The sequence below is a fragment of the Pleurodeles waltl genome, chromosome 10, assembly GCF_031143425.1.
Source record: "Pleurodeles waltl isolate 20211129_DDA chromosome 10, aPleWal1.hap1.20221129, whole genome shotgun sequence".
NCBI classification, from domain to species: domain Eukaryota; kingdom Metazoa; phylum Chordata; class Amphibia; order Caudata; family Salamandridae; genus Pleurodeles; species Pleurodeles waltl.
Genome location: NC_090449.1, coordinates 502,200,383 through 503,353,815, shown reverse-complemented (window position 1 = coordinate 503,353,815; position 1,153,433 = coordinate 502,200,383). Strand labels below are relative to the sequence as shown.

Here is a 1,153,433-nt window from a genome sequence, read left to right as displayed (position 1 = left end):
ATATTTGAGTAATGAGACTGAGAGCGACTAGTGATAAAAGTAAATGTACTTTATTGGCAATATTAGGTGCTCTCACCCCAAGTTACAGTCAAATATTGCATTGGAGTACAAGTAAATGTTTTGCCATGTGGGTTGCTGGTTTATATCCCCCTTTGGGAAAAACAAGAGTGATTACACAATGTAATCCAAAAGAAATTCCAACAGCTTGTGTATATTTGTAAATTGTTGCATAGTATTGAGTTGTGTGTGTAATAAATGTACTTTTACTTTATCAAAAGTAAAGCACAGACTGGACAATTATTTATTGAGTGTTATTCTTGTATGCTTGTGAATGGTGTTTACTAGCCCCCACCACCTCCCTTGAGTAAGCCTTTGGCTGCTCTGCAACGCTACCCTTTGAGAGTCATGCGCTACAATGGGGTATTTGGTTGCCAGTGGTGTTCGGGTGCGGACCCATTACTTGTGCAGGCCACACAACTAATGACCCACCCTCCAATAATCTCTGACTGCAAAGTGAGAGGATTTATTTGACAATCTCGCTGAGTACTGGGGGGGTGAAAGGAAAAGGCTGCAGGATATTATTTTTTCTAACACACAACAAAATTTAAATGCCAGTAAATTAACTGTACAAATATTTCAGAATATTTCAAAATTAGGAAAGTACAAATTAAGCACATTTTTTCTAATTCTGAAGAGTGGTGGAACAATGTTTTAATGCAATCAAACAAATCAATACATTGGGTGGTGCCAATTTCAACACACTCTACTTTGTTCACTGCATAGTGATATCAGCAAAAATGTGCGTTGTGTGTCTGTGCAAATGTAATCGTAATTTCAAGTGAAAATGTGTTGTCTGTAATGGCAGTGAGCTACCACACCATTCATACTCTGCTCTATGCCTCTCGACTCCATGCCACTCAACTCTACAACACTCTGCTCCACTCTTTGCCACTGTCGCGTAGGCTCTCATTATTCTAATGAGACTCCTGGATTTTGAGGGGCAGAATCACCTGCGGTGTGGTCTGACCCACTACAGGTGACACCTGTCGCCCTAATCTGGGTTTTGCTCCGGCTCACTAGCAGTGCCTCATCTCTACCCAAAGGCAAGGATGATTGGGCAACCGAGCGCATGACATAATTAATTTCTCAGGGAAACCGTGGTCACTCATGTCTCATCTGTTTCTCTCAGTTACATTAGTCTCTGTCAGACTTTTCATCCTTGGCGTGGTCTTCCTTAACTTTTTGCCTTTGTTTCCCAGGTTGTTGATGTGTGCTGATCTCTGATTTTGCTGTTTTTGTTACCCTGGGCACTTTACCACTGCTAACCAGTGGTAAAGTGCAAGTGCTCCTTTACAAAATGTGTATGTAATTGGCTTATCCATGATTGGCATATCTGATTTATTAGTAAGTCCCTAGTACAGTGCACTAGAGGTGCCCAGGGCCTGTAAATCAAATGCTACTAGTGGGCCTGCAGCACTTGTTGTGCCACCCATATAAGTAGCTCTGTAATCATGTCTCAGACCTGCCACTGCAGTGTCTGTGTGTGCAGTTTTACCTGTAAATTCGACTTGGCAAGTGTACCTACTTACCAGGCCTAAACCTTCCCTTTTCTTACATGTAAGGCACCCCTAAGGTAGGTCCTAGGTAGCCCCAAGGGCAGGGTGCAGTGTATGGTTAAGGTGGAACATATAATAATGTGTTTTATATGTCCTAACAATGAAATAATACTAAATTCGTTTTTCACTGTTGCACGGCCTGTCCCTCTCATAGGTTAACAGGGGGGCTACCTTTAAATCTGATTAAAGTGTAGATCCCGTTTGGGAGCGGATGGACATGTGGAGTTTGGTTTCTCTGAGCTCACAATTTAAAAATACATCTTTTAGTGAAGTTGATTTTAAGATTGTGTGTTTGAAAATGCCACTTTTAGAAAGTGAGCATTTTCTTGCTTATACCATTTCTGTGACTCTGCCTGGTTGTGGATTACCTGTCTGGGTCAGTTTGACAGTTGGGCTGGTTGCACCTCACACTAGACAGTGACGCAAAGGGAGCTGGGGTGTAGTCTGCATTTCCTGATGAGCCATCTGTGCTAAGAGGGAGGGGAGGAGTAGTCACTCATACCTGAAAGGGATGTGCCTGTCCTCACACAATTCAGTCTCCACCCCCCTGGTGAATGTCTGGGGCCTGGCCAGGGCAAGGCAGGATTTCACAATCAAGAGACACTTTGCTTTGAAGTAGGCCTACTTCAAAGGAGAAAATGGGTATAAGAAGGGCACCCAAAACCACAGACTTCAGAACACTTCTGGAAACCAAGAGGAACCTCTGCCTGGAGAAGAGCTGAAGAGCTGAGGAAGAAGAGCTGCCCTGTCTGTGACTGTGCTTTGTGGAGCTATCCTGCGTTTGCTGCGTCTGCCAGAGTAAGAGGGCAAAGACTGGACTTTGTGTGCCTTCCATCTTTTGAAGATCTCCTAGGGCTTGATTTAGACCTTGCCTCCTGTTGTTTGAAGTCTCAGGGACAGCAAAGACTTCTCTCTGCCAGCACCTGGAGTCTCTGGAGAGACTCCTATTCTGCCCTGTGGTGCCCATCCAGTTCCTGGGACCCTGAAAGGAGAATCTGGCAGCCTAAGAGGAAGAAATCCACGCACAAACAGCCGTGCGGGGAAAAGATCAACGCAACTCCGATCTGCGGCTGAAGAAACGACGCGCAGCCGGCTTCGCATCTGAAAATCGACGCTCGTCTGCAACGTGACCGAAGAAGCGATGCACGGAGCTGTAGAAACGATATGCAGCATCGCTGACGGAGGCTGGGAGATCGCAACCCGCGCTGCGTGGTTTTCGGATCATCGTGCAGCTGGATTTCCGACGCAAGTACCGCTGGCCGTGTAAAAACAACGCAAGGCCTGCCCGGACCCGAGAGTGCTGACCGGATCGACGCATCGCTCTCCTGCGGAGAGAAGAAACGACGCGCCTGACCTGACAAAAGGAGAAACGACACAAGGTCTTTCTCGTGAGTGAAATCGACACATCGCAAACCCTTTTTGGCACACACTCGCCTGTCCGGGGTTATTTTTGACGCACCCAAGGTACATTTTCACGCTAACAGTGTTAGTGTGTGTTTAAAACTACACGAAGACTCTTTTGCTGTTTGATTGATAACTTGACTTGTGTATTGTGGATTTTTGCCGTTTTGGTCTTGTTTTGTTTAGATAAATATTTCCTATTTTTCTAAACCTGTGTTGTGTCATTTTGTAGTGTTTTCATTATGTTACTGTGTGTGTTGGTACAAATACTTTACACCTAGCACTCTGAAGTTAAGCCTACTGCTCGTGCCAAGGGGATAATCAGGGGTTAGCTGACAGTGTTTCTCTTTTACCCTGACTAGAGCGAGGGTCCTTGCTTGGACAGGGGGCAACCTGACTGCCAAGGAAAGACCTCATTTCTAACATTGGTGATCAGCGGTTGGGATTTGGACTTGTATTTGTACTTGACATACCGTAATTAAGTGTACACTACTGTTTTGAGTGCAGACCACTACATTACCACATACTACTTGTTTGGTGATCTTTGATTTTTCTCTTTTGCTTGGATTTACATCCATTTTTGTGGTAATCTTTGATTGACTTTTGAACTTCATTTGGGAACTTGTATTCTGCTTTCTGGAACTTTGCACTTTTGTTGACTTTTCATCATGTCCCAATTTGGAGATCCATCAGTTGTAGGTGCTTTTGACCCAGAGAAATTGGATAGCTATACCAAGGCTCAGTTAAAGGAGTTCTGTAAAAGCTTTGACTGTCCCATTAAGAGCTCATCCAAGAAGGAGGGGCTGCAAAAGGTGCTGAGGGCCTGGGTGACAGCCAAGAACACTGGAGGGCACACAGAGGATGAGGAAGATGAGGAGGAGGAGGAAGGGCAAGTCCATACACAATAGTATTGTGGGTGGGCCTGTTATATCCAGGGAGAGGGTCTCCAGGGCAGGTAGCAGTGTCTCATCTAAGGGTCTGACCCCTGAAGAATTGCAGGACAGACAGGCAGAAAGGGAGCACCAGAGGGAGTTGGAGAAAATTAGGATGGCCTTTGAAGGGAAAAAGTTGTTGTTGTCTCATGAGCTCATCTTGAGGGAGCTGGATTAGAGGAGCCAGTCTAGTATGGATGGTGGCAGCCACATCACAGTGCAGCCTGAAAGGAGGGTGCACATTCCCAAAGATCTTGTGAAGGATTATAAAAGGGAGGATGATATATACTTGTGGTTTAAGGGGTTTGAGTCCGCACTCCATATGATTCTGGTCCCTAAAGCTCATTGGGGGTGGGTCTGTGGAAGCACTTTGAGGTAGAGCGGAGGGATACACTGATAGCCTTAGGGGATGCTCAGAATCTCACCTACTGCAACATGAAGGATGCCTTGCTCACAAGTTATGGTCTCACCCCTGAGCAGCATAAGGATAAGTTTAGGTCCTACAAGAATAAGGAATCCCAAACATGGTTGGAATGTGTTGATTCTTATTGCAGGTCACTGGATGGTTGGGTGAAGGGCAGTAAGGTAACTACGTATGAGGGGCTTCACAATCTGATTGCTTGGGAGCACTTGTACAGTTTATGTTTTCCAGAGCTACGCCAGCACCTGATTGACAGCAAGCTGATTGACCCCAGGAAGCTTGCGCAGGAAGCGGACCGCTGGGAGAGCACCAGGGACCAGAAGAGGTATGGGGAGACCACGCCAAGGGTGGGCAGGGTCCCTCTCAGAAGAAAGGGGGGTAAGGGTAAACAGGGGGAGTTCTCTAAAGGGCCCCAAACTGATTCCCAAGGTATGGATTCCCAACCCCCCAGTGAGAAGAAGCCATGGTTCTCCAAAGGCAAGCCAGTGGCAGGTGGTCCCCCACGTAAGTGCTATGCATGTGACCAGGTGGGTCATGTGAGGGGGGACCCCAAATGCCCCAAAAGTACACCGGCACCCACTGGTGCGCCGTCCCAGGGTGTCACGGTGCCCTTTCCTCGGGATCTGAACATTTCCGAACAAAAAGGCCCACCTCCCGGTATCACCAACTCAGAGAGCTATTATAGCAGAGTTATGATGAAGCCAGGCGGGGGAAAGGGAATTAGGGTAGGGAACTGCAGGGAGAGAGATCTGAAAGGAAAAGGTTAGAACAAATATGCACATACTCATTCATAACAATGTAACTCGCCATTAGATTCTTGAATAAAGGCGTCTCCGTAATATCAGATTGAGACCCTTTATGAATTGGGCATCTCCCCTTCTTTGAATCCTGAAACAAGAAATGAGCTGAGACCTCTGAACCTTGAGAAGGCAAGAGCCTTGGACTATGGGCATACTCTGAATATCAATCATGCAACTACTATCCATTCATAAACATAAAGGGGGTTATTCCAACTTTGGAGGAAGTGGTAATCCGTCCCAAAAGTGACGGTAAAGTGACGGATATACCACCAGCCATATTACGAGTCCATTATATCCTATGGAACTCGTAATACGGCTGGTGGTAAATCCGTCACATTTGGGACGGATTACCACCTCCTCCAAAGTTGGAATCACCCCCAAAGTGTTTGATCTCAATCTAGAAATTTGCAAAAACTTAAATATATATATCTCACATATCATCAAAGGCTTAAATATGTATCTCACATATTATGCTTCCAAAAACAATGAAACTGTGATTTGCTTATCTTTCAAACCTTTTCACAATTGCCATCTAGGCCTCAGAGTTTTACTCATGAAAACTGAAGTGCTTTGATTATTTATCCAAGGGCGCTTTACTCATGTGAACTGAAGCACTTTGATTCCTGTGCCAAGGGCGCTTTACTTTCTGCGAACTAAAGCGCTTTAAATGCTGTGACGAGGGCGCTTTAACCATGTGAACTGAAGCGCTTTGCTTTCCGTGCCTAGGGTGCTTTACTTCCTCTGAACTGAAGCGATTTGAATACGGAGGCAAGTGCGCTTTACTCCTATGAACTGAAGCGCTTCGAATATCGAGGCAAGTGCGCTTTACTCCTGTGAACTGAAGTGCTTTGAATATCGAGGCAAATGCGCTTTACTCCTGTGAACTGAAGCGCTTTGAATATCGAGGCAAGAGCGCTTTACTCCTGTGAACTGAAGCTCTTTGAATATTGAGCCAAGACCGCTTTACCCCTGTGAACCGAAGCGCTTTGAATATCGTGCCCGGGGCGCTTTACCAATGTGGCCTGAAACGCTTTGCTCGTTATGCTAAGGGGGCACCTTACCTTTGGAAGTAATAACTCCCTTCTAGATTGGGCTCATCAAGACCTTAAAGCTATGAGTACGACCTACTCGTATCTGAATTCACCATGGAAACAGGATACTCTGAGTTACTGCCAATCTGCTCTGCAGTAATTCTGCTCTTCTTCAGAGGAAACCCCCACGAGGTCTGACTGCATCGAAGTCTTCAAAATAGTGAGCAACGTGCTTGGGTGTGGCTGGGCTTTATAGGCCTGCCACTCCCCAAGATGGCTGCTGCCTCTAAAAACATGGGAATTGTAGTCCCTTTATAGGATAGCACTGATAAGTGCATCTTGTCCACCAATGTCCTGAACCTGCCGCTACATGAGCTTTACCACAGGGTAGGCGATGCTGATGGCCACTTTTGGAACAAGGATGGATGACAAATGGTGCACATAAAGCGCCGCAAATCTGCGCAGCGGAGTTTCGGGTGGGACCTGGACGGCGCACAGCCTTATTCCTGACACAGGGTTTGGCCAGTGTAGCGCTTGGGGAGGAGTTGGTTCCAGGTGGGTGGGAGCCAGCTGAGATGACCCTTGTCTCACTAGGGGACATTGAGATGGTCCAGAGAACCCTCGTGCCTGAGAACACTAAGAAGTACAGGCAGTGGGTGACCATTAATGGACAGAGGGTGGAGGCTCTAAGAGACACAGGAGCCAGTGTGACTACAGTGAGGAGTCACCTGGTGTCTGAGGAACAGATTGATCCCTGGGTACTTCACGAAGTAGTTGCAGTGGACAACTCAGAGCACCTGTGCAGAGTGGCGCAGGTTCCCTTTGAATGGAGGGGTCTCAGGTTCCTTGAAGGTAGCTGTGAGTCCAACCATGCCTGGTGAATTTTTGCTAGGCAATGACCTGGAGGATTCCCCTTGGAAGGAGGTGGAACACAGGTCTCACTTGGAGATGTTGGGTCTGCCTGGGTGGGCATGCGTATCCAACCAGTCTGTGGCAGCCCATCAGGGTAGTCAAGAGCCCCTGGAGTCTGAAACAGTGGCACAGGGGCCTGCCAAGAAGAGGAAGGACAGGGTTCACGGGAAACCGGCCCCAGGAGTTCCCACGGTCGGGGAGGAGGCAGAGCCTGAGGGTGACGCCCCGGAGCCTACAGGGGAAAAGGTGGCTGAACTGGGTGAGATCCTTGAGCTGTCGCAGTGGCAGCAGGAAGGGGGGCCCACCAGGGAAGTTTTCTGTGCAACAAAGAAGACATGCCCTACTCTGGAGGGTTTGCTGCAGCAGTTTTAGACAAAGCGGCTGGCAAGGAGCCAGGATCACACCTTATTTATTGGGAGAATGACCTCCTGTATAGTGAGCCCAAGGTTCCTGAGCCTGGGTCAGCCCGTGTGCTGGTGGTACCCAGTGCTTCAGGGCCTTCCTACTGGGGTTGGTTCATGATGTGCCTTCCGCTGGACATTTGGGGCAGCGCAAGACCTTTGAAAGGCTTGTCACCCACTTTTACTGGCCCCTAATGTGCAGGCACTCAGATGCACATTGCAGGTCTTTCCAGACTTGTCAGGAAAGTGGCAGGAGTGGGGGGAAATGTAAGGCTCCCCTCCAACCCTTACCTGTGGTTAGTCCTCCCTTTGAGAGGGTAGGTATTGACATTGAGGGGCCTCTGGACCCCAAGACAGCCTTAGGCAACAGGTTCATTCTGGTCTTGGTGGACCATGCCTCCCGGTACCCAAAAGCCATTCCTCTGAGGTCAGTCACTTCCCCTGTGGTGGGTCGTGCACTGATGGGGGTTTTTACCCGCATGGGGTTCCCCAAGGAAGTGGTATCTGATGGGGTACCAACTTCATATCCACGTATATGAAGTCTCTGTGGAAAGTGTGTGGGTAACCTACAAGTTCACCACACCTTACCACCCCCAAAGTAAGTGTCTGGTTGAGAGGTTCAACCACACCTTGAAAGGCATGCGTCTGGGCCTGTCAGAGCCCTTGAGACGGAAGTGGGATGTCCTCTTGCCATGCCTTCTATTCGCTTACAAGGAGGTGCCTCAAAAGGGACTTGGGTTTAGTCCCTTTGCAGCACAGAAGACATGCCCTACTCTGGAGGATTTGCTGCAGCAGCTTTAGCCAAAGCTGCTGGCAAGGAGCCAGGATCACACCTGATTTATTGGGAGAATGACCTCCTGTATAGTGAGCCTAAGGTTCCTGAGCTTGGGTCAGCCCGTGTGCTGGTGGTACCCCAGTGCTTCAGGGCCTTCCTACTGGGGTTGGCTTATTATGTGCATTTAGCTGGACATTTGGGGCAGGACAAGACCTTTGAAAGGCTTGTCACCCACTTTTACTGGCCCCTAATCTGCAGGCACTCAGATGCACATTGCAGGTCTTTCCAGACTTGTCAGGCAAGTGGCAAGAGTGGGGGGAAATGTAAGGCTCCCCTCCAACCTTTACCTGTGGTTAGTACCCCCTTTGGGAGGGTAGGTATTGACATTGAGGGGCCTCTGGACCCCAAGACAGCCTTAGGCAACAGGTTCATCCTGGTCTTGGTGGACCATGCCACCCGGTACCCAGAAGCCATTTCTGAGGTCAGTCACTTCCCCTGTGGTGGGTTGTGCACTGATGTTTTTTTTACCTGCATAGGGTTCCCCAAGGAAGTGGTATCTGATGGGGTACCAACTTCATATCCACGTATATGAAGTCTCTCTGGAAAGTATGTGGGGTAACCTACAAGTTCACCACACCTTACCACCCCCAAAGTAATGGTCTGGTTGAGAGGTTCAACCGCACCTTGAAAGGCATGAGTTAGGGCCCGTCGGAGCCCTTAAGGCAGAAGTGGGACGTCCTCTTGCCATGTCTTCTGTTCGCTTACAGGGAGGTGCCTCAAAAGGGACTTGGATTTAGTCCCTTTGAGCTCATCTATGGCCACCCTGTGAGGGGACCTTTGAGTCTGGTGAAGGAAGCTTTGGAGAAAGTTCATAGTAAACCCCCCCAAGATGTATTTAGCTACATGCTGGCTTTGAGAAACCAGACTGCCCGCTTCAGGAGTCTCGCTCAGGAGAACCTGGAAGAAAGCCAGGAGGATATGAAACGGTGGTATGACCGGAATGCCCCTCTGGTCGAGTTTGAAACTGGTCAGAAAGTGTGGGTGATGGTGCCAGTGGAGCCTAGGGTGCTCCAGGATAAGTGGACTGTGCCATTTGAGGTGGTGGAGCGCAAGAGTGAAGTCACGTACCTGGTGGACTTGCGGTCTCCAAGTATTCCTTTAAGGGTCCTGCATGTCAACCGCCTCAAACCTCACTTTGAGCGGACTGAACTGTCCATGCTCCTTGCGACAGATGATGGGGTAGAGGAGGAGAGCGAGCCTCTTCCTGACCTCCTGTTTGCAGGAGAAAAAGATGGGTAAGTGAAGGGAGTGATCCTCTCCCCCTCCCTGACTGAGGAGCAGCAGGGTGACTGTTGCCACGTGTTGGGAAAGTTTGCCTCACTGTTTTCCCTGCTCCCAGGAGTCACACACTTGTGCACACATGATGTGGACACGGAGGGCAGCACACCTATTAAACAAAAAAGTTTACAGGGTGACTGACAGGGTCAGGGCATGCATTAAGGATGAAGTGTCCAAAATGCTTACCCTAGGGGTTATTGAGCACTCCAGCAGTCCTTGGCCAGCTCAGTGGTATTGGTCCCAAAGGCTGCTGCACCTGGTGCCACTCCAGAACTCAGATTCTGTGTGGACTACCGCGACTCAATGCGGTCAGCAAGACTGACGCACACCCCATCCCCGAGCTGATGAGCTCCTTAACCGGTTAGGAGCTGCCTGGTACCTCAGTATGTTTGATTTAACATCTGGATACTGGCAGATTGCCTTAACTGATGGGGCCAAGGAGAGGTCAGCATTTTCTACCCCAGATGGGCACTTTCAGTTTAACGTGATGCCAATTAGGCTGAAGAATGTGGTTGCCACCTTTCAGAGGTTGGTCAACCAGGTGTTGGCTGGATGAGTTCAGTGCCGCCTACCAGGATGACATTGCTGTATTTAGTTCCACATGGGAGGAACACCTGCAACACCTCTGAAGAGTGTTAGAGGCCCTGCAGAAGGCAGGCCTCACTATTAAAGTGAGCAAGTGCCAAATAGGGCAGAGTTCTGTGGTGTACTTGGGACACCAGATGGGGAGTGGCCAGGTGGCACCCCTACAGCCTAAGATTGACAAAATTCTGGCTTGGGAGCCTCCCAAGACCCAGACCGAAGTGAGAGCCTTCTTAGGTCACTGGATACTACAGGAGGTTTGTTAAGGGATATGGTACCATTGTTACCCCCGTAACTGAGTTGACTTCGAAGAAGCAACACAGGAAAGTGATCTGGGCAGAGGCTTGCCAGAACGCTTTGAATGCCCTGAAGGCTGCCATGTGCACAGCACCTGTGCTGAAGGCACCTGACTACTCCAAGGAGTTTGTTGTGCAAATAGATGCCTCAGAGCATGGCATTGAAGCAGTACTCTCACATCTTAATGAAGAGGGCCTAGATGAACCCGTAGCCTTCATTAGCAGGAGGTTAATACCCAGGGAACGTAGGTGGAGTGCCATAGAACGTGAAGCGTTTGCTGTGGTCTGGGCACTGGACCCTACTTGTTTGGGACTCACTTCCGAGTTCAGACCGACCACAGGCCCCTCAGATGGTTAATGCAGATGAGGGTTGAGAAACCAAAACTGTTGAGGTGGTCCATTTCCCTACAGGGGATGGACTTTACAGTGGAACACCGTCCTGGTACAGAACACACCAATGCTGATGGTCAGTCCAGGTTCTTCCACCTTAGTGATGAGAATTCCCATGAGGTTGGTTAGTTGCTCCCCACTTTCAGCTGGGGGGACACGTGTTAGACTTTTCATCCTTGGTGTGGTCTCCCTTAACATTTTGCCTCTGTTTCCCAGGTTGTTGATGTGTGCTGGACTCTGATTTTCCTGTTTTTTTTTTACTCTGGGCACTTTAGCACTGCTAACCAGTGCTAAAGTGCAAGTGCTCCTTTACAAAATGTGTATGTAATTGGCTTATCCTTGATTGGCATATTTGATTTATTAGTAAGTCCCTAGTACAGTGCACTAGAGGTGCCCAGGGCTTGTAAATCAAATGCTACTAGTGGGCCTGCAGCACTGGTTGTGCCACCCACATAAGTAGCTCTGTAATCATGTCTCAGACCTGCCACTTCAGTGTCTGTATGTGCAGTTTTACCTGTAAACTCATCTTGGCAAGTGTACCCACTTGCCAGGCCTAAACCTTCCCTTTTCTTACATGTAAGGCACCCCTAAGGTAGGCCCTATGTAGCCCCAAGGGCAGGGTGCAGTGTATGGTTAAGGTAAGACATAGAGCGGATGGACATGTGGAGTTTGGGGTCTCTGAGCTCACAATTTAAAAATACTTCTTTTAGTAAAGTTGATTTTAAGATTGTGTGTTTGAAAATGCCACTTTTAGAAAGTGAGCATTTTCTTGCTTATATCATTTCTGTGACTCTGCCTGGTTGTGGATTCTCTGTCTGGGTCAGTTTGACAGTTGGGCTGGTTGCACCTCACACTAGACAGTGACACAAAGGGAGCTGGTGTGTAGTCTGCATTTCCTGATGAGCCACCTGTGCTAGGAGGGAGGGGAGTAATGGTCACTCACACCTGAAAGGGCTGTGCCTGTCCTCACACAATGCAGTCTCCAACCCCCTGGTGAGTGTCTGGGGCCTGGCCTGGGCAAGGCAGGATTTCACAATCAAGAAAGACTTTGCTTTGAAGTAGGTCTACTTCAAAGGAGAAAATGGGTATAAGAAGGGTACCCAAAACCAGACTTTGGAACACTTCTGGAAACCAAGAGGAACCTCTGCCTGGAGTAAAAGAGCAAAGACTTGACTTTGTGTGCCTTCCATCTTGTGAAGATATCCAAGGGCTTGATTTAGAGCTTGCCTCCTGTTGTTTGAAGTCTCAGGGACAGCAAAGACTTCTCTCTGCCAGCACCTGAAGTCTCTGGAGAGACTCCTACTCTGCCCTGTGGTGCCCATCCAGTTCCTGGGACCCTGAAAGCCCTGAGGCTGGCAGCCTAAGAGGAAGAAATTCACGCACAGAATGACGTGCGGGGAAAAGATTGATGCAACTCTGATCTGTGGCTGAAAATCAACGCTCGCCTGCAATGCGACCGAAGAATCAACGCACATAGCTGGAGAAACGACGCACAGCATCACCGACGGAGGCTGGGAGATCGCAACCCGCGCTGCGTGGTTTTTGGATCATCGTGCGGCTGGATTTCCGACACAAGTACCGCTGGCCATGTAAAAACAACGCAAGGCCTGCCCGGACCAGAGAGTGCTGACCGGATTGACGCATCGCTCTCCTGCGGAGAGAAGAAACGACGCGCCCCAACCCGATGAAAGGAGAAACGGCGCAAGGTCTCGTGAGTGAGTGAAATCGACGCATCGCAAGCCCTTTTTGATGCACACTCGCACGTGCGGGGTTATTTTTGACGCACCCAAGGTACATTTTTACACTAACAGTGTTAGTGTGTGTTTAAAACTACATGAAGACTCTTTTTGCTTTTTCATTGATAACTTGACTTGTGTATTGTGGATTTTTGTCATTTTGGTCTTGTTTTGTTTAGATAAATATTTCCTATTTTTCTAAACCTGTGTTGTGTCATTTTGTAGTGTTTTCATTAAGTTACTGTCTGTGTTGGTGCAAATACTTTACACCTAAAACTCTGAAGTTAAGCCTACTGCTTGTGCCAAGATACCAAGGGGGTAAGCAGGGCTTAGCTGAGGGTGATTTTCTTTTACCCTGACTAGGGTGAGGGTCCTTGCTTGGACAGAGGGTAACCTGACTGCCAACCAAAAGCTCAATTTCTAACAGTCTCACATATACACAATGACAAACAGAGGCAGTATATGTTTCAATAAGATTTTAATGAAGCAACTGCATCTTAGATAGCAAAGCATGAGCTGCAATAACCAGGATGATACAGCATGACAAGATTAAAATTGTGACAAGGAGAGTAAAGCATAGAAATAAAGCTACCATATTGTCTCTAGATTCAATAGACTAATTCCTACCTAGGCTGTAATAGAGCACATCATGTTAAGCTCTAATTCTGCCCTTCAGGTTCCCCTGGGAAGCTATCATCCCCCCATACCTGAGCAAAAGCCTGAAGTCTGCATAAGCAACTGTAGCGAAGCGTTCAGCAATCAGCATACAGTCGTGGTTCTCTGGCTGAAATCCCCCTCTAACGCGTAAGGGACAGGGAAGTGTTTTTATAATAAAACAGCTGATGTTCTGAGAAAATGTCCCTACGTAAGGATGTGTGTTTTCTATGAATGTCAGGGATGTAACTTGTACCACGGCAACCTATCTAACTGCAACCTTGAAAGCACAGAGTGAGCAAGAATGTCTTGTTTGAGAAGGTAGTGCTGTCCTAGGCAAAAACAGCTAGATAGAGAGCAATAAAACAAGACCGCAAAAGTGGCTATTGTAAGAATAATAAAACAAAGCTGAATAAAATATATCTAGGTTCAAGTGCACAGCGGCAGGCCCGGCATGCTTAAATAACATGAATGGAGCTATAACTAAAATAGCTACACAACACTACTCTATGCCCCTCCACTGTACAACACATTACTCCACTCTATGTCACTCCACTCTACTCTATGACACTCAAAGCTACTTAACTCTATGCCACTCCACTCTATACTCTCACTCCATGCCACTCCACTACACTCCAGTCCATTCCACTGTACAGCACTATACTCCACTGTATACCACACCACTCTAGTCCACTCAATGGCACTCTGCTCTATGCTACTCTATTCTGTGATATCTCACTCTATCACACTGTACACCACTCTGCTGTACAACAAACTACTCCACCTTTCTCCACTCCACAACACTCCACTCTATGACACTCCATTCTGAGCCACTCTGTGACACTTCACTCTATAACATTTCATTCACAGCACTCTACTACATTCTACAGTACTTCACTCTACAAAGCTCTACTCCACTCTGCACCATTCCACTCTATGCTAGTACTCCATTCTGTGCCACTCCACTCAATGTCATTCTATTCCACTCAGGTTTCAAGCTTATTTTAGCATGCATAATTAATTAAAATCTTTGCATAGAAAATCTGCTGTTCCTGCAATATTAAACAGTTAGACATAAATATAATACAAGATAATAAAAGGTGCTGTTTTCAGTGCATTATAAAATGGATCATTTAGCAAGGTACGTTTCTGAGTCCTTGAGTCTTTGGTCCACTTTTGTTAAAAATTTAGTAAAACGGCAATTTGAATGTGCCAATGGAGTTTAATTAAGCAATAATAAACATACACATGCAAATGGCCCTATTTCTAAAGGGCTCTCTTTAAAAGGCTCTCCTGTCCGTTAAACTCTTTGGGCAAATACACAGTAGATGGACCAAGTCATGCACACCAGCCACTCTATTCCACTCTACTGCACATTACTCCACTCTATGACACTCTACACCACTCTATGCCACTCTACTCCCCTCCATCCTACAGCACTTTACTCCACTCAATGCCACTCCACTCCACTCTATGCCACTCCACCATATGCCACACTACTCTACAACACTCTATGCCACTCCACTTTACTCCACTCTGGCACTCCACTCTACAACACTCCAATCTACGACACTCCATGCCACTTTACTCCACTCTATGCCACATTCACTCTATACAGCTCCACTCTATGACACTCCACTCTCCAACACTTTACTCCACTCTCACACCACTACAATCCACCACCTCCTCCACTCTAAGCCATTCTACGACACTCCACTGTATGCCACTCCACTCTACTTTCTCCCCTCTATGCCATTCTATACCATTCCGCTTCATGCCACTCCACTCTACCTCCGCCACTCTATGCCATTCTATGCCACTCCACTCTATGGCACTAAATGCCACTGCACTCGACAAAACACCCCACATCACTCCACTTCTCCCAACTCCACTCTATCAATCAATTAATACTTGTAAAGCGCGGCTAATCACCCATTAGGGTCTCAAGGCGCTGGTGGGGGGAGCGGTAGGTGAAGGACAGAGGAGATCCTGTGAAGAGCCAAGTTTTGAGGTCCTTTCTGAATTGGGAAAGCGTGGTGTCAGAAGATTATCCATTAAATCAAACTTCCACAGGAGCAGATGCCTTTTACCCTACTCCCTCCAACAGAAGCATGCTCTGACTTTAACTGATTATCTGAACCCTGCATCTGCTAGGGGGAAAGGGGAACGGGAATAGAAAAAGAGAGACCACCTCTAGATCCAGTTCCAGCCTGTGTTTCCCACGTGAAGATAGGATATTCAGTGTGTGTCTCTGAAAACCTGCACCTTTCTTCTTATTGAGATTTCTTTAAAGGAAAGACCTGCAGTCAGGTGATAAGAGCATAGATAAGTACATTCCTACTGCGCATTCAAATGTTCAGCCATTCATATTCATCCAATTCTATCTTTCTCCTAACCTGGATCGTTTGAGAGGCAAGCCTCTCTCTAAGAGAACAATGTTAACTTAATATCTTCTCATCTCCAGGAGTCAGAGGTTTCAAAGGTTATCTGGAGAACAGTTTAAAGGTTCACAAAAAATACAAACTACTAATGTATTTTACAGGAAACGAAAACTCCTTCTCAAGGTTCAATTTTCTCAGTAACAGTCTCTAGGAATTAGTTTGAGCACTGAGGTTTGTCTCTAAGACTGACAAGTCTGCAAAGCAAAGAGTTCTTGAATATATATGTACATATATATATTGCAAGTCTGTAAATCATAAAAAGGATTCCTTACTGCTGTTTCTTGAAGTTCTGTTAAGCCAAAACAAATTCTCCTCAGAAAGCCGATAGCCAGTTTTTGGAAGAAGGTAAAAATTCAGCTTCTTCAAAAGGGAAAAAGTAGCTGGTGTGCACACTGTAACAAGAAAAAGAATGAATTACTCAAAACTGGAAGAATTCTCTATGAAACGAAGCACCTCAGGAACACTGCTCATTCTCCTCAGTGCAGGGCTCCCAGAGAGAAAAAGCTGGAGGGAAGCTTCAGCACAAGACTAAGGTAGAAACACTAGAGCGCTGACCTCACAAGGGTTTGCGGCCACCATCCTGAGTGGCAGTTAAACCTAAAGAAGCTAGTTCTAAGAGCAGCCTCCGCAAGAGCCACCGGGAGTGAGGATGCCGCTGAAACCAACATGGTTACAAGGAAAAGGGGAATTGTTTTTGCTGATGGAAGAACTTAACAACGCTGGCAATCGTTTTCCTGACATGTGGGAGATCTTCTGAGGTGGATCGGGAGGGAGTTACAGGTCTTGGTGGCAAGGTGGGAGAATGACCTTCCTCCTGCTGTGGCCTTCCGGATGCATGGGACAGTGGCGAGTGCGAGGTCAGTGGAGCGGAGGTGCCTGGTCGGCGTGCAGAAGTGGAGTCTTTGGTTGAGGTATTCTGGTCTGGCGTTGTAGAGGGCTTTGTATGTGTGTGTGAGAAGTTTGAAAGTAATTCTCTTTGGGAGCCAGTGCAGGTCTCTCAGTAGGGCAGAGGTGTGGCTATGACTATGACACTCCATTCTACAACACTCCACTTTACACCACATTTATTCTACACCACTTCACTCTATGGCACTCCATTGTATGCCACTCCACTCTACAACACTTTACTCCACTCTACCCCCCACTCTGTCACTCTATGCCACTCCACCATACATAACTCTATTCCACACAACTACACTTTATGACACTCCATGTCACTACCCCACTGCATTCTACAATACTGTACTCTACCCTATTCCACTTTACTTTACTCCAGCTACGACACGCTCTGAACTCTATGCCACTCCACGTCACTTTGCTCTACTCTATGGCACTCCACTCTATGTCACTCCACTCTGTGCCACTCCACATAACTCTACTGCATGACATTCTATTCCACTCTGTGCCACTTCACTCCATGATGCTCCAATCCACACCACTCTCTTCTACTCCACTAACGTTTAGAACTACTGAATAGCAGGTACATTGGTGTACAACATAGCTAAACACATTGGCAAAGCCATAGCTCTCGCATAGGTGAAACCTTTTGGCTTTGCCAATGCTTGTTTTTTTTTTTTAACTCTGACGACAAGTAATCCTAGTTTTATAATGGGGGAAAGAAAACTGCCAGAATGAAGTCCACTCCACTCTATGGAAATTCACACCACTCCACTCTACGATACTTCACTCCATTCTCACACACGCCAATCCATTCTGTGACAATCCATGCCTCTCACCCTACAAGCGACTCCACTCTGTGACATGCCACTACACCTCTAACACACACCACTCCACTCTATTACATGCCACTTCACTGTATGCCACTGTGCTCTAAAACATGCCAGTTCACTGTACGCCCCTCCACATTAAGACACTGTACCAGATGCAACTTTATGACTTGCCACTCCACTCTATGCCACTACACTCTAGGCCACTTCACTCTACCCCACTCCACTCTACGCCACTCCCCTCTATGCCACTCCAAGCATCTGCACTCTATGCTATTCCACTCTATGCTACTCCAGCCTATGCCACTCCACTCTATACTATTTCACTCTATGCCACTTCACTCTGTGCCACGCCATTCTATGCCACTTCACTCTATGCTATTTCACTCTATATCACTCAACTCCTCACTACTCCACTGTATGTCACTCTACTCTATGCCACTTCAATGTACACCACTCCAGTCTACACTATTCTACTCTACGTCACTCCACTCTATGCCACTCTACTGTAAGCCACTTATTTCTTTGCCACTCCACTCAATGCCACTCCACTTTGCGCCCCTCCATTCTATGCCGCTCCTCTCTTTGCTATTCTACTCTATGCTATTTCGCTCTATGCCACTCCACTCTATGACACTCCACTTTATGCCACTGCACTCTGCAAAATTCCACTCTACAGCACCCCACTCAACGCCTCTCCAATCTTTGCTATTGCACTCCATGCCACTCCCCTCTATGCCACACCATTCTACGCCACTTCATTCTATTCTATACCACTCTACGCCACTTCACTGTACACCACTGCACTCTACGCTATTTTACTTTACTCCACTCTCCACCACTCCACTCTATGCTATTCGACTCTACGCAACTCCACTCTATGCCACTCTACTGTAACCCACTTCACTCTATGCCACTCCACTCTACACCACTCCACTCCATGCCACTCCACTTTTTGCCACTCCACTGTACCCCATTCCACTCTATGTTGCTACACTCTACGGTATTCCACTCTATGCCACGCCACTTTATGTCAATCTTCTCTATGCCTCTCCACTCTGTTCTATTCTGCTCGTGGCTACTTCACTTTAAACCACTCCACTCTATGCCGCTACAGTCCACGCTGCTCCACTCTACACTATTTCATTCTATGCCACTAGACACTATGCCATGCCATCCTACGCATGTCACTCTATGCTATTCTACTCTATGCCACTCCACTCAACTCTACTCCACTGTATGCCTCTCGACTCTATGTCACTCCACTGTACACCACTGCACTCTATGCCACTCCACTCTTCCCATTACCACCCTACAGCACACCACTCTATGCCAATCGACTCTACGCTATTCCTCTCTACGCCACTCCATTTTACACCACTCTACTATAGGCCACTCCACTGTATGCCACATTGCACCACTACACTTTACGCTATTCCACTTCACTCCACATCACTCTACTCTATGCCATTTCACTCAACACCACTCCACTCTACACCATTTCACTCTACGCCACTCAACTGTATGCCACTGCACTCTACCCTATTCCACTCTATGTAACTCAATTGTATGCCACTTACTCTAACCACTCCACTCTAGGCCACTCCAATTTACCCTACTCCACTATATGACACTCCACTCTGTGCTATTCAACTCTGACACTCCACTTCACGCCACTCTGTTGTACACCACTTCACTATATTCCATTCTTCTCCACTCCACTGCACCCCACTTAACTCTATGCCACTATATGACACTTCACCCTATGACACTGCACTCTAGGTTTTTTCACTCTATGCCACTCCACTCTACCCTTTACCACCCTACCCTCTATGCCACACCAATCTATGCTATTCCTCTCTACGCCACTCCATATTACACCACTCTACTGTAGGCCACTCCACTGTATGCAACTCCAACAAAGTTTTTCCGCTCTACGCCACTTGACTCTACGCCACATTGCACCACTAAACTGTACACTATTCCATGTACATCACTTCACTCTACAACACTCCACTCTATGCTATTTCACTCTACACCACTCCACTCTACATCATTCCACTCTAAGCCACTCAACTGTGTGCCACTCCACTGTACGCTATTGCACTTATGTGACTCCATTCTATGCCACTTCACTCTATGCGACTCCAATCTACGCTACTTCACTGTACGACACTCCACTCTTGTCAGGGCTACATTTCCAAAGGGTCTGTATGAAGCTCAACAGGAACTACCTCCAGATACCTCCAAATCTGAATGCTCTTATAGCGCAGATTTTTGGAGTGATCTGATGAGGGGAAGGTTGTGGGATGGGATCAGCAGGGAAGGAGATCTGAGGAAACAAAAAGGTCACAGGAAAACAATACAAATAACATTAACAATTCTGCACAGACTTGAACTGCAGTCTGGCGTAAGGGTTTCAGATTACTTTGAATTTTGAGTTACAGTATGAAAAGATGATTGCTGAAAGTCCTGGTGCCTATTCATTTTCTCAGTGGGTTTTGTCTAGCATTTGCCTAATAAACATGCAATTGGTTGTCTAATGATACCTTCTTCAATGTAATATATATATATGCTACAACATTCACCCACTTGCCTATGCTTGAATCATGAAGATCGTAAGTCAGCAATAAAACTCTTCAACTTGTAATCCTATTTATCATGGTTATAAAACTCTTGACTTCAGAGTTAGTTGTAGGCTAAACAATATTTTCAAAATAATTCAGTGCACTTTTAATTGTATGAAAAAAGTCTGCCTGGAAGATGCTGAACTCAGAGTGACCCTGTAATAAATCAACACAGACTTCATGACACAAAACTCAAATAACTGGAAAGCTACTTTGAACCCAGATGCACTTTCTTAGAAAGAATAATCTTACCTTCAGAGCAGGGCCTGCTCTGGAAATACACTCTGCTAGAGGCTCACACGAAGATTAATTGGCAAGATGACTGCAGCTGATAACAGGCAAGACTCCACAGGAAGCTGGGATGACAGCTGCCTGACTGGATTGAGGAAAATACCCTTAGGAATGTCTTCAAATGAGAGCACACTGGACTGCCACCAGGGAGCCCCAGAGTAATAGTGAGCATTGTTTGCTGGGCGGGGCTAGTTTTATACTGGGTGCCACGCCCAAGATGGTGGCTGTGCAGCCTGCTGGGAATTGCAGTCTCTTTCACACTACTACAATGAAGCAGCACAACGCTAGAAACATTTGTTTAACATTCAAGACATGCCATATAATACCATAAAATATCTCATGGGGTAATAGCACAGTTTAATAAGAAAATGAACAACAAGACCACCAGTAAGCTTTACAGACGGCCTCGTGAGTTTTCCCATAAGATGGTTTGGCACACAATGGTAACAATGAGCGCACAGGTAACTTAGCTGGGGCGGGCCCAAATCGCGCACCAGCCGTGTTCTGACAACTCTATGCTATTTGCCTCTGACACTCCACTCTACGCCACTCTGTTGTATGCCACTCCACTCTACGCCACTCCACTCTCCTGCACTGCACTCTTCTGTACTCTACTCTACGCTATTCCACTCTCAGCAACTACACAATACACATCCCCACTCTACGGCTTTCCACTGTAACACACTGTACAAAATAGTATGCCACTCCATTCTACTGTACAATGCACCACTCCACTTTATGACATGCCATTCCACTCTTCGCCACTTCACTCTACGCCACTCTACTGTATGTAATCCCATTCTCTGACACAGCACTGTACAGCAGTCCACTCTATGCTGTTTCACTCTGTCCCACTTAACTATACGCCTCTCTACCCGACACCACCCCACAGCACTCCACTTTAAGCCACTCCATTCTATGCCACTCCACTCTACCCCACTCTACGCCACTCCATACTAAGCCATTCTACTCTATGCCATTCCATTTTATGCTATTCCACTCTACTCCACTCCACTCTACCCCACTCCACTCAGCCCCACACCACTCTAGACCACTTCACTCTATCATATTCCTCTCTACCCCACTCCACTTTGTGCCCTTCCATTCTATGCCACTCTATGTCATTGCACTCTGTAGTCCATTCAATGCCACTCCACTCTAGACCACTCCACTCTATGCTACTCCACTGTACGTCACTTCACTCTATGATATTCCATTCTACACCACTCCACCCTATGCCACTCCACTCTACACTATTACACACTACAGCACTCGACTCTACACCATTCTATGCCACTCCACTCTGTGCCATTCCATTCTGTGCCACTCTACTCTATGCTATTCCACTCTACACACCTCCACTTTACTCTGTTTCACTCTACACCCCTCGATTCTGTGCTATTCCATTCTATACCACCTGACTCAATACCACTCTACTCTATGCCATTCCACTTTACACCACTCCCCTATATGCTACTCCACTCTACGCTGTTCCATTCTACACCACTCCACTCTACACTACTCCACTCTATGCTACTCCACTCTATGCTATTCCACATTATGCCACTCCACCCCACTCCACTCTACGCCATTCCACTCTATGCGGGAAACACCCTGAAGGCCGACTCCGGAACAACTAAGTTGTGGGCAACGAAAGCGGAACTACGCTTTCCTTAACCACAACTTTGTTGTTTTTGTGCCTTAACCACGCATCTGCTGAACAATGCACATGCATGGTTAAGGCGCAAACAAGGAAGTCGGCTGAGGAGGACGACGCGACGAGTCAGGTAAGTGGGTGGGGGTTGGGGTTTTAGTTTTAGGGGCGGTGGTGGGGGGTCTGGGTATTTTTAGTTTTAGGGGTGGGGGTAGGGGTTTTAGTTTTAGGGGCGGGTGGGGGGTCGGGGTATTTTTTGTTTTAGGGGCAGGGGTGGGGGGTTGGGGTTTTAGTTTTAGGGGCGGAGGTGGGGGGTTGGGGTTTTACTTTTAGGGGCAGAGGTGAGGGTCGTTTTTTTAGTTTTAGGTGCGGGGTGGGGGTTAGGGTTTTAGTTTTAGGGGCGGGGATGGGGATTTAGTTTTAGGGGCAGGGGTGGGGGGTCGGGTCAGGTAAAAGGGGCGAGGGGGGGTCGGGGTATTTTTTGTTTTAGGGGTGGGGGTCTTAGTTTTAGGGGTGGGGGTCAGGGTATTTTTAGTTTTAGTGGCTGGGGCGGGGTGGGGGGTTGGGGTTTTAGTTTTAGGGGCAGGGTGGGGGGTCGGGGTATTTTTAGTTTTAGGGGCGGGGCGGGGGTGGGAGGTTGGGGTTTTAGTTTTAGTTTTAGTGGTGGGTGGGGTTTGGGGTATTTTTAGTTTTAGGGGCAGGGGTGGGGGGGTTGGGGGTTTTAGTTTTAGGGGCACAGGTGGGGGTTTAGGGTATTTTCAGTTTTAGGGGCTGGTGGTTTTAGGGGTGGGGGTTGGGGTAGTTTAGGTTTTAGGGATGGAGTGGGGGTTGGGGTTGTTTAAGGGGTGGGGGTTGGGGTGGTTTTAGGGGTGGGGGTTGGGGTAGTTTAGGTTTTAGAGATGGGGTGGGGGTTGGGGTTGTTTAAGGGGTGGGGGTTGGGGTGGTTTTAGGGGTGGGGGTTGGGGTAGTTTAGGTTTTAGGGATAGGGTGGGGGTTGGGGTTGTTTTAGGGGTGGGTTGGGGGTCGGGTAATTTTAGGGGCGGGGTGGGGGGGTTTAGGTTTAGGGGCAGGGTGGGGGGCTCGGAGTAGTTTTAGGGGTGGGGATCGGGGTACTTTAGGTTTCAGGGATGGGGTGGGGGTTGGGGTTGTTTTAGGTTTTGGGGGTAGGGTGGGGGTTGCGGTAATTTTAGGGAGGCAGTGGGGGTTGGGGTAGTTTTAGGGGCAAGGGTGGGGAGTTCGTGTGGTTTTAGGGGGGTCACTGTAATTTTTAGGGTGGGGGCCAGGGGGGTCGCATTCTGGAATAATGCATGCCTATCACTAATGCCTTTACCAGGAATGCCTTTACAACAAAAAATCGTCATTAGTGGTAACAACGAGGTCGTTGTTTCGACCTTGTTGTTCAGGCATGTGTTGTTCCGGCAGGCGTGGTTCTGACATACATTCACTCTATGCCACTGCACTCCATGCCACTCTACTCCATGCTGCTTTACACAACTCCACTCTACGCCACTCCACTCTACATCACTCTGCTTTAAGCCTCTCTACTCTGTCACTCCATTCTACCTCACGCCAGTCTACACCACTACACTGCAACACACTGTACCGCACAGCACTCTGTGACATGACACTCCACTCTCCTGTACGACACTCCACACTAAGCCACTCCACTCTACACCATTTTAATCAACACAACTCCATTCTGCGCTTTTCCACTCTACTCCACCTACTTTACACCCCTCCATGCTAGGCCACTTCACTGTATGACATTTCACTCTATGTCACTCCACTGTGTATTTCCACTCTACGTCACTCCAATCTACGATATTCCAGTCTACACCACTCCACTCTACGCCACTCCGCTCTAGGTCATCCCAGTCTATACCACTCCACTCTACACCACTGCACTCTATAATATTCCACTCTAGGCCACTCCATTCCATGATACTACACTCTACACAACTTTAGTCTGTGCCCTTCCACTCTGTGCCACTCCACTTTATGGTGTTCCACTCTATAGTATTCCGCTGTACTGCACTGTTCTCTATTCTACTCCACTGTATGCTATTCCACTCTCAGCCACTACACAATACACCACCCCACTCTATGGCTCTCTACTGTAACACACTGTACGAAATAGTGCAAAACTCCACTCTATTGTATAACGCACCACTCCACTCCACCTTATAACATGTCATTCAACTCTTCGCCACTTCACTCTATGTCACTTTATTGTACACCACTCCATTCTGTTATGTGGCACTCTATGCCACTCCACTCTATGCCACTCCACTCTATAATATTCCACTGTACGCCTCTCCACTCTAGGCCACTCCATTCCATGATATTCCACTCTTCGCAACTCTAGTCTGTGCCCTTCCACTCTGTGCCACTCCACTCTACAGCATTCTACTCTATGGCACTCCACTCTACACGACTTCACTCTATGTCACTTCACTCACTTTGTTTTTTCCACTCTATACCACTCAACTCTACGCCATTCCACTCTATGCTATTCCACTCTTCACCACTCCACACTACACTATTCCACTCTATGCCACTCTGCTCCACGCTATTCCACTTTACGCCACTCCACTCCATTAAACACCCCTCCAAATTATTCCACTTTACACCACTCCACTGTACAACACACTGCTCCACCTTATGCCACTCCACATTGTGACACTCTAGGACAATATATGACACTCCACCCTATGCCACACCACTCTACTGTACTCCAATCTACACCACTCATCTCTGTGACACTCTACTCCATTCCAGTTTATGGCATTCCACTCTATGCCACTATATGACACTCTACTCCACTGTATACCATCCTATTCTATCACACTCTACTCCACACCACTGCACTCTACACCACTCCACTCTATGCCACTCTATGCCTCTCGGATCCATGCTGTTTCACTCTACGTCACTCCACTCTACAACACTCCACTCAAAGCTATTCCACTCGAAGACCCTCCACTCGATGCTATTCCACTCTACGCCACGACTCTCTATGCTGACCCACTCCTCGCCACTCCAGTCTATCATATTCCACTCTATACACTCCAATCTGCGACACTCTATTCATCCACCACTCAACTCCATGGGACTCCAGTCTCGGCCACTCCACCGTAACACACTGTACGACACGTCATTCCACTCTCCTGTACGAAACTCCACCCTGTGCCACTCCACTCTGCCCCACTCTACGCCACTCTACTCTACACTACTCGCTTTTCCTGCTACACTACTCCACTTTATGCCACTCCATTCTAGGCCACTCCGATCTATGCTTTTCGACTGTAAGCCGCTCCACTCTATGCTACTCTACTGTACTCCACTCTTTGCCACTCCAATCTACGCTATTCCACTCTACTTTATGCCAATCCACTGTACATCGTTCCACTCTTCAGTATTCTATTGTACTGCACTCAACTCTATGCCACTCCACTCTACACTATTCTATTCTATGGTACTCCACTCTACACACTCTACTGTATGCCATTCCACTCTACACAACTCCACTCTATGCTGTTCCACTCTAGACCACTACACTTTATGCCACCCCACTCTACAGCTCTCCACTGTAACTCACTGTACGAATCCGGGCTCTATGACACGACAATCCACTGTACTGTAAAATGCACCACTCCACTCTAGGCCACTCCATGCTACCCTACACACCACTCCACTCTTCATCACTTCACTGTTTGCCACTCCCCTCTACGGTATTCCACTCTACACCACTCCACCCTACATCACTGTACTGTACACCAATCCACCATACACACCTGCAGTCTACGCCAGTCCACTCTCAGCTATTGCACTTTATGCAACTTGAGTCAATGCCACACCACTCCACTCTACGCCACTCCATTCTATGCTATTTCTCTCTATGCCAGTCTACTCTACGCCTGTCCACTCTACACCACTCCACTCTACACCAATTGACTCTGTGCTGTTCAACTTTATGCCACTCTACTCTATGGTATTCCACACTACACTACTCCACTCTACAATGTTCCACTCTACACCACTCCACTCTATGCAGTGCTACTATATGCTGATCCACTTTATGCCACTCCACTCTACGCCACTCCACTCTACTTCACTGTACACTATTCCACTCTACGCCACTCTACTCTATGGCACACCAGTCTACGCCACTCCACTGTAACACACTGTATGACACTACACTCCATGATATGCCACTCCACTCTCCTGTAAGATACTCCACTCTACTCTACTCCACTCTATCGGACTCTATGCCACACCACTCTATGCCACTCTACTCTATACCACTCCATTTTATGCTCTTCTACTCTACGCCACTCCACTCTATGCTACTCCACTCTATGTCACTCCACTCTTTGCCACTGTAAGCCACTACACTCTATGCTATTCCACTCTATGCAACTCCACTCTACGCTATTCCAATCTAAGACACCCACTCCACGCCACTTCTCTCATTGCCACTCCAATCTACACCACTCCACACTATGCTATTCCACTCTATGCCCTTCCACAGTCCGTTATTCTACCTGACCCCACACCACTCTCCGCCATTCCACTCTATGTCATTCCATTCTACATTATTTCACTCTATGACACTCTACTCTACGACACTGTTCTCTTCTCCATTCAATTTGCGCTATTCTATTCTGTGCTACTACGCTCTAGGCTACTCCACTCTATGTTGTTCTAGTCTATGGGACTCAACTCTATGCCACTCTACTGTACTCATTCCACTCTACACCACTCGGCTCTATGCTGTTCCACTCTATGACAAGACAATTCACTGTACTGTACAATTTGCCACTCAACTCTAGGCTGCTCTTCTCTTCTCTACTATACACCACTCCTTTCTTCACCACTTCACCATTAGCCACTCCATTCTGCGTTATTCCACTCTACGCCAACCTACACCACTCTACTTTAGGCCAATCCACTCTATGCCACTGCACTCTATGACAGTCCACTCAAAGCTATTCCACTTTATGCCACTTGACTCTATGCCACTCCACTCTATGCCACTCCTTTCCATGCTATTCCACTCTATGCCAATCTACCATGTGCTCCTTCACTCTGTGCCACTCCAATCTACACCACTCCATTCTATACTATTCCAATCTACACCAGTTCACTCTACACTGTTCTACTCCATGCCTCTCCACTCTGCGCCACTACACTCTATCGCACTCTACACCATACCACTCCACGACACTCTACTCTATGCCACTTCATTCTATGCTATTCCCCTTTATGCGACTCCACGCTATGCTACTACCCTTTTTGCGACTCTACACCACTCCACTCCACTTTACACCATTCCACCCTAGCCAACTCCACTCTACACCAGTCCACTCAATGTTATTCCACTCTACTCTGCATGACTCCACTCTACGCTATTCCAACCTGCACCACTCCACTCTGTGCAACTCCACTCTACACTATTCCACTCTACGGTATTTCACTCTATGCCACCCCACTCTATGCCACTCCACTCTATGACACTCCACTCTACACCATTGCCCTCTATGCTATTCAACTCTATGCCATGCCACTTTATGCTATTCCATTTTACACCACTCCATTCTCCACCTCTCCACTCTGTGCCACTCCATTCTTCCTTATTCCACTCTACACCACTCTACTCTACAACACTCTTCTTTATGCCACTGCATTGTACTCTGTTCTATTCTATGCCACTACGCTCAATGCCACTTCACTTGACACCACTCCACACTATTCCTCTTTATACCACTCTACTCTATGCCACTTCACTGTACACCAATCCAGGCAATTCTAATTTACACCCCTCCACTCTACCCCACTCTATGCCACTCCACTCTTTGCCACTCCTCTCTACACCCTCCTCTGTCCACCACTCCATTCTATGCCCCTACACTCTGTGCCACTCCACTCTGCTCCACTTAATGCCACTCCACTCTGCGCCACTTTACTGTACACGTCACTCTACTCTATGCTATCTCACTCTATGCCACTCTACGCCACTCTAGATTATTCCACTCCACTCTGTGCCACTCTACGCCATTCCAAGCAACTGTATAAAAAGAAAAACCATGATGGATTTACTTTATAATATTACAATTTAAAAAAAAATATAAAACACATATAAATTCAATGGAAAAAACAAAGGTTAAAGTTTAGTTATGGTTATTCTTTCTATATAAGCCCAACAAAAAATACACAAACATAAAAAATTCTAAAGTTATAACTTGAATTTATAATTTATCCAGTATATACAAACCCCACTAAAACTACACTGACATTAGAAATTCTAAAGTTATAGTTATAGTTAACATTTTAATTTATAATTTACACACCACTTTGATCTTACAATAACTTCCGCACCTCTGTACAAAGTGTTATCAACTCACTAGCCACACTAAATTAAGTATAAAGCATGCCTTTACAATGCACTAAACATACCCTTTCACATAATATCACTTATACCATGTGAAATCAAAACATTCATAACAACACTTATGAGATTGCCAATGACATCATTTTTAGAACACTGCATGGTAGAGTGGCGTGGAGTGTCGTAGAGTGGAGTGTGGTGTCATACAGGAGGGTGGCATGCAATAGAGTAGAATGGCATGTTGTGGAGTGCTGTGTCATAGAGTGTCATAAAATAGAGTAAAGCAGTGTAGAGCAGAGGGGCATAGAGTGGAGTACATTGTTGTAAAGTGGAGTGGCATAGAGTGGAGGGGTATGTCATTGAGTGTATTAGAGTGGAGTTTGTAGTGTGGAGAGTCATAGAGTGGAGAGTTGTAGAGTAGAGTGTGGTAGAGTATAGTGGCATAGAGTGTTGTAGAATGGAGTACAGTGTCTTAGAGTGTAGTAGAGTGGAGTGGCACAGAGGGTCATGAACTTGAGTGGCATAGAGTGGAGTAGTGTGTCATAGAGTAGAGTGGAGTAAAGTGGGGAGGAATGGTGTAGAGGGAGTAGCAGAGTGTGTTGTAGAGTGGAGTGGAGTGTCGTAGAGTGGCATAGAGTTGAGCAGAGTGTCGTAGAGTGGCATAGAGTGTTGTATAGTGTTGTAGAGTAGAATAGAGTTCGGTAGAGTGAAGGGGCCTAGAGTGAAGTAGAGTGTCATAGTGCAGAGTGAAGTGGCATAGAGTGGGGTATCATACAGTGTTGTGTCGAGAGTGTGGTGGCATAGAGCGTCTTGCCTTAGAGTTGAGTTGTGTAGACTGGAAATTTATAGAGTGGCAAAGAATGGCTTGGAGCGAAATCGCGTAGAGTGGAGTGACTTGTCATTCAGTATATAAAATGTTTTAAATAAATACTTGTATGTTGTCCAAAGTTACAGGAGCTACACTGGAAGAAGTATATGCAAAGTTCATGTGTGGCATGCAATGTACGTGTAGGCCCCAGAATGGTTTAAATTTCAATATTGTGTAACATTATGACACCAACAGTACAATACACACATATGTCTCACCCATACTGACACACATATACATAGGGATTAAGCCACATTGACATATGTAAGCAAGTGATAATTCACCTATTACGTGGTGTAAATTGCCCAAATGGAAAGCATATCAATCCAGCAATGTAAAACTCACAAAATTTAACACAATGCTGTCAAGCATGTCATACATCAGTCATGAACATAGATTAAAATGCAGCTTGTAAGAGGCATCACAGTGTAATCAGGATAGCAATGCCAACAATTAGTGGTCACAGCAATGATAGTTAAGGCATAGAATCAGATATTCCCCTACAGGTTAGAGTCATACACATACATGTTACAAGCCAAAGTATTGTGTCTAGGTTTGTAGCTACCTGTAACAACCTCAGTGTGTCCCACATAAAGATGGCCCAGATTGCAAGACATGTGCCTATCAAAGTGCCCCATGAAAATTTCATTGTCACAAATAATAGCTGAAGGCTGACAATAAATTGTATAACAATCCTTGTTACATGTTTGAACCGCACCACATGTATGCACCAAAAACCATATTTTAAAGTAAGTGAACTACTAAACGGCTGTGTCAATGTCATGGAGGCCACCAATAAAATCAGTGATTTACATTAACATATGTATGCGTGAGTATAAAACATGTTGGCAATGTCACTACCTACCTAGGGAGGACCAACAGGCCAATAATCGGATCAATTATCTGTCACTTTTCACATGTAATGACTGCACATAAAATAGAGTGATCAAGAACATCTCTAAATACCCATCCCAATAAGCCACTGGATAAACATGAAAGTCAGTATATAGAAGTATACAAAGTATCAGGGCATCCTCATTATTTGCTATTACACAGAGAACTGGAAGAGACATGTGTAAACCTATAGCCAACTGTATATCTAACACATATTGTGAAATACTGTAAGAAATGTGTATGAGTAATTCAGTACACATAATACACATTGACAGGAATGTCTCTGTAACAAAGAGCAAAAATTATTGACAGCTGTAATTTCTTTTTAACTTTCAATTGGCCAAGTATATGGTCTCCAGCCATGGCTCATAACCCCAATGGCACATCCCCAGACTGAGCCTGAATGACAGTACAATCAGGCACCTGCAATATCATGGAGCTAACCTTTGGTGTGCTGAACCTTCCGGTTCAGATGCCTGAACATTTCAGGGGGCAGGTTGCTATACTCACCCCATGTGGTCTGTAAGATGATCCTAGCATGTGCCATCTTCCACAATATCTGTGTATGGACAAATGTCCCATGGAACGTGGACCCTGATAAGTAGGACCCAATTGAGGATGAGGAGGATGATGGAGGAGAGATTTAACACACAGTGGCAGGTAGTCGGCAACACACTCACATAGTGCAAAACTTTTTTCATAAAATATTTGAACTCTGATGGACAAAATATCTGAAAATAATATAAATGTTAAACATGAAAATAAATGTTTGAGTCTAATATTTGTGCTGACTTTTATGCCACAGTCACAGTAAACATCAAGTCACCCAGATCTCGTCAACTAGAAGTAGGCCTCAACATGTCACAATCATGTTATCAGATCCATTGACCAGCATGGGGCCATGCCTCTCATTAATCAATTCAATCCAAACAGAAATGTAATGTGATGCACTGTAGTGCATTAAAAGGACAGGCCAGGCATGCCACATTTTCAATTCCAAATTGATCATTACTTTCCTCACACACTTGAGCAGTGCACAGCTGGCAGTCCTGTTGTGGTCTGCAGCAGCAAAGTGTGTTTCAGATGGCACTAAGTGAAGTTTGGAACATAAACCAACAAGTACCATACTTGAGACGAACCTCACATTGTAGTGTGTATCACCAATGCTGTAGATTGCAGCATTTTGCAGGAACTGATGTTGTTACAGATGCCTACAGAGATAATGAATGACAGCTGTCCTGGAAAAAGGCCTAGTGTCACATTAACATAAAAAAGCTGTCACTAGAAACGAACACATAGATGCATGTGTGGCTTTCCTCAAAACACAGCATATGCGACCCAATTCCTGGCTACATTGTCACAAGTACCACATCATGCTACAGTAGGAAAGTGACACATTTGCCATGCACTGCACAGCAATGCAATGAAGAACTAAGGCTTGTAAAAAATATGAGTAGATGGCATTGTACAGTGAGTACATTTCCAGAGCATTATGACATATAAGATGTTTTATGCTAACATCTGAACTGAAGAATACTGAGATTTCAAGAGTGTGATTTCACTATGTCAAACAACAGGAAAAACTGTATGTGCATACACACTAACTCATTGCACTTGGTCAGTTGGAGGGACTTGGATGTGAACTCACCTTTGCATGGTAAGAGCTGTTTACCTCTGACCTGAGTGTACACATGCATAGCTGGGGGGGATCAAAAATCTTGTATCATCCCAAACGGAAATGTAAGTGGAGTGTGTGCCATTATATATGCCTGTGTCAGGGAATGCGGTATCTTTGGACCAGGAGGCACACACAAAGGCCTGCTTTCAGAGTAGGAGGCACACACAAAGGCCTGCTTTCAGAGTAGATATACTGCTACTAACGTTCACAAGAGTAAGGCAGTGATCATGTTTGTGTTAATTGCAAATCACTAGTTAAATTGACTACATGACCAACTTTCACTGCAGTGATGCCTAATGGATCACTCACCTATTCCAAAGGTCTGTTGCTATGTGACACACTCATCCCTGACCAACATCATGTTTTCTGACATATGTGTGCATGATAACACCATGTGCAGAATACATTTGCCTGTGCAAGACATACACAACAGAAAGGTTGCAGTGTGGAACAGTGTGCACATGCTGAGAGTGTGTTTGCTGTTAGAGTGCGTTCACCTTCAGACCCTCTAGCGCAGTCCAAATGGAGAGTAGTTCCAAACAGTGTGCGATGACTGAATGTTTGTGCTGCAGGTCATGATGTTTGCTTCTTCTTACATATGTGGATCACAGTATAGTTTCCATAATGTCCTGTGACAGTAAACAGAGGGGCATAAAATGGGCATGCCCACACAGTGCAGCACAGATAGTCTCCCTACACCACAGCTATGTTTGAAGCAAATTGCAAGAAATGTACTGTATAACAATTTTTTAAAAAATCTTGCCTTTTCCCCTGTGCCAGTGCTGTATTGGCTGCCTAGGTCCAACACAGGCACACTTGCACCATGGGGCAAGGATGCAACTATTACATGCAAGAAGGTATTTGAGCATGAAGGTGCTTCTTACTGCTAACCAATATATATATATATATATAGATAGATAGATAGATAGATAGATAGATAGATAGATAGATAGATAGATAGATAGATAGATAGATAGATCTATATATATATATATATACGTTCACCCAAGCATACTACATGTGCACTGGCACCATCAGCAGACTTTTAATATCTTGTGGACCACTGTATAGATGAAGCACAGATGGGCTGATGTCATTGCACAGGTCATCGATCTCCTTGGACTTGAGATTGGTGAACCCATAAGTATGTGTGTATGTTCTTTAGAATTTTGTGATGTATCTTTATCAGTAATACCTAACATAAACATGGACTGTACATCATTTGTGTATTTTTTCTACATTGCAACTTGTAAGATGTACATTGGGCTAAATTAATCTAAGGAGATAATGTAAAGTAAAAAAAACTTTGTGAGCCCCAGAGTGCCTACGTTATTCAAAAGTAAAGCACGCACAAGCTAAATTGCATAATTCTCTTACCCTGCATGGGCTATTCAGTGGTTAGTGGATTGCACTTATAGCTTAAAATACCAAGATTTATGGGCATTTCCTTAGGTAATGTACAGAAATGTCCTAGGGATGCTTACAAATTCCGAGAACATCCACTGTTGAAGGCTGGGCTGGAGATCTACTTCCCTAAAGCTTTTATGTGTAATCCTCAAGGTGTGGTGCATTGTGCTGATCATGCGTCATCAATCAATCAATCAATCAGGGTTCTTATAGAGTGCAACTAATCACCTGTTCGGGTCTCAAGGCACTGGGGGTGGGGGGGGACTCTGCAGCTCAGACGAGGCACAGAATGGCTGGTTCAGTTGAAGAGTCAGGTCTTGATGTCCTTCCAGAATTGAGGCAGAGAGGAAGATTGACGGAGATGAAGAGGCAGAGAGTTCCAGGTCTCAGCGGTGAGGTAAGAGAAGGAACTTCCTCCGGCTGTGGTCTTGCAGATCCGTAGGATGGTGGCCAGGGCCAGGTGAATATCTGCATGTGCAGAACTGTGAGTTTTTCGGAGCACACAAACCACATTAAGCATGCCGACAAGGAATGCAGCCTTACACAAAACTGTAAGGTTGAACAACGTAGTACTAGTCAGCAGTGCCAGTACACCTTATAAGTCTTATATGATGTTACATATGGTCTATGCCTAACGTTTTCTATCATAACAACACTTAGTTACTCCTAGGATCAATCATGTCACCCATGTGGTATGATACACTGGAATCTGACATGATGCTGTCCAGCATTACTAAATACATCACAAACTTGAGGCATGCTCAGGCATGTCATAATGGGTATATCTGAACTTCAGCATCCAGCCAGCTCAGGCCTGCAAGCAGACTAGCTGTGTGCAATAAGCTGGTCATATTAACATATGTGTGTTTAAGCTGTTGTGTAAATCTGAAATACTAGAATAGCATAGTTTGTAAGATAAAAAGGTGAACATTTGTGAAAGCAATATTTACAATTCAATTTCCTCATTCATGTCTCTCCTTGGTGGACATCTACCATTTACGTGGGAAGAGGTAGACTCCTACTAGGACCCCAATGCAACCAGTAAGCGTTATAAGTACATGTATTTACCATTTCAATGTCTGTGTGTGAACTATGTGAAATGTTACATTGTGATGTGTGGCAGGAGGTAACACTCAGCTACCATTAATTAGCTGGGAGTGTGTGAATCTGAACAGAACCTGCCCACAGATTCTTTAAGAATGATCAAGGAGTTAAATGATTGAGAATGTAAGGTGTATGGAAGCAGGCCCAGAGGAACTAAACAATGTTAAAAAAATTTAATACTGGCACATCTATAGTCTTGTTACTTTGGGCATAGTGACCATAATCTGGCACAGACTTTGCATGTGTTTGACACAAACACATTGGCCCTCATTATGACATTGGCGGTAAGCGCCGCTTACCGCCATGCTGACTGCCACCAACATACCGTGACCGCAGCGGTATACCACTACGCGTATTATGACCCACACATAGAAATCCGCTATTATACAGACACACACATAAGTCCGCCAGCCATTAGGGCAGTGATAAACTGGCGGTACCAAAACCCACACTGTTACGCCAACAGAAATACACCCACAGCATTATGACCCACGAATCACTGCGGCAGACATTCAACCGTGGTAAACCATTGGCGGTACATACCTCCGTGCTCAAAATACACACACACACATACAAAACACCACCACATTGGACAACTCAAACTACACACACCTGACACCCATACACACACCACACCCACACCACTATAAAACACACACACATTACCCACAACCCTTTATGACTACAAGCAATTGCCAACAGAGAGAGAGACACACCAAGAGCACACACAGAATCAGACCCACAGAACACCATCAGCCATACACCATCCACGCACCTCACAGCACACACCCCAACATATCACCCCACACACCCTCACACACACCACTCACAATACACCCATGGCACCAAAAAGACACCCAGGTTGTCAGAGGAGGAGCTAAGGGTCATGGTGGAGGAAATAATCCAGGTAGAGCCACAGCTATTCGGATCACAGGTGCAGCAGACGTCCATTGCTAGGAAGATAGAGCTATGGCGGAGAGTCGTGGACAGGGTCAACGCCGTGGGACAGCACCCCAGATCAAGGTATGACATCAGGAAGAGGTGGAACGACCTACGGGGGAAGGTATGTTCCGTGGTAGCAAGACACCAGATAGCTGTACAGAGGGCTGGCGGTGGACCCCCACCTCCTCCCCCACAACTAACAACATGGGAGGAGCAAGTTTTGGCGATCATGCATCCTGAGGGTCTGGCCGGAGTAGCAGGAGGACTGGACTCTGGTATGTCAACTCTTTACTACTTTCACCACCCCCTACCTGCATGCCATCACAAACTCCCATCCCTACCCTCACCCCCATCACTCCACCACCTCACATATACCCCACCATCACAACCCACCCATCCCAATACCAAGCCCTGCATGCAACACCAATGCATGGACACCACTCACAGACCTGCATGGACCCCCATCACCACATCATGCACACTAGTGACAAACACTTAGCCAACCAAATCACAACTCACACAAGCCAAAGCTGCCTTGGTAATAACAACCATAGAGGGGAACATACCCATGCACAAGATGTCACATGCAGTAACAATAACACTGCATTTACATCCCCACAGGACCCCCACACAACGTCACCGGAGAGGAGGTGTCAGCCACATCCAGTCCCCCCTGAAGAGGCCCACAGTGATGACAGCAGCGCTGCACGCCTGGATCAGGATGACCAACCTAGCCCATCAGGGACCTCTGGACAGTCAGTGACCCAGGCACAGTCCCATACCACCACAGAGCCTCCCTCCTCAGTAAACACCACCACAGCACCCACCCAGCGGGCCCATCCCTCTGTCCCCAGGACACGTCAATCAGCAGTGTGTCCACCACTACAGGGTCCTGAGGCAACCCCACAAACACAGGACGATCAGAGACCTGGGGTCAGTGGCAGTGGGTACACGGTTCAGGGGACAGAGGCACAGGACAACAAGGAAGCTGGGAGGGCTGCTGTGCGACAGGGGGAGGACAGGCCCAGGGAACTGACTCTCCACGAGGCTCTCACCAACATCCTGGGAGCATACCACCATTCCCAGGAGACCATGGGCCAGATACTGGCCAAGTTACAAGAGACCCAGCAGCTGCAGGAGGGACAGTACCTGGGGATCAGGGAGGACCTGAGGGACATCCACACCACCCTGGTCACCATTGCAGGGGTGCTGACAGACATGGCCAACACCATGAGGGAGGCAGTGGCACACCAACGGGCCCCTGACACTAGACACGCTGATGAACAGCCCTCCACCTCCGCTGACGATAGTGGACAGTAGGCCCTGCCACAGGAACAACAGGCCACCAGCACCCCTCCCCCTGCAGATGGAGAACCACCACGCAAAAGGTCTCTGCGATCCAGGCAGAAGCCAGAGAACATTGCCAAAACCCCGCCAGGAAATAAGACTCCTCTGAATATCACCCTTGTGTACCACTCTGTCACCCTGTCCACCTGAACCGCCATTGCCCCACTCCCTATGCCCCCTTGGACAAGGCACCTGTGATACCAATAGACTGGACTCTATCCTGGAAATTCCTCCATCATCAACCCAGCCCATTGCAATACCCCCTACACGTATTCTCACCTAAATAAACACCCTTGGAACTAATACAAGTATGGAGTCTGTCAATTGATTGAAATATGTATTAGTTTAACAAGCTGTAAACATTGCAATTCAAATGTACAGTTATATATACATAGGTATGACCTGTAGTGGGCAGCAGTAAACACAACAGGAGCCAGAGTGGGGCACAGATATCTGAAAATAGAGATGCCAAAGGGTACAGTAAGTGGCCATAGAAATTGGAAAATCAGGCTGCCATGTACAATGTCTAACACAAAACTGCAATGGAAGGTGAAGTTACAGTGTCTTACCTGTGAGTCACTGGAAGTACTGTTGTATTATAGTTGTTCTGTTGTCCATATCCTCTTCCTCTGCCTCCTCTTCATCACTGTCCACAGGCTCCACTACTGCCACACAACCGTCTCCAGCCTCATCCTCCTGCAGAAAAGGCACCTGGCGTCTCAAGGCCAGGTTGTGCAACATGCAACAGTGATTTGACATACTTTCTTGGGTGAGTAGCACAGGGATCCACCAGTCAGATGGAGGCACCGGAATGTGGCCTTCAGGAGGCAAAAGGTGCGCTCAATGATCCTCTTTGTTCGCCCATGTGCCTCATTGTAACGGTCCTCTGCCCTTGTCCTGGCATTCCGCACCGGGGTCAATAGTCATGAGAGGTTAGAGTAACCAGAGTCACCTGTAAATATCGAGGGATACCTGTTAGCCAGACACTCACCCTTAGGGCCAAACCCACACCCATATACCAACAGACACTGGGTGGGGACCATGGGCTCACCTATTAGCCACACCCTGTGCCTCTGGAGTTGAGGCATCACATATGGAATGCTGCTATTCCTCAAAATAAAGGCATCATGCACAGACCCAGGATACTTTGCATTGACATGGGAGATGTACTGGTCCACCAGGCACGATTTCTGAACACCTGTTCCTTTCTCCGGGGTGGGGGGGCAAAGGCAATATGTGTACCATCAATAGCACCAATGATGTTAGGGATATGTCCCATTGCATAGAAGTCAGCCTTCACTGTGGCCAAATCCTCCATCTGGGGGAATACAATGTAGCTGCACATGTTTTTCATCAGGGCAGACAACACTCTGGTCAGCATGTTTGAGAACATTGGCTGTGACATCCCTGCTGCCAGGGCCACTGTCGCTTGGAAGTACCCACTTGCCAAGAAGTGGAGCACTGACAGGACCTGCACAAGAGGGGGGATACCAGTGGGGTGGCGGATCGCTGAGATCAGGTCTGGCTCCAGTTGGGCACACAGCTCATGGATTGTGGCCCTATCAAGTCTGTAGCTTAGGATAATGTGCCTGTCCTCCATTGTCGTCAGGTCCACCAGGGGTCTGTACACAGGGGTATGTCTCCATCTCCTATTCATCCTCACCGGTTGAACTCTAGGGTGAAAAACGGTGAGCAGATGGTCCAATTCAAACATATCCTCAGATTAATATGCCTTCCATTTTGTTACAGAAACAGTATGTGAACGCGTAGGTCCGTTGATGTGCCTATGTCTGCTGTGACGCAGTTAGGTGCCATGGCCTGTTCCCCCATGAAATGGCTGCCACCTGACTTTTGGGGAGGGACAAGTGGAAATTAGGTAATTCCGCTGACGTTGTGCAACACATCAGTGGTTATCATTGGGCCCTAAGGGTTCCAAGAGCCAATGGTGATATACGCCGGTGGTGACGGTACTCACCGCCGTGGACGTGACTGCCATTTTCTATCTGTTCACTCACTTGCTACCTGACCTTCAACAGGAGAGGACCTACACTGCAAGTGCTGCTGTGACCTGTGTCTGAAAGCGACCATGGTTCGAGTGTCTAGGGAAAGGGCCCCTGCCTTCACTTCCGAGGAGTTGGAGAGACTAGTGGATGGGGTCCTACCCCAGTACCCTTTACTTTATGGTCCTCCAGACAAACATGTGAGTACACTGTGAGCACGATGCGTGGGGCATGAATGTATGGAGTGCTGTGTGTGTAAGCCTCGTGTGGAGGGGTGCTGAGGGGTCCTGGGCAGAGTGCTGCATTTTTAGTGGGCAATGTCTGTGCATAAGGGGATGAGAGGGATATGGTGGGCCATGAGTGTAACAGTCCAGACGGTATGACTAATAGCTTTTCATATGTATTTTTTTCTGCAGGTCAGCGCCCATCAGAAAAAGGGTATTTGGCGTGCCATTTCCAAGGCGGTGTGGACCCTGGGGGTATTTGACAGGTGGAGCACCCACTGTCGCAAACGATGGGAAGACCTGCGCCACTGGGAAAGGAAGACAGCGAAGGTCCAGCTGGGGCTGGCCTCCCAACGAGGAAGGGGTGCCCGTCGTACTCCGACTCCCCTGATGTTCCGCATCCTGGCGGTGGTCTATCCGGAGTTGGATGGGCGCTTGAAGGCATCACAGCAGCCACAAGGGGGTGAGTACAGATTCAGAACCATGAAGTTGCGCATGTTGAGGTGTTACCTGGGTGGGGGATGTGGGCCTGTGGGTGCCTCTAGGCCAGGACGAACATGGCAGGGTAGGTTCCATGATGAGCAGGCTCAGATGCACTCCAACCCCAATAATGCTATTGGGCATCTACTACTGGGCAGGGTCCTGTGGGTTTCAGGTGTGCAGCTAATGGCATTAGGCATTGTACCCCATGGCCTGGTGACTAGCATTGTAACTGGTATTGCATGGCCTAGTGCATAGGGCTGTTCCCTGTGAGTTGTGTACGCCAACAGTAATGTTGTTTCTGGCATTGACCAAGTGTATCCTCTGTGTCTTCCCCACTCTTTATGTTTTGTCACCCTGTCCTTGTGTGCATTAGCATAATCTGGCAGAGGAGCAGAGGCACCGGCGATGGAGGGAACTGCATCCCACATGGGCCTGAAGGCCGAATCCACTGACGGTGAGGGCACCAGTGGGACGGAGGGCAAGGGGAGCCCCACGATGGAGACAAGAGGGGACAGTTCTGACAGCGACACCTCCTCCGATGGAAGCTCCCTGACGGTGACGGACACCTCTGTGGCCACCACAACTACAGGTACAGCCGCCACCCCGTACCAGCACTGCCCTCCCAGCAGGCCCTCAGCGAGTTTCCCGTGCTCGCTCACCCATGAGGGTGGGCATCTCCTTTGTCCCAGGCACCTCAGGCCCTGCCCCAGTCAGTCCTGCTGCCCTCAGTGAGGAGTCTATTGACCTCCTGAAATCCCTCTCTGTTGGGCAGTCAACCATACTGAATGCCATCCAGGGTGTAGCAGGGCATTTGCAACAACAAATGCATTCCTGGAGGGAATTCACTCTGGTGTGGCGGCCCACCAGAGATCATTCCAGGCTCTTGCTGAGTCACTGATGGCAGCCATTGTCCCTGTCTCTAGCCTTCCCCCTCCAACTCCCTCTACCCAGTCCCATTCCCCTCAACCCCAGCCTATCTCAAGCATACCTTCAGACCTGCATGCACCCAAATCAACACACAGAAGTGGCTCAGACAAACACAAGCACCACACTTCATCCCACAGGCACTCACACAAGAACCATCCAGATGCAGACACACCAACATCTACTGCCTCCACTGTGTCCCCCTCCTCCTCCTCGTCCACCTCCCTCCCAGTAGCGTCTCCACTCGCACCTGCATGCACAACATCCTCATCCACTACCTCCATAACCATCACGCCTATCACTACACGCCCCTCATTTGCAGTCACCACCCCCACATCCATGCGCATGTCCCTGTGTCCTCTCCCACTGTGTCTGTGCCCCCTCCTCCCAAGGTTCACAAACGCAAGCACTCAGACACCCAACAGCCATCCACCTCACAACAGCATCCAGCCCATGTACCTGCACCCAAACACAGCAGACAGACACCTCCTACAACCACTCCCTCTTCCTCCAATCCCAAACCTTCACCCTCTTCCAACCCCAGTGTCCCTAAAAGGCTTTTCCTCTCCACCTTTGACCTATTCCCTGCCCCTCCCCACGTCCTTCACTTCGGGCCAGGGTGGGCAGAACCCAGGCCAGCACCTCAGCCATCCAGTCCACGGCCACTGTAGTTTCTGCAGCTACTGCATGTGTGAGAGGCTCCAAGGAGGCACCCGAAGGCACTGCCAGTATACCTGCACCACCTGCCAAGGGCAAGAAGGGTCCGCAAGTTAGCAAGGGCAGGAAGGGAACACCAGCCAGCAAGGGGAAGGAGGCACCACCAGCCAGCAAGGGCAAGGAGGCACCACCAGCCAGCAAGGGCAAGGAGGAACCACCAGCCAGAAAGGGCAAGGAGGCACCACCAGCTGCCATCAGCAAGGAGACACCACCAGCTAACAAGAGCAGGAAGGGAACACCAGCCAGCAATGGGAAGGAGGCACCACCAGCCAGCAAGGGCAAAGAGGTACCACCAGCTGCCAAGGCCAATGTAAAAGGAACAGACGCTGCAGGCAGGATGGATCTGGTGCCTGAGGCTGGAGTAGCATCTGGGCAAACAACACCAGCCATGGCACTTCAGCCGTCCGAGGCTGCAGGGGAAGGGCTGGAGCCTCCCCCCACCACTGACAGCACCGCTACCTGCACTGCCGACAGCACAGGCACCTGCACCGCCCCCTGCACCACTGCCAGCAGCAGCAGCCCCAGTGGGCAGCCGTCCGAGGCTGCAGGGGAAGGGCTGGTGCCTCCCCCACCACTGACAGCACTGCCATCTGCACCGCCGCCAGCACTGCACTGCCACCTGCACCACTGCCAGCAGCAGGAGCCCCAGTGGGCAGTCGACAGAGGCTGCAGGGGAAGGGCTGGAGCCTCCCCCCACCACTGACAGCACCGCTACCTGCACCGCCGCCAGCACAGGCACCTGCACTGCACCACTGCCAGCAGCACCACTGCCAGTAGCAGCAGCCCCAGTGGGCAGCCGTCCGAGGCTGCAGGGGAAGGGCTGGTGCCTCTCCCCACCACTGACAGCACTGCCATCTGCACCGCCGCCAGCTCTGCACTGCCACCTGCACCACTGCCAGCAGCAGCAGCCCCAGTGGGCAGCCGTCCGAGGCTGCAGGGGAAGGGCTGAAGCCTCCCCCCACCACTGACAGCGCCGGCACCAGCCCCGCAACTGCCATCCACTGAGCAGCCGGCAAGCAATGTGTAGTCGTGACAACATGGGCTGTAGTAAGTCCTGGTCCCTGCAACAACTGTAGGTGTGACACCCAGGTGAGAGACTGTGACTTGCACCCTCCAGGATCTGCATCACAGGGCACAAGGCCCCCTCCAGAACCAGTGGAAGAAGGCATCCACTCACCCCCTCCTTGCCAGGATGAAGCACACTGGGCACAAGGCCCCCTCCAGAACCAGTGGAAGAAGGCATCCACTCACCCCCTCCTTGCCAGGATGAAGCACACTGGGCACAAGGCTCCCTCCAGAACCAGTGGAAGAAGGCATCCAGTTGAGAGAATGTGGCTTTGCACTCCCCAGGACCAATCAGTGGACAAACCACCCACTTGAGAGACTGTGGCCTTGCACTCCCCAGGACCAAGCAGTGGGCAAACCACCCACTTGAGAGACTGTGGCTTTGCACTCCCCAGGACCAAGCAGTCGGCAAACCACCCACTTGAGAGACTGTGGCTTTGCACTCCCCAGGACCAAACAGTGGGCAAACCACCCACTTGAGAGACTTTGACTTTGCACTCCCCAGGACTCTGCAGAGGGCATGTAGCCCCCTCCAGGAGCAGTGGCATTGTACCATCTTCCGGGTGAGGTGCCCCCCGTTACCCCTCCCCCTGAGGTGCCTGTGTATCTTCGACCTGATGCCCCAGCAGTGTTCTCTCTGTATTGAGGCAGGAGTCAAGTGTGGCCTTAGCCTATGTGTTATGGTCCTGTGGGCCACGGACATTTTGGTGTGGGCATTGTCCCTCCATTTGTTTATATTGTACATACTGTTTTGTGCATTAAGGACATATTTATCTAAATTTGTAATATTACACTCACTTTAGTCAATTCCTTTTGTCCTTGCGTTATTCCTGAGGGTTACGGGGTGGATATGTCATGTTGTTACATCTGTTTGTGTGTATGGTGTTGGGGGTGGGTTTGTTGCGTGTGTGTGTCACTCTCTTTTTCCTCCCCCCTCCCTTGTGTGCCAGGTGCGGTACTCACCGTGGTCGTCTTCACCGCTGTTCGTGTTCCTGGTGTAGGAGGAGGTAGACCAGCATTAGAAATATGTGCAACACGGACTCCATGGCGTCGTGGTTCTTCCTTGAGTGTCGAGAGGTGAGTCGTTTGCCTTCTGTGTACTGTTTCTGCCGTGCTTTTGATGGCGTTGGTACCACCCCGGAAAAGGTGGCCTCTCATAATACAGTGGGCGGTACATTGTCTTCTGCCTGGCTGTTGGCGGTTACCGCCACGGTGCTTGTTGCTACCGCCGTGGCGGTCGGAGTGTTAAAGTGGCTGTCTGTGTTGGCGGTTTCCGCTGTGGTAATAATTCCATTTTTCTTTCCGCCGGTTGTAATGAGGGCCATTATCTCATACAACAAATGTCGCAAACCAAAAAACTCGAAATTCAGCATATGTCAAAGCACAGTGAATTGTGTGTTGATAAGCATGCCTGGGCAAGGATCAGTTGTACATGTCCAAAATTGTGCATGACGCAGGTGCAGATGATGTGCAATATTTATACACAGGCACTGTTACCAAGTATGGACAGGATAGGGATCATGGAATCAGATTCACACAGTGTGTGATTATGTAGCATATGTTCTATCAACATGCAGAATAATGGGTTCAGACATTCTGCATACTTTTGCGCTCTCCAGACATGACAATTCAGATCGACTGACATAAGGTTGAGCAAACATACCTGCTGTGTTACACATAATATGTAGAAAATATAACTGTCCCTGTAGCAGTATGACAAAACTAAAGCAAAAATATGAAAACATGTATGAAAGTGTCATCAGGGTTGCCATCACAATCCAACACATTTTTAATATGGTATCCAACATACGTTTTTGTGATGGACCTAAATCTTCATAAATAATGTATTTTGCCCATGACAGACAACAAATTGCATGGCTACATGTGTGTCTGTTCAGGTGTTTGTTCATTATTCTATAGACATATAGATCTTCGTTGTCTTAGCCTACCACGAGGTATGTCTGTTGTAATCCAGCCTAAGTGGTACTTGAGCCTCCATCAGAGTCATGGTGCAAGGATCCATGCATCATATCCAACAATGTTTTCAGTCACATGAGCAGTCCGGCAAGCATACACACACTACTGAGATGCTATATACAATTTATAATGTGTGCATCCTAATACAGCCTTGGGGTGCTGTGGTGAACATAAGCTTGTTTAAGTATGACTCACCATTATTTTCCCTACAAGTTTGAAACAGAAGATAAATGTTACTTTTCTGTAGAGTTGCCTGAGGGTAAATGTTAGTAATGTTCCCCAGTCATGGTCTACAGGCGATACATGACGCCGCCGTATCCACTTATTAACTATCTCACACAAAGGCAAATTAAGCCAGCAATGTGTGTGTAGTCTTAATATACTCCAGATGGGAAATCTTAGCATATGTTGAAAGGTCCAAAACTCCCTTCCCTAGTAATGCCAAAATACTGTAGAATATAGTGGGAACTCAAAGTTAAGGGGTATGGACCAAATAACCCCCTGGTGAGTAAATCCAAAATCTAAATAAGGATGAGAACCCACATTACAAGTTTTGGTATAGCCGGAAAATCTTTATTTGGAATTTCACAGATCCATATCAAAGTGCGGTGAGTGAAAATCGAACAATCATTAATACATGGATAGATCCAAACTTGAACTGAGTTTACGTCAATTATCCAGCCAGATGAATAGAATGTGGTTGTGATAGCCGAATAGGATGAAGTTGTGATAGCCAACACGTGTTTCGCTCCCTATGGTAATATTCACCTGGGGCTTTGTCAAGGCTACAAAATAATGAAGAATAAACAGATTAAGGTGACTGAGAGACCTCATAAAGTATTTAGTGAGCAGTGAAATCGGAGCATGCAATTTAACATGCACAGCTAGTGACCTTCCCATTTATATCATCAGGAAGTTGGGTATATTGAAAGATTCAGTATGAGAAAGGCGTCATCAAGAAAAAAGGAAAATCGTAAGAGAAACAATGTTGTAATTTCATTCCAAGAATTCGTGAAGGCGTGGTATTAGTCCAAGAAAAAGCTATTTTAAACTATTCAAGCTATTATTAAGAAAAAAGAAAGCAAACTTGTCAAAGTTCTTCCATTAGGGAAAGTTTATCTTTATTGTGTTAATAGCATGCTTCATAGTGCGTAAACTTTATAATTAAAAAAAGCATTGTGTGATTGCCAAAGAAAAGAGTTTATAATATTAATCTGTGAATTTATGTTGATCCTTAGTAAACAGTTTATCAAGGGTGAATGAAAACCAAAAGAAAATCATACCGGTATAGTGTTCAGTTTTGTAACATCGTTTCAAATACTGGTCTGTATTGTCAAAAAGATTAAAAATAAGAACAATGTAAACCTCTAGATAATTAGATAGTAACATAGGGGGTCATTACGACAATGTAACGTCCGTACAGCCAACAGGCTGGCGTTACGGAGGCCCTTATTACGACTGCGGCGGTAGCGCCACGGTCGCACCGCCGGGGCCGGCGGTTTCCCGCCGTTTTAGCCCCGGCGGTGATAATCCGCCAGGGCAGCAATGCAAGCAGCGCTGCCCTGGGGATTATGACACCCCTACCGCCAGCCTGTTTCTGGTGGTTTGCACCGCCAGGAAGAGGCTGGCGGTAAGGGGTGTCCTGGGGCCCCTGGGGGCCCCTGCACTGCCCATGCCACTGGCATGGGCAGTGCAGGGGCCCCTAACAGGGCCCCGGCCAGCTTTTCACTGTCTGCATAGCAGACAGTGAAAAGCGCGACGGGTGCAACTAAACCCGTCGCACGGCCTCAACACCGCCGGCTCCATTAGGAGCCGGCTCCTATGTTGCGGCCTCATCCCCGCCGGCCCAGCGGGAATGTCGTAATGGGGGCCGCGGGAGTGCGGCCGCATTGGTGGGCGCACTGCGGTTACCGATTGGCGGGCGGCAGTAGCCGCCCGCCAACGTCGTAATGACCCCCATAATCTTGTTATAATTATTGTATGTACATAATTCTGGGAAGGAAACATAAAATGGGGTGCACATTTACGAAATTCATGAGTATTGTGTTGCCGTGTACCACTACGTGTACTACATACATCTAATCTATTAGGAAAGGTGGGTTTCTCCTTATATTAATATAAAATTTCAGTAACTAAAATTTGGAGTCTCAGAATCAGAGTATTGACATCAGTGATTACAAACGCACTTACCCGAATACCATAAACAATGTCTCTTCCGAGTACACCGGCAGCGTATTGCCGAGTGCGCGTCTCACTCTGACGCCATCTTGGAAAAGTACCTTCCGCGTGAGCCCGTATAAAAGGGGACTGACCCGTGTATTGATTTAGTCCTTTTTTGCTGTTCCAAGGTGAAAGTTCCTTTGCAATAAACAGCGCCATATTTAAACATTTCCTGAAACCTGAATTAGCGATTAAAGGTGCTCAAAAATCAGCCATTACTTTACTGCTAGAATATTCAAAATGATTGCTTGATAAATATTTGCACCATTTAAATATCACTAAGAGCTAAGCCCAAAGTGCTATACTAAATTTCAAAGAATAGTGAACACAATTGTTTCTAACAGAACTTAGACCTTGCTGTAATGAAATAAAAATACATTGACCAAGATGCAGTGTCACCTTGTTATGCAAGTAAATAAGTAAGAGAATAAAAGAAAGAAAATACCAGAGAAGAGGGAGAAAAATAGTAAAAGAATATATAAAATGTTGTTGACATTTCTCAATGGAAAAAATGTTGAGGTAATATCATTTGTAATCAGAAACTAATTCACAATGAGATTATCAGTAAAGTAAAAAAGAACATAAAAAGTGCATTAAATTGGTAATCTAATTTAAATAAGAGCATGAGTTCAAAGGATGAATTATTTCAAAAGGCGATTTTGTTGCTGACCAACATTATATATCACTAAATATTATCAAAAAATATGAATAAAGAGAAAGATAGTCACTGTAGCCATTAGTGCCATTCCGGGTCTTTGTTCAATCCTTTCCGAACAGTGTCATATAGGATTATAAAACGGTTTTCATTCTGTCGTAGTTGTAATTCCAAATTGCTGCCTCTATGGTGGAATTTTAACTGTTTAAGTCCACAGAAAGAGAAAGTCCGATCATCTGGGTGATGTTCCAGAAAATGTTCTACCAGAGGATATTTCGTCTCATTTTATTGAATATTGCGAAAATGTTCTTGTATTCGCATCTTCAAGGCCCTTATCGTACTACCAATGTATGCTTTTTGGCAGGGGCAGATGATAGTATAAATAGTATTTGTGCTCTCACAGTTAATGAAATCTTTGATCATAAAGACCTTATCATTGATCTCGATGGTTTTAGATTTTGAAAGCCCTAATCTGCATACAGAGCATTTGGTACAGCAATAAAAGCCTGTAGGTCTTGGTAACGTGTCCTGCCTCAAAGGCTGATCTATAAAGAATGAGGAACAAATCTTGTCCTTTAGGTTTGAGGCTCTTCTGAAACCTACTTGAGGGTAAGATAAAAGAGATTTGTTAATGAATGGATTGCCTTGTAGTAGATACCAATGTTTGCGTAGAGTTTTTCGAATTAGTCGGTGACCATTATGATAATTGGTAATGAAACGTATCACATTGTTTTTGTCTTCTATTTTGAGCTTATAAAGCATCTTGTTGCGGTCCAATTTAGCCTAATGTTCCTTAGTTTTATAAAGAGTGCGGGTGTCATATCCCCTTGCCGAAAGACGTTGTAAAATTTCTTTAGAGGCCTCCTCATAATCTGATAAATCACTACAATTCATTCTCGCTCTCCTAAATTCACCTGAAGGAATGTTCCATATGATACTTGAGGGATGACAGCTGGATGCATGTAGAATTGAATTTGCTGTGGTCTTTTTTCTGCGGAGGCGAGAATGTAGTTGATTATTCCTTACATATAAGGTTAAATCTAAGAATTCTATTGTACTGCTGGAAAGTTGATACGTTATGTCAATGTTCAAATTTCTCGTTCCAAAGCCAATATCTCTCGACGGCTCCCATGAAAATACAGATGGAGCAAATTTAGCTCCCATCGCTGTCACTTGAAGTTGTAGATAGTATTGGCCGTCAAAAAGAAAATAGTTATTCTGAAGACAGAAAGAAAGAAGGTTGATTACTTTTTTCTTTTTGAACCCTTTTCCCAACATATAGGGAGTCATTTTGACCTCGCCGGTCTTTTTTAAAGACCGCCGAGGGACTGCCGTGTGGAAGACCGCCAGTGGTGGCAGTTTGCCGCTCGGCCTATTATGACCGTTGGCAGCTCTCCGTCCTTTTACGGACGAAGAGCCGCCAACAGCCATACTGGTGGGAGGCGGGGAAGTGGAGGTTGCTCCACCTCCACCGCCACGTCAACAGAACACCGCCCAGCGAATCACGTCCTGTGATTCGCCGTGGCGGTGTTCTGTTGGCGGTGTGGTGTCGGCGGAGCTGCCCCCATGGCTCCCGTCCCCTCCCGGAGGATCGTCGGACCAGGTAAGTTGATCGTCCGAGAGGGGAGGGGGGTGGGGGAGGGTGTTGTGTGTTGTGTGGGTGCATGGGGGTGGGCGTGTGTGTATGTAGAGGGGGTGTGTGAGTGCATGTATGCCTGTGGGTATGTCTGTATGGATGTGTGCATGTATGTTTGAATGTGGGTGTGCGTGTATGACTGTGTGTGTGGATGTAGGCATGTATGTCGGCGTGTGTGCGTGTAAGTATGTAGGTGATGCCTGCGTGCGTGTTGTGTGTGTATGGGTGAAGTGATGTTGGGGGTTGGGATGGGGAGGGGGGCCCTGCCACCTTTGGGGAGTGGCAGGGGTGGTGGGGGGTAGGGGAGGGAGTCGGGGTGGGGGTGGGGGTTGGGGGAGACCCCTATCAGTGCCAGGGAAGGAATTCCCTGGCACTGATAGTGCTTACCGCAATGGATTTCATGGCGGTTCAAACTACTGGAAATCCACGGCGGTAAGCCGGGTCCAAATACCGCCGGCGGTATAGTGACGGCCGCCGGGCTGGAGTCCCAGGTCTCCAGCCCGGCGGTCGCCTCCGCCCTGGCGGGCAGAACGGAGAACCGGCGGATGACCATGACAGTAACCGCATAGTCATAATTCCACAAAGTAAGACTACCGCCGGTTCTCCGCCTTCCGCCAGGGTCATAATGACCCCCATAATCTTTTGGGGTCGATATATAGATGATATCCTGTTAATCTGGCAAGGACAGGAATCTGTACTCCAGCGTTTTTTTAAATCAATGACACTTAACCAATGGACCATTGACGTAACGCATCAACTTTCCAGCAGTACAATAGAATTATTAGATTTAACCTTATATGTAAGGAATAATCAATTACATTCTCGCCTTCACAGAAAAAAGACCGCAGCAAATTCAATTCTACATGCATCCAGTTGTCATCCGTCAAGTATCATACGGAACATTCCTTCAGATGAATTTAGGAGAGCAAGAATGAATTGTAGTGATTTATCAGATTATGAGGAGGCCTCTAAAGAAATTTTACAATGTCTTTCGGCAAGGGGATATGACACCCGCACTCTTTATAAAACTAAGGAACATTATGATAAATTGGACCGCAACAAGATGCTTTATAAGCTCAAAATAGAAGACAAAAACAATGTGATACGTTTCATTACCAATTATCATAATGGTCACCGACTAATTCAAAAACTCTACGCAAACATTGGTATCTACTACAAGGCAATCCATTCATTAACAAATCTCTTTTATCTTACCCTTAAGTAGGTTTCAGAAGAGCCTCAAACCTAAAGGACAAGATTTGTTCCTCATTCTTTATAGATCAGCCTTTCAGGCAGGATACGTTACCAAGACCTACAGGCTTTTATTGCTGTACCAAATGTTCTGTATGCAGATTAGGGCTTTCAAAATCTAAAACCATCGAGATCAATGATAAGGTTTTTAGGATCAAAGATTTCATTAACTGTGAGAGCACAAATACTATTTACACCATTATCTGCCCCTGCAAAAAAGCATACATTGGTAGTACGATAAGGGCCTTGAAGACGCGAATACAAGAACACTTTCGCAATATTCAGAAAAATGAGACGAAATATCCTCTGGTAGAACATTTTCTGGAACATCACCCAGATGATCGTACTTTCTCTTTCTGTGGACTTACACAGTTAAAATTCCACCGTAGAGGCGGCACTTTGGAATTACAACTACAACAGAATGAAAGCCGTCTTATAATCCTATACGACATTGTTCGGAAAGGATTGAACAAAGACCCGGAATGGCACTAATGGCTACAGTGACTATCTTTCTCTTTATTCATATTTTTTGATAATATTTAGTGATATATAATGTTGGTCAGCAAAAAAATCGCTTTTTGAAATAATTCATCCTTTGAACTCATGCTCTTATTTAAATTAGATTACCAATTTATGCATTATTTATGTTCATTTTTTCCTTTACTGATAATCTCATTGTGAATTAGGTTCTGATTGCAAATTATATTACCTCAACATTTTTTCCATTGAGAAATGTCAACATAATTTTATATATTCTTTTACTATTTTTCTCCCTCTTCTCTGGTATTTTCTTTCTTTTATTCTCTTACTTATTTACTTGCATAACAAGGTGACACTGCATCTTGGTCAATGTATTTTTATTTCATTACAGCAAGGTCTAAATTCTGTTAGAAACAATTGTGTTCACTATTCTTTGAAATGTAGTATAGCACTTTGGGCTTAGCTCTTAGTGATATTTAAATGGTGCAAATATTTATCAAGCAATAATTTTGAATATTCTAGCAGTAAAGTAATGGCCGATTTTTTAGCACCTTTAATCGCTAATTCAGGTTTCAGGAAATGTTTAAATATGGCGCTGTTTATTGCAAAGGAACTTTCACCTTGGAACAGCAAAAAAGGACTAAATCAATACACGGGTCAGTCCCCTTTTATACGGGTTCACGTGAAAGTAACTTTTCCAAGATGGCGTCAGAGTGAGATGCGCACTCGGCCATACGCTGCCGGTGTACTCGGAAGAGACATTGTTTATGGTATTCGGGTAAGAGCGTTTGTAATCACTGATGTCAATACTCTGATTCTGAGACGCCAAATTTTAGTTACTGAAATTTTATATTAATATAAGGAGAAACGCACCTTTCCTAAAAGATTAGATGTATATAGTACACGTAGTGGTACACGACAACACAAGACTCATGAATTTCGTAAATGTGCACCCCATTTTATGTTTTCTTACCAGAATTATGTACATACAATAATTATAACAACATTATGTTACTATCTAATTATCTAGAGGTTTACATTGTTCTTATTTTTAATCTTTTTGACAATACAGACCAGTATTTGAAACGATGTTACAAAACTGAACACTATACCGGTATGATTTTCTTTTGGTTTTCATTCACCCTTGATAAACTGTTTACTAAGGATCAACATAAATTCACAGATTAATATTATAAACTCTTTTCTTTGGCAATCACACAATGCTTTTTTTAATGATAAAGTTTACACACTATGAAGCATGGTATTAACACCATAAAGATAAACTTTCCCTAATTGAAGAACTGTGACAAGTTTGCTTTCTTTTTTCTTAATAATAGCTTGAATAGTTCAAAATAGCTTTTTCTTGGACTAATACCACACCTTCACGATTTCTTAGAATGAAATTACAACACTTTTTCTCTTCTGATTTTCCTTTTTTCTTGATGACGCCTTTCTCATACTGAATCTTTCAATATACCCAACTTCTTGATGATATAAATGGGAAGGTCACTAGATGTGCATGTTAAATTGCATGCTCTGATTTCACTGCTCACTAAATACTTTATGAGGTCTCTCAGTGACCTTAATCTGTTTATTCTTCATTATTTTGTAGCCTTGACAAATCCCCAGGTGAATATTACCATAGGGGGTGAAACACGTGTTGGCTATCACAACTGCATCCTATTCGGCTATCACAACCACATTCTATTCATCTGGCTGGATAATTGACGTATACTCAGTTCAAGTTTGGATCTATCCATGTATTATTGATTGTTCAATTTTCACTCACCGCACTTTGATATGGATCTGTGAAATTCCAAATAAAGATTTTCCAGCCAAACAGAAACTTGTAATGTGGGTTCTCATCCTTATATAGATTTTGGATATACTCCAGATGGGGTTTGCAACGCATAGCCACACTGCCTGAATGGTATCACCTTATCCACTTACACTTATGTTACTGAGCAATGATCAGCACATTTGCATGATGCAACTCAAAATCCCAATTTAGGTAAAACAGGATCATGTGTCTAATTTCAAATATGAACATCATCATGAGTGTGAATTTTTGTCCTGTATGATATGGTAACTACCTCATTGTGACTACTGTTACATTCTGTTCACCTACACAGATGGCACATGGTTCACTTTTCCTGGCTCAAGTAGGGAATGCCTATGTAGAGACATTATATTGTCCATTTATCCATCTGTATTGCTAGTGTTGGTCTGGTCAGGCACATATGATTGTGTTACAATGTCAGCCTATTTCTCACACACATCATGTAGTGCATGTTAGCAGTTTTTTCTACCATCACCCCAGGTAACATGAGAGCTGAAGAAACAAGGATCTTTGAAATGCGCAGTGGAAGATATGGACACATAAAGAATGTCTCAAAGGCTTACCGAACGATGAACAAGCTGTACGAGCATGCCAAGGCAGTGGGGTCCTTGAACGTCCCTCGACCCACAACCCCTTCAATGGAAACATCTGACAAAAGCCAGAACACAGCGGGACCAAGCCAGTGATAGGCCTCCCAAACCCCAATACCACCGCCTAACCAGGCAACCACACAGCCAAGAACTACATGGGCCAAGAGGCTCAAAAGAAGAAGGGATTCCATCTTCGAATACACAATTATCCAAGAACTGAGAAAGGTGAACAAAAACGTGATGACATTAAGAGTGAGCAGGCGAGCTTACGGCAGAGAATAGTGAACATGTAGAAAGCCATGGAGCAGCTCTCCCAACTTTTATAGACATTTTAATGAACAATGTTTTCTAATTTAATTTTAGCAAGTATTGTAATTGAGTGATAGTGATAGGATAGGTTTAGTTTAGTTAGGTTTTAGATTTTGATGGTGTTTTACAGGTACATGTTTGTATATCTTTTTCTATATTTATAAGGTTTTAGTGGGTGGGGGGGTTGACGTTTAGGCTTTGTTACAAAAATATAAATACCAAAAAATATATATTTGTTTAGCTTTACATGTGTAGTTAGTTTATGTATATGTGTAGTTGATCAAAAAACGAATGTCAAGGCACTCATGAATCGCAAACTCAGTGGTCCTTGTGTCCTTGTTTTGTTCACAATCATTAAGCATAAGTCCTACCAGGATAATATGAAAAATAATTGTCAATTTATTCTTGAAATGCAGTGTCCATTACAGCAACAGCCAACAGCCAACACGTGCTTCGTCCTGTGAGAGGATTTACTGTCAGAGACTTAATCAGGGCTTACACAAAATAATCAAGGAGAACGGATTATATCCGCGTTTTAGTCCTTCTCCCGAGCGTCCAAACAAAATTTCAATCACGGATATGTAGTCCGAGTTAGCCCCTATCGGTGTATGAACACAAATATCTTCGTGCACGATAGCAGAGAGGACAGAGAAGTCCTTCTATCTCATGGCGTTATTATAATGTGTGTATCTAAAACCTGTTTTTTGCTAAATTGTTTCTTCTCAGAAACCTAGGAGGTACAGGGGGATCCTCCTGTCAGGAGCACTGTGTGTGTATATTTATGTATCGCACTACCTTATGGTGATTGACTGTGAGCGCTGATTCCTATAACTATCCTCCTTTATGTGTAGTTGATGTTTGTATTGTGTCACTCTATGTGTGTTAAGTGTGGTGGGGGCTTGATGTTTAACATGTTATTTGTGCTTAGTATTTAAGTAACGGTAGGATGTTAGGTTAGTCTTAGGTAGTGTTACGGTTGGTTAGTTTAGGATAGGTAGATGTGGGTATTTTAGAATAAGTTTAGATACTCTAAGGTAGTGTTTAGGTTAGGGGGTATAGGTTAGATAGTTTTAGTTTTCTTACATAGATATTTAATTAGTAAAACATTTTATACTTTCACAACCTCATAATTATTGCACCATTGTGAGTTTCTAACACTGAGTATGTTGAGTCAAGTACATGATGTAGCTATTGCCTTGCAGTCTTTAAAGGTGTATGCTATTTTGTGAGTGTATTTCACATATGAGTCACTTAAGGACTATTTGACAATCTTAATGCATTGTAAATGGTCGTCTTAGTGTGATTTGACACACAGCCCAATACAGATATGCACCCACTGTAGCACTGTGTGTGAAAGTGATACAAAATGTACAATTTAGATGATTTTGTGACAACATATTTTCAGAATCCGGTCTTTGCTGGCACAAACCCTGATGCCTGCCACTAACACACATCCTTGTACCATTCTGCACTAGGCACCATTTGTTAGCTGGTAACAAATCATGAATGTGGCCCCCACACACCTGGAGAACCTCAATAATCCTTGGCACTTGCTAAGTGAGGCACTACATGCATGTAACTTTGTGCAAGTACTTGCAATGTTTTGATAACATAAGTCTATCATTTCTTCTTAGACTGGGAAGGTGTTGTTTGGTTCCAGGTTTCATGATCTGGCTCCAAATCAGTAATATGTGTGTAAATTGTACAATTGATGCAATGTGTGGTTACAGTCACACTCAATACATTTGAAGTGTCTCAGAGACAGAGGAACACATTTGTCCTACATACCCCAGTGAACCTTTCAACACCATTTACTCAGCAGCCAAACTAAATGCCCCAAATCACCATCCTGACCCAACCCAATGGAGCAGGAGAGATATCCAGAGGGACTGAGCAATACCTCTAAGCTTCTTTTGGGTCTACTTGGACAAAAGTCTCACACAGCCCCAGAAGGCTGCTTCAGCGTGTACTCAAAAACAGGCAATCGCCGCTCTTCAGAGGGGATCACCAGACTTCACTAGGACCATCATCCAGCTAAACTCAGGCCTTCCTGCAAACAAGATTCCTCAGCAACAGGGAGCTCCTTCCACCAGTCCTCCCCATGCAGATGGGCGTACCTCACTTATTGTGACCACTAACCGTACAAGTAAAACACGCACAGTCAGGGTGGCACAGGATTTGGTCCTCACAAGAGTCATCAACTCTGAGCCTTAGGTCTCCAGCAGCCATTCACGACCAGCCTCTCTGACTCAAGTACCCACCCGCCTTCATCAACCTGTTATTGACAACATGAAGCCCCAGGCCCCAGCAACCCCTTCACCACAACCATCAGCACCTTCTGATAGTTACGCCAGCACCAGGACAATTCTAATGCATCCCAAATACTATGCAAGGGAAACATTTGACCTGCTTAACCAGGGCAACATTCTTAGTTTGTTGAGCCAAATACCTAGCACTGCAAACTTAACCACTGCTGACATGGTTTTGGTAGAAATTTTACCATCCTGCTGAACTCGAAGAAACAAAACCACCAAGGTGACTTGGACTTCTAGCATAGTCACCAACCTAGTTTTGGGTGCAGTAGGCTTTTTTGGAACTGGGGCATTCATTCACCCCTGCCACTGAACCAGCATACCCACTTTTTTTACTCTCAAGAACAGGTAACTGGGGTTCAATGCCCCCAAATAAAGTACCTGGAGCAATCTTAAGGAGCGCATGAAGCGAATCGCCATCACCCCCCACTCCACAAGGCTGTTTACTATCGCCGCAACTCTTCAAAGACTCCACTCATTGCTATGACTGGAGCGGGCTCCCAGGCACCATGAACCCAAAAGAAAAGGCAATTATGAATGAGCAGATTGACTCCAGGACCCTTAGAGTCAAAAGGAGAACTCTGCATATGTTCCTGGAACATAACGGTCTACTTGACAAACTAGGCAATAAAGAGACATTTAACTACTTATCCTTTTTCCAAATAATCATGCTGCAAGAGACTTGGGCTGAAAACACCCCTCGGATTCCAGGACATGTCATCTACCACATGCTAGTCACAAAAAGTGCCCGCTATGGTCACCCAAGTGGAGTTTTAGCCATTTACATCCACTTTACCATACAAGGGTGTCACCACATGCATCTGGCTAATTGCAACAGTCTACAAATTGTTCTACTCTTTCTGAACCAAGGTTTCCAAAACCTCAACCTAGCTCTTACGAATATCTACCCTTCTGAAAAAGGATCACAAACAAATCAATGTTATCAAAACATTGCACGCATCAATGGTACTTGGGTGAAAGCAAAATAGATGTGCTGCAGGAATACAAATACTTGGGAATTCTCCTAGATAACATCAGGTCTTTCAAGCCTCACATGGAATTACTAAGGTGGAAATTTCTTTCCTTTACGTCTGAATTCATGGTGCGCCTTGAGTTTGGCTTGGTGAGAGTCATTAGCGAGGAATGGAGCATACATTAAGCTGTCCCATAAACTTAAGACAGCAAGTCCTGGCACACTTAGCTCCCTCCTTTGGGCAGAAATCAATGGGCAGTCCAACTCTTTAGCCAGGCTTTACCTTGACACCTCTTTGGAATCACTAGGTCTAACAGACCAATGGGAACTCTTCAGTTCTTATCACCAAACCAAGCTGCTAATCAACAAAAGCGTAAAAGTTCACTCATTATTAGCAGATAAAGAGACATTTGCTAAGAGACAGCATGCTTGGCTTGCTCTGTCGTCGTACACCAAACTAGCACCCCAGCCATACCTGGGAACAACTATCAAACCTTAAGTCAAATCAGCCTTCATGAAAATCCGAATGGGATGCTTGCCAGCATACATGCATTTCCCTCCATGGAAACAAAGAAACATGACAGCGCTATGTCCGCTTTGTGGACTAGCTCCAGAGACGCTGGTTCACCAGATGTGCATTTCCAAGGGATGTATGGACAATCGGAGAGCAATCGTTAGGCCAGTTTGGGTTCAGAGAGGACTGTGCAGATGCCTTTTTTAATGGGGAAGACACTCAACTCAGCTCCAGGCTGGTGATTGTGTGGTCCTTTCTTTTGGTTCACCGAACCTAGTGAATAGAATTATCCATGACTTAGGAGCCAGACAAGTTACCCTACAAGGAATCTCACTACTACCCCTAGGCTATTTCTATCAAAGACCAGCAGGGAATAACTCCATCCACCCACAGCGAACTGTAGCACCCTCATCTAGCCCAGACCTATCTATAACATGCAACAGATTTTTCCCCCTCTCAACGCTGGAAAACATAGATTGACTGGATACGAAACAGCCAGCTCTCACTGAAAGAGTAGTTAGTACAATTCACATACCAGGGAAGGACTTGCATAAGGAAGTCACATCACACACTATGGTTCCTGTAAGAAACGTGAGTCTACCTTATCTAAGCCAGGGCGATGATCCCAGACGTATATTAAACTTAACTAACAGCAATATCCCCTCTCCCTCCCCAAAGGAACAGCACTGCAACTTTAAGCAGTACCTTTATCAGAAACCGGAAATAGTCTTACTATTCTGGAATATTGCAGGCTTAGCCAATAAGCTAGACAATGAGATCTGGGCCAATTTTATAGTAGACTATTCATGTGTTTGCCTACAAGAGACATGGCTTTTAACTCCGGTCCATCTAAATGGCTATAAAACATTTCATACTCCTGCCGAACAGTCAAGGTATGGTAGACCCAAAGGGGGACTGTGCACATATATTTCCAACAAATTACCCTTACAGAACTTAGAGATGAAATTTACGAGTCCAGATTACCAATTGATAGAGAGTAACCTGGATCACAAGACCCACTTAGTCATTATTAATTTCTATAATAATGCTGCTCCAGGAGAATTCTCCAATATCTTAGTGGGAATGGAAAATGATTTAAAAAAAATATTCTGTAAAAATAATCGAGAGATTCTATTGATATGGGGGGGTGATTTTAACATCCATCCGTGTGAAGAAAATTCAGATAAGATATGTGGTTGGGACTCGGAAGGTATAGGTGCAAGCCTCCACTTCTCTCATAACACTCAAGGAGAGGAAATGAATTTACTGACTCAAACCTACAACCTATCCTTAGTAAATGAATTAGTTTTGGCCGATCCACAGTTCAAACCAACGTATAACGGAAGGGGCGCAAATACAGTGATCGATTATGTCCTAATGTCCACTCACTCCACCCACTATCTTACAAACTATACCTTGCACGACATCGCAATTAGTGATCACTACCCCCAGAGCATGAATCTCCTACTATCTCCCCTTTCAGTAGCTAGGGAAGATAGTATTATACTGGTAGATGATATTGAACTGGCCCGCGCAATGGATACACTATGAAGTGGGCCCAGACAGACCCCAACTCTTTATTGAAACAGGTAATACGCCAATGTAAACATGCTTTTGCAGACTGTCTAAGAGAGAACCCACATCCAGGGCAATGTCTAAGTGCGTTCACAACGATTACACAAACTATAAAAGAAGCCCTCACTATTAAAAGCAGTAAGGTAGAGAATAAAAAGACACGCGGATGGTTTGACCATAACTGCACCCAAGCACATAAGAGGCTGAAAAAGGCTCTAAATGCCCCAAAAAGGTCCTCGAGTGACATACGCAAATGCAGACAGGAATAAAAGACAGCAATAAAGGAAAGGAAATTGACTATAAAAACAAACTTGTGGGAAACACTCCATATAGCAAGTCGTAAGAAAGATAATATACTCTTCTGGCAGACAATAAACTCCCCCATGCTAGGGGACAGTGACATTCCTAGGATGGAACTTGCTATCTCCGAAGAAGACTGGGTAGCACACTTCTCTAATATATATTCACTGATGAGTAATACATTAGACCATACACATGACCATGACGCACAGGAAGGTCCGCGCCCAGTCATTACCCCCCAATTTAGTCTTCAGGAGGTAGAGGAAGCTATAATAGAAAGCAAATCAGGGAAAGCGCCAGGCCCTGATGGTGTTCCGATCGATATATTCAAGGCCAATTTTGAGTTGTTGGGGCCTGTTCTGACGCAGACATTGAGGGCTATCTGCACATGCGGACCCCTACCATCTTGGAGAGATTCTAACATAATCCCAATATATAAAAAGGGTGACCGCCTTAATCCAGCCTGTTACAGGCCAATCTCCCTGCTGGACACAACAGCTAAACTAGCAGGGAGAATAATTCTGAATAGGCTGCAAACATGGGCAGAGGAAAAGAACGTTTTATCCCCGGTCCAGTATGGATTCCGGAAAGGAATCGGAACAGTGGAACAAAGTCTAAATTTAAGTCTCATTATTGCAAAGTATACCAAGATCAGATCAGGCAACCTGTACCTGGCCTTTATTGACTTATCATCAGCGTTCGACTGTGTAATTCATGATAAACTATGGGATATTTTAAACAGCATGGGGGTGGAACCGGCCTTAATTCAATTTATTCGCGAAATGTACTCAGGGAGCAGAGCAAGAGTGAGGTACGGCCTAAAAGGGGAATGTACTCGCCCCTTTGGTCTACATAGAGGAGTGCGCCAAGGCTGCGTTCTTGCTCCGTTCCTGTTTTCTATGTATATAAACAATTTAGACAATGAATTGGCCTCTAGGTGTAACGATCTACCCCAAATAGATAAACGACCTGTTCCGGCATTACTTTATGCAGATGATGCAGTACTAATGGCCAGGACCCCAATAGCTCTCCAGAAACTCCTAACAACCTGCATTACATACATGACACAGCTGGGACTCACTGTTAACCGCTCCAAAACTTTTATCATGAACTGTGGGGGGAAGCGCGGCAAGTTTTACAACATCACTATTGCAGATAGCAAGGTCGAAATCGCGCAAACCTTTTCATACTTTGCATAACACTTGATAAGCTGGGTTCTTGGGCCAACTGCAGGAAGACGAAGAGAGTGCACCTGATCAAAACAACGATGGCACTACGACTCTTCTCCAAAAGGCTTGGGGGGATCACACCACCTAATATGGTAAAGATCTATAAAGCCAAGTGTATTCCAGCTGTTACGTATGGGGCAGGAATTTGGGGCCATACAAACTGTGATCTAGTCCAGACTGTGGAAAATGATTTCCTACGACACTTGTTGAGGGTACCAAAAGGCACTTCATCGTACGTCACACACTCGGAACTTGGGGTTCCCTATATTGCAGACTTGATAAAGATTCAGCCATTGTTATTATGGCATAAAGTCTGGACCTCGGAACACACTAGTTTTAATAAGGCCATCCTGTCCGACTGTACGAAGTCATTATACTCATCAAGGGTACCATGGCTAAAATACATCATGACCTTTTTTGGAAAATTGGGCAATAAAGACTATTATACAAACCCTGTCTCGTTGCAGAAGATATCTAGGAAGGACCTGAGTAAACTGGCATTAAAACATCTAGAAGACATACGTTGGGGTGTGGAATCCAAAAAAACCTCAGTCATTCACAACCAAATAATTTTGACGGCTGAGGGCATGCAGCCTTACTTGACAAATATGGTACTCCCTCGCCACCGTTATGTTCTTACTAGACTTAGACTAGATACGTTTCACCTCCTAGTTTCATTCCCAACTATGAACGATTGGTCCACCTTGTTAAAACCATGCCCTTGTGATGCAAAAACACCGCAATCCACAATCCATGTGGTTTTATTTTGTGATTTCTATGCCTACCAGAGGAAGCGCCTAGTTGTTCCACTTTTAAGGAAAATCAATCTCCCCCAATGTCGCACAGCCTACGCCTGTCTCCAGTTACTATCTTCTTTAGAGACATGTGGGATCTTAGCTAATTTTTTATGTTCTGTATTAAAGATAAGGAAAACCATGGGGGACGCAACCGAAATATAATCTACTGTGATAGATCTCTTTTATTTCTGTGTGTTTTTATCACATTTTTATTTGTTTTTACCTACTTGACTTTTTATTGTATATTGAAATGTATGTACCATAACTGGAGATCTTTTTATGATTGTTATGTCTTTTATGACTTGGTGAAAGTCGAATAAAGATTTTGTACTACTACTACTACTATCTCCAGGTTGGTGAAATACTCAGACATGCTGGAACGTAAGCTCCTAAATCTTTAAGGTACAACTAGCTTCCAAGTACGAACCTGCCACTGGAAACAGTGCTATCTTAAGAACTGCTCCCACAAAACTCAATCAAGAATTTTTCCACTGCAGCTCTGTAAACTTCATTTGAAGAATTGACCCTCCCTTTCCTATCCTTTCTTCACTTTGAACTGCACCTTACGGTATCTAATTAAGCGCTTGATTATATATACACAAGATTAAATTTGCATAACATGTTTTTATATTTTAATATAGTTCTTTTATATTTACAAGTGCAACTGTTTTAAAGAACCATGCATATTGGAAATAAATAAATAAACACCATTTATCATTAGTAAAGTAGCCTCTAATAATATGAAGGTGCATTTCATGCATGCTGACAACCTAGGTGTTGGACTGGCGTTGTACATCCTTGTGCAGCATAAGAATGATTCAGAAGGAGTCTGGCCATTAGTACCTGCCTATTATCAGTGCAAGCATATTTTAAGATCTTTAGGGTCTCTTCAGCAAAAGCATTGAGGCTATCTTATGTGCTTGTTTACATTGTAATGTTCACTGAGCTAGAAATATGTGGATGAATGAAAACATGTTTTGAGAATGAAGGCATTTGTGTGTTTAGTCAGGCCTTTTCACTGTGTGTCAGTTCAGTAACTAGAGCTTATTGCCATGCCATGACTTTTAATTGGTTGACAAGACATTCCACATAATGTAATGGCAGTGGATGCACATAATGTTTGGGCATATACAAAAGAGCAGGTGATAGTGACTATAGCCCAATCTCCTTGAGATGCTAAAAAGTTGGCTCGGAATGTACACATAAACCATGGTATGAAAAGTTATTTCTGGAACAGACATCCAACACTCAGGTTTATAGGAGTGAATTTACTTACATGTGTGGGGTGGTCACCATGAGCAATTTTACTTTGTTTGAGGCAACAACACAAAAATTGATAGTCAGCAAAGAATGTCCAGACAGATTCCATTTCGGAGACAAGTCATGCAACCTGTAAAGGTGTTGAGGATTTCAGTGATGAGATACAATTTGCCATTAGGGAAGGTAGGCCACTTCACAAGACCACAAGTGGATAAGATTAACAGATGCACAAACAAAAAGTGACAGTTCTGGGTAACAAAAGAGGTAGCATGGTGATAAACACAGGACTACCTGGGAACTGTTCGGGGGGCACAGATAAATGTTATGTGGCAGTTTTCTGGCAGAAATTGGAGATCTCTACATCCTCATTCTCTGATGGGTGTTGTGCCTTACCTGCAGTTGGTGGTGTTCATGTGAGAGGCATCCGAGGCACACACACATCAGAGGCAGAATATGTAGCTCCCGAGTCCCCACCACCATTTGTCTGTGCCACTAAGGTACCCAGCAAATCCCTGACAAGGGACTGGTGGCTTGACAACAAAGCAAAAATGTTGTGATTGAGGTCACCTATTGTATAGGTAGGAGTCCAATTCACACTCCATGGATTTCATGATGTTAGGAATGGCCCCCAGCTGTGCGGCTACTTCACTGGTGTCAGAAGTAGATGGATGATGTTGTGCCCCCTGTATCTTGACATCAGCAATGTCAGCTAGGGACTCCTCAGTCAAATGGAGCCAAATGTAGGTGTCCGTAATAGCCTTAACCATACCCTTATTAGGGCTCAGACACCACAGACTCCTTCTAGGTTGCCCACTTTGGTCTCCATCCCCACATGCACCTCATCAACCATCCGCTGCTGGACTCCTACCACTAACCGCTGGAAGACAACTTAGGGGTCCTCACAGTTCACAGCTGGGATTTGAATGGCAGATGAAGCATTTTCGGTGGGTGATGGTTCAATCATCTGGAGACCCTACAATGCTGCCATCCTTTGCCAGGTCCAAAGAAAGAGATTCTATGAAATCCAGGAGTTGATGAAAGGTGTCATCATCCATGGGGGGGGGGGGGGGGGGGGGGGGGGCAGGAGCTCATCACCAACAGGTGGGTTATCCAGGACAGTTCACTATACAGGAGGTGTTGATTGTCCATCTGCAATGAACAATATTTATTTTTATAATGGTCTATAATAGATGTTGCCAATAGTATTTTAGATGACAAACAGACTTAAACATTCACTTTGTTACACGTAGATGTGTTGAAACTTTGTTACTAAGAGTGAATAAAGCAAAGTTTCAACATTTTAACTTTCCAAATGGATATATCCATTTGGAAAGCTAAAATATACACTGTTAACACACTCACTGTAAGACAGGGGGGTCATTTATGTGTCATTGCATACATTTCAAGGCAGTTACACAGCATGCTGGCCTGTTTTGGCTTAAAAGGTGAGTGCAAGTAATGATGCCATTTAGCATGCTGCTGGACTTTATACATGCCACCGCTATATTGATGTAAGGTTCACTTACTGACACTACTACTGAGAACATTGCACCCTGTCAACAGGGTGCCTGCATTCCCTGTAGCCATTACTTAACCCACAGCTACTGACAACATGATGTTAGTTTTCTCAACTATGAATTTTCATCAGTCACTCTACCTATCGCACCATACAGCACACCAATCTGCCTCGCAGTGATGTATTGCATGCAATTTGTGCATTCATGTGGCCAAGGCCTCATACTTGACACACATCCACACAACCCTACACAGCAAACAGCCTTGCAACACTGCAGGAATGGGTAAGGGCATTTAAGTACCATGGTTTACGTTCTGGCATGTCCTGTGATTTCCTAGCACACACAGTCATCTCCAGAGTCCAGACCAATAGGCACTGTGAACTATCTCTGAAGGAGCTATACACCATCACACTTGTAGAAATACAAACATTTAGGTTCTCCACATTTTGTAACTACCTAAGCTGGCCCTCTGCAGAGTATCACAGATCAGTTCACTCGGCCCTGATTACCTGTATATGGACATGACTCCTCAGCCACACTTCATTTGAACCCAGGACTTACTCTCAGACACTGATGACACTCAAATCATACATTGACTCTCTGTAGAAACCAACACAACCAACATTAGTAACAATATGCAATTGCCCAACTTGCCTACCTGTATGTCAGAACTATGGCTCACCTGGTTACCAACAAAACTAGGCCCAGACACCTTACCCTCCAACCAACCCCAAACCCTGCCCATCATCCTGGCCAACTGACTCATCCTGTTACTTCACAATTTCCTGTTTAACATCCTCCTGTTTAACATATGCAGTATAGTCTGACTTTTGTGGTTACGGCTCCCTTCTGACACCTGCGACACCTTCTGCCAGGCCCACATCACATGTCAAGTGTAGTGCACTAACGGGCTCTTCTACACCATCCCTTCACAGCTGCTACACAAGTGTGACACTGTTAAAAGAAGCACTACATGACTGTCACTCAGGCTACCTTGCAGAACATACATCACCCCCCATTCCGACCCACTGCCAGTTCAGTGTGCTCAGCCACACCTACATGTCACTACACTACCAGGGTCACACCTGCTCTCTCACCATCTATGCTTCTGACATGCATTCATCCCACCCACAATATTCATTTGTACAAAGCATTGTTGTCTCTAACATGGCAGACAACAACTGTGAGACCTGATCCAGCACATCAGGACAGCTGTATGTATTGTGGCTTAATGGTAGTCACTGTACACAGCTTTTCACCTGACCATACTTGGACACACTCAACATACTGAACCCTTGGATACTCTCTCAGGTGGACAGTTGATCCTCTGGCAACCCTATTCCTTTACATTTGTTCACACTACAGTTTTGGCTGCATAGAACCAAAACAAACACATCTGCCTCATGATGCAAGGAGACTGGTATTGTGACAGTCAGGTTGGTCAGATTTGTAAGGTCCATGCATGATGTGCTGCTCCATTCCAGGTTCTTTGCTTTATATTGGGGTACTTGTAGTCCTGGTCACTCGTGTTAAACATAAGCCCACATGTTGCTGTATTCAAAGGATGACCTAGACTGTGGCAGTACATCATGCATGAACATTGGAAACCTAGCTGAACTGGACTGTAAAAACTGGCACTTGGTAAAATGACTGACATGTCTGTGATATATGGGTTGACATGTTAGAGATTCTTGCCCTTTCCCTTGCACACAGCACAGTGCAGCACAGCAAAGTGTGTTACTGCACTGCACCGCATAACATGTTTAACATGTTTAACCGTATCCTCCAGTCTGCATAGCTCCCCTTAGTTCCCTTGCAATTATTTCCTTGGTCCTGCGCTTATAATCATGCCACCTTTTTTTTAGCTTAGGCACTGTCTTTTTAGCTTGGTAAACACTGTTGATCTTATCCACTTTGGCCTGACAAATGTCTTCCTTCTTCCCAATGACAATTTGGAGGTGACAAAGAGAAGGTGTTTATGTTTTGTCACCCCAAATATTAATATTTGGTTCTCTTCGTCGCTGAAATTCCTCTACCTCCTCCCCTGGCCTACTGACTGGTGAACGTGGTTAGGTGTTGGGGTTGTTGTCTTCCTGACTTATGGATGCTGTTGCCTCCATTTTCTTCAGTTGTTGTGGGTTGCAGCTCAGATTATTTAAATGTGTCTTTTTTTAACGCATCCCATGATGCAGAGTACTACTACGTGTCCCAATGCTGATTTGCAGCACTTCCAAGTTTTTAACGACACAAATCAGCTTTGCGTCATGTAAGGACCAGTTGCCTTACACCACTCTGCATCATTTTTGTTATGTATCAGAATTTTAGGCGCAGCTTAGAGCCTTACATTATGGTGCGTTGTTCCATAGACATGGAGCAGCACTATCACATGGAAATGGAGCACCAAAGCACAAGTATTTTTGACACACGCTGCTGCAACGCAGAGTTCCATCATTCTCATAATTCTGCCCCTCAAATGTGACTTAGAGTCTGAGTTTTTGAAGTTATATGTTGGGGGTATGCTTCTTTTGAATTGCTCACTTCTCTCTTTCTCTTCCTCTTGAAAAGCAGTCATCACAGCAGTAGCAACTCCAAGGTTGAAAGTCCCACAACACAGGCCATGGGAGTGACTAGTGTTCTTTCCTGAACGTCAGCCTCAGTTACATGTGCATCAAAAGGTTAGCCCTACTCTTTATCATTCTCCTATCAGTCCGATCTCCACCTTGAAATGTGCCCAGGCTCCTTCCTTGCAACCTGTCACCAACTCAAAGAGCACCCTTTGAAGTGTACAGGGGAGGCCTGGCACTCCTCTCCGCAGTGTGCGTCCCACCTAGCTTACAGGAGTGCGGCATGACACAAAAGACAAAACTGCCTTGGGAAGAAGGGGGGTTCTCTACCTCCTCTCATATTTCACCATACAGACCTAGGTCTCCCATAATAGAACCCAGGGCCCTCCGTGTGCTGTACCATCCACAGGCACTCATATACCCAGTGCATGAATACAACCTACACACTCTGCACGGCACATAATATTTTATGTATGGTACCATTCAGAAGCACACATGCATTTAACATGCGCACACTGCACAGCATTGTACCCCGCATGTATTGTACTACTCATAGGCACACACTGCACAGCACTACATTATCCATATATTTTACCCTTCCCAAGCACACATACAGCCTGCGTAGATTCACCACGCTTGTGCTACACAGCACTTCACAACAAACTTATGTTGGTCAAGGGTGAGTTAAGCACACAGCAGTGGAGTTTTAAAAATGAGTGAGCCTGTAGGCCTCACACCAGTGGCACAGGTGAAAAAGGACCTGTTAACTCCTACTAATCAGTACACAGTATGCTGCCACAACTGCCCTCATGCTGCTTAACACCTGGTGAAGGCAGCAGGATTTCACCACTATGCTGTAGTGCTGTGAGGGCCCGCCTAGTCCAGCAAGACCACAACCCATGAGATCAGCCTACAACATGGCTCACAAACATGATCCGTGTTTGCCTATGACAACAAACATCAGCATTAGGGATCCAGACATCAGTACAGTTGGGCACTGCATTAAACCCACCCCCCCACCCCTGCACCCCTTGGTGCAAGCACATCATCACAAGTTTCTTCTGTATTCTTGTATTTTATCTTCTTTATATTTAACTGTATTTATTTATTTATTTATTTATTTATGTAACGTTTTTATACAGTGTGGCATGTTACCAAGGTGGCTACAGGGTTCTTTTGAGAAGAGACAAAGGTAAGAGGGAAGATAGTAGACTCTGGTAAGAACCTACATATAGAGTTTGTTAGCTGGCAGATGATTAGTTGATAAAGTATGCTTTTTTTGGAAGGTTGCTCCAGAGGTAGGAGCACGTGACAATGAGAAGGACAAACTTGGATGCTGCTACTTCCATGTAATGTTAAGAATTAATTTTTGCATTACACAGAGGCCCACATTTAGGGTATTGCCAAGCTGGAACCCCAGAGCAAACCAGTCAAGGTCCTGCAATACCAAAGCAATGATCCCCCCCTCCTTATTTAGAAGAGAGGGAACTACTCAGTTTTTTCCAACAGAGGAGCTTCGGCTGTCTCCCCTGTCATAAAGCCCCGACCCAGTATCCTGTCCATAAGTGGGCTGCTTCAACACTGTGGTGAAAGTCCAGCTTTCTTTAGACCAGGGCATCCGCCACTGATATTTCTTTCCCAGGTCTTCCATGTAATACTTCAAAGCCATGTCAGAAAAGGGAAAATCAATGCAGTGTGGCAAGCAACACCGGGGCAGATCACAAGTCATTCAGCTTGCTGAAAGTGCATCCACCACAAAGGTGGATGAATGTTCAGCAAAGAGATCCCCACCAGATATGCAGAGATCTCTAAATGTGGCAAGTGGTCTTTCACCAGTGGGCGGTGGTGAAGGCACCCTCCAACTTCCAAATGGGACCCAGAGAGTGTTTAATCAATACTTTTTCCTGATTAAAGAACAGATCAAAAGCTAGGTGAATTGCTATTTTACCAAGACTATTCAAGAACCGTGCGATCAATATGACTCTCTCCGCCCAGCAGTTCTTGGATGCTAGAGTCAGGAAGGGCAGGGCAGAGGTGGTTGGGGCTACTGCAGAAATCCTGACCCAGCATAATTTTACATAGGTTTCCGGTAGAGGTCAAAAGGGCAGTTGACAATGAAGAGCTTGAGTAACGCAATAAGTGCCAAGAAAATTGAATGATAGGAAGCAACGAAGTTTGGTAGCAGGTAGGTGGTGAAAAAGGAAACATAAAACCGCAATAAGGCAATATCATTTATACCAGCGATTTTGAGTGGCTTCTCTAGAACGAACTGTTTCAAACCTGTTGCTAAATCCAACAGTCGGGGGGTGACTCCGTAGAACTATGTCTTTACTTTGCCTATCAGCACTTCACAGTATTTCCCACCAGTGGCGTAACAAAACCTGAGAGGGGGGCCCCTTCTAACTAAATGGAGGGCCCCCGGACCCAGGCAGGAGCTCTCAGGCCAGGGGCCCATCTCCTTTGCACACTGTACTGTACTGAGGGGGCAGCAGGGGCTAATGTTACGCCACTGCTTCCCAATCATTAAATTCATTCAAACAATTTTCTCCTCAGGATGTTTTTAAGTCCTTGTACCTTACCAAAGTTTGGATAGGCCAAAAGATCACAAGGAGAAATGTGTGGCAGGCTATAGTAACATGCATGCAAACAAACCCGATTCCAGGGAGAGACTCCTGATTTTTTAAAGTAAAAAATTGCTTGCTTTTAGCTGTCTTCCGTCTAAAATTCCTTTTGCTTCAATATATGTCAACGGGGAAAATACATTCTCCTGATATTTTTTTCAAAATCTCTCACTTTCCAAATTTAAAATGTTGGCATGTATGCATTAAGATGGTTGCTTTCTGGCCTGCATTGTCTGAGCGGTCCTTAACTCACGCTGCCCCCAGGGTGTAGTGCACAGTTTTATTAAAGGCACATATGATAGCAATAATGTTCTTGGGTTCTGTGACAGGCCCTGAATAATTGGAATATTTCAGGAGTTTATCTTCAGAACAGCATTTAAACCTAATAATTTTTAGCTTGTTTGATTTCAAAATTGTGCTGTACACTGAACTATATGACTCCTATATTTTAAAGAAAAGAACTTCAGGGGAGGACCCCCGTTTTTAAAACTCTCTGAATTGGGTTGGGCTCAATTTTTTGCACTCTCTCGTGGCACAATGTGAGAGTGATATTAAATGATTTTTCAGGGCTATTACTACCAATGACTTCAGCTCTAACTTTGTCAGGCGAGCACTCCATTGCTGGCTTCATATAATCCAATTAGTTTTTAATTTTAAAGTGTCATATTGTTCCCAATGTCCAAACAATTCAACAGGGATTAATCTTCACTCCATTTATTCTTTATTTTATTGCCATTTTTAGCAGTGAATGCTACCCTCGGCAAAACACCCAACCCGTCACATTTTAAAACATCGTCATCTTTAGTAATTGTCTTTTCCAATTCAAACCCAAATATATTTACTAATCTTAATCTACTCCGCACATCATCATGAGTTTTGTTGTAATCCTGGTGGGGGATGGTAACAGAATCACAGGCCCCAATGGGATTACAAGATCAGTAGTATTTCTGTGGTTCAAAAGCCTTCATGCGGGACCTCACCTGCAGAAAATAAGCAAACTCTGGGACCTCGCCTGCAGAAAATAAGCAAACTCCATGGATAAAAAAAGTGAAAAGAAGGAATTACAGCATGAAATTGGGTGCAGAATTACAGATTCTCCCAGTAATTTCTCATTCTGAGGCTACCCTCATAGGTACCCACTTCTCAAGTCCCTGGTATTACCCCTTAGATTTACCTATATTCCTGGTATTGTTAGCGCGTCTGTCCTTATTTTGTCTTTTATTGTTAATTTATAAAGGGGACGCGTTAGAGGTTCGATAGATCTTTTGACTACGCTTAGAGTGATTCTACCATAAGTATCAAATTCAATGCAAATACATCAACATAATCAACAAACAACATCATATATTCTTTGGAGTCAGTAATCTTGACACACCGTGACCCACTTGGCCACGAATAACCACACCTTTATGTAAAAGTTAGAACGTTTATTTCCCTATATTAACAATGCTAATATTATGTAAATTAATCTAAAAAACAACTGATAAAAATACAAGAACAACACTAGTTAACCAAATCTTCTAAAGAATCTCAATTTAGCTAGTGCATTGATTACTAGGCATTTGAGAGTCACAGTACAAATTAAAAGCAAGAACAATTGCGTAACAGAAATAGCATACATCTAGATTCAGCAAATTAACAGCTTCATCTCTTTTAGTAATACTTTGTTAACATTTCTGGGTCTCCCTAACTAGCCTTCAGATTGGAATAGCATGCTTGGACTTCATGCAAAACAATTTAGGCAATGTTAATTTGGAAAAACATCTAACTATGGCTATATCAAAATAGCGGTTGGTACCTACAAACAAAGAACAAACTTACAAGTACAATAGTATTTGTTATACCTCTCCTCAAATGGATCAGCAAGCTACGATTATCTTCATCAGTTGGACATCTGTTCGGTCAGCTCCTGCAATGGACAGTGAAAGGGAATGGTTCAGAGTCTGGGCTCTAACCTATTTGAACCATTAAAGGCAATGTCTAAGGGATCAGCATTCAGTATCAGGAATTTAAGCAATAAAGTAAAGTTAGAAAATAAAGTAATCAGGAACTGTTCAGCTCCCCAAACAAAATAAAATGAGCCTCTCTCCTCAGCGCAGTCGGGCTAAGTTAAAATCATCTAAAGAAACTTCCCACTTTGCCATTGGTCAGAAAATCGTATGTTTACAATTAGTCCAATAAGGATTAAACCCCAAATCTAAGCTATCGCTAAACTGTCTTTCACATGTCGATGATTGGATCCTCTTCTCCTGTTCCCATCGTCCGACTCGTCAGGTATTCTTTTTGTACCCATCCCTACTCCAGTCAGTACACCCATTGTTAGCTCCTGGGAATATCGCTGTCTCATGCATGAAACTATACAAAATAACATTTTCTACTACAAGACACTCTAGCAGGCAGTTCTCATGAGAAAGTTAAAGAATTGTGCTAACGTTTGGTCAACACAGTGTGAACAATGCATGAATTGATTTCTCTAGACATACATTCCCACTATTCTTTTATTAAACAGTGCAGCTTAATATGCGGCTGTGCAGACTAGGCCTAAATCTTGCTAATTTAAGGTCTATAATTAGTAAAGCTAAAATACATAGTGTAAAATCACTAATATGACATACTATTATAATTTCTAAATGCAGGCACTTCAATTTATGGTATTATTCATTTAATAAAGACACTTCATATTTAATGACAGCCACTCAAGTGGGCACATTTTCCAAGTAGCACATTATTTTCTATATTAGTAGAATTTTATGCAAATTCTTTAATCCAAAATACATGAAAATCATTAGTAATCTTTTCAGCTTTCACAATCCCTCCTCTGATGACTAAATAAGTCATCACACTTCACATCATTCCATACAAATGTTTTTTCACCTAAAATTTGTTTTCCCTGTAACTTATTTCTTCTTTACCATAATCTTTCCTTTTTAATTTCTTCCCTCCTCTGATCGTTTTTCAATTTTCTCATTTTAATCACATGATACAATTTATAAATTCCCCATGTTCCAATTATAAAAATCACAATAATCGTTATCATCTGTATTATTTTCAATGTTATCCCTTTCCCTAGGTTGCAAAGCCAATTCCCCACAGAGGCAAAATATTTGCCAACATTTTCCCAAACTGGTTCCTTCTGCTCTTTCAAATCAGTGCTTTCATTAGTCAGATTGTTAATAAGGCCTCTAATTTCTTTACTATTGTTAGGTATATATGACCAACAATGTTGTGAGTTCGGCATTTTACAAACTCCGCCCTCCTTTGCTAAAAGGACATCTAACACAAGGCGATTCTGAAGAGTTATAGATCTTACCACAGCCATTTCTGTATCAATTAGGATCATAGACCCTGAAAAATTTGTCAGCATGTTGTCCACAATAGTAGATCATTTTCGACTTTTCAAGGAATTCAAAATAACTCCCACTGAAGGAATTATTGTTCCAAATGTGTCTCTAACTATGCCAGAACATGATTCATGCTTTTGTCTATCATGATGTAATTCAGTCATCTTACGTATTTTATTCAGGCTCTTAAGTTGATAACTCTTTGGGGAAACTATCCCCCAGTAACATGTGCCATACCATCGTCTTGGAAGACGGTAGTACGCATTTGGTCTACAGATGTAATGAACTCCTGGAATCCTGGGTCTTGTCCATTCAACATGTACGTCCTTTTACTCTGAAACAAAAACACATGTCTACATTCACTCGTTCCCACAAACAACGTATTAGTTCTAGATATAGGCCTATATACACAAAGCTTTCCTCCATTTTGTGCATCTAAAGCTAAATTCCCTTGTGTCTTTATGTCACTGAAAGCATAATCATTCTTAAATGTCCTTTTCTCTAAGCCCTTTTCTAATTACTTCTTTAATGCCTTTCTCATGTTATCTGTCTAATCTAGGAAACTCTTTTCTACAGGTGTACGCAAGCATGTGAGATTGTTCCTTTGCGCGTAAGCCCTGCCAAGTGTCAATGTAGGTTCAAGGAATCCTCTCACTAATTCTATGGTGTTTTCCTTAGCTATTCAACTCAGGTCCTTAACTATAGGGACAAACGAAAATACTACATCATGATTTGAGTAGAAGTACTGAATGTACTCCTGGTTATAAAATATTGTTAGTAAAAGACTACAACTTATTCCATAGGTAAGAGGCAAACTATGGTAAGTAACTCCTTCCTCCATTGATGAAGGAATCTGTGTACAAACATAACAATCTCTTACCTCCATGTCTCAACATACTCACACAATAAGTAAAAGAAAGCATTAGAAGAAAGTTCCCTATGGGTACTATCTATGTGCAAATATTACTCATCTATCCTAAACCTATCTACTTCTGTGAGTGTAGTGGTTGTCTATAAAGCAGAGGTATGGTTGGCCACAATCTTGTCATGTAGAGTAATACTCACAATCAACACCAGACACAATATCATACATACAATTGCCAAACCAATACCTATGTACTTACAGCATCTATTCTTCCTAACCTATTGGGTTTGGTTACTCCTGATCTGTAAAGAATCAGAAAGTAGAAGAGAAAAATTATAATTATGCAGCAAACCAAAGAAAAATCTTCAATCTCCTTTTAGCAGTTATCTACAGCTTTTGTCTTTCTTCCAGAACCCATTTGTAAAAAAAAATAGGTAGCTTGTCAAAATCAGTTTAGCAGCATGTCAATTCAGGTTATTTAAAGTCTCTTCTGGTTACTCTCAAAAGTCTCTTTTGTACTTTTCTCACATACACAATTTTCACAAAGTTCAGCTCATTTATCTTCTTCACGTGCCAAAATATTGACCTGGAATTTCTCGATCAAAACAAAAAGACAAAACTTCACTCTGCCATTCACTTGTCGTTGCACACACCCATTCAGGACCTGCGTATCTTCGATTTGCAATTCTCTTTCTTTTCAATCTCCATTTAATTCTCCATCATTCAAATCTTCTCTTCTTGTTGTGTCAACTTCTTCTTTAATTGTTGTCACTGTAATTCCTATTTTCCTGTGATTTCGGCCAATTTTCTCTTTTCAATGGACCTTTCATCAATGCTATTTTCAGTGCTGAACTTCTCTTTGTTCTGCAGGATTTTCTCTTGACAGACTTGCAACCGGTTCAGGAGGAGTCAGATTGTTTTGTCAGCCTCAACTCCCTCCCCTCAGGGTCTCTCGTTCGCTCTCTTTGTCTTTCAAGACCATCTGCTCCTGGGAGAAACCTCCTCTCACAAGACTATCCTGCTACCTCAGTTGAGGTTGGTTCACTGTCACTCTCCGGTAGGTCTTCCACTTCGTCTCTCATAGGAGGGTTCGCACTATTTTCAGTCTGCTCAGATTCAGCCTCTGATTCTCCTGTTTCCTTCTCTGAGCCTGGGTTTTGTCTGGAAGTTGTTGGTATTCTCAACAACTCTTCTTCATTGTCCAACGGACAGTATGGCTGGTATGAATCCAGTTCGAAACTCCAACGCACTTCACAGCTGTAGTAGTAATCAGTATTACTTGGTAAGGGCCTTTCCACCGAGGCTCCAAATAAGTCTCCCTCAAGTGTTTTCTGATCACAACCCAATCTCCCGCTCTCAGGGTGTGGCTTTGATCTTGAGGCGGCTGCAGTGTGGTGGCCTCCACCTGATGAGAGAAAGAGTGAACCACATCAGCCAGACTTTTGCAGTAATCCAACATCATATCATCTGTCATCTTGACAAGAGCATTGGCAGGAAACTGCAGGCAACCTCATTGCTCTGCCCATGAGGATTTCATGCGGCAACAGTCCAGTTTTCCTGGCGGATGTGTTTCTCATAGTCATCAAAACAAATGGCAGTGCATTTGGCCATTTCCGGTTCGTGGACGCACACATCTTTGCAAGTCTTGACTTCAAGGTACCATTCATCTGCTCAACAAGTCCTGAGGCTTCAGGGTGGTAGCTACAATGCAACTTCTGCTCAATGTTCAAAGCTGAACACAGTAATTCAATTAATTCATTGTTGAAGTGACTCCCTCTATCTGATTCTAATGAGACCGGAACACCAAAACGAGGTATCAGTTCCCTAAGGAATAACTTAGCTACTGTAAGGCTGTCATTTTCTTGTGGGTGGTAACCTTCAATACAATGACTAAAGATACAAACAGTCAACAACACGTATCTCAATCTCCTGCACACAGGCATCTTGATAAAATCCATCTGAATTCTGCTAAATGGACCTCCCGCTCTTCCAATGTGGCTCATGTTGACCACAGTCCCTTTACACACGTTCAACTGCTGACAAATGATGCAGCGACGGCAAATTGCTTCAGCAACCTGTCTAAATTTTGGATTGAACCAGGAGTGCTTGAAATTACGAACCATGGCACCCCTTCCAACATGTGCTTGACCATGATAATATCTAGCCATTTTGGTCAACAAACTGTCAAGCAAAACCACTTGTCCCTCCCCAGATACCCATATGTCATCCTCTATGTCATCCTCAGGTTGAACACATTTTAACTATAGCCATTTTCTTTTTTCATCTCTGTCAACATTATCCGGAAGTGCTTTCAATTCTTCCCAAGTATCTATTACATGTAGTGTATAATTTGGGCACATTTCCTCTTCTTCAGGTAACAATTCCCATTTATCTTTGAACGATTCACAGTTCAACGCTCAAAACCTTGTAACTTGATCCGCATATCCATTTCCCATTGAGACAAAATCTTGTGATTTCAGGTGTGCACTGCATTTTATCACCACAATCTATTCAGGGATTTGAATATTTTGTAACAAGTCATGAATTCTTTCACCATTTCTAACTGGTGAACCCAAAGAGGTCAGGAAACCGATCTCTGTGGCCACAGCTGGTCAAAGTCCTGGGCTATTCTAAATCCATACTGACTGTCTGTATAGATAGTAACTTTAAGCTGTGCAGAGGCATGGCATGCTCTAGTAACGACTACCAACTTCGCCACTTGTGCAGAATACACTCCTTGGAGCCAGGACGCTTTGAGTGTACCAGAAATTGTGCACACAGCATATCCCGCTCACAATGTTCCCATGTTATCTCTTAAACAGGAACCTTCAACAAAAATAATTGGATCATTTCCCTCCAATCAGGTATCTCGGATATCAGGTCAGTTTTGTGCACAAATCAGTAACCTCCAGACAGTCATGTTCAACCTCTTTCAATTTATCAACCTCAATGTTTTCCTTTGGAAGTAAAGTTGCTGGATTAAGCAAAGTACACCTTTTCAAGGATACATTAGGCGACCCTAGGATGACAGTCTCATACCACTTCAACCTAGCATTTGACAAGTGTTTGGTCTTAGTTCTGGTGAGTGAAACTTCAATGGAGTGAGGGACCATAACAGTTAAAGGATGTCCCATCACAATGCTCTCACTCTGAGTGAGGCTCAGTCCAACCGCTGCAACTGTACGTAAACAGACTGATAAAGCTGTTGCAACTGGGTCCAATGTAGCTGAAAAATATGCTACTAGGTGGTTTACAGCACCATGAACTTGTGTCAACACAGACAAAGAACATGCATTACGCTCATGACAAAACAACTTGAAGGGTTTTGTGTAGCCAGGCATACCTAAAGCCGGGGCTTTGCACAGACTTTCTCTCAACTCAGTAAAGGCTTTCATACAAACTTGGTCTAACACTAAGGGATCAGTAACTTCTTTGTGCATCAGCTTCTGCAATGGCTTTGAAATGACTAAAAAGTTGGGAATCCACTGCCGACAATACCTCACCATTCCCAGAAACATTCTGACATCTCTCGGTGTCGCTGGGGGATTCTTCTGCAATATGGCTATGTCCCTTTCTCTGGAGATTTTCCTAGTTCCCTTTTCAATTAGGTGTCCCAAATATTTCACTTCGTTCTGATAGTATTATAATTTCGCTGGCAACACTTTATGCCCATTCTTCACTAAGTGATTCAGTAAGGCAATAGTATCATACTTGCATGCTTCTCTTGTCTTTGAAGCAATTAACAAATCATCAATGTACCGGACTAACGTCGATTGGAAAGGCATTTCCAGTGACTCCAGGTTCTTTTTCAGGATCTGGTTGAAAATGGACGGGGACTCTGAAAACCCTTGAGGAATTCTGCACCAGCAGTAGACTCGGTCCAAAAATTTAAAACAGAAAAGAAACTGACTATCCTCATGGAGAGGTACCGAAAAGAACGCTTGTGACAGGTCCACTACAGTGAACCATTCAGCATCACGTGGGATTTGAAGCAATATCACTCCTGGATTTGGCACCACAGGACAACATTTAATCACAATATCATTCACTTTTTACAAATCCTGAACAATCAGAAATTTCCCACATGGCTTTCACAATCCCATTATCGGTGAATTACATGGGCTGCTCAGCACTCAAAACACCTTGGCTTATAAACTCTGCAATTATGGGTGCAATCCTTCCAATCATATCTTGTGTCATGTGGTATTGAGGAATGTGGGGGAAAATCGCATTTGGCTTGACTGACACCTTAACTGATTCAACTCCTTTTATAAGACCAATGTCTTTTCCTGTAAAATACCACACTTTTATTTTAATCAGTTCCCTGTAAGTCAGAAGAAAGATTTTGTGTTGTGAAAACTGGAAAGAAATGGATCAAGGGGCACTCCTCATTCATTGTGACACAATCTGTTTCAGCAGGCAAGTCATCTTCATCATCACTGTTTGTCTGAATGGCAATTGCATCATTTGAGCAAGTAATTGAACATCTCATTTTACACAACAAATCCCTTCCTAGTACGGATACCGAACTCGAATCACAGACTATGAATTTGTGTAATCCTTTAAAATTGCCAATTTTAACTTGAACTGGTTCTGTAATTGGGCTTGTGAAATATTGGTTTGCAACTCCTACAGTCTGCACTGTTTTCCCTCAAAAGGGCAGGTTTGGAACTTCTCCAGTTCTCACTGCAGAGCATGTAGCTCCTGTGTCAACTAAAATGAGACTTTGTGACCCATTACTTTTTCCTTCACATATGGATCTTTCTGATTTACTTCTAATGAAGCTGCTAACATGCATTCTTCTTCATCCGAACTCTCGCACACCCAGTCATCATTCGCTTCATTCTCACCGTGTAATGGGAACTGGTGTACTGTATTATTACTCTGATTAAACCTTTTACCTGCTGAGGAAGCATCACTTGCTGCTGCTCCAATGGGGCTTGAGGTATTTGAATTTGCTGCCTTGTACCATTTGAATCTGAGGTTGCATTTGCTGCAACTGGGGCATCTCCAAACGTGCCATCCGTATCTGTTGCATGGGCTGAAAACCTTGTACAACAAATCTGAACACAAAATGAATTATGTCTTTCAGCTCAATTGTTTCTGTGCCACTGTAATGTTTGAATGCCTGTAACAATCTCTCATAGTAGGCATGTACTGACTCCTTTGCTTCCTGAGCTGTCCTGTCTATTCGCTGCCAGTTAATGTTCTTGGGCGAAATTCTTGTTTTCAAGTATTCGATCACCCTCATAGTAATATTTCATGACATCTGGAGACGGTGCACCTGTTGCTGGATCTCCCTGAGGTTCTCTTGTTGGCCAATCTACACTTCTCTTGCACTCAACCCATAAGTCTGCTGGAACCACTAATTCCAACAGGGTGTTCGAATCCTCCCATAAGCATTTTGCGAGTTTCACAAACCTATCTGTTTGCTGGTACCACTCTACTGGTTTCTCTCTCAATCTGGGTTAATAATTTGTAAAAGACAAAATGTCACTTCTGCTTCAAGGGACAGGGACAAAATTTCCTCCAGGAATCTCTCTCATTGGTAGGATTTTCACTGGATCCTCAACCTGCTGCCCATTCGCAGTAAGAATCACAGAATCCCTTTTCTTCTTGTCTCTTTTCTTCACCCATCAGCCTTCCCATTTATTTAATGCTCCCCATGTTTGAATGCCCTAACATGAATTTTCATTCCGAGGACTCTTATGTTTTCAAAATCCTTCGAGTCAAAATCTAACCTGTAACTCCTCTTAAAGTGCTTTGTTTTCTCAATTTCTACATCATATTTCTCTGCTAGGTCTGCCAATTTCTGATGTACTATTCCTGCTTTGTTAGTAATCAGCTTGCACAAAAAATGTAATTCGTCTTCTTGGGAAGAGTCAATTCTGTCCAACCCCATCATTCCCTCAGTTAGGTCTTCTGCCTCCAATCTAAGCCTGGTCAAATTCAGTGCACTTCCTCCGCTGGAATCACCTTGGGTGCTACTCAACTTCTCTAACCATTCAGTCAACTGCTGAGCTGTCAAACCTTGTAATGTAATATTGTTATTGCTCACACCTGGCACTTGCTGTAACGTTAGGCTCGGGGTCTCTGGTGTCACCATGCTTGGATCGGAACCTATTTCAAATCTTCCCTGATTATTTGGAGGTATTCTAAAAGAACCCAAATCGATTAATGGACTTGTTTAATCAAATGTCGGTCTCATGGGGATCATCATTCTTGCACTTTCTTCTAATCGTTCCCTCGATATACTTGGGTTCAGGATTTTCTGCTCACTGCTCTTATTGTTTCCCTGGGCAAACAACAGTATGACTGGACCTCTGGTAACTGGTACTGACACTGCATCTGGACTTGATTGGGCACTTGGGTCTCTTGGGTGCATCGCTCCTGTATTCTGACCTATCAATATAGACATTCCTGTTTGTGATCCTGTTATGGGGGTGTATCTCGAGATTGTCTGTGTCTATATCGGGGACATCAAATTCGGGGTAGACTCTATCAGGACCAATATCGGCTTCGGATAAGTCTGTCCTGTCGGCACTACTATGTTTGTTGCAGTATCTATAATAGGTACATCTGGATCAATTCTGGGAATATCCATCTGCAGCATAGGCCTTTGAATCGCTGAAGTAGCTGGAATATTATGACTAACCTGAATCTGGCTCTGTGTAGAGTCAATTGGTATCGGAGCTGTAGGGTCTACATTGGTACTTGAAACTTTCTCATGTGCTGCATATGGTGGGGGATGATTTCTCAATAACTGCAAAATAAACTCATCATCATCTGACTCTTCATCATGTGTTAAAGACTTTCTAGACTCTGTGGATTTCTGCTCTCTGTCATCTGCAGGGTAAGAATCCCTCCTTAGTGCTCTTTTTAGCCTCATTCCCGTTCTCTTGTGTGATTGCAGGAAACAGCTTAATTTCCTGTAAAGTCTCAGTTCTCCAGAATTTTTGCTCACTATCCCATCTAGTCTCAGCTAGAGTCTTCTAAGCTTTCCTTGTTCTCTCAAATTTCAGTTGCTGTTTCTGTCTATCTACTAGTTCTCAAATCTCTAATGCCTCAAATTGTGCAGGTCTCGGAGGAGGTTTCAAATCATACAATACTCTCCTCAAATTTTCTGAGATCCTCAAATACATTGTTCCATGGGCAGGGAATGCTAAGCCCCCATCTCTCTTTGTCTCTGAACATTTGTTTCAACCAAAGACATGGCGCTGCATCTTGTTCTTCGAATACAATATAGGCAGGTGTAGCTTCTGGCGGTGTAATTTCTCCTACTCTAGTTGTACTAAACGTATCTCCCCTTAGGGCACTCTTTAAAGGTTTAAACATTTCATTTCTGTAATTTACACTACTTTCAATCAAATCAGGAAGTGACTTTCAATCCCAAAGTCCTTTTTGCTGACCTTCTCAACCAATTACGCTTCACGGTTGTCCACAAATCCGTTTGCCACTCTTCTCACTAACCAACCTATCCCAGCGTGGCTCTAATGACTTCACTCACATGTACTGCAGCTGACCAAGTCTTTCGGCTTGCCCTCCTCAACTCAAATTCACACAAAACTAAATGCAAATATTGTGAGCACTAAACAAAATCCAAATCCAATTTGTCCGTTTACCACAGGTAGGGTAACTCAATTGCTTCCGAAACCTTACTGATTTTTCGCTGGTGCATTTCGCGGTAACAGATACTTCTTCTATTTCAGTTTCCCTGACTCGCAAGGAAAATTCGACCAGCAAAGTTCACTCTCAACTGATCACCGGGTCTACCCTGGTGCAGATAGGACTCGCCAAATCTCAGTCAAAAACTATCACTCACTTTAACACACACTTTTGAGTTTGTCAACCACGCCCAATTGACCTATTAAACAGACAAATTACAACATAAACCAAGTGCCTCACACACTTTTCAATATTCCGGAGTCCGTATACCAGAAACCACATGGACAATTTTTTAGCACAAAGCGCCACACACATGTGAAGTTCGACGACTTCCCTACTCTCACACTTAGGAGTACGCAAACTCCCTAAACAACTTAATCTGGAGTACACAAACTCCTTAAGCACTCTCAACCATCACAATGCGCTTGCGATTTGCTTAAGCTGTGCAAGCACAAAACCTATTTCATTCACACTTTCACAAGAATACTGAGAACATCCTCAAACAAGCACTGGCAAGCTCCAAGGTTTTGGGAAAGCCATAGTAAGTTCTTAGGGAGACATAGGCCCTCATTATAACATTGGCAGTAGATACCGCCTACCACCGCCTACCACCGTGGTGATGGCTGCCAACATACCGCCACAGCGGCTTCCATCCGTCCGCCATATTATGAGCACTGCCTGACTCCCACCACAATAAGGGCGGAAATCTGGCAGTGTTCATAGTGGCGGAAGGTTGTAACCTGGCACTGCTAACAACAACACCGCCCTATCAGTAGAACGCCTCCAGCTGTATTATGACCAGAAATACAGCCTGGCGGTGCGCTGTTGGCGGTAGCAGCTCCCCTTCCTGTTCCCAGACGGACAACCTCCTCGTCAGACAAGGGAAGTTGGGCGTCCGACTGGGGAGGGGGATGGGAGAGTGGAGGGTATTGTGTGTGTGTGTCTGAGTGTGTGCATGAATGTGTGAGTATGTGTGTGAATGCGTCTGTGAGTGTTGTGGTGTATGAATGATTGTATGCGTGTAAGTGAATGCATGTAAGAAAGGTGAAGTGAGTGCGTGTCTGCATGTCAATGGGATTGTGTGTAAGAATGTGTGTGAGTATGTCTGGAAGTATGCGTGTATGAATGCGTGTATGCCGGTGTATGTACGAATACATGTATGCCAGTGTAAGTGAATGGGTGTATGTGTGCTGCATGTGGGTGTCTGTGTGCGTGTATGCGGGGAGGGGGTGTGGGGTGAAGGGTGTTGTGACTGTAGTGGGGGTAGGGTCAGTTGTATGGTGTGTGCATGTCTGCGGGTGTATGCGTGTATGGGGGTGGGGGTGAGTGAGTGGATCGGAGGGTTGTTGGGAGTTTGTGTATCGGGGTGGGTGGGGGGTGAGTTTGGATGGAGGGGGGTGGAGGGCATCAGGTGAGTGTTCGAGGGTGGGGAAGCTGCCTACCGGTGACAGGGAAGGAATTCTCTGTCACCGGTAGGGCCTACCGTCATGTTTTTTTTTTGGCGTTGCTAACGCCACAAAAACCATGGTGGTAGTCCGGCTCATAATGCCATGGGCGATACTATGTCGGCCGCCGGGCTGGAAATAGACATCTCCGGCCCAGTGGCTCATACCGCCATGGCGGCATCAGTTATTTTTTTTTATTTTTTTTTACAGATGGAGAGCGACCCCTTAGGCAAGGGTCACTCCCCTGGGGGACAATTATATTTTAGGCCATTTCTGCCCACCTTGGGGGCAGATTGGCCTATTTGTCTTAGGCCAATCTGCCTCCAAGGAGGGCAGAAACCACTAGACACCAGGGATTTGCTTTGCGCCAATTTCACACAAGGGGAGTGACCCCTTAGGCAAGGGCCGCTCCTCTTGGGGGCAAATTGTTTTAGGCAATTTTTCAGCCTATTTTAACTCGGCCGATCTGCCCTCAAGGGAGGCAGAAACCACTAGGCACCAGCTGTGTTTTTTTATTATTATTTTTTACAGATGGGGAGTGACCCATTAGGCAAGGGTTGCTTTTTCCGGGGGGGGGGTGGGTAGAACCCACTTAGGCACCAGTGATTGGTGTGTGTTTTGTTTGGGGGGCAGCCACTTGGGCAAGGGTGCTCCCCATGAGGGCACATCACTGTTGGGCATTTCAGCCCCCCTGCAGATCGGCCTATTTTTATACGGCCCATCTGCCCGCAAGGGGAGCAGAAAGCCCACCAGACACCAGCCAAGAATTTCTTTCAAAAAAGAAGGTGGGGGTGTGGCCAGACCCCCACCCCAAATAAATAGGGACAAAGTTGTTCTGCCCACCGGTGGGCAGATGGGGCAATTACCCCCAATCCACTCCCCGGGCTGGCAGAAAGCCTACTAGATGCCATGGAATTAGAAAAATATATATATGGTGGGGTGGTGGCTACCAACCAGTATTGGGCCATGAGAGCTTGTCTAACTGTCAAAATCATCCAACCTGGAATGGTGAGGGCTGCACTTTTTCGATTTGGACACACTGCCATGTAGAAAAATCGACGAGACCTAGACACATCTGAAAATTAAACATCTGGGTGAGTCCAGGGTGGTGTGCTTCACATGCACACGCACCATTTTCTTACCCACAATTCACTGCACACTTCCTACTTCGTTTGAAATCACACATTTTCCCCACATTTTTGTGATGGAACCTTCCGAAATCTACAGTAATCTACAGTAATCCACAAAATTCCTACCACTCAGCATTGTCACATCCATACCGATAAAAATTCTGTCCGACTTGTCAGCCTAAAAACGTTTATTTCTAAACTGCCCTTTTGGACCCGCTTTGGTTCCCCCTCAATTTCGACATGTTTTTGGCTCTTCCCTTTCGCAGGCACTTGGCCCACCTACATAAGTGAGGTATCATTTTTATCGGGATGCTGAGGGGAAAGTTGGGTGGTAGGAAATTTATGCCAGTGCGGTGTTCCCACACAGAAATGTGGGGAAAATGTGATTCGTTTTAGCTAAATTTGAGGTTTGCTGAGGATTCTGGGTAAAAAAACACTGGGGGACCCACAGCCTCCCTGGCCTCCCTGGCCTCCCTCAGGTGTCTAGTTTTAAAAAATGCCTGGGTTTGTTTTGGTAGGTTTCTCTAGATGGCTGCTGAGCCCAGGACCAAAAACGCAGGTGCCCCCCCAACAAAAACAGTTAGTTTTGTCTTTGATAATTTTGATGTGTCCACATAGTGTTTTGGGGCATTTCCTGTTGCAGGCACTAGGCCTATCCACACATATGAGGTACCATTTTTTGTGGGAGACATGAGGAAATGCTGGGTAGAATAAAGTTTGTGGCTTCCCTCAGATTCCAGAACTTTGCAGCACCGAAAAGTGTTTTTTTTGCCAACGTTTGAGGTTTGCTAAGCATTCTGGGTAACAGAACCTGGTGAAAGCACCACAAGTTGCCCTTTCCTGGGTTCCACTAGGTGTCTAGTTTTCAGAAATTTCAAGGTTTTCCTAGGTGCCGGATGAGCTAGAGGCCAAAATCCACAGCTAGGCACTTTGCAAAAAACAGGTCAGTTTTCTTTGGGAAAATTGATGTGTCCATGTTGTGTTTTGGGGCATTTCTTGCCGCGGGCACTAAGCCTACCCACACATGTGAGGTACCATTTGTATTTGGAGACATGGGGGAATGCTGGGTGGAACAAAATTTGTGGCTTCTCTCAGATTCCAGAACTTTCTATCACCAAAATGTGAGGAAAATATTTTTTTTGTTGCCAAATTTTGAGGTTTGCAAAGGATTCTGGGTAACGGAACCTGGTGATAGCCCCAGAAGTCACCCCATCCTTGATTTTCAAGTCACCCTATTCTGAATTCCCCTAGGTGTCTAGTTTTAAAAAATGTGTAGGTTTGCTAGGTTTCACTAGTTGCCGCTGAGCTAGACGCCAAAATCCACAGCTAGGCACTTTGCAAAAAACAGGTCAGTTTTCATTGGGAAAATGTGATGTGTCCATGTTGTGTTTTGGGTCATTTACTGTCACGGGCACTAGTCCTACCCACACAAGTGTGGTACCACTTTTATCGGAAGGCTTTGGGGAATGCTGGGTGGAAGGACATTTGTGGCTCCTCTCAGATTCCAGAACTTTCTATCACCGAAATTTGAGGAAAATGAGATTTTTTTGCTAAATTTTGAGGTTTACAAAGGATTCTGGGAAACAGAACCTGGTGATAGCCCCACAAGTCACCCCATCCTTGATTTTCCTAGGTGTCTAGTTTTCAAAAATGTATAGGTGTGCTAGGTTTCACTAGGTGCCGGCTGAGCTAGAGGCCAAAATCCACAGCTAGGCACTTTGCAAAAAACAGGTCAGTTTTCATTGGGAAAATGTGATGTGTCCATGTTGTGTTTTCGGGCATTTACTGTCACCGGCACTAGGCCTACCCACACAAGTGAAGTACCACTTTTATCAGAAGACTTTGGGAAATGCTGGGTGGAAGGACATTTGTGGCTCCTCTCTTATTCCAGAACTTTCTACCACCAAAATGTGAGGAAAAAGTGTTTTTTTTGGCCAAATTTCGGCGGCATTTCCAGCAACCCCAGATATTTTTGTTGTTCTTTGGTCTCTACTGATGAAGGGCACTAACCCAGAAACACGTGTCTAGAGATGAACAGTATTGTCTGCACTAACTTTAGTGAAATACTACAGATTTTTTCAAGGAAGCGTTAATTGTTCAAACTGCATGTACCAGGATGCAAGGGGTGAACTCGACTGGAATGTTAGGCAGTGTGCTCCCAATCGGACTTCATGTTTAAAAGGCTCCCTCGAGCCATTGAGCTGACAAGCTCTGGAGACGCACCTGTGAGCCGGGGAGTGGTACTAAACCTGAGACGATATCGGCGGCATTTCCAGCAACCCCAGATATTTTTGTTGTTCTTTGGTCTCTACTGATGAAGGGCACTAACCCAGAAACACGTGTCTAGAGATGAACAGTATTGTCTGCACTAACTTTAGTGAAATACTACAGATTTTTTCAAGGAAGCGTTAATTGTTCAAACTGCATGTACCAGGATGCAAGGGGTGAACTCGACTGGAATGTTAGGCAGTGTGCTCCCAATCGGACTTCATGTTTAAAAGGCTCCCTCGAGCCATTGAGCTGACGAGCTCTGGAGAAGCACCTGTGAGCTGGGGAGTGGTACTAAACCTGAGACGATATCGGCGGCATTTCCAGCAACCCCAGATATTTTTGTTGTTCTTTGGTCTCTACTGATGAAGGGCACTAACCCAGAAACACGTGTCTAGAGATGAACAGTATTGTCTGCACTAACTTTAGTGAAATACTACAGATTTTTTCAAGGAAGCGTTAATTGTTCAAACTGCATGTACCAGGATGCAAGGGGTGAACTCGACTGGAATGTTAGGCAGTGTGCTCCCAATCGGACTTCATCCTCATTTGACCATTGTCCATTATGACTACATTGTGTTTTACTTTTGCAATGCGCATAGGGTCGTAAAATTTGGAGACATCGTCACTTCTTTTTAATCATTTCATAACGTAGACCAAGTCTCCTATTTCCCATTTTTGCTGTTTTGTTCCATGCGTGAGGTCATAATATTCTTTATATTTGTTCTGGTGTCGAATGATTTTGCCCTTCATTCCTTCTACGTTGTACACCACCTCAATTCCCCCTCCTAACCAACCAGGAAAAAAATTAGTACAAGGTTTCCTTCCTTTGAGCGCTGCGAAAGGGGAGATCCCTGTAATTTGGTTAGGGGTGGTGTGATATGCCCAGAGCATGTCTTGAATTGCTTTCTCCACTTGAATATGATTTGCGCAAGCTAATTTAATACATTCTTTTATCATCCTATTAACTTTCAACCATACCATTGGCTCTGGGGCAGTATAATGCTGTCCTGAAATGTCTGATTCCTAGCTGTGTTAAGAATTCTGTCATTGCAAGAGAAGTTAATTGTACCCCATTGTCCATGATAATAGTCAAAGGTACCCCTTCCATTGTAAAACGATCCTTTAAAAATGGTATGAGAGAGTCTGTGGTAATCTGATTTATCATCCTTGCAAATACCCAATGGGATTGGTAATCGACCAATACGAATGCAAATCTTTTTGCTAGAACTTTACGGTTTATTGGGCCAATTATGTCAAGAGCTAGCTTCTCCCAAGGTTTGTCCGGAACAGACACCGGAGATATAGGAGTTTTACAAATCGTTTTGGATTTATCACTGTTGGCACAAATAGTACAGTTCTTTACTTTAGACTCAATGGCGGAGTCCATACCAGGAAATCAGTAATGCTCCCTTAGTCTGTCCTTTGTGAGGCTTCTGCCAAAATTACCTTCATGTACAAGATCTATAACTTTTTCTTTCAATGCATCTGGGGGGATTTCTCATTATCAAGTTGTTATTCATGCTGAGTTGCTGACGTACATCCCAATATTGTCTGAAAGCCTCCTGTAACTTCTTGTTATTTTTAGGCCACCCTTGCAAAATGTCGTTTTTCAGGCGTTGTAACACCTCATCCCCAGCAGTGCAATCTTCCCGTTCTTTGTTAGTGATGGCTGATGAATGAATTTCTAAAATGGGATATTCAAAGGTTTCATATTCTTCTTCTTTGTTCAATGGAACTTTTGACAGGAAGTCTACAGCCGTTTTGAGATTCTCTGGGACATATTCTATCTTGCAGCAAAAGCCCTCCAATCCTAACACCCATCTGGCTATGCGTGGAGTACTGATGGCAGATCCTTTGTTTGTAAACATATACGTCAGGGGTTTGTGATCAGTACGGACTTTGAATTGCAACCCCCACAAAAAGAATTTGAAGTGTTCGACCCCCCCCAGAAAGATGCCAAGGCTTCCTTTTCCACTTCGGAGTAGTTCATTTCAGATTTGTTGAGGGATCGTGAGGTGAATGCAATGATCCTTTCCTTGCCATTAATAATTTGGGATAGGGTAGCCCCCAGACCTTTGTTACTGTCATCTGTAGTTAGTATAGTTTTTCTGTTGGGATCAAAGGTGCACAGTTACGGAGCTGTAAGAATAGCATCCATCAACTTTATAAAGGATTCCTGATGCTCACCCAGCCATCTGTATTGAGTGTGGGTCTTTAATAATTCTCTTAAATTGGCTGTTATGCAAGCAAAATTCTTAACATACTTCGCCATATATTCTGCCAAGCCTAAGAACGATTTGAGTTCCTCTTTAGTTTCTGGGGCACAGGCTTCCTTTATAGCTTCTAGTAAGCATATTTTAGGTTTAAAGCCCTTCTTGGATATGGTATGGCCCAAATAATCCACCGCACTGACTCTGATTCTGCATTTGTCTTTCCGTAAAGTGAGCCCCGCTCTTTTGAGCTAGATGAGGACATTGCATAGTACTTTATTGTGTTCTTCCACTGTGGAGCTGTAAGTAAGTACATCATCCTGGAAACACATGGTTTTGGGTATCCCTTCTAGAATTTGCTGCATTATTTTTTGGAATACTGCAACCACAGATGCCAGACCAAATGCCATTCTGCTGAACGTGAAAGTACCCATGGATGTGGTGAAAGCAGTTAAACTCCTAGACTCCGGGTGTAATTCTACTTGGAGATTTGCCTTTGATAAGTCAAGTACAGAAAAACATGTGGCTTCTCCCATAGTGCTTAGCATCTCATGAATGCGGGGTAGCGGATGTCTTTCAATGCAAATATTGTCAATCAGGTCACGTAGATCAACACATAATCTGATGTCGTCACCATTAGCTTCTCTGGCTAATACAATCGGGGATACCCATTCTGAGCAGTCTGCGGATTGTATGATCCCTAAGTCTCTGATAGTTCCTACTGCCATGGTTTTTGTGGAAGCCATGAAAACCTTGGCAGTAGGTGGGTCATAATCCCACGGATGGGACAGTGATGGCCGCCTGGCTGGAGACTGAAGTCTCCAGCCCAGCGGCTGTTACCGCCCTGGCGGACAGAGTGGTACATAGGCGGTTTGGCTTGAGCAAAACCGCCAATGTCATATTTAGGGGAAAGGTACCGCCAGCCTATTGACAGTACCTTTCTCTAAAAGACCGATGTCCGCCAGGGTTGTAATGAGGGCCTCAGTCTTACGCTGCACTAAATAATTTTTTTGACGATGTTCCCTACTTGAATCATTTTTTAGTTGAATCTTACATATATTGCTTTCAAGAACCTCTCCTGATATTTTGGAAATCTGTTCACTCGCTGCAGTTACTTTCATTTCTTTCAAACATATTGCTGTGTGTTCTATAGATTTAGCAATATCCACAGCCTCCTGTAAGTGTGGTTGTTTTTACAGTAACTTCTCTTGGATTTTCACGTTCTTTGTACATCTAACTAATTGGTCCCTTATTAATAAATCGGTGAGATTTCCGAAATCACAGAACTTGCTTAAGCCTCGGAGTGCTGCAACATAACTTGTTATGTTTTCTTGCGTACCTTTCACACGGCTGAAGAATTTTTGACGTTCCAAGACAATGTTGATTTTGTCTTCATATTGATTTTGAAGTTTTAATAATGTAATTTTGTATTCATCTACGTCATTGTCCATTATTTCTGGTCTGGAATGAAAGTGCTTCACGAAACGGGCACGCCTCAAGGGACGGGTTATAGGCAAAACCCTTCAGTGTCCAGGAATATGAAGACTTCGCTACAAGCCCGCATGGTTCCGAGAATAGGAGCCTCATTATGCACCCCCTGGTGGAGTAAACTTGGACAGGGCATTAATAAATGCTGCCACAGCACCTTGTTGCGTCGGAGGAAAGCACAGTGAGTTATACTCCCTCAGTGAAGATTACGAGGGACATGTGCACAATCCTACGGTTGGAAGCAGAGGCACAAAGAAGGGGAGAAGATCACGGGGCCCTTTTTTGATCACTTCAGTTTCTTGGTTTTCACGCAGGTGTCATGACGTTCACTATACGCATTGTCCTGAAGGAAATGGCTTTTTAAGTTTCAATTTTGTATTATACATTTATTAAGTTCTTATATAGGTGGCTTCATGCCTGGTGGTTTTTCACATGTTGTTTCATTTACAAACGTAGGCGGCTTTTAATTGCCGTTTTTTCACAAAGTCACATGGGAACTGCTGCTGGATCTTCAATGATGATGTGCTATTCAGTTGTATATATTTCCTAATATGTTACACAGAGTGTTTTGTGTAATTCCGGTCATAATTGTATCTCTTACAGCCCTGAGGAAGTCATTGAGATTATTTTCTCTCAAGACGAAACACGTGTTGGCTGTTACTTGCTTTACCAGTGTATGAATATGACGTCTCAAGAATAAATTGGATCCATGCTAACCTTCCACGGTCTACTCTGTACCTGTATGTTTTGAAGAGGACATTACAGCACACGCACATGGACTACTGATCCTTTACTTAATTCACGAGTGCCTTGACATCTGTTGAAGATCACGCTGCCCCCTTGCGCAGACATCTCGTCGCCAAATAATGTTGCAAGAAGTACCAGGGAAAGATGAGGTGCATACAGTATGTTTTATTTGGTCTCCATCAGCCGCTTCATCCATTCACGCTTTCTTGTCAGCAGTCGCCTCCAACAATATTCTAAAGCAGACTCCCACTTAATTTCAGGGCTATTCCATTTCATCATGTAAGAGGAGGTAGGCAGGGCTGTACCATTATTGTACTTCTAATTACTCAAACAAAAGGTTTAACAGAAAATGAATCTAAATAATAATACTAATTATAACACATGTTAAGCTCTATTGTGATCAATAGATAGGTATGTATATCTGCAAGGCAATAAATACTACACCCAATGATCCATATTTATAAAGTGTGGTAAATACTAACCCATTTACTCAATACTCAAAATAAACACTTTAGAGTAGTGATCTACCAAGACAATAAAAAACTGTGGGCACCTTATAACTCCTCCAAGCTTCCTCACAACATCTGAGGCCAGTCTCTGCTAAGGCAAAGTTGCTGGTGTTCACAGACCATTGAAAATGTTGTGCTATGGCTGGCCTGGGCTCGCTGCAGCTGGTGCACAGCTTGACACAAGGGCAGTACAGCGCCCACACAAGGGTTCACTGGTCGGGATTAGCCATGAGCTGTAAATGCCCCTTTTATTCATATCATTGGCCATGCCCGGTTTCTGCGTTCATGCCATGTGTTTAATGTCACGGTGCAAGTGCTAGGTGGCACTCTCCATCACTGCCAACTTGGACTATGACTGGACCCAATGGGGTCAACCACGTTCAACATGAAATGTATGATCAGTTATTAACATGTTTCTTATAGCTGTTGGTGCTATCCAGGTGTTCCTGCACCTTCCAAATGAGACCACCAACAATTAGCTCTGAGCCAGGCTTTAATCCTGGTCGCCCAGGATGACTCTGATGGGCCAGATTCAAGATAATTTTTCCAACTACCTTCAGAAGAATCAATTATTCACCTCTCACCAAAAAGTCCTCCTTAAAATGTAACTCATGTTCAATATTTCTTAGTTAAAATGCTTCAGCTATTATGGCATTTGGTGTATCATTAAAAGTAAATATAAGCATACACTGCAGACATTTGCCATTGCCATTTTTATAGCAGATTGCTGTCCTGAATTTTCACCTCACACATATATATGTATATATATACATGGTATTGCATAGCATCAACCTAGCCGACACGCAGCATAGCACAGTACAGGGTCCATGGCTGGGATGCAACTAGAAAGGCAATCTTGATGGGAGAGCCTGGTTTCTGAGACAGGAGCGGAACTATGTATTGTATCACAATGTACTGTTCTTTAAACGTGTGTCTTAAGCTCTTTCATAAATTGAAAGAAGTTGCTATCAGTCCTAATGGATACCAGAAGAGTGTTCCATATCCTCGGTGTGTAAATGGAAAAGATTGGTTGCCTGACTGTACACCCGCATGCATGTATAGATAAGAAGGGTGTTGATCACAAACATCCAAAGCGAAAGGTGAATGAATAATTACTGTAGAGGTGCTCTATTCATGTTGCTATGGCCTATCACTGATGCAGCATTTGAAGGAAATAATGGTGAGCTGCTCCCAGACATGGATCTAAGGACAGAGGTAGGACGAGCAGGGTAGAGGTGCAAGCACATCTGTGCAGTAGTGCACAAGCAGAGCTATACAAATGTGAGCACCAGAACTGTGCTCTAATCATGGTTCAGCAAATGCAACTAATAGAAGCAAAGTGCTGTGATCTTAGACGTCCACAGGTATAGTAATTCAGGGTTTCTGTTTCACCTGTCAGCTAAGGCAACTGGGAACAGCCTGGTCTTGTGTTTTTTGGAAACCCACATGTTCATATATATTTCTGATATGGACTGTAAGTATGTTCCACAGGTTTGGTGTTTGCAGTGACAAAGAAAGTCACCTCCCCATTCTTGTTGGATCTGCAGAATTTCAGGATTTCTATGCAGTGAACAGCCTTTTATCGGTTGTTTTGTCTGGTCCAAGAGGTCAGTGTTTTCCTTTAAAATAAAGAAGTTTCCACTCCATGTAATGCCTGATGGACGATGGACTTAACCACCCCTTCCTATTTGCGAGTCGCATTCCCATTTTGCGAGTCGGTACTGACTCGCAAAATGGGACTGTGCATCGCGATGCACGTTTTGCATGGCGCACACTGCGAATTTTGCAGTTTGCCCCATGCAAAACGCTTTCTACATCTGGCCCTTAGAGAATACCGTTTTTGTGGATTGTGTTCTTTCCATGGTTATTGTTTCTTAAAGACAGGTTCAGCTCTCTTCTGGTTTAGTTTGTCTATGTATTACTGAGCCAGAGACAGCCACTCTGTAGCTATGGTTGAGAAGCTTAGTCCATATGAAAAGTGCGTTTTTAATCTCTTATGGCCTTAGCTAAGTTTGAAGAAGATATACATCCACATACTTTTGAATTTAGAGTGTTTTGAGTAGATTAGTAGTCTCAGAGAAAGTTATAGTGGAGGTGAAGAAGGGGGGCGGGGGGCGTGGCCAGCCACTGTAAGATGGCAGTTGGGTTCTAGGACAGTTACAGTGCGAGACTCACGATCCTGCCATATATGCTGCTCTGCCATTTCTGTCTGCAGCCCCAAGCCCATAAACAACTGCAGAATACCTGTAAAAAGACTGGGCCATCAGACGCCCGTCCCTGCCGCCGAAAGCACTTGGAGTCTCTGAGGCCTGTGCCACGGTGGAGCGAGGACACATGGCTCCCAGTCGGGGGCCGAGCTGTGCCTGACTGCAGAGACTGCTGCCATTTCCTTGTGATGTATGAAGAATAGTGTGACGGGTTCTTTATCCCGGGTTGAAGAGATATTGGAAGAAGGCGACAGACGCGTACTCAAGGGGTTAACTAATTTATTTCTGTTCGTTTTTAAGATGAAGTTATCATCTTCTCACAATGTCAGTGATGGTTTGGTCCCTCAACGAAAATAATAAAATCCCTTTTCTCTTTCTTTCAGGGTTCGGGTAAGGTTCCTGGTGTGGTCTGGTCCAACTTTGAGAAGGTTCTGGTCTTCCCATATGTCAGCGGCCCAGGTTCCCCAGAATAAAGAAGAAAAAAAAAACAGGTAGGTGGGGACCAAGTAATTATCTATAGTTATTTAGGTTTAGTAGGGTGGTGGGGAATAGGTAGGAGTGCAGGTAGGTGAGGGATTACTTTTGTCTGGTGTTTCTCCCCCTGTGCGTTCGTCTAAATCCCCCTTTCTTTGGCAGCAGTTATTTTTTTTAGGGTTGGGTTTCCGTGAGGTTAGAGGGTTTTAATGGTTCCCTTTATACCGTCTCCCCTTCCTTATAGGACCTCAATTCTTTCCCCTTAGTCCCCCTTAATCCCAGTAACCACCCCGAGCCCCACTCCCAGTTGCGGTACGATCGTACCTGTGGTGGCCACGCCCCTCCAGGGACGCGGCCGGCTTTCTGGCGATCTCCCGACTTCACTGGGGCAGGGGCGGGAGGTTCCCTGAGTATCTCTCCTCCTCGGAGTCGCTCCTCTTCTGCTATGGGACCCTCGTTGTCGGTGCGCGCGTTTTGCCGTTCGTCTTCTCCTCTTCGTGCTCCCCGAGCGTTTCTCTCCCTCTCCGTCCCTCTCCGTCTCCTTGTCCTCGGCGCCGTTTTTGTTTTCAATTTTTCTCTTGACGTACATGGCGTCCGACGTCATGACGTCAAGAGCTTCTCGGGTGCCCCCGGGGTATTCCTCCGCAGTTGCCGCATCTTCCTGTAAACCGGCGTCGGGAGGCGTCCGGTTACAAATAGGAACACATCATATACATCACATACATACAAACATAAGTTCCCAAACCCCAAAACAAGCATTCTAGGCTAGAGATAGCTGTAAACCAATGTAAGTAGTGAAAGGCTTTAACATGACATGTTAAAATGACAGACTGTGGTTCATATTTAGGGCAAACAAACGCTTATTACTTAGGAAACTTATACACATGCTGCATTGTTAAGTTAGCTGTGCTGAAACACATAAGAGGCCCAAGCCACAGTAGAATGAGAGTTTTTCTTTGGAGGTGCTCCAACTGTCGCTTTCAAAATCTTCACTTAGCACGAACAAAAGGGTGTATCCTGCCTTAGCGCAAGGGTCCTAAAAACCATGAGTCAATCATATCTTGGTGAGGGGAACTGTGTAAGGGTCAGATAAGCATTTGTACAAGGCAGGGCTACCGTGAGTATCATGTAACATATAATCACTTGCTGTGCAGAAAGATAGAGATGTTGAATGACGTCAATGTTACTTACCCACCCATGAGGCGACAAATAATCTTGCATGTGCTCTTTTCAAGAGGTACCTCTCCCGTATTATCTTATCTGTACTGCTTGTTCTTGCTTACATCAATGATGAACTTGTGACCGGACTTTTTTGTGGTTTTTACAGTATAAACATAGCTGCTTGTGAACTAGAACTTTGAACTTCAGTCATGGCCTCCATGTTGAGACTGCCTGTCATTCCCAGCTGAAAATCGATGAAATCTACATTACTTTGTCAAATTGATCAGTCTTATTTTATTAACAGATTTTCTTCTAACACTTGGAGCGGCATGACAGCTCCGGAGGAGAGCAGAATGTGAGTGGATGGGTCTTCGACTTGTGGTGCTCGTGTGGGACTCCCGGCCTCCTGCTCCACAGTAGGTCGGTTTATAAGTGCTGCTATGGACCGGGCCCTACAGGGAGCGCCAGCAGCCAGGGCCCCTTGGACTATTGATGCTGCAACCTGGCCAGCATGGTAAGTGTTGCTGGGTCACACACGCAAATCAAATTGGCTCGCAAAGACCCTTCTGGAAATGGAGGAGCTCCTGAACGGGCCAAAGTAGATGCTGCAGAACAGGGGTAGAAACCTGTATTATAATTGAAGGCCCAGAACGCACCTACAATACCACTAATTGTCTTAGTCATTGGCTTGTGGGGGACCAGAGAAGGCATACACATAATAACACATAAAGAGCATTTCAGTAATTAGTGCACTGAAATCACTGGCCTCAGTCTTTGTATGAAATGGTCACAGTGGGCCCGTAAAACTATGATACACTTGAACACCTTCTTTGATGCACTACAGGGCTGCCCATGCCCCCCAGGCAAAGGTGCTCCCTTGTGACCCTGGGGGGAGGCAGGTTCAGTAGAGAGGCTCACTAACAGCATTGAGGAGAAATGGCTAGAAAGCTGTTAGGAACTCCCCCTTGCCCTCCATACTCCATGATAGATTACAACTCCTCATTCTGTGTGAATTTTCCTTTTACACAGACGCTCTATGTGAACTGCTCATGCTGCCCAAACACAACCGCTGGAAGAAGTGTGTCAGGGGCCAGGCGGGTCTGTAGCATCCCGAAGGCATGTTGTTCAAGACCCTTGGCAAATAGAAAGATTGGAGTAAATTATCTGAATGCTTTACTGTTGGTAATTGACTGTGGGTCGTAAAGGTGGAGTAAGACCTCAGCCGCAAGGATTTTCATGTGTAGTCACAATGGCCCATACCGAACAAGAGACATCAGCGGACACAGGAGCCCTAACACCTACTGATAATAAGTTGGATAAAATCCTAGAGGCAATAATGGACACACGACAAGATGTACACGCCAGAGTAGATGCTGTGGCAGTTGAATGAAGCCGCTACGGGATGATCAACGTAAACTCACGGATCGTGTCGCACAAGAGGAAAACATGATCAAGGAGCTGTAGCTATTGGTAACAGACTTGGCGAGTCAAGTTTTCTCACTCACCACTAAAGTCCAGGAGCTGGAAGCTAGGGCAGAAGACTCTGAAGGGCAGTCTCACCATAATAACCTGAGCATAGTAGGCTTTCCAGAGGGAAATGAAGGAGCTGACCCTGTCAGGTCCTTCGAAGATTGGCTAGCACAGGTGGTCGCCCCAGATAAATTATCCACTGACTTCCTGGTGGAATGTTCTCACCGTATCCTGGCATGGCGGCTGCCAACAGGAGCGCCCCCGAGACCTGTGGTGGTGGGCATCATGAACTATAGAGATAAAGAGGTCCTGTTGCAGACGTCACACACAGGAACCCCACTCCACTATGAGTGCGCTCACATCTTTATTTTCCCAGATTATACTGTGTCCGTACAGTGCCGCAGAGCCTCCTTCCTGGGAATGAAGTGCCAATTGCGACAGGCTGGGCTGATCTACTCACTACTTTTCCCAGCCAAGCTTAAGGTAATGGCAGGTGGCGGAAGTTATTTTTTTACAGAACCAGCTGATGCCTGGGACTGGATGGAGCAACACCGTTATGAATCCTCAGGTCCCTCATCACCGATGCAGCAATCACGCCCGAAACAGCGCAAGTGTCCCCCCAGGCAAGCAGTCAGACACATCCACAGCACCCTGACCCAGGGAGCTCCAACCCCAAAGCAGACATGGGAAGAGCAGACGCAGGCTCTGTCCACTGCAACTGCGCTGTAGGCGAAATGGAGGTCACTGCCACCCCAGGAGACAGAGGCCAGGGCCTCGAACACCGAGTCCCATCACTCCACAAACAGCAAGTCATCAACGATACTCCCCAACGTAACACCACAGACAGCAAACAGTTGGTTGTGAAAGGCCAGCAGAGTTCAGTAATAATCACTCAATTTATTTGCAAATGTAGATTGCAGAATGAGACTGCAGAGCAGGAACATTCATTTTGAACCTCTTACTACTGTGCTGCTGAACAACACTGGAAAAGACAAGAGTATCCCACACAGGTGCACTGTTACCGTGCCATGTTACCAGCCAAGGAATGATGAAGGCATCAACGAGGATGCCCCCCCCCCCCACTCTTGGGTGCTTTTCGTGGGTATTGCCGCAATTTTGGGAGCACTCATGCATGATATAGTCTGGTCATTGTTTGGGAACCCTCACGTTCTGAGGCTGTCCCGGGAAGGGAGTTGGGGGTTCTGATTTACAAGTTCATAAAGTCATGTGATGAATGCTGTTTTTCTTTTGCTGCAAAAGGCTCCATGAAGGGTCTGACATGTGGAAATGGTTATGTACCCTACTGCTGCTGTGCCCCCCTCCGAGCCAGTCCCAGAATAATTGCAAGAATTAGTGTACTGACTTGGAATGTCCGTGGCATGGGCACGGCACGCAAACAACATGCAGTGCTTCAATACATCAAACATATCGAAGGTGGGGAGAACACTAGCCTACAGAACCATTGGTGAGGACAATGTTACTGCACTACTTACTCTGGCTTCGCCAGGGGAGTTCTCATATGGGTCAGGCCAGGAATTCCCTTCCAATGTGTGTCAACGGAGATAGACCCTGAGGGTCCTTATGCATTAGTCAAAAGGCAGTTAGATGTCAGATCTATCCTCTTGGGGACTATATATGTACCCAACACAGCGCAACCAGCAATTTTGTCTCGCCTATCGGGTTTCTCACATAGTGAGCACACATACAGTGGATGATTAGGGGAGGCTTCAACTGCGTTTTGGACACTCACTTAGACCACTCACCCCCCCTGCCGACTTACCCCTCAGTGACCACCACAGCACATTTGTCCCAGTGGGTAGCAGACTGGTCTTTAATTGACTGCTGGCAATAACTCCACCCAACCGCTCGTGAATATTCTTATTGTCCTCACTTGACCCTAGGGACCAAGAGGAACTTAATGCATCCATTGAACTTCAGGAGCAGCGGGTAGCGATCCAAAGCACTGGCACACAAAAGACCCAGGGTTTAGATGGATTCCGCATCGAATTTTACATGATCTATGAGCCTCTACTGGCCCCTAAGCTATTGGAACTGTACCAGACTGCTCGGCCACCTTCCACCTTCACTGAGAGAATCCCTGCTTGTGTACTTCCCCAAACTGGGTAGGTACCCTCTGGAGTTATCTTCGCATCACCCATTGTCAGAATACAACATTTTAAGCAAAGTCATAGCAGGCCATTCATACGAACATATGCCACAGTTATTTCACACCTACCAAAATGGTTTCATACCTGGGTGAACCACCATGCTTAACATTTGTTGCTTACACGGGGTGATGGAGCTTGCTCCAGTCCAGTAGCCATACGCGGAATGCATGGTACTGGATTTGGAGAAAGCTTTTGACACTCTCGACTGGAGTTATTTGTTCTTGGTATTGACCATGTTCGCTATTACAGGTCAACTACATAGATTTATCCTTTTACTGTACTCTGAGCCCACAGCCAGATTAAAGTCTGGCCAGTGCATATCTCAATCAGTCCCTGTGACGTGAGGCATACAGCAGGGCTGTCTGTTGTTCCCACTCCTTTTCACTCTGACGATGGAGCCCCTTGCACAGTGGCTTCGATAAAGCAGTCAAATCAGGGGAATTCCGCTGAACGGAGAGATACATGCTGCTTTGTTATATGCAGATGATGTCTTGATCTATATCCGCGATATCCACAAGGGTATTGATGAGGTCAAGGAAATCTAACAGGACTTCAGAGCGGCCTCAGGCTTACAAGGAAATTGGGTGAAAACCTGCTTGTACCCCCTTTATCCAGAATGCCCTCCACAGCAGTTTATGGTAGATCAACTGCCTTAACACTGGGAGCCCCATGCATTTAATTACTTAACATACGTATCACAAGACTCAGAATTTAATAGATTACAATTTTACCAAAGCTCTTGCATCACTGCATCCCCAGATGGAATTCTGGAGCACGTTACCTCTCATGGTTCAAGGTAGAGTGCTCCTTTCGAAAATAGTAATTCTCTCTTGTCTTCTATACTACTTTCATAATCTTCCAGTTCACATCCCTAGATCCACATTTCACATCCTACATTCCTCACTGGGCAGTTTATATAAAAAAGGGATATGATGGGTGGCGCTCTGCAAACTGCAGCTACCTGTACCTGTCTCTATCTTTCTGCACAGCAAGTGATTATATGTTACATGATGCTCACGGTAGCCCTGCCTTGTACAAATGCTTATCTGACCCTTACACAGTTCCCCTCACCAAGATATGATTGACTCATGGTTTTTAGGACCCTTGCGCTAAGGCAGGATACACCCTTTTGTTCCACCCTGTTCGTGCTAAGTGAAGATTTTGAAAGCGACAGTTGGAGCACTTGGGAGCCCCAAATTTCTAACACTATTATCTGGCGGCACAACTGTAGTGGCCTGCAGGATGCCTCCCGTGACGTCTTCCTGAGGAACTGTGATGACCCACACTTACGCAGACACTGAGTGTAGTTCGTAAGTCCTTTCTTCCACATGCACGATCCCTATGAGAGTCCAATAGACTAATGAAAGTAGCTCATGATAGCTTCTACCACGGCATCAGACTAATGCCACAAATTTTTCCATGCGCCCCTGAAATACCCATAAGCTTCATTACGCCATTTATTGACATGATAGGGAGAAAAGGTATGGCGGCATGGGTTGATGCGGGGTAGATACCTTGGGGCCACTATTTCAGGAAGCAATGCTCATACCTTGCTATAGACTACAGAGTGAGAATGGGCTAATGGCTGGTCATTTTCTGGCTTATGGCCGATTACGTGCTGAACTATCCAGGTGGCACATCACAGACTCAGAACCCAATAGCACCCACTTATACAAGCCCTGCATATTATGGACGGGGTCGGGCTTATTATGTGGTTTGTTTGGGCCCTGGCATATACTATAAGAGACCCATTAGTCACCATCAGAGAGAGCTCACACAAAAAGAATGGGACAGAGCACTGGGAAACTGTCAAGAAATGCTAACTTCCAATACATACAACACAACATTTTGCACAGAGCATACCACCTCACACCCAAAGCACTTCACCACATGTTCGGCTCCCCCACTGAAGGTCCGCGCTGCCACCAGGCCGAAGCAGATATGGTGCACATGTTTTGTCGCTGCCCCGTTGCCTAGTGAATGTTTCATGGAGCCCCTCTGTGTTGTGGGGCGCAGTTTCTGAAGTGCTGACCGAGATGACTGGAAGCACAGACTTCTGCACACTGGAGGGTTCGCTATTAGGCCTATATAAGCAGTTGCCAACTGCAACAGCTGTCAACCGTTTTATTGACTTAGCACTACAAATGGGCCCAGGCTCAGGTATTGGCGGATATTAAACATTGGTGTGCAGCTACAATTAAGAGGTGCAGAGTGGAAACAGTAGCCTTATGGCGCAAAGACATACGTGGCTTGTGCCGAACCCCCATAGTTGGAGACTGGGAAATGCTACTGCAGAGACTACAGTCATACCAGGCAGGGCTCACTAATTGAAAGAGGTTATTGGAAAATACCTAACTTAGACTTCTGAGAGCTCGGGATTGAACTCAGTACTTCGCTTCCCCACTCGCAAAACATACAAGGCTCCCGTCAAATACATGGGCACCGTTGTTTCCCAAGATATATTGTTTCCTACATAATGATTTATCCCCAGCTGATGTGTAACTGTATTATACATTCAGGAGGGAGGTTTAAGACCACTTGAATACACAATCTGCGTTGGAGCAATTTAGTTCATATCCTTTAATGTTGCTATCACTACATGACCGGTTACTATATGGTTTCTCCATGTTATGCTGTAAAATGTGAACCAAGACACTCCTGTTGACACCACGATTCTGTAATGCAAATAAGACAACTTACGCATTTATGCTCCTTATATGTATGTTGTAATAATGCTGTCATGATTGCTGTATACTTGATATGATGAAAACACTTAATAAAATTGGTTAAAAAAAATAGTAGCGGTGAAGAAGAGATCCCTAAACTTGTACTTCCCAATCACTCCCATCGGAAACATTTTGCCAAAGATAGCCCAAAAACAAACACTAAGGGGCATATTTAAAATAAAGTGGTGCAGCACTGTGCCAAGATTTGCAGTGCCACACCATGTCACTCTGGAAATGCAGGGGTGCACTGTATTAACAAGAATACAGAGCACTCCTGTGTTTCCCTCTCGGTTGGTGGGAAATTTGCTGCCAAGCGCCAACAAAGCCACCCTTGCACCATGGTTCAAGGATGGCTTAGTTGCGGGAGAAATAGTTTTTGTGCAGGAAGGGATACATTCCTGCACAAAAACAATCTTCAGTGGTGATTTGCTCTGTGAATGCGTGCTGCAGAATGCAGCACGCATAGAAAGAGCAAAAATATTAGGAGAGATGAAAGTAGTTTTCCTTGTTGCGCCATGCTATCGCCACCCCTGGGGTGGCATTAGATTTTGGTGCTGCCTCAGATATACAAAATCTCCATTGTATGCCCCTTCCACGCAAAGTGCTGCATGTGAAGGGGTCGTAATTACAAGGCGTCGTTAAGCCACTTTTTGTGAATATGGCGGAGTGCACAGCGCCACTGGAGCATCACGAAAAGTGACCCTCCGGTGGTGCAAGGGGCTTGTAAATATGCCCCTAAACCTCTCATGAGGACATACGTCAATGAACAGTTCACACTTTTTGATTTGGTGTAAGTATGTCACATAGTTTACAAAGAACCCTAAAACGAATTGGTAGGATTACAAAAAATATAGGAATTTATCGGTAATTGGACTCATGCTGCGAGGAAGCTCAAAATTTTAATTTGAACTGACCACTGAACTCGTGTCAAGTAGACATGTTTGTTCCCTTCAAAGGGTAAATTTTTCCTTTAAAACACCTGCTGTATCAGTCATTGATTTGGGACTTGCTCTGTCCCGAGGCGAGAGGCCATTATTTAACAACTAGGCATTGAAAGAGCAAGTAATAAGCAAAACAGTGTTAACGGCAATTGTCTTAGGAAGTAATAAAGAAAGGTGCAGCAAAAAATAAATATAGAATGAAGAGAAACGCTTAACTTGGAGTAAATAAACAGACAGCATCTAACTTCCACTGTGCATGACAAATAAAAAGAGTGCATGCAGCAGCTCACAGTACAGCAGAAAACACATAAACAATGTCGATAGCAGCCAGCACTGAAAGAGAAAGTAGTACGGAGTGCAGACGTCGTTTTTGAGAGATAAAGTAATAACAAGCATTTGCAATGCAACGGGTCTCGCATTTGCTCGAGTTAGAGCTATTAGCGTTGTAAACTCCTAACCGAACTTTACTTGCCACATAAATTTAAAGAAAAAAAAGAGTGCGATCACGCTATGTAAAACCCAGCACAATCATGCTGAAATTGAAAACCAAAAAGCCGAGCTCAATCATGCTATGTAAAACCCAGCGTGATCACGCTGCATGGAAAATAAAAAGATAAAGTAGTGCAGAAACCATGCTGAAAACATGGAGCCTTGTATGTTTTCATTAGTTGGCCAGTGCGCTTGAGGAGGGCTAAACATCGGAAAAGGTATGACGTATGCATGCCTTCCACTAATGAAATCAAGAGGATTTTAAAAGGCAAGTCTACAAACCAATAAAATATGACAGGCGTGACATGGGCGTGGTTAAAAGCCCAAAGAGAGATTACAACAGGGATGGAGCGCTTATGCACTCGCCCCTAAAAAGAGCTGACCACTAGACTTTCAACAACAAAGAATACAAAATCCTACAGACAACAGCGGTGAGCAGCTTTTATTTGTGGGGATGAGGCACGGTGGTGGTAATGGGTCGTTTTTGCATCTAATTCCGAGTTCTGAACCTGGTAATGAGGAATAGCACAGCGCAAAAAAACAGTCTTTGTGGTCAGTTTGGCTGCACACTCTTCTCCTTACTGTACTGTTTTTTTTTTTAAAGTGACCATCCACAATTTTAGTGGAACCCATGGTTTAAAATTTAATGTGGGAGCTCATAACAATTCCCTTAGTATCTAGCTCTGTTTTACACTAAAATGCAGTGTCTGACTATGAAATCTCAGTATTAAAATTAAAAAATTGTCTTGGCCCAGCTATTACGGAAACATATACTCTTATTTTTTTTAATGAAAATATGATAATTTCTTTGCCATGTGAACAGTGTGCTGTCACTTCTTGTGTTGTCACTTAAGTAAAGACTGGCATGGCATATTTCATTTGATCTAATTAGAGATGCTTATTTGTTCTCACTCCTAAGAATTTGCAAAACGTAGTTATAGTATGCAGATTGCTCTGCTTTGGCTCATGAGGGTACTAGAGAGAGACCAGCAAATAACCAACTACAACTCATTACTGTAAAGACTATGGACTCTATCTTCCTCTTTTCTTCATACCACCACACCCTCAAATGCAGTGATCTAAGAAAAGGCAAAAGCACCACGCTGGTCCCTCACCCATGACACCAAATGCTTCCCACAACGATCACACTGCAATTCATCACCCTTGCATCCAGACAATTCTCAAGTTACAGAGCGCTGCCCATAAGCTATTGCACTTCATTGTCTTTTCAGAGGTATGAAATGTTTTTCAAATGCAACTGCAACACAGTAAAATACAATACAATACCTTCTAGTACCATTCCAATGACGTTCCCATGCCAACACTCTTCTGACAATACTGCAAACAACTGAAGGGAAGATGGAGAATGACGCACAAAGAAACAGACAATGACACCTTCAAAGCAGCACAGAGGCACTACCACCAGCAAATCAGAGAAAATAAAAAGGCCCTAACCAAGTGCATAGATAACAGTTCCAATTGCTGCAAGGAGATCTTTGCGATCATCAAAGACTTCACCGCACCAGTTTCCACCACAAACAACATCACACCCTCGCAAGACCTATGCAACAACCTATCAAAATTGTTCAGCAGCAAAATCAAAACCATATATAACAACTTTGACCCTCATCCAAACCCCAGCTGCCTTGCCTCTGGCCCACCCACAAAAAAACTCAGAAATACCCAGACTACATGGAAATAAATCTCCACTTTGGGGCCCCAAGGGGCACCTGCCCCCATCCACATCTACAACAAGGGCACCTCCCTGATAAACAAAATACTCACTTGCCTCCTGAACACATCCGTCACCACTGCAAAGTTCTCAGGGGCATGGAAACACCCAGAGGTCAATGCACTTTTAAAGAAACCATAAGCAAGACCCCAGCCTGCTAGCAAACTACCACCACGATCTCCCTAATACCCTTCCCAGCCACGGTCATTGAGAATGCCATGAACAAACAACTTGCCCACTGCCTTGACATACACCAATTCATGCACACTACCCATCAGGCTTCAGACCCAATCACAGCACTGAGATTGCCCTCATTGAAGCAGCTGACAACAACAGGATGATTGTCGACAGAGAAGAAACAGTGGCCCTCATCTTGCTTGATCTCCGAGCGGCCTTGGACACAGTCTCCAACTCCACCCTGATCAGAAACCTACACGAAAAAGGCATCCAATGACCTGCCTTCAACTGAATCTGCTCCTTCCTCACAGGAAGAACATAAGAAATCAGCATGCCACCATACTTGTCAGAAGCGAATAGCCTCATCTGTGGAGTCCCCCAACGATCATCTCTCAGCCAGATCCTATTAAACATCTGCATGACCCCTCTGGCTAACCTTGTTAGATTACACAGCATCAATATTCTTTCATTTGTAGACAACACCCAACTGATACTCTCCTTGACAAGCAAGACTCTTGTAACAAACACCAGGCCCCGATTACCAGCAGATTTGATTACGGCAATACACTCTACTCAGGATTCACCAAACCGCTCACAAACCATCCAAAATGCTGCACCCGGGCTCGTTCACAACCTACCTCATCACACCTATATCACTCCACACCTCAGAGAACTCCACTGGCTCCCCATACACAAACCACTACACAACATAGGCCCATCTATCTCAACAACCGCATACACTTCCACCAACTTCCCAGACATCTCCGCTCAGCCAGACTAGCACATCGACCCCACATACCAAAAAACACAGCTGGAGGTTATGTCTTCTTGTACATCTCTCCCAAAGCATAGAACCACCTCAAAGCATCCTCATCACTTCTTAACCTCAGCAAGAAGCTGAAGGCCTGGCTTTGCCAATATCTCCCTTGGGAAACCAACACCTACCCACCTGCGAAGTGTCTGGATACACTCATGGGAGAATACCATGCTATACAAATAGGAATAACATAATATAACTTCCTTGTTTCTTTAATATAGTCTTAACAGGAACCAAATGTATGTTCCCCTTTGTGTAGTAACCCAAGTTTGAGATGTTTCTGGTATTAAAATATAGTATGTAAATCACAGGTCAGGGCTACATCAAAAACCTAACATAAAAGAAATACATGAAAATGAAAAATGAAAGATGCCTTCTGTGTTCTGCAAACTGTTCTTTGAATATAACCACATTAGATAATCACAATTTCATCCAAACAGAAGCTTTCACCCTTAAAACAATAACGTATACCTTCAAGCATTGTCTAGTGGCTACATTGAAGACCTGGGAACCCTAACTTCGACACCTGACCAAATATGATTTTGGGAAAATCCTGTGACTCAAATTATAAATATGTATAATTGTGTTATAATACACAGGATTCTGTAATCCCTGTACAAATAAATGCCAGTCTCTAATTTCTTTAAATTCAGCAACTTGTGATGCAGCCAGTCGCCATTTATAAAGAAAAGGCATCAGAACTGGACTATTATAATTGATTACAGTAATGCTCTGGTGTAGGAGGCTGGCCTGGCTTATAGTGGGTACCTTGTGGTAGTTAAACCCTGTGCCAGGTCCAGTTATCCCTTATTAGTAGAATAGAGATGTTTCTAGCAGCTTAGGCTGATAGAAGGTAGCTATGGCAAAGCAGCTTAGGCTGAACTAGGAGACATGCAAAGCTCCTACTATACCACTTATATCATATAGCACAATGTCATAAGAAAACACAATACTCAGAGTTACTAAAAATAAAGGTACTTTATTTTTCTGACAATATGCCAAAAGTATCTCAGTGAGTACCCTCAGTTAGAAGGTAAGTAATATACACAAGTTATATGTACACAAGCCCAAAACAGGTAAGTAACAGTAGGAAAAGTAGTGCAAACAATGTAGAATCACAATAGGATGCAATAGGTGAACATAGGTCTAGGGGCAACACAAACCATATACTCCAAAAGTGGAATGCGAATCACAAATGTACCCCAGACCTATGGGAGCTTGTAGAGGGTCGCTGGGACTGTAAGAAAACAGTCAGGGTGTCCAAGATACCCCACCCCAAGACCCTGAAAAGTAGGAGTAAAGTTACCCTACTACCCCAGAAAGACACAATAGTCGTGATAGGGGGATTCTGCAAGAACCACAAGCACCAGCAAAACACTGAAGACGGATTCCTGGACATGAGGACCTTCAAGGCAAGGGGACCAAGTCCAAGAGTCGCGATAGTGTCCAGGGGGAGCCCAGGAAACCCTGGATGAAGGTGCAAAGGGGCTGCCTCCTGGTGGAAGAAGCCGAAGATTCTGAAACAACGAAAAGGGCTAGGAACTTCTTCTTTGGATGGAAGGTGTCCCATGGTGTGCTGGATGTTGCAGAAGTGTTTCCACGCAGAAATACTCCAAACAAGCCTTGCTAGCTGCAAGGGTCACGGTAGAGGTTTTTGGGTGCTGGTGGGGACCAGGAAGGACCAGGATGTCGCCCCTTGGAGGAGAAGACAGAGGGCACGCTCAGCAACTCAGAGAGCCCCCGCAGAAGCAGGCAGCACCCACAGAAGTACCGGAGCAGGCACTTAGAAGATTGGTGTAACCGGAGTCACAAAAGGAGGGCCCCACGATGTTGGAGTCCAACTCAGAGGGTTGAGCACTACAGGACGGAGTGCTGGGGACCCAGGCTACGCTGTGCGCAAAGGAATCCTTGGATAAGTGCACAGAAGCCGGAGCAGCTGCAAATCATGCAGTACACAGGTTTGCAGTCTAGTGTGGGGAGGCAAGGACTTACCTCCACCAAACTTGGACTGAAGGATCACTGGACTGTGGGGGTCACTTGACTCTAGCTCCTGTGTTCCAGGGACCATGCTCGTCAGGATGAGAGGCAGCCCAGAGGACCGGTGATGAGGTCTTTTGGTGCCTGCGTTAGCAGGGGGAAGATTCCGTCGACCCACAGGAGATTTCTTCTTGGCTTCCAGTGCTGGGTGAAGGCAGACAGCCCCCAGAGCATGCAGCACCAGGAAACAGTTGAGAAAGCCGGCAGGATAAGGCCCTACAATGTTGCTGGTAGTCATCTTTCTACTTTATTGCGGTTTTGCAGGTGTCCTGGAGCAGTCAGCGGTCGATCCTTGGCAGAAGTCGAAGAGGAAAGTGCAGAGGAACTCTGGTGAGCTCTTGCATTCGTTATCTGAAGAATACCCCAGAGGAGAGACCCTAAATAGCAAGAAAAGGAGGTTTGGCTACCAAGAAAGGAGGTTTGGCTACCAAGAGAGGTAAGAGCCTATCAGAGGGGGTCTCTGACATCACCTGCTGGCACTGGCCACTCAGAGCAGTCCAGTGTGCCCCCAACGCCTCTGAATCGAAGATGGCAGAGGTCTGGGACACACTGGAGGAGCTCTGGGCACCTCCCCTGGGAGGTACTGGTCACCGGAGTGGTCACTCCCCTTTCCTTTGTCCAGTTTCACGCCAGAGCAGGGCTGGGGGATCCCTGAACCGGTGTAGACTGGCTTATGCAGAGATGGGCACCATCTGTGCCCATCCAAGCATTTCCAGAGGCTGGGGGGCTACTCCTCCCCAGCCCTTCACACCTATTTCCAAAGGGAGAGGGTGCAACACCCTCTCTCAGAGGAAATCCTTTGTTCTGCCTTCCTGGGCCGGGGCTGCCCAGACCCCAGGAGGGCAGAATCCTGTCTGAGGGGTTGGCCACAGCAGCAGCTGCAGTGGAAACCCCGGAAAGGCAGTTTGGCAGTACCCGGCTTCTGTGCTAGAGACCCGGGGGGGGTCATGGAATTGTACCCCCAACACCAGAATGGTATTGGGGTGACAATTCCATGATCTTAGACATGTTACATGGCCATGTACGGAGTTACCATGGTGACGCTACACATATGTAGTGACCTGTGTGCAGTCTAACAGGTTTTTGATGTGTTTCAATTTGCACTAGAGGTTTTTTTTGTATTCTTCATGTTTGCAAAGGTGCTCACTCGTTGATATCAAAGAGCTATGCAACAAGTTTTTAAGCGTTTTGTGGTTGGCTTTCCTTGTTTTATGGCCAGAGCTGCCAGCCCTGGAAGAGGGACACAGGTTCGAGTCTCTGCGCCCAGCGTTTCTAGGCAAATCACCTAATTTTTCTGTGCCTAAAAAAGAATGTGACCTTGTTTAATCTGATGCTCATGAAAAGCGCCCCAGTCCTCCAGGGTCGAACACTCACAATATATAACTGCAAAAATAAATAAACTGACCTCTCACAGTCATACTGTTCTTTGTAAAGGGCATAATGCCTAACATGTTTGAGAGGGGCCTTTTAAAATTAGAAAATGGACGTGGTAAAACGCTACTCCTTCGACGTTCACATTCAATCATACACCTAAAAAAAGAAGAATGAAGGAAAATATAGTTGCTTACACATAATTTGTTGTTATAATTGAGCGTGCCGCATTCCACAGTTTTTTAACTGGTCAACACTGCCCTCTTGTGGTCAGCATAGTATTCAAGTTAGCTTTGTAACGTATTTGATGTTGATGTGTCATGCCTGTTAAATATGAGGAGCGAGTTCCTATAGTTTCATTACAATCCTTCAATTTTACGAACAATGTGGACTTTGGGGGAAATGTCAGCATATATAAATAAAATTTAAAGGAGCCTATTCTTTTTTTTCTTCACATCCCTTGTCCAACATCCGCAAATCAAAGCCACCAAATTAGGTCGTACTTCAGAATCGTTCAGGTTGGACTAATTTAGTACACCTATTTTATCTATTTGTGTATCCACACGGCAATGCGTCGTTTCATTATGAATTCAGAAACAATTTCACACATGTAAATTGGTAATGTTTTTATTAATAAAAATAAAATTTTGTTAAAACTAAAACAAGGTTGGTATAATAGGATGTAATAAATATTTTTTATATATATATATATATATATATATATATATATATATATATATATATACACTTTCACAGCTTCGTCTGTGCTTTTTCCAGCTCTTAAAAGACAAGCGTATTTTCCTAAGGACAAGGGCAGTAGTGCATTTTTTATGTTTGTAACAAAAAACAATAGTAACTGTTAGAACCAAACATTTTTCTAAAGAGCTGAATAATGTGGTTGTCAAATACCAAAGCTGCCTAATTTTGATTCCATCCCACACCTCTTTCTTCCCCTCCCTACACTCCTTGATTCTTCATTTCACGCTCGCTGGGTGTTTTTTATTGCCTCTCTTTGTTACTCTTTCCTTATCTTTCTTTAGCTCATTCTTTCCTTCTGTTCATTCTTCTGCATTATCTCTTTTGCTCCATGTAAAAAGTCTGTCTGATGAAGAAAATTAAACTATGGTCCCAAAAAATGCGTGCTGATGCCCATCACCAGCATAAAATAAGCACAGGGAGTTCATAATGGACTGCTGTTGGCACAACAACATGATGTGCGTGTGGGCTCCTGCAACTCTCATTTCAGAAACTAGGCTGTGATGGTGACTTGAAGGGGGCCTGAAGCATGTGTTCGGAGAAGGATACTGCACAGTTGACTTTTACATTACCTATGTTTGAAATATGAGGCGAGATAAAACCAGAATCACACCTTTCTGTAATCAAACTGAGATTGAACCAGACGTCATCATGTTAGCCCCAGGGCAGCTTTATTCCCATTTGGGTACTCATTTAGAGTACGGTGGGAACATCAGGCAATAAATAAACCTCACTCACTGACGCAAATTATATTTGTGCCACTGTCCTGTGACTTTTAGTTTCAAGTACAAAGTTTAAGGACCCATTTTAAGTACATTACTTGGACATCTGGAGTTCTCTGACCTTATAAAGAAATCCCTCCTTAAGCCTTCTTCCTCGATATGGTCACTGACCTCCTCGATGACTTGGAATATCCTTATAATGCATGGCTGGGGATACTTTTAGGGCACATTTACTTACTTGTATATTCACCTTCAGAAAATTGTAGGTCTGTTTACACCTTGTCCACAATATTCTGAAACAGAACCCTCCACTTTACTCATGAGATTCTTATATTCTTCATTTCTCCCTTTGTCAGTAATTTTCTGTCTTTCTCTGCCTCCTTGTTTTTCCCTTTTCTACCTTTGCCTCTCTTGCTCCAGGTTATAGTCTGAATGATGAAAACTAGGTCTTTGTCTTCAGGTCCAAGTACCCACCACCTACAACCACCGAAACAAATTAAGCATTGATCAACCTTCTGAGACACCTCACAAGCTAGGGCAGAGGTCTTCAAACTGGGGGGCGGGCCCCCCTAGGGGGTCCTCAAGTGATTCCCCAGGAGGGGGGAGGCAGGGGGGGGGCAGGTTCCAGCCAAAAGAAACATTACACAGATAACAGTGGGTTTTTTAAAAAGCAGAATCATGTTATTGTCTTTTAAAAAGGTAACAGTGCTTAACTGCAATGTTTAAATACATTTGGACATATTTAAACATTGCTATCTTTATAAAATAATTGTGAAAAATTATGAGGTGTGGCCCAATGATTTTTATTTTTCCGCTGGGGGGGCGCGGCAATATAAAGTTTGGAGACCAATGAGCTAGGGCCTTAGTATGGTGATCACAGAGCAGGGGTTTACCAGGAGTGGTTCTCTTTTTTTATATCTTCATACCAGAAATTTGCTGTTTGCTAGTGCCTAAACTTGGCAACTTTTGACATCTAGCGACAAAATGAAGTACTGCAACTTGTGCTCGTAATGTCTAAAGAGCAGTCGCAATGGAAATTTACACAGAGAATTAAACAAGGGGTGGTTATTGAAGCTCTGCTGTTTAATTTGTATGATGCAGACCCTGAAGTGACCCTGTGAAAGAGGCACTTGTTTCCTCCAAACGTTGATGGTTTCCCTATTACCATATTACCCAGTGGTGTTTATAGCCTCTTCCCCACCCCTGGAGTATACAGATAGATTACACCACACACAGGAGCTGCGGTTGAACCTGGCTTTATTCTCCAACGTCCATACACACATATCCCATTATGTCATACTTCCAAGAACCACACCATGATACCTCCCTTCATATCACATGGTTCCTGTTTAGAGTCCGCCCTAAACCACAAGGGGCCCAGAGTGCTTTGCATTGATACACTATATTCCCCTCTGTTAAATAAAAAGGTGGTAGGCATCATTAGAAATTACATTTCCTCAATCAGTCGGCTAGGAGCTCGCATTGGTCAGCTGGCTTGGATGATCTGAGGTGATCACGGTCAACCCGTCTCCGGCAAAGGTGGTTCAGGCTCAGGAGCCGGACCTGGTGAGTGTCAAGGTAGTTGTTTAAAGTGTGATGTGTCCCAGGTGATGGACTTTCGAGGACGATGTCCTGTCACCATGTTTCCTTTGCACACCTCCACGTGTAAAGGGTGAGTAGCAAAGAGAGTGTCCGATTTTCACTTCTGTCTCTGCTTTACCAGTACCCAGTCTCCTTTATCAAATACTGTTTCCTGGGGTCGTAGTCGCTGATCAGCATATACTATCATTGTATTCTTATGAGAAGCATTTGTAGCACAAAGTTAGTCAGCGTTCACTGATTGATCAGATGTCTAATGAGGTAGTTAGGCTCTCCCAAACAGCAAGATAGCTGGGCTCTCACCTGTTGTGGAGTGAGGAGTTGATGGATAGGCCCGGAGGGCATGACATATAGCTTGGCTCAGATTGATTTCTTCCATGGATGCTGGTTGAAATTACCTTCTTGAGGGTGCCCATAAATCTTTCCACTACACTGGCTTGGGGCCAGTGGGGTGAACTCTTTTGGTGTTTGACGTTGAGCTGTACAAGAATATCTTTGAACTCTTTGCTGTTGAAGGTTGGACCACTGTCAGATTTGAGGACCTCGGGGATACCCCAAGTTGCAAAAATGTCAAGTCTTTCTATGACTTTATCATGAGTTGTCAAGGACAGTGTTTCCACCAATGGAAAACAGGAACATTGATCTATGATTACTATGAAATGCTGTTCATTTCCTAATGGTCTGAAAAAGTCAATGCAACTCTCTACCAGGCATGGGCTGGAAGGTAAGACATAGTCACTGGGTGCTGCATCACTTTGGGGGACAGGCAAGTACAGATGTGGCATGCTTTCAATTCCCTGTAACCTTGCTCATCTAATGGAGGGAACCACACTGTCTAAATGTCCTTTTCGTGGCTACAATGCAGCGATATCCTTCATGGGCCAACTCAATGACGTGTTGCCGTAGGTTCTTAGGCATGACAATTCTAAAACCTCTCAGTATGATGCCTTCTGGTGTGACTGCTAACTCATCCTATACATTTTTGAACTTTTGAAATTCTGTATCATCAGCCAAAGTCCGGGCATTTCATCTCCGTGATTGTGCCACAATGAGTTCTTTGACCATATCGCAATCAGTGTTGGTGGCAGCAATGATTTGATCAACAGACGGAGCTGCTGGTGTGCTGGACTTTACAATAAAATTTAGATATTCTACTGCGATCCTGGAAGTCGAACTGAGATGATGTAGCGGCACTGATGAAACGTAATCTGCTGGGTTCTGATCCTTCCCTAGTTTGAGTACAATCTCATAGTCATATTCTTGCAGTCTCAACCCCCACCTTTTGATGTGAGAAGGCATATCAGCCTCCAGATTTCCAAAAATAGTGATCAACACCTGGTGGTCGGTGATGATAATAAATCATTTCCAATAGAGTAATACCTGAAAATGTGTGCAAGCCCACACCACAGCCAGACTCTCCTTCTCCAGCTTAGAATAGGCACATTCTGTTTCAGAGAGGCTTTCACTGGCATAGGCCATAATGTGTCTTTGAGCATTCGGATGGCCATTGTGTTGAGCAAGGATTGCCAACCACCCTACCGGGTTCGCATCTACCAGGACCTCGGTATGCAGTTTGGGGTCAAAGTAGGTTATTTCAGTTGCATTCTTAATTGCATGTTTTATTACTTTGAAACTCTGATCACATTCAGGAAAACACTGAAAAGGATCGTTCAGCTTCATCAGGTCTCTCAAAGGGGCGTTCACTGTGGCATAATTGGGAATTTATCTTTAGCTGTAACTAGCCCTGCCAGGAAAGGAACGCAGCATGCTAACATTGGGAGGGTGGGGGGAGTGGATGACAGTGCTTGCACCTTCTAGGGTAATTCCCCTATCAGAGAATATGTGAGCAAAAAATATTAAGTTTGGTTTTGTGAAAGTCACATTTTGCTGCGTTCAAAGTGAGACCCACATTAGCAAGTAACTTGCACACTTGCATGAGGGCTTTATTGTGTTCTTTCTGGTTCTCTTAAAGACCAGTATGTCGTCACTGTAAATAAAAGCTTGTGTAACAGACTGGATTACTCTGCAGATAAAATCCTGGAATATCTCAGCAGCCACAGATATTCCAAAACTCAGGGGCATATTTATAAGCCCCAAGCGCCCATACATAATTTTTTTTAATGCAAATGTGGCTTTAAGGTGGCATTTCCCATTGCGCCACTTTTGTAAACCCTTGCGCCACACTATGCCTGCACCAGGTATAATGTATGCAAGGGGAGCGTTCCCCCATTAGGGTGGCTAAAAAAATGGTGCAAAGAAATCTAAGAGATTTTCTTGTGTCATTTTTTTCAGCACTTTTAACGCATGCTCAGCGTAGGTGTTAAAAGGGGGCATACCATTATTTATAATGGGTCCCTATGTACTCTGCAGGAGTAGCACCAACATTTCGGCACAACTCCTGCAGAGTACACCGTTAGCATCACATAAAATTATGCTATTGTCCCCTACCCTGCGCCATGGTGCGCCGCATTTTAAATACAGTGCACACATTGTGGCAGTAGGGGGCGCCAAAGGGGCGCAAGGAAAGTGCGCTGCACTGGGTGCACTGCCACTTTTCCTAAATCTGCCCCTTGGTCTCTTGTATCTGAACAAACCAACATGAGTGGAAAACGTGATAATATATCTGCAGTTCGCTTCTAACTCAAGTTGGTAGTATCCTTTGTTTAGGTCAAGACAAGAAAAGACTTCAGCTCTGTTCAATTGCATGATCATGTCCGCTATTTGGGGGCCAGGGTGTCTCTTCCTCTCAATGGCTCTGTTTGACTGGGGCATAGCAATACAGATGCGCACTGCTCCACTGCTGTCTTTTTTGGCACATCTACTATGGATTAAACCCATGATGTGGGGCCTGTGGAATGTTCAATGTTGTCATGTTTCAAAAGTGTTGCCAACTCTTTCTCTATAGCTTCTTGCAGATGAAAAGCAACTCTATGGTGCCTTTGGGCGAACGGACAAACGTTTTCATTGATTTGAAGTTGTACTTTCATTTTCTTGAGTTTTCCCAAAACATGAAACAACAACAGGAATTGGTTGATAATCTCAGGATGATCATGGAAGTTGTAGTTGAGAGATATTAACCCCATATCAGCCGCTGTGGCAAAACTGAGCAAGCATGCACCAGACGAGTTTCCTTGTAGGACATGAATCGTGGCTCGTATTGAGGTTGTTTTGTGTTGCATTACTGCTGTAAATAACCCTTTGCTGTTTAGAGGTTTAGAAGTTGCCCAGGTGTACACCGTCATGTCTGAAGGAGTTAGGCATGGCACAGGTGGGAGATCATTGAATCTTTCCACTGGCATATTAATTGATGCCCCACTGTTGATGATGAAGGATATGGGCCGTCCATTTGCCATCAATGTAATCTTGGGACAGTGTCTGAAAGAAGTTTGGTGCTTTGTCTGGTTATTTGTTTTTGAACTTTGGTCTTCTTCACAGGCAGCTAGCCCTATGTGTGCACCCTTTCTTTTGGTGGACATCATCACCATGCACCCATCAACTTCCCTGGTACCTGATAAAGACATTGACGAACTGTGGTACGACAAACTTGACAACAATTGATTTTGATTATTCTTCACTTATTGTAACTGATGTTGCTTTTTGGTTTTGTGGGCATGGTGAGAGTACTTCTGGTATATTCTCGCATCCATTTTCTCTTTCTGTTGTGATGCACTTGATTTTGCTTTAGGTCAACACACTGTTATGAAGTGGTTCTCTTTCCCGCAATCCTTGCAGATTTGTTCTGGGGCTGGACATTTGTCTTAACGGGGAAACAACAATCCACAGTGGAAGCATAATTTTGTCTGCTTTGAGGGCTTCGGCTTGGCTTACGTATATCTGTTTGGTGCTTATGCTTGCTTTTCATTGTCAGCTCTGACTCACTGTGCGCTATCCCGGCTTCCATGTAAGCAGCGTGTTGTCCTGGTCACTCCTCTGAAATGATTACTTCCAAGTGACGAATTTAGGTTCTAACTGATGTGATATTAATTTACATATTTTTCCCTATAATATGCCATTTCTTATGAAGTGTGGTTTATAGCCCAGCCTTAGTGGTGTTACAAGGGCTTTCCCTGGTATGGTGAGGTGGTCCGTGCTCCAGAGCAAGCATCGGAAGTGACATTTCGGCTGGACTAGCCAATTACAGATGCTGCAAAGCAGAGTGATGCTGAAGCACACAAATAGTAAGCAACGGGAGGGGTTCAAGTCATTTTTGTAAACATTAGTGTCTCACAAGTGAGACGCATGGCTAGCGCATGCATTCTCAGTCCGGAGCCTAAAAAGGCATGTTTCTTTAATGCTCAGAAGTGTTTCGCCTAAAAAGGCATGGTTCTTTAATGCACAGATGCGTTTTGACTTAGTACGTGGGATTGTACCAATGCATTGAGATGTATTTGGTATAAATGAGAGTTTTTAAACATTGCTGCCCCTGCCTTCACTAAAATGGTATTAGTGAATCAAGAGCTGGACCACTGGAATTACTTGGCAAGAAAGGAAAAAAGTAGGTGGCAGGGTTCACTAACTTATTCAGCAAGAAAAGGCAAATCATGTGGCACAATGCAGCATATTTTGTGATATTATGACCTCATCATTTTGTCACTCAACTAAATACAGCAATGAGCAACAGAAAGATAAACAGTTAACCTTTGTGAAGGGCTTTCCACTGTGCAGCAGCAAATGCCACAAATCCATAATTATGCAGAAAATGCAGTGACTACAAGATCAAATAATTCCAGTGGCCCTGACTAAGAGGCTTATCAGGGTATGCCTTTATAAGGGCTACATTCTTATTAAACATGCAGCAAACATACAGTTTATTACATCAAACTCAGGATGTGTTGTGCAGCACACACCATGACTGCACATATTTGAATGTGCTCTGATGTGTAATAATGAACAAAATAGAGGTTGGTGAAATAAAGCATTTGCCTAGGACCACACAATTCGTTAAAGCAGAGAAGTCGGACTTGAGCCTTGATTTTCCAGTTTCTCACTGTGCAATTTGGCAACTACATTGGTATCTCTTTATGGCATTGAAGATCAACACTTCATCTTTAATTCTTGGAGGATGAGACTAGAGTCTGGGTGACAGGCATGGTCCACATTGTATTTTTGGCAGTTTTGCATGGCACGAACGTTGGCCATCAACATAAGAGTGCTTTGCAACGGACACAGTCTACAGTCATTTTTTCCAGCAGAGTTGCCTTGATCCACAGGATGCTGAGCTGAGGCCGAAATTGAAGCCTGTTTCCCCTCGATGCATGTTGGGTAGCTGTAGCCATGAGGCCGCCCTGCCTCCTTTGAAAGCTCAGCTCATTTTGGGTTTGAGGTCGCAAGAGGATCCTGAGCTGAGCAGAGCCAGGCCTGTGGTGCAAGTTTCCAGTGGCTTGTCCACCTATAATAGCATTTCAAAAGTAAGTATTGTTAGACGGGGCTCAATCCATCAAAAATTTAAAATATGTTCTGAGAGTGCAAGTCTAAAATGGGTGAGATGGATGTAAAGAATGAGAACAGCTGAAATAAGATAGGCTAGGATGAGAAAAGTGGGGGAACATGTGCTGTGATTAATAGCCTCCCAGCACCCAACAAATGTCTTGTAATATCTCTGTGCGTGTCAAGTGTCCTTGAAAGTGATAGGAGACAGTAGTCTACCCTGCAAGACTTAAGAGCTGCAAGGCCCAAGAAAGGGGCAAGATTCAGGTAGGAAAGGCAGAGAATCCACAGTTGACTACGTGCCTATGGCTGGGTCACTTGGGGAGATGATTTTTTTATCACTGTAGATAAATTGGTGAGATTATATTTTTATCACTGTAGATAAATTGAGCTCCTTGCTTGGGCTGGCTTGGCCGCTGGTGTCCAACCCTAAAGGAAGCTATAGCCTTAGGGTTGGTGCGCAGAGATTCAGTCTGATTGTGCTCACATATCAAGACTGCTCATTATCACTTGCAGAATGACATTGGGCAGGTCTGGGCAAGCACGGTAGGATTTGTGCCTCCTCCCACAACAATTAACAATCCCAGACCTCGGGAAGTGACAGAGAGGCCTGGGGAAAGGCTGCTTTTCAGAAGCACAGTTAGAATTAGCATCCCGTGGAGTGGTGCGGATAAGAAGAGGATGCAGTGTACAAGAGATGGGGGTCGTGGGTTGGAGGCAGCTGAGAAATGAGGGGGCATTCCAGAGAGTACATCAATGCACATGGAGTAACCAGCAAAACACTGAGCATATGCGAGGTAGCCAGTAGGTTCATAGAGGCAGAGCTGGCATTTGAGGTTTGCAAACCAAAGGTATTTGGTTAGGTATCTGGGGAGTGACTTGTGGCTGATGGAAATCATCTTGGAAGGGTCTTACATTCAATAATCTCTTTAACCAAGATCCTATGGATTTACCTGACGGCAGGCACAATTTTGTTATTTCTTCTTAAGCTAAATATGAGTTGAGTCCTTTGCAATTTGGCAAGTGGTCTTCACAGATATTGAGGACATATGACAATTGTTTTTAAACGGCAAGTCTCTGATATTACTTTACTGTTATTTTGCAAGTCAAGCCCCAGCTTCCCCAAACTACCTATTCATGGCTACATTTCCTTTCCGTACAACTGTAAGGTGCACAGATTCTATTATAGTAAGCCATTTTTCCTTATTTGCTTTAATGCATCTCTTTAGTGACTGGCTCCAAGTTTAGCTTTGGAAGTCTTTTTTTCCCTGGCCGCAAACTGTTTTCCCCTCTTAGCCATCTCTCCTGTATATCTTTGTTTGTTCATATCTTTGCATCTCTTAAAAATGGAGTTTGAGACTAAGTTTAGGTGTTCTTTATGCACATGTGGGATAGCCTTTGGTTCTTCTATCTGCCAAAATATTAGTTACCCCACCAGTCCTGGACAATTGTCCTGTCTCCACTTCTTATTGCTTGGTATCTGTGCTTTCTGTTTTACTGCAGCTTTTGCAGGTCACTTGCTCGATCTAGCATATGTTAATCCCCCATGCCTGCTGAAAACCAAATGCCTTATCTTGAACTTCACTAGCATAAAGGGGGGCTGGAGAGTCACTTGAAGCCCCGAAGTATAGTTCAGGGACAATCTATCTTGGAATTGTAATCATGTCCTAATCTGGAAACAGTCAGCCAACATTGTAGCAATTAAATCATTTTTGGAGAGACCTAGGTTCGCTTTATCAGCCAGTTTAATTAATGTAATATATTTCCACATAAAAGAGCTTTAAAATACATATATTTATTTTATTAGTATTATTATGTTTTTTTTAACCATTTTAGTGAAATCCACACCAGGTAGGTAGTTTCTTGCAAAGCTGCTTCAACAATTCCAGAACATTAATGTTCAATTGATGTCCCTTCCTGCGATGTCACTTCCTGTGATGTAACATCTTAGAGGAGCCTTGCATGTTATATATATATATATATATATATATATATATATATATATATACCATGTTATATATATATATATATATATATATATATATATATATATATATATATATATATATATAATAGCAATGTAATGCCGGCATTTCTCAGCTCCATCTACACTAGCAGGGTCGGTGCGATAAGCGGTAGCCGGCCACCGCTTTGTAAATAAGAAAAAGGAAATCTGGCACCTCCGTCCCGGTACCAGATAAGAAACGCTCTCCACAGGCTTGTGATCAGTGATAAGAAAAGTGTTTAATGGCAACGCGTTTCGATCTACTCGAGATCTTCCTCACAGCCAAGATTTCCTTTTCTAATAATATATATATATATATATATATATATATATATATATATATATATATATATATATATATATATATATATATATTGTTAGAAATGGGGTCTCTAGTTGGCAGTCTCTTTGCATCCTGTCCAAGTATGGATTCCCACTCTAGTCAGGATAAGGGAGATACCCGCTCAGATAACCCCTCCTCACCCCCTTGGAAGCTTGGCACGAGCAGTCAGGCTTATCTCAGAAGCAATGTGTAAAGTATCTGCCCATAACACAAAGTAATATGTGAAAACACTACAAAAGGACACCACACCAGTTTTAGAAAAATAGCCAATATTTATCTGTGTAAAACAAGACCAAAACGATAAAAATCGAACATACAGTGATAGATATATGAATTCTCCAAGGTTTACTGAAAAATACAGTTCCTTGAAATCGATAGCTCCACCTGGGGCTATCACTGCGTCATGATCAACAAAACCAACAGTTCAGGCCAGCTGAGGCATCGCGGTCAAGCTACGGTGTCGGGAAGACCTGCAAACAGTACCTTGGATTTGCAGGGCGTCATGATCCTTGCAGTGAGCTCCGGAGAGCGGTGTCGCTGATGTCGCAGTGTCGGTTCCAGAGTCGGTGCAGGAGTCATCTGTCCCTTGAAGTCACATGCCTTGTGGCTCAAACTCTGGGCTGATGAAGTCAGGTGTGCCGGCGTTGATGGTGTCGGGCTGTGCTGCGAAGCGGGATGATGTGACGTGCAGTGCCTACAGGTCACGGTGCAGGCAGCGGCTCGGTGACGGCATCCAGCGGTGTTGGTGAGACCAGGGTTTCGGTGTGAAGTGGGGTGGTGCAACGGGCGGTGTCCACAGGTCACAGTGCAGGCAGCGGCATCGACGTTGCGGAAGCGCTGTCGTCGGTAGGCACCAAGCCAGCAGCGCGGGAGGGTGCTTCGTGACCCTCATGAGCAGTGTTCACAGCCCACGGTGCAGGCAGGGATGCCTGGTGACGACACTGGAGTCGATGGTGCTGGTGTCAGTGGACTGGGACTGCGATTCGGGACGGGACGGTGCTTCTTGCTCCTCACAAGTGGTGTCCACAGGCCACCGTGCAGGCAGCGGCTCCGGTTTCAGCAGGAGCGGCGTCGTTGGACAGGCCCAGGCTGCAGTGTGAGCAGGTAATGCTGGAGTGCAGGGCCCACAGGTCGCGGTGCGAGCAGAGGCTTGGTGAAGTCGTCTGATGGCGGCGTCAGTGAGACCAGGGTTGCGGTATAAGCGAGGCAATGCAACTCTGTGCGGCGTGTTGGCAGGTCACGGTGCAGGCCAGCGGCATCATTGGCAGCGTCACAGTGGTATCTCCTCTTGAACAGCACAAAACACACAGTTCCTAATGCTGAAGATCGGGGAAACTGAAGTCTTTGGTGTCCCTGAGACTTCCAACAGGAGGCAAGCTCTACTCCAAGTCCTTGGAGAACTTTCTCAAGCAGAACACACAGCAAAGTTCACCCTTTGCACTCTTTTCAGGCAGAAGCAGCAACTGCAGGACAGTCCAGCAAAGCAGCACAGCAAAGGGAGAGTACTCCTCCTCCAGCTCTTCAGCTCTTCTCCTTGGCAGAGGTTCCTCTTGATTCCAGAAAGATTCTAAAGTCTGGGGTTTTGGGTCTTCTTCTTATACCCTGTTCTGCCTTTGAAGTTGGCCAACTTCAAAGCAAAGTCTCAAGATCCTTCCTTGTCTAGGCCAGGTCCCAGACGCACACCAGGGGGTCGGAGACTGCATTGAGTGAGGGCAGGCACGTCCTCTCAGGTGTTAACAACCACTCCTCCCTCCCCTCTAGCGCAGATGGCTCATCAGGATATGCAGGCTATACCCCACCCCCTTTTGTGTCACTGTCTAGATAGGTGTGAAACAGCCCAACTGTCAAACTGACCCAGAAAGACAATCCACAAACAGGCAGAGTCACAGAATGGTTTAAGCAAGAAAATGCCTACTTTCTAAAAGTGGCATTTTCAAACAGACAATTTAAAAACCAACTTCACCAAAAGATGTATTTTTAAATTGTGAGTTCAGAGACCCTAAACTCCACATTTTTATTTGCTCTCAAAGGGAATCTGCGCTTTAAGGATATTTAAAGGCAGCCTATGAACGGCCTGTCTCTCTCATGTTAAACTATGAGAGAGACAGGCCTTGCAAGTGAAAACCGAATTTGGCAGTATTTCACTGTTAGGACATATAAAACACACTAGTATATGTCCTACCTTAAACATACACTGCACCCTGCCCCTGGGGCTACCTAGGGCCTACCTTAGGGGTGGCTGACATGTAGTAAAAGAGAAGTTTTAGGCCTGGCAAGTGGGTACCACTGCGAAGTTGAATTGGCAGTTTAAAACTGCGCACACAGACACTGCAGTGGAAGGTCTGAGCCATTTATGCAGGGCTACTAATGTGGGTGGCACAACCAGTGCTGCAGGCCCACTAGCAGCATTTGATTTACAGGCCCCGGGCATCTCCAGTGCACTTTACTAGGGACTTACCAGTAAATCAAATATGGCAATCATGGATAAACTAATTAACAGTGCAATTTACCTAGGGAGCACTGATTAGCAGTGGTAAAGTGTGCAGAGACAATAAACCAGCAAAAACAGAGTCTAAAACCAGGAGGTCAGAAGGCAAAAAGACAGGGGAAACACGCTATATATATATATATATATATATATATATATATATATATATGTGTGTGTGTGTGTGTGAACTAGTTTTCAGAGAAAAAGCATTTTTTGTTTTGGCTATTTCTTTGTCGCCATTCAACTAAACTTCACAACATTTTCCAAAAAAAGCGTCAAGTGGGTCTTGTTGTGCATGGACAGTTTCAGGGTGATCTGTCAAGCAGGTACAGAGAAATGGGGGAGGAGGGTCAAAAAAGTGTGTTTTCCATGTTAATTCCCATAAACTCTTTAGACACGCCTGCAGCTCAAACCGCTGGGCGGAGTTACACCAAATTTGGCAGAAAGCTAGCTTTTGGTTCGTATATCATGCTTTTAGTTATTTGGTGTAAACCTGTTCAGTAGCTTCCGAGATATTAAAGGAAATCCAAATTTGTTTATCTAGAAGATCAAATACTTCGCAAATAGTCACGATCTTATGCTGAGATTTGATGGCTGTCAACACTTCAGCCAGGAAGTGTCGGCAGCCATTTTGGGACTCAGTTTCAGCCGAGTCCCCAAAAAGAAAAGGGGGAAGGCTATGATTATCCTAACCCCCTAGCCTTGGTCCAAGGGACCCTGCCAGAGCAAAAAAGCATTTTTTATTTATTCACCGCGGAATTTATGAATATTCGAAATTTGCCCATGAACTAAAAAAAGCAAGTGCGGTATCCCGTGCTTGCTTTTAATATTGTCCCTCGGTGGGCCAGGTCCCGGGGGCATAGTTATTTTATATAATAAAGGAGGGGCACACAGGTCCCTACTCCTAGGTCTGTTAAAAGCCCCAGGGACCACCACCTCTCCGGGCCCAAAGAAATATTAAGGAGTGGGGCCACACGGCCCCCCTGCTGGAGCCATACATGGCCCTGGAGACCGCACCCTCCCACGGCCAGCTCCTGCCACCTCCCAAGGTGCCCACCCTTGGGAGGTAACTGTTTGATTTTGTTAGCTCCTACCAAGCAAAAGCAAACATAACTCAGCTCCCAACAAGAGGGAGCGTTAAAAATGAGTTTTCAGCTCTTTCCTTTCCCGCTGTCATGCGGGCAGGTAAAGAGATTAAATGTTTGCTCCTGCATGCAGGGAGCTGCATTTTTAGTATCTTCATATGTACAAATGTAATGCCGTCTGGGACCGCAGGGGCCTTAAGGTTCCTCCGCGGTCCCCCAATCATCTTCCCTTTGTGAGCATGGTCAAGGCAAAGCAAATGTGTTTGCATTCTTGCTTTTTTGGACGCAATATCTCATATAGTGTATGTGAAGTGTGGGTTCTTTCTTGTCATCTGCTGCTGAGACCAGAGATTATGTTCTAAACTTTTAAGAACTACAAGCATGTAAATTTGCATAGAAGCTTCAACTGGTTGGCCACGCTTCAGATCATCATAACTTTATGAATATGGCACAGCAAGTGTGTTTTCTCTGCATTTCCACGCTAAAGAGTTACCTATAATCCTTGATGGAGATCTTTGTATCCTTCCTTTTTTCTAGCACAATATCTCATGCAGTGTCTGTGACGAGCGAGTTTTTTCTTGTCATCTGCTGCTGAGACCAGACATCGTGTTCTAAACTTTTACAAACTATTAATATGTAAACTTGCCTAGAACACCCACTCGTTGGGCCCCACTTAATAGACATTAGTGATATTGAATGTCTTCCCCCCCATTATCCCTGGAACATGTAGCACTTACTAAAAAGACCCCTCAAGTGTGTTTCCTGCCGATTTTGGAGAAGCGTTTTAGATGCATAAGAATATGATCAAATCTCTACCAAACAAAGAAGCACTTCATGAGTGCTGTGGGGTAGGCCACAGGCCCACAGCTGAAGGCTGTGCGTGTGCGGCGTTGGGTGTTTATAGGGGGTTGGCCTCAGGGCAGCCAAACCCCTGCCAAAGGCTGTTTGTGGCACAGGGTTTCAGTGATTATAGGGTGTTGGCTGCAGGCCCTGCAGCCAACCACGCTGCGCCTGGCCGAAGGCTGTGAGCAGAGATGGTTGGATTAACATGCCTTTGGGCAGAGTTATAGTTACTTGAGATAACTCTAACTGTAACAGGTGAATTTGTATGATTTTGTCTGTTTAAAATGTGAGCCTAACTATAACGTCCCTGTAACATTTGTTTTTTTAAGTGAATTTCAGTTTTTTAAAATTCTATTTCCTAACTATAATGTCCCAGTTTTTGGGGGGGTGAATTTCTATTTAAACTGTATTACTTTATGTTAATGACAGCTCTCACTTGCTGGAACTGAAGTGTCTGCTCTCATTTGTGAAAACAGTAAAATCTCCCTCCAAGTCACAGCAAATAGCTATGTCTCAGGGGTGGGCACCCTGGGACATAGCAGGAGCTGGCCCTTGGCAGTCCCGAGGGCCATCTATGGCTCCTCAAGGGTGTTAGGCGGCCCCCCTCCAACTTAAACAACCCCAGGGATGTGGTGGTCTCCAGGACCGGGGTTCCAAAATGGACCACCTATCTTATTTAAATATAGCTCCTAGGGCTGGTGGTCCCGGGGGCTGCGGGGGGCTCGCCCCCGCATTTAATTCAACAATCTGCCCTGGGGAGGTGGTGGTCCCCGGGGCTGTAGGGGGGCAGATGCCCCCTCATTTCATTGGACAATCTGACCCAGGGAGGTGGCGGTCCCCAGGGCTGCAAGGGGGCAAGATGCCCGCCACATTTAATTAAACATTCTGTCCTGTGGAGTTGGTGGTCCACAGGGCTGCGGGTGTCCAGGTGCCCCTTTCCGCATTTCATAAAACATGAGCTGTGGGGAGGGGCCAGCCCTGGGGTTGCGGGGTGGACAGGCAGCACCCCTACATTCAAAATATCAATACCCCAGGGATCTGGCCCACCCGGGGGCTGCATTTAAACAAGCGCTGGAGCCTGCACTTGGTTTTTTAGGGAATGTTTTGCGGATCCATGGACTGGCTGCATCACCTGACACCCCCCCATCCAAACGTCCTTCCTTCTGATCCTCTCACCCCCTAAACACGCACACACCCACAGTCACGCACCATGCACACACCCTCTCACTCACACTGGAATACACACATTCATACATGCATACATCCAGTCATGCTCGCACACATTCGTACATACATTCACACACATGCATACACCCACACAAACAACACTGCACACACAGACGCATTCATGCACACACTCACACATTCATGCACACAACCACACACACACACACAATACCCACCTGCCCCGTCCGAAGCCCAACTTACCTTCTTCAAGGTGGTCTTCCGGCAGGGAACGGGAAGGGGTGCTGCTACCGCAAGCAGCACCCGCTAGCAGAACACCACCAGGCCATATCACAGGTCATGATACAGCTGGCTGCGTTCTCCTGGTGTGGCAGTGCTGGTGGTAGCAGGACCAGCTTACCACTATCCACCAGTATGATCACTGCTGGATTTCCGCCGTTCTTGTGGCGGAAGTCTGGCAGTGATCATAGTATGGCAGACGGATGGTAGCCCCGGTGATGGTTTTTTGGTGGCCGTCACTGCGGCGGTAGTTGTTTTTTTACCGCCAATGACATAATGACATAATAAGGGCCTAAGTATTAACTATAACTACCTACTGACAACTGCCAGTAGGACATAAGTATATATATATAATATCAGAGACGGCTGACATCTAAGGAGATTGATGGGGCGGGCATATGTGTGGTGGGTAGTGGCATGCACTATTGTGCTGCCTGCAAAAGCAATATAATTAAAATACACTTACCTTACATGCACCAGAGGTGCAAAGAAACTTGAGGGCCCCCTCTGCACAGTAGTTGGAGGTACCCCCCTCCGGACTCATGCAAGAGCTCTCAGGCCAGAGTGCGGTGCTGAGGGCCCACCACGGGGTCTGCGGTGGCCTTCGTTACACTACTGACACACACAATATGTCCTTCTCCTTGCTACACGTCCTCCTCCTCTCCAGTCCGGTGTTGAGTATGGGCCCCAGCCAACCCACTTAATCAATCCTGACGCTGCTGTCATGCTGTAAACCAGCATGACATAAGCACCAGGATTGGAGGGAGGAGCCTCTCTTGGCGCTCCCGAGGGCACTGGAGGCTTGTGCCTAAGACAGCTGAGTTAGAGAGGCTTCAAAGTGCGCATGTCTGGCTGGCCCTCGCAAAATGGCTGGCCAAAGGGACCGGCTGGCCAAAGGGCACTCTGACATGAAGTGCCCCGGCAGCCCAACCTCTTCCCTTATGCTGCCACACAGCAGGCCCCACCCTGACCTGACACTTGGCGGGGTGATGCTTCTCCGCTCTAATGGAGGAGCCATGCCTATAGAAATATATATATATATATATATACACAAACAGTACTTTCTCAATTTCCTGCAGATGCTTAATCACCAGTGGTGCTCGGAAAAAGGCATGAGCCCCCAGCAACACTGACAAACACCAACAACTTCTCCACTCATTTCAAAGGAGACACTGGCACTCCAGGAATTGTGCTTTTTCAAACTTTTATTGGAGCCTCAGTGCAAAGAAACAACATGTTTCAGCTGAGACCAGCGGTTTTCACACTTCAATATGCCATATTTGCTTGTGTATTTACAAACAGGTTCTGTGAATGACCACACAACATAAAAGAGAGACTTCCCATTTTGAATCTTCATAAAAAAGAGATGTTCAATGCATTAATCCCACAAGGTTCCAACTCAATTAATAACGGTATAAATGTGGACCACCTCAATGCCAATCATCAATTAATTATGGACTCAGCCAATGATGATTGGTATTGAGATGGTCTACATATGTATTGTTACTATATATAAAATGTTATTGGTTGCCGTGCAACGGACTCACAGGGTGTTTTGTTGGATTTTTTACAAATTGACTTTTTCATAAATGTACCCATACAGGCAATATGCTTAGAGTTTAACACTTTATAGAGAATCATGAAACATAATTATTGTAGTAAATGGTTACACATTAAATTTTGTTTATTCGTACTTTTAATCATCTTGTGATTGTCAATAGAATAAATTAATTGAGTGTGAGCCTTGCAGGATTAATGCCTTGAATGTCTCTTTTTCATGAAGTTTCAAAGTGGGTAAGTTGTTTCTTATGTAGCAGGCCGCTTAACAAAACAGCTGGGCAACGAAGTACACAGCCACAGTCTGAGTGTCCTCGCCACTCCCTGGAAGGCAAAGCTGCCCTCACTCCCAAAATTGATGCCTGATGGCCACATTCTTGGCAAAATTTGTATGGGATGGGATTTAAAAAAAGGGGATAGATGATTCCTGGTGCTCATGCCAGGATATGTTACTGGACATAGTAGGACCCCTATTCAAGATCCTGGACATGGCTGAAGATGCCAAGGCATCCAGCTCCCTCATCTCCCCAAAGGTAATGTCGGGATGGGCTCAACAAGCCATAATTTTCCTAGGAAATGCTAACTGTCCCATTTCCACTGAAAGGCACAGATCCCTTTCATTAGAAATTGATCCTAAATTGGGTGAATTAGCAACATCCAAAACAGGTTTAATCGCACAAGGGGGTCTCTTGGGAGATCTCTTTATCCAAGAATTGGGAAAATTTGTGAATATATTCGATTCCCTAGATAAGGCTCAAATCTCTATTAAGAGAATATTTACTCCATGTGTTTTTCCCAGAGCTGGTCATGGAAGGGGGTGCTCAAGCAGCCGAAATCTCCTTCAAGTCTCTTCCAAAGGTTCTGGGATACAAAGGGGTCAGGGGCAAGACTCATCCTGATTTGGAAACATCTATCCCACGAGACACAACCCCACCAGTGAGGTTGCAGAAGAAAATCCCAGAGGCAACGGCTCCTACAACACCGCTCAAGTTAAGTGTGCAATCTCCATTAGGGTTCAGATTTGGGGACCGGCTATAAGAGATTTTTCACAACTGGGAGGTTCTCACATCAGGCACATAGGTTATTCAAGCAGTAAGGGGCTTCCAAGTAGAATTCGATGGTTCCCCATTCCAACCACAAAGACCAAAACCCCTATCCTTCTCTCCAGTGCAACCGCTCTTGTGGGTTCAAAGATTGTACAACTCTAGGAGGAAGGAAGGATGGTTCCAACTCAATTACACCCCTATGGTATTTTCAGCAACCTCTTCCTGGTGGAGAAGAGGGATGGTGGCCAACGTCCTGTTATAAATCTCAACAAGTGGCTGGTCTTCCTCCATGTGAAGATGGAGGGTATCCATCTCCTCAGAGATTAGCTGCAAGTGCACAAATGTATGGTGCGATTGGACTTGAAGGACACCTATCTCACAATTCCCATCTTCCCTCCTCACCGGTACTTCCTACAATTTCACTGGTGGACTCAGATCTTCAAATTTACCACCCAACCTTTTGGTCTATCGTCCGCTCCATGGTGCTTAACCAAGGTCTTGGAACCTGTGGTGGAACTCCTGAGAGGCAGAGGTATCAGACTCATAATTTACCTGGACCACATCCTCGTTATGGATCAATGTCCAAGAAGATTGTCAGATCATCTGCAAATGGCCATCAACCTTTTGGAGTCACTCGGCTTTGTCATCAACAAAAAGAAGTCTTTCTTTACTCCATCCCAAACCTTACAATTCCTGGGTTTTGAAGTGGATTCCGTCAGGGCCGCGCCCAGTCTCCCTACCTTTAGGAGATATGAGGCGGAGCGATTTCGGAATGTTACTAAATGCTACTAAAGCATTGTATTGTTGAGTATTGCCATTTAGACAGCACATTTTCCATTGAAATGGCCACTGAATTTGTACAGACAGTTGTTCTGATAAAATTATATAGCACACAAATGATAATGTGTGGAAATCGGGTTTCACCGAGCAAGAGTCTCGATTTGTTACAATCCTATTAAAATCTCTGTTTCCAGGAATCTTCAAAATTACAAAAAAAAGTATTTAACTTTTGGTTTCCCAACTGCTGGATGCATACAGTTCATTTACACATATTTACATTTTGTATTGTATTTAAAAAAAAAACATCCTACATTGTCACATAATTCACTTAAAAAAATTCTCACTTTGTGGTCAGAGAAATAAAACATAAACACCAATCCAATCCCCATGTTGAAAGAACAGAGCAGCCTGACATTTGACCCCTGTCTTTTGAACCACAGAATTTAAAGGCATCTTTATTATTTGCTCAGACTTTCATGACATACCAAAAATCAGCTTGTGACTCACCAGTGAGTGGCCACCTACAGTTTGGGAAACACTGTCAGAGGAAATAATGGGATTTATATTTCGGTAGAGAGGATACCCACCACCCTTGTGATGGAGTAACCCATCTGCCAAAATGTAAATCAGGTCGTTACTCACTTCTCAAGAAATGGAGTACAAAAAATATAACAAACTCTGTTTTTCCTGGATGGGTGAGAGGTAGGGAGGGGTGTCATGCGCCACAAAATTACCCTTGAAAAGAGAACCTTGCCAGAAAACGATCCAACCTGCCTGAAAAACAAGAAGTTCTGGCATGTGATTCAATTTCTGTATCTCTGGATTGCAACAGTGATGAAATACCATCCCCACCTCATTTACATATCACGGTCTTCCTTAGACGCAGAGTCATCCGGTGTATTTATAAAGGCTCTAGAGGACTGTGGGGTCACAAGTAACCTAACTGACACTTTGTTTGTGTACTAGCACAATATCACTACCCAAACTAAAACATTACCTGAATTCAACCAATCAATTGATGGCACTACCTTAATGTCTGGGATCATGGTTCACAAGACCGAAGAACCGCACCATCATAAGGAACCAACTACAAAAAGGAATGAAAATCATCTGACTTTATAGATGTACTCAGCTCTAACTGATATTAGGAGTGTCCTGGTTGGGTAAACTATCAGGATCCTGCAAAAGACATGAGTACCAATGCGTACTGTCACCTGCACAATGCACTATACCAAGGCACTTCGCGTTGACCCGGCATGAATCAGCATCTAAAGGCGATGTCAAAGTTTAAATAAGGCGCATAAACGACCATTATAAAAAAATTCAATCTGATATTGCCCTCCTTCTAAAATACTATTTGTAGTGAAGTCGGTATTACCAACACAAGATAGCAGCAGTTCTGAAGGCACCTAACGTTTAGTGTGGAAGGCATCCTTCTGTTGAGATCCTGACACCGATTCCAATGTACGTATCGCCAAATTGTACTAAGATCAAATGATGAAGCAGAACAACTCGAAGGACTCTCTTAACTGCTCCCTCACTCTACATTTGACACAATGGCAATGCCGTGCCATGCTTGTGCCCACTCACCAGCACATGCCAGAGCATGCGCCAAACACCGGACACCAGCCTGCGGATCGAAGTCAGTGCCAGCAGAATCGCCAAAATTTACTTCCAAGCCTCATACTCAGTAGAGCAGCTTCGTTTTGCGGCAGTAGCTTGCTGGAGACATTATTGGGGTTCCCTGCTGCAATAACCAAAAACATTGGTTTGACAATGAAATGACGTGGATACCACTTGGTCTTGTAGTGGTCTGAGAACTTCTAATATACTTATAAAGTGGTGGTAAATTCCATGTTAAGTGATCTGAAATATGTTTAAAAAAAACAACAAAAGTGATTTTGAGGTCCTTACGTGGAAGCGGCAGACCAACAAGGGAGGAGGTAAGTGGAGTTTCCTTTTATACACTTTTAATTTACTTTTTATGGCAACTGTGCATAAGTAGAAATACCAAGCTTCAAGGTTAAACCCTGTGAACCATATAGGGTCCCTAGAATTAAGTCACCCAAATTCAGGAAAATAAATAACAATCTAAAAGATCTACAAACAGATATTCCTAGTTGTTTTATTCTAGGCTATTAATAATTTAAAATGTCATAAAAGCATCGAAGGACATGGACTTACAATGTGTAGTTGAAACATTTTTCATCAAATACCAACAAGGCAAAGAGATGCCCATTAAAAAAGAAAGGACTGGGAGGGGTCAAGGAGCTTCTGGAAAAGAAAACACATGAGACAAGAGGAATGCATTAAAAGTTATTAACACAAATGATAAAGTTGATAATGACATGCAGAGGGCTCCTTTCATCCCTAATTCACCTTCAAATGACCATGATCCATCTCTCTCCCGTAGCTCTTCTAGAAGCATCAATAAGAGACTTCATAGGGAAACACTGAACAAAAACAAAATGCATGCAAAACCTTCATCGTACCTTGGACTGCAAGTGCGTGACAATTCATTACATCAATCAACACAATTGTTTAATGGAGAAGGAGAAGGAAATCTATCACCTGCATTAGCTTCTAAACATCCTAAACACCACATTTTCTCCTCACCTTGTCTGTTACAGACGTCCCACCTTAGTATTCATTCTTGCAGGGAGGTGAGGCAACACCAACACCAGATAAAGAAACAATCAAGCAAACTAGGTGATCTCTTCTCAGCTGATCTTCATCAGGGGAAGGCCTAAAGGCTTTTGATCAAGAATGCCCTCAAGTTCCATTTAATTTGGAGTCTTCCTCAGCAGTATCATCCCCTATATAAGATGTCATCTTGTTAATACAAGAAACTTTACATTATATTTTTGAAGCTGAGGTTTTAAATAATGATAATATGACATGTCAAACTGGTCTGCTTAAAGGAATAGCCCAGAAACTGAAACAAATTAACTCATGCCTGCCCTACCCATGTAAACCAGTATCAGACCACAAAACTGATGAGAAAGAGACAGGGCATAAAAGTGAGGGAAAGAGATGATGAGAGCACTTTATAGGCCCTCGCCAGTAGGTAGTTATAGTTAGTACCTAGTTTCTGTAGAAAACATGTTTTTTGACTTGGCTATTCCTTTGGTGTTGACGAATCATCATGACATTTTCCCCAAAAAGGTGTCAAGTTTGGTCTTGTTGTGCATGGAAAGTTTGCGGTGACCCTTCAAGCGGGGGCAAAGGAAAGGGGGAGAGAGGGGTGGTGGGGCGGCCAAAAAAAGTGTGTTTCCCAGGTTAATTCACATAGAGATTTTAGACACAACTGCAGCCTGAACTAAATTAGATAGAAAGGTGGCTCTTGGTCCAGAAAGCAGGCTTTTTGTTATTTGTTGTAAATCTGTTCAGTAATTGTAGAGAAATTAAAGGAAATCCAAATTTGAAAATCTAGGGTTGCGACGACTTCAAGAATACTTACTGCCAATCTCGTGCAGAGATCTGATTGGCAGCCATTTTGGGACTCGGCTACAGCCAAGTCCCCCAATAAAAAGTGGCAAAAAAGAAAGGGGGGCAGGTAACAAATACCCTAAACCCCTAGCTTTGGAGCAAGGGGGCCACTTAGTACCCTGCCAGGGAAAAAAGCATTATTTTTTAATTCACATTGGAAAACGTTACTATTCACGAATTTCACTGTGAATAAAAAAATAAAAAAACAAGCACAGTCTCCCTCCCGCCCTTGCGTTTAATTTTGCCCCTAGGTAGGCCAGGTCCCGGGGGCATAGGCACCATAATAAGAAGGGGGAGCATGGGGCCCCCTCCTACGGCTTTCAAAAGGCCCTGGGACCACCACCTCCCTGGGGCTACATTGAATAAAAATACTGGGTGGGGGGGGTGCGTGGACCCACCCAGTACCCCGGGGACCACCACCTACCAAGGTCTACATAAATAGAATTATTAGGGGGGCCTCATGGATCCCCCCCAGCCCCAGGGACCGCCACCTCCCTGGGGCTACATTTAATAAAAATACAGGATGCCACACAGACCTCCAGGTTCCAGGGACCACCATCTCCCTGGGGCTACATAAATAAAATTGGGAGGGGGTGCACGGACCCCCCCAGGGACTGCCACTTCCCTGGGTGGCCTGTGCAGACCCCCAAGCCCCGGGGACCACCAGCTCCTTGGGGCCAATCACATTTTTTTAAATTGTGGATTGGGCTGCACAGCCCATCTCCCAGGCCATACATGACCCCAGAACCTACCACCTTCCAAGGGCCAGCCTGTGCAGATCAAAGGAGGAAGGGCACAACTCTCCCCCTCCAGAGTCATATATGGCCCTGGGGACCGCTGCCACCCAGGGCCGGCTCCTGCTACCTCTCAAGATGCCCACTCTCAGAAGATCGGTGTTAGCTTTTGCTTGGTGGGAGCTGTGACAGCAATTGCCAAGCAAAAGCAAACACTCCACTTTCTGCAAGCAGAAGCTGTCAAAATGTGCCTGCATGCTGCAAATGGAGTTTTCATCTCTTTCCCTGCTAGCAGACATTCGGACAGGGAAAAAGATGACCATATTGCTCCCACATGCAGGGAGCTGCTTTTCCTGCAACTCCCTGCATGTGGGAGCAATGTGGGCTCCTGCAGGATGCAGGAATCCAACTGGGACTGCGGGGCCTTGATGCTCCCCCTGCAGTCCCCAACAAGAAGAGAAAAAAAAACTTTTCAAGGTGCAACTGCAGAGAACACATACTTCAGTGTTTTCTCTGCAGTAGCACCTTGAAAAATTATCTGAGGAAAACGCTTGAGGAACACTCACATTTGCAAAGTTACAGACACACAAGGTCACTGGCAACATTTCCAAGGTGTCCTTTAGCAGCCGTAGTGTCAGAGATGCAGCATACATTTTCCCAACAAGGTAGCACTTACTAATTAGCCAATAAAAAGTACTCCAGTTGGGTAAATATGCAGGGCAGGATTAATTCTGGCATGCTGCTTATTTTCACAGAAATCAAACCTCAACTGTAAGCACTTACACATATAAACAATGCTGGTGCCCAAGTTGAAGTTCCACTCCTGTAAGGTACTAATCATCCTAATCTCTTGTGCATGGTCAAGGCATGTTTTTTCCCTGCAGTTCCATTTTGACAAATTATCTGTAAACCTTGATGGTGGTGTTTGCATCCTTGCTTTTTTGGAGCACAACATCTCATGTAGTGACTGTGATGATTGGGTTCTTTCTTGTCATCTGCTGCTGAGACCAGACATCGTATTTTCCCTTTTAAAAATGACAAGTATGAAGAAGCCCTACCCTTTTGGCCCCACCCCATATCCACTAGTGGTATGCAACATCTTCCCATCATTTTCCCAGGATGATGGACAGCTTACTAAAAGGACCCAGCCAGCACAATTTCGCCAATTTTGAAGACGCGTTCTTGATGCATAGGAATACGATCTCATCTTCACCAAACAAAGAAGCACTTCATAAGTGGTCTGGGGTTGAGTGGCTATAGGGGGTAGACAGCAGGGCCTGGCCATAGGCCATGCCCTGTAGTCAACTGACGCTGCCACAGCCAAAGGTTGTGCAAGGCAAGGGGTTCGTTGGTTATTGGGGGTAGGCCATAGGGCCTAGCCACAGGCCATGCCCTGCGGACAATCCCAGCTGCACAAGGCCAAAGGCCGAGAGTGGCACCGAGTTGGGTGGTCATGCCAAGTGCTGTGGCGAACCATCCGGCAGTGCTTGGATTAGCGTAAAATAATTAAAACTACTTTACGTTAAAAAAAGAACTAGAAATTCACTGAAAAAACAAAGGTTTCAGGTATTTTATAGTTAGGAAATAGAATTGAAAAAAACATAGTTCAATTAAAAAAACAAGGGTTACAGGGACGTTATAGTTAGGATCTGAATTTACTTGCACATAACCATAGAAATTCAGCAGTTATAGTTACGGTTAGCTCAAGTAACTATAACTTGTGCACTAAGGTAACTATACCTCGCGACCTCACCACGCACTTCTCTATTAAATCTGAAAACTCTTGTGGAGGTAAATGCATAGCTGATCTATTGGAGCGCAATTTGTATGTGCCTGTGATGAGTGGGTTCTTTCTTGTCTTCTAGTGGTGAGAGCAGAGTCCATGGCTTTCTCTTTAAATTGCTAGGAGTAGGCAAATGTGCAAATCACCTGGGAGCTGTGTCCGCTTGGCCCAGTACCATCCACCTTTGTAGTATGCAAAGTTCTTCCTGCTTTTTACCATGATGATGGACAGCTTACCATAGGGTACCCCAGTACATTTGCCGCCAATTTGGGAGGCGCGTTCTTGATGCCAAGATATGTGAGGACATCACAAAACAAAGAAGCACTGACATCATTTAGCTAAGAGGAAGGACCCTGGTTTTGTGGAGACTTACATCTTTGTAGTCTAATTGGCCTCTCTATAGGAGGATTCATGTTATCACCGAATTATAGAGAAAGGCTCACAAGGAACAATCATGTTGCCAAAATGCATACAACGTCACTGGTGACGTTTTTGTGCAATGCTGTGGACTCTTATTGGATAAAAGGGTAGGTGAGGTTCCTTTGCGGCTGAGTCACTCACACAGCTAGTGACACACCTACACAGACACTCACACACCCACTCACAGATGCACTCACTCATGCACCCACTCAGAGTCTCACTCAGAGAATCATGTGCTGACTCATAGACCCACTCAGACACTCATGTACCTACCCTAAGACCCACTCAGACCCTCATACACCCATTCACAGACCCACTCAGACACTCATGAGCAAACAGACCCACTCAGACACTCATGTGCACAATCGCAGACACACTCAATCACATACCTAATTAAAGAGCCACTCAGACAGTCATGCATCCACACACAGAGCTACTCAAAGAGTCATGCATCCACTTACAAATCCACTTAGAGACTCATGCACCCACTCACAGGCCCACTCAGAGACCCATGCACCTTCTGACAAACTAACTGAGGTACTCATGCACACACTCACAGACCCAATCAGAGACTTATTTACATGGGGTTGGGTGGTTATAGGGGTTAGTTGCAGGGACTGACCGCAGGCCAGGACCTGGGGCCAACCCTGGCTGTGTATGGTCAAAAGCAGTTTGTGGCGCAGGTTGGGTGGTTATAGGGGGTTTGCCACAAGGCAGCCCTGTGGCCAACCCCGCCGCCCACGTCCAAAGGCAATGCGCTGCGGTGGTTGGCTTAACGTATTCTAATTAAAATTACTTTACAGTAAAAAAAACATAGATATTCACTGAAAAAATCAAAGGTTACAGGGACGTTATAGTTAGGAACTATAATTGAAACAAACATAGAAATTCACTTTACAAAAATCAAAGGTTACAGGGACATTAAAGTTAGGATCTGAACTTAATCACACAAAACCATAGAAATTCAGCAGTTATAGTTATGGTTAGCTCAAGTAACTATAACTCATGCCCCAAGGCAACTATAACTCGCGCCCTCGCTATGAACTGCTAATTACCCCACATATTACATCACTCAAGACATATTTGATAACCTCATTGATAATATCAATGTAACATGTGCAGTAAAATTATTGAGAAGAAAACTGTGCAAGGCGGGGTGCGAGTTATAGTTACCTTAGGGCAAAAGTTATAGTTACTTGAGCTAACCATAACTATAACTGCTGAGTGTATCTGGTTTTGTGTGAGTAAATTCAAATCCTAACTATGACGTTCCTATAATGTTTGATTTTTTAAGTATATATACAAAGAGAAGAAATTACCCCATCCTCATGTTTTCTAGGAGACAAATATTCCACCCTTAAGAGGTGCCTGCAACACACCAAAAGATAAATGGCTACTATGAAATATTAGAAAGAATATTAGAAAGGGGGGGGTCAAAGGAAAAGCAGAATTGCATAAATTAAGAAGTTTAATAAATGGGAAGAGTGTGATTAAAAAGACTTCCCCAAATAATGGTAAGGAAGGACACTCTGCTCAGCTAAATAATGATGAAGATGAAAGAAAGCAGATAAAAATAAAATAAAAGACAAGGCCCCAAGAGTATAGAAAATAGCCCACACTGCCAGGGATTACACTGGGGACACCCAAAAAACGGCCTATCGAAGAGGAAACTAATTTCATGCTAGGAATAGACTCACCGAACAAAAGGCTTCCCTTAAAAGAGAGAGGATAAAAATGTAAGACATAGGCTAGAGAATAGTAACCTTGTTCTACATTTTGATATCTTAAAAGAAGGGAAAACAAAATTAAAAATAGAACCCCTTAAATAAATCCTACCTTTTACTAGCATTCCATAACCGCCCATCCCTACGAGCAATTTCCTCTATAGATTTGTGTTATATTTTCATCTGGTAAAAAAATCTAATACAGTCTACAGAAAAAGGGCTGGATTACCAAGGTATTAAGATAGTTCAGCTAGAGGAAATCGAGTGAGATTAAGCAAAGGCATCTTTGTTGCAAACCCTTTTATTAGGTTTTTAACAAAGCAGTATAACTTGGCTTATAGACATTAAGCTGTGGAATGTGCAAGGGCCACAGTGATAGGCCCACGGGGGCGATGTTATTCCATGTTGGTTGCAAACACTTCCAGAAAGTATAAGGTGGAAGACCTGAGTAAAGCAATTGCATTTTTAAATAATCATGCAGGTTTGAGTGGGAAATCAATAATTCATACCCTGGCAGTTGATACATGGGAGGTGTAAAATAGATCAATGGGATTCAAAAGTTGTAACTTAAAAAAATCCCCTTCCTCCAGAATAGTCATGTAGACAAAATTAGATTTATATGTCAACAATCAATATGCCTGTTTAAGCCCTTAACAAAAATACTGTCAAACATAAGCGATATAGACTAGGTAAAGTGTTCACCAGTTAACCTTGAAATCTGTTCCTGAATTGTGCATGGACTAACAAGGCAGCTAAATATTTTACATGTAAATAAAGTGTAAGATGAAAATGTGATAATATTTTTCTAGGAGACTTGGCTATCTGGTGATAACCTAGATTTGCTGGTTTACCCCTTTTTTAAAGGATGCAAAGACATCAGGCTTAGGGTGACCCTTTAGTGGTTTACTAATGTTATTTTCAACTAAGGCTGTCATAGGAATAACACAAATAAAAACTGAATGTGAATGGGTTCTGGCAAGGTTGTAAACTAGTACAAAATTTCAGTATCAAATAAATAATGAATTGTAATAAATGTGTATGTTACACTGTGTGATAACCATTTAAATCTGAAGCAAATCCATCTATTTAAATTCTATACATATGTAAATCGTGTGCATTATATAAAATCACTCTGGTTTTAATAATGTGTGATTTTAATTTGTGCTTGTTTGCCTCTCAAAAGGGTAAAGCTCAGGCTGATATTTTTGAAGCATATAATATACCATTGACGTATATCTCAGCGGCACAGACATTTATACATGGGAAATCATCTTGAATTGTTGACACAGCTTCAATGATCTCATCCTTTGGATGCAAGTGATACTGAAGATGGGGATCAGTTACACTGGTATTCCCACATGATTTAGGAAGTTGTGAGTTATTTGGTAGTCACTCTCAACAAACATCCCACGAAAGGTATGTCCAAGATCTACTAAAACAGCAGTGTGGTATGATTCTAATGTTGTGATCTAAAAAAGAAATTAAAGAAATTAAGGCAACAAACTAAATTATGGATGCTGTAAAAATATTAGAGCTGAGCATTCTGCTTTAATCAAGAAAAACAAGGTGTACTACTATTAAACAAACTGGGATGAAATTACAAGTGTTATATCCTCAAAGGATAGGAAACAAATATGGTAGCTCTTCCAGAAAGGGACTAACACCAGCAATAGTACCCAGGGCTGCATGACCCAAGAAGAAGACTGGGTCAATTATTTAAGAAAGATCAATGGAAATTATTTAGTCCCAGTGAGTGGCATATGTCACAGGATAATTTGCTGTCATGTTTTCAGAAAATGCTTGAAAAAAGATAATGACTACTCTGAATTTGTCAAGGGCAGAAGGATCAAATAACCTCACAGCAGTAATCATAAAAACAAATTTAAACTGGTGGTCTAGGGTTTTCTCAGTAGTGTTTCAATCACTAAAGCAGGCCACCACTCAGAAAGCTGGAAAGACACAATAATCAAACCACTTCTTAAGAACAATTATCCTTCCAATCCTAGAAAATTGCTGTTTAGTCAGTTTGATTGATGTTGGAGCAACATTCTATGCAAAAACTATTATACAATGTATGAAGGATTGGATAGGAAGCAAAGAATTAGCCATGATTAAGCAAGCAAATTTAAAGTTGGGCATTCTGCAAGCAGCCATTGTTTTAGCCTTTGGGATGTAGAGCACAATAGAAACAACAGGTAATGTATCCTGTGTTTTGTCGATTTACAGTAATCTTTCAGTCTAGTAAACCGAGCGACCTTATGGGATAAACTAAAGGGCATGAACATACCAAGCAGTTTACTGGTGGTGCAGAGAGAACTAGGCCAAGGTGGAATTAGATATGAATGTTTCTTTATCTCATAAAATCTCCTTAGGGAAAGGTCTCCTACAAGGATGTATGTAAGCTCCCACTTTGATCACATTATATCTTGCTGATCTTCCTGGAACGTTACAGGATATACATGCTTTCTCCTCAAGAATGGAAGGGAGACATGTTCCGTGCTTATTATATTTGGGTGACTTAGCTATTTTGGATGTGGTGCAAGTGGGGCTTCAAAGAAAAAACAGGCTTTTAATAAACACGGTGAGGGCAATTCATTGATTATGAATATGGAGAAAACAAACATTTTGTTGTTTGGGAAAAAGTGTAAGCCCTTCATGTTGTCAACTGGGGAGATTAAAGTGGAAGAAACCTTCTCATATAAGTATTTAGGTATGATTTTGAAGAGAAAAGTAAACTGGAACATGCATCTTGATGCCCTAAGAATATGGACACTGTCTACAGTAGTAGGCGTAAAGAAATTCAAAAGGGATTTTGATAGACCATCCCTAGACCCAGGGTGCACAGCTTATACAGAATTGGTCCCCTCAAAAATGATATATGATGCAAAAATTCTATGCCTGGGCTCAACATTTGATTGCAAGAAAATAGAAGGAAAATGCCTTAAAAGTTATTTAGTCTCCTCATATGTGCACTTGCTCAGGCTTTAGAATTAAAACCAACATGAAATCTTGGAACCTAATAGCAATGAAGCTTAGCAAACAGTTGTCTGCTCCCAAGTTGAAATGTGCAACTTTTTGAACCAAGGAAATATGTCAGAGTGATTTAAGGTGAGCATAAACGTAGGGGAAACTTTCCATTGTATTGCAAAGTTGATTAAAATAAATGATTTTAAGATTGATGACCCCACCTGCCTTCCTATAAAGGAAAGAACTAAGTGAAATGTGCTCTGTGGAATCCAGGCAAAGTGATTTTAGTTACTTAGCCACAAAGAGCTCTACCTTTTATTAGCATGAATACCTGCAAGATAATAAGGTGTACCTATACTTCTCAGAGTTAACTAATCCCAAAATGCAAATGGCATCAATAAATTCTGAATAGGTCTAAACCTGGACTATGCTCGCCATGGTGTAATAATTGATTTCCTAGATGATGACGGGAAGTGTGGATATATGTTATGGGTATGCAGTTCTAATTCACATGTATTGATTGATTGTTTATATTTTATTACAGAGAAGCATCACATTTAAAACCTGTACTTCTTAAATATGGAATAAAGGCAAGTAGTGAGGCAATATGGTTCCTTCATAATGCACATTTTTACCAGAAGGATGCATTTCATGAAACATCTAAATAAAGACAAGAAGGACTACTTGTCCCAGGAGACTTTCCATTGGTGACGACCTTCTTAAAGCACAGATATAGGTTCCTGGTGGTTTATAACATCCTTGCTAGGAAATTGTGATACACAGTTGCTGTGGCTGAGACTTTTTGAAATCCAGTTATCTGTTCTTCTTTTTGACTGTAGTAACTTTACACTTGTACATTTCATCTGGTGGAGACTTGTTAGTCTACACTTTGAGTAACTTTACACTTATAAATAGTGAATGGCCCAAAGTTACCTAAAAGTGTAAGAGTAAACTTACATGTGTAGAGTTACTCAGTAAAAGTTCTAGCTCCATCCAAATGATATGTGTTAATTTGAGGCTAACAGACATACTATTTCAGAACCACTGTCAGAAAATTCAATATTGTTTTTGTCTCTTTGAAAGTTCTGACCACACAGTAAAAAAGGCTTTATAGTGAGAATGTTTACATTTACTTATACATTTCAAAACCACTTTCTGCCTGCTTGAACTTATTAGTTCTCAATTATGAAGAAGCTTTATCACAAAAAATAGTAGTACTTTGAGGTCATGGCTAAATATATTAATAAAAATAAGAAGTTTTCATGATGATTTTCAGCATTCTTATAACGATAAAAGATTGCATGTAAACTGAAGATTTGTAAAAAGTGGAGTAATGCAATTTTATTTAAAAGATAACACTTACCCATAACTTGAAAAGGTTCTATGAAGTTTAAACTTAGACAGCTTTTAATAGATGATAATTGCTGGATTAAAGCTAATGGGATCCATAATCACCCAATTTATCAATTTTGAAGCAGAGATACATAAATCACAAACAATGTACTGTTCTTATATCTTGAACAATTGAAACTATTAGGGAAAATTATTAGGCATATTTTTAAAACATCCAATAAAAACTTATGATTAAGCTTTAGATCTATAGCTAAATCCACCTACTGAGAATATTTGTAACTGGCTGTCTAAATTTTGTAGCTCCTTTCTTAAATTGCAATAATATTGTTGTATAATTACAAGCAAGTCACAATTTTATTCAATCTAAGTTTGTATTTTTAGCATACCAATTGTTTCTGTGGAAACAATACTGAAAATCATAACTAAATAAATAAATACCATTGGTCTCCATGAAACTGCATGACTCTGCACACAGGTTGGAGGAGGATGAGGGAGCCACTGTAAGTTTTCTCGCCTAAGTCAAACTTAATTTCAAAGCCTTGATGGGCTACCCAAAGATCCACAGCTATGATCATATTGAAGTGGCTCCACAACCCCCTTAGAGCTATGGCTGGGTGGACCAATGGGACCCTGCTCAGTAACTCCAAAAGAGAGTAGTCATTTAGTCATGTTGGGACATCACCAGAAGTCTGCAACTTGAATGACAATTGAGAGTCTGTCTAAGCAACTAGAAGTCTGCTTGCCCGCTCAGAGAGTGCAAACGAATACCTGGCCCTTCAAGAGGAGAGATAGTCCAGAAGCATAAGCCCAGCGTGTGGCTGACTGCCAAGAGGCAAAGAAGCTGGCCCAGACTTGAAATCTGCAGGGTCCCCCAGTCCACATTTGCAGGTTTCACCTTGAGTTGCCTAAAGAAGTATTCACCAAGTTCTCAACCTATCCTGGTATTCTCCTCATTAACAGAGAAGGCATAGTGCTACTGCTGCTATTTGAGGTGCCCACCAAAGAGGTGCTTCTGCCTTGAATTCTAGAGCCACAACTGCCAAAGCCAAGTGTCTGTTTGCCACAACTGTTAAAAATGAAAGTCCACCTGCACCAGTCCTAAGGGATGTAACTGCTGAAGATAAATGATCTGCCTTTTTCAGCAAGAGGGGCATGACTGCCAACAGGCCTGCGCACATTGCTCAGTGCCTGTGATCCTGAAAGGGGCTGGACCCCGTCCCTGCTCTCTGCCTCCTCACTGAAGGTTAGGAATGTAAAGACGCTGATCGCACCAGCCCTCACTTGGGACTCATCAGAGTCAATAAGGAAGTAATGTGGTATTGTGTCTGAACAAAATTAGAGACCATGCCTGAATGCTAGCGGAAGGAAACGGTTGTTGTTAACGCTAATGTTTACTAGCACAGATTTGCTGGACAAAAAACAACTGAATTGATGTAAAGGACAATCTTTGGGGTAATCGCTAGTAGTCTGCACTTGTGGCTACCCTATACATGTATCCATATCTTTGCCTGAGTCACACAAGAGAGAAAAGGGGGAGGAAACAGACTCCATGAGGATAGAGCCCCTGTCTGCCCTGGGGTCCCGAACAGGGTCTGACAAGGGTATTAGTGAGTAAATGGACAGGCTAAACCCCAGGAGTAGGGGGCTAAAGCAAATGCCACCAGACACCAAAGAACGATTGCTAGATCAACGTGTGATTGAAATTTTACACCTTATGCATTTCACGAGGAAAGACTACACATTCTTTTCCTATATATAGCACAGTAATTCATGCATGGATATTATGTTCTTTTCAAGGGACCTAGCGAATTAAGGGTCAGATGTATCATGCATTTTTTTGGTTGCAAGCGGCCCAAACGGACCGTTTGCGACCACAGAAATGCATATTGATACCCCATTCCCTTTGTGAATTCATGAGAAAACATTTTTTAAGAGTAGGCGGTGGCTCCACGGACCACTGCCCACTCTTAAAAAAATTAATAGAATGTTGTTGTTTTTTTTTTTTTCAATTTGCGTTTTCCTTTCAGGAAAGGGGTCTGCATTAAAAAGAAAAATTGCTTTATTTAAAAGCAATCACAGACATGGTGGTCTGCTGAGCCCAGCAGACCACCATTGCTGTGATTTTAGAGTTTCTCAATGGGTCATAAATTGCGATCTGCCTCTTGAATATTAATGAGGTAGGTCGGTTTGGGAGCCATTGGGAATCATTAAATGAAACTCCTGGGGCCAGATGCATCAAAGTATTGTTTTGCATTTCTTAAATAACAAATTTTAAGAAATCGCTATTTAAGAAATACAAAATTCTATGTAAGAAAATAGCGATTCCGTAATAGCGATTCCCACAGAGTCGAAATCGATATTAGGTAATCGCTATTAAGAAATGCAAGACCAGGCCCATAGGTACAAATGATTTTGCATTTCCTAATTTCCCGTATTAGGGAATCGCAAATTAGGAAATGCAAAACCAACGGTGCCGAGAGCCTAAGGCCCACTTTAAGGCACCCCAAAATGTAATTGTACACATGTAATGTGCATGCATGCCCTAGGGGCATGTGTGTGCTTCGTGGCACTTTTAAAAACGCTTTTTTAATGCTGGAAATGCATTAAAGAGAACCGAGATGGCTTCAGGATTAGGCTACTTTAGTATTCCGTGTTCGCGCGTTTAATTGCAGCAGCCGCATGTTTAAGATGAGGGCTTTGGGCACTGGTATGTTTTTATTTACCAATTAAGCACTGTCTCAAAGGAATAAACGCAGTACCTAGAGTTGTGTCTAGGGAGGTGCTTACTAAAGGGTAAGCTACATAGAAATAGTCGACACTATACAGGACTACTTAAAGCACAATACTACACCTGATATCACTCTAAAGGCACAGTCTGTGCTGCTGAAAGGGACATTCAGGAGGATGATAATAGCCCAATACTACACATGAAAATAGGTGACACAGGTACAGATCATTGGCGGTAGACTGGTACAGATACCTATTTATTACAATGCAGATCAGTACATAAGTTAAGTAGTCATCTGTGCCCACAATTGTGATGTTATCAGCTCAGTCCGAGGGTAGCTTCTTCTGGTTCCTAGTAATACACAGAATCTTGGGAAAGCACGACATTACACATTACAAGGCATGACATCAGGGCTAGGAAGGGGCCAAGAGAATGACGAAAGCTGTAACAGGAGAGGCGGAACTTTGAAAGGCAGAAGAACATCAGAAAAATATGGATCCAGATGAGACCTGATAAGAGTGAAAGCTAGAAGAGGGAAATAAAACATGTTGATGAATAGATCCCAAAGAGTTACTTTGGTGCGCAAATACAAAACATATGAGATGGGTAATAAGACCCTCTCACTCCTGGCGAGCGCACTGAAGGCGAAGAGGACTACAGACAGAATACACAGCATCCTCCAGGGAGATGGACCGGTCACGTTTGCAAGAGGGCTCACTTTAAGGGCTTTTATGTCAACTTACCCTACAGGGGGGCACGGGGGAGTGGTAAAGAGCAAAATGAATTCACAGAAGGACTGTACTTTCTGAAACTAACAGCTGTGCAATGGGAAGGTCCTGATGACTCGTTTAGAAGTGATATCCAAGAGCAAAGAACCCAGTGAACCATTACCGAAGATTTGGGATGGAAAGAATAGAAAGAGTCACCTCCTTTTATAGGTCAGGAAATAGAAAACCGTGCCATCGTCATGTTGACATTCATTAATTTGCAGAGCGATCGTCATCTTTGGTTGGGACTGATATAACCTTCTCTCACGACCTCTCCAAGGAACCCTGTGATAGAAAAGGCCAGCTGCATGACATACACAGACTTTCGACAACATCAGAAGGATTGCTCGCCTTATAGAAAAATGCAACGAAACAAGGATACCTGCGGCTCTGGATGCCAAGAAATCTTTTGACAGGGTTGATCACTCATTAGGAAATCAATTAAAATATTATGCAGAGAAGCTCTAAATAGTTATGAAAGTCCTGGGCCAGGAGTTTGCTTAACAGTGTGTTCTTATACAGCTTTAGGATGCACAAATGTAGAAGATAGGTTTCCCAGATGTCTCCTTTGCTTTTGTGCCCATGACCAAACCCCTGGCAATGTCTGCAAGATGGGTTTTGAAGGTATCATAAACTCTCTCTTTTTGTTAACAATGTACTGATATTCATGACAAACCTGCTTGGGTCAATCCCGCACTTTCTATCAGTGCTGGAGACACTTAGGGGGTTATTACAACTTTGGAGGAGGTGTTAATCCGTCCCAAAAGTGACGGTAAAGTGACGGATATACCACCAGCCGTATTAAGAGTTCCATAGGATATAATGGACTCGTAATACGGCTGGTGGTATATCCGTCACTTTACCGTCACTTTTTGGGACGGATTAACACCTCCTCCAAAGTTGTAATAACCCCCTTAGGGCCTAAATTAGATGTTGCTGGGTGGCCCTTTTCTCTATCAAGGAGACGAGTAAATTACTCTGTCACCCTGACGGTGGTGCCGCCTGCCAAACTGAGAAATACCTGCCAAGCAGGCGGTAATTTCTTAAAGCACTGGCAGGAACCACTGTCAGTTTGGTGCCAGCTCTGTCCACAATACAAATCCTTGTGCCAAACTGGTTTCTTGGATATTTTCAAAAAGAAAATCGTGAAGCAGAATTTTCTTTTTGAATGTAAAAAAGAAAATACTCCCTTCGTCATCGGAGTCCTCTCCCACTGCGAGGGGAACATTTAGTAGTGTTCACTGCCCCTTTTTGCCAGGGTTTTCCTGGCAGTGAAAGCCAACTTCTACTTCCTCCCATCTCAAACAGGGGGGTGGAATAAGAAGTCTGCCCTTTTTCTGCAGTTGTCGGAGGGGTTTAAGCACAGCGAAGAAGGAGACGTCACTGCTATGATTAAACCTGTGGTCCACCCACATCTAAATCATCTTGGCGGCCCTTAGTCATGTATCTGGTAACAAATTTGATACCAGCTAACCTGTGCTGTTTTTTAGGGCTAGATCAAAGAGTCAGGGACTCACTATGAATGCAGCTGCTCTGCAAAATGATTGGATCATCTCTGCCATACCTGAGAATTCACATTACATCTCGGTTGTCAACACTTCATGCACCACTGATAGAAGACATTAAAAAAGACCTCAAGAGATGGAGTATGGATATCTCTTAGCTGGGAAGAATTACTGCCAAAATTGTCAGTAGTACCTATGCTCCTGCACAGTTTCCAGGCCTTCCCAATCAAGAAAGAATGTTTAATGTTTCATGTCATGGTAAATGCTGCCAACATGTTGTGTTGCTGTACCCTCTGTTGGATGGTGAACATTTCAGCCTAGCACTGCCCTTTAGTTGTGCCTGTACAGCCTGCTTGGGAGGACTGGATACCTCAACGGGGGAGGGCGGGGGGATTTGCAAGACTGGCCTGCTGCGGACTGGTAAAGGTGCACTGGAGATCGTGGAAGCCTGGTGAGATTGCTGACACTGAGGACGAGATGGCCGCTGGCTGCCACTGTTGCTGGGCTTACCTTAGGCGAGCTGTGTGGCTGACACTTTTTCCATAAGAACTGGTATGCTTTCCCATCAGCCGCCCTGGAACATCATCAGTGCTGCCTCAGGCAGGATCCTGCGCACCCGGCATCGCCCTCCCAACTGTTGGTACTTCCCTGTGAGCCACTCTGGGCTCTGTGGTACCCCTCATTTATACCTTCACTACGGGAACTGTCTGACTGTTGTGGTGAGATTCAGGGGCTCCTTGGCACGCAGTGGCCAGGGCGCTGTCAGGGAACAGTGCAGCATGTTCCCCTGGGACTCTGGCCCTGCTGTGGGGCCTTCAATGTACATTGATGGCCTGACCATAAAAGAGGGATGGTTGCTTTCCAACCCACTACGTCACCTCACTCCAACTGCTATATCTGGACTACATAAACATCCCTACTTTGCCCACCACCATAACTGCCCAGGAGAGAAACACGGGACTGGGTGTGTGGCCAAGGAGTGGGGTTCTCGGTGGCTAGAGGTCGGAGTTAATGATTCTTGCTTGCCCTACCGGACTGGCGAGGTTCTCTGCCAGGACCTCATTAGCCCTGTGCTCCCATGCGCTAGCAGCTAAGCTACTGCTGGCACCTTTTACTTTGTCGTAGTCGTCTACACCATAGGACTAAGAAAAGGTGTTCTGTGGTGGAGTATGGGCGATCCCTGTTGGCTTTTGCTGGACATTAACCCTGCCCTTGGAGCTCACCGCGTCCTGAAGGAAGATAGCCCCCTGAATGGTGCCAGGTGCAGCCTACACAGAGGACTACCTGCCAGTGTCTACAGTGATCATCCTGACAGCACATTCCACTACCACACTGAAAGACTGAGCCACCCATCAGCCTTGAGGAATGAACGCTGCACATCTGCTCCTTCACCTGTGAGATGAAATTCAACTGGGAGCTATGCTCAGCAATAAAGGCTTACTATCACCTAAGCTCAGACGACACTGTTTTTCAAAATAACAAACTGTTTGTGCTGTAGTGGAAATTACTACCTCCCTAGGGTGCCCACTGATCCCTGTAAATGGGCCTGTGTCTCTGAAAACTTTGCAGGCACCTCTATTGCTTTCACAGACACTTGCCTTCTCCCCTTCACATCACTCTCCGAATGGGTGAGTCCCACTAGACTACAGCTATTCGGCTGTCTACAGTCTCAAGTCACCCTTCCAGATTAGCAACTACCATGGCTCTCAGTGCTAACTTTCCTCAATGGAGTATCTGATAAACTGAACTCCATTTTAGCAACCACTGAAATCACCTGCTCCTCTCTTGAGAACAAATTTGATGCAGTGGCCAAAGATGTTAATCTTCAACTTAACCAACAAAGGATGCCGTCTGACTGTGTGTCTTGCAGCAAGCGTGCCCTCCAAGATCTGCAACTGCAAACATCTGCAGCACAAAAAACATCTATAAACATATCAGACAGAGGGAGTTTTTTTGAAGGCAGGGCCAAGAATGCTGAGAGATTTGCTCAAAGAAACAATATAAGAATAAGTACATTTGGTGGAGGCCCAAGTCAAAAAGGAAGATCATCCTGAAGTATGTGTATAGAGCAAGTATTTAAATGAGATGACTCTAGAGTCATTCTAGAAACTACTCCAGGATTGCTTCCTGATTACTTCAGTGGAAAACATGTGATGATCTTTTACTGCTACAGGATGATCCCATGATGATTTCAGGATTAGGCTGGATTACTCAGGATTTGTTCCTGATTACTTTACTGGAAAACATGTGATGATAATTTACAACTGTGAAATGATCCCAGGATGATTTCAGGATTAAGTTGTATTATGTGAGGATGATCCTATGAGTATTTTATGATTGGTCTGTATTATTACAGAATGATCTTGTGATGACTTCAGAATGTGGCTGTATTACTCAAGTATCATACCCAAAATATCTTCAGAACGGGGCTGTACTAGTGGATGTTGACTTCATGATGGGGATGTTTTGGATGGCTTCTAGCTGTATAACTGCAGGGAAATTTCAATATGCAGATGATCTTGAGCAGTAATGGAAGGAGTAAGGAAGTCAAGAAATTCACACTTTTATTAGTTTGTTGGCAGAGCAGTTTACTTCAACAGCAACAAAAAATAATTGTTTCAGGGGTGGTCTACCAAAAGAGTACTCCTTGTTTGACAACAAGAAAACATCTCACTATGTTACGTGTGCACAGAAAAAGAAGAGGGAACCGGAAAAGGAATACCTGTCTTGGAATTTACTTCAGCTTGCCACTGAAAATGTACACAGCCCTACCTGTAAGGGCTTCAGACATGTTCATCTTAATCCAAGATAACTCCACTATTACTTCTATACAGGTTTTCTACAATTGTCACTTACTACTGCAACCTAATAATACTTGTGTGTTAAACTACAGCAGTAAGCAGGGAGGTGCTAATCATACTATTGCTGTTCTTTTAATTGTGCCTCACCCTTACTCTTTCATATTGATGATTGTTGTTACAACCAAGTAATTTTGTTGACAGCAGATGTAAAACAATGACTGTACATATAGAGGTTAGTATAATCAGTGCAGGACTGGTCTTGAGTGAGTCATTGTGCATGTATGAGACTGCTCAAGAACTACGTAGGTATGCTGGAGTTCAGTGCTGATGTGAATGAGGGTGCTATTACAGATTGTGGTGATGGCAGTGGTGGGTGGTGACTGGTCTTGTAGTTGTGAGCTGTTTATTTAGCTGATGGAGTGTGGTTTGATCAAATGAAGCGAGTGCCCATGAATCTTATGAGTGAAGAAATAAGTGTTCTGTGTGGCTCAGAGGAATTGTGAGTGGCTTTAGTTAGTATGTAGTGTCAGGGACATCTAATACATGAAAATGTGCTGAATGTATGTGAATGATAGCTTGGGCTCATTCGACTAGGAATGTTTATATAATAAAAGTGGGTTAAGGCAAGCATTTTTGGTGATCCCTGATATTCTGACTGAGTGCCGTGAGTGACTAGTGCAACTTGACTGTATTAGGAATGTGGATGTTGTCAGTGTGGGTGCAGTGAATGAATGCAAGAGTATTGCAAGGACTATTGCAAATATCTCTGAAGTATATTGCTAATGGGGGTGTGAGTGGATATGGGGCGGGCCAATGTTGCCGAATGATTGTGGGTTAGTGCAAGCAAATTTCCGAGGATGAGTTATGAGTCATGTTGAGACGTACTTTAGTAAGTAATGAGTGGTATGGACTGTAAATGATGTGAAGTAGTGAATGAATGTGACTTTTGAGTGATAAAATGTTTAGATCTGAGATGTAAAAGAAAAGTTTTAGCAGCTGGGTCACACTGTGAGGCAGAATAGGGTTACACATCTGTGAGTAAGACATGACTGATTGCATGGATAAGTGATGTTTAAAACAGCTGAGATAAGTGAATGGTGTGAGTAAGCTGGACAGTGAGTGCCTGCAGCTTATTGCTGGTGTGAGTAAAAGGATGTGATTGTGCCTATGGTTGCTGGTAAGCAGTACGAATGACTGGTAATGCAAATAGTGGAGAATGAATGATGCATGTAGCTGAAGAAGAGTGGTTATATTAAAAGGAGTTATACGTTTAGAGGTAGTAAGCAAGTGATGAGAGTTCTTGAGAGGAGTGTTGTGATTACTTAGTAGTAAGGCAGCAGAGGTGAACGGCTGCTGAACATGCATGGAGTGAAAGTGGTTTTATGAATGGTCAAGGGGTACACATGCCAAAGTAAGGTAGTGAGTGGTAAAGTCAGACGTTGAGGTGACAGGTAGTTGTGTGGACAAGTTATTGTGTAGTATTGTGAGTGGTTGGTGCTGAAAGTAAGAACTGTTGCAACTGCCTGCATGCTAGAGAGTGGAGTGGGTGACTCATGCAGTAGATGGTGCTGTGAGTGTGTGCCATGGTGGTGTTCTGAAGGGATGACCGGCATTGCATGCAGCTGAATGCGTGTTGTGAGGTGTCAGTGAATGAATGATGGAGGCCATGGATATTGCATCTCATGTGTTTAGTGCCTCAACAGGTATCATGAGATGATGGGAGTCAATGGTGTAAATAATAAGTTCTGTGAGTGAGTTATCAGTTTTTGCTGATGCTGCTGTGTAATAAAGTGAGTGGTTGAATGGTGCTGTTTTAGGGCCCCATTAGGAGCCTGGTGGACTGGTTAATCCATCAGAAACAGGAAGTTTTCCTGTCCATCTTATTTCAAGCAGCATAGGATTAAACACACTTGTAAAAACACAGACTGGAAATCCGTCATGTTTGTGATTGAGTACTGCTTATGCCAAACTCTTAATCACACCCCTAGTAACTAATCAAAGGATAAATTAGCCTGTTTAGCCAGGGCACATTTGGCATCCATCACCGCCTTCTCCTAAGCCCTGTGACCAGGTAAGGCAGCCAGACCATCTGGCAAAAACAATCAGATCCATGTTTTGCAGTAGCACAAACCAGCGACCTCATTTCTGTAATCTATACTCAATCAATCCCGCTACCTAGCATCCTGGTCAATGGACAGCACCTCCTTCAGCAATAAAACGTCCTCCATAAAAATTCTCCGTAGAGCTACCTAGGCGCTATTCATATGCCCTAAAACTATAAGAAGGGACGTATAAGGTCACCAAAATCAAGGTGTGATTTGCAAAACCTTAGCTGCTATCCTTTCAGTGCTAGTTTAGAATCAAAGAGCCCCTCAGATTTATTGTGTGAGTCACAATAAGTGACAGCCACACAAGCACTGGAACAACAACCCAAGGATCTTTAAGCAGGGCGACTGAAATTGCGTTATACTGAGGCAGCTGCATTTTCTGTGTAGTCATGAATTTGCCTCTTAATCTATCATCTGCTGCGCAATCTGCTGAGTTGAACAAAAAAAAATTCTTGCTCAAACAAATCAAACTCTACAAAAAACATTGCAAAATGTGTTCTTGTGCAGTGGAAAGCTTTTGGCAAAGGTTGAATGGCCATCTTTCTGTTGCTTATTGCTTTATTTGATATTTAACTGGTACTAAAGAGGTGAAATATTTGCAGAGTCAGTATTAGCATTTGTAAAAACATAAAATAATGAAGTAATACTATCAAAAAATGTCCATCATTCTGCTGCATAATGAGAATTGTGTAGCATAATGCAGCTCGTTTTTCGTAGTATTACTTCTTTTTATTGACATTTGTACACGCTAACACTGCCCATGCAAATGTTTTGCCTCGTTACTTTAAGATTAACACCCAAATACAGCAGTAAGCAGTGTAAAAGTGACCAGTCAGTATGTGTGATGGGCTTTCCACTGTGCAGCAGTACGTGTTACACCCTTTCTAGTAACTGTTGATTTGCTTGAGTTAGAATCAACATTTTCTTTGTTAAAATATACAGCTTATGCAGCATATGATAGATTATGTCTAAAACGCAGCTATAGAATCTCATAATTAAAGAGGCTCTGTGTAATTATATACAGGATCAGCCATCAGTGCCTAGACAATATGCTGTTTGAAGATAGAGCTTTATAAGTGTGCCAACGCTTATGTTAGAAGCGCCTGCACCATGTTGTAAGTATACCATCGCTGCCTCATGATTTGATTTCTACCCTCCATGGTGGTCTTGACGACCTGCAGGGCCAGTGCCATTAGGGGATAGGGGAGAAGTAAATTATGCAACAGGGTTGACTAAATTATGCAGCAAGAAAAAGTAAATTTTGTGGCCACATAATTTACTCACACCTGCTGCATAATGTAAACCGTTCCTGCCACGTTATTCCAGTGGATCTGCTTGTTTATCATAAGCCACAGGAGCACTGGGCATGGTGGGGGCGGTTTTAAAGTAGGTACAGGAGACGAGAAATGCAACCAAATAAAAGATACAGGCTAACAGTAAAGAGAACAAAATTTGGAGCTTATCCAGTTTCTTGATAGGATTAAGCTTATAAACGTGACACAGACATGGAGCTTTTCCCCTGCGCAGTGGCAAGATTAGAAGAGAAAGTGTGGGCACTGCTTAAGCAAGAAGCTGTGAAGCGAAGGGAGGTGGAGGGGATATTTGAATAAGGAAAAGGCGAGTGTAGGGAGGGTACTGGGAAAGGAGACCTCGTATGAGGCAAAAATGTGGACACTGCGAACTTTCAGACACCAAGGCCCTAAAACGTTTAGCACTGGCTAGCTCCATTTTTCAACGCCACACGGGTGTCATATTTATACTATGACGCTGGGTGCCACTAAAAATAGGTTAGAGTAATTTTTCCAGACGCTATCCATTGTGCCTTGTCATAAGGCAAAAAGGTGTTACTGGAGGAAAAATAACTCTAATCAGTACTACTTGGTAAGGGCATTTCCACCGAGACTCCAAGCACGTCTTCCTCATGTGTTTTCTGATCACAACCCAATCTCCCGCTCTCAGGTTGTGGCTTTGATCTTGAGATGGTTGCAGTGTGATGGCTCCCATCTGATGAGAGAAAGAGCGAACCACATCAGCCAGTCCTCTGCAGTAGTCCAACAACATATCATCTGTTATGTTTACAAGAGCATTTGCAGGAATCACTGGCAATCTCATTGCTCTGCCGATGAGGATTTAAGTGGCGACAGTCCAGTTTCTCTGCCGGATGTGTTTCTCATACTCATCAGAACTAACAGCAGTGCGTCTGGCCATTTCAGATTCATGGACACACACACTCTTGAATTCAAGGTACCATTCATCTGCTCAACAAGTCCTGAGGCTTCAGGGCAATAACTACAATGTGACTTCTGCTCAATGCTTAATGCTGAACATAGCAATTTTTTTACTTCATTGTTGAAGTGACTTTCCCTGTCTGATTCTAAAGAGACAGGAAAACCAAAATGAGGTATCAGTTCCTTTAGCAATAACTTTGCTACTGTGAGACTGTCATTTCTTCGGGTAGGGTAAACTTCAAGCCAGTGACGAAAGATGCAAACAATCACCAGCACATATCTCAATCCTCCACACACAGGCATCTAAAAAAAGTCCATCTGCATTCTGATAAATGGACCTCCCACTCTTAAGATGCGGCTCATATTGACCACGGTCCCTTTACCCGCACTCATCTGCTGACAAATGACGCAACAATGGCAAATTGCCTTGGCAACCTGTCTAAATTTCAGATTAAACCAGTACTGTTTAAACGTATGAATCCTGGCATCCTTTCCAACATGTGCTTGACCATGATAACATCTAGCCATTTGAGTCAACAAACTGTTAAGGGGAACCACTTTTCCCTCTCCTGATACCCACATTTCATCTTCATGTTGAACACATTTTAACTTAATCCAATTTTTCCTTTCTTCCAAGTCAACATTATCCTGAAGTGCCTTTAGTTCTTCCAAGGTGTCAATCACATGTAAGGCATAACTGGTACAATTCTCCTCCTCAGGTAACAATTCCCATTTGACCTTAAACAATATATACTTCAATGCGCAAAACCTTGCAACTTGATCTGCATGTCCATTTCCTATTGACACAAAATCTTAATTTTCAGGGGTGCACTGCATTTCACCACAACAATCTTTTCAGGCACTTGTAACAAATCATTAATTCCTTCACCATTTCTGATTGGTGAACCAGAAGAGGTCAGTGACCATAGCTGGTCAAATTCATGGACTATTCCCTAACCATATTGGCAAACAGTATAAATGGTAACTTTAAGTTGTGCAGAGACATGGCATTCTCTTGTGAGAGCCACTAATTCAGCCACTTGTGCAGAATACACTCCTCGAAGCCAGGACGCTTTGAGTATTCTAGAAATTGTGCACACAGCATATCCTGCTCTCACTGTTCCCATGTTATCTCTTAAACAGGAACCATCAATGAAAACGATTTGGGAATTTTCTCCAAATCGGGTATCTCAAATGTCAGGTCTCAGTTTTGTGCACAAATCAGTAACCTCTTGACAGTCATGTTCAACTTCTCTCAATTTATAAACTTCAATATTTTCTTTTGGAAGTAAAGTTGCTGTACACCTTTTCAACGTCTCATTAGGGGAACCCAGGATGACAGTTTCATAACTCGTCAATCTGGCATTCGTCAGGTACTGAGTCTTAGATCGGGTAAGCAAAACTTCTATGGAGTGAGGGACCCTAACAGTTAAAGTATGTTCCATCACAATGCTCTCACTCTGAGTGAGGCTCAATCCAACCGCTGCAACTGTGCACAGACAGCCTGGTAAAGCTGTTGCAACTGGGTCCAAAGTAGCTGAAAAATACGCTATTGGGTGGATTACACCACCATAGACTTGAGTTAGAATGGACAAAGAACATACCTCACACTCATGACAAAACAACATGAAGTGTTTTGTGTAGTCATGCATTCCCAAAGCCGGGGCTTTGCACAAACTCTCTCAATTCAGTAAAGGCTTTCATACAGACTTGATCTAACACTAAGGGATCAGTAACTTCTTTGTGTGTCAGTTTCTGCAGTTGCGTTGAGATGATCAAAAAGTTGGGAATTCATTGACAACACTAGCTCACCATTCCCAAAAACATTCTGACATCTCTCTGTGTAGCTGGGGAATTAATTTGTAATATGGCTGTAACCCTCTCTCTGGAAATCCTTCTAGTTCCTTTCTTAATTTGGTGTCCCAAGTATTTCACTTCTTTCTGACAGTACTTTAATTTAGCTGGGGACAATTTGGGGCTCATTTTGACCCTGGTGGTAAAAACCGGCTACCGCCTCGGCGACGGCCACCAAAAGACCGTCGCTGTGGCTACCAGCTGTCTGCCGGATTATGACCACAGCCGGATTTCCGCCAGAAGGATAGCGGAAATCCGGCTATGGCCATGCCGGCAGATGGCGGTAAGGTGGAACTGCTGCCAGCAGCAGCGCCATGCCAGTAGACTGCCGCAGACCATATCATGACGCATGATACGGCCTGGCAGTGTTCTTCTGGCGGTCGCTGCTGCTTGCAGCAGCGCACCGTCCCTTCTCCTGCCAGAGGACCCCCTGACAACATGTAAGTAGGGTGCTCCGACAGGGGTGGGGGTGTGGGGTGTTGTGTGTGTGGGGGTGTATGTCTGTGCGTGTGTGTATGCGGGTGTGTGTTACGTGTTGTATGTGTGTGCATGTATGGATGTGTGAGTGTGTGTATGTTGTGTTGTGTGAATGCGTGTGTGTTTGTATGTATCTGTGTGCAGATGTGTGTGTGAATGGATGCATGCATGCATGGATGAATGTGGGAATGAGTGTGTGTATTCGTGTGTGAATGAAGGTGCGTGTATGAAGGTGGTCTGGAGAGGTAGGGAAACCTGGGGAGGGGGCAGGGAAGACCCCTATCAGTGACAGAGAAGGGATTCCCTGTCACTGATAGTGCCGACCGCCATGGTTTTCATGGCGGTAAGGTTGCCACGAAAACCATGGTGGTAGGTGGGGTCATAATCCAACAGGCGGGCAAATGATGGCCGCCGGGCTGGAAAGTGAAGTCTCCAGCCCGTGTGGTACATTGGTGGTTTGGCTTTAGCCAAACTGCCAATGTCTTAATATGGAGAAAAGTACGACAGCCTGTTGGCAGTACTTTCCTCCAAATTAACGCCGTCCCTTTATGTTGATTCTTCCCCAAGTGATTCAGTAAGGCAATAGTATCATGCTTGCATGCCATCTGTGTCTTGGATGCAACCGACAGATCATCAATGTACTGGACTAACATCGATCGGAAAGGCATTTCCAATGACTCCAGGTTCTTTTTCAGGATCTTGTTGAAAATGGACGGTGACTCTGAAAATCCTTGAGGAATTCTGCACCAACAGTAGATTCGAACCCAAAATTTAAAACAGAAAAGAAAATGGCTATCCTCATGAAGGGGTACAGAAAATAATGCCTATGACAGGTCCACTACGGTGGACCATTCAGCATCACACGGGATCTTACACAATATCACTGCTGGATTTGGCACTTCTGGACAACATTTAATCACAATATCCTTTACTTTCCTCAAATCCTGAACAATTGGAAACTTCTCACATGGCTTTCGCAATCCCATTATTGGTGAGTAACATGGGCTGCTCAGCACTTCTTTTAAAACACCTGGGTTTACGAATTCTGCAATTATGGGAGCGATCCCCTCAATTGTGTCCTGTGTCATGTGATATTGAGGTATCTGAGGAAAAATCACATTTGGCTGGACTGGAACTTTCAATGGCTGAACACCTTTGTTTAGGCCAATGTCTTTTCCTGTAAAATCCCACACTTTAATTTTAACTGTTCCTTGTAAATCAGAAGGAAGATCTCTCACTGTGAAAACTGGAAAGAAACTGATCAAAGGGTATGCGTCTGTGATCGGGCAGCCACGATCACGGCGCACGAAGAAACAACCTACGACGTGTCGGGGAACCCCGACACATCAGATCCGCGTTTAGCCGTTCCCTTAGGAACGGCCGCGGCGTCCTGAGGGCGTTTCCCTGTTGCTGGGGAAATGCACAACGCCTTCCGGGCCGTCGAGGGTGAAAAGGAGGACATGACCATTGAGCGAGACGAGCGGGAAGGAAAAAAGACGGAGACGAGTGGAAGCAGAGAGGAAGAGATCGCGACGAGACCAAGGACCGGTTACCCCGACGACGGAGTGGAGAAGGAGAGTATCTCTCACGCGGCGCCGGAGACGGGGAGCCCCAGAGCCAGCCACGACCCCGGAGGGTCGTGGCTTACAAAGGTACGATTCCTATTTGGTAGAACCGACGGGAAAAGGGAAACCACACAGGGGAAGGGAGCTGGGAGGAGCGAGAGGGAGGAGGAGGGAGGAGGAAAGAAGGGAAGGCTCCGTACCTAACGAAAGAGCCTGACTATCCCCTCAAGCCTGGGAGCACAGTGTGTTTAAACCCTAGGCACATCACCACGGTTGTTTTCATAGTGCACGGGTGTCTCTGCACTCCTTCTCTATACCCCACTTGCCTTCCCTTCTTCCTACTTGAAAGATAAACCCCAGGAAATAACCAATTACTTACCGTGGGTTTTTCCATGTGTTTTTTTTGCCGGTCTTCTCCCGGGAGCCACTCGCCTTTCCAGAGGACAGTAACCTGAAGAAAGAAAGGAAGAAAACGACAAGACTAAGGAAGAGAAGCACTAAATAATAGACTATACCAATACTTAGAAAGGAAATAAGAGATAAGAAAAGACACTAATACAATAAAATTCTATTTACTCACCTCCTTACGCCGTTTCCAGTCTGGTTTATACCGCATAGCCTGTCACAGTGGTGTCTGAAGTGGGATTTTATTCCCCTAAAAAACAGGCTAAGAAACGGTATAGACGATGAGTGAAGCTCCTACTTTAGAGGACATGATCAAACAACTGGCCGAAGGCCAACGCCATTTACAGTTGGTGTGGGAAGCGCACCAACGTGAAGCCAAAGAGGATAGGGAAGCCCTGCAGTCTGCCTTGAAAAGTCAAGCCACAATCCTGGCGAACAATCAACTTGTACATGAAACCGCGATGAAAAAGTTAACAGAGACAATAGCCTCTAGTAAAGTACACCCGAATGTCCCCAGTTCGGTCCTACAAAAATATCAGGAGGGGGAAGACCCGGACTCATTCTTCACTAATTTTGAACGGGTAGCATCCTCTGCTCAGTGGCCGGAAGAAAGATGGGGACAATATATTGCTCCTCTACTCACGGGATTTATGCAAACGGCTTACCAGGCGGCCAATCCCGGTGGTACCACCTCCTACCATGACATCAAAAGGAGCATTTTGGAACGGGTGGGCCACGATACAGAGTACTACAGAGTAAAATTCCAGAAAGTAAAATGGGGACACAATGAGGACCCCCGCACCTTCTACTTCAGGGTCCAGGATTTGGCACTGAAGTGGCTGGGGCCGATAGGAACTAGTAGAGAAGATATAATAAAAACGATCATCCTCGAACAATACTTGGAGTCCCTCCCTTCCAGTACTAAAAACTGGATAAGGCAGCATCCTAAGGTAGATACTGACCTAGCCATAGACTTGGCGTGTGCCTATCACAGGTCCACCGATGTGAGAGCACTACCATCACGACCCAACGTAAAGACACTCCCTACTCCATCAAAACCCATTCCACGATTTCCTTTAGAGGAGTCCTTCCAACGTAGACATGGGGAAGTCCCTCCCATTCAAGGACCTCAATGTTTTAACTGTGGGGAGTGGGGTCATATAGCCCGGGCCTGCCCCAGGAAAACCGAGGGAGTTGAGCCTATGGAGATAGGGGTAACCCGACGGCGAGTCTTGTGTACAGGAGGGGGAGATACCAAATTTAAGCAGATCGTAAATATCAATGGCCGCCCTCTCTCTGCCCTTATAGATTCAGGCTGTAGTCAATCAGTCACACGACAAGATCTGGTAGAGCCGGTTGACAAGAATGCCAACAGATGGGTAACTATCTGCTGTATACACGGCGACAAGGAACACTACCCTCTTAGCACTGTAGAGATAGGATGGGATAAGCACCGAGACTTGCTTCCCATGGGTATCATGGACCAACTGATCGAAGATTGTATTATAGGTACTGACTACATACATTTTCAACAACTCTTAAATGAGGTCCAGACCCAGAGGGAAAAACATCAGTGGTTGAACGAGGCTCCCTTCTGTGATAGTATCATTGAGTGTCCCCCATACCGCAGGAAACTTTCTCGACGAGAAAAAAGAGACAAGAGATTTAAGTTTAGGTCCGGTAAAGACAATAATCTACCCATGAGAGTTATAGCAGAAACTTGTAGCGCTCCTATCAGTTTCCGTCAACATCAGAGAGAAGACCCTACTCTCACTCATGCCTGGAGAGATGCAAAAACTGAGGAAACCGATGAGGTGGGTCCCTATTTTCTGGTACAAAGAAACCTTCTTTATAGAATAAGCACTACACAGGCAGGAGAACGCAAGCGCCAACTAGTAGTCCCAGAATCCTATAGAGACCAAGTACTCTTCCTAGCACATAATCAGCCAGGTGGGGGTCATTTCGGCAGAGAAAAACCTGAGGAATATCTCCTCAGGAAATTCTACTGGCCCGGTGTTTTTGCCCACATTAGAAAATATTGCTTGCAATGTCCCCGATGTCAACTCACCGACCCAAATCGACCCCGGAAAGCACCTCTCCTACCCCTGCCCATCATTGATATTCCGTTTAGCAGGGTGGGGATGGATTTGATCGGGCCCCTACTTCCCTCCTATATCTTGGTTATCGTAGACTATGCTACCCGTTACCCCGAGGCCCTTCCTTTGTCAAGCATAACCACTAAAACAGTAGCACAGGCCATGATAACGGTATTCACTCGGACCGGGTTTCCCCGTGAGATACTTACTGACCAGGGTACGCCATTCATGTCCAACCTCATGAAACAAATATGTAAGGTATTAGGAATTGTACAAATCAAGACTGCAGTTTATTGTCCACAGACAGACGGACTAGTAGAGCGCTATAACAGAACCATTAAATCACTGTTAAAAAAAATTGTAGACGAAACAGGGAGGGACTGGGACCTGAAATTGCCCTTAGCCCTTTATGCCATTAGAACCCACGAACAGGCTTCAACGGGCCACAGTCCATTCGAACTGGTGTTTGGCAGACAACCCCGTTCTCTGTTGGATATGGCCGTTGAGACCTGGGAAGAAGATGAGGAAGAAGAGGGACGACCACTGTTAGAATATGTCCAAAAACTGAAAGCACATTTACAGGATCTGTGGGAAGATGTACGACAACATCTTGAAAAGGCACAAGAGACTCAAAAGCATTATTATGATAAAGGAAGTAAGTTGCGTACATTCCTCCCGAACGATCAAGTCCTGATCATGCGGCCCACGTCTGAACAAAAATTATTGGCTAGATGGCAAGGGCCATATAAAGTGATTAGAGCCGTCTCCCCTGTCAGTTATCTCATAGAACCCAGTGTCAACCCGAGGAAGACCCAAATCTATCACGTAAATCTCCTAAAAAAATGGGAACCCGTAGATGAGGGTCCAGACCCCGTTGAGATGGGTCGTTTTGTATCCCCCTACAAAGAATTAGACATCGAATTATTTCCCGTTGAAACACCACAACAAGAGACAAGACCCTGTATCAACGCTTCCCTAACAGCGTCAGAGAAGCAGCAATTGTATGCCCTGTTACGCCAATATCCACAGGTCTTCTCCGACATACCGGGAAGAACATCCTTGATTTATCACCAAATAAGAACGCTTCCAGGACAAACTGTCCGACTACGACCTTATCGTGTCCCTGAGGCACGAAAACACCTCATAGAGGAGGAAATAAGCAAAATGTTAAACTTAGTGGTAATTGAACCCTCCGTTAGTCCCTGGTGTTCTCCCGTGGTCCTGGTTCCAAAACCCGACGGATCAGTCCGGTTTTGTATAGACTTCCGAAAACTCAACTCGATATCCTTGTTGACACTTACCCTATTCCCCGGGTGGATGATGTCCTGGAGAAGATAGGTAAAGCTAACTATATGTCTACACTGGACCTCACAAAAGGGTATTGGCAGATTCCCCTCCTCCCCGAAGACAAAGAGAAAACAGCCTTTTCTACTCAATCTGGCCTTTATCAATTCACGGTGCTACCCTTTGGGCTCCACGGAGCCCCGGCCACATTTCAGAGATTAATGGATCGACTATTGAAACCCTTCCATACCTTCTCCGCTGCTTATCTAGACGATGTCGTTATTTTTAGCGACACCTGGGTAGAGCATCTAGACCACCTACGTCAAATCTTGGCCACTCTGGCAGAGGCAAGATTGACCACTAATCCAAAGAAGTGTATATTAGGAAAAACTGACATATCATACTTAGGCTATACAATAGGCAACGGCAGGCTACAACCCCAAATTACAAAGGTCGAAGCCATTAGTAATGCCCCCACCCCAAAAACAAAAAAAAGATCTACGTTCCTTCCTGGGTTTAGTGGGCTACTACCGTAGATTCATACCTGCCTACTCCACTATCGCAGCCCCTCTTACAGATCTGTTAGCTAAGCGTCATCCTAACAAGTTGGCACCTTTTACCGGGGTTCAGAGGGCTAGTTTTGACCATCTGCGATCCATTCTTACAACGGAACCTGTTTTACAATGCCCTGATTTCTCTAAGCCCTTCCATCTGTATACTGATGCTTCCAATGTGGGCCTGGGGGGAGTACTTGCCCAACCTGATTTGGAGGGTAGGGATCACCCGATTGTTTTTATTAGTAGGAAACTGCTTCCCCGGGAGTGTCATTACCCCATCATCGAAAAAGAGTGTTTGGCCATTAAATGGGCGATTGAAAATCTGCAGTATTACCTTTTAGGCAGACCTTTCGTTCTATATACAGATCACGCTCCTCTTACTTGGCTAGCCTCTCACAAGGACTCCAATTCTAGGATCTTACGCTGGTTCCTTGAACTACAGCCTTTTTCCTTCCAGGTCCGCCACATTCCAGGGTCTTGCCAAGGCCCTGCGGATTACTTATCGCGCTTTCCCACCTCGTCCTCAATCCTCGAGCAGGATCGCTCTTGGGATGGGGTGTGTGATCGGGCAGCCACGATCACGGCGCACGAAGAAACAACCTACGACGTGTCGGGGAACCCCGACACATCAGATCCGCGTTTAGCCGTTCCCACAGGAACGGCCGCGGCGTCCTGGGGGCGTTTCCCTGTTGCTGGGGAAACGCACAACGCCTTCCGGGCCGTCGAGGGTGAAAAGGAGGACATGACCATTGAGCGAGACGAGCGGGAAGGAAAAAAGACGGAGACGAGTGGAAGCAGAGAGGAAGAGATCGCGACGAGACCAAGGACCGGTTACCCCGACGACGGAGTGGAGAAGGAGAGTATCTCTCACGCGGCGCCGGAGACGGGGAGCCCCAGAGCCAGCCACGACCCCGGAGGGTCGTGGCTTACAAAGGTACGATTCCTATTTGGTAGAACCGACGGGAAAGGGGAAACCACACAGGGGAAGGGAGCTGGGAGGAGCGAGAGGGAGGAGGAGGGAGGAGGAAAGAAGGGAAGGCTCCGTACCTAACGAAAGAGCCTGACTATCCCCTCAAGCCTGGGAGCACAGTGTGTTTAAACCCTAGACACATCACCACGGTTGTTTTCATAGTGCACAGGTGTCTCTGCACTCCTTCTCTATACCCCACTTGCCCTCCCTTCTTCCTACTTGAAAGATAAACCCCAGGAAATAACCAATTACTTACTGTGGGTTTTTCCATGTGTTTTTTTTTGCCGGTCTTCTCCCGAGAGCCGCTCGCCTTTCCATAGGACAGTAACCTGAAGAAAGAAAGGAAGAAAACGACAAGACTAAGGAAGAGAAGCACTAAATAATAGACTATACCAATACTTACCAAGTGGGAATTTAAATAGAAAGGAAATAAGAGATAAGAAAAGACACTAATTCAATAAAATTCTATTTACTCACCTCCTTACGCCGTTTCCAGTCTGGTTTATACCGCATAGCCTGTCACAGCGTCACAATCTGTTTCTACAGGCAAGTCATCTTCATCATCACCATTTGTCTGGATGGCAATTCCACCGTTCGAGCAAGTAATCAAACATCTCGACTTGTATAGCAAGTCTCTCCCTAGTAAGGATACTGGACTTGAATCACAAACTACAAATTTGTGTAAGCCTTTAAAATTTCCGATTTTAACCTGGACTGGTTCTTTAATTAGATTGGTTAAATTCTAATTCGATTGGTCAAATACTGATTGGCAACTCCTACAATCTGTACAGTTTTTCCAGAAAGTGGCAAGTTTGAAACTTCTTCCTTTTCCACTGTTGAGCTAATAATAAGACTTTGTGACCCATCACCTTTCCCTTCACAAATGGACCTTTCTGATCTACTTCTAATAAAGCTGCTAACACGCATTCCTCCTCATCTGAACTCTCACTCACCCAATCATCATTCGCTTCATCCTCAATGTGGTGTGGGAATTGGTGTACTGTGTTATTACTCTGGTTAAACCTTTGACTTGTGACCTGCTGAGGAAGCATCACCTGCTGCTGCTCCATTGGGGTTTGAGGTATTTGAATTTGTTTCGTAGGTTCCATTTGCACTAGAGGTTGCATTTGCTGTGACTGGGGCATCTGCAAACGTGGCATTTCCACTTGTTGCACGGGCTGGAAACTCTGCATTGGATTCACATTATTTTGAAAGTTTGGATTTTGATCTCTCGTTCCTGGTACTCTCATGTTTGGGAAAGAATTGATTTCATTTGTTTGCTGAACAACACCTTCCTGACCTAACATCGGACACTCCTGTTTCCAATGTCCAAGGCCTCCGCAAGCATGACACAGCAACATCCTTTTCATTGCCTGCACATCCTTCAGAACAACCACGGTATTCAAATCAGGACTACAATTCACATTTCCCATTCCACTACAACCTCTACCTTTCGCCTGGATCTTCAACCACACATTTCCCTGCTGCTGCTGCAGAAAAGTTCCTTGCATTCCCGATTGTGCCGCTTTAATCTGTGTCACCATTGTCTTCTCTTTCAACTTTCTCTGCTTCAACTCAATCTCATCGCTACAGTACTTTGCATACTGCAATACTTCATCAATCTGCTTTGCTTGCTAACAAATCAAATGACTCTTAATCATCTGGCTAATTTAAAGTCTTAATTCTTCAACAAATCTGAACACAAAATAAATCATGTCTTTCGGCTCAATTGTTTCTGTCGCACTGTAATGTTTGAACGCCTGCAACAGTCTCTCATAGTATGCATGTATGGACTCCTAGCCTTCCTGAGCTGTCCTGTGTATTCTCTGCCAATCAATATTCTTGGGTGAAATTCTTGTTTTAAAAAATGCAGTCACCTTATAGTAATATTTCATTACATCGAAAGATGGTGCACTTGAGACTGGGTCTCTTTGAGGTTCTCTTGTCAACCAATCTACACTCCTCTTGCACTCGACCTATAAGTCTGCTGGAATTACTATTTCTAATAGGGTATTCATATCTTACCACAGGCACTTCACGGGTTTCACAAACCTATCTGTCTGCTGGTACCACTTCACTGGCTTCTTTCTCAACCTGGGGTAATCATTTGTGAATGACAGAATGTCACTTCTGCTCCACAGGACATGGAGGAAATTTCCTCTCAGAATATCTCTCATAGGCAATATTTTCACAGGGTCCTCAGCTTGCTGAAAACTTACAGTAAGATTCCCAGAATCCCTTTTCCTCCTCTCTCTCTTCTTCACCCATCTGCTTTCCCACTTATCTAATGCTCCCCATATTTCAATAATCTGAACCAGTTCTCTAATGTGAATTTTCATTCCCGGTACCCTCATGTTCTCAAAGTCCTTTGAGTCAAACTCTAACCTGTAACTCCTTTGTAAGTGTTTTGTTTTCTCAATTTCTAGGTAATATTTTCCTACCAAGTCTTCTAATTTCTGATGTACTATTCCTGCTTTGTTGGTAATCAGTTTGCATAAGTAACGTAGCTCATCCTCTCTGTATGAGTCAATTCTGTCTAGCCCCATCGTCCCTTCAATCAAATCTTCTGCTTCTAATCTAAGCCTGGTCAAATTCAGGGCACTTCCTCTGCTGGAATCACCTTGGGTGCTCGTCAGTTTCTCCAACCACTCAGTTAACTGTTGAGCTGTGTAACCTTGTAATGAAGTGTGATTATTACTTGCACCGGGCACTTGCTGTAACGTTAGGCTCGGGGTTTCTGGTGTCACCATGCTTGGATTAGAACATATCTTAAATCTCCCCTGATTTTCTGGAAGAGTTCTAAAAGAACTTAAATCAATTAATGGACCTGTTCCATCAAATGTCAATCTCATGGGAATCATCATTCTTGAATTTTCATTGAATCTCTCCCTTTCTATGCTCAGATTCAGGGTTTCCTGCTCTCTGTTTCTGTTATTTCCCTGGGCGAACAATGGTATGACTGGACCTATCGTCACTGGTCAATACTGCATCAAGACTGGATCTGACACTTGGATCTCTGGGGTACATTACTCCTGCATTCGGATTCATCAATGCAGACATATCTGCCTGTGACCCTGTTATGGAGGTGTATCTCAGGACTGTCTGTGCTTGCATTGGGGGCATCAAATTTGGTGTGGACGGTATCTGGATCAAAGTCGGCTTCTGGTAAACTTGTCCTTTCAGAACCACTAAGTTCTTTGCAGTCTCTACAATAGGCACATCTGGGTAAATTCTCGGTATGTTAATCAGCGGCATAGGCCTCTGAATTGGAGAAGTATTCAGAACACTATGGCTAACCTATATGTGCCTCTGTGTGAATTCAGTCGGTATCAGAGCTGTGGAGTCCACACTGGTATTTTAACCTTTCTCATGTGCTGTATATGTTGGCAGACGATTTCTAATAACTGTAAAATTAACTCATCATCGTTTGAGTCTTCCTCGCAGGTCAAAGATTTTCTAGACTCTGTCGATCTCTGCTGTTTGCCATCAGAACGATAGGAATCCCTCTTTCTAAAGCTCTTTCTAGCCTCATTCCCTCTCTCTTGGGTAATTGCAGGAAACAACTTAATTCCCTGTAAAGTCTCAGTTCTCCAAAATTTTTGCTCACTATCCCATTGAGCCTCAGCTAAAGTCTTCTCAGCTTTCCTCATTCTCCTTGCAAACTTCAGTTGCTGTTGCTGTCTGGCTAATAATTCCCAAACAGCTAATGCTTCGAACTGTGCTGATTTCGGAGGAGGTTTCAAATCATACAATACTCTTCTCAAATTCTCTAAATTCCTCAAGTTAAATGTTCCATGGGCAGGGAATGCTAAACTCCAGTCTCTCTCACTGTCTCTTTGCACCATTGTTTCAGCCAAAGACATCGCGCTGCACCTTGTTCTTTGAATACAATATAGGCGGGTAATTTCTGGCAGTGTAATTTCTCCTATTCTCGTTGGAATAAACATATCTCCTCTTAAGGCACTCTTTAAAGCTTTGAAAAATCTAATGTTCGGTAGTTTACACTACTATCAATCAAATCAGGAAGTGACTTTCAATCCCAAAATCCTTTTGCTTACCTTCTCAACCAATGATGCTTCACAGTTGTCCACCAATCCGTTCGCGACCCTTCTCACTAACCCACCTATCACAGCGCGGCTCCAATGATGTCACACTCCAACGTATAGTGGCTGACAAAGCCCTTCAGCTTGCCCTCCTAAACTCAGGTTCAAGCAAAACTAATGCAAATATTGCGAGCACTAAGTAAAACCAATACACAAACTTATCTGTTTACTACAGGTGGGTAACACAATCGCTTCAGAAACCTTACTGATTTTTCTCTGTGGCCTTTCGCTCCTGACAGATACTCCTTCTTTCTCAGTTTCTCTGACTCACAAGCAAAATTCGACCAGCCAATTTCACTCTCAACTGATCATTAAGTCTATCTTGGTGCATATAGGACTCACCAAATCTCAGTTGAAAACCTATCGCTCACTTTAACACGCACTTTTGAGTTTGTCAACCACGCCCGATTGACCTATTAAACAGACATATTACAACATAAACCAAGTGTCTCATACACTTTTCAATACTCCAGAGTCTTAGACCACGCAGGCTCCGTATACCAACAACCACATGGGCATTTTTTTTTTTTTTAGCACAAAGCACCACACACGTGAAGTTTAACGACTTCTCTACTCACACACCGGAGTACGCAAACTCCTTAAACAACTTAATTTTCAGTACACAAACTCCTTAAGCACTCACAAGCATCACAAATCACCTGTGATCTGCTTAAGCTGTGCAAGCACAACACTTATTTCATCCACACTGTCACTAGAACGCAGAGAGCGTCTTCAAAGAAGCATGGGCAAACTCCAATGTTTTGGGAAAGTCATGGTAGGTTCTTAGGGAGATATTTTCTTTCCACTTTGTATCATCAAATCTGAAAATCTTAACCTTTACCAGCTTCTTTACCAATTCTGCGAATTATATTGATCTCTTAAGGAGACTACCCATCCAACTCTTTTACCACTTCTAGGGAGAAAAAGGACCTTATGCTGGCCTCTTAGGAAGACAAACACCCTACTCTTTAACCAGTTCCAAAGGGGAAAAATGACCTTATGATGGCCTCTTAAGAAGACTAAACATCCTCTGCTACCATTTCTGTTAGCACATCAGTCCTTATATTGGGCCAGATGTATGAAAGCTTTTTGCATTCGCAAATGGTGCGAATGCCCGTTTGCGAATGCAAAAAGCCATTTCAGAGTGTATGAAAGGCATTCTGAACGCAATTTTAAGGAATCGCTAAAATAGCGATTCCCTAAAATTGCAACCCTGTTTAGAGAGTCGCAAATTGCGACTCTAAATAAGAAATCGCAAATAAGGAATCCTTATTTGCGATTTCTAAGCACATGTAAGAAGCAATTCCTAAATGCGATTTGGGCATTTAGGAATCGCTATTTACCACCAAGTTGAACTTGGTGGTAACCATGTGCAAATTTTAAAAATGCATTTAAAATGCATTTTTAAAGTTTACATGTAAAGCAGACATGCCCTTTTGGCATGTGTGCACCTTACATGTTGCAAAAACGTATTTTGGGGTGCAGCAGAGGGGGCCTTAGGCCCCCAGCCCCCTGGGGTTTTGCATTTCCAATATTGCGATTTCTGGTTAAGAAATTGCAATTTTGGAAATGCAAAAAATTCGCAGATATGGTGGGGCCGGTATTGCAATTTGCGATTCGGTAATAGCATTTGTGATTTTTAAGAAATCGCTATTACCGATTCGCAAATGTGATACATTGCATTTTGCGAATCAGAAATAGCGATTTCTTAAAAATCGCTATTTCCGACTCGCAAAAGGTCTCCTTGATACATCTGGCCCTTGGTCTTTTATACTTAATTTATAAGGGGACGTGTTATTAGGTCAATGAACCTTTTGACTGCGCTTAGAGTGTAACCACCACAAGTCCTTAGTTCAATGCAAATACAACATCACAATAAATAAACATAAGCCAATTATATCTCAGGACTCAATAATCTTCATGCACCATGACCCATTTGGTAACGAATAACCACACCTTTAGTAAAAGTGAAAATGTTTTTTTCCCTAGATAAACAATGCTAATATCACATAAATTAGTCTCAACACCATGTAACATACATACCCAAACAACACTGGTTCACCAAATGTTCTAAAGAATCTCAATTTAGCTAGAGCATTGGCTATCAAACATTCTAAAATCACGGTACAATCAAGAGCAAGAATAGCTGCACATTAAAAATGACATACATCTACATTCAGCACATTAACAATATCAACTCTCTGTTAATAGCCGTTTGTCAACATTTCCAGTGTCTCCCTACCTAACCTTCAGATTAGAATAGCTCGTTTGGGCTTCATGCAAAACAATTTAGTCAAAGTTAATTTAAAATACATCTAACTATAGCTCTATCAAAATAGCGGTTGGTACTTAGAAACAAAGAGCAGACTTACAACAAGAACAATAGTATTATGTTTCCTCAAAATGGATCGGCAAGCACAGATTCTCTTTGTCAGTTGGGCATCCTTCTGGTCTTCTTCAGTGAAAGGGCAATGAAAGGGAATGGTTCAGACACGGGGACTCTAAGAAAATCTGAACCATATGAGAAACAGCGTCTAAGGATCAGCATCAATCATTTAGCAAATAAGCTTTAAAATTAAAGTAAGAAAATAAAGTTATCAGGAAAAGATTAGCTCCCAAATAGAACCTTTATGGGGAAAATCGAAGTAGGAAAAGCCTTGCTTCTTCTCAGTACAGTCGGGCTAAGTTAGAATTACCTAAAGAACTCCCTGCATTCCAATTGGTCAGAAAATTGTACGTTTACCATCGATCCAATAAGAATAGAGGGCCAGATGTATGAAGAAATGGCCTTGCGAATCGCAAATAGCGATTTTTAAGAAATCGCTATGTCCGAGTCGCAATTGGCCATGTATCATAATTGCGATTCGGAACTAGCTATTTCTTAAAAATCGCTATTTGTGGTTTGCGAGGCACAATTACCGAATCGCAATTAGCATTTTCGCAAATTGCGATTCGGTAATTGATAATCGCAAATTGCGAGAAATTGCGAGAAAGCACACCTGGAGGAGCCCAATGACATCACAAGCAGGAAGTGAGTCATCCCAGGCAGTTTCAGGTGCCACACCCAAACCAGCACTCAGAGAGAGCCAGTCCAGCCACAGCTGAACAACCATGGACACCTCTGCCCAGGGAAAGGAGAAGGGAGAAAGAAAGCGTAAGCTGAAATTTAGCGAGCAAGAGCTGGAGGTGCTAACAGAGGAGGTAGTCCGGAGCCATGATCGGTTTTTTGGAAAAAGCTCACTCCAGGTGCCTGAGAGTGAGAAAAGGAGACTCTGGGCAGAAATACAGACAAAGATCTGCGCTGTTGGAGTGGCACAGCACTCGGTAGAAGAAATAAAGAAGAGGTGGTACGACCTGCGGTCCTGTGCCAAGGAGAGGGTGGCAAGACGACTGCAGGAGGCCAGGAGCACAGGAGGCGGACCACACACAGAGACACCCTCCACCCCGATAGAGGACCTAGTGGACTCCACACTCCTCCCGGAAGCAGTCAGTGGGGTCACTGAGATTGACACCTCCGGCACACAAAGTACCAGCAATGGTAAGTGCAATATTGAAATGTAACCCCATATGTGTATGCACAAAAGCCCCTTAGGAATTAGCAAGTAATGTAAAACAGTGTGATAAGTAGTCCATTCCACATCTTAGAAGCAGCACAACAATACCTTATGGGAGTCGTAGTCCACAACCCAGAGCTGAAAGTAGCACATACAATGTAATTAAGCAGAGCGACACCCAGAAGAACACAACACCGACAACACAGTGAAGAGAGAAGTACCTGTAGCTTTATTGCCACTGTGTGACCTTAATTGTAACAAACATAACTGACATGCTGCATATTGTCGTTGCAGGTGGGCCAGGCCCAGCAGCCACAGCATGTGCCAGTTTAGGGGAGGCTGACACCCATCCTGCTTCAGACTCCAATACGAGTGGGTCTCAGAACATTGCAAAACTCCGACTCAGGCCTAGGGTGCTGCCAGAACTGAGTCAGGACTCTGATGAGCAGCAGGAAGGCCCACAAACACCATCCCCAACTGGCAGATGCACCCAGATGCAGGAGCCCCATTCGCAGCAGACCACAGCACCCCACAGGATGCCAACATATGCAGGTGCACAGGCGTATAAGGCAGGTGAGGGAACCTCCTTCTTTGGTGGCCTGGAGTCGGCTATGTTGCAGCAGCAGCGCCTGCAGAATAAAAAGATCACTGCATTACATAGGCAGATGCAGCAACATAATGCCAAATGGGGGCCTGCATCGCCAGCTGGAGTGTCTGAATTCCAACATTGAAAATCTGCATGAGGGACAGGTCCAGGCATCACAGGACACAAGGGAGCTCACTTCTGCTGTGTGGGAACTATGTCAGGACCTGCGCCATGACAGGGTGAGCCACCGCAGGCAGGAGCAACGCTTCATGAGTATGTTTGGGGGATTTTGTCACTCTGTGAATACGCTGGCTAATTCCACCTCCCTAATTTCACGTTGTGCAGTGGCTGCACAGGTTGAGGCAGCACACAGAAGCAGGGATGTTGCTCAAGGACTAGTCCAAATCACCAATGTGATTGACAATATCATGGGAAACAGGTCAGCCACACCTTGCGAGCTTGGACTGGGGGACACGAAAGCCTCAGCAGCCTAGCTGTGCCCGCAATGGACACCAGACGGCGCAGTGCCAGGCACAGCACTGCCACGGAGGCAGACAATTGAGACGCCAATGAGGCAACTGGGCACTCGAGTGGCATGCGTGGCCGCAAGAAGTGACTGTAGTGGCCAGAGGGGTAATGAGTACACTTTGAAGGAATAGTGCTTTACAGTGAACTGCAATTGATTTTTTTAAAATCACTTTTGTTGGTATTCATTGGACAAACATTACCTGACATTAAGGTAATAAATTTACTCACTACAGGTACATTTGTCAGTGGATTTGTGTTTACATACTTACATCTGAAATGGTTGTGTGTGATGTCAGCACGCCTTTGCCTTCCCTCTGCTGCACTGGTTCTGTCTGCTGACTGTAGGGGTGGTATTGGATCATCATCCTCATCTGAGTCTGTCTCCGATATTTCCACAGGTATGCCCCTGGTGGTAGCTACATTGTGCAAGATTGCACAAGTAGCCACTATTCTACATGTTGTCTCTGGGCTGTACTGTAGTGCCCCTCCACTTTTGTGGAGGCACTGGAAGCGACTCTTCAGCAGGCCAAAGGTGCGCTCCACCACGGTGCAGGTTGCCCTGTGTGCTGCATTGTATCTCCGTTCTGCTGGTGTTGCAGGATTTAGGTAGGGCGTCATCATGTAGGTGCGCACTGCGTAGGCACTGTTTCCTGGATGGGACAGAGAGTATATTGAGTAACTGAGTCATCTGACATTAGCACGCCATCAATGCGCCAGTGTACGGAGTGTCAATACCTAGTAGATATCCTTCTCCAAACTCCCCAGCTAGCAGTCTTGTGTGAATGCTGCTATGGTGAAATATGTATGAATCATGTGTGCTCCCTGGGTACCTGGTCACAAGATCAGTTATGATATAAGATACATTGCATATCACCTGTCTATTCATTGAATGTTGGTATTTACGGTTGCGGTACACATACTCTGTGGCTGATGGTGGACAGATTGCAACGTGTGTCCCATCTATGGCACCTAGGACATGGGGGAACTGTGCTATCTGGTAAAAATCAATTTTTGTCTGCTGTATTTCCTGTGGGGTGTGGGGGAATCTGATGTGCTGGTGTATCCTGCTCAGCATGGCGTTAATAAATGCATTAAAAAATATAGAGAGGGTACTCTGTGAGACCCCTCCAGCTGCTGCTATGACCCCTTGATAGCTCCCTGAGGCAAGTAGGTGGAGGGAGCATAATACCTGCACATGGGTGGGGATGCTATGAGTCCTATGTGTTCTGAGCTGCAGTATGGGTTGTAGCTCAGCTATCAGATCAAGTATCATGGCTGAGTTCAATCTATACCTCTCAAATATTTCCTCCTTTGTCTGGTCAAAAAGTGTAATGCGCACTCTGAAAATGCGCTACTGTCTCCTCCTCCCTCTCCTCAAACCTGCCAAGATCCTCATCCTCCTCGCCATGATGTAGAGTACTGCCATTGTGGAAAAGAGTCTGGGGCATTCTGGGCCTCTTTATATAGGTTGCACCTGGTTACCACCTGGTTTCATTCAGTGGTATTTTGCATGTGCAAAATGCCATTCTGCGAAAAATCGCAATTTGCAATTTTTTGATGCATCGAATTGCGACTTGGATTTTGCGAATCGTATTTTGCACCTCGCAATTTCCTACTGGAAATACCGAATTGCAAAATGCGACTCGCAAAAACAAGTTGCAATGCAAAAAATCAAACTTTTTGCGATTTCTTATTTTTGGTCTGCAAATGCCTTTCATGCATCGCAGACCACGTTTTTGCATTCGCAAACGGACGAATTTTGCTATTCGCACCGTTTGCGAATGCAAAAAAGTTTCATACATCTGGCCCTAAATCCCAAGTCCAATATATAACTAAACTGTCTTTCACATGTCGATGATTGGCTCCTCTTCTCTTGCTCCCATCGTCCGGCTTGTCAGGTAACTTTCCTATATCCATTTGTACTCCAGTCAGTGAATCCATTGTTAGTTCCTGGGAACATCGCTGTCTCATGCATCAAGTTAACATTGTAACAAATACTAGTACAGAACAATCTAGCAAGCAGTTCTCATGAGAAAGTTAAATAAATCTGTTCAACATTTGGTCAACACAGTGTGAACAATAAATGAGTTAAATCTTTCTGGACATACATTCCCCCGATTTTCTTCAGACATTGCAGTTTAACATGAGGCTGTGCACACTAAGCCCAAGCCTCGCTAATTTAAGGCCTCTAATTAATAAGCAAATAAACAACACAAAATCATTAATATAACATTTTACTATAATTTCTCCACACATACACTTTGAATAACAATTAATATGCGTTCTCTAAAAGCATCGCATATTTTATGATGGCCACTAAAGTGGGCAAATTTTACAAGTTGCTCATTATTTCCTCTATTAGGCTAGGTTTTATGCAAATTCTTAACTCAGAACATGTAAAGGTATTAGTAATAAATTCAGCAGATTTGCTGCTAGATCGTCCAGTTTCCCCATTATGTCTGCGCTAGAAATCTACAAAAGCCAACCTAGAGGGGGGGGGGTTCTGTATGGTGCTGAGCTATGGGGCCATGGCAAACTGCATGAAATAGAAAGAGTAGTGAAATCATTCCTAAAGGCCCTACTAAAGATTCCCTGGAGCTCACCTATGCTGCCTATTCAAATGGACCTGAATCTGCATTCTGTTGCAGACATAGCTGCCTTGAGGCCGCTGCAGTATTGGATCCGGATCTGGTCCATAGATACCTTAGATCCCTATAGGATATGGCTAAGAGCGCTTCTGGGTGCCCTTCAAGTCGAAAAAATTGCATGGTGTAGCTACGTAAAAAGCAGCTTTTTTAAACTTGGGCTGGGCTCCTATTGACTAGATCTCTTGCACCTCCCAAAGAATACCCCACAGAGTCTGAAGGATGCATATTGGGCGAGTGTGCAAATGGCAGAGTTAGCATCAGCTCCATCTGGCAGCATGACGGACAACTTTTAATCAGTCAAGTGTTACTATGAATTTGAGCATTACTTAGACATGATCTTACATCCTTTAGCACGTGCACTTTATATTAGATTTAGAATTGGATCCTTACCACTATGTGATCTTACCTCTAAATGGAAGCAAAATGTCAGCCCAAGAGACTCTTGCCCGATGGGATGTAAGACCAAAGAAAACATCTGTCACGTCCTTTTCCACTGTCCTGCGTACAAGAAGCAGAGGGCCCGCTGGATAAGACCACTCTGCAACTCCTTGGGCATCAGGGATCATCACTTGACCCTTAGGATCTACAGAGCAAGAATCCACAGGCCCATGGTGTGTACTGTGGCAAAGGTTTTAGCAGCGATTTGGCACACTAGAACAAGATCCTTAAGTACTAATGTACATTCTTTTATTAAATTATCTAAATTGTGTTTCTTGATTAACATTTAGTATTGTTTATTTCAACCACTTCTGTATATATTCACATTTTAAGCGTTACATCTCTACATAGAGCAGGAGAATGAAATCTCTTTACTGATACCACAACTTATCTGGTAATGTTCTTGCTGCTCTCTTTTAGAACTGTATCTGGCACAATTTTCAAATAAACCACTTGGTTGCATAAATTCAAAAATGTTTAATTAACATTTTAGATATAAGTATATGGTGATCTTGTAGTCTGTGTGCAAACCTCATGTCTTGGGACCTGCTCATGGTGGTATTTATTATTGTAAGGTTTTTACTATAGTTTTTTATCTGTCTTACAATGAATTATTGGGTTTTTTATTGTGTGTATATGCTATGCTTTTATGGCACCTGTTGCTGAAATAAAGTTTATATTTGGAAAACAAAAAAAATTCAGTGTTCACGATTCCATGGTAAAGGTCCTTTTCATTGTGTTTTCACTCACGAACGACTCAAGCGCTGCACTGGCACCATTGTTACAATACACTAGCAGCCTTGCACTAACACCTCGTGCGGGCTGGCACCTTCCCTGGGCCTTGTACATTTTCAACGGCGGGAGAGGTTTGATCTCCTGTGTCACCTTCAATCACAGAGCAGACTTTACCTTGCCTGATTTCTTGGCTTCTCTCACATTAGCCTCAGTGACCCAGAGAGCGTGCATAATAAAGTCAGGATAGCAGTAAATTTCGCCAATAATACCCTAATGTATGGATTTTGGCTCCGATGTATAATTGCCCACTCTCCATCTCACTGTAGCGCAGTGATGTCGAATGAGAATCAGACTCGTACATCACCTTTTTTGGGGCGAGCGTGCGAGCTCTCTGGCCCCTGTTGCAATCTCTCTGTGGGCTTTTAGCCACACCCATGTCACGCCCATCACATTCGTTGGTTCGTGGCCTTGCCTTTTAAAATTCGCTTGATTTCATTAGTGAAAGGCATGCATATGTCATGCCTTTTCCTGTGTTTATCCTTCATCAAGAGCACCGTCCAACTACTGAAAACAGAGTCTCCATGTCTTCAGTATGGTTTCTGGGCTACTTTTATTTTTTATTTCATAGGCAGCATGATCTTGCTGGGCAGTAATCAAGCACTTTTCATGACTACTGGTTTAATTATATTGTTTATCCTAGCGCTCCTTTGCGAATTCAAGGTTTTACCCAGAGTGATCACACTCGTTTTTTAAAATTATTTATTTGTAAATTTTTTTGTACTTTTTCCTAGACTAGAGCAGACCACAGTCCCTGAGCAATGTTCAGTGTGCTTGCCATGGGACTGCATACACCAAGTCTGCAGTCTGGTTTTAAGGCCCCATTGAGCATGAAACATTATTTTGCTGGAATCATAATTTATGCAGCAGTTGGTGGATGATGCGGCTAGGCATTTTCTGCTTGAACTAGTCCACAGCAGGTGAAAATAACTTAAAAATGTAATAAAAATAAACATTTCAAGAAATGTGCATACCTCAAAAGTCAAGATTTACTAACTTTTATCACTGTTAAATCCGCCGCACTTGCACAATTTATTTTTTGCCCCAGTGTAATTAAATGTAATAAAAACAGTAAAATTATTACCCTGCAAATTACCTTAGACACATTTTTCTGAAGAACATTGTTTGCTTATTTGTATGTTACCGGCAGCTCATATAGTAGCTAAATAGTTTTCACTGTTCACTACTCAGCCAAAAGGCTCAGCATTCCTGATGAAAATGCAACCAAAATAGCAGACAGACACAATTTCATCTTGTTAATGCCCCTGAAGTAATCAGATAGTCATTTTGAATTCATTCTCAAATCATCAGCAACAAACTCAGTTTAAGAAGTAATCCTAAACTAATTTTCAAGTCATCCTCAGTCATCAGGCTCAAGTGCCTAAACTTTGCTGATGACTTTAAGAGTTTGATGATGTCTGATGATGTGAAAATGACTTCTGCAGTAGTGAGATGATCATCCAAGGATTCTTGGATGGCTTCTAAATTACTCCTGTTTGACCAGGGGTCTGTGGAGTAATCTACCTCGAATCGTGGATCAAGAGCTTGCATCGTGGATCAAGAATGCATACGTTTGGGAGGTAGGTTCTGGAAGTCCAAGATGCTGTATGTGAGGCTTTGAAGCTCTGAGCCACATCCTGCTCATAATCCGAAACCCGGTGGCAAACAATGACAAATCCACCTCTTCCCTATCATGGATCTTTCCACGACTGCTTGTGATCAGGTCAGCCCAGGAAAGAACCCTAGAGAAACTGCACAGACCCCAGGACTCAGACCAATCCTGATGCTGCTTTCATGCTAGCTTTAGCTTGAAAGCAGTGCCAGGATTGCTGGGGAGCCTGTGCTGGTGTCCCAGTGAATGCTGGGACACCAGAAGAAGAGGAGCAACAAGTAAGGTGGCAGGAGTCCATTGTTGTCTCTGTTCCTGTCCTCCTCCTGCCACCCCCCACCCTTGACATTTGCGGCTTCTGCCACTTCATGACTGGCCCCAGACAGTGGCAGTACCAATTTGTGAGACTGTGAAGCGAGGCATGAGGCAAGCAGAGGCCCACTTCTGGACGCTGGCTGACCGCCCAGTCTGGCATAGGACTGACACACCGAGTGAGGACACCGGAGGGAGATGAAACATAAGGCCGGCACACCAGATTAACACACTGGAGTGCAGCGGCCAGTGAATCAGAACACCATCAAGGGGTCTTTTTTCTATTCCCCCCTCATGTGAAGCACCATCCTGGTGGCGCTGGGACGACGTAGTGGTACAGTGGATTAGGGGGTCTTCCCTTTTCCTCTCCGCATGCTGGGAAGACTGTTGTGAGGAATGGAGTCGGGCGTGGTGACCGCCAGGTGGGAGCGGAGACACGCAAGGACTTTGGTAGCTCTCCGGTTGTATGCTGCACCTCACCACCCTGGACTTAGGAAGGTGTGCTGACAATCTGTTCCCCTAGCTCACCAGAAGTGGCTGGATGACCTGGTACTCTAACTTCGATCTGCCCTCACCCCCTGGAGCCACGGAGGGTGGCACCTGCAGCGGCGAGAGAAGCTCCCCGGCTGGGGACTCAGAGATCAGTCCCATATGAACTACTTGGCTGAAATCCTGACTCCCTGACAGGGTGTTGTCCCACTGCTTCATACTACAGAGAGCCATTTGCTCTTTGATGCCCTATACCCCTCCATGAGTACCCTCACATCCAGTCTTCATGAGGATCCTCAGTTATGCTGACAAGAGATGCCATCCCCCAAGCCACTCGGCAACAGAAATGCCTGGTCTGTGACATCACTAAGGTACTCTTGTTCCCAGATTATACAATCAAAGTTTATCAGGAGTGTAAATTCTACATAGAGGCTAAGCAGAAAATAAAGGCCATGCACATTTCTTAAATGCTGCTTTTCCTGGCCAAATTCAAGGATATGATTGGAGAGAAATCAGTCTGCTTTGACAAACCAGAAGCAGTTTGGGAGTAGGTGGAGGAGCAGAGATCTCTTCATGGGCAGTCTGACTTCCAAACTGATCGGCATGTGGGCGGGGGTCAGAGGGAACATGCTGAACATGCTGGTCTGAGCCCAAGGAGGGGAAGATGCTGGGACCAGAGATAAAGGTGGCAGCTGTCCGGTGCAAGAGTGGAGGCCTCATCAGAGGCAAGTGATGGAACTGACCCGGTCACAAAGACAAACTGAAGGAGCTCCAAAGGATACTAGCTATCGTTGGTACCATGTGAGGAATCCTTGGTCAGCCACCCCTCATCCATTTTCAGAAGTTGAGATGGGGGTGCACGTATCTATTGGTCTCTGTTACACAACCGCTGGTCGTTCCTACACAGTTCTGAACACATTAGGCACAACGCTGTGGGCTTTGCCAACACTTATCCTCAGTTAATTTACTTACTGTTTGTTGAATAGGTGACAGATGCTTCTGTTTTATAAGGGTGGGGTTTGGGTGTGGTTGGAGGTGTCTGGGGGGGTTTGTCTGAATGTTGAAATGCAACTTGACAAGTTAGACATGAAGAAGTCCCTCACTGTTCTTGTTGTCTCTAAAGACAGATGGTGAGGGAGATAAATCAGACCCGGAATAAGGTGGTCTCCTGGAATGTTAATGGGTTGAGTAATAAAATCAAGAGAAGGGCAATACGTTTACGGGTCAAGAAGTGGGCACCAGCAGTACTCCTCTAGCAGGAGACTCACCTCCCTGGAACGAATTGTAAATTCTTGGTTCGACCCAGCTAATCAAGTGTCTTTCATTTCGCTATACCAGGGACTCCAGGGGGGTGGCGATCCTACTACACTGCATCTTCCAATTTAAGGTGGCAGGGGTTGGACATATGATCCACTGGGCTGCTGGATAATCAATACTGGCAAGTTGAAGGACAAGGCCTGGTCTATCGCCAGAGTATGCCTCCCTTTCGCACTAATTGAAAGTACACTTCAGGACCTGGCAGCACTCCTGCACAAATTCCAGGTAGGCACACTACTATTAGGGAGGGATCTTAACTCCAAAGTATACAGCGAACAGGAAACCAATACACCGACAAGAAATGCCAGGAATACCCCTTACAACATGAATGCAACTGGTCGGTCTCTGCAACGCTTGGTGGCTCATGCACCCACATGCAGTTCAGAACACTTAGGGGGTCATTCTGACCTTGGCGGTAATTACCGCCATGGCGGAGGTCGGCGGTAGCACCGCCAACAGGCTGGCGGTGCACCGCTGGGCATTCTGACCGCGGCGGTTCAGCCGCGGGCAGAAACGGAAAGTCGGCGGTGTCCCGCCGACTTTCCGCTGCCCTTGAGAATCCTCCATGGCGGCGGAGCGCGCTCCGCCGCCATGGGGATTCTGACACCCCCTACCGCCATCCAGTTCCTGGCGGTTCTCCCGCCGGGAACAGGATGGGGGTAGGTGGTGCCGCGGGGCCCCTCGGGGCCCCTGCAGTGCCCATGCCAATAAGAGGGCCCCAAAAAGAATTTCAGTGTCTGCCTAGCAGACACTGAAATCCGCGACGGGTGCAACTGCACCCGTCGCACCTTCCCACACCGCCGGCTCAATTCTGAGCCGGCGTCCTCGTGGGAAGGGTGTTTCCCGCTGGGCTGGCGGGCAGACTTTCGGCGGTCGCCCGCCAGCCCAGTGGGAAAGCCAGAATGACCGCCGCGGTCTTTTGACCGCGGAGCGGTTTTTCGGCGGGAACCGCGTGGCGGGCGGCGACCGCCGTCCGCCGCGGTCAGAATCACCCCCTTAGTTCTCTATAGATAACATACTCAATCAAGACTAGATTGCATTCTAGCTGTGGCAGGATTGCCCCTGGTGGTCATTAACTCTATTATCCTCACAAGGTTTCTATCAGATCACTCTCCAGTTGAGCTGACAATTGGACTCAGCTGGCGGGTGATGGGGGAACTGGCACTTGCCTACTTGGCTTCTATTGGAGCCTGACTTGCCGGAGGTGACTAGGAGCCCATCAAATGATTCCTAGACTTCTCCAATGTCACCCTATGGTATACTGTTAGACCTGACAGCCTTAGGTTGGTCACACTGTTTTTTCTGGTTTTAGGAGTCTGCGCACGTAACCACTGCTAACCAGTGCTAAGATGCATATCCTCTCTCCCTTAAACATGGTAACATTGGTTCATACCCAATTGGCATATATAATTTACTTGTAAGTCCCTAGTAAAGTGCACTACAGGTACCCAGGGCATGTAAATTTAATGCTACTAGTGGGCCTGCAGCACTGATTGTGCCACCCGCATAAGTAGCCCGTTAACCATGTCTCAGGCCTGCCATTGCAAGGCATGTATCTGCGGGTCATTGCCACTTCGACTTGGCATTTAAAAGTACTTGCCAAGCCTTAAACTCCCCTTTTTCTACATATACGTCACCCCTAAGGTAGGCCCTAGGTAACCCATAGTGCAGGTGCTATGTAGGAAAAGGCAGGACATGTACATATGTGTTTTATATGTCCTGGTAGTGAAAAATCCCTAAGTTCGTTTTCCACTACTGTGAGGTCTACTCCTTTTATAGACTAGCATTGGGACTGCCCGTATATACTTGTGCGTAGTAGATTCTGATCAGAAAGGCATAACCAGGTCATATTTAGTATGGCCAGAACGGCAATAGAAAATCCTGCTTATTGGTGAGGTTGGATTTTACAGTACTATTTCAGAAATGCCACTTTTAGGAAGTGAGCATTTCTCTGCTTTTAAAAAGCATCTATGCCTTACAGACTATCTCTAATCAACATCTGGGCTGGGCTGGTTGACATCTTCTTTGTGCATTTCACCCAGACAACCACAAACACAGGACACTCAGTCACACCTGCACTCATCTGCACACTGAATGGGTCTTCCCGGGCTGGAAGGGTGGAGGGCCGGAAGGGTGTAGGGCCGGAAGGCTAGTGGCCTGCCCTCACATAATGGACTGTCAAACCCCCTACTGGGACACTGGCAGACAGGCCTGTACTGAAAGGGGAACTTGTGCACTTCAAAACCATTCTTTGAAGTCTCCCCCACTTGAAAGGCATTTTTGGATGTATATGTACACTGGGTCTCTGACCCCACTACATCAGACACTTCTGGACCTGAAACTGCAACCTGTCAAGAGGAACTGCCTGGCTGCCTAAAGGACTCATCTGGACTGCTTTGCGGAGAAGAACTGCTGCCCTGCAGATCTCTGACTTTGCTGAGAAGTGCTCTCCGAGGGCTTGGATTGAGCTTGCCTCCTGTTTTCTGAAGTCTCAGGGCCAAAAAGACTTCATCTCTTCAGGAAACGCCTTGTGGGCCAAAAAAGTGACGCACAGCCTGCCAAAAACAACCCACAACCTGCTTTGCGACCAAGAAATCACTACACAACTGAACCGGAACGACGCAGCCTGACTTCCCGAGTGGAAATTCGACACAGTGCCTGCCTTGTGACAGAAAATTGGATGCATAGCCCTATCGGATCAATGTTCAGCTGAACCGGAACGACGCAGCCAGAGTGGAAAATCAACACAGCGCCTTATGTGCGACAGAAAATTAGAAGCATCGCCCTACCGGATTGACGCAATGCCTGTGACTTCTTCCAGATTGCGCAGGATTTCTCCACATCATCCCTGTGCGCCAAAAAGATCCCTGCATCGGAGTGAGGATCAAAGACTGCACGCTGAAAAATGACGCAAGCCCCTTGCAGCATATAAAGAAACAACGCATCGCCTGTGCCGTGTCGGAAAATCCGATGCACACCATATTTTTCCACGCATCTCCTCGTCTGCGGTCTCCGTGTGTGTTCATTTTGATGCAAATTAAGTACTTTATGTAATCAAGAGACAACTGTTGATTTCTAAGATTTAAGACTCTTTTTAATCTTGCAAAAGTGATATTTCAACTTGTGCATATTGAATCTTTATCGTTTTGACCTTATTTTAACCAGATAAATATTATCTATTTATCTTTTTGTGGTGTTTTCACTGTGTTACTGCATGATTTATTGCACAAATACTTTACACATTGCCTTCTGAGTTAAGCCTGACTTGCTCAGTGCCAAGCTACCAGAGGGTGGCATAGGATAATTTGGATTGTGTGTGACTTACCCCGACTAGCATTGTGGTCCCTACTTGGACAAGGGTGTATACCTTTGCCAACTAGAAATCCAATTTCTAACAGGTACCCTAAAAGCAATTATGAGAGAAGACATCATCTCCTATGCCACACAAGGTAAGCAGACATAAACACGGAAATCACTGTGCTAGCATGGACAATTGAATAATTGGAGAATGAGGCACATCGAATTTCAGATCACCTGGTTCTCCGTAAACCAGACACTGCTGGGGAGGCACTGAAAACTAAAGTATAGAAGCAGGTCAAAACCGCAAAATACAATAGCAATGAGACTGGGGACAAACCTGGTAAACTGTTATATTGGCTCGCCAACAGGGAAGCAGAAGTAAAATCTGTCCTGGACAATCAAGGGAGGGTAGCAGACACAATCACCTATACTTAGGGAGTGGGCTTTGCAAGTTACTATAGAGCTTATACACTTGGTGAAAGGGGTTACCCCAGGCAACACACAAGCCCATCATTAAAGACCAACCCCTCCACAGACTCACGCGAGGACAGAGAGGATATGGACCAAATTAAAAGGTACAGTTAACAAAGTGTCAAACCAACTATTACATTGCATGACCAGGTAAACCATGTAAAGTGCAAAACATTTTAACAAAAATATAATTTAAAATTTAGTATAACCTTGGAACTATTGGGCAAAAGGTTAATCTATCAATTAAAACATTAGATAATTTATTCTGGTAAATGCACATTTGAGGAAGGAACATATACTTGCACAGTTAGAAGGGGAATCATGCGATTGCAGATACACTAGGGCTATTCTTGAGGATCTGAGCCCTTTGTTTCTCAAAATTAAAATTAAGAACATCTTAGTAAGGTAATTATAAAACTTACAGAAGAGAACAAAATGCAACAAACTTTGCGGTGAAGACTCATCACAGGTGCATATCAGGACTTTGGAGGAGTCAAATGGGCCAAGAGGAAAACCAAGGTGCCACCTTTCAAAGCCTAACCTGAAAATGTTAAGTAATAACCTGTCCCAGGAGCCAACCATTCACTTTAGATATGGTTCCAAAGATGGAGAAGTTTGAATCTCCACAAACTTTTTGTTGGACCTTTTTGTATGTCTATATCCTCTCTAAGAAATGTCAACCTTTCCTTAAATGCACATTGTACCCAATGTATATCCACTTTGCAAATTGACAAAGGTTTGGTAAAAAAGTGTTGGCCTACCTAACTTTGTGAATTTAGTATCGATGTAATCAAGCCAAGGAATGTTCATGCTTCACACACACTTGGGGCAATCAATAATAATCTCTCTTATTTAGCGAGGCAGGAGGGTTCGCCCAGATGGAGCACCACAAAGTCAAGGGGGCAAGTTTAATAATATTTTCTGTGAAATCCATCCATAGCTTTGTTCCACCTGAAGTGAGCTGTTGTTGAAAAAGTCGCAAATTCCTGCACCATAAGTAAGAGCCAGGGAACACTTCCTCTTATAAATTTCCAGAAGGGGAGTGTGATCAGAAAGCCGCAAACAAGGAGGACGACGCAGGAGCCGCAGATGAGGACAGGCCACTTCAACGGTTCTCCAGGGGTACCGCAAAGAGTGCACCATCCAGAAGTCTCTACGACTTATGGGTTAAGAGCCATGAAGGAGACCACGCTGTGAGACGTGAGGAGGAAGAGGCTCGAAGGACGAGCAGCACGAAAGAAGGAGCGAGGGAGAAAAACCACAGAGAAGAGCCAGGAATCGAGGGGAAGAGCAACATGCAAGAAGTGTCCAGCATCATGATGAATGCTTGCACCAAAATTAACATGTCCACCACAAATGTCCAACACTAATGAATGCACCATATAAATATGTCCAAAAATAAAACCTGTGTTTGTTGCTGTTAGAAACTAAAATACGTTAATATTATACATGTGCATTAAGAACATTCTTATCATTCAGTTACTAATAAATTAAAATTAACGTCAGGACAAACTCAGTGAAAATAAATTACATTTTATTCAATGAATGAGGTACATTTCTCTTTATAAAATTAAAAAATAATATCAATAATTTTCCACAGATTCCTGGATGGACAATGTGGCCTTCGGGCCCAGAACTTGCCTCCTAAGTACACTGCCAAGTACAACCTCCTCAGTAAGGGGCATCTAGTGGGCAGAGCAGGCACCTCAATGATGTTTTTTGGGAATAGTGGGCTTGGATTTCTTTGGGTGTGAGGGCCAGTAATCGGTAAAGGTGGGTGGAGGAGGAGGGTTAGAATGGGTGGGAGATGATGGGCTTTGGGAGGTAGAGGGAGCTGGATTGGGTGTTGAGTGTGTGTCTATCTGTTGTGCAGGTGCATGTGAGTCTGATGTATGTGGTGCATATTTGGGGGGGTCTTGAACGCTGTGTGGTGTTGGTGTGTGTGTGCTTTTCTGTGAGTGTGTATGTTTGGATCTGTGTGGTTCTGTAGGAGTAGTGTATTCAGGTGATTGTGAGTGTGTGTGTCTGGTGAGTGTTGTTTCTCATGTAGGTGTGTGCGTGTGTGCGTTTGTGTGTGTGTGGGATTATGTGTGTTTGGATGAGTGTGATGTAGAGGTGGACGTTGTTGTAGTGCTTGTGGGTATGCTGATGGCTATGGGTGTAGTGGTGGCTGGGGTTGTGGTGGTGGTGGGGATGCATGTGTCTGTGGTGGTGGGTGATGTGGTTGTTGGGATGTTGGTTGTGTCTTTGGTGGTGGGTGTGGTGGTTGTGTCTGTGGTGGTGGGTGTTGTGGTTGAGGGTGTGGTGGTTGTGTCTGTGGTGGTGGTGTTGTGGTTGTGGGTATGGTGGTGGGTATTGTGGTGCCTGTGGATTGAGTGTCAGTGGTGTGTGTCTGTTAGATGGGTATATGCTAGTGTTTCTAGGTGTGTTTGTATTTATGTGTGGGTGGGCTGCTTTTGTCTGTTGGACTAGGTGTGTGCAAGAAAGTGAGTGTGCTTGGGATTGGGGTGGGAGGTGGGATTTAGGATGAAGAAGGGACAGGAGTAGGGGCACAAGGTGGTGCCAGTTGGGGGGCTGCAGTCAGTGCAGGGGCTATCTTTGCAAGCAATCTCTCCATGCCAGACACTGAACTATGAATGGCATCCAGGAATGCAACCATCTGTTGCATTTGGGAACTAAGCTCCTGGATGCCATTCACAATCGCTGTCTGGCTTACAGAGATGCTATGCAAGAGGTCAGTAGCCTCTTCACTGAGCGCAGCTGGGGGACAGGTTCAGGGTGCCTGTGGCAAAAGAGACCGCAAACCTTTTAGGGGGCAGGGTTGGCCAACTGGAGAGGGGTATGAACGCTGAATTTTTCCTAATAATTATTCATGTATTCTGAATGTTGAATCTGCATAGAAAATGAATTAATATGGAAAATAACGCACAGCTTTGAAAATGTGCCTACTTGAGTGGCTGACAGTAATAAGGAAGTGTCCTTATTAATTGCTTATTAATATGAAAAGATGTGCTCATGTTTAGATTAATGTAGTAATATGTTATAATAATGATTACTTATTATGTATGTGGTTTAATAATTGTAGGCTTTAAGTTAGCGAGGTCTTGGGCCTAGTTGCACAGCCTCATGTTAAGTTGCATACTTGTTTTGTTTCACTGCATTGACCAAAAGCTAGTAGATGGTTTATTTTCCCATAAGAACTGCTTGCTAGAATATGCTGTATTAGCTATTGTTACAATGTAGAATTTAGTGTGTGTGAAAGCGGTGTTCCCAGGAGCTAACAATGGATGCACTGACTGAAGAACAGAGCGATACAAAATTGTTACCTGACGAGTTTGACGATGGGAACAGGAGAAGAGGAGCCAATAATCGACATGTGAAAGACAGTTTAGATATATCTTAGTTTTGAAGTTCTACTTTCATCGGACTAAATGTAAACGTACGATTCTTTGACCAATGGCAATGTGGGAAGAGTTTTAGATGATTTTAACTTAGCCCGACTGCACAGAGAGAAGAGAGCTCATTTTTCTTAATCCTTTGCTGAGATACCATTTTATTCATTCTCACTTCCGTGCTCATTCCTATTTGATTTTTTTACTTAGAGAATTCTATCTTTAACTTTAGTGCTTAGGCTTTTGATGCTGAATGCTGATCCTTAGACTATGCTTTGCAAATAGTTTGGATAGTTAGAGTCCCCTGTTCTGAACCATCCCCCGTTCATGGTCCGATGCTGATGCTGACTGTACAGATGTCCACTTGACGAAGACAGTCACAGCTTGCTGATCTATACTGAGGAGAGGTATTAATCAAATTATATTGTTTGATGTACTTTGTCTTTTGTTTCTAGGTACCAACCGCTAATTTTGATAGAGCCTTAGCTAGAAGTTTTCCAAATGTGTGTTGACTAAATTGTTTTGCATGAAGCCCAAACATGCTATTCTAATCAGAAAGTTAGCTAGAAAACCCACAGAAAATGTTTGCTAATTATTAACAACAGTTGATGTTGTTTCTTTGCTGAATCTAAATGTATGCTATTTCTATTGTGCAGTTATTCTTGTTAGCGATTTGTACTGTAATCCTAGAATGTGTAACAATACACGCTTTAGTTAAATTGAAATTCTTTGAAGATTTGGTCAACCAGTGTTGTTTCTGTATGCATATCATTAGATTTTGATATTAAGTTACGCTATATTGTTAATATAAGGAAATAAACATTCTATCTTTTACATAAAGGTGTGGTTATTCATGGCCAAAGGGGTCATGGTGTGTGAGGTTACTGCCTCTAATAAATATTGATACTATTGATTGCTATTGGTATTGATTGGTGCTAGAATTGAGTCTTATGGTGGGATTTACTCTAAGCGCAGTCAAAAGGTCCATCGAACCTCTAACGCATCCCCTTATAAATTAAAGATAAGAACCCAAATAAGGTCAGATACGCTCACAGAGAGGGGAGCAAGAGGGACGGTGTAGATGGGAAACTAGGTGGCAGACAAGGATGCAGATGGGACAGGTCCTATTGGTCCACCACCACTAGGGACTAGTCTTCTGTGGAAGCCTCAGAAGAAGATGTAGAACTGGTGGCCTCCGTGTCAGTGCCCTCACCCTCATCCCACTGTGTCCATTCCATACGGGTCTGATGTTTCTACACCTGACACACAGTGTCCACCTGCTTCCTTGCCTTCATTGCCAATGTCTCTCTCGCCTGCTGCAGCAGATGCTGAAAAGACACATTACACATTTTTAGCACATCTGTGCAAATCAAAATGGTCACAAGGTCATCTAACAATACATTTCCTAATTTCAATATTTCACATGCTTAAAGTCTAGAAATCTTAGGTATAACTTACCATTACCCCATGCATATAGGGAACATAGTATGGACCCATTTGCACACAGCTTAGGAAATTACCATCATTAGCCCCATTTAATTTTAGATCATCTCGCGTAAACACTCCTAATTCCTCGGAACGCTACTGATCTGCAAAAGTCCCTTTCTAAAACTCCTGTCCTCCAACATTGATACATCATCTTGAACTAACAAAGGACATAAAAATGTTGTTTGGGCTATGCGTGACTCTGTCACCACTATGCACACATTCCTGTCTGTTTCAAATAATGAAGTGTGACTAATAAAGTCATGTTTTTTTAAACCGACTGGCTTACATGTACATTTGTAAAGGAGTAAGGCTTCATGCCAATCAGCTGCTGTCAACATGAACTGACTTGAATCTTGCTATGAAAACCTATTTATCAAATGTTTTTGGTAAGAACTGTTGCCATTGCGGTCATGTACCTAGTCATTTTGGACCAGATGTTCAATATTGTTTGGTCATTATGCCAACTCACTTATGAAGTCAGAAACATCCACTGTATCATAAGTGCATTGCATGCCATGTCACCTGTGAAAGGGTTAACACTATCTTATCACATTTTGATGGAGTATCACACCTGATCAAATCCTCAATTTGGGCCTGTTTGGTACAAGTGTCCCTCATAACATAGACAAAATCCACGGAGCTCTAATTTTCTTATGCAGGCGTGTGTCTGCTCAAGACAGTCCTTGGGTCGTAATAAGTAATCTAGTGGCAAACTTTAACACAAATCAATATATAAAACACATCATCACACGCCTTGTGCAAAACTTACATCTTCCAGAAATCATCTTGTGCATTGGATGTGTGTCAACCTTAATGTTGATGCCATAAATCATTTCTGTAACAAAAAATTGTTAACTAACAATAAGAACTCAAAAAACAACTTACCTCCTTGATGCTGCTGTTGGGCTCCCAACAGCCCATCAAGTTCTGGATAGGCCACAGCAAGTATGCAGGCTTTTAGGGGGGTAAGGGTGTTGCGCATACGCTTCCCATATTGGGAGAACAGGCCTAGCTGGACTTCTGACAATTAACGCTGCACTGTTTACACACCCCCAGAGTCCGCAACTTCTTGGTGATGGCCTTCCATATTGCCTTTTTTGATGACCGCTGACCTATATGGATAAGAAAAAAAGAAAGCGCAAAGTAGAAGCGCCTGGGCAGTGCGTGGCGTGGAGGGTCGGAATTAAATGAAAGTAAAAATATTGAAATATTTTTTTAAACACTTACCTTACCGCTGCGCGCCCCTCCGCTCCTCCATCTCCTCGTTGCAGGCAGGCACAGACTCCCAGCCTGCCCTGCGCCAATCCTGATGCTGCTAAGAGCAGCATTACGATTGGCTGGGAGCACCCAACCAGGTCGCTCCCAGGCAGACTGAGAGCCTGTGCAGGTTCTCTCCACTCCAGCAACTGTGTTGCTGAGCTGGAGAGAGCCATGTGCGCATGTGTGTTTGGCCGGCCCGAGACGGTCGACCAAACACACATGTGCTGAGGGGATGTGCTGTGCACTCTCTCTCATTGATCGTCACCACCGTAGCCCTGCCCCTTTTCCCAAAAAACGATAATAAACACAGTTTATTATGATTTTTTGGGAAAAGGTCGGCAGCTGCTGCTGCTGGCAGGGGGGCAATGTTCCTCCGCCCTCATGGAGGAACCGCCACAGGCAGAGAGGGCCCTATATGTCAGAAAAACAGTAGCAATCTTCCCCAAAGTCCCCCTCATGCCCTTACCTGAATAGAAGAACCCTTCATGAGTGTAGGTATGGACATTATAGGGCCCCTTCTTCCCTCGTGTAGTGGCTGCCATTATGTCCTGGTTCTCTTGGGCTAAGCCACATGATTCCCAGAGGCAGTAGCACTAAACCAACCCAATACTACAAATATAGCCAAAGCTACAATTAACATATTTTCGAGGGTAGGATTCCTGAAGGAGATTCTAACAGACCAGGGAATTCCTTTTGTATCTAAGCTCATGCAACAGGTATGCCATCAGTTGGTTAATTAAAAACTCTGTACTGCAGTGTATCACCCCAAACGGACAGAGTTGGCGAGAGATATAAAGCCACACTAAAAAGTACATTAAGAAAACTGTTAGTCCTTAAAACAAAGAAGTGGGAAGACATGTTGCCCCTTGTCTTGTTTGCTATCAGATGTAGTGTACACAAAACCACAGGGTGTTCTCCATTCGAGGTTCTTTATGGCTGTCAACCCTGCTCACTTGTGGATATGGCCAAGGAAGGGTGGGAGCAAGAAAATGATGGAGTAAACCCCTACTTGAGTACACAACTAATATCAAAACTTATTTGGGTCAGATCAGGACCTTAGGTAAACTTTGGAGCAGGCACAAAACTCACAAAAAAACAACTATGACAGGGAAACAAAGGAAATGTCCTTTAACTTAGGGGACTCAATGCTATGAATGATGGCCTCGTCCGACCACAAACTATTGGGTCAATGGCAGGGCCCCTATGTGATTATAGAAAAAGTAACACTAGTTACTTACCATATTGAGATAGGTGAAAACAAACATACATCACAAATCTACCACATCAATCTTCTAAAGAAATTGGTATGCCCTGTACCGGTCCTGATTGGGACCTCTAAAGAGGAAATCCCTTTGTTTACACAGAACATAGATCCTGATCTTACACCAAAATTGAAGCAGGAATTAACCCATTGACTCCACACCTGTCAGGGGGTGTTCTCTCTTCTGCCAGGTAAAACCGACCTGTTAGAACATCCCATTAATACAATCTCTTGGAAGAAGGTTCAGTTACTAGCCTTCCGAATACCAGAGGCCAGGAGAGATATTATAGAGAAAGAAGTGGGGCAGATGCTGCAGATGCAAGTCATCGAACTCTCCATTAGTGAATGAAACTCCCCAGTCATTTTGGCACTGAAGCCTGGTGGGTCAGTCCAATTTCGTATTCTTTGGGGAAGTAAATCAAATTTCACAACTTGACCCTTATCCACTCCCTAGAGTGGATGAAATAATCAAAAGATTGGGAGAAGCCAAATACATCAGCACCTTGGATCTTTGTAAGGGGTATTGGCAAGTACCCCTGAGGAAGTAGAGCAAAGAAAAGGACTGCCTTTTCTTCCCCAGGGTGTTTATACCAATTTACGGTGTTGCCCTTTGGGCTTCACAGAGCCCCTGTGACTTTCCAACACATGATGAATAACATACTCAAACCCCAGGAATGATATTCTGCTGCATACATAGACTATATTATCATATATAGTTTCTCATGGGAGCAAAATTTGCAGACCGTCATACAAGTGACTAGAAGTGACATAGAAGTGGACTAAAGATCAACCTTGCAAAAAGCCACTTAGCAGCGAGAAAAGTAAAATACCTAGGGTTTCTCTGGGGGGAAGACCTTTTCCAAACCCAAGCTGAAAAAATAGCTGCCTTTGCGGAGGTTCTCCTACCCCACACCAAAAGAGACTTACAGTCTTTTTTAGGCCCCCCTCAGTTACTACATATGCTTCATTCCTGGTTTCTCCCATATAGCAAGCCCCCTAACAGATCTGTTGAAAAAAATACCAAAACCGAGATAGAGCTAAAACAGCCCTCCCCTGAAGTATTGAAGTCCTTCCATACACTTAAACAAACCCTTATCTCTAAACCTGTTCTAATCTTTCCAGATTATACGAAACCCTTGTTTTTACAAACAGATGCATCAGACGTGGGTCCGGGGGGCATATTGTAACAGGTAGATGAGAGGGGGGAGGAACGGCTGATCTTGTGCAATTGTAGAAAACTGTTCCCCAGAGAGAGAAACTATGAAGAGGTAGAAAAAGAAGCCTCAACCATCAAATGGGCTATAGACACCCTGTGCTGCTACCTAGAAGGACAAGAGATTACTCTATTTATAGATCATGCCCCTCTTGAGTGTATGGCCCACAACAAAGGCAACAATGAATACATACTTAGATGGTTTTTATCCTTACTGCCCTTCCGATTCCAAACCTTACATCAGAAAGGAACAGAACAGACCAATGCGGATTTCTTATCAAGATATCCCCTGGAGATATTTCTTACTACTAAGAAAGTAAGGGAAGAGGGATGTGAGGAATCCGACCATAGGCCCTCTTCTTACATCCCGAACATTTCAGCAACTACCGCACCAACCACCATCACCCCCGGAATACCTGAGAAAACAGAGAAGGAAGGATTAAAGCAGGAGGGTTTCCCCGATCACCAAGCCTAAAAAATGGGCTTCTGTATTTAGAAACAGGGAGGTGTAACCACATGAGGAGAGAGACAATTGAAGAAACCTAGAGGAGAAGAAAAGGACACTGTCATCAGACTAACAGGAGAGGAAGGAAAGACCAAGGGTCTGAAAGGAGCAGGAAGCTGCCGTACTGAGGGAAAACCTTCAGACACAGACGACATCATTGAAGACTCCATGGACATGGAAGGAGTCTCCAAGATTTGGATTGAGGAGTGGTGGACGCCCCCGGAAGGCGCTGAATAGTCAACTCAGGGGAGCTGTGGCATAGTGGGTGAGTGCTGGGAGAGGGAGAGGGGGGGAGGTTGTATAGGGAAGGGAACAGCATATGTGATGGTGTCTTTATTTGGATACTAAGCTTGGGCATGACGATGAAACCGCATGGGACCATCTTGACAACATCGCATATTGGGCATATCATTATTGTTTGTTTCGCATGCGCTTGTAGTGCTGAAACCACCCCATATGTCGAGCATTTTTTTTCTTCAATGTTAAAGCCGGTGATGCTAGCCAGAGGTTTCATGTTAATCAAAACCGACCCAGGTGAAGTTTAACGTGGCCGGTAACCCCTGCATGAAACAGAGTAATAACCACCCGAAACAACCACTATTGAACCTTGAGGAGTATACAAAAGAAGGGCGAAGTCCCAGGATAGTTCGGGCAGGGGCGGCTCCTACATGAGAGCGGAGGAGCATTGTCCCCCCGCCAGCAGCAAATCCTTTACAAGGAAACAATAACAAACAGTGTAACGGAGGTAACGCATGTGAGGGGGAATGCTCAGTACTCGCCCTCAGAGCGCATGTGTGTTTGGCCAGATGCTCGTGCCAGCCAAACACACAGGCGCACAGGGCTCTCTCCAGCTCAGCAACTCTGTTGCTGGGCTGGAAAGAGCATGCACCGGCTCCCAGTCTGCTTGGGAGTGCTCCCAGCCAATCCTGATGTTGCTTTGAGCAGTGTCAGGATTGGCTGGAGAGCAGGCTGGGAGCCTGTGCTGCAGGCAGCAGAGGAGTGTGAGCGGTGCGACAGTGTGTACAGGTAAGGTTTTTTTTTTCTTTAAATGTTATTAATATTTTCTCCCCCCCCGCTAGTCCCCCTGTGCGTGCACCACCCCGACCCGCCCCCTTTAACACCCGCGAGCTGCGACTGAGTTTGGGTGCATGTTTCCCTCACTATAGAAAAAGTATTCTGGCACAAAAAAAAGAGCACACCTGGAGATGGTACTGGGATACCATACTTATCTATTTCAGTATACTTCCTGCTATTTTTTCTTCTGAGACTCAGGGTCGGCATAATCCCAGAGAAGATCTGGAGAAGGGAGACAGAAGAAATCTTCATCATCAGGCATTACCTATATCATGTGGTGCCAGACTTTGGATCTACATTCACATCATCTTCTGTAAATACAAGGTAAATCAACATTGAGAAGAAAATGCAGCCTCCTCGTCCATATATCTGTCCGTCCCTCTACAAATAGGCAAACTATTCTGGATTTACGTCAACAGATGGAGCCAGATCTTCTGCCTCACAATAGGAATCTCACAGAAATAACACCAATAGTAAAAGTCATAGAAGTACTCCATTTTGTGGCCACAGCAGCCTTCCAATCCGCTGTGGCAGCATCTAGAGGCATTTCACAATCAACTTTCAGTGGTGTGCTACAAGATGTCCTTTCTTCAATGATGAGCCACATCAACAGTTTCATCCAGTTTCCATGACATGAGGATTTTAAAAATGTGAAGGGAAATCTTTATGCTTTGTGTGGTACACCACATGTGGTTGGAGCAACTGATGGCACACATATTGCCTTGGTGCCACCACATGCCAGGGAACAGGTCTACTGCAATTGGAAGAACTCACATTTAATCAGTTAGCAAGTTGTCTTCTTTCCAGATTTGTACATCTTAAGGATGTGTGCCTATTTCCCAAAGTCAACACATATTTACTTTGTACTACGGAACAGCAGCCTCCCCTGCAATTGTCACTACTTGGACCTGAGATGGCCTGCCTTGTTGGTAAGTACAATATGACAATTAGGCAATTTGCTTTATTTATAGATTAGGAATGTAGAATGGGATGAGATATTATTGCTCAATGTATTTTATACTTTCATATACGAGACTCAGCTTATCCTAACTGGCCAAGGTTGTTAGCACCGCTGAGGAATCCAACAACGTCAGGGGAAGTCTGCTTCAATGAGGCCCAGGGAAGAACAATGGGGCCAATGGAGTGGGTTTTTGGGATCCTGAAGGCCAGATTTTGCTGTCTAGATAAGACTGGTGGAGCTCTCCTCTACTCACCAGATAAGGTGTGCCAAATCCCTGTGGCCTGCTTCATATTGCTAACATAGCCCTGCGACAGAACAGCCGATACATCGCAGAGGATGGAGACCATGAAGAGCCACTGGGTGAGGATGTTGAAATGCAAAATGAAGATGATAGTGGTGAAGAGGAAGGAGTTGACATATGGCAAGATGTTATTGACAACTTCTTCACATGAGTGTAAGTTTACCTTTACATATTGCTGAATCAAATGTCCAAACAACCTGTGACATAAAGAGCATATCAGTCTGTGCCGGAGAATTATTTTAGGAATGGTTAGTTCAGGAAATTCCAGGCCAAAGATGTTTGTTGTTAAATTGTTTGACACATTGACTACTGTGTGTTTTGACATAGAACATTCAGAGATAATCAAAGTGAACTTGTCCTTATAACTTATCATTTGAGTCTATTTTATCTTGTAAAATAAATATGCTCTTTTTGTTTTTCTTTTTTAGGAGCCTTCATCATGTCATATTCATTTGGACATTTCAAAGTTGTGACATTTGCAGATATATGCTGATATTGCAAGATACGAGGGAACATGGGTTGATCCCAAGGTAGACACACACTTTGGATGTACGTATCTTGTACAAAGACAACTTGCACAGAGATTGACTTCATGTGCTCGAGATTGCATTAAGACTGTTTTCGGTTGAATGTTGACACCAAGGCAATATGTGCTGCATACCGTGCTCTAACCACGTTAATCGACCAAAGGATACTAGTCTCCATTCACATTGACAAAATCCTCATGCTGGTGAGTCTCATTATAGTATAAAGAACTTTCTGTAGCACACCACTTAAAGCTGGTTGTGACATTCCACCAGATACTGCCCAATGTATTGGAATGATCCTGTGTTCACAAAATTGTGTACTGCCTTTATTTTGACTACTGATGTTATTGATGTGGGATCCCTACTGTGAGGCAGGTCTGGCTCCAGGTGGTGATGACATGAATCAATAATAGTTTGCTTATTCAATCTGTTTTATGTGTTTATATCTCATTCCATGGTGTCAGGGTTTGGGACAGTACAAACACAACTGACACTGATGTTTTGGGTTATACATTGGTATTGAATGTTTTCTGATTTTATTTCAAACAATTATTTCTTACAGATGTATGTAATCAATACATTGAGATTTGTGTTTGGTACTTTTGAACTTTTGTGGAAATGGGATACACATTGGATTATTGTAACACTTTTTAAAAAATTATTTTTATTTATGTTTAGCTTTCTTTTACATAATGATGGGAGAAAGAACTAAAGAAAGGAAATACCACAAGAAGTACGCCAGGCTTTGACTTTGTGTTTTTTTATTTTATTATTCAAACAGAAATAAACTCAAACATGTTGAAAACCAAAAGAAAAATGAAAAACCCAAACAAAGCAGTCAATCATAGTGGATGAAACTATTTTTGTAGAGGCGAATGTACAAAATACAACTGTCCTCAAATAACGTAAATGTGTCCATAAAATAGTCCGCATAGTGAATGGTAGTCACACACTGGAGGAAATTAGGTTCTGCGTCTCTTCCTGGTGGAGGCCTTCCCATCCTCTCCTGGTGGGCCAGATGAACATTCCCTCTAGGGTGGGGGGATCCACAGTTAGAGAGACTTGGGTGAATGGAGTTGTTTCCTGTTGTGGCAGAGCCTCCCTGTCTGTGGTTGAGATTGACAGACAGGGGAAGATGGTACAGGAAAAGCCCTACACATGTGGTGATTCATGTCAAACATCATCTCAGTCAGGGAGCTCAAATTAGTGTTTAGGTTCTGTATCTCTACATTGAGCTCCCTCTGCATTTGCTTAATGTCCCAGAGCTTTGTTAGGACCTGGCCCATCATGTCTTAGGACTGATTTGAGGCTTCCAAGACTTGGTCAATGATGTTCTGGGTGACAGTGTGCCCAGTGGCCTCACTTTGCTGGCCCACAATATCCTCCCACGATCCCTACCCCCGCTACACTGTGCCCTTGAAGCAGTGTGCCCCATTCCACTGGGTCCAGGTTGAACTGGAGGTGGTGGTGGTGTTTGCTCAATAGCAGCCAGGACTGGGGGGGGGCACAAAATGGGTGTTATATTTTGTTTTTACACGGGAAGTGGATGTAGTCTGAGGTGTTGTCGTGTCACTGCACTGTCACTCTACTCCACTCTGCGCCACTTTACTCTGTGCAACTCTACTCTGCGCCACTCCACTATGCGTCCCGTCACTCTGCACCACTCCACTCTGTGCCACTCTACTATGCACTACTCCAATCTACGAGACTGCATTCTACGATGCTGCATTGTACCCAGCTGAATTTGACGCCACTGCACTCTAAACCACTATAGTCTGCAACACTACACTCTGCAGCACACTGTGCCAATGCACTCTACACCAGTCCACTCTACTCGAAGCACTCCAGTGTATGTCACTCTACGTGACTCCACACGATGCCACTACTATGCACAACTCTCTCTGCCACTCCACTCTACAACACACTACTCCACTCTTTGCCATTCCACTCTATGACACTCCTCTCCACTTTCCTTTATACCACTAACTTTTAGCCATTTTGAACTGCAGTCATGCTGGCGTACAACATGGCTAAAACACACTGGCAAGTCAACAGCACTTGCATGAGTAAGACCTATTGGCTCTGCCTATGCATGTTTCTTATTATGTTCTATTTCCCTACTTTTTCTTAGGTGTTCAACTTGTTGCATATGTCGGAGTTGTAATGCCCTAGAGGCACTGTTGCCCTGAAGTATCCGCTAGCTGTCTGTATGCCTCTCGTCTCATGACCGACTACCTAACCACACCCTTAAAGTCACCTCGGCCTTTAGGTTACATGCTGGATTTTTATTTATTTCCTTCAGGTGTCTTCTGACAAAAACAGCATATCCATATGGGTTCACATCAGCATATGCTTGATAACTCAGCAAGTTACTATGATTTTAATGCAACTATCATTGACAGAGTCTCTTTACAGATGTTCAAATAAAACAGTACTTTACTATACAGAAAGGTCCTTCGCCCTGTAAAATACTTCTGTACACTCTGCAAGAATAGCCTAATTGAACAATTTTGGAACTGTTACGTTTAGTAATTCTAAATGTACGTACAGCTGGTAGTATCTGCTATTGTTTGACCTGTCTGATACCTGAAAGGGTATGGCACAATGAAAATGTAAATCAGCGGTCTCCAGCCTTTTCTGTAGTGAGAGCTACTTCTAATCAGTGAAAATCATAGTGAGCTACAGAAGGCTAAACAACTTATGCATTGATACCAGACACCCCAAGGGCCAGCTTCATCGACTTTAAGCCTAATGGCCATAGAACCATAATACTATGGTTTTGAACAAAATACTTTGAATAGGGGCACTTTGAGAGGGCTACCATTTGTGACAATGAGAGCATGGTCTTTGGGGAATGTATGAACATGTGTGTGTATTGATGAGATATAGGTGCATGGGTGACTGAGAGCCTGTGTTGTATGTACTTGTGGCACAGAACATACCTTTCAGCATATGTTGCCCTGTTACATGTATAACACAAACCTACAACCATTTTTAAATGGGAGAAATTATAGAAATTTAAAGTGGTGAAAAATGTTCATTTTTCACCACTTTAAATTTCTCCCTGGCCACTGGCGGAAGAGGTCTGCTGATTGTAAATGTGACACTTTGAATTGGCAGAAAATTAAAATGAAGTGTTAACTTAATCATTAAGGTGACTTTTCATTTAAATTTTCTCTCATTTAACAGCATTAAGAAACACCTTTTTGTTCTCACGCTCCAATACTGAGTTGACAAGGACTTTTACTTAAGAGTTAAATGCCTCCGTTTTTCACCTCTGTGCCCCAGCTGCCGCCTAGGTCATAACTTTGGCAATTGCTCATTATCAGGCCCTGCTGTCTGCAACCTTTTGATACTAATGTAAAATAAACACAGCCTTCCTTTAACTTTAAAAGGAAAATCGGACCCTTGCCTATTTAAAAATAAACTCAGAGCCACGATCTACTCTGTTGGTGTCTGGGAGCTACTGCTAGCTCGAGATCCAGTGGTTGGAGACACCTAATGTAATGTAACAATGTAATCAAAAGATATTTAAAAAAATAACAAACTTGGTTACGCGTGACCAAATGGGATTCAATGCCCAGAAAAAAACATACCTCTTGATCCAGAGGACACGTAGTGACAAGATGCAAAGTCAAATAATAAATCATTTCTACAAAGAGAAGCAGTCCTCAGAATCATGAAGGTCTAGTACCTGATCCTGAAAAGATTGCACCCAATATACCTGAGATGCTCTGGCAGATGCTGGAGGGTTAACAGAGGGCTGGGAGACCTCGTATACAATCAGTGGACTTGTCTAAAAATTATCACTTTAATGGAATTAAGTGTTTGCAGAAATCAAGTACGTAGCGGGCATTCTGATTCCAAGGTACCAAGAAATAATGATTCTAGGATTGAGGCAAGATAATTGGGAATCTCTCAGCTGCTAAAGGGTAAAAGAATGGTACTAGCTAGACATTAGAAGCACATCCTACCAACCATTTAAGTGGTAAACTATGCTGTGGGCAACAATGATGACATAAAGACTCACAAATCACCTGGTTAAAACAATTTCTTGATGATATGACAGCTGGTTATATAATGCACATGGGGAGGGTATGCCAAGAGGTTACATGTCTTCTGAGACTGTGAATGTTGCAAGTGTCCTTTTAATGAGATTAAGGAATTGGTGAAGCTAGTAGATAGGGGAGGACCATGAAGGTCACAAGGTCCTGGTCCACAGAATACCTTCACTGCTTAATTTCAATACTATGATCTGAGCAACCATCACTCTGAGGAGTGTGAGTAGGGAGGGAAAGAGTTATTTTTGAAGTCCTTTCATTCACGTTTACTTGTTTAACTACTAACCTGACTGGAGTTTAAGAATGGTCAGTTCAACCCCATTGCGAACGTTTCTGAAAAGTGAAAAGTAAAATTTGTGAAGTTCAGTGGCAGAGTCACCTTACTGTTCAGAGTGTAGCAAGTCAATATTTTTCTGCAAAACAAACAGCTAAACATTTGGTGACACATCATTTTGGTTGCACCATCATGTGTTAAAGGAGTTACATAATAATGTAATCAATAAAACACACATTGTGTGCTTTACATTGATAATATCAAGTGAAGCATCCAAATTGCATTACTGAGGGTGCATTCACAGTAGAAGACTAAAAGGTCATATGTATGTGTGTTCTAATGTTTGATTTCGATAGGGTGAATTGTAGTACTCATGAACATTAATATTCATGTATTCTGATTATGGTACTGTGGTGTAACTTGCATATATTCACATTTCATTTATTAATCATGTATTCATTTATAATTGCAAGATGCACTTACAATCATGTATTTCGAATCTGCACTGAATTTCTTATTAAGTTAGCATAACCAAAGGCCTGAAACATTTGGTTTCTTTTGTTGAACCTTCAATGTGGAATTGTGTTTGCTTTGTATTAATCTTTCTTTGAAGCTGTGTTCATGTGAGTCTACAGTTAATGAAAGGCATATTGCATGTTGAAGATAGTGGGGTACGGAAGGATACTTTGGCAAGGACAAGGAGCACTAACAAACTGAGAAGAAAAGACTCCTGTTTGTGTACCAGACACTGACAAACATCCAAGGTTCCCCTAATGTCCAATAGGTGAGATGAGAAACCTGAGGGGAGTTGTCAATTTCAACTGCGCAAGGAATGTGCAAAACTATTGGCTGGGATGACATGGATTTCTTGAAGGTTCTGTAGGTTTAGTTTGTACACTATTCACCTAGTTAGACAAGGGCAGACTCCCTTGAGGCTTGGAGAGGTACAAACCACTCTACCCATTATTCCTTAATGTGGCTTTATGCTATACAACACCGCTCTATCAGAACTTTTACTGAGGTTTCTATTATGCTGACACTTTCCTATATTTCCTGAGACTTAAATATGATTTTATGTCAAGACCCGAGGCTCCTCTTATGCATTCTTTTCTTACTTTATTTACAACAGCAGCAGTCAAGAACTACAGCTCCCAAAAGGCTTAGCAACAGGCTAGCCAATAGGAGCGAAAAAGTAGTCATGTATTAGACCAATAGGGATCCACCACAGGCCATAGAGTACACCCTTGACTGCAAGCAGCCCTCTTTTCTTGCTGCTTGCAGTCAAGATAAGTACTCCCATTATCTCTCTTCATTACTGTGTTATTGTAATATTGTTTAATGTTAGATATTTTTCTTAATATGTGACTTTTGGTGTTTTTTCCTGAACGTGTTTCACTCCAGATGCCGTTTCCCGTTTCCTCTCCCCCCCTTTCAGGCGTCCCGCTCGCGCACACCTCACCAGCTCCGCTTTCAACTGCTGCGTGTTCTATTGCATCCTTCTTCGCGCCCATTGCTTCCTTCGGAGCGCGTTCTTTTGTATTGCCTTTTTTGACCGCGTCACTCCTCTGCAGTCGTTCCACCTTCATTCGGGCGCGCAGTCTCTTGTCTCTTCCGTGTTTCCTTTTCCTCGGTTTGTGGTGCTGGTAGCCCCACCCCTCAGGGGAGTGTTTTCTCCTGCCAAGGAGTCTCTCCTCTTTAACCCTATACTAGCCAAGCGTTTTTCCTTCAGTTTTTCACAGCTTTTTTACACTTTGACACAAGGACTCTTCCCTAATAATATCACAGAAAATATTATTTTCCCTTTTTTTTGTTTTGCTATATGGATTCAGACAGTTCTCCTGTCATGCCTGAATTAAACGAGGATGAAGAGGTTTTTAAGCAAGATTTGAATATTTTTATTCAGTCATCGGTGAAACATGCTTTACAAGCTTCCATGGAGAAAATGTAACAAAATATTGAAAATACTGTTAAATCCATGGTGTCCAATTCTCTGGCCCATTCTGCGGGGGAAAGCAGAAAACGTAAGCAGTCTATAAATAGACCTTCTAAATGCGCTGAAATGAACAGTGAGGTTGCCTCACAACAGATTGAGGACTTGGTTCCTCCCAGGCTCCGGTTAAGGAGGGGAATACATAAAAAAATCTTAACTCCTCTTCTACCCTTCATTCCAAATGTAAATTCAAATCAAAATATTCTGATGATGCACTGAAAAAGATAATTATTTCTCATATTTTGGACACAAATGATGATGACATGGATGATTTATATCATTCTGACATTCCTGATGATAATTTTTCAACCTCCTCTCCTCCATCTAAACGTCTCAAACTTTGTCTCACTGATGCTTCATCCACTATTGTGGATTCCGATGACGTTCCAATGTTTGACCCCACCCTGATCTATCACCCCAATTCCAACGAGTGGCTTCCTTCTGCTCATGTGGGAGAATATATTTCATCCCGTCTTCGCCTCCCTTTGGACAAGCAAACTTGTGCAAAACTCAAATCGGAGTGTCCAAGGCCTTCACTAGCTTCCAATATTACCGCCAACCCCTCTATAGATCAATCCCTGATAACTGTGTTTACCAAATTCAGTAAGGATCCCCATAAAGGGGTTGACAAGGCCTGGAAGACTTGCCAGGACAAGCTTCTGGACGTGGTGGATACTCTTGTCTGTTTTTTCGATCTGGCGGAATCAGCCAGACTGGATGATTCGTCTATCAATCCTTCAGACCTTTCCCTCTGGATCCAAAGCCCTTTCTGTCTCCTAGGAAATGCCAACTTGGAGATCATTCACAAGAGAAGAAAAGGTATATTACTAAAGTTGGACCTTAAACTGGCTAATCTAGCTTCCCTGGATCCTGACATTCAGGCCGAGGGAAAGCTTTTTGGTGATTCTTTCATCAAAGACCTCAGTCGTTATGTTTCTACTTTCTCCTCGCTTGACAAAGCACAACAATCCTTGAAAAAGGTATTCAATCAACGTGTTTTTGCACAGGCTGGTAGAGGCAGGAGCCGCTTTACCGGCCGCACTTACCGAAACCAAGGTACAAGAGGCTCCTTCAACTCTAACAACCAGGAGTACAAACCACAATTCTACCCTCAAAGGACCAGAGGCTTACGATATTGTGGATAACGTTATTCCAGATCCAATAATTCACAAAGTATTCTTCTGGCCTTCCCGTGGGATGGCGTTTACAATAGTTCCTCCCAAAATGGCGGTTAATATCCTCAGACCCTTGGATTCTAGATACGGTTCAGGGTTATCCCATCAAACTATATCCCCCTCCTATTCAGTCTTTTCGTTCTCCTCCTCCAAAATTCTCTCTTCTGATGTCCTCTCTCATTACTTCAGAGGTTCAGTCGCTTTTAGATAAAAACGCTATCCAACCCTCCCTTCCCGATCCATCGGGATTCACCAGTTCCCTCTTTCTGATTCAAACAAAGAACAAGAAACTAAGGCCAGTAATCAATCTCAGATCATTCAACCAATTTGTGGTATATTGCCATTTCAAAATGGAAACTATACTCCACCTCAGGGACATATTACTTCAAAACGATTGGCTAGTCAGACTAGACCTTCAGGATGCTTATTTGACTATTCCTATTCATACTCACAGGACATTCTTACAATTTCAATGGCTCTCAAAAACTTATCAGTTTTCCTCCCTCCCCTTAGGCCTTTCATCTGCTCCCTGGTGTTTCAGAAAACTGTTGAAACCGGTAGTGGCTCATCTCAGATCTCTAGGTATCAGACTTATAATTTACCTCGCCGACATTCTCATCATGCATCAGAATGTGTCTTCTCTCCTTTCACACCTTCATACCACAAGTTCACTCTTCATGGACCTCAGTTTTCTCATAAACCAAGACAAATCCATAGTGGTCCCTTCTCAACAAATAGAGATTTTAGGATTTCAAATTGATTCCATTTCAGCCACCCTCCATCTTCCTCCCTCAAAGGTTTCTTCGATCAAAAAAGAGCTTTCTCTTACGCTCCAAAAAGAACTGAATTCACTCAGATCCCTTGCAAGAGTGGTAGGTCTTCTTTCTTCCTCAATTCAGGCCATTTTTCCAGGCCCTCTTCACTACAGTGCTCTTCAATGCCTAAAAATCCTTCACCTTCGCAAAGGTCTCGCCTTTTATGACCTCATATCTCTGGACTCAGAATCCCGGATGGAAATTCAATGGTGGATATCCCATTTAGATTATCTTGCCCTCTGTGCCCGATCTTATATTAGAATCAGATGCAAGTCTCATGGGCTGGGGCGCCCGTTGTGGTCCAATATCGACTGGCGGTATATGGTCCACAGAGGAGTCCAGATTGCACATAAATTGTTTAGAGCTTCTTGCAGGCTCCTTTGCGATCCAAAGCGTTACAAAAAACAAGGCTCAGTGTTCTATTCTTCTTCGCATAGACAACATATCCGCAGTCTGTTACATAAACCATCTTGGAGGCACCAGAACCAGACCTTTGGCTCTTCTAGCCAAGAGCCTTTGGGAGTTCTGTCTATCCCACAAATTTTCCCTTCTAGCAGAATATATTCCAGGCTCCCAGAATTCTATAGCGGATTGGCACTCCCGTCATCTCAAGGATACCAGCGATTGGAAACTGCATCCGTCAGTCTTTCAAAAACATCTAAACAAATGGGGTCCCTTTCACATAGACCTCTGTGCGTCTCGACTCAATTCCCAGCTTCTGCTCTTTTTCAGTTGGCATGCCGATCCACTAGCTATGTCAACAGACGCTTTTCTTCAAGACTGGTCCAAATCGTTCAACTATGCCTTTCCTCCTTTCATTTTAATCAACAGAGTTCTAGCCCATGTCAGACGTCAAAAAGCTTCTCTGGTCATCGTGGTTCCCTTCTGGCAGTCCCAAGTTTGGTTCCCTCCTCTTTTTGAATTATAGATAGATTTTCCTCTACTTCTCCCAGTTTTCCCGTCTCTGCTACTAGATCCAACCGGATCTCCCCACAATCTAATTCTCAACAATTTGTTAACCCTTTCAGCTTGGAGAGTCTCGGGATTGCCCAACAGACCTTTCCTATTTTGGTGGAAGTTTCAGAACTCATTAGTAACATCTGGGATCCTTGCACAAAGAAGGCCTACAGATCAGCCTGGTCTCTTTGGTCAGGCTGGTGTGTGGGAAAATGTGCCAATCCCTTTTCAACAGATCTAAACTTAATCATTAACTTTTTAGCAGCCCATGCAAGTTCAGGTAAGCCTTATAGAACTATAAATCTCTATAGATCAGCTATTTACATGCATCATTGTTACATTAATGGCAAACCAATCAGAGAACATCCTTTATTCTGTTGCCTTTTGAAGGGAGTAAAATTGTCGAAACCTCTGGCTTCCAAATACTCTTATATTTGGGATGTATCCCTCGTATTGAATATGTCCCTTGCTTGGCCGGATAATTCGGGCCTTTTGTTGTGTTGGCTCACGAGTCGGGTGAAATGTAGAGGGCTCGCGGGTCGGGTGGAATGTAGAGGGCTGGATGGTGGCTCGAGGGCTGTGATGCGGGAGGTGCGGTGAGGAGAAGGAAGGCGGTTGGAGTGGTGCCGGGGACGAATACTGGAGGTGGTTCCTGTGACTTTGGAAATAAACGTGGAAAACACACCCACCTGTTTGACCTCATTTATGTCGGATACAACATAATTTTGGCGACGAGGATTTTGTGGAACCATCTCCGAATCTACGCTCAGTTCATATTTTCAAAGACGGACGCTGCACTGCCAACGGATCTCCGGGGTGAGTGAGATCTTTGTCTTCGCTGGAAAGAGTCAGGAAGAGTTTCTGGTGCTCTAAAGTTGAAATAAACGCGCAATAAGTCGCGTGTATGACATTAAAGATTGGTTTAAATTTGGTCCCCGGCCACAAGCGCATTCTTACTTCGCTTGTTTACACGCGCTCTCTGACAACGCGTATTTGAGTAACAGAGCACTCCAGGACGTTTCATTTACAGGATGCTTTGGTAGTTTTATATAAAAAAAAAAAAAGGGAATATAAGGCGAACTTGCTTTAGAAAACGGACCGTTTGTTTGTACATTGCCAAAGAGGAGGTTGTTTATTTGTTTTTGTCAGAACCACAGCATAAGTACACTCTTCAGAGTTACATCAGATGTTTCTGTGTATGTGGTTTACATTAATATTTCATTTCTACCACCAGATTGTCTAATTATACGCTGTAATTATGCAATCTGTCTCGGCTCCTCCTCCTTTTCTTGAAACACCTGGGGAACCACCAGTGGCCTGGTCTCAATGGTTTGATGCTTTTGAGACTTATTTGGGAGCCATTGGGGCATCACGATATAGACCAGAAAGGAAAAAGTTTTTGTTGTTACATTCACTGGGATTTGAAGGCCGTGAGACGTTGAAACATCTTCCTGAAATTGAAATGACTGATAATGAAGAGTTGGATGAATATCAGGAAACAGTGAAGAAGCTGATTGTGAGATTTGATAAACAACCCAGTCTTGTTGTTTTGCGCCACAAATTTTTCAAGAGGATCCAGCTACAAAATGAATCGGTAGACGATTTTGTTAGTGCACTTCGTAAATTGTGCGCACAGTGCCAATTTGGTGCTTTTCGTGACCAATTAGTTAGGGATCAACTCATTGGAAATTGCTATGATAGACATATTCAACAAAGACTACTTACGATGGGTGATCCTTCACTTGAGGAGGTTATCAAGCAAGCTAAAAGCATTGAACTTGCTCAAATTTCTCTTAAAGAACTGTCGTATCAACGCAAGGAAGATGAGAAAGTTTGTGTCAGTGTTGTCTCTTCACGGAAAGAATTCAAGACGAACAATAATCAGTTTTTCAAACGCACTAATATTTGTTTTAGATGTGGGAATGTTCCACATTTGAAAGACTCGAAAGGGTGTCCTGCGAAGAATGTAATTTGTCACAAGTGTGGCCGTACGGGCCACTTTGCTAGAGTGTGTCAGAGTGTCAAGAGTGACAAGAATGTTAATATCAGCAGTGTGTCTGATATCTGTGAAGGGTCCAATCAATGTTTGGAAAGTGAATTCCGTGACATGATTGTGGTTGTCACAGATGAGCAACTGCCAGTGAATGAATTTGAGAAGTGTGTCGACCCGTATGTAGATATTTGTGTGGGGAGTAAAACACTTCATTTACTTGTAGATTCTGGGGCACGCATTACGATGATAACTTTAGACTTGTTCAAGAGTACGTGGGGTCATAGAAAATTGTTTCCACCTGATAGAGCTCCTGTTTCCTATGAAGGAAGGAGGATTGAATTGGAGGGTTTCATTGAGGATGTGTTGGAATTCAAGGGGCGCAAGATCCGTGGTAAGGTGTATGTAGCTGTCAAAGGTCTTAATATTTTAGGCTGGTTCCACCAAGGTCTATTTGGGATGGTATTGAGACCAGGTACCACTGAACAGGTAATGGTGGTTAGAGACTGTGATGACATGAACTTTTCTACTCTTCATTCAATGTTCCCTAGGGTTTTTGGGAAAAATTTAGGATGTATCAAAGGTTTTAGGCATTGTATCAAAGTTAAAGATAATGCTATCCCGATAAAACACAAGTTAAGAGCAATTCCATTTAGTTTGAGGGAAGACCTTAAATCAGAATTGGAGAAGTTGCAATCTTCAGGGGTGATTGAACCAGTTGAATCTAGTTTATGGTTGTCTCCCATTGTGGTTGCTCGCAAACGCAATGGTGAGATCCGTTTATGTATTGACTTAAGAAGTCTCAATAAAGAGATTTGGGTAGATTCTTTTCCTTTACCCAGAATTTGTGATCTACTTGAAAAACTTAGTGGCGCAGTCTGGTTTTCAAAAATTGACTTAGCTTCAGCTTATCACCAGGTTGTTCTTGACGAAAACTCTAGGCATTTAACAGCGTTTAACACCCCGTTTGGTACTTTTCAGTTTCGTAGAATGCCTTTCGGCCTTGCTTCAGCTGCTTCAGTCTTCCAACGCATCATGTCATTTCTGTTGAAAGATGTCGTAGGGGTAGTGGTCTTTCAGGATGATGTGTTGATTTTTGCCAAACAGTTAATGGCTCACAATACAGTGCTCAAGATGGTATTACAGATTTTTGAAGATTGTGGGGTTGTGGTTAAGGAGGAGAAATGTGAATTTTGGAGGAAAGAGATTGAATTTTTGGGACATGTTGTTTCGTCGGAGGGTGTTAAACCGAGACCAGGGTTAGTGGATGCTGTTCGTCGATGTCTTCCCCCTAAGAACAAAGATGAATTACGATCATTTGTAGGTTTATGTGAATTTTATGCTAGGTTTATTCCGAACTATGCCTCCAAGATGAAGTGTTTGTCAAATATGTTGAAAAAAAGTGTTGAATTTAAGTGGGACAAGGATTGTCAGGATACATTTGAGTTGGTAAAAGCTGAAATGACTGATGCTAAAGCTTTACACTCATATGATCCTGCGTTAACGTGTAAAATTATGGTTGATGCCAGCAAATGTGGTTTAGGGGCAGTTCTGGTCCAGGACACGGAACATGGTGAAGTCACCATCAGCTATGCGTCTAGAGTGTTGAGGGAGGCTGAAGTAAATTATTCAGTAATAGAAAAAGAATTGTTGGCTTGTGTCTGGGCAAGTGAGAAGTTTAGGAGCTACATTTGGGGCAGGAGGTTTGTTATAGTGACAGATCATAAACCTTTATTATACATTCTCGGTGGGGAAAAAACCAATTACACTACCCCACGCATTGCACGCCTTACCACTAAGTTGTTGCAGTACAATATGGAGGTAAAATTTTTACCGGGGAAGCTCAATGTAAGAGCAGATTTTCTTTCTAGGTTACCTGTGGGAGAAGTGGAGAGTGTTGATGCTGAGGACGATAGAGAGGATTGTTTTATTGCTTCTGTGGATCTACCGATGTCCAGAGCCTATACTAAACATGATTGGGAGGTGGCTTTTGCAAAGGATCCTATTTTAAACCAAGTCCAAGAGTTTGTAGTCAATGGGTGGCCAAGTGAAAAGAATGTTTCTTTACCGGTACAACCATTTTGTAAAGTTGCAAATGAGATCTCTATAGAAGATCATATATTGTTGAGGGGCGAAAGGTGCATTCCCCCACACGATTTACGTTCAGGTTTGATTAGTATAGCGCATGAAGGACATTTTGGAGTGACTATGACTAAAAGGAGGTTAAGGGAGAATTATTGGTGGCCATCTATGGACAAAGAGGTCGTTTTGCTTGTCAAGGGGTGTCTTGTTTGCAATTCGGCTGAAAAGGGGTTAAAAGTATCTACTCCGCCGTTACATCCTATTGAAATTCCTCAAAGACCATGGTCTAAGCTGGGGATTGACATGATTGGCCCATTTAATTTTCTTCCTCACAACTTACGATATGCGTTTGTTCTTATGGATTATCATAGTAGATGGCCTGAGGTTCGTTTTTATCCAGTTCCTTCAGCGTTTAATGCTGTGAATTTTCTAAAGGAAGTCTTTTTGCGAGAAGGTTTTCCGGAAATCATTATTTCTGACAATGGTGTGCAATTTGTTAATGCGGAAATGGAGAAGTTTTTAAAGCAGTCTGGTATTAAGCACTTGAAGAGTTCATTATTTCACCCACAGACAAATGGTTTAGTTGAAAGGATGAATCGGGTGGTTGGTGACTGTATAAAGTGGGCTAGACACAATAATTACGACGTCTTTGAAGCGGTAAGCACCATGTTGTGGGTTTATCGTTCCACACCTCATTCATTAACTAACGTGTCACCTTTTGAAGCCTTAAAAGGGCGTAAACCAACCACCGTTCTCTTTCCCTCTTGGTTGAAGAGTTCGTTGAAGACCAGGGGATTGTGTGATAGTAAAAAGGGGTTGGAATGGGAAAAGGTGAAGTCTGGTCAAGAACGTATGAAGAGGAGATATGATTTGATCAAAGCCACTAAGTTGTGCAAGGTATTCCCTGGAGATGTGGTACGTATAAAAAAATGTGTGTCTGTAAGAAAGGGTGATGATTGTTTTGGGAAGCCTGACAGGGTAAAGAAAGTTTGTGGAAGTGCAATTATGGTTGAAGATGGTCGTTGGTGGAATCTTTCCAGAGTGGTGAAGTCACCTGATGAGCCTGTCTTGAATCCTTGTAATGACATTGACAGGTGTGCAAATAGGAGTTCTTCCTTACAAGTTCAAAACTTACGTAATGTGAATACTCAGAAGTCAGCTTTACAGCATGAGGATAATTTTCCACGCAGATCTTCCCGTCAAAAGTTTGTGCCATGGAAATTAAGAGCTGATCTATAGTATATATATATATATATATTTTTTTTTTTTATCTTCATCCTCTATTGTTATTATTAGATTTGTGTTTGTTATTTACTAGTTTTACTCGTTTTTGATAGTTATAGTTTGATTTTGTTTAAAAAAAAAAAAAAAAAAGGAAAAAAAAGAGATGGTATGTTGTGTTGGCTCACGAGTCGGGTGAAATGTAGAGGGCTCGCGGGTCGGGTGGAATGTAGAGGGCTGGATGGGGGCTCGAGGGCTGTGATGCGGGAGGTGCGGTGAGGAGAAGGAAGGCGGTTGGAGTGGTGCCGGGGACGAATACTGGAGGTGGTTCCTGTGACTTTGGAAATAAACGTGGAAAACACACCCACCTGTTTGACCTCATTTATGTCGGATACAACACCTTTCCTTGAAAATGCTTTCTGCAAAACTAACAATGTTGTTGTTTTTAATTTCTATTAAACGTGTCTCTGATGTTTAATCTTTGGACGTTTCTTCCCGACAATTCATGCCTACAGGTCTTTTATTTCATATTTCAAAACGCACCAAAACCAATCTTCATTCTGTCTTCTACCCCTTTTTTCCTGAAAAACCAAAACTCTGTGTGGGTCTCTGTTTAAAGGAATATGAGAAAAGAACTCTTAACCTAAGAATGTCCTCTTCCCACCAACTTCTAATTTCCTTTCGTAAGCCCCATAAACCAGTTTCTTCAGCCACATTAGCCTGTTGGGTCAAATGGGTTATGTCCTTAGTGGGTATAGATATTTCCACCTTTGGTGCCCATTCTTCCAGGGGAGCCATGGCTTCTAAAGCTTTTTCTTTGGGTTCCAGTCTAGAGGACAGTCTCAGGTCGGCCGATTGGTCTAATGATAATGTTTTTAAAATGTTTTACTGTAAACCAGTTAAAACTGCAACTTCTTTGGTAATTGACAAGATTTAAACTTGCATAATAAGAGCCTCCGATCTTGACATAAAATGTAGATTTTCCTAGTAAGTTATGACTGAAAGTCCTAATTTTATTAAAGACACAGAGGCGAGTATTATCCCGTCTCTATATTTACTAATATGTATTTTTTCTTTCTCTCCCAGTGACTCCAGCATTACCTCCTTCATCAGGATGATTCCAGTCTGTCTACAGCCGCTTCTTCCGACATTGGACATCAATATTCTCGATTCCTGCTTCCTCAAGACCTTTGCTCTCCTCCAAGTTTTGCCTGGCTTATTTCCTGTGTTCAAGAGTTACTCTCCTTCACTCTCGCTTTGTCAAATATAGGACTGATCTTTCCTTTGTTTCATGACCCTGTTGGATCTGCTCACCCAATAAAAGAGGGCTGCTTACAGTCAAGGGTGTACTCTATGGCCTGTGGTGGCTCCCTATTGGTCCAATACATGGCTACGTTTTCGCTCCCATTGGCTAGCCAGTTGGTAAGCCTTTTGGGAGCTGTAGTTCTTGAATGCTGCTGTTCTAAATAAAGTAAGAAAAGAATGCATAATACTCACCTCCGTGTCTTTAATAAAATTAAGATTTTCCGTCATAACTTGCTAGGAAAATCTACATTTCCCTTCAGTTACGTTTAGGGCACTTAGGCTTACTTAGACTCTCTGATGATTAGTCAAGAGGACCCCAACTTATCTACAGATCATCAGATTCTGTTTCTCATCTTTCGTATGGCTGCAACTGAAATTCTCGCAAGTCTTATGCTTATATGATTTAATCTTATTCCTCGCTTTACCATGCCTTTGGTTATTTTGTACTTATACAGCATGTTTTTGAGATTCATTCACATCAGTTTGTCCCTTAATTTGTTAGAAACTTTCAAACTTTATTCCCCGTCTCCTGGATTTAATATGTGAACAAGTAGGTTACACTGTTAATTGATTTGAAAGGTTGATTGTAACTCCTCTTTACAAGTTCCATCGGAAGAAGAGAAGTAAGAATATGGGCCTAGAGCATCACCAGATTCCTACCTTTCTCTGCTTCAGGACTCTCATACATTTTTGGCCATTCGTCACTCTTTTAATATGTTTTACATGAGATGTATTTAATCCTAACTACCTGCATCCCTTCTTCTTAAAAAAGATGCAGGTTTCTTTTTGTGCATATGCACACTCACTTTGAGTATCTTTTGACATTGGTGCCTAGCATCTTGGGCTTCTTGTAAGTTTTATAAAATAGAATAGGCCTCAAAACATTGCCACACTTGCCTTCAAAACTCTGAGGTTTCCCAGGTCTTTTTAGGAGTAGTCCAACAGTACAGGATTTTAATTTGTATTCTGGAACTTTTAGCTTTGATTTTTAATGGGATGAACGGCACTACATGCCTAGAACACACAGAAAACAACTGTGGCAAAAAGCCAATCGATCTGGCCTTATTAGCAATGGATAACAGATTTTTATATATTTTTCCAAGCATATGCAATAGAAATTTAGGGCCTGATTACGAGTGGGTCTATCAAGAAAGTGCTATTTATCACACCACATAAAAAATTATACCTAAGGGTATGTTATTTATTGGGTGCAAAGAATAGTACATATTTCAAGTTTTGGGGGAATAACGTGGGTTTTGGTGTTTAAAGCACCAAAATCCATATGATACAGTAAATACTGTATGCTTTTCCTCTGTTAAATTTTGGCAGGTTTGACCCGCTGAAATTTAGCCAAAGTAGGTTGTTGGAAATGGCCCTTTTTGCAGGGTTTCCCCTGTCTTTTTGCTTTTGACCTCCTGCTTTTGATCCGGTGCTGAATTTCATTTTTGCTGGCAATATGACTCTAGACACTTTACCACTGCTGAACGATGCTAAAGTGCAAGTGCCCTCTGTCTAAATGGCATTGGTGATTGGTGGTTTACCCATGATTGGCATATTTGATTTACTAGTAAGTCCCTAGTTAAGTGCACTAGGTGTGCCCAGGGCCTATAAATCAAATGCTACTAGTGGTCCTAAGGCACTGATTGTGGCATCCATATGAGTAGCTCTGTAAACATGTCTCAAACCTGTCACCTCAGTGTCTTTGTGTGCGGTTTTAAACTGTCATTTCAACCTGCCATATACACCCACTTGTCAGTCACAAACCTTCCCTTTTACTACATGTAAATCACCCCTAAGGTAGGCCCAATGCAGCCCCATGGGCAGGGGGCACTGTATTTGAAAGGTAGGAGTGTACTGGTATGTTTTACATGCCCTGATAGTGAAATACTACTAAATTTGGTTTTTACTATTGCAAGGCATATCTCTCCCACAGGGGACCACAGGAATTCCCTTGAAATATCTTTTAAGTGTAATTTCCCATTGGGAGCAGATAGAGATTTTAAATTTGGGGTCTCTGAACTCACAATTTAAAAATACACATTTTGGTGAAGTTTGTTTTTAAATTGTATGTTTGAAAATGCCACTTTTAGAAAGGGGGCATTTTCTTGCGTAACCATTCTCTGCAGACTCTGCCTGTCTGTGGAATACACGTCTGGGTTAGGATGACAGTTGGGCTGTTTGTGAAATCACTGTAGACAGTCACACAAGGGTCATCCTGAGCTCAAGTGGTGGGAGGAGCTGACACTTGCACCTGAATAAGGGTGTGCCTGTCCTTACACAAAGCAGTCTCCATCCCCCTGGAGTGTATATCAGGCCAGGGCAGGAAAGGCAGGGTCTTGTGCACTACAAAGCATTTCCTTTGAACTTTGCCTTCTTCAAAGGCAGACATAAGTATAAGTGCTGGACCTCAGAGACCACAACTTTAGAATCCTACTGGACTGAGTACATTCTGGAAGGAAGAAGAGCTGGATGCTGTGGAATGGGACTGCCACTCTGCCTGTTGCTTTGCTCTGCTGACCCGCTGCTTGCTGTTTCTATCCTGGAAGTGAAACACTGGACTTTGCTTTCTATATCCTGCTTCCAAGGGTTTTCCAAGGGATTGGACTGAGCTTTCCTTCTGTTAAAAAGTCTCAGGGACATCAGAGACTTCATCTGCTAGCATCTGGGCTCTCTTGCTGAGAGTCCTGACTTGCCAAGTGGTGCCAAGTCCAATCCCAGGGGCTTTTGGAGTGAGTTCTGGTGCAACCAAGAAGAAACCAAACACATCGACTCAAGAGCGAGTTCGGAACTGGCGCCACTGCCCTACTCTGCACCGCTGCACGCACCGGAGCCATGGTCCTGCTGAGTGCAGTGACTGACACTGCAGGCCCGACACTGCCGCAGTGCCTCTGAAATCCTGCCACACCGTGAGTCCTAAGTGCTGTGTCACCAACATCCGTGACACCCGACTTTGCTGCTGCACCTGTGCCCCATGGTGTTATCACGACACAGCAAAGTCGACGTCTTGCACCCTGACCGGCTGTATTCATTGACCCCCGCCTTGATGTAAGGAACCGATGCCTCGCCATGGACACTGCATCACCTCCTCTGCAACCGTAAGGAACCGACACCTCCCCAGCCTAGCAGTAAGGAACCAACACCTCACCTACCAGTAGCAGTAAGGAACTGATGCTGTACCGGTTCCACTGAGGCCTCCGCTCCTCAACTCCTTGCAACGTCTTTGATTCCTTGTTGTTCTCAAAGGTATTCTCCCTGGGGTCTGTGTGACTCCGTGACTGGCCCGCACTCCCTCTTGAGTGGCGTTGGACTGCTTACTCCGTCAAGACGCTGTGATAGCCGCAGTTGGAACCTTTGTGTTTCTAGGCGCTATACTACGATTTAATCTTTGAAAAGATGTATCTTTAATTTTGTATGTTAGATTTTTGACCTTTTGGTGTTGATTTTCTCAGACAAACATTGGCTATTTTTCTAAACTGGCGTGGAATACTTTTGAGGTGATTTCACTGTGTTACCGTGTGTGTACATATACTTTACACATTGTCCCTGAGATAAGCCTGACTGCTCGTGCCAAGCTACCAAGGGGGTGAGAAGGTTTATCTCAGCTGTGTGGCTTCCTTCCCCTGACTATCGTGAAGATCCCTACTTGGACTGGGTGCTTAAAGTATCTGATAATTATTGGATTTGTTAAATACAACCAAACTGTAATTCCAACCCCTGGGCACACAGGGATTTGCGCAGGTGTTGGAATACAATGCTCCCTTATATTGAGGTTTTCCAAGATAAAACAATATATAGTGGAAAATAGTGAATAAAAAAAGGCTTGAAAGGAGGGATTGGTCAACCATCCTTGGGCCTGAAGGGTACTACTTTTTATTTGGAAGTTTACAGGTGATCAGGCAAAATGCAGTCACTCACAGTACAAGTGCAAGAAGATCATTGGCTGACGTAAGCTGCCCCACAGTCCCATGCTAGATGCAGTGGCGGATGGATTCAAATTGTGGCTTACAAGTTAACAGACCAATGGATGAAAAGTGCCATACAATGTATGCATATTTGTATGTATTTTTGTTTGTTTTAAGCTCCTATATACCGCAACAGACAACATCCGCTCCCTGCTGGACAAGGGAGAGACGACGGCACTCATCCTGCTAGACCTCTCGGCAGCCTTCAACACAGTCTCCCATCACACCCTGATACGAAAACTCTACGAAGCCAGCATCAGAAACAGGGCCCTTGACTGGGTCCAACCCTTCCTCTCTGGCAGAACTCAACACACACCACCTGCAGATTCCCCTAGGATCCTACCTCAGCCCCACCCTGTTTAACGTTTACATAGCCCCGCTAGCCACCATCATCAGAAGCTAAGTAATCAACATCCTCTCCTATGCCGACGACACCCAACTCATCCTTTCCAACGAGCCCAACAAAGCCAGACACAACTTCCACAAAGGCATGGAAGCAGTCGCCAACTGGATGAGAAACAGCTGCCTTCAACTCAACACAAACAAAACAGAAGTACTCATCGTGGGCCCTCAACCCAACGCGTGGAACGACTCCTGGTGGCCACCCACCCTCTGAAAACCGCCCACCTTCACCAGCCAAGCCCGCAACCTTGGGATTATCCTGGACTCCAATCTCAACATGAACCATCAAATCAACTCAGTCACCTCCACCTGCTTCCACACCCTCTGCCTCCTACGCAAGACCTTCAAATGTATCCCCCTTGAACACAGAAAGACTGTCACACATGCCCTCATCACAAGCAGACTGGACTATGACAACGCACTCTACGCAAGAATCAACAAGAAACTCATCCGCAAACTACAAAACATCCAGAACGCTGCCGCCAGACTGGTCCTCGACCTACCTCGACACTGCCACATCTTGCAACACCTTCATACACTGCACTGGCTTCCAAAAGAGAAAAGAATAATTTTCAAGATTCTCACCCACGCACATAAAGCCCTACACAACACCGGACCAGCCTACCTGAACCAGCGACTCAACCTCCACGTACCCCACAGGACCCTACGCTCAGCCCAGTTCTCTCTCGCAGAAGTACGCCGCATCAGGAAAACCAGAACAGGAGGAAGCTCCTTTTCCTACCTCCCAGCCACTGCCTGGAACGCCCTTCCTCTCTACATCAGACAAACCACCTCCCTCCTCAGCTTCACGAAGGAACTGAAGACATGGCTTTTTTAAGAACCACTGGGGAACGATACACTTCCCTCCCCCAGAACCTTGAGACCCTAACGGGTGAGTACTTGCGCTTTACAAGCATTGATTGATTGATATAAGTATATTATCCCTGCCATTAATTAAAATCCTAAAACTTCATAAAATGGCTGATATTACTCTCTGGGAAAGGTGGTAACCTTAACTACAACTGTGGGAGGGGTGGTTTCATATGGCAAGGCCCAGAGAATGTCCTCCCTGAAAAATGCCACTGTGATGGGAGTCCAATGTGCAGTGTTTATCACTAGCATATTTTACTTAATTGGTAATGCCAGGACATGATGTGAAATTCCAAAGTCCTATCTCTAAAATGTACACTTTGGGCCGCATCTGGTGATCATGAGACACTCTCTGCTTCTCCCCCCCCCCCCCCCAATTGAATTGCCAACCTTGATTTAAAGGAGGGTATTATGGAATAAAATTCCAAAAAAGGTACTAAGCAACTCTTACACGCCCACACACCTAAATGCCTTCTGAAAGCTTGCTGAAAAATATCCTGTGAAGTGACACTAGAACATTTTTATTGTGGCCATTTTTTTCTTTGTTTAATAACGCAAACCTGGCCTAAGGCCATGATAGCGCTCTACAACAGAATCTGAATAAATTACACATTTTATTTTTAGGCACAGGAAGATTAAATAATTTTTGCCCAGGATCAAGGGATGTTGAGACGAGACCAGGATATGAACCTTCTTCCCCGTGCAGTGTAAACTTAATGATTGTGGGGGCCTTTGGCAAGAATTGTTTTTGGGCTCCTTCTCTGAACTTTTAATTTTATTACCTGTTTCTGCTAATTTAAGTCCCGTAATAACAATAATTTATTGAATTATTTGTTATGGGCTGAGCCAGATAAATCAAAGTTAAACAGAGAGAAAGTTCACTCTCCCAGGAGTCCATTTGAAGGTGGACTCTCGGCAACTGTCCATTTTGCCTATGCCTTAAAATGTCCCTGTCCCCGTGGTCTAATATCAGCTGCTCTAGTTATTAGGACATCCTGCAGGGTACAAGTCCTAAAATAGAAATAGGAGGGAGGGTGAATCAAGTTAGGCAGTATACAAGTGACATCATGGAGCATGACATTACGGCGCAACAGTACACGTGATGGTACATGAAGTGGTATCACTACCTATGACCTCACAGGAAATTACATCACAAGAAGTGACATCTGATGTTAACACCTCAGATATATGTTTAGTAGTTTTCTCATAAGTACATTGGAGAGCATTCTGAGATTTAACAAGTGAGATTTTGCGTTAACGGTTGTGCCAAAAAAGTGACGCAACCCCTACACAAATTCTGGGTCACAACTTATATATATATTTTTTTTAAACTCTGTCACAAAGACATTAGCAGCAAGGTTGCAAAGTCTGCATTTAAAATTATTTTATAATGTTAAGGCACCTGCTGCAGAGATCTTTGTGTAAGTAAGTCTTAGTCAGTAATAATAACAGTAATATAACTCTGGAGGTTAAGGCATTGCTGGAGACATCTGTGTTTTGTCTAGACCCAGTTTTGGGTTAAACCTGCCCTAGACAGGCTACCTGTTCCTACTGGGCCTTTGATCGCCCTCCCCTCCCCTCGCCCGTCCTTCTTTCATTGAGAGTCAGAGACCATGGGTGGAGGTAAAACTTGCAGTTTGTTAACATTGTCATAAAATACAAGATGGTAATAAATCATCATGACAGTAATCGATCATTGATATACACTGTATATCCATCAAGAATATCATAAATCAATCATGCATTCCTAAATAATTGATCCTCAGCATTAAGCCAGCCAGTTTGTCACCACCATAAATCATCTTTGACAGCACCATTCGACACAGGTTCCTGTCCATGCACTAGATGGGAAGGCCCCTCGGGTTGCGCACAGCAGCTTCTAGGCTTCCCTTCCTACTGATGTGTAACATCCAAGGCCATTTCTGACTGTGCCTGGGCTACAAGTGCCGTGTCTGCTTTGCAACAATCTCCTCAGGCTATCTCCATTGCCCTCCAGTGTCGCAGTGATCTGGCATCCCAAGGACCACTTTATGGCAACTTTCCGGTGGCCTACTGTAAGAGGCTGGACTGGCTTGTAGTGAGTACCAAGGGGTACTTGCACCTTGCACCAGGCCCAGTTATCCCTTATTAGTGTATAGGGTGTCTAGCAGCTTAGGCTGATAGATAATGGTAGCTTAGCAGAGCAGCTTAGGCTGAACTAGGAGACGTGTGAAGCTACTACAGTACCACTTAGTGTCATATGCACAATATCATAAGAAAACACAATACACAGTTATACTAAAAATAAAGGTACTTTATTTTTATGACAATATGCCAAAGTATCTTAGAGTGTACCCTCAGTGAGAGGATAGGAAATATACACAAGATATATATACACAATAGCAAAAATATGCAGTATAGTCTTAGAAAACAGTGCAAACAATGTATAGTTACAATAGGATGCAATGGGGAAACATAGGGATAGGGGCAACACAAACCATATACTCCAAAAGTGGAATGCGAACCACGAATGGACCCCAAACCTATGTGACCTTGTAGAGGGTCGCTGGGACTATTAGAAAATAGTGAGAGTTAGAAAAATAACCCTCCCCAAGACCCTGAAAAGTGAGTGCAAAGTGCACTAAAGTTCCCCTAAGGACAAAATAGTCGTGTTAGAGGAATAATGCAGGAAAGACACAAACCAGCAATGCAACAACTGTGGATTTCCAATCTAGGGTACCTGTGGAACAAGGGGACCAAGTCCAAAAGTCACAAGCAAGTCGGAGATGGGCAGATGCCCAGGAAATGCCAGCTGCGGGTGCAAAGAAGCTTCGACTGGACAGAAGAAGCTGAGGTTTCTGCAGGAACGAAAAGGGCTAGAGACTTCCCCTTTGGTGGACGGATCCCTGTTGCCGTGGAGAGTCGTGCAGAAGTGTTTTCCTGCCGAAAAGACGCCAACAAGCCTTGCTAGACGCAAATCATGCGTTTGGCGTTTTTGGACGCTGCTGGGGCCCAGGAGGGACCAGGAGGTCGCAAATTGGACCTGAAGAGAGAGGGGACGTCGAGCAAGACAAAGAGCCCTCACTGAAGCAGGTAGCACCCGGAGAAGTGCCAGAAACAGGCACTACGAGGATGCGTGAAACGGTGCTTGCCGAAGTTGCACAAAGGAGTCCCACGTCGCCGGAGACCAACTTAGAAAGTCGTGCAATGCAGGTTAGAGTGCCGTGGACCCAGGCTTGGCTGTGCACAAAGGATTTCCGCCGGAAGTGCACAGGGACCGGAGTAGCTGCAAAGTCGCGGTTCCCAGCAATGCAGCCCAGCGAGGTGAGGCAAGGACTTACCTCCACCAAACTTGGACTGAAGAGTCACTGGACTGTGGGGGTCACTTGGACAGAGTCGCTGGATTCGAGGGACCTCGCTCGTCGTGCTGAGAGGAGACCCAAGGGACCGGTAATGCAGCTTTTTGGTGCCTGCGGTTGCAGGGGGAAGATTCCGTCGACCCACGGGAGATTTCTTCGGAGCTTCTGGTGCAGAGAGGAGGCAGGCTACCCCCACAGCATGCACAAGCAGGAAAACAGTCGAGAAGGCGGCAGGATCAGCGTTACAGAGTTGCAGTAGTCGTCTTTGCTACTATGTTGCAGGTTTGCAGGCTTCCAGCGCGGTCAGCGGTCGATTCCTTATCAGAAGGTGAAGAGAGAGATGCAGAGGAACTCGGCTGAGCTCATGCATTCGTTATCTAAAGTTTCCCCAGAGACAGAGACCCTAAATAGCCAGAAAAGAGGGTTTGGCTACCTAGGAGAGAGGATAGGCTACTAACACCAAAAGGAGCCTATCAGCAGGAGTCTCTGATGTCACTTGGTGGCACTGGCCACTCAGAGCAGTCCAGTGTGCCAGCAGCACCTCTGTTTCCAAGATGGCAGAGGTCTGGAGCACACTGGAGGAGCTCTGGACACCTCCCAGGGGAGGTGCAGGTCAGGGGAGTGGTCACTCCCCTTTCCTTTGTCCAGTTTCGCGCCAGAGCAGGGGCTAAGGGGTCCCTGAACCGGTGTAGACTGGCTTATGCAGAATTGGGCACCTCTGTACCCAACAAAGCATTTCCAGAGGCTGGGGGAGGCTACTCCTCCCCTGCCTTCACACCATTTTCCAAAGGGAGAGGGTGTCACACCCTCTCTCAGAGGAAGTTCTTTGTTCTGCCATCCTGGGCCAGGCCTGGCTGGACCCCAGGAGGGCAGCTGCCTGTCTGAGGGGTTGGCAGCAGCAGCAGCTGCAGTGAAACCCCAGGAAGGGCAGTTTGGCAGTACCAGGGTTTGTGCTACAGACCACTGGGATCATGGGATTGTGCCAACTATGCCAGGATGGTATAGAGGGGGCAATTCCATGATCATAGACATGTTACATGGCCATATTCGGAGTTACCATGGTGAAGCTACATATAGGTAGTGACCTATATGTAGTGCACGCGTGTAATGGTGTCCCCGCACTCACAAAGTTCAGGGAATTGGCTCTGAACAATGTGGGGGCACCTTGGCTAGTGCCAGGGTGCCCTCACACTAAGTAACTTTGCACCTAACCTTTACCAGGTAAAGGTTAGACATATAGGTGACTTATAAGTTACTTAAGTGCAGTGTAAAATGGCTGTGAAATAACGTGGACGTTATTTCACTCAGGCTGCAGTGGCAGGCCTGTGTAAGAATTGTCAGAGCTCCCTATGGGTAGCAAAAGAAATGCTGCAGCCCATAGGGATCTCCTGGAACCCCAATACCCTGGGTACCTCAGTACCATATACTAGGGAATTATAAGGGTGTTCCAGTAAGCCAATGTAAATTGGTAAAAGTGGTCACTAGCCTGTTAGTGACAATTTGGAAAGAAATGAGAGAGCATAACCACTGAGGTTCTGATTAGCAGAGCCTCAGTGAGACAGTTAGTCACTACACAGGTAACACATTCAGGCACACTTATGAGCACTGGGGCCCTGGGTTACCAGGGTCCCAGTGACACATACAACTAAAACAACATATATACAGTGAAAAATGGGGGTAACATGCCAGGCAAGATGGTACTTTCCTACACAACCCCCCCCCCCAAACGAAGGACAATAAGACTAGCCATGACCTGATGAGTCTTCATTGTCTAAGTGGAAATATCTGGAGAGTCCATCTGCATTGGAGTGGCTACTCCCAGGTCTATGTTCCACTGTATAGTCCATTCCCTGTAGGGATATGGACCACCTCAACAATTTAGGATTTTCACCTTTCATTTGTTTTAGCCAAAGTAGAGGTTTGTGGTCTGTCTGAACAATGAAGTGAGTGCCAAACAGGTATGGCCTCAACTTCTTCAGAGCCCAGACCACAGCAAAGGCCTCCCTCTCAATGGCAGACCAACGCTTTTCTCTAGGGGTCAACCTTCTACTAATAAAAGCAACAGGTTGATCCTGGCCCTCAGAATTAAGTTGTGATAGGACTGCCCCTACTCCTAATTCAGATGCATCAGTTTGGACATAGAATTTTTTAGAGTAACAAGGGCTTTTCAGGACAGGTGCAGAGCACATGGCCTGCTTCAGCTCCTCAAAAGCTTTCTGACAGTTTGCTGTCCATAATACCTTTTTAGGCATTTTCTTGGATGTGAGGTCATTAAGAGGGGCTGCAATGGAGCCATAGTTCTTAATGAACCTCCTGTAATACCCAGTGAGTCCTAGGAAGGCTCTCACCTGAGTCTGAGTGGTAGGGGGAACCCAATCAATAATAGTTTGGATTTTCCCCTGAAGTGGTGCAATCTGTTCCCCACCAACAAGGTGTCCCAGATAAACCACCTTACCCTGCCCTATCTGGCACTTTGAAGCCTTGATAGTGAGGCCTGCCTTTTGCAGAGCCTCCAAAACTTTCCATAGGTGGACCAGGTGATCATCCCAGCTGGAGCTAAAGACAGCTATATCGTCCAAATATGCTGCACTGAAAGCTTCCAGCCCTTGCAGGACTGTGTTCACCAACCTCTGAAAAGTGGCAGGTGCATTTTTCAAACCAAAAGGCATTACAGTAAACTGGTAATGTCCTCCAATGGTAGAAAATGCAGTCTTAGGTTTAGCATCTTCTGACAATTTGATCTGCCAATACCCTGCAGTCAAATCAAAAGTGCTTAGATACTTGGCAGATGCCAATGTATCTATAAGCTCATCTGCCCTGGGTATAGGGTGAGCATCAGTTTTGGTTACCAAGTTGAGACCTCTATAGTCTACACAAAACCTCATTTCCTTCTTTCCATCTTTAGAATTGGGTTTTGGTACCAGTACCACAGGAGAAGCCCATGGACTGTCAGAGTGCTCAACCACTCCTAGTTCCAACATTTTCTGAACTTCTTGCTTTATGCAGTCCCTGACATGGTCAGGCTGCCTATAGATCTTACTTTTGACAGGTAAACTGTCTCCAGTATCTATAGTGTGCTCACACCAAGAAGTGGTGCCTGGCACAGTAGAAAAGAGTTCTGAAAATTGTCCTAGGAGATTTATGCAATTATCTTTCTGCTCAGCAGTAAGACAATCTGCCAAAACTACACCTTCCACAAGAGCATCTTGTTCTGTGGAAGAGAAGAGATCAGGTAGAGGATCACTGTCTTCTTCCTGTCCCTCATCAGTTGCCATGAGCAGGGTGAGATCAGCCCTGTCATAGTAGGGTTTCAGGCGGTTGACATGGAGCACCCTAAGGGGACTCCTGGCAGTGCCTAAGTCAACTAAATAGGTGACTTCTCCCTTCTTTTCAACAATTGTGTGGGGACCACTCCATTTATCTTGGAGTGCTCTTGGGGCCACAGGCTCCAAGACCCACACTTTCTGCCCTGGTTGGTACTGAACCAAAACAGCCTTCTGATCATGCCATTGCTTCTGGAGCTCTTGGCTGGCCTGAAGGTTTTTACTGGCCTTTTTCATGTACTCAGCCATCCTTGATCTGAGGCCAAGTACATAATCCACAATATCCTGCTTAGGAGCTTTTAAAGGTTGTTCCCAACCCTCCTTTACAAGTGTGAGTGGACCCCTAACAGGGTGTCCAAAAAGAAGTTCAAAGGGGCTGAAGCCCACTCCTTTCTGGGGTACCTCCCTGTAGGCAAAAAGGAGGCATGGTAGAAGGATATCCCATCTCCTGCGGAGTTTTTCAGGGAGTCCCATAACCATGCCTTTGAGAGTTTTATTAAATCTCTCCACCAGTCCATTTGTTTGTGGATGATAGGGTGTTGTGAACTTGTACGTTACACCACACTCCTTCCACATGGCCTTTAAGTATGCAGACATGAAATTGCTTCCTCTGTCTGATACTACTTCCTTTGGGAAGCCCACCCTGGAAAATATTCCCAGGAGGGCCTTTGCCACTGCAGGAGCTGTAGTGGTCCTTAAAGGAATTGCTTCAGGGTATCTTGTGGCATGGTCCACTACCACCAAGATAAACCTATTGCCTGAAGCAGTAGGAGGGTCAAGGGGGCCAACTATGTCAACCCCTACCCTTTCAAAGGGAACCCCAACCACAGGCAGTGGGATAAGGGGTGCCTTTGCGGTGCCACCTGTCTTGCCACTGGCTTGACAGGTTTCACAGGACTTACAAAATTCCTTTGTGTCCTCAGACATCCTAGGCCAATGAAACAGGGGAACAAGCCTGTCCCAAGTTTTCTTTTGTCCTAGGTGCCCAGCTAAGGGAATGTCATGTGCCAGTGTTAGGAGGAACTTTCTGTACTCCTGAGGAATCACTAATCTCCTGGCAGCTCCAGGTTTAGGATCCCTATGCTCAGTGTACAAGAGGTTGTCCTCCCAGTAAACTCTGTGAGAGTCACTGACATCCCCATTAGCCTGTTTGACAGCTTGCTGTCTGAGACCCTCTAATGTGGGACAGGTTTGCTGTGCCACACTCAGCTCCTCTCTGGCAGGCCCCCCTTCACCCAAAAGCTCAGCAGTGTCTGCTTCCAGCTCCTCTGGTGTAGGTTCTGCACAGGGAGGGAATTCTTCTTCCTCAGAAGTTGAATCCACTGTAGAGGGAGGGATAGTAGGGAGTGGTTTGCTTCTACTAGCCCTAGCTTTAGGGAGCACTTGGTCCATTGTTCCAGGATCCAAGCTTCCCTGTCCTTTTTGCTTTTTGGCCTGAGCCCTTGTCAAAGCAAAAATATGCCCTGGGATGCCCAGCATTGCTGCATGGGCCTCCAACTCCACATCTGACCAAGCTGATGTCTCCAAATCATTCCCTAATAGACAGTCTACAGGTAAATCTGAAGCTACCACAACTTTCTTTGGACCAGTTACCCCCCCCCCAGTTGAGATTTACAACAGCCATGGGGTGGCTTTGTGTTATGTTGTGAGCATCGGTTACTTGGTACTGGTGTCCAAGTATGTGTTGTTCAGGGTGCACCAGTTTCTCAATCACCATTGTGACACTGGCACCTGTGTCCCTGTAGGCCTGGACCTCAACACCATTTATTAGGGTTAGTTGCTTGTACTTCTCCAAGTTATGGGGGCAAGCAACCAAAGTGGCTAAATCAATAGCCCCTTCAGAGACTAAAGTAGCCTCTGTGGTCTCCCTAATTAGACCAACCCCAACTAAATTACCAAAAGTGAGCCCAGCTACTCCCTTGGATTGGCTATTAGTAGGTTTGCTCCCACCACCACTGCTATTAGTAGGGACACTAGGTGTAGCAGTAGGGGTTGTAGTGGTAGGAGCTGTGGTGCCTTTCTTTGGACAACTGGGATCTGTTGTCCAATGGCCTTTTATTTTACATAAATAGCACCATGGTTTCTTTTCCTTGTTCTGATTAAAGGAGGATTTGGACCCACCACCCCCACCAGAGTGTTTTTGTGGGCCTGATGAAGACTCATTTTTAGATTTGTCCCCACCCTTGTCAGAAGACTTACCATCCTTCTTTTTGTTGCCATCTTTGTCACCCCCTGTATGAACTTTTCTGTTCACTCTTGTTCTGACCCATTTGTCTGCCTTCTTTCTCAATTCTTGGGGAGAGGTCAGATCAGAGTCCACCAAGTACTGGTGCAACAAATCAGACACACAATTATTAAGAATATTCTCTCTCAGGATTAAGTTATACAGGCTGTCATAATCAGTAACTTTACTGCCATGTAACCACCCCTCCAAGGCCTTCACTGAATGGTCAATGAAATCAACCCAGTCTTGTGAAGACTCCTTTTTGTTCTCTCTGAACTTTATCCTGTACTGTTCAGTGGTTAAGCCATAACCATCCAGGAGTGCATTCTTAAGAACTTGGAAATTATTAGCATCATTTTCTTTCACAGTAAGGAGCCTATCCCTACCTTTTCCACTAAATGATAGCCATAGGATAGCAGCCCACTGCCTTTGAGGGACATCCTGTACAACACAGGCCCTCTCAAGTGCAGCAAACCACTTGTTAATGTCATCCCCCTCCTTATAAGGGGGAACTATCTTGTGCAGATTCCTGGAATCATGCTCTTTTGCAGGATGACTATGGGGAATACTGCTGCTGCCACCATGGGTATCTAAACCCAACTCCTGTCTTTCCTTCTCTAATTCAAAAGACTGTCTATCCAAATCCAGCTGTTGCTTTTTAAGCTTCAGTCTGGTTTGTTCCACCCTCAACTTATTGAGTTCCCTCTCTAACATTCTGTCATCAGGGTTGGTGGGAGGGACATTTCTAGAAACAGAGCTATGATGGGAATGAACAGAAGGAGACCTGTCCCTTACAGAAGCCAACTTAACAGCTTGGTTTACAGAAACATTACTACCAGTATGGTGAGAATAAATGCTTTTGCTATGATGTGAGACAACACTATTTATTTGGTGTGGCTCATCATCATTACCATCTATGCTAGATTGTCTAGTAATGGGCAGGCTAGGAAGTTTCTTTCCTGAATCTTTTCCTGGGGGAGTCCCTGAATCAGATTGGGAACTATTAGGTACTTTTTCAACAGATGGGGCACCTATGGCCTTATCTTGTTCTCTAAGCATGTTAAGTAACAGTTCCAAGGAAGGATTCTTCCCTACACTCAAACCTCTCTCTATACAGAGACTCCTTGCTCTTTTCCAGCTAAGGTTGTCATATGCAAGTTTGGACAGATCAACACTTTGGCCTGTGCCAGACATTTTTAGAGAGAGTTAAAGTGATAGAAAAAGAGAAAAAAGTTTTCAGAACTTTTTGGAAAGACAGAAAAAAACTTTTTAAACTTTTAAGAACTTTTTGAAAGTTTAGGAGTACTTTTCAGCACTTAGAAAAGAGTGAAAAGAGGAAATGCTAAACTTTTTCGCTATGTGTATATACACTGACCTTGTTTTGTATATTTTTCTCTTATGAAAAGTACAATGACAAGAGTGGTAAGTAGTCTCAAGCACTTATCCCACCACTGCACAACCAATGTAAGAGGCTGGACTGGCTTGTAGTGAGTACCAAGGGGTACTTGCACCTTGCACCAGGCCCAGTTATCCCTTATTAGTGTATAGGGTGTCTAGCAGCTTAGGCTGATAGATAATGGTAGCTTAGCAGAGCAGCTTAGGCTGAACTAGGAGACGTGTGAAGCTACTACAGTACCACTTAGTGTCATATGCACAATATCATAAGAAAACACAATACACAGTTATACTAAAAATAAAGGTACTTTATTTTTATGACAATATGCCAAAGTATCTTAGAGTGTACCCTCAGTGAGAGGATAGGAAATATACACAAGATATATATACACAATAGCAAAAATATGCAGTATAGTCTTAGAAAACAGTGCAAACAATGTATAGTTACAATAGGATGCAATGGGGAAACATAGGGATAGGGGCAACACAAACCATATACTCCAAAAGTGGAATGCGAACCACGAATGGACCCCAAACCTATGTGACCTTGTAGAGGGTCGCTGGGACTATTAGAAAATAGTGAGAGTTAGAAAAATAACCCTCCCCAAGACCCTGAAAAGTGAGTGCAAAGTGCACTAAAGTTCCCCTAAGGACAAAATAGTCGTGTTAGAGGAATAATGCAGGAAAGACACAAACCAGCAATGCAACAACTGTGGATTTCCAATCTAGGGTACCTGTGGAACAAGGGGACCAAGTCCAAAAGTCACAAGCAAGTCGGAGATGGGCAGATGCCCAGGAAATGCCAGCTGCGGGTGCAAAGAAGCTTCGACTGGACAGAAGAAGCTGAGGTTTCTGCAGGGACGAAAAAGGCTAGAGACTTCCCCTTTGGTGGACGGATCCCTCTTGCCGTGGAAAGTCGTGCAGAAGTGTTTTCCCGCCGAAAGGACGCCAACAAGCCTTGCTAGACGCAAATCATGCGTTTGGCGTTTTTGGACGCTGCTGGGGCCCAGGAGGGACCAGGAGGTCGCAAATTGGACCTGAAGAGAGAGGGGACGTCGAGCAAGACAAAGAGCCCTCACTGAAGCAGGTAGCACCCGGAGAAGTGCCAGAAACAGACACTACAAGGATGCGTGAAACGGTGCTCGCCGAAGTTGCACAAAGGAGTCCCACGTCGCCGGAGACCAACTTAGAAAGTCGTGCAATGCAGGTTAGAGTGCCGTGGACCCAGGCTTGGCTGTGCACAAAGGATTTCTGCCGGAAGTGTACAGGGGCCGGAGTAGCTGCAAAGTCGCGGTTCCCAGCAATGCAGCCCAGCGAGGTGAGGCAAGGACTTACCTCCACCAAACTTGGACTGAAGAGTCACTGGACTGTGGGGGTCACTTGGACAGAGTCGCTGGATTCGAGGGACCTCGCTCGTCGTGCTGAGAGGAGACCCAAGGGACCGGTAATGCAGCTTTTTGGTGCCTGCGGTTGCAGGGGGAAGATTCCGTCGACCCACGGGAGATTTCTTCGGAGCTTCTGGTGCAGAGAGGAGGCAGGCTACCCCCACAGCATGCACAAGCAGGAAAACAGTCGAGAAGGCGGCAGGATCAGCGTTACAGAGTTGCAGTAGTCGTCTTTGCTACTATGTTGCAGGTTTGCAGGCTTCCAGCGCGGTCAGCGGTCGATTCCTTATCAGAAGGTGAAGAGAGAGATGCAGAGGAACTCGGCTGAGCTCATGCATTCGTTATCTAAAGTTTCCCCAGAGACAGAGACCCTAAATAGCCAGAAAAGAGGGTTTGGCTACCTAGGAGAGAGGATAGGCTACTAACACCCACCTGAAGGAGCCTATCAGCAGGAGTCTCTGACGTCACTTGGTGGCACTGGCCACTCAGAGCAGTCCAGTGTGCCAGCAGCACCTCTGTTTCCAAGATGGCAGAGGTCTGGAGCACACTGGAGGAGCTCTGGACACCTCCCAGGGGAGGTGCAGGTCAGGGGAGTGGTCACTCCCCTTTCCTTTGTCCAGTTTCACGCCAGAGCAGGGGCTAAGGGGTCCCTGAACCGGTGTAGACTGGCTTATGCAGAATTGGGCACCTCTGTGCCCAACAAAGCATTTCCAGAGGCTGGGGGAGGCTACTCCTCCCCTGCCTTCACACCATTTTCCAAAGGGAGAGGGTGTCACACCCTCTCTCAGAGGAAGTTCTTTGTTCTGCCATCCTGGGCCAGGCCTGGCTGGACCCCAGGAGGGCAGCTGCCTGTCTGAGGGGTTGGCAGCAGCAGCAGCTGCAGTGAAACCCCAGGAAGGGCAGTTTGGCAGTACCAGGGTCTGTGCTACAGACCACTGGGATCATGGGATTGTGCCAACTATGCCAGGATGGTATAGAGGGGGCAATTCCATGATCATAGACATGTTACATGGCCATATTCGGAGTTACCATGGTGAAGCTACATATAGGTAGTGACCTATATGTAGTGCACGCGTGTAATGGTGTCCCCGCACTCACAAAGTTCAGGGAATTGGCTCTGAACAATGTGGGGGCACCTTGGCTAGTGCCAGGGTGCCCTCACACTAAGTAACTTTGCACCTAACCTTTACCAGGTAAAGGTTAGACATATAGGTGACTTATAAGTTACTTAAGTGCAGTGTAAAATGGCTGTGAAATAACGTGGACGTTATTTCACTCAGGCTGCAGTGGCAGGCCTGTGTAAGAATTGTCAGAGCTCCCTATGGGTGGCAAAAGAAATGCTGCAGCCCATAGGGATCTCCTGGAACCCCAATACCCTGGGTACCTCAGTACCATATACTAGGGAATTATAAGGGTGTTCCAGTAAGCTAATGTAAATTGGTAAAAGTGGTCACTAGCCTGTTAGTGACAATTTGGAAAGAAATGAGAGAGCATAACCACTGAGGTTCTGATTAGCAGAGCCTCAGTGAGACAGTTAGTCACTACACAGGTAACACATTCAGGCACACTTATGAGCACTGGGGCCCTGGGTTACCAGGGTCCCAGTGACACATACAACTAAAACAACATATATACAGTGAAAAATGGGGGTAACATGCCAGGCAAGATGGTACTTTCCTACACCTACTAGTCACTCTTATGTGTTATTGATGCAACTTAACTGGCTGTCTCCACCCCCAGTATCCCAGTCATCAAGCCTCCCGAGGACCACTGTTATGGCAACTCTCAGTTTTCCAGCATACCGACACCCCTATCCATTACCGACACAGTTTCTTCATGCTAGTCATTGGAGATCCCTTCCCCCCGTTGCGAGCAGCTGCTGGAATGCCCTCTGTCCTGGTAAGTGTGGGTGGGTGGGACAACATTTGCAATCAACAACTTACTCTGACCCCAGAATTAGCCTTTAGGCTTTGTGAGGGGGTCAGACTGGTATTGGTATTGGCTCCTTTAAAGAACCCTGGCCAATCTTGAGTGCATGTTTTCCCACGCCTGAGGAAGCTAAAGGGGAAGGGGTGAATGTGTATGCTCTCTGCCACCCACACCTCACATTACCCTTACCCCTCATCCCAAGTGCGCGTACATCCTAGAACCCTCTGGCATGTTAGCCGTGGTCCCCTCATCATCTGGCTTCGCTTTCATGTGCATAGCTGCCAAGTTTCCCAGGTCCATGTGTGATGTGCTACTCCATGTCAGGGTTTTTCTTTGAATTATGGGACCTGTAATCCTGTTTTACAATGGAATAAACACGAATACATGTCCCAAAATTCAAGGAAAAATCCTGGACTGGAGCAGCAAATCACACATGGACCTGGGAAACATGGTAGGGTTGCATGTGTGTCCTGCAAAGCACATCGTGTAACATGGAGATGACAGGCTTTTAGTTTATATTTCTAGCTAAGTGGGTTAACAAAGACCTTTTTTGTTACTTGTAGTTCATAAATTGTAATCCTTCTAACATAGCACAGTGACCCATGAAGGGTATGTGATTCCTACACCTCGTTACCCTCACTGTCTTACCTAACACTTCCTGTAAACTGATTTACACACATATGATTTATTGCCAATGTGTAATGTTTAAGTATTATGTAAAGCGCTCTGTAACCTGTGTTGGATTGAGAAGCACTAGAGAATAAAACAAAATAGTGGTATTTAAATTTTTAGTTGCGTACATATTGGAATAGACCAAAAGATTTGACATTCTTACAGTGCATCCATATCTCTTATATACAGGGACTGAACAAAGTCAAAAGCAGGGCCGGCTTTAGGGCGGTAAGACAGGTGCAACAGCTCCAAGCACTGACCTTGGGGAAACCGATTTTTCAAATATATTATGATTTAAAAGCACCTGTTGCTGAGTTCCTTGCCATCAGCAATCTCCAGGCTACAATAGAACTGTCAAGATAACTCTGGTGATCAATGGACCAATGGAGTTTTATCTATGGAAGTTTTGACTCATCATGGAGTATTGTTGCAAAGATTGTGTAAAAAGTGCATATAATGTAAACAGTTCAGTGGGTTACGAATTTTGTCTGAGAGGTGCTTTTGTTACTTGCAGTTTAAAAGTTACAATCCTAAGATAGTAGAGTGAGCTATTAACTGTCATCAACGAGCTGCATAAAAACTGCAAGGTATAGGTTAGAGTGCTATGATTTGTACTCCAGTCATTATCCTAATGCTACTAAAAAGGGTTAATTTGGGTAGAAATGATTTATTAGTAAAGTCAGCCCAACCACAGTAGTACATTTTAAATACTTAGGCTGTGCTGCTCCAGACCAAGCACTCTTAAACTATATACTGCCTACCAGTATGGATGACATCCTGTAGTCCTCTTTGTCTTCTCTAACATTTACTACGCACTGATTTACACATCCATCATCTCTGTATAATGTGTGTGTGATGTAACAGGCTCTGAAACGCTACACTAGTATGAGTAGTGCTATAAAACAAAAGAAAAGCTGTGAGAGAGAGGTTATGGAGAGATGAGGTGCACTGTTGGAGGGTGGTAGTGTGAAAGCTGAATTAATTACTAATAAATTTGCATTGATTAATGGCTAAGGATTTACATAAATTAGGCTAACATAGAACATACGGCCAGATGTAGCAAACTTCCAAATTGCGACTTGCAATTTGCGAGTCCCAGCGACTCGCAAATTGCAACTCGCAATTTGGAATGCAGTACGGTGTCTCAGACACCGACTGCGACTCGCTATGGGGTCGCAATGACCCACCTCATGAATATTCATGAGGTGGGTCGCAAATTGCGGCCCCATAGCGAGTATAGGAACTCGCAAACATGGAGGCCTGCTGTCGTCAGCAGACCTCCATGTTCGTGACTGCTTTCAATAAAGCAGTTTTGTTTTTTTTAAGTGTAGCCCGCTTTCCTTAAAGGAAAACGAGCTGCACTTGAAAAAAAAAAAAAAACCTTTAGTTTCGGTATTTTTTCAGGGCAGGGAGTGGTCCCTTGGACCACTCCCTGCCCTGGAAAAATATTTTTGGGTCCATTCACAAAGTGGAAGGGGTCCCATGTGGACCCCTTCCAATTTGCGAGTGGGTTACTATCCACTTGAAGTGGATGGTAACTGCGACTCCATTTGCGACCGCGTACGCGGTCGCAAATGGAATTGCATCCCACTGCGAGTCGCAAATAGGAAGGGAACACCCCTTCCTATTTGCGAGTCGGAAATGCATTTTGCGAGTCGTTTCCGACTCGCAAAATGCATTTCTGCCTGGGAAACTACGTTTTGCGACTCGCAAACGGCAAATTTTGCCGTTTGCGACTCGCAAACAGTTTCCTACATCTGGCCCATAGTGTGTCTTGGAGAATGTGCCCACTTGAATGGCCATCATAACGGGTACAAAAATTAATAAAGAATTTGCACTTATAGTTTAAATAATGTGCACATGTAGAATGAAATGTAGTAGTGAATCATATTAATGAGTTGATGTTATGTATTTGCATTAATAATATTAGGCATTGATTAATTTCGAGGTTTAGGCCTAGTTGACAGAGCCTCATGTTAATTTTCATGTAATAAATAATGTTCGTAAATGTTTTGTGAAAGCAGAGAAATAATATTGTCCATTGTTCTCACGGAGCTGACCAAGCGATTTATTAAAGTCTTAAGCTTTTCTCGTGAGAACTATTTGTTGAAATGTTCTGCACTAGAAGTTGATACTTTGTAGATTTGGTGCGTGAGAAGAAGATGTTCCCAGGAGCCAACAGTGGCCGCACTGACTACAGCTAGGATTGCAACTAAAAAGCTACCTGACAAAGCAGACAATGGGAACGGGAGAAGAGGAGCCAATCATCTTCATGTGAAAGACTGTCCAGTTATATTTCAGATTTAGAATTTAGAGACTATTGGTCCTACTGTGGACGTATGATTTTCTGACCAATGACGGCATAAGAAAATGCTCTATGGATTTTAGTATATCCAGACTACACTTTGCAGAAGTGACACAGTTGCTTTTTCATTCTAATCCTGTTCTAGCCCATTCTCTGTCTTTTGTCAGTCACTTTGGTTGTTCTGTCCCATTCTCTACCCCATAATAGTCCTGTTTGCGGAGCACCGCAGTTCCAGATGTTCTTTTTTCTTATAGTTTTACCCTCATAGAGTAATTGTACTGATGCAGTTTTCTTAGTTAAATTTTTTCTAAGTTGGTTCAGTTAACTTAGAGCCCAACCGTGGCTTAGCCATTCCCTTCTACTGTCCTGTTGCTGAGGCTGACCAGACGAATTTCCAACTGATGAAGAAATCGCAGCTTGCCGATCCATTGAGGAGAGGTATAATGAAATGCTATTGTTTCAATTGTAGATTTTTGTTCTTTTCTTTTAGGTACCAACCGCTATTTTGATAGATCCCTCGTTAGATGTTTTCCAAATTAACTTTTGACTAAATTTGCTTTTGCATGAAGTCCAAACATGCTATTCAGATTTGAGGGTTAGTTAGTATGCCCAGCGCCAATAAATGCTATTAACAAAGGATAGATTTTGCTCACCTATTGAATCTAGATGTGTGCCATCTCTGTTGTTCAGTTATTGATGCAATTAATTTGTACTGTAACTCTTGAATGCCTAATAATTAATGCATAAGTTAAATTGAGATTATTTCGACGCTTTGGTCACCCTTTGTTGTTTGTATATGTTTATCATTTGGTTTTGAGACTAAACTACGTGATATTAGCATTATTAATATAAGGAAATAAACTTTCGAATTTTACTAAAAGGCATAGTTATTCATGACCACATGGGTCATGGTACATAAAGATTGCTGACTCAAAGTTTCCAATAATTGAGATCTTGAACATTTTATGTTGTTGCTAGTCACTTTAGGAGTAACAGATTGTGTATGGTGGAATCACTCTAAGCGTAGTCAAAAGGTCCATCAAACCTCTAACGCGCCCCCTTATTAATTAACTACCATAGACCAAATAAGGCCAGACGCGCTCACAGATCTTGGTAGCAAAGAATGGTTAGTCTCCTTAAGAGGCTACCATATTTTCCAGTTATTGATAGAAAAAAAGGATGGTTACTTCTCCTCAAGAAGCCACTACAAGTTTCTTTTTTCAGGTCTTGGTAGCAATAACCGGGTGTTGCATCTCCTTAAGAGATGCCCCAGTCGCACCAAATGCAACCACAAGTCCAAATGGTAACTAGGCAATAAATTCAGATACCTCAAGCACCAATGGAACAGCAGCAGATGATGCTTCCTCAGCAGGGCACTGGTCAAAGGTTTACCACGAGTAATAACACAATACACCAATACCCATTATACAGTGAAGATTAATCAAATGATGACTGGGTGAGTGAGAGTTCAGATGAAGATAACTGTGGGTTAACAGCTTCATTAGAAGTAGACCAGAAGGGTCCATATGTGAAGGGAAAAGTGATGGGCCACAAAAATCTCATTTTTAGTTGACACAGGAGCTACATGCTCTACAGTGAGAAGTGCAGAAGTCCCAAATTTGCCCTTTCGGGGAAAAAAGTGCAGATTGTAGGAGTTGCAAACCAGTATTTGTCTAACCCAATTACAGAACCAGTTCCAATTAAAATTGGAAACTTCAAAGGCTTACACAAATTTGTAGTTTGTGGCTCAAGTCCGGTTTCTTTACTCGTAAGAGATTTGCTGTTCAAAACTAGATGTTTAATTACCTGTTCAAATGATGGAATTGCCATCCAGACAAACAGTGATGATGAAGATGACTAGCCTGAAGAAACAGAATGTGACTTAGTGAATGAAGAGTACTCCCTGATCAGTTTCTTTCCTGTTTTTACGATACAAGATCTTCCTTCTGACTTACAGGGAACAGTTAAGATGAAAGTATGGGAATTTTTAGGGAAAGGCATTGGTCTAGTCAGAGGAGTTGAGCCAGTTAAAGTCCCACTCAAGCCAAATGCAAATATCCCCCAGATTGCCCAGTACCACATGACACTGGATACTATTGAAGGGATTGTACCTGTAATTGCGGAATTTGGAAGGCAAGGCGTTTTAAAAGAAGTATTGAGAAGCCCATGTAACTCACCTATCATGGGTTTACGAAAACCCTGTGGGAAATTTCAAATTGTTCAGGATTTGAGGAAAATCAATGATATTGTGATTAAATGTTGTCCAGTGGTGCCAAATCCAGCAGTGATATTATTTCAGATTCCATGTGATGCTGAATGGTTCACCGTGGTGGACCCATCACAAGCATTCTTTTCTGTACCTCTTCATGAGCATATCCAGTTTATTTTCTGTTTTAAATTCCTGGATCGAGTATATTGTTGGTGTAGAATTCCTCAAGGATTTTCAGAATCACCGTCCATTTTCAATCAGATACTGAAAAAGAATTTGGAGTGATTGGAAATGCCTTTCCAATCGACATTGGTTCAGTACATTGATGATTTGCTAGTCTCTGCAAAGACAACAGAAGCATGCAGGCATGATACTATTGCCTTGTTAAATCATTTGGGAAAGAACAGACATGAAGTGTCCCCAGCAAAATTACAGTATTGTCAGAGAGAAGTGAAATATTTGGGACACAAAATTGAAAAGGGAGCTAGAAAGATTTCCAGAGAGAGAGAGTCACAGCTATATTGCAGATGAATCCCCCCATTACGCAGAGAGATGTCAGAATGTTTCTGGGAATGGTGGGTTATTGTCACCAGTGGATTCCCAATTTTTCAATCATTTCAAAGCCATTGCAGAGGCTGACTCACAAAGAGGTTACTGTTCCTCTAGAGTTAAACCAACCTTGCATGAAAGCCTTTACTGAGTTGAGAGAAAGTCTGTGCAAAGCTCCACTTTGGGAATGCCTGACTACACATTCATTCAATCATTCATTCATGTTGTTTTGCCATGAGCATGAGGCATGTTCTTTGTCTCTCCTAACCCAGGTTCATGGTGGTGTTAACCACCCATTAGCATATTTTTCAGCTACTTTGGATCAAGTTGCAGCAGTGTTACCTGGCTGTATGCAAACTGTAGCAGCGGTTGGATTGACCCTCACTCAGAGTGAGAGCATTGTGATGGGACATACTTTAACTGTTTTGGTCACTCACTCCATTGACATTGAAATTTTGCATACCTGAACAAAAACCCAACACCTTATCAATGCGAGTTTGACCCGATATGAATCTATAATTTGGGGCTCACCAAATGTTACTCTGAAAAGGCATACAGCGTCTAACCCAGCAACCTTGCATCCAAAAGAAAATGTTGAAATTGATAAATTGAAAGATGTTTAACATGACTGTCTGGAAATAACTGATTTGTGCACCAAACCTAGACCTGATATTAGAGATACCTGATTGGAAGAAAATAACCAAATTATTTTTGTTGATGGTTCCTGTTTAAGAGATAACATGAGAACATTAAAAGAAGTCTGTGCTGTGTGCACAATTTCTGGTATACTCAAAGGTTACTGAATTCGGCGAGTGTATTCCGCACAAGTAGCTGAATTAGTGGCTCTTACTAGAGCATGCCATGTTTTTGCACAGCTTAAAGTTACCATTTATACAGACAGCCAGAACGGATTTGGAATAGTCCACGATTTCGGTCAGCTATGGTCACAGAGAGATTTCCTGACCTATGCTGGTTTGCCAGTTAGAAATGGTGAAAGAATCCATGATTTGTTACAAGCTTTACAAATGCCTGAAAAGATTGCTGTGGTGAAATGCAGTGCACACCAGAGAGCCCTAGATTTTGGAACAATGGGAAATTGGTATGCGGATCAAGTCGCAAGGTTTTGCGCATTAAATTGTATATCTTTCAAAGACAAATGGGAACTGTTACCTGAAGAAGAGACTTGTACGAATTATGCTTTAACTGTGATTGACACTTGGGAAGAACTGAAAGCTCTCCAAGAAAATTTCGACAAAGATAAAAAGAAAATGTGGGTTAAAATGAAATGTGTGCAAAGGAAGGATGACTTTTGTGTATCAGTGGAAGGCCAAATAGTCCTGCCAAATAACCTATTGACTCAAATGGCTAGATATTATCATGGTCAAGCCCATGTTGGGAGGGATGCTGTGATTCGCACCTTTAAGCAGTTCTGGTTCAATCCAAAGTTTAGACAGGTTGGCAAAGCAGTTTGCCACCGTTGCATCATTCGTCAACAAATGAACATGGGTAAAAGGACTGTGGTTAATATGAGCCGCACTGAAAGAGCAGGAGGTCCATTTAGCAGAATGCAGATGGATTTTATTGAGATGCCTGTGTGTGGAGGACTGAGATATGTGCTAGTGACTGTTTACATTTATAATCACTGGTTTGAAGCCTACTCCACATGAAGAAATGACAGCCTTACTGTAGCAAAATTATTGCTTAGGGAACTGATACCTTGTTTTCGTTTTCCGGTCTCTTTTGAATCAGAAGGAGGAAGTCACTTCAATAATGAAGTAGTTAAATTACTATGTTCAGCCTTAAAGATTGAGCAGAAGTTGCATTGTAGTTACCACCCTGAAGCATCAGGACTTGTAGAGCAAATAAATGGTACCTTGAAGTCCAGACTTGCAAAGATGTTTGCATCCACAAATCTGAAATGTCCAGATGCACTACCTTCAGTTCTGATGAGTATGAGAAACACACCCGACAGAAAGACTGGACTGTCGCCACATTAAATCCTTATGGGCCAAGCAATGAGGTTGCCAGCGGTTCCTGACAACGCTCTTGTGAACATAACAGATGACATGGTGTTGGACTACTGCAAGGGTGTGGCTGATGTGGTTCGCTCTTTCTCTCATCAGGTGGGGCCACCACTGTGCAGCCATCCCAAGATCAAAGCCACAATCTGAGAGCTGGAGACTGGGTTGTGATCAGAAAACACATGAGGAAGACTTGTTCGGAGCCTCAGTGGAAGGATCCTCACCAAGTAGTACTGGCTATTACTACTGCTGTGAAGTGTGCAGGATCCATGCCAGCCATACTCGGAAAGTGCCATTTCCTTTAGACAATGAAGAAGAGTTGTTGAGAATACCAACAAAATATGGACAAACTCCAGAATCGGAGAAAGAAGCTGGAGAATCAGAGACAGACTCTGAGCAGATCGATAACAACCCAGACTCTCCTGTGAGAGATGAAACGGAGGACATACAGGAGAGTGACAGGGAACCAATCTCAACTGAGCAGCAGGAGAGCCTAGTCAGAGGAGGGCTCTCACAGAAGCAGACAATCTTGACAAACAAACAAAGCAACCTACAGACCCGAAGGAGGGAGTTGAGTTGGGTCAAAGTCAAATCGATCTGACTCCTCTGAAAGAAACCGCAGATACACCAAGACAAAATCCTGCAGACCCTGAAGAAGCTGAAAGTCCAACATTGAAAAGAGCCTTAACCAAGGGTCCATTGAAATGAGATAAGTGGCTGAAATCACAAGCTAAGAGAAAATAATTGATTACAGTGTCAACAATTGCAGAAGAAGTAGACATCACAAGAAAAGATTTGAGTGATGGAGAGTTAAATGGAGATTGAAGACTGAAAAGAAAACAAATTGCAAATCAAAGACATGCAGGCCCTGAACGGGCATATGAAACCACTAGTGATTGGCAAAGTGAATTTCTGTCATTGTGTTTTGATTGTGAAATTCCAGGTCATTATTTTGGCATGTGAAGTTGGTAAGTGAACTGAACTTTGAGAATTCTGTGCAACTGAAAGAGAGAAAAGAGACATTGAAAGTAATCTGAAAATACTTTTGAAATAAACTGATTTGACAAGCTGCTAAACTGATTTTGACAATTTAACTATTTTTTACAAAAGTCCTGGAAAAGAGACTGAAAGCTGTAAATATCTGGAAAGAAGATTTTTGTTTTGCTGCATAGTTATGTATTTTTTTTCTTTTTACTTTCTGATTCTTTATGGCTCGAGTAACCCCAACAAGCAGGTTAAAAAGAATAGGTATTGTAAATATATAGGTATTGACTTAGCAATTGTGTGTAAGATGGTATGTTTGTTATTGATTGTGAATATGGGCTTTTTTAACAAAGCTGCAGCTAATCATACCGCTGCTTTAGAAACTACTACTACATTTACAGAGTTAGATAAGTTTAAAAGGGATGAGAAATATTTACACATAGGTAATTCACAAGGAGATCTTTCTTCTAATGTTTTCTATTGCTTATTGCATGAGTTTGTTGAGACAATGAATGTGGGAGAATGTTATGTTTGCACGCAAATTCCTTCTTCAATACCTGAGTAGAGTGGCTAAGGAAAATAATATTGAATTATTGAGAGGTTTAACAATTTAACATGCTTGCTTATACCAGTAGAAAAGAGCTTCTTAGATCAAACTGATGACAGGAGAAAGGCATTAAAGGAGAAATTAGATAAGGGCTTAGTGAAAAGGACATTTAGAAATGACTATGCATTTAGTTAAATCAAAACACAAGGGAAGTTAGCTTTAGATATATATATATATATATATATATAGGCCAAAATCTAGAACTGATACATTATTTGTGGGAAAGAGTGAATGAAGACATGTTTCTTTTCTAGACTTTTATGTTAAATGGACAAGACCCAGCAGTACCAGGGGTTTATTACATATGTGGACCAAATGCTTATTACTGTCTTCTGAGAGGATGGTATGGCACATGTTACTTGGGAATAGTTTTCCCAAAGATTTATCAACTTGAGAACCTGAATGAGACACCTAAACTGAACAAATTACATCTCGCTAGACCAAAGAGAGAATCTTACTCTGGCATATTTGGAGATATATTTGGAGAAATGATTCCCTCAGTGGGACTTATTCTAAACTCCATGAAAATTCGAATGTTTTCTACTATTATGGCTAACATGCTTACTAGTTTCTCGGGTGCCATGATCCTAATGGACACTGAAATGGCTGCAGTAAGATTCATGACTCTTCAAAACCACCTTGCGTTAGACATCCTTTTAGGGAAGGAGGGCGGAGTTTGTAAAATGCTGACATCACAACATTGTTGCACATTTATGCCTGACAATTGTAGAGGAATTAGAAGCTTTATTAACAATCTAACAAATATTAGGTCTGATTTAAAAGTTCTAAAAGAACCTGGGGTTTGGGAAAAGGTTTGCAAAGGTTTTGCTTCTGTGGGAAATTGGCTGGGCAACAAAGGAAAAGGTGGAATTGTGAAACCAATACAGATAATAATGATTATTGTGATTTGTATAATTGAAATATGGGAGATTTATAAAGTGTATACTGTGATTAAAATGCAGAAGTTGAAAAATTATCAGAGGAGGAAAGAAATTAAATTTGAAAGGTGCTTTAGAGGACATTGGTAAAAGAAATGTAAAAGGTTATAATGAGACAAAATATTAGGTTAACAAAAATTATGTTAAGTGATGTAAAGTGTGATGACACATTTAGTCATCAGGGGAGGGATTGTAAAAGGCTGAATTAATTACTAATAAATTTGCATTGATGAATGGCTAAGGATTTACATGAATTAAGCTAACATAGAAAATTGTTAGCCTTGGAGAATGTGCCCACTTAAGTGGCCTCCATTGCGCATATGACATTAACAAAGAATTTGCAGTTATAGTTTAAATAATGTGCACATGTAGAATAAAATGTATTAGTGGATCATATTAATGAGTTGATGTAATGTATTTGCTTTAATAATATTAAGCATTGATTAATTATGAAGCTTGGGCCTATTCGACAGAGCCTCATGTTATGTTTCATGGCATAAATAATTTTTGTAAATGTTTTGTGAAAGCAGAGAATTAATATTGTCCATTGTTCACACTGAACTGACGCGATTTATAAATGTCTTAAACTTTCTCATAAGAACTGCTTGTTGAAATGTCCTGCACTAGAAGTTGATACTTTGTAGATTTGATGTGTGAGAAGATGTTCCCAGGAGCCAACAATGGTCGCACTGACTACAGCTAGGATTGCAACTAAAAAGTTACCTGACGAAGCAGACGATGGGAACGGGAGAAAGGGAGACAATCATCAACGTGTGAAAGACTGTTTAGTTATATTTTAGATTTTGAATTTAGAGACTATTGGTCCTACTGTGGACGTACGATTTTCTGACCAATGACAGAGTGAGAAAATACTTAATGGATTTTAGTATATCCAGACTACACTTTGGAGAAGTGACACAGTTGCTTTTTCACTCTAGTCCTGTTCTAGCCCATTTCCTGTCTTTTGTCAGTCAGTTTGGTTGTTCTGTCCCATTCTTTACCCCTTAATAGTCCTGTTTGCGGAGCACCGCAGTTCCAGGTGTTCTTTTTCCTTATAGCTTTATCCTCATAGAGTAACTGTGTTGATACGGTTTTCTTAGGTCAATGTTTTCTAAGTTGGTTCAGTTAACTTAGAGCCTAACCGTGGCTGAGCCATTACCTTTTACTGTCATATTGCTGAAGCTGACCATACGAATGTCCAACTGATGAAGAAATCGCAGCTTGCTGATCGATTGAGGAGAGGTATAATGAAACGCTATTGTTTCCATTGTAGATTTATGTTCTTTTCTTTTAGGTACCAACTGCTATTTTGATAGATTCCTAGTTAGATGTTTTCCAAATTAACTTTTGACTAAATTTGCTTTTGCATAAAGTCCAAACATGCTATTTGGATTTGAAGGTTAGTTAGTATGGCCCGCGCCACTAAATGTTATTTACAAAGGATTGATTTTGCTCACTTGTTGAATCTAGATGTATGCTATCTCTGTTGTTCAGTTATTGATGCTATTAATTTGTACCGTAACTATTGAATGCCTAATAATTAACGCATTAGTTAAATTGAGATTCTTTCGATGCTTTGTTCAGCCTGTGTTGTTTGTATATGCTTATCATTTGTTTTTTTTAGACTAATTTATGTGATATTAGCATCGTTAATATAGAGAAATAAACTTTCTAATTTTACTAAAAGACGTGGTTATTCATGGCCTCATGGGTCAGGGTGCGTAAAGATTACTAACTCAAAGTTTCTAATAATTGAGATGTTGAACATGTTATGTTGTTGCTAGTCAGATTAGGAGTAACATATTGTGTATGGTGGAATCACTCTAAGTGTAGTCAAAAGGTCCATTGAACCTCTAACGCGTCCCCTTATAAATAAATTGCCTAAGACCAAATAAGATCAGACGCGCTCACAGTAGTGAGGGAATCTGTGGAAAAGGTGCTCAATGGGGACACAAACAAATATTCTTGCACAGGGCGCCACCAGGGTTAAAGCTGGCCCTGATCAAAAACATAGCTGCCAAGTTTAGAGATTGCTTATGTGTGACATTTCCACGGTTTCGAGGTGTTTATGAGTAACTTTTACTGCCCAATGTGTGACACTTTAAGTACCACTTTGTCATGTGTACGAAGGCTAGAAAGTCACAATCATACTGGTAAAGCATAATGTGACAGCACCCTGTTAGTTACAGACAGCACATTTTCAATTGTAATGGCCACTACATTTGCACAAAACAGTTTTACTGATAAACCTAGATGTGTTGAAATCGGGTTTCACCGGATATTTCATTTGTGCTTCAAAAAGTTTATTGATTTTTCTTTTGATCCTATTAAAATGTTTGTTTCCATCACTCTTCAGAATTACAAAAAAACTGTTGTTCTAATTGCTGATATAGTTTGAAAAAAATGTACAGTTCATTTACATGTATATAAATATTGTGTGTTAGGGAAACAGCATAATAAAGCCTTTCCCACTCACTGTACCCAGCACGATGATTGTATACTTCAATTTAGAAAATCCTCTAACTTTAATATTTCAGAAAAAAAAGTCAACTCCAAACTCTCTTTAAAGAGAATAAGCAGGAATAGAACATTTTCTAGCGTATGCAAAACGAACTTTAGATTCCATTAAGGAAAGAGAGGCAAGGATTATGCTTTCTCTATCTTTACTACTCCACTTAGCAGCCACACAAAAATCATTAAATACCACAACAAACCACATTTCCCATGAGGCTTTGAACCACACACCCACATTCTTCTACCAACATAAACGAGGCATATACCTCTAAAATGTGTTAGTTTAACCCCAGATCCGTGTTACTTCGCAGGGCTGTCAAAAACATTCCTCCCTTAAGTACCTGTAAAGGGATAAGCTGTGTCCCTTTGTTTCCCCTCCTTTGCATTTATACTCTAGATAGCTCCTGAGAGAGCATAGCTTATATAATCTATACTAACATGAAATGTTTATGAATTAATGTGTGATAATGCCGCATAGAAAATGTAATAGTAACTTTGCTTAAAACGTGCACCTGAAATGTGACCACGGGGAGTGGCCGCCAATGTATATGTGAACTAATAATGATGACTAACATGTTTATGTATTATTATATTGAATAAGTTTATACTAATTATTAATTGTGTTATTAAATTTATACTGAAATCCTTATAGGCCTTAAGTTAGCATGAGTCAAAGCTTAGCTGTTTGGCTCTCATATTAAATGTATTTTTCCTATCTTGCAGTGTGCTGACTCACAAAAGGACACAACCTTTTATTTTTCTTCAAACTAGAAGACGAATGTAACCATGCTAGATCCGTTCCCATGAATTTTTCATTGCTTGTAGGGTGATGTTAAAACAAAATGAAACAGTATAGATTAATGTAATGTACAAGGTAATTCAAACCGGTGAAGACAATGGAGCTACTGACCAAAAGATGTGCAAAGAATTACAGAAAGATGAAATCATACCGGACGTGCCACCTCTGAAGATATCGAACAGGAAAACCAATCAGAGACTTGTAAAACAATATGGGGTGAAAGTTAGGTGACATAATGTGTTTTCTGATAGGTTAAAGATAGTGGGGTCTAACAAATGTCCAATAGAATTTTGGGGGAATGTACAACGAAAAAGGGATAAAAACCCATGACACGGGGAGCCATTTAGGTGGGTTAGGGAATGCTATTGATTTTATCCTGAAAATTTGTCACTCTGTTTGGTGATTTGTTGGTTCGCTTAGAACCATCCTCATCCTTAAATTTCCCCATTTTACACTTTGTCTCCTTATGAGGGAAGTGCCCCATTTTGCCACAGAGCTGAGTTCTGACCGATGGCGATTTGACTGATGTCCTGAAGACGAAGACTTAACCTGTGCGCTGACCTAAACTTTGGAGGGTAATTATGACAATGCACTTGTGATTTGTTTGTTTGCTTTTCCTTTCTAGTTACCAACTGCTTATTTTTTACAGGGACCATAGTTAGATGCTTTCCAAATTGGTGTTCTAAATTGTTTTGCATGAAGCACAACATACCAATGCTAATCAGTGGTTAGGACAGGGGTTCACTAACTGACGCAAATAGACAAACAACTGAATCTATGCTTTGTTGAACTGACGCGTTATTGACACTCTGCTAAACTGATCTATGTTTACGTTGTGTTATGTTCTGATATTTGTGATTCTCGCCTTAATGAAATCTTACCAAAGTTGCCATATCGTGACTATGCTATTATGTTTCTTGGTTTTGAGATTAACGCATCTGCTCTTAGATTTGTAATCAATAGGGAATAAAACGTATAAAATTCTACTAAACCGGTGTGGTTATTCATGGCTGCAATGTCATGGTGGAGTTTTGAATTAGTTAATGACTTTGAAATGTATTGTTTTGATAAATATTGATGACATTATTGACGTATTGATTGACATATTGATTAGTTATCTCGTCCTAAGGTGTCTCTCCACTGGGTCAAAAGATTCATTGGCCTAAAACGAGTCCTGATGTGTGATAAATTATCATAAAGGGACGCGTTAACAGTTCTGGTAGCAGAGGGACGGTTTGGCCCTTGGGGGCTCTAGGACGGAGAATTATTGTTTAGACTGTTTTTCTGAGATAATGCAAATTGGAGATATGATGCGTTTCTAAATTCACCATGACTTTCCTGGGATCTTGGAGCCTGCCTAAGTGAGTTGGGAATGTTCTTGGCGTCATAGCATGTGTGGTGTAGGATTTGCGCTTGCTCAGCTTATGCATTTTGCAGGTGATTTGTGAAGTTTGTGTGCATTTAGGTCAGGTAAATGTTGTTTCAGTAGGAGTGGGCGTACTCCGCAGTATGAGAGTAGGGAAGTCGGCATACTTCATATGAGTGTGGCGCTTTGTGCTCAAAATTATCCACGTGGTTGGTTGTTCATGTACGGACCTGTTGTGGTCTAAGACTCCGGAGTATATTGACAAGTGTAGGAGACACTTGGGTTTATGTTGTAATTTGTGCGGTTTAACTAGATCAATCGGGCATGGTTGACAAGTCGAGTTTGAGTCAAATTGTATGTGTGAAACCTTCGATGGAGATTTGGCAAGCTCTAAAGTGCACTAGAACGAACCATTGACAAGTCGAGAGTAGGATTTGCAGATCGAATTCTGCTTGCGGATGCAGGAACTGAGAAGGAGAGAGTAGCGGCCGAGGCTTCAAGTGAAATCTCTGTAAAGTTCTGAAGAGAATGTGTACCCTTCCTGTAGTAAACCGGCAAATTTGTGTTGTTGTTGTTGTTAAGGTGCCTGCAGTAAATTTTTTGCATTAGTTTGGTGTGAATCCAGTGAGGGGCGGTCGAGCCGCAAGACCTTGTCAGCTGCAGTGTGTGAGTGTGACATCAGTGGTGCCGCGCTGAGATAGGTCAGTTGTCGAGAGGTGTCGCGCACGGATTGGCTGCCGTCCATGAGAGGAAATAGGTTGAGAAAGGTGGGTGAAGAGTGTCCTGGGAATCAAAGTCACTTCTTGATTAAATACAAACAAAAAGAAAAGACGCAAAGATGAATTTTATCAAAGCTTTTAAGAGCGCTCTGAAAGAAGACGCATACATAATGGCGAGTGAAGGGGAGCCTACACCACCTGAGGGTACTCCAGCTTATATAGTCATGGAGGAAAAGGGTGTTGCACCTTGTTTATGGATGAAACCGTGGCACAAATTGACAGAAAAGATGGATGTTTGGCATTCCGGAACACGGAACGTTCAATACGAGAGTTCTAGAGAATTTAAGGTGGATGTTAAGCGTACAGAAGCCACCCCCGAGGCCAGCTCAGTATGAGGCTTTAGCTATTTGGGATTTAATGGCTATTAAACAAAGACAAGAAAAATTCCAGAGAAGAATAAAGAGGGCAGAAAAGACTTTGGCGGAAGCTAGATGGGATATTGAGAGCAAAATTTGGAGATGGGGAATAGTTGGCGGACTCAAATTGTTCCCAGCAATAACATAGGGAGATGAGACGCAGGGGAAGAAAGCCACATGTAAAACAGACAAAGACTCTAGTAAGCCTAAAGAGACTAAGAGATCTTGGATAAAAGAAGACGATTCAGACGATGAAGAATTCCTATATCAGATATTAGATGATCGCCCGCCACCTTATGCGGTAAGCGACAATGTCCCGAGCACTAGTGCGGTTCCTGGGAACCAGACGCAGGAGAAGGGAGTTTCTGATACAGTACAGACTAGTGATACGGGTCTGATACAGAATGTTGTCAGTGTACCCACTGCGCCAGACATGCAGACACAGTTGCAACCTCCACCACAGATACAGAGAATCTATCCAGACGTCCCAGTACTAGAGACTACTACAAATCTGATAGTGCCACCAGACTCGATATATACAAAATCGAGGTTAGTGCAGATTGAGCCAACTCCACAATTGCTGCCCCAGCCGCAGCCACAACTATTACCAGGGTATAATCCAGCAGCAGGACCTCCATTAATACCTGCCCCAGCTTCAGAGAATCAGACCTTTGAAGTTGCTGCTCCACAGAGTTTTGGACCAGGTCAGACACCTGCGGCCATATCAATGCCAATTACTGTTGGTCCACCGGTGCCATTGTATGCACAAGGTAAGCCTGGCATGTGTAATCAGGGGTTAATGACACAAGATGTAATAAGAGGAGGGTCCATAGGAACTCCCCAGTTGATGGCCCCGGGAGAGCAAGCAGTTGAAACACCGAGGTCTTTGCTACACCTTAACCCAGCTGAAGCACCGTTGGAGGCAATGAGACAGGCAGGGCTAGGTGTGCTAACCCCACACACAATAAGTACGAGTGCTTCACAGTCGCAAATGATGCATGCAGGGAATATTTCACTGCAAGGTTTTACGGTACAACCGTTAAATGAGTGGTTAGAGAAAACCTATGCTTCACAAAAGACTACAGTAACTGAATTTTGTGAGACTGGGCGTGGAAGCTGCTGAACAAGTGGAAGGAACAATGGGGGTGAACAGATTAGAGTCATACACAGAAGCAGAATTGAGGTATCTGTGCCCTAAAATCACTAAAGAAGTAGGTAAGGTGCATCAGAAGTTGGCGAACCTGGCAGACAAATACCATATCGATATTGAGAATACTAAACATTTGAAAAGAAGTTACAGATTAGACTTTGACTCAAAGGACTTCAAGCATATGAGGTCTGCCGGGGTGAAAGCACATCTAAAAGAAATACTGCAAAGTGCTCAGATGTAGGGAGCCTTAGAAAAGTGGGAAGGCAGATGGGCAAAGAAAAGAGATAAGGAGAAAAGTGACAGTCCGGGATCAAGTCAGGCTTGATAGGTTTGTGAAGCTTGCGAAGTGTCTCTGGGAAGACTTGAATACCTTGTTTGAGATCATTGTTCCACCTGACTTATGGCTTGGGTGCAAGAGAGGTGTAGACTAGCCGACACAGGAGCCAGCAAGGGATAAGGCGACCGGAGCACCCTCTGATGAGGTGATGAAGTATTATCACAAAGTGATTGAGTTTTTGAAGCAGAAAGTGTCGCCGAAAATTACTGATTGGCAGAAAATCGATCGGACCTCACAGGAGGTTAAATAATCGATACATGCTTACTATGAGAGGTTGTTGAAGGCATTCAAACATTACAGTGGTACTGAAACTATTGAGCTGAAAGACATGAACCATCTCGTGTTCAGATTTGTTGAAGGGCTGAGACCAGAGGTTAGCCAGATGATTAAGAATCATTTGATCTGTTGGCAAGCGAAGCCGATTGATGAGTTGTTGCAATATGCGAACTACTGTAGTGACGAGATTGAGCTAAAGCAGAGAAAACTAAAGGAGAAAGTGATGGTGATGCAGATAAGGGCAGCACAGGCAGGTATGCAGGGAAATGGAATCCAGCAGATGATACAACAGCAACAGCAAGGGAATGGTGTGTTTCAGGCACAACCGAGAGGTCGAGGTTTTGTGAATCGCGGTCCAGATTTGAATACTGTTGTGGTTCAAAATGACGTACAAAGGATGAAAAAGATGTCACCATGTCACGCGTGCGGGGGCGTGGGGCATTGGAAGTGGGAATGCCCAAATGTGGTGCAGGATGGTGTCGTTCAACAAAGCATTAATGTCGGTACATTACAAAATGTGAGAGGTCCAAAATTGAGAATCAAAATCCGAACTTCCAAAATAACATGGTTCAGATGCAAGGGCTACAGCCCATGCAGCAAATGCAAAATGCCGCGTGTTCAACCAGCACAAATGCAGCAAGTACAACAGCAGGTTCCCACGGTACCTAGACAGCAAATGCAACTACCATTAGCTCCAATGGGACAGCAACAGGTGAGGCTTCCTCAGCAGTTCACAGGTCAAGTGATGAGCCAAAATAATACAGTACAACAATTCCCATTGCGTGGTGAAGATGGAATGAATGAGGAATGGTTGGATGACAGTTCAGACAGTGAAGAGTGCAGGCTTGCAGCGTCCCTAGTAGTAGATCAGAGGGGACCCTATGTAGAGGGGAAGGTAATGGGTCACAAGGTTTCATTCTTGGTTGATACCGGAGCTACACGCTCTACAGTCAGAAGTGCAGAGGTTCCAAAATTACCACTTTCAGGGCGTACCATAAGAGTGGTAGGGGTAGCAAACCAGTACTTGACAAACCCGATCACAGATCTGGTGCAAGTTGAGATTGGCAACTTCCAGGGACTGCATAAGTTTGTAGTCTGCGATTCAAGTCCTGTGTCTCTACTGGGAAGAGACTTACTGTGCAAAACGAAATGCTCGATTACCTGTTCCAGTTATGGAATTGAGGTGCAGACAAACAGTGATGATGAAGGGGATGATAGTCACTTCTCAGAGTTAGAGACAGAAACTGCGAATGAAGATTACCCTTTGATAACATTATTCCTGATGCTTACAGTGACTGACTTACCAGCCGAGTTACAGGGAACAGTGATGGAGAAGGTGTGGGATTTGACAGGAAAGGAAGTGGGACTGATAAAAGGAGTGGAACCAGTTAAAGTTCAAGGAAGCCAAACGTGGTGTTTCCCCAGGTGGCGCAATACCACATGGCACAAGATGTCCTTATCCAAAGAAGCTGCAGTACTGTCAGAAAGAGGTGAAGTACTTAGGACACTTGATTGAGAGAGGATCCAGGAGAATATCAAAGGAAAGGGTGACAGCTATTTTTCAGATGAACCCCCCGACAACAAAGAGAGATGTCAGGATGTTTTTGGGAATGGTGGGCTACTGTCGCCAGTGGATACCCAACTTCTCAATTATCTTAAAACCATTGATAAAACTGACAGGCATAGAAACTAAGGATGACCCATACACCATAACTCTGCCCAAAGAAGAGCTTGAGTCATTCATGGAATTGAGAGAGTTCATGTACAGGGCACCAGCTTTGGGTATGCCTGATTACACAAAACCTTTTCTACAGTTTTTTCATGAACGTGATGCTTGTTCTTTGTCTGTCTTGACACAGGTCCATGGAGGTGCAAACCGCCCTGAAGCATATTTTTCAGCTACCTTGGACCCCGTCGCAGCAGCCTTACTGGGTTGTTTGTGTGCAGTTGCAGCAGTTGGTCAAAGCCTCACGCAGTGTGAAGGCATAGTGATGGGACATCCCTTGACAGTAATGGTTCCACATTCAGTTGAAATTCTGTTGACTCGAACCAAAACCCAGCACATGACAAATGCCCGACTCACACGATATGACACAATTATTTTGGAGTCGCCTAATGTCTCACTAAAGCGATGTACTGTATTAAACCCGGCAAATCTACATCCTGTTGAAAGTACTGAGATTAATAATGAAGAGGAAGTGGAGCATGATTGTCTTGAGGTAACAGAACTATGTACCAAGCCCCGACCTGATATTAAAGATACGCAGTTAAAGGAAAATGACTGCATTATGTTTGTTGATGGATCCTGTTTGAGAGACTCAGTCGGAATGCTGAGAGCTGGTTATGCTGTGTGTACCATAGCTGGTATTATTGAAGCTTCCTGGCTCGAGAGAGTGTATCCCGCACTAGTGGCAGAATTAATTGCCCTTGGTAAGGCATGCCAGCAGCTGAAAAACTGAGAGTCACTATCTATACCGACAGCAGATACGGATTTGGAATTGTACATGACTTTGGCCAATTGTGGTCACAGAGAGGTTTCATGACCTCTTCTGGTTCTCCAGTGAAAAATGGTGAACAGATTAAGGATTTGTTACATGCGCTTCAGTTACCTCTTGCAATTGCCGTGGTGAAATGCAATGCTTATGTTAAGTCACAAGACTTTGGGGGTCATTCTGACCTCGGCAGTAAAAGGCGCTTACCGCCGGTCAGAAGCCCGCCATAACACCGCCGCGGCCGCGGTAAACCACCACGGTCATTCTGACCCGCAACTGCCAAACCGCCGAAAACCCGACATCCACAAAAGTCCGCCATACCAAATGTCGGCGAAAAAATGGCGATGACCAAACCTCCACCGTCACGCCAACAGAAATACGCCCACACTATCACGACACACGAATCCACGCGGCGGTCTTTCAAACGCGGTATTCCATTGGCGGTACACACCGCCGCGGTCAAAATACACACACACATAGAAAACTCAGCTACATTGGTCATTTTGAAACACACACACCTGATACACATACTAACACCACTCCCACACACCCAATACAATATAAAACACACATCCACATCACCCACAAACCCCGACGACCCGAAATTAATGACGAAGGCTAGAGAGAGAGCACAGAATAGACAATCACACAACACAGAGGCACACAACACAATCACCCACACAACATCCACGCACCAAACACCACACACCACCACACGCACCACACTCATCACCACAAACGCCACCCCACATCTCATCCACACCACCCCATGGCACCCCAAAGACATCCCAGGTTCAGTGACGCAGAACTCAGGGTCATGGTGGAGGAAATAGTCCGTGTAGAGCCCCAGCTCTTCGGGGCACAGGTCCAGCATACCACAATTGCCAGGAAGATGGAGCTATGGCAAAGGATAGTGGACAGGGTCAACGCGGTGGGACAGCATCCACGCAATCGGGATGACATTAGGAAGCGCTGGAACGACCTACGGGGGAAGGTGCGTTCCATGGTATCAAGGCACAACATCGCGGTGCAGAAGACTGGCGGCGGACCCCCACCTACTCCCCCAGAATTCACAGCATGGGAGGAGGAAGTCTTGCACATCCTGCATCCTGAGGGCCTCGCAGGAGTACGCGGAGGAATGGACTCTGGTAAGTCAAATCTTCACTACTTCTTCCCACCCCCACCCCACCTGCATGCCAAATCATACCCCCACCCTCACCCCCACCCCCACCCCCATCACACCAACTCCTTGCAAATGGCTCACCATCACAACCCACCCATCCCGAAACCTAGCCCTGCATGCGTCCCCAAAGCATGGACACCCATCACCAAAGCATGCCCACGCACACACACATCACCCCCACAACCCACCCTCACAAAAGCCCCCACAAGGGAATGCCTGCACTTGGGTACACGGACACCCACCCATCACACGAAATGCCACACACAGAAGCAATAACCATACCTTCATACCCCTGCAGGACCCGAACGCCACCACACCGCCACGGAGGGTACAGAGATGTCCATCCCACCCCCAGAAGAGGCCCCCAGCGATGACAGCAGCTCTGTCTCCCTGGACCCAGATGACCATCCCGGCCCATCGGGGACCTCGGGACAGTCGGTTCCCCACAGACAGACAGAGGCTACACCAGACCCAACCCCCTCTGGGAACACCAGCATAGCTCCCACCCAGCGGGCCCATGCCTCTGTCTCCAGGACACGTCAATCAGCGGTGTGTCTGCCACTACAGGGCACCCAGGTTGACCCACCACCCCAACAACAACAGGGACCTGGGGGCAGTGGTAGTGGGCACACCGTCCAGGGGACAGAGGCCCAGGAACACAGGGGAACTGGGAGGGCTGCTGTGCGACAGGGGGGGGACAGGCCCAGGGAACCCACTCTCCAAGAGGCCCTCTCCTCCATTATGGGAGCTTACCACCACTCCCAGGAGACGATGGCGACGGTACTGGCCAGGTTCCAGGAGATCCAGGCACAGCAGGAGGAACGGTACATGGGGTTCAGAGAGGAACTGAGGAACATCGGTTCCGCAATGGGGACCATCGTCCTGGCCCTTAACCAGATAGTCACCACATTGAGGGACCATGTGGCACCACAAAGGGCCCCTGTCACTAGCCCAGGCCAGGAACAGCCTACCACCTCCACCGGCGCTAGTGGACAGGAGGCCCCCACACAAAAACAGGCCACCAGAACCCCACCTCCTGCTGAAGAAGAACCACCCCGCAAGCGGAACCTGAGATCTCACAAGAAGACAGAGTAGGATGCCAAGACCCCCGCCAGCATAAGATACCCCCTGATGTCATCCCACTGTCCCACATTGTCACCCTGTCCAACCTTTAACTGCCCCTGCTCCATCCTTCCACAGGCATATGGACAATGCACCTGTGCGACTGAGAACAGGACTCTGCCATGGACATTACTCCACCCCCACCCATCACCGTTTGACAATCATGTACCAATATGTAGCACTTCAAATAAATCACTTATTGCACTTAAAATAACAGGAGTCTGCTTGTATTCTCAACAAATGTATTACACATAACGGTGCAATAATGTCCAGTAACTTTGTGACGACAACATACCAGTTTCGATAAGCTTTAGTCCATGGGCAAACAAAGCAGAAGTCACGCAGTGGGTCATACAGCTCCGAAAAGGGAAGGGAAAGTCACAAATCAGTTCACGGGAACTGGGGGGAAACACAGACAGTACAGACGCATGAGGCCTTAAGTAAATGTAATATGGCGTGGGTGAATCTTACCTGTGTGCTACTGAAAATATTGTTGTATGACTGTATCCCTGTTGTGCGTGTCGTCCCCGTCGTCTTCCTCCTCTTCACTCTCCACAGGCTCCACAGCTGCTACAACACCACCATCTGGACCATCCTCCTGTACGAAAGGCACCTGGCGTCGCAAAGCAAGATTGTGCAGCATACAGCAGGCCACGATGATATGGCACACCTTCTTTGGTGAGTACATAAGGGATCCCCCTGTCATATGCAGGCACCTAAACCTGGCCTTCAGGAGGCCGAAGGTCCTTTCTATTATCCTCCAAGTTCGCCCATGGGCCTCATTGTACCGTTCCTCTGCCCTGGTCCGGGGATTCCTCACTGGGGTCAGTAGCCACGACAGGTTGGGGTAACCAGAGTCACCTATTAGCCACACACGGTGTCTCTATAGCTGTTCCATCACATACGGGATGCTGCTATTTCGCATGACATACGCGTCATGCACTGACCCAGGGAACTTAGCATTTACATGGGAGATGTACTGGTCAGCCAAACAGACCACCTGGACATTCATCGAATGATAACTTTTTCTGTTCCTGTACACCTGCTCACTTTCACTGGGGGGAACCAAAGCCACATGGGTCCCATCAATGGCACCAATGATGTTGGGGATATGTCCAAGGGCATAGAAATCACCCTTCACTGTAGCCAATTCGCCCACCTCAGGGAAAATAATGTAGCTCCGCATGTATTTCATCAGGGCAGACAACACTCTGGACAAAACCTTGGAAAACATAGGCTGAGACATCCCTGATGATATGGCCACTGTTGTCTGAAAAGACCCACTTGCCAAAAAATGAAGTACTGACAGAACCTGCACCAGAGGGGGAATCCCTGTGGGTTGGCGGATGGGGGACATCAGGTCTGGCTCCAGCTGGGCACATAGTTCATGTATAGTTGCTCTGTCAAGCCGGTATGTAAGTATGATATGTCGTTCTTCCATTATCGACAGGTCCACCAGCGGTCGGTACACGGGAGGATTCCTCCTTCTCCTCGCAAGTCCCAGCGGACGGTGCCTAGGAAGGACAACATGGAGCACACAGTCAAGCAACCCACAGGTTCGTTCACACAGCTTGCACAGTACACGATTCGCTATGCATTGAAAGGCTTGTATGAGTGGCAATGCAAGGCCTAGGCCTGTGTGACGCAGTAGAAATCAAGCCATGTGGGCCCTTGAAATGGCGGCTGCCTGACCTGTGAAGTGTGACAGTGGGATGTGAGGTCAATGCGCTGGCGTGGCACACCGTGGCGGTAGGCGGTCGAAGACCGCGGGGTTAAGCCGCATTGGTTAACATTGAACCCTATGGGTTTCAGTAGCCAATGACGATGTGCGCCGCCGGTCGCGGTACGCACCGCCGCGGGCGTGACCGCCATTTTCTATCTGATTAATCACTCGAGACCTGATCATCCACAGGAGAGGACCTATACTGCAAGTGCTGCTGTGACCTCGGTCTGGGAGATACAATGGCTGCTGCGACTGGGGAAAGGGCCCCTGCCTTCACTTCTGAGGAATTGGAGAAACTTGTTGATGGGGTCCTCCCCCAGTATGCGCTACTCTACGGTCCTCCAGACCAACAGGTTAGTACACAGGGTGCACGTTGAATGGGCTATGCCTGTGTTGAGTGGGGTGGATGTAAGATGGTGGGGATGGGAGCGAATGAGGAGTGCAACGCACGAAAGATGAGAGCATGTGCCACATGGCAAGGTTGGGGAGGGGGGGGCACTCACATTGACCAGGCAGAAAAGTGATGATATTTATGTTTCAACCCTGTACATGTCACATAGGTCAGCACCCATCAGAAGATCGACATTTGGCGTGCCATCGCCAAGGATGTCCGGGCCCTGGGGGTCCACAACAGACGGGGCACCCACTGCCGAAAGAGGTGGGAGGACATCCGCCGCGGGACCAGAAAGACCGCCGAGTCTCTGCTGGGGATGGCCTCCCAACGTAGGAGGGGTGCCAGCCGCCAATTGACCCCCCTGATGTTCCGGATCCTGGCGGTGGCCTACCCCGATTTGGATGGGCACGTGAGGACATCACAGCAGACACAAGGGGGTGAGTATCAGCACAATCTGCTATCTTTGCACGCAGTGAAGGTGTCTGGGTGGGGGAGGAGGGCTGGGGCTATCTCTAGGCCAGGGCGCATTCTGTAGGCTAGGCCCCTCCGTTAGGCATGGCCCTGTGCCCCCGCCCCCCACCTCTGTAGGGTGCCAAGTACAGCTATCCATGGTCCGGCCTCATCCATGTGTGCATTTGTCGTCCATTGACCTGTAGGCCTAGTCATAATAACTGAGTAGTGTACCCAGATTGCGCGGCCTAGTGCAGGGGGCTTCTGTGTCTGTCCTCTCCGCCAACGGTGTTGCCAATGCATGCACTCAACCTGTCTTCATTTCTCACCCCCCCATTTTCTTTGTCTTCCTGTTCATGTGTGCATTAGCATCATCAGGCGGAGGAGAAGTGGCATCGGCGCACGAGGGAGCTGCATCTCACATGGCCCCGGAGGGCCATGCAACAGAATCCGAGTACACCAGTGAGACGGAGGGCGAAGGGAGCTCCACAACGGGGACCCGTGGCGACGTCAGCGACACCGACACGTCCTCGGAAGGGAGCTCCCTTGTGGTGGCGGCAACATCCGTGCCCACCGCAACAACAGGTACAGCCGCCACCCAGCACACCAGCCCCGCCCTCCCAGCAGCCCCTCAGCGTTCGCCCCGTGCCCGCTCGGCCAGGAAGCCGGCCATCTCCTTCGCCCCAGGCACCTCAGGCCCTGCCCCAGTTACCCCTGCTGCCCTCAGTAAGGAGGTCATTGACCTCCTCAGGACGCTCATTGTTGGGCAGTCTACCCTTTTGAATGCCATCCAGGGTGTAGAAAGGGAGGTGCATCGGAGCAATGCATACCTGGAGGGCATTCATTCGAGTCAGGCTGCCCATCAGCGATCGTTCAACGCTCTGGCCTCAGCACTGACGGCAGCCATTGTCCCTGTCTCCAGCCTCCCTCTTCTGACTCCCTCCACCCAGTCCCAGTCTCCTGTTCCTCTGCCTGTCCCATCCACACCATCAGACCAGCCTGCACACACCTCAACACCCAAGGGCAGCTCATCCAGACATAAGCACCACAGATCCCACAAGCATTCACCCAAGCAACATCCAGATGCAGACATGCCAACAGTCACTACCACCTCTGTGTCCCCCACCTCCTCATCTCCCTCCTCCCTCCCTGTGACGTCTCCACTCACACCTGCATGCACACCACCATCATCCAGTACTTTCATCACCAGCACACCCTCCATTACAGTCCGCACACGTGCAGTCACCACCCCCACTGCCATTTACACGTCCTCTGTGTCCTCTCCCAGTGTGTCTGTCACCCCCTCTTCCAAAACACACAAACGCAGGCAGCCACCCACCCAACAGCCATCCACCTCACGACAGCCTCCGTTACAAGCACCTGCACCCAAAGACAGCACACTTGACTCTCCTACAACCACATCCTCTTCCTCCACTCCCATACCCACTGCACCTACCCTTCCCATGGCTCCTAAAAAACTTTTCCTCTCCAAAATTGACCTCTTTGCCTCACCTGACCCACCCCCTCCACCTGGTAAGAGTCCAAACAGCACCTCAGCCACCACCAGCCCTGCATCTACTGTGACCATAGTGCAGGGCTATTGGAGTCCACCAGCTCCTAGGGCAGGAACATCGCCCAGCAGCAAGGGGACAGCCAGCCCACCCCCTGGGAAGAGGACAAAAAAGAATAAGGGCCGGCGCGACAAGCCTGAGACGGCTGCCACCAAGGACAGTAGCCATGCCCCGTCACCTGCCACATCATCAAAGGGAGGCAAGGGCCACAGAGCTTCAGCGAAGGAGGTCAAGGGCAGCAGGGCAGAGAAGTCAGGCAGCAGCCGAGCTGCCCAGGAGGGCCCCACCAGCCCCATTCCGGGTGTGACGGACGACACCCACGGGCCCAGGACTCCATCACAGGAGGGCCCCGCGACCGCACCGTCGGATGCCGAGTGAGCGGGGAGTCTTGGCCAGGTCTGGCTCCCTAGAAACACAGGACAAGCACCGCTGAACAGGGGCCTGCCGTGAGGAGAACCGCTGAACAGGGGCCCGCCGTGAGAAGCACCGCTGAACAGGGGCCCGCCGTGAGAAGCACCGCTGAACAGGGGCCCGCCGTGAGAAGCACCGCTGAACAGGGGCCCACCGTGAGGAGAACCGCTGAACAGGGGCCCGCCGTAAGGAGAACCGCTGAACAGGGGCCCGCCGTGAGAAGCACCGCTGAACAGGTGCCCGCCGTGAAAAGCACCGCTGAACAGGGGCCCGCCGTGAGAAGCACCGCTGAACAGGGGCCCGCCGTGAGAAGCACCGCTGAACAGGGGCCCGCCGTGAGAAGCACCGCTCCGCTGGGCCCTTCCTGTCAAGCACCGCTCCGCTGGGCCCTTCCTGTCAAGTACCGCTCCGCTGGGCCCTTCATCTCAAGCACCGCTCCGCTGGCCACCGCCGTCTCAAGCACCGCTCCGCTGGGCCCTTCATCTCAAGCACCGCTCCGCTGGCCACCGCCGTCTCAAGCACTGCTCCGCTGGGCCCTTCATCTCAAGCACCACTCCGCTGGGCCCTTCATCTCAAGCACCGCTCCGCTGGGCCCTTCCTGTCAAGCACCGCTCCGCTGGGCCCTTCATCTCAAGCACCGCTCCGCTGGGCCCTTCATCTCAAGCACCGCTCCGCTGGCCACCGCCGTCTCAAGCACCGCTCCGCTGGGCCCTTCATCTCAAGCACCGCTCCGCTGGGCCCTTCATCTCAAGCACCGCTCCGCTGGGCCCTTCATCTCAAGCACCGCTCCGCTGGCCCCCACCGTCTCAAGCACCGCTCCGCTGGGCCCTTCATCTCAAGCACCGCTCCGCTTGGCCCTTCATCTCAAGCACCGCTCTGCTGGGCCCTTCATCTCAAGCACCGCTCCGCTGGGCCCTTCATCTCAAGCACCGCTCCGCTGGGCCCTTCATCTCAAGCACCGCTCCGCTGGGCCCTTCATCTCAAGCACCGCTCCGCTGGCCACCGCCGTCTCAAGCACCGCTCCGCTGGGCCCTTCATCTCAAGCACCGCTCCGCTGGCCACCGCCGTCTCAGGCACCGCTCCGCTGGGCAACGCCGTCTCAAGCACCGCTGGCCCATTGACAGTGCCGGGTCTGTGTCGAGCAGGGCTTCACGTAGCACTCTGGGCACCGTGCCTCCTCCATTGACAGTGGAGTCAATAATCCATCTGATGGCCTGTGGCTTTGCACTCCCCAGGATGGCGCAGTGGGCAATCCACCCACTGTAGAGACTTGTGAGACTGTGGCTTTGCACTCCCCAGGATGGCGCAGTGGGCAATCCACCCACTGTAGAGACTTGTGAGACTGTGGCTTTGCACTCCCCAGGATGGCGCAGTGGGCAATCCACCCACTGTAAAGACTTGTGAGACTGTGGCTTTGCACTCCCCAGGATGGCGCAGTGGGCAATCCACCCACTGTAGAGACTTGTGAGACTGTGGCTTTGCACTCCCCAGGATGGTGCAGTGGGCATGGAGGCCCCTCGTGGATCTGGCGTCATGGACTCATGTGGCTGAGGTGCCCCCCCTTCTCTTCCCCCTGAGGTGCCTGTAGTTTTGTCATCTGATGCCCCAGCAGTGTTCTCTCCAATGGATTCGGGTCTCCTGTGTGGGCTTTGCCCCTGTGTTTGTGCACATTGGCCCACGGACTATGGAACTTTGACAGAATGGGCAGGACTTATTGCATATGTATATATTTTTTACTATGTTCATTCCTTATTTTGTATCTTTCATATTTCATATTTCACATTACTTAATTTGTGCTATTATATACTTCAATTTCAATGTTCATTTTATTTTGTCTTTGCATTATTCCGTGGGGTTTGGGGGGTGTGACTCTGACTTGTTGCTCGGCAATGGTGTGTAGGTATTTGGAGGGGGGGTGGGGTGGTGGGTGTATCGCGTATGTGTGTGCCCGTAACCCTTCCTCCTCCCCCCTCCCCTGTGTCGTAGGTGCAGTACTCACCGTTGTCGTCTGCGCCGGCGTTCGTACTCGTGGTAGATAAGCAGGTAGACAATGGCTGGTAGGATGTTTAATTCGGGTTCCATGATGTCCTCCTTCCTCGTGGAGTGTGTATAGGTGAGCGTTTTCCCGTTCGTAGTCTGTTTCCGCCGTGTTTTTATCGGCGGGGCTCCCGCCCCGGAAAAGGTGGCGGATTGGTGAGTTGTGATAGGGTGGGCGGTACATTGTCTGCCGCCTGCCTGTTGGCGGTGACCGCCGCGCTGTTTGTTTGTCCCGCCGTGGCGGTCGGAGTGTTAAAGTGGCGGGCTGTGTTGGCGGTTCCCGCCAGGGTCAAAATTCCATTTTTTTGACCGCCTGCCTGTTGGCGGGTTGGCCGCCGCTTCATCACCGACCGCCAGGGTTGGAATGACCCCCTTTGTGTCCATGGGAAATGGCTATGCAGATCAAGTCACGAGATTTTGCGCATTGAACTGTATATCGTTCAAGGATCAGTGGGAATAGTTACCTCAAACTGAAAATGAAACATGCTTGAACTTTGCATTAAGGGTGGTTGATACACTAGATGAGCTAAAAACATTACAAGGTCATGCTAGCAGAGAGGAGAAACGTTCCTGGCAGAGAATGCAATGTGTACAAAGAGATGATGACTTATGGGTCTCAGAGGAGGGGAAACTGGTTTTGCCAAATAGTCTTCTGTCACAATTTGCAAGGCTTTATCATGGACAGGCACATCTTGGGAGGGATGCAATGATCAGGTCATTCAAGATTGACTAGTTTAAACCAAAATTCAGACAAGCCGCAGAGGTTACTTGTCACAGGTGCATCATCTGTCAACAGATGAATGCAGGAAAGGGGACTGTGGTAACTTTGAGCCACATAGGGAGAGCTGGCGGTCCACTTAGCAGGATGCAAATGGATTTCATTGAGATGCCTGTTTGTGGAGGATTGAAGTAAGTGTTGATGATTGTGTGTGTTTTCAGCCACTGGATTGAAGCTTACCCCACACGTAGAAATGACAGTCTCACAGTTACAAAGCTACTGCTTAGAGAACTAATACCGAGGTTCGGGTTTCCGGTCTCTTTAGAATCAGATAGGGGCAGACACTTCGACAATGAGGTGATTAAGCTCTTGTGTGCTGCGTTAGACATCGAACAGAAACTGCATAGTAGCTACCGCCCTGAAGCATCAGGACTAGTAGAACAAATGAATGGTACCTTGAAGTCGAGAATGGCAAAGATGTGCACGGCTACCAATATGAAATGGCCAGATGCATTGCCCTTAGTGCTGATGTCGATGAGGAACACCCCTGATACGAAGACAGGACTATCACCCCATGAGATCCTTATTGGCAGAGCTATGAGGCTGGTCGCAGAATCCTGCAAATGCTTTTGTGAATATCACAGATGATATGGTGTTGGACTACTGCAAAGGTTTGGCTGATGTGGTTCGCTCTTTTTCTCACCAGGTGGAAGCCAACACATTGCCATCGATCAGTGATCCAGGTCACACCCTGCAAACCGGTGACTGGGTGGTTGTTAAGAAGCACGTGAGAAAGACGTGGAAGGGGCCATATCAAGTAATACTGACAACAACCACTGCTGTGAAATGTGCAGGCGTTCCATGCCAGTCACACAAAGAAGGTAACGTGTCCGACTGATGAGGAACTTGAAGCCTCCGACTCAGCAAGTCCAGAGAAAGAAGTCTCAGGGTCAGACAATAGCCAAGGAGGAACTGAGACTGTAGGAGAGCCCACTGAGAACAGCCTAGTCCCTCAAACAGTAAACGAGTTCGAGAGAGGTGACAGTGTGCCTATCTCAGTAGAGGCAGCAGGAGAACTAAATCAAGGAGAGGTTCTCCCAGAAGTAGACGGATACGGGTTAGAGCTTGAACCTGTTACAGATCCAGAAGAAGAAGAAGGGGAGATAGTAGAGAGAGATCAAAGCACACCGGCATCCCCTGAGCCAGTTGCAGGTCCATCAAGAGAAAACACAATAGCACAAGAGGAGGGTACTGTTCAGCGTCCTGAAAGGACAAGCAGGAAAAAGACGCATAAGGGAGATAACTGGCCAGAGAAGCAGGCTGCGAAAGAAAAGGTTGTACCAGATGAAACAATAATAGAAGAAACCGATACCACAAGAACAGAAGATCTGAGTGAATGAGAATTACAAAGTGAACGCAAGTTGAAAAGAAAGAGAACAGCAAATAGAAGGTACGCAGGTCCTGAATGGGCGTATGTAACAACATCTGAATGGCAACAAGAATTCTTAGCATTCTGTTTTGATCGAGAAGTACCAGTCCAATACTATGGTACCTGAAATCAAAGAAAGAGACTGTGTTAAAACTGAAATTGAAAATTTTAATTGAAAGCTGAAAAGCTGAGAAAGAGACTTATAAATTACCGGATGTGACACTGATAACCTGAATTGACTTTGAAACCCGATTATGACAAGCTGCTAACCTGATTGACAAAAGGATCCTGGAGTGAGTGAAGTGGTGTAAATACACGCAGAGAGAAAGAGACTTTGCATCAAGAAAAAAAAAAAGAGCTTTTGATTGTTTGTTTGGCTTTGTTCTGCTATCTGATTCTTTACAGACCATAGCTTATAATAGAGGTAGTAACAAAAAGAGCAAAGTGTGTGGGTGGTTAGGATTTATATTAGGTATTATGTGTGCAATAATAATTGTAGGTGTGATTGTGCGAATGCCGTGGTTGGATAAGAAAGCAACTAACAATGCTTCAAAACCTGAAACTACAACACTAACACCGTGGGAAAGGTTTGAGCAAAATACAAAACTCTTGCATGAGGGGACTAATTTAAAGGGGGAACTTTCCACTAATGTCTTCTATCGCTTGCTGAATGAGTATGTTGAAACTATGGATGCGAGAAATTGTTATGTGTGCACAAAGATTCCTTCATCAGTGCAAGAAGGGGACACCTACCATAGCTTGCCACTAACTTACGGGATAAGCTGTAGCTTGCTACTAGCAAGATTCTATGACCAGGAGCATGTGCAATACTTTTATTCAAATTTGGATGTGGTGTTTTCCTTTGGGCCTGTGATTGAGTTTCTGAACAAGTTAGCTAAGGAGCATAGTATAAAATTAGTTAGAGGTTTCTTTGAACCAACACTTACATCTGGGACAGCTTATGCACACCGCAATAATCTGACTTGCTTATTGATACCTGTAGAGAAAAGCTTTTTAGATCGCACTGATGATAGACACAAAGCATTGAAGGAAAGATTAGAAAAGGGGTTAGAAAAACGCACATATGCAAATGATTATGCTTACACTGCAATAAAGACGCAAGGCAAACTAGCTATAGATGCATTACATGTAGGAAGGCTTTGTATATATAGGCCGAAATCTGAACATGACACTTTATTTGTGGGTACGAGTGAATGCAGGCATGTGTTTTTGTTTCAGAGTAAACGGACATTCATGTTAAATGGACAGGACCCAGATATCCCTGGGATCTATTATATCTGTGGACTTAATGCTTATTACCGTCTCCCTAAGGGATGGTATGGGACATGTTATTTGGGAATAGTTTTCCCAAAGATTTACCAGATTGATGACTTAAAGCAAATACCTAAAATGTCTGAATTACAACATGCTAGACAAAAACGAGAGACAGTGGCTGCTGTCGTTGGTGACATATTTGGAGCCATAATTCCTTCAGTAGGGGTTATCTTAAACTCCATAAAAATTCGAAAGTTGTCTACTATTGTGGATAAAATGTTGACAAATTTTACAGGGGCTATACTCCTGATGGATACTGAACTTGCTGCGGAAAGAGCTATGACTCTTCAAAATCGGCTTGCTTTAGACATTCTTTTAGCAAAGAGCGGCGGAGTCTGCAAGATGCTCAACGAGCGTCATTATTGCTCATATATACCTGATAACAGTAAAAAAGTTAGAGGTATGCTTACTAACCTAACTAAAGATAGTGCAGATTTGAAGGATTTGAAGGAACCTGGAGTGTGGGAGAAAGTGGGAAATGGAATTGCCAGAGTAGGGAGCTGGTTTAGCAACATTTGGAATGGGTTTCTTGCAAAAATACTAGGGGGTCTATTAATTGTTCTGGCCTGTTTATTAGGTTTATGGGGAGCATGCAAAATGAATGATAAAATTAAAAGAAATTGGACAAAGAGGAATAAGAAGAATGAAGAAAGTGAAAGGGAGAAAATGTTTAATGAAATTTGGGAAAGTTCACACAAGGGACAAGATGTTGAAATGCGCATTATGCGCAAAGTGAAAAATTAAGTGAAGTTGCAGGGAAAGATTTGTGTGATGACGAACGTCATCAGAGGAGGGACTGAGAGAGCATAGCTTATATAATCTATACTAACATGAAATGTTTATGAATTAATGTGTGATAATGCCGCATAGAAAATGTAATAGTAATTTTGCTTAAAACGTGCACCTGAAATGTGACCACGGGGAGTGGCCGCCAATGTATACGTGAACTAATAATGATGACTAAAATGTTTATGTATTATTATATTGAATAAGTTTATACTAATTATTAATTGTGTTATTGAATTTATGCTGAAATCCTTATAGGCCTTAAGTTAGCATGAGCCGAAGCTTAGCTGTTTGGCTCTCATATTAAATGTATTTTTCCTATCTTGCAGTGTGCTGACTCACAAAAAGACACGACCTTTTGTTTTTCTTCAAACTAGAAGACGAATGTAACCATGCTAGATCCGTTCCCATTAATTTTTCATTGCTTGTAGGGTGATGTTAAAACAAAATGAAACAGTGTAGATTAATGTAATGTACAAAGTCATTCAAACCGGTGAAGACAATGGAGCTACTGACCAAAAGATGTGCAAAGAATTACAGAAAGAGGAAATCATACCGGATTGACACCTCTGAAGATAGCGAACAGGAAAACCAATCAGAGACTTGTAAAACAATATGGGGTGAAAGTTAGGTGACATAATGTGTTTTCTGATAGGTTAAAGATAGTGGGGTCTAACAAATGTCCAATAGAATTTTGGGGGAAAGTACAACGAAAAAGGGATAAAAACCCATGACACGGGGAGCCATTTAGGTGGGTTAGGGAATGCTATTGATTTTATCCTGAAAATTTGTCACTCTGTTTGGTGATTTGTTGGTTCGCTTAGAACCATCCTCATCCTTAAATTTCCCCATTTTACACTTTGCCTCCTTATGAGGGAAGTGCCCCATTTTGTCCCGGAGCTGAGTTCTGACCAATGGCGATTTGACTGATGTCCTGAAGACAAAGACTGAACCTGTGCGCTGACCTAAACTTTGGAGGGTAATTATGACAATGCACTTGTGATTTGTCTGTTTGCTTTTCCTTTCTAGGTACCAGCTGCTTATTTTTGACAGGGACCATAGTTGGATGCTTTCCAAATTGGTGTTCTAAATTGTTTTGCATGAAGCCCAACATGCCAATGCTAATCAGTGGTTAGGAAAGGGGTTCACTAACTGACGCAAATAGACAAACGACTGAATCTATGCTTTGTTGAACTGATGCGTTATTGACACTCTGCTAAACTGATCTATGTTTACGTCGTGTTATGTTCTGATGTCTGTGATTCTCGCCTTAATGAAATCTTACCAAAGTTGCCATATGGTGACTGTGCTATTATGTTTCTTGGTTTTGAGATTAACGCATCTGCTCTTAGATTTGTAATCAATAGGGAATAAAACTTATAAAATTCTACTAAACCGGTGTGGTTATTCATGGCTGCAATGTCATGGTGGAGTTTTGAATTAGTTAATAACTTTGAAATGTATTGTTTTGATAAATATTGATGACATTATTGACGTATTGATTGACATATTGATTAGCTATCTCTTCCTAAGGTGTCTCTCCACTGGGTCAAAAGATTAATTGGCCTAAAACGAGTCCTGATGTGTAATAAATTATCATAAAGGGACACGTTAACACTCCCATCTAGGTTACTCGAACAAAAGGAGACCTGGTGGCCCCTTAACTTCGGGGTTTGCATAGAATAGCAGGAATTAAAAAAAATATAAAGACCCCTTCTTCAACTGCAACTTGCTGCTTCGAACGAAAGAAGACAACGAGCAGGCGCTGTTGCAACTGTCCGGTGTCTAAAACCTATGAGAGAGCGTAGTTTAAATGTTATATATTATAGACGTGAAATGCTTACATTTGACAATGAAATATTAATAAGTAATAACTGAAATGTATTAATAAACGTGGAGATTTACTGGTTTGTGAACACTAATGTTGAATTAATATAATCTTCCAAATATATGTATTATTGCGATCAAAACTGTATTCATTAGAACTTGTATGTCTTAAGTTAGCATAAGTCGCGAATTAGCTGTATAACTCTCATTTAAAGGTGTATTTTTCTGCTTCTCCAGTATGCGGTCTTGCAAGCAACCATAACCCAGCTATTGTTCTTTTCTGTACTTGTTAGCAACATAGTGGAATGTTCCCATTCGTATGCTAGTAGCTTCTAGCTCAAAATTATGCGATTTGAAACAAACATGGACACTTCCAAGGACAATGAGACGAGGGGAAGAGAACTTTTAACCTGAGACGTGTGCCAAGATGGTGAAGTAACCCCGGACATGCCACCTACGAAAATGTCGATTATGAAGACCAATTAGAAAACAAGTTAATATCAAGAAATGACAAATGCATTACTTAATGTATAATTTGATTGGTTACCAATAATGGGGTGTAGTTATTAACCAATAGAATTTTGGGGGAATGTATTACGAAAAGGGGATAAAAACTCATGACACGAGAGACGAGACACATTAGGTAGGGAATGATATCGATTGCATCCAGAAACTCTGTCACTTTATTTGGTGATTTGAGACTTAGACAAAACCATCCTAGCCCATAGACTGCCCCATTACACCTTCCTCCTTATGAGGAGAGTGTCCCTTGCCTCTAATTTAGATAGATTGACGGTGAACTAACTGATGTCCTGAGGACGAAGACTGATCCTGCATGCTGACCTATCTCGAGGAGGGTAATTATAATGCTAACAGAATCTATTTGCCTTTTCTTTCTAGGTACCAACTGCTGTATGTCTAATTAGGTATCTTAGTTAGATGTTTCCAAATTGATGTTCTAAATTGTTTTGCATGAAGCCCCAACATGCTAATGCTAATTTGAGGTCAGAGGAAGAGCTCATTTGACTGACGGAACTGACGTGACTGACATGTAGCTATGCTGAACTGATATTCTATGGATTATTATGCACTGTGTTCTATTCACTTCGACAAATCTATCTTATGTTTCTGTTCATCGCATTATTGAAAGCTTACCATAGTTGCCACCTCGTGATTATGTTCTTATGCTTCTTGGTTTTGAGACTAATACGTTTATTATTAGATTGTAAACAATAGGGAATAAAATCACAAAAATCCTTCTTCAAGGTGTGGTCATTTGAGTTTGAGAATTAATGAATGCGCCGAAGGTTCATTAATGGTTATTGTGAATTATATTTGTATGCTAACTTTTAATAATGCTATTGATTCGATAATTGATAATCTCGTCTTACGGAGACTCACCACTGGGCCCAAAGATCATCGACCTAAAACGAGTCCCGATGTGTATAAATTGACATAGACGGACGCGTTAACAGTTCTGGTAGCAGAGCGACGGTTTGGCCCTTGGGGGCCTTAGGACGGAGTTTTTATTGTTAATTTTATTTTCTGTGATAATGAAATTTGGCAAAACAATGAGTGGCTAGGTTCACCATGGGCTTTCCCGGGATCTCGGAGCCTGTCTAGATGAGTTGGGAATGTTTTCAGCGCTATAGTATGTGTGGTTAGGGTCTTTGCGCTTGCTCAAAGCTTATGCATCTTGCAGGAGATTGTGAAGATTTGTGTGTATTTAGGCCAAATTAAGTGTTGTTTAGCAGGAGTGGGCGTACTCCACAGTATGAGAGTAGGGAAGTCGGCGTACTTCATGTGAATGCAGCGCTTATTTGTTCAAAATTATCCACGTGGTTGGTTAATGTATACGGACTTGTTGAGGTCTAAGACTCCGGAGTAGGATGAGAATTATGGTTCATGTTGTAATCTGTGCGGTTTAATAGGTCAATCGGGCGTGATTGACAAGTCAGGTTTTGAGTCATAACGTATGTATGAAACCTTCGATGGAGATTTGACGAGCTCTAAAGTGCACTAGAGGGAGTCATTGACAAGTCGAGAGTAGGATTTGCGGGTCGAATTCTGCTTGCGCATGTGGGAACTGAGAAGGAAAGAGTAGCGGCCGAGGCTTCAAGTGAAATCTCCGTAAAGTTCTGAAGCAAATGTGTTACCCTTCCTGTAGTAAACCAACAGATTTGTATTGTCATTCTAAAGTGTCTGCAATAAATCGTATTAGTTTGTATGGATTATATGAGTTAGTGAGGTGTAGACAAGCCGCAAGACTTTGTCAGCTGCAGAGTATGTGAGTGTGACGTCAGTGGTGCCGCGCTGAGATAGGTCAGATGTTAAGAAGGGTCACGCACGGATTGGCTGCCGTCCGTGAGAGGCAACAGGTTGAGAAAAGGGTAGGTGAAGAGTGTCCTGGGAATTAAGCCATTTTCTGATTAAAACGAATTAAAAGAATTGCAAAAATGAATTTTGTTAAGGCATTCAAAAGCGCCTTGAGGGGAGATGTGTACATTGTCGCAACCGATGGGGAACCTACACCACCCGAGGGTACTCCAGCTTATACAGTTATGGAGGAAAAGGGTGTTGCACCTTGTTTATGGATAAAACAATGGCGCAAACTGACGGAAAAAGAAGGGTGCCTAGCGTTTCCAGAACATGGGACATTCAATCCAAAGGTATTAGAAAATTTGAGGTGGATGTTAAGCACGCAGAAACCACCTCCAAGACCGGCACAATATGAGGCTCTAGCGATCTGGGATCTGATGGCTCTTAAACATAGGCAGGAAAGGTTTCACAGGAGGTTGACAAGGGCAGAAAAATCCTATGCAGAAGCAAGATGGGACAACGAGAATAAGATGTGGAGACGGGGAATAGTAGATGGGTTAAAGTTGTTTCCAGCGATAACACAGGGAGAAGAGACACAGGGAAAGAAAGATTCTTGCAAAACTAACAAAGAATTAGGCAAAGTTAAAGAACAAAAAAGGTCCTGGGAAGAAGACGATGACTCAGAGGATGAGGAGTTTATGGATAGATTACTGCATGATCGACCACCACCTTATGCGGTGAGCGACGATGGTCCGAGTACTAGCTTGGATCCTGGGAACCAGACGCAGGAGAAAGGAGTTACAGATACGGTACAAACTAGCAATACAGCCTTGATACAGAATGGTGACAGTGTACCTACAGCACCAGACGTGCCGATACAGTTACAACCTCCACCACAGATAAAAAGAATTTATCCCGATGTTCCAGTGCTTGAGACTACTACGAACTTAGTGGTGCCGCCAGACCCGATATATACAAAACCAAGATTGATTCAGATCGAGTCAACTCCAAAGCTAGTGTCTCAACCGCCACAGCTGATACCAGGATATAACCCTGTAGCAGGACCCCCGTTAGTACCTGTACCAGGTACCTTAGAACAGACCTATGGTGTTGCAGCTCCTAGAAGCCTGGGTGCAGGTCAGACACCTGCCGCTATATCACTACCTATCACTGTCGGTCCTCCAGTACCGTTATATGCCCAAGAGAGAACAAGGACATGTGAACAGGGAGTCATGACTCATGAAACGATAAGAGGAGGGTCTATTAGAACTCCACAAATAATGGCCCAGGAAGAACAGGTATGTGAGCAACAGAGACCCTTAATGGACCTTAGTCCAATAGGGGCACCTCTTGAAGCAATGCGACAAGCAGGGTTGGGAGTTTTGACTCCCCAAACTATGAGTACGAATGCCTCACATACACCAATGATACATGCAGGAAACATCTCACTGCAAGGTTTTACAGTACAGCAATTAAACGAATGGTTGGAAAAAACTTCTACTTCTCGAAAAACTACAGTAACCGAAGCCAATCCTGAAAGGGGAAAAAAAGATGAATATCTGAATATTGTAAGGCTAGGAGCAGAAGCTGCTGAATTAGTAGAAGGAACAATGGGAGTGAACAGGTTGGAATCCTACACTGAGGCATAACTGAGATACTTATGCCCTAAGATTACCAAAGAGGTAGGGAAAATACACCAGAGACTAGCAAAATTGGCAGACAAATACAATATTGATATTGGTAACACAAAGCATTTGAAAAGGAGCTACAGATTAGACTTTGACACTAAAGATTTTAATCACATGAGATCTGCAGGTATGAAGACACACCTGAAAGAATTGCTGCAAAGTGCGCAAATCTGGGGAGCATTCGAAAAATGGGAAAACCGATGGGCAAAGAAAAGAGACAAAGGGAAGAGGGATAGCCCAGGGTCTATTGAAACAGCGACCACACCCAATGTAGATTCAGTAAAAATCCTGCCCATGAGAGAAACAGCTGGTGGTGTTTTAGTCCATGTGCCTTGGTCCAGGGGAGATATCTTGTCCTTTACGAATGACTACCCAAGGTTGAGAGAAAAACCGATCGAGTGGTATCAACAGACAGATAGATTTGTGAAGCTCGCAAAATGTATTTGGGAGGACTTAAATACCTTGTTTGAGATTATTGTTCCACCGGATTTTTGGCTCGAGTGCAAAAGAGGGGTAGATTGGCCCACAAAGGAACCGGCAAGGGATAAGCTGACTGGAGCACTTTCTGAAGAGGTGATGAAATATTATCATAAAGTCATTGAATTTTTTAAACAAAAAGTGTCACCGAAGGTGACCGATTGGCAGAAAATCGACCGGACTTCGCAAGAGGTTAAGGAATCAATACATGCCTATTATGAGAGATTGTTAAAAGCATTTAAACATTACAGTGGTACTGAGACGATCGAGCCGAAAGACATGAATCATCTTGTGTTCAGATTTGTTGAAGGGCTGAGACCAGAGGTTGGTCAGATGATTAAGAACCATTTGATTTGTTGGCAAGCTAAACCGATTGATGAGGTGTTGCAGTATGCAAAATACTGTAGTGATGAAATTGAGTTGAAGCAGAAAAAGCTGAAGGAGAAAGTGATGGTGATGCAGATAAGAGCTGCACAAGCTGGAATTCAGGGAAATGGTGTTCAGCAAATGATGCACCAGCAACCGCAAATGAACGGTGGGTTTCAGGCACAGCCGAGAGGTAGAGGTCGAGGTTTTGTGAATCGTAGTTTGGACATGAATAATGTCGTCGCTCAAAATGACGGGCAGGTAGTGAAAAGGATTTCACCATGCCATGCATGCGGGGGCGTGGGACATTGGAAGCGGGATTGTCCAAATATGGTGCATGATGGTACAGTTCAGCAGAGCATAAATGTCGGTGCACAGCAGAATCCGCGAGGTCCAAGAATGAGACAACAGAACCCGAACTTACAGAATAATTTGATGCAAATGCCAGGGGTACAACCTATGCAACAAATGTTACTGCCGCGTTTTCAAAACGTGCCCATACAATCAATGCAACAGCAGATTCCTATGGTGCCTAGACAGCAAATGCAGTTACCCCTAGCTCCGATGGGTCAGCAACAGGTGGCGCTTCCTCAGCAGGTCACAGGTCAGGTGACAAGTCAAAACAACACTGTAAAACAATTCCCATTACGAGGTGAAAATGAAATGAATGAGGAATGGTCAGATGACAGTTCAGACAGTGAGGAGTGCAGACTTGCAGCCTCATTAGAAGTAGATCAGAGGGGCCCATATGTAGAGGGAAAGGTAATGGGCTATAAAGTTTCATTTTTGGTTGACACTGGAGCTTCACGCTCTACAGTCCGCAGTGTAGAAGTACCGAGACTACCCTTATCGGGACGAACTATACGAGTGGTTGGTGTGGCTAACCAGTATTTGACAAATCCAATTACTGACCCAGTACAGGTTGAAATTGGAAATTTCCAAGGCCTGCACAGGTTTGTCGTATGTGACTCAAGTCCAGTATCCCTACTGGGAAGGGATTTACTATGTAAGACTAAATGTTCAATTACCTGTTCCAACGATGGAATAGAAGTTCAGACAAACAGTGATGACGAAGGAGATGAGGGCCAGTTCATAGAAGGAGGGGAGACGAGTGAAGATTACCCTTTAATTACTCTGTTCCCAGTGTTCACTCTAATCGACTTACCTGCTGACCTACAAGGGTCCGAAACAGAGAGAGTGTGGGATTTGACAGGAAAAGAGGTTGGATTAATTAAAGGAGTTAAACCAGTCAAGGTGCAGATAAGACCAAATGCAGTATTCCCACAAGTACCACAATATCACATGACTCAAGACGTACTCATTGAAGTGACACAGATAATTGCAGATTTTCTCAGGCAAGGAGTTTTGAAAGAAGTTTTGAGCAGTCCGTGTAACTCACCTACTATGGGTTTGAAAAAGCCCTGTGGGAAGGTTCGAATTGTTCAGGATTTGAGAAAAATAAATGAAATCGTGATAAAATGTTGCCCTGTGGTACCTAACCCAGCGGTAATAATGTTCCAAGTTCCTTGTGATGCTGAATGGTTTACTGTAGTAGACCTATCACAAGCATTTTTCTCAATACCGCTACATGAGGATAGCCAATTTTTGTTCAGTTTCAAATTCCTGGATAAGGTGTACAGTTGGTGCAGAATCCCTCAAGGGTTTTCTGAGTCACCATCCATCTTTAATCAGATATTAAAGAAGGATCTGGAACCTCTTGTGCTGCCTTTTAATTCAACTCTTGTGCAGTACATTGATGACTTGTTGATTGCATCCAAAACCAGAGACAGTTGTAAATATGATACTATTGCATTGTTGAACCATTTGGGAATGAACGGGCATAAGGTGTCACCTAAGAAACTGCAATACTGTCAGAAAGAAGTAAAATATTTGGGGCATCTAATTGAGAAAGGATCCCGAAGGATATCAAAGGAGAGAATAACAGCTGTCATACAGATGAATCCCCCAACAACAAAAAGAGATGTCAGGATGTTTTTGGGAATGGTGGGTTATTGCCGCCAATGGATACCCAACTTCTCAATCATCGCAAAGCCCCTAGTAAAGTTGACAGGGAAAGATGTCAAAGATGAACCATACACAATCACTTTGACAAAAGAAGAGCTTGAGTCATTCTTAGAGCTGAAGGAATGCATGTGCAGGGCACCAGCATTAGGAATGCCCGATTATGAGAAACCTTTTCTGTTGTTTTGTCATGAACGTGATGCTTGTTCTTTGTCTGTTTTAACACAGGTCCACGGAGATGCAAATCGCCCTGTAGCATATTTTTCAGCTACTTTGGACCCTGTCGCAGCAGCCTTACCGGGTTGTTTGCGAGCAGTTGCAGCAGTTGGTCAAAGCCTTTCCCAATGTGAAGGCATAGTCACGGGATACCCTTTGACAGTATTAGTCCCACATTCTGTTGAAATCTTGTTGACAAGAACGAAAACACAACACATGACAAATGCACGACTTACCAAATATGAGACGATTATTTTGGGATCACCAAATGTTACACTGAAAAGATGCACAGTACTGAACCCGGCAACTCTACTTCCCAATGAGAATACAGAAATCAAAGAAGGGGAAGAATTTGAGCATGATTGTCTTGAGGTGACTGACCTCTGTACCAAACCTCGCCCAGACATACAGGACACCCAGTTAAAAGAAAACGACTGCATTATGTTCGTGGATGGGTCCTGTTTAAGAGATTCAACAGGGACATTGAGAGCCGGCTATGCAGTATGTACAATATCTGGCATAGTTGAGGCCTCTTGGCTTGAAAAGGTATTCTCTGCACAAGAGGCAGAATTAATAGCTCTTACAAAGGCCTGCCATGCTGCTGTGAATTTGAAAGTTACAATCTATACTGACAGCAGGTACGGATTTGGAATTGTACATGATTTTGGTCAGATCTGGTCACAAAGGGGTTTTATGACTTCCTCCGGATCACCAGTGAAAAATTTAGAACAAATAAGAGATTTGTTACATGCAATTCAGTTACCTCTTGAAATTGCCGTGGTAAAGTGCAGTGTTCACACCAGATCACAAGATTTTGTGTCAATGGGGAATGATTATGCAGATCAGGTTGCAAGATTTTGTGCATTGAATTGTATATCATTCAAAGAGCAGTGGGAATTGCTACCTCAGCCTGAAAGTGACACAACTTTGAGTCTAGCATTACAAGTGGTTGATACTTTAGATGAATTAAAGACACTACAAAACCGTGCTAGCAAAGAAGAAAAACGTTCCTGGCAGAAAATGCAATGTGTACAAAGGGCAGATGATATATGGGTCTCAGATAATGGAAAGTTGGTCTTACCCAATAGTCTTCTGTCACAATTTGCCCGATTATATCATGGGCAAGCACATTTAGGAAGAGATGCCATGATCAGATCTTTTAAAGTTGATTGGTTTAATCCAAAATTCAGACATGCCGCAGAAATTACCTGTCATAGGTGCATCATCTGTCAACAGATGAATGCTGGAAAAGGAACAGTGGTAAATTTGAGCCACATTGGAAGAGCTGGAGGTCCATTTAATAGAATACAAATGGATTTCATTGAAATGCCTGTTTGTGGAGGATTGAAGTACGTGTTGGTAATTGTATGTGTTTTCAGTCATTGGATTGAGGCATACCCTACACGTAGAAATGACAGTCTCACAGTTGCAAAACTATTACTCAGGGAGTTAATACCACGATTCGGGTTTCCGGTTTCTATAGAATCAGATAGGGGAAGACACTTCGACAATGAGGTGATCAAGCTTCTGTGCGCAGCACTTAACATCGAGCAGAAGTTACACTGTAGCTATCGCCCTGAAGCATCAGGACTAGTTGAACAGATGAATGGTACCTTAAAATCAAGAATAGCGAAAATGTGTGCAGCAACAAACATGAAGTGGCCAGATGCATTACCGCTGGTACTGATGTCCATGAGAAACACACCAGATAAGAAAACGGGACTGTCCCCCCATGAAATCCTCATGGGTAGAGCAATGAGGTTACCAGCGGTACCTGCAAATGCCCTAGTGAATATTACAGATGATATGGTGTTGGATTACTGCAAACATTTGGCTGACGTGATTCGCTCTTTCTCTCACCAGGTGGAAGCTAACACATTGCCACCAATCGGTGAACCAGGACATTCTTTGCAAGCTGGCGACTGGGTGGTTGTCAAGAAGCACATGAGGAAATCGTGTCTTGAACCATGCTGGAAGGGGCCATATCAAGTAATACTGATTACCACTACAGTCATACAAAGAAAGTAACGTGCCCTGTTGAAGAGGAAGCTGAAGAATCTGGTACAAAAACTTCAGGTGGAGAGGCCACAGAAACAGAGATCAACCAAGAAAGATCTGTGACTACAGATGAGCCCACTGAGGACAGCCTTGTCACTCAAGCTGAAAGTGAGATCGTGAGAAGTGACAAAGTGCCTATCTCAGTTGAGGCAACAGGAGAACTAAGACAAGGAGAGGTTCTCCCAGAAGCAGACGAATATAATTCTGAGCCTGAATACAGCATAGAACCAGAAGACGACAGGGAAGGAGAAATAATAGATTCGAATCAAAACGGATCAGAGTCTTCTGAATTGATTGCAGGTTCGTCAAGAAAAAATAACATATCACAAGAGGAGGGTGCTGTCCAGCGTCCTGAAGGAAAACACCGAAACAAGACACATAGAGGTGATAAATGGCCAGAAAAGTCACCTTTTAGAATAAGAGAATTAACAAACAAGACAATAATAGAAGAAAGCGATGCCTCACAGGCAGATGATCTGAGTGAAGGGGAACAGCAAGGTAAACGAAGATTAAAAAGAAAGAGAATAGCAAACCAAAAGTACACAGGTCCTGAATGGGCATATGCTACAACTTCTGAATGGCAACAAGAATTCTTAGCATTTTGTTTTGATCGAGAAGTGCCAGGCCAATACTACGGTACCTGAAGGGAAACTATAAAAGAAAACCTTGATAAAATTAAAGAAAGAGACTTTATAAATTACCGGAAAGAGACAATTAAACTTGGATTTGACATCAAGAAACCGAATTACGACAAGCTGGTAACCTGAACTGACGAAAAAGGGTCCTGGAGTGAGAGAAGACGCTGTAAATACGCAGGGAGAGTTGTCATCTTGAGTTGATTGTCGATCTACTATTCTGATTCTATACAGACATGGCTTATAGTAACAAAGGAAGTAAGGTGTGTGGTTGGTTAGGATTTATGGTAGGTGTTGCATGTGCAATAATGATTGTAGGAGTGATTGTAGGAATGCCGTGGAGAGAGAAAGAAACTATTAACGCAACTTCAAAACCAGAGACTACTACTATTACTAATAAATTATCACCGTGGGAGAAATTTGAACAAGATGTTAGACATCTGCATGAGGGAACAAATACAAAAGGGGAACTTTCTACTAATGTCTTCTATCGCTTATTAAATGAGTATGTGGAAACCATGGATACGAAAGATTGTTATGTGTGCACTAAAATTCCTTCATCTGTGCAGGAGGGAGTTACTTATCATAGCCTCCCTCTTACTTATGGGATTAGCTGTAGTTTGCTACTAACAAGATTCTATAATCAAGAGCATGTACAATACTTTTATTCAAATCTGGATGTTGTGTTTTCTTTTGTGCCTGTAATTGAATTTTTGAATAAGCTAGCTAAAGAACATGATATTAAACTAGTTAGAGGATTTTTTGAGCCGACACTTACATTTGGAACTGCTTACGCACATCGCAATAATCTGACTTGCTTATTGTCTTCAGTAGAGAAAAGCTTTTTAGACCACACAGATGATAGACGCAAAGCATTAAAGGAGAAGTTAGAGAAAGGCTTAGAAAAACGTACTTATGCAAATGATTATGCTTACACAGCAATTAAAACCCAAGGCAAATTAGCTATAGATGCATTACACGTAGGTAGGCTATGTATATACAGACCAAAATCCGATCAAGACAATTTGTTTGTGGGTACGAGTGAATGTAGACATGTGTTTTTGTTTCAGAGTAAATGGACCTTCATGTTAAATGGACAAGACCCAGCGATTCCTGGAATCTATTACATCTGTGGGTTAAATGCATATTACCGTCTCCCAAAGGGATGGTATGGGACATGTTATTTGGGAATAGTTTTTCCAAAGATATACCAGATTGATGACTTAAAACAAATACCTAAATCTTCTGAAATACAACATTCTAGACAGAAACGAGAATCAGTGGCTGCTGTCATTGGTGACATATTTGGAGCAATAATCCCATCAGTTGGGGTTATCTTAAATTCTATGAAAATTCAAAAGTTGTCTACTATTGTGGATAACATGCTGACAAATTTCACAGGAGCAATACTATTGATGGATACTGAACTTGCTGCAGAAAGAGCCATGACTCTTCAAAATCGGCTTGCTTTAGACATTCTTTTAGCAAAGAATGGACGTGTGTGCAAAATGCTTAATGAACGTCACTGCTGTTCATTTATACCTGATAATAGTAAGAAAATTAGAAGTATGCTTACTAACCTTACTAGAGGTAGTACAGATATGAAGGATTTAAGAGAACCTGGAGTCTGGGAAAAATTTGGAAAAGGAATTGCCCGGGTAGGGAGCAGGTTTACCAACATTTGGAATGGAGTTCTTGCAAAAATTATGTTAGGTCTATTAATTATTTTGTTTTGTCTATTAGGATTATGGGGAGCATGCAAAATTAATGACAAAATTAAGAGAAACCTGTCAAAAAGAGCCAGACTGAATGAAGAAAGTGAAAGAGAGAAAATGTTCAATGAAATATGGGAAAGTTCACATAAAGGACAAGATGTTGAAATGCGTATAATGCGCAAGGTGAAAAATTGAAGATTAAGAATTGTGTGATGACGAGCGTCATCAGAGGAGGGACTGAGAGAGCGTAGTTTAAATGTTATATATTATAGACGTGAAATGCTTACATTTGACAATGAAATATTAATAAGTAATAACTGAAATGTATTAATAAACGTGGAGATTTACTGGTTTGTGAACACTAATGTTGAATTAATATAATCTTTCAAATATATGTATTATTGCGATCAAAACTGTATTCATTAGAACTTGTATGTCTTAAGTTAGCATAAGTTGCGAATTAGCTGTATAACTCTCATTTAAAGGCGTATTTTTCTGCTTCTCCAGTATGTGGTCTTGCAAGCAACCATAACCCAGCTATTGTTCTTTTCTGTACTTGTTAGCAACATAGTGGAATGTTCCCATTCGTATGCTAGTAGCTTCTAGCTCAAAATTATGTGATTTGAAACAAACATGGACACTTCCAAGGACAATGAGATGAGGGGAAGAGAACTTTTAACCTGAGACGTGTGCCAAGATGGTAAAGTAACCCCGGACATGCCACCTACGAAAATGTCGATTATGAAGACCAATTAGACAAACGAGTTAATATCAAGAAATGACAAATGCATTACTTAATGTATAATTTGATTGGTTACCAATAATGGGGTGTAGTTGTTAACCAATAGAATTTTGGGGGAATGTATTACGAAAAGGGGATAAAAACTCATGACACGAGAGACGAGACACATTAGGTAGGGAATGATATCGATTGCATCCAGAAACTCTGTCACTTTATTTGGTGATTTGAGACTTAGACAAAACCATCCTAGCCCATAGACTGCCCCATTACACCTTCCTCCTTATGAGGAGAGTGTCCCTTGCCTCTAATTTAGATAGATTGACGGTGAACTAACTGATGTCCTGAGAACGAAGACAATCCTGCATGCTGACCTATCTCGAGGAGGGTAATTATAATGCTAACGGAATCTATTTGCCATTTCTTTCTAGGTACCAACTGCTGTACATCTAATTAGGTATCTTAGTTAGATGTTTCCAAATTGATGTTCTAAATTATTTTGCATGAAGCCCCAACATGCTAATGCTAATTTGAGGTCAGAGGAAGAGCTCATTTGACTGACGGAACTGACGTGACTGACATGTAGCTATGCTGAACTGATATTCTATGGATTATTATGCACTGTGTTCTATTCACTTCGACGAATCTATCTTATGTTTCTGTTCATCGCATTATTGAAATCTTACCATAGTTGCCACCTCGTGATTATGTTCTTATGCTTCTTGGTTTTGAGACTAATACGTTTATTATTAGATTGTAAACAATAGGGAATAAAATCACAAAAATCCTTCTTCAAGGTGTGGTCATTTGAGTTTGAGAATTAATTAATGCGCCGAAGGTTCATTAATGGTTATTGTGAATTATATTTGTATGCTAACTTTTAATAATGCTATTGATTCGATAATTGATAATCTCGTTTTACGGAGACTCACCACTGGGCCCAAAGATCATCGACCTAAAACGAGTCCTGATGTGTATAAATTGACATAGAGGGACGCGTTAACACCTACAAGGGAAAAAATTCAGCGTATTTTAGAGGGACCCAACTTCTTGGTAGGATAGAGAGCGTCCACCCTATGAAAACAATGGGTGGACGCCACCTACCCCATGCATCCTCGACTTGTAGTCTGAAAACCCGCTATGCTAAAATACTGTTTCATAAACTATAAGTCCCAGCACGCCGTGCAGACATGTATGGAGTGTGCGTCACTTAGTAGTTCCACCTTGTCTAGCATGAACTACAAGTCCCGCACTTTATACAAAGACCGGCATGTGACAACGTCACGTGATTTCTAAAGACATTTTCCTGTTCTACCAACGCGACAAACCGCTGTCTGGCATTGGTTGTTTTTCAGGATTGGACTGGGTGCGGTACCGAGGCACACGCACTTATTCTGAAATTTGGGGCTCCGAGGGGGTGAAAATGCAGTGCTAGAGGCGCTGACGTCGGGTAAATAGTCGTGCTTCCGGGTCAGAAGGGGCTCGGCTTGTGAGGTGCTCGTGACTTTGACGTCAGTAGTTGGTTATCCTTTCAGGTTCGGGAGAGCTTGACTGCCTGGCCCAGGCAGGTCCTCTAGTTGTGCCGGTGACGTCAGCCCCCGGTTGTGCTTCCGGGTAAGGAGGCGCTGGCCCGGTGTAGCTGGTGGTGGTCCCGCTAAGAGAATGGAGGCTGTGCCACGCATGCCCATGATATGGTTGGACCTAAAGGAGGCCGGCGAGTTCAGCTTCAACAGCGCTGTCAAGCAGGTAAGTGGAGGGCAAGAGCTGTCAGGGCGGAGGCAACAGTGGTTCAGGGTCTGTAAGTTGTAGAGGGGAGTGACTGGTTGGGGTAGTGTTTAGGGTGCTCCTAGGTTGAAGAGCTGCTTTGGCAGGGTCGGTAGATATTAGGAAGCGGAGATCGTGTGAGAGTGAGAAGAATAGGGTGTTTGACAACGGAAAGCCCTAGGATCAGCAAAAGTGACTCTTAATTTTTAAAGGAACAATTCTTACTTAGAAGGAGTAGTGTGTGTCAGGAAGACGGTTTTAGGAGAGTCAATGAAAGGTTGTCTTAGAAGTTATGCCATTTTTGTCGTGAGTTTACACGTACGTTTTACGTGTATGGGAAGAGACAATATGTGGGAGACGGATTGAAATGAGTCTTGGAGGAAAACTGTATGAAGAGTCTAGACAAAGTTTTATATAAAGTTCGGCAAGATAAATTGTTTGAACTTTTAGCTTAAAACATTTTAAGTTAAATAGATTAACTTTACACAGGATTGAAATTCGAGCTTTGACTATTATCACTACGGACATTACTACGGTATGGCTGCAATGCACAGATTGGGTAGGTATAGACTAATAAATCTGCTCGGCTGAAGTATTTAGAAGACCAGGAAATGAGTAAATCCTGGCTTTGCTGACTTTAGGAAAATGTATTTGTTTACATTAAATGCCTTTTATACTGTTGTCTCTAATGGCTTTGCCTCACTTTGCCCTTGATTTGTTGCGTCACTTATATGTGGCATGAAGGTCCACATGCACACCATCCTCCGCGGTTGTAGAAAAGCCAGCAGTGTTGTTGTACTAGTCACAGTTTGTTCTCCTGCGACTCACTCCTTTGTCATTGACACAGTCATCTCTTTTAGTTTAAAAAAAAAAAGTCTATGCGTCCTCAAAAATCATTATCAAACTCTATAGATCAGCCAACGTTTTCGCTAAACATTAAAATCGAAATAATGTCTTTCTCCATGCTCCCTGCTGCTCTTTCCAACTGCCTTTTACTTCACCCAGTGCACCCCAAATACTGATCTTCCTTCTTATAGCTCCTTTGTTTTCAAGTACACATGCTCGAATTCTTCAAGAGGCCCATAACTCTCTACTTTTGTCCCACTTAACCAACTTTACTTAGCTGATCACCCAAGCCATCTCCCCACTCTCTCGTCAATCTGACTTGTCAATTCATTTCATATCTGTCTCGATGCTTCCCCACGTTGTTAATCATCATCAAAATCAAGGAGCCCTCTGCAGAATCCTTCACCTTTCCCAAGTACTACCCACTGTTTTCTACTTTTTTTCCATAAAACATTGTAAAAAATGGACTAACAAATTCTAAAACACGTCCCTCTAGCTTCTGGAAAATACTCCCACGTCCTTACAAAACCATTTCAACCACATTTGATGCTTCTTCACTTTTGTTTCTCAGTAGCATATTTGTGCCACCTTCTGTACCTTGAGCACGGTACCATTTTCAATACAGTTATCGTAGTATTCATATGCACAATGTCTCCCAATATCTTGAGGCAACCCTTCAATCTGGGTATTCCTCCTACTTTACCAACAGATACTACTGTTTCTCTGGTACTTGGCAAACCCACCACATACATCTGCTACCAAAGAGAATGAAGCCTGCTTTCATTCTCGGTGCTCTTTTGCTCCCTCTCACTACATTATTACTGCTTTAGTTAAGTCATCCCCTGATTCAGTTCTCCCACTTCTAATTTACGAATGACACCCAAACCTTTATTTTATTCTGCATCTGCACTAGTTCTCTATAAACATGTATACCAAACTGTCTTTTATCCAGGCTATTCTATAGGGCCACTGTGATGTCCTGACACTGAAGCTCAGTAGAATGTAGATCACATATTTCCCGTTCATTGATTGTACCAAGCAAATTACCCCTCTCAACTTCTACATCCTACTAACTCCATTCTCCTTGGTGTCAGCTTCATGGTGCAATTTACTTCTGCACTTTTATCACCTCTATTGAAACTTCTGCCAGGTGCCGCTGGCTTGCCTGCTACATCCCTTTGAACTGTGTGAATTTTTCACACAGTCCTGTCAGTCCTAAGCGCTCTTATCTTTAAACAACATATATTGCTGCAGCAGCCTTCTCTGTCCTGTTACCTTGCTACTTTTTTCTGCTCGTTTTCTGAGTTCTCCTCTTTGCTGCCGATATCATAGTCAGTCTCCCATGGTCCATCCCCACTACTCCAGTCAAATCTAATCAGTCTAGTTATTAGCTTACCCCAGATTTATTTAAACACTTGGGTGGACATCAGCCAATGGCTGAAAGGGTGCTGTGCTTAAACAATTTAATAGACAGTCAAACATTGATAAATACATTTTAAAAATGAAAATACAATTTGAGTAAGTGTTAAAGAAATTAGAGCAATTCCTGGAAAATTTGGAAACAAAAAGGCCATTTTAGAAAAGAATTTAGAAAGCCAGAAGGACCAGGCAAGTGTGAATATCTACTAGAAGATGATTCCAGAGATGTTGAAAAGCTGTAGGGAGTAGCCACTTGAAGACAGCAGAAATACAGGAGTAATACGATCAAGTATGCTGGAGCTAGAAGTCATATCCACAGAAGTGTGCAAAATAGATGTTAAGGGGGAAAGATGAAAAGCACCTAATCCAATCAAAATGTCATATCTGCCATCCATGTGTCAAAGAGGACAGTAATTCTGAAATATATTACCTGGTGTCGGTCACCATTAGGTAGTAATAATTAGGACTTAGTTTCTTTATGAAAAGCTGTTTTTACTTGCCTATATATTTGGGCCGAGATAAAGGGGAGGGAGGTTAAAAAAGGAGTGTTTCCAATGTTAATTCCCATAGGAAATTTTGAACAGTGATAGCCTTTGCACCATCAGACGGAGCTACATCAAATTTGGCAGAAAGGTAGGTCTTGGACCAGAAAGAGCCCTTTTTAGGTCGAGCTTAAAGCATTCGCCTTGTGTATAATTTTAGTATACTTCTTATGGCTTAAAGCGATTTCATTTGTTGGTTGTAGTGTCCTTTTACCTTTTTTTGCTCGCTAGTTGTCAGTTCTGCCTTTTTCTGACTCCTTTTTCTGTTTCAAGCAGTGACCAACTACTGTATTATTCCACTTTGGTTTCTTTATCTGTTGCTGTGGTGGACTGTTTTTTTGTTATTTCTTTGGTGCTCGCCTTTCCCTGTGGGTGTTTTAGGCTGATAGCTGCCTGAGTTTTATTGCAGCATTCAGTTCCTCTCATGTCGCTGACATTTGTTTTGGCTTTATCCCAGTGCTGTCATCGTTTACCTTTGGCTCATAAAATAAGCTTATTTTACGAAAGAATCACCTGGTTGTTTAGCTCACTGCTCCCAAAGGCCATAATATGCCCTTTCTGGCAGAATGTAGCTAAACCTGCAAGCAGTGATGTGAAACCTGCTTAGCATCGCATCTGGAGCCTCTCTCTCTCCAGGGTCCCTCCCTGCAAGCACTCAGGACATCGCACCCAGGGCATTGTTTTATCTTCTTTGTTGGGCCAATAAATCTTCTCAGACTACTCTGCTGGTTGAAATGCAGACAAGAATGCTTGCAAGACTTTTCATTCTGTTAAAATAAAAAGAAAATACGTTTCCAGTAGTGCATTCATCTTGTCTCTCCTCAAGGGCTTGTGATTTCTGATGTCAGTAGCTGCCAGTGACCACCAAAACATGGTAGGAAAAGATGAAATTATGAGACAGGGTTGACCAATTTATGTGACATGAAAAGTCCATTTCTGAATTTACAATGCCAATAGCTCTAACTCAAGGAAATGTGAGACCTATTGCATTGTAAAGGCTTGTTGTTTGGTGTAAATTCCTTCAGTAGTTTTTGAGAAATTAAAAGAAATCCAAATTTGTATATATAGGGACGGGGAGGATTTGAGGCCTCTACATCCCTCACCCCCCCAACATGAATCCTCGCGCCACAGGGAATACTGTGATTGGTTGGCTGCAAACTGTTCAGAAAGTTGCAGCAGCCATTTTATGAATCTGGGCACAGTCCCAGGGGATGGAAATAAAAGCTGAGAATAATAGAATGGGTCAGAGTAGAGGTATTCTTACCCAGTGGGTCTATTAAAGGGTATGTGAGGCACAGTTGTTAGGTTTGAAAAGATTAAAACAGTTTTTTTTATCACAATGTCGCAACTTTGTTGCTGCCTTCAGTGCAATCTCATGTGTAAAGCCGCGACCCCGTCCGAGAAGGGGGGGGGGGGGTGGGGGGAATACATTTACACACACTCCATCTCACCCTAATTCACACTACTGACAGACATATTGAGACTGTGACTTACTTTCTCACAGATCTATAAGTACACTCACACAGACACTGAGACATCCACTCACTTACCCACGCACTCACAGACCCACACAGGCACCCATGCACCCACTCATAGACCTACTTAGACACTAACACAGCCATTCACAGACCCACTCAGGCACTGAGAGAGCCACTTACAGGCCCACTGAGACACTTACTCACTCACAGACCCTCTCAACGACTGTTACCCTCTCATAGGCCCATTTAAACACTCACGCATCCACTCAGACTTGTGGACTCACTGTCCGATTCACTCAGAGACTCACGCACCCACTCACAGACCCACTCAGAGACTCGGTCATCCACTCATAGACCCATTTAAACAGTCACACATCCATGCAAAGATCCACTCAGAGAGACACACACACACACACAGTCACTGACCCACTCAAACTCTTGCCTGCCTACTCAGTGCCACACAGACCAACTCAGACCCACTCATGCACCCTCTCATAGTCCCAGTTAGACACTCACAGACCCACTCATACTCACTCACTCAGACTCGCACACCTACTCAGACACTCATGAACCCACTCACGCACCCCTTCACAGACCCACTTAGGCACCCATTCACCCACTTAGACACTGACACAGCCACTCACAGACCCACTCACACTCATAGACCTACTCACCAAAGGTTACAGGGACATTATAGTTAGGCTCACATTTTAAATGTACCAAACCATAGAAATTCACCAGTTATAGTTAGTTATAACAAATAGCTATAACTTGTGCCCTAAGGATTGCTATAACTTACGCCCTTGCAATGCACTGCTAATTCCTGCAAAAATGATAGCACTCATGACATATTTGATTACATCATTGATAATGTCACGGTATCATCTGCAGCAAAATTATTGATTAGATAACTATGCAGGGCGGGGCGTGAGTTATAGTTACCTTAGGGCACGAGTTACAGTTACTCTGACAATAACTGGTGAATTTCTATGGTTTGGTATGTTTAAAATGTGCGCCTAACTATAACGTCCAGTAACCTTCTATATATTTTTTTTTTTATTTATTTTTTTAAGTGTGTGTGTGTGTGTGTGTGTGTGTAAGTATATGTGTGTGTGTACATGCATCAATTGGACACAGAAGAGCATAACTGGGGCCAAAATGAAAGGTACTTAGGGAGCAGGAAGGTTTACAATTGCTGGAAAACTACTTCCAGCTTGTGTTCATTGCCCAACATATTCAGTTGAACCTTGCATGGAAAATGTGCTGATGTTGAGGTTTCCTCATATTCTCAACAAAAAGGAGACCTAAAATTTGTATCATTACTTAGCTTTAACCTTGATTTGTTATTACACCTTAATGTGTCCAGATTACCTCGCATAGACTACTGAATAGGCAAATAGGTAAGTCATTGAAAAGAAAGAACACAACGAAAAGATAAAACAAAAGTTCTTTACAAGCCCTGGTAACACAGGCTGTTAACGCTCCTGGACAGAGGGTGAAACCCGTACCCACACTGGTACTTTTGCATGGTGCTTGCATGCATCTGTCTAGTCGGAGCCTGTCTCTTTTTCATGTTCCTTTTGGAAAAAATTAACTAATGGCAGCCTGCTACTGAATTCTGTTGCGTCCTTTGATATTGTCCACCAACCCAATCTGCTCCAGAGATTCAAATCCCTAGGGCTGCAAGACACTGTCCTTCTCTGGAATACTTCTTTCCTAGATAGTAGAACCTTAATTCTATAAGTACCAAATTCTTGTCTGATGCTTGCCCGTGGACTGCAGGAGTCCTTAATAATACAGTATTGCCCTGTCTTTTTAACAAATACGCCAGTCCACTACTCTAGTGTTTGCCATCATCCATAGCTGCTATGGCTGCATTGACAGCACACAAATTCGACTAAAACTTAAATGCCCAGCTGAATTAGATCAGTGTACCATTGGTCAGTGCCTCCTAGTGGTAGATCATTGGATGAGATCAAATTGGCTCTAACTAAACCCATTCAAACTAGATAGACCTAGTAATCTGAGACAAATGGACCATCTACCACTATCTTGCTAAAAGAGCCTGGGCTGACTCCTAGCGCATCAAATGAAGTAAGTGATCCAGATGTGATCTTGGATATGACCATGTTCCTTGTCCCACAAGTGAATCAGTTACGAAGTGGTCCTTTTACACGATGAAATGCATTATCAAATTTTATAATGCATTTCATCGTGTAAAAGGACCATATCAAAGGACGCAACAGAATTCAGTAGCAGGGTGCCATTAGTTCATTTTTTCCAAAAGGAACATGAAAAAGAGACAGGCTCCGACTTGCATGGTGCTTGCATGCATCTGTCTAAAGTACCAGTGTGGGTACGGTTTTCACCCTCTGTCCAGGAGCGTTAACAAACAGGCTGTGTTACCAGGGCTTGTAAAGAACTTTTGTTTTATCTTTTCGTTGTGTTCCTTGTTTTCTTTCTTTTCAATGACTTACATATTTGCCTATTCAGTAGTCTATGCGAGGTAATCTGGACACATTAAGGTGTAATAACAAACCAAGGATAAAGCTAAGTAATGATACAAATTTTAGGTCTCCTTTTTGTTGAGAATATGAGGAAACCTCAACATCAGAAGTAAAGCACATTCTTTTTTACAATGTTTTTTTTCCTATACTTTTAAAGTGAAGCCATCACGACATTTTATTAAAAAGGTAGGTCCATTCCAAAGTCAGTTGTCATAAAAAGAAAATAAGCTAGTAGAAACAATCACAAAATGTTACTCAGTCTCATATGCTCCCCTTCACCTTCAACACACCCACCATCACCAGACCCAAATTCCAGCTATCACATAGGAACTGGACAAGAATAACAGACGATCAGCTCACCGCTGCCCTCGCCGCCCCCATAATCTCGCACGGCGACCCAAACACCGCAGTACGCACCCTCCACAAATGGATCACCGACTGCGCCAACACCATAGCCCTCCCTCAAAAATAACACCCATGCAAAGAGAGCCAGCTGGTTCACCCCCGAACTCCAAGAATTGAGACAATCTGGAGAAACACCAAATCCCCGGAAACCCACAGCAACTTCAGAACCGCCATCACCACACACCCCCAACTCATCAGAAACACCAGAAAGAAGGCTATACAAGACAGAATCTCCTCACAAGCACACAACAGCAAGGAACTCTTCAACAGCATCAAGTAGTTCACCTAGGAGTGAAACAAAGGACATCTCACCCTCACAGGACCTCTGTGACACTCAACACCTACTTCCACCACAAAATCAAGAGCATCTACAACAGTTTCAGCAAGGACAACCCACGGGCAGAACCACCGCCTCCAAACCCCAACACCAACAATCTCCACCTGGACACCCCTCACCACCAAAGACACACTGAAAACAATGAAGTCCACACACTCCAGGGCCCACACGGACTCATGCCCCCATCACATTTTCAACAGAGCTGCAGGCACCATCGCCCCCCCAAGCTCTGCCTCACCATTAACCGCGAACTTACTTCTGCCACCTTCCCCGACAACTGGAAACATGCCGAGATCAACCACCTCCTCAAGAAACCCTCGGCAAACCCCACCGACCTCAAAAACTTCAGACCCATCTACCTACATTCATTTCCTGTGAAAGTCATTGAAAAAGCAGTCAGCAACCAACTAACTACGTTTTTATAGAAGACCACAACATCCTCAACATCTCCCAATCTGGATTCAGGTCAAACCACAGCACCGAAACAGTACTCCTGGACACAACAGACGACATCAGCTCCACAATGGACAAGGGAGCAATGGCAGCACTCATCCTACTAGACCTCTCGGCGGCTTTCGACACAGTTTCCCATTACACCCTGATAAGAAGACTCCATGAAGCCAGTATCCGAGATAAGGCCCTCGACTGGAACCAGTCCTTTCTCTCCGGCAGAACGCAATGAATGAGACTCGCACCTTCCTCGCAGATCCCACACCCACCACCTGCAGAGTGCCCAGGGATCCTCCCTTAGCCCCATGCTGTTCAACGTCTACATGGCCCTGCTAGCCATCTTCGTCAGAAGCTACGGAATAAACTTCATCTCCTACGCCGATGACACCCAACTCATCCTCTCCCTCTCCAACGAACCCAACAAGGCCAGACACAACTTCAACAGAGGCATGGAAGCAGTCGCCAACTGGATGAGAAACAGCTCCCTTAAACTCAACACAAACAGTACAGAAGTACTCATCATGGGCCCTCAACCCAACACATGGAGCGACTCCTGATGGCCACCCACCCTCGGAAACCCGTCAGCCAAGCCCGCAACCTCGGAATCATCCTGGACCCCAACCTCAGCATGAACCATCAAATCCACTCAGTCACCTCCACCTGCTTCTGCACCCTCTGGCTCCTATGCAAGACCTTCAAATGGATTTCCCTCGAACATAGAAAGACCGTCACACATGCCCTCATCACCAGCAGATTGGACTATGACAAATCAACAAAAAACTCACCCGCAAATTGCAAAACATGCACAACGCCACTGCCAGACTGATCCTCGACCTACCCCGACACTGCCACATCTTGCAACACCTATGTTCACTGCACTGGCTCCCTGTAGAAAAAAGAATGACTTTCAAGATCCTCACCCACGCACACAAAGCCCTCCACAGCACCGGACCAACCTACCTGAACCAGCGACCTAACTTCCACGTACCCCACAGGGCCCTACGATCAGCCAAGCTCTCCCTCACAGAAGTACCCTGCATCAGGAAGACCAGAGCAGGAGGACACTCCTTCTCCTACCTCGCAGCCACGGCCTGGAACACCCTACCTATCCACATCAGACAAACCACTTCCCTCCTCAGCTCCACAAAGGAACTGAAGACATGGCTTTTCTAAACCACCTCACTGGTATACGCTGCATTTCTCCCCCACCGCCAGCGCCTTGAGACCCTAGCAGGTGAGTAGCTGCGTTTTAGCACTGATTGATTGACCCTAAATTCACAATTGTCACTCTCACTTAGATGGTATCAAAAGGCAGCTGAAAGAGGACACAGTAGATGAGGGCAGAAATGGTATTTGGACTAAGGCCCATACATATTTAGTACTATTTTACAAAAGATTTAAACGCATCCTTAAGCATTTAAAGGCATCCCCTTCCGACTCTCTTGTACCATTAGACTGGGTTGTTGTGACAAAAATCTTTTGCATAACTTGGTAAATCTGTGCCATTCCGTCCACATTGTCTTTCAAAATTAAATATGGTTTTGCTCCACTGAGCTTTATAATGATGCAAGATCACTTGACGTGCTCATGTTTTTACTTTTCTCAGCTGTGCTTTGATATTAGGGAGACAGACAAAAGGTTACCTTTTTTATGTATGTGTGTCTTCTGAACCCAAGTTATGCAGTGATTGGCAGGGTGTTGTGTGATTATAGTTCAGAGGTACACTCCTTTTTATATGTACCCCTGTGCGTGGGACTTCTTCAGTAAACGGTCCATCTAGATATCACTATGTCATTTCCTTAATCACGTCTGGGATGTCTGAATGGATCTTGTGTGTTCTGCAAAAGATGGTGGTATCATTTGGATAAGCTGGGTATTTCCATCTTTGTCTTATTACTTACCAACTTGCACCCCCCCCCCCCCCCCCCAACAGAAACATGTACCTTGTGGGTGGAGGGAAAGTGGCGAGCCTACTTATTTTATTCCAGGTAGGTTCCTCTGCCTAGGTAAGACTCGACCATCCTGTTACTTTTGTTGTGGCGATCTCGTATGGCAACGAGAGCAGATGCAAACATAGAACACATTGCACCCAGGATCAGTCAAACTGATGTGAGTGGGAACTCTGGATGCGGGTGTCCACAAGATCTGGCCACCAATGAATATAAAGCTCCTCTGGGTTTGGAGGTGTCTATAAACACTTTAAATGTTGTTGACTTGCTAGGTGAAATTGGCATTTGCCTTGGCTACCCGGCCAGCATACACTGGGTTACGCTTTGTTAGATGCACACTGACGTTCAAGGCACTAATGTAGGAACAGAAGCCACTGGACCAGAAGTGGAACCTCACAGTTGTTACCAGACCTATAGAATGCCCTACTGATAAATGCACAACCAGGGGTGTGGAATTTAATAAAATATATATGTGTACATGGAACAGGTCGCTTCATAAATCTGCTTGCCCTGTTAAAAAACAAAACAAAAAAAAAACAAAAAAAACATTGTAATAAATAATCCACTTATCCCTTTGGTGCCATGTAGTGCTGTGACAAATTATGGCACTATGCTGTTCACAAATATTTTCCAGGAGTACGATTTCCTGGCCTACTTCTGTAAATTATTGTGAATTCATGAAAGGCGGAAATCTGCCCTAGTGCAAAGAAATATACAATTGGCGTACTTTTCTTTCTTTAAGAATTCGGCCCCTCTTTGGGTCTGCCATTAACCAAGTCTATCTCTTTTACTTATCTGTGAGCGACAAATGCAAAAACAGCAAGGTGATGGATGGAATGCCTGAATTAATCTCAGCTGCTGGAAGTTGCTCTGGCCGCATCTCAATTCATCATTTTGCACACCATGTCACCTCAGTTTGGATCCAGCTATATGCAAATCAGTCTTGACCCTGGTCTGCTTATGGTGTAAATCATTTATTAAAGACAATAAGCTTTTAAGATTGCTTTGATATTTTACTGTGATAAAGCCTGTAGGCAGGTATTTTCTATGTGGAAATTCCTATAATGCCATAGTAGAAAAGGGTTTGGTGTTAGTGATCCTACTAGGCTCCGTGGGGATGGAAGATATGCACTACAATAATTCTTGTTAGGCCCTCCTCAGAGAGTTATTATTTTGCTTTGCCAACTGTAATTTTATTAACATTTGTATTTGTGTACATTTGAACTTTTATGACTGTATGCCTGATGGCTACCTTGCTCATTACAACACTCTTGAGTTGGTTATCCTGATAAGCCAGTGACAAAGGCTATTGGCCTGATTATTTATTATGAAATGTTATGATACAGGCAGTAGGCCTTAAATGTTAAATACTGAAGAAGACCGGTTACCTGCTTGGGTGAGAGACTTGGAAATACTAGGAGAAATATTAGCAATCCTTAGAGACTCGATAGGATCAGTTGAGCTAGACGTCAATTACAACTTGAAGGTTTGTTCTTAAAAACAAAAAAAGGTAAAGAAATCCCATTTGAAATGACTTCCGCCTGGGATGTGTACTGGCCCAAACTCCTTTTTTTCCCCTCATTCTTATGGACATACCTTTTTGTATTGTTGAGTACCCATGCATTTTCACCTAAAATGGGAAGAAAACGTGTCCTGTCTTTTTATAAGCAGGAAATGTTGTAATCAAATCCGTGATGATAATAAAGTAACAAAGAAAACGTGACTTTTTAAAAAATATTGTGAGATAAAAAAACAATAATTAGTAATATGAAAAAGATCAAAACTATGCATTTTGGTCATAAAACTCAAAAGCACCAATAGGTCTTTGCCAAAATAAGGGTTGGGGAAGTGTCTTCCTAAAGGTACCCGGAATGCTCTTTACATCCGATCTTGATTGGAAATTGCATTTAGATGTTGTAAAACCACAGGCATTACTAATCATAGCAGGATTATGGATGTTTAGCAGGAATAGGGAGGAGTAACTTTGGTACCAGTTTTTGATGCATTCAGTGCAGTTCTTCAAACATCACTGGAGTAAACTAGAAGGCCAGGACCTAAAAGCTCTTTTGAAGCTCCCCAAATCATTTATGATACAAGCATTAAGAGCGCAAACAACATTGGTTCCATGGTACTTAATGTAAGTGAAGCCATTGCTGAAATTCTGGAACAGATTATTAGCTTCAGTAGAAGATAAAATTGCAGTCTGTTGAAATAATGGACTTTTGTATAGTGAACTGACATGGGCTGCAAGTCTAAGGGGACAGTGGGAACCAGTAGTCAATTTGCATATTGGAGCTTCTGTTTCAGTTTCCTTATTTGTACCTAAATACAGCTCTAGAAATGTTATCTCTGGATCAAGATTTACAGTATATACATACAAACAAAATTCAGTTTTTAATTTGGTCAAATCTACGCCGGAATAAAAAAAATAACTTTTTCACATATATTCACATTACCAGATTAAGCTATGAGATGTCGAATTTTAAAATTCAGCGTTGGGTTGAACACTGTATTTTTCTTTTCTGTGGTATCAGACTCAATACATGAAGCAGGGGGTCATTGTATATACAATCTGAATGTGAAATGCACAAGTGAACTTTTTATTGGAATGTCAATTTTATAAAGTAGGAGGGTGTTTAATTTTAAAACCGATCTTGATTCAATATCTAAATTTGCGGGGCAAAACCTGCAACATGGCTGGCTACGATGTTCTCTTTGAGCTCCATCACATAGTCAATATCCTGCTGAAATCCTGCCCAGCACAAACCCAGTAATAGCTGCAAACTGCCAAGCAGAGACCAGCAGTGACAGAGGCCCCGTTGACAGCCTTACGACTGATTGAAACCATTTTTGGAACCAACCATGGGGATGACAGTGAGCTTGCAGCCAGACTTCCCCATTACAGCAGGGCCTGGACCAAACAACAAGACAAGCCTCCTACAGGCAGCAGACTAGAGGGGAAAAAGCACCAGCCCAAGACCTAGACAGGGTTGAATGTGCTTTCCCTGCACTGAGGCATTGGGGGCTGAGGTTCCCACTGGGATACACTTGGGGGCATGTGGGTTCCTCGCAGACGAGAGTGTGGGCCTTAAGCAGCCTGCACCAAGAAGCTGAAGCAGAACAAAGGGGTGAGACCCCTGCTGTGATACTCCTCTCTGCCCGTGTGGAGTACATTGTCCTGTGAAGCAATCCAGCCTCAAAGACTGCATGCTTGGACGCAGGGCCCCTGGAAAGGAAATGGTACACCTTGGTGGGGGAGAAGCAGCGTGCTGCTCGCTCTCACTTTGGGGGCCTGGTGGTAACCAGGGCTGCCTGATTCTGCAGTGGGGCGCTGGAGTCTTTGCTTCTCCTGGGGACATATACAGAGAAACAGGGCTGCCGACAGCTGCATGCTCCTTGGTGGTGTAGGGGGATAGACGACTGGCCCCCTGGAAAGCATGATGGACAGCAGAGCGAAACTGCCTGAATCAGCGAGAGGGGTCTCAACATTCCCTCCTTCTCCCCCCTTCGATCCCGGACCTAGGCTCGGGAGGTGACTAGATCGGTGAAGATGGCGCATAGTAGCCTGGGGAATGGTTGAACAGGCACAGTGGAACTGTGTAAAAGCCAAACTGGGCCATTTGTGCGAATACGCAGCTGGAGTGCCCATAACCTTAACGAGGAGCTGCAATGGATAAAGACCGCACTGCCAAACTCTCACTGTCCAACACAATAGCCACAATATATATATTTTACTGCAAATATTACCTTGACATTATCAATTATGTTATCAAAGATGTCATGAGTGCGGTAATTTGTGTGGTCATCAGAAGTGCAGGTGAGGGTACGATCTATAGTTACCTTAGCGCATGAGTTACAATTACTTGAGGTAACTCTAACTATAACTGGTGTATTTCTATGGTTTCGTGTGTTCAGAATGTGAGTCTATCTATAACGTCCTTGTAATTTTTTTTTTTTTTGATTTTTTTTTTTAGTGAATGTCTATTGTTTATTGAATGTATAGTAATTTTTATTAGTATATGTAAATCCAACCACCGTCGGCCGTGTGCGGCGGCTGAGGGCCCTGAGGCCAACCCCCTATAGGTACCCAACCTTGCACCATCCACGACCTTCGCCTTTGCGCAAGGTGGTTGTCTGCAAGACCTGGCCTGCAGCCAGACCCTGTGGCGATTTCTCCCCTTCCCCCACCCCCCCCAACCACCCAACCCCATGCTGTACACACCCCTACAGCTCTGCCCGCAGGAAGTTGGCCCCGGCCCTCTGGGTGTCAGAATAGCTGAGAGGGTGTATCTGGTTGGCCCCGGTCTCTCTGGGTGGCAGAATAGCTATGAGGGGGTGTATCTGGGGATGAGAGTGGCTGTGAGAGTGTATATCTGGGTGTGAGAATGCGTACATCAGTGTTTTAGTGGTAAGTCAGTGTGTGGGCGGGTCTGTGAGTAGGTGCATGAGGCTGTCAGTGGGTCTGTGAGTGGGTGTGTGAGTTTGACTGGGTCTGTGAGTGGGTGCGTAACTGTCTGAGTGGGTCTTTGAGTGGGTGCGTTAGGGTCTGACTGGTTCTGTGAGTGGGTGCACGAGGCTCTAAGTGGGTCTTTGAGTGGGTGCATAAGTATCTGAGTGGGTTTGTGAGTGTGAGAGAGAGAGATTGAGAGAGAAAGTGAGAGAGCAAGTTTTTTTTAGGCTTAGATGTATGATATATCTGCACCATTTGAAAAGTAAAATTTATTTGTTATTTAAAAAAAAAAAAGTAAGATCACCTTTCAGTTTGATCCTTAAACAGTTTCACGTAAAAAATAAATACAAAGGGAAACAAGTCTGTCTGGACTAGAACCCTGAATGCGACCTTCACACTGAGCTGTTGAATTTCTTGTTCTTATGAATTTCTTGTCCTTCAAAGGCTCCCCGCTTTATCTACATTTTAAATTTAAGTTCATAAGAAGCCCTTTACAGGCTATCTGAGACCGTGGGGGAAGCCTCAAGGCCTCCCCCGTGGTCCCTGGACATTTAAAAAAAAAAATAATAATTAAAAATATTTTGCCTATCCGGGATTGCGGGGGGAATCTTGAGGCTCCCCTTGCAGTCACTGGGCTTTTTTTTTTTAAAAATTTTTTTTTTTTTATAATTCACCCTTATGGGCTATTGGGGCCCCCAGGCGGAAGCCTCCAGGCCTCCTGCAGTCCCATTGCTCCAGCAGGGCGGAAGCAGTTTTTAACAGCAGCTGCCTGCTTGTTGGATCAAACCACACCCAATTTGTCAAATGTCCTGGGGTGTGGTGGTCCCTGGAGATAAGGGGGAGGGCTGAGCAACACCCCCTTCCCCCCCACCGTACCCAGTATCACAAATGCCCCAAGGGGGTGGTGGTTCCCAGGGGGGAGGGGGCGCACGAACCCCGGTCATATTTTACAGTGTTCCCCGGGGAGATGGTGGTCCCCGGGTCAGCGGGAGGGGGACAGGATGCTTCCCCCCCCCCCTCCCCCCGCATTTTTAAGCAGGTGCTCCCAGGATTAGGCCCACCTGGGGGCTTTATAATAACAAAGCAGGGAGGCAGCACTCCATTTTAATAAAATAAAAAAACAAAAACTTTTTTATGTTTTATTTTACCGCAGATCCACTGTGACTCCGGCCATGAAATAAAAATAAAAAAAATGCTTTTTAGCTCTGAAGGGTAACTATAACGACTGACACAGGGTAATATGTGTATGACCTACATTCACACCAGAGAGCATAGAGCTTTCTTTTTACTATGCATTCTTAGGATATTATTAGTGCTGTTGGGAAATATTTACAGATGATACAAGTGAAAAATACCCCTTTTAACTAGATTTTATCACAATTTTAGAAACCATATTGATTGAATCTGTCGATTTATATAGTTATAGAGTTTTCAATTTTTGTGTCATATCTATTGTTGAACTATTATGAATGTGATGATTACTCAACATTTTAGCTCATCACAGGCATTTTTTTCTTCTTCCAATACTTTAATCAACTATGGACCCAATAAACTGAATTTGTGACTGACAATAGGACTCGCATATTGAGTTGAAAAAACATATTTTAAAGTTAATAGGCATTTAAGGCTAGATTGTCATTACTCTGAAGTAAAGTCTGCAGATAGTTTTTGTTGCTACATTGAACATCAAAGATTACTGTAGTAAGCAAGGGTTTTGGTGGTGTTTACATCCTCTAACAAATCCTTGGGTATAGAAGATATGTACTGTGAGAATCTTTATGTCCTGCTTGTTATGTCGTGATAGGAGAGAATAGTATTTTGCTTTGTCAACTGTATTTTCATATTTGCAATTTTGTGACAGTCTGCCTGATAATTACCTTGTTGGAAAGTTTATGCTCAGTATGGTATGCTGTAGTCGGTTAGGGTGACAAGCCAATGCTAACAGCTGTAGGCGTGGTTGATGTGCAGGGAAATGTTGCCAAATGCTATAGGTCTGGTCTGTTTATTATGAAAAATTATTACATAGTGGCCTGCTGTATTTATTGTAAACCGCATATGACAAAGCCAGTTAGCTTTAACAGTGGATTGTTATCAGATTACACATTTTAGGAAGGTATTTTGTTACTTGTAATCTCATAGATTATTGTAGTAGATACGGGGTTTGGAGTAAGTCACCCATTTTAACAGACCCTGGGAATAGAATTTCACTCATGATTCTTGTTAGGCCCTGTTGAGAGGAGTTGTATATTGTTTTGCCTACTGCTATTTTATACATATTTGTATTAATGTGTGTCTGATGGTTGAGAGTTAATGTGCACTTCAGTAGGGCTATATTGTTCATAATGTCAAGCAGTTGGTAAATGCTAGAAGCCTTATCGGTTCACTGGGAAAAATTAGATCAGATTCCATAGCTGTGATCTGTTTATAACTGTAAGTTATGACGAAGCAAGTAGCTTTACGTAATGCGAAAAACGCATTTAAAGGTAATAGTCTTAAGTGTGAATTGTTATTGCACTGTGGTAAAGCCTGAAGACAGGTATTTTGTTACTTGGAATCTTGCAGATTACATAGATGGCAAGGGTTTTAGTGTTGGTGACCCACCTGAATAAACCACAGAGGTAGATGATTGGCCCTATGTTAATCCTTATTAGATACGATTATTGGGGATTTTATATTGTTTTGGCACCTGTATTTTGTACATATTTGGGGTTTTATTACAGCATATCTGATGGTTGCCTTATGGTAAGACATATGACCAACATGTAGGCCTTAGTTGATGATGGTGACAAGCCAATGGTAAATGTTATAGGCCCAATTGTTTATAATGAACCGTTACAGTAAAGGCAGTAGGCCTGATCTATTGACTGTGAAAAACATATGTTAAAGCCAGTAGGTATTTAAGGGTAGACTGCTAACACTCTGTTTTAAAGCTTACAGATGGGTATTTTGTTAGAAGAATTCTCACAGGTCACTGCAGTAGGTAAGAGTTTTGATGTTGATAATCCACCGCGCACACGCGCACACACTTACTCACACGCACACACTTACTCACACGCACACACTTACTCACACGCACACACTTACTCACACGCACACACTTACAAACTGTAACTATGAAAGATATGACTGTTAGAATACCTGTTAGTCCTTCTTAGGAGCTATAGTATTTTGATATTTCTAACTGTAATGTTGTATGCTATGTAATGCTATGACTGTATGCCTGATGATTTCCTTTAAGGAAAGCCTAAACTCAGTACAGGAGTCCTCAGTTGCTTATGGTGACAAGCTAATAATAACAGCTAGAGGCCTGATTGGTTTGTTAGGAAAAATATTCCTGGTGCCTTAGCTGTGATCTCTTCATTATGAAAAGTTATAATAAACTCAGAAGGCCTGACTTACAGGCTTTTAAGGATTTATTGAGATTTCTTTCTATTTAAGCCTACAGATAAGTATTTTGTTACATGAAATGTCACATACAACATTGATAGGGAAGGATGTTGATGTTGGTTACCACCTCTGACAAACCCTAGGGGTAGAAGATTTGCACAGTAATACTTTTTGCTGCAATTGTTTCCTAGCAGTATACCAGGATCATGACATTATTATTATTATTATTATTATAATATATATATATATATATACACCTCCTTTGTTGTATACGTTTTGGAATGCCAATGTGGTTTGAAATATGTGGGCAGTACCATATGCCCCTTAAAAAAGCGCATTCTAGAACATTTAAGGGCAGTACAAAATGAGGATGCCGCATATGCTATAACAAAACACTTGAAAATTCACTCAGATCTAAATTGGATGTCCATGAAATATTATGGTATTGCAACAAAACAAAAAAGTGAACGAGGGGGTGATAGGGTTCAGAAACTGAGACGTTTAGAATCCAAATTTATTATCAAATTAAAAACAAAGATGCCATATGGGATTAATTAAGATTAGGAGCTGTATTGTCATTTATGATTTGTGATTGTATAATAGAATAAGAAGATATTACTGTCTATTAACCTAAAATAATCTGCAATAAATTTGATGTTGGTTAAAATAGGGATAATTATCCCTATGATGAATTAAGGCACACATAGGTTGTGACTTTGATTAAATAACAATTGGAAATGCGTAAGAAGTTACGGTTATGACAGAATATTATTATTAAGAATATGCATAAACATAGTGGGGACTATAGAATTTATGATCTTGTTTTTGGTTGTATTGTATGGCTGTATTTATATTTTGGGTGCACATACATTTTTCACGTGTTTATTTTGTTATACTAGCAACACTGTTGGATATTTTTTATGTTATGGGTGGTTTAATTCAGTATAACACATGTTACATAAAACTACATATCCCAGAATGCCACATAAAGGCATGGCTTAGTGGAAGAGTATAAATAGTACATGGATTGGATTATTGCTTTATCGTGATCAAGACCGGGAAGGTCATAACGCGTTGGTGTTATTTGGTGTTTTTTTTTCTTGTTGAATAAAAGATTAATCACAGAATTCTGTGCGTGCGGCATCTTTAACCTGTATGTTAAGCTGGAATGAAGATATAGATATATAGATAGATATAGATATAGATATATATATAGATATATATATATATCCTTATGGATACATAGGCAGCCTTTAAATCAGCTTGTTTCTGCCATTTGTCTCTCTCTCTGTGTCTTTCAAACTTTGTTTCCATCCATGACAGCGTGCCGTATGAGGTAATGGTTCACTTCACATCTGCCATTGGCTCTCTCTCGCCTAGTCAATGATGACGTTTTCTATTCATGTGTACATCCCCCCGAAAATGTGAGCACTTTAGTGTATGGGCTGGTTTGCCAGTCATTTATTTTTCAGTGCTCTCCTTTTATAGTTTCCCCTTTATTTGCTTTTCTTTTCTTTCTTTCTTTTTTTTTTTTCTCATTTGATGTTTTATTAAAGGGATACTGCAGCTTTCCAGGCATTGCTAACAGGCTCACCTGATTGCAGCTCTTTTCATCTACAGTTTGCCACATCCCACATGGCCGCTTCCTCTAAACCAGGAGATCATTATGGAATGCTAATGTCCATAATACATCATTGTTTCAACATCCCAAGATGGCCAACATGCTGGTTCTGAATGTTGAGGCCATCATGGAACTTTAAAATAATAGATTTTTTACCATACCACTGCTATGTTTACTTTTGTTATTGCAAGCATATGCTCACCTTTATTAGGTGATAGCATGTTTACTTTCTTTCTGTCGAACCTGTGTAAGCATGCAAGACTTTTGTGTTCTATAATGGCTTTGGAACCTGCCCATTGCTTACCATTTCTTTGCATCGTTCTCACTCTTCATTACTGTCTTCTAATTGGGCAGCATTTGCCATACGTCACTTCTGTGGCACCTGGACCAGGCACAGATTAGGTTCAGTTAGTGTCCTTCCGCTTTCCATCCGCTGTTTGAACTGTGATTCAGGTATGATTGGAAGAAGGAACCGTGTGGGGACTGTTTTTGAATTTGAAGCTCTAAGACATGGGTCCCTAGCTCTCTATGCCACTGGAAACAAGCCATTGCTGGCTGAAGAGCCCAAACAAGGGCAGAACCGTCCTGGGTTGCTTGTGTTCCGGTTCAAGGAGCACCTAGCCTGGCAGGTCAGGCTGAAATGTTCCCATGAGGAACAGAGTCAATACTGATTTGCATATGGCTGGATCCACACTGAGGTGGCATGGTGGGTGAAAAACAATGGATTGTGATACGGCCCGAACAGTTGCCAGTGGCTGAGAGAGATTCAAGCATTGCATCCATCATCTAGTTGCTTGCAGTGGAACAGGAGCTGAACGAGAGCCAACGCAGGCCAAGGCAAGCGCGAGCAGAGGGCGCAAAGGACACAAGAGAGCCAGTTCGCCTGCTGGTTTGCTGGAGTGGTGTGGTGTGGTGATGGTGCTGGCGATCGGGCACCTGGGCCTTGGTTCTCTCAACAGCTGTCTTCTGGCTGCAACCTCCCCCATCTGGCCCCCGTTGCTACCACCTCTGGACCTGCTTTAAAGGAGGGAGGTAAACAGTGGTGTTAGTAGACCCATGAGGACCCTTTGAGGACTACCATCAAGTTAATAACCAACTGTTTCTCCTCTCATCTTCCCTGAACTTCGGCATCCTGACTTAATCCTGATTTAATTAATTAATCAACAATAGACACATGAACTGTGTCAAAATGATCTAAGTAACCAAAGTAAAAAAAAAAATCCCCTGGGCTACAGCAATACTACTGCCAGATTTGATGGACTTGGTTTTGGGCAGCTTTATTTTGCACCTGCGGCCTCTTGAGTGGCCAGTTTCTTTTCAGCTCTGTTTTCTTATGGGCAGTGTGTGGGCTGACGTTATTGTTGAGTGTGGAGGGGACGGGGTGGCTGTGTCACCCCTTAGTTCACTGGCCTGCCTTCTCCTTCAGCCACTGGTCACTAGCCCCTGCCCCCTTCCTCCTGCCCCCACTGCATCAGTGTCTTCAGAACAGGGAGTGCAGTGCTTTAGACCAACTGCAGGAGGTTGAGCCCTGGGTCTGCGGAAGCGGCACGGTTAGGTCTGGGTGTGGGTTGCGGGCGGGGTGTGCTCCCTATCCCTGCCAAGCGTTAGAATTATTTAGATTATAGATCTTTATCCTTTTGAGAAAAGGAGAAACCCCAGCAGGAGAATCTGCATTTTATCAAGAGCCCCAGTTGGGGGGAGGGGGGTGTCAATCAAAGCTGTGCAAAGGGAAGGTACGGAGAGGTCTGTGGGAGGCAGGGCACAGTGGAATTAAAAGTTTGTGGAGTCTGCTCTTCAGAAGGATGTCCTGGAGACTCGTATGACCGCCTCCTGCTCCTGACATATTTCCCCCCTCTTCTACCTCTTATTTTGCCTCCTTCAGCGTTGGTGCCAGTGGAGATGCTGCCGTCGCAATCAACTCAGAGAGGGGTTATTGCAGCAAACAGTCGCACAGTTCAATGATGATGGCTTTACCCTTTCAGACCTTGATCTAGAGCAGTGTTTTTCAAACTTGGTAATGCTCAAACCCCCCCCCCCCCCCCCCCCCCCAGCAGTGAAAAAATTAAAATCTGGCCCCCATCAAAAATTTTCCACAATTATTTTATTAAGAAGGCAATGTTTAAACATGTCTAGACTTATTGCAGTTATGTTACCTTTTAAAAAATGCAATAAATTGTTTTCTGCTTAAAACAAAGCACATTTATCTGCATAATGCTTCTTTTGGCCACAGCTAGGCCCCCAGTTTGAAGATCCCTGATCTAGAGTCAGGGGGGAGTCATTGCTATCAGCAGAAATTCTCCCTCCTCCTTCAGGGCTACAACTTTTCAGTAGTACTTCGTCAAATCATCCTTCATTGATATCTAACCTGTCTGTTACTCCAGACTTTGAAGTAAGCCGAATAGAACTCTGTCAACCAGCTGATCAAGAAATAAAAATGTGAAATACCTTACAGTGTCTGGAAAGACTTTTATCTCTAATTCTACAGCTATTAGAAAAATTTGTTGGAGGGTCTGACTGTATCTTCAATACAGATAGGGCAATATTGAAATAGCTGATAAACAACAAGAAGGATAATTCCTCAGGTTCAAGGGATCCATTTGGCTTGAAAGGGTCATCGCTGTTGGGTAAAAAGCCCCACCACAAAAAAGTCTGTTGTCAAAAGGAGTTTGGCTCAGAGGCAGGAAAGCCACAATGTAAGAAACTCACCAAAGAAGACCTCTGTTCAGACAGCCCAGTTGATTTAATTTTGTTTGCTTGCAATAAATCCTCTCTTATACAGGACTGAAGTGAAAACCCACATGCAGCTTAGCAGGTTATTGCACAGGACCTGTTTCGATTTTTAAATCCCATCCCAAACAGGTGTCCTGTACCGGCAATTTAAAGCAAGTAAAACATGGGAAGAGGGAAAGTGTGTGCAAAGGAAAGAAAAATCTTGACGTAGACTTTCGAAGACAGGTCGAAGGAAGAGTTGCCTTTTGAAGAAGTTACTGAAAATTTGATGAGCACAGAGGGCTTGGAGTGAATCCCCTCTTCAGTTCAGGCTGTAAGTGACTGTATAACAATTCCTGTCAAGACTTTGGCCGAGAGATTATCTAAAGTGGAAGTCTTCTTGTTCTCGAGACCCTATGGCTGTCCCATTTCTAGATCCTGGTTTTAAAAGAAGCCAGCTGGTGCTAAAAGAGACAAAGGCTGCAGAGACCTATGTGGACTCCTGTTGGCTGGACTTTATCCCTCTTTTTGATTGAGACTTAATCTTAAATAGGTCCTTATTACTTAAATGCTTTTCTGAAATCGCAAATTTGAGATTAATTGAAGGCAATGATATTAAATTGGTTTCCTTAGTACCTGTTGGGCCGGGTATTATATCTAGGGTAACCTTTCAATCCAAATTCACAGCAAATGGGATATTAAATAATCCTGAATGTCTGCAATGGAATATAGCTGGAGTAAAGAACAGTCATGAGAAGTTGTAACATTTTTCCTTATTAAATGCAGATGCAATATGCCTCCAGGAGACCTGGAGTGTAGGGGTTCCAGTTGTTGATGATTTGTTTACCTTGGAGTGTGAAGCAAAGCCCTCTAGAAGGGGGCATGCAAAGGGAGTGGTGGTGTGCCTGTTGTCCAATAAGCTTAAGTGGAGGTACGGGTGCTATAAAGCTCCAAGTCAGCACTTTTTGACTGTAACTCTGCTTAATTCAGGAAACAAACAACTGACTTTCCCCCATTGTTGATAAATGCACATATTCCCCTTAGACCATCTTTTGCATACGTTTTTTTTTCTTATATTGGAAAAGCGGCTGGAAAAGATGAGCCTCGTCATAATATTCTGGTAGGGGACTTAAATTGTAAAATATCTAACTCGGCCTCAGACCAAATATGGAACGCTGAAAAAGAGGAAGCCTTGCGTATCCCTCCAGCTATCTTTCCCCTGAAGATGAAAAATGAGAGGGAGGGTACTGTTGACTCAGTTGGAGAAGACCAACTACATTATTGTCAATGGGAGGCTATCCTCCGATTCCCCGGCAGCTTCTACCCATAGAAGTTCTGGTAGTTGGCCCATTCTGGATTATGTGGTAGTAAGCAACTCTTCGTTCTATCTTTTGGGTGATCTGATGGTGGTAGATTCTCTGCTTAGTGATCACAGCATGCTAGCTTTTCCCTCTGAATTTTAATGTATCCCTTACGAGTCCTTGGAATTTGGATACATCTGATTTAAGCCTTATGAAGACAGGGCAGACTCATTTGGATTCTAGATCAAGTAAGGTGCTGAAAGTTAAATTAGAATCCACACGTGGCAAGTTAGATCATTGGGTAGAGAACTAAATTTAATGTTTTAATAATTATATTAAGAAGAGAGTAAAGGATGCTAATCCAAAACATTTTTTGAACTCCCCTAGGTTAAACCACTTCCACTTCTTATGCTAAATAGTGAAATAAATGGACTGGTAAGGGACCAATATTTGTTTTTTGATCCTGTTAGGAAAGTGAAGGTGCAGGTATGAAAGAGGAGAAGGGCGCGAGTGAAGCCTTGTTTGAAGAGAGAAGCATGGGATGAACTCTGGATTAAAGTAAGGGAGGCTGCTGTCAAAGGCAAGTCCAGGACGTTTTGGATGCTAGTTGTAGATAGCTGTGGGGCAACAGCTCGATCTCTCACAGTTTCTATAGAGGAATCGAAATAGGTTTCCTTTATTAAAGACCTTTATGTGGTAAATGAGGGGAAGAGTAAACAATATATGGTAACGAAGTATAAGGCTCCTCTGTGCCCCCTCCGCCCCCCCAGTCGGATTGCGTCTGCAATTCAAGAAATGCACCCCTTGTCAGCTATGGGGCCTGATGAAATCCCCATTTCTATACCAAAACAAAACCCATTACTTTGGAGTTTAATTCTCTTCCTGGTCTTTAAAAAAAATGTTACGAAACCTCAAAGATTCCCCCATCATGGGCAGGAAGTATTGTAGTCCCTCTTTCAGAAGGGCGACCGTAATTTGCCAGAAAGCTATCATCATATCGCCCTTCTTGATGCAGTGGGTAAATATTTTGCCAAATGTGTATTGGCTCAAATCGATGAATGGGTAGAAGAAAATTGAATTCTCCCCTTGGATCAAACTGGGTTCAGGAGTAGACATGGACCCCTTAAAAATATTACTGCTCTTCAGGCACTAACTGAAAAACATGTGGTAGTAAGGGGTGGGGTCACTTACACAGCTTTTAACCTCTTTTCCATAGCTTCCAACAAAGTAGATAGTCCTTTGCTGTGGAATAAGCTGTTAAACTTGGGTATGTCTGCCCACCCCTCTTAAATTAAGTTATTGCTGTTCATTTGGATACCTGGTGTAGGGTGCTCATGGGTGGGGATAGGGGATTGTCAGAAGTAATTCCCACTCCCAATGGGTTATAACAAGGCTGCCCACTTTCCCTGCTCCTCTTCTCCCTTTACAACCATGGTTCCTGAACTATTTGTCTCAAAGCCGTTACTCGGAGGAAAGTATATTGTTTGTTTACTCTATGCGGACAACTTAGTAATTTTTTATTTTACCTGTAAGGGGTTAACTTGTCACCTGCATGCTCTTCAACATTATCCAGAGACGCACTTTATGAAGAACAATGCTAATAAAATTAAACAATGGGCTTCCATGGGAAGAAGAAGCCAATCCATAGAAATTATCCATGGTCATTGGGTCCTCTCAAACTAGAGACCGTTAACTCATATGTTTTTTTGGGGAAGACAGTATGTGGGAATCTAAGTGAGAAAGCTCATATATGAAAAAAATATATCCAAAGCCCTCCCTTATGCCAAAGGCCTAGGCACATTCTATAAAGCCACAGGGAGAAGGCACTTTTCCCTCCTGTTGGAAGTCTTATCGAGCTAAAATTCCTGCCTCTCTGCTGTATGGTATAGAATCAATTGATGCTTCTAACTGGAATTTTTTTAATGTGATAGAAGGTCGTATTCTTAGAAGCCTAATCTAAGTGCACTCAGCCGCCTCCGTAGCAGCCCTGCGGTTAGAATTTGAGTTGAGAAGTACCTTTTGTTCAGGGCCTGTCAGGGTTGGTGCGCTGGGCTGCGTGTCTTGCAAATTGTGATGATGACTCTTGCATAAAGAAAGACATTTTGGGCAGCTTAGAAGGTAAGTCACCAATTTGAAGGAAGTTTGTGGTAGCCACAGATGTGTTGCTGCTGGACCCTATATTAGTTGTCTCGCTATGAATACAGCAATTAAAGGTGATCTAAAAAAAAGGCCACCCTAGGATTTAAGTTTCCGTTTCAACAGAGCGGCATGCATTAAAAAAAAAAAAAAAAAAATTAGCCAAACCATAATAGACTCAAACATGGTAAATCTACCTCATAACCTGAGACGCATTTGGTTTCTCTTAAGACAAGGTTTGCTTCCATTAATTCCTTTTCTGTCCTGTCTAAATGGTGTGGCATCTCGCCAATGTGTAACTGGTGTCAAAGGGGCATTCAGGATCTCAACCATGTCCTTTTTATATGTTCCACTCTATCACCTTGCCTGTGGAAGTGGTTGAGGCCTGTGTTTACAGTTATCGATTATCTCTGCTCCAGTGTTTCTAAATGCACTGCATACTCTGCCGAATGAAGTGTTCTGCTTTAGAATTTTTAACTTTTTCAAATATCTCCTAAAATTATATAAATGATGACTGATATATTTAAGTTATGGTCATTAGGGAGTTGCTTTTTATCATATTTTTGTTTAAGTAATCTGATAAGTCCTATAAGGTTTCTTGCCTTATACAAAGGTACGACAGTTACTTTTTTTATTCTTTTATTTTTATTTTTTTTAACTGTTTATGTGTAATATTTTATCCTATTATGAAATTGATTTAATGTTTCAAGGATAGCAAAGATGAATTTGACTACTTTGTAAGTTTGTTTTGATATTTTTTTATGTGGACCTCATTGAAGTTCTGCAAAATAAATAAATTGAAAAAAATAGTTGTTTTTTCATTTGTCACTCACAGTGTAGCCAGCCAATAGATAGAGATACAAATTTTAATAAAAACTAAAGGTCTTAGTTGACTCCAGACCTAATTAGTGGCTCAATTCTTAGAGAGTCACAAAAGTGCACCCATTTTATATTTCCATGCATTAGTGCACATTTATGGCTTTTATGAATTCACAACAATTTACAGAAGTGGGCCAGGAAATCGTACTCCTAAAAAATATTTGTGATCAGCATAGTGCAGTAGTTTATCCCCGCACTATGTAGCACCAGAGAGACGAGCGGATTTTTTTAAGGACAAGCAGATTTATGAAGCAACCTGTCCCATGGACAAATTGATATTTTATTAAATGCCCAACCTATGCTTGTTCTCCTTGTATTCTTTAAATTTACCTTGTACATGTTGCTGAGTTTGTGAGTTTAATTGTGGTTGTGTCAGAGTGTGTAATCATGAATAAGTATGTGTATGGATGCATGAATGTTAAGATGAGTGACAGAGTGCCTCTAAGATGACTTATTGAGTGTGTAACTCATCAGTGATGAAAAGGCACTTTCATTCATAAGCCATACCGATTAGTATTACAAATGCTTGTTAACAACTATATACAAATATAATGTAACAAGCACACTTAGAATGTGTTTCTCTTGATTGGGGAAAAAAACTAACATTTTTGAAGGAGTTGTGAACAGTCACTCATAGGGCAAAGAGCCAATGTGTAAAGTGGCCCGATCAATTTACCTTTGCTGTGGTGAGTGGAAGTAAAATAGGAATGGCAATTCAACAGTTAAAAAATTATCTCCGAGGCCAAACCTAAAACTTGTCTGTTTTCTTCACTGCCCTGACATATTTGAGGTAAAGATGAGATGTAGACACCGCCAGTGGAGAGACGGGGACTTTATAAAAAAATAAAAAAAATAAAGAGAACGAGCATCAAAAACCTGAATAAAGGTACATAGAGGGAGGGGTGAGGAGTAATAAGACACTGTTGTTTGTTCTTATTTCATATTACACGTTCCTTATATTACATCTTGATATTGCTGGATATTTCAAATGCACAGCTCTTTTATTTTGAGATTCTGTCATTTTCACCTTTTGCAAAATGTCATTGTTTCCCACTTTCCTTTCAGTTTGGAATTTCATTCAGTCTTCCTGAATGTCAGGTGGATTGTAGAATCATGTCCACTGTGGAGCTAGATATTCTTCTTTCAAATGACGAAGTATGTTTTGCTTCAGGGTTAGAATGTTTATTCATGGTTAAAGAGCTGCTTTCTTTGTTTGTGAGCTGCACTCCCCTATCGTTTTTAGGATCTCTTGTGCCAGGATTAAAATGTTAATAATGCTTTCGACCTTATCTTTGATTGATATCAGATATTTTAAAGGATTTTCATTTCTTGTTCAAACACACCAATACTATGTTGTCAGACAGCTGCTGACTACCTGAATATTACAAGTTTCTGATGATTGCACTGATTTGACAGCTGAGCTGCTGCCCTCTAAAATTCTAGTTTTTACCATTTTTCATTACTAGAACTGCCACTGTTGTGAATCGGTATACTTTCCTGGAAATCATGATCATGTTTCTGTGAAGTGGGACAGATAACACCTGACTTCAGAGTTCTCCCCCATTGTGCCTGCTGCATTTCAGGAGAGTCTCAATACGTGGCTACTGCTGTATGAGTGATACTAGAGTCACATCAGGTTTTCATGACGTAGCACAGCTAGATATAATTTTCACTTTCACTGCACTTACATGGGATCAAGGAATGGCGTTAATGTATCCTTCAGTGTTTAGACTGTCATTAAATAGTTTCTGCAAGGAGGCATCTGCTGGCCTATTTGTATATCCTTCTTTTACATTTCATGTTGGTTCCATCATTCACTATTTAACACTTGTGTGTTTTGGAGTGAGCCTTGGTCAAACTTCATCCTAATTAATGGTGGCATTCCTTTCCTAGTTATTTCAAATTCTGTCTGTGCTTTTTAGGAGGTCTTGCCATTAACCAGGGCCTCTAGCATTATGTTTTTGTAAAGTGACTGTAGTAAGGCATTAGTTCCTGCTGGAGGATGGCTTATATGCGTGTTTTCTTTCATCACAATCCTCATCTTTGTCTGGTCGTTAAATAAATATTTTCATCCAGGTTGATGAATGTTGCACACTAGCACAGATGAAGCTGCAGTCCGTTTTATTGAAACCTTTCTTTAATTTGTGATGTTTTTTTTTTTTATGTGTTGTCATGCTGGAAGATTTTCTTTTAACAATATTGAAGTCTCACTCTGATTTTACTTTTTCATCCAATGTAAGGATTTAAAACCAAGATATGTGTGAGTGGTTTGCCAAATGGAATGTTTGTAGATGCAGTCTTGAGTATTCTATGCTGCAGTCGATGGGAGATCATATTAATCTGGAGGTTACAGAAAAAACAAGACTGATCTAATAGCTTTGTTGTGTTATGATCAGTGTATTCAAAGGTAGACTCGGAGTGGGGAAGTTCCATGTGGCAAACAAGATAATTTACTGGATTGGAAACACCAAAGTGTTTTGTGAGTAGAGTGAGCTTCCAATGACAAAGAAAAAGTAATATTGGTCTGTACATAAATTGAGAAATCACTGAAGGCTAACGCAATTAAGAAATGGAAGCTACAGAATGGTTAGTGCAAGTAATGTTGACAGCTAATGCAGGAGGAACATTCTTATGATTGTGTGTGCACTTCAGAGATTTACATTAGAGTGCTTGCTTTGATCGACACCCTCTTGCTGATATTGCTGGAGCATTGGTGGTGTTGAGCAGGCAGTTGCTTTCACGTTGGCTGCTTCGTAATCCCCTAGCCAAATCAAGCTTGAAGAGTAAAGGCCTCTTGCATCCTTTATTAAACACCATGGGGTGTCCTACTATGCAAAAATGCCTTTTGATTTTGCCTACACAGGAGCCCTGCTCCCAAAGGGAATGAAGAATAATTTGTGTGAATGAACACAGTGATTGGTGCTTAATAAGGTAATGTGCACTTGGAAGTAAAGTTTGAGTTCATAATGAGCACGTTGATTTCACGTTGAGTGGAGGGACTGAGAGAATACAATTTTATCATCCTCTGTGTAACAATAGATTTGTCAAGGTTGCCATTGAGGGGTTGGGTAAGAAAGCTATTTTAGTGAATGAACAGAGTGGTGATATCAACTGGGAGAGAGAGGGGACCCTTGAAAATAAATGGGGTGTAGTTGAGAAGGAGAATAATGTCGTGATAAAGAGGTTGATGGTGGATTCCTCCAAAGTGGACCAGGAGAAAATGGTAAAATTGGCCCATGAGAGTCAAATTAGGGGAACGTCAGGGGAGAGTATTGGTGACCCAAAATTGATTCTGTTGTGAAAGATGTTGTTAATGAGTGCTTCTAGTGTGCTATGAATGGCAAATCATGTAGCCAGTTAGGTGTGGAGCACATGGTCCTGTTTTACATACTGAGAGTCGAGTGTCACCTGAGGGAGGCAGGAAGAACAAATTCAGAGAGCTAGGTCTATAGCTTCTTTTGAAATTCAGGAATTGTGGAGGAGGCTCTGATGTGAATTGGCAGGTCATTCTCGGCTTTGGGAGCAATAAAGGAGAACGCCCTGCTGTGTACTCTTATTTTGCATATGCATGGAATGTGTTAAAGTAAGACTCCGGCCAACGAGAGTTGTCTGGATAGTTAGTTAAAAGAGTTGCGGGAGTTGAGGTAGGCTGGGCCACTGTCATGAAGCACTTTGAATGTGTCTGAGCAGTGGGAACTGTGCTTTTTTGTTTCTTGGGAGCATGCGGAGCTCTCTGAGGTGGGGTGTGATTTGCGTGCGACACAGAAGCTTGAGTGTGATTCGGGTTGCCGAGTTATGGATGGTTTGCAGTAGAGGTTGGTGAGCCACTGAAAGCTTGAGCCTGATGCCGGTCTCTGGCCCAGCTTGAGGTCCAGTCGGACCCTCAAGCTCATTATGAGCCAAGCTGATAGGTGGTTTCTGCCTGCCACCCGCGCTCTACCCAGGATGTATTGTTATGACCAGAGCTGCCGATTTTGGAACTGGGAAACCAGGTTCGTGTCTTGGTGTCCACTTAACATCCTGTGATTCGAGGCTAATCACTTAATCTACCAAAGCCTAAAAAATTTACCTTATGTAATTTAACTGGTGTTTATGTAAAACAGTCATATACCTTCTAGTGGCTTTTGCGCTATTTAAAATCTGCAGAAAAATGCGCAAAAGAGGTTAAAAAAATAATATAAAAAGGAGAGGCAAATAGATAGCGACATAGTGGCTGATTTGTGCAAAGTGAAAGCACAAAACCTGGATAAGTCATGGCTTCCCTGCTTAAATTGTGTGATCCTAGGCAAATATATATATATTTTTTTATAAAGAACTTTTATTGATTTTTGCAAAAGAAAGAAAACCATGATACAAACATCAAAACACGATGCCAACGGGCACCCAACATTGGTCGAATCTGTGATCCCAGACAGCACTAATATTAGAGATGACATGTTGTTCAGGTGCCTATTGCGGTCTCCCATTTCCCCCATATCCTATTGTATTTGTCCGGACATCCTCTAGCCTCATATACAAGTTTTTCACTCTGTGCGCACCAATCCACTCCCCGTCTCCATTTAGCCAGTGATGGGGCACTCTTGGCCTTCCAGTTTGCCACTATATCCCTCTTAGCCACTAAGCACCACACCCCGAGGAAGATTCGATCCGGTCTCCTTAGTTCGGTGTCACCCATGATCCCAAGAATGAGGGGCAAAGGCTCTCTTTCTATATTCTCCTGCAACACCTCAGAAACCTCCCCCAAGACAGCTCCCCAATAGGCTACCATGGCCGGGCAGGTCCATACCATGTGAAAGAAGTCGGCTGTGGGATTTCTGCAGCGGGGGCACTCCGCAGTGGGGCGGAGGCCCGCTCTGTGTAGTTTGTCGGGTGTGAGGTATGCTGTGTGCAAAAAATAAGTTTTTATCAGTCTAAGACGGGTAGCAATCGCCAGGGCACGCGGGGCCATTAGCGCCTCACTCCATTCCACCTCTTCCATGGGGCCCACCCACCCCTCCCATCTCTGGCGAAGCACCACCAGGGAACCCGAGGCGCTGGAGACCAGGGTGCGATATATCTGGGAAACACCCCCCTTTGCCCAAGCTCCCCATCAGTGCCCTGGCCTCCATGGGGCTGCACTCGGGTATGGTTTCTCCCACTCGGATATGTACTGATAAGGCATGTCGGAGCTGGAGGTATCTGTGAAACTGTGTCTTATTTAATGAAAAGTTTTTCTGGAGATCTTCGAAGGATTGTATGTGTGACCCATTCCAGACATCGCCTAGTGTGGAGATGCCAATGTTATCCCAATTCTGAAACCCCTCCAGGCCCGCCACCTCCACCAATTGCCTCCCCTGCCACAATGGGGTCTGTTGGGTAAGACAGCCCCACCACCCTGTCGATTTTTGAGCCGTCCGCCATCCCTGCAGAACCACCTTGGTCACGTCCGGGATGTCTCGAGAGATCGGACCTCCATAAAGGGTGTCCCAAATCCGTGGGTATCCCATTGTTTGGAGCTCCAGTCGGTATGCCGGATCTGTCCACCCACCCCCCATCCAGTCATTAATTACAAGTATTTGTGACGCGAGGTGGTAGAAATGGATATTAGACATGCCCAAACCTCCATCATACACATCTCTCTGGCAGGTTTTGTGTGCTAACCGTGAGCGGGCTCCGCTCCATATAAATTGGCGTGCCAATGAGTCCATTTCCCCAAACCATTTCCTAGGAATGAAATGGGGAAAATTTTGCAGGAGATAGAGGAGCCTAGGGAGGATCATCATCTTGTAGAGCGCTATTCTACCAAGCAGGTTAAGAGGGAGTGTCCTCCAGTGTAGGAGATCGCTTCTAATCTTCCTGGTTAACGGTGTAACATTAAGTTCCCATGTCAACTCAGGGAGAAGTGAAATAAATATTCCCAGGTATTTAAAGCTGTTTCTTCGCACTGGAATATTCCGCTGCCAGTCCACACAGTCTCCGGAGCGGTGTAGGGGGACCAACAGGGACTTGGCGGGATTCAGGATCAACCCCGAGGCTTCTGCGAAAAGGCTCAGGATCTCTAGCACGTGGGGGCCACTTTTAGCCGGGTTGGAGAGCTATAGGAGGACATCATCTGCGTATAGCGCCACACGGTCCTCTGCGCAAGCGGGCCAGGACCAGCATTCGATCAGGGGATCTCCTCGCAGCAGTATCGCAAGGGGCTCTATCATTAATGCGAAGAGCAATGGGGATAGCGGGCAACCCTGCCGGGTTCCGCGGCCAATAGGGAACAGGTCGGAGACCACTCCATTCACCCCGACTCGAGCTGTCGATTTGGAATACAGGAGTCTCACTAGGCCTCGGAATTTGGGGCCGAGTCCATTTTTCTGCAGGACCAATTCAAGGTAGGACCAATCCACTGTATCAAAGGCTTTTTCAAAGTCCAGTAAGAGTAATGCCAAGGGTGTGTGTGACAGAGTCCTGCGATGTACCAGAGCCATATGCAGCCGCCTAATGCAGTGCCTGGTGCTACGAGTGGGCATAAAGCCACATTGATCCGGGTGCACTAGTGTGGGCATTATCTCTTTCAATCTAGAGGCCAGGGTCAAGGAAAGCACTTTGATCTCAATATTCAGAAGTGAGATGGGTCGGTATGCCGAACAATGCCGCGATGGGGGTTGGGTTTTTGGTATCACAACTATCGTAGCTTGGTCAATCTCGGTGGGGAATCGGCCTAGTTTCTCGGCTTCTCCATACATATTGAGTAAGTGGGGACCCAGTATATCACTGCATTTGTTATATAGCTCTGCCGGGAGTCCGTCAGGGCCTGGAGTTTTGCCCGATGCCAAGCCGGAAATTGCACTGGTGATCTCTGCGAGGCTAATAGTTTCATCCAGTCTATCTCTTGCCTCCAGGGAGATCCTGGGGAGAGTGACGTCATTCAAAAGAGGGGTCTCTTTCTCAATGGCAGGGCGGGGGTGCATTGCATAGAGGCGGGCATAGTACGAGGCAAAGCTTTGTGCAATTTCAGCAGGTGTCCTGGAGAGGGAGCCCGAGGGTTCTAAAATCTCAGGTATAACCCTGCCGGCCAGAGGGCGAGCCGCCAGCCAGTGCAGGAGCTTCCCATTTTTATCCCCCCAGCCATATATACGGGCTACCGAAGCTCTCCACATGCACCTAGCCGAGTCTAGCATTATGTGTTTAATTTCTTCTCTGACCATAGTCAGCTGCCTCAGGGCAGTGGCAGACAAAGAGGTTGTTTGTTGGCGTTCCAGTCTCAGGGCCCTAGCCTCCAGGTCAGAGATCTGGGAGTTCCTGTCTCGCTCGCGGGAGCGGAGAAGGTGCTTGGCATGCCCTCTAAGGGTAGCCTTACAGGCGGCCCATAATGTTCCCGGGGACCGGACCGACCCCAGGTTCAGATCAAAATATTGGGTTAGTTGATTTCTGATCTCCTGGGTGTAGTCTTTGTCTTGTAAGTACCATGCGTTTAGGCGCCATACCGGGCGTCTGGAGGGATCTGCTCCACCTAGGCGGACCCGCACCGGTGCGTGGTCTGAAACTCCCCGGGGAAGTATCTCTGTCCCTGTGACGCTTGAGAGGTCCAGAGCGGACATGAATACCAGATCTATTCTGGATTGCGTCTGGTGGGCGGCCGACGTGTGGGTGTACCGACGATCCCTAGGGTGCCAGGTTCTCCATACCTCGCAAAGGCCAAGGCTCTCGGTCCAACCAGTCAGAGCCGAAGCCCTGGCTAATCTACTGGCCGTGATCTCGCCGGATACATCCAAATCGGGATCAAGAACCGCGTTGAAGTCCCCTCCCAACAGGGTGGTCCCCTGGGGCAGTCCCACAACCACTCGGCGGAGCGAGTGCAAGAAGGCATCAAGTCTCGTCGGGGGGGCATATGCAGATATAAAGTTTATCGGTGTTCCATGAAGAGTCCCCGTGGCCACAACAAATCTGCCCTGTGGGTCGACCTGCGTGGCTGTGATCACCACAGGCAGAGAGCGATGAAGTAAAATGGCTACCCCTCTAGAGCCCCTGGAGAAGCCCGCGTGGTATACTCTGTCATATCCTCCCCGCATGAGCATGGGGCACCTAGTCCCAAGGAGGTGAGTTTCCTGCAAGAGGAACACTGAGGGGGAGTACCTGCGGAGAGTGTTAAATACTGCTGACCTCTTGATCTTGTCCAACAGGCCATTTACGTTCCAGGAAAGGACCTGGGTTAATGAGTGCCAGGCATGAGTTGGGTAGGTGTTACATAGGGCTGAGTGTCAGCCTGTGGACCCAGGGGCGACCATTCCAAACATAACAATGAAATAATAAGAGACCTAACCAACTTATTCCTATTCCTATCTAAACTAACTTCAAAAACCCCACCCCCCTCCCCATACTCCCACCCCGGAAGCATCTGTCGCCCAAATACCCAACCAAAACCAGACAGCCAGCAGGACTGTCCTTGGGGTGGAGTGGTGGACCCCTCCATATAGTCGGATCAATTACAATTAGAGAAAGCCTGCCAAGTCTCGGGTGTCATATATTAGGGAGGCTTGGCGCCTTCTATAGTGACCCTTGTAAGGTCTGCATAGGTAAGTGACATCCCAAGTCTTTTGGACTCCGATCAGTGGGTGTCAAATGCGTCATATTAACCAAGGGCCGGGGACTGGCTCAAGTTGTTGTCATCTATTGATTGGTTTGGGGTCTGAGGCCCCGAGGGTTCCGCGGGTTCCCTCTCTGTTTGTGAGCCAAAGTCTTGGATTTCCTCATTATTTTCCAAGGTGTTTGTGTCTTTCAGTCTCCCTCTCCGGGATCTGGTGCACCTCCGGCTCCTCCGGGGACCTCCCGGGGCGAGGGGACCAACCCGAGGGGCCCTCTCCGAGTGTCCCGAAGGCCCCCCTCGGGCTCCGACGCCCTCCTCCGTCAGCCAGTCCCAAGCCTCTTCAGGTGTTTCAAAAAAGTGCGCTCGCCCGGCCAGGAGGACCTTGAGCCGCGCGGGGAAGAGGAGCATGTATGAAAGTTGCATCGCTCTAAGTTTCTGCTTAACGTGTTCGTACGACTGGCGGCGGGTCTGGACCTCACGGGTATAGTCTGGAAAAATTAGGATTTTATGGTTCTCCCATTGAAGATCTTCCAACCTCCTAGCCTCTTTAAGGATATTGTCTCTATCTTTGAAGTTGAAGAAGCGCGCAATCATTGGACGTTTTGGGCCGCCTGGAGGGGGCGAGGAGCCAATGCCCTGTGTGCTCTTTCGATCGCGAACCAGGGCGAAAGGGACTGCTCTGGCATCCAGGTTTTAATCCACTTCTCTAGGAACTCAGATGCACCACCATCTTCTATGCCCTCTGGGAGTCCGATGAAACGCAGGTTATTGCGTCTTGACCGGTTTTCTGCATCTTCCGCACGGCGGTGAAGCTCGCCGGTTCGGGTCTGCAGCTGGGCCACTTTACTTCTGAGGTCGGCTAGGTCGTTTTCAGTCTGGGAGACTCTAGTTTCAACCTCAGTGATCCGGTTCACTGCGTTTCTGAGGTCCTGTCGGACAAGACCCACGTCTTCTCGCACTTCCCCGATCTTAGTCTCTACCGCAGACTGTGATGATTGAATGGCTTGAAGGATGGCACTCACTCCGTCTGGTGCGGGGCCTCCGCTGGCTGTGTCTCCCTCTCCTCGCTGGCCCGCCGGCGTCGTGAACTGGTCAATCTTTTGCTGGGAGGGTGGGGGTTGTTTGTTCGCCTTGTCTCTCCCCATCACAATATCGGAAACAGGAGTCAGGTAGCTCACTTCTTGCGGTCTTTCAAGTCCAGCCTAGGTCCCCTGCGCGTTTGTAGTTACCACAGTTATAAAGAGGGCGTGGGGAGAGGTGTTCAGGCCCAAGTTCTGGTCTTCTCCACCTTTGGCATCCGGTGGCTCCACGATGGGTCCGGCTCCATCCCGGCCCAGCCGCTAACCGCCATTAGGTATTAAATGGTAAGGGGGGGGTAGGGCATCCTCTTCCCTAACTCCTCTCCCCTCCCCCACCCTGTTGTCACTTCGTGCCGTTACCTTCAGTAGGGCCTCGACCGGCCCCAGGGCTGATCACGCTGCACCCGCGGCACCATGAAGTCACTCAAGGCCTATGCCCTTCGTTGGGCCGGATCACGGTGTGTTTCTCGGCGCGGCAGCGGTCCGCGGTGGGCCCGTTCAGAACGGGAACCCGGAGAGGGTGGCCCCAAGTCTTTCCGTTCAATTTTGGTTATTCGGACGTGTCAGTATCCTCAGAGAGGCCTCGTCCCATCCCGGTGTCTCCGCCACATTCCGCGGACCCTCAGCACACCTCTGTCATCACTCACGACACCAGGAAGTCCCTCTCCGCAAACGCCCCTCTGCCGCTCCAGCCCCGGCCCGCGGGGTCTCCCCTGGGTGCAGCGCAGCCTCTCAGCTCTCCTCGGCCAATGTCCTCGAGCCGGCGCACGGCCTCAGCGCCACCCACACAGCGCTCTCTCCCCCTAGATGCAGCAGCACTGCTCCTGCATGCCGCGGGGACCACGTTTGGAGCGCAGCCTCAGCTCCCTCCAGGGTTCTTTCCTCACCCCGCCACACCTCCGTTCCAGCTCGGCCGCATCGGGAGGGATCGTCGGTTCGGCCCCGACTCAGCCGCGGAAATCAGCCCCGGCCGCCATTTTGTTTCCAGGGACGGATCGGGCGCGGCTCGGGAACGGGGCCGCTCTCATGAAGTTACTCGCCGCCGGAGATTCCCAGGGGTCCAGGGGTCGCAAGGATCGTCAAGACGACGTCCTCAACTCGGTCAGGCCACTCTAACTACGGGCGGATGACGGAGGGGTCCAGAGCACTCTCAGAGTGCGACCGCCATCTTGACGCCCGAAGCCACGCCCCCCCCCAGGCAAATATTTAGGACTTGTAATTACGTGCGTTTAGAATGCCAGCTTTACAAAACCCTATTTTTTCATTTAATATTTTATAAGGTTGCTCTGTAATAATCTGTAATAATGTTGCTCATGGTGAGCAAAAGAACGATGGATTAAACCCAGATCTGTGACTGGGGGTGAGTGTTTGCATTGTTCAGCACTCCGTCCATCATCCTTTTGTGTTGCTAAAGTTGCCCTAAGTTGGAAGGGTATCCCCAGACGTGGGTCCCTTGCTCACTGTGCCACTGGATTCGAGCTAACCTGGCTGATGAACGGTGATACCCTGAAACCGGTCCCAGGATGCTTGTTTCTGGTCCATGGAGGACCTGGTTTGACAGTTTGGGCTGGACTGTTCCCATGAGGAACAGGGTCAAGACTGATTTGCATATGGCTGGGTCCAAACTGGGGTGGCATGGTGAGAAAAAAAACGAGCAAAAAAACAATGGATTAAACCCAGATCTGTAACTGGCGGTGAGTGTTTGCATTGTTCAGCACTTCATCCATCATCCTTTTGTGTTTCTATAATCCGAGCCACATACAGGTTTCACATGATGAATGTCTTTGCCTCTTGGTTCACTAATGGCACTCGCTGGCAGCATCAATATATCAAGTACACCTAATCACATTGGAGTAGACATCGGGTCCCCCATCCCTTCACCCAGTAGTATCCCATAAATATCTTTACAATTTGTCAAATTTTCTTTCACCTCATCCTTTCTCATTTTGACCATTCATAATACTTCCGCCAGCAACCAGTCTGCTTAGTCACATTGCTATTTTTCAAAGGAGGGTCAGCATCTTGTGACCAATGCATTGCAATCTGCCTATTTGCCAATAATAGTGTTCCAGTACTCAACTCCCACATCATGTGGGGAAATTCCTCAGGCTCAGCTGAGCAATGGGGGGAAAACCATTTGAATGACTTGGGCAAGGGCATGGAACATAATCATATAGCTATTTGCCCACAGGACAGGTTGCTTCATAAGTCTACTCGTCTTGTAATAAAAAAAAATCCCTTTGGTGCCGTGGAGTGCAGTGACAAATTATGGCAGCAATCTCATTACACAAGACCTCTAATAAGTCTCTCTGATCAGGCCAAGGCTAATACCATAGAGCTTGAACACTATTAGTTTCCTTATTTTCCCACCTTTCAGCAGATCTACATATTGGGGGTTGGAGGAAGCAGTAAGCAATAGTTCCAGGGTTGAGTGCCTTTGAGTCTGTGCAAGCCTACTAGCTCGCATGTTTTACAGATTTTCACCAGCTCTTCTCTAATCTTTTCCCATACTGAGAAAGGTTGGAAATTCAATCCTGATAAGGGCAGAAGTAGAAGTTCTTCCAGGGTTGTGGAAAAAAAAAGTGGTTGGAAGGAAAGTGAACACATGCATATTTGCTCGCGCCAAAATACAGTTTACAATATGTTCTAAGGGTTCCTGGTCTACTTCTGTAAATGTTTGTGAATTCATGAAAGCAATAATTCTGCACAAATGCAAAGACATATACCATGTGTGGCATTTGTAACTTCAGGAATTAGGCCCTTTATTACGTCTGGCGTTAACCAAGACCTCTTGTTTTTATTAAAACTCTATTTCTCTCTCCATCCATTCATCTATCGGCTGGCTTTACTGTGAGTTATAACATTCTGCTCTTTCACACAGAGCATATTGGCACACAAAGTGGTTGCGTTCAGTGCCAAGAACTATTGTGGCAGTATGTGCTGTTTTTAAGAATGAAAAATAGTTTTGCTTTTTGCCAATGTTTGATACAGTGATAAGAGCCTGGCAATCCCCTCAACAGTAAAAGTTTTACAAAAGCCATGCCAATACAAGGTGCACATTGACAAAACCAAAAGACTGACCAACAATTTTAGATTGATTGGCTTTGCCTATCCTTTTTCTATTTTAATGTTTACCATAATGTTGAAACTGGTTAGACTCATTTTCTTTTATGAATATTTTTTAGAACAATTGACATGCATCAACACATCTTACTAAATGATGCTTCAAAGAAATGGTTCCTACAATTTCACAGTAATTTAGCAATACATTTTTTTCCTAGTTGCATTGTTTTTCTGAACGTTTTATTTTGAAAGCAAAGACTCACCAGTCCTCCGTAGTTATACGTAGCTCATATTGTTAAACTTTTCAAACGTATGTGCATTTGTGTGTGTGTTGGTTTTTTTTTTTTTTTTTTTTTTTTTTTTTTTACCGGAACCACAGTCAGTAGTGCAGTGTGAGCTTACAACATTTATTTACAGCGCTCAAGCAAATAATAATAAAGGCTTTGCATTAATGAACCATAAATACAAGTTCAATCAGCATTAACATAGAAACACAAACATTACTTCAGCTGCAGACAGTTAGTTTCCTTCCCTGTAAGTTGGTAGCCAAAGGGTTTGTGCTGCAGTAGGTTGGGCCTACTTGTCCCAAGGGCAAACTAAATATGAAAACTTGTCTTCCTAGGCATTGGGATACAGGTATTCCACACCCCTGCTTGGGAATATTTTATAGCATATTACAAGGGTAAAATGAACTAATTCGAGAAATTTATAATGTGTACTGAAACCTAGCTTGACTCCTACCTATTTTAGTCTAATTAAATACCCCTAACCACTATGAACTGGAAATTGACTTTGAAGATCGTCCTTCCCCAGTTAGTTTGTGTTTGTGTTTGTTTGTGTTTGCGTTCTTGTCTACACACATTGAGTGTTTGCAATGACCATTGTTCCACCATGTAGTGAATACATACCCCCAAGTATACAGGATTCAAAAGATCCGCCAAGAAACCCCTTCCATATCAGTGATGCACACCCAGCCAGTTAAGCAGATTTCAAAAACTGACCAGACAAAACACCAAACCTAATCTTGGCTTTGTCAAATGTTAAGCACCATTCATCATTCTAGAGAACCCATTGTGCCCCAGCCTCCCTCCAGCCACTGCCAGATTTTCTTTACCATGCACAGTGGAACGAAGCGCAGGAGTCCCCATAGCTCCATTCTGTCAAATAAAGCCCACTTTATAGCACTGATAAATATTCTGTTCCAGATATGGGCTGTAGGAAAGCACCCTTTTTGACATGGTTTGCCCTCACTTTTTGCTTGGTTCGGTCATGCGCTCTGACGTGTTGTAAGTATTGTGCGCTTTTAATCACACCCACCACACGCCCATCACTATCACTGGTTCGTGGGCTTGCCTTTCAAAAATCCTTTATCATCATTGGTAAATGCTTTACGTTTGTCTCTCTTTGGGCAGTTTTGTTACCGCCTTGGACATAGACCCTGTTAAATGGATAATTGCACGTTTGCTGATATGTTTGACTGAGAGCAAACTTATTTTTCCGTTTGTGTCTCATCTTTGCACTCATGGCGGCTCTGGCGCTTTGAATCGGCTTGCTTATCCTTTACTTTTTTCATTTTCAGTTTATGTGGCAAAAAAGTCCAGTTAGGAATTTACAACGTTAGCAGCTCTAACTCGAGCAAAACCGAGACCTATTGCATTGCAAATGCTTGTTTCCGATATGGCTTTGACTGTTAGTGCACTGGGTTCCTGCTAACCAAGACCCCAGTGCCAGATCTCTTTCCACAAAACTACACAGTTGTTTTGCACAATTGACGAACTCTTTATCTGCCACAGTAAGTCCCTAGTAAATGGTACCAATTGTGCCACCCTCAGGGACTCCTCACCAAAGCCCACTCAGTACTGCCATTGTAGACTGCGTGTGTTGCTGCACGCTAATAGCAAACACAACCTGTCACACACCCCTGTGTGCCTGGTTCCCTAGCACTACATGTGCCAGGCATAAGTCACCCATAAGACAAAGTGCATCCAGGTACATGTGAGGGCATATATATGTATGAGCAGATATGCCCCGGCTATGTCTGTCGATTCTGAGACATTGTAAGTGCACAGGGAAGCCGTTTTAAATGCATGTGCTGGACACTGGTCATTACGAGCTACCCAGCCACATGATGGCTCTTCTCAATCCTGGGATGTTTGATGTCAAACATCTCAAAATAATAAACCGTCACTGACCCCAGTGATTAATTTATTTTGTAAAAAAAATGCACAGAGAGGGCACCTAGGAAGTGCCCCCTGAAAACCAGCCAGCTACTAGTGTACTGACTGGTCTTGACCAGTTCAGCCACCACAGACGCGTTTTTGCTCTCAAGGGTGTGAGACAAAGGCCTGCTCTGTCGAGGTGTGACCCCCCCCCTCTGCCAGGCAGGATGGGCACTCCAGGGCGGGGTGCTTCAAAGGCCTTGCTACATTTGTAATGCAACCCAGGTCTCTCCAGATGGCGGAGATGACCCATCCCACTTCCCTGACCCCACTTTTGGTGGCAGCACAAGCGGAAAACTAGTTAAGTTGGGAGGCGTGCCCATTTCATGCCAATTCCGCCCCTAAGGTAGATGAGTTGAAGTGGGCCCACTTTTCAAATTTCTCCATCCAGTTTGGAAGAAATTAGGCCACTAGGGTTATGCCCACTTCCCTGTGTAAGTGGTCATAAAAAGGGTGTAGTCACCCTAAAGGTGGTTAGCTCTCTGTAACACCCCTAAATTGAGTATTTAGGTGGCACCTCTGAACCCTAGAACTCAGATTTTGACAACCCAAGAAGACCCGGACAAAGAAGAGTTGCACCCGCAAATGAGGAAAAGAGGAAGCAGCTGACCTGGAATCAGCCCCTCCAGCCTGCCGGCAGACCTCAAAGAATTCCGCACAAGAAGCCAACTTGTCCAGGCTTCAATAAAGCCTCAAGTCTTCCGTGGGCAGAGGACTTGCCCTGCAACATGAAACTCCAAAGAAAAGTCTGTGCAGCTGCTGGAACCTGACACCAGAAGTGACCACTGCACCTGACATCCATGACTCAAGATGAAGCCAACAGATGTTGAGAATGTGGGTGCCCAGCTTCCCAGTGACAGAGTCCAGTGTGGCCTCGACCATCTTGGACTCACTCCACAGTCCTGCAGCCCCTGCACGTAGGCCCCCTCTTCCACAGGCTTGTGGCAAGAGAAAATCCAACCACTCTAGTAACCACTGCACTCGTGACCCCTGCCCCCTACCTGAACTCAAGTCCACCCTGGGTCCACCCATTGCCACCCGGTGTGACCTGTTGGTGTGGTTTGGTTCTGATCGGTGCCCAATACTTACCTTTGCTTCCTGAGATTCTTCATAAGTCCTTGTTAACCCTGTGCATGCTGAACATTGTTTTCCTCCATAGGATAACATTGAGAAGAACTCTGCATATTGCACTGTGTTGATTTCTGAAACTGCAAAATATTTATGCTTAAAAGTCCACTTACTTGATAATGAAGTTCTTGGGTTTGAAACCTATATAAAAATAATTATTTTTCTCAATTGGTCTCAGATTTATTCTTTGAGTGTGTCTCTCATTTATTGCCTCTGTGAGTACAGCAAATGCCTAACACTACCCTTTGATAAGCCTAACTGCCCTCCCACACTGCCACAAAATAGAGCATTAGTCCTATCTAATTTTGCCTCTGCAATACCAGTTGGGGATCCACTGGATTCTCTGCAGTTTGGTTTCATTTTAATGCACTATATGGAGAGCCAGCTTCCTACATGGGACATCAATGTCACCAAAAAGGGAGTTCCAGGATCATCCTCACATAGTCTTGAATAGAATGTCTAGAGGTTCCCTCTCGGCACCCAGACAATAAGCATTCTAAGGTGCATTGCTCCTCCAATTCTGCACATGTTGTACTCCGGCAGAGATATAGTAATATTCAGAGTTTGGCAAAGTGAACCCATGCTGCTCATATGGCAACTTAAAGGTGGACAGCTTTATAATTAGTCAAGACTCAACCTAAAGCAGGGAGGTTATCCTACAGTCCACCCGGCAGAGTTTGAGGGAGAAGATACCATATACCTTGAAATTAATATGGACAATGAAGGAGTATAGCCATCCTCGCCACTGCCACACTTACGGCTAAAAGCAGACTGTACCAGAATTCTACGGATCCCTGCACACCTTCCATCACTCTACTCCTATACAGTGACACCTCTTCAAGGTAGGTACCAGGGTTCCCAGGTACTTTATTGCTTGTGGGTGTTGCTGCATGCCCAAATCCGGCAATTAAGACTTCCCTACTATGACCAAGGTGCTCAACGGGAACGAATACCATTTTGATCAGTTGGTTTTAGCCCTGAGATTTAGCCAAACACACCCAACAGCTGCAGTAACCTTTGGAACAAATAATCAGTCTGGCTAGGTTCACTGTGTAATAAGCATAGTGCGACAACCCATGGGTCTTATCTCCAGTTTATATGCCTTGTCATGCAAAATACACCTAAGTATCACTGCCAGTGGATTCCATAGCGACTGTGAACAATAGACAGGACAGCAGGCTCCTTTGCCTAGTTCGCCTTTTCAGCGCCCAACTTAGTAATATCTTTTTGTTTTCACTCTAGTATGGACATGTAAATACAGCACTCTTACCCAGTTAATTTCTTGCTTTGGAAATACAAGTATTTCACACAGCTAACAAAATTGTGTTCAACTCTATATACTCGCAGCACCTTGTAGAGGAAATCACGATTGATACTATCAAATGCTTTTCGTATATCCAGACACTTTTTTATATACAGAACTGGTCATGATAGATTTATGATTGATAATCAGCCTTTCTTCTGGGCCTTTACTTATGATCTTAATATCTGTGCTATTCATAGTTAAGGGTCTGGCAGCAACCCTGATCCCAAAGTCTGTCACACATCTAAGAGCTTGTTCAGTAACCAATCTGGTGTACACTGGTAAAATTCAGATAGAAGTCCTTAATGCAAACAGGCCCAACATACTATGTTTCGGGGTGTATTGAAGATAGTGAAAGTCTTGGGCCGCACTAAACTTGGGGTAGGGGGAGGGTGTGTGTGCGTGGTACTGTGATAATCCTACTTTCCTCCTACATCTATCACTAAAACTCAGTTTGAGTCAGGTCCTGTACCTACAACAAATAAGGAAATAGAAGTGTTATATGGCACGTGGGGTCCTTCAGCAGTCAGACAGGGGATTGCAAGAATTGTCTTGGCAACCTGTTCTTTAATTTTCAATTGCACCCCAAGACTTGAATGTAACTCAAAAGACTGGTCAACCCATTGCATTCTCTAAAGGAGGCCTCACCCTGCATATTCTGTCCAGAGGAGACCTCTTGGCCCATTCAGGTCAGCCTATTGTTACCTCTAGAGAAGCATTTCACACCTATTTCACGCCTATTCAAGGCTGGGCACAGACTGGGAACTGGTATGCTCAGTAGACTAAAGACCGACCAGGCAAATAAAGGGTAAATTGTTAAGTGTCTTTTCCTTCTTGTTGATTAGAAATACAATGTCACCATTGAGTTGTATTTGAATAACTATTAATAATAGTGGTATAATTAATTTTCTAGCTAGTCACGTTCCAGAAATACAGTATTATTATTGTAATCTATACTCTAGGTTTTCTACATAGGGCAGCTAAGCCTGCCATAGTGAAAGTAGCTTTTAGGGCCTTGTCTTTGCCAGGACGTGGTAATATTAACTTTCTACATGTTCCCCTTTTAAATACCATGCCCGCTAACTTGTGGACTTCAAGGCCTACATAGGGGTGACTTATTAATATTTAACAGGAAGGTTTTCTCCTGTTAAAATGTGGTATTTTGGCATATCATACTGCAGCGTTCATACTTAAGCATTTTGGCTACACAGGGTTGGCCTTGAAGTCATGTCTACCCTACCACTGTAGTGGATGGCACAATAGGTGCTTCAGCCCATGAATGCATTGAACTTCCATGTTTCCTGGGACACTTTCTACAGCATATAGTAGGGGCATATAGGCAGATTAAATGTGGCAATTAGGAATACACCACTTCAACCATTTTTAAAGGAGGACACAGACACCACACGTGGGTAGCAGGGAAAATGCACAGAATTCTAAAGGAAGCAAAAATATAAAGTCCTCAGTAGAGGAAAATTCGGGGTGACCACGCAGACGAGATGGCCTTCCTGTAAACATGGAACAGCAAAATGGAGGTGCTTTTAAAGTGCAATTATGTGAAGGCTTTAAGGAGGGATGAAAACACAATCACAATTTTTAGTACAGAGTGATATATAAAATGTTATGTTTGTAGACGTTCACTGCAATACTATTGTTATGTAGCTTTCCACCAACAATCCAGATAGTCCCACACTGTTTCCAGGACATAAAAAAATATTAAACTATGCTTAGCAGGATTTTAAAGGTACACAATCCAGCTCCTCTGTCTGTTTCACAGCCCTGAATCTCTTACATTGTTGCTGTACTTGTTGAATATAACTGAGGAAACAGTCAAATGGCCAGACCTTCATATTATGCAGCTGCTCTATTTCTGTATTGTCACAATAATTCAGATTGTGGGCAGTGATGGCCTGCAGTGAAGTCAAAGGTTTTGGAATGGGGGGGTCAGGGCTCTGTTCGATCTCTGTATTGCAGACAATTTGAAGAGGTCTGTGGGGTTTATTTGCTCAAGAATCCATTTCTCTAAGAAGAAATCCAAGAATGGCTTCTCCACTCTATCCAGAAAACACAGGAAACAAAAGTTTGTATGCTGAGAACTCACCTCGGCATCCACCACACTTGCCTTGAGGACCTTTGCAGTTCCTAGTAGCTTAATTATAGAAGCTCTCTTCTCAAGTACATTCTTTAATCTCTCTAAAGTCTCCTATCTCTTTCTTCCATCTTCTGGAGGTCTGTTGTGAGCAAAGTCATGAAGACAGGGAGTGTCACATTTTATTTTCAAGAGCAGTTCTGGAGTGTGTTGTGGCCTTCATGAGATATGCATGGGAAGGTGTGCTATTTCCCAGTTGCCCCTGTAGCTTGGCTCTCCTCGCAGAAAACCTTGCCATCCTTGCAGCAGTAGTATATTGACCACTTTTATAGGCTTATTTGTTCCCTTTCCCTTCGACCATCCCAGCTGCAGAGTTACAGAATCACTCGGATCTTTAAAAGAATGGCTGCTTGTATTTCGACTCACTTTCAGTCACTCTTTGAAACCAGGAAAGCCCTTAAGCACAATCCCAGAGCCCTCAGCTGTGGTCCATTATAAACAGTATTTATAGCTTGCCGCGATTAAGCGCTCTGAAGTTGAGGCTGAAGGCGGTGTGAGTTTCTCACACTGCCTGATAGTGGGCAAAATAAAAGAGTTGTAAATTAAAAGAAAAATTAAGTATTTACCTGATCCTCTCCAGACCTGCAGTCCATGTCTCTGAGGCAGGGTGGGGGGTAGTGGGAGGGGGTGGGGGGTAGTGGGAGGGGGGGGGGGTTGTCCCAGAACCACCTCCTCTAACTTATCCAGATGCTCCTTCCATGTATTTAACCAGTATGAGAGAAGAACCAGGATTGGTTGGAGCGGGCTGGATCAGCGCTCCTCGAGTCACTGGAAGCCTTGCCTGCTCTCCACCCAGCTGTATAACACGGCTCGGGTTAGAAAGGTTTAAAGTGTGTATGTCAGGCTGGCGATCGCAAAACAGCCGGCCAAAATAACATGTGCACTACCTATCAGCAGGAACATTCCCGCCCCACCCTGACACTTGGCTCAGGATGGCCACCATGAAAAACAAAAAGGTAATCAAATAATTTTATTTTTCATGTCAGCTGCGCTGGCAGCAGGGTGAGCAATGCTCCTTTTCCCTATTGGAGAAACCACCGCTGAATCTTTATATAATTTCCCTATAGCCAGACTCTTCTATTTTCATGCCAGAATCTCATGACGTAGCACTGCTGCCATACTCTTTTGTGGGAAATGTATCTATATGGAGATTGCCTTCAAGGCTTCTTTTTCATTGCGTCCCTAACTACCCATGAAAGGGAGCCATGATCTGCCTCCTCCTCCCCCAGGCTCCTTTCACTTTAGGAAATAGGTTGACTGTGAAGGTAGCACACTGAGGGAACCAGGAATCAAACACTAGTTACTTTAATGCTTAATTACCTAAAGTTACTCTAATGCTTTAATAACTTGAGGTTGGTTTAACAGATGACAATACAGGACAGAACAACAGAATCCCGGATAAAGCGAACTCTCAGGCTTTAGTTCCAGAGTACAATTAATTGGCATGCCTTTTTCAGTAGCTTCATTTTTCTATTGCTAGCGCCGCTGTGTTGGGTTCCCAACAGCCACTCTCTTCTCTTCCATGCTCTTGGTGGAGAATGAAGTCGCTGCTAATTGCAGATCATCTCAAGCTGCTTTGCTGGTGCATCAGTGAAGGAAAGCAGAACCTCTGAATTGGTACCAATAGTGCTAGGATGCTGTGAAAAACCAGATCCCAGCTTGCCTTTCTCCTGGAAAGCCATGTGAGTGGCCGCCCTCCATCCAGCTATCCGGTTGGACATCAGGTGACCAATGTCCGGGCAAAAAAGTGCAAGCCCATAGGTTGTGGGTTGTGAGTGAACTTAGGAAGGGAACAGAGGATGGGGCTGCAGAATTCCACGGAGGGCAAGAAACTGCTAAGCCACACCAGACGTGTGCATGCCTGCAGCTGCTTGCGATGTCCAAATGCACAGCCACCTGGTTCCAAGGGCCCTGATGCCAGGGAAGGTCTCTAAGGCATGCAGCATGTCTTATGCCACCCTGGGGACCCCTCACTCAGCACAGACACATGCTTACCAGCTTGTGTGTGCTAGTGAGGACAAAACGAGTAAGTCGACATGGCACTCCCCTCAGGGTGCCATGCCAACCTCAGACTGCCTATGCAGTATAGATAAGTCACCCCTCTAGCAGGTCTTACAGCCCTAAGGCAGGGTGCACTATACCATAGGTGAGGGCACAAGTACATGAGCACTGTGCCCCTACAGTGTCTAAGCAAAACCTTAGACATTGTAAGTGCAGGGTAGCCATAAGAGTATATGGTCTGGGAGTCTGTCATGCACGAACTCCACAGCACCATAATGGCTACACTGAAAACTGTGAAGTTTGGTATCAAAATTCTCAGCACAATAAATGCACACTGATGCCAGTGTACATTTTATTGTAACATGCACCCAGAGGGCACCTTAGTCGGTTTAGGTTTCAGGGGGGACCTCTATCAGTGTAGGCTGACTAGTTCTAGCAGCCTGCCACACACCAGACATGTTGCTGGCCACATGGGGAGAGTGCCTTTGTCACTCTGGCTAGTAACAAAGCCTGTACTGGGTGGAGGTGCTTCACACCTCCCCCTGCAGGAACTGTAACACCTGGCGGTGAGCCTCAAAGGCTCACCCCCTTTGTTACAGCACCACAGGGCACTCCAGCTAGTTGAGTTGCCGGCCCCCTCCGGCCACGGCCCCACTTTTGGTGGCAAAGCCGGGGGAGAGAATGAGAAAAACAAGGAGGAGTCACTGGCCAGTCAGGACAGACCCTAAGGTGTCCTGAGCTGAGGTGACTCTGACTTTTAGAAATCCTCCATCTTGCAGATGGAGGATTCCCCCAATAGGGATAGGAATGTGACCCCCTCCCCTTGGGAGAAGGCACGAAGAGGGTGTACCCACCCTCAGGGCTAGTAGCCATTGGCTACTAACCCCCCAGACCTAAACACGCCCTTAAATTTAGTATTTAAGGGCTCCCCAGAACCTAGGAACTCAGATTCCTGCAACCTAAGAAGAAGAGGACTGCTAAGCTGAAAAACCCTGCAGAGAAGACGGAAACACCAACTGCTTTGGCCCCAGCTCTACCGGCCTGTCTCCCCACTTCTAAAGACACTGCTCCAGCGACGCTTTCCCCAGGGACCAGCGACCTCTGAATCCTCAGAGGACTGCCCTGCTCTAGAAGGACCAAGAACTCACGAGGACAGCGGCTCTGTTCACCCAAGACTGCAACTTTGTAACAAAGGAGCAACTTTAAAACAACTTGCGTTTCCCCGCCGGAAGCGTGAGACTTGCTACTCTGCACCCGACGCCCCCGGCTCGACTTGTGGAGAACAAACACTTCAGGGAGGACTCCCCGGCGACTGCGAGACCGTGAGTAGCCAGAGTTGCACCCCCCTGAGCCCCCACAGCGACGCCTGCAGAGGGAATCTTGAGGCTCCCCCTGACCGCGACTGCCTGCTCCTCAGATCCCGACGCCTGGTAAAGACTCTGCACCCGCAGCCCCCAGGACCTGAAGGATCCGAACTCCAGTGCAGGAGTGACCCCCAGGAGGCCCTCTCCCTTGCCCAGGTGGTGGCTACCCCGAGGAGCCCCCCCTTGCCTTCCTGCATCGCTGAAGAGACCCCTTGGTCTCCCATTGAAACCTATTGAAAACCCGACGCGTGTTTGCACACTGCACCCGGCCGCCCCTGTGCTGCTGAGGGTGTACTTTCTGTGTGGACTTGTGTCCCCCCCCTGTGCTCTACAAAACCCCCCTGGTCTGCCCTCCGAAGACGCGGGTACTTACCTGCTGGCAGACTGGAACCGGGGCACCCCCTTCTCCATTGAAGCCTATGTGTTTTGGGCACCACTTTGACCTCTGCACCTGACCGGCCCTGAGCTGCTGGTGTGGTAACTTTGGGGTTGCTCTGAACCCCCAACGGTGGGCTACCTTGGACCCCAACTTGAACCCCGTAGGTGGTTTACTTACCTGCAAAAACTAACAAACACTTACCTCCCCCAGGAACTGTTGAAAATTGCACTGTCTAGTTTTAAAATAGGTATATGTGATTTATGTGAAAACTGTATATGCTATTTTGCTAATTCAAAGTTCCTAAAGTACCTACCTGCAATACCTTTCATTTGAAGTATTACATGTAAATCTTGAACCTGTGGTTCTTAAAATAAACTAAGAAAATATATTTTTCTATACAAAAACCTATTGGCCTGGAATTGTCTGAGTGTGTGTTCCTCATTTATTGCTTGTGTATGTACAACAAATGCTTAACACTACTCCTTTGATAAGCCTACTGCTCGACCATACTACCACAAAATAGAGCATTAGTATTATCTTTTTTTGCCACTATCCTACCTCTAAGGGGAACCCTTGGACTCTGTGCATACAATTCCTTACTTTGAAATAGTGCATACAGAGCCAACTTCCTACAGATGGGTACTGTAGACAATCTGCCTATTCTGCGGTCACCTCCTATTTTTCCTCTTTTGCTGGATCCTGTATTTTTGTCTGCTTTAGAACTCTGAGCACTTTACCCCTCAAAATCAGTAGTAAAGGGTTTGTGTTCCCCCTTTAAACATGGGCGAATTGACGCATTCCAAATTGGTATACTTAACTTACCTATATGTGCCAGTAAATGGTACAAGATGTACCCGGGACCTGGAAGTTAAATTCCACTAGGGGACTTCAGCACCTATTGTGGCAGTGCAAACATGGCTTGAAACCTTCTACTGTAGCCTGACTGTACCAGTGCAAAAAAAAAAAAAATGATATTCAGCCCATCAAAATAAACAGTTTTGACAGATCAAATCCTCCCTTTTAAATATTAATGCACCCTATAGGCCATGTAATCCACACAGCAAAGTGCATAGTATTTAAAAGAAGGATGTGGCACATTTAATGTTAATATGTCCTTAAAGTGACTAGCCCCCAAATGCTATTTTTCACTGTGGGAGGCCTAGGTGTCCTATGTAGAAAACCAGAGTACAGTTAACATCCTAATTCTGTATCTTGTAAAAGGGACTAGCTGGATAAATAATTAAATAGAGAGCCAATTCAATGGTGAGGTTAGTTGTTTAATAAATATTAAGGAAAAGTAACTTTTAGAAAGTTACCTTTTTCCTGCCTGGCATTTCTGGAGGATAACATACATTTGCTCTCAGACTTCTCCCTACCATGAATTAGCATTTGAATAGGTGGGAAATGCATCAGAAATGTGAACAGTAGGCTGAGCTGTATTGGCAGAGATGACTTCTCCGAGCCTGCTAGAATGTGTATGTTGGGGGTCTGTCGGCATCCTTTTTGACATTAGTGTCAAATCCTACTTGATGGGTCCACTGGGTTTACATATAACACCGGAGGCACACTTGAAAGGATTGGAAAATGATGGCAAGACAATTCTTGTGTACTCACTCTGTTGTTGCTGATGAACCCTGAACTCTTCATGCACTTATCCCTATGATCCTAAGTTTTTAGTGTAGCCAAATATTTTTACCATATTTAAATGGGTAGGGTGGGTAGGTCTGGCTTTGGTATCTGTTACCCCATTGGTTAGGACTTGTCCAGGAGTCATTCCCATATCTAGCTTGTACCAGGCATAAATGTGGCATCTTCAGAAACCCATTTCAGAACACTCCTTGACCTGAGAAAGGACACAATAGGGCTAGACCTGCTGTCTGTGACCTTAGAGGAACCTTAAAGTCTTTAGAAATAGCTCCTATTCTCCTTTTTTAGATCTTGGTCATTGTGTTTCTTATTTTCCTTTACTTTTCTAATTCATTTGGGATTTTTGTTGTTTTGCATTTTGACTTTATTACAGATTTGGTACTGCATAAATATGTTACATATTGCCCTAGGTTAAGCCTGTCTGGTGTGTGTTGTAGCCACTTGGAGGTGGAGCTGAGGTTAATTTAGTGACTTTGAGGGTTCACCCTGACAAGGTTTATGATTCATCCTTGAGGATGGTAGTCACCCACCCCACATAATAATCCAATTTCTCATAAGGACTTATCTTGAAGGGTAATTTTTAGCAAATTGCAAAATGTGCTCTTTTATGGACCCCCCATGCTTCAAATGTACTATTGTTTTCAACAGTTTGTCCTGAAGAACTATGGTGAGAATCCAGAAAACTATAATGAAGAGCTTAAGAAATTAGAGCAGCTAAGGCAGGTAAGCACTTCTGTTGTCTGTCCCACGAATGAGTATACATAATTTGTGTTCTTGATAGTTATTGTATTTCTAACTATCCCTTCATTGTGTTCTTTTCATGGCAACTAGCCTTCAACCTCCTATTCTCATGTTTATCATCCATGTGTCACTTTCCAAACTCATTCGAATGAGACAAGTGTGGATAAGGATTGCAGCGTGTATGCATCTGGTGGAGGATTTAGGCATTCATTATGACTTGCGACTCCATATTGTTAATGACACATCTAGAAATACAAACTGAATAACTTAATTCTGGGATGCAAGCTTTCCATACTATTCAGAGTTTTGAATTCAGGAATATGGACTAAAAATTGTTTTTTGTGCATTGATTTTTTTGTTTTTTGTTTTTTTCTCCCTATGATTTTCTCTCTTTCCATGCCCGTTTCCCTAAGTACATTTCACCAACTTTTTCCTGGAGAAATGTACTTCAAGATGTACAGTGTCCCACACAACTCGTAATTTCGATTGGGCAACAACAGCCAGTTTACACCACATGTTGAACCTATATTATTGAAAATTATACAGAGCTATACAGACTGTTAAGACTTCTATTGCTTCAGAGTCTTTGTTTTCGAAATGAAGCATGCACAGAATAACTCCTTGTCACTCTCCTTAAAACCCACAGTGCAACAGTAAAAAAAACTCTGCCTGCTTTAACGCTTGTTAGGACAGAAAAGTATCTACACAGTGACTGATGTGCACCATTGCCCTGAGTTGCCCAGCTTCAGGGATATCTAGACCCATGGCACTGAGTTTTGGGCATGGCTTAATGCTGATCGTGCATATGTGCCATGACCTAGGCCTATGTCATTCAAATGCAGTCGTCCTAAACCAGGGATGGTGCACCAAGAGCTATCTTCATAGCCTTAGATAGCTACTGCCCTGACCAGGAGTTAAGTGACATGAGCGCAGTGGTGGCAGCATACCATGTTTGTGTTTAGTGAGAATCCGTAATGTGAACACGTCTTTTTAGGTTCTCAGCTAGACAGTACATGCTGTCTCTTCTAGACTATTGTAATCTTACAGTGGGCTTAGAGCTGGCCTTTTGATTACCGTTTGTTTTGCTCGTGTGTCGCTGATCTTTACAGTCTCGTAGTTGGTCACTGTGGTCCTAGCATTTCCATTCCCGTCTGTGGAATATGGACTGATCAATGATTGACTCAGTTTAATCAGTGCCCGTCAGCTGCTCCCAGTGTGATTGAGGTACTTCTCTTTAACTTCCGGGGCTCTGCAGACAGAAGGTTTGTGACTGGCAAAAACGGGCCACAGCAAGGCAAACAGTTGCAAAGTTTTATTTTTTATAGTTAACTCTGTTCTTTTATTTTGCTAAAACGTCTTTTCTAATTTTGCACTAAATTTTTGTTTTTTGCTCATGTGCACCAATCTCAAAAGATGACAATTATCTTGTTCTAAATATTGCAAAGTGGCATTGTTTCTTTCTTATGGGTAACTTCTGAAATTATGCTTTAACATATAATCGTGCAGTACACCCCAATCCAGTCGGCCCTGCTCCAGTCCACCCCACCTCACCCACATGAATCCAACCCACCCCCTCAATCCACTCCACCTCACACCAGTCCAATTCTCCCTACTCCAATTCATACCACACCCCAATCCACCAAACTCCAGTTCTCCCAACCCACTCAAATCTCCAATATGCCCCACTCAAATTCAAAACATCTCCCCCACTGCAATTCAAAACACTCTGCCCCACTCAAGTCCAAAACAATGTGCCCACTCTAATTTAAAACAATCTTCCCACTCCAGTCTGCCCCTCACCAATCCAAAACTATCTATCCTACTCCACTCTGCCCTGCTCACGTCCAAAACATGCCCCACTCCAGTCCCAAATAATCCAATCTGCCTCACCCCAGTCTGCCCCATTCCAATCCAAAACATTCTACCCACCTAAATCTGCCCTGCCCCACTGCAATCCACAACAGTCTGCTCCACTGCAATCCACAACAGTCTGCTCCACTCTGCCCCTTGCCAATCCACTCCAGTCTGCCCCGCTCCAATCCAGAATGCTCTGCCCCACCCACTCTAGTCTGTCCCACTCCATTAAAAAAACAATCTTCCCCTATCTACTCTGGCCCCTCTCCAGTCCAAAACAATATGCCCAGCTCTAATCCAAAACAGTCTGCGCCAGTCCAGTCTGCCCCACGCCAGTCCAATCCAACCCACCCCAATCCAGTTTGCCCTGCCAGTCCAATTCAACCCACCCCACTCTGCCCCACGCCAGTCCAACCCACCCCACTCCAGTCTGCGCCAGTCCAGTCCATTCCATTCCACTCCATCCAATTCACCTTAATCCACCCCACTCCAGTCCAACTTTGCTCATGCTAAACTATCTTAATCTAACCCACTCCAGTCCAATTCACCCCACCCCACTCCAGTCCAATTCACCCCACCCCACTCCAGTCCAATTCACCTCACCCCACTGTAATCCAGATCACCCCCTCTAATCCTATTCACTCAACTCCAGTCTAATTCACCCCACTCCAGTCCACCCCACTCCAAAAGGTCCATCCTACACCAATCCAATACAATACAATCCACCCCACCCCACATCACTCCAGTCCACTCAAATCCAGTGCACCCCACCCCACCTCATCTAATCCACCGCCCTCAATTCAGTTCACCCCACCCCATTCCAAACCCATCCTACCCCAATCCAACCCCACCACATTCCATTCCCTCCCCAATCCAATCCACTCTAGTCCAAACCACCCCGCTTCAGTCCAATCCACCCCACCCCAGTCCTTTCACTCCAGTTCAATCCACACACCGCAATCTAATCCAGTCCACCCCTTTCCAATCAACCCCAATCAATCTACCTCCACCCTGTTTCAATCCAATCCACCCCATTCTCCCACAATCCAATGCACTCCAAAACAATCTGCCCTGCTCCAATCAAAACAATCTGCCCTGCTCCAATCAAAACAATCTGCCCTGCTCCAATCAAAACAATCTGCCCTGCTCCAATCAAAACAATCTGCTCTGCCCCAAACCGAAACAATCGGCCCCACTCTGATCCGGAACGCTCCTGCCCCACTCTGATCCGGAACGCTCCTGCCCCACTCTGATCCGGAACGCTCCCGCCCCACTCTGATCCGGAACGCTCCCGCCCCACTCTGATCCCGGAACGCTCCCGCCCCACTCTGATCCCGGAACGCTCCCGCCCCACTCTGATCCCGGAACGCTCCCGCCCCACTCTGATCCCGGAACGCTCCCGCCCCACTCTGATCCCGGAACGCTCCCGCCCCACTCTGATCCCGGAACGCTCCCGCCCCACTCTGATCCCGGAACGCTCCCGCCCCACTCTGATCCCGGAACGCTCCCGCCCCACTCTGATCCCGGAACGCTCCCGCCCCACTCTGATCCCGGAACGCTCCCGCCCCACTCTGATCCCGGAACGCTCCCGCCCCACTCTGATCCCGGAACGCTCCCGCCCCACTCTGCTCCCGGAACGCTCCCGCCCCACTCTGCTCCCGGAACGCTCCCGCCCCACTCTGCTCCCGGAACGCTCCCGCCCCACTCTGCTCCCGGAACGCTCCCGCCCCACTCTGCTCCCGGAACGCTCCCGCCCCACTCTGCTCCCGGAACGCTCCCGCCCCACTCTGCTCCCGGAACGCTCCCGCCCCACTCTGCTCCCGGAACGCTCCCGCCCCACTCTGCTCCCGGAACGCTCCCGCCCCACTCTGCTCCCGGAACGCTCCCGCCCCACTCTGCTCCCGCCCCACTCTGCTCCCGCCCCACTCTGCTCCCGCCCCACTCTGCTCCCGCCCCACTCTGCTCCCGCCCCACTCTGCTCCCGCCCCACTCTGCTCCCGCCCCACTCTGCTCCGGAACGCTCCCGCCCCACTCCGCCTACTCCACTGAGGCCCCTCTACAATCTAAAACAATCTGCCCCACCTGCTCCAATCCATTCTGCCCCACTCACTCCAGTCTGGCCCACTACAACCCAGCCCACCTCACTCCATCACAGTCCACCACACTCTAATACTCCCGGCCCACCCCAATCTAATCTGCCCCACTTTAAAACAGTAATCCACAGCAATCTGCCCCATTCCAGTCCACAGCAATCTGCCCCATTCCAGTCCACAGCAATCTGCCCCATTCCAGTCCACAGCAATCTGCCCCATTCCAGTCCACAGCAATCTGCCCCATTCCAGTCCACAGCAATCTGCCCCATTCCAGTCCACAGCAATCTGCCCCATTCCAGTCCACAGCAATCTGCCCCATTCCAGTCCACAGCAATCTGCCCCATTCCAGTCCACAGCAATCTGCCCCATTCCAGTCCACAGCAATCTGCCCCATTCCAGTCCACAGCAATCTGCCCCATTCCAGTCCACAGCAATCTGCCCCATTCCAGTCCACAGCAATCTGCCCCATTGCAGTCCACAGCAATCTGCCCCCCTCCAGTCCACAGCAATCTGCCCCCCTCCAGTCCACAGCAATCTGCCCCCCTCCAGTCCACAGCAATCTGCCCCCCTCCAGTCCACAGCAATCTGCCCCCCTCCAGTCCACAGCAATCTGCCCCCCTCCAGTCCACAGCAATCTGCCCCCCTCCAGTCCACAGCAATCTGCCCCCCTCCCATCCACAGCAATCTGCCCCCCTCCCATCCACAGCAATCTGCCCCCCTCCCATCCACAGCAATCTGCCCCCCTCCCATCCACAGCAATCTGCCCCCCTCCATCCACACCAATCTGCCCCACTCCAATCCACAACAATCTGCCCCCACCCATCCACACCAATCTGCCCCACTCCAATCCACCTCTCCCCAGACCAATCCACCTCACCCCCAAATCCAGTCCACCCCACAACATCCCATTTCATCCTACTCTAACTTGCCCCACACCAATCCAGCCCAATCCAATTTCCCCATCTACAATCCAGTCCCTCACAACAATACATTACACGCAGTCCACTCTAGTCAGTCCACTCTACTCCACTCCAATCAACCCCAATCAATTCCACCGCAACCCTTTTCCAATCCAATCCACCCCTTTCTCCCACAATCCAATGCACTCCAAAACAATCTGCCTTGCTCCAACCAAAACAATCTGCCTTGCTCCAACCAAAACAATCTGCCTTGCTCCAACCAAAACAATCTGCCTTGCTCCAAACCAAAACAATCTGCCCTGCCCCAAACCAAAACAATCTGCCCTGCCCCAAACCAAAACAATCTGCCCTGCCCCAAACCAAAACAATCTGCCCTGCCCCAAACCAAAACAATCTGCCCTGCCCCAAACCAAAACAATCTGCCCTGCCCCAAACCAAAACAATCTGCCCTGCCCCAAACCAAAACAATCTGCCCTGCCCCAAACCAAAACAATCTGCCCTGCCCCAAACCAAAACACTCTGATCTGGAACGCTCCCGCCCCGCACTCTGATCTGGAACGCTCCCGCCCCGCTCCCGACTATACAATCTAAAACAATCTGCCCCACCTGCTCCAATCCATTCTGCCCCACTCACTCCAGTCTGGCCCACTGCAACCCAGCCCACCTCACTCCATCACAGTCCACCACACTCTAATACTCCCGGCCCACCCCAATCTAATCTGCCCACCTTCAAACAGTAATCCACAACAATCTGCCCCACCCTAATCCACAGCAATCTGCCCCACCCTAATCCACAGCAATCTGCCCCACCCTAATCCACAGCAATCTGCCCCACCCGAATCCACAACCACCTGCCCCGCTCCCAATCCACCTCACCCTCAAATCCAGACCACCCCACGACAGCCCAGTACATCCTACTCTAACTTGCCCCACACCAATCCAGCCCAATCTAATCTCCCCATCTACAATCTAGTCCCTCACAACAATACATTACACTCAGTCCACTCTACTCAGTCCACTCTACTCAGTCCACTCTACTCAGTCCACTCTACTCAGTCCACTCTACTCAGTCCACTCTACTCAGTCCACTCTACTCAGTCCACTCTACTCAGTCCACTCTACTCAGTCCACTCTACTCCACTCCACTCTACTCCACTCTACTCCACTCTACTCCACTCTACTCCACTCCACTCTACTCCACTCCAATCCACTGCATTCCAGTCACTCACCTTCAACAGGCAAATCCACCTCCCCTGAGTCCATTCCAACCCACCTGCTCAAATCCATTCCATTCCACTCTATTACATTCCAATCCACACCAGCTCAGTTCACCCTCTCTAATCCACCCACCCATCTTCAATCCATTCCACCTAATCCAATTCACCTTAATCTGCCCAGCTGTAGTTTAACCTACCCACCCACTCCAATCCAGTACACCCCAAGCTCTACTACCTTAATCTAACCCACTCCAGTCCAATCCACCCCACATCAATCAAATGCTCCCTACTCCATTCTAATCCACCCCACTCCAAAAAGTCCACCCCACTCCAAAACGCCCACTCTACTACAGCCCCAATCCAATCCACCCAACTCCAGTCCAGTCCAATCCACCCCACCCCAGTCCAATCCAAGCCACCCTACTCCAGGCCACCCCACCCCACCCCTCGCAACCCACCTCTCTCCAGTCCAGTCCAACCAACCTACTCAAACCCATGCCACCCATTCTATTGCCAGTCGATTTCACTCCATTCTACTGCAACCCAATCCACCCAACCCACTCATTACTTTATACAGTTCACTTTAATCCACCCCATTCCTGTCCACCTTCATCCGCCCACTCCAGTCCAACCTACTTCATGCTAAACTACCTTAATGTAACCCACTCCAGTCCAGTTCACCACCCCATCCCACTCCAGTCCAATTCGCCTCCTCCAATCCTATTCACCCCACTCGAGTCCAATTCACCCCACTCCAAAACTCCACCCCACACCAATCCAATCCACCCAGTGCTTAATTTGTAAATAAAAATGTGCTGGTGCCCAGACCTCTCCTTTGAACTCACGGCTGCTGCAATTAAATGTTTGAGCACGGACTACTGAGGCAGTGTAATCCTGGAGCCATCTCAGGCTTCTTTAATCCATTTACAGCCACTCTCTGTCTCTTGAATTAATTCTTGCAGCTTTCTGCTTTCTCCCTTTGTGACGCTTTTTCATTTTTCTCTTCCTCCGTCTTTCCCATATGTGTCTTTTACTCGTAGTAAATGATTGAGGCGGAAAAATAAGTGCCGGCCCTCAAAAAGTGCTGATTCCCCGCACCGGAAACCAAAGGCTCAAATTAAGTACTGAATCCACCCTAATCTGATCCACCCCACTCCCGTCCAAACCAGTCCACTCAAATCCATTCCACCCCACTCCAGTCCATCCGCTTCACTCCACCCCTCCCCACTCCAGCACATCTAGTCCACCTCACTTAATTCAGTTCACCCCATCCCATTCCAATGATCCCACCTAAATCCATCCCCGCCAAATCCAATCCAATCCACCCCACTCCAATCCAATCTTCCCCACTCCTCATCCCCCATTTCAGTTCACCCCACTCAATCCACCCCAATTCACTCCAACCCATTTCAGTCAAACATGCTCCAATCCACCCATCTCAGTCCACACCACCCAATCCACCCACTCAATCCACTCCAGTCTACCCCACTCCAATCCAGTTTAATCCAATCCACCCCAGTTCGCTCCACTCCACCCCATACCACTCTAGACCAGTCTACCCACTCCAGTCCAATAAATCCTATGCACCCAATCCAGTAACTCCAGTCCATCCCACTCCAATCCAATAAATCTAACCCAACACACTCCAAACCACCCCACCCTAGCCCTATCACCCTCTTCAATCCACCCACCTCAATCTAAGTTAATGCCTCCTTCTCCAATCCACCCACCCCATTTCAATCCAATCTACCCCACTCTACCACAATCCAATGCACTCTGTCTGCCTCACTCCAGTTCAATACAAACTGCCCCACTCCAATCCAAAACAATCTGCTCCACTCCATTCTGCTCCTTGCCAATCCAAACAATCTGCCCCACTCTAGTCCAAAACAGTCTGCCCCACTCCAATCTGCGTCACTCCAGTCCAAAGCAGTCTGCCCTACTCCAATTTGACCCACTCTGGTCCAGGACGCTCTGCCCCCCACTCTGGTCCAGGACGCTCTGCCCCCACTCTGGTCCAGGACGCTCTGCCCCCACTCTGGTCCAGGACGCTCTGCCCCCACTCTGGTCCAGGACGCTCTGGCCCTTCCCAATCTAGAACGTTCTGCCCCACTCCACTCCAATCTGCCCCGCTCCAATCCGAAACAATCTGCCTCACTCCCACCCACAGCAGTCTGCCAGCTTCAATACAATTCACAACAATCCACCACACTCTGATCCACTTCACCCCACCTGAATCCAAGCCTCTCCACCCCACCACCATCTCCCCAACTCAAGTTCAAAACAATCTGCCCCACTGTAATCCAAAACAATCTTCCCTACTCCAGTCTCCCTGTCTCTGATCCAGTCTGCCCCTCTGTATTCCAAAACAATCTGCCCTAACCATTTCAAAACAGTCTGACCCAGTTCATTCCTGTTCACCTCCTCCAATCCTATCCACCCAACTCCAGTTCACCCCACTCCAAAAAGTCCACTCCACAGCAATCCCGTCCACCCCACTCCATCTCAACTGCCTCCAGTCCACTGAAATCCAGTCCACCCCACTCCAATCCACCCTACCCCAACCCACTCCAGACCACTGCTTCATTCTACCCCATTCCAGTCCCTCGTCTAATTCACCCCACTCAATTCTGTTCACCCCACCCCATTCCATCCACCCCACCCCATTCCATCCCTCCAATCCAGTCCACCCCACCCCATTTCAGTCCACCCCTCTCCAGTCCACCACAGTCCTCCCACTCCAATCTACCCCATTTCAATCCACCCCACTCCAAGTCACCCAGTTGTAGGAAAGTACCATCTTGCCTGGCATGTTACCCCCATATTTCACTGTATATATGTTGTTTTAGTTGTATGTGTCACTGGGACCCTGCCAGCCAGGGCCCCAGTGCTCATAAGTGTGCCTGAATGTGTTACCTGTGTTATGACTAACTGTCTCACTGAGGCTCTGCTAATAAGAACCTCAGTGGTTATGCTCTCTCATTTCTTTCCAAATTGTCACTAACAGGCTAGTGACCAATTTTACCAATTTACATTGGCATACTGGAACACCCTTATAATTCCCTAGTATATGGTACTAAGGTACCCAGGGTATTGGGGTTCCAGGAGATCCCTATGGGCTGTAGCATTTCTTTTGCCACCCATAGGGAGCTCTGACAATTCTTACACAGGCCTGCCACTGCAGCCTGAGTGAAATAACGTCCACGTTATTTCACAGCCATTTTACACTGCACTTAAGTAACTTATAAGCCACCTATATGTCTAACCTTTACCTGGTAAAGGTTGGGTGCTAAGTTACTTAGTATGTGGGCACCCTGGCACTAGCCAAGGTGCCCCCACATTGTTCTGGGCCAATTCCCCGGACTTTGTGAGTGCGGGGACACCATTACACGCGTGCACTATACATAGGTCACTACCTATGTATAGCTTCACAATGGTAACTCCGAATATGGTTGTAACATGTCTAAGATCATGGAATTGCCCCACCAATGCCATCCTGGTATTGGGGAGACAATCCCATGATTCCCTGGGTCTCTAGCACAGACCCGGGTACTGCCAAACTGCCTTTCCTGGGGTTTCACTGCAGCTGCTGCTGCTGCCAACCCCTTAGACATGTTTCTGCCCTCCTGGGGTCCAGCCAGGCTTGGCCCAGGAAGGCAGAACAAAGGACTTCCTCAGAGAGAGGGTGTTACACCCTCTCCCTTTGGAATAAGGTGTCAGGGCTGGGGAGGAGTAGCCTCCCCCAGCCTCTGGAAATGCTTTGATGGGCACAGATGGTGCCCATCTCTGCATAAGCCAGTCTACACCGGTTCAGGGATCCCTCAGCCCTGCTCTGGCGCGAAACTGGACAAAGGAAAGGGGAGTGACCACTCCTCTGAACTGCACCTCCCCTGGGTGTGCTCCAGACCTCTGCCATCTTGGAAACAGAGGTGCTGCTGGCACACTGGACTGCTCTGAGTGGCCAGGGCCAGCAGGTGACGTCAGAGACTCCTTCTGATAGGCTCCTTCAGGTGTTGCTAGCCTATCCTCTCTCCTAAGTAGCCAAACCTCCTTTTCTGGCTATTTAGGGTCTCTGCTTTGGGGAATTCTTTAGATAACGAATGCAAGAGCTCATCAGAGTTCCTCTGCATCTCTCTCTTCACCTTCTGCCAAGGAATCGACTGCTGACCACGCTGGAAGCCTGCAAAACTGCAACAAAGTAGCAAAGACGACTACTGCGACATTGTAACACTGATCCTGCTGCCTTCTCGACTGTTTTCCTGGTGGTGCATGCTGTGGGGGTAGTCTGCCTCCTCTCTGCACTAGAAGCTCCGAAGAAATCTCCCGTGGGTCGACAGAATCTTCCCCCTGCAACCGCAGGCACCCTAGAACTGCATCACCGGTCCTCTGGGTCTCCTCTCAGCACGACGAGCGAGGTCCCTTGAACTCAGCAACTCTGTCTAAGTGACTCCCACAGTCCAGTGACTCTTCAGTCCAAGTTTGGTGGAGGTAAGTCCTTGCCTCCCCACGCTAGACTGCATTGCTGGGAACTGCGTGTTTTGCAGCTACTCCGGCTCCTGTGCACTCACCGAGGATTTCCTTCGTGCACAGCCAAGCCTGGGTCCCCGACACTCTAACATGCATTGCACGACCTCCTGAGTTGTCCTCCGGTGGTGTGGGACTCTCTTGTGCAACTTCGGGTGAGCACTGATTCACTCCACTTCGTAGTGCCTGTTCCGTCACTTCTGCGGGTGCTGCTTGCTTCTGAGTGGGCTCTTTGTCTTGCTGGACGCCCCCTCTGTCCCCTCACGCAATTGGTGACATCCTGGTCCCTCCTGGGCCACAGCAGCATCCAAAAACCCTAACCGCGACCCTTGCAGCTAGCAAGGCTTGTTTGCGGTCTTTCTGCGGGAAAACACTTCTGCACGACTCTTCACGACGTGGGACATCCATCCTCCAAAGGGGAAGTTTCTAGCCCTTGTCGTTCGTGCAGAATCCTCAGCTTCTACCATCCGGTGGCAGCTTCTTTGCATCCACAGCTGCCATTTCCTGGGCATCTGCCCACTCCTGACTTGATCGTGACTTTTGGACTTGGTCCCCTTGTTCCACATGTACTCTCGTTTGGAAATCCATCATTGTTGCATTGCTGGTGTTGGTCTTTCCTGCAGAATTCCCCTATCACGACTTCTGTGCTCTTTGGGGAACTTAGGTGCACTTTGCACCCACTTTTCAGGGTCTTGGGGTGGGCTATTTTTCCAACCCTCACTGTTTTCTTACAGTCCCAGTGATCCTCTACGAGGTCACATAGGTTTGGGGTCCATTTGTGGTTCGCATTCCACTTTTGGAGTATATGGTTTGTGTTGCCCCTATCCCTATGTGCCCCCATTGCATTCTATTGTGACTATACATTGTTTGCACTGTTTTCTATTGCTATTACTGCATATTTTGGTATTGTGTACATATATCTTGTGTATATTTGCTATCCTCATACTGAGGGTACTCACTGAGATAGTTTTGGCATATTGTCATAAAAATAAAGTACCTCTATTTTTAGTATATCTGTGTATTGTGTTTTCTTATGATATTGTGCTTATGACACTATTGGTACTGTAGGAGCTTCACTCGTCTCCTAGTTCAGCCTAAGCTGCTCTGCTAAGCTACCTTTTCTATCAGCCTAAGCTGCTAGACACCCCTCTACACTAATAAGGGATACCTGGGCCTGGTGCAAGGTACCCCTTGGTACTCACTACAAGCCAGTCCAGCCTCCTACACCAGATCAGTCCACCTCATCCAATCTGCCCCACCCAATCCACCCCACTCTACTCCAATCCGCACCCCACCCCACTCTACTCCAATCCACACCCCACCCCACTCTACTCCAATCCACACCCCACCCTACTCTACTCCAATCCACACCCCACCCCACTCTACTCCAATCCACACCCCACCCCACCCCACTCTACTCCAATCCACACCCCACCCCACTCTACTCCAATCCACACCCCGCTCTACTCCAATCCACACCCCGCTCTACTCCAATCCACACCCCGCTCTACTCCAATCCACACCCCGCTCTACTCCAATCCACACCCCGCTCCACTCCAATCCACACCCCGCTCCACTCCAATCCACACCCCGCTCTACTCCAATCCACACCCCGCTCTACTCCAATCCACACCCCACTCTACTCCAATCCACACCCCACTCTACTCCAATCCACACCCCACTCTACTCCAATCCACACTCTACTCTACTCCAATGCACCCCACTCCAGTCCACCCCACTTCACTCTAGTCTAGTCCACCCCACACCACTCCAATAAATCCAATCCAAACCACCCAGCTCCAGTCCAATCCATTCCTAGTCCTATCACATTAGTTTAATCCACCCACCCCAATTTAATCTAATTCGCCCCTTTCCAATCCCCCACCCTATTTCAATCCAGTCCACCCAATTTACCCCAATCCAATACACTCCACTCTACTTTAATCCATTCCCGCCAACTACCGCAATCCACTCCAACTCACTCCACACCATATCATGCCACTGCAATCTGCCACTGAACTGTACTCCCCTCTACAACACTCTCCTCCCCCAGGCATTCTACTCTCCCATGACACACTACTCCAACAAATCCATTCTATAGCTCTATTCCTCCACTCTACTCTGACACTCCACTCCACTAACATTTAGCCATGCTAGACAACAGCCACAACGGTGTACAACATGGCAAAAACACAATGCCAAGCCAATAACTCTTGTTATAAGCAAGACCTATTGGCTTTGGAAATGCTTGTTTACCTGATTCACTGGAGTGGAGCCTGTTGTTGTCCCACTCATTAAAAAAAAAAAAAAAAAAAGGCTCAGTTGTATGCTTAACTCTCCTTTGGCCTACATGGTGACTGTATGTGTGGCTCCGGGCAGCACATGATGCCTGGGTGTGCGTGCTGGAATGTATGTTTGGATGTGCCTGGTACATAAGATGGAGGTTGGTTGTTCTATTTTGGAAGCCCAAAGCCTGGGATGGCTAGTTAAAATTGAGAACTGCAACCCCAGACAGGAGATGAGGACATTCATGAGTGCTGGGATTTAAAAAAAAAAAAAAAACACTCTCTCTGTCCGTCTCTCTCTGTCCGTCTCTCTCTGTCCGTCTCTCTCTGTCCGTCTCTCTCGGTCCGTCTCTCTCGGTCCGTCTCTCTCGGTCCGTCTCTCTCGGTCCGTCTCTCTCGGTCCGTCTCTCTCGGTCCGTCTCTCTCGGTCCGTCTGTCTCGGTCCGTCGGTCCGTCTCTCTCGGTCCGTCGGTCCGTCTGTCTCGGTCCGTCGGTCCGTCTGTCTCGGTCCGTCTGTCTCGGTCCGTCTGTCCGTCTGTCTCGGTCCGTCTGTCCGTCTCTGTCTGTCTCGGTCCGTCTGTCTCGGTCCGTCTGTCTGTCTCGGTCCGTCTGTCTCGGTCCGTCTGTCTGTCTCGGTCCGTCTGTCTCGGTCCGTCTGTCTGTCTCGGTCCGTCTGTCTCGGTCCGTCTGTCTGTCTCGGTCCGTCTGTCTGTCTGTCTCGGTCCGTCTGTCTGTCTGTCTCGGTCCGTCTGTCTGTCTGTCTGTCTGTCTGTCTCGGTCCGTCTGTCTGTCTGTCTCGGTCCGTCTGTCTGTCTGTCTCGGTCCGTCTGTCTGTCTGTCTCGGTCCGTCTGTCTGTCTGTCTCGGTCCGTCTGTCTGTCTGTCTGTCTCGGTCCATCTGTCTCGGTCCATCTGTCTCGGTCCGTCTGTCTCGGTCCGTCCGTCTGTCTCGGTCCGTCTGTCTGTCTCGGTCCGTCTGTCTCGGTCCGTCTGTCTCGGTCCGTCTGTCTCGGTCCGTCTGTCTGTCTCGGTCCGTCTGTCTGTCTCGGTCCGTCCGTCTGTCTCGGTCCGTCTGTCTGTCTCGGTCCGTCCGTCTGTCTCGGTCCGTCCGTCTGTCTCGGTCCGTCAGTCTGTCTCGGTCCGTCAGTCTGTCTCGGTCCGTCAGTCTGTCTCGGTCCGTCTGTCTCTCGGTCCGTCTGTCTCTCGGTCCGTCTGTCTCTCGGTCCGTCTGTCTCTCGGTCCGTCTGTCTCTCGGTCCGTCTGTCTCTCGGTCCGTCTGTCTCTCGGTCCGTCTGTCTCTCGGTCCGTCTGTCTCTCGGTCCGTCTGTCTCTCGGTCCGTCTGTCTCTCGGTCCGTCCGTCTGTCTGTCTCGGTCCGTCTGTCTCTCGGTCCGTCTGTCTCTCGGTCCGTCCGTCTGTCTGTCTCGGTCCGTCCGTCTCTCGGTCCGTCCGTCTGTCTCGGTCCGTCCGTCTGTCTGTCTCGGTCCGTCCGTCTGTCTGTCTCGGTCCGTCCGTCTGTCTGTCTCGGTCCGTCCGTCTGTCTGTCTCGGTCCGTCCGTCTGTCTGTCTCGGTCCGTCCGTCTGTCTGTCCGTCTCGGTCCGTCTGTCTGTGCGTCTCGGTCCGTCTGTCTGTGCGTCTGTCTGTCTGTCTGTCTGTATGTCCGTCTCGGTCCGTCTGTCTGTCCATCACCAGTGCCTGTGACCCCCATATGCCAGGAGGGGGCACTGGGGCCATAGCGGCTGTCACCTGTATTGGAGGAGTACCCTCCACCTTTAAAGGAACTAGAGATCAAAAACAAAAGCCACCCTGCATTACTGCCGCTGTCCCATCACCTCACCTGTGCGAACCTCAAAGGAGAACCCACCTGCTTGACTCAGAAGCTGTTGCTGACCTTGATCACCTCAATGCTCTACTCATACTGTCCACAGGATGACGCAGTGTAAATCGCTCATCACCAGAGCTGCAGGAATACACCAAGTGGTCAGCCCTAGTGTAAGAAAGCACCTGTGCCTCCAAGCTAGAAAGCGAACACCCCAAAATACGTCTTCATTGTCTGAAGTTCATCAAGGACAAGGCGGAGTTAGAAAACACATCTCGGACAGTTCCTTCAGTCAACTGATCCTGCTTCAGAAGGAAAGGCTGCTTGTTTTGAGGAAATACATTTAACTCTGGAAGGTACAAATTGAATGGAAATAGGAGAACTTACATACGCAGAATGACAGTAGTTTTTATAAAGAAGAGTACTTGGCGCACTCCACATCATCTGACCAGTAGGAAAGTTCACCAGGAAAGTCACCAATAGGCTACATGTAATACCAAGGGCTACATAGCAAAAGATTCCTTGAGGAGAGTTTGTGTTTCTCTTAGGACATACGAAGTTCCTAAACTTTCTTAGGCTCTAAAATCCACAAAAGAACATATTACTACAGCCACTTTACCAGCACTGACAGTTCAGATGAGGATACTCACGAGCAAGAGGGGCTTTGCTAGAAAAAAAATCTGTGTTGATTCTTTGGAATTATATCTTGTGGAATCAGATGAGGAGTATCCCTTGGAACAATATCCTATCAAGGTTTTCCCCATTCTTACCCACTCCCACGTCCAACTCTAACACTAATGTTGTACATAGCCATAAGACTCTACCATATGTTCAATTTCCCCAGTTGTGGAAATGCATTGCCACTAACAACTGGTTAATAATCTTCAGTTGAGGGTAAAAAGTGTATAGAATTTGAACATGTTTCTCAACATATTCTTCCATGCAAACACAAATTGAACAAGAACAATATTTGTCTGCTGCTTAGTGAAATTGTGGTGCTGCTTTCCAGAGAGACAGTTAATGAGATGTCCTACACCTAACTTGGGGTATGCTGAACATTTTACCCCCAAAACATACTGATCACAGAGACCTTTTCCGGACTTAACTATGTTCAACACCTATGTGAAGATGATTCACTTTCCGGTGGGTGCAGTATTACTGATTCAGTGGGATTTCAAGACTACACTAGACCACACAGATGTGTACTCCCGCATAATTATGTGCCTGAACGATCACCAGTATCTCCGTATTGTGATAGATGGTAAACATTACCAACTCTAAGTATTACTGTTGATGAGAAAATCTGCCCCTCACCACTTTACAATATATCTAGAAGTGATGGCTAGGCTTCTGAGCAGTCAGCACATACAGGCATACAGCAGAGTAGTAAAGGGAAACGTAGACCTTCAATGATTAGCACACACCCAGCTTAACAGTATTTTGCTTCCCAAAGTAGTGATTACCTCTTTGTGAACAAACCACATCCTGAAGCTAAGACAGAGCCAGACTTTTATGGGTTCACCACTCCACACCATTGATGGACATACCTGTCACACAGTAAGCTAAGTTCAGACAATCGAGATAAGGATTCTTTTCTACTACACTGCACAGTCTTTGACTGCAAGTACAGGTTTGAAGATACTAAGTGATGACAGCATATCTTCTCCCAGCCTTAGTCTCCCTTCTAGGTTCTTCACTACATTGAACAGTTCTAATTATTAGTGCCAGGATGCCCAGTTTCCATAGTATTTATGTTCTTTACAACTAATTGCTACTGTGTTCACAAGGAGAGTATACTTAATGGCCAACTCTTGTAGCTATTATCCATTCAGATAACCATGATGGCCCACTTCTCAGCTTAACTGGGAAGCTCACTACCAGGACCTAAACACCCAGGACTTCTGGGAAATAAATCTCCACTTTAATTACCTTGAGTTCAGAGCCGTCATCTTGGGACTTAAGTATTTTCTTCATCTTCTGTGGGGAAAAGTTATCTGAGCTCTCACTGACTCATCAGTTGTATTCTATTTGATCAAAGAGGAAGAAATAACTTCCCTCCCTATGGCAACTGGTTGAGTAGTAGACGGGAAGATTGAGAACTTCTTTAGGGAAAGCGAAGTGGATTCTGAATGAAAATTATCTAACACTCCTCACTACATGAATGGCAGATGAAAACAGTAGCTCTTCAGTCAATTTTACACAGTTGGGTGTTTGTCACAGCAAAGTTTGCAACAGAGAAAAATATACATTGCTGCAAGTTCTCTCTTCCAAGGCAGGAAGAAAAGAAAATACCTAGAGGTACTTTATTAAACTCAATGTCACTTATTGTTTGACTCCATTCATTCACAGGACTATGAAAACGTCTAGCAATTTGGTGACGAAACCCCGAGTTGCATTTTGACTGTGGCAGATTTAATTTCTGGATCTGATTTTTCTAGACAACAGTAGCATACTTGTACTTTACTAGATAATTACCATAATACAGCAGGACAAAATGTTTTCATATGTTTAAGCTTGAGTGTCCTGTTCCTAAAAAGCAATATCTGCGAATTTCTGATTGATACAACTACTTGTGGATTCCCACCTAATGAATTCTCCCAACTCGCCAGCATTTGACGTAAATTTTCTTCCCAGCCATCTGACGTCATCGAGGCAATAAGAGGTCCTCGCCGGCGTGCTGACGTCAGTTCCCTTTTTTTCGTGCCTTCGAAGTAACGTTTTCTGGCTCTTGGGGAGCTACTGTTACTTGGAGGTGATACTTTGTAGAAAAATGTCTCCACCTCGGAAGTCCGGGTTCAAGCCTTGTAGGGAGTGTGGGGGCCGTACGTCGGTGACAGACTTGCATAATAGCTGCCTGTTGTGCTTGAGCTCTGAGCACGACGTGGAGGAGTGTGGTTCGTGCCAACAGATGAACCCAAAGGCTCTCAAGGAGCGTGAGGCCAAGCTGTTTTTGGCCAAGTCAAAAAAGGAGAAACATCGGTATCAGAGGTCATTTTCAAGATCCCATAAGAGGGGTCGTCGTCATGACTTCCGGCGTCAGCATGATTCCTGAGTTCGTTCGGAGAAAGACCGATCCCGTTCGAGATCTCCATCTACTCAGCGTTGTACTATGTGGGAGGTCAGCCCAACAGTGACGCCTCAGCCACAAAGCCCTCGGGCTTCTCCTGCGCCGTCGGTCTTTGAAGTGGTTGAGCCTCGTCTGAGCCCTTGCTTCTTGCCTGCGCAGTCAGAGGTTCCTGATCCGAAGCCGCAGGGGTATCCAGCACCGACGCCACATGGGGTATCCTACATTCCCGGCTCCAGGTGCAGATCAGGTGGCATTCTTGAATGCTGTGTACAACATCTTCAGCTCCATGCCCCCTGGCAGTGCACCGGCTGGTCCCTCAGGTCCCTTGGTTTTTGGTTTGGGCTTTCCGGCTCCATACAAGCCAACGCCATTCATGCCCTTCTGTCCAGTAAAGGGTGCTGGACCGGCGCCTGGTGCCTTTGGCGTAGCCGAGGAGACCTTCAGTGCCGGTAGCTTCTGCTGATCCGGTGGCACCGTTGACTTTGCCACAACTCCAGTTGATGCCGGCGAAGAGGGCTCGCCTTTTAATGGAGCCAATGGATCAGGTGTCGGGCGAATCCGAAGATCCACGTCAGCTGAGGTCGTCCACGTCGGCCAATTCCTTATTTACACCTAGGATAGAGGCCAGGTTGCGCTCGAGAAGGAAGGCTCTGAGGCTATTGGAGGAGCAGGAGTATTGAAGGCAGCTCCTGGAGGAAGGCGAGATCGCAGAGCCCCTGGGGGACTTCCAGGGTTTGGACTCTGCAAGCAGGCTCGATACTTCCCCAGAGTGGGATTTGGCTTCTCCTGGGGAGTTTACTGAAGAGGCTGCCTTGCTCTCCTCAGTGGTGAGGAAGGCAGCAGACTTCGTAGATCTCCCACTACCCACAGCTGAGGTGAAAACGGACATCCTCACAGAAGTGTTACATCGTGCTTTGGCTGCTGCGGAGACACTCCTTCCTTTTAACGAGGCTCTCACAGAACCGATCCTGAAAGTTTGGAGAAAACCTGTGTGTTCGACTGCTGTTAGCAGATCAGTGGCGAGGAGATAGAGTGGCTCCTGGGGACCCAGGTTTCCTCTCTAGGCATCCGACTGTGGAGAGTCTGGTGGTTCAGGCCTCCTGCTCCTCGTGCTCAGCTCCTGGATCCTTCCTTGGGGCCCTGTCGGACAGGGAATCAAAAAGGATGGAGCAATCTGCCAAGAAGACTTTTTCTTCGTGCAGTATGGCCCTGAAGTCTGCTCACGCCACTTGTGTCTTGGGCCGGTATATCCCTGCCCTGATGGACGCGGCCAAGGCTGAGCGGCCTGATTTGCCCCAAGACATGCGTGGTCTTCTGACTGATGCGCAAGCGGCAGCGACTCAGGTCATTCAGTTGGAGCTGGATACATCAGATTCGGTGGCCAGGGCAATGGGCACGTCCATTGCAACCAGGAGACATGCTTGGTTGAGATCGTCTGGATTGTCATTGGCTGTGCAAATTACCCTTTTAGACTTGCCGTTTCATGGGGACAAGCTGTTTGGTTCTAAAGCTGACTCTACCTTAGAGCGCTTCAAGGAGAGCAGGGCCACCGCCGAGTCCCTAGGCTTGCAGGCTTCTACCACCACCCCGTTCAGATCGTTTAGAAGATTCAGGGGGTTTGGAGACCCCAGCCAGCAGGCCAACAACCTTCTACTCTTCTCTATAGGTCCTATAATGGGAGGGGTAGAGTTCGAACCAGAGGATCCACCCAGCAGCACCCTGCCTCTTCCTTTTACTCTGGGGGGAGAGGGGGCGGGTGCAACAGGGAAAACAGCCTTAGTCCTCCATCCATTGCATTGCATCCCATACTTCTCCTTGTTTCGTTTTCTTCGCATGTGGGAGTTGATCACATCTGATTCCTGGGTCATCAATATTGTGGAGAAAGGTTATGCACTTCCCTTTTAGGAGTTTCCCCCTCCCGTCCCTCCTTTTTCACGGAAGACCATCTCCTGTTGTTGCAACAGGAAGTTTTAGTCCTTTTGTCGAAAGGTACAGTGGGGTTGGTTCCAGAGCAGGAAAGGGGCCAGGTTTGTAATTCGAGATATTTCCTAATCCCCCAAGAAGGATGGTCGGTTGAGGCCTATCCTCGACCTAAGGGCTTTGAACTGGTTCCTCAAGCAGGAGAAGTTCAGAATGCTGACCCTTGCGCAGGTGCTTTTGGCGTTGAACGAAGAAGATTGGATGGTGTCTGTCGACTTGCAGGATGCTTACTTTCATATCCCTATTCTCAAGTCGCACAGGAAGTATCTCTGATTTGTGGTGGGGTCGCAACACTATCAGTTTGCGGTCCTTCCTTTTGGTCTTACTTCCACACCTCATGTCTTCACGAAGGTAATGGCGGTGGTTTCAGCAAATCTCAGGAGGAAGGGGATAGTGGTATTCCCTTACCTGGATGATTGGTTGATCAAAGCCAAGTCTCCAGAGCTCGTGCTGCTTCACCTGCAGATGACAACCCAGTTGTTGTTCGACCTGGGATTTTTGGTAAACGTGCCCAAATCTCACCTGGAGCCCTCTCAATGCCTCCTGTTCATAGGGGCAGTACTGGACACAACATTGAATCAGTCCTTTTCTCTGCCTCAACGGATTCAGGACACTCATTGTTTCAAAGTGGAGCGGTCATTCCAGTCCTCAAGGTCCTTCGTCTGCTCGGTCTGTTCGCTTCATGCATTCTTTTGGTCACTCATGCACGCTGGCACATGAGGGCTCTTCAGTGGTGCCTCTGCAGGCAGTGGTTTCAACACAGAGGGGATCTCTAGGAGTCGTTAAAGATCTTCAGAGACACTGCAGCGGATCTACGATGGTGGGCTGTGGACGGCAACCTTTCCCAAGGAAGGCCGCTTTCACTACCTCCTCCAGTGGCCACGGTGATTATGGATGCTTCCAGTCCAGGGTGGGGAGCTCATCTGGGGGACCTAGAGATCAAAGGTTGTTGGTCTCCAGTGGAACAGATGTTTCATATCAGTCTGTTGGAATTCGGGCAATACATTTGGCTCTCAAGGCCTTCCTTCCCTCCCTTCGCGGTCAGTCGGTCTAAGTTCTGCCGGACAAAACTACTGCAATGTGGTACATCAACAAGTAGGGAGGAGTAGGGTTGTACCATCTCTGCAGAGAGGCAGTGTGGCTCTGGTCATGGGCACGGGACCGTCTGGTTTGCATAGTAGCAAACCATCTGGTCGGGGTTCTAAACATAGGTGAGGACAGTCTCAGACGGCACTTCTCAGCCGATCACGAGTGGTATCTCTATCCGGACCTGATCCTTTACATCTTCCGGATCTGGGGATTTCCTCAGGTAGACCTCTCGGGAGAACGCTCACTGTCTGTTGTTCTGCAGCCTCCAGTATCTGGTGCAATTAGCGTTGGAGGATGCGTTTCAGATGTCCTGGTACGGCCAGTTGCTTTATGCGTCTCCCCCACTCCCCCCCCATACCTTTGATTCCTCGGGTTCTGAGGAAGATTCGCCAAGACAGTGCCCAAGTCATCTTAATAGCTCCGGATTGGCCAAGAAGGGTGTGATATTCAGATCTTGTCCAACTCTCACCGTGCCCTCCGCTCCGTCTCCCTCACAGGGCAGGCCTCCTCTCGCAGTCGCTGGGGCAGGTTCTACACCCCCACCTCCACAGCCTGCACCTTGATGCCTGGAGATTGAACGGGGCAATCTGAGTTCCTTTTCTCTTCTGCCAGAAGTGGTCGACGTTATTTTATCCACCAAATCAATCTATGCTGGCAGATGAGCAAAATTTGTGGCTTAGGGTGGAGAGAACCAAATTGAACCCTTACATGCCCATTTGTTGGACATTTTATTGGTTGCGTTATCCTTGGCGCAGAGGGGTTGTGCAGTTGCGACTGTTAAGAGCTAATTGTCGGCAGTGTTGGCGATTCTGTGCCTTCTTGATCAACCCTCTTTGTTTAAATCCCCTATAGTTATAAGGTTCTTAAAGGGTCTTACTAATAGGTTTCATCTCTTTCCATTTATTATGCCTCAATGGGATTTGAATTTAGTTCTCACTTTCTTGATGGGTTCACCGTTTGAACCTTTACATTCATGTCCATTAAGGTTTTTGGTGTTAAAAACAGTTTTTCTCGTAACCATCACATCAGCTAGGCGAGTGAGTGAACTTCAGGCGCTTAGCGTTAAACCCCCTTTCACTTCTTTTCATGCGGACAAGGTGGTGTTGAGGACCTGGGCGGCTTTCCTACCGAAGGTTGTTACACCCTTCCATTTAGGGCAATCTATAACGCTCTCATCCTTGTACCCTCCTCCCCATCCATCAAAAGAGGAGGAGAGACTCCATCGGCTTGACCCGAAAAGAGCTTTAAGCTTCTACAGTGAGAGAATTCTGAGTGGAAGATTAGCTCTTTATCGGCTACGTGGGGAAGAGGAAAGGCAAGGCTGTCCACAATAGAACACTGTCCAGGTGGGCAATTCTTTGCATAAAAGTATGTTATTCCTTGGCAAAGAAGGTTCCTCCTGTTGGTATAAGAGCTCATTCCACCAGGGCTAAGTCAGCCTCTTCGGCTTTAGCTAGAGGTGTTCCTGTGGCTGATATTTGTAAGGCCGCAACTTGGGCTTCCCTCCACACTTTTGTAAAGCATTTTTGCTTGGACTTCAAGGTTAGGAGGGATGGCCATTTTGCACGGTCCGTGCTGCAGGATTTCTTGGTGTGACCATTCAGGCACCCGCCACCGAGTGCGGCACTGCTTTGGGACTCTATTCATTAGTGAGGAATCCACAGGTAGTTGATCCATCAGAAGAACAAGTTACTTACCTTTGGTAATGCCTTTTCTGGTGGATACACTAGCTACCTGTGGATTCCTCACGGTCCCACCCGCCCCCGTTGCCTGGTTGGTCTTACCAAGATATCCTAGGGTGAATATGTATGTAAGGATGTGTATATATGTTATATGGTATATGTATATAAATGTACATATATGTGTTTTTTTATAAATTAAAAGTGATGTTCTTACAACATCTTAGAGCAATTAAAAATCAGGATTGATCATATCCTTTAGCCAAACATTTCTGGGATGTCCATGAAGGCAGTTGCAGTTCTTTGACTTTTTATGGGATAAAAACTATTGCTGTCAATCCCTGGGGTGGGAATAGAACTGCACTGTTAAGACAAACAGAATCCAGAATGATTTTATCATTCGGTTCTGAAAATCTGTGGGGATATAATCTGATGCGGAACTTTATGTACATTTGTGAGAATCTGAATCTCATAGAGGTTTGACCTATATGTAATGGATTCTTTGCACAGAGTAAGTGTCACAGACATTGTAAATGATATCTTTCATTCTTGACCGGGAGTACTAGAACCTGACTATAGAACATAGTTTGTTTTTAGTATTTTTAATTGCCTTTGTGCACATTTAGATTAGTATTTTGTATATTATCAGTAACAAATTTTAATTAGCACTTTAGGGTGATTGTTAGGCAGTCGGGTTTCTGTCCACATATTCATATTAAATTGGTCTTTTACTCCATATACATGGACCATCTGGTGGATCTATGATTAATATTAGAATATGATGTTCTCTACTGGTATTAGATGAATATAGAGCATGGTTACAGTTTTTATTGGGAATCAATTGATTTTTAATGATTATATATGAATTTTATATTATTGTTGAGATGAATTGGGAAATTTCATTTTTTGCATTATTGAGGATATTAATATTTATTGATTTATATAAGTACTTCATATGTATGTGTTGAAATTATTTATAATATTTATCTGAAGAACATATATTTTTTCTATTGATGAAGTGATTAATATTTAATTTATATATTCATTCATATATAAATTATCCTTAAATAGGTGCTGAAAGTGATTTATAATATCTATTTGAGAACATATTTTCCCTTTGTATTAGGAGGATAGATGTTGAAAATCAATAGTCTCTACAATAGGATGACATACTGTGCCATGGTAGACATACAACATTAGTATATATGATCCAGATTCAATTATATGGATGTTATTTAGCAGTTTGGATTGAAGATAACCACGTTACAATATGGCCGCCGTGTTTTCTAACATCTTAGTTATGTTGCTGAAACCAAAGAAGGACTATAAGATTCAAATAGGTATGTGCAAAAATGTCTGCCAATGTCCAGTTGAAGGCGTTTGCCGAAACGCGTTGACATTTGGCCGGGACAGCGTGTGTTTGTTGTGTTTTGGCATTCATTTGATTATTATATATTTTTTGAGTGACTTTTTAAAATTTATTCAGATTTGCCTTTATGAGTTCTTTCTTCAATAAATGGAGTCGACGATTTTTCACATAAATCAATTTTGAACTGTTTTCATTGACTACTTTCCACGATCTCCTGGATATTGTGCAGCCATTTGGTGTTGAAATACGTTGCACCGCTTTTTGAAATTTATATTTATATATATATATATATATATATATATATATATATATATATATATATATATATATATATATTTGATATTTTGCTGTTTATATTTGATTAAATGTTATGTTTTATATTTGATTTATGTATTCATGTCAAGTATGTATTGTCGGTAGTCACCTGTTCTCCTTGAAGGCATGTAAAAATGGTGAAAACTAACGTCAGCACTCCGACGAGGACCTCTTATTGCCTCGATGACGTCAAACGGTGTTGCGTGGGAGTCTGGCAATTGTGAAGTCCTCGTCGACGTGCAGAGTTGGGAAAACATTTTCCGTAGAATGCTGACGCGTTGGGAGAATTCATTAGGTGAGGAATGCACAGGTAACTAGTGTATCCACCAGAGAAGGCGTTACCGAAGGTAAGTAACTTGTTCGTATGCCAGTGGGAATCTAACACTACTGTTGTGCATAGCCACAAGACTCTACCATATGTTCAGATAACAGTAAATGACGTAGTTTGGTCAATTTGCTCTTGATTGTTGCTTTACCAGTTTATAGGCCGCTTTAAATTATGTCTTAACTTTCATGCCTCATTCCACTGATTCAGAAATCTTTGTGGATCCCCCTCCTCCCTGCTGAATCAGGCAATGAAATAGCACCATAACGGCCCCTTGTTCTTGCATCCGCTGATCAGAAATTCTCCTTTGGATAACTAAAGGTTTGATGTGATAACAGCTTAACTTAGAAATTTCTTTCCAGTTTTTCATCAATGAACTCCATTTCCCTCTCTGAAGAAATTCTGCACAACCTAGATGTTTCTGTGCTACTTAAGTTTAAATTTAAAAAAGATGTATAGTTGTACAAAAACTGATAGTCTACATCATTTCTAGCAGTCTCTACCCAGGCAAGAAGGCAGCCAAAGTTTATCTGTCTATGCAGATAGTTTCATATCATTAGCTTGCAATATGAATGCTTTATTCTTCTCTGCGGCCTCCATAGCTGTGTCAACTGCAGTAGCTTTTCTGAGGTATGTAATTATTACTGAGTGGCATAGGACAGCTTCTTCAGCTATTCCACAGGCATTCTATGAACTATTGACTGGACGAGTCTTACCTTAATGTGCAGGATTTGTTCAGGACGTTCTTTGCAATCTGTTTGTTTGAAGCATAGCCGGTCATAAGCTATCTCTTCCCCTCATTCCTTGCAATGGGAAATCCATGGTTTGTAGCTGAGCCTCTAGACCACTTTTAGTGACCACAGATAGATAGAATACAGTCTGTTCAGCCCGTTAGCAATGATGACCTGACAGTTCCATAACTGTCAAAGTTTCATTTGTTTTAGTTATTCTTAGACTATTCTTTGTTCTCTTGTCACATAGCGGACTAGCTCAGATAAAACCAAGCTGAGTGGTCTAGTATGCTGTTTCTGATGTGCCCTACTAGGCAAGAGGTTTATTGCTGCTATCAGTTCAGCACTGTGTCTCAAAATCCATTGTTTCTTTTTGCTCATGAACTTTGTCATTAAGGAAGTATGTTGTAGATCAGGTGTTCCCTCATCCTTTTGTGAGCAATGATCGACATTTTTTTTTACCACAAAATGGTAAGCAACATTTGAAACACAAATATGCAGTTATATTCCTGTTGTGGGAGTAACCTTTATGAAATGTGAATTGATACTATATTGTGCACACTATGCATAAATAATAGACCTATAGTTGCAGTAAAGAACAGCGTTATGATTAACCTGTACAGGCTTATTGTGCATTTGAAGCAGGATATTGCCCAGTGATTGACCATTATTTGTTTGAATTTGACAAGCAATTTACCATAGGCATGGTTTCTTGGCAAGGAATGTTTGAACAATAAGGTCATATTCCGATTTAAAAAATAAAACTTGTGCCAGGAAAGCAGGTCAATATTGGAATGGATTGACTTTACTCCCCTAAAGTTGTTTGCAAAATTCATGGTGTGTTTTGTACTTTCGCCCCAAAACCTGGAATTAAACAAAATTTAACAAGGAGGTTTGGCACACTTTCTCACTAAGAACCTTTTGGACATCTAGTGTTAAATGTTATGTTTAAAACCAATTAAACCATCAACTTTGATAGAACTGAAAATCACTTAAATTGGGCAGGGATGAGGGTTTATTTATATCCGTGTAGTAAAGGTTTGTAAACTATGGTGGCATTTAAAGAACTCTATTACACTTTAATACAGTAGCTTTGTGGGAACCTGGTATGATACAAGATGAATTTACACTGGGTTCTTTGCATACTTTCACAGTACCCCTGCCATGATAAATCCATAACGCCCCTGCAAGGAAATCCACTGAAAAGCTCCCCTATTTCTAAAATCCAAATTAAGACATAATCTACACTTTTTGTTATGCGAGACATGCACATCTGGCAAGAGTAGCCTTGTGAGCTGCATGATACTCACTTCGAATTATGGTGCATCAAGCTGGATAGAATGTGCTTCCATTGGTGTCCTTAAAGATTATCTGTCATTAATACCTCGGGTTCACAGCTTAAACCCATGTGCTTCTGGCAGTCACTTAATAAGGATGCATGTGTAAGGGTCATAACTTCAGAAAGGAGAAACAATTAGGAGTCTCACCTCAGTGTATCCCTTAAAAGAAAAGACATGCTTGCAGAAGAAACATTGAATTATAATTTAGTGTTAAGTGCCCACTTCAAAGGATAAAGGCGCCACTTGCTAGATCTCATACAAATTAAACAAAATAAACCTGTGCTCTGTCCCTGGGAATGTGACTCAGACTAGTCAGGGTTGAATCAAAGCTAATGTGTCAAGTATTTAAGCAGTGCATACACAGTAGGTGGTCACAAAAACACAAAGTTCCACAACCAAATGTAAAATTAAGAGGACGTTTTTAGGAGGCAAATAAGTCCAAAATTGCAAGAATCCAATAAGGGAAACCAGAGAGAGGATTTTTTAAAGATTTAAGTGAAAGTAGTGCCAAAAGTGCGAATGATAGTCTATGGAAGCAGTAGACCACGAAGGAAGAGCAATTTGACGCCAATCTTGATGGTCGTGGTCGGATACAGCTAGTGGGTTGACCCTGGTAAAGGTCTGGAAGTCAAAAAGTTTGAAAAAATTTGAAAATCCTAATTCAAAAAAGAACTTTGTAACTTTTGAAGAAAAAAACCTGTCTCTTCATGGGACAAATCTGAAATTGTAGCCACCTCCCGGGAACTGCTTGTTAAATACCTGTGCAAGTTCCATTTGCCACTGATCAGATGGAAATTGCAGGAAAAAGATCTCTTGAAAGTTGTTATGCTCCATAACCCCACAGGAGGTTAGTCAACTGACTCTTGAAGTCCACTTCTTTCTCCTAGGTACAAGGGGGAGCAGGTTGAGTTCTTCAGAGCGCCTCACAAATCAAAGACCACTGTTAAAGTGCTCTTCTGTTCTTTTGCAGGCATAGAAAGTGTTGTCTCGAGGGTTCCTGTGGGTAACTTTTTGCCCGGCACCTACTAGTCGGTCGGGGTGACTCCTGAGCGCCTTCTAACCAATAGGGTGGAAGCTCCCAGACAAACCTACCCCATTTTTCAGTACTTTCTGTTTCTTACTGCAAACAAGCCCAATATGCCATGTTCCAGGGGATTTTTATGATGTTAGAGGTCCCACTAAATCTGGGCTCTGAGGATTGTGGAGGTTTTTGGGGAGTGCACTCTGGTAATTCCCAGTGTCGCCTCACATCGAATGCTAAAATCCAGTTTGAGGCAGGTCCTGTACACACAACAAAACTAAGAGTCCAAAGTCTGGCAGGGCAAAGGCTTTGTCCTACAACTCCCAGACAGGGGCTACAAAAGATTTGTGTTGGCATCTTGTTTGCTTCCTTTCAGATGTGCCAAAGTGTTACATGTGTCTCAACCACAGAATTAGATAGGATTTGACACTGCACCCACCCTGTATATTCTGATAAGCTCAGAGGAGTCTTTTCTGCTTATTCAGGTTATTCTGTGGTGTAGCTCCTGGAAGGAATTTCACACCGCTGTCTCACCTCATACAGACCAAGTGTTAGGCTGGGTATTTGCTGAAGGAGCAATGCAAATTAGCCCCATCAGCTTCAGGCAGGGTAAATGTCATTTTCTAAAAGTCACACTTTCCAGATATTTAATAAAAATCCAACTTTACCTTGAGACTTTTTTTTCTCAAATGTAAAAATAAATCTTTAAATGGAGTCTGTAGCTGTGACAGGCCAAAAGATTAAAGTGTATATAATCTCTAATTTGACTTCTCCTACGTTCAGTTATAGTCTTACCATTGGTAATGATATTTTGGGCCCAGTGACAGGGAGAACAGGCAATTTCTAAAGTCACATGCTGCATTCTTAAATATGCCCCCTTGTGGGCAGTAAGGTGTGCTAAGGGTGAGGTATTTAAAATCATCACATTTTCCAACCTGTCGAAAGCTTGATTTTGACAGATCTGTGCAGCAGGTTTGAAACTGCTGTTGTCAGGCTACACAGGTTACGCCTGAAAACATGTTTTACTGCCCCACTGTAGTGGATGGCAGAATAAGTGCTACAGTCTACAAGTGGCAATTAACTTTTCATGCCCTATGTATAATTATGCACCATATACTATGGATGTTTAGGGAAGTTAATTGTGGCACACAGGTTTTAAACCAATTTTTAAATGTTTTAGGGGTCAGAACACATATACAGGACACCAGATATCAGCTCAAGATTAGCAAAAGGTGAGATGCCCTCCCCCCCCCCCCCCAAAAAAAGAAGCATTGGCAAAGCCAATACGTTTTGCCATTCCTCTGGCTTTGTTTACACTCTTGCACATATTCAGTGTGCACACTTGTGCAGTACACAATAGCAGACACACCCCTAGTGTGCACGTGTCTCATAGACACACAATATGCACAGGGCTAGAGAGGTGTTAACTCTTAACTGACAAACACAAATCTAGTTGATGCCAGTTGTAACTGTAGGTATTTTCATTCGCACACCCAGTGCATGCAAGCATCCTGAATGTGTGCAAATCAAACACCCAGTGTGCACCAGCAGTGGCAGATATACACACAGAGCCTGCATGTTTCTTGGCAGTGTGTATACCGTTAAATGTTAAAATGCCTATAAACACAATCAAAATGCCCAATGGATACCCTTATAATACATCCTAGCACCCTCACAAAGCCCAGTCGAGCACTTAGTATATGGCCAGACGCTCTCAAAAGCCAATTAATCACAGACATGCTAAGAAATCTCTTCAGCTACCAAAGGCATTCCCACTGGTTACACAGCAGACCCTATACAGCTACAAGAGATCTTTAAAACCTTATAAATGTCCTCAGATACCCTCACAAAGTACCCAACCCATGTTAAAAACAGCCCTCGGACACACTCATAGACACTTTCACACACAGTCCAGACACCCTCATGCTGCCTCCAAATACCAATGTAATACCAAACACATATCCTCAAAATATCCCTAATGCAATCAAACTGGCTTTTGGCACCCTGGCAGCCCTACCGTGTACCATTACAATGCAGCAATACATTATCAAGTGCCCCAGAGTGCTTCTTATTCCCACAGATACATCCACAGTGCCCAAAAGACAGCAACAATAATACACACATACAGGCACATAGCTCCCTCCAGATACACCTACGAGCTGCCCAACACACAGACAGCCATATATGCTACTGAAACTCACTCATCCTCTAATGCACTCCAAACACCTTAACAATGTCCCTCTAATATCCTTCAATACTCCAAACACACTCACACAGAAACCCTTTAAACTCCACAAGGCACTATCACAAGCCTATTTCAAAGCTTCAAAATGCTCATCCAATGAATTTGCCATTCCCCCAGACACTTTCCCAAAACCAACATAAAACGTCCCACACACTGTCTCAAATGTCCCTCCGGAGGCTATCAAGCTGCACAACACCCCAGCCATGAACAGGTGTCCTTCATACATGTTATCAGTGCCCTCATATACCTTCTCTGAGCCCCAGTCATGCTCAAAATACTCTCCAATACACTCAGGAGATCCCACATTCAAAAGGCAACTCTGACATGATCAAAACACACAGGCACTCTTGCGCTTCCAGGCACCATAACATTCCACCCAAGATACCTTCACAACTGAGCCAGAGTATCCTCATATTGTCTCACATTGTGTTAATATCCCAAACACCCCTATAATAGCACTAAACACAGTCAGAACGCCCCTCAGTGCCACCAAATTACCTGATAAAAACAGTTATAAACCCTTCCACGAGATGCAACTGCAAACCCCAGTGTGCTGCTAGATCTCTCCCAAAGCCAACAACAAAACACCCCACAGAAGTGCACACAATTCCTGCTAGATACACCCATCAATGGCACATTATTATAGAAACCCATTTCTACCCTTCAAATGCCATAAATACAGTTTGCCAACTTTACCAAGCACATAAACATGGCCGAAGTACTCCCTATAATGAGACAAACGCAACACCCTTTAAACAAAGACTTGCACCATACATTATCATAACACACTATAGACACATTCACAGTGACCCAGATACTGCCCACAGACCACCCCGGGACATGAACATCCCGATCTCTACTTCATCTTCCCTTCTTCCGGCGCCTGACAGCTGAAGGTAATGAGTGCACTGAACCAAATCTGGAGTGCGGGTGTGTAAGGAAATGCCTCCTTGGCATGGTTACCCCCTGACTTTTTGCCTTTGCTGATGCTAAGTTATGATTTGAAAGTGTGCTGAGGCCTGCTAACCAGGCCCCAGCACCAGTGTTCTTTCCCTAACCTGTACTTTTGTTTCCACAATTGGCACACCCTGGCATCCAGGTTAGTCCCTTGTAACTGGTACCTCTGGTACCAAGGGCCATGATGCCAGGGAAGGTCTCTAAGGGTTGCAGCATGTCTTATGCCACCCTGAGGACCCCTCACTCAGCACATACACACTGCTTGCCAGCTTGTGTGTGCTAGTGGGGATAAAACAACTAAGTCGACATGGCACTCCCCTCAGGGTGCCATGCCAACCTCACACTGCCTACAGGTATAGGTAAGTCACCCCTCTAGCAGGCCTTACAGCCCTAAGGCAGGGTGCACTATACCATAGGTGAGGGCATAGGTGCATGAGCACTATGCCCCTACAGTGTCTAAGCAAAACCTTAGACATTGTAAGTGCAGGGTAGCCATAAGAGTATATGGTCTGGGAGTCTGTCATGCACGAACTCCACAGCCTCATAATGGCTGCACTGAAAACTGTGAAGTTTGGTATCAAACTTCTCAGCACAATAAATGCACACTGATGCCATTGTACATTGTATTGTAACATTCACCCCAGAGGGCACCTTAGAGGTGCCCCCTGAAACCTTAACGGACTATCCGTGTAGGCTGACTAATTTTAGCAGCCTGCCACACACCAGACATGTTGCTGGCCACATGGGGAGAGTGCCTTTGTCACTCTGTGGCTAGTAACAAAGCCTGTACCGGGTGGAGGGGCTTCTCACCTCCCCCTGCAGGAACTGTAACACCTGGTGGTGAGCCTCAAAGGCTCATCCCCTTTGTTACAGCACCCCAGGACACTCCAGCTAGTGGAGTTGCCCGCCCCCTCCGGCCACGGCCCCACTTTTTGCGGCAAGGCCGGAGGAGATAATGAGAAAAACAAGGAGTCATCACTAGCCAGTCAGGACAGCCCCTAAGGTGTCCTGATCTGAGGTGTGACTAACTTTTAGAAAACCTCCATCTTGCAGATGGAGGATTCCCCCAATAGGATTAGGGATGTGCCCCCCTCCCCTCAGAGAGGAGGCACAAAGAGGGTGTAGCCACCCTCAGGGCTAGTAGCCATTGACTACTAACCCCCCCAGATCTAAACACACCCCTAAATTCAGTATTTAGGGGCTCCCCAGAACCTAGGAACTCCGATTCCTGCAACCTAAGAAGAAGAGGACTGCTGAACTGAAAAACCTGCAGAGAAGACGGAGACACCAACTGCTTTGGCCCCAGCTCTACCGGCCTGTCTCCCCACTTCTAAAGACACTGCTCCAGCGACGTGTTCCCAGGGTCCAGCAACCTCTGAAGCCTCAGAGGACTACCCTGCATCTAGAAGGACCAAGGACAGTGGCTCTGTTCACCAAAGACTGCAACTTTGCAACAAAGAAGCAACTTTGAAACAACACACGTTTCCCGCATGAAGCGTGAGACTTTGCACTCTGCACCCGACGCCCCCGGCTCGACTTGTGGAGAACAAACACCACAGGGAGGACTCCCCGGCGACTACGAGACTGTGAGTAGCCAGAGTTGACCCCCTTGAGCCCCCACAGCGACTCCTGCAGAGGGAATCCTGAGGCTCCCCCTGACCGCGACTGCCTGCTTCAAAGACCCGACGCCTGGTAAAGACTCTGCACCCGCAGCCCCCAGGACCTGAAGGATCCGACCTCCAGTGCAGGAGCGACCCCCAGGTGGCCCTCTCCCTTGCCCAGGTGGTGGCTACCCCGAGGAGCCCCCCTCCCCTTGCCTGCCTGCATTGCTGAAGAGACCCCTTGGTCTCCCATTGAATCCTATTGCAAACCCGACGCCTGTTTGCACACTGCACCCGGCCGCCCCCGTGCTGCTGAGGGTGTACTTTTTGTGTTGACTTGTGTCCCCCCCCCCCCCCCCCCCCCCCCCGGTGCCCTACAAAACCCCCCTGGTCTGCCCTCCGAAGACGCGGATACTTACCTGCTGACAGACTGGAACCGGGGCACCCCCTTTTCCATTGAAGCCTATGTGTTTTGGGCACCACTTTGACCTCTGCACCTGACCGGCCCTGAGCTGCTGGTGTGGTAACTGTGGGGTTGCTCTGAACCCCCAACGGTGGGCTACCTTGGACCCAAACTTGAACCCCGTAGGTGGTTTACTTACCTGCAAAAACTAACAAACACTTACCTCCCCCAGGAACTGTTGAAAATTGCACTGTCTAGTTTTAAAATAGCTATGTCATTTATGTGAAAACTGTATATGCTATTTTGCTAATTCAAAGTTCCTAAAGTACCTACCTGAAATACCTTTCATTTGAAGTATTACCTGTAAATCTTGAACCTGTGGTTCTTAAAATAAACTAAGAAAATATATTTTTCTATACAAAAACCTATTGGCCTGGAATTGTCTTTGAGTGTGTGTTCCTCATTTATTGCTTGTGTATGTTCAACAAATGCTTAACACTACTCCTTTGATAAGCCTACTGCTCGACCACACTACCACAAAATAGAGCATTAGTATTATCTCTTTTTGCCACTATCTTACCTCTAAGGGGAACCCTTGGACTCTGTGCATGCTATTTCTTACTTTGAAATAGTACATACAGAGCCAACTTCCTACAGGGTGTGCCAGTCACTCCCCACAACTCACTGTTTCTGATGTGTCCGTACCATCCCGGTAGAAAATCAAGCAATTAATTTGCAGTAGCCACCACACTGAGAACATAGGAACACTTCGGTCTGTAGTACACAGGCTTTCATTGCACATCAAACAGATAGATTTAAAAGTAGCTCCTGCATCTTCTGGAAAACTCCATTTAGATGTGGAAGTTTGGTGGAGGAATGAAGGTAAGGTAATGAGGTATGTGAGAAACTGGTAATTACTGGAGAAGGCTGTCACTGGAGGGAGGACCCCTTCCACTGAAGGGTGCAGCCTCAGGCTGATCAGATTTGCCGAAGCACTTTCAGTTCCAGCAGTGGCCGATATAATTGGCACTGAACGGGCTAGGTATGTGAAGCAGGGTGCAGGCATGCATATATGACGGCCTGCAGATGGACTCGTTTGTAATGAAAAATAAGAGACAGCACACATACGCACTCTCAGTGCATGTTCAAAAGTAAATAGAAAAAGAATACCTGCTCGCCAGTGAAAAGGACACTGGCCACCGGAAGTAGTACTTATTCCGATCACCACTGCACGGATGAAGAATACAAAATGTTCTAGCTTTGCGTTAAGAATTTTTTATTCTATAAAGGACACGGAGGCTAAGATTATGCTTCTCAATCTTTTCTACTGAAAAAACAGCAGCCAATAAAAAAACAGTAAACACTAAATGAGGCTTTGAACCCCACCTCTCTTCACCACCAGTAGCAGTCCAACAAAGTCTATAAACTGGAGAGGCACCTCTTTCTTTGTAGACAAGCCATACCATACAATGCCCATGTCCAGAACTCTCCAGGATGGATAGAAAACCACAAACCAGAGATACATTCGTGCCACAACGAAAAACCAACGGTCCATCAAAACTTCACCCCTGTTTGGAGTCCGATTCTGAAAGAAAAACAATTATGAGACTCAAGTATACTGCAATCTGTAAAATAAAGGGTGGGTAAAATACTTCATAACAAATGCATATTATGTCATTAACATTTTATTTAATGGGTGGGATAATCCTCGCCTCTGTGTCCTTAATAGAATCTAAAATTCTTAACGCAAAGTTAGAAAATGTTGTATTCTATGTCGGGACCAGAGGCTCCGATTATGCTGGTTCAAAGCTGATCTACTACCAAATTAGAAACATGCACTACTGGTTTATAATAAAGCATTTTAAACATGTAATCACTAGATCAATCAGCAGCCCTAAGAATATCTTCCAACCTAGAAGAAAAGCTTTTGACACCATGGCTCCTCTGGTAGAATGGGCCCCATATAATGACATGTCAATGCCTGCTTCTGACATAATCCACCGAACCCAGCGGGCCAACGTAGTAACTGATACCGGTCTGAAAGATTTCTGACTGGATATCAGAAAAGGACAAGAGGATCCACTCTGAAACCCACAGTGCGTTCTTCATATACCTTTGAACATTTAACCACACAGAGATTTACATTATGAGGTAAAGCCGGATAGTCAACATAACTAGACATGCATTTTGTACATTTAGATATAAGAAAAGAAACTCCAGAAGGAGAAAATAGTCTTCCTGCTAGGTCTAAAGCTTTCACATCGGAAACCCTATGACAAGATATCAAACAGAGTAACATGGTCAGTTTAGCTGATAATTGTTTCATAGACAGCAAATGATTATCAGGCTAATTGTTCAAGAAAGATAGTACAATGTTCACATCCCACAGTTGTGAGTAGCGTGGTTTGGGTGGATTCACCACCCTAATACCTTTTAAGCAATTTACATACCAGAGGATGTTGACCAACAGGTTTATTATTTATCCAAGCATGTCCTGCCAAAATAGCTGATCTAAAGTTGTTTAGTGACCTGTAACATAATCCTGTTTCAGCACATTCGGACAGGAAATTTATAATGTCTTTGACCTCTGTTCCCACAGGCTCCACTTCCCTTTGAAGGCTCCAACCCACCCACTTTTTCCATGCCAGAGAATATCTTTTGTGGGTGGATGGAGCCTAAGCTTGTCGTATAAAAGAGGTAGCTGAAGCCGAAAGGCCTTGCACTTGAGCATGTCTCCCGATATCTTCCAAGCCATAAGAGACAGCTGCCCCTATAGTAGAAGAGGGTGAGGAGATCCCACCGGATCCAGAAGGAGCTGAGGAAAGATCGGGAGCTGCAGAGAAAGAGCAATCGAGAATTCCATAAGGGACGGAAACCACAGTTGACTCCTCCATAACGGGGTGGTGAGAATCGCAGATGCTGCTTGACGACGCAAAAGCGTACTCGCGGGATGATGGCAAATGGGGAGAAAGCATAATTCATCTGGGTTGACTAATCCCGAAGAAATGCGTCCATTGCCAGAGCCAACGGTTCTGGTCTCCAGCTGAAAGATTTTGGAATCTGAAAACCGAGCCGAGGTGCTAACAGGTCCACCTGACACGATCCTATCAAAGACATGATCTTCTGAAACACAGAAGGAAGAAGTTTCCAATCTCTAGAATCCTTCAAAAATCAGGAGTTCCAATCTGCCACTAGATTGTCTTTGCCTGTAAGAAATTCTATCACCATGATCTTCCGATCCAGGCAAAGTTGACAAAATTCCTTGGCAATATTCGCTAGAAGGCGAGACCTGGTAAGCCCCCCCCCCCCCCAAAGCGGTTGATGTGTCTCACTGCGGACACATTGTCCATTTTCAGTAGAATGCAACACTTGCTCTTGAGTGGAGAGAGAGATCTGATGGCAAAGAACCCTCTAAGAGTTCCAGACATTTGATGTGGAGTTGAAGCGCCTCTAAAGACCAACGACTTCCTGTCGAAAAAGGACTGCATCTCGCTCCCCTGCCCCACCGACTTGCATCGGACTCTATCACTACCTCCGGTGACTCTCCAAAAATGGCTCTGCCGTTCCAAGCCTCCATGTGAGACAGCCACCACTAGAGTTCCTCTCGGGCTTCGAGAGGGAGGGGAACCAGATGATCGTACGAAAAACTTTGTTGCAGAAAATGATTTTTTTTATCTCTGCAAGGTCCTGTAATGGAGAGGTTGCAGGAAGACTGCTTAAATCGATGAAGTCAGAGGCCCACAATCCGGTCACTCTTAATTCCCTCTTGATCGATTTCATTTTCAGGGAAGGAAGTAACAATTGGGCTTTCACTGAGTCCACCTGAAATCCCAAGAATTCCATTTGTTGAGACGGAATCATGGAAGATTTCTTGTGAGTGATCACAAATCCCAGATCTTGGAGAAGAGAACTTGCCCAATGCAAGTGAGTTAGTAACAGGGCTTGATCAAGCGCCATGATGATCATGTCATTTAGATAGATTATCAGGCGAATGCTTCTCCCACGAAGGTGTTCCACCACCGGTTTCAGTAGTTTGGTAAACACCCAAGGAGCTGAAGACAGACCGAAGGGGAGCAGCAGATATTCGTACCAACTGTGTCTCCATCGAAATTGAAGAAACCTTCAATGAGAAGGAGCTATGTGAACCGATAAATGAGCATCCTTGAGAGCCAGACGAACCATCCAGTCTCTGAACTTAAAGTAGGTCTCGCTACAGATGGATGCCCTCCATCTTGAAATGGCGGTAAACTACAAATGGATTGAAATTTCTGAGGTTGAGGACTAACCTCTGACCGCCCCCTTTCTTTTGCACCAAAAAGACGTTGCAGCAAAAACCCATCAGATGATGGGAAGTTAATGCAATAGCTTTCTTTGCCAGCAAGTCCTGAAGTTCACAATCTATAAAGGCTTTGTCTAGTTGGGGAAAAAAGGATAGGGATAGGAAGAGCTTGTTGCTGAGGGATGGCTGAAAGTTCTATTGTGTACCCTTGTACTGTACAGAGAACCCATGCGTCTGAAGAAATGGAGGCCCAACAATTTAAGCCAACTTGGCCTTCCTGTTGGTGAAAAGGGCGAGAGCGCCGACAGGAAGAGCACACTACCTAATGAAAAGAAACTACGGGTGCAACATGCACCTTGGCGCGCAGTGAATAAAAACAAGCGCGCGATAGGAACAAAGAACAAACACCAAGGTACTGTAAATCAAAAGACACATTTTTAAAGTTAATAAGACAGTGAAAAAAGGAGGCACTTATCTGACTGAGGAACAGCAAAGAAAGAGGAAGCCAGATGGTGCCTCTCCAGTTTATAGACTTTGTTGGACTGCTATTGGTTGTTAAGAGAGGCGGGGTTCAAAGCCTTATTTAGTGTTTACTGTTTTTTTTTTTTTTAATTGGCTGCTGTTTTTTGAGTAGTAAAGATTGAGACGCATAATCAGAGCCTCTGGTCCTGACAGGGAATCCGATGGCTGGAGGAAGCCGGAGGCCAGTAGAAGCTGCTGACCAATAGGAAGCTAGGAAACAAGACCCATGTGGGAGCCAGCCAATGGTAAGTAAAGAGGTGCTGGCCAATAGGTAGCAAGCAAATGAGACCTACCTGGGAGCCAGTCAATGGTAAGTAGAGTGACGTGGGAGCAATGTGGGATCAGTGAGTGATATGCAGAGATAAGTAATGGGTGGGGTTATAAACCCTTTTTAAAACAAAATACAATAGATTTACCTAGCATAGCGGAAGTGCTGTCTAGGCGAATCCTAAAAATAAATAAAAAGCTGGGGGCGACCACCCAAAAAAGGGACACATTGCAACACTTGCTCTCTCTCTGGCACTGACAATACACAGATATCTACCTATCATCTAGTGAGCAACACTTTATAGTTCTCTGAGCAACACACTGGTGACCATTGATGAAGATACATAACGCAAAGAACCCATAGTACTCTTCTCAAACCACATTGTTCCATACCTCTTTGCAGTTGAAATAACATTACCATCATTGATGTGCGAGACCAGCATGTGGAAACAAACTCTTTTTTTCAAATTCCAGCTACAAACCACAGGAATTAGTTGCACCTAAAAAAGGCATCGGTTATTGGCAAAGTTGTGAATTCTAGTTTGTGGAATACACACGTTGTTCCTGGCAATATAATTGCAAGGGGTTGTTTTGGGATTATTATGTTCTCAGCAAACGTATACTTAGTTTTGAGAGCACAAAAGTTCAATTGAGTATGTGCACTCCTCTGTGTAATATTGGTTACTAAAACTAAAAGTTTCTTAATTATTGCCAGTTTTCAGTGTTTCTAGATTTCCAGTTGTTGTATCCTAATTCAGATAAAAATATTGTCTGTTCTGCATACAGTATGGATGTGATGAAACTAGTCTCCTCCATGCAGATTGAACCACTCCCTTCCTAAATGTTATAACCTGTATACAGAAGTGCTTTACCCATATAATCTTCTTGCGTAGTGCAGTTTGATTGTCAAGCTGATGTTTAGTGTTTCTCTTTGTCATACTTGTCTCCAGAGTGCGATTAATGTACCTCGAGACTTTGAAGGATGCAGCATTCTGAGAAAGTACTTTGGTCAGCTCCACTACTTGCAGAGCCGTATACCAATGGGAGCTGAACATGAGGCCGCAGTGCCCATCACATGGTAAGAAACTGTACTCTTCATTGTGGGAAGGAGAGGTGCAGAATAAAAAGTGAAACAGTTGTGACAATTCAAAATATGAGTTTGATACCTAAAATAATTGGTTAAGCTTGAACTGGGAAGAGGTGGTTGTTTGCCCAGTTTATTTGTACTTTTTGGGGCGAGGCGACTACTGCGATGTTTGTGGTTCCAACCAATAGGTGGGCCTGATCCCCTCTCATAAAATAATGAATCTTAAGATATTAAGCTCATGCCCTACCAAGTGTACGCCCCCAAAAAACTCATGTAAACCATTGCAAGGCTGTTTTTAACTTGCCCACACTTTGAAAAACAAATTCCCCTGAGAAATACTGCTGGTAATCGTTGCTGATGTTTACGTAAAGGCTTGCTAAGACTAAAAACTGGGTGATTGATCATTTGTACCATTGGATGCTTGAGAGGGACATAGCTGTTGTACAAGAGACAAAACAGTACATACAATACAAAAAAAAAATACTGTGCAAAGAAATGACACAAGACAATTATTTCCATCCAACGATCCTTTATGGGAGTTGCACCTGCAAAGATAATATCCAATTTTTCACTGAACCACAAACCTGGCAGTATAACGGGAACTGCACCCTAAATTGATCCCACCTAGTCTTATCCCTTAATATTAGATGACCTGGTTTTAGAAAAGATTGTGCTTATAAGACTTCAATATACCTTAGTGACAGTAAGTTTGGGCATTATGAATGTACCCTATGTATAATGGCTAAAACAATGCAAATGTCACAATTTTATTTTATGCCATCGTAATAGGAAATTAATAGCAGGTTTCTAATTGCAGGACAGAAATCTTTTCTGGAAAGTCTGTCACCCATGAAGACATCAAATACGAACAAGCATGCATTCTGTACAATCTTGGTAAGGCACAACAAATCAGCTAGTTCATTTAATAGATTTCTCTTTGATCTTGTTAAATATTTCACTACCAAGGCTTCAAATTCCTTCCATAAATGTTCTATAAGTTTATTTTTGTTGTTGTTCTCCATTGTACAAGCACCAGGTTAAACCGCATCACCTTAAGTTAATGAACCTGAATGATTAGTCTCCAGTAATTCTGGGTGGACGCTGAGCCTGCTAAACGCTAAGAGAAAGTGTCAAAGCAGCCGAATAACAAAAAAATAATTACGTTTGAAAACTATTAAGGTACAATGATCAGTGAGCCTTCGTCCCTTTTTTAATTATTTACAGTCTATTTATTTTTCCATTTTAATGTAGTGCCTAATACTTAAGGTAACTTTTTAATCGAGGTGGAATGATTTTGTTCACAATTACACCAGAGAACTAAAAAAAACTGGAGCGTATGTATCTACAGTTGACATATTTATGATAGATTGTAATTACTGAAAAGGAAAAGTGGGAGGGAAGGTGAAGAACCAGCTGTCAAACACCACATGTTCAGTAGTGCTTACTTAGGGGTCTATGTGTGGCAAGTTAATTAATAGACAGTTGTGAATTTTAGAAGCACTGAAATTTGTAATAGTGTGTAATGCAGTTTCTCGTGCTCAATGAAAGAACTTCACATCGTCAAGCAGTTGCATCATTACTAAAAACCTTATTTTTGACACTTACTTCAACTTTACTTAGGTCTTCAAAGGGTGTAGCCTTTTTCACCATCTTTGTATTTGCTTGTTTAGTTTATAGGGTGTTAGAATTCTATCACTCATTTTCTTGCTCAGAGAACATGTTTATTAAGCTATTTGTCAAAGATATAAAAGATCGCTTTAGGCTAAAAAAAACAATCTCTACAAAGTGCAATTACGTGAAAGCACAGAAGGCTCAGTATACACTGAGCAATTTATATATACTTACAAAATCACCACTTCATATTAATGTTCTTAATTTTAAATCTGATCTAGCATTATAGCATTGGTAAACAGTAGAAACCAACAACAGCTTCAACAAAAAGAGAGCCTCACAATCAGATGAGTAGTACTCTAATATATAATGCAGTGCATAGTACATTTCAAATTTCAAGGATAGCTTAACGAGTTCCAAGAGCATTGGCCTATTTTGTTGGAGAAGAACAACTCAAAAGAGCCAATCAGATGTGAAGTCTTAATAATTTCCCAGGAGAGATCTTTCCTCGTACTTGAAGCGCAGTGGTGTCTTCCGAACATATGGGGGGAATCTGAACTATCTCAAAAGCCGCGGGCGTTGGCAACACAGGGTCTGGCAGTTGCTAAGCGCAACATTGCCAGAATGTGGGGGGGGGGCGGAGCGGGTGGCACTTCTAGCCGAGGGAAGTGAGCATGCTGGCAGAAGACTGTCTACAAAAGTCGTGGATGTCCAAGGAAATGGGGTAAACTCTTGGGGGCTTTGGAGGGTATACAGAGGTATGTGAGTGGCCCTTGAGAAGACTGCAATCTGACTTTATAGTTTGAGCGGGTCAAGATAGAACTCAGAGGGACTTTGAGGATCCGAGGGGGGTGGGACAGAAGTAAGGGGAAATGATTTTTCTAAGAATGCGTGTGATGTGGTACTGTTTTGGTGCTTGATGTTTTTTTTCTTTAAAATGTTAATAAAAAGAGTTGACAAAAAAAATAAATTCCCAGGAATATATAGACCCCACCAGTAAAAGCCCGTCTCCGCTGTCCTCCCAACAAGTACAAAAATCTAGAGCCATACAAAGGAAAGAGTCTAGAAATTAGGGTTTCCTACAAGTTGTATAACAGCATCATGCTGTAGTATCAACTTTGTAATCTTGCTTTGTTGTGAGTCCAGTAAATCTAATGTAGCCTCTGCCTAGCTAAAACTACATTTTCTCCTCATGCCTGATCCTCCGACTTGCTGAAACCTTGAAACCATTAGCAATCCGGCTCCTTCGCTAGGGGTAAAAGAGACCACTCCATGTTGCTGAGACCTGTCCGGGCACTTCGTTTCAGAGCTGGCTTCCTCTTTCTGATTCCAGAGCAGACATACAGCAGTTGATGTGATTCACAGGCAGTCCTACACTTTTTCCAGGGTCCTAAGGACCAATGCAATATTTAACTAAATCTTCCAGCTAGCTCCCCAATTGTCTTTTAGGAAAGATATCTTTAGATCTTATTCCTGCATCAGGTTTGGTTGACAGTTTCTAACTCTTCCGAGTCCTTATCATGTACTTATTTGGCTGCTGATGTTTTACTACATAGAAGACCAACTTATCCTACAACCCCCTTTGCCTTGTTTTCTTCAGATGTGTTGTTAAATGCCCATATGGACATTGGGGTTACTGGGGGGAGCTCAGTTTAATGTGCAAAACGACTTCCAGTGTAGTCTCAGCTTCCTTATTTACTGTTGGCCGACTTCACCATTTATTACCTCTGTCATCCCTCAAGAGTGGCAAAGTCCCACTTGTGAAACAGAGGAATTCTCCTGCACCTCAAAAGACGATATTGTCTCTGTATAGAGGTGATTTTTTTTTTCTGGCAGTGCTTGCTGGGGAACACACTGCTTGATAAATAAAACAGAGGGTGATATTAGAGCTGGTGTGTGAGGGTAAAAAGTGATTTGCCTTAATGTGTTGCTCTTGGTGAGGAAGGCCTCTTCTGTAAATATGTATGAATGCCTTGTGTGAAGGTGGTGTTTTATTTGTTGGGAGGTGCTGAAATACTTTGTGGGATGTATAAGTGTTTGTTGTCTGGGAGCCTAGGCTGTAGACACACCTACTTAAAGCACTCAACAAAAGTGAGCATTTTGCTTCTTTTAAACCAGTGTTGGCCACAGAAGGCCTCAAACACCTACTAATTTACTATCCCACGATTCAAAACCAAGATATTCTGGTCAAGTTGCAAGCAGATTTCTGCAGCAAGTGTTCTCCTTACTTAGCTAATTAACAAAGAAAAGTTGCTTTTTCCATGATGCTGCCTTCATTTAAAGGAATAAACAAGGAACAGCCCGCTTATGTTGAGATCCTGGAAACACATCTGCAAATGTGATAACTTGAGAATAACAAGAATATTTATCAAAAGTTGCATGTACATTACACCTTTTTCCTTCATTTTAACCTGAAAAGGTAATGCCTACTGGAAAACGCCTGTAGGCACGGCGACTAAAATGTTGACACCAAAACGTTGGCATGTTTTATGCACTACTTTTTGAATGCTATCTTTTGTCTTTAGGAAGCCTGTAAGTTTTACTACTTAGACTCATAATTGGGGCTAGTTTATATAAAACATACACATTTTGAATACAGTTTATGAACAGGTGCACATTAATATTTGTTTCTTTTTCAACTTCCCTTAGAAGAATAGATTGTTTTAAATGGAGACCCAGAGGCAATGGTCTTCCTGAAAAGTAATGTGACCCTTTCACTATAAGCTAGTAGTCTGCAGCATCCTCCCACAATGTAGAACATTCGTAAGTTAAAATACAGTTTAATATTCCCTGTGTGAAGCAAGCAATCCTCAATATAAACTGTGCACCTCATCTTCCTGTTGCACAAGAATGCATTTCGGAAAGAGATTTATTTTCTTCACTGTACATTTCTCCAGTTGATCTTTAACTTAAAACCTTTTTTGAATGAATGAATTTTATCAATCACGATGTAATTAATTAAAACTTATAGAAGAATTTAAATAGCAAAAAAGAAAACAAATAAAAACAAGTACATATACAACGGACCCTTCTACAAACATACTTATGCTGTTTGTGCAATCCGGTGCCCAGCATGCCATAATTAGATATTATTGAAAATGAGCAGAAGATGTTTTTAATAATATTGTATACTTTTTTTTTAATGGTTTAACTTTCCCGACATATACTCCATAAACTTTCCAAACATCTTTAGAATGCTTCTTCATGGCAGCAGTTCATTTTCTAGCTCCCACTTGGGCGCGTCAACCATGGTTCACCACACTTCTGAATATGTCAGTTGTCCCCCACAAAAATCTTCCCCACAGGCCAGACATCACTTCGAATCAAGGATAAGTCGGACATCCAGACCCCCAAGTCACTCAACCTTGCAGTATGGCTCCTGAGGTCCTAGAGTTTGGTTACTTACGCTTGTCTGTGAAATGTATGGACATTCTTAGGGAAGGTTGTAGACCCACAACTAGAGCCTGTTACTCTGCAGAATGGAAAAAAATGTTTGCTTCGGTCAATCCAAACATATTGACCCCATGAAAGGTACCGTTCAAGAGAATGTTACTTGCTCAATTTACAAAAAGCAAATCTAGACTAGACTTCCATTCGCCTACATCTTGCAGCTATAGCTGGATAGCTGCAGAACAGACAATATATTTCTTTGTTCAGTTCCCAGTTAAGGCTTTCATGAAAGGCCTTAAACAGGTCATCCCACCTAGGGTTCCCACTGCACCATTGTGGATCCTCAGCATTTTGCTCACTAGGCCCCTGGATCCTCCTTTTCAACCATTTCATTCATGTCCTCTCTAATACCTTTCCTGGAAGGTAGCTTTCTTAAATGCCATCACGTTACTCAGGCGTGTCAGTGAGCTCTAGGCACTAACTTTGGATTAACTTTTCTTCCAGATTCATAGGGATAAGCAGAGGTGTGGAATTTAATAAAATATCTACTTCTCCATGGGGCGCAGGTTACTTCTTAAATCTACTTGTTCTGTAAAAAAAAATCTACTTATTCCTTTCGTGCCATGTAGTGCGGTGAACAATTATGGCAGCAATCTCATCAAGTAAGAGCTCTGATAATAGCCTCTCGGATTATGTCAGGGCTGCTACTATAGTAGGGCTTGAATACTTGCATTTTCAATCCCTGCTACAGCAATTTCCTTATTTAGCCACCTTTCCGCAGATCTACATTCTGGGGCTGGAGGAAGCAGTAAGCAGTAGTTCCAGGGCTTGAATGCCTTTGAGTCTGCAAACCTACTAACTTGTATGTTCAAGGATATTCACCAGCTCTTCTCTAATCTTTTCCCATAAAGAGAAAGGTTGTAAAGTTACTCCTGACGGGGTTGGGGGAGGAGGGGGGTAGAAGGCAAAGTGAACTTGTAAGTGCTCAATATATTTTCACATGAGCAAATGTCACACACACATTTGCTCATGATAAAATACAGTTCATATATATTTTCTAGGGGTACAATTTTCTTGTCTACTTCTGTAAGGTCTTGTGAGTTCATGAAACCCACTATTTCAAAGACATATAACATGGGTGTACTTTAGTGACATTCTTTAAGAATTGGGCCGGCCCCTAATTAGGTCTTGCGTTAACAGAGACATTTTGTCACATCGTGAAGCGCCACTTTTCTTGCCCTCCCCAACTCTACCATTCTACCATGTGTGCGCCATACTTAATATACTGTGCTCCATGGTGGAATTAGGTACAATAGTGTCAAATGTTTTTACGCTATTGTGGCGCTTTGTTCCAATAGCGTCAAAGCTTCTAATACCCGTCTTATTTCCGCAACCTGATTTCATTGCAGAAAGAGCTTGCCACACTCTAGATGTCAAAAGAGCACTCATGTTTTACATTGATAAAACCAAAGAGTTTACGAAAACAAAACCTCTCTTTGTGGCTTTAAACCACCTTACAAAGGCAGTCCAACAGCCAAATCTAGCATACCTAGTTGGATAGTTAAATGCATTCAAACTTGTTATGCTAAAGCCAAAAGACCAATAGCTGTTACCCCTAGAACACATTCTACTAGGAAGAAAGGTACTGTTATGGCCTTTCTTGGAAACATTCGCATAGCTGACATCTGTAAGGCAGCTTCATGGTCAACACCACACGCATTCACAAAGCCCTACTGTGTGGATTTGCTAGCAAGCCAATGTAGGGCAGGCTGTGCTGTGAAAACGTTTTCAGTGAACTGCAACTCCTACAGGCTAGCCACTGCTTTTATGGAGGGACTGCTTTACAGTCTATGCAGAGCATGTGTATATACGGCTCACATGCCAACAAACGGATTAAGTTACTTACCCTGTAAGCATCTGTTTGTGTCATGTAGTGCTGTGGATTCACATGCGTCCTCCCTCCCCGGACACCTGTGGCCTGTTGCAGCTGTATATATTTGTAAATATGTATTTATACATTGCATGGACATCTTTTCCCTATACTTTCCCTCCTTCTTCTCCTTTCTCACCTGCCTGTGGGAAATCAGTCTAAAAAAGGAGTTAATCCTCGTGCAGTATCACCGAGAGGAGTCACTCGATCCCGTCACTCGGAACACTTCTTGGAAGAAAAGCAACTTGCACAACTCCGGACCTAAGTCTAGATGGCAGGAACACTCCGAAGAAAAACAACTTGCACCACTCCAGACCTAACACTAGATGGCAGTAGTATGCAGAGCATGTGAATCTACAGCAATACATGCCACAAACAGATGCTTATTGGGTAAGTAACATAACAACAGTAAATACAGTACAGTTACAAGATTATTGTCCATCCCACATTCCTCAAACAATTTATTCACATAATATTGCCTTAACCCATAAGTCTGACATATGTGCATCATTTAACCCAAATTCTGTGATATTTTGTAGGGCATGCTTGTGCCGTGTGTAAGGGTTGTTATAGTTTCGAACACCTGTCCACTGCTGCACGATTTTTTGTTTAAAAAAAATAAAAATACAAAAAATCGGGGCAGGGTTATTTGCAGCATTCCAGTGTCTCACAATGTTTATAAAATATATTCTAGTTTGAAAAATGCAATAAACACATCCCTAAGAGGCAACATTTTCCTTATTGCTGATGTTTTCATTTAGAAAACATACAGCAATAAGTTAATTGTGGTGATGGTGCAGCATGAACGGGCACAAATTACTCACTAATAACTTAAGCCACCACTCCTAAAAATGTTTTGCACTGTCGAGTCTTGATCATAGCAGGAGACGGATTTGAATAGACTCCTTTTGAGTAAACATAACATAAATAATTCATAAAAAGTCAGAACTTTCCAAGTTCCTCCCTTAACAAATTCATTCCGATTCCAACTATTTTATATACCCAAAAACTATAAAAGTTTCAGTTATACAATTAGTAAACAGTTTCATGAGCTTATAATTTTTATTTTCCGTATCAGGTTCCCAGAATACTGTTTCATGTTGACTTAGGGCCTGATTTAAAGGATGGCTGAGGGGTTACTCCGTCACAAACTGTGACGAATATCCCTCCCTCCAAAATATAAACCCCATTATATTGTATGGAATTAATATTTCGGCGGACAGGATATCCATCACTGTTGAGACTGAGTAGCCCTTCCGCCAAACTCTAAATCAGGCCCTACTTTTCCTGCTGAAATTTATAGTGAATTTGCCACTAACCGTTTTTGAGAAATCTCACAGACAAGGTCAAGAGGCTGTCTTTCTCAAGATGTGAGATGTCCTTACACTGCTCGAAATCAATCCTGTTTATGTTACCATAAATCAAATTAGTGGGAAAGATTCCTTTTTCTTGGTTGCTAGCCTACGTGCTTATGGTGTGTTGTTGTGGTCAGGTACTACACTCATTTTGTAAAACTCATAAAATACTAACCTTTTGCCTTACTTCACTTGGGAAAGATCAGCCAGTTAGGGGTAAGCTAGAGTCAATATTTGTGGCTGTGTCAATGTCTGAGACAGCATATATTATTGCCCATTTTATGTATCCAGTGGTAATGTTAATAGCACTGCTTGCTCCTACCTATGAGCTTATATAAACAGCACATTTTAATAAATGCATCTAATATATATTAATTCACAATACTGGAAGGAATAAGAAAGCCCACCCTCCCTTTGGAGGGAACCCAGCCTCTCTGTTTCAGTGGTCTCCAAAAAACAAAAACAAAAAACAGTATTGTGATGGACTAACTGAATACTACGGTAGACATACTACACAAATTTAGCGTGCAAAGTCAGTGAGATTGAAACTTTTTTTCCCCATCTTACTGCCTTACTGTTGCAACTGCCTCTCTACACCCTGGATGGCATTCAAAATGGTAGACTGCCCAACAGTGAGGGACCTGAGGAGGTCAATGGCCTCCTCATTGAGGGCAGCAGGGGCGACTGGGTCAGGGCCTGAGGTGCCTGGGGCGAAGGTGATGCCCACCCTCCTGGGTGAGTAGGCACAGGGCAAAGGCTGAGGGGCTGCTGGGAGGGCGGTGCTGGTAGGGGTGGGGTGGCGGCTGTACCTGTAGATGCGGAGGCACAGATGGGGCCGCCACCATAAGGGAGCGCCCATCAGAGGACGAGTCTGTATCACTGGTCTCCGCTCCTGTCCCCGCCGTGGAGCTCCCCTCGCCCTCCGTCCCACTGGTGAATTCTGAGTCCGTAGTCTCGCCCTCCAGGGCCATGTGGGATGCAGCTCCCTCCTGCTCCGGTGCCACTGCTCCTCCACCTGATGATGCTAATGCACACAAGAACAGGGAGACCACAAAAAGGGGGACGACGACGACGACAGAAGAAAGACACGTTGAGTGCATGCATTACCGCTACCGTTGGCGGACACGACAGACACAGAAGCCCCCTGCACTACGCCGCGCACTTGGGGTCCACTGTTCAATCCCTGGGACATGGCCTAGAAGGCTGTGGCCAACATCTGCACATATGGATGTCACAGGAGCCTGACTAGGTGTAGTTGGCACTGTACACAGGTGGGGTGGGGCGGCATAGGGTCTGCCAGAAGAAGGGGACCTAACTAGCACACTCTCCCTGGCCTAGGGAAACCCACAGCCCACCTCCCCCACCCAGACACCTCCACTGCGCGCTGAATCAGCTGAATGAGAGTGTACTCACCCCCTTGTGGCTGCTGAGATGCCCTCAAGTGCCCATCCAACTCCGGGAACACCACCTTCAGGATCCTGAACATCAGGGGGGTCATGGTACGATGGGCACCCCTCCCACGTTGGGAGGCCATCCCCAGCTGGGCCTCTGCTGTCTTCTTGCTCCAGCGGCGAATGTCCTCCCATCTTTTCCAGCAGTGGGTGCTCCATCTGTGGTAGACCCCCAGGGTCCGGACGTCCTTGGCGATGGCACGCCAAACATCCTTCTTCTAGTGGGCACTGACTTACAGGTATTGTACAGGGGGAAAAGAAAAGTTCTTACCAACTTCAGTCATTGGCCGCTATCCCTACCCTTGCCATGTGGCACATGCACTCACTGTTGTTTCATGCACGCCTCAATCTCCCCCCATCTTTCATTCACCCCACTCCACACAGGCATAGCCCATACAGCATGCTTCCAGTGTACTTACCTGTTTGTCTCGAGGACCGTAGAGTAGCGTGTACTGGGGGAGGACCCCATCCACTAGTTTGTCCAACTCGACGGATGTGAAAGCAGGGGCCCTTTCCCCAGACGTACGAGCCATTGTCTCTTCCAAACTGAGGTCACAGCAGCACTTGCAGTGTAGGTCCTCTCCTGTCGAAGATCAGGTATCGAGTGATTGAACAGATAGAAAATGGCGGTCACGTCCGCGGCGGTGCATACTGTCACCGCCGGCGTACATCGTCATTGGCTCCTGGGACCCATAGGGTCCAATGTTAACCAATGCAGAATTGCGCCGCGGCCTTCGACCGTCTACAGCAATGGTTTACAGCGCCAGCGCAGTTACTTCACATCCCATTGTTTCACTTTACAGGTCAGGCAGCCGCCATTTCAGGGGCCCACATGGCTTAGTTTTTAACTGCGTCACACATACCTAGGCCTTGCCTCAACACTCATACATGCACATTTTGGATTATGAATCGTGTTCTGTGTAAGCTGTGGGTACGTACCTCTGATTTGGTTGACTCTGTGCTCGCTGTTGTCCTTCATAGGCACCGTCCGCTGGGACATGTGAGGAAATGGCGGCATCCTCCGGTGTACAGACCGCTGGTGGACCTGTCGACAATGGAGGAAAGACAACGTGATCATCACCTACAGGCTTGATCGTGCCACAATCCTGGAACTGTGTGCCCAATTGGAGCCAGACCTGATGTCAGCTATCCGCCATCCCACAGCAAACCCCCCTCTAGTGCAAGTGCTGTCAGTACTCCATTTACTTGCAAGTGGGTAATTTCAAACTACAGTGGCCATAGCATCAGGGATGTCCCAGCCTATGTTTTCCAACGTATTGTCCAGAGTGTTGTCTGCCCTGCTGAAACACATGCGGAGCTACATCGTTTTCCCTCAGGTGGAGGATTTGCCTACAGTAAAAGGTGATTTCTATGCCCTGGGACATATCCCCAACATCATAGGTGCCATTAATCACTTTGGTACCCCCCCTGCAGGAGTGAACAGGTGTACAGAAACCAGAAGAGTTATCATTCGATGAATGTGCAGATGGTGTGTTTGGCCGACCAGTACATCTCCCATGTTAATGCCAAATTCCCTGGCTCAGTGCATGACGCTTACATCCTGCGGAATAGCAGCATCCCTTATGTGATGGGGCAACTCCAGAGGCACAGTGTGTGGCTAATAGTTGAGTACCTGGAAGCAAGTCAGTGGGAATGGTTGTCTGGGTCTGGGATATCCCTACAGGTTTTTTGGTGTCTAACAGTTGTCCCTCGCCATTTGCAGGTGACTCTGGTTACCCCAACCTGTCATGGCTACTGACCCCAGTGAGGAATCCCGGGACAAGGGCAGAGGAACGCTACAATGAGGCTATTGGTGAACTAGGAGGATTATAGAGTGGACCTTCGGCCTCCTGAAGGCCAGGTTCAGGTGCCTCCATATGACCAGTGGATCCCTATTCTACTCACCAAAGAAGGTGTGCCAGATCATCGTGGCCTGCTGTATGCGTCACAACTTAGCTTTGCGACGACCGGTGCCTTTTCTGCAGGAGGATGGTCCAGATGGCGGTGTTGTTGCAGCTGTGGAGCCTGTGGACAGTGAAGACGAGGAAGCAGAAGAAGAGGACATCGACAACAGGTACTCGGTGATCCTGCAATACTTCCAGTAAGACACAGGCAAGAATACAAACCTGCCTACTACATGTACTTTAACACTACTACCTCTCTACTGTCTGTTGTTTTCACCCAGTGTATGGTCACTGAGTTGTCACTTTCCCTTACGATTTCACAGATGTGGGTCCCACTGTGTGACATCTGCTTTGTTTCCTCATGGACTAGAGCTGTGTGACATAGGTATGTTGACATTACAATTGAAAGAGCAGTTTGACACTGTAATTGCATTTACACTATTTCGAAATCACAGACAGACTCCAGATTGTTTTGTGCTTTAAGGGTGTTTATTTAAGTGCTCAATATTGGACGGGGTTGTAAAATGGTGAGGGGTGATGGTGGAGGAATGTCCATGGCAGAGTCCAGTCCATTAGTCTCACAGGTGCCTTGCCCAAATGGGCATAGGAAGTGGAACTGGGGCAGTTTGAGGATGGACAGGGTGACAAGGTGGGACAGAAGGATGACAATCAGGGTGGTCTCATTTCTTGGCGGGGGTCTTGGCATCGTTCTCTGTCTTTGCCCTGGATCTCGGGGACCATTTGCAGGGTGGTTCTCCCTCTGCAGGGGGTGGGGTGCTGGGGTGGTGGTCCTGTGGCGGGGCGTCCTGTCCACTAGCGCCGGCGGAGGTGGTGGGCAGTTCATCGTCCAGGCTAGTGTCAGGGGCCACTTGTTGTGCCACAGTGTCCCTTCTGGTGTTGGACTTTCTGCAGCACCCCTATGATGTTACCCAGGGTGGAATTGATGGATCGGAGTTCCTCCCTGAAGCCCAAATACTGTTCCTCCTGCAGCCGTGGGGTCTCCTGAAACTTGGCCAGTACCGTTGCCATTGTCTCCTGGGAATGGTGGTAGGCTCCCATGATGGAGGAGAGGGCCTCGTGGAGAGTGGGTTCCCTGGGCCTGTCCTCCCCCTGTCTGTCGCACAGCAGCCCTCCCAGTTCCCCTGTGTTCCTGGGCCTCTGTCCTCTGGACCGTGTGCCCACTGCCACTGCCCCCAGGTCCCTGTTGTTGTTGTTGGGGTGGTGGGTTATCCTGGGTTCCCTGTAGTGGTGGACACACTGCTGATTGACATGTCCTGGGGACAGAGGTATGGGCCCACTGGGTGGGTGCTCTGCTAGTGTTTCCAGAGTGGGGGAAGCTCTGTGGTGGCCTGTGCCAGTAAAAGGGGAACTGACTATCCCGAGGTCCCAGATGGGCCGAGCTGGTCATCTAGATCCAGTTGGACAGAGCTGCTATCATCACTGTGGGCCTCTTCTGTTGGTGGTGTGGACATGTGTGGACTCTCCTGTCTGGTGACGTTGGGTATAAAAGGATGTTTATTGCATCTGTGTGTGCCATGGTGTGCAATGAGTGGGTGACCCTGTACCCCAGTGCTTGCATTCCTGTGTGGGACCTTGTGTGATGGTAGTTTAGGGGGTGTATGGGTATTTGTGAGGTGTTGGAGCGATGGGGGTGAGGGCGAAGATGGGGGTATGTGATGGCATGCAGGTCGTGTGGGGGATGTAATAGTTAAGATTTGACTTACCAGAGTCCATTCCTCATCTACTCCTGCGAGGCCCTCAGGATGCAGAATCGCCAAGACTTGCTCCTCCCATGTTGTTGTGGGGGAGGAGGTGGGGGTCCGTCGTCAGGCCGCTGAACCGCAAGGTGGTGTCTTAAGACCATGGAACGCACCTTCCCCCGTAGGTCGTTCCACCGCTTCCTGATATCATCCCTATTTCTTGGGTGCTGTTCCACTGCGTTAACCCTGTCCACTATTCTTCGCCATAGCTCCATCTTCCTAGCTATGGAGGTGTGCTGCACCTGTGATCCGAATAGCTGTGGCTCTACCCGGACGATTTCCTCCACCATGACCCTGAGCTCCTCCTCAGAGAACCTGGGGTGTCTTTGCCATGGCATAGGGGGGTGTGGGTGATGTGTGGGGTGGTGTGTGTAGTAATAAGTGGGGTGATATTTAGTGGTGTGTTGTGTGAGGTGCGTGGAAGTTATGTGGGTGATGGTATTGTGTGCCTGTGGATGCTTGGTAGTAGTTTGTAGTGTCTCTCTCTGGCCTTCTTTCGGTATTTTGGCCGTAGGGGTTTGTGGGTGATGTCGGTGTGAATTTTTTATTGTAATGGGTGTGTGGGAGTGGTGTGTGTACGTGTATCAGGTGTGTATATTTCGAATTGTCCAATGTGGCGGTGTTTTGTCAATGTGTGTGTATTTTGAGTGCGGCGGTGTGAACCGTCAATGGTATACTGTGGTTGAAAGACTGCCGCGTTGATTCGTGGGTCGTGATAGTGTGGGCGTATTTCTGTTGGCGTGACGGTGGAGGTTTTGTTTTCACCAGTTTATCAATGACCTTTGGTGTGGCGGACTTGTGTGGGTGTCTGAATTTTGGCAGATTCCGAACAATGGGTTGTAATAGCTGTGGCAGAATTCCGCGGCAGTGTGTTGGCGGTCTTCTGCACGGCGGTAAGCGGCTTTTACCGCCAATGTTGTAATGAGGGCCAAAGTGCCTCCATGTGAGGGGTGAGAAAGTTTACGTATTGTGTGCCAAAAGCCCGCACTGTTATTACACTTTGCATCAATATGTAGGTTGGCTCATAGGTCGTCTTCGAGTGGCCTATTGATTTGACCACCTAAGCTTGTTTAGTGTCCGTTTGTGGAGCTGTAAAGCGCCTAGTAGGCCTGTCTTTCTTTGGAGGGGCCTTATAGTGGTGTTAATTCTTCTTTTGAGGTCTCATAGTTTAACCCTTTGTTCCTGCGACACACGTGTTGTAACTGCAGGAGCAATGTTCGATCGAGTGGGGACAGGTTCCACAAACTTGTTGCATAGCAGTTAATGATTCTCACTTCGCCACCTCACTGCTTCTTGTGGATTCCAGTTCAGCTACCAAGACCATTGCTGACTCGATTAAATGCTATATATTTGATTGGCCGCATTTAACCCGTTTGTAGTGTAAATGGTATTGAAGGAGTCATGTATTCAGTCGTATTTTGGGACGTCAGGGAAAGGGCTATCGCCTGTGGGAGGTGGGCACTTTCACCCCTGTCCCCTAAGTGATATGAGGAGACTTGCTCGAGCAGTGGCATGGAGATGAAAGAATAATATATTGTTGTGGAGTTAATTGCTGAAAAGTATGAGGCAGCTGGACGAAAGTCATCCAGGAATTTTCCATTCACGACTCTTAATTGTAGTTGTTCCAGGGCGTTGAGTAGCGCCCTGCTTGTTGTTGATGCTCACCCATTCATATTGTTCCCTTGCATTGGTATTCCCCAGGTAGAGGAAAGAGCAGCCACAGCCTCGTCTGTGGATGCTCCGAGTAGATGCAGATTGAAATCACCTGAAACAATGATGCTTGCAGTTTTCGGCTCTTTCTCTGCTGCTTATATAATTCTCAAACTGGTCCACCAACTGATGGGCAGCTTTGGATTTGAGCTTGGAATGGATGTAAATATTTACAGTTATTACCTCTGCTGTGGGTGTATTCTCAGTTGTGGTGATTTTTGCAGTACTAATGAATGGAAAATGAGTAGCAAGGGGATTGACATAGCAAGGAGATGTATATGACAAGGCTGCCCTGCAGGTGACCATACTTCACATTCCTGACTGCTGGTGTGAAAAAGCACATGTGACCCTGCACGTGGAAAGGTTCGTCTAGCCAGGTTTCCTGCAACAGTACAGTGTCAAAGGTGTTGATGTACTGAAGGAATTCTTGATCCAAGGTTTTTTCAAGGAGGCCAGATTGCTGTAGTTGACCTTGGGTACAAAAGATTTGCACTTTGATGAACCCTGCTAACAGTGGTGTCTTTAAGGCAAACAAGGAAAGTTTTTATCTGGAGACCTGGGGAAACGCTGGGTGGAGGAAATTTGTGGCTCCTCTCAGATTCCAGAACTTAGTCACCGAAATGTGAGGAAAAAGTTTTTTTTTTTTTTTTTTTTTTTTTGGCCAAATTTTGAGGTTTGCAAAGGATTTTGGGTAACAGAACCTGGTGAGAGCCCCACAAGTCACCCCATCTTGGATTCCCCTAGGTATCTAGTTTTCATCAAATCAGCAGGTTTGGTAGGTTTCCCTAGGTGGCGACTGAGCTAGAGGCTAAAATCCACAGCTAGGCACTTTGAAATCTGACATGTTTTTTGCAATGTAAAAATGTGATGTGTCCATGTTGCATTTCCTGTTGCGAGCATTAGGCCTACCTATGCAAGTGAGGTACCATTTTTATCGGGAGACTTGGGGGAACACAGAATAGCAAACCATTGTTATTGCCCCTTCCATTCTTGCTTCCAAATGTAAGACAGTGTGTTTAAAAAAAAAAAGAAAAAGAAAAAAAAGACGTCTATTTGAGAAATGCCCTGTAATTCACATGCTGGTATGGGCACCCTGGAATTCAGAGATGTGCAAATAACCACTGCTTCTCAACACCTTATGTTGTGCCCATTTTGGAAATACAAAGGTTTTCTTGATACCTATTTTTCACTCTTTATATTTCAGAAACTGAATTGCTGTATTACTGGTATAGAATGAGTACCCATTGCAAGGTGCAGCTCATTTATTGGCTCTGGGTACCTAGGGTTCTTGATGAACCTACAAGCCCTATATATCCCCGCAAGCAGAAGAGTCCAGCAGACATAACAGTATATTGCTTTCAAAAGTCTGACATCGCAGGAAGAAGTTAGAGTAAAACGTGGAGAAAAATGGCTGGTTTCTTCACCTCAATTTCAATATTTTTTTATTTCAGCTTTTATTTTATTTAGGAAAACCTTGTAGGATCTACACAAATGACCCCTTGCTGAATTCAGAATTTTGCTTATTTTAAAAAAATGTTCATCTTTCCGGGATCCAGCATTGGTTTCACACCCGTTTCTGTCACTAACTGGAAGGAGGCTGAAAGCACCAAAAAAGTAAAAATGGGGTATGTCCCGGTAAAATGCCAAAATTGTTTTGAAAATTGTGGTTTTCTGATTCAAGTCTGTCCCTGAAAGCTGGGAAGATGGTGATTTTAGCACCGCAAACCCTTTGTTGATGCCATTTTCAGGGGATAAAAAAACACCAACCAGCCTTCTTCTGTAGCCCTTTTTCCCTTTTTTTTTATTAACTAAATGTTTGCTCTATTTTGGCAAATTTCTTGGTCTCCTCCAGGGGAGCCCACTAACTCTGGGTACCCCTAGAATACCTAGGATGTTGGAAAAAAAGGATGCAAACTTGGCGTGGGTAGCTTATGTGGACAAAAAGTTATGAGGCCCTAAGCACAAACTGCCCCAAATAGCCAAAAGGAGGCTCAGCATAGGAGGGGAAAAGGCCTGACAACGAAGGGATTAAGAGAAAGCATGGTATTGAGTTATTAGAATGCCCCAAGTGCAAGACTGGGCATGCTGGAGGTAGAAAGCCCTCACTTGGACAGTGAGGCTGCAAACTAGAATTAAGAACAAAATCATGATTGGGACATACAGACCTACCATCCAGTACCTTGGGGGTAAGGGGGTGGGGGGGTTGAAGGCTACACAGGGACCAGTCTTATGTTTGTTCCTAAAAGACAGTAATTCAAATCTAGAGTAGGCATGGAAGATGCAAGGACCCGGGGCCCTGGTGCACTGTGAAATCTGGTCGCAGACCGGCACAGACGGACTGGCCTTCGGTGCATTATCGCCACACCCTTCCTATGGCCCATCAAAAACGACAAGACCACTCGCCCCTAAAGCAGTGATGGCAGCCCTCAAGTTGCCTTCCAGTCGAAAAGGCACATTGGCCACAAAGCACTATAACCCTCAAAAGAGGTATTGTTGTACAAAAAAGGATTCATTTTAAAAAGCCAATTTATGAGCAAATTAGATTTTTTTAAAGGAAATATATTTGGCTTTTGCCATGACAGCATACAGCATGCTGCAGTAGGTCAACCCACTTCAGTCAATGGGGTTATTGCTTTGTGAGTAAGTGGGTGACAGCATTTTGCCTAATCAGCTGCCTACAAATGACTACTTTTCTGCCAGGGCTTGTAAGCTAGTTTTCTTGTTTTCCATTTTCGTCTTTTATAAGTCTCTTTTTTGTTTCCTTCCTTTCCTGTAGCTCTCCAGACAGTGCTTCCAGGCCGCTTAGTAACTGTTATTTAAGGTGCATTGCAAAAATATCCTGTGCATCTCATGTACGGCAACAGCTTGTAAATGGGTCCGTCATCTTGGAATTGTATTGCCTATAGCTTATTATTGTTTTACTGTTCCAAGATGCCGCCATATTCAGAAGAATTATGTCAGCCATGTGATCGCTTAGCAGGTACTGCAAAGTTCAGCTGTCCTGTAGAATTGGGGACACAAGATGGCGCAACCACTACAGGGATCAAACTAAGTATTTTGGGCCTTTTCCTTAACACAGTAGAATTGGGGACCTTGGGTTAGTTACTGTCCGCTGCCATTGTGATGTTCTATCAGTAGTGTGAAATGTGCCTAGAAGGGATGGTTAGCAGAGTTGGAATTAGTGTCCGAAATAAGGGGGGAACAAAAGCTGCAGGTGATTGCGTTTTGCAAAAAAAAAAAGTACTCTGTAACTAATGTATGATTGTTCATATACCCACCTTTTGTTCCCAACAGGTGCTCTGCACTCAATGCTGGGTGCAACGGACAAGAGAGTCTCTGAAGAGGTAATTGTATTTATTTTTTGACTATTACTAAATGTATAGACTTAATATAAGTGTGCGCTGTAATTGTGCAAAGTAAAACAAAAAATATCTATTGTGATGGTGGCGGACCATTCAAGTGCAGGTGGGGAATTATCTGTTAAAAAAAAAAAAAAAAAAATAGGACCTTCTTTAGTTTATCTAGTTTAACATTAAATTGTGAGTCAGACATGTAAAAGTGGTGGAGTACATGGACTGAATTTTTGTGATGAGTTTTGTTTCTGACTGTTTATAGTTTGATCAGGGTTCCTCTGTTTCCGAAGAAAATCCTTTTGGTGGCTCCAAACATGTTCAGTTTCTAACACTTTGAGTAGTACTTGAAAGGTACGTAGTCGCACGCATTTTGAGTTAACTGGTTCTTTATTCAGGTTACATCTGTACAGCCTTCCCCTCCGACCGTCCGCTCTAATCCCCGGTTTCAACTGCCAAAACCCCACCCGACCAACATTCTACTCCCTACATTCACTTTGTCCTCACGCGAACGCACGAAGGACACAAACCCAACACATCCTCTTCCCTTACAAAAATATAAAGTAACAACCACAAATTTTTTCTAAAACAAGTAATAATTCTTACATGAATAACTGTTGTCGTTTAATAACGTAATGACATCATGACACCTAAAATAAAGATCTCCATCATGGAAATCTGCTTAACGTTGCATCAATACATAGTCCTCAATTTTTTGGGGAATTTTGACAGATCTAGGAGTACGCACACCATGCCGTACAGTTGGAATAGATGTTCTGGAAACATCACTATTCACACACACGTTCTGCTTCGTACTTTGTACATTTTTTTTTTTTACATACAACCTTCGATACCGATATCTTGCTCTTGTTCCACCACTTGCCGTCATCCAATTTAACGTCACTGTCACCCACTTGAATTATTCTCTTCCAATCACTAAATTTGGACAAACCCTTGATCATGACTCTTGGGGATTTTACTCTCACCAAGTCACCTTCTTTCCACTCGCACTTGCGTTCACGCATTTCCTGAGAATTTGACGTGTATCTCTGCTGAGCGGTTGTACGTTTATCTATCACACTATCAACCTTGTACCACGGTACACTAAAATGTCCCATCCATTCTCTAGATAATTTTGAGGACGGAATGCGACCACGTAACAACACGAACGGTGAGATCTGTGTATCAGAATTGTTCGTGGTGCGAATTGCCCACAATAACTTTGCCAATTCAGACTTGCAATGTAAACCGCTTGCCTTGGATAACTGAATGTTGTCCTTAAGGACTCTATTGAACCTCTCTACAAGGCCATTACTCCTTGGATGGTACAATGAAGTTTTTAAATGTTTGATTCCCAACAACTGCATAAACCTCACAAATTGCATAGAAGTAAATTGGGGACCATTGTCGGCCAAAATTTCATCAGGAATCCCCTCTCTAGCAAAAATACCTTCTAACCATTGGATCACACTACTAGAATCAGGAACTTTCACAAATTTCACTTTGGGCCACCAGCTGTAATAGTCAATTAGTACCAACCCCTATTCTTGGATCCCATGAGATAACCTCATAGGTCCAATGATATCAGTAGCAAGTTTACTCCACGGTTTGTCCGGCGCACACACTGCTTTTATTGGGCTCGGTACAGTAACTTGGGACTTATCACTGGTAGCGCAATATACACAATCTTACGAAATGTTCTATACACTTGTCAACCCCAGGCCACCAAAAACCTTCTCTTATCCGCCGCTTCATAGCACGCATTCCGATGTGACCCTCGTGTGCCAAACATAAAACTTTATTCCTCATCCCACTTGGCACAACTAATTGCTTGGACCTAAATAATAAATCTCTAATAACTGACAATTCGTCAAAGCCATGTTTATACTTATTTCTTAGTTCATCATCTGAGGACCATTGTGACCACCCAGTGACCACCGCATTCATGACCGATTTCATTTCGTGATCATCTTCACATGCATTTCTCCACTCTTGTTCACACAACGCACCATCCAATTGCTCATTAACAGAACATACAACAATATCATCGTCATCATTCTTAGGACCACACTCCGCACTAGACACACCCAACGGATCAGTGCTGGGCAATCTAGACAAACAATCTGCCAAGACATTTTTTTTACCTGGCACATACTCTATTTTGAAGTTATGTTCACATAAACTATATTGCCACCTTGCAATTCTAGGAGTGGCTTTCTCAGCCCCCTTGGTAGTGAACAATTGAACCAAAGGTTTGTGATCTGTCCTCACTGTGAATCTTGAACCCCAAACAAATTGTTTGAAGTGATTAATGCTCTACCAACATGCCAAAGCCTCGCGTTCAATTACTGAATACGTCGCTTCAGCACCCTTCAAACTCCTACAAGCGAACGCAACCACCTCTTCCCTGCCGTCCCTTCTTTGTAACAATACAGCTCCCAACCCTTTTTGGCTGGCATCAGTCATGGTGATAGTATGATCCATAGTGTCAAATGGTTTCAAAGGAATTGCCTGAGCTATTTCATTTTTGATATGTTCGAACTCACGATTACAATGTTCGTCCCACACAAACTTGACATTCTTTTTTAGGAGGTACCTTAAATTATACGTCTTTTCCGAACAATTTGGGACAAAACGAGCATAAAACTCTACCAAACCCATGAAAGACCTCAATTGATCTTTGTTCTCTGGGCTCCCAAAATTTTGTATAGCTTCCACTAAACTTACTTTGGGTTTAATACCTTCAGCCGACAATTCGAAACCTAAATAGTTAACAGCGTATACTCCGAAACGACATTTAGTAGGGCTTAAGGTTACATCTTTCAATTTTAACGTGTCTAATACACAACCCAATCTCTCATCATGCTCCTGCATGTCCTTCCCATAAACTAAAATGTCATCCTGGAAAGCCATCACACCACTCAGCTCTCTAAACATACTGTCTACAGTCCTCTGAAAAACTGCAGACGCAAGTCCGAATGGCATACGTTTAAATTGGAACAAACCAAACGGCGTGATAAAAGCAGTGTAGTGTCTAGAATTAGGATGTAAATTAATTTGATGGTACGCCGACGTCATGTCAAGCAAGGAAAATACCTTAGCACCCTTAATAGAAGATAACATTTCGGTTATGTTCGGTAAAGGAAATTGGTCAACCCAAATTTTATCATTAAGATCACGTAAGTCAACACACATACGCAACTGACCATTCGCTTTGCGAGCCAGAACTACAGGTGCGACCCAATCAGAAGACTCAATTGGTTCTATTATATCCTAAGAACACAATTTATCCAGTTCTTTCTTAAAATCGTCTTTTAGGGTAAGAGGAACTTTCCGTACTTTATGAACTTTAGGTTGAGCATCCTTGTTAATTTTAATTTTATGAGCAAATCCCTTAAATAGACCAAAACCACCTTTGAAGATTTCGGGATAACACACTTCCCATTTATCACTCATTACAGTAGCAACTTGCACAAACTCGCTTCTCAGTATAACCTGTTGCGGAGCGTTAGGATCCAATATTAATTCTAATTTACCCTGATCAAACCATCCTAACAAACATGCATCATCTTTGGCAACGTATATGGTTGACTGTATGACATTACCCTTAAATTTGAGTTCAGCTTGAAATTCTCCAAGCACATCAATTGAACTACCTCCATAGCCTATCGGCCGAATATGAGACTGATTCAGAATAGTTCCCTGACTTTTGAACAAATTGTTCCACTTGTTCTCACTCAAAAGTGTGAATGGGGATCCAGAATCAGCCATCATCTGAACTTGGATACCATTTATATCCACTGAACAAAATGGTCTTTTCTTATGAGGATTCTCATTCTCACGCACTAAAAATACTTCCTCCTCATCGCTGCTGGAAGAAACACAACTATTGGTAACTACGCTGTTGACTCTGTTGGAATTCGATCTTTCAGCGTTGTTAACTTTGTTAGCTTTACACACTCTCGCAAAGTGACCTTTTTTGTAACACTTGGCACACATTTTGTCAACAGCCGGACAAAATTTAGCATTGCCCAAATGAGAAGTGCTGCCACATCTGTAACACTCTAAAGGTTTGGAAAGTTTTTTCTCAGTTTTCCCACCAGTAATTTGTAAAGTACCATCACTTTTCTTGTTGTTTTTTTTTTGTACTTAGATTTTACAGTAAATACGTCAGAACAAGGGATTTGATTCCTGGTCTCAGAAACTGACATTTGTTCCATGAATGAAACAGTACTTTCTATTCTGGTGGCAATTTCCAATGCCTTTTGTAAAGTTAAATTTGGCGTAGATAATAAAGCTTCTTGTACTTTCTTGTTGTTAGTTTTTTCCACTAGCTGATCCTTAATCATTTCCTCCTCAAATTCTCTATATTCGCACGAAACTGCCAGAAGTCTCAAAGCTCCAACGTAACTGGATGCAGACTCGCCTTCGGCTTGATCTCTCTTGTAAAATTTGTGTCTCTCAAGAGTAACATTTCTACATTTCTTAAATCTTACATCCAGAGACTTAATAGCAGTACTATACTCATCTTCAACACCATCACCCTCACCTTCAATAGTTAGTACAGACACCTTATGTATATATTTCAAAATTTTCCGCCCTTCATTGCCAAGGCAATGCCTTAAAATTGCATATTTTCTCTTGTGTGTGAAAGTTTCACCCTCAAGACCGTCTAAATATGCCTCTTTCCATTGTTCCCAATCTGCGTCAGGCAAAGACGGATTAGGAACAAAAGGAGGCGGCGGAGAAATAGATTGATTCATAGTACGACACAATTCTAAAATAAGTTAATTAAAATAATAAATTAACTATAAGGTATAACACAGTTCTTTTTTTTTTTCCCCAAACTCTTCAAAAGCGTTGATATAGTAAAAACCAGCAAATACAGTTCAAATGCGCACTAAACTTCACAGGCAAATTCCAGAAACCTGCTGATGAAAACATGCGCATTATTTATATTGTACCTTAAAATTGAAAAGAAAGGTGTGCGCATCACCGTGATGCGCGGTATTGTAGAATTTAATTGCACTTTAAAATATAGGAAGAAGGTGTGCGCATCACCGTGACGCGCCGTAGATCGGGGAATGGAAGAGTCGCGCGCTCTAGTCTCCAATGTAGACCACAAAATGGCGGACAAGGTGTGCGTGTCACCGTGGCACACTGTAATATGGCTGCCAAGATGTCCGCCGTGGACTCACAGAGATGCGCTCTAGACGCGCGATGAGACAAGAGTGGGAGAGGGAGTTCCTTAAATGTTACCCTCTCCCAGCGGCGAAATTTTTTGCGGAGGTACTCGGCCCAGGAAACAATACCTCAGCAGATCGGGTTCATCGACAGCAAAATCTCTTGCGACGGTACCCGGCCCAGGAAGCAATACTTCAGCAGAAAAGGCCAACAAAAGAGAAAGGCTGACTTCAGAAGATTGGCAAATGGAGCCTCGTCGCCACTGAAAGGTACGTAGTCGCACACATGTTGAGTTAACTGGTTCTTTATTCAGGTTACATCTGTACAGCCTTCCCCTCCGACCGTCCGCTCTAATCCCCGGTTTCAACTGCCAAAACCCCACCCGACCAACATTCTACTCCCTACATTCACTTTGTCCTCGCGCGAACGCACGAAGGTCACAAACCCAACAGTACTCTTGCAAGTCCTTTTAACTTTTGACAGAGTGTCCCATTTTCTCTCTTTTGCTTGCTTTGACATAGTCTTGTCTGTGTGTTTTTGTGTTATATGTGTAAGGTTGGATTTGAACCTCTGTGTATGTGATCTTTCTATGGCTTTACTCTGATGTTGTGATTTAAGGTATAGGAAGCCCATCTTGTTTTGTAAAGAGTGTGGGGGAAGTGGACATAGCATACTTCCTAGATGCGCTTTTCACCCTTTTTCCTGTTACTCTTTGCTCAGTTAAGTTTTGCTTGCATATGCTCAGCCATGTAACAGAGATCGAATTGGAATACATACTCGCACAATGACACTTGAGATAATTCTCCTTTTTAAGCTACTGATTGCCCCATGCTTGATTGCTCATGTTGTATAATCCAACCCTCACTGGAGAGCTAGACTATTCTGAGTTGTGGTTGGTAGACTTGCAGGCCCTGTCTGCCTCCTGATGGTGTACAACCTAGACCATTATAAGTCTTACCTTCCGGTAGCCCATTTAAGTGCTCACTGTGCTACATGTGGCCTAATGTATTAAAAATGCCAGTCACCTGCTACCCTGACAGCACCAATTTTATAAGTCTGCAGGCTACATCATACACAGATTGGTGCAGTGTGAGTGGTTTCCTAGAGCTTGCTTTGCAAATTCACATAATTGCTGCTCCCGTTAGGCTATGTTTGTGTAAACACAACAAAAGTATAACAGTGTTGCTGTCCTCATTTTTGTGTTGTGATGCTGTTGCACCACTAGAACACATTATGTTCCTACACTACATTTAGAGTTGATGAGGCAGGCTAGACAAAGTACCTCTGTCTACGACTTCATGCATTGCAGTGAACACGCTTTGTTTTGCAAATGTGGGACTCCATGATGAAAGCATGGCATTGTGATCTGTTTTATGCAATTGAAATTCATCACCTTGTTATAATTTAACACATTGCCATCAGGTAGGATTTTCTTTGGTCACTAACTGCCCCCTAACTGGTATATCCAACCAGAGATTCTCACATCTGTTTTGTATCGCATTAAACAAGTTGATGCCCTACCAGTGATAAGTGCAGTTGTATAGCTGAAAGAGATGTATGCTCCTCTTTTAATCTGGTCTGTTTTTTTTTTTTTTTGTGTACTGGGTTTTAAGGAAAATACATCAGGTAAAAATGCACCAGGTAGAAATTAAATTTCAAAGAAACATACATAAAACAAGCGTTTAGCAATTAAAACAATAACTAAATGTATGCTCCTCTTTTATTCTGCTCTTTTTTTTTTTGTACCGTTTTGTCAGGCAAATACATCAGATAAAAATGCACCAGGTAGAAATTTAATTTCAAAGAAACATACATAAAACAAGCATTTAGCAATTAAAACAATAACTAAAATTACAATTATTAACCTAGTAAGGCCAGAACTAAAATGACAATACTTAATGGCTTACAAATAAAACTCCAGACCTAAAACGGGAAACAAAAACATTGTGTGGGTAAACCTAGAACCTGTAAATAGAGGTATGTAGGTGTAATCTGTCTGAATTGTTCAGAAATCAAAAGGAGCCTTATATATTTATGCGGTAAATTAGAAAACTTTGTACGAATAAGTACAACATGCATAGTGCCACAAATCAAGATATTAACACAGCCGCAAAAAGGCAGGCTAGATGGTTTATTCCAGACTCCCTTCGGGAACAAGAGCTGATGAAATATGTCCAGCCTCAGATGTCAAGAGGCAAGGTGCTGATTAGGCTTGTCCAGGAGGAGGTAGGGCTCGTTCCTGCTGACAGATTTGACCAAGACATACTCTAGCGTAGACTGCTTTGTTAAAGCTAAATTCTCCTGATCAGCTGCCACACTCTGAGGAAGGGCCTGCTTATCCCGCGCAAGATCACTTTTCACTATGTCCTTTGGATTGGTACATAAATCTGGTTGTCCTAGATCATACAAATATTTCTTAATTTATTGCAGCCATGGGATCTGAGCTACATTATCTAAAAGCTAACATTCCTGAAGAATAAGCCTGTTAAAATGTAATTCCTCCTTAAACCATACAGAGCACCACCATAAAAACAGGCGGATATGAATGAAATCTGTAATAAAAGCCATGCCCAGTTGTTCGTGGATAAATTTGGCAGGAATTCCCTGACCCACGGCCAATAAGTTTCTCAAAAATGTATATTCAATCGCCTGGACATGATCAGAGATTGCGTACTCCCACATTTTACAGCCGAAGGGGCGCCGTCAGGATACAGTTGGCCTTGTATCACTCTAATAAAAGTTTAGGGGGCTTATACCCAATGCGTCTGGTAAAGTCATATAGCCCAGAAAAGGCCCTTTGTAAAAACCCTCTAATTTTTCATAATCAAAAGTTTCCAACTGAGACCCAAATTAAGTATTAGTCCGAGATAGGAAAAAAATTCCACTCTAGTTAAAACCTAACCCTGTGCTGACAGACTGCAGGATTTTGTGTTTTTAGGGCCTACCACCGTAAAATGTGAATTCTTAAAATTGGTAGAAAAATCCAAACTATTCATAAAATCAATAAATGAAACTAAATGTCATTGGAGGCTCCTAGCTGTACGAGCAATTAAAAATGCATAATCGGAATATAGGAGTACTGGAATCGCTCTCTCACCAACTCTGGGAACATCTGGGCCAATATCTAAAAGCACCTTCTTTAGCCGAGTTATATACATAAAAAATAAAGGAGCAAGAATGCAGCCTTGATGGACACCTTTTTTTAAGTTCAAAGGACTGAGTGCATTCAACATTGGGTCCAAATCTTACACCCCTGCAGGTCGCTGTGTAGGTCTCTTATGAAGGAAACAAGTGCACGATTCATCCCTCATGAACCCCAGCTCAGCCCAGAGCTTATCTGGGATTAACTGAGATCCAGAAAGACCAAATAGAGAGACCCCCTCCCTCTAGCTCAAGTGTATTCAGATATCAAGATATGCAAATTTAAGTTCTGCTCGGCTGTACCCCTCCTGGTCCTAAACTCATATTGAAGGTCAACAAATGTTTCCTTCATGTTGGGCCCAGAGGTGAGGCACTCCTGAATCACTTTCACTATAATCTTTACTTCAACGCCGACTAAAGAAATTGGTCTGTAGCATGTGGGGTTGGCTCTATCTCCTTTTTTGAATATAGGACTATTACTGATCACTTCCAGGCCTCTGGCTGCGGACCTCTGATGGCTGTATTTATGTGGAGGATTAAGACAGGAGTCTAGAGGTCCACTAATGACTTTAACAAGTCAACCGAAACACCATTGGCACAGGGGGCCTTGCCTTGGGATAAGGATAGAATTACATCCTTTATTTCTGGCTAGTGAATCGTAATCATATCAGCAATGAAAGTAGGGTGAAGCTGAAGCTCAGATCTCTCCCAGTGATAAAGGGCTGAGAAGTGGTTTACCCCAGGCCTCAGCCAAGGCAGAGACCACCTGGTCCAGCAAACAATCTTCTTTAAAGAAAGAATAATTAACCCCCCCACCCCACACCCAAGAACTTGGTGCCGTACTATGTGTATGAGGTTTCCTGTTTTTTTTTTTTTTTTTTTTATCACATCTGAGACATACTAGGCTGGTGGTCTATTGGTATCCCCAAAAAACTAGCATATGTGAGGTATACATGATGCTTGTATTTTAATTAGATCAATCTGAACCTGTCTGTTATAAAAAATTTTTTTGACATGGAGCCATTCTTGCCATCTGTCAAATCCTCCAACTCATTCTCCCATTTTCGACTCAGATTGTTGAAGGAATCCATGCTGTTTGCTACCAGCAAGTGGTACACGTGGGAATTTTTATGCTGACTTAATTCCTCTCAATAAACAATTTAGCCTTTTGTGGCTTGAACTATAGGCGTAGATGTTAAATTATATATGGATTATATATAGAGTAATTGCGTGAAACAGATGGGTGTACCAAAAATAATTGGCTGTTATGGATCTCCTACCTCTCCTGGAAATCCACAGGAGAGTGTAATACCGTTCCTGACACCCCTCAGGACATAGGTGCGCCCCCCAATAAGTTATTCCATTGTGTCCCACCCATTGAACCCTTGCATAGGGTGAAGCTGACGTTGATTTAGTGGTAATCGTCATTTGTTTAACCTTAATGAAACATTTTTATCGAGGACACTGTCTTTAAGGACCATGCAAACAATGATCTACGAAAAGAAGAAAACAGTTCTCTACTAAAGTAAAATTGGATATGTTTGAGAAGGGTGACATACTGTTTCTAGATCAGTATATGTAAGAAATTGGATTGATATTCGGGATGGGGCACTACCCACCTCAAAGAATAATCATAATCCTTGTGAGGGTGAACTCTCAAAGTCACTAAATTAACCAGAGCTTAAGCCCTTCGTAGCCGTGGCACAGAGCAGACTGGCAAACCTAGGGCTATATATAAAGGATTTTAGCAATAAAGTAAAAGAAAAAAATCCCAAATCAGATTAAAACCAGCATTGGCAAAGCCAATTGGTCTCGACAATCCGATGTCAATGACAATGTCTTTTAGCCATGTGTTTTGGAGTGGATGTATGTGGAGTGAAGTGGAAGTATGTAGATTGGATTGGAATTGTTGTGGAATTGTGTGGCATGGAATTGTGTGCTGTTGAGTGGAGTTGTGTAGTGGACTTACATGTCATGACGTGCAGTGTAAATATGTGGATAATAATCATGTGGTATTGAGTGTACTGAAATTGTGTGAAATGATATTGTCTTGGGGTATAATTGTGTGGTGTGGTACAGTGTGTTGTGGAATGGCTTGGAGTGGAAATATCTGGTGTGGTATTGGATTATGTGGCTTTAAGTGGAATTCAGTGGTGTGGATTGGATGTATGTGGTGTGTAGTGGAATTGTGTTGTGGAATGGAATAATGTGGTTTGTTGAATTATGTGGTGTGGAATGGAAATCTGTAGATCTGAATTGTGTGGTGTAGAACTGTGTGTTTTTGAGTCACAAGATCGAGTGACTTCTCCTCTTGGTGATACTGCACAGGGCATTGAGTCCTTTGTTAGATTGTTTTCTCTCTGCCGCCGGGTTTGGACGCGTTTCCTCTCGCTCTGGTATTTCTCAGCTCGATCTCTTCCGAACTTTCCATTCCATCTTTCTTTCAGTGACTGTATGGTATTTCGAACGCGTTTTTCCAAACTTAACGTATTCGGTCTGAATTCCTGCGCCAGGATCGGTTCACCACCCTTCAGGGTGTTGACTCCCTTCTTGGGCCTACTCCTTCAAGTGCTTTCGGAATATGCAGGGCTGATGGAACAGACTCAATTTATGTTCTGTCCTCTATACAACTCCAAATTTCCTCACATTGATCAACACCTGGTGTGTAACTTGTGCTTGTCTCAGGAACATAAAGAAGAGAATTGCGACGCCTGTCGATCTTTTTGATCTAAGAAGACTCTCCAGAACCGAAGAGCATCTCGGTTGGAGATGGCATTAAAGACACCAAACAACAATCCCAACATCTTCGGAGAGGAACATGCACAGAAGGAAATCTGGCATCAGGCATCCCTCTTGATATGAGATTCTGGGTCGGACGCGAAATCTGACATAGATAGTCAGCTGATTCCTGCAGCACAACATGTGAGTTCATCAGCCCGAACTTCCCATCTAAAAACATTTTTTTATAAAAATCACCTAAGATGGTCGTCAGTCCAGCACTGCCTTTGGGCCAAAAGTTATATTCGGCTGCTCAGCCCTCCGGCTCGGCACTGAAAGTTGCCAAGGACAAGAGTCTTTGGCATCGACTGCAGACTCAACAGCATCCCACACAATCTCTGGGTCGAGTGTTCGATCTAAGCATTTCGTTTCCGAGAAAGAATCTTTCAACATCAGTTTCAGAGCCGACACCTTTGGTTCGACAAAAGCCTTCCATTCCGAAAACTTCAGAACAGAGAATAATGGCTCCACTCTTTCATCTAGAGCAGCTTCACCAGTGGAGCCAATTCTGGAAGTAATAGGCACTTGCCAGCGCCAGATCCACACACGGAAGGGAACGGGAAAAATAATTGCTTCTCCCACTGTTACAATTAAAAAGAGACTTACTTTTCAAGAGACATTTGACAGTGCTTCCACCTCCTCCTAAAATAGTCTCCACGGAAAAAAATGAGGCTCCAGATCACCCTCAGCCTTCTCCACCTCACTGTCCTGTACATCCTCTTACACCTCCACCACCACCCCCATGATAATCTCCTACATATTTCATGGAGCCAATATTCTCACCACAAGGATCATCATCACCACATGGAGATGAAATAGGTGAAATTCCCCATGATCCCGTACTCCCTAATGACCCTGATTTGTATCCAGCAAGGCCTTCACCTCCTGAAGTTGCAACAGCTTATAATCCAATTATTGCACGGGCAGCTGCATATCATAATGTACATATCCACACAGAGCCAATTCAAGAGGATTTCCTCTGTTACATTGGCCAACACTCACAGAGAGTCAGTTCCTACCCATGTTGTCAGGTACTCGTCTCAATTGTCCCTTCTTGCTCAGCCAATTTGGAAATGGGTAATTCAAAATTACATTTCACTTACTGGCAGAATATCTCCCAGGAATGGACAACCAGTTTGCAGACCTCTTAAGCAGGATGCAGCAACAAGTCCATGAATGGGACAAGTACTTCTCCAATTCTTTCACCCGTGGGGAACCCCAGAAATAGACCTCTCCGCCACCACAGAAAATTCAAAATGCCAAAACTTTGCATCCATTTACCCACACCCTCCGTCCAAGGGCAATGCTCTATGGATGAATTGTTCAGGGATATTTGCTTACACTTTTCCGCCTCTCCCACCCATTCTATTTCTGGTGCACTAATTGAGCCAAAACTCGCTCACCATGATCCTTGTAGCTTCCACATGGGCATGTCAGCCTTGGTACACAACACTGTTGGACCCGTAGGTGGTTCCTCACCAGAAACTCCCCGACACACCAGACCTTCTGACTCAAAAACAAGGTTAAATCAGACATCCAGACCCCAAAACACTCAATCTTGTGATATGGCTCCCGAAGTCATAGAGTTTGGTTATTTACTACTCCTCTCTGGATGAATTGACATTCTTAGAGAAGCATGTAGACCTACAACTAGACAGTGTTATGCTGCGAAGTGGAATCATTTTGTTTGCTACTGTCAACCTAAACACATTGATCCACTCAAAGAATCAGTACAAGACATTGTTTGTAACCTGCTACATTTACAAAAGGCAACTGTGTTATACTCATCTATTTGACTTCATTTAGCAGCTATAGCTTCTAAACAGACAACCTATTTCTTTATTCAGAATTCCAGTAATCAAAGCCTTTTTGGAAGGCCTTGAGAGTCATTTCACCTAGGATTCCTCCAGCTCCTATATGGAACCTTATTGTTGTCCTTACTAGACTCAAGGGTCCACCTTTTGAACCCATGCACTCCTTGCAATGTCTTTCATGGAAAGTAGTCTTTTTAGTGGCTATCACCTCCCTAAGACTTGTTTGTCAAATACAAGCTTTCGCTTTAGAAGAACCTTTATTCCAAGATCATAAGGCTAGAGTAGTCCTTAGGACAAACCCTAAACTTTTCCCCAAAGCAATTTCACCAGCTCTTGTTAACCAATCAGTTGAGTTTACCTGTGTTTTCCCCAGAGGCAAACTCAGTCGCTGAAAGAGCTCTGCACAAACTAGGTGTTAAAAGACCTCTTATGTATTACATTGATAGGACTAAAAGTTTCAGAAAATTCTACCAGCAAATAAGGTGCTTCTATGGCTTTTTTAGGAAACATTCCAATAACAGATATTTTTAAAGCTGCTACTTTTTCAACATCACACACATTCACCAAACACTATTGTGTAGATGTTTTAGCTTGCTCAAAAGCAAATGTTGGCCAGGCAGTGCTCAGGACACTTTTTCAGGCTGCTCCATCTCATACAGGCTAGCCACCGCTTACTTGGAGGGGACTGCGTTAGTCTATGGAAAGCATGTGCATCTACAGCCAGACATGCCATCAAACAGAAAATGTTACGTGCCCAGTAGACATCTTTGTGGCATGTATCCCGCCTGCAGAAAAACAATCTAGCAAAGGACTCTACAGGGAGTGCAGAATTATTAAGCAAGTTGTATTTTTGAGGATTAATTTTATTATTGAACAACAACCATGTTCTCAATGAACCCAAAAAACTCATTAATATCAAAGCTGAATATTTTTGGAAGTAGTTTTTAGTTTGTTTTTAGTTTTAGCTATGTTAGGGGGATATCTGTGTGTGCAGGTGACTATTACTGTGCATAATTATTAGGCAACTCAACAAAAAAAAATATATACCCATTTCAATTATTTATTATTACCAGTGAAACCAATATAACATCTCAACATTCACAAATATACATTTCTGACATTCAAAAACAAAACAAAAACAAATCAGTGACCAATATAGCCACCTTTCTTTGCAAGGACACTCAAAAGCCTGCCATCCATGGATTCTGTCAGTGTTTTGATCTGTTCACCATCAACATTGCGTGCAGCAGCAACCACAGCCTCCCAGACACTGTTCAGAGAGGTGTACTGTTTTCCCTCCTTGTAAATCTCACATTTGATGATGGACCACAGGTTCTCAATGGGGTTCAGATCAGGTGAACAAGGAGGCCATGTCATTAGATTTCCTTCTTTTATACCCTTTCTTGCCAGCCACGCTGTGGAGTACTTGGACGCGTGTGATGGAGCATTGTCCTGCATGAAAATCATGTTTTTCTTGAAGGATGCAGACTTCTTCCTGTACCACTGCTTGAAGAAGGTGTCTTCCAGGAACTGGCAGTAGGACTGGGAGTTGAGCTTGACTCCATCCTCAACCCGAAAAGGCCCTACAAGCTCATCTTTGATGATACCAGCCCAAACCAGTACTCCACCTCCACCTTGCTGGCGTCTGAGTCGGACTGGAGCTCTCTGCCCTTTACCAATCCAGCCACGGGCCCATCCATCTGGCCCATCAAGACTCACTCTCATTTCATCAGTCCATAAAACCTTAGAAAAATCAGTCTTGAGATATTTCTTGGCCCAGTCTTGACGTTTCAGCTTGTGTGTCTTGTTCAGTGGTGGTCGTCTTTCAGCCTTTCTTACCTTGGCCATGTCTCTGAGTATTGCACACCTTGTGCTTTTGGGCACTCCAGTGATGTTGCAGCTCTGAAATATGGCCAAACTGGTGGCAAGTGGCATCGTGGCAGCTGCACGCTTGACTTTTCTCAGTTCATGGGCAGTTATTTTGCGCCTTGGTTTTTCCACACGCTTCTTGCGACCCTGTTGACTATTTTGAATGAAACGCTTGATTGTTCGATGATCACGCTTCAGAAGCTTTGCAATTTTAAGAGTGCTGCATCCCTCTGCAAGATATCTCACTATTTTTGACTTTTCTGAGCCGGTCAAGTCCTTCTTTTGACCCATTTTGCCAAAGGAAAGGAAGTTGCCTAATAATTATGCACACCTGATATAGGGTGTTGATGTCATTAGACCACACCCCTTCTCATTACAGAGATGCACATCACCTAATATGCTTAATTGGTAGTAGGCTTTCGAGCCTATACAGCTTGGAGCAAGACAACATGCATAAAGAGGATGATGTGGTCAAAATACTCATTTGCCTAATAATTCTGCACTCCCTGTATGCCTATGCGCTGATTCACTGAGAGGAGTCGTCACTCGCTCTCGCGACTCGAAAAGATTCTTCAAACAGAAACACCTTGTAACACTCCAAGCCCAACACTAGATGGCGGACTTATGCAAAGCTTGTGAATCTACACCACTATATGCCACGAACAGATGTTTACCTGGTAAGTAACATTTTCCTTGTGGCTGCTAGTCACTGTAAGTACATGCAACAACAAACCTCTGCATGTCCTACTTTTAAATACCATGAGCCCTCACTTGTCAGTGCCAAGGCCTTCAGAGAGGTAACTTATTAATATTTAAAAGGGAGGTTTTGACCTATGAAGATTTATTTTGAAAGGGCAAAATGTGGTAGGCCTGAAATCATGTTTTACACTGTCATTGTAATGGATGGCACAATTGGTGCTGCAGTCCACTAGTGACATCTAACTTACAGGCCCTGAGACATTTTATACCAAGCCGTAAGGACCTATAGGTGAGTAAAATATACAAATTAGGAATGTGTCAATTTGAAAATATTTAAAATTGTTTATTAATTACCAGGTTAAAGTGCACAGAGCTCTAACACCAGCAAAAGTATACTATCCAGTGAAGAGTGAAATTAAGAATAACCCACAAAAAGGCAGATTTCATACCAAGGATTCTCAACAGTTTTGCTGGACACCATGGAGAGCTAGTGGGATCATGTTTCTTGGAGAATATATATATATATATATATATATATATATATATACACACACGCACATGCACGCACACACACGCCCACTGAGTTGGTTAAACTTTCACACTTCTTCATTGATGATAGTTGACAATTTTTATATAATGCAGTCATTAAATACTTTGTACCACCTGACCAGCAATGGGGGTTTGGTGTGGCTGTCCATCCTCGACCAGTTAAGCTCAACAGCTAGTATTTAATGTGCGCTGAGTTTGCTTGTTGAGAAATCCATCTATAAGCAGTTTCCCAAAACACCTTATCTTTTCCAATTGAATATTATCTTATTCATTATGTTACTTAAGTATTTATATAAATCCCTTCTCTGAGCAAGAGTCCTGTCTCAAAAGTTACTTCAGTCTTTACTGCTTACATCATCACCCTTTGAGAGTACACAATCCCCATTTCAGCTTCTGGTATCATTTGTCAGTTCAGTTACACCTGAGTGTTACTCTTGATCTCTTTTTTTTTTTTTTTTTTGTTTTGCTCAGATTGAGCAGGGATTATTTCACCTAAAACATATGTTTCCTAGGTAAGGACAGGTAAGTATTACATATAATAAAATTCTACATCCTCACTTGACTGATTTCTCCCTTATAATGTTTGGTTCCTGCTTTCTTTTTCCCCACCTACTTTTCTTCAATATTCATTGGTTTCCACCACAACCATTTTCCCACCTGGTTCTCTCCCTCCCACTTCTTTTGGTTCCTACACCCTTTGGCCTCCACCCCCTACAAAACCAATGACCCTGCCCCATTCCTCTCACAATGGAGTCATGGAGTTTCTGGCATTTATTGTGGTTTGAATTTTATTTTGGCTTTCCGGTTGGATATCTGCCTTCCTTTCAGGTAAGAAATACCACAATTTGCAGCCTCTCCATTTCTCTGCCCTGCATGCTACCCCGAGACTGCGTCCCTGATTCAGTCCTCCTTTTTATTTTGCCAAAACCAATCTATCTGCCAAGGATTCCTTTTCCATCTATTTGTAGCCACTCTACAGGCCACAGTAACCTGCTTTTTCCTGTAGGCACCTGCTGTTGTGGTGACTCCTTGTTCTATGGGATTATACAATTGTGCACCTCCTTACATCATCTTATAAGCAATTTTATTTTCTTTGTCGCCTAATATCACCACTACCAGATTGAGTGGTAGTAGAATGTCAGTTATGTCTTTGTAACTGAACACTTGAACCCTGTTACAAGACATCTACGTATGTAGCATAGTACCCAATAGTGGTAGCTGGTCCCACAAGTGATAGAGCCACCATATATATAAAATGTAATAACGGAAACAAGTTTTTTATGTGCTCGCTCTATATTAGTTTATTTTGTCCTCATTCACCCTAGGCTCCAGGTCTTCTCCGAGCCAACTTACTTTAGACCCTCTCCCTTTAAGAGTCAGTCTTTTACCAAGGGGGCCATTTCCCTCTTTCACCATACCCCAATTGGGAAGCCGCTATACAAACACGGCTACGAGAGGGTGTAGTCATTGGACAAGACAGCGACTTATGCTTTGTGCTTCTTCAGCCATTCCACAAAAGGCAGCCAGAATTTCTTAGCTTTGCTGATCCTTCTTGCTGTATCCATTTTTGAAGCATTATCAAACTCATTCAGCCAGTCTATGTATGAGGGGGGTATATTTGCTACCCATTTCCTACATATCTCTCTCCAAGCCAGCAGTATAGCATAGAAAAGCAGTTTCTGTGTATCACTATTCAGTACTACATCCTTCTCCATGATTCCAAAGACAACTAGAAGAGAGACTTATCTTAATGTCAAAACCCACAACGTCTGAAATCATTTTCGTTACCTCTCCCCGTAAGGTGTGTATTGCTGGACATTCCATAAACATATGTACCTCTGTAGCCTTTTCCAAGTCTCACTTTCCACATTTGGCCAATCCTCCTTTCCCCATTTTTGACAGTGTGCACGGGGACAGATAAGCTCCCTTGAATAGAATACAAAGTATTCCTTCTGTAGGTAGAAAGTTTAACCACAGCAAATAACGTACTCCTAGCGGCTTGCCATAGTTCCTGTGGCTGCACAGCCGGTAAACGGCTTCCCCACGGATCTGCCAGCTTAAACTTCCCATCCACCAGATCTAGCATTTCCAAATACCAAGTGGTCACTTCTTTTGTAGGAGGTAATCTTGCCATTATCTTCTCCTCCAGCCGATTCTTCAGGCCTAAGTTCACTCTGCTCCTCTGTGCCCACACTTTCAACTGCAGGTACTTAAGTCTCCCTTCCCCCACACCACCTCCCCCCCTCATCATCAGATAGTTCGTCCCATGGGAGTAAGCTGCCTTCTCTGAATAAATCTCCCCAATGTTCAAAACCCACCTTTTTATTTGGAATAACCAATATGTCCTCAATACACTTTGGAGTACCTGGTGAATCCCAGATAGGCGCCCAATAACTGTAATATTCTACCTTGGTTACTCACCTTGTGCTGTACCAGATCTTTGCCCTATCTTACAGCACTTTTATTTTTATTTTTTTGAAATATTTGGGATCACCAAACTTAAAGTTTCACGCCCCCTTCACACCCTCTAGCATAGCCTTAAACATACATCTGAGATCTGTTGCATCCAGAGAGGAGAATAGCATCCTTACGTTCTTAAGTTGAAAGGCTCAAGCATAATATTGGAGATCTGACAGTGCAAGTTCTCCCTTCTACGTAGCTTCTTCCAGGATATTCTGGCCCCTTTCTGTGCCCATACAAATTAGTAAATAGCCTGCTGGAGACATCTCATCCATTTACAGTGAAATTGTTTTAAACAAAAAGCTTACCTTGGGCAGAATCACCAGGCTTACCCTTCCTAATATCGACAAGGGCATATGCATCCACCCTCCCATCAGGTTATTGCATTCCAGCAGCGCTTTCCTTAGGTTGACCACTGATATCTGCTTAAAGACTTGTACATTCTTTAAGCCCAAATGTCTCATTTTGGTTTTAATTAACTGACTCTCCCACTTCTGATTCCATGCCATTATCTTGGTCTTCCCCGCATTGACATGATAACCTGACACTGTCCCAAAATCAGCAGCAAAATCCAAAACTGCCAGAAGGGCTATTTGTAAGTCCGAAGTATATAACAATCGCTCATCCACATACAGTGAGACTTCTTTTTTCCCATCCACAACATAGAAAAGGAGAAATCCTTTGATCCTGTCTTATCCTCCTAGCTAAAGGCTCAATGTACAGATTGAATAATATTGGAGCGAGTGGGCAACCTTGCCTCGTACCTCTGGTTATTTTGAAAGAGGACTTTAGACTCCCATTAACCAGTACCCTAACTGAAGGGGCTTGGTAGAGCTGACCCACCAGCCTACAGAAACTTTTCCCAAATCCATACTAATTTAAAATTGTGACTAGATGGGCCCAGTTAACTCTATCAGAAGCCTTCATGGCATCCAGCGTAATTGCTGCGAGAGGGTTAATGGCCCCTATTGAGTTGCACGTTAGTTCACAAAGGGTGCCTACCTTTAGTGAACCCTTTCTGATCCTTATGCAGTAGTCCTACTGCCACCCCATTCATTCTATCTGCCAGCACTTTAGCAAAAATCTTAAAATCACTGTTCAAAAGAGATAGCGATCTGTATGACTCACAGCTTGATGGACTTTTACCTGGCTTCAAAACCAAAGTGATTATGGCATCATTCCATGATTCCGGTAATGCCAACCCCTTCTCAAAAACCTCTCCGGACAGAGCTGACATAATTGGCACTATAGATTTCCCCAGTGCCTTGTACAACTCAACCGGAATACCACCAGGCCCGCAGCTTTACCCTCCTTGCCTACTATAAGTGCTGACCTGATTTCTCCCTGTGAGATTTTTTTTGTTCATAAAGAGTCTGGTCTTTAGCCGTTAATCTGGGTAACATATCTATACTCATCCAATTTCTCACCACTTCCCTTGTTACTGTCTTATCTTCCTTATAAAGCTCTGGAAAAAAAAGACTTATAAGGCCTTCCCTATATCGGCACTACTTTCCCATCTCTCTCCCATTTGCCCACAACAGATCTCTCCAGTAGTATTTTTGGCTTGCTCTGTTCTAGCTTTCCATGCTAGAAATTTTCCTGCACTTTCCCCATATTCAAAATGGGCTAATTTACTTGCTTCCCATCTTTTTCTTTTTCTCACCTGCAGTACTTCCTCCAATTGTGTTTTCAGCTGTCTTAGCCTTCTCTCCAGCTTACCTAAAGGATCCGCCCCATCTTTTATCAACCGCTAATATTCTTCCATTTCTGCTTCTAGAGTGCTTATTTCCATCCTATACTTCTTATTTCTAAAAGTAGTAAAGCTTGTTATTTTACCCCTTCTAAAAGTCTTATATGCGACCCATACCACATTTATGGGGTTTGATCCATATTAATTTTAAAGAACTCTCCTTTCTCTGTACGTAATTGTGTTACCACATCTTTCTCTAGCAGCAAAGAGAGATCTAATGTCCACCTTCGCCCCTCATTTTGTAATGGCATATTTCATCGTTAATACCACAGCCGAATGATCTGACAGGTGTGCTGCCGAATAAATTGTCTGATCAACCGCTCCACCAGTACTTGATCAGTAAGAAAGTAATCAATCCGGGAGGCGTGACCATATTTTTTATTTCTGAATGTAAAAAAACCTGCTGGCCACATACTCTCAATCTCCACAGATCCCACAGTTGAAATTCTTTCACCATCATCTTAAGGTACGACTGTGATTTCGGCATAGCTGTTAACCTAGCCCTCGATGACCTGTCCAGATTGTTGTCCATAATCACATTGACGTCTCCTGCCATTATAACCGGGTCTGGAAAATCCAAAAGGCAGGAAAACACCCCTCTCATCGGGTCAGTATTGTTGCAATTTAGGCCATGAACCCCCCTACTGTAAATACAGTACCATGTACTTGAAGCTTAGCTGTGATCCACCATCCTGAATTATCAGAGGTTACACCCAGCACTGCTGCTCTGATCTGTTGCTTAACCACAATGACAACCCCTTTGGTATTAAAATTGTGGTCCGTACAGATAAGATTGAACCCACTTTTGTGACCTAAATAATTCTGTACATTCCACTCCAGTCAGATGTGTTTCCTCCAAAATTATTATATGCACTGGGGAATCCTTCAAATACTGCAGAATTCTACTTCTTCCCTTAGTTCTCAACACGTTCACATTTTATGTCAGAATTTGAATCAAACTGCAGTCTCCTCCATGGTTTATATCATCTTTGCCCATTTATTTACCAATAACTATACCATCTATCATACATAAGGTTTTTTCTTTTTCTCCCAAATGCTCCCCATACTGTGTTCCCCTCCTGCTCCCGCTTGTGGCTCCCCAACTCCCACCCGTGGAGAACCCATCCCTGCCTTCTCGTGAGCTGGATGATATACCCAGAATTTACAGTGCCTTTGGGGTGCCCAGCCAGAAAAAAGTAAACAAAACCTTCAAACCTATGGATTTCTGTTCTGGATGGTTTCTAACAACTCATCTGCTGTTTTATGATCCCTCACATTATGCATTTTATTGTTATACATCCTACTCAAGAAGGCTGGGAATTTAAGTTGAGCAGAAATGCCTAACTTCTTGATAACCTCTAATCGCCTCCCTACTTCCCACTGTTTGTTCAGAGTACTTCTAGAGAGATCCGACCTTACTTCAAAAGAAAAATCTTTCCCTTTTAGGGATTTTAGTTTTAAAGCTTTTAACAGAATCTTCTCTTTTAAAGCATAAGTCTGAAAGTTTACCAAGGTTTTACGTGGCTTTTTTAAAACTAGGATCTCTTTAAAGGGTCTCTATGAATCCTCTGAATATCTTTTACAATAACCTCTTCACTTTCTTCCACCTGCAATGCACTCTTGTTAAGAGAAGCCACGTATACCTTAATATCATCTCCTTCCACTCCCTCAGGTATGTTAAGGATTCTCAAGTTGTTTCTCCTTGCAGCATTCTCTAACCGTCCCAGCTTATCCTGCATTTCTTGCTCATTGACTTTCAACTGCTGAATTTTCTGGTTATTCTTCCTCAAATCTTCTTTCAGAGCACCCACCGACTTTTCTAGCACCTGAGTTCTCTTAGCCAGCAAGTACATTTTTTTTTCTAGTATTTCACAGGCCTCTCTAATATTTCCTTGATTTGCTTCGAATAGTGCAAAACCTTTCTTAATCTCCTCAGACAGTGCTACAATCATTGCCTCTATGGGAGTACTCAGATGTGTAAGCTCTGTTTTAGCCACCAGCAAGGCCTGTATTTGCTCCTAGGGGCTCTCGTTTCTTCAGTGCCTCAACCATCCTTATGGAGTTTCCTATAAGAGGTGCTGCCCTGGTGTTTTTTAATTGGCAATCCGGAAATTTTCCATTTGTATTTTTAGCTGTATTTTTCATTTTAGCTCCTTCCCTCGCTCTCATTCCCTTCTCTACCATATTCCTCCATTTTATTCTCTGACTCCATTTCAGTAGGAGGCAAAGCTTTGTTATTCACTCCTCTCTCCACTGAGTTGCAAGATCCAGAAGGTTCACGGAGATACCCCCCCAACAGGAGAACTTCAAAATCAGACCTTAGTGAGGGTGTAACTTTTGGTTTCCCAAAGAGAGGGGACTTTTTATTCAATTTTCATCTTTCCCCAGCTTAGTTCTCTGTAAATGCTGGCTTGCTTCGCTAGACTCAGAAAGATGTAATAGTGGAGTCTTTCCTTCCTCCGGTCTTGGTGAAGCCCCCGCTTCCATATTTAACACTGGGGAATTTTTGCCACCTCTCCCTCCTGAACACTTCAGGTTGCGGCTCTTACCTTTTATAACGCCTACTGTTACCACAGGGTTCTCGTCTTTCCTGCACCAGGAGCCTTTCTCCCCATGTCGTCTCCTTCCTCTTCCAGCTGGTGACCACGAGGCTTCCGCCTCCTGCTGCTGCCGTCTCCGGGACTTGCAAACGGAGTCTCCTCTTGCCACCAGCACTGCGGCTCCTTCTGCCTCGGACACCACTCTGCTTGTGCAGACGCTGCCTCGGCTTCCTCAGAGAGGAAAGTGCGTGACTGCAAAGCAGCTTCTCTGGAGCTCCAGGGTGGCACGAGAGCAACCCACAGCACCCCCAGGCCTACTCCTACTCTCCTCCGAATTACAGTAGGTGAGCCTGTGCTCTCTGCTTCTCCATAAGCACTGACCGGGTCCCTAGACGCTCATTGCTCTAGCGACCTGCCTCCGGCCACCAGGTTATCCCACTTTCTCTATATTTGTTGCTCTACATCAAATAGCAACCAGGATTCATCAGTGTTTCTTTACAAGAAGCACAGTACCTCTATACAGCCCCTCAGTATAATTTACTCTGCAATGTTTGTGAATTCAAGTTCCTGTATTTATAGTCAGCAGTACCCATGGTAAAATTACGAATTTCTCAAATTGGGGTGAATGGTGAGGGGCACATAGTCTCACCTGGCACCCCAATTGCCTTGGCCCAGTCTCTTAGTCACCCACATAGAACACATTAAACTCATGTTTATATTATATTTGGCTGAGTACCACACCAAATTGCTAGGGGCACCTTCATTCATCTTTTTTGCTTGGGAAAATCTATGTATGTAAATGTGGTGCCCCAATCCACATGAAACCAGATTTTAGTTGGGCCACGATCTATCTCTATATATGTAAAAGTCTTGTTTTGCTTGCATCTCTTGTCCTATTAGATCAAATGTTTAAGGGCTTTTGTTGTACTATTGTCCGAGTATCTGTTTTGCTTCGTATCTGACTGGCATGAGCAACCTAATAAACCTGCTGCAGAAGACTTATTTAAAACAGTTTATATGGCTGAAACTAGATATTTCTTATCTGTCACATCTAGTCAGCCCAATGTGTAGGATTTTAAATAATTAGGGGTTATGGAGTTTGCGAGTTTTTAGTATCTTTGGTAAATAAATGCCATAGTGCTCGCTTCACCTTTAAAACTGTGCAACATCTGACTTGTGGATAACAGCCTTGTCTTCCAAAATGTTCATTTCTTTAGATTTCTAATTGTTTCTATAGCCAGAAACTGAACTAAAAAATCTAATGTTTTGACCCTAAATTTGATAGCAAATATATCATCCATGAGAAGTGCATCTTGTTTGTGCAGAGAGCTCTAATTTAGCTGTTTCAAAGCTGATTGTGTACTAGAGACCCCACAGAGAGCGAATAGTAACTGAAAAAGGAGACATCCCTGTCTTGTACCCTTGGAAATATTGCCTGGGGCTAACCACAATTTGTATTCTGTAATTAGTGAAAGGCCGGATGAATTTAGTCAACATATATTTAGGGCTATTAGGCGCAGACCTTTTTTTCCTTAATGCCAAATGACAAAAGTACAGTATAATCTGTGGAATGTATTCTCCACCTGTAGAATTTGAAGAATCAATTGCAGTTTATCTTTTACCCTCAGATCTATCACATTCAACACAGTGACATTATCACAAACCTGACTCTCTAATAAAGACTGACTAGTTCAGCCACAACTCTATCATATCAGGATGCAATCACTTTGTGTACAATTTGGCATTGCAGTTAAATAATGCTACAGCCATATTCACCATGCTGTTTGGGATCTCTGTCTAGTTTGGTTATTAACTTTAGAGTAGGTTTTAGGGTCTTTCTGACTTTACCCATGTGAAGAAATTAGGTCAATATCTTTATCAGCTGGACAGCTAGAAGAGTGCTGAATGTTTTATAGACTGCCATTGTAAAGCCACCAGCCACTGCACCCTTATTACCATGCATAACTGTGAATGTCTTAACTTCTTCCTCTGTGATATTCCCTTTTAAGCCCTCCTTTGTACCATCGTAAAGAGCTCAGAAGGTGATTGTGTCAATATAGCCAGGTTTATCTTCTGGATTCAGGGAGCTTTTGATCTCTAATGCTTTGTTCAAATCTAACTAAACACATATTCTTGTCTGTACATAAGAGGTGCCAGTGACTGTTTATTATTTTGTGTGTGTTGTTTCTAGATTGATTTAGTATGACGTTATAACCTAGTACTGTATCATCTTTTTCAGCAGCCTTTTGATGCATAATGGTTTCTTGAGATTGTCCTTTATTGCCTCACTTTCACCCTTAAGCTCTCATTCCCCCTCACTGGCCCTGAATATTTTAGTGATAGTCTCAATGTCACCCCTAAGGGCCCTAAATATTTTTGGTAGGACACTTGCCTTCTGTCTGGCTTTGAAGTCACCCAGCTGTTACTCTTTTTTAACAATTCTTTTTTATTAAGTAGTATGCCAGTACAGGAGTAATCCAGAAAACAGAATATAACATTTCACAGTGCAATACCATAGTGATTTTTCACTCCATAGCCCCCTGAACATCTCCATACCTATCTCCCCCTGCTCCAATCAGATCCCACTTGTCAAAACCTGACTGGGCACCCAGAGTTCCTAAACTGGCCATGTTCTATAGAGGTGTAGTCTGCGTGATCCTATTGGTCCATCTTAGTGCCTTAAGTGTTGTGTGGCAAAGTTTGTGTCACAACAGCAGGACCTTTGAAAGCTGTATGACGACCCCCCCCCTCATATAGGGCATGCTGATAAACCCTAGGGTGCATGACTGGTCTCTTCATCTGCTAAGTAGGCTCAGTCACCTAAAGGTGCGTCCAATAATGGACCACTGTTAGTTGCACTGCCCAATAATATTTCCAGGTGTCAAGGAGGGCAATACTTCTATCGTACCAGGAGCGTGTCAGTTTTCGGTAAGCAATGCGGGGCTCCACTCTGTCCCAAAGTAGCAGTCACACCTCACGTTCTATTTCTGTGAAAAAGGAATCCGGGAACAGATAGGGGTATTATGTAGCGCATACAAAAAGTGCGAGAGTGCCATCATTTTAACCAGCATCGGCAAATCCAATAGGTTTTGCTGTTGTCTTTTTCTTTTGCATTCTATCTTACTATCTAACTGGATTATAAATATTGGAAAAATGTTATAACAATGTTGTTTGAAATTTATAAACCGTTAATAATTGCTTATGTTTATTATTTCAGCATGCCTCGCAACATAAACAATTAACGGTTTATCAATTTTCAAACAAACCGTATCCAATATTGTGTTATTTTCGCACCTAGTTGTAAATGATCCTCTAAATGTCTGTGCTTCAGTCTACCTTAGTTTCTCTTTGTATGGCTGTATTCTAGTTATGTATGCTTAGCAGTTCAGATCATACACAAATGTTGTTTGGCATGCATGGAATAAACTAATATTTCAGTAAAAAGAAAAAAAAAAAGAAAAATCCTCTCCGCCTGTATACAAATAGCAAGGAATTGAACAGGACGAAATACTGCCAGGCTTGTCAGACGTTTTTGTGTGACCTGGGTCAAGAACGTCAAGCAAGCGTGGGGGCCCCACTACCTGGAAACTCTTAGTTCATGCCAGGAGGTACAAGCATCAGACTTTAAATATTAAAAAATGTCTTCAAGGAAAAAGGAAACTCAACAGCTTCCGCATCTGTTGCCATCTAGTAGTATGGCCGCATTAGCGGGCTCCTCATTAACAAAAATGGCAGGTTGTGTTTCTAATTATATAAATCAATTTGTAGCAGGACTGCAGGCCTCAGAAATAACCCCCTTTTCCTTCCCTGAAACGACCCTGGATGCTGCCCCTTGCACACATCACATAGCAAAGCACAGGAGGCAGCGGCTTGGGGGCTCCACTCCATTCCTCAGTCCCACAGGGAGGCGTGAAACTGGATAAATTCCCTGGTGTTCCAGCATAGCAATCAATCAAGGCCTTCCTTCTTCTGCCCCACCTCCCCCCATACAAACTGTAAATACATTTGTAATTTCTTGCCTTTGATTCAAACTCCAGGCGCTGACTCCCGTATGCCGCTCAGCATATGCTGCTTATTGCTATGGAGTCCCGCATGCCACTGCTGAACCAGCCGCGGTGTACCACTTGTGTTCGACAGGCTCAGTAAAGCAGTAAGGCAGCGGCATCTGCCTCCGGAGCCAGCGGGGTTCGGGTGCCTTCTATAAAGGGACCTCTTGGCTGCAAAGGCAGGAGCAAGGCGTGCACACCCCCAGCCATGCCACGCAGCATGCCGCGAACACTGGAGCAGGCCGGGAGTCCTCGGAAGAAAGAAGACTGCAACAAAGAAAAAGAAGACAGGGAAAGATGGCGGCAAAGAAAGAAGACAAAGAAGACGGCATGCCCTGATGAAAGAAGACAAAGAAGATAGCCTGCTGTGAAGGAAAAAGAAGACAGCAGTGAAGAAAGACTGCATGCAGAAAGAAAAAAGTACCTTCAGTGTCGTAGCCCAAGAGGAAGGACACTGGCCAGTGTCCAGTGGGAAGTGATCGGAAGCAGTACTTGGTCCACAGGCAACCTGATGGTAAGAAAGAAGAAGAGGACAATAGGAAGTGAAGCAGGATGACGTGCTGGCCAATCAAAATCAAGTAAATCGCAGCGACGTTGGACTAGGCAAATGATAAGTTCAGGTAAGTAAGGGGCTATGTCTAAGCCCCTTTTAAGGTTTTCACATTATTATTTTTTTATTACCAATAGATTTCACAAGCTGCATGCAAGCGCACATGCAGGCGAAACCTAAAAAGGGCCTGCATTGAAAGAGGCATTTCCCTCCAATGCTGGATATCTTGCTTAAGATGGGCCAGCAGCAGAGCTAGGTTGCGCACATGAAACTGTGAGGGATCTGTCATAACATAGATCCAAAGATATTTAAAGTCTTCCCAAACAACCTGGGCATCACAACAGCGAGGGAGTCACCATTACATATGTTTATTAAAGATATTTTCCAGTTGATGGTGTAGCCAGAGTAGGTACCGGATTGGATTAGTATATGTATGAATAAGTCTAGGGTTAACGTTTGGTCGGACACATACAACAAAATGTCATCAGCGTTTAGGGATATTATTTTATGTCCTCTGTCCACGGACCAAGGGGTCCTGTCGGATCCATGCCACCAGTGGTTCTAAAAATGAGGGCGAAGATTCAAGGTGAAAGTGGGCAACCCTGACGGGTGCCACGGTGGCATTAAAAGCTAATGACAGGCCTCCATTGACTGCAACTTGGGCCATTGGGTCAGTATGTAGAAGCTTAACCCATCTCAGAAATTGAGGGTGCAAAACCCATCTTGCTGAACACCTCAAATAAAAACGGCCATTCCACAATATCAAAGGCCATCTTAGCATCTAAAGAGAGCACTGTGGTATCTTCCCGTAGAGTCAATTTGTCCCAAGACCCCTTGAAGGGGCTGTAAGTTACCTTCTTTATTTCATCCTGTCATAAAGCCGGACAGATCAGGGTGAATGAGGGATGTAATTACTTGCAGCAGTCAAGTGGCCAAGAGTTTAGCTAAGATCCTAACTTCTGCGTTTAACAGAGAAATAGGCCTATATGAGGCAAATTCATCTGGTGGTTTCCCTTGCTTGGAGATAACAATGATAGTGGGTAGCCGTTGGTCTTTCAGATGTACACCCTAGGTACAATTCTCCCTAAGCATTTTAAGGAAGTAGGGAGCAAGTTTGGATGCCGTAATTTTGTAAAGTTAAGTATGAATCATGCTAGGGTCCATTGCCTTACCAGAGTTAAGGTTCTGTATTGCCTGAGCAAGTTTCTCTACCATTAGGTTTGCTTTAAGTAGGTCTCTGTCCTTTCTGGACACTCTGGAGAGTCTGTCAGCAAATGGTTCACACAAATTAGCCGCTGTAGCAGTGGCGACCAGCAAATATAGGCGGGCATAGTAATCAGAAAAAAAGCTGCTGCCTACCCTGGAACCGCTCACCAGTGTTGGTCTGCACCTCTGGCACCCAGTATTTTACCCTGTTGCATCTGTCAAGCCAGGCTAGAAGTTTCCCAGCTCTGTCACCAACATCATAGATGTGGTGTTATGCTGCAGAGTAGCTGATCCTGGCGGCGTTAAGAACTAGATGTATGTATTCTTTCTGTTTAAGGCTCAGGCCATGCTAAGTGTTCCTATGGCTGAGTACAAAGTTCATCCTCTAGTTGTTTAATTTAATGTTCATGCGTTTCTAGTCGTGCCCGTTTGTCTTTTATGTGGCTTGTTATTGACCTTTTATTGCAGCTTTATATGCCTCCTACAGGGTTGTCCCGAGGTCTGCGGACCCCTCATTTTTGTCAAAGTAATGTTCTGTGGCTGTATGGAGACCCTGTTTCACTTTTGGTACCGTACAATACCAAGGATTCAACACAAAATTGAGTTTGGGCGACCCACCCGAGAGACCATGCATTGCCCATACATGCGAATGGACAGAAATCCCTTTGCCCAAATGACAAGGTTCACTAAATTTAGGGACCATGTTCACAAGAGTAAAGATATAATCAATACAGGAGAGGCTTCTGTGTGCCCCGATTCGTTAGTTTGTGGAAGTGCCATATATCCGTCAGTCCCCAGGCCGTTAGAAAGTTCGCCGTGGAGGGAGGGTCCTCCATATTCTAGGGGTAAACAAACTACTTGGTCATTTAACCCGAATTTAAAGTCACCCCTCCATCAATAAAGTGCCCTTGGGCATCTGGAGTAGTAGGGCACTCAGCTGTGGTAAAGCAAGGTCATGGAGTTGTGGCGGAATGTAATCCGACAGTATGTTGACTGCTTTTTCTTCCCAAAGTCCCAATATTGCTGCATATCTACTTTGTGTGTCTGACCAGGTATGTTGAACTATTAATGATAGCGCTTTGCAGACAAGAATGCCCACCCCTCTGGAGCCAGAGGTATATCCCGCATGAGCTGTTGTCTTATAACCCGATCCATTTAGGGCTTGGTGAGTGTTACCTTTGAGGTGGGTCTCTTGGAGTAAAGCGAAGTCAGGAGCCTGCCTGTTAACATATTGCAGGAACATCCTGCGTTTATATTTGTCTCCTAATCCATTAACATTCCAGGAGAGTAATTTGATAGACCTCTCTGTCAGTGATAGGACCCTTTATGTCTCCTGGCCCGTCGCAGGCCCTCAAAACATCTCATGGTAAATGGGCCATGAATGTTAGGGTGAGTGTCCCTCCTGAGGGTGAAAATTAGCACTGTTGCGACATAGTATACATAACAAACATCCCATAATTAATCCCCTGCCCTGCCTTCCTGCATGGTGAAACATGAAATATCCACCCTCCAACTCTGCAGAGTGCCTGGCGCTCCAGAACATTATATTAACAATCGGTGAACGTTACCAGCATCCGGCCTGTGTTCAACTGCTGCTTCTCCATAACTAAAAAACTCCAATAAACATGTTAGTAAAAAGAAGTGTCATTGATTGTCCCACTTCTTGTCCAGTCAGTGCATCTCATTCAAAGGAAGACCGAGCTCTGCTTGTGATCATTGCTGAACGTGATCTTGAGGTGATTCAGAACAGCGTTGTTCCAAGGGGCAAACCTTATTGGGCCACACTCCCTCTGAGTCCCCGCCGCGTCCCCTCAGGTGTCCTCAGATGAAGTAGGATGCTGTTGTTGCGATGTCTCCAATCTCCCCGACGCTCCTGGCTGGTCCATATTTCCGTCTGGTCTTCTTCCTCGGGCTCCCAATCTGGTTCCTGTGACTGTACTCACATGCATCTTCATCCATTTCGAAATACCAGATCTTACCCTCTGCCATGACTCTCAGCTTGGCTGGGAATATCATTGAGTATTTTATTTATCACTCCCTCAAAGCTCTATTGACCTCCCAAAAGCTGCATTGAAGCAGTTGAACCTTCAATCTAAAGTCTGGAAAGAAGGTTATGGTTGAGTTTTCTTAGGTTAAGGGCGGAGTTTGTGCAGTCTGGAAGATAACATCGCAGTCATGATGGTTGAAGATCCGAGCAATAATGGGTCGTGGAGGCACACACGGCTTAGCTGGAGTGCCAAGAACTCGTTGGCCCATTCCACTGAGAAATAATTAAGCCTCTGGGTTGTAATTTCTTGAGGATGAGCTCTTCGACAAATAGGTCGACCGTCGGCCCCTCCGATCTCTCCAAGGCACCTATAATCCGGACGTTATTTTTTCTGGAGTGGCCCATAAAGTCTTCCATTCAATCCTTCAGTATCCTTGTGACCGCCTTTAACTCTGGGCCACATTTTCAGTCTGGAGGGTGATAACGTCTTCAACCTCAGTCAATCTAGTCCCCATGTTACGGAGATCTGCTCTGAGCAATGTAACTTCCGTAGAGATAGTCGATCTTGCTTTCTCAGGAGGTACCGACCCCGTGATGGCTGTCGTATCGTCCTGGAGCATGGGAGCGGTTTCTTCCGTGGCAGGGTGTGCCTCAGATGGTGGCTTTGCATTGCCCCCGTTATTGTTGGCAGTCTCCTCAGGCATTTTGTATCTCTCCAGCTTAGTTTGGTGTGCGGGTCGAGCGCCCTTACCGCCCGTCATTAATTAGATCAAAGGCACCTCAGGATCTTGGTGCACCTAATTGTTACTGCTGCCCATTACCCGTCAACTGTGTTTCCTTGAATAGTGAGGTCAATCTAATTAATTCAGCCCTAATTCATTCTTTTGCAGCACCCCAGATTTTGTATCACTAACGTTTTCATCCTAATTTTGTGCATTAGTAGCTTTAATACTTTAATTAGAGATGTGGAATTCCTATCTCCCTACACCCTGGACATATTGTTTGGGGTCAAAGGACATTTTCATGTCCTTGAGACAAGTAGGCACCCTTTGGCTGCCAGTTTAGAGAAGGGAACTGTTTGCAGTTGAGGTAATGTGTGTCCATATGTTATTGGTGTTCAGACTTGTATTTGTGGTTCATTAATTAAAAGCCTTCATTATTAGGGTGAGCGCTGTGAATAATCATTTTAAGGTCACCTGTCACACTGCACTATTGACAGTGGTTCAAAAAAAAAAAAAAAGTGTTCACACTTTTGAAAAGTTTAACAATATGAGGCTAAGTATAATCTTCCAGGAATGCTCCCTGATTAGATGCAAATGTTTGCAGAAGCTTGTAAGCAGGAGTGATCAGTCTTTGCTTTAAAAAAAAAAAAAAATGCAAGTAGGAAATTATTTGATTTTAGGTGCTATTTCTTTGAAGCGTCATTTAGCAAAATGTGTTGATGCATGGTGGTATTACTAAAAAATATTCCTAATGGAAAATTAGTGTAACCGTTTTCAACAAGATTATGGGAAACATGAATATAAACAAGCTCTGGCAAAGCCAACTGATCCAACATTTTTGTGAGTCTTTTGGTTTCACCAAAGCCTGTCTTGTTTTGACCTGGCTTTTGTAGCACTTTATTAAGCTGCCATGCCCTCACCATTGTAACAAGCACTGGCAAAAAGGAAAAAAAGGTTTTGGTCTCAAAAAGCACACTTTGACACCAATAGTGTAACAAAGGCTTCACAGACACCCTCCAGGGGGCGCCCTCAAAACCGCACCTACCCTGAGTGAGTCTGGAGGATGGGGAGCTCCATGTTCTTTGCAAGGGGGGAGTCCATCCAGTTTCATTACGCCAATGATTGCCACAGTGGTTGCTGGCCCTGAACAAAACTACTTTGTGAACCAATATGCTCCTTGTAGAAGAGCAGAATGCGATCACTCACAGTAAAACCACCCGATGGAGAGAGAAATAAGTTTAATAAAAAGAATGTCTTTAAAACCAGAGCTAATTAGGGACGCGATTCTTAAAGAAAGTCACAAAAGTGCACGCATGGTATATGTCTTTGAATTAGAGGCTTTCATGAATTCACAAGAACTTACAGAAGTAGACCAGGAAATTGTACTCCTAGAAAATATTTGTGAACTGTATTTTAGCACAAGCAAATATGCATGTGTAAATTTGCTCATGGGAAAATCTACTGAGCATTTACAAGTTCACCACTTTCCCTCCAACTACTTTTCTCCCCAACCCTGGAAGATCTTCTACCCTTGTCAGGGGTAAATTTACAACTTTCTCATTATGGGAAAAGATTAGAGAAGAGGTGGTGAAAATCCTTAAAACATGCAAGTTAGTAGGTTTGCAGACTCAAAGGCACTCCAGCCCTGGAACTATTGCTTACTGCTTCTTCCAGCCCTAATATATATAGCTGCAGAAAGGTGGTAAAGTAAGGAATTTAGTAGGGATTGAAATTGCAAGTATTCAAGCCCTATTATAGTAGTAGCCCTGACATAATCCAAGAGGCTATTATCAGAGCTCTTACATAATGAGATTGCTGCTGTAATTTGTCACTGCGCTACATGACACCAGAGGGACAAGTAGATTTGTTTACTGGACAAGTAGATTTTAGAAGCAACCTGTCCCATGGAGAGTTATATGTGTTATTACATTCCACTCCCCTGATTAATGCAGGACAGGTTCCCTAAACTATGTGTTATGTCTCCATTCCTTAAATATGTTTTCCCATGTGAAAAGCAAAACCACAGGTGAATGATCAGACAAGATTTGAATCTCTTCTGCCACTATAATGGTGCAGAACTGCAGTGCTAGACCCAAAAGAAAGAAATCTATTCGAGTGACTCATGTATGTTGGCCCTCCAGTTATCCGGTGGTGCTGCCAAGAATACATCTCACTGGTCTTGATTGCACAGATGTTGCTATTCTCATGAGCCATGCACAGATTAAACTCGGTGTTGAAAACTCTGCCTGTTAGAAACTCTGCAGCAAGAGGTAATAGGGTTGTGCAAAAAAAAGATGTAATTTGGGATGTATATTGAAACCCCCTTAACACCTTTACTGACATAGTGTCTGTCAAATCTTTGCACTGATCTTATGCAGATTTTTGCAGGGGCATGTCCCATGACGTCTTTGTAGAGTGTTCAGGTTGTTTAGCGCTATAGCCACTTCCTGAGAGCATTTTCATTTCAGTGTGTCTGTACATATAATTTGATCGTTTCAACCCTGGATATTTAATGAGAAAAGTAAGCTATGCAGTTGTCACCATCAGATAAGTTTCTCACTAAGCCTGCCTGGGCAGTTTAGCAGGGCCCAGGGAAACCACAGCCATGATACATGTTGAGACTGCTCCCCCCCCCCCATCCATTCAAGCTGATCCATACATCTTGGCCCTTTAGTGTAAGCCCAGATGAGGTGGTGAGGAACTGTCTGTGCAGATCCTGGCAGTACACGTCCCCCACTCCATGAATGAAACAGTTTGTGCCACTGTGACATCTGCGCGGTCTTACTGAAAGGGAGTACAAGAAGTGTAATAATAGGCCTTTAGTTGTCGAAATGTATTTCAATTATGTTTTCTGCTTCATAATGTCTGTTCTTAGCGGGCCAGTCTGCTTCACCACTTTGTAACCTACTTATTTTTGTTTTCTCTTACAACCTACCTCCAGGGTATGAAAGTGTCCTGTACCCATTTTCAGTGTGCAGCTGGAGCCTTCGCCTACCTTCGGGACCACTTTGCACACTCCTACAGTGTAGACATGAGCCACCAGATCCTCAATTTAAACATCAACCTAATGCTGGTAAGATGCAAGTGAACGTCTATGATTGCCAGTTCCCAAGCTGTATTTCTTTGATGATTTGGGTGGGATGGTGTTGTCTCTCGAAAATGGGTATTTCTAACTTCATCTAAAGCAGTGGTCTCCAAACATTTTAATGTCGCCCCCCTCATTTAAAAAATGAAAGCCATTGGGTCCCTCACTCAGATTTTTTCACAATTATTTTATAAGATGGGAATGTTTAAATATGTCTAGACCTATATAAACATTGAATTTTAGTACCGTTCCCGTTTTTTAATGTAGTAACATGCTTCTGCTTAAAACCAAGCCCTGTTATCTGTAGAATGCTTCTTTTGGCCAGAGGCTGCCCCCCAACCCCCCCACCCCCACCCCAAGGGTCACTTGAAGTGTACCGTAGGGTTTCAGAAATGCCAGTCTAGCACTAACCATTTGATTCATGATAATGGAATTGCAAATGCTGTGAAGAAATCACCAATAACTCTGCAGAATGTTTAATTCTTCTTAGGGTTCACCCTTACTTTGGTGAAGTCCTGTTTGACCATGACAGCACCATAGGGAAACTCAAAAAGGACTCTGAGGCAGCAAAGGCTATGGGGGTGCTACTCAACACAGCACAATGGGGACATTTTGTGACCCACAATTCAGGGGAAGCTTCAAACTATCCTACACTGAACCTTACACTTCTCATAGCAAACAAGGCACCCATTTCTATAATAGAGGATCCTTCAGATGTTAATACAGAAATGCAAACAATAAAGGTAGAGGAAAGATATCCACCTCCACAGGATCTACCTCCACTACACGCCAGTGACTACTTACACCTACCGACTCACACTTCTCCAGTAGGGAGAAGACTAGTTCATTTCCACCCACAATGGTCCACTATCACCAAAGATCAGTTGGTTCTCACTCAGTTATCCAACATGGTTGCTATCTGGAGCTCACTTCCACTCCACCAAATATTCCACCTTGCACTCACAAACTCTCACAAGACCACATTACTCTTTTGAAAGAAGAGGTACAATCCCTTCTTCTCAAAGGGGCTATAGAGCCGGCTCCCTGCTCATATCAAGGGTTAGGAGTATATTCCCCATACTTCCTCGTACCAAAGAAGGATGGGTCCCGAGATCTATTCTAGATCGCAGGCCACTCAGCCTATATATTCTTTCAGAGCATTTCCATATGGTCACTCTTCAAGATGTCACTCCTACAACAAGGCGGCTTAATGACGGCTCTAGATCTAAAGGATGCATACTTTCACATTCCCATTCATCCAGCACACCGCAAATACCTCCGATTTGTCATTGCGACAAAACATTATCAATTCAAGGTCTTACCATTCACGGTCATAACTGCCTCCAGGGTTTTCACAAAATGTCTAGCAGTAGACGCAGCATACCTCCGACAACAACACATCTATGTCTTCCCCTACTTGGACGACTGGGTCATCAAAGCCAGAACCATCTTACAATGTCAGTGACCTACTCGGATCACAGTAGACCTCCTTCACATGCTGAGATTTGCAATTAGCTTTCTCAAATCCTATCTCCAACCTTTACAGATACAGCCTTATCTGGGGGCAATTCTCTGCGCTTACTCAGGGTTAGCATATGCAAGCCCAGCTCGAATACAAGCTTTTCAAACTTTCCTTTCCCAGGTACAGGAAAACCACACTTACACAGTAACATTAGTGATGCAACTACTAGGGATGATGGCATCCTGCATTGCCCTTGAGACACCAACTGCTTTGGCCCCAGCCCTACCCGCCTGTCTCCCCACTTCAAGAAAAACTGCAACAGCGACACGTTCCACAGGGTCCAGCGACCTCTGAAGCCTCCGAGGACTACCCTACATCTAAAAGGACCAAGAACTCCCGAGGACAGCGGCTCTGCTCCAAAGAAGAAACAACTTTGCAACAAAGAAACAACTTTTGAAGGACTGCACGTTTCCCGCCGGAAGCGTGAGACTTTCCACTCTGCACCCGACGCCCCCGGCTCGACCTGCGGAGAAACAACACTACAGGGGGGACTCCCCGGCGACTGCAACCCTGTGAGTAGCCTTAGTCAGAGTTGACCCCCCTGAGCCCCCCCCCCCCAGCAACTGCCTGCTTCTAAGAACCCGACGCCTGGTAATGACACTGCACCCGCAGCCCCCAGGACCTGAGGGATCCGACCTCCAGTGCAGAAGCGACCCCCAGGTGGCCCTCTCCCTTGCCCAGGTGGTGGCTACCCCGAGGAGCCCCCCCCCCCAACCCCCCCCTTGCCTGCCTGCTTCACTGAAGAGACCCCTGGGTCTCCCAGGGAACTCCACTGCAAACCTGACGCCTGTTTGCACTCTGCACCCGGCCACCCCCGTGCCGCTGAGGGTGTACTTTTTGTGCTGACTTGTATCCCCCCCCGGTGCCCTAACAAAACCCCCTCTGGTCTGCCCTCTGAAGACACGGGTACCTACCTGCTAGCAGACTGGAACCGGGGCACCCCCTTCTCCATTGAAGCCTATGTTTTGGGTACCACTTTGACCTCTGCACGTGACCGGCCCTGAGCTGCTGGTGTGGTAACTTTGGGGTTGCCCTGAACCCCCAACGGTGGGCTACCTTGGACCCCACTTTGAACCATGTAGGTGGTTTACTTACCTGCAAAGCTACCAAACACTTACCTCCCCCAGGAACTGTTGAAAATTGCACTGTCTAGTTTTAAAATAGCTTATTGACATTTGTGTGAAAACTGTATATGCTATTTTGCTAATTCAAAGTTCCTAAGTGAAATACCTTTCATTTAAAGTATTGTTTGTAAATCTTGAACCTGTGGTTCTTAAAATAAACTAAAAAAATATATTTTTCTATATAAAAACCTATTGGCCTGGAATTGTCTTTGAGTGTGTGTTCCTCATTTATTGCCTGTGTTTGTACAACAAATGCTTAACACTACCCTCTGATAAGCCTACTGCTCGACCACACTACCACAAAATAGAGCATTAGAATTATCTCTTTTTGCCACTATCTTACCTCTAAGGGGAACCCTTGGACTCTGTGCATGCTATTTCTTACTTTGAAATAGTACATACAGAGCCAACTTCCTACACTAGGGCTCTCTATAAATTACTAAAAATCTCACTTATAACCATCCCAACTACAATAATACTTGGGAGCAACACTCAACACTCAAAGAGCGATTGCCACTCCAAGCCCACAAAGAGTACAATAATTCCAAACAATGGTATCAAACATACAACCAGATCAGCACTACACAGTCTGATTTGTCATGAAACTCCTAGGCATGATGGCATCATGCATCGCTATTGCCCCAAACGCGCGGCTACACATGTGGCCCTTACAGCAGTGCCTAGCAAAACAATGGACGCAGGCACAGGGTCAACTTCAGGATCATGTGTTGATTGACCGCCAAACACACTATTAGGTTCAATGGTGGAACCCTGTAAATTTAAACAAAGGGTGGCCATTCCAAGACCCTGTGCCTAACGCCATTCTCACAACAGATGCTTTGATGATTGGGTGAGGAGCACACCTCAACAATCACAATATACAAGGACAATGGGACAATCAACAAAGACAACTACACATAAATCACTTACAACTGCTAGCGGTCTACCTAGCACTAAAAACCTTTCAGCCCCTTCTAGTTCACAAACCCATTCTTGTCAAAACAGAGAATATGACAACAATGTACTACCTAAACAAACGGGGGGTGCACACTCGTCATAACTATGCCTCCTTGCACAGAAAATGTGGCATTGGCCAATTCACAACAACATTTGCCTGATAGCGCGATATATACACCAGGCATTCACAATCAGTTAGCCGACAATCTCAGTCAATATCACCAGCAAACTCACAAGTGGGAAATACATCCCCAGATTCTACAACAGTACTTTTACCACTGGGGAACACCAGACATAGATCTTTTCGCAACAAAACACAAAATGCCAAAACTTCGCATCCAGGTACCCACACCCTCAGTCCAAGGGCAATGCTCTATGGATCAATTGGTCAGGGGTATTTGCTCACGCTTTTCCCCCTCTACCATTCATTCCTTTTCTCGTCAACAAACTGAGTCAAAACAAACTCAAACTAATACTCATAGCACCAACGTGGGCCCGCCAACCGTGGTACACCACACAGTTGGACCTCTCAGTAGTACCTCACATCAAACTCCAAGCAGACCAGATCTGTTAACACAACACAAACAACAGATCAGACACCCCAATCCAGCATCGCTCAACCTAGCAGTCTGGCTCCTGAAGTCTTAGAATTTGGCTATCTAAACTTTTCAAATGAGTGTATGGAAGTCGTTAAACAGGCAAGGAAACCGACAATAAGGCATTGTTATGCTAATAAATGGAAAAGGTTTGTTTTCTACTGCCAAGCAAACCAAATCACATTGTTAGATGCCTCCATACAAAACATTGTGAGTTATTTACTACACCTACAAAAAGTAAATCTAGCTTTTTCTTCCATCAAAATTCATCTCACTGCAATCTCTGCTTACCTGCAGATTAAACATACAAAGTCACTTTTTAGAATACCAGTTCCCTTCTGGAATCTTAATATTGTACTTACACAACTCATGGGCCCACCTTTTGAACCCATGCATTCTTGCAAAATCCAATTCTTAACTTGGAAGGTAGCATTTCTAATAGCCATCACTTCACTACGAAGAGTTAGTGAAATACAGGCGTTCACTATCGAAGAACCATTTATACAAGTACACAAACTAAAGTGGTTCTCCGTCCAAATCCAAAAGTCATTTCACTGTTTCATTTAAACCAAACTGTGGAACTCCCAGTCTTCTTCCCACAGCCAGACTCAGTAGCAGAAAGATCACTGCATACATTAGACATAAAAAGAGCACCTATGTATTATATAGACAGAACAAAACCATTTTGTAAAACTAAGCAATTGTTCGTTGCTTTCCATAAACCCAATGCTGGTAACCCCATATCCAAACAGGGCATAGCCAGATGGATAGTTAAATGCATACAAACCTGTTACCTCAAAGCTAAAAGAGTTACTCATTACACCAAAGGCACACTCCACTAGAAAGAAAGGAGCAACAATGGCCTTTCTAGGTAACATACCAATGACAGAGATTTGTAAGGCAGCCACTTGGTCTACACCTCATACATTTACCAAACACTACTGTGTAGATGTGTTAGCAACACAACAAGCCACAGTAGGACAGGCTGTACTAAAAACATTATTTCAAACGACTTCAACTCCTATAGGCTGACCACCGCTTTGGGGAGAATTACTGCTTTGTAGTCTATGCACAGCATGTGTATCTGCAGCTACACATGCCATCGAACGTAAAATGTCACTTACCCAGTGTACATCTGTTCGTGGCATGTTCCGCTGCAGATTAACATGCGCCCTCCCACCTCCCCGGGAGCCTATAGCCGTTTAAGTTGCAATTATAAATTGTATATATGTAAATAAACATTCCTTTAGCACAAACTATATACTTAAATATCTATTCCATTGCATGGACATCTTTAGTATTCTCACTCTACCACTCCTACCTCACCCTATGCGGGAAAACAATCTAAGATGGAGTTGATGCCCATGCGCAATGGAGCAGAAAGGGAGGAGTCACTTGATCCTGTGACTCGAAAAGACTTCTTTGAAGAAAAACAACTTGTAACACTCCGAGCCCAACACTAGATGGCAGGAACAGTGCACAGCATGTGAATCTGCAGCGGAACATGCCACAAACAGATGTGCACTGGGTAAGTGACATTTTCCATATATATATATATATATATATATATATCAAAACAAACCCTTTCAGGTTTAGAGTGACGCATAAATTATGCAAAAAAGAATAGAGAACTCTGGGTAGTTTCCAAGGTTAGGTGGCGAGCAGCTCTAGTTAGGAGCACCCTGCAACACCAGCGACACTCTAGATTTGCTCACCTCAAATGTCTGTTTATCTAGCAAGGTTTTTAAGCATAGGATCAGCACAGTGCTATGCACGCTGAGCTAGATAGTGACAGTATTTTGCCATTTGTACAGCAAAGTCTTTAAGCATAGATTTGACACAGTGTCCACCATGCCGAGCTGTAAAATGACAAAAGCCATTTACCACTCCAGGCACAGTATTACAGATTTGAACTGGTAAAATACCGTCCAAGCCAACCTGGATTGAGGCCCGCTGTTGGTTCTGTCTGTCTGGCCAGAGCCTGCAGCCTCTTTTCATAGTGATCTCCATTGAAACGCATTGGGCCCCCAACTCTGTTTTGCACCCGGCCGACCCCGTGCTGGTAGTGGTGTACTGGTGTACTCCTGGACCTTGCCCACTACTCACCTTAACTCCTGGAGATAGGTCTTGTAAGTCGCTGTAATCTAGCTGTGTGTGGAACTTATTTTTCCTCCCATAGGATAACATTGCAAAACTCTGAAATTGCACTGTCTACTTACGAAAATGAAAAGAATACCTATTTAATAACGTACATACCAGAGCGATTTTTCTTTGACTAAACATATAGAAAGATACTTGCTATTTTTATAAATTGGTGTGGATCTCATTTTTGAGTCGTGTGTCTCATTTATTGACTATTGTGTGCATTTGTGGATGTCTTTCATGCCTCTAGTTTAGCCTAAGGCTACTCGACCACACTACCTCTGAATAGAACATTTTGGGATTGCATAGCAAGCCCTGTCCGCTCTGTGGGTAACCCCTGGACCCGCTACATGGTATTGACATACCACATAAAGAGCCAGCTTCCTACGTCTTGCTTATGCTGAAGTGTCTATTATAGACTTTAAAGGACATAATTGTGCCTTTTTTCACCCTGTTAGAGAATTTCATAGAGTACCAAATATACATTAGTTGGTTATTCCTCTGCTGCTAGCCGTAGCAGATCCCAAAGCGTCCATCCTGTAAAGTTCCATTCCCTTTGGGACCATATTTTCTCTGCAGCCCATAGTGACCAATGTACAGAAATGCCGACACCAAAGAACACAGTTCCAACATATAAATCTGAGGCTCATACTCCATAAGTCATCAAAGTTGTTTTTCCGCAGACTAATGGGGAGTGCCTGGAAAAACGTATTCCCCAGATAAGATATTCATTTAAATAGTGTGGATCCTACCCATCTGGCAGAGGAAGAACCTTGACCTACGGGTCATATTGGTTGCTTCTAAGAGCAGAAAAAATGCTTGGAAAGTTAGCTTTATGCAGATCTGACACAAGAGTAATGTTTATAGCCAGATATTTAATAGAATCTGTTTCTCATGAGAAGGGATAAGACAACCTTAATCCCTCCACCTACTCTCAGGTGAGAGTAAGGCCTCCTTCTATGCTCATTCTAGATGGGTTTCAAGAATTAACTGTGTCCTGACCAACCCCTTAAGGAACTTGTAGAGAAAGTGCCAGTTCACCACATCGCAAGCATTCTCTGCATCTAATTTCCTTTCTTTTTTTTTTTTTTTCTTGTTGACCTGTCTTCAACCAGGTGGACAACCCGACTATTTTTAAAAAAAATTGTTTCGCTTAAGCTTTCTGTTGACTGACTGCAAAAGTAGGATTCATTTTGAACCAGTAGTCCTAGAGTTCACCCTTCAATTCAGTGCCGACTTGACTCACCACCAGGGTAAGAACACTCTTCATCAGGGGAAGAATTTTTGTTGGAAACTGTCCTCTCTCAGGCTGTGGGGCCAAGTCTGGAATCCTGAAACATATTTACGTTGTGAACTCTAGGGAATGAGACGTTGTCCTGCTTTGCTGGAGAATTTACCCTGACACTAAAAGGTGGCTTTGCTGGCTGAATATCTCTGTAAAGGACACCCAAACCCACCAACCCAGCTGACTTTAAATAAAGCTTAAGACAAAACAACACTGATGGTGCGTCACCCGGGTCATGAAGCTACCGAGTTCTTTTTCTGCATTTGAACTGATGCCTCTGCACTACCCCAGCCTTCCTCTTTTCCTTAGAATGTCTAGATTTGCCATACCCCAGATAGTGTTGGTTTCTTGTTTAATTAGCTAATTATCATCATTCTGGAACAGTGGATTTACCACCTCCACCTATATTGTATTTAAGAGTCAGTGTGCCAGTAACCCTGAGGTCCAGTTTCTAGTACAATTTTTTGGAATCCTTGGGAATCTTTGGCTGCTCTCAGTCTCATAGGTACATCCTATGGCCTCAATTGGTCATTTTTGAGATGTAGAAACTTAGTTTGGTACGCCTGGTGAATGCCATAGTTGGTGATAAACCTGTGTCCTACCATCTATCATTGAAGAACCCTGAGGCAAGTTGGGTCCATAACTCGCCATAGCACTGAGCTTTAGCTGACTAGTTACCAATTACCCTGTCTCTCATAACATATTGGACTTGACAATGAGATATTCACCATCTTAAAAGATTTACCATGGCGTTTACTTCCGTAAGACCCTTGAGTTTTGGATGGTGGCGTTTAGGTGAATGGATCTTACTATTTTGTTTCTGCTCGATCCTTGGCAGCTGTGACTTCAGGCTACATTGTGCTCCTCTTACCTGGTACTCCTGCAAACTGAGTTTGTTGATAAGTGAAATAGGAAACCCAGTGACTCCCAAAGTTATAGATGTAGGGAGCCTTACACATGAGTCATCTGTCTCTAAGATAATGAGCAGTGGGGTAATGACACTTAATGCTTTTAGCCTAATGCCAGTAAAAATAAATTGTGATTATGGTGGCACTGGTAGTGAAAGTAATTATTTAAATACCCATAAATGCTAATGACCCACCTAATGCTATGTCTGTGGTTTTCAATTTATATATTTAACTTGACAGGGCCAAGCCCAGGAGTGCCTCTTGGAGAAGTCGATGCTGGACAATCGGAAGAACTTCCTAGTGGCTAGGATCAGTGCCCAGGTGAGCGTATTCCCTCTGAAAACCATGTGTCTCGTTAAGGGTATCTTAATGCTGTGTCCACTATCTCCTTGTAAGTTCATAACCTGTGGATAGGTTAAATAAACAGAACTCACCTTCAAAGTATAAATAACTCTATTAAAAGCCTTCTTTCACTTAAACTAGGTATTACAACCCATGTATTAAACAAGCATTGGCAAAGCCAAAAGCTTGTGCCTTTGGACCTTTTGGCTTTGCCAGTACCTTTTAACCATTGTGTTCAGCATTCTCCTATTCTGTGCAGCATGGCTAAAAAAGAGAAAAAAGCCTATTGCGTCATTTTGGAGGCATGCTACTAAGCATGCACATGCTTAAATAATGATGCAGCAGATTTTCTTTTTCTTTTTATTTGCCGATCCAGTTTGGATCAGCAGATAAAAAGAAAAAAGTGCTTGAAGGGGAGTCAACAGGACAGGGGGGGACAGGAAACGCCATAGGAGACTGGTGGAAGCTGAAGCAACATTAGTAGCAGGACTCAACACAGAGGGTGTGGGTGGGGGGGGGTGCAACACAGGGAGGAGGGATGAGGGGCAAGCAACATGGAAAGCATGAGGGGGTGCCAATGAGGGAGAGCACCATGGAGGGCATGGGAAAAAAAACGCAAAAGGACGCTTAGAGGGTAGAAACACATCAGAGTGGGGGTGTGCACATGTGTGAGCACACCACAGAGGAGGGCTTCTGAGAGCACCGCAAGAGGCAAAGAGAAACACACAGTTGAAAAAAGTGCGTGAACAAAAAGGAAAACGTAGCACCAGAACAAAGGAACAATTTAAGGACACAATGTGTCCATGCTCCAAGGAACGGACATACTTGGAAAAAGGTAGGAAAGCTCACACAAGCTAACAAAGAACAAGCAAGCAAATGAGTGACAATGAAACCAACGGTAAGCAGTGGGTGGGATTTAAGACCACTGTTTGATAACAAGTCTTGCAACATATGCATCGCAAGCGCTATCTAGTAGACAAGACTTTAAAAAAATTGAAAATTGGAAGATACATATAGGCAGCTAACCATTAGCAAGCAATTGAATAGTTAGTTTAAGGGATCCAGGTTTCTACCAGAGTCTCGAAACAGTGTTAGCCGCTACTGATCTGCATGTATGACAACTCAAGAGTGAGAGCCAAGACTGTAGTGATGGGTGAAGGAGTGCACCTAACTCCTAGTTGCTACTCTGCAATCCCTTCAGAGTAAGCATTTTTAAGAGACAGCATTGGACGATTTACTCCAGTAGAGATTAGCAGCTACTCCACATGAGTCCTTTGACTTTTGGTATCAAGTGGATGCATTACACTATCCGCTTGGCTATGGATGTTTGGAAAGAGCATCATGTTCTAAAGGCCCCATAATTTTCAAAGAGCTATATAGTCTTTCTCTTTGATCTTGTCAAAAACACTCTCTTCAGACTGAGAATTTAAAAGAATTGTTTCCCGGAGGGAAACTGTTGAAATAATATGATTGTTCTAAAAACATTGTAAAGAAGAGAATGATGAAATCTAGAGGAGTTCTTCTAGAAGTCTTCAAAGAGTAAAAGAACACAGTGATAGTCAGGGCTTGGATTTAAAATTCTAAATGATATAATGACCTCTAAGAGGTTAACTTCTAAGATGGGTATTAGAATTTTGAGTAACATGTAGACAGTTTGACTTTTTGATTGCGGAGAACCTATATTTTAGAAGGGAATGTTTGGAGTGGTCCTATTTATGAGGTGGCCTGTTCTTGTTGGACGTGATGTTTGAATGAAGGGCCATATTGTATCCAGAGAACCTAGTCCTAGAACGTTGAATTTTCAGTTGGTGTGTCCAGAGGCCTAGTGTCACCTGGAAGTGACCTCAAAGAAGCGTCTTGCCCATGTCAGTAACTAGCACCCTGTATTAAATTCAGAGTACATTGAGATGTTCTCTGTGTGTGCTGACAATTCTGTAGACTGTTGGAAGCAGCATCGAATAAATTGTTGCGTTATGGGATCATGATGTTGAGATTCTTAATGCCAGCATGTATCTTGACATTTGCAAGTAGCCTGTAAGACACAAGATGTGTTTCTTTAATAGCAGCAGTAATACCAGTGAAATTCTGAGGCGTCCCCGGGGTGCTTCTGATTGAGGCAGCCAGTGCTGTTGTTTCCTGCTTCTCTTCCACGACCTTTATTCCACCTTGCAATGCTGTTCCCAGTTTATTTTTCTGGTTACTAGGCCATGCACTCCTGTTTGGATTATGACGACACTGGTGGTTCCTGGACATGCTGTGTCCTAGGAACTGTTCTATGAAAGTAGGAGAGTTAGTGTTTTGAATTGCCACTTGTGGCTTGGGAGGTAGCAGAGAAGTAAAAGGCATAGATTTGTCACCAGGGTGTGAGTGAATTAGTATGTCTAGGCGAGTAAAGAGAGCTTTTGCATTGGCATTAGTGTTTTCCTTAGGATCTCTCTTCTGTGTATTTTGCCCCACCTTCGGTACCGACTGTGCCGGCCACTGTGCTTTGCTTCTTTTACAAAGCATCAAGCATTTTTTATGAATTTTCAGAACATTTATTATTATTTTTCTCAAATGCAGTCTCACAACATGCTAATTCACACCATACAACTGTTATGAAGGCTTCTGCTGGTCAAATGTCGGCATATTCCATGGCCTTTTGTATATGAGTACTGTACAGCGTGGGTTCGATCCCTGGTTTCATATCTTGCCCACCGTTGTATGTCCATGAATAAACTAAATTGTGCATAATATTCTGTGTGGTCTGTAATCTTTAGTTTTCTAAAGCTCATTTCATATTGGGTCCCATGCTTCCAATAACTGTGGGTGTCTCAGTTGTACATTGAACTACCTCAATGGTGTACAACTGCTTCAGTCCACTTTCGAGATTCCTGCAACCAGACATTTGTCAGGTGGTAATAACGACCTCTATTAAGAAGCTGTACAAATTTCACTAACCATGCCTAATCAGCAAACTTGTTTTCACATTTTTTTTATTTGGGTTTTGCCATCAGACTTAATAGACATGCTTGGATCACAGCGTGTAGTCTTTTACCTCTCTGCTTGGTTTTCATGTCTGTCACTTACTGACATTAGGGTGGGATTAGGGTCCTAGACCATGTGGAAGAACCCAACATTGTCACTTACATCTGGAACACATATACATGACCACTGTGTATATTTTTCTAAGTTTCTTTAAGGTTATAGCTGTGTAGTGTAGAAAGTTAAAAGGAATCTGTTTGATTTGGGTGGTCTGGGATAGCCTAGCAGTAAAGATCATTACCACTAGCACAGGTGTCTGTCCAGTTTGAGAGCAGTTGAACATCTTAACTAGGGACCAAAATAAATAATCCCCTCTTACCCCCTTCCCGGAACAACTGCTCCAAGTTACTTGGATCAATAAGAATAATAAGCCTTCCATCACCAGTGGTAAATAACTCAAGTTCCCAACAGTGTCGCTGGCCTTTGCCGCATTGTGAAATAATAGCTACCCAGTTTGGAGCCCTCCAAAATGGTCAGTGCTTGCAGCCTTTTAGGGCAACTGAGTTCTTTATAGTCAGCGCTAAATAAATCTAGCAGGCGGCCTCAATGTTTGGAGAACTCTGTTTTTTGGCATATGTGGTGGTAGATACAGATGCTCTGCATACGCCTGCCATCTAGTGTTGGGTCCAGAGTGGTGCAAGTTGTTTTTCTTCAAAGACGTGTTTGGAGGCACAAGACCGAATGACTGTTCCACTCTGATATTGGGCATTGACTCCTTTGTTAGATTGTTTTCTCTCTGCCGTCTGGTTCGGACTCCATTTGGTTTTCAGTCTCTTTTCATTCCTGCGGTATTGTATTAGATTGCGTTTCTCATATCTCATTGCTCTCTCTGCTTTAGTCTGTTCGGGCTTCGACCAACCGCCCTTCAGGACACCAGCTCCCATCTCCGGCTTACCTTCCATGTCGCTCCAGCATCGACAGGTGTGGTTCCCTGATGGAACGCATTCCTTTCCGCTTCTGTCCTTGGTGCTATGCTAAGTTCCTGCACACTGAACAACACCTCGTGTTCAACCTTTGCCTCTCTCCAGACCATCGTGAGGCCGACTGCGATGCCTGCAAGTGTTTTTGTGTAAAAAAAATAATAATAAAAAAATACAAAAATACCCTTTGTGATCGACTGGCTTGTCAGCTAAAAATGCCTTTGAAGGTGCTGGACTACACCCCAGACCTCTTCGGAGAAGAGCTCAGTCAAGAGGTGCAGGAGGAGGAAGCCGTTTCCGATCCAAAACTGCTCCGAGTAGGATGTGGAGTTCAACATCGAGAGGCAAGAACCTTTCTGTGCCTAGCGGGTGAGCATTGTGGCCCCTGATCTCCCACAGAAATCCTCCTAAAAGACACTACAGCTTTCTATGGCGGTCTCTGGTCCTCCACTGCCATCCAGCCATGGTAAGTACCGAAAATCTGCTTTTGCTGTCCTGCCTCCTGGCTCAGCATTGAAAATGGCTGCTAGGGTTAAGGCCACAATATCGGCTTTGACCTCAACAGCCTCAGACTGAGAGAGCGTTTCGGTGCCGATCTGAACCTCAGGACCGATCTGACAACTGTCAGCTTAGACCTTGGCACCGACCAAGTTTATGAAGCACAAAAATTTGATTCTGAAGTCTTCGTAACCAAATACTTCGGAAGCCAGGGAGTCAGGCCAGTCCTCCACCAGCCCTTTTCCGGTCGAACCATTTCGGGAAAAAATTGAACCTAGACAGCACAAACTCCAGATTCAAGTAGACATAGGTCGAATTATATCTACATCTTCCTCTCCTGTGCTCCCAAAGAGGGAACTATCTTTTCAGGAGGCCCTGGACATTCCTGTCATTCCAAAGAGGAGGGCAAAGGACAAAGCTACTAGCCCACTACGCTGGCCTTCTCCAACATAACCTCCTTTACTGCCTTCATCACCGCCACCTCCTTCCCCTCCCCAATCTCCACCTCAATCACCCATACAGGTGGATGACACACCTCAGGGGTCATTACAGTCTTACACTGGTGGTTTAGGGGCTCCTCCTGATGCTGCAGACCCATGGGATGCTTACAACCCTGATCCCATTGCACCAAATGATCCTGATCTTTATCCTGCTCGCCCATCACCTCCAGAGGATACTACTTCCGATCAGCAGGTAGTTTGTTAGGGCAGCTGCATTCCACCACGTAGATCTGCACTAAAGACCAAGACTTTTTATTTGACACACTTTCCTCCATGAATTGGGACACCCAGTACCTTTCCATGCTCTCGGGCATGCTTTGACATGTGAAGGATATACTTAAGGAATCTGAGCGTTACAGGGTGATCACATCACGGGCGGGCAAAAAGTATACCGCGGTCCTTCTGACCCACTTTATATCAGGGCACAGGTACCACCCGATTAAGTAGTGGCCACCACTGCCCATAAATTGGCTAACAGCCAAGCCACTGGGGACTAGCCTCTCCCAGAAAGAGTAAAATAATTGATATTGATAATTGGTGCTCCAGGCTTTAAGCAGGTGGTCTTTGTTTCTCTGGGTGATATCCCCTCACCCAGTAGAGAGACTAGCAGGCCTTGGCCTGCAGTTCTGGTCACTGGCAGAAGTCTTCCTGAGCGTCTCCATCTCACAAGCCCATTTGGCTGCTTGGTAGAAGACAGTTTTTGTTGTCTGAACCTCTCCCTTTCTTGTAGTCCATTTACAGACAACAAATATGATTTAGGGTCTGTCTTTGAAGTTTTATGTTTTTGGTTCTACTTCTTTTGAAGTACATGCTTCTCCTAATTTCTTGTTGAAAAAACGTCTCTCACAGCAGGAGTCATCCTGAAGCTGATAGTCTCACAAAACAGGCCATGAGAGTGGTGAGTTCACACTTTGATGTCAGCCACAGTGATATGTGGTTAATAATCTTGGGCTCCCAGTCCCACTCTTTATAATTACCATATCAGCCTCATCTCTTTCCTACGATGTGTCTATGCCCATTCCTTGTGACCTCTCTGAATCATATAGCTTAGCCTGGAGACAAAAAGTAATTGGTGGAAGGACAAAGATGGTGAACTGGCATGTGTTAGAACCCCTTTCAGAGGGCCAGTGACACCAAGTTTCTAGTTACTGGACCCAGCCGTGTGGGTTAAGGCCTTTTACTCTTGATGTCCTGGGGTCTGTCCTACTATGGATCCTGAGCAACTGGGCCAAGTATAGGTGAACGAGCAGCCTAAGGCGCACTCAGGCGTGGATGGGGTGCTGTGTATACAGGTTAGTGAACACAGCTCATAACTCATTCATGCAGCAGAAATAAATCGATGTACAGCCAAATACTTACTTTTGTGACAAAAATATTATATTTCTAACTCTACTCATTCAGTGGAAAGTTACAGCATTCACACAAATTGGTCCTCTTGTTTCATTGGCAAATCCCTGTCCAACTCGTTCCTCAAAATGTGACTGGGGTTATTCCCCATTCACTGGTGGCCCATCCAGGGAATGCGCAGTAATGGTCCTTAACTCAAGAACCCACTTGGACTCTTTGCTTACAGTCAAAAGCATCTTAGCGCTGCAGCACTTTTAGCAGTGAGTCCCACAGGACCTGGTAGGCCCCTAATAAGTCTTATCTGCTCTGGCAGAGGGGAAACAGTCAGCATTTTGAAGTTTGATCCGTCCCCAGGCACTCGGGATAGCTCCGGTAAGTTGGATGAACATGAACTTCATGGCAGGACTCAGCAAGCACAGGCTCTCTCCATAGCCTCAGTGGTTGTGCTACAGCAGTGATCAGGAGTGTTTCTGCACTCCCAAAGAGGGAGAGTGTGATCCCAATTCTCTTAATCTTGATCCCACTGATGTTCTCACAGCATCCTCACTTGATCCACTGGGTCTGGCAGTTAGTTTTGGTTGCTCCTAGTCAACTATAGGTCACAGCTGCTCACAGTTCAGGGGCTCCTGCCCAAACTACATGGCACAGTTTTTCCCGGCAGCCCATTCTGGCAGACAGGGCTGCCGCACCACTGCCACTCAAGGCTACAGCTCTTACCGCACAGCAGTCCTTACCAGTGGCCTCTTCTGGTGTGCAGAGTCGCTGTTGCTGTGTCACACATGCTTCCACGCTGAACCCAAGGCAGACTTGTCCTTGAGGCTCTGCCTGACTCATGGGGCTGCCTCTGTGGTCATCATAGGCTTCTGCACTTACTGCACATGCTTCTGCACTTACTGCACATGCTTCTGCACTTACTGCACATGCTTCTGCACTTACTGCACAGCAATCCTTTTACACAACTAGCTTTAGCACAGCCCTCTCCTGGCATATGAGGGTCGCCAACTCAGTTCTGTGCATAGGCAATGGCCCAGTCATTTCAGCAGCAGTCTTTTGACACCGCACACCGGGAGTCCACTTGACAGTGCTCCCCACTGATCCTTGCTCCCTCAAATGCTCACAGGGCACACTGGTCTTGGCAAGCAGGCACTGGTGTTCCAGAGCTTGTGGTCTTGATTTCTTTGGGTGATGCTCCCTTACCCAGCAGGTAGACTAATAGGTTTTGGCCCCCAGGCCTGGTCACAGGCAGAAGTCTTGCAGAGTTGGCTCTCCAAAAAGCCTGTCCGGTTTCTTGGCAGATGACCATTTTTGGGGTCTTGACCTACCCTTTTTATAGTCCATTTCCGAACTCCAAATGTGATTTAGGGTCTGTGTCTTTGATATTTTATGTTGACGTTCTGCTTCTTTTGAAGTACATACTTCTCCTCTCCTTCTGAAAGAGCTGTCTGTCGCCGTAGGAGAGACTCTGAAGCCAATAGTTCTACAACATATGCCATTGGAGTGACAAGTGATCACACCTGGATGTCAGCCGCAATACGATGTGCATCTAGAGGTTAATCTCGGGCTTCCATTGCCACTCTTTGATTACTTTATCAGCCTCATCTTATTCCTGAGATGTCCAGCATCGTTACCTCCATGTATTGTACCACCACAGGCACATATATACTCAGCACACATATTCACTGTGCTTGGTGCTGCAGCCTTTCTGTACTGTGCCACTTGCAGGCACACCTACACTCAGCACATACTGTCATCATGCGCTTCTTGCACAACACTGCACCCTCCATGTTTTGTACTCTTTGCAGGTACACATGCACCCAGTACATGCACTCACCATGCATGCACTTCTCAGCACCACTCTGTCCCTGTATTGTACCCTTCCCAGGCACAATGCAGTGTCACAACTCCTGCACTGCACAGCACTACACATCTAACTCACTTAGGCCAAGGGTGGGTTAAGTACCAAGCAGCAGAACTTTAAAAAGTGAGTGAGCCTGTAATCCCATTTCAGTGACAGATTAAAAAGCGTCTGGTCACTCCTACTGATCTCTACACAGCATGATGCCACCACTGCTCTTGTGCTGTTTAACTTTTGTTGAAAGCAATAACCTTCCACCACTATGAGGGTCGTGCTTTCGGCACAATTAAATTAAGACCATTTTTTCTTGTATTTATTAGTTAGTGTATGAAAAATGTATGTATAAATTGATGAACTTGCCCTCAAGAAGGTGGTGTGAACCAAATGAAAAACCACCGAAACGCCGCTTCATCAGTTTTCAGTCATATGAGAAATATATTTTTAATGGGATTGTTTTATTATAAAGGATAAGATAAAAGCATTTTTTATGTTAAAATATTGCAAAGTATTATACATTGAAGATATTTTTGTTGTATGTTTATTAAATTTTTTGAATAACATAAAAATAAAAAGATAAGAAATAACAAGAAAAACAATGTGTAGAGTATGGCCTTCAATAGCAATGCTTAGAGTATAGTGACATTGGAGAATGGTCAATATCCCTTTATTTTTTCATTTTGTGTGTGTGTATATATATATATATATATACAGGGAGTGCAGAATTATTAGGCAAGTTGTATTTTTGAGGATTAATTTTATTATTGAACAAAAACCATGTTCTCAATGAACCCAAAAAACTCATTAATATCAAAGCTGAATATTTTTGGAAGTAGTTTTTAGTTTGTTTTTAGTTTTAGCTATGTTAGGGGGATATCTGTGTGTGCAGGTGACTATTACTGTGCATAATTATTAGGCAACTTAACAAAAAAAAATATATACCCATTTCAATTATTTATTATTACCAGTGAAACCAATATAACATCTCAACATTCACAAATATACATTTCTGACATTCAAAAACAAAACAAAAACAAATCAGTGACCAATATAGCCACCTTTCTTTGCAAGGACACTCAAAAGCCTGCCATCCATGGATTCTGTCAGTGTTTTGATCTGTTCACCATCAACATTGCGTTCAGCAGCAACCACAGCCTCCCAGACACTGTTCAGAGAGGTGTACTGTTTTCCCTCCTTGTAAATCTCACATTTGATGATGGACCACAGGTTCTCAATGGGGTTCAGATCAGGTGAACAAGGAGGCCATGTCATTAGATTTCCTTCTTTTATACCCTTTCTTGCCAGCCACGCTGTGGAGTACTTGGACGCGTGTGATGGAGCATTGTCCTGCATGAAAATCATGTTTTTCTTGAAGGATGCAGACTTCTTCCTGTACCACTGCTTGAAGAAGGTGTCTTCCAGGAACTGGCAGTAGGACTGGGAGTTGAGCTTGACTCTATCCTCAACCCGAAAAGGCCCCACAAGCTCATCTTTGATGATACCAGCCCAAACCAGTACTCCACCTCCACCTTGCTGGCGTCTGAGTCGGACTGGAGCTCTCTGCCCTTTACCAATCCAGCCACGGGCCCATCCATCTGGCCCATCAAGACTCACTCTCATTTCATCAGTCCATAAAACCTTATAAAAATCAGTCTTGAGATATTTCTTGGCCCAGTCTTGACGTTTCAGCTTGTGTGTCTTGTTCAGTGGTGGTCGTCTTTCAGCCTTTCTTACCTTGGCCATGTCTCTGAGTATTGCACACCTTGTGCTTTTGGGCACTCCAGTGATGTTGCAGCTCTGAAATATGGCCAAACTGGTGGCAAGTGGCATCGTGGCAGCTGCACGCTTGACTTTTCTCAGTTCATGGGCAGTTATTTTGCGCCTTGGTTTTTCCACACGCTTCTTGCGACCCTGTTGACTATTTTGAATGAAACGCTTGATTGTTCGATGATCACGCTTCAGAAGCTTTGCAATTTTAAGAGTGCTGCATCCCTCTGCAAGATATCTCACTATTTTTGACTTTTCTGAGCCTGTCAAGTCCTTCTTTTGACCCATTTTGCCAAAGGAAAGGAAGTTGCCTAATAATTATGCACACCTGATATAGGGTGTTGATGTCATTAGACCACACCCCTTCTCATTACAGAGATGCACATCACCTAATATGCTTAATTGGTAGTAGGCTTTCGAGCCTATACAGCTTGGAGTAAGACAACATGCATAAAGAGGATGATGTGGTCAAAATACTCATTTGCCTAATAATTCTGCACTCCCTGTATATATATATATATATATATATATATATATATATATGTTCGATGGCATGTGTAGCTGCAGATACACATGCTGTGCACAGTCCGCCATCTGGTGTTGGGCTCGGAGTGTTACAAGTTGTTTTTCTTCCAAGAAGTCTTTTCGAGTCACGAGACCGAGGGACTCCTCCCACTTCGATTCCATTGCGCATGGGCGTCGACTCCATCTTAGATTGTTTTTTTTCCGCCATCGGGTTCGGACGTGTTCCTTTTCGCTCCGTGTTTCGGGTCGGAAAGTTAGTTAGAATCTCGGAACAAAACGTCGGTATTGTTTGCGTTCGGTATCGGGTTAGTTAGAACAAATCGACACCGAATTTTGAAGAGCTCCGGTGGCCCTTCGGGGTTTTTTCGATCCCCCGTCGGGGCCTGGTCGGCCCGGCCACGTGCGACTTCAAGGCTGATGGAACGGACCCCATTCCGCTTCTGCCCAAAATGCCATAACAAGTATCCGTATATGGATCAGCATCTGGTCTGTAACTTCTGCTTCTCCCCCGAGCACAAGGAGGATACTTGTGAAGCCTGTCGAGCGTTTCGGTCGAGGAAGACGCTGAGAGACCGAAGAGCCAGGAGACTACAAATGGCGTCCACGCCAACAGGTCAAGAACGTTTCGAGGAGGAAGAAGAAGCTTTCTCCGTCCACGAGTCGGATTCGGAAGAACTCGACGCCGAAGAAACACACAAAACCGTGAGTAAGACGTCGAAAATCAAGACTCACGAGAAGTCCACAAAAGCCCAGGGGACGCCACCGCCAACAGGCCATGGCTTAACCCGAAAACTAGGTGACCGATCCAAGGCACCGAAAAAGGGCATGCTGGTGTCGAAGTCATCCGACTCCGGTCGAGATACCGCCACACAGCAACCTCGGACCCGAGACAGCGGCTCCGAGAAACTTCGGCACAGAGACAGCGGCACCGAAGAATTTCGGCACCGAGACACCACACCGAAACCAAAGAAGGTTTCTTCGGAGCCTAAAAAGACTTCAGAAAAGGTTTCGGTTCCGAAACATCCAGCCTCGGAGCCGAAAACTAGTTCCTATACAGAGGAACAAGGATTAACCTCCCAATTACATAGATTGGTAGAGGAGCTTCAAGCTGTAGAACCAGACTACACGCAAAGAAGGCTTCATATTCATGAGGACACAGGGAAGATAACCACTCTTCCCCCAATCAAAATAAAAAGGAAACTTGCCTTTCAACAAAAGGACAAGCAACCACAGGCAAAGGTGGCAAGGAAAACAACCCCACCACCGTCTCCACCACCATCAATACATGCATCACCAGCAACAACTCCACCACTGATGCACTCACCAGCTCATACTACAATGAGTCAGGATGATCCCGATGCATGGGACCTTTACGATGCTCCAGTGTCTGACAACAGCCCAGACTCATATCCTACAAATCCGTCACCACCTGAGGACAGTACATCCTACACACAGGTGGTCGCAAGGGCAGCCGAATTTCACAACGTCACCTTACATTCTGAACCAATTGAGGATGACTTTCTGTTTAACACCCTATCCTCCACCCATAGCCAGTACCAAAGTCTTCCCATGCTCCCAGGAATGCTAAGACATTCAAAACAAATATTTCAGGATCCAGTTAAAGGCAGAGCCATAACTCCAAGGGTGGAGAAAAAGTACAAGCCACCGCCAACAGATCCAATCTATATTACAACACAGCTAACACCAGACTCAGTAGTTGTCGGGGCAGCTCGTAAGAGAGCCAACTCTCATACCTCGGAAGACGCACCACCTCCAGACAAGGAGAGCCGCAAATTTGATGCTACGGGAAAAAGGGTTGCAGCACATGCAGCAAATCAATGGCGTATTGCCAACTCACAAGCACTTTTGGCAAGATACGACAGAGCTCATTGGGATGAAATGCAACATTTCATCGAACACTTACCCAAGGAGTTCCAAAAAAGAGCGCAACAGGTGGTGGAAGAGGGACAAAGTATCTCAAATAATCAGATATGGTCTTCCATGGATGCAGCAGATACAGCTGCAAGGACAATAAACACTGCAATCACGATACGAAGGCACGCATGGCTGCGCACTTCAGGGTTCAAGCCAGAAATCCAACAAGCTGTGCTCAATATGCCATTTAATGAACAGCAATTGTTTGGGCCGGAGGTCGACACTGCCATTGAGAAACTCAAAAAAGACACCGATACAGCCAAAGCCATGGGCGCACTCTACTCCCCGCAGAGCAGAGGCACATTTCGAAAAACACCTTTTAGGGGAGGGTTTCGAGGTCAACCCACAGAAACCACAACCTCACAAACAAGGCCTACTTACCAGGGTCAATATCAGAGGGGAGGTTTTCGGGGGCAATATAAGGGGGGCCAACTTCCAAGAAATCGAGAAATTCCAAGGCCCCAAAACTCCTCAAAATAAACAGTGACTCACAAGTCACACAACCCCATCACATAACACCTGTGGGGGGGAAGACTAAGCCAATTTTACCAACTTTGGGAGGAAATAACAACAGACACTTGGGTCTTAGCAATTATCCAGCATGGTTATTGCATAACATTTCTCCAATTCCCTCCAAACGTCCCACCGAAAACACACAATATGTCAAAACAACATATAGATCTTCTAGGACTAGAAATTCAAGCATTGCTACAAAAGGATGCAATAGAATTAGTACCAAATCTACAAAAAAAACACAGGAGTTTACTCACTGTACTTTTTAATACCCAAAAAGGACAAAACTCTGAGACCAATACTAGATCTCAGAACACTAAATACCTACATCAAATCAGACCACTTTCACATGGTCACGTTACAAGACGTAATCCCACTGCTCAAACAGCAAGACTACATGACAACATTAGACCTAAAAGATGCGTATTTCCATATACCAATACATCCTTCACACAGGAAATACCTAAGGTTCGTATTCCAAGGAATACATTACCAATTCAAAGTGTTGCCATTCGGAATAACAACTGCGCCAAGAGTTTTTACAAAATGCCTGGCAGTAGTAGCTGCACATATCAGAAGGCAGCAAATACATGTGTTCCCGTACTTAGACGACTGGTTAATCAAAACCAACACGCTAAGACAGTGTTCACAGCACACAAAATATGTCATACAGACCCTTCACAGGCTAGGTTTCTCCATCAACTACGCGAAGTCACACCTTTTGCCGTGTCAAACACAGCAATACTTAGGAGCGACAATCAACACAGCAAAAGGGATTGCCACTCCAAGTCCACAAAGAATTCAAACATTTCACAAGGTAATACAGGCCATGTATCCAACACAAAAGATACAAGTCAAAATGGTAATGAAACTCCTAGGCATGATGTCTTCAGGCATAGCCATTGTCCCAAATGCAAGATTGCACATGCGGCCCTTACAACAGTGCCTAGCATCACAATGGTCACAAGCACAGGGTCAACTTCTAGATCTGGTGTTGATAGACCGCCAAACATACATCTCGCTTCTATGGTGGAACAGTACAAATTTAAACCGAGGGTGGCCTTTCCAAGACCCAGTGCCACAATACGTCATAACAACGGATGCTTCCTTGACAGGGTGGGGAGCACACCTCAATCAACACAGCATCCAAGGACAATGGGACATACATCAGAGGCAGTTTCACATAAATCACTTAGAACTGTTAGCAGTATTTCTAGCGCTAAAAGCATTTCAACCCATAATAACCCAAAAATACATTCTTGTCAAAACAGACAACATGACAACAATGTATTATCTAAACAAACAAGGAGGGACACACTTGACACAGTTGTGCCTCCTAACACAAAAAATATGGCATTGGGCGATTCACAACCACATTCGCCTAATAGCACAATTTATTCCAGGGATTCAGAACCAGTTGGCAGACAATCTCTCTCGAGATCACCAACAAACCCACGAATGGGAAATTCACCCCCAAATACTAAACAAGTACTTTCAAATTTGGGGAACACCTCAAATAGATCTATTTGCAACAAAGGAAAACTCAAAATGCCAAAACTTCGCATCCAGGTACCCACAAGATCAATCCAAAGGCAATGCTCTATGGATGAACTGGTCAGGGATATTTGCGTACGCTTTTCCCCCTCTCCCTCCCCTTCCATATCTAGTAAACAAGTTGAGTCAAAACAAACTCAAACTCATACTAATAGCACCAACATGGGCAAGGCAACCTTGGTACACAGCACTACTAGACCTTTCAGTAATACCTCATGTCAAACTACCCAGCAAACCAGATCTGTTAACACAACACAACACAAACAACAGATCAGACATCCAAATCCTGCATCTTTGAATCTAGCAATTTGGCTCCTGAAATCCTAGAATTCGGACACTTAGACCTTACACAAGAATGTATGGAGGTCATAAGACAAGCTAGGAAACCTACCACTAGACACTGCTATGCAAATAAGTGGAAAAGATTTGTGTATTACTGCCATAATAATCAAATTCAGCCATTACACGCATCTCCAAAAGATATAGTAAGTTATTTACTACATTTGCAAAAATCAAATCTAGCTTTCTCTTCCATAAAGATACATCTCACCGCAATATCAGCTTACCTGCAAATTACTCATTCAACTTCACTATTTAGAATACCAGTCATTAAAGCGTTTATGGAAGGCCTAAAGAGAATTATACCACCAAGAACACCACCTGTTCCTTTATGGAACCTCAACATTGTCTTAACAAGACTCATGGGTCCACCTTTCGAGCCCATGCATTCTTGTGAAATGCAGTACTTAATGTGGAAAGTTGTATTTTTAATTGCCATCACATCTCTAAGAAGAGTGAGTGAGATTCAAGCATTTACCATACAAGAACCATTTATTCAAATACATAAAAATAAAGTAGTTCTAAGGACAAACCCAAAATTTTTACCAAAGGTTATCTCACCGTTCCACTTAAATCAAACAGTAGAATTACCAGTGTTCTTCCCACAGCCAGATTCTGTAGCTGAAAGAGCACTACATACATTAGACATCAAAAGAGCACTAATGTACTACATTGACAGAACAAAACTAATTAGAAAAACAAAACAACTATTTATTGCCTTTCAAAAACCTCATACAGGAAATCCAATTTCAAAACAAGGCATTGCTAGGTGGATAGTTAAGTGTATTCAAACCTGCTATCTTAAAGCAAAGAGAGAGCTGCCTATTACACCAAAGGCACACTCAACCAGAAAGAAAGGTGCTACCATGGCCTTTCTAGGAAATATTCCGATGAACGAAATATGTAAGGCAGCAACATGGTCTACGCCTCATACATTTACCAAGCACTACTGTGTAGATGTGTTAACTGCACAACAAGCCACAGTAGGTCAAGCTGTACTAAAAACATTATTTCAAACTACTTCAACTCATACAGGCTGAACCACCGCTTTTGGGGAGATAACTGCTTACTAGTCTATGCACAGCATGTGTATCTGCAGCTACACATGCCATAGAACGGAAAATGTCACTTACCCAGTGTACATCTGTTCGTGGCATTAGTCGCTGCAGATTCACATGCGCCCACCCGCCTCCCCGGGAGCCTGTAGCCGTTTAGAAGTAGATCTTGAACATTTGTACATTTGTAAATATATTACTTTACCTTTATTATGTACATACGTATTCATTCCATTGCATGGGCACTATTACTAACATACACAACTCCTACCTCACCCTCTGCGGGGAAAACAATCTAAGATGGAGTCGACGCCCATGCGCAATGGAATCGAAGTGGGAGGAGTCCCTCGGTCTCGTGACTCGAAAAGACTTCTTCGAAGAATGGCATGTGGCATGCAGATACACATGCTTTGCACATCCCGCCATCTAGTGTTGGGCTCTGAGTGTTACAAGTTGTTTTTCTTCGAAGAAGTCTTTTCGAGTCACAAGATCGAGGGACTCCTCCCATTTCGGCTCCATTGCGCATGGGCGTAATCGAAAAGCTTAAAAAGGACACCGATACGGCCAAAGCCATGGGCGCACTCTACTCCCCACAGAGCAGAGGCACATTTCGTAAAACACAGTTTCGAGGGGGGTTTCGAGGACAAAGCACGGAACCCACAACCTCACAAACAAGGCCCACTTATCAGAGCCAATATCAGCGGGGAAGTTTTCGGGGACAATATAGAGGGTGACAGTTCCAAAAAAGTAGAGGGAAGTTCCAAAGTCCCAAAACTCCACAAAACAAACAGTGACTTTCACGTCACAAATCCCCAACACATAACACCTGTGGGGGGGGAGGCTAACCAAGTTCTACAAACAATGGGAGGAAATAACAGATACTTGGGTTCTAGCAATTATCCAGCATGGTTATTGCATAGAATTTCTCAATTTCCCTCCAAATGTCCCACCGAAAACGCAGAATATGTCAAAACAACACATGGATCTTCTACAACTGGAGGTCCAAGCGTTGTTACAAAAAAGAAGCAATAGAATTAGTACCAATTTATCAGAAAGGAACAGGAGTTTACTCTCTGTACTTTCTCATACCCAAAAAGGACAAAACTCTAAGACCTATATTAGATCTCAGACCTATATTAGATCTCAGAAATACCTACATCAAATCACATCACTTTCACATGGTGACATTACAGGACGTAATCCCATTGCTCAAACAACAAGACTACATGACAACACTAGACCTAAAGGACGCATACTTCCATATACCAATACATCCTTCACACAGAAAGTACCTAAGGTTTGTATTCCAAGGGGTACATTACCAATTCAAAGTGTTACCATTTGGGATAACAACTGCGCCAAGAGTTTTTACAAAATGCCTGGCAGTAGTAGCTGCGCATATCAGAAGACAGCAAATACACGTGTTCCCGTACCTAGACGATTGGTTGATAAAAACCAACACACAAGAACGGTGTTCACAACACACAAAGTATGTCATTGAAACCCTCCACAAACTAGGTGTTTCACTCAACTACACAAAGTCACACCTTCAGCCGTGTCAAACACAGCAATACTTAGGGGCGACAATCAACTCAACAAAAGGGTTTGCCACTCCAAGTCCACAAAGGGTACAAGCATTTCACAATGTAATACAGGCCATGTATCCAAATAAAAAAATACAGGTCAAGATGGTAATGAAACTACTAGGCATGATGTCCTCATGCATAGCCATTTTCCCAAACGCCAGATTGCACATGCGGCCCTTACAACAGTGCCTAGCATCACAATGGTCACAGGCACAGGGTCAACTTCTAGATCTAGTGTTGATAGACCGCCAAACATACACCTCGCTTCTATGGTAGAACAATATAAATTTAAACCAAGGGCGGCCTTTCCAAGTCCAGTGCCTCAATACGTAACAACTACAGATGCCTCCATGATAGGGTGGGGAGCACACCTCAATCAACACAGCATCCAGGGACAATGGGACACTCATCAAAGACAGTTTCACATAAATCACTTAGAACTACTGGCAGTATTTCTAGCGTTGAAAGCATTTCAACCCATAATAACACACAAACACATCCTTGTCAAAACAGACAACATGACAACGATGTGTTATCTAAACAAACAAGGAGGAACACACTCCACACAGTTGAGTCTCCTGGCACAGAAAACATGGCATTGGGCGATTCACAACCACATTCGCCTAATAGCACAGTTCTTATTCCAGGGATTCAGAATCAGTTAGCAGACAATCTTTCTCAGGATCATCAACAGATCCACGAATGGGAAATTCACCCCCAAATACTAAACACTTACTTCCAAAGATGGGGAACACCACAAATAGACCTATTTGCAACAAAAGAAAACGCAAAATGCCAAAACTTCGCATCCAGATACCCACAGGATCAGTCTCAGGGCAATGCGTTATGGATGAGTTGGTCAGGGATATTTGCATACGCTTTTCCCCCTCTCCCACTCCTTCCATATCTGGTAAACAAATTGAGTCAAAGCAAACTCAAACTCATACAAATAGCACCAACTTGGGCAAGACAACCTTGGTACACAACACAACTAGACCTCTCAGTAGTGCCTCATGTCAAACTACCAAATAAACCAGATCTGTTAACTCAACACAAACAACAGATCAGACACCCAAATCCAGCATCGCTGAATCTAGCAATTTGTCTCCTGAAATCTTAGAATTCGGACACTTAGACCTTACACAAGAATGTATGGAAGTCATAAAACAAGCAAGGAAACCAACCACTAGACATTGCTATGCAAATAAGTGGAAAAGATTTGTTTATTTTTGCCATAATAATCCAGCCATTACACGCATCTGCTAAAGACATTGTAAGCTACTTACTACATTTGCAAAAGTCAAAGCTAGCTTTTTCATCCATTAAAATACATCTTACCGCAATTTCAGCTTATCTGCAATTTACGCACTCAACTTCATTATTTAGGATACCAGTCATAAAAGCGTTTATGGAAGGCCTGAAGAGAATTATACCACCAAGAACACCACCAGTTCCTTCGTGGAACCTCAACATTGTCTTAATTCGACTCATGGGTCCACCTTTCAAACCTATGCACTCATGTGAAATGCAATACTTAACATGGAAAGTTGCATTTCTAATTGCTATCACATCTCTAAGAAGAGTAAGTGAGATACAAGCATTTACCATACAAGAACCATTTATTCAGATACACAAGCATAAAGTAGTCTTACGAACAAATTCTAACTTCTTACCAAAGGTCATATCACCGTTCCACTTGAATCAAACAGTAGAACTACCAGTGTTCTTTCCACAGCCAGATTCGGTAGCTGAAAGAGCACTACATACATTAGACATCAAAAGAGTGTTAATGTACTACATTGACAGAACAAAACAAATTCAGAAAACAAAACAATTATTTATTGCTTTCCAAAAACCTCATACAGGAAATCCAATTTCAAAACAAGGTATTGCTAGATGGATAGTTAAGTGCATTCAAACTTGTTATCTCAAAGCAAAAAGAGAACTGCCAATCACACCAAAGGCACACTCGACTAGAAAGAAAGGTGCTACCATGGCCTTTTTAGGAAATATTCCAATGACTGAAATATGTAATGCAGCCACATGGTCTACGCCTCATACGTTTACCAAACACTACTGCGTGGATGTGTTAACGGCACAACAAGCCACAGTAGGCCAAGCAGTACTACGAACATTGTTTCAAACAACTTCAACTCCTACAGGCTGAACCACCGCTTTTGGGGAGATAACTGCTTACTAGTCTATGCAAAGCATGTGTATCTGCAGCTACACATGCCATCGAACGGAAAATGTCACTTACCCAGTGTACATCTGTTCGTGGCATTAGTCGCTGCAGATTCACATGCGCCCACCCGCCTCCCCGGGAGCCTGTAGCCGTTTCGAAGTTAATCTTCAACATTTATAAATTTGTAAATATATCACTTTAAACTACATTATGTACATACATATTCACTCCGTTGCATGGGCACTATTACTATAATACACAACTCCTACCTCACCCTCTGCGGGGAAAACAATCTAAGATGGAGTCGACGCCCATGCGCAATGGAGCCGAAATGGGAGGAGTCCCTCGATCTCGTGACTCGAAAAGACTTCTCCGAAGAAAAACAACTTGTAACACTCCGAGCCCAACACTAGATGGCGGGATGTGCAAAGCATGTGAATCTGCAGCGACTAATGCCACGAACAGATGTACACTGGGTAAGTGACATTTTCTCTCTATATATATATATATATATTCGATGGCATGTGTAGCTGCAGATACACATGCTGTGCATTATCCTGCCATCTAGTGTTGGGCTCGGAGTGTTACAAGTTGTTTTTCTTCGAAGAAGTCTTTTCGAGTCACGAGACCGCGGGACTCCTCCCTTTTGGCTCATTGCGCATGGGCGTCGACTCCATCTTAGATTGTTTTCTTTCCGCCATCGGGTTCGGACGTGTTCCTCTTAGCTCCGTATTTCGAATTGGGAAAGTTAGCTAAACATCGAAAATTCGACAGTATTGTTCGCGCTCGGTACCGGTTTAGTGTTAGTATATCGACACCGATAGTAGAAGTGCTCCGGTGGCCCTTCGGGGCTTCCACTCTTTAGCGGTGCCTGGTCAGCCCGACCGCGTCCATCATCGAAACTAATGGACCGGGACCCCCTTCCGCTTCTGTCCGAAGTGCCACGCAAAGTATCCTTATACAGACCAACACTTGGTCTGTAATCTGTCTCTATCACCGGAACACAGGGAGGATACTTGCGAGGCCTGTCGGGCATTTCGATTGAAAAAGACCCTAAGCGATTGAAGAGCCAGAAGACTACAAATGGCGACGACACCAAGAGAACAGATCGACGTTGAAGAGGAGGAAAGAATCTCCATCCAGGAAACTGACTCAGACGACTCCGAAAGTGAGCAACTGGCAACAATGCAGAAAACTGTGAGTAAAACTGCCCTGTCCAAGACTCACACCAAGATAGTAAAGGCCAAGGGGATGCCACTGCCAGCAGGCCATGGCTTAACCCAGCGAAAAGACGGTGACCAAACATCGGCACTGAAAAAGGCCACATAACTGCCGAAGACATCCGACTCCGGTCGAGATTCAGGCTCCGAACGATCTCGGCACCGGGAGTTCGACACACCCAAGGTGAAGAAAGTTACCTCGGAACCGAAAAAGACTGTTTCGAAACCTTCCGTACCAAAAAAAGCAGCCTCTGAGCCGAAATTAGGCTCTTACACTGAAGACCAAGGACTTTCCGGCCAAATGCATGATCATAGATTTGAGCAGGAAATAAGTGTGGGGCAACCAGACTATACCCAAAGGAGGCTGCATATCCAGAAAGAGACTGGAAAAATACAAACTCTTCCTCCAATTAAAATCAAAAGAAAGCTGGCATTTCAGGAGTCCGAAATGCAGGCAAAGGTGGCAAGAGATAAAACACCACCACCAAGGTTTTCGCCACAGCCTTCTCCACTACATTCACCACAGCTGTCCCCGGTAACAACACCCCCAATGCAGTCACGACACATACAGGAATGACACAGGATGACCCGGATGCATGGGACTTATATGATGCACCGGTATCCGACAACAGTCCTGATTGTTAACCAACAAGGCAGTCACCTCCAGAGGACAGTACTGCATACACGCAGGTACTATCATGGGCAGCTACATTCCACAATGTAGCAATGCATTCGGAGCCAATAGAGGATGATTTCCTATTTAACACCTTGGCATCCACCCACAGTTCCTACCAAAGTCTGCCAATGCTCCCAGGCATGCTCAAGCACGCAAAACAGGTCTTCCAGGACCCAGTGAAAGGAAGGGCTATCACGCCTAGGGTGGAGAAAAAAATACAAACCTCCCCCAACGGACCCTGTGTTTATAACACAGCAACTGACGCCAGATTCGGTGGTCGTGGGAGCAGCAAGAAAGAGGGCAAACTCTCAATCATCAGGAGACGCACCACGGCCTGACAGAGTAGGAAGTTCAATGCAGCGGGCAAACGAGTGGCAGCACAGGCAGCAAATCAATGGCGGATCGCAAGCTTGCAGGCCCTACTGGCTCGCTACGACAGGGCACACTGGGACGAGATGCAACACATTATACAGCACTTGCCCAAAGAACACCAGAATCGTGCCCAACAGGTTGTTGAAGAAGGACAAGCAATTTCCAACAACCAGATAAGATCTGCATTGGACTCGGCGGACACGGCATCACGGACAGTCAACACTGCGGTAACCATTCGCAGGCATGCATGGTTACGGAGCTCAGGGTTCAAACCCGAAATCCAGCAAGCTGTGTTAAACATGCCTTTTAACCAGGAACAATTGTTTGGGCTGGAGGTTGACACAGCAATTGAGAAATTAAAGAAGGACACAGACACTGCCAAAGCCATGGGCGCGCTCTACTCCCCACAAAGCAGAGGCACTTTTAGAAAGCCGCAATTTAGAGGAGGGTTTCGTACGCAAACACCAGATCCTTCCACCTCACAAACCAGACCCACCTATCAGGGGCAGTACCAGAGAGGAGGGTTTCGAGGCTCATACAGGGGTGGACAATTCCCAAGAGCAAGGGGAAAATTCCAAAGCCCTAAAACAAGTCAAACCAAACAGTGACTTCAATGTCACAAACCCCCAACACCTAACACCAGTGGGGGGGGAGACTTACTGCATACTACAAAAACTGGACAAACATAACTACGGACGCATGGGTTCTAGCCATTATCCAACATGGTTATTGCATAGAATTCATAAATTTCCCACCAGATGTGCCCCCAAGAGCACACAATATGTCCAAACAACACTTAGACCTGTTACAACTAGAAGTCCAAGCATTGTTACAAAAACAAGCAATAGAATTAGTACCCAACCATCAAAAAGGAACAGGTGTCTACTCACTATATTTCCTAATTCCAAAGAAGGACAAAACGTTGAGACCTATATTAGACCTCAGAACGCTGAATCTCTACATCAAATCAGATCACTTCCACATGGTAACAGTTCAAGACGTGATTCCCTTGCTCAAAAAACAGGACTACATGTCAACATTAGATCTCAAGGATGCATATTTTCACATACCCATACATCCTTCGCACAGAAAATACTTAATGTTTGTAATACACGGCGTGCATTATCAATTCAAGGTGTTACCGTTCGGGATAACAACAGCCCCAAGGGTATTCACAAAGTGGAACCCTATAAATTTAAACCAAGGGCGTCCATTCCAAGACACAGTGCCTCAAGACGTGATCACAACAGATGCTTCCATGATGGGGTGGGGAGCACACCTCAGCCAGCACAGCATACAGGGACAATGAGACAATCAACAAAAACAACTGCACATAAATCATTTAGAACTGTTGGCAGTGTTTCTAGCATTAAAAGCATTTCAACCACTGATAGCCCACAAACACATTCTTGTCAAAACCGACAACATGACGACAATGTATTACCTCAACAAACAAGGAGGGACACACTTGTCACTACTGTCTCTCTTAGCACAAACAATTTGGCATTGGGCAATTCACAATCACATTCACCTAATATATACATCCCAGGCATTCAAAACTATTTAGCCGACAATCTCAGTCGAGATCACCAACAAACACACAAATGGGAAATTCATCCCCAGATCTTACAAAATTACTTTCTACGCTGGGGAACACCAAAAATAGACCTATTTGCAACAAAAGAAGACACAAAATGCCAAAACATCGCGTCCAGGTACCCACACCCTTAGTCCAAGGGCATTGTGTTATGGATCAGTTGGTCAGAGATATTTGCTTACGCTTTCCCCCCTCTCCCACTCATTCCTTATCTGGTAAACAAATTAAGTCAGAACAGACTCAGACTAATACTCAAAGCACCAACCTGGGCTTGCCAACCATGGTACATAAAACTGCTGGACCTATCAGTAGTACCTCACGTCAAATTACCAAACAGGCCAGATCTGTTAACTCAACACAAACAACAGATCAGACACCCAATCCAGCATCGCTAAATCTAGCAATCTGGCTCCTGAAGTCTTAGAATTTGGACACTTAGACCTTACACAAGAATGTATGGAGGTCATTAAACAAGCTAGGAAACCTACTACAAGACATTGTTATGCAAACAAATGGAAAAGATTTGTTTACTACTGCCACAATAATCAAATTCAACCACTACATGCTTCCGCAAAGGACATTGTAAGTTACTTATTACACTTACAAAAGTCTAAACTAGCATTCTCTTCTATTAAAATACATCTCACAGCAATATCTGCAGATTACACATTCAACATCGCTTTTTAGAATCCCAGTCATCAAAGCATTTATGGAGGGATTAAAAATAATAATACCCCCGCGAACACCACCAGTACCTTTGTGGAACCTTAATATTGTATTAACACGACTCGTGGGACCACCATTTGAACCCATGCACTCTTGTGAAATGCAATACTTAACTTGGAAGGTAGCCTTTCTCATAGCTATCACATCACTTAGAAAAGTAAGTGAGATACAAGCATTTACTATACAAGAACCCTTTATACAAATACATAAACATAAAGTGGTTCTCCTAACAAATCCCAAATTCTTACCAAAGGTTATATCACCATTCCACCTAAACCAAACAGTGGAACTCCCAGTCTTCTGTCCACAACCAGACTCAGTAGCAGAAAGAGCCTTACATACATTAGACATAAAAAGAGTACTAATGCATTACATTGACAGAACAAAACAGTTTTGCAAAACAAAACAATTGTTTGTAGCTTTCCAAAAACCTCATGCAGGAAATCTTATATCCAAACAAGGCATTGCCAGATGGATAGTGAAATGTATTCAAACTTGCTATATTAAAGCAAAAAGAGAACTACCTATTACACCAAGAGCGCATTCCACTAGGAAAAAAGGCGCCACAATGGCTTTTCTAGGAAATATACCTATGACAGAAATTTGTAAGGCAGCCACCTGGTCTACGCCTCATACATTTACTAAACATTACTGTGTAGACGTGTTAGCAACACAACAAGCCTCAGTAGGACAGGCTGTACTAAGAACATTATTTCAGACAACTTTAACTCCTACAGGCTAAACCACCGCTTTTTGGGGAGATTACTGCTTTGTAGTCAATGCACAGCATGTGTATCTGCAGCTACACATGCCACCGAACGGAAAATGTCACTTACCCAGTGTACATCTGTTCGTGGCATGAGACGCTGTCGATCCACATGCGCCCTCCCACTTCCTCTGTAGCCTGTAGCCGTTTTTAGTTGCATAAAAATTGCAAATATGTAAATAAATAGTATTTTAATAGACATTAGGTACATACATTACTACTCCATTGCATGGGCACCTCTAGTATACTCCCAACTCCTATCTCACCCTCTGCGGGGAAAACAATGTAAGATGGAGTCGACGCCCATGCGCAGTGGAGCCGAAAGGGAGGAGTCCCTCGGTCTCGTGACTCGAAAAGACTTGTTCGGAGAAAAACAACTTGTAACACTCCGAGCCCAACACTAGATGGCAGGATAATGCACAGCATGTGAATCTGCAGCGTCTCATGCCACGAACAGATGTACACTGGGTAAGTGACATTTTCCATATATATATTGTGTATGTGTATGGACTTTTAACCCTGTCCCTTTGGTGTTGGAAGGGGTTCCTCTCTGATTTATGTCATGGCTCATACACATTCTCTTTGTTTACCTATGACAATAAAAGTCACTATCAGTTTCTAGACCACAATACAGATAGACACTCAGGGCAGTGGTGTAGACGTCCATTACCATGCACAGGACTTTCCCGTCCCAACAACCACACTGTCTCCTGAGGCCTTGCAGGGCGTGGCCTGACTGGCCAAGTTGGCAGATGCACTTGAAGTGTGCTCTTGGACCTCCTCCACCATCTGACGGCATTCGCCTCGCTGCGGGTATAATCTTCTTCGAGAGACCCCTGCAGGGAACCTCTGGCTGTGCAGTCTGTCATTCCCTATGCTTAGCTGCCTGATGAAGAGGCGGTTTGCAGACTATGGACCGCCCCAATTCCCCATGTGACCTTATGCGAACATACTGCTTTGATTTTGTTCTCAGCAGTGAGAAATGGCTACTTTGGCCTGATGATCTCTTGGGGCCTTGATTAGACCTGCAGATGTGCCTAGAACAATCCCTGGAGGTTTAGCATGTGCTGCCCCTGGAATAACAGGATTGGGGGTGGGAGGGGATGCTGGGGGGGGGGGGATGCACTGAACAACCATGACACTAGTAGAAAGATATTGGTATCCCTTTGATGGGCCATTCTTCTGTTTTTTAAACAAACTTTATTGAAGACCCAAGGCTGAGATTGGTGTCAGACCTGGGCTCTATGAGCTGAACCTGTCGCCAGTGCAGCCCAGACTGGGAGTGTTCCACTCTACTAGAGGGCGATGCATGGCAGCTCCATGCACAAGCACCTTATACCTCACATTCTAGTTTGGTCTGCACTGTTCCCTTTAAAGCAGGGTCAAGACAGATTTGCATATGGGTGGGTCCAAACCGATGTGGCATGATGTGTAAAATAACAGTGGACTGGGATGCAGCCCTTAGTAACTACCAGTGGCTGAGATTAATTCAAGCTTTCCATCCAATGCTTTCTTTTTAAAATAATATTCTTGGGTGTGTCACCCTAAGTGGGATGGGTATTCCCAGATGTGACTCTCATGCACACTGTGCCGGTGGAACTAAGTTATATCTGGCGAATGAGCCCTGATAAGGGTGAAACCTGTTCTGGGTTGCTTGCTTTCTGGTTCAGGGAGGACTCGGCTTGGCCGTTCGGGCTTGACTGTTTCCTTTGGAGCAAGGCCAAGAATGATTTGCGTATGGCTGGGTCCAAACTTAAGTGGCATGGTGCACAATATAGTGATAGTGATGTATTCAGATGTGGGCCAGATACGTTTATCAGACGGATTCACATCCCCCAAAGCAGAAATAGGAAGAATAAGTTGGTCCATTAGATGATCTTGACTGGCAATCAGCCTGAATGGCCCTCCAAGAGATCGCCATATCTTCTCGCCTCGGACTGATCCATCTAAATTTGCATACGACTTACCTTACTCCTCAGTGGCTATGGCACGGTAGCAATATGCCACACCTTACCTGCTTCTGCTGTACATTTTTAGACACAGACTTTTTTCACATGACATGGCAGTGTCCTCCAATTGCTGAATAGTGGCACTAGATCAAGTAGGCTTTGACACTGGTTTTAAGAGGACTGATAGAGTTGTTACATAAGCAGGCCCTCATTGGAGTGTTAGAGGACCTGGGTGACACCTGTGGGGAATGGTACCAGGTGGGCATTGTGACTGGTATTGCCAAATGGGAGATGGCCCCTAAATAGAGATTCCCTGAACCACACTCACTATCTGAATGGCAGACAAGAGTGAATTGGTGTGCAAAGGTGAAAGAGTGTATTTACATCGCAAAGGGTGGCCCCAAAAACATGCCCAGATCTGCTGTGAATGGTGGGGATATTATAGACTTGGGCTTATGTGATTACCTGTGTAATTGACACAAATTATCTGAATTTGTATCAAAGTGATTGTGTAAAGATGGTGTTATATGTTTTGTTAAAGGTATGAAATCAATAAACCTGATTATCAAAAAAAGTATTCTGGGTCCTTATGGCCATAACCCCCAGGAGAGGTTTCTCTGAATTTTGCTCTTGAGATCGGGGGTGTGGGGACAGCTTGCTGTTGGTCTTCTAGTTGGACTGTAGAAAGTAAAAGTGTCTGACACACGTTTTTAATCTGTAAATGCTTTATTGACAGTACTGCCTATGGACACTGCAATGGTTATACCTCAAATTAATGCAATTGAAAACGGTTATTGTCCCCTTTTGATTTAATGATGATGCAATAGTGAATCATGGCTTGTGACTGTTATACTAATGAAATGATAGCCTGACAAAGCCAGTTTTCCATCCTTATTTATGTTGACACCCCTTATATAGTGATGTGTGTCTGGTGTAGGTGGGGGACATGGTGATAATAAGGTTTAGGACCTTTTAGGGGTGTAAAATGATATGAGGCTGTCGCCTGATGTATATACTTGTAAATTACTGCATAGTAGTGTGTATCGGTATGTAATAAAAGTACTTTTTCCGTTTTTAAAACATTGAAAGGACAATGATTTATATTGTTGTGTGCCTCTGTAGAGTAGGCCTTGGATGTCTCTGCTTTGCTACCCTTAGAAATTCAGGTGCTACAGGTGGGGTACTTGGTTCCCAGTTAAGGGACAATTATGGACCTATTACTTGTGGGGGGACCCACATTCTTCACAATTAACACCCCAGTTTCGTACAATTGTTTAATTCAATTGTTATTTAACAAGTTTCATTTTCAAGGAGGACATGGGGCAGTCTATTTGCATACTCCATTATATGCAGCATGGCTGATAATATCTGGTGTTTTTCCTCACCCTGGTCCATGTGAGGCAATAGCTAGCTATTGTCTGCAGACTGTTCTTTGGCATTGATCTTCTGTACGTGTTGGAAGACCCTGGCTCATATTAGCCATGTCTTTATTAGAAGGCAAGCCACCCTTCCATGTGCATTTTGCTATCTGACAAACCTGTCCTGATCCCTAGGTAGGGCCTGCTTTTTCTCCATCTTTGTCATATTCTGCGGTACTTCAAATCCACAGAACCTTCTGTGCTTTCCACAGAGAGAGTACCACTGGTTTATTGTTTTAAAAAGTTCATATGAAATGGAAGGTTTCTTCCACAGGTAAGCTAACTTTTGCTGTTGAATATGATGAGTATTGGGGTAAAAGTCTCTGCGCTTAAGGAGAGTTGTTCTGGGTCGGTGTTGGAAAAGCTGAAGTCTGTTTTATTTTTGTGGATGACTCCTTCTGCTGGTTGTGCAGCTCTGTTGTTGTGGAACACAATGAGAATAAAGAAATCTTAGACTGCAGTGCACACTTCTCTATACTTGATGATTTTAAGTGTTTTTCTTCCTGTCCACAGCTGTATTTATGAGCAGTGCTAGACTTGACCCTATTCAAGACTCAGATTTTCCAGAGTCCCATCTGCTGATTTCCATGCATAATTTTGCTACGGCGGCATTCAAGTAGGGAGTGCTTGGAGGTGCCTTTTCCTTTCTTTTTCCTAGAAGTTGTTTTTTTGTACATCTGCAACAAGACAAATGTAAACCATTCTTGAGAGTCCTTGAGCTGGAATAATGTTCTTTTGGTTGTTGTTGAGTTGTCAACATTGTGGGCTTCATTTTTGTCTTGGCATCTGTAGTTGTTTCTAAGGTAGAGGTTGTTTGTCAGTTGTAATTGCAGTTATTTCACATTGCAACAGTGAGTACATTTGTGAGATAGAAGCATCTGTCCTACTATTGTATTAATTGCTTAAAAGGTACTTGTCTTAAACAGACATCCACATCCAGCCATGTTTGAAACTCCTTGTGTCTCATGACAGGTGGTGGACTATTACAAGGAAGCCTGTCGTGCTTTGGAGAACTCTGAGACAGCCTCACTTCTGGGAAAAATCCAAAAGGACTGGAAGAAGCTGGTGCAGATGAAGATTTACTACTTTGCTGCTATAGCTCATGTAAGGTGGAAGACAACCTATCTTCAAGACCAAGGGACATATTTAAATAAGTTATATTGCAATCAGCTGTGCCTGCTAGAAAGTATAGCTCTCTCCAGAGAAATCGCTGCCTCTCCAGAGAAATCACTTTCATTTGGATTCAACCATAGGAATGATGCTTATTTTCAATCTGAGCTAGTTTCAGATATCATCTTTTCCACCTTGAATGGTTGAGTTTTGCACTGTGCACCACATGTCAGCCCTTCTCTGAGTGGCAAAGTAGCAGTCATAATACATCTACATTACTAAGTTCCCATCTATGTCCAGAGTTGCCAGTTTCGTTTTGTGTATGAAATCAGCTGATCAACACGGCAGACAGCATAAGTAAAACACGTTTAAATGCCTCGGTTATAGGTAGAATCCCACTGTGGACCCTACTTATAAGCTTTATTAACACCAAATCTATCCAAATGTTTTACTAATACTCATTGTTTGTGATGCTTTGCTGCAGATTCTGTCTTTGTACCTAGACAAGTCAAATTAGCCAAATGCCTCTTGTCACCTCAGAATAGTGTCGGGTCACTTAGAAATATTTGGGTGAAATAGAAACATTGGGCAATAAAAAAAGACTACCACTTCATACCTTGCATGCTGTGTTCATACTTAGGTTGAATTCCATTGTTGTTCAAAGTTTGAACTAATGTTGATGTTTTTGGTCCTGTGAGTTGACTGGTGAGCCCCAACGTAAACGAAATTCCTGATAAAGTGGTTTGCTGTTGAGCAAGCTAACAAAGTAGTACCTAGTTAAGTTTAAATATTTGATAGAGGATTTTTAAAAGCTCTCAATTCCTGACAGCTGTTCAATTTGTACTTCGCATGGTAGCTTTGTTAGTATATATTGGGATGATTTATAGGAAGGAAAAAGGTTATTGCCACAGTGTTTAGTCCAGAAAACTAAATGATCCTCAGAGTGAAGGTGGTACCTTGCCCAAGACAATGTTGCTTCCTTGATACTGATTACAATTTATTTTGAAGAGGTGCCTGAGGGTTACATTTTTACGATTTGCTCAATACCTAAGCAATTACTGCAAGGCATGAGGAGCAGATAATAATATAACTCAATTTAAGTATAAGCAAGATCATTACTTACTTTGAGATTAGTCTCAAGGAAATAATCATGGTAAATAAGTTTGGATCACTGTTTTTACTTGTTTTTGCATTAGGAGCTGATTGATAATATTGCTTTAATGTGATTTTAGTCTTGATTTTATTAGGTCTTTAACGTGGGTGACCCGTTTATACCACCAATTTAATTGTTTTCATTGATTTATTTATGGGGGAACCCCCACCTCACCTACCCACCCACCCACCCCAATCTCCTTTTGTTCACCTCCTTAGCTATCCCAAATCTGCTTACCGGTGCCTCTTTCACTTACCCATCCCTTCTCACTGTTTTTTCCCTTTATTTTTGTTTGATTTTGTTGTCTAGATGTTCTAAAACCTCCTATGCTCCAAAGGGTGTTTGGCCTAATTTTTTCACACTACACTCGTGAACAAATAGAAGTGATATTAGTACTGAGGCTTGAGATATTGAGATATGAGACTGTGATTGAGATATTTTTAAGTGTTTAGGTTGAGCGTTAGCGTTCAACTTGTTGTATACTTTTAAGTATATTTATACTCTGGGTTCAAGTGATTTCATTTGTTGGTTCCAGTGTCCTTAAGAAATCCTTGATTGCTAGTGGTCAGTTCTGCCTCTTTGTCCTGCCTTTTTCTCTTTGGGAGCAGCACAAAGTATTGTAGAATTACGCTATGTCCTTCTTATCTCTTCTAAAAGGGATTTTTTTCCTTTTTTTTTTTTTAGTATTTGCCTGTTTGTCTTACACTGTGGGTGTGTGTTCAGTCCCTCCTCCCCACCAGCTCCCTCTGTAAACCGAAACCAACAGTAGAGGGGGGCTTTTCCAGGGCTAACTCACCCTCGCTCTCTTTCTCTTGCTATTTTCAGTCTGTGTTGCAAGAAAAATCCAGTCATTAATTCACAACTCTAACAGCTCCAACTCAAGCAAACACGAGACCATTGCATTCCAAATGCTTGTTTTTTATTATGATCTATGCGAGTGGCATATATGCAAGTGGCATATATGCAAGTAAGGTATACTTGCCCTGTATGTTAAGATTTTTTGGGGATTTTTTTTAATTGCCAGCATCCTTGTAGATACTATTTTTAATATTCCAACATGCCTTGAATGTATTCTAATAGTTGCTCGCACCTCTCAGACTTGGATAGCCAGAATTTTCTGCATTGTACAGAAGCTTTGTAATATTACCATAGTGTCTCCCTCTTCCTTTCCCTTGTTTCTTTTTATGATTGTCAAATCCGTGAACAGGTGGAAACCTGTTTATACTTCAGCTTTGGGAATTACAAGTATCCAAACTAAGTTTGCCTTGCTTTCCTTCCTCTTTGCAGCTGCACATGGGCAAACAATCTGAGGAGCAGCAGAAGTTTGGGGAAAGGGTAAGTGCAAACAGCATTTTGATCAAATCAAAACAGACTTTATTCGGCTTGATAACACATTTAGTAATAATAAATAGATATGTATAAAGGAAATAAGTAATAAAAGGAGGGGAAGTACATGCACATTCTTGATTCATTCAGTACAGGTATATAGACCCCTACACCAATACTAAGTCAATATCCTTACAGTTTTTGCTTTTTTCTCTTTTGTATTTTCCATAAGATAAGAAATTCTAGGCGATCCAATAAAATTAGTGCAAAACTCCCATAGACTTCCTTACAGTCAATACTGAACATAAAAAGTTTGCTAAAATTCCATACATTTCAATTGAGGATAAAAGCTGTAAGCTAAAATACGCGTTGCGACACCGACGCAAATTAATCGACCTTAAGAGGCAGTAAAAAACGTTTTCTTTGTGAGTCATAACATTTGCAAAAAAGGACCACATGCATTGTGGATTTGGGGGCCCTCGCGTCGCAAGGACAAACTCTTAAAATTGTACTCCAGTCATTCATGGTCGGGAAAGTTACTAACTGATGGAAGATACCTAAACGGAGTCTAGTAAGAACAAATCGATGTCGGGGGTTTACCATGTTTACTAGGTAAGGCTGAATGGTATCCGTAGTCAAAATTAGTTGGTTAGACATTACGGTCGATTTTTTTATTTATTATTCCTCTTCCCATCTCTGTTCTTCCAAATGCTTCAATGACATGGCCCTCAGTTCTCTCCTGGATATTTTTTCCAGTAATTGTGGATTTAAGTAATAACCTTTGCAACCCATTTTTTTAAAAGAAGTCATGATATAGTTCAACCAGGGAACTCTGAGCGAGTATGTTAGCCTTGTGCAATCAGATAGAATGGCCTTGTTTAGTCCAGTATGTTCAGTGGTCCACACCTTGTGCCATAATAATAATGGCTGGATTTTTATCAAATCGATCATAGTGGACCCCAAGTTCTGCATGTCTAATATATGATGATGTGCTATTTGGTGTCATTAACAAATGTCTAAGGAAATCGTTTTCCACTGTCTGAATCGTGTTACAGTTAGTATACCCCCAAATACATGCTCCGATAGTGGCCGCCGGGATACACTTGGCCTTGTAGATCTTCACCATGTTTGTCGGGGTAATCCCCCCTATCTTTTTTAAAAAGATTTTTAAGGTTGCCGTTGTTTTAGAAAGCTGATCTTTTTTTTAACTTCACGCAGTGTGCCCAAGTGGCCTGTTTGTCAAACATTATGCCCAGATATGAAAGGGTAGGGGCTATCTTCACCTTATCCTCGTGGATAGTAAAATTATAGGGCTTACTTAGTTTCCTGCCGCAATTCATTATAAAAGTTTTTGAGCGGTTAACTGTAAGTCCCAGATCTGTCATATAATTTATGCAAGTAGTTAAAAGTTTCTGGAGGGCTAGCAGTGTCCTGGCCATGAGTACTGCATCATCTGCATAAAGAAGTGTAGGGAATGGGGCGATTACCTATTTGGGGAAGGTCTTTGCATTTACCTGTCAATTCTCTTTCTAGATTATTTATGTATAATGAGAATAGAAGTGGAGCAAGAACGCAACCTTGGCGCACCCCTCTGTGTATTCCAAAGGACCTGGTATATTCCCCTCTCATCCCGTACCTTACTCTTGCTCTACAGCCTGTGTACAAATCCCTTATAAAATGAACTATAGTTGGTTCGACTCCCATTCTTATTAGAATGTCCCATAGCTTCTCGTGCAGGACGCAGTCAAATGCTGACGATAAGTCTATAAAGGCCAGGTACAAGTTACCCTCTCTGATCTTCGTGTACTTCCCCACTAAGATGGTTAGATTCAGAGCCTGTTCTACAGTGCCTAGTCCTGTACGGAATCCGTACTGCACTGGGGATAAAATATTATTTTCTTCTGCTCATGTTTGGAGTCTATTTAAGATTATTCTCCCCACTAATTTAGCTGATGTGTCAAGGAGAGATATAGGCCTATAACAGGATGGGTTGAGGCAATCGCCTTTTTTGTATTTGGGTATAATAATAGAGTCGCGCCAGGTCGATGGGAGACCTTGTGAACAGAAAGCCCTCAATACCTGCGTCAATAAAGGGCCCCATAAAAGAATATTAGCTTTGTATAAGTCAATTGGGACACCATCAGGCCCCGGCGCTTTCCCAGCTTTGCTTATGTTTATGGCTTCCGCTACCTCCTCTAAAGTAAACTGAGGTGATACTTCTGGGTGTAGGACTCCCTGGGAGTCCGAGGCCATTAAAGGGTCCAGGCCTCTGTCATTGAATTGGCAGTATATCTTTGAGAAGTACGTAATCCAATCCTCCTCAGGGATTGCAATTTCCATTATGGGAGTATCACTGTTACCTAGAACAGGTGTATTTATTACTTTCCAGAAGAGGACATTATCTTTCATAAGACTGGCTCTGTGTAGGTTATCCCATAACTCCCCTCTCAAAGCAAGTTTCCTCTTTTGTAAGGCTATTTTGTATGCCTGTCTGCAGGTGCGTATTTCAATCGAGCATCTTGTAGGGGCACTTAGGGCTTTTTTAAGTCTTGTATGGGCTTTCGTGCAGTCATGGTCAAACCAGCCAGTTTCCTTTTTTTTTTTTCCCTGCCCCTCCCGTCCTAGTCAGAAGAGTTTCTTTCACGGCTTGAGTTATCTGTAGGAAAGCACTTATGCGTTTTCCTGGGGCTGTGTCTTCGCCAAGGCAATCAATGAACGCTTGCTTATGTTCACTTAATATGTATTTCAGTAATACCTGTGGATCAGTCCGAGACCATCTTAATATATAGCCATTACCCGGAGTTATTTCAATATCATTTGCTGTCGTCACCTTTCCAACTTTGGCCTCTAGGGCAGAAGTTAGTAACAGTACCAAGCTTTGAGGGAAGTGGTCACTTATTGCAATATCGTGAATTGTGTAATTAGTAAGATAATGTGCAAAATGAGTTGACATTAAGGTATAATCAATCACTGTATTAGCACCCCTTCCATTGAATGTTGGTTTAAACTGTAGCTCCTTTGAAAATAAATCATTTGCAAAAGACAAGTTGTATTTTTGGGCAACTAGGTTCATTGCATCTCCTTGGGTGGTATATGAGAAGTGCGGCCCTATGCCAATATCTTCAGTATACCAGCCACACACCCTTCCCGTGGATTCCTTACAAAGGTGTACTTAAAAATCACCCCCCCCATATGATGAGTCTTGCGTCTGTTGCTTGCACATATTCTCTCTAAATCCTCGCTCATCTCTGTTAAAAATTTGGGAGCGTCCCTTGGCAGTGCATTATTATAAAAGTTAATGAGTATTAAATGCGTATTCTGATCGAAATTAGACTCTCTAGCGTTTTGTTTTACATCCCGTGCAAATAGATGGCCTTGTAACATCTCATTTGTGTGGAACCGAAACGTTTTTGATTCTCAAGGAGAACTGAAAACTTGTGTACATTTACTCTCAGGTTTAGAGCAAATTTCTAATTTTTAGCAGTCTCAAAATATTCCTGTTATTCTCCCGGGGACCTGTGACAGCCAGTGCTTTCTAGGGAAACTCTCATTACACAGCTGTAGATTTCTACACGTGGAAGTACCAGAAAAAGAGCATTTGCATTTGAACATGCTTTTTTGTTTCTATCACTGGGGAAATTATTGTTTGTAACATGTATTGGGCGCGGGCATTGCAAGTTGTTTTTGTTAAGCGTTTTGGAGTTACACGGTACCCTGTGACTCCTTCCTTAATTGGCAATGTCCGGGGACACAGATTCCATTGTTAGATTTGTTTTTGTTTTCTCCCTCATCAAGTTTGGAGATCTACAGATGGGGCTCTGAGATAAGCACTTTTGCGTCCTTGCTTTTAATCCTCACTGTTGTTCCCTCCACTCCTGACTATGAGGAAGTCTATCAATGTTTTGGTTCTGACATTGTTTCCCTCTACTCTACTGGACTTTGGAGACCGCCTTGTATCCTTGGTCCTCATCCATCAGACGCCCCTTTGGGACCCCTTGCCCCTGATTTATCGTCTTTTAGGACTGAGAATGCCCATTTGTGGTAGGTGATGGGCCCGGGATCTGTCTTGGTGGTAGCAAAGGATAATTTTGCACAAAAATGCAACCTGGCAGGGACACTTAGCATCGTTGTGCTCTAGGAAAGGCAAAGGTTGCTCATGCTATGAAGGTCACCCCAGGTGTATTTAGTGTGGCAACCAGGACAAATATGAATGAGGGTTGGTCCATCACCTACCTCACTTGGGGAAGCGGCCAGAAAATCTCCTAATATCTTCATCTTCAGGGAAGCAGACCCCTCAGGGCTGATGAGGAATATCATCTTGAATGTCCCTGCATTCCTGTTCACCAGCCGAGCCCAGTAGTCATCTTCTCTGGTGTATCCACTGCAAAGCTGGAGGACAGGAGGCACACCTCCATTTCAGTGGAGTCAATGCCAGCAACTAAGACCGTGCCCAGGACATTGAGTGTAGCTGACTATGGCCAACACCCAGAGACACAGCAGGTCTCAAGAATTCTCACTTGGAGCTAGAGCACTACTCTCAAGGCTTCCTGAGGCCCTCCTCCGCCATTTGGTCACCACACAGCAAAGGCAACAGAGCCGAAACAGGATCCAGCCAACACAGTGGATTGCCTGTTGGTGCCAAAAAAAGGTTGACACCTGTTTAGGTCGAAGTCATCAGCTACCCCTGCACCTTCTTTGGTGACGGAGAAAGCGGTCGCGTTGAGAACTCCCTCTGTGGCCAATTTTGACAGGCTGTAGTGGACAGTTCTTGAGAAACTCCAAGAACACTAGAGGCAACCAATGAGGGTTTCTATTTTATGACATCCCGATGTAATAGTGTGTTGGTTATATCCCCGCTTGAGTTTGTGCCACTGCCCAGTAGCCTCTCCACACACTGAGTTTCCCTCGGGAAGTGGGACATACTCAAGCAGGTTTGTGACCAACATACTCTTACTTCAGGGATGCCCATCGGATTTCATGTAAATGACAATAGGAATGATCACCGACATCATAACTTCCCTCCTTCAACAGATGCGAGTTAGATCAACTTCACTTTTTATTTTTCCGGCAGTATATGTTTATAGCAAAGAAGGTGATTACACTCCTGAGGAATGCTGATTACACCTCGATAAAGGGTAGAAAGGGCAGAAACATGTTGCCCTCTGCTATTGGATTGAAGTATACTTTTTTTTTTTTTTTTTAATGTCACCACTGGGGGATTTAATAAAACAGATATTTCCACCCAGTAGGTGTTTTTAACCTTCACACTATTTTTGTTTCTCCTCTGCACATAGTCTTTATTTCGGAGAGCCCATATGAGGGGTGTTAGAAATGGGGTCTCTAGTTGTCAGTGGTTTACACCCTGTCCAAGTAGGGGCCCTCACACTAGTCAGGGTAAGGGAGTCACACACCTAAGATAACTCCTGCTCAGTCCCTTGGTAGCTTGGCTCAAGCAGTCAGGCGTATCTCAGAGGCAATATGTGAAGTATTTGCACACACATACAGAGTAACCCAGTGAAAACACTATAAAAGGATTCCACATCAGTTTAGAAACATAGCCAATATTTATCTGAGTACGACAAGTCCCAAAAAAAAATCCAACATACACAAGTCGAGATATCACTTTTAAATGATTAAGAAAGTTTAGTCCATAGAAATCAATGGATGTATCTCCTAAGCACAAAGTACCTGGAATGATCAAAAACAAAGACAATGCAGGCCACATGGGAGGTGAGGCGCTGGAAAAGCACAACCATGTGTTGGTTCCTTACTGCGCAGGGGAAGCAGTGCGTCAATTCTCACAGGTGAGAGAATGCGTCGGTTCCTTAGTGGCAGGGGAGGTGATATGTTAATTTCTGGATGCCCAGCCTCGGTTCCTTACTGCAGTATGTGATTGATGTGAAATTGGTGCCCAAGGATGATGCGTGGAAAATCCAGACACTCTGTGTTGTTAAACTGCAGTGAAACAGGCACTGTGGTGATTTTGCAGCTGTGACATGGGCGCTGCGTCAATTTGTCAGCCACGAAATGTGCTGCGTCAGTTCTTCTAATGCGGTGCATTAATGGATGGATCTTCTCATTCAGATCACCAGCTCTCACTTTCATGGGCCCAGGGACTGGAGCTGGCGCCACTTGGTAAGTCCGGACGGAGCAAGAGTGCCCAGGTGCAGACATTTGAAATCTTTAATGGCCCTGAGACGTCTTAACAGGAGACAAGCTCAGTTCAAGGCCTTGGAAAACCTTGGAAAGCAGAATGTAGAAAGCATAGTCCAGTCCTTTTACTCCCAGAGCCGAAGCAGCAGGCCAGCACAACAAAGCAAGAGGCAGAGTGGCAGTCCCTCTTACAGCATCCAGCTCTTCTTCCTGGCAGAATGTCCTCAGTCCAGAAGTGTTTTGACTAAGTGGTGTCGAAGGTCTAGTACTTATACCCATTTTTGTCTTTGAGTTGGCAAACTTTGTAGTGCACAAGACCCTGCCTTTCCTTGCCCTGGTCCCAGGCACACTCCAGGGTGTAGGAGACTGCTTTGTGTGAGAACAGGCACAACCCTATTCAGGTGCAAGTGTCAGCTCCTCCCAACACTCTAGCTCAGGAAAACCCATCAGGAAATGCAGGGCACACCTCAGCTCCCTTTGTGTGACTGTCTAGAGTGAATTCACAAACAGCTGAACTGTCATCCTGACCTAGACGTGTATTCCACTGACAACAGGCAGAGCCAGCCCAGAATGGTTACGCAAGAAAATGTCCACTTTCCAAAAGTGGCATTTTCAAACATACAAATAATAAACTAACTTCACTAAAAGAAAGCTGTATTTTTAAGTTGTGAGTTCAGAGACTGGCCCCAAACTCCATGTCTCTATCTGCTCCCAATGGGAAATTATACCTAAAAGCTATTTCAAGGCAATCCCCAGATTACCCTATGGGAGAGATAGCCCTTGCAATAGAGAAAACCGAATTAAGCAGTATTTCACTATCAGGACATGTAAAACAAACCGGTACATGGGCTACCTTTTTAAATACACTTCACCCTGCCCATGGGGTTGACTTAGTCCTACTTTAGGGATGACATACATGTAGGAAAAGTGAAGGTGTGGGTCTGGCAAGTGGGTGCACTTGTCAGGTCGAAATGGCAGTTTACAACTGCCCACACATACTCTGCAGTGGCAGGTCTGAGAGATGTTTACAGGGCTATTCAGGTCGGTGACAATCTGTGCTGCAGGTCCGCTAGTACCATTAGATTTACAGGCCCTGGGCACACATGGTGCACTAGACTAGTGACTTACTAGTAATTCAGAAATGCCCTGCATGGATAAACCAATCACCAATAGAATTTAGACAGAGATCATATGCACTTTAGCACTGGTTAGCAGTGGTAAATTTTCCAGAGTCCTAAATCCATCAAAAAAGGTCAGAAAAAATAGGAGGAAGAAGGCAAAAAGTTCATGGATAACCCTGCAAAAAAGACAATTTTCCACAAGTGGGTGAGCAGTACAGCCATCAAAATATCCTCCCTAAGCTCCCAAAACATTTTACAGCTTGGTAGTAGCTTGCACTCTAGAACCCATGTGGGCAGATGCCTGGAGGGGCCCAGTGATGAAGCATGCCACCCATTGGGTGGATGAGAACGTTTGTCCTCCAACTATTTTAGTTCCCATCCTAGAGTACTAGCTCTGTGTTTGTCCTACATGAGTGACAGTCAGTTCTTTGGTGTGTAATAATATTGAAATGAGGACTTAATTGACTGCCCTGATCTCTCCTGATCCTTTTCTGTTAGATTATTAAAGACCTGCTAACCAGCCTATGCCCTTTTGCCTCCTGCCACCTCCACCACCACCTTTACTCTGTACACTAAATCGTATGCCCACTACCCCCACCCACATCTCCACTAGATTCACTTCAGGGGCACCATACTCAGATTTGGAGCATGGGAGACAATATAGCCCATCACAGGAATATGATGGCTAATGACATTCAATGGAGATAAATGTTTTTGGACCACTGGTTAATGGCATCCTAGAAAAAAAGAAAAAAATATATGGAAAACAGGATGTCAGTGTGTGCCCCTACAGACCCCATACACTACAGGATAATTTGGAAAGCAGCAGTACAGGATAGGGGGAGGGGTTAATCCAAAACCACCTCTACTGACCAGCCTAAAGCCTATCAGCCTATCGGTGGCAGCAGCACACTTACCATAATAAGGCAGTAGGGAATATATGCAAGGGTCCTTCAGGGTAAAAAAATCCACCAATGGCACTGGGTAGACCTGTACATCTAGGCACAGACTTGCCCTGCATACACCCCACGATCATACAACACCTATCAATTGCAGTCTAAAAGATTTTCTTCCACTGTTGAAGAAAAACTCCTCAGATAGATGGGTCCCAACAATAGTAGAAGACTGGTATTACTTGGAACTCCACTCAGCCACATCAGACTTACTCCACGCTCACAGAATCGTATACTGGACCACCTTCAACTTCTTCATGAAGGGGTTCAGTTGCTTCTTTTCAAAAGAGTCATAGTGGGTGCCTCCACAATGTCAAGGCACAGAGGTGTACTTTCTCTATTTGTTATTTCCGAAAGACGGATCGCTCAAGCCAGTCATCGATCCCGGGCCTCTGAACAGGCGACATTTTCAGATGTTTCCAGCTGCTCTGGCAAGTCGACTTCTTGCTTGCCCTGGATCTAAAGGATTCATATCTCCACATCCCAATTCATACAGTTTATCACCTCCTTTCATTCTTCATAAATGGACAACACTACCAATGCAGGATACTACTACTCAGGATTACTGTTTTCTAGTCTTGCTATGATATGTTCTAATCTGCACTTCTAGTGAGAAACTGGATGTTCCAGAACGTCATTTAAGTGGACAGTTTGCAAGGGGTTGGATAAGTATGACAATTATCTTGATTAAACCTGTCTTGCAACTTTTAAGGATTTGAGCACTTCTTAAAAGTTACCATAGCTCCAAGAATATTCACAAAGTCTAGCGGTCATAGCTGCCCACATCAGAAGCGCAGCCATACATGTCTTCCCCTGTCTAGATGATTGGCTAATCAAGAGCTCAAGCAAAGAGAGACACTCAGGAGGCCATCTCTGTGACACACAACCTGAGGTTTGCAATAAAACACCAAGAAGTTGCATCTACAGACCCAACACATTCAACTTTTCTTTGGGTCAATTCTCTGTGCCTTCACAGGCTGGGCATATCCCAACCAACAAATGGTGTTGACTTTTCAGAAGCTTCTGTCTCTTTTTTTTTCAGCCTGAATGTTGACTTCAGTGGAAACAATTGTGCCTTTAGGTATGATGGCATCCTGCATTGCTTTTATTTCCCATGACAGAATATACATGTTCCAGTTTCAGGAGTGTCTCTTAGCACAATAATCAAAAGAAGAGTGTCTTCTACAAGATCTAGTTTTGTACTCGTCACGATCTTCTGTGGTGGAAGGCTCCCTAGTTGGTTGGAGAGCACATGGTTTCAACTTGGTAGTCCAGGGACTTCGGTCAGATGGGTAGCAGGAGTACCACATCAACTACTTGAATCTCTTAGCTATTCAACTAGCCTTCAAATCCTTCTTTCACAACATTTAAGGCACGCTGATACTCATAAACACAGACAATATGACTGTCACGCACTATCTCCAGAAACAAGGCAGCACCCATTCACAACAACAATTATCAGCACTAGTGCAAATGATTTGGCATTGGACAATTCATTGTTACTGGAGTAACTACCTGGAGTGGACAATTACTTTTCATTCATGCTTCTCAGGACACATCAACAAGTTCACAAGCTGGAGTTTTACCCAAAAGTCCTATTCCTCTACTTGCAACCTTAGGGGGTTCCGCAGGTAGACCTCTTTCCACTCATGAAAATGCAAAATGTCAAAACTTCTCCTCCAGGTTCCCACACTGAAAGTCCATGGGCAAAGCTGTGTGAGGTATCTGGTCAGGGATATCTAGCTATGCATTTTCTCCTTTGCCGCTCCTTCCGTATGTGTTTAGGAAGCCGCTACAAATGCCACTCATCCTTAACCTAGTAGCTAACACGTGGGCCAGACAACCATGGTTCTCAACACTCCTTGACATGTCTGTTGTTCCTCACAAGAGGCTTCCCGACCTACCCAACCCTCTCATCCAGGAACATGGCAGGATCAGGCACCAGGACCCCAGGCAACTCAATCTAGCAATTATGCACCAGTGCCGTTAGATTTAGGTTTCTTAAGGCTGCCATAGAAATGTACGGACATTCTTGAGGAATGTCGGAGATCCACTGCTAGAGCTTGCTATGCTGCAGCAAAGTGTAAACGATTTGTCCACTTTTGCACTTCTAAGAACCTTGACCCCATTAAACTAGCGTTTCCAGATATTGTGTGTTATTTACTCCACCTACAAAAATCAGGGTTAGCGTGCATTTCTACACATCTATATCTTGCGGTATTGCCGCCTACATACTGACTAGGGAACATTCATCTCTATTCAGAATTTCAGGAATTAAGCCCTTTGTTGAAGACCTTGAAAGGCTTATTCCACAAAGAGTCTTACCTGTCCCCCCTCTTTAGCATAGTTCTCAGTCATGCGTCACCCATTTGAGCCAATTAATTTCTGCAATATGCAATTCCTCTCACGGAAAGTAGCTTTTCTCACAGCTTTTATCTCACTGATAACCTTTCCTTCAAGTTCATGTAGATAGGGATGTACTCCAGGCCGACCCTAAATTTCTCCCAAAAGTGACCTTTCCCTTTCACATCAACCAAGCAATTTAGCTACCAGCCTTTTTCCTTCAACCAAGTAGCAGATAGGGCCCTTCATACACTGGATTTCAAAAGGGCTCTTATTTACTACATTGATATAACTGAATCTTTTTGCAGAATTCACTAACTCTTTGTTGCTTTGCAAAATTGCACAACGGATGCACAATATCAAAAGATGGCATAGCTTGATGGATAGCTGAGTGTATCCAAACATGCTACTTTAAAGCTAAAAGGGTATTCCCTTCTCCCTCTACACCATGCTCTACTTAGAAGAAAGGGGCAACCACGGCTTTCTTTGGAAAGGTCCCCACAGCCGAACTTTGTAAAGTAGCTACATGCTCAACTCCACACACTTTTACTAAGCACTACTGTGTGGATGTTCTTGCCCGTCAACGGGCTAGAGTTGGTCAGACCGCTTTAAGTATTTTGTTTCAGACATTTAAGCCATCATTTAGGGGAGAACCACTTTACAGTTCATGCAGAACATGTGTATCTGCAACCACTCATGCGGTTAGCGAAATATGTTACTTACCTTGTAAGAAACTGTTTGTAGCTTATAGTGCTGCAGATTCACATGCCTTCCTTTTCTGAGCAAATTGGTGCACCTGTCTCCAACATTAATAGTTGTTCCTATTATAAACAATTTGCATGGCCACGAGGTTTTACACTAACACTCCACACTAACCGTGTGTTGCAAAAACAGTCCAGTACTGGAGAATGGGTTTGATGCCCATGAGCATTTTCAGTTAAGTGAGGAGTTATATGCTTCCTTTTTACTCAAAAAGACCTTTGAACAAAAACAGCTTGCAGGTTCAGAGCCCAGCACTTGATGGCAGGAGTATGTGGAGATCTGCATGCTGCGAGCAAATGATTACAGGGTAAGTAACATAGTCTTTTCACTGTGGAGAAACCCCATCAGGTACACAACCAATTTTGAGAGGGTTTTATCCTAATTCCTAGAGCTTCTGATTACATCTTGGGACAAAACATGCCTTTCAAAGGTTTTTAAATGCCTATCTACTTTTCATGATCACCCTGCTTTACTTCTAAAATGTACATGTGGATAAATGAGTCTATAGTGTAAATTCCAATTGGCTGGATAACAAATGAGTGTTTGTGAATCAGCACTGCTGTATGATGCCCTGAGATTGCCTTTTCATCCACCTTTTTTAATGTGGTACTTTTAGGCTGATTAAATCTTTTAAAATTAATCAACACAACATCGCTCCCATAATGAAGGTGAAATGAAACTCATTTTTTTACACAAGGTGTCCTGTCAACATGGTAACTGCCATTACTATATATGTCTTCTTATCGGAGGTGTTGAAGTTCAGGATTGTTCAGGACAGAGTTGAATGTCAGATCAAATTGGTGCTGTGTGCTCTCACAGAAAGCCAAATGCAAAAGTGATGGAAGGAATGCTGAACAATGTCAAAACATTCACCCCCAATACAGAGATCTGGGCCTAAATCCTTTGTATTTTTTGCTACCCATGCCATTGCAGTTTGTACCCAACCATAATAAAATCAGTGTTGACCCTGCTCCCCATGGGAACAGTCCAGCCTGAACTGCCAAGCCAGGTCCTCCCTGGACTGGAAACAAGCATCCAGGGACTGGTTTCAGAGTATCACCCTTCATCAGCCAGGCTAGCTTGACTCCAGTGGGATGGGGAGCAAAGGACCCACGTCTGCGCATACCCTTCCCACTTGGCGACAGATGTAAAAACAACAAGTGATGAATGAAATGCTGAACAATGTCAAACATGCACCCCCAGAGATCTGGGCCTAAATCCATTTTTATTTTGCTATCCGTGCCATTCCAATTTGGACCCAGCCATATGCAAATCAGTCTTGACCCTGCTTCCCATGGGAATAGTCCAGCCTGCACTGCCAAGCCAGAAAGCCAAGCATTGACATTTTTAAACTTTTGGATTTGTTGCTGCTGCATTTATCATGATACTTGGGTGTTGAGATGAGATAGTCGCACATGTTCTATCAAAATAGTAATTGACTTTTTTTTTTTTCAGGTTGCCTATTTTCAAAGTGCTCTGGATAAACTAAACGAAGCCATCAAGCAGGCAAAGGTAATATTCACTTCCCAGTTTTGTTATCTTACTGTAGTTTTTTGGATAACATCTATACTATCCAGCCCATGGTTTATTTTTTATTTATTTCATTTAAAGTTCCCAAAAGATAAAGGAAAAAGAAACAAAAACAGATAATTCCACCAGTATTCAGAAGTACATACAAGGGGTGCCAAATACATTATTCATATATTACAATTTAGAGACACCACCTGTGTGGTATTGCAGCGATAATGCTAGGGGACTAGTTTTTAGAAACATAAAGCATTTATCCTCTTGCCTTGTGGTTACACTGTGTGTTACTTTAATATTTTCCTTTGCATACCGTAAGAGATCGAAGTACACAGCCATCTATGTTCAAATCATATTTTCAGTACCGGAAGCTCAAGCACCCAGATATGACCGTAATGATGCCCTTATGTCTCTTGGTTTCAGTTTAGCAGGTATAAGTATACTCTGATTATGTTACAGTATGTCAGATCTTTAAACCAGACTGCAATTGTTGAAAGGGGCCCCCCTCCCTCAGCGCCTGGCCACACGTCTTTTCGTCAGGAGCAGCACCAGCGCAGTAGCCAGAGTATCTTTCACATAACCAAAAAGAGCTGCAATGGGATTTGGAGCCCATGCAGTTATGAAAACCATGGCTTATAGTAAAAGAAAGACGAATGAGGCAACAATGAGGATGCACGGGGTAGATGGTAGTGATTAAGGTAATGTTATGAATTGTCAAATATCAAGTTGAAGTAAAAAAAGATCCAGAATTAAAAATACACCATTCTATTCAGTCAAGCTGTGTGGCAAATTTAAAGGGATACTTTAAATAGCTGTACTGAAGCATTGTTAGGAAATGGAAACATTAATTGAAGTATTTTTTTCAAGTAAAGAAAATAGACATTTCTCCTGATCTCCAGACGTTTATGCAATTTGAATGTTTATCTTGAGAAACCTTTAGCAGTGAACTTCGGACTCTGAAATGATTTAGAGATTAAAGTAAGGGGCCCCATTGGAAAACTTCTTTGTCATGCATAGGCATTCAGATAGCTACTATGTGTGGTATCCTAGGCCACTTTAGATACAGATTTCATTTTTGAAAAAGATTAAATACATTTTGACTCTGTAAAATATCTGGTCTTTGAATTTGTGGCTATAGATGCACATGCTCTGCATACTCCTGCCATCTAGTGTTGGGCTTGGACTGTTGCAACTTGTTTTTGATGAAAGAAGTCTTTTGGATCATAAGATTGTTTTTCTCTGCCATTGGTTTTGGACGTGTATAAGGATTGCTCCCAATATGTTTGTTGCCCATCAGGGCTCTGGTGCCTGTTGTCTTCCTTTCTGTCACTGAGAAGACTTTTAGACACCTTTCAGTACATTCAACATCTACATCTCTTATTGAGTTCATGTTTGTCGAATAACAGGTCCACTTGGCCCTCTCCTCCAGACCGACCTCTGAGAATGCAGATGCGCATGAAGTAATGTAATGGTCACCCTCTAGCAGATCAGTGCCATTCCAACAATACCAGAGCTGAGCACCACGGCTTCTGTAACTTGTGCCTCTTCCCCAAGCAGGGTGAGAGCCAGTTGTACTCTTGCTTGGCCATCAGAAGCAAGAAAACCCTTTATCACAGACGAGACAGGTGGTGGGTGCACAGCCGAATATATAGGTCCTCCTCTGAGACACAAAACATCTGCTGAGGTGAGACCGGCTCAGTGCCAAAGAAGAGGAATTGAGTGAACCATCTGACCTTCTGGTCTGCCAACCCCGTCCTGAGATCATCTCCTCTGACACCTTAGAGCCCAAGAAGGAGTCAGGTCTCCGAAAGGAAGAGGTGCCCGAGGATAGTCCATCTACCTCTGTTAACCCCAGATCTTGCCAAAAAACCACGCCAAGAGGCGTGAGTACAGTCAACACCCAAACTTCTTTTAAACTTCATAAGCATTTGCATGTCCAAGCCGAGCACTGCCCCTCCAGGGGACGGATATCGACCCCTGCGCTTAAGCCTCCACCGCTTTCAGGTATGCCACCGCCTTCAATCCCTTTTCTTTCTTGTGAGTTCTGTTCCATTGTGTATTGTTGTATTTCAGACCACCAGTTGCCACACCTTGTCAAGAGTGTCTATTTGATTACCAGTGTAAAAGGAGAAGAGTTGCACTGATGCAACTACTGGGTCTGACACAGTCAACCCCCATAAGTTGTACAGTGTTACCATTGCAGTCCCATTGAAAAAACGAACCTGTTCAGATTTTGTTTAATCAGCTATAGATACAGATGTCTCTTTGGTCGGTGTACTGACAAGGAACAGTTGACGGCCCATGGGGAAAAAACAACCAGAGATGTCCACATCCTGGAACTGCAGACAGTTCATCTAGCTCTGCGGTCCTGTCCTCAATAACGTCAGGACTCATCTTTTGCATGCTGTAATGCAAGAACTAAACATAGTAGGAAAGACGAAATGAAAGATGCTTAAATAAAACTGTGTGGCTTTATTTTGGTAGACTCTCCAGATAACAATTTCCCTGCAGATCTTTCCGAACAGCAACGCAAACCGGCTAAGCAGACATCACTTTCAGCACTCACTTGTGCTCTTTAATGTCTCAAAATTTACAAATACATCTTCTCTTTTGAGTGGGGGGACTGGGGGTCACACAATACTTATCTTTTTGTAACTGTAAAAACATTTTTAAATGGCAAGGCTTTGCATCGAGATGTGAAGTTCTATTCTCTTGAGAAATGTCCTTTTGATAGATTAATCAAGTGCAGAGCTGTACACATTTCTACCAACTTTGTTGCTAGCAAATATGATCTGTTCAACTAAGGCACAACAAGACTGTGATGCTCTTCATTGCTTCAGCTGGTCACACGAGTGGTGGGCTTTCATACATGGCTGGACTGCCATCTGTTTGTTCTGATAAGTTCCTACACTACAATTTTCCATTGCTGAGCTTGACCACTTAGCTTCTAAAAATAGCTTAAAATGCCTTTTCTTGAGAACATTGTGTCTTAAAGTGGAAGAGGATCTGCATGTATTGTCTTAAGGAGCAGATAGATATGAAAAAAACAATAAGCGTTGTAGTGGCTTCTCTGCCCAATTTGACAAAATCTGGCCTTCAGTGTACACCTGTAAAAGTGCAGTTGGATGCTGTTACTTTGGTTCACATATTTTTTCAGACCTCTCTTTTTTTCACTATCTCTGTGAGTGAAGATTTCCTGGATTGCTTTAAGGTGGTCTTGGTATGATTAATATGTTAAATCGAAAAAATACTTGGCTGCTGTGCTTAAACACTGGCATGTAGGAGCAAATGGGGAAGCTGTGCTGTGCAAAGTCTGAAAAACCTATAAACATCTAATTAAAACCAAAAAAGGAACTATTGCCACAGTGCATACAAACAGTAGTTGGTGGGAAAAACGCCAGAGAATTTTGGGAAATCATAAAATTGAGGCAGCAAGGTTATGGCCAAAAACCTGGAAGCAAATGTACGTCTAGGAAGATGGGTACAGCACTTCTCTACATGTTACCAATAAAACTAGTGAACTCACTTCTGGGAACCCGGATGTTTCAGAGGAGTTGAAGGGTAGGCACAAGCAAAATCTGGGAGCACTGTAGCAAATGTCTCTGAGGAAGAATTTCAGGAAAGAGAGGTAGCTGGAGCTGTTATGGCCCAAAAATCACAAAGCCCCAGGCCCAGACAGAATCCCATTAAGTTGTTTAAGAACAACTCAAGATATGTGGCTAAATGAACTAACAGCTGGATTTAATGCAGTCTGATCCAAATAAAGAGTTCCTGACGCATTGAGCTCCATCATTGTGCCAACTCATAAAAAAGGGAGGCGAGATGATCCAGCAAACTGTTGCCCCATCTTGCTCCTGGATGGTGCGAGGGCAAATCTTTGGGAAATTGCTCCTTCAGCATCTGGAGTACTGGATAGATGAGAAACATATTATATTTCATTTACAAGCAGGATTCCGCAAAGTAAAATAGATAAGGTGAGGAGGCTGTACTTCATATGCCTAATTTATGGGGTCCTGCGAAGGTCTGCGATTATATATGATTTTTATTGATTTAAAGACTGCTTTTGACTGTTGATAGACCTACATTTTGGAAAAAGGTGCTTTACCAGCCAAATGCCTGACATTAATAATGGATTTTCACAATGGTAATAAAGAAAGAGTAAAGTACCAGACCAAAGGGAGACTGTACAAATGTATTTGAAATAAATGTATTCTTATTTTATATTAACTCTTTAGATGCAGTACTAGAATCCTGTGGTAAGGATGTTCCCAAAATCAGCCTTCGTCCGGTGCTTTTATATGCAGACGATGCAGTTCTTATAGCCCAAACAGCTAATGGTCTGCAGAGTCCTTTAATTGATTTTAATGCTTTTATGATGAAATAAAATTTGAAGGTTAACTGCTGAAAATCATTTATTTTGACCTTTAGCCCTAAAAATACCAGATATATAAGCTTTTTTATTTGGGAGACCCCTATTGCTACTTTGACCTGGGAAAGGCTGATTAGTCGGAGAGCACAGAAGATAGCAGTATCTTGTGAATCTAGTTAGTTGTACTAAAAAGTTAAACCATAAGCTTCTTAGTTGTTAGTGTTATATAAGAGCATGTGCCTTTCAGTTGGGGCTTATGGCACAGGTGTATAGAGATTTGCTGCGCTTAGTGACTTGCAAGTGATTGAAAACAAATTTTTGTGTAGACTCTCAGCTATCCCCAAAACAACGGCAAGTTTTATTTGACTCCCAGAGCTTGCGTAGGCTTCTTGGAGGACTAAGTTACAATGGGTCCTTTATTACTGTGGTTGAAATTATAGGGTGCTCCCGAGACTAGTTTTTCCAGAGACTAACCGTTCCTTGGTTAGCATACATCAAGAACACCTTATGATCTGGGTTTAAACTTTCTATTCCACTCCCCAGGATGTATTGGCCCCCAATCCAAGGATCTGGTTAAACAAAGATTTAGGTCACTTGATATGGCCTCAGTTCTCATCTTATCTCACATGGATTGCGATTCCTGAATATAGTTTTTTTTTTTTTTTTTTTACCTGGTTAAGATTAAACACTTCATTTTCTGGTTGTATTTCCCTTGACAGGTGCTTGGTTTTCCTCTCTCCCAGGTTGCCATGTACTGCTCCTTCTACTCAATCCACAATACAGTGTATGCTCTTTTGCAGTTTGTACCACACTTTAAGATCTCATTCGTTTTACGCCCTATGTTAAACTGTATACACTTTATTTCACCCCAAGAAGGGTTGCTCTTTTTACAGTGTCTAGCTTCTCCCATAACCTGTTTTGCTGTGCTCAATTACATTTTGGCAGCTGTAAAACTAAGAAGGAAATACGCCAAAGAAGTTGTTGAATCACAGCTCATTTCAAATGTATCTTTCTTCAATCAGTATGATAAGATCACCTGCTGGTTTTCAAAATTTTTATATACTGCTTTTTATATTGAATGTATATAATGGATTATTATGCTTATGAGCGATAAGAAATATATTTTATTTTTTGTGCTTTTATGGTCGAGTTTTTGAACGAATAAAGATGGTTGACTAACTGACTGAATTCTAAATACATACTAGAGTAGGACAAGGATGTGTTCTTGCTCCAGCCTATTCAACATCCATATAAATTGAATATGTCAGTTCCTCATTGATCCTAACCTTGATGTGTCAAAGATAGAGGACAATTGTATACTAATTCTACTTTTCACAGATGATACGGTTTTACCTCAATGCTTTGTTTACTATCTGTCCTCCGGCACTTCTGACGTAATAAGAAATTAGCCATCAATACAGCAAAAACAGGTTTGAGTATCAATCCTAAGGTAAAGCTTACCTCCACTTTCAAAATATATGGGAAACCACTTGAACGAGTAAGTTTCTATGATTATTTGGGTATCCATTTAGTGATAACCTTAACTGAGCAGAACAATTAGGAAAAGTAAAGTGACCCTAAGTTAACATAGAGGTGCGGTTTTAAGCTTTCTAAATAAGTCTGGCAATCGTTTAAGCTGGCACTATCCTCCTATAAATAAAAAAAAATGGCAGCTAGTATGTGTGGTGCAGAAATATGGGGCTACAGGAAGTCGGCCTTGCAAAGTGTGAAAAACTCAGTTTTGCAACTACTGCTCCATACAGGCCTAGGAACGCCATTGGCAGGCTTTGAGATTAGAACTGGGCATGACTAAACTAGAAGACCGCATAGGCTCTACTTTGCTCCTGGGTTTGTGTGTGGACAAACCCTACTTTGACAGTGTTCCAGAAAGCCTAAGCTTTGCGAGGAAGTTGGAAATAGGCCTCTCTACCATGTGTGAGCACATGAACAACACTCTTACCAAAATTGGGTATGAACATCTATGGCGGACACTTGGGCATATGAATAAGGATGTCCTACTAAGGGTAAAAAAATAATTTTGGGGCCAGGTGAACCTAGAGGACATGGCTGGGAAAACATCGCTGCAATATTTATCTGAATCATAAACTAGAGCCCGGTTTTCAGCCTTAGATCAAAATGATATTTCCTGCAGTAAAAAGATTTGTATGCATGCAATTCAGACTTGGTACTCTGCAGGTATTGTCGCTCACTACAAAATGGTTGAAGACTGCAGACAACATTTCAGGCACCTGTAACTGTGCCCTTGGAGGCCCAGAGACAATAGCTCACTTCATGCTTTTGTGTACAATACTTTGCAGCATAGAAGGTACTTGTTACATCCCTTTTATTAATATAACACATAGCACTACAAGGAATCCCTCAACCTTTGCTATAGGACAGACTCAAGAGAAATATACTTTGCTGTAGCAGCATACATTTGCTCAGCATGGAAAGTAACAAGATCACATCTGAGACCTTTTTTCCCCTACAGTGGCTTCTTTGTAAAGTACGAATGTCAAAGTTTAAATATGAGTAATTTATTTAATGGTATTGTGTTTCATCCATTGTGGGGTCATACCATGACCTTGGGTTTTTAAAGAAAGATTGCCTTACTAGATGCTTTGACTTGTACTTGTAAAATTGCTTTGGACGCAGTATTGAATGGAGTTTATGTATTTGCATTGTGACAACAGTTAAAATGATTTTCACTTTATAAACAATAATGTATGTTTTTATTGTGTGGCTGTTTTGGCTGAAACAGTAACGGATTATCACTGACTAACTGATGTCAAGCCGGTCTACCTTGTCATTAAAGATATTTCTCCTTGAGAGCATGTATTTTATCAAAATCCACTGGCCTCCATTCTGAACCATGCCTAAGGCAGCATGCATTATTTGTTGAAATGTGACTTGTCTAGTGTTATAGCTTCTGCTAAAGAGTAGGTTAGATTTCATTTTTTTGAATCTTATAAACAATACATGCATGTGTATCACAATAGTGTTAAGAACTCATTCTCCTTTCAGCCAAAGGTGTCAGGTTTTCAGAATAATCAACCAAACATAGTTTGCTTCTTTCTTTCCGTGTCAAACCTCTCCACTAGAAACTTCTCTTCATTTCTTAAGTCATAAACTTTCTTGTCTATTACCATGACAAAACAAACAACATAAGTTGATTAAAACAGCCACTCATTCCTTGAAAATCTATCAACAATTTCTGCATCCTCATTACCATCCCTTGTTTGATTTAAAGTATTCCGTGTTACAGCATGTTTCAACAAACGTACACCGATGCCAGTGAAACCTTCAACTCATCCTACATGGGTCTGAGCAGTTACTGGTGCAATTATTAAATATCAGTTCCCATCTTTGCAAAAAGTATTTGCAGTGACTTAAACCTCAAAACGGACACCTTATTGGATCTTGCCTCTCTGTGCTATTTGTTTGCTTGATTGGTTTCTCACCTTTTGTCTCTGATTCTTGTGGTGTGCTCTAGGTTAGCTTGGAATGATGAACTAGCTACTCTTTGTAATGTTAGTGGCTGTATAACAAGATCGCATGACCGTTCAGGAAGTTAGTCCTGTTACTAGTTCTGTTTCATGTGTATCTTCTTTCTGGTCAAACATTTTGTCGTTAGCTTACAAGGTATAGTTGGAAATGTGTTGATTTGCGTCCAAAAGTGGTATGCTTAACTAACACTGCTTTGAATTTTACAACAGTGGTGTTACTGAAATTGTAAGAGAGCAATCTCAGAATTCTTCGAGGTAACGGGTGATCTGTATGTAAATTCTTCCCTCCTTTATTTTGCTGGTCTTTCTAGTTGGTCAGTGGGTACATTATAGTGGCAACGCGTATTTTTGGCTGACTTGAATGAATTAACCAAACAGAGGAAATGCTACCACATAGCTGAATATTTTCTTTATGAGATTGTTTTAAAAATATTAATTGAATGTGTCTTGGAATCCCATAAATAATTGGCGATTTTGTATAGTTTGAGTTCAAAGAACATACTCGGGATGAAGAACTAGGATTACAGGTATCCTTTGTGTTTTTATCAGTGCAAATTGTTGCTCCATTTTCTCTCAAGACATGTTGTATGCTATTTTAGCTACAATGATTGAGCTTAGTCGATTTTAGGACTAATATTTTTCATGGAGTGCTAGTGGGAAGGTAGAATTGCCAGATGGTCGCATAGGCAAAAAGGATTCCCTTTTAGCAGCGAGCAATTGGATTCCCTACAGGAAATGGTTGTGTACTAATGTAGAAAATGTCTGAAACCCCTTCTCCTTCAAGTTCCCGACCAATACAAATTTATATAATAGGCTTATCCATAAACACTATGCCTTTAGTTTAAGTGTGAGTCTTCCATAGGATTTTATTACTGTATGTGAAGGATGCACATACCTGGGTGTCAAAGATAATCTTTGAAAAAAGATTTCAAATTAAATATGTCTAGGGTTCCAGTTGATATCACTATGGTCTTGTTAAATACTGTAAAAGCCTAGAGGTGTTTTTAAAAAAAAAAATAGTTTGGGTGAAACAGTTAGCTGACAGAAGTACTAATTTTTGTTACATCTGACTTCATATGGCCTTTTCCTGTTACTCCATCTGTTTTGTTGGTGTGATAAGCCCTCTTGATATTGTTTTTCTGGGCTGTGGGTTTTTCTGTGCGAAGTGCCTATTTCCGATTTTCTAAAAGTTACATCTAATATAAAACATCCACTTAGTTTTTGCTGCAAATAGTTCCCCATAGGTTTTTTTGTGTATGACAGCAGACTTCTGTGTTCACTTGCATACCTTTTACCTGTTGGTTTCTTTTGCAGGGTCAGCCAGTAACTGTACAGGACGCGCTCAAGTTTACCATGGATGTGATTGGAGGAAAGTGAGTTGCAAGTACAAAGTCTGCCATTTATGGTCAAAGTAATCAACTGCCCAAAAATACTTACCGCAAACTTTTGAATAAACATTTTTCAAAACTCATTGTTTTGGAGCTATTGCATTGCCCTGTTAAAAGGCTTGTCGTTCAGACATTAGTCATCAGCCCCATTAGACCTAGGGGTTCTTTGATCATACAAGTTTACAATATGTAATGTGGGCCATCGTTCCACTAGTAGCTTAGTGGTCTTGTAATACTAAGGATCACACTTTTGCTGATGGAGCAGTTTGTGTCCCCAGTTTTCACAGTGGCACACTGTCTGGAATTGTGTACCCTTGTGTTTTGCCTGTCCATTGTTGTTTAGAATTAGGACAAATTTGATCCTGTAAATGGCTGATAGGGCTGTGAAAAGTAGAGTAAATTTTCATTCAGTTGTTAAATTGTCACATGCATTAGGTATAGTGCACTTTTGGTTTGTTGATATCTGCTTGCGATAAATTAGCTTTTTTTATGTCCCATTGCCCGCTGCTGGGCTTTAAAGATGATCTGAAATAGAGAAATACTTTAAAAGTGCTGTAGTATATGAAAAAGGTGGATGCTTGCAGAGAAAGTTGTTCTAAGATGCAGGTAGCTTGAGGGTAATATCTTGGAGATTGGAATGCTTAGAAATGGTTAATAGGGAGTGTCTGATGTTTATGGTATGACACGTTTGTGAAAGAAAGACCACTCAAACTTGTGTTTGCTAATCTTCAGCATCACAGCTGTTACTCTTTTGGGGTCTTTTTGTCAAAGGGAATAGGTTGATGCTTGGTGGGGGGTAGTGTTGCATTTGTACATTTGCTACTTCAGAACAAGAGCCATTTAAAGAGGCTACTGTATTTGCTATAGCATGGCTGATCTCTCATCACAACTTATTTAACCACTAAATAGGTCTCCTGTCATCTATGTTGGAGCAGTTTTAAATAGAACAAACGTGAAAATGGGTAACAACTTTAAATTATGCACCACATCTGCCACTTGCATGGCTGAGTTGTTGCATTTACCTTTATAATTATAGGCAGGTGCAAAAGTTTAATTTCTAGTTTGTGTCTCTTTGAGCTTGGGAACTAGAAAAAGTAAGTGGGAGGTTTGTTCTCTTGTTTAGGAACTGATAGAAAGCTGGCATGGGGATTCCTGCCCTTACAGCTGCTTTAAAATGAGATTAGAAGTTTTCAGTTTTTCAGTATCTCGTGAATGAAAGACAACACCCATGAGACTGCTAGTGAGGAAAAACTTTCTGTGGGGGAGAGACCAAAGAAAGGTTCTTAAAGAAAACATCCCCCACCAGCGAAGCACATTCAAGATGTACCCGACCAACAAGCCATGTGGATGAAGAGCCTAAATGAGGATTGAGTTGTGTGACTGTGGCCCACTGGCCTACTTTATGCCACAAGAGGACCCAGGGTATGAACCTGGAGGCCCTGGAAAAGAACAGGGCAGAGCATGACATGATGAGCAACAATTGCATCCAAAACCAATGGACGCTTGCAGCCATTTGTGCTTGGTGGGGGTGTTAGCGGGGGGCTCTGTAGGTTTTCCAGCAGTGTGTTGCAGGGTACCCCCCCTCAAAAGTATGTTACCTTCTGCCCCTTAGCTCTTTCTCTCTAGAGATTGATGACACACACAGAAATAGAATGTTTCTTGACCAGCCCAAACATGGATGCCATCTTAAGCAGAGCAAGAGCCTGCCTTTATTTAGAATGAATTTAGTCGGTTACAACACATGGAATGGGGGGAGAGAGAGTTTCCTGTTCGCTGGCAGAGACTCATCTACATATCAACTTGCTGGAGTTGTGAGCAATGTGCTTGGCATCAGGGGCATTCTGTCTGTCCATCAGGGCACAACAGATACAGGTTCACACAGACCACACGACCGTCTTGTGACATTGCAACAAATAGTGACGTGGAGACCTGGACCCAGTGCCAGGATTATCTACGTTTCTGGAAGTGGCTGAGCACTAAGGGTATCTCTCGCATTACACAGCACCTGGCAGGATCTTTAAACACCAGGGTGGACAAGCTCAACCAACGTTGTGTAGTGAATCACAAATGGCATTTACACTCTGAGGTGGTGCAAGGCATCGTCAGACCATGGCTTAATCTGTTCGTCACCAGAGAGGATGCACCATGTCCAAACTTTTGTGCGTAGGAGTACCTCAATCAGAGATGACGTCTACTTGAATAAGGACTCTGATATCCCATATGTCATTCTGCCACTACCTCTCCTACTAAGAGTGCTGAAGAAAATTAGGAAAGATCTGGTCCAAGTAATCCTTGTGGCTTCAGGCAGGGCGAGGCGAATGTGGTACTCATAACTTCTTGCCATGAACAAGTCCTCGCATTTGGCTGTCCCTTTGTGACAACCTCCTGTCGCAGGAACAGGACAGGATTCTCCCCATGAACCTGTGCAACCTATTAACCCATGCATGTAGATTAGTGGCAGTTGATGGCCTTTGATCTTCCTACTGAAGTAGTGGATGTCGGAAAAGACAAGCCAGGTCCCCCGGGACGGGCTGATGTCAATGGACTGGTCCATAGGGGCCCCCATAGCAGGCTTAGACCAGGCCTTAATAAAAAATCATATAGTTCTTCACTATTTGGGAGCACAGGCTTTATTCCTGTTTGGCCCAGGTGAAGCACTGTTATCTAGGGGTCAGTGGTCACCCACACAGAGGGGAGCTGCAAATCTTGGACCACAGTTGCCTCTTCAGCACCTAGGCGAAGGAGCTCACCTCTGACTCAAGGCTGGGGAGCGAGGATGGGAGGAAGAGGCCGGAGATGGCTTAACGCCAAAAGCTTCACTCAGCTCCATCAGCCAACTACACTCGGGTGACGGATGCTCTCTGCAACGACTCCTGAGTCGAACTTGCAAATACTCCTTGGATCTAGAGCGACACCAGTGACAACACAGGACCTCTGCCCGACATGCCACCAGGATCTTCATATGCTGTTTCTGCAATGCCTTCGGTCGAAGAAGACTGTAGGAGCCGCAATCCTTGGAGTCATGGTGTACAAATGGTATGAGGTTCTGTGGCTAACATCTACTTGCCACAAGGCCCCCAAGGCTTGAACCCCCGAGGACATGAGAAAAAAAGGGAGCCCCTTATTCCTTCAACAAAAAGATTTTTTTGAGGTAACCCAAAGCGGCGTGAGGAACTCTGGATCCACGTTGTAGCGCAGAAAAGAAGGAACTGACGTCACCAAATCGGAGAGGGGATTAATGGACTCTGTCAACGTCACATCTGGTGGAGGACGTCACTACGAAGTCGCACAACACCCTCTTCCGTTGTGCAGAGGTACTGCTGGGGAAAAATATTCCGGATCCAGTCTAGCACTTGGGAGAGAATTCTAAAGTAAATAATCTGCAACTAGGTGTCTATCAGATCAATCACTTTATCAGCTTTTTATGCACAGCCTCATCCCTCCAAGAAGGAAGAGTGGCTCTAATATCTGGACTCAAATAGGGCCTTTGGGCTTTTATTTTTATTTTATTTTTTTACTTTTTTATTTTTAATCGCACCAGAGGACCACTGACAGAGCAATCACCTTTTTTGTCAGCCTCTCTGGAGTGAAGAACTGGAAAGCAGTACAAAAGAGAGCCATATCCTGATGGTTTGTTTTAAGTGTTAAGTTGTGCTGTGAGCTATCTAAGAAGCAGCCACCAGAAGGCTTGCAAGCTCATTCCACTAGAGCAAAGGCTTCTACCACTTTGCTGAGGTGTGGTGTGATAGTCTTGGGCACCTGCCAGAATGGCATGTGGGTGTCCCTTCACAAGTTCATGAAGCACTACTACCTGGATAACCAGGTCTGGGTGGACAAGCATTTTGCTTAATTTGTCCTGCAGGATTTTGTGGTCTAAGCCACTCCACAGACTCACCACCTAGGGAGGTACTGCTTTGGTACCTATTTACAAGATGAGGAATATGTGGTTAGAAGTCTCTTTCAGAAGAGCACATTTCTTACCTTTGGTAATGCCTTTTCTGGTACAGTCTCTAGAGGACCGGGAGTAGCTAAAGGTTACTAGGGGGTACCTTGTGTGGGCATGGTTGTTCACCTGTAATGTACCAGAGCCACATCCTGATATGACCACAAAGTCAAGCAGTTCAGGCTTTTTCTAGGAGTAGATGTGAGACTCCTCAGAATCAGTAAGACACAGTATGTGGTACACAGTAACATCAATGTTCAGTCAGTGCTTAACTTTGTAAAAATAACATTTCTTTAATTAGCAGTTAAGTATATAAACCAGTCAAATCTATAATTAGTAAGAGAAAACCAGATGAGGTGGTACCTTCTAGGGGTGAGTAACCATTCCAAATCTTTAATTACTTTTTCTTTAGCACTGGCTCTGTGGTCAGTGTTATCCTTTGTGGCCTCGTTTGAATTGACTATAAAATCTCCAGGACCATTTGGGTCCTTTTTTAGGTCATTGACAGTGGTATAGCTAAGCATATTGACATTTATGTTTACATAATGCCCGATTCAAAAGGATGCAAAGTAGAAAAAAATAAGATAGTATATGTGCAATACATATGAATATAGCTATTCCTAAAAACCAACCACCCAAACAGCAGTTTCTCTAACCACAAAGGTTTTAGGTGATCCATGTAGTGTCCTGGTGACAGTGTTCAGTTTCTAGTGTCTGCCTGGGGACACATCAACGTATACCAGTGAACAGGGACCAGTTAAGGGTCCAACTGGTCCCTTTGCATTTGTTTGGGGACCAGTGGATAACTGTGGGCCAAGTATGGTTGTAGTATCCCAAAGGTGCCTTAGGTTCAGGTACCTATGTGTTATTATCCACTAGTCACGGTTAAGATAGTTTGGTGGTGGAGCTTGCATAGCAGGCAATGGTAATACCAATAGCAAATTGTTATTGGTCAGAAAAATGTTGGGGAGGACAGTGCCTGCGACTGGTAATATCTTTGGAACCGTTCAAATTGCTCCTGAACCGGGGCAACCTTTTCCAGCGATTGGAACCAGACCCCACCCTGTGGGTGCAAAGAGTCCTCAAGGTTCTTTTCCAACTGAAGTGCTGATAGCTGTACCATACATATATTGGTTTGGTAGGGAATGATACAGCGTCACTTTCCTTAATCTGAGAAGGTGGCGGGGCAGCTCCTTTACTCAGATATTATATTTGCTTTCCTTTCGAGCTGCTGGTCCTGGGCTTTCTAATGGCCCCTAGGGAACCTCAGACAGTGAAGCTGTCCTCTTGTGTTGGCCTTCTAGGGAGTAGGATCACTTCTGCTCCTATTTGTGGTCCGGTTCTTTCACATAACATGCAAGTTATTCCTTCTCTTCCTAGGTGGCAGCGCCTAGGTGAGTCAAAGGCTTTCCCACACTTGAATCCATTTGGAGTGAAAGGTGGGAATCCAGCAGCGATTTATCCTCTCTCCTGCTCTGGTATGCAGGCATTATCCATATCAAGATTTTAACATATCAAGTACTGGCTGAGGAGTTCTGCACTAAAATGCCTCTGATGGTCAGGGCAGGGTGCCAGAACTTATCTGAGGGTCCTTAGATTAAAAAAACAAAAATGGTGAACTCCTCCTGCCCTTGTGGAGCATCATGTTGTTGCTGGGCCAATATGTGGACTCCTGGACTCAGGGGCGAATGTTAAACCAATTCTGACTGGTCCAGGTTCAATATGTATTTCCTTCTGTGAGGAGGCTTGCATCCACTCCCATTGCTAAGGCAGACCTGTTACACCCTGACATTGGAATGTACAGTGGATAAAAGGAATGGGATGACTACCTTCCTCCAGCCAGCTAATGATCCAAATGTCACATACTGTGCACAGTAGGTATACACACATGCTTAAGGTACACATCTCTGGCTCAGCACAGAGTAAACTGTCATTTTCTGCAGGACAACAATATGGCATCAAAAGAGCACTATTACTTCTTGTTTGCTGTTTGTTTTCATTCTACTTTGGTTTGCAGTTCTCTGATGTTTGGCTTCGTGTAACTGTTTTGTTTCTCATCATCCTCACCAACATATGTCTTTGGAATGCTATGTGCATGTAGGTGTCACAAATTTTCATTCATATCTTTAAGCTGAAATAATCTTGGAGTGTTGTTAAGGTGGTTAATTCTTTAGCAACTATTTAACTTGGTGTATGTATGTCTCTTGTTGACTTTGGTCACCATGTATTTGTGTGAAAGTTCCAATGTGTATTTATAGAGCCTTGAGGTTTTCTGTGGAAGAAGAGGCTAGAGGAGTAGCACAGTTTTACAATTATCGAAATAGTAAACCTGTAGCAGTCATTTAGTTAGGAGCAGTTTGTAAACCAGTATTGAAATAATTAGATGGCGCTGTTGCCATGCCTTTTATATTAGGAAGATAATGAAAGTCATTGAGAGTCCCAACGCGATCTTGTCATTATTGGAGACAGACATATTTCTGATGGTCAACCGAAAGCCCACAATGCCCCAGATTTCCCGCTATCGTCATATTCTCTTTTCTATCTTTGGGGTTAGAATCATATTCATTGTGAACATTGAAATTTCTCTTAATTGAAAATTGCAGCTAAACTTAGTTTAAAAGATGTATTGACATACAAACATCAAATGACAACAGCAATCATACAGTCATACAGTGACATATGTGGCATACTGAAGCAATAGATTTATTGTTTTCATGCACTTACAGCTGTATCTTTGATTTTAGGTATAATTCTGCTAAAAAGGACAATGATTTTATCTATCATGAAGCAGTTCCTGCACTTGATTCTCTCCAACCTGTAAAAGGTAAAAGCAGCAGTATGATGTAAAAATGATTGTGGGATTCTGTAACCTGTGTAATGTATTGAGATTAAAAAGTATTGGTTCGATGGCATGTGTGGCTGTAGATACACATGCTTTTTGCATAAGTCCACCACCTAGTCTTGGGTCCGGAGTGTTACAAATTGTTTTTGTTCGAAGAATATTTTCGAGTCACAAGATCGATTGACTCCTCCTCTTGGTGATACTGCACATAGGCATAGAGTCCTTTGTTCGATTGTTTTTTCTCTGCGTTCAGGTTCAGATGTGTGTTCCTCTCTGTCCGGTATTCCTTGGCCTGGTCTGTTCCGAACCGTTCTCTTCCGTCTTTCTGTTTGTGACGGTATTGTGATTTGATTGTCTCTTCTCAATATCTTGTAGTCAATTTGAATTTCTGCACCAGGAGTCGGTTCAACGCCGTTCGGGCACTGGTGCCCGTCTAAAGCTTACTCCTCCACCTGGTGTTGGGATATGCAGGGCTAATGGAACAGACTCAGTTTCGATTTTGCCCTCTATGCTATTGGAAATTCCCACACACCCACCAACACCTGGTGTGTAACCTGTCGCTCTCCCTGGACCACAGCAAACAAAGCTGCAACGTGTGCCGTTCCTTTTGATCAAAGAAGACTCTGAGACGGAAGAGCACACCGATTGGAGATGACGTTGAAAACACCAGACAACACTCTGGATATCTTCGAGGAAGAGCACACGCAGGAGGAGCCAGAGTAGGAGGAGACCTTTTACATAGAAGACTCTGAATCGGACATCCAATCTGACATTGCAAGTCAACCTGTTAACTCTGGGCAGCCCGTGAGTTCATCAGCCCCGACTCCCCATACAAAGACTTGTGGGAGGGGGGCCAAAAGCAGGTCGCCATATAGCCAGTGCCTTCGGGCCATTGTGGAATCCCACCAACCTTTTCAAGGGCCCCCCCCCTTTCAGGACACTGTGCCTTAAATCACTCTGATTACAGATGCATCACAGACAGGTTGGGGAGCTCAACTCAACAACCTCGCCATAGAAGGAATAAGGGATCCCATACAACAAGCCTCTCACATCAATTACTTGGAGTTGCAGGCAGTTTTCCTAGCAGTCAAAGCTTTTGTGCCATAACTCTTCCACAAAGTGGTTCTTGTCCGCACAGACAACATGACAGCCATGTATTATCTGCAGAAACAGGAATGAGACACACTCTTTTCAGTTGTCCCACCTTGGTCAAAATCTGTACCACTAAATGAGTTTGGTGGTGAATTGCCTACTTCCATATTATCTCCCAGGCATGGACAATCAGTTTGCAGGCCTCCTCAGCATGGTTCAGCAACAAGTCCACGAGTTGGAACGCCACCCACAAGTCATTCACTAGTACTTTCAAAAGTGGAGAACATCTCAAATAGAGCTGCTCGCACCACAGAAAATACAAAATGCCAAACCTTCACCTCCGGATATCCTCACCCGCAGTCTAAGGGCAATGCTTTACGGATAAATTGGTCAGGGATATTTGCTTACGCTCTTCCCTCTCTCCCAGTCCTCCTGTCTCTAGTGCGACAACTGAGGCAAACCTCCCTCACTATGAACCTTCTAGCTCTGACATGGGCACGTCAACCTTGGTTCACAGCACTTCTGAAACTGTCCATAGTTCCCAGCAAAACAAACTCCCCAACAGGCTGGACATTCTCACTCAAAAACAAGGTCACATCAAGATTCCAGACCCCAAAACGCTCAACCTTGTGTTATGGCTCCTAAAGTTCAGTTATTTAAACTTACTGCCAGGATGCACTGACATTCTTAAAGAGGCATGTAAACCTACAACCAGACAGTGTTAAGCTGTGAAATGGAAACGTTTTGTATTCTACTGTTTGCCTAAACACAATAACCCACTCAAAGCTTGAGCCCAAGACATAGAGGGTCATTCTGACCTCGGCGGTAAAATGCGCTTACCGCCGGTCAGAAGACCGCCATAACACCGCCGTGGCCGCGGTAAACCGCCACGGTCATTCTGACCCGCAACTGGCAAACCGCCAAAAACCCGACATCAACAAAAGTCCACCACACCAACGGCCAGTGGGAAAGTGGCGATGACCAAACCTCCACTGTCACGCCAACAGAAATACACCCATGCCATTCCGACCCACGAATTCAAGCGGCGGTCTTTCAACCGTGGTATTCCATTGGCGGTACACACCGCCGCAGTCGAAATACACACACTTCTACAAAACACAACCACATTTTACAATTCGAAATACACACACAAACAACACTCCCACACACCCAATACAATATAAAACACACACCCACAAACCCCTACGACCAACAAAACCGACAGAAAGCCAGAGACAGACAGCACTGCTTAGATAACACCATCACACAGAGGCAAACCACACCATCACCCACACAATATCCACGCACAAAACACCACACATCACCACACTCACCACACTCTACAACACATACACCACCCCACACATCATCCACACCACCCTATGGCACCCCAAAGACACCCCCGGTTCTCAGACGCCGAACTCCGGGTCATGGTGGAGGAAATAGTTCGGGTAGAGCCCCAGCTCTTCGGGACACAGGTGCAGCACACCAGCATTGCCAGGAAGATGGAGCTATGGCAAAGGATAGTCGACAGGGTCAACGCTGTGGGACAGCATTCCAGAAATAGGGACGACATCAGAAAGCGGTGGAACGACCTACGGGGGAAGGTGCGTTCCATGGTATCAAGGCACAACATCGCAGTGCAGAAGACTGGCGGCGGACCCCCACCTACTCCCCCAGAATTTACAGCATGGGAGGAGGAAGTCTTGCACATCCTGCATCCTGAAGGCCTCGCAGGAGTATCTGGAGGAATGGACTCTGGTAAGTCAAATCTTCAATACTTCATCCCCCCTACCCCACCTGCATCCCAAATCATACCCCCACCCTCACCCTCACCCCCACCCCCATCACACCTACTCCCTGCAAATGTCTCACCATCACAACCCACCCATCCCAACACCTAGCCCTGCATGCGTCCACAAAGCATGGACACCCATCACCAAAGCATGCCCACTGCACATACACATCTCCCCCACAAGCCACCCGCACAAAAGCCTCCACACAGGAATGCCAGCCCTGGGGTACACGGGAACCCACCCATTGACCGATATGGCACACACTGAAGCAATAACCATACCTCTATACCCCTGCAGGACCCGAACGCCACCACACCGCCCAGGAGGGTCCAGAAATGTCCATCCCACCCCCAGAAGAGGCCACCAGTGATGACAGCAGCTCTGTCTCCCTGGACCCAGATGACCAGCCCAGACCATCGGGGACCTCAGGACAGTCGGTTCCCCTCACACAGCCACAGGCCACAGCAGACCCAACCCCCTCTGGGAACACCAGCACAGCTCCCACCCAGCGGGCCCATGCCTCTGTCTCCAGGACACGTCAATCAGCGGTGTGTCCACCACTACAGGGCACCCAGGTTAACCCACCACCCCAACAACAACAGGGACCTGGGGGCAGTGGTAGTGGGCACACGGTCCAGGGGACGGAGGCCCAGGGAAACAGGGGAACTGGGAGGGCTGCTGTGCGACTGGGGGGGGGGACAGGCCCAGGGAACCCACTCTCCACAAGGCCCTCACCTCCATCATGGGAGCATACCACCACTCCCAGGAGACGATGGCGACGGTACTGGCCAGGTTCCAGGAGATCCAGGTCATGCAGGAGCAACAGTACATGGGGTTCAGGGAAGAACTCCGAAGCATCAGTTCCGCAATGGGCACCATCGTAGGGGCACTCAACCAGATTGTCACCACATTGCGGGACCATGTGGCACCACAAAGGGACCCGGTCACTAGCATGGACCAAGAACAGGCAACCACCTCCGCCGGCGCTAGTGGACAGGAGGCCCCCACACAACAACAGGCCACCAGAACCCCACCTCCTGCAGAAGAAGAACCACCCCGCAAGCAGGGCCTGAGATCTCGTAAGAAGACAGAGTAGGATGTCAAGACCCCAGCCAGCAAAGGATACCCCCTGATGTCATCCCACTGTCCCACATTGTCACCCTGTCCAACCTTAAACTGCCCCTGCTCCATCCTTCCACAGGCATATGGACAATGCACCTGTGAGACTGAAAAGCTGGACTCTGCCATGGACATTCCTCCACCATCACCGATTTTCAACCATGTCCCTAAATTCAGCACTTTAATAAAAACACTTATTGCACCAAAAAAAATCTGGAGTCTGCCTGTATTGTGAACAAATGTATTAAACATAATGCTGCCAAAATGTCCAGTTACACAGTGATGAGAACATACCACTGTCACACAGCTGTAGTCCATGGGTAAACAAAGCAGAGGTCACGCAGTGGGGGCCACATCTCTGAAATTTGAAGGGAAAGTCACAACTCAGTTAACATACACTGGGGGAATAGGACAGACAGTAGAGAGGCTGGAGAGTATAAGTAATTGTAAAATGCCGATGTTGAATTTTACCTGTGTGTTATTGAAAATACTGTTGTATCACTCTGTCCCTGTTGTCTGTGTCGTCCCCGTCGTCTTCTTCCTCTTCACTCTCCACAGGTTCCACCGCTGCCACAACACCACCATCTGGACCATCCTCCTGCAGGAAAGGCACCTGGCGTCGCAAAGCCAGGTTGTGAAGCATACAGCAGGCCACGATGATATGACACCTTCTTTGGTGAGTACATTAGGGATCCACCTGTCATATGCAGGCACCTAAACCTGGCCTTCAAGAGGCCGAAGGTCCGCTCGATCACCCTCCTAGTACGCCCATGGGCCTCATTGTACCGTTCCTCTGCCCTGGTCCTGGGATTCCTTACTGGGGTCAATAGCCAGGACAGGTTGGGGTAACCAGAGTCGCCTATTAGCCACACACGGTGTCTCTGAAGTAGTTCCATCACGTAAGGGATGCTGCTATTTCGCATGATGTACGCGCCATGCACTGACCCCGGGTACTTGGCATTTACATGGGAGATGTACTGGTCTGCCAAACAGACCACCTGAACATTCATCGAATGATAACTTTTTCTGTTCCTGTACACCTGTTCACTTCCTCTGGGGGGAACCAAAGCCACATGGGTCCCATCAATGGCACCAATGATGTTGGGAATATGTCCAAGGGCATAGAAATCACCCTTCACTGTAGCCAAATCGCCCACCTCAGGGAAAACAATGTAGCTCCGCATGTATTTCATCAGGGCAGACAACACTCTGGACAACACCTTAGAAAACATAGGCTGAGACATCCCAGATGAAATGGCCACTGTTGTTTGGAATGATCCACTTACCAAAAAGTGGAGTACTGACAGAACCTGCACTAGAGGGGGAATCCCTGTGGGTTGGCGGATGGGTGATATCAGGTCTGGCTCCAGCTGGGCACACAGTTCATTAATAGTGTCTCTGTCAAGTCTGTATGTGAGTATGACATGTCGTTCTTCCATTGTCGACAGGTCCACCAGCGGTCTATACACGGGAGCAGTCCTCCATCTCCTTGCAAGTCCCAGCGGACGGTGACTAGGAAGGACAACATGGAGCACAGAGTCAATCAACCCACAGGTACATTCACACAGCTTGCACAGTACACGATTCTCTATGCATTGAATGGCTTGTATGAGTGGCAATGCAAGGCCTAGGCCTGTGTGACGCAGTAGAAATTAAGCCATGTGGGCCCTTGAAATGGCGGCTGCCTGACCTGTGAAGTGTGACAATGGGATGTGAGGTCAATGCGCTGGCGTGGCACACAGTGGCGGTAGGCGGTCGAAGACCGCGGTGCTAAGCCGCATTGGTTAACATTGAACCCTATGGGTTTCAGGAGCCAATGAGGAAGTGCGCCGGCGGTCGCGGTACGCACCGCCGCGGCCGTGACCGCCATTTTCTAACTGCTTAATCACTCGAGACCTGTTCATCCACAGGAGAGGACCTATACTGCAAGTGCTGCTGTGACCTCGGTCTGGAAGAGACAATGGCTGCTGCAACTGGGGAAAGGGCCCCTGCCTTCACTTCTGAAGAGTTGGAGACACTCGTGGATGGGGTCCTCCCCCAGTATGCGCTACTCTACGGTCCTCCAGACCAACAGGTAAGTACACTTGGACCATGTTTTGTGGCCAATGCCTGGGTTGAGTGGGGTGAATGAACGATGGTGGGAGCGAATGAGACCTGCATTGCACGACAGATGAGAGCATGTGCCATATGGCAAGGTTGGGGAGGGGGGGGCCACTCACATCGACCATGCAGAAAAGTGATGATATTTATTTTCCCACCCTGTACATGTCACATAGGTCAGCGCCCATCAGAAGATCGACATTTGGCGTGCCATCGCCAAGGACGTCCGGGCCCTGGGGGTCCACAACAGACGGGGCACCCACAGCCCAAAGAGGTGGGAGGACATCCGCCGCGGGAGTAGAAAGACCGCGGAGGCTCTGCTGGGGATGGCCTCCCAACCTAGGAGGGGTGCCACATGGCAATTGACCCCCCCTGATGTCCCGGATCCTGGCGGTGGCCTACCCCGATTTGGATGGGCGCGTGAGGACATCACAGCAGACACAAGTGGGTGAGTATTTGCAAATTCTGCTATATTAGCGCACAGTGGAGGTGTCTGGGTGGGGGAGGAAGGCTGTGGCTATCTCTAGGCCAGGGCGTTTCCTGTAGGCTAGGCCCCTCCGTACGGCATGGCCCTGTGCCCCCGGCCCCCACCTCTTTAGGGTGCTAACTACAGCTATCCATGGCCCTGGGTCACCTATGTGTGCTTTAGTCATCCATAGACTTGTAGGCCAAGTCACAATAATTGAGTAGTGTACACCGAGTGCGCGGCGTAGTTCAGGGGGCTTCTGTGTCTGTCCTCTCCGCCAACGGTGTCGCCAATGCATGCACTCAACATGTCTTTCTTTCTCTCCCCCCCCCCCCCCCCCCCCCCCCCCTTTTGTTGGTCTTCCTGTTCATGTGTGCATTAGCATCATCAGGCGGAGGAGAAGTGGCATCGGAGCACGAGGGAGCTGCATCTCACATGGCCATGCAACCGACTCCGAGTTCACCAGTGAGACGGAGGGCGAGGGGAGCTCCACAACGGGGACCTGTGGAGACGTCAGCGACACAGACACGTCCTCGGAAGGGAGCTCCTGCACCCAGCGCACCAGCTCCGCCCTCCAAGCAGCCCCACAGCGTTCGCCCCGTGCCCGCTCGGCCAGGAAGGCGGGCATCTCCTTCGCCCCAGGCACCTCAGGCCCTGCCCCAGTTACCCCTGCTGCCCTCAGTGAGGAGATCATTGACCTCCTCCAGACGCTCATTGTTGGGCAGTCTACCCTTTTGAGTGCCATCCAGGGTGTAGAAAGGGAGGTGCACCGGAGCAATGCATACCTGGAGGGCATTCATTCGGGTCAGGCTGCCCATCAGCGATCGTTCAAGGCTCTGGCCTCAGCACTGACGGCAGCCATTGTCCCTGTCTCCTGCCTCCCCCCTCCAATTTCCTCATCCCAGTCCCACTCCCCTGTTCCTCTGCCTATCCCAGCCACACCTACAGACCAGCCTGCACACACATCAACACCCAAGGGCAGCTCATCCAGACATAAGCACCACACATCACACAAGCATTCACACAAGCAACATCCACATGCAGACATGCCAACAGCCACTGCCTCCTCTGTGTCCCCCTCCTCCTCGTCTCCCTCCTCCCTCCCTGTGACGTCTCCACTCACACCTGCATGCACACCACCATCAGCCAGTACGTCCATCACCAGCACACCCACCAGAACACACTGCACACGTGCAGTCACCACCCCCACTGCCATTTACTCGTCCCCTGTGTCCTCTCCCACTGTCTGTCACCCCCTCTTCCAAACCACACAAACGCAGGCAGCCACCCACCCAACAGCCATCCACCTCACGACAGCCTCCGTCACAAGCACCTGCACCCAAAGACCGCACACTTGACTCTCCTACAACCACATCCTCTTCCTCTTCCTCCACTCCCATACCCACTGCACCTACCCTTCCCACTGCTCCTAAAAAGTTTTTCCTCCCCAGAATTAACCTCTTTGCATCACCTGACCCACCCCCTCCATCTTGTAAGAGTCCAAACAGCACCTCAGCCACCACAAGCCCTGCACCTACAAGGAGCATAGTCCAGGGCTATTGGAGTCCACCAGCTCCTAGGGCAGCAACATTGGCCAGCAGCAAGGGGACAGCCAGCCCACCCCCTGGGAAAAGAACTAAAAAAGGGAAGGGCCGACGCGAGAGGCCTGAGACGGCAGCCCCCAAAGACAGTACCCTGGCACCGTCACCTGCCACATCCACAAAGGGAGGCAAGGGCCCCAGAGAATCGGCGAAGGAGGGCAAGGGCAGCAGGGCGGACAAGTCCGGCAGCAGGCGAGCTGCCCAGGAGGGCCCCACCAGCCCCATTTCGGGTGTGAAGGAGGACACCCACGGGCCCAGGACTCCAGCACAGGAGGGCCCCGCAAGCGAAAGGTCGCATGGCGACTGAGCGGGAAATATTGGCCCGATCTGGTTCCCTGGGAACACGTCAAGCACCGCTGAACAGGGCCCCGCCGTGACAAGCACCGCTGAACAGGGCCCCGCTGTGACCAGCACAGCTGAACTGGGCCCTTCAAGACAAGCACTGCTGAACTGGGCCCCGCCGTGACCAGCACCGCTGAACAGGGCCCCGCTGTGACCAGCACCGCTGAACAGGGCCCCGCTGTGACCAGCACCGCTGAACAGGGCCCCGCTGTGACCAGCACCGCTGAACAGGGCCCCGCCGTGACAAGCACCGCTGAACAGGGCCCCGCCGTGACAAGCACCGCTGAACAGGGCCCCGCCGTGACCAGCACCGCTGAACAGGGCCCCGCCGTGACCAGCACCGCTGAACAGGGCCCCGCCGTGACCAGCACCGCTGAACAGGGCCCCGCCGTGACCAGCACCGCTGAACAGGGCCCCGCCGTGACCAGCACCGCTGAACAGGGCCCCGCCGTGACCAGCACCGCTGAACAGGGCCCCGCCGTGACCAGCACCGCTGAACAGGCGGCACCGCTGAACAGGGCCCTTCAAGACAAGCACCGCTGAACTGGGCCCCGCCCTGACAAGCACCGCTGAACTGGGCCCCGCCCTGACAAGCACCGCTGAACTGGGCCCCGCCCTGACAAGCACCGCTGAACAGGGCCCCGCCCTGACAAGCACCGCTGAACAGGGCCCCGCCCTGACAAGCACCGCTGAACAGGGCCCCGCCCTGACAAGCACCGCTGAACAGGGCCCCGCCCTGACAAGCACCGCTGAACAGGGCCCCGCCGTGACAAGCACCGCTGAACAGGGCCCCGCCGTGACAAGCACCGCTGAACAGGGCCCTTCAAGACGAGCACCGCTGAACTGGGCCCCGCCGTGACAAGCACCGCTGAACTGGGCCCTTCAAGACAAGCACCGCTGAACTGGGCCCTTCAAGACAAGCACCGCTGAACTGGGCCCCGCCGTGACAAGCACCGCTGAACTGGGCCCTTCAAGACGAGCGCCGCTGAACTGGGCCCTTCAAGACGAGCGTTGGCTCTTCATCTCAAGCACCGCTCAGCTGGGCTCTTCATCTCAAGCACCGCTCAGCTGGGCTCTTCATCTCAAGCACCGCTCAGCTGGGCTCTTCATCTCAAGCACCGCTCAGCTGGGCTCTTCATCTCAAGCACCGCCGTCTCTGAACCGCTCCACTGGGCTCTTCATCTCAAGCACCGCTCCGCTGGGCTCTTCATCTCAAGCACCGCTCCGCTGGGCACCGCCATCTCTGAAATGCTCAGCTGGGCCCTTCCTGTCAACCACCGCTCAGCTGGGCTCTTCATCTCAAGCACCGCTCAGCTGGGCACCGCCGTCTCTGAACTGCTCCGCTGGGCCCTTCCTGTCAAGCACCGCTCCGCTGGGCCCTTCCTGTCAAGCACCGCTCCGCTGGGCTCTTCATCTCAAGCACCGCTCCGCTGGGCACCGCCGTCTCTGACCTGCTCCGCTGGGCCCTTCATCTCAAGCACCGCTGGGGGGGGGCTGTTGTGTATGTGTGTGCCAGTAACCTTTTCTCCTCCCCCTCCCCTGTGTCGTAGGTGCAGTACTCACCGTTGTCGTCTGCGCCGGCGTTCGTGCTCCTGGTAGAGGAGCAGGTAGACAATAGCTGGTAGGATGTTTAATTCGGGTTCCATGCTGTCCAGATTCCTCGTGGAGTGTGTAGAGGTGAGCGTTTTCCCGTTCGTAGTCTGTTTCTGCCGTGTTTTTATCGGCGGGGCTCCCGCTCCGGAAAAGGTGGCGGATTGGGGAGTTGTGATAGGGTGGGCGGTACATTGTCTGCCGCCTGCCTGTTGGCGGTGACCGCCGCGCTGTTTGTTTGTCCCGCCGTGGCGGTCGGAGTGTTAAAGTGGCGGTCTCTGTTGGCGGTTCCCGCCAGGGTCGGAATTCAAATTTTTTAACCGCCTGCCTGTTGGCGGGTTGGCCTCCGCTTTAACACCGACCGCCAGGGTTGGAATGACCACCATAATTTGTTATCTGCTGCATTTGCAAAAGGCAAATTCATCATACCTATCTGTTTGTCTTCATTTAGCAGCTATAGCTGCTTACCTCCAAAACAGACAACATCTCTTTATTCAGAATTCCAGTTATCAAAGTCTTTGTGGATGGCCTCAAAAGAGTAATTACACCCACCCAGGGTTCCTCCAGCACCATCCTGGAATCTTAATATTGTACTTACTAGGCTCATGGGTCCACAGTTTGAACCTATGCATGCTTGAACGTTAGTTAATTTCATCAAAAGCTTTTTTTTGTGAGGATCACTTCCCTAAGAAGAGTCAGTGAACTCCAGGCTGTCACTTTAGAAGAACCATTTTACTAGTGACATGAAGATAGGGTAGTTCTCCACACAAACCCTAAATTCCTTCCAAAAGTAATTTCACATCAATCGAACTACCAGTCTTTTTCCCACACCCTCAGTTGCAGCGACCGCTCTTCACACTTGAGATGTAAAAAGGGTTTTTATGTATTATATTGACAGGACTAAGCATTTTAGGAAATATAAGCAACTTTTTTGTAGCATTTTCAAAGCCTCCTAAGATTACCCAGTATCAAAAATGGTATAGCCAGGTGGGTCGTCAAATGTATTCAAACTTACTATGCCAAAGCCAAACGGCAGTTACCTATTACTCCTAGAGCACATTCCATCAGAAAAAGGTGCTTCTTATGGCTTTTTTTGGTTACTTTCAGACAGGTTTCTGACCATATGGTGTAAGAGCCTTCTGCTCTCTGTGGCCAGAAACAAAGCCTGCACTGGGTGGAGGTGCTTCACATCTCCTCTCCCCCCCCCCCCCCCCCCCCCCCCCCACACACTTTGCAGGGAGTGCAACACCCAGCGGTGAGCCTCAAAGGCTCAAGCCTCTTGTTACATTGCCCCAGGGCACTCGGGATAGTGGATATGCCCGCACCCCGGACTTAGCTCCACTTTTGACAGCGATAGTTTGGAAAAACAAGGAGGAGTGACCACTTCAGCTAGGACCACCCCTAAGGTATCGAGAGCTGAGTGACCCCCCCCCCCCCCTCCTTGCAGAATCCTCCATTTTGGTTTGGAGGACAGGGACCAATAGGGTTAGGTCTGTGTTTCCCTTCCCCCAAAGGGAGTGGACACCGGAAAGGGTGTAGTCACCCTCAGAGACAGTAGCCATCGTCTTCTGCCCTCTGACCCCTGTAACACCCTCAAGTCTAGGATTTAAGGCCCCCCTGAAACTAGCTCGTCAGATTCCTGGTGACATCAAGAAGATGACAAGAAGAAAGGAGGACTGCTAAGCTGACCCCCAGCAGATAAGACTGAAGGCACCAACTGACTTGGCCCCAGTTCCACAGGCCTGTCTCTAGCTTCTGAAGTCCTGCTACAAAAAGGCAACGCATCATGCAGGACCAGCAACCTCTTAAAAGCCTCAAGAGGACTGCCTGCACCCCTAAAGGACCAATACCTCCCATGGACAGCGGCCCTGTCCAGAAAGAAACTTCAACAAAGGACTTCAGAACCGCCCCAGATCTGTGAGTCCTGCCCACTGCACCTGACGCCCACAGCCCGTCTCAGGTGGGCCAACCGACTATAGCTGGTCCCCAGACGATTGTGACTTAGACCCCTTCTGTCCAACACGATAACGCTTGCAGCCTAAATCCGGAGGAAATCGCCCCCCTCCCTGACCGTGAGATAACCAGAGGAAGATTGCCGACACCTAAAGGTACCTGTTCACCCGCAGCCCTCAGGCCTTGGGGAATCCGACCACTGGTCCAGCAACATTCAGCGGCGGCCCTCATTCTTGTCCAGCCTGTGGTTTTCTGGATCCGACCACCTGGACTTAGCCTGCAGCATCTTTGTGACCCCCCTGTTGAAGAGCATTGGGAGCCCGACAATGTGTTTGCATCCTGCACCCGGCCGCCCATGTGCCGATGAGGGTGTGTGTTTGGTGCTGATCTATGGCCCCCGGTGCTCAACTAAACTCCTCAGGCCCGCCCTCAAAAGACGCGGGTACTTATCTGCAAGCAGGCCTGATTCCAAATGCCCCCAGTCTCCTTAGGACTCAATTTTACATCCTGCATCATCAGTGTTGCTGGTGGCATGTGTTTGGGGTTAACTTGAACCCTAACCTGTGGACATCCTAACTTCCCAAGACTGGAACTGTAAGTCTTGTACATACCTCAAAACTGTACTAACCTTTCTTCCCCCTAGAGCTGTTTGAAAATTGCACTCTCAACTTTTAAAACGGATATTTGCTATTTTATTAAAAACAGATTAACTTGCCCAATCAAAACAAAGTGGTGTTGATACATATGCTTGGTACTTATTTGCAAATGTACTTACCTGCACACTGAATTTTATAGTTCTAGAAATAAAGCAACAAAGTATGTTTTTGCTATGTAAAAGCTATTGGCCTGGAGTTAGTCATGGAATGTGTGCTTCATTTATTGCCTGTGTGGGCACAACAAATGCTTTGCACTACCCTCTGATAAGCCTAACTGCTCAACCACACTACCACAAAAGAAAGTATTAGTATTATCTACTTTAGCCTCTGTTAAGCCTCTGGGTAACCCCTGGACTCTGTGCACACTATATCTTATTTTGATATAGTATATACAGGGAGTGCAGAATTATTAGGCAAATGAGTATTTTGACCACATCATCCTCTTTATGCATGTTGTCTTACTCCAAGCTGTATAGGCTCGAAAGCCTACTACCAATTAAGCATATTAGGTGATGTGCATCTCTGTAATGAGAAGGGGTGTGGTCTAATGACATCAACACCCTATATCAGGTGTGCATAATTATTAGGCAACTTCCTTTCCTTTGGCAAAATGGGTCAAAAGAAGGACTTGACCGGCTCAGAAAAGTCAAAAATAGTGAGATATCTTGCAGAGGGATGCAGCACTCTTAAAATTGCAAAGCTTCTGAAGCGTGATCATCGAACAATCAAGCGTTTCATTCAAAATAGTCAACAGGGTCGCAAGAAGCGTGTGGAAAAACCAAGGCGCAAAATAACTGCCCATGAACTGAGAAAAGTCAAGCGTGCAGCTGCCACGATGCCACTTGCCACCAGTTTGGCCATATTTCAGAGCTGCAACATCACTGGAGTGCCCAAAAGCACAAGGTGTGCAATACTCAGAGACATGGCCAAGGTAAGAAAGGCTGAAAGACGACCACCACTGAACAAGACACACAAGCTGAAACGTCAAGACTGGGCCAAGAAATATCTCAAGACTGATTTTCTAAGGTTTTATGGACTGATGAAATGAGAGTGAGTCTTGATGGGCCAGATGGATGGGCCCGTGGCTGGATTGGTAAAGGGCAGAGAGCTCCAGTCCGACTCAGACGCCAGCAAGGTGGAGGTGGAGTACTGGTTTGGGCTGGTATCATCAAAGATGAGCTTGTGGGGCCTTTTCGGGTTGAGGATGGAGTCAAGCTCAACTCCCAGTCCTACTGCCAGTTCCTGGTAGACACCTTCTTCAAGCAGTGGTACAGGTAGAAGTCTGCATCCTTCAAGAAAAACATGATTTTCATGCAGGACAATGCTCCATCACACGCGTCCAAGTACTCCACAGCGTGGCTGGCAAGAAAGGGTATAAAAGAAGGAAATCTAATGACATGGCCTCCTTGTTCACCTGATCTGAACCCCATTGAGAACCTGTGGTCCATCATCAAATGTGAGATTTACAAGGAGGGAAAACAGTACACCTCTCTGAACAGTGTCTGGGAGGCTGTGGTTGCTGCTGCACGCAATGTTGATGGTGAACAGATCAAAACACTGACAGAATCCATGGATGGCAGGCTTTTGAGTGTCCTTGCAAAGAAAGGTGGCTATATTGGTCACTGATTTGTTTTTGTTTTGTTTTTGAATGTCAGAAATGTATATTTGTGAATGTTGAGATGTTATATTGGTTTCAATGGTAATAATAAATAATTGAAATGGGTATATCTTTTTTTTTGTTAAGTTGCCTAATAATTATGCACAGTAATAGTCACCTGCACACACAAATATCCCCCTAACATAGCTAAAACTAAAAACAAACTAAAAACTACTTCCAAAAATATTCAGCTTTGATATTAATGAGTTTTTTGGGTTCATTGAGAACATGGTTGTTGTTCAATAATAAAATTAATCCTCAAAAATACAACTTGCCTAATAATTCTGCACTCCCTGTACAGAGCCAGCTTTGTAGTAGTTTTAGCACGACAGCAAGCCAATGTTGGCCAAGCAGGACTCGGTACACTTTTTCAAGCATCTCCAACTCCTAAAGGCTAGCCACTGATTACTTGGAGAGACTGCTTTCCAGTCTATGCAAAGCGTGTGTATCTACAGCCACATATGCCATTGAACGGAAAATGTTACTTACCCAGTAGACATCTCTTTGTGGCGTGGCATTAGAGCATATCAGTTGTTTCATCCTGTCGGTTATATTAAGTGAGAATCTGAATGTATTTTTGCTTTGCGTAACAAAAGGTGTTCAGGATCCAGCATCAGAGTGCTCATTATCAGTCAGATTTACCATAGATACAAGTACCCCATTTCACACCATTTAAAATATTGCAAGTGACTGAGTGTTCTTTCACCACATAAAGGAATAATGCTGAATTTGTGTGCAACCGCATGCTGAGACCTTGCATGCTTTCTGATATCCTTCAATCTATTGCTGAAATTCTGTCACTGCGATTTGGTGATTTGGAAGATTACTCTGCATCTTCAATCACTCTTATCAAAGTCTGCATATAGGCCTTATTTCTCCATGCGAAATGGTGAGCATAAGGAGGGATTTGTTCTTATTGATTAGTGTTTCTGGAAATTATTTTTCTCTATTTCACCTCAAGGAAAGATATATCCCCTTTGAAAGGAAGCACAATTTAACCTTTTATTACAAATCATGTTTCAACCCTGTCGCTGTTTCCTTATGTAGACTGTTTGTGCCTTATGATAGTCATACACAATGGCACATTAGATCTTCTCTCATCACGCAAACAAGTTAATGCAAATTAGAACAAAGCTGTATATGTCACACTGGTGTCCCAAAATGATTTATGTAGAATTCTCTTCTTTTACATACCTGTATGCTGACATGCCTGCCGTTCTGTGGCACTCTAGCCCAAAAAATACCATGTCGTTATAACTTGTAAACTCCATTTTGCACTCTTATCTTTCCCCTCTCTTACTGCTTGTGTTCTTGATGATACTCAGTATACCAGTGTCCCTGCAAATTCAGTTAGCCTAAATATTTTATTATTCCTTTTGATGTTTTTGAAAAAAACAGTTTGTCATACATGTACTTTTCTTAACTTTAGTTGAACCTGCCTATTCCTCTTTCCCTAGGAGCCCCCCTTGTGAAGCCGCTGCCTGTAAATCCCACAGACCCTGCTGTGACCGGCCCTGATATCTTTTCAAAGTTGGTGCCAATGGCTGCTCATGAGGCTTCCTCCTTGTACAGGTGAATGAAAGAACCCTGCTCAAGGGCTCGGGTGGTACTTTAAAGTACTTTACCCAACTTTGATAGCTTAGGCAATTTGGGTATAGGTTAAAGTAATACATATATTGAGGATAGGTATGAGACAAAGTAGCTTTCATCAACAGCTTCTGGTTCTTCATACCCATCTAATTGTTACTTATAAATCAACTTTGTGCTTTCACAATGTCCCTATTAGAACGCTTTGCATAACATGCACATAAGTTTGGCTGCAAGGGAAAGGCCTTTTAGTCATGCATGATATTAGTAGTGCATGTTTGTTCATAAAACTTGTTGTAAATATTTCACTGTGATATCTCTAAAAGCCTGAAAGGGAATTTGCTATCATGGGGTGCGCGTGCAGAGCCCTCTAGCCACCGCAAAGAATCCCAATACAGACCACTTACCGTTCTCGCCAAATCTCTTCCTATTGATTTTAAATTGCCAAATAATGTAGCTTTGACAGTTACATCTTCTCACAGATTTCTCACCTCATGAATTTCCTTCTGGTGCCAGATTAGACCCAGAAACATTTTACCCAGCTGATAACTCTTCACCATCACTGGGTAGCACCATGCAATTTCGCATACCCTGGGTGTAATGATGCGGGACACATATAAGTCATCAGTAGGCATGCTTGCATTAGTTTTGGCTTTCCGACCTCATCAATACAGATCCACAGCTCCTGTTGTTGCTTCACTGATGAAATTCCTCAGCTTTTCACAGCGATTAGATCAAATGTCTCTTCCTAAGATTTTGGGGTTTAAACCTGGTCTCCTGTACCTTAAGAAGATGTCCATATCTGACCCACTAAACTTCTGCATATGGTGTCTAGGATATAAATAGAGCCTGTTCTGGGATGTGCTCAAAATCAGTAAGAAATGGAAGCCATATTTTTAGTGTCTAAGGCCCGCAGGGACAATCCAAATCCAGCCCTCACCCCTAAAAGCAAGCCTCTCTGACAGGGAATGATGTTCCCCTAGATCTTCCCACAAAAAAGTAGAAAGTGGTGCTGTTCCTCTCCTATGGAATTTCAGAGACTTTGAGCTTTCCCCTAATGTCTGTCCCTTCCTTATCATCTGAGCTGATTCCTCATTTGGGGAGAGGGTATGACGTTGTGGCCATAGCTGTTGACTTTGGTAGTGGTGAAACAGGTTTGTGTCCTGGTGTAGGCTCACATCCTCTGATTCTGGGTAAATCACTTAACCTTCCCGTGCCAATTTTTTTTATCTGACCTTGTGTAATATGACTGATGCTCATGTAAAGTGCTCCAGTGCCCTTGTCCTGGGTTCACACTATTTAAAACTTCAAAGAAAAGATGAGTCAAGAATTTGACTGAATCGACCGACTCAGTTCAGGTCAATGCCTTCCAGCAGGACTTGCTGGACAATTCCAGGGGGGACCCCTTTTACCCTCTCGGCCACTCTCTAGGACTGGGCTCACTCCTGAGGATTTGATGATTGTGCTGGCCTTAATACTGTCGGACAGTCTGGCTCAACAGGCTTTTGCCTGTTTGCTGCTACTGAGGAGGTCAGTGCCATTCAAGGCCCTGTGTGTTTGGCATCACTTACAGTGCCATCACCGGCACCTCCCTATGAGACAATTTTAGCACCACTTAGTCCTTTGAACTCGGCTGATACACATGTGGCAAAAGACAATATCCATGCCTGCTTCGTGGGCAAACCTCTGGCAGAGTACCTCAATAGGCACAGTATGGATGAAATTAGGATACATTTGCCACACCTAATGAAGACTATGGCAACAATGAAGATGAGTAGCAGAGACTGACAAATCCATTCCCAATTAAAATGCAAATGCTGACTTCCATCTGGATTAAGAAAATACAGTTGGTCCCAGCACATCTCCAGAAGGAGACCTCTTTTAGCCCCAGACATCCTTCAAAAAATTGCCCTCCTTCGCTTTGGTGGTACTAAAAGCACCTCTGAAACTGGAATTGACCTTGCCAAACAGAGGAAGAAATCTAACATTTTAACCAAAATTCTGCAGACTTCCTATGCTGTTTTAAGAATCTCTGCTGCTTAACGAATCTCTCTTGCAGCTTGTGGTTGCTGCTTGGGAGGGGCCCTTTTGGGGCCTAGTAGACCTCAGGCAAATTGAATGAAGAGACAGACTTGCACTTTGTGATCCACTGTTCCTGTCATTACATCCTTGTCTGGGGAGTCTGGCGGAGGAAACTTCTTCTGCTAATCAACCCACATGTTTTTCCTAGAGCCCTTCCAGAGAAAGAGGTTGGGCTCTATGGGCTAAAAAATTCTCATCTATGGCAACCTCGTTATTCATACTGCAAGTGCCATATGCCTTCATCCATGCTCTGTGGGAGCTGCTAAAAATGACATTTATCAGTCTCCCTAGCCATATGAAAAAGCCCAGTTCTTAACTATTTAAAAAGTTGGTCTTGATTTTGATGCTTCCAAAAACATCTTAACGCACGGTCTGGATTCTGTAGGAAAAGTTGCTCAACCCATGGCCATGACCATGGCTATCACCCTATGCCGAAATGCTTAGATATATTCCACTGGCTTTTTTGGGAGAAGTTCAAGTGACCCTCATGGACGTGTCCCTCTGAAGGTGAGCAGCTATTAGGAATGAAGGCTGTCTCCTTGAGAACGTCAAATACAGCAGAGCCATGGCATCCTCTCACTGGGTCTGACCTCCATGGCAAAAGAGTTCCAAAAATGTAAGCGCTAGTCTATGGCACTAGAGTCCTATCATCATTAACAGTCACAGCCGGGCCAAACACTCCAGTATACGTATCATTCTCTTCAGGGCAGAGATGGATCTTAGAAAATGCTATCACTGGCAACTCTGGCAGCCCCATTCTCTGCCTCCCCACCCCCTTAAACCACTAGGTGGTTTGGGGTTGATAGCACCCTTGTATGAAAAGGGCCCTCTGTTCTTCTCCATTTTCTTCTTAGTTCAAAGAAGACCCATCCTGGACCTTCAGGTTTTGAACTTGTTTATTCAACATTTACAGTGCTGTCTTTGAACCTAGTTTTGTAGGTTTTTATTGCGACTGATGTTGAATGAGGGCCCTTCAGTGGTGCCTGAAGAAACAATGGCTCCTGGATCAAGGGAGCCCTTTAACTTAGGTGCAGGTCTATAATACTGTCATTCCAGATCTGCACTGGTGGACATGCACCTTGAGTCTTTTAGTGGGTTGCCCCTTCAGTACCCCTCCCCCTTCACCCACAGCCCCCTTGTAGGCTATCATAGTTACTAAGCTTCCTCTTGGCCTGGGTGCTCACTTGGAGGCAGTTAGTCTGTCTTGTCATACGAGCCTTCCTCCATTCTGTCTCAGAGAACATAGTTCAAGTTCTGTTGGATAACACAGCCCTCATTTGTTATATGAGCAAAAAGGTCAGCGTTGGGTATTGGACGTTGTAGTGGGAGTACATCTTCCTGTCAGCCCATTGTGTGAGCACCCTCAACAAGAGGGCAGATGCCCTGATAGTCTCTCCATAAAGGACTCAGATTGCAAACTTCTTCTCAAAGTGATAAAAATGATCTTCTTCAGATTAGGGTGTCTATCCTTGGATTTCTCTGCCACGGCACAAAACTGAAATTGTCCTCAGGTTTGTGCCATTAACCATTTGAGTATTTCCCTGGGGTTGCCTTCAGGTTAATTTGGTTATGAGGCCTGCTTTATGCATTCCCACTGATCCTGTTTCTGTTAAAGGTTCTAGTGAAGGTGCAAGAGAGTAGAGGATAATTTATCCTGATCAACCAGACTGGGTGTGAATACTTTTGCACAGCGGTCTGTGAAACTTAGCACTGTTCCCTTTTTCACAGGGTGGACCTGCTTTCACAGTTGCTTGATTTTGTCTTCCACCCAAGTCATCTAAACTCAGTCTACGATTGAGCCATGCCAGCTACAAGCCTTCTGTTTGCAAAAGTCATCTTGCTCCCTAGTAACCCACAAGGAAATTCTATTCAGCACCAAGAGACCTGTGGTTGGTAGTTCACAATATATATTGCGGGTAGCTTCAATAAGTTAAAAAGAGGGTCGTAACATACTGCCTGTTATCCCAGCACACAGTTTGCCCCAAAGCATTATGATAAATGAAGTGCATGATAACACTTACTTCAGTGACAGTCATTAGATTTTCACCCTTGTTGGTGCAGCCAGTGCTTTGTATCTCTAGACACGTGTTTCGGGATAGTTGTCCTTCTTCCATGGAGAGCAGCACTTAGTTTACCTAAAGACTGTCACGGAAGTAAGTATTGTTATGCACTGCGGTTTACCATGATGCATTAGTGCAAAGTGAGTGCTGGGATGTGAGGCAGTGTGCTCTTACCATCTTTTTGCTTAAATACGTTTGTTCCTTAGTGTAAGTCATAAGGTCTGAACTCCCTTTTAGTCCTGCCTTTCTGACACTATATGCTTCATAATCTCTTTTGCCCTGCAGGGCCTTACAGTGGCATTTGTTTCACTGTCCGGCCTACTTTATTTAAGTATCCACTAGTGACACATTTTCTGTAAATTCTACTCTGCCTTTTTATTCGATCACAGTTACTTGTTTCACACTGGGATTTGAATCTTAACATTCTGCATGGCATCTCCATTCTGAGGAATACTTCGAACTGCAGATGCATCACCTGTTGAATAGCCCTAGGCACCAGGCTGGATATAGATTTTTTCCTGCAACAGCTCTTTGATGCTGATGGGTGGCATTCTCAGACTCCCATCATTTTTGTCGCACCTCTGGAGGCAGTGTTGCAGAGCAGTATAAAGGCGCCACACCTGCACGCTGCTGTCAATTTGGTTTTTTTTCTGACTCCTTCGATGCAGATTTGGATCTCTGTTTCCAAACTTTTCTTTGGTATTCACCGACTCTGAGTTGACTTTTACAGAGGACAGAGTGCTAAAGGAAAATGTCTCCTCTGAAGACTACAGGTTTTATACTTTGCAGTGCCTACAGGAAGCAGATATCACAGGTCCGCAAGACTTCTGCTTTCCTTCTTAGGCTCCGAGCATGATTTAAAGCCCTGCCTTCGGTGCTCCCTGATGTGCTCCAGAACTGTCAGGGAGCGTGAAACAAAGCTGTGTCGCTGAATTCAAGAATTGAAGCTGGTCTTGTTTGAAGTCCTGGGCCTTCTCCAAGTTTTAATCGCAGATCAGATCCCCGTTCTCTTGCTAATGCAAGATAACATTGAAAATCAAATGTCTGTGCAAGCACCACCCCCTATCCTGCGGTATATGTTCCACAGGGAGGTTGTTCATCTATTTGTTTTTTTTATTTTTGGAGAGTAATAGAGCTCATACTTGCCCTGAAAATATCTGAGCACTTTACAGAATTTGCCCAGCAACATCTACAAGGAATACATAGGAGAAAATACTGGGTAACAAAATATACAATTAGATGGTATGGTAGATGGAAAATATAGTTCAGTGGTAGTGATGGTAAGTTATTACATTGGAAGGAGGAGTATATCCACAGTTATTTCTAGAGGTTGAGATGTTCAGGCTTTTTAAAGGTTGAGGGGAAGATGTTGGTTATTTTTGGATGGAGGGTTTAGGTATTTGTTGAGAAGTAGTCTAAGGCTTTTTCTGAAGTGTAGGAGAGATTGAGTGTTACATAGGTCCTGCAGCAGAGCATTCCAAATTCTTGACGCATTCACAGAAAATGAGCAGCTGAGTGATTTTTCTTTCTTTCTTAAATTTAGTTGGAGTCAATAGTAGAGTGTTTGAGCTTCGTGAAGGCCTCTCTTGGCCAGCTTTAGATGGATTGTTTGCGAGGTAGTTAGGTTTTTCAGTGTAGAGAGCTTTGGGAGTTATGCAAGCCATTTTGAATAAGCTTCTCACTTCGTACTTCACTGGTAGCCAGATGAGGTTTTTTTTTTTTTTAAAGTGTGAGAGTGTTGTGATCATAGCAACTCTCTCCGGAGAGGAGTCTAGCCGCTGAGTTGAGTGTGGATTTCATGGGTATGAGGTAGATTTTTGAGGCAGAGGACATTGTTCGGTTACCGTAGTCCTCCCTGGAGAGGACTAGTGAGTGCTCTATAGTCTTTAGGTTTTCGGGAGGGAGAGGAGTAGGGTAGAGGGGTTTGAGATATATATATATGTTCGATGGCATGTGTAGCTGCAGATACACATGCTGTGCATTAGTCTGCCATCTAGTGTTGGGCTCGGAGTTTTACAAGTTGTTTTTCTTCGAAGAAGTCTTTTTTTGAGTCACGGGATCGAGTGACTCCTCCTCCTTTTCGGTTCCATTGCGCATGGGCATCGACTCTATTGTTAGATTGTTTTGTTTCTGCCATCGGGTTCGGACGTGTTTTCTCTCGCTCCGAGATTTTGATTCGGAAAACTTTGCAAAACTTTCTTTCCGTCGGTATTGTATCGGTCGGGTTAATATTCTTCCATCGACACAGCAGCACTGTCCAGAAACAACTTTGTTCGCCCTTCGGGGCACGCGTGCCCAACTTGGGCCTATTCGGCCCGACCGCGTGGAGAGCCTCATGGATCAGACTCCATTCCGATTTTTCCTTCGGTGCCATGCGAAGTACCCATATACAGACCTGCATCTGGTTTGCAACCTCTGCCTTTCTCCAGAGCATCAGGAGGAAAACTGCGAGGCCTGTTGATCCTTCCGATCGAAAAAGACTTTAAGAGACAGAAGAGCAAGAAGGCTCGAAATGGCATTGAAGAGTGGAGAACATTTCGACGTACAGGAAGAAGAACTACTGCAGACAGCGGTCTCAGTCTGAGATTCGGTTTTAGAACAGGACTCTGAGGGAGACAGACTCGTCACAGCCGGCCAGCATGTGAGTACGTCTGCCCCAGCACCCTCACAAAAGAAAAAACAAAAGGCCTTGGGTACGCCACTGCTGGAAGGCCATGGCTTGGCCCAAAAAAAGACTGTCAGTGACCAACCCTCCACTTCGGCACCGAAAAAGGCCACCCCTCTGAAAACCTCGGAGTCACCAAAAATCTATGTTTCCAACTTCAGTAAAAGCCAAATTTCGGAGTCGAAAATAAGAAAAACTGTTTCGGAGCCGAGACCTTCCTCAACCTTTTCGATCCCGAAAAAACACACTTCGGAGCCAAAAAAGCAAACCTATACAGAGGAACACAGACTTTCTAAGAGACTTAAAGCCACAAAACCTCTATGGAGGAGTCAGAAATAGAACCAATACTTCAAATTATGGATGAGAGGCAATCCAGGATCCACAAGGAAACCGGGAGAATTGTCACAACAACTCCTTTAAAAACATAGAGGAAGCTAGCATTTCAAGAGGAATTGGACACTATGCAGCCTCCAGCTAACGTGCCAAAGCAGAAAGAGAAGCCAGCACCTCCTCAGTCTCCTCCTCCTCATTCTCCGCACCTGCTGACCTCTCCTCACACCAGCCCTACACCAATGCAGTCGCCACCCCATTCATGTGATTAACAACAGGACACTGTTGATCCATGGGATCTTTATGACCCTGATCCCATCCCAAGCCATGATCCAGACAGCTATCCCTCTAAACCATCACCACCTGAGGATACTACTGTATATAACCAGGTCATAGCTAGGGCTGCGGCCTATTATGGGGTTACAATGCATACAGAACCATTAGAAGAGGATTTTTTATTCAACACATTATCCTCAACTCATTTTAGGTACCAATGCCTCCCTATGCTCCCAGGCATAATAAAACATGCAGGTCAGATTTTTAATGAGCCAGTGAAAGCACACATTATAACACCTAGAATAGAAAAGAAGTACAAACCTGCACCTTCTGACCTTGATTATGTCACCCATAAGGTACCACCTGATTCTATTGTGGTTAGTGCTGCCAGGAAGAGAGCAAATAGTCAGTCCTCAGGAGATGCACCCCTTCCTGATGAGGAAAGCAGGAAATTCGATGCTGTAGGGAAAAGGGTTGCGTCCCAAGCGGCAAACCAATGGAGGATAGCAAACTCACAGGCGCTACTAGCTCGTTATGATAGAGCCCACTGGAACCAGATGCGAAATTTAATACAGCATCTCCCCAAAGAACACCAGAAAAGAGCTCAACAGGTAGTTGAGGAAGGGCAAGCTATCACAAATAACCAGATAAGATCTGCTCTAGATGAAGCAGATACCACTGCAAGGACAGCAGTCACTATCCGCTGACAGGCATGGCTCCGATCTTCTGGATTCAAGCCAGAAATTCAACAGGCTGTATTAAACATGCCCTTCGATTTAAAAATAAATAAATATATATATATATTTTTGGCCCAGAGGTAGACACAGCAATAGAAAAGCTACGAAAGGACTCCAACACAGCTAAAGCAATGGGTGCACTCTATTCTACACCATATAGAGGGTCATTTAGTAAACCTCAGTTTTGAGGTGGTTTCAGACCACAGCTCTGAGTCATCAACCTCCCAAACAAAACCAGCCTACCAAACACAATACCAACGAGGTAGTTTTAGAGGCACATATGGAGGACAGTATTCCAGAAATAAGGGAAAATTCCAGACCTCTAAGCAGCCTGCAACACACCCAAAACAGTGACTGATCTCACTCCCTTACACTCCTCTCCTGTAGGGGGAAGACTACAACAGTTCCACATACATTGGCAAAATATTACCACAGACAACTGGGTGCTATCAATTATCCGCAATGGTTATTGCCTAGAATTGATGAACACTCCTCCAACTATTCCCCCAAGGTTCCGCAAACTAACCACAGAACACACAATTCTGTTACAAGAAGAGGTCCAGTCTCTACTACTCAAACAAGCAATAGAGTTAGTTCCACAATCTCAGATAGGAACAGGAGTTTGACTATACTTTCTTATTCCCAAAACAGATGGCACCCTCAGGCCAATATTAGACCTCAGACCCCTCAATCTTTACATCCTGTCAGAACATTTTCACATAGTAACTTTACAGGATGTCATCCCACTACTACAAAAACAAGATTTCATGACAGCCTTAGACCTCAAGGATGCGTATTTTCACATACCCATCCATCCTGCTCACAGAAAATACCTCAGATTTGTCATTCAGGGAAAACACTACCAATTCTAAGTGTTACCCTTTTGAATAACAACAGCACCAAGGGTATTCAGAAAGTGCTTGGCAGTAGTGACAGCCTACCTAAAAATATAACATATACATGGTCACAGGCACACAGTCAACTTCAAGATCTAGTGCTGATAGACCGCCAAACATATATGTCCCTTCAGTGGTGGAAGTCTACCAATCTAATCAAGGGGCGGTCATTTCAAGACCCCGTGCCTCAGACCATAATTACAACAGATGCATCAGTGATTGGTTGGGGAGCTTACCTAAACAATCACAACATTCAAGGACAATGGGATGTCAAACAGAAACAGCTACTCCTAAACCACTTAGTTATTAGCTGTCTTTCCAGCACTCAAAGCTTTTCAACCTCTTCTCACACAGAAGATTGTCATGTTGTTTGTTTTGCTAAGAACAACCATGTATTTTCTCAACAGGGAGGGATACAATCATCCCAACTGTCCCTTCTAGCCCAAAACATTTGGAAATGGGCACTCCACAACCAAATTCATCTATTAGCACAGTACATCCCAGGGATAGACAATCAGTTAGCAGATATCCTCAGCAGAAATCACCAACAAAGTCACGAATGGGAGATTCATCCTCAAGTACTTCAAAAGTACTTTCAAAAGTGGGGACCACCAAACATGGACCTGTTCGCAACAAGCGAAAACACAAAATGCCAAAACTTTGCATCCAGACACCCACATCCCCTATCCAAGGGCAATGCTCTGTGGATCAATTGGTCAGGGATATTTGCGTACGCTTTTCCACCTCTCCCACTCCTTCCATTTCTAGTCAACAAGTTACGTCAAACTTCACTCAACATGATACTCATAGCAGCATCGTGGGCACATCAACCGTGGTACACAACATTACTAGATCTATCAGAAGCACCACACTCCAAACTCCCTTGTAGACCAGATCTATTGACACAAAACAGAGGTCTAATCAGACCTACAATTCCCAAAGCACTCAATATACCAATTTAGCTCCTGAGGTCATAGAGTTTGGATATTTACAACTCCCGTCAGAATGTATAGAAGTTATTAAACAAGCAAGAAAACACACTACTAGACATTGCTATGCAAACAAATGGAAAATATTTGTATATTCCTGTCAATCTAAAAATATAGACCCACTTACAGCATCCATACGTTATTTACTTAATTTGCAAAAATCAATTTTAGCATTTTCTTCAATAAAAATACATCTTACTGCTTTTTCTGCATATTTACAAAATATACAACATAGCTCTTTATTTAGAGTTCCTGTCATTAAAGCTTTCATGGAAGGCTTGAAACTCGTCATTCCACCCAGAACACCGCCAGTTCGATCTTGGAATCTAAATATAATGCTTACAAGGCTTATGGGACCACCATCTGAGCCAATGTACTCGTGTCAAATTCCATTTCTAACATGGAAAGTTGCCTTCCTTGTAGCAGTTACTTCTCTAAGAAGAGTAAGTGAAATCCAAGCCTTTACTCTTGAAAAACCTTTCTTCCAAGTACACAGACATAAAGTTGTACTAAGAAAATATCCAAAATTTCTACCAAAAGTTGTATCACCTTTTTATATTAATCAAACAGTGGAACTGCCAGTCTCCTTTCCACAGCCAGATTCTGTGGCAGAAAGAGCTTTACATACATTAGACATCAAAAGAGCTTTGGTGTACTATATAGACAGAACTAAACCATTTAGAAAGACTAAACAACTATTTGTAGCTTTCCAAAAAACACATACAGGCAATCCTATATCAAAACAAGGTTTAGCAAGATGGATTGTAAGGTGCATACAAACATGACATGCTATATCAAAGCAAAAAGACAACTTTTAGTTACTCCCAAAGCACATTCTACACGAAAGAAAGGTGCAACAATGGCATATTTAGGGAATATACCAATGGCTGAAATATATAAAGCAGCTACATGGTCAACACCACATACATTCACTAAACACTACTGTGTAGACGTATTGTCACAACAACAAGCCACAGTAGGTCAAGCTGTTCTAAGAATATTATTTCAAACAACTTCAACTCCTACAGGCTAGCCACTGCTATTTTTGGGAGGACAAACTGCTTTGTAGTCTATGCACAGTATGTGTATCTGCAGCTACACATGCCATTGAACGGAAAATGTCACTTACCCAGTGTACATCGGTTCGTGGCATGTTCTGATGCAGATCTGCGGAGAACCTCCCTCCTCCCCGGAAGCCTGTAATTGTTTAAGTTAATCATATTTGTATTTACATTTGCATGGACATCTCTTACTTTATACCTATTGTAGGAAGTTGGCTCTGTATGCACTATTTCAAAGTAAGGAATAGTATGCACAGAGTCCAAGGGTTCCCCTTAGAGGTAAGATAGTGGCAAAAAGAGATAATACTAATGCTCTATTTTGTGGTAGTGTGGTCGAGCAGTAGGCTTATCAAAGGAGTAGTGTTAAGCATTTGTTGTTCATACACACAGGCAATAAATGAGGAACACACACTCAGAGACAACTCCAGCCAATAGGTTTTGTTATAGAAAAATATCTTTTCTTAGTTTATTTTAAGAACCACAGGTTCAAATTCTACATGTAATATCTCATTTGAAAGGTATTGCAGGTAAGTACTTTAGGAACATTGAATCATTACATTAGCATGTATACTTTTTACATAAAACACAATAAGCTGTTTTAAAAGTGGACACTTAGTGCAATTTTCACAGTTCCTGGGGGAAGTAAAGTATTGTTAGGTTTCACAGGTAAGTAAGTCACTTACAGGTTTCAGTTTTTGGTCCAAGGTAGCCCACCGTTGGGGGTTCCGAGCAACCCCAAAGTTACCACACCAGCAGCTCAGGGCCGGTCAGGTGCAGAGGTCAAAGAGGTGCCCAAAACACATAGGCTTCAATGGAGAGAGGGGGGTGCCCCGGTTCTGGTCTGCCAGCAGGTAAGTACCCGCGTCTTCCGAGGGCAGACCAGGGGGGTTTTGTAGGGCACCGGGGGGGACACAAGTCCACACAAAAAGTACACCCTCAGCGGCACTGGGGCGGCCGGGTGCAGTGTAGAAACAAGCGTCGGGTTTTCAATGGTTTCTTATGAGAGATCAAGGGATCTCTTCAGCGTTGCAGGCAGGCAAGGCGGGGGGGGGGGCTCCTCGGGGTAGCCACCACCTGGGCAAGGGAGAGGGCCTCCTGGGGGTCACTCCTGCACAGGAGTTCCGTTTCTTTAGGTGCTGGGGGCTGCGGGTGCAGGGTCCTTTCCAGCCGTCGGGAAATGGAGTTCAGGCAGTCGCGGTCAGGGGCAGCCTCGGGATTCCCTCTGCAGGCGTCGCTGTGGGGGCTCAGGGGGGACAACTTTGGTTACTCACGGACTCGGAGTCGCCGGAGGGTCCTCCCTGAGGTGTTGGTTCTCCACCAGTCGAGTCTGGGTCGCCGGGTGCAGTGTTGCAAGTCTCACACTTCTTGCGGGGAGTTGCAGGGGTCTTTAAATCTGCTTCTTCGAAACAAAGTTGCAGTCTTTCTGATGGATACAACTACCTGTGGATTCCTCACCTCATGAATACTCCCATGGCGCCAGCATTCGACGGAAATCTTCTTACTAGTCTCTGCACGTCGACGAGGACGTCACTGTCGCCCACGCGACGCCGTCTGACGTCATACAGGCAATAAGAGGTCCTCGACGACGTGCGGACGTCAGTTCCCTTTTTTCCGTGCATTCGAAACGGTTATCTTCGAGGGAGCAACTGTTACTCTTGCGGTTACAGTGTATATCTTGCTGCGTAGTCTTTCGCTGTGGAAATAATGTCGCAGAGAAAGTCTGGATTTAAGCCTTGTCGTGAGTGTGGAGGCAAGATGTCGGTGACGGATCCTCATTCCGATTGCCTTTGGTGTTTGAGCTCCGACCACGACGTCTCGACTTGTGATTCATGTCAGCACATGAATCCAAAGGCTCTTAAAGAACGTGAGGCGAAGCTGTTTATGGCCAAGTCAAAGGAGAAGCATCACAAGAAGTCTTCTCCAAGACATCGGCGTCATCGAGACTCCCGGCGCCGTAGAGAATCTCGGCGTCATTCAAGGGAGGCTCGTTCCAGGTCTCCGGATCGGCGCCGAAGAACATGGGAGGTCAGCCCCACGGTTACGCCGCATCCTTCGACGCCGTTGCCTTCTCCAGCGTCTCCAACTTCACCTGGACAGGCGTCGGTGATTGAGGTATTGGAGCCTCAAGTGTTTTCTCCGGCGCAGACGCCGAGGCCGGCGTCGGGGTCGCCTCCGAGACAGGCACCCCAGTATCCGGCTTTTCCCACCCCTGGAGCCGATAGTTCCGCATTCTTGAATGCGATGTATGCCATCAACCTGCCTCTTCCCATCCCTATAGATCTTTTAGGGGGAGAGGTAGGGTCCGCACCAGAGGAGCCTCTCAGCAGCACTCTGCCTCTTCCTCATCCTCTGGCGGGGTGCAGCAGGGGAAGCAGCCTTAGGCTTCCACCATTCCCAACTCACGCCTCTCCTGTAGGGGGAAGATTACAGCATTTTCTCACCAAATGGGAGACTGTTACGTCGGACAATTGGGTTCTCAGTGTTGTGGGAAAAGGCTACACCCTTCCTTTTCGGGAGTTTCCGCCCCTCATCCCGCCCCGCCCTTCGTATTGTTCACAAGAACACCTCCTGTTGCTAGAACAGGAGGTAGAAGTCCTCCTTTTAAAGGGCGCGGTGGAGTTGGTCCCGGAGCAGGAAAGGGGTCAAGGAGTTTACTCAAGGTATTTCCTGATTCCCAAGAAGGATGGTCGTTTGAGACCAATTCTGGACCTGAGGATCTTGAATTGGTTCCTCAAGCAGGAAAAGTTCAAGATGCTGACCCTAGCACAGGTGCTTTTGGCGTTGAACATGGAAGACTGGATGGTGTCTGTCGACTTGCAGGATGCTTACTTTCATATCCCGATACTCAAGTCACACAGGAAGTATCTCCGGTTTGTGGTGGGATCGCAACACTATCAGTTTGCGGTCCTTCCGTTTGGTCTTACTTCAGCACCTCGAGTCTTCACGAAGGTGATGTCGGTGGTTGCGGCAGAGCTCAGAAGGAAGGGGATAGCAGTATTCCCTTACTTGGACGACTGGTTGATCAAAGCCAAGTCCCCGGAGCTTGTGTTGCGTCATCTGCAGTCAACAACCCAGTTGTTGTTCGACCTGGGTTTTTCGGTGAACGAGCCCAAATCTCACCTAGAGCCCTCTCAGCGCCTCCTGTTCATAGGGGCAGTACTGGATACAACATTGGGTCGGGCCTTTCCTCCGCCTCAGCGGATTCAAGATATTCAGGATTTGGTTCCAATGTTTCGAAATGGAGCGGTAGTTCCAGTCCTCAAGGTCCTTCGTCTGCTCGGTCTTTTTGCCTCCTGCATTCTGTTGGTCACGCATGCTCGCTGGCACATGAGGGCTCTTCAGTGGTGCCTCCGAAGGCAGTGGTCTCAACACAGAGGGGATCTAGAGGGTACTGTCAAGATCTCCAGAGATGCTGCTGTGGATTTGAAGTGGTGGATTGTAAGCAACAATCTTTCGCAAGGAAAGCCGTTCCAGCAGTCGCCACCAGTGGCCACAGTCATAACGGATGCTTCCACTCTAGGGTGGGGAGCTCATCTGGGGGATCTGGAGATCAAAGGTCTTTGGTCTCCAGAGGAACAGATTTTTCACATCAATCGGTTAGAATTACGGGCTGTACGTCTGGCTCTCAAGGCCTTCCTCCCTTCCCTTCGTGGTCAGTCGGTACAGGTCCTAACGGACAATACTACCACGATGTGGTACATAAACAAGCAGGGAGGAGTGGGGTCGTACCTTCTCTGCAGAGAAGCTCTTCGACTATGGTCCTGGGCAAAGGACCATCTGATTTGCTTGATAGCAAACCATCTGGCCGGAGTTTTGAACGTGCGTGCGGACAGTCTGTCGCCACTTCTCAGCAGACCACGAGTGGCGTCTCCATCCAGATCAAGTCCGTTTAATCTTCCAGAGGTGGGGGTTTCCTCGGGTAGATCTGTTCGCCACTCGAGAGAACGCGCATTGTCCGTTGTTCTGCAGCCTTCAGTATCCGATGCAGGAAGCGTTGGGGGACGCGTTTCAAATGACCTGGTGCGGCCAGTTGCTTTACGCGTTTCCTCCCATACCCTTGATTCCTCGAGTATTGAGGAAGATTCGCCAAGACCGGGCTCTAGTAATCTTAATAGCTCCGGATTGGCCAAGGAGGGTGTGGTACTCCGACCTTCTCCAACTCTCAATGTGCCCGCCGCTCCGTCTCCCTTTCAGGGCAGACCTCCTCTCGCAGTCGCAGGGGCAGGTTCTACACCCCAAGCTCCAGAGTCTGCACCTACATGCCTGGAGATTGAACGGGGCAACCTGAGTTCCTTCTCTCTCCCGCCTGAGGTAGTGGATGTTATATTAGCGGCCAGGCGACACTCCACTAAATCTATCTACGCTAATAGGTGGTCTAAATTTGTTGCGTGGTGTGGAGAGAGGCAGATTGATCCTTTGCATGCTCATCTATCGGACATTTTGTCTTTTGCTCTATCTCTGGCGCAGAAAGGTTGTGCAGTGGCTACCATTAAAGGTTATTTATCGGCCTTGTCAGCCTTCTTATGTCTTCCAGACCAACCATCTTTATTTAAATCCCCTATTGTTATCAGATTCTTGAAAGGTCTTCTAAATCAATATCCTCCAAAGCCATTCGTTATGCCGCAATGGGATTTGTCCTTAGTCCTGACTTTCCTTATGGGGTCCCCTTTTGAACCTATGCATTCTTGCCCCTTGAGGTATTTGGTTTTAAAAACAGTCTTCCTGATAGCTATAACATCAGCAAGGAGAGTGAGTGAGTTGCAGGCCTTATCAGTAAAACCCCCTTATACAACTTTTTATGGGGATAAGGTGGTGTTGAGGACCAAGGCTGCTTTCCTCCCGAAGGTTGTTTCACCCTTCCATTTGGCTCAGGCAATTACTTTGTCCACGTTCTATCCTCCGCCTCATCCTTCCAAAGAGGAAGAAAGACTGCACCGTCTGGACCCAAAGAGAGCGTTGAGCTTCTTTATCGATAGAACAAAGGATTTCAGGCTGGAGGATCAGCTGTTTATTGGATACGTGGGCAAGAGGAGAGGAAAGGCAGTCCACAAGAGAACACTATCCAGGTGGGTTGTTCTTTGCATTAAAATATGTTACTCTTTGGCAAAGAAGGATCCTCCTGATGGCATTAGAGCTCATTCCACCAGAGCTAAGTCGGCCACTTCGGCCTTGGCCAGAGGTGTTCCTGTGGTCGACATCTGCAAGGCCGCAACTTGGTCGTCCCTTCACACTTTTGCAAAACATTACTGTTTGGATTCTGAGGTTAGAAGGGACGGCCATTTTGCACGGTCAGTGCTGCAGGATTTCTTGGTTTGACCATTTAGGCACCCACCGCCGGGCGTGGTACTGCTTTGGGACTCTATTCATGAGGTGAGGAATCCACAGGTAGTTGTATCCATCAGAAGAACGAGTTACTTACCTTCGGTAACGACTTTTCTGGTGGATACATTAGCTACCTGTGGATTCCTCACGGTCCCACCCGCCTCCCCGTTGCCTTTCTGGTCTTACCAAGTAATCCTTGAGTGCGCTCCTCTTGGTCTTTGAGGGTGCAATAGATGTATATATAATATATTTATATATATATATGTATATATGTATATATCTTTATGTATATACTTGGTGTGTGTATATATTTTAAAAGAGAGAGTTTTATATACATATATATGTACATAAAAAGATTTACAGTTATTCATACAATGTGGTGTATTTTTACAATATAATGGATGTTGCCTTGCTCTTTCATTGCATTGCCTGGTTGTTCTCATGCACGTAAAAAATGATTGGTACTGACGTCCGCACGTCGTCGAGGACCTCTTATTGCCTGTATGACGTCAGACGGCGTCGCGTGGGCGACAGTGACGTCCTCGTCGACGTGCAGAGACTAGTAAGAAGATTTCCGTCGAATGCTGGCGCCATGGGAGTATTCATGAGGTGAGGAATCCACAGGTAGCTAATGTATCCACCAGAAAAGTCGTTACCGAAGGTAAGTAACTCGTTCTTTTGGAGCAGTACCGCTGTCCTCTGGAGTTTCTTGGTCTCTTGGAAGCAGGGCAGTCCTCTGAGGATTCAGAGGTCACTGGTCCTGGAGAAAGCGTCGCTGGAGCAGGGTTCTTTAGAAGGCAGGAGACAGGCCGGTAGGACAGGGGCCAAAGCAGTTGGTGTCTTCTTTCTTCTTCTGCAGGGGTTTTCAGCTCAGCAGTCTTCTTCTTCGGTAAGTTGCAGGAATCTAAATTCTTAGGTTCAGGGGCGCCCTTAAATACTAAATTTAAGGGCGTGTTTAGGTCTGGGGGGTTAGTAGCCAATGGCTACTAGCCCTGAGGGTGAGTACACCCTCTTTGTGCCTCCTCCCAAGGGGAGGGGGTCACATCCCTAATCCTATTGGGGGAATCCTCCATCTGCAAGATGGAGGATTTCTAAAGTTGGAAGTTGGAGTCACTTCAGCTCAGGACACCTTAGGGGCTGTCCTGACTGGCCAGTGACTCCTCCTTGTTTTTCTCATTATTTTCTCCGGCCTTGCCGCCAAAAGTGGGGGCCGGGACCGGAGGGGGCGGGCAACTCCACTAGCTGGAGTGTCCTGCGGTGCTGGCACAAAGGGGTGAGCCTTTGAGGCTCACCGCCAGGTGTGACAGCTCCTGCCTGGGGGAGGTGTTAGCATCTCCACCCAGTGCAGGCTTTGTTACTGGCCTCAGAGTGACAAAGGCACTCTCCCCATGGGGCCAGCAACATGTCTCTAGTGTGGCAGGCTGCTGGAACCAGTCAGCCTACACAGATAGTTGGTTAAGGTTTCAGGGGGCACCTCTAAGGTGCCCTCTGGGGTGTATTTTACAATAAAATGTACACTGGTATCAGTGTGCATTTATTGTGCTGAGAAGTTTGATACCAAACTTCCCAGTTTTCAGTGTAGCCATTATGGTGCTGTGGAGTTCGTGTAAAACAGACTCCCAGACCATATACTCTTATGGCTACCCTGCACTTACAATGTCTAAGGTATTGCTTAGACACTGTAGGGGCACAGTGCTCATGCACTGGTGCCCTCACCTATGGTATAGTGCACCCTGCCTTAGGGCTGTAAGGCCTGCTAGAGGGGTGACTTATCTATACCTGCATAGGCAGTGAGAGGCTGGCATGGCACCCTGAGGGGAGTGCCATGTCGACTTACTCGTTTTGTTCTCACCAGTACACACAAGCTGGCAAGCAGGGTGTCTGTGCTGAGTGAGGGGTCTCCAGGGTGGCATAAGATATGCTGCAGCCCTTAGAGACCTTCCTTGGCATCAGGGCCCTTGGTACCAGGGGTACCACTTACAAGGGACTTATCTGGATGCCAGGGTGTGCCAATTGTGGAATCAAAAGTACAGGTTAGGGAAAGAACACTGATGCTGGGGCCTGGTTAGCAGGCCTCAGCACACCTTCAATTCAAAACATAGCATCAGCAAAGGCAAAAAGTCAGGGGGTAACCATGCCAAGGAGGCATTTCCTTACACAACCCCCCCCCCCAAACGAAAGAGGATGAGACTAACCTTTCCCAAGAGAGTCTTCATTTTCTAAGTGGAAGAACCTGGAAAGGCCATCTGCATTGGCATGGGCAGTCCCAGGTCTGTGTTCCACTATAAAGTCCATTCCCTGTAGGGAGATGGACCACCTCAATAGTTTTGGGTTTTCACCTTTCATTTGCATCAGCCATCTGAGAGGTCTGTGGTCAGTTTGAACTAGGAAGTGAGTACCAAAAAGGTATGGTCTCAGCTTCTTCAGGGACCAAACCACAGCAAAGGCCTCCCTCTCAATGGCACTCCAACGCTGCTCCCTGGGGAGTAACCTCCTGCTAATGAAAGCAACGGGCTGGTCAAGGCCATCATCATTTGTTTGGGACAAAACTGCCCCTATCCCATGTTCAGAGGCATCTGTCTGCACAATGAACTGCTTGGACTAATCTGGAGCTTTTAGAACTGGTGCTGTGCACATAGCTTGTTTCAGGGTGTCAAAGGCCTGTTGGCATTCTACAGTCCAGTTTACTTTCTTGGGCATTTTCTTGGAGATGAGTTCTGTGAGGGCTGTCACAATGGATCCATATCCCTTCACAAACCTCCTGTAGTACCCAGTCAAGCCAAGGAATGCCCTGACTTGAGTCTGGGTTTTTGGAGCTGCCCAGTCCAGAATAGTCTGGATCTTAGGCTGGAGTGGCTGAACTTGGCCTCCACCTACAAGGTGTCCCAAGTAAACCACAGTTCCCTGCCCTATCTGGCATTTGGATGCCTTGATAGAGAGGCCTGCAGATTGCAGGGCTTTCAAAACCTTCTTCAGGTGGACCAGGTGAATCCTGCCAGGTGGAGCTGAAGACCGCAATATCATCAAGATAAGCTGCACTAAAGGATTCCAATCCAGAAAGGACTTGATTCACCAACCTTTGGAAGGTGGCAGGGGCATTCTTTAAACCAAAGGGCATAACAGTGAACTGATAATGCCCATCAGGTGTGGAGAATGCTGTCTTTTCTTTTGCTCCAGGGGCCATTTTGATTTGCCAGTACCCTGCTGTTAAGTCAAAGGTACTTAAGAATTTGGCAGCCCCTAATTTGTCTATTAGCTCATCAGCTCTAGGAATGGGATGAGCATCTGTCTTGGTGACAGAGTTGAGACCTCTGTAGTCCACACAAAACCTCATCTCTCTCTTTCCTTCTTTGGTGTGAGGTTTGGGGACTAAGACCACTGGGCTAGCCCAGGGGCTGTCAGAGTACTCAATTACTCCCAATTCCAGCATCTTGTGGACTTCCACCTTGATGCTTTCCTTAACTTGATCAGACTGTCTGAAGATTCTGTTTTTGACAGACATGCTGTCTCCTGTGTCCACATCTTGGGTACACAGGTGTGTCTGACCAGGGGTTAGGGAAAAGAGCTCAGCAAACTGTTGTAGGACCTTCCTACAGTCAGCTTGCTGTTGGCCAGAGAGGGTGTCTGAATAGATCACTCCATCCACTGAGCCATCTTTAGGGTCTGATGAGAGGAGATCAGGGAGAGGCTCACTCTCAGCTTCTGGTCCTCATCTGTTACCATCAACAGATTTACATCAGCCCTGTCATGGAAGAGTTTTAGGCGGTTTACATGGATCACCCTCTTGGGGCTCCTGCTGGTGCCTAGGTCCGCCAGGTAGGTGACCTGACTCTTCTTTTCCAGGATTGGGTAAGTGCCACTCCATCTGTCCTGAAGTGCCCTGGGAGCCACAGGCTCCAAAACTTATACTTTCTTCCCTGGTTGGAATTCAACCAGTGCAGCCTTTTGGTCATACCAACACTTCTGGAGCTGTTGGCTGGCCTCAAGGTTTTTGCTTGCCTTTTCCATGTACTCTGCCATCCTTGAGCGAAGGCCAAGTACATAGTCCACTATGTCCTGTTTAGGCTCATGAAGAGGTCTCTCCCAGCCTTCTTTAACAAGAGCAAGTGGTCCCCTTACAGGGTGGCCAAACAGAAGTTCAAAGGGTGAGAATCCTACTCCCTTCTGAGGCACCTCTCTGTAAGCGAAAAGCAGACATGGCAGGAGGACATCCCATCTCCTTTTGAGTTTTTCTGGGAGCCCCATGATCATGCCCTTTAATGTCTTGTTGAATCTCTCAACAAGGCCATTAGTTTGTGGATGATATGGTGTAGTGAATTTATAAGTCACTCCACACTCATTCCACATGTGTTTTAGGTATGCTGACATGAAGTTGGTACCTCTGTCAGACACCACCTCCTTAGGGAAGCCCACTCTGGTAAAGATACCAATGAGGGCCTTGGCTACTGCAGGGGCAGTAGTCGGCCTAAGGGGAATAGCTTCAGGATACCTAGTAGCATGATCCACTACTACTAGGATGTACATATTTCCTGAGGCTGTGGGAGGTTCTAGTGGACCAACTATGTCCACACCCACTCTTTCAAAGGGGACCCCCACCACTGGAAGTGGAATGAGGGGGGCCTTTGGATGCCCACCTGTCTTACCACTGGCTTGACAGGTGGGGCAGGAGAGGCAAAACTCCTTAACCTTCTGGGACATATTGGGCCAGTAGAAGTGGTTGACTAACCTCTCCCACGTCTTGGTTTGTCCCAAATGCCCAGCAAGGGGAATATCATGGGCTAAGGTCAGAATGAACTCTCTGAAACCCTGAGGCACTACCACTCTCCTAGTGGCACCAGGTTTGGGATCTCTTGCCTCAGTGTACAGGAGTCCATCTTCCCAATAGACCCTATGTGTTCCATTTTTCTTGCCTTTGGACTCTTCAGCAGCTTGCTGCCTAAGGCCTTCAAGAGAGGGACAGGTTTCTTGTCCCTTACACAGCTCTTCCCTTGAGGGTCCCCCTGGGCCTAAGAGCTCAACCTGATAAGGTTCCAGCTCCGTAGGCTCAGTTCCCTCAGAGGGCAGAACTTCTTCCTGAGAAGAGAGGTTCTCTTTTTCTTGCTGTGTTGCAGCTGGTTTCCCAGCTGACTTTCCTTTTCTCTTGGTAGGCTGGGCCTTTCTTCCAGACTCCAGCTCTACTTTTTCACCCTATGCCTTGCACTGTGCCCTTGTCTTGACACACACCAGTTCAGGGATACCCAGCATGGCTGCATGGGTTTTCAGTTCTACCTCAGCCCATGCTGAGGACTCCAGGTCATTTCCAAGCAAACAGTCTACTGGGATATTTGAGGAGACCACCACCTGTTTCAGGCCATTGACCCCTCCCCACTCTAAAGTTACCATAGCCATGGGATGTACTTTAGTCTGATTGTCAGCGTTGGTGACTGGATAAGTTTGTCCAGCCAGGTATTGGCCAGGGGAAACCAGTTTCTCTGTCACCATGGTGACACTGGCACCTGTATCCCTCAGGCCCTCTACACTTGTCCCATTAATTAAGAGCTGCTGCCTGTATTTTTGCATGTTAGGGGGCCAGGCAGCCAGTGTGGCTAAATCCACCCCACCCTCAGAGACTAATGTAGCTTCAGTGTGACACCTGATTTGCTCTGGGCACACTGTTGATCCCACTTGGAGACTGGCCATTCCAGTTTTAGCTGGAGTGGAGTTAGAAGTGGTATCTTTCTTGGGACAGGCCTTGTCTCCAGTTTGGTGTCCAGAGTGACTACAGTTACGACACCAGGCCTTTTTGGGATCAAAGTTTTTACCCTTGTACCCAGAATTGTTTTGTGAAGAGGCTCTGGGCCCACCCTCCTGTGCAGGTTTTTGGGGGCCTGTAGAAGACTCTTTACTATTTTTGTTTTTGGCTGTCTCACCACCCTTCCCCTGGGGAGGTTTTGTGACCCCTTTCTTTTGGTCTCCCCCTGTGGAAGTTTTGGACACCCTAGTCTTGACCCAATGGTCCGCCTTCTTTCCCAATTCTTGGGGAGAAATTGGTCCTAGGTCTACCAGATGCTGATGCAGTTTGTCATTGAAACAATTACTTAACAGGTGTTCTTTCACAAATAAATTGTACAGCCCATCATAATTACTTACACCACTGCCTTGAATCCAACCATCTAGTGTTTTTACTGAGTAGTCTACAAAGTCAACCCAGGTCTGGCTCGAGGATTTTTGAGCCCCCCTGAATCTAATCCTATTCTCCTCAGTGGAGAATCCAAAGCCCTCAATCAGGGTGCCCTTCATGAGGTCATAAGATTCTGCATCTTTTCCAGAGAGTGTGAGGAGTCTATCCCTACACTTTCCTGTGAACATTTCCCAAAGGAGAGCACCCCAGTGAGATTTGTTCACTTTTCTGGTTACACAAGCCCTCTCAAAAGCTGTGAACCATTTGGTGATGTCATCACCATCTTCATATTTAGTTACAATCCCTTTGGGGATTTTCAACATGTCAGGAGAATCTCTGACCCTATTTATGGGTCCTAGGCCCATCTCTTGTCTTTCCCTTTCTATGGCTAGGATCTGTCTTTCCAAAGCCAATCTTTTGGCCATCCTGGCTAACTGGATGTCCTCTTCACTGGAGTTATCCTCAGTGATTTCAGAGTTGTTGGTCCCTCCTGTGAGGGAACCAGCATCTCTGACTATTATTTGTGGAGTCAGGGCTTGAGAGGCCCTGTTCTCCCTAGATAGGACTGGTGGGGGGGAATCACCCTCCAAGTCACTATCATCATCCTGTGTGTTGCCATCCTCAGAGGGGTTGGCTCTTTCAAACTCTGCCAACAGCTCCTGGAGCTGTAGTTTGGAAGGTCTGGAGCCCATTGCTATTTTCTTTAGTTTACAGAGTGACCTTAGCTCTCTCATCTGTAGATGGAGGTAAGGTGTGGTGTCGAGTTCCACCACATTCACATCTGTAGTAGACATTATGCTTCTAAAAGTTGGAATACTTTTTAAGAATCTAAAAACTAGTTCTAGAATCTAATTCAAACTTTTACCAAACTTTTAAACTCTAAAAGGAAATGCTAACAGGGACTAACACAAGGCCCTAGCAGGTCTTTTAAGAATTTAGAAAAATTTCAAATTGCAAAAACAATTTCTAATGACAATTTTTGGAATTTGTCGTGTGATCAGGTATTGGCTGAGTAGTCCAGCAAATGCAAAGTCTTGTACCCCACCGCTGATCCACCAATGTAGGAAGTTGGCTCTGTATGCACTATTTCAAAGTAAGGAATAGTATGCACAGAGTCCAAGGGTTCCCCTTAGAGGTAAGATAGTGGCAAAAAGAGATAATACAAATGCTCTATTTTGTGGTAGTGTGGTCGAGCAGTAGGCTTATCAAAGGAGTAGTGTTAAGCATTTGTTGTACATACACACAGGCAATAAATGAGGAACACACAATCAGAGACAAATCCAGCCAATAGGTTTTGTTATAGAAAAATATATTTTCTTAGTTTATTTTAAGAACCACAGGTTCAAATTCTACATGTAATCTCATTTGAAAGGTATTGCAGGTAAGTACTTTAGGAACATTGAATCATTACATTAGCATGTATACTTTTTACATAAAACACAATAAGCTGTTTTAAAAGTGGACACAGTGCAATTTTCACAGTTCCTGGGGGAAGTAAAGTATTGTTAGGTTTCACAGGTAAGTAAGTCACTTACAGGTTTCAGTTTTTGGTCCAAGGTAGCCCACCGTTGGGGGTTCCGAGCAACCCCAAAGTTACCACACCAGCAGCTCAGGGCCGGTCAGGTGCAGAGGTCAAAGAGGTGCCCAAAACACATAGGCTTCAATGGAGAGAGGGGGGTGCCCCGGTTCCGGTCTGCCAGCAGGTAAGTACCCGTGTCTTCCGAGGGCAGACCAGGGGGGTTTTGTAGGGCACCGGGGGGGACACAAGTCCACACAAAAAGTACACCCTCAGCGGCACTGGGGCGGCGGGGTGCAGTGTAGAAACAAGCGTCGGGTTTTCAATGGTTTCTTATGAGAGATCAAGGGATCTCTTCAGCGTTGCAGGCAGGCAAGGGGGGGGGGGTCCTCAGGGTAGCCACCACCTGGGCAAGGGAGAGGGCCTCCTGGGGGTCACTCCTGCACAGGAGTTCCGTTTCTTTAGGTGCTGGGGGCTGCGGGTGCAGGGTCCTTTCCAGGCGTCGGGAAATGGAGTTCAGGCAGTCGCGGTCAGGGGGAGCCTCGGGATTCCCTCTGCAGGCGTCGCTGTGGGGGCTCAGGGGGGACAACTTTGGTTACTCACAGACTCGGAGTCGCCGGAGGGTCCTCCCTGAGGTGTTGGTTCTCCACCAGTCGAGTCGGGGTCGCCGGGTGCAGTGTTGCAAGTCTCACGCTTCTTGCGGGGAGTTTCAGGGGTCTTTAAATCTGCTCCTTCGAAACAAAGTTGCAGTCTTTTTGGAGCAGTACCGCTGTCCTCGGGAGTTTCTTGGTCTCTTGGAAGCAGGGCAGTCCTCTGAGGATTCAGAGGTCGCTGGTCCTGGAGAAAGCGTCGCTGGAGCAGGGTTCTTTAGAAGGCAGGAGACAGGCCGGTAGGACTGGGGCCAAAGCAGTTGGTGTCTTCTTTCTTCTTCTGCAGGGGTTTTCAGCTCAGCAGTCTTCTTCTTCGGTAAGTTGCAGGAATCTAAATTCTTAGGTTCAGGGGCGCCCTTAAATACTAAATTTAAGGGCGTGTTTAGGTCTGGGGGGTTAGTAGCCAATGGCTACTAGCCCTGAGGGTGAGTACACCCTCTTTGTGCCTCCTCCCAAGGGGAGGGGGTCACATCCCTAATCCTATTGGGGGAATCCTCCATCTGCAAGATGGAGGATTTCTAAAAGTTGGAGTCACTTCAGCTCAGGACACCTTAGGGGCTGTCCTGACTGGCCAGTGACTCCTCCTTGTTTTTCTCATTATTTTCTCCGGCCTTGCCGCCAAAAGTGGGGGCTGGGGCCGGAGGGGGCGGGCAACTCCACTAGCTGGAGTGTCCTGCGGTGCTGGCACAAAGGGGTGAGCCTTTGAGGCTCACCGCCAGGTGTGACAGCTCCTGCCTGGGGGAGTTGTTAGCATCTCCACCCAGTGCAGGCTTTGTTACTGGCCTCAGAGTGACAAAGGCACTCTCCCCATGGGGCCAGCAACATGTCTCTAGTGTGGCAGGCTGCTGGAACCAGTCAGCCTACACAGATAGTTGGTTAAGGTTTCAGGGGGCACCTCTAAGGTGCCCTCTGGGGTGTATTTTACAATAAAATGTACACTGGTATCAGTGTGCATTTATTGTGCTGAGAAGTTTGATACCAAACTTCCCAGTTTTCAGTGTAGCCATTATGGTGCTGTGGAGTTCGTGTAAAACAGACTCCCAGACCATATACTCTTATGGCTACACTGCACTTACAATGTCTAAGGTATTGCTTAGACACTGTAGGGGCACAGTGCTCATGCACTGGTGCCCTCACCTATGGTATAGTGCACCCTGCCTTAGGGCTGTAAGGCCTGCTAGAGGGGTGACTTATCTATACCTGCATAGGCAGTGAGAGGCTGGCATGGCACCCTGAGGGGAGTGCCATGTCGACTTACTCGTTTTGTTCTCACCAGTACACACAAGCTGGCAAGCAGGGTGTCTGTGCTGAGTGAGGGGTCTCCAGGGTGGCATAAGATATGCTGCAGCCCTTAGAGACCTTCCTTGGCATCAGGGCCCTTGGTACCAGGGGTACCACTTACAAGGGACTTATCTGGATGCCAGGGTGTGCCAATGTGGAATCAAAAGTACAGGTTAGGGAAAGAACACTGGTGCTGGGGCCTGGTTAGCAGGCCTCAGCACACCTTCAATTCAAAACATAGCATCAGCAAAGGCAAAAAGTCAGGGGGTAACCATGCCAAGGAGGCATTTCCTTACACCTATATACTCTATTACTCCTTCCTTTACCCTCTGCGGGAAAACAATCTAACAATAGAGTCGATGCCCATGCGCAATGCAACCAAAGAGGATGAGTCACTCAATCCCGTGGCTTGAAAAAATACTTCTTTGAAGAAAAACAACTTGTAACACTCCAAGCCCAACACTAGATGACGGACTAATGCGCAGCATGTGAATCTGCAGCAGAACATGCCACGAACAGATGTACACTGGGTAAGTGACATTTTCCATATATATAATAAGAACACCTTCTTATTCGTCGGTATTGTTTCAATTGCGTTTCCCATCTAGCATCGAACCGGTAGTAGCGTTGGAATCTTCATTTTGCCATTCGGGGCGCGTGCACCCAACTCGGGCCTGTTCGAGCCTACCGCGTGGAAAGCCTGATGGATCGGACTCCATTCCAATTCTGCCCTCGGTGCCACGCGAAGTACCGCTATACATACCAACACTTGGTTTGTAATTTGTGCCTTTCTCCAGACTATCAGGAGGAAGATTGCGATGCCTGCTGATCATTTCGGTCAGAAGACCCTGAGAAATCACAGAGCCCGAAGACTAGAAATGGCATCAAAAAGCAGTGAATATATAGACGTCATGGAGGAAGAGCAGGCACAGACAGCAGTCTCCATCCGAGACACAGACTCCGAACAGGAATCGGAAGACAGCAGACCCATCACAGCTGGCCAGCATGTGAGTACGTCTGCCCCTACACCCCTGCAGAAAAAACGTTCAAAGGCCTTGGGTACACCACTGCCGGAAGGCCATGGTTTAGCAATAAAAAAAGACTGCTGGTGACTGTCCTTCGGGGTCGGTGCCGAAAAAGGCCACTCCTGTGTCCACCTCGCAGTCGAGCAAATCCATTAAAAGCACCACTTCAGACTCCAGTAAAAGACCCCATTCCTCGGAGTTGAAAATTCAGCAGTCGGCTTTGGAGCTGTGACATCAGACTACTTTTTTGGGACCGAAAAAGATACACACCTCGGAGCCAAAAAAATTCTCATATTCAGAGGAACAAGGGCTTTCCAAAAAATGTAAACAGATTGCAAAGTCAATTATGGAATCTCATAAGACTTCTGAAGAAGAGACTGAGATTGAAACAATATTACAGGTTATGGATGAGAGAGTCCAGAATCCATATTCATAAGGAGACCGTAAGAATCATCATTGCACCTCCTTTAAAAACCAAAAGAAAGCTGGCTTTCCAAGAGGAATTAGACTCTGTGCAACCACCAGCAAAGGTGCAAAGACAAAAGGAGAAGTCACTACCTCTCCATACTTCTCCTCCTCAATCTGCACAGCTCTCTTTCTCACCTCGGAATAGCCCACCACCGCCGCCTTCTACAACACATTCTTTATACTCACATGGAGATACAGCAGACCCATGGGCCTCTATGTCCCTGATCCCATCCCGGATAATGATCCAGACATTTATCCATCAAAACCTTCTCCAGAAGATACCACCTCATACACCCAAGAAATATTTAGGACAGCAGCTTATCATGGCGTACCCATGCATTTTGAGCCATTAGAAGAAGACTTTTTATTTAATACACTGTCTTCTACTCATTCCAGATACCATTGTCTCCCAATGTTACCAGGAATGGTTAAACATGCAGGCCACAATTTTAATGAACCTGTCAAAGCTAGGAACATCATCCCTAGAATTGATGAAAAGTAAAAGCCTGCCCCTACTGACCCAGATTACACCACTCATCAGGTCCCTCCAGACTCAGTAGTGGTCAGTGTGGCGGGCAAGCAGCCAGTCATCAGGAGATGCACCGCTTCCTGTTAAGGAGAATAGAAAATTTTATGCAGCTGGGAAAAGAGTTGCCACACAAGCAGCAAATCAGTAGAGAATTGCAAATTCTCAGGCACTTCTAGCCAGGTGTGACAGGGCCCACTGGGACAAAATGCAACATCTTATACAGCATCTCCCAAAGGAGCATCAAAAAAGAGCACAACAAGTGGTGGAAGGGGGACAAGCTATTAGCAGTGATTAAATTAGATCTGTCCTCGATACATGTAATGCTGCAGATTTCACATGCACCCTCCCTCCTCCCCGGAATCCTGTAGTCATTTAAGTTTTTCATTTGTACATATGTATATACATTTACAATTGCATGATCATCTCTTTGTATTCCTATACTCTATCACTCCTTCCTTCACCCTTTGCGGGAAAACAATCTAACAATGGAGTCGATGCCCATGCGCACTGAAACCGAGTGGAGGAGTCACTCTATCCCGTAACTCCGAAAAGACTTCTTTGAAGAAAAACAACTTGTAACACTCAGAGCCCAACACCAGATGTTGGAAGAGCTATGGATAGCATGTGAATCTGCAGCACTACATGCCACAAACAGATGTACACTGGGTAAGTGACATATATATATATATATAGAGAGAGAGAGATATTTTTTTTTATTTTAAAGGTGTTTCAACACGAAGGCACTTTTTGTTGAGGCATTGATATGATCTTCCATGCTCAGGTTTTTTTCGAGTGTAATGCCTAGTTACTTGACAGAGTTGGAGATAGTTAGTTTACAGTTTAATGTAGGTAGGTTGTCAAGCCAGTTACGGACAGGATAGACATTTCTCTTATGATTGGCTGAAGAAGAGTTTTGTTTTGTTGGGGGTGAGCTTTTAGTGGTTGTTTGTTAGCCTGGATTGTACCATGGAGAGAGTGTTGTTTAGGTGCTGGATGTCTTTAGATGACAAGATTTTAAAGTATATTTGTGTGTCATCTGCATAGAGGTGGTAGACAAATGTGGCTTGTTTCAGGTTCACAGCAAGGGGTTCCATATAGAGTTTCAACAATGTAGCAGACAGGATTGAACCTTGGAGAACTCCTTGTGAGACTGATACTGCTAATGAGGTGGAACTGTTTAGTTTGATTAGGTGAGATTTTTGATGCAGATATGAGGCGAACCATTGAAGAACAGTACTGTTGATGCCTGCACGTTTTGAGTTTTTAGGAGAATTTTGTGGTTGATAGTGCCAAAGGCTGCAGAGAGGTCTAGGAGGATTAAGAGGCCTGGCCATCGTCTAGAGATCTGTGTAGGTCTTCTGTAATGTTTAGAATTAGTCTCTGTACTGCAGCCTTTCCTGAACCCAGATTGGATGATGTTGTGTAGGTTGAATTTTTCAATTTGGTTAAGTTGTGAGAGCACACCTTTTTCAATTAGTCACCGTTTAACGGTGTGGCAGTGGGGAGGCCATCAGTGATAGAAGGGCGGGGCGGGGTCTTTGGTGACCACATAGGAGGTGAAGGAGTCCAGTGAGAGTTCAATGTTTATTTTTTCAGCAAAGAATTTGGTGAACTCTTCACAGCTCCTAACAGACATTGGTTGGATGTTGTGGGAAAGGGGAGGTTTGCTGTTTGATGATGTTGTGAAGGTCTTAAGGTCTGTTTCTAGAGTGGTAAAGTTGGGCTCAGAAGAAAGATAAATTCTCTCTGTAGATACTTTTTTTGTAATTTAGGCATTCAGCTCGGATTAAAGAGAGGTGGGTAAGGGAGGGTTGTTGTCTCCAGGTTCTTTTAGCCAGCCTTAGTTGTTCTCTCTCTTTATTAAGGTCTTTTTTGAACCAGGATCTGGAGGGGATACTGCTTCATTTTTTAGTTTTAGAGGAGTGACAATGTCAAGAAGTTCTGCCTTTTGTTGGGTGATAGTGGAAGGTGAGGACGTCGGCAGAAGTAAGGTTGTGAGGAGGTAGAATTTGACAATTGATTAGGGATTCTAACTCTGAGTGATTTGGTCGAGTTCCTCACCCAGTACTTAAGACGATTAGCTTGGATGTGGAGCTTAGGTTTGTTGACATTGGGGTTGATTAGAATTAGGCAGTGGTCGGTCCAGTCAGTGGGTAGGTTGGCATGGAGGGATCTGCTATTAGGGTTTGAAAGGATTGCATCTAGGGTAGAGTCTTTATTGTGAGTTTGTTTTTTGCAGTGTTGAGTGAGATAATTTGTTTCAAGGAGGGTAGGTTAGACCTGTACTGTTGTATCTCTAGCATCATTCAAGTACAGGTATAAGTCTCCTAGTATGCCTGTGGTATCCTTCAGGGAGTTTTGCATTATTAGGTCTGTTAAATCCTTGAGCAATTGTTTTTTTTCACCAGGTGGGTGATAGATGATGTGCAATTTGAATGGGTTGGAGTCTATGGAGGGGAGATCAACTCCTAGGTTTTCGAAGGAAGAGGATCTGGCTGTGTGGAAGGGTTTTAGGGACAGATCGATTTTGTGTGTGATGGCTAATCCACCGCCAATACGATCCTTACAGTTGCAGCAAATGATTGAGAAGCCTAGTGGGGTGAGGAGATTGATAATGGGGGTTGAGTGGTCATTTAGCCAGGTTTCGGTAGGAAAGCAACTTTCAGTATTGTGCACTAGAATGGTTTCCACCATTTTGGTGGCATACTTGACTGCTGACCTACAGTTAAATGCAAAAAGAAAAGATGATGGACGGAATGCAGAGCAAATCAAACATTCACCCCAAGTAACAAAGATCTGGGTTTAATCCATCGTTTTTTTGCTCACCACACCACCCCAGGTTGGACCCAGCCATATGCAAATCAGTCTTGACCCTGTTCCTCATGGAAACAGTCCAGCCCGAACTGCCAAGCCAGGTCCTCCCTGGACCGGAAACAAGCATCCTAGGACCGGTTTCAGGGTATCACCCTTCATCAGCTAGGCTAGCTTGAATCCAGTAGCGCAGTGAGCACGGGACCCACGTCTGGGCATACCCTTCCCACTCGGGGCGGCAAATGGAAAAATAAAAGATGATGGAATGGCATGGTGAGCAAAAAAACTGATGGATTAAACCCAGATCTGTTGTTAAGGGCGAATGTTTGATTTGTTCTACATTCCGTCCATCAACTCTTCTTTTTGCATTTGTCGCCCCAAGTGGGAAGCGTATGCCCAGACGTGGGTCCCGTGCTCACTATGCCACCAGATTCAAGCTAGCCTGGCTGAAGAGGGGTGATACCCCGAAACCGGTCACAGGATGCTTGTTTCTGGTCCAGGGAGGACCTGGTCTGGCAGTTCGGGTTGGACTGTTCCCATGAGGGACAGGGTCAAGACTGATTTGCATATGGCTGGGTCCAAACTAGAATGGCATGGTGAGCAAAAAAACTGATGGATGAAACCCAGATCTATGACTGGGGGTGAATGTTTAATTTGTTCTACATTCCGTCCATCAACTCTTCTTTTGACCTACAGTTAAGTAGCATTCAGTTTAGCGCAGGTGATGATCTCGGTTCATATTGATTAGGTTGGATGGTAGCCAGTTTGGCAGGTGACCTGGGAGGGCTATTAGTAGAAGGGATCCTAATAGTGCGAGGATGACCGTAATCTTAAGGTAGCAGGGTTGGGTGGGAGCATTGTCATTTGTTGCTCAGCACTTCTGAGTTTAGTTGCAACATTCCAGTAGTAGTGCATCTAGTGGATATAAGCATCTAGATTCAACATTCCAATAGTAGTGCATTTAGCGGACATAACGGGTAGTTGAGAAGGCGGGAGAGCATGGAGCTTCGAGGTGGTTGTTCGTGTCAAGATTAGTGTTCGCCATAGTTGTGAGAGAAGGAGGCGAGTTGGAGCGAATCTTTGTGTCCTTTCATAGTGAGGTGATTTCATCCAATATGGTGTTGAGTTTAAGTTCAAGGTTGATGCAGAGGTGTGAAATTCCTATTGCCCGACGTCCGGGACATATTGTTTGCGGTCAAGGGAAACAAGTTTTCATGTTTATTTTGTCCGTTGGACAAGTAGGCCCAACCCCATGCAGCACAAACCCTTTGGCTGCCAGTGTACAGAGAAGGGGACTGTCTGCAATTGAGGTAATGTGTGTGTCCATATGTTAATGTTGTTCCAACTTGTATTTATGGTTCATTAATGGAAAGCCTTCATTGTTGGGGTGAGCGCTGTAAATAAAAGTTTAAGGTCACACTGCATTACTGAAAGTGGTTCCAGTAAAAACAAAAAAGTGTACACACATTTGAAAAGTTTAACAATATGAGGCTAAGTATAATGCTCCCAGAGTGATTATTCTTTGCTTTCAAAATAAAATGTTCAGGGAAAAATACAAGCAGGAAAAAATTCACAAAGCAGGAAAGAAAACGTGTTTGCTACTATGAAATTTTAGGTGCTATTTCTTTGAAGCGTAATTTAGTAAAAGTTGTTGATGCATGCTAGTATTTCCCAAACATATTCCTAATGTAAAATCAGTGTAAACATTTTCAACAAGATTATGGGAAGCATTAAAATAAATCAGCACTGGCAAAGCCAACCGGTATGACATTTTTTGTGTGAGTCTTTTGGTTTCGTCAATACATGTCTTGTTTTGTCATGGCTTTTGTAACACTATTGTGAGAGGTGCCAGACCCTTACCATGGTGACAAACACTGGCAAACAAGAAAAAAAACATTTTTGGTCCCAAAAAGCACACATTGCCACTGGGGGGGCCCTCACCACAGCACCTGCCCTGACTTAGCTTAGAGGGGGAGGGCCCTCCATTATCTTGACAGACGGGCCCCCTCCAGTTTTTGGCACAGTAGTTCCTGGCACTAAACAAAACTACTTTCTAAGCCAATATGCTCCAAGTGGAAGAGCAGAATGTGATTGCTCGCAATAAAGCCAGATGGTAGATAGCAAAATAAGAGTTTAATAAAAACAAAATGTCTTTAACGCCAGATATAATTGGGGACCCAATTCCTAAAGTGACAAAAGTGCACCCATGGTATGTGTCTTTAAATTAGTGGTTTTCATGAATTCACAAGAACTTACAGAAGTAGACCAGGAAATCGTACTCCTAAAAAATATTTGTGAACTATATTTTAGCATGAGCAAATATGCATTTGTAGATTTGCTTATGTGAAAATCCGTTGAACGTTTACAAGTTCAGTTTCCCTCCAACCACCTTTTTTCCAAACCCTGGAATAACTTATATTTCTGCCATTGTCAGGAGTAAATTTCCAACCTTTCTCATTATGGGAAAAGATTAGAGAAGAGCTGGTGAAAATCCTTAAAATATGCAAGTTAGCTGTTTGACAGACTCAGAGGCATTCCAGCCCTGGAACTATTGCATACTGCTTCCTCCAGCTCCAGTATGCAGATCTGTGAAAAGGTGGCAAAATAAGGAAATTGCTATAGTAGGGATTAAAATTGCAAGTATTCAAGCCCCACTATAGTAGACGTCCTGGCACAATCAGAGAGGCAATTATGATGAGATTGCTGCCATAATTTGTTGCAGCACTACATGACACCAAAGGGAAAAGTGGATTTTTTTTTATAGGGCAAGTAGATTTAAGAAGCAACCTGTCCCATGGACAAGTAGATATTTTATTAAATTCAACACCCCTCTGGATGATTATGGGGAACAAATGAGAGGCTGGGTGGTAAGTAATGTGGTAGACTGGTAGTCGTCATCTGCTGGAGTGGGGACTCGGGTGAATCTAGCCTGATGTGGTTTGAGGACTGTGACAACTCAGATGTGGTAGGTTAGTGTCTAGCTGCGTATAGGAAGTGTGTCTTGATGGAGGAGGAGATAACTCTTGAGAAATGATCAAAGCTTCATGGGGTTTAGGTATTGGGTTGTGGTGGCATTGTACGTGCTGTTGGAGTGAGAAGATTGGTTAGTGGTGGGTTCTGGTGGGAGAGGAGAGAAGGCAGGAATATGTTCTGTGGGGGAAGGAGGCAGAGTGGTGTTAAGAGTGAATGGCATGGTGGCGCAGAGAGTGGGGATATGGCAGTCAAAAATCAAGAGGTTCTGTTCTGGGGCTTGGATAAGGATGTTCCAATTTGTGTATATAGATATGGACAGTTCTCTGCCACATTTGTGGCAAGGGAATACAGTGAGTTTTGATCCAAATGGGATGTTGATTGTGTTGGTTACGTGCCGGTGCTATAGGAAGATTTCTATTGCTGGGTTTCTTGGTGTAGAATATGAAGTCCGTTATAAGGCCTCTGTATCTTGAGCTGTAGTAAATGTCAGTTATTAGTGTTTCTGGGTGTTCTTTGAGGAGTTTGTGCTTGTAGTTTTTCGCAGCATGTTTGGAGAGGTTTTGCAGAAATTTTATTGGGTAGGAATTAGGAGCATATCTTTCCATGACTTTGGTGTGTGAGACCATAGTAGGGTGTGAGAGAATTTGTTTTAAGATAATGAGGGGAGTGTTTATTGGGTAGGGGCAACATAGTAGGATGGTGGTATTTAAGCATGTAAAGAAGGTTAATTGCGAGAGTTACTGGGTAGAGAGAGACTCCAGCATCTACTTTGTGTGTGGAGCTTGAACTTTGCGAGCCAGGTTCAATTTAGTTGTTGTTTTAGTGGAATGGAGAGGTGGTTGAATTTAAGGCTAAGGGGTGCCCATGGGAAAGGTTCAGTGCCTAAGGACAGTTCAGAAGTTTGTAATTTGGTGGATCCAGGAGGTTTTATAATGGAAGTCACCATTCATAGGTTAGCCACTAGGTGGAGCTCCAAGTGTTTAGGGCATAGTTCTCTTTTTGTTGCCCGGAATGTTTAGAGCTGGGCTGGTCTGGCGTAGAAGTCTTTTATTTTGGGGTGGAGGGGATTGTAGGAGAATGAAAGGAAGATAGTAAGAGGATAGAGGAAAAATGGCTGCTGTATATGAAGAGAAAGCATGCGGCATGGAAGGGGCAGTGAGCCCCAAAATGGTGGCAGACACCTCGGGCCACTCCAGAGTATATTAGTTGCCTGCTCACAGGCAACCTAGGATGATCGCTCAGCCTCATCAGCTATCGAAGTTTCAACTAGTTGAATATTGGCAAACAAAAATGAAGCAGTGGACTGTAAGTTGGACGTAAAAAACAGATGGTGTATACAAGTCCCCAGTTAGAGAATATGTAAAGACCAGAATGACCCCTGAGATGAAAGGCCCACATTCTGTGAGCTTCGAGCTCCCAACTCATAGTGAATTTCTTGTGAGGTGTGTAGAATAGGCAGGGCATGGCAGTTTCTCTGGGCGCCACTTGTCTCAGCTTCAGTGATGTGGTGTGAGGAGGTTAGGGGGCCGCTGCAATGAGGGGGGCAGCGGAGGAACGCTCATCAGGAGAGAAGGCTCACCATAAGCATAGCAGTTTTGGTCACCTCTGATGTGGTAGCCTGCTTGTAGAGCTCCTTTGTTCAGCAGCATGAGGTGGGCCTTGGCTGTATCACGGGCGCTGGGGGCCAATGAGACACTGTCACAGGCAGAGCAGGGCTGTTTTCTAGGCGCCACCAGACCCAGCTCTGACTATTGTGGAAATTGTGGCAGAGAGACCAAAGGTGGGTTGGCCAAGTAAAGCGTGCCACGCGGCAGGCGAGAGCACGGGGGAAGCGGGTCCACTATAGGGAGCATTGTTGCCTCCCTCTCCCTAGTCGCAGCAGACCCTGGGTCCAAGGCGCTGCTTGCCAGAAGTGGATTGTGGAGGGCAGCATTGGGGAATTTCAGCAACTGCGTGGCAGGGGCTCACTGCAGGGAGCACTGTTGCCTCCCTCTCCCCAGTCGTGGCAGACCATAGGTCAAGGCACTGCTTGCTGGAAGTGTATCGTGTAGGGAGCGTTCGTGAACTTCAGCAACCGCTTGGCAGGGGCTCACTGCAAGGAGCTCTGTCGCCTCCCTCTCCCCAGTCGCAGCAGTCCTTGTGTCCATGGCACCGATTGCCAGAAGTGGATCGTGTGGGGCAGCATAGGTGAGCTCCAGCAGCTGCTGTGTGTCCGTATGGGTTCCTCTGCTGTCATGCAGCCAGGGACCAGGCTGTATGGGTGGACCAGGGCTGGTGGCACCAACAGTTCCTGGTAGTCGCTTATTTTGATCTCTGATAATATCCCTTAGATCCGTAGGTTTTCAACAAGAAAAGCTATGGATCTAAGGGATATTACTGGAGATGGAAACAAGCGACTTCATTTGTTTCCAGAAAGGGGGGGCTCGATGTTGGGGCTTTCACATGGATTTACATTGATATCGATCCCTGGCTCTGGGAGCTTCTGGAGGGAGCGCCTTCACTATCAGCCATCTTAGTGGAACCATCATTTCAAGGACCCGACTCTGCTGCCATGGCAGACACCTTTGATTTTTCCACAGTGGAAGCTGATGTCCCCTGAATTCCCCAGACCATCAGTGACTCTGTAGCAGGTTGAGGCCTTCAAGGACGTGATGTAGCAGCTTTTTCAACGTGTTCCGGGCCCACCCTTAGTGCCTTTGAGTCCATCATATGTCAGGACCTCCAGGTGGACATCTTCCAGTGGGGTTGTCTGGAATCGACTGCCTCACTAAGCCCTTGAATGGCTCTGGCACCAGACCGCACCCAAACACCTTTACTGAAAGCCACAACAGTTCTGGTGAGTTTGAAATCATCCTCAACTCCAAAAGCACCGGTTCAAGGCAAGATTGGATACCACTGTTGGCTCCAGAGTTGAGTTTAGATAGTTCTCAGTTGATGTCACACTAATTATCAAGCCCAGCCTCTAATTTGGGAAGTCTCCCCTACGATGCCATTGTCTCATCATCAGTATTCCTGGGAGCTGGGGCTCGTTGTATATCCAGTTTTGATGATATACACTGCAGTCCGCATGTTCACCATGATGAAGATGAGAATGAGGAGGTGAGCAATGTGCCCCCAAACTTCCTATCCATCTCACTGACCATGGTCGATATTTGGACCTGCAAAATGGAAGTGGCTTTGATGCTTCTCTTGAGACGGAGTTGTACTCACCATTGGGCCACTCTTCTGAAGAGAGTGCCTCTTTTGCTGAAGTAGTTTTCAGAGCAAAAACAAATGATGTGCAGTTCTGAAAAATAAGGTCCAAATCCTCTCTTGCAATGAGAGGACCTCATTAGGGTCAAACACAGCATTATTGTTTAGGAGCATGTTCCCTCACCCACCAGATCAGTGGCATACTTTATCATTGGGCATATGCTCCTCGTAGGGTTGGCGCTGTAGTGGCCTACGGCCCCTCAAGGAGTCACTTTGACATAGATCTTTTGTATTTCAGTGTCCACTTAAATGAACTTCTTGTATAGAACAGACGAACTACAAGGATGGGTTAATGAGATTTTTCAGAATAACTACAGAAATCTCTTAAAATCATTTTAATTCACGGGGGCCTTTGTTAACGTTAAACACAAGGGTGATCATAGGGAAATAATATTACCTCAGATATGATCACAGGGACACGTGTCCGAAGCCAATGGCAGGGAGACAACATTCTAACAATGGAGTTGATGCCCATGCGTATTGTCACCAAGAGGAGGAGTCACTCGACTTTGTGGCTCGAAAGCCTTCTTTGAAAGACAACTTGCACAACTCTGAACCCAACCCTAGATGGTAGGAGTATGCTTAGCATGTGAACCTACAGGGACCATTCTAGCGGACAAGTAGTTTGTGCTGCAGTGGGACCAGATCTTTCCAGGGTCCCATGTTGTACAGCAGCACTAGAACCTCAGGACCCGGGTAATTAAGTTCCCTAAACATTAATGATATGCTTGAGCCTAATGAGGTTCTCTCACCATAAGAGCTAATTTGGACCTTTTTATCTGAAGCTGCACACCACATGTTTTTGCTATAATAATCGGGAGGTAGAGTGCTGTACCAACCCTAATCGGCTCTTCCCTTCTTTGTCAATATAGTCTGCAGACCTTCAGAGGTGCTAAATTTGTATTGCAGTTGCCTATTGTGGAAGCAAAGTCAAAGTTGCTTACAGCAAATTTCCAGCCTGTTCCTTCAGCTTCTGAACTGTTGTTGTTTTTCAGTGATACCCTGACAGAAGCTTTGTTTGTTTGTTGGCAGGGGGGGGGGGTTCATGGTCCATACTAAGTTAAGGGCTTCCAGTGAGCTGACCTATTGCTAGACTCCATAGCTCTATACTAGGTGACCTAGTTTTCCCGACACAATATCTAACTACTTAAAATTTAGATTTACAGTCGTCTGCAAGTAAGATCATCTCAAATGCTTTTCCCACTGCTCTGCCAGAGAGGGAATCATAGTGCTTACTCTATTGGGAAGTAGCCCTCTCCTCCACCAAATCTGGCTTTGAGGTCCTTTAATGTTTGGCTCTTGGGCAATATACACAAGCCCCAATCAACTGTCAAACGTCTTTTTGGCATCTAATAACAGGATTAGCATAGGAATCGCCCTATAGGTGGCTTTTTCTATGAGATGAAGTTCCTTCCTCATATTATCGGCTGCCTGTCTTTGTGCGACAAAACCAGACTGATCTGGGTCTATAAGGTACAGCAAATGGGGTATTAATCTGTTTGCCTGCACTTTTAATTTAGATTTTAACATCAGTGTTTAATAGTATTTTCAACTGGTAGGCCTCTCATTAGTCAGTGGGTTTGCTAGGTTTATGTAGAAGTATAATGTTTGCTTCTGCTATCCCTGGGGACACCATATGGGATTGTGAGAAGGAGTTAAACAGTGTGTCCAGGTGTGGGCATAGCGCTGGTTTGAAGAGTTTTAAAAGTGGTTTGTTAACCTTTCTGTATCTGGGGATTTATCGGTGTGTAGATCCTGGGTTGCCTTAGACACCTTGTCTTCAGTAATAAGCTCCTCCAGCTTGTACCTTTCAATCTTCCCCTTTAAAGGGAGAGCGTGCTTCAAGCAAGTCCTTCAGGAATCCCATGTCTGTGGCATTCCGGTGCCCCTTTGAGGTCAGTTTCTTGGGAGCTTCTAATGAGCATTACCGAACGGTGCATCTGTGCCCTCTTAGCAATGTATTGACCTCGAATAACCTCTTTGAAAGCGTCCCATACTACATTGGGGTGGGCTCATTGGAATTGCTCATCTCAAAGTACCTGGTTACCATCTTGCTAAGCACCTGTCTTATGGGTCTACTCTTCAAGAGGGAATTACAGAATTTCCAGTCTGGGCGGGTGTTATTGTTTGTCTCTTACCTTCTGAGCAAATTAAAAGGTGATCAAAAACCATCATTGTCCTGATAGTAAATAATGTCATCTAGCATATCTTGGGTCCTCCACATCAGATGTATACAGGAGCTGACCTGTGAATGTGGGAGGAAAAGGTGAATTCCTGGACTTCCGGGTACTTAGATTCCCACAAGTCTACCAGGCCCATATCCAGCACCCCGTGCAACAGTGCCAGTGACATTGTACTATGTAAATATCGATCCTGTGGGTGTCTTATCAAGTAGAGCATTAGGGGCCAGATTGAAATCTCTGTCCACAGCAAGGTAGGCGGATCCATTTTCCCTATCATGATTAGCAAGCGGGTTAAAAAGCTTTCCGCTCCCTGAGTTGGGGCATATGTTACACAGAAAGCCAAGGTTCTTCCCTTCTAAATAAATGAAGCAACCCTTCTTCGTGGCTCTAATCACTCTGTTTTTTTCAAAATGAAAATTTTTAAGAAGCCAAATCATCATTCTCCCCTTTTTGACCGATGTGGCTGCGAAATATTGTGTCTAGTGCTTGTGAGCCATTAGGTGGGTATATGTAATTATTAGATAGGTTTCCTGCAGACAAAGGATATCTAGAAGGGTTCTCTTCACTTTCCTCCAGATCTTATGCTGTTTCGTTACAGAATTCAGATTGTTTGTATTCCCCAAAATAATCCTAACAATTCTCCTTGGTGTATGGATGGTTCCAATGACCCCTCCAGAACCTCTGTTCTTGTTTCACCTAGCTCTCACTTTCACTGTTTAAGTAACAAATACTTGTTTGCATCAAAAACTCACACATATCATTGAACAGGCATTGTTTCCAGACAGCTTCTGACATTGACCCACCCGCCCCATCCACCCCACCAAATAAGGTCTCTAAACATTCCCTTCCCAAGAGTAGGCATCAGCTACCTCGTTAACTCGAGCATGAGTCTCGTTGTAGCCCGATTACTTCTCCCCAGCCATGCCCAGTGGTAATGAAGAATCACCTCACAGATCAGTACATGTGCACTTGTAGGGTTGTTGAGCATTGCCAGGGATTCATATAGTGAGGGTTAAGGTCATCTGACATCACTTCCTGGGAAGATTCAGAGTTTATAATTCACTTCCTGCTATATCCCTGCAGTCAAGTGGTGTGTTGTCACTTCTGCTGCCCAAAGCATTTTGGCAAATCTGTGTTCCCATATAGCTGCTTAAAAAAACTGAAAAAGAAAGATCTATCAGAAAGCTGCAGACAGGTTTGTTCTTGCTTAAATATAGGCTTTCACTGTGTTGATGAAATTTAAATATGCAATCTGATGTTTGCTTTACTCTTACTACCTAGCGAGGAGAAAGCCAAGCTGCTACGGGATTTGATGGCGAAGATAGATGCCAAGAATGAAGTACTGGAGTAGGTTGTTGAGCATTGCCAGGGATTCATATAGTGAGGGTTAAGGTCATCTGACATCACTTCCTGGGAAGATTCAGAGTTTATAATTCACTTCCTGCTATATCCCTGCAGTCAAGTGGTGTGTTGTCACTTCTGCTGCCCAAAGCATTTTGGCAAATCTGTGTTCCCATATAGCTGCTTAAAAAAACTGAAAAAGAAAGATCTATCAGAAATCTGCAGACAGGTTTGTTCTTGCTTAAATATAGGCTTTCACTGTGTTGATGAAATTTAAATATGCAATCTGATGTTTGCTTTACTCTTACTACCTAGCGAGGAGAAAGCCAAGCTGCTACGGGATTTGATGGCGAAGATAGATGCCAAGAATGAAGTACTGGAGTAAGTACAAATTTACATTTTTTTCCCTCTTTTAATAAATCTCTAATGAATTTAGTTTTTTGGGGTTGAAAGAAATAAGTCATTGCTCTCTGCAAGGGACGCATGGCACAAACATGAATTTGTAGTTTATGTTACCATTTTTAATGTCCTTGATACCAGTCATAGGCATAGAACTGTGGTAGTTATGAAGTATAACCAAGATTCTCTTCCAGGGGATCCTCATCAAAGTCATAAACATTGAATATTCCCGCCCTTGTGCGGGGACCCCGGAGCATATATATATAAAATACATACATATTATCATGTGTAAAACAGCAATGCAGGCTATAATCATAAATAGGCTAAAATGCTTTATTTCTATGCAAGTTTTTTTTTTTTTTTGTTGTTTTTTTTTATATTATAAAATCACAATAGATCATAAATATCTACCTAAGCCCCAAAAACTGGACTTAGGGAAGTAAACAGCAGTAAATATCAGAGAAAAATAGAAAAAACCACATTGAAAAACAATGAAGCATTCTTAGCCAATAGGCTGCATGCAGGTTAACACAGGAGAACCATAAAAACTTTGGCACCGTGCCTTTAAGACCCTGAGCACCTCCAGTATCCCACCATGCCTCAGGGGTGAAGGGAAGGTGACAGTTGGTTCACAGTTAGGTCAGTTCTTTTTTCCGGCTTCTTCTGAGAGGATCCTGGAGCATTGAGCTCTCAGTTTTTCTGAGTTTTCCTCAGAAAAATTCTTTAAAAAAGCGTTTTTTCACTTTTCACTCGACAAGTAACATCTTTGTCTGAGCTAGGAAGGTTTTTTCTGACAGAAAAATGCCATCTCTTTTTGTAAAATGTCCCTCTTGTGGGAAGAAGAAAGCCCAGTCAGACCCACACTCTCTGTGTATTGTCTGCCTGCCACAGAGTCACTGTCCTGACACCTGCAAGTATTGTAAGAACATGTCAAGGAGGACTCTCAAAGACAGAGAGAAGATCAGGCTACATGGGCTTCAGGAGAGGAAAAAGTCAACATCCTCTTCACTTCCCAGACCTACAGCAGAAGGAATGGCCCGATCGACGTCGACAGGTAGGATTGTACCTGTTTGTTCTCCATCGACGTCATCGGCACCACCGTCTCACCGGCATAGATCGCCGTCGACGGCGACCAGAGCGACGTCGAGGGACAAAACGTCGAAGCATGGACACAGGGGTACATCTCTGTCGACGGCAGGCCGCCGTTCGGCGTCGAGTCATCTCCGGCGCTCCCGTTCGCCGTTGAGAACGTCTCACCCCTTGGCGTCGAAGGACACGACACCAAAAACACCTCGACGGCATGAACATCCGCCGTCGACCACTCACCACTCAACGTCGAGACACACGACGGCGAGTAGGTCCAGGTCCCGCGATAGGCGATCGGCGATCGGCGTCAAGACACTCGACGGCAAGACCTCCGACGTCAAGACCTTCGACGTCGAGAGCAGACCAGCCATCGCAACCTTCGACGTCGAGGATACAATCGACGTCGACACAACCTTCAGCTGTGTCACAGGCAGTAGAGCCAGCGGACAAAGCTCCCTCACCGGTGGTCTCTATAAGGAGTGCATCATCCCATTCCAGAGCATCGGGGCATGTTTCTCCCATCACAGCATCCCCGGATTCACAATACTCGAGGATGTATTCTCCTACTGCCTCATTACCGAGAACGCCATCGCCTACAGCTAGAGCAGGACGGGCTCGTTCTGCTTCTCGTCAGCCGACCACAAGACCTGCACACTCTGCTACAGCTTCTCGGAGCAGGTCCCGTTCCCGAAGGAGAACCAGGTCACGAACACCACGCAGAAGATCACCTTCTTGGTCTTCTTCAGGATCGTCTGTGGGGCGCTACTCCCCCACACTCACAGATTCTCCACCTGCTAGGATTTCCCCGGTGGATGATATCACCACTTTTAATGAGGTTCTTCTAAGGGGAGCGCAGAAGCTAAATATTGAGGTACCGGAGCCGGCCACCTCATCCTCAGTTATCTTTGAGACCCTACAACACAGATCAGTCTCGAGAAAACTGCTGCCACTAGTACCGGGTTTGCTGCAACCGACTATGGACACTTTTCTGTCTCCAGCCACTCTCAAGTCTGCCCCGGCTAGGATTCAAAAGAAATACAAAGCTCCGGAACAAGATCCTTTATTCCTGCGGAAGGATCCGCCACCGGACTCTGTCATCTTAGCCGCAGCCAGAAAAACACACTCTGTGGCATCATCTTCCACAGTCCCCCCGGATAAGGAGAGCAGACACCTAGACTCTCTGGGGAGAAAGATGTGCGGTACGGCGGCATCTGCTATGAAGGTCTCCAGCGCCTCAGCACTTCTGGGCAGATATGACCGCTCTCTGTGGGACTCACTCCACAGATTTACAGAAAAGTTGCCCAGGGAAGATAGACAGGACTTCCAGGAAATCTTGCAGGAAGGGGGCCTAGTATCTAACCAGGTCATCAGCGCGGCGGCGGACGGGGCGGATTTGGCTGCGCATGGGTATGCGCACGGAATCTGCGCTAGGAGGTCTTCCTGGCTACGGCTCACGGGTCTGAAACAGGAAGCACAGCAGCGCATTTTGAACCTCCCATTCAGCGGGAGTTCGTTGTTCGGTACCCACGCGGATGAAGAGATGGCCCGAATGAAAATGGAAGTCGACACGATGAGGGCAGTGGGCCTGGAACGTAAAAAAGACTTCAGGCGGAGGTACAGGCCGTATGACAGACGACCATTCCAGCAGAGGGTTCAAACCCCTCACTGGTCTCAAAGGCCACAACAACGACAGGGACGTCCCCTGTTTCAGGCACGTAGACCCACAAGAGACAGAGGGTCAAGTAGACCTCAACAGTCTACAGCAAAGACACCATCAAAGCAATGAGGCATTGCTTCCCTCAGCACTGTGCACCACTCCGGTGGGGGGAAGTGTTACGCATCATCTTCGCGAGTGGCACTCAATCACAAAAGACAAATGGGTGCTCAATATTGTCGAACATGGCTATTCTCTCCTTTTCAAAAAACCTCCTCCACACTTGCCGCCAGCAAGGTGTTTTCCTTCTCATCTCAGCCTGCTACGCAAGGAAGTTCTCGCACTCCTACAAAAGAAAGCTGTAGAAAAGGTTCCTCCGGCACAAAAAGGAAAAGGGGTGTACTCCCGTTACTTTCTGGTGGCGAAAAAAGGTCAACAGGGCCTCTTCAGACCAATTCTGGACTTACGGCTCCTGAACAAGTACAAAGGAAAACAAAAGTTCAGGATGCTAGCCCTTCACCAGATTGTCCCGCAACTGCATCAGGGAGACTGGATGTGCTCCATCGACCTACAGGATGCATATTTTCACATCCCAATAGCAACCAAACATCGGAAATTTTTACGTTTCCAGATAGCGTCACAGCACTACCAATTCAGAGTCCTTCCATTCGGCCTGAAGTCTGCACCCCGAGTCTTTTCAAAATGTGTAGCAGTGGTAGCGGCACACCTTCGAAGACAAAAAATATTCGTCTACCCCTACCTGGACGACTGGCTAGTGAAGGCCTCATCTCCGGATCAGGCGAGAAAACATCGAGATATCGTTCTAAGAACTTTCGAGTCTCTAGGTCTTCAAATCAACCACGACAAGTCAACCTTGATTCCAACACAAAACCTCCACTGCCTGGGAGCGATACTAAACACAGAGCTCCAAAGAGTGTATCCTTCGGAGGAACGACTTTTATCAATCCACAGGAAGTGTCAACATCTATTAACAGCCGATGCACCTACAGCTCGTCAGGTGACATCGCTTCTGGGCTCCATGGCTTCATGCATCTTCATTGTCCCGAATGCCAGGCTACGCATGAGGCCCCTTCAGGAGGCATTAGAGAACAATTGGAGCCAAAAGACTGGTCACTGGGAGGACAGAGTTCGACTACCAGCAGTGGCTTTTCAATCACTACAATGGTGGATGCACAGACCTCACCTGTCGATAGGTTCTCCGTTTCACCAGACAATTCCAGTCGACACTCTGGTAACGGATGCGTCTCTTCAGGGTTGGGGTGCTCATCTGGGTTCCTTCCAAGCTCAGGGTCTGTGGTCCGACAAGGAAAAGAACTATCACATAAATCTACTGGAACTCAGAGCAGTCCATCTGGCTCTCAAATCTTTCTCTCCATTGGTTCAGGGGAAATCTATCCTAATTCAGACAGACAATACAACCACAATGTATTACCTGAACAAACAGGGGGGAACAAGATCACTACCTCTGTCTCGAGAATCCCAAACGATATGGCATTGGCTCCTGGCCAGGGGAATGTCTATCACAGCGGTACACCTGCCAGGTCAGCAAAACGTAGAGGCAGATTTCCTGAGCAGACATCTGGAAGACGCGCACGACTGGGTGCTACACGACGAAGTCGTCGAGGACATCTTCGGTCAATGGGGTCGACCTCAGTTGGATCTCTTTGCAGACGAAACAAACAAGAAATGCCCAGACTTCGCGTCCAGGTTCTGCCGTCCGGGATCTCAAGGGAATGCCCTGTTGATCAACTGGTCAGGGACATTTCTCTACGCCTTTCCACCGATTCCCCTCATACCGGCAGTAATCAACAAATTTTACAACTCCAGAACCAGAATGATTCTGATAGCGCCACAATGGCCCCGCCAATTCTGGTACACGGACCTACTCAACTTATCGGAAAGACCTCACAGGAGGTTGCCGTGCAGACCGGATCTCCTGAGCAGAATGGAAGGCAGAATCCTACATCCCAACCTTCCCTCTCTGAGCTTGACAGCATGGCTCCTGAATTCCTACAGTATGGGCACCTAGGGCTCTCACAGGAGTGCATGAGCATCTTGAAAGAGTCAAAACGACCTTCCACGCGGCGTTCTTACGCTTTTAAGTGGAAGAGATTTTACATCTGGTGCTCTCAACAAGGTATAAATCCCATACGAGCTCAGGAGGACGTCATACTATCCTATTTACTTCATCTGGCGAAGTCTGGTCTGCAGGTATCTTCTATTAAGGTTCATTTGTCTGCAATTACAGCGTATCGTAAGTCGCCTTCTCAGGAATCCTTCTTTACGATACCTGTAGTCAAGGATTTTTTAGAAGGCTTGAAAAAGGTTTTTCCTCCCATTCGGAGACCTTCTCCTCCATGGGAACTGAATGTAGTCCTGTCAAAACTTATGGGCCCTCCCTTTGAACCTATCCACAAGGCCTCTTTACAGCACCTTACGTGGAAGACGGCTTTTTTGGTGGCCATTACTTCAGCGAGGAGGGTCAGCGAAATTCAGGCTCTGTCTTGCAGAGAACCGTACACGGTTTTTCACGATAATAGAGTGGTTCTGCGAACTCACCCATCTTTCCTTCCGAAGGTGGTGTCAGAATTCCATATCAATCAGACTATATCTTTACCGACTTTCTTTCCCAATCCGGAGACTCCGGCTGAGAAAGCATTGCATTCTTTAGACTTAAAAAGAGTGCTGAAATTCTATTTGGACAAAACAAAACCGATTAGACATTCTAACCATTTGTTTCTGAATTATGGTCATTTAAGAACAGGAGAGGCAGCGTCTAAACGAACTATATCAAGATGGATTGTGTCTTGTATTGTTAACACTTACCAACTGGCTAATAGGCAATTACTGGCTAGGCCAAAAGCGCATTCCACAAGGGGAAAAGCGGCTACTGCTGCCCTCCTTAACAATGTACCAATTTCCGAGATTTGTAAGGCTGCTACATGGAAGTCTGTGCATACCTTTACTAAGCATTACTGTTTAGACTCGGATGCAAGAGCGGATGCCCAGGTGGGGCAGGCCTCTCTTAGAAATCTATTTGCATGAATATGTATTTTTTCCTGCACTTCTTTCGGACAGTCCGCAGAGTTTAGGGATGGGCTTGCTAATCTATTCAATGTTTATGACTATTGATGAGGATCCCCTGGAAGAGAAGGATTAGTTACTTACCTGTAAATCCTAGTTCTCTTCCAGGGGTATCCTCATCAAAGTCATAAACAACCCACCCTCCTCCCCGGACTTAAGTCTCCTAGAAGTGCAGGACAGATTATCTTTCTGATCAGTTACACAGATTGTCACCGTAAAAAAGTACTGACCTAACTGTGAACCAACTGTCACCTTCCCTTCACCCCTGAGGCATGGTGGGATACTGGAGGTGCTCAGGGTCTTAAAGGCACGGTGCCAAAGTTTTTATGGTTCTCCTGTGTTAACCTGCATGCAGCCTATTGGCTAAGAATGCTTCATTGTTTTTCAATGTGGTTTTTTCTATTTTTCTCTGATATTTACTGCTGTTTACTTCCCTAAGTCCAGTTTTTGGGGCTTAGGTAGATATTTATGATCTATTGTGATTTTATAATATTAAAAAAAAAAAAAAAAAAAAAAAAAAACTTGCATAGAAATAAAGCATTTTAGCCTATTTATGATTATAGCCTGCATTGCTGTTTTACACATGATAATATGTATGTATTTTATATATATATGCTCCGGGGTCCCCGCACAAGGGCGGGAATATTGAATGTTTATGACTTTGATGAGGATACCCCTGGAAGAGAACTAGGATTTACAGGTAAGTAACTAATCCATAACCACCATTGTGTTTATTGTATGTCCTGATAATGGTTGCCACACTGTTTCTTTCTAGAGAAAACCTCCAGTACTTCTTGGGACATGAAGAACTCGTTTTTTAAAGTGCCCTTTCTAGCAACAAATACATAAGTGAACAAACATCTGTAGGACACTGTTCCCAAATATATAGCTCATAGCTATGAAATGAATAGCAGAAAACCTTCACATCACCCTTAACAGAAAACAAATCTACATAGTATTTCTTTTATAAAACTGCATTTATTCCCCTTGATTATTGCAGGGTTTATAATTTTAAATGGTGAATGAAGCCAGAGGTGTAAAACCTGAATGGCAAAGTTATATGAAAGGTCCTGTGAAGATTGGCAGTTGTGGGTGAGATCACTGAGCTGGAAAAGTAATGCACCTTTTCCAGCAATACCTTGGTAGCAATATCAACTAGTCCTCAGCATTAGAAAATATTTCTGTCATTCAGACTGGGAATCTTTGAAAGGAAAATCAGTAGCAGTACATACATTCATCCACACTGTTAATTGAGCTGCTTGATATCAGCTCCGCAGTGAATGAGCCCCAAGTCGTCCTTGTGAAGACTTTATAAATATCTTGAGACGTTTGAATAAGCATATCCTCTGTAGCACATTGCTTTTTCTTTTGACTTTTGTAAGATATTTAAAGTTTTGACGGTAAATGGTAAACCCTCTGTTTTTATGCTCTGGTTCGCTTTTTAAATTGTGTATGATCAGTAAAACTGGGGCTTAGGCAGTGTGAAATTTTGAATTGTGGTCCTGCGATAGCAACACATTTTCAAGATATGGCTTATTTTCTAGGTATGGTTGAAACAAAAAAGCAATCTTTTCAAAGTTAACAAATTCTGCAAAAGCCCAAAATGTCAACAAGCCACTTCCTTTTTATCTTACATTCTGACCTCATGAAGGGGATTATCAAACCTGAAAGAGAAATTCCATTAAAACAAGTAACCACATTGGAACAATTGTTGCTGAAGCCTTTTTTTCTTAGCAGCAGATTTCAGTCTTTCAACTCGCTTTTTAGACACATCATGAGAAAATTATTTTAAAGACAGCATACAGAATAGAACTAGTATCTGGCAGCTTATTCCAGGTAAAATATCCATGTTTCGCCTGTTGAAAATAGTTGGCTGTTTACTGGTGTGATGGCGGAAGTTGCAATTGTGTGTCAGAATGCCATTACATTGAGGTTAAAAACATTTATGTACAAAAGGCTCCCTTAGTGCAAAGTCAGCAGCAATATGGCATTGGTTTTGGAGTTCTGTTGATCCTATTTTGTGTGAAGTTTAAGAAAACTTTTCACCCGGCAAGTGCCAAAAATATTGACTTCCAAAACTTGTAGAGTGGGTAGGACACACTTCTGACTGATGGGAAGCATAGGACCTTGGTCTGAACAGTTTGGACCCGAATTGAGGGCTAATGCTTGATTTGTGTGAAGTGCTTGTCTCATGCTTCCCTCAAGTTACTTGTTTTGCATTTGAGGGTTACATTACTTCCGTTGTGAACGTTAGATGGGCATGCTTGATGGGAAAACAACCTTGCTGTTAGGCAGTTTAATTTGTTTTTCTGTTTCCCCCTTATGTTCAGGAAGTCACTCTGATTACTCCCTGGGAATACCAGTATTTATGTAAATGATGCAGGCACATTGCTCTTCTGATCAGACTTCAATTACTTCTCTCCCCTGTAGTCAGTTCACTGATTCATTGCAGCTGGACCCAGAGACGGTTGATAATTTGGATCTGTATAGCCACATTCCACCTGTTCTGATGGAGAAGTGTGCAGCACTGAGTGTCAGGCCAGACACTGTCAAGAGCCTTGTGCAATCTATGCAGGGTAAGATGTCACTAACATGCAGCTGATGCTGCTTAACTATTGCTGTGTTTTCTGGTCTCCACCTGGTAATATTCATAATTGTACCTCCTAGAATCCAGTTTGATATCTTCCTGCAAACCACCATGTCTTTCCATACTTTCTCAGGGGCATATTGTACTCTCTAAGAATAGTGTGAGTTTTAAGGAAAGAGTAACATGGGATGATCCAATGGTTCTTTGCAGGAATTGTAACAATTGCAACTCTAGGTCAAAACATTTTTTTTTTCAAATTCATTTTTACCCTGACATTAATGCTGCCATTGCTGTGGTCTGTTCAAAGTGAGTTCCCGAAGTCACTACAGCATACTGTAAAGTCTTTTTTGCATATAATCTATCTTTCATTGTGGAAACATGGCACGACTTAACGATGCAATTTGTTGTTTCTGAAAACCTGGCCTTGTGCCTTCAAAAAAACCAAGGGCTGACTGGACATGGATATAGGGCAGCTCCGCAGAGCAAATTAGAGGTGCACTTGTGAGCAGAGTGGAAACGTTTGTGCTGCTGTGAAAGACTAAAGGAGCTGGATGTTCTGAATCCAATACCTTTCATTAGAAGCAAAGAAGACTTGGTAACTGTGTCAGTGCCCTGAACAATTAGTGTAATTTTATTAGCTTACTCCGATCAACCACATTCAGTGTAGTGGTTCTTCTTCTGTGGTTCCATTGTGAAAGTGACTGAATCTTCTGTTTTCTTCTTTACTTGCAGCCCTTTCAGGAGTTTATACAGATGTTGAAGCAACTCTGAAAGATATTAAAGAGCTCTTGGATGAAAATGAAGTGCAAGACCAAAAGCTTCAGGAGATGTTGGGAACCCAGCTTCCTCAAAGTCAGGAAAGCCCCCCAGCAGCTGGCATAGCAGGGGTCAGCAAGGAGTGGGCAAGGTACATGGAGGTGCATGAAAAGGCCAGTTTCACCAACACTGAGTTGCACAAGGCCATGAACTTGCATATTAGCAACCTACGACTCTTGAGTGGGCCTTTGGAGCAGCTTCGGGCAGCTCTTCCCTCTCCATCCCTTACTGAAGGTGAGCTGTCTTCCAAGATTCATCTGTCTAATGCAGTTTTCCCAAACTGTGGGTCGTGACCTGATTTTTGGGTGGCTCACAAACGTTAATGCTATAAAGATGCCTTTAAATTCTGTGTTTAAGTTGTCACATTTGTAAGTGACTTAAAGACAGATATCACATATCAGGCTTCGTTATTCTTTCAACATGGTGATCACTGTTTACTTTTCTTTCTTGGACTGAAAAATGAGAGGGGTTTTTATAGTGAATTGTGACAGAGTAGGATGTTGTGACTTTTTTTTTTTGCAACACAACAAACTGTAACTACCTGTAAATGAACTGTATATATACAGCAGTTAGGAAAAGAAAAATAAGGCACTTTTCTGTAATTCTGAAGTGTGCTGGAAACATATTTTAACAGAATCAAACAAATCAAGACACTTGGTGATGTACAAATGATACACTTTCACAGAAACCTGATTTCCATTCATTAAAATTTGTGTGCTGTATAGTTTTATCAGTAAAAGTGTATGTGTGAGAATAGTAATGGACATTTAAATGGAAAATGCAGTGTCTGTAAATGATGATGCACTACTATACAGTGCTTCAGTTACATAAAACAATTGTCCTGCCTCGTGTCCATTAAAGGTAATTGGGTCAGGAAAGTTTTTTTATTCTAAAAAGTTGGTAGTGTTTCAAAAAAGCTTGGGAACCACAGATCTAATGTAGCATCCCCAAAAAAGGGCCCATCCTCATTGAGATGCCCTAAAGAGCTCATGCAATATCCATGCCCATGCAGAAAAACAGACCCTACAAGCAGGCCAACAGGGGCAGATGTGCCCATCAGTGGATTGTATTGGTTGAGAATCGCAAAGTAACATGAATTCTGAATCTAAGCCTGTGATGACTGTAGGGAGTTGGCTCTGTATGCACTATTTCAAAGTAAGGAATAGTATGCACAGAGTCCAAGGGTTCCCCTTAGAGGTAAGATAGTGGCAAAAAGAGATAATACTAATGCTCTATTTTGTGGTAGTGTGGTCGAGCAGTAGGCTTATCAAAGGACTAGTGTTAAGCATTTGCGGTACATATACAAGCAATAAATGAGGAACACACACTCAGAGACAATTCCAGGCCAATAGGTTTTTGTATAGAAAAATATCTTTTTTTAGTTTATTTTAAGAACCACAGGTTCAAATTTCACATGTAATACTTCAAATGAAAGGTATTGCAGGTTAGTACTCTAGGAACTTTGAATAATCACAATAGCATATATACTTTTCAAATAAATCACATATAGCTATTTTAAAACTAGACACTGCAATTTTCAACAGTTCCTGGGGGAGGTAAGTATTTGTTAGTTTTTGTAGGTAAGTAAACCACCTACGGGGTTCAAGTTTGGGTCCAAGGTAGCCCACCGTTGGGGGTTCAGAGCAACCCCAAAGTTACCACACCAGCAGCTCGGGGCCGGTCAGGTGCAGAGTTCAAAGTGGTGCCCAAAACACATAGGCTTCAATGGAGAAGGGGGTGCCACGGTTCCAGTCTGCCAGCAGGTAAGTACCTGCGTCTTCGGAGGGCAGACCAGGGGGGTTTTGTAGGGCACCGGGGGGGGGGACAAGTCAGCACAGAAAGTACACCCTCAGCAGCACGGGGGCGGCCGGGTGCAGTGTGCAAACACGCGTCGGGTTTGTCGTTGAAATCAATGGGAGACCAAGGGGTCTCTTCAGCGATGCAGGCAAGTGGGGGGGGCTCCTCGGGGTAGCCACCACCTGGGCAAGGGAGAGGGCCTCCTGGGGGTCACTCCTGCACTGGAGTTCCGATCTTTCAGGTCCTGGGGGCTGCGGGTGCAGAGTCTTTTCCAGGCGTCGGGATCTGGGAGTCAGGCAGTCGCGGTCAGGGGGAACCTCGGGATTCCCTCTGCAGGCGTCGCTGTGGGGGATCAGGGGAGGGGCAACTCTGGCTACTCACGGTCTCGTAGTCGCCAGGGAGTCCTCCCTGAAGTGTTTGTTCTCCACAAGTCGAGCCGGGGGCGTCGGGTGCAGAGTAGCAAGTCTCACGCTTCTGGCGGGAAACGCAGTTGTCTTGAAGTTGCTTCTTTGGAAACAAAGTTGCAGTCTTTGGTGAACAGGGCTGCTGTTCTCGGGAGTTTCTTGGTCCTTCTAGGGCAGGGCAGTCCTCTGAGGATTCAGAGGTCGCTGGTCCTGGGGAAAGCGTCGCTGGAGCAGTGTCTTTTAGAAGTGGGGAGACAGGCCGGTAGAGCTGGGGCCAAAGCAGTTGGTGTCTCCGTCGTCTCTGCAGGGGTTTTCAGCTCAGCAGTCCTCTTCTTAGGTTGCAGGAATCTGAATCCCTAGGTTCAGGGGAGCCCCTAAATACAGAATTTAGGGGGGTGTTTAGGTCAGGGAGGGCAGTAGCCAATGGCTACTGTCCTTGAGGGTGGCTACACCCTCTTTGTGCCTCCTCCCAAGGGGAGGGGGTCACATTCCTATCTCTATTGGGGGGGGATCCTCCATCTGCAAGATGGAGGATTCCTAAAAGTCAGAGTCACTTCAGCTCAGGTTGCCTTAGGGGCTGTCCTGACTGGCCAGTGACTCCTCCTTGTTTTTCCTCATTATCTCCTCCGGCCTTGCCGCCAAAAGTGGGGCCGTGGCCGGAGGGGGCGGGCAACTCCACTAGCTGGAATGCCCTGTGGTGCTGTAACAAAGGGGGTGAGCCTTTGAGGCTCACCGCCAGGTGTTACAGCTCCTGCATGGGGGAGGTGATAAGCATCTCCACCCAGTGCAGGCTTTGTTACTAGCCACAGAGTGACAAAGGCACTCTCCCCATGTGGCCAGCAACATGTCTCGAGTGTGGCAGGCTGCTAAAACCAGTCAGCCTACACAGGTAGTTGGTTAAGGTTTCAGGGGGCACCTCTAAGGTGCCCTCTGGGGTGTATGTTACAATAAAATGTACACCGGCATCAGTGTGCATTTATTGTGCTGAGAAGTTTGATACCACACTTCCCAGTTTTCAGTGTAGCCATTATGGTGCTGTGGAATTAGTGTTTGACAGACTCCCAGACCATATACTCTTATGGCTACCGTGCACTTACAATGTCTAAGGTTTGGCTTAGACACTGTAGGGGCACAGTGCTCATGCACTGGTGCCCTCACCTATGGTATAGTGCACCCTGCCTTAGGGCTGTAAGGCCTGCTAGAGGGGTGACTTATCTATACTGCATAGGCAGTGTGAGGTTTGCATGGCACCCTGAGGGGAGTGCCATGTCGACTTACTCGTTTTGTCCTCACCAGCACACACAAGCTGGCAAGCAGTGTGTCTGTGCTGAGTGAGGGGTCCCCAGGGTGGCATAAGACATGCTGCAGCCCTTAGAGACCTTTCCTGGCATCAGGGCCCTTGGTACCAGGGGTACCAGTTACAAGGGACTTACCTGGATGCCAGGGGGTGCCAATTGTGAAAACAAGAGTACAGGTTAGGGAAAGAACACTGGTGCTGGGGCCTGGTTAGCAGGCCTCAGCACACTTTCAAATCAAAACATTGCATCAGCAAAGGCAAAAAGTCAGGGGGTAACCATGCCAAGGAGGCATTTCCTTACAATGACTTTGAGGGTCAAGAGCATCCAGAGGCTACTAGGCCTTCCTTGTATAATTGATTTAGTTGGCTACTAGCATCACCAGGGTCCCTGTGCTCATCTCATCCTCCCCCACCTCCCCATTCTCCCCAGGAGTGGCCCTAAGTAGACCTACTGCAATAACATGAACTCTTCACAATCAACTTGTTCTGGCCCACTCACTTTGAGAATATAACCCCCGCCAATCACAGACCTACTGCCTTTGACAAATCACATTTGTTAAACCAGAATTGCAAGTTTTACCACAATTGAAACTGTAAGAACTTTCGCCTAAAGAAACTTAAAACAACGTTCTGGTAGACTTAATTTAAACCTTAACAACAAATCCTCACTTGAGATGAAAACAGTATTTGGCCAGACTCAAGAAAATATATGATAGCAGTAATAATACATTTCATTCAAAGCAAAACACTTTCCGGACTCAATTGTTTACAACAGTTACTGCATGCGATCTGCAATTTGCACCTTGTGTACCTCTGTTTTCTACCAACCCTCTTGAATCCTCTGCTAGGGCCAGCCAAAGTTATACCCAGACAAGGAGCTTTGAACAGGCACTTCCTTTTTCTGAGCGCTTGTTTTCTTCCTGGTGGCAGGCTTCAGCCACCACCACCACCACCTACCTAGGGTTCCTTGACTACCATATTTGGTTATACTCAGTACATTGCCCTTCCCGCACAGCTATGGTCTTCTTTGCTAGACATTATGCTTCCGCAGGGCATGGTTGGAGAGCCGGCTCTTTGCTGTGAAATTAGCCTCTTCCTTCAGAGTAGAATCAGCTTCTCCTTCTTGGTTAGGCCCAAAGTCCCAAATTCAGCTCTTTAGTCACTAGGCAAATGGGTTGGTGAATTTACAAGGTACGCTTCTCTAGAGGATGCAGTCAAGCAATCCTTTTTCTCCAGGTCTCAAGTGATTAAGCTGTTCTGCTTATTGTACTGTTAATTAAAACCATCACAAATGGAATACACTATTAAAAGAATACACAATGCAAAGCAATTCACAATCACAGGGGAAAAGGAGTGGATTAACACAGTGGTAGCTGCAACTGGCTGTTATTTGTTTGTTGATGGAGCCAAGATTTTATCCTGAGTTGCAAGCATGAATTTTACAAATCCTGCCAAAAGTTGTTAGTCATTGCATTTAAAACACTATCTTCATCCTCTCTTCACTTTCTGACTCCCAATCCTAAATTGGCAGGTTTCAAGAACAATTTGCAGTCATTTTTCAGGGCTGATCAATTACATAGAAAGTGAGACATCCTATTAGATTTTATGTTGCACAAGGAGACATGTAGAATGATCTGTCCATGGCTTCCAACTTAGTCCTGCCTCACTGAAATCAAGCACACCTAATCTCAGTCGGAGATAGTCTGTTTTAGTAGACCGTCACATTGGCTATGCTAAATATGGCTGTAAACCTGCTTTTATGAATGGGTGTCCCACCCTTCTAGATATTTTGTTACTACTAAACATCAGTAAAATCTTAGTTGAATGATATTTGTTCCACCTCCCTCTGCTAAAAATGATTGTGACAGGGCTGGATTCCACAGTGACATTATGTCCAAATTTTGAAGAGTGTTTAAGGATCACTTCCAGTTCATTAGATTCTTATTTGTGGCAGTCTGCTCTTCCAATAAAATTGTTTTTAGTGTACCTTGTCTAGCAAATTTGTTTCTCTACTAGTACCTCTATAATCCTGCTTCACCTACCTGAAATTGATTTAACATGTGAAATTGAAGCCTGTTCTGGATTTGCATTGTCAATGTAGGTAGGACGACAAAATAAACTCCTGTATAATTTACATTGTGCAGTATTAAGACATGAGGAAAACATGCACTAAAAGGTTTCATTCCCATAGCTGAGGGTTTCAATCCCATAGCGGAGTGTAGGCATAAAGTTTGCCCTTATAACATTTAGTAAAGCGCTCAGGGACGTGTCAGTTCTTTCAATAGCCACAGCCTTGAAGTTAGAATCAATAATTTTAATTTCAGAGTGGTGTTATGCGTGTTGTAGTTACCTCTCTTGTGCAACCAGCGCAAGGTAGTTTATATATGGGGGACCTACCAATGTTTGATCCTTTGAAGTACCACTTTTCAATTTGTTCCATTTTTGGTAAATGTAACTATATTTGTTTTACCATTACTTACTGACAGAGTTAGCATCATAGTCTGCTTTCAGGCCCATGAGTAAATGTTGAAAACATGCAAATTACATAGCATTAGATCAAACAAGAATCCCTCTTTTAGGCCTTTATTTGTTTCTGTTCGATCAGAGATAAATTAACCTTGTCCTAGATAACACTTACCCAGGTCTCCTAATATATAATCACTTCATGGCTCTTACTAATGTATTAGGAATCCTCTAGCATGTAGAGTTTTCCAAATATTTCCATTGATATTATCAAATGCTGTTTGAATATCTGAAGCATACTCTATAACTGGTCTGAGGCAGTTCCTGACATTTTGTTTTAGTCCCAGACCAGTCAAGGTGAAGTCTTTGTCACTTAAAATTCAACAGAAAGAGCTGTGAAAATGGGACTTCCTCGTCAGAGAATCTCAAAATAAAGACAGCGAAGAGGGAGAGACTTTCTTACTTCCCTACTACACACTGCTGTCTCTAGTAGCTTCTGTGAGGGAGAAATGAAGCAGGAAGAGGATTGGGACTGGTATTGCCTTTAGAGGTGCATCTTTCTCCCTTATTCCTTTAGTAGGAGTCTGATATACTTCAGATATCCTCAGGAATGTTTTACAATCTACACCCACCCCTTTCTGACAGTCTCTCTTCATCCTTTATCAGGTGTACAGTTTTCAGACATATAGGATCCAATATGGATTCTTATCGCCATGCAGTTAAGCACAAGACGCACTTGCCGTTCACCATAATCCGCACACATAACATGTACACTACACCCACACTGTTGGCACACTCTCCAAACATGGCCCATTCGACCCACTCAATGCTTCTTACCCTTGCTGTTCACTGTCAGATGGCCTTGTATAGAAGGCAGGACCTTCAAGTTGAGCTCATAATCCAATTTTTAAAGATTTTACAGTTGTTGAGTCTCCATTAGTGAGGCTCACCACACAACAGAGGTCAGAAAGTGAAAAACCCTGGGTTTTCTCTGGTTAGAACCCATTTTCTTAACAAATTCACTCTTGTTTTTTTGTGTTGTTGAATGGGCTGCGAGTAGACAACAACATTATTGGTGATCTAAGTGCAATAGGAATAGTCAGAAACTGTCTGGTTGACATTTGAAAAACTGATCCTGTGGGAAAAAGTCATAACAAGTTGAACTTATTTTAATTTTGTGCAGTAGTGTCCTGTGAGCATGCATAAATCTAGATTAGAGTTTGCTAGCATCTTCACTTCACTAGTGCACAAAGAGCTCTAGCAAGAGTTCTTGTTCATTGAATCTTTGGAAGGAACACTATCACAAGTGCCTGCTTTCTTGACCTCAGTACTATAGCAGGAGATGGAGAGAGACAACTTTTAGGACTATATGACAAAAAAGTAGGCTACATGGAGCAAAGGACCTATTTTTGTATACTCTTCCTCCCCCCCACAAAAGGTTTGGAGTGGTGCTGCTAGTTTTTCCGACTCTGTAGTGCACTGAGCCCTGCTTTTCAGGCCCCGGTGCATGTGTTCTGACCCCCCAAAGTACGTATATTGTGACCCCCAAAGTACGTGTACAATTGGCTAATATCTGATTGACTCATTTAACTGTCAGTCCTAATATATGGTACCCAAGGTGTCCGGGAATAGTAAATTAAATGTCATTAGTCGACTGCAGTTCTTAATTGTGCTATGGGGATGTGGCCAAGCCCAAGATGGCACCAGATGCTTAAATCCAGAGCATTCGCCATGTCCACTAGCCAGAGCAAGGGGAGGAAAGGCACAGACAGATGTCAACCTGCTGTCTGCCTTTGGTCTTACGGCATATGATGATAGCAGTGGCAGTTGGCAGCACAATCATGCTCAGGCACACCCTGGGGGCAGCTCTGCACACTGTGGTAGGCCCAGTGGCTCAAGACTTCCCTCCTCTTCTGGTCAGGAAGAAGGAGAGAAAGGAGAATTCACACAGCTCCCTCACTCCCACTGTGACCGCCGAACGGTCCGGATAGCCCGACCAATGTCATCCCCAAGAGACCATTCTGAGGACTGAAGAGAACTGGGAGGCTACACTGAGACCCTTTAAGGAGATCCCACTGCGCCGATCTACTACTCCTGCCTCACTAGGGTCAAGTATTCATTGACTACAGACTCGTGTCGGAATAGTATATGGGCAAAAAGTGGTCGCTGCCTACTCGCTGGGGCGGATTGCCAGCTAGAGTAGAGACCTAGTGATCTCCAGGAAACATTGTAGTTTGCAACAAAGAAACCATGGCCAATACAAGACCTTAAAGGGAATCCACCATTAGGAACATGTTTCAGGGCCCGTCTTTAACCCCTTTGCTGCTAGGCCTACTCCCCCCCACCCCCCATATGGTATGCCTTTTTTTGTGCTATTTGGGGTCGTTCAAACTTGGGCCCCCATAGCTTTTTGTCCGCATAAGCTATCCATGCCAAATTCTGAAGGTACCTAGGGTTTGTGAATACGCAAGGCGGGGACAAAGAAATTAGCTAAAATATAGCTAAATTTTGTTTTCTTGGGGGAAAATGCAAAATAAGTGCAGCTGAAGAAAGTGTCTAAGTCAAGCCTAAGTGTACAGCCTCTTATATATTTGTAAGTATACGTCTTCTGTGGGCTTAAAATCATTTTATTTGCTTGTTTCATTGTCATTTATAAATCCTTCCTTGCTAGTGGTCAGTAATGCCCGTTTGTCCCTCCTTTTTCTCTTTGGGAGCAGGATCAACTACTATATAATTACGCTTTGTCCTGTTGATCTGTTCTTTAAGGGTCTTTTTTTCCCTTTGTTTCCTGCTTGTGTTAAAGGAAGCTTCCCTTTTCATTTGCATAGCGTTCTTGCTTTCAGCTTAGCTGTAAACAAGGCTGTAAATCAGGCTGTTATCTTGGTCACATTTGCCCTGTTTCACTGCTCTCTCTTAGCTGCCTGGCTCCCACTCCTCCTTGGCTTGAATTCTGTTTGCCGAGTGTGCCTGCCTGGTGTGTTTATTTAATTACTTGTTTGCTAAGTAGCCCAAACTCTACCTGAAGGTATTCAAGGCTTTACAGGAGTACCAGCTACATTACACAAGGACATATTTGTTTTTTGTAGGCACAGCAAGATAAAGTGATGTTGAGCAGACAACGTGACTCAAACACGGGTCCTCAGTTCCAAAGTCGGCAGCTCTAGTCATTGCGCCACACCTTCTCCATGTTCTACTAGGTTTCCGTGGCGTGCATGAGGCATTCCAGTTCCTTTCATTGATACACCGCAGCACGCCACGCTTTGTTTACATATGCCGGCTGCGCCCTTCTTTCGTTTTGCACAGCTCGTCCTTCTACATTCTTTAGTTCCAGCGTAAGCGTATGACCTCTTGTATATTTTTAAGTATACTTCTTCTGTAGACTTCCAGTTATTTCATTTGTTAGTCTGTCATTTAAAAATCCTTGCTTGCTAGTGGTCAGTCATGCCTCTTTGTCCCTCCTTCTGTGTGGGAGCATGGACCAACTACTGTATAATTACGCTTTGTCCTGATTATCTGGTCTGTAGGGGACATTTTTTTACTTTGTTTCCTGCTCCTGTCCAGAGAAGCTTCCCTTTTCATTTGCAGAGCATTGTTCCTAAGAGCTGGGCTATAAATCAGGCTGTTATCTTGGTCACCTTTGGTCTTTGTGGGCTCTCTGCACCCTCTCTCAGCTGCCTGGCTCCCGCCCTCCCTTGGATTTTTGTTTACCAAGTGTGCCTGCCTATGTGCTGAGAGCAAGGGCAGAAGATAGCTTGTAAATGCTTATAGCCTAGACACCCAGCTCTACCAGGGCTCTGTAATCCTTAGAGACAGTGCCCACTTCTGCTCCATACTGGGATCCCACTTGCAGGTCCATCAGTGCACCGCAGTTCACACACTCCAAGCTGTCAGCCATGCCAGTAATACCACACATGCTGCCTGCCAGAGCACCTCAGTTCTTGCAGTCAGTACACTCTGCTGCTCCAGTACTGGGACATAGGTTGCAGCTCCATCAGTGCACCACAGTTCACATACTCCAAGCCCTCAGGCATGCCAGTGAACCCACACACACTGTCTGCTAGTAAACTGAGCTGTTCCTGTACTGGGACCTTGGAGGCACTTCGGACGTAGCTCCATTAGTGTGCCGCAGATAACACACTCCAAGCCCTCAGCCGTACACACACACACACACACACACACACACACACACCCTCTCTCTCCCCTCCCCATTCAGGACACTCTGCTGCTTCAGTACTGGGACCTCGGGTGCAGCTCCATCAGTGCACCACAGTTCACATACCCCAAGCTCTCAGCCGGGCCAGTGCCAGAAACCCCACATATGCTGTCTGCCAGAGCACCTCAGTTTCTGAGCTTAGCTGTAAACAACGCTATAAAGCAGGGTGTTATCTTTGTCACATTTAGTCTGACTGCCTGTGGTCCCTGGTGCTGAGAACAAGGGAGGATATCTTGTAATTGCTTATAGCCTAGCCAGCCATGGCTTCTTACATTAGGGTCTGCAACAAAATTAGCAGTGTTATCTGCACACCACAAAATAGTTTTCATGAACTTTGACTGCTTGACATGTCCTGCTTTCTAGTTGCGATGTGCCTGACCTTTCCTAATTAAGTGGTGTATATTAACCTGCTACCTCCACTTTTGTCCCAACAAGCATACAGGAATGGTCCCCCATCCAGAGGCCCTGCCCCCAGATGTAACCTGATGTCACCAAGGAAACCTTTGTAGGCGTCACTGCTCTTTCAGCTCTGCTACCCAAATGCAGCTCAGCCAAAGCACCTCCTTCCAAGCACTCAGCGCCCACTGCTGCTCCAGTGCTGGGACCCCTCACCTTGCTCTACCAAGGGCTCCACGATCCTTAGATACAGTGCTGACTTCTGCTCCTTACTGGAATCCCACTCACAGCTCCATCAGTGCACCTCAGTTCACACACTCCAAGCCCTCAGCTGTGCCAGTGCCAGAACCCCACACACTGTCAGCCAGAACACCTCAGTTCTTACAGTCAGTACACACTGCTGTTCCAGTACTGGGACCTCAGCGCAGTTACATCAGTGCACCTCAGGTCACACACTCCAAGACCCTCAGCCGTGCCAGAACTCCACACACTGTCTGCCAGAGCACCTCAGTTCTAATATTCAGTCCCACTGCCAAGCCAGAACTGGACCCAAAAGAGCAAAAAACAGCTCAATTGGCGGCGTTCCGACCGTGGCGCTTTCCCCATGGTCTTAATGTAGAGGTCGGACTGCCACCACAAGTGTGGCAGTCTTAAGAACTCCACTTGTAATGATGGCGTAATTGTCCTAATTACTAAGAAAATGTACTGCCCTTGGAAGCTAACGCTTTCAGTTTTATCTTGCTGCATTTTAATTAGTTGTACAATCTTAAGCATTTTATCCGAACCCTAACCTTGGGGATATCTGCAGTAGTATTGGACAAAGTGTGATAACTATATCAACAGTAGCCCCTTTAATAATTAGATTTCTGCGGTTAATTGTTTATTCTCATTTTTCCAGATGACAAAGTAGTGCTGCAGTCAATAAAGCGCATTTTGTGCAAAGTGCAGGAGATGAAAACCCAGCGGGAATCCCTGGAGCAGCAGCTGAGAGATACTATCCAGAAGGATGACATCACCACATCCCTGGTGACCACAGACCGCTCAGAAATGAAGGTGTATATCAATATGTTTTCATGGAGCTTTGTGCCAGGGTATTCTGACACTCTGTATTGCAATGTACCATTTTTACAGCATTTGCAGGCCCTTGAAACGCTTAGTTTAAATATGATCATCAGCACCGTTTTGGAGTGTATTGTTGAAAAGGTGTGGTATGCAGTATTAGTATATGGAATTTTTGGTTGAGGAATGGCTTGGTTCATGGGTCATTGTGTGACTCATAGTTGGTCAATCACCAGGTATGTCATGCAGGCAGATTTTTATCAGGGATTTCTTGAGACTTTAGTACCTTGTATGGTAGCAAGTGAATTCTTCCTCATGGATTCCATGGGAATGCTGTGATAACTTAAGGTTATTATTCTCTGACAATGTCAGGCACATTAAATTTAGACTGCCGTTCCCATTAATTAACTCTTTAGGTCACTGTTATATTTCTTGAATATATGACAAATGGATAGATTTATTTTGTGCTAAATAAATTACTATTGTCTTCATATTCAGTTAGGACAGGTATTCTGTAGACCTGAAGGTAAACACCTTTATAAAATGATAAATGTATCTCCATATGGATTAAGGTTCTTCAGTTATCACCGACTACAAATCCTTGGTGTTTTTGAAACGACTAAGGATACCATGTCCTAATGTGCTGGTTTGAGCCATTGCCTCCCCTACTAGTAACCACTAGTCCATCAGCTCTTAGTCTTATCCCTATTGACCAACCACATTCCTCAGTGCTCATGTGGTATATCTCACATGCAATACTCCAACCAAATCCTCCATTGCCTAGTCTGACCCTGACACATGCCCATTAGGCTGTTGAACTCCTAGCGCATCAGTTCTTCTAAACTCTGGCTCTGGACCCACTGGTGGGTTGTAAGTGGTATGTATGTATGTATGTATGTAAGTAATATTTAAAATAGTTATCCCTGTTTGTATACTATTTTCCAACGTCCAGTTTTAAAGCAAACCCTTGCAAGTATTCCCAAGAAAGACTCCTTGAAAACCTTCCAGTATTTATTGCTGCTGATTTGTTTTTTGTTTTTTTTAACTTCACAAATCAATTTTTACAGAGAATGTGTGTTCGATGGCATCTGTCGCTGCAGATACACATGTTGTGCACAGTCCGCCATCTGGTGTTGGGTCGGAGTGTTACCAGTTGTTTTTCTTCGAAGAAGTCTTTCGAGTCACGAGACCGAGGGACTCCTCCTCTTTGCTTCCATTGCGCATTGGCGTCGGCTCCATCTTAGATTGTTTTTTTTCCACCCTCGGGTTCGGACGTGTTCCTTTTCGCTCCGGGTTTCGGGACGGAAAGATAGTCAAAACTTCTAAAAACAACGTCTGTATTGTTTCGCTCGGGATCGGGATAGTTAGAATCGACACCGAATCGTGAAGAGCTCCGGTAGCCCTTCGGGGTAATTTCGATCCCCCGTCGGGGCCTGGTCGGCCCGACCGCGTGTAACATCGACACCGATGCAACGGACCCCGTTCCGATTCTGTCCTAAATGCCACAATAAATGTCCATATACGGACCAACATTTGGTCTGTAACTTGTGCCTGTCACCCGAGCACAAAGAAGAAACTTGTGAGGCCTGTCGTGCGTTCCGGTCCCAAAAAACGCTCCGTGACCGTTGAGCCAGAAGATTACAGATGGCGTCCACGCCGACAGAACGCCGAGAGTTCGAGGAACAAGGAGAAGAGGAGGAAGCCTTCTCCATCCATGAATCGGACTCGGATGAATTCGACGAAACTGTGAGTAAGACGTCGAAAAGCACACAGCACAAGAAAACAGACAAGGCCCAGGGGACGCCACTGCTAACTGGCCATGGCTCAACCCATAAAGGTGACCGTCCATCGGCACCGAAAAAGGCCAAACTGGTGCCCAGAACGTCCGACTCGGGTCGAGACACAGGCACGCAACAGTCTCGGGACCGAGAAAGTGTTGCCGAAAAGGATCGACGCCGAGAAAGCGGAGCCGACGCTGCTCGACGCAGAGACAGCGGCACCGAGGATGATCGACGCCGAGAAGGCTCGACTCCGAAAAAGAAGAGATTCGCCTCGGAGCCGAAAACAAAAAAAGACACAGTTTCGGTGCCAAAACAACCAGCAACCGAACCCACTACCGGCTCATATTCAGAGGAACAATCATTGTCCTCTCAAATGCGTAAACACAGGTTTGAAGAGGAGTTACAGACTACTGATGTAGACCATACACAAAAGAGGATCTTCATCCAGAGTGGAACAGGGAAGATTAGCACTCTTCCACCAATCAGGAGAAAAAGGAGACTAGAGTTCCAAACTGAACAACTAACACCACAAGCAAAGGTGGCAAAGAAAGCAACTCCGCCACCCTCTCCTCCACCTGTAACTCAGATATCACCGGCACAAACTCCGTCGCATTCACCGGCTCACACCACCATGAGCCAAGATGACCAAGATGCTTGGGACCTATACGACGCCCCAGTGTCAGACAATAGTCCAGAGTCATACCCTACCAAGCCCTCACCACCTGAGGACAGCACAGCGTATGCGCAGGTGGTAGCTAGGGCAGCAGAATTCCACAACGTGTCGTTAAACACAGAACCTGTCGAGGATGACTTCCTTTTTAACACCCTCTCCTCCACCCATAGCAACTACCAAAGCCTGCCTATGCTTCCAGGAATGCTAAGGCACGCGAAGCAAATCTTCAAAGACCCTGTCAAGACTAGAGCGATCACTCCGAGGGTAGAGAAAAAATATAAAGCACCTCCCACAGACCCTGCTTTTATCACCTCTCAACTGCCACCAGACTCAGTCGTGGTAGGAGCAGCTCGCAAAAGAGCCAATTCCCACACATCGGGCAATGCACCACCCCCGGATAAGGAAAGCCGAAAATTCGACGCAGCTGGGAAAAGAGTCGCTGTACAAGCTGCAAGCCAGTGGCGCATCGCAAACTCTGAGGCGCTCCTAGCGCGTTATGACAGAGCCCATTGGGACGAGATGCAGCATCTCATCGAGCATCTACCCAAAGAATTTCAAAAGTGGGCAAAACAGGTGGTTGAGGAGGGGCAAAACATCTCCAATAACCAAATACGCTCCTCTATGGATGCAGCGGACACAGCTGCAAGGACAATAAACACTGCAGTAACCATCAGAAGGCACGCATGGTTACGCACGTCTGGCTTTAAACCAGAAATACAGCAAGCAGTACTCAATATGCCGTTCAACGAACAACAATTGTTCGGACCAGAGGTTGACACGGCGATTGAGAAGCTGAAAAAGGACACTGACACAGCCAAGGCCATGGGCGCGCTCTACTCCCCGCAAAGCAGAGGCACTTTCGGCACCTTCCGTAAAACATCCTTCAGAGGGGGGTTTCGGGGTCAGGCCACACAAGCCAGCACCTCACAATCAACACCGTCTACCTACCAGGGACAGTACCAAAGGGGAGGTTTTCGGGGCCAGTACAGAGGGGGACAATTCCCGAGAAACCGGGGAAATTTCAAAGCCCCAAAACCCCAACAACCAAACAGTGACTTACAAGTCACTCAACCCCTCCACATAACACCAGTGGGGGGAAGACTAAGTCAGTTTTATCAATCGTGGGTGGATATAACAACAGACACTTGGGTCTTAGCAATTATCCAACATGGTTATTGCATAGAATTTCTACAGATACCTCCAAATATCCCACCAAAAACACAAAAACTGTCAAAACAGCATTTAGACCTCCTAGAAATAGAAGTTCAAGCACTACTGCAAAAAGAAGCAATAGAACTGGTACCATGTACAGAAATAAACACAGGAGTCTATTCACTGTACTTTCTAATACCCAAAAAGGACAAAACACTGAGGCCAATCTTAGATCTCAGAATACTAAACACCTACATCAAATCAGACCACTTTCACATGGTCACGCTACAGGAGGTGTTACCACTGCTAAAGCAACAAGATTACATGACAACCTTAGATCTCAAAGACGCGTATTTCCACATACCGATACACCCTTCGCACAGGAAATACCTAAGGTTTGTATTCAAGGGAATACACTATCAATTCAAAGTCTTACCGTTCGGTATAACGACCGCACCAAGAGTATTTACCAAATGCCTAGCAGTAGTAGCCGCACACATCAGAAGGCAGCAAATACACGTATTCCCGTATCTAGACGATTGGCTAATCAAGACCAACTCGCTAACAAAGTGTTCACAACACACAGAGTATGTCATACAAACCCTCTACAAACTCTGGTTCTCCCTCAACTACAAAAAATCACACATTGTGCTGTGCAAAATACAGCACTACTTAGGAGCGGTAATCAACACAACAAAAGGATTAGCCACTCCGAGTCCACAAAGGGTTCAAAATTTTCACAAGGTCATACATGCCATGTATCCAACACTAAAAATACAGGCAAAAGTGGTTTTAAAACTCCTAGGCATGATGTCCTCATGCATAGCCATTGTCCCAAACGCAAGACTGCACATGAGGCCCTTACAACAGTGCCTAGCATCACAATGGTCACATGCACGGGGTCACCTTCTAGATCTGGTGTTGATAGACCGCCAAACATACATCTCGCTTCTATGGTGGAACAGCACAAATTTAAACAAAGGGCGGCCGTTCCAAGACCCAGTGCCACAATACGTAATAACAACAGATGCTTCCATGACAGGGTGGGGAGCACACCTCGATCACCACAGCATCCAAGGACAATGGGACGTACATCAAACAAAACTGCATATAAATCACCTCGAATTACTAGCAGTATTCCTGGCGCTAAAAGCATTTCAACCCATCATAACCCACAAATACGTTCTTGTCAAAACAGACAACATGACAACAATGTATTACCTAAACAAGCAAGGGGGAACACACTCGACACAGCTATGTCTCCTAGCACAAAAGATATGGCAATGGGCAATTCACAACCACATTCGCCTAATAGCACAGTTTATTCCAGGGATCCAAAATCAACTAGCAGACAATCTCTCTCGAGATCACCAACAGGTCCACGAATGGGAGATTCACCCCCAAATCCTAAACACTTACTTCAAACTTTGGGGTACACCGCAAATAGACCTATTTGCAACAGAAGAGAACGCAAAATGCCAAAACTTCGCATCCAGGTACCCACACAGACCGTCTCAAGGCAATGCCCTATGGATGAACTGGTCAGGGAAATTTGCATACGCTTTTCCCCCTCTCCCTCTCCTTCCATATCTAGTAAATAAATTGAGTCAAAACAAACTCAAACTCGTATTAATAGCACCAACATGGGCAAGACAACCTTGGTACACAACACTACTAGACCTGTCAGTAGTACCACACGTCAAGTTACCCAACAGGCCAGATCTGTTAACACAACACAAACAGCAGATCAGGCATCCAAACCCAGCATCGCTCAATCTAGCAATCTGGCTCCTGAAATCCTAGAATTCAGACATTTAAACCTCACTCAAGAATGTATGGAAGTCATAAAACAAGCTAGAAGACCATCCACTAGACACTGCTATGCAAGCAAATGGAAAAGGTTTGTTTGCTACTGCCATAATAATCAAGTTCATCCATTACACGCATCCCCAAAAGATGTAGTGGGATACTTACTACACTTACAAAAGTCAAATCTAGCCTTCTCTTCCATTAAAATACACCTTGAAGCAATATCTGCATACCTGCAGATTACCCATTCAACTTCATTGTTTAGGATACCCGTCATTAAAGCATTTATGGAGGGCCTAAGAAGAATAATACCACCAAGAACACCACCTGTTCCTTCATGGAACCTTAACATCGTCTTGACAAGACTCATGGGACCACCTTTTGAACCCATGCATTCTTGCGAAATACAATTCTTAACCTGGAAAGTTGCATTTCTCATTGCCATCACATCTCTAAGAAGAGTAAGTGAAATTCAGGCATTTACAATACAAGAACCTTTTATCCAAATACACAAAAATAAGGTTGTACTAAGAACCAATCCTAAATTCCTACCAAAGGTTATTTCACCGTTCCACTTAAATCAAACGGTAGAGTTACCAGTGTTCTTCCCACAGCCAGACTCAGTAGCTGAAAGGGCACTACATACATTAGATGTCAAAAGAGCACTAATGTACTACATCGACAGAACAAAGGAGGTTAGGAAAACAAAACAACTGTTTATTGCTTTTCAAAAACCTCATACAGGAAACCCAATATCAAAACAAGGTATAGCCAGATGGATAGTTAAGTGCATCCAAACCTGCTATCTTAAAGCAAAGAGACAACTGCCCATTACACCAAGGGCACACTCAACCAGAAAAAAAGGCGCTACCATGGCATTCCTAGGAAATATTCCAATGCACGAAATATGTAAGGCAGCCACATGGTCCACGCCTCACACATTTACTAAACACTACTGTGTAGACGTGCTATCCGCACAACAAGCCACAGTAGGTCAAGCCGTACTAAGAACTTTGTTTCAGACTACTTCCACTCCTACAGGCTGAGCCACCGCTTTTGGGGAGATAACTGCTTACTAGTCTATGCACAACATGTGTATCTGCAGCGACAGATGCCATCGAACTGAAAATGTCACTTACCCAGTGTACATCTGTTCGTGGCATTGGTCGCTGCAGATTCAGATGTGCCCACCCGCCTCCCCGGGAGCCTGTAGCCGTTGGAAGTTATCTTCAACATTTGTACATTTGTGTATATATATATATATTACTTAACCTTAACTTGTACATACTTATTCATTCCATTGCATGGGCACTATTACTAACACACACAACTCCTACCTCACCCTCTGCGGGGAAAACAATCTAAGATGGAGCAGACGCCCATGCGCAATGGAAGCAAAGAGGAGGAGTCCCTCGGTCTCGTGACTCGAAAGACTTCTTCGAAGAAAAACAACTTGTAACACTCCGACCCAACACCAGATGGCGGACTGTGCACAACATGTGAATCTGCAGCGACCAATGCCACGAACAGATGTACACTGGGTAAGTGACATTTTCATTACTATGCGTGATCATACACAACCCTATACCACTTATTTATGACTTTCAGACATTAATTTGAGCAATATGGTTGAGGAACCAGGCTCTAGTCCCGGTGTTGGCTCAACATGCTTTGATTCTGGGCAAATCAATCTCTTAATCACCCACGTTTATCTTAATTAATCTGACTATGTGTAATGTCATCTAATATTCATGTGAAGTGCTCTAATACCCTGGGGCATGATCGGACTATATAAAACTGCTTTTGTGTACGTGTGTGTAGAGATATATACATATGTTCGGTGGCATGTGTAGATACACATGCTGTGCATTATCCTGCCATCTAGTGTTGGGCTCGGAGTGTTACAAGTTGTTTTTCTTCGAAGAAGTATTTTCGAGTCACTGGACCGAGTGACTCCTCCCTTTCGGCTCCATTGCGCATGGGCGCTGACTCCATCTTAGATTGTTTTCTTTCCGCCATTGAGTTTGGACGTGTTCCTCTTCGCTCCGTATTTCGAATCGGGAAAGTTAGATAAAGTATCGAAAATTAGACGGTATTGTTATCGCTCGGTACCGGTTTAGTGTTAGGGTATCGGCACCGACATCAAGACCGCTTCGGCGGCCCTTCGGGGCTTCCACTCTTCACCGAGGCCTGGTCGGCCCGACCACACCCATCGTCCCAGACTAATGGACCGGACCCCCTTCTGTTTCTGTCCTAAGTGTCACACAAAGTATCCTTATACAGACTAGCACCGGGTCTGTAATCTGTGTTTGTCACCTGAACACAGAGAGGATACTTGTGAAGCTTGCCAAGCGTTTTGATCGCAAAAGACCTTGAGAGATCGATGCGCAAGAAGACTGCAAATGGCGTCGAAACCGAAAGAACAGCTCGACGTCAAAGAGGAGGAAAGTATCTCCATCCAAGAGACGGACTCGGATGAATCTGAAAGTGAACGACCCTCGACGGTGCAACGAACCGTGAGTAAACCTGCCCCGTCCCAAACTCAGGGTCACACCAAAACACTTAAGGCCATGGGGACGCCACCGCCAGCAGGCCATGGCTCAACCCACCGAAAGGAAGGTGACCAAACATCGGCACCGAAAAAGGCCAAGGAGTTGCAGAAGACTTCCGACTCCGGTTGAGAATCCGGCACCAAACTATTTTGACACCGAGTGATCGAATCAACAAAACCCCGAAAAATCTCCTCAGAACCGAAAACGACTAGAACAGCAGAAACTTCGGTACCGAAAAAAGCGGCAGCGGAGCCGAAAAGAAGCTCTTATACAGAAGAGCAAGGACTTTCCATGCAACTCAAGGAAAGACATTGATTTGAGCAAGAGTTAGGTATGGAAGAACCTGACCATACACAACGGAGGATGCAGATCCAAAAAGAGACTGGCAAGATTCAGACTTTACCGCCACTCAAATCGAAAGGGAAACTTGCATTTCGGGAAACACAAATGCAGCCAAAGGCCAAAGTGGTTAGAGACAAATCACCAGCACCAATGGTCTCACCACAACCATTCCCACTGCACTCACCACAATTGTCACCAGTGGGAACACCTATAATGCAGTCACCCACACATACTGGGATGACCCAAGATGATGCGGATGCATGGGATTTATATTATACACCAGTATCTGATAACAGCCCTGAATGTTATCCAACCAAGCCGTCACCACCAGAAGACAGTACTGCATATACGCAGATACTATCCAGGGCAGCTACGTTCCACAACGTAGCAATGCACACAGAGCCAGTGGAGGATGACTTCCTTTTGAACACTCTGGCATCCACCCATGCATCCTACCAAAGTCTGCCAATGCTCCCGGGCATGCTCAAGCACGAGCAACAGGTCTTCCAGGAGCCTGTAAAGGGAAGAGCTATCGCGCCTAGAGTTGGAAAAAAAAAATACAAACCACCCCCAACACATCCAGTGTTCATAACACAGCAGCTCACACCGGACTCAGTGGCTGTAGGGGCAGCAAGAAAAAGAGCAAACTCTGTCATCAGGAGATGCTCCACCACCTGACAAAGAAAGTCGGAAATTCAACGCTGCAGGCAAGCGAGTGGCATCACAAGCAGGCAATCAATGGCGAATTGCGAATTCACAAGCCCTACTTGCACGCTATGACAGGGCACACTGGGACGAGATGCAAGACATCATACAGCACTTGCCCAAGGAACACCAAAAACGTGCCCAGCAAGTAGTGGAAGAGGGACCGGCCATATCTAACAACCAGATAAGGTCTGCACTAGACTCAGCGGACACGGCAGCACGGACTGTTAACACGGCTGTAACCATTCGCAGGCATGCATGGCTGCGAAGTTCTGGATTCAAGCCAGAGATTCAACAAGCGGTGTTAAATATGCCGTTTAATCAACAACAGTTATTTGGGCCGCAAGTCGATACAGCCATTGAAAAAAGACATGGACACGGCCAAAGCCATGGGCCCGCTCTATTCCCCACAAATCAGAGGCACCTTTAGGGAACCACAATTCAGAGGGGGGTTTCGGCAACAAACATCTGCACCTTCAACCTCTCAAACCAGATCCACCTATCAATCACAATACCAAAGGGGAGGGTTTTGTGGTTCCTATAGAGGTCAATTCCCAAAAGGAAGGGGAAAATTCCAACCAGCCAAACCAAGCCAGACCCAGCAGTGACTTCAAAGTCACAACACCCCAATACTTGTCACAGGTGGGGGGGAAGCTAAACGCATACTACCAAAACTGGACACATATTACCACAGACACATGGGTCCTATCAATTATCCAACAAGGTTATTGCATAGAATTCACAACATTCCCTCCAGATGTGCCACCAAAAATGCACAGACTGTCTCAACAACACGTAGACCTATTACAAATAGAGGTCCAAGCACTGCTTCAAAAACAAGCACTAGAGCTTGTACCCAATCACCAAAAAGGAACAGGCTTCTACTCACTATATTTCCTGATTCCAAAAAAGGACAAAACGTTAAGACCTATCTTAGATCTGAGAACACTGAATCTCTTCATCAAATCAGATCATTTCCACATGGTAACACTTCAAGACGTAGTTCCCTTACTAAAAAAGGAGGCATACATGACAACATTGGTTCTCAAGGATGCGTATTTCCACATACCCATCCATCCTTCTCACAGAAAATACCTAAGGTTTGTAATGCAAGGCAAACACTATCAGTTTAAAGTGCTACAGTTCGGAATAACAACAGCCCCCAGAGTATTCACAAAATGCCTAGTAGTAGGAGCCGCTCACATAAGGAGACAGCACATGCACGTATTCCCATATTTGGACGACTGGCTAATAAAAGCCAACACTCAAGAACAATGTCAATTTCACACGCAATACATCATAGAAACTCTACACAAACTAGGGTTCTCTATAAATTACCAAAAATCACATCTGCAACCATCCCAAATACAACAATACTTGGGAGCAACACTCAACACACAAAGGGCGATTGCCACTCCAAGACCACAAAGAGTCCAATCATTCCAAAATGTAAGATCAAGCATACAACCAAACAAACACTACATGGTAAAGTTTGTAATGAAACTACTAGGCATGATGTCCTCATGCATAGCCATTGTCCCGAATTCAAGATTACACATGCGGCCCTTACAACAGTCCCTAGCAAAACAATGGACACAAGCACAGGGTCAACTTCAAGATCTAGTGTTGATAGACCGCCAAACACACTACTCGCTTCAATGGTGGAACCCTATAAATTTAAACAAAGGGTGGCCATTCCAAGACCCAGTGCCTCAAGCTATTATCACAACAGATGCTTCCATGGTTGTGTGGGGAGCACACCTCAACAATCACTGCATACAGGGTCAATGGGACAATCAACAAAAACTACTTCACATAAATCACTTGGAACTGCTAGCGGTATTTCTAGCATTAAATGTATTTCAGCCATTAGTAGCCCACAAACACATTCTTGTCAAGACAGACAACATGACAACAATGTACTATCTCAACAAACAAGGGGGGACACACTTGTTACAACTGTGTCTCTTAACACAAACGATTTGGCATTGGGCAATTCACAACCACATTCGCCTAATAGCACAATACATACCAGGCATTCAGAATCAGTTAGCCGACAGTCTCAATCGAGATCACCAGCAAACTCACAAATGTGAAATACATCCCCAGATCCTACAGGATCACTTCCGCCACTGGGGAACACCAAACATAGACCTATTCGCAACAAAAGAAAACGCAAAATGCCAAAACTTTGCGTCCAGGTACCCACAACCTCAGTCCAAGGGCAATGCTCTATGGATCAGCTGGTCAGGGATATTTGCTTACGCTTTTCCTTCTCTCCCACTCATTCCTTATCTAGTCAACAAACTAAGTCAAAACAAACTCAAACTAATACTCATAGCACCAACCTGGGCTCGCCAACCGTGGTACACAACACTGTTGGACTTATCAGTAGTACCCCACATCAAACTACCAAACAGACCAGATCTGTTAACACAACACAAACAACAGATCTGACACCCGAATCCAGCATCACTCAATCTAGCAATCTGGCTCCTGAAGTCTTAGAATTTGGACATTTAAATCTTACACAAGAGTGTATGGAGGTCATTAAACAAGCCAGAAAACCTACAACAAGACATTGTTACGCAAACAAATGGAAAAGGTTCGTTTGCTACTGCCACACTAATCAAATTCAGCCACTACATGCCTCCACAAAGGACATTGTAAGCTATTTATTACACTTACAAAATTCTAATCTAGCATTCTCTTCCATTAAAATCCATCTCACTGCAATATCTGCCTATCTGCAGATTACACATACAACATCACTTTTTAGAATCCCAGTCATTAAAGCATTTATGGAGGGACTAAAAAGAATCATACCCCCAAGGACACCACCAGTACCTTCGTGGAACCTTAATATTGTATTAACACGACTCATGGGCCCACCATTTGAACCCATGCATTCTTGTCAAATCCAATATCTCACTTGGAAAGTAGCCTTTCTAATAGCTATCACATCACTTAGAAGAGTGAGCAAAATACAAGCATTTACTATTCAAGAACCCTTTATACAAATACATAAACATAAAGTGGTTCTCCATACAAATCCAAAATTCTTACCAAAGGTCATATCACCATTCCATGTAAACCAAACTGTGGAACTCCCAGTCTTCTTTCCACAACCAGACTCAGTAGCTGAAAGGGCCTTGCATACATTAGACTAATGTATTACATTGACAGAACAAAACAGTTTCGTAAAACAAAATAATTGTTTTTGGCTTTCCAAAAACCTCATGCAGGTAACCCTATATCCAAACAAGGCATTGCCAGATGGATAGTTAAATGCATTCAAACTTGCTACATTAAAGCAAAAAGAGAATTACCTATTACACCAAGAGCACATTCCACTAGAAAGAAAGGCGCCACAATGGATTTTCTTGGGAATATATCAATGACAGAAATTTGTAAGGCAGCCACCTGGTCTACGCCTCATACATTTACTAAGCATTACTGTGTAGACGTGTTAGCAACACAACAAGCCAAGGTAGGACAGGCTGTACTAAGAACATTATTTCAGACAACTTCAACTCCTACAGGCTAAACCACCGCTTTTTGGGGAGATTACTGCTTTGTAGTCTACAGGGAGTGCAGAATTATTAGGCAAATGAGTATTTTGACCACATCATCCTCTTTATGCATGTTGTCTTACTCCAAGCTGTATAGACTCGAAAGCCTACTACCAATTAAGCATATTAGGTGATGTGCATCTCTGTAATGAGAAGGGGTGTGGTCTAATGACATCAACACCCTATATCAGATGTGCATAATTATTAGGCAACTTCCTTTCCTTTGGCAAAATGGGTCAAAAGAAGGACTTGACAGGCTCAGAAAAGTCAAAAATAGTGAGATATCTTGCAGAGGGATGCAGCACTCTTAAAATTGCAAAGCTTCTGAAGCGTGATCATCGAACAATCAAGCGTTTCATTCATTATAGTCAACAGGGTCGCAAGAAGCGTGTGGAAAAACCAAGGCGCAAAATAACTGCCCATGAACTGAGAAAAGTCAAGCGTGCAGCTGCCACGATGCCACTTGCCACCAGTTTGGCCATATTTCAGAGCTGCAACATCACTGGAGTGCCCAAAAGCACAAGGTGTGCAATACTCAGAGACATGGCCAAGGTAAGAAAGGCTGAAAGACGACCACCACTGAACAAGACACACAAGCTGAAACGTCAAGACTGGGCCAAGAAATATCTCAAAACTGATTTTTCTAAGGTTTTATGGACTGATGAAATGAGAGTGAGTCTTGATGGGCCAGATGGATGGGCCCGTGGCTGGATTGGTAAAGGGCAGAGAGCTCCAGTCCGACTCAGACGCCAGCAAGGTGGAGGTGGAGTACTGGTTTGGGCTGGTATCATCAAAGATGAGCTTGTGGGGCCTTTTCGGGTTGAGGATGGAGTCAAGCTCAACTCCCAGTCCTACTGCCAGTTCCTGGAAGACACCTTCTTCAAGCAGTGGTACAGGAAGAAGTCTGCATCCTTCAAGAAAAACATGATTTTCATGCAGGACAATGCTCCATCACACGCGTCCAAGTACTCCACAGCGTGGCTGGCAAGAAAGGGTATAAAAGAAGGAAATCTAATGACATGGCCTCCTTGTTCACCTGATCTGAACCCCATTGAGAACCTGTGGTCCATCATCAAATGTGAGATTTACAAGGAGGGAAAACAGTACACCTCTCTGAACAGTGTCTGGGAGGCTGTGGTTGCTGCTGCACGCAATGTTGATGGTGAACAGATCAAAACACTGACAGAATCCATGGATGGCAGGCTTTTGAGTGTCCTTGCAAAGAAAGGTTACTATATTGGTCACTGATTTGTTTTTGTTTTGTTTTTGAATGTCAGAAATGTATATTTGTGAATGTTGAGATGTTATATTGGTTTCACTGGTAATAATAAATAATTGAAATGGGTATATATTTGTTTTTTGTTAAGTTGCCTAATAATTATGCACACCTGATATAAGGTGTTGATGTCATTAGACCACACCCCTTCTCATTACAGAGATGCACATCACCTAATATGCTTAATTGGTAGTAGGCTTTCGAGCCTATACAGCTTGGAGTAAGACAACATGCATAAAGAGGATGATGTGGTCAAAATACTAATTTGCCTAATAATTCTGCACTCCCTGTATGCACAGCATGTGTATCTGCAGCTACACATGCCACCAAACGTTTGTGGCATGTTCCGCTGCAGATTCACATACTATGCATAAGTCCTGCCATCTAGTGTTGGGCTCTGAGTGTTACAAGTTGTTTTTCTTCAAAGAAGTCTTTTAGAGTCACAGGATCGAGTGACTCCTCCTCTTCGGCTCCATTGCGCATGAACTCCTTCTTAGATTGTTTTCCCGCAGAGAATAAGGTAGGAGTGATAGAGTATAAAGAAAAGAGATGTCCATGCTAATGGAATAGTTTTTTTATATATATATATGTGTAACACTCCGAGCCCAACACTAGATGGCAGGATAATGCACAGCATGTGAATCTGCAGCGTCTCATGCCACAAACAGATGTACACTGGGTAAGCAATATTTTCCATATATATATATATATATATATATATGTGTGTGTTTGATGGCATGTGTAGCTACAGATAAACATATTTTGCATAAGTCCGCCATCTAGTGTTGGGCTCGGAGTGTTACAAGTTGTTTTTCTTCGAAGAAGAATTTTGGAGTCACGAGATTGAGTGACTCCTCCTCTCGGTGATAGTGTGCATGGGCGTCGAGTCCTTTGTTAGATTGTTTTCTTTTCGCCGTCTGGTTCGGACATGTTCCCTCTCGCTCCGGTAGATCTCGATTTGGTACTACCTGAACTCTTCTATCTTTTCTTTAAACGTGGGTATCGTTTTTAAAAATGTTTTTCTGACTACATTCAGCCCGATTGTATCATCGGAATCGATTAAACGCCTGTGCCCTTCTCGGGCCTACTGCATCACAGGCCTATGGATCGGACTCCGTTTCGATTCTGCCCTTGGTGTCACGCAAAGTTCCCCAACACTGACCAGCACTCAGTGTGCAACCTCTGCCTCTCTCCCGATCACAAGGAAGAAACATGTGAGACGTGCCGATCCTTCCGCTCCAAGAAGACTCTGCGGTATCGGAGAGCACGTCGGCTGGAGATGGCATCGAGGTCGACCAAACAAACAGACACCTGACATTTTCGGTGAGGAACAAGCACAGACTGCAGTTTCCATTGCAGACTCTGATTCCAACCGTGACTCCGATGGGGACAGCCAAGTGATTTCTGTGGAGCAGTAGATGAGTTCGCCAGCCTCTTCCCATCAACAAAAACATTCCAAAAAGTCATCACAATTGGTCTTAGGTACACCACTGCTTGCCGGCCATGGTCAGACCCGAAAGTTACATCTCGACGACCGGCCTTCGGGTTCAGCGTTGAAGAAGACCAGAATGCATTCGACCGAACAGACTACCGCGCCTGTTTCGGGATCAAGACAGAAGGTGGAGGGCTCCACTTCTGAACCGAAGCATTAGTCTATGACCTGAAGCTGAAGCACCCAAGCTCCTCTTCGGAGCCGAAAAAACTTCCATCTGCTTCAGAGTTTACATTTTTAGCCCGATTAAAGCAGTCGGTCACCAAGCTTTCGGAGCTCAAAACTGTGGGAAAGAAATATGCTCCATCTGTAGAAGAATCAACAGACATTAGGCCTATACTTGAAGTGATGGACCATAAACAACGAAAGATCCAAATCCATAATGATACTGGAAAAATTGCCTCTCCTCCTTCTATAACCAAAATGAAGCTCTCTTTCCAAGAGTTTGGAAGCTGGGCCTTCACCTGCCAAAATCTTCAAACTCAAGGAGAAACCAAAGGTAGTACATCAGCCTTCACCACCACATTCTCCTTTGCTTCCCACTTCTCCAACACCTGATACTCCACCACCTACACAGTCTATGCAATATCCTGCCTTCTCACATGGGGATTACGTGGGTGATAATACTTATACTGTAGACCCATGGGATTTGTATGACCCAGACCCTATCCCATCAAATGACTGTGATCTATATCAAACTAGGCCATCTCCACCTAAGGACACCATGGCCTACCAGGTTGTGATAAAGCACTACCAATTCAAAGTACTACCTTTTGGAGTAACAAGAGCACCAAGGGTATTTACCAAATGCCTAGCAGTGGTTGCAGCATACCTCAGAAGACAGTATATACATGTCTTTCCCTATCTGGACAACTGGCTCGTAAAAGCAAGTACCATTCAAACCTGTCAACAATACACAGTTGATACCCTACAGTCTAGGGTTCACAATCAATTACCAGAAATCTCACCTTCGGCCAGCTCAAATACAATCATATCTGTGAGCAATTCTGAACACTCAGTCAACATTAGCCTACCCAAACTTCAAAGAATTCAAATGTTTCACAGTCTCATATCTCAGCTACAACACAATCAAACTTACACAGTAAAGTTTATTATGAAACTATTGGGAATGATTGCATCGTGCATATCAGTAGTGCCCGATGCACGTCTAAACATGAGACCCCTACAACAGTGTCTTTCTCAACAATGGTCTCAGGCACAGGGTCAACTTAATCTAGTGTTGTTGGACCGCCAGCCTTACAACTATCTGCAATGGCGGAATCCCACCAACTTATCAAAAGGGCTGCCATTTCAGGACCCTGTGCCACAAACCATAATCACCACAGATGCATCAATGACAGGTTGAGGAGCCCATCTCAAAAATCTTACTGTACAGGAAGAATGGGACTCAATCCACATACTTACCACATAAACCACTTGGAATTGCTGGCAGTGTTCTTAGCACTCCAGCTACAGATCACACACAAGACAGTGTTAATAAAGACAGACAACATGAGAACAATGTATTATCTGCAAAAACAGGGGGGGATACGCTTATCACAATTGTCCCTTCTAGCACAGACAGTGTGGAAGTGGGCAATTCACAATCTCATTCACCTACTAGCAGAGTATATCCGACCAACTAGCGGACCTCTTAAGGAGGACGCAGCAACAAATACACAAATGGGAGAGTCACCACAAGTAATTCAACAGTGCTTTCACATGGTGGGAACACCAAACATACCTTTTTGCAGCAAGGGAAAACACAAAATGCCCAAACATTGCATCCAGGTACCCATACCCTCGATCCAAGGGCAATGTTCTGTGGATCAATTGGTTAGGGATATTTGCTTACGCTTTTCTCCCCTATCTCACCAATTTGGTTTCTGGTCAACAAGATCCATCACACTTCTCTCACTATGATACTCATAGCTCCCATGTGGGCACATTAACACTGGTACACAATATTATTGGATCTATCTGTAGGACCACATCACAAGCTCCCAAACAGACCAGACCTATTGACTCAAAACAAATGTCAAATCAGGCATCCCAATCCCAGTATGCTCAACATGGCGATTTGGCTCCTGAGGTCATACAGTTTGGATATCTACAGCTTCCATCAGAATGTATGGACATTCTAAGGGACACACATAAACCTACAACCCGGCAGTGCTATGCAGCTAAATAGATATGTTTTGTATATTACTGTCAACCCAAAAACATTGATCCACTTAAAGCATCAGTACAGGATATTGTATGTTATTTGCTTTACTTGCAAAATGCAAATCTTGCCTATTAATCTATTACAATTAATTTAACAGCAATAGCCTACCTCCAAAACACAAGGCACACTTCTCTGTTCAGACTTCCTGTCATAAGCTTTTATGGAAGGCCTTAAAAGTGTTATTCCACCTAGAGCTCCACCAGCTCCTGCCTGGAATCTTAACATTGTGCTCACAAGGCGTATGGGTCCACCATTTGAACCCATGCATTCTTGCGCTCTTGGAAAGTTGCTTTCCTGGTAGCAATTACTTCCTTAAGGAGAATTAGTGAAATTCAAGAAAACACTTTCGAAGAACCTTTCTTCCAAATTCACAAACACAAAATAGTACTTAGGCAAAGTAAATCTTTTTTTGCCCAAAGTGGTTTCACCATTTCACATCAGTCGGTCAGTGGAATTGCCTATCTTCTTTCCATAGCCAGATTCAGTTGCTGAAAGAGCTCTCCACACTCTTGATCTCAAGAGAGCTCTCATGTATTATGTAGACAGAGCAAAATATTTTTGAAAATCTAAACAACTTTTTGTGGCTTTTCAACAGCCTAATAAGGGTAATCCTATTTCAAAACAAGGATTGGCCAGATGGCTAGTAAAGTATATTCAAACTTGCTATCCTAAAGCTAAAAGGCAACTATTAATAACTCCTAAAGCACATTCTACTAGAAAGAAAGGAGTTTCAATGTCATTCTTAGGAAATTTACCAATGGCAGACATATGCAAAGCAGCCTCATGGTCCACATCACACACATTTACTAAACACTACTGTGTGTATGCGCTGTCTCGCCGACGAGCAAATGCTGATCAAGCAGTACTTAAAACATTATTTCAAACTACTCCAGCTCCTACAGGCTAGCCACTGCATATTTTAGAAGGGGACTGCTTTTTAGTGCATGCAAAGCATGCTTATCTGCAGCTACACATGCCATCAAGCGGAAATTGTCACTTACCAAGGTTATATCTGTTCGTGGCATGTAGTGCTGCAGATTCACATGCGCCCTCCCTCCTCCCCGAAAGCCTGTAGCCGTTGTGGTACTTTCTTTATGTAAATATGTATATACATTGCATGGACATTGTAGGAAAATGCCTCTCATGGCATGGTTACCCCGTAACACTTTGCGTTTTGTTGATGCTAGTTATGATTGAAAGTGTGCTGGGACCCCGCTAACCAGGCCCCAGCACCAGTGTTCTTTCCCTAAACTGTAACGGCACACAGATAAGTCCCTTGTAAATGGTACCCCTGGTCCCAAGGGCCCTGTGGCCAGGGAAGGTCTGTAAGGGCTGCAGCATGTCTCATGCCACCCTGAGGACCCCTCACTCAGCACATGAACACTGCCACACAGCTTGAGTGTGCTGGTGGGGAGAAAGTGACTAAGTCGACATGGAACTTCCCTCAGAGTGCCATGCCTACAACCCACTGCCTGTGGCATAGGTATGTCACCTCTCTAGCAGGCCTTACAGCCCTAAGGCAGGGTGCACTATACCACAGGTGAGGGCATAGTTGTGTGAGCAATATGCCCCTACAGTGCCTAAGCCAAATCTTAGACATTGTAAGTTCAGGGTAGCCATAAAGAGTATATGGTCTGGGAGTCTGTCAAATACGAACTCCACAGTTCCATAATGGCTACACTGAATTCTGGGAAGTTTGGTATCAACTTCTCAGCACAGTAAATCCACACTGATGCCAGTGTTGGATTTATTGAACAATGCACACAGAGGGCATCTTAGAGATGCCCCATGTATACCAGCCCAATTCCTAGTGTTAAGCTAACCAGTTTCTGCCAGCCTGCCATATCCAGATGGGTGTCTGGCCACCTGGGGTGAGTGCCTTTGTCACTCTGTGGCCCGAAACAAAGCCTGTACTGGGTGGAGGTGCTTCTCACTTCCCCTGCAGGAACTGTAACACCTGGTGGTGAGCCTCAAAGGTTCAAGCCTGATGTTACAGCGCCCCAGTGCACTCCAGCTAGTGGAGATGCCCGCCCCTCCGGACACAGCCCCCACTTTTGGCCGCAAGTCTGGAGGAAATAATGAGAAAAACCAGGAGGAGTCATCCACCAGTCAGGACAGCCCCTAAGGTGTACTGAGCTGAGGTGACCCCTGCCTTAAGAAATCCTCCATCTTATTTTGGAGGATTCCCCCAATAGGATTAGGGATGAACCCCCCTCCCCACAGAGAGGAAGCCCAAAGAGGGTGTAGCCACCCTCCAGGACCGTAGCCATAGGCTACTGCCCCCAGACCTAAACACCCCCCTAAATGTAGTATTTAGGGGCGACCCTGAACCCAGGAAATCAGATTCCTGCAACCTGAAGAAAGAAGGACTACTGACCTGAAAGCCCTGCAGAGACAACGGAGACGACAACTGACTTGTCCCCAGCCCTACCGGCCTGTCTCCTGACTCAAAGAACCTGCACTGCGATGCATCCAGCGGGACCAGCGACCTCTGAGGACTCAGAGGACTGACCGTCACCTAAAGGACCAAGAACCTCCCGAGGACAGCAGCTCTGTCCAAAAACAGCAACCAAGAAACCAATTTTAATGAGAGACTGTCCTCACTCCAGAAGCGTGAGTCTTCACACTCTGCGCCCGACGCCCCCTGCTCGAGGTCAGGAGAACCAACACCGCAGAGAGAACTCCAGGCGACTCCAACGACATGGACACCCTGAGTTTACCTCCCTGCACCTCCACAGCGATTCCTGCAGAGAGGATCCAGAGGCTCCCCCTGACCGTGACTGCTTGGTAACAAAGGAACCCGACGCCTGGACACTGCACCCGCAGCCCCCAGGACCGAGAGGAACCAACTACTGGTGCAGGAGTGACCAGAAGGCAGCCCTCATCCTAGCCCAGTCGGTGGCTGGCCCGACAAGCCCCCCTGTGCCCTGCCTGCATCTCCAGAGTGACCCCCGGCACCTACTTTGCACACTGCACCTGGCCGCCCCAGTGCCGCTGAGGGTGTATTTTGTGTGTCTGTGTATGCTCCCCCCATGCTCTACAAAACCCCCCTGGTCTACTCCCCAAGGACACAGGTACTTACCTGTTAACAGACTGGAACTTGAGCACCCCTGTCCTCGATAGCGCCTATGCTATTTGAGCAGGGCCGGCTTTAGGACTGATGGCCCTGTGCAACAGTTTATTGTGGTTCCTCCCCCCCCCCCCCATCCCATGACCACCTCGGTTTCACTCACTACCACCCGGCAAACGTGCCCCTCATCTCTCCATCACTCCGCTTTCACATACATTCATGTGTTTTAAAGCACTTGCAAAAGGCTAGCTTTGAAATGGCGCAAAGAAATCCAACAGATTTCTTTGCGTAATTGTTTCCGGCACTTTTAACACCTACTCAGAGCAGGTGTTAAAAAGAGGCTTCTGTTGGTTTCAATAGGCCCCTGGGTGCTTTGCAGGATTAACATCTACATTTTTTACGCTAATCCTGCAAAGCGCCAGGCTGGCGTAAATAATTCGGACACTATTCTAAATACAGCGCACACATAGTGGCGTTGGGGGAGCGCTAAGGGGTGCAAGAAAAGTGGTGGAGCACCTTGTGCAGCGCCACGTTTTCAAATATGCTCCAAAGGGTCATAATTAGGAGTCCCTAGCGCCATTCTAACGCCCCATTAGCATAAATTTTTTTTATGCTAATGTGGCGTTAGAAGGCCAAAAATGCTGCGCTATATTTACAAAGTGGCGCAGTGCATGCATTGCGCCACTTTGTAACCCTTTGTGCTACATTATGCCTGTGCCAGATTTCTCTGCATCATTTTTTCCACCACTTTTTTCTATTATGTCCCATCGGGCAGTGCTTAATTTGTACCGGTGCCCAAAGCTCTCCTCTTAAACACGCGGCTGCTGCAATTAAATGTGTGAACACGGAAAACAGAGGAAGCATAATCCTAAAGCTATCTCGGGCCTCTTCAATCCATTTACAGGCACTCCCTGACCCTTCAGCTCACTCTTGAGGAGTTCAGCTTTTTCCCATTGGGGCACTTTTTCGTTTTTCTCTTCCTCCATTTTCCCATATGTCTTTTTCTCGCAGTAAATGCTTGAGTCAGAAAAATAAGCGCTGGCCCTCAAAAATAAGTGCTGGTACTCCGCACCGGAAAGAACAAGTACAAATTAAGCACTGCCATAGGGGCATATTTAAGAGCCCCTAGTGCCATTCTAACGCCACATTAGTGTCATTTGTTTACACTAATGTGGCGTTAGAAGGACAAAAACGCTGCACCATATTTACAAAGAGGCGCAATGCATGCATTTCGCCACTTTGTAAGCCTTTATGCCTGCGCCAGGCATAATATATGCAAAGGGGCATCCCTCGTTAAGGGGGGCCAAAAAAATGACATAAAGAAATCTTTCACATTTCTTTGTGTCATTTTTTCCCAGTACTTTTAACGCCTGCCCAGAGCAGGCATTAAAAGGAGGCTTCCATCGGTTACAGTTAGCCTCTAGGTGCTTTGCAAGATTAGCATCAACATTTTTTATGCTTATCCTGAAAAGGGGCGGACTAGCGTAAAAAGATTCTGACACTAGTCCCTTACCTACTGCCATCGTGCGCCGTTATTTTAAATATGACGCACACATGGTGGCATTAGGGGGTGCTAAGGGTTGCAAAAAAAATTGTCGCTGCACTGTGTACAACGCCACTTTTCTTAAATATGCCCCATAGTTCTGTTTTTTGCAGCAGGTATATTAACCCTCTATGCTACTTTATGGTGACTCAAAGCTGCCACCAGGCAAAACTCCCACCTCTCTCTAGCGGGAACATTAATCACAAGAGGTATCTTGACTTTTTAAATGTTTCTTGAAGGCTAACCGCACAAGGAAATTTTCAGCAGGTGCTTTTAATTCACAAGTTTCAGGAGTTATTACTTGACAGAGCGCCCCCTGAGGTTAGCGCCTGGTGCCGTTGCACCGCCCAAAAGCCAGCCCTGTATTTGGGCCCTACTTTGACCTCTGCACCTGACCGGCCTGTGTTGCTGGTGCTGGGTGTTTGGGGTTGACTTGAACCCCCAACTGTGGGCTGCCTATGCCCAGGAGACTGAACTTGTAAGTGCTCTACTTACCTGAGAAACTAACTATTACTTACCTCCCCCAGGAACTGTTGATTTTTGCACAGTGTCCACTTTTAAAATAGCTTATTGTCATTTTTGCCAAAACTGTGTACATTACTGTTCTAATTCAAAGTTCCATACTTACCTGTGTGAAGTACCTTACAATTTATGTTCTTACCTAAATTCTGAATCTTGTGGTTCTAAAATAAATTAGGAAAATAATATTTTTCTATATAAAAACCTATTGGCCTGGAGTTAAGTCTTTGAGTGTGTGTTCTCATGTATTGCCTGTTTGTGTACAACAAATGCTTAACACTACCCTCTGATAAGCCTACTGCTCGACCACACTACCACAAAATAGAGCATTAGAATTATCAAATTTTGCCACTATGAACCTCTAAGGGGAACCCTTGGACTCTGTGCTCACTTTGAGATAGTAAATACAGAGCCAACTAAGGACTCGATGCCCAGGCGCACTATCACTTGATCTTCTGACTCGAACCTTCTTCGAAGAAAAACAGCTTGATCCACTCAGAGCCCAACACTAGATGGTGGACTTAAGCAGGGCATGTGAATCCAAAGCACCTCATGCCACGAACAGATGTCTACTGGGTAAGTAACATTTCCCATATATATTCGCTGAAATAAATCAAAGGTTACAGGGATGTTATAGTTGCCCTCACATTTTAAATGTACAAAACTGTAGAAATTCACCTGTTATAGTTATCTCAGGTAACTGTAACTCGTGCCCTAAGGTAATCATAACCTGCACCTCCGCCATGCACTGTTTTTCATCAAATATTTTACTGCAAATATTACATTGATATTAGCAATGTGGTTTTCAAAGATGTCATGAGTGCCCTAATTTGTGGGGTCATTAGCAGTGCATGGCGAGGACGCGAATTAGTTATTTTAGGGCATGAGTTATTATTCCTTGAGATAACTATAGCAGGACATATTTATTTGGTTATGTACGTTTAAAATGTGAACCTAACTATAACGTCCCTGTAACCTTAGGTTTTTTTTTTTTTAGGTGAATTTCTGTATTTTTTGGTAAACTTCTATTTCCTTACTATACCGTTTCTGAACCCTTTGTTTTGTTTTTTTCTTCAGTGAATTTCTATGATTTCTTTCAATGTAAAGTAATTTTCATTATGACACGTTAATCCAACCACCAACGCTCACCGTGCAGGTTGTTGTTTGCTGCAGGGCTTGGCCTTCAGCAAGGCCCTGCGGTCAACCCACCTTACCACCCAACGCTGCACAAGGCCTTTTGCTATCTGCAGCAGCAGTTGGCTGCGGGTCCACATGGCCCCCCTCCCCTGGTGGATTTCGGCCCTGGGGATCCCATCCCTGGGACCCGGCCTTCTAAAATTCGTTTTTTTGGGGGGAGGGGAATGCGGCAAACTACTTACCTATTTCAGGCCCAGGTACCCCATTCCTTGTGACCCAGTGTTAATATAATTTTTTGGGTGCCTCCCCACATTGCATTAGAGATTAGCCCCAGGGAGGTGGAGGTCCCTAGGGCTGTGGGGGACCACGCAGCCCTCTTGCATTGGAGATTAGCCCCAGGGAGGTGGCAGTCCCCAGAGCTGTGGGGGCGCATGCGGCCCTACCTCCATTACATTGGAAATTAGCCCCGGTCGGGTGCCCCTCACATTCAAAATGTCAGTGCCCCCAGGTTCTTGCCCACCTGGGGGCTTGTTAAAAACAAGCACGTGTGTTTGTGGGTTTTTTTTTTTTTTTGGGTGGATTCACCATGAATTTGGGGCAAAAGTTTAAAAAAATAAAATACAAAAAAAAGGATTTTGCCCAGTTTGGGGGTGGTCCCTCTTGTACCCCAGCACCAGAGCTAAGAAGTCAGGATGTCCTTACCTTACCCTTTTTTTTTTTTAGCTTTTTTTAATTTATTTTTTAGCTTTTTTGTGGGACTCCGCTGAAGCCAAGTCCCAAGATGGCTGCCAACACTTCCTGATTAAAGTGTTGCCAACCAATCACAGCTGTGCATTTCCCTGCAGAAGCTCATTATTCTTCCGGAACCCTTCGTGCTTCTAGATATCTATGTTTATCTGTCTTTTAGTATTTCAAAAAGTACTGAACGATTTACAACAAATAACGAAAAAACACTATTTCTGGACCAAGAGCTACCTTTCTGACAAATGTGTGGTAATTCTGGCCAGTGGTTCGGGCTGTAGTTGTCTGAAATCCCTATTGGAATTATAATGGGAAACGCATGTTTTTTGGAGCCCCCCACCTCTTTTTTTCTCGGCCCCCGCTTGATGGATCACCCCAAAACTTCCCATGTACAAGATTGCCCAACAGGGCCAAAGATGTATAGGCAAGTCAAAAAAGGCTTTTTCAATGGAAACATGTTCCTAACTATAACTACCTACTGGCGAACACCAGAAGGTTGTGTTTGTGTGTGGGTATAGGTATATCTGTATATATCTATGTGTATGCATGTATATTTGTGTATATATATTATTTTGGTGTGTATATGTATATACGTTTCTGCCTATATTAGTGTGTGTGTGTGTGTGTGTGTGTGTGTGTGTATATGTGTGAGTGTGTATATATACCTATCTGTCCTTTTGGCGATGACAAATCTTCACAATTTATTTTTTTTCAAAACTAGTGTACCACTTACTTTGGCTGCTGCCTGTAAAGTTTCAGGATGATTCATCATTTGGGTGCTAAGAAGAGAGGGGGGCAGGCAAAATGCTTTTTCCCAGTGCAGTGTCTAAAGTAACTATAACTTGTGCCGTTAAGTAACTTTAGTCCGGGAGTTATAATTTCTCAACTTAAGTATAAATATAACTATTACAGCTGAATTTCTATGGTTTTGTGTGGGTAAAACGTCAACCTAATTATAACATTCCTGTAACCTTTGTTTTTTTTTCCAGTGAATATGTATATGCTGAATGGAATTCCTCCGTATTTGGCATAAAGCTAGATATTTACCCATAAATTGTGCTTTTTGTTATTTGGTCTAAATCTTTCCAATAGTTTTTAAGAAATGAAGACTCACTGTTTCTGTTTGTGTGTATATATAGAGATGCGGTAGTACAACAACTCCAGCAGATCAAAAGTTGTTGGCTGGCTCAACAAAGGTGCTTAGCAATCATTTTAGGACTCAGGGACTCAATCAGTGCATTGTTTATTTATTTTTTAACCAAGTATATTCGGTAGGGAGCGTGCTTGGGGTCCTCCTTCCCAAGTATCCCATTTTCTCATAGCGAGAACACATTTTATTTATTGGGGACCGGGGCCCGGGATTGCCCCCCCTTCTCTGATCCATTTATTGGCTCTGAGGTCCAGAGAAAGTATAGCTCCCACCTCGGGTGGGAGGAAACATTTACTTTCGTTTGATGCCCATGAGCCCGGGCAGGGAAAATTGATTGCTCCCACTGCGGGAACACAAGTGGAAATTGCTCCCATGGACTGGTGCACTTTTGTTGTTGCTGACCCCCGCTGGCACCTAGGATGGGTGTTGGCTTGGGAGCACACTGGGGCTGCAGGTTCCTAAGGGCTCCCCAAGTGGCCACCAACATTTTAAAAGGTTGTGGCTGCCCTGGATGGAACCACAGCATCCACAGGCAAAGATTAAGAAGCCGGCTGCTGTCAGCTGGCATACAAGAAGCATGCTGGGTGGGGGGGGCCAGCAGAGTTTACAGTGGCCGCAGACCTCCTCCCAGGGCCCCAATTATACGTGAGCACCCTGAAAATAATTAAAAATATATAACAAATGAGCTTCAGGAGCCACTGTTTTATTAACTGCTCCCGGCCAGGAGCACCTCATAATGTGCTTCAGTGGCTCATTTACATATTTGTTTCCATTTTGTGGTGCCCCAGTCTGGCCAGGGACATCACCGACATGCTACAAAAGTGTTGTATGGGGGGCTGCAGGGAGACAAGCAGCCACAAAGGATTTTTTTTTTAACTAAGTCCCTGGGTTATTAAATGAATGACCCAAGGAGAGCTTACCATTATTTTTAGAGCACTTTGAGCCGGAGATGTATGTATTCTCTTTAGCTGGAATGTTGTGAGGACCGCTTGTGGTTGGTCCTGTAGCTGCATTTTGTGGCCTGAAGAGTTTTAAAAACAGACTAATACACACATTTAAAGTTGTTTGGAATTATTTAAAAATATTTTTGGGGAAATAATTATTATACATTGCTGTTTATATTTATAAGGATTACTCTGGAATATGGATACTGATAAATTATTTTGGTGAAAATGTTGTCAAAGCCACTAGATCTGCTTTATATAGGTTGATGTGCTGAACCCTCGCTATAGCCATGTTTAAGCCAGCTTTTTATATTTTTGTTTTGTGACACTTTGACAAAGCCAGTAGGTCTGCCTTGCATACATCTCTTTACATTGTTGCTTTACGTAAATAAACATGCCTCAGAAATTCACTGAAAAAACTAAGGTTAAAGTGATGTTATAGTTAGGTGCAAATGTCAGTTAAAATGGGTGGGTGTGTGTGTGTGTGAATATCAGTTAACACTGAACTAAAGTAACTATAACTTGCACATACATATGTCCCATGGCCCTCATTTTAACAACAACAAATTATTGAGTGCTACAGAAGGTGGTTCTCTAATTTGCTAAAATCACTGGTACCAACAGCAAGATTTTTCAGAAGCCTTGTGATTTTGGTGAATGGATGTCACTGGCCTGCGCTCCGCTGTAAAGTGCCCTGACTCCAGTGAAGCTCTGCCACTTTTATGGTTAGAACAATATCAAAACCATACTTGGTATCCTTTGACCAGCGTTGCCTAAGCTGGTCCACTGTGCACCCTCCAGGTCGCATCTACGCCTAGTTTGGTACAGGTTGGTCCATATAATGCTAAGTTCGTCCCCATTGATCTGAGTGATCCCTGGCTGGTTTGAACTTCTGATTCTCTGTTGGTCTCTCTTGGACCACTACATCCAAGCTGACTCTGGGTAGCCCATTCTCTTTCTGGACAAGCTTTTAATGGCCTGTTTGTCTCCTCTGGGAAGACACTTTTTGCTCTTCTCTGCTGATGCCTGTTGGCCCATTCCCATTCTGCTGAAGTTAGTTGACCTTTTTTATGTTTCAGAAACTCTTTGAGGAGCAGCTGAAGAAGTACGATCAGCTCAAAGTTTATATAGATCAGAATCTAACAGCCCAGGAGAACATCCTTAAAGCCTTGACCGATGCAAACGTCAAATATGCAGCAGTCCGGAAGATTCTGATTGAATCCGAGAACAAGTAAGTGAGCAACTACCACCAGTCATTTGACCACTAATGCACTTTTACAAAATTCTGGCCTTTTATTAGCAGAGCTGCTCACCATAAGCCTTTAGACTAAGCACTTTGATTTAGAAATCATTCTTTCACATTCCAAATGAATGTAGAGTGTTTGCTCCTTTAAGAACAAAAAATACATTCCCACTAACCATAAACACACCACAGTGCCCTTGCTTGAAGCTCTTACCTGAGGGGTTTTGTCTCTGATTCAGTGCGCGAGAAATATCTCTGAGAGTATGTAAATTGTTATTGAGGAGTAGTCATTTTCTAGCTTAAATGATTTGAAACAGTCGGAATAATGGCAGATTCTGGATTTGTTTCAAATTAAATAGGGCTTTATCATCTACAACATGACTGACAGCCAGTGATAGCCCATTGGCCACAGGTGTGTTTAACAGTATTTGGGGCTCATTTGTGTGATCTAGTTGTCACACCTTGAAACGATCTTCTTTTGAAATATATGGAGTGATCCATATCACTTACTAGTTTGTCCTCACACTCTGAGACTTACCAGACTCGAGACTTAATGGTTTTGAGGCCAAACCACCTCCGAGATATATTTAGGTGCATTAACCCCTTAGCTGCCAGGCCTTTTCCCCCTCAGGTGGCAGGCCTTTTTTTTGGCTATTTGGGACAGGTCACGCTTGGGCCCTTATAACTTTGTGTCCACATAAGCTACCCACGCCAAATATGCTTCCTTTTTTTCCAACCTCCTAGGGATTCTAAAGGTACCCGGAGTTTGTGGGTTCCCCTGAATGAGACCACTAAATTAGCCAAAATACAGCAAAAATGCTTTTTTCCTTTTTCTTTTCTTTTTAAATGTGAAAAAATGGCTGCAGAAGAAGGCTTGTGTTAAAAATGCCATCAACAAAGGGTTTGCAGTGCTAAAATCACCAGCGTCCTAGCTTTCAGGAACAGGCAGACTTGAATCAGAAAAGCATTTTTTTCAACACAATTTTGGCATTTTACTGGGACATACCCCATTTTTACTATTTTTTGTTCTTTTAGCCTCCTTCCAGTTAGTGACAGAAATCGGTGTGAAACCAATGCTGGATCCTGGGAAGCTAAACATTTGTAAAAAGTAGACACAATTCTGAATTCAGCAAGGGGTAATTTGTGTAGATCCTACACGGTTTTCGACAGAAAATAGCTGATATAAAATAAATATTGAAATTGAGGTGAAAAAAAACAGCCATTTTTCTTTACGTTTTACTCTGTAACGTTTTACTGCGATGTCAGATTTTTGAAAACAATACACCGTTACGCCTGCTGGACTCTTCTGGTTGTGGGAATATATAGGGCTTGTAGGTTAATCAAGAACCCTAGGCCCAGAGCCAATAAATGAGCTGCACCTTGAAATAGGTTTTCATTATATACCGAGTATACAGCAGTTCATTTGGTGAAATATAAAGAGTGAAAAATAGGTATCAAGGAAACCTTTGTATTTTCAAAATGGGCACAAGATAAGGTGTTGAGAGGCAGTGGTTATTTGCACATCTCTGAATTCTGGGGTCCCCATACTAGCATGTGAATTACTGGGCCTTTCTCAAATAGACGTCTTTTTTACACACTGTCTTACATTTGGAAGGAAACAATGTAGAGAAACACAAGGGGAAATAACACTACTTGTGCTATTCTGTGTTTCCCCCATGTCTCCCAATAAAAATGGTACCTCACTTGCGTGGGTAGGCCTAATGCCTACAACAGGTCACGCAACATGGACACATCACATTTTCCCAAAGAAAACGGACGTGTTTTTTGGAAAGTGCCTAGCTGTGGATTTTGGCCTCTAACTCAGCCGGCACATAAGAAAACCTACCAAACCTGTGCTCCCCTTATGTATAAATATCAGTTTTAAAAAAATCCCTGGTGTCTAGTGGTCCCTTGGAGGCAGATTGGCCTAATAAAAATAGGCGGGGTTGGGAAAAGGCCTAAAAGTAATTTTGCGCCCTGGGGAGCGACCCTTGCCTTAAGGGGTCACTCGCCACATATTTAAACAAAAAAAAAAAATGTATCCCTGGTGTCTAGCAGTTTCAGCACCCCCCCTCCCTTAATTATAATAGGCCGATCTGCCGTCTCGGGCGGGGTGAGGGGGTGTCTAGAAATGTCCTAAAAATAAATTGCCCCCCTGAGGAGTGGGTGGCCTTTGCCCAAGGGCCTGCTCCACTTACTCAATAACCAAAAAAAAAAAAAACTCCCCGGTGTCTAGTGGGCATTTCATGCAGAGAGAGAGAGAGAGAGAGAGAGAGAGAGAGAGAGAGAGAGAGACAAAGGAGAGGAAAGGACTTTTCTTTCCTTTGATGCCTCTCTCGGCCCCTCCACGTGATCGGAGGAGAAATGCTTTTGCATTTCTCCTCCGACTTGTGGGTAGGCCTCTGATGACGTCAGACACCACGGGGTTGGGGGGTGTGGATGGAAGGGGAAGCAATTCCCGTTCCATCCCTGCCCAGGGGAGGGGGTGCGAGGCCCCCGGGAGGAGTCCTAGCACTTCTCCTGAAGGCCCCTACATCCGAGGCACTTGAGGGATTAACAGTAGATATCTACACCTTATGAAAGACCCCAAGTCCCTTCATTAAGGAATTTTACATTCATTTTCTGATGGCTTCTTCTAACTGCAGATTCTAAAGTTTTTGAATTTTATTTATGCTCCAGACATGTTCTGGAACTTTTTAAAGCAAATCTTCCCTTGTGCCCATAGATGGCACAATTGGCTCTGCTGTGGAACCTTTTGGTGGCCTGAAAGGACAGACAACTCAGGCCGACTTAAGGCCTTCAACTTCTGAACTCCTTCCTTCGAGAAGGCAAGTTCAAGATATTCACCATGGCGTAGATTCTTTCTGCCTTGGACTGCATGGTGTGCTTAGACTTGCAGGATACATACTTTCAATTTCCAAACCCGCAGTCCAACAGATACTTTCTCCAATTCATGTCTGGATAAAGACAAATTCAGATCACCAGCCTGCTCTTTAGTCTTAAATCAGTGCTTCTGGTGTTTGAAGTAGATGCCGGTGCTTGTGGTCCATTGGGGATACTTATATTCCCACATCTTGACAACTGGCTGCAGAAAGAGGCTTGCCGCAGTGAGTGTTGGGCCAACCGTGTACAACAGTCACCCTTATGTAATCCCTGATGTTTTCCATCAACAAGATGAAGTCTCACCCATAGCCTGAGCAGAGGATTACTTTCAAAGGGGCCCTGTGGCACATACAGACCCTGCAGTGGAACCTATGCCTTGCAGTGAGCTCAACATTGGGGTGGCCTGTTAGGCAACATCTGTGTTTCCGAGGAGACAGCTTGGGACCTTCACTACTGGCTCTCGGACACTAGCCTGATTTGTGGCAGACCGTTCTCACAGTAGAGTTGGTTGCATGATATCTGAGTTGAGGCAGTCATCTGGGAAAAGTAGAGATCAGGGTAATTTGGTCTACAACAGAACAAAGGCACCACACCAACCTTCTGTAGCTTCGCAGCATTCATTTGGCTTTGAGAATTTTCTTTTGTCCATCAAAGGGAAGCTGGTTCAGGTCCTGACAATATGGCTGCCATGTGATACTGTAACAATCAAGGCAATGTGCAGGTCTGGTGGCAGGGAGGTGTTGTGGCCCTGGAGTTGCTTGGCATTCCAAGGGCTCCCTCTGACTCAGCCATTTGGTGGGTTTGGTGAATATCATGGCAGGCACGATCTGGGAGACCACAAATGACATAATCACCCAGAGATGATTCAAGGCATCTTCGCCCAGTGGGATGTACCCTGACTAGATCTAATCTCTAAGGCTGAGAATGCATAGTTCACCACTACTGTACGTCGGAGTTTCTGCAAAGAGAATCCCTGCGAGATGCATTACTCCTGAAGGGAGACCCTGGTCTCCTATATGCCTTCCTTCCCCTAACATTCTGCTCCTAATTGTGAAGACCAGAAAAGACCAGACTGAGATTTTTCTAATAACCCTAATTGGGCCAGAAGAGTTTGGTATTCTGATCTCCTGAGCGTCTGCTCTCTGATCTAACTACCTCGTCAGAAGGATCTCCTTTCTTAGTAACAGGACAGGGTCCTCTACCCAAATCCCAATAACCTTATCCTCCATGTTAATCGAGGTTCATAGCAGATACAGAGACTTTCAAATTGACCCTCTCATGGCAAAACTGGCTGATGTTTAGATATTTGTTTTTTCTTTGGTCCAGCGGAGTTTGCGGTGGGCACTGAAAGTTACTTGTAAACCCTTTTGGCCTTTATACATCTCCCTTACCAACCTTCATTATTCAAATCACTTGTTGTGATGCTTGTGGGCCCTTTATTATCCTTCAGTGGGATAGTAGCTTGACACTCACACTCTTGATATGCACTGATTTCAAGCCTTTTTACAGTTTACTTCTGTGCACAGTTACGCAAGCTGCAGATGCTGTTAGTACAGCCTCTGTATACCACCGTCTCCCAGACAAATTGTTACTGCAAGCTATTACCTCCTTTCTGCCAAAGTTGGTGCCTGCCTTCATAGGACAGTCCATCATTATACCTCCCTCTTTGAACAGCTCACCCCTCTAAGGAGGAGACAAGGTTTCTTTTGCTCGACCCTCAAATACCCCTCAGCTCATATACAGAGCACACAGAGGAGGATTAGGTAGATGAACAGCAGTCAATTGGCTTTGCCAGTGCTTAAAAGGGGAAGGCAGTCTGGAAGTGGATTTTATCCAGGTAATCATTCTGTGTACTAATACATACTATTCTGCTGCAAAAAGGAGCCTCTCAAGAGCATGTGTGCTCATCCACCAGAGCCAAGACGATTGTGACATTTGTGAGAGGTTTTTAGGTATTGCACAATCTGCCCTGCTGCGACATGGGTAGCCATACACATCTTAACCGGGCATTATTGGTTCAACAACCAAATCGGCAGGAAAGTCCATTTTGCCGGCTTGGTCCTACAAGATTTCCTCCACGTTTTAGCGTGCACTGCTTTGGTATCTAACCAAAAGGTGGGGAATCTATGGCTAGAAGTAGCCATCTGAAGAACAAGCTACTTACCTCTGGTAGCACTTTTTCTAGTGGATACTGTTATCTAAAAGTTCATTCCTCTCTGCCCTCCCTCGTTGTTCTGTGCAGTGGACTTTTAAGGTTCAAAAAATCTCCCATGCTGGATTTTGCACACTGTCACAATGCACAATCTGACATGGCCTATTTGCGTGAGGTCGCAGAAGAGTTTTACGGAAAACTGACGTCCACATATGGGAACGTCTCCTTTTTACAGCTCTGTAACACAATTTCCTGGTATGGCTCTAGGTCAGTTCAGAGCCAATTTGAGATCATTAAATCTGTCACCTGGATGGGGGAGGAGGAGTGGCAGTTCATAAGGTGATTCATCTGCAGTGTGTCCACCAGAAAAAGGTTTTGCCGAAAGTAAACAATTTATCTAGGCACAAGCTGAAGATGTTGACTTGCAATTTATAACTTGGGTAGCAACCATTTCTCACTTTTGGAATAGTTATAATGCACAGAGGTCATTGATTTTGTTTTTCTGATGATATAAAGCTATGTATACAGTGTGGAAACTAAAGCTTTTTTTAGACTAGGAGCACCTGACAATTGCTAGGCTACCTACACAATGTGAAAAGTGAAGAGTGTTTTAGACTAAGAGAATTTGTTTGACAGTTGCCAGCTCTTTGCTCTTAGACACTGGGCTAATCCCATTGGGAGCAGTGATGCAGAAGAATAAACAGGTTTTTAGATGGCTTGGCTGCAAATGACATAGAAGTTAGCTGAGTAGTGCTGGTCTGAAATGTATTAAATAAAAAATAATTTCATTCAGTAGCTTTGACCATAATAGGAAACATTAGGGGGGTTGTGTGCAGTCTGCATGACGAGCTGCTTGGGGAAACGTGCTGTTTGAAAAAGGCTGAAGAATCAACATCGGTCCTGCAAGTTTTTGGTGTTTAGGAACTGGAACAACAAGCTCTATTTGTATCGGTGGCTCTTTTCTGTACATATCTAAATATATTTTTTCTGCCAAGTACAGATAGTGACCGCGTTTGAAACTCTAATTTCCTTTCCATTTTCACCATACACATTTATCAAATGGAATGTTAACCTGTTGTGTCTTGACAGCAGGTGATGAGTTACCCTTATGGATACGAGCCTTGTACTAAGAGCACAAGTTAATTCTGGTGAATAACCTATGTTGCCTTGGAGTTAACTATTTCACCCTTCTTCTGACTGCCCCTGTCTCTAATGCGATAACACTGCACTCAGGAGACTACTGATAGAGTTGTATTTCCAGGGTGCAGTATTGCCCCAATATTCTAACTTTCCCCATTCCGAATGGGGCATATGTTGTTTTGGAGTTTGTCCATTTGATTACCACATGTGTTGCCTCTTTCCATCCATTTTTACTCATTCGTATTTTGTACTTTTTCCTGGCAAACTTTCATCAGGTACAATGGCCAAGCATATACTTGCACCTGTCTATTCATTATAGTGGAACTCAAAATGACGCATTTCTCTAAGACTTCTGCGTGTCATGCATGACTTTGCACAAGTTTACAGCCCCTGTCATCTGCTGAAGGATCCCATCATCCACAAATGAGACCAAAAAATTGTGCAATTTTCACAATACATTGCATGCTTTGCAGATCGATTTAAAAGAACTTTGTTAGCCAAGTGTTGGACATGGTGATACAGCGATCAAGCTGCAAGGATATAAATATTAGGATTTTCTCTTTGCTTCTCAAAAGAAGCCATACTGTCACCCATGCTTAATGCTTGCCCTAAAATCAAACCCCTTTTTCAACTTGCATATTTTACACAGCACCAATCCCCTTTTTTAATTCTCTCTTGAGTCCTTGTCTGCCTTAATTAAATTCCTGTCTACAGTACTATTTTATAGAAACTTCAGCATACATTGTAAAACAGAAATTTGGTGCCACCTTTCTCCCCATGTAGGGGGTGAAGAGTTATCCTTACAACCAAAGTGAAATTCATAGGTTGTAATAGTTATAGAAATTGTCAAAAATACAAATCTTTTAATGTTTGTATTTTTCACTTCAGGTGGAACAGTACTGTGCAGTCCCTTGTGTCTTCCTATGAGGCGTATGAAGACCTGATAAAGAAATCCCAAGAAGGGAAGGACTTCTATGCCGATCTGGAACGAAAAGTGGCTAAACTTCTAGAGAAAACGCGAGCAGTGTGTGAGGCTGCTGATGCCAGCCGACAGCAGGTTCTGGAAAAGTAAGTGTTCAAACTAGTCCAAGATTATCAGATATGGTAATCATAACCATGTGCACATACCAAGACATTAACAATCTACTGTGCACATAGCCGTGTTCCCTGTATTCATCATTTTATTTTTACACCACGCTTAGTACCAGAGCAATGCACTGGGCTGTAGCATTATAACTTACAGGTTAAATTATTAACAAGTATAATGTTACTGAATTGATCACACTCAAAAGGATAATTGGCTGAATAGCTGCTTCTGGTTTTCAACCATGGAAACTACAGGAGGCACAAAGATCTCTGTAAATCCAGCTCCGATGGCAGAAGATGCTCTGTAGTCGGTTTCAGCTTTGTTTTGTATCTGAAAAATATCTCTGAGAGCACCAAATTAATTAATTGATTTTTCTAGTGTGTATATATTTAGAGTTTTTGTAAAGGGAGACAACACTTGGTGAAAGACAGTGTTTAATGGCACGTGTAGCTGTGTATACACATGCTCTGCATACTTACGCCATCTAGTGTTGGGTCTGGAAGGTTGCAAGTTGTTTTTGTTTGCAAAGTTTTTCGAGTCAGTGGGCATAGTGACTTCTCCTCTTGCTTGTAATGCGCATGATCCTCGACTCCATGTTGAGGTTATTTTCTTCTGCTGTATGGTCTGGTCATGTTCTCTCGGAGCTCCGGTCCGAGACAGTCATGGGCCTCGTTGGTTCAGGGAAACCTCTCCAAACCCATATGTATTATGTTCGATCGCCATATTCTTTGTTACATTGTATTCCTGGATCAAAGGAACATTAGATAAGTGACTTTTTCGCTCTAGGCCCTTGGGGCAGCCATTTTCTCCATTCGATATACTGGAGAATGAAAAACTAATGGAATGGATGACATTCCGTTTCTGTCCGAAGATTCACTCCAAATTCCCTCAACCCAATCACCATCAGGTCTGTAACCTCTGCCTGTTGCTGGAACACCGAGAAGAAGACTGTGAGGCCTACCAGCTGTTCTAGTCGAAGAGAAAACTGTGAGATCCAAGAGGTCGTCAACGCAAAATGCAGAGGCAAGAACTGGAGGAAATGCCCAATATTTTTGGCATACAAGACATCACGTCGGGGACAGAGCAGGAGATTCAAGAAGCACTAGCTGTTGAAGAGGCATTTTCAGACCAAGATTCAATTTCGGAGGCAGAAATGACTGGAAATGAAGGAGATCCCTCGGGGTCAACATGCAGTGAGTAAACATGCCCCTACTCCACCAAAAAAAACTAACTTAGGAAACGGAAACAATCGAGCCGCTGCTGCTTTCTGGCCATGGCACGCATCAAAGTTGATTTGGATGCCCCACCCTCAGGCTCGGCACACACACATAAATCAAAAACCACTGCTTCCATTCCTACCCGCGTGTCAGTGGCTCCCGCCCCAAAACCTTGAACATCACATTTGGTGTCCACGGCGTCAGTACCGAAAAGACTGCCCGCATCGGCACCAACATCTTCAGCATCGAAAAACAAATCTGCTTCGGCACTGAAAAAAAGTCGAGCCGAAATCCTTTTCAGAGCCAAAAACCCTTCCAGAACCACTTCTTTACAAGATGAAGCAATTGCTCCAAGCCAAACATTCTCAATTGCACATCTAGCCTCATACTGGACGAGGACTAGTTTAAACTACTCCTTCTAAGAGACAGCTCACTTTTGAGGAGGCATTAGACACAACTGAACCTCCAACAACACAAAAAAGGGTGGACAAGGAACTGTAGGAGATTAATCCACCTCTGCCTACATCTCCTCCACCAATTACCCATCTCCTGCCACAAACCCCTTCTTGCAACACTATGGAAGACCCCTTGGACATATCTCCTCAAGGGTATCTGCACTAATGGCACAATATCCATGACACTAGGGATGACACATTACATATGCCTGAAGACATTGATCCGTGGTCACAGTATGATTGTTTACACATACACCACTGCTGATGTAGAGCTATACCCAGTTAGACCTTCACCCTCCGAAGACACTACATCTTTTCAGAAGTTAGTGGGGAGGCGTGCTAAATATCATCAGGTACCTCTCCACAAACATCCTATAGAGGATGACATTTTATTAGAGACACTAACAGCTTCTCATAAATCCACACAATATCTCCCTATGCGAAGGGAATGCTCAGACATGCAGATGATCTTTTTCATGATCCAGCTAAGGCTTGCATTATTACTCCGAGTGAAGAAGAAATACAAGACTTCTCCTTCAGATCCAATATACATCAAGAGTTAAATTCCAGCAGTCTCTTTGGTTGTTTCTAATGCTAGAAAAAGAGCTCATTTGCAAGCTTCTCAGGATGCACCACCTCCTGAAAAAAAGAGGAAACTTATAGAGGCATCTGGTAAGCATGTTGATGCTCAAGCAGCAAATCATTGGCATATTGCCAATACGCAAGGACTTCTAGCCATATACGATAGTGCCCACTGGGACGAAATTGAGCAGTTACTCCAATATCTCCCAGAGGAGCATAGGAAAAAAGGGCAAGAAATCTTTAATGAGGGACAGCTAATTTCAAATAATGTTATTCGCTGTGTGCTAGACTCAGTTGATACAGCAGCCAGAGGGATTAATACTAGTATTTTACTATGGCGCCATGCATGGCTGTGTATTTCTGAGTTTAAACGAGATACAGCATACAACCCTAAATGTCCCATTTGACAAGGAACATCTTTTCAGGCCACAAGTAGATCAGGCCTTTTGAAACGATGAAAAAGGACAAAGAGGTGGCTAGGTCTATGGGAGCACTTCACCTTCCTTCCTCTCGTGGTACTTTTTGCAAAACACAGTATAAACAAACCTCTTAGCCTGCTGCAGGTGAGACATCTTCCTTATATAACAAACGTCAATCACATACATCCTCCAACAGAGGATTCTACAGAGTATTTTATAGAGGAAATAGAGAAGTAGAGGCAAATCATCTTCTCCCTCGAGCATCTGCCACTGTCCCCAAACGGTGACTCTCTGCAGCTTCCAAGAGATCATTTCACACCTGTAGGAGGGAGCCTTCAGTTCTTCCTACAAAATTGGCAACAAATTACAACAGACCAATGGGTGTTGGTTATTATCAAACATGGTTGTTGCCTGGAGCTCATTTCCACACCTTCAAACATACCACTTTGTTGTCACAATCTTTCACAGGATCACATAGTTCTTCTCCAGCAAGAGGTACAGTCTTTGCTTCTCAAAGGGGCAACAGAACTAGTTTCTATTCAACACCAGGGAACTGGAGTGTACTCCCTTTACCTTCTCATACCTAAAAAGGACGACTCGCTAAGAGCCATACTATATCTCAGACCCATAAAACATTACATCTTATCAGAACACTTTCATATGGTCACACTACAGGATGTGCTACCTCTGATACAATAATGCAAATTTCTATCAGCACTAGATCTAAAGGACACCTACTTCCATATTCCTATACATCTAGCGCATCGCAAATACCTCAGATTTGTCATTCAATGGCAACATTATCAGTTCAAAGTGCTTCTATTCGGGATCATGACAGCACCAAGAGTGTTTGCAAAATGCCTAGCGGTAGTAGCAGCTCACCCACACAGGCAAAAAATTCATGTATAGCCATACCTAGATGACTGGCTGAACAAAGCCACCTCTCTTTCACAATGTATCAACCACATTCAAGCCACAATAGACCTGCTTCGCCAGTTAAGATTCACAATCAATTTCCAGAAGTCTATCTCACCCCAGTGCAGGTACAACCTTACCTTGGGACCATAATACATACACAGATGGGAGCACTTATCCAAATGCAGCTATGATACAAAACTTCCAAACACAACTTCTTCACAATCAACGGGTTACAACGAGATCAATCGTGAAACTTCTGGGAGTGATGGCCACTTGCATTACAATTGTGCCACATTCACGCCTTCACATGCATCCATTGCACGAATGTCTGACACGCCAATGGTCTCAAGCACAGGGTCATTTGGAGTATCTAGTGTTGGTAGACAACCGCACCTTTTGCTTTCTGCAGAGATGGAACAAAACCAATCTTTCTGAAGGGTGGCCATTTTTATACCATGTTCCCCATGTCATTCTGACAACAAACGCCACACAGATTGGATGGGGTGCTCATTCTCCACAACCTTACAATACAGGGTCTTTGGGACCATGTGCACATACGTTTGCACATCATCTATCTGGAATTGCTAACAATACATCTAGCACTCAAAGCCTTTTTCACACATCTAAAAAACAAAGTAGTCTTCATCCGCAAAGACAACATGACAGTCATGTTTTATCTGCAGAAACAAGGGAGGGGGGGCACATTCACTACAGTTGTCTTGCCTTGCACAGACAATTTTGCACTAGGCCATTCATCACATTTGCGTGTTAGCAGAACACCTACCAGGGTCTCACAACATTTGTGTTAGCAAACACCTACCAGGGTCTCACAATACTTTTGCCGACCTCCTCAGGTGGACACCACAACAAGTCCACAAATGGGAACTCCACCCCAGAGTCCTCCAACCCTACTTCCAAAAATAGGGTGTTCCAGACATAGATCTATTTGCAACAAAAGAAAACGCAAAATGCCCAAACTTCGCCTCCAGGTTTCCACACCCTCAGTCCAAGGGCAATTCTGAATAGATGAACTGGTCAGGGATATTGGCCTACGCTTTTCCACCTCTCCCTCTTCTTCCGTATATTGTTCGGAAACTCAAACAAATCTCTCACAATGATACTGGTAACACCCACATGGGCAAGACAACCATGGTTCAGTACACTACTGGATCTATCAGTCGTACCACACAAGAAGCTTCCTCTACACTGGGACCTTCTCACTCAGAACAAAGGCCAAATCAGATACCTAAAACCCAAGGACCTGATTTTTGCATTTTGGCTCCTGAAGTCATAGAATTTGAGTATTTAAATTTACCTCAAGCATGTATAGACATTCTTAAAGAAGCACACAAACCAACCACAAGAGCTTGTTATGCAGCTAAGTGGAAGCATTTTGTTCAATACTATATTTCTCAAACATGGAACCCTTTCAAAGTGTCTACACAAAATGTTATTTTGTACCTTCTTCATTCGCAAGATGCAAAGTTAGCATTCCTCCATAAGAGTACATTTAGCAGCCATAGCTACTTATCTGCGGAACAGACAATGTTCTTCTCTTTTTAAATCCCTGTCATAGGGGCTTTCATGGAAGGACTTAAAAGGGTAATGCCACCAAGGCTACCTCCAGTTCCTTCTTGGAATCTGAATATAGTTCTCCCCAGACATATGGGACCACCCTTTGAACCAATGTGTTCATGTCTTTTACAGTTTCTATTGTGTAAGGTAGCTTTTTTAGTTGCAGTCACTTCCCTTAGACATGTAAGTGAGCTTCAGGCATTCACATTACAAGAACCACTTTTTCAAGGACATAAAGATAAGGTGGTTCATCATACTAACTCTGCCTTTTTACCTAAGGTTGTATCTCAATTTCATATAAATCAGACTATTGAATTGCCAGTTTCTTTCTCCCAAAACATGATTCAGTTGCTGAGAGCCCTCCATTCGTTAGATGTCTATATTGATAGAACTAAAACTTTTAGGAAGACAAAACAACTTTTTGTTGTCTTTTCTCCGCCACACAAAGGTAACCCTATTACTAAATCTACTAAAACAAGATGGATTGTTAAATGTATTCAAACTTGTTATGCAAAAGCTAAAAGGCCACTACCTATTACCCCTAGAGCACATAAAAAATGTAAAAAAGGTGCATCTCAGGCATTTCGAGGTAGCATACCTATAGCTGACCATAGTAAGGCAGCTATATGGTCAACACCGCACACTTTCACTTAACATTATTGCGTGACATTTTTGCACGCCAGCAAGCCAATGTAGGACAGGCAGTGCTACGTACTCTATTCCAGAATACTGTAACACTCACAGATTAAATCACTGGTTTTATAGAGGCACTGCTTTTCGGTACATGGAGAGCATGTGTATACACATGCCATCAAACAGAAAATTTTACTTACCCAGGAAGTATCTGTTTGTGGCATGTAGTGCTGTTGAGTCACATGCACCCACTCGCCTCCCCTGTCACCAGTGGCTGTTACAGTACATAGATACACATTATTACACATGGTGCCTCATTACAACCCTGGTGGTCAAAGACTGCCAGGGCTGTTCTGGAGTTTGTACCGCGAACAGGCTGGCGGTACAAACTTGGGGATTACGACCGCGGCGGAAGCGCCGCGGTTGCACCGCCGGGACCGGAGGTTTCCCGCCACATTGGTCCCGGCGGAAGTAATCCCCCTCCCGCCAGCCTTTTCATGGCGCTAGGAACCGCCATGAAAAGGCTGGCGGAAAGGGGAGTTGCGGGGCCCCTGGGCCCCCTGCCACGGCCCAATGGAGCTTTTCACTGTCTGCATAGCTGACTTGGTTTCCGCCGGCCCAGCGGGGATGTCTTAATGGCCACCGAAGGAGTGCGGCCGCATGGCGGATACAACTTGGCGGGTGGCAGTTGCCGCCCACCAAAGTTGTAATTAGGGCCAAGATTCTTTAGTTTATCTACCTTTGTATTGCATTTCATTCATCACCGCCTGCGAGAAAACAATCTCAACATGGAGTCGAGAATCATGCACATTGCAAGCAAGAGGAGGAGTCACTATGGCCCATGGCTCAAAAGACTTTTCAAACAAAAACAACTTGCAACCTTCCTGAACCAATACTAGATGGCGGAGGTATGCAGAGCATGTGAATGTACAGCACTGCGTGCCACAAACAGATGCTTACTGGGTAAGTAACATTTCCCTTATGCTTGCAAGCAAAGGTGTACTCCAGTGTTCCAGAAAGTTTGTACGTGAAAGTGCAACCTGTACTCACAATATGTTTGTGAAAGACCGATTACTGCAAAGTTTCACATTAGGCAAACACTTTCCTAAACCAAATATTTTTCAGGCATTTTTCAAATCACAAGTAATTTTGTTTTTGTTCCAATTATGTTCAAATTTGATGCTTTCAATTGACAGCATATTTTATCATTTGCCTTTCTTAGTTTGTTGTGTGGATTTGTTAAATGATATTCATTAAGCATAGTGCCCTGCGTTTCTGATAAAGGATGAATCTTCTTGAGAGAGATTCCACTCATTGATGTGAAGACTTATATCGACATGCAGGCTGCATTGAAAGCCAGCTTTATTTAATAGCTGCCAATGGAAGTTAAAAATAACTTCAAACTACTAACTGGGATTGTTGTCGTACACCACTACCTTGTCACCTGTTTAATCCACACAAATAAGATAGTTGTTGTGAAACCTCCTCACAGATAAGAAAGAAAAGCTATGCTTCCTAAGTTAGTAACCGTTTCAAAAGGGAGCCGCACAGCATAAATCATACAGATTAACTTTCAGCAAGCAAATAATTTGCACATGCCTTATCTCTCACTCATATCCCATCATCACACACTTCAGCATTGCGCCCCAATACAATATAGAAGCACCCCAGGCTCCAAGCCCTTTGACAAAGTCTCTGCCCTCTGGGGCCCCACTGCCTTCATGCACCAGTCAGCAAGGACAGAAAGCATGGACGTTGATGCCACCCCTGTCCACAGGTGCTACCACGTCAAGCCAGAGAGCGCTTTAGAGGCCAAAGATTCTCTTGGTGCCAATAACAGCCTACGTTTCGAAGCCTACATAGGCGCCAAAAATTTAATCGCCACCCAAGACACCTTGGGATCTGAAAATGTCCCTAATGCCCTAGCCATTGACGTCAGACACCCCCGAATCTGAGACCTCCATCGGTGCCGACCACCACCTTGGTGCATAACTCAGACAATTTAGAGTAACCTATCCTCCAACAACTTCAGGAGGAACAAGTTTGCTAACTCTCTGGGCATGGTTGATGCAACCCTGCACGATAAAGAGAGCACAGAAAAACTGTGGGAGTTACAGAAGGGAGTGCCTACAGGGGCAATATCACCAGAGGTAAGGGTGAAGGGGAATCTGTTAAGGGACCCTCCGCTACCAAACATGGATTCCCTCCACATACCCCTACCCACAGTTTGCCCCAACCCCTGATCACACACCACTTGTCGAGGGGACAATAAAGTACTTCTGTCCATGCTGGAAGGAAATCATATCTCTTAAGTGGGTCTCAGCAGTGGTGCACCACACCTCATCCCAACATCCCACTCTACCAACTCAGCCTCAGCAGAGAGCACCCCAACTTCCTAGAACAGGTTCTACTGCTCCTTCTAAAAGGAGCTAAAGAGCTTGTCCCCCACCTCCAGTGCGGCAAAGGGGTTTAATATGTATACCTCACGCCTGTTCTCGACATCAGACCTCTTAACTGATGCAACCTGTCTGAACACTTACCCATGATAACCTTACAGGATGTGATCCCTCTGCTTCAGCAAAAAGACTTCATTAAGGTGTTAGACCTCTACTGTGTCTACTTCCACATTCCCATCCACCCTGTGCACTGATGTTAACTATGTTTCCTGATAAGTGTATGCCATTTTCAATGAAGTGTTATAATTTGGCATCACCAGCTCCCCCCCCCCTTGACATAGTGGCCCACACCCGGCTGAACATGTGCTCATTGCAGCAGTACCTCTCTTCACAATGGTCATAAGCGGGGTGTTTATTGGAGGATCTAATGTGGCAAAGACCGAATACATCTCTCTCTGCCGTTGTGGAACACCAACAACCTGTAATAGGGCAAGCCTTTTCTAGACTACATCCCCCGTAAGTTGCTATTACCACATATGCCTGTCAAGCCAGCTGGCGAGCACCTCTCAATCTCACTACAGTACTGGAGTGTGACCCTGTATCAACAAGGGCATCAAATTAACTATCTCGTGTTGCTAGCAATCCAGCTCGCCCTCAAAGCGCTATTTCCCCTCGTTCAGGCAAAATTGTACTAGTCAAGACGGACACAATGACCCCCATTTTGTAACTACAAAAACAAGGCCCCACTCACTCTGTTAGTCCAACGCATTTGGCATTGGACACTTTGCCACCATATTCACCTGATGGTTGAGTACCTCCTGAGGGCGGAAAATGACCTTTCAAACTTGCTCAGGCAGACCTATCAAGTCCACAAGTATGACCTCCACGCACAAGACCTCCACAGCTACTTCAAATACTGGGGTACCCCACAAATTGATCTCTTTCCACACCCAGAAACAAGAAATGCCCAGGCTGTGCCACCAGGCACTTAAATCCACAATCCCTGGACATACTGTGGATTAATTGGTCAGGGATAGTTGATTACTCTTTTCCACCACTTCTTCTCCTTCCATTCATAGTGCAGAAGATGCAGCAAACATCTCAGACTCATCTTCATAGCCCCTACCTTGGTAAAACAGCTGTGGTATTCCCACTTCCCAAAATTTCCATCAGTCTGACAAGAAGCTCTCCAACAGGCTGAACTTTCTCACCAGAAACCAGGGCCAAATCAGGCACCCAAACCCTAAGCAACTCAATCTAGCAGTCTGTAACCAGAGATCCTAGAATTCGGTGACCTCCATCTCCCCAAGAATGTATGGACATTTTGTGTGAGACTCGTGGACCAACTACATCAGCACGTTACTTAGCCAGGATTGAGATTTGTCCACTACTCTATACCTGGGCCCCTTAAAACCTGTTGTCCTAGAAATCATGTTATTTACTTCATCCTTAAAAGTCAGGCCTCACTTATATTTCTGTATGCCTTCACTTAGCTGCTATAGCAGCTTAAATGCAGAATAGAGAGCACTCCTTTAACATATGAGGGGTATACTTACAGTGGTTCTTGCATATTTTTAGTTAGGCCTGAATCTTCCAGATGATATCAAAGATTTGAGAACTTGTAGATTTGGAAATTTTCTGCTGCTGAATGCAGAAGCATGTAAAACGTCATATGAGAGTGCTTTCATAGAGAAGATATTTTATGGCTATTGCTTTTTCTTTTTACCAGGGCATGAAGAAAGTGACACCAGCGGTGGTTCCCAGAGCTCCTCCAGAGGGTCACTTTATGCTGCCATCTTGAATCTTAGGTGGGCAGAGACCTCCGGGAACATCTGAGTGGTCAGGTCAGGCAGGTGCCGTCACAGCCCCCTCCTAATAGGTGGTCACCTGGCTAGATGACCAATCCCCCCTTTCAGGGCTATTTAGGGTTTCCCTCTTGGTTAGGTCCTCAAATTCGACGTGCACAATTCCAGCAGGACTCCTCTGCAATGTTTACTTCGACTTCTGGCCACTGGGCCCGCAACTGGACTCCACTGGAACCTGCAAGCTGCAGCTCCAGTGATGACTTAGCTATGCAACATAGTTTCTCCGGCTCCTTCCAGCAACTGCAATATTTCCCCTGCTGTGCATCCTCTAAGGACAGCAAGCCTTCCGTCTGCACCAAGAAGCAAGAAGGAATCTTCCTTGGCGTGAAGGAGTTAGTCCCCTGCATCCACATGCACCAGCTGCAATGACGAACAGCCATGTGGATCCTTTTTTCCTGCAACTCTTCGTGGACCCTGCAACACAGGTGGTGGTGCTGTGTGGTCCCCTTGGTCCCCTATATCAGCTGTCTGACTTTGGAGGTGGTGAGTCTTTTCCTCTTCTTGCAGGACAATACCCCTGTGCACCGCAACTCCTGCAGCTACCAAGGCTTGTTGACTCTTCCGAGGAATGGTCGGGGTGCGTGTAGCCCCAGCCTTCAGCACTCTTCCCTGCAAATTGTGGTCTCCTGCCTACTACTCCAGTGACGTGGGACTCTTCAGGTGTGCTGAGTGGACCTCACTGCGACTCCTGTCCCTGCTGCTTGTGAGGTGCCAAGGGGGGTTGCATCCACGACCTCTTGCTCTCCTGACTGATGGGGGATGCCTGGGACTCCCCTCCTTGGGTTAAGTCTGCTTGGACCTTTCTGGTCCCCGGCAGCGCTGCAAATCTTCTACAACGTTTGCCTTTGCCAAGGCTTGTTGGTGATTTTTCCACTCCACTGATGGACTGCAGCTCTTCTTCCGATGTGGGACATCAACTGCATCACTTCTGGATTTCTTCCTCTGCTGCTGTGCTTCTTCACCGATTACCTGGTCCTGCATCTCCAGAAGGATGGGTAGTGGCTCCTGCCCCAACCAGACACTGGAACTGGACTTGGTCGCCTTCATTTGCAGGTCCTCTTCTGTCTGGATCCACCTTCTGTTTCTTGCAGTCTTGCTTGGGACTTGCATAGTCCTTTTCCAAAGTTTCTCTGTGGGTTTGGGAAAAACCAAATACCTACCTCTTCTCTCCTGTTCACTGGGGGGGGGGGTCACTCTGGTACTTAACTTTTGGGGTTCCTAGTTCCTCCAGGTTCCCTAGACAGATTCCACTTACCTGGGTGGGGGTCCAGCATATGCATTCAATTTTTTTAGTATATAGTTTGCCCCCCCCCCCCGCCAGGGACACTATTGTCTATTGCTATTGCACTGTTTTCTATTGCTTTTTATGCTCTTTCCTGACAACTAAGGTGTATATAATAGTGTGTTTACTCACCTGCTAACAGAGTATTGTCTATATAATGTTTTAGTATTTTTGTCACTAAAAGTATCTTTATTTTTTAAATACTGTATGGTTCTTGCATATGTGTAAGTGCTGCGTGACTAAGTGGTTTTGCATGAGCTTTGCATGCCTCCTAGATAAGCCTTGGCTGCTCATTCACAGCTACCTCTAGAGAGCTTGGCTTCTAGACACTGCCTACACTCCACTAATAGGGGAGACCTGGTATAAGGTGATAATACCATAGGTACTCACCCCACACCAGGTCGGCTTCCTACATTAGACCACTGTGACAACCGGTACAATGTTTGTGTTTGATTTCGGGGAAAGACTATGAATATTCGAATGGAGAAAACACTTGGCTCCATATGTGATACTGTCCATAGATCAAGAGATGTTTCTCCGTGTAGGAAGGCCAGACTCAGCACGGTTTCAGCTTAAAAAAAAGAGGTCACTGAAATGAAGAAGCCTTGTCTGCTTCGAAAAATGTTGAATTTAATGATAAGGACACAGACGATTTTGAGGATACCTCTCTGAATCTTTAAAACAAATTTCTGTTAATCCTTTTTGCCACACAAATTATTCTAAATTTATCCTAAGGGACTGAACCACATTCTTTCAAAACATGTTTTTAAATAACTTGTTTTTCATTTTTTAATAGAAAAAGAAATGTGCATAGCAAAATATTGATCAAGGAAAAGGGTTATGAAGAAGGAAAAAAGGGAGGGGATAGAAGGGGAAGATACTCTGAAATAGACACGTGTTACATTTGGTCAGTTTTATAGGGTTACAATTATGATTGTTATTTTTTACATTTATTTGAACAATGACATGTAAAAGCCTGCTTTTTGGTTCCTCCAGATCAGGAGGCTCCAGCAGGTGGATCGTGAGCTACCAGTTGCTCACAGCCTGTCTTGGAGTAGCTTGTTGCCTGTCACTTCATTTCAGGAAATGCAACTGTGAGGCCAAGAAAGGTGTAGCTGCAAAAGCAATTTGCAGCCTTCTTTCCCCTTAAATAAAAAGAAATGTTGCTTGTAATAAGTCTTTTCAACAACTAATACATGGCACCCATCTGAAAACACTATTTAAAAGCCATCACAGTGAAAAATTATAGCATCCATAATGACAAGTCTCAATGGGATTTATTTCCTTAAAGTCAGAGGCAGTAAAATATTTGGAGAGTTGCACTGTATTTACATTTTCTTGATTTCTTTCATTCTTCCTGTTTCTTGTTCCTTCTGTTTTCATTCTGCCTCTAGTCATTCTTTTGTGTTGCTTTTTGATTTTTCTCTTCCATTCTTTTCCTTTTTTTAATCTTCCATTTTTCTTTCTCTTTCTGTCTTCATCTTTCATTCTTTTTTCTGACCTTTTCTTTACATTCGTTTTCCTCTTTTCCCTTTCTTTCTGATTTTTCTCTTTTCCTTTTACTTGCTGTCACTCTGGCTCAATCTTTGCTTTTTTTCTTCATTTCCTTCTGTTGTCTTCTTTCTTCCACCTCATTTTGTTCCATTTTATCTCTACTCTTTGTTCATGTATTCTTTCCTCTTCCTAGCTTTTTCCTTCTTTACTTTTTTCAGGTCGAGCATAGCAGCGCGTAAGCACTGCTTTTCCGACTTGTTGGTATGTATCTGGGCTTTTAACCACGCCCACTGCACGCCCATCACTATCACTCATTTGTGGGCTTGTCTTTCAAAAATTCTTTCTTTCCATTGGTAACTGCTTTATGTTTGCCCCTCCTTGGCCATGGACCCTGTTACATGGATAATTGCACTTTTGCCGATAACTTTGACTGTGAGCAAACTTCATTTTTATTTTGTGTCTCTCCTTCACTCTCACAGCAGCACTTTGAATTGGCTTGGTTATGTCAACTGTTATACTTTTTATTTTCAGTTTGTGTGGCTAGAAAAGTCCAGTTAGTAATTTTCAACGCAAATAGCTCTAACTTGAGCAAACGCGACACCCATTGCATTGCAAATGCTTGTCTATTTTACTCCTCCTCTAGTATTTTTTCTGTTTTATTCCTGCTATCATTTGCTTCTCTTTTATTCTTTTTTTTATTCCCTCTGTTTTCTTAGTTTGTTTTTCTTTCATTTTTGTTCCTTTCTTTCTTCCTTCCTTTCCTTTCTTTTTCCTTCAAGTCTTTCCTTTCACACATTTCATTGTTTCTTACCCACCTTTCATTCCTCCCTCTTTTCAGTCCCTATATTCTCTCTCCCCTTCCATTCTTTCTTTACTTCTTTTCATCATCTTTTTTCATAATTTCTACTTTTTCTCTCCTTCTCCCTCAAGTTCTTTCTTTCCTTCTCTCTTTTGCTTCACTCCCATTTCTTTCATCCTCTACTTCAGAGGTACTTAACTTCCTAAAGCAATCTCTTATTAATTTGTGTTTCATTCTTGCATCAGAGGTATGCTTATGGGACTTGATTAGGCTGCAGCAGTATGTTTACTTGTAGAGCGCTAAGAAGTGTGCATGTACCTGTTTGTGATCTTAAAACGTTAGAGCAGGTCTAATTTCTGGACATCAATAAATTAATTTCAGGGCAATTAGCCAGAAAAGGAAAGCCTTTTGGTTCTAGCTCACGTAATGAGGACAGTGTCTTCCCATAGAAGGCATGACTAAGCGACCACAAAATCAATGAGTAAGAGGACAACAGATTTTATTGAAATTTGTCACAGGTAAGCATCAATATACATCATAATTAGATAAGAACAATCAGTATGTCTTGCTTCCTTCAGTCATCTTGGGGCTATCCCCCTCCCCAGTCTGGAAGTGCAGCTCTATTGGGTGGTGTCCATGTGTATATGTGTTTGTCGGAAGCTATATGGAAGTGCGTGATGTCAGCAGTCTTGCTGATTGATTGCCCCCTAGATGTGAGCATCTCATTGAAATGACGGATGAGTGATATTGGCTGGGGGCTATTGGTGAGGCCCCCAGGGAGCTCCCTTGGGACTGCTGACCTACATCCTTCAGGCCGTCCACCAGGCACTCCCATGAACTGAGCCAAGTCAGTTGATCCTCTGCCCTGTTGCCTCATGTATCAGAACTATGCTCTTGTACTCCATCCAGTGCTCCAATTCCCTCTTCCAGCATGCAATCCTAGAACCTCCTGGGTGTTTCCAGTTCCTTGTAATCTCTCTCTTAGCTAGGATATAGGCCAGATCCTGGAGTCCACTGGAAGCCCTATTCTGGGGGGTGTGGGGGAACCAGTGAAGAAGGCAATTCTCCTATGTACAAGGACATCCCGAGAAAAAACTTCAGCCATGAAGGCTGTTACCTCTCTCCAATAATCAGTTAAGTTTGGGCAAGACCACATCATGTGTAAGAACTCAGCTGCCCCCTCTCCACATCGTGGACACTTTGCTTCGGCTAAGTGAAGGTGTTCCCGGAGACGCCTAGGGGTGAGATAGGGCCTGTGTAGAATGTAGAAGTTTATCAATGTAAATTGGGCATTCCCAGATACTTTTGGTTCTCTCTAGGATTAGCTCCCAGTCCATCCCTGGAATTGGAATTCCCAGGTCCTCTTCCTACCGCATTCTCAGAGCCTCTAGGGGGCGTAATGCCCTCTTTCAGATTGCCCCATATGAGCAAGTTACTGCCCTCCGATACGACTACGACGTAGTTACCGACAGTGTGGGGCCGTGGCGCCATTTGCCCAATTCCCCCAATATTTTTTTAATAGCGAGGGTAACCGCGCTATGCAGTAGGAAATGCCCTTGTGGGAGATCATACTCCTGCTGGAACGCCTCAAAGGAGATAGGCTCCCCATGCCTGTACAAGCCCCCAGTCGCGTAGCTCCTGCGTCTGGACAGGGTGTTATGTCCCCCCGTCTCCTCGGTGAGGCAACCAGGGTAGCCAAACCATTGGGATGTCAGAGTAAGGAATGCTCGTATCAATTTTTTGGGGCTATCTATTCCAGCATTTTTGTATGACCCGAACCTCAAGAGTGTCTGTAGGTATGGGGTGCGTGAATTTTATTAGGGGTCCCACTAATTGGGAAAGGTGTGGAACTGATGAGCTCAAGCCGCCATTCGGAATCTTGCGCCCCGCAATCCATTGGGTTAGCCATTGCAGTTGAGCTGCCAAATAATGCAACTCGTAATCAGGAACTGCTAGTCCCCTCTACCCACGGCCTCTTCATGGTAGCCAGTGCCAGTCCGCGTTGCCCTGGTCCCCAGATGAACGCAGTGATCAGGGAATCCAGTTCCCAAAAGAGAGTAGCGGGGATCCAAAGCAGCAAAACCCCAAAGTAGTACAGTAGCCTATGTAGGGCCACCATTTTAAGCAAAGCTACTCTCCCCGCCAACAACAATGGGAGTGTCTTCCAGAAGTTAAGATTATTTTCAAGAGCTCTAGTTGCTTGACATATATATCTTTCCAGGAAGTCAGCTTTAGCATGGTAAATTCTGACTCCTAGATATGATATACATCTAGTTTCTCAGGGGACATGGTCTAAGTCTTCAGGTGGGTCTCGGTCTGCATATAGTGGGTAGAGTTGCGATTTCTGCCAATTCACATGCAGTCCTGAGAGAGAGAGACAAACTTCTCTGAGTGCTTTAGCTCCCCTCAGTTCCAATGCTGTTTTCAGTTGGAACATGAGCAGGTCATCTGCATAGAGTGCTATGTGGTGAAAGGTATCCCCATGTAGTAGCCCTTGATACCAGTGAGCTGTCCTCATCTGGCTGGCTAATGGCTCCGTAGCCAACGCGAACAGTAAGGGCGGTAGGGGGACACCCTTGCCGAGGGCCTCTCTGCACTCTGTATAATTCTGATATTGTGTTCCCAGTTTACACTCGGGCTCTAGGGTCCGTGTGTAAAAGTTGGGTCAAGCTAATAAGACCACCTCCCCACCATACCCCAGGTGTCCTAGCATTCTGTATAGGTAGCTCCATTTCATTCTGTCAGAGGCCTTCTCTATATCGGTGGCAAATACAGCAGCCAATGCTTTGTCTGGGATGACCACATCAAGAAGATTGATAAGGTGTTGTACATTCTGGGCTGTGTTCGGTGCAGGGATAAAACCTGCTTGCTCAGTGTGGACCAGGCGAGTCAGCTAAGGCAATATTCTTGTTTCTAGGACCCGTCTGAGGATTTTATAATCTGTATTGAGCATCAACAGCGGCCTATAGGCCTTGCTGTTGTGTGCTGGCCTGCCGGGTTTCAACAGCGGGGACTATCTTTGGTTGTGTCAGGCAGGCGTCCTTGGCCGCTTTGTGTATTGCGACAAGTCAAGGGACCAAGTCATCCACATATGTGGCATAGAATTCTATTGTGAGCCCATCTGTGCCTTGCGTTTTCCCCCTCGCAGGCCCTTAATGGCCGTCTGGATTTCAGATATTTTTATGTCCCTCCTTTTCCTCGGCAGTGAGGTTCAGCTGTGGTAGTGGTTCCGGGAAGGTCAGTACTTCAGTCTCCCTGCTTTATACTTGGCTGGTATAGAGAGAGGTGAAGTATCTGTAAAAATGTTGGTTAATCTCCTCCTGCGGGTACGCCCTCTGCCCTGTAGAGGTGGTAATTTCCACAATGGGTGACCCTCTTTTGGAAGGGTTAGCTAAGCATTCCAGAAGTGTGCCCATCTTGTCCCTTTCGGCATGTACCCTTATCATGTAGTTCTTATAGTCAAAGCAACAGAGCCTCTCTGAATGCTCTGCTACTCTTTCGCTCATCTCAAACACCTCCGACTGCAGCTCAGGGTGACCTGGCCTCAGTTTCTCGATTTCCTGTAGCTGGCTATCTGTGTCTGTGACTTGCCGTAGCACCATAGCAATGTCCTCTGTATCCATATGGGCTCTGCTATGCATCTACCTTGTGACACTACTTTGAAGGCATCCCATAGTATCTAGGGAGAGGAGACAGCTTCCTCATTCTCCGCAAAATATTGTCTAATGTGCTGTCCTGTCTGGTCTCGGAAGACAGGGTCTTCCAGTGATTCTGGCTTCAGCCACCAATTCAGTATACGTAGTTTGGCTCGCTTCCAATGTAGGTGGAGAAGGACGGAGTTGTGGTCCGAGACTGTCCTCCCAAGGTGTTCCACCTCCACACCTGGCCATGTACCTCTTGTGTGAAAGGAATGTATCTAAACGGATATGTAAGTCATGTGTATTGGAAAAGAAGGAATAGTCCCAAGCATGTGGGAAGGCGCAGTGCTACGAGTCCACTAATCTACTCAGTTTGCCAGTCTCGAAACACACGGGCAGTCCTTCAGACAGAAGAACTCCCAAGAGGGGGATGTGACCTATTTATGTCAGGGTCTGCCACACAGTTAGTCTCCCCCATCAGTACTGCTTGTAGTAGATAAGGGGCCAGTGTCCCCGAAAGATGTCCAAGGACGTTCCATAGTCCATATTTGGAGTGTAGATGCTAATAAGAGCTTCCAGGTGGCCGGTGACCGCCACAAAACGGCTTTCAGGGTCTATGACTGCCCCTGTTTTCTGAAAAGGGGCTCCCACCCTAATCCAGATGAGTCCCCTGAGCATAGGGGGAATAGGATTTATAGTACACCTGACTCCTCCAGCGTCTCTGTAAGGCCTTGCCCTCTGTGGCTGTCCTGTGTGTTTCTTGCAGCATTGCTGTGAGTCCCTCTTGGTCTTGGGACCAGGACCACTGGGCTAGACCAGGGACTGTCAGAATGCTTTATTACCCCTAACTCCAGCATCTTGTGGACTTCCACTTTGATGCTCTCTTTGACTTGGTCATACTGTCTATATATTTTGTTTTTGACAGGCAAGCTGTCTTCTGTGTCCACATCATGGGTACACAGGTGCGTCAGACCAGGGGTCAAAGAGAAGAACTCAGCATACTGCTGTAGGACTTGCCTGCAGTCAGCTTGCTGTTGGGCAGAGAGGGTGTCTGAATAGACACCACCATCTTTAGGGTCCATTGAGAGGAGGTCAGGGAGAGGTTCACTCTGCTTCCTGAGCCTCATCAGTAACCATCAGCATGGTTATTTCTGCTTTATCATTATAGAGTTTCCGGTGGTTAACATGGATCACCTTCTTGGGTGTCCTGCTAGTCCCCAGGTGTCTACTGAGTAAGTGACCTGACTCTTTTTCTCTGGCACAGGGTAAGGGCCACTCCATCTGTCCTGGAGTGCCCTGTGAGCCGCAGGCTCCAGAACCCATACTTTCTGCCTTGCTGGAATTCAACCATTGCAGCCTTTTGGTCATTCCACAACTTCTCGAGTTGTTGGCTAGCCTCAAGGTTTTTGGATGACTTTTCCATGTACTCAGCCATCCTTGAGCGGAGCCCAAGCACAGTCCACCACATCTTGTTTAGGCTCATGGAGAGGTCTCTCCCAGCCCTCTTTAACAAGTGCCAGTGGTCCCCTTACAGTATGGCCAAACAGAAGATAAGAGGGGGAAAACCCTACTCCTTTCTGTTGCACCTCTCTGTAGGTGAAAAGCAATTATGGCAAGAGGACATCCCATCTCGTTTTGAGTTTTTCACGGAGCCCCATGATCATTTTCTTCAATGTCTTGTTGAATCTGTCAACAAGGCCATTGGTTTGTGGATGGTATGGTGTGATGAAGTTATAAGTCAGCCCATACTCATTTCACATGTGTTTCAGATAATCTGACATGAAGTTTGTACCTCTGTCAGAAACCACCTCCTTAGGGAAAACCACTCTCGTAAAAACACCAGTTAGGGCTTTGGCTACTGCAGGTGCAGTAGTCAAACTAAGGGGAATTGCTTCAGAGGATCTGGTAGCATGAGCCAATACTAACAGTATTTCTTGTTTCCCTGAGGCTGTGGGGAGTTCAAGTGGACCCACAGTGTCCATGCCAACCCTTTCAAAGCGGACCCCCACCACAGGAAGTGGAATGAAGGGGGGCTTTGGATGACCACCTGTCTTGTCACTGGCTTGACAGGTGTCACAGGAGCTACAAAACTCCCTTACTTTCTGGGACATAGGCCAAATAGAAATAGTTCACAATTCTATCCCATGTCTTGGTCTGTCCCAAATGCCCAGCTAGGGGGACATCATGGGCCAATGTGAGGATAAGCTCTCTGAGCTGCCAAGGGCATTACCACTCTCCTGGTGGTGCTAGGTTTGAGATCTCTTGACTCCGTGTAAAGGACTCCATCCTCCCAATAGACCCTGTGGGAGCCACTGACATCTCCCTTTTCCTGTTCAGCAGCTTTCTGTCTCAGATCTTCAAGAGTAGGACAAGTCTTTTCCCCCTGGCACAGCTGTTCCCTTGAGGGTCCCCCTGGGCCCTGGAGCTCTACCTGGTAAGGCTCCAGCTCCATGGACTCAGTTCCCTCAGGGGATAAGACATCTTCCTATGAGAGAGGTCTTGCTTCTTTTGCTGATCGAGGCTGGTCCCCCAATCCTCTTACCTTTTCTTTTTTAAGGTTGGGCCATTATTCTAGGCTCCAACACTTCTTTTGCATCCTGTGCGCTGTTCTGTGCTCTTGTTTTGACACACACCAGTTCAGGGAAACCCAGCATGGCTGCATGGGTTTTGAGGTTTACCTCAGCCCATGCTGAGGACTCCAAATCATTCCCTAGCAAACATTCTACTGGGATTTCAGAAGAGACACCACCTGTTCCAGGCCAGTAACCCCTCCCCATTCTAAAGTCACCATAGCCATGGGATGGACTTGATTCACATTATCAGCATTGGTAACTGGATACGTTTGTCCAGCCAAATACTGTCCTGGGGGAACCAGCTTCTTTGTCACATGGTGACACTGGCACGTGTATCCCTCAGGGCTTCTACCTTGTCCCATTTATCAAGAGCTGCTACCTGTATTTTTGCATGTTAGGCGGCCATGCAGCTAGTGTGGCTATATCCACCCCGTCCTCTGAGACTAAAGTAGCTTCAGTGTGGACCCTGATTTGCTCTGGGCACACTTGAGCCCACCTGGAGACTGGCTATTCCAGTACTAACTGGAGTAGTGCTAGTGGGACTTTTCTTGGGACAGGCCTTGTCTCCAGTTTGGTGTCCATGCTGTTTACAGTTGTGACACCAGGCCTTCTTGAGGGTCAAAGCTTTTACCCTTGTACCCATTTGTGGACTGTGAAGAGGCTCGGGCCCACTCTCCTTAGCAGGTTTTTGGGGCCCTTAAGAAGACTTTAGTTTTGTCCTTTGATGTCTCACCGCCCTTCCCCTGGGGAGGCTTTGTGACCCCTTTCTTTTGGTCACTCCCTGTGGAAGTCTTGGTCACCCTTGTCTTGACCCAATGGTCTGCCTTCTTTCCCAATTCTTGGGAAGAAAGTGGACCTAGGTCTACCAGATGTTGATGCAACTTATCATTAAAGCAGTCACTCAACAGGTGTTCCCTCATAAACAAATTATAAAGCCCATCATAGTCTTGCACTCCACTACCAGTTATTCAACCATCCAGTGTCTTTACTGAGTAGTCCTCAAAATCAACAAAGGATTGACTCGAGGTTTTGTGAGCCCCCCTCAACCTAATTCTATATTCCTCAGTGGAGAATCCAAAGCCCTCAATCAGGGTAGCCTTATTGTGGTCATGGGATTCTGCATCTTTACCAGTGTGAGGAGTCTATCCCTACACTTACCAGTGAACAGTTCTCAAAGGAGAGCTCCCCAGTAAGATCTGTTTAACGTTCTGGTTGCACAAGCTCTCTCAAAAGCTGTGAACCATTTGGTGATATCATCACCTTCTTCATATTTTGAGAAAATCCCTTTGGGGATTTTTAGGATATCAGTATTCTCTCTGACCCTATTTATGTTGCTGCCACATTTATGGGTGCTGAGCCCATTTCTGCTCTCCCCCTTCCTATAGCTAGGAGCTGTTTTTCTAAAGCTAGCCTTTTGGCCATCCTTTCTAAAAGGATGTCCTCTTCATTGAGGATGCCCTCAATGTTCCCAGAGGAACTGGACGCCCCTGTGGAAGATCCAGATCCAGTGAGTACTATCTGTGGAGGCAAGGATCTTGGAACCCTTGCCTCCCTAGTTAGGTTTGGAGAGGGTAGTTCATCCACCTGATCCCTAACTTCTTACTAGGTCTTTCTCCTCAGCAGGGTGGTCCCTGGTGTACTCTACCAAGAGCTCCTGGAGCTTGACCTTAGTATGGTTGGAACCAGTTCTAATCTTTCTTAGCTTGCATAGGGACCTTAGCTCTGCTATCCCTAGATGGATGTAAAGAGTGAGGTTGAGTTCCATCACTGTGTCCTCTGAGCCATTCATTTTGTCTCTAAAGTTGGAATTACTTTTTAGAAACTAAACAATACTTCTAGTAACTAGATGCTAACTTTACAGTAACTTTTAAACTTATAAAGAAATGCTAAGGGAACTTAACCAATGCCCTAGCAGGACTTTTACAACTTTGGAAAAAATTATGAAATTCAACAATGAGCTTTCTAAAGGCAATTTTGGAATTTAGTTGTGTGATCAGGTATTGGCTGAGTAGTCCAGCAAATGCAAAGTCGTAGAACTCACTGCTGATTCTCCAATGTAGGAAGCTGGCTCTGTATATACTATCAAAATGAGATATAGTGTGCACAGAGTCCAGGCGTTCCCCAGAGGCTTGACAGAGGCAATAATAGATAATACTAATGCTCTATTTGCAGTCGTGTGGTCGAGCAGTTAGGCTTATAAGAGGGTAGTGTTAAGCATTTGTTGTACATACAGAAGCAAAAGAAGAAACACACACTCAGTGACTTAACTATAGACCAGTAGGATTTTATATAGAAAAATATGTTTTGTTAAGTTATTTCTAGAACCACAAGATTCAATTTGCACGTAAGTACATTAAATGAAAGGTGCTTTACATGGGTATAATCAGGATTTGAATGGAATCAACAATGTACACGTTTTTTCTTGAAATGGCAAAAAGCTATTTTAAAAGTGGACACTGCAATTTTCAACAGTTCCTAGGGGAGGAAAATAACGTACAGTTTTGGAGGTAAGCAACTTATAGATTCAGTCTCCGAGGCATAGGTAGCCCACTGTTGGGGGTTCAAGATAACCCCAAACACCCAGCAACACAGGGCCGGTTAGGTGCAGAGGTCAAACAGGAACTAAAATAACAGGTAAGTACTTGTGTTGTTGGGGGGCAGACCAGGGGGGTTTAGAGGAGCACTGGGGGGGCCCCAAGTAGGCACCAAACACAAACCCTCAGCGGCATGGGGGCGGCTGGGTGCAAAGTGCAAACAGGGCGTCGGGTTCCCATTAAACTCAATGGAGGGGGTCACTCAGGCGTTGCAAGTAGAGCACAGGGGAGCTCCTCGCGCAAGCCACTGACTGGATAGTGAGGAGGGCTGCCTGCTGATCACTGCTGTATGGGTGGTCGGTTTCTCTCGAGTCTGGGGGCTGCAGGTGCAATGCTTCTCCAGGCGTCTAATATCTTCGTCCTGGGCAGTCTCAGTCAGGGGGATCCTCTGGATTCCCTCTGCAGGCGTCGTCGTGGAGGGGTGGAGAGGTCAGCCAGGGTGGAGACACTGTCGGAATCGCCTGGGGGTTCTCTGGCTAGTTGGGCCACCTGGACACGGGTCGTGGGCTTTGGGCGCAGAGTGGTTTTGGACTCGCGCTTCTGCCTCTTGCAGGGTCTGAAACAAGAGAACACCCACCCCTCCCCCTGCCACCCTCAGCGTGGCTGGGAAGAGCATGGTGTAAGGATCGTTCAAGGAACGCAGCTGTTTCTTTACCTCACTAAAGGTGGCCTGTTGTTTTTGCACCTCCCGTTAGAAGTCAGGGAAGATACGGACCGTACGGTTGTCCACCGTTAGTGCACCCCTTTTTCTGGCTTGACCAAGGATATGGTCTCTGTCCCTGTAATATAGCAGTCTGGCCACTACTGGCCTTGGGGAGCCCCCGGCAGCGGCAGTCTGGATGGTATACCCTCTCGAAGGTGTAGAAAGGGGACTACACCTCAGTGTGGTCCCAGTTCTTCAAAAAGGAAGGCATGTCATTGTGTTCAGTCTTTTCCGGCAGGCTGACAACGCGGATATTGTTGCAGTGAGATTTGTTCTCTGCATCCTCTGCGCAGACTTCGTGTCTTCACCCTTCGTTCCAATGTAGACAGGCAGCCATTGGCGGAGGAAAGTGCAGGTGGAATCTCTGCTAAGTCCTGTTCTGCTAGCGTGACTCTTTCCACCAGTCGCCTCTGGTCTTCTCGTACTATGCCCAAGTTTGTTGCCAAGGTGTCTATTTTGGTCTCGAGGGCCTCACAAGAGGCTGTGATAGCTTGTAGAATATCATGGAGAGACAGGTTTGCGGATGGTCACTCCTTGGGTACCTTACCATGGCTGGGACTCCTGCTGCCCTCCATTTGGTGTATGTTGTCTGTGCCAGGGTCCTTCTCTCTGCTTGTTTTACTCATTATGATGATTGGGAAACGGTCTTCAGGTGTCGCCAAGGCTCTGCATAGGTCAGGAGGCAGCAATGATGAGCACCTTTCCCAGTAGATCCTCAACTGCTCACTCCACTCCTGGCACCCCGAGCCCCGCAAATATCAGTCAACTGTCCATATTCCAGTGGTGAATTCCACCACCATCTGTGGTGGGGGGAGCACCTCCGTTGAGGGGTGGGGGGCCCCCCAACCCCACTCAGTGCGTTCCACAACTCCGGGCAGGGCACCTCGACCAATTTCGCCAGGGGCCCTGAACCACAGACCATCAGCCCCTCTCTGTATGCGGCCCCTCTCCGCCCCGGCACCTGGCAGCGACCAGTCACTGTTCATTCATAGGCCCCTGGTCTACGATGGCAGCGGTCCTATGCAGCCGCCTGACAGCCAGATCAGGATTCCTCCATTAGCCCCACACTTCGGCTGCCCAACATCAGCCCACACCATGGGCCGGTCCCTCACTGCTACCCCGGGGCAAGCAAACCAGGTCCCTGGCAGAGATATCAGCTGTCTCCGGCTTGGGTTCCAGCACTGCCCGGTTGGAAGACTCCAGGCCCAGAATCAAGACTGGGGGCGTAGGAGGCAGGGGTGAGGGTGGGGGGGCTTGATTGACGGGGTGGTTCCCCACCCTCCCACCTCACCCGTTCCGCTCACCTGGTAGGTTGGCCTGCAGCTGCGGACACTGAGCCGCTGCTGGCCCTCTGCGTAATGGTCCATTCATCTATCTCTCCAGCAGGCCCGGTCCACGTCGCCCCTCACCCCTCCTCTGGAGCAGGTTCCCCAGCCGGCAGGCAGGCGAGGACACAGCCAGGGTAATGTGGCACCCGCCATCTTGGATTCCTTCCTGTCTGGCCTTTCCTCACAATCGGCCCTTTTCATATGGCCCGCGCAGTCCTCATCCTTTCTCCACCAGGCTGCACCGCCCCCGCTTCTTCAGGTGACCATCTTCACTGTGGCCCCAGGGGGGGTTGCTTCAGGATGGTCCAGTTTAAGGGATTCCTGTGCTGGAGCACCTCTCCTCTGCACCCTACTCCTTTGGCCCTTAGCCACGCCCGAGAACAACAATGGTTCGTGTGGACCACAATATTTCTGCAGTGGATCTTTTGCCATTAATGCAGTGTGCTTACTACATCAGGACTGGGCGCACTTGGGCAAATGTTTAAGTGCCTTGATTGTTTTTGTGTGGTTATCTAATCCATTAATTAGGCAGTAGCTAGGGTTGTTTTTCACGATCAGGTGTAGCTCACACTATTGAAAAGGTTGGAGACCCCTGCTGCAGAGAATTGTCTGCTTGTTAATATATATTTCAAAGATGAGTCTGCGAGGCACAAACTCCTGATCAGTCAGGTTTATTTCTTCCTTGTTGAAGGTTGTTTTGATTTCACATAGCTTAGTTATGGAAGGGTCTCCAAATTAAATTACATTGTGCAATCTTATAGTGGTCTGATGAAGTAAGTCTTTCCTTTGCTCATTGAGTCCAGAGTTTGGACTATCATAATTTTCATGAAGATATTTTGAAGGGCTTCCACATTTGTGCAATGAGTCTAGCTGCAAGGAGCAGAAAGTTATTGGGTGGCCTAGTTTATATTGTAAAGGGCATTCAACTGTGTTTCCAGTACAACCAGATAGTAACAAGAGAGGAGTAATAGGTAGACTAAGATCTTTTATGTCAAAACATTTTAATAAATGAGGGCCATCATGGGATATGTGTGAAACATGAACATTGTTGCCATTGCCCTTGGAATATTTGCATTTGTTCTGAGCTGGCCCTTTATCGATACTCAAAAACAGTTATTGGCTGTGGCTCAATTTAGATGCAAGGGATGTGAGCCACTATATCTACACAGAGGTCTTTGACTTAAAAATCTTCTCAGTCCAACAAGAATCAACCACTGATGCCACCAGTGCTACCTTATCCTTTTCTCTGGGTGCCAGCACCACGAACATCCACATCCTGTGCCACTGGAAATACCTCCTTCTGCCCATTCCCATAATAAGAGACAAGTTCCAGGTCCTGTCCTTCAGACACCTAGAGACATGGGAGAACTGAGCATGTCTGACTTGGACTGCATTTTAGGGATGGAAGAAGAAAGTGAACTGTTTTGGAGTAAGGAAATAATTATGGTGATGGACATAATGAAGAGGTGGAAGACAACATATTTCCTAAAGAAGGCAACAAATGGCCAATATAACCTATTGCGCCTCCAGATCACATTGCCCACTTACATAACCTGAGAAAAATTGAAGCTCCCTATGACCTCCTTGGAATATCAATGTTTTCTATGATTTTAAATAACAGCATCAAAAATATAATTCTGGTCTTTCCATTAGATGCTCTGCCTCTTGTATTTTTTTCATGCCATAGGATGACGTCAACCCTTCAAAGAAGAATTCTTCTAATACAGATACCAAGGATGACCTTGTTACCCTCCCAAAACAATCACAATATGCTCAAGGCATGTTTTTATGTGGATATGAGGCCAGGTCTGCCCCAGTATATCAGTGAATCACAATACCAGAGCAACTAGAAGAGAGTTGGACTTTCACCAGCTGACAGCCATTTGGACTTTCCTTCCCAGCCAAGCTGCCAAGCTGTTTACGGGTATCCTAGCTCACTGCCTCAATCCCTATATGCCAGGCCTTATCGACCCGGACCAGGCGGGCTTTATACCCCAACGACAGTGTGGAGATAACACAAAGCGCCTTCTGCATTTAATAGACAAAACTGGCAGATCGCGCAGAGAGGCGCTCCTCCTTTCTACCAATGCGGAGAAGGCGTTTGATAGAGTACATTGGCCCTATCTCCTCCAAGTGTTAGAGCGCTTTGGGTTGGGTCCGGGGTTCAGGACCTGGATCCAGTGCATCTATTGTGTGCCCAAGGCTGCGGTACGAGTCAATGGAACCCTGTCCTTGCCATTCTCGGTTGGACGTGGAACACGGCAGGGATGTCCGCTCTCCCCGCTGCTGTTTGTGCTGTATATGGAACCCTTTGCGCAGCGCCTCTGTGATAATCCCCTAGTCAATGGCCCCAAATTTGGGGGCGAACATCACCTTATTCGTCTCTATGCGGATGATGTGATCCTCACCCTCAGCCCATGGTATCGCTTCCGGCTTTGATGGTAGTTCTGGAGGAGTTTGGGCAGGTCTCTGGATTCCGTGTGAATATGCAGAAGTCGCAGGTCCTTGGCTTGTCCATCTCTCCTGACCATGTAGAAGTCCTGAGGGCCCGCTATCCCTTTGTATGGTTGACATCGCAGGTACCCTACTTGGGTATCGAACTGCCGACCTCGGCGGTAAAGACGGCGAGCGTGAACTATGCGACTTTAACTCGAGAGGTTCTGTGAGACCTTGGGAGCTGGGGGAAGCATAACCTCTCTTGACTGGGCAGGGTTGCGGCGGTGAAAATGACAGTGCTTCCGCGCATACTCTGTCTTTCAAGCACTCCCTCTGACTCCTCCGCCTCACACGTTAGCAACCCTACAGGCTGCGATTTTGAAGTTTATTTGGGATGGTCGGCCGGCGCGGATCCCGCGGAACGTTCTATACCGCCCTAGGGGGGAGGGCAGTTTGGAAGTCCCCTGTCTGTTGCGGTATTTTCAGGCAGTCCAGCTGCGCTTTCTTTTAGAGTGGAGCAGGCCGCTTTCTGAGAAACACTGGTGCTTTATGGACCAGGCGGTGGCGGGGTCTCATATTTGGAAGGAGCCCTGGCTCCGACGACGGAACAGGGCGGGGGGATTGTATTCCTCCCCGATCACGGGAGTGACGATGCGTGTGTGGGACGCTGTGGCGAGTCGGCAGGGGCTCACAACGTTTCCATCCCCTATGTCACCAATCGGTGAGAACCCTGACTTCCCACCAGGCCTACAGGTAGAGAGCTTCCGCCGGCGGTATGATGGGGTGGGGAGTCTCTTTGACGAGAATGGAGTGATCCCTTTTGATCAGATGCAGGAGACGTATCAGCTGACTGAGGCGGACAGACTATTGTATTATCAAGTACGACACTGGGCCCTTATGCCCGCGAATAGGGTTGCGATAGACAGACCACTAACCCCATCTGAGAGGTGGATTTTCACAAATAGGGATGACAAACGAGTGATATCGGAGCTTTACCGGTTCCTGCAGAGTGGGGGGTGACCGCCTAGGATGAGGGGTCAACGGAGATGGGAGAAAGAGTTGGAGAGAGAGTTCACAGAGGAGGAATGGGATAATATCTATTACAGAACTCATCATACGGCCCATAGTGCTGCCGGGACAGAGACGGCCTACAAGATAACTTCCTACTGGTACTTCACTCCAGCAAGAATAAATGCATGGGACCCGGCTAAGTCTGGCCTTTGCTGGAGGCGGTAAGGTAGCACGGGCACGCTAGTACATCTTCTTTGACATTGCCCCAAACTACAGCGATATTGGACGAGTATATTAGATGACATTGATAAGGTGTAAGGAAATGCCTCCTTGGCATGGTTGCCCCCTGACTTTTTGCCTTTGCTGATGCTATGTTTACAATTGAAAGTGTGCTGAGGCCTGCTAACCAGGCCCCAGCACCAGTGTTCTTTCCCTAACCTGTACTTTTGTATCCACAATTGGCAGACCCTGGCATCCAGATAAGTCCCTTGTAACTGGTACTTCTAGTACCAAGGGCCCTGATGCCAAGGAAGGTCTCTAAGGGCTGCAGCATGTCTTATGCCACCCTGGAGACCTCTCACTCAGCACAGACACACTGCTTGCCAGCTTGTGTGTGCTAGTGAGGACAAAACGAGTAAGTCGACATGGCACTCCCCTCAGGGTGCCATGCCAGCCTCTCACTGCCTATGCAGTATAGGTAAGACACCCCTCTAGCAGGCCTTACAGCCCTAAGGCAGGGTGCACTATACCATAGGTGAGGGGACCAGTGCATGAGCATGGTACCCCTACAGTGTCTAAACAAAACCTTAGACATTGTAAGTGCAGGGTAGCCATAAGAGTATATGGTCTGGGAGTCTGTCAAACACGAACTCCACAGCACCATAATGGCTACACTGAAAACTGGGAAGTTTGGTATCAAACTTCTCAGCACAATAAATGCACACTGATGCCAGTGTACATTTTATTGTAAAATACACCACAGAGGGCACCTTAGAGGTGCCCCCTGAAACTTAACCGACTGTCTGTGTAGGCTGACTAGTTCCAGCAGCCTGCCACACCAGAGACATGTTGCTGGCCCCATGGGGAGAGTGCCTTTGTCACTCTGAGGCCAGTAACAAAGCCTGCACTGGGTGGAGATGCTAACACCTCCCCCAGGCAGGAGCTGTGACACCTGGCGGTGAGCCTCAAAGGCTCACCCCTTTGTCACAGCCCAGCAGGGCACTCCAGCTTAGTGGAGTTGCCCGCCCCCTCCGGCCACGGCCCCCACTTTTGGCGGCAAGGCTGGAGGGAACAAAGAAAGCAACAAGGAGGAGTCACTGGCCAGTCAGGACAGCCCCTAAGGTGTCCTGAGCTGAGGTGACTCTAACTTTTAGAAATCCTCCATCTTGCAGATGGAGGATTCCCCCAATAGGGTTAGGATTGTGACCCCCTCCCCTTGGGAGGAGGCACAAAGAGGGTGTACCCACCCTCAGGGCTACTAGCCATTGGCTACTAACCCCCCAGACCTAAACACGCCCTTAAATTTAGTATTTAAGGGCTACCCTGAACCCTAGAAAATTAGATTCCTGCAACTACAAGAAGAAGGACTGCCTAGCTGAAAACCCCTGCAGAGGAAGACCAGAAGACGACAACTGCCTTGGCTCCAGAAACTCACCGGCCTGTCTCCTGCCTTCCAAAGATCCTGCTCCAGCGACGCCTTCCAAAGGGACCAGCGACCTCGACATCCTCTGAGGACTGCCCCTGCTTCGAAAAGACAAGAAACTCCCGAGGACAGCGGACCTGCTCCAAGAAAGGCTGCAACTTTGTTTCCAGCAGCCTTGAAAGAACCCTGCAAGCTCCCCGCAAGAAGCGTGAGACTTGCAACACTGCACCCGGCGACCCCGACTCGGCTGGTGGAGATCCAACACCTCAGGAGGGACCCCAGGACTACTCTGATACTGTGAGTACCAAAACCTGTCCCCCCTGAGCCCCCACAGCGCCGCCTGCAGAGGGAATCCCGAGGCTTCCCCTGACCGCGACTCTTTGAATCCAAAGTCCCGACGCCTGGGAGAGACCCTGCACCCGCAGCCCCCAGGACCTGAAGGACCGGACTTTCACTGGAGAAGTGACCCCCAGGAGTCCCTCTCCCTTGCCCAAGTGGAGGTTTCCCCGAGGAATCCCCCCCTTGCCTGCCTGCAGCGCTGAAGAGATCCCGAGATCTCTCATAGACTAACATTGCGAACCCGACGCCTGTTTCTACACTGCACCCGGCCGCCCCCGCGCTGCTGAGGGTGAAATTTCTGTGTGGGCTTGTGTCCCCCCCGGTGTCCTACAAAACCCCCCTGGTCTGCCCTCCGAAGACGTGGGTACTTACCTGCAAGCAGACCGGAACCGGGGCACCCCCTTCTCTCCATTCTAGCCTATGTGTTTTGGGCACCACTTTGAACTCTGCACCTGACCGGCCCTGAGCTGCTGGTGTGGTAACTTTGGGGTTGCTCTGAACCCCCAACGGTGGGCTACCTTGGACCAAGAACTGAACCCTGTAAGTGTCTTACTTACCTGGTAAAACTAACAAAAACTTACCTCCCCCAGGAACTGTGAAAATTGCACTAAGTGTCCACTTTTAAAACAGCTATTTGTCAATAACTTGAAAAGTATACATGCAATTTTTATGATTTAAAGTTCCTAAAGTACTTACCTGCAATACCTTTCGAATGAGATATTACATGTAGAATTTGAACCTGTGGTTCTTAAAATAAACTAAGAAAAGATATTTTTCTATACAAAAACCTATTGGCTGGATTTGTCTCTGAGTGTGTGTACCTCATTTATTGTCTATGTGTATGTACAACAAATGCTTAACACTACTCCTTGGATAAGCCTACTGCTCGACCACACTACCACAAAATAGAGCATTAGTATTATCTATTTTTACCACTATTTTACCTCTAAGGGGAACCCTTGGACTCTGTGCATGCTATTCCTTACTTTGAAATAGCACATACAGAGCCAACTTCCTACATTGGTGGATCAGCGGTGGGATACAAGACTTTGCATTTGCTGGACTACTCAGCCAATACCTGATCACACGACAAATTCCAAAATTGTCATTAGAAATTGATTTTTGCAATTTGAAAAGTTTTCTAAATTCTTAAAAGACCTGCTAGGGCCTTGTGTTAGATCCTGCTTAGCATTTCTTTTAGAATTTAAAAGTTTGTAAAAGTTTGAATTAGATTCTAGAACCAGTTGTAGATTCTTAAAAAGTATTCCAACTTTTAGAAGCAAAATGTCTAGCACAGATGTGACTGTGGTGGAACTCGACACAACACCTTGCCTCCATCTTAAGATGAGGGAGCTAAGGTCACTCTGTAAAATAAAGAAAATAACAATGGGCCCCAAACCTACCAAAATACAGCTCCAGGAGCTTTTGGCAGAGTTTGAAAAGGCCAACCCCTCTGAGGGTGGCAACTCAGAGGAAGAGGATAGTGACTTGGAGGACAATTCCCCCCTACCAATCCTATCTAGGGAGAACAGGGTCCCTCAAACCCTGACTCCAAAAATAATAGTCAGAGATGCTGGTTCCCTCACAGGAGAGACCAACACCTCTGAAATCACTGAGGATAGCCCCAGTGAAGAGGACATCCAGTTAGCCAGGATGGCCAAAAGATTGGCTTTGGAAAGACAGATCCTAGCCATAGAGAGGGAAAGACAAGAGATGGGCCTAGGACCCATCAATGGTGGCAGCAACATAAATAGGGTCAGCGATTCTCCTGACATGTTGAAAATCCCCAAAGGGATTGTAACTAAATATGAAGATGGTGATGACATCACCAAATGGTTCACAGCTTTTGAGAGGGCTTGTGTAACCAGAAAAGTGAACAAATCTCACTGGGGTGCTCTCCTTTGGGAAATGTTCACAGGAAAGTGTAGGGATAGACTCCTCACACTCTCTGGACAAGATGCAGAATCTTATGACCTCATGAAGGGTACCCTGATTGAGGGCTTTGGATTCTCCACTGAGGAGGATAGGATTAGATTCAGGGGGGCTCAAAAATCCTCGAGCCAGACCTGGGTTGACTTTGTAGACTACTCAGTGAAAACACTAGATGGTTGGATTCAAGGCAGTGGTGTAAGTAATTATGATGGGCTGTACAATTTATTTGTGAAAGAACACCTGTTAAGTAATTGTTTCAATGATAAACTGCATCAGCATCTGGTAGACCTAGGACCAATTTCTCCCCAAGAATTGGGAAAGAAGGCGGACCATTGGGTCAAGACAAGGGTGTCCAAGACTTCAACAGGGGGTGACCAAAAGAAAGGGGTCACAAAGACTCCCCAGGGGAAGGGTGATGAGACAACCAAAACTAAAAATAGTAAAGAGTCTTCTACAGGCCCCCAAAAACCTGCACAGGAGGGTGGGCCCAGAGCCTCTTCACAAAACAATGGGTACAAGGGTAAAAACTTTGATCCCAAAAAGGCCTGGTGTCATAGCTGTAAACAGCATGGACACCAAACTGGAGACAAGGCCTGTCCCAAGAAAGGTTCCACTCCAAACTCCCATCCAGGTAACACTGGTATGGCTAGTCTCCAAGTGGGATCAACAGTGTGCCCAGAGCAAATCAGGGTCCACACTGAAGCTACTCTAGTTTCTGAGGGTGGGGTGGATTTAGCCACACTAGCTGTCTGGCCGCCTAACATGCAAAAATACAGACAGCAACTCTTAATTAATGGGACTAGAATAGAGGGCCTGAGGGATACAGGTGCCAGTGTCACCATGGTGACAGAGAAACTGGTTTCCCCTGGCCAATACCTGACTGGAAAAACTTACACAGTCACCAACGCTGACAATCAGAGAAAAGTACATCCCATGGCAATGGTTACTTTAGAATGGGGAGGGGTCAATGGCCTGAAACAGGTGGTGGTCTCCTCAAATATCCCAGTGGACTGTCTGCTTGGAAATGACCTGGAGTCCTCAGCATGGGCTGAGGTAGAACTAAAAACCCATGCAGCAATGCTGGGTATCCCTGAACTGGTGTGTGTGAAAACAAGAGCACAGTGCAAGGCACAGGGTGAACAAGTAGAGCTGGAGTCTGGAAAAATGGCCCAGCCTACCAAGAGAACAGGAAAGTCAGTTGGGAAACCAACTGCAACACAGCAAAAGAAAGGGAACCTCTCTTCTCAGGAAGAAGTTCTGCCCTCTGAGGGAACTGAGCCTTTGGAGCTTGAACCTTATCAGGTTGAGCTCTTAGGCCCAGGGGGACCCTCAAGGGAGGAGCTGTGTAAGGGACAAGAAACCTGTCCCTCTCTTGAAGGCCTTAGGCAGCAAGCTGCTGAAGAGTCCAAGGGCAAGAAAAATGGAACACATAGGGTCTATTGGGAAGATGGACTCCTGTACACTGAGGCCAGAGACCCCAAACCTGGTGCCACTAGGAGAGTGGTAGTGCCTCAGCTGTTCAGAGAGTTCATCCTAACATTGGCCCATGACATTCCCCTTGCTGGACATTTGGGACAAACCAAGACGTGGGAGAGGCTAGTCAACCACTTCTACTGGCCCAATATGTCCAACATGGTTAAGGAGTTTTGCCTCTCCTGCCCCACCTGTCAAGCCAGTGGTAAGACAGGTGGGCACCCAAAGGCCCCCCTCATTCCACTTCCAGTGGTGGGGGTCCCCTTTGAAAGAGTGGGTGTGGACATAGTTGGTCCACTGGAACCTCCCACAGCCTCAGGAAATATGTATATCCTGGTAGTAGTGGATCATGCTACCAGGTATCCTGAAGCTATTCCCCTTAGGTCGACTACTGCCCCTGCAGTAGCCAAGGCCCTCATTGGTATCTTTACCAGAGTGGGTTTCCCTAAGGAGGTGGTGTCTGACAGAGGTACCAACTTCATGTCAGCATACCTAAAACACATGTGGAATGAGTGTGGAGTGACTTACAAATTCACTACACCATACCATCCACAAACTAATGGCTTGGTTGAGAGATTCAACAAGACATTAAAAGGCATGATCATGGGGCTCCCAGAAAAACTCAAAAGGAGATGGGATGTCCTCTTGCCATGTCTGCTTTTCGCTTACAGAGAGGTGCCACAGAAGGGAGTAGGATTCTCACCCTTTGAACTTCTGTTTGGTCATCCTGTAAGGGGACCACTTGCTCTTGTTAAAGAAGGCTGGGAGAGACCTCTCCATGAGCCTAAACAAGACATAGTGGACTATGTACTTGGCCTTCGCTCTAGAATGGCAGAGTACATGGAAAAGGCAACCAAAAACCTTGAGGCCAGCCAACAGCTCCAGAAGTTTTGGTATGACCAAAAGGCTGCACTGGTTGAGTTCCAACCAGGGCAGAAAGTCTGGGTTCTGGAGCTACTGCTCGACCACACTACCACAAAATAGAGCATTAGTATTATCTATTTTTACCACTATTTTACCTCTAAGGGGAACCCTTGGACTCTGTGCATGCTATTCCTTACTTTGAAATAGCACATACAGAGCCAACTTCCTACATAAGGTGTTTCAAACGGAGATCCCTAGATTCTCCTCATATGTCTTGCTGGGCCTACCCAACCCTATTACGTTTCCTTTTCGCTCGTTGAAGGGACGGCAGATGGCACTGGCTCTTAATGCTTCCTTTCAGACAGTCCTTGCTCTATGGGGCATGGATAGGTTGCCAACGTATGGGTCCTGGCTCCAGAAATTATGGTTTATTTGGGCGATGGAAAAGCTGACTTTGGCATCCAAGCAGAGGGTAAGCGACATCAGTGTGTTGTGGAGACCTTTCCTTCAGATTCTGTCTACAGAATTTACCGTGCTGACGTGCCCAGCATATCTGAGAGTACTGGGGTTGACCCGAGAGGTTTAGTGGGATGATAGGGATTGGGGCTGTGAGAGTGGCGGAGATGACCATACAACTGGAGCAGTGAGGCTTTCAGGCGAGAGGGAGGCGGAGCATATAGGCGCAGAAGCACGAATGTTCTTGTTCCCTTTTTTTTTCATTTTTTTTTTCATGTTCGTTTGAGTGTGAGCACTGTGAGACCCGGCTTTGAATGTCCTCCGGCCCTGAGGCTGATATGAGCCATACGAGACTGGGGAGATGTTCCCCTAATTTGAAGACTGGGATGGCTGTGTGATGAGACACCCATGCGTAGGGCTATGGGGCGTGTCATTATTGAAAGGAAGGGGGATCATTGCAGTGCTCTGTATTGTTCTTCATGTTTAAATTCCAATAAACAGATTTGATCCATAAAGTAGATAATGCTAATGCTCTCTTTTGTGGTAGAGTAGTTATGCTTATCAGAGGGTAGTGCAAAGCATTTGTTGTACTCCCACAGACAATAGAAAAAGCACACACTCAATGACTTAACTCCAGACCAATAGTTTTTATATAGAAAAAATATATTTTCTTAATTGATTTCTAGAACCACAAGATTTAAGTTGCAGATAAGTACTTCAATAGATTTGTATTGCACACACATATAAACAGTACTTTGTTTGAAATCGATAAGTTATACAGTTTTTGAAATATTGGCAATAATCTGTTGTAAAAGTTGCCAGTGCAATTTTCAGAAACAGTTCCTGGGAGGAGGAACATTTTTTACAATTTACAGATAAGTACTTGACTTACATTTCCAGTCTCCGGGGGTTAGGGAGTCCACAGGTTGAGGTTCAAGCAACCCGCACCAGCAACATGGGGGCCGGCTGGGTGCAGAGTTTCAAGTTGAGGCAAATTTAATATGGGCTCCTAAGAGGACTAGGGGCACTTGGTCTCAGATCTGGCAGGTAAGTCCTGTGTCTTCAGAGGGCAGACCTGGGGTGTTTAGAGGAGCACTGGTGGGTTAGGGTGGGTTGGGGGAAGGGGAGGAGGAGAGGGCTGTGGGGAGGACACAAGTAGGCACCAAACACACACCGTCAGCGGCACGGGGGCAGCCGGGTGCAGAGTGCAAACAGAGCATCAGGCTCCCAATGCTTTTCTATGAGAGGGCCCTGGGTGTCACTTAGATGCTGCAGGCTCGGTCAGGGGGTCGGTTCGGGAAAACCACAGGCTGGACACATAGGAGGGCCGCCTGCTGAACATTGCTGCACCGGTTGTCAGGTTTTTTCAAGGCTTGGGGACTACGGGTGCAGTGTACCTTAAGCGTTGGATATCTGCATCCAGAGCTTTCACAGCTGGGGGGGGGTCCTCTGGATTCACACTGCAGGTGTCCTCATAAGGGGCAGGAAAGGTTAACCCTGGGTGGGCACTTGCTTGGAATCACCTGGGGATCCTCTTTAGCCAGTTGGGCCACCTGGACAAGTCCTTTGGGCGTCAGGTGCAGAGTGGTCAGGACTCATGGATCCAGGAAGGCTCTGGAGTCCTTTGGTGTAGTTTCTTTTTGGACAGAGCCGCTGTCCATGGGAGTTCTTGGTCCTTTGTGATGCAGGGAAGTCCTCTGGAGCAATACAGAGGTTGCTGGTCCCGCTGGATGAGTCGCCTTCTTGTTGCAGGCTCTTTGAAGCAGGAGACAGGCCAGTAGGGCTGGGTCCAATTCAGTTTGCGTCTTGCATCTTCTCTGCTGGGGGTTCAGCTTAGCAGTCCTTCTTTATTATCAGGTCACCAGGAATCTGACGACTGGATTTCAGAGGGACCTGTAAATCCTGGATTTAGAGGCGTTACAAGGGTCCGAGTCCTGAGGGTGACTACACCCTTCTTGAGTCCACTCGCTTTGGGGAGGGGGACACAAACCTAACTCTATTGGTCCCTCTCCTCCAAACCAAGATGGAGGTTTCTGCAGGGGGGGGTGGATCATCTCAGCTCGGACACCTTAGGGGTGGTCACTCCTTCCTGCTTTCCCTAATTTTGCCACCGGACTTGCCGTCTAAAGTGGGTGTTTGTCCGTGGAACAGGCAACTCCACTAACTGGACTGCCCTGTGGTACTGTAACAAGAGGCTTGAGCCTCTGACGCTAACCAGCAGGTGTTAAACGTTCCACAGGGGGAGGTGTGAAGCACATCCACCCAGGACAGACTTTGTTTCTGGCCACAGAGAGCATAAAGGCTCTCACCCATGTGGTCAGAAATTTGTCTCAAAGTGACAAGCCATTCATAGACTGGTCAGTCCGCACTAGCAGTTTGGATAACACACAGGGGGCATCTCTAAGATGCCCTCTGGGTGCATTTTTCAAGAAATCCCACACTGGAATCATTGTGGGTTTATTGTGCTGAGAAGTTTGATACCAATCTTCCCAGTATTCAGTGAATCTATTATGGAGCTGTAGAGTTCGTAATGGCAATCTCCCAGGCCATATACTCAATATGGCTACACTGCACTTACGATGTCTAAGAATGGACTTAGACACTGTAGGGGCATATTGCTCATGCAACCATGATGCCCCTACCTGTGTTATAGTGCACCCTGGCTTAGGGCTTCAAGGCCTGCTAGAGGTGTGAGATTCCTAAAAGGCCTCACCCATTTATTTCCTCCCACTCCATTTATCATGCCTCAGTGGGACCTCAATCTTGTCCTTACTTACTTAATGTGTAATTTCTTTGAGCCTATGCACAATTGTCCCTTACAGCTCCTCACCTTCAAAACTGTCTTTCTTGTTGCTATCACATCTGCTCGCAGGGTAAGCTCTAGCCCTTTCATCTACCCCTCAATACTTTTCTGTGCACCCTGACAAAGTGGTGTTGCGCACTAAGGCTTCCTTCCTGCCAAAGGTGGTTATGCCTTTTTATGTACGCCAGTTCATCACCCTGCCTACTTTCTATGCACCCCAACATCCTTCTCATGAGGAGGAGACACTCCACCATCTGGACCCAAAAAGAGCATTGGCATGCTATCTTAATCATTTTTCAGGTGGACGATCAACTCTTTGACGGGTATGTGGGTGCGAAAAAAGGGAAGGCAGTGCAAAAGCGTGCCATCTCTCGATGGGTGCTTCTTTGCATCAAAATGTGCTCCTCTTTTGCCAAGAAGCAACCCCCTGAGGGCTTGCGTGTTCATTCCACCAGAGCAACTGCTGCTTCCACTGCATTAGTATGCAGAGTTCCTGTCCTGGATATCTGACAGGCAGCTACGTGGGCGTCCCTTCACACGTTTGATAAACACTACTGCCTGGACAGTCAGGTCCGTCGGGATGGCTACTTTGGTCGTTCAGTCCTGCAGGATTTCCTACTATGATCTTGGTTCGCAGCCCACCTCTGAGGATTGCAATGCTTGGATATCTATTCTAAAGTAAGGACTCTGCAACTAGAAGTCTCTATCAGATGTACAAGTTACTTACCTTCGGTAACGAAATATCTGGTAGAGACATATTCTAGTTGCAGATGCCTTACCGCCCACCCATCCGCCCCGTTTGCGAACTGATTTCTAGGGACAGAAATTCCCCTTTCAGGTCCTTAGCCACCTACCAATGCGCACGGGTATTGCTTGAATAAAAATCTCCGTATCCAATGAGATGCGGGGGGAAATTCTAAGGTAAGGAATCGCCAACTAGAATATGTCTCTACCAGGTATTTCGTTACCGAAGGTAAGTAACTTGTACTTTTTATTTTGACTGATATCATGGGTACACAGGTGTGTCTGTCCAGGGGTCAATGAGAAGAGTCCAGCACACTACTGTAGGACTTGCCTGCAGTCAGCTTGCTTTTGGGCAGAGAGGGTGTCTGAATAGACAACTCCATCCACTGACCCATCCTTAGGGGCAGTTGAGAGGTAAGGGAGACGTTCATTCTCTGCTTCCTGATCCTCATCAATAACCATCAGCATGGTTATATCTGCCCTATCATTGTAGAGTTTCAGGTGGTTAACATGGATCACTCTCTTGGGTGTCCTGCTAGTGCCCAGGTCCAGCAGATAGGTGACCTCACTCGTTTTCTTCAGCATTAGGCAAGGGCCACTCCATCTGTCTTGAATTGCCCTGGCTCCAGAACCCATACTTTCTGCCCTGGCTGGAATTCTACCAGTGCAGCCTTTTGGTCATGCCACAGCTTCTGGAGCTGTTGGCTGGCTTCATGGTTTTTGGATGCCTTTTCCATGTACTCAGCCATCTTAGAGCGGAGGCCAAGCACATAGTCCACCACACCTTGTTTAGATTCATGGAGAGGTTTCTCCCAGCCTTCTCTAGCAAGTGCAAGCGGTCCCCTTACAGATTGGCCAAACAGAAGTTCAAAGGGGGAAAACCGTACTCCCTTCTGAGACACCTCCCTTTAAGCAAAAAGCAGGCATGGCATGAGGACATTCAATCTCCTTTTACGTTTTTTAGGGAGCCCCATGATCATGCCCTTCAATGTCTTGGTGAATCTCTCAATAAGTCCATTGGTTTGTGGATGGTATGATGTGGTGAATTTATAAGTCACCCCACACTCATTCTACATGTTTTAGGTAAGTTGCACGCAGTTTGTACCTCTGTCAGAAACCACCTCCGTAGGAAAACAAACTCCGTTTTTTTTGTTGTTTTTTTTTTAAACCAATCAGTGCCTTGGCTACTGCAAGAGCTGTAGTAGACCTAAGGGGAATTGCTTTAGGGTATCTGGTAAGATGGTCCACTGCTACCAGTATGTACTGGTTCCCTGCAGCTGTGGGTGGCTCAAGTGGACCCACAATATCCACACCAACCCTCTCAAAGGGGACTCCCGCCACAGGAAGAATAGTGGAGTCTTTGGGTGGCCACCTGTCTTTCTACTGGCTTGACAGGTGACACAGGAACTACAGAACAGAACTCCTTCATATTTTGGGACATATTAGGCCAATAGAAGTGGTTATCAAACCTACTTCATGTTTTTGTTTGTCCCAAATGTCCAGCTAGGACGATGTCATGTGCCAAAGTTAGGATAAACTCCCTAAACTGCTGCGGCACTACCACTCTCCTGGTTGCACCAGGTTTGGGGTCTCTGGCCTCAGTGTAAAGGAGTCCATCTTCCAAAAAGACCATGTGGGAGCCACTGACATCTCCCTTCTCCTGTCCAGCAGCCTGCTGCATCAGGCCTTCAAAAGTGGGACAAGTCTTTTGTTTCTGGCACAGCTTTTTCCTTGAGGGTCCCCCTGCGCCTAAGAGCTCTACCTGGTAATACTCCAGCTCCATGAATTCAGTTCCTTCAGGGAATAAGGCATCTTGCTCAGAAGTCAGGTCTTGTTTCTTTTGCTTTCAGAGGCCAGTCCCCCAATCCTGTTACCTGTTGTCTTGGAAGGTTGGGCCATTATTCCAAGCTCCAACGCTTCTTTTTCACTCTGTGCACTGCTTTGTGCTGTTGTTTTCACACACACCAGTTCAGGGGTCCCCAGCATGGCTGCATGGGTTTTGAGCTGTACCTCGGCCCAAGCTGAGGACTCTACTCCAGATAATTCCCTAGCAAGCATTCCACTGGGATTGCAGAAGAGACCCCTACCTATTTCAGGCCAGTAGCCCCTCCCCATTCTAAAGTCATCATAGCCATGAGATGGACTTAGGTCACATTGTCAGCACTGGTAACTGAATGTTTGTCCAGCCAGATACTGTCCCGGGGAAACCATTTTCTCTGTCACCATTGTAACACTAGCACCTGTATCCCTCAAGGCTTCTACTTTTGTCCCATTAATTAAAGGCTGGTGCCTGTATTTTTGCATGCTGGGTGGCCAGGCAGCAAGTGTGTCTATAGCCACCCCACCCTCAGAGGCTACTATAGCTTGTGTGGACCCTGATTTGCTCTGGGAACACTGTTGATCCCACTTGGACACTGGCTGTACCAGTTGTAAGAAAGTGCCCTCCTTCTTGGCATGTCCTCCCCCATTTTTCTGCCTGTTTTCAGTGTGTTTGACTGTGTTCACTGGGATCCTGCTAACCAGAATCCAAGTGATTATGCTCTCTCCCTTCTAACTTGGTAGCTGTACCTTTTTATTCCCACAATTGGCATACTGGTCCCCCCATGTAAGTTCCTAGTACAGGGAGTGCAGAATTATTAGGCAAGTTGTATTTTTGAGGATTAATTTTATTATTGAACAACAACCATGTTCTCAATGAACCCAAAAAACTCATTCATATCAAAACTGAATATTTTTGGAAGTAGTTTTTAGTTTGTTTTTAGTTTTAGCTATGTTAGGGGGATATCTGTGTGTGCAGGTGACTATCACTGTGCATAATTATTAGGCAACTTAACAAAAAAAAATATATACCCATTTCAATTATTTATCATTACCAGTGAAACCAATATAACATCTCAACATTCACAAATATACATTTCTGACATTCAAAAACAAAACAAAAACAAATCAGTGACCAATATAGCCACCTATCTTTGCAAGGACACTCAAAAGCCTGCCATCCATGGATTCTGTCAGTGTTTTGATCTGTTCACCATCAACATTGCGTGCAGCAGCAACCACAGCCTCCCAGACACTGTTCAGAGAGGTGTACTGTTTTCCCTCCTTGTAAATCTCACATTTGATGATGGACCACAGGTTCTCAATGGGGTTCAGATCAGGTGAACAAGGAGGCCATGTCATTAGATTTCCTTCTTTTATACCCTTTCTTGCCAGCCACGCTGTGGAGTACTTGGACGCGTGTGATGGAGCATTGTCCTGCATGAAAATCATGTTTTTCTTGAAGGATGCACACTTCTTCCTGTACCAATGCTTGAAGAAGGTGTCTTCCAGGAACTGGCAGTAGGACTGGGAGTTGAGCTTGACTCCATCCTCAACCCGAAAAGGCCCCACAAGCTCATCTTTGATGATACCAGCCCAAACCAGTACTCCACCTCCACCTTGCTGGCGTCTGAGTCGGACTGGAGCTCTCTGCCCTTTACCAATCCAGCCACGGGCCCATCCATCTGACCCATCAAGACTCACTCTCATTTCATCAGTCCATAAAACCTTAGAAAAATCAGTCTTGAGATATTTCTTGGCCCAGTCTTGACGTTTCAGCTTGTGTGTCTTGTTCAGTGGTGGTCGTCTTTCAGCCTTTCTTACCTTGGCCATGTCTCTGAGTATTGCACACCTTGTGCTTTTGGGCACTCCAGTGATGTTGCAGCTCTGAAATATGGCCAAACTGGTGGCAAGTGGCATCGTGGCAGCTGCACGCTTGACTTTTCTCAGTTCATGGGCAGTTATTTTGCGCCTTGGTTTTTCCACACGCTTCTTGCGACCCTGTTGACTATTTTGAATGAAACGCTTGATTGTTCGATGATCACGCTTCAGAAGCTTTGCAATTTTAAGAGTGCTGCATCCCTCTGCAAGATATCTCACTATTTTTGACTTTTCTGAGCCTGTCAAGTCCTTCTTTTGACCCATTTTGCCAAAGGAAAGGAAGTTGCCTAATAATTATGCACACCTGATATAGGGTGTTGATGTCATTAGACCACACCCCTTCTCATTACAGAGATGCACATCACCTAATATGCTTAATTGGTAGTAGGCTTTCGAGCCTATACAGCTTGGAGTAAGACAACATGCATAAAGAGGATGATGTGGTCAAAATACTCATTTGCCTAATAATTCTGCACTCCCTGTATATGGTACCTAGGTACCCAGGGCATTGGTGTACCAGGGGATCCCTATGGGCTGCAGTGTAAGTCACGCCTAAGGCAGGCCCTCTCAGCCCAGAGGGCAGGGTGCAGGTACCTGTGTGTGAGGGCACCCCTGCAGTAGCAGAGGTACCCCCACAAACTCCAGGCCCATTTTCCTGGACTTTGTGAGTGCGGGGACGCCATGTCCAGCTACGTAATGGTAACTCCGAATCTGGACATGTTTGGTGTCAAACATGTCAGAATCATACCCCAATACTGTTTCTAGTATTGGAAGTTTGAGTCCATGCACTCTGGGGGCTCCTTGGAGGACCCCCAGTATTGCTATAACCGGTCTTACAGGGTTTTCTGGTCAGCCCATGCTTCTGCCCTCCTGCTGCTTGACCAGATCAAGCCCATGAAGGTAGAACAAAGGATTTCCTTTAGGAGAGGGAAGTAACACCTTCTCCCTTTGGAAATAGGTGTGACTGGGAGGGGTAGCCTCCCTAAGCCACTGGTGTGCTTTGGATGTCACATTTGGTTCCCTCCGTGCATAAATCAGTGCACACCGGTTCAGGGACCCCCAGACCCTGCTTGGTGCAACATTCAACAAGGAAAAGGGGAGTGACCGCTCTCCTGTTTATCACCACCCAGGTTTGGTCCTCAGAGCTCCTCCAGTGGGTCCCTGGGTTCTGCCATCGTGTTTCCAAGGTTGGTATGGAACTCTGGGAGTATCTGAGTGACCAGGCCAGGCAGGTGACATCCGAGCCCCCTCATGGGTAGGTGACCAAGCCCCCTTTCAGGGCTATTTAGGGACTGTCTCTTGGGTGGGGTTCTCAGATTTGGCTCTCATGATTCAGGCAAGATTCCTCTGCAACCTCAGCTTTGACTTCTGGCCACTGGAACTGTCCCCTCCAGGAGCCGACAACACTGCAATCCATGAAGAAGGTTCTTCTGCAGCTTTGTTTCCACGGCTCCTGACAGCTTTGCAATATTTCCCTGGTTGTGCATCCTCAGAAGACTGAAACTCTTCAGCCTGCACAAGAAGAAGGAGGAATCTCCCTGGGGGTGAAGGAGTCACTCCTCTGCCTCCACAGGCATCTGCTGCAGTGACGACTGGCTGCATGGATCTCCCCTCATCTTGAGCTGTGTGGATCCTGCATCACTAGTGGTGGTCCGGAGTAGTTGTCTTGGTCCTCTCTGCCAGCTGTCCAACTTTGTTGGAGGGACACCCTTGCCTTCCCATGCAGGACAGTACCCCGTGCACCGTGTCTCTTGCTGCTACCAAGGCTTGTTTGCATCTCCTCCAAGGGATCTTCAGGCGACCTGTAGCTCCAGTCCCCAGCACTCCTTCCTGAGACGCACAGCCTTCTGCCTGGTTCTCCTGCGGCACTGGATCTCTTTCTGTAGTGCTGCGTGGGCTCCGTCTACAACTTCTGTGTCCCTGTCCTTCGGGTCCTCTGTGTCACTGATGGTCCCCTGTGACTCTTCCTCCTGGGTTGAGTCCTACTGGGCCTTCCTGATCCTCGGCAGCAACACTTTTCCACTAACTGAAAGTTTGCCTTTGCCAAGGCTTATTGGTGGAATTCCTGCACCGACACCAGTCTGCAATCTCCACTCCAGCGTGAGACATCTTCTGCATCCATCAGGAACTCTTCTTCGGCTCCAGGGCTGCAGTGCTGACCTGTTTTTTTCTTACTGTCGACCAACTCCTGCAAGTACAGCTGGGTGGGTAGTAGCTCCTACTCCTCCTGGACTCCACTGTGACTTTTGGGCTTGGTCCCCTCTCTCTCTCTCTACAGGTCTTCTCCAGGAATCCACTACTGGTTTATTGCAGTCTTGTGTTAGTGTCTTTTTTTTCCTTCCTTTTGGGTGGTTTGGGGAAATTCCTGTGATTTACTCCTGCTTTCCTGGTCACTGGGAGGGTGCTGTCTACTTACGTTTGTGGTTTTCTAGTACTCCCAGTTTCCCTCTACACATTCCACTTGCCTAGGTTGGGATCCTTTGTTTATTTTTCCTTTTTTTTTTTTTAATATGGTTTGGGCTCCCCCTAGGGTCACTATTTATTGGCTGTTACTATTTGCACTGTTTTCTAACCTTTTCTGTCTATTTCTGATTACTAGTGTACATATTTAGTGTGTTTACTTACTTGCTAAAGTAGCATTGCGTCACTATATTTAGTGTGTTTACTTACTTGCTAAAGTAGCATTGCGTCACTAAAATAAAGTACCTTTATGTTCTATAGCATGTGCAGATACACTTGCTTTGCATAAGTCCGCCATTTAGTGTTGGGCTCCAAGTGTTGCAAGTTGTTTTTCTTCGAAGAAGCTTTTTCGAGTCACGAGATCAAGTGACTCCTCCTCTTGCCGATAGTGCACATGGGCATCGAGTCATTTGTTAGATTGTTTTCTTTCCGCCGTCTGGTTCGGATGGGTTCCCCCTCACTCCGGTAGATTTCGGTTCGGTACTATCTGAACTTCTGTCTTTCTTTTAAACTGCAGTATCGTTTTTAAATGAATTTTTCTAACTACACGCGATCCGATTGTATCGTAAGGATTGATTAAACGCCCTTTTGGCCAACCGCGCCCTTCTCGGGCCTACTGTGTCACAGGCTCATGCATCGGACTCCGTTTCAGTTCTGCTTTCAGTGCCACGCTAAGTTCCCCTACACCAACCAGCCTCTGATGTGTATCCTCTGCCTCTCTCCCGATCACAAGGAAGAAACCTCTGAGGCCTGCTGATCTTTCCCCTTCATGAAGTCTCTGCGGGATCAGAGAGCACGTCGGCTGGAGATGGCACCCAAGTAGACCAAACAAACGCCCAACATTTTCGAATAGGAACAAGCGCAGACTACAGTTTCCATCGCAGACTCTGATTCCGACTGTGACTCCAAAGGGGGCAGCCAAGTGATTCCTGCGGCACAGTACGTGAATACGCCAGCCCCTTCCCATCAACATTCCAAAAAGTCATCACAATTGGTCTTGGGTCTACCACTGCTTGCCGGCCATGGTCGGCCCTCGGGTTCGGCGTCGAAGAAGACCAAAATGCATTCAACAGAACAGGCCACACACCTGTTTCAGGATAGAGTCCGAAGTGGAAACTTCCACTTCGGAACCGAAGCATTCGTCTACCACCTCGGAGCCGAAGCACCCAAGCTCCTCTTCGAAGCTGAAAAAGATTCCATCTGCTTCAGAGTTGACACTTTCGGCCCGATTAAAGCAGTCGGTCACCAAGCTTTCAGAGCTCAAAACTGTGTGAAAGAAATATGCTCCATCTGTAGAAGAATGAACAGACATTAGGCCTGTACTTGAAGTCGTGGACCATAAACAACGAAACATCCAAATCCATAAGGATACTGGAAAAATTATTGCCTCTCCTGTAACCAAAAGGAAACCATCTTTCCCAGAGAATTTGGATCCTGGGCCTTCACCTGCCAAAATCTTCAAACACAAGGAGAAACCAAAGGCAGCACAACAGGCTTCACCACCGCATTCTCCTTTGTTTCCCACTTCTCCACCACCTGATATTCCAACACCACCACCTTCACCTATACAGTTTTCTATGCAATCTCTTGCCTCCTCACATGGGGACTACATGGGTGACAATACTTAGTGTAGACCCATGGGATTTGTATGACCCAGACCCTATCCCATCTAATGACCCTGATCTATATCCCACTAGGCCATCTCCACCCGAAGATACCACGGCCTATAGTCAGGTCATTGCTAGAGCAGCCTCATACCAAAATGTGCAGCGGCACTCAGATCCTGTAGAAAATTATTTTTTATTTAGCACTCTCTCCTCTGCTCACGAAGAGTACCAATGCCTACCAATGTTTCAAGGCGTGCTATAACATGCTGACAACATTTTAAAAGAGCCTGTAAAGGCTAGTGTACTGACGCGAAGAGTGGATAAAAAAATATAAAGCTTCACCATCAGATCCACTCTTCATCACTCAACAATTACCACCTGATTTTATTGTTGTGAGTGCAGCGAGAAAGAGGACAAATAGTCAGTCTAATGGGGATGCTCCTCCCCGATAAAAGCAGGAAATTTGATGCGGCAGGCAAAAGAGTAGCGACTCAAGTGGAAAATCAATTGAGAATTGCCAACTTCCAGGCTCTGTTAGCCAAGTACGATAGGGCCCATTGGGAAGAGATGCAGGAGTTCCTGCAATATCTCCCACCGGAACACCAAAAAAAGGGCACAGCAGGTAGTTGTAGAAGGACAGGCTCTCTCCAGCAACCAGATTAGATCCGCCCTAGATGCAGCAGACACCGCAGCTGGGAGTATAAACACTAGCGTAATAATCAAGAGGCATGCTTGGTTGTGATCCTCAGGATTCAAGCTTGAGATACAGCAAGCGGCCCTTAATATGCCTTTTAACAAACAGCAGTTATTTTGACCAGAGGTGGATACCACCATGGAACAATTAAAAAAAGACTCTGATACAGCAAAGGCCATGGGTGCCCTTTACCCCCTCACTTGTTTGGGGTACTTTTCGCAGACCCCACTTCAGAGGGGTTTTTAAACCCCAAACATCAGAGGCCTCTACGTCCCAATAAAAGCAGTGACAACAATATTATTCTAGAGGATCTTTCAAAGGATATTAGAGGACACAACTTTAGAGGTAGGGGGAAATCCACTGCCACAAGAGGTGCCTCCACCCCATCAAAGCAGTGACGTTGTCAGCATCCCCACACATCTCCTGTGGCAGGAAGACTGCAACATTTCTACCATCAATGGCACAACATTACATCAGATCAGTGGGTACTGTCAATTATCCACAATGGTTATTGCCTAGAACTCCTCTCCACTCCATGAAATATTCCCCCTCGCTCACTCAGGCTTTCTCCAGAACACCTTGTTGTGCTAAAACAAGAGGTACAATCACTTCTATATAATATAATATAATATAATATAATATAATATAATATAATATAATATAAACAAAACTTTATTCAACTTTCAACAAGTCATAAAAGTAATACAAGTCATAAAAAAATCTCCAGTTATAATACATTTCAATATATAATAAGAAGGTTGAGTAAAAGAAGAATAGTAAAAGAATAAAAAGCACACAACACGTCTACTCAAAGGTGCAATGGAGGTAGTACCTATAATTTAACAAGGGACAGGAGTATATTCTCCATACTTCCTCATACCAAAAAAGGATGGCACTATCAGACCAATCCTCAATCTCAGACCCCTCAATCAGTACATTCTTTCAAAGCACTTCCACAAGGTCACTCTTCAGGATGTCATTCCTTTACTACTTAAACAAGATCACCTGACAGCATTAGATCTAAAAGATGCTTCCTTCCATATTCCCATACATCCAGCACACCACAAATGCTTAAGGTTTGTGATTGCAGTCACACACTACCAATTCAAAGTGCTACTCTTTGGAGTAACAGCACCAAGGGTATTTACAAAATGTCTAGCAGTGGTTGCAGCATACCTCAGAAGACAGTATATACATGTCTTTCTCTATCTGGATGACTGGCTCAGAAAAGCCAGCACTGTTTATACCTGTCAACAACACACACAATACACAATCGAGACCCTGCACAGTCTAGGGTTCACAATCAATTACCAGAAGTCTCACCTTCAGCCAGCGCAAATACAACCATATCTGGGAGCAATTCTGAACACTCAGTCAGCATTAGCTTACCCAAACCCACAAATAATTCAAGCGTTCCACAGTCTCATATCTCAGCAAGTACAATCAAACTTACACAGTAATGTTTAATATGAAACTATTGGGAGTTATGGCATTGTGCATATCAATAGTGCCCAATGCACGTCTAAACATGAGACCCTGCAACAGTGTCTTTCACAACAGTGGTCTCAGGCACAGTCAACTTCACGATCTAGTGTTGTTGGACCGCCAGCCTTACAACTCAATGGTGGAATCACACCAACTTATCAAAAGGGCGGCCATTTCAGGACCCTGTGCCACAGACCATAATCACTACAGATGCATCAATAACAGGTTGGGGAGCCCATCTCAACAATCTTACTATACAGGAAGAATGGGACCCAGTCCAGCAGACTTACCACATAAACCACTTGGAATTGCTGACAGTGTTCTTAGCACTCTAAGCATTACAGCCACAGGTCACACACAAGACAGTGTTAATAAGGACAGACACAGCTTGACAACAATGTATTATCTGCAGAAACGGGGGGGGCACACTCATAGCACAGACAATTTGGAAGTGGCCAATTCACAATCGCATTCACCTATTAGAGTATATCCCAGGGATACACAACCAACTAGTGGACCTCTTAAGCCGGACGCAGCAACAAATACACGAATGGGAGATTCACCCACAAGTAATTCAACAGTACCTTCATATGTGGGGAACACCAAACATACCTTTTCATAGCAAGTGAAAACGCAAAATGCCCAAACTTCGCATCCAGGTACCCACAGCCTCGATCCAAGGGCAATGCACTATGGATCAATAGGTCAGTTATATTTGCTTACACTTTTACCCCTCTCCCACTAATTTTGTTGCTGGTCAACAAGATCCGTCACACTCATAGCTCCCACGTGGGCACGTCAACACTGGTACACAACACTATTGGATCTATCTGTAGTACCACATCACAAGCTCACAAACAAACCAGACCTGTTGACTCAAAACAAAGGTCAACTCAGGCATCCCAATCCCAGTATGCTCAACCTGGCGATTTGGCTCCTGAGGTCATTGAGTTTGGATATCTGAAGCTTCCATCAGAATGTTTGGACATTCTAAAGGAAGCAAGTAAACCTAAGTGCTGTGCAGGTAAATGGAAATGTTTTGTATATTACTGTTGATCCACTTAAAGCGTCAGTACAGGATATTGTATGTTATTTGCTTTACTTATAAAAAAGCAAATCTTGCATATTCATCTATTAAAATTAATTTAACAGTAATATCAGCCTACCTCCAAAACACACAGCATACTTCTCTGTTTAGAATTCCTGTCATAGAAGTTTTTATGGAAAGCCTCAAATGAGTTATTCCACCTAGAGCTCCATCAGCTCCTGTCTGGAATGTTAACATTGTGCTCACAAGACTTATGGGTCCACCATTTGAACCCATACAGTCCTGCGCTCTTCATTTTCTCTCATGGAAAGTTACTTTCCTGGTAGCAATTACTTCCTTAAGTAGAGTTAGTGAAATTCAAGCATTCACTTTAGAAGAGCCTTTCTTCCAAATTCACAAACACAAAATAGTACTTAGGACAAATCCAAAATTTCTACCTAAAGTGGTTTCACAATTTCTCATCAATCAGTCAGTGGAATTGCCAGTCTTCTTTACACAGCCAAATTCAGTTGCTGAAAGAGTTCCCCACACACTTGATCACAAAAGAGCTCTCATGGATTACATAGACGGAACAAAAGATTTAAAAAAATCTAAACAACTTTTCGTGGCTTTTCAACAGCCTCATAAGGGGTAATCCTATTTCAAAACAAGGATTGGCCAGATGGATAGTAAAGTGTATTCAAACTTGCTATCTTAAAGCTAAAAGGCCACTATTAGTAACTCCTAAAGCACATTCTACTAGAAAGAAAGGAGCTTCAATGGCATTCTTAGGAAATATACCAATGGCAGACATATGCAAAGCAGCCACATGGCCCACACCACACACCTTCACTAAACAGAACTGGGTCGAAGTGCCATCTCTGCAACAAGCAAATGTTGGTCAATCAGTGCTTAAAACACTATTTCAAACTACTCCAACTCCTACAGGGTAGCCACCGCTTATTTTAGGAGGGGACTGCTTTTCATTCTACGCAAAGCATGTGTATCTGCAGCTACACGTGCCATTGAACGGAAAATGTAACTTACCCAGTGTACATCTGTTCGTGGCATGTAGTGCTGCAGATTCACATACGCCCTCTCTCCTCCCCGGAAGCCTGTAGCCGTTGAGGTACTTTCTTTATGTAACTATGTATATACATTGCATGGACATTTTTTCTTACTATATATACATATGAACATATACATTTCTTCACTCCTTACTTCACCCTGCTGCGGGAAAACAGTCTAACAAAGGACTGGATGGCCATGCGCACAGTCACTGAGAGGAGTCATTCGATCTCGTGACTCGAAAAAGGTTCTTCAAAGAAAAACAACTTTTAACACTCCGAGCCCAACACTAGATGGCAGACTTAAGCAAAGCATGTGAATCTGCTGCACTACATGCCACAAACAGATGTACACTGGGTAAGTGACTTTTTCCTTTTGTAACACTGTGTAGTTTCTTTCATGTGTGTAAGTGCGTGTGACTACAGTGGTTTTGCTTTTTATACTCTTTCCTGACAACTAAGGTGTATATAATAGTGTGTTTACTCACCTGCTAGCAGAGTATTGCCTATTGAATGTTTAAGTATTTGTGTCACTAAAAGTACCTTTATTTTTTAAATACTGTGTGGTACTTTCATATGTTTAAGTGCTGCGTGACTATAAGTGATTTTGCATGAGCTTTGCATGTCTCTTAGATAAGCCTTGGCTGCTCATCCACAGCTACCTCTTGAGAGCCTGGCTTCTAGACACTGCCTAGGCTTCACTAAGTGGGGAAACCTGGACCTGGTATAAGTTGTAAGTATCTTGGGTACCCACCACACACCAGGCCAGCTTCCTACACCAATACTAACTAAGGCAGTGCTAGGGGGATTCTTTTTGAGACAGGCCATGCCTCTAGTTTGGTGTCCATGCTGTTTACAGTTGTGACACCAGGCCTTCTTAGGAACAACGTTTTTACCCTTGTACCCATTTGTTTACTGTGAAGAGGCTCGGGCCAACCCTCCTGTGCAGTGTTTTGGGGCCCTTGTGAAGACTTTGTTTTTGTCCTTAGGTTTATCACCACCCTTCCCCCTGGGGATGCTTTGTGACCTCTTTCTTTTGGTCACCCCCTGTGGAAGTCTTGGTCACCTTAGTCTTGACCCAATGGTCTGCCTTCTTTCCCAATTCTTGGGGAGAAATTGGACCTAGATCTACCAGATATTGATGCAACTTGTAATTGAAGCAGTTCTTTCATAAAGTATAAAGCCCATCATAGTCATGCACTTGACTGCCAGTTTATCCAACAATCTAGTGTTTTCACTGAGCCATCTACAAAATCGAAAGCCCTCAATCAGGGTAGTCTTTATGTGGTCATTGGATTCACCATCTGCGCCAGTGAGGGTGAAGAGTCTATCTCTACACTTACCAGTAAACAGTTCTCAAAGGAGAGCTCCCCAGTGAGAGCTGTTTAACTTTCTGGTTGCACAAGCTCTCTCAAAAGCTATGAACCATTTGGTGATATAATCACCCTCTTCATATTTAGTTACAATCCCTTTGGGGATTTGTAGGATATCAGTATTCTGTCTGACCCTATTAATGTTGCTGCCATCATTAATGGGTGCTAAGCCCATTTCTGATCTCTCCCTTTCTATAGCTAGGAGTTGTTGCTCCAAAGCCAGTCTTTAGAGCATCCTTGCTAAAAGGAGGTCCTCTTCATTGCGACTGCCCTCAATGTTCCCAGAGGAGGTGAACTCCTGTGTGGAGATCCAGTTCATGTGAGTACTATCTTTGGAGACCGTGATCTTGGAACCCTGATCCCCCTACTTGGGTGAGGGAGTTCATCCTCCTCATCTCTAACATCTTCCCGGTCTGAGGGGAGGTCTTCCTTCTCAGCAGGGTGGTCCCTTGTATACTCTGCCAAGTGCTCCTGGAGCTTGATCTTGGTAGGGTTGGAACTTGTTATAATCTTTTTCAGCTTACAGAGTGACAGTAACTCTGCCATCCCTAGATGAGGTAAGGGGTAAGGGTTAAGGGGTAAAGGGTAAGGGGTGAGGTTGAGTTCCACAACCATTTCCTCTGAGCTGCTCATTATGCTACCAAAGTTGTGATTACCTTTTAGAACTAAAAACTATTTCTAGTTACTAACCCTTAACTTAGAATAACTTTTAAAACCTGAAAGGAAATGCTAACCAGGGCCCTAGTAGGACGTTTTAAACTGTAGACAAAGTTGCCAAATCAAAAACCAGTTTCTAAAAGCAATTTTGGAATTTAGTTGTGTGATCAGGTATTGGCTGAGTAGTCCAGCAAATGCACAGTCATAGATCTCCATTGTTGATCCACCAATGTAGCAAGCTGGCTCTGTATATACTATATCAAAATGAGGTATAGTGTGCACAGAGTTCAGGGGTTCCCCCGAGACTTAACAGAGGCTAAAGTAGGTAATACTAGTGCTCTCTTTTGTGGTTATGTGGTCGAGCAGTTACGCTTATCAGAGGTGTAGGAAGTTGGCTCTGTATATACTATTTCAAAGTAAGAAATAGTGTGCACAGAGTCCAAGGGTTCCCCTTAGAGGTAAGATAGTGGCAAAAAGAGATAATTCTAATGCTCTACCGGCCTGTCTCCAACTTCGAAAACCTGCAACCAGCGACGCATCTGACAGTGACCAGTCTCAGAGGACTGCCCTGGACTAAAGGAGGAAGAAACTCCTGTGAGCAGCAGCCCTGCTCAAAACCAGCTGCTACTTTGCAACAAAGAAGCAACTTCCAAAGACTGCACGTTTCCTGCCGGAAATATGACACTTTGCACTCTGTACCCGATGCCCCCGGCTCGAGATCCAGAGAACAAACACCACAGGGAGGACTCCCCGGCGACTGCGAGCCCGTGAGTAGCCAGAGACGACCCCCATGATCCCCCACAGTGACGCTTGCAGAGAGAATTCAGAGGCTCCCCCTGACCGCGACTGCCTGTAACAAGGGACCCGACGCCTGGAACCAGCACTGCATCCGCAGCCCCCAGGACCTGAAGGAACCGAACCTCAGTGCAGGAGTGACCCCCAGGCGACCTTCTGTCTAGCCCATGTGGTGGTTGTCCTGAGAAGCCCCCCCGGTGCCTGCCTGCACCGCTAGAGTGACCCCTGGATCTCTCCATTGAAACCAATACAAAACTCGACGCCTGCTTTGCACACTGCACCCGGCCACCCCTGTGCCGCTGAGGGTGTGTTTTGTGTGCCTACTTGTGGTCCGTCGTCCCCCCACCCCCCCCCCCCTCCCCCCAAGTGTTCTACAAAAAAAAACCCTGGTGTGCCCCCGAGGATGCGGGTACTTACCTGCTGGCAGACTGGAACCGGAGCACCCCTGTTCTTCACAGGCACCTATGTGTTTTGAGCACCTCTTTAACCTCTGCAACTGACCGGCCCTGATCTGCTGGTGTGGTAACTTTGGGGTTGCCTTGAACCCCCACTCCCCCAACGGAGGGCTGCCTATGCCCGGGAACTGAAACTTGTAAGTGTTTTACTTACCTCACAAACTGACCTTTACTTACCTCCCCCAGGAACTGTTGATTTTTGCACTGTGTCCACTTTTAAAATAGCTTATTGCCATTTTTACAAAGACTGTATATGATACTGCTTTTATTCAAAGTTCCTAACTTACCTGTGTGAAGTACCTTGCATTTTATGTGTTTACTTCAAATCTTGAACCTGTGGTTCTTAAAATAAACTAAGAAAATATATTTTTCTATATAAAAGCCTATTGACCTGGGGTAAGTCTTTGAGTGTGTGTTCCTCATTTATTGCCTGTGTGTGTACAACAAATGCTGAACACTACCCTCTGATAAGCCTACTGCACAACCCCCCTTGTTCAAAAAAAGAGCATTAGAATTATCTCTTTGTGCCCCTATCTTACCTCTAAGGGGAACCCTTGGACTCTGTGCACACTATTTCTTACTTTGAAATAGTATATACAGAGCCAACTTCCTACATTGGTGGATCAGCGGTGGGGTCTAAGACTTTGCATTTGCTGGACTACTCAGCCAATACCCGATCACACAACTAAATTCCCAAAAGTGTCATTAGAAACGGATTTTTGAAATTTGAGCTATTTTTCTAAGTTTTTAAAAGTCCTGCTAGGACCTTGTGTAAGTCCCTGTTAGCATTTCCTTCAGAGTTTAAAAGTTTGTAAAAGTTTGTATTTAAGTTCTAGAAATAGTTTTTAGATTCTTAAAAAGTTACCCCAACTTTTAGAGAAATAATGTCTAGCACAGAAAAGATGGTGGTGGAACTCAACCTCACCCCTTACCTGCATCTAGGGATGTCAGAGTTTAGGACTCTTTGTAAGCTAAAAAATATAAAAACTTGGTCCAACCCTACCAAAGTTAAGCTCCAGGAGCTTTTGGCAGATTTTGCAAAGGACAACCCCTCTGAGGATAATCCCACAGAGGGGGAAGCTAGTGACCAGGAGGATGATTCCCTCCCTCCTGTCCTAGTCAGGGAGGCCAGGGTCCCTCAAACCCTGACTCCACAAGTGATAGTCAGAGATACTGGTTCTTCCACAGGGAAGACCAGTAACTCTGGAAGCATTGAGGGCACCCTCAATGAAGATGACCTCCTGTTAGCCACGATGGCCAAAAGATTGGCTTTGTAGAGACAGCTCCTAGCCATAGAGAGGGAAAGACAAGAGATGGGTTTAGCTCCCATCAATGGTGGCAGCAACATAAATAGGGTCAGAGAAATACTGACATGCTAAAAAAATCCCCAAAGGGACTGTAATAAAATATGAAGATGGTGATATCATCACCAAATGGTTCACACGCTTTTGAAAGTGCTTGTGCAACCAGAAAAGTAAACAAATCTCACTGGGGTCCTCTCCTTTGGGAGATGTTCACTGGAAAGTGTAGGGATTGACTCCTCACACTCTGGTAAAGATTCAGAATCCTGTGACCTCATGAAAGCTACTACCCTGATTGAGGGCCTTGGATTCTCAACTGAGGAGTACAGGATTAGGTTCAGGGGGGGGCTCTAAAATTCTCAAGCCAGACCTGGGTTGATTTTGTTGACTTCTCAGTCAAAACACTAGATGGTTGGATTAATGGCAGTGGTGTAAATTATTATGATGGGCTATATAACTTGTTTATGAAAGAACATCTTTTAAGTAATTTTTTCAATGATAAACTGCATCAGCATCTGGTAGACCTAGGTGCAATTTCTCCCCGAGAATTGGGAAAGAAGGCAGACCACTGGGTCAAGACAAGGGTGACCAAGACTTCCACAGGGGGTGACCAAAAGAAAGGAGTCACAAAGCCTCCCCAGAGGAAGAGTGTTGAGACATCCAAGGGAAAAAGTGGGCCCCAAAAACCTGCACAGGAGGGTGGGTCCAAAGCCTCTTCACAATCCTCATTTGGGTACAAGGGTAAAAACTTTGATCCCAAAAAAGCCTGGTGTCTCAGCTGGAGCCAGCATGGACACCAAACTGGAGACAAGGCCTGTCCCAAGAAAGGTCCCACAACAACTACTACTCCATTTAGCAGTGGAATAGCCAGTCTCCGGGTGGCATCAACAGTGTGCCCAGAGCAAATTATGGTTCACACTGAAGCTACATTAGTCTCAGAAGGTGGGGTGGACCTAGCCATACTTGCTGCCTAACATGCAAAAATACAAACAGCAGCTCTTAATTAATGGGACTAGAGTAGAAGCCCTGAGGATACAGGTGCCAGTGTCACTATGGTGACAGACAAACTGATTTCCCCAGTACAATACCTGACTGGACAAACGTATCCAGTCACCAATGCTGACAATCAGACTAAAGTACATCCCATGGCAATGGTAACTTTAGAATGGGGAGGGGTCACTGGCCTGAAACAGGTGGAAGTCTCTTCTGCTATACCAGTAGAATGTCTGCTTGGAAATGATCTGGAGTCCTCAGCAAGGGCTGAGGTAGAACTCAAAACCCATGCAGCCATGCTGGGTATCCCTGAACTGGTGTGTGTTAAGATAAGGGCACAGTGCAGGGCGGAGGGTGAAAAAGAAGTGTTGGAGCCTGGAATAATGGCCCAACCATCCAAGAGAAAAGGAAAGAAGACTAGGGAACCAGCTTCAGCACAGAAAAAGAAACCGAACCTCTCTTCTCACAAAGAAGTTCTATCCCCTGAGGGAACTGGGTCCATGGAGCTGGAACCTTACCTGCTTTTATTCAAAGTTCCTAACTTACCTGTGTGAAGTACCTTGCATTTTATGTGATTACTTCAAATCTTGAACCTGTGGTTCTTAAAATAAACTAAGAAAATATGTTTCTTTATAAAAACCTATTGGCCTGGAGTAAGTCTTTGAGTTTGTGTTCCTCATTTATTGCCTGTGTGTGTACAACAAATGCTTAACACTACCCTCTGATAAGCCTACTGAGCGACCATAGTACCACAAAATAGAGCATTCAAATTATCTAATTGTGCCACTATCTTACCTCTAAGGGGAACCCTTGGACTCTGTGCACGCTATTTCGTACTTTGAAATAGTATATATAGAGCCGACTTCCTACATCGTGGATGCAAACTGTTGGTTCATGGAAAGTCCAGTTGTGGTTCCAGTGGTTAGAAGTCAAAGTAGAATTGCAGAGGAGTCCTGCTGAAATCTTGCAAGCCTAATCTGAGGACCCACCCAAGAGATCGACTCTAAATAGCTCTGAAAGGGGGAATTGGTCTCCTAGCTAGGAGGGGGCTCTGATGACACCTGCCTGACCTGGCCACTCAGATTCTCCCAGAGGTCCCTCCCAACCTTGGATTCAAGGTGGCAGAACCCAGTGACCCTCTGCAGGAGCCCCCTGGGGTGGTAATGGACATGGAGTGATCACTCCCCTTTCCATTGTCCAGTTTCATGCCAGATCAGGGATTTGCAGTCTCTGAGACGGTGTAGGCTTGTTTATGCAAGGAGGGCACCAAATGTGCCCTTCAAAGCATACCAGTGGCTTGGGGAGGCTACCCCTCCAAAGCCATGTAACACCTATTTCCAAAGGGATAGGGTTTCACCCCCCTGTCCCAAAGGAAATCCTTTGTTCTGCCTTAATGGGCTTGAGCTTTTCAAGCAGGAGGAGGGCAGAAACCTTTCTGTGGGGTTGCCTGGAAAACCCCAGAAGGCTGGTAGGAGCAGTGCTGGGGGTCCTCTAAGGAGCCCTCACAGTGCATGTAATCATACTTCCAATACTGGCAACAGTATTGGGGTATGATTCTGACATGTTTGAAAGAAACATGTCAAAGAACTCACCAACCCAAAGTCCTGCACTGCCGACTCCCCCCCCCCCCCCCCCCCCCCACTCGCAAGACCTCTGCGACACTCTCGCCACCTTTTTTCACTGTAAGATCACAGACATCCACAGCAGTTTCGCCTCCCCGATCCCCACAACCACCGCTCCCAACCACACCAACCTCCTGAGTGCCTGGACCCACACCAACGACGAGGACACCACCAAGACCATTAGCACCATACACTCCGGATCACTCGCCGACCCCTGCCCTCACCATGTCTTCAATAAAGCCAGCCAAATCATCACTCCCCAGCTCCGTACCATCATCAACAGCTCGTTCGAGACCGCAACCTTCCCGGAGACCTGGAAACGTGCCAAAGTTAACGCCCAAGGCAGACCCAGAAGACCTCTAGAAGTACCGGCCCATCTCCCTACTCCCCTTCCCAGCGAAGGTCATCGAGACGATAGTCAACAGCCAACTATCACGCTTCTTGGAGGACAACAGCCTGCTCGACATCTCCCAATCCGGCTTCCGCAAAAACCACAGCACCGAGACTGCTCTCATCGCCGCTACCAACAACATCAGGATCATGCTCGACAAAAGTGAAACGTGGCCCTCATCCTCCTTGACCTCTGCAGCCTTAGACACCGTCTGTCACCACACACTTCGCGCACACCTGCACGACGCTGGAATCCGCCACAAGGCCCTGGACTGGATCACATCATTCCTCTCCGGCAGAAACCTGAGAGTCCGCCTCCCTCCGTTCCTGTTGAAAGCCACCAAGACCATCTGCGGAGTACCCCACGGATCCTCTCTCAGTCCCACCCTTTTCAATGTATACATGGCGCCGCTCGCCAACATCGTCCGATCCCACGGCCTTAACATCATCTCCGACGCGGACAACACACAACTGATCCTCTCACTCACGAAGGAGCCCGCCACCGCCAAGACCAACCTCCACAACGGACTTAACGCCATCGCCACCTGGATGGAGGTAAGCCGCCTAAAACTGAACTCGTATAAGACCAAAATCGTCATCCAAACCCCTACCACACACGCACGCAACCTCGGCTTCATACTGGACTCATCGCTCACTATGACCCAGCAAGTCAACGCCATCTCATCCTCATGTTTCACCACCCTTCGCATGCTTCCATGACCTTCAGTTGGATCCCCATTGAAACCAGAAGAACGGTCACCCATGCCCTCGTTAGCAGCAGACTGGACTACGGCAACGCACTGTATGCGGGAACAACGGCCAAGCTCCAGAGGAAACTTCAGTGCATTCAGAACGCCTCATCCTTAACCTCCCTGGCTGCTAACACATCTCAGCCCACCTCAGAGACCTTCACTGGCTCCCTGTCAACAAAGGATCATCTTCAAACTCCTGATCCACGCTCACAAGGCCCTTCACGACGCCAGCCCTGCCTACCTCAACGAGCATCGCAACTTTCACGTCCTCCACCCGCCAACTCCGCTCCGCCAACCTCACCCTTGCCACCGTCCTCCGCATCCACCGTACCACTACCGGCGTTAGATCCTCCCCCCACCTTACCCCCAAAACCTGGAACTACCTCCCCGCTAACCTACGTATGACCCAGGACCTCCTGACCTTCAGGAAGTGTCTCAAGACCTGGCTATTCGAGCAGTAGCACACCTCCCCCCCCACCCGCCAACTCCGCTCCGCCAACCTCACCCTTGCCACCGTCCTCCACATCCACCGTACCACTACCGGCATTAGATCCTCCCCCCACCTTACCCCCAAAACCTGGAACTACCTCCCCGCTAACCTACGTATGACCCAGGACCGCCTGACCTTCAGGAAGTGTCTCAAGACCTGGCTATTCGAGCAGTAGCACACCTCTTTCATTCCCCCCCCCAGCACCTTGAGACCCTATCGGGTGAGTAGTGCACTTAACAAATGATTGATTGATTGATTGACATGTTTGATATCAAACAAGCCTAAGTTCGGAGTTACCATTATGTAGCTGGACATTAGTAGTGACCTATGTCCAGTACACGCATAAAATGGCATCCCCACACTCACAAGGTCCAGGAGAATGGAACTGGAATTCGTAGGACACATCTGCTAGTGCAGGGGTGCCCTCACACACAGGTACTTGCACCCTGCCCTCTGGGCTAGGGGGGACTGCCATAGGGGTGACTTACAGTGACCTGGCGCAGTGACCTGTAGTGAAAAGGGTGCATGCACACTTTTACACAGACTGCAATGGCAGGTCTGCAGAACATTTTGCATGGGCTCCCCATGAGTGGCATAGTACTTGCTGCAGCCCATGGGGATCCTCTGGTACCCCAATGCCCTGGGTACCATATACTAGGGACTTGCATGGGGGCACCAGTATGCCAGATGTGGGGTGTAAGTAACAAGGTTACCAAGTTAGAAGAGAGAGAGCATAATACCTGGGGTCCTGGTTAGCAGGATCCCAGTGAACACTGTGAAACTCACTGACAGCAGACAGAAAATGGGGGTAACCATGCCAAGAAAGAGGGTACTTTCCTACACCCTCTCTGCCCCTCTTTCTGAGGTCCTCTGGTTTATACTTACTTTTGCCCAGCAGGGCTCTGCTTTAGGCACCCTCAAAGAATATTTGTCTGCTGTCTCTGCTTTTCTGAGATTACCTGACCAGCCTTCTTTGTTTAAGTCTCCTATAGTTAGTACGTTCCCTAAAGGTCTTACCCGTATGTTTACTCCATCCCCATTCATCATGTCCTAAAGGGATTTGAATTTGGTTATGACATTCCTCGTGTGTGCTCTCTTTGACCTTCTTCACAATAGTGCTCTGAGGCTTCTAACATTAAAAACAGCCTTCCTAGTGGCAATAACATCTCCCTGCAGGGTGAGTGAGCTGCAGGCATTGACATCTAAGCCACGCTACTTTTCCATCTATCCTGACAAAGAGATGCTTCGCACCAGGGCTTCCTTTTTGCCAAAAGTGGTCACACCCTTTCATGTAGGCCGATTCATCACCTTGCTTACTTTTTATGCACCCCCTCATCCTTCTAAGGAAGAAGAGACTCCACCGCCTGGATAGAAAAGAGAGTTGACGTTACACTTTGATCGTACAAAATATTCCAGGTGGATGATCAACTCTTTGTGGGGTATGTGGGTGTGAAGAAACGTAGAGCAGTGCAGAAGTGAACCACCTCTAGATGGGTCATTATTGCATTAAAATGTGCTACACATTGGCTTAAAAGCAATCCCTGGAGAATTTGCGTGCTCACTCAACCAGAGCGACAGCTGCAACCACTGCATTAGCATGTGGCGTTCCAGTCCTGCACATCTGTCAGACAGCAACATGGGCATCGTTGCACACGTTCATCAAACACTACTGCCTGGACAGTCAGGTCCAGAGGGATGGGTACTTTGCCTGTTTCGGTCCTGGAGGACATCCCAGTATGATCTTGTTTCACAAACTAACCTCTGGGTATAGTATTGCTTGAGTAACTATACTAAGGTAAGGAATCTGCAACTAGAAGTCTCTGTCAAATGAACAGGTTACTTACCTTCGATAACGCCTTATATGGTAGAGGCATATTCTAGTTCCACATTCCTTACTGACCCACCCATTATTCCCGCTTTGCAAACAGATTTCTTGGGACAAGGACTTCCTTTCAGTGTCGTAGTTTGGACCCACCAGCGATCAGTGTTCTTTATGGCTCCGTACTTCTGGTGTAGAAAGTTGTGAAAAGAAACACGTCGGCCCACCAGGGTGGCACATATATAGGTCCCACAATGTCGTATCTGGCGTGCACGATGCCAGCGACTTACATGGAGCCGACCAATGCCAATCGATTGCGTGCAGGGAGTACTGCTCAAGAAAAATTTCTGGGTCCAGGCTGATGCCTGGGGGTAATGCTAAGGAAAGGAATCTGCAACTAGAATATGTCTCTACCAGATAAGACATTACCAAAGATAAGTGACTTGTTTATCTAGTGTGTGAAATACCCCAGGACCCACTTTCCACGAGAGAACCTGTGATAGTGGATTCTGCCATAGTGACCAATGCAGAGAAATGTCAGAGGTAGAAAATAATCAACAAAGTGGGAGAGCATCAAATGTCATACACTTCTCCATTGAACATAGAACTCACTGTGCCCCCTATTCACACACCCACCCACTTTCCAACCGCGCTCACACACGCACACACACACGCTACTAGCATATGGGATGAACTTCTCATTAAATAAACTATTTGGGCAAAAGGTAATTGACAATAGGCTAGCATGACAAACATGTAGATAGTTGCTGGATACAGATCAGGGTAAAATTGATTGACAGTTTAAATTGAAAACCCTAGATCATACAGGGAAAGACTAGAGTAGAATTTTTACAAGTGTTGAAGTACGCGTAAGGATCTGCTGACATCAAAAGTAAATAAAAATGTCAACGCTGTGCACGGGGAACACGTTTGTTAAGTTGATACAAGAAGTTTGCCTAGAGTTTTCCTTACTACCCTAAAGAAAAGTTTCAATCAGTTGGTCTCGTGCAGACAATGGTAGGAGTGGAATTTGAATTGCACAGCTTAAAGGTTATTGTCTTTCATCTCTTTTATATTGTTTGAGTGGTATAGGGGGACAATTATTTTGGGCCTATCAGTTACAGCCTTCAATCCCTTTCACATTCTTTTCTTTTCCCATTATCACATTGAAGTTTCATGAGCTGTGGAACTGGGCTTTTCCTCTTTGCAACTCTTTTTTTTTTTCACTAGCTCTTTCTATCAAATAGCTTCATTTCGTATACAAATCACTATTCATTTTCTCCATCTGCTCAATACATTTGAGTTAGTACTCATGGTGCTTACATATAAACATATAAGAATGTTCTTTCTTGCCTGGGTGCCCGCCAAGCACTGTGAAAAATGGGTATTTTTTGTCCTGTTTATAGTATAGTTCATTGTAAATACACTGTAATCTTGTCCACAGCTATGGGAAAGTCCATAGAGCGAAATACATGTTGACTGTTTTTATGCAACTCGTAATCACCTGTGGTATGTAAAGTGCTATTGGCCATCCAGTCATCATCAAATAATTTACTTTGATCATCTCCCAGTGTTTACCTTTGTTCATTACTGTGGTATAGTCTCATATTCTAAATGTTGGTGTACTCACAGTCGTTTGGATAAAGATCTCATAGTGTCTTTAAGATTACCATAACTTCTTCTCATCCCACGTCACTCAATTTAACAGATTGGCTGCCAATGCCCTACAATTTGGGTGCTTAAAACTGAAGTTATTCACACTTTCTTAAAAAAGTAAGATGCTTTGCTGTTAGATCATCGTTGCAAGGCAGAATTATCGCTTTTTGGTATTCTACTTGGAATAATATTGCATAGTTGCAAATTATAGTACAGGATTTTTGTTTTACTGTGTAATCTTATTAGCAGAAGGTTTAGCACTTTCTACCATTGAAGTACATGTGACTAGTAAGGAATAGATAACAATTCATATTTAGAACCTGTTTCATGAAAGCTTTTGTAGAGGGAAATAGGAGAAATATTCAATCAACAAGGCTGCTGATACCAACAGGAGATTTAAATCTGTCTCTAAAGTGAGTTTACTTCACCAAATCCTTGCCTCACCCACAATAAATAAAGTATTCCCTTTCCAAAAATAAATTTGTCATCGTAAAGACACTGCCTTTTTTCTCGGACAACCTTTCACACCTATTACATTAAACCTCCTTTTCCATGAGTACGTATCACATTCACAGAAATTACACAACCTCACTTCAAGAATCACATTTTGTAGTCTTAGGAAGTGTGCTGTCCCACTTGTCGACCACTACTTAAAAGATCTGTGCACCAAACACATCTTCATGGTTATTCTCCCTGGTTAACACATTCATCCTATACAAAACACCAGTATTTACATTTGAGAATGATTCTGTGATTTTAATTCAGGAAGTTGGGTATACAAGACATTCACTCGGATAGAAAGATATTACAGATATAAATATGAGGCAAGTTGGATTATCTAGAAACACCATTATTGGCAAGTATATTCTGTATTTGCAAATACAAAAAGCCACTTCAGTAGTACCCTGAAAGGAACAAAGGCAATAATGTAACTACAGAGAGGGGGAGACGGCCCATAAGTTGCATAGTGAAACATTTGTGATGAAACAGTTGTATTGTTTTGGTATCCATGTGGGACTTTCTTATCATTTTTGAGGCCACAAGTTGTTCATGGGTTGTGGGATGGCATTCTTTCAAAATGTCTTGCTATCAATTGTGAGGCTGTGGAAAGTTTAAAATAACAAGATATTTCATTTTTCTTGTGTTGAGGGAGTCAGACAGAGCTTAAAAATATTTATGAAATAAAGTGCCAGTTTTCAACCAAGTTGTCTGTACTACTTTTCTGTAGCTACCTTCATAGTAGTTTGAAATATAACTCCCCTCCCTTGCCTGCTCGTTGTGAGTTACCTAGAGCTGGAGGCAAAGGAAACTTCTTATGGATTCCCATCATGGTCATCTCTCTTCTTGCATCACCAACAGCTCCTATATAGAGATCCTTTTGTTTCCCGTCATCAATACTACCCACAAATATGATTAACTGGCCACTGAATATACTACCAAAGTTCATTCTTGTATAATTCCTTTGCAATCACTCCTGCCAAGAAGAGGCATTATTTTTATTTATTATCATTTACCACTGTTATCCGAGGGCCACCACGCAGATGCCCTTTTCCAGTTGGATGGCCAGGTTACTCCCTATGGCTGTTTTAAAGTCTGTGCTCCTACCGTACTGGTAGAGCACCATGTTTCTGTTGATCGTCAGATTTTGTAGGCTCCTGATCCTAGACTTTCCAGTCAGAGCAATTCTGATTTGGCAGGGTGTTGTGTATTAGCTTGCGTTGGATGCCGCCATCTGCTGTGGTTGAACTTGGGGATGGGCAGAACACCAGTAATACAAGAGGGTTTGTTTTTCCCAAGCAAAGAAAACTTTCACTGAGGCAAGGGGATATGGACTGGAAACTCCCTCTTCTTCCAACTCTTCTCCCCCTCTTGCCCCCGCCCCCTTTTTTGTTGTTGTTTTCAGGTACACAGGTTTTGGGGATGGTGATCAGTAAGAGTGTTCAGGCTGGGATCTCTGAGATGGTCATCTTTGGCTTTGTTCACCAGTGAACTACACCTTGGCATTCACACAACATGCATAGAAAATATATCCTACGTACATACACCAGACCTGATGAAGGCAAGGGATCAGTTATGGGGACTGGACAGAGCTTTACTGAGAATAACAATTTTCCTAGTGTTTACAGATGAAAAAGGCTGTGCCCCTGCCCTGTAACTAACAGCAATCCCCTCAAATCACTCTGTAGCCTTGATTGAAGGCAGTCGCCCCTAACACTCAAAATGGGGTACCTGTTGGATGTCCATTGGCAAGACCAAAAGCAGCTCCAATGGACTTTTATTGTCAACCAGCCCATCAGAGGAAAAAAGGGGGCTGCCCGTAAAAGGTACTAAGGCAAGGCAGCACAGCTTTTTAAAGCCATGCAGAAGTTTTTCATCCCATCACATACCATCTACAGTGCAAAGGAATGTGGAAGCTGATACTGTAACCAGGTGCCATCATTCTTCCCAACACATCTGTGTCACACTTGTAGGAAATATTTTCACGGGTTGTTGCATACATTCCTCTCTCAATGCCTTTTCTTGAAAAGGACAGGTGTTGGCAAGGCAATGCAACACAACATGGTTTCTTGAAGCCTGGTTTGCCATATGTCCCTTTCTCATCCCATCATTTACATGTTATCAAACCAGATTCCAACTAGTTGGGAATGAGGAGAAACAGAATTGAATAATGCAAAAATAATCTCATGATTGTTTTCGTACTCATAATCCTTGTTCTCTGTCCTTCACAACAATCATCATGCAGTGTTCTTTAGGTATATGCCTCCTCACATGTCAAGCTAAATATCTTGGTGCTGAATAAGATACACAGATCACAGGAGGTGTCTGTGGAAGGATGCAAACAGTCAAGTTCCGTTAGGACATTTCCGTGACTCGCCTGAAGTCCAAGTAATCCCCAAATGGTTGTGAAAAAGGAGAGTAAATGCATAAGGTACCAAAGCCATGAAGAACCTAATTTTAACTATTCTGTGTTAAGATAGCAAAACTAATTGTGCAAGCTAGCAGAATGCAATGCACTATCTGCAGAGTATAACATAACTGTAATCTGTTATTTCCTTTTGCTTAATGCAACATATGTATATTTTTTCTTTCTCTGCTTTAGGGAGATGAAAAAAAAGCCTCCTCCAAGACCTACTGCCCCAAAACCTGCTCTCCAAAAGGCCCCCTCCGATTTGGACTTGGAAAGCTTTTCTGGCTTCAACATGGCTGATTTGGAGCATCTCAATTCTTTTATTCTTGCTGATTTACCTGAAGAACTCAAGAGCTTACCCCCTGAAACCTTGGCAGCACATCTTGCTAGATTATCTGGAGATGGCCTAGGGGTCATTCCCATGGACCCAATGAGTGGTTATGGTGGGGTGAGGCAACTTGGCCCAGAAGCTTTTGTTGATGGTAAGACAGCAAGCGCACCAATATTGCCATCAATGCCTGGGCTACAGGCTTTGCCATTTAACCAAAGGAACTTTAATAACATTGCTCATATACCTGGACATGGGCCTCTGTATGCACATGGCAGGTTGCCAAATCCTTCATCAGGTGTTCCTGTTAGCTCTGTCCAGGGATCCATCCCTCCTGTTTCTTATTGTAGTCCTCAGTTTGTTGGTGGCCAATCAGGTATCCCGCTGCAAAGAATGCAACCATCAGCACCTCAGTCAGTTCTTCCATCCCAAACTACAGTGCCGTCCTCATCAGGGCCTCAGAACTATCCACCTGGCATGGTAATGGGAGGCCATGCTCCATCAAATGTTTCTGTGGCTCCTGTCCAGCCTAATTTTCATAGTACTCACTTACCCCAGCAGGGTATGCATATTCAACAAATGCCTTCTCCTAACACTGTTGCATCTGCTGGGTATCCTATCTCTAGTGCAGCCTACAGAACAAGCCAGCAGGTTTCATCTTCTGGTAGTTTACCAGGTGGGTTTGTTTCTGGTGTTCCCCTTGGACCACATTTGCAGTTTCCTGGTAGCAGGAATAATGATGTTCCTCAACACCTGCATGGTGTTAGACCGTCAACTACCACAGTCGATAGTATCCAGGCTCCAATCTCAAGCTACACTGCTCCCAGAGATATTGGAGTGCATGGAAGGCAAGTGCTTAATAATCACCAGCCAGCCGTGGTCCAGCCCCAGGGTACGTATGTTGGTCCGCAGGGGCCTTCAGCTATGGGACAAGCAGGACAATTTCAGTATCCTCAGAGCGGGGTCCAGCACTTTGTACATGCACCTCAATCACATTATCCTTCTGGACAGGCCCCACATATGTTTCACCACCAAATGCCGACCAATGTGGACATGCAAACCAGACCTCAGCAGTACCCCGTGCAGTCTCCATTCCTTTCACAGCAAAGGCCACAACTTCAACCCCAGCAGCAACCTCCCATGTTTCAGACTCAAATACAGACTCCCATGAGACCTTTGGCACCTGTTCAAATGCATCCTCAGCAACATTTCCAGTCACAACCCCAAAGCCAGTTTCAGGGACAGCACGGGACCATGGTTCAGATGACTCCACAGCCTCCTGTACCAATCCAGCTTAACACACAATTGGGCCAGCATGTTTTTCAGCACCCTGCATTGCAGGACAAATTGCCCCAGCATGGACTTCCACCACATTCTGGCAGCATGAGTTTTCCTGGTGCACTACCCATGGTTTCCCAGCAACAAGTCCCCAACATTCCTGCTGCATTGATGCAGACAACTCAACAACTTCAGCCTCATCCTGTGTCCACTGGGATTCAGTCCCGGCCAACTAGTTCCCCATCTGCATCAAGCATGCCTTTTACTGCTGGACCACCTAACAGACACCCGTGTACTTCTGGCCAGATGCCAGTAGTAGGACCCCAATCTGTATCATCTGGTCAGTCTGCACCCCATCATGTTCCTTCACCTCCCAGTCCTGCTATGAGTCAAATGCCAGGCAATGTTATGGCCCCTGGCCCCCCTAGCATGCCTTCCCCCGTACCATCTCCACAGCCACCAATGCCTATTCAGACTCCAGCCATCATACCACCTTCTGTATCAGGTGCTGCTCCATTACCACAAAGACCTCCCCCAAGTCTTACTCCTGGGACTACCACACTGTCACAAGGTTCTGCTGATGTCCCTTTTCACCGCCAGAGCTCATCCACTGATGACTTGTTGTCATCCAGCCCAGAGAGCCAGCTTGGAGGGTCGAAAACTTCAGTCAGCCAACCTCTTCTGCAGCCAACAAAGGCAGACTCCAAAGATGGCCTTAAGCCAAAGGGGATTCAACTGATAGAAAATGACCCCTATGAGAAACCTGAACATATCATGAGGCTTCTCTCAGAGCTAGACCGCTTTAGGAATGTAGTTAGTTCCTTAGAAAGGCCGGTGTCTGGATCTTTAACTGCACTGGATAGCATGTGGAAAGAATTCCAGGATGCTCAAGAGAAAGAAGCCCGGCAGCTCTCCATAGCCATCGCCCGCTGCTACTCGATGAAAAATCGCCACCAAGATATTATGCCCTACGACAAGAACCGCATTGTCATACAATCTGGCAAGGATGATTACATCAATGCCAGTAAGATTGAAGACCTCTCTTCTTACTGTCCCTCAATCATTGCCACTCAAGCACCACTGGTTGGAACTGCCTCAGACTTCTGGTTGATGATCCATGAGCAGAAGGTTTCCTTAATTGTCATGCTGGTCTCTGAACAGGAACTGGAGAAGGTCAGTAGCTGTTTGTATCATGCTTGCATTTTCTGTCCCTTAATGGTAACATTTAAATATTCACTCTTTCTTTTTGTCCTTATGCTGATCCAGCTAGAACTGATTTCTGGAAGTGCATCCCCTTCTTTGGTTGGAGGTAGTGGTAAATAATGATGCCTCTTAGAGAGATGAACACAAAATAGTATCTTTCATCAACCCCTTGCCTACTTTCTCATGGCCAATTTCTTAAGTGTTTTAAGTAGTAGAAGCTAACTTCAGAAGTTAGTGAACCTGGCCATCCAGCCACTGTGTCTTCCAGGGCTGTTCCCCCTGAAAGGTCTGATTTACTGTAGGCAGATACTCATTGATTTATGGGGTGGGGGATTTGGAGAGACACTAGTGCTTGGAATGCAAATTTTTTTTTTTGAGGCTCAGAAGAAAAAAGGGGGATCCGCTTTGTGTTTTGTGCCTTTTTTCTACAGCTTTTAAGCTTCTTTGCTAGTCAGTTGGGTGAGCTCTAAGTTAGAGTGAAATTTTACTTTAATGGGAATCAAGCAAAGGACTCAGGATGGAAGTAACTTAGTTTCAGTGTTTATTTTGTATCTTATGTTTAGAGCAAAGTTTTACTAGACCTTTTTGTATTTGTTTTTTTCAGCAAAAGGTGCCTCGTTATTTCCCTACAGAGCGTGGACAGCCAATGGTGCAGGGACCAATCACATTAACCCTGACTAGCCATAAGGTTAACCAGACCCATGTGGAGAGGATGATCGCTTTGCAATATCGTGACCAGAGTCTGAAACGCACCATTATCCATCTACAGTTTTCTTCTTGGCCAGAGCTGTACGTGCTTCTTTATGCTAATGTACATTACAGGCTCAGATTAGTAGTGAGAGGCATAGCAATAAGCTTGTGTGACACATATGAACTGTTGTCTTGTTCTCATTCTATTGATATGAAATTCAGACTCTCCCATTACAGCTCAGAAAGCACAAAGCATGTCAGTTTAGATAATTTCTAATTTTGTATTCTTTTTAAACTGCACTTCTAGCACACGTCTAAATAGGCCCAGGTAGAGCAGAATGGAGTCGGGCAAGTAACCTCTGTAAGAACAATAATGTGCTGTCAGTTGTCTATTAACAGCTCCCAATCCCACAACAATATTTTGGAGGCAATTCATTTATTTTGTATACCTCTAAAACTGTCTGTATAGGTTGGTGAAGGCTGCCTTACTCATGTAGTCCATCTTGAATACTTTGGCATGCCACACCTTCTTGCAAATCTGCTATGGATTCTGCATTGTAATTTCTTCCTATATAAGTCAAGCTGCCTCTCTTGAAATGGCATTTCAAAGATATCTCAGATTTTCTCTCTCTAGCTACGTGCTATTAGTAAACACATCCATTTTTTCAGGTATGATTTTTCTGTGCATTGTCTCTCACCTTTTTCAGCTCAGCCTCTTCCTCAATATGTTCATTGTATTGCTACCATCAGAAGCAGGGCCTTTCATCAAAAAGTCTGCTCTGTTTGAAGTGCATGCATTGATCAGACCCACTTGTTTTCCTCCCCTGTTGCTGCTACTCCTGCAGTCTTCCCCTCCATTAAGTATTTCAGTGTACAGTATTGCTCACCCAAAGATGTCTAGCATTCTCTTCTGTGGGTCGTTTTTTTCTGCCTTTCATTGCAAATTACCCCTGATTACAGGTATAGAATTTTGTGGGAGAAGTTACTGTCTCGATCTTTGTAGGTAGTGGCAGAGGGGGCATGGCCAAGATCCTCCCTTTATTTTATCTTAAATATTACCACTCTCAAGACACACATTTACCCCAGCATTAGAGAACACATCCATATTCTTCCTGTCAAGAAAAAAACACTATCAATTTACATTTTTGCCCCAGCACCTTCAACATCTTTCTCATCCTCCCCATGTCATCCAGAGTCAGTTAACTGGACCCACCGACACCTCATCCATCGTAATGATCAAATCTATATAAATCACAATATGCTTGTGTCACGTGCCACTGATCTTGGGTAATTCCAGATCCTTTATGCTGGTGTGCCTTAAATGGTTACCAAAAAACATGAAAATTGGACTAGTCTCTCAAGTGCTGTGAGAGGTAGTTTCATAATGCGTGTTCTTGCACTAAAAATGCTTTTCCACCCACCTGTGGATTTTAGTTTGACTCGGGGAAGACCAATAATGTTTTAATATTGCCTATAAAGTAATCTCATGGCATGGTAAGAAAAATTTTGAGAGCTGGTATAGAGATGTTATGTTAATAACATATTTATACACGAGTAGACTAATTATGTAACAAACAAGCAGCCAGTTCAGAAGTTTTGTGGCGTGCAACAGATGATTCCTTTTGTCTAGAAGAGTGATAAGTCTGAGTGTTGCCGATTGGCTAATAAGCCTGCATAGAAGCGGTTGCAGTGGTCTAATCTTGAGATGATACCAACACCAACCAATAACTTTTTGAGTGTGGGAAATAAGAAAGTAAGTGGGTCTTAAAGTGGCCATTTGACTTAAATAGTTGCTTAACACAGTTCACACTTAAATACTCTTGGTCATTTCAGCCTTGAAGATGACTACCAGTTCCTTTAACTGTAAGGTACCCAATGATTTGTTCCAAGCTTGGTAAGGCCAGTAAGTTGGGTCTCCCCTTAATACCTAAAATAATAACTTATGTCATATTGCTGTTTAATTAGAGGTAACTGAAAAATAACCATGCTTGGACCTTAGGATTCTCTGAAGTACTTCTTTAAGACAGGTTTTGCGAGAACCTTATATAAACCTGGGTTATCATTGACCTACAACTATACCCCTGTGTGCATGTTTTTTAAGACGGAAAATAAAGCAACACGATAAATGTTAAAAAGAGGAAGTGCCAGCAGAGAAGCCGGGGGAGCTCTGAAATGAGATGAGATATTGAAGTGTAAAACAGCCTAAGGACAGCAGTCAGATGTGCCGTGTGAAAATGGAACTGAACCTCATGATGGCATTAGAGTCCTCATTTGCCACTGTTGACAGCTGTTCTTGGAAGATTGGAATGGTCCACTAAATCAAACACTGCAGTCAGGTCCAACAAGGCCCATCATCATCCAACATTATCATCTGCTAATCTGTGAGCTTCATCCCAGAAATTTAGAATAGCATGTTTGGTCATGTGTTTTGGCAAGACTCCTGAATGAGGATGTGATAAGCAGTTGCAATTGACTAAAGGCACTGAATTTGAAGAGCAACAATTTTCAATAGTAACAAGCAAATTGTAAATTTGCCTAACTTTGAAGTTCTCAGTGGACTTATCCCAGCCACGGCCAGAGTATGAAATGAGAGGGTGCTCTATGTTATGTTAAGACGTTACTCAGCTGTAGCACATCTGGTACTCCTTCTCTAACCACTGAACTCTGGAGCACTGAGTTCTGAACACACTGCCAGGGGGTAGTAGAATATTAAATTAGAATGGAGAATAATAATGGCTTGTTTTGGAAGCAGTTTCATGCATGATGCATGGAAATTGAGCAGTTGGAGGGGCAGAACAAAATAACATTGAAGTATATGGAATGAAAAGGAACAAAACTAGCATTTTTGTTCAGCACCTATTTGGGAGGTACGGTATTGTGAATGTACAACATGCTGGTAATTAAAGAGAAAAGATGAAAAAACAGAGCACTATTCATCAATTTTCGGGTTGGCACTCGCATGGCCACAAGTTACCTGTTTAAGGCCTGCATCATGGACAGATTGGAATTTCAAAGAAGCAGCTACGACCTCAAACTTTCTTTTTTGTCTTCAAACATCTTGTTCAACACAAATACATTTTACACACATTTAGTATGGGAACATTGTGATTTTCTCAGAATCACACAATGTTGGGGCTGGTGCTGAGACAGAGATTCATACCAGAATCTGCAGGGTCCAGAGGTGGCGGCAACAGGCCGAGCCTCAAGACTACATCTCCATCTTCTCTCAGAGACGGTTCAGGATACTCATTTCTGTTTCGGTGTCACTCCAATTTCTTCACCCAGCTTATCTGTTGCCCCTTGTTTTTAAACTGCTGGTACCACACACATCCTATAACTGTTCCTTTATCACATTGCTTTTCATACATATTGTCATCTAAGTTCATGTCACTGTTTTTTCTTTTTTTCCAAACACAAAAAATGGGGAGAGAGGTATTGACAATCTATTCTTTTGCCTTCCCCGGCTAATGACATGTCACAACGAGTAGTGCTGTGAATTGTGCACATCTGCCAGCAATCTCTGTGGCGATGTCTCTGTGAAATAAAACAACCTCACCCACAAATTTGCAGCATTCTTCATCATCAGGCTTTCCATATCCAGACCACTGTGTGTGTCCAGATGAGCTCAACCGCCTACCATGGGAACTAGTTTTTTTTTGTAGTTGTAATGGTAGGGGGCAGAGATGAAAAACGGTAACAGTCTAAGGCTTATCCACTTTAGTCCAAAATACCTTTGCTAGATTAAAATATAAAGAGAAGGAGGAGGAAAAAATGCACAGTATGACAATTTATCATAACTAATATGCATACTTGCTATCTTGGTTTTCCAAAACTTGATGTAATTATTCTCAGCCCAGGGAATCGTAGAAACGTTTCCCTGTGGTTACACATTTGTCATTGGACTAACACCTTGTCCTCTTGCTGTGGATTCCTTCTGTGTTTTTGTCTTCATATACATCACACTATCTTCTGGTGCCTCAAACTTTCCACAGTATCCGTGTGCCCCAGAGCTCCTTATACTGTGCCTTGTGTCTCTAGACTGTCACCTGCCAGCGACCCCCCCCCCAATTCCTACATGATCTGTCCCTGTGCCAAAGAGCTTTACAGTGTTTAAGCTTGTAGGCCCTGACCTCCTTGCTTATTGTTTGACCAAAACTCTCTCTCCGGCCAAGTCTGCCTTATCAATGTTTCTGCACTTTGTGCCCTCACTGTGTTTGGCTCAAACATTTAATACCCTCTACCTGTGTGGCTCACACTGTCTGTGCCCACTTAACATTCAGTACAGGCATCATTCATACATGTACTATGTATGGTGAAGGTGTTGGGCCCATTTGTTATGGACTGAACAGAAGTTTAGAGGGCAGCATTTGGTAGGCAACCCCACAAGATAAAAAGATCTGTTCTCCTGATTACAAATGATGCTGTCACTGTCAGCTTGACATAGCCTGGGTAGAGATGGGTAGTTGCCACCCTCACAAAAAGGACAAGCGGTTTGATTGCCCTATCCGACTCCTGTCATTTTGGAGACTAATGTCTCAGGCCAGTTTAAAGGGGACCATGTTCAATGGGCTAACATGACTGGCATCCTCACTGAGGGTACACACATAGGGCTGTAAAGTAACGTTCAAGGGTGGCACAGCTTCAGAAAGCCATGCAGAGGTTCCTCATTACAGCACTTGCTGATTGAAAAGGTAGAAAAATGCTAATAGTAACTTTGTTGCTCCATCCTTTGTGTAGCACCAGATTTATCACTGAACCACCAGCACAGATTTTACTCTAAAGCAAGCAAGCAAATTTCTTTGAAAAAAGGAAGTGCACGCTAAACAAAATCATATGCCCTGAGGGCATACTCCAGATTTCAGAGTTATTTAGCATTGAACTCTGTTGGTCTGGACTTCCTAGAACCCTATCTAACCATGGACAAAAATGAAAGAACTAAATCAAAGTGTCTCTTTCTGCCCAAACATTTTGACTTGCAGGCCAATGTAGCTCATGTCCTCGCTCAGTCAGCAGAGGCCCCATCTTCAAGTTCCTCCAGAGACAAGCAGCATAAACAAAATAAGAAGGGGAAAAACAATGCCTCCTTCAAGGTAAGTCACTGAGACGTTCTCCATCCTCTGTGGACTTTTCTTGTTGATGTATTGGTCTCCCTGGGCCCTTCAGCGCCTCTCGAAGACATAGTTACCAAAGACCTATCCAGAGATTCTGGCATGACGTCTCTGACATGCTATGGTCCCTGCTAGAGTACCTTCTGGCTCCATGGGATACTTAGTTCAGGTTCCTGCAAGTCCCTTTGCGGCATTCATACTCGTCTGCCCTCGAACTTTATTGATAACGCTGATACTTTCACCTAATCAGTGGGACTCGCCGTTTGAGTACAAGTCAGATTCCTCTCTTGAGTGGTTCAATGGAAGCAGGGACATGGCTCGCTCCCTGGCCTTACCTTCAGAACCTCGCCAGCCACATCAGGACTACTTTCTTCTATGTGGTTTTGGCAGAGATGTCCCATATGCCAGCCAATCCAAATTCAGTATTGCGCCCAGCAATTTTATATTTGCGCCCATGGTGCTCACTGCCCCAGCAGCCAAGGCCACCAAGAGGCTTAGTCCACTAAATCTGCTGTAGCACAACATGCCACACCCGTTTAGCATTCCTTTAGTTGAGCATACCCACCTGGGTTGGCAGGCCATAACATCAGACAGGTGGGTTGTGCAAATTGTTTGGTAGGGTATGCCCTACCCTTCCTTTCTCCACCGCCACATCTTCCACTTCTCCCCAATGACTGATGGAAAACAATCTTCCATTTTGCGGTGAGGAGGACAATCCCTTGTGGCCAAAAGTGCCTTTCAAGAGAGTACCTGTGCCAGAAGTAGGACATGGTCTCACTGCTTCCTAATGATCAAGAAGGGCAGAGGCCTTCATCCTCTTTAAGACCTGCATGCTCACAGTGCTTTTCCCCCGGAAGGAAAATTTAAAGATGCTCGCTCTTTGCCAGTTCTTGGCTGCTCTCGACCCTTGAGAAAGGATGCTGGAATTGGGCCTGCAGGACTATTTTCCACATAGACTTCCTGCAGGCCCATCAGTGCTACCTGTAATTTATGGTGGGACAGTAGCATTTTCCGTTTGCTGTGGTCTCTTTCGGTCTTATCAATGCCCCTTGGGGTTCACAATAGTGAAAGCAGTGGGGGGCAGCACATCTTCAAAGGACAGGGGTGCAAGTCTTCTCCTACCTTGACAACTGACTGTTGAAGGCAAGCTTGCCCCAGCCAGGTGTCGACCACCTCTGACTATGGCCTACCTCTTGTCATCTTTGGATTTCAGTATCAACTTGAAGGAGTCACAATTGACTCATTTCAGATGCTCTCCTTCATATCAGCCATTCTAAACACAGTTTGCTTTTGTGCCTTTCCTCTGGGAGAGTTAGTCCAGGACAATCAGGTTATGATCCCTACCTTTCAGCCTCGGTCCTGGATTTCAGTGATGTCCACTCTTGAGCTGCAGGGACTGCTGGCCTCCTACATCCTGCTGGGCGAGCACGCCAAGTGGCACATGCTGGCTCTGCAGTGGGATCTGAAGTCTGTGGGCCCGACATCAAAGGGGCCTATCTGAGGCATTCAGATTTGGGAGTAGATTGCAAAAGATATGCAGTGGTGGTTGCTCAATCACAATTGTGTCAGTGGCAAACCCCTCTCCCTTCCCCACTCAGAGCTGGCAGGGTTGACCAATGCATCACTTTTGGGCTGGGGTGGCCATCTGGGAGAAGAGGAGATCAGAGGCCTCTTGTCCCTGGTGGTGGCCCAGCTCCATATCAACCATCTGGGGCTAGGGTCCTTCCGCTTGGTGTTGAAAGCCTTCCTTCCATTCATCAAGGGGAGGCTATTACAGGTCTTCAAGGACAGCATCACAGCCATGTGGCACTGCAACAAACAGGGTGGGATTTGGCCATGGAGCCTGTGCCTGAAGTCCTTGTGCCTCTGAAAATGGCTGGAACACCAAGCAATATCCCAAGAGATGAACCACCTTGCAGGCTCATTGAAGCTCAGACGTCGGCTTGTAGCGGGTCATGAATGGCAGTTACACTCAAAGATGATGCAAGATCTCTTCTCCAAATGAGGAGAACCTTGACTTGCCATCATCAAGAACACGCAATGCCAGCACTTCTGCGTGTTGCAGTTCCTAAGGTGCCTCTCACTTGCAGACGCATTCTGCCGCAAGTGGAACTCTGGACTCCTGTACGCCCTACAATAGCTCTCATACCCTAGGTTCTTGAGAAGATCAGGACATACTAAGCCTGCGTCATACTAGTGGCCCCAGATTGGGCACAGAGAGTATGATATCCAGATCCCCTGGGCTTGAGCATCTGTCCTCTGGGCAGGCTTTCCCTCCAAGAGCATCTGCTGTCGCTGCAGCAGAGCAGGATTCTGCAACTGGCCTTTTCAGTCCATCTTGGAGATTGAGCTGTAATAGCTAAACACCTTCAGCCTTCTTCCGGGACTAGTTCACGTCATCTTGGCAGCCAGACGCTCTTTGACAAAAACTGCAAGTGTCTGTCATTGGACAGATTTCTGACTTGGTGCAGTACTCCGCAGATAGACTCTTAACTGGTGTTTGTTTGCTTGTTTTGTCCTTATCCTCCTCCATCGGTCCTCCGATCAGACTGCCCCTTCCGGAGGATCTTCCGTCACAGCAGCAGGGGAGGGTTCTGCACCCAAACTCATCCACTCTCCACCTTTGACAACAACAGTTGACAGCTTTCGTCCTTCCTCCCAAAGCCTGTAATCTAATCTTGGCAGCAAAGCGCCCCTCTGTAAGGAAATGCCTCCTTGGCATGGTTACCCCCTGACTTTTTGCCTTTGCTGATGCTAAGTTATGATTTGAAAGTGTGCTGGGGCTCTGCTAACCAGGCCCCATCACCAGTGTTCTTTCCCTAAATTGTACCTTTGTCTCCACAATTGGCACAACCCTGGCACTCAGGTAAGTCCCTTGTAACTGGTACCCCTGGTACCAAGGGCCCTGATGCCAGGGAAGGTCTTTAAGCGCTGCAGCATGTCTTATGCCACCCTAGGGACCCCTCACTCAGCACATACACACTGCTTCACAGCTTGTGTGTGCTGGTGGGGAGAAAATGACTAAGTCAACATGGCACTCCCCTCAGAGTGCCATGCCGACCTCACACTGCCTGTGGCATAGGTAAGTCACCCCTCTAGCAGGCCTTACAGCCCTAAGACAGGGTGCACTATACCACAGGTGAGGGAATATGTCCATGAGCGCTATGCCCCTACAGTGTCTAAGCAAAACCTTAGACATTGTAAGTGCAGAGTAGACATAAGAGTATATGGTCTGGGAGTCTGTCAAACACGACTCCACAACACCATAATGGCTACACTGAAAACTGGGAAGTTTGGAATCAAACTTCTCAGCACAATAAATGCACACTGATGCCAGTGTGCCCTTTATTGTAAAATAAACCCAGAGGGCATCTTAGAGATGCCCCCTGAAAACATACCCGACTTCCAGTGTGGGCTGACTAGTTTTTGCCAGCCTACCACACACCAGACCTGTTGCTGGCCACATGGGGAGAGTGCCTTTGTCACTCTGTGGCCAGGAACAAAGCCTGTACTGGGTGGAGGTGCTTCTCACCTCCCCCTGCAGGAACTGTAACACCTGGTGGTGAGCCTCAAAGGCTCCCCCCTTTGTTACAGTGCCACAGGGCATTCCAGCTAGTGGAGATGCCTGCCCCTCCGGCCACTGCCACCACTTTTGGCGGCAAGGCTGGAGGAGATAATGAGGAGTCACTCCCCAGTCAGGACAGCCCTTAAGGTGTCCTGAGCTGAGGTGACTCTTACTTTTAGAAATCCTCCATCTTGTAGAAGTAGGATTTCCCCCAATAGGATTAGAGATGTGCCCCCCTCCCCACAGGGAGGAGGCACAAAGAGGGTATAGCCACCCTCAGGGCCAGTAGCCATTGGCTACTGCCCTCCCAGACCTAAACACACCCCTAAATTCAGTATTTAGGGGCTCCCAGAACCAAAAAAGACAGAATCCTGCAACCTAAAGAAGAAGAAGGACTGCTGACCTGAAGTCCTGCAGTGAAGATGGAGACGACAACTGATTTGGCCCCAGCCCCACCGGCCTGTCTCCCTACTTTAACGAAAACTGCAACGCATCCAACCGGGACCAGCGAGCTCTGAAGCCTCGGAGGACTACCCTGCATCTAAAGGACCAAGAAGCTCCCGAGAACAGCGGCCCTGTTCAACAAACTGCAACTTGCTGCAACAAAGAAACAACTTTAAAGATCCCACGTCTCCCGCCGGAAGCATGAGACTTTCCACACTGCACCCGACACCCCTGGCTCGAGCTGCAGAAAACAAACACCTCAGGGAGGACTCCCCGGCAACTTCGAGCCCGTGAGTAGCCAGAGTTGACCCCCCCTGAGCCCCCACAGCGACGCCTGCTGAGGAAATCCAGAGGCTCCCCCTGACCACGACTGCCTGTAACAAGGGACCCGACGCCTGGAACCAACACTGCACCCGCAGCCCCCAGAACCTGAAGGAACCGAACTCCAGTGCAGGAGCGACCCCCAGGCGACCCTCTGCCTAGCCCAGGTGGTGGCTACCCTGAGGAGCCCCGTGCTTGCCTGCATCGTTGAAGAGACCCCCGGGTCTCCCCATTGCTTTCTACAGAAAACCCGGCCCCTGTTTGCACTCTGCACCCGGCCTCCCCTGTGCCGCTGAGGGTGTACTTTCAGTGCCTGCTTGTGTCCCCCCCTGGTGCCCTACAAACCCCCCCTGGTCTGCCCTCTGAGGAAGTAGGTACTTACCTGCTGGCAGACGGGAACCAGGGCACCCCTGTTTCCATTGAATCCTGTGTGTTTTGGGCACCTCTTTGACCTCTGCACCTGACCGGCCCTGAGCTGCTGGTGTGGTAACATTGGGGTTGCCTTGAACCCCCACCGGTGTGCTATCTTGGACCCAACTTTGAGCCCTGTAAGTCTTTTACTTACCTGTGAACTTAACATTTACTTACCTCTCCCCGGAACTGTTGATTTTTGCACTGTGTCCACTTTTAAAATAGCTTATTGCCATTTTTGTCAAAACTGTACATGCTATTGTGATTACAAAGTTCCTAGAATACCTGAGTGAAATACCTTTCATTTGAAGTATTACTTGTAAATCTTGAACCTGTGGTTCTTAAAATAAACTAAGAAAATATATTTTTCTTTATAAAAACCCATTGGCCTGGAGTAAGTCTTTGAGTGCGTGTTCCTCATTTATTTGCCTGTGTGTGTACAACAAATGCTTAGCACTACCCTCTGATAAGCCTACTGCTCGACCACTCTACCACAAAATAGAGGATTGGAATTATCTGCTTTTGCCACTATCTTACCTCTAAGGGGAACCCTTGGACTCTGTGCACACTATTTCCTTCTTTAAAATAATATATACAGAGGCAACTTCCTATACCCTCCACCAAAATCAAAGACATCCATAGTTGGAAGAAACTTGTGTCATGGTGCACAGACAAGTCCGTGGCCCCACTTCTGCCCAGCTATCTGAGGTCCTGTTTTTATCCTTTCCCTGGCCTAGCTGGGCTCCGCTATGGGCACTCTTACAGGTTATTTGACTGCTATTTCTGCTTTTTTTTTTAGGTTGCCTGATCAACCGTCTTTGTTTAATCCCCATATTGTGCATAGGTTTCTCAAAGGTCTTACACATCTTATTCCTCCATCCCCATTGATTATGCCCCAATGGGATCTGAATTTGGTTTTGACAGTTCTGATGTGCGCTCCTTTCGAGCTCTTCACAATTCTCTTTCAGGCTTCTCACTTTGAAAAAATCCTTCCTTGTGGTCATTACATCTGCCTGCAGGGGGAGTGAGCTTAAGACATTGTCATCTAAGCCACCCTACCTTTATATCTATCCCGGCAGTGGTGGTTCGCACTAGGGCCTCTTTTCTGCCAAACGTGGTTACACCCTTTCATGTAGGCCAATCCATCACCTTGCTTACTTTTTACACACCTCCACATCTTTCTAAAGAAGAGAGACACCACCTCCTGGACCCAAAAAGAGCGCTGATGACAAGAGTTCTGGGTTGATTACCAACTCTTCGTAGGGTGTGTGGGTGCGCACAAAGGTTGAGCAGTGCAGAAGCGGACCATCTCCAGGCGGCTCTTCATTTGCATTACAATCTGCTACGCACTGGCCAAGAAGCAACCCCCTGAGGATTTGCATAATCATTCCACCTGAGCTAAAGCTGCAACACCTGCATTAGTACATGGGTTCCAGTCCTTGAAATCTGTCAGGCAGCAACGTGGACATCTCTGCTCACATTTACAAAGCACTACTGCCTGATCAGTCAGGTCCACAGGGACGGGCACTTTGCCCATTCGGTCCTGCAGGACTTTCTAGTCTGAACTTGTTCCCTGACCCACCTCCGAGGATGTTATTGCTTGGATATCTATTCAAAGGTAAGGAATCTGCAGCTAGAGGGCTTCCCACAAAGCATTGATACCAAAGGTAATTCGAATTTCTCACAAAGGTCCTTTTTGTGTTTACCTTGATGGTCAGGTTACTGGTTCGCTTGAACTCATAGAGATCCTTCTGATTGTGAACCGTCAGATGAGTCCTCCTCTTGCAGGATAAATAAATATTTGTAAGGGTTCCCAGACGTTTTTAGGCTTAGTGGTATGATGCTGTAGAGTGCATATTGGTCGGATTGTTCTTTGCAGGTAGTCAAATCCCTTAAACTGTCTGTTTTAGGGGACTGCAACCTTCCATAGTGTATAGCAACTCTACACTTAGCTGGCAACAAAGCCGTTACTACAGATCTCCTATTCTTGTTCCGAAGTAATTTAACATATCCGAGGAGAGTCCTCATCACATTCAGGTCCACTCTAATTGAGCGCATGCAGGCCATATCAGCAAAAATGTCTCTCCAGTATTCTAAAACTGGTATGCAAAGCCATTCCAGGTGAATAAAGTCTGCATGGCATCAGGGGCGTTGATGTGGCCTACTTGGATCAATGCATAACTGTTTCATTACGGTGAAAAATGCATAGCACAAACACGTATACTATCATAATTTATGTATATAGTTAGTGAATACCAGTTTATTTTGAATGCAACAATACTACCGCATTTTATCAGAAAGCTCACTGTCAGTATTCGCAGCCCAGACTTGCTTGCATTATACGGCAAAAGGCACCTCAAGTTGGCTATCATTGTGTACAGTCTGGACATCAATCTGGTGACATCTGCAGATCGAATAACCTGAGTTAATGGCACAAGTTCCAGTGGCTAAGCAAGACACCGCTATAGTTTCTCCTGTGGAGTGTGTATGAATCCAAAGGATATATACAAATACCTAATGGATTGTCTCACTACACATCTTGAGTTGGTCTACTGTCAGGAACATCTTGTCTAAATACAGGTGACTCAACCCCTAGACCTTTTAAGATGTTCTATAATTTGTCTCTTGGGACCATATCAGAAGCCGCCTTCAAATTCACAAAAGCAACAAAAAGGCTTCTTCTCTTTAGGGCCACTTCTTTCCATCTAATTAGTTGGAATCTGAATACCTAGTCCACTATACTTGCCTTAAGGCGGAATCCAGCCTGGAATTTGGTCAGTATTTTATTTTCGTTAATCCAGACCGTTAAGCGATCTGTAATAAATTTACAAAACACTTTCCGAGTAGAATCTATCTGATAGTTTGCTGGTTCTAATTTGGATCCTTTTTTATGAATAGTAATCACTTCAGCCCCTTTCCAAGATTTGGGTATTTCTGGTCCCACCATTATTGCATTAGCCTCACAGGTATGATATGGGGCCTAAATGGCCGGCTCGGAAATTAAAAGTCCTGCTGGTATACAATCTAACCATGGAGCCTTTCCAGGCATTAGAGACTTGATGGCTAATTCAGCTTCTGCCACTGTAAAACACCCAGTAATTTTAGATGCATCGGTCTCATAAACTAGCACACTAAATACAACAGCTGGCTTTATGACACACTTAGTAATAGACTCAGAGAGGACATGAGATGGAGAGCTACAGTACAAGGACTCAGTGGTTAACCCAATCTTGGGGCATAATGAGGGTTTCAGGTATCACCCAGGAAGATATGGCCCAATTAAATATTACATGCCATAGGATTGCCTGGTTCCCTTTCCGTACAGCATTCAGGACATCGCTTCAGACTTTGTTACCCCAGGAGGATTTTGTGTGTTTTATTGCTAATCCATATGAGGCTCTTGCAGATTTAGCATCTTGCTGGGATCCACCCTTAAGAGTGTTAATAAGGTGAGTCTTTGCAAGCCCTGTTTTACCAAGAGAGATCTATTTTCAGGGAGAAGCTCTTTTGAAATGAAGGTTTCGTGAAAAACGCATTTTCATTTCTTCAAACCACTTTGTGAGCATCCATGACAGAGCTAGGTGATAACTCAGGATCAGCAATTGATGACAATACCAGGATCAAACCCTGATATAGGATGGCAAATGCTTCCTCACCTTTTACAGTACTGTCCTATTTGACCTATTTGACCGTAGAACCCTACGGGTTATTGCTAACCCCTAGGTCACCACAAGATTGTTGCTGCGCCCTGTGTGCCCTTGCCTGATTGCGGCAAAAGTAAGCAGCAAGGGAAACTGATTGCTCACAACTATTTGGAGGATTTCCATGTCAATGATCGTATCCCAAAAGCAAACATCTGATAAAATGTAATCAATACAACTTCAGTAGGAATGAAAGTCAGGTGCTTCTCTTCATCCAACTTAGTTGTGTCATTACAAGCTCTCAGACTGCAGCACAGGCAAAGATCCACCAGTTGCATGGCTATCTTGGGGAGATTTGTCAGGCTGCGCTGAGGGATTTGGGGAATTTCACCAAATTGATCCTTCACACTTGCAACTTCCTTCAGGAGTGCGGAAGGTTCGAAGCACACATTAAAATGTAAGGCCACTATTAAGATTGACTTCTCCTTATGTTTTGCTCTAATGAAATCATTCAAGAGGTGAAGGACTGGAGACTACGATGTCTTGGAGAAACTCCGACTATAAACATTAAATAGACACAGACTAACATTTTTGTTTAGAATTATCTTGAGGCCTAGCAGGCTGGGGAAATCAATAGATAATTGCCTTACTTGATAATCCAAAGAGATTTTCAACCATATAGAGTCCTCCAGATGGTCTGCCAGACTTGGACTTAAGAGTGGGCACATAAAAGGCCTTAAACCCTTGCCTAGTTTACGGTTCAATCTCCCATGTTTCCTGGAACATTACTATGCCAATAAAGTCCCCACAGTCGCTCTGGGCAAGCTTACTTCCAAGGCCAGCTATGTTCAGATACCAGAGTAAGTTCATTACTAGTAGTGCAGGTCATCAGGGCTTGCATGTCCGTTATTGGGAAGCGAACAATATTCTGCTGGCGACTCAGCTGAGCATTGCTAAATGGTGTATGAACTTCAGGGCTAACAATATTAATTGAAACATCCATAGCTGCATCAAAGGTAGCTGGTGTTATTCTAGTAACAAACCTAGGTTGAAATTTGCATGCAATTAAGAGAAAAGCAAAAAGTATTCTGTCAAATTTCTCAAACGGGCTAAGCAATGCACTACCTAAGTCCCCGTAGACATCTCGTGATGGAAGGGTCTTCCAGCAATAACTAGTACAATCATCAAAATTCCCCACTGTTTTCAGTCAATCTACTCTGGAAAGGAGAAATGGTATTTGGGTATGCTCCAAGCACTGATTATTGGAAACCTTAAGTATTAGTTGGATCTGGGAATCATTAAAGATAATAGTTCACACTTGCATACAAAAGCAAGCCATCCACAACTGAGGGATGGGAGAGTTGGAGTCTAACATAATCTGTATTATCTGTATAGGAATGCTGAGGTGCTCTCACAATATCAGAACAAATTACACTGTGGCGTTTCCTCACATCTTCAATCCAGTGTATTGCTTTGTTAGTCAACGAGGCATCATCTTCGTTGGCAGATGACTGTTGCTTCGGGACACCCATCATGTAGATTGTCCTAATTTGGCTATAAGCATTATTCTCATATCTGGGGGTAGAGTGGTTTGATAGAGGTATCTCTTGAACATGGGAGTGGTGGGGGGGTGTGTGTGTGCACTCTGTAACTGGTTTGCAGGGAGAATTTTGCAAACGTAGAAAATCTGGATTCAGCATAGAGTCCCTTCAACCCCCTTCAGAGCCATAAGTTTAATTTGTAGAGGAATATTGTTTACTTGCACTAATATAATTTTGTCAGCAATTGCTTGGTTGTTGAAATGGCATACGCTTCCAAACAGGACCCCCAATATTGCCCTGCAGGTTTACAAGTCCTTCATCATATAATCTGTTTTGGATTTGTCTACAGACCCCCTGTATATCTGAGGGTCTATCACTCCATGTCTGTCTCTCCTGCAAAAACCCAGAATACTGATGATCGATTAGAGCCTTAACCTCGCCTGCAGTCCCCTTATTACAGCCCTTAGGGTATTTATTATCACCATAAACTCTTTAAGCTGCACATGGTTTCTTTTGCTACTAGTGACTGATTTATAGGCACTCCAGGGACGTCAGGGACGCTTGGGATTTCAGCATTAGAAGCCAATTCTGAGAAGTGATTTGTGCACACAAAGCCTCTCGGGCACAGGGGTTTAAAAAAAGTATCATTGTGGCAACTAGCTATCACGCTATCCACCCCATCGAATCTCTGGGCTTGATTTGTGGGGGTTGCATGGATACAGGTTTATAGGCCTTTTTCTGAACAACTGGGCCAAATGAGGCTTTTTAATTGTGGCCCCTGTATTATTTGATACATCTGCATGAAGAATATTCTCAACTTGTTCTATAAGAGTATCAATATCTTGTAGTGTTCTACTGTGTGAAATGTGAGGTAAGAATTCCACTGGCTTTTCCCTTTTAATTCCCCCATGGGCTTCTCATGGCTCTTTATTCTCCCCATAGTTATCAGTGGAGCCTTGACCACAGAGCCTCTATACCCCCTAAAGGAGTTCACACAGCTAAAGTGAGAGCTTCACAATTTGAATACAAAACAAGAGGCTAGACAGTCACCCACAGATAAATGCCATTGGCCCAATTAACAGACCTCTATTAGCATTTTAATTGTTAACAAAAAAAAAAAAGCATTAAAATTAATACCCACATGTAGCCCCCAGCACAATGAATATAGACGATGCAAACTATTAGGCAACACACCAGCGAAATCACCTTCAGTTTGCCCTTAGTTAATGTCAGTCAAAGAACTGGATAGATCATTTGGTCTCCATCAGTGAGCGGGGCTGGGATAGCTCTCAACAGCCACAGGGGCAAGTGGCAAAGAACCAAAGTGGTTGGCCCTGCCCCGGCTCTTCCTGACGCTGATGGGTACAGGACGGGCCCGCCCTTTGCCCTGGTGCAACCCGCATGGCGGAGCAACGATGTGAGCTATATAGTGCTGTGTGGTGTGTCAGCTGGAGACAGTCCCTGGTTAGAATAGTCAAGGGCAAGGGCTGCCTCCTGGAGCCCTGAGGATGATGGGGCTTGCAGTCCTACCGGAAAGTGCCTCTTGTGCCGCAGAGCAACAATGTGCGCTTTCTAATGCCATGTGGTGTATCAGCTGCAGATAATCCCTGGTTAGAATAGTGAAGGGCAAGGGCCGCTTCCTGGAGCCCTGTGGATGATGGGACTTGCAGTCCCGCTGGAAAGTGCCTCTCCACGTCAGCAAGACACTTCCTCACATCATCTTTGGTCAACACTGGATTTTCTCTGAAGTCATAGTAGGTGTTTAAGATTGGTTATTTCCTTGCTCCGCTGGAGTTAGGGATTTTGTTATTTCCTCTTATTTAGTTACTTTGCTCGTTTTTGGCATTAAAGGAATGTAGTTGAATGGAATATTTCACATATCTCTTTATTAACTATGATTTATCTTGTGCTGGGACATTGCTTGCCCTTCTTCCTCCCATTTTTTTTATCTACTCTAATGCAGATTTCCTTAGAGGATCAAAAACTGACCTACGTTGGGTTTGCTGTCAGAACCCAGAGAGATCCAGGTTTGTCTAACTTGCTGATGGCTTATGGGTTGTTTTGCATTGTTTCCACGACCACTCTCTGAATTGTTTAGGTCAGTTAATACTGCATTTGCATTTGCAAAGTCTCCATGGCTGCTGATCGGGCCTATATGCTCTCTTCCTTTGCTTTATCTGGGTCTCTAATATCTTCCCTGCCACAGGTTTGCTTAATAAATTTAACTTTCAGTGGTCTGCTTTTTTTTTGTTCTTTTAAATTGTTGGAAGCTTTTGTAAAGTCTAGAGTACTCTTTTAAAAGTGTTGCACCCCTGTATCCTTTGGCTGACAATTAACCATCCTCCTTTGATTGTTTTTGAGGGCCACTTTGTTGCTATGTCCTTTTCTCACTTGTGAGTTGCTGTATCACCCTCCTGGCCTGGCCTCTTTGTGAAGCTGTCCCCTCTGTGTAGGTCCTCACCCACTCGCCTGTGGCTTTCCAGGTTCCTCTCCAGGGTCATGGGGAGGGAGTCTGTCACGATGAGCAGGGAGCAGCCCACCTGGGCTAGCACCTGCTTCAGTGATGCATCATCATAGTTGGTGCTCCAGAATCCACTGCTATCTATTGTTTTTGGTTCCCCAATTTCACAAGTGTTAACGCTACTCCTCAACTAATCTTCTTTCATTGCTCTTGCAAAGTGATGCACTTTCTGGGAATCCAGAGTTGCTCAACAATGCTGTTACGCCAGCACCTTCTTGCGTGTACGTGCCCAAGTCCTTCAATTTTCTTGAAGAAAACGCTTGGCTAGGCATTCATTTATTAGGTTTGTTGTGTGGTAGTTGAGTTCTGAGTCTCTGTGCCCCACGCTACCTCCCTGCGATGCTTAGGACTGCTTTACCCCCTACCCTGAGAGTCAAGTCATTACAGTTTTACTTGTCCACATTTTCAGTGCCATAGTAGAATGAGCCCATGACATCAGTGGTAAAAGAACCTAACGACCATGGTTAGGGCCCAGAGCCCCTTTTGGGGCCCTGTGCCCCAAGTAGTTTTTGACATTTTCTTTTCTAATGAGACACAAAGGTAAATACTCAAATCAGTTCTCTTTCTGTTTGGATTGTGGCAACTCTCTTCACCTCTTCCCTTTTCGCCTTGTGGTTGTACCTCCTACAACTGGTGCAGAATTCTGCTGTAAGTCTCCTGCTGGTTATTAAACTAATATGAGGTAAAGGGTGACTTTGTAGTCCTTGGGAAAAGTGGTTATTGCAAATCTAGATGTGGTTGAATAAATTAATAATAATAAGAGCGTGGAATTAGTAGTGCTTCTCCAAATATCTAAATTTGTAATATAGTACAAGAAGTCTTAGAGGTTTAAGTGTCTTGTGATTGCTACAAATATATATATATATATATATATATATATATATATATATATATATATATATATTCAATGGCATGTGTAGCTGCAGATGCACATGCTGTGCACTGTTCCTTCCATCTAGTGTTGGGCTCGGAGTGTTACAAGTTGTTTTTCTTCAAAGAAGTCTTTTCAAGTCACGGACCGAGTGACTCCTCCCTTTCTGCCCCATTGCGCATGGGCATCAACTCCATCTTAGATTGTTTTCTTTCCGCCATCGGGTTCGGACGTGTTCCTCTTCGCTCCGTGATTCGAATTGGGAAAGTACTAAAATCCTCGAAAAAAGCGTCTGTATTGTTTGCGTTCGGGAAACATCTTCTAGCGACACCGACGAGACAACGTTTCGGTGGCCCTTCGGGGCTTCCACGCCCAGCCAATGCCTGGTCTGCCCGAACACGCACGTCATCAAAGCCTCATGGACTGGACCCCCTTCCGTTTCTGTCCGATGTGCCACGCTTAAGTATCCATATACAGACCAGCATCGGGTCTGTAATCTGTGTCGGTCACCGGAGCACAGAGAGGATACTTGCGAGGCCTGCAAGGCCTTTCGGTTGGAAAAGACCTTAAGAGATCAGAGGGCGAGGCGCATGCAGATGGCGTCGAAATCATTGCAACACCTCAACGTCGAAGAGGAGGAGATGGCTATCTCCATCTAGGGATCGGACTCGGGCGACTCCGAAGGAGACCGACCGCCTACAGCAGGCCAATACTTGAGTACGCCTGCCCCGACCCAACCCCCAAAGTCAACCGAAAAAACATAAGGCCTCGGGGACGCCACTGCCTGAAGGCCATGGCTCGACCCATAAAAAAGTTGTGACCAAGCAAAACCTTCGGCACCGAAAAAGGCCAAAATCGCGCCGAAGTCTTCCGACTCGAGCCGAGAACCCGGTGTAGAAAAAAGTCAGCATCGCCTTGTCGAATCGACTAAGCCTCGAAAGAGCCTTTCGGAGCAGAGGCCAACCATCACCATGGGCATTTCGGTGTCTGGAAACCGGCTTCGGAGCCGAAAAAGACCTCTTACACAGAGGAACATGGGCTCTCCAGACAACTGAAGGAGAGGCACAGATTTGAAGAGGAGCTGGACATTGAAGAGTTTGACAAAACGCAGGCACGAATACAGATCCATAAGGATACTGGAAAGATCCAAACTGCCCCTCCTCTCAAATTCAAGAGAAAGCTGGCTTTTCAAGCACAAACAGACATTGAGACTGATCAGCCAAGAGCTAAAGTGGCTAGAGAGAAATCACCAACTCGCCATTTTTCGACTGAACTTTCTTCCCCACATTCGCCACAAAAGACGGGGCCACCAATTGGCACGCCCACTGCACAGTCACCCACACATACTGTGCAAACGCAGGATGATGTAGACCCCTGGGACCTCTACGATCCCCCTGTCTCGGACAATAGCCCTGAGTGCTACCCCTCAAAACCATCTCCACCGGAGGATAGTACCTCGTACACCCAAGTCTTGGCCAGGGCTGCTGCATTCCATAATGTCAGTATGCATTCTGAGCCATTGGAGGATGATTTCCTCTTCAGTACCCTGGCCTCCACGCATGCATCATACCAGAGCCTGCCTATGCTACCAGGCATGCTTAAGCATGCACAGCAAGTGTTTCAAGAGCCAGTAAAGGGAAGAGCCATCACACCGCGGGTGGAAAAAAAGTACAAACCACCCCTGTCGGACCCAGTGTTCATTATGCAGCAGCTCCCACCGGACTCTGTAGTGGTTGGTGCCACAAGGAAACGAGCAAACTCTCAATCATCGGGAGATGCACCACCTCTGGATAAAGAGCGTCGCAAATTTGACGCAGCGGGACAAAGAGTGGCGTCACAAGCTGCCAACCAATGGCGTATCGGAAATTCAAAGGCCCTTCTCGCCCGTTACGACCGAGCCCACTGAGATGAAATGACTGTCATCATCCAGCATCTACCTAAAGAGTATCAAAAACGGGCTCAACAAGTGGTAGCGGAAGGGCAAGCAATTTCGAACAATCAAATTAGTTTGGCCTGGATTCCGCTGACACTGCCGCAAGAACTGTGAACACGGCAGTCACAATCAGGAGACATGGTTGGTTAAGATCCTCCGGATTCAAATCTGAGATACAGCAGGCAGTATTGAACATGCCATTTAACCAGCAACAGCTGTTTGGGCCACAAGTGGACACAGCCATCGAAAAGATGAAGAAAGACACTGACACGGCCAAAGCCATAGGCACGCTCCTCTCGTCTCAGTATAGAGGTGCATTTAGGAAACCGCAATTTAGGGGAGGTTTCAGAAAGCAACCCTCAGAGGCATCCACCTCTCAAGCAAAACCCACCTACCAATCCTAATATCAGAGAGGGAGCGTTCGCGGTCCTTCAGGGGACAATTCCCAAGATCAAGGGGAAAGTTTCAGCCCACCAAGCAGGCCCTCAACAGCAAACAGTGACTTCACTGTCACCCTTCCCCAACACACATCACCAGTAGGGGGAAGACTAACACTTTACCACAAACATTGGTCAGACATAACCACGGACACATGGGTCCTATCAGTTATCCAGCATGGTTACTGCATAGAAATCACGCATTTCCCTCCAGATCTTCCCCCAAGAGCGCACAAACCTCCGCACAACATCTAGACATGTTACAAATAGAGGTACAAGCACTATTAACAAAACAAGCCATAGAACTAGTACCTCACCAGCAAAAAGAAACAGGTTTATTCCCTATACTTCCTTATTCCCAAGAAAGACAAAACACTAAGACCAATTTTAGATCTCAGGACATTAAACCTCTTCATCAAGTCGGAACACTTCCACATGGTCACACTACAAGATGTAGTCCCCTTACTAAAACACGGAGAATACATGGCAACACTGGATCTCAAAGATGCATATTTACATATACCCATCCATCCATCTCACAGAAAATACCTCAGATCTGTCATACAGGGCAAACATTACCAATTTAAGGTACTGCCCTTCGGGATAACAACAGCACCCAGAGTACAAAATGCGTTGCTGAAGTAGCAGCTCATATAAGGAGACATCACATGCATGTATTCCCATAGCTCGACGATTGGCTAATAAAAGCCAACATTCAACAACAGTGTCAAAATCACACACAGTATGTAATAGATACCATACACAGACTAGGCTTCTCTATAAATTAACAAAAATCTCACTTACAACCATCCCAACTACAACAATACTTGGGAGCAACACTCAACACACAAAAACCAATTGCCACTCCAAGCCCGCAAAGAGTTAAATCATTTCAAACTATGGGGTCAAACCAAATCACCATTACACAGTCAGATTTGTCATGAAACTCCTAGGCATGATGGCATTATGCATCGCTATTGTCCCAAACGCGCGGCTACACATGCGGCCCTTACAGCAGTGCCTAGCAAAACAATGGATGCAGGCACAGGGTCAACTTCAGGATCTAGTGTTGATAGACGGCCAAACACACTATTTGCTTCAATGGTGGAACCCTGTAAATTTAAACAAAGGGTGGCCATTTCAAGACAGATACTTCAGTGATTGGGTGGGGAGCACACCTCAACAATCACAATACACAAGGACAATGGGACAATCAACAAAGACAACTACACATAAATCACTTAGAACTGCTAGCGGTCTCCCTAGCACTAAAAGCCTTTCAACCCCTTCTAGTTCACAAACACATTCTTGTCAAAACAGACAATATGACAACAATGTACTACCTAAACAAACAGGGGGGGACACACTCGTCACAGCTATGCCTCCCAGCACAAAAAAATTGGCATTGGGCAATTCACAACAACATTCGCCTGATAGCGCAATATATACCAGGCATTCACAATCAGTTAGCCAACAATCTCAGTCGAGATCACCAGCAAATACATCCCCAGATTCTACAACAATACTTTTACCACTGGGGAACACCAGACATAGATCTGTTCGCAACAAAACGCAAAATGCCAAAACTTCGCATCCAGGTACCCACACCCTCAGTCCAAGGGCAATGCTTTATGGATCAATTGGTCAGGGATAATTGCTTAAGCTTTTCCTCCTCTCCCACTCATTCCTTTCCTCCTCAACAAACTGAGTCAAAACAAACTCAAACTAATACTCATAGCACCAACGTGGGCTCGCCAACCGTGGTACACCACACTGTTGGATCTCTCAGTAGTACCTCACATCAAACTCCCAAACAGACCAGATCTGTTAACACAACACAAACAACAGATCAGACACCCCAATCCAGCATCACTCAAACTAGCAATCTGGCTCCTGAAGTCTTAGAATTTGGCTATCTAAACCTTTCAAATGAGTGTATGGAAGTCATTAAACAGGCAAGGAAACCGACAACAAGGCATTCTTATGCTAATAAATGGAAAAGGTTTGTTTTCTACTGCCAAGCAAACCAAATCACACCATTAGATGCCTCCATACAAAACATTGTGAGTTATTTACTACACCGACAAAAAGCAAATCTCGCTTTTTCTTCCATCAAAATTCATCTCAATGCAATCTCTGCTTACCTGCAGATTAAACATACAAAGTCACTTTTTAGGATACCAGATATTAAAGCCTTTATGGAAGGACTAAAAAGGATCATACCTCCAAGAACCCCACCAGTGCCCTCGTGGAATCTTAATATTGTACCTACACGACTCATGGGCCCACCTTTTGAACCCATGCATTCTTGCCAAATCCAATTCTTAACTTGGAAGGTAGCATTTCTAATAGCCATCACTTCACTACGAAGAGTTAGTGAAATACAGGCGTTCACTATCGAAGAACCATTTATACAAGTACACAAACATAAAGTGGTTCTCCGCCCAAATCCAAAGTCATTTCACCGTTTCATTTAAACCAAACTGTGGAACTCCCAGTCTTCTTCCCACAGTTAGACTCAGTAGCAGAAAGAGCACTGCATACATTAGACATAAAAAGAGCACTAATGTATTATATAGACAGAACAAAACCATTTTGTAAAACTAAGCAATTGTTCATTGCTTTCCAAAAACCCCATGCTGGTAACCCTATATCCAAACAGGGCATAGCCAGATGGATAGATAAATGCATACAAACCTGTTACCTCAAAGCTAAAAGAGTTACTCATTACACCAAAGGCACACTCCACTAGAAAGAAAGGAGCAACAATGGCCTTTCTAGGTAACATACCAATGACAGAGATTTGTAAGGCAGCCACTTGGTCTACACCTCATACATTTACCAAACACTACTGTGTAGATGTGTTAGCAACACAACAAGCCACAGTAGGACAGGCTGTACTAAAAACATTATTTCAAACGGCTTCAACTCCTACAGGCTGACCACCGCTTTGGGGAGAATTACTGCTTTGTAGTCTATGCACAGTATGTGTATCTGCAGCTAAACATGCCATCGAACGGAAAATGTCACTTACCGAGTGTACATCTGTTCGTGGCCTGTTCCGCTGCAGATTCACATGCGCCCTCCCACCTCCCCGGGAGCCTGTAGCCCTTTAAGTTGCAATTATAAATAGTATATATGTAAATAAACATTCCTTTAGCACAAACTATGTACCTATATATCTATTCCATTGCATGGACATCTTTAGTATTCTCATTCTATCACTCCTACCTCACCCTATGCGGGAAAACAGTCTAAGATGGAGTCGATGCCCATGCGCAATGGAGCTGAAAGGGAGGAGTCACTTGGTCCCGTGACTCGAAAAGACTTCTTTGAAGAAAAACAACTTGTAACATTCCGAGCCCTATACTAGATGGCAGGAACAGTGCACAGCATGTGAATCTGCAGCAGAACATGCCACGAACAGATGTACACTGGGTAAGTGACATATTATACACACACACACACACACACCCACACTCTTCGCCCCCCCCCCTTCAGAGTGTATGTCCAACATACATTTATCTGATAGAGACTTCTAGTTGCAGATTCCTTACCGTAGAATTTTCGCCTGGCATCAGACTGGATCCGGAGATTATTTTTTTTTCTTCAAGCAATACACTTGCGCGTCGGTAGGTGGCATCGGTCGACTCAGTTGGCGTCGTAGCCACCGTGATTACGTCGGGAATAGTACATAGATGCCGTCTCAGTTCAGTGACGCCCGTTCTCTTCTTTCCGTGCCACGTGCTAATCCAGAGCGAGCTACCCTGTTCTCTGACCGAATTTGACTATTTTGTTGAGTTTTTTTGGTGCGTCGGGAGGTCCCTGAAGACTGGTTTCAAGCCGTGCGAGAACTGTCACTGCATGATGTCGGTGACTGATTGGCATTGGGTCTGTTTGTGGTGCTTGGATCGCAACCATGACCCGAAGTCATGCTCCGAGTGCCGGGCCATGCACCTGAAGGCCTTGAGGGAGTGATCCCTCAAGCTCATGGCAGCCTGGCGCTCGTCTCCGCATAGGTCCCAGTCTCACTCAAGGGGAAGGTCTCGAGACCGCTCACGGAGCCACCACCAGTCTTCTTCCTCCAAGTCTTTGGGCACACGTAAGAAGTAGTAGTCAAAGCGGTCCCGTCACCCTAGGACTTTACCCCGTCGCTCAGCTGATGCGAAGCGGGAGGAGAATTGACACTCGAGGCCTTCGTCTTCGGAGCCTGCTTCTGGGTCCACTCCATGCTTCCCCGAATTTTGGTGCCTTCGGGCCTAAGGGGTTCAGTCAGGGGATCCTTCGGGTTCCGCTCCGGCAGCTCTGGCCACTGAGGTCACCTCTGGATCCACTCCGATGACAGTCGGACCACTGAGACCTTCCCCTGCGCCGGTTCGATTGTCAATGCTCCCGATGTCGTGAGTGCCCACCATCGATGTCGACCGGATCCTCATCCCCGACGACTTGGAGTCGGAACGGCGTCGACCGACATTATCTCTGGCTTCGATGGGGCATACTCACCTCAGGTCGGATTTGGACCCTTTTCCTTATGGGCACGAGTTCGGGGAAAAATTGGAGGGGTCTCTGGACCCTTATGAATACCAGGATGACCCATCTTTGGACTGGCACAGGAATTGGGTGAAGCCAGAGGACTGGACACTTCTCCAAACGCTGGCATGCTGTCTTCTCCCACCGTGGCTACGGCAGAGGGAGCAACTTATGCATTGGTGGTCAGTAGGAGGTGGCTGAGGTCCTTGGCCTTGAGCTGCCTACTGTACAGGTCTTGTCAAATCTCCTGAAGGAGGTACTTCAGCCAGAGGCTTCCACATCTAAGCCTCTTTTGCCATTCAATGAAGCCCTAACCGATTTCTTCTTTGATACCTGGTCCAAGCCCAACAAAGGGGCTCCTGTGAACAGGACTATTGCACGGCGCCATCAGCCCAACCCGAACGATCCTAAATTCCTGTCCCAACACCCCACGCCTGAGAGTCTTGTCATCCAGGCTTCCTCTTCCTCAGGCGCATTCCCTTCCACACCCCCAGATAGGGAATCAACAAGGCTGGAACAATTTGGGAAGAAGATGTTTTCTTCCTGCAGTCTCGATCTGCGGTCCGTGAACACAGCGTGCCTTTTGGGCCGCAGATACCGGAGGAGGCCTTTGCTATCGTCTTTCAAGCTGTCACCGATGGGAGAGATGCGAAGAAGTTCACGATCTGATGTGGGCTGGGTACGATCGACTCTCTGAGCAGATGGGTTGCTACGACGGTGGACTTGAGACGCCACGCCTGGTTGTGTACCTCTGGTTTTTCAAGGGATGTCCAACAGTCTCTTATGGACATACCCTTTGATGTCTTTCTTCTCTTTGGAGACAAGGCGAACTCGTCCTTGGAGAGATTCAAGGATTCCTGGGCTAAGGCTCGGTCCCTTGGCCATTCCGCTGTCCCTCACCCCCAAAAGTCCACCTTTCGCCCCTTTCTTGGCCACGGAAGGGGCTCCCTGTCACGTCCCCAACCCAGCCAACATGCCACCCATGCTGTTGAGCCGCTGCATGGCCGGGCACGCGGAATCCCACGTGGGCGTGAAACAGGGAACCAGAGGTCTGCCCAGTCCACCCTGCCGCCGCTGCAACCTTCAAACCCTTCTAGTCCGTCCCCTTCACTCCAATCCAGTTGGTGGCAGGATTCGCCATCACCTGCCCCACTGGGAATCCATCACTATGGACAGGTGGGTTTTGCAGATAGTTCGAAAGGGCTATTCCCTCCCCTTCTAATCTGCCCCACCAGCCATGCCTCCATCAGTCAGCCATCTTCCGGAGGATCATTTGGCACTTCTCCGCCAGAAAGTCACAGCTCTCTTGGCCAAGGGAGCTATAGAGAAGGTCCCTGTGCCAGAAGTAGGTCATGGTTGTTATTCCTGCTACTTTCTGGTGTCGAAAAAGGACAAGGACTTACATCCTATCCTCAACCTTCCGGACCTCAATTACTTCCGAAAGAAGGAGAAATTCAAAATGCTCACCCTGGCTCAGGTCCTGTCTGCCTTAGACCCAGGAGACTGTCTGGTAGTGTTGGACTTGCAGGATGCTTATTTCCACATTCCCATCCCTCCTGCACACAGACGTTACCTGCGATTTGTGTAAGGTCACGAGCACTATCAGTTTACTGTGCTCCCCTTCGGCCTTACCAGTGCCCCTCGGGTGTTCACGAAAGTGATGGCGGTGGTTGCAGCCCATCTGCGCAGGTTAGGGGTCTCAGTCTTCCCCCTACCTCGACGACTGGCTGTTAAAGGCGGATTCGCCCCAGAAAGTCATCTCCCACCTTCAGACTACAACAAGCCTCCTGCACTCCCTCAAGCGCTGCTTTTTATCAGAGCTGTTCTAGACACAGTGCAGTTTCGGGCTTATCCTACAGAAAAGCTAGTCCAAAATATTCAGGCTGTGATTCCGATCTTCCAGCCTCTATCTTGGGTTTCGGTGAGACTGACTCTGAGGCTGCAGGGCCTCATGGCCTCCTGCTAGTGACAGATGGCATATGCGGTCTCCGCAGTGGGACTTGAAGTTCCAGTGGGCGCAGCATCAGGGAAATCTCTCCAACAGGGTCCAGATCTCGGGGGGACTACAAAAGACCTGCAGTAGTGGCTTTCGAATCCACATTGGGTCCACGGCAGATCCCTCTTCCAGCCAGATCTGTCCATAGTGATAGATGCATCACTTATGGGTTGGGGCGGCCAAATGGGAGAGGCGGAGATCTGAGGCCTTGGGTCTCCGGCGGAGTCTGGGCTCTATATCATTCTTCTGGAGATCTGATCAGACTTGTGTGAAAAGCATTTCTTCCCTCTCTCAAAGGAAAGTAGTGCAAGTGTTCATGGAAAACACTACTACCATGTATTGCAACAAACAGGGCGGAGTAGGGTCCTTGACCCTTTGTCAGGAGGCACTTCACCTCTAGACATGGCTGCAACATCAGAGCATTACCCTGGTGGTTCAACATCTGGCGGGTTCTCTCAACGCCAGAGCGTACGAACTCAGCCGTCGATGCACAGCCAATCACCAGTGGCGTCTCCATCCTGAGGTGGCGCAAGGTCTCTTTCAGCAGCGGGGAGAGCCTTGGTTAGATATGTTTGCCTCCGCAGAAAATGACAAATTCTGCTGTTTTGCGCGTTGGAGTTTCAAGGCGGCACTCACTCAGATAAGTTTTTTGTCTGGAGTGGAACTCCGGTGTCCTTTCTACCTATACCACTTCTGCCCAGAGTTCTCAAGAAGATCGGGATCGACCGGGCCCAAGGTATCTTGGTGGCTCCGGACTGTGCAAGGACAGTATAGTGTTTAGAGCTATTGAGCATGGCCATGATCTTCCACTCAGACTACCTCTTTGGGCGGATCTTCTGTCGCAGCAGCATGTGCAGTTCTTCACCCGAACCTGTCCAATCTCCGCCTTCATGCATGGAGATTGAGCAGCGGCATGTTGACGACTTTTGATCTTCCACCCGAAGTCTGCGATGTTATCTTGGCAGCTAGGCTTCCCTCCACCAAAACGGTATGCGCCTGTCGTTTGCATCAGTTTGTGGCATGGTGTACCAACAAGTCTGTTGATCCCCTCTCTGCTCCTCTGTCTGAGGTTGTTTTGTTCATTCTTTCTTTGGCCCAGCAGGGCTCTGCTTAGGGCACCCTTAAAGGGTATTTATCTGCTATTTAGACCTTTCTTAGGCTACCTGATCAATCACTCTTTAAATCTTCTATTGTCATTCGCTTCCTTGAAGGTTTTACCCATTTATTTCCTCCCACTCCATTTATCATGCCTCAGTGGGACCTCAATCTTGTCTTTACTTCCTTAATGTGTACTCCCTTTGAGTCAATACACAATTGCCCTTTACGGCTCCTCACTTACAAAACTGTCTTTCTTGTTGCCATCACTTCTGCTCGCCAACTGGAGTGAGTGAGCTTCAAGCTCTTTCTTCAAAGCCTCCATTCTTTTCTGTGTACCCTGACAAAGTGGAGTTGTGCACTAAGGCTTCCTTCCCTCCCAAGGTAGTTACGCCGTTTCATGTAGGCCAGTCCATCACCTTGCCTACTTTTTACGCACCCCCACATCCTTCCCATGAGGAGGAGAGTCTCCACCATCTGGACCCAAAAAGAGCATTGGCGTTCTATCTGAATCGCACTAAACATTTCCGGGTGGACGATCAACTCTTTGTCGGGTATGTGGGTGTGAAAAAAAAGGGAAGGCGGTGCTAAAACATACCATCTCTCGATAGATACTTCTTTGCATGAAGATGTGCTAAGCTTTGGGCAAAAAGCAACCCCCTTAGGGCTTGTGCGCTCATTCCACCAGAGCAACCTTTGCTTCCACTGCATTAGCACGCAGAGTTCCTATCCTGGATATCTGCCAGGCAGCTACGTGGGCACCCCGAACACATTTGCTCAACATTACTGCCTAGATGGTCAGGTCTGACGCGACAGCTACTTTGGTCGTTCGGTCCTGCAGGACTTTTTAGTATGGTCTTGGTTCGCAGCCCACCTCCAAGGCTGGCATTGCTTGGGTATCTATTCTAAGATAATGAATCTGCAACTAGAAGTCTCTATCAGATGTACAAGTTACTTGCCTTCGGTAACAAAATTTCTGGTAGAGATATATTCTAGTTGCAGATTCCTTACCGATCCACTCATCCTCCCTGCTTGCGAACTGATTTCTAGGGACAGGGATTCCCCCTTCAGGTCCTTAGCTCTGGCGCCCTAATCTCGGTGTCCTTGGTGGCTCTGCACTTTGGCGTGGAAAGTCTTTAAAAGAAACTGACGTCACTGCGCTGAGGTGGCGTCTATGTACTACTCCCGACATCATCACGGTGACTACGACGTCAATGGAGTTCACAGACGCCACCTACCGATGCGCAAGGGTATTGCTCGAAGAAAATAAATCTCCGGATCTAGTCTGAAGTCTGGAGGAAAATTCTAAGGTAAGGAATCTGCATCTGGAATATGTCTCTACCAGCTATTTCAATACCGCAGATAAGTAACTTGTACTTCAAGCTGAATCTGATTATGGATGTTTATCTTAAGACACTGCAGAGAAAGATCCACTACAGTTGTTAGCAGTACAAAAGTATCTTTCAGGATCTCTGACATAAGCATAGAGTCTTAAAGCTAATAGATTATTTGTAAGAGGCTCTTTCCTTATATAAGTTATGTTGTCTTTCTTCACTCACTAATCAATATGTTCTGGTTGTATAACTTTAAAAAAAAATATTTAATCAGTGGTATATCACTGGGCATATTAGAATGGTTTATTTAGTGTGTCTTGGTGGAAATATCTGTGCAATTGTTGAAAATTGGTGTATGGGCAAAGATTTTGCTCTTTGAAATCTAAAGATGTACACATTTTATATCCAGAAAACCATTATTTGCCCACAGGGGATTACCAGATAGTAAAGGAAACTTGCTGAGGTTTATCCAGGAAGTTCATGGACATTACCTTCACCAGCGCCCACTGCATACCCCCATCGTGGTGCACTGCAGGTAAACATGTGTGGCACTATTTTTTGTTTCTTCTTAAGCATAATTTTTATTAAAACAGGTAAGCTGTGTCTACAAAGTGTTAATAATTAATGATTCTAACCTAGACCACCACTTACCAGCAGCTGTCAACAAGCATTGGTTCCAAATCTTGGTGCAAGGCAATTGTTATTTTAAATTTGAAGAAATATGTGTTTTATACTGAATTTTAACTGTGTAGTTTAAATTCCTCAATTAAATTGTAAAAGCAATATGTTCAAGTGCGATTCAAGTGGATCTTGGTTTTTCCAAGATTTAGGGTCACTCTTAATATTCTTGGATGGTTAGACATAGTTGACCTTTCTTGCACATTACCATGTACTCTGAATTTTTCTTTAGTATACAGTTTCCTGATTAGTTTACAAAACCATTGGCAAGGAAAGAGTGTCAAACTGCTCTCTTGTGAAGACAAACATCAGTCAGTTGACTGCTTCTTGGGGAAGGAGATTCTCTCCACATTTTATCCCCGATCTGTGGAGGCTAACAATGACACATTGTGGATGTGGATGATGGTGATCTTTTATTTGTCCTTCAGGGGAATCTCCATTAAAAATCATGAGCACTGAATGGATCTCAAAGCAACTTTTAAATAGTATACATACATTAACTCTTCTTCTGAATAGTCAGTTTTTAAAAACATTTATTTTTGGTATTTTTTCAGTAAGTCATTTTCTGTGACCTGCTTTGAAAAAAGTAGATCATAAAACTGTCACTACCTTAGCAAAGGGGTGACAAAACATTTTTTTTAAGGAAAAGTCAGAGAAACAATGGGTTAATGTAATCAGATGAGCTGTAGGCTACAGAGGTTGCCTAACTGACTCTGTTCCATTAAGGAAGTATCGTATCACGGGGTGTCAGTCAAAGTTGCTCATGTTCTATTTTTTTTATGTTCCTGACAGCAAGATTCCCGAACCCTGAATTTGGCTTGTTTTGCATTTTTGCAAAGGGAAACATTTCCTAACATCTCACGTCACTTCACTTAATAGCTTTTGAGACCAGGAGTGTCTTTTTTTCTCTTTCGTCAATGAAAATATTTTTTCATTGAAGATAACACCTCTTTTTTGTGAAATTCTGTTCATGTGGTAAAGCCTTTCAATGTCTGTGATGTTTGCCCGGCAGAAAGTCATCTTGTGTTGGGATTCCTTTGCTGTCAGAAGTTGTTCAGGAGAACTTAAAAAGATTTGCCTCAATATCCTGGAAGAAATCCAGAGCAGAACAACAAAGAATCTGCTTTAGAAAGATCAGCTGAGTATGGTGAGGTGACATACACTACCTTAGCTCTTTCTATTATTTCTAAAGCAAAAGTCTCCACACTTTCCAATAGTGAGAGCTACTTATGATCATTGAAAAATATTCAAAGCTTCTGTCTAACATAGAGATTAGATATGAGTACATAAAGGTAATTAGTTTTAACAACTGCCCATAGTTTGTCAGTCTTAATCCAGCTGTATCATAAAACATTTATATGTGTGTTCCCCAAAAAAACACTTTTGTCCCTTTGCTCTTGTGTGTGAATCACTTCTGAGAATAACACTGCTCTTCTATTGAGAGCTAGGGCCTGAAAGGCTTCCACTACCTGGCTAATTGCCCTTAAGTACATTGGTTGAAGGCCTGAAACAAGGAAGTTAGAACGTTTTTTTTTAACATGTATATTGCACCAACAAATAAGACAATCAGCAATAATTCATTTTATGAGGCTCATGCAGGCATCATACCACTCTATATTTAAACATATCTCTGCAGTCACCCCAAAATGGTTTACCTGTCCAACCAACATGATAAATAATGTAATATGTAATGCATAAAGAAATTGCATCAAGAAACTAGGCACTCTTTTTATAAAAAAAAAAAAAAGAAGAAGCATGAGGGAGTGAAGAAAACAGAAGAATAATATGGGGAAAGGAGAGGAAGAAAAATTAAGCTGCAAAAAGTAGAGAAAGTAGAAGCAAGAGGTAGAATAAAGAATGTTTGAGGAACGGAAGCAGTGAATAAAGAGGCACAAGACGAGGGAAGAAAATAGAAACAGCGAAAAAGACAGAAGAGAAAGAAAGAATTAAAGAAGCAGAAAACGTAAGAAAGAAGAAAAAATTAAAGAAAAGAGGCGACAGAGGGGAAAAAAAGAAAGGGAAAAACTCAGATCATAGCGACGAGAAGCAGAAATAAAAATGTAACACGAAAGGACCAAGATAAAGAAATAGAAGCGAAAAAGAAAGAAAACAAAGATGGATGAATACGAAAAAATAGAAAGGAGGCATAAAGAGGTAGAGGAAGAAAAGCAAAAACAAATAACAAGGGGTAAGAAAATGATAAACAACAAGATGGAAAGAAAGATAAAAAAAGAGAAACGAAAGACAAAGGAAAAAAGAGAAGGATAGGAAGTAGCATAGAATTAGAGAGGGAAAGAGGAAGAAAGAATTAATGGAGAGAAAACGAGAAAGAAATGTTAGGTAAAATATGTGCAGAAAAGAAAGAATCAAGGATCGGAGAAGAGAAAGAAGAAAAAAGTAGTAAGCAAGGAATTTTTCTCTAAAGGGTGGGCTGAATGGCCCTGTACTAACAACTTCACAGCCTAACAAAACCTGCTGCACAATAGTTCAAAATGGTGCAGGCATGCAAGTTACTTGTTTTGAAAGCTATGAAAGGCAGTTATCTGAACAAATCAAAGCAGCCTATGAGCTACCAGTTGACCTTTTGGAGAGCCCCCTCTCTAGAGCATCCTGGTGGGGAAAATCTGATGCAAGATCATGGCTTGAGACACACCAATGCTTCAGTTCATTGTCCAAGACTGTGACTTTGACGATGGGTCCTGAAGCAATAGGTTTATTTTTGAGTTTATATTTGCCTTTGCAACGACAATCTACTTTGAGAAGCACACCATTCTACGTTGAGGGGTATGTTGTCAAAATATACTTAGATTAAAAAATATTAAAGGTCGAGCAGGTTTTTACATCTTTCCAGTGAATGGACTGACAAATAGATGAACAAAAGCTCTCAAAAAATTATAATTCTTGGTATTGCAGTACAAATTCTTCCACCCATGAGATAATGACATCTGAAACTCTTTCTGCAAAATTACATCCACGCACAATCATATGCAGCAACTTCTACCCACAACTGGCCCCCTAGCATTTCTTAATTCTGTCTTCTGATATCGGACAGAGGCAACACCCTGCAGAATGGAACAATATCACTACAAAGGGAGCCACAGAAATCTTGAAGACCATCCACTCTAGAGGCACCATCAGACCCTTGTAGTAACTACACTTTCAACAAAGGCTCACCCCACATTAGGTAAGCACTTGCCCCCATCCTCAGTAGCTCCATCGACACAGCTACCTACCAGAGAGCACGGAAGCATACAGTCTCCTGAAAAAGCCGTTGTCAACCCCCTGCAGCCTTTTACACAGTCTTCCATTCCAGTCTAATCAATTGACTTCACAAGCCTTAAATGGCTCTGCACATTTCTCTCCTGCAGACCCCAAACTGTCAACTTGCCACCAGACTCCTCTGAAGCTTTGCAGCTCACCTGCGGAATCCTGCTTGGTTCCTCCATCAGTCAGATCCTCTTCAACATCTACATGAGCCTGCTGGTGAACATCTTTGCGCACAATACCAACATACTCACATATGCAATGACACAGAACTCATGCTGACCCTCTCAGACGAAGCATCAAGCACCAGAGCCAACTGGATGAAGTCCAACTGCCTCAAGTTGAACATAGACAAGACCGAAGTGATGATCTTCAGAAAAGATGGCTTGCCATGGAATTCCGCTTGGTGCCCTACAGGCATCGGTCCTGCTCCCACACAAGCGAGAAACCTCAGCATCATTGTTGACAAGTTGGACATGTCCATCCAGGCCAATGCCGTCACCACACACTGCTTTCTTACCCTAAATATCTCCAAGTGGCTACCCAATGGCCACAGAACAACCATCAGCCAAGCCCTCATCACAACCTGTATTCCATAGCCCCGGACTACAGTAACATCCTCTATACTGGATTTGCTAAGCAACTCACAAAAAGACTATAGACTGTCTAGTACGCAGCAACAAGAATGGTCCTCAACATCCCACGCCAGTCTCTCATCACACCATACTTGAGGGAAATTCACTGGCTCCCAATACATAAAGCACCCATTTCAAGCTTCTCATCCACACACACAAAGCAGTACACAACACACGTGCAGTTCCACCAAACCTCCAGAGTCCTCAGCCGGACTCACTAACGCATGTCCCACACATACACAAAAGCAGATCAGGACATTGCACCTTCTCTTACATTGCACCCAAAGCGTGGAGCAACCCTCATACCTAATTAGAGCCTCCTCATCTCTTCTTGAACGCCGCAAGAAGCGGAAGTTCTGACAGAGACTTCTAGCTGCAATTTCCTCATCTTTTGAATACTCCCCATTAGTCAGACTGAACCCAGAAATTTGTCAGCAGTGCTTCGTGCTGGAATGTAGCGCCTTGCTGCTCCCCACAAATGCCAGTCGGCTCCAGAAATGAAATGCAGGGCCTATATGGACGCCACTGCTGCCCGCTGACTTCATTTCCCTTTTTTCTGCGCCACCAGAAGCAGATCTGGAGCTCCCTTCCTGTCCCTCGGAGACATTGCACCTCAGATTTTCTCCAGTGTGCAAAGGATGTCACCCCCAAAAAAGGTTTGTAGGGACTGTCTCAAGATTCACACTAGGTGTGCTTGTAGTACTTGGAGCCTAGCTATGACTCCATGGTCTGTACTGACTGTGCGTCGATGAACCAGAAGGCCATCAAGGAATGCAAGGTGAAACTTATATTGCCACCCAATAGAAGGTTCCACGTTGGGGCCGCTCATAGTCACAGTCTGCGTCCAAGGGTTATTCTCACTTATGTTACAGTTCCCGGAGTCATCCAAAAACCGCTCAAGAGTCTAGTCTTCTTCGAGCTCCAAGTCATCAGGTACATCTAAAAGGAAACCCAAGAAATCAAAATGGGACTCCGCTCTGTCTCACCACTAGCATTTGCCTGAACAGTTGCGGGGGGGGGTGCCACTCTGCATGAATTCAAAGTCAGGTGATTTGAACCCCAAGGAGCCAAGAGACCTTCCATCTGGAGTACCATCGGCAGGTTTGCCCTTGGCACCAGTTGGACTAACTGAACCCACCTTGCCTCCATCTTCTCTCTTGACCCCACTTACAAGCCGAGCTCTGTGTAGGCCTTTGGTTCCGCGACACTAATGCCAACTCCATCAATGCCAGAGGAGAACATGATCATTCTCTCTGACGTCAAGCTGGCGGCAATACAACCTCGACTGAAGTCTCACCCGGTTCAAGGCACTTCTTTCACCATTGGACATACCAGCCCCTTCAGGTTCCTTTATTCCACAGTTGGGTCTGGATGCTTGATGAGGAATCTCCAATGTGACGAAGAAGTTTGCCGACAAGATCACTGAAATTGAATAACACCAATAACGAAGAGGTACTGGAGGAGAATTCAGGAAAAGGAGGCACATTTGCTCAACAGATTTCAAAAAAGACCATTCAGGGGGCTCCCTTGGTGGCCTAATGGAGATGACACCATTCCAGTTCTACAAGAATTGCCACCACAAGTTCTTGCAGAAGGACAAACACCTGATGTGCAACCTCTGTCTGCCCGCTGAGCACTGAATCAAAGATTGCAACGCCTGCTTGGCGTTGACATCGAAGACACTAAGGGTGAAAGAGACAAGCCCATCAAAACATGCAGGGACAACAGATTACTCTATCCCTAAGAGACCTGGGTCTCTTAAGTAAAGAGGAGGAAGACGTCACCTAAGAAGCAGAGAATGAAACATTTGACGCAGATCTGCAGATCGTCGACATCAAAAGGTAGGTGGCCAAAAAGATAGAGATCCAAAGAAAGAGAACCATCATCCTCGAAGGAAATGCCAGAGTCACGAAAATCTGACTTCAGGGCGCCGAAGGGAGCCTCTGTGTCGAAGCATTTGCTGACTATAGGCACACCCCAAGACAAGGAGCCCCTTGGAAGAGGACACGAAAGATCCAAGTCGTGGAAAGAAAACTTTGGTGTCAAAATCGGACTGGTTGTGAGCAGAACATCGAAGCTCAATGACCGAATTATCTGCAAAAGACCACAGCAAAAAATACATTGTCACAATGCCAAAGAAAGGGCAGCAGAAATTTAGAAGAGGAGGCATCTTGAAGCAGAGATGGCCGAACCTCTACAGGAAAACAAGGACTTTGATGAAAGTCTGAAGTGTTTTTGTATACTACCAAAGAATTTGATGCCAAAGGATCAGAGCAAAAAAAAAAAAGAGGTTGAGCAAATCGAGCCTCCCTTAACACCTGAGCTCCAGTAAGAAGAACTCTTCCATGAGTGTAAGGAAATGCTTCCTTGGCATGGTTACCCCCTGACTTTTTGCCTTTGCTGATGCCAAGTTATGATTTGAAAGTGTGCTGAGGCCATTCTGGCATTGGGGGGACAATTCCATGATCCCCCGGGTCTCTAACACAGAACCCGGGTACTGCCAAACTGCCTTTCCGGGGTCTCCGCTGCTGCTGCTGCCAACCCCTCAGACAGGTTTCTGCCCTCTTGGGGTCCAGGCAGCCCTGGCCCAGGAAGGCAGAACAAAGGACTTCCTCTGAGAGAGGGTGTAACACCCTCTCCCTTTGGAAATAGGTGTGAAGGCTGGGGAGGAGTAGCCTCCCCCAGCCTCTGGAAATGCTTTGATGGGCACAGATGGTGCTCATCTCTGCATAAGCCAGTCTACACCGGTCCAGGGATCCCCCAGCCCTGCTCTGGCGTGAAACTGGACAAAGGAAAGGGGAGTGACCACTCCCCTGACCTGCACCTCCCAGGGGAGGTGCCCAGAGCTCCTCCAGTGTCTCCCAGACCTCTGCCATCTTGGAAACAGGGGTGTTTGTGGCACACTGGAGTGCTCTGAGTGGCCAGTGCCAGCAGGTGACGTCCGAGGCTCCTTCTGATAGGCTCTTACCTCTTGGTAGCCAATCCTCCTTCCTAGGTAGCCAAACCTCCTTTTCTGGCTATTTAGGGTCTCTGCTTTGGGGATCACACCAGATAATGAATGCAAGAGCTCATCAGAGTTCCTCTGCATCTCCCTGTTTACCTTCTGCCAAAGGATCGACCGCTGACTGCTCAGGACGCCTGGAAAACCGCAACAAAGTAGCAAGACGACTACTAGCAACCTTGTATCGCTTCATCCTGCCGGCTTTCTCCACATGTTTCCAGGTGGTGCATGCTCTGGGGGTAGCCTGCCTCCTCTCTGCACCAGGAGCTCTGAAGAAATCTCCCGTGGGTCGACGGAATCTTCCCCCTGCAACTGCAGGCAACAAAAGACTGCATCACCGGTCCTCTGGGTCCCCTCTCAGCACGACGAGCGTGGTCCCTGGAACTCAGCAACTCTGTCCAAGTGGCTCCCACAGTCCAGTGACTCTTCAGTCCAAGTTTGGTGGAGGTAAGTCTTTGCCTCCCCACGCTAGACTGCATTGCTGGGTACCGCGTGATTTGCAGCTGCTCCGGCTCCTGTGCACTCTTCCAGGATTTCCTTCGTGCACAGCCAAGCCTGGGTCTCCGACACTCTAACCTGCAGTGCACAACCTTCTGAGTTGTCCTCCGGCGTCGTGGGACTCCCTTTTGTGACTTCGGGTGGACTCAGGTTCACTTTTCTTTTAAGTGTCTGTTCAGGTACTTCTGCGGGTGCTGCCTGCTTCTGTGAGGGCTCCCAGACTTGCTGGGCGCCCCCTCTGTCTCCTCATCCAAGTGGCGACATCCTGGTCCCTCCTGGGCCACAGCAGCATCCAAAAACCCTAACTGCGACCCTTGCAGCTAGCAAGGCTTGTTTGCGGTCTTTCTGCGTGGGAACACCTCTACAAGCTTCTTCACGACGTGGGACATCCATCCTCCAAAGGGGAAGTTCCTAGTCCTCTTCGCTCTTGCAGAACACCAATCTTCTTCCAACAGGTGGCAGCTTCCTTGCACCCCCAACTGGCATTTCCTGGGCTCCTGCCCACTCTCGATACTGTTGCGACTCTTGGACTTGGTCCCCTTGTCTTACAGGTACTCAGGCCCGGAAATCCACTGTTGTTGCATTGCTGGTGTTTGTTCTCCTTGCAGAATCCCCCTATCACGACTTCTGTGCACTCTGGGGGTTGTAGGTGCACTTTACACCTACCTTTCAGGGTCTTGGGGTGGGCTATTTTTCTAACCCTCACTGTTTTCTTACAGTCCCAGCGACCCTTTACAAGCTCACATAGGTTTGGGGTCCATTCTTGGTTCGCATTCAACTTTTGGAGTATATGGTTTGTGTTGCCCCTATACCTATGTGCTCCTATTGCAATCTACTGTAACTGTACATTGCTTGCATTACTTCCTTTTGCTATTACTTGCATAATTTTGGTTTGTGTACATATATCTTGTGTATATTTGGCATCCTCATGCTGAGGGTACTCACTGAGATACTTTTGGCATATTGTCATAAAAATAAAGCACCTTTATTTTTAGTATATCTGTGTATTGTGTTTTCTTATGATATTGTGCATATGACACCAGTGGTATAGTAGGAGCTTCACATGTCTCCTAGTTCAGCCTAAGCTACTTTGCCATAGCTACCTTCTATCAGCCTAAGCTGCTAGAAACACCTCTTCTACACTAATAAGGGATAACTGGACCTGGCACAAGTTGTAAGTACCTCTGGTACCCACTACAACCCAGGCCAGCCTCCTACAGTATCATGAAACAGAAGCACATTGGGTGCACACATTAAAGGGGTGTAGTGGAATTAGTTATAATACTGACTAGAGATGGCGAACAAATTAGCAAAGTTCTTTAAGGAACTCTATCATACGCACACATCCACTAGTACAGCTCTAAATAAGAGCTACCTTGCATGGATTCCTCTTCCAGGCCTGTCAATAGAAGACAGAGATTACCTAGACCTGTCAGAAATCAAAGAAAGTGGCCATTGCCGCAGTGCCACCCAGTAAAACACCCAGACTGATTTGCCTTCCATTAGAGCTTTTCAAGAAAAATGCCAACATTCTCTTCCCCTATCTTCTCCATATGTTCCAAGAGTCCAAAGAGACGGGTGTAATACTGTGGGACCTTTGCAGGGCCACAATAGTGGTAATACCTAAGGAAGGCAAGACCCCGGAGGAATGCAAACCCCTACTGTTAAATTTCACTTTTGAATATTGTAGGAAGTTGGCTCTGTATGTACCATTTCAAAGTAAGAAATAGCATGCAAAGAGTCCAAGGGTTCCCCTTAGAGGTAAGATAGTGGCAAAAAGAGATAATTCTAATGCTCTATTTTGTGATAGTGTGGTCGAGCAGTAGGCTTATCAGAGGGTAGTGTTCAGCATTTGTTGTACACACACAGGCAATAAATGAGGAACACACCCTCAAAGACAATTCCAGGCCAATAGGTTTTTATATAGAAAAATATATTTTCTTAGTTTATTTTAAGAACCACAGGTTCAAGATTTACAAGTAATACTTCAAATGAAAGGTATTTTCACTCAGGTATCTTAGGAACTTTGAATCAACACAATATCATGTACAGTTTTAGCAAAAATGGCAATAAGCTATTTTAAAACTAGACACTGCAATTTTCAACAGTTCCTGGGGGAGGTAAGTTTTGGTTAGTTTTTGCAGGTAAGTAAAACACCTACAGGGTTGAAAGTTGGGTCCAAGGTGGCCCACCGTTGGGGGTTCAGGGCAACCCCAAAGTTACCACACCAGCAGCTCAGGGCTGGTCAGGTGCAGAGGTCAAAGTGGTGCCCAAAACACACAGGCTTCAATGGAGAAGGGGGTGCCCCGGTTCCAGTCTGCCAGCAGGTAAGTACCCGCTACTTCGGAGGGCAGACCAGGGGTGTTTTGTAGGGCACCGGGGGGGGACACAAGTCAGCACAAAAAGTACACCCTCAGCGGCACGGGGGCGGCCGGGTGCAGAGTGCAACAGGCGTCGGGTTTGTAATAGGTGTCAATGGGAGACCCGGGGTCTCTTCAGCGAAGCAGGCAGGGGGAGGGGCTCCTCTGGGTAGGCACCACCTGGGCAAGGGAGAGGGCCACCTGGGGGTTGCTTCTGCACTGGAGGTCGGATCCTTCAGGTCCTGGGGGCTGTGGGTGCAGTGTATTTACCAGGTGTCGGGTTCTTGGAAGCAGGCAGTCGCGGTCAGGGGGAGCCTCTGGATTCCCTCTGCAGTTGTCGCTGTGGGGGTTCAGGGGGGTCAACTCTGGCTACTCACGGGCTCCCAGTCGCCAGGGAGTCCTTCCTATAGAGTTAGTTTTCAGCAGTTGAAGCCGGGGGTGTCGGGTGCAGAGTGGAAAGTCTCACTCTTCCGGCGGGAAATGTGTGGTCTTTAAAAGTTGCTTCTTTGTTGCAAAGTTGCAGTCTTTGTGGAACAGGGCCGCTGTCCTCCGGAGTTTCTTGGTCCTTTTAGATGCAGGGTAGTCCTCTGAGGCTTCAGAGGTCGCTGGACCCTGGGGACGCGTCACTGTTGCAGTTTTTTTTTTGAAGTGGGGAGACAGGCCGGTAGAGCTGGGGCCAAAGCAGTTGGTGTCTGTCTTCTCTGCAGGGCTTCAGGTCAGCAGTCCTTCTTCGTCTTCAGGTTGCAGGAATCTGTTTTCCTAGGTTCTGGGGGGCCCTAAATACTCAATTTAGGGGTGTGTTTAGGTCTGGGGGGTTAGTAGCCAATGGCTACTAACCCTGAGGGTGGGTACACCTTCTTTGTGCCTCCTCCCTGAGGGGAGGGGGGCACATCCCTAATCCTATTGGGGGAATCCTCCATCTGCAAGATGGAGGATTTCTAAAAGTCAGTCACCTCAGCTCAGGACACCTTAGGGGTTGTCTTGACTGGCCAGTGACTCCTCCTTGTATTTCTCATGATCTCCTTCGGCCTTGCCACCAAAAGTGGGGCTGTGGCCGGAGGGGGCGGGCATCTCCACTAGCTGGAATGCCCTGTGGCGCTGTAACAAAGGGGGTGAGCCTTTAAGGCTCACCGCCAGGTGTTACAGTTCCTGCAGTGGGAGGTGAGAAGCATCTCCACCCAGAACAGGCTTTGTTACTAGCCACAGAGTGACAAAGGCACTCTCCCCATGTGGCCAGCAACATGCCTGGTGTGTGGCAGGCTGGTAAAACTAGTCAGCCCACACTGGAAGTTGGGTATGCTTTCAGGGGGCATCTCTAAGATGCCCTCTGGGGTGTACTTCACAATAAAATGTACACTGGCATCAGTGTGCATTTATTGTGCTGAGAAGTTTGATACCAAACTTCCCAGTTTTCAGTGTAGCCATTATGGTGCTGTGGAGTTTGTGTATGATAGACTCCCAGACCATATACTCTTATGGCTACCCTGCACTTACAATGTCTAAGGTTTTGCTTAGACATTGTAGGGGCATAGTGCTCATGCACCTATGCCCTCACCTATGGAATAGTGCACCCTGCCTTAGGGCTGTAAGGCCTGCTAGAGGGGTGACTTATCTATGCCATGGGCAGTGTGAGGTTGGCATGGCACCCTGAGGGGAGTGCCATGTCGACTTAGTCATTTTCTCCCCACCAGCACACACAAGCTGGCAAGCAGTGTGTCTGTGCTGAGTGAGGGGTCCCCAGGGTTGCATAAGACATGCTGCAGCCCTTAGAGACCTTCCCTGGCTTCAGGGCCCCTGGTACCAGAGGTACCAGTTACAAGGGACTTACCTGGATGCCAGGGTGTGCCAATTGTGGAGACAAAGGTACAGATTAGGAAAAGAACACTGGTGCTGGGGCCTGGTTAGCAGGCATCAGCACACTTTCAAATCATAACTTGGCATCAGCAAAGGCAAAAAGTCAGGGGGTAACCATGCCAAGGAGGCATTTCCTTACAAATATTGAAGCGAAAATCCTCGCCAATAGACTTGCCATATGCAAAGTGGCAGTCATATCATCACTGGTTCACCAGGACCTGATGGCTTTATGCCACGAGGTCAACTATGTTCAACCTTTGTAGGTTCCACTCTTGGATAAATGCTATACGAAAGAGGGATGAACCTCACCTGCTGTTAAATCTAGACACCCAAAAAAGTTTGACCCGGTCCCTTGGCTGTTCATGATGAACACACTGGGAAAAGTTCGGACTTGGACCTCGGTTCACGGAGTGGATCGCCCTGCTATACACGAATCCGAGAGCTGTAGTCCATGTGAATGTATGTCAATCGGTGGAATTTCCCATAGCCAGAGGCACATGCCAAGGCTGTCCGCTCTCATCATTGCTGTTTGCCCTTACGTTTGAGCCCCTGGCCAGCCTTTTCCGCACATGTCCAGATATCTTGGGCTTCTGAATACACGAGGGAGATGGGGAACCCGAAAATATCTCGCTGTACGTGGATGACATCCTTCTTTGTCACCCACTCAAGAATGACGTTGCCCCAGATATGGGCCACGCTCGAAGACTACTGTTCCATTCAGGCTACAAAATTAATTGGTTCCAGTTGAGTCTCTATCAAGTGGGAGGTTGCCATGAGCAAATAGAACCCCCAGACAACTTACGCATAGACAGGGAAGGTTTTAAATACCTAGGGATCTGCGTGTCGCTCGATCACGATAGGTGTTGAGAACGAAACGTCTTAATGGTCCTGTCTGTGCTCCTGAATGAACAAAGTTGGAGGAAACTCCCCTTTACAATTTTTGGAAGAATAGCATTGTATAAGATGATCTACCTCCCGAAATTGTTATATTCCCTTAAGAGCACTTGAATCAGCCTGCCTGAGGACATCTTCAGTAAGATATAGACTGAGTGGTTCGTACTTTCCTCTGGGGTGGGAAGTAGCCCAGGATATCCCTACAAACACTCCAGCGTAACCCCTATAATGGTGGGATTGCATTGCCTGCCCTTCGAGCACACTATTGGGCAGCACACCTTACATCAGTCAGTGACTGGGAACATGCCCCTGGGGATCATCCTATATACATGTTAGAGACGAGTCCATTTGCACACAGATCACACCTACACTTCCTATATGGAGGAGAAGGGACACAGTCACTCCTGATGCCCACAAAGCTAACAATAGAGGAATGGAACAAAGCAACGGGAAAGATAGGTTGGCATGTAAAACCCACACAAGAAACCCCGCTGTGGAGAGGATACCTACCTGAAAGAACTAGGGAAGCTTTGGGGATTTCAGGCGTGGGATACAATAGGCATCTCCAAACTTGGGGAACTCATAAGCGAAGGAACACTGAAGACCTTCACCACCCTATGGGAAGGATACCATCTTTCTCAGACACAACAATACCAATACACCTGACTTACACACACCTGGCAGGCAGAAAACCTAGACATATCTGATCTTCCGGATTATGCCCTGCTGGACGGGAGGCTCCTTATGGGTCAAATTGAAGAGAAAACAATATCTTGGATATAAAAAAAAACCTGAATAATAACATGCCTGACAGGCTCAGACATGTGATAGATAAGTGGGGAGAAGACTTGGGGCCCCTAGATGACACTGATTGTGAGGCCCCCTTGATATACCCACGTAAGGTGGACATAAGTATCCGACTGCAATTAATACAGTTTAAAATTCTGCATAGAATTTACTTTGATAGGGCGAGGCTGCATAGAATTGGGAGGGCTCCAGATCCGACCTGACTACGCTGCAGGGCCGACAGAGGCACATTCATGAACACATTGTGGTTGTACTAGCACATATAGTAATACTGATCGAATATTCTAAGAGAACTGGGAGAGGTGCACGAGGTACAGGTCCCGACTGATCCACGCTACGGGTTGTTGGGCATTCCCACAGACACTGACTTGCCCCACCCTAAACTCCTTTTTAGCAATCTGGGTCTGGTGGTAGCCGAGGGGGACGTGGCAAAACACTGGGGATCCCCCGAGATCCACACAATGTCAGAAAAGAGGGCTGGGATGGACCTTTACATGGTAGCAGAGAAGGTGACCTACCTTGCCCGCTGCTGTCCATGGAAATTTATCATGGTATGGGGTCCCTGGAGGGCTTACCACGACCTACAGGACATGCAACACCCCGCAGATGGAGACACCCCACTTGACTGCTGATAAGCTGAATGTGATTTTGGCTGTTTCCCTTAGCGAAAACTATATTCGCTTGTTGTCAGGATACATTTGTGGCTTGGGCTGGCCTCTTTGCTCTGCTTCATTCGTCCAAGGAGGAGGAGAGACTGCTTACTAGGACCCCAAGAGAGCACTTAGATTCTTTATTGATTGTACCAAAGAACACCTGATAGCCGATCAGCTCTATGCGCTGTTCTCTGAAGCAAATTAAGGCAAGGCAGCGCAAAAGACAACTATCTCCTGCTGGAATATGCTCTTCATAAAAATTAACCTGCATAAGGACTGCGTGCTCGTTCTCCTAGAGCCAAAGCTGCTATCACTGTGTTAGCATGTGGAGTCCCTGTCTTGGAAACCCCCAGGCAGCTACGTTTGAATCCCTCCATGTGTTCACAAAGCACTATTGTCTGGACTAGTCAGGTTAGTCGGGAGGGGCATTGTGTCCACATAGTCCTACAAGACTTTCTGGTTTGAGTCCATTCACAGACCCGCCTCCAAATAGGTATTGCTTTGTTATCTAATAAAAAGCTAGAAGTCTCTATCAGAAAAACAAGTTACTTACCTTTGGCATTTCTCTTTCTGCAGTGACCGTTGTGACAACTGGGGAGTGTTTAAAAGGTGAGGGAATCTGCAACTTGATAGTCTCTACCAGAAAGAGAGTTACCAAAATAATTTGTGTACCTAGTTCTTTGAATAAGTCCTTGTGAAGCTAGCCACACCCACCTACAATGTGCCAGAATACACTCGGGGGTAATAGTACCTTTGAAAGTAATCTTAAGGTGTATGTGGTGGAACACTCAACGCTGTCTCCTCCTAAGAAGTCTGTTTCACCCAGGGAAAAAAAGTGCTCTCCAACCTGTGCCTTGGCGCATCTATTTATTCTTTTCTGGATTGTGGCCTTCAGCTCATCGCTGCGAGTAGCCCCCGCTCTGCAAGCTCTAGTTCATACCTGTCTGGCTAGAATTTTGTCCTAAGGCCATTCAACCCCCAAAGATGACCACTCAATCCAACTCTGCAACACTTCAAGCATGAGAGATCCCATTCCTCCTATTTAGGGCATTCCAGTGGAGGTATTGTTCTCATTGTGGGCTTCACATTCCTAAAATAACATCTGAGTCATCCGCTCCTTATCAAGCATGGATGGCAAGGTACTCTGCAGGGCTTTCAGAATTTCTTGTCTGGAGTGTCAAATTGGGATGACCTTAACATCTTCATCAGTGTATTATTGCAAAGGTAATCATTGCATTGCCCATGCTACAGCAAGATGCACCTCATTTATTCATCCATCAATCCATTACTAGTCCTCTACTACCATTAGTCCCTGATCTTTTAAAACCAGCCATTGAACCTGATTTGACTTCTGCTTCAGGTTTTCCTGCTCCTGTTAGACTTGAATTATAAACGTCCAGAGCAAGATCTACTTTATTCTCTATCAGAGCCACAGCTGGATTTAGTTATTGTTTCTGTAGACAGGGAATGTCACTTTTGTTTGGCATATTTTCTGATAAAGAGATGCAGTGTTTGAAGTCAGAAATTAAGACCTTCAGTACTTTGCTGTTGGAACACACGCATTCCACGTCATGTTCTCCACTACAGCAGAAGGTTTAAACACCTCAGTGGACCCAGCTGTCAAATCTGCACCAACAGAAATAACCATTCCAAGAGCATCTATCCATGGCCACAGGAAAAGCTCCCGCAGGAGGAAAATAGTGACTCATTTTTTCCCCTCCTTCTGCCACTTCTTTAAGTGGAAACATCAGAATCGATCTACAAAAGTGGCACTCATTCACAGAATACAGATGGTTGCCTCTCTGGATTTCTCTGAAGAAGTTCAATATCATCAGAGCAGACTGCAGTGTGAAGTCAGAAGTCTGGTGAAGCAAGTCAGGAAATGAGTTTCTCCCTCCTGAAAGGAAAATAAATGCACTTTTATTTTGTGGTTCATATTAAAGGACCAAAACAATAATTAGATTTTTTTCTATATGTGAAGTTGACAAACCAGCGAATGTGGGTTGAAAAATTCTGATATATACCTGCCACCAAATCTATCTCCGGCTCCGCTAGATAGATTGGATTTCTGCTATAGCGCTTCAGGATGCCTTCTTCAACACTTCAATATTTGAGAAACATGGAAGTTCATACTGTTTGTCGTGGTCAGTTATTATCACTACAAAGTTGTACCATTTGGCTACAAATCTTAGCTGAGTACTCTTTTCAAATACATGCCAACGGTTGCTCCACATCTGAAAATAAAAATATTTGCTTATCCGTACGCATTCGACTGCCTGTTAAAACCTTCACCTCCTCAGGAGGTTGTTTCTCATGTTCAGGTGACCTTAGCAATTCTTGACCAGCTAATATTATGCAACTCAACTTCAGTCTTGGTTCACTCTATCCATTGCCTGGGAGAACAGCTGGACACTAACGTTTCGGGAGGGTATCCTTCAGCGGAGACAGTCTTATCACTCTAATATGTCACAATGTTTGTAGGACATAGAATGTAATGGCTTGTCAGATGTCATTGTTTCTCAGGTCCGTGATATTGAGCTTTGTCCAGGTCCTTCATTCCTATCTCCACATTGGGCTTCATTCAGTGGAATCTAAAGGACCAGTAGTGGGATCACTAGTAGGCTCTGTAGGACTTCAGGAGTTGGGAGGATAAAATAACTCTCAACCAAGGTGTGATGTAGTCTTTCCCATTGTGGTGCAGAACTGAAAGTGATTTTTACCAGAATATTCCAGTGCAAACAACCATGGTATATGTCTCTTTCATGGGATGAGGTAATCTTGCGAATCACATCTACATTCAGTTAAAAGGTCCCCAGGAAGATTTGCATTTTGATTTGCTGGAGCTGAGGGTGGTCCATCCGGTGACCCGTCCTTCCTTCCAGAATTTAAGACAAATGTTACTGATCGGACAATACAGTAACAGTGTACTATTTGTATGAGCAGGGCAGATTGGAGTCCAGATTTGTGTCTTCAGGCACTGAAGGCTTGGAAATGGCTCATATCTAGCATATTGCAGTAGCTCGTCTATCAGTTGTTCAGAACTTAGAAGTATACTCAGTAGATCTTATAAGTGTGTTTTTTCTAAATTGCAAAGTGTGAGAGGCAGAGCTGCACCACAATCCACGATGACTGCTCTGTAGACTAGCTGTACAATCCCACACATTTTAAGCGTTAATAATGCTGTGCAGTGTAGGGCAGAAACTACAATTTCTTGGGCTCTGTACCTTTGCACATCGAAACCCCTATTGGAAATAAGCAGAAAGAGGGGCTCTGTCCTGGAGGCCTGGCATGGCAGCGCCATCCATGGGCAGGCACATGCAATGAGCGATGACAGTTGAAGGTGGCAATAAGTGATGAATGGGATGATTGAATTAATTTCACCCACCCGCTTGTAATTACTTGGGGCCGCATCCCAGTGCATTGTTTTTTTGCACACCATGCCACCTCAGTTTGGACCCAGTCACTTGCAAATCATTCTTGACCCTGCTCCAGTGAGAACAGTCCAGCCTGAACTGCCAGGCCAGGTCCTGCCTGAATCAGAACACAAGCAACCATAGAACAGTTTTGCTGTAGTTAAGTGTCATCAGCCAAGTATAGCTTGGTTCCAGTGACAGTGTGTACAGGATCCACATCTGGGCATATACATCCCTTTTAGGACATCACACTTGAGTATACCAAAAGGTAATGGATGGAGTCCTTGAATTAATCTCAACCACTGGTAAATATTCGGGGCTGCATCCCCATCCATCGCGTATTTTGCACACCACACCATTTATATCTGATCACATGCAAATCATTGTTGGTCCTGCTGCGATGGAAACAGTACAGCCCAAACTGCTAGGTCAGATCCTTCCTGAGCCAGAGCACAAGCAACCCAAGACCGGTTTCACCCTTTTTGGGACTCGTCTGAGTTGAAGGTGGCACGGATCTAGGTTGTTCAGCAAGGCCTTCCCGCTGCCATGATTCTGTTATTAGTATAGGAGCTCCTTTCTCCTGCAGTCACAAACCGAACCTACTGACGCATGAAATCCTTTCTCATCTTAGAATGAGAGAGGAGCTGGTGGGCGCTCTCTGCCATTTCTACCCTGGGGCAAAGAGCAGTGATTGGGAGCCTGTAGTCAGGCCTCCGCAATGAGTTGCTTGCTTGTTCTAGTTGCAATGAAAACTGTAGAGGAGCTTTTACACCCTCCTGATGTCATTAGTTCCAAAGATTGCAGTAATGGCTGAGAATTATTGCTTACCTCAAGGGACTATCTTACAAATCAAAAAGGGAAGACCAGGAGTGCTTGTGGATCCAGCATACATGCTCCTATGCATTCAATTCTGTATAATCAAAGTATGCAGTTCCTTCCTGTCCAGAGTAAGGAGAGGGAAGGGAGAGTAAAGAGGTCTGACAGGCACCAGGAGAGCGGAATAAATATTTTTTTCTTTAGGAAAAAGAGCTTCACACACCCACATGAGTGTCATGTTCCATTATAGGGCCTGCTCCTCGTCGAGTTGGCTCGGCAATGCTTGATGGGCAACCACAAGGGGGCTCTTTATCAGAGATCTTTTTTCCAGTGCTGTTTTGTGAAGTATGTGTGTAGGGCCTCTAGTGTAGATAGCCAATTAGCCATTTGAAAGCATTACTTTTTTGCACTTATTCACTGTTACACGCCTTACTCTGGCCTAGAAGGAGCTGCATACTTTGATTATACAGAATTGATTACCTCAAGGGACTACAGATGAAGTGAGTTCACTGAAAGACTGTTTAGTCTAGGAATGTGGACCTTGCCTCTCAGTCCACCAGAAAATTAACTGATCAGTGGCTAAGTTGCTCAGTAGTTGGGAAAGGGTTAAGTGTAAAGCATTTCTGTGATAACCCTCAAAATAAATGAGCAAAATTGAACATTTTATTGATTTCTGATGGGTACATCTAACAGCAGATTTCTCACCAGCCTCAGTCAGGAAGCTTTTCTTAGCAATACACCTGTATGCTGCTAGATGGAGCTGTGCAGCTTTGCCCTAGCTCTGTACCGCCCTGGAAGTGATGGAGCAGAGCTGTATATAAGCGTCACCTCGCCGCATCAGTGTCCGTTCCTTTCTTTCTGTGCCTTCAAGCATGAATCTGGAGCTCTGCTCTAATTTTCTTCAACTTTCCAACAACTCTTTAAACTAAATCCAGCGTGCAAGTGTGATGCCCTCCTAAAACAAAAGGTTTCAAACCATGCAGTGACTGCAGGAAAGAGATATGGGTCATGAACCTGCATGAGGTTTGTCTTGGGTCTCGGCCACTATTTGGAATTGTTCAGAAGTACCCATGCACCCGAAAGTGATCCAGGGCAGAGAAAGATACTATATGTCGCAGAACATAAGAAGTTGGCACAGGTCTCATGAAAGATCTGCTCCTGCTTTTAGTTCAGGGTGCGGATCTGCTCCCGCTGGAAGTCGATGTCCAAACAAAAACACAAAAAGGGAACCCTGACTCAGGCCCCCATCCCCATAGATAAAGAGAAGACACAAGGGTGTCAGTGACATTTGATCTCCTTCCAAATTTCCAGTTGTGGAACTGGTTCCACAGTTGATCCTGTTGTGTCCTGAATTCCCTGGGACATCAGTGATGCTACAGCAGATCAAGGCCTTTAAAGAAGCCAGATTGTGTATATGTGGCACTCTACTGGCTTACTGTGGTGCTCCTTTGGGCCCCAAGGACCCAAGTCGGATTACCACGGCTTGATCTGTACTTGGCACCATCTGATACACTTGGACTTGTCATGGGCTCCATGGTGGCTACGGTGTAGACCTCCATGCTAGCTGCACAACCTGTGTCAGTCCCTCCTTTGTCAACGCTGGTGCTGGAGGAGAATCCATTGTTGACTCCAAAGTCTGACCCTGAACCGGCTTCGACACGACTCCAACCGATATCACATGCCAAAATAATTGTAGTGCCACCGGTCACCATACAACCAAAGTATGAGTCTGTGTTACCACTACCACGAGCACACCATCAGAAGTTCCATTTCCTTTTTGGTTCCAATCCTGACCAGAGCATGCCACTAGCCAGAGATGATGATGAGAATGACTTAACCCCTCACTGTAATGATGACAATTTATACATGGACTTACGAGAGGCCAGTTTGCTTAATTCTTACCCATGATTCAGCATTGAACTTGCCGTGAACATTTGACAAGCTGCTGAGGTCCTAGACCTACGACTGCCTTCTGTTGAGGGTAAGACAAATGTCCTTATGGGACCTACAACCTGGGCCAGCTACATCTGAGCCCTTGCTCACTAAAGCCCTCACTGACACCTTACGGCACATAGTCAAAGCCCAGTTCTTGCCTATTGTTGAATAGGGAAGAGGCTGGACATCAGACTGGCACTTTCCAACCCTAATTTTCTCACTAAACATCCTTCTCCTAAGTGCTTGGTTGTTCAGACTTCCACTAGCACGGTGAACCTAACTTCATTCCCTATGCATCTCCTCCCAGGTAGGAAGTTTAAGAGGCCTGAACTGGTTGGAAATCAACTTTTCTATTCGTTTAGCTTAGAACTGAGGTTAGTCAAAGGTGTTTGTTTATTGGGACAATATGATGATGGCCCTCTAGGACATGGCCAGCAAGATCTTGCCGGCGGTCCTGGAAGACCTTAGGGCATCACTGACTCAAACCATTCAGGATGTTCGGAATATGGCCAGATGTGTGGTTTGTGTTGGCTGTCATACGACTGATTGTCTGTAAAGGGCAATTGGCGCCAGAGTGCTAAGCAATCTCCACGAGCGGATAAAATCTGCAGGTTTCTCTTAAGGCTATGCCGTTCAATTGCTTACTGCTGTTCGACTGGAGAGCTGAATCTGCCTTGGTACTTTGCAAGGAATGTTGGAATACAGCAGGCTTATTGGGTCTTTAGGCCCCTGCCAAACAGTTTACTCACCAGTTTAGGAAATTCTAAGGCTACTCTGGGGGGTGGCACATAGGCTGCAGTCTTCCCAGCCTCTGCTGAATTCACCCCCATCCTTCTGAGGCTGGGAATGTGGATCTCCAAATTGTTCTGCATGGCTATTCCCTACTGATTCTTTCTGCTCCACAACACCTTCCTCCCGCATCAGTGGGGTTCTTGGAGGACACTTTTCCATTCTAATGCAAGGGCTACAAGCTTTAATCTCTGAAGGAGCAATCAGAGGGTTTCAGACTTGGAAACAGGGATCGGTAGTTCCTCTAGCTATTTATTTCTGCTGAAAAGGTTGGAGGACTTTGGCCTATCTTAGAGCTTTGCCCTCTGAACGTCTTCCTGCTGAAGGGAAAAGTCAAAATACGCACAGTGGCCCAGATTATTTGCCCTAGGCCTGAGCGATTGGATAGTATCCTTGGATCTAGAGGATTTTCATACACCAGCAGACCCACAGATGCTGCCCATCTTGAAAGATTTGGGGGAATACCAGTTTTCCCCTATCTTGATGACTGGCTGTTCGAAGGTGGGCTCACCACAGCTAGTCATAGACCACTTCCAGATGACAGCGAACCACCTTAGTGTGCATTGCGAATCAATAAGCAGGAGTTGCACCAGACTCCTTTGCAGAGGCTTTGCTCCATAGGAGCTGTCTTTTGGGCTCTGATGTGATGTTTCACCCTCAGTCATGGATCTCTGTGATTGAATCTCTGATCCTTCTTGGGCTTTTAACCTCCTACATCCTCCTTGTTTACTATGGCAGGGTGCAAAAGTGGGCCCTGCTATGTAATCTCAAGTTCCAATGAAACTAGTACCAACAAAACATGTCATGTTATTTAGGTTTTGTGAGCTGTTGCTTACAGTCTGCTGTGGTGGCTGATCAACCACATTTGAGTCAGTGGTAAACCCCACTACCTTCCCTACCCAGATCTGACATGGGTGGCAGATACTCAACACTGCTAGGTTGCGGTGTGTGTGTGTGTGGGGGGGGGGGGGTCTTCTCAGGAACTTGCAGATTAGATGTATCTGGCTACATATTAGTCTATTGGAATTGCAGGCCCATTTATCGGCCGTTGGCGGCTTTCCTACCATCTTTCAAAGAGAGGGTGTTGGTGCATGTTCTCATGAATAACGCAGCCACATATAATACCGCAGCAAACAGGTTTGAGTAGTGTCCTGTGCCAAGAGGCCCTGCGTCTTTGGAGTTTCTGGAGCATTAGGGTTTTTCTCTAATCGCGAACCATCTGGTCAGATCCTTGAATGCCACGGAGTACAAACTCGGCCACTGGCGTCTGGTGGATTACAAATGATGCCTGCATCCCGAGGTGGTGCAGGGCATTTTGCGTCATTGGAGAGAACCCTGGCTAGATCTTTGTCCCACTGTTGAAAATGTGCTGTGTCAACGGTTGTGCACTCTGGAGTTTACGTAAACATACTAGGAGATGCATTCCGTCTGGAATGAAACACAGGGCTCCTGTATGCCTTCCTGCCACTCTTGCCCCAAGTTCTGACTAGATCTGGAACAACTGGGCCCAAGTCATCATAGTGACTCTGGACTCCTGTCAGGCAACCATATCGGGAGTATCCTCTGTCACAGCAGCAGGTCCTGGTCCTTCACCCGAACCTGAGCAATCTACACCTCCTTGTGTGGAGATTGAGCAGTGGCAGTTGACTGTGTTTGATCTGCCACATGAAGTTGTAGATGTCATCTTTGCTGCCAGGCACTGTTCCTCAAAATCAATTTACGCCAGCTGCTGCAACAGTTTTGTGGCCAGGTGTAGAGCCCTCAAGACCGATCTTTTAGAAGCCAAACTGTTGGATGTTTTTTGTTTGTTTTTGTCGGTCGCCCAGCATGGCCTTGCAGTTAGAACTATTACAGGTTGTCTGCCCATTCATTTTGTTTGGTTTATCGGACCAACCGTCCTTGTTTAAAACACCTATTGTGATGCAGTTTATTAAAGGTTCCCTCCCAAACCATTTAACATGCTCCAGTGGAATTTTCACTTGGTCTTGATGTTTCTGATGTGTCCACCCTTTGGGTGGATGCACATTTGCTTGTTTTGTCTCCTGACTCTGAAGACTGTCTTTCTCATTGCGATCACTTCATCTCATCACATGAGTGAACATCCGGCATTGTTGGTGCAACCACCCAACCTCACTGTTTTCCATTCAAATTGGCTCTGAGTACTTGGACTTCTTGATAAGTCCATCACTCTCCTAGCATTCTTTGCGTCCTTCTTGCCCTTTGAAAGAGGAGGAAGGACTCTATTGGTTGAACCCCAAAAGAACTTTGGTAATACCAAGAACGATACAGTGGGCAATCAGCTTTTTGTGGGGTTCTTTGGGGGCAAAAAAAGGAAGGCTCTGGAGAAAAGTACTCAATCAATGTAGATAGGTCCATGCATTAAGTTCTACTACCCACTTGCTGAAAAGTGTCCTCTGGAGGGACCAAGGGCCCATTCCACTCGGGCTAAGGCTACTACTGCGTTGGCACACAGAGTGCCTCTTTTTTGACATCTGCCACGCTGCGACGTGGGTGTCATTGCACATGTTCACAAAGCACTACTTCCTTGATAACTAGGTCTAATGTCGAGTATGTCTCGCCAGTTGGATCCTGTTGGATTTTTTTATCTGTGTCCACTCAACAGACCCTCTGCCTTTGAGAGGTACTGCTTTGGTATCTACTCTAAAGATGAGCATTCTGAAGTTAGAGGTCACTGCCCTCCTCATTCAGTAGAGTAGCATCTTTTTGCCATCTAAAAAAGCCTCAGGTTAGGAGATCTGCACACTTGTACCGATATTTGTTTTATACAAAGTATCTGACATGCAGAAAGAGCCAAGCAAGAAACGTGGCTCTGCTCTTTCACTTCTGGAGCGGTGTACGGAGCTGCACAGCACCACCTAGCACTCGCACAGGAGTATTGCTAAGATTAAGTCTGGACCATGGTGAATATTCTAATGGCGATGATAGGAATCTGTGGTTTGGTACAGTATCCACCAGAAAGAGTATTACCGAATGTTGTGACTTATTCATCTAAGCACCTATAAGGTCCAGTATTTAGATTATACTACGGGCACTTTGCAATACTTCACCATTGTAATTAAGTGATCCAACTGAATAATGTAATTGAGGGCCATATCTCAATGATGAAGCTTGCCACTTTGGTGGGTGAGGGTCCCCCTATCTAAAAAGGGATGCACCACAATAAGGGACAATACCCTAAGCAATTTGCCTTGGTCTATTATCACAAACTTACTTGCTGGTAAACAACAGTTTCATAATGTTATACTATACCTTGGCTTTGTGGTTATGCTTCTGAGAGGATCTCTTCTAATGAATGGTATAATAAGGACTGTGCTCAAGCAAGATCTAATTTAAAAGAAGCATTAAAAAACCTCACTCAAGAGGATATTGTGGATGCTAGATCTAAATATGTTAAGGCCCTGAAGCAAGCAAAAAAAGCTGGGAAGACGAAATCTGCCAGAGGTTATTGGTTGCAGTTAAAAATCAGGATGATGGTTCTTTCAGGAGATTGCTGGCTTGAAGATCGAGAGGGGGAAATGACTCCATCAGCTCATATATTCAACCTGATAGATGGGTGACCCATTTTTCTGAATTTATGCCTATCCTGTATTGCATGACCCTAAGGTTATCAGATATGATGATGATGTAGTTCCCACAAATAGCTCCTCTGAGAGCATTTTCTTCACAATAGCTGAAACAACTGATGCTATTAATTCTCTGAGGCCAGCTAAAGCCCCTGGCCCTGACAAGATACCAGGGGATTTGTTCAAATCTGAACCCATTATATGGGCATGGTATATCAATTTATTGTCCAATGCTATAGCAGCAGGTGGTCCCATTCCTGATTCATGGAACAGTGCAGAAATAATTCCTGTTTACAAGAAAGGCGATGTAGGTTTGCCAGCGAACTATCGACCGATTAGCCTTATTGACATTCTTCAAAAGATCTTTGCGAAACAAATTTTGGCCAGACTTATGGATTGGGTTCTGAAGAACTAGATTCTATCCCCTCTACAGGCTGGATTTCGCTCAAAAACCAATACTATGGTTGTCACTACTATTCTGGAAGTATGTCACCTTAGCCAGACAGAAATTATACGTGGCCTTTGTAGACTTGAGATCTGCTTTTGATCTTGTGCCAAGAGAGAAATTATGGGGAGTTTTGAACAAAATTGGTACCCCAGAGAACCTTGTACATTTAATCCAAAGATTGCATCAGAACACTTATGCACAAGTAAGATGGGGCAACCAGGGGGAACTCACTGATAGAATAGATATCAGGAGAGGGGTACGACAGGGTTGTGTCCTTGCTCCGACTCTTTTTATTCTGTTCATCAATGAGGTAGTGCAAGTTATTACTGATTGTCAAAATCATGTGCCCTCTTTGAATAACACAAAAATCCCGATCCTGCTATTCGCTGATGATTCCCTTCTGATCTCCCAAACACCGATGGGTCTACAGGTATTAATGGACAGGTTCAGTTCGTTTTGTGATGATTTTGGGTTGGAGCCTAATCACACTGAAACCAAAGTTATGACCTTGGGATGTGGTCCCACCAAAGGATATACCATCCTTCACAAAGGGACCCCATTGAGTAAGGTATGCTCCATTGATTACCTGGGGGTCAGAATTAGTAAGGATATGCAGTGGGAGGCCCAGATTGATAAAAGCTCAGTCCTCCTGGCACATAGATCTGGGGCAATTCTGCGTATCCACAAGTCGACTATTGAGAGAGTAGTCACTCCAGCAGAAAAAATTTATCGGGCAAAGGCTCAGGGTGCTGTGGTTTACGGGGCAGAAGTCTGGTGATATTCGAATGTTGGTAAACTTTCAATAGGAGAAAATATTTTTGTAAGATCACTCTTGGCTTGTCCACGAAATACTCCTTTGTTACCAATGTTCTGGGACCTCGGACTTGCACGTATCTCAGATATTATAGCATTAAGACCACTGCTTTTCTGGGTATGTGTTTGGACTACTCCTGAGCTACTTACATATAAGGAATCCATCCAAGACATTCAAGACAGACCCAACGTGCTCACCATTCCTTGGTTCAAACACATCTCAAAATGGCTCCACATCCTGGGTCTTAGTAACTACTGGAGCCATCCTTAAAATATAAGGAAAGAGCAGACAAATCATTTAAAAACAGCTTATTGGGCGTATGTCAGGGAAAACTATCTGCTACATTCGTCTCATGGCAGATTGACTTCTCAATTTCTTGACACTAAGTGGCATCTGTGTTTCAAACTGTTTATGGAGCTTATTACTGATCCATTAAGTGAAAGTTTGTATATTCAGTTCAGATACGGATGCCTACCTCTTAAATCTTTTGGTAATATTCGGGATTCTGCTCAGAGAATTGATTTATGCCCGAGCTGTAGCAGTTCTTCCGAAACCATTGTGCATTTTATGTTCATATGCCCAGTTTATAGGATTGCTAGTCAGAGGTGGCTATGCCCAGTTTGTAAGAACATGGGGATTAGATGTTGTATAGATGCCTTAAGGATTATGATGAGGGATACTTCTTGTCCCTGTTCTGTGCAATTAGCAAGTTTCTTGCCGCTGCATGGCACATACGAATTTGCCACTTAAAAAATTCTTCTTGATTACTACGAGGCCCCATGATTAGGGTGTTATCTTGCTGGATGATACTTTGGCTAATTTGAGGAACAGGGTTTAGGTAGCTATGCAATGTGTGAAGAGAAACTTGATTTTAGTATTTATGTTTTTACACTTCTTATGTAATTTTGAATGTAAGATATTTATGATTTTAAATTTTAATCTTTGTACTACGTGATTTATGCTTTGATGGTTTAAATTAACGGAATAAAGCGATGTGTTGATGATGATGATGATGTTATACTATACCTTGGCTTTGTGGTTATGCTTCTGAGAGGATGTTTTACAGGCCTGCCAACCTCCCTTCCCCTCAGTTTGTATGAGGCATTCCGTTTTAACCAGTCCATTTCACTTCCAACCGTATTTCTGAATCTTTCCTCACTAGCAGAAAGATATTTGCACACACTAGACATTGGATTGCTTGAATGTTACCCTGGCAACACAATGTTCATAGGACTAAGCAATTTTAGTTTAGCTGTGGTACTGGTTAATCCCTTTTCTGAGCAATCTGTCTCTAGAGGGATTGTTTTATGCATCTTGCATTATTATATGAAAACGGTCAAATCCTTAGTGCTGGTATACTCAAGGCCCACTTCAGTAAAAAAAAAAAGAGCTACAACTACCAGTTTATTAGAGAAACATCCCCGTAGCTGATATCTCCACCTGCTACCTCGGGGCCAGTTCACACCTTCAAAAGAAGTTATCTTGAGTCAGACTTTTGGACTGATGCTCGAGTCAACCAATTTCAAAAAGAAAAAGTGATGGATATGCTGAACAATGTCAAACATTCACCCCTAGTACAGAGATCCAGGCCGGAATCCATCGTTTTTTTGCTACCCATGCCATTCCAGTTTGGACCCAGCCATATGCAAATCAGTCTTGACCCTGATCCCCATGGGAACAGTTCAGCCCGAACTGCTAGGCCAGGTCTTCCCTGGACTGGAAACAAGCATCCTAGGACCGATTTCGGGGTATCACCCCTCCTCAGCCAGGCTAGATTAACTCCAGTGTCATGGGGAGCACGAACCCACATCTGGGCATACCCGCCCCACTTAGGGCAACTTTTGCAAAAAGAACACGTGATGGACGGAATGCTGAACAATGTCATTCACCCCCCAGTACAGAGAGCCATGATCCTTTTGTGTGGTGCTCGAGTCTACCGAGCCTCTTTGAGATGTCTTTTTGGACAGAACGTGACTATTTTCTCTTTGTCTTCCTCTGTATTTTTAATGGATGAGCTAGTTACACTAGCTATACTAGTCACTGCTTATAATTTGAAGTGTAGATTGCTCAAGGAGAAGGATAACTGTTTGCTTGGTTCTTCTTTAGGGAAATCACCATTCAAATAAAAAGCAGCCCTCTATTCTTTACAGTGTAAGTAAAGAGAGGTTGATTAATTTTTTGCAGGATTCTAAGCCTCTGTGCAAAATGAACTGACACCATTGCCACGAAGAGTGCATTAAGTGATATGTAGAGTGTGCTTCCTTAAAGGATCAGTGTCCGTTTTACAGCCCTAGTAAACTGCAACCTATTTAGCCAAGTTGCCACCCATTTCTGTCATTTTTTCATTTAAAGAAAGGTTTGTGAAAGTTTTTCTTGTCACTTTTGGTGAACTTTTAACTGCGCATTGTAGTTAAATGCATTCTGCAGATACAATGTTTAAATAATCGTTAGAAAAGCCATTTTTTTTAAAACAAAGTTTGTCTTAATATATATTTTGTGAAAAAAAGGTGGTCTTGAATCCCACACAGCGTTGGGACTGTCTAGTTCTTATGGTTTCAGTGGAGATGCTCATTACAGCAGTCATTTTGCTATCTTTATTATTTTTATTAGTTTTCAACATTAATGCCTTATTAGTCAAATATATATTGTTTCGTTTTCCTCACTGGCATATATTCTTATTGTCTCAATTTAACTGAAATGGACTACATATGTGGGTATCTTGTTATTACTCACTGCCCAATTTGCCTTGTTGAGTATATTTCTGTTAATTTCTAACTCATTTGTGATAGCGGTGTCTTCAAATTCTAAATATTTCCTGGCCCCCACACATTTCTCATATTTCTGTACTGAAATATCAAAAATAATCACTTGAATTGCTATAAGTAGTTTTTAAGTCCCAGGCCTATACCAAAATAGTGTGTGTCCACATAATTAACAACTCCAGCATCTAAAAACATATAACCCAGTAGTTTTAAGTCGGCATGTTCAATATCTTGACACAGGCCTAAGTTCTGACATCTCACAGAATTGACATAGCTGTTACTATTGTATCTAGAAGTAACATGCTTCCACATGCCAATAGTGTAGAACATTGGACATTCTTTTCCTTTTTTGTAAATCTGTTTATTAGTATTTTGTTAGAACAAATACAGAAAGTACCCACTCAGGAGTTCTATCAGTGACAGTGAATGCATTGTTACATTTGCCAATAATGATTGATCGAGCTCTTTTAAGAGTAGGCGTTCTTTCCTTTTGTGATATTGACTTAATATTAGCAGGACATTTTTTTTTTAAGTGGTCAGTACATCTCTGAACATGAGGACATACATTCCCCTATCTTGCTGGTTGATTGATCGGATAGTGTTTATTTCTGTTCAACCTTGGTTTTGTAGCTTTCTTTAAAAATAGTTTTCATTTTGATGAACCGGGATAATGCACACTTGATAACTAAAGTCCCTTCAGCTGCTTGTTTTGTCATCTGATATGTTTCTTTTTCTGGCAGCTCTGGGGTTGGACGGACAGGTGCCTTCTGTTTGATGTATGCAGCCATGCAGGAGGTGGAGGCTGGCAACGGGATTCCAGACCTAGCTCAGCTGGTAAAGCGCATGAGGCAGCAAAGGAAGCACATGCTGCAAGAGAAGGTAGGGTCCAAGATGTTCATTCATTACATTTATTAGCGTAGGGGTCTCCAACCTTTTGTATGACAGGAGCTACTTTTGGTCAATGAATAGCACCCTGAGCTACTCAAGTATATTATCACTGTTACAATATGACTAGGCTTGGGTGAAATTTAAATTACACCAACATAATTTTGTGGTACGCTTGTTATAACACAAAAAATTACAGCATTACGGCACATCATGTAATTGAATTGCAGGAGTGCTGGATAAACGTAAACAGACAGATGCAAGCATCCGTTGTTTGCGGCAGCTGAGTTTTTAGCACTTTTGTATGGAAACTATATCCTGACATCAAGAATTGACAAGAGGACCCATTTTGTGCTAAAATATAGCGCTAAATGATGGATTTGCATTTCTGTAATTATTTTTCCTTTTACGTATGAAAGCAAATTATGGGGATTTCGCACACCTCTGAAGATGCCCACATCCAATAAGTTTCCAGTTCTGACCTTCCCATATAAAATTACCAATATTCATCACTCCAGCAAATCTACTCTTGCTTATTCTGACATTCTTTCATGATTGAGTGTTAATTTACACACTGTGATTGACAGAATGAAGAACACAACATGACCAATCTCTATTCAATGTTGATGCTCTTCGAGGGAAAGCATGTGGTCATGTTACAGACAATCCGACTGCAGCGGATTGTCAGTGTGTTTCTATGTTAGTGTGGAGACCTGACATAAGTTTTTCTGGCAGGTACTCCAAGGGCCTGAAAATGTGACTCTATCTCCTTCAGTATGCCCTGACCCCGCCGTTTGACCTACTGGGATGGGCTTCCACGAGCTACTGGTTGGAGACCCCTGTATTAGTGCTGTCAATCTTGCACAGATTATTGTCATTTTAATAACTTTATTTGAATTCCCTTTCTTCTGCCTGTGTTTTTTTGCTGCATATATTATCTGTGACATACGAACTATTGTTCTCGTTTTCAAATAAAATAACATGTTCCAGGCATGTGTGGCTGTAGACAGGCATACTCCGCATACTCCTGCCATCTAGTGTTGAGTCAGGATGTGTGCAAGTTGTTTTTCTCCAAAGAAAGTCTTTCGAGTCACGAGGTAGAGTGACTCCTCGGTGATACTGCACATGGGCATTGACTCCATTGTTCGATTATTTTTCTCCGCTGTCTGGTTTGGATGTGTGTGCTACTGCTCTGAGTAAAGGCCGTCGTCAGTTCTTTCCAATGCGTTGTCTTCCTTTGCGCATTGAACTACAACCAGACGTCATGTTGATTCATCGTCGTCCGTCGAGTGCCTCCTCCCTTTGGGCATTCCATCTTCGTCTCCGGATCCGTCTTCCACATCATGTGCTCCCGTAGATGGAATGATCGCCGTTTAGACTCTGGCCTTGGGTACTTTGCATGGCAAGACAGGCAGACTCCCACCAGGTCTGTAACCTGTGTCTCTTCCCTGGGCATAAGGAGGTTGACTGTAAAGCCTGTCAAGCTTTTCTCTCAAAGAAAACACTTCATGACCGTCTGGAGAAAAGCCTCAAAATGCAACGTAGATCAGCAACAACACTTCTGACCTTTTTGAGCAGCAGGATGTTGAACAGGAACTCTATGCAGAGTCTTCAGTGGCCCAGGAAGAGGCAAACCCAGAATCAGATCCCGATTTCGAATTTGAGATCTGCAGCGTCTCCATACAAACTGACGCAGTGAGTATGTTAACCTCTACACCCCAACCTCGAGTCCAAACCACCAAAAGAACCGCACCTCCACAACAGGACGGCCTCTGTCCACCACTGCCTGTAGGCCCTGGTCAGCACAGAAAATCCAAGTCAGCCTCCATGTGCTCCGGCCTGGCACCGAAAGCTTCAATGCCAACAAACTCCTTGGCCTGCATTCCCTCAGGTACGGCACTCTGCTCTGAAAATAAAACCTCAAAACCGGTGCCAAAAAATGACTGCTGAGACAGCTGTGGAGCCTATTCCCCACAAACTACATGAAGGACTGGACTCTAAACAGAACCAGATCTAACAAAAGACTGGATGGGTATTGGCAGAACCAGCACTCCTTCAATCACCACCTTTCAAGAGACAACGTTACAACCAAAAAGAAGTTGTCAGACAAGGCCACCAGTCCTTTGCTGCCTCACCACCTTCACAGCCGCCTCCACCACCTGCAGAACCTCCGCCACCTATACCAGACGTGACTCATTCACCCCACTCTGATAAAGAGCCATTGGACATTTTCCCTGAAGGCTTCCCTGCAGATGACGCCGGACTACCTGACCCTGCCTATGACTCCTTCATGTGTCCCATGACACTGACCCCTGGAATTCATACGATGTAGACCCACCAGGGAACACAGACCAAGACCTGTACCCAGCACCCCCTGCCCCCCGATAACCCAACCACATAACAGGAGCTTATAGTGAGCATGCTCCACCTTACGGAGGATATCTTTAAAGACTGTCAGGGCATGCGTTATCAGGCCTAGGTTGATTAAAAAAGAAAATGCCTCACCCTCTGACCCCCTTTGTATATATAAGGGGACAAGTACCATCTGACTCTATTGTGGTGACAAGTGCCAGAAAGTGGGCTTATTCACAGGCGTCAGGTGACATTTGCCACCTGAAAAGGAAAGTAAAAGAATTGATGCTGCAGGCAAACAGGTTGCTGCACAGTCTGCTAACCAGTGGCTCATCACCAGTTCCATGGGGTTACTAGTGCTCTATGACTGTGCTCACTGGGGCGAGATGGAGGAATTCCTCCATCATCTTCCAGATGAGCACATGAAAATGGGTCAAGAATTAATTGCAGAAGGGAAACTTATGTCCAGTGTGTCTATTACATGTGCCCTAGACCCTGCTGACAATGCAGCCAGGAGTATTAACACAAGTGAACGTCTTTGTAGACACACATGGATGCATTTCTCTGGCTTTAAACAGAACATTCTTAACTCCCCCTTTGATCAGGAACATTTCTTCTGTCCACAACTCAATGAGTTGTTAAGGAAAAATCAAGAAGGACACAAACAGGTAACTCAAGAGAAACTCTTCAGACCCTTGATTCTAGAGTTTCCATTCATCGCTTCACCTACTGCGATGGTTCAAAGAACACCACCGTGAAGCTTCCACTTCCTATCAGCGTAGACAGTCAGTACTCTCCCTCAAAGTCCTAATATGGGGCTCCTATGGAGGAACAAGATGAAGGGAAAAGGCAAAAGTACTCCGGCATGTGGTGCTGCCACCACTACCTCTAGCAAGCAGTGACTCGCTTTCCTTTCCCCCAGATCACACTACACCCCTCAGGGGATGCCTACACCTTTATCATCATCTGATAACAAATAACAGACAAGTGGGTGTATGACATTATCCAACGTGGTTATTGCCTGGAGCTCATTACCTCACCTCCCAACATTCCACCTCACACTCATCGACTCTCCTCGGACCATCAAACATTACAGGAAGTCCAAGCACTCTTTGTCAAAGACGCAATAGAACCTGTCCCTCTCCAACACCAAGGGTGAGGTGTGTACTCGCTATACTTCCTCAGACCAAAAAAAGACAGTACTCGCAGGTCATTCCTAGATTTATGACCACTCAACAAGTACATTCTCTCAGAGCACTTTCACATGGTCACTCTGCAAGATGTTATTCCACTACTTCAACAGGGCAACTTTGTCTTCTCTAAATTGCAAAGATGTATACTTTCACATACAAATCTTCCCAGCCCATCGCAAATTTCTCAGGTTTGTGGTGGACGGAAAACACTGCCAATTCATACACCTCCCGTTTGGGGTCACAACTACACCACAAGTTTCCAGCAAATGTGTAACAGTAGTTTAGGCCCATCTCTGCAGACAAGTACACGTCTTTCCCTATCTGGACGATTGGCTTATAAAAACCACAATGTAGGAAAATGGGCCCTGAGGTGTATGTATGTATGTGTATATATGTTCGATAGCATGTGTAGCTGCAGATACACATGCTATGCATATTCTGCCTTCTAGTGTTGGGCTTGGAGTGTTACAAGTTGTTTTTCTTCGAAGAAGTGTTTTCGAGTCACTGGATCGAGTGACTCCTCCTCTTCGGCTCCATTGCGCATGGGCATCGACTCCATGTTAGATTGTTTTCTTTCCGCCATCGGGTTCGGATGTGTTTCTTTTCGCTCCGATAGTTCGAGTCGGAAAAGTTCTACAACTCGCTAATTCTCGTCTGTATTGTTTTGATCGCATACCATCTTCCATCAACACTTCGGTACCGTCGGGTCTAACATTTTTACTCGCCCTTCGGGGCGCCTGCGCCCAACTCTGGCCTAGTCGGGCCGACCGCTTGGAAGCCTCATGGACCGGACCCCATTCCGCTTTTGTCATCAGTGCCACATAAAAAAATTCCTTACACAAACCAACATCTCGTCTGTAATCTGTCTCCCCCCAGACCATCAAGAAAAAAATTGTGAGGCCTGCAGAACCTTCCGTTCGAAGAAACTCTCCGAGACAGAAGAGCACGAAGACTCGAGATGGCGTTGAAGAGCACCAAACGCCTCGACGTCGAGGAAGAGGAGATCATGCACACGGCAGTCTCCATCCAAGGGTCTGACTCTGAGCAGGAGCCGGAGGAGGACAGACCGATTACGGCAGGACAGCACATGAGTACGCCTGCCCCTGTCCCAGCCAAGCCCAAACATAAGGCCTTGGGAATGCCACTGCCGGAAGGCCATGGCTCGACCCGTAAAAAGACCTTCAGTGACCAGCCAACAACTTCGGCACTGAAAGGCCACAGCACTGAAAAAGGCCACGCCACCGAAGCCTTCGGACTTGAGCCGAAGCTCTGTCTCCGAAACTATCAGACATCGATCCTTCGAGTCGAAACCTCGAAAATCACTTTCGGAGCCGAGGGCAACATCCACTCCCAGCCTTTCGATCCAGAAAAAAACAGCTTTGGAGCCGAAAAGGCCAGTTTATACAGAGGAAAATGGACTTTCTCAAGTACTTAAAGAAAGCCATAGAATTTTGGAGGAACACCTAGAATTGGAGGATATAGATGAAAGGCAAGCCAGAATTCATATTCACAAGGACACTGGCAAAATTATAACTGCACCTCCTCTGAAGCCTATGAGGAAGCTGGCCTTTCAGGAACAACTGGACACTGCTCAGCCACCGGCTAAAGTGCCAAAGACTAAACAAAAATCTCCACCTCCTCAATTTTCTCCTCCTCAGTCTCCTCCTCATTCTCCTCACTTGCTCGTGTCTCCACCTACTACTCCCACACCTGTAAAATCTCCTGTACATTCATTTGATTCCCGGCAAGACAATGTCAATCCATGGGATCTGTATGATCCAAATCCCATTCCCGATAACAACCCAGACTGCTATCCTTCCAAGCCATCACCACCAGAGGATAGCACCGGATATACTCAGGTTTTAGCTAGGGCGGCATCCTACCTCAATGTCGCCATGCACACTGAGCCCTTAGAGGATGATTTTCTTTTTAACACCCTATCCTCTACACACACTACCTATCAGTCCCTTCCCATGCTTCCAGGCATGTTAAAGCATGCACACCAAATATTCCAAGAGCCAGTCAAGGCTAGGGTTATTACTACCAGAGTGGAGAAATAGTATAAGCCACCTCCCTCTGATCCAGCCTTTATTACACAACTGCATCCTGACTCTGTAGTCGTACGTGCGGCCAGAAAAAGAGCGAACTCCCAGTCATCTGGGGATGCACCCGCACCAGACAAGGAGAGCAGAAAATTTGATGCTGCGGGCAAAACGGTAGCATCGCAAGCAGCCAACCAGTGGAGGATAGCCAACTCCCAAGCACTATTGGCTAGATATAATAGGGCCCACTGGGATGAGATGAAGGATATCATACATCTCCCCAAAGACCAACAAAAAAGGGCACAAGAAGTAGTCGAGGAAGGGCAGGCTATTACAAATGTCCAAATCAGGTCAGCCCTAGTCCTGCAGACACAGCAGCTAGAACAATTAATATATCTGTTACTATACGGAGATACACATGGCTTAGGTCTTCAGGGTTTAAGCCTGAAAGTCAACAGGCAGTCCTTAATATGCCGTTTAATCAAAAACAGCTTTTTGGTCAGAGGTAGACAAGGCTATTGAGAAAATGAAAAAAGATTCGGACACCGCTAAAGCCATGGGTGCTTTGTATACAACCCAATACAAGGGGTCCTTTCGGAAACCTCAATACAGAGGTGGATTTAGAACCTAAACACCTGAGGCATTCACCTCACAAACAAAGTCAACCTACCAACCTCAATACCAGCGAGGTGGGTTTTAAGGCAATTACAGAGGCCAATACCCCAGAGGCAGGGGAAAATATCATTCAAGCCTCACAGCAGCCAAAGCAGTGACTTACTCCATCCCTTCCCAACTCACACCTCACCTGTGGGGGGAAGACTGCAAAGGTTCCACAACAATTGGCTACCCATTACAACAGACAACTGGGTATTATCTATTAGCCGCAATGGCTATTGCATAGAATTGGCACAAATTCCCCCAAATATTTCACCCAAACCACACAATCTCTCCACCCAACACATCTCAATGTTGCAAGAAGAAGTAAAATCTCTATTACTCAAACAAGCGATAGAGCTTGTGCCACAAGATCAAATAGGAACAGGAGTTTACTCACTGTATTTCCTCATCCCCAAAAAAGACGGAACCTTAAGACCAATGTTAGATCTCGGAACCCTCAATCTTTACATCCTGTCAGAACACTTTCACATGGTAACACTACAGGATGTGGTCCCACTGCTACAGCAGCAAGATTTCATGGCAACATTAGACCTCAAGGATGCATATTTTCACATACCCATCCATCCAGCGCACAGAAAATACCTCAGGTTTGTAATTCAGGGAAAACATTACCAGTTCAAAGTGTTACCCTTCGGCATAACAACAGCTCCCAGAGTATTCACAAAATGCCTGGCAGTAGTAGCTGCCTACCTAAGAAGACAACACATTAATGTCTTCCCATATCTCGATGATTGGCTAATAAACTCCAACAGTCATACACAGTGTCGAAACCATACACATTATGTAATACAAACCCTACACACCCTATGGTTCTCCATAAATTACCACAAATCACACCTAAACTGTAAAAAAAAAAAAAAAAAATGTAAACCTACAACCTGCGCAAATTCAACAGTATTTAGGAGCCACACAAACAGCACTTGCAAGCCCAAGTCAACAAAGAATACAAGCATTTCACAATGTATTGGCACAAATACAGCCAGGCCAGTGGCACACTGTCAAATTCGTCATGAAACTATTGGGCATGATGACATCATGTATAGCCATTGTCCCACCTGCAAGATTAAACATGCAGCCTTTACAACAGTGCCTTGCACAGCAATGGTCACAGGCACAGGGTCAACTTAACGATCTAGTGTTGATAGACCACCAAACAAGCATATCACTTCAGTGGTGGAATTCCACAAACCTAAACAAAGGGTGGCCTTTTCAAGACCGTGTGCCTCAGACCATACTTACAACAGATGCATCAATGATTGGCTGGGGGGCACACCTCAACAATCACAACATTCAAGGACAATGGGACGCCAAACACAAACTGTTTCATATAAATCACCTAGAATTGCTAGCCGTATTCCTACCACTCAAAGCTTTTCAGCCTCTTCTCACTCACAAGAACATCCTTATCAAAACAGACAACATGACAACAATGTATTACCTAAACAAACAAGGAGGAACCCATTCATCCCAATTGTCCCTCCTAGACCAAAAGATTTGGCAATGGGCAATCTACAACAACATTCACCTGGTAGCACAATACATTCCAGGGATACACAACCAATTGGCAGATGTTCTCAGCCGAGATCATCCACAAACACATGAGTGGGAAATTCATCCCCAAGTGCTTCAAACATACTTTCACCACTGGGGAACAAGAGACATAGCCCTTTTCACCACCAGCGAAAACGCAAAATGCCAAAACTTCGCATCCAAGTACCCACATCCTCTATCCAAAGGCAATGCTCTTGGTCAGGGATATTTGCTTACGTTTTTCCCCCTGTCCCGCTCATTCCATTTCTAGTCAACAAACTGCATCAAAACAAACTCAAACTCATACTTACAGCACCAACGTGGGCGCATCAACCCTAGTACACAACACTATAAGATCTGTCAGTTGTACCACATATCAAACTCCCGAACAGACCAGATCTGTTAACATGAAACAAACAACTGATCAGGCATCCAGATTCCAAAATACTCAATCTAGCGATTTGGAAACCCACTACCAGGCAGTGTTATGCAAACAAATGGAAACAAATTGTGTATTACTGTCAATCTAAACAAATTACCCCTCTTTCATCATCATTGTAAGTTATTTGCTTCATTTACAAAAGGCAAATTTAGCATTTTCGTCCATTAAAATACATCTCACTGCAATCTCTGCGTACTTGCAAAATATACAACACAGCACTTTATTTAGAGTCCCTGTTATCAAAGCCTTCATGGAAGGATTAAAACGCATCATTCCACCTAGATCGCCTTCAGTGCCTTTGTGGAATCTAAACATAGTGCTCACTCGACTTATGGGTCCACCATTTGAACCTATGCACTCATGTCAGATTCAATACCTAACATGGAAAGTTAACTTCCTAGTTGCAATTACTTCATTAAGAAGAGTTAATGAAATCCAAGCTTTCACAATTCAAGAACCGTTCATACAAGTACACAAACATAAAGTTGTATTTCGAACTAATCCTAAATTTCTCCCAAAAGTTATATCACTGTTTAATATCAGTCAAACAGTGGAACTACCAGTCTTCTTCCCACAGCCAGACTCTGTAGCAGAAAGAGCCCTGCATACATTAGATATCAAAATAGCCTTAATGTATTACATAGATAGAACAAAATAATTTAGGAAAACAAAACAGTTATTTGTGACGTTCCAAAAACCATACTGGTAACCCTATTTCAAAACAAGGGTTAGCTAGATGGATAGTAAAATGTATCCAAACATGTTACCTGAAAGCTAAAAGGCAGCTATTAGTTACACCTAAGCACATTCCACACGTAAAAAAGGGGCTGCAATGACTTTCTTAGGTAACATACCAATGGCCGAAATTTGTAAAGCAGCCACTTGGTCAACACCGCATACATTTACCCAGTATTACTGTGTAGATGTGTTAGCAACACAGCAGGCCACAGTAGGACAGGCTGTACTAAGAACACTATTTCAAACAACTTCAACCCCTACAGGCTGACCACCGCTTATGGGATTTAAAACTGCTTTGTAATCTATGCATAGCATGTGTATCTGCAGCTACACATGTCGTCAAACGGAAAATGTCACTTACCCAGTGTACATCTGTTCGTGGCATGTTCCGCTGCAGATTCACATGCACCCTCCCACCTCCTCGGGAGCCTGTAGCTGTTTAAGTTCAACATTCACTTGTACCTATGTATGTGTATGTATGTGTGTGTGTATATATATATTTATATATATATATATATATTCCATTTGCATGGACATCTCTTTTCTTTATACTGTATCACTCCTACCATACTCTCTGCAGGAAAACAATCTAACATGGAGTCGATGCCCATGTGCAATGGAGCTGAAGAAGAGTCACCACTCGATCCTGTGACTTGAAAACACTTCTTTGACGAAAAACAACTTGTAACACTCGGAGCCCAACACTAGATGGCAGAAAATGTATAGCATGTGAATCTGCAGCGGAACATGCCACAAACAGATGTACACTGGGTAAGTGACATTATTTTATATATATATATATATATATAATTTGTTCAGTGGCATGTGTGGCTGTAGATACACATGCTGTGCCTTATCACGTCATCTAGAGTTGGGCTCGGAGTGTTACAAGTTGTTTTTCTTCGAGGAAGTCTTTTCGGATTCACGTTATCAAGTGACTCCTCCTCTCGGTCATACTGCGCATGGGTATCGACTCTGTTGTTATATTTTGTTTCCGCTGTCTGGTTCGGACGTGTTTCTTCTCGCTCCGAGATTTCGAATCTGAAGCTTTAGATAACTTCTTTGACCGTCGGAATTGTTTTGATCGCGTTTTCACCTAGACTCGAACCAATAGTACAGTCGAAAACTAAATTTCCCCCTTCTGGGCGCGTGCGCCTGAGTCTGGCCTGTTCGGGCTTACCACGTCGAATCCTGATGGATCGGACTCTATTTCGATTTTGTCCCCGATGCCACGCCAAATTTCCCTACACAGAACAACACCTTGTATGTAATCTGTGTCTTTCCCTGGATCACAGAGAAGAGGATTGCGAGGCCTGTCGAATGTTTTGATCCAAAAAGACCCTGCGTGATCGGAGAGCCTGGAGACTGGAAATGGCATCCAAGAGTACCGAACATATCGACACCATGGAGGAAGAACAGGCACAGACTGCAGTTTCCATCAGATACGCCGACTCCGAAGAAGACTCTGAGGAAGATAGACTCATCACTGCTGGTCTGCACGTGAGTACGACTGCCCCTACGCCCACTCATAAAAAGTCCTCGAAGGCCTTGGGTGCACCCCTGCCAGAAAGCCATGGTTCAACCCAAAAGAAGATTCTCGTTGACCGAGCTTCGGGTTCAGCGTCCAAAAAGGCCACACCTCTGTAGATACCGGAGTCGAGCAAGTTCACCAAAAGCGCAACTTCCGAACCGAGTCGGCGTCCCCACTCTTAGGAGTCGAAGCCTCGACATCCTGCTTCGGAGCCAAAACAACCGGCTGTATTTTCGGGCCCGAAAAAAAACTCCTCTTCGGAGCCGAAAAAGTCTTCTTATTCGGAAGAACACTGACATTCGAGCCATCTTAAGCAGAGCTCAAAATCACTTGCCGAACAGTCTTGAAGTCCATCTGATAATGTTTCTGAGGACACAGAGATTCAACCCATCCTTGAGTTCATGGATGAGAAACAATCAAGGATTCATGTCCCTAAAGAGACTTGCAGAATAATTACTGCACCTCCTCTACAGACCAAAAGAAAGTTGGCTTTTCAAGAACATTTAGATACTGCTCCACCACCAGCAAAGATTTTTAAACGGAAGGAGAAGCCATTACCTATGCATATGTCTTCTCTTCCCCCCCCCCCCCATTCAGCACAACTTTCTTTTTCGCCACAACCCACTAGCCCACCACCTTCACCAACTCATTCACAGTATTCTCATGGTGATACGGTTGATCCTTGGGATCTCTATGTTCCGGATCATATTCCTGCCAATGACCCGGACTTATACCCTTCCAAACCATCTCCACCAGAGGACACTACTGCATACATGCAGGTTTTTCTAGGGCAGCAGCGTACCATGGGGTGCTTATGCACAGTGAACCTTTGGAAGAGGATTTTCTTTTTAACACCTTATCCTCCACGCACTCACGATATCAGTGCCTCCCAATACTACCTGGCATGATTAAGTATGCAGATGAGATATTACCCAACAAGTACCTCCAGACTCAGCGGCTGTGAGTGCCGCCAGAAAGAGGGCTAATAGCCAGTCGTCAGGGGATGCTCCTCCCCCTGACAAAGAGAGTAGGAACTTCGATGCTGCTGGCAAGAGGGTAGCGACACAAGCTGCTAACCAGTGACGAATTGCAAACTCGCAAGCCTTGCTAGCAAGGTATGATAAAGCCCACTGGGACGAGATGCAGGAACTCCTACAACACCTGCCAGAAGAACACCAAAAAGAGCACAACAGATTGTTGAGGAGGGTCAGGCCATAAGTAACAACCAAATACGGTCTGCCCTTGATGCTGCAGATATAGCAGCTAGAAGCGTGAATACTGCTGTCCCCATACGCAGACACGCATGGCTACGTTCCTCTGGATTCAAGCCAGAAATACAGCAGGCAGTGCTGAATATGCCTTTCAATAAAAAACACCTGTTTGGTCCTGAGGTTGATACTGCCATAGAAAAACCCAGGAAGGACTCCGCCACTGCCAAAGCAATGGGAGCCTTATGTAGAACACCTTACAGAGGCTCCTTTCGTAGGCAACAATTTAGAGAAGGATTCAAGTCACAGTCCACAGAGGCTTCTACCTCCCAGGCAAAACAGGGCAACAACAGCAGTACCAGAGAGTGGGATTTAGAAGTTCTTATAGAGACCAGCACTTTAAAACGAGCAGCAAATTCTAGGCCTCAAAACAAACCACTACCCCATCTAAACAGTGCCTTATTATCCATCCCTCAGGGGGCAGACTCCACGTTATCACAAGTTGTCCTCAGAACACAGTGTTTTTTATTACAACAAGAGGTACAATCGCTACTACTAAAACAGGCAATAGAATTGGTCTCAAATTCTCAACAAGGAACAGGAGTATACTCACTATACTTCCTCATTCCAAAAAAGGATGGCACTCTCAGACCCATACTAGACCTCAGATCCTTAAATCTATCTATCCTGTCAGAATACTTTCATATGGTAACTCTGCAGGACATTATTCCACTACTAAAAAAAACAAGATTACATGACTGCATAAGATCTCAAGGATGCGTATTTCCATGTACTTATCCATCCAGCTCACAGAAAATATCTCAGATTTGTAGTAGCAGTAAAACATTCCCAATTCAAATTTCTGCCATTCGGCGTAACAGCTCCAATAGTATTTACAAAATGTCTAGCAGTAGTAGCAGCTTACCTAAGAAGGCAAAACATACATGTCTTCCACTATCTAGATGATTGAAACTGTACATACATTAGGATTCACTCTCAACTACCAAAAATCCCATCTTCAGCCAACACAGGCACATCCTTACCTAGGTGCTATTCTCAATACACAAAAAGCTTTGGCCTATCCAAATACACAAAGCATACATACTTTCCAAAATCTCATAACACAAATGCAGCCAAATCAACAATACACTGTAAGATGTATCATGAAACTATTGGGAATGATGGCATCCTGCATACAATGGTACCACATGCAAGACTAAACATGACACTACAACAGTGCCTCTCACAGCAATGGTCTCGAGCACAGGGTCAGTTGCAAGATCTAGTGGTGTTAGACCGCCAAACACACAGGTCCCTTTAATGGTGGAATTTCAGCAATTTAATGAAGGTACTGTCATTCCAAGACCCTGTGCCTCAGACCACATTAACCACAGATGCATCCATGATAGGTTGGGAAGCTCATCTCAACAACCTCACCATTCAAGGGGAATGGGATTCAAAGCAGCTAAGTTATCACATAAACCATTTAGAATTATTAGCTGTGTTTCTTTCCCTAAATGCGTTTCAACTTCTTCTCAAACACAAGACTGTTTTGATAAAGACAGACAATATGACAACCATGTATGACCTAAAGAAACAAGGCGGGACACATTCGTCTCAACTGTCCCTTCTAGCCCAAACAATATGGAAATGTGCAATTCACAATCACATTTATCTACTAGCAGAATACATCTGAGGAATACACAGTCAGCTAGCAGATCTCCTAAGCAGAACACGCCAACACATACACGAATGAGAAATTCATTCTCAGGTACTTCATCAGTGCTTTCAGAAGTGGGGAACACCACAAATAGACCTATTCGCAACAAGCGAGAACGCAAAATGCCACACCCTGTATCCAAGGGCAATGGATCAACCGGTCAGGGATATTTGCTTACGCTTTTCCCCCCTCTCCCACTACTTCCGTTTCTGGTCAACAAATTACTTCAGACCTCTCTCACCATCATACTCATAGCCCCCATGTGGGCACGACAACATTGGTACAAAACACTCCTAGATCTGTCAGTAGTACCTCACTACAAACTTCCAAACAGACCGGTTTTGCTAACACAAAACAACAGACAAATCAGACACCCAAATCCCAGTGCTCTCAACTTAGTGATTTTGCTCCTGAAGTTATTGAATTTGGATACTTGCAACGTCCGTTAGAATGCATGGAAGTTCTCAAACAAGAACTCACGCCTGCAGCTAGACAATTGTATGCTAACAAATGGAAACTATTTGTTTATTATTGTCAATCTAAACATACTGATCCACTTACAGCATCAATATAGGATATTGTATGCTACCTACTTAATTTACAAAAATCAAATTTAGCTTACTCATCTATTTAAATCCATCTTACTGCAATATCAGCATACTTGCAAACTATTCAACATACCTCTCTCTTTAGTTTCAAGTTATCAAAGCCTTCATGGAAGGATTAAAACGTATTATTCCATGTAGAACACCACCTGTTCCTGCTTGGAATCTCAATGTTGTACTCACAAGACTAATGGGCCCACCTTTTGATCCGATGAATTCCTGTGAGATTCAATTCTTTACCTGGAAAGTTGCTTTCCTAGTGGCCCTTACTCCATTTAGAAGAGTTCGTGAAATACAAGCATTCGCTCTTGAAGAACCTTTTTTCTGAGTACCCAAACATAAAGTTGTACTTAGAACTAATCTAAAATTTCTGCCAAAAGTTGTATCACCTTTTCACATAAACCAAACAGTGGAATTGCCAGTCTTCTTCCCACAGCCAGATTTAATTGCAGAAAGAGCCCTTCACACTCTTGACCTTAAAAGAGCTCTAATGTACTATGCGGATAGAACAAAAGAATTCAGAAAAACGAAAACGCGTTTTGTTGCCTTTCAACAACAACATGAAGGGAATCCTATCTCTAAACAAGGATTATCAAGATGGATTGTTAAATGTATACAAACATGTTACATTAAGGCAAAAAGACAACTTTTAATCACACCTAAAACACATTACACTAGGAAAAAATGTGCATCCATGGCATTTTTAGGAAATATACCAATGGCAGACATATGTAAAGCTGCCACATGGTCTACACCACATACATTTACAAAGCATTACTGTGTAGATGTAGTTTCAAAGCAACAGGCCAATGTTGGTCAAGCTGTCTTAAGAATATTATTTCAAACAACTCCAACTCCTACAGGCTAGCCACCACATTTTTTAGGAGAGAGTAACTGCTTTGTAGTCTATGCATAGCATGTGTATCTGCAGCTACACATGTCATCGAACGGAAAATGTCACTTACAGTGTACATCTGGTCGTGGTGTGTAGTGCTGCAGATTCACATGCACCCTTCCTCCTCCCTGGAAGCCTGTAGTCGTTTCAAATTATTCTAATTTGTAAATATGTTTATACATTTACATTTGCATGGACATCTATTTTTGCTTACTATTTTATTACACTCTATCACTCCTTCCTACACCCTTTTGCTGGAAAACAATCTAACAACTAAGTCGATTCCCATGTGCAGTATGACCGAGAGGAGGAGTCACTCGATTCCCCTGACTCCGAAAAGGCTTCTTTGAAGAAAAACAACTTGTAACACTCCGAACCCAACACTAGATGGCGGAATAATGCATAGCATGTGAATCTGCAGCTCTACATGCCACGAACAGATGTACAGTGGGTAAGTGACATTTTCCATATATTCTCTTGTCTGGTTTTTGGTGCAACTTTGACTGAAGTGCACCCGGTTCCTGCTAACCATGCCAGTGTTCCGTCTCCAAAACAAGACACCTCTGTAAGTCCCTAGTAAATGGTACCCCTAGTACCTAGGGTATGGGTACTGAGGAGGGCCCTAAGAGCGGCAGCACAACTTCTGCCCCTCTAAGGGACCCAGCAACAACCTCATGCAGACTGCCATTGAACGTTACATGTTAAGCTGCTCCCAAAAGTAAAAGCACAACATGGCACACATTCTGGGCGACAGGTCCCCTCAAACACTGCATATATTAGTTGTAGGTCTTCCCTACAGCAGGCCTTACATCCCAAAGGGAGGGTGCACTATATTACATGCGTCGGCATATCTGCAACAGCAGATGTGCCCCTGCTATATCTTTGTCGATTCTTAGACATAGTAAGTGTGCAGAGAAGCAAATTTTAAATACAAGTGCTGAACACTGGTCTATATAAGTTATCCAGCTACATGAGGCCTCCACTGAAAAGAGGGATGTTTGGTATCATACATCTCGTATTGATAAACCCATACTGATTCCAGTGATGGATTGATCAATGCATGCACCCAGAGGGCACCTTACAGGGTCCCCCTGAAAACCTACCAGCTTCTGGTGTGCTTGCTGACTGGTTTGTGCCAGCCTGCCTCTAGAAACACTGGTCTGACCTCCTAGGGTGAGAGCCTTCTGCTCTCAGGAGGCCCAGAACAAAGGCCTGGCCAGCCCAGAGGATGACCTGCTGATTAGCCTTACTAAGGCGGCAAGCCTGAAAGGGCTGCTGCCTTTGAAATGCAAACCCTCATAAGGGAGGACGCCCAACCCCCTTATCCAGAGCCAACTTTGGCACCTGGACAGGTGGGAAAATTAGCTAGTCAAGTATGTGTGCCACCCTCAGGCTAGTACCACCCTTAAGGTGGACTAATCCGAGCTGAACACCATTTTTCAGAGGTAGCTATCTTTGTGATAGCATACCTAGGAATTCTTGGACAGGGTTATGCCCACCTCCCACTGGAAGTGGTCATTTAGGGAGTGTAGTGTCTCCATGGGTCAGTAGCCCATTGGCTACCACCCTACACTCCCCAAGCACCCCTAAAGTTAGTACTTAGGGGAGCCCCTGGCACCAGAGAACCACATCCTGATAACCTAAGAAGACCAAGGACACTGAAGAACCATAAAAGCAGAGAAGAGAGATATAGCAGCTGACCTGGTACCAACCAGCTGGCATGTCGGCATCTCTTGCTGAGAAAGGCACCACAAGTCAAATTGTCTTGCAGCTGTTCACTCCAGAATCCTGGGAGGACTGCCTGCCTTCAATAAAGACCCAAGACCTCCCATGAACAGCCAAGCTTTTCTCCTACAAGCTCCACAGAAAGGATTTTGAGGCCTCCCAAACCGCTAAAACCTGACACCTGAAGCCACCACTGCACCAGTCACCTCCGGCCTGAGTTGAAGTGGACCACCAGTGTCAACAAGCTGCTCCAGAGTTCACGTCCGTCAAGGTTTCACCCCTCCTGGACCCTCTGGTGCCTGCAGCCTCTGCACGCAGGTCCCCTCTACCGCCCCCCTCTACCACGACCACTCCAGTAAGAAAAACTTGACACCTAAAGACACCTATGCTCCTGTCGCCCCTGGGCCGTGGAGAGGAAGAACAAAGGTGTCCCCCTGCACCCAAGCATTGTGAGGACTGAACTGCGCTGTTAGTTCAGCTTCTTAGCCAAAGCCTTTTCCGGCTGTGACTGTTCATCATTGAAACACTTTGGGCACTCTATGCTGTTTTGCACCCTGCACCCGGCCGTCCCCATGCCGCTGATGGTATACTTCTGTGGTGCTGCCTTGTACTTTGTCCACCACTTACCTTAACTCCTGGAGATTGGTCTTATAAGTTGTTGTACTATACCTGTTTGCAGATCATGTTCTTCCTTCCATAGGATAACATTGCAGAACTCAGAAATTTCATTGTCCACTTTTTAAAGTGCAAAGAATTTATATTAAAAATCTTACTTACCCAAACTATTTTTCTCTGATGCCTAAACATATAAAGATACTTGCTATTTTTCTAAATTAGTGGGGATCTTCTTCATGAGTCGAGTGTCTCATTTATTGATTGCTGTGTACTTGCAGATGTCCTGCACTTCCCTTTGTTAAACCTAAGGCTGCTCGACCACATTACCCCCTGATGGAGCACTTTAGGATTGCATAGCAAGCCCCAGTCCACTCATGAGGCAACCCTTGAACTCTTTACACAGTATATCTAGTTATTGATATATCACATAAAGAGCCAGCTTCCTACACACATCCCATCAACAATGTCAGTAAAGTACACATTTAACAATAAACCTACTTCACAGCCCAGGATTTACATTGAATCTTCCCAAATCTCATTTGCAACCTCTACAGATACAACCATATTTAGGTGCAATTCTGCTCACACAAATTGGTATAGCCTGTCTTGATTCCAACAAAGTTCAGAATTGTCAGGCACTACTACCTCTCTTTCAACCAAATCAGCAGATAACAGTAAAGACAGTCTTCTAGGGATGATGGCTGCCCTGTATCTCTATAATACCCCATGGCAATCTAAACATGCACCTATTGCAGGAATGTCTAGCTCATCAGTGGTCTCAGCCACAGAGTCGCTTACAAGATCTAGTGTTCGTAGACTGCCAAACTTTTCACTCTCCTCAGTGGTGGAATCCCAACAACACATTGGAGTGTGACCTCTTTTAGGCCCTGTTCCCCACATAACTCTCACAACAGATGCCTCTCTCACGGAATGGGGTGCACATTTGAACGATCTCCCGATACAAGGTTTATGGGACACCAATAACCAGTCTCTCCATATCAACTTCCTCTAGCTTCAAGCTGTTTACCTAGCCTTAAAAGCTTTCCTTCCTCACCTAATTCACCAGGTTGTATTAGTCCGGATGGACAATCTGAAAGTCATGTATTATCTACGAAAGCATAGGGAGACACGGTCTCTACAACTAGCATGGACTGTATGGAAAAGGGCTCTGCGTTACAACATTCATCTGATGGCAAAGTGTCTCTCCGGGCACGGACAACGACTTTGCAGACCTGGTAACCAGGATGCAGCAACAGGTCCACGAATGAGAACTCCACCCACAAGTCCTTCTTCCACAGAAGGGGTTTCCTGACATAGGCCTTTTCGCAACCGCAGTAAGCGTGAAATGCTCAAACTTCTCATCAAGGTCCCCACACCCACTATCCCAGGGGAACAGACTATATATGAGTTGGTCAGTGATATTTGCTTACGCTTTTTCTTCTCTCCCACTCCTTCCACTCCTGGTTCTAGAAGCTCAGGTAAACGTCTTTCACAATGATCCCAGTAGCCCCAAATGGGCTCATCAACCCTGGTTCACAATACTAGTGTACCTCTCCGGAGTTCCCCACGAGAAGCTCCCCAACAGGCCGGACCTTCTCACTCTGAACCATGGAGGAATCAGGGCTTTCTATTCAAGAAGTAAAATTGCAGGCTTGATGATGGGTTCCAAGTTAAGGTTAGTAGCCCTATCTCAATTTTTTGTTAGTGATCCTAAAATGATACTCTTAGTTATTTACAAGTCAGATGTTGGTATGGATGTCATTAGTGTACATTTGAAATTATACTTGTAGCTAGGCTAAAAGCCACCCATCAATGAAGAGAAGTGATAAGAAGGCAGATCCTTGATCTAAACTACATATAACTTGTTTGGGTGTTGGCATGTCTCATTTGTTGGATGTAGTAGTTAAGAAGGACTGGGTCCAGAAAATTGTCGGGGCCTGTAATTTCAGCCCATAATAGACACATTTGGAGTAATATGTTGTAACTAACTGTGTCATATGTGTCCAAAGATGACTGGATGTCATTGTCTGCCAGTATGGTTTCTTTCCCATGCCTGGTCCTAGTCTAGAGCCTTGTCTAAGCCCGTCCAAGCCCCCCCCAGACTCTTTCCTTTGTGAGCTTTTTTAAATTTGTCTGACATACATTGAGCTGATAAATAAATAAAGCTAGAGTATCTGGGCCTCATCAAACGTAATGTCAAAAGTTTCTCTTTGAACCCATAGACAATTAGGAATGCTTCTGGGGATAAAAAGGCTTGCAAAAAAGTTGACCCCAGTTCTTGTTCTCTTTTAGTCATCTCAAACAGCATTGCAGCTATGGCAGCTACAGAGAAGTGGGAAAACATATTCATCTGAGTAACTTACAGAAGAGATGATGCTGTCCTTATGAATGTGTCTCTAAAGACAATTTTCCTGTAGCTCTTAAGCCTGCATTTTCACTCCGTAGCCAGGGCTTGCAGCAACAGGCATTGGTATGCACACTTTGACTGAAAAGGTCCAGTTATTAACATGCTCTTATTGGTACTGATCAAGTAAATAATCTTAAAAGTGTATAACTGCATGCAGTCTAATCTCATGTTGATTGACAAAAAGTAATGGGAGTCATACTCTCAATTGTTGGTTTCACCTTCTGAAGAAGTTCTAGGCTTCCTACCTATTGGTAATAATGACCCATACTACCAAGGAAACTTAGCAAGACAGCTTAGCTTGCCTTATATATACTCCTGTGAAGAGAAAGTTGTTGAAAGGATCTTTGGCACACTGTGTTAAGTGTACACTATTTTGATCCTGACAGCCAGGCAATTGCTTGTGCTTTACTTAATGAGCATTTCACTGGTCTGATACTTCTTCTTTTTCTTTTTTTTTTTTTTTTTACCAGTTTTCTTGTAAATACTCCTAAAGATAGGGTTCCTAAAATCCTGTGGCAAGCTCAGGTTGGGACCAACTTACAGTTTTGAGCAGGAAGTCAGACCTTAGCCCACGCAGCTGCGCAATTTACCTGGAGAATACTGCCTATTGGACAGCGGCCACTCTTTTCGAACTGCAGAATTATATTTGAGTGTCTGGAGCCACTTTCCCCCATAGATGAATGCAGACATTTTTACCTGCAACCCAAGTTGATAATACTACCTCCTAGCTTTTTCTAGTAAAATCTATATTGTCAGACATTATTGGCTTATTGTCCCCTACCTTGGGATGGGGGTCAGGGGGATGTATTCTTGGGTGTAATGCTTGTTTGTACCTGCAAAGTGTTACCCATGTATGGAGGCCCCTCTGTTTTTCAAGCCCCACGTTCAGTATAGGGATAGTGGTAGTCCGAAAGCGAGCACCCTCCCCTTTCCTGGATGTTCCTCTACACTGCTCTTCCATCTTCTCTGCAACCCATCGGCAGGTATTGTTTAGTTCTGAATTCGCATCCAACTCAGTGGAGTGGGAAGATTGTATTGCGTTCACCTTACCTAGAGTTTAAACTGTTCCACCACATCAGCTGTAACATGAGAGAAGGGACACATGAACAAAGTACAGTGGCCAAAAGTGTGATTACCACAAAACCCCAAAACAAAAGTGATGGGCTGCTTGCCCATTCCACTCATCTTGTGGCCAAAGAAAACTGAGTTTAGCAAAAGTCATAATTATTAGCTCTATAAGTGGATGGGCTACCTAAATAGACCCAATAGACATTATGGGAAGACTGCCACTACCAAGGGAACTAAAGTGCCTGTGCACATTTTGGGACTGAGGTTTACCTTCAAGAGGATGCATTTGGTAGTGATTGGATCCCTCCAAATTTTCGCATTTAGCTTTTTAAATACGAGTGACTAGTTACATTTTGATCCTGGTTTGAAATATTTTGATCCTGGTTTGAAAGATACCATTTGACTTAATATTGCCAAAACAGGAAAAACATCTTAACCATAGTCAGGAAACATAGCTGCCTCACCGCTAGGATGGGAACCACACATCAGGCCTAAGAAAAAGGCTTGCTGTCGCTGCGACCTGATGAACAAGGCTGACTGTGGCCTGTACTTAGTACCAGTCTTAGTTATCAGCAGAACTGCTGCCTAAACTGACAAATGAAGAAATAATTTTACCAACGAATTGGTTGATCCTATTCTGCCCTCCTAATCCCCCTGAGAGACACACCCTCATATCTGTATGGCAAGTAGGAAAGTGATCAATAGTCCATTCATCATTGACTGCTACCTTTCTGAAAAAGCACTGATCTTCATTCACTAACCTCCTTAACTTTATAAGCACAACCTGCGGCACGTGTGATTTCCTCTTCTGATCTCCTGGTGAACGCCTGCTGGACCCTATACATGAAAAATCAGTCAAGCACTGAGATTCCACACATTTCTTTAATTTGAGTTGGCAGAGAGGGCCTTCTGCTGAGCATTGACTTTGCATAGCATTGATCACACTCTCCTACAAGAACTGCTCAACAAACAGAAACTCTCAACTTTCTAAAATGTGACCCCGGAATGCAGCACCTAGGACGCATGGACCCATGCATGCATATTTTTTTTTTTTTTTTTTATGTAATGCATTTGTGCCAATGAAGATTTCTACTAATAAAACTCCAGAACCCCTTACACCTGGACCAAATAGGATACTATTATATGTCTTCAAGGTAAATGTAAATTTCTTGGCATATCATTTAAATTCACTGTATCTCACATGAAGACTTGCCAGAGGATCTCTGATAACAGATGGGTCAACAGTACACTCAGATCATAAGAAAGCCTCCTGAACCCATTCAGGGAGCTACAGAATAATCACCCTTTTAGATTATGAAACCAAATGGTATGCTTTATATTTTGCCAGCTGAACGTGATAATTGGACTGAAGAAAAGCTATATACCTCTAGAGAACAGACTAGTTTTCAGCATGGAAGTCTACTGTAGATAACATGACTGTTGCACTGCTTATTGATAATGGGTTCGATAGAAAGCAGTGCAAATGATAACATTACTTCACCAATCACAACATGGCTTTTGTTGGAGTTAATTGGGGGACTACTCTGGCACAAATGGCATATCTGGGGTATACAGTGACCTTTTTAGTCCACAATAATTAGCCTATTCATAGATTCAAGTGTTAGGATTAAAACTGGATATGGCCAATCAATTCAAGGCCTTCAGCAATTAACAACTTTGGAAAATTGTAATGAAACTGACAAGAGGACTGTTCATTTATTGAAAACTAGAACAGTTGGGGTTTCTGATTGGCTATGGCATGAACCTACGACAGGTAGAACCCAACATTATAGTCAGGGTAAGGGAGCTACACACCCAAGATAACCCCTGCTCACCCACTTGGTAGCTTTCCCAGAGCAATCAGGCGTATCCCAGAGGCAATGTGTAAAGCGTTTGCACAGCACACACACTCCAGCGATACAGTAAATACACCACAAAAGAAACTACACACTGTATTTTATGAAAATAAACTAGATTTCAAATAAAACATAGACCTAAAATGGCATGAACCAATAATTACATTGCCAACTAGGCAATCATCGCAACATCACAGTGTGTGCAATAAAAGAGAGATTTCTATGTTGCACTTGTCGTTAAAAACACCCTGCCTCTGCACACAAGCCTGATCCTTGAATATGCTTGTTATCGTCCTAGGGCAAAAACTGCATATCATCACTATGGTTGTCACATATTACCAGAAATGCCACATAAATACAGTGCACCTGCACTTCTATTATATATAAGGCATTAATGTGAACGCCAACTGTAGACTACAGGACCCCCTGCCCACCTACTACAGTGAATATGGTAGTAAGGCAGAATCAGCAAGTTTGTAACTCCATTAAGGATTCCCTCCCATCCTGCCAGCTGGTTAGTGACTGCGCCAAAAGTATGTGGCGTGGGGTGGGGTGGAGGGGGGTGCTGTCAGGCACGCAGACCACACACACGTCGAGGAGACCTCGCTAGGTCCCCCGCATGCGGAATCCTCAAAGGCCGCTGTGTTCACTGCAGGCTCTCCCACTGGGGCATTATGGTACTCCCAGTGAGCCTCCTGGCTAGGGGGCCTCACCAGAGACTTCACTGGGTCCCTCATCCAAAAGATGGCCCCACAACAGTTGCCAGCGTGTGTGCGGTGCAGCTGCCTCTCTCAAATGAAATACGTTTCGAGGAGGCAAGCCTGGGCTGGTCCTGGGAGCAGTCTGCTCTTCGGGTGACAGCCGCCCCCTCTGCACAGCCTCCTTCCGTGCTCTGAGGGACTCCCTGTGTAGTGGTGACCGATGTGGGCTGCTAACCAGAGGGGGCTGCTGCTGTTGGCACAGGGCGGCTGTTCTGAAATGCCCCAACACAGAAGGAGATGCCTTCTTGTGCCCCAGGGGCATCATGTTGTGCACGCTTTGTCCACACTTGCTGCCTGCAGCCACCGCCGTACTCTTCTACCCCAGCCACTCCTTGCAGGGGGTACAACTTGGCACTTTTGGCATCGCCGCAGAAGGGCACGCATCAATGAGAGAAAGCATCAGAGCTCACCGCAGACTTCCTGGAGGTTGAGAGTAGCTCTCACCTCACACTATTCCCCTAGAACCAGACGAGGCAGCAGAAAACTGAAGTGCTCAGCACTTACTTCTCTCTTAACACAGGTCAGGGCCAACAGATGAAGAATTCCCTGGCTTCCAAATAGATGAGGTGGGTGGGGTGAAGCAAATAATCAGCCCCTGGAGAACAACTGGGGAGGATGAAAGGAGGGACCAGCTGCAGGCCACCACATCAGGGTCCTTTGAAGCAAAGTGACAGTCCTTTTTGTGGCCCAGCAGGCCAGCACATCAAACAAGTCAGTCCAATGGCGGTTCCTGCTGGCAGCTTAACAGTTCCTTCTGTCAGTGTGCAGTCCGTAGAGCCAGCAGTGTCTGGTTGCATGTTCATGCAGTGTCTAAAGACATGAGGCCACAGCCCCTGTACTTGTACTCAAAATGATTTTGATCCAGGGGGAACATCAGTAGGGGGTAAATAAACCCTTTGTGTGAGGACAGGACACAGCCTGTACGAATCTAAGTGTGTCCTGCCTCCCTTTCTCGCAGCCCAGGAAGACCATTCAGTATGCAGATGTAATCCTGTTACACCTGTACCCTCCCTATGTGATGGTTGTCGGGAACAAATGCACAAAGCCCAGCTGACACTCTACCCTAGATGTGGATTGGAGTCAGGCTGCAAAGCTCAAGTCATAAGCACAGTGAAAGGCCCCCTTTTTAAAAGTTGCATTTCTACAATAGGAATGAGAAATCCACCTACACCAATAAGCAGGCTTTATCACTACCATTCCAAACATGCCCACGCTACTCCTCAAAGATCAGAAATGACCACTTAGACATATGAGGGAATTCCCTATACTACCCTCTGAGAGGAGAGGCACTCACAGCAGTGAAAAACGAAATAGTCTGTTTGTTACTACTAGGACATATAGCACATACAAATATGTCCTACCTTTTACATACACAGCACCCTGCCCATAGGGCGATCTAGGGCCTACCTTAGAGCTGATTTAGTTGTAGTAAAAAGGGAGTTTAACCCTTTGGTAAGTAGTTTGACTTGCCAAGTGAGTGTGGCAGTAAAACTGTGCATGCATGTCCTGCAGTGACAGACCTGAGATAGGTTTGAAAGGCTACTTCTGGGGATGGCGCAAGCTGCACTGCAGGCCCACTAGTAGCATTTAATTTACATACCCTGGATGTATGGAATACCACTGTACTAGGGACTTACTGGTAAATTAAATGTCCCAAACAGGTGTAAGCAAATCATACCAAGTTAAAAGGAGAGAGCACATGCACTTTAGCACTGATCAGTAGTGGTAAGTTGTCCGAAAGCTACCAAAAGAAGGTCAGACAAAACCAGAGGCGGAAGGCAAACATTTTGGGGATAACCCTGCAGAGAGGGCCAGGTCCAGAAGAAGAAGCTTTATTCGTTATGAAAAAAATTCATTCATTACAACACATAATCACCAAAACATTGTAAAAATACCAATAAAAACCATGTATAATAAAAGCACCCATCCTAAAAACAAGTACATATAATTTTATATATATATATAAAAATAAAAAGCAGAAGAAGATAAAAACCTCATTCATAAAAAACTGGCAAAAAAAATAAGTAAAATCATTCTAAAAATTCTACATTTTTGCGCCAAGTAGTTGCTCCCTTCAGGAATGATCCCAGGCCCTTCCATACCAGTACATCTGAGGCCATTTGCAGCCACATGAAAGCAGGACGGTATTGCACAAAACCATTGGGCCTAAGGAGCGGTAGTAGAAATCGGGTTCTAAATGGTGCATAAAAGACACAGAACAGTGTAAAATTGATCAAGGTCTGATGGGACACCCCATCACAGGGGCAGGGTCTAATACATTCCTCCCCATACTGACCTAGGGGGAAGCACAAATTACTTCTAATGATCCCCAAGCGGAATCGAGTTATGAGAGACCTTTCCCTCACATCCTTGATTTCTGAGAGATATCGCTCAGGACCCACCCACATCTTTAGCATAGTAAATTCCCTGATCGATTTTTTTCCTTAGAGCCTCCCCCTCCCTCTTGGTCTCCTGGATTCTCTGAAAGTTCTCCTCAACCCATTTCTTATCATAGCTAGTCAGGTCCTCGGGATAATCAAACAATTCAGGCCGCCCCAGGTCATGTGCCATCTTCCTTATATGCGACAGCCAGGGAATATGCTTTACATTGTCGCAGGCCAAACAATCCCTTAGGATATCCCTATTAAGAGAGGCATGTTCGTTACTCTACACTGAAATCCATAGCAAAAGGGGAGCCAGCTGGGTAGTGTCCTGTACATACTCAAGGTCCAATTCCAGGTGAAGGCAAAATCCAGGAATATTTTGCCCAACACCCAGAAGTCTTCTACAGAACCGATTTTCTTCCACCATAAGGGCTCGGGTATCCCTAAACCCCCAAAGTGCTGAACCATACAGAAGGACAGGTAGGCATTTCCGCCTATAGATTTCAAGCAGGGTATTGATAGGTTTGCTCCCTACCCTAGCCGCAAAGTCAAAGGTTGCACCAACTGTTGCATGAAAAAGCTCAATCCTTCTAGCAATACAGGGTTTCCAAGATCCTTTCTCATCAAAAATGACCCCAAGTATGGGAACTCATGGGCTCTGCTAATAATTTGATCCTCCACCCTTAGCTCCCCCACCCTACTCATAGGTTTACCACAAACCATAAAGTGCGACTTCTTAAAATTAACCTCCAGTCCCAAAGCTGACATAAAGACGACATAAGCTCTAACTAATTCTCAGAGACCATTCATTGTGCGGGCCATAAGGACCGCGTCATCCGCATACATCAGCACAGGGATATCAATACCCTTCACCTTCGGGACATCCCTGCAGTGACGATCAGAAAATCTGACAGTCCATTTGTGTATAAAAGGAACAAGGTAGGGGCCAAGACACACCCCTGGCGCACATCCCTTGAAAGCTTGAAAGCCTCCGAGCATTCCCCATTTGGGCCCACCCTCACGTTTGCAACTGTCCCAGAATGGAGATATCGGAGAAGCTCTACAATATTAGGGTCTAACCCTGACTGAATTAGCCCCTCCCATAATAAAGACCGGTTCACTTTATCAAAAGCACAGCTAAGGTCCATAAAAGCAAGATAAAGGGTACCTTTCCTGGCCTGCATGTATTTGTTGATTATCATCAGTAAATTAAGACACTGTTTTTGCGTGCCGAGGCCTTCCCTGAAGCCATACTGTTCCCGACTTAAAATATCATTTTCTATCATCCAGGCCTCCAGGCGGCCTAAAATAATCCGTCCCAGAATCTTCACAGAGGAGTCCAGCAGTGAAATAGGGCGATAAGACTTAGGATCATTTCGATCACCCTTTTTAAACACTGGGACTATGCATGCCAATCTCCAAGAGGCAGGAATGCCCACAGTAACGGCTGCATTGAGAACATTTAGGAGAATGGGTGCCCATAACTGAGGGTTAGCTTTATACAGGTCCATCGGGATTAAGTCCGGGCCCGGTGCTTTATTATGCGCACAACTCTGTATTGCATCAATAACCTCCTGTAGTGAGAATCTGATTGCTAGGTTTGGAGCCACATCATACACATTCTCCCGCATATTTCTTAGGGGGGTACCCTCAAATATACTACAGAAATAAGTTACCCAGGCCTCCGGGGCTATATTACATCCAAGGCCCTCAGAGGTTTCTGTTTCAAAGGAACCTCTATTCACCACCTTCCAAAACAGGCCGGGGTCTTTCAAAGCTGTAGCACGCTCTAACTCTTCCCAGGCTTTATCTTTATATTTTAGCTTACTATCCCTCAGGGTCCTTTTATACCTTATTCTAGCTTCTTTTACGAGAATCCAGTCTGTAGGGTGAGTCTTGGTAGCCATCTTTAAATTTGCCCTTGCATCATAGCAGGCTTTGTGGTACCAGCCACATTTACGTTTAATAGGGTGGTTGCCTACTAAAACGAGACAGTCTCTGACTGCTGCATATACAACTGTTATTGCATCTATAACAGTCATGGGATTTGCGCTTCTGTCAGGAGTATTTCCATAAATAGATGTAGGTTGTCCCCCACAACCCTTCCCACAACTTTTTGGGGGTCTACTTGCTTCCACCCAAGCCGCCTACCCTGGTCCTTTGTCACCACTGTTACAGGCCTGCCTCGTCCTAGTGAGCGTAGGGCCCCAGGGATTTTAAAGGACAATATAAGGGGATTATGATCGCTAAAGCACTCGCCTAACACTTTACCCCCAATCACCAAGTCTCTCATAGGAGGGGACACAAAAATATAGTCGATGGTGGAACCAGACCCTCTTCCGACATAGGTTGGAAGTTGGTGAGTGCCTACTGCTTCAATATCATAGAAATTCAAGAGGTCCATCTCCCTGAGTTCCTTTAGTAGATCTCTGCCTCTCGAGTCCTGCGGACCCTGCGCTGAATAGACCTCACAGTCACTGGTGAAGGGATTAACCACGGTACTGGATCGGCCCAACTTGGTATTAAAATCCCCGGAGATGATGGCACGAAATTCCAATCCCACCTTCTCCATTCTATATTTCAAAATCTTAAGAATGGAGAACAGGGCCCCAATTTGGCACCCCATACCCCACACAGCATTTTAAAAGTTGACCAATAATACATTAAAATGATTGGAGAAGAGTGCCCATACCACCAATATACCTTGATGGTTACAGTTAATTTGGAAAGCACCCACTATCTTAGATAAGCGAATTAGAGTGACTAGGCCACCTTTCGAGCGACCTTCAAGAGACTGTACAGCTGGAATTGCATATCTGTCATACCCATCCCACACAGCCAGTCCCGCCAACCAAGTTTCCTGAAGCATGATGACATCATAGTTAGCCACACACCCAACTCATGCTTGATCAGATAGCTTAGCGTCATAGCCCGCAATATTCCATGAGATAAGATTACACAGTGGGGGCACCTCTTCTTGTATAGCCAGTCCACGAAAAGCAGAGAGAGACTCCAAATTATGTACCAGAAATAAAATAATAGATTTGAGCAGTCACTTCTTACTGTAAATGAAAGAGGGGTGGCCCATCCCAGCCTCTTTCAGACCAGGACGGGCCCGCCCTTGGCCCGGGCGCCGCCCGCGCGGCGGGAGCGCTGCTCGAGTTTTAAAGGGCTCCTGCCCTAAAGGAAATGTTGCCTCCTCCTGCCGCCGCCTCCCGCGTTGAGCGCGTCCCGCGAGGCGGGAGCGCTGCTCGAGTTTTAAAGGGCTCCTGCCCTAAAGGAAATGTTGCCTCCTCCTGCCGCCGCCTCCCGCGTTGAGCGCGTCCCGCGAGGCGGGAGCGCTGCTCGAGTTTTAAAGGGCTCCTGCCCTAAAGGAAATGTTGCCTCCTCCTGCCGCCGCCTCCCGCGTTGAGCGCGGCCAGGTCCAAACAAAGTTCTAGTTGCAAAAGCAGAAGGCCTGACAGAAGCGGCAAGTGGTTTCTAGATGACTAGTGCATTTGCTGCCCCTGGTTACTGTTATCTGTGGGGTTTGATTGGCACCAAGTTCATTTCAGCAATATCTGCGTTAGGTGATGGAAAAAGCACTAGATGTGACGCAGTGCAATGTGATCCACGCTATGCTGTATCAGCCCTAGTCTATGGCTCGGAGTCAAATACTGAAAGATTTTAATGCATTCCGCCAGTATCAGGTCAGAAAAATAAAATGTTTTAAGTATGCTACCATCTGCGAGACGCTGAAACAGTATAGAGTTCCTTTATACGAGTTGAGGTGAAAATTCAATTATTTATTTTAACTTTTGCACAGCAAAACACAACCCAACTTAGCTAATATCATATTCTTTCAGACTCCCCTATCAGATCTGAGGGGGACCAGAACCTGGCAGTGGGTCGCAAGTAGTCCTGTGTTATAAGTAGGTACATTCATGAATCGTTAGCCTGTGTTTTTGTGCACATGTCCCTGCTCTAATTGCTGTAAGGAACAAACGTTTAAGGAAAATTTGGCTGGAGATAAAAGTTTGAATCTTCAGAGAAATTACTGTACAGTCCTTAAGTGGAGCAGATTTACGGTTAACAGACACAACTGTAAAATGTTTGAACTGGCAGTTGAACATCTGTTGACTATTAATAACTAATTGATTACAGCTAATGTGTAGCTGGGGACAGTTGTGAATAATTCTCATTTTTTTTTTTTTTTTTTTTTACTGGGCTGACATTTTCATTATACCTTCATTTTTCTTGCTTTTTGAATGAGTAAATTTCTATTTTGTTATTGCTCATGGTGGAATATTGTAATTGTTATAAATTAGACACTAAATCTGTGATAGGAAAAACACTCAAGAACCCTTATTTTAAAATTGTTAATTAACTGTATTACTTGTGCTTTTACAATGTTATTTAACTAACAGACTGGAAGTCCACTACTTCATAACAATTACCATACTTACTGGACAATCATTTTATTCTTTTATTTTTGTGTTCTTTGGCGGAGTTTCTGCTCGCTTATTAGTCTTTAAGGGGAAGGCTTTTGAGTCTTCAACATTGCTACCCTGAAATGTAAAGTTCCAAAAGAGGTCCTTGGAAATTCAGTGAGGATGCAGTGGTATGGTGCTTCTGTAGTTCAAGAGACAATAGGCAGTACCTGTCATTAGCATAAGAGTTTCTCAGCTGTTCCAAAGTCCTGAAGGGCCCAGAGGACTGATATATATATATATATATAGAGAGAGAGGCTAACTTAGCTGTCTAAAATCCCATTCCCCCTCTTAAAATCAGGGCTGATCCAACAAACCTTATCAGTAGTGAGTCTACTTTTCAGCAAAGCCTAACTTTGTCGGCAAGTGCAGAATCCAGTGCTAATATTTGAAAGAGTAAGTTATAAATCTGATTCGACTTTCCTGCTTAACCAAATTGTATGCTGCTCACCACTCACTTCATCACTATGAGCCTCAAGTCAGCCTCTGAGGGGAAATGGTAGTCTAGAAGTACATGACTGAACATGGTGAGGTGTTTCGGAGAGGTAGAGTAAATATACAAGAGTCACATATTAAGTCACAGTTGGTTGTATTGAGTCTGTCTGGCACTTGTGTTGTCCATTATCATTTTTGGGGTGTAGTTTGTGTTTCCAAATTATTTTAGGCTTACTAGAATGTGTGTTGTCACATATTTCTGGGCTAACTAGTGAGAGACCAGAATTGGATAAAATTTGTGACGTTTTATGTTTAGGTTTAATTTCGTGTTGTGTGACGAGTGGATGCCATCAATGCACTGGACAGTAGGCGTCATTCCTGCAAATGGCATGGCACTGCCCACAGGTCAGCGCATTCTGGGACACCGTGGTAAAGTGCCTGGTGGCAGTCAGTGGTACACTCATAGAATGATACCCGGCTGTTTGTCTACTGGATGACTTAAAGAAGCGCAAAGGTTGGAAAATGGAATTTACATTTGTGCATTTGATCCTACCAGTAGCTAAACAAAGGGTTGCATTACCGTAGATGAGTCAGACCAGTCCCAGCATTGGATGGCTGAGACCGAGACATGAGTGAGTGGTCAGTGGCTGAGGAAGTTCACCTTCACAAAAGTAGGCAAGATGACAAAGTGGCAGAAGATCTGCCGATGCGGGAGGTTTTACTGACCATGTTTGAGGGTGGTGAGGGAAGTACTTGAGATGAGTTGTCTGGTTGTGAGGAATGAGTATTTACTGTCCTGGGGAGTATGCCACATATGGCACCAGGAGAAATTGGATACATTTACAAGTGATATAGAATGTAATGGTTTGAGAACTGTGATAAATTAACATTAGTATATTAGTAGTAGTATTATCATTAATATTAGTAATATTACATGTCACTTGGCTGTAACTTTCCAAATTGTTTATTGTATTGCTTAAATAACATGAAAGAAGAAAACTCAAAAATATATTTCTTTTAAATTCATGCTGAGGAAGAAGACTTGTGGAAAGGAAGGTATAGTGTTGCTATTTAGAGGATTCCCTCACAGGGAAGGAGTCTCTGTTTAAGAAAGTATTTGCCAGAGTCTGTAAAAGGATATTGCATGGAGTAAACCAAGTCAGAGGATTTTGTTGGTGTTGCTCTATTGTGATGATGGGTTGGTCTTTGACATTGCAGTGGATAAAGAAAATATGAGGTGATTTAGGGGCCAGTTGGTGTGTGCATGGTAGAAATTACATAGCTCAAGTAGGCTTTACAGGGATAGGGTGGGTTTGTATGAGACAGGTCAAACGCAGCAGTCATTGCACAAGTCATTACCACTTTCAACACCAAGTTGTCTCCGGCTTCAAAAGTTGAGCACATTACTAATACTTCACACTTCAGTTGCCTCAAATATGCCCTACCCTGCCTGTTTTTTTTCTGTCTGCAGCTTATTTTCTCAGCAGCTTATTTTCCTCCAAAATTGACTTTGTAAATAGTCTTTGTCAAAAATGTCTTCTTTTTGCCTACAAAGTGCAGAATCTTCTTGTGAAGCTGCACATTAAAGCAAATTACTCCCAACTTGACCTATGTCTAGTGGTTGATGGGCACTGTAAAGTTACTGTCTCCAGCAAACCTTCCACAAGCAGTGCTTGCCTTTCTTCACACAGGAATTGTCATTTATTTCACACGAGACCCCCTGCAGAACCACCATAAAGTTGATGATTATCCTTGCCTTTTTGAAGCAGTGGGTTAAGAGGCTGTACCTTTTCTGCATTATTTGCACATCATTGAAACTCTATCTCAGCCAATCATCCATTGGTCCCTAGCCGGTCTTTGTTGAGGAATCAAATTCCTTTCTGTCCATTTAACATATATGGCATATTGTCAACTCCGTCAAGGGACCACCTTAGCGCGTTATGCTGGACTACACCATTACAAAACAAGAATGTTGCTACATTATTTGCTCTGGATCTGCAAAATAGGTATGATGTGGCTCAGGTTCTCTAACCGTTTTTCTTTTGCAGCTCCACCTGAAGTATTGCTACGAAGCTGTCCTGACGCATGCTGAACAGGTGTTGCAGAGGCATGGAGTCACCACACCATCCTCAAGCAAACCCCCAAACAGTGCAGCACAGAAAGTAAGTATACTGTAACTCCACAATGCTCAAAGCAGGAGAGCCTTCTAGTTCAGAGTTTGAGTGGGACAGGAGTTAGTAGGGACCTAGACTTTTAGTATGAGTAAAGGCAATTTTATTAAAATGCATACATCCTGGTTTAATAGCTCAATTTTGTATTTTCACATTCATCCCTTTTCTATGCTGATGGTACTAAGCACTTCAGCTCCATCCCCAATTAGAATGGAAGTTTCGCTTATGTTTGTTAAATTGTAAATTTTTGGAATACACAAATTGAATGTTAAGCAGATAGTAAACTATTATCTAGTGGAAATAGTTGTTCGAGAGCTCTTGTGCAACCAGTGTAATGAATCATTACTGACATTTTCTGCATAACAACAAAAATACAATGTAAGATTCTTTGAAATGTAGACAATGTTGCCAAACTGTGAAAAAAAAATGTAATTGAATGAGACCACAATGCTCTGTTAATAACCATATCTAAGGAAATTGGTGCACAATCTTTTCGTTTCTTCTATTTCTTGCTGTTGAGTTGATTCTTGCTTCCGGAATAGACAATCTGTTAACCAAATCTCCTAAAGATGTGGTGTCTGGCCTTTTATGCTTCTGAAAGATTTTTATGATTACATCCATGTGTATCACAAGATTTTAATTACTATTCCTAAACACTGAATACCTCTGGACATGTGATACCAAGACTCTTTACCGCTGCAAAACAAAATGCCCATGTCATAAACAACAATGCTTGCGTTAAGACAACATTTTCCTTTCAATTTATATATTTATGAAATAGCCTTAAATGATATAGAACTTGGCAGAGGGTGACTTCAGCTTTGGGCAGGACCAATAAGGTCAAGCATCTGCCATTGATAAAGAGGTGTTCCCAGTCTTGGGCATCTCACAATACTAGGGTCCATAGCCAAAGTCTCAGAATAGTGCAGGGAAGATCTTAGTCAAAAATAGAGTAGAAGAGTTGCGACTTTAGACCGTTACGGAATGTCAAGACGTTTTTATGAAGTTTGATGAGAGTAAGTAACTCTATAGTGAAAATCCTCATATGTTGAGCGCTGCATTGGTTATCAATCTATGGATAAATGACAAAAAGGTTTTGGCTAGTAGATCCTTGAGAGATAACTTGGAAACTAGTTATGCAAAACTTCTGATTGAGACATTTGAATATTTCCCAGGCATCAGACTGGATCCTGAAACTTTTTCAACAATACTTTTGTGCGCTAGTAGGTGATGCCGTTTGACTCTGCACTGATGTTTGAAAATAAAAGTGTGGACCATATATAGGCACTACTCCTGCTCGCTGAGGGTCTATTAATTTCTTTCAGTGCCAGAAGATGTGGATCTGGAGCTACCTCTCATCTCTTTGAGACTCTTGTTACTTCAAAATGTACACTGCTTGCAAGGAAAACGTTGCCTCTCAAAACAACAGGTTTTGTAATCCTGGTAGGGTCTGTCGCCAAAAAATGTGTGTGACAGACCCTCATCAGGTATGCCTGTGGTGCCTGGTGTTAAGACACAACTCTAGAAGTCGATGAAACAGAGGCAGAACTCTACATCGCTAAGCCCCAGAAGACTCTGCAACAAGACCCCTTAAAGTCGTAAGTTCAGTCCTGGTCCAGATCCAGAAATTGCATAAGTCATCCCAGAGGTCTGTCTTCGTCTCAAAGTCGTCAAGTAAGTCGAACAAAAAACACTAGAAATCTAAGCAGTACTCTGCCCCTTCCCACCACTCTCACTCTCTGAGACAGCATAGGGGCGGCACCATACTTCTTAATCCCGCACTCCAAGTCGATCGGTGTGGGAGCCTATCCCACAACTTGCTCTGACACAACCCATTTTTCTAGGACCATCTGGCACTTCAAAACAGATCTAACTGTTCTGCAAGGTCATTTTGTCACTGCGGATTCTTGCAAATTCCTTCTTTTTTGTTGATAAACAAGTTTTTATTGTTTTTACGAGCATCAAAAACTTCAGACAGAGCAGGTAGAGAAAGGCAGCGAACAATTAAATGGCAGTACATTCTAACAACGGGCTGCCATCGGCGACAGTTTGAACATGGGTACAGACTGATAGGACCCTCCCGCTTAAGCTCTGTTACCACAACCATGCTCACGCCCTTTGTCTATTTTATGATCATACAACCATCCATCCTCCCCAGATTTTCTCAAACTTCCGAGGGCAGCCTCTGGATTCATATACCACTTTCTCTTGGTTAGCACACCAATCAACACCTTTTCGCCACCTTCGAATTGATGGGCCCTCAGGGGAGACCAGGCAGCGGCAATGTCTCTTTTGGCAACCAGCATGGCTGTGGTAGCCAAGGCTCGTTTCGTTTGTGGGCCTCCCATTTCCTCCATCACCCCCAGCAGGGCCAACTTAGCAGACCTTTGAACCTCCCGACCCAGGGCGGCCCGATCTCCCGGAATACCCCCACCCAGAATGTCTGTATCACATGACAGGACCAGACCATATGGAAGAAGTCGGCAGGGCCATCCTCACACCGTGGGCATTGGGCGGAGGGGCGCAGACCCGCCCGGTGTAGTCTGGGCGGTGGTATGTAAGCCCCATGTAAGTAGTAGAATTGAACGGCGCGGAGTGTGGCCGACACCGCCAATTCCCTGGGTGCCATCAGAACCTCCCTCCATTCCATATCCTCTAAGGCCCCCACCCAGGACTCCCACTTTATTCTGATCGAGTTCAGGTCTCCAGGGGCGTTGTTAATTAACATTTTATATATTTGGGAGACACCTTCCCCCGCTTCCCCCCTGAAGGTATTTGAAGAACTGTGTCTGTTTTAGTTGGAAATCTGTCTGCATGTCACGGAAGGATTTCATTGTTTCACCTTTCCATACGTCACCCACCAAGGAAATGCCTAGCCGATCCCAGTCTGTGAATCCCTCCAATGACGCTGTTGCGTTTAGCCATCTCCTCGCCCATAGTGGGGTCTGGTGTGTGATGGTGGCGTTCCATCAGGTGTGTCTTAAAGCTGCGCGCCACGCCAAAAAGGCCGCTCTGGTCACCTCTCACATGCCCCGTGGGAGGGGTCTCCCATATAGTATTCCTAGGATGTGTGGAAACCCCAAGATCTCAAGTTCCACTCGGTAGGCCGGGTCACCCCATCCTCCATTAAACCAGTCGTGAATCACTATGAGCTGGGTGGCTAGATAATACAGGTAGGGGTCTGAGGCACCCAGGCCTCCGTCATACGTTCCTCTCCTACAGTGGTGGGTCGCTACTCGGTGTCTAGCACCTCTTCTCAGGAACTGGCCTGCAGCGTTTTCGAGAGCCTTGAACCAGGAGCGAGGGATCGGCAGGGGAAAATTCTGAAAGATATACAGGAGCCTCAGCAGGACCATCATCTTGAAAAGGGCTACGCGGCCCATTACATTTAGCGGCAAGGTTTGCCATCTTTGTAAGTCTGACCTTATGCGTGTCAGTAACGGTGTCAGGTTTTTGGCCCAAGCCAGTTCGGGCAGTGTGGACACCCAGATGCCCAAGTATTTAAAACTGAGTCGACATAGTGGTATTGTGTCTTGCCAGTTGAAGCCGTCACGTGCGCCAGCCAGCGGGATCAGCATTGATTTAGTGGGATTCAGCTTCAGTCCCGACGCCCGCTCGTAGTGCCGTAAAATGCAGAGGCTTTGTGTGCCCGTTGTATTGTAGAGCAAAACATCATCGGCGTACAGAGCAATTCTGTCTTCTTGGGAGCGACCCAAATTCCACCCGCGGTACACCGGGCCTGTCCTAATCATCTGGGCCAGGGGCTCGATGGCCATGATAAACAGGAGGGGAGACAAGGGACATCCCTGACGTGTGCCCCGCTGGACTACGAATGTTGAGGACAATGTGCCATTCACCTGTACGCAGGCTGTGGGGTTAGCATATAGTGTCTGAACCAGACGGCAGAATCTGGGCCCAGGCATGCTTGTTGAAGCACCAAGAAGAGAAAGCCCCAATCCATGGAGTCGAAGGCCTTTTCAAAATCTATGAGTGGAAGGGTCAGGTCCCTGTGTAACCGGTGGCGTTCGGCCAGGGCCACATGTAGACGACGGATACAGTATCGAGTACTGCGAGTGGCCATGAATCCACATTGATCCGGGTGGATCAGTTGTGGTAAGACCCTTTTTAGGCGGTTAGCGAGGATGGTAGCAAAGATTTTAACTTCGGTATTAATCAGTGATATTCGTCTATAATCAGCGCAGTATGGTGAGGGAGGTTGGGATTTAGGGAGCACCACAATGGTGGCGGCGTCTATTTCTCGGGGGAAGGCTCCACTCTCTTCGACCTCTGCGTAGAGTTTTAGCAGGTACAGTGTTACGTCCTCTCTAAAGTCTTTGTAGTATTCAGCGGGGAACCCGTTGCTCCTGCGGGCTTAGAAGGGGCAAAGATCCCCCAGGAGGTGCGTCTCCTGCAACAGGAGTATTCTCGGTTTATGAAGGTGAATACGACAGTCCATTTAATTTTATCCACGAGGCCGTTAATGTTCCAAGAGATTACCTGTGTTTGAGTCATGGTGGATGGGTATTTAGAAACGTCTTGTGGTGTCCGCCAATCTTTTTTTGTTGCAGAGCCTGGGGATAGCGAAGAGTCCCCATGTCATTCACGTCCTTGCCGGCGTGCGTCGGTGCTGTATCTATTAAATCTCTATTGTCCCTGCTCTGTACTTTTCATGGAAAGCCCTTAAGTGATAGTAACAAAAGAACTATAACATTTGCCTTTGAAACTAGGCTGGAACCCCCTTACCCCCCAACTCCCGCCCCACCCCATACTCCACTCCCCCCCAAAGCATCTGTCGCCCATGTGTTGCGCCTCCCTTGTGGAACTGGTGAGGCGGAACATTAACTAATAGGGTAGCAGTGGTGGTGGACCCCTCCATAAAGTCGGATTAAGATCAAGAATTCAATGGACATGTTAGTCTAATGACTAATGTAGTTATTATCTGCATGGCAAAGTGATGCTTTGTCTAGGGATCTCTCCGTGAGATCATAGTACTGGGATACGAGATAGGTCTGTGTCTTCCGGAGACCCGGATCGGGCTTGGTTTGTGTCTCGAGGGTCTCGGTTCCAGGGGGGGTCCTCTGGGTCTCCCAGCGACCCTGTCCGGTGGACCCTGGGGGGGGGGATCTGGGCGGGCTCCGTGGTCTGTCCTGCGCCGCGTAGAACAGGTGCCACTTCTGGCCACCCAGTGCTGGTTTTTGCTGGAGTCTAGATCCATCTCTGTAGGGACCCAAGGGGGACCTCCTCTGTCAACCAGGTCCAGGCTGTGGCTGGCTGATCGAAGAAGTAAGTTTTGTTGCTGTGGACCACCCGGAGTCGTGCTGGAAAGAGGAGGCGATATTGAATGTTCATCGATCTTAGTTTCTGTTTCACCTCTGTGAATGAGCGGCATTGCTGGTGCACCTCCCTTGTATAGTCGGGGAAGAGGAGGACCTTCGCTCATTGCAGACGAGATCTCCCTTGGAGCGTGCCTCCTGTAGTACTGCGTCCCTGTCTTTGAAATTGAAAAGACGCAGTATCACCGATCTGGGTGGAGAACCGGGTGGGGGCTTCGACTGAAGGGCCCTGTGGGCTCGCTCGATTGTAAACCATTGCGTGAGACGGTCCGCCGGCATCCAGGAACGGAACCAGTCCTCCAGGTAACTGGCCAGAGACGATTCTCTTGTGGTTTCTGGAAGGCCGACCACGCGGAGGTTGTTACGCCTTGACCTGTTTTCAGCATCCTCTGCTCTCCTATGTAGTTAAGAAGTGCGGGTGGTCAGTGCGGAGACCTGGGCCTTAAGAGCGGTCATGTCATCTTCCATTGGGGAGATTCTGGATTCAGTTTCAGTGATTCGGGCTGTGGCATTTTGGAGGTCCTGTCAAATCAAGGCCACATCCACCCTCACCTCTCCTATTTTTGTTTCAACGGGCACTTGGGATGCCTGTATCGCCTGGAGTATCGTTGTCAGATCACTGGTCGTCGTTTGGGGGTCGCCCCCTCCACTTGGGGCACGGTCTTCCGTCCGGAGACCAGTTGCGCTCGTGGCGAACTGGTCCATGCGTCTTTGGGCCGCTGCCTGCCTCGTTGCCTTGTCTTTGCCCATTGTAGTTTAAACCCTTTCTCTTCTCCGCGTAGCTTTCGGCAAGTTGGTTAGCCGCTGCCTGCTAAAGTCACTTCTCTGCAGCATGGGCCGGGGCGATGCCGCCCGGGGCTTGGAACAGGTGGACCTCCCACCTCCGGGGGACAGCCGTGTGACCCCGGGACCCGGTTCGTACTTGCTCAGTTCTGTGGGAGCCCCAGGGGCTTCAACGTTACGGTTTTCCCGCCCGGTGGGGCGCAGCCGGAGAACAGGCCTCTCCCTGGGCCCAGATGTGCCGGTATAGTTCGAATGCTGCGTGGGGAGGAGGACCTCACTTCGACGACGGTCTCCACCCTCCCACGTCTGCAGTTGTTCCTCTCCCGGCAGGACTTATTGTCTTCACTTCCCGTGAGTGGGCCCACCCCTGGAGGGGTGCTCGGTGGGTGCAGCAGAGGACCTGGTCCCAGGTTTGCTTTTTTGAGCCGGCAGACGTTTTTATGCCCCGCTCCTCTCCCGTGGGTAAGTCCTCCAATTTGGTGGGGGAGGCCCCGGCCCGACGCCCGCCGGATCCCAGCCACACAGGGGTCCAGGGCCGCAGGGCTAGGCCATCAAGGGAAGCCTCCGATCCGTCTTCAGATGGGCCCTGTTTTCAGGTCCCAGGTCTTCGGCCCCGTGAGGGGCGGCCTCATTATCGCCGGGCCCCACCGATCCCGCCGCGGCCCCTTGACAGCGACGCCAGTCGTCTCCTCTTTATTTTAGGGGCAGGCACCCCGTCCCCCCTTTATTTCAGGGGGCAGGCGCCCTGTCCCCCACAGTGCCGACGTGCCGCTACCGGGCGTGTGAGGCCGGCGACCACCGCCGGGCTCTGGTCACCGCCTCGTCTGCCTTCCGCCCTCTCTGTGTGCCACGGCTGCCCCGGGCGCCCACCAGCAACAAGGTGTGCTGCCTCTCACCTCCGGACCCTCCGCAGCGCCAGAGGGACGATCCGCCGGCACCGCGGCCTCTTCAATTACTGGTGCTCCGATTCACGTCTCCGCCCGCCATCCTAGCTCCGGATGGTTATTCGCAGCACAGCTGCTTACGGTTTGGCGGAACAGCTGGCGGGAGTCTTGCTGAGCTCAGCGCGGTGTTAGGGTCTCCGGGGTCTATTTTGCAGTGCAGATGATGTAGGATTATGCATTTTGCCAAAGGCGGATGACGGAGGGGTCCGGAGCACTACGAAAGTGCGACCGCCATCTTGACGCCTTGGCCACGCCCCCCTGCAAATTCCTTCTGGTGTGCCTTTGGGCCCCATGGAACCACAAGGCCTTCTATATACAGTGCCACTGCAGGGTTCACCCTCATGCCGGTTGGACCCTCTGAGCCCATCACAGGGTCACCTGTGGCACCAGTTCAGACTCCTCCAACACCATGGTCCACGCCTGTCCCCGGAACTTCAATGCCGACTCAGTTGATGGTGAAAGATGAGGTACCTATTGTACTGACTGACTTAGATTCTGTGCCGGTTTAGTCACGACTGAGGCTGCTGTTAACACACTGCTTCTTCTGTCCAAGCCTTTACGAGGAAGAACACATACTCTGCATTTCCTGTTTGGCATGGATTCAGACAGCAGTTAAGACATAGATGAGATTTGGCCAGCAATGCCATGGAGAGAATTGCTGCAATGAGTTTAGTGGCCTTGATACCTCTTCTGAGTCTGGACTCCTCTCACCCCCTGGTCCTGCCACTGAGGAGAGTGCTCCTAACGCCAAAATAATGCAAAGGGGCAAAGGGTAAGTTAAGCCTTCTCATCCACCAGCTTGGTGCTTCGATCCGTAAATGCCAGATGCATCCTGGGGCACTGGTTCCATGCGCTTGGGATTCAGTGGTTCAAGGACCTACCTTTGTTCCTGAAGATCTCTGATCTGTCCTCTCCCAAGCTATACGAGAGGATCATGACATGGTCAGTTCACAATTCGTTGTGGTTTGGGCATCGCCGATTCCATCAGGTAAGCCATTGGCACAAGTTTCACCATTCGCCTCCACACTTGCCCGGTTTTTCAGGCGATGTCCAGTTGTCCATCATGGAAATGCCATTCTACAGGACTCACCTGTTTGGGGACAAGGCAGAATGCTCTTAAGTGGTTCAAGGAGAGCAGGGTAGACTGCTCAGGCTTATCTGCCTACCTCACCATCCGTTCCAGCCCTACCACTCCGTTTACAGCATTGGCGTTCCATACCGCCAGCCAATCCAACATCTGCAAGACACTCAGCAGTCTCATGGCCGAGGTTGTGGTGCCCACAGCGCTTGTAGTCAAGGTCAACAGGTGACCAGTCCATTACCATCTCCTCTCCCCGCATCCCCACCTTCCAAACCCCTTTAGCATGCTATTAGCGGTGCACCACTACCCAGTGGAATGCAGGATTCAGTGAATTTTACCAGGTTGGTAGGCCACAACTTCAGGTCGGTGGCTCCTGCACGTTCAGCAGGTACATGACCCACCTTTCATTATCTCACTGTTGCACCCTCCATCGCCCCCCAATAACTGACAGAGGACAATCTGTCCATTTTGCACAGAAAGTGCAAGCTTTTTTTTGGCCAAAGAGGCTATTAAGAATGTGTCCTTGCCAGATGTATGGTATTCTCACTACTTTCTGGTGCATAAGAAGGACAGAGGTTCTTATCCTATTTTAGTCCTGCACCCTCTTAACGCCTTCCTCCTGAAGGAAAAATTAAAATGCTCACACTAGCGCAGGTCTTGCCTGCCCCTGACCCTGGATGGTGGCAGTAGACCTGCAAGACTCCTGTTTCCATATTTCGGTCCTGCAGGCCCTTCCATGCTACCTACCGTTCATGGTGGGACAGAAGCATTTTCAGTTTGTTGTGCTTCCATTAGGTCTCATCAGTGCTTCTCAGGTGTCCACGAAAGTTGTGGTGGTGGTGGCAGCATACCTTCAGAGGTCAGGGATACAGGTCTTCTCCTACCTCAACAACTGGCTGTTGAAGGTGGGCTTGCCCCAGGCAGTCATCAATAACCTGCAGACTATGGCAAACCTCCTTTCATCTTTGGGATTCACTATCAACGTGCCAAAGTCACACCTGTCTCCTTCACAGACTCTCCTCTTCTTCTGAGCTGTTCTGGGCACAGTTCGATTTTGTGCCTTTTTTACAAGAAAGAGTGTGTAGGACATTCAGGTTATGATCCTGATCTTTGAGCCTTTGTCCTGGATTTCAGTGAGGTTGACACTCAGGCTGCTGGGGCTGAGAGTCTTCTGCATACTGCTGGTTGAGCATATCAGTTTGCATATGCAAGCTCTGCAGTAGGATCTGAAGTCACAGTGGGCCCATCATCAAGGGGACAGCTCCGACCATGTTCAGATTTCGGAGGAAACTGCAAAAGATCTGCAGTTGTGGTTATTGAATCACCGGTGTCAGTGGCAAACTCCTCTCCCTTCCCCACCCAGACCTGACAGGGGTAACTGATGCATCGTTTCTGGGTTGGGGTGGCCATCTGGTGGAGGTGGGGATCAGAGGCCTCTTGTCTTCGGCAGAATCTCTGCTCCTTATCATTCTTCTGGAGCTGAGAACCATTTGCTTGCTGTTGAAAACCTTCCTTTCTTCCATCAAAGGGAGACTGGTACAAGTGCTCATTGACAACACCACTACTATTCGGTACTTCAACAAAAACAACTGGGTGGGGTCATGGACCCTGTGTTTGCAGGACTCTGCACCTCTTGAAATGACTGGACTGCCCAGGATTTTTCCTGGTAGTGAGCCACCTGGCAGGTTCTTTTAATGCCGGGGCGGATGAGCTCAGCCGTCAGTACCTATCCGATTATGAGGTACAGTTGCATCTGGAGGTGGCGTAACTGTTGGCCATCATAGAGAACTCACAATTTCAGCACTTCTCCATGTTGAAGTTTCCAAGGGGTCTCTCAGGCAGAGACTCGTTCCACTTTTCAGTCGAATGTAGACCTCCTGAAGGCCTTTCCTATGTTAACTCTCCTTCCCAAGTTCTCAAGAAGATCAGGACCGACTGGACTGAAGTCATGCTAATGGCCTCTGATTGGGCATGAAGAGTATGGTATCCAGAGCTCCTGGACTTGAGCATCTTTCCTCCAATCAGGCTATCTCTCCGAAAGGATTTGCTGCCACAGCAGCAGTGTAGGTTATGCACCCGGGCCTTCACATTCTCAACCGTCCTGCTTGGACATTGAGTAGCAACAGCTGGACACCTTTGAACTTCCTTCAGAGCTGTTTGATGTCATCTTGGGCATGGAGAGTATGGTATCCGGAGCTCTTTGGCTTGAGCATCTGTCCTCCAACTAGGCTATGCCTCTGAGAGGATTTGTGCCACAGCGCCAGCGCAGGGTTCTGCACCCACGCCTTCGAAATCTCAGCCGTCTTGCTTGGAGATTGAGTTGCAACAGCTGAACACTTTGACTTTCCTTTGGAGCTGGTTGATGTAATCCTGGCAACCATGTATCCCTCAACAAAACTGTTGTCTATCATTGGAACAAGTTTGTGAGACTATGCGGTACTCTGGAGATAGACCCCATCTAGGCAAAATTATTTGTTGTATTTTTTTTCAGCGCTTGCCTAGTAAGATCTTACTCTGGGCTTAGTTAAATGGTACCTTTCAGCTCTTGCGGCCTTTTTTGCATTTGCCGGATCAGCTCTCATTTTTAAAGTCTCCAGTTGTTATGCCCTTTCTGAATGGTTTACGTTGTTTGTGTCTTTCCTCTCCCTTTGTAATGCCACAGTGGTACCTTACTTTGGTCCTCACCTTTCTGATGTACACTCCCTTTGTGTTGCTTTACAACTCTCTTTTGCTGCTCAAGACAGTGTTCCTCATCGCCATAACATTGGCGCAGTGTGTGAGCGAACAACAAGCTCTTTGTGTCAACCCACCATAAGCTATTGTTACAGACAAGTTGATTTTGCAGTCATGGGCATCCTTCAAAAATCAAAACATCCTCTTTTTCCACGGTCTGTCTCACCCCTCTAAGTAGGAGGATAAACTCAATCTCTTCAACCCCAAAAGAGCACTGGGCTTTTTGCATCGATCGTACCAAAGAACACAATGTGGATAGTCAGTTCTTTGTGGGGTTCTCTGAAGTGAAAAAGGCAAGTCAGTGTAGAAGAGAACCATTTTCCACTTGATCGTGCTTTGCATTAAGATCTGCTACACATTGGCTGAAAATCAGACTCCAAAAGGACTGCAAATTCATTTTACCAGGGCCAAAGCTGCTACCACTGTATTGGCATGAGGTGTCTTATTTCCTGCGCAGTTGCCAAGCGGCTATGGTGGCATCCCACCATATATTCATGAAATACTATTGTTAAAACATTCAGATCAGCCAAGGGGGGGGCATTTTGCTCACTCAGTTCTGCAGGACTTTCCGGTGTGAGTTCATTCATAGACCAACCTCCAAATTCTTTGGCATCTTAACAAAAGGTGGGGAATCTGCACCTAGAAGTCTCAACCAGAAGAACAAATTGCTCACATTTGGTAGCACTCTTTTTGGTAGGGACTCCTTCTAGCTGCAGATTCCGCACTGATCCTCTCATTTTACCCGTTCTGTGATTGGACTCTTTCCATTAATAAGATCCCAAGTCTAGGAATCTGCACATTAGTCAAAGATTGCCATTGAGGCTCTGCTTCTGGGGGCGCAGACAGCTGACGTCAGCACGCAGTAGTTCTCTGTGTCATTTCCTGAGCGGAAAGGCATCAGTTAGGAACCACATTACAACCTCCTATCATCTTGCAGTTGTACTGCTAGGAAAGTTTCCAGATCCAGTCTGATACCCGGGTAAAATGTAGCTTAGGTAGTCTCTACCAGAAAGATCATTACCAAAGGTAAGTAACTTGTTCATTGTGGACTGTTCTCAGCGTTTTCGTTTCTGATGTACACATCTACCTGCAGATTTCTTACCTCTTAAATTTCCAGGCAGGCCAATAACTGGCACCATGGCTTTGACTCTTCTCTGCCCCTCTCCGGATAGGATGCCACAGAGCAATGTATAGCTCCACAGATTATGCTGATGTCAGATTTTTCTTTTTTCTGCTCCCCTCAATGTGATCTGAAGTTGCTCTCCATTGAAGTGTTATTTTGCAGTGCCTTGGAGAAGGTTTTACCTCCATAACTGTAAGACTTTTAGATGTCACTCCTTTCACTAGCAGAAGTTGATTTTGGTTTCTGAGGACATTTGTCTGTGGTGCCTAGTGCATAACCATGACTCCAAGGCCTGTGAGAAGTGCAGCCTCGTGTTTGCCAAAACCATCAAGGAACAGGAAGCAAAGATTTTCATGGCTCCAGCCCGCTGAGAACCCTGGAATCTTCAGTGCTCCAGGTCCCGGGCCAGTACCCAACCTTTAGGTAAGCCTTCAGAGTAGGCTGAAGAGAACTTCACCTGCAAGATGCAATGTAAGAGAAAGACTGCGACCTCTTAAATCGTTCTGTTGACACACATGTTGTCTATTGAGTGGTGCCATTCCAGACTCTTGCCTCAATGTCGTCATCTGCATTTTGAAGGCTATGTGCCCCATGACAGCGTCTGGTTCTGCCCCTGAAGCTGTCTAACCCCTTCTAGGATTTCTGCCCCTGTTGGTGACTCCGCCCAAGTGATTACATATACCCAGCATTTGCTGCTATGGTTCGCCCCCTCCAGTTTTTTCTGGTGCTTTTTCTAGCACACCTGTGAGACCATCTGCTTAGCAGCAACATAGGCAGGTTTTTGTGTTGAGGTTGTGTAGTATGTTTAGTTAATGGTAGCCCTGACAGAGGTGGGATGTAAATAACCATTCTAATTTGCACAGAGGAAATGAGTTAAGCAAGTAAGCTGCATTTGCTCAAAGAAGCTTTGCAGCATGAATCTTTTTTGGATTCACATGCTGTGCGGTATTGACCCATCTAGTGGTTGGTTCCGGAACTCTCCAATATAGTAGTAGTACTCTGTTTTCTTTTTTTTGGCGTAGACAGTCCCACGATTTGATGTCCTATCGAGCCTCTTCTGACATCATTGACATCATACTCCCTCCCCTGAAGCTCCCTTTCGTGGCCACCATCTTCAGATGGTTTTTTTCTAGTGTTGGGTCTGGAAGCGTTTCTGAAGGCTCACAGATTTATGAAAAAAGTTTGTACATAGTTAGTCAGAGAAGAGTCCTGCCGAGCTCTGTCGATAACAGGAGTTTCAGAGTTGAGATGGAGTATACCCGGACAGGGGGGCCTGTGCCGGATGATGGAGACGACTCCTTTTCAATTCTGCTCAAAGTGCCACCAAACATTCACGCAGAAAGATCAATACCAGGGGTGTAACCTATGTCTGCACTCGGCCGTCAGTGCGACGATTGCAAAGCCCATGTGGGGTTCAAGCTGAAAACATTGAAGGTACGCTATTCCATGCAGGGACAGAGGTAAATTCTATTGCTAAAAGGCCTGGCTATGTCTGCAACGTCAACGGTAACATCACCGGAGGAGCTGAAAGAGAGGGATCGGGAGCCAAGATAAGAATTTACGTTGAGAGAGAACCGCTCAAACATTAGGAGAAGAGATCCCAGGTAATGCCTAAAAAACATTCAGGGCCAGAATCTTGAGCACCAGACTCGGACACAAATGGAGCTTTGACGTCGTGAAAATAGTCGATTGAAGGCCAGCCTAAACATAAGGAATCCCTTGTCTGTGACGCCGTAGGTGACAAGACCCCTGAAAAGACTACATAGTCGAAAGACTATCGCAGTCCAGACGTTTTGATGTCGAAAGATCTCAGGAAGTGTTGAAAAAAATCAAGCGATATGTTATTGAAAAAATCTTCGACATCGAAGAGAAAATGTATGCTGACGCTCAACCCTGAAGAACAGTCGGCCAAAATCAAAAGAAAGAAAAGACACCTCATGGCTTGAAATGGCAGCATAAGTGCAAAATAAGAGGTATTTTGATGCTTCCCTTTGGGAATTCAGGAATCCCACAAAAGGCCTTGAAGCCGAAAGCAGAGTTAGAGGAGGACGATGAAATGGACCCTCTTATTACATTAGAGCCACAAGGAGAAGTCTTTGAAGAAAGGACACGGAAACCTTGGGTTCGTTTCAGTTCCTACCAATGCTGTCTAGTATCCTAGATCAAGGAAGAGAGGCATTCAGGGAGTCTGCAACATGCACAGTGGTAATACCAAGGACAGAAAAAAGTATAAGCATTCATCTAAAGACCCTCCATATACAAAAGGAACGGTGCCAGCCGATTCCATCATTACACCTATGGCAAGAAAAAAGGCAAATGTTCCAACAATGTCTGGGCCCCTGGCAGACAAAGAAAGCAAAAAGATGTATCTGATGGGGAGAACATTTGATAGAGATTCAGCCAATCAGTGGCAGATAGCCATCTCTAAAGCTCTCATAAATAGGTATGCATAGCAACATTGGGAGGAAATGGCAGAGCTCACAAAGCACTTACCGGAGTACCACAGAAAGAGAGCAGCAAGCCTGGTGGAAAAACGGAAGAACATTGCTAATACTTGTCTCAAGAATGTGTTAAATGCAGCAGACAGTTCAAGTCTCCACATGGTGAGGGGGACAACATTAAGTTGTCACACTTGTTTGAGAATATCCAGATTCAAACCAGAGGTGCAGGCAAACATTATAAATACTCCTTTTAATAGTGAGCAACAGTTTGGCAGCAGGTTAGACGAAACTCTATAGCAGCCCAAAAAAGAAAATTAGACAGCCAAATCAGTGGGAGCACCTCAATTCAGGGGAAACGTGCAGGGGATCTACAACAGTGCAAAGATCTGCAGGAAAAGGTTGCTTCCCTGGAACCACATCACATCAGGGGTTTCAGGGTACAGGCAAGTCCCAAACAAACCAACACCACTAGCAGTATCAGGTGCAAGAACGCCAAACCTTTCGCAGAAGATCACAAGAAGAGCCCAGCCCCACAGAGGTGGTCCAGCCCCTGCTAAAAAGTGACTTATTCAACAAAAAAAGACCTCTCACACAACACCAGAAGGAAACAACATAAAAGACTTCCTTTATGAGTGGAGGAAGGTATCTTTAGACTGTTGGATACTAAACATCATACAATTTGGATATTGAATAGAACTGGTCAAGGCACCCCCAGCAAAGAGACCAAAGAAAAGGGTCTACTCAAGAGAGGAAACATCACATCTACTCAAGGAAGTAGAAGAGTTGCTAGAAAATAAGTCAAAAGAAAAGGTGACCAGGAAAGAGATCAACCAGGGAAATAACTCAACATATTTCTTAATATCAAAACCAGATGGAACACTACGTCCTGTTCTAGACCTCAAGTTCATAAACAAGTTTATAAAGGCACAAAGATTCAAGATGACAATACTGCAAGGCGTCATACCACAATTGCAAAAAGGCAATTACATGGCAAAGATGGATCTAAAAGATGCTTACTTGCTTATCCCAATGAATGTAAGACACAAATACGTACGGCCTGTGGTGAACAAGAGACACTATTAATTCAGAGTGCTGGCCTTTGGGATAAAATCTGCACTGAGTGCCTGCCAGAAGTGGCAGATCATTTAAGAAGGCAGGGGATACATGTGTATCCTTAGGTAGAACTCACTAAGCAAGTGCACATCAGACACATGCGAAGGATGATAGCAACTCTTTACAATCTGGGTTTCTCAGTAAGTATAGAAAATTCATCACCAGAACAAGAAGAACTCTTTCTGGGAGCAAGAATCAGCTCAATAGAGAGAAAGGCATTTCCCTGCGAGAAAGGGGTAGTGTCACTTCTGCAAGAAATGCCTTTGCCAGAGGGGGCAGTGTCTGACAGTGAGGATTGTTGCTAAAATTCAGGAAACATTCATGCACCCTCTTATAACATATGCAAAACTACATTAGACCAATCAAGGAATGACTGCAAAATCAATGGTCACAAGCTGCGGGGAGTTAGGAAGATCTAGTGGTTGTCACGCAGAAAATTCAAGAGTAAATGAAGTTGTGGAACAGGTCACATATAACAGCAGGAAGACACAACCAACTCCAACAGTAACCATAATTACAGATGCCTCACTTATGGGATGGGGAACTTATATGGACTCATTCAAGGTCAGAGATGTATGGAAAAACAAAAGGAGGTCCAGCATATCAATGTCCTGGAACTGAAAATGGTATTCTTAGCCTTAAAAGCCTTTCAGAAAGAGCTGTGGAGAAAATCAGTATTAATTTAAACTGATAATACCACTACACTGTTTTATTTAAACAAGCAGGGTGAAGTCCAATCCTTTGTTCTATCAACAACAGTTAAAAAAAAAAAATATGGAAGTGGGCAATTCAGGGACAGGTAGACGTAACAGCAGTTCATCTTCCAAGGAAGGACAATGTAGAAGCGGACAAGTTAAGCAGATAAGCATCAAGCTCACATGAATGGAAACTCAATCAAGTAGTACTCAAACAGATTTATAGATGATGGGAAACACCAGAAGTAGATGTATTCAGAACCCCAAGAAATGTAAAATGCTGCTGCTTTGTATCCAGATAGCCAAATCTCCAAGCCCAGGGGAATGCTATATCGGTAAACTGGTCAGGGAGATTTGCTTACGCTCCCCCCATCATCGCCCCTACCTCCCACCCCAATACCGCTGTTTCACAGGGTAACTAACAAATGCAAGCAAGCCAAAATGCCCCTCAGTGAGTGAGGCAAACGTGGTATTCAGAACTAATACAAATGTTGCAGGACAATAGTCACAAATTACCACAACAAAACCTGCTGTCTCTGGAAGGGAGAGAGTTCTCCATCCACAACCAGATTCTGTCGGTTTTGCAGCATGGCTGTTGAAGACTTAAAATGTGGACATATAGATGTACCTGAACAAAACAGTGGCTGTTCTCAGAGCAGCAGGAACGGCAATGACAAAGTGTTGCATAGCTAAACGGGAAAGATACTCAAGGTGGTGCCAAAGAATGGACCTGTTACAGGAAAATACTAAGGATACATTGGTCCTAAAATATCTTACACACCAACTAGGCTGCAAACTAACTCACTCTCACTAAAAATCCATTTAGCAGATGTTGTTGCCTATACAAGATGTCATACTGGAAGAAGTTTCTTCATAACACCAGTAGTAAAACGGTTCTTGGAAGGAGCAAAGATAATAGCTCCACCCAGACAGGTACTAGTACCCAACACCCACATGGAACCTGATCCTAGTATTAACACAACTAATGAGGAAACCTTTTGAGCCTCTAACCAAAAGCCTGTTAAAAATGCTTACCCTAACAAAATGCTTTTCTGGTGGTAATGACATCACTCTGCAGGTAAAGTGAACTTCAGGGTCTTACAATCCAAGAAGGGTATCTACAGATCCATGAGGACAAAATGGTTATGAGGACAGGTCCTCATTTTTACCCAGTCATTTCACAGTTTTATATAAATCAGCAACTCCAAAGTATTTTCCATACCAAAAAATCAAGCGGAAAGTGTTACACTTGCTAGATGCAAGAAGAGCGATTGTGTACTAAATGGAAAGAACAGAGGCAAACAGGAAGACAAACCAACTGTTTCTTTTTCACAAACGAGCACAGGAAGGCTAGTAGCTAAGGGTTCAATTGCTAAATGGACATCACAAACCATTCATGTTTGTCACACAAGTGCAGGAATACAGTTAGATTCTAAACCAAAAATGCATTCTACATGGAAAAAAGGAACAACCATTGCCGTTCTAGCAAATATACCCTCGCAAGACATTTGTATGGCAGCAACACGGTCATCAGTTCACACTTTTACATAGACCTGCAAATAAACAAGGAAGCTAAAGTGGGACAAAAAGTGCTCAAACATCTATTTACTAATTTAACCTCCACAAGTTTAACAAACACTACAAAGTCAATGCACAGCATGTGAATCCAGAAAATATTCCTGCTGCAAAACAAAAATGGTTTCTTACCTGTAAGAGTAGTTTAGCAGCTTGAAGAATTTTCTGGAATCACAAGCGATCCACCCACCTATCCTAGAAGATGGGAGAAAACAAAAAACATAAAAAAAAAAAAAAAACAATCTGAAGATGCGAACAGGAGTGGGAGCTTTCCAGGGAGGTCATATAACTTGAGAGGAGGCTGGATAGGACACCAAATTGTGGGTCCATTGACACCCAACGTTAAAAAAAAAAAAAGGAGAGACAGAGAAGTCCTACTACTTTATTGGATGACCAAACAACTAGATGGCGGCACAATGCACAGCATGTGAATCAAGAAAATTCAAGTTGCAAATTACTCCTACAGGTAAGAAACCATTTTTCCCATGGGCCATGACAATTTGTCTAATATGGAGCCAAATAGTATAATTTAGAACTTAAGTTATACTTAAATTGTCTAAACAGCACAGGTTTCAAAGGAGCTATCATGAAATAGTCCAGTGTATTCCTTATGTGCCAAGCATTGCCTGACCCTCATCAAGAGTGTTAAAGGTTTACTCTCCTCAAGAAAACCGCATTCTGAACAATTGCAAAAAGAATTGACATAAAACCCATGGGTAATAGAGCCATAAAACAAAATGTGGAATTTCACATAGTCTATTAGTTTTTTTTAATGTATACAGCATCTTCCTCCATTTCTACTTTAGACTTTTTTCCATTTGTTCATCTTTACTCTTTCATGTGGATTCTTTAATACATTTCAACTGGAAATCTCCATGGAAAGCAGCATGTTAAAAATACTAATCTACACAGGACTTGAAGTTTAAGGCTTTAGGCAGCAGAGCTGGACTAATGTTAAAGATTCTACAGCAAATATCCCACTACCAGACTTTGAAGATCATGATTCAAACAGCAGTAGACATGCATACTTTCCTATCAAGTGCATGTTGTAATTTTGGATGAATAGATTCATCAGTAGAATAACCCCACCCCCAAACCCATTCACACTTCCTTCCTACTGTGACTGTGCCTCTGCTGAGAAATCCTATTTTACTCCTGTAGGTTGACTTTGGACAAGCCTAGGAACCATCAACGTTTCGGAACAGTAACATTATTATAGCCATGTTCAGACACAAAGTTTATGCTAGTTTCAATAATCAGCCTCTTTGCGAGTGTCTGTCTGGTGCTCAGCTCTTTCCACACCTGGATAAGCTGTTTGCCTCAGATAATATAACTTGATGCTAATGCATTATATTGTCTACCACAATGAGGATGGAAGTAGTGAGGAAGACACCCCTGAGGTTGACAGCCCTGAGGTTGACTTGAATTATCCTTCTGATCCCCTCATAAAGGATATTGCCTCCAATATCAAATCTGCACAAGGGGGCTGCGGTCTTGGAGTTGCCATTTTCTGATAAAAAGCATAAAGTTAACCTCCTTGTGGAAGTACCCCAGTCTTGATCCTCTTTTTCTGAGCCACTGCTGTCCTTCAGTGAGACACTCATGCACCCCATTTTGGTGGTATATTTCCAACCAGCTTCCACTCCAACGTTGAACTGCCAGATTACTAATTGTCCAGCTGTATGTAACCCCAATTTCTTATTTGCTCATCCTTTGCCTGATAGCCTTGTGGTACAGGTTTCCAGACGTTCAAAGCACAGTCCCATTTCATTTCTCCCAATTCCTTCAGACAGGGATTCAAAACAAATAAAAGGTATGGGCAAAAAAGTAGTTTCCTCATGAACTTTGACACACCCTCACACAGTCTGACTTGTCTTTCTGTTAGTGCCATGAGCCTGTTGGCGTGCCAATCCATGTCCTGCTGGTGGGTCTCCAGTTTTCTGGGCCACTTCTGTGACAACTTTGCCTAGGAAATTTGTGACAGGCTAGATGTTACCAAAACGTTTCTCTACTGGGCCTTACAGTGTAGATTAGATGGCCGGGCTACAGAGTCCTCTATAGCTATACACTGACATGCCTGGATTCAGTTCACTGGGTTTTCTAGGGTTGTCCTGGCCAATCTCATGGCGTTGCCCTTCGATGGGGTTTGCCTGTTTGATACAAAAGCTAGTTCGTCACTAGAGTGATTTAAGAAAGTTGTCGCCTCGCTTGCTTGGTGGGTTTAGCTGCCTTGCCAAATCTACCTAAAATACAGGAAATGTAGGTGTTGTTCCTGGGGACAGGTATTTTTCATAGCTACAGAGGACATGGCTTCTCCAAAAGATAACAGCAGCAGTCTTCCTCCTCCCCAGCTGCTCCTGCCAAACCCCTCTAGCTCACTGTCAAGAGAGCACTCTTTCCTGTTGAAGGGGTGTTTTCTATTGCGACAGACTGGCAATCCATTACTTCACACTGTGGAGTCCTACTAATGGAAAGTGGATACATCCTTCCTTTTCAGTAGTCACCTTCCCTCATCCCTCCTGTATTCTCCACACATTCTACAAGTCATGTCCACATTCTCCAGCAAGGAGCTATAGAGTTAATGCAATGGGGTTATGGTGTTACTCCTGTTAATTTCAGGTCCCCAAGAAGGATGGGGCATTTGTCTTGTTCTTATTTTGATAGCTTAAACTTTTCTTGACCTTGATGGCTTAAACTCCTTTCTTTGCAAGGAGTACTTCAAGAAGATGTCCCTTGAACAAGTCCCCTTTGCCCTGAAGTTTAGAGACCGGATGTTGTTGCTCAACCGAGATGAGATGTTGTTGCTCGACCTGATGGAATCTTATTTTCATAAAGCTGTCCTGCAGTTGCACAGACAGTTCCTGAGATTTATATTCGGTTCCACTCACTACCAGTTTCCAGTTCTGCCATTTGGACAATGACTGTGACTTATGTCTTCACCAAAATCATGTCAGTGGTCACAACATATCTTTTCTGGTTGAGTATACATGTACTCCTGTGCCCCAATGACTGGCTGTTGACAGCAGACTCACTGCAGCTAATGTTAGATCATTTTCAGCAAATAGTTTCCTGGCTCCTCAACTTTGGTTTCTTCATCAGCTACATAAGTCCTGCCTCCATCCCAAACAAATCCTCTTCCTCTTAAAAGTGGAACTGAAATTCGTCACCCTTAAAGCTCTCGTGCCTTCTCAGAGGGTTCCTAACATTCAGTGAATTCTACTGAGGTTTTGGGAGGGTGCTTGTCTTTGCATTGCAACACTCCAGTGCCTTCTGGAGCATCTCGCCTCCTGAGTCTTGTTTAACCTCCATGCTTTATGACTTATGTATGCTCTTCAATAGTGGATCCATTCTTAGTGGCCCCAATACTAGGGGCCCCTGACAGAAGCCATTTCCATCTCACCAGAGGCAGCTCAGAAACTGTTCTGGTGACTGGTACCAGAACATGACTTGTAGACAATGTAGGAGGCTGGACTGGCTTGTAGTGAGTACCAAGGGGTACTTACACCTTGCACCAGGCCCAGGTATCCCTTATTAGTGTATAGGGTGTCTAGCAGCTTAGGCTGATAGATAATGGTAGCTTAGCAGAGCAGCTCAGGCTGAACTAGGAGACGAGTGAAGCTCCTACAGTACCACTAGTGTCATATGCACAATATCATAAGAAAACACAATACACAGATATACTAAAAATAAAGGTACTTTATTTTTATGACAATATGCCAAAAGTATCTCAGTGAGTACCCTCAGTATGAGGATAGCAAATATACACAAGATATATGTACACAATACCAAAAATATACAGTATAGTATTAGAAAACAGTGCAAACAATGTATAGTTACAATAGGATGCAATGGGGACACATAGGGATAGGGGCAACACAAACCATATACTCCAAAAGTGGAATGCGAACCACGAATGGATCCCAAACCTATGTGACCTTGTAGAGGGTCGCTGGGACTGTAAGAAAACAATGAGGGTTAGAAAAATAGCCCACCCCAAGACCCTGAAAAGTGAGTGCAAAGTGCACTAAAGTTCCCCAAAGAGCACAGAAGTCGTGATAGGGGAATTCTGCAGGAAAGACACAAATCAGCAATGCAACAACGATGGATTTCCAAACTAGGGTACCTGTGGAACAAGGGGACCAAGTCCAAAAGTCACAAGCAAGTCGGAGATGGGCAGATGCCCAGGAAATGCCAGCTGTGGGTGCAAAGAAGCTACTACTGGACAGTAGAAGCTGAGGATTCTGCAGGAACGACAAGGGCTAGGAACTTCCCCTTTGGAGGATGGATCCCCCACGCCGTGGAGAGTCGTGCAGAAGTGTTTTCCTGAAGAAAGACCGCAAACATGCCTTGCTAGCTGCAAGTCGTGCGGTTAGGGTTTTTGGATGCTGCTGTGGCCCAGGAGGGACCAGGATGTCGCCAATTGCGTCAGGGGACAGAGGGGGCGCCCAGCAGGACGAGGAGCCCTCTCAGAAGCAGGCAGCACCCGCAGAAGTGCCGGAACAGGCACTACGAAGAGGAGTGAAACGGTGCTCACCCGAAGTTGCACAAAGGAGTCCCACGTCGTCGGAGGACAACTCAGGAGGTCGTGCAATGCAGGTTAGAGTGCCGTGGACCCAGGCTTGGCTGTGCACAAAGGATTTCCGCCGGAAGTGCACAGAGGCCGGAGTACTTGCAAAAGACGCGGTTCCCAGCAATGCAGTCTGGCGTGGAGAGGCAAGGACTTACCTCCACCAAACTTGGACTGAAGAGTCACTGGACTGTGGGAGTCACTTGGACAGAGTTGCTGGATTCAAGGGACCTCGCTCGTCGTGCTGAGAGGAGACCCAGGGTACCGGTGATGCAGTTCTTTGGTGCCTGCGGTTGCAGGGGGAAGATTCCGTCGACCCACGGGAGATTTCTTCGGAGCTTCTAGTGCAGAGAGGTAGCAGACTACTTCCACAGCATGCACCACCAGGAAAACAGTCGAGAAGGCGGCAGGATCAGCGTTACAGAGTTGCAGTAGTCGTCTTCGCTACTTTGTTGCAGTTTTGCAGGCTTCCAGCGCGGTCAGCAGTCGATTCCTTGGCAGAAGGTGAAGAGAGAGATGCAGAGGAACTCTGATGAGCTCTTGCATTCGTTATCTAAGGAATTCCCCAAAGCAGAGACCCTAAATAGCCAGAAAAGAGGGTTTGGCTACTTAGGAGAGAAGATAGGCCAGCAACACCTGAAGGAGCCTATCAGAAGGAGTCTCTGATGTCACCTGCTGGCCCTGGCCATTAAGAGCAGTCCAGTGTGCCAGCAGCACCTCTGTTTCCAAGATGGCAGAGGTCTGGAGCACACTGGAGGAGCTCTGGGCACCTCCCAGGGGAGGTGCAGGTCAGGGGAGTGGTCACTCCCCTTTCCTTTGTCCAGTTGCGCGCCAGAGCAGGGCTGAGGGGTCCCTGAACCGGTGTAGACTGGCTTATGCAGAAATGGGCACCATGTGTGCCCATGAAAGCATTTCCAGAGGCTGGGGGAAGCTACTCCTCCCCTGCCTTAACACCATTTTCCAAAGGGAGAGGGTGTAACACCCTCTCTCTGAGTAAGTCCTTTGTTCTGCCTTCCTGGGCCAAGAATGGCTGGACCCCAGGAGGCCAGAAACCTGTCTGAGGGGTTGGCAGCAGCTGCAGTGAAACCCCTGAAAAGGCAGTTTGGCAGTACCCGGGTCTGTGCTACAGACCCGTGGGATCATGGGATTGTGCCAACAATGCCAGGATGGCATAGAGGGGGCAATTCCATGATCTTAGACATGTTACATGGCCATATTCGGAGTTACCATTGTGAAGCTACACATAGGTATTGACCTATGTGTAGTGCACACGTGTAATGGTGTCCCCGCACTCACAAAGTCCGGGGAATTTGCCCTGAACAATGTGGGGGCACCTTGGCTAGTGCCAGGGTGCCCACACACTAAGTAACTTAGCACCCAACCTTTACCAGGTAAAGGTTAGACATATAGGTGACTTATAAGTTACTTAAGTGCAGTGTAAAATGGCTGTGAAATAAAGTGGACGTTATTTCACTCAGGCTGCAGTGGCAGGCCTGTGTAAGAATTGTCAGAGCTCCCTATGGGTGGCAAAAGAAATGCTGCAGCCCATAGGGATCTCCTGGAACCCCAATACCCTGGGTACCTCAGTACCATATACTAGGGAATTATAAGGGTATTCCAATATACCAATGTAAATTGGTAAAATTGGTCACTAGCCTGTTAGTGACAATTTGTAAAGAGAGAGCATAACCACTGAGGTTCTGGTTAGCAGAGCCTCAGTGAGACAGTTAGGCATCACACAGGGAACACATACCTATAGGTCACAAACTTATAAGCACTGGGGTCCTGACTAGCAGGGTCCCAGTGACACATAACAAACATACTGAAAACATAGGGTTTTCACTATGAGCACTGGGCCCTGGCTAGCAGGATCCCAGTGAGACAGTGAAAACACCCTGACATACACTCACAAACAGGCCAAAAGTGGGGGTAACAAGGCTAGAAAGAGGCTACTTTCTCACAGACAACCCTTGAGTCCTCTCCTGGCACCTATCCACGGAGTCCAGAGACTTATGCTCAACTCTGTAACAGAGGCTCAGCATATGCCAAATCTTCGTGTGATAGGCTAGACCTCAAGACCTTTGTTTGCGGGTGTTCGGTTCAAATCCTAACAGACAACACTACTGTGATGTGGTACGCCAAGAAGCAGGTTAGTGTGCAGTCGCATCTCCTGTGTTTGGATGTGTTGGGGGCAAAGCTCACAACTTCTGACTGCCAATTGTCTTGCTGGCTCTCTGAAGCGGCAACCAGACGACCTCATTTGGTGTCACTGTATTGCAAGTCACGTGGTTTTGGTTTGTTCCATTGTGGCCCTCTAGGCCACACCCACGTAGACCGCTTTGCCACATCAAAATAATCACTGCCCATTATCCTGCATTTTCCAGTTTCTATGGATGAACTCTTGAAGATACATTGTATCTGAGGTGGAACTTCCAGCTTGAATACGTGTTTCTACCAATACCTCAGACTCCTTGGAAGCACTGTCGAGATCGCACGCAGATAATTTTGATTGCAGCAGACTGACAGAGGAGTATGTGGTATTTGGTTTTGCTCTGCTTCTTCTTGTGCCTCATCAAGTCTCAGAGGGTGGGACATGTTTCTTTTATCCGAATCTTCAGAGCATCCAACTTCATGCCTGAAGATTGAGCATGGCAAATTCAGTGCCTTTGACTTGTCTGTGGTGGCAGTTTGGTGAGGTAAATTGTGAAGGAGAAAATACTGGGTCAGTAGTCAAACATATCAAGCAGTTGCTCCTACATGTCAGTTGGTGGCACCATCAGACTAAGAGATGACTTCAAACCACCTCTGGAAATGAAGGTCTGAAACCGCTTATAGGTGCACCCCCGGGGAGTGAAATCAGTTCCTTTTTTCCACAAGCTTGGACACAGATCCAGACCGATGTTCCCAACTTTGATGGTTTTACCAGCCACTAAACAAAATTCTTCTGAACCTTAACAGTATGCCAGTCAAAATCACACTTTATGCAGTGCCTCTACTGCAGAACGTTTAACTGCGCTGTTTGTTCTGGCAATGAGTCGAAGTTACATGACAAATATTTTTGATGCACTTGAAGACGATAAGGGTTCAAGAAGTAAAACGTGGTCCCAGAACATAAAAAGTGGGAAAGACTGTACTCAAAATAACAGACCTGCTCCAATACAAGTGGTTGCTCTAAGTTGTGAGGTTGCTCCTGAGCCAAGTAACTATCGTGTAGCAAATCTTCAGGTGCCCTAAGCGCAAGAAGGCTTAGCAGGACACTCCTCCATTTTGTCACTCTCACATAGAAGAGAATCTACTCTGTTGACAAACCAGAGATCAGGACCCAATCTGATTTTTAAGGCAACACCAGCCCCCTCTGGAGTGCCTTCAGTACCCTTGGACCTAAAAAGGACCCTAATCACACCAGCCCCCTCTGGAGTGCCTTCAGTACCCTTGGACCTAAAAAGGACCCTAATCACACTTCTGACGGCAGGCTGCCACCCTGTGTTGATTGATCCTATTTTGGCCTTGCCTCCTTCCCATACTTCTACTTCAGCCCTGGAGGCCATTCTGGCCCTGACCGCTCCAGCGTCTACTCCAACTGCACTCACTCCGGATCCATCTACAATGCTCATTTCTGAGCTGACATCGGTTTGTACTAGTCCAATGTCTAGCTATGAGATAACCAAAGCACAACCTCCAACCCTGAATATTCCCCAGCCTTTTCCTCAACACTAGCACTTTCAAAGGTGGAAAGTTGTGTTAGTCTCTGATTAATCTGCTTTCAATGGCTTCAAAAGGTTCTACATGATGATGAGGAAGCAGACAAGGTACTCCCATTCCCATTCTACTGATGCTGGACTATACCTCGATTTACAAAATGCTAGTGGCCTGGTCATCTCTCCTGAGACAGAGTTAACGTTTCCATCAAGACCACTTCCCCTCCCCAATGAGTAAACTTTCTCTTTTGCTGGGCATAAATCAGCACAAGTACTAGATTTTCAGTTTCCAACTATTGAGACTGAAATCACCTTAGTGACCGAGATCTTGTAACCTGGACCTGCTTCAACAAAGTCTTTGTTACCATTTAATGAGTCCTTAACAATCACCTTGAAGACATCAGGCTGTGTTTGGTGGCATCAATCAGTTACCCAGTAGCTGGGAGACCTAAGATAGCCCATGGACACCCACCCTTTGATTCAGCACGCAACCCCTGATAGCTTGGTAGTCCGAGGTTCCACAAGTAAGGTCATCCTTGATGCAGTCCCTTCAGAGTCACCAAATAGGAACTTAAAGCACAATGACTCATTTGGCAAGAGTGTTCTTGTCACCAGTTTGTCCAGTCTAGCGCCTGTGCCGATGCACACACACCCCTTGGGGCATGGCCATTGAGATCTTTCCGGTCATTCCTGCTGAATTCCCATACTCCTGAACACTGAAGTAGTTTGCATCTGATGTCATGGGGTCAGTCTTACAGTGGCTCTGCAGACTGCGACAAGTACAATCCTTTCATCACAGCTCTCGGTTTAAAAAAATCGCGAGCAGTCACAGGCTTCACCTACACACACATTAGCATAATATATGACTGTCAGACTTTCAAGAGTAAAAGTACTTTGGAGGGATTCTTCTGACTGATCCTCAGGTGTCATTCTGGATCTGTAAAGTTTAAAAGCAGCGCTCCTGCATGCCAGCACGTGCTTGCAGGAAGCTAGCTCTGTATATACTATATCAAAATGAGGCATAGTGTGCAGAGAGTCCAGGGGTTCCCCAGAGGCTCGACAGAGGCAATAATAGATAATAATAATGCTCTATTTGTGGTAGTGTGGTCGAGCAGTTAGGCTTATCAGAGGTTAGTGTTAAGCATTTGTTGTACATACCAAGCAATAGAAGAAACACACTCTCAATGACTTAACTCCAGACCAATAGGTTTTAGTATAGAAAAATATATTTTGTTAATTTATTTCTAGAACCACAAGATTCAGTTTGCAGGTAAGTTTGTAAAATGAAAGGTACTATACATAGTAATACTTAGAACGTTGAATGGAATCAGTAATGTACACAGTTTTCTGAAAAATGGCAAAAAGCTATTTTAAAAGTGGACACTGCAATTTTAAACAGTTCCTGGGGGAGGTAAGTAAAGTACCATTTCTGCGGTAAGTAACAAACTTACAGGTTTAATCTCCCTAGCATAGGTAGCCCACCGTGGGGGGTTCAAAATAACCCCTAGCACACATCACCAGCAACATGGGCCGGTTAGGTGCAGAGGTCACACAAGAGACGAAATAATGTGGGCCCCTATGGAGACAGGGGTACTCTGGTTCCGGTCTGCTTGCAGGTAAGTACCCACGTTGTCGGAGGGCAAACCAGGAGGGTTTAGAGGAGCACTTGAGGGGGCCCCAAATATGCACCAATCCCACACCCTCAGCGGCAGAGGGGCAGCTGGGTCCAGAGTGCCAACATGGTGTTGGATTTCCAATGGAACTATATGGGGGGACCCCGGGGGTCACTTAGGTGCTGCAGGCAAGGCACAGGGGGCTTCTCGGGCAAGCCACCGACTGGATAGGGAGGAGGGCCGCCTGCTGGTCGTAGATGCACCGGTGGTCTGTTTCTCTCGAGTCTGGGGGCTGCGGGTGCAGTGCTTCTCCCGGCATCGGATATCTTCATCCCAGGCAGTCGCGGTCAGGGGGGTCCTCAGGGATTCCCTCTGCAGGCGGCGTCGTGGAGGGGTGGAGAGGTCAGCCCAGAGTGGACACTTGGTTGGAATCGTCCGGGGATCCTCTGGCTAGTTGGGCCACCTGGACACGGGCCGTGGGCATCGGGTGCAGGGTGGTTTAGGACTCACACTTCTGGAGTGAGGTGGAAGTCCTTTAGAAGCAGTTTCTTCTTTCTTGTTGGAGTGGTCTGCTGTCCAGTGAAGTTTCTTGGTCCTCTGTGATGCAGGCAGTCCCCTGGAGGCTTTTCAGGGGTCGCTGGACCTGCAGAACTCATCGCTCTTCTTTTGCAGCTTTTTGAAACAGGAGATGGGTCGGTAGGCTTGGGCAGAGTCAGTTGTTGTCTCCTTCTCTTCTCTGTGTGGTTTTCAGCCCAGCAGTCCTTCCTTCTTGAGGGCATCAGGAATCTGAATCTCTGGGTTCAGGGAGCCCTTAATTACAAGATTTAGGGGTGTTTGTAGGGTTAGATGGCAGCAGCCAATGGCTACTGTCCCTTAGGGTGGCTACACCCTTCTTGTGCCCACTCCCTCTGGGGTGGGGGGCACATTCCTATCCCTATTAGCTCTGATCCTCCAAACCAAGATGGAGGATTCTACAGGGAGGGGGGGGTCACCTCAGCTCTGGACACCTTAGGGGTGGTCCTGGCGGAGATGGTCACTCCTCCCTGTTTTCTCTAATTTTCCCGCAGGACTTGCTGCCAGAAGTGGGGCTTGGTCCGGGGGGTGGGCATCTCCACAAGCTGGAGTGTCCTTGGGGCACTGTAACCCGAGGCTTGAGCCTTTGAGGGTCACCGCAAGGTGTTAAAGTTCCTGCAGGGAGAGGTGTGAAGCACCTCCACCCAGGGCAGGCTTTGTTTCTGACCACAGAATGCACAAAGGCACTCAACCCATGTGGTCAGAAACTCGTCTGGAAGTGGCAGGCTGGCACAGACCGATCAGTCCCACACTACCAGCCTGGCTAACATACAGGGGACATCTCTAAGATGCCCTCTGTGTGCATTTTTCAATAAATCCCACTCTGGCATCCGTGTGGGTTTATTGTGCTGAGAAGTTTGATAACAGTCTTCCCAGTATTCAGTGTAGCCATTAAGGTGCTGTGGAGTTCGTAATGACAGACTCCGAGACTATATACTCAATATGGCTACACTGCACTTACAATGTCCAAGAATTGACTTAGGCACTGTAGGGGCATATTGCTCATGCAGCTATGCCCTCACCTGTGGTATAGTGCACCCTGCCTTAGATCTGTAAGGCCTGCTAGAGGGGTGGCTTACCTATGCCACAGGCAGTGATTTTGGCGGCATGGCACACTGAGAGGGGTGCCATGTCGACTTTGCCTTTTTCTCCCCACTATCACACACAAGCTGCAAGGCAGTGTGCATGGGCTGAGTGAGGGGTCCCCCAAGGTGGCATAATACAGTCCGACTCCGAGTGCTAGGCTGACCAGTTTCTGCCAGCCTGCTACAACCAGACGAGTTTCTGGCTACATGGGGAGAGTGCCTTTGTCACTCTGTGGCCAGGAACAAAGCTTGTATTGGGTGGAGGTGCTTCTCACCTCCCCCTGCAGGAACTGTAACACCTGGCGGTGAGCCTCAAATGCTCGTGCCTTTTGTTTCAGCACCGCAGGGCATTCTGGCTAGTGGAGATGCCCGCCCATCCGGCCACTGCCCCTACTTTTGGTGGCAAGGCTGGAAGAGATAATGAGGAAAACAAGGAGGAGCCACCCACCAGTCAGGACAGCCCCTAAGGTGCCCGGAGCAGAGATGACTCCTGCCTTTAGAAATCCTCCATCATGAGATTGAAGGATTCCCCCAATAGGAATAGGGATGTGCCCCCCTCCCCTCAGGGAGGAGGCACAAAGAGGGTGTGACCACCCTCCAGGACAGTTGCCATTGGCTACTGCCCCCCAGACCTAAACACACCTCTAAATTTAGTGTTTAGGTGCAACCCTGAACCTAGGAAATCAGATTCTTGCAACCTACAAGAAGTAGAAGGACTGCTGACCTGAAAGCCCAGCAGAGACAACGGAGACAACAACTGACTTGGCCCCAGCCCTACCGGCCTGGCTCCAGACTCAAAGAACCTACACAGCGTTGCATTTGCTGGACTACTCATCCAATACCTGATCACACAACTACATTCCAAAAATTGTCATTAGAAACTGATTTTAGCAATATGAACTATTTTTCTAAATTTTTAAAAGTTCTGCTAGGGCCTTGTGTAAGTCCCTGCTAGCATTTATTTTAGAGTTAAAAAGTTTGTAAAAATTTGGATTTCAGTTCTAGAAGTAGTTTTTTAGATTCTTAAAAAGTAATCCCAACTTTTAGAGTGATAATGTCTAATACAGATGAGATGGTTATAGAACTCAACCTCACCCCTTACCTGCATCTAGGGATGTCAGAGTTAAGGTCTGTCTGTACTCTTAAAAAGATGAAAACTGGGTCCACCCCTACCAAAGTAGAGCTCCAGGAGCTTTTGGCAGAGTTCATAAGGGACCACCCCTCTGAGGATAATCCTTCAGATGGGGAAGTTAGTGAACAGGAAGATGAATTCCCCCCTCCTGTCCTAATCAGGGAGAACAAGGTTCTGCAAGCCCTAACTCCACAAATCATAGTCAGAGAGACTGGTTCTTCCACAGGGGAGACAAGTAACCCTGGATGCATTGAGAGCAGCCACAATGAAGAGGACCTCCTGTTAGCCAGGATGGCCAAAAGATTGGCTTTGGAGAAGCAGCTCCTAGCCATAGAAAGGGAAAGACAATAGATGGGTTTAATTCCCATCAATGGTGGCAGCAACATAAATAGGGTCAGAGAGAATACTGACATCCTAAAAATCCCCAAAGGACTTGTAACAAAATATGAAGATGGTGAGGACATCAAGTGGTTCACAGCTTTTGAGAGAACTTGTGCAACCAGAAAAGTCAAAAGATCTCACTGGGGCGCTCTCCTTTGGGAAATGTTCACTGGAAAGTGTAGGGATAGCCTCCTCACACTCTCTGGTAAAGATGCAGAATCTTATGACATCATGAAGGCTACCCTGATTGAGGGTTTTGGATTCTCCACTGAGGAGTACAGGATTAGGTTCAGGGGGGGCTCAGAAAACCTTGAGCCAGACCTAGGTTGATTTTTTTGACTTCTCAGTCAAAACACTAGATGGTTGGATAACTGGCAGTGGTGTAAATGATTATGGTGGCTGTATAACCTGTTTATGAAAACATCTGTTAAATAATTTTTCAGTGACAAACTGCATCATCATCTGGTAGACCTAGGTCCAATTTCTCCCCAAGAATTGTGAAAGAAGGCAGACCACTGGGTCAAGACTAGGGAGACCAAGACTTCCACGGGGTGTGACCAAAAGCAAGGGTTCACAAAGCCTCCCAGGGGAAGAGTGGTGAAACATCCAAGGGAAAAAGTAAAGAGTCTTCTACAGGGCCCCAAAAACCTGCTCAGGAGGGTGGGCCCAGAGCCTCTTCACAGTCCACAAATGGGTATAAGGGTAAAAACTTTGATCCCAAGAAGGCCTGGTGTTGAATCTGTTGAGTCCGCATGTCCACCAGACTGGAGACGAGCCCTGTCCCAAGAAAAGTCCCACAACAAATACTATTCCAGTTAGCAGTGGAATAGCCAGTCTCCAGGTGGGATCAACAGTGTGCCCAGAGGAAATCAGGGTTCACACTGAAGCTACATTAGTTTCTGAGGGTGAGGTGGATTTAGCCACACTTGATGCCTGGCCGCCTAACATGCACAAATACAGGCAGCAGCTCTTAATCAATGGGACTAGAGTAGAAGCCGTGAGGAATACAAGTGCCAGTGTCACAATGGTGACAGACAAACTGGTTCCCCCAGGACAGTACGTGGCTGGACAGACGTATCAAGTCACTAATGCTGACAATCAAACTAAAGTCCATCCCCTGGCATTGGTAACTTTAGAATGGGGGAGGGGTCACTGGCTTGAAACAGGTGGTAGTCTCCACTGCAATTCCAGTAAAATGTCTGATAGGGAATGATCTGGAGTCCTCAGCATAGGCTGAGGTAGAGCTCAAGACCCATGCTGCCATGCTGGGTATCCCTGAACTGGTGTGTGTCAAGAAGACAAGGGCGCAGGGCTAAGGGTGAAAAAGAAGTGTTGGAGTCTGGAATAATAGCCCAACCTTCCAAGAGAAAAGGAAAGAAGACTGGGGAACCAGCTTCATCACAGCACAAAAACAGAACCTATCTTCCCAGGAAGATGCTCTATCCCCTGAGGGAACTGAGTCCATGGAGCTGGAGCCTTACCAGGTTGAGCTCTTGGGCCCAGAGGGACCCTCAAGGGAACAGCTGTGTAAGGGGCAAGAAACTTGTCCCTCTCTTGAAGGCCTAAGACAGCAAGCAGCTGAGCAAGAAAAATGAACTGTCAGTGGAACCCACAGGGTCTTTTGGGAAGATGGGCTCCTTTACACTGAGGCCAGAGATCCCAAACCTGGTGCCACTAGGAGAGTGGTAGTGCCTCAGGAGTTTAGGGAGTTCATTCTGACCTTAGCCCATGACATTCCCCTTGCTGGGCATTTGGGACAAACCAAGACATGGGAGAGATTAGTCAACCATTTCTACTGCCCCAATATGTCCCAGAAGGTAAATGAGTTTTGCACCTCCAGTGTCACTTGTCAAGCCAGTGGTAAGAGAGGTGACCATCCAAAGCCACCCCTCATTCCACTTCCAGTGGTGGGGGTCCCCTTTGCGACAGTGGGAGTGGACATAGTGGGTCCATTTAAACCTCCCACAGCATCAGGGAACCAGTATATCCTGGTAGTAGTGGATCATGCTACCAGGTACCCTGAAGCAATTCCCCTTAGGTCCACTACTGCCCCTGAAATAGCAAAAGCACTCATTGGTATTTTTTTACCAGAGTGGGATTTCCTAAGGAGGTGGTTTCTGACAGAGGTACCAGCTTCATGTCAGCTTACCTAAAGCACATGCGGAATGAGTGTGGGGTGACTTATAAATTCACCATACCATCCACAAACCAATGGTCTTGTGGAGAGTTTTAACAAGACATTGAAGGGCATGATCATAGGGCTCCCTGAAAAACTCAAAAGGAGATGGGATGTCCTCTTGCCATGTCTGCTTTTCGCCTACAGAGAGGTACCAGAGAAGGGAGTAGGGTTTTTCCCCTTTGAGCTTCTGTTTGTCCATCCTGTTAGGGGACCACTGGCACTTGTAAAAGAAGGCTGGGAGACGCCTCTCCATGAGCCTAAACAAGATGAGGTGGACTATGTACTAAGCCTATGTTCAAGGATAGCAGAGTACATGTAAAAGGCAAGCAAAAACCTTGAGGCCAGCCAACAACTCCAGAAGTTGTGGTATGACCAAAACGCTGCAATGGTTGAGTTTCAGCCAGGGCCGAAAGTCTGGGTTCTGGAGCCTGTGGCTCCCAGGGCACTGCAGGACAAATGGAGTCACCCTTACCCAGTGCTAGCAAAAAAGAGAGTCAGGTCACCTGTAGGAAGTTGGCTCTGTATGTACTATTTCAAAGTAAGAAATAGCATGCACAGAGTCCAAGGGTCCCCCTTAGAGGTAAGATAGTGGCAAAAAGAGATAATTCTAATGCTCTATTTTGTGGTAGTGTGGTCGAGCAGTAAGCTTATCAGAGGGTAGTGTTAAGCATTTGTTGTACACACACAGGCAATAAATGAGGAACACACACTCAAAGACAATTCCAGGCCAATAGGTTTTTATATAGAAAAATATATTTTTTTAGTTTATTTTAAGAACCACTGGTTCAAGATTTTAAAACAATACTTTAAATGAAAGGTATTTCACTCAGGTATCTTAGGAACTTTGAATCATCACAATAGCATATGCAGTTTTGGCAAAAATGGACACAGTGCAAAATTCAACAGTTCATGGGGGGGGGGGGTAAGTATTTATTAGGTTCACAGGTAAGTAAAGCACTTACAGGGTTCAAAGTTGGGTCCAAGGTAGCCCACCGTTTGGGGTTCATGGCAACCCCACAGTTACCACACCAGCAGCTCAGGGCCAGTCAGGTGCAGAGGTCAAAGTGGTTCCCAAAACACATAGGCTTCAATGGAGATAGGGGTGCCCCGGTTCCAGTCTGCCAGCAGGTAAGTACCCGCGACTTCGGAGGGCAGACCCGGGGTGTTTTGTAGGGCACCGGGGGGGACACAAGTCAGCACAGAAAGCACACCCTCAGCGGCACGGGGCGGCCGGGTGCAGTGTGCAAACAGGCGTCGGGTTCGCAATAGGTTTCAATGGGAGACTCAGGGGTCTCTTCAGCGATGCAGGCAAGGGGGGGGGGGGCTCCTCGGGGTAGCCACCACCTGGACTAGGGAGAGGGCCTCCTAGGGGTCACTCCTGCACTGGAAGTCGTATCCTTCAGGTCCTGGGGGCTGCGGGTGCAGCGTGTTTACCAGGCGTTGCGTTCTTTGAAGCAGGCAGTCGCAGTCAGGGGGAGACTCTGAATTCCCTCTGCAGGCATCGCTGTGGGGGTTCAGGGGGGTCAACTCTGGCTACTCACGGGCTCGCAGTCGCCGGGGAGTCCTCCCTGTAGAATTAATTTTCCGCAGGTCAAGCTGGGGGCGTCGGGTGCAGAGTGGGAAGTCACACTCTTCCGGCGGGAAACGTGTGGTCTTTAAAAGTTGCTTCTTTGTTGCAAAGTTGCAGTTTCTTTGGAACAGGGCCGCTGTCCTCAGGAGTTCTTGGTCCTTTTAGATGCAGGGTAGTCCTCTGAGGCTTCAGAGGTCGCTGGACCCTGGGGGACGCGTCGCTGTTGCAGTTTTTCTTGAAGTGGGGAGACAGGCTGGTAGGGCTGGGGCCAAAGCAGTTGGTGTCTCCGTCTTCTCTGCAGGGCTTCAGGTCAGCAGTCCTTCTTCGTCTTCAGGTTGCAGGAATCTATCTTCCTAGGTTCTGGGGCCCCTAAATACTCAATTTATGGGGTGTGTTTACGTCTGGGAGGTTAGTAGCCAATGGCTACTAGCCCTGAGGGTGGCTACACCCTCTTTGTGCCTCTTCCCTGAGGGGAGGGGGGCACATCCCTAATCCTATTGGGGGAATCCTCCATCTGCAAGATGGAGGATTTCTAAAAGTTAGTCACCTCAGCTCAGGACACCTTAGGGGTTGTCCTGACTGGCCAGTGACTCCTCCTTGTTTTTCTCATTATCTCCTCCGGCCTTGCCGCCAAAAGTGGGGCAGTGGCCGGAGGGGGCAGGCATCTCCACTAGCTGGGATGCCCTGCGGCGCTGTAACAAAGGGGGTGAGGCTCACCGCCAGGTGTTACAGTTCCTGCAGGGGGAGGTGAGAAGCACCTCCACCCAGAACAGGCTTTGTCACTCTGTGGCTAGTAACAAAGGCACTCTCCCCATGTGGCCAGCAACATGTCTGGTGTGTGGCAGGCTGGCAAAACTAGTCAGCCCACACTGGAAGTCAGGTATGTTTTCAGGGGGCATCTCTAAGATGCCCTCTGGGTGTATTTCACAATAAAATGTACTCTGGCATCAGTGTGCATTTATTGTGCTGAGAAGTTTTATACCAAACTTCCCAGTTTTCAGTGTAGCCATTATTGTACTGTGGAGTTCGTGAATGACAGACTTCCAGACCATATACTCTTATTGCTACCCTGCACTTACAATGTCTAAGGTTTTTCTTAGACACTGTAGGGGCATAGTGCTCATGCACCTATGCCCTCACCTGTGGTATAGTGCACCCTGCCTTAGGGCTGTAAGGCCTGCTAGAGGGGTGACTTACCTATGCCATAGGCAGTGTGAGGTTGGCATTGCACTCTGAGGGGAGTGCCATGCGGACTTAGTCATTTTCTCCCCACCAGCACACACAAGCTAGCAAGCAGTGTGGATGTGCTGAGTGAGGGGTCCCCAGGGTGGCATAAGACATGCTGCAGCCCTTGGAGACCTTCCCTGGCATCAGGGCCCTTGGTACCAGGGGTACCAGTTACAAGGGACTTACCTGGGTGCCAGGGTGTGCCAATTGTGGAAACAAATGTATAGTTTTAGGGAAAGAACACTGGTGCTGGGGCCTGGTTAGCAGGCCTCAGCACACTTTCAAATCATAACTTGGCATCAGCAAAGGCAAAAAGTCAGGGGGTGACCATGCTAAGGAGGCATTTCCTTACACAATACCCCCCCCCCCCCCCCAAACGAAAGAGGATGAGACTAACCTTTCCCAAGAGAGTCTTCATTTTCTAAGTGGAAGAACCTGGAAAGGCCATCTGCATTGGCATGGGCAGTCCCAGGTCTGTGTTCCACTATAAAGTCCATTCCCTGTAGGGAGATGGACCACCTCAACAGTTTTGTTTTGTCACCTTTCATTTGCATTAGCCATCTGAGAGGTTTGTGGTCAGTTTGAACTACAAATTGAGTACCAAAGAGGTATGGTCTCAGCTTCTTCAGGGACCAAACCACAGCAAAGGCCTCCCTCTCAATGGCACTCCAACGCTGCTCCCTGGGGAGTAACCTCCTGCTAATGAAAGCAACAGGCTGGTCAAGGCCATGATCATTTGTTTGGGACAAAACTGCCCCTATCCCATGTTCAGAGGCACCAGTCTGCACAATGAACTGCTTGGAGTAATCTGGAGCTTTTAGAACTGGTGCTATGCGCATAGCTTGTTTCAGGGTGTCAAAGGCCTGTTGGCATTCTATAGTCCAGTTTACCTTCTTAGGCATGTTCTGGGAGGTAAGTTCTGTGAAGGGTGTCACTATTGATCCATATCCCTTCACAAACCTCCTGTAGTAGCCAGTCAAGCCAAGGAATGCCCTGACTTGAGTCTGGATTTTTGGAGCTACCCAGTCCAGAATTGTCTGGATCTTGGGTTGGAGTGGCTGAACTTGACCTCCACCTACAAGGTGTCCCAAGTAAACCACAGTTCACTGCCCTATCTGACATTTGGATGCCTTGAAAGAGAGGCTAGCTGCTTGCAGGGCCTGTAAAACCTTCTTCAGGTGGACCAGGTGATCCTGCCAGCTGGAGCTAAAGACAGCAAGATCGTCAAGATAAGCTGCACTAAAGGACTCCAAGCCAGCAAGGACTTGATTCACCAACCTTTGGAAGGTGGCAGGGGCTTTCTTTAAGCCAAAGGGCATAACAGTAAACTGATAATGCCCATCAGGTGTGGAGAATGCCGTCTTTTCTTTTGCTCCTGGTGCCATTTTGATTTGCTAGTACCCTGCTGTCAAGTCAAAGGTACTTAAGTATCTGGCAGCACCTAGTTTGTCAATTCATTCATCTGCCCTTGGAATGGAATGGGATTCTGTCTTGGTGACAGAATGAAGTCCTCTTTAGTCCACAGAAAACCTCATATCTCTCTTACCATCCTTGGTGTGAGGTTTGGCGACTAAGACCACTGGGCTAGCCCAGGGGCTGTCGGAGTGCTCAATGACTCCCAATTCCAGCATCTTGTGGACTTCCACTTTGATGCTTTCCTTAACTTGGTCAGACTGTCTGAAAATGTTGTTTTTGACAGGCATGCTTTCTCCTGTGTCCACATCATGGGTACACAGGTGTGTCTGACCCGGGGTTAGGGAAAAGAGCTCAGAAGACTGTTGTAAGACTTTCCTACAGTCAGATTTCTGTTGGCCAGAGAGGGTGTCTGAATAGATCACTCCATCTACTGAGCCATCTTTAGGGTCAGTGGAGAGGAGAGCAGGGAGAGGTTCACTCTCAGCTTCCTGGCCCCATCTGTCACCATCAACAGATTCACATTTGCCCTGTCATGAAAGAGTTTGAGGCGGTTCACATGAATCACCCTTTTAGGGGTCCTGCTAGTGCCCAGGTCTACCAGGTAGATGACCTGACTCTTTCTCTCTAGCACTGGGTAAGGGCCACTCCATCAGTCCTGAAGGGCCCTGGGGGCCACAGGCTCCTGAACCCAGACTTTCTGCCTTGGCTGAAATTCAACCATAGCAGCCTTTTGGTCATACCACATCTTCTGGAGTTGTTGGCTGACCTCAAGGTTTTTACTTGCCTTTTCCATGTACTCTGCCATCCTGGAACGTAGGCCTAGTACATAGTCCACTATATCTTGTTTAGTCTCATGAAGAGGTCTCTCCCAGCCTTCTTTTACAAGAGCTAGTGGTCCCCTGACAGGATGGCCAAACAGAAGTTCAAAGGGGGTTAACCCTACTCCCTTCTGAGGCACCTCTCTGTAGGGGAAAAGCAGACATGGCAAGAGGACATCCCATCTCCTTTTGAGCTTTTCAGGGAGCCCCATGATCATGCCTTTCAATGTCTTGTTAAATCTTTCTACAAGACCATTGGTTTATGGATGGTATGGTGTGGTGAATTTGTAAGTCACCCCACACTCATTCCACGTGTTTCAGGTATGCTGACATGAAGTTGGTACCCCTGTCAGACACCACCTACTTAGGAAATCCCACTCTGGTAAAGATACCTATGAGTGCTTTTGCTACTGCAGGGGCAGTAGTGGACCTAAGGGGAATTGCTTCAGGGTACCTAGTGGCATGATCCACTACCACTAGGATATACTGATTCCCTGAGGCTGTGGGAGGTTCAAGTGGACCCACTATGTCCACACCCACTCTTTCAAAGGGGACCCCCACCACTAGAAGTGGAATGAGGGGGGCCTTTGGGTGTCCACCTGTCTTACCACTGGCTTGACAGGTGGCACAGGAGACACAAAACTCCTTGATCTTCTGGGACATGTTGGGCCAATAGAAGTGGTTGACTAACCTCTCCCAAGTCTTGGTTTGTCCCAAATGCCCAGCAAGTGGAATATCATGAGCTAAGGTCAGAATGAACTTCCTAAACTCCTGAGGCACTACCACTCTCCTAGTGGCACCAGGTTTGGGATCTCTTGCCTCAGTGTAGAGGAGTCCATCTTCCCAATAGAATCTGTGTTCCAGTGATTTTTCCTTTGGTCTCTTCAGCAGCTTGCTGCCTAAGGCCTTCAAGAGAGGGACATGTTTCTTGCCCCTTACACAACTGTTCCCTTGTGCCCCCCCCCTGGGCCTAAGAGTCCAACCTGATAAAGTTCCAACTCCATGGGCTCAGTTCCCTCAGAGGGCAGAACTTCTTCCTGGGAAGAGAGGTTCCCTTTCTTTTGTTGTGTTGAAGCTGGTTCCCCAGTCTTCTTTGCTTTCCTCTTGGAGGGTTGGGCTATTATTCCAGGCTCCAACACCACTTTTTCACCCTGAGCTTTGCATTGTGCCCTTGTCTTGACACACACCAGTTCAGGGATACCCAGCATGTCTGCATGGGTTTTGAGTTCTACCTCATCCCATGCTGAGGACTCCAGGTCATTTCCAAGCAAACAGTCTACAGGGATATTTGAGGAGACTACTACCTGCTTCAGGCCATTGACCCCTCCCCATTCTAAAGTTACCATAGCCATGGGATGTACTTTAGTCTGATTGTCAGTGTTGGTGACTGGATAAGTTTGTCCAGTCAGGTATTGTCCTGAGGAAACCAGTTTCTCTGTCACCATGGTGACACTGGCACCTGTATCCCTCAGGCCTTCTACACTAATCCCATTAATCAAGAGTTGCTGCCTTTATTTTTGCATATTAGGGGGCCAGGCAGCCAATGTGGCTAAGTCCACCCCACCCTCAGAAACTAATGTAGCTTCAGTGTGAACCCTGATTTGCTCTGGGCACACTGTTGATCCCACCTGGAGACTGGCTATTCCACTGCTAACTGGAGTAGAGTTTGAAGTGGAACCTTTCTTGGGACAGGCCTTGTCTCCAGTTTGGTGTCCCTGCTGATTACAGCTACGACACCAGGCCTTCTTGGGATCAAAGTTTTTACCCTTGTACCCAAATTTGAATTGTGAAGAGGCTTTGGACCCTCCCTCCTGAGCAGGTTTTTGGGGCCCTTTAGAAGACTCTCTACTTTTCCCTTTGGATGTCTCAGCACTCTTCCCCTGGGTAGTCTTTGTGACCCCTTTCTTTTGGTCACCCCGTGGAAGTCTTGGTCACCCTAGTCTTGACCCAATGGTCCGCCTTCTTTCCCAATTCTTGGGGAGAAATTGTCCTAGGTCTACCAGATGCTGATGCAGTTTATCATTGAAACAATTACTTAACAGGTGTTCTTTCATAAACAGATTGTACAGCCCATCATAAGCCATTAATCCAACCATCCAGTGTTTTGACTGAGAAGTCAACAAAATCAACCCAGGTCTGGCTCGAGGATTTTTGAGCCCCCCTGAACCTAATGCTGTACTCCTCAGTTGAGAATTCAAAGCCCTCAATCAGGGTAGCCTTCATGAGGTCATAGGATTCTGCATCTTTTCCAGAGAGTGTGAGGAGTCTATCCCTACACTTTCCAGTGAACATTTCCCAAAGAGAGCACCCCAGTGAGATCTGTTAACTTTTCTGGTTGCACAAGTCCTCTCAAAAGCTGTGAACCATTTGGTGATGTCATCATCATCATCATATTTAGTTACAATCCGTTTGGGGATTTTTAGCACGTCCTGAGAATCTCTGACCCTATTTAAATTGCTGCCACCATTGATAGGACCTTAGCCCATCTCCTTATCTTTCCCTTTCTGTGGCTAGGATCTGTCTTTCCAAAGCCAATCTTTTGGCCATCCTGGCTAGCAGGAGGTCACCTTCATTGAGACTGCTCTCAATGCTTCCAGAGCTGTTGGACTCTTCTGTGAGAGAAGCAGCATCTCTGACTATCACTTGTGGAGTCAGGGTTGGCGAACCCCTGGTCTCCCTATCTAGGACTGGAGGTGGGAGTTCCTCCAAATCACTAGTGTCCCCCTCTGTGAGGACATCATCAGAGGGGTTGTTTTTAGCAGAGACTGCCAAAAGCTCCTGGAGCTGTACTTTGGGAGGGTTTGAACCGGTTTTTATCTTTTTGATTTTGCAGAGAGACCTTAACTCTGACATCCTAAGATGCAGGTAAGGGGTGAGGTTGAGTTCCATCACTATATCTTCTGCAGCAGACATTTTGTTTCTAAAAGTTAGAATACTTTTTAAGAATCTAAAACTATCTCTATAACTTACTTCAAACTTTTACTAACTCAAGGCCCTAGCAGGACTTTAAAAATTTTAGAAAAATAGCTCAAATTTCAAAAATCAGTTTCTAATGACAATTATTGGAATTTAGTCGTGTGATCAGGTATTGGCTGAGTAGTCCAGCAAATGCAAAGTCTTGTACCCCACCGCTGATCCACCAATGTAGGAAGTTGGCTCTGTATGTACTATTGCAAAGTAAGAAATAGCATGCACAGAGTCCAAGGGTTCCCCTTAGAGGTAAGATAGTGGCAAAAATAGATAACTCTAATGCTCTATTTTGTGGTACTGTGGTCGAGCAGTAGGCTTATCAGAGGGTAGTGTTAAGCATTTATTGTACACACACAGGCAATAAATGAGGAACACACACTTAGACAATTCCAGGCCAATAGGTTTTTATAGAGAAAAATATATTTTCTTAGTTTATTTTAAGAACCACAGGTTCAAGATTTACAAACAATACTTTAAATGAAAGGTATTTCACTCAGGTATATTAGGAACTATCAATCATCAAAATAGCATGCACAGTTTTGGCAAAAATGACAATAAGCTATTTTAAAATTGGACACTGTGCAAAATTCAACAGTTCCTGGGGGAGATAAGTATTTGTTAGGTTCACAGGTAAGTAAAGCACTTACATGGTTCAAAGTTGGGTCCAAGGTAGCCCACCGTTGGGGGTTCAGGGTTACCCCACAGTTACCACACCAGCAGCTCAGGGCCGGTCAGGTGCAGAGGTCAAAGTGGTGCCCAAAATGCATAGGCTTCAATAGAGATAGGGGTTCCCCGGTTCCAGTCTGCCAGCAGGTAAGTACCCGTGACTTCGGAGGGCAGACCAGGGGGGTTTTATAGGGCACTGGGGGGGACAAAAGTCAGCACACAAAGTACTCCCTCAGCGGCACGGGGCAGCCGGGTGCAGTGTGCAAACCGGCGTCGGGTTCGCAATAGGTTTCAATAGGAGACCCAGGGGTCTCTTCAGCGATGCAAGCAGGCAAGGCTCCTCGGGGTAGACACCACCTGGACTAGGGAGAGGGCCTCCTGGGGGTCATTCCTGCACTGGAAGTCAGATCCTTCAGGTCCTGGGGGCTGCAGGTGCAGTGTTTTTACCAGGCGTAGGGTTCTTAGAAGCAGGCAGTCGCGGTCAGGGGGAGCCTCTGGATTCCCTCTGCAGGCGTCGCTGTGAGGGCTCATGGGGGTCAACTCTGGCTACTCATGGGCTCGCAGTCACCGGGGAGTCCTCCCTGTAGAGTTAGTTTTCCGCAGGTCGAGCCGGGGGCGTCGGGTGCAGAGTTGAAAGTCTCACGCTTCCGGCGAGAAACATGTGGTCTTTAAAAGTTGCTTCTTTGTTGCAAAGTTGCAGTTTCTTTGGAACAGGGCCGCTGACCTTGGGAGTTCTTGATCCTTTTAGATGCAGGTTAGTCATCTGAGGCTTCAGAGGTCGCTGGACCCCGGGGGACGCGTCGCTGTTGCAGTTTTTCTTGAAGTGGGGAGACAGGCCGGTAGGGCTGGGGCCAAAGAAGTTGGTGTCTCCGTCTTCTCTGCAGGGCTTCAGGTCAGCAGTCCTTCTTTGTCTTCAGGTTGCAGGAATCTGTCTTCCTAGGTTCTGGGGGGCCCTAAATACTCAATTTAGGGGGGTGTTTAGGTCTGGGAGGTTAGTAGCCTATGGCTACTAGCCCTGAGGGTGGCTACACCCTCTTTGTGCCTCCTCCCTGAGGGGAGGGGGGTCACATCCCTAATCCTATTGGGGGAATCCTCCATCTGCAAGATGGAGGATTTCTAAATGTCAGAGTCACCTCAGCTCAGGACACCTTAGGGGTTGTCCTGACTGGCCAGTGACTCCTCCTTGTTTTTCTCATTATCTCCTCCGGCCTTGCTGCCAAAAGTGGGGCCGTGGCCGGAGGGGGCGGGCATCTTCACTAGCTGGGATGCCCTGTGGTGCTGTAACAAAGGGGGTGAGCCTTTGAGGCTCACCGCCAGGTGTTACAGTTCCTGCAGGGGGAGGTGAGAAGCACCTCCACCCAGTACAGGCTTTGTTACTAGCCACAGAGTGACAAAGGCACTCTCCTCGTGTGGCCAGCAACATGTCTGGTGTGTGGCAGGCTGGAAAAACTAGTCAGCCCACACTGGAAGTCGGGTATGTTTTCAGGGGGCACCTCTAAGATGCCCTCTGGGTATATTTCACAATAAAATGTACACTGTCATCAGTGTGCATTTATTGTGCTGAGAAGTTTGATACCAAACTTCCCAGTTTTCAGTGTAGCCATTATTGTGCTGTGGAGTTCGTGAATGACAGACTCCCAGACCATATACTCTTATGGCTACCCTGCACTTACAATGTCTAAGGTTTTGCTTCGGCACTGTAGGGGCATAGTGCTCATGCACCTATGCCCTCACCTGTGGTATAGTGCACCCTGCCTTAGGGCTGTAAGGCTTGCTAGAGGGGTGACTTACCTATGCCATAGGCAGTGTGAGGTTGGCATGGCAGTCTGAGGGGAGTGCCATGCGGACTTAGTCATTTTCTTCCCACCAGCACACACAAGCTGGCAAGCACTGTGTATGTGCTCAGTGAGGGGTCCCCAGGGTGGCATAAGACATGCTTCAGCCCTTGGAGACCTTCCCTGGCATCAGGGCCCTTGGTACCAGGGGTACCAGTTACAAGGGACTTACCTGGATGCCAGGGTGTGCCAATCGTGGAGACAAAGGTACAGTTTTAGGGAAAGAACACTTGTGCTGGGGCCTGGTTAGCAGGCCTCAGCACACTTTCAAATCATAACTTGGCATCAGCAAAGGCAAAAAGTCAGGGGGTAACCATGCCAAGGAGGCATTTCCTTACATCACCTACATGGTGGACCTGGGCACTAGCAGGACCCCCAAGAGGGTGATCCATGTTAACCGCTTCAAACTCTTTCATGACAGGGCAGATGTAAAAATGTTAATGGTTACAGATAAGGACCAGGAAGCAGAGAGTGAACCTCTCCCTAATCTCCTCTCCACTGACCCTAAAGATGGCTCAGTAGATGGAGTGATCTATTCAGTCTCCCTCTCTGGCCAGCAGCAGGCTGACTGCAGGCAAGTCATCCAGCAGTTTGCTGAGCTCTTTTCCTTGACCCCTGGTCAGACACACCTGTGTACCCATGATGTGGACACATGAGACAGTATGCCTGTGAAGAATAAAATATTCAGACAGTTGGACCAAGTCAAAGAAAGCATCAAAGTGAAAGTGAACAAGATGCTGGAGTTGGGAGTGATTGAGCACTCCGACAGTCCCTCGGCTAGCCCAGTGGTCTTGGTCCCCAAACCTCACTATAAAGATGGCAAGAAAGAGATGAGGTTTTGTGTGGGCTACAGAGGGCTCAACTCTGTCACCAAGACAGATGCTCACCCCATCCAAAGGGCAGATGAGCTCATAGACAAACTAGGTGCTGCCAGATACTTAAGTACCTTTGACTTGACAGCAGGGTACTGGCAAATCAAAATGGCACCAGGAGCAAAAGAAAAGACTGCATTCTCCACACCTGATGGGTGTTATCAGTTTACTGTTATGCCCTTTGGCTTAAAGAGTGCCCCTGCCACCTTCCAAAGGTTGGTGAATCAAGTCCTTGCTTGCTTGGAGTCCTTTAGTGGAGCTTATCTGGATGATATTGCTGTTTTTAGCTCTAACTGGCAGTATCACCTGGTCCACCTGAAGGAGGTTTTGCAGGCCCTGCACACAGCAGGCCTCTCTATCAAGGCATCTAAATGTCAGATAGGGCAGGGGACTGTGGTTTACTTGGGACACCTTGTAGTGGAGGCCAAGTTCAGCCACTCCAACCCAAGATCCAGACTATTCTGGACTGGGTAGCTCCAAAAACCCAGACTCAAGTCAGGGCATTCCTTGGCTTGACTGAATACTAAAGGAGGTTTATGAAGGGATATAGATCAATAGTGACACCCCTCAGAAATGGCCTCTAAGAAAATGCCCAAGAAAGTTAACTGGACCATGGACTGTCAAAAGGCATTTGACACCCTGAAGCGAGCTATGTGTACAGCACCAGTTTTGAAGGCTCCAGATTATTCTAAGCAGTTCATAGTGCACACTGTTGCATTTGAGCATGGGATAGGAGCCGTCCTGTCCCAAACAAATGGTGATAACCTTGACCAGCCTGTTGCTTTTATTAGCAGGAGGTTACTCCCCAGGGAGCAGCGTTGGAGTGCCATTGAGAGGGAGGCCTTTGCTGTGGTTTGGTCCCTGAAGAAGTTGAGGCCATACGTTTTTGGTGCTCACTTTATAGTTCAAACTGACCACAGACCTCTCAGATGGCTGATGCAAATGAAATGAGAAAACCCTAAACTGTTGAGGTGGTTCATATCCCTACAGAGCCAACTTCCTACAGTGAATGACCTGTGTCCAGTACACTGGTAAAATGGCTTGCTCACACTTACGAAGTCCAGTGTAATGGCGCTGGGGTTGATAGTGTACCTCTGCTCCTGCAGGGTGCCCTCACACACAGATACCTGCACCCTGGCTACTGGGCTAGGAGGGCCTTCCATAGCGGTGACTTACAGTGACCTGGTGCAGTGTGACCTGTGGTGAAAGGGTGCATGCACCTATTTACCAAGGCTGCAATGGCAGGCCTGCAGAAACATTTTGCATGGTCTCTCATGGGTGGCACAACACATGCTGCAACCCATGGGGAACCCCTGGTGCCCCAGTGCCCTAGGTACCCAAGTACCCTATACTAGGGACTTATATGGGGTCACCGGTGTGCCAAATGTGGAGTGTGCAAAGCCCTAGGCAACCTAATATAGAGGGAGAGAGCACAATTACTGGGGTCCTGTTTATGAGGATCCAAGTGAAAACAGTCAAAACATACTAACAGCAGAGAAAAAGTGGGGGTACCCATGCCAAAAAGAGATTACTTTCCTACACCAGTCGCTGGGACTTATTTGTGCATTGGAGTAGCACCGAACAAATTTACCCATTAAAAGGTTTGCAACCTATATTTCCTCCAAAACCATTTGTGATGCCTTAGTAGGAGTTAAACTTAGTCCTCAGAGTTTTGATGGGTGCACATTTCGAACTGCTGCACAGTTGTCCTTTGAGACTTCTGATGTTAAAGACTCATCGCCATGACATCAGCTAGACGTGAGAGCACGCTACAGACTTTGCCAACCCACCTTATACAACTTTCTTCCTAGATAAGTTGATGTTGAGGGCACCGTTTTCCTTTCTGCGAAAAAGTCGCAACTCCATTTCAGGTAAGGCAGGCTATCACATTTCCAGAATTATTTGCTCCATCTCATCCCTCTAAGGAGGAACAGAGGCTCCATCGTTATAACCCTAAGAGCCCCAAGGAGCTCTTCATCGTCGTGAAGGAACTCTCCATTCCCTTCTCCAACGCCAATCCTCTCCAACCCCAGCTCCAACGACATCCCACCATCCCAGGATCTCTGCGACTCCCTAGCCTCCTACTTCCACCGCAAGATTTCACACACCCCGGGCAACCACCAACACCACAGATTCACCTCTGACCAACCTCCTGCTCTCCTGGATCCCCGTCAAGGACAACACCATCTAAATCATGAACACCATCCACTCTGGCTCTCCATCTGATCCCGGCCCTCACCACATCCTCAACAAAGCAAGCTCCGTCATTGCCCCCAGCTATGGAAGATCATCAACAGCTCCTTGGAGTCCACCACCTTCCCAGAGAGCCGGAAACACGCTGAAATCAACGCCCTCCTCAAAAAACCCAAGGCAGACCCAAAGGACCTCAAGAACGTCCGGCCTATCTTCCTGCTCCCCTTCCCAGCAAAAGTCATAGAGAAGGCAGTCCATAGACAACTAACCCGCTTCCTTGAGGAGAACCGCACCCTGGACCCTTCCCAATCTGGATTCCGCTGCAACCACAGCACCAAAACCACCCTCATCGCCGCCACCGACATCAGAACCATACTGGACAGCGGCAAAACCGTGGTACTCATCCTACTGGACCTCTCGGCCACATTCTACACCATCTGCCACCACACCCTACACTGACGCCTCAGCAATGCTGGAATCTGCGACAGAGCCCTGGACTGGGTCACCTCATTTCTCACCGGCAGAACCCAGAGAGTCTGCCTCCCCCCATTCTGCTCGGAAGCCACCAAAATCATCTGCGGCATACCCCAGGCTTCGTCCCTCAGCCTGACCCTCTTCAGCATCTACATGGCCCGCTCGCTAACATCGCCCGATCCCACAACCTCAACATCATGTCATATGCCAACGACACCGAGCTGATCTTCTCCCTCAGCAAGGACTCGGCCAAGACCAACCTCCACAAAGGAATGAAGGCCATCGCCAAATGGATGAAGAGCAGCTGCCTCAAACTCAATTACAACAAGGTGTAAGTCCTCATCTTCGGCTCCAACCCTCCGCATGGGATGACGCCTGGTGGCCTGCCACTCTCAGAACCGCTCCGACTCCGGCCGATCACGCACGCAGCCTAGGATTCATCTTGGACACCTCACTAACCATGACCCAGCAAGTCAACACCATCTCCTCTTCCTGCTTCAACACCCTCCGCATGCTCCGAAAGATGTACAAATGGATACCCACTGAAACCAGAAGAACAGTCACCCAAGCCCTCGTAAGCAGCAAACTGGACTGCGGCAATGCCTTCTACGCAGGAACCACGGCCAAACTCCAGAAGAGGCTGCAATGCATCCTGAACGCCTCTGCACGCCTCATCCTGTACATCCCCCGCCACTGCCATCACAGACCACCTAAAAAACCTGTACTGGCTCCCAGTCAACAAGACAATCACCTTCAAACTTCTCACCCATGCTCACAAAGCACTGCACAACACCAGACCAGAATACCTCAACAGACAACTCTCCTACATCCCGACTAGTCATTTCTGCCCCGCCGACCTCGCCCTCTCAACCATCCCACGCGTTCGCAGAACTACAAACGATGGTAGATCATTCTTGCACCTCCTAAAACGTGGAACACTCTTCCCACCCACCTGCACCAGACCGAAAACCTCCTTACCTTCAAGAAGCTTCTCAAGACCTGGCTGTTCGAGCAGTAGCAGCACCTCCCTCCCCCTTTCTCTCCCCCCCCCTCCCCCCACCATTCTCCCTCCCTCCCTCCCCCCCACACCCCAATCCCCTCCTCAGCGCCTTGAGACCCACACGGGTGAGTAGTGCGCTTTACAAATTCCTGATTAAAGAGGGCCCTAAGCATTTAAACCAGTCGCCCCAGACTACATTCAGTTAACAGTCAGCTCTTTGAAAGGTTTTCCAAAGCAAAGAAAGTCAAAGCAGTGCAAAAAATGGACTGTTCTTGATGGATTGTTCCACTCGTCAAGATTTGCTACTCATTGGCAAAGAAATAGACTTCAGCAGGCTTCCTGGCTCATTCCTCCAGAGCAGCAGTTGTTGCCACTGCATTGGCATGCAAGGGTCCTGTCCTGGACATTTGTTAGGTGGCTACATGAGCATCTGTACATATGTGTATGAATGACTACCTCTTCAGCAGTCAAGGCTAACGATGGGGGGCCTATTGACGATTTGGTCCTGCAGTACTTTGTGATCTGAGCCAGTTCACAGACCCACCATCTGGAAAGGTACTGCAATGGTGTCTGTTTTTACGGTGAGGAATCTGTTGGTAAAAGTATACTTCACTAGAACAGGTTATTTACCTTTGGTATCAATCTTTCTGGTAGATACTTTCTGACTGCAGATTCCTCACTGACCCTCCCGGCTCTGTAAACTGGACTCTTTTTCTTTCTAAAAATGGTCCCATTTTAGAGATCTGCACACTGGTCATGCCAATCTGCCGAAGGGATCTCCATTTGAGGGTGCGGACATCCTAGAAAGTAACTGGCATCAGCACACAATGGTGGCTTTCATGGGTAGCTTGGATCATCACTTCTCGTGCAGAACAATATCAAGTTGGAGCCGCACAACTCCATCACACCTTGTGTGCAGGAGTATTGTCTGTAAAGTTTCCAGATCTAGTCTGACACCTGGGCGATATTCGCAAGGTGAAGAATCTGTGGTTTGAAAGAGTATGCACCAGAAAGATCATTACCAAAGGTAAGTATTCTGAATTGCACACTAGGACTAAACAGCACACATACCTACAAAAGTATAAACATTTCAGTTTAGCATTCTGGTGCTACAGTATAGATGAGGTTGACTCTTCTTACCCCTGTTGCCCCCCCCTATTCCCCACCCGCCTCCACTTAATTGTGCAGACTGTTGTGTATATCCTCGGGTCTGATTCTAGCATGACTAGGCTGATCAGCGAATTACTCTTTTTAACTCCATTTCAGTTCACTGGTTCTCACCCTACGATACTCTGTAAATCCATAATGCAGGCTGACTCATCTGGTTAGCCACCCAGTTCCTCTGATGCTCACTCACCCTCTTCCATGCTGAGCATGATCCTGCAGTTCCTCTCTGCCTTTTCTGAATGATGCGGTTGCAATCAGCGACCGCTTCTCAAGGAAATGTGCTGCACCTTCTTACAGCTGTTCCAACGGCTGCAAGGTGCAGCCCTGCTCAGGCTTTTCGAGTCTAGATTGATGTAGCCTCAAACAGCTGGGCTCACACAAATGGTGAGGCCTCAGACAGGCCACACTGGTTGAATGGATTTAGTCATGCTGAGGTCTAATGGCTCGGGCAGATAGGCAGAGTGTTTTCACAGTATTCTGCGGTTTCGCAGTTCAGGTGTCATTTCTCAGGTCATGTTACAACTTCAGGATGCCCACCAGGTATCGCATTGGAGAGTCTGTGGCCCGCCAACACAAGCCGCACAGATTGCTTTCTTACGGTCCTAGGTTTCTACATGCTGCCCTTGCTCATTCTGCAGGGTTTGCATGTTCCTTCTTTCTCTCAGCTGGTAGGCTGGCTTCTTGGCACTATTAAGCAGCAAATCTTCTTTTACAGCAAGGGGTCGATTCAGGTAATGTCCCCCAAACTCAGGGGCCCTGACTGTTGGCAGACACCAGCTCTGAGAACTCTGCTGAGCACTCCCTTGCTTGTAAGCTAAAAGAGCATTATCTCCTCTATCTGATAGAGACTTCTTGTTGCAGCTTCCTTGCCTTAGAATTTCCAGGTGTCAGACAAGATCCGGAGATTTTTCTGTAGGCGTCTGTCAACTCCGAGGGCGTCGTTGGTATCGTAGTCGCTGTAATGACATCAGGAGTAGTACATAGACGCCGCCTCAGCACAGTGATGTCAGTTCTTTTCTTTCCGCGCCACACACTGATCTGGAGAGAGCTACCCTAGTCATTTATTGACTGATTCAACCTTTTTGTTGTAGTTTTGGAGAATTTTTACTGCGTTGAGATGTCCCCGAAGACCGGATTGAAACCTTTCAAGGGCTGTCACTGTATGATGTCGGTGACAGATCCGCATCGGGTCTGTTTGTGATGCCTGGAAAATGACCATGACCCAAAGTCGTGCAATTAAGAGAACTCTATTAGGCCATGTGCCTCATTTTTTGGGCAGTCAGACACCGCTACAGCGCCTTCGGGCCAGGGGTGTTCGGTTGGAGGGCCTTCAGGTTCCGGGCCAGCAGCTCCGACTCTGGCCACCGCAGTCCCCTCTGGATATGCTCCCAGATCCATACCTGCACCAATCGTACCGTCGAGACCTTTCCTGGCACTGTTTCGACTGTCAGCGCTCCTGACGTAGGTGGTGCCCACTATCAAAATCATAGGGTCTATTACTGTTTCATCTTTCTGGGGTTTGCAAGTTGATGACTCCGGTCAACTGCGAGATAGAGATTTTCTACCCAAGCGGGAGACAGGCAACTGACGTCTCCGTTCCTGTCTGAAGTCAAGCAGATTCAATCTAACCCTGTTGTAGTCCAGAGTCATCCTTAAAAGCAAACTCAGTTGAGAACTGAAGAAACTTGGAGAGTGGCCCATTCTCCTGAGCCTCACTCGTTCTCAGACTGGATTGAGAGGTAAGCACAAAATCTAGGTACTCTTATCAGCTAGGGTCTGGTGTGGAGAACATAGCTTGGTCTATCTTGTGGAAAAACACAGCTCATCTGCAATGTCTCATCTGCAATGTTCAACTCCACATTAAATCCAATAGGCAGCTAAACTGAATACAGAATGTAATGGCTAATTCCATGTCAAAGCCAATAGGCAGCTAACCCAACTACCAAATGTAATGTCTAATGCCATCTCAAAGCCAATAGGCAGCTAAACTGAATACAGAATGTAATGGCTAACTCCATGTTAAAGACAATGGACAGCTAAACTGAATACCAAATGTAATTTCTAATGTCATGTTAAAGCCAATAGGCAGTTAAACTGAATACAGAATGTAATTGCTAATGCCATGTCAAAGCCAATAGGCAGCTAAACTGAACAAAACATATAATGTGCTACTGGTTGTTGAAGGCAGACTCGCCCCAGAAAGTTGTCTCCCACTTTCAGACTATGGCGAACCTCCTGCACACGCTGGGGGTCACTGTAAATGTGCCAAAGTCACCCTGACTCCCTCTCAGACTCTCAGTTTTATCATAGCTTTTCTGGACACAGTGCAGTTTCAGGCCTAACCTCATGAAAAGTGAGTCCAGGATATTCAGGCGATCATTACGATCTTTCAGCCTCTCAGTGAGAATGACTGAGGCCGCATGGCCTCAAGGCCTCCTACATCCTGCTAGTGAAGCATGTCAGATGGCATATGCGGGCTCTGCAGTGGGACTTTAAGTTCCAGTGGGCGCAGCATCAGAGATCTCTCTGACATGGTCCAAATCCCAGATGGGACTGGGAAAGACCTGCAGTGGTGGATTTCGAATCGGCGTTGGGTCAACAGCGGATCCCTCTCCCTTCCCTAACCAGATCTACCCATAGTGACGGACGCGGAAGGTAAGTAACTTGTACAGCTGATAGAAACTTCAAGTTGCAGAAGGTGGTGCAGGGAAGGTGGTGCAAGTGTTCATGACCAACACTACTGCCATGTCGTACTGCAACAAACAGGGTAGAGTGGGGTCCTGGACCCTTTGTCAGGCAGCGCTGCACCTCTGGATATGGATGGCACATCAGGCCATCACCCTGGTGGTTCAACATATGGCGGACTCTCTAAACGCCAGAGCAGACAAACTTGTTATCGATGCATAGCCGATCACGAATGGTGTCTCCATCCGGTGGTGCCATATGGTCTCTTTCAACAGTGGGTAGGGCCTTGGTTAGATCTGTTTGCCTCTGCAGAAAACGTGCAATGTCAGCTATTTTGCATGTTGGAGTTTCCAAGGCGGCACTCGCTCTGTGACTCTTTTCTTCTCAAGTGGAACTCCGGCCTCTATACCTTCCTCCCTATACCACTTCTGTCCAGAGTTCTCAAGAGGATCAAGAACGACTGGGCTCAAGTAATCTTGGTGGCTCCGGACTGCGCATGGAGAATATGGTATCCACAGCTTCTGAGCATGGCGACCGATCCTCCACTCAGACTGCCCCTTCAGGAGGATCTTCTGTCGCAGCAACAGGGAACGGTTCTCCACCCGAACCTGTCCAATCTCCGCCTTCATGCATGGAGATTGAGCGGTGGCAGTTGACAGCTGTTGACCTTCCTTCCTTCCATGAAGTCTGTGATGTAATTTTGGCAGCCAGGCGTCCCTCCACCTCAACGGTATACACCTGTCATTGGCATAAATTTGTGGCATGGTGTACCAACAAATCTGTTCATCCCCTGCCTGCTCCTCTTTCTGAGGTTCTTTTGTCAATTCTTTCTTTGGCCCAGCAGGGCTCTGCTGTGGGCACCCGTAAAGGCTATTTATTGGCTATCTCAGCCTTTCTTAGGTTGCCTGATCAGCCTTCACTCTTTAAGTCTCCTATTGTTAGTGGATTCCTTAAGGGTCTCACCCATTTATTTTCTCCCACTCTGTCTATCATGCCTCAGTGGGACCTCAGTCTTGTCCTTACCTACTTAATGTGTGCTCCCTTTGAGCCTTTGCACAATTGTCCCTTACGGCTCCTTACTTTCAAAACAGTTTTTCTTGTTGCCATCACTTCAGCTTGCAGAGTGAGTGAGCTTCAGGCTCTCTCTTCTAAACCCCAATTTTTTTCTATGTACCCTGCCAAAGTGGTATGACGCACTAGGGCCTCATTCCTTCCCAAACTCATTACACCTTTTCATGTAGGCCAGCCCATCACTTTGCCTACTGTAGGAAAATGCCCCTCATGGCATGGTTACCCCCTAACCTTTTGCCTTTTGTTGATGCTAGTTATGATTGAAAGTGTGCTGGGATCCTGCTAACCAGGCCCCAGCACCAGTGTTCTTTCCCTAAACTGTACGTTTGTTCCCACAATTGGTGCAGCCCTGGCACACAGATACGTCCCTTGTAAATAGTACCCCTGGTACCATGGGCCCTGTGACCAGGGAAGGTCTCTAAAGGCTGCAGCATGTATTATGCCGCCCTGAGGACCCCTCACTCAGCACATGCACACTGCCTCACAGCTTGTGTGCGCTGGTGGGGAGAAAAAGACTAAGTCGACATGGCACTCCCCTCAGGGTGCCATGCCCACAAACCACTGCCTGTGGCATAGGTAAGTGGCCCCTCTAGCAGGCCTTACAGCCCTAAGGGAAGGGTGCACTATACCACAGGTGAGGGCATAGTTGCATGAGCGCTATGCCCCTACAGTGTCTAAGCCAGATCTTAGACATTGTAAGTGTAGGGTAGCCATAAAGAGTATATGGTCTGGGAGTTTGTCAAACACGAACTTCACAGTTCCATAATGGCTACACTGATTTCTGGGAAGTTTGATATCAAACGTCTCAGCACAATAAATCCACACTGATACCAGTCTGGGAGTTATTGAAAAATGCACACAGAGGGTATCTTAGAGATGCCCCCTGTATATCAATCCAATTTCTAGTGTTAGGCTGACCAGTTCCTGCCAGCCTGCCACATCCAGACGGGTTTCTGGTCACATGGGGTGAGTGCCTTTGTCACTCTGTGACCAGGAACAAAGCCTTTACTGGGTGGAGGTGCTTCTCACCTCCCCATACAGGAACTGTAACACCTGACTGTAAGCCTCAGAGGCTCCAGCCTGGTGTTACAGCGCCCCAGAGCACTCCAGCTAGTGGAGATACCCACCCCTCCGGACACTGCCCCCACTTTTGACTGCAAGTCCGGCATGAGATATTGAGAAAAACAAGTAGTCGCCACCCACCAGTCAGGGCAGCCCTTAAGGTGTCCTGAGCTGTGGTGACCCCTGCCTTAGGAAATCTTCCATCTTGTTTTGGAGGATTCCCCCAATAGGATTAGGGATGTGCCTGCCTCCCCACAGGGAGGAGGCACAAAGAGGGTGTAGCCACCCTCCAGGACAGTAGCCATTGGGTCCCTCCATTGCTTTCAATGCAAAACCAGACGCCTTCTTCACACACTGCACCCGGCCGCCCCTGTGCCGCTGAGGGTGTATCTTGTGTGCCTGTTTGGGACCCCCTGGTCTGCTCCCCGAGGACGCAGGTACTTACCTGCTAGCAGACTGGAACCGGAGCACCCCTGTTCTCCATAGGCGCCTATGTTATTTGGGCCCTACTTTGACCTCTGTTCCTGACCAGCCCTGTTTTGCTGGTGCTGGGTGTTTGGGGTTGACTTGAACCCCCAACGGTGAGCTGCCTTTGCCCAGGAGACTGAACTTGTAAGTGCTTTACTTACCTGAGAAACTAACCAATACTTACCTCCCCCAGGAACTGTTGATTTTTGCACCGTGTCCACTTTTAAAATAGCTCATTGCCATGTTTGCCAAAACTGTGTATACTACTGTTTTAATTCAGAGTTCCATACTTTCCTGTGTGAAGTACCTTACAATTTTTGTACTTACCTAAATTCTGAATCTTGTGGTTCTAAAATAAATTAAGAAAATAATATTTTCCTATATAAAAACCTATTGGCCTGGAGTTAAGTCTTTGACTGTGTGTTCTCATTTATTGCCTGTTGGTGTACAACAAATGCTTAACACTACCCTCTAATAAGCCTACTGCTCGACCACACTACCACAAAATAGAGCATTAGTATTATCTAATTTTGCCACTGTCAACCTCTAAAGGGAACCCTTGGACTATGTGCACACTATCTCTTACTACGAGATAGTATATACAGAGCCAACTTCCTACACCTACTTGTTACGCACCCCCACATCCGTCTCATGTGGAGGAGAGACTTCACTGCCTGGATCCAAAAAGAGCATTGGTGTTCTATCTCAATCTTACTAAAGATTTCCGGGTGAACGATCAACTCTCTCTTGGATATGTGGGTGCAAAGAAAGGGAAGGCAGTGCAAAAACTTACCATCTCAAAATGGGTACATCTTTGCATCAAAATGTGCTATGCTGTGGCAAAGAAGCAACCCCCTTAGGGCTTGTGTGCTCATTCCACCAGAGCAACTGCTTCTTCCTCTGCGTTAGCATGCAGAGTTCCTGTCCTGGATATCTGCCAGGCAGCTACGTTGGCATCTCTGCACACATTTGCTAAACATTACTGCCTGGACAGTCAGGTCCGTAGGGATGGCTACTTTGGTTGTTCGGTCCTGCAGGACTTTCTAGTATGAGCTTGGTTTGCAGCCCACCGCCGAGGATGGCATTGTTTGGGTATCTATTCTAAGATAAGGAATCTGCAACTTGAAGTTTCTATCAGCTGTACAAGTTACTTACCTTCTGTAACAATATGTTCGATGGCATATGTTGCTGCAGATACACATGTTTCGCACAGTCCGCTGCCTGGTGTTGGGCTCGGAGTATTACAAGTTGTTTTTCTTCGAAGAAGTCTTTTTTGGTCACGGGACCGAAGGACTCCTCCCTCTTCGGCTCCATTGCGCATGGGCGTCGACTCCATCTTAGATTGTTTTTTTCCGCTGTCGGGTTCGGACGTATTCCTTTTCGCTCCGTGTTTCGGTTCGGAAAGTTAGTCAGAATCTCGGAAGAAAGCGTCGGTATTGTTCCGTTCGGTATCGGGATAGTTAGGTACATCGACACCGATCATCGGAAGACTTTGGGGTAGCTTCGATCCCCCGTCGGGGCCTGGTCGGCCCGACCGCGTGCGACATCGAAGCCGATGGAACGGACCCCGTTTCGTTTCTGCCCAAAATGTCACAGTAAGTATCCTTATACAGATCAGCACTTGGTCTGTAACTTGTGCTTGTCCCCCGAGCACAAGGAGGATACCTGTGAGGCCTGTCGAGCCTTCCGGTCCAGAAAAACACTCCGGGACCGAAGAGCCAGGCGTCTACAAATGGCGTCCACGCCGACAAAGCAACGTTTCGACGATGAAGAGGAAACATTCTCCGTTCCGGAATCAGAATCCGGAGACTCCGACGTCGAACAACAGCAACAAACAGTGAGTAAGACGTCGAAAATTAAAACCATCGAGAAGACAAAAGCCCAGGGGACGCCACTGCCAACAGGCCATGGCTCGACCCATAAAACCAGCGAGCCGTCGAAGGCGCCGAAAAAGGGCACGCCCATAGCGAAGACACCCGACTCCGGTCGAGGGACCGCCATGGAGCAACCTCGGAGCCGAGATAGCGGCTCCGAGAGGCAAAAACAAGATGCCGGCACCGAAAAACATCGGCACCGAGACACCCTGCCGAAAGCCACAAAAATTCTGTTGGTGCCGAAGCCGAAAAAAGATTCTCTCGGCGCCGAAAAGTTCCACACCTCCATCCTACACAGAGGAACAAGGAATAAGTGGCCAGATGCACAGATTTGGACAAGAGCTCCAAAGTGTAGAATCAGACTACACACAAAAGAGACTGTACATCCAGCAAGACACAGGGAAGATATCAACCCTTCCCCCAATAATGAGAAAAAGAAGGATCGGACTTCTCAAGGATGACGCACAACCACAACCAAAGTGGTTAAAAAAGTCACGCCTCCGCCCTCTCCACCACAACAGGCATCGCCGGCACAAACACCGCCACAAATGCACTCACCAGCGCAAACTACCATAAGTCAAGATAATCAGGATCAAGACGCTTGGGACCTATATGACACCCCAGTGCCGGACAATGATCCCGATTCATACCCCCACAAAGCCGTCACCGCCAGAGGACAGTACCTCATACTCGCAACTGGTGGCTAGGGCAGCAGAATTCCACAATGTCCAACTGCATTCCGATCCTATAGAGGATGATTTTTTATTTAACACCCTCTCGGCTACACATAGCCAATATCAATGTCTCCCAATGCTACCAGGGATGTTACGGCACGCAAAACAAATTTTTGAAGAGCCCGTAAAATCAAGAGCCATCACCCCAAGGGTGGATAAGAAATACAAACCACCACCCACAGACCCAGTGTTTATTACTTCGCAGTTACCACCTGACTCCGTAGTAGTAGGGGCAGCTCGCAAAAGAGCAAATTCCCATACATCTGGCGACGCCCCACCTCCGGACAAAGAAAGCAGAAAATTTGATGCAGCAGGAAAAAGAGTAGCATCACAGGCAGCCAACCAGTGGCGCATCGCAAATTCTCAAGCGCTGCTGGCCCGATATGACCGCGCACACTGGGATGAGATGCAACTTCTCATAGACCATCTTCCACAGGAATACCAAAAAAGGGCGCAGCAAATAGTTGAAGAGGGACAAACGATCTCAAACAATCAAATCCGCTCTTCAATGGACGCAGCCGATACTGCAGCGAGAACAGTCAACACTGCTGTCACCATAAGGAGACACGCTTGGCTCCGCACTTCAGGCTTCAAACCGGAAATCCAGCAGGCTGTCCTTAATATGCCCTTCAACGAGAAACAACTTTTTGGCCCTGAAGTGGACACAGCCATTGAAAAACTTAAAAAGGACACAGACACGGCCAAAGCCATGGGCGCACTCTACTCCCCGCAGAGCAGAGGCTCTTTTAGAAAAACTCCATTTAGAGGGGGGTTTTGTGGCCAACCCACATACACCACCAGCCAACAAACAAGAACCACACCATATCAGGGTTCATTCCAAAGAGGAGGTTTCAGGGGATATAGAGGAGGTCAATTCCCAAGGAGTAGGGGAAGATTCCAGACTCCAAAAACACCTCCACCTAAACAGTGACTTTCAAGTCACACAACCCCTTCACTCAACACCAGTGGGGGGAAGACTAAGCCAATTCTACCAATCTTGGCAGCAGATTACAACAGACAATTGGGTATTAGCAATAATCCAACATGGCTATTGCATAGAATTCCACAAATTCCCACCAAACATCCCTCCAAAAACACGCAAAATGTCACCACAACATTTAGAACTTTTAGGACTAGAAGTTCAAGCACTACTGCAAAAGGATGCAATAGAGTTAGTACCAGTACAACAAAAAAACACAGGAGTTTACTCCCTGTACTTTCTAATTCCAAAAAAAGACAAAACATTAAGACCAATATTAGATCTCAGGACACTAAATACCTACATCATATCGGACCACTTTCACATGGTCACACTACAAGACATCATTCCACTGCTCAAACAGCAAGATTACATGACCACATTAGACCTAAAAGATGCGTACTTTCATATACCGATACACCCTTCTCACAGAAAGTACCTAAGGTTCGTATTCAAAGGAATACATTACCAATTCAAAGTGTTGCCATTCGGAATAACAACTGCACCAAGAGTATTCACAAAATGTCTAGCAGTAGTAGCAGCACATATCAGGAGACAACAGATACATGTGTTTCCTTACCTAGACGATTGGCTAATCAAGACCAACACAGTAAAAAAGTGCACAAACGACACCACATATGTCATACAAACCCTTCACAAACTGGGTTTCTCCATCAACTATACAAAGTCACACCTCGAACCGTGTCAGACACAACAATATCTAGGGGCAACCATCAACACATCAAAAGGAATTGCCACTCCAAGTCCACAAAGAGTGCAAGCATTCCACAAGGTAATAAGTGCTATGTTTCCAAACCAAAAGATACAAGCAAAATTTGTGCTAAAACTTCTAGGCATGATGTCATCATGCATAGCCATTGTCCCAAACGCAAGACTACACATGCGACCCTTACAACAGTGCCTAGCATCACAATGGTCACAGGCACAGGGTCAACTTCAAGATCTGGTGTTGGTAGACCGCCAAACATACCTCTCGCTTCTATGGTGGAACAGCAACAATTTAAACAAAGGGCGGACATTTCAGGACCCAGTGCCTCAATACGTTATAACAACAGATGCTTCCATGACAGGGTGGGGAGCACACCTCAATCACCACAGCATTCAAGGACAATGGGATGTACACCAAACAAAATTTCATATCAATTACCTAGAACTGTTAGCAGTATTTCTAGCGTTAAAAGCCTTTCAACCCATAATAACACACAAATACATTCTTGTCAAAACAGACAACATGACAACAATGTATTATTTAAACAAACAAGGAGGAACACACTCAACACAATTGTGTCTCCTAACACAAAAAATATGGCAGTGGGCGACTCACAACAACATTCGCCTAATAGCACAATTTATTCCAGGGATCCAAAACCAACTAGCAGACAACCTTTCGCGAGACCACCAACAAGTCCACGAATGGGAAATCCACCCCCAAGTTCTGAACAAGTACTTTCAAATTTGGGGAACACCCCAGATAGATTTGTTCGCAACAAAAGAAAACGCAAAATGCCAAAACTTCGCATCCAGGTACCCACACCGCGAATCACAAGGCAATGCTCTATGGATGAGTTGGTCAGGGATATTTGCATACGCTTTTCCCCCTCTCCCTCTCCTTCCATATCTAGTAAACAAGTTGAGTCAAAACCAACTCAAACTCATACTGATAGCACCCACATGGGCAAGACAACCTTGGTATACAACTCTACTAGACCTTTCACTAGTACCGCATGTCAAACTACCCAACAGACCAGATCTGTTAACACAACACAAACAACAGATCAGGCATCCAAACCCAGCATCATTGAATCTGGCAATTTGGCTCCTGAAATCTTAGAATTCGGACACTTAGACCTCACACAAGAATGTATGGAGGTCATAAAACAAGCTAGAAAAGCTTCCACTAGACACTGCTATGCATCTAAGTGGAAAAGATTTGTTTGCTACTGCCATACCAACCAAATCCAACCATTGCATGCCTCTACAAAGGACATAGTGGAATACTTACTACATTTGCAAAAAGCGAATCTCGCTTTTTCATCTATAAAAATACACCTCGCAGCAATATCTGCTTACCTACAAACTACTCATTCATCGTCTCTATTTAGAATACCAGTTATTAAAGCATTCATGGAAGGGCTAAAAAGAATTATACCACCAAGAACGCCACCAGTTCCTTCATGGAACCTTAACATCGTCTTAGCAAGACTCATGGGTCCACCTTTCGAACCCATGCATTCCTGTGAAATGCAATATCTAACCTGGAAAGTCGCATTTCTCATTGCAATCACATCCCTCAGAAGAGTAAGTGAAATACAGGCATTTACCATACAAGAACCATTTATTCAAATACACAAAAATAAAATAGTTCTAAGAACAAATCCAAAATTTCTACCAAAAGTAATCTCACCATTCCATTTAAATCAAACAGTAGAATTGCCAGTGTTCTTCCCACAACCAGATTCCGTGGCTGAAAGGGCACTACATACATTAGACATCAAAAGAGCACTAATGTACTACATTGACAGAACAAAGCTAATCAGGAAAACAAAACAACTGTTCATAGCTTTTCAAAAACCACACATAGGAAATCCAATCTCTAAACAAGGCATTGCTAGATGGATAGTCAGATGTATTCAAACATGCTATCTTAAAGCCAAAAGAGAATTGCCTATTACACCAAAGGCACACTCAACCAGAAAGAAAGGTGCTACAATGGCCTTTCTAGGAAACATTCCTATGAGCGAAATATGTAAGGCTGCAACCTGGTCTACGCCTCATACATTTACTAAACACTACTGTGTAGACGTACTAAATGCACAACAAGCTACAGTGGGCCAAGCTGTACTAAGAACATTATTCCAAACTACTTCAACTCCTACAGGCTAAACCACCGCTTTTAGGGGAGGTAACTGCTTTATAGTCTATGCGAAACATGTGTATCTGCAGCAACATATGCCATCGAACTGAAAATGTCACTTACCCAGTGTACATCTGTTCGTGGCATTAGTCGCTGCAGATTCACATGTGCCCTCCCGCCTCCCCGGGAAGCCTGTAGCCGTTTAGAAGTACATCTTAAATCTTAAACATTTGTACATTTGTAAATAATTATTATAAACTTTTTATGTACATACGTATTCACTCCATTGCATGGGCACTATTTATAGCAAACAACTCCATCCTCACCCTCTGCGGGGAAAACAATCTAAGATGGAGTCGACGCCCATGCGCAATGGAGCCGAAGAGGGAGGAGTCCTTCGGTCCCGTGACCAAAAAAGACTTCTTCGAAGAAAAACAACTTGTAATACTCCGAGCCCAACACCAGGCAGCGGACTGTGCGAAACATGTGAATCTGCAGCGACTAATGCCACGAACAGATGTACACTGGGTAAGTGACATTTTCAATCTGGTAGAGACACATTCTAGTTGCAGATTCCTTACCAACCCAACCATCCTCCCCGCTTGCGAACTGATTTCTAGGGACAGGGCTTCCCCATTCAGGGCCTTAGCTCTGGGGCACCAATTTCAGTGTTCTTTGTGGCTCTGCACTTTGCCGTGGAAAGTTGTGAAAAGAAACTGACGCGTCGATGTACTACTCCCGACATCATCACGGCAACTATGATGCCAACAATGCCTGCTGAGTCAACCAACACCACCTAACGACGCGCAAGGGTATTGCTCAAAGAAAAATCTCTGGATCCAGTCTGACACCTAGGGGAAATTCTAAGGTAAGGAATCTGCAACTAGAATATGTCTCTACTAGATATGTTGTTACCGAAGGTAAGTAACTTGTACTTCCCTACTTCATTGTCTAGATCTCCTTCCTCTAACTTCAGGAATATCTGCAATGCAGAATCCAAAATGGATCTCGCAGGTCTCCATTGCTATGGTCCATTTAAGTATCTTGCAGGCCACATATTCAAATATGCACAACATACACTTGAGATGTTAGCACAGGGTTCTGGATTATTGCATAAAAGTAGAAATGTGCAGGATTGAGCCAGTAAGCCTCTAGTCCATTAAGGTCTGGTCACAACTATAGAATCACTGTAGGTACACTGCCATCACCGCTCAATGTAGTGAACCCATAATAGACAGTAGGCCAATGTCTGGACAATGATGACAGACTTGGTGTGCCCCTCCATGTCAAAGGCAGGTCCAGTACCTCACTGCTTTCAAGGAACAGACTAAAGCCTCTGTGTACACACTAGACTAATGTGAGGTTAGGGCCAAAATAAAATTGAAAAACAGGAGACCAGACACATGTAGTCCGACACTTTGGCCAGGGAACACGACTGCATACCATTCAGGGGACATTACTGTCCCAACAGAAGGTAAAGCTCACTCAGCTATAGAGCGTTTTAAAGGCAGCTGAGTCAGTCAGCTCTGTGGACATGCTGCTTCTGCCTGTCATTTTCACCAAACATACAGTAAAGTCAGAGGATACTCGCAAAACCGAGCTTTTGCCCAGCAATTGGATGTAACCCCATACAGCAGCTAACTCAGACTTTTCACAACTCCTTAGGGTGTGGTGGTAGCCGAGGTTGCTGACACTACCAGAGACAACAATCCTCAATTTTCTGTTCACCCACTGCATTTGCTTTCAAGCTACTTTGATTTTCCCTTCCAGAGGCATGCTGAGCCAGTAGGAGGCACGATTCTATTTTTTTCTTCATGGCTGCAAAGCTGTAACATCCAGTGGTTCCAACAAATTATTTAGAGTACTTCACCCCTAGCCTTCATAGATAAGTGTCCCGGAAATGAAGAAGGGTGAGGGGTAGTACCCCCATATTTCTTCTTGTGCTAGAAAGATTTAGGAAGCAGTTTGAATTTAAATCTGTACACTCTGAATGCCTTTCTGAAGGAAACATTTAAGCTGTCTCATCCCTTGATCTGAGGAATAGTATCCTTGAATCTGCAGGATGTTTATTTTCTTGTCCGTGTCCCGAACTCCTGTGGTGTGTAGTGGGGTCTGAATATTTCCAATTGCTGTTTTGTCCTTCTGCCTCACTCCTGACTCTTGAGTGGTTATGAGCTCATGGCAGTGGTCTTAGCCCTCATTCGTAGGTCAGGGATACATGTGGTCTCGTAGCTTGATGTCTGGCTGCTAAAGTTTGGTTCGCCAAAGTCAGCCACAGTCCACTTCCAGACAGTAGTCACCTTTTCTTTCTTCCCTTTGGTTTTCCTTCAGCGACCCACAGTACCATCTGAGGCCAGTTTAGGGGTCATCTTGTACACTGTGGCATTCAGGGTCTCCCCACAACAAGTCTAAAACATCAAGGCTAGAATACCAGAGTTTCGTGCCCAGTCCTTGTTTCCAGAGTGGGCAGCTCTGGGACTTATTGGACTCCTTGCATCATGCTTCCTCCTGGTCTCTCATGACTTTGTAGTGTGACCTCTGTGTTCACTGGGCACCACACCTGGGGCTGCTTGTCAGGCAGCATGTATATCTTGAAGGATATAGCCAGGACCTTTAGTGGTGACAGGCCACTCGCCTTACCACGACCAGAGCTTACACCAGTGACAGAAGCATTTTCTCTGGATTGGAGAGGTCACCAAGGGGAAGTGGGGATAAGGGGTCTCTGGTCCCCAGTAGAGCAAAAGCTCCACATCCGTTTTCTGGAGCTTTGTCTAATTCCTTTGACTGTGATTGCTTTTCTCTCATCTCAAGAGGAGGCCTTTGCAGTTTCTAATGACCAACATGACTGCCATGTGGTACTTCAGGATGGCTTGGGAACTTGAGCATTGTTCCAGGAGGCTCTGCATCTTTGAACTCAGGACATCATAACCCTGTGGGACTTCCCTAGGCTGGATCTTTTTGCCACTGGTGAACATGTGCAGTGTCATGATTAGTGCATTTCCACCAAGAGGATCCCTAGCAGATGCTTAACAGCTGCAGGAGCATGCAGGACTCCTGAATATCTTTTCACTGCTTCCTCGCCTACTTTGAATTCTGAAGAAGATCAGTGCAGACCACGCTCAAATTGTCTTGATAGCTCTGTATTGGCCCAGGAGGGTGTGTTACGTCAGTCTTTTGAGTCTGAGTATTTGTCCTCCGATTTGTCAACTTCTTTAAAAGGGCCTTTTCACCCTCAACTTCAGTGCAGGGCCCTACATCTGAACCTACATAACTTGGACATTTGTGTGTGTAGATCTAGCTGAGATCCGTCCATGGAAGCATCTGTCTCAGTGTTAAAGCAGTGTGGAGGCTCACCAAGTGGAAGTCCCACCAAAGGGATCTCGGCGTGTAGGGCGTCCTGTTCCCAGTACACCTAAGTGCTCTGCACCAAGTCTTGTAGGCCGCAGCCATGAGCACCCCATCAAGCTGGGGTAAGAGTTTTGCCTGAAATAATTCAGCCATCAGTTTGTCTGTGTGCTGTCTGGCCCACTTCCCAATTCAGTTCAGACAACCCATGAGTATTCAGCCACCACACCAGCCATTGCAGCTGTGCCGCCACGTAATAGAATTCAAAGTTGGGGACCTCCGGGCATAGGGTGGCCAGTGTATCTCTGTGGCGCCCACCGTTCCATATTAGGTCTCTGAGGAGGGTTTCTAATGATCTAAACCAGAGTACCGGAACAGTTACCGGCAGATTAACAAAGTAATATAGAAGCTGTGGGAGTACAATCATCTTGGACAGTGAGAAATGCGCCATGAAGGGCAAGTTAAGGGAGTGCCAAAAACCCACCCCAGTTCGAAGGGATCGAATGGCTTTGCCCAGATTGCCCTCCCAAAGATCGACTATGTCATGGTAGTTTTGAATCTCAAGATATTCGAATGTATTAGGGGCCAATTTAGCATCCGCCAGGCAGGTGGGGGGTGGGGTACTGCCAGCTACCACTGGATATACACACGTCTTCCCTCTGTTAAGGTGTCCTGAAACCTTCCAGTGTTTCAAGTGCTCAGGGCAAGTTCCTCTCCCCATCTCTTAAGTAAATCGACAAATCATCCTCATACAACTATATATGTTCCGCTCCTCCCCGACATATCCCTCTACCATGCCCCTCCTTCCTGAACCACTCCACTAGGGGCTCCATAGCCAGGGCAAAGTGAAATGCCCCCCCTTTCCCCCCTAAACCACACAACTTTGAGGTATGCCCCCCTTCGGGAACCATAACCCCCAGCAGCCCCATTACCTCTGCCACGTTCTGCATAGCAATGAGCACAGTTTACTAGCGATCACTGAGGACAAAATAATTTAAAGAAAACCCAACTCCCCTCCCAAGGACAGTCCAGCAACGTCTGGCCACCCACACAGAACATAATAGCCATAGTGAGTGTTATACAATACCGCCTCTACAAAGACGAAGAGGCAGGAATAAAGGGGGGGTGGGAGGCAGTTGTTGGAACATTTTCTCTTAGTCCGGCCACTTTCCTATAACCACAGTCAGTCCGGGGGCTCAGCGGCCGCTTCAGGCTGTTCAATGGAGTCCATTTAAATGATGCCGTCAGACGATTGAGGCGTCACTTGGGGGAGATCTTCTGGCGTGCTTGTCTGAGTCTGACAGGTGGGTGTCAGAGTCATGATCCTGGTCTTTGCTGACCCCCAACCTATTCAAAAGTTCAGGCTCCATCAATGAGGCAGCAGCTTGGAGCGCTAGCTTCTTCCCTTCCTCTGACTGTGTGGGCGAAAGCTTGGTGAGCCGGGGTTGGCGGCCTCGACTCCAGGAATCTCCTCTTTATCTTATCTTTCGGGGCTGGGCAGTCGTAGCCACTTCTTTTGGGGACCTAGCCGTGCCTAATCTGTAGCGTTCCAGCCATGCCCATGCTTCCTCGGGGTCTTGACAAGTGCACAGTACCATCCACCATGAGTTTCAGCTGGGATGGAAAGAGTAATTCATATTTAATCCCTTTCTCTCTGAGTGCCCTCTTCACCGCCGTAAAGGTGGCCCTCCTGGCTTGTACAGCCTCTGGGAAAAGACTTGCCTGTCCACCCTCCACTTTGGAAGGTCAAGCCATGCGGGCTTTCTGCAACAGCAGGTCTTGGTCACGGTCATGAAGGAGTTTGGCCGCAACTGGCCAAGGCGGACTACCAGGCAGTGGTCTCTGCGCCGGGACGCGATGTGCCCTCTCCAGGGCAAAGAAGGGTGTGAGACTATTTCCATCCACAATTGTACGCAGCCATGGTTCTAAGAATCCCACCATGTTTCTCCCCTCCGTTCCTTCCGGCAGCCCAACAATGCGGATGTTGTTGCATCGACTGCGTCCCTCTGCATCTTCTGCCTGTCGTTCCAGGCGGTCAACTGTGTCTGCTAAATGGGTTACTTAAAGTTTCAGTGCTTGGTGGGAAGGTTGGAGGTTCGTGACCACAGATTCCACTTCACGCTATTGGTCCGACAGTTTCTGATGGTCCGCACGCAGCAAACCCAATTCGGCCGCGACCTTGCCAACGTCTCATTGCAGGGTGAGTTTGGAGTCTTCAATGGCTCCCAGTATTTTATTTAGGGTGTCACTCATCCTTCCAGTACAGCGGGAGTAGCCACCTCTGATGTCTGGTCATGCAGGGCCCTGGGAGCTTGATCCATAGGGCCCTGCGACTTGGGCTTTTTTTTCCCCATGGTGAACACCCACAACAGAGTCTGTCTGGTAAGTGTGTTGTGCCTCTTCCGTCGGCCCTCCGCTGCGGGGCCACCCCATGGTCCCAACAAAAATCACTTGAGGCACTGCTAGGCATCACTGCATCCGAGGCGTCTCAACGTATCCACTTCCACAGTGCCCCAGGGGGCAGAGTAGATTTTACCTCTGGTCTTGGGTCTGACTGGCCCCGTCAAGGTCCTTCCTTCACATTGGGGCAAAAGGAGCTTGTCTACTCCACCCTGGCTCTCCACGCATCTCCCTCCTGTTTGCCGAGGCAGGGCTGTCGTCTTCTGTACCTTGGGGTGAGATCGCGCTGCCCAGCCACACATCTTCCGGAGCAGACCTCTGCAGGATGAGGCCTCCTGGGTGCTTTGGCAGATCAGTCTTCCCACCCAACCCCCCACGGCCCAGCCCCCCACCCGTTACCCCCCACCCCTGTGCCGCTACTGCTTACGGCCATGGCACCCTGTCGGGTCTGCAAGCCCAGTTTCGTTGCCTGTAGGTCTCACGGCCCACCAACGGCTTCCCGCCGGGGGCCCCTCCTCACTCCTCTGGCTCCATCCAAACCAACACCAGTGCACTGTACTCTGGTACCCCCAGCCACATCAGAAAGTCTTGGGCTGCACTGCTGCCTCTCAGTAGGAGGGACCACGGCCCACTGGGGCAGAGAACGCTTGTCACGGCCCTGCCGTCAGCGCCCCATGCCTTCGGCTCCTAGGGGGCGGCCATATTGCAGCTCTGTCCCCCGTTTCACCTCCTGCACTGCCTTGTTGTCCCTGTCCTTTGTAGGCAGCGATGGGATAGGGGAGGCCTCTGGTCTCCAATGGCCTCCCGCCGGTGGCCTCCGCTCTCCCCCGGGCCTCTGCCGCGTCTGTATTGGTGTGCAGTGCTCTCAGTGGCGGAGTGCGGCCCTGCAGGCCTGGACTTCCGGCTTCTCACCCGTGGCGCCGCGCCTTCCTCGCTCATGAGCAATGGCGCTAGTGGGGCATCTCACTTGCTCCACTACGAGCGCTGGTCTGCGGGACCCCTAACTTTGGCTGCCGAATTGAGGATAACTGTATTGGGCTGGTGCGGAGATGGAAATTACCCGTCAGCCATGTTGGATCATGTAGCCACCATTGAGTTAAACTGGCCATCTTAAGTACCAAATCAGGATCCCCTGTCGATTTATGTCCAACTCTCATGATTACTCAGTTGGTGCCGGACCTTATAACCTCTGTTAACTAAGCTCTTCAATGCCATGTTTCAATAAGGCCGGTTTCTTAAACCTGGAAAGTCTGCTTCTATTCTCCAGCTGCTGAAGAAGATTAAATTGACTCTGTTAGACCCAAATAGCTACTGATCTATGACCAGAATATCATTCCGAGCTAAGCTGGTTGAAAAGTTCATGAACATGCAGCTGGCTGCCTTTCTGGACAATAACAACTTGTTGGACGACCCACAGTTTGGTTTTTGCATAGTACAGTATCTGCATTAATAGTGGCTACTGAGATAATCACGACAACAGTGAATAAGGGAGGACATGCTGCCCTTACCCTGCTTAATCTGTCTACAGCGTGTGACACGGTCAGTCATGACCTTTTGATTAACCGATTGGAACAGTTAGAGATTGAGGGGGTTGCACTCTCATTTCTTTCTGATAGCATTCAATTTGTATCCCTGAATGACTTTACATCTGAACCATTCTCATTACCATGCGGTTTCCCTGAGGGCTCATCTCTGAGCCAAATGCTTTCCAATCTGTACGTTACACCTTTAGCATCTATAGTGAAATCCTTTAGGTTGTCATTAGTGTTGTATGCAGATGATACCTAAATTGTGATGTCTCTTTACAGCAAAGGCCCGACATGAGTAAGATTTATTTGAGCGCCGTTAGCCAATGGATAGACAACAACTGTTTGAAATTGAATTAATCAAAAACAGAAGTCATCTTATTTGTCAACTATACCTCATTTTGGTCCCTGGTATAGTGGCCAGATGATTTTGGTTCCCTCCCAACACTGGTATACAAAGTAAAAAAATAAATAAAATAAAAAAGGGGGCATTTTGATTGACGACAAACATACATACAGTATAAGAACCAAATTAATAAAGTAATTTCCACTTCCTTTTTTACTTTGTGTGTGATTGGGAAAATTCAGCAGTTTTTCCCTGTTGATCTATTGAAAGTAGTTGCCATTGCCCTTTTGTTATCCAGGATAGATTATTGCAATGGTTTATATTTAAACCTTCTGAATTGCTTGCTGCATCAACTGCAGATACTTAAAATTTTTGCTGATTGAACGCTATTGAAGGTACCCAGATTTCATTTGGCCTCTGAGTCCATAAACAAGCTTCACTGGCTACCGGTGTGGAAACGAGTCACCTTCAAGGACTTGTCTGTTGCATACAAGGCTTCGCATGTATTAGGTCCAGTGTATTTGAGGAAAAGATTCAGATGGTATGTTCCCTGGCAGTGTACTTCGTTCAACCTCAGACAGCAATTTGGTTGTTAATTCTTACAGGCTCTCCACTTAGGGAGGGAGGACCTTTGTTACTTGCACTGCTAGAAACTGGAACCTACTCCGGTTGGATCTTAGATCAACTCTTAGTTTGCCTTCCTTTTGAAAGGCTCTCAAAACATGGCTATTCAGTCAACATTAACTTTAACTTATTCTGCTTGGCTTTAATTAGTTGCTTTATCTTCTAGTTTTTGCAGCTCTCCTAAACCTGTCACTTAGTGCCAAGACTCATCCAGGTATTTGTTTGCACTTTACAAATTTCAAATCAAATAAAAGTTCTTGAAAAATGCAATGTTACCCAACAGAAGAACAAATCCAAGAAACATGTATAGTACAGCGACTTACAGGACCAATCTCCTTGACTTAAGCTAAGTATTGGGCAAGGGTCAAGACTACACCAGTAGGTTACACTGGGTGGCACTGAGGCGACCAGGTGTAGGGGGTGTAGTATGGTGTTGGGTGCCCTATAGTAGTCAGTGGGGATATGTCTGGTTGAAAAGAGGCTGCAGATTAGGACTGAGGATCCAGTCTGGGTGAACCACCTAGTGGGCTCAGTTCTTGCAATGCTTAGGGACGTAGGGACACCTGTGGTCCTCTTTTCCTCAGTCCGGGGCATCCGGGTGCAGAGGTGCAGTGGACTGTCTGGTCGGAGTTTAGAGGGGCCTGCACAAAGAGGCTGCAGACTTTAGTGTGAAGATCGCAGTGGGGGAAACCCAGGATGGACTTTGTCTCTGGAGAGTTTGAGGACAACACTGGCACCGCTGGCTCACTTTAACTCAGGCTAGGGGACACGGGTGCAGTGGTGCTGTCTGCCGTCAGGTTTTGGCAGTCCAGAGTCCACTTCAGGGTTTCTCAGGCCTGCAAAGATGCAGGGAAGCGGCTCTGCTGCTCCAGAGGTGATCCTGATGCTGGGGTGAAAGCTGGCAGTCTGAGTCACTCATTGATCTTTAGTTTCTGCCTTTTATGTCTCTGGAGTGTCCTTTAACAGGTCAGCAGGAACCTTAGCTCCTGGTGCCACGGCCTCCCCTCAGTACTGAATTTAGGGGGGTTTTGGAGAGTGTAGGGTAGTAGCCAAAGGGCTACTTACCCTTGGGGTCACTGCACCCCCATATGACCACTTCCTGTGGGAAGTGGGTATAACTCTGTCCCAGAGTTCCTAGTTCTGCCATCGCCAAGACTTTCAAAAGTTGTGTCCACGTCAGGCAGCTCACATTAGGGGTGGGACTCACCTGAGAGGTAGACGTGCCTCTGACTAATAATTTTCCCACCTGCCAGGTGCTAAAAACCCTGTCAGAGCAGGCTTTGTTTCTGTCTGTCCAAGAGCAAAGGCTTTCATCCCTAGAGGTCAGAAACAGGTTTGGTGGTGACAGGCTAGTTAGCCAGCACCCGGGCAGTGATAGGTTTTTCAGGGTGCATGTATTAGTAAATCCATCACTGGAATCAATGGGATGTTTATTAATATTATATGTTTGATACCAAACATCTCTATTTTCAGTGAAGCCGTCATGTAGCTGGGAAACTAGTAGTGACCTGTGTCCAGCATATGTACTTAAAATGGCTTCCTTGTTCACTCACTAAGTCTAAGAAACAACAAAGATATAGCAGGGGCATATATGCTCGTGTAGATATGCTCTCACATGTAAGTCTCCCTGCCTTAAGGTTATAAGGCCTGCTGTAGGGCTGACTTTCATATATTGCATGCAGTGTTAGGGGACATGGTACACAGGCTGTATGCCATGTTGTGTTTTCACATTTAGCTTCACCAAGACAAACAGTCTGAAGTGGCAGTCTGCATGTACTAGGGGAGGGGTCCCTGAGGGTGGCACAATACATGCTGCAGCCCTTGGGGACCCTCTTTGGTACCCATGCCCTAGGTACCAGGGGTGCCATTTACCAGGGACTTACAGGGGTGCCAAAGGTATGGCAAGTGAGGAACAGTTGCACAGTTTTAGGGAAAGAGATCTGGCACTGGGGACCTGGTTAGTAGGGACCCAGTGCTGTTTCTGTCAAAATATCACCAGTTACCAGGCAAAAGGGGGGGGGCGGTGACCATGTCAAAAAGGAAGACTTTCCTACATTTATCGAGGAATACTGCTTTGAGAGTCAAGCCTGCAGAGTGCCCAGTCCTGCAGCACCTCTAGGTGTCACTTCACTCCTGACACCCTCCTTCCTTTTGGAAGGTACTTTGCTGTCTATTCAAAATGTGAGGAATCTATAGTTAGAAGTATTCATCAGCAGTTACCTAGTTCTGGTAATGCTTTTTTGGTGTCTAACCACAGATTGTTCACCGCCTGCTTTCCTCCCCATTAGAGGATGCAATTAGAAATCTAGTGCCTCGTACTATGATGTTATAACAACATTTTGAGTTGTGTCCAGCCCTAGAGGATCCTAGATTAAATTGTCTGTTTTTTGGGGGGCCTGTCTAATGTGAACTGTTTTACCTTTCTTATGAGAAAATGCAGTCCTTTTGGTTTTCTGAATTAACACAATGAAGTGTGTGGGGGGAGGAGAGACAGGGGAGCTTATAGGCTCCAGGATGGCACTTCACAGAAGGAGCTCCAGCACTGTTCTGTCCTACGAATAGCGAGTCACTGTCATGCTAAAGCAGCTGGGGCTTTTGAATGTCCCTAGGTCACAGAGTGCAGAGCATTGATCAGATGTCTCTGTGGCCTCGGAAGGGCCTGCAACCTGCAGACATACCACAGAGATTCCCTCATTGAAGCAGCAAGATGGCAGCATCATCCCAAGCACTGACAAATAGTGAGGAAACTCATTGTGCTATAAACAGGTAGGACGGTGAATCTGTGCATGGGTGTAAAACAGGTTACCTGAGTTCATCTGGAGTATTCATGATAGTAATGAGTAAGGGAAGCTGAACTACACAAGCGGCATGGTGGAACAAGTCTGAGGCATCTGGCCAGCAAATTCCCATAGGGTAACGACAGTCACCGGGAGTAATTTTCTTGAAAGACTGATCTTTTACTATCACAATCCCCTGGAAGGGAAATAGACTGCAATAGACTGCAATCAGGAAGCAGGAGACATTTTTTTTCTCCCAGAGATCTTCATCCCCTGGGACAGTATATTTGATTGTCAACGAAAATGAGTTGGGAAATCTAGAGTAGCACAAGAGTGCAGTGGAAATCACATTGAAAGTGAGTCACAATCGCAAAGAAGTTAATAGTTTTCAGGCTGTGCGGTCACAGCAATTTCCCCGAGGAATTTAATGTGGAACACTTCGAAAATGGGGTGCATGCAGCAAAAATTATATTTTTCAGGTTTCAGCTTCAGACTCTTCTTCTTACTTGGTCTGAGATACAGCAGTGTCTAGAAACAGCTGTTTTAGGAGGAGTAGAAACAGATTTTGTGACAGTGGTCAAAGCTGCCCATTTACCTACTCTGGGTTTGGCTAGAATGAGTGTGTCCATTGTCCAGTTTTGGTGGAACTGCAAAGTGCTATACAAAAAGAGCAAATAGCTTGAGTGGTGACAAAAAAGGTATTTCTACTGGGCATATATTTCCTGACTTCTTCATACCACTGTGATGCAAAGACGAGTTCTGCGGCTCTTGAAAAAAGTTTTTGTCCTTGTGGAAAGTGGCTTCCTTTGGTTTCCAGCACACCTACCAGTCTTCAAAGGTAGTAGGACGTCTAGGCTTACAAACCCCAGAGCAGCAAGGGACTTTCTTGACTTCCTGGAGAATCCTGATGACAAACCTACTTAAAAAAAAGATCCTAAGCTTTTTGCGTTTGCTTTTTAGTAAAGATTTCTTCTCTAGGTCTCCCAGTGTGAATGGATCTGATGGGGCCTCCTATTGCAGGAGGGAACCATATTTTCAATTGCTACTGTAAAACTGAGTAAGTCTTATCTGATAGAAAATGTATTGAGTGTTAGGTTATGTTGATGTTGTGAATTACCAAAAAAGATTAACTTTGCCAATTGAAGTGTAACAGTTGTGTAGTTGTTATGGGACACCAATGGGTATACAATAGTGTCCATGCAAGACGATGCTCATTGATGACTGACTGTCGTAGGACCATTTGAAAAATTCTTGCATCCTCTTCTTATGAAAATGGATAGCTAGATTGACAGCAATTAAGTATTGAGGTAAAGGGAGGCCAGGCTTATTATGGCCTCCATGAAGGAGAAAACCCAAAACGCCTTCTTGATATATAACTAAATGTCATTCAAGACCGTTCTGGCTGAGCCTAGCAGTGGCAAGAGCATTGCTAAACTCACTCTTGTAAGAAGACAGAGGGAAGTGAAATATTTCTCCATCTCCACTTCAATGTCCATCCCACTTCTTCAATCTACTGCTGCCTTGGTGGAGTTTCTCATAACTGGTGATTCTGTAGCCCAAATCAAAGTCTAAAAAAAAACTATGTTTTTGTTGGTCCTTCAAGATGCCTTTGTGGGCTTCGTAAGAGATTGTCAGCATCTTCCGGTAGTCCCAGTACGTGTTTCGACACTCAAATGTTGTATCCAGACTTAGTTGAAGTCTGGCTCAAACCTGCATTGACACCAACTCAAAAGCCAATATGTGTGATGGAGTCAAAGGTGGACTCAGTGACGCTACTACAGACTTTGGTTGCCTTTACTTTGGCTGCTCCCTCTGAGCTGATTTTGCCTTTGTCAAAGCCATAAAATATAAGAATCTCTAAAAGAACGAGAGTTCTTACAATAATATATTAAAAGGGGAGGGGTCACTCAAAAGGATGGAAGACTTGTTTTGATCTGACTCAGATCCTTATTCTTTTCTCTCTTCACTAGATAACTGCTATTGAGAATTGGATGATAATGGTTTGTTCCTACCACTGGATTCTAATGGAAGTCTCTTGACTACCCTCCACAAATCAAGCAGTTCAGAAACCTTCCTAGAGAATGATGTACCTTCCTCCCTAGGCCCTTCTGCTGAATAGACTCCTTATGCTATGATAACATGAAGGCAGCAGACACTTTTAATATTGATCTCTATATAGACAGAGCAGCAGATGTCTTCTCAGTCCACTGAGGTCCTTATGAGAAAGCGAGTGATGAGTGAGATACTTCTATTCAGTGATACATTGTTGGATTAGGTGATGGTAGTAATCAACTTCTTTATGAAGCTGCTAATTCGCCCAGTCCTATTTACTTCATCATATTCTAGCAGAGAGGCTGATAGCATAAGTATTAGAATACTATCCTGGGTTATCCCACAGGCAGAGTAAACAACAAAAGATGTCTTAGGAAAGAAGTTGCCCCCCCTCCCCTTTTTCTTCTTTTTTCTTTTTTTGTTTTTTTAAGACTCCTTCGCACAGCTACTTCAGGTTAGAATGTATGCCTATAGATTGGCTCAGCAAATGATCTGGGCATGTTGATGTGGAGTTAGTGCTTAATTTGAGCCAATAGTTTCTGGTGCTTGGCACCTAATTGTCAACACTGGCTGTTATAACATTCTGCCACATGGTGGTGTTCTTTGTTTTGTTTAGAGATGAGCACAAAAAACATTGTTTATTAATTAAATATGCATTAAGAACTACTAGTAATTGCCACCCGAGCCATTCTTATAGCTTTAGGGGCCTGTAATAGTCTGAACTGTCACACTTGTAGGAATGCAATGGTTAGTAGCTGTGTTGGTACGTTCATTGGCAGCGCTGGCAGGGAAATGGGCGGTGCAAGCTTCAGTGGGTTCCTGACGAGTGCCCTAGCACTTATTTTGTTAGAAATTAAGCACTGAGTGGAGTGCTCCATGCTGCCTGTTGTAGTGTTGAGGAGACATGTTAAATATTCAGTGTTCTAACTTTTCCACACTTTGGCCATGGATACTAAGAGCCCTCACAACCTGCTCAACTACTTAGGTATCCCTGTGCCTTCTCAGCTAAACATACCCCCCCAAGAATCAAGATTAAATAGCAAAATACAACCACATATTAACTACCTGTGTTTTTCACATTGTCTGCAGAATGTCTTCTGACAGTTCCAGCTGCATAAAAACTTACATATGCTGGCATAAGTCACTTTCAACTTGGTGGGGTGCCATTTTGATGCTGTATGATCAGTTCCTACTTTATTACTTGCAACTTTTGACAGCAGATCTACATTGAGTGGATATAGTCCACTAATTTGTGAATGTGCTTACCTTCAATGGTTGCCTGCTGTCGGTTGGCCATATCTTTCAGTTTTATTTGTCCTGTCTGGATTTCTCAATTCTGCACAGTTTTTAATCTTTAGACGCCATCCTTTTTGTTAGATGGTATGCTTTCTTCACCATATTTCCCTCTGGGTCATTAACAGCTGGTAGCTCTGTTTTTATAAACTTCTGGATTGTAACATACAGATTCAGGGATTTCCCCAACTGATTGGGCACTCCTAAGATGCAACTGTTGCTTGCACTTCTCTGATACTCCATTTGTCCCAATTGTATTTCCTTGCTGATCATATCTGAGATCGCCCAGTTCTTAAAGCTTTGGTGTGCCTTGCAGTCTTCCTGCATTGCTAATAATGAGGCGATTAGCCCCAGCCCAGACGTCTCACTGCAGTGGACCTGCTGCATGGCAGCTGCCATTTTTGTGCACTATTTGTTTTAGGGGGGGCTGCACTCTTCTGGTTTCCGGCTGGCTAGAGACAGCGAGAAATAGCCCTGTGTCTTATTGTGGTGTTGTCATTGTCTGCACTGCCTCTCGGGTTTAACTCTTGAAGCCTACATGATCCAAGCGCCTTAAAGGCCCAGGAGAAAGGACTACTTAATTTTTTATGAGTTTCAATCACAACAATGTGTCATTCTTTTTGGCAGTCAGTGCTTATTTGGCAGACAGGCTATTTTGTCTTTGGAGCATTTGAAACAAAGACTGGGCATAACAGAAGCTTTGGGAACTATTTTCTCCTCCATGTAAGTTCCGCAGGTAATAAAGGTGAATTCATATGCTACAACTTTAGCCATAATGACTGATTCCTTTCAGGGCTTTCTCATCCAGCACCTGTTAGAGATCAAGTGGTAGCATTTCTTCAAAAATGGGAGCATATTACCTTAAACACACCCACACAATGAACTTGGTGATGGAGAAAAGTGCCAGAGAGATGGTTAAATCTTCTCAGAGAAGGAGAGAATATATTCAGGATATTTTCTTAATTCAGTGAATGGAAGTCCAAAACTGGCCTGTGGCCTCCATCATAATAGGGACTTATCTGCTCATGTAGATATGTCCTGTGGTCTCCATCATAGTAGGGACTAATCTGCTCATGTAATATAATTCACCCTGCCTTAGGGCTGTAAGGCATGCTGTAGGGGTAGCTTACTTATATTGCATGCAGTGTTAGGGGGCATAGCACATAGGCTGTGTGCATGTTGTGTTTTCACTATTATCTGCACCAAGACATGCAGCTTGCAGTGGAAGTCTGTATGTGCTAGGTGAGAAGTCCCTGAGGATAGCACAATAGATGCTGCAGCCCTTTGGAAACCTATTTGGTGCCCATGCCCTATGTGTCAGGGGCACCATTTACCAGGGTCTTAGAGGGGCATTTAACAGTTTTAGGGAAAGAGATCCCACACTGGGGACCGGGTTAACAGGAATCCAGTGCACTTTCAGTCAAAATTATATTGAATGCCAAGCAAAACGTGGGGTGACCATGTCAAAGAGGAGTGCTTTCCTAGCCGCCTCGAACTGCCCCACCCCTCAAACTAAAGAGAATTAAACTAACCTTTCTCAAGGGAGTCTTCATTGTCTAAGTGGAAGAACCGGAAAAGGCCATCTGCGTTGGCATAGTCAGTCCCAGTTCTGTGTTCCACTGTAAAGTCCATTCACTGTAGGGAGATGGGCCACATTAGCAGTTTGGGTTTTTACATCTTTCATTTGCATCAGCCATCTGAGAGGCCTTTGGTCAGTTTAAACTCGGAAGTGAGAACCAAACCATTATGGTCTCAACTTCTTCAGGGACCAAACCACAGCAAAGGCTTCCTTCTCAATTCCACTCCAACACTTCTGTCTGGTGAGTAACCTCCTGCTAATGAAAGCAACAGACCGGTTATAGCCATCATCAGTGATTTTGGAGAGGTCTGCTCAGAGGTATCTGTCTGCACTGTGTACCGCTTGGTGTAATCTGGAGCGTTAAGATCAGGTGCTTGAACACATTGCTTCTTTCAGGGGGTCAAAGGCCTTTTGACTGCTTACTGTCTAGTTTACTTTCTTTATCATTTTCTTGGCAGTCAGTTCTGTGAGAGGGGCCATAGTGGTGCCATATCTTTTCACAAACCTCTTGTAGTACCCAATAAAGCTAAAGATTGCCCTAACTGCGTTGTTGGAGCTACCCAGTCAAGAATTGTCTGGATCTTGGTTTGTGGTGGTTGAACTTGTCCTCCACCTATAAGGTGGCCCAGGTATACAGCCCGGCACTACCCTATCTGGCATCTGCTTGCCTTGACAGTGAGGCCTACCTTTCGCAGAGCCTCAAGGACTTTTCCAAGGTGGATCAGGTGATCCTGTCCTGTAGAGCGAAAGACAGCAATATCATCAAGATATGCTGCACTAAAGTCTTTAACCCTGCAAGGACTTTGTTCACCAACCGTTGGAAGGTGGCAGGGGCATTCTTCGAACCAAAGGGCATAACAGTAAACTGAAACTGATAATGCCCATCAGGAGTGGAGAATGCTGATTTTCCTTTTGCTCCTGTGGTCAGCCCTAGTTGCCAGTACCCTGATGTGGATCAAAAGTACTGAGATGTTTGGCTGCCCCTAACCTGTCAAAAAATTAATCAACCCTAGGAATTGGGTGGGCATCACAGCATTGAGACCCCTATAGTCCATACAAAACCTTAACTTTCTTTCCACCCTGGGAATGCAGCTTAGGGACTAAAACTGGGCTGGCCTGGGGGCTCTGAGTGCTTCATGACTCCAAATTCCAGCATCTTGCTCACCTCACCTTTGATGTGGTCCTTGAGATGATCAAGACTGTCTATATCAATCAATCAATCATAATTTATAGAGCGCAGCTACTCCTCCCATAAGAATCTCAAGGCACTGAGGGTGTCCGTCGTCTTTGCCTCAGTCAAAGAGCCAGGTCTGAAGGTCCTTCTTGAATTAAGGCAACAATGGTGACTGCCTGAGGTGAAGAGGCAAGGTGTTCCAGCTGTTTGCCGAGAAGTAGGCAAAGGATCTTCCTCTGTCTGAGGTCTTCTGTATGCGGGGTAAAGTGGCTAGGGCCTGTTGAGCAGAAGGTGATGCTGTGGTTGAGGTAGATGGGTTCTAGGTCGTGGAGAGCCTTGTAATAGTGGACAAGGAATTTGAAGTTGATCCTTTTCTCGAACGGAAGCCGGTGGAGGTCTCTTAGGTGTCTGGTGATGTGTTAGCTGCTGGGGACGTCCAAGATGAGCCTGGCAGAGACATTTTGGATGTGTTTTAGTTTCTTCCGGTTCTTCTGGGAGGTGCCAGCATAGAGGGCATTGCCACAGTCAAGTCGGCTGTTGACCAGGAAGTGGGTTATAGTTTTGCAGCAGTCGTTTGGGATCCATCTGAAGATCTTCCAGAGAAGTCGGAGTTTGTGGAAACAGGAGGATGCAACCAAGTTGACTTGGTTGGTCATAGTGAGCAATGAATCCATGATGAAGCCGTGATTTGTTGTGGTGGGGGAGTGCTGAGGGCAGCAGGCCACCAGCAGTCTTCCCAAGCTTCCATTGTGTTGTGGAAATTCTTCTTGGCAGTTGTGGAATTTTCAGTCAGTGAGATGATCAGATGGGTGTCATCGGTATAGGAGACGATGTTCAGTCTGTGGTTCTTGACGATGGATGCGAGTGGGGCCATGTAAATGTTGAAGAGTGTGGGGCTCAGGGAGGAGCCCTGTAGAACTCTGCAGCTGATCTCCATAGGTTCTGACAGGTAAGGCAGGAGTCTGACTCTGTGTTTTGCTGGTCAGGAAGAAGCATATCCATTGGAGGGCCTATCTGTGGGTGCCAGCTGTCTGGAGCAGAGGACGTGATGCACGTTCATGTCGAAGGTGGCTAATAGGTCCAGTAGGATGAGGGCTGCTATTTGGCTGCATTCGAGGAGTGAGAGATGTCATCTTTGGCGGCAAGGAGGACGGTCTCCGTGTTGTGGTTGCTTCTGAAACCTGATTGGGAGATGTCCAGGATATTGTTGTCCTCAATGTGTTTGCAGAGCTATGCGTTGATGGCTTTTTCGATAACCTTGTCTGGGAAAGGCAGCAGAGAGATGGGGCGGTAGTTCTTGAGGTCCAGGGGGTCGGCCGTGGTTTCTTCAGAAGTCGGCAGATCTCAACGTGCTTCCAGTTCTCAGGGAAGGTAGCCGTCTCCATGGAACAGTTGAGCATGTGGCAGAGCTCAGGTGCGATGGAGGTGTTGGCTTTGTTGAAAATGTGCCGAGAACAGGGTTCAGTAGGGGCTCTGCATGGAGCGAGTCTTGTCTTTGGTGAGGTTGGTCCAGCAGTGCAGGATCTGTGAAGGTTCAGAGGGTCCAAGCCCAGCATTGTTGGTGGGCTTAGGGGGTCTTGGGGTCCAAAGCTATCGTAGATGGCTTTGATTTTCCAGTGGAAGAAGTTGGCTAGTCTGTCGCAGAGGTCCTGAGATGAAGGGATGTTTGCTGCTTCCGATTCGGGTTTGGCAAACTCTTTGACCACGACCAAAAGCTCTTAGGTGTTGTGTGCTGTGGCGCTGATACAGTCCTGCAGGGCTGCTTTCCTGGTGGATCTGATGAGGTGGTGGTGGGATTTGATGGTGACTTGAAGGCCGCGAGGTCTTCCCGGGACTTGCTGTTTTGCCATCTTTTTAGTAGCTGCCTGCAGGTGCGCCTGGAGTGCGGGGGAGAACCAGCTGGCCTTCTTGAGGTAGTGTTTTGCTGAGGTTTTTAAGAGTGGTGCTAGGGTGTTGGCGCATTTAGAGATTCATTGGTGGAAGTTCTGTGCTGAGATGCTTGCGTCTGTGGCGAGGGGAGGAAGTGACATGCTGAGTGCGTTAGTGAGCTGTTCCTCAGTGATCTGGTTCAGTTTCTTGCGTGTGGAGCGGAGTGTGCGCAGGTGAATGGTCGGTGTGTTGACAGAGAAATTAGTGTAGTGGTGGTCAATCCAGTATAGCGTGGAGGTGTTGTTGACAGTGATGTTTTGCTGGCGGAAAAGATGGGGTTGAGTGTGTGTCCAGGGATGTGTTTTGGCGAGGTGACCATTTGCATGAGACATATTGTGGCAAGGTTCTCGAGCAGGGAAGTGTTGTTGATGTCATTGCTGATATGGTAGTTGAGGTCACCAAGGAGTAAGTTTGTGAAGGTGAATGCATGGGAAGATATGATGTCAACAATGGAGTCGCTTAAGGCTGGGCAGGGGGCGGGTGGTCTGTAGATGAGGGTGCTGCGGAAGGTGGACTTAGGGGTGACGTGGATCTAGAAATGGAGATGCTCCAGGAGGGGAGGAGTGTTGTTCTGCGTTGGTTGTCAGGCGGATGGTGGATTTCTGTATGGTGGCCAGGCTGCCGCCTGGTCGAGAGGAACAGTCTTTGTGGAGCAGTTTGTAGTTGATGGGGATGGCAATGGCGATGTCTGGTGTTGATGCTGGGTTCGTCCACGTTTCGGTGAGAAAGGTGCTGAGTGGGTGGAATCTAGCAGGTCCCAGAGTTCTACGGCTTGTTTGTGGAGGGAGCGCTTGTTGAGGAAGATGCACTTGAGATGCTCTGGGTGGGTGTTCGATGACCCAATAGCAGGAGAATCCAGTGTTTGGTGTGGGGTGAGGGTGTGTTGGCAGTAGAAGCAGGTGAATGGTCCAAGGGTGTCTCTGGGTGATTCAGGATGATAGTCGGTGGAGCGTCTTGTGTTCAGCACGTGGAGGGTCTCTGCGTTGCAGCAATGGATGGTCAGAGGACCAGGGTGCTGGGTGTGGTCCAGACGTGGACAGGCTTGCCTTTGGTGTGCCAGAGGCTGCCATTAAGAAGGAGAGGGAGGCGGGAGGGTCCGATCAGCTTGGGGATCAGAAAGCGCATCGCAGGGGGTGGGGGGTGGGGGGGGGGAGGTGGGGCTGCAGGGGAAGCAGTGTCAGGGAACAGGGTTTGGGGAGAGAGAGAAGCGCTAAGATGAGAGGAGAAAAGGTGCTACCGGAAGAGAGAAAAAAAGGAGAAAAAGTGAACCAAAAAAGAAAGAGACAGGAAAAATAAAGATGACAGAGCAAAGACACACACAGCTGGCCACTAGCCCTCCAGGAATGAGGTGCAGGTGGGTGCCTGGGGTTGGAGGTAACAATTACAAAAAGAACAAGTGATGGACGGAATGCTTAACAATGTCAAACATTCACCTCCCAGTACAGAGATCTGGGCCTAAATCAATCGTTTTTTTGCAATCCATGCCATTCCAGTTTCGACCCAGCCATATGCAAATCAGTCTTGACCCTGTTTCCCAAGGGAACAGTCCAGCCCGAGCTGCTAAGCCAGGTCTTCCCTGGACTGGAAAAAGCATCCTTGGACCAGTTTCGAGGTATTACCCCGCCTGAACCAGGCTAGCTTGACTCCAGTGGCATGTGGAGTCCAGGACATTTGGCTGTGAACCATTTAGTGATATCATCACCTTCCTCCTATTTGGGGACAATCCCTTTGGGGATTTTAGGATCGAAGTGCTCTACTCTGTCCCTAATTATAAAATTGCAGCCACCTTTCATGGGTGCTAAACTCATTTCTGCTCTTTCCCTATCTATTGCCAGGATTCTCTTCTCCAGGGGAACTCTTCGAGCTAGTCTCTATAAAAGAATCTCCTCTTCAGAGAGTCTTTTTCTGGACCTTGTGGAGCCTGAGCCGTCCTCCCTAGAGGGGGGTGTCCTAGACACCTGGAACTGTTTGTGGGGTGCAGGTTCCACTCTTTCAAGTGATGGAGGGTCCCATTCCTCCTCTTCACTTGAGTTTCCCTGAACTGCAAGGTCAATGGCTCCATCAGTAGGTTGGGCCTGCTCATAATCTGTCAACAGCTCCTGGAGCTTTAGAGAGGTAGGGTGTGAGCCTGTTTTAATTTTGTACCCTTTACAGAGGGCGCTTGATTGCATGTGAGAAAGCTGGATATAAGGGATAAGGTCAAACTCCTTATCCACACCCTCTTTGGTACTCAGTTTTGTTCTAAATTTGGGACCTTTGTGAACTAGAGAAAAAATCCTAACTGTTTTTACAGTCCTACTTAAAGTAAGTTTTTAAGGTTTTTACACTGGTAAGCTACAGGGCCCTCACAGTAATTTTAAGAATTTGAAAATAAATTACCCAATTAAAAAAAAATGCAACTTAACTAAAAACCATGTTTGAATTTTCTTGTGTAGTCACTTATCGTCCAAGTCGTATCAGCAAATGCAGAGTTGCAGACCCCACCGCTGCTCTACCAATAGAGGAAGGTGGCTCTCTGTATGGTGCACTAAAAAGAAGTATACCATGCAGAGAGTCCAGTGGATACCCACTGGGTTTGCAGAGGCAAAAGTAGATGGGACTAATGCTCAATTTTGTGGTTGTGTGGGTGAGCAGTTAGGCTTATCAGAGGGTAATGCTAAGCATTTGTTGTACTCACAGAGGCAATAAATGAGATACACATTCAAATAATAAATCTGAGACCATCTTAGAAAAATAAAAATTCTTTTTATATGTGTTTCATACCCAAGAGCTTTGTAATCGGGCAAGTAGATGTTTAAGCATAACTACTTTGCAGTTTCAAAAATAGACACTTAATGCAGTTTTCAGAGTTCTCTCAATGTTATCCTATGGAGAAAAACAATGTTCAGCAAACACAGGGTTAACAACAACTTACGAAGACAATTTCGGGGAGTTAAGGTAAGTAAGAGGCACTGATCAGGACCACACCAACAGGTCACACCGGGCGGCCGGGTGCCCAGTGGTTTTCTATAAGAGTTGGTTCTCGTGAAGACAGGCCACAGGCTTTGGCTAGGAAGACAGTCAGGGGCAACAAACAGGTAGGTTGTAGACTTGGGGTGCTCTGGGGACGTAGGCGCACCTTTGGTTCTTTTCTCCAGGGGCGACTGATGCAGGGGTGTCCTTAGGCGTTAGATTTCTCCATCTGGCAGCACTCGTGGTCAGGGGTTCCTGTGTGTTGAAGCTGCAGGAGTAGTTGGGGAATCCATCAGGGGTTTTCTAGGATGGACTCGAGCTCAGGGGAGCCAGGGGACGTCATTGGCAACAGTGACCCATCACATATGGGGTCAGGGCCAACCGGTGCAGTGGTTGCAGTAGGTTTCGGGTTTTCCCTCACCACAGTGCCGCGGAAGAGGGAGCCTGCGTGCAGAAGAGGCTTCAAGCAACTTGGGGGTGGGGTTTCAAGAGGGGTGAAATCTGAGTGGGCTCGGACTCTGGAACGTTGCTGGTACCATTGGTTGGCTTCACCTCGGGTTGTGGGTGTCGGGTCATTGCTGTTCCAGAAGGCTGCAGAACCTGTTATTGAGACTTTGTTGCAGAGCAGATCCGCTGCTCATGGGAGCCTGAGTCTTTGTGGAAGACAGGCAGTCCTCCTCGGTTTCTTTGGGACTCAGCTGCAGGACCAGTGGTCTTTTTGGGCAGAGTCTGCCAAAGTCATCAGGTAGGCCAGTAGGGCTGCTACTAAGTCAGCTGCTTCTTCTTTTCCTCCTCTGCAGGCGCAACTCCTCTGTGTCCTTTTCTTCGTAGGTAATCGGGATCTGAGTTCTAGGGTTCAGGGTTGCCATATAAATACTCAATTTAGGGGTGTTACTGGGAGTGCCAGCTGGTAGTCAATGGGCTGGCCACCTTTAGGGTGACTACACCCTTTCTGTGATCACTTCCGCTGGCAAGTGGGCATAATCCTAACCCTAGTGGCCCAGTTCCTTCCAAACAAGATGGGGAATTTGAAAAGTGGTGTCCACTTCAACTCGTCCACCTGAGGGGTGGGACTGGCATGGGAAATGGCATGAAATGGGCACACCTCCTAATCTGCCTACTTTTCCTGCCCGTGCTGCCGCCAAAAGTGGGTCAGGACAGGGGTTCAGTCATCTACACCATCTGGAGAGACCTGGGTTGCATTACAAAGGCACCTAGGCCCTTGAAGCTTCCCACTTTGGAATTTCCATCCTGCCTGGGTGAGGCGATAACACCTCCGCCCAGTGCAGGTTTTTGTCTCTGGCCTTCAAGAGCACTAGCTGTCACCTTCGTGGGCCAGAAATGTGTCTGTGGTAGCTGAACTGGTCAGGACCACTAGTATCTGGTAGGTTTTCAGGAGGGATCTCTAAGGTGCCTTCTAAGTGCAGTTATTAATACATCCCTCACTGGCATCAGTGAGGATTTATTAAGCTGAGTTGTTTGATACCAAACATTCCTATATTCAGAGAAGCCATCATGTAGCTCGGAAGCTCAGTGACCAGTGTCCAGCACAGGCATTGAAAATGGCTTCCCTGGACACTTACTATGTCTGAAAATCGACAAAGACATAGCAGGGACATACCTGCTCATGCAGATATGCCCTCTCATGTAATATAATACATTCTACCTTAGGGCTGTAGGGCCTTCCAGAGGGGTGAATAACATAAATTGCATGCACTGTTGGAGGACATAGTGCACAGGCTGTGTGCCATGTTGTGTTTTCACTTTTGTCTGCACCAAGGCACGCAGCCTGCAATGGTAGCCCGTCATATGCTTTGTGAGGGGTCCCTTAGGGTGACAACATTTATGCTGCAGTCCTTAGGGAGGTTCCTTAGTACCCTAGGCCATAGGTACCAAGGGGTACCATTTACCAGGGACTTATAGTGGGGGCTTAAGGTTTTGCCAATTGGGAAAAGTGACTGTGCAGTTTTGGGGGGGAGAGATCTAGCACTGAGATCCTGGTTAGCAGGAACCCAGTGCACTTTCAGTCGAAATTACACCAGAAACCAGGCAAAATGTGGCCGGGTGACCATTTCAAAAGAAGCACTTTCCTACACAGCTTCTTTCTGGTCCCCAAAAAGGGCAAGGGTCTTTGCCCTATCCTGGACATTTGGTTGCTCAATTTCTTCCAAAGGAAGAAGTTCAAGATGCTCACACTGGCTCAGGTTCTATCTGCCTTGGACCCAGGAGACTGTGCCAAAGAACGATGCAGGCCTTTGTCCTTTTTTCGATCTTGCTCTCCCAAAGCCTTCCAGTGGGAGGACAAATTCAAGATGCTCACTCTAGTCCAGGTTCTGTCTGCCCTATACCCTGGACCTGCAGGACACTGATTGTCACATAAGCCCTGAAGGCCCACAGGCGATACCTTCAATTCACAATGGGTCAGGAGCAACATCATTTTTCTGTGCTCCCTTTTGGACTCATGAGTGTCACTCAGGTGTTTGTGATAGTAATATTGGTGGTTGCTGCACACTTTTGGAGGTCAGGCATAGCAGTCTTCCCCTACCTTGACAACTGGCTCCTGAAGGTGGTCTCGCTCCAGGCAGTCATTAACCACCTCTAGATGACAGCAAACCTACCATCATTGGGGGTTCACTATCAAGATGCCCAACTCACACTTGACTCTTTCAAAGACGCTCCCTTTTATCAAAGCTATTCTGTATATGATGTGGTTTCTTCCTTTTCCCCGGAACAGAGAGTTCAGGACATTTAGGCAATGACCCTGATGTTTCACCCTCTGTTGGCTTCCTGCATCCTGTTGGTGAAACATGGCATAGTGTACATGCAGGATCTGCATAGGGACCTCAGATCCCATTGGGCACACATCAGGTACATTTATCAGATTGCTTTCAGATTGCAGAGAAGACTGTGAAAGATCTGCAATGGTGGCTGCTGTACTCTGATCAGGTTAGTGGCACACCCCACTCTGTTACGCTGCCCGGAGCGGATGGTGGTCACGAATGCATCACTGCCTTGTTGAGGAGTCCCACTGAGAGAGGTTGATACCATATCAATCTATTAGAGGTGAGGGTGATACATTTGGCACTGAAGGACTTCCTACCCATCATCACTTGAAGGCTGGTGCAGTTGGTCACTCACTACAACACTGCTATCTAGTACAGCAACAAGGAGGGAGTTGTGCGGTCTTGGATCCGGAGGCTCTGCTCCTCTGGAACTGCATAGACGGAAAAAGGATTTCTCTGATGATGAACTAGCTGGCAGGATCTTTAAACCCCTGGGCAGACAAACTATGTTGCAGCCGCCCAGTGGATCATGAATGGCAGTAACACCCAAGGTAGCACAGGCTATCTTCCAGTAATGGGGGTACCCTGTCACAATCATTTTTGCCACTGCCGAAAATTCACAAAGTCAGCACTTCTGCAAGATGGAGTTTCAAAAACTGCCCTTGTTCGGTGACACTTTCCTTATAGAGTTGAACTCAGGACTCCTGTATGCCTTTCCATCATTGTGTCTCAGTCCAGAGTTATAAAGACTATCGGGAATAATGGTGCCCCAAGTCATCCTAGTGGCATTGGATTGGGCAAGGAGAGTGTGGTACCCGGAACTCCTTGGCATGAGCATGTCATCAGATCAGCTGCCACTAACACTAACTTTTGTCGCAGCAACAGGGCAGTGTGTTGAATCTGGGCCTGCACACTTTTTATCTCCATGCTTGGAGATTGAGCAGAAACATTTGACCTCCTTCAGCCTGCACCCTGAGGTAATTGATGTCATATTGATGGTGATATATCCCTCCATAAAAATCAGTTTGCGCCATTTGTTTGGACACATTTTTTGATTGGTGCAGTACCTGTCAAAATCGCCCTTTACAGGCAACGTTGTATGAAATTTTGTTTTTGTCTCTAGCCCAGCAAGCACATGCTTTGGGCATGGTTTATGCCTATTTGTCTGGGCTTTCATCTTTTGTGCTGTTGTGGCAGGCTTCATAATTCTGCAGTTAGAACTGTCTGTCAGTAGAACAAGTTACTTACCTTCAGTAACACTGTGTTCGGTGGCATGTGTAGCTGCAGATACACATGCTGTGCATAGTCCGCCGTCTGGTGTTGGGTCGGAGTGTTACAAGTTGTTTTTCTTCGAAGAAGTCTTTTCGAGTCACGAGACCGAGGGACTCCTCCCACTTTGGTTCCATTGCGCATGGGCGTCGACTCCATCTTAGATTGTTTTTTTTCCGCCATCGGGTTCGGACGTGTTCCTTTTCGCTCTGTGTTTCGGGTCGGAAAATTAGTCAGAATCAACGGAAAATTCGTCGGTATTGTTTCGTTCGGTATCGGGTAGTTAGGGCAAATCGACACCGAGCCTTAAAGAGCTCCGGTAACCCTTCGGGGTATTTTCGATCCCCCGTCGGGGCCTGGTCGGCCCGACCGCGTGCAACATTGAGACTGATGGAACGGACCCCGTTCTGATTCTGTCCTAAATGCCACAGTAAAATATCCTTATACAGACCAACATTTGGTCTGTAACTTGTGCCCGTCCCCCGAGCACAAGGAAGAGTCGTGTGAGGCCTGTCGCGCGTTTCGGTCGAGAAAAACGCTCAGGGACCGAAGAGCCAGGAGGTTACAGATGGCTTCCACTCCGACAGGGCAACAAGGGTTCGAGGAGGAAGAAGAAGAAGAAACTTTCTCCATCCGTGATTCGGAATCCGAAGAATTCGGCGTCGACGAGCAACCAACCGTGAGTAAGACGTCGAAAGAAAGAACACACGAAAAAACAGACAAAGCCCAGGGGACGCCACTGCCAACAGGCCATGGCTCAACCCATAAAGTAGGTGACCGTCCATCGGCACCGAAAAAGGGCGAGCTGGTGCCGAGATCGTCCGACTCAGGTCGAGACACAGGCACGCAGCAATCTCGGGACCGAGAAAGTGCCGCACAAAAGGGTCGACACCGAGACAGCGGCACCGAGGCTGCTCGGCACAGAGACAGCAGCACCGAAGCTGCTCAGCACAGAGATAGCAGCACCGAAGATGGTCGACACCGAGAGGGTACGACACCGAAAAAGAGAAAGATCTTGTCGGAGCCGAAAACAACAAAAGACACGGTTTCGGTGCAAAAACGCCCAGCAACCGTACCGAAAGCCAGTTCCTACTCAGAGGAACAATCACTGTCCTCCCAACTACAAAGACTCAGATTTGAGGAGGAATTACAAACAACAGATGTAGATCACACGCAAAAGCGGATCTTTATACAAAGTGGTACAGGGAAGATCAGCACTCTTCCCCCAATCAGAAGAAAAAGGAAACTAGATTTCCAACAACAAGAAAAGACACCACAAGCAAAAGTGGTAAAGAAGGTAACTCCACCACCCTCTCCACCACCGGCAACTCATATATCGCCGGCACAGACTCCGCCACAATCACCATGAGCCAAGATGATCAGGACGCATGGGATCTCTATGACGCTCCAGTATCGGACAATAGCCCTGAGTCGTACCCCACTAAGCCCTCACCACCTGAGGACAGTACAGCATATGCACAGGTGGTAGCTAGGGCAGCAGAGTTTCATAATGTATCGCTACATTCAGAGCCTATCGAGGATGACTTCCTCTTTAACACCCTGTCCTCCACCCATAGCAATTATCAAAACCTTCCTATGCTCCCGAGAATGCTAAGGCACGCTAAACACATTTTTAAGGAGCCAGTTAAAAGCAGAGCAATAACTCCAAGGGTGGAGAAGAAATACAAGGCACCGCCCACAGACCCTGCTTTTATTACATCACAACTGACACCAGATTCAGTTGTCATAGGAGCAGCTCGTAAAAGAGCCAACTCGCACACATCAGGCGACGCACCACCTCCTGACAAGGAGAGCCGCAAGTTTGATGCAGCGGGGAAAAGGGTTGCAGCACAAGCTGCAAATCAGTGGCGCATCGCCAACTCGCAAGCACTCCTAGCGCGATATGTCAGAGCCCATTGGGACGAGATGCAGCATCTCATCAAGCACCTCCCCAAAGAATTCCAGAAACGGGCAAAACAAGTGGTTGAAGAGGGACAGAATATATCCAACAACCAAATCCGTTCTTCTATGGATGCAGCAGATACAGCTGCAAGAACAATAAATACTGCTGTAACAATAAGGAGGCACGCATGGTTGCGCACATCCGGCTTCAAACCTGAGATACAACAGGCAGTGCTCAATATGCCGTTCAATGAACAGCAATTGTTTGGCCCAGAAGTGGACACTGCAATTGAAAAATTAAAAAAGGACACTGACACAGCTAAAGCCATGGGCGCACTCTATTCCCCGCAGGGCAGAGGCACATTTGGCACATTTCGCAAAACTACTTTCAGAGGAGGGTTTTGAGGTCAAGCCACAGAAGCCAGCACCTTACAACCAAGACCACCTCCCTACCAGGGACAATATCAAAGGGGTGGCTTTCGGGGCCAATACAAAGGGGGCCAATTCCCAAGAAACCGGGGAAAGTTTCAAGTTCCAAAAACCCCTCCAAATAAACAGTGACTCACAGGTCACACAACCCCTTCACACAACACCAGTGGGGGGAAGACTAAGCCAGTTCCACAAATCATGGGAAGAAATAACAACAGACACTTGGGTCTTAGCAATTATCCAACATGGTTATTGCATAGAATTTCTCCAACTCCCTCCAAATGTCCCACCAAAAACACACAATATGTCAAAACAGCATATAGACCTTTTAGGACTAGAAGTTCAAGCATTACTGCAAAAAGACGCAATAGAATTAGTACCAAAAACACAAAAGAACACAGGAGTTTACTCACTGTACTTTCTAATACCAAAAAAGGACAAAACTCTGAGACCAATATTAGATCTCAGAACACTAAACACCTACATCAAATCAGACCACTTGCACATGGTCACGTTACAAGACGTAATACCACTACTGAAACAGCAAGACTACATGACAACGTTAGATCTAAAAGACGCGTATTTCCATATACCGATACATCCCTCGCACAGGAAATACCTAAGGTTCGTATTCAAAGGAATACATTACCAATTCAAAGTGTTGCCATTTGGAATAACAACAGCACCAAGAGTCTTTACAAAATGTCTAGCAGTAGTAGCTGCACATATCAGGAGGCAGCAAATACACGTGTTTCCGTACCTAGACGATTGGTTAATCAAAACCAACTCGCTAACAAAGTGTTCACACCACACAGATTATGTTATACAAACCCTTTACAAACTAGGTTTCTCCATCAACTATGCAAAGTCACACCTTTTGCCTCGTCAAACACAGCAATACTTAGGAGCGACAATCAACACAACAAAAGGGATAGCCACTCCAAGTCCACAAAGGGTTAAAAATGTTCACAAGGTGATACAAGCTATGTATCCAACACAAAAGATACACGCAAAGATGGTATTAAAACTCCTAGGCATGATGTCCTCATGCATAGCCATTGTCCCAAACGCAAGATTGCACATGCGGCCCTTACAACAGTGCCTAGCATCACAATGGTCACATGCACAGGGTCAACTTCTAGATCTGGTGTTGATAGACCGCCAAACATACATCTCGCTTCTATGGTGGAACAGTACCAATTTAAACAAAGGGCGGCCTTTCCAAGACCCAGTGCCACAACACGCAATAACAACAGATGCTTCCATGACAGGGTGGGGAGCACACCTCAATCAACACAGCATACAAGGACAATGGGACGTACATCAAAGAAAGTTTCATATAAATCACCTAGAATTGTTAGCAGTATTTCTAGCGTTGAAACCATTCCAACCAATGTTAACCCACAAATACATTCTTGTCAAAACAGACAACATGACGACAATGTATTATTTAAACAAACAGGGGGGAACACACTCAACACAGTTGTGTCTCCTAACACAAAAAATATGGCATTGGGCAATTCACAACCACATTCGCCTAATAGCACAGTTTATTCCAGGGATCCAGAACCAGCTAGCAGACAATCTCTCTCGGGATCACCAACAGGTCCACGAATGGGAAATCCACCCCCAAATCCTGAACACTTACTTCCAAATTTGGGGAACACCTCAAATAGATCTATTTGCAACAAAAGAAAACGCAAAATGCCAAAACTTAGCATCCAGGTACCCACACCGCGAATCTCAAGGCAATGCTCTATGGATGAATTGGTCAGGGATATTTGCATACGCTTTTCCCCCCTCTCCCTCTCCTTCCATATCTAGTAAACAGATTGAGTCAAAACAAACTCAAACTCATACTAATAGCACCAACATGGGCAAGACAACCTTGGTATACCACACTACTAGACCTGTCAGTAGTACCTCATGTCAAACTACCCAACAGGCCAGATCTGTTAACACAACACAAACAACAGATCAGGCATCCAAACCCAGCATCACTGAATCTAGCAATTTGGCTCCTGAAATCCTAGAATTTGGACACTTAAACCTTACACAAGAGTGTATGGAGGTCATAAAACAAGCTAGAAGACCATCCACTAGACACTGCTATGCAAGTAAATGGAAAAGATTTGTTTGTTACTGCCATAATAATCAAGTCCAACCATTGCATGCATCTCCAAAAGATGTAGTAGGATATTTACTACATTTACAAAAAACAAATCTAGCTTTCTCTTCCATAAAAATACATCTTGCAGCAATATCTGCTTACCTGCAGATTACTCATTCAACTTCCCTATTTAGAATACCTGTCATTAAAGCGTTTATGGAGGGCCTAAAGAGAATTATACCACCAAGGACACCACCTGTTCCTTCATGGAACCCCAACATTGTCTTGACAAGACTCATGGGTCCACCTTTCGAACCCATGAATTCTTGTGAAATGCAATACTTAACGTGGAAAGTTGCATTTCTCATTGCCATCACATCTCTAAGAAGAGTAAGTGAAATACAGGCATTTACCATACAAGAACCATTTATTCAAATACACAAACATAAGGTCGTTCTAAGAACAAATCCAAAATTCTTACCAAAGGTTATCTCACCATTCCACTTAAACCAAACAGTGGAATTACCAGTGTTCTTCCCACAGCCAGATTCAATAGCTGAAAGAGCACTACATACATTAGACATCAAAAGAGCGCTAATGTACTACATTGACAGGACAAAGGAAATTAGGAAGACAAAACAACTGTTTATTGCCTTTCAAAAACCTCATACAGGAAATCCAATTTCAAAACAAGGTATCGCCAGATGGATAGTAAAGTGCATCCAAACCTGCTATCTTAAAGCAAAAAGAGAACTGCCTATTACACCAAAGGCACACTCAACCAGAAAGAAAGGTGCTACTATGGCCTTTCTCAGAAATATTCCAGTGACCGAAATATGTAAGGCAGCAACATGGTCTACGCCTCATACATTTACTAAACACTACTGTGTAGATGTGTTATCTACACAACAGGCCACAGTAGGTCAAGCCGTAATAAGAACTTTATTTCAAACTACTTCCACTCCTACAGGCTGAACCACCGCTTTTGGGGAGATAACTGCTTACTAGTCTATGCACAGCATGTGTATCTGCAGCTACACATGCCACCGAACGGAAAATGTCACTTACCCAGTGTACATCTGTTCGTGGCATTAGTCGCTGCAGATTCACATGCGCCCACCCTCCTCCCCGGGAGCCTGTAGCCGTTTAGAAGTAGATCTTGAACATCTGTACATTTGTAAATATATTACATTAAACCTTCATTTTGTACATACGTATTTATTCCATTGCATGGGCACTATTATTAGCATACACAACTCCTACCTCACCCTCTGCGGGGAAAACAATCTAAGATGGAGTCGACGCCCATGCGCAATGGAACCAAAGTGGGAGGAGTCCCTCGGTCTCGTGACTCGAAAAGACTTCTTCGAAGAAAAACAACTTGTAACACTCCGACCCAACACCAGACGGCGGACTATGCACAGCATGTGAATCTGCAGCGACTAATGCCACAAACAGATGTACACTGGGTAAGTGACATTTTCCTTCTGGTGGTTAATCTATCGAAGTGCGGATTCATCACTACCTTCTAAAAGGTTATAAGATAGAGGGTCAACACACTGTCTCATACAATATGTTCTACTTTCTGCGGAAGAAGGAAATAAGAAACTGACAGCGCACAGGAACGGTGCTCAAATACAAATCTGCTCTGTCACTTAAAGGGCGGTACGGAGTTACTTCAGAGTTACACTGCACCACGTATTGGCATGCAAGAGCATTGATGAAATAATTCTCCGGATACAGTCTGACACCTGGAAATATCGAAAGGTGCTTAATCTGGGATTGCATAGAGTACCTACTAGAAACAGCATTGCCAAAGGTAAGTAACTTGTTCATCTAGTCTGGCACTTCCAAATGGTTCCCATCTGAAACAACTTTACTGGAAGCAAGTAAATTGTTCTCTGATGCATTATGAGAGGAAATATTAAAATCATATAAATATGACACGCTTTAACGAGGAAATTATTAGCTAGTAGGAAGAACTTTCTTCCAGGACCCACCTCCTAGAAATACATTGTTTCACCTTCTGTTTTTCAAACTTAATTTCCATTCTTTGGTTGCTGCCTTTCAATACTGTTTTCTGATACATTTGTCCAATGGCTTGAATAACTACCACTCTATTCTAGCCTTAGATACTGTTTGTGATTCTCGTTTTCTCTTTTTCTCCAGCTGTATCCACTCCAGGATCCCCAGGATATTGTGCTTGGCGGAGACATGCCCATCAGTTCAATCCAAGCCACCATTGCCAAACTGAGTATCAAACCACCACTGGGTGGCATGGAGCCTTCTGTCAGTTGGCAGCTTTCAAACTGTGAACCTGTAATGGAACCTGCAAATGCCCCAGCACCTCTGACATTGCCTTCAAGCCTCTCCCAGCCTGAGGTCACAGAGCCTGTGGCTGTACTACCCACTGAACAACTGCTGGAGTCCACCACGACTCTGGTGCCTCTGATTGACACAACTGCAGCCAACCCTGAAATTGCCAACAACTACATACTGGAAGAGGTGGAGCAGAGACCCAGCAGGCAATCCCCAGCCACCTGCACAGCACCTTCCTCTTCCTCCCTGGATCTTCTGGCATCCTTGACTCCTGAGGCTTTTAACTTGGACAGTTCCCAGAAGGGAAAACAGAAAATGAACAAGCAAAGCTTTCTGCAGCCTCAAAATGGCGAGGGACTTTCTCGGGGGATCAAGGCCAACGATGACCCACTCAGCATGCTGGACCCTCTATGGAGGCTTAATAAAACCTGATATGAGGTGTGAAGAGACTTTCAGGACTCTAATTGAGTCTGGGTTCATAAACAACATTGGTACTCTATGCACCTTTAATCAAAATTTTACTGTCACCTGGTTGTGAAACTATTTAACGTTTATTAAACCATATATTTCTGTCAGATCATTAATCCTGATGAGTTAAAGTTCAACCTAGCCTTCTGAGCTTGCAACCTTCCTTAGTGCAATTCTTTCTTATGCTGCTCAGCATTGCTGGTGCTGTAAGTGAGCATGCTTCATTGTCTGACTAGCACTGTTTCTGTGCATGCCATTACTCATATTCATAAAAGTCAAGAATTTGCTTTGCGTCCAAGTTAGAGAGCATGATGGATGATTGAAAAATATCTACCTCTCACCCTCCTTGGGGAAAGCCAGAGGAAGTGTGGCAATGTAACAATATCGTCTGCCTACTGTGGCACAAGGATAATGGAAAATGTATACTAGTTTTGTGGGTACAAGCCTAAATACTGTTGGTCTCATTATTAGGTGAGCCTGTACACAAGTGGGGTAGTAATGGAAGAGGCAGAAGTTAAAAGATTTGCAATACAACAAGCCTAATTCTTGAACCGTGCCATACTGCAGAGGATAGCCTAGAATGAAGTGCTGCAGTAGAGCCTTCACCACCTGGTAATACCTGTTCTAAGATAAATTCTTAAAAATCTTACATTATTTGGAACAGCCAGAGCAGATGGTTACCAGGCTGTGGGTTTGCCTGTAATGGTTGATTCTCCCTAGCTATAGTAACCTATTTTGTTAAATAGGTAGAGTTCTTTTAAGTATGCCGGACTACAAAATGGGAAGCCTCATGGAAAATGTGCACTGTAAAATAAGGAAGAGCGTTTATATTAGCATTACTGATAATGGAGGAAGAAGTTCTCTATTAGCTCTACTAATGGGGCCAAGTCAACAGACACTTTGTCTGACTAAGGAAGGTAGTACGAGCCCCAGCATTAGGGAGATCCCAGAATAGAGAAAGGGATTGGCATTGATGAACTTCACTATTAGTGAATCTAGCAACAAATTGGAGAATAGTCTTGAGATTAGTGTGTCAGGCCACATAAGGGGGAAAATTCCGGGTCATTAGTCTGCAAAACATGGAAGGCTGTAGAGTCCTTACACTAGTTAATTTAGTTAAGAGGGGCGAGGAGGTCTAGTAGGATATTTTTGAGTTTAAAATGTACTGTATAGATCCCTGATATTTGCAAACATAACCACAGAATTGGTGGTATTAGTGAGTCTACCATGAAACGGGGAAAGAACCCGGACATTGAACCTGAAAACATGGTGAAATTGTGGAACATTGTTGTGTTTAATCTCAGGGTTCTTCCTTAGTCCACTAAAAAGTTGTTGTCCCAGCATGTCCCCAATTCTCTATTTCATTTTTCTTCCATCTGTTGTCAGGCTCACTAATCTCTGGTCTCTTTCCTTAGTCCATGTTAGTGAGCCTGGCAAAAAAGTGAGGGAAATGTACCACGTTATTCAGTTGAACTCAAACAAAGGGAGTACCTTGACATGAGAAGCACTCACACATAATTGAGTCCAACATATAACTTTTGGAGAGCTCTGGCTTTAGAAAGCCTGATTACTTTATGGGTAGGATAAGATCTGCCTTTAGTGAGATAGTCCACAAAAATGTGAGACTCGCAGCATTAGTGAGTCTGATTATGTATGAAGAGTGACTTCAAGAGTTAGCCTGGCCAAATAGTTGGGAGGAGAGATTGAATGTTGGTGTCGTTTACACAGAATGGAGAAGAACTCAGCAACATTAATGATGCTGTTGCAAAGGATGTAAAGAAATCTTCTTAATGTAGTGCTATTGATTTGCATGGACAGCTTGTGAACCTATCACAGTTTTTTGTGGCATTATATTTTTAGAACAGACACCAGTGGCTCACTTGCATGGGGCAGCATCTGAATAGGGCATGTTTTGGTATATTTGGTTAACATCTGGACTTCCCTTTACCACCACCTCCTTTTAAGTGACAGTAATTTCTCTGTTTTACATAACACTAGAGCCAACTAGAATAAAGTGCAACACAAAAAACATGGGTTAATTGGTTCAGGGAGTTATTGTGAACAACATATCATGCCTTGAACGCAAGCTTGATTTCCTCAACTCTACCATGCAGGCCTTCCTGTGTGTTTAGGCATCTTCCCCAAATGTAGTCACATAGTGGATGCTTAGCTTGTCATGAGATACTCTGCCGTCTAACTTCAAGGGCCGTGCCATGTTACCCTTTCTTGGCCATGAAGAAGGACTGAATTGACAATATAAAGTTGGTATTGAGAGCCATTCCAATTGTATTTAATTGGTGCAAGTGCTTAGCTGCAACCTCTGTCACTTTTTCAGAAAATGATTTATTTTAACATTTAATTCTACTCCACAGGTGAATACAGCACCTTCTGATTTAATTTTGTTCCTTGATGATAATGAAGTCTGTTTTTTTTACTTTATGAGTACCATATATTTTCTGTGCACTGGTGGGGAAGATAATTAAAGATAGGAGATGTTTTCTGCATCAAATGAGTAAGTTCAGCTCAGCTCAATTTTTAAATACTAGCTTTAAAATAGGGAGGCAGCAGGTGGGCAGTCTCTGAGATCTCAAGACTTTATTTTGTGGGTGCCTTGGAAGGCCCATTGGTAGCATATTGCTTAACCATTCAAAAGATAAAATGAGTTGGCCATTTAATGGGTGATACACTGGATCTCGTGAGCCTGACATTCAAATTATTTGCTTTGTAAACTCTTCTCTAGGTCTATCCTTGTGAAGCAGAGCAATAGATTGACACAACAGGATAAGGTCCTTTTATAAGTAGTGCCATCAGAAACCAGCAGTCTGAAAAAGCTCCATTAAGATTACATACATAAGTGTCTCTTGTTCAGTTTGTCATGTCACCCCCTCCTCCCCCCCCCAAAAAGAAAATAGTTCCTCAGAACCCATGAGAAAGGTTACATCAATTTAGTTTTCAATGTTATCAGCTTTTGGTGCTCTGAGTATCTTTGTGGGGTTTGGATGGTTGATTGGTTTTCTTATTGATTTTGTCTTGTAATTTTTATTTACGTTTAATTTGTCCTGTAGTACTTATTTTATTCTGACATTGTAGCAAGAAATCCAGTGCCTTACAGATGACACATATTTAGAACTATATTAGTTTTAAAAAATGATTTATTTACCCATTTTGACAAAAGAATTGGAATTATGAGTGATGTTACTCATCACAGGAGTGATCATTCTATCAAACGTGAATTTTTTTAAGGGTATATCAAGCCTACCAGGCTACGAAATTTTGACTTAGACTATACATACAGATGCTCTCCCCGCTTACATATCTTGCAACTACAGCTGCAGAAGGGATTTAAAAACCCTGAAGTGTGGGATGTGGCAAAAGGTGCAGCACGCTTGTATGCATGTATTACTGCTTGGGGGGCAGATGTTTCAGTTATGCTGCGCAGGCGCCTTCTATTGAAGGCCACATTTTGCATATGAATTGAATGATAAGTAGAATGTCTACAGTGATATTGGCCACTGGCAATGGTTACATTACAATCCATTGTTTTCTATTGCTCACTATGCCACTTTCAATTATGGCCAACCAGATGCAAATCTGCATTGGTCTGGCTCCGACAGGAACAGTCCAGCCAAAACTGAGATACTGTGCCGCCTCCGAATTGGAACGCAAATCATCCAGGCAGATTTTGGCTTTTGTGGCTTCATCATTGAGTTGGAGCTTTTTTCCCATTGCAGGGTGATGTGTGCAACCTCTGTTACACTTAAGGTATCTCACCTAAGGAGAAACAATAGGTGATGGAATGTTCAAACCTAGTTAAGATCCAAGTCATCCGAGTTCAAATTTAGTCCAATTACAAGAATGTAAGTTAGTGCGCCAGTGAACAGGAAAGCAGAACCTATTCTGCTAAGAGACACATTATTTTGTCCCGTCCTCTCACCTGACCCTTTTTCTCCATCCTTTTTCTTTGGGGTGCAATAAAGAGCTATATAAATGACCATCTAACCTCCATTCCCCAAATATCAACCTGAGAATAATTCTGGTGGTCAGTCAAATCTCTTACCAGTTTGCCCAACCTGAACAAAAACCTCCTGATGGCTTCACGTACTACTTCTGATGGTGTCTGATCTGTAGAGTAACTGTTTCTAAACAAAAATAATACTTTATCTCATATGACAACTTTTCTTTGAATTTAAGGGTTTTGTGGCTCTGTTATCTCCTTTTATAGCACATCTTAGAGGTAATCAAATGCTGTCACTGTCTCATTTTCTCTAAAGTAAGCCACCCTAGAGGGTGAGCAGCCCATTGTAAATATGCTCTAAATTATTAATTTCCCTTCTTAATGTATGGTGGCAAAAATGATCATGAACTCCTAAGGTAGGTCAGTCTAAGAATAATATACTGGTAACATTCCTGCTTTAGGTGTATTCTTTATCCCTAGTATCACACTGTTCTTTGCAGTTCCCAGCACAACAGTGGCAATAGCAACATATATATATTTTTTTAATTGACACTCTAACAACTAATGTCTGAACTGAGAGCATGTTTCCTTTTGACCATCAATAAACTGTCCATTGTTAAAGATTTTATAATGCTGGTGTGGATAGAAAACAACCTAAAGGTGAAATGCTTATTACATAACATTATTTTGTAGAGAAAGTTCTGAATATTGTTAGCAACATACATAGTTATCTGAAAGAGACTTCCAGTTGCAGATTCCTTACCTTTTGACGCCAGGCGTCAGACTGGATCCATATATTTTTTCTTCGAGCAGTACCTCTGCATGCCGTCAGGTGGCGTCGTACTCGCTGTGATGACGTCTCAGTTGTATAGAGGGGCCACCCCGGCGCGCTGGCGTCCGTTCTTTTCTTTCCACGCCAGCCTGCGCACAGATCCAGAGAAGAGCTACCTCAGTCACTTTTTTACTATGACAACATTTTTGTCGAGGTTGTTGATGCATCAAGGGATGTCCCGCAAGACCGGTTTTAAGCCCTGCGACTCCTGTCACCGAATGATGTCGGCGAAGGATCCGCACCTCATGTTTCTTAGGTGCCTGGACCGCAATCACGACCCGAAGTCGTGCCCTGAGTGTCGGGCCATGAACCCGAAAACTTTGAGGGAGCGGTCCCTAAAGCTAATGATGACCTGACACTCAACTGTGTGGTGCTCACGGTCTTGTTCGAGAGGAAGGTCTTGAGACCGGCCGTGGAGTCACCACCACTCTTCAGCCTCAAAGTCATTGGGACATTCGGGTCATAATAAAAAGGTGTCGAAGAAGAACAAACGCTCGTTGACTTCACCCCGTCGCTCGGACAATGCAGTGTGGGAAGAGCGTCGACGCTCTAGGCCTCTGTCCTCGGAGCCTCCAACTGGGTCCGCCCGCACTTCCCCGACTTCCCAGGAGCCGGAGCCACCCCTGCCCAGCTAAAAGAGTTTTATGAGGCAATGCGCCTCATTTTTGTGCAGACTGCCCCACCTTTGGCGCCCTCGGGCACAGAGAGTCGTGAGGGCCCCCGCTGGTTCGAAGTCATTGGCTTCGGCCACTGGTCTGGAGGGCTCCTCTGGATCTAATCTCTGATCCATCCTGACGCCAGTCGTGCCACAGTGACCTTCTGCCAGCGTCGGGTCAGATGTCGACTCTCCCGACGTCGGTTGGGCTCACTATCGACATCGATCCTATTCTCATACCTGACGACCCGGAGCCACAACGGCATCACTCGACTTTGATTCCGTTCTCTATGGGCTTTCTTGGGCCCAGGGTTGATCCGGACCCTTATACTTAAGGGTATGGATACAGGGAGAGTTTAGAGGGGCCACTGGACCCTTTAGGATAGCAGCTTGACCCCCAAATGGACTGGGTCGGAATTTGAGTGTTGCCAGTGGTCTAGACACCTCCCCTGAGATTGGTATGCTCTCTACCCCTACCGTGGCTACGGAGGAGGGCGCCACATACTCCATGGTGGTGAGAAGGGCAGCTGAGGTCTTGGACCTTGAGCTACCTTCTGTGGAGGTTAAGCCTAATATCCTAGCCGACGTACTTCAGCCGGGGTCTTCCACATCAGAATCCCTTCTCCCCTTTAATGAGGCACTGACAGACGTCCGTTTTGGGTACTTGGTTTAGACCCAGCACAGGGGCTCCTGTGAATAGGACGATTGCCCGCTGCCATCGGTCTACGCCAACAGACCCGAAATTCCTCACCCAACACCCCACGCCTGAGAGCCTTGTGATCGTTGCTTCCTCTTCTTTCTCTGGGGCATTCCCTATCCACCACCCCACCCCCACCACCAGATAAGGAATCAAAAGACTGGTTAATTTGGGGAAGAAAATGTTTTCTTCTGCCAGTCTCTCTCTACATGCCTTTTGGGCCGCTATTCCCATACTCTCTGTATGGGACGGGTGCTGCCTACAGTTCTGGAGCAGACCCGGACTGTCCTCTCCCAGGCGCTCGCAGATGGGAGAGATGCAGCTAAGTTCATCATTCGCTGTGGGCTGGATACGAATTACGCTCTAGGCAGATCGATTGCATCGACTGTGGCACTAAGACATTACGCTTGGCTGAGAACATCTGGCTTCTTGAGGGATGTCCAGCAAACGTTGATAGATATACCTTTTGACGGCACCTGTTTCTTCGGAGACAAAGCAGACTTGGCGCTCGAGCACTTTAAGGATTCCCGAGCCATGACCCGGTCCCTTGGACTCGCACATGCCCCTAGACCCCAACAGTCCGCCTCTCACACCTTTTGTAGCTTTGGAAGGGGCACCCAACCGTGACCTTTTCCACTGAGCCATCAACCCTCACATGTTGTACAGCCCCTGCGTGGCCACGGACGTGGGATCCCACGATATCGGGGATCAGTGATACAGCGGGTCACCCAGTCCACCCCCTCCTTCTCGGTTTCCAAGCCTTCCTAGTCCGTTGGAACACCTGGAACCAGTTGGAGGCAGGATTTGCCATCGTCTGCCCCACTGGAAATCCATTACCACGGACTGGTGGGCCCTCCAGATTGTTTGGGCAGGCTACTCCCTCCCTTACAAGTCTTCTCCTCCAGCCATGCCACCTTCATTAGACCACATATCGGAGGATCACATGGCACTTCTCCATGAGGAAGTCAAGGCTTTTTTGACCAAAGGAGCTATAGAGAGGGTACCTGCATCAGAAGTAGGTTGTGGTTGTTATTCCCGCTACTTTCTAGTGCCAAAGAAGGACAAGGGCTTTCGTCCTATCATAGATCTTCGGTCCCTCAATCTCTTCCTCAAAAAGGAGAAGTTCAAGATGCTGAAATTGGCTCAGGTCTTATCTCCTCTGGACCTGGGAGACTGGATGGTATCGTTGGACTTGCAGGACGCATACTTCCACATCCCCATCTTGCAGGTCCACATACATTACCTAAGATACATGGTAGGTCATGAGCATTTTTAGTTCACCGTGCTCCCTTTTGGCCTTACCAGTGCCCCTCGGGTGTTCACGAAGATGATGGTAGTGGTTGCAGCTCATCTGCGCAGGTTAGGGGTCCCAGTCTTCCCCTACCTTGACGACTGGCTGTTGAAGGCGTATATGCCCCAGAAAGTCATCTCCCAATTCCAGACTACAGCGAATCTCTGGCATTCGCTGGGGCTCACTGTAAACATGCCTAATTCACACCTCATTCCTTCTCAGCCGCTCCCTTTTGCAGGAGCTGTCAGCTGTTTGGCGCATTGAAGTTTCCAAGGCGGCATTCGCTCTGCAATGCCTTTTGTCTTGAGTGGAGCTCAGGCCTCCTGTACGCCTTTCCGCCCTTACCACTTCTGCCCAGAATTCTGAAGAAGATCAGGCAAGACCGGGCCCAAGTTATTCTGGTGGCTCCGGACTGGGCATGAAGAGTCTGGTATCATGAGCTCTTGAGCTTGGCCATAGCTCCTCCACTCACTGCCCATTCGGGAGTATCTTCAATCGCAGCAGCAGGGGATGGTCATCCACCTGAACCTGTCCACTCTCCACCTCCTTACATGCAGATTGAGCGGAGACAGTTGACTGCTTTTGACCTTCCACCCAAAGTCTGTAACGTCATCTTGGCAGCCAGGCGTCCCTCCACCAAAATGGTACACGCCTGTTGGAAAAAAATTGTGGCATGGTGTATCGACGAACTTGTCAATCCTCTCTCTGCACCTCTTTCCGAAGTTCTGCTCTTTGTTCTCTCTCTTTCCCAACAGGGTTCTGCCTTGGGCACCCTTAAGGCCTATCTTTCTGCTATCTCTGCCTTCCTGAGTCTACCTGACCAACCTTCTTTATTCAAATCTCCCATTGTAGGGAGGTTTCTCAAAGGCCTCACACATCTCTTCCCACCTATCCTATTTATCATTCCCCAATGGGATTTAAATTTAGTCCTCACATATCTGATGTGCACTCCGATCGAGCCGCTTCATAGCTGCCCTTTACGGCTCCTAACCATCAAGATTGCCTTCTTGGTTGCCATTACCTCTGCTCGCAGGGTTAGTGAGCTCCAATCTCTGTCATCTAACCCACCTTTTCTTGCAGTACATCCTGACAAAGTGGTACTCCACACTAGGGCTTCTTTTCTCCCTATAGTGGTAACACCCTTCAATGTAGGTCAATCCATCACTTTGCCTACTTTTTACCCACGTCCCTCACATAAGGAGGATAGACTCCACCGCCTGGACCCAAAAAGAGCATTGGTGGTCTACTTTGATCATACTAAAGTCTTCTGGGTGGATGATAAACTCTTTGTGAGATATGAGGGGGTGAAGAAAAGGATGGCGGTGCAAAAGAGAACCATTTCCCAATGGTTCCTCCTATACATCAAAATGTGCTACTCTTTGGCAAAGCAACCCTCTGAGGGTTTGCAAGCTCACTCAACTAGAGCAACCTGATGGTGCGCAGAGGTACTGCTCGAAGAAAAAGTCTCTGAATCCAGTCTGACGCCTGGGGGAAGTCAAAAGGTAAGGAATCTGCAGCTAGAATATGTCCCTACCAGATATATCATTACTGAAGGTAAGTAACTTGTACATTTTGGCTAAACTGCTTTTACCATACTGTTAAACTCAAACCTTTGGTTTCTCTCCTATTCAAAGCATATTTGTGGCTTTCAGAATAATTGGAGAAACAACACAGACTGTGAAATGCATCAGTGTAGTTATTTGTTTTAATGATGTTTAGGTTGTGTGGACCAGCCGTGTGCATTTCAATCTCTGAATTGATTTTGATATCTTTTTTTTTAAAAGTGGTGATTTGTATAGCCATTTCATGTGAATGAAGAAGTCCTGCTTAATGATCCGAGTTCCTGCTCCCCCACAAAAATGTCTGTTCGGTGATCAGAGAGGTCCTTAATGGTATAAGAAGCAACTTGGCTGAGAGGCCTTGAACTCGATCCTAGCCTGTGAAAAGCTTAATTAGAGGAGTCTTAAAAGCACACCAGCAAGTCTGCTGAACTTTAGTTAGAGTACAGAGGCAAGTAAAAAAGAAACATTTATCCATATCCATGAAGACCTTTCATGTGTTCATCTCATTCAGGTGCCTGAGAGGTGTGACCCTTCTGCGATGATTTGCCAATAACAAATTCATTTGGTTTTAGATACAACTTGGCTCACTCATCTGGCCATAAAGTGGACTATTACACAAAAAAGCGTGGTGGCCTGAGAATTGTCTCACTACTTGTATCATTTTTTTTAAAATAAATTGAAGAAAAAAAAATTACGTTTTTTGTATGCAGTAGGTTGTCATGTTAAGCAGTTTGCGTTTTATTCTCTATTGTCTGAAAATCTTATGGCATTGGTATTGATAGCATCTGCGTAGTGCACACTACAATAATGTGTGTGTGCACTGTGGTGCAATGATGCCTCAATATAAGACACTCACTGAGTCCACAAAACTGATTCATTGAAACTACCCCTGTCATTACTTAAATAGATTTTAACTCGAAACGAAACCTAAAATATTGAGCTTTTCCTCTAATTTTATCAAGCGTTCTGTTCCAATAAGATCACAAAACTTCTGACCTCCCATACTTTCCCACTACCATCTGTACATTTTTACCTGCAGATACTCAGGCTCTTCCACAAGTGATCACAATCAATTTGATCACCAGATATTTATGTTCTTTCCCTTATAGAGCTCTGTGCGCCAGGCACAGTATTTTAGTGTTCTTCAGTTTAAGCCGTTGGAGGAATCTGTGCTTCTTAGTTATATGGTCATAACTCCAAAGGCACAAGGCCATCCTTAATTTTCTGTTTTGGTCCATCTGTAGTTAAATTAAGTTGGAATTCCACTGTAATTACATTTGGCTTAGTCTGTGTGTAAGTTTAGTACGGTTCCTAGTACTGCTTGCGGATATCTGAAAGGAAATTATGTGTATCATCTTTAAAGTGTTAAAAGGGCGTTTTTCATAACCTCTTTAACTGGAAATGCAATTGATTATTTTTTATATATTAACATTGAAATGCTTTACTTTCTCTTTGGGTTTAATAAATTTCAATTAAATGGGGGAAGGACACACATTGTTGGAAGGGTCCTCAGATCTCTCATAGTCTTCTAGCTGCAGATATCTTACTTTTGAATTTTCCCAGGCATCAGACTGGATCCAGAAACTTTTGCTTGAGCAATAAACCTGCGCGTGCCATTAGACTGCTCCGTTCAGTTCCACTTGGCAACATTAGCACCAAATGTGTCCACTTATGTATGCACCAACGTAGCACGCGGACTACAGTTATTTTCTTTCCGCAACAGCACATATCGAGAGCTAACCCAATGTCTTTTTTTTTATTTATTTTTTGGGACAGTTTTTTTTTTTTTGACAGTTTGTCAAGTATTTTTGAAAGTGTTGAGGATGACATACAGAAAAGTAGTATTGAAGCCATGTGGGGCCTGTCACTGCGCCATGTCTGTTACGGACCATTACCTTGTCTGCCTTTGGTGTCTCAACCGCGACCACGACTCAGTCGTACTAGGACTGCCGGGCCATGGCACCAAATCGGTCCCTAAAGCTGCTTGCGGCCCGGCAGTCGATGCCATCTGGCACAACTCCTCGGTTTCAACAGCCAAGCATGGGAGAAGATTGGCAGAACACCAGGTAATGAGATCTATGGACTTGTGTGAGGAACTAGGAGAAGCCAGTGGACTAGACACCGCTCCAGATACAGGCTTGCTCTCAGGCTTCCCAGTGTGGCTACAGAGGAGGGAGCTTCCTATGCAATGGTGGTACATAGGGCAGTGCAGGTACTCGAACTGCCCTCACTGGCTGCCAAGACTAACCTCTTGACTGAATTGCTTCAGCCTGGGACTTCCACTTCTGAACCCCTCCTGCCCTTTAATGAGGCACTTACTGAGGTCCTGCTGGGAGCTTGGTCCAAGCCCAGCACAAGGGCTCCTGTAAATAGGACGATTGCCCGCTGCCATCTCCCTGCACAGAGCAACCCTTGTTTCCTCAGCCAACATCCCTTGGGCCTCTCAATGACCCCCTCATTCACCACCTGCGTTTCGTGGCCACAGAAGGGGCGTACCATCACGCCAGCCTTATGCCAGCCACTGTCCTGCGCAAGCTCCGCAGGCTATGTGAGGACATGGGTGCAGTGTCTTCAGACCTAGAGGGTCTGGAAGCTAGAACTCGTCCGCCACCCAGCTGCACCCTCCAAGTCCTCCTAGTTTGATTCTCCAGGGACATGCTTGTCCAGTTATAGGGAGAATTCAACATCATCTCCTCCATTGGCAGCGTGTTACATCAAACTCCTTAGGTTTTGTAGATCATTCGGAAGGTCTATGCCCCTCCTTTTCAATCCTTTCCTGCCCCACTACTGCCAACATAAAAACGGCTGGCAGAGGATCATTTGTCTCTGCTCCGAGAGGAACTTAGGGAGGTATAGAAAGGGTCCCAATATCAGAAGTAGGGAATGTTTGTTATTTCCACTACTTTCTTATACCCCAAAAAGAACAAGGGTCTTTGCCATATTCTAGACCTACTGACTTTCAATCTCTTTCTCAAGAAAAGAAGTTCAAGATGTTCATGTTGGCTCAGGTCTTGTCTGCCCTAGACCAAGGAGACTGGTTAGTAGTGCTGGACTTACAGGATGTGTATTTTCACATTCCCATCCTGCCTGGCCACAGGTGTTATCTGCAGTTCAAGGAAGTCACTGTGCTCCCATTTTGCCTTACCAAAGCCATCAAGGTGATGGTGGCTCATCAGTGCATGTTAGGGATTTCAGTCTTCCCCCTACTTCAACTACTAGCTGTTGAAGGCAGCCTCACCCCAGACTGTCGTCTCCCACCTCCAGACTACGGTGGACCTCCTTCATTCACTGGGGTTCACTATAAACGTGCTGAAGTCCTATCTGACTCCCTCTCAAACGCTGTCTTTCATTAGAGCTGTTTTTGACACAGTTCAGTTTTGAGCTTATCCTCCCAAGCAGTGAGTCCAGGATATAATACCGATGTTTTGGCCTGTATCCTGGGTTTTGGTGAGACTGACTCAGAGGCTGATGGGCCTCATGGCCTCCTTCGTCCTGCAGGTAAATCATGCCATGGCATACGCGGGCTCTGCAGTGGGACCTGAAGTTTCTAAGGGTGCAGCATCAGGGATATCTCTCTGACATGGTCCAGATCTAGAAGGAAACTGCAAAAGCCCTGCAGTGGTGGGTTACGAACCACAATTGGGTCAAAGGCAGGCTCCTCTCACTTCCCCAACCAGATCTCACAGTAGTGACAGATGCGTCACTTCTGGTATGGGGTGGCCATCTGGGAGAGGTGGAGATCAGAGGACTCTGGTCTCTGGCGGAATCCAGACTCCACATCAATCTGCTGGAGCTACGGGCAAACTGGCCCGCATTGAAAGCATTTCTTCCCTCTGTCATGGGGAAGTTAGTGCAGTTGTTCACAGACAAGACTACCGTCATATGGTACTGCAAAAAAAGGGCAGGGTGGGGTCGTGGACCTTTTATCAAAAGGCCCTGTGGCTCTGGACATGGCTGGAACAGCGGAGCATTAACTGGTGGTTCAGCACCTGGCTGGTGGTCTGAATGCCAGGACATACGAATGCAGCCATCGATGCCTAGCGGGTCACGAGTGGTGTCTTCATTCTGAGGTCACGCAAGGACTCTTACAGTAGCTTACAGAAGCTTACAGAAAGCTTACTTTCTAACTGTGCGTTAAAAGTGCAGTCGGTGGTTTAAGTAGAGGAGGCTAATGAGAAGAAAAGCATTCTTTTTCCTCTGATGTACAAATTCCACTTTAATCTGTAAATATAAAAATCTTGCAAATACCGATATGTTATCAAACCAGCAATACAGGAAACAAACTGTACAAGCTAATTTGCAATTTCTGTCAATATTACATGACCTGAGCAGCTAGTCATTCTTGTCACATTTTCCACTTTTGACAGTATGCATACGATGGACGAGACAGTTCATTGTTGAAATCCTGAAAAGCCTTTTTCCAACTGTTGTAACAGGTTGTTTTTTTATGAATTTCCTATTCTTCCACTTAGATCTTGGCCTCACGTGACTGCAGCTTGCTTTCGAGTGGCTTTTCTTTTGTTCTTGCGTGTTAGGTATGGCACCATGTTTACTGTAGCATTAGCATCCGCAGCATGTGCCGCTGCTCATAAAATACTTAATTGGGATCTAATTCCATTATCTGATCTCACTGCAGTGGCAGCAAGACTTTGTGTAAGAACTTCCAAACTGCTTCTTATTGTTTGAATACCAAAAGATGGTAAGTCATTAGTTTTCTCAGACTGCAGTACCACTGGGATCTTTTCAGGTTGCATTATCACTGCAGTTAAAACTCAGTGCTAAACTGCCTGCTGTTACCTTTGAGAATGTGGATGACAGAAATCCTATCCAGTAGTTCCACACTTTCATCCTAAGTGTCCTGGGAATGTAGCAAACTCCTTTTTACTTGCCTTCGATACTTAATCCTCTGAAAATGAAGCGCCTTAGCAAAAAGACTAGAAATCTGTTCGTAAAATCCTTGTCTCCATCACTAATGGGCTCCCTTTCATCACAGTCTTTAAGAGAGCTTCTCCAGTACCAGTCTTTTCATGCTCCACTCCAAAGACCTCTTCCTGTCTCTCTTGTACAGCTGACATCCTCATTCCAGTTCTTTGGAAATCCCTGTCAGAGAGAGTTGCACAGATCTTTCTCAGTAAAATCCGGTGCTGCTCCATCACCTCCGGCACTCACTGCTGTGTTATCCATTATCATGATGTTGCCAGCTTCAGCACTGTGTGGTTTCGAGCTCTTCATAATAAGGTGGTCAACTTACATGGAGGTAGAAATACAACTACCATGTATTTATCATGTATTTTTATTTTGATAAAGCAGAGTACAACTCATGGGCCTCGATTGCAGATTCTGTAAAAACACGGAATAGATCCACCATTCAAGGTAGCAGTTTGCAATTACTAGGAGTCTTGAGCTCTCTGGACTTATTTGACTAAGGATTATTGAAATCTTACAAATTGTAAGTAGGCGTTATGAAAGAATTTAACTTGATAGTTGTCATTTGCTTAACTAGGTTGTAAAGGTAGTTAAATGAATGATATATTTCCCAACTAGCACTGGGGAGTGACACACCAACACATGTACGAGTTTGGAACTTTATAGAGGCACCACAGAATCTTTGACATTCATCTGTAAAATAGTGCAACTCAGCGCTTTGTTCCCAGCTCACATCTCACTTTTCTTACATCTTGGATATTAAGTATGTAAGGAAACTAGTTTCCCTAGCAGACGAGAGATGCTGCCATTTTGTTTAATTTAATTTCAGTAAGTGGCATAGTTTCTCAAACATGGTGTGACCTGCGAGCACGTCTTACCTTATTGGTCGTCTTTACGTTAATTGATAAGGAGACGCGTTCTTAGGCCGATGAACCTTTTGACTCGTTTAAGATGTTCACACCCTTAATCTGAATATACATCATGAATATCATCAAACAAACAATAGAAATTTTTTAGAGTCATTAATTCTCACACACCATGACCCATTAGGTCATGAATAACCACATCTTTTGTATCAGTTAGAAAATGTATTTCCCTAAATTAACAATGCTAGTATCACGTAAATTAGTCTCACAACCACATGATATAAGTATAAGAACAACACTGGTTGACCAAATCTCCTAAGGAATCTCAATTTAACTAATGCGTTGATAACTAATCCTTCTAAAGCCAAAGTACAAATCAACAATAAGAGTAATTGCGCAATGGTTATAACATGCATTTGAATTCAGCAATTGAGTAACATCAAATAGCAATTTAGTTGAATGGAGAAAAACTCACTAACATCAGATTAGCATCAGAATGTTTGGACTTCATGCAAAAGATTTTAGTCAACACAAATTTAAAAAACAGCTAACTATGGCTCTATCAAAATGCAGCAGTTAGTACCTAGAAACAAAAGACAGATCAATAATAAAGACATTTGGAGTTTGATTTACCTGTCCTTATGAATCAGCAAGCGGTGAATAGTCTTCGTCAAGTGGACATCAGTTCAATCAGCATCAGGGCATAAGGGAAAGGGTTCAGAATCGGGGACTCTAAGCTCTCTGAACCATTAGAAAGATGTATGTGCGTGAGGCAACAAAGGCGCTAAGAGCCCTAAGCATCAAGCGCAAGAGTAAGCACCAGCATTATGTATGGAGCACGAGAAAAGTGAAATAATTAGTGGAGTCTCTCTGCAGAGAAGTGTCGAAGTGCGGTGAGAACTCTTAGTGCAGTGCGGTTAAGTTAAAGTTGTCCCACGTTGTCATTGGTCAAAGAATCATGCGATAGTCATTAGTCCAATAAAATGTATATTTCAAATCTAAGATATAACTAAACAGTCTTTCACACGTTGATGATTGGCTTCCTCTTCTTTACGCACATTGTTCGACTCGTCAAGATGCAACTTTAATATCCTTCCGTCAGTACATCCATTGTTAGTTCCTGGTAACATCGCTTTCTCATACGCTTCAAGTTAACATTTGCAACAAGTTCGGAACATTCAGGTTTCTACGCACACTACCTAACACACAGTTTCTAGTGAAAACAGGAAAAAAACAATGTTCGTTTGCATGTGTAGCTGCAGATACATATGCTTTGGATAATTCCGCCATCTAATGTTGGGCTCGGAGTGTTACAAGTTGTTTTTCTTTTAAGAAGCTTTTTCGAGTCACTAGATTGAGTGACTCCTCCTCTTGGTGATAGTGTGCATGGGCATTTAGTCCTTTATTAGATTGTTTTCTTTCCGCTGTTCGGACGTGTTTCCTCTTGCTCCGGTAGATCTCGGTTTGGTACTATCTGAACTTTTATTTTTTTTCTGTAAACGTCGGGATTGTTTTTCGATTGAGTTTTCTAACTAAATTCGATCCGATTGTGTCGTCGGGGTCGATTAATCGCCCATTTGGGTGACCGTTAGTTTCTCTGGCCTACTTTGACACGGGCTAATGGATCAGACTCTGTTTTGCTTTTGCCCTCGGTGCCACGCCAAGTTCCCATACACCGACCAACACTCAGTGTGCATCCTCTGTCTCTCTCCTGATCGCAAGGAGAAAACCTGTGAGCCGTGTCGATCCTTCCGGTCTAAGAAAACTCTGCTGGATCGAAGAGCGCATCGGTTAGAGATGGCATCCAAGTCGTCTGAACAGTTGCCCAACATTTTTGGAGAGAAGAAGACTGCAGTTTCCAATCGCAGATTCGGATTCCGACTGATACTCCGATGGGGACAGCCATTTGCCAGCAGCGCAGTACGTGAGTATGCCAGCCCCTTCTCATCACCAAAAACCATCCAAAAAGACATTACAATGGTCTTGGGTCCACCAATGCTTGCCGGCCATGGTAGGACCCGAAAGATGCATCTTGATGACCTACCCTCGGGTTCAGCACCGAAAAAGACCAAGATGCTTTCGGCGTCGACCAAAGAGCTCTCAACACCTGTTTCAGGATCAACTTGAAGAGTGGAGGCTTCCACCTCGGAGCTGAAACATCCATCTTCAACCTTGGAGCCGAAGCACCCAACATTCATTTTGGAGCCCAAAAAGCTACAATCTATTTCGGAGCTGACATTCTCGGATTAATTAAAACACTCAGTCTCCAAACTTTCAGAGCTAATACCTGTGGGGAAGAAATATGTTCCAACTACAGAAGAATCTTCACAGATAAGACCCATACTTGAATTGATGGATGATAAACAGCGCAAAATCCAAGTCCATAAGGAATACTGGAAGGATTATTGCTTCTCCTCCTTCTACAGCTAAAAGTAAATTATCTTACCAAGAGACTTTAGAAGCTGGGCCTTCACCTGTGAAAATATTTAAGCACAAGGAGAAACCAAAGGCAGTACATCAGCCTTCACCACCACATTCTCCTTTGCTTCCCACTTCTCCACCACCTGACACTCCACCACCACCACCTCACGTACACATTTTTCTCCGCAATCCCCTGTTTCTTCACATGGGGATGAGTTGGGTGACACTCCTTACAGTATATACCCTTGGAATTTGTATGACCCAGACCGTGTTCCATCTAATGATCCTGATTTATACCCCACTAGGCCGTCTCCACCAGAAGACACCACTGCCTGTAATCAGGTCATTGCTAGGGCAGCTGCATATCACAATGTGCAGTTGCACTCCGATCCCATAGAGTATGATTTTTTATTTAACACACTATCCCCTATGCACAAGGAGTGTCGATGCTTGCCGATGCTCTCAGGCATGCTTAAGCATGCAGATGACATTTTTAAAGAGCAGTGAAGGCTAGGGTACTTACACCAAGGGTGGACAAAAAATACAAGGCTGCACCATCAGATCCACTCTTTATCTCACAATTGCCACCTTATTCTATTGGTGTTAGGGCCGCAAGAAAAAGGACAAATAGGCCACCAGGGATGCTCCTTCCCCAATAAAGAAAGCCGCATGTTTGATGCAGCAGGGAAGAGAGTGGCAACTCGAGCTGCAAATCACTGGAGAATTGCCAATTCCCAGGCTCTTTTAGCCAGATATGATAGAGCCCATTGGGATGAAATGGAGGAGTTCCTACAATACCTCCCACCAGAACACCAAAAAAGAGCACACCAAATAGTTACTGAGGGACAGGCTATCTCCAACAACCAAATTAGATCCGCCCTAGATGCAGCAGACACCTCAGCCAGGGGTGTATTAACACTAGTGTTATCAGAAGGCATGCATGGTTGCGAACTTCAAGATTCAAACCTGAGATGCAACAGGCTGTTTTTGATATGCCTTTTAACAAACAGCAGTTATTTGGACCAGAGGTGATTACCACCATAGAAAAATTAAAAAAGAACTCTGAAACAGCGAAGGCGATGGTACCCTTTATACAACACCTGCTCGGGGTACTTTTCGTAGGCCCCAGTTCAGAGGTGGTTTTAAACCATCAACATCAGAGCCCTCTTCGTTCAAACAAAAGCATGGAAACAATATTACACCAGAGGGTCTTTCAGAGGATCCTTCAATGCGAACAACTTTGGAGGTAGAGGTAGATCCACCGCCACAATGGGTGCCTTCCACTTCATCCAAGCAGTGACTTTCTGTTCATCCCCACACAGTATTCATCTCCTGTGGGAGGAAGACAGCAAAATCTCTACCAACAATGGCACAACATTACATCCGATAAATGGGTGCTGTCAATTATCCAGAATGGTTATTGCCTAGAACTCATCTGTACTCCACCAAACATTCCCCCTCTCTCCCACAGGCTTTCTCTAGAACACCTCAACTTGTTAAAACAAGAAATACAATCACTTCTACTCAAAGGTGCAATAGAGATGGTCCCTATATCTCAACAAGGGACAGGAGTATATTCTCCATACTTCCTTATACCAAAAAAGGATAGTACTCTCAAACCAATCCTAGATCTCAGACCCCTCAATCAGTACATTCTCTCAGAGCATTTCCATATGGTCACTCTTTAGGATGTCATTCCCCTATTACAAAAGGACTACATGACAGCATTAGATCTAAAAGATGCTTACTTCCATATTCCCATACATCCAGCTCATCGCAAATACCTAAGATTTGTCATAGCAGGCAACCACTACCTCAAAGTGCTACCCTTTGGAGTAATAATAGCACCAAGGGTATTCACCAATTGCCTAGTAGTAGTTGCACCATACCTCAGAAGGCAACATATACATGTCTTTCCCAATTTGGGCAACTGGCTCATACAAGCCAGCACCATTCAGACCTGTCAACAACAACACACAATACACAATCCATACCCTATACAGTCTAGGGTTCACAATCAGTTACCAAAAATCTCATCTCCAACCAGCCCAAATACAACCGTATCTGGGAGCTATTCTGAATACTCAGTCAGCATTAGCATACCCAAACCCTCAAGCGTTCCACAATCTCATATCTCAACTACAATAGAATCAAACTTACACAGTAAAGTTTTTATCATGAAACTGTTGGGAATGATGGCATTGTGCATAGCAATAGTACCCAATGAACGTCTAAACATGAGACCCCTACAACAGTCTCTCGCAACAATGGTCTCAGGCACAGGGTCAACTTCACGATCTAGTGTTGTTGGACCGCCAAACTTACAACTCTGCAATGGTGGAATCACACCAACTTATCAAAAGAGCAGCCATTTCAGGACCTCGTGCCACAGACCATAAGCACCACCAATGCATCAATGACAGTTCGGGGAACCCAGCTCAACAATCTTACGATACAGGGAGAATGGGACTCAATTCAACAAACCTACCACTTAAATCAGTTGGAATTGCTAGCAATGTTCCTAGTACTCAAAGCATTTCAATCACAGATAACACACAACAGTGTTGATAAGAACAGACAACATGACAGCAATGTATTATCTGCAAAAACGGGGGGGGGCACACAATCATCTCAATTGTCCCATCTGGAAATGGGCAATTCACAATCACATTCAGATAATAGCAGAGTATATCCCAGGGATACACAACCAACTAGCAGACCTCTTAAGCAGGATGCAGCAACGAATATACGACTGGGAGATTCACCCACCGGTGATTCAGCAGTACTTTCGCATGTGGGAAACACCAGACATAGACCTCTTTGAGACCAGCGAAAATGCAAAATGCCCAAACTTCGCATCCAGGTACCCACACCCTCAATCCAAGGCCAATGCTCTATGGATCAATTGGTCAGGGATATTTGCTTATGCTTCCTCCTCCCGCTAATTCCATTTCTGGTCAACAAGATCCGTCACACCTCCCTCACTATAATACTCATAGCTCCCACATGGGCACGTCAACACTGGTACAGAAGACTATTCGATCTATCTGTAGTACCACATTACAAGCTCCTGAACAGACCAGGCCTATGGACTCAAAACAAAAGTCAAATTAAGCATCCCAATTCCAGTATGCTCGACCTGGCGATTTGGCTCCTGAGGTTATAGAGTTGGATATCTAGAGCTTCCATCAGAGTTTATGGCCATTCTAAAGGAAGCATGCAAACCTACAACCAGACAGTGCTATGCAGCTGAATGGAAACGTTTTGTATACTACTGTCAACCCAAAAACATTGATCCACTTAAAGCATCAGTACAGGATATTGTTTATTTGCTTCACTTACAAAAAGCAAATCAGGCATACTTCTCTATTAAAATTTATTTAACAGCAATATCTGCTTGCCTCCAAAACAATACCTGTCATAAAAGCTTTTATGGAAGACCTTAAGAGTTATTCCACCTAGGGGTCCACCAGCTCCTGCCTGGAATCTTAACATCGTGCTCACAAGACTTACGGGTCCACCATTTGAGCCCATGCATTTTTGTGCTCTCCAGTTTCTCTCATGGAAGGTTGCTTTTCTAGTAGCAGTTACTTCCTTAAGGAGAGTTAGTGAAATCCAAGCATTCACTTTAGAAGAACCTTTCTTCAAAATTCACAAGAATAAAATAGTACTTAGGACAAACCCCAAATTCCTACCCAAAGTGATTTCACCATTTCACATCAATCAGTCAGTGGGATTGGCAATCTTCTTTCAACAGCCAGATTCATTTGCCGAAAGAGCTCCTAACACTCTTGATGTCAAAATAGCCCTGTCAAAGCCCAGCTCACCTGAGTTCTTGTTCAGTTCTGATGGAGGTTGAAGACAATCCGACCCCACCCTGAAACTGCTTGTTCCAGCACACTAGTTTTTAAAACAGTGCACTAAGAACAGAAGCTCAAGGGAAGGGGGGAAGTGGATAAAATAAAAAAAGAGAGACAACACCGTTCTTGCGTTTCCACTGTTGAAGTGCTGCACAAATCTGCGGCCCTTTCTGACTTCTGTAGAAACTGGTGCCTAATGAAACATAAACAAAGAACAGATAAGTGCAACCTATTCCTAAATGGGTTCCTGACTATCCCTTTATTTATTGGAAATTCTCTTCTAAAAGTACCTCTTGGATCCTGGTCTCTAGTTTCCAGGTTTGGAATGTGTTACTGCTCTGGGATGTGTTTTCTATTACTGTTAAGCTTCTAAAAAATTAAACAAATACCGTTATCAGAATTACCAATATCAAACATTCATCATAATATAACTAAAGCCTAAATTCCCAATAGCAGACTCACTTTTCGCATATTTCCAGAATCTTTTATAAAACAAATACTGTACTTTTACATCAAAATACAGCATGTAATTTGTGCAAGTCCTTGATTTACTGTTTTCCTTGCTGTCAATGGTTTCCACTGTTCGATTCCCAAAAGTTCCATGAAAAAAAACAATGTCCGCTTCACAAAGTCCTGCAAAATAATCCTGCAACAAAGAGCCTGAGTCACAATGCTCGTGGAAGGCACTTCGCCTCAAACTGTCTATACACGAATCCAGAAATTGCCGTCAAAGCTCCCTCAGGTAATAAAAAGTTTTGCACTTACTTGTTGCTGGCAAGAGATACTGATCAGTCTAACCTTGTCTTCTTTCTCTTTTGCAGGTTACTCGTAGGAGAGAGGCTGAGGCAAGGAGGAACCGGAAACCGGAAGAAGGAAGAGCCAGCAGCTGCGCCAATTGAAGTCAAAGAAAGTCTGTAAAGAGCAGGAGTGCCAGCGCCGAGGGATCTGTTCTCAGGTAAGCGGGAGGTAGACGAGCACAAGCACTGGGTGAGGCTCGGGGGATGCCTTTTATAGACCGGGCTGGGTGTGGTTCGAAGAGCTGGGTGTGGTTTGAAGGGCTGGGTGTGTCCTCACATGCTGCACATGTTCTTGGAAGGTGTGCAGAGCTGGGTGTGGTTTGAAGAGCTGGGTGTGGTCCTCACATGCTGCACATGTTCTTGAAAGGTGTGCAGAGTTTCAGTTATTATGCAAATGAGTTGGATTAACACATGGCCTAGGGAGGAGTGTTTTAAAGAAGCCTTGGTAAAAGCAAGGCCCAATGTGTAAACAAAACAGCACATTAAACAACATACACAGAAGCCTAGGGGGGGGGGGGAGGTGAGATAACAAGAAAGACTTTGAATAGTAAGTTTAAAAGGGAGCTATTACAGAACCCACTAGTGCAGTGAGAGGGGACATGCTCTTTGCTGTGTACAAACCCTAACAGTTGCCCCCCTCAAAGGCCCTCCTACAGGACGGGGTTTTCCTGGATTTTTTAAATAAAACCGTCTAATCAGCTGTGGGGCATGTACATATGATGCTGGTTCCCATGAATTCTCAGATTCATCATATCCTTTCCATTCTACTAAATAAAACAGACGTCCACTAATTCTTTTTGAGTCTTTTATGCTTTTCACTTCATATTCCAGATTTCCTTTAATTGGTATGGGTGGAGGTGGTGGTTCAGGTCAGGTTTTTGAGTTGTACGGCTTAAGCAAGGACACATGGAATGTAGTATGTACTGGATATTCTTTTGGTAAATCTAATTTTACTGTTACCGGGTTTACTATGGCAGTTATACTAAAGGGTCCAATGAAACGTGGTTGCAGCTTTCGGGATCCCTCTATGTTTAGGTTTTTTGTGGAGAGCCATACCTTGTCACCAATTTTACACATTGGGGCCTCAGACCTGTGTTTGTCTGCTTGTCTTTTCATGCTTTCCTTGTACTTTAATAAATGTTTCCTGGCTTTGTCTTGTATGTCACCTAACCTCGTTAGTCTATCCATTACTGTAGGCAACAGGGAATCTTCTAACAAAATGGGTATAGCTCTTGGATGATACCCCTGCAAGAAATAGAATGGTGAGCAAAGTAGAGCTGAATGCTCAGTATTATTATAAACAAACTCTGCTACAGGAAGAGCTTCCAACCATTCACTAGAATAATCAGCCAATAAACAACGTAGCGTTTGAAGTAAGGTTTGGTTCAGTCGTTCAGTCTGTCCATCTGTCTCTGGTTTGAAAGCAGTGGATAAGGCCACATCTATTTTCAGTTTTTCACATAATTTTTTCCAAAATCTGGAGTTGAACTGGCTCCCTCGGTCTGACACCACTTTGCTTGGCAAACCATGTAAACGCACAATTTCCCTTATAAAAATATCGGCAAATTCTGCCGCCGTGGGTAATTTCCGTAATGGTACAAAATGTGCCATTTTAGATAAAAAATCCACTATAACCAACACTGTTGTGAAGGATTTTACAGGTGGTAAACCTACAATAAAGTCTACGCTCACAGTGTGCCAAGGTTGTTTGGGTGTTGGCATTGGTATTAACAAGCCGTCAGGAGCCTTATGAGAAGATTTATGTCTTGCACAAATTGGACAGGTAGTGACAAATTGCTTAATGTCCTTTCTTATAGTGTCCCACCAAAAGTGTTTTTGCACATTTTCCAGGGTTTTACCCAACCAGGATGACCTGCCAACGGTGAGGCGTGATGCCAAATTATCACCTGTGTTTGTAATTCAGAGGTGGGCACTAACAGCATGTTGTCGTGATACAATAAACCTCGTTGTATTGTGTTATGGGAATCCTTTAACCAATCCTGAGGTGCTATTTGCATGTGTGCATTATATAGATCTGTGATGAAATCCTTCTGTTGTACTGGTGCCAACAACTTTTGGGGAGGAATAATGGGTTCTCCTATTTTATCTTGTTTCATGTCTGAGGTATGTCCGTATCTAGATAACACATCAGATTGAATTTGTTGTGCACCTGGTCTATAGGTTATAACAAAGTCAAATGTGCTAAAAAAATTTAACCAGCGCATCTGACGTGGTGTTAGTGCTTTAAGTGATCCAAAAAACTGTAGGTTCTTATGGTCAGAAAAGATTGTAACTGGGTACTTGGCTCCCATTAAATGGTGCCTCCATTCTGAAAAGGCTACTTTGATAGCTAGTAGTTCCCTTTCAGCCACAGTGTAATTTTGTTCAGCTGGTAATAACTTTTTGGAATAGAAGGCTATAGGATGTAACTGGCCATCTACTGCATCTCGTTGAGAGAGAACTCCTCCTAAAGCTACTTGTGAAGCATCCGCTTCAACAAAAAAGGGCAAGTCAGGATCAGGATGTTTCAGAATTGGGGCTGAAGTGAACTTTTGTTTTAGGAGTTGAAAGGCGTGTGCCGCCTCATCAGTCCAAAGAAATCGTTGCCCTTTCCGCAACAAGGTAGTTATTGGGGCTGCAATGTCTGCAAAATGTGCAATAAACCTCCTATAAAAATTGGCGAAACCCAGAAATTTCTGAATATCTTTTACAGAGGATGGTTCTGGCCAATCAGCAATAGCACTGATTTTCTTTACATCCATAGTTATTCCTTGAGGTGACAGGCAGTATCCTAAAAAGTCCACCTTGTTGACATTAAAAGTACACTTTTCTAACTTAGCAAAAAGATGATTTTCTTTTAACTTTGATAATACTGCACGAACATGTTGGGTATGTTCTTCTGAGTTCTTAGAGTAAATGAGGATGTCGTCTATGTATACTATGACACAAACGTCCAGGAATTCGTGTAGGACCTCATTTATAAAGAACTGAAAGGCCGCAGGGGCATTACATAACCCAAAGGGCATTACTGTGTACTCAAATAAACCAAACTTTGTCTTGAAAGCTGTCTTCCACTCATCCCCCTCTTTTACTCGGACCAGGTGGTAAGCTCCCCGCAGATCTAGTTTAGTGTATACAGTAGAATGTCTTAATTGATCCAACAACACAGGTATTAGAGGAAGAGGATATTTATTCTTTATTGTAGCCTTATTTAGTCCTCTATAATCGATACACGCGCGCAGGGATTTATCCGGCTTCGGGATAAAAAAGAGTGGAGATGACACTGGAGATGTGGAATGACGGATGAACCCAGACTGTAGTAGGTCATCTAGGTAGGTTCTTAAGTATTTGGTTTCTTCGTCAGTCAAAGCATATACTCTGTTATTAGGTAAAGGGGCCCCTGGGATAAGATCTATACGGCAGTCATAAGACCGATGTGGGGGCAGCACACTAGCCTTTACTGGATCAAAGACGTCTTTAAAGTCAGAATATTCAGGAGGGAGACTTGGTTCATCTTGTGTAACACTAGCACAGTGTAATACTGTGCTCTGTTCTGTACCTGCTTCTTGATAGCAATTGGTTCTACAGAAAGAGGAATCCAAAGTAACAGTTCTATTCACCCAATCAATTTTTGGGTTATGAGTTGTTAACCAGGGTACCCCGAGAATCAAACCAAAATTAGGAGTATCTATCAGATCAAAGCTAATCACCTCTGTGTGCCCGTTCTGACAGACCATAACAAGTGGACTTGTTTGTTTTGTGATTAATCCAGAGGTCAATTCTGACCCATCCACTGCACATACTGCTTCTGGACAAGGCTTTAGGCACATAGGAAGTCCTAAGATTTCAGCTAACTTATTATCCACAAAATTTCCTGTCGCGCCTGAGTCCAGTAGGACAGGGAGAGAATGCCTCACTTGGGTAGTAACAATTAAAACGACCTGAATTATGAAATGTCTAGGTATGTGCGGTACCCTGAAGGCTGCAGCATTAGAGGTTTGATTAAGATGTTTTCTCGAACAAGTAACCTCTCCCCTTGTCGAGCTTAATCGTTTCCCGATTCAGTTGAGGAGGTGGAGGAAACAGCACCCTTTCGTGGAGTTTTAGGCTTTACTGGACATTCTCTGGCAAAGTGACCTGCCCTGCCACAATATAAACATAATTGAAATGTTCTCCTTCTTTCTTTTTCCTCTGATGTGAGTGGACCTCTGAGTGTCCCTATTTGCATAGGCTCTGGTTCAGGGAGTTTATTATCTGTGTCTTTCTTCTCGTGTCTAATAAAAGTTAACCGTGATTCCAGTTTGTATTTATCTCTCTTTCTTTCTCCTAGTCTATGTTCTAATTTCACAACTAAATCTACAAAGTCTGAATAGTCTTTTGGCAAATCAACGATATGAGCCAGCGCGTCTTTTAACTCGTCTCTCAAACCTTTATAAAAAAGGGAGACACGCTTTTCTTCTGGCCACTGTGTCTCGGTGAGTAAACGATTAAAACTAGTGAGATAGGTCAATAAATCCTTGTTACCTTGTTTAAGATTTAAAAGCTCATTATCACTTGCCTGCATGAAAGTGTGTTTTGCAAAAAGGCTGGTCATGGTACGTTTAAATTGATTCCAATTATGGAGGATGGGATCATCTCTATCCACGAAAGGAATTGACCAATTGGCTGCTGTGCCACCCAAATAAGACAAAACGAATGCCACTTTCGTATCATCAGTAGGGAACTGTTGTGGCTTACAAATGAAGTGTAATTGACATTGATTGATAAAAACATGGAATTTGTTACTATCTCCATGAAAACGTTCAGGTGCTGCTAAGGGCACAACATTAGGAACATTAACAGTAACCTCAACTGGGGAAGGCAAAGTTATATGTTTTGATGGCGCCCCTGTCTCTGAGGAGGTTTTAAACAAAGGCGTAGAAGCTGTGTTCCACTGAGATCCCCTAGAATTATACCTGCTTAAATCCTGTTTTAAAGAGGTATTCTCCATCTTTAATCTCTCTATTTCCTCTTGCATATGTTGCAAGATGCCAGACACTGATTCATTATGAGCCAAGTCCTCATTTAGGGCCTGCGCCATATCCGTGACGTCAATGCCCTCTATTTCTTCCCCGGTATTCATCGTCCACCAGAACTGAAATTATTTTTTAAGCCTTGTGCTTCTGTCAAAGCCCAGCTCACCTGAGTTCTTGTTCAGTTCTGATGGAGGTTGAAGACAATCCGACCCCACCCTGAAACTGCTTGTTCCAGCACACTAGTTTTTAAAACAGTGCACTAAGAACAGAAGCTCAAGGGAAGGGGGGAAGTGGATAAAATAAAAAAAAGAGAGACAACACCGTTCTTGCGTTTCCACTGTTGAAGTGCTGCACAAATCTGCGGCCCTTTCTGACTTCTGTAGAAACTGGTGCCTAATGAAACATAAACAAAGAACAGATAAGTGCAACCTATTCCTAAATGGGTTCCTGACTATCCCTTTATTTATTGGAAATTCTCTTCTAAAAGTACCTCTTGGATCCTGGTCTCTAGTTTCCAGGTTTGGAATGTGTTACTGCTCTGGGATGTGTTTTCTATTACTGTTAAGCTTCTAAAAAATTAAACAAATACCGTTATCAGAATTACCAATATCAAACATTCATCATAATATAACTAAAGCCTAAATTCCCAATAGCAGACTCACTTTTCGCATATTTCCAGAATCTTTTATAAAACAAATACTGTACTTTTACATCAAAATACAGCATGTAATTTGTGCAAGTCCTTGATTTACTGTTTTCCTTGCTGTCAATGGTTTCCACTGTTCGATTCCCAAAAGTTCCATGAAAAAAAACAATGTCCGCTTCACAAAGTCCTGCAAAATAATCCTGCAACAAAGAGCCTGAGTCACAATGCTCGTGGAAGGCACTTCCTCAAACTGTCTATACACGAATCCAGAAATTGCCGTCAAAGCTCCCTCAGGTAATAAAAAGTTTTGCACTTACTTGTTGCTGGCAAGAGATACTGATCAGTCTAACCTTGTCTTCTTTCTCTTTTGCAGGTTACTCGTAGGAGAGAGGCTGAGGCAAGGAGCAACCGGAAACCGGAAGAAGGAAGAGCCAGCAGCTGCGCCAATTGAAGTCAAAGAAAGTCTGTAAAGAGCAGGAGTGCCAGCGCTGAGGGATCTGTTCTCAGGTAAGCGGGAGGTAGACGAGCACAAGCACTGGGTGAGGCTCGGGGGATGCCTTTTATAAACAGGGCTGGGTGTGGTTCGAAGAGCTGGGTGTGGTTTGAAGGGCTGGGTGTGGTCCTCACATGCTGCACATGTTCTTGGAAGGTGTGCAGAGCTGGGTGTGGTTTGAAGAGCTGGGTGTGGTCCTCACATGCTGCACATGTTCTTGAAAGGTGTGCAGAGTTTCAGTTATTATGCAAATGAGTTGGATTAACACATGGCCTAGGGAGGAGTGTTTTAAAGAAGCCTTGGTAAAAGCAAGGCCCAATGTGTAAACAAAACAGCACATTAAACAACATACACAGAAGCCTAGGGGGGGGGGGAAGGTGAGATAACAAGAAAGACTTTGAATAGTAAGTTTAAAAGGGAGCTATTACAGAACCCACTAGTGCAGTGAGAGGGGACATGCTCTTTGCTGTGTACAAACCCTAACAAGCCCTCATGCATTACATAGATAGAACGCAAGATTTCAGGAAATCTAAACAACTTTTTGTAGCTTTCCAGCAACCTCAAAAGAGTAATCCTATTTCAAAACAGTGAATAGCTAGATGGGTAGTAAAGTGTATTCAAACTTGCTATCTTAAAGCCAAAAGACAGCTAGTAACTCCGAAAGCACATTCTACTAGAAAGAAAGGAGCTTCTATGGCATTCTTAGGAAATATACCAGTGTCAGACATGTAAAGCAGCCACATGGTCCACACCACACACATTTACTAAATACTACTGTGTGGGTGTGTTATCTCGCCAACAGGAAAATGTTGGTCAAGCAGTGCTTAAAACACTATTTCAAGCTACTCCAACTCCTACAGGCTAGCCACCGCTTTCTTTAGAAGGGGACTGAGTTTCAGTCCATGCAAAGCATGTGTATCTGCAGCTACACGTGCCATTGAATAGAAAATGTCACTTACCCAGCAGACATCTGTTCGTGGGCCTTCAGATTATTGTTGATAGGTTTAAATCATTCTGTGTAGATTATGGCCTGGAATTAAATGTTAGTAAAACCAAATTAATGGTGTTCAGTCCAGGACCAAGTAGGAGATGTACCTTCATTTTGGATGGGATTCCCTTAAGTAAGGTTAGATCAATGGACTATTTGTGAGTATCAAATAATCTACACTGGGAGGACCAGATCAGCAAAAGTGCAGGGCTTCTCCAGGATAGGGCGGGCGTTATTCTGAGTTTCTATATAAGCTCTGTATCTAAAGCTGTATCTCCAGCTATCAAAATTTATTTGGCAAAAGTGCAGGGTGAGGCCGCTTATAGGGCTGAGATGTGGGGGTTCTGTAATAGTAAAAGGCCATCTGTGGGCGAAAATAATTTTCCCAGGGCTTTAATTGCGTGCCCTCGTAGCACACCCCTGATTCCGGTGTTTCTGGATCTCTGGTTGAATCGCATTGCTGATGTGATAGTTTTAAGACCCTTATTTTTCTGGATAAGGATTTGGACTACCCCTGAACTTGTCCTATATAGGGACTCCCTTCTTGATTTATTAAAAAGATTGAATGTAGTTTCCATTCCTTGGTTTAGACATGTGTCAAATTGGTTCCGCACTTTGGGGTTGGGAAGTTATTGGGAGAACCCACAAAATTTGGTGACAAATCCTAAATCTATTTTGAAAGCAGCTTATTGGTCTCATGTAAGAAAAAATCTTATCTGCTGCAAATCCTATGGTCGGTTGACCAATTTATTTATTGATTTTAAGTGGTATCCTCAGTATGAACCCTATTTAGATTTTATACCTGACTTGCTGGGAAGGGTTTGTATGCTCATTTTCGTTTTGGGTGTTTACCATTGCTGTCTCTAACAAGCAGTTGGGAATCACCTTTAACTTCTGATTTATGTCCTACCAGTTGTGGCAGTATTGAATCTGTTGAACATTTTATGTTTTTTTTTTCCTGCATACTCCATTTCCCAGTCAAAATGGATTCGTACAACTTGCCGGAATTTGGGTCTAAACCATTGTCACACTGCTTTAAGGATTTTAAAAAGTGATACTTCTAATTTTTTAATCCTTGCGGTTAGCAAGTTCCTTGTGGCCGTTGGGCATATACAAACTTGTTTTCTTTAAACAATTTCTGTAAAAATATCATGGCGGCCATTTAAGTGGACACATTTTCAAGTTGCACGTTATTTTCTAGGTTTATTCATTTTCAGTGCAAATACAAAACACAGAATACATTAAATATTTATTAGTAAAAGTTTCAGCACTCACAATCCCTCTTCTGCTGACTAAATATGTCATCACACTTACGTTTCCCAAATAAATGTATTTATTTTTCTTTTCAAAATTTAGTCTCCTTTATATTTTTATACATTATTTGTCCCCTTTGAAGTTTCACTAGACAATTTTTCCAGTCTAATTTCTTACCTCCTCTGATCATTTTTCAATCTTTTCATTTTAATCACATTATACAATTTACGTATTCCCCAATACTCCAATTAGACAAGTCAGAATAATCAGAACCACTTGTATTATCTTCAGTGATATCCCTTTTCCCAGGTTGCTATGCCAGTTCCCCACAGAAGTAATTCCTTTGCCAACATTTTCCCATAGACTAGGTTTGTCGCGTAGACTCTCATTATTCTAATGAGACTACTTGATTTGAGCAGCAGAATCGCCTGCGGTGTGGGAGACTGAGTCTAACCCACTACAAGTGACACCTGTCGCCCCAGTCCGGGTTTTGCTCCGGCTTACTAGCAGTGCCTCATCTTTACCCAAGAGTTTGGATGATTGGGCAGCCGGGCGCATAACCCAATTGACTCCTCAAGGAAACCGTGGTCACTCAGATCTCATCAGTTTCTCACAGTTACGTTACTCTCACATATACAATGACGAGCAGAGGCAGTATATGTTTCATTAAGATTTTAAAAAAGAAACTGCATATTAGATAATAAAGCATGTACTGCAATAACCAGGACGATAAAGCTTGACAGGATTAAAATTGTGACAAGAGTGTAAAGCATAGAAATAACGCTACCATGTTGTCACTTGAGACAATAGACTAATTCCTACCTAGTCTATATTCGAGCACAGCATGTTAAGTTCCAGTTCTGCTCTTAAGGTTCCCCTGGAAAGACGACATCCCGCCTGAGCAATGCCTGAAGTCTGCATAAGCAGCTATAGCGAAGCGTTCAGCAATCAGCATACAGTCGTGGTCATCTGCCTGGAATCTCCCTCTAACGTGTATGGGACAGGGAAGTGTTTTTATAATAAAACAGCTGATGTTCTGAGAAAATGTCCCTATGTAAGGATGTGTATGTTCCTATGAATGCCAGAGACAAAGCGTTACCAGGTTTTACTGGCAACCTGTCTTACTGCAGCCTTGAGAGAAGCACAGCGTGAACAAGAATGTCTTGTTAAAGAACGTAGTGCTGGCCTAGGCAAAGAACAGCTAGATAGAGAGAAATAAAATAATACCACAAATATGGCTATTGTTAAAATAATAAACGAAGCTGAATAAAATATATCAGGTTAAAGTGCACAGCGCAGGCCTGGTGTGCTAAAATAACGTGCATGGAGCTATAACTAAAATGGCTTCACAACAGGTTCAGCTAGTTCCTTTAAATCAGCTTTGTTTTTGGTTAGATTGTTGATAAAGTGTCTAATTTCTCTACTATTACCTGGTTTATATGAACAACAATGTTGCAGACTTATTAATTTACAAACTCAGCCTTCTTTTGCTAAAAGGATGTCTAACGCAAGATGGCTCTGAAGAGTCATAGCTCTTACCGCAGCCATCTCTGTATCCATTAGGATAATGGCTCCTGAATAATCTATCAGCATATTGTCCACTATGGTCGACAATTTTCGTATATTTATGGCATTCAAAGCAACTCCCAATGAAGGAATCATTGCTCCAGATATGTCTCCAACAATGCTGGAAACTGCTTCTCGCCTTTGTCTTTTATGATGTAATTCAGTCATTTCAGGTAATTTGTTCAAGTCTTTAAACAGGTACATTTTGGGGAAAACTATCCTTAAGTAACACATGCCATACCATCCTCTAGGAAGACGGTAATATGCATTTGGCCCACAGATGTAACAAACTCCTGGAACTGCCGGATCCTGACCATTCAATATAAATGTCCATTTATACTAAAACAGAAACACATGCTTGCATTCACTAGTTCCCACAAACACCTTGTCAACTCTAGATTCAGGCCAGTATATGCAAAGCTTTCCTACATGTTGTTCATTTAAAGCCAATTTCCCCTGCTTTGTTATGTCACTAAATGCATGATCATTTCCTGGTGTCCTTATCACTAACCCTATTTCTATCTTTGACTTTAATGCCCTTCTTCTATCCTCTGTTTGATCTAAGAAGCTCTTTTCTACAGGTGTAAGTAAGCATGAGAGGTTGTTCCTATGCACATAAGCCATTCCAAATGTTAACGTGGGTTCAAACAATACTCTCACTATTTTTATTTTCATTAGCTACTATACTCAGATACTTAAATATAGGGACAAATGAAAACACGACAACATAGTTGAAATAGAAATATTGGATATACTCCTGATTATAAAATCCTGTTAGTAACAGACTACAACTTATGCCATATGTAAGAGGTAAGCTATGATTGGTAACTCCTTCCTCGAATGAGACAGGAATATGTGTGCAAACATAACACTCTCTTGCACCTATTGTGTCAACATACTCACATAATAAGCGATAGACAGCACTTGAAAAAACTTCTCCTTGTGTGTCATCTACGTGCAGATATTTCTTATATAACCTAAACTTATCTATGTTTGAGAGTATAGTAGTTGTCTTTACACCTGAGGTATGGTTGGCCTCATTCTTTTCAAGAACAGTCACACCTACAATCAATACCAGGCACACTATCATACATACAATTGCCAAACCAATACCCATATATTTACAGCATCTACTCTTCCTACCTTGCTGGCTATGGCTACCCATGATGTGTAAAGAATCGGAAAGGAAAAGAGGAAAAAAGTTATAGCTATGCAGCAAAAATCAAAAACAAAAAGCTTAAATTTTAATTAGCAATTATTTACAGCCTTCAGTCTTTCTTCCTGGACCTTTGTCAAAATTGGTAGTTTTGTTAACCTAATTTGACAAGCTGCTAAATTGAATTATCAAAATATAGATCTTTTCCGGTATATTTCAACAGTCTCTTTTTCTCTTTTCTCAAAGTTCTAGGTTTTCAACCGTTCAGTTCATTAATTCTCTTCAAGTGCCAAAATATTGACCTGGAATTTCTCGATCAAAACAAAAAGACAAAAATTATTTCTGTTACTCACTGTTAGAGACATACGCCCGTTCAGGACCCGTGTACCTTCTGTTTGCGACCCTTTTTTTTCTTTTCAGTTTTTGATCTTCAATGAATTCTCCTACACTTAGGTCCTCCCTTCTTTTCGTGTCAACTTCGTCTTCAATTGTTGTCACTGTGATTGTTTTCTTTGCCTTTGGCTGTGATTCTGGCCACTTATCTCATTTAAATTGCCCTTTCGTTAATGCTCTTTTCAGTATCGGACATGTAGTTTCTCCTTGCTCTGTGATATCTTCTTTTGACGTACCCGCAATCGGTTCCAGAGGAGTCAAATCGTTATGGCTTTGATCCGCCTCAACTCCTTCCCCACTGGGGTCAGTCATTTGCCATTTGTCTTTCAAGACCATCTGCGTCTGGGAGAGCCCTCCTCTGACCAGACTCTCCTGCTACCTCAATTGAGGTGGGTTCATTGTCACTGTCCTATATTTCTTCCACTTCATCTCTTACAAGAGTGTTTTGGTTGGATGCGGTTTTCTCAGATAGTTTCTAATTTGCTTTCTCCTATTTCCAAGTCTGGAGCGTGTTTGAACATTGTTGGTACTCTCAAGAACTCTTCTTCACTGTCCGAAGGGTTTGGCACTCTGAATGTGGCTGCCATGGATCCAGTTTTGAAGTCCAGCACACTTTACAGCTGTTGTTGTGATCAATACTATCTGGTAGGGGCCTTTCCACCGAGGTTCCAAGCATGAATTCTTTAGTTGTTTTCTGATCACAACCCAATCACCTAGTTTCAGGTTGTGTCCTTGGTCTTGAGATGGTTGCAGTGTGGTGGATCCCACCTGATGAGAGAAAGTACGAACCACATCAGCCAGGTCTTTGCAGAAGTCCAGTACCATATCATCTGTAATGTTCACAAGAGCATTTGCAGGGACCGCTGGCAACCTCATTGCTCTGCCCATGAGGATTTTGTGGGTGACAGTCCTGTTTTCTTGTCGGGTGTACTTCTCATTGACATTGGAACTAGCAGGAGTGCGTCAGGCCATTTCAGATTTGTGGATGCACAAATTTTTGCCATTCTTGACTTCAAGGTACCATTTGTTTGTTCCACAAGTCCTGATGCTTCAGGGCGGTAACCACAGTGGAGTTTCTACTCAATGTTGAAAGCTGAACATAGCAGTTTTATTACTTCATTGTTGAAGTGACTTCTTCTGTCTGATTATAAAGAGATCGGAAACCCAAAACGTGGTATTAGTTCCATAAGCAGTAACTTTGCTACTGTGAGGCTATAATTTCTTCGTATGGGATAATCTTCAATCCAATTGCTAAAACTGCACACAATCACCAACACATACCGCAATCCTCCGCACACAGGCATCTCAATTAAATCCATCTGCATTCTGCTAAATGGACCTCCAGCTTTTCCAATGTGGCACATGTTGACTACTGTTCCTTTTCCCCTCATTCATCTGCTGGCAGACAACACAGCTGTGGCAAATTGCTTCAGCAACCTGTCTAAACTTCAGATTGAACCAAAACTGTTTAAAAGTGCGGATCATAGCATCCCTTCCCACATGTGCTTGACCATAATAATATCTAGCAATTTGAGTCAGAAAACTATTTGGCAAGACCACCCTTCCTTGTCCTGAAACCCAAACATCGTCCTCCCTATGGATACATTTCATTTTGAGCCATTCTTTTTTTCATCTTTGGACACATTGTCCTGCAGTGCGTTTAACTCTTTCATGTTATCTACAACATGCAAAATATAATTAGGATGCATTTCATTGTTATTGGGGAACAGTTGCCATTTTTCTTTGAATGATATACAGTTTAATGCACAAAACCTTGCAACTTGATCCACATAGCCATTTCCTGTTGAAACAAAATCTTGTGATTTCAGGTGTGCACTGCATTTCACCACAGCAATCCTTTCGGGCAATTGGATAGCGGGTGACAGTTCAGGAATTCTCTCTCCATTTCTCACTGGTGAACCAGAAGAAGTCAGGAAACCTCTCTGTGACCACAATTGGCCAAAGTCTTGGACTATTCCGAATCCACATTGACTGTCTGTATCAATGGTAACCTTAAGCTGTGTGTAAACATGGCATGCTCTAGTAAGAGCTACTAGCTTTGCCACTTGTGCAGAATATACTCCTTGAAGCCAGGACGCTTCTAATATACTAGAGATAGTACATACGACATATCAGGATCTCAATACACCTGTGTTATCTCAAGCAGGAGCCATCAACAAAGATAATTTGGTCAATCTCTTCCAAACAAGTGTCCGGTCTTGATTTTGTGCATAATTCAGTTACCTTCAGACAGTCATGTTCAATATCATCCATTTTGTCAATTTCGGCATATTCATTTGGAAGCAAAGTTGCTGTGTTAAGCACTGTATATCTTTTGATAGACACGTTTGGGGAACCCAAGATTGCTGTCTCATACTTTGTTAACCTTGCACTGGTTAAGTACTGGGTTTTAGATCTAGTGAGCAAAACTTCAATGGAGTGTGGGACCATTTTTGTGGGGGGGTGTCCCATCACAATGCCCTTACTTTGAGTGAGAGACATCTCAACTGCTGCAATGGACCTTAGACAGCCTGGTAACGCTGCTGCAATTGGGTGCAAAGTAGCTGAAAAATATGCTACTGGGTGATTTACACTGCCATGTGCTTGAGTCAAGACAGACAAGGAACAAGCATCACACTCATGACAAAACAACATGAAGGGTTTTATGTAATCAGGCATACCCAAAGCTGGGGCTTGACACAGGCTTTCTCTCAAATCCGTAAAAGCTTTCATGCAGGTTTGGTCTAACACTAGAGGATCTGTAACCTCCTTGTGAGTCAGCTTCTGCAAGGGTTTTGAAATGACCGGAAAATTTGGGATCCATTGACGGCAGTAGCTCACCATTCCCAAGAACATCCTAACATCTCTCTATGTAGTTGGAGGATTTATCTGCAATAGGGCTGCAACCCTTTCTCTGGATATCTTCTGAATTCCCTTATCAATAAGATGACCCAAAGATTTCACCTCTTTCTGGCAGTACTTCAATTTAGCTGAAGACACTTAATGCCCATTCCTTCCTAGGTGATTCCGAAAGGCAATATTTGCATTCCTCCTTCGTTTTGGATGCAATCAACAAATTATCAATATACTGTGCCACTGTCGACTGGAAAGGCATTTCCGGTGATTCTAAGTTCTTTTTCAGGATCTGATTGAAAATGGAGGGTGACTCTGAGAACCCCTGTGGGATCCCACACCAACAGTAGACTTGATTTAAGAATTTGAAACAGAAGAGAAATTGCCTATCCTCATGAAGAGGAACAGAAAAGAACGCTTGTGACAGGTCCCCCATGGTGAACTATTCAGCATCGCATGGGATTTGAAACCTAATTACTACAGGGTTGGGTACCACCGGGCAACATTTAACCACAATGTAATTTATCTTAAGTAAATCCTGGACAATTCAAAACATTCCACATAGCTTGTGCAGTCGCATTATTGGTGAGTTACCTGGACTGCTCAGCATCTTTCTCAAAACACCTTGGCCTACAAATTCTGCAGTTATTGGTGCCAAAACTTCAGTCGCCTCTTTTGTCATGTGGTACTGTGGAATCTGGGAAAAACTGCATTTGCCTTGACTGTTACTTTAACTGGCTCAGCTCCCTCCATCAATCTGATATCTTTTCCTGAAAAATCCCACACTTTCAGCTTGACAGTTCTCCGTAAATCGGGAGGAAGATCTCTCACAATGAAAACTGGAAAGAAGCTAATCAGAGGGTATCCCTCACTGTGTCACAATTTGTCTCTGTAAGTAAATCGTCTTCATCACTGTTCGTCTGAATTTCACTTCCATCATTTGAGCAAGTAATTGAGCATTTTGTTTTGCACAACAAATCCCTTCCCAGTTGGGACACAGGGCTCGAGTCACAAACCACAAATTTGTTTAATCCCCTGAAATGTCAAATTTTGACCGGGACTGGTACTGTCATTGGGTTTGTCAAATATTGATTTGCAGCTCCTACAATCTGAAGTGTTTTCCCTGAAAGAGGCAGGTTTGGAACTTCTGCTGTCCTCACAGTGGAGCATAAGGACCTTTCTGATCTACCTCTAGTGATGCGGCCAACACGCAGTCTTCCTCATCCGAACTCTCACTCATCCAACCATTGTTTATTCCTATCTCACTGTGTAGGGGGAATTGGTGTACAGTATTATTACGCTGGTTAAACCTGCTGTGTCTGGGGTACCTGCAGTTGTGGCAACTGCATCTGCTGCATGGGCTGAAAACCTTGAATCTGATTCATATTATTTTGAAAATTTGGATTCTGACCTCTTATTCTTGGCCCTCTCATGTTTTGGAAAGAAGTGACATCACTCATTTGCTGAACAACACCTCCCTGACTTAGCATCAGGCACACCTGTTTCCAATGCCAGAGGCCTCTCTGTAATCATAAAACAGCAACATTCTTTTAATTTCTTGTGCTTTGCCTTGTACTACAACTGTACTCAGATTGGGACCATGAATTCACACTTCCCATTCCTCCTCGACCTCTACCTCTGCCTTGGTTTTGAAACGGTGTGTTTCCCTGTTGCAGTTGTGGAAAATTTCCCTGCAACCCTGTTTGTGAAGCTTTAATCTGCATCGCCATTGTCTTCTCTTTCAACTTTCTCTGTTTCAACTCAATCTCGTCACCACAGTATTTTGCATATTGCAAGACCTCATCAATTAGTTTTGCTGCCAGCAAATCAAATGGCTCTTAATCATCTGACTAATTTCAGGTCTCAGTCCTTCAACAAATCTGAACACAAAATTAATCATGTCTTTCGGCTCAATTGTCTCTGTACCACTGTAATGTTTAAATGCCTGTAACAATCTCTCATAGTACGCATGTATTGACTCTTTCGCTTCCTGGGCTGTCCTATCTATGCGCTTCCAGTCAATGTTTTTATGTGAAATCCTCATTTTAAAAAATTCAAACACCTTACAGTTATATTTCATCACTTCAGGAGATGGTGCACCTGTTGATGGATCTCTCTCTGGCTCCCTTGTTGGCCAATCTACACTCTTGCATTCCACCCGTAAGTCTGCAGGGACTACTATCTCTAACAGAGTGTTTAAGTCTTCCCGAGGCATTTTGCAAGATTCACAAACGTATCCGTCTGCTGGTACCATTCTACTCTCAGCCTGGGGTAGTAATTTGTAAATGACAGAATGCCACTTATGCTCCAAGGGACATGCACAAAGTTCCCTCCTGGAATTTCTCTCATTGGTAAAAATTTTACTAGGTCCTCATTCTGCAACATATTTGCAGGTAGAGGTTCAGAATCATTTTTTTAATCTTGTTTCTTCACCCATCTGCTTCCCATTTGTCTAATTCTCTCCATGTTTGAATGCTTTGAAGCAATTCTCTAAGGTGTGCTTTCATTCCTGCAGTTCTCATGAGTTCAAAGTCTTTTATGGAAAATTCTAGCCTGTAACTTCTCTTCAATGTTTAGTTTTCTCAAGGTCTATACCATATTTGTCTGCTAGCTTTTGATGCACTATGCCCGCTTCCTTTGTAATCGATGGGCACAAGTAACGTAACTCATCTGTGTATGACAAGAGTCTGTTTATTCCCATAGTTCCTTCAATGAGTTTGCCTGCTTTCATCCTAAGTCTACTATAGTTTAGGTAATTCCCTCCACCAGAAGCACCTTTGGGGCTACTCAGCTTTTCCAACCATTCAGTTAATTGTTGGACTGTTAAGCCCTTGCTGTGATATGTTGTTGGGCTTAGCGATTGGCAACTGCTGTAGAGTTAGGTTTGGAGCTTTTGGTGTCACTAAGCTCAGGTTAGGACTTATGTATGACCCTGTTTCAGTATTTGGAGGAACTCTATAAGGACTTAAGTATATTAATGGTCCTGTTCCAAGAAGGGTCGGTCTCATAGGAGATACTAATCCGGAATTCTCATCAAGTCTTTCTCCAGGGAAGGTCTGGCTCAGGATTCTCTGGCTGCTATTCTTGCTATTTCCTGGACAAACAATGGTATGACTGGGCCATGGTAACGGGTACTGACACTGCGTCTGGACTTGGTCTAACATTTGGGTCTCGTTGGTGCATTATGTCTATTCTGATGAGCCAGAATACAGGAATCTCTGCCTGGGTTCCTGTGATAGAGGTGTACTTTGGAATTATTTGTGACTGCATTGAGGGCATTAAGTGTGGAGTTGACTCCATCTGAACCAATGCTGGTTTTGGGTAAACCTGTCCTGTTGGCACTATTAGGTTCATTGCAGTATTTATAATAGGCACATCTGGGTAAGTTCTGGGAATCATGGACTGTGGCATCAGATTTTGAGCTGTTGAAGTAGTAGGTCCGCCAGGGCTACTCTGTATCGGACTCTGTGTCAGGTTAACTTGTGTTGGTGCTGTAGGGTCTACATTAGTGTTTGAACTTCTCTTGTGCTGGATATGGTGGTGGACAATTCCTCAATAATTGTAAAATGAACTCATCATGATCTGACTCTTCATTGAGGGTCAAAGACCTCCTGGTCTCTTTTGGTTTCTGCTCTTTACCCTCAGAAGGACTTGTATTCCTCTTTCTGGATGCTTTCCTCACTTCGTTTTCATTGTCTTGTGTGACTGCAGGGAACAATTTAATTCCCTGTAAAGTGTCAGATCTCCAGAATTTACGACCACTGTCCCATCTAGCCTCTGCTATTGTTTTTTTTGCCTTTCTCATCCTTCTTTCAAATTTTAGCTGCTATTGTTGTCTAGCTACTAGTCTCCAACTTGCTAATGCTTCGAACTGTGCTGGTCTCGGAGGAGATTTCAGATCGTGCAATACCCTCCTCAAATTTTCTAAGATCCTCAAATTAAATGTCCCTTGTGTAGGAAACACTAGACTCCCATCTCTTTCTGTCGCTTTGCACCAATGTTTTAACCAAAGGAATGACGCAGCACCCCGCTCTTCGAACACAACATATGCAGGTGTACCTTCTGGTGGAGTAGCTTCCCCTGCTGTCTCTGGAATATGAACCTCTCCTCTTAAGACATTCTTTAAAACTTTGAAAAATTTCATTTTTGCAAATTTTACGTGAGTTCAAATCAGGAAGTGACTTTTAATCCCAAAATCCTTTTCTCCAACCTTCACCACCAATTGTGCTTCATGGTTGTCTGACAATCCATGCACTACCCTGCTCACTAACCAACCTATCCCAGCACAGCTCCAATGACATCACACTCACAGCGGCTGACAAAGTCTTGTGGCTTGTCCTCCTAAACTCAGATTCACACCAAACTAATGCAAAATTTAGAGCACTTCAACAAAACCCAAAAAACTAATTTGTCTGTTTGCTACAGGTAGGATAACAATCGCTTCAGAAACCTAACAGATTTTTCACTGACAGCTTTTCGCTCTGGCAGCTACTCTTTCTTTCTCAGTTCCCCTGATTTGCAAGCAAAATACGACCCGCAAATTTTACTTTCAATTGATCATTGGGTCTGTCCTGGTGCACATAAGACTTGCCAGATCTCAGTCGAAAAACCTTTCACTCACTTTAACATGCACTCTTGAGTTTGTCAACCAGTCCCGATTGACTCACTAAACAGACAAATTACAACAATACACCAAGAGTCTCATACACTTTTGAATATACTTCGGAGCTTTAGTCCTCGCAGGGCCCGTTTACCCACAACCATGTGGACACGTTTTGAGCACAAAGAGCCACACACATGAAGTTCAACGTCTTCCCTACACTCACACTCTGGAGTATGCAAACTCCAACAACTTCATTTGGAGTACGCCAACTCCCTAAACCTTCACAAACATCACAATTCAGCTGCAGTTTGCTGTGCAAGCGCAAAAACCTATTCCATTCACATTGTCACTAGAACGCCGAGAACACCTTTAAGCAATCATAGGCAAGCTCCAAGGATCTGGGAAAGTCATCCTAGGTTTTTTGGGACACATTTTCTCTCTACTTTGTGACATTGAATCTGAAACATCTTAACCAATCAATTTGACCTCCTGTCTTTTCCACAGGACAATATGGTGATCTCTTAAGGAGACAGACCATGAACTATACTTAAGGATGTGCTCTTAAAGAGACAAACCATCCTACTTTGCTACCATTTCTTGCTAGCGCGTCTTACCTTATTGGTCATCTTTACGTTAATTGATAAGGGGACGCATTCTTAGACCAATAGACCTTTTGACTCGTTTAAGATGTTCACACCCTTAATCACTATATATCACGATTATCGTCAGACATACAATAGAAATTCTTTATTCAGTCATTCTCACACACCATGACCCATTAGGTCACGAATAACCACACCTTTTGTATCAGTTAGAAAATGTATTTCCCTAAATTAACCTGCTAGTATCACATAAATTAGTCTCAAAACCACATGATATACGTATTAGAACAACACTGGTTGACCAAATCTCCTAAAGAATCTCAATTTAACTAATGCGTTGATAACTAATCCTTCTAAAGCCAAAGTACAAATCAACAATAAGAGTAATTGTGCAATGGTAGTAACACATTTGAATTCAGCAATTGAGTAACATCAAATAGCAATTTAGTTGAATGGAGGAAAATTCACTAGCATCAGCATGTTTGGACTTCATGCAGAAGATTTTAATCAACACAAATTTGGAAAACAGCTAACTATGGCTCTATCAAAAGGCAGCAGTTAGTACCTAGGAACAAAAGACAAACCAGTAATAAAGACATTCGGAGTTTGATATACCTGTCCTTATGAATCAGCAAGCGTGAATAGTCTTCGTCAAGCGGACATCAGTTCAAGCAGCATCAAGGCATGGCAAAGGAAATGGTTCAGAATCGGGGACTCTAAGCTCTCCGAACCATTAGAAAGAAGTATCTGGGATAGGCAACAAAGGCGACACAAACTCTAAGCATCAAGCGCAAGAGTAAGCACCAGCATTACGCATGGAGCACGAGAAAAATGAAATCATGAGTGGGGTCTCTCTGCAGAGAAGTGTCGAAGTGAGGTGAGAACTCTTAGTGCATTTCCCACATTGTCATTGGTCAAATAATCATGCGATAGCCATTAGTCCAATAATATTTATATTTCAAATCTAAGATATAACCAAACAGTCCTTCACACGTTGATGATTGGCTTCCTCTTTACGCACATCGTTCGACTCGTCAGGAAGCAACTTTAATATCCTTCTGTCAGTACATCCATTGTTAGTTCCTGGGAACATCGCTTTCTCATACGCTTCGAGTTAACATTTGTAATAAGTTCAGAACATTCAGGTTTCTACGCACATTAACACACAGTTTCTAGTGTGGACAGGAAAAACAATTTTTGCTACTACTATGACCTTCAGTTAAAACAGCACATCTTTATTCAGCAAGACATGAGATCATATTTTATTCTGACATTGCATTTTTCTAATAAACGGCTGTGTAATACTAAGGCTTAGACCTCAGTAACTTTGAGGCCTACAGTTAACTTAAGCAAATACATAGCATTTAATCATAAATTAAACCCATTACTGCATTTTACATTATTATAAGTTCTAAAACATTAATAAACTGTTTTAGTAAAGCATTACAAAGTAGATGGCAGCCTTTCAAGTGGGTAAATTTTTGAGTTGCACGTTATTTTCTAGGTTTTATCTTTTTCTATGCAACTACAAAATACATTAAATATTTATTAGTAATAGTTTCAGCGCTCACAGACCTAAATCCTTGAACTGCTCCATAGGTATCGCTAATCACACACTGAACCAAGCTTCTGCAAACATGTATGTAATACCTCCACCAATTAACCTCAGATACCCTCCTTTTATTTACATGAGCATTTTAATACAGTAGATTTTGCATGAAGTATGATGGTGCGACCAAACAAGTTAGCTGACAGTGGCGGAGAAAGATATTTGGCAAAAGATTCTTCCAAGAGGTCTCTAGATTGTAGTAAAAGCGTATTCTGTTGCTGCAGTATCAGCGCCTCATTTTCCGCAACACCTGTATCTGTGTTGTGCCCTACAGAACTGTAGTCACTTTCCACAGCATCTCTTCATGACCAGAGGATCAATTTGCCACAAGATTGGTTACCAGCATTATAGAATAACCTTTTCAAAAGCTATGTGAGTCTGTCCTACAGGTGCATATGTACGCAGTGGTACTGTTGAACAACCCCCACATGGTACCATCATGATTTTATAAATGTGAGCACCCCTGACAATTTAGTAAAAATATTTGTTTCATGAAGGCCATGATGTTGTAATGAATTTTCTTATATTTTATTTACACTATCAGCAGCAATGTTTGGTATTTGTTGTGAAATTGAACCCCTGACTTAGTTTGTTGCTTCAAAGAGTTATTCTGATAGCTGTTAAGCATTTTCATACTGTGCAGGATTACGTAGCATAAACAGGCAAAATTAGAAAATTATGATATTTGTTGTCAAGGTTCAAGATACCGTTGGCTCTTTGGAGTTTGTCTAACTCAAATGCTTGCTTTTACATAGCATAATTCCTCTATCTGTTAGAGACTTCTAGCTGCAGATTCCTTACCTTAGAACAGGCTCCTTCAATGAGCAGCTCGCAAACTACTGGTAGCTCTCCTGTGTGCAGCCTCATCAACTAAATTAGAAGCTTGTGCTTGGTTCAATTAATGTATGTACACCAAAACTGAAAAGCATGTATTTGAGACAAAGATGTGTGTACTTTCAGAACTCATAAGCTTATGTGAGAAAAATGGTTGCATTTCTAAAATATATTTAAAGCTGATTTTTGAGTGAGAAATCAAAAGGTGTTGGAGAGATTTATTAACAATATGAACTTGGCACTAGGGACATTCCTATGGCTGTTATATATTACACATGTACCTACGTTTTTACATTACTGCTAGCAACCATGTCTGATGAGCTGAAGTGATCTCTGCTGGTAATTTTTGCAGTTGGTGACCACTATTGTAATCCTGTCTCGTGTGGTAACTACTACATCGCTAATAATATTAGTAGCTCAGTAGAATTGTTATTGATAATAAGTAGCTCTCATTACAGAAAAGGTTGAAGACCCCAGCCTTAGAATTTCCCCAGGCATCAGACTGGATATGGAAGATTTTTCATGAGCAGTACTCTTGCATGCCAGTAGGTAACGGCGTTCAGCTCCTAGTGTGCGTCATGTGCCACACTGGAAATGATGTCCACTGCACCTATGTAGGCACCACCCAGGTGTGCTGACATCAGTTCTTTTCTTTCTGTGCCAGCCAGTGCTAATCTGGAGAAGAGCTACTCCATCAGTCACTTTTTGATTGAACTTTTTCAATGTTTTGCTCAACTGTCTTTGAAGGTTTTCTTCCTGGTGTCAGAAAGTTGTCCTCTAACAAGGCTGGCTTCAAGCCCTCTGGCACCTGTGGTAGGAAACTGGGTTTTCGTTGCAGTACTCCCCCACTTTTGCTGGTATTTGATGCCACATTGGCTGAACTGCACTGGGTTCCTGTTATCCAGGTCCCCAGTGTTCTTTCCCCAAAAATGCACAATTGTTCCCCCAATTGGCAATACCTTTGGCACCCCTGTAAGTTCCTAGTAAATGGTAACCCAGGTGCCTAAGACATGGGTACCAAAGAGGGTCCCCAAGGGCTGCAGCATGTATTGTTCCACCCTCAGGGACCCCCTCACCTAGCACATGCAGACTTCCATTGCAGGCTGCGTATCTTGGTGCAACTAAAAGTGAAAACACAACATGACTCATAGCCTGTGTGCCATGTCCCCTAACACTGGGTGCAATAAGTTTGTCACCCCTACAGCATGCCTTACAGCCCTAAGGCAGGGTGCCTTATACTACATATGTGGACATATCTGCAAGAGCAGATATGCCCCTGCTATGTCTTTGTTGATTCCTAGACATAGTAAGTGATCATGGAAGCCATTTTAGGTGCATGTGCAGAACACTGGTCAATACAAGTTACCCAGCTACATGAGGGCTTCACTGAAAATATGGATGTTTAGTATCAAACATCTTATATTAATAAACCCTCACTTATGCCAGTGATGGATTACTTAATACATGCACCCAGAGGGCACCTTAGAGGTGCCCCCTGAAAGTCTTACCATCTACCTGTGTATTGGCAGACTAGTTTTAACTAGCTACCAACAGACCAGTTTCTGACCCCCCAAGGCTGGGAGCCGTTGCTCTTGGGCAGTCTGGAACAAAGCCTGCTCTGTCAGGGGTGTTAACACACCCCTCTCAACAGGATGACCTGCAAATCTGCATTCCAAGACAGGGGGCTTTAGAGAGGCCCACCATCCTTGGTATGCAGATCTGGCTTCCCTCAGAAGGGAGATGCCAACCCCTCCAGCCCCAGGGCCCATTTGGTGCCTGGACAGGCTGGAAAATAAGTAGTCAGAGATACGTGTCCACCCTCAGGTCAGTTTCACCCATAAGGCGAGCTCCCTGATATGCACACAAAATGTAAAAGTCTGCCATCTTTGTGATGCTAGGACTAGGATCTCTGGGACAGGGTTATGCCCACTTCACACAGGAAGTGGTTATATATATAGGGAGTATGGTAGTGACCCCAAAGGTAAGTAGCCTATTGGCTAATACCCTACACTCCCCTACCACTGCTAACTTCCGTATTTAGGGGATCCCTGGCACCAGAAAATCAGATTCCAGCTGACCTGCAAAGAAGGACACTCAGGAGCCATGTAAACAAATACTAAGTAAGAAGCAACTGACTTGGCACCAGCCCTGCCAACATGTCTGCTGTTCCCTCTGAATTGCACCAAAGTCGTCTCATCCTGCAAGCTTTCATGTCTATAAAATCCTGGGAGGACTGCCTGCCTTCAGCAGAGACCCTGGAACTGCTTCCCTGCAACCTGCAGGCACCCCAAGACACTTGAGAGGACTCCAGACTGCCAAAACCTGACATTGGAAAGCACCACTGCATTTCTAGCTGAAGTGAGCCAACAGTGCTAGCGTGTGCCCCTGGCCCTCTAGAGACAAATCCCACCTTGGACTTGCCCACTGTGGACTCACCAACCTGCAGCCTCTGTTTGTAGTACTCTGGGTGATGTGAATTAGATACCCCAAGACACCTCTGCACCCGTCGCCCCTGGTCCATAGAGAAGAGGACCTAAGGTGTCCCCACGTCCCTGAGCATTGTGAGAGCTGAGCCCACTTGCTGGTTCAGCCTGACTGGCCTCCCAGTCCAAACCTGCAGCCTCTTTTTAATAGGGCCGATCTTATTTACTAACATTGTGCACCCAACGCTGTAATGCACCTCTGCACCCGGCCGCCCCAGTGCAGCCTGGTGTGACCTGTTGGTTCTGCCTTGCCCCATGCCCCATACTTACCTTAAGTCCAGGAGATTGGTCACTTAAGTTTCTGTGAAGTGCCCAACTGCAGTACATGTTTTCCCCCCATAGGATAACATTGGGCACCCAAAGCTGAAACCACCTCTGTACCCAGCCGCCCCAGTGTCACCCAAGATGTTCTGTTGGTGATGCCTTGGACCTTGCCCCATACTTACCTTAAATCCAGAAGATTGGTCCTATAAGTCACTGTACTCTACTGTATGTAGTACTTGTTTTTCTTCCTTATAACATTGCCACCTTCGACTTTTAAAACCTGAAAGTATTTCTCTTGCAAAATGCACTTACCTGATAGTATTGATTTTGGTGCCGAAATGTATATAATATGTGTTATTTTTATAAATTGGTGTGGACCTCCTTAGTGAGTCATTGCATCAATTATTAAGTGTGTGTATATTTGCAGATGTCTAACACTACTCTCTGATAAGCCCAAGGCTGCTTGACCACACTACCCCTTAAAAGAGCACCTTGGGAGGTCAGAGCAAGCCCCTGACCACTAGTAAGGGAACCCTTGAGTTCTTTGCACTGTATACCACATTTTGGTATACCATATAAAGAGCCAGCTTCCTACATCTATCATCGACCAATGTCAGACCATCATCTTGTATGCCTGTGGTGCCTCAAGGGCAACCACAACCAGATGTCATGTCCATACTGCTGTGCCATGAACCTGAAGGCCTTGCAAGTGTGCGATCCCTCAAGCTCCTGGTGGCTTGGCGTGCAATGCTGTGACGTCTGTGGTCCCGGTTGAGAATAAGGTCCAGGGAGCAGTTGCAGACTCCAAGATCCTCGTCACACTCCAAGTTGTTGGGTCACTCGGGTAAATTCTGCCATATGAAGAAAAAGCCAAAGAGGTCTTTGAATTCTCCATGTCTGTTGGCTGACGAGACGTAGCAGTGTCTGCATTGTGAGGCCTGGCTCCACAGTAGAGCTTGCACCTGGGCCGACTCCACACCTTCCCAAATTTCCACAAGTCAGAGTGCCCCCTGCCCAATTTAAGGAGTTTTATGAGGCCATGAGCCTCTATTTTGGGTGGGCTAGCTCCTCAGGTGCCACTGGACTGGACTGGACTGGAGTGGACTGGATGCTTCTCCAGTTACTGGTATGCTTTCTTCTCCTATCGTGGCTATGGAGGACGGAGCTTCGTTTGCAATAGTGGTATGGAGGGTAGCTAAGGTCCTTGAGCTTAAGTTGTCTTCGGTTGCAGTCTAGACTAACATCTTGACTGAGGTGTTGCAGCTGGGAGTTTCCACCTTACAACTGCTGCTCCAGTTTAACGAAGCCCTCACTTACGTCCTTCTGGGGGATCTGGTCCAAGCACAGCACAAGGGCTCCTTTGAATAAGAGAATTTCCTGTTGCAACAGACCCACACCAGGGGACCCAAACTTCCTTACCCTACCCCCAGAGAGCTTGGTGGTCCAAGCCTCTATGTTTCATGTAAATCCTGGTGCTGGACACTTAAAGGAATAAGATGTTTTCTTCCACCAGCTTGGCATTGCGACCTGTGAACACTGCATGCCTTTTGGGACACCATTCCTATGATCTGTGGGACACCGGTATGCAGGTGCTTCCAACGGTCCCGGAGGAGACCCGGGCAGTGCTCTCTCCCCCTCAGGCTGTTGCCGATGGGAGGGATACAGCAAACTTCACCATCTGTTGAGGACTTGACGTGACCGACTCAATGGGCAGAGTGGTTTTGTGGATGGTACCCTTGAGGCGCTACGCCTTCTGGAGGACAATTGTCTTTTCAGGTGATGTTCAAACATCCCTGAATCTGCAGCTAGAATTCTCTATCAGATGAACGAGTTAATTACCATCAGTAATGCTTTATCTTTTGAAGACTATGGGCCTCATTACAACATTGGCGGGCGGCAAGCGCCGCCCGCCAAGTTGTAACCGCCGGGCGGCCGCACTCCCGCAGTGCCCATTTTGACATCCCCGCTGGGCTGCAACATGGGAGCCAGCTCCAAATGGAACTGGCGGTGTTGCGGCAGTGCGACGGGTGCAGTTGCACCCGTCGTGCTTTTCACTGTCTGCATAGAGGCATGGGCAGTGCAGGGGTGCCAAGGGGCCCCGCGACTCCCCGTACCACCAGCCTTTTCCTGCCGGTTCAAACCGCCAGGAAAAGGCTGGTGGTTGGGGACTTGTAATACCCTGGGCAGCGCTGCCCTGGCGGATTACTACCGGCTGGGCCATTGTGGCGGAAAACCACCGGCCCTGGCAGGTACGACCGCAGCGCTTCCACCGCGGTCGTAATACCCCAGGAAGCACCGCCAGCCTGTTGGCGGTGCTTCCGTCATTTTAGCCTGGTCTCGTACCGCCAGGGTCAAAATTACCCCCTATATCTAGCTTCAGATTCCTTACCCGACCTATCAGTCCTCCACGCTTTGCGAACGGATGTCTAGGGACAGGGCTGTTCCCTTTCAGAGCCCTAGTTTTCCACACCTGTGGTCAGTGTTTTTTTTATAACTCCGTTCTTCTGGCATGGAAAGTCGTGAAAGGAAACCATCAGCGCACTTGGGTGGTGCCTATATGGGTGCCATGGATGTCGTTTCCATCACAGATGATGCTGACGACTCACCCTGAGTCCAACAACGCCTCCTACCGGCACTCAGGGGTACTGCTCATAAAATAAATCTTCTGAATCCAGGCTGATGCCTGGGGAAATCCTAAGGTAAGGAATCTGTAGCTAGATATAGGGCCTTATTTAGATATCGGTCGACGAGTTACTCCATCACAAAGGTGACAGATATCCAGTTCGCCGAAAACTAAATCCAATAGGATATAATGGGAGTTCGATTTTGGCAGACGGGATATCAGTCACCGTTGTGACTGAGTAACTCGTCTGCCAATATCTAAATCAGGCCATGGTCTCTACCAGACAAGACGTTACCGAAGGTAAGTAACTTGTTCATTTTGACCTCTTCTCTGTGTTGATAAATGATAAATAGCTACATTATTGATATCCCCCAGTAGATGATTCCTGTTGTTGTCTTAGTGTTTTTTATTGCTTTGAGGAAATGGAGTATATTATGTGGTGTGGTTGTGATGTATTACACTTACCAACCCCTTTAGGAGCAGTGGGTTTCGTTTGTTAAACCCATTTGCTTAGCCTTGGGTAGCAGTGGCTCTGAGTAGCAAGGCTTACACAAAGGAACACCTGTAAACCATTTAAACAGCACTAAAACAATTGAAGAAGTTGTGAACAATACACTCATATTTTAATATATTTTTAGACACCACAAAGGAAACTATCCACTGGAGGTTTATGGATATATAGCAAGTACAGTAAATATGCACTCACTTACTTCACCTCAAACAAGCATTGGCAAAAAGCAGAAAGCTGTCTTGGTGACAGGCTCCTTGTGCAAACGGTACTGGAGACTAAAGGGAACAAAGTGAAAACTTTGTAGAAGTTGCACATATGTTACATTATTTTTGACTAGAGAACCATACTGAACTAAATGTAATGACTTGTTTGATACCTTGGAGTACTAACTTTGGCTGCACAATTCAGGAGTTAGTACAGCTGAGAGATCAGTTTGTAATCCTTCACTCACCAATGGGGAAACCAAGTTCGTCCAGATTAAAAATGACAGTTTCATGTTTTTACTCTCAGAACATGTCAACTACATGGTCTCCCCAATAATATGCTGCATCCTCCTTAGGGCTTGGTAGGCCTGCCATAGGGGTAACATGCACATATTGCAGGGAAGGCTTGGCTTTGCCATTGCTTTAAATGGCAAAGCTGGGCTTGTAGTTTGAAACTGCTCTTCCAGTCAGCAGTTACTTGTGTTCCACACAGTGCTGCAATTTTGGAGTCACCCTCTAACTTTCATGCCCTGGGTTCCTTGGTACCATATACTAGGGACCTAAAGGTAATTTTGATTGTGCCAATAGGATTTAATTCTGTGTGTTTTTATGGTGTGTCTTGACAGCACAGCAGGAACAAGATAATTTCATGAGCATCTATAGAGAAGGGGCTTTGGATCCTCCCACATGTTGGGGGGCCAGGTGTACATGTTTTGATTGGGCAGTTGTGTGCTTGCCCTTTGTGCAACTGTTCTCATTTTGTTTATTTATCTAGCTTGTTAAGCTTGAAGTTTCAAGGCCGCACACATGACATTGTAATGCAGTAAAAGTGTTTTAGATAGGGTTAATATATATAAGGCACACATCAAACGCAAAGGCCATTTGAAGTCAGTTTTCATGTCTTTTATTCTTTGATATCTAGATTAGAGCGTACTTGCGGCAAGTGACAAGACATGTTAATTTGGAGCTAACAGAAACCAGATGCTTAAGATGTTAAGGGAAACCAGAAGGAAGAGTCTCTAATAGGAATCTACCGCACTGACGAAGTCACGGGGTACACCCCTGACGAAACACATGTTGGCGGCAATTGGAGACTGACGATTGGAACTTATGGGCTGAAACTCAAGATTCAAAGAATAAAAGACATGAAAACTGACTTCAAATGGACTTTGCATTTGATGTGTGCCTTATATATATATATATATATATATATATATATATATATATATATATATACACAGGGAGTGCAGAATTATTAGGCAAGTTGTATTTTTGAGGATTAATTTTATTATTGAACAACAACCATGTTCTCAATGAACCCAAAAAACTCATTAATATCAAAGCTGAATATTTTTGGAAGTAGTTTTTAGTTTGTTTTTAGTTTTAACTATGTTAGGGGGATATCTGTGTGTGCAGGTGACTATTACTGTGCATAATTATTAGGCAACTTAACAAAAAACAAATATATACCCATTTCAATTATTTATTATTACCAGTGAAACCAATATAACATCTCAACATTCACAAATATACATTTCTGACATTCAAAAACAAAACAAAAACAAATCAGTGACCAATATAGCCACCTTTCTTTGCAAGGACACTCAAAAGCCTGCCATCCATGGATTCTGTCAGTGTTTTGATCTGTTCACCATCAACATTGCGTGCAGCAGCAACCACAGCCTCCCAGACACTGTTCAGAGAGGTGTACTGTTTTCCCTCCTTGTAAATCTCACATTTGATGATGGACCACAGGTTCTCAATGGGGTTCAGATCAGGTGAACAAGGAGGCCATGTCATTAGATTTCCTTCTTTTATACCCTTTCTTGCCAGCCACGCTGTGGAGTACTTGGACGCGTGTGATGGAGCATTGCCCTGCATGAAAATCATGTTTTTCTTGAAGGATGCAGACTTCTTCCTGTACCACTGCTTGAAGAAGGTGTCTTCCAGGAACTGGCAGTAGGACTGGGAGTTGAGCTTGACTCCATCCTCAACCCGAAAAGGCCCCACAAGCTCATCTTTGATGATACCAGCCCAAACCAGTACTCCACCTCCACCTCCACCTTGCTGGCGTCTGAGTCGGACTGGAGCTCTCTGCCCTTTACCAATCCAGCCACGGGCCCATCCATCTGGCCCATCAAGACTCACTCTCATTTCATCAGTCCATAAAACCTTAGAAAAATCAGTCTTGAGATATTTCTTGGCCCAGTCTTGACGTTTCAGCTTGTGTGTCTTGTTCAGTGGTGGTCGTCTTTCAGCCTTTCTTACCTTGGCCATGTCTCTGAGTATTGCACACCTTGTGCTTTTGGGCACTCCAGTGATGTTGCAGCTCTGAAATATGGCCAAACTGGTGGCAAGTGGCATCGTGGCAGCTGCACGCTTGACTTTTCTCAGTTCATGGGCAGTTATTTTGCACCTTGGTTTTTCCACACGCTTCTTGCGACCCTGTTGACTATTTTGAATGAAACGCTTGATTGTTCGATGATCACGCTTCAGAAGCTTTGCAATTTTAAGAGTGCTGCATCCCTCTGCAAGATATCTCACTATTTTTGACTTTTCTGAGCCTGTCAAGTCCTTCTTTTGACCCATTTTGCCAAAGGAAAGGAAGTTGCCTAATAATTATGCACACCTGATATAGGGTGTTGATGTCATTAGACCACACCCCTTCTCATTACTGAGATGCACATCACCTAATATGCTTAATTGGTAGTAGGCTTTCGAGCCTATACAGCTTGGAGTAAGACAACATACATAAAGAGGATGATGTGGTCAAAATACTCATTTGCCTAATAATTCTGCACTCCCTGTATATATATATATATATATATTATTGTTATCAGTGACTCATGATCACTGAGCGGAAGGAGTTAAGGGTGATCTTCTTTTAAGTGCACCATCAGGACTACTAGATGAGTGGATAATTGACAGGCAGTGCCACACACTCCTCACGTTCACCCATCAACACAACGTGTTTTAGATAGGGGTTTATCTTCTTCTGTCAGTAGCACAGTTGGGAGGAAGGCAGTCATTATCCTACATGGAATTTGAGGTCTGGCTTAACAGTGCAACTGCCATCTGACCTTTTAACATACACCAATATTATTCTACAGTGCTTTGCTTCCACACACACACATTAATTGGCATGCAATTTACTTGTAATGCTTCACATTACCAAACAATCCTTTAAAGCCAGACCCATTGGCATTGCCAATGCAAGTTTTGTTCTAGAAGTCATTTTATATAGTATCATCTCTTTTATAGGTCTTCACTTTAGATATTGTCCGATTTGTAGTCTCTTTCTCAACAAATCTAGTCTTCATAATTTATAGTTCTTGTTCACAAATCTGATACTGTAATCTACTAGCTCTTGACTTTTTACCAAACATTGTTAGACTTTTGTTTATATTGTTTGCCAGATGTGATAAGTATAGTATTAATCGTGGCAATGGGCTTTGTACATAATCTAGTGCGCACGTTTCCTTCTTATATAAAGATATCAATTCTATATTTGCTATATTGTATAGTCACTGACATTACATTAATTTTGATTTAGATTTATATAAAACTGTGTAAAGTCTTGGTTGTACTTACAGAATAACATACAATCCTTGAAACTACATCAGAAAATGAGACCCTCCACATTTTAGTCAGATTTATCAGTCTATGCCATCTCCTTGCAAAAGCACCAATAGCTATGTTTGCAAAAGATGCCACACATTTTGAGTTTTCTGCTTTACACTTTACTTTGCTCCTAGAGCTGTTTATTGAATAGAAAAAAAGTTGCTATACAGAATACATTTAGTCATCTCATTATTCACATCACTATTATTAAAATGTGTAGCAAAGCTGGTGTAGTTTCCAGATTTTTTCTCACTACATTCAGACATTGCTAATGATCTATTAGAGTGTAGGAACATCCATTCCGACCAGAATATAATCATCACACCATGGAATTTCAGAAATTCCCCTCAAAATGTAATATGTCTCTTAAATATGATGGTAAATTATAAACAAAAGTGGCAATTAGTGAGTCCACAAATTCTGACAGTTTCATTCAATGAGTTAATGGCAGCTGTGATTGGGCAACAAGCTGCAAAATGTGCCTCTCTATGAATCGTTTGAAGAAAATAAATTATCAGTGTGACTGGATGGTTATTTTTTTTTAAATAGTTGTATTCATTACATGATAATGTAGATGCAGCCAACTTTTTTCTTAACATCATATTGGAGTCAGATATAGCTTTCACCAGTTCGGATGTATCCACAGTGATGAAGTTCCTGGCAAGTAATTGTTTTAATGTTTCTTTCATCATCCTCTAAATTCATAATTGCCTCCCTTATCTGAGTTGTGGATGAGTATAGATTTGTCTTCTTTCAATGCTTTTAGTGCCATTCTTTACTTTTTTAGTTTCAATTGCTGTAATTCATTTTCAAAGATTCAATATTTCATGTTACTCAAAAAATGTGTAAGTAAAACTGCTATGAACAGTAGGTAAGAATGTTGGTTTAGTTGTGAAGCTACTGGTAGGCGCATCAGTCAGGGTCAGTGTTTTCAGAGAGTGACAAATCTTCAATATCCAGACTTGCATGGCCTTGAATACTCTGTAGTTTGATTACAGATTTGAGAGGATTTACAATGTATCACTTAGGACTTCAGGTTGTATATCTGCTCTTCTTCTGAATCCCCACTAGTTTAACTTCTTTCCAGTGGCAGATTCAGTAAGTATTAGGGCAATCCTTGATGACATTTTAAATGATACATAATTTTTATCCAGTTCTGAATCCTTTACAGATTCACATGGTTCAATCTTTCCAGTTGAGGTGGGAGTCCCACAGTAATCATAATAAGTAGAAAAAGCATAATACAGTAAAGCTTAAAGAGGTGACACTGTTAAACAATTCACATCATTTCGAAACAAAACAAACTGCAGCTAATCAGAGAGCAGCTTCTAAATCATACTTCCCCTCCAGGGCCATCATACCTTGGATTTCAAACTACCCTTCAGTTCTAGTGAGATAGATGTTTATGCTGCTGTTTGTTGATCTTTGGTTGAACTTCATCTGACAGAAGGTAGCAGCCTGCGAGTTTTTTTCTGGCAAGATTTGCCATGTCAGAATAATCCCAAAAGAAGATTATTTCAGCCATGTAATTCCTGTGGTAAACTCAGGCTCTTTTATGAGGGCCCTCACAATGAGTGTCTGTACTGCCTGCATCCTTGCCATAAGCCCAAGCTATGCAAATATTGCTGGACTTTGTCTGCCAAACCTTTTACGATATAGAGGCAAAGTTTTTTTGGGGGCAACAAAAGAAGACATCTGCTGAAACTCCGGTCTGTGGCATGAAGAAGAACTTCAACTCCTCTCAAAAAGACCTTTAATAGAGACAGACAAGAGCCTTTGGATAATCCTGCCAAGAAGGTATCCAAAGAAAAAGAGAACAGAGGGAAGTCCAGGTCAATACATTCTATACCTCCTGGATCGCCTTAAACACCAAAAATGAGGTCAGAACACTCCTGAAAAGTTTTTGATCCTCCATACAAAAAACATGGCTCAACAACAAAACCATGAACAGGCTGTCCACCACACATCCCTGTTGTCAAAGTTAATTTCAACATCTTTGTTGTTGAGGCAGTTGACTGCTTTGTTGGTGAGACCGCCAATGACTGCTCCATCAATTAAACAGTCAACTGTAACACTGTTGACAAGCAGGCCTCTGTCATCAATTATGGCTGCTGAAATGGGCATGTACTTCAGGCACAGGACCTTGCCGATGACATGGACATAACAGTCAAAAGAGTAACTGATAGCATATTGTGGCCAGATCAGACTTCATCAAACAAGGTGTCCCCTTTTCCTGCTGTCCATCTCTTTGAAACAGGAAGTACGGATGAAGATGATGACAGTCCATTTGGATCCAGAAGTAATCGGTCACAGCTATGCATTAAATGTCAGGACACTGATGATGATTATTGTGAGGGGATGGCTTATTTGTAAAGGGATTTATGCTTTAAAGATAGGGATCAGACTGGAACAAGATCTTTTAAAGAATTACAACAGGTGTATCCCTATGACAATACTTTTGAAGAGCAGTCCTTTCAGGAGCTTATAATGTAGTTTTTTGCTTTAGAAACAGGTCTTTGCAAGATGCTAAATGAGTACCAGGAATGTTTTTTTGGGAGAGAGGAAACCCATAATCACAGCTGCATCAAGCTATGGTGCCCTATGCTGGTATGTCCCTGCGCTATCCTTAATTGCTTCCCCAAGAGAAGAATCCTGCTACTCAACCATGACTGCTAGATTAAACCACCGTACATGACAATTATGTAGTCAGGTAGAAGATGATTATGAACCTGAAGAAGGTGAAATAGTACACAACCAACTACTATTGGAAGTGAATGGGACGATTATGTTACACCACTATCAGCCGCTCCAACGCTTCTTGTGGCTAGTCCCCCTGGACAATATTGGGGTGAAAGGGAGGGGGGGGGCTAGTTCTGTGTTCCACTCGAAAGAGCTGCTAAATGATTTGCCTCACCAGTGCTGGTATAGCAAACAGACTGACTCTTTCTTCAAGGATACAGCTAGGAAGTGAGTTAAATCTATTCCCATAATAGATCATGTATGGGCTGATGGTATTGAGGTTATGAAAAACCCCATAGCAGTGATACTACCCCTGGATAAGAAATACAAAGACTCTGTACCACCTAATAATGAGGGAAGGATGTTGGATAACAAGTTTTTCAGCCTTAGCCGATATGACCATAAGCTTCTAATGCGCTAGGTATCCTGGGCATGTTTGACCGCTAAATGTGGTTGGACTTGGGAACATTCATTTTCTCGAGAAGAGAAAAGAGATGAAGACTACCCCAGGAGGGAGAAAGGACATCTAAGGAAATCATTCATACAGAAATAAATGTTGCCTCAACAGGTATTAGAGAAATAGCTGGAGCAGCAGCTTTAAGACGCCAAGGCTGGCTAAAGGCAACCTCCTTTAGATCAGAAGTACAGTAAACAAGCAGTTGCAATGCAATAGGTCTCGCATTTACTTGAGTTGAAGCTGGGGGGCAATGAAAGTTTATAACTGGACTTCTTTTACCACATTGATTGGTCAACCCTGCTGCATATTTTGGTCCTTTGTGCCACATAATCCCAGTGGCCCTGCATATAACTAAAGGTCTAGTAGACCTACTGGAATATTTTTTCAAACAAGGCCTTTAAAAGAATAACTACTCCCAGGTACAAAACAAATGTTCCATCCAAAAGAGAGCTTACAAATACACTGAATGATGGGATGTTATTTTGGGGTCCCCACTAACCTAGTGTGGGGAACCAGAGAATATCTAGACAGAACGAGCATGTTGTTTGAACATGATAGCATTATGGGGTGCATTTCCGAGTGTGAATATTATAGTATGTTGACTGTAATGCTCAGAACAGCCCATAAAGCACACCACAATAAAAATAGCATTTCTAAGTTAGCCCCTAGAGAGCATTACCACATGAAAACAGAATGGCAGAAAATAATGCAGTGCAACCATATATTTAGCCCCTATAGGGCATATACATTACACATTTTCTGAGCTAGCAGGCCTTCTGCAATGATATTACAAACAAGACCCTTAAAACATTAAGGCCCATATTTATACTTTTTGACGCAAAACTGCGCAAATGCAGTTTTGCATCCAAAAGGATAGCACCGGCTTGCGTCATTCCAGAGCGCCAGCCAGATACCAAATTTATGGAATGCTGCAAGCCAGCCCAAAGGGTGGGCTAGTGGAAAAAATAAAATAACGTTAGCCGGGTGGGGGTGGCTGTATGGGAGAAGGGGGTTTTGCACCAAACAATGACGTTAGGCTGGTTAGAGGCAAAAATAAAAATGCCTCTAACCAGCCTAGCATCATTTTCTGATGCAAAACCACCCATATCGCATGACTCCTGTCTTTGAAAAGACAGGAGTCATGCCCACCACCCCAATGGCCTGCACATTGTACCAGTGTCCCCTGAGCATGGCCATTGCACCCCAAGTTAGACCCGATGGCACTTTAATAATAATAAAAAAAAACAAAATACTTACCCTACTTACCTGGGATGGGGTCCACCATCCGCCAGTGTCCCTCTGGTGTGGGTGGGGTTGTTCCTGGGCCTTGATAAGGGCACCTGCGGACCCATTCCATGGCGTTTAACAATGGAAATGGGTCCACAGGTCCCCTAACCCCTGGTCTGACTGAGGCGTTGAATAATGGTGCAAAGCAAGCTTTGCCCCATTATTTATCCCCTCCTCCCAATCGTGCATCATTTTAGCACTGGTTGATAAATATGGGGCTAGTCGGTCAGCACCGTTTTGTAGATGGGAATGCCTACCTTGCATCTCATTGACACAAGGTAGGTTCAAGCATCTAAAAAAAATTGCAAACTCCAATATTTTGACGTTAGATGGGTCCACAGGGAGTACCTCTGATTGAAGGTGGCCAGATGTCACAACCAGTTCAAAATTCTGCCCGATAATATTTACCAAGTACATGGCTCCGGTAGCAGCTGAAGGAAAAATGGACACCAGGTCTTCCCACAGCTGGATGAATGGATCATAGAAGCATCCTCATCCTAGACTGTAGCCCGTCGGACAACATCCTGTATTCAAATCTTTAAAGATTTAGGCCTGAAGGTTGTTGCAAGGAAACTGAAATAAATAAAAACAGGACTCCTCTTTGCAAGGCAAAAGCAGGTTTACTGTCATAGCAGGGAGAGTAGCTATCCCGACACAGGTAAACAGCTGGTCTCAACTGACTCTTCACAAAATGACCCTTATGTAGTTACATGAACAATATTTTTACAAAAGGTCAAATAATAGACTACTCAACAAGTCCATATTTGTTACAAGAAAATCACATCATCTGTGTCCTCAAACTCATAACCTTTTCTCTACACATTCTTTATTGTAATTCTAACAATGCTGAACAAACCATTGTTTTTTTTATTTTATTTCGTATGCATGTGTATGCTTTTTACTACTCTGCTCCCAAGACTTCTTATCAGATTCTCTGTGTGCTTGGCTAACCCTATCTCCTTCTCACATTCTTTCAGTCACATTTTCAATTTCCCAAAAATAAAGAGTACATGCTTGTGTGCTGTGACCATAGATTCCTCTAAGCTTGCAAACACAGGTTTTCCTTTAGCTAAGACTTTGCTGATCATTCACTCTATTTTCCAGTACACTCTTCACCTGTCTTGCATCAATGTGGATCCTAGGCTACACTGTTCTTTTTTTTATTTTTATAAACACATTTTTATTGCTTTTCATGAGAACCATAAAAAACACGAAAAGGACAAACTCATTACCGCCTGCACCTGTGCAGGGGGGTTTACCAATTCTGTTATGCCTCCGTTTGATATAGAACACACGGGATATTGTTAGTGCTACATAATAGAATAAAACAAGAATGCAGGTTACCAATTCTGTTATGCCTCCGTTTGATATAGAACACACGGGATATTGTTAGTGCTACATAACAGAATAAAACAAGAATGCAGGTACAAACAACCACTGACTCGGTTCAAACGAGTAAGCCCGTCCACTTTCCCCACACCTTTCCATGCTTATGGGGACACCCCATTGATTCATACACCACCTTTTCTTGTGCTGCGCACCAGTTCACACCACGCCTCCATTTATGGAGGGAAGGACCCCTGGCAGTGTTCCAAGCGGCTGCAATGTCCCTCTTTGCCACCAGTAAGGCTGTTCCAACAAATGCATGGTCCGCTCTAGAGCTCTCCAGCTCCTCCATTGTACCCAATAGGACCATTTTTGGGGACAACAGTTGTGCATTCCCCAGTACTTTGTTCAACTCTTGATTTATCTTTCCCCAATACACTTGTATCACAGGACATGACCATACCATGTGTTAGAAATCGGCCAGGCCCCTATCGCACCGTGGGCATTGGGCTGAATTCCGGAGGCCCATCTTATGCAGTCTGTTGGGAAAGAAGTATGCTTTGTGTAGGAAATAAAATTGTATCGCCCTCAACCTCGCTGACCCCGCCAGCGATCGAGGAGCCATCAAAGCCTCTGTCCATTCGGCTTCATCAAGCGGCCCCACCTGCGCCTCCCACCCATTCTTAAGGTGGCTCAAGTCCCCAGGGGCGTTGTTTATTAACATTCGGTATATTTGGTAAACACCATTCATCCCCAAGCTACCCATGAGCAGTTTAGCCTCAAGTGGGTTGAACTCCAGTATTGGGTCCGCGCCAGTCAGACTTAAGGCATGCCGGAGTTGAAGGTATCTAAAAAATGGAGTTGGGGACAGCTGAAACTCGCACTGTAATTCCTGGAAGGACTTCAGTGTGTTCCCTTTCCATACGTCTCCCACCAGGGAGATGCCCAGTGTGTCCCACTTGGTGAAGCCCACCAGTGCGGCCGTTTCATTCAGCCATTTACTTTGCCACAGTGGAGTTTGCTGGGTGACGATGTTGTTCCATCCAGTGTGCCGTAGCGCTGCACGCCATGCTAGAAAGACCCCCTTAGTGACTGGCTCTAAGTCTCTGGGAATTGGTGTGCCGTAGAGGAAGTCTAGAATACGAGAAAACCCCAACGCATCCATCTCTACCTGATAGGATGGGTCCGTCCATCCCCCGTTGAACCAGTCATGAGCGACCAGGAGTTGAGTCGCCAAATAATACAGGTATGGATCGGCCATGCCCATTCCCCCATCGTACACCCCTCTACGACAGCTTTGCAATGCCACCCGGTGCCTCGCGCCGCCGCACAGCAATGAGGCGGTGGTTCCTTCTAATTTTCTGAAACATGAGCGAGAGATCATAAACGGCAAATTCTGGAGCACATATAGGAGTCGCGGCAGGCCATCATTTTATATAGGGCTACACGACCCAAGACATTTAAAGGCAATGTTTGCTGCCACTGAAGATCTGCACGTACGCGAGATACAAGCGGTGTCATGTTCAGAGCCCAGGATAGCTCCGGAAGCAACGCAACCCATACGCCAAGATATTTAAAACTCAGCTGGCGCAAGGGCACCACCTCCTGCCAGTCGAAGCATTCTTGTGACTTCGCCAGGGGGACCAACACCGATTTGGCGGGGTTCATTTTGAGCCCAGAGGCCTCCTCAAAACAACGAAGGAGATGAAAACTTCGGGGTCCCGTCACACCAGGATTCTCCATATACAGCAGGACATCATCTGCATATAGGGCCACTTGGTCTTCATACGACGAGCCCCACTTCCACCTGCGAAATATTGGTTCTCCCCTTATCAGTCATGCCAAGGGCTCGATGGCCAGAGCAAAAAGGAGAGGGGAAAGGGGACAGCCCTGGCGCGTTCCCCGATGGATAGCGAAGGCTGAAGGTAAGGTTCCATTCACCTAAACACGTGCCGTAGGGTTAGCATACAAGGCCCGGACTATTCGGCAAAACCTTGGCCCCAAGCCCGCCCACTGGAGAACCCAGAAGAGGAACCCCCAGTCAAAGGCCTTCTCAAAGTCTATAAGTAGGAGGGCCAGATTCTGGGGCAGCCGGTGACGCCTCGCAAGGGCCACGTGAAGCCGTTGTATACAATGGCTCGTACTGCGGCCACACTGATCTGGATGTATCAGCAAGGGCATCACCCTCTTAAGGCGGGAGGCGAGGAATCAGGGATATGGGTCTGTAATCCACACAATGAAGGGACGGGGCTTGAGTCTTAGGCAAAACGACAATGGTGGCTACATCCAACCCCTCTGGGAAGGAGCCAAGGTGGCCCACCTCCGCATATAGAGCCGTAAGTATTCTGATGGAAACCCATCAGGCCCAGGAGTCTTGCCCACCCCGTCGCAGCAATGGCCTCTCTAATTTCTGTTTTGGTGAACGGTTCCTCCAATGCCCAGACATCCACCAAGGGGAGCGCTGGGAGCGGAACGTCCGCCAAGAACTGATCGGAGTTGCCTGGCACCTTCGGACCCGCCTCCTGATACAGGACCCTGTAGTATGCGGCAAACGCCTCGGCCACTTCTTTGAGCTTGGATACATGTCCCCCTTGCTTATTACAAATTTTGGGGACGATTCAGGAGGTCTGTTGCTGGGATGCCAGCCAGTACATCAATTTCCCAGTCTTGTTTTTCCCACCATAAACTCGGGCCGTGGATGCACGCCACATGTGTTTAGCCGCTTCTAAAGATTGGTTACGGTTCTCCTCTTGTATCAGCAAGAGTTGTCTGGTTATCCTTTCATTGGGATGAGCCTCCTGCTCTGCCTCCAGGTGTAAGGCCCGAGCCTCCAGCTGGGCAACGTGGGAAGTCAGGGAATGCTCCTGCGCGCGGACAAGGCTCTTGGCCATCCCCCTCAGCACCACTTTACTAGCGGCCCATAGGGTCCCGGGCGACACCACCGAGCCCTCGTTACTATGGAAGTACTCGCGCATTGTCCCCTTTAGGCGCTTGACATAAGCCTCGTCCTGCAAATACCATGCATTCAGCCGCAATATGGGGTGGACAACCGAGTTCACGGGGCCCACAATGAACTGGATTGGCGCATGGTCAGAGATCCCCGTGGCAGAATCTCAATGTGTGAGAGGTAGCCAGCATGAACACAAGGTCGAGTCTGGATTGCGTACTGTGGGCCGCTGAGATATGTGTAAATTGTGTGCACCGCGGATGCCATATTCTCCAAGCATCGCAGAGCCCCGCCGTCGACATCCACCCAGGTAGACTAGCGGCCGTTGCCTGCCTATGGGCCGATGACACCCCGCTTGCGTCCAACCCAGGGTCCGAACTGCAATGAAGTCTCCCCCAACACCGTGACCCCGGGGGCTAATTCCAGCAGCAATCGGGTCAGGTCTCCTAGGGTCCCGCGCACCATGGTCTGAGGAGCATATACGCTAAGAATGTTCAGCGTGCGACCCTCTATTGTCCCTGAGATCACCACATAACGCCCTTGTGGGCCTCTCCATACCTAGGCTACACTGTTCTTTTACCATGCATAACTCTGTAACACTCTTTATTAATGCCTGTGATGCAATAGCCTCATATTTTGTTTCCTCTCTAACAAGGTAAACAAGAAAAAACTCCTGCCACAACGCAATCAGACAAGTTACAGTTCTAAGAGCAATTCAAAGGAAAACTGTTTTCAAGGCCTTTCCTACATGAGAAAGCATTACCAAGATGGTATTCAGACAGTACAATTTTTTACTGTGAATTATGTCTTCTTACATTCCACTAATACCCAATTAACGCCTATTCATATGGCTATTGCAGGAACAAACCCACAAACAGTGGAAGCATACAATGGAAAGCTTCAATGTCATCAGAACAACCGTGGCAATGAAGATGGGCATAACTTGGTAGATGCAAAAGGACAACATATCCTCGAGCCTAACATTCCCCAACAATAAACAACATTACTTTATGACAACACATGTGTCCATAGAGGAATGGGGAGCTCACCTCCATGACCTTGAAGCAAGTAGCAAAAGGTCAGTCAAAAGAAGAGGCATACTTCGTAGTGATAAGAACAGCAACTTTGGGACTGCATGCTTTCCTCCTAAGAATAAAGGGATCTGCAGTTCTAGTTCATACGGGAAATACAACCAGTATGCTTTATCTAAACAGACAGGGAGGATCAAGATCACTGCCCATATCCAAGGAAGATCAGGCCATTTGGAATGGGTCTTGCAAAGCCAAATTTCCTTAAAGGTGCCACAGACAACCAGTGGGAGGATGATCTGAGTAGATCCTCAAGAGAATGCCATATGAGGGAGCTGTATCAAATGCAACTGTCCAGGATTTTCCTCACAAGGGGAAAAACAATCTTGGACCCATTTGCTACAACCCTCAGTCAAAAATGTTGCCTCAATGCAAGCAGATTTCCCCCCCAGGGATCTTGGGAGAATGCATTACAAATTGCGTGGACAAGGATATTTGCTTATGCCTCTCCTTCCCTGTCTGTGGTTCCTCAGCAAGATGAAAAAGGAGCAGAGTTGAATCATTCTAATGTCTCCAGCATGGCCAAGTCAGTATTGGTATACAGAATGTTTTGTTAGAACAGCAACACAATCCACTCAAACCAATCCCAGGAATAATTTAGATAAACAATGGCCAGGTTAGTTCACCCACCACTGGAATATCTCAGTTTAGCTGCTTGGCTACTGAATCAATGTGTTTCACCTCTTGAAAATCTTGCAGCAGTGCAGAGACATCTTAATCAAATCGAGAGCTGACTCAATAAACAGGTCCTATAAAGCAAAATTAACTTGATTCTGCAATTGGAGTTGTTCTAACAATTGCTACCCTTTTTCTTCAGCTTCTGCACTAGTACTGACAAATGTGCTAAGCTTAGCTCACTGCGGAATTTCACATAATTCACTTTGTGGCGATCTTCAGGTTCAGGAGATCTTGGAATAGGAAGTCTTTATAGTCTAACAGATTGATCAAGAAATTCTTAAATGGGCTTTTTAGAGCTTACCATTTGATTAAAAAAACTGAAAAAAACACACACACAGATTCCTTTGTACCAAATCACAGTTGTAGCCTGGTTAATGCTAGGGCCTTGTGAACTCATTAGCAAAGTAGGCCTGAGGTATCTTTCATGGAAGGTGCCACTCCTATTAGCCTTTATGTCAGCTTGGTGAAATCCAGGCCTGAAATCCATGGCCCATACCTGCAATTTAAAGGAGAAAAAGCTATTTTAAGAACAAAGCCCCATGTCACCCTTAAGATTCCAACAGACTTTCACCTTAATAAACGTTTTGTTCTAAAGACCTACTTCCAGGATCCGTCCAATGAGGTAGAAAGAACACTTTATATTTTGGATGTTAAAATATATTGAAAGGACAAAAGCTAGAAAGTCTGATCAACTTCTGGTTGCCTTTGAAAAGGACAAGCCTTATCAAGAAGCAGCATAGTCAGATGGGTATCAGCAGCCATAGCCTTTAGTCATGAGAAAGCCAGAAGACTGCTGACAGCCAAAGTACACCCTCATTTTACAAGAAGTGTGACAACTTTTACTGCCCTGTTTGCCGGGGTTTAATTACCTGCCACATGAAGTGCCTCTACAGGGACAAACAGGCTTACTTTCACCAGCCACTGTTGTCTAGATGCCTCCACAAGTCAAGATGTGTTGGTCAATCAAGTAGCTCTTCTGCACTTATTCCAATGGGGTGAGCTATCTTTATTATTATTTTCTATATATGAGATGTTTACACTCTGTATGTGAAAGGTTTCCCACTTCTGCATGCTGTTCATACTTTGTCATGTTTGTTACTGCTTAACTAGTCAGATCCAAGCATGTGAATCTATAACCGATTCAATGCTGGTTAAAAAAAAAACAGAGTTACTTATTTGTACACTGTGGTTCTCAAGTACTGATGTCTTTCACAAATTTGCATGCGACCCTCCCACCTCTCTTTTAACGCGCCCACTCCATTGGATATCCCATTAATATATTGGGTACACTTGTGGTTAGAAATCTGAGGTATGGTGACCCTGGAAGGGGAAGGATGGTTCAGGAATTGTTCTCTAATTGGCTACAGTTTGATTCTTTCTAAAATGATGTCAATTGGTTAACAATGTCACTTGTTAAAGTTTAACTGTATAATGCTTTACATTGTGCTGCTTAGTCATTTACCGTGGGACTCCCTCCTCAATGACTTGAAATATTATAGCATGTGAATTTATTAAAGGTATTATTACTGGAGCACCACAGTGTACAGGTAAGTAACTTGTTTTTTGTTTAGGCATTGGTGTAAAATCTTAAAACGCTCAATCTCTTATGTCTCTTTTAAATTATTGCCCCTGGGATCCCAAAATATATGAATTTCTTCATTTTGATTTGTGTAGTTTATCTGTGTTGCTTCTTCTATGTGCAATTCTGAGATCATGTTTCTGGGTACCCTCTATTCTCTCTTTTTCTTCTGCGCATTTGTCTCCCTGATATTTTGCTTGGTCAGTTATTAGTGGCATCATACCTCTGTACCTTTCAAATAGATGTTTTTCCAACTTTTTCTGCACATTTTGCTCCAAATCATCTGTTGCTGAAAAAACATTGATTCAAAAGACTCCGGATATCATCTATTTGTGTAATTCTGTAAATATATTGAGTCTCACCATTTGAATGGTTCACATTTCTTAGGTCTCTACTTTTTAGAACAATTGTTTCAAACTGTTTCACTTGCCTAGAATCTAGATTCTTGGTGACCGTTCTTTTGGCCAGATTTTCTCTTCTATTCTAATAATCTTTAATTATAATGTTGTATAATTAAAGCAGCCAGATGTTCCTAATTTCTGAGGGATACTTTTACCTGCAGATTCCTCACCTGTAGATCAATCCCCAGGCATCAGACTGGATCCAGAAAACTTCAGAGCTGTGATGCTGCAAGTAGAGGGTGTTGGACACAACTGATGCCGAAAGTGACGTCCCCAATTCCATAAAGCGCTCGCCCGCATCAACATCAGTTCCTTTTTTTCCCCGCAGCTTCAACACCGTTCTGGAACTTAGATCTTTGAGTTTTCCTCATATAAAATTCAGAAAAGCGGTACCAATGTCTCTTCCAAAGAAATCAGGTTTTAAAACCTGCAGGAATTGAGAGGGACAGATGTCATTCACAGATCCCCATTCAATTTGTTTGTGGTGCTTTGACCACAACACCAAATCTTGTACTTTCTGCCTCAGTATGAGCCCCGAAGCCTTCAAATGGAGGTAGGCCAAGCTCTATATGTCCCAGGCCAAGGACAGCCATCAGCGCCAGAAACGTTCTCGATGTCACTCCTGCTCTCCTCCTTCTTCGTCCACGAAGCACAGGAGGCACCAAAAGAAGTCAAAGAAGCACTCCAAATAGGACATTCGCGTATCCCTCATCTGATAGCCTATTTTATACAGGTGCCCTGCTGAAGTATGGATTTGGGTGGAGCCTTCCCACAATGGCACTAGACAGAGTCTTAAAGACTTGAGGCTTTGGGGCAAGGAAGCCTTTTCTGCCTGAAGCATGTCCTTGGAATCATTAAACGCCATCTGTCTTCTTGCCCAGTATATCCATGCATTGTGGGTTATGGCCCAGATGATGCCACCACTCATTCCTCCATACATGAATGACCATTTTCATGAGGTCCTCACCGATGGACAAAATGCTTTCCACCACTCTATGAAGTGGGCCTTGACACGGCTGACTCCATCATCCAGGCCACTGGGTCTTCTGTTTCAATCTGTCGCCCTGCTTTGTTCCAGACATCTAACTTTTATTCTCATGTCCAGTCAAACTGAATGGATCTTCCCTTTGAATGGAGGTGCCCCTTCCGTGGTAAGACAGATTCGGATCTGGCGAGTTTCAAGAAATCGAGGGCCACAGCATGTTCATTGGGGCTTCAGCTTCCTCTACCAGCCAAGGACGTTTAATCCTTTTGCCATTTTTATAGCTTTGGGAGAAGTTCCCCCTTCCATTCTAGGGCGATGCCAGCTGTTCCACCAGCAACTGAACCCCTTCATTCGCAGATACAAAGGTCATCCAGAGACTGAGCTGTGGATTCATTTCCAACCTTCCACTTCCTCCTTCGCGTCTCAAAGAAAGCAAGCCTAGTTTGTCGCTCCAACCTTACATGGAGCATGTAGGAGGGTGGATGTCCCATCTTCCTTAGGCCTGAAAGGCCATTACTTTGGACCAGTGGGTTCTTTAAATTATAGAAAAGGGCTACCCTCGCCCTACCTTCAGGTTCCACTCTCCATTTCCCTATCCTGCATTCCCATTGGACGTACTTGTGGTTTGTGGTGGGTTCTATACACTACCAGTTTGTGGTACTAGTATTTGGGTTGACATCTGTACCTTGACTCTTCTCCAAGATGATGACAGTGCTTGCAGCCCATCTCAGACAGTCAGGTGTGCTGATCTTTCTGTATCCTGGGCAACTAGCTCCTCAAAGCCAGCTCGCCAGAGATGATGTTGCACCACCTGTGGTCGATGACCTGGGCTTTTCGATCAAAGATCCCTCAACTAACCTGTAGCCCTCCCAGTGACTCCAGTTCATAGGGTCAGTACTGGACACCACCCTTCTCCCCATCTTCTCTCCTCTACAGAGGATCTCAGACATCCAGGAAATTTATCATCATTCCAGTGAGGCGCTAGAGTTTATCCCAAGAGTCCTGCAATTCCTAGGTCAGTTGGCATCATGCATTCTTCTAGTCATGCACACACGTTAGGACTTGAGGGCCCTGCAGTGGTGCCTCCACAGGCAGTGGCTACAGTACAGGGGAGACCTGTTGAATTCCATTGTGATTCCCCCCAGCATTGTGGTGGATGTGTTTTGGTGGGGGAATGAGGCGAACCTGATATACCGCCATTGCTCCTCCTCTGACTGTGTCTACCGTAGTGACCAATGTTTCCACCCTGGGGTAAGGAGCTCATCTGGAGATGAGCTTCTGCTAGAATTGCAAGCACAATTCGCTTGGCACTTAAGGTCCCCCCCTTCCCTCGTAGGTTGAACCATCCAGAACTTGACGAACAGCACAACTGCAATTTGGTATGTGAACAAGGCATCTGGCTCTCCACCAGTCACTTAGCAGGGTCTCTAAATGTCAGCGCCATCAGCCTGAATGGGCTTACCTTGCCGATCATGAGTCGCATATTCTACCAGAGGTAATCTGGGATATCTTCACCAAGTAGGGCATTCGTCAGGTGGACTTATTCTCTTCTTTGGAAAATGCTCAGTGCCAGCAATTTTGTGCCCTCCAGTATCCGTTGACGGGAGTATTGGGGGGCCACCTTTCAGTTGAGGTGGAACGTTCAGCTGCATTACACATTTCCCCCATCCCCTTGATTCCTCTGGTTCTGAGGAAGACTTGCCAAGGATGGTCCTAAGTCATTCTTATATCCCTGACTTTGCAGAGCAGGGTGTGGTACGCAAACCTGCGCTTCTCCAATTGCCCTTCGCTCTGTCTGCCATTCAGGCAAGAATTTCTCTGCCAATTGAGTAGACTGTTTCTACAACACAATTCCTTAGGCCTTCCCCTACATACTTGGAGATTGAGCGGGGACAATGGAGTTTGTTTCTGCTGCCACCAGAGGTGGAAGACGTTGTATTGTATGCTTGACGCCCCCCCTTAAGTCGGCATACTTGGCATATGAGGCAACTTTTTTGCTTGTGTGCTGACAACAGTGTGGATCCTTTGCAGGCCAAACTATCCCAAGTACTGCAGTTCTCACTTTCCTTATAAAAAAAGGATGTGCCATTGGCACTGTGAAGGGCTGTTTAGCCACCTTGTCTGCTTTCCTCTCTAGCTTCCGGATTGGCCATCACTGTTTAAGTCCCCTATTGCCTTACATTTTCTTAAAGGCCTGACTAATCTTTTTTCCTCCCGTTCAGTTTGTAGCTTCTCAGTGGGTCTTGAATCTGATTCTTAGGTTCAAGATGGTCACTCTGTTTGAGCCCCTTCACAGTAATACTATTTGCATGTTGACTCAAGACAGTGTTTTTGGTTGCTATCACATCTGCTAGACGAGTCAATGAGTTGCAGACTCAGAGCTGTCGTCATCCATTCACTACCTTCTTTCCAGATAAGTTGGTGTTGCAAACCAGGGCAGCTTTCCTTCACTAGGTGATTGTTCCTTTTCACCTGGCCCAAACTATTACCCTTCTAACTTTCTACCCTCCACTTCATCCTTAAAAGAAGAAGGAACTGTTGCATTGGCTGGATTCTAGGTGGGCAGTTAAATACCATAGATTCACTACAAAAGACACTAACTTCAGACATGACTGATTCTTCTCCTCCCCCATCGCTTGCCCGCAGGTCAGGGCAGACAATCAAGCACTAAGCAATTGAGGAGTAGAAGTGCAGAAACAAAAGTGCAACATGGTTGTCATGGGGTGCTGAAAAGAGAAATAATTTATGGTCAAACTTGTCTTTTCCACTTTCTGGCTAATCAGTTGCTGTGTTCAGACTCTTCTTTGCCACGTGGGGACCGTGGCGCAGCAGTTGGAGAGAGACCGCACCAATAGTGGATGAAAGTCTCTTTTGTACAAGCTGTCGCCTAAGGCTGTGTTTTTTCCCTCTACTGGCCCTTCTCAAGCCTGTTTCTGCCGCTAAGCCTAACTCTCTTGGGGACCTTAGAAGGTTTGGACATGCGGCAGGGCGGTTACGGTGGTTTTGTGTTTGCATCCACAGACCTTGCAGCACAATGAATACCATAGTTTGGCAGTTGGGTTCCGTCCATTCAGTACACTTGGATTAGTTTTACTTTCTGGTTCATTTGGTTTTGGACTGTTTACTGTAGGTGAGTGTCACATGTTTCTCACTCACGGAAATCACATGGCAAATAAACTGCACACATTTAATGCCAGTGTTCCCCCTTTTCAGGTAGAGCCGCTGCGAATCAGTAAGGGTTAGGGGTGCTTAGCTGGTTATATGTGAAAAACATGTGAGGGCTGCATGTGTGCAACTACTGTTGTGCACAGCCCAGTAACTGTGCCCAGGTAGCCTGGTACAGAGGAGACTGTGTAGGATTATATATTGACCTGAGGTAGTCCATATAATGGTAGTGTAACCTCATAGGAAAAGTCAGTATCATTTACTCTTTTGTCTGTAGTGACACGTTTATACACATAGGGAGAAAATTGCCTTAGGGTGTAGTTTTGCTTCCCTTTGGTCCGGTGACGTGTCAAAATGGGATGGAACATGTGCTAGAAAACCATACCTCAGAGTTCCAAAGAGGACATCTGAACAACTTATAGGTCATCCAGAATTGTCATATTTCTCTGGCTCAGCTCGGGATCAGAGCCCAGGCCTTTTGTCGCCCTGCTTTACCAAATGAATTATACTCCTCTCCAGCAGCAGAAACAAAGGCTGCACACACACACAAAAGGAGTCAGTAATGGTGCTTCTTTCTGCTCCTGAGCATTAAAGCATTAAAGTGTGGGGGAAAACATCTGCATTTGTTAATTACTTGCCAAATTGCACCAGGGCTAGAGACAGCCCAGGCCCCATGAACAAAAGAGGAATCCCAGACAACTGGAGCCAACACAGGAGGGGACCCCTCATTGAACTTTTGATGGGAAAGACCCTGGCAGTGATCTCTGCGAGGGGCAGAGCAGAGATCCCTGGAGCACACGTGACCAGTGACTCCTGGTTGATGCCATCTTGAACTGTAACAGCATGCTGTGCAGGAGGGTTGGGACAGGGGTAGAGAGGTGATGTGCCACATCAGGATTTGCCTGGGGTACCTGGCTTCTAGAACCTTCCACCACCCTTTAAAAAGTCCTGCACAAGAGTACAACAACTCTTTGTTGGTGCTATTTGTGATTTTCCCTGCTGGCCCTTGGGACTGCGACAGCCATGTACAACTAGTAGGAGAAACCTCCTGATTCCTGATAGGTCTAAAGACTTAGTCACCAGTTGACACCAGGACCATGGGGCGTCTCCAAGGGACAGTGAGGCTGGCCCCCTTACACCCTCTCAGGACGAGTTGGGGAAAAGATCTGGACTTCTGTGCCCAGAGACCAAGATCAGAAGGAAAACTGGCACATGATGCAAGTGGAATTAGCTCCCTGTAGGTTACACAACCTTAGAGGTGAGAAGGTCTGCTAACACTGCTGCTGGTGGCCCAAGATTGTTCAAATTGGTCTGAGTTATAACATCTTTAAGAACTAATATCAGGCGCACGGAGCTCTGTCGCTCTCCCACCTTGACTTAATAAGTAATCAGCCATCCCAGATCCAGAGCTTCTCTTCTCAAGCTGGCCCTTCCTAAAATAAACCACATCTAGAGCTGAATGGGCTAGCATCCCCCTCCATATCATCCATGATGAATGTCCACTCTATATATACTTCATCATTATTAGATTTAGTAGGGCTACTGCAACAAATACTGCAGGGTAGCATAGAAGTAATGGTTGTGGTAAATACCAATCAACAAAATCACACTGATCTTCTTAAGTACATTTCTGCGAAATTGGGGAAAGTGAATACTTGTGGAGGTAAATTCTGTTACTTCTCCCTCCAAGCAAAGAAACTGTGGAGCAGTGTAGTAGGACCCTATGTCTTTCTCCACTTCCCGTTCAGTCTACTAGCATAGAGCACACCTCCCGGTAACTAATGTTGGTTAAAAAAAAAAAAAAAAAGATTTTAGCTGTGGCTACTTAAAATTCTCCTCAAATTATAATCTATTGATAAAATGAATAGGAACATATTATCCAAAAAGAAGAGGCTAACAAAGCTTAGGAGTGTAACTTCGGGGCACGGTACAAAAAAGACTTCAAAGATAGTCAGAATAGTGAGCTCTCAACACTTGAATAGTGTTAGATCAGGTTGGCCCAGTCAAAGTCAACCTAAACAACCCAGTAGTGTACTTGCCCTAAAAAAGACATGCTTTATAAACCAACAATTAAAAGGTCCCAAAAAACGTGAGGAAAGGCTTGGGTACTGATAATTTGATTAGGCAACCACAAATAAAAAGAGCAATCAATAAGTGTTCCTCAACTCCTGGTAATATGATTCCCGGAGGGTCAAGCGACCAGGAAATATTAGTACACACCAACAGCCCTTTTTGTCAAAAGTCACCAGGATGTGGTGGTGATTTTTGGCATAAGTAGAAAAGGGAAAAGGGCTAAGAAATTGTATCCCCTGAATAGTTTGAAGCTTCTATCTATTTTTAAACAAATTCCCATTTTAACTGAAATCTCACCTGAGGATTTAGACCCGGTGGATTATCAGACTGTGGATGAGAGCACAGAACTAACAAAGGTACAGGGTCTCTCTCACGTATGTCAATATAATACCCTGTGCCAATAAGAAAATGTTATCAGTAGGTTTGAATGTCACTACTCCTCCATAGATGGAAAGAAGGGGAAAGCATAATAAACCACACCCTCATCTGTCATGAGGACCCAACTGAAAAACAGAGAGAATGTATCTCATACCACTCAGGTAATAAACCTATCTCTTTGCACAACCAGTATGGTACAAGCCCTATGAGAAATTGTAACTTGAGAATCGTTGTTTCTAATGAAACAGGTTACTACAGGCCAACTTCTAGACCTGAAAATTACAATAGGTATTCTCCATTCATGGGTCTACAAAATGAAAAGGAATATGCTGGCTGGGATGTCGATCAACAGAATATGGGGTTCTCTTGTAACCTAAAAAAAGTATGTTGGAATATCCTTGGATATGACAGAATTCATAAAATATGGTTACCTAGATGTACTATTGAAGGATGTACATTTAGCTTATTTGAGGAAACTTGGTTACAAGAGAACACAAGTATAAATGGCTTTGTTGGCTTCAATAGCCCGGAGATCAAATGTTGATGGGGCGATGTTTCAGCAGGTCTGTTGAATCTAGTAACCACCAAAATAATTAGGAGAATTTTGGAAAGGGCTCTGGATACGAGCGGATTACAAATAAGCAATAGTGGAATTAAGTGTAAATAATCAAATTGAAATCAAATTGTTTATATTATTTACATCCGTACACTAGTGCTTCTCGTTATAGAGAAATGGCTGGATGACCTTGATCATATACTCAGTGATGCTTTGTATGATTATCCAAAAGCCATTTTGGTTATAGCAGGTGATTATAATGTGAAATTGTTCCCTGGAACTTCTGATGATCAGTTGCAAGATGTACTGGAAGTTTATAGGGTACCTGTGACAACCTTCCCCGTAGGTGCTGAATCATATAAGTTTATGGTGTTGAATAATTGGTTAGTAAAAACAGCTTGATCTGTTTAAATGGTCACTTTCATGATATTCCTGCTGTACAAACCTTTCAACCAGGTCTTCATGGTTGTTCTATAGACTTCATTTATGTATTTGTTTGGCTATAGAGTTATTTTAAAGATGGTAAGGTATTTGACATTAAAGGTAGTGATCATCGGGCAATTGAATCAAGTTTGTATTTTACAGAAACATCTGAATCTGAGAATGTTTTTTCCCTGGTTATGAACATTCTTAGAAGGTTTAACATTCGTCTCAACCCTTGGCATTTTGGACATCTTGCTATCAGGTTACTGAAGTATGAATATTGGCTATAAACTGTGTAAGACTGAAATAGCCTACAAAATGAATCATGTAAGCAATGTAGTTGATTGTATTTGAATTAATGTAAATCATGATCGTTTACTAATTGAAAGGGAAGTGAGGGTTTCATCTGAACTGTGGTTTGACCATTCTTGTAAAAGGTTCAAATCTGATTTGCGCAGGATACAGGGGAAATATAAACAACGCTCCCCTCATGTCGCAAACAAAGAAGTCAGTTTAAGAAATAATCATGAATCTCATATAAAGCCAAGGAAAACTGTGATATATATATATATATATATATATATATCTATATCTATATATATATATATAACCGCTGGGAAGAAGTGACTGAGATATCTTATCAGGTGATCAGAAGTAGTTCTGGAAAATAGTTACCAATGTAAATAATGGCAGCCCACAATCGTTGCTGTGTATGGTTGCAGAAGATACATGCATGGTCTATTTTAAGAATTTATATGGAGCTCTAGTCTTAACGGTTCATCCACCACATTTTTCAGCTATTTTCAACTGATCCCATCCCATATGGCTAGTTCTCTCTGGAAACAATCTGATCTACAATCTTATCCATGAAATTGAGCAGAGGTGTAAGCCCAGACAATGTCCCTGCTGTTATTATTAAATCTAACAGTAAACGGTGGGCAGATTTATTTATTTAGCATTGATGCAATATATTCCCTGATATTTGAAAGGGCTCTGTAGTGAAAATAGTACTGAAAAAAGTCAATGGAAGCCTGCCGTCTATAGACTGATTGGCCTTTTGGATATTTCCAAAAAGGTTTCTTGAAACATCTTATTATCTCACTTTGAAGAATGGGTGTAGGCAAATAATCTTAAGCCAATTGAACAGGAAGGATTTCAGGAGGGACATTTTACCACCAATCACTGCTTTGCCCTTCGGGCTAACATTGAGTAATCTCTAGAAGCACATCAGAAGCTGTGCTGTTGTTTTGTGGACTTCCACACATCCTATGATATGGTGGAAAGAGGGTAGCTCAGGGGGAAGGAAAGAGGCTGGACAATTCCCAGTGATCTTCTATTTTCTATACAGTCATTGTATACAGAAAACTGAACCACAGGTAGAATTGGACACTTTTTGGACAGTTATCTAGTAGAATCAAATTAATAAACGGCCTATGCCAAGGCTGTTGCTCTAGAACTTTCTCCTTTCAGTCTGTGTGTCCGGTTTGCCTGGTGTTTTAAAAGCTACCCAGTCCTTCTCACAAAAGATGATGTCCCAACATATCCCTTGTCTCCATTAGGCTGAGGCTGAAAATGTAATTTTATTTGATTAAACAGCAATAGGCCTGCAGCAGAAACTTAACGCTCTATCATTATAATGTAAGAGTTTTTTTTTTTAGATCTAAAAAAGACAACGATAATGATCTTTGGGAGAAACGTTATCAAACCAAAATATTTTTTGAATGAAAATGGCATTGAGGTGGTCAATCCATATAAATATCTGGCGTGGTTCTTGTTTTCAAATATCCTGAAATGGGTCAACCACATGAAAATAACAAGAGCCCGGTTCCCAACAGGGTATGTAGTAATATTTGACCATACGTACAGGGGATTTTTGCTAGCCCCTCTAATAAAAGCTTTTGAAAGTAAAATTCCGTCTTTGGGCTTGTATGGAGCAGAGGTTTGGCTGTTAGAGAATGAGAATATTTGGGAGGCTGTAGAGAGTATACTGTTAAATTGTATTTTGGGCTTGCCTAATAGTACAATGGTTCAAGGTACACTGCAAGAATTTAATGTCACGTTTGTAATCTCTCATAGGTACATTGAGACGGTACTTCGCTAGATCTGCCTTGCAGAATTTCCTAGTTTAAATGGCCCATCAATCCTCCCCTGGGCAGGGTATTGCTTTAAAATCTGTTCTACAGGTGAGGAATCTGCAGTAGAAGTATCCATCAGAAGAAAAAGTTACTTACCTGCGGTAACTATCTTTCTGGTGGATATTCTATCGATTTTTCACTCCCTCTCTCCTCATAGACTTGGAAAAAATGGAGAGAAACTGAAGTTGATGCACAGGAGCGAGTGCTTTATGGACTTTGGGACGTCACCCGTTGTCACATCCAGCACTGAATCCAGCGACTTCTGGAGGCATCATGGCTTGAAAGTTTTCTTGATCCAGTCTGACGCTTAGGGATTGTTCTACAGGTGAGGAATCTGCAGGTAGATGGAGTATCCACCGTAAAAATGGTTAGCCATAGTAAGTAAAGCTTTTTCACCTTTATTACAACTTTCTGAAAACACATAGCACATAAAATAAAAGTTAAGCATTAACCTTGGTGCACTACTGACAGTATATTCTAGTCCTTAGAATGCAACAACTTACATGCAAAATTCTTGAAAATTCAGAAGCACAGCCTTGATATACAATTCAAGTTTATTGTTCATTCAATGTTATCTTTGTGTGTTCAGAACCGATGCATGTTTCGTGACGTGATAGTCGATTCATCAGCTCTGTTTAAAATGTAAAATATTAAAACATAAAACAATCTAAAAATATACATGTCAATTTCCTGTTTATATTTGGAATCAATAAAATTAATACTTCTGAAAGAGACCTATAGCCTCAGATTCTTCACTGTTTTAATATACCCCGGGCGGCAGACTGGATCTGGAAACTTTTCAGCAGTACCTCACTGCGCCAGTAGGTGGCGCTGTGCAGTTCCCCACTGCTGCTGTTCCACTCCGGTGAGGACGAGCAAAGCCTATATAGCTGCTATTCTAGCACTGATGACAGTTCCTTTTTTTCTGTGCCACCTGATGTACATCTGTAGCTTTCTCTTGTCTTTTGGAGACTCTTTACCTGAATATTTTTGCCACGCTAGTCCCTGTTACTATGATGATGGTACTAAATCCATAAATGCGGAACAAAGACTAGTACATAGTCTGACCTCAGCCAATGCTGCTCCTGACAAGCATTGAGACTTCTCTTCCTCTGCCACCTCCATAGGAAAGGCAACAAGCTTTACATCCACTTTTTGGCACAGGCTTGGATAATGATTATGATGCTGGTGATGAGTTCACTTAACCCTATCAAGATTACAATTGGTATGATGACTTGCAGGAAGCTATTGGTCTTGATACCTCCCCTTAAACGTCCCTTCTCTCGCCCCCTGGACCATTCACAGGGGAGTCTGCTTCCTATGCCATGGTGATTGTTGGGCCAGCTGAAGTCCTTGACCTTCAGTTCCGCACCCTAAAGTAAAGACTAATGTTATGATAGAAGTTCTCCAGCCAGGGCAAACATCTTCTGAGCCCCTCCTACCATTTAACGAGGCCTTAGCACCTTTTTGGGGGCATGGGCAACGCCTTGCTCTGGTCCCCCCTCCAAAAATGCACATTGCCCTGATCCAGGCAATCATGTTTTTTGTCTCAGCACCCCTGCTATGAATGTTTGGTGGTACCGGCATCCACAAGTAGAATCAACTGACATGTTTCCATCTACTCCTGCAGAGTCAAAATGTATTAAAACCTTTGGCAAATGAGTATTTTATCTATCAGCTTGGTGCTCAAGTCATTAGATGCCTGCTGTCTGCTGGGGCACTATTCCATGCATTTGGGACTTTGTGGCTCAAGACCTCCCAGGTGTCCCCAAGATCTCTGACTTGCCCAAGCCACTCAGGACAGCCCGATGCCAAGTTCACGATTCTTTGTGACTTGGATTACATCCAGACTTAGCAGTGAATGGCAACACTGGTGCCGATGGCATGTCAAAAGGAATCGTTGTTGTCCATCAGTTTGTCAGGCAATGTCCAATCGTTCCTCATGGACATGCAGTTCAATGGGACTCACCTCTATGGGGAAAATGGGAGACTGCTCTCAAGCAGTTAAAGGAAAGCAGGGTCACAGCACACTCCTTGGGCTTATCTGCTCTACCTCACCAGCTGCATCAGTCCAACTGCTCCTTTCATAGTTTTCGGCAGAGGTACCCCATACTGCCAACCAATCCAACCTCAGCACTGCACCCAGCAGTTTTGCAGTTGATGAAGTGCTCACTGTCCCCATAGTCAAGGCTACCGGGATGCCCAGTCCGCTACTAACCCTCCCCGCAGCCCCACCTGCAAAACCCCTTTAGTGTGCCCTTAATGGAGCAGAGCCACCTAGTAGAAGGCAGGATCCAACGATTCTTGCCAAGTTGGCAGGTCATAACATCAGAAAGTTGGGTCCTTTCGGCACTGCCGCACCTTCCGACATCTCACCAATGACTGACAGAGGACCATCTTTCAGTTTTGTAACAGGAAGTGTAAGCCCTTTTGACCAAAAGGGCTATCAAAAGGGTGCCTGTGCCAGACATAGGACTTGGTTCTTACTCCTGATACTTCCCAGTGCTCAGAAAGGACAAAGGCCTGTGACCAATTTTAGATCTGTGCCTTCTCAACCACTTCCTTCAGAAGAAAAATTTAAATTTCTCACACTGGCCAATGTTTTGTATGTTTTAAGGTAGCCATCTAATTTTCCTTGGTGAGCATGACAATCCTGCAAGCCATGTGAGATTACTCTGTGTTGCATGTTTTAGGCAACACACAAATTGTGTTTTGATTTCTGTGGCACTCCCATAATGTACCCCCATCCAAAATGAGCTGCCTATAAAGCAAGATATATTGGGAATGACCGTGTGTTGGACTTGACCCTCTCTGCAGGGTCATCCCAGACTTTTTTGGCTTCACCCTCCTGTTTTCTAAATTCATTTTCGTTGCCTTTTCAGATTCTGTTCACTTTACCACTGCTAACCAGAGCTAAAGTGCTTGTGCTCTCTCCTTTAAACATGCTGAAATTGGGTTACACCCAATTGGCACATTCAATATACTTGTACGTCCCTAGTGAATTGGCTGTAAATTAAATGCTACTAGTGGGCCTGCAGCACTGCTTGTGCCACCCAGTTAAGTAGTCCTTTTTAAACATGTATCAGGCTTGCCATTGCACCCCTTTTAAACTGCCATTCATTTTCACTGCCGCTGAGCCTTCCTCTCCCATAGTATAACAGTGGGTTACCTCTTTACATTTAATGTGATTACACGTGATTGGGAGCTGGTAAAGAATGTCAAGTTTGGTGTCAAAGGAATGGTAATTTAACACCCTTTCTAATGCTAAAGTCAGAATTTAGGTATTTTTTTGTCCTAACCATTTGGTGCCTGCAGCTTCCGGAGTCTCATGACTGGGTATAGTTGGCATTTGGCCTTGATGTATTCCTCCCAGACAGCGACACAATATAGAGTCTCAGTGTTGCATGGTGAGCCATCTGTGAGTTAATGAGGGGACAGAGTTGTCACCTGCCACTCTTACAATTCAATGGGCTGCCTCACCACATTCATAAAGGGTTTCACATTAGTCTTTTGTGCCCCAAGATGGGCTGGGCAGGGGTAGGGAGGCAGGAAATTCCAGACTCCTCTGTACGGGAAGGACTCTAGAAGCTTCTCCCACTTCAAAGTGGGTACCAGGTATAAAATATTGGACACTCGGATCGAGCTCTTCTACACACTTCTGGACCTGTGGAAGAATCAGAAGAAGGACTGCTGTGCTGCCGTGCTGCTAGAAGGACTTCCCTGCTGCCTGAGCGAGAAGGTCTGGACCTGCATCTTGAACCCAAAACCACCAGAGTGAGTTCAAGGGCTAGTTGGCTGGCCTCCTGATCAGAGCCTTAAGGACAGAATAGGCTCTATCCATCTCGACCCCTGCACCTGGACTCTGCCTGCTATGAGTCCTAACCTCTCAAGTGGTGCACCTCCAGTCCTGAACCTTTGTAAGGGGGGGGGGGTTAAAATTGCTCTGCCAGCTCCGCTGTCTACCAGAACTGATGCAGCGCAACACAGCCATGATGTAAGCCCTGACACAGACCTCGCAGATCCTCATTGGAACTGATGCAATCTAGACGCATGCCCACGTCGTAGTCCCTCCTGCTCATCAGATCCTCCTCTGCAGGAAACATCCTAGATGCAGACCTCGCATCACCCTTCGGCACCGGTGCTGCGTTACACAATGCTTCACAACCAGGATTTAAGCTACATTCCTCAGCAGGGCTAACTTGGTCCCTGGTTCCGGCCCTCGCTCTGTCATGGTCAATCTGGCTTGTTATCCCAGTCTGGTGCATTGTGCTTTCAAGAACTATTTTTACCTGGACTTTTAACTTTCCATGACTCTGGTTCCACTGATTGAATTGCATTTTTTGGTGCCAAATAATCTTTTAAATGTTACTCTACTTTTCTAAAATGGTGTGGGATTTTTCTTATGTTGTGTTTTTACTTTATTACTGTTAGATGCAATGTTTAAAGTATTTATGCAGTACACAAAGGTAAGCCTTACTACTTCTGTACCAAGCTACCAGAGGGTTGAGCACAGGTTACTTTGGGGTTGCTTGTCTTTCACTCTGAGATGAACGGTGGCTACTGCTTGAGTAGGGTTTCACCCCCCTCAACCAGTAACCCATTTCCCACACTGTAGTAGTAGCGCAGGTCTAGACATATGTATATGCCTTTTTACATGTCCCTCAAAAGGGCGTACACATACCGGGTGGCCTTGCAAATGAAGCATCCAGTCTCTCTGTCTGAGGTTCTTTGGCTTCATCATGTATGAATGATGCTTGCTGTATTTTTGGGATTGTAAGTTAAGAATGGACTGGCGCACTCCTCTTCTGTGGATGCATGTTACATAAAATGGTGGTCTCCTGTGCTGGCTGGTGTTAGCCATCTCGGACATCACAACATACAGATACTGTTCAGTCCCAAAAACCTCTTGGACTCCAGCACTGTCACAATGTCCCCAATGCAAGTTTCTACAGCATTAGTGAAACGTTCGCCTGCCCATATTCCTGTATTATAACCATCTCCTTTCACAAGAAGGGCATAGGAGGCTTCATGGGAGAGACTAAAACCATCACAAGTCAGTAAGAGGTTGTGGAGCTTCTCCCATCAAGGAAGATCATTTGGTTACTGGTCAGATTTTGTGGCTTCATGCCCAGTATTCATACAAAATTATGTTCTACGTAAGGCAAACTATTAATTCTGCCAGACCATCTAAACTTCCAGAGGTGAATACTTATTGGACCACTCTACCACTTCTTTGTTCACCATCTTGACAATGAGTAGGCCTACACACCAATGTAAAAGAGATTACCAAACTTTGAGTAAAATTTCTGCCAGATTGGTACCTCTCTTCCAGGCTGGTCCTGAGTCTGGGAAAGCCTGTGAAGTTGCCCTGCTGCTGTCATGTGGGGAGTAAAGGAAGTCATGTCTATCTGCAGAGGAGCTCGATTGCATCTGCTGTGGTATTTGACCCGATTCTGTCAAAGATCAGAAGTCTCAACTGACTGGAATGACCTTCTTGATATATTAAGACTGCCCACGAGATATGAGGTAACCAAAGCACAGCTTCCCAGGAGACACAAGAAGAATACCTGGTTTGGAGAGTTGCTTGCATTTTTCCCATTGTGTACTCATGGAATATCTCTCCTCAAATTACCACTGCTCAACAATCTTCACACCATTGGCATGGGGTCCAGTTTGGCTGGTGAAAGGAGGTTGTTTTAATTCCTAACATTTGCAGCCTTACTTCTAGCCCTTATGATGCCATAGGTCTCGCCAATTGAAGTTGTGAGTCAACTGTACTTAATTTTTTACAGTAACTAGTGGTTACCAATTTTACACTGGACAGTTGTAGGTGACAGTGGTCCTGGTGGGCTCCCCGCCTTTGAAAAAACTGTAGTGCAACCTCTAGATCTTGTTTAAGTGGTACCTGAACTTTTAGGCACTAGTTTGGGACCTCTACAGGAAACAAGGTCAGTACTATCACCTGTCCCTAGAAATCTAGCTAAAGGGATCAATTAAATACTGAATGGCCCTAGGATTCCAGTCACTGATCTTTGAACCCTGTGTGACAAGATATCCTGCCCCAGTGGAATCCTCCAAGCTTTTTATTCTTAGTGTATGCTTTTGGGATATCCATTTTAAGGCTGTATATAGATATTGAGTCTTTGTTGGACATATTTCTGTTCATAAGTCTGTACATCAAGATAACATTTATGCTCCATTATCCTTGCTTCAGCCCGGCAGTCAAAGCCCTATCTAAATAATAGTGAACCCCAATTGCTTCCAAAGATTACAGAGTTGCCCCAAAGCTGAGTCTTACCTTGAAACTTACTTCGAAGCATGAGGGAGCTATAAAGCTGTTTAAAGTTGTTTTCCAGGTCTAGAAGATGCTAGGACATACTAGTATTATTTAAGCATTTTGGTTTTAAAATGTACTATACAACCGAATACATTTGGTTCTTTCTCTAAACTAAAGCACTGTCTGGACTTTGAAGTTATTGAGTCATACCTATTGTGGCATACTGAAAAACAAGTTACCTTTGGTAATGCTCTTTCTGGTGAATTCTGAATCTAACCACATATTCCACACTGAATTCCCATAGACACAGGACTGGATCCGAAAACTCTTGCAGCAGCTCATGCATGCCAGCAGGTGCTGCCATCAGCCTCCATTGCGACTCCCTCCGGTTTCCACATATGACAATATGGAGCATCATTTTGGCACAACTCCTGTGCAATCCGGTCAGCTTACTCATTGATCTTTTCCACGCCTTCAGACACACAGTCTTATTGACAGATTGAAAATACTGACATTGTGAAAATCTATTTTGGAACCTTATTAATTCTGTTGGGATGGGAATAATCCTCTGCATGGTAAACAGTGCCTGCCTTAGTACATGAATGCATGTGAAACTGGCATCCTGGCTTTTTGTTTGGCCTTAATATCAGGTTAATTCAGTGTGTGCACAGAGGCTTAGACCCGTCCCAGGTAACACAAGGTCCAACCCCTGTTTTGTGAATCACTAGTTTGCCCAGGTACTGTTCTAACAAACCCTTTAAGAATTGTAAAATATATATTTGATCACACTTATATTTTCTGTAGTGCTCTTTCATATTCGCGTAAAGCCGTTCCACAGACGTCAAACAAATGCACGTGGAATATTACCCTATAATTTTAGCCATCATAGCAATTCTTATATTTCATGTAATACCTATATTTATTCACTGTTGAATGTGGTTCCAAAACAACATCTTTGGCATTATATTAGCACTGCATTATATACATAGTACCATCCAGGGTTTAAATTAGTAAACTACCTAATAATGTACATCTATAACAGTCTTATACAACTCCAAATACCACATTTGCAATGATAATCATAGTTCACGATGTTAGAACCAATCAAATAATTAAAAATGCACAAAATTTAATTGGACAAATTAACCCTTCTATATAAACACGTGATGTAGATTTTCCTAGTAATTTATGAAGGAAAGTCTTAATTTTATTAACCCTATAAGTGTGGGCATTGGCCACTGGCCGACGGCCACACTCCCTCCCTGGTGCGGGTCACGACCAGTGGCCGACACCAGGGAGGGGGTTAAAAATCCTCCGGTGCAATGCACCAGAGGATTTTTTATTATTTTTTTTCCCGTTGGAGACGTGGAACAACTTCCGCGTCTCCATCCCGCCCCCCTCCCGCCCCTTTGTGATGTCACTTTTTTTCCCAACCGGAGCAGAAGCGGATCAGGTGAGAGTTCTCTTCTGCTCCTGTGGGGAAAAAAGGCTAAAACGGCCTCCCCAGATGCTAGGGAGGCATCGGTGGAAAGGGGGAGGCTCTCCCCTTTCCATCGATGCCTCCCTGGTACTGTTTCCTGGCCATGGATCGCAGCGCGGCTGCGATCCATGGCCAGGAAACACCCCTAGACACCAGGGATCTTTTTTGGGGGGGTCGGCCCCCTTGTAAAAGGGCTGCACCCCCCCGGGGGCATTATTTTTGTATCGGTACTGTTTTGGGGGCAATCGCGCCCCCCACATTTAATTTTTGTTTTTTTTTTCAAGTAAAAAAATGAAAAACAAAATGGCGGGGTCGGCCCTCAGAACACGGGCCGACCCCTGGGGGTCAAAACAAAAATCTAGTTTTCCCCCCCAGGGAAAAAATTTTAATAAAAAGAACAAAAAAAAATTGGTGGTTGTCAGCCCTTAGGGTGACCATCTATTGGGCCATTTTTTTTTTTTTTTTATACATGAGTGCTTTGCCAAGGGAAAGCACACATGTATGAAAAAAAAGTTATGTAAAATTAGTGTCTTGCTCTCTCTCTCTCTCTCTCTATATATATATATATATATATATATACACACACACATATATATATATATATATATATATATATATATATATATATTATTATTATTATTTTCAGGTCGAGCATTGCAGCGCGCATGCGCTGCTTTTCTGACGTGTTGGTGTGTATCTGGGCTTTCAACAACGCCCACCTCACGCCCATCACTACCACTCGTTCGTGGGCTTGCCCTTCAAAAATCCTTTGATTACATTGGTAAATGGTTTACCTTTGTCTCTCCTTGGGGAGGTTTTGTTACCGCCTTGGCCATCGCCCCTGGTACATGGCTAATTGCACTTTTGCTGTTACGTTTAACTGCGAGCGAACTTCTTTTCCTTTTGTGTATCTCTTCACCTGATGCTCATGGGGGCCGTGGCGCTGTGAATCGGCTCCCTTATGTGAAAGTGTTGAAGTTTCAATTTTCAATTTATGTGGCAAGAAAAGTTGGGTTAGGAGTTTATAACGCTAATAGCTCTAACTCGAGCAGATGCGAGACCCATCGCATTGTAAATGCTTGTTTTTCTTTTGTGTGTTGATTTCTGGGAGCCACAATTGGCCCCCCAGGGAAACCACACATATACATAAAAGTTATATATATATATATATATATATATATATATATATATATATATATATATATATATATATATATATATATATATATATATATAATGGCGAACAATTTCACCGCACTCCACGAGGACCGTGATCAAGACTCCTTGATGAGTCGAAACGCGGTGGTGGTTATTGACTGCAATAAAATACACGTTTATTTGTACCCCGTGGAGTGTGGTGAAATTTTTCAGCATTACATAATTTCGAGATTGGTCTTTTCTGTCACTGGGCACCGGTTGTGGAGTGCGCCGCCCAGCAACCCTTCGACCACTTTGTTTCTAAATATATATATATATATATATATATATATATATATATATATATATAAACATATATATATATATATATATATATAAACATATATATATATATATATAAACATATATATATATATGCAACACAAATTGGTTAAAAGATTGTTGCGCAACGCACTCCACTGCCGGTGCTCGGTGATGGAGGAGAGCAACCTCGAAAATATTTTGTGAACAAGAATCTCACCGCACTCCACGAGGTTCAAATTGACATGTTTTGTTGCAAGTATAAAAAATGAAAGAAAAGAGGGACTCATTTACTGTGATAAAGATTCCTTGAGAGTCGAAACGCGTAGGTGGCTGTTGCTTGCAATAAAACATGCCAATTTGAACCTCGTGGAGTGCGGTGAGATTCTTGTTCACAAAATATATATATATATGCATGCATGTATGTTTTTTCTGTAGTGACAGTTGCCATAAAGTAGCGCAGATGGTTTATTGTCCTGCTGCAAAGGATATACATTTATATGTATTTAGCTGTGTGGATTAGTAAAGGCAAGCTTTACCTGCGCTTTAAAACAAATGTTATGCCAGGGGGATTATGGAGATATGAGTGGCACTTTTGCTGGGTAGTACTGAGGGAATTAGAAGAGGAGGTAATGGGAGGCAGAGCACCAAAAATGTCTGTTGCACTGGGTGCCACCAGCGCTGAAGGCTGTGATGATGGGTATGTGGTAAGGTGAAGTAATACATTCTTTTTTTGTTTTTTTCAGTGTTTTCAGAGAATCTGCAGAATTGGAGAAGCAAAGGTAAGGTGACGTCATTTCCTATTGTACACAACAAACATACCCACGAGCAATTTTGTGACTATCTGCCTTCTACGTAGGCTAGTAATTTAGAGGAACAGTTTAGCCAGTAGCAGAGATGGCGTCTCGTTGGATGACTGCTGATCAAGCCCTAACTCGGGTTATGGAGGACAGTTCTGATGTAGGCTCAGAGACTGAGACAGCAGACACTGAGACAGCATCTGAGGGAGAGGACAATGGGGCAGAATCTGGGAGTGATTTTTCAGTCGGCGGAGTCCCATCCGACGACACCTCTTCCAGTGAGTCTGAAGGAGACAATGACGACAGCCGTGCTGTCCCTTCGCAAGCACATTCTGGGCAGCGGGACCACATTGGGTTTGCCGAACCCAGAGAGCACATGCTTGCGGCCGCAAGCACAGAGAGAGTGCTCTCTTGGCAGCCCCCCTATTTAGTTCAGCCCCAAATTCCACCTTTTACTGGTGACGTTGGATGTAAAGTCGATACAGCTAACTTTTTGCCAGTCGACTACATCTATCTATTTATGAATGTTGACTTCCTTCAGAAAATTGTGCAGCAAACAAATTTGCGTGCAGACCAATTTCTGAGGGAGCGCGGAGGCACTCTAGGGCCCCGTTCTAGGGCACGCCAGTGGACTCCCACTTCGCTGGCGGAGTTGAAGATATTTTTGGGCCTCACGCTCAAAATGGGGTTAGTGCAGAAACCCACCTTGCAGTCCTACTGGACGACTCGCACGGTTTGGGTAACTCCCATCTTCGCACCATACATGAGCAGAGATCGTTTTTTGCTACTGCAGCGCATGCTGCCTTTCAATGACAATTCTGCTGCATTGCCCCAGGACCATCCAGATCATGACAGGTTGTTCAAAATTCGGCCTGTCGTGGAACATTTGTCTGCCAGGTTTCCAGAGATCTATACTCCTGGAAAGAACATAGCAGTCGATGAGTCCTTGATCCTGTACAAAGAATGGCTGCTTTTCAGACAGTACATTGCGAGCAAAAGAGCTTGCTATGGCATAAAGCTGTACATGCTGTGTGAGAGCTCTTCTGGCTATGTGTACAGCTTGAGAGTGTATACAGGGAAGGATTCTACCCTAAACCCTGTAGGTTGCCCTCCCGCGTTAGGGGTCACAGGCAAGATTGTATGGGAACTTGTCCAGCCACTTCTTCACAAAGGTTATAACCTTTATGTGGACAATTTCTATACAGGAGTAGAGCTGTTCAGTGAGCTCTACAAAGCTGGCACTGTGGCCTGCGGTACAGTTCGTTGTAACCGCAAAGGATTCCCGCAGGAGCTGGTTTGCAAGAAGCTCCAGAAATCCCAGAGTACTGCATTGCGTTCTAACGAACTGCTCGCAGTCAAGTTCCTAGATAGGCGTGATGAGAGCACTTCTCCCATCACGGTTTGGGGTCAGATGGCCGAAGTCCACAAGCCCATCTGTATACTTGATTACAATAAGTACATGGGCGGAGTGGGCAAGAACGACCAGGTTCTTCAACCATACAATGTGTGTCGTAAAACTCGCACTTGGTACAAGAAACTGTTTATCCACCTGATTCAGATGGCAACATATAATGCGTATGTTGTTTACCGTCAGACAACCGCAGGAAGACTCATGACTTTCCTTGACTTCCAGTTGTCTGTAATTAAAAGCCTCACTGCTGTTACAGAAGCAGCAGCAGCCTCCACCTCATATGTTCTGGAGGATGTGGCAAGGCTGCAGGAGCGACACTTTGCTGATCGCATTCCTAAAACATCCAAAAAGGATCGTCCATGTCATCGCTGTAAAGTGTGCTCGAAGCATGGAAAGCGGCAGGAGAGTCTGTATTACTGTCCCCAGTGTCCATCACAACCAGGCCTCTGTATCCCTACTTGCTTTACGTTGTATCATACTAAAGCAAAGTTCTGGGAAATCGACTGAGGTTGAGCTGCCGTTGGGTAATCCTTTCAGTGGCAGTGCATGGATACCGAACGTCCATGGGCCACTGCTTCGTTAGGCACGGAGCCACAGAATTTTACTTCATCATGGACTTCCTTTTGGACTGCTTGAGAGCCAAATCCACCGTCAGAACGTGGTCGGTGTTCTGTTCAATTAACATGCATTATATTCCCCCTACTGCATATACCCTTGTCTGGCAGCGGTAAGTTAATGTGAGTGCAGTGATTGGTTGGATTGGGCCCGTGGCTGGCGATATGAAAGGGTTGTTTGTTGTGCGTGAATGGCGTGTGAATGGACCATAAAGAGGTTGGTGCCTGGGCGCGGCTTTATGGCCCACCTTTAGAAGGCTTTGTTTCAATATTCAGATACTTTGATAAGTATTCATGCTTTGAAACCATAATTTCTGGAGGTGCTGAAACCAACCAGTGTGAGTGGTGGGTTACCTTTAACAAACTAGTACCAGGGGAGTCCAAGGGTGCAGGACTTGCGTGGCTCTCACCAGTTTTCCTTCACCCAGAATCCCCTTGAAATCACAAAATGTGCTTAAAAAACACATTTGCCGTGCATTCGAATGAGCAGAATCCAGGGATCTGCAGCGAGCCATTAAAATTACCTACCACAAAACAGTCACCTAAGTATTTGGTCCTGGGCTCGGCAGCCATGTAGGGAAACCTACCAAACGCAGACATTTCTGAAAACTAGACTCCCAAGGCAGCCCACGTAAAGGTGGTGTGTTTGGATTTAACAAAGTTTTCTTACCCAGAATACCCTGCAAAAGTGAAACGTTGAATAAAACCACTATTTTTCCTTTCTTTTTTATCACAGAAACTACAGGAATGTGCAGGGATCCTCAAACTTCCTACTACTCAGTGTTTCCCCACTTGTCCTGATAAAAACTCAACCCCACTTGTGTGCCTGTACCTAGTGCCTGCTTCAGGAATGAATCACTCCAGGGTTAACAGTAGCCCTCATGCAAGGACTGCCATTGACCCTTGTGTGATCCATTCCTGTCGCGGGCACTAGACCTACCCACACAAGTGAGGCATCATTTTTATCGGGAGACTTGGGGGAACGCTGGGTGGAAGGAAATTTGTGGCTCCTCTCAGATTCCAGAACTTTCTGTCACCGAAATGTGAGGAAAATGTGTATTTTTAGCCACATTTTGAGGTTTGCAAAGGATTCTGGGTAACAGAACCTGGTCAGAGCCTCACAAGTCACCCCATCTTGGATTCCCCTAGGTCTCTAGTTTTCAAAAATATACAGGTTTGTTAGGTTTCCCTAGGTGCTGGCTGAGCTAGAGGCCAAAATCTACAGGTAGGCACTTTGCAAAAAAACAGCTCTGTTTTCGGTCAAAACATGGGATGTGTCCACGTTGTGTTTTGAGGCATTTCCTGCTGCGGGCGCTAGGCCTACCCACACAAGTGAGGTATCATTTTTATCGGGAGACTTGGGGGAACAATGGGTGGAAGGAAATTTGTGGCTCCTCTCAGAATCCAGAACTTTCTGTCACCGAAATGATAGGAAAATGTGTTTTTTTTGCCACATTTTGAGGTTTGCAAAGGATTCTGGGTAACAGAACCTGGTCAGAGCCCCACAAGTCACCCAATCTTGGATTCCCCTAGGTCTCTAGTTTTCAAAAATGCACAGGTTTGGTAGGTTTCCCTAGGTGCCGGCTGAGCTAGAGGCCAAAACCTACAGGTAGGCACTTTGCAAAATACAGCTCTGTTTTCTGTCAAAACATGGGATGTGTCCACGTTGTGTTTTGGGGCATTTCCTGTTGCCGGCGCTAGGCCTACCCACACAAGTGAGGTATAATATTTATCGGGAGACTTGGGGGAACGCTGGGTGGAAGGAAATTTGTGGCTCCTCTCAGATTCCAGAACTTTCTGTCACCGAAATTTGAGGAAAACATGTTTTTTTAGCCACATTTTGAGGTTTGCAAAGGATTCTGGGTAACAGAACCTGGTCAGAGCCCCACAAGTCACCCCATCTTGGATTCCCCTAGGTCACAGGCAAGATTGTATGGGAACTTGTCCAGCCACTTCTTCACAAAGGTTATAACCTTTATGTGGACAATTTCTATACAGGAAAAACCTCTGCTTTCTTTGGGAAAATGTGATGTGTCCACGTTGTATTTTGGGGCATTTCCTGTCGCAGGCGCTAGGCCTACCCACACAAGTGAGGTACCATTTTTATCAGGAGACTTGGGGGAACATAGAATAGCAAAACAAGTGTTATTGCCCCCTGTCTTTCTCTACATTTTTTCCTTCCAAATATAAGAGAGTGTGTAAAAAAGACGTCTATTTGAGAAATACCCTGCAATTCACATGCTAGTATGGGCACCCTGGAATTCAGAGATGTGCAAATAACCACTGCTCCTCAACAACTTATCTTGAGCCCATTTTGGAAATGCAAAGGTTTTCTTGATACCTATTTTTCACTCTTCATATTTCAGCAAATGAATTGCTGTATACCCAGTATAGAATGAAAACCAACTGCAGGGTGCAGCTCATTTATTGGCTCTGGGTGCCTAGGGTTCTTGATGAACCTACAAGCCCTATATATCCCTGCAACCAGAAGAGTCCAGCAGACATAACGGTATATTGCTTTAAAAAATCTGACATCGCAGGAAAAAGTTACAGAGTAAAACATAAAGAAAAATGGCTGTTGTTTTCAGCTCAATTTCAATATTTTTTTATTTCAGCTGTTATTTTCTGTAGGAAAACCTTGTAGGATCTACACAAATGAACCTTTGCTGAATTCAGAATTTTGTTTATTTTTCAAAAATAGTTAGCTTTCCGGGATCCAGCATTGGTTTCACATCCATTTCTGTCACTAACTGGAAGGAGGCTGAAAGCACAAAAAATTGTAAAAATGGGGTATGTCTCAGAAAAATGCCAAAATTGTGTTGAAAAATTTGGTTTTCTGATTCAAGTCTGCCTTTTCCTGAAAGCTGGGAAGCTGGTGATTTTAGCACCGCAAACCCTTTGATGATTTTCAGGTGAAAAACCACAAGCCTTCTTCGGCAGCCCTTTTTTCCAATTTGTTTGAAAAAAACAAAATGTTTGCTCTATTTTGGCTAATTTCTCGGTCTCCTCCAGGGGAAACCACAAACTTCTACCTTTAGAATCCCTAGGATGTTGGAAAAAAAGGACGCAAATTTGGCATGGATAGCTTACGTGGACAAAAAGTTATGAAGGCCTAAGCGCGAACTACCCCAAATAGCCAAAAAAGGGCTCAGCACTGGGGGGGGAAACAGCCCAGCAGCTAAGAGGTTAAAGACACGGAGGCAAGTATTATGCTTCTCAAATCTTGCCAAATTTAATAGCAGCAGTCAAGAAAAAACGAAAACACAGCCTCCCAGGAGGCTATAACAGGAAACAGCTAATGGGAATGAATAGAACGATGCAACAGCCAGTGACATAACAGTATTTGTAATACAGTGACGCTTGACTGCAAACTGCTCCTCTTTTCTTGTGCGAGTAGTCATTGATAAGAAAATAAGGGAAATATAGAAAAAATAACAAAACTTGCAACAGAGAAAGTCAACAGTTCCTTGCAGAGATCCAGCAGAAATAAGTGAAAATCGGTTGAAGAAGATCCAAAAGAAGTGTCCCTGAAACCAGAGAGCAGATCCGAGAGGAAGTTAGTCTGATGATCAAGATGACTGTGGTAATGCTGGAGCGGCTAGAAAAAAAAGGAGGGAAAACATAAAAAAAAATTAATGTAACTAGAGGTGGGATAATACTTGCCTCCGGGTATTTAATAAAATTAAGACTTTCCTTCATAAATTACTAGGAAAATCTACATTTTATTGCAAGTACGGAGGCTCATATTATACTTGTTTAAAGCATCTCAATTACACCAGAAGAAGCTGCATGTACCGGCATACAGTAAAAGTTTCGAAAGACATTGGGGGTTATTCTAACTTTGGAGGAGGTGTTAATCCGTCCCAAAAGTGACGGATTTACCACCAGCCGTATTACGAGTCCATTATATCCTATGGAACTCGTAATACGGCTGGTGGTATATCCGTCACTTTACCGTCACTTTTGGGACGGATTAACACTCCTCCAAAGTTAGAATAACCCCCATTGTCTTTAGACCAATCGGCTGATCTCAGAATGTCCTCTAAACGGGACCCAGCCCAAAAAGCTTTGGAAGCCATGGCACCTCTAGAGGAATGAGCCCCAAAGATGGAGGTGTCAATGCCGGCAAGGGACATAACCCATCTGACCCACCTATAGTCACCTATATGTCTAACCTTCACTTGCTGAAGATTAGGTGCAAAGTTATTAAGTGTGAGGGCACCCTTGCACTAGCAAAGTTGCCCTCACATAGTCCAGGGCCATTTCTCGGGACTTTGTGAGTGCGGGGACGCCATTACACGCATGCACTACATATAGGTCAATACCTAAATGTAGCTTTAAAATGGTAACTCCGAATATGGCCATGTAAGGTGTCTAAGATCATGGAATTGTCCCCCCATTCATAATCTGGTATTGGGGAGCCAATTCCATGCATCTTGGGGACTCCACTATGGACCCCTAGTACTGCCAAACCAGCTCTCTGAGGCTTACACTGCAGTTACAGCTGATGCAACCTCGCAGACTGGGTTTTGCCCTCCTGGGGTCTGAGCAGCTCAGTCCCAGGAAGGCAGAACAAAGCATTTCCTTTGATAGCAGGGTGTTCCACCCTCTCCCTTTGGAAATAGGTGTTACAGGCTGGGGAGGGGTAGCCTCCTCCAGCATCTGGAAATGCTTTGAAGGACACAGAGGGTGGACCCCATCGACACAGGCTGTCCTGAGGTCCTGCTGTCCCAATTTTGAGGAGGTAAGACCTTGCCTTCCCACAGAACGACAGTACCCCTGTGCACCATGCCGCCTTCACCTCCTGAGGCCTCTGTGCACTATTTGCAAAATTCCTTTGTGCATAGCCTGGCCTAGGTCCCCAGCACTCTATTCTGCGATGCTCAACTCGCTGAGTTGTTCTCCAGTGGCGTGGGACCTTCCTAGCGTAGGGGAAGAAAACAGTTTGTAAGGTTTCCTGAAAGAGATAAGGAGTTGGGAGTGCGAGGATGTTCTGAGATTAGCCGTTTTGAGTTTGTAGTCTTTAAGACATTGTCCAACGCACAGTTTGGGTTGACCTGGGAAATAAGGATAAAAAACTGAAGTCAAGTTAGTCTTTGTTCTTCTGTGGACTGAAAAGTCAGTGAAAAGCGCGACTGGTGCAACTGCACCCGTCTCACTGCCAGCTCCATTTGGAGCCGGCTCCCGTGGTGCGGCCGCCAGGTTTCCGCCTGCCGGCCCAGCAGTTGCCGCCTGCCAAAGTTGTAATGAGGGCCAAAATAACTTAGTAAGTTTGGAGGATAACATTTTTAAGGATAAATTAGCATTGGCAGGCCATGAAATGAAGAAATTTAAAACAACATTAATGTCCCACAGTTTGCTTACTTAGGAGTAGTAGGATTACAGAACTTTACTCCCTTTAATAGGCGACATATAAGAGGATGTTCTCCAACTGATTTACCATGAATTAAAGAATGGTACGTGGAAATAGCAGATCGATACAGGCTTATTGTACAAAAAGACTTTCCCGAGCTGGCTTCAGAAGCTAGAAAGTCAACAATTAGAGTTATATCTGCTGAAACAGGATCAGTAGATTTTACCATGCACCAGCTTGTCCAGAGAGACCAAGCTGATTTATAGGCCTTGGTAGTGCCTGGAGCAGAGAACTTATTAATAAAGTCTGCAGCTTCTGCCAAAATGTTAGTTGAGTCTTGGGGGATCCCGAAACTTTCCAAGCTGAAAGTGTAATGTGTGATTTAAAATTAGGTTGTGAGGATGGCTCAGAGGGTCTAAAAGAAGAGTCGGAAAGGTTGGAAGAAGCACTGGGAAGTCCACAGTCAACTCTAGAAGGAAAGGAAACCAGACTGGGGATTGCCAAAATGGGACCACTAGAATTAGAGTGGCTGATTGACGTCTGATTTGGGCTAGAACTCTGTTGATCATGAGAAAAGGAGGAAAAGCATCATTTGTGAACTGTGTCTGACTTGAAAGAAAGCACCTGTTGCAAAGGCTAGAGGAAGATGAGCCTTGAGTCTGGAAGCAAAGAGGTCTATATGAAAAGGACCCCATTTTTGAGAAAGAGAATTGAAAACCGAGGGATGGAGTCTCCAATTGCTCCAATCTCTGAAATGACAGGAGTGCCAATCTGCTATGGAGTTGAGAGTTCCTGGCGAGTATTCTGCTCGTAGAGAAATCTTCCTGAGAAGACAAAATTCCCAAACGCTCTTCACCAATTCTGCTGGGGGCTTGGATTTGGTGCCTCCGAGGTGATTGATGTACTGGACCTCAGAAATGTTGTCCATGCGCAGAAGGACGGAACAGTGTACTCGATCTTTTGTCAAGCTTTTTATCGCAAAGGAGCCTGCAAGCATCTCTAAACAATTTATATGCAATTTGCGTTCCTGTGAAGACATGTACCTCCAGTCGAGATCGGACTACATCTCGTGCCCCATCTTGTCAGACTTGCATCTGACTCCAATACAAGATCTGGGGCTGACTTGAAGATAGTCCTGTCGTTCCGGGGGTCTAAATGGTATATCCACCATTGTAGTTCCAAGGCTCGAAAAATCCACTCACCCACTCACATTAGCAAGTCGTATTTGATCAGGTTGATCTATTTTTAATACTTACTCTTCCCTTCTGGCGAATTGATACTGAACAGGTGTTTTGTTCAGTTGAAAAGTGGAGGGGCAATAAAAGATGCCTTTAAATCTTGTTATTATGTCACATTTGCTCTGTTTTTACAGACAGAGGTTAAAAGTCTGTTTTTCTTACTAATAATTTTCCTTCGACTGCAGAGTTCCAGGACTTTGTAAGGTGAACTGTGTGACCTGCTCCCTTAGAATGTGAAATACAAGGGTATAGGGTGTCAGGGTTTTCCTAACAAACAACATTTAAATGACTAACCCAAGTGTGCAAACATTTCAAAATATATTTCAGTAGTTGTGAAAGCCCTTTTTTTATATTTCTGTGTGATGAAAAAATATTTTAATAGGATCAAAACAAATCAGAATACTGGATATGTTTTCTGAAACCCAATTGTCACAGATTGTTGATTTAGTATATAGTTTTATCAGTAAAGCTGCATGTTAGTGGAGAGCTTTTAGGACATTTCTTGGAAAGTTACTGTGTGTAGATGACAATATGTTACCACATCATGGTTTAGTAATATATTTATTAAAATTGAGTGTTTAAATAAACTGAGAAACACTCCTTCCCTGAACTCAATGTTGTTAGTAAACTAAAAGAAGTCCTAGGTTATGTGGGCTAGACTCTTGTGATGCATGCAGCAAACTTTAGTCTACAGAACTGCTGAGCTCACATATTTGAAGGTGCAATCATATGTGAGAATTAAGAAAAAGGCGACTCTGTAAACTACTTGCCTGGGATCACATACTTTGAGACCCATTTACGGGTCAAGTACATTACAGTTAAGTCGAGTAGATTATTTAAGTTACTCGACCTGTAGGTCTAGTAACATTTTTATGGTTTTTTGAGCCCAGTGTTCTGTCTGCGATTCTATGTCCAAAGAAATGACGTCTGAATAAGATAGACCTCTGTGTATGTGGCAAATCTTCAGTCTTTGCAGAGCTCGATAGTGCAGAGGACCTGGAAATATTGCTTGTATGGATGACGATAGGAGACTGACTATTCTTACAAGAGATCTTAGAGAAATGTGCATATTCTGGAGGGTTTGGGAAATTTCTGACTTGATGACTGAAACCTTTGCCGAAAGTAGAGGAAGAGTTGTGTTTGAAGAGTCGATTAGGAAACCTAAAAATTCTATCAGTTTGGACGTTTGACTTTTCTTTGTTGATAATGAATCCCAAATCTAAAAGAAGAGAGGAAGTAATCTGGAGATATTTGTAGGAAAGTACCATCTTTTTTACCTGTATGTCAGTATGTTTTTGCCTGTCTCACTGGGATCCTGCTGGTCAGTGCTTATGCTCTCTCTGCTTTTAAATTTGTCACTATAGGCTAGTGACTTCCTTTATCAACTTCAATTGGAACACTAGGCCACCCTTATAAGTCCCTAGTATACGGTACCTAAGTACCCAGGGCTTTGGGGTTCCAGGAGATCCTTATTGGCTGCAGCATTTCTTTTGCCACCGATAAGGAGCTCAGACAAACCCTTCCACAGGCCTGCCATTGCAGCCTGCATGAAATAGTGCACACACTATTTCACAGCCATTTTCACTGCATTTAAGTAACTTATAAGTCACCTATATGTCTAACCTTCACTTGCTGAAGGTTAGGTGCAAAGTTATTAAGTGTGAGGGCACCCTTGCACTAGCAAAGTTGCCCTCACATAGTCCAGGGCCATTTCCCGGGACTTTGTGAGTGCAGGGACGCCATTACACACATGCACTACATATAGATCAATACCTAAATGTAGCTTTAAAATGGTAACTCCGAATATGGCCATGTAAGGTGTCTAAGATCATGGAATTGTCCCCCCATTCATAATCTGGTATTGGGGAGCCAATTCCATGCATCTTGGGGACTCCACTATGGACCCCTAGTACTGCCAAACCAGCTCTCTGAGGCTTACACTGCAGTTACAGCTGCTGCAACCTCGCAGACTGGGTTTTGCCCTCCTGGGGTCTGAGCAGCTCAGTCCCAGGAAGGCAGAACAAAGCATTTCCTTTGATAGCAGGGTGTTCCACCCTCTCCCTTTGGAAATAGGTGTTACAGGCTGGGGAGGGGTAGCCTCCTCCAGCATCTGGAAATGCTTTGAAGGACACAGAGGGTGGACCCCATCGACACAGGCTGTCCTGAGGTCCTGCTGTCCCAATTTTGAGGAGGTAAGACCTTGCCTTCCCACAGAACGACAGTACCCCTGTGCACCATGCCGCCTTCACCTCCTGAGGCCTCTGTGCACTATTTGCAAAATTCCTTTGTGCATAGCCTGGCCTAGGTCCCCAGCACTCTATTCTGCGATGCTCAACTCGCTGAGTTGTTCTCCAGTGGCGTGGGACCTTCCTTTGTAGTGCTGCACCAGCCGCATAATGCACCTCCTTTGTCCCTGTGTCTTGGGACTCCTGTGGGTGCTATCTGAAGTGCTGAGAGCCCCCTCTTCATCCTCACACAGAGTTGAGGCCCGCAGGTCCTTCCTGAGTCCAGATAGCACCAACTTGATGCAAAATGCGACTTTTCCGGAACCAAGGCTTGTTGGAGGAATCCAGCACCAAAACGTGCCTGCATCCAACTTCACGATGTGGGACATCCAGTGCATCATGCAGGAACCCACTGACATCTTCCTTGGGTGCGTTTCTGCAATCTTCGTCCAACCGGGGACTCTTCTTTTGCACCCTCTTCTGGGTTGGCAGGGGCTCCTGTCCTTCCTGGTACTTCTTTCGACTTCTGGACTTGGTCTCCTTCCTTTCCAGGTCTTCAGGTCCAGGAATCCACCATTTGTTGTTTGCAGTCTTGCTTGGTTCTTGCAATAACTCTAATCACGACTTGTAGTGTGTCCTAAGGAAACCTGCAGTACTTTACTCCTGTTTTCATGGGCTCTGGGGTGGGGTAATTTACTTACCTTTACTGTATTCTTACTCTCCCAGCAATTCTGCACACACTACACTTGTCTAGGGGGGGATTTGTGATTCTCATTCCACTTTCTTAGTATATGGTTTGTGTTGCCTCTAGACCTATTTTCTCCTGTTGCATTCTATAGCATGTCCTATTGTTTGCACTATCCTATGTCTAATTACTTACCTTATTTTGGTGTCTAGTGTATATATTGTGTATAATACTTACCTCCAAAAGGAGTATTGCCTCTAAGATATTTTTGGATATTTTTGATATATTTCTGTGTCACCCAAATGAACTACCTTTATTTTTGGTAACACTGAGTATTGTCTTTACTTGTGTATAAGTACTGTGTAACTATAAGTGGTATTGCATGAGCTTTGCATGTCTCCTAGTTCAGCCTAAGCTGCTCTGCTATAGCTACCTCTAACAGCCTAAGTTGCTAGAACGCTACTACATTTCACTAATGAGGGATAACTGGACCTGGTGTAAGGTGTAAGTACCCAAGGTACCCAATACAAACCAGGTCATCCTCCTACAATATTCTTGAAGAAGAAGGGTGTTTTGACCCATAATAAGAAGGTCATCTAGGTAAATTATAAGACTTATTCCTTTGGATCTGAGGAAGGCAACTACTGGTTTCATTAGCTTTGTAAAGAACCAAGGTGCTGAGGATAGACCAAATAGAAAGGAGGAAAAATTATGTTAGGACTAGCTGGAGGTATTTTCAGAATTTGTAATGTATAGTTATAGTCAGGTAGGCATCCTGAAGATCCAGTCTGACTAACCAGTCGTCTTGTAGTAGGGTGTCCCTTAGATGGAGAATTGTCTCCAATAATAAACGGTTGATGACCAGTCTCATCTTTTTGTTTTTCTTTTGTACTAGAAAAATGGAACTGAACAACCCTGATGAATCTGGAAGACAGAGCTGTATGGTGTTTTTTTTAAAGAAGGGATTGGATTTCCAAAGATATTTGATTGAACATTTCTAGAGAAAACGTTTGAAGTTGAGGAAATGTTGTTTGAAAAGGCCTGTTGTAAAGTTCTATAGCATAACCTTGGACTATAGTTAGAACCCATGGATCCGATGATATGCTGTGCCATTTTTTAAGGAAATGTAATGGGGCCCCCTACTGGAATAGAAGGAAGAGGCCAGATTACCTGATTGGAAGGTGGCTCTTGAGTTCTTAATCCCTCAGAATTTCTTCTTAACAAATAGAGCTGCATTGGCTGGAATCGCTTCGGGATTATCCCAGAACCAGGGGAAACCTAGTTCTGCTCAAGTTGATTTCATTTTCCGCAACCAGCTAACCTTGTCCAAACAATTTGAAAGCCTAATATATCTCTAATACCCTCCTTAAAGGGTTCAAATTCTGCTGTCTTCCAGAGGCAGATCCAATAAAGTGTGGGCTTCAGGGCTGCATAATCTGAAACAGTGTGCAGCCCAAGGTCTAGTCTTAAAGGCACCAGCAGGGTGCCCTCCCTGATTCCTGTGATGTTTCTTAGGAAGTTATTTTCGTTAACTAAAAGGATATTCTGGTTACTAAAAGCCCCTCAATTACACACCATACAAGGCAGTTGCCCTGACATGGGACTTGTATATTCCCATTACAGGGTGTAAAGGGGGGACTTTCAGTGACTTTGGCCTTCCGGCCAAGGGCTCTCCATATGACATAATATATGGGAACCTATACTAATATGTGCATCCCATCTTCCAGAAACCATTAATCTTACCCCCAGGTAGTCTATCCCATTAACTCTTTCTAAATTAACAGAATTCATCGATATGCTGACATTCACCTCTTTCTTCCCATGACTACAGACCATCAGTTTTGTTTTCCCAGCATTAATCTCATGCCCATAGTCTTTGCAGAACAAACAGAAGTTATCGACTAGATTCTGGAGACCCCTGGCCGATTTTGCCAGGATGAGAGTACCATCTGCATAAAACAACCCTTTTATTTTCCAACCAGCCAGGCAGGGGGAATCATTCACACAGTTGGTTAAATACTCAATACATTTGTTGATATATAAAAGAAAGAGGGTGGGGGTCAGAACACAACCATGGTGCGCAACCCCCCTCAGTTATAACTGGGTCTGACAATACACTTTTGCTGCCACATCTAATTTGGGCATATGTGTCTTCATGTAGGTGGATGATCAAGTTTAAAAGTTCAGTTGGGACGCCCATTGTCTTCAACATACCCCACAACTTGCCCCTTGGGACCAGATCAAAAGCTGTATGGAGGCCGATGAAGGCAACATATACATTCCCTCCACTGATATCCACAGTCTTCCATCTGATTGCCATGAACCTCAAAACGTGATCTACTATGCTAACTGCCAGTCTAAATCCAGCCTGCAAACTTGAAATTGCCCCGTTCTCCTTAATCCACTCATCCCGCCGCTCCAAAATCTGTTTAGCAAAAATTGTTTGGAGGTTATTAATTAAACTTATCGTCTGGAAATTGGCTGGGTTGCTAGGATATCCCTTCTTAAAAAGAGAGCCCTATTTCTGCCCCCTTCCAATTATGTGGAGTGGGCATACCAGCAGCAACTGCATTACAGACCATATTGATGTAAGGTACCCAAATGTCAGGATTAGGTTTATAAAGGTCAACCAGTATTTGGTCAAGTCCAGGGGCTTTACCCCATTTAAGGGAGATTACGCTGCCGATGTTTCAGCTAAGATGAACTTGATTAAAGGAGAACTCTCTCCCCGCAAACTCATATCTTTTTGAATCTGGACTCATCTCCCCTGGAATAGAGTGAACTGAAATGATGGACCCATTCAGAAGGTAGAATTGAAGATACCATCTGAGGCCTGGATGCCCCACGATAGCTTAATACCAGCTTCCAAAACCTTCCAAAATCATTGCACCTTGATGCATCCAGAATGGCTGCTCAGTGCTTTCCTTCCAAGTATCTCTGAGCCTGGGTCAGCTCCAACCTATACCTTGTTCTACGTTGCTTAATCAGACATCTATTCCCCTCTCTTAGGGCCCTCAATAACCTTTCCTTTACTTCCCTGCAAGATTTGGTGTACCACCCACCAATTTGCTTTGGACCCGTCTTGCCTGCAGAATCTTTAACAAACAATGCTTTGAGACAATCATATAGTTTCAAATCCTCAACCATCCTGTTCCTACGATCAGGCTCATATTGAAGCATAGATTTCATATGTCTTGCCAGCAATTGATACAAAATCTCAGTGGAACAGGAAGAGGAATCTACCACCTCTTACTTGACATTGCGTTTATTATTTGTCACTATAAAATGCTGACCAGAGTCCTCAAAGACAGAGGCCTCAATAAAGAGGAACAAACTTCTAACAAAGTGTCAGTGGGTCATGGTGCTTTCTTCATGCTCCACCACCACCATATCTTCCATGTGGCCCCACAAGCATATGTCTATTAACAGATAGTCTAAATGGCTCCTGCACATCCCTCGTCTAAATGTAGGAAAAAGATTTACATCTGAATGAGAGCGACCATTACATGCCTGAAGGCCATATGCTAAAGTAATGTCAACAACCTGTAGTGCAGCCCTAGTCAGTCTCCGCCAGCTGGACTTGGCTAATTGCGGGATCCCCCATAATTGGTCCTCTTCCCAATAAAGCTCCTGGGCCAATGAGTAGGGCTCGAAGGTAGTATTAAAGTCCCCTGAAATTAACACATAGTAGGCTCTACCACATCTAGCAAGCATGTTATCTAATACACACAGAGTTTCAGATTCACTGCGCCTTCCCACGCTTCTGTTATAAAGATTTTTCAGTAGAAGTGGGTACTCTTTGTGGGTGGATAAAACTAGACCCTGTATATCAGCACAGCCCATGTCCAATTCTCTGACTTTACACTTGAGAGTACTACTGAGCCATATTAGTAGGCCTCTGAGGGCCTACCTGAAGACACGCTACCCACAGGAGCCCAGTAGCTCTTGTATCCTGGTCTATACTTGGGCTCCACAGCCCAAGTTTCCTGGAAAATGCAGATCATATGTGTGTCTATAAAATCCCCCCAATCTGGGATGGACAGTTTGGTCTCTAATCCAGCTATATTCCAGCTAATAATTTTAACTATAATCTGGGACATGGCTTGAGATTGTGCAAAAGGGGCACCTTTTGAATTTGGAGTTTGTAACACTCCTACCTCTGGGAGGGGGGGGGGGGTGTTAAAAGCCTCTGAGCATATTCTTTGATCTCAACCTGGGGACAAGCATTGCAGAATTCAGATAAATCTACAGCAGCAGCTAAACCCCCCAATGGGATCCCATAAGCCTTGATTGTCCAGAACCTCAGGTCAGTCTACAGCAGAAAATGGGGATGGAGCCCACCTGGCCCCAGGTACTTGTAGATTCCCCTGGGCCAGGTTGCGGCCCGTTGGGAAGAAAAGAACCTGGGCGAGGATAGAAAGCTGCAAGTCTGCATTGAGAGAGACCCCTGTGCATAGGACCAATCTTGAAGCAATTTGAGAAAACCTGGTTGACAATCAAAGGAGAATTTCAATTTATCACAATACAACCCCCCTCACAATACTTAAGCAGCAAGCCCACCCGTGCTACCCTCCTCGCCATTAATATTGAAGATGCTAGGGAGTATGAAAAATTAGCATTAACATGTAGCTATTATAAAACCTTGTTTTTCAGTTCAGTTAAGGATTCTGAGCTATTTAACTGAAGGCTAGGAACTTTAGTAATGACTGCCACCAGAGGACTAAGCCACCTTTCACTGCTACCTACCTCTTTGCTATTCTGTACTCCCTGGCAGTTGATGGCCCCACCACCACCCCTCCTCTTATATTGGGGCTACGCTGTTCAGTTGGCACTGCTCCAGGACTAGCCCAGAGGATGCAACTGCATGAGCCTCTGTGGGGAGTCCAGGTATAATAATATTGTGGTCAGCTCTGCGTTGAGCTCCGGACGCGCTGGTGGCCCATTTGGGGGGAGGTTAGGGGGGCAGTCAGCACCCAAGTCGATATTTAACTATTCAAGGACTGCAGCTGAAATAGAGGAATTTTGGGCAATAAGTCATTAGTGAGCAGTTGTACAACTTTCTCCAAATTCTCTTCAATGGCTGTTAAGCAGTTTTTAGTTGACACAGTCTCTAATCTATCTCCTCTAAATACAGCTGAGCCGGCTGGACACCCTTGAGTCCCTTCAATACTCCTACTCTATGTACCAGGGCTATTGTAAGTCCTACAGTATTTGGGCGCTAGCTCCTTAGGGTTTTTCACTATGTTTCCTAATCTTATGAAGGCCGAGTTACCAAATGTACCGGCTACAGGGCCATGCGTCCAGCCACAGGGAAGTCTGGGAAATAGACTGCGGGCTTTGTCAAGGCCTCTACCACTCCTGCAACCTTGTCCTGCGCAGCGGGCAGACAGACCCTTAATATGCACCTGCTGGTGCGTGGTCCTTGCGGCGCGCTTCCAGCTGCAGGGAAGTCTGGGAAGTGAAATGCGGGCTTTGTGAAGGCCACCCCAACTCCTGCAAACTTGTCCCCACCTTGTGAGTGCAAAGTAATGAATAAAACTCCCTAGTTCTACAGGTACCAAAACAATCACAGATATTTAGCGTATCCCACTAAAAGGGCATCCCCTCACCTTTTATAACCGTCCCACAGTTGTAATACCACACATTATACTAAATGTCGGATAATAAAATGTACTAAATCAAATATCTCTCATTTGTCTCAATTCTTATTTTCATTATTTTTTTCTCTACATCAAATGCATGATTTATCCACAACTTTAACCACTGTTCTCATCTCAAGTTCAGAATCACATCTCAGGATTATTTAATTCCTCACCCAGTTCCAAATAAATGGTCATGCTCTAATATCCATTGACCAACCAGTGACAACCTGTTCTCCATGTCACATTTTAATAATCCAGGGTGTTGACACTTTCCTGGCCCTTCTACATTTGTAATATACCTGCCATAGGAAGTAGTGTAGTTCTCCTTCTCCTTCCACATTTAGTCCTTTCCTCAACTGTCCTCAATCTCGCTATCCATTTGTCTTCCTCCTGTCTCAAAAGCAAATTCAAACCCCCCCTCTTTTTTGGTGAAGATAACCCTTTGTATACCATGAAATGTGAATTCAACATTCTCAAGATGTTTCTCTTTCATGTGTCGAAACATCGGGCTTTTAATATCACCATTTTGTATGGCTCACTGATGATCCTGAATACGAGTTTAACACTCGGGTGGTACTCCCCACATGTTTCAATTGGCAGGTACAAATAATAGCACAAGCAATAACTACATGTGTGCTATTGCAATTTATAAAATCATTTTTAGAAAATCTTTTGTTCGAATTGTACGAGAACCATTTAAATTTGTCTATACTGTATTTACAAACACCGCAGCAGCTTATACTCTGATCAACAAATGGTCTAAGATTATGGCGTGCTCTCCTCTGGATTCATTTTGATTACTTGGTTGTTAGCAGTCACAACTTGAAGACTGGGAACTGTGATTTCAATATGAACATTGAACTGATCTGTGCAGCCTAACTCAATTACGACTGTCTGTTTGCAGCCATTTAAGGTTAAGACTGTGAACTGAGTTTCTGCAGTTGATCAGTAGGGTATGTGAAGTAATATGTACCTGTGCCCCCACAGTATACTGACGACTTTAGTCATGGGATATCTTCTATAACGATGAGAGAGAATACTGGCTATTTGGGGAGGGAAACTTGGGTTTAGTGCCTTTTTGAGAATTGTCACTTTAGCTCACAATTGTGTAATTGTATCCCAATTGAACTGTGTTGTGTTCGTTTTGTGAGATTAAAGTGCTTTCTTTTATGTACAATAGAAGCACTGGGTTGGACAATGTGTTTTTGTGTCTGCTGCATTCTGAGTTCATTCCCCCACACTACATTCCTGAGTGCCCCTGTGTCTCCAGGGCCCGTCCCTCTCTACCAACAGGATATAACAATACCTGAAAGTCCACTCCACAGAACGGTGAGGATGGATGGTATGGAATCTGCAGTTCTAGTACCACCCCCGTACTCCCAAAGACGGTTACTGTAGGTAAGTAACTTTTTCTTCTGATTTATTCTTCTACCTAGGGATTTCTCACATTGTGAATCAATACAGGCATGTTTCCCTTGCCTTGAGTGCCTCACTGCATGCTTATAGCGACCTAGGCCTGCCCTGACTGTGCAAGGTCCTGGACCTGCACTATTGTGGGACACACCAAGTGTGTCCATATTGTGGGCAGTGGAGTACTGTCCCTATCCTACGTATAGCACATAAATCTGTGGCGGCAGCATATTGTGTTTTTAGAAGAAATCAACAGTCCGACCAGACATTTTTACCTGTGTCCTTGAGAGATGAAGTCTGCTGGCTCAATCTGTATTATGTGGATGCCCATAACCTTATACTGACATCCTGTGTATCAAGTGTGTGTAACGTGTGATAAGTTATGACTGAGCCTGAGTAATTGATGCCAGTGGGATCAGTGTTCAATGCTCTGGTCTGGCACAAGTCAAGACGGAGTGGGAGGTCTATCCTACCAGACAACGGAAGTATATTTCCTGCATTCCTGTAGCTTGATGTATGAGATTCAGACACTGAAGTGAAGAGGATAGACACATGGCTATCTTTAGATATTCCATGAGGGCTTCTGTGAACAAAGAGTGATTGCTTAGACTTTCTGGGAACTGCAGTTTGGTGGATGCTCTGGGTTAAGTTGCAGACTCTGTAAGAGTGGATCTGCTCTGAAGAGCCTAGGAGTCTGCTTAACCTGCAGAAGGAGATGGGCCCAGATCATCTGCTGTGGCTGTAGGACGGCAGTTAGAGCTGGCTGCACAAGAGACATCTAAGGAGTCCTGTTGTGTCCTATAGGTAGCCAGGAGTGGCTCGAGGGGCAAGGAAGGTGAGGAGGGATGGAGTGGTGGGGGCGGTGCGTGAGGGGAGGTAAATAAAAATATAAATAAAAAAAACTAAAATTACACTTACCTCCCTTCCTGCGCTGCGCCGCACCACTGTACCCGCTGACTGCAGGCACAGGCTCCCTGCCTGCACTGCGGCCAATCCTGACGCTGCTAAAAGCAGCATCAGTATTGGCTGGGAGCACCCAGCGAGGGCGATCCCAGGCAGACTGTGAGCCTGTGCAGGCTTTCTCCAGCCCGGCAACACAGTGCTGGGTTGGAGAGAGCCTACTGCGCTTGTGTGTTTGGCCGGCCCGAGACAGCTGGCTGAACACACATGTGCTCTGAGGGGAGTGCTCTCTGCACTCCCCTCAAGTGCTATTCACTTCTGTGGCCCTCCCCCTTTTCAAGAAAACGATAATAAACATAGGCCCATATTTATACTTTTTTTAGCGCCGCTTTTTAACACAAAAGTGGTGCTAACTTGCAAAATACAATCGTATTTTGTAAATTTGCGCCACATTTGCGTCAAAAAATGACGCAAATAAGGCGCTAAAAAAGTATAAATACGGGCCATCATTTATTATTGTTTTCTTGAAAAGATATTGCAGCTACCACTGCTGGCGAAGGGGCAGCGCTCCTCCGCCCTAATGGAGGAGCCGCCTTTGTGGATAGCTCCACCCTCTCCAGTTCTCATCCCGGTTTCTGGCAGTAAAAGTGTCAGCCCACTCAGGGCTGCAACTGCCTGTCATTGGCCGAGAGGAAGGCTGCAGCAGCAGGCCAGGCCAGTGGTAAGCTTTAAGAATGCTACTCAGCTACTTCCAATTATTTACGGCATTAAAAGAATCTGAACAAGAAACTGTTAGGGAGAGGATAGCCTCGTAATTTCAGAAGATATATGGAGAAAGCCCGCTACTTTAATAGAGAATCAGCTTTCAGAGTGAAATTCAATGGAAATAAAAAAAACTGTAGTATGCTTAACACCATTGAATTCAAAGTCTAATCGGACTAAAAATATAATTAATTTACAATGGCATATCCTAAAGCCTACGGTTTGTGAACAGAAATTGCATTTAAAAAGTATAGGATCGTGTGCAGGCATTAGTTACCTGCGGAAGGGAAGAGAAACAGAGGCTTTGGGATAAAGCTTTTGTACAAGAAAAACAGTGTCGGGCATCACAAATGTGGCACGTGCACTGTATGTTGCCTAGCTAGGGGAGGCGAGTCTTTTACGTAAAATGGAAACAACTCTGAGATGAGCAGAAAACCAACTGCATAGCAGCTTATATGATACACATCATTGTCTGCCCACGGGACCTCCCCTACGTAGGTGAGACTATGACAGAAGTACAATTGTGCACATATCAACACAAGTCTGTGATTTCTGCTAGAACAACTAATGGTAGCAGACTTCGTGAAAGTAGGTCCAATGAAATGACATACAATGGTGCTTACAAGAAAACAAATCATACCTAGTAAAAGAGGAGCTATAATTAGAAAAATCTATATACTGGGGAACAATATTGGGGATACACTACTAAGTGAGAGAAAAAGGCACTCGAAATAACATTGGTTTGCCTTGGTAAAGTAGAACAAGAGGTGGTCCTAAAATTTCAAAAAGAACAAATGATGGTCATCTCATTGTGTGGCATATAATAGTATCTATAAACACATTCTCTATTTATCCAAAAAAAACTTTCCCTGAGAGAGATTTTAATCTCCTCTTATGGGCCACATAGCAATGCCAAATAAACTCGTTTTAGGCTTGGGAATTCGATTCTTAGATCATGATGAAGGAAACTATGGACAAATGTACAAAGCATTTTTCTGGTCACAAACGGACTTTAAACATTATTTTTCAAATGTACAACTTGTTACCAAATCATAATTTGCATTTGGGATTCAGTATTTGGAAGGCAGGTGTTTTGGGCACCCCTTCCAAATACTGAGTCAATATGGTACGTGTTACTGTTTTGCACCCAAATTCTGATTGCAGAATAGTAATACTTCACCACAATTTTGAAATTCTTGGTAACCCATTCACAAACGGGAAGGGGTCCCATTGAGACCCTTTTCCCTTTGAGAAAGTTGAAGAAAATATTTTTTAGGCGCAGGCATTGGACCCACGGACCACTACCTACTCTTAAAAAATTAAATTTCAAAGTTTAAATTTTTCTTTTTTCAATTAATTCAGGTTTTCTTTAAGAAAAATGGGAGGCATTTATAGAACAAAATATGGTTTTATTAAAAAGCAATCACAGACATGGTGGTCTGCAGACTCCAGCAGTCCACCAGTCCTGTGATAGCGCTGAGTCCTAAAGGCCGCAAATTGCAACCTACCTCATTAATATTCATGAGGTAGGTCGATTTGTGACCCACTAGGAATCGCTAATTATAAGTTGTTAAGTTTTCTCACCTAAGGAATTGTGATATAGAGTAGTCTGCTCAAGTGTCTGTGAAGGCCATATAAAGAGTCCCTGAAGAACCTACATATTCTCTATAAAGGATAATGACTTTTAACTAAGAAGAGACTTAGAATGGGAAAAACCCTTTGATACATCTAGCCCTGTGTCAATGGGAAAATGTGTTCGTACATATGGCCCCAAGTGACCTAAAAGAAGTTTTGTGGCCTACATGGGCTCTTTTTGGATGGAGGATTACCAGTTTTTTACTTTGTATTATTTAGCACTCATTTTTGTAATATATAGTGTGTTGATATGACAACTCGAATATGAGACTATCATATGGCACGTTGTTTGAATGTAATTTGAAAGATATTTTAGAGTTCCAGAGAACATGTCCTGCAGATGTACTTTGAATACATAGATACCCATTCTTCGACGGCCTGTTCAAGATTGCCCCGTGTGAGAGTTAAAAGAAAGAAAAAAATCTAGGGGGGTGGATGGGTGGTTGGGATGGTGTGGGGGTTCCGCCAGCCCCAAGAAAATTTGGGATAAATGGCAAAAAAAGTAAATTCTACAAAACATTTGTCATCATGTATTCAATTGTATTTGTTTTTAAAGCTTAGTAAATGATGACCTTACAGTGCACCACGATACAGCAATCTTTATTGGGTCTCTTCAATGATTTCCTCACCATCAACCTCAAGCAGTGCTTCTCATTTGTTTTATAACCCTCTCTTACCTGCGTAGGGTGTTGCTCACATCACACACACACAGCAACAATATGTGTGTTAATTGGTGTGTAGAAAATGTTACATAAGACAAATGGGACAACAAGGTGTAGGATTCACGTCATCCATACTAAGCTTTTTTTCTTTTTTTTTAGAGTGCTTGGTCTAAGGGAAGCAGAAACTCAGGATTCAGAACATAACACAGTGGTTACGGATGACTTTACTAATAGCAACTAATTTCTAGCCAAACAAACCCATTTTAGCAAAGACTGGGAAAAAACATAACTTTCTAATCTGTGCCTTGCAGTTTCCATGCAGCTCTTTGATGGCAGTTCATAGCTCACTGTGCTGGATTATGATTTGTAATTTATGAACTGCACAGTAACAAAGGAATCTCTGTGACAAAAGCATTATCTCACTGAGCATTGCACACAAAGTCCTGTTCCATGATCTACATAGTAGACATTCTTTGCAGCAGGCATATTAACCCTGTGCGCTGCCTTAGGTGAGTCAAAACTGCCACTAGACAAAACTGCGATCTCTCTCCAACAGGTACGTTAATCACCAGAGTTATCTTGGCACTTTTATTTTTGTCTAAAAACTGTTGGATATACAGTACAAGGAACTCTGCAGTACTTTTAAAACTGCTGCACCACTCCAAAAGTGCCCACCCCGCACTCCCCCACCCCCCTGTAACAAAAGTGGTCCCCCACCCTTCCACCCTCCTGGGGGAACGCCCAATGCCCGGTACGGCCACTCTGGCCTTGTACATAGAGAATTAAGCCCAGATTTACTGAGATTTTGCATCAGGGTTAAGGCAAATTTTTTGGCACAGTCCCTATGCAAAATCTGTTTTGGTAGTTGCAAAGCCAAATTTGCTTGAAAAAAGTTGTGCCTTTACCTTGCTTTGAAAAGGAGTTACATAGGTGGAGGATAGGTGTTCTCGTGCATCCACCCGTGTAATTTGATGGAAGCCAATATTGACTAAAGTCAGTAAACATGGGCTTGTGTCAAAACAGTGTGTGTACCAGAAACTTAGGTAACTAAGGTAACAAGGAGAAATATCTTTGTTTACCCTGATTACTTCCTCTTTGCATGTGTGTGACATTCTGCGGTACACATGCAAAGTAGAATAAGCCTGTAGGAATAGTTTTTGTGCAGGAAGGTATTCTTTGCTGCACAAAAAAACTATTCTAACCACAATGCAGACACCCTTGCATCAGTGCTAGGCAGCCAGAAGTGCGCCAGTGCTAAGAGAGAGCAGAAATGTGTCATATCGTAGAAGGTATGTGTAGGAAGCTGGCACTGTATATATTATATCAAAATGAGATATAGTATGCACAGAGTCCAGGGGTACCCCAGAGGCTTAACAGAGGCTAAAGTAGATAATTCTAATGCTTTATTTTGTGGTAGTATGATCAAGCAGTTAGGCGTATCAGAGGGTAGTGCAAAGCATTTGTTGTACACACACAGACCATAGACAAAGCTCACACTCAATGACAACTCCAGACCAACATTGTAAAAATATATTTTCTTAATTTATTTCTAGAACCACAAGATTCAAGTTGTAGGTAAGGTAAGTACTTCAATAAATTCGTATTTCACACATACATCAATAGCACTTTGTTTGAAATCAATAAATTATACAGTTTTTGAAATATTGGCAATTATCAGAAACAGTTCCTGGGGGGAAGAAAAGTTAGTACAATTTACAGGTAAGTACTCGGCTTATGGTTCCAGTCTCCAGGAATTAGGAAGTCCACAGGTTGGGGTTCAAGTTAACCCCAAACACCCACCACCAGCAACACGGGGCTGGATGGTTGCAGAGGTCAAAGTTGAGGCAAAATTAACATGGGCTCCTTTGGAGACTGGGTGCACTCGGAATTAGGCCTGTCTACAGGTAAGTACCCGCGACTTCGGAGGGCAGACCTGGGGGGGTTTAGAGGAGCATTGGGGTAGGGTGGAGGGGGGTGGGCACACGTAGGCACCAAACACACACCCTCAGCGGCACTAGGGAAGCCGGGTGCACAGTGCAAACAAGGCCTCGGGTTCCCAATGATTCTCTATGAGGGGACCACAGGGGTCACTTAGATGCTGCAGGTAAGGTCCAGGGGGCCCAATGGGACAAACCACAGGCTGGACATGGAGGAGGGCTGCCTGCTGAACGTAGCTACACCAGAGGTCAGGTTCTCCAAGGCCTGGGGGCTGCGAGTACAGTGGTCTTTGAGGTGTTGGCTATCTTCATCCGGAGCCTTTGCGGTCAGGGGGTCCTCAGGATTCCCTCTGCAGATGTCATCGTGGAGGGGTGGAGAGGTCAACCCAATGTTGGTACTTCCTCAGAATCGCCTGGGGATCCTCTCTAGTTGGTTGGGCCACCTGGACATGGGCCGTGGGCGCTGGGTGTAGAGTGATCAGGACTAGGGCATCCAGAGTGGGGCTGGAGTCCTTGATTGTTGTTTCTTTTTGGACAGGGCCGCTGTCCACTGGAGTTCTTGGTCCTTTTGGGTGCAGGGCAGTCCTCTGGAGCTTGGCCGAGGTCGCTGGACCCACTGGATGTGTCTCTGTTCTTGTGCAGGTTCTTTGACACAGGAGACGGGCCGTTAGGGCTGGGGCCAAGTCAGTTGTCATCTTCCATCTTCTCTGCTGGGGGTTCAGCTAAGCAATCCTTCTTCTTTCTTGTCAGGTGACCAGGAATCTGGTGAGCTGGGTTCAGGGGGGCCCTAAAATCTTAGATTTAGGGGCGGTTCAGAAGTCAGAGGGCAGTAGCCAATGGCTACTGTCCCTGAGGGTGGCAACACCCTTCTTGTGTCCACTCCATTTGGGGAGGGGGGCACAAACCTAACCCTAATGGTCCCTGTCCTCCAAACCAAGATGGAGAATTCTGCAGGGAGGAGGTCACCTCAGCTCTGGACACTTTAGGGGTGGTCCTAGCTGGGATGGTCACTCCTCCCAGTTTTCCCTAAGTTTCACACCGGGCTTGCCGCCAAAAGCGGACATTTGTCTGCGGGGCGGGCAACTCCAATAGCTGGAGTGCCCCTGGGCACTGTAACCCGAGGCTTGGACCTTTGAGGCTCACCGCCAGGTGCTACAGTTCATGCAAGGGAGAGGTGTGAAGCACCTCCACCCACTACAGGTTTTGTTTCTGACCACAGAGAGCCAAAATGCTCTCACCCAATGTGGTCAGAAACTTGTCTGAAAGTGGCAGGGGGGCACATACCGGTCAGTCCTGCACTAGCAGTTTGGCTAACAGACAGAAGGCATCTTCGAAGATGCCCTCTGGGTGCATTTTTCAATAAATCCCACATTGGCATCAGTGTGGGTTTATTGTGCTGAGACGTTTGATATCAAACTTCCCTGTATTCAAGTGGATCCCTTATGGAGCTGTGGAGTTCGTAATGACAAACTCCCAGACCATATACTCAGCATGGCTACACTGCACTTACAATGACTAAGAACAGACTCAGACACTGTAGGGGCATATTGCTCATGCAGAAATGCCCTCACATGTGGTATAGTGCACCCTGCCTTAGAGCTGTAAGGCCTGCTAGAGGGGTGTCTTACCTATGCCACAGGCAGTGGTTTGTGGGCATGGCACCCTGAGAGGGGTGCTATGTCGACTTTGCCTTTTTCTCCCCACCAGCACACACAAGCTGCAAAGGCAGTGTACGTCTGCTTGGTGAGGGGTCCCCCAGGATGGTATAATACATGCTGCAGCCCTTGGGGACCTTCCCTGGCCACAGGGCCCTTGGTACCATGGTTACCTTTTACAAGGGACTTAACTGTGTGCCATGGGTGTGCCAATTGTGGAAATTAAGGTACAGATTTTGGGAAAGAACACTGGTGCTGGTGCCTGGTTATCAGGATCCCAGCACACTTTCAATCAAAGTTGGCATCAAAATTAGGCAAAAAGTGGGGGTAACATGCCAACAGTGGCACTTTCTTACAGTATGCCTTGTTTCTGTTCTCTCCTTTTAACGCAACACAGCAATTTCCCTTGCTGCCTTGCATTCCATCAACGTTTACTAATTCTGCCTCCATGTTCCCTGCTTCAGTTTAAACAGGAGTGAGAGCTGTTTAAGACTGTCTTCCTGGGTGCTGTGTTTTACTGATTCATGAGGGAGCTGCTGCTTTCCTCTGTAAGTGAGGCTTCTGTACATGCATTTATTTTTTTGCAACATAAGGCCTTAATTTATCTGGAATGAGGTCTTTGTGTTTTTCAGAGATATAACACAGTAACCGGTCACACTACAGCCCTTTGTGCCAAGGTTAGATAGTTCAACAGAGGAAGCAATTTCACAAAATAGGATTCACACAAGTACCCTTGGTGGCTATGTGTGAGACCGCTTTATGCACAAAGCAAGGTAAGAATTTAGATGTAAGATCCCTTTGTATTTAGAATACTGTGTATAGATAGGTATGTATTGAGATAGTGTAAGTATTTTTCAAAATTTGGACACAGGGTGGTTCCCCGTAGATGTTTTTTAAATGAGGCTATTATGACCTATGAACCTATTCTACGGTTTCCTACACAACGTTTCCCACCCTACATAAAGACAGGAAGCTGCCATTCAGAGTTAGATTTTAAATATGAGTAGTTTTAGATGCTGAATAATCTGGTGCAAAAGATACGGACTCAAATCAATTAAGATAGATGGTCTTTTGGCGTATTTGAGGTTTCTAGTCACATATACATATGTTTTACAGATCAAACTTATAAAATAAGGTTTCTGTCCCTTTTGGACTGCATCGCATATGTAAGGAAATGCCTCCTTGGCATGGTTACCCCCGGACTTTATGCCTTTTGTGATGCCAGTTATGATTGAAAGTGTGCTGGGACCCTGCTAACCAGGCCCCAGCACCAGTGTTCTTTCCCTAAACTGTACCTTTGTTCCCACAATTGGCACAGCCCTGGCACACAGATAAGTCCCCTGTAAATGGTACTCCTGGTACCAAGGGCCCTGTTGCCAGGGAAGGTCTCTAAGGGCTGCAGCATGTCTTATGCCACCCTGGGGACCCCTCACTCAGCACATGCACATTACCTCACAGCTTGTGTGTGCTGGTGGGGAGAAAAAGACTAAGTCGACATGGCACTCCCCTCAGAGTGCCATGCCCACCTCACACTGCCTGCACTCAGCACATGCACACTGCCTAACAGATTGTGTGTGCTGGTGGGGAGAACATTACTATGTCGACATGGCAGTCCCCTCAGAGTGCCATGCCCACCTCACACTGCCTGTGGCATAGGCAAGTCGCCCCTCTAGCAGGCCTTACAGCCCTAAGGCAGGGTGCACTATACCACAGGTGAGGGCATATGTGCATGAGCACTATGCCCCTACAGTGTCTAAGCAAAACCTTAGACATTGTAAGTGCAGGATAGCCATACAGAGTATATGGTCTGTGAGTTTGTCAAACATGAACGCCACAGTTCCATAATGGCTAAACTGAAATCTGGGAAGTTTGATATCAAACTTCTCAGCACAATAAATCAACACTGAAGCCAGTGTGGGATTTATTGAAAAATGCACCCAGAGGGCATCTTAGAGATGCCCCCAGAATACCAGTCCGACTCCTAGTGGTAGGCTCACCAGTTTCTGCCAGCCTGCCACAACCAGACGAGTTTCTGGCCACATGGGGAGAGTGTCTTTGTCACTTTGTGGGCAGGAACAAAGCCTGTACTGGGCGGAGGTGGTTCTCACCTCCCCCTGCAGGAACTGTACCACCTGGCAGTGAGCCTCAAAGGCTCATGCCTTTTGTTACAACACCCCAGGGCATCCCAGCTAGTGGAGATGCCCGCCCCTCCGGCCACTGCCCCCACTTTTGGCGGCAAGGCTGGAGGAGATAATGAGAAAAACAAGGAAGAGTCACCCACCAGTCAGGTCGGCCCCTAAGGTGTCCTGAGCTGAGATGACCCCTGCCTTGAGAAATCCTCCGTCTTGAGATTGGAGGATTCCCCCAATAGGATTAGGGATGTGCCCCCCTCCCGTCAGGGAGGAGGCACAAAGAGGGTGTAGCCATCCTCCACAACAGTAGCCATTGGTTACTGCCCTCCTGACCTAAACATACCACTAAATTTAGTATTTAGGGGTGACCCAGGACCCAGGAAATCAGATTCCTGCAACCTACACAAAGAAGGACTGCTGACCTGAAAGCCCTGTAGGGACGACCAAGATGACAACTGACTTGGCCCCAGCCCTACCGGCCTGTCTCCAGACTCAAACAACCTGCATAGCGACGCATCCGACAGGGACCAGTGACCTCTGAAGCCTCAGAGGACTGCCCTGAACTGAAGGACCAAGAAACTCCCGAGAACAGCAGCACTGTTCAGCAACATTTTTGCAACTTTGAAGCAACTTTTAAAGAGCTCACTCTTCCCGCCGGAAGCGTGAGACTTCACCCACTGCACCCGACGCCCCCGGCTCGAGCTCCAGAGAACCAACACTGCAGAGAGGACTCCTAGGCGACTGTGACCTCGTGAGTAACCTGAGACGACCCCCCTGCACCCACACAGTGACGCCTGCAGAGAGGATCCAGAAGCTCCCCCTGACCGCGACTGCCTGGAACAAAGAACCCGACACCTGGACCAAGCACTGCACCCGCAGCCCCCAGGACCTAGAGGAACCGAACTCCAGTGCAGGAGTGACCATCAGGCAACCCTCTGCCTAGCCCAGTGGGTGGCTGGCCCGAGAAGCTCCCCTGTGCCCCTCCTGCATCGCCTAAGTGACCCAGGGGTCCCTCCATTGCTTTCTATGACAAACCCGACACCAACTTTGCACACTGCACCTGGCCGCCCATGTGCCACTGAGGGTGTGTTATGTGTGCCTGTTTGGGTCCCCCCAATGCTCTACAAAACCCCCCTGGTCTGCTCCCCAATGATGCAGGTGCTTACCTGCTAGCAGACTGGAACCGGAGCATCCCTGTTCTCCATAGGCGCCTATGTGTTTTGGGCGCTCCTTCGACCTTTGCACCTGACCGGCCCTGTGTTGCTGGTGCAGTGACTTTGGGGTTGCCTTGAACCCCTAAAGGTGGGCTGCCTATGCCCAGGAAACTGAACTTGTAAGTGCTTTACTTACCTCAGAAACTTAACCTTACTTACCTCCCCCCAGGAACTGTTGATTTTTGCAGTGTCCACTTTTAAAAGAGCTTATTGCCATTTTATCCTAAACTCTGTATGTTACTGCTCTAATTCAAAGTTCCTTACTTACCTGTGTGAAGTACCTTGCATTTTATGTATTTACTTCAAATCTTAAATCTTATAGTTCTAAAATAAATTAAGAAAATATATTTTTCTATATAAAAACTATTGGCCTGGAGTTAATTATTTGAGTGTGTGTTCCTCATTTATTGCCTGTGTGTGTACAACAAATGCTTAACACTACCCTCTGATAAGCCTACTGCTCGACCACACTACCACAAATAGAGCATTAGAATGATCTAATTTTGCCACTATCTAACCTCTAAGGGGAACCCTTGGACTCTGTGCACACTATCTCTTACTTTGAGGTAGTATATACAGAGACAACTTCCTACCACATATATTCAGTTTATCCATTAGTGAAAAGTTATTGCAACAAAGTTTTCTCGGCTTCATAGGTGTTACAATCAATAACAGTATTTAACTAAGTATAAAAAGCTGATTTAGTCCTGCTTTTTTGGTTTTTCTGTTTGTCAGTAAGCAAGACTGGTGTCTATCATGTAGAAGGGCCCCCACTGATAAAGGGGGGGTGAACAAGCACTCTAACCATGCCAGCCATCTCAGGAAGTGGGTACGATTAAAAAGAAAACTGACCACGCCTTTGACTGTGGCCATAATCCACTCTTGAGCTTGATTCAAGCTAACTCCTCACTCCAATAAAAGGCAGACTAGAGCTATCAGAACTACTCCGGAGGGAGTCGCAGAGGGAGCAGGAAGGGAGTAGCACCCAGAGGGAATTGCACTCAGATACACTGACTTGTATGATCTTTGGATCTGTGTAGTATTTAGTGCAACTGTGTGATTAAATGTCTTTCTTTCTTGAAAAGACAAGCATTGTGCTGGGCACTAAGGTTATTGTTTCTTTTGGTGGATTGTTGAGTGCTGAGCTCAAGCATAGCCACACTACCTCCCACAAAATCTTGTGAATGCTTGCCCTTGCTACCCTGAGGGTAAAGTGTGGGGGGGTTATACTTTGCTCAGCCTTCAGAGTCATAGTAGGATGGGCTCTGTGGCATAAGTGGCAAATGACCTCAACCTGAATGGGATCTGACAATATCAAAACAATGCACCCTCAAAGGAGGCGGGTCTGGGGGTGCTAAAGAGCCTGGCAGCAAGATGGCCAACGCTTAGCGAGGCTCTGCCGGGTGACTTTGAAATCCGTCACTAATCTGCTGTACTAGGGCATCTACCAAACGGAAACGGTCCTGACAACATGCCTTAAGAGGAGGTACCTCAAATGCTGCCCTTATGTGGCACTAATTTGATTCAGGACAGTGAAATGACGACTGAGCCTGCTAAGGCCTGGTCTGCATCCTGTGTGCTGCCCTCATCTCGCCCCCACAGCGGCAAGCATTGCAGAGAGAAGGATGCCCTGTAAACTCTTGGCCTGTCGGGATATTGGGAGTACCTCTGGGCCCGCGGCTCTCCCCCCTATCAAGAGAGCAGGCCCCAGTGGTCTCACCAGGACAACGCTTCGGCTGAGCCTGGGCTGCCGGCTCCGGCCTTCGGGGAGTGACACTGCCTCCGAGACCCCCTGCATGGCAGGACTTGATGTGACGGGTGATGCTCCCCAGAAGAAATCTGTGATCCTATCATGGAGGGGCCCTGTCAGCCAGCAGGCACGGGACAGAGTAACGCGTTGAGACACTGCTTCCGATACCCCTGGCCTGGCTAGAGCTGCCTGCTGAGAGGAGTGATGCTTTGGCCAGCTGCAGCACGCAGCCCGTCGGATCCCCTAGCCTGTCTCTAGTGGGGACTCTAAGATAACCGTGCTGCTTCCTCTATGGGGAAAATACCTGGAGACTATCATCTGCGGCAGCAAAAGTGGAGGAAGGTAGGCCTGCAGCTCTCAAAAATATCAGCCAGAGCCCAAAACACCCATGAGACCAAGAAGTGCACCAAAGGAGGAGACTCCCCAGGACAACTGTGGCCCATACTCCAGGGCTTAATGTTTACGGGTGGGATGCCCTGTGCAGAGGCCTAATCATGGGGCGTGTGGGGAAAGGGCCCAAGAGAGACACCAAGACCTTGGCCTGCAGGCAGGGCCCAGACTCAGTAGGTGGCTCGAGCTGACAGGCGTGGGCTGTGGCCAATGGAGACTACTTGTGAGGACCTTCTGAAAAGCCACCATCCTGACTTGGGACTAAGGTGCAACACTCAGGGAGGCCACTAATCCGACCTATGGCCCCTGCCCGCTGCATAGAGCAGAAATATAATGGACCCTCCCCAGAACTCTGGGCCTCCACATGTCCCCCTGGCCCACTCCTGCTGGCTCGGGGGAGAGGCAGGGCCCTGAGGATGACATAGGACAGCTGTGGGGCTCCCCAACAGCCTGTGGCACAGCAGTGACGAGAGAGTTCTGCACTTGGCCCTCCAGCCACCCCGTTGGTATACATTGCAGGCCCTGTTGGGACTGGCTTTCTGGTGGCTGCATCTGCTCATGCCCCCCTGCTCCCCAGAAAGGAGCCAGGGTGTGGTGGGACTTAGCGTGTGCCTCCCCCTTTGACCTGCGTGACATGGGGAAACTGGAGGTGCGTCAGTCCAAACTGGCATTCAATAGGAAACGTCAAAAGCGAAACATAAACCACGATGGAGGCAAGGAGGCCCCCATTCCCCCGATTGCAGACCCAAGGCACCAATGTGCAGGATTGCTATATCAAGGAGATGCTGGTAGATGTTAAGAACAGCCTTTGCACTATCAATGCCAAGATTGACCTCCTCACAAGCTGCATTGCCAGCATAAAAGAAAGAGTAGACATACATGATGACCACCTGGATCACCTGGAAAATCGGTCCTGTGAAGCAGAAGACACACAAGCAGCTGCCAGGGAACATCTTCTCCGAATGGACGAAATCTTGGAAGTAATCAAGCAGTAGAATGAGGACGTGGAAGCATGCTCCTGGTGCATTGATCTTAGGATCATTGGAATACCCAAATCCACCGCCAATGACAGAATGGAAGACTACATCCAATGTATGCTAAATGCGCTATTTGAGGATACCCTATCTGCGATCTTCATCATGGAGAAAGGCCACCACACATTAGGATCGCACCCTCACCAGGCGCACCAGCAAGACCCATAGGTGCCAGACTTCGCAGCCATAGGGATTGTTACACGGTTATACTGTTATACTGATTTCAAACTTGCAGTGCAAGCAGCCTGATGTGAATTCCTCCTGGTCAAACTCCTGCTCCCGAAAGCAGAAATCACCTTCTCCTTACTCTAGCCGGTCAAGCTATGGATGAAACACGAAGGAAAACTCCACTACTTCACTGACGCCAAAGCAGCGCTGAAATTCTCTCAACAACTGTCGAACCCCAGGGACAACCCTCGTCCAAGCAACACAGCAAGAAGATGGTTACCTCAGTGATAACGAATAAGACACCCCTGGGACCCTTGGTAATGCCCCGGATCTCTGAGCTCAATGCATGCGACTACCGACATATTCCCTGCCCTGCTTGAGATCCTAAACTCTTTGTCTATGTGCCCACACTGACCCCAACTGGGGTTATTCACACCTTGTCGCCCACTCAGTTGGTTCATAACTGGGAAGTTCACCTGGCTCTCTAACACCTCCTGGGATGAATCCCACTGCATACTTTTGTTGTTCGATTTGGAGAGGGAGTGGGTTTGGATCTCTCAACCATTTTGAGGGGTGGAGGTGAGTAGGGGATGGATATGTTGGTCTGTTTGGTTTTCCCCATTTGATCCCCACATGACACACACCTGACGAGACACCACACCAAAGCACTGCTCCATCAGGCAGGTACGAAGCACTAAGCCCACTTCTACACATCACACAGCCCACGCACTGCAGCATGATGAACACCACACAATGCCTGACCTGGACCCCGCCTATGTCAACAGACACCATTTTTGATGTATGCTTCCTCCAGGAGCTCCACTTAACTCCTGCAACCGCCTCCCACCTTCGGGCTGAATAATGCGCTGAGACTCTCACATCCCTTTACACCAGCTATCCTTGAGGGACTGCTAGACTAATTCAAAAAGGGCTGCCCTGGCCTATGCAACAGTCAATATGTGACAAAGGAGGAAGATATGTACTCGTCACCGGTACACTCCACATGCACCCAGTTATCTTAGTTTCAAAATATGGTTCCAACACGGACAGTCCAGAGTTCTTTGAAGAAGTTTAGAAATTATTGACTCCTACATCCACACTGAGGGCTCGGTAGCCTCCTCATCGACACTGCGGGAAGCCTTTAAAGTAGTAAATTGTGGAGCATGCATAGCGAAGCAGTCGGGCATACTTTCAGCAATACGTGCACACCTGGCTGCACTTGAAAAGGAAATCCACTCTCTTGAGCTGGAATGTTACAGTATGCAAAACATGCACACCCTAGCAGTCAGTAGGGATAAACTCTCGGCATACAACGAGGAGGCTCAGGGAGAAATCCATTACCTCCACTGGGAAGCGGCCGGCATGCTATACATACGAGAACCCCAAGCAAACCTGGCTCCCGTTGTATGTGAGGTAATCAGATTTTGTGGGTACTCTGGTATCAATATAATCTGGGCAAAATCTACTTTATTCCCTCTCACCTCTGCCACACAACCATTTGACTCTCAGTACCCCCGGCAGAGGGCCACTGATCCGGTTCGCTACCTGGGTATATGGTTCAACTGGGACACAGGGGAGCTCTGGAGGGCAAACAATGGAAGGGCTATAACATGCCCGGAAGAGCAGATCTAGACGTGGATTTGGCTACCTTTCTCCAAGGTGGGAACGATTGCGAAAATGGCTGCTCTGCCTAAAATCCTTTCTTTTCACCAACCATTTCTTGACGCCCCTGAGCTCCAATCTGATCTCCTTGGTCTGGGCAGGCAAATAGCTGTGTATCTCGTAGGAGACTCTCACTCTGCCTTTGCAGCAAGGAGGCCTGAATGCTCCAGGCATGACCCTCTACGTGCACTGTGCACAAGCCCAATACCTCCATTTCTAGCTGTACCCCGTCCAGTTCCAGCCTCATAAGGCCGTGGGGCAGATCAGGCAGCACCCCTGTCCCTTTGCCACTGCACTCTACCAACCTTCCAGGCCACCACATGTGGAGATTGCCACGTGGCCTCCTGCGCATGGGATGGCCTGCGGCATCACGCCCAGCTACCCTGCATTTACGCTTGCATGCAAACCCATGCTCCCACCACTGCAAGATGAGTGTGCTAGGGGAAGACACACCGGTGAGGATTCTATACATTTGGGAACCTCTACCCCAATGGTCAATACCTACCCCCACTTGAAGCCGACAAGTGCCCCCCCCCCCTATCCTCCTATACCACCACGTCAGCGCTACTTGTAAAGCATTGCATGACACGTTAATCTAAACACCCCTCTGGTGTGGTGTTTCTTTTGCTTACTCCTCTTGGCAACAAGAACATTTTTAAACCTTTGTGATTTGTCTATACCCTGCCTACCTTTTGCTTTTTGTTACTATTTCAAAATGCTAATACATTTTAAAAAAGAAAAAGAAAGAGGCGGAGCTGCGCAATAGACTTTTCACCAGTAAGTCCTGAAAGATCAAGTGGATAAAATGACCCTCCCGGCAGGCTTGAGATTCCTTCCTGTGACGTATCCCCTCCTGCGGAAGCTCCCACCTTTGGTCATCATCTTCAGATTCTTTTTTCCTACCATTGGATCTGGAAACTTGCTGAAGGATTTCCAATTCAAGGAAGCAGTTTTGGGAACAAATTTGAGAAATTTGCCAAAAAGTTCACCAAAGTTGTTTGAATCACCAACGGAAAGGTACCAAAGGAGAATTTGGGTGCAAAGGGTATCTTTTGAAAATGCCCGTTTAGGGGGCTCCCTGAAGGGCTTGAAGGAGAAGACACCATTCCAGTTTTGCGAGAACTGCCCACACATGTTCTTACAAAAGAACAAGCGCCCGGTCTGCAATCTCTGTCTTCACGTTGACCACCAAAGCGATGATTGCAAAGCCTGCTCAGTCTTCATGTCAAAGACACTGAGGGTGAGAGAGAGATGGCTGAGGTGAGCCTATCAAGGGAAACATCACTTGCAATGTGGTCAATGCAACGCTATGCATTTACCACGCATATGGGTCTAGCATGCATGCCTTTACCACGCATATGGGTAGTGACAGCAGAGAGAGCAGTCTAGCTGTCCGGGCTGAACAGGAAGAAGAGAGAGCAGAAGGGAGATATAAATCGGCTGGGGCTGAGGCTGAGTTTTTTGGGGGGGATTGGGGTAGTTTTTAGGACAGGGCAGGCTTGGAGGGTCAAGGTAGTTTTTAGGACAGGATGGGGTAGGTTTTAGGGTACACGGCGGGGGGTCAGGTAGTTTTTCGGACAGTGCGTGAAAGGTTTTAGGGCTTAGGTTGGGGTAGTTTTTAGGAAAGGGCGGGCTAGGTTTTAGGGTGGGGTTGGGGTAGTTTTTAGGACTGGGCGGGACAGGCTTTAAGGTTCAGGTTGGGTGGTCCGGGTAGTTTTTAGGACAGGGCGGGTAGGTTTTAGGGTTCTAAGGTTCAGGGCTGGGGGTTGGGGTAGTTATTAGAACAGGGCAGGGTAGATTATAGGGTTCAGGGCGGTGGGCAGGGGTCAGGTAGTTTTTAGGACAGGGCAGGGTAGGTTTTAGGGTTCAGGGCAGGGCAATGGTCGTGGTAGTTTTTAGAACAGGGCAGGGTTATTTTTATGGGTCAGGGCGGGGGCTGGGTAGTTTTTAGGACAAGGCTGGGTAGGTTTCAGGGTTCAGGGCAGGGGCGAAGGGGTCGGGGTAGATTTTAGGACAGGGCGGGGTAGGCTTTATGGTTCAGGACAGGGGTCATGGTAGTTTTTAGGACAGGCCCTGATCAACAAGCATTTAACACATACTGTAAAGGGTTCACTATATATTTATTAAACGGTAATCACAGAAGAGGAAACTCGGGGAAAAGTCTTACCTACCCTAATCTACCCTAACTACACATTACCTACAACTTTCCCTAACTAACCTAACCTAAACTTACTTATCACATGTAACGAAACGTTCTAAACATCAACCCCCCCACCCCACTTATGAGACGGGACACATGGAGGACAACAGATACTAACCTAAACACATACTATACTATCCTAAACAAATATATATATATATTTTTGTAAACACACAAGAACCCCAACATATAACCCCACCCACACACCCACCCACACACTTAAAAAGTAAAAATAGAAAGAATCAGGACCCCCCACCCACTAACACTAACTAAACTAACAGCCTATACTAACCTAACACTAAGCCCCCTAAGTATAAGAACAAGGAAAGAGGAGGGAGGGGAGGGAATCATGTCCATATCAAAAGTCTAGAAGTTGGCCCTCCGGAGGGTCCACTTTATGGACCGCACACGCCTGTTCATATGTCGAACATCCCGCTGCAGGTGACTGATTTTCCGTAGCACACGGACCATTTTTCTTTCCATTGCCTGAAAAGCTGCAGGGTCAACTGTAGCAGCTAGGGCAGTCTGGGTACCGGCGGAGGATGTGTGTGGGCGTGTAGAGTCAATGCCTGTGGGCTGCCCTGAAGGTGTTCCACTGCTGGAGCCTGGAGCAACTGCAGACGTTGGGACAACAGTCCCAGGTGTGGGTGGTGCCACCTGGGTGGAAGTGGTGGTTGTGCTGGTGGTTGCTGTGGTGGGCAAAGTTGGGCCACCCTGTGGGAAAGCCCTCCATGCTCCGGACGCCCGTTCATCCCGGTATCTTCGGGCCATCCGTCTGAACCCCGACTCTACCAGCAGGATATGCTGGTACCTCATAGCCCGCCTCTGGAACTCACGAACCTGGATGGGTGTCATGTTCACAGCTGTGAAGACAAAGGCAAACAATTTACATTAGGAACTGCATTGTGTGAAATGGCACAAGAAGTAAATCAGACAGTACATCTACTGTACTTGTAACAGCTCATATCATCATACAGATCATTGAATGTCCCTGAGGAAGTACATGGCAGAGCAGCCTACAAAGGTCATATCACACATAGCACATCCAAACCCTACAAGATGGGTAACAACTGGCATTAATTTGGCATCTGAGTTCTGCCAGTTGTCAGCTAACAATCATGCTGCACATCCTCTGCCAATGCCAGGGCTACAGATGTCAGTGTACGGGATGGAAATCTAAAGCCACATGATCTGCAAGTTGTATTTAGACTTGCTAGTATAGTACTCATGTGCCATACCTGAGTGTGTATACTAGGTTCCAACCAAACATTCACTTATACATGTGTCTGTGTAACATACTGGTAGCATCAGTCTTAGGTACCCTATCCACAAACCCATGCCTGTGTTTGAGGGTGGGGGGGTGGAGAAACAACAAACAATTCCAAACAACATGGACACCCAGGAGTCTATAGAAAGCTGGATATGTATTTGGCTCTACACCCACACCACAGGTAAGGTCTATCAACAAATAGGAGACAGCAACCCCTTGACCAATTCTACTGCCGCACATGTCAGGAAATGCAGACCTTTGTCCACATCATATACTTCCAGTAAGGCATGACTTACAACAGACACAGAGTTGCAAGAACACCCATGATCATGATTTGCATGTACACCTAGGCCATTGCACTCAAGTGCCACATACTTGTAGCACTACATGTGGAACTACATGCTGCTAGGAAGTTCTACCTACATTTTAATAAGTACTTTGGTGAATAGGGAAGCAGAAGTCTGTTGGAAAGCGATTTGCAGTCCCAATCTGGGAGAATGTGGGTCTGACAGGCAGACTAAATCTGAGATGAGTTCCAGTGCGACTCTTGTTGATACAAGTGTTATCCACATGACTCACCCCAGTTCTCATTGCGGGGCCTACAGGAATGACCTACAATTCCTAGATAATACAATAGGATAAGCATTGGCCAACTTAAAAATGGTGAGAAACTGAAATCCCACTCATGGAACAAGACAAATGATTGGCCAGCGCATCACACCTTGCTATGTGTTCAACACACAGGAGTCCATCACACATCACCAGCAAACACAACACATAACAGACATATCAACACTTACTGGAGTGGTCGGGGTCCTCAAATGTAGCCACCTCTCCCACAGTGTAGGGTGCCAGTCCACCTGTAAGTCATGGAAGGAAGAAATGTGCTCAAAATCTGTGCACTGACCAACAATTCCAAAGACAAAAACAATGTGTAAGATGACATAAGTAATGAAAGTCATTCAGACATGATGATACTGCATCTGCTATATCAAGACTAACATGTACATAGCATGGGTCTCCTGTGACAATTACATACATATCTGCACACATGCAGTGGCCCTAACTATCATGTGGTGGCAAACATGCTCATTCATTAGTGAGCAGAAATAATAATGGTGTGTAATCGTCTCATCATGTGAATCCAAGAGAGACATCCAAAGCCTGGTTACTTGAGGACTGCATTACCAGTCAAAAATCCTATGTTGCCATGACACATTTATGACACATAGGTACAATGTACAGAGGGGCAGGGACTTTTGTAAGCCCTCATGTTGTTACAGTTTCTTCATTTGATGTGGCCCAGCAATGGTGATTTGCACCAAACATAGAGATATGAACCCATGTGCATACCTTTGGACTGCCATCCCTAACTGGAATGTGGCACAACAAACTCCAAATACCAGTGTAAGATGTTAGCTGAGGGCACCTTACACCTTTTCCAGATGTTTTCAAATCCAGATCTGACATGTAGCCAAAAAGATGAAGGACCAAAATAATCCCTAACATTCATAGAACTTCCGAAAACGCTTACCTTACACACTCACCAGACACACATGAGACATATGTCTGGACCACATTGCTATCATCAATTGACGTGAAGCCAGCACTCATTTTGTGCATCATGTAGTGTTTCTAAAGTCAGTCTAGCTATTGCGTCAACAAAGGTTGCCAATATTTTAGTAAATCTATACTTCACTGGCAAATGTGACCTATATAGACATGATTGGCTCCTATTTTGTGTTGCTGTCTGACACAAAGGCGGCACCAAATTACATTAAGCAAAAGTATTCTGTAAGTTTGCAGAGCACGTGCTTCCTGACAGCTAGCAATTGTGGTCCTTTACATAGTCCATCAATTACCCTGTATGTTTCCGCAGCATTCCACACAGTCAGTAACTTAGCCGGCAGATATTGTACAAATCATCTGATGTCACTACAGAGCTTTTAATTGTGCAGATTTACAAGATTTGTACTCACCAACAGTGCCACCAATCACTATTCCCAGGTGGTCCAGAAGATCTTGCTCCCTGGTGATGAGGTCAGCCCAGCGGTGCTTCAGCTGGTGGTCATTCCTCTGGCTCCCATACACACGCTGCAAGTGATGCAGCACCTTTACCCACCTGATTTGTCGCGCCTCAGTGTGATACCCCTGTATCACCCTGCCTCGATCATGAGTGGGAGGAAATGGCACACCAGCCATATAAGCCCCCCAAGCTTCTCCTCACCCATCCTGCCAAGACCTCAGCACCGAAAAGGGGAATAGGGGATAAAGAAGAAGAAAGGAGAAAAGGGGGAACGTAGAAGTACAAAAAAAAAGTAAACTTAACAACTAAAAGAGCCCAACTATCCCCAAACTAGCACTACCCACAACAGACTCCCACAAACAACAAATACAATACAATACCGGACAATTGTAAACAAAACACACTCAGACAGTATACAACAACAATATTTATTTCACAAAGTAACAAGTAAGATAGCACACAGGACACAAAAGCACAAAATCACTGGACAACACTCTGAACACAGCCACACAGTCTAGAAGATTCACAAACTACAAAGTGAAAGTACACCCACTGTACATATTCTGTAAACAGGATATCCTATTACATCACTTCCTGCATAAAATGGCCGCCGTTTTTATTGTTATTCGTCATATTTTTTCACGCATACAGATTGTGCGTCATATTTTTTGACGCACAGGAGTGAAAATTAGGCCGCATCCAAATAATAATAAATAGTCTTTGCAATTATTTGGATGCGGCCTAATTTTCACTCCTGTGCGTCGAAAAAAATGACGTACAATCTGTATGCGTGAGAAAATATGACGCATAACGATAAAAACGTCGAAATTTCAGGGCATGAACTGGTTTTGGGGATTTTTTCCATTTTAATGTTATGTTACATTTGGGACACAACTGAGATAGGCTGATTGCACCCACGTTGGTGTTGATGGTGTATGTTCACATGTGAGACATCATACTGCAGCGGACCATGACCCGCTACTTCATTAAAAGGTTTTTGACGCTTGGCTCACACACTAGATTGCCATATGCATGACCTACATGTTTATATTGCACAATTTGGGCATGTTTGGCATCAGGAGAGGATAGCAAGGTGACGCACATGAGTACAATACCTCAATGCCTATGGCTCAATGTGTGTGCAGTGGCTACTAATGAATTAGTCGTCCCAGTGGGTGTGCATCACAAGATGCATTATTGCAAATATGCCTGTATGAATGTGAAGTCAATGTGTCCAAACCTTAGATGCAAGTCATTGTGGAAATGAGAGAGGACGTGTGTTAGTCATACATGTAGCAACCACCGTTGTGTGCACTTCAAAGATTTTGGGTAACGTACACACCACAAATGACAAAGCATGCACCAGATAGATGGCAGACGCTTGTTCATGTCAATGGTCCACAATTTGGCCATCCCATGTCATAGATTTTTGGTAACTGCTTCCTAGGCACTTGTTGGTGAATCCCACAGTGAGTCAGGCACATGCATAGACAAAGTGGGTACCATGTAATTGGCCCAGATAGCCAAAGGCGAACCACATATGTAATATGACACCACAGTTGAGGTCATATAACTGAGCCACAACTCTCCATTGGCTGTGGTGGACCAGCAGACGAGGCAGCACGTGTCCACATTTTTCCAGTGATCAATTGCACAGAGTTGTCTTGTTCATGTGTGTGGTCCAATGTTGATCCTGTATATTTTTAGGGGTGTATGTTGTCACAGTTACGTCCAGATCTCATCATGAGTCAGTGGCAGCTATTCCTGTATCTACTGAGTATCCTTCAGAGATCAATGTGAGTAAAGTCAATGAGGACATGAGAACCTACATGGGGATGGTCCCACCCTGTCACTGAAGACGTGTAATGAGACTGTCAACAGGGCAACCTTGGTGTGCTAAGTGAGATAATGTCTCAGGTGTCATGTTCCGGCAGGTGTCATTACAACATTTGTACACAGGTTGGCCTCTAAAATTCCTGTGCATCTGGGAACCTCATAGCCTCTGTGCTGATTATTCTCGCAGCTTTTCACCACGTACGGCGCATCAATATATTGTGAGCAATGTGATTCAGCGTGTGAACTGTCAGGGTCCTAACATGTGTGGACTTTTCATGGACATTATCAGAGGTAGCTGGTTCTGCTGGAGGCACCGTACCCAATCCCTGCATACGGCCCTGGGACACTGTCACACTTTGTCATTCATGCATACATGAGACCCAGACAAGGGATGGGCCATGATTTTGGTATTCAAAGACAATTTAACAAATATGGTACAATTAAAAGGCAGATGATGCTATACAATGTATTTGGGTATGCATTGATGAAGCACATGACAAAATAACCTCTGAGGAATGAGAGGTTTGGTAAAGCAAGTGTGGTACATATGTAGCCACAAGGAATCTTTAGGGTAACGCACAGACAGGTGCCAGTCAGGCTGACAGGATGCAGGGTCAATCAGGATCCAGCAATTTCACAAGTTACATAATCAGTGGTCTGACTAAGACTGGTCAGAGGAAGAACAAGACAGTTGACATGTAAAACTGTGTATGTCCTGTGTTTTTGAAGGTGACACATGAACCCAAGGGCTGTGTTACACGGCTTAATTACTAGCAATGCATAATGGTGTATGTGACAAAATGGCAACTTCTATGCTGTTCCAGGCATCAGCAGGGGCAGTGCATGTTCAGATGGGTGGTGTGCATGGAGGTGATCACAGGAGTGTGCTGCATCTGTTTCTCACAAGTCCTGTATGTGAGATTTGCATTTAAATGGCCAACAGTACCTTTCACATGGGAAGCAATCTACAGGTGCTAACAGGGCTTAGGAACTACAAGCCAGTGTATTAATTGACCTGACGTCCATGCAGTCAGATGTACTATGACAATGGTACACCATAGGAAAGGGTGTAGCACACTGGATTACTATTGTTTGTCTGTGTGTGTAGAGGAGGGAATATTGGGGTACACATATTACTATTCCAGGGACCTCTTCAGACAGGTGGGTTGCGACCAGGAGCATGGGTGTGTCAGGAGTTAGGAAAGGGCTGACATGTACATGGAATGTCATGTGCGCAATGCTTGTCATATGTGTGGCACTTGTGCTGTCTATGTTCTGCTTATATGGAACTCTAGTCACAGATAGTCCTTGCAAAGATTGGATGCAGTTGGACTTACTGCTGTTAAGGGTCTGGTCATACATTCCTGTTACCAATGCAATAGCACATCAACTGCCTCATGTATGTGGCTTGTTTTCCCCTTATTGAGTGATGGTGTCTTAGTTGTGTGCCATATGTTGCGATGAACCATGTTTCCAACATGTATGTGTGAAATAAGTGTGGTCCTCTGCTATTGCCCTTCAAAGGTGAAATGTACAGGATATATGTCATTTACAGTGTTTGTGTTGTGACTGTTGTATGATACGCATCACAATTGCTCTGGGATTTTCTGTGTCCTGATCGGTATATCAGCAATGCTCCATGAGGCTACACTCTTATTCTGATAGTTAGAGATAAAGGTGAGCAAAAATGATTAGCCAGACCATACTATGGTGATTATTATTGGTGTTTTTTTACATTAATTCATACAGTGGTGATTATTTTTAAAAGAAATTGTTCACGATATGTTGGCGCCTACGCAATCCAGCAGCAGTGTTTTGTTGTTCCCCCTCATGTTGCAGGCCACCATCCTCCTCTTCAGGTATGTGTGGCTCTGGTTCCAAGAGGGGAATGTTCCTTCTTATGCAAATGTTGTGCAGGATGGCACATGTTAGAATGATTTTACAGACCATTTCAGGGGAATATAGGAGGCCACCACCAATGATGTTGAGGCACCTGAATCTCGACTTGAGGATGCCGAAGGTCCTCTCGACTATGCTGCGCGTCCTCCTATGTGCGTCATTGTAGGCACGCTCTGCTGCAGTGCTTGGGTTGCCAAATGGTGTCATTATCCATGGCTGGATCCCATACCCCTGATCAGCTGAAAGAGAAAATGAATGGGATCATGTTGATGTAGCTTGCCCCACTGATATCACCTTGCATGACAGTAGTTGTCTTGTGTTGTCTGTGACTCTTTTGTGTTATTGTGTTGCATCCTAGGCTTGTAGGATGTACCATCTGCATTGTGTGGTTTCCTTGGCTGAACGAGTGTTTGGCTGCTGACCAGTTGTCAGCAGTATGCTTTGGGATTTGCAGTACAGTGTGCACTCCCTAGGATTGTGACTCACTGGGGGTTAGATGATAGTTCCATGCACAGGTTCAATTTGACAGTGTTGTTAACACATTCACATCAATGTACCCTGAACATCCCAATCCTTTAGACTTATGCAATGGATTAATTTAAACATCATTGAGAAGCTTACATTTTGCAAAGTGACAATTAGGCAAACCACCCCAAACGTTGTGATCATTGACGTCTTAACATTAGACTGTACACTAATTTCAGATGTGTGACAGGTTCAAAGATGACCTATGAAACATGGCTAGCGATGTCCCGACCTCAGTGTGTTCCTGTCGACATGTTGCTGTTGTGGTGTATGTGTTGTGTGTCCTAGAGGGTTGCTGTGCAGTGTCTATATAAGTAGGTTTCTGTACTTACCAACAAGTAGTCCATTGTCATACCGTCCATCCTGGAAGTGTTGATTGATGGTGCTGTGACGGAAGATGAATGAGTCATGGACACTCCCAGGATATTTTGCCACGATGTTGGTGATCAATCCTTGGTGATCGACAACGGCCTGCACATTGATGGAATGTGTGTGCTTCCTGTTGCGGTAGAGGTGTTCAGTTGCAGTAGGTGGCACAAGACATACATGTGTGCAGTCGATTGCACCAAGGACATGTGGAAAGCCACTAATGAGGTAAAATCCCTGTTTTGTTTCCTGCTGCTTCTGCAGTGTGTTAGGGAAGCAGATGTGGCGGGTATGAGTCCAATGATGGCATCCAGTGCTTTGGGCAAAAAGGCAGAGAATGATGGCTGTGATATTCCGGCAACCAGGGCACCAGTTCTTTGAAAAGAGCCACTTGCCAGCATGTGAAGTACGGCAAGCAGCTTGGTTTCTGATGGGATGGTGCGGGGTGTCAGAAAGGTGGGTGCCAACTGTGGCTCTATGTTGCGCAGCAGATGCTGAATGGCCTGCCAGTTCTACCTGTACCTCTGGATGATGTCATGTTCCCTGAGGCCATGAATGGTTGTTCTGATGCGGAATATCCTCTCCTGCCTTCTGCGCTGCCTTTGGGGTCCCTTCTTGTATTGTGGTAGCTGCTGTTGTTGTTGCTGGGCTCTGCGTCTGCGTGCACGCTGGATGAGAAGCACCTCCATGTCTCCCTTTTGCTGCTCTGCTGTTGCTTCTGTGTGTTCTGATTAAATACAGGTGTGTTTGCCCCATTTTAACACCTGCCCTGACCCAGGCGTTACATTTTTACGCAAATCGGGCTGTGCGTCATTTTCCGGCTCCGCCTCCCGGCCATGCGGCATTTTTGCCAGAAAGCATAAATACGATGCACGGCTGTTTAAGTCATTTTTTGGACGTGAACGCCTACCTTGCATACGATTAGCGCAAGGCGGGTTGCCGCATCCAAAAAATGATGCACACGGCGGGATTTTGATGGACGCGAGCACGGGCGTCAAAGTTTAAATATGGGGCAAGGTTTGCCCTGAATGTGCGTCAAAATTTTTGACGCACATTCGGCGCAGACAGAGTATAAATATGCCCCACAGTTTTACCAGAATGGGCAAGCTCTGACAGTGAAGATGGTGGGGAAACTATTAAGGAAGATGACATCATGCATCCCCCTCTAATCCCATATATGAGACTTCACATGATATCAATTCAGGAATGGTTAAAGAACCAATGGTCACAAACAATAGGGAGTTGGGAAGATCTAGTGGTTGGCAAAAAGTACGGGAGGAAAAAGCATGAACAGAACAAATATAACTTAAGTCATAAAATTTCAACAACCAACTCCAACAGTAACAGCCAACCAATCACAACAGATGGAGCACATATGGGCTGGGGAGCTCACATGATCTCGCTCAAGGTCAGAGGAGTCTGGAAGGAACTGGATATGATAAAGCACATCAACATCCTAGGAATGAAAGCAGTGTTCTTGGCCTTAAAAGCCTTTCAGAAGCAGATATTAGGAATATCAATATTGATCCAAACAGACAACAGAACCACCACATTTTTACATCAACAACAGGGTGGAAATCAATCCCTCGCATTATCAAGGCTAGCCCAACAACTGTGGAAATAGGCCATACAAAGGAAGATGGACTTAAAAGCACTATACCTCCTGGGGAAGGAGAATACAGAGGCAGAGAAGCTCAGCAGACAGGCGTCATGCTCACATGAATGGGAGCTAAATCAGAGTACTTGAAAGGATCTTTTGGACGTAGGGAACACCGACAATAGATCTTTTCACAATGCCAGAGAACACAAAATGCCAAACCTTTGCATCCAGGTAACCTTACTGCTAATCCCTGGGGAATGCTCTGTCGATAAACTGGTCAGGTACATTTCCTTATGCTTTTCCCCCGACCCCACTGCCACATAAGGTGATCAACAAGTGCAAGAGAAGCAAAATGGCTTTAATCCTAATTGCACGTAGTGGGCTAGACAAACATGGTTTTCTGATCTGATACATATGGTACAGGGGAACATTCAAAAAGTACCAACACAACAAGATCTGCTGTCTATGGAAAAAGGAAGGGTACTTTGCCCAGAATCAGAGGACTGGAGCCTGGTAGCCTGGCTCCGGAAGACTTAGGGCCATATTTATACTTTTTGACGCAAAACTGCGCTAACGCAGTTTTGCGTCAAAAAAATTAGCGCCGGCTAACGCCATTCTGAAGCACCATGCGGGCGCCGTATTTATTCAATGACGTTAGCCGGCGTTAGCCGCCGGCGCTGCCTGGTGTGCATGAAAAAAAACGACGTACACCAGGCAGCGCCGGCGTAGGGGGATATGGAGCTTGGGCGTCAAAAAATGGGGCAAGTCAGGCTGAGGCAAATTTTTTGCCTCAACCCGATTTGCACCATTTTTTTTCGACTCCCAACCCCCATAGAAATGACTCCTGTCTTAGCAAAGACAGGAGTCATGCCCCCTTGCCCAATGGCCATGCCCAGGGGACTTCTGTCCCCTGGGCATGGTCATTGGGCATAGTGGCATGTAGGGGGGCACAAATCAGGCCCCCCTATGCCACAAAAAAATAAAAATAATAATTACTTACCTGAACTTACCTTAATGTCCCTGGGATGGGTCCCTCCAGCCTTGGGTGTCCTCCTGGGGTGGGCAAGGGTGACAGGGGGTGTCCCTGGGGGCATGGGAGGGCACCTCTGGGCTCCTTCCGAGCCCACAGGTCTCTTAACGCCTGCCTTTTCCAGGCGCAAAAAAACGGCGCAAAAGCGGCCGTACGTCATTTTTTTTGACCCGCCCACTCCCGGGCGTGAATTTTGCCCGGGAGTGTAAATACAGCACACATGCCTCGGAGTCAATTTTTTAGACGGGAACGCCTACCTTTACCTTGCATATAATTAACGCAAAGTAGGTGTCCACGCTAAAAAATGACGCAAACTCCATGGACTTTGGTGCTAGACGCGTCTAACGCCAAAGTATAAATATGGAGTTAGTTTTGCGTCGGAATTGCGTAAAAAAAAACACGCAATTCCGGCGCAAACGGAGTATAAATATGCTCCTTAGAATTTGGCCATTTAAATCTGCCAGAAAAAACAATGGCTGTTCTTAGAGAGGCAAGGAAACCAACAACAAGAAAGTGCTACTTCTCAAAATGGAAGTGATACTCCTTAAGGTGCCTCAAAAGGGGAGTATTAAGAAAGAATACAAACGGAGTCAACAGCGCTAAAATATTTAACACACCTTCTGGACTGCAAGCTAACATATGCTTAATTAAGAGTGCATTTAGCTGCAATAGTGGCTTACACAAGGGGCCTCATAGGAAGAAGCTTCTTCACTGCTCCAGTAATAAAACTTTTCAGATAGAGTAAAGAGGATCACTCCACCAAGGAAGGTACCGGGGGGAAGCTTAATGTGGTATTAACTCAAAGGCACCCTTTTTGAATGAATGAATCCAACAAAGAGCTAGTCATCCACTCAGTATTCCTATCATTGGAGATGGAAAATGCCTTCTGTGGATCCAAGCAGTGTAGCTTCTGCTACTCCTTAGAGGTATGTGGCCGAGAGAAGAGCGCAGGAAATGCGATAGACTGCCCCACATGAAATGGTGACATCATAAGAAAGGATGCATAAGTTTTAAGTACCAGATTGTCAGTGAAGGAGGTATGTGTGGAGGCTGGAATGATTATGCTTGCACCTCACTGACACAACATGCTGAAGTGATTACGATGAGAGAAACAGTCTTTGAAGCCTTAATGCACAACTATGTAGAAGCTCATACAGAGCACACATCAAGAAAGTCAGAACTAAAATAAGGTGCCTGTGTGGTGTAATAAAGGGGCGGAGGAAAATGTGTCGAATCCCTTTTAAGAAACACAGCACAAGGGGTGATTTTAATAAAGACGTCTTGTGGTAGCTTGGTACTGACATGAGTCCATGTGGAATGTGACTGTTTCACATTCCACTAGAACCTCTGATTGGCGATTATTCTAATAAGAATGGTATGCTTTGGAATGATAACTGTTGCCTGGCAGATGAAGATGGCTGGGGTGTTTCTCCTGTAACCATCATAATAAACCATCTTGTATCTCCCATGTGCCTGCAAACTGTTATTTTTTTACGGAGAGAAGTGCTTTTCAACGCTGGCAATGAGGGAAACTCTTAAGAGGTGGAAATAATCCATTGTCCAAGAGGAGACGACATCTCAAGATAGTTTCAATAGCAATAAGATGTTAGAAACCTTATGCAGGTGGAAATTATGCTATGACCTCCAAAGTGCTCTGAAGAGGAGAGGTATGAGTCAAGTGGTTGGTTTCACCCCAAAAGCATCAGTGCGGTTTTGCGCATGCCGTTGCTGGCGCAGTCTACAAACAGACTTCTTTTCCAAGGCTATGTGGACAGAGATAGATTGAATGCTTACTAGTTCATTACTGGAGAAAGTAGCCACGGGAGTCCAGCTCGTGGTCAGGTGCGAGAGACATATGAAGTATTGCGCATCGTGCTCTCGGGAATGTAACTGTCGGTCGAGTCCAAAGGAGACAATCGTGCATCAGTGAGAGGTGAAGCTGCATCCTTGAGGGCATGCGCCATAGAATCGAGAGCAACTTTTACTGTTGGTGCCGTAAGTTCATGCTCTCTTGCATGGGTACTGAAAACCAGCCCCACGCATCGTGGGAATCCACACTTTGTGACGTTCGGACAGCCATATTGAATAGTTGGGTTAATTTTCCTTTGAACCTCATTAGCGGTACAATGTTCTCGGCGACAGGCACGCCTTAACCGCATTGGCCTGTACTTTTAGAGTCTCGGCGACAGGCACACCTGAACAGCATTGACCTGTATTATAAAGAGTCTCAGCCACTGGCACGCCAAACATCATTGGAAGGTATTTTCACCACACTGGCCTGTATTTTTAGAGTCTGGACGACAGGTGCGCCCGAACCGCACTGACCTGTAGTTTTAGGCTTTCAGTGACAGGCACGCCATACATCGTTGGAAGGGATTTGTTACTGCCATGAGCAGCTATTGTAAGGTCACACTGCCAAAACTGGGTTCTGTCAAGGACGGCAACAGGCACACTTTTGGTTTAATTTGCCTGTTTGCATATTAACCTTCAGTGACAGACACACTATTAATTTTGATGGTAGCTTGACAGGCGTTGGACAACAATATAGTGGCGCCAAGCAAGCCTTTATTAATGTAGGTGTACGATGTGTGCATATTAACGATCAGAGAAGGGCATACTTTGATATGTTCTGCCAACAGTCATTTTAAGTAAAGAAAAGAAGGCATGGTAAATTTCTACCTAGGAATGTGTTTCCAATAAACATAAAATTTTGCTTGTGCAATCCCGGCGATAAGCACGCCTCACTTAAAAGTAAGTGGTAGCATTAATAAGAGCCTTATATGTGAAGAACAATGCAGAATATCACTGTGCCATTATATTTCCTGTCCCTGCCAGGGGTACTAATAATAAGATGGAACAAGTGGAACAAGGTATTTGAACAATACACCAGAATTTGTGGAGCTTCATTGAGCTCTGAATGTAAAACAGCCCTCTTGTTGCACTGTTTGGGTCCTGAGAGGCAGGAGGTATTCGATCATCTAGTTCAATCCGTGATTAAGAAACAGTTGCCAAAAGGTTCATGGATAGAATTGGCACTGGATATTTTGGGTCCCATTCATTCTAAAGGAGGGTCTGGTTATGTCATTATTTTAATAGACTTAGGCCCGTATTTATACTTTTTTAGCGCCGCATTTGCATCATTTTTTTACGCAAAAGTGGCTCAAATTTACAAAATACAATTGTATTTTGCAAGTTTGCGCGCTTTTGCGTTAAAAATTGACACAAATGCAGCACTAAAAAAGTATAAATATGGGCCTTATTTTCACGATAGCCAGAAGTAATGTCCACTCACGGAATAGACACTAGACATGTGGTGGCATTTCTCAAAGAGCTCATTAATAGAGAAGGGATTTCTGAAGTTTTGTTGACTGACAATGGAGCACAGTTAGGGGATCATTATGACCCTGCCGGTATTATGACAGCCAGGGCCAAAATGACGGGAGCACCGCCAACAGGCTGGCGGTGCCTCCCTGGGTATTTGGACCGTGGCGGTAGAGCCACGGTCGTACCGCCGGGGCCGGCGGTATACCGCCATTTTAGCCCCGGCGGTGCTAATCCGCCAGGGGAGCGCTGCAAGCAGCGCTGCCCTGGGGATTATGACTCCCCTACCGCCAGCCTGTTTCTGGCGGTTTGCACCGCCAGGAAGAGGCTGGCGGTAAGGGGACTCAGGGGGCCCCTGCACTGCCCATGCACTTGGCATGGGCCCCCAGGCAGAGCCCTGTCGCGCATTTCATTGCCCGAATTTCGGGCAGTGAAATGCACGACGGGTGCTACTGCACCCGCTGCACATCAGCATTGCCGCCGGCTCAATTACGAGCCGGCGGCAATGTTGATGTGACATTTCCGCTGGCCCAGCGGAAATGTCAAAATAGGGAGCCAGCCATACCTCGGTATTCTGCTGCCCGCAACCTCGGCGGTCTGCCATGCAGACCGCCGAGGTTTTATTGACCCCCCTTAGTCTCCACAGAAATGGAGGAGTTTTTAACTGAGAAAGGAATTAAACATAAAAAATGCACCTTATATCACCCTGAGGCTAATGGCTTTGTGGAATGGTGTAACAGGATGTTGAAGTAAACCATCAGGATGACAAAGGATAATGCTGAAGAGTGGCAAAAAGAAGTATATAGGTAAGACATGTATTGTTTGACCCCACATTCGGTGACTGGCAAGTCCCAATTTGAGCTCTGCTGTAAAAGAAGAGTGAATAGTGTAATAATACGTTTTTGGGTGAACTTCAAATGTGGGGAGAGAAGGGAGATTACTGTTCAAGAGAGAGAGAGGACAAGAAAATGGAAGATAGGAAAAAAATAGTTTGAAAGAAAGAGTAAGTCACTAAGGTGAATGTATGTGATTTGGTGAGAATCAGGATGCTGGGAAACAACAGGACGTTTTCAGATTGTATACAGGTGATACAACTCTTTAAGAATGAGGTCAACACAGCTGATACTAGGGTATGGAATATTAACAGAGTGGTTGTTATGAACTATGGAGGGGAAGGAAAGGTGGAAGCAAGAGAAGGTAATGAGTGTGGATGAGAAGTAAGGAGTGGTGAGACTAAAGAGTTGGCAGTAAGACAAAGTTTAAGAAAGGTGAAGATTGCAAAGTACATGGAGGATTATGGAATGAATGGAAAAATTATAAAATGTTCATATTTTTTAATTTACAAATTAGATAGTCTTTTCTTTTCTGCTCCTTAGATAGCCTTTAAAGAGCCGATCATTCTTACAGAAGGTGTAAAAAGTCTGCATCAAGCGCCCCACATTGTACACACTTTGCATCTGGCCACAACCTAAATTTGTGCAGTTTGGCAGCTATATAGTGCTTTAGATGCAAATGTTTAAAATGTATTACGTGCAGATTACAGTTGTATGTGAGGGTGTGCAGCTGTGTACAACATAACCGCCAATCCACCACCTCCATTGATTTTTCAAATATGGTATTCTAGCCCCGTAATGATTTATTATGGGTCAGCTGTTTGTCTGCGCCGCATTATACAGTTTAGTGATCAGGTGCCTACACGTATCACTGGTGAGTAGTACCTGCGGTGTATCTAAGGTTGGTGGTTTCCTTAGGAATTGTGGGTAAAATTCACATTGGGCAGCTCTAAGACTTTAGTATGTGAACGTCAGCAGAGGGATGTGTCGTGGTGTATGTGATATGTCTTACAGGGTCATGAAGGAGCCATTAACAAATGCTTCCCCCAGAGTTGAGGCCTGTGCGTGTGAGTAGTCAGAGCGTGGTGTCTTCCCTGGATAGTAAAATTGCACGTTTATATTGTAATGGTAGCACTGGTGCGTATATAGGGCTTTTCCTGGTTCGTTCTCCCAGCGTGCCCCAGGCTGCTGTCATAGAATGCACTGTGTTGATTTCTGTGCATGCCAGTCCATCCCTCTTATGTGGTTAGAAGGCCCGAAGTGGAGTAGGAGAGGCGTTATTGTTTCCCCTCGCAACTTGGGGTACATACTTCTGTTGTACATGCCAATATAGCGCAAAATGAGCCTGTTGACATAAGTAATAGAGGTAAAAGTCAGATGCATTAAAACCACCACTTCAGTAAAGCAATGTGAGTGTATCCCAAATTATGCTAGATTGTTTCCCAGCCCATACCAATGGTAACAAATGTGTCTTAAGTTTTTTTTAAAAGTACACCAGCAAAGCAATGGATATATTGACAAAGAGATATAAAAATTTGGGCAGGACCACCATTTTTATGATTATGATTCAATCCGCTAGCGACAGTAGTAGCCTCATCCATCTATGAACCGGATCTTCCAGGGTTGTGTTCTCGCTGCCATAGTTAGAACTAATTACCAATTAAGATTCCCTGTGGATCCATTTCCTCAAAGATTTTACCGGGTCTGTGCTCCACAATAGTGAAAACGCGAGAGGACTCTCCAGGGTGTTGGGCGTTAGCTGAAATATGACTATATACTCAGACTTGAAAAGTGTTCCAACCAAATGTACTCCTGAATTACAGGTGACAGGTGTGAGGATGGGTCCCTAACATACAGTACCATGTCATCCACATATAAAGATATGATAAGTGGGCGCAGACGGAAGTGCAATGCTGATGTGGTATGTCTCTGCTGTATGACACAGGCCAGCAGCTTGAGTGTTAAAGCAAATAATAGGGGCAACAGGGGGCACCCCTGTTGCATACCCCTCCCTATGGGAAGTTATTCAGCTGTGGGTCTGTTAATGCATATAAGGGCTACTGGGTTTTCGTATAGGAGTGGTGTCCAGCACAGGAAAGCATCTGGTATCCTCAGCCGTGCCATGACTGTAAACATATATCCCCATTCGACAGAATCCAGTGCTTTAGCGGCGTCCAGTAGGACCGCCGCTGCTGGTAGTGAGGGATTCAGTTGATGGAGCAGAGCAAAGCGGGTACACAGGAAGTGTGCGGAGGATCTGGATGGTATCAACCGTGACTGATCAGGTAATACCAAGTTTGGGAGTATGTGCTAAATTCTAGTCGCTATAATTTTAGCTAAGATTTTTGTGTTGATATTTATAAGGGACAGTGGTCTATTTAACTTACAATGTTCAGGTGCTTTGTCTGGTTTTAACAAAGTGACTATTAGAGCTTCGGAGGGAGGAGAGCAGCTGCTGATGTGATATGCCTTCTCATGGCATGTAGGTGTGGGGCCAAAATCTCAGTGAACTCTTTATAAAACTCTCCAGTTAGGTCATCCGAGCGCGGTGCCTTACCATTAGGGAGCTTACATATTGTCTCTCTGATCTCTCCAACTGTAATGAGCTGCACTAAGAATTCCCACTGTCCACTGGACAGCGATGCTAGTGCTGTATCGTTTAGGTAGGCACTAAGTTCAGCCACCGTGGTCGACGTGCGAGTGCTAAATTGACATGAATAGAAGTGCTTAAAAGCTGTTATTATGGAGGGAGTGTCATAGCGTTCGCTCGCTTCTGGGTTAATAATCTTAACTATGTGTTCACAACCTTCCGGCATTCACAGCTTCTCAGGCAAGCTGTGGCCGAGGCGAACGTCCTCCCTGTAGGCTCTTGCTCTAAGGGTGCTTGGATAAAAACGGCAAATCTTGTGCCGCTAGATCATGAAAGTTGGTGAGATGCTCCCTGATGCCGGCTAGTGTGGCATGCCTTGGGTTGCTCGCATATTGCTGTTCGGGTGTGCTCAAGGTATCCTCAGTTTTCTGCCTCTGAGTACAGATTGACTTTAGGACCCCCACCTGTGTACTGATACATATGCCCCTAATCGTGACCATGAACGTGTCCCATATAGTATCCTTTCCTTTCTCCCCACCCCACATTGGTTTTAAAATATTCAGTGATCGCTTATTTTAGCCACTCTCGAAACAGTGTTTAATAGTGCCATTGCTTGGAAACCCCATATGTATGGGGCGTTAATGATGGTGGGAAGCAGTAGCCTCAGCTTCACTGGTGCATGATCTGAAAGTGTCTTAGGCAAGTGCATCAACTCTTCCACCCATGTGCACGTTTCCTGGGAAATCAAGGAATAGTCAAGTCTTGGCTACGACACCTCACTGAAGAGGTGAATGTGCCCTCTTGCAACAACTGGTGGCACAGCCTCCTGATACCTTCTAGTTCATATTTCCCCAGTCCCACCTGTATAACCCCAGTGGATTGTTTTCCATGCCAATCTGTCATGGCTGACCTGTCCAGTGTGTGGTCTAAGTATGTGTTGCGATCTCCCCCCTCCCCCGTATGATATTTATTGGTGTCAGTGTGTGGATATGTAGCCAAACTGTCTTGAAACTCCCTGTATCATGTACACTGGTGCCATACATAGTAATTAGTTATGAGTGTGCCCCATAGACTTCCTTGTGCAATCGCCAGACGACCTTGATTGTCTACAATGGAGTGGGTCATTGTGAACTGCACTCCACTTTTCACCAGTATCATGACTCATCCTACTCGTCGTACTTCAGAGGAGGCCAGCCTACATACTGCCCATCTGTTGGAAAATGGGTTATTGGTAAGGGCAGGTAGGTACCTACACCTAGCAACAAGCCACCAACCTCCACTTAGGTGCAGTTAGGTCTCAGTAAATTAATCCCAGCACAACCCTTGGTAGCTTGGCAACGAGCGTCAAGGCTTAACTTAGGAGACAGTGTGTAAAGCATTCAAATATCACAAAACAGTAATTAAATAAAACACAGGAAACAGTTTAAAAATCCAAAACCACTTTATAAAAATAGTTTATATTTTTATCTTTAAAATGACACAAAAACGAATAAAATCGGATAAAGGGAACCAGAGATATGAATTTTTAAAGAATTATTATTTTCCTAGCGCTTAGAAACAAAAAGCGCCAATCGGGTCATCTGGTTGCAACACCACCGGGGCAAAGTCAAAGTTTCAGGCCGACCGCGATGGAGCCCTGCTCGGCTACAAGTCCGGGAGGCCTCGGTTAAAAAGTTACCATCTGACTTAGGGGGTCATTCTGACCATGGCGGTAATTACCACCATGGCGGAGGTCGGCGGTAGCACCGCCAACAGGCTGGCGGTGCACCGCTGGGCATTCTGACCACGGCGGTTCAGCCGCGGCCAGAAACGGAAAGTCAGCGGTGTACCGCCGACTTTCCGCTGCCCGTCTGAATCCTCCATGGCGGCGGAGCGCGGGATTCTGACACCCCCTACCGCCATCCTGTTCATGGCGGCTCTCCCGCCATGAACAGGATGGCGGTAGGGGGTGCCGTGGGGCCCCTGGGGGCCCCTGCCGTGCCCATGCCAATGGCATGGGCACGGCAGGGGCCCCCGTAAGAGGGCCCCAAAAAGTATTTCAGTGTCTGCCCAGCAGACACTGAAATACGCGACGGGTGCAACTGCACCCGTCGCACCTTCCCACTCCGCCGGCTCAATTCTGAGCCGGCATCCTAGTGGGAAGGTTGATTTGCCCTGGGCTGGCGGGCGGTCTTTTGGCGGCCGCCCGCCAGCCCAGGGCAAATGTCAGAATCACCGCCGCGGTCTTTCGACCGCGGTGCGGTGTTCTGACGGCGGTACTTTGGCGGACGGCCTCCGCCGTCCGCCAAGGTCAGAATAACCCCCTTAGTCTTTATTTTGAAGATTTTCTTCAGCGGGACGAACCTGCCAGTCGAATCCGACCTCCTGGAGCCCTTGTCCGGATACGCGATGCTGGATTCCTCGGTGGAGATTTTTACCTTCGGACTTAGTCGTTTTTTCGAGGTGAAAATCCTTCGACCGGGGTAAACCTGGATCTTGATCCGACGTCCGTGGAGCCCTTCTCGGATACGATGGCTGGGAGGTCCCGGTCAACTTTTTACCTTCGGACTTAGTCTCTTTTTCTGAGATTTTTCTTTACCGGGACGAACCACCAAGTCAGGCCGGGTCGCAGTTGAGGCAAGCCGGCTAGAATTTCCGCGGCGGGTCGGTCCCTCTCTGGAGCTTTTTTACAAAAATTCTCAAATCTTCTCCAAACTTCTGGGGCTTCTCCCAGATGTTCTTTTAAGGTTTTTTTGGGGTCCACAGCTCACCCCAAGGGTCCAGAAGTTCTGTGATGGTCCTTGGGGGGTGCAGACTTCAATTCCCAGAATGCACCTGGCGCAAACTCCTTTTTGGCCACTGGACAGTGGTCAGCTGGTCACTTTTCAGGAGTTGGTGCAGGGGGACTCTGCTACAGGTGAAAAATTGCTATCCAAACAGGGAGTCCCTCCTTGAACCAGTTGAAGCCAGGCAAAGTCCTTCTTGTGGTGAAGCCCAAGTGTGCAGCTGGTGCAGTCCTTCTGAGTGCAGGTTCCAGGTGCAGGCCAGGGGTCCAGCAGGGCAGTCCTTCTTCTCCTTTAGTTCTTTTCTTCTTGACATCTGGCAGGGATCTGAGGTGTGGGGGCAGGTCTGCCAGTTTTATCCTTGCTCCTGGGTGAAAAGCAGGGGGGTCCTGGTTCTCCAATCAGGTACAGGGTCGTCCCCCTGTGATGACCACTTCCTGGGAAGTGTGGCAAAAATCCATCCCAAAAGGCAACATTCTCTAAAAATCCAACATGGCTGAATCTGATTTTTGGAGGTTACATCTGGCTGAGCCCACCCACTGGTGTGGCTAAAAATCATAAACACACCCCTCTCCTGCCCTCTCCTAATCTAATCAAGGGGGCACCTAGTTGTCTGGGGTTGCAGGATGTGGGGGTGTTGCTGGTTGCTCCAAATGTCCTTCTCTGCCTTTGAAGACCAGTTTGGCAGCCCTCCCCCTTCCTGCCTCACCATCTGCTGAGGGGAGATTCTCTCCCACAAGCACATTCCTTTGTGTGAAGCCAGGCCACTTCACACCTCATCAAGGCAGCTTGGCTAAACTGCTGCAGGCTGGCCAATCAGAGCACAGCAGCAAAAACAATGCAGGGCTGAAATTGGCAACTTTTTAGGTAAAGTCTAAAACTCTTTACTTGAACAAGTTATATTAAATCCAACAACTGGAAGTTGTGGGATTTATTACAACAATTAATGTGATACCAAATTCTTGGTATGCAACATTTAAGGAGACTTTAAAATTTTAAATAAAGTCTCCCCATTCTAGCCTATGAAGGCCATTTACTTCAATGAGGGAAAAACGAATTTGGCTGTTTTTACCTCACCAGGGTTTATAAATCTATTTTTATAAAGTCCCTGCTTATAGTTACATGGAACCCAGCCCTAGGGGCACATAGGGCACACCTTAGGGGTGACTTATATGTAAAAATAAGGTAGTTTAAGACTTTGGAACTACTTTTAATTCCAAAGTCGAATTTGCATATAACTTTAATTTAAAAGCAGCCAGCAAGGCAGGCCTGCCTTTAAAATGACACTGGGCACTTCAGCAGTGCACCTAGGTGTGCACCACCTATGCTGTGGTCCCTAAACCTACATGCCCTACCATATACTAGGGACTTATAGGTAGGTTAACTTAGCCAATTATAATTAGCCTAATTTGCATATCCATTTCACACAGAGCACTGGCCCTGGGACTGGTAAGCAGTACCCAGGGCACAGCCAAGAGTCAGTAACCACCAGTACCTGTCCAAAAAGTGTGGGGGTGATCAGGGCAAAAAAGGAGGACTTTCCTACACTGCCCCTCCCAGATGAAAGGTGATGGGTACTAACCTACACCCTGGTAGTCCTCATCAGCTAAGTGGAAAAACCTGGAAAGGCCATCTGCATTGGCATGGGCAGTCCCAGGTCTGTGCTCCACTGTGAAGTCCATCCCCTGTAGGGAAATGGACCACCTTAACAGTTTTGGGTTCTCCCCCCTCATCTGCATCAACCATCTGAGAGGTCTGTGGTCAGTTTGTACACGGAAGTGAGTGCCAAACAAGTAAGGCCTCAACTTCTTCAGGGACCAGACCACAGCAAAGGCCTCCCTCTCAATGGCACTCCATTTTTTCTCTCTGGGGAGTAGTCGCCTGCTGATGAAGGCAACTGGGTGATCTTGGCCCTCTTCATTAACTTGTGCTAACACTGCCCCAATCCCTTCCTCTGAAGCATCTGTTTGCACTATAAACTCCTTGCTATAGTCAGGGGCCAGTAACACTGGTGCTGAACACATAGCCTGTTTTAGGGTGTCAAAAGCTTTCTGACACTCTGGGGTCCAAATGACCTTCTTGGACTGTTTCTTGGAGGTAAGCTCAGTCAGAGGGGCCACTATGGTCCCAAAATTCTGAACAAACCTCCTGTAGTACCCAGTCAGGCAAAGAAAGGCCCTGACCTCAGTCTTGGTTTTAGGAGCCTCCCAATCCAGGATAGTCTGGATCTTGGGCTGGAGAGGTTGTACATGGCCTCCACCAACAAGGTGGCCCAGGTACACAACTGAGCTTTGCCCTATCTGGCACTTGCTTGCCTTGATAGTCAGGCCCTGCTTGAAGCAGGGCCTGAAGCACTTCCTTCAGGTGGACCAGGTGGTTCTTCCAGGTGGAACTAAATACAGTTATATCATCCAGATAAGCTGCACTGAAAGATTCCAACCCAGACAGGACTCTATTCACCAACCGTTGGAAGGTGGCAGGAGCATTTTTCATGCCAAAGGGCATCACCTTGAACTGAAAGTGGCCCTCTGGTGTGGAAAATGCTGACCTCTCCTTAGCTCCTGGACTTAAGGCAATCTGCCAATATCCTGAGGTCAGATCAAATGTGCTCAGGAATTTGGCAGCCCCCAACCTGTCAATGAGCTCATCAGCTCTAGGTATGGGGTGAGCATCAGTCCTAGTGACTGCGTTTAGACCTCTGTAGTCCACACAAAATCTCAATTCTTTCTTCCCACCTTGGGGATTAGGTTTGGGCACCAGTACCACTGGACTGGACCAAGGACTGTCAGAGGGCTCAATTACCTTGAGCTCCAACATCTTAGCCACTTCAGCTTTGATGTTGGCCTTGACCTGGTCAGACAGCCTGTACAGCTTGTTCTTGACAGGCAAGCTGTCACCAGTGTCAACATCATGGACACACCAATTGGTGAGTCCAGGGGTCAGGGAGAACAGACTAGCAAATTGTTTCAAAACTTGTTTGCAGTCTTTTTGTTGCTGATCTGTCAATTTGGGAGAGAGTACCACTTCCTCCACTGACCCATCTTGTGCCTTTGAGGAAAGGAGGTCTGGCAGAGGTTCACCCTCCTCCTCCTTCCCTTCATCAGTGACCATCAGCATGGTCATGTCTGCCCTGTCCTGGTGGGGTTTCATCCTGTTCACATGCAGGATCCTGTGAGGATTCCTGGGGGTGCCAAGGTCCACCAAGTAGGTGACCTCACATTTTTTCTCCAGAATTGGATAGGGCCCAGTCCATTTGGCCTGAAGTGCCCTAGGAGCCATGGGCTCCAAAACCCACACCAGCTGTCCTGGGTGATACTCAGGCAGGGTAGCCTTTTGATCATGCCAGAGCTTCATGAGCTCCTGGCTGGCCTCCAGGTTTCTGCTTGCCTTCTTCATGTACTCAGCCATGCGTGACCGCAGGCCCAGCACATAATCTAGCACATTCTCCTTGGACTCTTTGAGAGGCTTTTCCCAAGACTCTCTCACCAAGCACAATGGGCCTCTTACAGGGTGCCCAAACAGTAACTCAAAGGGGCTGAATCCAACCCCCTTCTGTGGCACCTCTCTGTAGGCAAACAGCAGGCATGGGAGGAGGACATCCCATCTCCTCCTGAGTTTGTCAGACAAACCCATGATCATGCCCTTCAGGGTCTTATTAAATCTTTCCACCAGACCATTGGTCTGTGGATGATAGGGGGTGGTGAACTTATAAGTAACACCACACTCATCCCACATGGCTTTCAGATAGGCTGACATAAAGTTTGTGCCCCTATCTGAGACCACCTCCTTTGGGAACCCCACTCTGGTGAACACACCAAGTAGGGCCCTAGCCACTGTGGGAGCAGTGACTGTCCGGAGGGGTATTGCCTCAGGGTACCTGGTGGCATGGTCCACAACCACCACAATGTACCTGTTACCTGAGGCAGTTGGTGGGTCTAGGGGACCAACAATGTCAATCCCCACCCGCTCAAAGGTAATCCCAACCACTGGCAGTGGTATCAAGGGAGCCTTTGGCTTACCCCCTGTCTTGCCACTGGCTTGGCAGGTGACACAGGAGCTGCAAAACTCCTTGACTTTTTCTGACATTTGGGGCCAATAAAAAATGGTTGACCAGCCTGTTCCAGGTCTTGGTCTGTCCCAAATGTCCAGCTAACGGGATATCATGGCTTAAAGTAAGGAGGAATTCTCTATACTTCTGGGGGACCACTACTCTCCTAGCAGCCCCTGGTTTGAGGGCCCTTGCCTCAGTGTAGAGAACTCCATCCTCCCAGTAAACCTTGTGGGTCCCACTGGTACCCTTGTTCTTGCCTGGCAGCAGTCTGCCTCAGGCCCTCAAGAGTGGGACACTCTCTTTGTCCCTGGCACAAATCTTCTCTGGTGGGCCCACCTGCCCCTTGCAGTTCTGCCAAGTCAGGCAGAGCTTGCAGGGGAAGTGTCCCTCCCTCAGAGTTCAGATCCTCCCCCTCAGGGTTGGATTCTTCCTGACCCTCTGTACTTGTAGGGGCTGGCAAGCCAGACCCAGTGCCCTTTCTCTTCTTCTTGGAGGCTTGGCCATTGTTCCAGGGTCCAAGTGTCCAGCACTTCCCTGTTGTGCTGCCTGTGACCTTGTCACAGCACACACCCATTCAGGGAGGTACAGCATCTGTGCATGGACCCTTCTCTCCACCTCTGACCATTCAGATGCTTCAAGATCATTTCCCAGCAGACACTCTACTGGGAGGGCAGGAGCTACAGCTACCTTCTTAGGGCCAGTCACACCTCCCCATTCCAGACTCACTATGGCCATGGGATGGAGTTTGGTTCTGCTATCTGCATAAGTCACCTGGTGGAAGACACCAGGTAAGACCTGCTCTGGAGAAACCAGCTTCTCTGTGACCATTGTCACACTGGCTCCTGTATCTCTCAGAGCTTCCACCTCAGTCCCATTGACTTTAGGCCTCTGCCTGTACCTCTCCATGATGGGAGGTAAGGTGGCCATAGTTGCAATGTCCACCCCACCCACGGATACTAAGGTGACCTCTGTGTACCCTGATTCCAGCCCTGGGCCAACTTCCACCCCGAACCCTACACTAGCAATCCCCTGGGATTGCCCACCAGTGGGGGGCTTCTTGGAGCAGATATCAACCTGCACATAAAAGAGGAGATGCTAACAGTCAAAACACTTGCCGGCCTTAGCAAGCTCCTGAAACCTTCCTGCTTTAGCAGGATCATAATTCTTTCCCTGATACCCTTTCCCCTTAAAAGTGGAATGGCTCGGGGCTCCCCCACCCTGAGAAGTTTTTGGGGACTCTTGTGAGGACTCTTTGGGCTTTTTATCATCTTTCCCTTGGTTCTTCCCCTGAGAAGAACCATGTCCTCCCTTTTTCTGATCACCCCCTGGGGGTTTCTGGTTAACCCTAGTTCTTAACCAGTCATCTGCTGCCTCCCCCAGCTCTCTGGGGTTGGTCAACCTAGAGTCAACTAGATACTGGCGGAGCTTCTCTTGGACACAATTGGTTAGAAGGTGCTCCCTCATAATCAAATTGTACAGCCCCTCAAAGGTACTTACCTTGTTGCCCTGTATCCAGCCCTCCAGTGCCTTTACTGAAATGTCCACAAAGTCCACCCAGGACTGGGTGCTTGTCTTTTGGGTGTCCCTAAACTTGAGCCTATACTGCTCTGGGGTCAGACCAAACTTTTTAGTCAAGCAACTCTTCATACTGGGGTATGAGTCTGCATCCTCCCCACTCATGGTTAGGAGCCTATCCCTCCCAGAGTTGGGAACTAACTCCCAAAGAAGTGAACCCCAGTACTGAGGCTTGACTCTCCTCATCTGGAGGGCCCTCTCAAAGGCCCCCAGCCACTTATCTATGTCATCCCCCTCTACATAGGCAGGAACCACCCCTTTGGGTAATCTGGGGGAAAAACCCCCACCCAGGGACACCTCAGCTTCTTTATCGCTGCCACCATCTCTTTTCTCTTTGTTTGCCCACTTTTTCTTTTCTAGGGCCAGCTTGTCTGCTTCCAAAGCTATGTATGCTAGCTGGGCCTCCAGCTCTCTTTCTCTGATGGACGGGTTCTCTCCTCCTGAAAGGACCCCCTTCCTACCACTAGCTTTGGGTCTGCCCCTAGTGACTGTATTTACTGAGGACCGTTCTTCCTCATCCTCACTTAGGCTCAGATGCCTTCCCTCCCCTGAGTGGTTAGAGCTAGCATCCTCCCCTTTTTCTCCCTCCTCTGGAGCTTCCTCTGACTCTACCTCTTGGGCCTCAGCCCATGCTGTCAGGGATTTGATCAGGATTTGCTTCCTGAGATCAGTGGTTGCAGGCAACCCTCTTTCAATACACAACCCCCTAAGCTGGACTACTGTCAGTGTGGGTAGGCTAGCCAGATCAAGCTCCATGGTTCCCTGGTTTTGTGTCAACAAAAACTTTTTGCAAAAATTGGAAACAAGAATTTAGAAAAATTAAAAAAATTCAATAATTGAAATTAATCCAAATTATTAAAAACATTTTTTTTAAAATGGCACTAGGACAATTTAAAGGATTTTTAATTCGTTTTACTTAAAACTGTAACGTGATACTGAACACAAGTACAGGATCCCACCGCTGCCACCAAAAATGTTGGAAAATGGGTTATTGGTAAGGGCAGGTAGGTACCTACACCTAGCAACAAGCCACCAACCTCCACTTAGGTACAGTTAGGTCTCAGTAAATTAATCCCAGCTCAACCCTTGGTAGCTTGGCAACAAGCGTCAAGGCTTAACTTAGGAGACAGTGTGTAAAGCATTCAAATATCACAAAACAGTAATTAAATAAAACACAGGAAACAGTTTAAAAATCCAAAACCACTTTATAAAAATAGTTTATATTTTTATCTTTAAAATGACACAAAAACGAATAAAATCGGATAAAGGGAACCGGAGATATGAATTTTTAAAGAATTATTATTTTTCTAGCGCTTAGAAACAAAAAGCGCCAATCGGGTCATCTGGTTGCACCTCGACCGGGGCAAAGTCAAAGTTTCAGGCCGACCGCTATGGAGCCCTGCTCGGCTACAGGTCGCGGGAGGCCTCGGTTAAAAAGTTACCTTCTGACTTAGTCTTTATTTTGAAGATTTTCTTCAGCGGGACGAACCTGCCAGTCGAATCCGACCTCCTGGAGCCCTTGTCCGGATACGCGATGCTGGATTCCTCGGTGGAGATTTTTACCTTCGGACTTAGTCGTTTTTTCGAGGTGAAAATCCTTCGACCGGGGTAAACCTGGATCTTGATCCGACGTCCGTGGAGCCCTTCTCGGATACGATGGCTGGGAGGTCCCGGTCAACTTTTTACCTTCGGACTTAGTCTCTTTTTCGGAGATTTTTCTTTACCGGGACGAACCACCAAGTCAGGCCGGGTCGCGGTTGAGGCAAGCCGGCTAGAATTTCCGCTGCGGGTCGGTCCCTCTCTGGAGCTTTTTTACAAAAATTCTCAAATCTTCTCCAAACTTCTGGGGCTTCTCCCAGATGTTCTTTTAAGGTTTTTTTGGGGTCCACAGCTCACCCCAAGGGTCCAGAAGTTCTGTGAAGGTCCTTGGGGGGTGCGGACTTCAACTCCCAGAATGCACCTGGCACAAACTCCTTTTTGGCCACTGGTCAGCTGGTCACTTTTCAGGAGTTGGTGCAGGGGGACTCTGGATAGCAATTTTTCACCTGTAGCAAACAGGGAGTCCCTCCTTGAACCAGTTGAAGCCAGGCAAAGTCCTTCTTGTGGTGAAGCCCAAGTGTGCAGCTGGTGCAGTCCTTCTGAGTGCAGGTTCCAGGTGCAGGCCAGGGGTCCAGCAGGGCAGTCCTTCTTCTCCTTTAGTTCTTTTCTTCTTGAAATCTGGCAGGGATCTGAGGTGTGGGGGCAGGTCTGCCAGTTTTATCCTTGCTCCTGGGTGAAAAGCAGGGGGGTCCTGGTTCTCCAATCAGGTACAGGGTCGTCCCCCTGTGATGACCACTTCCTGGGAAGTGTGGCAAAAATCCATCCCAAAAGGCAACATTCTCTAAAAATCCAACATGGCTGAATCTGATTTTTGGAGGTTACATCTGGCTGAGCCCACCCACTGGTGTGGCTAAAAATCATAAACACACCCCTCTCCTGCCCTCTCCTAATCTAATCAAGGGGGCACCTAGTTGTCTGGGGTTGCAGGATGTGGGGGTGTTGCTGGTTGCTCCAAATGTCCTTCTCTGCCTTTGAAGACCAGTTTGGCAGCCCTCCCCCTTCCTGCCTCACCATCTGCTGAGGGGAGATTCTCTCCCACAAGCACATTCCTTTGTGTGAAGCCAGGCCACTTCACACCTCATCAAGGCAGCTTGACTAAACTGCTGCAGGCTGGCCAATCAGAGCACAGCAGCAAAAACAATGCAGGGCTGAAATTGGCAACTTTTTAGGTAAAGTCTAAAACTCTTTACCTGAACAAGTTATATTAAATCCAACAACTGGAAGTTGTGGGATTTATTACAACAATTAATTTGATACCAAATTCTTGGTATGCAACATTTAAGGAGACTTTAAAATTTAAAATAAAGTCTCCCCATTCTAGCCTATGAAGGCCATTTACTTCAATGAGGGAAAAACGAATTTGGCTGTTTTTACCTCACCAGGGTTTATAAATCTATTTTTATAAAGTCCCTGCTTATAGTTACATGGCACCCAGCCCTAGGGGCACATAGGGCACACCTTAGGGGTGACTTATATGTAAAAATAAGCTAGTTTAAGACTTTGGAACTACTTTTAATTCCAAAGTCGAATTTGCATATAACTTTAATTTAAAAGCAGCCAGCAAGGCAGGCCTGCCTTTAAAATGACACTGGGCACCTCAGCAGTGCACCTAGGTGTGCACCACCTATGCTGTGGTCCCTAAACCTACATGCCCTACCATATACTAGGGACTTATAGGTAGGTTAACTTAGCCAATTATAATTAGCCTAATTTGCATATCCATTTTACACAGAGCACTGGCCCTGGGACTGGTAAGCAGTACCCAGGGCAGAGCCAAGAGTCAGTAACCACCAGTACCTGTCCAAAAAGTGTGGGGGTGATCAGGGCAAAAAAGGAGGACTTTCCTACACCATCTATTACCAGTAGCCTGCTTTGTACTGCGTGTCAGATGTATCTTCTGCTAAAAGGCAATCTGTTTTTTGTGCTTGCCCAGGTAGAAGATAACCAAAGGGGTTTTACATGGAGTATTGAGTCACATCCCACGTCAGTAGTGTTATGTCTTTCCCGTTCTGGGCCATAGTGTCTCGATGGTGGAAGGTGTGATGTCGTAGCCAGGTAGATATTTTATATGACACATTTACAGTTGTGTGATAAGCAGTGTGTTGGTGATGTCTTGAATAATTAACATATGCCCCTCCCTCTACCCACTTCAGCATCCCAAACTTGCTAAAGACATACATACCCCTTATCCGATAACTGCAAAAGTAAGCACCCAACATTGCAATGCAACACACATATGAACAGTTCACTAATCAAAGCCATTTGGGGTGCATCCTCATGGGGGGGCGCCAGGTTCCCAGATACCGTCCAGTGGTGCGGAGGGGAGATCAGATTGCTTGCTAACCTTCTTGAGTTGTGCAGGCAGCCGGAAGCAGCTGTTCAATGTGGAGCCTTTATTCTACCAATGTATCAACTTAATCCAGCATCGTCAGTGTTCGCGCACTTTGTGATCTGGCTATTTACGTTCGTAGCATTGAGTTCCCTCTTTGTCAAAGTCCGCTACAAGCTGGTTCTGTTTCCATTTGGTGAGAGACTTAAGGAACTCTTTACCTGCCTTGGGGGTTGCAAAGATTTTCTGTCTTCCTGTAGGGTCAATACGAAGGTGTGCAGAGTACAGCATGGCGTATGGGATGTCTGCTTTTTGAAGCTGTAGTTTGATGGGTAAGTTTTCCTTGTGGGCCGCTTGTACAGTTGCCGTAAATTCTGGGTAGAATGATACCTCATTTCCTTGATAGTTTAGGTCCTTCTTTTCTCATGCCAGCCTGAGCACTATGTCTCAATAGTTGAGCAGTTTTGCTATGATTGGGCATGTTGGTGTCCTGTGTGGTGGTCGCACAATGAGAGACCTGTGTACTTACTCCACTACTAGCAAAGGTGACATTCTGTCAGGACCGAAAAGCATGGTGATCATCTGTTCATATAGGTCTCCATTTTACCTGTCTTGGTCGATTCTGGAACTCCAATGATGCACAGATTATTACGGCACAAATGTGCCTCTAAATTTTCATTTTTCACCTGTATCACCACCAGGACTTTCTCCATGTCAAATATATCACACGCATACAGTGTAGGTCATCCTCTGTAGTAGATATCCTCTTTCCTGCTGCTGTTGGGTGCAACAATTGCTTATCTAGTTTTGCTGCCATATGATCCATGGGCAAGTTCAGGGAATCTGTTTTGCCATCTATTGATTGTAGGATTTGTTGCATGGCAAGTAATGTGGTTTCCAGGGCAGTTGCACCTTGTATTTCTGCATATTGATTTGGATCTGGCTGAGTATCTTGCAATGATTTGGTAGAATATATAGCTTCGAAGTTAAGGCGTGTCTGATTTCTATCCGCTTTCTCCGTGCTTGTGGATGTGCTGGCACTTTGCTCTCCACGGGCACTTCCTGTAGTGATTATCCGTGGGCTGCTGTGTGTCTTAGCTGTGATGCATCCTCTATATGTACAGTAGTGTATGAGAGTAGTTTTCACATTATGCATTGCTACTCTGTCTCCCTCTCGCCCAGGGTGTATCGGCGTCAAGTTGAATGCACAGTGTTGCCAGCTGTATAGGCCCAGCTGCCAGAAGTCCATTTAATCTGATGGGAGGCTGCGCCTATTAATGATACTGTCAGATATTGGTGTGACAGCCACTTCTGCCCATGTTATGTACTGGGTCCGGGCTGAGTCCCCTGGTAGAGTGTCTTATCAAGGCCCCGCTCTTCAGTGTGGGTCAGGTAGCAGGTTGATTTATCAGGTGTGCTTCATAACTATAATGGTGCCATTTCCTTAAGAGCACCGCTCAGTCCATTTGCTCTTTCCCACGGGACTCCAGGTAGGGATCAACTCGTCAGGGTCTTGGCCAATGCTGGTGAAATGAAGCAGTGCAGGGGTCTTCAGCGTGGAATCGGTAGCACAGGGACTCCTCAATCCATGCTCAACACCCCTGGGGTTTAAGGTCGGCGACAGGGTATCCCCGCTTGGTCCCACACAGTGTTAGGGTACCGCAGGGCTCTTTCCGCAGCGTGCAGCCTGTAGGCTTTTCATACACATTGGCATCTCCTCAACCCACTCACCTCGCTTGCAGATGGTGAGCTCCACTGACTCTGCCACCACCGCGCTTCTGGCCAATTACACCGCTAAGCAGCTTCTCCACTGCCCATTCAGTCCACAGTTCTTTAGTTTCCCCATGGTTAACCACTAAAGCAGTAGTCTCCACACAGATTGGGCAATGGGGTTGCCAACGTACCTGGTCTCCGATCGGCACTTTCTGCTGCGCACTCATCTGCCACGGAGGGTGGCGGCATGGATCCCCGTCTCTGGCCACAGCGCGGCCCACGTGGTCAGCAAATGCATGCCTTAATCCGTGCTGGGAGCTGCCAGAAATTTACCCCCAGTTGGCCTTGCAGCATTCCCTCCGCTGCCCTGATGTATTTTCTTTATTTTCTTGTCAGTAAATCAGTCAGATGGCAAGATATGAGATGGGATTTATTAACCTGGCCTGCAGAGCTGCAGTACAGTGCTGCCAACTTGCCGTGGGCTCTCTAGCATCCCCTGGAATCACCCAAAGTCTGAGCAGATTGCTTTTGTAACTACTCTTCTAAAAAAACAGAAGCCTCTCATCCTAGAGTAGAGAAATCCATCAATACTGTGGCTACGGCTGAAGGAGGTTGGAAGGAGTGTCACAGGAAAGGTTTTCCTCCATACCCCACCAGGCCAGCTCAGCTGCAGTCTACCCAGAGACCTTAATCAAGTTCACAAGGTCCCCACTGTGCTGGAACTATTGCCTGCAAATACACCACTGGGACGCACTCGTATGCCAACTGGCATGCATGAGCAGGAGGATGCATGAAGCCAGCGGACTGAGCAGGCAAAGGACACACTGGAATGGAATTCAAGCACCTTTCTGGAAATGCAGGAGCTACAACTGGATGCCCCGCATCCTCAGTGTTCATTAAAAGGCACTGCCTAAGGTAGTTTCCAGTGCTACCCTATGAAAAGGAGACAGACAGACCTCGAGATGAGATTTGGGCATGTTAATGGAAAAGCCCAGGCCGTGCAGTAAGGATGCCTTCAACTGCAGGTACAACCATACCATCTGCGAAGTTCTCCCCTTTAGAAGCCAGTCGTCGAGGTAGGGAAAAACTGGAACTTGACCTCCTGGGATGTACTGCCAACAACTTTGTGAAAATTCATGGGTTTGATGTCAGGCCGAAAGGAAGAACCGCAAATATTGTGTGGCACCCACCACAAAACCCTGGTACTTCCTATGGGACTTCAAGATCAATAAATGGAAATAAGAGTCCTGTAAATCTAGAGACACCACCCTGTCTCCAACCTCTGGCCTCAAAAGAACCTGGACAAGGGACAGCATCTTTAACAACTTCTTGCGCAAGAAGGCGCGCAAGTCCCTGATGTCAAAGATTGGACAGAGACTGCTGTCCTTCTTTGGAAAAAAAGAAGTAAGGAGAATAATAACTTTGACGATTTCCCTGCTCTGGCACCATCTCAATAGCTCCTTTCCAAAGCAAAGCTGTAACCTCTTGCTGCAATAGGAGGTGTTCCTGCAAAACATTTGAAAGAAGCGTGGGGATCTGGCAAGGAGACCATTGATGGGATATGGCATACATTTTTTCCACAATTTGAATGACTCACTGGTTCAAGGTTATGGCTCCCAGGCTTGTGTAGAAAGGGACACCGGGCATCACATGAAAAGAGAATGGAGTACTATAGTTGTTTCCCTGTAGTACTGGAGGTGGAGGAAGAGCTTGATTGCCTTAGGTGCTGTACAGCCTCTACCTTTTCCACAGCCCCAGTAATGTTGCAGGATGGGGTTCTGAGATTACTGCTTAGCAAGGGCTGCTTGGTGTTGAATGAAATTGAGGCCTCTTCCAAAGCCACAAAATGTTTGAAACCCCAGGGAGCAGGCCATTACAGAACTCCCTTAAAAGCATTTCAATGCTGCGTCAATTTTTTCCCCAAGCAGATTGGTACCTTCAAAGGAAAGGGCTATCAGTGTGGATTGAGCATCTAAGGAGAAACTGGAGGTTCTCAGCCAGGCATGTCCCTCACAGCAATGGATGTGACTATTTTCCTGGTGACTGAATCTGCCATATCCAGGTTGGACTGAATGACGTGCCCTGACGCTGCTTGGGCATTTCTAATTAGGTCTTGGAAGAGCGGGACTTAGGTTCCAGAAGGAGATTAGGAACTAATGTTCATGCCACGTTCCAGATCATATGTACATAGTTCCCTAGCAGCAACGTGGCATTCAGTGATGTTAAGAATATGCTGTAGGCAGTCAACACTTTCTTGGCCCAAACATCAATCTTTTTAGATGCCCTATCTGCTGCAGCAGACAGAAAATTTCCAGGCATCTGGAGGGAGAAGAGGCTTGAATCACGTGACTTTCTGGAGAAGGGTACTCAAATAAAAATGAGTTGTCAGCCGGGTAGGCCTATGTCTCCTGGCAAGTGTTCTATTGACCAGAGGAGAAGATGGTTTTGTCCAAGCAGCATTAGTAGGGTCTATAAGAGCCTCATTAAATGGGAGCAGTAGCTCCAAAGTGCAGGTAGAAGTTGGAAGAACCTAGGGCCACATGTAGGTAGGTTCCAACTTGCGACTTGCAAATTGCAAGTCAGAGCAACTCGCAAATTTGCAAATCAGAATGGAGGATGGTGTCCCTGACACCATCTGCGACTCGCAAGGGGGGTCGCAAAGGCCCACCTCATTAATATTCATGAGGTTGGTCGCAATTTGCGACCCCCATGCGAGTGGCGGCATTCACGGGGATGGTGGCCTGCTGTGGACAGCAGAACACCATGTCTGTGACTGCTTTTTAATAAAGCTGTTTTTTTTTTTTGTAACGCAGCCCGCTTTCCTTAAAGGAAAACGAGATTCATTACAAAAACGAAAAATGAAACGTTTTTGTTTCATTTTTTCAGAGCAGGCAGTGCTCCATAGGACCACTGCCTGCTCTGAAAAAATGTTTGCAGTTCCATTCATAACGGGGAAGGGGTCCCATGAGGACCCCTTCCCTTTCGCGAATGGGTTACCGCCCATTTCAAATGGTCGCAAACTGCGATTGCTTTGCGACTGCGTTCACGGTCACAAAGCAATCCTGCATTGCACTGTGACTCACAGTTAGGAAGGGGACACCCCTTCCTAATTGCGACTCGCAAACCAGTTTTTCGCAAAACGGGTTTCGTGCATCGCAAAGTGCATTTTGCACATTGCAAACAGTGATTTTCGCTGTTTGCGACGTGCAAAATGCTTCCTACATCTGGCCCCTAGTGTAAGGTGTTAGCCTTAGTTTCATCTATTGCAAGAGGTAACTCAAAAACGTCTGCTGCTTTCCTAATGATGCACTGATAAGTTGCTCCATGGGGTGAAGGGGCCCTGATGAATTCAGGAACTCCATCTCTATGTTAGTATCAATGCCACTAGCTGTAGCCTGAGAAGTCCCTCCATTGGCTTCAGAAGGTCCTCCTGTTCAGAGACCATGCAAACAGGTAATAAGGAGTAGGATGTTCTTGGAAGCCTCTCCTCAAGGGTACGCTGTGCCTCCCTTCTGGACCTTTATATAGGTGCCAGAGGTTGAGACCCTAAAGCTGCTGGCTTCGAAGTTGGCACTGGCACCCACAACATCCGGGTTGTGGCATAAATTGGCATCAGTCATGCCACAGGTGGTGCGGGCCTTCGCTGAAACAGCATTTTGAGTGGGAAATGGTGTTGAGAGAAGACCAGCTGGCATGAACCCAAATGATATCCCTATGGGGACCATAGCACTCACGGAAAAAATGAAACATGAAGATGAGGTAGTTGCTAGATCAGCTTTGGGTGTTGGCAAATCCAGGTATAATTTCCTTGGACCGAGGGCACCAGAGACTAGAGAGGCCTCTGTGACTTACCCTACTTATTCTTACTTCCATCCTTCTTCAACGAACCTGGAGACTTGGTACGCGTAGTGGACCTGTCTATATCCACGGCCAAGGACACCAGAGGCAAAGAGCATGGCCTCCCTTTCTTTGGTGGCATTTGGAAGCATCCTCTGGCAAGACTGGCAGGATTTGTAGTCGTCATCAGTGCCCAGGGACCACAGACAGATGCTGTCGGGGTCAGTAATCAACATTTGCCGTAGACAAGCACCACAAGCCTTAAAAAACTCATGTTTTGGGACAGATTATTGCACTTTTTGTGAGAGATATGGAGGTGAATCGAGCACTGGAACTACTTTGAAGGTGTAGAAAAAAGGGAACTGACGACAGTGCAGCTACTCTATGGGGTCGGCAACATCACATCTGGTGTTAAACAAAGCTGGTGCCCCCTTACAATCAGGTTTGACCTATGAAAAAGATTTCTGGACAAGTCTGGAGGAGTATTCAAGTGGTGAGGAATCTACAGGCAGAATTATCCATTTTAAAGAGGGGTGATCTCAGGTGTAGTGCTTAATGGACAACTGTTAGGGCCTCAAAGCCAACCTAAGATCGAATGAGTAGTCCTTGTAGAGATTGCAGTACTGGTCACATATGCTGCCTAGCGGTTTTTGTAAGTACTAGAGTCTCCGCTTTCTGAGCAAGCTGCAGTTGGCATAAGATTTTGTCAGAAGATTCAAAGTAGGCATCTTTTTTAGAAGGAGAAGGTGGATGAAATCGGTGCAGGCCACATTCGTGGTTTGGTCTTTCAGGGGCAGCAAGCTGTTCAAGTGAACTACTAATTTCTGCAACACAGCTGAAGTATCTGGGGGAGGGAGGAGGAGGCTGTACATTATATATGTCCATAAGGTTGTGCCCATTCTGCAAACAAATAAGGGTCTAGCCAAGCTTGGTTTCAGATCTGCTAAGTCAAAGCAAAATCTCATACTGGGGTCTCTGTCGGTGCTGCCCTTTGCTCCAAAGAAAACAATATTGGGGGGCAACCACAATGGAGGCAGAGTGTGTAGTACTGGCATGAGGTTAACTAGCATTGGGGGAGGTCTAGCTGGTGGAAACCATTCTAGAGGCCTTGACAGATCCCGGAGGTTAAAAGGCACACCAGAGGGATCTAGAACAATCATGAAAAAAGAGGGAGTATGGTCTTCTTGAGGGTTGTGATTCACTGCCGAGCTGGTGATGGTATTTGGGGTGCATCAGCTCCTGGATTGGAACCGAATTTAAGTTGAACACTGAAACTGGAGCCAGGCTGCAAGCGCTCTGACTAGGAGACCTCTCTTTGGAGCAGAAACATCAAAGAGGCAATCTTCCCATTCGTACTTCTTGTGTTTTCTTTTTGACTTTTCTCTCATTTTAATCTTAGACTTACCCGATGATGGTGAACAAAAGTGGTAACAACCCACTGCCTAATTTCAGCTGGTGGTCTCGGTGCTTGGCATAAGCACTTTGTCATAAGTGCCGATGTTGATGATTGTCTGCACACAGGTACAATTCATGGTATTAATACAATTAATGGTATTAATTCAGTATACATTAAAATGACTATCACCTGCTTCCCAAGGCATCCTTATAGCTTTGGAAGCCTGTAGTAGTCCAGATGGTCACACTTGTAGGAGTGTGATGGTTAGTAGTTGTGTTGTTACTGTAATTGCAGCGGCAATATGTGGTGTAAGCTGCAGTGGCCTCCTGATGACAGCCTGGCACTTATTATTTTACAAATGAAGCACTGCCTTGTGGCTTGGTAGTTGGACTATGCTCAGGACTTGCTCCTTGATGGCCTTCAGGTGCATCAGAGAGCATTTGTTGCAAAACTCGAGTTGTATTTGGTGGCGAGGTATCAAAGATCGACTTGGTATGGGTCAGTGACAGACATCTGCAGCAAGATTTCACCTGTAGGTTTCGCAAGGGACGTACAATATACTTGCAAAATCTTGGGGTGAAAAAACTTGAGAAAATCGAAAATCAAACAAAAACAGTTTTGTTTGGAATGGCATTGATAAAGAAAATCTGACGTCAGAGTGCAGCACTTTTGTCTATTTGTAAACATGCCCAGAGTCTAGACTGAGGCTGCCATCTGCCGGCAGGAGCTATTGTAAGAGTTTCTGTATTACCAGTCTGGCATCTGGGTGGGGTTTGATAGAGCGTTCCGTACTAATAAATTACCTGTATTTGGACGCTCTTGGGTCGATGAATCTTTTGACCAAGTGGGACTCTCTTCACCCGAGATCGATCAATTTAATCTGATCAAATAATCAATAACGAACATAAGCAATGCCCTGATCAACATAACACTTCACAATTAATCCAGAAAACATTTCGGCGAACCATGACCTTTCGGCCATGAATAACCACACCAGTTTATTCAAAGTTAATGAATTTATTTCCCTATATTAACAAAGCTTAGCACAATATAAATGTGTCTTAACACCAAATGATATATGTAAATGAACATTAATAGCGGAAAAGATGCAATCTATGGAGCATTTGAATAACAATGCATTCGATAATAGCAACGCAAATCACTAAAACTATAATCTGTAATGAGCTAATGGCATACATTAGTCAGCATAACAAGGTCTCAAATTGCATCGTGCAACAAAAGGAATCCTCATCTAACCTCAAATTAGCATCGGCATGTGGGACTTCATGCAAAAACAATTTAGTAACATTGATTTGGAAAACTCCTAACTAGGGCTCTTATCAAAAATCAGCAGTTGGTTACCTAAAAGAAACACAATGCAATTGTACATTTTCCTTTCATATTTACCAAATTTAATCAGCATTCAAGGAAGTCTTCGTCTCACAGGTACCGTTTCTCGATCAGCATGGGACGGGGCAAAGGGGCAGGGTGGACGGGGCAATTGCCTCACAGCGGCAAGATAAAGGACGACTACTTCATGCAAAGGGGCAGATCAAAGTTAAAGTCTCTAGGGCGAGATTTACTTAAAGTCTCTTTCTCTCAATTAGAGAAAGCATCAAAGTCTCATTCAAAATGGCATCGAACATCAATTGGCATCGTAGAAGATGGCAAAATGACGAAGTCGGCAAGATGGGCCATAATGGCTGCAATGTCTAATGTCCTCAATGGGTGCAATGGATAAATGGACTAAAATGGCTAAAATGGCGAGTAATGGCTGCTTTCTTCTTGTGCACCAGGTTTTTATAAACAACAGTTCAAGTCCAGTAGGGTCTTCCATTGGAGGGTTCATAGGTTGGCTTCAAATTGTCCAATCAAAAACAACAGTTCTCAAGCTTCTACCTAGGCATACATTATCCTTGGAGTCGGGTACGTAAGTTGCAACATATTTTACCAATTAACTCACTTTCAGAGCTTCCATTGTCCGCACCTGCAGATTGACCTTGGAGCAAAGAAGAAGATGCCAGGCTGGCACGAAACCTTAAGATAAGCATGTGAACCGATCTCACTGGAAAAGTACAGCTTCATGCAGAAATACACGTTTATTAGCACATTAGAAAAACACGAGCATCTAAACCGTGAGACAAGGCACTAGGCCGAAGCCTCCACTAAAGTTATGCTAAGCTAAAACATTTCAAACAAGCAAATCATGGCACACGTTTACGGTTATGTCAGATTAGTACAATTCTAATACATCACGTTATATAAAGCACGCTTCTAAATGTTGGCGAACTACTCTGAGGGCACATTTGTCCCCGTACAATCTTTATTAGTTCGGTTAAAGTCACACTTGATTATTGCAGCACTACGTTTATGCACTAATAAATGTAAAACCTTCATTTCTGCGTCATCAGGTTCAAAAGGTGAGGAGTCTGTGGTTAATTGTATTCATCAAAATCTGTGTTTCTGAGCCCTTGAACCTCTTGGAGCAAGCCTCAACTGCTCACATTCGCTACACTGATTGCCTAAAGGAAGCCTCTGGGCTATTATATATGCTGTGCACCTGTACTGTGGACCGGGGACACTAGTGGTAAAAAAAAAAAAAAAAACACCCCCATACTGTATACTGCCCAGTAACCTCTGACAGTTCCCAGAGACCCAAAAAAGGCTGCACAAAAGAAAATGTACATTCATATCCCAGACATAGTAAAAATGAATCTACCCCAGTTATAAGAACTATGCTGACCTTTATTGGGTTGGGGAGGGCGTGTTTATATGTGGTCTTTCCGGAAGGATATAGGTAAAAATGCCTGTTACCCGGAACCAGAAGCTCACTGCCAATTCATCAGCTGCTGCATAGCCTGGCTGAGAGAGTTGTAGCCTCTCTCACTCAGTAATGGGGTGCAGTTTGAAAGTACAATAGGAAGCGTAGTGTACCAATGTAAGGGAACACTATGCAGAATGTCCAGGGCGACCCTTATTGGCTGACGGGGGTTAAATAATAATCCTGAAAACTCTTTTGTGGTAGTGTGGGCGAGCAGTTAGGCTTATTAGAGGACAGTGTTAAGCATTTACTGCCCACACAGAGCCAGTAAGTGAAACACTCACTAAATAAAGAAATACAACACCAATTTATAAAAATAACACTTATTCTTATACGAATTTAGATACCAAGATCATCAGAATCATGCAAGTACTTTTCGAGGTAGGAATGTTTATATGTTTCAAAAGGTGATATTACTGCTTCAGAAATTGCACTGTTATCCTGTGGGGAAAAACATGTATACATTTGGACCCTTGTCAGCAACTTACAGGACTGTGCTTCAGGAATCAAGCTGTGTGTGGCAAATTCCAAGGCCACACCAACAGGTCAACTCGAGGGACTCTGGGCATCCACGTGTCTCATTCACTTCAAAGGGGAATGGCCCAATCACAAAGAGGCTGCAAGGTTGGACTGGGGGCACAGTCTCGGGGGAACCCACAGATAGGCTCAACCCTTGAGATCCTTGGCCACATTGGGACACTGTTGGTCCACTTCTCCTCGGGCTGGAGGGCTTGAGTTCACAGGTGTCTTCTTATTGTTGGGTTTGTGTGCTGGAGTCACTCACAGTTGGAGAGAGGCCTGCAGAAGGAGGCTGCAGGCAGCAACTGGAAGTCTACTCTGGCCAGACCCAAGGATGGGCTAGGCTCCTGGAGGTCTCATGACCCCATGGGCACCATCACCTCCCTCAGACTTAGGCTGTGGGTGCAGAGGCATTTTGAGGTGTCGGGTGGTGGCGGCCAGGGACTCACTCTTTGTCTTGGGTTTTGCAACAGGGAGGCAGGCAGGTCAGCTTGGCCCCTTTTGATGTGGGTCTCCCGGCCCTTGAAGTCCCTCAGTGTGCAGGTTGGTTTTCCTCAGCGTTGGTGCCCCGGCTGGACACAACAAGCCTTCGCTGCTCCAAAGGGTCTGGTACCCTCGGTGTTGGTGCTCTGCAGCTCCAGTCGGTCTTGGGCCCATATTTATACTTTTTGACGCTAAACTGCGCTAACGCAGTTTAGCGTCAAAAAGTTTTGCGCCGGCTAACGCCATTCTGAAGCGCCATGCGGGCGCCGTATTTATTGAATGGCGTTAGCCGGCGCAAGCAGACCGGCGCTGCCTGGTGTGCGCGAGAAAAACCACGTACACCAGGCAGCGCCGGCGTAGGGGGAAAATGGCGCATGGGCGTCTTAAAATGGGGCAAGTCAGGTTACGTCGAAAAAATCGTCGTAACCCGACTTGCGCCATTTATTTTCGACGCCCATCCCCCATCAACATGACTCCTATCATTGTAAAGATAGGAGTCATGCCCCCTTGCCCAATGGCCATGCCCAGGGGACTTCTGTCCCCTGGGCATGGTCATTGGGCATAGTGGCATGTAGGGGGGCACAAATCAGGCCCCCCTATGCCAAAAAAAATTATTTAAAAAAAATAAAAAAATACTTACCTGAATGTCCCTGGGGTGGGTCCCTCCAGCCTTGGGTGTCCTCCTGGGGTGGGCAAGGGTGGCAGGGGGGGTCCCTGGGGGCAGGGGAGGGCACTCTGGGCTCATTTTGAGCCCACTTGTCCCTTAACGCCATGCCTGACCCAGGCGTTAAAAAGCGGCGCAAATGCGCCGTTTTTAGCCACGCCCACTCCCGGGCGTCTCTTTTGCCCGGGAGTATAAATACCACGTAAAGGCCTGGGAGTCATTTTTTAGACGGGAACGCCTCCCTTGCATATCATTAACGCAAGGAAGGGGTTCACGCTAAAAAATGACGCACATTCCGGGAACTTTGGCGCTATTCGCCTCTAACGCCATAGTATAAATATGGCGTTAGTTGGCGTTAGTTTAGCGTCGAATTTGCGTCGAAAGAAACGACGCAAATTCGGCGCAAACGGAGTATAAATACGGCCCTTAGTGTCCCCACACTTGGAGAGAGGACGGATCTGACCTGTAGGAGCATGGTGACCTCTTCCTGGGCGGCTGCTGCATCAGTAGTCCTGGTAAGCGGCAGGACGGTGAACTTGACCTTGCTGCTTGGTGGCTGTGGCTGCAAGGTAGTAGCTCCTCTACTCTAAAGGAGATTCTCTGGTAATTGGTGAAGCATTGGCAGCCCTCCGAGTTTCTGAGTCAGTGGCAGGACGAGTCTGTTTCTTCCACAATTGTCGGGGGCAGCAGACAGGTTGGCGCTAAGTCAGCTGTTGCTCCTCTGTTCTTGGGTCAGTGCTCTTCTTTTTCAATTCCTCTTTGTCTGTTGAAATCTGAAGTCCTGGTATCCGGGGGACCCCTAAATACTCAATTTAGGGGCATTAAGGGGGGGGTGAAGGGTAGTAGCTTTGGACATCACCTTGTCACAGAATTCCTAATTCCACCACACACAAGATGGTAGAATTCCTAACTTCATGTTCACTTCAGGCAGGTCACCCTAGAGGTGTGTCCAGCCTGGCAGTGCAACATGCCTCCTGTACAGCTAATTTTCCTGCCTGTCCTGGTGCCAAATATGCCTCAGGACAGGGGGGTTGCCTTTCCCAAGTCGAGGGAAACTGGGCTCAATACCAAAGGCGGAAGGGACTTTAAAGGCCCTGGACTTGGTATGCAGATTTAGTAGCCATCCTGTTGGCGGAGGTGATAACACTTCCTGGCAGAGCAGGCATGGTTTCTGACCTCAGGGAGCAGGGGCTCTCACCTCCAGGGGGCCAGAAACATATATGTGGTGGCAGGCTGGTTGAAACCTGTCAGCCAGCACACTAGAGGACTAGTAGGTTTCATGGGCCATCTCTAAAGTGTCGCCTAGGTGCATGTCATAATAAATCAAATGCTGGCATCAGTATGGATTTATTGAGACAAGGTGTTTGATACCAAACACCACTATTTTCTGTGCAGCCAGTGTAGAAAGCTGGCTCTCTGTATGGCGCACTAAAAAGAAGTACACCGTGCAGAGAGTCAGTGGATCACCAATTGGTTTGCAGAGGCAAAAGTAAATAGGACTAACGCTCTGTTTTGTGGCAGTGTGGGCCAACAGTTAGGCTTATCGGAGGATAGTGCTAAGCATTTGTTGTACTCACAGAGGCAATAAATGAGACACACACTCAAAGAGTTAATCTGAGACCAATTTAGAAAAATAACTCTTCCTTTTATATATTTTTCAAACCCAAGAACTTTGTAATCAGATAACCAATTTTTTCAAGCATAAATACTTTTCAGATTCAAAAATCGACCCGTGCAGTCGTTGCTGGAGGTGTTGGGTTTTCTCTCACCACAAGGCTGTAGGAGAGGGAGCCTGCGTGTAGAGGCTGCAGGCAACTTGGACGAGTCCACATGAGGTAAAAACCTGAGTGAATTCGGACTTTAGACAACTGAGGAACTAGGCTTGCACTATTAGTTGGCTTCACCACTCGAGCGGCTGGGAGACGGAGTATAGGTACACTTACCTGTAATTCCTTTGATGTGGGTGTGACTACAAGGGATACCCTCCCTCCGGCAACTCCCAGACTAGAGGCTATTTGCCTCATGCCCCGGGGCCGACCCTAATAATAACAAACAGTTCAGGTAGGCCCATTATTCTATTTTTCACTACTGATCAAGCATGTTGTCATGCTTTCACCCTTAAGGGATCCATGACCCTGATGAATGCCCCTTCCAGCACGTAGAGTGGGCAGAAACATGTTGGTCCTTGTTGTTTTTTAGACTTCGTCAGTCATCAATCTTAACTAAGTCCCGAATTTAAGTTTTAATCTTACCTACATGCACCTTGATTAAAGTATTCTTCTAACGGTGATAGGTGACTTGTAAGGTAATTTTATTCACACCCTATCTGGATCCCTGTAGAATATCCAGTAAGACTTACATTTCAGCACTCACTATGTAGTTCTTTTGATAACGAGGTTGAGTCCACCCAGGTAGTACTATCTTACCTGGGTGGGGCTAGGTGGTCAAATGATGAAGCAAGACACTATAATGTGTGTGAGACCACCTAGTCCGTAAAGGGAACTCGCTCTTGTGGATATAGCTATAATCACATTCACCCTACACTCAGCCCTTCACCCAGTCATTACGCGCTGACCCAGCGCCTCACAAACAGGGTTCTTTAACCCAGTTCCCCCTAACCTATCGCCCCACACTTTTTGTGGTTTATTGGCTTCACCTTGGGTCATGGTCGTCGGTGCAGAGGTCACTTTGCAGCCCTTGGAACAGCAAGAACTGACACCCAGAGTCCTTTCTTGAAACCTTGTTGCAGAGCAGATCTGCTGCTCACGGGAGTCTGAGTCTTTGTGGAAAATCAGGCAGTCCTCCTGAGTTCCCTTGAGGCTCAGCTGCAGGATGGGTCATTTTTTGGGGCAGAGTCCATTGGGTCAGAAGGTGGGCCAATGGGGCTGATACCAAGCCAGATGCTTCCTCCTTCATCTTCTACATCAGCATTGTGCCTAAACCATTTCCCTCATGGCTCACAAAAGCACTTGTGCATGCCATATGCATTGCCAAGCAGTTTTATCTTTTTCAGCAAGTGCTTTTTATAGCCTTCTGGTCCTGCATGGCAGGTGCCTTTTGAGCTGGGTTTGACAATGTGCAGCTGCCTGCCTATTCAGAATGAACATATCAGGTCCTTAAAAATACGGAGTTCATTAGAGGACCTGGATGTGCTGCATGTCCCCTAGTGATGGGCTTATATCTCTCCGCCTGTGGACCACGCCATTCATTTTGGCAGGTAACAGCCCATTTAGGGAGAGTGAGCAGTCTTGCGATTAGAAGGATCCACAAGGCACGAACAAACACAGATCCTTATTCTTAGTAACTGCATCTGTCAGAGACCTTATGTGACCAATACGAACACAAATATACATACATGAAGAAGAGTAGCTTTCTTGTCATCCCATTTCAATCATTGGCTTCCTTTTATTTTAAATAACTTGCCATTAGCTGATTGGGTTTTCCCTAAAGCCAGGGTATTTTTTGGAAGATTACATGGGATTTAAGTGCCCTCTGTAAATTTTCCACTGTTTTGCACCCCCTAGTGCAGGATAATAACAGTGCTACCCCATCTCCATCATCTGATGGTGGCACACAGGTAGTTTGGCTTTGCCTATGTTTGTTGAACTGCTTGAAGGTGGCCATGGTGTAAATAAGTTTCTTATATTCTCTTCCACTCAATTACAAGTTTCACACAATTGTGCATGCAGGGTGCCATCCCTAGGGCCAAAAATTAAAACACTGTCAAAGCAATAGGTCAGCTCATGGCACCAAACGTTAGACCTATAGCCCTTGCCAGTGTTTGTTTTATTTCAAAACACTGTTTCAGCCCACTAGGTAGATAAACCTGATGACTGTAATGGAAGTTTTCAGACGCACATGTTAAAACAAAACATCTGCTCATTACATGATCTGCACTGTATTGCCTTTTCAAACTTTAGTTCTCATAGATGATGCCACAGTGTCTCTGCCTTACTTTTCCTTCTGCTTCTGAAAGGGGAGAGAGTCTTTATCCTGCCAGTGGTCTGCTGCATTTACTATGAGAGTCAGAGTGCTGCAGCTACTGGTGGGTAGTGCATTTCACAAAGAGAAAATGGGGAGAGCTAGTCATGTGGGAGATTTATCTGGTCCTGTGCATCATACTCCCATACACACAACAAAACAGAAGAATGCACAGATCTACAGGAAATGTGAATCCTCACTACCAATTCGGGGAGAAGTCAGCTGGTCCCTACAAGTATTCAGTACTTGGAACAAGAGCCCTCACTCACCTCTCTGTGACATGCTTTGCTCCTTGTCAGGACAGCACTGCAATGCCTGACTGGCCCCTCAAGGGGGCTCTTTGCCAGAGACCTTTTAGAAATAGTTGCCGGTAGTGAGTGCAATAATGTGGGATTGGTGAAGAGGCTGTTAAAATTGACTAGAGGGATCCATAAGACAGTCCTTTATTATGAAAGTGGAGCCTCGTCAAGGTTAAAAACAACAAAGGTGGGGGGAAGGTGAGTATAATGACCCAAATCCCCTACAAGTAGAATAAGGCGGGTGGTCATGTGCCCCTACTCTAGGGACTGACTCACGGAGTACAGTGTTGGTAGTCCCCACACTGCCTATAACAAACTGGTCAACATGTTTCTCGCTTTATTAGTCATAAGGATCTATATGCAATTTGTCAGGACCTATATAAAGAACAACCTAATCCTCACTGTCATGTGGACACATACCATGTAATTCATCGATGATATGGTAATCTAAGCAAGAACTTGGAAGTAAAACAAGAGGAACTTGTTATTCATACAGTACAATGACAATACATAATACAGTTTATTAAGTGCTAATTGGTGTCAGGCAACACAGTGGACCCACATCAAATAAGTCCCAAATGCTGCATTGAAAGGGTGAATATCTGAAACAGGACAAAGGCCTCTGCCTTTCTTCAGCTCAAGGAAGTCTCACAAGTAACAGCTTTGAGTTACTTTTAGGGTACTTTCCAGTGCAAAGCAAGTTTTGAACTGGATTGCAAATAGGTAAAACAAAAATTTGCATCAATTGATGTCACTTTTGTGATGCAAACACAGTGTAAAATGTTAGTAAATATACCCCTCTGTTCCTATTTTTGAGGTTGGAACACTCTCTGTGTCCCCCTTGGTCAAAAGGTTCTGTACTTCCTGCAACAAGTCCTCTGTCAGTCATCTGATGGAAGTGGAAGGTGCAGCGTGGTAGAAAGAAATGGGAAGGCATAGCCCTGCTTGACAATTTAGAAGACCCACTTGTCTAATGTAATGGCTTACCCCCTGTGGAAGAAATGCCAGATTCAGCTCCCAAAAGGGTGGCTGTGTGCCGTGAAGGATACACTAAAGAGGTTTTGTAGCTACAGCAGCTGGGAGGGGGGACTGAGTGGCCCATTGTCCCTGATGTCATGGGCGTTTTCTTTGCAAGCCACTACCTCAGCCACAAAATGGCTGGAGAGACCTGTTGGGCTGGCGAGGAGGTCTGACGCTGATAGCATTGGAGACCCCTACTGAAGCTTGAATCTAGCAGAATTGAAGATGGAATTATCAGGGGGCAGACCGGCCAGAGGATTGTACTGCAGCCCTGCTCTCTGTAAAGCATTCCAGGGAAAAGTCTGCTTTCTTGCTAAAAAGACAGGAGCCATATGTAACATGTCAATCATCGATGCTTGGACATCCCCGGAGAAGCATGTAGACTTCATCCAGGTCTGGTGCTCAAGTGCCACACTGGTACCCATTGTCCGACCAAAGCAGTGGGTTGTTTCCAAGCCAAAGCAAATCTCACATTTTGCTATGTCTTGACCATTCTGGATGGCTTGGGTCAGAAACGGCTTGAGGTTGTCCAGAACTGCATGTAAATTTCTCCCATAGGGCATGAGATTAGCAGCCTAGGAGACAGCTGATGTTTACTGATTGTAATGCAAGACAATGATCAGGTGGGCTTATGTGGAAGGTGTTGGGATTTACCTTACTGATGGACACCGGAACCATAAAGCTCTCTGGCATGGGTTGTTGTGTGAGAAAGAGGGGGTAGCCTGGTACTGGTCGATAGTTTTAAGCAACCTGCTTATTAACTGGTGGTCCCATACAAGGTTTCAGGTGATGGCCTTGTTAAATTGCAACAGAGGTTCTGTAGACGCTTGACCACACTGAAGTATCTCTGACAGAACATTAGGGAGTTGTAGGTCTAGTACTTCTCCCACCATCTGCATAACTAAAGTGGAGAAGGTGCATCATTCAGAGGCAGGACGGGAAGGAGAAACCAGGGCAGTATCTGGAGACATATCCAGACCACTGGCATTTTGTAGGTCGTCACACTAGTTTTCCTTATCATATGAGGAGACATAAATCAACTGCTCCATCGAAATTGTCAGAATCAGTGCCGAAATGATTGTGCAGTCTGTGCCCCCTGGTGTAGTAAGGGGAAGGTATCATAAGGGTTGCCAGGTGGCTGCACTCCAGGGGGAGCAGGGTGGGGCTCAGTCAAGGGTGTGTTGTTTTGTGCTCAGAGTCACAAAGCACAGCGGACTGGAAATCCTCCTCTGGCATTGTCTCAAATGGAATCAGTGTAGTGGGTGGCCCCTGAACCAAAAGTTGGCACCCGAGCCAGTGCTTAGCCCATACAGGGTTTGAGGGGCAAAAGTGATACCAATGGTGGGCACCCCGGGGAAGTGAGATTAGAAAGCCCTGTGAATTCCTGGGGCCCTAAGGGAACCAAGAAAGTGGCAAACATAAGCAGCATGGCCTCCCTAAAGGCTTCCACTTACCACAACATCGCCAATGGACCTGGAAATTTGGAGTGCATCAGGACAAGATTAGGGATCAGCTCTGATGGAGATCAGGAGTGATAGTAGGTGGCATGTTGGCACTTAATCCCTCTGAGGAGTCTGAAGGTGGCAGAAGGGGCCTATTCATGTTTTAATTTCTTATGCTTCTTCTTTGATTTAGCGAAAGACTTTGACCACAACAACGACCTGCCACAAGAACAGCTTTGAGAGCAGAAACAGGATTTCCCATTCGACTTCAACTAGTCACAGCATAGAGTCTTTGATGTTTGGCAACATACAGCTTTGGCTAGTGGTCCAATATGGCATTCTGTTTCATCTGGATGCAGCCCTCATAGGCCTTGGAATTGTGGTCTGACCCCCAGCCACCATATGCAAGGTTTGGGAAAGTCTGTCACAGACATCGATTTGTGACAGTCCCAAAAGTGATTGACCCTGTAGTTTTAGGAGACTATGTTTTTCTTGCAACATTAGAAAATATTTTCGAAGACTCTTAAAAAGACTAAGAAGTACCTCCTGATCCATGTTAACAGGCACAGAAATATAGAAACTTGTGTGAGTGCATGGGTGGAGCTTATATGCGGCTCTGCTTGTTATTTTGGGAGTGGAACAATGATGGTGCAGAGCCACATAACGCCACTTGTGGACGTGCAGGAGTACAACTCTATAAGTTTCCAGATCCAGTCAGATACTTCTCACCACAGATTCCTAACCTTGTGAATTTTTGTCTATTAGAAATGATCCAGGTACTTTTTCAGAAATACCCATCACCAATACTTAAGTGTTGTTTGAATGGGTGGTGTAGAGATGGCTGTCATGCCTTTCGTGGAATGTGAGTGGAAGCCTTCTGATGAAGGCGAAGTGGGAACTCCTAGCAATACTGGATTGCAAGATAAAGCCACCTGGAAAGTATTTGCTTTCTAGCAGACCATAATAGGTGAGCCCTCTCAAAAGGTGGCTCTCAACCCTAATAGTTAGAATAATGACCATAGAATTCAAAGATCTTCAACGCCATAGAGGTGAAAACATTTCCTTCCTTGGACGAGTAGGGAAGTGGCTAGACAGATGACTTGGGTCATATAACATCTGTAGCAACTTTGGTAGAAACGTTTCTCTCTAAGAACTACCTTGTCCTTTAAAAATACTGTGAAGGGATGGAAAGCCGACAAGGTCTGAAGGTAACTTATCTGGCTGACGTAACAATCAAGAGAAAGTGCTTTTTTTGTTTGTTTTCCTAGTTAGAAATTTAACATCACAAGAACTCAAAGAGGTAGCCCAAGAGAAATGTCTGCATCAAATTTAAGTCCAGCTATATAAGTGAAAAAGTGGGGTTGCTGAAATATTGTCAAGACACCTCGGTATTAAAACGACTACAGGCATCTTACAAAGTGAGCCATGGTCAGGGGAGAAAACTCCAGATAAAATAACAGTAATAAAGGATGTACCACTGATCAAACTTCTCTACCGAGCAAATTAAAGTACATACAATTCTGCAGCCTGCATGGGGTCCCAGGACATTTCACCATACCAGGCATTAAATATGCATATGAATTAAGGGCTTCATTTACTAGTTTTTGCCGCAGGGCAGTGCAGGAAGTCACTTTGCTGCGCTGCCATGCGTCAAAAAGAAAGGTCAGGAATTCACCGTATTTATGAAATACAGCACGTTCGTGTCCCTTCTGCCTGCGCCAGTGCACAAATTGGTGCCTAGTGCCAATGCAGGCACCCCTGCAGATTGCTGTAAGAGTGTCTTTGTTGGCACAATTGTTTTTGTACAGGAAGGGTACACCTTCCTGCATAAAAACATTCAGTGGAAGTGCTTTCCTCTTGCTATATGTGCTGCAGAATGCAGCACACATTGAGAGGAAAAAACGAGGAGAAATAAAGTTATTTCTCCTAGTTACACTTCCCCTGGGAGGTGCACAGTTTCAACGCATTCCCAAGTTTACAGATGCTTGTAAATCTGGGAATGTGTCAAAACCCATGGGTGTTGCATGGGAAAACCCACTGCATCACCCATGGAACGCCTCCTTGACAGAGTAAGGCAAACTGCCTTGCCTTACTCCATATCTATGAGACCAGGCAAAGCCATGCAAAGAGATCGTAGATATGATTGAGAGGCCTGTGCCACCATAGCATCATAAAAAGTGATGCTCTGGAGGCACAGACCTCTTGAGGCCCTAAGTGCACAGCTTAGGTGGACGGCCAGCTGCCAAAGAATAGAACATCTACCACATGAGAAGGTAATTCAAATGCAGATAATCATCCTTCCGAACATCCAAACTTGTAAACATAATTAAGTCAGATTAAGATGGAATGTCTCCTGCTGATCTGAGATAGAAGACCCTTTAAAAGAGTAAGCCTACACAAATAAGTTAGATTGGGCTGCAGCAGAGCTAGTAACTAAGGTCATCAGACCAGGTAGGCACTATTGAGATAATTTTGGTTTCATATGGTAATCCAGAAGATCAGACAGTGCAAAATCAGAGGGACTAGAAGAAATGCACAATGAACATTAAAGGTTTACAGAAGGCTGAATGAGTCTATGCACCTACCTCCATGTTCAAGAGCAACTCGCACATTTGTCTGTCAGTACTTGCAGCTGCTTCCCTTGGGTGGAAGGAAGAAACTTTCAGCACCAGTCCCACAGCTGTCCATTCTAATAAGTTGACATAAGTCTGGCTCTTCTTTTGTGACCAGTGTGTACTACATGCCCACAGACCAAACTGTGCTCCACAACTGTTAGTAGGCATTTGTTCCCTTTGTGGGGTGAAGCCAAGGAATCTGATGAGGTTGGATGGAATTGTCCACCGTTACAAGGACCTCAGAACCGAAGAGTACAGAGGAAGGTGCCTGTAAAAAAGGATTCTACCATTGCCTGCATAACCATTAAAGTGGTCTTGTGCAGGCACATGTAGGAGACCTGAAAAACACTAGTAGCTTAGGCATAGAAGTCTTAGGATTGCCCATGCTTGTGGTGTTTGCGAGAAGAAAAAGATCTTTATCATTTCTCATTTGTTGAATTACTCTAGCAGAAGAAAGGTGTTTATCTGATCAAATTCAGTATCACTCCAGTAAGCAGGATGCACTGCATTGGAATCAGACTGGACATCTTGTTGTTTGAGAAACTAAGGTTATTATCAGTGTTAATGCACAAAGATTGCTCTGAATGGTCTGTGGAGTGTACAGAGTCAACCAGTCATCGAGGTTAGGGTAAACATGGATACCCCTGCCTGTGCAGTGGAGACACTATGATCACTATTATGTTTGTGAACACTCTCCACGAGGCAGGAGACATTTGAGGATTGCCAAGCAAAACTACCACTTTTCCACTATATCTTTTGTCCCAGATGGAGAAGCGCCTTGACTGGGAGAAAGGATGCAATGGCACACCGTTGAAAATTCTAGAACAGTCAATCCATCTATCATTTCTAAAGCACGGCTAATCAACTGTAGGGTCTCAGGGTACCGTTTGTGGGCATGCTGCTCAATCAAAGAGCCAGGTCTTGAGGTCCTCCCTGAACTGCTTGAGTGATGCTGGCTGTCTGAGTTTGAGAAGTAGCATGTTCCATGTCTGGGGTACGAGGTAGGAGAAGGAGCTTCCTCCTGCAGTGCTTTTCTGGATCTAGGGAATGGTTGCTAAATAGAGCTGGGACAAACTGAGTTGTCTGTTAGGTACGTAGAAGGCGAGGCGGTGGTTGAGGTATGCCGGACCTATGTTGTATAGTGCCTTGTAGGTGTGGATCAGGGGTTTGTATGTGATGGGTTTGTCGACTGGGAGCCAGTGTAGGTCTCTGAGGTGAGAGAGGATGTGGCAGTGTTGGGGGATGTCCAGGATGAGTCTAGCTGCTGCTTTCTGGATTCTTTGTAGTCTTGATTGCAGTTTCTTGGTGATGCCAGCATTGAGTAGTCCAGTTTGCTAGTGACAAGTGTGTGGGTGACTGTCTTCCTTGTGTCAGTGGGGATCCACTTGAAGATCTTCCGTAGGATTTGGAAGGTGTGGGAGCATGAAAAAGAGACGGCCTTGACTTGGCGGGTCATGGATAGTGTGGAGCCCAGGATGATGCCTTGATTGCATGTGTGGTCCGTGGAAGCATTTCTCAGTGCAGTGGGTCAATAGGAGTCATTCCAGGCGATAGGGGTGGGGCCGATTACAAGGATCTGCGTCTTGTCCAAGTTGAGTTTGAAGCAGCTGGCTTCCATCCAGGTGGCAACTGCTCTTATCCCATTGTAGAAACTTCTCTTGGCCTTGACAGGGTTGTCAGACAGGGAGAGGATCAGGTGGATAGCGTCGGTTAAGAGACAATGTTTAGCCCGTGTTGTTTGGTGATATTGACTAGCGGGCCATGTAGATGTTGAAAAGCGTCGGGCTGAGTGATGATCCTTGGGGTATTCCGCAACATGTATCTTTGGTTTCTGGTTTGAACGGTGGTAGTCTGACACTCTGTGCTCTTCTGGTGAGGAAGGACCTGATCCATTCCAATGCTTTATCTTGGATGCCGGCGTCGTGGAGTCTGGCACAGAGGGTGGAGTGGGAATTTGTGTAAAATGCAGAGGAGAGGTCGAGGAGGGTGAGGGCGGCTGTGCCTCCGTGGTCTAGTACGGCAAGCATGTCGTTGGTGGCTGCTAGCAGTGATGTTTCAGTGCTGTGGTTGGTCCTGAATCCTGATTGGGAAGGTTCTAGGATTTGGTGTGTCTCAAGGAATTTGGTGAGTTGCTGGTTGACGGCCATTACTATGGCTGGGAAAGGGAGCAGAGATGGGTCTGTAGTTCTTCAGCTCCTGGGACAGCGGTGGGTTTGAGTACGGTTTTGTAGGATCGGTTGATAGTTCAGCAGAGCTCAGGTGCTATGGTGGTGCTTGCCAGTTTGAAGATGTGATGAGGGCACGGATCAGAGGGTGCTCCCGAGTGGCTAGAGTTCATTTGTCTTTGGGTGTCCTCTTTGGTGATGGGGGTCCAGGAGTACAGGATCTGGTGTGGTGCTAGGTCCGTGGTGGTATTTGTGAGCAGTGCAGGAGGGTTTTGGTTCTTGAAGCCTTTGTACATGTCCTGGATTTTTTGGTGGAAGAAGGTGGCAAGGAGTCACAGAGGTCTTGGGAGGGAGGGATGGATGAGGTGTCTGACCCAGGTTTGTGAATTTTTTGATGATGGTGAAGAGCTCTTTACTGTTTTGAGCGCTGGTGCTGATGCGTTCTTGAATAGCAGCTTTTTTTTGCAGCTCTGAGTTCTGGCGGTGCGGGATGACTGCATTCTTGTAGGCTATGTGGTCTTCGGTTGATTTGCTGTTCCTCCATTCCCGTTCCAGTTGTCTGCAGGATCGTTTGGACTCTTGTAGGTCTGTAGTGAACCATTTAGGTGTTTTGCTATGTCGGTTTCCAGCCGGTTTCCTAAGGGGAGGCTACGCTGTCGGCGCATTCCGATAGCCAGTGGTGTAGATTGTGTGCGGCTTCATTAGCGTATGCTGTGTTCGGTGGGGTGGAGGGGGGTGGATGAGAACGTTGGTGAGTTGCGCTTCTGGAACCTTGCCCCAGCATCTGCCGGAGGGTCAGTGGGCATAGTGGTGTGCAGTTTTCTTCATGTAGGTAAAGTGGACACATTTGTGGTCGGTCCAGTGGTGTTCGGAGGTGTGAGAGATGGTGATGTTGTTCTTTGCTGAGAAGACGGGGTTATGGTTGGGGACGTTGCCAAGTTACTTGAGGCAGAGTGTTGCAAGGTTGTCCAAGAGGTTTGTGGCGTTGGGGTCCTCGTGAATATAAAGGTGCAAGTTGAGGTCACCGAGTAGGATGTAGTCGGAGGAAGTGAGTGCTTGGAGGGCAATGAGGTCGGCGATGTCTTCGCAGAATTGAGGTCAGGGTCCGGTGGCCTGTAGATGAGTGTGCCACAGAGGGAGGAGTTGAAGTTGATCTGAATCTGGAATTGTAGGTGTTCATGGGTTGGCTGAGACTGTGACTCGGTGGTGGTTGTCAGGCGGAGGGTGTTTTTATAGACTATGCCAATGCCTCCTACAGGCCGTTGGCTCTGTCCTTGTGGATGATTTTGTAGTTGTTCGCAAAGGCCGTGGAGATGTCAGAGGCCGAGGTGGGGATGATCCACGTCTCCGTGAAGAAGGCGACATCTGGGGCAGTCAAGTCAAGGAGGTGCCAGACTTCTACTGCATGCTTGAAAAGGGAGTGTGTGTTGAAGAGTATGCACTTGAGGTGGTCGTCCATGCTTGGTATGGGATCGTGTGGTGGTCCTTGGAGAGCGCAGGAGCATGCATGGCACAAAATTGGTCCAGGAGTGTTCCTCACGCCTTCAAAATCCACTGTTCAGGAGAACGGTGCAAAGAAAGATACGGGATTTCCAGATGTAAGGGATCTCGTCTACTTAAGCCTCAATTTATGTTGAAGGATGCCTTCTGAATGCTGTTTTAACTGCTAAAATCTCTATGTATACGGAAATGTCTGCATATGGGCAGGGTGGTTGCCACTTTTGTTTTTACAATAGCTGAGAATAGGCTCTGCAGTAGCTGGTCTATATGGAGCAGGGAGGTTTATTTCTGGAAAGTATCTAATCTAACAGATCCATGCAGTTGAGAATTAGAATCCAAAAGTGAAAGGAAATTATATGTGTGACTCGTAATCAGTGTATACAAATAATTCTTAAGTGTTTGAATAGGATTCAAATCTAAATCAAACAGATCCAGCATTCTGTGCCAGGACTGTTTCCAGAAATAGGCAGTATACCAGATAGTTCCTTCTCAGGCAGATCACATACTGAATTTGTCGTACAAGTCTCTGGAATGACTTCTGAATGGAAGTCTATGTCATACTACATGTTGACTATGATGTTGTATGGCATGGAGACTACGACTGTGAAAGCTAAATAGTTTTTGTGGATGTTGCCAGAGGGATAGAAGATTGGAAGAAATGCTGTCCCTCATGGCTGGCCCTTGGTAGGCTGGATCCACGGCTAGATCTCAAAAAGACCGAATCCTGTTGCACAGCCAGCAGGGGCTTACACTTGATATGCCAGTGCCCCTGCATATTACCCAAAAGAACGAAAATTGTTGTGGGGATTGCAAGACTGGAGCTGAGAGACCCAGAGTCTGAGACTTGAGTTGGTCTTCTTTAAAATATTCCAGGGCTGAATCTGCCTTTTTGCTGAAAAGGAAGGAGACGTCAGGAGGGATGTCTATTAAGGACTCCTGGACATCCTCATAGAAGCACATGGACCTCATCCATGTGTGGAACCAAAGCACCATGCTAGTTCACATAGCCCTGCCCGGACAGCCCTGACCTTCTTGAGTGGTTTGGGTTAGGGAAGGTTGTATGTCTTCTGGGACCAAAGGGATGATCTGACCCATCATGTCCCAAATTGTGTGTGTATAATGTTCTAGTGGTAAGTTCACATTACTTGGCAAGATTGGCTAAGAAGAACCCATGGTTGCCAAAGCTACCTAGTTATTCTCAATCCCCATCAGCAGGAGTGACTGGTGAAGCATTAGGGTTTACCTTACTGCTGGACATCTGACCCGCCAAGCTCTCTATTGTCAGATGCTGGGTCAAACAATATGGATCACCTGGAGCTGGTCTATGGCAGAGGGTGACTTGTCCATTCACAGAGGAACAGAGCATGGCTTAGCCCAAGTGCCCAACAGTGTGTCAAGCTAGGGCTTCATTAAAAGATAAGAGGTTTGGTCATTGCCTGGCCAGGCTAATAGAATGTTCATTTTCACTTCCATAGAGGGAAAGTGAAAACCAAAGACCTCAGCAGCCCTTCAGATTACTGTGGCGAGGGTAGTGTTCTCTTTGGCTGATTGGGGGTGGTGGGTGGTTACCAGCCTAGTGTTGGGTAATGTGTCCAGTTCACTGGCTTCCTGTAAATACATATACCAATCATCTATATCAAAAAGGATGGGCAAGTTCTTTTTGTCCCTATCGTCATCTCGATAAGGCTCTTTGTGATCACAATTCAAGCCAAAATGCTGGTGCAATTTATGTTGCGCAGCAATGGGATCGTGCCAGAGTTTGATGGGTTCTGTATAGGCTGTGGCATGTCAAGATCTGGAGGTAGAGCCGAAGATAGTTTTGAGTTTGAAAGAACAATAGGTTGTGGGTCCTCCTCTGGCACCACAGGCGTACGTCTGCTGACCAAGGGACTAGTGTGGGTTTTAGCACCGAGCCAGATGTCGGTACAGAACCCAAGGGGAGTCCAAGGGCTCCAGAAGCACCAAGGGTAACTGCCCATCTGTAGCCCAACTCGAGGGCAGTCAGAATGAAGGAAATCAAACAGCAATGGAGAACAGAAATCAATGACCTTTGTCTTCCTGTTCAGTAGTAAAAGGAACTCTTTCAAATGGTCCTCTCCAAAACAGTCTTTCAGCATGTAAGTGATGCTTGAAGGCTTCTAGCACCCAATTAGGCACAAATGGGTCAGGTGTCCAACTTATCTGAAGCCCAATGCCTGCATTCTCACTTTTTGGCAGAAAAAGTTGTACATTTTTCATGCCTAGCAAATTTGGAAACCACATCAGAGTTTGTGGAAAAAGCCTAAGTACAATTGTGAAGATTCTGTTTTGATTTCCCAGATGAAAATGCAACAGTAAATAGAAATTTCAGTCAGAATCGCTTTGACTTGCGTTTCATTTTGACATTGCCCCAGGCCCACCCTCATATCTTCTGCTGTCTATGAAATTAAAAACATTTCCAGTAGAGAATGGTACTCATCAACTCCTAGATGGGGACAAAAAACTAGAGTGGAGGCGGTGGATGAGTAACAAGTAAGAAGAGACTTGGATTGAGCTGAAACCCGTGTTTCATGCTTTTACGAGGTTAGGTCTTTGCACCAAAGAGCAATGACACCTGCTCCAAAAGAACAAGTTACTTACCTTTTGTAAAGTCTTATCAGGTTGCAACTATCTAGGCATAGATTCCTTATCTTAGAGTTATACACAGGGGTCGGACTGGATCTGGAAATTCTGGAGCAGTACCCTTTCATGTCTGTAGGTGACGTTGTTCAGCTCCGTCTCAGCGGCAACCGGAATGTGACGTGCAGTGCCTATATAGGTGCCAGCCAACGCGCTGACATCAGTTTCTTTTCACAAATGTTCCTGGACAAAAGCGCTGAGCCAAGAAAAATGCTGATGAACTGGAGTGAATCACTACGGGCCTCATAATGGTGACGCTATGTAGAAATCCTTTCGCACAGTCAGGAGGATCGGAGAGTTGGTAAGGAATCTGAAGCAATAGTCTCTACTAGATAAGGCGGTACCAAAAGTAAGTAACGTGTTCATCTGATAGAAACTTCTAGCTGCAGATTCTTTACCTCAGAATAGATACCCAAGAAATACCTCCACAGAAGTGGGTCTGCAAACAGATTAGACCAAAAAGTAATGCAGTGCCAAAAAGGCAAAGTGGCCATTATGATGAAATTGACTGTCCAGGCAGTCTTGGAAACTCCAGTGCACAGAACTGCTGAGATTGCACATTCTGGGTGGTGGCAAACAGATTTAACCAAGGTTCTCCCCTGTCTTGGAAAAATACCTTGCACCACCTCCAGATGGAGATGCACGCCATTCGTAACCCAGTAGGTATTGATGGCGGAGTTTGTCTGCTCTGGCGTTTAGAGAGCCTGCCATATGTTAAACCACCAGGAAAAGCCCTGATGTTCCGGCCATGTCCAGAGAGGCAGGGCCTCTTGACACAGGGTCCACAGCACCACCCGACCCAGTTTGTTGCAGTACCACATGGCGGCGGTGTCTGAACACCTAACTATCCTACCTTCGATCGAAGAAAGAAAGTCTTTTGACGCCAGGCGGATTGCCTGCAGCTCTAGCAGGTTGATAGGGAGGTGGGACTCTGCTGGAGATCAGAGCCCTGTCATCTCCACCTCTCCCAGATGGCCGCCCCAGCCCATGAGTGATGCATCTATCACTACAGTCATCTCTGGATATGGAAGGAAGAGGGGTCTGTTACTGATCTATTTCAGTTTGTCAGCCACCACTGCAGGTCTTTTGTAGTTTCCTCTGCGATCTGGACCATGTTAGAGAGATTCCCCTGATGCTATGCCCACTGGGACTTCAGGTCCCACTGCAGAGTTTGCATATGCCAATGGGCATGTATTACCAGCGGGATGCATTTAGGCCCAACAGTCTCAGAATCAGTCTCATTGAAATCCAGAATAGAGGCTCAAACATCTGAATCCTAGCCTGAATAACCTCAAATAGCCATTAGGGAAGATAGACGATCCCTTTCATTGGTGCTGTTCTGGACATTTTTTAGGACTGAGCGAGAGTCAGGTGCGACTTTAGCACGCTGATAGTGAACCCTAGTGAGTGCAGGAGGTCCAACGTAGTCTGGAGGTTGGAGATGACTGCCTGGAGTGAGCCCACCTTTAACATCCAATCGGAGAGAAAGATTGGAACCCCTGACGTCCGCAGATGTACTGGATCCAGTCGCCTGGACTGGTGGAGGCCTTTGTCCTTTTTGGGCAGAAAGAAGATGGAATAGCAACCCTGTCGGAAGTTGGCTCTCTGTGTATACTGTCTCAAAGTAAGAGATAGTGTGCACAGAGTCCAAGAGTTCCCCTTAGAGGTAGGATAGTGGCAAAACTAGATAATTCTAATGCTCTATTTTGTGGTAGTGTGGTCGAGCAGTAGGCTTATCAGAGGGTAGTGTTAAGCATTTGTTGTACACACACAGGCAATAAATGAGGAACACACACTCAAAAACTTTACTCCAGGCCAATAGTTTTTATATAGAAAAATATATTTTCTTAATTTATATTTAGAACCACAAGTTCAAGACTTGAAGTAAATATATAAAATGCAAGGTACTCCACACAGGTAAGTTAGAAACTTTGAATTAGAGCAATAACGTATACAGTTTTTGTTAAAATGGCAATAAGCTATTTTAAAAGTGGACACAGTGCAAAAATCAACAGTTCCTGGGGGAGGCAAGTAATGGTTAGTTTGTCATGTACCTAAAGCACTTACAAGTCTAAGTTCCTGGGAATAGGCAGCCCACGGTTGGGGGTTCAAGACAACCCCAAAGTTGCCACACCAGCAGCTCAGGGCTGGTCAGGTGCAGAGGTCGAAGAGGTGCCCAAAACCCATAGGTGACTGAAGAACAGGGGTGCTCCGATTCCAGTCTGCCAGCAGGGAAGTACCCGCGTCCTCGGAGGGCAGACCAGAGGGGTTTTGTAGAGGACTTAGGGGGGGGGGGGGCACAAGTAGGCACACAAAACACACCCTCAGCGGCACAGGAGCGGCCGGGTGCAGTGTGCAAAGCAGGCATCAGGTTTTGCATAGGATTCATTGGAGGGACCCATGGGTCACTCTAGCGGTGCAGGCAGGGCACAGGGGGCTTCTCGGGCCAGCCACTGACTGGGCTAGGCAGAGAGTCGCCTGGGGGTCACTCCTGCACTGAGGTTCGGTTCCTTCTGGTCCTGGGGGCTGCGGGTGCAGTGCTTGGTCCAGGCGTTGGGTTCCTTGTTACAGGCAGTCGTGGTCAGGGAGAGCCTCTGGATTCTCTCTGTATGCGTCGCTGTGGGGGTAGAGGGGGGTCGTCTCAGGTTACTCACGAGGTAGCAGTCGCTGGGCAGTCCTCCCTGTAGTGTTGGTTCTCTGAAGCTCGAGCCGGGAGCGTCGGGTGCAGAGGGTGAAGTCTCACGCTTCCGGTGGGAAGAGTGAGGTCTTTAAAAGTTGCAAGAAAGTTGCAAAGTTGTTGAGCAGAGCCGCTGCTCACAGGAGTTTCTTGGTCCTTTGGTTCAGGGCAGTCCTCGGAGGCTTCAGAGGTCACTGTCAGATACATCGCTGTTGCAGTTTTCTTTGAGTCAGGAGACAAACCGGTAGGGCGGGGCCAAAGCAGCTGTCGTCTCCGTCGTCTCTGCAGGGCTTTCAGGTCAGCAGTCCTTCTTCTTGTTTCAGGTTGCAGGAATCTGATTTCCTGGGTTCTGGGGTGCCCCTAAATACTACAGGTAGGAGTGTGTTTAGGTCTGGGGGGCAGTAGCCAATGGCTACTGTCCTGGAGGGTGGCTACACCCTCTTTGTGCCTCTTCCCTGAGGGGAGGGGGAACATTACTTATCCTATTGGGGGAATTCTCCAAAACTAAGATAGAGGATTTCTAAAGGCAGGGGTCACCTCAGCTCAGGGCACCTTAGAGGCTGTCCTGACTGGTGGGTGACTCCTCCTTGTTTTTCTAATTCTCTCCTCCAGCCTTCCTTCCAAAAGTGGGGGCAGTGGATGGAGGGTTGGGCATCCCCACTAGCTGGGATGCCCTGTGGCACTGTAACAAAAGGGGTGAGCCTTTGAGGCTAACCGCCAGGTGTTACAGTTCCTGCAGGGGGAGGTGAGAAGCACCTCCACCCAGTACAGGCTTTGTTCCTGGGCACAGAGTGACAAAGGCACTCTCCCAATGTGGCCAGAAACTCATCTGGTTGTGGCAGGCTGGTAAAAACTGGTCAGCCTAGCACTAGGAGTTGGACTGGTATTCAGGGGGCATCTCTAAGATGCCCTCTGGGTGCATTTTACAATAAATTACACACTGGCATCAGTGTGCATTTATTGTACTGAGAAGTTTGATACCAAACTTCCCAGATTTTCAGTGTAGCCATTATAAAACTGTGGAGTTCATGTTTGACCAAATCCCAGACCATATACTCTTCATGGCTACCCTGCACTTACAATGTCTAAGGTTTTGCTTAGACACTGTAGGAGTATAGTGCTCTTGCACATATGCCCTCACCTGTGGTATAGTGCACCCTGCCTTAGGGCTGTAAGGCCTGCTAGAGGGATGACTTACCTATGCCACAGGCAGTGTGAGGTTGGCATGGTACTCTGAGGGGAGTGCCATGTCGACTTAGTCTTTTTCTCCCCACCAGCGCACACAACCTGTGAAGCAGTGTGCGTGTGCTGAGTGAGGGGTACCCAGGGTGGCAAAAGACATGCTGCAGTCCCTAGAGACCTTCCCTGGCATCAGGGCGCTTGGTACCAGGGGTACCATTTACAAGGGACTTATCTGAGTGCCAGGGCAATGCCAATTGTGGAAGCAAAGGTACAGTTTAGGGAAAGAACACTGGTGCTGGGGCCTGGTTAGCAGGGTCTCGTGCATATTTTCAATCATAACTTGGCATCAGCAAAAGGCAAAAAGACAGGGGGTAACCATGCCAAGGAGGCATTTCCTTACAAACCCCAACCTACTTATGCTGCTGGCACCATCTTGATGGCTCCTTTGGCCAAAAGGGCCAGAATTTCCTGATAAGCATGGAGAGGTGGTCTTCTGTCAACCGGTCGTAAGAAGGTGGTAGGAAGGTGATGGAGTAACCCCTCTGGATGATATGAAGAACCCACTTGTCCAATGTTATGGATTGCCAGTGGAGCAGATGATGGTGAATCCTGCCTCCCTCTGGATGCCCTTGCTGGTATGAGGGCAAACTAAAGGAGGTTGAGGATGCCTGGGGGTTGAACTGGCCCAACTTCTGGCTGGTGGTCCCACCTAGTATGTGGGAACAGTGTTCATGGTAATGAAAAGTCTGGGAAGCCCGTTAGCCTTGATGGGTGGGCAGGAAAGGAAGCGATTGGTAGCCCCTGCCATAGCCACGGAAGGGGAGCCATGGATAGGCCCAGCGATCTGGCTATAGCCCAGTCTTTAAAGTGCTCTAGTGCTGAATATTTCTTTTTACTAAAGAGGTGAGACCCATCAAAGGGCAGGCCATTGTTAGAAGCCCGGTCATCCTCTGAAAAGCCAGTGGTTCTCAATCATGCGTGGAGTCTAAGTGCCACTGACTACTCAATCACTCTTTTTAGCGATTCAGTCATTGCCCAGCCCACATTGGATGGTGAAGTTTGGTGCATCTTGCCCTTCAACAATGGCTTGTGTGAGTATGGCTCGGGCCTTCTCAGAGACCATAAGCAGCACTTGTGCAACCAAATCTCACACAGTATGGATGTATTGACTCAAACAGCATGCCATGTTCACCGAAAGCAGTGCCAGGCTGGCAGAAGAGAGCATCCTCTTACCAAAGGTGTCCAACGTTTTGGATGCCTTATCTGGGGGAGTGAGAGGTAACACAGGAGGTAGAGGCTTGGACCACCAATCTCTCGAAGGTTGGTATGCTGGGTGAGGAAACAGGGGTCCCTAGGAGGAGAGTAATGGCGGTGGACAATCGTCCTGTGCACAGGAGACACTGTGCAGGGCATGGACCAGGCCCTAGGCAGGACATCAGTGAGGGCTTCATTGAACAGGAGGAGAGGGGGAGATTCCCAGCTGAAGCACCTCTGTCAAGACATTTGTCTTGACTGCCAATGAGAGAAGAGTAAGGTCCGGAAACTCAGCCTCCCTTTGCACCACTATTGCCAAACAGGCTCCCTCCTCCATGGCCACAGTCAGAGGAGAAACCAAGCCAGCGTCTGGTGGTGTCCAAACTACTGGCATCTGCCAGTTCCTTATACCAGCTGTTCTCTGGTTCGTCACAGGGGTGGCAAAATCCATAAGGGTTCTCAGACCCCCTCCCAATTTTCCCCCTCTCTAGGCTGACATAAAAAAAAAAAAGTTATTGGCTTTGACTCGGAAGGCATGGTACCGATCGGTGCCAGAGTCACCATCAGACAACATGGATACAGCTCTGTATCAGAGTCGGGAATGATGATACCACCAGAGGGTGTTGGCGGTACCAGGAACAATGGCACTGGTGCAGACTCTGTGGAAGGTCGTGCCCTTGTGGGCAGAACCACTCTGGATCCAGCACCATATCCCTGAGGCCTGACTGGTGCCAAGGGCAGAGCTGTTGGCAGGAATTCAGTAGGGTCCCCTTCCACACCCATGGAGCTGGAAAGCACTCTAGAAGGGTTGGGCCACTTAAATATGAGGTGCATTGCCTGATAAACCCGAGTTGGGCGGGTGTTGCTCCAGGAAACTCTGGGTGGTGCAGAGCAGACCCAGGCACAAGCTCCATGGTGGAATGAGTCCTTGAGTGGTATCAACGTTCCTGTGCCTCATCCCAAGACTTGGACCGGCGTGGTGAAGTAGAGGAGCGCTTCAACTTCTTGGCGTTTCAATGCTTGTGGGACTTACCTGACGACTTAAACTGGGACAACGATCATCGGGAACAGCTCTGCAAGTGGTCCTGAGTCCTTCCAGATGCCAGAATGGAGGGCATCGCGGGATCGTCTGGTATTGAAGTGCTTCAGGGAACATTTCTACAGCACCTTTGGTTTCATGGCGCAGCAGTCCTTGCAAGCCTTGGATTCAAGTTCCCACTCCAAGCAACACAAGCTAACCAAGTGTGGGTCTGTCAAAGACATAAGCGTGTGACTGCCACCTCAGGGGCTTCAAACCCTGAGGTGGCAGCCCTAAAACAATAGGAGAAAAAAAAATCTCAAAATTAGCTTTGACAAAATGTTGAAAAAAGTCAGTCAAAAACTGACTTCAGTGTAGATCTATCCGGATCTGCACTGGGTTGCAGCTGTATAAGCACCGCACACGTCACTTCTGTTGTGGAGGATGCGGAGCTGAACACGCCATCGATCAACATGAAGGGGTACTGCTCAAGAATTTACAGTTCCAGGCTGATCCCGGAGGATAATTCTAAGGTAAGGAATCAGTGGCTAGAAGTGTCTAGCAGATCACCTGTTCAGAGAAGCAAAGGTGTCAGAGCACAGTCCAAGAATGCACAACTCTAGCAGTGCTCTCCCACGTTGGCTAGGTCGGCAAGATTGAGCAGCACCTTAGAAGCAATTCTGAAATAAAAATAAAAATTTCAGACTATTTTGCAGATATACCATACAGTCATATTACTCCACATTGGTGAAATACAAGAGACCATTGTGCATTGGTCTTGGGTCATGCTTGTAGATGCAAAGGTGTGTTTAATTGTACCCCAAGAATGACCAGGTCTTTTTTTGCTGATTTGTTAGGCATACACCATATGGATCTCCAAATCGAAATTTGACATCCTGAGTGCCAGTGAGACTTTGCTTAATGGGGGCCTTTGAATTTGTTTTAGAGGTAGCCATCCCAGATTAAAGTCAACAGACAAACTCTAACACTGAGAGGGTAAGATGTTGATGGATCAGGTGTACATTATACCGAGGTCCAATTTCGAAGTGCAATTATTTAGCACAACCTTTTTTTGTATCCTAGGACCACCTGGTATGGAAACTTCAGGGCCTGCAACCAGGCAAATGGACATAGTTGTTTCTTAGCCACTTGTATGGCCAAATTATCTGTGAAATTTTAGAACGTCAGCTATTTTTCAGGGCTAAGGGTGGGTAAAACATAGCGGTTGGTCATTTCAACACTTGGTATAGCAATGAGACTGCTGAACCTGAAAGGTATTGCACGGTCATGATTGCAACCAGTTATCAGTCACACCAAACCATGATCAGGGGCATATTTGTGATTGCTTATTGGCACATAATGGCTCCATCAACAGATGCTAGTGATAAGTTGAATGAGTGAATGAAAGAACGTATAAAGCATGACTATGCTGTTGTGAGGTCCCAGCACATAGGGTTTGAATGAGCTGTAGTGGACTGTGCAAAGTGATAGACCTTAGTGGACCTGTGAAGATCAGAATGGGAATAAAACAGGTAGGTCTTCAGTCACTTGCAGAGAGTATTAAAACTGGTGGCTGAAAGGGCCAGTAGCAGCAAATTCAACAAGAGGAATATCCACCCAGCTTACCATTGGGACTGAAGGGACTAAACAAAGGGTAACTGGTGGGAGAGCAAAGGTGGTCTGTTATCTGTTAAATGGAGTCTGGATGAAGATAACACTGAAAAAGATTGTCCTTATGGTAGCCAGCAAAGCTTTGCTAGATATTTACGAACAAACGGACTGCCTGTGAGTTTTGCCAAGGACAAGCATGGCCCCTGGGTTCTGGATAATCTGTTTGGTGCGTCTAAGTAGACTGAGTTCTATCCATGCCTTATTTCACTTTGTAAAAAAACGTTTTCGAAAGCCAGAACTAATTACAGTCCACTAATGTTCAGAAAGTCTAGACCTTCGATTGCTCTCTAAATAATTGCTTTCCGCAAAATAGTAAGAGGTTCGCAGGTGATACACACTAGTTAATCTTAACACATCTGCAGTGTTCTTGAACAACTCATTCAGCAACATTGTGGGGGAGATTGCATCTATGAAACATTGCAATCCAAAATCTGTTACAGTTAGTATATATTCCAGAATGTAATCTAATGGAAGCTATGGCTCACAATTACTAACGTTTTGCATGGGCACTAGTTCAATACCATACTGCACTGAGATGGGAGAGCACCCACACTTACTTTATTAAACATTATACTCCCTACAGAACATACCATATATAATCCTGCCTGATATATTTAAAAGAGTTAAGAAATGGGCCTGGATGAATGAAATTGTTTGTGAAGAAATAGGCTGGGAAGACTAATGAAAATGCAACAGTTATGATACCTGAAATCATAATACTACCAAAAATGTGTTTTTTGAATAGTAGTTCTACTGAATACAGTCATATGTAGCAACAAAGACAATGATTAAGAATATTTGTAAACAATATTTTATGTAATTACGATATAGTAAAAGGAAAAGTGATCTACACTTGGATGTCCAAAAGTTTGTGATTTCTTTTTGTTGTTGTTTTGTAATTATAAAAATGGATTGATATGTACCAAGGTTATATTTGGATCCATAGAAATGTATGTGTGTGTGCTCCACTATTATCTTGTTACAATATTTAAAAGAGTGACCAGGGAAGTCTGACTTCTCTGGAATGGTAATGCTCCAAGGATCGCGTTGAACAAATTACAGAGAGGAGTATATGATGGATGGTAAGCAAAACCAGATATCCGTAAGTACTGTTGGTCAACGCAACTGATAGTAATTAATGATTGGTTTCTTCAGAGCAGACAGACCCAGCCTATAGAGGAAACTGGAAGGCAATGGGCAGAGGGAGTCATGAAGCTGCCTAGAGCGACAGAACTCTGCTGGCCCACACGTGGACGGGAGTCAGAGCTTGCAGGGAGGCCACCACTAACCTGGTTGGAGGAGAAAATTAACCACCATGACTCCACTATGGTATAGCAACCAAGCCCGAGAGGTTAGAGACCTACAAGGGTTCAGGAAATGGGGACTGATAGGAATTGAACACCTGGAGGATTTATGGAGAGTGGCAGCAATCATAAAATTTGTAGATCTATGCTAGGAATATCCTTTGGAGGATACTGAACAATATAGGTACTTACAACATATGAGTAGACATATTCTGGAACGAGAACAACTTCCAGAGGCACCTCCCCTAGAGGATAGACTCCTTACAGATCCCCTACCCGAAAAATATATTTCTTTGATTTATAGGAAAATAATAAATAAAACCCCAGACCCCCTATGAACACTTAGGGAGTCATGGACTAACGACTTAGGAGACGATGACTATTGGATAAAAGCTATTCAAAACCCCAGAGTAATAGCAATCAGAACCAGATTACGATTAGTCCAACTCAGGATACTACATAGATCCTATTACCCAAGAACCACATTGCATAAAATAGGCAAAGCGATGACACCGCTCCGTTTAAGAGGATGATATTGAGAAGGCAAATTTTTCCATAAAATTTGGGAATGCCCTAGAATTCAAGAATACTGGACATAAGTTACAGGGGTAATGACTAAAGTACTCTAACAGACGTCCCTACAGAGACAAAAGGGCTCTTCCTAGCCATTACGGAAAACTATATAGAGCAGAAATATCAGAAACTCTTGATGATGTTGGCAGCAGGAGTGGCCAAACGTAACATAGGGCAAGCATGGGGCAAACCAGCTCCCCAAGAGTAGAGGAATAGGAAATAGACCTTGGTTATTGCCAGCAAGCAGAAGAGGTGATATATCGAAGTAGGGGATGGCCAAAGAAGTGGGAGAAAATATGGGAAGCCTGGAGGGACTGCAGAGGGTTTTGAAGGAGAAGGGGGCATCATGGAAAGGACCCATGAAGGTTTCTTCAAAGCAGACAGACCCAGCCTATAGAGGAAACTGGGAGGCAATGGGCAGAGGGGGTCATGAAGCTGTCTTATACTGTACCCAGAGCGACAAAACTCTGCTGGCCCACACGCGGACAGGAGTCAGAGCTTGCAGGGAGGCCACCACTAACCTGGTTGGAGGAGAAAATTAACCACCATGACTCCACTATGGTATAGCAACCAAGCACGAGAGGTTAGAGACCTACAAGGGTTCAGGAAATGGGGACTAATAGGAATTGAACACCTGGAGGATTTATGGAGAGTGGCAGCAATCATAAAATTTGTAGATATATGCCAGGAATATCCTTTGGAGGATACTGAACAATATAGGTACTTACAACATATGAGTAGACATATTCCGGAACGAGAACAACTTCCAGAGGCACCTCCCCTAGAGGATAGACTCCTTACAGATCCCCTACCCAAAAAATATATTTCTTTGATTTATAGGAAAATAATAAATAAAACCCCAGACCCCCTAGGAACACTTAGGGAGTCATGGACTAACGACTTAGGAGACGATGACTATTGGATGAAAGCTATTCAAAACCCCAGAGTAATAGCAATCAGAACCAGATTACGATTAGTCCAACTCAGCATACTACATAGATCCTATTACCCAAGAACCACATTGCATAAAATGGGCAAAGCGATGACACCGCTCCGTTTAAGGGGATGATATTGAGAAGGCTAATTTTTCCATAAAATTTGGGAATGCCCTAGAATTCAAGAATACTGGACATAAGTTACAGGGGTAATGACTAAAGTACTCTCACAGACGTCCCTACAGAGACAAAAGGGCTCTTCCTAGCCATTACGGAAAATTATATAGAGCAGAAATATCAGAAACTCTTGATGATGTTGGCAGCAGGAGTGGCCAAACGTAACATAGGGCGAGCATGGGGCAAACCAGCTCCCACCGAGAGTAGAGGAATAGGAAATAGACCTTGGTTATTGCCAGCAAGCAGAAGAGGTGATATATCGAAGTAGGGGATGGCCAAAGAAGTGGGAGAAAATATGGGAAGCCTGGAGGGACTGCAGAGGGTTTTGAAGGTGAAGGGGGCATCATGGAAAGGACCCATGAAGGACTATAATTTAACTAACCTGCCGTGCAATAGGAGTTTATGGAAATCTGGGATGCCGCAAAAGTGCCGAAAGGAAGCGAGATATACAGATTATACCTTGTGTAAGCCCCTTGAGGGATTGAAGTTGAATATCAAATGCTACTCAAAATGCATTTTTATTGTATGATGCAAAATGTTAATAAAAACGGAGTAAACAGTAAAAAGCAGGCAACATTCTTCCTATAAAATATATAGTTACATTGTGCAGAAAACTGCAGGATGCATGCCACTTCTAACAGGAGCTGAATTAGCTGTGCTTCAGTGGCAGAATCACCTATGCTCATATTCAGTAAAGTTACCTGGGATGAAGTTTGAGCCATGATTTTGAACCTTAATAAAACTTACTGTGCAGGTGACCCCTTGCACATTTAGTGTGGTGGGGAAAGGTGTACCTATTTCCATAGGGTTTATGAACTACTCCTTCTAAAGAACCTCCATTCCGGTTCTCTAAAACACTCTTGGGCTACACTGCTATTAAAATAACAATCTCTGGATCCTTCTAAATGTTAAGACCTACTGTGTGTCAATCACAATATTCCTCTATTATCACAAATGAAAGCTTGAGAAATGCTGCTGCCATTCAAATATAGTCCTTTCTTGCTTTACACAATATTTTAGGGGAATGGCAAACTTTCTGACCAAGTAGGACTTTTGGAAACAGAACAGTTATCCAAAATGTATATATTTGATAAATGCGATTCAAACCTTCTGATGCTGCTTGATGATTAACGTTATCATCAAAGTATTGGAATGACAATATTGCATAACATGGGGGCAGGAGATGAGGCAGTATTTTTATAGGGCAACGTCTTGATAGCTGACCTGCAAATTCCATCCCCAAATACTTGCCAGTTAAAGAGACTCACAGGTGACAAGGTCAAGACAGACCTTAAAGGACTAAGTGACACCACTGACAAGGGTTTAATGAGGGCTCATGTACTATAAGGTTACATTTTTTAAATCCCTGAAGCAATGTCCAAACTCAGAAACAATCAACTTGACTAAGGGCTTCTTTGTGTTCTGGCGTAATCGCTTGCTGGTCATAGTTCCGATAAACTTGCCCTATTTCCAATCCCCTAATTCTCAGGGGAGGGCTTGTTGCAGGAAATACATTTTTCCTTAATGTCTGCTTAGCTGTATCTTGGATTCCCCTCTCAAACGATAAATCACGCTAGTTCTTGTTGGATTTTTTTGCCATGAAGAAAAGAGGCAACAAAATAGAAGTAGAATGTCTTATAAACCCCAAATCCAACAACTCATCCAAATACTTGCGCAGATATTGATTCTCAGGTTCTGTTAATTCATATATTCTACTACAAGTAAGGACTGCTCCAGGAACTAGGTATATCTGACAATCATATAAGGTGGCAACTGAGTTGCTTTGACTGGGTCAAATATGTCTTGTAAATCCCAATATTCCTCTGGTAGAACAGTGGGAGAAAGGTCATTGGTTGCAGCACAATGCAGGAGTGTCACAGGACAGCAGACTTCTTGATGGCACATGGTCAGGCAGAAAGGTGAGTCCAAGGTGACTGTTTGAGAAAACCAGTCAATTTTAGAACTATGGTATTCCTGCCAGGGAATACCAAAAATAATACCAAAGGTGGGGGTATTAAGTCAAAAGTTGTATCTTCTGTATGAACATTGTTACATACAATGGTTAGCAGACTAGTGTGAAACCTAGTAAGGCCAGAGGACAAGGCTGATCCATCAACTGTCTTAACTGCTTTGGGTACTGCCTTGGTAACACGTGACGCTCCCAGCTTGGCTGCTACAGCCAGATTAAGGAACTTACAGGCAGCACCTGAGTCTATGAGCACTGACAAACTAGCGATAGCTTTTTTATTTTTAGGTTAAACTGTGCAGTCTTGTGTGAAGTGCCTATATTGTGGTAATCTGGTCACCTCACACAAGACTGCACAGTTTAACCTAAAAATAAAAACCCTGGTGGGTGATGGTTTTTTTTAACAGGAAAATCCTTTTTCCTATCCATCCTGTAGTAGTTCTTGTAGCTGGGCCTCTGTTCTAATGTTATACAAACTCAAAAATAATCAACTTGACTAAAGGGCTTCTTTGTGTTCTTGTGTATACTCTTGCCAATAGTAGTACTGATAAACTTGCCTAATTTCCAATCTCCTAAATCTCAGGGGAGTGACTGTTACAGGAAATACATCTTTCCTTAATCTCTGTTTAGTGGTATCTTGGATTCCTTCCCAAACGATAAATCACACTAGTTCTTATTGTCATAAATTATTGAAAAGACAGAGCTCTGTTTTGTTTTATTTAAGCAATCCATCTTTCTTTACCTTGAAATGAAGTTACTTGCTTGAAAATTTCAGAAGAACCTAAACTGGGTTTTTTCACCTTTCTTATTTTTTCTCTTTTACATGAGATACAGGATCGTCAGCGGAAGACAGAATAGGAGAGCTGGGGCTCTGCAAGAAGCCGACTGGAGAGCGAAGATCACCACAGCTCGACTGGAGGCTGTCCGGAGGACAAGAAATGCTGGAACTCGATTGGAAGCTGGTCACAGAATGAGGAACACTGGAACCAGACTAGATGCAGGCTGGAGAACAAGGAACTTGACTTGCACTGGAACTCGACTGTAGGTAGGCTGGAGGACAAGGAACTCGACTTGACTGGAAACAGGTGATCAGAGCAATAGGTACGAAGCCAAGCAAGGCCTCAGACTCACAAGCATCCTTAAATAATAAAATGCGCACGTGCCTTTTGGCAGTTGGTTGATTGTTAAGGAAATGAGCAATTATCCTCCTGATTGTGGCTGATGTTCAATACAGGGCACATTGTGAAGAGCTCATGTTTTGGAACTTACCTTTGGAGCAGGTGGAAAGGCAGGTGGTTGCTTGTTAAGGAAATGAGCAATTATCCTCCTGATTGTGGCACATGTTCAATAAAGATCACATTGTGAAGAGCATGTTTTGGCAGCTACAGTTGGAGCAGGTGGAATACATTGTGCATAATCAACAAGTATTGGTTATAATAAATGCAACATTTAACAAGCATAGGTTATTGCAAACTTGATATGCAAGGTTGTAATGAATATACCCCACTAAGTCTGAAAGTTGCAAGCAACAGCATCTAACTGTAATCGAGCTCTTGGATGTGCTAGTGTAACCACAACAGGTGCACATGAGGATTACAAAAGGAAGCTAGTTAGTAAAGGGAAAGGTCTGTGAATGAGAGACACACGTTTCCAGGGAGGAGTGAGGATGCATGTGAATCAATCTGCTTACAGCGTCAATGTTTTCCGTTCATAACGTGTTTATGCAGATACATATGCTCTGCATTGACTTAAAGCAGTACTCCCCTCTACAAGTGGTGGCTAGTGTGTGGACAATTCAAATGTCTGAAATAAGGTCCTTAAGACTGTCTAGTCAACAACTGCCTAAATAGGATATCCACAAAATAATCCTTAGTGAAGGTGTGTGGGGTTGACAAAGTGGCAGCCTTACAGGTCAGCTAGGGAAATATTTCCCAAAGAAGCCATGCTCATGGGCTTCTTGTGTATAGAGAGCACTGTGTGGGTGACAGGGAGGGCTCTTTTAGTTTTGTGATAACAGGTATGGATGCGTTTGACTATCCATCTGGCGATGGTTGCTTTGGATACAGGGGGCACTTTTGAGATTTAGCACAGGCTATAAACAACTTGTCTGCTTTGCGAAAGGGCTTGGCCCCATCAATGTAATGTTAGATGTTTGACATCTAAGGTGTGTAGGGCTCTCTCTGCTACCGAGTCTGGTTGTGGGGAGAAAAGTGTAGGAGCTCCATGGTTTGGTTGAGATTGAAAAGGGAAACCACCTTGGGTAACTTAGGGTTAGTTCTGAGTAGTACCCTTTCTTTATGAACCTGAATAAAGGGTTCTTGGAGTGTCAGGGCCTGTAACTCATTTGTCTAGGAGAGGTTATGAACAAAAGGAGGGTCACTTTCCAGGAGAAGTGCTGAAGAGAGCAAGAGGGTAAAGGCTCAAAGGGTGGGGGTCGCATGGGTCTGGTAAGGACTAGGTTAAGATTCCATACTGGAGTAGGGGGAACCCTGGGATGGATGACCCTGAGGCCTTTCAGGATTGCTTTAATGGTGTGTATGTGAAAAAGGGAGGAATGTTTCTCATCTTGCATGTTGGCAGCTACTGCCACTAAATTTAACCATATTGAAGAGTAGGTCAGGCATGACTTGCAGATGAAACAAGTAGCATTTGACATCCTGGACTGCAGGTTTCAGTGGTCCTGGTGTTTGAAGATGCAATAATGGACAAATCGCTTCCTTTTTGCTGCATAGCAAGCTTGTGCAGTATGCTTGCAAAACTCTTTTAAGACGTCAATGCATTTCTATGGAACAAGCAGGGTGCCAAGCTCCAGGACTTAATTTGCCAAGACGCCAGATTGAGCCGCTTATGGTCTGGCAGCCTGATCTAACCTTGGATCCTGGTGAGAATGTTCAGCCTGTTGTGGAGCTTCTCCTGGGTGTCCTGACTGATATCTTGGGCTGTGCTGAGTAGCAGGGCTGTATGGCCCAGGTGGAGCTATGGGAATGAGATGTTTGCTGCATCTTTCACATCACAAACGGAAGGCATGGGAGAGGCGGTAAAGCAGAAGCAAGGATCTCGGACCTGTTCATCAACACTTCATTGCCATGAATTGTGGCTACCTTGAGGCGAAGATTGGGCATTTTGCAATTTCAGGGGTAGAGATAGCTACCCCCAGAGGATGCTGGCTCCTACTGCTACCCTTTTACTAGCAGTGTCTAGCTTTTTGCTTTCCGTGCCGGGCATTAGCGCACTATGTACCACAAGGAAATTGGGAGAGACCTGCCCCCAATGTAGGCTTGGTAATTGGGGGAGGATTTATATGTTTTTTTCCTCCTCCTGGGCGTTACCACCCAGGTCTTGCCAAGTTCCTTGAAGGTTTCTGTGGTGGACTTCAACATACCTTTAAGCACAGGGAGGAACTGTCGAGTCCTCTCTGATCTGGACTATGTCTCCAATAAGAAATAATCTTCCTTGTGGAGGACATGCATCTCCAACTTTGTGGAAGGCGGCCTCCCTCTGTATCACCTCATAACACGTACTGTTGTGTGAGGGTGATGCCCTTACTGGATAGTGATCCAGGTCATGATATTTCAGAGATCGACATCATAGTTGTCCCCAGGTCATCAGTGTTCATCGGATTGAACTGAGCATGATAGGGGCCTGTGGGGTGAAAGAGACTGCCTTTCCAGAGGGGCTTTCGTTTGAGTTTTTCCATTTGCACAGGGTTATCTTTAAACCTGTTGTTAAAAGTAGGTCTACCAGATATAGGTCAGTATTAGATAGTACATTTCAGAAGTTTAGGTGGCAGGGGTCTAGAATAATAATACATGGATTTAGGCAACATTTGATTGAAATATATTGTTAATTACTAATTCTATTTCAGACCAGAATTTCTCAATATTTATTCAATAAAAAAAGCAGCTGTCCCAATGCAGCTTGTATATTATCATAGTTCCATCATAATGGGGAGACAATTAAGCCTTGTTGTGCATTTTCGCGAGAGCCCTGTAACTTATGTGAATATCCCAGTATTTGCACTGGTATAGCAATGCTGACTGCTCAGTGAATGGATGAATATTCAACACAAGAAGAGTGTTTCCCAATTTCTCATTGAGGTCTTTGGTTAGTTTAGTTGTTTCCCCTTGTAATGTATTCATATTACTAGCCGTGTGACTCTTTTGAGCTGTGTTACTCAAATATGTAGTACAGTCACCATTGTGTGAGGAGCCAACTTTCTGTAAAGCAGTTGAAGTTTGATGTACCGAGTATACTGAGGAAGGAGAGTGTTTTTTTTTAACATGTGATTCAATAACCATCAATGGTGGAGCCGGGGGGGGGGGGGGGGGCAAGAGGGTGGGGGGGGGGGTATGTGTGTGTGTGTGTGTGAGAGAGAGAGAGAGAGAGAGAGAGTGAGTGAGAGAGAGAGAGAGAGAGAGAGAAAGAGAGAGAGAAAGAGAGAGAGTGTAAAAAGATACCAACTAGCTAGCTTGTCTCAGTAAAAAGGCTGCTTGGTAATTTTAAAAGTTCAGCAAACTCAGAATCACACTGGAGTTGTTTAGCCCCAGTCTTTTGAGAGGAATTTTGTCTGACCTATTTTTAAAGAGTTATAGACATGTGTTGAGAGGAAGAGGGGAAACATGTTTGTAGTAAAATTAATCTGGGGTGGTAGGATATCATCATTTAAATACATTATACTCCGCCCACCATATGATAAATATGGGTGATCATGTGTACAAGTATTTTTTGATTTTCCTTTTTAGGGTATTTTCAACATGGAAGTTTGTACCTGTGAGGTTTTGCTTAAATTCTATACCCAAGTATTCAGCAGCTTAGATTGCAATTTAAGTTGAGTTGATCCTATAATTATTGGATGACAGATTATTCAGTGGGGAAAATTTCCATTTTGTCATGATTAGGAGAATAGCTTGAAACTGTTGCATCTTTATTAATGATATCCGACACTGAAGGAATAGCATAGTCAGCTTCTTATGTAAATAATAAAACCTTGTCAGCGTTGGCTGTCAATTTTTGAGTGTCTGAGCCAAATGGAATATCTTTGATCTAGGTTGAGAAGCGTATGTGGGAAGCAATAGGTCAATGGCAGTTAGAAAAAGTAGTGGACACAAGGGACAACTTTGCCTGGTTCCTTGTGCTATGTTTAATTTTGTTTTAAATGCCCACATTAACTCTGATGTTCGCTGATGGGTGTGAGTATAAAGCCATATCCTCATAAGCTTGGCCAAAAAAGTGCAAATTTTTCCATCAAAGCACACAGAAAGGTCAAAGAGACTATCAAAGGACTCTGCCTCCAGGGCCATTGTAATCATTGGGGTGGAAACTAATTTAGCTTTCTATAGGGCATGGGCGAAATGTCTTATACTGTTTGAGGCTAGGTGTCCTTAAATGAAGCCTGTTTGAGTACTGTCGATTAGTTTAGGCAGGGCGTTATCTAAGAGCATTGCCAAAATGTTGGCATACATTTTAAAGGCTACTTTCAGAAGTGATAGTAGTCTGTAGTTTTGGGGTTCCAACAGGCGTGCCCTCCCGTGTGTATCACTAATATAGCAGCTACTGATGCCATACCTTTAACCTCACCAGATTTCGAAAAATTGACAAAAGCTCTTCCAGATGGGGGAGAAGTGGTTCCTGGTACCCTTGATAAAAAGAGGCAGGGAAATCATCCCGACCTGGAGCTTTAGAGTTTTTAAGAGATTGGATGGCTTTGGCAATCTCTGTTCTAAGAATCTGTTTATTTCTCTAAATATATTTTCCTGGTTCAGAACAGCTTAAGTCCAGATCAATCGATATGCATGCATGGTCAGATATTACAATAGGTTCTATTGTGGAATTAGAAACAATGAATGTTATGGGTCTGTTGGTTAACAGGTATTCTATCCTTGACAGAGTTATGGGTACAAGAATAAAAAGTAATGTTGCTACCCAAGAGATTACGTAGTCACCAGGAATCAGTAAGATTATAGGTCTTGAGTAAACGTGTCATCAATCTATGTGACTTGTTTGGTGCAGTAATGAAGGGCAGAGTGTCTGTCAGTAATTCTAGCAATAGAGAGATTGAAATCCTTACCTAGGACAAGACAAACATCCTTGGGAAGACCAGTGAGTGTTATTTAGATCTGACCAGAAAGTTGGTTCACCAGTTGGGGCATATATATTAGCATTATAAAGGTCTACTCCATTTATGTTTAATTTGGTTTAGAGCCATCTACCATGGATGGTATCTATACATGCTATACAGGAGATTCCTACCTTTTTTGCAATCTGTGTTAAAATACCATTCTTTTTCTTGATGGCTGGGGAGCATGACTCATCATCGATCCATGCAATGTTCATGCCTTCGACCTCATTCAGACCAATTCTTGTTTCTTGAAGAAGGATAATAACTCCTTTAAGCTTGTAAAACTAATCTGGTATCTTTTTTCTTTTAACTGGGTGATTGAGGGCCCTTAACATTGAAGGATATTACCTTTATAGGGCTAGAGGACACTGTCATATAAGTGTATGCATATTGATTGGCATTCAAGATGTATGGTTTCCTCCCCAAGTGCTGAAATATAAAAGAAGGAGAAAGGAAGAATATAATAAAAGGAGCGAAAGGGTAAACAAACAAGAACAGAAAAGAGAACCCCCCCCCCAAAAAAAAAACTCCCCACCCACCTTTACCATTCCCGCGCCTATCCCATTTAGGGGATCAGAGAACAGCGTAGATTATTATTAGTCACCCCGACAAAGCCCAACAGGCATTCGGGATATGGTCTCATGTTAACAGACCAATGCAGAATCAAAATTATCAATGATAGCTAACTCTATCAATTCCAAAAATGCTAAGTAAAAGGTACCATATCTAAATACCAACCTTTTATCCCCTAGTTATGGGGTATCAGAAGTCTGACCGATGAGGTTCAGGGTAACATTATGATAGCAGATATCGAAGAGTAGCAGAAGAAGGAAGCAGAGGCAAAGAGCCTATACTAAAACTATTATAACAAGTAGAGACCACTTCAACTAACATCAGTCATCTCCCCGGATTAGTAAACAGACTTATCGGTGTAAGGTTTACAAACATCAGTTGAAACACATGCATGAGGTGCATCTCATTATTGAAAAGACAAGACTATTAAAAAAATAAAGTGGGTAAGATGAGACTATAGGCTGCCAGTGAAATGTTGTAATTTCAGGAACATGGTAACAGCAGTGACATAACTAATGTGTAGTAGAATATTATATGCATGTTCATACTTTCCTCACCTAGGTGTGTCCTATTGGTTTATTGGCAATATCCGTATAATTGGGAGCATAAGTATCAAACCTAGAAAATGCATTAAGTCCCTGCAAAAGTGCTGGAGTGTTTTAATATAGTCCTCAAGGTCCGCAGGTTCGTTAACTATCAAGAATCCTCATTTTGGATTGGCCAGCAAAACAGCACGTTATGTTTCTAGATTGAAAAGTTGTTCTCAAGGATAGAAATTATTTTCGCCTCGCAATGGTGGTTTGGGCATAGTCGTGGGATATTCCTATTTTAGCCCAAATCCACTCAATCATTTTGATTTTTCGCCTGTAGCCAAGAAACGCATCAGAGTGTTGTAATCTAAGGGAATGAAAAATCATCTGTCTCAGCGAGCGATGGTTAAGTGACCGAGATTTAGCAAGTAGATAGGACATCTTTTCAACAAAGCCTTTATCAAAGGTAATACCGAGAACATGTGGGATCCAAGTTTGCAAGAACGAAAAGCACCTGTTATTACTTCTGGGTTTTCTGGTAGGCCGGAGATTCTCTCACTTATTTCTGTCTTCCAACTCCTTGAGTTCTTTTTCCAGGGTTTTTACTTTCGAACATATTTGGGGGGGTTTCTTGCGGAGAGAATTCACAGGATTGAGTGCTTGGAGGGAAAAGCTGTATTGCAGAGGAACTCTCGGGTACATGGTAGATGCCATTGCAGGTGTCGGGACCATCCCAAGTAGAAAAATCAGCCTTCCTTCATTTGATAGAAGTATGTGTGTAAAATCTTGTATCTCGTAGGGTTATAGTACTAAAGGGCACCTATGGCGCCATACATTAAAATAAATGTGTTGTTTTATGCAATGATCGTGTCATACAGAGTTACTGTTTTAGGTGTGACCCGGTAATATGAGGTTCAATACATGGACTCTATAAGAGTCCAGCTATAATGTATTTGTTGGTCACAATATTATTAGCTGCCTTTTTGTTTGCCACTCCTTTATTACTTCAGGCATCGAGCAAGAGCGAAACATGGGGATTTAAGGATGTTAAATCTCAAGGTGGGAGGACTGCACCTATCCATATGAACACGAGGCAGAAGTCTTATAGATACTGCCCAGTCAAGTAAGCAAAATTACAGATAATGCACTTACTACCAGAAAACCTGTTTGTCACAGCTGTATATTGGAGCAGGTTCATAGAAGCCTCATGTCTTGTAATTCGTTCCTCCTCAAAGTAGAACTCCGAGCCATGTAGTAGGCTCCACTGGTCGAAGGCAAGTGGCATCAGATTGCGGAGCCAAAGAATCCAGACAATGTCGCACCTCATCCAATTCAGACGTTCTCTGGTCATAGAGATCAGCAAGGAACCTGCATCCTGATTCAGATCATGTTCTGTTTCACTGATTCTCCTCTTTTTGCATAGGGATTTGGAGATTCTGCTAAAAAAAAAACTCAAGAGTCTCTGTGCTCTTGAATTATCACCTGATGTCAGGTTGGGTTCCCAGACTGGAGTCAGGCAATAATTCTGCAGCATTGGATCTTTCATAGATTCACATGCTTGAAACTAAACTGACGTTTCCTTAAGAGATAGGAAGGTCAAGCTTGTTGATAAGAAGCCTGCTATCAATAAAGGAAAGGCAGCAGAACTAAGCAAGTTCCCAAGTCCTCCAAAGTGAGCATACGTGTGAAATATCTGGCCTTAAGGATATCACAGGTACATACCAAAAACATGTTGCTTTGCAAAGAAGAAGTGGCAGACATATCCCCTTTGTGTAATTGTTTAATACAATCCTGGATGGCAGTGGAAGACTTAGACGGACATCCACCCATTAGTTGATAATGAAAAACTGAGAAAGCTCTATGGGATGTTAAAGGGACATAGTTATATTAAAGTAACAGTGAATTATCAACCTCTACTTACAGAATATTCTAAAAAGTGCTAAGAAAGAGTTGGAGAACTTATAACGACTTATTTTGATGAATTGGGAAAACAGACTCAGAACTCAGGCAATGAAGCACTTTCAAGCAAAGAAATCTTAAGCACACAGTAGGTGAACACAACCTTAAAGGCCAACTGGTATCAAATCTTTGTTTATTTGCAATACATACAAGTATTCTCCTGTGTCAAAATATTATAAAATAAGTATACAACTTTTCTACATTAAGGTGTTAACTGACTGTACAGCAAAACCAGATGGATAAAGATTTTTTTTTTAACAGTTTTAGTTCTTTAAATCATCAAAAACAAGACCAAGTAGTTGGCTATCCTTGTCAGAGGATTTCCTTCTCTACATCCATTCTCAAGTACAAAAAATGCTTCCCCAAATTTTGAAAAGTTGAAAAAAATAAATACCCTTTGAGATTCACAATCTACAGACATCAGTTATTTTTTGTTTGTATTTGATTTCTTTGCTTAAAGAAAGGTAATATATATATTTATATATATGTACATAATTTTGACATAGCAGATTCAGTAGAGTCATCAACTCACAATAAGGCAAACAAGGTTTCATTATTGCCCATACTAATGCAACTATCAGTTATTTGTCCTCCCTGACATGCCTTACGAATCAGTATTATGTTTTATTATTCATTTGCTTACACAGGCCATCCATTTATGAAGCTTTACAAAGAAAAACGTCTTCACAAAGCAAGCTCCTGTGCATCATAATGAACGTGAAATACAAGAGAGCGAGTGAATCCTGGGGTAGTGGGCTACAGCATAGGGCTTGACGTTGGGACATGCTAGATGCTCCTGGTTCAAACATGCCAGATGATTGTGGCCAGGACATGCTAAGTGAATGTGTTTGAGATATGCCATAAGCCTTTTGACTCATTGTTGGGACACGCCAAAGACTGATGGCTGGGACATGCTGCATATATTGTTTGGTATCCAAGCCTTCTGAGAAAGCAGAGGACCAAGGCACATATGTCAATCTCATTCAGATGCTGCCAGTCAGGAATGGAGAGGAGGTTTTGGGACCTTAAAATACAATGTGCCATATGAAACAACACTGGGAACAGCATGACCATTTCTGCATGCAAGGTTCCCACATGGCATGACCCAGGCAAAATGATGCTACAAACAGTTGCAACACTAATTATGCAAAACACGTAATAAATAATACAAGCAACACCACAGTTCAAAATGCCACATTTTGTTGTCTGTAACATCGACCTTAACTAGTAATGTTGCCTGCTATATAATGTGTCCACAAACTTTGAGGGGACACACAGAGAGAAACCGGTGCAGTGACATCACCCAGCCGCATTATGATTTCAAATCTGAAAAGCAGGGAGGTGTCCAGTCTGCTTCTAGGCCAGTGTAAAGGGAAAGGAGATTCATTAGTGTCTGCACTCGATTGGACAAAAATGGAAACCAACAAAGCCAATCCACTGAACAATGGAGGCAAGACACTATATGCTCACAATTTCAAGGAGTTGGTCTTGGGAATCTTTGTGATAAATGTTTTAGTTTTCCAGACATTCTAGTACTATTAATCACTAGGTCACACTTTATATACTCTAGGTTTACCAAAAGACACGGACATAATAAATAAACCTTGTATGTACTAGAAACTACATGACTTGTAAGAGAATTAGATTTGCTTGCTGGCATCTCGCCCTGAAAGGATAACAGGCCAGGCAGGGGTGTGGCATGTCAGGCTCGGCCTGTTTTGTGTGGTACCAGATTCATTCAAAGTGAGGTGGAAGTAATCATATTTGATTAGAACTGTAATTTGCATAAAACTCTGCACGAGTATACAAATAACATATGTGCCAACTGTAAACGTTAATCAAATTTTTTCATTTAGCGCTCATCTTTTTACATCATACTGTGAATGGTTTAATTAAACATATTTGACATTCACCGAATTTGGAAATAGCTTGCAAAGTGATTAACAAGGTTTGTCAGATACCTCAGTTTTTATCCCCCCCGTAATGCCCACAGGAGCGAGTTTAATGCACCTTCATCTTATCAGCTAATGCCAAACTACCAGTTTCATAAAATTATACATCTACGAGTGCTGCCGCAGAACACACTGAGATGACAACACATTTAGGAGAGATATTCTGCAAAATAAATAAAACAACGTTTTTAAAATAATAGGCTCTGACCCTTCCACGCAGGGCGACAATAAAATCCAACTTTTAGGTCTGGCCACTACTGTATGCAAATAGGATTCCATAAAAAATGGGCTTAGAATATGAATGAAGAAAAATACATTAGACTATTTGAACAACAAAACCTAAAAACCAAACTGTCTACTTCATTAAAAAACTAAGATCAGTGACTGCTACAACAAAATAAATTACAACTTTCTTTGCTCAAAAAAACATTGTCCTTTTCTTACATTGCAGTGCTGTGGTATTCTACAAGAATATTGTGTTCAAATATTGTCATGCAAAATATAGTAGTCAGAATACAGACAAACAATATTGTGAAATTAAGTATTTATCGGAAAGAACAGAGTTACAATTCTTGATGACGTATCGATCTCAAAGATATTCAAATGCGCAGTTAAGAACAATAACTCTATTCATATATAATTATACACATACACACACACACACAGATATATATATATATATATATATATATATATATATACATAAATACATACATACACACACACTTTCACGATATTGTGTTAGCTGATATTCTGGCTATGATAGATTTGTACTCGGTACTCAGACATCCAACCAGCCCGTCCACTGAGCTAACAGAATTGCAGCGGGGAAGTGCGGGGGGGCGGGGGGTAGGGGGGGGGAATGATGGCTGTACAGCTATTTGATGTGCATAGTCATCACAAACACAAGTAGAAGCCCACATCCAGGACACAAATTGAGGACAGGGAGTTTAGTAAAGGTGGTTCAGGAGGTCAAAGATGGGCATTCATAATATTCATGTATTTCTGTACACAGAATCCATTTGCCCGGGCTGCAAGGTGCAATAAGTCTGGTCACAATTCTATGTAGTGTTAACTTGGACTTGAGCAGTGTAAATGATTAAATACTTATATATATATATATACACACATATATATATATATGTATATATATATATACACACACACACACATATATGTATATATATATTCATACACAGCATAAATCACACACACACACATTCACACAGAGCAACCATTATCAAAACGTATGCATAGTGCTGTCTTAAATGATGATGCTCCGAAAACAACCGTTCCTTGTTGGATAATTGGGTATATAATACAAGCCTTTTCTGCATCAACCTACCCCTAGAAACAAGAGTGATGAACTTCACCCTGCTACCAGAAAAGGCAAGAGTACAGTTGGAAAACACTAAGGAAGCAAGACAGTACTGCTCGCACAGGGCACCACACACAGAAAGCTACGCTGGACAATAATATCAACATCAGGGAAACTTATCTGAGAGGTGTACATGCTCTGAGACTAGCTGTTTGCCACTCCCTCCAAAAGTAGGCAAGCATGGGTCCATAAGCCAACATGACAATTCGAAAAACGCAAGTGCTCAAAGCAAATTCAGCAGCATTTGGCTCACCTTCCAATCAAATGACGCAAGACAACATTCTCTGGAAGGGGTGGATTTGTTAAAAAAATTGCATGTAATTGGTCACTGTCCTGAAGTGTTCCCCTCTCAAAGTAGTAGTATATCCATACACAAAGATAATAATTACTTTACAGTCTAATTCTTCTGGGGCTTTACAAAGTGTTTAAATATGTATTTCTATTTTTTTTTGTCTGTTTATTACATAGGCAAGTAACCATCTCACTCTCCAAAACCAAGCAAATGAGACCAGCGGTATCACTATTTTACTTTATAACAGAGTTAAGCAGGATATAATAAAGCTTCACAAAGATTGTGTAGCAATCAATTATAAAATAAAGTTTTAATTTTTCAATGGAAAAATGTTTTAAAATAAGATACAGAGTCCATTTCTAACTAAGTGATTTGCCATAAAGTGACGTGTATACCATGCTGTGGACTGCAAGCTTATGGTATCACTGAAACTAACTGGCAATAATGAAACAACTAGATAGCCAACATAAGGCCCAGCAATCTCTTTCAATTAGATCATATTACACCAGTTCTCAGGGGTTTGAGCTTACTTCAGCATAAAAAAGAATTGCTTTTAATACAATTTATAAGGCCATTTATACTGCTTGTCTGATGGGGTTTTATCTGTGTCTTGATCAACAGCGCCAAGAAACTTTGCCAACATAAGTTAAATAACTATAACAAAATCCAGCGCAGTAACAACGTAGATCAATAAGGATATAGGATTGTTTGTCTTCCCATTAAAAGGGCATTTGGCCTAGTAGTTCAAACTGGGGTGGAGCCGAACATGATTTTCATGTGGATGACCAATTTTCCTTTATTTTTGGCACAGATGAACTAATGGAATAGATGCCTCTGGTGTAGTTATCAGGGATTCAGTTAAATTTCATCATTTTAATCTATGCTGCATCGGTCTTCCAGAAGACCAAGGCTCAGATTTTGAAAAGGATAAAAAATGTTGTGCTGTTTCAAGAAGATATTTTAGTATTCGCTAATACTCTCGAAGAACACAACTGCACATTAAGATTGGTACTGAATGCTTTAAGTGAGAATGGTGTAATGTTAAAAAAAAAAAAAAAAAAATGGGACCATGATCACGGCGGAAACCGCCAACACAGCCAGCCACTTTAACACTCCGACCCCCACAGCGGTAGCAACAAACACCGCAACAGTAACCGCCAACAGCCAGGCGGAAGACATTGTACCGTCAGCCCATCACAACCCGCCAGCTTTTCCGGGGCAGTACCAACGCCATCAAAAGCATGGCGGAAACAGGATGAATGTGTTTTTGCAGTCAAGGAAGTGGAGTATTTGGGACACATGTTTTCACCTGAAGGTGTGAAACCTAAATCTGGATTGGTCAATGCAATTGTAAAAAAAACTCTACATCCCAAAGATAAAGATCAACTTAAATCTTTCTGGGGGATGTGCACATTTTATTCCAGATTTGTTAAGAATTACTCGGTTTTGACAGAATGCTTCAGTAATTTGTTGAAAACCAATACTGACTTCAGTTGGTCACCTTTATGTCAACAAATTTTTGATCTTATTAAATCACATATGGTATCTGCTCCTGCATTACAGCCTTACGTTGCAGGTTGCAAAACATTTGTAAAGGTGGATGCGAGTGCATATGGCATTGGAGCTTTTTTCTCACAAAAGGAAGGAGACAGATATGACAATTGGTTTTGCTTCCTGAAGACTAACTGAAGTAGAGACACAGTACTCTGTAATTGAAGAGGAAATGCTGGCATGCACCTGGGATGTGGAGAAATGTAAACTATACTTATGGGGGAGATTGTTTTATCTTCAAACGACCATTGCCCTCTTGTAGAAATTCTCAAGGGTTCCAAGATAAAGAAATCTACAGCTAGGCTTGCCAGATTATCGGTGAAATTACTCAAATTCAATTTTGAAGTAAAGGACATTCCTGGAGGAAAAAATTGCAGAGCAAACTGTTTATCAAGATTACAAATTGCTAATCAAAAGGAATATGATGAGGAAGAGATTGAAGAATGCATAATTGCAATGACTAAAGATCACATAGGATGTGGGTGTGTACATGAATGGTGTAGTGCTATGAGTAAAGATGATGATCTACAGGAGGTTATGAAATTGTTTAAACATTTGGTTACTTCTGGTCCTGAACGCAAAGTTGTGTTATGTCCAAAGAAGGCGTGGCAAAAATGTTCTTGATTTCTTGGGACCGTTCCATGTGTTACCTATGCAAATGAGATACTTGATCAAATGTCTGGATAGGTAGAGATGAAAGGAGTAGCTGGGCCTAATGCCGATACTGTGTTGACATTTTCCAAAGAAGTATTTAACAGAGAAGGTAGTCCAGCTGAAGTTGTATTGGTTAATGGTCTTCAGTTTATTTCAGCACCCATGCAAGAATGTTTTTCAAAAACATGGCATTGAGCATGTACGCACACCTCTGTATTGTCTAGAACGTAATGAAAAAGTTGAAAGATTTAACAAAGTATTGGTGGAATCAGTACAGAGTGCACTTGCATCCAAGTTGGATTGTGCTGAATCTATCAGGAATACAATTTGGGCGTATCCCACCACACTTGATTCCAGGATAAATACCTTTTAAATTAATGAGAGGGAGGAAGGTTAGATCTTGTTTGTGTCCTGAATGGATGTCGAATGTGGTTGGTGGTGTAGTTGATGTACAGTTTCTTACCGATGAAGCCAGAGTGGCAGGTGTTCATGCCAGCAGAATCTGAGTTGAAGATGTTTTAGAAAGAAAAAAAAAAAGAATGCTGTGGTGAAGGAAGGTGATTGGGTTCGCATTAAGGATCCCTTACCTGTGAGAAAAGGTTTAGCCAAGTTCAGAGAACCCATTCAAATGAAAAGAGTGAGAGGAAATTCTGAGCAAATTTCCAATGGCCAGTGGTGGAATCTTTCAAGTCAAAGTGTAAGGAGATGTGGAGAAAGATGATGATGCAAATACAAAGAACACAAGATTGGAGCAAGATGGTTTGCTCAGAAGTGATGTTACTCAAAGTAGAAACAGAAATGCAATCAATACTCCAAGGAGTTCTCCTCGTACTAAGAGATTATCCAAAAGATTCATTGATTGAATGTTTATCTGTCAAGTTTCATTAATGAGTGTTGGTATAAAAGGGGAATATGTGTGTTATCTTCATCTGTTGTCTTGCCTAGTGCTTTATTTGGTGTTTTAGTCTGTTGTCTTGTTCAGTGTATTAGCTCCTAGTCATGTATTTATGACACAAGTATATGATGTGTGTTCTAGATCTCTGGTTGAAGCTGGCTGGAATGTGGTCAGAGGATACTGGAGATTGATGAGGACCAACAGTATTCTCCTGGGCTCTGTAATTTACCATCTTATTTTTATAATGTCTTTGTGCCATCGTGTGGAATCACATCATACTCCCCCGGCATCAGACTAGATATGGAAAACTTTTCTCCTACTGGTGTTCCTGCATGCTGCTAGAGGGCTCTGTGCTGACTCCACACCACTCTAGAAGTGACTGGCCGCAGAAGGGTATAAGTGCTATACCTGAACGCTGGTAAAGATGGTCTATAGTCAGGAAATACAGTGCAGAACAATACTCACAAAACCCTCAACACTACATGTTTGACAGTGGTGAAAAGATCTAGCCAGGTGTCCACCCTCAAGGTTGGAAGATACCTTGCACCACCTAAGAATGTAAGTATCTATGAGATGACACTTGCTTAGTTTGTTTTTTCTGGCATTCACGACCCTGTTAGGTGGTTCACAATTACGATAATCACCCTAGCGCTCCGTCGCCAGAAGTGCCCGGCCTCCTTAACACAGGACCCTACCGAGCCCTGTTTGTTTTAGCACCACATGGCGGTGGTGTTGTCTGAGAGAACCTCAGCCAGTCTTCGCTTGATGGACAGCAGGAAGGACTTCAGAGACAGATGAATGCCCTGCAACCAATGTGTGGCCCTCTGCCGAAGACCGGAGTTTCCTAATCTCTACTTTGCCCCAAATTAACTTCACAGCCACATAGGGACACACTCAGTCACTACCATCTACTCTGGGTCTACTCTGGGTTGGGAAGGGAGAGATGCCTGCCACTGGGCCAACTGTATTCGAGTGGCAACCACTGCAACTTTTGAGCATGCTGCACCCAGGTCCATGTCCACAGCTTTCAAAGAACCAGGATGCCTGCTGCACTGGTTGGGAAGGCTGTTTCTGTGTATATGCCAATTCTCTGGAATAACTTCTAAACCTTCTGGATTGATGCAGGGACTGTTTAGTGGGTCAACAGCCCCAAAGAGAGCGCCCTAGCTCTATTGTCCTATGCTGAAGAGAGGGGGTCTGTGAAAATAACTAACAAGAGACAGATAGATACAGCAAACCTTCTATACTATCTGTGAAAATAGGCGTGGAAAAATTATTTTTTTGTCGAACAAAATGTTGTGTTCTACGCAGTGCCTAATCCTCTTGTGTTTGTTTACATATATATAGGCACTAGGCCAAAGGGCGATAAAGTATCCAGTTAAAGATATTAGGGGGTCATTCTGACCCCGGCGGTCATGGACCGCCGGGGCCAGGGTTGGCGGGAGCACCGCCAACAGGCTGGCGGTGCCCCGCAGGGCATTCTGACCGCGGCGGTTTTGCCGCGGTCAGAAGTGGAAAACCGGCGGTCTCCCGCCGGTTTTCCGCTGCCCTTAAGAATCCTCCATGGCGGCGCAGCTCGCTGCGCCGCCATGGGGATTCTGACAGCCCATACCGCCATCCTGTTCCTGGCAGTTCGCCCGCCAGGAACAGGATGGCGGTATGGGTTGTCGTGGGGCCCCCTGGGTGCCCCTGCAGTGTCCATGCCAATGGCATGGGCACTGCAGGGGCCCCCGTAAGAGGGCCCCACTTTGTATTTCAGTGTCTGCTTTGCAGACACTGAAATACGCGACGGGTGCCACTGCACCCGTCGCACCTTCCCACTCCGCCGGCTCAATTCTGAGCCGGCGTCCTTGTGTGAAGGTGTTTTGCACTGGGCTGGCGGGCGGCCTTTTGGCGGTCGCCCGCCAGCCCAGTGCAAAACCCAAAATACCCTCAGCGGTCTTTCGACCACGGAGCGGTATTTTGGAGGGGGGAACTCTGGCGGGCGGCCTCCGCCGCCCACCAGGGTGAGAATCACCCCCTTAGTTTGTTGAAGTATGTAAGCCAATCATTGAGATCTGGTCTCCAGATACAACTGCCATCAACTTTCTCACCAGACCATTTTGAAGTGAAACATGCCTAGGGATCCAGCAAGGCAATAGTAGCCAGCCATATCAGGTGTGAAATGCAAGGTCAAGCAGTAGAAGCTTGAAAATTAGTTGCATAGCCACAGAAAGGGTGGCACAATTTACCTCCTCCTTTGATACCTTGCCTAGTCAAAAAGGAGACTTAGACAATGTTCCACCAAACCCCTTCAGCCTACTCTACATGAAGGGCACAAACAATTTGATATCTAAACATTAATAGCATGGGATATTTGTAGTAACTTGATGTTTTAAACCATTGGTATAGTTTTAGGACAACTTGTGTTTTAGTATTTGAACAAGGTTTTTTTTCCTTTACAGTAACCCTTAAGTGTGCATGTTCCAATTCTGAAAGTGATGTACCACCCCTACCAGTAAGACATAGAACACAAACATCTGTCTGCAGATCATTAAACCGTAAAACAAACATTCATAGTTCAAATCACATGCCAACCATTGTAGATTCACACACTATAAATGTGTACATTAGGATCAACCTTATGAATGGCCTTGTAATTTGGAACGGCTCCAGTTGACAAACTGTGCCATTTTATACCTGTGAGAAACTAACATGCTTGATGGTGGTGTATTCTAAGAGGGCAGCAACCAAAACATCAAGCGACTAGTAAAACAAAGTAAGGCGGCGGGGAGAATGAAAAAAGTGGGAGGGTAAATGCTAAGTACAGCATAGATTGTGGATCTGACGTCGGAGAACGAAATAGACAATCATCACTTTGGTGGTGACTTTTGCAGGTCTGCCTTGAAACAACCATTAGAGCCCTGTTCATTGGAACTGAAGGCTGCTTTTAATAAGAGGCAGGAGTACCAAAGGGTGATAATGTGGAGATCAGAAAGATCTAATGTCATATTTTGCCACTGGTACCATACACCTACTGCCACGGGTGTCCAATAGGATAGGCACACAGGTCAGGGGTTCAATGCATCCAAAATCACATAACCATATTTCAAATGCCAACACACCTGCAATGAACATAAGGGAAAGTTACTTATTTAAAAAATATATATATATTTTTCCAGCACTGAGTCTTTGTCTATTATCTCCGATTCACAAATTTTGACCATTCCTAAAAGCAAGGACTATTCAAAGCTAGTGAATCCATAACTTGATATTGTAACTCAAACAAACACTAATACTTAATTCTTCCCAATTAACTTCACTAGCCTCACACAACAGAGCAGACCACAACACCTCAACTAGACAGACAACATTTAAACACTCAGAGCATGATAACTGTAATTAAATTGCCTTTCTTTTAGATATCAGCCTTGCCCTTTACTAAGCAGGAAAACAAAGTGTGCTACTGGCACCAAATTCTTAGGCATCAGCAGCACAGGGCATGAACTCCTGTCTCGGTTGCATTGTGTACTACATAGCAAGAACAGGATGGTGACCCATCTAACACAAAGTGTGATGTACCAAGTGCTAGCTCAGAACACCGCAGCTAGGTGGACCTCTAACAGAATGATAGAGGGACCCCTTGGCTACTCTGAGCTGCTCCACAGTCCATTCATCGGTCTAACTCAATGCACTACTCAACCCCAAAAGAACATGAATGACATTCGATTTGTTCCCAAATTTTCTCTCAAAACGAGGTGGATGACGCTAATGTACTCACACTGGGGAAAAGATGGTTCACCTTTCTGGTGTAGGGTTTGTAGCAGACCCGAGTGTGACTGAAGAGGAACAAAGGAAGAAATCACAAGAGCCTATTGGAAAATTCTTCATGCGCGCACACACACAAACACACACACAGACAGACAGACACAGACAGACACACACACACACACACACAGAGAATGGTGACTTGAATGTGTGGCAGACCAATCCAGTGCAGACGTCCCTCAAACAAAGATGCTCTTTATCGACTCCTGATGTTTTGAACTTGTTGGTAGATGGTGGATGTCAGCGATTTCCTTCACCAGCAGATTATATTTATAGGAGCAAGCTGCTGCCAAATGTTTCTTTGTTTCTTTCTTAGTCTAGCTTCTCCAGTACAGATGGGACATACACAAGATTGAGTTCACTGCCAAAGTCACACACAATGGCTGCATTGTCGAGGACCAAAATTTGCCGTGCAGGCTGTGCCTCTTCACTCTTGCCTAGGTAGACAGTCTGAAGCAAGTCCCCATAACCAATGTCCCAAAAGGAGACGCAGCCTTGGCCTCCTGTCACCAGTAGGTTATCAGAGATCAACCCCATGCTGGCACCACAGCCCAGATCCTGCAAAGGGTAGAAAAAGAAAAAAAAAAAACAGAAGAGAAGTGTCAGAAGACGAAAACGAAAGGGAACAAGTGTAAGACTGTAACCAAACAAATTCTTTATTAATCACATTTTTAGAGGAAACATAATTGGATTTCTGTGAAATTACAACAGTAGGTGTCTGCATTTGTCAGACTTGCCAATGTTAGGATATGTGTTTGAATTTGAAATGTGTCCACATCATTTTTCCATTTGTAAATCTAGTACAAGGGAAAAGAGGATTGCCTGTATTTATCTTACATTTCTTAACGGAACAGGAAATGGAGGTGTGGAGCTTTTAGTCGTTGTTTTATTTGAAGAGGCTCCTACTAAAGACATGGGAGTCAACATAAAGCTGTGTTTATTCAGTGAGGTATTCAATTAAGAAGTATAAGATAATTTTGTCTGAAAAGATACTCCAGAAAGCCCATCAATGCATGGATAATATGCGCACTGTTCAGCCCTCTGCCTTCTTTCCACAAAGCACTGAAACTGCAGCAGCAATTCTCAAGAAAGGATCTACAATACGAATATGCTGTTGAACTGCACTTCAGTTTCTGAATTTAACTTCGCTTTCGATTGCTTATGCACTACTGGTCTATTTCAATGGAAATTTGTATTACTTCATCGAAGAGTGGCAAGTGGAAGTGACTTCAAACCTTGCCATCCACAGTAAAAATGGTGTTACAGATGGGAGGTGTCTCCCTATGTAAGGAACATGCACACAAGAAAAACTAGGAACTAAATTCTATAAAAGCACTAAATTACCTGCCAGTCGTTTCAGGCATGAAATAATTTGAACTGATTAAAAATAAAAAATAAAGTTACTACAGTAATTTCACATGCATCTAGCAAATAAATACACACTAGAAGGTGTGCTTCTCAGAGTTGCTAAATGGTGAATCAGTGGAGTAATTAAACTTGAAGGGGCCCTCCTGCAAAGTACCTGAAGGGCCCCTCTCCCACCTTGACCCAGTCAGGGGCCTGCGGCCCTTGCACAGTGTAATGTTCTGAGGGACCCCCTGCAGGTCGGGTGCCCCCCTGCACTGCAGGGGAATGCAGGGGCCTTTGTTACGCCATTGCGGTGAAGACCTCTGACCATTAGTCAAAAAGAGATAGCCAAGTGGTTTTGAAACACGAGTCTCTCAAGAGGGTGTATTATTTGACCAAATATTCCTATCTTGTTAAAAAAAAAAAAAAAAGACTACTTGCTATGCGCTATATTAACTTTAATTAATGAGCCTGTATTTATTTTAAAATGCTGTGCCTCAACAATCATCTAAGGAAGATAGGCAAAAGTCAACATTTCATGCATGAAAAGAAAATTCCAAATGGAGCCCAGGAGCGACACTGAGAACCTTAGTGATCAACTTCAAAAAACAAAAAAGCACTGCTTTCGAGGTACAGGAGAGTGCAAGATATGAGCAAACACATCTGTGCAGGAGATTGCATTCAGAGGATCTAGAAGCTTCCAGCAAGTTGGGTGCAAACTCTGGGCACAACTAAGCTACATTTGCCGCCAGATGTCAACTTTTAATTTGATTTGTGCCAGCCAAAATGATCTCTTGTTGTTACCTGCAGGTCAGAACAACCTACTTTAAAGAAGGAAGGGGATCTGACTGTATCAGTGATTAAAAAAATTACACCTGAGACAGGGCAAAGATGGCACCGATATAAGAGTGTTCTACCTTACATTTGTAACTAGACCTGCAGCGCAGCTCTTCTAACCCCTCACATCGAAGCACAAGGCCCACAGAGTCAGCTGCCATAGGCCCCCATATGACACATGGGGTACCAGGCACGGCACAGAGGCTTTAGGGGTGAGGGGAGTCCCCAAAGATCTCTGACGCAATATGAGAAAACTGCCAATGTGTAGCCCACAGACACTTACCTAGAGCACAACAATGCACTGGGATCGGGGGACACAGGTTACCCCAGCGGTGGCCCGGGGACTGCACAGTCTTCATTTTACAGTAGAGTACCCCCAAAGGGATACAGAAAAGAGACTCTACTGCGTCCTGCCCCCAACATGGCCTCCTATCACCATAAGAAAAAAATAGACAGTGGAAGTTCTTCTTGTGACAATGACCCAGGGAGCTGCCTCCCTTCACCGCATGGCTCACCGCAAAACACAATTGAGACCCCACTTATACATGCTTTTATGGAAGAACTCTTTGATGAACTATGTCAAGACATTGTATCCTCCATGATGATGTTGCTAAAGACCTCAAGGAGATGCATCAAGACCTGTGGAACATTGGCCAGCGAGTCTCTACTCCTAAGGATGTGGGAGGCGCCAGAGAGGAAGAAATCCTAGAGATGCAAGATCAAAGCATGAACTAAAAGGCCCATCTTGATGACCATTCACATAGATTAAACGTTTGCCTTAAAAGAGACCCATGGGTGATCAAACAAGATGACCTAGAACCCTATGTGAAGCAATTATTTCCCAGGGCTCCTAGAAGAGGGCATACAGCTGGATAAAACATCTGGAATGGGCTGTGAAGGTAGCCCTGGAAACTAGCCACCAGATGTACTCACCTGCAATCACAGCTAGAGACAGAAGAAAGCCATTCATGGAGGCAGCTCGTAGATGGGGGAGATCACTATGAAGGAGCCAGTGAGTCGCTCTACTAAGACCTACTGCCAATCACTACCACAACAGCAGCTGCGCCCAGTCACTTCATTGCTGAAGGAAAGGGGAATCCTTTGGGGGGTCAACCCATCCATTTAATCTTTAGACTAAGCAACAAAACCCATGCCATACACACCATGGCAGAGGCAGGTGCTGTACTGGACTTCCCAGAATCAGTTGACGGACACTCTGAGGTCAGATGTGGGAACCACCCTGTGGGGGAAACACTTGACCCTGGTTGCACAATGGAAAAATGTCCAATTCTACAAAAATGTCCCCTAAATTAACATAAAAGGAAACGTCCCAGGAATGCAAGGCAGTGCTGGACAAGGTTCTTTCAGAGGACAACAAGCAGCTCCTGATGCATTGGGTGCTTTTCACTAGCCGCCATCTAGTGCCTTTGGGTGCAGTGTGGGCTGGTGGGCTTCATGCAGGGGGCTGCTAGTGGGGTGGAATTAGGGGTGGTGGTAGGCTGGATGAGGTAAAAGAATGCATATGCAGATCAGGTAGACGGGCTGGAGTAGAGTACTGACTCTACCATGCAGCAACCTGGACAAAATCATGATCCTGAGGGGCGGAATGATCTCATTGTTAATGGATCTCTTAACTGGGGGGGGGGGGAGGGGGAGAAAGACATTAGTTCATGCTGTTTGTTCAATATCCTCTGGGGACTAAACTGGTGCATCACAGTGTCCGCCACTGCCCTTCACCCTTTTTATCTGGGCACTCACGCTCAGTGGGAGGAAGGGACCCTTAGAGCTAGTGACTGGAATTGGATGGGCACAATAGACAAAAGTATGCCCTCTTGAGCCTCAACATCAGGGGTCTTACAGCCCGAGCAAAATGGACACCCCAGCATCACAGTTTGCTACAAACTGTGATGTGCCTCCTCCAGGAGACCCACCTTTTGAAGCATCACTTCAGGACTCTCAGATCCCCATGGTTCACGGGGCAGTTCTTTTCTTCCGGACTAAACAAAAAAAGAGTAGTAGCTATTTTGCTGCTAGTAAGTTAATAGGAAGGTCCTAACCACACTGAATTCCCGGGCCGCCTACTGGCCTTCAGAATCTCTACGGCATCCTAAACATTCACAATCTGCTCCCTTTATGCCCCTAATGAGAATCAGAAGAAGTTTATAAAACACGCTCTAGTCACATTGTTGGCCACTCCAAATTCTGACATAATGGTAGGAGGAAACTTTAATGTGGTAATGGAACAGGAACAAGACTATTCTGATTTCCGGATGGGTCAATCGTAGGTAATTTCAAGTCCGGACAAAAATGGTTGGAGGACCTTGGCCTCTTAGCTATTTGAACAGCCTGATATCCCACTTCCACAGACTACACTTACTCTTCTCCCTCACATCAAACATACGCCAGGCTGACTATTCCCTAGAGACCCAACAGCTACTGGATGAGACTGTGAGTGGATGTTGGAGTAACAGCCTTCTCAGACCACTCACCCATCAAGTTATCTTTGCGGTTTTGACACATGCAACCCACCCCCTCGACTATGGCAGCTAGTGACAATCTCCTTTAATCTGACCCTAGGAAAATGGGCATTGGTGAGAAAATCTCGTACTTCATCAAAGACTATGAAGGCACAGTTACAGACTAGGGGATATTCTGGGATGCACTAAAAGCAGTCAGAGTGGTGGGATATTAATCTCACTTGCAAAAAACGGAGTGCAGACATATGGGGGAAGCACACCTAGTTAGGGGCACAAGTGTGGGACTTGGAGGCCCACCATAAACTGATAAACATTTTAAAGACCTGGCATCAACTCACTCGTGCCAGACAACAGGAAAAAGCCCTCAACATGGACAGACCAGAGCATGCCCTATTGCACCTTTGTTATTATAAAGAGGGGGAGACTAATGGCATGAAAACTGAGAACCAGATTACAAAGGAACGCCATCAATACAGTAGTGACATACCACAGAAAGGAACATTATGAGGCATAGGGCGTCCTAGATACGTTTAGACAATACTACTCCTCTCTTTATACTCCGAACCCAGTATAACTTTCTGGTATATATACATATTGAGAGCCCATTCAGGTCCTGGTCCTCACGGAGCAACACATATCCACCCTTGAGAAGAAGATAACAATTGAGGAAGTGATCTTGAGTAACAAACTATCCGTAGGATGCGACCCTGCCCTGGATGGCTTTACCGCCTTTTTCAAAAAGCTATTCTGGCCAATATTAACACCATTACTGGTACTTCTGTATGACTGCTTCTCTGACACTGGCACCCTTACACTAACGATGCAAGAGGCGGTAATCTTGATTATTCATAAAGACAGCAAAGACCCCACCCGAAGCTCTTTGTACCACCATTCTCCCTCCTGATGCTAAAATATTCACTGATGTACGTACTAGCGTGGAGACTGGGCCCTTATATGCAAGCTCATGTAGACCCAAACCAATCTGGTTTTATCCTGGAAAGGGGGTGCAGTGACAACACCAAACTTATCCTACACATCCTGGATCGATGGCATGATCCAGGACATCCGCCTTTCCATCAAATGCCAAGAAGGTATTTGACAGGTTCCACTGGGGGTTCCTAAGGTCTACTCTGGCCAAAATGGGCGGCAGCTCTAAATTGGTGATGTGCGCTTAGTGGATATAGGCACCCCACAGCAAGGGTAAGAGCCAACAGAATGTTATCAGACCCACTGGTGACTGGTAGGGGAACAAGGCAGGGGTGCCTACCCCCTTACGTTTAGCCCATTACATGGAACCACTAGTGGCACAGATACCAGGTAACCCAAATAACATGGGCATACAGTTTGGAAACTATGAACAAAAGTTGTCCCTTTACAGGGATGATAATATGGTCATGATAACCTCTCCGACATGGCTGTTTAGAGAACAGGAGACGTTTGGTACAGGCTCTGGATTCAAGAGGAATGTCTTTAAATCTTGTATCCTTGCAATACCTTGCAAGTGATAAGGGAAGACTTGAATCAACCATTTGGTTCCATGGTAGGAGAAGATTTTTTCCAACATCTGTGAATACAAATCTGACCCACCACTGATTCCACTGGAGCCCAAAACTAGCTCTTAAAAAATGCATACAGGGACTTACAGACCTGGCAAATGTGGAGGGGGTGGGGGGGACAGAACACTTTACATAATGCAGGCTCTATCAGGGCTCCTTGATAAAATGCAGAAATTGATAGAGAACTTTATAAGGGGAAGAAAAACACCTTGGCAAGCTAAAAGACCAGCATATCTCAGTCTGGGGGAGGGAGTTTTAGGATTCTCGCACCTACTTTGTTACTACACGGCTGTGCATCTCGGCTGTGTGTTAGAATGCCACAGACCCACATCAGAGAAACACTGATGCCTTATGGACCATTCAGTTGTGGGTACACACATCTGGAAACTATTGTGACTTATCTGTCGTCATAGACGCTGGGAGGTCTATGTGTCCCCGGTAATCAGAGCAACGCTGGAGGCATGGGACAGAGTGACTATCACCAAAGGCCTTGCAACCTGGTCTGCTGCCATGACACCTATCACAGGTAACTTGTTTACTCTAGTACTCAAAGGGAATGATTATCTCCAAAGGCACTTGCAAACTGGAAATAGGTGGGAGATTTCTACGACAGGGAGGGCTTCCAATCCTTCGAACAACTGAAAGAGGATTATGGTATTCCCAGAGTCCTTAAATTGGCACTACTTACTAATATGACACTGGCTTAGTCACTCCTCCATCAAAGCTAAAGTTAGTCAAACTAACTCCCTTTGAGAAATGGGTCATCACCAAAACTGATCATGAACAACTCATTGCTGATTTATATAAAAAATATTGGGAGGGACAGCACCCTTGACATGCTCCCCAGCAATGAGATGGTGGAAGCTTGTGTTAGATCGAACACTCTCTGACAAAAAGTAGACAGATATCTATTGCCAAATGCCTGCCTCAGCAATGAGGAAACACTAACTAAAATTACCCTCTATTGGTATTATACCCCTGCCCGTATACAAACCTATTCACCGGCGAATCACATGTCTGTTGGAGGTGCGGTAGGCAATAAGGGTCTCTGACCCATCTACTGTGGCACTGCCCAAAACTAAAATATAATACAGAGGAGAGGACTTCAACAACATAGAAGTGATCTTCACAACCACCCAGCGGTTCCCCACGTAGACTTCAATGGGCTTGTCCAACAAGATAACATACCTCTTACGCTCAGCCTGAGAACAGGCAAATAGACTACCACTATGCGCAGCTAAGCAGGCTATAACAGCTCTATTAGGGAAAGGTAAGATCTTGACATACTCGGCATGGCTCACACGAATGTGGGAGGTTCTGGAGATGGAGAAAAATCTCAGTACACGTAGAGCGCCGAGAAGTAACTTGCTTAAAAAACTGGGTTCCCTGTATTAAATGATTGTCGGACAAATTTGAAGAGCTCACTAGCCCAAAATATTCAAAATATTTACAGATAATCTGCTTAACTGAAGCTCCACAAGTGAACTAAACAGCTACACTACTCAGAATCCCAGAGGGAGGAGCTCTGGCTAGCGACCATGACCCTACCATACATCCATCTTACACGGCGGCCTAACGTATGTTTGCAACTGTCCTTGGATTATAGTAAACCAGGGTAGGGGGAGGGACAGGGGTGTTTTGTTGAATAGGATACTTACTCTTATACGCCTAAAGTGAAAACAGACGTGCCCCACCGGCCAATGGATGTAGATGGGTGTATGTGTAGCAAAAAAAACAATAAATCAGAGTTGAACCTAAAAAAAGATCATGGAGATATTGGAGGCTTCATAAGTGTGATGTAATAACTGTCAAGTCTAGAATTTGGATGTTTCTGTGTGCTCATAAGAGATTTTAGATTGCATGTGGTGGTGAGCAGTCAGGCAGACAAGGAGGTTAATTTAAGGGGACAGCCTTGAGATCAGGCAACAGAGCTTATACTTAATCTTTGCTTCAATGGGAAGCAATTAAACTCTTTAAAGTCAGATGAATTGCGATCAAGCTTTCTTGAAGTTGAAGTCTAGTGGTAGAAAGAACGACTCCTGACAGGGCGAGTGAGGGGTGCGCTACATCAGTGGGGACTGAATTACCAAAATCTAGTTGGGAGTTGCCTTATGCATGAGTAACAGTTTTCAAGTGTGAAGCAGATAGAAAGTGTTTATTCTTATTGAGGGCATGAAGATGTAACCTGGAAGATAAATAAGTGACTTCCCTTTGGTAACGCTCTTTCTGTTGGATCCTCTATGAGCAGATTCCTCACTTTATTAATCTTCCCATGTGATAGACTGGATTTATGAACTTTTGCAATAGCTCCTACACACTGAAAAGTAGCACTATAGACCTCGGTTCTACTTGGTCACTGTTTGGTGATAATCCTGCCCGCTCACATCAGTTTGGTGAGCTGATATTTTGCACCCTAGAATGTGGTTAGACATAGTATCTGCCAGAGTTACCGAAGCTAAGTAACTTATTCTTTTGATGGATTCTTCTATTCGTAGATTTCTAACAACATGAATCTATACCAACAAAAGCAATGTCCCCCCTCCAAGGAGGTGAGTCTGGGAAGAGGACTTTCACCAACAACTACTACACCGATTCAAAAGTCCAGAAAGAGGCCAATTTTATCAGCTCTATAGTGCATGGCAGCTTGGTATAATGTATGAATAGATGCCCATGTGGCTGCCTGGTAGATATAAAAAATCAGAACAGCACAAACTAAAACAGTAGTTGTGGCCTGTACTCAGATGGAATGAGCCAGAAGGTTCTCTGGAGGATCCTTTTTGGCCACTGCATAACAAAGCTCAATGTAAAGGACAATCCACAAGGACAAAATCCATTTCTGGACTACCTTTACCATTCTTTGCATTAGTTAACTGAACCAACAGCTGACCATCTATGCCGTGTTCTCTTCCTCATTAGATCGATATGGCGCAGACAAGAAAGAAAGTGTGATGGACTGCCCCACGTGAAAAGGAGACAGTACTTTTGGCCAAAAGGGTATAGTTGTCCTAAGCACCAGAAAAGGCAATATAAGGAGGCTGATTTTACAAGGCTTGCAGCAGCCTTACAACATGCAGAAGTGATGTCAGTAAGAAACAAAGTCTTCAAATGTAAGCGTATCAAGAGTACTGGAAAGAGACTGTAAAGAAACAAACATCAACAGTGTTATAACCAAATGGAGATGCCACTGCATCATAAAGAAAGGGAGGGGGGAGGGGACATTTAAAAGCTCTTTAGGAAAACACATCACAACCGGTGATTTGAATGATAGCTGATCAGGCAAACTAAAGTAGGCCGAAAGGGCTGACAGTTATCCCTTACCAGTGCTTACAGCTAAGCCTTGCCAGGCCAAAGACAGCATGAAGAAACGATTATCAGCCAATCTAGCTCCTAGCGGGTCAATTTGCTTTTCGTAGTTGGTGACAAACCTGTGTCTGCAGTGGTAAAAACTAATTTGGTGGGGGCGTGGCCTGACAAGATGGCTGACAGGACCTGAGTCCCTGAGCTCTCCCCCAGTGTCGAGATTTTACTCTATAAATCCTCTAAAGGTGCAGGAAGCGTAAGTACTTGAGAATCCTGCTGCCCCAGAAATGGGCTGAATAGAGTAACAACGGCCAACATATCGCCTACAGCAGCTGCAGCATGCCCAGTGACTTGGCTCCGTCCCCTGGAGGCCTGGGAGGCAGGAAGCGGAGAAGACGAGCTTGGAGCCGGTGCCCCTTCAACAATCCTGTGAGTGGCACGCTGGGGCTGTGGGGAGAGCCTTGGCACATGGCGCTGAGGGGCTGAACCGAGATGGCAGTCCGATTCCGGTAGAGATGGCTTCCGGGGCCAGGTGGCAGTGAACCACCTGAGAGGTGGGCCTGGGGGAGGAGGACTGGGCGGAAGACTGTGACACCGCCGGGGTACGCCCGGTGAGTTGGGGATGGAGACGAGAGTGGTGAAGCCAGTGTCCTGCTGCTGGCCCTAGGGAGATTGACGGAGGCCTGCGAGAGAGAGCCGGGAGACCAGCGGCGCATCAAACAGAGTGGCCTTGATGGCCTGGTGCTGACGGGAGGAATCCCTTGCTGAGGAACCCAGCCATCTTACCGGAAAGGGCGAGGGAAGGTCCCCTTCTCTGTGGTGAGCAGACCTGGTGGAGGGCCGGAGTGGGAGAGCAGCCCGGACGGCGTCTTGGAGAGTGGGAAACCTGTGTGGGCATGTTAGGGAACGCTCGCCCCCTACTCCCCTCTCAGCGGTTTGGCTCTCGGTGGACGATCTAGGAGCAGAGAGTCCTCCCCCTTGGACAGTTGGACTATTCCTATTATGGAGAAGGACAGGGTGGCGAGGGCGACAGGCTCGCATTCTGTAATACAATATACCACCCAGAAGCAGCCCACCCAACAGCTTAAAGGACAGACCAGTGGCGTTGATGGGGTGGCCCCTGGAGAGGACACAGCTCAGCCCACAGGGACAGACCTGATGGTGGCCATCCAGGGACTCAGATCAGCATTGGAACGCCAGATAGAGATTGTGTCAATTGATGTGAAATTGCTACGCGCGGACTTATGCAAAGTCTTACACATAGTCTCCGTAGTGGAGACCAACTTAGGGAAACCTCCAGGAGGAAATGGCAATATTGAAGCGACATGACCGCAGTAAGCACCGAGGCTGCTGAATTAGGCAGAAGAGCAGAGGATAAAGAGGGCTGCTCCCACTGCAGCAATATTCGGGTGCTTAGTTCTTGGAAAAGGTGGAGGGAGCCTCGGCGGAGCGCTTCCTGGAGAACTGGATTAGGTCGACCCTGAAATCCCCTGGTCTTTCCTCTATATTTATGATTGAAGGGGCGCACAGAGCCCTGGTTCTGCCCCCATGCCCGGGTGCCCCACCGAGGGCCCTTATTGCCAATGTCCTTAACTACTGGGACAGGGACTGCATCTTGAGAGCTGCCTGGGAACAGGGAGTGCCGTAATATGAGAACTATAACATTGCTATCTTTCTGGACTATACTAAACAGGTGCAGGAACAATGTAAATACTTCCTGGCAGCAAAACAAAAACTGAAGGCCATGAGCCTGACCTATAGGTTACTGTACAGTGCCAAACTGAAAGTCATCCACAAGCGCAAAGCGCATTTCTTTGATAGGCTGCAGGACGTTTGGGACTTGCTTGTGGTCCCGGAGCCTGTGGGACGGGGCAGGGAAAACCGGCGCTGGAGGAGAGGCAGGGATGCTCCAACACCTTAAGTAAATGCAGATGTTAGCAGAGAGAGTCTGGATCAAAGTTATTTGGCCGCCTCACAGAATTCGCATAGGGGAGGATGGAATTATGCACTTAACACAATCAATGTCCCCAGAGAGAGATGACAGGCCCTCGGGATGTTGTGTCTCACACTCTGTGCCCCACCTCCGAGATGGTCCCCGATACGGCGCTTCTTGAGCAAGAGCTCCATAACGGTTGAGGAACATTACAGCAGAATGGAGATGTAGCTCCCGTCTGATCAGGCCTCTGGGGTACCACCTACTCGGGGGTCAACGTTGCGCTGGCACGTCGCAATGACCCTGTTTGGATATCCTGACAGCCATGGCATCAAAACGCAGAGCTGGTTGGAATTAGCAAACTGATGGTGGTTTCTTTTTAATAATGTTCATGTACTTACAGTATTAAGCGACATGGCTGCACGTGAAGGTAATAGAGGTGGCAAGCTGGGAGAACAGCAAGCTTAACGTAACGGGTCCCAGTTGGACTGGCAGGGAGGTTGTGACTGTCCTGACACAACAGTGGGTGGACTCCAATAGATTTATGTTACTGCTAAGGTTGTCCATGGGTGGGGGGAGGGGCCTGGGGAAGTTGAGAGTTATATTTTCTGTTTCTATTACATTGGTTTGCTATACACAACATGGCCAACCCCAGAGATGGAGAACTCAGTTTACATTACACATGGAAGTCCGCAATACTTATAAACTTCTCACCTGGAATGTGAGAGGACTTAGCAATGCTACAAAACGATATAGGGTGATGTAATTGCTTAAGCGCCAGAGCGGTGAGCACGGCATGTCTTCAGAAAACCTACCTGACAGATACTGAAGCGCAGAAACAGGCCAAAAAATTGAGAGGGCAAAACTACTATGCTACTTATTTCTCATTTGCCAAGGGGAGTGTTGAGCTGGATAGTCCCGGGGATGCCTTTTGAACTGCAATTTATGGAGGTAGATATTGCAGGCAGATACATTCTGATCAGGGGTACACTGGATAGTCAGGAACTGGAAATACTAATCTCTGATGCCCCGAACAAAGATGATAAATCATTCTACCCCACTTTAGCCAGTGAACCGTCCACAACCACAGGGACTGACACGCTCTGGGTGGGGGGGACTTTAATTACGTTATAGATGGGGACTTGCATAGCCACCACCCTAGACAAGGTACTAAACCACAAATGACCATGAGTCTGAGGACCACAAAGTCACAGTTAGAGTTTGGGGATGTATGATGAGACAGGCATCCAGGCCTTCGGGAATACACCTGTTATTCGACAACATATGGCACATTTAGCAGACTCGATTGCATACTGCTTACGCAACATACAGAGCCCAAGACAGACAAAGTACCTCACCTCACATGATATTTATCAGACCATCCCCCAGTGTCGTGTGGACTTCAGTGGGGTGGTAACCCCCGAGCCCTATGTAAGTGGAGATTCCCATTAGAGATTCTCCAAAATCAAGTGGGCAGGGAGACGATTGTACCATCATTAACTGACTATATGGAACAGAATTGGATGACTACACAAAGGCAGGCAACAGAGTGGGAGGCCTGTAAGACTGTGCTTCGGGGTAGCTGTGTGGACTTACATGTGGAGTCCTGCCTTACAGGCAGAATTGGACAACAAGGAAGACACCTTGGCGGCATGGCAGAGACGCCCAATGGGTGAGGGACGCAGTCAGGGAGAGGAGACCAAGCTTCTTAGACAATTGACTGACACCAGAGATAGACTAGAACATTATACTTTTGAAATTGTATCGACAACTCCTACATTGCGAGGGTGACAGATCGGGGAGGCTCCTGGCGTAGCTCCTCCTACAGGAGATGCCACGCACCTTAGTGCTTCACCTCACAAACCCCCCAGGGGAGAGGCGAGAAAACAGAGTGACATAGTGGAGGCGTTCAGGGACCATCTTGAGAGGGTCTACGCCAACCCGGGAAACCCACAACAGGACAGATCAGCGGATTACTTGGCTGGAGTGTCAGTGCCTCAGCTGGGTATGATAGCGATACAGGCACTGGATTCATACCTTACTTTGGAGGAGGTCAGGGTGGCTATTAAATCTCTTCCACTGAGTAAAAGCCCTGGCAGTGATGGTTTCACAGCAGAGTTTAATCAGGTATTTGGGCCCGACCTGGCTTCTTGCTCTTAGATGTCTATAATGGGGCATTAACTGCCAATATACTCCCAGTGTCGATGTGTGAGGGGATCATTGCTATGATTCCTAAGCCGGGTGTGCTTTCCTTCGATCCAGCGTCCTATTGACCTATTACTATGATTAACCTTGATGTGAAAATCCTGTGTAAGATCCTTGAAAAACAGCTTGGCCCGGAGATGACCTGGCTGGTTCACCCCAACCAATGTGGGTTTACAACAGGAAGGACCACAACCATGAATATCTGCAAACTGACACATGTGCTCCACGAGATTGAGGAAGGGAAGACAAATTGACACTGGTCCCTGTAGACATCGCTAAGGCGTTTGACACCGTGAGCTGGAATTACCTCTTAGCGGTCCGACAGCCATGAGGTTTGGGCCACAATTCCAAAAGTAGGTCAGAATTCTTTACACAGAACCTACAGCCAGGGTCAGAATGGGCGGACAGTGCCACGAAATGTTACAGATAAAGAGGGGTACATGTCATGGGTGCCCATTATCACCACTGCTCTTCGCAATGACTCTTGAGCCATTTGCACAGCAACTTAAGAGGTGACATGGAAAGGTGGGGCATTCAAATGGAGGGGGATGCACCACCCTATATCACTGTATGTGGATGATATGCTCTTCTACCTGACAGAGCCAAGATCCTACCTCCCCATCTTGATGAAAGAGCTGGAAAGGTTTGGGTACCTACCTGGCCTGCGTATTGCTGAAATTCTCAATGGGAAGCCTAGCAAGACTCCCGTCTGAAGGCTTGCCGGATTTACACTTATGATGGGAAACCGATCACTTCCGATATCTTGGAATAATGATGGCCCACACGGTCAGACAGCAGAACCAGCACAACATAGAATGAATAATGTTGGGCCTAAAAAGATTGGTGCATTTCTGGAATACATTTTCAATAATGGGGTGTGCTGCAGTAGCAAGATAGTATTTTTGCCTCAATGCCTATATACTCTGCAGGACTCTCTGGACACACACCCCAGGTCAGTTTTTAAGCTTTTGCATTCCCTGCTAATAACCCTGGTATGGTCCTGGCCGCAGTAGGTTGACCCGTGAGACCTTCCAACTGCCTCTGCTAGGAGGAGGATTGGCATTGTTCAACATAGAGTATTATTATCTAGCCTCCCAATTGCAACATGCAGCACTGTGGTTAGCAGAGGGAGACAACTGGGAGAAAACCCTCCTTAGAGACAACTCTTGCCACAAAATGCTATTGCAGCTACTCCACGCAGGAGAAAATGGGGACCCCCAAGCTCCCATACCTAATTAAACATACAGCAACACTTTGCATGCAAGCAGTGAGGGTGGTTTTGAAATGGGCCCCAGTTTGTCTGCAATTTGTGTTCTGGGACCTTCCGGCGTTTCAACACCTGACCACCACAGTAGACGTTATACTTCGGCAAAAGGGAGGATGCCTGACACTTGCAGACCTCTAACCCAACGAGACCTTTATAACGTTTGAGGCAGCGCAGGAGGCCTTGGGGTTGAGTCAGGGACAATTTTTCAATCAACGCAAGTATAGTTAATATAGTATGAGAAATATGGCCCACATAACCAGAGGCCCCAGCCTCATCAGTAATGTTCAGAGCACTCCTGGAATATTGGGGGGGGGGGAGAGAGGGGGGCAATAGACATAAGATATCTCACTTTCATAGGGCCATGCTGGCAGACACACCCAGGGCCGCGTCAAGGTCCTAATCGGCTTGGGAAAATGAATTGAACACGCCCATAGAGGAGACACAGGGGAAGGCACTATGTGCCTGCCTAGGCAGGGGACGTGCAATGCTAGATTTAAGCGACTATGTTTTAATTATATACACCACACATGTAACCCCATCTTCCTACATAGAATCAATCCTACTACGAATGATGGTGGCCGGAGGTGTCGCATCCGACTGACAATCTTCCTACATCTGGCCTGGAATTGTTCCCAAGTACAAACTTTCTGGGACTATGTGGTCCGAAGTTTAAGGTGTGTATTGGGGGTGGAGCTGGATCTGACCCCCATCTTGTGCCTCTTGGGGGATATTAAAAAAAAGTAAGGGAAAAATAGAATGGAAGCTCATGCAGCTGGCCCTATTGTTGGCCAAACGCCCGGTGGCTGTCGCTTGGATGAGCATACAGAGATCCAGCTTAAAGGCAATGGCTTGAAGATGTGAGGGAATGGGCTGTGGCAGAAGAGATGCAGTTATGCCAGGTTAGAAGAGATGATAACCTCAAGGAGGACCTACAAATATGGCAGGGGATCCTGAAGCACTTAGCGGAAGTTAAAGAACGTTGGCATGATGTCATCATAGGGACTTAGACCTAACCATTGCTTTAGTTATGTTATAAGGGAAACTACTTAAAGCAACAAATGGAACACAATATCTTTATGGCTGATATACTTGTTCTGCAATTCTGGAGTTTGTTCTAGGGGAATACTTCTGTGATGGATTGTCTCCACTCAATCTCCATGCCTCAAGGTGCAGATTGTAGAGATTTGGGTGCTGCACCCAGCCATGCTGCTGGGAATGCAAGTTCTAACGAAAAGAAAGCTGAAGTGGAGGGATAATGCTCAGGTTCAGCTATTCAAAGTACCAAACCCTCCTGGTCCTATTCAGAACCACAATAATAAGTTGTGTCCGGTCCCACCTAACTTTCTTCAAGACCTGTGGAAAAAGCAAGAGGCAAAAAAGCGTATCAGAATCCAGAGTCCCACTTAAAGCTGAACACACCTCTACGAGACCAGTGAGGAGATAACTCAAGATGAAAAAGGCTAGACAATATACCAAGGGTACACCTCACTGGGCAGGAAACTACACCCCACTCTTGATCAGCAAGATAACATCTGCTAAGATCATCTGCCCTTTTGTTGAAGCATTCCGCTATGTGACTGACCATTATGGGAATCTGGTGACAAGCCATCACAAAAGCTTTAGAACCTCCACACGACACAATGCCCACTCTGGTCTACATATTGAAGTGCAACATTGTAATCGTATTGGCAATTTAGGGCCTTTAAGGCGAGCCAGGTGGTGCATAGGTCAGAAGATTTATGTGGTGGCACTGTTCTGAGACCGGAGACCTCTAAACTCCACATCATCTAGGTGACCAGTCAAGCCCAGAGATAGAGCATCCATCTCCACTTTGAGATCTGAAGGGAGCAAAAACAAAAAGGCTTGCCAAATGTCAGAATGACATGCATTATCCACCACTGAAGGAGCGAAGGTCATGAGGTGCCTCATCCCAGTTGTCTGTGACAAAAAACATTATATATTTACCTAAATGCTAGATCTCTCACATCATTTAATCGAAGTTTGAGATATTTTTCACACCTACAATCAAGACATACATTTTATAACAGAAACATTGTTCAGCTCAGGATTTCCCCAGACATAACAACCATACCCCAATAACATAGTATCATTAAATGAGAATGACAGGGATGGGTCGGAGGATGGGTGGCTGTTATTTATAAACATCTGGTCAGATGTACTATTGCAGACTCATCTAACATGAGGTCTTAATTTTAAAAATGGAATTGACCCCTGTAAGGAAATGCCTCTTTTTGCATGTTCATCCCTACATTTTTGGACTGATGCTGCTGGTTTTTCGACTCAGAGTGGCCTGAGGCTTGCTAACCAGACCTCGATGCCAGTGTTCTGACCCTATACAAATTGCATGTCGAATTGGATACACTCAATTGACAAGGACTGACTTACTTATAACTCCCTAGGATATGGTACTCAGGGAATGTAAGGCAGAGTGTACACTCAGGACTGCAGTACTGCTTATGCCACCCTGTGTATGAAAAAGTAGAAGATGTGCCCCAGCTTGCCACTGCAGGCTGGAAGGACAGTATTTTCACTGCCAGTTTATTGACACTCACTTCAATGGCAAAGCCACCCTATCACTTAACATTGTGTATTAGGCTCCCCTATGGGAGACACAGAGCCATATGGCAGGGAGCTGTATTTTGTTAAGAAAGACGTACATTTTTAATATGTCTTAACAGCAAAACTTCCAAATTGTAATTCTGCTATGGACAAAGTTACTAGGACCATTAGCTCACACAGGGTACCTTGTTGGCATCCCACCCCAGCTAACTCCTGAATGGGACTAGGTAACTGAGCCATGTAAGCTATTAAATTAAATCATTCTTTATACTTGACATGATACCCTGGTCGAACTTAATACCATTATTAAAGGTAAGCAACTTTTAGAAAGTTGCCACTGTGTGCCACAGCTAGCCCAGCAGCCTAATAAAGGCTCTGGCACACAGACAGCTTTGTGACCACCTGGGAAGATGTGTGAACAACTCCTCAGCACAGGAACAAAGGCAGTTGCAGCGGAGAGAGGTGTCAGACCAATCTCCTAGAACCAGCTCCAAGCCACCACAGAAGTTTTTGCACTACAAGAGGACACATCTGAGATAGCCAAAAGTTGCACCCAAGCCTGCCTGACCCGGGACTGCTATCCACATCCAGATTTGCTGCACCCAAGGGAAACTAGCCCCCACCGAAAAATTTCACCCAAACCACAGTGCAGACTGACCAGTACTCCAGCAACTGTGGGTCTGCTACAGCAATCTAAAAGACTGTGAGGGACCCCTATCTCTGTGGCCAGTTTGCCCCACTTCACCTGTGGATCTAGCAGCACCCACAAAGACAAGCCCCCCCCCCCCCCCCCAATCGACCGCACCACAACAGGAGCATCCTTTGATTATCTTTTGCCTGCATCCCTCAGCATCAGGACCACTCCAACATCATCTGTCTATGACTGTAAAGTTTGGATTTTATCTCAAAAATGCTCTAGTGCAGCAGTTCCCAACCTTCTGACTTGTGTGGACCCCCACATTATCAATATTGGAAACCGAGGACCCCCACTGAATCATTACTGGAATCTGGGGACCCCCCCCCACAGAGTCATTTCTGAAAGCTGGGGACCTAATCTGTTAATATTATTTAATTTTCTCAGCAGTCACGGACCCCCTGAGGAGGCTTCCCATGCCCCCAGGGGTTCCTGGACCACAGGTCAGGAACCACTGCTCTAGTGTCCAGTTAACTGTTTAAAGTGTCTACTCTGGCCCCCTATAGCTCTACTCTGCTGGAATTGGTCACCAAACTAGAGTCGGAGTAGTCAAACTGCTTCAAACTTTTCAAAAGTTTCCAAAGTTATTGTTGACCAATGCTTGCTTGTGGTTGTATTGCGTTTAAAAGTGATAATACCTTCTAAAATCTGTATCTCCGGAAGCCTCTGGTGGATTTTGTTCATCAAGGTCTGTAAAAATTAATTAAAACGTCATCTATTTTCATAAATTGGTGTCTTCTTTCTTTCGTGTGTCGTTGCTGTCTTATTCCATTGTTTGGTGCTGTTAAACGCTTTACAAATTGTTCCTTTGCTAAGTCTTACTGGTGGCAGCCACAGCTATCCATGGTTGAGTTTAACGTTAAGTAAATGTGCCTGACTGGACCATATTTGAGAGTGTACCGCATAATATGTCCCCACATCCATATCATGTAGTACACCAAAATCCTCACATTGGTGGCTAGTGGTGGGATCCAGAACTTGTGTTTGGCTCTACCATAAAGGTATTAAGTTAGTGACCACTGAAAGAAAATATTCAAGTCAACATTGAGAAAGTTTTTTCTGAGACTGACAAGTTCTGTTAAAAGGCACCTGCTTTCAAAGGAGAAAAGTTTCAAAGTTTGCAAAAACTTTTTGCCTAAAGTCTTTAAAGATGGAGAACCAGACATTCGACTTGGCCTCCTTACCCACATTGAGGATCGATGAGCTGAGAGCACTGTGAAAGGAGAGGAATTTTTTTTCCAGGTCTTTCTTCCAAGAAAGAGGAGCTGGAGAAAGCCTTAGGAGCCTGGGAAGAAGCCAGAAGGGATTAGGCTCAACTAGAGGAAGTTATCACCCAAGAGTGGGAATGTAGAAGAGAGAGGTATCCATTCTGACCCAGAGGTGGAACCTGAGAGTAATGTCCCCTTAATGAAATCAAGAAACAATCCCCAATGGGACCTAATGGGAAATCTCCAAATTGGGTGACATGTGTAAAGAAGGTACAGTGATCATGTTTAATGATTTGCAAGCTGAATATGAACTGTCAGCGAGTCAACTTCTGAGATACCAACAGATGTGATTTATACTGAGTAGGTGTGAGGCCCTAAAGGGGTGGGGGGGTGGGGGTGGGCGGTTTGGAAGAGGAGTCTCCACTGGAATACAGGGTATTGAGAGCCCCCCCTAACAGGACATGTGATAGCCCTCCATCTACTGAAACTTTGAAAAAGAGATGCAAAAGGGATCGGGAAGTCATGAGGACGATGATTGGGGGCAGACATGTAGGTATCCAATAGATGTTGCAGTTTTGGCAGGATTCTGATTGATCCAATTAAAAATCCTCCACAGGGCATTTTATACGTGGACCTGCCTGTTCTGTATGGGTCAAGCCACAGAGGAACAATGCCTGTGGGGCCGTCGGATGAAGGGCACCCTGATTCATGCATTGTGGGAATGTCTAAAGATTGAGGCTTACTGGAAACGGGTAGGTGATAGAATATTGACAGTCTTGGGCTGAGAAGTGAGGCTCACACTCCAACTGGTTTCACTTCTGGGGCATACAAACCCAGGACCGCTATACCCTACTATTTTGCAACCTTGCCCTCATGGTGGCAACTAGAGATCTACTGAAGTATTGGGGGGGATGACTCTGCCTACCATACAGGAGTGCGAGGAAGGCATGGATAGGTGCATGGGGGTGGAAAAACTGATGTACCAGGTGAGAAGCTGCCCACACAAATTTGAGAAGACCAGGGGTCCCTGGAGGGACATGAGGGATGAAGGAGAGTGAGGAAACGCAGGAGATATATTGCTATTGGAGGGCGGATTGGACTTGAGTCACAAGTTAATTTGTTGGGTTTCAATATTGTTGTGAACATCTGAAGGGGAAAAGACTCTGACTATTGTGCTGATGTTGTGCTCTGGCCCAGGCCTTAGGAAGACTTAAGCAGTGACTGCTGTACGTGCTGTTCACATGTCCTCAACAGTTTTGGGTGGGGGGGGGTGGCTGAGCGGGAGGAAGGGGCGTTATATTGTTTTTCTTAAAAGTTTGAATAAAGAGATATAAAAAGAAAAAAAAGAAAAGTCGCTGTCTGGGAGTGAAAGGAGCTCCACATTGGTGAGGAGACAAGAAATCTAGAGGCCCAGGAGGAGACCGAACTGGCCCTTGAAAAGAAGAGGGTCAAGCTACGGATAAAACCTCAAGAAAATGGTGGCAGCAGTAAAGAGGCAGAGGTAACTGCAGAGGAATTGAATAAATATTGTATAAAATATTTGTAAATTAGAAAAACTTTAAAATCACAAGCATATCCACAGACATTCCATAAAAGCAGTATCTCAATCTCAATTCCTTAAGGCTACAATAAAAATAATCTAAAAATGTAGTTAACGTCCCAATAAATTGACAATCTGTAGTGGAAGAAAACAACGCACAACGGCTTCTCTGCTGGATCTACAAATGATTGCATTAAATTATTTTTTCTGGTATTGTCTTTGTAGCTGTAATAAGTTAGGCCACAGACAGATTAAATGCTCAAACGACACCTCTTTGTAGTTGCACAAGCAGCAGGCCTTTGAGGGAAAGCAGTTAGTATTCCAAGATCCCTCAATTTGAGCTACTAGTATCAACAGAAAGCAAAATCTAATTTTTGTTTGCATCCTGGATTCTAATTAGAAGCTGAATACTCTTGCTTTAGTCTAGAATATGATTCTGTCTTATAATGGACATTTTGATATTTCTACTGTGTCAGTTAATCCGCAGTTCTTGTATTCTCCCAAGGAGCCTGTTTGATTAATGTCTTCCGCTCCACAAGGGGCAAATTTATGAGATTTGCCGTTGGCAGCAAATTGTTTCCCATAATTGTTTTACTGAATGAACCCAAGTGCAGCCCCAAGCCCACATCTTGGTTGTTGATTACTTTGTTGTAGTTTAGAGAGCTCATTGAGTTTTTCTCTGCTCTTGCGCAGTCACAGAAGTAGTTCAACATCGCCACTAAGTGACAAACAGCTAATGAGTCCAGTTTTATCGTATTTTACATTGAATTGATGAGTGGATGTTCACAAAATATTTGAGCTCTTTCATATAAATTTTATCCAGATCGCTTGTGGATTTTTCTGCCAGATCAAATGCTCCGTACAGTAATGCAGGCACTAATTTTGTTTCCAGCCCCCTTAAAGATTGACAGACCGCATGACCTCCATATGCTCTCATATATTCTTTTTAACAGAATGTGAGACTCTCCAGGGCTCTGTTTTGAATTTTGAAAGATGAACTATCCAGCTTAGTTGGTTATCAACTTCTAGCCCTATGTAATTGTAAGGTGGTACTTCTACCAAAGTGTTGCCCTCAATTGTTAATGTAACAAGCTTCTTGACTTTCTCAAAGATCATCATTTTTGTCTTACTGAGGCTGACATTTAGGTCATTTTTTATACTAAGTTTTTGCAGGTTCTGTAACTGCAATTGGAGTCCGAATGCAATCAGTGAAATTGAGATGATGTCTTCGGCATATACCAAGTAACTGATTGGTTTTAGTCCCATCTTGGGGGCCAATCCATCTGGAGTGTTTAAAAAGATTTATAAATCCTCTACGTACAGCGAGAAGAGTAGTGGTGCTAAACTGCATCCCTGTTTCAAGCCACTGGCAGTCGATATCTTTGGAGACAAAACATGTTTGTCAACTTACACTGTAACCAAGTTTTTATCATGAAGGGATAAATATTGTCAATGGCCAAGCATACTTGCCTGAATCCGGATTGCTCCATGAGAACTAAATTAAAATTGGACAACCAGCGTGATAATCTAACACATAAAAACCTTGCAAAAAACCTCCCTTCAGCGTCCAACAAAGAGATAAGATGATAGTTGCTTGGGCACTGCTTTGATACTTTTGGTGAAGTGGACGTATAATAGCTCCTCACCAGGAAGGGGAGAAATTTCCTCATTCCAAAATCTTTGTGAACAAAATATACAATAACTCACTCCCGTGTGAAAGGTCAGTTTTGATCACATCAATAGGTATCCCATTCGGACCTGCAGCTCACAAAGGGTGAGATTTCCTTCTCCTTTATTTCCCCCTTGTTAATCCCAAAATTCGAATTATGATAACTTGAGAGCTCCGAGAAGTAGGAGCTACAGCACACGTATAAGTTTTCCACATGCCTTTTCGAGTCCTAATGAGATTGATAGAAATCTGTTGCCAGATTTATGGAACTGGTGCTCCATCCAACCAAGGACCCACATAAACTCCAATTACGGGGTTTAATAGAATGGTGCAATGTTGTCCAAGCCAGATGTTGAGATCTCTTGCGTAGCTCATGAATTTCATGCAGAAACTGTCTCTTTTCATTTTTTATTGCAAGATATCTTAGTCTCGACATTAGGTTTTTTAAGTATTCCTAATAATATTTTCTGATGGTTTCTTCTTGCAAAAGTTGTCAAATGGCCCCCATTTGTGGGGATAGTCCATAAGCCCCTGATTCTGCTAGAAGAACTGAAAACAAATATACTGTTCAGCATGTTTTCCCAATTGTTAATCCAATTAGCAGACAGTTTAAAAAAATAAGTGTTTAGGAAACTTTGTTTATTCAATAGATTTAATGTGTGTTTAAAATTGGTGCTCCACTTAACGGATCTTAAATTGGTGGAATTACTGATACCCTCTAGATACCGGTCATGTGGAATCCGGATATGATAATTAAAAGTCAGAATTATCTGTTGTGGTTTATGGTCACTTTCTTTTATTGAAATAATCTGATAATCTTGACAAAGATAAAAAGAACTGAACTCTAAAAAATGAAGTCAATAATACTTGGAGATTTTTTTATGGAGATAAAGATCGAGTTTGCATGTTGACCTGACACAAATCTTCCATTTAGAGCACACAGTCTTAGATCTGTAAAGAATCCATATATAACACAACGTTTTGGCCTTGGGTTTTCCCACCAGCTTCCCATAATTAGTTCAGGGATATTCCAGGCTAAATCTTTTGAATCATCCTCCATGGTGTGTGGGTGTTGGAAATGTAATAAGTTATTATTGACGTCCCCGGTTATCATTACTATATTTGAGCCATTCTGTTCTAGAATTAGTTCAAGTTCATCTAGCACAGTTTGAATATCTTTTTTGTTCTTCACTCTTGAAGGTGGGAAATAGACATTTACTAATAGGATTTGTTTTTGCCTGGGATTCTCTAGGACCGTTATTAGCAAACAATTTGTTTTTGTGTTAATGCCAGAACTTTTCAGATTAGTATAATTGTGGACTAATGTTAACAGCCCACGCGAAGGCCAATAGAAGGGGTTCACAGTGGTCATAAGTTTTAAAGTTTGGTAGGTTAAGGGGGTTTTGTTGACCAGGCTTCCTGGAGGCATATTACTTGATGTGGATTCCAATTTGTATTAAATCCACACCACCAGTGTTTAAATGCCTTTCTGTCCCAGCAATGTTCCAAGAGGACATTAACAACTTCTAAGTAGGATTTAACTCTAGGTACCCAGCGCTAGGACTGGCCGAGAAAATCGGGTTTTAATGAAAATTATACTTTTGCTGGTCAGTGATGGTAAATGTATGTTCCGTTGGTACTTTAACAATGCCGATTCCCAGGTTCAGCTCCTCAACTGGACATGAAAGGCCTCGAAAGTGGCTTACTTTACTTACTGGTTTATGGCATGTCAGTCTTTCTTGCAATATAGACGGATACTTTAGCTTTACTGGCTTTGTTAATGTAATACCCCATACTGCTAGTTCGGCCTCTTTTACCAGAACCCTTTGCACAATTCCTTCACTGGTTCAGCTTGTTATTGCAAGCTCACTTTGAGTGCTAACATTATGGATAAGTCAAACACTGAACAGGTCTGCTGAAGAGATATCTGCTAGGTCAGTGAAGTGATGTAATAGCCTCAAAATGTTTTGGTGATTCAAGACGTCATGTGGTCCTTGTGAAACATACTCAGGGATGAAATCCAAGGTTGAAGCACCATTAGTTAAGGCTGCAAAGCCAGCTGGTGGGATGCTATTCCTGCACTGTGATGACAAAAGAATACAGGTCAGATCATCCAGTGACTTGTATTATTTAATTCTTTGCTATCACCCACTTTGTGACTGAAACACTTATTTTAAGGAATATTTGTAGATATGCTTGTGATTTTAAAGTCTCTTTTTCTATTATATCAATATTGTAATATATGTTATACAATATTTATTCATTCATGATTTCTTTCAACTGCAGAGGGTGCCTATGATCCCAGGTTGCCCAAGGGAATTGTGCTTAAATATGCACAGGGGGATGACATTGATAAGTGGCTGGCATCCTATGAGAGAGCTTTTAGGATGAGCAGGGTGGTGCACACAATTGAGGGTCCTTACTGTGGGAACTTATTCCGACTGTAGGGAGAGAAAGGCTCATGACACTTGAGGATGAGGAAGCAGAGTCTTACATTCACATGAATGATGCACTCACTGAGCCCTTTGGTCTCACCCCAGAAAAATACAGACAGTAATTTAGAAGCATGCTAAAGGGAGCAAAACAGATGATTTTGTAGATACCTCTGTGAAGTTAATTGATGGCTGGATTAAGGGTAACAAGGTGGATACCTATAAAGGTTTTTACAATTTAATGGCTAAACAGCATATAGTTACCAATTGTTCCTCAGAGAACTTAAACCAGTATCTGGTAGATTCTGCCTACCCCTAGAGAGCTGGGGAATTAGCTGATGTGTGGGTATGCACTAGCCTATCCAAGAAGTCCTCGTGGTGAACACAAAAAGGGAGGGCAGGCCACTCTTCAGGGGAAAAATGGGGGGAATTTTCAAATGTCAGAGAAACCGAAAGTGTCCCCAAAAAGAAGCCCAAGGGGCGGGAGCCAGAGACACATCCTAATCAAAGGGGAGGGGATATCAAGGAAAGACGTTTGACCCTTCAAAGGCTGGGCTGTGCTTTGACTGTAGGTTGCCAGGACACAGGAGGGGTGATTCACCATGCACCAAAAAGTCACCTACTGGTAACACTTCCAAGGGCATAGCTCATGTAGGGACTGGGGTGGAAGTTGTCCCTGGGAATTGCAAGGTGTACACTGAAGCCATATTAGTTTCCCTGGGTGGTGAAGTTGTTGAACCTTTAAGTCCACTGACCTACCAGTATGTTAAAGTACCAGCAGTGACCAAATATTAAAGGAGTGGGAGTTCAGGCCTTCAGGGATACAGGTGCAGGCATAACTATGGTGATGGCCACGCTGGTTTCCCCAAGTTATGAGGTGCATGGGATAGTCAATTCAGGAAATGTGACAGAGCCCCATCCCATAGCTGTGGTGGACTGAGTGGGGAGGGGTCAGTGGCCCTAAAAACAGTAGCTTTGCCCCCTGCCATCCCAGTGGAGCGTCTATTGGGCAATGACCTTGAAACTTCTGCCTGGAAACAAGGACTTATGCAGCAATGCTGGGTCTGCCTGAGTGGGTTTGTCTCTCCACTAGTGCACAGAAGGCCTTAAGGGACAGGCGAGGGATTTATGGCTCCTGCAACAGTCGACCATACTCCCAATATCAAGAGGAAGGGCAGGAAGCCGGGAAAGGGTTCTGCAAAAGGTCCACAGAGCCAGAAGGAGCCTAACCCTCATGGGACAGCCTTGTTTCTGAAGACAAAGGTGCTGCCTTCACAGACGTCTGACGTGGCAGAACTTCCAGGAGCAGTTGGTCCCTCCAGACTTGAGCCAGGGACAAAAGACTTGCCCCACTCCTGAGGCAGATGGCTATCAAACAGGAGGAAGGAGATATCAGTGGTACTCATAACATATACTGGGATGAGGGAATCCTGTACAGTGAGGCATGGGACCCCAAGCCAGGGACTGTAGCAACGTACCCTCTTTTTGCCATAGTTATCCCCACTTTTTTGCCTGCCGTCAGTGTGTTTTGATTGTTTTCACTGGGATCCTGCTAACCAGGACCCCAGTGATTGTGCTCTCGCCCTCCAAATTTGATAGCTTAGTGCTTTGCACACCCACAATTGGCATACTGGTGCCCCCATATAAGTCCCTAATATATGGTACTTAGGCACCCAGGGCAATGAGACACCAGGGGTTCCCCACGGGCTGCAACATGTATTTTGCCACCCATGGGAGCCTAAGCAAACTGTATCTGCAGGCTTGCTATTCCAAGCTGCATGAAAAGATGCATGCACCCTTTCACTTCAGGTCACTGCACCAGGCGCTGCAAGTCACCCCTATGGTAGGTCCTCCTAGCCCAGAGGGTACGGTGCAGGTACTTGGGTGGGAGGGCACCTTTGCATGAGCAGAGTTGCCCCTACGAACTCCAGCTCCATTACACTGGACTTCGTAAGCGCAGGGAAGCCATTTTAACCAGGTACTGGATCTGTGCCCAGCAACATCATAATGGTAACTGCGAACCTGGGCATATTTAGTATCAAACAAGTAGGAATCATAACCCAATACTACTGCCAGTATTGGTTGTATGATTCCATGCACTGTGGGGGCTACATAGAGGACCCCCAGAATTGTGCCTACTAGTCTTCTGGGGGTTTCAGGGCAACCTGCGCTGCTGCCACCTCTCAGACAGCAGATTTCTGCCCTCCTGCTGCTTGACCAGCCCAGGTAGGGGAAGGCAGAACAAAGGATTTCCTGTGGGAGGTAACACCCTCACCCTTGGAAATATGTGTTACATAGCTTGGGAGGGGTAGCCTCCCCAAGCCACTGGTATGTTTTGAAGGGCACATTTGGTGCCCTCCTTGCATAAACCGGTTTGCACCAGTCCAGGGACCCCTGGTCCCTGCTCTGGCGCAAAACTGGACCATGGAAACGGAAGTGACCACTCCCCTGTCCATAACTAGCCCAGGGGTGCTGCCCAGAGCTCCTCCAGGTGGCCATTTGATTCTGCCATCTTGAATCCAAGATGGGCAGAGGCCCCTGGGAGCATCTGAGTCGCCAGGTCAGACAGGTGACGTCACAGACCACTCCCGATAGGTGGTTACCCTGCTAGGTGACCCATCCCCCTTTCCTGGGATATTTAGTGTCTCCCTCTCGGGTGGGTCCTCAGATTCAACGTACACTATTCCAGCAGGATTCCGGTAACCGACAATCTGCAACTACAGCGACGGCTCTGTTCTCCAACATTGTTTCCTCGGCTCTTTCCAGCAACTGCAACATTTTCCCAGCTGTGCATCCTCTGAGGGTGATGTATTTTCAACCTGCACAAGAAGTAATAAGGAATCTCCCCTGGAGTGAAAGAGTCACTCCCCTGCATCCGCAGGCACCAACTGCAATGACGACCAGCTGTGTGGATCTTCTCCACTCCGGAGCTGCGTGGATCCTCATCACAGGTGGTGGTCTGGTGTGGTCCCCTTAGTCCTCTGTAGCAGCTGTCTAACCTGGGAGACAGTAAACCCCTGCCTGTCCCTGTAGGAGAGCACCCCTGTGCACTGCGACTCTTGCAGCTACCAAGGCTTGTTTGTTCCTCCGCAAAGGGATCTTCAGGCTCCGTGTAGCCACAGCCCCTGCACTTCCTCCTGCAAAGCATAGTCTCCTGCCTGCTGTTCCAGCGATGTGGGACTCCTCTTCAGGTGTGCTGAGTGGGCCTCACCGCGACTCCCCTCCTTGGGTTGAGTCCCCTGGACCTTGCTGGTCCTCTTCAGCCTTGCAAAACCGTCTCTGACTCTTGCATTTGCCAAGGCTTGTTGGTTGTTTTCCAGCACGACTGATCAACTGCATCACAACTACCGACATGGGACATCACTTGCATCACTTCAGAAACTCCTCTTCTCCTCCTGTACTGCACTGTTGACCTTCTTCGTCCACCGTCGACTTGGTCCTCCATCCACTGAAGGGTGGGTAGTCGCTCCTGCCACAGCTGGACACTTCAGCTGAAATTGGACTTGGTCCCCATCCTTTGCAGGACCTCCTCTGTCAGTATCCACCTTTGGTTTCTTTCAGTCTTGTCTGGCTCTTGCACAATTCTTCTCAAAAGTCCTCCTGTTGGTTTTGGGGAAATCCAGGTACTTAAATCTTCTCTCCTAGTCGCTGGGAGCCACCCTGGTCCTTACTTCTTGGGGTTCCTAGTTTCTCCAACTCCCCTCTCCTGATTCCAGTTCCTTGGATGGGGGACTGCCTTTCACATTCCACTTTTTTAGTATGTGGTTTGGCCCTCACTGTTTGCTATTTCTTTTACCAATGGCAATTGATTTCTATGCTATTTACTGATTGCTAATGTGTATGTAATAGTGTGTTTACTTACCTCCAGTTGGGGTATTGTCTATACAGTATTTTAGTATTTGTGTTACCATAATAAAGTACCTTTATTTTTGTAACACTGTGTGGTTTTTTCATGTGTGTAAGTGCTGTGTGACTATAGTGGTGTTGCATGTTTCCTAGATAAGACTTGGTTGCGCATCCACAGCTACCTCTAGAGAGCCCTGGCTTCCTAGACACTGCCTACACTTCACTAATAGGGGATACCTGGACCTGGTATAAGGTGATAACACCATAGGTGCTCACCACACACCAGAACAGCTTCCTACAGGGACAAACAGGCAAGTGGTGGTCTCCCACCAGTACAGAGAATTCCTCCTTCAGACCAAACTTTGGGACAGGATAGTCAACCATTTTTATTGGCCCCAAAGGTCTAAGAAGGTGAAGGAGTTTTGGTACTCCTATGTTACCTTCCAAGCTAGTAACAAGGCTGGTGGCAAGCCAATGGCTCTCCTGGTACCACTTCCTGTGGTTGGGACTCCCTTTGAGAGGGTAGGGATTGAAACTGTCAGTCCCCTAGACCCATCTACATGGGTTTATCCCGATGCTTAGGGACCATGCCACCAGATATCCTGAAGCAATTCCCCTTAGAACATGTACTGCTCCTTCAGTAGCTATATCCCTAATTGGTACTTTTACCAGAGTGGGTTTTCCTAAAGAGGTATTATCCTGTAGAGGTACAAACTTCATTTCTGCCTTTCGGACAGCAATGAGGGATGAGTGTGGAATTACTTATATGTTCACCACACCATACCATCCACAAGGTACTGCCCTTGTTGAACAATTTAACAAGACCATGAAGGGTGTGAATATGAGTTTACCGGGAAACTCGGAAGGGATGTTATCCCATGCCTACTGTTTGCCTACCTCTTTGGACACCCTGTCTGTGGTCCCTTAAGTTTGGTTGGAGAAGATTGAGAATGGCTTCTCAAAGAGTCCAAGGAGGACATCCTAGATTATGTATTAAGCCTCTGCTCCAGGATGGAAGAATGCATGAAGAAGGCAAACAGAAACTGGGAGGCCAGCCAGGAGCTCGTCAAGCACTGGTATGACCAAACGTTTGCTATGGTTTAATACCAGCAAGGACAATTGGTGTGAGTGTTAGATCCACTCAGATCCCTCCAAGACAAATGGACTGGGCCTTTCCCGATCATGGATAAAGAAGGGGGAAGTCACATACTTGGTAGACTTGGGTACCTCAAAGGACCCTCAGAGTGATAAATGTGAATAGACTCAAGTTACATCATGACAGAGCAAATATCAAAATGCTCATGGTGACAGATGGTGGGGAAGAGGAAGGAAGTGACATTCTCCCAGTCCTGATGTCAACCAATGCCAAAGATGGTTTAGTGGAGGGAGTAGTTCTCTCTTCCACTTTGACAAGCCAGTGACAGAAAGACAGTTACAACTTGATTGGACAATTTGATGAACTGTTTTCCTTCACTCCAGGTCTGACAACATGTAGTACCTATAAATTCAAGGCTAGTATCAAAGCTGAGGTTGCTGAAATACTAGAGTTGGGGGCGATTGAGCCTTCTAGCAGTCAATGGGCCAGCCCAGTGACTCCGGTGCTGAAACCCAATCTGAAAGGAGGCAAGCAGAGATTAAACTTTATGTGGACTACAGGGGTCTGAATGCAGTCACCTAGACTGATGCTCACCCTACAGCCAGAGCTGATGAGCTCTTAGGAAAGTTGGGAGATGCAAAATCTCTCAGTATCTTTGACCTGACTTCAGGTTACAGGCAGATAGCCTGTACCAACAGCAGAGGAGAGATCTACCTTTTCAACCCCAGAAGGCCACTTTCATTTCAAAGTGATGTCCTTTGGGTTGCAGAATACACTTGTTACCTTCCAGAGGTTGGTGAACAGAGTACTTTCAGGTCTGGAAAGGTTAAGGGCAGCATATATAGATGAAATTGCTGTCTTTAGTTCCACCTGGAAGGATCGCCTGGTCCACCTCAAGGAAGTTCATCAAGCCCTTCAACAGGTTGAGATGACTATTAAGGCAAGTAAGTACCAGATAGGGCAAGGGCCTGTAGTGTACCTCGGCAACTAAGTAGGTGGAAGACATGTAGAACCACTCCAGCCGAAGATCAAGACAATTCTGACCTGGGAAGCTCCAAAAATTCAGATTCAGGTCAGAGACTTTTAAGGCCTGACTGGGTACTATAGGAGGCTTACAAAGGATTATTTTACCATAATGGCACCTTTAACAGAGTTAACCTTCAATAAGCATCCAAGGAAAGTCATATGGACTGACTCCTGTCCAAAGGACGTTGATCCCCTTAAGAAAGCTCTTGGCTCACCACCTGTACTAAAGGCACCTGACTTTAGTAAAGAGTTTGTTGTCCAAACTGATGCTTCAGAACATGGGATTGGGGCAGTTCTGTCACAGCTAAATGACCAAAGTCAAGATCAACCAGTTGTCTTTATCAGCTGGTGACTCCTCCCAGGAGAGCTACACTGGAGTGCCAATGAGAGGGAAGTCTTTGCTGTGGGGTTTGGTACATGAAGTTAAGGCCCTACATGCACAGTTAATGGCGGTGTAAGGACCTTTGAGTCACATAATATCAGTACTTTATGCAAGACAGTTCAGTAGGTCATCTGCTCCATGACACAGAGGAAAATTATATGATAACACCATTAAGTCAAATGAATAAGTTACTTACTTTCAGTAATGCCTTTTCTGGTGGATACAAAGCATTTTTTCTTCTTTCATGGAATGAGGTGGAGGACAGAATGTGGAAAGTATGACGGACTGACCTAAATGAAAGGGAGTAACTACTTTAGGGAAGGCAGGCCTGGTCCATAATACCAGTTTGTCTGGAAAAAAGGTCGTATAGGGTGGTTTTACACTTAGCTCTTGCAGTTTGCTGACAAGCCTTGCTGATGTGATGGCAATCAAACATTGTTCTGAAGATTAACAACCTTAAAGGACAACTGTGAAGAGGTTCAATGGGAGAACACATCAAGAAGATAAGGACCAAATTTAGGTTCCATTTAGGCATAAAAGGAGGAGAAGGTGGTATCTATTTCTAATAGCTTTAGAAAAGGTAAAACAATTTGAGTTAATCAGTGATGGTTGATCCAGTAAGTGTAGGAAAACCGTTAAGGCAGCTAAGTAATCTAGGACTGTTCCAACGCTAGGTGGAGGACAGAAGAGAGTATGTGAGATAAATGAGCTTTAGTGGGATTTATCAGCAGACCATTCCTGGGTTGTTGATGGCAAGGACAAAGATCAGTGGACATAAGATGCTGCATTACATTATATTTTGGACTAGTTGAAAGCTGTGTATTTCTTTAAGGTTTACTCTTTTGATGTAATTGCATATGTTCTTTCTATGTGTGCAGATATGGAAAATGTCACTTACCCAGTGTACATCTGTTCGTGGCATGAGGCGCTGGAGATTCACATGCTGTGCATTATCCTGCCATCTAGTGTTGGGCTCGAAGTATTACAAGTTGTTTTTCTTTGAAGAAGTCTTTTCGAGTCACGAGACCGAGGGACTCCTCCCTTTCGGCTTCATTGCGCATGGGCGTCGACTCCATCTTAGATTGTTTTCCCCGCTGAGGGTGAGGTAGGAGTTGAGAGTATACTAGATGTGCCCATGCAATGGAGTAGGTGTGTATGTACATAATGTGTATTAAAATAATATTTAATTACAAATTTTCAAATCTTATTCAACTAACAACGGCTACAGGCTCCCGGGGAGGTGGGAGGGCGCATGTGAATCTGCAGCGTCTCATGCCACGAACAGATGTACACTAGGTAAGTGACATTTTCCGTTCGTTGGCATGTGTAGCTGCAGATACACATGCTGTGCATAGACTAATAAGCAGTAACCTCCCCTAAAAAGCGGTTGCTTAGCCTGTAGGAGTTGAAGTTGTTTGAAATAATGTTCTTAATACAGCCTGTCCTACTGTGGCTTGTTGTGTTGTTAACACATCTACACATTAATGCTTTGTGAATGTATGAGGCGTAGACCAGGGGGCTGCCTTACACATTTCAGTCATAGGTATATGCCCCAGAAAAGCCATTGTGGTGCCTTTTTTCCTAGTGGAATGCGCTTTTGGTGTAATAGGTAGATCTCTTTTTGCTTTGATATAGCAAGTTTGAATACATTTAACTATCCATCTGGCAATGCCTTGTTTGGATATAGGATTACATGCATGAGATTTTTGGAAGGCTACAAACAATTGTTTTGTTTTACGAAATTGTTTTGTCCTGTCAATGTAATACATTAGTGCTCTCTTTATGTCTAATGTATGTAAGGCTCTTTCGGCTACTGAGTCTGGTTGTGGAAAGAAGACTGGGAGTTCCACTGTTTGGTTTAGGTGGAACAGTGATATAACTTTTGGTAAGAATTTGGGATTTGTACGTAGAACCACTTTATGTTTATGTATTTGTATAAAGGGTTCTTGTATAGTAAATGCTTGTATCTCACTTACTCTTCTAAGTGATGTGATAGCTATTATAAAGGCCACTTTCAAAGTTAAGTATTGCATCTCACAAGAGTGCATGGGTTCGAATGGTGGTCCCATGAGTCGTGTTAATACAATATTAAGGTTCCACGAAGGTACTGGTGGTGTTCTTGGGTGTATGATTCTTTTTAGTCCCTCCATAAATGCTTTGATGACTGGGATTCTACAAAGCGATGTTGAATGTGTAATCTGCAGATAGGCAGATATTGCTGTGAGATGTATTTTAATTGAAGAGAATGCTAGCTTAGACTTTTGTAGGTGTAATAAGTAGCCTACAATGTCCTTTGCGGAAGCATGTATTGGTTGAATTTGATTAGTGTGGCAGTAGTAAACAAATCTTTTCCATTTGTTTGCGTAACAATGTCTTGTAGTGGGTTTTCTAGCTTGTTTAATGACCTCCATACATTCTTGTGTAAGGTCTAAATGTCCAAATTCTAAGATTTCAGGAGCCAGATTGCTAGATTGAGCGATGCTGGATTCGGGTGTCTGATCTGTTTGTGTTGCGTTAACAGATCTGGCCTGTTTGGTAATTTGATGTGAGGTACTACTGATAAATCTAGCAGTGTTGTGTACCACGGTTGGCGAGCCCAGGTTGGTGCTATAAGTATTAGTTTGAGTTTGTTTTGACTTAGTTTGTTTACCAGATAAGGAATGAGTGGGAGAGTGGGAAAAGCTTAAGCAAATATCCCTGACCAACTTATCCATAACGCATTGCCCTTGGACTGAGGGTGTGGGTACCTGGACACGAAGTTTTGGCATTTCGCGTTTTCTTTTGTTGCGAATAGGTCTATTTTTGGTGTTCCCCAGCGAAGAAAGTAATCTTGTAGGATCTGGGGATGAATTTCCTATTTGTGTGTTTGTTGGTGATCTCGACTGAGATTGTCGGCCAACTGGTTCTGAATGCCTGGGATGTATTGTGCTATTAGGCGAATGTGATTGTGAATTGCCCAATGCCAAATTTTCTGTGCTAAGAGACACAGTTGTGACGAGTGTGTCCCTCCTTCTTTGTTGAGGTAATACATTGTCGTCATGTTGTCGGTTTTGACAAGAATGTGTTTGTGGGCTATCAGTGGTTGAAATACTTTTAATGCTAGAAACACTGCCAACAGTTCTAAATGATTTATGTGCAGTTGTTTTTGTTGATTGTCCCATTGTCCCTGTATGCTGTGCTGGTTGAGGTGTGCTCCCCACCCCATCATGGAAGCATCTGTTGTGATCATGTCTTGAGGCACTGGGTCTTGGAATGGCCGCCCTTGGTTTAAATTTATAGGGTTCCACCATTGAAGCGAGAAGTGTGTCTGGCGGTCTACCAACACTAGATCTTGGTGTTGACCCTGTGCTTGTGTCCATTGTTTTGCTAGGCACTGTTGTAAGGGCTGCATGTGTAATCTCACGTTTGGGACAATGGCTATGCATGAAGACATCATGCCTAGAAGTTTCATCACAAACCTTACTTGGTAGTGTTGGTTTGGCTGTATGTTTAATGTTATATTCTGGAACGCTTGTACCCTTTGTGGACTTGGAGTGGCAATCGCTTTTTGTGTGTTGAGTGTTGCTCCCAGGTATTGTTGTATTTGGGATGGCTGCAGATGTGATTTTTGGTAATTTATAGAAAACCCTCGTTTGTGTAGAGTTTCTATAACGTATTGCGTGTGAAGAAGGCACTGTTGTTGAGTGCTAGTTTTTATTAACCAGTCGTCTAAGTATGGGAATACATGCATGTGCTTTCTCCTTATGTGAGCGGCTACTACTGCAAGGCATTTTGTGAATATCCTTGGGGCTGTTGGTATCCCGAACGGTAACACTTTGAATTGATAGTGCACGCCGTGTATTACAAACCTTAAGTATTTTCTGTGAGAAGGATGTATGGGTATGTGAAAGTATGCATCTTTGAGATCTAACATTGACATGTAGTCCTCTTTTTTTTAGTAAGGGAACCACGTCTTGAAGTGTTACCATGTAGAAGTGATCCGACTTGATGAAGAGATTCAGCGTTCTGAGGTCTAATATGGGTCTTAACGTTTTGTCTTTCTTTGGAATTACGAAATATAGTGATTAGACACCTGTTCCTTTTTGATGGTTGGGTACTAACTCTATTGCTTGTTTTTGTAACAATGTTTGGACTTCTAGTTGTAACAGGTCTAAGTGTTGTTTGGACATATTGTGTGCCCTTGGCACATCTGGCGGGAAATTTATGAATTCTATGCAATAATCTTGTTGGATAATGGCTAGGACCCATGCGTCCGTAGTTATGTGTGTCCAGTTTTGGTAGTATGCAGTAAGTCTCCCCCCCACTGGTGTTAAGTGTTGGGGTTTTGTGACATTGAAGTTACTGTTTGGTTTGACTTGTTTTAGGTGTTTGGAATTTTCACCTTGCTCTTTGTAATTGTCCACCCCTATATGAGCCTTGAAACGCTCCTCTCTGGTATTGTCCCTCATAGGTGGGTCTGGTTTGCGAGGTGGAAGGCTCTGGTGTTTGCGTACGAACCCCCCCCCCTAAATTGTGGCTTTCTAAATGTGCCTCTGCTTTGTGGGGAGTAGAGCGCGCCCATGGCTTTGGCCGTGTCCGTGTCCTTCTTTAATTTTTCAATTGCTGTGTCCACTTCCGGCCCAAACAATTGTTCTTGGTTAAAAGGCATGTTTAACACAGCTTGTTGGATTTCTGGCTTGAATCCTGAGTTTCGTAAGCATGCATGCCTGCGAATGGTTACCGCAGTGTTGACTGTTCGTGCTGCTGCGTCTGCCGAGTCTAATGCGGACCTTATTTGGTTGTTGGATATTGCTTGCCCTTCTTCCACAACCTGTTGGGCACGTTTCTGGTGTTCTTTGGGCAAGTGCTGTATAATATGTTGCATCTCGTCCCAGTCTGCCCTGTCGTAGCGAGCCAGTAGGGCTTGCGAGTTTGCGATCCGCCATTGATTGGCTGCCTGTGCTGCCACTCGTTTGCCCGCTGCATCAAACTTCCTACTCTCTTTGTCAGGCGGTGGAGCGTCTCCTGATGATTGAGAGTTTGCCCTCTTTCTTGCTGCTCCTACAACCACTGAGTCTGGTGTAAGTTGCTGTGTTATAAACACAGGGTCCGTTGGGGGAGGTTTGTATTTTTTCTCCACCCTAGGCGTGATAGCCCTTCCTTTCACTGGCTCCTGGAATACCTGTTTTGCGTGCTTGAGCATGCCCGGGAGCATTGGCAGACTCTGGTAGGCAGTGTGGGTGGATGCCAAGGTGTTGAACAGGAAATCATCCTCTATTGGCTCTGAATGTATTGCTACATTGTGGAACGTAGCTGCCCTTGATAGTACCTGCGTATATGTAGTACTGTCCTCTGGAGGTGACGGCCTTGTTGGGTAACAAACTGGGCTGTTGTCTGATACTGGAGCATCATTTAAGTCCCATGCATCCGGATCATCCTGTGTCATCCCTGTAGGTGACTGCATTGGAGGTGTTGTTACCGGGGACAGCTGTGGTGAGTGTAGTGGGGAAGGTTGTGGCGAAAACCTCAGTGGTGGGGTTTTATCTCCACTTTCGCCTTTGGTTGCATTTCTGACTCTTGAAATGCCAGCTTTCTTTTGGTTTTGATTGGAGGAAGAGTTTGTATTTTTCCAGTCTTTCTGGATTTGCAACCTCCTTTGCGTATGGTCTGGTTCCCCCATACTTATTTCCTGCTCAAATCTGTGTTTTTGCATTTGGCTGGAAAGTCCATGCTCTTCTGTGTAAGAGATCGTTTGGTGCCTGAATCTCGACCGGAGTCGGATGTCTTTTCTATGGGTTAAGCCATGGCCTGCTGGCGGTGGCATACCCTTGGCCTTTACGATCTTTGTATGAGTTTTGGACGGGGCAGTTTTACTCACTGTTTTCTGCACCGTCGTGGGTCGTTTGCTTTCGGATTGGTCAGAGTCCGTCCCCTGGATGGAAATTCTTTCTTCCTCTTCGCTGTCGAGTTCTTCTCTCGGTGTCGATGCTATTTGAAGTCGTCTCGCTCTTCGATCACGTAGGGTCTTTTTTGATCGAAACGCCAGACAGGCCTCACAAGTATCCTCCCTGTGTTCTGGTGATAAACACAGATTACAGACCAAGTGTTGGTCTGTATAGGGATACTTCGAGTGGCACTTCGGACAGTAGCGGAAGGCGGTCCAGTCCATTAGTTTCGTCGATGGATGCGGTCGGGCCAACCAGGTCCTGCTGCGCTTCTACTGTTGGTGTCGATACTCGAAAAGACTTCTTCGAAGAAAAACAACTTGTAACACTCCGAGCCCAACACTAGATGGCAGGATAATGCACAGCATGTGTATCTGCCGCTACACATGCCACAGAACATATATATATATATATATATATATATATATATATATATATATATATATATATATAAATGGAAAATGTCACTTACCCAGTGTACATCTGTTCGTGGCATTAGTCGCTGCAGATTCACATGCTGTGCACATCCCGCCATCTGGTGTTGGGCTCGGAGTGTTACAAGTTGTTTTTCTTCAAAGAAGTCTTTTCGAGTCACAAGACCGAGGGACTTCTCCCATTTCGGCTCCATTGCGCATGGGCGTCGACTCCATCTTAGATTGTTTTCCCCCGCAGAGGGTGAGGTAGGAGTTGTATATGCTAGTAATAGTGCCCATGCAATGGAGTAATGTACATAATGTAGTTGAAAGTAATATATTTACAAATATACAGATGTTCAAGATCAACTTCTAAACGGCTACAGGCTCCCGGGGAGGCGGGTGGGCGCATGTGAATCTGCAGCGACTAATGCCACGAACAGATGTACACTGGGTAAGTGACATTTTCCGTTCGATGGCATGTGTAGCTGCAGATACACATGCTGTGCATAGACTAGTAAGCAGTTATCTCCCCAAAAGCGGTGGTTCAGCCTGTAGGAGTTGAAGTTGTTTGAAACAATGTTCGTAGTACTGCGTGGCCTACCGTGGCTTGTTGTGCCGTTAGCACATCTACACAGTAGTGCTTGGTAAATGTATGAGGCATAGACCATGTAGCTGCCTTACATATTTCGTTCATTGGAATATTTCCTAGAAAGGCCATGGTAGCACCTTTCTTTCTAGTTGAGTGTGCCTTTGGTGTAATAGGCAGTTCTCTTTTTGCTTTAAGATAACAGGTTTGAATGCACTTAACTATCCATCTAGCAATGCCTTGTTTAGAAATTGGATTTCCTGTATGAGGTTTTTGTAAAGCAATAAATAATTGTTTTGTTTTTATAATTAGTTTTGATCTGTCAATGTAGTACATTAACGCTCTTTTGATGTCTAATGTATGTAGTGCTCTTTCAGCTACAGAGTCTGGCTGTGGGAAGAACACTGGTAATTCTACTGTTTGATTTAAGTGGAACGGTGATATGACTTTTGGTAAAAATTTAGGATTTGTCCGTAGAACTACTTTATGCTTGTGTATTTGAATAAATGGTTCTTGTATGGTGAATGCTTGAATCTCACTTACTCTTCTTAAAGATGTGATGGCAATTAAAAATGCAAATTTCCATGTTAAGTATTGCATTTCACAAGAGTGCATGGGCTCAAAAGGTGGACCCATGAGTCGTGTTAAGACAATGTTGAGGTTCCATGAAGGAACTGGTGGTGTTCTTGGTGGTTTAATTCTCTTTAGACCTTCCATAAATGCTTTTATGACTGGTATCCTAAATAGAGAAGTTGAGTGCGTAATTTGCAGGTAAGCTGAAATTGCTGTAAGATGTATCTTAATGGAAGAAAAAGCTAGCTTTGACTTTTGCAAATGTAGTAAGTATCCTACGATGTCTTTGGCAGATGCGTGTAATGGTTGAATTTGATTATTAAGGCAGTAATAAACAAATCTTTTCCACTTATTTGCATAGCAATGTCTAGTGGTAGGTTTCCTAGCTTGTTTTATGACCTCCATACATTGATGTGTAAGGTCTAAGTGTCCGAATTCTAGGACTTCAGGAGCCAGATTGCTAGATTCAGCGATGCTGGATTTGGGTGTCTGATCTGTTGTTTGTGTTGCGTTAACAGATCTGGTATGTTTGGTAGTTTGACATGAGGCACTACTGAAAGGTCTAGTAGTGTTGTGTAAAGGTTGTCTTGCCCATGTTGGAGCTATTAGTATGAGTTTGAGTTTGTTTTGACTCAACTTGTTTACTAGATATGGAAGGAGTGGGAGAGGGGGAAAAGCGTAAGCAAATATCCCTGACCAACTCATCCATAATGCATTGCCCTGAGACTGATCTTGTGGGTATCTGGATGCGAAGTTATGGCATTTTGCGTTTTTTTTTGTTGCAAATAGATCTATTTGTGGTGTTCCCCAACTCTGGAAGTAAGTATTCAGTATTTGGGGGTGAATCTCCCATTCATGGATCTGTTGTTGATCCTGAGAGAGATTGTCTGCTAACTGATTCTGAATTCCTGGAATAAATTGTGCTATTAGGCGAATGTGGTTGTGAATCGCCTAATGCCATATTTTTGGTGCCAGTAGACACAACTGTGTTGAGTGTGTCCCTCCCTGTTTGTTTAGGTAATACATCATTGTCATATTGTCTGTTTTGACAAGGATGTGTTTGTGGCTTATTATGGGTTGAAATGCTTTTAGCGCTAGAAATACTGCCAATAGTTCTAAGTGATATATGTGAAACTGTTTTTGGTGAGTGTCCCATTGTCCTTGGATGCTGTATTGATTGAGGTGTGCTCCCCACCCTATCATGGAGACATCTGTTGTTATTACATATTGTGGCACTGGGTCTTGGAAAGGCCGCCCTTTGTTTAAATTTATACTGTTCCACCATTGAAGCAAGGTGTATGTTTGGCGGTTTACCAACACCAGATCTAGAAGTTGACCCTGTGCCTGTGACCATTGTGATGCTAGGCACTGTTGTAAGGGCCGCATGTGCAACCTTGCATTTGGGACAATGGCTATGCATGAAGACATCATGCCTAGGAGTTTCATCACCATTTTGACTTGTATTTTTGTTTGTTTTGGATACATGGCCTGTATTATATTGTGAAATGCCTGAACCCTTTGTGGACTTGGAGTGGCAATCCCTTTTGCTGTGTTGATTGTCGCCCCTAAGTATTGCTGTGTTTGACACGGTATAAGGTGTGACTTTGTGTAGTTGATTGAGAAACCTAGTTTGTGGAGGGTTTCTATGACATACTTTGTGTGTTGTGAACACTTTTCTAGCGTGTTGGTTTTGATTAACCAATCGTCTAGGTACGGGAACACATGTATTTGCTGCCTTCTGATATGTGCAGCTACGACTGCCAGGCACTTTGTAAAAACTCTTGGCGCAGTTGTTATTCCGAATGGCAACACCTTGAATTGGTAATGTATCCCTTGGAATACAAACCTTAAGTACTTTCTGTGTGAAGGATGTATCGGTATATGGAAATATGCATCCTTTAGGTCTAGTGTTGTCATGTAGTCTTGTTGTTTGAGTAGTGGGATTACGTCTTGTAATGTCACCATGTGAAAGTGATCTGATTTGATGTAGGTATTTAATGTTCGGAGATCTAATATAGGTCTTAGACTCTTGTCTTTTTTGGGTATGAGAAAGTACAGAGAGTAAACTCCTGTTCCTTTCTGGTGTTTTGGTACTAATTCTATTGCTTTTTTTTTACTAGCAATGCCTGAACCTCTAGTCCTAGAAGATCTATATGTTGTTTTGACATATTGTGTGTTTTCGGTGGGACGTTTGGAGGGAATTTGAGAAATTCTATACAATAACCATGCTGGATAATTGCTAGGACCCAAGTGTCTGTTGTTATTTCCTCCCAATGTTTGTAAAATTTGGTTAGTCTCCCCCCCACAGATGTTATGTGTTGGGGATGTGTGACTTTGAAGTCACTGCTTGTTTTGAGGAGTTTTGGGACTTTGGAACTTTCATCTATTCTTTTGGAATTGTCCCCCTCTATATTGTCCCCGAAAACTTCCCCGCTGATACTGGCTCTGGTAAGTGGGTCTTGTTTGTGAGGTTGTGGGTTCTGTGCTTTGTCCTCGAAACCCCCCTCTAAACTGTGTTTTTCGAAATGTGCCTCTGCCCTGTGGGGAGTAGAGTGCGCCCATGGCTTTGGCCGTGTCAGTGTCTTTTTTAAGTTTTTCGATCGCAGTGTCCACCTCCGGCCCAAACAACTGCTGTCCGTTGAATGGCATATTCAGCACAGCTTGCTGTATTTCTGGTTTAAATCCTGATGTACGCAGCCATGCATGTCTCCTGATTGTTACTGCTGTGGTGACCGTTCTAGCAGCTGTGTCTGCAGCATCCATTGCTGACCGTATCTGGTTGTTGGAGATACTCTGTCCTTCTTCTACTACCTGCTGCGCTCTCTTTTGGAACTCCTTGGGCAAATGTTCTATAAAGTGTTGTATTTCGTCCCAATGGGCCCTATCGTATCTGGCCAACAAAGCCTGTGAATTGGCAATACGCCACTGGTTTGCTGCCTGTGCCGCCACTCTTTTGCCTGCTGCATCGAATTTTCTACTTTCTTTATCTGGAGGTGGTGCATCTCCTGAAGTATGTGAGTTCGCTCTTTTGCGCGCTGCCCCTACTACAACTGAGTCCGGTGTTAGCTGTTGTGTGATGTACACGGGGTCTGTTGGTGGCGGTTTATATTTTTTCTCCACTCTTGGAGTAATGGCTCTTCCTTTTACAGGCTCTTCAAACACTTGTTTGGAGTGTTTTAGCATTCCGGGTAGCATAGGAAGACTTTGATACTGGCTGTGTGTGGACGACAGTGTGTTAAAAAGAAAGTCGTCCTCAATAGGCTCAGCATGCAGGCTGACATTATGAAATGCTGCTGCTCTCGACACCACCTGTGCGTAGGCTGTACAATCCTCTGGTGGCGACGGTCTAGCTGGATAACATTCAGGACTATTATCTGACACTGGTGCGTCATAAAGGTCCCATGCGTCAGGGTCATCTTGACTCATTCCTGTATGAGTTGGTGATTGTATCATTGGTGGAGTGGCTACCGGTGATGGTTGCGGAGAGCATTGTGGAGATGGTGGCGGGGTTACTTGTTTAGCCACCTTTGCCTGTGGCTGGATGTCTTTTTCCTGAAAGGCAAGTTTGCGTTTCATTTTAATTGGAGGGAGAGTACTGATTTTCCCTGTTTCTTTTTGGATATGGAGCCTTCTCTGTGTATAGTCTGGCTCTACTGTTTCCAATTCTTGTCCAAATCTATGTGTCTTCATTTGTGTGGACAGTCCTTGTTCCTCAGTGTAGGAACTTGTTTTCGGTTCCGAGGCCGGATGTTTCGGTATCGAAACCTTGTCGGCTGCTTTTTTCGGTTCCGACGAAACCTTCTTTACTTTCGGCGTCTTGGTCTCTCGGTGCCGACCCATTTCGGTTCCGCTATCTCGGTGCCGAACCTGCTCGGAGCCACTATCTCGAGCCCGAGATTGCTGTGTGGCGGTATCTCGACCGGAGTCGGATGACTTCGCCCCCAGCGTGCCCTTTTTCAGTGCCGATGATCGTCACCTATTTTTCGGGTTAAGCCATGGCCTGTTGGCGGTGGCGTCCCCTGGGCTTTAGTGGTCTTTTCGTGAGTTTTGTGTTTCGACGTCTTACTCACAGTTTTCGGCGTTTCTTTGGGATCGATCTCATCCGAGTCCGATTCATGGATGGAGAATGTTTCTTCCTCCTCTTCGAAACGCTCTTGTCCTGTCGGCACCAACGCCATTTGCAGTCTCCTTGCTCTTCGGTCTCTTAGTGTCTTCCTGGACCGAAACGCTCAACAGGCTTCACAAGTACCTTCCTTGTGTTCCGGCGACAAACACAAGTTACAGACCAGATGCTGATCTGTATATGGATACTTGTTATGGCATTTTGGGCAGAAGCGGAATGGGGTCCGTTCCATCAGCCTTGAAGAGCCACGTGGCCGGGCCGACTAGGCCCCGACGGGGGATCGAAAAAACCCCAAAGGGCTACCGGAGCTCTTCCAAAGTCGGTGTTGATCTGTTGTAACTAACTCGATACCGAACGCAAACAATACCGACGATTTTTCCGAGATTCTAACTAACTTTCCGACCCAAAACACGGAGCGAAAAGGTACACGTCCGAACCCGATGGTGGAAAAAAAACAATCTAAGATGGAGTCGACGCCCATGCGCAATGGAGCCGAAATTGGAGGAGTCACTCGGTCTCGTGACTCGAAAAGACTTCTTCGAAGAAAAACAACTTGTAACACTCCGAGCCCAACACTAGATGGCGGGATGTGCACAGCATGTGTATCTGCAGCTACACATGCCATCGAACATATATATATATATATATATATATATATATATATATATATATGGAAAATGTCACTTACCCAGTGTACATCTGTTCGTGGCATGAGACGCTGCAGATTCACATGCTTTGCACATCCCGACATCTACTGTTGGGCTCGGAGTGTTACAAGTTGTTTTTCTTCGAAGAAGTCTTTTCGAGTCACGAGATCGAGGGACTCCTCCCCTTTCGGCTCCATTGCGCATGGGCGTCGACTCCATCTTAGATTGTTTTCCCCCTGCAGAGGGTGAGGTAGGAGTTGTGTATTATAGTAATAGTGCCCATGCAATGGAGTAAATATGTATGTACATAATGTAGTTTAAAGTGATATATTTACAAATTTATAAATGTTCATGATCAACTTCGAAACGGCTACAGGCTCCGGGGGAGGCGGGTGGGCGCATGTGAATCTGCAGCTTCTCATGCCACGAACACATGTACACTGGGTAAGTGACATTTTCTGTTCGATGGCATGTGTAGCTGCAGATACACATGCTTTGCATAGACTAGTAAGCAGTTATCTCCCCAAAAGCGGTGGTTTAGCATGTAGGAGTTGAAGTTGTTTGAAACAAAGTTCGTAGTACTGCTTGACCTACTGTGGCTTGTTGTGCTGTTAACACATCCACGCAATAGTGCTTGGTAAACGTATGAGGCGTAGACCATGTGGCTGCTTGACATATTTCAATCATTGGAATGTTTCCTAGAAAGGCCATAGTAGCACCCTTCTTTATAGTTGAGTGTGCCTTTGGTGTAATAGGCAGTTGTCTCTTTGCTTTGAGATAACAGGTTTGAATGCCTTTAACTATCCATCTAGCAATGCCTTGTTTGGAAATTGGATTTCCTGAATGAGGTTTTTGGAAAGCAACAAATAATTGTTTTGTTTTCCGAATTTGTTTGGTTCTGTCAATGTAGTACATTAACGCTCTTTTGATGTCTAATGTATGTAGTGCTCTCTCAGCTACAGAATCTGGTTGTGGGAAGAACACTGGTAGTTCTACTGTTTGAATCAAGTGGAACGGTGATATGACTTTTGGTAAAAAAAATTGATTTGTCCGTGGAACTACTTTATGCTTGTGTATTTGAATAAATGGTTCTTGTATGGTAAATGCTTGGATTTCACTGACTCTTCTTAGAGATGTGATGGCAATTAGAAATGCAACTTTCCATGTTAAATATTGCATTTCACATGAGTGCGTGGGCTCAAAAGGTGGCCCCATGAGTCGTGTTAAGACAATGTTGAGGTTCCATGAAGGAACTAGTGGTGTTCTTGGTGGTATAATTCTTTTTAGGCCTTCCATAAAGGCTTTTATGACTGGTATCCTAAATAGTGAAGTTGAGTGGGTAATTTGCAGGTAAGCTGAAATTGCGGTAAGATGTATCTTAATGGATGAAAAAGCTAGTTTTGACTTTTGCAAATGTAGCAAGTAGCTTACGATGTCTTTAGCAGATGCGTGTAAGGGTTGAATTTGATTATTATGGCAATAATAAACAAACCTTTTCCACTTATTTGCATAGCAATGTCTAGTGGTTGGTTTTCTAGCTTGTTTTATGACTTCCATACATTCGTGTGTAAGGTCTAAGTGTCCGAACTCTAAGACTTCAGGAGCCAAATTGCTAGATTCAGCGATGCTGGATTGGAGTGTCTGATCTGTTGATTGTGTTGAGTTAACAGATCTGGTCTGTTTGGTAGTTTGATATGAGGCACTACTGAGAGGTCTAGTAGTGTTGTGTACCAAGGTTGTCTTTCCCAAGTTGGTGCTATGAGTATGAGTTTGAGTTTGTTTTGACTCAACTTGTTTACTAGATATGGAAGGAGTGAGAGAGGGGGAAAAGCGTATGCAAATATCCCTGACCAACTCATCCATAACGCATTGCCCAGAGACTGATCTTGTGGGTACCTGGATGCGAAGTTTCGGCATTTTGCGTTTTCTTTTGTTGCAAACAGGTCTATTTGTGGTTTTCCCCAATTTTGGAAGTAAGTGTGTAGTACTTGGGGGTGAATCTCCCATTCGTGGATTTGTTGGTGATCCCGAGAGAGATTGTCTGGTAACTGATTCTGAATCCCTGGAATGAACTGTGCTATTAGGCGAATGTGGTTGTGTATCGCCCAATGCCATATTTTCTGTGTCAGGAGACACAAATGTGTTGAGTGTGTTCCTCCCTGTTTGTTTAGGTAATACATCGTTGTCATGTTGTCTGTGTTGACAAGAATGTGTTTGTGGCTTATTATTGGTTGAAATGCTTTTAACGCCAGAAATACTGCCAATAGTTCTAAGTGATTTATGTGAAACTGTTTTTGCAGAGAGTCCCATTGTCCTTGAATGCTGTGTTGATTGAGGTGTGCTCCCCACCCTATCATGGAGGCATCTGTAGTTATTACGTATTGAGGCACTGGGTCTTGAAACGGCCGCCCTTGGTTTAAATTTATATTGTTCCACCATTGAAGCGAGGTGTATGTTTGGCGGTCTATCAACACTAGATCTAGAAGTTGACCCTGTGCTTGTGACCATTGTGATGCTAGGCACTGTTGTAAGGGCCGCATGTGCAATATTGCGTTTGGGACAATGGCTATGCATGAGGACATCATGCCTAGGAGTTTCATTACTATTTTGACTTGTATTCTTTGGTTTGGATACATGACCTGTATTACATTGTGAAATGCTTGTACTCTTTGTGGACTTGGAGTGGCAATCGCTCTTGCTGTGTCGATTGTTGCTCCTAAGTATTGCTGTGTCTGACACGGCTGAAGGTGTGACTTTGTGTAGTTGATTGAGAAACCTAGTTTGTGTAGGGATTCTATGACGTGCTTTGTGTGTTGTGAACACCGTTGTAGTGTGTTGGTTTTGATTAACCAATCGTCTAGGTACGGGAACACATGTATTTGCTGCCTTCTGATATGCGCAGCTACTACTGCCAGGCATTTTGTAAAAACTCTTGGCGCAGTCGTTATTCCGAATGGCAACACCTTGAATTGGTAATGTACCCCTTGGAATACAAATCTTAGGTACTTTCTGTGTGAAGGATGTATTGGTATATGGAAATATGCATCCTTTAGGTCTAGTGTTGTCATGTAGTCTTGTTGTTTGAGCAGTGGGATTACGTCTTGTAATGTCACCATGTGAAAGTGGTCTGATTTGATGTAGGTAGTTAATGTTCTGAGATCTAATATAGGTCTCAGTGTTTGTACTTTCTCATACCCAAAAAGGACAAGAAAGTAAACTCCTGTTCCTCTCTGTTGAATTGGTACTAATTATATTGCTCCTTTTTGTAGCAATGCCTGGACCTCTAGTCCTTGAAGATCCATGTGTTGTTTTGACATATTGTGTGTTTTCGTGGAACGTTTGGAGGGAATCTGAGAAATTCTATGCAATAACCATGCTGGATAATTGCCAGTACCCAAGTGTCTGTTGTTATCTCCTCCAAATAATTGTAAAAATTGCTTAGTCTCCCCCACACCGGTGTTATGTGTTGGGGATTTGTGACCTGGAAATCACTGTTTGTTTTGAGGAGTTTTGGGACTTTGGAACTTCCCTCTATTCTTTTGGAATTGTCCCCCTCTATATTGCCCCCGAAAACTTCCCCGCTGATATTGACTTTGATAAGTGGGCCTTGTTTGTGAGGTTGTGGGTTCTGTAGCTTGTCCTCGAAACCCCCCTCTAAACTGTGTTTTGCGAAATGTGCCTCTGCTCTGTGGGGAGTAGAGTGCGCCCATGGCTTTGGCCGTATCAGTGTCTTTTTTACGTTTTTCGATAGCAGTGTCCACCTGCGGCCCAAACAACTGCTCTCCATTAAAAGGCATATTTAGCACGGCTTATTGTATTTCCGGCTTGAATCCTGACGTACGCAACCATGCGTGTCTCCTTATTGTTACTGCAGTATTTACTGTCCTTGCAGCTGTATCTGCTGCATCCATTGCTGACCGTATCTGATTATTTGAGATACTTTGTCCTTCCTCCACCACTTGTTGTGCCCTTTTCTGGAACTCTTTGGGTAAGTGTTCTATGAAATGCTGCATTTCGTCCCAATGAGCCCTATCATATCTTGCCAGAAGTGCTTGTGAGTTGGCAATGCGCCATTGGTTTGCTGCTTGTGCTGCAACCCTTTTCCCTGCAGCGTCGAATTTGCGACTCTCCTTGTCTGGAGGCGGTGCGTCTCCCGAGGTGTGAGAGTTTGCTCTCTTGCGAGCTGCCCCTACTACCACAGAGTCTGGTGTTAATTGCTGCGTGATATACACAGGGTCTGTAGGCGGTGGCTTGTACTTTTTCTCCACCCTTGGAGTTATGGTCCTGCCCTTTACAGGCTCCTGAAACACCTGTTTGGAGTGTTTTAGCATTCCAGGTAGAATAGGTAAGCTCTGGTATTGGCTATGAGTGGAGGATAGTGTATTAAACAAAAAGTCATCCTCAATCGGTTCTGCATGCAAGGTGACATTATGAAAAGCCGCTGCTCTTGAGACCACCTGCGTATAGGATGCACTGTCCTCAGGTGGCGACGGTCTCGCTGGATAACAGTCTGGGCTGTTATCCGATACTGGCGCATCATAAAGGTCCCATGCGTCGGGATCATCCTGACTCATTGCAGTATGAGTTGGGGATTGCATCAGTGGTGGAGTGACTACCGGTGATGTGTGCATTGATGGTGGTGGAGATGGTGGCGGAGTTGTCTGTCTTGCCACCTTTGCCTGTGGCTGCTTGTCCTTTTCTTGAAAGGCAAGTCTTCTTTTCATTTTAATTGGGGGAAGAGTGCTTATCTTCCCTGTGTCCTTTTGAATGTGGAGCCTCCTTTGAGTGTAGTCTGGCTCCATTGAGTCTAGTTCTTGTCCGAACTTATTTCCTTGCATTTGGGAGGACAATCCCTGTTCCTCTGTGTAGGAACCTGATTTTGGTTCTGAGGCTGGATGTTTTGGAATGGAAACCTTTTCGGTAGCTTTTTTCGGCTCCGACGACACTTTCTTTATTTTCGGCGTCGTGGTATCTCGGTGCCGACCCATTTCGGTGCCGCTGTCTCGGGCTCGAGATTGCTGTGTGCCGCTGTCTCGGGCTCGAGATTGCTGTGTGCCGGTATCTCGACCAGAGTCGGATGACTTCGACACAAGCGTGCCCTTTTTCGGTGCCGATGATCGGTCACCTATTTTTCGGGTTAAGCCATGGCCTGTTGGCGGTGGCGTCCCCTGGGCTTTTGTGGTCTTCTCGTGAGTTTTATGTTTCGACGTCTTACTCACGGTTTTAGGCGTTTCTTCGGGATCAAGCTCGTCCGAGTCCGACTCCTGGATGGAGAAGGTTTCTTCTTCCTCCTCCAAATGCCTTTGTCCTGTCGGCGCCAACGCCATTTGCAGTCTTCTCGCTCTTCGGTCTCTTAATGTCTTTCTCGATCGAAACACCCGACAGGCTTCACAAGTATCTTCTTTGTGTATATATATAATCTGAGTCTTGTTTATCATTTTGCATAGTTTATCTTATTCTTCTGTTTTAGCCAGCGCTCATTATACTGTGGAGGATCCTTGTAGGATTGACACCTAAAACAAGTTTTGTGACTTTATTCACCTACAAAGGGATGCATTATGAATAGAGAGCTCCCTGCGTAACAATTATACAGTTAAAACTTACTTGCTGAATTGAATAGAGTTTGATCCCACTGCTGCGATCCCAGATACTGATTATATCATCCAACCCACTGCTGATTACATAAGAGGCAGTGCAGATGAGAGAAGTGACGTCTCCCCGATGTCCGTACATGTGGCTAACCCTGCTGCCTGTCAAAACATCCCACAGGCAGATGGCGCCATCCTGTCCGCCACTCGCAAGGACCATAGTCTGCAGTAATGAAAGGAAGAACAGAGGCATTAGGCAAGTAAAGCTATCTATGCTACGAGAGCCTGAGAGGCAGGAAGGAATATGTGTGGTGTTGATTGGCATCCAGAATAAGGTTATGAACAATAAGACTGGTTCCATGAGAGACTACATAGAGGCCCCCAAAAATGAGCAGCACAGAAACATGCAACTGACTATGATTAAGCAGTGCAAGCAGGAAAACCATCTGGCCTTCACAAAATCAACAAAGATCTCCCCCGTTGCCAGTACCCAACACAGAGAATGTAAACCTCCACCAATAATGGGGTGCGGTTCCTGGAAAAGTGTTTTAGCAGTGTCCATGCATATAACATTACAATAAAATCTTGGGAGGTCACTGTCCACAACCAGAGTGGTCGTAGTCCTTCAGCTCTATGTGCACATGGGGAAGGCGAGGTCATTCATCAGACATGAAGAACAGCTCTTAAAGATTGTTGAGAATGTAGGCTTATGTTTCAACACTGAGTAAAGCATGTGGTAAGCAACTGAAAGGAACCCAAGACCAAGACCGAGGCCAGGGAGGATTTTCTAAGGATAACTTCAATTGGTGGTGAGATCCCAACAATGCTCTTACCTGATCTATGTAAACAGCAGTGATTCCTCCCGAGTGACCTTGCAGTGTAAACAGACAGCAGGAGTCTTCGAGGCGATACACCTGAGATACAAAACAGGGCATCATCAGAGGCTATATACTAAGAGAATGTAATGCAGGTCTGGGTGCAGAATGAGGGAGAATGAATAGCAAGAAAGGTAGCAGGTGATGACAAGGAAGGGGAGGGCAATGATTGACATTAGTGGACCATAGGCACTGAAAGTGGAAAGAAGGCATGTAGCAAACAGTGGGGAAAATAAATGGTGCACAAGAAAGAAAGAGGGAGAAAAGATGAAGCATAAATAGAATACTGTTGAGAAAGATGAGAATGGAGGATGCAGAGAAGGCAGATCAAGAAAACATGGAGGTCAAAAGTAGTAAGAGAGGAAAGGAGGTTTTGGCAGCATTATTAACACGTATCATTGGTCCACGGAACACAATGTAGAAAACAGCTGTGTGATGCAATATCGTAGGTTGTTTTTTGTGGGGAAGGAAGGATATATTTGAGAGTTAATATCTTGTTCTTATTTTTGGCACAAAGTAACTCGGCCAAGGCAAACCTCAAAATAGCCAGCATTTCTTTTTCTGCGAACAGAAAATAATGTACACTTTTACAGAAATGGCTTGTTGAGGACAAACAAACAGGAGGGTGTCCTCCTAAAGGACATGAATCACCTTATGAAGCTGAGACTTGGTGCACAACAAGAAGACTCATATGAGGCCCTGAAAAATTATGTTGATTGAGAAACTGGAGAAATTTAAGAACCTAAAGCACCCAAAGACATTTCCTGATGACGCATCAAGCTTTGGTGGAATGCTAGTTTATCCATCTCTCACTACAAGTCAGATGGCTAAAGAAGAAAACTCCTGAAGCAAATGCTCATTCTCCGCAATTTCATTGTCACTCTTCATACATCACCAGTGACTTAGGTATACCTGCTCAGATCATTACAGAGTTTTCCAATCCTTGGAAAGACTGATTTGTTCCACTGAACCTGTCCTAGCTCACATGGGACTCCGTGCCACCACCCAAGCTGCTAGGCACCACAGTAAAGGTGTGTTTGCCTCCTTGCCTCCTCTAGCATGTTTTCAGCACTTGGTTGCAAACTCCCCCCCACCCCCCGAAGGCTGAAGCCCAATTCTGAGTCACTTCTTAGTAACCACCTTAGTCCCCCAATCACACGTGCCAGGAAGAAACGACCCCTAGGGAAGTAATGAACAAGTTACTTACCTTCACCTTCGGTACTGCCTTATTTGGTAGACACTACCTAACTGCAGATTCCTTATCTTGGAATTATCCCTAGGCATCATACTTAATTTGGATTTTTTTTGCGAGCAGTACTCCTGTGCTCCGGAAAGTGCCATAGCTCGGCTCCGCGTGGCGTTGTCTGTGCTGGAATTAACATGCACAATGCCTATATAGGTGCCACCCAAGCGCGCAGACTTTCTACACCAGGAGCACGGAGCCACGAACAACACTGACCTCTGGTGTGGAAAACTAGGGCCCTAAAAGGGGAAAAACCCTGGCACTAGAAATCTGCAGAGTTGGGAGGATGGGTAGGACAGTAAGGAATCTGCAGCTAGATAGAATCTCTACCATATAAGGCGTCACCGAAGAAAGCCTTCTAGCCGCAGATTCCTCACCTTAGAATAGATACCCAAGCAATAGCTCCCAGGTGGTGCATCTGTGAAACTGAGTCGTGCAAGACTGAACAAGCAAAATGCCCATCCCAACGGACCTGATTAACCAGGCAGTAGTGCTTGGTGAATGTGTGCAGAGAAACCCACACGATGTCCAGGACTGGGACTGTGCATGCTGACACAGTGGTTGCAGCCTTAGCTCTAGTGGAATGAGCACACAAATCCTCAGAGGATTGCTTCTTGGCCAGTGTTTAGCAGACTGTAATGAGGAGCATGATTCACCAGGAGATGGTCTGTTTCTGAACGGCCTTCCCCTTCTTCACTTCGACATACCCCACGATGAGTTGGTCGTCCACCCAGGACTCTTTCGTATGATCAAGGCAGAACAACAACGCTCTTTTTGGATCCAGTTGGTGGATTCATTTCTCTTCCTCCGAGTGATGCGTGGAGAATAAAAGGTAGGCAGTGTGATGGACTAGCCTATATAAAAAGGAAGTGACTACTTTCAGCAGGAAGGACTCTCTAGTGCAAAGAACCAGCTTGTCTAGGAAGATGTTTAGGTACGGAGGCTTAGATGACAAAGCCTGGCGCTCACTGACCCTCCGGGCAAATGTTACTGCCATTAGGAAGGTCGTCTTGATGGTAATGAGCCTGAGAGGAAAGTTGTGCAGTGTCTAAAAGGGAGCGGACATCAGAAAAGTGAATACTAGATTGACGTCCCACTGAGGCATGATGAAGGGTGAAAGTGGAAATGTGTTGAAAACCTTTCAAAAACCTATTCACAACAGGGGATTTGAAAAGGGATGGCTGAACTGAAAAATGCAGAAAGGCTGAGATGGCAGATAGTCCTTTAAGGTACCCAAAGCACAGTCCTGCTAGGCAAGAGAAAGAATAGATAGAAGGACCTGAGAAAGAGGAGCAGAAAGGGGGTCAACCTGTTTTTTTGCAAACCATGCAACAAACTTGCCCCAGCAGGAGGTGCACAATCTTGGTGGAGGGGTGTCTTGCTTAAAACAATGCAGAATTTGGGTGGAAGTTCGAAAGCAGTCACCTGTTGCCACTCACTCTCCATGCATGGAGACTAAAGCGTTGCCATGCTCAGGTGGAGAACCCTCCTCTGCTGCTGCGACAGATCCTCAGAAACAGCAGCCTGAGAGGACCGATGGTCTTGCCCAACAGCTCGGGATACCAAACTCTCAGAGCCTAGTCAGGAGCCACAAAGATGGGCCCGGTCATTTCTGATCTTCTTGAGAACTCTGGGCTGGAGTGGTATGGGAAGAAAGGCATACAGAAGGCCAGAGTGCCACTCAAGATTAAAAGAATCTCTGAGCGTGAGCCGCTTTAGAAACTCCAGCATGCAAAACAGCAGACATTGTGCGTTCTCGGCAGTGGCAATCAGATCTAACTAAGGCTCTTACTGCTGCTGAAAGATACTTTGCACCAACTTCGGATGGAGATGCCATTCATGATCCACTAAGCACTGTCGGCTGAGTTTGTCTGCTGTGGTGTTCAGAGAGCCCGCCAGGTGTTGAACTACCAGGGATATGCCCTGACGTTCCAGTAATTTCGAAGGGCGCAGTACTTCATGATAAAGGGTCCACAACCCCATCCTGCTCTGCTTGTTACAGTACCACATGGTGTTGTCCATGAAAACCTGCACTAGCCTTCCCTTGATGGAGGGTGGAAAGGCTTTCAATGCAAGTTGGATCTCCCGGAGCTCCAGTAGGCTGATTTGGAGTCCAGATTCTGCCAGAGACCAGAGGCCTCTGATCTCCACCTTTCCCATATGGCCACACCCTCCAAGGAGTGACACATCTGTCACCACTGTAAGATCTGGTTAGAGAAGGGAGAGCGGTCTGCCGCAGACCCAATTGTGGTTTGTTAATCACCAATGCAGAACTTTTACAGTTCCCACCGAGATCTGGACCATGTTGGAGAGATTCCTATGATGCTTTCCCACTCGAACGTCAGGTTCCACTAAAAGATCGTTTATGCCTGGGGGCCTGTGCCAGAAGCAGAATACAGGAAGCCATCAGGCCCAGAAGCCTCAGAGTTAGTCTCACTGAAACCCAGGATAGAGGCTGAAACATCAGTATCATAGCTTGAATATCTTGGACTCACCGTTCAGGAAGGTGAGCCAGAAACTGCACCGTGTCCAGAACAGCTCCAATAGAAGTGAGCCTCTGAGAGGGAGTCGGGTATGACTTTGACACATTAATAGTGAACACCAGTGAGTGCAGGAGCTCTGTTGTATTCTGGATTTGGAAGACAGCTGCCTGGGGTAAGCCTGTCTTCAACAGCCAATCATCGGGCTAGTGCAAATATGGTACTCATGCCCTCTGGCTGGCCAACCCACCAGGGTCTGAGGACACCGCGTCCTTGGCCACGCAGACGTTGGAGAGCTTGTGTGTCGTGGTGGTTGGGCTGGTAAAGATGCAGCTGGAAGTCTCTTTGATAGTCACAAAAGGAGCTAAAGGTGGACTGGTGAAGGGGGGCAACATGGAAAGGGCCAAGGACCTGGCCCTAGCTCTGTTGTCCTTGAAGCGCTCCAGCAGCGAGTCTGCCTTGTCTCTGAAGAGATGGAGAAATCAAAGGGCATGACCATAAGCACAGCTTGGCCATCCACTGAAAAGCCAGTCGCCTCAGCTAGGTGTGGTGCCTAAGGCCACTGATGAAGACACTGCTCTGCCTAGTGATTTGGTGATGGCAGCCTACATCGGACTGTGAACTTTGCTGCATCTCTCCCGTCTGCTATAGCTTGGGACATTAATGCCCAGGCCTCCTCTGAGATCATGGGCAGCACCTGCACAACTGAATCCCAAAGTGCATGGGAGTAACGGCCCAAAAGGCAAGCGGTGTTCATGGACCGCAGTGCCAGGCTGGCGGAAGAAAACATTTTCTTGCCAAATGTGTCCAGCCCCTAGATTCCCTATCTGGTGGGGTGGTACAGAAATGTGCCAGGACTTACATGGGACGTGGAGGCTAGGGCTACCAAGCTCTCCAGGGAAGGTGTTGTATGAGAAAGGTAGGGTCCTCTGGGGTGCGGAGATGGAGTTGGGCAATTGTCCAGCTCACAGTCCAAATATGAGGTGCATGGTCTCAAAGTTCACTGAGCTTGATGGGGGCAGGTCTGGCTCAGGAAAACTTGGGGAGGTGCGGCAATGGCCCAGGCTCAACCGTCGAGCCAGGCCTAGCGTGATGATGCTCCCTCGTCTGATGACTTACAGACAGGGTGAAGTTGAAGACCTTGTTGACTTCTTACTCTTCTTCTTGTGGGACTTACTGGAGTGGGATGACTTTGACCAAGATTGATGCCTCCGTGACTGATCTCAGGACCTTCCTCTCAACCTTGATTGAGACTTTTGCAAAGCTGCACGTCGAGCTGCAAGGAGATTGAAGGATCGCTCCCTCAAGCTCTTGGGGAGCATGGCATGATATTCAATGCAGGTTTTAGCATTGTGGTCATGCTCAGGACACCAGGGGCAGACAAGGTGTGAGTCCGTCACCGACATTTGCCAGTGACAGGCCCTGCAGGGCTTGACTCCAGCCTTCCTTATGGACATCCCTGCCACACTAGGAGTCTCAGAAAAAACGTCAAAAGAAGTAGAAAAAGGTGAGTCAAAGAGTGACTGGGGGTAAGCTCTCTGCAGATCTGCGCTGACTGGCATGGGAAAAAGGAACTGATGTCGGCGAGCTGTGGTGGCTTCTACATGTGCACTGCTCATGTAATGTCTGGGGCAGAGGACACCACATGAAGCTAAACGACACCACCTACCGGTGCACAGGGGTACATGTGGGGATAATTCTAAGGTAAGGAATTTGCAGCTGGAAGTCTCTATGAAATAAATGACCCACCTCAAGGTCATCAAACGTCTACGTCGGCATAGAACCACTGCCCTGTCCTGGCTCAATGACATGACAACTAACTCAACTCAAGGTCATCTATCTTCTACTTCAGCATAAAACCAATGACCTGGTTAAATGGCATGAACCCTGATGACTTCGACCCCCAAATCTTATTGAATGCCAAATCACTTGGATTCAATTTGGACATATTGCCAAAAAACACTAAGACAGCCAGGTACCAACCAGCTATTTCTTCTATAGCAATTCAAACTGTTTCCTCCAAAAGCGACTTCTGAACTGCTGTTAAAGCCCTTGTACTCTTGCATCTGTATGGTAGTAAATGCCCTCCCCAACTTCACACCGCTACCCCTTAGGGGAATTGTACATGGTGTAGCACGTCTCATTCAGTACCTGGAGAAATATGATCATATCATCCTCTTACTGATGGAACTCCTTAGGGGCCCCTTGCCAGCCCGCATAATCTTCAAAACTATCTGCATCATTTACAAAGTCATCACAAGCAGAACACTTGCATATCTAGCAGACAAACACCATATTTGGTGGTTCCCAGCACACCCACAGCCAGGATAGGATCAGACTACAAAATGATAAGTGTAAAAATGAAAAAAACAATACAACAGGCCTCTTCCATCTATGTACCCAGGATCTAGAAACAATCGCTGTATCATTCAAAACTGCACCAATGCTGCTGCAGACTCTTCTATTTAAAGAACATTACATCACAATCCATTAACAATCCATACCTCAGCTTCCTCTCCTATTACATGTCGACTTTAAGCTTGAATGTGATCATTCCCAGAGCTCCGCTGCCTTTTGGCAAGGTTCGCACTATAGAAATACCATATACAAACATCCATCCATCCACTGGGCTAAATTAAGAAGTGGCTGCATTATGAAACTGCTGCAGACAAACTCAGATAAAAGTCTCATTGCTGGAGTGGATTTAGCACCACATATGGAAACCAATGCAGTACGTTCTGCAGATACGTTTTTCTCACTAGAGGTCTACTCACCTTGAATAAGTATAAACTGTTGTAATGTTCTGCAAAAAGTATCATTCATGTTTATCATCTTCTTCTAATCTGTAACACACTGTGAATGTAGACCAATCTGTTTTCTCTTTTGTGTTATAACTGTCTCCCTTCAGCTTTCTGTAATTGGCTTTTATGGTTTTTAACATTCCTGTTCTCTGGGAATACAGATATATATTGCACACAGTTGTCACTATGTGCAAAACTATGTGCAATACAATTAAATATGAAACTGTAACACACATAAAATGGAGACATCTGAGCTTCATTTGAACACACTAATCTGGCTTTTGCCCAGATCTCTTCAGAGTCTGCCAAGCCTATTTAACAAGCCTCCTGTGATGCATTTGCTTCCCCTGACCTCTGAATTTATATTCCTCCAAAGTCATCACCATTAATACTGGGTGCCCCTCGTAACACCGGTCTGATGAAAAGGTTGATGCTTTGTAGCATCTTTTATTACTCCACTTGTCTCTAAAGTGCATAATTGCTCCCTTGGCAGAGTAATTAGTTCCCTAACCATGCAAGAGGGTCACAGTTATGCTCTTGTTGGATAAACTATCACCGCATCTCAGGGAGCATTCAGACTACAGATTCATTTAACTTTCACCATTTCCAATGAAAAACACCATTGTCGCAGTCAATGTTCAACTATTCATATCCTTGGATCAAGACAACCTTCTAGATCCTGGCCAAGCAAATTTCTGAAAGGCTCATGGATGCAAATCTGTGCTGGTCATTATGTTAGATGACACCTGCAGCACTGTGGAAAGTGGAGGAACTTCTATTTTGTTTTTGTTTACCTATCCATAGCAATCTTCCTCATCTCCCACAATCATAGTCATGATAGAAGGATTGTGGAATGAGGGTCAGTTTTCTAAGATAGCTTTAATCCTTGCTTGTGGAGTGGGAACACACCATTCTCTTTATTATGCAAGCAATAAGGAGTGCTTCTAAAGATTAAAGCCCAGTTTCCTATTCTGAAGAAGCTCAAGATTCCATGACTGCAGTGGCAAAAATGGATGCAAACCAGCCATCTTAAATAAATCAACACAACAGATCAATGGGAGGACTATTTCTGGTTAAAAGCATATTATTCTCTGGTCTCACCAGAAATATTTTTCTTTTGTGATGAGAAACCAAAATTAATTAAATCAGAAGCCTTCTGCTTTAATGCCCTCAGCGCCCTTAGACCGATTCTCAATCTGCTGTCTTTTGACACTGGGAAAGTGCTTATTCAAGACCTGGTCTCTTCTCATCTTGTTTATGGGAATGCTATTTGACTAGTCCTTCCAAAGTATCCCCTACAACACCTCCAAATGGACAAAAAAACATGCCATACTAGGCTTCCCCTGACGGGAACACATTTTTGGACATCTTGATAAACGTCATTTTCTGGCCATCGAAATGCATAGAACTTCTGCATATGTCAATGAGCAGATCTTGCACCACTGTTGTTCCAGGCACTCCTTCTGACCTGAGGTGGAACAGTGACTATCTAATGGAACAGGCTGGTTAGATCTTGGTCATATCTCAGTTATTTCAGCACAAACTGTATTGGTTGCAAACTTTTTCTTTTTGCACAGCAGAAATTTGCAACTCTTCCCACTGCAACTTCCCACTATACATATACTATTATTTATTTCATCAAGCCCTTAAAAGCGATCTTTACATGCAGCATTCAGAAAAGTTTGTTATGTATCTATCTGGCGTGCCTCTTTCAATCCTACTTCTTTCCCTTTCCACTAATGGCTACAAAATACATATATCAAATCGAGGAATATTTTACAATGTTCCTGCACTGCCCAGTCCAATGAAATCATGTTGAGCTAAAGAATACTTTATTTTGTGGGTGTTGGGGGCTAACAAGGAGGGAGAAGAGAAGATTCAGGAAGAAAGGCAAGAGAAAAGGGGACACAGGAGAGAACAGGGTAAGGGAGAGATGTGAAAGAGAGACTGGGTTTTAGTCAAAATGCAATGGACACAAGAGAAGGCAAGCCAGATGCTAGTCCACATATACACTGAAACATTAGCTATTAATATGCACTGCAGTAATGATATCTATTGAATTGCAATGCCACACTGAAGCCCATTTGCATGTAGTTTTATTGCTGTATGTCTAACATAGCAATAGAGATTATTGTACATGCACACTGATACGGATTCTGGTTTACACATGCACACTTTTCATATCCCTCCCAAATACTGGCATCATACACCCGAACACGAGTACTGACTCTCAGAGTGTGATCCTGGCTGCCAGTCACCAGCCGCCCAGCTGCTGCTTTCAGTGCAGTAATAGGCTTCTGATGGGCACAAGGCACTGTGTGGGTTAGCTGGCACCGGATGACATCCTCGCTGCTGTACATGGGGGATGACGGTACACTGCTCCGATGTGGACTCCCTGTAAGGAGAAAAAGTATGTGCATGAAACTACAAATGCATCAACAATTTGGGTGTAGGAGGAGGGGGCATACTGAAGTACAGAAATTACATCCCACACATGGAAGGTGCCAAGACATCTGCAATTAAATGCGTATGCATAAAAATTCAGTAACATAAGGGTAAACATCATACCACATTAGGTCAGCTGCATACTGGAGGAATGGCATCTTCTAAAAGGAGTGAAAGCTACCTCAAAAGGAGGGCTCTCTCAAATGGGATCAATCTTTACCCAGAGGACCCTGTTTATAAGAAGCCCTCTTAGCCCCAGGTGAGCTCACTAAAAAAGGATTAAAGTCACAGTAACCAGCTCACACCAGCAACTTAACAATATGGTGAGACCAACCCATGGTGTTCGCTGGTACTGTCAATAACATCCCTGTACATAAATTTCCTTTTCTTTACAAAATCTCTGCTCTTAAACAGGCAAGAATAAAAGTCATTTAGTGGATTCTTCTGAGCATGCACCTCAAATGCTGAAGAAATATGATCCACAAGGAATGTCTTTTTTTAATTAATTTTAGCAATTTTGCTATGTGATCCCTCTCTACTCTAACAAGATACATTTAGCTTTCCCAAGACTCTAGTTAATGACTTGCATGTCAAATAAAAGCTGCTCCAAATACCTCTTGTCCAATCAATTTCAAAAGGCAATCTGGTCAACCAGTGAACAGAAGCCTGCTGTTCAACGAGGTCAAAAATGCCTTCGAACCCAATAAGGCACAACAACACACCGCTTAACTAGAGTGCAATGGCATGCTTTGTCCCCGCTATCCAAGGCTCAACAACATCCCACATCAGTGCACAACAGTGCCCATCTAAAAAATACACAATTTGTCACTCTACCAAGTACTTGAAGTGGCCCTGCCTTCCTCCATTAGGTGACATCTATCTGAATGTCAGACGGTGTTCCTCCAAAGCATCAAACCAACAATTCCTGAAGCTGACCACGAAACCATTACACAACCGAAGCAAGTCAGTCTATGTCTGATGATGTATCTATAACAATTTGGTATTGCATCCAAATTAAGACTGTGCAAGGCTTCCAACACATGGCTGAATCCACAACCGATCTTGGAGAGGGGTTGTTTGATTTGCAATTTTAGCAGGGCATGAACAACTGTAACCGGGAACCACATGCCACTGTTCTTCCCAGTAGTGAAATGGCAATATTCAAATGGTTGCAACAGAAAATGTTATGATGTGTTTCCCGGGACAGTGCTGAGAAAAAAGTCCCATACACAGCTAGTGCTGAGCAAGGCTTCCTAGAACAGTCACACATGCACACAATTCACAGTTAGGGCTTATGTAGACATAGGTAAAGATTCAGGAGAAACCAGCTTTTGGTTTGCAACAGAGGGCAACTTCTCTCGCCTAGAACCCATGGCTCACTGAATAGACTGTCAACTTTTCATATTACCTAACTACTTATCATGAGTCACACATGAAGAGACAAAAGACCGCTGGGGCCATTCCGACCTTCCCGCTAACATTGTTAGCGCCCGCCGGCCCAGCGGGAAGGCGGCCTGCAACACTGAAGCCAGCTCCGAGTGTTGCAGGTGTGCGACGGGTGCAGTTGCACCCGTCGCGCTTTTCACTGTCTGCTAGGCAGACAGTGAAAAGCAGGCTGGGGCCCTGTTAGGTCTCTACTGGCATAACTCTTGTATCCTGTTTTTTTCAACCTAGGAAAACGTTGCCCAGGGTTTCAAGCCGATAGGGCCTAGTGCATGTTGATCAGATCCTTGTGACTGTTGCCTACTCCAAGTGCATTGATCCAGAGATAAAATTATCAGGTCTTGGGGAGTCATCAAAGACCCTCAGATGAAACTGGACTTCGAGGTTACTGAAAAAGGTAGAGCAGGCACGGAGAAGCAGTAGTGGAACCGGCTGAGGCAGGGTGCAGTGCTGGGTGAGACTCCAGTTCCTTCCTACCACAGTGTGATAATCAACTATTTGACTTGTGACCTGTTTTAGTTGGCATCTTTTTTTAAATTGTTTTTATTGGCATTTCATGAAGATAACAACAACAAAGAAGAAACCTTCAAAATGGAGAGGTAAGGGGACTAAGGAAAAAGGGGGTGGGGGAAGGGTGTTGGCAAGGCACAGCAGTGAATTAATCTTAATACTTAGTGCATCACTGCACCACTACAACAGAAACAATGTCTAAAATAACAGGGAATTCCTTGTAGCGTATAACGAATCATGACATTGCCACTTAATCAGAAGAGGTGGGTCTAATGTAAATAGGCACAACTCTACAGTTTGGTCCATGGCGCAGGGGTGCAGGTGGGCAAATGGTCAGGGGCTGGACTGTTAAAGTCACTGGCAGCACTATCAAGTGAATTAGAGATGTTCGCATTTGGCAAGTCTCTCTCTGCTTCCGGCGGGAAGTGTCTCTCTGTCGTTGCTAGGCCACCACTGGTTCCTAAATGTCTTTCGGGCAGGAGCTCAATGGTATGAGTTACCAGAAGATAGAAAGCTGCTGCTGGCAAACTGCATCTTGCAGCCAGATCTCAACCTTTGGTGCATGCCGCCTACCCCAGTGCAAAGCAAACCGTTGCTTGGCTAAGAGTAGGAGCATGGCAGTGAGGCACCAAGCTCCAGGGGGGACATCTTTAACATATCCGAGGAGACCAGAGATATTGAGGATGGTAGCTTGGCCATTCCGGATATGCAGTATTATTTTGATGGTCATCTGATGCTTGTTGGCTCATGATGCCCAATAATTGAGAAAAGTTACTTTTTTTGGGAGATGCTGGGGGACAATACCCTGGTTTGTGTTCTGATGTGAGGTGCCTTGCCGAGGGGACTGTACTTTATTTGCTATGGCACACTGCAGAAACATGAGACTGTGGAGTGGCGGGTGATACACCAAGCTCCCTTTGATAGAGAGCTGGGCCTGTGGGATCTGGCACCATTTCAAGTATAATAGAGTTTGATGTATCCATGGCTCTATGGCGGGAGGGAGGGTGTTCGCTGGCTGGGGATTAATACCCAAATGAGATGTTTATCTCATTCCTGGGGGCACAGGAGGCCTTTCATGTGGGAAGCCAATTGGGCAGGTGAGCTGCTGTGCGGGAAGCTGGGGCTGCCCTTAGCTGCCATCACTAAGGTTGCTGTCGTCCTGCGAGTGCGATACCATGCTGTGGCCTTTTCCTCCATTATGCCAAGCTAGAACACATGGTGCAGAACGTCTGGTGGACGGCAGCACCCGCGCCCTCCCAGGTCATTTTGGCAGGGGGTCAAAGACAGACTGGTGGGTAAGGGCAGACATCTGATCACAGTCTTTTATAAGGCTTTGCAGGGGGATGTAATACAGCCACCATGTAAGGTCAGGTGAACTTGGGAGACAGACATGGGACAACCTATCCTAGATGAGGATTGGGCGCAACCCTGTGAACTGGTGGGGATGGTGTCCTGCAGCAATAGATTTAAGTTACTTCATTTAAATTATCTGCATCATAATTATGTTACTACCTTGCATCTTAATAGAATTGATCCCACAAAGGCTGGGAAGTGTGGGCGTTATGGTCTGCTGGGGGCTATATTCAGTGTGACACTGCGCGGAGGTACGTGGGAGCGGGGGAGGGATAGTGGTGCCCAGGATCTAGGCAGCGACCACTCTTTCTATCCCACTTACGCCTGGGGTCTGTTTGGTACAATGGCGTGGCCCAGAGGACGGAAGATCCCCTTTCGGTTGGCCCAGATTGCGATGCTCCTGGCAAAATGGCACGTCGTAATAGTATGGATGGGACCCCAAGGTTCCCCAGTTACTGTCCTGGGTTAAAGATGTCCTTGAGTGGGGAGTGGCAGAGAAGCATCATTTGCATTAATCTCGTATGGATGATATGAGGATATTGAGGATATTATAGCCTGGGGGCTCCTATTAGATAGGTTGAATGGGGATGATGACCTACCCTTCACAGTTGGCTTGGAGCACGAGGGATGAAAAGGGGGATCAGGTCTAAGAGTTGTGACTACCAGATGTGGGTGCATTGTATTGCTCCAGGTATATTTGGCTCTATGGCTTGGTATATGCATAATGTATGTTTGTTCCATGTGTGTCTAATGTTTGTGTTGCGATAACTTGGAATGTTTCTTATCAGAGACCAGTATAATGTACAGTTCTGCTATACAAGGCTGAATTTGGAGCTTTTTGATTTCGCAGTGCTGGGGCTGTTGGTTGTTTGAAAAAAGTGCTGAAAATGAAACACATTCCAGGAGACCAACCAGTGAGTTATGTGGCAGTGAATGTCCAACTATCTGAAGCATGATAGAGTAAACTGTAGCCCAGTATCTCGCCACTCATGGGCACTACCAGGTGAGATGGAAGGAGGCCTCTGGAGCTGCGCATTACACACCAAACCCATGTAAAGCATTTGCACGGGCTATAGTACAACCTGTGCAGGAATTTGTAGTGGACAAGCTGAAATCTGAAGTTGGATGAGAGGGCTGCAGTTTGCTCACAGCAATACAACCATTAGGCGTCCGTGTCTAGGTCCAAGGCAGCGCAAGCCGCTGGAGCGCGTACGAGTGCCTTGCCCTCCATCTGATGATACAATAGGGTGACCTATCAGCGAGGAAAGGTGTTTTTTAAGCATGTATTCAAGCACATGAAGCATGTGTGGTGGTGCAGGAAATGTGTGATGTAACACACTGCAGTTAGCATGGAGCTGGTGGTAGAGTCGGACATCTTACACAGTGAGGCGCGGGTGCACATCTGCCGCGAATGGGGATAGAAATTTACCATCAGGGTGTATGTCTGCAAATGTACTAAGACCTCACCTGTGAGCTCTTGCTCTAGTGCAGTCATCCTAGAGCGGCAGCACCATACGGTTGTGCAAAAAGGGGATGGAGGGATTGTAGATGCAGAGTAACCAGACGTGACACTGCATGCCATCCCACACCAATGGGACACACTCCATTGTGTTCATTTTTAAATGTGGGGGCTTGTAGGGCTGGTCGAGAGCTGTGGCCAGAGGACAAGTGGGCCCCCTGATCCCTTTCCACCGCCGCATGAGGCTAAAAGCGCGAGGGGGTAGAGCCAGGAAAGGAGGTTCTGGGGTTATGCGCATAATGAGTGAAGTGTCATGTCAGGTGCGTTGAGTTCCCTGTCATAAGACTTTCGTCATGGGGACGAGACTGCTGGATTCCGGTAGCAGCACCACCACGTGTGGGCGACTGAGTCTTATCCAACACCGTCCTGGCAGCTGTCGGCCTAACCCTTTCGGCTAGCTAGCTGCACCTCACCAAAATCCAGAGTAAGGGTGATTTGGGGCAGCCTGAAATATGACACTAGACTTCTCAGGGAAGTCATGTTGGAAGAGATCTTACCCCTTTCACTCAATTACATAAGTCTCATACATGCACAAGACAAACAGAAGTAGGATTTGGTTCAATACATTTTACTGAAGCAACTACATTCTACATAATGAGGCATGAATTGCGATTATTGGGACCAGAAAACACAACACTATTATCGTTGGCACAAAAAAATGAGAAACAGATAAAAAGACCCAAAATTCTGTCACACCAGGGAATCTAAAATACCTACCTGCACTACTAAAAAGCTACACAAGAGTAATAGCTGTGTAAGCCCTAACCTGCTGCTATTTGTTCTCTTCAAGGAAGACCCACTCCCATACCTGGATAATGAGCAGGGGGTTGCTTGTAGGTCTGTTGGCAGCCCTTCCAGGTGTTTAGAACGATGAGGCCCAGTCTAGCATCGATGCAATGACATGGTACAAGGAGGGTTCCCCTCTAACGTGGTTAGGGGCACTTTGTTGTTATTTTATAATAAGACTTGTTGTTCTGAGAAATGCCCAGACGTGATAACATTTATTTTCTGTGTAGGGTAGTGGAGGAAGCTGGCTCTGGATATACTATATCAAAATGAGATATAGCGTGCACAGAGTCCAGGTGTGTTCTCCAGAGGCTTAACAGAGGCTAAAATAGATAATACTAATGCTATCTTGTGGTAGTGTGATCGAGCAGTTAGGCCTATCAGAGGGTAGTGCAAAGCATTTGTTGAACACACACAGACAATAGAAGAAGCACACACAATGACAACTCCAGACCAATGGTTTTTATATAGCAAAAATATATTTTCTTTATTTATTTTTAGAACCACAAGATTCAAGTTGCAGGTAAGTACTTCAATAGATTCATATTTCACCCATGTATCAACAGTACATTGTTTGAAATCGGTAAGTTAAACAGTTTTTGAAATATTAGCAATAATCGGTTTTAAAAATGTACACTGCAATTTTCAGAAACAGTTCCTGGGGGGGGGAGAAAAGTTAGATCATTTTACAGGTAAGTACAACACTTACAGTTCCAGTCTCCAGGGGTTAGGAAGTCCACAGGTTGGGTTTCAAGTTAACCCCAAACACTCACCACCAGCAACACAGGCCGGCCAGGTGCAGAGGTCAAAGTGTAGGCAAAATTAACATGGGCTCCTATGGAGACGGGGCACTCAGTTTCAGGTCTGCAGGCAGGTAAGTACCCGTGACTTCAGAGGGCAGACCTGGGGGGGTTTAGAGCAGCACTGAAGGGGGCCATAAGTAGGTACCAAACATACACCCTCAGTGGCACTGGGGCGGCTGGTTGCAGCGTGCAAACAAGATGTCGGTTCCACAATAGTCCTCTATGAGGGTATTCTGGGGGTCACCGAGAGGCTGCAGGCGAGGTCCAGGGGGTTGTCTCAAGGTGCACCACAGGCTGGACAGGTAGGAGCGCCGCCTGCTGAACGTTGCTGCACCGGGTGTCGGTTTCTCCAAGGCCTGGGGGCTGCGGGTGCAGTGGGTCCTTAGGCGTTGGATATTTTCGTCCGGAGCTTTTGCGGTCAGGGGGGTCCTCGGGATTCCCTCTGCAGGCGTCGTCGTGGAGGGGTGGTGAGGTCAACCCAGGGTGGGCACTTGCTCGGATTCGCCTGCGGATCCTCTCTAGCTGGTTGGGCCACCCACCTGGACACGGGCTGTGGGTGTCTGGCACAGTGGTTAGGACTCACGCATTTGGAGTGAGGTTGGCGTCCTTAGTTGTTAGTTTCTTCTTGGATAGGGCCTCTGCCCAGAGGAGGTCTTGGTCCTTTTGGGTGCAGGGCAGTCCTCTGGAGCTTGGCAGAGGCTGCTGGTCCCGGTGGATGCGTTGCTGTTATTTTGCAGGTTCTTTGAAGCAGGAGACAGACCGGTAGGGCTGGGGCTAAATCAGTTGTCGTCTTCCTTCTCTGCTGGGAGTTTCAGCTAAGCAGTCCTTCTTGTCAGGTCGCCAGAAATCTGGTGAGCTGGGTTCAGGGAGGCCCTTAAATCCTAGATTTAGGGGCGTTTTAGGGGTCAGAGGGCAGTGGCCAATGGCTACTGTCCCTGAGGGTGGCTACACTCCCCTTGTGCCCACTCCATTTGGGGAGGGGGGCACAAACCTAATCCTATTGGTCTCTGTCCTCCAAACCAAAATGGAGGATTCTGCAGAGAGGGAGTCACTTCAGTTCTGGACACCTTATGGGTGGTCCTGGCTGGGGTGGTTACTCCTCCCTGTTTTCCGTAATTTTCCCACCAGACTTGCTGCCAAAAGTGGGGCTTTGTCCGAGGGGGTGGGTAACTCCACTAGCTGAGTGCCCTGGGGCACTGTAACCTGAGGCTTGAGCCTTTAAGGCTCACCACTAGGTGTTACAGTTCCTGTATGGGGGAGGTATGAAGCACCTCCTCCCTGGACAGGCTTTGTTCCTGGTCACAGAGTGCACAAAGGCACTCACCCCATGTGGCCAGAAACCCGTCTGGATGTGGGAGGCTGACAGAAACTAGTCAGCCTAACACTAGTAGTTGGACTGGTATACAGGGGGCATCTCTAAGATGTCCTATGTGTGCATTTTTCAATAAATCTCACACTGGCATCAGTGGGGGTTTACTGTGCTGAGAGGTTTGATACCAAACTTCCCAGTATTCAGTGAAGCCATTAGGGAGCTGTAGAGTTCGTAATGACAAACTCCCAGACCATATACTCAATATGGCTACACTGCACTTACAATGCCTAAGAATGGACTTAGACACTGTAGGGGGCATATTGCTCATTCAGCTATGCCCTCACCTGTGGTATAGTGCACCCTACCTTAGGGCTATAAGGGCTGCTAGAGGGGTGTCTTACCTATGCCACAGGCAGTGGGTTTGTGGGCATGGCACCCTGAGAGGGGTGCGATGTCGACTTTGCCTTTTTCTCCCTACCAGCACACACAAGCTGCATACAGTGTACATGTGCTTGGTGAGGGGTCCCCTAGGGTGGCATAATACATGCTGTTTTACAGCCAAAACTAGGGCAACCAGGTTGGAGCGCAATCGCCAAAGGAAGTGGGTGGTGAGTGGGATCGGGAAGTTAAGAAAGAGATACTAGAATGTGGGTAAGGCAAACATTTTTGCAATCCCAATCCACCCCATTACAGACAGAGGCAGCAGAGTCCAGGTCTGGATACACTTTTCCAGCAAATCATGGCCCTGCCGGAGCTGGTCCCCCATAGTTAATCCAAGTTGTGGCTAAGCCAAATGCTCAGGTAGAGCACAAGCTCCGGGCCCATTTCAGTGGGTATTCAGATTCAAACAAATGCATGCAAATGATGAGGGGAAAAAATATAGACTTAACCCAGTTTATGTGAATAACTGCGTACCCACCAAATCTGATGACCTCATGAATGATGGGGGCTAGGCTCGTGTGAGGTTCTTGGACGTACAGCGTACATGGACACTAAAATCCTTTGGGCCGTAAAATTGAGTCCCCTGTGGGCCTAAGCCAGGCAGCCAGCAACACCATCACCACAGCAAACAGAATCGGGGATAAGGGACATCCGTGGTAGGTTCCACGTGTGACAGGAAACAGGTCCAATATCATCCCATCAAGGAGAAGTCAGGCAGTCAGGGAGGCGTACATGAGCTGAATCAGGTGCACGAATCGCGGGCTGAGGCCAACGAGTGAGAGCAGTTGAACCAAGTAGGGCCACTCTAAGGAGTCAAACGCCTTTGTGGCATCCAGGTGAGCGAGCTGAGGATTTACAGCATGCATGAAGGCGAGCACTGTGCAAAGATTTAGCGCCGAGGACCGACCTGGCACAAACCACGACCGATCCGGGCAGACAATATTGGGAAACAAAGGGAGGCGGCAATTAGAGAGCACTTAGAGAGCAGCGTTAATCTTTCACATATAGATTTTTCTGGCGCACAGTGCATTAAATAAAGCAGCTAACAGAGGTGGAGGAGTCTCCCACTGGGGAATGTGTTGCAGTTGATGCAGGTATAATGCCGATTTGCCATACAATATATTTTTTTTTGCAGAGAGTGTAACAAGGTTCACATATCTGGAAGATTAGTGAAAGACTGTAAAAACTGCTGTCAAAGACCCCGATTGCTACTTCAAGCAATACAGTTCTAAAGTTTGGTCCCTTTATTTTCAGAAATAATTTTTTGAACCATGTACATAATAACCTGGAATTAAAAGAACCCACCACAGTCCAGCACATGTGTATACAAGAGTCTCATTGTTAAATCTCCTCCCATTGATAGGAAAACGGTGAAAGAACCATGTCATAACAAAGGAGAGAACTATGACCTGCTCAGGCCAGTATCTTCAAAGGCCCTTCCTGCTGTGCCTCTGATTTTGGAGAATCATTGGTGATGTGGACAACTTCAGTGTAATTTCACTGCCAAAGCCTACTAATTATTGCCGACTTGGATTAGATACATCCTCTCCTCAGAATGCCTTTTGGGTGGCATGGCAAAGGGAGGGCTGCTTGCAAGTGTTTCACTCCTTGCTATGTTCCTTGCTTGATATTAGCTTCAAGAAGGCGCAAGAACATAAGTCGTTTCAGTAATGCTACATAAGGAAAACAAAGTTTGAACCTATTTTTTGAGGGAATTTACTTTAGTGTAACCTTGTTAAAGGTCAGTGATGAAGAAGCACCTTTGTAAAGGGAATCTTCCATAGGTACTTATAGTCTCTTCCGATACTAAGTTTTGAACACTACAGCCTTCAGAACGGACTGGATGGGAGCCATGTCAACACTTACTGAATCTTAAACTAGGGAATTACTAGATGTCTAGTTGAACCTGGAGCATCCTAGTTCTAAAAACTGTTTTGCTAGTAGAAGCTGTAAACTGTTACCAGGGACACAAGGACACAGAAATGGACAGAGAATGGATCTGAGTAAGTGCTGTATAATGTAATTGTCCTTGTACTGCAGGACTGGAGATCCTTTGTCAGTCATACAGAGTGCTGGCTGACTTTTCCAACTTTCAAAACAAAGACTGGTCTTTTGGAAAACTTTTCTGAAGGGCACCTCACATTCCCAAAAGTGTATTCTACAGATGAGAACTGTGAAGAACCAACCGCTGTGAGAGAAAGACCAACCATTGAGGTAGCTGTAAAGTAGCATGATGATGTAAATTAAAAAGTACAGACTACACATCAGTCAGCAAAAAAAAAAAAAAAAAGAAGCAAATGCGTGAGGTCGAAAGAGGCTGTAAACAGGGCAGGCTAGGCCTTGGAAAGAGTTTAAGTTATTACTTTGCTTACAATGACATCAGGTGTTTCAGTACACACCATATGTCGAATTAGCAAATGAGCATGGAACAGGGTGACTAAGTTCAAAACCACTCTAACCAGGCCACTGGTAAACCATTACAAGCAATTTTAATACCATTTCTCCCTGAAAACCCATTCCTTCCCATTATCCACTGCCTTACCTCGATACTGCAGATGATTGAATGACTTCAGTGATTCCAGTGAAAAGAAATCCAGAGAGCCGTTGAGCCTGGCCACCACAACCCTGACAACATAAAACACCAGATTAGAAAAGAGGTCAGAGGCCTTGGATAGCGAAGATCTACAATGGGGGGAGAATGCTATTCTCGATGTTGTACATAAACCACTCTTCTTTAAGGATAATGTGACTGTTCAGTATTCACAAATCACAGATAAGTAGCAGCAACAGCCAAACAATCTATGTGCACACCCACTACTAATGCTCTCATTTTGATGCATATTAACCAACGGTTCTGTTTTCACTCATCCTTCGGGGAGGTTACCCTGAAGTGTTCACTCACGGAAAAGGGTTGTGAGGGGGAGATTTAAAGAGTAGAAGATATTAGAAGGGTAGATAAACTGGCTATGAGAAAAGTGGTTAAAAAAAAAACAAGAGTTTCGAAGGGGAGTGGAAGAGTAGAAGATTATAGAGTACTGAATAGAGAAGGGAATTAGGGCTCAGCAAACTAGGATGACTGAGGAACTCAAATGTGGGATGGTAAGGCTGTGGTATCCTGATATGGGGAGATCTAAGGATTCTGTAGAGAGTCACTATATATGATTATTGAATCGACGCAGAAAGACCAAACAAGAAAGGGAGCTTGAACAACACAGATTAACACAGCAGATGTGAATATTGTCTATGCAGTGTTGCTTTTTTACTGCCTGTGCCATCACTGACCAATATTCTCTAATTGCCGGGCTGGACATCAGGAATGTGTTTCAAATCCATTACCTATTATGTCTGCTCTACAGAAAAGAAGAATGTGGCTACTTACCTGTAAAATTAGTTTTACATCTTGAAGCTCCTTCAAATTTACATATGGAGCATTATTCCCCCATCTAGTAAACTGGTCTGGAAACTGTAAAGGTAAAAGATTTCTTTGTGAGCGTGAACTAAAGGCAGAGCTCAAACAGGGCCTTACTATGAAATAGACTAAAGGCCAAAGTGCCCTAGCAGTAGCCAACATCTTCTATTTTATTTCCATCAACTCCCCCTTCCTGCAGTGTGCTGAGCGTTCAAGTCAATCTAGAGAAACTTTGGGCTGCAAACCTATTGTTATAGGTAAGGGACTTTTTTTTGCAGCACAAATCTCTTCTAGTTTTTCATGTGATGTACTGATTTTAAAGTAGTATCAGCCTTTAGTGTAGCCGTACCCTACACTGCGAGTAGATGAAAATCGTGCTTAAGTACATTTTGTCTTAAATGAGCCTCTCTCTTTTCTTGACAGTAAGTCTGTATAACATCATTAAGTAAATGTGTACACTAGAATCCTTGTTGGCCCCCTACAAATGTCTCAAAAGTACAAGTTACTTACCTTCGGTAACAATATATCTGGTAGAGACATATTCTAGTTGCAGATTCCTTACTTTTGAATTCCCCCAGGCATCAGTCTGGATCTGGAGATTTTTCTTCTAACAGTATCTGTGCGAGCCGTCAGGTGGCGTTGGTCGACTCCATGGGCGTTGTTGCCGTCGTGATGACGTTGCGGTCATATATAGGCGCCACTCCAGCTGACGACTTTTCACGACTTTCCACGCCAGTAGCGCGGAGCCATGAAGAACACAGAGTGGTGCGCCAAAACTAGGGCCCTCAAGGGGAAGTTCCTGTCCCCAGAAATCAGTTTGCAGTGCGGGGAGGATGGGTGGGTCGGTAAGGAATCTGCAATTAGAATATGTCTCTACCAAATATATCGTTACCGAAGGTAAGTAACTTGTACATCTGATAGAGACTTTTAGTTGCAGATTCCTTACCTTTGAATAGATACCCGAGCAATACCATCCCCGGTGTTGGGGTGCGATCACACCAAGAAGTCCTGCAGGACCGAATGTCCAAAGTAGCCGTCCCTTCGGACCGGAGTGTCTAGGCAGTAGTGTTTGGCAAAAGTGTGCAGAGATGCCCACGTCGCTGCCTGACATGTCCAGGACTGGAACGTCTGTGCTAGCGCTGTGGTAGCAGCACTAGCTCTGGTGGAGTGAGCAAGCAAACCTTCAGGAGGTTGCTTCTTAGCCCGAGCGTAGCACATTTTGATGTATACGAGTATGCATCGAGAAATGGTCCTCTTCTGCACTGCCTTTCCCTTCTCCACACCCACATATCCCACAAAGAGTTGATTGTCCACCTGGAAGTCTTTGGTACGATCAAGGTAGAACACCACAGTCTGGACCCAAAAAAAGCGTTGGAGTCTCTCCTCTTCATGTGAGAGATGTGGGGGTGCATAAAAGGTAGGCAAGATGATGGACTGTCTGACATGGAAGGGTGTCGCTACTTTAGGTAGGAAAAAAGCCCTTGTGCGAAGTACCACTTTGTCAGGATGTATTGCCAGGAAAGGTGGCTTAGATGAAAAAGCCTGGGGCTCACTTACTCTGCGGGCAGAGGTAATGGCAACTAAAAAGACAATCTTGACAGTTAAGAGTCGTAATGGGCAGTTGTGAAGTGGCTCAAACAGGGCACACAAAAGGTATGTTAATACCAGGTTTAGATCCCTTTGGGGCATGATGAATGGGATAGGAGGAATGAGATGTGTGAGGCCTTTAAGAAACCTCCCAACAATAGGAGATTCAAATAAAGAAGGCTGATCTGGTAACCTCAAGAAAGCAGAGATAGCAGAAATATATTCTTTAAGAGTGCCCAGGGTGGAGTTCTGCTGGGCAAGGGAAATAAAAAAAGAGAGGACTTGAGAAAGAGGAGCAGATAGAGGATCAACAGATTTGTTGATGCACCATGCCACAAATTTCTTCCAACTACAGGCGTATACGGTTTTATGGAGCCTGGTTTCCGGCGGAGACCAGAGGCCTCGGATCTCCGCCTCTCCCATGTGGCCGGCCCATCCCAGGAGTGACGCATCTGTCACGACTGTAAGATCTGTTTGGGGAAAGGAGAGGAATCTGCCTTTGACCCAATCCTGATTTGTTAACCACCACTGCAGGTCTCTCGCAGTTCCTTCTGAGATCTGAACCTTATCGGAGAGAATACCCTGATGCTGACCCCACTGGAACTTCAGGTCCCACTGCAGAGTCCACATATGCCATCTGGCCTTTTGAACTAGCAGGATGCAGGAGGCCATGAGGCCCAGCAGCCTCAGAGTCATTCTCACTGAAATCCAGGATAGAGGCTGAAACACCGGTATCATAGCCCGAATATCCTGGACTCGCTTTTCGGGGGGATATGCCCGAAACTGCACTGTATCTAGAACAGCTCCAATGAAAGGGAGCGTCTGAGAAGGAGTCAGGTGTGACTTCGGCACGTTGATAGTGAACCCCAGCGAATGCAAAAGGTTCGCCGTAGTCTGGAGGTGTGAGACGACTGTCTGGGGCGAATTCGCCTTCAACAGCCAATCGTCGAGGTAGGGGAAGACTGGGACCCCAACCTGCGCAGATGAGCTGCCACCAATACCATCACTTTTGTGAACACCTGAGGGGCACTGGCAAGGCCAAAAGGGAGCACAGTAAACTGAAAGTGACGAATCGTAGGTAATGATGGTGGGCCGGCAAGGCGGGAATGTGGAAGTATGCGTCTTGCACATCCAACGATACCATCCAGTCTCCGGGATCCAGGGCAGATAGGACCTGAGCCAATGTCAACATTTTGAACTTCCCCCTTCTTGAGGAAGAGGTTGAGGGACCGAAGATCTAATATAGGACGAAGACCCTTGTCCTTTTTGGCACCAGAAAGTGGCGGGAATAGCAACCACGACCTACTTCTGGCAACGGAACAGACTCTATAGCTTCTTTGGCCAAAAGGGCCTGGACTTCCTCGCAGACAAACACCATATGATCCTCCGATATGAGATTGTATGAAGGTAGCATGGCTGGAGAAGGTGTCTCGAAGGGGCGGAAGTAGCCCCTTCAGACAATCTGGAGAACCCACCCGTCTGAGGTAGTGGATTGCCATGGGGGCAGGTGATGGTGAATCCTGCCGCCAACTGGTTCCTGGTGTACCTGCGGACTAGGAAGGTTTGGAGGCTGAAGAGGGGGCTGGGTGGACTGGGCAACCCGCTGGCTACCTGATCCCCAGGGGCATGGGAACCCGCAGCCGTGCAGGGGCTGAACAGCATGCTCGGGTCGATGGCCAGGGGGGAAAGGATGCAGTAGGGTGCCCCTTCCATAGCCACGGAAGGGGCGAAAGGCAAACTGCTGGGGTCTAGGAGCAGGCGTGAGGCCAAGGGACCAGGCCGCGGCTCGGGAGTCCTTGAAGCGCTCGAGCTCTGAGTCCGCCTTGTCTCCAAAGAGACATGTGCCATCAAAGGGCATGTCCATCAAGGATTGCTGGACATCCCCTTAGAAGCTAGATGCTCTCAGCCAGGCGTGGTGTCTCAATGCCACCATCGATGCAACCGATCTGCCCAGAGAGTCGGCCGTATCCATTCTACAATGAATCATGAACTTCGCTGTGTCCCTCCCATCTGTTACGGCTTGGAAAAGGATAGTCCGGGCCTCCTCTGGAACTCTAGTCAGCACTTGCGCGACCATATCCCAGAGAGTATGGGAATGGCGCCCCAAAAGGCATGCAGTGTTCACGGACCGCAGCGCTAGACTGTTGGAAAAAAAACAACTTCAGCCTCAAGTTGACCAGTCTTTTTGATTCCCTATCTGGGGGTGCGACCGAGAATGCACCAGATGAAGAGGAAGCCTGGATGACAAGGCTCTCAGGCGTGGGGTGTTGGGTGAGGAATTCTGGGGCTGTTGGCGCAGGCCGATGGTGGCGGGCAATCGTCCTATTCATAGGAGCCCCTGTGCAGGGTCTGGACCAAGTACCCAAAAGGACATCCATCAGTGCCTCATTAAAGGGAAGAAGGAGTTCTGATTAGGAAGACCCCAGCTGAAGCACATCGGTTAGGATATTAGGCCTACCCTCCACAGAAGGTAGCTCGAGGTCCAAGACCTCAGCCGCCCTTCTAACCATCATGGAGTATAAGGCACCCTCCTCCGTAGCCACGGTAGGAGGAGAGAGCATAACAGTGTCAGGGGAGGTGTCTAGACCAATGGAATCACCCAAATCCTGCACCCAGTCCATTTGGGGGTCAAGCTGGTATCCTAAAGGGTCCAACGTCCCCTCCAAACTTGCCCCTTATCCATCCCCATAGGCGTAAGGGTCTGGATCAACCCTGGGCCCAGGAGAGCCCATAGAGAACGGAATCGGCATCGAGCTATGTCATTCTGGCTCCGAGTCGTCGGCTATGAGAATGGGATCGACGTCGATTGTGGGCCCAACCAACGTCAGAAGCGTTGAAGTCTGACCCGACACCGGGGAAGGTCGATGGGGCACAACCGGCGTCTGGACGGATCCACGACTGGATCCGGAGGAGCCGCCCAGAGCCGTGACCAAAGCTGACAACTTCGAACCCGAGGGGCCCCCCACCAACTCACCTGTGCCCGAGGGCGCCACAAGTAGGTCGGTCTGCCCAGAAATGAGACGCATTGCCTCATAAAAAACTCTTTGAGCTGGGCAGGGGTGGCTACGGCTCCCGGGAATTCAGAGAAGCGCGTGGTCAACCCAGATGAAGGCTCAGAGGACGGAGGCCTAGAGCGTTGACGCTCCTCCTGCGCCGCATCATCCGAGCAATGGGGTGAAGTGAGAGAATGCTTGTCCTTCTTCACTTCTTCTTATGACCCGAATGTCCCGATGACTTCGAGGACGAAGAGTGGTTGTGACTCCGCAGATGGCCTCGAGACCTTCCTCTCGAATGAGACGTGAGCGCCATGGAGTCAAGTGTCAGCCAGCCATGAGCATTAGGGACCTCTCCCTCAAAGCTTTCGGGTTCATGGCCCGACACTCGGAGCATGACTTCGGGTCGTGATCGCGCTCCAGGCACCGGAGACACACGAGGTGCGGATCAGTCACCGACATCGTTCGGTGGCAGGAGTCGCAGGGCTTAAAACCGGTCTTGCGGGGCATCCCTTGAAGCATCCACAACCTCGTCAAAAAGAATTGACTGAGGTAGCTCTCTCCGGATCTGCGCGTAGGCTGGCGTGGAAAGAAAAGAACTGACGTCAACGCACCGGGGTGGCGCCTATATATGACTGCAATATCATCACGGTGAACATGACGCCAATGACGCCCGCTGGGTCGACCGGCGCCAGCTGACGGCGTGCAGAGGTACTGTTTGAAGAAAAATCGCTGGATCTAGACTGACGCCTGGGGGAATTCAAGGGTAAGGAATCTGCAACTAGATGTTTATCAGATAGAAACTTTACCAATGAATGTTAATGAAGCCCGTTTTTTCCTGGTGGAATGCACTTTTGATTTCCTTGTAGGTTTTTCCCTGCTAATGACTAAAATAGTAAAATAGTTTGGACTAGCCATCTTGCTATTGTTCCTTTGGATACAGATGCTCTGTATGCTTGGGTAGCATGTGGTACAAAGAATTTCAAGTAATACGTAACTGCTCTTTTTATGTCTAGTGTATGCAGGGGTTGTTGGGAAAAGGCAGTAGATAAGGAGACCAATTAACATGTAACTACTGGGGGTACAAAGTTACAATTACTTCTCACCGGAACACTGTTTTAGGATCTGTGGGTCTGGTTCTTGAATGGTTAAGGCTTGAATCTCATTTACCCTCCCAAAAAGAAGTGACACCTATAAGGAAAGCTGTTTTTTAATGTGTGGTGTTTTGGTGTAGCCTATTGGAATGGTTCATGAGTGACTTCAGTAAACTTTGCAGAACGAAACTCAGATTCCACATTGGAGTTGGTATTGTATTAGATGGGTCTGCCTTCTTTGCATCCTTTAGGAATCTTCTAATAATGGTGTTCTAAAAATAGTGTACATCCCCCTTTCCTTTAACATACAGTAAAATTGCAGATAAATGTACTTTTAGTTTGGTATATGAAAGTTTAGACTTTAATGAGTACATTAGATATTTCACAAACAAAACCTTGTTTGTTCTGCTTTACTGTATATTTCCTCTATTAAACCGTATAATGAACAGTTTCCACTTTGCCGCATTACATGTGTAAGTGGAAGGATTCCACTGCTAGCAACGTTAGCAAATCCGCTCTTTTGGGGTATTTATCACCTGATTGTATGTTAGTGTTAATAGGTATAAATAGCATGTCTGTTGTGCCCATTGATGTCTTTTAAGAATCGTTGTCATATCTGTCCTTTTGGTTTGTAATTGCTGATCAAAATTTAAATTAAGGGGGGTGGGGGGGTGGCTGAGTTCCCAACAAGATGGCCACACACGAGTGAGGCGCAGTGACTAAATCCTAAAACCCCACCAGGCATCTGGGGACATAGGCTGACGCTAAAGACTGGAGGACTGGCGGGGGTGAAAGAGGAGGCGATTGCCCAAGCCAACGCCAATTTGGGTGCAGGAAAATCAGAGGCCGTGAAGGCAGGCCGAGGCCGATATGGGAGCGTGAGGAGGCCCGGTCGATGCAGACGGTCGCTGGAGGCAGAGGGGTATACCTGGTCCTGGTGAAGGAGGTGGCGGTTTGGCTGACGGAGCAACGCATGATCCGGACGGGAGAGTGATGGCCTGAACTGGTGAGATCGGACCGGCCTGGTTGGTGAGGGCTGCAGTAGGCCGCTGCAATGGGGCAGTTTTGTGCTCTGTCACGCTCCACAGAGGCAAGAGGCAGGGATGCCAATTGTCCCCACTAGTATTTGACGTGGTGATAGAACCACTGGCTGCCTGGGTTCAACAAGATCCTCTCATCTGGGGAATCCAGGAAGGGCATAGGTGGGAGGCCTGGTCCTTGTATGCAGATTTTATGTTGCTATACGTCACAAGACCAAGCCTTTTAATTCATAGGATACTACACATCCTACACACCTACGGGTAATATTCAGGATACCACATAAATTGGGACAAGTCCCTGGCCTTTTGGTCAACAGAGGGGGAAGCAAGATCTGCCACCCGAATATGAGTTGCCCTTTTACCAAGAACGGGTTCATATATCTGGAAATATATATCACACGGAGCCCGGAATCATTAATTAAAGAAAATCTTCACCTTCAATTAGATCGCCTTTGGGGCGATATATCACACTCGGGCATTTCCAATATCCTTAATGGGCTGCACGGCCCAATTGAAAATGATGACACTCCCTCAACTGTTATATGTTCTACCAAATACTCCATATCCAGTTCCCAAAGATTCCTTTAACAAAATCAACAGTGAGCTGCGGGTCCTCTTATGGGATGACGGTAGTTCACTTATTGCCCTTACTTAGCTTCAGAGAGGAATCTTTGAGGGGGGCTTGGCAATCCCAGATTTCCAAGCCTACTATTAGGTATCCCAGTTAGCCACAGTGAACAAATGGATATTTGCAGACAGTGACACACCAGCATACAGGATAGACAGAACCGAAATGGGAGAAAGGGGTTACCCTGAAATACTGTATTCTAGGAGGGGAGAGTCTGGCCTTCCCCCTCAGACACTAGCCGCTGTTTGAGCCTGGAGAGAGGTTACAAAGTTATTAGGATGGGAAAACATATTGAAGAGTACAACCCCACTTTGGGATAGCGACCAACTGGGCGAGATACTTAAACTGGGGGGTTTTAATAGATGGGATCTCATTGGCATACAGCAACTGGGAGATGTGTGGAGGAATGGAAGGATTATCTCATTTGAAGAACTCCGCACTGAGTTTGAAATGGCAGACTCAGAGACATCAATATATACAGTCAAGTCATGCACTCTGACGATACATAAAAGGAGGGAGACACTCCCCGATGCATCCCCATTAGAGGACAGATTGTTGTTGGAACCACTCCCGGACAAGGCAGTATCAGTGATGTATAAGAAGATATTAAATAATACCCCGGATCCTCTGCATAAACTTCGGGAGGCCTGGGAAAGAGACATAGGCCCCACAGAAGGTGAAGTCTGGCAGGAGGCCCTACAGAGCCCACATGAGGTGGCGATCCGAGCCCAGTGTCGCCTTATACAACTCAGACTCCTACATAGGTCATGCTATTCCAGATCCATCCTACACTGCATGGGCCGGAGTGACACTTTTTTATTCATGCAGCAGGGAATGCGGACAGGCAGAAACTTTCTTTCACACTATATGGAGCTGGCCAGTCATTCAGGGCTTCTGGTCCCAGGTGGTGTTGGAGATGTCCCAAGCAACGAGCCTAGATGTTCCGCTAGAAGCAAGGTGGCTTATTCTAAATATCACGGAGAGGGAAACTGGCCCAGACACCAAACAATATGGCTGAAACTAGCGACTGGGGTGGCCAAGAGGGATATAGCTAAAGCGTGGGGGACAAACAACCCTCCATCGGTTAGGGACTGGAAACATCACATAGATTGGTATCAACAAATTCAACAGGAGATCTACAAAGGTAGGGGAGGACTAAGAAATATGAGAAAATCTGGGCCCACTGGCTCAACTACAGAGGCTTCTAGATGGGGGCTGGATACGGGCTAGGCATAGAGTACCCTGAGGCACTGACTGGTAAGGAGGGTTCTGATATGAGAGGGTTAGACTTAATTGGAATATTGAATAAGGGTGGCACTACCCGACCGATATGTCAAATTGAAACATTGTGTCATTTGATCGAATAGCAAATTGTGATCAAGATAATAATGATGACAATAATTATATTATGAGCATTTAAGTACTTTAATAAAAAGAGATAAATAACAAAAAAATGAAATTTGGTGGAAAATTGTACGAAATGTTCCACACCAGTGCAACAGCAGTGTATTGCATTTGGAATGAGGGTATAGGTATATGGATGTGAAGTTTGAGCATTTTTGTGTTTTCTACTTTTACAAACAGATCATGTCTGGCATATTCCATATAATGAAGATCTAGTCTATTATTATTTTCATATTTCCTTCTCACTCAAGTGACTCTCCATCGTCTGTCATGCTTGCTCAGTTTGTCTGCCTCTGAGTTTTGCTCTCCTGATAGATGGACTGCAACCAGAACAACGTTCTTGCTGGCAGGGTATATTCCTATTTCCGGTCTAGTCTTGAAAGTGGATAGGATTTCATCCCATCTTGTTTGTTGATGCAGAACACTGGTCTGGTGTTGTCTGTCTGTATTTGAATAGTCTTCCTTTCTATCGGTGAATGAAAACCTATTAAGGCTAGAAAAACTGCCTTGAGCTCCAGGAGTCTAAGGTGCTCTAGCGCCTAAAGTCATGCCCATTGTCCCCAGATTTTTAGGACCACCTGCGTGCACAGCAACCTGTGTGTGAAGCATAGTTGTGAATCACAGTGGGGTCCTGATCAGTAAAGTATGTGCCCTTTGTCATGTTTTTCTGTGACCACCATTACAATTCCTTTAGCACTTGCTGCGAAACAACCACTAGATTGTTCCTCTCCCCTTTAACTGTGATCAGTAATTTGCAAGGCAATCCTACAGTGGTTGCATGTGTAGTCTTCTCATTGGGATAGCAGATGCCATGATCCCTAATAACTTCATAACTGTCACCTCAGAGGCTAACTTGTGGTTAAAGTGATCTTTACCTATAGTTCCAAAATCCTCTTTTTAGTGGGTAACACAGATGTTTTGAGGGCTTACTTCTGCCAGTGGAAATGTCTTTTGTGAGGGATGAGGTGAATTTTTTGCATACTGATTGGAATTGCTTAACATGTTGTTGTGCAGACTTAATCCCAAATAGTGGATACCGGAATGTCTTCTTAAAGAAAAAAAAGGGTATTCCTGTGTAGCAGCCCCACCTCTCGGAGGTATTGCATACACATAAGCACCAAGTTTGCCACTGAACGTTTTCTTTTTCTGTATAAAGCTGTAAGATTGGCTTCAAGTCGTTCTTTTACCTTTTCTTTTCTATGCATCAAGCATGAAGTCATGAGTGAAGCTGGTCTTCTTTTTGCATAGAGGAGAAGTATCTTTCCTTTTTGCCTTCTTCTAATCTTGATACTCTTTGGAATCAAAATGGAGTCAGAAAGCTTGCCTATCCAGATGTCTTTCTCTTTCAACCCAGAGGATTCCTTTGTTTTTGGGGCTAATTTGACTGTGATTGTTCTTTCAGCGCTTACGATGGTTTCTTCCCCCACTGAGTCTGACAATCCGGCATACTCTAAGTGGCTTTTCCAGGGGCTCTGTAGGCCTACACCTTTTTGGCATCAAAGTAATCTCTTTAGAGCATAATTCAGTGTACTCCATCGCCACTGGTGATGAGTTTGATGTTGAACTCAACCTAATATGCTTGAGCCTCTTTGGTGTCTTCTAAAACATCCATGTAATTCTGCAGCTGTTGGCCCAAATCCTTAAGG

The 1,153,433-nt window shown here is 45.1% G+C and overlaps 2 protein-coding genes across 6 annotated transcripts in view; one reads left to right on the top strand and one right to left on the bottom strand.

Moving 5' to 3' along the window:
- The first annotated feature begins 277,983 nt into the window (after positions 1-277,983).
- On the top strand, positions 277,984-860,795 carry PTPN23 (protein tyrosine phosphatase non-receptor type 23). Of its 3 annotated transcripts, none has more exons than XM_069210890.1 (25): positions 277,984-278,205; positions 330,177-330,251; positions 369,121-369,248; positions 370,075-370,151; positions 387,663-387,712; positions 421,955-422,086; positions 430,873-430,953; positions 460,271-460,402; positions 462,849-462,896; positions 475,675-475,731; positions 484,933-484,991; positions 491,694-491,773; positions 507,621-507,735; positions 548,673-548,738; positions 557,032-557,177; positions 557,921-558,238; positions 569,473-569,627; positions 597,398-597,549; positions 604,625-604,804; positions 670,437-673,023; positions 673,658-673,842; positions 703,922-704,026; positions 733,437-733,575; positions 766,284-766,397; positions 860,071-860,795. In XM_069210890.1, exons 1-25 carry the CDS (start codon positions 278,122-278,124, stop codon positions 860,650-860,652), a joined length of 5,847 nt encoding a protein of 1,948 aa, XP_069066991.1. In that variant the 5' UTR covers positions 277,984-278,121; the 3' UTR covers positions 860,653-860,795. The 3 variants fall into 3 exon arrangements, with proteins under 3 accessions (XP_069066991.1, XP_069066992.1, XP_069066993.1); XM_069210891.1 differs by lacking the exon at positions 548,673-548,738 and adding an exon at positions 548,298-548,363; XM_069210892.1 differs by lacking the exon at positions 277,984-278,205 and having other exon boundaries at positions 330,177-330,247.
- Positions 860,796-1,072,537: 211,742 nt separating this feature from the next.
- The window catches only part of SCAP (SREBF chaperone), a 657,412-nt gene continuing 576,516 nt past the window's right edge, over positions 1,072,538-1,153,433 (bottom strand). For all 3 annotated transcript variants that reach the window (XM_069210888.1, XM_069210889.1, XM_069210887.1), the window contains 5 exons: positions 1,142,175-1,142,257; positions 1,131,249-1,131,415; positions 1,122,455-1,122,535; positions 1,121,638-1,121,844; positions 1,072,538-1,072,927 (listed from right to left, as the gene is read on the bottom strand). In XM_069210888.1, the coding sequence (XP_069066989.1) occupies positions 1,072,682-1,072,927; positions 1,121,638-1,121,844; positions 1,122,455-1,122,535; positions 1,131,249-1,131,415; positions 1,142,175-1,142,257 (784 nt within the window). In that variant the 3' untranslated portion in view covers positions 1,072,538-1,072,681. The remainder of the gene's footprint in view (positions 1,072,928-1,121,637; positions 1,121,845-1,122,454; positions 1,122,536-1,131,248; positions 1,131,416-1,142,174; positions 1,142,258-1,153,433) is intronic.

Excerpts from the sequence above, each read along its gene's own strand:
- PTPN23 (XM_069210890.1), top strand. The coding sequence starts at position 278,122 with ATGGAGGCTGTGCCACGCATGCCCATGATATGGTTGGACCTAAAGGAG. Across the intron at positions 460,403-462,848 it reads ACTTTGCTGCTATAGCTCAT|CTGCACATGGGCAAACAATC; the intron begins GTAAGGTGGAAG and ends TCCTCTTTGCAG. Across the intron at positions 462,897-475,674 it reads AGCAGAAGTTTGGGGAAAGG|GTTGCCTATTTTCAAAGTGC; the intron begins GTAAGTGCAAAC and ends TTTTTTTTTCAG.